This window comes from Ambystoma mexicanum, chromosome 8, assembly GCF_040938575.1.
Source record: "Ambystoma mexicanum isolate Mex_15411 chromosome 8, UKY_AmexF1_1, whole genome shotgun sequence".
In the NCBI taxonomy this organism is placed as follows: Eukaryota; Metazoa; Chordata; class Amphibia; order Caudata; family Ambystomatidae; genus Ambystoma; species Ambystoma mexicanum.
Genome location: NC_090929.1, coordinates 1,505,449,207 through 1,506,602,639, shown reverse-complemented (window position 1 = coordinate 1,506,602,639; position 1,153,433 = coordinate 1,505,449,207). Strand labels below are relative to the sequence as shown.

General features: G+C 46.1%; 1 protein-coding gene across 3 annotated transcripts; it reads left to right on the top strand.

Annotated features, from left to right (window-relative positions):
• The first annotated feature begins 185,749 nt into the window (after positions 1-185,749).
• On the top strand, positions 185,750-1,142,991 carry NT5C2 (5'-nucleotidase, cytosolic II). Of its 3 annotated transcripts, XM_069611694.1 has the most exons (19): positions 185,750-185,891; positions 375,998-376,119; positions 485,334-485,407; positions 579,026-579,143; positions 620,568-620,663; positions 677,666-677,737; positions 712,578-712,669; positions 712,920-712,977; positions 773,281-773,374; positions 790,392-790,445; positions 810,245-810,328; positions 862,344-862,385; positions 913,577-913,684; positions 928,673-928,739; positions 929,754-929,924; positions 981,498-981,549; positions 1,005,413-1,005,473; positions 1,074,197-1,074,373; positions 1,138,794-1,142,991. In XM_069611694.1, exons 2-19 carry the CDS (start codon positions 376,019-376,021, stop codon positions 1,139,031-1,139,033), a joined length of 1,761 nt encoding a protein of 586 aa, XP_069467795.1. In that variant the 5' UTR covers positions 185,750-185,891; positions 375,998-376,018; the 3' UTR covers positions 1,139,034-1,142,991. The 3 variants fall into 3 exon arrangements, with proteins under 3 accessions (XP_069467795.1, XP_069467796.1, XP_069467797.1); XM_069611695.1 differs by lacking the exon at positions 677,666-677,737; XM_069611696.1 differs by lacking the exons at positions 185,750-185,891; positions 375,998-376,119; positions 485,334-485,407; ... (1 more) ...; positions 620,568-620,663; positions 677,666-677,737 and adding an exon at positions 693,847-693,954.
• Positions 1,142,992-1,153,433: the final 10,442 nt, after the last annotated feature.

Below are 1,153,433 nucleotides of genomic sequence, written 5' to 3'. Positions count from 1 at the left end.
CGGCAGAGTAAGGAGTGTAAATGTGGAGGAGGTTGACAGCCTTGTAGGACTTACGGGGAGTGCTACAGATCAGAGGTGCAGCATATGTAGGAGTTGGAGTGGGAGGCGGAGAAGGATCATGGGAGGGTGCAGGGAGGCAGTGCAGGATAGATGAGGAGAGAGGAGGGGGGACAGCAGGAGAGGAAAGGAAGTTGATGAGATGTGGGTAGCATTTGTCAAGGAGAATAAGGTTGGCCTGAGGGCCTTGGACTGAGATGCTCCCATTACCATACACATCAATTGTGGCCTCTGAGGATTGGAAGGAGGCCAAGAGTACACCCCAACGGGTCACACCATTGATGGTGGAAGAGGAGCAAGGAGAGAGGACTGGGACCATGTGAAGGGTCCATGGGACAGGCAAAGGCATGTATGAGCAGATGTCAGTGAGAGTTAACCTTGAGTAGGCTCAGATGTACTTGTCAGCAATAGGGTGGGTCGCATTAGAGGGCAGGGTGCCCTCATTTGACTGTTTGCAAGCAGGTGTCGTGAGTAGGGCACGATGGTCTGAACAGTAGAAGTCAGGGAAGATAGACCATGAAGAGCAGCATGGAGTGTGAGGGAATGGGGCTTGAAACCAGACGGAACAAGAGCACACAGGTAGGAGGTGGGTGTCAAGGCAAATTCCACAGTATGACAGCATGTTGAGTGCCATGTATATACAGAGGACGCATTAGCATGTGGTATCATTGCATGTCAGGCATGTGATGATGGAACTTGAATGGCTGGGGGAAAGTGTAGGAATGGTATGTAAGACATAAGATGAATAGACAGGGGAGAATGAGCAACAATGTCGTGACAAAATGACAATTCAAGGGGAACTTCCATAGTGTAGGGCCATATGTGCACTGTTGGCAGTAGGGATAGTGCTGTGGGCACATGGTGTTGCACTGAACATACTGGATGAGGCACATGGGTGACACTATCAACTCTGCCACACACCCCCTTGACAGGCACCCAACATGAAGGCTTCGCACACACACCATGCACATGGATATAACACACATGCATGTGCACTCACCGGATGATGCCTCGTAATCAGGGAGATCTCCCACACCTTGGAGTTGTCCCTCGGTGACGTAGGATCCAGCTACGGACTCGTGTGGTGTGAGTTCTATTTCCTGTGCTGGGGACCCACCTCCAGTCACCAAGGTTGCGGCATGACTTGAGGCCAGCTTATCCTTTGCCCTGCGCTTAAGGTCATTCCAGCGCTTCTGGCAATCACTAGCTGTGCGCCTCACTACTCCAAGGGCACTTATTTTGTCAGCAATGGTCTGCCAGTGTGCCTGGCGTCTGGCATGTGTGGTCTTGGACCCTGCAACGATGACCATTTCCCTATCATGGTCTGACACATACTGAACAAGTGCATTCAGTTCGGCGTCTGTGAAGCTGGGCTTCCTTGATGGGCCGGACTGTGCAGCCGTGCCTGGGGCATCAGCCTGTGCCGGACGTGCACTCTTCCTCTTCCGCTTGGAAGGGGGTGGGGATCCAGAGTGTCCTACGCCGCTGTGGACACTAGGGGCAGGAGCCGTGGTGGACTCAGTACTGGGTGTGTGGGATTGCACACTCAGCATGGGAGTAGGTGCAGGCATTGGGGGTAGAGGGATAGGGTCAGGCCTGATCTGAGGTGCATGAACTAGGACCGACACAGTCTTGGCAGGGTGTATGAGAGGTGGGGTGGATGGAGCCACACCCTGCCCACGGGGGGCAGCAGATGACCTATCTGGCATAGATGCGCGTGTCCTGATGACACCAATGTGCACCGGTGCACGTGCAGTGGACCTGCTGACCTGGATGTCAGCGATGGAGTCACCCTCGGACAGGTCTGGTGCCACAATGGGCTGGTCCAACAAGGGCTGATCAGGGTTGGTATCAGCCACATGACCCTCAACCTGGGGGGGGGAGGGGGGAGGGCATGGGTGTCCCTGACTGGTCCTCCAGACTGGGGGGGACAGGGGCACCCTGCAAGTCACAACCACGTCCCCTAGTGGATCCTCCACGGCCACCACGCGTGGCTCGGCCACCTTTGCCACCCTTACGGCTTGCACGCCTCCCAACCATGGCACTGATGTTATTGTGCGTATGGGAGTCGGTGTGCACAATTGTCCTGGGCAATTGGGTGTCAAAGGGGTTGGGTACCAGATGGTATTCGTACCCTAGTGCAGTGGCAAGGCTATATGACACCCCTTGGGAAAGATGACAGGTCACGCAACGCACAGGCACCCCAAAAATTTAAGGAACGTGCACGATACCCCTCCTAGACCACGTGTGCGTATAAAAAACCCTGCACTACGCTGTGGCATCCAGTAACACAAGAATGAACGTATGCGTGTCACACGCAGCCTAGATTGACCTCTGAAGAGGTACGTGACACACGGGGCAAGCACAGATGATAGATGCGTGCGCAACTCACCGTCTGCCAGGGAGAAATGCGTCAAAAAGACGCGCGTGTGCGCGTTGGCAACACCCCCGCCAAAAGAAGAATGGTACGCTGTCTGAGGAGACAGGACAACAGTAGAAGGGAACGCTGTGTGAGGAAACAGGCCCAGGAAAAAGAGCAAAAGAGAAAAAGCTGTCAGAGGTAACAGGGAGTACGACCTTTGAACGCCGTGAAGTAAATCGCGTGTCAACTGACAAGAAGTACAGAATACACCAACTCGCTCTCCACGAAAAGCACGTACAAGGAAATGGCGTTCTACATGTACCTTTTATGCAGGCCCACAGGTCCTGCGTCACTTCCGCGTGTAGGCGCTGAAGGGCCAGCCTCCAATCACACGCATTGACACTGGCTTGTGTTTCTTTCACGCGGGATGGGAAACGGCCGTGTCATGGATGCGCTTACGCGCCTGGCCCTTTGGACCAATGAAATCGCGTACGCGTGCTGACGTGCTTACGCGGCCTTTCCTCGGATTCCACGCAGACGTGCATGATTTTCACGTGCCAATTCACTCCGTATCAAGCTGGCCACGCGTTCACACACGGAAGACCACGCTCCTGCCCCGAAGGCCGGAATCCTGCCCCCCAGAGCCCCGAGCACGCTCCCACCTGCCATCTGCTGCTGCCTGACTGCCTGCTGCCCACGTGCCCTGCTGTTTGCTGCCTGCACATCAGCCAGGGGTGCAGTTGCTGTGACCACCCCTGCTGGAACCAAAGACTCCCGACAGCCGTACCATCGCTCCACAGCCCAGCCCCAGGACCCAGTTGCCCACCCACTCCTGCCTCTGGGGTTGCCATGTCAGGGAGCACAACATCTGGCACGACTGGCAACCCCCGGCCAGGGAGGCAGAGGGGCACCAGCTTCAGTGCCACCGAAGTTGGTGTCCTGGGGGAGCGAGTCCTGGGGCAGTATGATGCCCTCTACGGACGGATGCGCCTCGACAAGGAAGGACGGACCAGGATCTGGACGGACATTGTGACTGCCATCAACGCGGAGGGGGTGGCAGTCCGAGAATTCCATCAAGTCAAGAAGCGCTGGGAGGACTACAGGTCCAGGACCCTGAACAAGGCCCGGCGCCTCGTGAAGGCAGTGGATGCCAAGGGGCGGCGGGGCCACTTGTCGCAAGATCAACTTCGGGTCCTGGAACGCATATCCCCAGCGCTCCATGTCCAGGTCCTTGGGAGGCAGACCCGTCTGGAGTCGAGCGTTGAGTGTACATGCATACTTATTGTAAGCTGTGTGTGTGGTGGTGTGCCAGGAGTGTGCATGTTGCACATGTCTTTGTGTGGCCATGTATAAATGTGTGTGTGCAGGGCTGTGAGACAAGCACATGTGTGCCTGTGATGTGTGAGACAAGGATGGTGCATGTGTGTGTGTGTGTGCTTGCAGTGCAAATGCTTGTGTGTGGGCACATGTGTTTGACTGTGCATGTGAGTTGGCATGCTTGTGGTGTGACACATGGATGTTGATTCCAGGTGCATTAGTCTGCAGCGTGTGCGTGTGTGTAGTTGTGAAGGGTGCAACAGTGTTGCAACATGGATGCAGGTGACACTGTCATGTTGGAGAGTGAATTGCAAATGTGACATGGATGTTCATCTCATGACTGACAGTTTGCGGAGTGGTACACATGCTTGGATGTGTGCTTTGCATGTGTGCATGTGTATTTGAGTCCGTGTGTATCATGTGATGTGTGGCTCACCTTTGTCTGCTCATGCTGCTGTATGTGAATGTATGTAGCGGGCTGTAGCAATATGGCTGTTGAATGACTCATGTGTGTGCGTTGAGGAGACAAGTGTGTTGGGGATTGTGATGCCAGGTCTGGAGTATGACAATGCCACTCTTGTACAACTGTTATGTGTGTGAGTCAATTGTACAGTGTCCTGATGCCTGTCTCCTGTCTCTCCCTGCCTGCAGCGTCATCTGATGTGGAGGGCGGAGAAGGTGCTGTGGAGCACAGCGGCAGGGATGCCACCGCCAGCCGGAGACGCAAGGCCCGGCTCCCCTCCCCTGTTGTCATCTCGTCGGGGAGTGAGGAGTCCGGTGCTGTGTCCCAGGTCGCAGCTGCCGAGGGGAGGTCCAGGAGGCGCAGGAGGAAGTTGGACTCCTCGGCAGCAGAAGGGGCAGCTGAGACCCCACAGGGTTCCGCGGCGGAAGATGGCAGGGAGTCATCCAGGTTGGTGGTGGGTTTGGTGGAGGAGGAGGCCATGCAAGGGACTGAGATGGGGTCTGGAGGTGGGCATTCCACTGGTGCTAGTGGTGCAGCACAGGGGCAGGGACAGGAGGCAGCACAGGCCGCCGCGGAGGTGCCTGTGTGTAATCCTGTCCCCGGTCCTGTGTCTGCATCATCTTGCACCAGCAGGGTTGCCCACGTCCGGACCCATTCTCAGGGAGACCAGGCTGTGTTCCTCCATACACTGGGCCTTGTTCCGACCCCCTCCTCACCTGAACCCCCTATGCACCAGTCGTCCTCCGTGCCATCTTCCTACCCACCTGTCACCTGGGTGCCCTGTGGAGCTGCCTCTGACGATGGGGCCAGGCTGGTGGAGGACACATCCCTGCCCCAGTCGGGAGTCGTGAGTCCAGCAGGGGTGGCCACCGCAACAACAGCACCCCAAACAATGGAGGATGTGCAGGCAGCAGGTGTCAGGGCACCGGCACCAGCACGTCAGCAGCAGGAGGAAGAAGGTGGGAGCCTTGATGGCTCGGGGCCATCACCATCAGAGGGGCAGGCATCGGCCGGAGGGCAGGAGGACTCTGGACGTCAAGTGGCTTCCGTGTGGCAGCGGTTGGGCCATGCCATAGATGCGGAGCGGCGGCGGGCGGAAGAGGCGCGGCTCGCTATGGTCAGGGCGGAGAACTCCATGCGGAGGGCCCTGAGGCGGGCCGAGTGCCTCGAGGCCATCCGCAGGGAGTTGGAGGTGGGTACATCGGCGTCCCTGCGGACCCTCGGGGCTGTGGAACGGGGCCGCCTCCGGGACATCGAGCGGGAGTTCGATGATGCCCTGGCCCGGAACAACAATCAGTGAGCCGCAGGACTTGCCCGCCGCCTTTGTATATAGTTCTGTAGTTTAGTTGTAGTTAGGTTTCCTTTGTTTTAATGTTATTATTTGGTTGCCAAAGGACAATGCACCACATTTTTGTATATAGACATTTTCTTAGTTAGTGTAAATAGTTAGGTTTCATTTATTAGGGCTCATGGACCCGGATCATCATGTTGATAGTTTGAGGGATGTTAATATTTGTTTTAATTTTTCACATGAGGCAATGTGTTTCTTCTTTCATTTGTACTTGGATTTAATTTTGGACTTTGACTTTGGACCCCTATTTTACTTTTTTTTTGTTAATTAGTGTTCCTGATTTTTTTGATTGTACTTTTTTATTATTTAGTTTGCATTGCATGTTTATTGTTATTTTTTATTTTTACCATCCTTGTTTATTTTTAATACATTTTCATTTGATCCTTCAATGTGTTGTATCATCTCATTGCTTTCAAGCATGAAATGTGGGGTGTTTGGACATTCACTTGCAACATCTGTGTGTGACAGACATGTGTTCATTCATATGATTTACATTGGGTGTGTCACATGTCATTGTGTTTGATATGTGGGTGGATGGGATAGTTGTTTGGGAATTCTTGCAGGGCAGACTGTCCATTACGGTCATGATTGTGTGGGGTTGTGACCCAGGTGAAGGTGGACATGGATGGTACATGGGTGGGGGCCTTCTGGTAGGTGCCCCTGACTGCTGGGGGGTGGGGGTGGTGGTAGACATGGGTGGGGGCCTGCTGGAAGGTGCCCCTGACTGCTGGGGGGTGGGGGTGGTGGTAGACATGGGTGGGGGCCTGCTGGAAGGTGCCCCTGACTGCTGGGGGGTGGGGGTGGTGGTAGACATGGGTGGGGGCCTGCTGGAAGGTGCCCCTGACTGCTGGGGGGTGGGGGTGGTGGTAGACATGGGTGGGGGCCTTCTGGCAGGTGCCCCTGACTGCGGGGGGGTGGTGGTGGTGGTAGACATGGGTGGGGGCCTGCTGGAAGGTGCCCCTGACTGCTGGGGGGTGGGGGTGGTGGTAGACATGGGTGGGGGCCTGCTGGAAGGTGCCCCTGACTGCTGGGGGGTGGGGGTGGTGGTAGACATGGGTGGGGGCCTTCTGGCAGGTGCCCCTGACTGCTGGGGGGTGGGGGTGGTGGTAGACATGGGTGGGGGCCTGCTGGAAGGTGCCCCTGACTGCTGGGGGGTGGGGGTGGTGGTAGACATGGGTGGGGGCCTTCTTGCAGGTGCCCCTGACTGCTGGGGGGTGGTGGTGGTGGTAGACATGGGTGGGGGCCTGCTGGAAGGTGCCCCTGACTGCTGGGGGGGTGGGGGTGGTGGTAGACATGGGTGGGGGCCTGCTGGAAGGTGCCCCTGACTGCTGGGGCGGTGGGGGTGGTGGTAGACATGGGTGGGGGCCTGCTGGAAGGTGCCCCTGACTGCTGGGGGGGTGGGGGTGGTGGTAGACATGGGTGGGGGCCTGCTGGAAGGTGCCCCTGACTGCTGGGGGGGTGGGGGTGGTGGTAGACATGGGTGGGGGCCTGCTGGAAGATGCCCCTGACTGCTGGGGGGGTGGGGTGGTGGTAGACATTGGTGGGGGCCTGCTGGAAGGTGCCCCTGACTGCTGGGGGGGTGGGGGTGGTGGGAGGCATGAGCAGGTGTGCAGGGTAGTCCCCTGTGGTGTGGGTTGCATGCAGGGGACGTGGAGGGTGTGAATGGAACACCTGTGAGGACCCACCCAGCAGAGCCGCGTGTGAAACTTCCCGCGCACCCCTGTAAATGACGTACCCTAGTTTTTCGCGTGTAGGATTTCACGCGCACCCCTGGAATTCCCGTAGCCTAGCTTTTCGCGTGTGAAACTTCCCGCGCACCCCTGTAATTGACGTACCCTGGCTTTTCGCGTGTGGAACTTCACACGCACCCCTGAAATCGACGTGGCCAGGGCAATCGCGTGTGGGACTTCCCCGCACCCCGGGATACACGTACCCAGGGCAATCGCGCGAGTGACTTCTCGCGCAACCCGTTGTACACACACGCGCGAATTTTTGAACAGTGGGTGTCCGTGTTAATGGCGTACACCTTTGCACCTCATTTGTCCTTTGGGGTCACGGTATGGCCCATTGCTGTATGTGGGTGGTATTTGTTGGCGCAGGTTTTGGCGCACTTTCGTTAAGTGCGTCGGGACGCTACCGCCTGCTTACTTGTGGCGTACGTTTTTGGGCCTGTGCGCTGGTTTGATCGAGCGCTGTTTTGCCCTGTTCGAATCCATGAATACGTGTTGCCGGAGAGCGTGTGGGCGTTCCGCGCACTTGCCTCCTGTACTTCCCCGTGCCGCCCACATTCTTCCCCATTCCGAGTGTTGTGCCCCATTTTATTCCCCATTCCGAGTGTCCCGCCCTGTGTTCCGCCTACTTTAGAGCTGTGCGCTGCGCTCGGAGTGATAGCGCAGTGGCCGTGGCGCACGCCGTTGGTTGACCTGTGCGCCGGCGTGCGCCGCGCACTTTTTCAGCGCACGTCCTATGCTTTTCTTACGCACGGACTTCCATGAATCGACGTGCGCTGGTTTCCCTGCGCTTTTCGCTATTTTTCGGCGCAGCGCACGTATAGGCCCCTCTGCGCCGGAATTTTCGGCGCACATTTATTCCATGAATCGGCCTGTGTGTGTCATCCGCGTAGTTGGAAAAAAGGATCCCTTCCCGCTCTAGGTATGCAAAGAAGGGGACCATGAAAATATTATATATGCATGGCGAAGTGCAGGCACCCTGAGGTACTCCAAATAAAACAGGGATGGCCGACACCATAGCATCCTCTGCACTAACTACTAGTTTTATTTGATAGAAAAAATAACATCCATTGAGTGGCTTCTGCAGAGGAATTAGCTACTTCCTTAAGCCACTCGGCTAAAATGGTATGATCAACCAGATCAAAAGCTGCAGATTGATCCAATGAGATGAGCAAAGATGCAAGGCCTTTGTCCATTCTACTAAGTAGTTTGGATTTGAGGTCTAATAAAGATGTTTCAGTCCCGAATCCTTGTCTAAACCCTGATTGTAAAGGATTTAGGATGGGATACAGGTTAAGATGTTGGGCAATCTGCAAGTAGGCCACTCGGTCCAAGATCTTAAGAAGAAAGGGGGTGTTGGTTATCGGCCTGTAGTTAGCCGGGATACTTTGGTCCAATCCTGTTTTTCTTTAGTAATGGTGTAACCCAGGCTTGTTTTAAATCATTTGGGACCACCCCAGTTGACAATGAGGAGTTAATAAACTTACAAATGGTGTTACGCTCACCTGACTCCCACGGAGGCGCTGGCCTGGTTCGCGCTGCTGTGACCTCTTCTAAGGTGATGCGCAGGGTTCGGAAGACGGACTGGACCGGGCCCCCAAATCTGGCTTGTCTGGCTCGCAGAAGTATCCTTCTGTAGGCGAAAATAGGGGATTAACTGTCTGCGGGGTAATGCAATCGGCCTCCCACGTTCCCCTCTCACCCTCCTTGAAACCCTTCTGTGATTTCTCGTAGCGTCTCACCTTAGGGTCTGGAAGGACGAGCTCTCCATCCTGCTTCTGATGCAGGGGCGCGTTGGTATCCAGTTACTTCACTGGATTTTCGGATTGGTGAGAACCAAACTTGCTTGGCTTCCAGGTAAGTTTTTTGATAAGAGGTTCCCCTTGTGTCCATGCATTAATGTACTAATGCTAGTGTCTTTTTCCCCATAGGGGCCGGGGTACGGAATGCCGGGGAACAGGCACCGACCCGAGATGAGAGGTGAAATCCTTGTAGAAATCAGGAAAGTCTTTAATGAGCGTTTTTTGGTAATGTCTTTTCATTCGCTCATTAACGCTGATGTCTCTTTTTCCCCTTAGGGGCCGGGGTCCGGAAATGCCAGGATGCGGCGCGGACCCGAAATGAAGAGGGAATGAATCAACAGGTAAGTCTTAACATGGAGATTTAGCTTTCCTTATTCCCTTCTCTCTCTCACCTTTTGTTCTGGTCTTTTTCTCCCTAGGCGCTGGGGCGTGACTGCGAATCCGGATGATCGCTGCTGAACATGGAGGCGCCCTGTAAAGGTGAGTGGAATGCGGCACTGCAGCGATCGACGCGATGAGCTTTTAAATTAAAGTCTTCCTTTTCAGGATTGTCGGTGAGATGTCTCCGGGATGCGGATTTAGCAGGTAAGGACTTTTCCTTCTTCTGTTCTCTTCTTCTCTTCCTTTGCAGGTGATCCAGGATGCTGGCAGGCGTGGCAGAAGTCAGGATGCAGGAGCAGACACGGTGAGCGTCCAGCTGCTAGATGCAGAACAACGCGAAGCACGTGTGGCTGTTCGGGTGGGGTTTAAATAGCCTTGGAAGAAGTTCCAGGTATGTATCCTTCCTCCAATCAGGTATGTATCCTTCCCCGACCACGCCCGGATGGTAAATTAGTCCCACAGGTAAAGTAGTTCCTTTCAGTCCTCAAGGAGGCCGGGATCCTGCAGCATGGTCTGCATCAGGTAAGTGCACCCAAGCATTCCCATAATGAGCCTGGCGCTTATGGCGCCAGGACTGATGTCTTTTATGAGCCTGGCGCCATAGGCGCCAGGACACTGTCCAAAGGGCCCCTATATGGGGTTGCTGGGTCCTTCCTTGGGGACTGGATGTCCGCTTTCGGGGACGCCGGGCTTGAACCGGCTCCCCGGGAGCGGGCATCATGACAAATGGACTGTACTAGCAACGGTGGGGCAGGTCTTAATGATAATAGAAGAGCAGGGGTTAACTTTAGATATTACCAGAGCTAAGTCCTCAGTAGTGATGGGGCTGAAATTAAATATGGGAATGTCTTTATCCCTCTAAAAGAATGTATGGGCCCTACTGACCCCAATATCAGAGATCTGAGCTTTTTTTACTAGTAATGCCTTCTCCGATCCCCTCCAGTTTCTGTGACATGGCATTCTGGATCTCAGGGCACCATTTGTCATCTCTAATAATGGTAGAAGCCTGGGATTGAGGTATTGTCTCCTGTTCTTTGAGAATTTTAAATAATTCTCTTGAATCAGAAGTGGCCTGAGAGATTCTTAAATTATGAAAGGATTTCTTAGCTGCTATTATGCCCACCTTATAATTCTTGGATGCCGTTTTAAAATTAGTTAAGGATACAGGCGTCTGATTAGCCTTCCAAATATAGAAAAGTTTAAGTGACGCAGCTTTAAGTATTTGTAAATCAGGGTAAAACCAAGGTTTACTTTTTTTACTCTCAGTGGAGCGAAAGTATTGGCCACCATGTCCAGTGTCGTCTTGAGTTTACAAGCCATGGAATCTGTTGTCTCTGTATCTAAAATGTTAGATGGGAGCCTAAACATGGGTTCAATTCTTTCATGAGTCAGAAACTTAACACCCAAAAACAAAAACTTAGGGTGTCCCAGTGGATTCCTCGGGGGTGGAGGGTTCTATTAACCTCTTGACACATCACTTCCTTTCAACCGAACGTTGAAATGGTAGAGTTAGTGGTAGATGCCCACAGACACAGCAGTTGGTGTGCCCAAGGGAGTGACTGTTGTCCTTTGAGATACGCAACAGGTGTGCGATTAAAAAATTGATCAGGTACACAATTCTGAATGCTGTGTGAAATAATGATAACACGCAGATTACCTTTCATGTGTTTTCTTTCACCTGCGTCTTGCCAGTACAGTTTTAAAACTTAAAGGCGATTTGGTTAGTCACACTTTTATTTGTACTATTAAAATCTTCTATTGAGGATAGGGAAAAACAAGGCTAAGATTATTCTCTTTATTCATCATATTTATATACCAATTTATATATGTTCATGTTAATTTATGCAATGTATTCACTTTTCAAGTCATCTCTATAAAACTGAAAATTAGTTTAGCTCTTGAAACCCAAGCCTTGAATATTTGCAAAAAGTAAAGCTGGCAATATATGGGACCGAAATTACAAACTTGGCTCAACCCTAGGTTTCACCACTGAACCAAAGGGTGTGATCCTGGGCAAATCATTTAATCTAACAGTGTCTTGTCTGCAAAACTCAAAGTCCTTATAAGCGATTCACTTTGTAGTTTGTGCTACTAAGAAAGGCCTCACTTATGGTTTGCTATGCTGTTGCTCAATATATAATAGGAAACATCCATATACTTTCACATGCCTTTGCTTTTCAGCGTGTTTGTCCTGACAGATTTGTGTCCAATTCCTTTCCAAAGAGCTTGGCCCCGGAAGAGAAGATGAATGGCCACACACTTCCGAGCATTAATCGTCTTCCGGCTCTGGCCCCTAACAGTGATAGGAATATCCTATGGTCGGAGCAGCTGCTCGTACCCAATCATAGGCCAGATGCATATCCTCTATCAAGCTTGAACAGACCACCTTGCCGCCATTTTATTGTACTGCAGCTGCAAATCCTCTATCAGTGCCTTTGCTATTTAGCAGCCATAGCCAGAGTTGGATTGGAAAACACCTGCAATGGCATAATTCATCAAAGCAAGGTAAGACATGTAACCTTGCTTTGATGATTGATTTGCATGCATGATGTGTGCATCATAAATTATGATGAATGCATCATTCACATTCTGCTGCCGCATGCAAAGTTGAGGGGCCGGGGCTGCCGCCTGGCGGTGGCTGCCACCGTGCCACCACTCCAGGCAGCACAGTGCCCCCTGGAGTGACTGTGCTGTTGTATTAGTGACAAATATGTACTAGTAATATTAGTGATAAACAACCAATTTTAAAGTAGAATAAGCATCCATTTCGGACTATGTATTTTGCCTTTCGCAAGTTGCAGTAATAGCATGTTTTTTTCTGCCATTGTCTCTGTTATGATCATCACAAGACATTCCATCTCGGTGTCCTCGGTCACTTGACACAATCCTTGTGTCTAAAAGCTTCTGTACAGTGTAGAAATATTTGACCATAGCACATAAAGTGGCCATTGACTTCATTGTGCCACAATGAATGCTTTGTTGCAATGTGTCTATCTTTCCCATCTACCTGGCATGCTGTTCAGGATGTTTGTTTGCATGTATGACACATTGAGTGCTCAGAGTATGGGATGTCCTGTGCGTGTGCTGTTTTCCCTATTTTGCCAACCTCTGAAGCCTGAAAGTAGATGCATGCAGGCTTGGCATGTGGCCAACTTTGCACTAGACATGCAGATGAACTTAACTGGTCTGCTGTTAAATCTCAGTTACCTGTTTAATGGTATCCACTACAGAATATTTGCTCATTTTATTATAGCCGATATGATAGCTCAGTGGGTTGAGCGCTCGCTGCTGCAATGTGTGTGTGATCTGCAGGGTCGAATCCCAGCAAGGCCATCTCAGCCTTTCATCCTTCTTAGGTCGATGAATGAGTACCAACACAGGTCGGGTGATATTGTATGCATATTTGTTCTATAAAAAAGAGCTTAAGCTTAAGTGCTATACAATAACATATTATCATTTGGCCTTGGACGTCTGCTTGCATTCTCAGTAATTTGACAATATGGATCTATACAGATATTAATGATAAATATGGTGATCCATTCTTGTATGAAATGTATATCACATTAGTGAAATCAAAACCATATTTTTCGTAGTGTACTTAGGAACAATGCTATTTGATGTCACTTCCTGTTTTGTCAAGGGGTGAAAGGTTGTGTTTCATCGCTTCCCGGGATGTCACTTTGGGGTGGGGTCAAATGACATCACTTCCGGTAATTTCATCAGAGGTCAAGGGTCGTGAGGCGAGGTGTGGGACACTTTATTTTGGGCGTCCGGGCCTATTTCTTGTCCCAGTCCGACCCTGTATCAACCTATGGGTTGTGATTGCAGCAGGGGGGCTGCGGGGCAGATATTCTTGATCTCTTCATTGCTTTGGTTTGGTGTAGGGGAGGCCCCAAAGATGTCTGTGCCCAGGGCTCCAAAAGTGCTTAAGATGGCCCTGGTTACGACCCCGATCGAAATGAGCTGTTCTGTGTTCTTGGCTGAATTTTTACCTGTTGCTTTCTTCTCTTCTGAATGGCACTTCAGTTGCCTTTGCCTCCTCCGCATGAATTGCAAAAGTAAATGAAACAGAGGGAGAAACAAATGCAAGAACGGTGCCTGCTTCATGGGCAACTACTGATCATGAAATGGCATCCTCTTTGGGCAAACACCTCGTCCCGTAGGCACTAAGGTGCGATATTTTTACTTGCATGAATAAACATAGTTATTTTGGTTTTTTGGACATAATGCAAATTGCGCCCCATCTTTATGGGCCTTAGATCAATGCATCGCTGTATTGCAATTGATTTCTCGCATTCACTTTAATGCTGCCAAGCTGCCTTACCAACATGACCCCTTGGTCTATGTAAGCTTGGGTCTGTTTCGGAGTAAAATGTGCAACGTCTCCTCTGCTGTAATGTGTGTCACAGTTACAACGCCTATTTCTGCTAGCTTTGCATGTTCCTCTCTGATTACCCACCTGAGTGTAGGGTTTGGGAATTATGACAATTTAATAGAGTAAGGTTAGAGGAAGAGTTAACGAATGAGACAACAAGAGCGTTTGTGAGAGGAGTCAGCTGAACTAGCTGTACTCCACCTAGCTAAGCCTCTCCATCTCTCTCCTTCCCTCTCCCCCTCCATCTCTCTCCCTCCCTCTCCCGCTCCATCCCCCTCCCTCCCTCTCGCCCTCTTTATCTCACTCTGTTGTTCTGTCTCTTTCTATTAGGCTTATAGACAGCCAGAGTAAACAAGCATTGGCAAGGACAATAGTTTGGGCCTTTGTGTAGGCATTGGAAAGGCACTTGCCAGGCACAGCCATAGTGGTTTTAACTGGCCAATCATGGAGCGAGTACCTGAGCATCTAATAGCAGTGCTAGGTAAATGTCGTGATTTTAGGGGTGACCTACCTACGAAAAGCTATGGTTGAGCTACGCTGGAAGGGAGAAGGGGTGAGCTTAAGTGGTAGGCAGTAGGCTGGGTTGTGCATTGTAGGCATGGGTGAGCTATGGGTAAAAATAGATTGGGATGAGGATAAAGTCGGGTGGGGTAGAATATGTGGGGTAGGACTAGAGCGGGGTGCGGGTAGAGTTGGTAGGTCAGTCATAGAGTGGAGCAGGTGCAAGAAATGTCACAGTAATAGGTATTTACCCGTGTTCGTTCTCAGTAGAGGGGCTCCCAAACCCTTTTTTTAAACAAGTGTAGAGTGGGGACTGCGGTAGAACGGGGAACGGGTAGAGTAGCGGGGTGTGGTAAAATAGAGAGGTAGGTGTAAAGTTGGTAGAGTCATGGAGTGAGTAAAAGTAGTGGCATGGGGTAGATTGGAGAGGGGTACAGTAGTGGTACAGTAGTGGGCTGGAGTAGAGTGTTCCATACAGTACTGTGATGTGATGACAGTGATGTGGCGTACAGTGGGTTGAAGTTAGGGTGCACTGGAGGTAGAATATATTAGGGTAGTATGGTAGGGTTGTAGGAGGTGTGGGCAGAATAGTGAGTTGGGGGGGGGTGGGGTAAAGCTGTTGGGTGGGGTAAAGAAGTGGGATGGGGCAAAGTGGGTGAGGGTAGAGTGAGTATAGTCTTGGAGTGGGGTGAATTAGTAAGGTGAGTAGGATGGTCGGGAGGGTACTGTAGTGGATTGGAGGAGAGTAGTGAGATGAGGTAGAGCAGTGACGTTGGGTGTAGTTGGGCGAGGTCAGGGTAGACTGGGGGTGGAGTAGAGTTAGGTAGAGTAGAGTGGGTGGGGAGAGTGGCAGGGTCGTAGGTACAAGAGAAGCAGATGGGGTAGAATTGTGGGCTGGGGAGGTGGGATAAAGTGGTGGAGTGGAGTATTGGGATGGGAAAGAGTGGGCTGGGGTAAGGTGCGTGTAGAAGCAGTAAAGTGGTGGGGTCAGGGTGTGTAGAGTGGTGGGGTAGGGTAGGGTGGGCTGGGGCTAGAGGAGTTGCAATAGAGGGGTGGGGTAGAAGAATAGTGTCAGGTTAGAGTAGTGTGATAGGGTACACATGCAGCCTTTCTCAAATGGAAGACTCGACCTATAAGAAAACACGCTATAAAGGTGTGTTTACTACATTTCAAGCAACAGCAGCAACGTCATGGAACCAAAGGGGTGGCGACTAATATCCTACCATGAACTCTGAGACGTCCACCCACCTGCGGCATACATGGGCAAGAGGGGTGCCAAGGTGCTCTGGAGCAGCTGCAAGGCGACGTGCAAAGCGTGTGACAAAACCCTAATTAAAGATAACGGGAACATCTTTTAAGTTTCACTGGGATGCAGGGACGTTAGCCGCAGTATGAATGTCGAATTTGGCGTTTCACAATTACTTATTATATACAGGTACATTCTCTAAAATAAAAAGGAACATCTATACACATAGACTGCCACTATCTCCACGACCAGGCAGGGGTGGACTGGGAATCAAAAGAGGCCCTGGAAAAAATGTTCAAAGAGGCCCCATATTGTCGTGTGGGACCCCTCTCCCATGTGTCTTACCCTTTTAAGGGTTTGTGCCCCTCCCACTTTTACTGCCCTTTTAAGATGGGCCATGACTGTATCATGACCATATCACACATTTTCAACAAGGCCAGCCCTTTTGGAAGTACCACACGAAAGAGGCCCAGCCTGTAAAGGCCAGTACATTTCCAGAGGCCCATATAGGCCAGTCCACCCGTCTCCAGCAGTCGAGTGCATTCCTTGCTCTTTATCAGCCTAAAACACAATGACCTCGCGTGCCTTTTCTTTTTTCAAAATTCTATTTTAAAACGTACGAACCGCCTGAGAAAGCGCGGTTCTGAAAGCTACAATGCAATGTGTTGCATCGGATAGTGCACACAGTTGGCAACAGTGTTTCTGATGAGTGCACAGCCTGGCTCACATTCTTCCAGCTCCCACTTTGGGCAATGGCCTCAGAAATTCTGGCGCGAGGTGTCGGAAACAATATGCAACATGGAAAGGGTGAGGTTATGCACAGCCATGGCCTGCATGCTGGGTCTCCTGCAGCCTAGTGCAGTGGGGGGTGCGCTGATATATACATCTTGTTGCTTGCACAGTGCAGATATAACTGCATGGGACCTTTGGCAAAGCCACATCGACAATATTTTGAGCACGGATGTTATTATTGACAGCATTGAGACCCAGAGCAAGGATCAAGGCTTAAGGCAGGGGTTTGCAACTGTGGCTCTCCAGCTGGTCTGCCCTACGACTCCCATTATCCCTAACGATTGACTATGCTGTTAAGGGCCGATGGGAGTTGTAGTTCACGGCATCTGGAGAGCCAAACGTTGCAGGCCCCTGGCCTAAGGTTGCTTCATCTGCTGCTGCAGCAACCTTCTTCTAGAGCCCAGCCAACGCATCTACTATTCAGAAGAGTCCTGAAAGCCGAACATTCTGGATATTATGTGGCAGAGCAACCAAACAGGGCACTCCCTGCACATCTTGGCCAACATCTCACTGCAGCATATCATCTGCCTCCCCTCTACACCACTATTAGAACAACACACAAAGTGGGAAGCGTCCTCCCCAGAAAAACGCCTTCCTTTTGCGTCACATAAGCTGCAAATTCTACGTGGGACAGCTCAACCTCACCCACATAGATTCACTAAGCATCAGACCTCCAGTTTATTATGCATGACTAGTGCACAGGCCGAAAAGCAGGTTTTCTTTGACAGAGTAGGACCACTATATATCCTAAGGCAACAGCTCCCTCTAGCGGTGACAACAGGCGAAGCTATGCATATTGGCATTGTCTCTATATATCCTAAGGCACTAGCTGGGTCATAATGTATTTAGGGAGAGCATGAAAGAAGGTGTTCACAAATGCCTTACTGTCAGTGCGCACCCTTCTAGTGGTCTGCGCAAAGGCGCGTTTCAATTACTGGACAAATTCTTGTGGGGCCTGGTCTTCCCCACATTGTAGATTGTAGGCTGCCTTGCGGGCCTCTTGAGGGTTCCTATGAATAGAAAAATGTTTCAGGATGGCCGCCCTATAGGTGGACCATCAGGAATGGTTCTGATCCTCTAGCCCCGCAAAGAAGCTGGAGTACTCAGGTGAAAATGTCCACTTTACATACTGAATACAGCTTTGGCTGTCCTTCAGGTGGAAAGTCTCCATCATCTGCTGAAATAATTCAAGGTGCTCCCAAACTGAATATTTGGCATTCTTGTGGTAGGGCGTAATGACGCTCCTAATAGCTTTTATTTGCTTCAGGGGATCCTTGAGCAAAGCTCCCTTAACTTTGTTAGCCTTTTTAGTTCTGGTCACCCTGGTCCACTCATCAGAGGCACTGCTACCAGAGGTGGCTGTCTGATCTTCTAGACTCTCCCTGATTCTGTGAGCTTGGGAATGGCTGGCAGAATGTGGGGGCCCACTTTCTGGGGACTTGTGGCGCTCAGAAGAGTCGTCTGACTCTTCCTTGCTCCCAGGATTGCTTGAGTACCCCCCCACTGTCCTAGCTGGGAAGAGGTTTTTAGTATGCTCTTAGTGAGCCTAGTCTCATGGAATTCCCGTCCAAATTTCACTGACTGATCCCTTGGTAGGTTATATTTCTGAGGATCCAGTTCTCTGATTCTCCCCTCACTGGAGTCTCCCTGACCAGAGAAGATGGCCCTTGCACTTGGGAACCTGTACATAGACGCCCGCCCCTCCATTTCTGGGAGGTGCTGACCTATTAGACCTATTAGCCCCATATTTCCCATTGTGTTGAAGTCTACGATCTCTGTGGCCCTTGGTTCATATGAGCCAGTGGACATGGGGGTGGCAGAGTCCACGGAATTGAAGGGATTAAAGTCCCTGATGCCAGGGTTCCTGAGGTAATGCTCAGGGGTTTCCCTCTCCCATCTGACCTCATCTCTTTCAGCCCCTACTCCCTGATGACATGCAAGAATCTGACCCTTTAGTTCCTCTATTAAGGCCTTACTGGTCTCTATGAGTTGTTCCTGCATGGCTATCTGTCTAAGGAACCTGTCATTTATTTCACAGAGAGCCTCATTGTCTCTCTGTGCTTCCTGCCTACATTGGGAGTATTGGGCCACTTTTTGCTGCAGGAGACTCACCTCCTGAGTTTGGTCCTTGCTGGCCTGATTATTCTTTGCCAGAGCATCTTCCATTCTCCTGGTATGCTCTAACAGCTTTTCATAGTACATTTTGAGTTCACCCAGTCCCTGAAGAGCTAGGTGATCTTCTTCTAACTCTGTTTTTAAGTGGCTGACTTCCTGGCCTAAGGTGTCTCTTTCCTGAGTTAGAGTGCCCCTCTGTGCAGCCAGGTCGCCCCTTTGTTTTCTAATGGCAGATAATTTCTGGCGCTCCTCATCAAAATCTGTTTGAGTGTGGAGATCCTTCACTATTATTTTATTATTTTCCTCTTTTAGTTCATCAACATGCCTTTATAGGGCAATTATCTGCCCTGCACAGGCTCTGTTATAATTTAATTGCTGCTCCAGCTTTTGTTGGCTCTGTTGTAGAGAATCCAACCTTTCTTGACACTCGTTTTGCAGTGTCAGTAGTTTGGTATCTTGCTCTGCCTTTCCTTGCTGCAGGAGATCCAGATCTTCCTTTACTTTTGTCAGGTACTGTCTGGCTTCTCTCTCTGATTCTTGGCTCTCTTGTAGCCTTTGCTCTGCAGAGTCCAAATCAGTTTGGGTTTTCTCTAGGGATTGTATTTGCCTCTTTGCCAGATCTAGGCTTTCGGCGTATTTTTCCTGTATTACTCCAATGTGGAGGTACAGGTAGGCCACTATTTTGGCAATTTTACATTGTTCTTCTTTTACTTTTGGGGCCATATACAATTCACTAAGTGCCGGGTGTAATGGACCCTGGTCCTGCCATGTATCTAATTCTGTGGCAGTGACTTGTTTGATTTCCTGCAGCCAGACTTTCTCATCCTGCTCTACCCATTCACCCCTGACAAACAACTTGTGCAGTGGGTGTTCCTTTGCCATATTGATTTCGACTGGGGTCACCATTCCGGAAATATTAATTTCCTTCTGACTTATCTCAGGGTTACTTTACTTTTGCAAAACAGGCCCAACTCCTTAGAGTATTTCTATTGAAGGGTGTTTTTACAGTGTAGCACATTCTGGTAGCCAAACAAGGTGTATGTACCCCGTCAGTTAGCATGCTGTGTTAGACTGTCACAATTGGTAAGTCTAATTCAGGATCTCGTGACGAGCCCCCAAGCTGTAAGTGATTTCATGCCGGCACACACCTAAGTCAACGCCTAGCATGTAGTGCACAACTGAAATCCTTATTTATTTTTGTCTAAATGTTATTTAATCTGAACGATATACCACTCATATCACGCCCTTCTCCTGGAACCCCTCCAGTCACACTGAACCAGGAATCAGGATGGTTTGCAAAGGTAAATATTTATTTAGTTAATCACTTTACTTAATCACAATATGTTTTAATAGGTACATAACAATCACCAATGGGGTGAGGTAACACTGAATAATCTCTTTAATACACAAGGAGTAAGCAGTGAGCAAAACAATTCAGCACAGAAAATAATACTTTTGTGTTGATTCAGATCAGATAGCACTGTGGTTAGAGGTTCCCCCTGCACACCCATTAACTCCCCAATAGACAATGTAAAGAGATAGGAGGAGATAGCAGGTATTCAGGAATGGCAAAATTCAAACAAAATATCAAGCCCACCTTTCCCCAGTAAACACAAGAAAAAAACATAATTGACTGTCAAGCTGTCAGAATGGCTTTTAAAGTTATCCTTTAGAATGGACCGGGCAAAAACACCAATGATGGTCAAAATTGCTAAAATTGTTATGAATTCTTATGGGAGCTACTTTGGATAGTTGCACACATACAAAAGCAATGATTTAATGAAAAGCAAACATTTGAATTCTTAAAATCCAAGTCGGAAGCAATTAAAAGCTGTTTTACACGTGTAAACATTTCCTAAAATAAACATTTGCGGCAAACTTTTCACTGCACGATATTCGCGATAACTGGAGAATCGCATTGATTTGGAATGCGGTTTTAGGAGTGATTGATAGATATGGATGTTAGCTACCAGCAGGAGTACCACACAGGAACACAGTCACTTGATCAGGGTGACTGCCTGCTAAGGAAACTCGCCTCCTTCAGATGAGAAAAGATCAGAGCAAAGATAATTTCAACAATACTGGTTATGGAGGAAAGATAGGATGGTTTGGACAAGAGGGTTCAGACAATACAAAGATACTCCTAACAATACAGGTTCTGGATACAAGATAAGGTGGGTCTAAGATAGGGATAAGACTATGCAAAGTACATTTGCTAGTGACACAATTCTTTCTATTTATACTCACTGGATACATTTTTAAATGGGACCATCAGTTCTGGTCAGGGGATGGAATCTGGTTTAGGACAGACGGGTGGGCACATCGGACTGGGCAGCGTCAGCAAGGTGCTCTGGTCACGGGACTGGACTGGACTGGATCTGCAATGCACTCTGGTCACAGCACGGCACAGGACTGGACTGAATGTGCCCTTCTTGGTTCTGAGGATATTTATTTTCAGCAGGCAAGCAGTAACAGCACAGCCCGGCTGTATTATGATGCTTCCCCTTTAGGCTTGTGGGGTTCCAGTTCTGGAATTTGAGGCCTAGCTGAGAATGGTCAGCTATGCAATAGGCCTTTTGGCTTTGGCAAGTTTCTGGAGTCTGGAGCAAGGAAGATGTAGAGTTCTGCGGCAGGGTGCTCCGCCAGCATCAGGAATAGTGAGTGAATCTGTCTGTCCTTATGTGTGGTGAGCTGTCCCTATTTATGCTATGAACTGACATTATAAAAGGGGAGTGTGGGCCAGTCTAGCCTAAGCTTGCCCCTGTGACAGGTGATTGGGTCAGAATCTGCTCTCTGCCTTGATAGGAGGAGAGAAACAGAGAGTCATCTTTTTGGTGTGGTTTTATGAGGCTGAGAATCCACCCCTGGCCCCTGAAACACAAAATCTACTTTTGGCAAAATAAATATTTCCCCATGTGCAACCTCTCTAAAAATCACATATACAGATTACATATTTTACATAGCAGCAATTCCTCAAAACCCTGTAGCTGTGGGATCTTGTCTCGGCTTTTCACAGAATTTTGTCATTTTCACTAGAAACACAATGTCCCATTTTTAAGCAAATTTCTGCATGTGTGCGTGTTTAACATGGGAATAAGTGTATGAAGTTTCACACTTCTGGCGGAAATACATTTTGCGTAAAATCACATTTCTTGCCATTTCTGTCCAGAACATGTCACGCAGTTCTGGTGCCTCTTCACCCGTGCAGCCAGAAATTACATTAACCATTCTGTTATTTTTATATTTTTCACGATTTTACATAGTAAGTTATCAGTCTTTTTAAAATGTGTTCTTTGTCCTTCTTTAGCAACAAATGGTTGTTTGGCTCCACCCCTTGGTCTCTCCCTGGAAGCCCAGGAGCCATCCCCCATGTTTGTTCCTTGCAGATGCCCTTTATGACTGTCCTCGCACTTCGCATTTCCTGAGCTGCAGCTTGTCATTGTTCCTCTTGCCTCTGTTGACCAGGATCTTTCCTACCCTGTAATTAACGCCTCTATGTGATTTCCTGCTGGGGGGAAAGTCCTTCCTTCTATGAGAAAAACCTGCTATTCCAGTTTGGCAGCTTCAGCCAGGATTAATTTAATTGTTAACTCTGTTGACTTTTCCTTAGCACAAAACAACTTGTTGTATCCAATCACAGCTAGAATTCTCATTCAAGATTTTAAACCATGGAATCAAAACAATTACAATATGGGTTACTATCAGTAACCGGCCTCTTAGATTGCAAACATTTGATTTCAGTTTATACACATTAAAGTTTAATCAGGCAGGCCCCTGACAGCTGTCATCCCAGCAGCCCTCTGCTGCACAGAGATTTTTGACAGATCCACAAACAGGCCGCATTTTGCTGTGGAAATCTCTTTATGCCCTCAGCATTTCAGGACCTTGTAAGTTCACAAGAATTTCTTAAACTAAGTGAATTGTAGCACCCAGCAAGAATTTTGAATATTTGAAAAATGTTCTGTACCGGCATTCTGAATCATCAGCAGCACAGAAAACATGATTTAAAGCCATATTTGCGGTTTCATGTAGCAGAGCACTGCTTTCTCCTCCTGCACTCAATTTTCAATTGTTGTGGAGCCCAGTGACACATTTCAGGAGTGAGAGCTCTGTTCCACCACTGACAACATGCTTGGCAGATTGGGCAGCCATCTTTTTGTGGGTTGCAAAGCGCAATTTTCATAGGTTTTGGCATGCACAAGGGTTTTGCGGCCATTTTGCTGTTTCTGATTCCATCATAACAGGGTGATGCAGCATAGCAGAGCAGAAGTGGGTCAATACATCCCACAGCAAGCAATTGTCATCTTCCACCCTTCCAGGAGTAATAGACTCAGTGGAGGATCTTACATTTTATTGGGCAGAGTCTCATAGATATACCCACCTCGCTGGGGAACATCAGTGCCTCCACCCATTCCTCTGGATCCAAGTGTCCCAAGTCCCCCAGCCACCCATCCTTCAGGCGGGATAACTCATGTGTCCTGAATGCCATCATAACTTGGTAAAGGGTGGAGGTGTCCTTAGTTTCTATACAGGCCGAGATAACATTGGCCTCCAATGGAGAACACTGCAGGACATTATCTGGGTCTGTGAATTGCACCCACATTTTATGTTTTAACTGCATGTATCTAAAGTGCTCACACCCCCGGAGACCAAACTCCTCCCGCAATACCTCAAAAGGGAGAAGACTTCCCTCCTGTACCACATCCGCTAGCGCCAGGATCCAACTATTCAGCCAGCGCCTGAAATGACCCATCTTGATTAGCTCTGGAAGATGAGAATTACCCCACAGTGGTTGAATTAAAGTGGGCCTCCCGCCCCATCCAGTGTGCCTATGAGTCTCAATCCATACCCGCTGCACATGTCTGCTCATTACCGGAATTGCTAGTCCCTCCTCCTATATAGGATTTGTATCGGGAGTGTCCCTGAAAATCCATTTGCGCTCAATGCCAATATGTGGTAACTCGGGGTCCTTGTATAGCCAGTCGTTCAACCCCCCCCGCCCCAGTTGGGCTGCCCAGTAGTAACATTGTAGGCCAGGTAGGCCAATCCCACCCTCCCACACTGATCATTGTAGAGTTGGCAAGGCAATTCTTGCTTGTTTACACCTTCATCCCCCACAGTAATTCCCTGATTAACCTCTCGATATTCACAAAGATCTTCCTAGGGACAGGGAGGGGGGCATTCTGTAACATATATAAAAATGTAGGGAGGTATATCATCTTGAAGAGGGCTGCCCTGCCAATCAGGTTCAGTGGCAGGGTCTGCCAGTGCATGACATCTAACTTGAATTTATCAATTATCGGGTGTAAGTTCAGTTCAGCAAATCCCGAGATATGTTCCCCCACGCGTATCCCCAAATACTTAAATCTGAACAATGATACTTTAGATGGAGAATCCGGTGGAGATGCACCCTTTCCTCCCTGTACTGGGAAAAGCACTGATTTCTGCCAATTGACCTTTAAACCGCCGAAGCCCTGGTAATCGCTCAGAATGTTCATCACTGCACAACAGGAGACCGATGGGTTGCTCATGTATATCAACAGGTCATCTGCATATAAGGATACCCGTTCCTCACCACCTCATGCCCATGTAAATTCCGTCCAGTCAGGGCTGGACCTAAGCATCATCGCCAGTGGTTCCACGGCCAATGTGAAGGATAGGGGCGAGAGGGGACAACCCTCTCTTGTCCCCCACCTTATAGGGAATGTCTTAGAAGAAATTCTGTTAACCCGTACTTCCGCTAATGGCGAGACATACAACAAACGCGTCAGGATTTTTCAGTTTCTGTCCTCTTTTAATTTTCACTTCCAGTGAGAATGGTCGGTCCGTTCTGGGATGGTGACTTCCTGTCCAATCTGAATTTCAACTGCATATGGCAGCAGTTGAGCTGACCAAAATGCTTTCTCTGGGTCATCAAAGTCCATGGGATTACCCGCTAATCGGGACCAAGCTTTGAAGTTGATTAGGTCCAAACTAATGGCAAAGCAATTGAGAATGTCACTGCCTAAATAAAATGTAGCAGGGACATCTTGCACGCCCCAACAATTGTGGACTATGCTCTTGTTGCCTATGGACATTTTTAGAATACACCTGCTAGGCAGGAGATGTTTGGAATCGGGTGTTTCGAGGTCCATTTACCATTTGTCTAACAGTCTAAATGTGGGAATGGCTGGATCTTTTGGGAATCTGCGGAACATGGCCTCGCTGATGAAGCTCTTACCGTTGTTCACACTTACTCGGGTGAGAACAGAGTGCTTCCCCTCATTTAACTGAATAGGGATGACTATAGGAGTAGGATTTTCTGATTGTGAATTTGTATAGAATTTCAAAGTGTTTCCTTCCAGTGTGGAATGCCACCTTAGACTGGAGGGAAGGTTGATTTTCAGAAATAGAGAGGACTCCCCATCACCAGTTTGTTGTCCTACTGCAATTACTGTCACGTCTGGGATTTGGTTATTCCGGAAGTGAAATTCAATTTGTTCAACCATGTGGCATGTGCCGTTTAAACTAATATGGTTGACACTCTGTTTTAATTTTATTGGTTGGTTGGTCTGGGTCCAGAGGACGTTGTTTACATAATCTATGAGGGGAGACAATCTACACAGGATGTCATTCCCTATTAAACATGGTGTGCCCTCTGGAGTCACAGCTATGACCGGGTGCTTCACCTTGTGTCGGCCAATTTTAATGTCTAAATCCGCACTCCCCTCGACAGGAATTTCCTTCCCATCGAAGTTCTGAAGTTGTCCAGGAAGAGGGGTGAGAGGAATTTGGTATTTCTCCCCCCTTCCCGAATTCAGCTGATCAAAGGCCCTTTTTGACAGAAGGGTGGCTTGGGATCCAGTGTCCACCAGTGGCACAATTGTAAATTGCCCCTGTATTTGTACCGGGACAAAAAATCTTCCCTCCTTTTCCTCAAGGGGCAAAGATAATGCACATTTTTGGCCAATTGGTGGGTTAATTTCTTTGCTTTGGATACTGGCAGAGAGGTGATTTAGGAAGGATTCTGTTTGGGATCTTGGCAACCTGTAAGAAAAAGGTGACAGCTAGATATGGGGGAAGATTTGGACTCCCCTGGTTCTGATTCTGGGCTGCCCGCCCCCCCTTTTGGAGGCAGTCACCAGAATGGGTTTGAACAAGGGGATTTTCCACAGTTTTCACATCTATCCAGTCTGGATTGGGATCCTTGGGGGCCCATTTTTCTTTGGGAGGAGTTCCCCCATCCCTGAAGGAGAAGATCCTTTTCCCAGAATCCCCCGAGGACCCTCTCCTTCAAACTGAAAGATTTGCACCTCCTCCACAAAATGGGCCTTATTAGGCTCTTTATTTCTCCTACCCACCCTCTGTTCCTTGGGTTGCAGACTTTCGGGGGCAGGAGATTTTGGGTATGGTTCCTGGGTTTCCAGAGGCATTCCACAAGTGGGGAAGGAAGCTTCCTCTAAGGCTTTACACCCCCTTCCCCCTGTGCCTCCTCCCTGGGAACCGGTGGGTTGTCGGGTTCTTCCCCGTCATTGTTTGGGCGCACCAGACCCTGGATTTGAGGAGTTCTGAGCTGCTATGCTCATCTGAGGGTTCTGTTGAGCCCTCAGCATGCGACCCAGATCCTGTGCCATGTTCTGGACCTGGCGCTCCAGTTGGGATAGCCGCCATGGCAGGTACAGGGTCCTCTGGTCTACAGTGGGTTGTTCCCGGGAAGGGTAAATATCCCTTCTCGCATAATGCCCCTGGTTAGAATAGTTTGGGTACCCCTCCACCCTTGGCCTCCCCTCTCCCAGATTGGGCTGTCTGGGCTCAGGAAAGTGGGGAAAGAAGGATGGGTTGTTTTGGGGGTTGAAGTTTGACGGGTACCGGGGAAAGAAATTTGGTCCGGCATTTGGGGGATTGCTGCCCTCCTGGGGAAAGTGAGGAGGAAAGTTTCCTGGGTTTCCAGCTGTCTGGTTGGATCCCCTCCTTGGGCTGGGGGAGCCCACACATAGCCCAGGACTGGTCTGTTGCCCTTGTAGCGTGGGCTGATGTAGTCAGGGGAGTTAGGGGTCCCATTTGGGGCGTTACCTCCCTGACTCCCTGTTTGGGATTGGCCCGAGGGCCTTCTGGGTCTGCGGTTGGTCGGATTCTGCGCGGGAATGTTTTTAGCCCCCCCATCTCCAGATCTAGAATGGGGGCAACATTCACCTCTGCCACCTTAGCAGCAGCAGGGGTGTTGGTTGGTTTGGGGCTTTTGCTAATATTTTTACTTTCTAGTGGCTTCTGCACTTCGTATATGTGCGTGGCTTGTTCAATGACCCAACCTAGTGATCTTTTCTCATGAAAGCCCCTCACTAGCTGGGTCATAATGTATTTAGGGAGAGCATGAAAGAAGGTGTTCACAAATTCCTTACTGTCAGTGCGCACCCTTTTAGTGGTCTGCGCAAAGGCGCGTTTCAATTACTGGACACATTCTTTTGGGGCCTGGTCTTCCCCACATTGTAGATTGTAGGCTGCCTTGCGGGCCTCTTGAGGGTTCCTATGAATAGAAAAATGTTTCAGGATGGCAGCCCTATAGGTGGACCATCTGGAATGGTTCTGATCCTCCAGCCTCGCAAAGGAGCTGGAGTACTCAGGTGAAAATGTCCCCTTTACATACTGAATACAGCTTTGGCTGTCCTTCAGGTGGAAAGTCTCCATCATCTGCTGAAATAATTCAAGGTGCTCCTAAACTGAATATTTGGCATTCTTGTGGTAGGGCGTAATGACTCTCCTAATAGCTTTTATTTGCTTCAGGGGATCCTTGAGTAAAGCTCTCTTAACTTTGTTAGCCTTTTTAGTTCTGGTCACCCTGATCCACTCATCCTCTGACTCAGAGGCACTGCTACCAGAGGTGGCTGTCTGATCTTCTAGACTCTCCTGGATTCTGTGAGCTTGGGAATGGCTAGCAGAATGTGGGGGCCTAGTTTCTTGGGACCTGTGGTGCTCAGAAGAGTCGTCTGACTCTTCCTTGCTCCCGGGATTGGTTGAATACTCCCCAACCCCACTGTCCTTGCTGGGAAGAGGTTTTTAGTATGCTCTTAGTGAGTCTAGTCTCATGGAATTCCCCACCAAATTTCACTGACTGATCCCTTGGTAGGTTATATTTCTGAGGATCCTGTTCTCTGATTCTCCCCTCACTGGAGTCTCCCTGATCAGAGAAGATGGCCCTAGCACTTGGGAACCTGTACATAGACACCCGCCCATCCATTTCTGGGAGGCGCTGACCTATTAGACCCATATTTCCCATTGTGTTGAAGTCTACCATCCCCGTGGCCCTTGGTTTATATGAGCCAGTGGACATGGGGGTGGCATAGTCCATGGAATTGAAGGGATTAAAGTCCCTGATGCAAGGGTTCCTGAGGTTATGCTCAGGGGTTTCCCTCTCCCATCTGACCTAATCTCTTTCAGCCCCTACTCCCTGATGACATGCAAGAATCTGACCCTTTTGTTCCTCTATTAAGGCCTTACTGGTCTCTATGAGTTGTTCCTGCATGGCTATCTGTCTATGGAGCCTGTCATTTGTTTCACAGAGAGCTTTATTGTCTCTCTGTGCTTCTTGCCTACATTGGGAGTATTGTGCCATTTTTTGCTGCAGGAGACTCACCTCCTGAGTTTGGTCCTTGCTGGCCTGATTATTCTTTGCCAGAGCATCTTCCATTCTCCTGGTATGCTCTAATAGCTTTTCATAGTCCATTTTGAGTTCACCCAGTCCCTGAAGGTCCATGTGATTTTCTTCTAACTCGGTGTTTAAATGGCTGACTTCCTGGCCTAAGGTGTCCCTTTCCTGAGTTAGAGTGCCCCTCTGTGCAGCCAGTTCGTCCCTTTGTTTTCTAATGGCAGATAATTTCTGGCGCTCCTCATCAAAATCTGTTTGAGTGTGGAGATCCTTCATTATTATTTTATTATTTTCCTCCTTTAGTTCATCATTATGCCTTTCTAGGGCAATTATCCGCCCTGTGCAGGATCTGTTATAATTTAATTGCTGCTCCCGCTTTTGTTGGCTCTGTTGTAGAGAATCCAACCTTTCTTGACACTCTTTTTGCAGTGTCAGTAATTTGGTATCTTGCTCTGCCTTCTCTTGCTGCAGGAGATCCAGATCTTCCTTTACTTTTGTCAAGTACTGTCTGGTTTCTCTCTCTGATTCTTGGCTCTCTTGTAGCCTTTGCTCTGCAGAGTCCAAATCAGTTTGGGTTTTCTCTAGGGATTGTACTTGCCTCTTTGCCAGATCTAGGCTTTCGGCATATTTTTCCTGTATTACTCCAATGTGGAGGTACAGGTAGGTCGCTATTTTGGCAATTTTACATTGTTCTTCTTTTACATTTGGGGCCATATACAATTCACTAAGTGCCTGGTGTAATGGACCCTGGTCCTGCCATGTATCTAATTCTGTGGCAGTGACTTGTTGTTTGATTTCCTGCAGCCAGACTTTCTCATCCTGCTCTACCCATTCACCTGTGACAAATAATTTGTGCAGTGGGTGTTCCTTTGTCATATTGATTTCCACTGGGGTTGCCATTCTGGAAATATTAATTTCCTTCTGACTTACCTCAGGGTTACTTTACTTTTGCAAAACAGGGCCAACTCCTTTGAGTATTTCTATTGAAGGGTGTTTTTACAGTGTAGCACAGTATGGTAGCCCAACAAGGTGTATGTACCCCGTCAGTTAGCACGCTGTGTTAGACTGACCCAAGTGGTATGTCTAATTCAGGATCTCGTGACGAGCCCCCAAACTGTAAGTGATTTCAATCCGGCACACACCTAAGTCAACACCTAGCATGTAGTGCACAACTGAAATCCTTATTTATTTTTGTCTAAAAGTTATTTATTCTAAACGATATACCACTCATATCCCGCCCTTCTCCTGGAACCCCTCCAGTCACACTGAACCAAGAATCAGGCTGGTTTGCAAAGGTAAATATTTATTTAGGTATTTAAAGCTTAATCACAATATGTTTTAATAGGTACACTGCAATCACCAATGGGGTGAGGTAACACTGAATAATCTCTTTAATACACAAGGAGTAAGTAGTGAGCAAAACAATTCAGCACAGAAAATAATACTTTTGTGTTGGTTCAGATCAGATAGCACTGTGGTTAGAGATTCCCCCTACACACCCCTTAACCCCCCAATAGACAATGTAAGGAGATAGGAGGAGAGAGCAGGTATTCGGGAATGGCAAAATTCAAACAGAATATCAATCCCACTTTTCCCCAGCAAACACAAGAAAAAAAAATGTAATTGACTGTCAAGCTGTCAGAATGGCTTTTAAAGTTATCCTTTAGAATGGACTGGGCAAAAACACCAATGATGGTCAAAATTGCTAAAATTGTTATGAATTCTTATGGGAGCTGCTTTGGATAGTTGCACACAAACACAAGCAATGATTTAATGAAAAGCAAACATTTGAATTCTTAAAATTCAAGTTGGAAGCAATTAAAAGCTGTTTTACACATGTAAAAATTTCCTAAAACGAAAATTTGTGGCAAACTTTTCAATGCGCAATATTCGTGATAACAGGAGAATCGCATTGATTTGGAAAGCGGTTTTAGGTGTGATTGATAGATATGGATGTTAGATACAAGCAGGTGGTGAAATTGTGTTTCTATCACAAAACAGAGGGAGTTATCGATGTTTTAGTAGAGGTCGTTTTTTTCGAGATCGGCGCAAGAAGGGAAAACCGGAATGCGCTTTTAAAATGACAAAAGGGTTTCTTACACTAGAGGATGACTAAGGACAAAACAAATACCACACAGGAACACAGTCACTTGATCAGGTGACTGCCTGGTAAGGAAACTCGCCTCCTTCAAATGAGAAAAGATCAGCGCAAAGATAATTTTAACAATACTGGTTATGGAGGAAAGATAGGATGGTTTGGACAAGAGGGTTCAGACAATACAAAGATACTCATAACAATACAGGTTCTGGATACAAGATAAGATGGGTCTAAGATAGGGATAAGACCATGCAAAGTACATTTGCTAGTGACACAATTCTTCCTATTTTTACTCACTGGATACGTTTTTAAATGGGACCATCAGTTCTGGTCAGGGGGTGGGATCTGGTTTAGGACAGACGGCTGGGCACATCGGACTGGGCAGCGTCAGCAAGGCGCTCTGGTCACGGCACGGCACAGGACTGGACTGGATCTGCAATGCACTCTGGTCACAGCACAGCACAGTACTGGACTGGACTGGATCTGCCCTTCTTGGTTCTGAGAATATTTATTTTCAGCAGGCAAGCAGTAACAGCACAGCCCGGCTGTATTATGATGCTTCCCCTTTAGGCTTGTTGGGTTCCTGTTCTGGAATTTGAGGCCTAGCTGAGAATGGTTCAGCTATGCAATTGGCCTTTTTGCTTTGCTAAGTTTCTGGAGTCTAGAGCAAGGAAGATGTAGAGTTCTGCAGCAGGGTGCTCCGCCAGCATCAGGAATAGTGAGTGAATCTGTATATCCTTATGCGTGGTGAGCTGTCCCTATTTATGCTATGAACTGACATCATAAAGGGGGAGTGTGGGCCGGTCTAGCCTAAGCTTGCCCCTGTGACAGGTGATTGGGTCAGAGTCTGCTCTCTGCCTTGATAGGATGAGAGAAACAGAGAGCCATCTTTCTGGTGTGGTTTTATGAGGCTGAAAATCCACCCTTGGCCCCTGGAACACAAAATCTATTTTTGGCTAAATACATATTTCCCCATGTGTAACCTCTCTAAAAAACCACATATACAGATTACATATTTTACATAGCAGCTATTCCTCAAAAACCTGTAGCTGTGGGATCTTGTCTCTTTGCCCTTTTCACTAGGAACACAATGTCCCATTTTTAAGCAAATGTCTGCAAGTGTGCGTGTTTAACATGGGAATAAGTTGTTTCACACTTCTGGCGTAAATACATTTTGCATAAAATCACATTTCTTGCCATTTCTGTCCAGAACATGTCACGCAGTTCTGGTGCCTCTTCACCCGTGCAGCCAGAAATTACATTAACCATTCTGTTATTTTTATATTTTTCATGATTTTACATAGTAAGTTATCAGTCTTTTTAAAATGTGTTCTTTGTCCTTCTTAAGCAACAAATGGTTGTTTGGCTCCACCTCTTGGTCTCTCCCTGGAAGCCCAGGAGCCATCCCCCATGTTTGCTTGCAGAGGCCATTTACGACTGTCCTCACACTTCGCATTTCCTGAGCTGCAGCTTGTCATTGTTCCTCTTGCCTCTGTAGACCAGGTTCTTTCCTACCCTGTAATTAACGCCTCTGCGTAATTTGCTGCTGGGGGGGGAAAGACCTTCCTTCTGTGAGAAAAACCTGCTATTCCAGTTTGGCAGCTTCAGCCAGATTTAATTTAATTGTTAACTCTGTTGACTTTTCCATAGCACAAAACAAACTTGTTGTATCCAATCACAGCTAGAATTTTCATTCAAGATTTTAAACCATGGAATCAAAGAAATTACAATATGGGTTACTATCAGTAACCGGCCTCTTAGATTGCAAACATTTGATTTCAGTTTTTACATGTTAAAGTTTAATCAGGCAGGCCCCTGACAGCTGTTATCCCAGCAGCCCTCTGCTGAACAGAGATTTTTGACAGATCCACAGACAGGCCACTTTTTGCTGTGGAAATCTCTTTATGCCCTCAGCATTTCAGGACCTTGTAAGTTCACAAGGATTTCTTAAACTAAGTGAATTGTAGCACCCAGGACGAATTTTGAATATTTGAAAGATGTTCTGTACCGGCATTATAAAGTGTCAGCAGCACAGAAAACATGATTTAAAGCCATATTTGGGGTTTCATGTAGCAGAGCACTGCTTTTTCCTCCTGGACACCATTTTCAATTGTTGTGGAGCCCAGTGACACATTTCAGGAGTGGGAGCTCTGTTCCAACACTGACAACATGCGTGGCAGATTGGGCAGCCATCTTTTTATGGGTTTCAAAGCAAGTTTTTCTGGGGTTTTGGCACGCACAAGGGTTTTGCAGCCATTTTGCTGTTTCTGATTCCATCATAACAGGGTGATGCAGCATAGCAGAGCAGAAGTGGGTCAATACATCCCACAGCAAGCAATTGTCATCTTCCACCCTTCCAGGAGTAATAGACTCAGTCGAGGATCTTGCATTTTATTGGGCAGAGTCTCATAGATATACCGATCTCTCTGGGGAAAATCAGTGCCTCTACCCATTCCTCTGGATCCAAGTGTCCCAAGTCCCCCAGCCACCCATCCTTCAGGCGGGATAACTCATGTGTCCTGAATGCCGTCATAACTTGGTAAAGGGTGGAGGTGTCCTTAGTTTCTATACAGGCCGACATTACATTGGCCTCCAATGGAGAACACTGCGGGACATTATCTGGGTCTGTGAATTGCACCCACATTTTATGTGTTAAATGCATTTATCTAAAGTGCTCACACCACCGGAGACCAAACTCCTCCCGCAATACCTCAAAGGGGAGAAGACTTCCCTCCCATACCGCACCCGCTAGCGCCAGGATCCCACAATTCTGCCAGCGCCTGAAATGACCCATCTTGATTAGCTCTGGAAGATGAGAATTACCCCACAGTGGTTGAATTAAAGTGGGCCTCCCGCCCCATCCAGTGTGCCTATGAGTCTCGATCCATACCCGCTGCACATGTCTGCTCATCACCAGAATTGCTAGTCCCTCCTCCCATATAGGATCTGTACCGGGAGTGTCCCTGAAAATCCATTTCCGCTCAATACCAATATGTGATAACTTGGGGTCCTTGCTTAGCCAGTCGTTCACCACCCCCAGTTGGGCTGCCCAGTAGTAACATTGTAAGCCAGGTAGGCCAATCCCACCCTCCCACACCGATCATTGTAGAGTTGGCAAGGCAATCCTTGCTTGTTTACACCCGCATCCCCCACAGTAATTCCCTGATTACCCCCTCGATATTCACAAAGATCTTCCTAGGGACTGGGAGGGGGGCGTTCTGTAACATATATACAAATGTAGGGCGGTATATCATCTTGAAGAGGGCTGCCCTGCCCATCAGGTTCAGTGGCAGGGTCTGCCAGTGCATGACATCTAACTTGAATTTATCAATTATCGGGTGTAAGTTCAGTTCAGCAAATCCCGAGATATGTTCCCCCACTCGTATCCCCAAATACTTAAATCTGAACAATGACACTTTGGATGGACAATTCGGTGGAGATGCACCCTTTCCTCCCTGTGCTGGGAAAAGCACTGATTTCTGCCAATTGACCTTTAAACCGCCAAAGCCCTGGTAATCGCTCAGAATTTTCGTTACTGCACGGCAGGAGACCGATGGGTTGTTCATGTATAGCAACAGGTCATCTGCGTATAAGGATACCCGTTCCTCACCACCCCATGGCCATGTAAATCCCGTCCAGTCAGGGCTGGACCTAAGCATCATCGCCAGTGGTTCCATGGCCAGTGTGAAGAGTAGGGGGGAGAGGGGACAACCCTGTCATGTCCCCCTCCTTATAGGGAATGTCTTAGAAGAAATTCTGTTAACCCGTACTTCCGCTAATGGCGAGACATACAACAAACACTCCATGATACTCCATAGCGAATCCGAGTAAACCGAGTTGAACGCCTTTTCGAAATCCACGGCAAGTAGGGCTAGTGGGCCAGAGGTCGTGGGAGCCAGCTCCATGGCCACATGGACTCAGCGCAAAGTCATGCATCTTGATTTTGCTTGCATGAAGCTACACTGATCCGGGTGGAGCAGCTGATCAATCATACCTAGCAGACGGGTAGTGAGAATATTTGCCAATATCTTCACCTCCCAGTTAATGAGTGAGATCAGCCTGTAAGAAGCGCAGATATCTGGGGGTTTACCCGGCTTCAAGATGACTACAATGCAGGCTTTCCTCAGGTCTTTGGGTAGTATGCAGTCCTGCCTAAACCGCTCGAACAATCGATGTAGAAGTCCCACCACCAGTGGCTGAAGTGGGTGGGAGTGGTGCTCCTATACTTATTTTAATTAAGTTTTACCATTCCTATACTTTTATTTTAAAAAGAAACCATTCCGGAATGGTTTCATTTTAAAATAAAAGTGAAGGAAGAAGCTGAAACTTTCACTTTCAGTGCACTTCACTGAGCGTTCCCATAAACAGCAGGAGCATGTGTTTTGGGGTTTGTATTGTTGCTGGGAGGGTGCGTAGTGATGGGGTTTGTGGAGAGTGGGGGCAGGCCAGTGGGGAGCATAGTTCCACTACTTCTTTTCGTACACTTCGACCACTGCCCACCACTGTGCCCCCAAGTCTTTTCCATATATCAATCGGGAAACCGTTCGGATCTGGGGACTTCCTTGATTGGAGTTGGGAGATGACAGTGTAGAGGAGGACCCAGACATGGCCTGCACTCCAGCCACCCATCTTGAAGCACCAGGAATGTACACACCGAGATATGTGACGTATGAAGAGCAAATAAACCAACAGAGAGCAGCACTAGGGCTCTGCCCAGTGCCCATCAGAAGAGCAATACCTGTTGAAGTGCCAATAACCAGACAGCCATGGGCAGCACGGTACCCATTGAGACAACCGTACCAGCAGCTGACACAAAATGAAGACTACTTACTAACTGTCCCCGAAGAGACCCAAAGGGCCTTAATTGAAGGCGAAAGGTGATGACACAAGGGCCCGGACAGACTTACAGACGAACGAAACGACAACCAAAAGATCACATGCAAAAACGAAACATTATGAATAAAGATGTAATGGACTTATAAGAAGAGGCGTTGCTGAACTGTAAAGAAACGTAACCATAAAACAGGATGAAGATACGCAACTAGCTAACGCCTGTAAATAGGCTTGGAATGCAAGAAGCTAAGGAAACAGTACTGCTTGCTATGCTTAGTAGAAGAAAAGAGCGGCAAGCGCCAACTATATATCTGCCTCAAAGAAGCACATTATACAAGTGCGAATCCATTTTTACAAAAGCAGAACTAAGCCCAAGATGGTAGGGGTCAAACAGGCCAGGATTCATATACCAGCACAAAGCCAGACGAAAGAGCGGAATCAAAATTTAGCAAGATGCAGCTCATGCCTGGGAATTCAAGGTCAACCCAAGGAAGGGAGGAGAGTGGCAACTTCGAAGAATCGAAACTTAAGTGCATAGCAGTCTGCCCCGTGAAGGTCGAGATAAGGAGCCCCAGGCAGGTGGCAAGGCTGAAGGGTGAATCAAATACGCAAATAGAAGGGAAACGAAGCAGCTTCACAGTGTACTAACACGTGACCAGCCAGGCGCGGCGAGGTACCAACTTCTGATGTCACCCAAAACCAGAGGATGCCATAAGTTTTCCTGATAAGAAGCTACAGTTTCGAGGCCATCCTCTGCCAACTAATTGACACTTAGCCCTAAAGCACTGATTGATGGAAGGGAGGCAGGGTGAATCTTGGGGTGACCATTCTGCATGCTGCTATTTAAAATGGAGATTTATGTCTAGGGGTGTAACCAACCCAATCACAATGGCCCAAATAATCTAGGGTCCTATAGCGAGTAGAACCAATGAGACGTCGTAATTTTAGTGACGTCTAGCACGAGTGATGTAGGGGGATCCCACCCCCACCCTTAGTCGCCCACCCGATAAGAGTTATCCAATCCTCACACCCCGTTACCATGTACAGATATAGCACCTATACTTAAGTTATCTTTTCCAACCAGTAGAATTGCATGACAAACAAATTTTGCCTATACGTATTGCTGTTAGAATGAATATTTTGGAAGTTGAAGCGAGTCGGGCGATCGCATCACTGTTGATTTCCATGTTTCCCTGTTTTTTGTACTTGTCATTAAACTGACTTCCCTTTGCCAAACCATTGAGTTGTCCTTATTGATTGGTGTTGGAGTAAGAGAATCCTGCACCCCATCCACCTCAAGGTGCAGCTATCTCGTCTTAAAGTACTCGAGGGTGAGCTCTGATCCCATGGGCCCGTCAGAGGTCGCTCCACCCTCCTGTACACTAGTTAATATTTCTTCCTGAAATATATCTGCCTCTAGGGCAGCTCTTGCTGCTGTATTGTCAGCTGTGGGAGGGCCACCGAGCCGTCCGCCCCGGACCAATCGATACCTGGGAGCCCGGGAGGGGGGTGACACACAGAGATTCATAATACACAGCGAATGCCTGTGCTATGTTCACGTCAGCTATCAGTGTGGTCCCCCCTGCATCCTGTGCTGTCCACACATGGCTGTTACCCCTGTCCCCTTTTCACAGCCATGCCAGCATCTGCCTTGCATTATTCCCAGCCTCATATATCTGGCTTTGTCTTAAATTGTGTGCCTGTTTGGCCGTATCTACAGCTATGTTCCGGAGAGTTTCCTGACGTGTCTCTAACAACAGTTGCGAGGCCTGAGTCCCCAAGTTAGTGAAGTCCGCCTCTGCAGTTTCCATCGCTTCCTCTGCCTCCGACACTAATGAGATTGCCTCCCCTCTAATTACAGTTTTAAATCCCTCTACAGAGCCCTCAGTGATGGAGAAATATTCCTCTGTAGTGTGCTGTAAAGCCTCTGAAAATTCCGGAAGACCCAGGTAGTATGAGTTCAATCTCCATGAGGGGGTGTGACCTCATCCGGCCACTTTTGAGTTCAATGAGCAGAGGCAAATGGTACAAGATCCCCCTGGCAAGGAATCTGGCCGTGATAAGTCTTTGTCCGTCGCTCTGCGGGATAAAAAAGTAATCTAACCTGGACATGGAGGAGTGGACCCCGGACAGAAATGAAAACCCCCTCTCCCCTGTGTGCAGGTACCTCCAGATGTCCAGCCAGCCCATCGATGAGGCAAAAGTACATAGTCTGGTGGGTGTTCTGTGGTCCTGTTGCCTAGTCGGGATCTGTCCAACCCTGTGTCCATCACATCGTTAAATTCCCAGCCCAAAACCCACATGAGTGCCTGGGACAACACAATGAGCTTTTGGAGGTCACTGAGCAGCTCCTGTGTAAGTGGGGGAGGTGCGTAAATTGCCACAATGCCCCAGGTGGTCCCCCACAACTCTGCCCAGATCAATACAAACCTCCCCCTGGGGTCCGTCCGGATCTCAATAGGCGAGAAAAGTACCCTTTTGTGAATGAGAATGAAAGTGCCCCTTGCTCTCCTAGCAAATCCTGCATGGAAGGCAGTCCTGTAATTAGATCTCGTAAAGAACTGACAACACGTCCCCGCTAGGTGAGATTCTATAAGTAAGGCAAAGTCTGGTGAGTGCCTATTAAGGAACTGAAGGATAAGCCTGCATTTTATACTTGCACACAGACCATTAACATTCCACGTTAGTAGCTTGATCCCTTTGTCATGTGGCATTCTTCCTGAAGGACCATAGCTGTGGCCTCTTGTTTTGAGGCCTCACGTACCCCCTCTTTAACCTGGTCTGAAACATGCCCAACCCAGCAACTGTCCCCTCTGTCCCTGCAAATCAATATGAACCAACAACAATCTAAAAACCTTGCCAGCTGCACTTCACCCCCAACTGAAGTACCTGTCGCCCATAGGCCATGCAAACTTTGCATGGTCTAACTAAACCAACCGTCTGCGGAGCGCCTGCTGATCCTGCCAAACTCCACCAGAGCTGTGTTAGGCAGAATTACATGCAGTACACTTTGGGAACACTAAGCACAATCTCACCTTTGGTACAAGCCTGTACTACACAGTTATGTGGTAGCAGTGGCTGAGCAGCAAGACTTATCTCAAGAGGGATGTGAGCAGTCAAGATGTTACACAGTAGTTCAAACAAACACTTACTCAAGGTTTCTTGGTAAAAGAATATACATTTATTTACACATTTAGTTAGAAAACATTCCACTAGTAATAAGCAGCTCAATATCACACTATCATACACTACAGAACTCAACCAATACGTTTCTGAAGAAGTTAGTCTCCCCCGAAGTGGGAGCAAAATGGCACTTCAGTAACTTTCAAAAGGGGTAGAAAGACAAAGGTTATAAGAATCAAAACACAGTTACTTTCATAGGCAGGGCAAATAGTTTCAGTTAACTACAAGAGGCAATTCAATTCAATATGTCTGGGCCAAAGTCAATGGTTCAGTGTCGTGGATAGGATAGCACAGTTCTGGTAGTAAACGGTTAAGTCTTTGCCAATATTCTTGGAAGTAGTTTGGAAGGAAAAGAGTTATATGTCGGATTGGGAGCGAACAAGACTCCAAATTGCGGCAAAGCGGATTTATTTTCCGCACTTGCACAGTACCTTGTGGATGAACAAAAGCTGTAGCTGAGGCAGTTGTTCCTGGCAGTCCCTGCAGATCTCGCTGTTCCTGAGCCTCAGTCGTGGGGACAAGAGGGAGGATGTCGGGAGGTTCCTGCACTGCACAGGGAAGAAGACACCAGCTTGGAAAAACATCGGTTTAAGGTGTGAGTACCTTAAAGTCCACAATCTGGTATCCTTCTCACTGGCTATCCGGTTTTCAACAGCACTCTGATGAAAATTCAACCAGTATGAAGATGGTTTTCATGTGGCTTGCGAGTTGGTTGTTCCCACCAGCTCAAGGGAAGAAGTCGTCCTTGAAGGGCTTCTCTGTCGAGGGAGTTTCAGGCAATTCAGACCTGCAGCAGGGCTTCACCGGGCAAACCAACAGTCCAGGAGTTGCAGCAGTCGTCTTCCTTCAGCTTGTCTTTGGTTCTTTCGTTCCAGTGGTTGACTCTGCCTTCCAAGTCCCAGACACCTGCTTTTAAACAGTTTTCTCCCATTCATTCCAGCCTAGCTGTCACTCGCCCAGCAGGGTGACTGTCCTTGCCAGATAGTCAGCCAGCCAATCACGCCAGAGTGCATTCAGGTCTCCTAGGAGACTAAGCACAGGGAGTTTCAGGCACCTCCCTCGCCTCCTGTCCACCCCAGACACTCAGGCGCCAGAGGAGGGCTTCAGTACTGAAGCCCGCCAAAGGCCAACGAACAAAGGGACCAAACCTGGTTTGGCACGCAGAGACACTAGAAGGACCTTTCCAAAAAGAAACAGCAACAAAAGATGACCGGAGTCTGTTTTTACAGAGGGGTCTTGGGCGCCATATTGAAAAATAGGGCTGCCTGATTTTTAGCTACCAGTGTTTGCGGTTGGGAAAAATCATTGTAGTTTGTTCTAAAACCACTGCCGCCAACCATTTCAAGAGGAAAGATTAGCATTTGACTGCTACATGAGTGTTTAGACCCAGGGGATGCTAGGAAACCTCTCCAGCACTCTATAGGAAGATAGTGTGTGCTGGGTCTATGAATTTAAAGAGACTAGTAAAGTCAATTTAACGTTACATTCCCTTCAGACACCGACTCTCCCACTCTGCCTTCCGTGCTGCTTGGCGTCCCACAGGCAGCGGGCATGAATTCCTCAAAGGCGGCTCCTGGCGACCTCTTCAATTATTCCCACGTGTGGTCTTGGGGTCCGATCCTCGCGGGTCGCTTTGCAGCCCTTCAGGTTTGAGGCAGGACGAGGCGGGCTTAGTGCCGAAAGGTCTTAGCGACCATCCCTCTGCTACCACATGTAAAGGAGCAGCAGGGGCACTCTTAGGAGCTACCCCATTACCGGTAACAGGGTACTTGGGCCCCAACAAAATACCAGCCACAAGAACAGAAGGCTCAACCATACGTCAATGTTTACTGTCTTTATTATCAAACAAAGTGACAGGGATCTCACTAGAATGGCATAGCAGTCCACAGGTTCTTGCTCTAGAAACATGTGTCACATTGTTTTAACCATAAGTGAAATCACAAAAACAAGGTGCATCCCCCAAAACCTGTCAGGGATGGGGATTGGTCAGTTTAGGAAAACTATATATGTAATACATAGGGGTTAGTTTGGTTAGTGGATCACCATGGGCCCCATCACGAGTTGGGAGGTAACGCCGGCGCTAAAAGCGCTGGCGCTATTAGCACCGGATCACGGGTTTGGCAGAACGGTTATTGCCCATTCCCCATTAAGCCCATTCGGGAATTCCCCATTCCCCATTGGGGTCAATGGGGAAATTTCGCGCCAAAAATCGGCAAAATGTTGCCGGATTTCCCCCCAGCTCAGAGCCGTAGCCTTGATTTGGGGGACCCTTAAATCCAGCAGTAACAGCGCTACCGCTGGATTTAAGGGCTACCGCCAAACTCCTGATGAGGCCCCATATCTGGTGGCTCCTCCTAGGACCACCTCTACATGTAATAAATACAAAGTAGCAGGTTAGCAGAGAAATGATTGACAACTGCAACATAGTGTGCCTTAATGTGAAATGTAGCTAAGGATTGGATGCAACATGTCCTCCCAGCCTTGGGAGCTTGGCCAGCTACCAGGCTGAGTAGAATTACTCAAGGCAATGGGAACGATCACAAAGGTGCTGTATGTTCCCATCTCTGATCACCTAAACCCTGAGAGCATACATACAGCTTTGAAACTGTGTAGTAATTGTATCTTTCCACCTCTGGTTCGATGGGAACAGCATTCCTCCATCTGCCTCAAATTAATAGGCACTGCCCTAGTCTTTCAGGTCACGTGTGGGTGGACCATAAATCGGGCTCTCCTGCTTATTATTATGTGGATTTAAGCTATATTCCTTGCAAGTGCCTTATTGCCTCGGTAAACTGGAAACATTCCGCCTCTGCTCGTCCTTTGCTAAGATGTGCACTGTGTCTGTGCTGGAACCAGGCTGTCAGCTTTCCTATGTAATCGAAGTCTGTCTTGCCTTCCCCATTCACTTCAGTGCACCAATGGCTACCATTGTTGTTTGTATGGCCATCCATGTCAGCCGCAGTTAAGCATGTGCAAGCTGATTGTACGTATTCTTGGCCTCTTGCTGTTTCCACATAGCTTAAGATTTACTGGTGTAAGTGTATCAGTCCTCTAACTACCATGAGTCATAAGCATTTGTTTTGTGTCTGTCTGCAATAAACTGAGTGTTTGTGTAGCTTTGTGCATGGATGCCTATATGCTTCATGTATACATTTATCTATGTCGTGATGTCAATAGTGACATCATCAGCTTCCGAAGTTCTAGCCAGCCGACTTGTTCGATCGATTACAACTTTATCTCCTCCATATTGTCAGTCAGTTTGAATGGCTGTCTGAGTGAGTAACGTTTCTCACATCTGCGATACATCAACGCTGGTGATGAAGGGCACAGGAGTGATGTACATCTCCCATTTCTCTGCCTTTGGGCTGCAAGTGGAGTGGGACTCACGAGGGCCAAACTTGGACCACCATCTTCACAGCGATTTGGATATTGGCCCTATGCGACTTTCCCTCTGTATTCTCTACTCTTTTCTCCTCGATGCAGGTTTTTACCTGTGTGCAGAGCGTCTTGATCGTGTCCTCTCCGTGCTTCTGCCTCCCCCACTCTGTTCGATATCACTCTTAAACGGAACCAAAAGAGGTACTCACACTGTTGACAATATTGGAAAGAAGAAATAACATAAAACATAACATTCATCATATAAACATACATTCACAAAGTACAATATATTCATCAAAGAGCAATTTGGGTAATTTCAATGACTTGGATTGCTGAAATTATCCTAGCAGGATGCACATTATTCCTACAACATAGGTACTACCAGGGTGTGTTAAAAATTACCCTGGAAGGTAAAAAGAGAAATTATTCAATCGACTAAGTTTGTGTGGTGATCTGCCAACAGGGTATGTTTTATGTTATTTCTTCTTTCCAATACGTTCATTTAACTTTTGTGAATATTTTGAATAACCAAAAAAATGTGTTCTGAATAATAAATCTATTTTCGGTACTCTTTTGACTTTTTTCTTTGGTTTACCCTTCGTGACTTTCTCTGAAAGCACATTCCTTGCATTATTATGGAGATTTCACCTAAATAATTGACAGAACTCAGGACTATCAACAGCGTGGGTACCTCTTTTGGTTCCATTTAAGAAGTATAACCCGCCCCCTCACGCTTGCACACAGGGGCACCCCTATTGTTCGATACTACTCTTAAGTCGGTCCTGAGGAGGGAGACTTCCACCCCAACTTGGCCGATCGCATCGAATGGCATATTTTTAGATGTATGTATATAATTTGTTTTTGTGAATTTTTATTTAAAACATGTTTATATATTTAAATGTATGTTGATGTATTTCTATTTTGTTTTGGAAAGCAATTTACATCCAATAAACGTGACATTACACTCACAGCTTCACTCTCCTTATCTGGCACCACTCTCTCTCACCACCAACAGCTCACCTGTAACAGCCTCCACCACAATCTCCTCAAGACTCTGCTCCACCATCCTTCCTCTGCATGGTCTCTTGGTCAACCTCCTCGCCTCCTGACCTCACCCCAACACCCCTCACGCTGCTCTTCATCAGCAGCCTTTTTAGAGCCCCATCATCCGTTGGTCTGGCTCCCCACCTGACTCTACAGGCATATATATGGCTGCTTGGGATACTACTGTGCTCGTTCAGCTCAGTCACCATCACACACAGTAAGCGTATTTGATTCGTGCAGCGAGCAGGGATATTAGCACGGTGCCTTGGAGACTTTGGGAGGACCTCTGGCTTCTTTCTTCAGGTCATGGCAGTCATGCTGGTCTTTGTATTTCTGATACTGAACAAAAAGAACTTGGGCCTGCATTGGAGCAGCATGGCATGGTGCAATTGTGAGTGGCACCATGTGCACTCAACACAGCACATCCAGTGGTTAGATACTGGGGTCCTCACAACACCTCTGGGGCAGGACTGGCTCTGGGAAACCGCCAGGTAGGTCTTCTACCCCAGGCTGGGAGGGGTCCATGTTCCTCCCTAACAGAGTGAAGCCCCTGACCCTGTCACACTGATGAAACCTGGCCAAGGAGCCTGGCTGAGGTATACTGGGCCTGGCAATTAGAGGTGTGAGGGCACTATGTTCCCTTACTTCTTAAGCCAACAGATGAGCGGCAGGGAATCCCTGAAGCAGGATTGCTGCCAGTTACACCAAATTCCCCCTTTGCCCACCCCTCTGCTCACAGAAGGCCGCCAGTATGAATTCCACCAACTTTTGTTGTAATCGCTGTAGCAGCCCCCTGATTTCTTTCCCACTGCACCCTCTCTCCTTTGCCCTGACTACATTATCACTGCCTGGTGACTGCAATCCTCCTCACTCAACATCAGGGATGCTGGGCCTGGCTCCCCTGCGGCCCAAAGTTATTGCTGCCCGGACCACTCACCCCCCCCTCCAATGAAGAAGAGAAAGAAGCAGAGGAGCCAAGAATGGGGGGGGGGCATTTCTGTGGGAAAGAAGAGGTGAGGCTTAGAGGAAGAAATACAAATAAGATTAAAAAAAAAGGTAGAAAGAGAGGGAGAGAAGAAGAGGAAGTTAACTTAAGAGTGCTAGAGAGGAGTGAAGATTAAAGGTAGAAGAGACAGAGGACAGGGGAAGTGAAAGACAAGGTGATGGGATCAGAGAGAGATCTGGCGAGCAAGAGACATTATGGAAAGAAAAAGAGACAACACGTGAAAGAAAAGGGAGTTGAGAAATCGTAAGTAAACAAAACAAAAAAGATGTAAGGAGAGCAAGAAAGCTACAGTGGTTAGAGGTGAACCACTGTAGCAATGAAAGCAAAGGAGAGCTTGAGAAGAAAACATGGTACACATACAGAAACATGTAAAGTGATAGTCAGAAAGTTAGTATGGAGTCATTAGAAAAGAGGTGTCAGGGTGCAAAGTGGGCAGATGTTTTTTATATAGTAAACATTGGTATGGCCTGCCTCCAGGCAAATGATTGCTTAGCGTCCCAACCTCATACAACTGCTTGGAGAAGGTGCCGGACCCAAAAAAGCCCATCATTTGGGGCAAGCTGGTAAGCCCAACTAGTTGCAATTCACCCCCCACCAAACTGGTAGGTGCAAAGGGATCGCTAGACAGGCAGGGCATGAATTCGCTATTGAGGGTATGCTGGTAGGCTGGGCACCACTGAATGTCTTTTGGAAAATTTGGAAGGGGTAGTGCTAGATTCAGCTTCATTTTTCCTTTTTTTAATGTCCATCTCTTTTATTTTTTAAACACGTTTAACATCCGTTAAGTCCAACTTTGGCTGAGTACTGATTGATAGCCAAAGTTCGGTACCTCCTTGCCAAAACTCTTCAGATGAGTGACTTGCTTTACCTTTTTTCTGCCACTAGTATGCAATTCTCTTTTGCTTCAATCCCCCAGCACAAAACCTAAGGAGTCAGCAGCACCAGCCCAGACACACCTCCCTCTCGAAGCAAAGCAGCAGAGATTACTGTTGGGTAGCATCAAGGAGAAGACGAAAAATGTTGGGATTCCTTCAGAACCAAGCTTCAGGGTAACTGCAAATCTGTGTGCTCAATCATTTTGTCTCGCGGCTTAGAAAACTCTGAGTAGCGTAGACGATCAGCACTAACAAACCACCTGCATGCAAATTATCCACATGAATGTGTGCAGTAAGAGAGCAAAAGAGAAGCTGCAGGAGAAAAATCCACTACAGCTTAAGTGACCCGAAGAAGAGAAAGAAGACTTGACACAGCTTACCATCTGTATAGGGCCAAGCACCTGGCCCTGTCAAGAGGGCAAAGGGCCCCCCTCAACCTGGGGTAGGCTGCCTACCACAGAGTTTCCAAGAGTCGGTCCTGCCGCAGAGACTCGGGGTGGAAGGATAAGTACCACTCCATTCCCGTTAAGCACAATGCTTGCCAGCGTTTGCACTCTTTTCCCCTAGGACCACGAGTGCCAGGATTACTAGTAAGCAGCTCATGCCATGAAAGGCGGTGACAAGCAAAGCAGCTAAGGAATGCCATGCAGATCACACCGGCAATATGGACATACACTCTAAAAATGACTCTTGCTTGCAGCTGTGGCCCATGGTGGCCCATATTCAAAGGTCGGCTGACCAGAGCATGAAAAAGCGGCAGGGCTTAATGCTCGTTATGTCTTCCGGTGATTGTAAGCCGGCCCCTGGGGAAAAGGAAGCAAAAGATTGGCCCGGGAACCAGCTGACAGAGGATGCCAATGGAGGGAAGAGGCGAGGATAAAAGGGGGCAGAGAAACCAGGGCAGTGTGGGTTGTTCGGGTAAGGTCAAGGGAGAAGGAGAACAAAGAGACCAGGTTCAGAAAAGAAAGTGTAGTGGATAATGGAGAATTACAGATAGCGTATGAGAGATTAGGTATTACTTGCTTATTGAGCGGGACTAAGGGAGAGTGTAGGGGTGATTGGTTGGGAAGGGTGATTAAAAAAGAGAAGGTGTAGGTGGAGTGTGGTCTATGGGGAGGAGTGGTGGAGTGTAGCAGTAGCAGAGAGGGAGGAGAGTATCAGGGTGTAGTAGTGAGTAGAGGGGGGAAAGTGGAGTAGCGTGGTGGGGGAGAGTGGAGTAGAGGGAGCAGAGTGGAGTAGAGGGAGGAGAGTGTTGTGGAGAGTAGTGGGGGAAAGAATACTGGATAGTAGTGGGAGGAAAGAGTAGTGGAGAGAAGAAGGAAGAGAGAGTAGTAGAGAATAACATCCGAGGGTGGAAGTCGGGAGTAGAGCGAAAGAGAAAGAAACATTGAAGGGACAGAAGAGGGAGTGTAAAGGAGAGAGTTTCCAGACAGTCGGAGGAATAGTAGTGATTAGATTTGGAGGTAGTGAAAGGAGACAGAGAGAATCTCAGGGTGAGGCGTACAAGGGTGTGAGAAGAAAGGGCAAGTGGAGCCTGGGTATTTGGGAGGCACATAACCCAGTCGTAAAGACCATTGTTCTTTGTGTGGGACCTCAGGACAGGATGCACCTAGGAATTCCCAGAGGAAGTCAGATAGATTAGGTGTCAAAACTGTACATAAGAATGTTTTGCATAATCAGGCTGTACTCCTACAAGTATTGCATGCAGTAAATACTCCACACCTCATAAGCAAGCATAGCAGTAGAATAGACCATTAACACCTAACTTTAAATGAGCCCCATAAATGCTGAAAACGGTAATTTGTCTAAGTCTTTGTTCAAATTATTAAATGTAGAGCCTTTTATGTTATCTAACATGATTTTTCTTTTACTTTGTGATTAATTAAATAGCAAATGCGATGCGTATACAATCTGCTAGCTTGTCTGCTAAAACAATAAGTAAACATGAGGATGTCCTTTGGTAACCCCTTGAGTGATGTACTGTGTGGACCTAACTACTTCAGTCATTATTTCAACTCAATATAGTCCTGGTGGGAGAGTCCTCTATGCATCACTGCATTTTCCAACTACCCTGTCAGTAAGGGGAAATGCTTTAAGGATTGAGAGGCCTGTGAAATAGTGGGCTTGGTGTAGTAGACTGGATGATTCTCCTCCCTTTTGGGGTTGAATATATTTTAAGGCTGCAAGGGATGGGAATAAATTGCCACTTTGCTACAACAGTTCGTTGAGACTCTTCAAGTCTTCAGCAATTTCCACCCATAGCATCACTTTCTTGATTTATGTTGGTGTTGGCAGCTGTTGCTGGTGAAACTATGGGTCCCTGCTGTCAGTAAAAGGGCTAGGCCGCCTTTGCTACTCGTTTGGCAGGCCACGTTTCAAAGGTGATGGGAAATTGAGTACATCTGTGTATCCACAGAACCAAGGGCTTTACCTTTGGGAAAAGATGCTCCTCTTGACAGAACAGAGGAAGGTGGAGAAAAGGGATACAGACATGCGGCATAACTGCCTATTTGACACTTGACTAAAAGTCATGGAGAGTTAGACATATGGAGGTGTCGCTTGCTTGCACTGCTCTTGGGTGCTATCTGCACTGCTCCGTTGGTGTGTTCAAACTTGTGTCTTCAGCAGCACTTGTCACAAAAAGGAGCTTTACTACTGGTTTGCCTGCCCCGAAGAAGGCTTTTAAGATAAAAAAAAAATAAATGCTTTGCACGACGGGCTTATTAGCAACAAAGTATGATTACTAAAAAAAACTATCTTTTAAAATGAGGATGTATTTTTTATATGCTGAAAATACTGCCGTTAAGAATGAGATTTACTTTTTCACGCCTTTCATCTCAACTTCCAAAAATCCTAACCTCTTATCTGGATCCAAGGAGATGCAGAAAATGTGTAAAGTGTGACTGTTTCTTTTCTAGTGTCGACGGAGTACACCCTAGTACACATCCTGCAGCGATGTCGCAGGTGTTGCTGTTTTATTCATGGTTGTCTCCGTACTCTGTGTCTGCATTGAGCTCTTGTTGAACGTTAAAGGCTCGCTACCGTTACCAATATGGCTCCAGTAACTCCAAACGTATGTTATCAGAGTCCTGTTAAGTGCAAATCCTATTCGTCATATGTGGGAAACTCTCTCAGTTGAGCTCGTGTAACTTGAGTTCTCAGTTGCACACGTTAGGATGGGAAATGATGGTCCAGCTTAATGCCAGTGGATTGTGGCATTCAATGTTGGAATGCCAATCATTGTTCGAAGGACAAGTTAGGTCATGTGACCAAAGGAGGGGGAACCTAGAGAAAAGAGATGTTCTATCCATTGTATTTTAATACCAGAGAAGGACAAATGCCCGCTGACCACACTTAGAATGCAAAGAAGCAGCTCCAATACAAACAATAAAAATGCATATGGTGTGCCTGAGGTTGTGTGCGATTTTCCTGAAAGTGTTGCTGTTTTTACAGCATGTGATTCTCCATCTCCACGCAAGCGTTTAAGGTAAATCTTGGTTCCAGATGAAGTGGGTCACCCAACATATCACTAAAATAAGTGTTTTCCGGAGGTGTACTCATTTACCAACTTTAAATAGAGAGTCAGCCAATCGGAATGCAGTGCTCGCTGAACCTACGAGGTTTTGTATAGACCGCCAGCTGTTGTGTGTAATGGAAAGGAGGGGATTATACTGTTTCTTTCAACCAACCTTGAATGTATAATAAAACGCTGGTTGCATCGCAAAACACAAAAACAGTCACCTCTGCCGTTGCTTGAAACGTGCTCCATGCTAGGGCACGTTGAACCCCCTTCCAGCAACACCTTGTTTGGAACTAACTATTTTTTTTTTATTTTTTTTTTTTATTTGTATATAATCATCTTAGATTTTTTAACAAAATTTCGAAAAGCAGTTGAAAAGGATACAAAAGTAAGAAGGTGAAGAAGAGATAAAGTCATTGCTGACTCTTAAAGATCTCGCTATTCTGTATTGCTTTGCCAGACAAGGTGTAGAACCAGTGAAACTTTTTCATTCAATCTTTTTCATTCAATCTGTGTTGGAATAAGCACGTTGAGGATGTATTTCATAATGTTTATGGTGGCCAACTGCCATGCCTGTTTATCTCCATCAAGCAGTTTGTTCCAACACGTTTCTTCCTTTTGAAGGGTGAAGTTTGTAAAAATATCTGTCAAGTATCTATCACGAATTTCTGTCGTCGATGGACAGTTCAAAAGTAGGTGGCGTATAGTTTCCGTGTCCCTAGTGGACTTGCAGAGACGGCAGCAGCTTGACAAGGATTGTTGTCTAATCGCCAGTATTTCGTTAGTTTCCAGGAGATTCAGTCTAATTTTTAAGAAGTAATTTCGGGCCGCTCTATTTGGGAATAGTTTCAGGAATGGTTGGATGGAGTCAAGTTTCTTAGAGAAAGGAGGGAGGTGGCTGCTGAGCTTGTACTTGGAAGCAAGGTCGTTGGTATTGATCCAGTCGAGTTCTTTGATTTTCTTGATAACTCGAACTGGATTGGCAATGAGATCTTCTGTATTGCAGGCAACTGAGTCTAAGATGTTCAAAACTTTAGTTTCCCATCGAGTGAGCATATGACAAGTTCCCAGTCGGATTTCTTCACTTATCAACTGATAGGCGTGGGGCGTATCTTTCTGTCTGCATTTCCGATAGAGCATGACACTATTACAATCCACAATTGATTTTAACGAGGAGAGGGTTAGTTCACGTCTGATTACTGATATCGGAGTTGTTTTCGGGAGGCCCAAGATTGGGCGCCAAAATTTGCTTCTAGTTTTGGCCATAAGTCGTCTGGAAGATTCGGCATTGCTTCGGCACCATATGTCAAAGATGGAATAACTTTCCCTTTATAAAAATCTCTTGCAGGTCTGATTGAGAATCTGCCGTATTTGATATCAATTGCCTTTCCTTGTGTGGCTAACTTGGTAGTTTTTGCTCGTAGGTGCTCTTACATTGCTTTTTCCTTGTACGAGCTGTCTACAATAACTCCCAAGTATTTAAAGTTAGTGACTTTCTCGATGGTAGTTGTGTCTAGTTTCAAGTTTGGTGTGGATTTCTTTTTAGGGAATTTCTCTATTATCATCATTTTTGTTTTGGATTCGTTAATTTCCAAGTTATTTGACATCATGTAAAGTTTAAGATTTGCTAGTTGGCGTTGAAGACCAATAGGGGTGTTGTCCAGCAAGATTAGGTCATCGGCATAAAGTAGGCGACTAATTTGTTCTCCTCCGAGTTTAGGAGGGAAAGCTCGAATCTTTGTTTCAGTTTCTTGGAAGTCGCCTAAATAGGACCAAAACAAAGCCGGAGCCAATGGACAACCCTGTTTAACACCTCTGTTAGTTGCTATTGCTTCTGTTAATGTGCCTTGCTTATTTAGACGGACCCTCATGGTGGTGTTTGAATAAAGAGCTTTGATTGGGTTGAGTACGTCTAATGGACATTTCCATGAGGCAAGCTTTCTCCACAGTCTTTCTCGATCTACTTTATCGAAAGCCTGTGTGAGATCGACAAAGGTAATGTATAGACGTGGGCGACCTTCCCAGATTTTGCTTTTAAGGGCACTCAATATCAAAATGTTGGCGTTTGTCCCCAAATTCTTTTTAAAGCCAGTTTGGAGCTTGTCGTGACACGGGGCATTGTTGGCCCAGGTAGTGAAATGTTTTAACAGCAGAGACCCAAACATCTTGCCTATTGGATCGAGGAGGGCGATCGGACGATAGTTCGCTGGGTCTAACCTATCTCCTTTTTTATAGATAGGGACCACGTTTGCACATGTCCATGAGGGCGGGATGGATTTTGTGGCTGTGCAGCGTTTAAATATTTGGCTCAAGAGGGGAGCCCAGGTCTCTGGGTGGGATTTCAAGTCAAAGTTCGTAATGCCATCAGGACCGGGCGCACGTGATGGTTTTAACTTTTTAATTAGAGCTATTATGTCCTCAATGCTGTCCACGCTGATCCAGGGGGTATCATTAGATTCCATCAGAGGGAATTTGGTAATTGGACTCTTAAAAAGAGTTTGGAAGTGGTTTTCCCAGGCCAGTTGGCCAATTCCGTTTATTTGACATGGCCAATCTCCTGGTGCAGTTGAATGGAGTAGGGTCCAAAAGTCTCTGGCATTGTTTCTGGTGATGGCCGTAAGAATGTTTTCCGCGTCTTGTTGATACAACTTATGACGGTGACCTTTTAACCATGATTTGTAATTTTTAACAGCCGCTTTGATGATCTCAGGTGCGGCTGAGGGCTTGAATCTCTTTGCTTGTCTTTTTATTCTCCTCAATTCTCTCTTTTTTTCCATTACTACTTTATCGTAGGTATGTTTTTGATCTGGTGTTGATGTCTTATTTTTTTTTTGAGGAACTCTAAAGGTGGTTAATAACGGTAGATAATCCACGTCTATCCTAGGCAGTTGGTTGTTGTGGTCTTTATATTGGGCTGTAATAGTGGTTATAGCCTTTTCCGTTATTCTGAGTCTTGTTCCTTGCATAGAGACTTCTATATCTGAAGTCATAGTAGTGTTTATCGATGAGGTTGTGGACCAAGTAGTTTCAAGGAGATTATGGTCACTTTCCTTTGTTTTGATTACTTTAAAGGAGTTAATATGAAGTAGTAGGGAGCGAGATACAAAGATATAGTCAATTGTAGAAGTTGAATTTGCTCTTTCCCAAGTTGGAAGTCTATTAGGATCAGGAAAGGCTAGATCCAAGTTGTCAAAAGATCTATACTTCATTAGATTTTGCCATTTTGTTGGCCTTTGATCTGCTGAGGGTTTTTTTGATCTATATCGCTTTGAGTTTGTCGAGGGTTGGCTATTAATGTTCAGGTCGCCACATAGAATTACGTGGTCCGGCTTATGTGAAACTTGCGCCCAGTCCAACTCTTGTTCTATTGTGTTGATAAATCTTGAACTTTCGATAGTGGCTGGGTTCCAGTAAATGGTCACAATTATGAGTGTCTTTGTCAAGGTTTTAGACAATCCTCTTTTTTTAGTAATCCAATTTAGCTTTACCATCAGCATGAAATGATTTTCTTTTAGCTTTTGTGAGTTTACAAGGCCTCGTCCGCTACGAATCGCGATCAGGAGGCCAGCCGTTGGGCGACCTAAAGAACCTTTCTTGGCTAACACTGTGTGGGTTTCATAGCCATCGAGTACTGGAGGATGTAGAAGCCATGTCTCTTGTAAACAGATGATGTCGTAGTTTGTTAGGTTTGAGGGACCTGATGTTAAATGAAGGAAACCTCGGGTGTTCCACGAGCACAATTTTATTTGGTCTTGGACGTTTGAGTTTAGACAGTCTATTGTGTTGCTGTTGATCGTATTCTCGGGTGGCTATTTTTGTTGGTTTAGCTTTAAAGCCTTTGGTAACCATGACCAAAGAGAGTGTAAAGATGAGTTTGAAGATGGGTTTGCTGTCACAGGATAGGGCTCGTTCTGAACTGTCCTTTGAAGTTTTTGACCTTCTTTTGGGAGCGTCCATCTACCAGACAGCTCCTTATACGCTGGGTTTAGTTTTCCAAGATCTTTAGCTGACCCCTTGGGTTGTGGTTTGTTGATTGATTCAGTCTGGTTTGGTTTTTGGTCCAAAACTGTAACGGTCGTCGTTTTCTTTAGTGATTGGCGACGTTTTTGGCGTGAAGGCTGGGAGTATTCAGTTGCTTTTATTGATGCCTGGGAATCTTTATTTGCTTGGTGATTGCAAGTTTTGATTTCTCTCGAAGATTCAGTAAGGTCGTAGCCCATTATTAAAAGTTCTTCAAGGGCAGATTCCAGGGCGTTTTTTGTTGATTGTGACGCTATGTATAGGTGTGAAATTGCCCTGGATCCCTGATGGCTCGGGTCAACAATTTGGAGGTCTTCTGACTTTACTAGTCGTAGTTTCGGGATGTAGCTGAATAAGTCCATAACCGATCTTCTATTTCATATTACTTCATCATAGTTTCCAGGGATCTGTTCTAGTTTCAATATCCACCGTATTAAAGGTTTAATGTGGTGTTTTGTGGTTTTTGATTTGTAGGTTTGTCGCTGGGCTTCCTTGATGGGGCTCTTCTTGAAAATTTCTTTTGCTGCGCTTTAGGCCACGGAGTTTGAGGATTACTATGCGATCTAGAAGATCGTCTTGTTGGTTGTCGGCTAGAACCATTTTTTCGTGTTTCAATTTCTTGTTTTGGATAGTTAGTTTTAAGAACTATCAAGGCCTCTCCAAATACAGGATCTATTGATTTATGATTAGTCCTAGCCAGTCGCGTTCTTCGTTCTTCTAAAGTTAGAAATGGAGATTCTCTGGACTTTATTTCTTTATTAGGATTCCCTGTCAGAAGTATAGAAGTTGTAGATGAATCAGGTATTTCTTCCAAGTTTTGGTTTGAGAATGTTGATTGATCAGTAATATGTTGAGTAATGTTCATCATGTCTTCGGTATTTAGGAATGCTTCTATTCCTCTAGGAGAAACGTTCGATGTTTCTTTTTCAGCTCTGTTTACCTCCTCAGTTTTCTTTGCGTTGCCCTTTATTTTTAGTTGGGTAAGAAGGTCTCTTTGAGCCTCTATAGCTTTTGAGCTTGTTGAGTCTGATTGGTAAATTGAAGGTGTTATTAATACTGGTTCTTGTTGGCGGGAGTTAGTTTTTTCCACCCCTTTAGTTAGCTTGGTTTTTTCTATCAAAAAAGTTGGTGGGACAGTTAAGTCAATGAAAGAAGGGTTTTCGAGTACTTTCTGCGTTTGTTTGCGTAATGCCCTGGGAAATAAGGCACGTAGTTAAAGTCGGTTTTTGAGATGGCGCCATAATCGGATCTTGGCTCAGTTTGGTCGTAGATACGAAAGACTTTGATTCTAGAGCCATGATGTAACCCTCCAAGAAAGTTATTTTGTTCAACATTGAAGTTTGAATCGCTGTATGGTCTTTCAGCGTGTCCCCTATTGTTTCATATAGTTTAATAAATGGATTGAGGGCTATCGATAGTGCTGACATCAAGGTGCAAGTGTCGAGCTTTTTTGGATGTGACTCAGTTGAAGAGTTGTCACGATGAGCAGCTGATTTAACTATCCCAGGAGTTGATGGTCGTGTAGGTGGTGTGGTGGTGTTTAATGATCTTCTGGGGGGGAAGTCTGAAGAATATCTTCTTTGATTGGTATAATTGTCTAGGTTTGAGTAGAAAGAGTCTAAAGTTTTCTCAAACTGTAACTTATTTTTAGATTTGACAGAATGTTGACTTCCACCTTCTTTCTCTTGAGTTTGTGGGATTAGGCTTAAGGGCTCACTTAGTGACTGTGGTACAATCGTCAGTACCTGGTCTTTGCGCTTGGTACTGTCGATTGGTCGATATATTGAATCATTGATCGGTGGTTGGTCATGTATCAAGAGTTGAGGGGAGCCCGTTGCCGCCGAGGCAATTTGCTTTAATGGTGTCGAAATGGTTGGGAGGGGTACAGAGCTCTCAACTTCGACTTGCTCTCGTGTGGAAGTCTGAGTGCAACTCTGCGCTTCTTGATCATTGGTAAGAGTTTGTTGTGGACACAAAATGGGGACTGAAGTTGGAGGTTTCGCAGGGGTTATGCTTTCCAAAGCTGGCGTAGGATTAGTTATAGGTAGTACTGCCAAGTTTCGAGCCTGCGAAGACCCCAGCTCTTCCTGCATAATTTGTGGTATTTTTGAAGTCACTTGGCCTGAGAAGTGCCATTTTGTTGGGTCGATATCCGGAGCTGGCCAAGTATCGTCTTTTGTTTGAAGGATGGAGAGTCTTCGTTTAGCTTGAATCAATCTACGATATTTGCTAGGTGGTGTAATTGCATCAGCTGCCTCGAGAATTTCTGCATCTGTCAGCTCTTTACATTTTTCTTGGATGGCTTTGGAGTGCCTGCTGAAAAAGTCTGATAATAGCTTCAAAGGGCGTTGTGGTTTTTTACCGCCCTTTCTCGTTGTTTTAGGGCCCACACGGGGAACTTTGGTAGGATGTGTTTGTTTAGGCAGGGATTTAACCAATCTTGTGGTTTCCACTTGGTTATTCGGCAATTCTAGGACTGAGTTTTTCTTAGTAGGGGCGTCGCTGGTTCGTGATCTCTTTTTTTTAATTATGTTGTTTGGCTCTTGCGGTGGTAACTTAATTTCTTGGCACACAGTTGGACTTATTAAAGCCAACGCATTATTTTCTGGATTTGTCTTGTTTGCTGGTGAATTACTGTAAGTTTCTCTATGTACGATTGCTGATACCAAAAGGCCAACCGAAGGTGGCGCTGCAGTTATTTCACTTTCTTTCGCCGAGGTTGATGAGCCACGCTCGACTCCCAACCCACTCAGGCACTCCTGTCCTGCCATCGATGGGCGCCGCTTCCCGGAGGCGCCAGGTGTCCGCACCTCTCCTTCCTTCCACTGGTTGACGTGGGGGGCGCCCTCTCTGGGGTCCACCCCCGACCCCGTCATGTCTGCTTCGAACTCCGTTGCAGCACTCGCTGCCTGCCCGCTCGACGCCACCTCCCCTTCGAGAGGCCGCGGAGCCGCGGCTGCAGCAGCGGCGGCGATCGAAGCGCTCAGCCCCAGTAGCGCCCTCGGGGGCTCCGGCGCAGGGCCCAAGGCGGTCCCCCCTGCGGGGGGCCTCTGAGTCCCAGACGTGGCCGCGACCAAAGTGAACACCGAAGCGTGCGGCGCTGGCTCCCTACCGGGGCGAGGCAAAACCCCCGAGGGTGCCAGCCCGGCCCGCGGGCTGCTGGCGGCCAGCTCCAATACTGCGGTCGGGGGAAAATCAGTGCCATCCACTCCCGGGACTGCGACCTCCTCCTCAGGTAAGCCAGCTTCGCTGCAAGATGGTAAATGTTTGTTGTTGAATATGCCAGAACCTTTCTCGATAGCTTTTTGGTAGGGAATTTGAGCGTTAGTAGCACAGTTTCTGTTCCCTATATTTGTTAGAATGTTGGAGCTTGGGTTTGCGAGGATTTCTCGATCATCTGTTGTTTCCATTGAAGTCGAAGGGAGACCAGTTTGGAATTGGTGTTGTGTGGGTGATGTAATTGCGGTTTTAGTTAGCAACTTGACTTTACTTCTTAGAGAACGGCTTGTAAGATCTTCTGAGTTCAACCGTTGTGGCTTTGGAGGTGATGGGACTGCCAGGCCCGTCTTGCCTGGCATGACTGCAAGACTGCCACTCACCGCCACTCTGCGTCCGCTCCGCGGAGTAAGTGAGATTTTGTAGAATAGGTGAAGCGGGAGACACACCTCTCAAGGATAGAGCTGGAAAAAACACTGGCTGCTGCAAGACTGCCACTCACCGCCACTCCGCGTCCGCTCCGCGGAGTAAGTGAGATTTTGTAGAATAGGTGAAGCGGGAGACACACCTCTCAAGGATAGAGCTGGAAAAAACACTGGCTGCTGCAAGACTGCCACTCACCGCCACTCCGCGTCCGCTCCGCGGAGTAAGTGAGATTTTGTAGAATAGGTGAAGCGGGAGACACACCTCTCAAGGATAGAGCTGGAAAAAACACTGGCTGCTGCAAGACTGCCACTCACCGCCACTCCGCGTCCGCTCCGCGGAGTAAGTGAGATTTTGTAGAATAGGTGAAGTGGGAGACACACCTCTCAAGGATAGAGCTGGAAAAAACACTGGCTGCTGCAAGACTGCCACTCACCGCCACTCCGCGTCCGCTCCGCGGAGTGAGATTTTGTAGAATAGGTGAAGCGGGAGACACACCTCTCAAGGATAGAGCTGGAAAAAACACTGGCTGCTGCAAGACTGCCACTCACCGCCACTCCGCCGGAGTGGCGGTGAGTGGCGGAACTAACTATTAAAATTCAACAATGTCACAAATGACTTGCATGTTCCAGAAATAACCTACCTCATTCACTGGACTGCCTTTGTTCCCAGTGTACCCCTGGTCTAATGACACCCAGGATTCCATTCGGTTAGTAAGCATTTGAACACTTCTTTTTTATTTTACCAAAGTGCTTATCCTAGAAATTATGGGTTAGGCTTTGGTTATTTGGGGGACAGCACTCTAATGGTTTATGATGCTTCCTTTGTACTGTCATATGCACAGAGGTAACCATGATGTAACTGGGGGGCGGGGAGGGTTGCCTTTGGAATGTTGGGATTAGAGGACATAAACCTGAGCCCCCACCTGGTGATTGTGCAGCTTTGGGATCGATTTAGGGTACAACTAAGAAATTACATTTGAAGGGCTTGTGTTGGAAGGGGGCTTGTGAAGCAGACAGGACTGTGGTCCATGAAGGGTGACCATGACTGGTTAGCAGCTGCGAGTTTCTCACTTATTGCTACACTAGAGATGCAGTGCTCGCCAGGATTGGAGGGTGCAGTGCCCGGGACATTATGCCCACCACACAATAGCAGGGGCCTTCAGTAGAGCAGCATATTGGTTGCTGGGTCCGGTCCCTTAACCTTAGTGATCCTTGAGAGTAAGTTGCAGCCACGGGCATAGCTCACTCTATAATATTGTATGGGTGTGATTGGGATATTTTCCAACAAACAATGGGGTGTAGAAATAACTCTATTGTACTTCTGGGCCTTCATATGTTACATTATATTGCTCTACATTTGCTGGCTGTATCTCTGTCGTAATTATTCAATCTTGAACCAGTTTAAAAGAAATTCCAAACACTTACATTTCAGGTGGTTTTCGGTTAGCGTAACTTTCAAACTTTTTCAGTTATTTATGGCTCCAAAAATTAAAGGTCAAACAGCAGGCACATGCCCTACACAGGAGGGCAGGATGCTATTCCCCAAAGGACCTCAGACTGATCTTCAGTTCCTCAGCAGTTTTGCATACCTTGCCTGAACTCGCAGCCCAGCAAGGTTGGTTCGATAACCTGTACGTGCTCAGAGACTTTATGCCAGTGTTGGTGGAGATGTGCAGTTCCTGGAATGTGTATGTGCCGCACTGTGGTAGCCCATGAACTTCACAGATAGCAGCATGCCAGATTGCAGCTGTTTTGGTGGAGTGGGCATGGGCTTCTGTAGGACTTGGGCAAGAAGGGGAAGCTCCCTAATATCTGCAATATTTGGGTGGGACGTTTTAGTGGCTCCAATATGACTAACCACTGCCAAGCGGCATGACCACAGTGAGAGTGCTACAGAGATCCTCTCCATTCTGCCCAGAATTATTACCAACATGGTTGCAGAGGTACCTGACCCCCAGTGCCACTCTTCCACCTGTCCACAGAGCCAGGCAAGGGACTTCGACACAATATACAAATTGTAATACATGCATATTACAATAACTATTACCTTGTGCAAAAATGCAATATAAAAGAAAATTCACCTGTCACATCTTTCATCACATTGTCCTTTGCTACTTGGAATTGTTCATGAGCTGTTTCCATGGGTTCTTATTCGTAACCACCAAATGAAGATTCCATGCTACAGTCCCAGCTAATGTATTCGTAAAATGTATTTCTTTCACTGGATGATAGTCTAGTTTTTGCATATATGGGGCTGCTCCAATAAGGTCATGATGTAAAGAGCATGATGACTTGCGTGGCCAAAAGTATGAACCTATTTTGGAATCAAGTGGAACCTGGTGTGATATTGTAGATGGGTGCAAATCCCCTCCCCAACTGAGTATAGATAACATGTTAGGCCGATCAATGGTTCCAGTATTGCAGAAATCCGATTTGTAGCGCTTTTATTTTTAGGTGAAAAAGTGCATGTGGAGCGATGCATTTTTGGGGTCAGAATGACTCAGGAAGTGAAGAGTGTCACCAGTATTACTCACATATCATGAATATGTAAAAGATATATTGTAAAAATTAGATAGAAGAGGAGATATGCTTAAAAGTAAATATTGGCTCACTGTTTGGTAGTATGGGCGAAAAGACTGAGATATGTTTTGAAATGGATGCAAAAACAAAATGGTGTCTTCAAGGACAGATGTGAGAAAAGCCTGTCTCATGCTTATACAGTAGAAGTTATTTGGCAGCATCTTGATGTGAAATAATTGAGTCTGGAGATTAAATTTGGAATTTGGCAAGGAAAGCAGACAAGAATCAGATAAGGGTAATGAAGTTACCAATAAGTACAGATCAGCTGGATGACTTGGCAGCAAACAAATGACCTTATTGGGTTTCCCACGGTATGAGCTGGCAACTAAATTTGTCAGGACCCTAAGAAGCAGATAAGAATTGCTTTTGGCAGGAGTTGAAGGATGTGTAATTGTATCCAGTTGGGTCTAAAATAAGCTTATCAGCCTATGTGTTAGTCAGCAAGTGATTGCCAAGAGTGAGATAATGTGGGATTGGTGAGCAACAGACGAGACACCCAATCAAAAGACAGGGAGGGCTTTTCTCTGATTGAAAGGACATATTAGACATGAGCCCTGAATTTGCATAAGTGTATTGCATCATTCAGAAAAGCCTATATAACAAGCGGAAGACAGAATGCTGATGTGTGCTCTTCCAGTGCGTCTTGATAACCTGTATTAAACATGAATGTGAATCACATCTGGGCGTCCGTTCCTTTGTTCCAGTCTCCCTGTCATGATTCACAGATGACAGAAAGCTTGATGGGATGCACAAGGACCCTCTGTTCACTTGGCGACCGCACAAAGGGACCCTAAAAATCTTTCAGGGACAAGGAACCAGGCTTCAGGGTGGCATGCTGACAGAGATGGTGAGATGCCTGGAAGAGACGGGCGAGTGGCAAAACTGCAGTGTGCTCTATCATAATTTGACAAGGACATCTGCCCATGACTGTCAGCATGATATGATAGGTTATTTATAATGTGCTTAGTACCCAGAGGTTTCTAAGCGCGGACACGGGGTTCGAACCTGTGGTGCTCCATGTTGCCTTTTTCAAGGCGAGCATGTTACCCCTGAGCTATCCTCCCGAGCATGGCACACTTAGGCATCTGTGAATTATGGTATGTATTGTAGGTAATAGAGACAAAGGAAACATTAAAAATGTGTTATGTATATTATGGGATTGTAGTGACTTAGAAAGTAATGGGGAAGTAATTAAAGGGTAATCAAAAAGTAATCAAAAAGTAACTAGAGATTTTTTTATGTGTAATTGGAGAAGAAGGCAGAGAGTCCTAATCCAAGGGGATTCAGAAGGAGTTGCCATACTCTTCAGTTGAAGTAACTTAGGCTAGGTAGTGGACAGGTCCCTATAAAATGACAACTCAAATCCTGTGATCAGGGTATTACAGAGAAGGAGCCAAGTACTCCCACCTCAACCACCCCACCCATATTGCCTATATGTTGGGAGCCCGGATGTGAAAATCGTGCGGTACCAATGAAAATACTGATACCTAAGAGAATCCTGGAGGCAAGGTTCCCATTGAGAAAACCATACCTGCACACAAGAAAATATGATGGCCGTTTGAATGAAATCCCAGAATAAGCAGAGCAAATGAATGGTCAAGATGAATGGTGATGTCACGCAGAGCTGACCTGCCTAGAAATGATGCAAAGACCAGAGAATGCAAACATTCTATAAGGTATCAAGAAATTACCATGGATAAGTGACATCTTGGGATCAAGGTGTAGAAGCTTATGCCATAAAATAGATGAAGATATCAAGTCAGTTTACATGTGGACAGATGCAAAAGAAACTCAAGCAGACAAAGTATTCTTGAGGCTAGCTTTGTAGTGATTAGGTTGCAGCATGCGCCAATATATACATATATGCGTGAAGAGTAAAAGATGGATGTTTCCACTACGTGTTATAGCAGAATTGGACTAAAAAAGAAAGGCCTCTTCTGAGCTTGTCACAGCAAGAAAACACATGAATTAAAAGTGAATCTCGAAAGACGAGGCTGGATGAACCATGAAGCAAAGCCAAGAAGCCAAGGTCTTATCAGGGTGAAGTTAACTAGCATTGGATACAAAATCGTGTGAAAGAACAAGCTCCTGTTCAGAAGGCATGAACAAACAAAGAAGACATCAGAGGTCTATTAAAAAATAGTATTTTAAAAAACAGTAAAAGCTTGAAATCATGGTCTTCAGTCACGTGGAAGGATGAAGTTGGACGAGCAATATGTTCACACCTATGCATGAGGGCAGAGCGTGCCTTCACTCCCCTGATTCTCCACAATACAGAACAAACTCAAGGCCGAGCTTCAAAGCCTAATTGACTATGCTGACCACTGAGATGATGATGGATTGATAGGCTAATTGGTGGGAAGCTGGGGTAAAACGAGCTCACCAACACCTGGAAGTCCAATCTGCGTGCTGCTAGACGTAGGTAGAAAAGTACTGACGAAGGTTAGAGTGCCAGTCAATTGTAGGGGACCACGTAATTAGGGGTCCTCTAGTTTGTGTAGCCAATGGGACGTTGCGTATTTAGTGATGTTCATGGTGGCCATTTTGAGGGAAGGGCTTAGTTGCCCCACCTGATGTTAAGAAACCTATCACTTTCGTTCACTATCCCATACTAATATAGATCATATATTTAGATTATTCGCAGTTGCTGTTAGTTTTTGTAGTTTGCCACGTAGGATGACGTTGGTAGTGACGCAGGTCAATGTCAATGATGACAAGTTTTGGATCTCGTTGATTAAGAGGATCGAGCAAATTCGTTGTTGTTCGTTATGCTCCTTGTTTCAGACAATTGAAAATAAAACAGTTATCCTTTTTACCAAATACCTGAGTCATTTTAATTATTGATGTCTGAGTAACTTCTGAATCCCCATCCATCTCCAGCGTAATTGCCACTCATCTTAAACTTAAAAGGCTGAGGTTATTCAGTTCACTTGGTAGCAGAGGATGGTTTAAAAAATCCATTGACATAAGTAAACTTTGGAGTCGCGGCAATATCGCACGACCTCTGCCATTCGGCTAACAGGACGTGAAGCTCCCCGTAGATAGTGGTCTAGTTTAAAGTGCTAAAGTAGGGTGTGACGAGTCCCTGAATTTTCAGACGGAATCCTTTCCCATCGTCTATGAGAAGCTGAACGAACGGGAAGTTGAACAGGCGGTAAAAGACGATCCCGAGAGTCGGAAGACAAGCGTGCGAAAGGTGGGTAAAAACTGAGCAAGTTGGCAAAACGTGTATGGGTTATAAGTGACGAAAAGTGATAAGGGAAAGAAGTCTAATGGGGGGAGGTGGGATAAACATAACTTGAGAATAAGAGTGTTAAATATTGAAGAGAAATTGACTTGTGTGAGGCCAAGCCATTAGAGGTATCGTGAGGAGACTGCCACTAGAATAGAATACGTCCTGTGCCTGCGTTTTAAAGAATGTAACAGAAGAAATCTTAACCTAAAATCCCACAGCGGAAGCATTAGACGACGAGTTTGGTTAAAGACGTTGCTTAAAGAGGTTGATTTAAACTCCGTAGGGGTATTGATTAGAGGGCAAGACGAGTCTTAGAGAAAAGATCATAAGAGATGAAAGATATATGTGAACGGTCAAGTGCGTCTGTTTGTTTTATGAATTTATGTATTGGTGATGACGTAATAGTTAACAGCGATGGTTGAAAAAGGAGAAACACAAGGTTGAAAAAATGTAGTTGGTTGTTTGAAATTGAGTTGATGGTGTTTTTTAGCAAGATTAAAGTAATAAACATGATTTAAAGAGATTGGAGCCTGTGACGATTGGTGCACGCTCATATTATATTATTTTTCTGAAACTTATTGTTTTTCAAAATCAGTGACAAAAGCAACCGAACGAGTATTGATGGTTAAGAGTGACAAGTCAAAAATTCAGGATGTTACTCCACTTGTGCACCTCTGCAAGCAATTGCCGAAACATGCACCTAAGCTTAGACAGTACAGTGCAGAATGGGTTAAGGGTACCGAGAACAAAATGTTTATGCCGTGGCCGCAAGGAGGGTCACTATCGAAGGTAGTCCTGCAGCATATGACGACATATTTGCATGCAGCATATACGGGAAAAAAGCTAGACAAGCGACTAGCGAGTTTAGGACTTTGGAAAATGTACCAGGAGGAAAGAGAAGAGCTGCCTCCTATAGATTGGATCCTTAATGTATGCACAGAGGGGGTGAGTAGCCTTCTGCTCCCCTCGCCCCGTTGGAAATAGAAGGCAAAAACAAGAAAGACGATGGATTATACCCATTGAGGGAGCTTAAGGCAGCAACAGGGTATAGTAACCCGGCATATGAGTCGCCTGCGAAAAGTAGTGATGAGACCTCTGAGAGAAATACTGAGAAAGATGTGATTCCTAAGGTCCCGAGGGACAAGGAGAGATGCGACAAGGAGAGAAGTGATCGCGCAAGCACATCTTTAGATATAGGAAGAGAAATAAACAGATGGAAGGGAGAAAGAGATAAAGCTGATGAGTTGGCACTTCTACCGAACAAATGGATGGGTGGTCAGATTTTGCTCAAACTCGATTGTAAAGGCATCGAGTACGTAAGACAAATGGAAGATCTAGATGGGCAAGATAAAAAGGATAGAGAAAGGGAGGAACGATCGAAAGAGACGAAAAGACAGATAGACAGAGACGAGAGCAACTATATTAAGATGAGCAGTTGAAGAAGCAGGAAAAAGCAAAGGGGCAGAGAAAACGAGATAATAGACAAAGGGCAATCGATGAGAGGGAAAGGTTGGAAAGAAAAAGAATCAAAGAGGAAGAACAGAAGTTGAGGGATATGAGAATGCAAAGACGAAGGGATCAAGAGATACGAAGAGTAAATGAAAGAAGAGATATGAAGAAAAAAGAGGAAGATAGGGTAAGTGAGGAAGCAAGAAAGCGCAGAGAGCTTGATGATGACATAGAACTAAAAATAAGGCAAAGAGCATGCAATCTCGATCGCCTGGAGAAGGAGGCAAGGAATCCTAATCCAGAAGTAGCATGGGAGGACATAGAGGAGTTCTTCCTGGAATACGAGTCATTACCAGGCCTGTCTCGACTACATCTGGAGGACGAGTTTGACTCTAGAAGCATTGGGGAAGCAATTGATAAAGTTTATCATGACATGAGAGCCCAGAAAGAATTAAAAGGGAAGGAAAAAAATGATTGACTTGAGAGTACACAGTTGTACAATACAGAGGGAGCCTCATGTAGCACAAAGATCCACAAGGAGTTGTCTTTAGAATGACTGACTCTACACAGAGATGAGGAGGAGAGAGGTTATACAAGTTGGGCACAGGAAATGTCAGATGAAGACAGAGACACCTTTCGTGGAGAAGAGAGGGGTGATGTATGTGGTCCTGAGGGTTGTTTTACACTGGATAAAGAAGTAAGATGGTCAGATTTGGATGTGCCTATACCTTGGCCGTCAAAATCATTGACAGTCAGACCAACCTAAAGGGCAACCTCATGATGAGAGGGGAGAGGCGCCACCTTATGTAACCAAATTAAGGTCGCTGCCAGGAAGAAGGCAGTGCAGAAACACTGTCCGTACCTTGAATAGACAGACGATGGGAGATGAGAGTGAGTTTGGGGTTTCACAGTTCCCCTTGCTAGAAAAAGGGGGACCTAGACCACAGTATATACCTTGGCCCAAGATGTCCAAGGATAATTTAAGGTGTAAACTTCTGAGTTTAACGTCTGGCGCTGGCAAATGGATACATGAATTAGACAAAAAGACAGGAGGAAATACATTGGCCATAGGGAACATTAAGGGTCTCCTGATTGCCATTCTTGGTGAGAGAGCTGATGAGGTTTGGTCCAGAGCAGGATTAGCTGGTGTCAATATGGTTAACACTGCTAATGATGGAGCACTGTTCAATAACTGTATCCAGACACATCTGATTTGGGAGCTATAATGACAAAAAAGATGCAGAAAGGGGAAGACCTGCTTGCTTACATTCAGAATTTTCAAGAGCAGTGGAGCTAGGAGACACGTGAAGCTTGGGGAAAATCTATACCCGTGTTCTAGTATATATTATGTCTAACTCTGGCCCGGAATAGATTCAGCACACTTTTTTTGTACAGATCCCTATCGGTGGTCTGTGCATAAGAGAGACAACCCAATTTTACTTTTGATACACAAACAGTTTTATTCATGTGACTAAAAAATAGCATAACATAGCTATCAGTTCAACCCTTTTCGGTTTGCCTGTAATTGCCGGGTTATTATACCATGTTCAAGGCATCTCAAATCGACCTTATACAGAGGAAAATGGCATACAGTTTATGCAGTGTGGGTTAGTATATCTGGTGACATTTAAATGTGGTACAATTATCTTCACATCTATCTAGTCGACACTTGCACCTTACCAGATATTCACTACCTTGTTTTACAGCCATCCAGCTGCGGACCATATCCTAGTAACACAGGATTAAACTCAACGAAAGCGCACAGTAGGCGCTTGGAGTGAAGAACTCGAAAGGTTTTTCTTCAACAACCCTTGACACTGCAAAGAAATGCCCCAGGTAGGATAACGCTCAGCACACTGATCAGGAACTACGGTCCCTTTAAAGAGACACCCATTTTTTAATTTGTACCTCCTTCCCTTTAGATGTCCCAGCATTGTCGTACATCGCTGATACCACCACACTTGTCCTGAAGACGGCACCAGAACATTAGCCACCGACAGGGTGCCAGAAACACCACCAAGTGCCGACTAGATAGATGTGAAGATAATTGTACCACATTTAAATGTCACCAGATGTACTAACCCACACTGCATAAACTGTATGCCATTTTCCTCTGTATAAGGTCGATTTGAGATGCCTTGAACATGGTATAATAACCCGGCAATTACAGGCAAACCGAAAAGGGTTGAACTGATAGCTATGTTATGCTATTTTTTAGTCACATAAATAAAACTGTTTGTGTATCAAAAGTAAAATTGGGTTGTCTCTCTTATGCACAGACCACCGATAGGGATCTGTACAAAAAAAGTGTGCTGAATCTATTCCAGGCCAGAGTTAGACAGGTGGGGTAGCCTAAGTCTCTGTTTTTTCTATTGTTCTTTCTATTATATTTGACTCCCTCATGACTTAGGTCCCCCTAATCAAAAAAGAGGGCCACACGACCCCCTTACATTAAAAAACTAGTATATATTATGCCAAGGACTGCCAGACCCCGTACAGAAGCAGCTCAAGAAGTTAGTTGGCATGGAGGTGAAACCATGGTCAGAAATTCAGCTGACCATCACACATTATTGCAGACTCTTGTAGGAAAAGAATTGCAAAAAAGATATCAGGAAAGGCGAAGAGGCAAAGTTAGTGCAAAAAAAGTTATCTAAGTACGCTATTGAAGGGGCGATGTCAACTAGTGGAGACGGATCGAATTCACAGCAGGTGACAAACATGTCGCAGGGGAACAATCAGAGGCAGTTCGACCAAGGTAATAGTGGGTTTATTCCACGAGGAAGGGGAGGTTTTAGAGGAAGAGGATTTCAGAATAATCCAGGGTATTTTCAGAACAATCAAGGTGGGTTTTAGAACATGCAGAATGATAATCAATGCATGCAGGGAGGACAGATGGGGAGACCCTCGCCTATATGTTGGTCATGTGGTATGACAGGTAATTTGGCTCGCATGTGTAGAAGTCAAGAGTTTGTGCAGAACAGTCAATTTTCAAGAGGGGGGATTTCAAATCCGCCTTCGTATTCGCAGCAGAGTGGAGATGGGTTTGCTCAGAATCAAACGGTGCAACAGGCACATGCGCTGAGAATGCAGCATGATTTGCAAACACAGCAAGCAGCATTGGATCCGCTGCAAGGGCAATCGCAGCATTCGCCTATGCTAATACAGCAAAGCATGAGCACAGGACAGTTGATGACCCCTAGGATAGGTGGTGTCATTGTAGAGAGAGGGAATCCTTTACAAGTACAGGAATGAGGCTGTACCCACAATAGGACAGCTCACTGGGAGACTTGATGTGTTCAATACTATCCGTGACGCCAACTCCTCACTAGGAACCGAGGGTAGACGTCAGTATAGGAGGCAAATGTTTCTCGTTTCTAGTAGACATGGATGCAACACGCTCGTGTATAAAAAAGGGAACATTTTTAATGGCTGGCAATGCCATGAATACTCAAGGGTTCACAGGAGCTACAAGCAGAGTTCCTTTTACTGAAGACTTACCAGTTTCTATAGGAGACTGTGACATGTCGGTGCCACTGCTGTATTCAAGATAGACACCAGCCAATATATTAGGTCGAAATCTGATGACTAAGTTGAATATGACAATATTGTTTACTGATAAAGGTATAGTGTGTTCAACACCAGGAATGCACTAGTTCAGTGGTCTTCAAACTTTTTTGGCCTGGACCCCCCCTGAGCATAATCTGGGCAGGCCGGGCCCCCCCACAAAAGTATGTATAAATGGCTATGAACTATTACGCGCCATCATCGCAACCTGCTCCCAGTATAGTCCCTGAGCTCCCCCACCTGCTCACATCACAGTCGCTGGGCTCCCTCATCCCACTCCTACCCAGTCTCTGGGCTCTCCCAACCCCATCACAGACCCTGGGCTCTCCCCATCCTGCTCCCAACACTATCGCAGTGCTCCTGCCCATCCTGCTCCCACCATAGTCCCTGAGCTCCCCCCAACCCCTTCTCAACACAGTCCGAGGGCCAGTGGGAGCTGGTGTATTTTTTATGTGGAAGGGCATACATATTTCCCACAAAACCAATCAAGGGGGGTTTGGGGAGAAGGGTTCCCCCCGTGATTTTTAAAAAAATAATGCATTAAAATGTTGCAATTTAGAGCATACTTTAAAAGAAAATTGGTAAAAGGTCAAACAGTTTGCAACTGGAACTGGGGGGCAAGGGGAGAAAGCATGGTATTTTTGAATGGACATCTATGAAAGATATCCAGTAAAATAAATACCATCCCTGTCCCTGGGCTCCACAGCGCCTCAGAAGTGCCTCAAAATGCCTATGTTGTAAAACCCTCCTTCCCTCCTGTACACCCCACTCGCCAAAATCAGCTCAATGGACCAAAACAAACAGACACACACACACACACACACACACACATTCACACAGCAATCACTCTACCATTCATACAAGCACCCATCACCATACACTCACTCATAACACAAGCATACATGCATCCATACACATATTTAAATAGAAAATAAATTAACATAAAAGTACCTTCTGCAGGGGCCTGCGCGTAGGTGCTGAAATGCTCCAGGTTGCTCTGTCCGTATGTGCAAGTAAGGGTAGGAGCTCCCCCTCGCACATACAGACATGCAGTGCCCCAGCCAGCATTTCTAATGAGCCATGCAAGGCTGGAGAAGCAAAACGCCCCCAGCCTTGCATGGCTCAGTGAGAATGTGCGCCTGGGGAACTGAACTGCCAAAGGGAAACAGCGTTTCCCTTTGACAGTACAGCCAGCCCAGGAGCACTCCCTCAGCTGGAAAAAGCTTTCACTGGACTGGCTCCTCGGCTCCTGCATAATGGGTGAGGGGCCACTGGGTGGACGCCCCCTTGCCCATTATGGATGAGCCACCAGGCTCGGACTGGCCACTGGGCCACTTTTCTGGCTAACGTGGGCCAGTTTGATGAGTTTCTTCACTATGCAGCTAATAGTTTCGACCATTGTTGCTGAATAAATATTCTTTAAATATCACAAATTGCTTACATTGTAACCAAAAACACCCCCTTGGGTTATTCAAACAGTCTGTGACTTAAGGAATTAATATCCATTTGCAACTGCGGGCCACTTTTACATTGGTGCCTGAGACAGTTTTATGGTCCAGTCTGACCATGCGTACAGGCCCTGCCCATTTGCACTATTCTAAAAAAAGCTTTAAAAAACACACAAAAAACTTTTTTTTTTTTTTTTTTTACACATTTCATGATGGGCTACCGCGCCCCCCCGGGAGGAGGCTACGCCCCCCCAGGGGGGCGCGCCCCACAGTTTGAAGTCCTCTGCACTAGTTAAATGTGAGCAAATTTATTGTGACATTTGCAGGACAAACCATGAGAGAAGTCCCGTTGGAACCTGAAGTATTTCATTATGGGGTTACGCATTTTGTTGACATGGCTACCAGGTATAGCAGGCAGAACTATGAGAATACCTGATGAGTTTTTATTCAGGCCAAAGAAACCTATGGATGAAGAGGAAGGGCGGATCTTTCCTTTAAAATTACAAGCAGTCATAGTGCGAGGAGAGATGGCTTTGCTTGATGGAAATGACCATGATGGCAGACGATGGTGCACAGAGATTGCTATTGGGGAGGGTTACAGATTGACTGACGTCATTGATGAGGACATGTTTAGAGATCATCCATCGGATGATGAGGTAATATTTGAAATGAGTATTACTGATTGGGTACGTGCCATTAAATGTGAAGTTCCCCAGAAAACGATGATAGTACAAAAACGTTCTGAGTATTTTGAGGAAGACATGGCAAAAGTACCAGTCTCATTATGAACGACAGGCCCCTATGATGTAGGCTTATTGAAGGGGGTTGGAGAAGTAAAGATTAAATTGAAACCAGGAACAATTTTACCTCGAGCACAACAGTATCCCATGTCTCGAGAGGCCTATGAAGGTATTTTCAAGACAATTTCCACCATGATGGATTAAGACATCTTGGTGACATCAGAGTCACTGTGTAAATATGTCAGTGTACCCTATCAAAAAATCTAAAGGGGGGTCATGGAGGCTAATTCAAGATTTACGCCTGATTAACCAGATTGTAGAAGCCGAGGTCCTTCTCGTTCCTAATCCTGCTACAATCTTATGTAATATACCTGTTGAAGCATGATATTTCACTGTGATTGATTTGAAAAATGCATTTTTCTCAATCCCCTTACATAAAGACTTCCAGGATCTGACGTCATTTAAGTTCATACAGATTAAGTTAAAAAGCACAAGATTAGCTCAGGGGTACTGAGAGTCTCCATCGATTTTCAATAGAGTTCTCCAGGTGGATTTAAGTAATATTGATCTGGAAAGTGTTGTGTTGCAATACGTAGATGACATTTTAGTTGGCAGCACTTCAGAGGAAGGGTGCAGACGTGACTCTATACAGTTAGTGATTACACTCGCTGAAAAAGGATATAAAGTTTACAAAGAGAAGTTACAGTATTGTGATAAGTGTTATATATTGGTCAGTTGATTTCGCATTAAGGAAAAAGGGTTACTCCTAAGAGAGCTGAGCCTATCTTAAAAACCACAAAGCCACATACGAAAAAGCATATGCAGAGATTTTTGGGGTTATGTAACTATGTTAGAGCATGGGTCTTTGATTTCAGTTCATATACAAGGCCTCTATTATAAGCTCTAAAGGAAGCACAGGCAATGCAGGAGAAAATTGTTTGGACTGAGGAAATGGAGGAAGGATTTGAGGAACTGAAAAAGGCAATTTGTACAGCTCCAGTTTTAGGGATTCCCAATTATGCTGAGGAATTCTTTTTGTTTTCACATGCGGATGGTACCGTTATGACAGCAGTCCTCACACAGAGAACCACATTGGGGTACAAGCCCCTTGCATATTACAGTGGGATTTTGGACCCAGTAATTAGGGGTCATTTTCTGTATGAACAATCTTTGGCAGACACCACATTCGCCATTGAGAAGGCTGCAAGTATTGTGATGGGATGCTCTATGACATTATTTGTTGAGCATGCATTATTTGCCATCTTGAAGAAACCAAAAGGGACGTTGACTTCTCAAAGGGCTTCTGCCTATGAAGTAGTCATATCAAATCCAGCGATTAAAATAGTTCAAGGCAAGCTAGTAAATCCTGCCATGTTTGTAGCTGAACCACTGGCAGAGGGTGAGCATGCGCACGACTGTTCGAAGAATGAAGAGTTCTATAACGAGATCCCTAGGATAAAAGAAAATGCTTTGGCAGGGGGAGAAATTGTTTTTATTGACGGTTCTTCGATGATCAATCAAAATGATGGGCAGGGATAAACAGGTGCCGCTCTGGTAAAACACACAGCCAATGGGCAGTTTCAAACATTGGTAAGTGCACGATTCCTGTCTCACTATTCAGCACAGGCTGCAGAGTTAGTGGCGCTGATAGTCACTCTCGAGAATCATGCAGAACAGGAAGTAACGGTGTACAGTGACTCCGCCTATGTGATGTCGACAGTGCACGCAGGATTAGCATGTTGGAAATGGAGGGGCTCCCTCCGGGCAGATGGCACTCCAGTGCAACATGCTGCCTTATTGAACAGGCTTATCAGGGCACTACAACTCCCAGTAGCCACTGCAGTCGTTAAATGTGCAGCTCATACTAAAAAGGCAGATTTGATCTCATGTGGAAATCAAGCAGCAGATGATGAAGCCAAAAGCGCTGCATCTTTAGAAGATATCATGTCTTTTGATACACCTGATGTGAATGAAAAAAATGGTGGTGATGATGAGTGTGTCTGACCCATATAGTAATCTTTCAATGACACAATTAATAGAGGTTCAAGGAGAAGCACCTCAAGATGAGAAGGATCCATGGACCCGAAGTGGGTGTTCTTTAAACCCCTCTGAAGCATTGTGGCAACAAGAGAGCACTGATAAACCGGTGATGCCTGTAGCCTTATGAAGGGTGGTGCTGGAACAGCTACACTACCCTGCGCACACAGCAAGAGAAAACCTTGCTGCAACTATTGCAGAGGATTGGTTTCTACCAAATGTGTTAGAACACATTGCATTCTATGTAGTGAATTGCATCATTTGTCAAAAGTTCACCGCTGGGCACACATTGCGCACAGTTAGGGGAGTTATCTCGAGACCTGATTGTTAGGGACAATTCTCTGTTTAGGCTGAATTTCCTAACCTAGTGAGTCCCCCAGCAGCTTTGCTGGATTTCTGGAGTTTTTTTTTTCCCCTGCCAAGAGTGAGACTCTTTTTCTCCCAATATTGGACATGATTTATGGTGTTCCTTTGACTGTTAATGTGTTTTATGGGCTATGGGGTCCTTTACTCCATAGGGTCTCATGTGTTTTTACTATGTGTGTTACACAGCACCCTCCGTGCAGTGACACATGGGTGTCATAGTGACACCCTACCATAGACTCCATACCCTGGGACTGACTACTGTCTCCCAGGGCATGTAATGTCACCATTGGCTTTACTAGTCCCAAATTATGAACAGAAACCAGTACAAACCATCATATTGTGGACGTACTGGTCGGGGCAATTCGATTGCCCCGGGGTCTGTTAGTCGAGGGGGCACGTCTCCGTCCCCCCTGGTCGAGTTTTGGCTGGTGGCAGTGGATACTACTTTTTATATTCGACCGCGAATATATCCCTATGGGATTTTCCCATTGTTCGAGGCTACCAACTTTAATTATTTAATTCTCATAGCCTCGAACATACCGCCGGTTTATTTATTTAATATTAATTCGCCGGTTGGTATTTTTTGCCAGGACTCGATTCTAAAATGGCGTTTGTGTTCTCTTCTGTGACTCCAACCCAAGTCAAGCCCTTTGTTCCACTTTTTGGCAGGCTTCTCCACAGAAGCCTCCAAAAGTGGTGCCACTCTGTCTGGGTACCACAGGGGGTGTGGGAGGGGGTTTAGGCACCCTGGACTGAGTTACCTTAGTAACTCAAGTCGCACTCTTGTGTGATTGGCCCAAGTGGTGAGCCTGCCGACTCACCACTTAGCATGTTTGATTGACAGCTAGGCTGAGTGAATGGGGGTGTGATGCATAAAAGCAGGGCTTTGGGGACTGGAACTTCAGAAGTCACCACAGGACTTGAGAATCCGACGAGGGAGAAGCTGAGCCGACCTGCTATGACGACACCACCGGTGGAGCCCTGTGGAATCGACTCACCACTTCCTGACGACAGAGAAGATCTCCCGGCTGGAAAGTCTTCTTCCCCTAACTGGTGGACACAACCAGTTTACCTTCTTTTTCTCGCATCCCAGGACGTCTTGTGGTCGAATTGCCCGTGCCAAGCACCCCGGCAACCGGATAGCCACTTACTACTGGACCACGAATAAAAGGACCGCTCCTTTTTGACCTGAGAACTCCGCGGCTGGTTTCTTCCCTGGCAGTGCAACGGACTCCTGTCTTCCTCCCCGACGAGATCCTCTTTTCCCCCGGACGAAGCACCGACTTGCATCCGCTGCCAGGAACAACTGCCCCCGCTGGAGTATTCTCACCACTTTAAGGTACCGTGTCCGCCAGGCCTCACTTTCTAAAGATTGCTACAAGGTAATAATAATCCCCTAACCTTCTGGACTGGGCTGGCCGCCTTGACCATCTAACTGGTCCCTTTCTTTTGGTCCAACTCTTTCTGAACCTTTTCGAGACTTTTGTGCACTTTCCAACCGTGTGACTTTGGACACATTTCGTTCTGATCCTCTGAAAGTGGATCCGGCTTTCTGAACTCTAACTTCACGGTTTGACTCTGCCTTCCTCTCTTGCTGTGTTCTTTTGAAAGTGTTGGGATCTGTTCCAATTAATGTTCTGCCTTTCCCTCCTTTTTAAACCAAATTATTAGAGTGCCATCTACGTTAAGCGCTCACCGCTGTCTGAAAATAAGTGGGGCTTTGCTTAAGACTTGTCTAATATTCTTTTAAGGGAGTGTATATCTTTTAGTGACCGTGTTTTTGAACTGCTTAATATTAGTGCCTGTGTGTTTTATTAGATGTGGTTTTAAATAAATAATGATATCTCTTTTACACCAAGCTCTGGTCAGTGTCTGCTTGTTCCACTGTGTTCTTTTGACCTATTGTGAATACTCTGTATACTGCCTAACTCTTCTTGAGGGAAGTCTGACCGCTCAGCCACAGCTACCAAGTGAATCTGTGTGGTACAGACTGCTACCAAGTGGGTTTACTGCCAAACATCTGTAGTCTTAAATCTTTTGCAGTGGTCCCAGAGGGAACTGCACAGGTTTCTGCCTAACACTGATGGCCCCTTTCAGCATTTGCATATCGACTGTGTCGACATGCTGCAAGGATTTAATGGGTATAGATACATGATTGTAGTAGTTTGTCCTTTTTCACGATGGATTGAAGCTGGTCCGTGTACACACCCAGATTCCACTTGTGCAGCAAAGTTCTTTGGGCGGGAAGTACTTCTTAGATGGGGAATATGTGAAGTATTAAGATCAGATAATGGTCCTCATTTTGATAACACAGTTTTTGAACAGATTGGCTTGTTACCTGGTATAAAACACAAGTCTTTGTTCGGCTTATCATCCTGTAGTATCTGGTATCTGGTTGTATCTGCCCTGTGTCAAGTGCACTGATGCAGGCAGAAGAATGTAGTGAGGTAGCCTGGAACCTAGTGGGGCTACAAGGTTCCAGGACTGGCAGTTGATCATTCAGGATGGGAGACATGACAAGAGAGGATGCATATTGAATAGCTCCTACCTCCCTCTTCCTAGCTTACCCTGAAACATAAATAAAGACTACTTTCCTTTTGTATACTAATGTCTCCACAATCATCTCTGGTTACCCAGAACCCAGATACTTCACATCCACAAGGGAATGGGATCTATGAGAGGCTCAATGGCTTGCTTAAAGAAATAACAGCCAAATTGAAGCTTACCTTTAGCATGTAACTATCAGTAACATTTGCCTCAGACTTAGGTGATTCCTCATTATTCCTTGGAACGGGGATAACTACATAGGGTCTGGTCTGCCTAGTAGTTGCCACGTTCACAACTTCCTTTTGCTTAGGAAAATTCTCACGAGTCTTTGCTCCATTCAGATCCAAGTAATAGGAGGTTCGCACAGTGAGTGAAAGCAATATTATAATAAACAAAATGTAAGCATAGATAAGGCAGAGATACAAGAGTGTACAGCATCAATTTTTTTTTTACACAACGTGGATGCCTCTCTGGATCTGGCATGATGATATTGCTACTAATACTTCCCATTCTTTATTGCCCAAGGTAGAAAAAATGAATCTTTAATATCACACCATTATGCACTGGTTTCTGAAAACTGTTGATCTCACTCGATAACCTTCCTTGGTCAACCAACTGCTTACTGGACGATGAACACAAAGTCCCAATAAACTCGAATCGGCCTTTCACTAGATGACATGATGATTTTCTTTCAGCATGAAACAAGGGTTCTTTTAAGCCAGAAATTCCTTGATCTGTCCCTCGAAGAAGAAGCCTCACTGAGATATCAGAGTTCTCTCCGAATAAGTATTTACTTGAAATATGATGTCTCTCAAATAATCTATGCTTGTAGGGAATAGCATCGAAAGCCTCTATAGAATGGGAACCTTGATGGAGGCCATAGGTATGCTGATAAAACTCCATGGCCAGATGATCAATGAAGTGGAAGACAATATTGATGACAGTTGGTTTGGATCACTTTTCTCTTGGGTTCCACAAAGGATAGCAGACATTTTTAAGTTTCTTGGAGCTCTGATACTAATGATATTACTTGGATTTTGTGTGATCAAAATAATAATCTCCCAATGCAAGGAAACAGCTAAGAAAGTCATAGGGATGAAGATCATGATTGATGTTGAACCAGGATGGAAGGCCAAAGACTTGACAGATGAAGAAATCAGAGACTTTGTGAAGGCCACTATCTATGCACCTGAGGGGACAAAGTTCCTCTAGCCAAAGAATCAAAAGAAGTACGTGGGAAGATGGATCTATTGTAGTCCAAATGGACAGTGCAGTCTCATGACATGGAACAAAGATGAGCATGTGAAATCAGCAGGATGGACGAAAGGAGTTATAAAGATATGGATTCCAAAGAAGCTTTTCTTCAGACCAAGATGTCTGGATGTCAAAGGATGATGAGAGAGTGGTCGATAAATCACCCAGAGGGGGGAGTGTAGAGGAGGAGCCAAGTACCCCCCACCTCAACCACCTCACCCATATTGCCGATATGTTGGGAGCCTGGATGTAAAGATCGTGCAGTACCAGTGAAAATACCGATACCTAAGAGAATCCTGGAGGCAAGGTTCCCATTGAGAAAACCATACCTGCACACAAGAAAATATGATAGCAGTTTGAATGAAATCCCAGAAGAAGCAAAGCAAATGAATGGTCAAGACGAATGGTGACATCACACAGAGCAGAGCTGACATGCGTAGAAACGATGCAGAGACCAGAGGATGCAGATATTCTATAAGGCATCAAGAAAGTACCAAGGATAAGTGACATCTTGGGATCAAGGTGTAGAAGCCTATGCCATAAAATAGATGAAGATATCAAGTCAGTTTACATGTGTACATATGCAAAAGAAACGCAAGCAGACAAAGTATTCTTGAGGCTAGATTTGTAGTGAATAGGTTGCGGTATGCACCAATACATATATGCATGAAGAGTAAAGGATGGATGTTTCCACTACGTGTTATAGCAGAATTGGACTAAAAAAGAAAGGCCTCTTCTCAGTGTGTCACAGGAAGAAAACACATGAATTAAAAATGAATCTTGAAAGGCGAGGCTGGATGAACCATGAAGGCAAGCCAAGAAGCCAATATCTTATCAGGATGAAGTTAACTAGCATTGGATACAAAATCGTGTGAAAGAACAAGCTCCTGTTCAGAAGGCATGAACAAAGAAGGCGTCAGAGGTCTATTAAAAATAGTATTTTAAAGACATAAAAGCTTGAAATCATGGTCTTCAGTCACGTGGAGGGATGAAGTTGGATGAGCAAAATGTTCACACCTACTCATGAGGGCAGAGCATGCCTTCATTCACCTGATTCTCCACAGCACATAACAAACTCAAGGCCAAGCTTCAAAGTCTAATTGACTATGCTGACCACTGAGGTAATGATGGATTGATATGCTAATTGGTGGGAAGCTGGGGTAAGACGAGCTCACCAGCACCTGGAAGCCCAATCTGCGTGCTGCTAGACGTAGATGGAAAAGTACTGACGAAGGTTAGAGTGCCAGCCAATTGTTGGGGACCACGTAATTAAGGGTCCAATAGTTTGTGTAGCCAATGGGACATTGTGTATTTAGTGACGTTCATAGTGGCCATTTTGAAGGAAGGGCTTAGTTGCCCCACATGATGTTGACAAAACTATAATTTTCATTCAGTATCCCATACTAGTATAGATCATATATTTAGATGATTCCCTAAGAGCCTATCACAGTTTCTGTTAGGTTTTGTAGTTTGCCACGTAGGATGCTGTTGGTAGTGACGCAGGTCAACGTCAATGATGGCAAGTTTTGGATATAAAAGTTCAATTTATTATGTATCTCTTTGAGTCAGAGGATCGAGCAAATTCATTGATGTTCGTTATGCTCCCTGTTTTAGACAATTGAAAATAAAACAGTTATCCTGAGTCATTTTTATTATTCATGTCTGAGTAACTTCTGCATCCCCATCCATCTCCAGGGTAATTGCTACTCATCTTAAAGGGCTGAGGTTATTCAGTTCAGTATCATTAGGGGCAAGATGATGAAGATGCGTACCATGGTTTAAATTTAAAAGAGTCAACAAGCCTGTCTGTCTATGTGTCTGTTTTAAATTAAGGTGTCGAAGAGTGACAATGAGTTGTAAAAAGTTGAGACAAAGTCAAGAAATATTATTTATTTTGGGAAGGTAATTTGCACAATCCAAAGTAGGCAGGGATCAGTGAAAAAGGTAGAGGTTTGAGCAAGCCATTGATAGGGGGACACTCATATTTGCTGTCTGAGATGTTACGGAGAAGAAAATCAGAAGAAATAATAATATGCAGTCAAAATTGTGATTATTTTGCACCCTTGAGGCGGCCGAGTGACGGCAGCTAGAGGGTTAAATTATATATACTTATAGAGATAAGAGTCTTAGTAAGCCAAAATGCTTTGCACAGTAGAAATCCGACAAATAGTTAATAGAATCGAAGTAGAAATAAGATAAGCATGCTTAAAAAAAGTATAAATAAATAACTGCGTAGTTGGACAAAAAAGTAATTAAAATTAGTTATAAGGCAAAATCCGACACTAGATTCCTTTCCTGCTTGAGAAAGTGAAGGTAATGTGATACATGGTATGTTAAAAAAATGCATCAATTCATAGATATAAGACATTTTGTACACAGTGAGCATCTGACAAAAAGCTAGCGATGGCAGTGCACGATGGAGATTTAAGTTTAAAACCACGCTGCTGGAAGGTAGCTAGGGCTTCTTGTCGAAGCTAGAGATAAGAGCTGACGAAGTCAAGGGTAGTAATTAAATAAGTTGCAGGAGTTCAAAGCTATGTGGATTTTGAAAAAAGATAGCTTTTCAAGTTAAAGTAGCTGTGAACTAGTTTTACACACAGAGAAAATATGCTGTTTTGTGTGTTGGCAGGAATGGCAAAATACATGTATATGTATTAAACAAATAAAACAGTAAAAATGAAAGAAGATTTATGGGAATGTGACCAAAATGAGTAGGTGTGGAACTGAAACATGTATACTTATGCAAGGAATATGTTTAGTGCTTCATTTGTGCAGTTTTGAAATATTCATTTTTTTAACCATGCCTGAAAGAGAGCCAAAGCTGACCCCAACCCTTGAACCGGGGTTTTTATGATACATAGGTATAATGTTTGTGTTCTTGATTAGGGGTTCTTGAAATGATAAACACCAGTTGAAGAAATTGACAATTCAGTATGTTTTGAAAAACACCATTTTGTCATGACATTTGTGTATGTTTATTTGAAGCCATGTGCTACAGAAACACTGAAGTGAATTAACACATTATAGGATAACTGAACCCCTGGTTGTTTAGCGTAAGCGAAGGTATGTATTTTGAAGAATTGTTGATTCTGCCAGGGGAGCTAAATGTGGTTGAACCTTATTTTTGAATATACTGTTTTGTACTAGAGGCTGTTCCCGGTTACTGTATATGTGTGAGCTGGGGAGGCCCCATTGAGTCACTGTTTAGGGTCACACAGGTCACTTTCTATTTTCAGGGGGTTTGTTGGTTATTTCTGGGGTTAGTGCTGGATGCTTTCTTTGATGGGCACACACTGGATCACCTCATGAACTTAAACATATAAGGAATCTATACAGTATGTACACTATCACCATACGTCCAGCAGCCAAAGGGGGAGCAGTGGTCATTATGAACACCATTGATTGTGAAGAAGAATGCATTAGGTAACTTGGAGACCCAAATGTTTATGCTGTCCTAAACAGTGATCCCACAGTTGACATTAAACGCAATCTAGAAGAATTACTGCTACAAGCTTCGGATCGTAAATGGATCAATAACAACACATTTAAATTCCTGTTGAATAAACATCCAAGAATTCTGAATTTATATACTATTCCAAAGATCCACAAAGAACTGGCACATCCTCCAGGGAGACCAATAGTTGCGGGCATTAATAGCATTTTACAAACGTTAGGGAAATATATTGATTTCTTTTTACAGCCATTGATTCAACAAACTACAACTTAACTGAAAGACACCACCCATTTTCTTCAAAAACTGGCAAACATTGAGTTTAACAGAGATTTTATGTTATTCACCATTGACGTCAAAAGCTTATACACTTAAATTCCACACGACTTGGGCCAAGAGGCTATTGAATGGATGCTTCTCACACCATCAGAAATCAAGGCACAGAAGGCATTTATTTTGATTGTATTACAATTCCTTGCAGAAAACTATGACTTTCAGTTTAAGAAACAGTTCTTTCTTTAAGTTTCAGGAAACGGCCATGGGAGCCACCATGGCCCCTACATATGCTAACTGTTTTATGTACAAATTTGAAATGCACAATGTACTTCCACAAGAACAATGGAAAGACAAGATTCATCTATGGACAAGATTCATAGATGATATCTTTGGGATCTGGACGGGAATAACTAAGGAATTGTTGGAATTTTTTAAATATCTCAACTCTATAGATCCTTGCATCCAATTCACTTATGAATTTTCTACAACACATATTCATTTTTTAGATGCATTAGTCAGAAAGGAGGATACCGGATTCAAAACAACATTATATCGTAAAGAGACGGATAGGAATAATCTACTACATCGATTGAGTTTTCATCAGCCGAGTCTGATCCAAAATCTCCTTTTCAGTCAACTTTTACGCATCAAAAGAATAGTGAGTGATCCAAGAGATTTTCAACAAGAATATTCCACATTGTGCAAACATTTCTTGGCAAGAGGATATACAGAGACAGACATTACTAAAGCCACTGAGAGAGCCAATATGATTGACAGAGAAACACTTTTGAATACCACAAAGTCATAAAAAGAAGCACCTACCTTAGTCTATGTATAAAGATTTTCAATACAGAGCTAACAAATGAAAAAGATTATTCACAAAAAGTGGCCGATTTTGACTTGCGATGTGAGGGTGCAACCTTCTTACCAAAGAAGTAGAAATTGGAGAGACGAATTAGTATCAACTAGACCAACAATTTCACGTCTGACCACCACAAGAAAGGGAACTTACCCATTAACATTGTGCTAATTGTAATTTTGTCACAAAAGGTGATACAGTGAGTCATTCACACACTGGGGAAAAAATTAAACTTAAGAACTATGCGATATGTGATAGTACCAACATAATATACTTGATTAAATGCCCATGTGGTCTGCATTATCTAGGCAAATCGAAACAAATGGCAAAAACAAGGTGGAACGAACATCACTCATGCATAAGGAATGCCAACATGAACTCTGCCATGGCAAGACATTGGTTGGAAAAGAAGCATAATCTATCCCAGATCAAGTTCCAGATCTTAGAGATGGTATTATCCACAAATTCGCATGAAGATATGAACATGAAATTAGACAGAAGAGAGACTTACTGGATCAATCGTTTGGGGTGCCTTAGCCCAGGGGGCATCAATGAAGAGATTAATTTTCAATGCTATATTTGAACAATTTTTGCTGGATGTGAATTTGAGTCTATAATTATGGTGAACACCAATGTTTTTTGTTAAGCATATTACTGGGTACATATTACTCCCCCGTTCTGAGAAAGAGCAATTAGGTTTTGATAAAAGGAAGATTTGGTTAATAGAGATAAACATATCTGTTTGTAAATATTGAGGGATGTGTTAAATGTGGAATGAGAATACTATTCTATGTGTCAGTAGTAAGAACGTGTGTTTTAACCAATATGCTTTGGCATGCGCTATCAAGGCATTATATGGGGGTATTGTAGTAAGTCAGGCAAAGTGGTTATGCCTTTCCCTCAGATAGAAGGGTCCTAATTGTACTATTAAAACATCCTAGACATGTTTTAACAGCTTTGCCTTTAAGGGGCAGGGAGTCTAGATCTACATAACTGCTGAGAAAAAGTGGGGGCATCTGAGTTATGCTAAGGATGGGAGGCTGTACAACTATTAGCGATTAAGGTGATATTGAGCCATAATGAAGTGATAAAGGTGTAGGCATTTTTATGAAAGCACCATGAACAGAGACTACCATCCTCATTGGAGGTGGTTTATGGTTACCATGACAATGACTTCTTACGAAGTAGAGGCACGCGGTAAATGTAGCTACACATTGAATAGTGAATAGTAAATAGATTATATTCTACACTTTTTTAATGTTAAAACGTTATAGAATGAGTGTTTCACCTTTTTACAACATTGCATTGGCTTTAGTTTCGCAAACATCCGGTCTCCGCTTTCACATCGGGGCTGCGACGTGAGGTGGCAGATTCCTGGACACACCCTCGGGAGTGCCGAATCATGCCATCTACCTGTGAAACCATGGCAACTAACTAAATACACCTTCCAAAGAACCACAGGTGCTCGTCATTTCATCAGATGTGTTTGGCGAAACGGTAAGAGTATTCTACTTGTGAGATCTACACATTGTACCTGCTGAATTCGATGATCCCTTATATTTTCAATAACGTTTCTTACACAGCCCATGTAATGTACTATTTGCACAACTGTAAAAGGAAGGATTTCAAGTTCTGCATGAGGTTAGAGACGTGCACACGTGTGTTAAAGACACACCGAAGTGAAAGTGAGTTTTCCTCTCTACGTTTTCATTTGACATCTAATTACTAATATATGCAACCGCATAACGGTAGAGTAGGGTTCATTATCTTTTAGGACACTTTGGGAGCTCATTGAAGCTCGTAATATTTCACTTAAGGTGGACCATGAATGAAAGTAACTCAGGTACTAGTGCTGGATTGGCTACACTACAAATAAGATGCCATGTGTGTTTTTATTTATTTGCTCATGCCTAAGTGTGATTTTTCTGTTTTCTTTGTTTTGCAGTTTTATTTTGAAATTTGGTATGTATACATTTGATTACATGCTATTTCTGAATGTTTTCTATTTCTATTTCTGTTTTTACCTTTTTTTCTTGCTGATAAATGTAAATGATTTGATGATGAGAAAAATGATTGTGATTGAAGTTATTTCAGAGTACAGCCTTGACAAAGGAGAAATATATCTCCGAAATGCATTGGCAAATATATTAAAAACTCTCACAATAATATCGTAGGCATTCCTGGCCTATTCTTCCAGACCTTTTGGAGATCCATAAAAAGTTGATGCATGATCAAATATATTATTATGAACAGAAGACTTAACATTGTTTGAACTTTTCACTCTAAAAGAAAAAAGAGAATTTATTTTTTGAACTGTACTAAGCTTGGATAAAATCCTGCAGGAGGATTATTAGAGTGAGCAACTGTCTAGCGGTGTGAGATTCACTCTGCTTGTTTTGTGTTCACACACTGGATCACCCCTGATTTGTTGATTATTGTGATGGGTAAGGTAGCCATTTCTTATTGATGATTAATGGGACATTTTTGAAAGAAGTATAGATCATAAGGCATGCATGGGCCAATTGCACAGATGAGGAAAAAAAGGGAAAATGTTTTGCTAAGAGGTTTTCAGTGCGCTACAAAAAGAAAGTCAGATTGCAAATGAAAGCACAGGAGAGTGACTTAAACAGTGATAATATTGGTAGTTGAAGGCATGGGATATGCAACATAATAATGCATAGTCATGGGGATGTTGATTATACAGACTCAGGCATGTGCACCAGGACCAGAGCAGATTGGACAAGCTTCAAGAGGGGGGGACAGTCAAGAGGGGGGACAGTTTTTCCCCCACTATACAGTATAACTAAATAACAAAGAGGCATTTGAAGAAGAAAAAGGAAAAAATATGTCTAAGATCACACAAATTGTGAAGTGTGTCGCCGAGAATAAAAATGTAATTATGAGTGCAAATTACATTAAAAAGTAGGTTAATGTGATAGTGAATGAAACTAAAGTAAGCACAGTGAATATGTATGGGGAATAGCAAGAATAAATGAAACAAAAACAACTTTTTGGGAAAAATATTGGAAAAGCATGTATTGATGCAAAAATGTGTATTTAGAATGAGGAAGCATTGGGTAAGGAGGGGAAGTGCTCACAAAGCGCACCCAGAGTATGGTCACACACAATATGGATATGGGGCATGATATCTTTAAACAGTTGTATTGAGAAAACATTAGGTCAAAAGAGTATTTTTTATAGAAGCACACACCCTGATTGGCATCACTTCTAAGAATAAGGAGTGCATGATTTAGTTTATTTTATAGGGTTTGTTTAAGTGAAATGTATTTATGAATAAGTACAAGCATGCTGGGCACTGACAAAGAAAAATGAGGAAGGCATGGCAATTTTTTTTATATCTCTGTTTATTAATTTTGTTTATAAGTACATAACAGCATGAAACACCCAGCAAGGTCAGATGCTTTACAACCAGCAGTATTTACCATGAATAATGTCCGGCAGCATAAGGGTATCCCAGGCGGACCAGGTGTTAGTCTCTCGGGTGTGGGCATCTGATCTGTTGAGGAAGATAGTGGGCGCCCCTCTGGCCTTATAGATTCGTCTTTCTAGGGATGCACATCTGTCCACCTCATTGGACCATTAGACTATACTCAATATTTCAGCCGAGCCCCAAGTTACGGCCATTTGCTGCTTGTCCGCACCCAATGCCCTGCCAGGAATGTCTTTCATACTTAGTAAAATCCACCTCCCCAAATTCCCAGAAGTATCAGTTTTGTGTCTCGTGGAACCGGGGATCCCAAAACCTTGGAGATCCTGCTAATACATTTCGCCCAAAAGCTCTGTAGTACGTTGCAATCCCAGACCATGTGGAAGAAGGTGCCCTCTGCATTTCTACATTAGAGACATTCCACTGGTCTACCACCCCCTCATCGCGCCATCGCAGGTCAAGAGTAGTACGATTGGTGTCATATTTTGCATTGGATCAATTCTAACTTAGCATCAATACCTATCTCTCGAGGAAACATCAGTGCTTCCACCCATTCTTTAGTTTCCAATGGGTCCAGGTCCCTTTCCCATTTCTCTTTTAGCCTAGCCACATCTTGGGTTACAAAGGAGTTGAGGACCTGATAGAGTGTGGAGGTGACATTGGTCAGGATGCGGTCCGGGAGAACATTGGTCTCCAGGGGGGAACAGTTGGGAACTTCGAGCAGATTAGGAAATTGGGTGTTATGGTGTGTGTAAGTTGTATGTGCCTGTAGGTTGTAGCCCAAATTTCCCCTTCAGAGTCTCAAAATCCAGGAGGCGTCCATCCTGCACTACGTCTGCAAGTGTGTGTATGCCATGTCTCTCACAGTTCCTGAAGTGTCCCATTTTATGGATTTCGGGAAGGTGTTTGTTATGCCCCAGAGGTTGGGCCAGTGTCGGTCTCGTTTTCCACTGAATGGGGGTCATTCCGAGTACGGTGGCTGCCTCCCATACCGGTACCGACTACAATGGGGACTTGCCGATCCATTCCGACCCTGGAGGGACCGGTAAGTCCCCATTGAACAAACCATTCCCCATTCCCATTTGAGCCACCACAGGGCTCAATGGGAATGGGGAGGACGCAAATAACGGGCTTGCGAATGGCAAGCCCGTTATTTCCACCCTGGTCCCCTAACGGGACCCGTAAGGAACGTGTGGTCCGACCACACGTCCCTTACGGTTCCCGTTAGGGGAGCCCGGAATCGGGCGGTAGGGGATTACCGACACCGGTCTCCTTACCGGTGCCCAGTATCCCCTACCGCCCAACTCGGAATGAGGGCCAATGTGTTGATGGGCCTCACTTCAAACCCGGCGTATATGCAGTGTCATTCTTGACATTGCCACCATCCTCTTACTGTCACCGTACAATATCTGGAGGGGGTGAGCAAGTCTGTGCTGTTTAATTCGCACCGGATGTGTGGGAGCGCAAGGTCATTCATCACCCCTGTTTGCGCAGCCCAATAATAGGTGCAGATGTATGGAAATCCAATGCCACCCTCCCACACCGAGCATTGCAGTGTCATGAGGGCAACGCAGGGTTGCTTCCCTCCCCAAAGTAATCCCTGAAGGACGCCATCTATTGCTACAAAGGTTGAGTGGGGGATGGGGAGTGGGGTGTACTGGAGGACATATAAAAATCTCGAGAGTGTCATAATTTTAAACAATACCGCTTTGCCCATTAGTGATATGGGGAGGGACTGCCAATGAGAAGCATCAGCTGCAAATCTGTCTATCACTGTCTGTAGATTGAATTGGAGGAAGTTGTCTAGGGCTGGACTAATGCATATACCCAGATAGGTGAAGCCCAGGATTGAAACGGAGTATGACAGTGTTCGGGAATTGCAGCCTCTCCTCCCTGGAGTGGGAAGTAGACTGTTTTCTGTTTATTCACTTGGAGCCCACCGAAGTTTTGGTATTCTAAAAGAATATGGGACACAATTGGGCAGGAGATCGTAGGGTTGCTAAGATAGATAAGAAGGTCATCTGCATACAAAGATACTCGATCTTCCCCTCCCCAAGGCCACAAGAACCCAGCCCAGTTCCCATCCATTCTAAGTGTTATTGCTAACGGTTCAATAGTCAGGAGGCACAATAGGGGGCAAAAGGTGCAGCCCTGTCTAGTCTCGCGGCCCAGTGGGAACGCCCTGGAGGACCTGCCATTTACCCTCACAACCGCCTTGGGGGAGTCATAGAGAAGTTTAACCCAGGACGTGAATCCACACCCAAATCCCATCTGTCCCATAATTTCCCACAGGGTATCCCACCCCACCGAAGGAAACACTTTCTCAAAAACCCCCGCCAGGATTGCCAGTGGGTCAGAGATTGCAGGGGCATGATCAATAGCGAGCTGGACCCTAGGTAGGTTCATATGGGTGGATATGCCGGGCATAAATCCACACTGGTCCGGTTGGACAAGGGAGTTTATAACCCCAGTAACCTGTTAGCTAGGATACCGTTTATCAGTGATATAGATCTGTAGAAGGCACAATGTTCCGGGGGGTTCCTGGGTTTGGGAATCACCACTATGCATGTCCTCCAAAGGTCCAAGGGAAGTCGCCCCTGCGGGACATGCAGTGTATGTGTCCCATTATTGTTCCCCCCAGTCGCCTCCAGTTTTCTACCGGGAAGCCGTTGGGCCTGGGAGTTTTCCCTTATTGGAGCTGCGACAGAGCAGTTTGAACTTCCTCCTCTGTGATCTCGGACTCAAGATTATACGCCTGTTGTTCGGAGTGACGAGGAAGTTTAATTGAGTCTAAGAATTTCAGGCTGCCTGTCTCGGTCTCCCTTGATGGTGGGGAATAGAGTTGTTCATAAATTGCGGCAAAAGCCTCTGCAATGTCGGAGTCAGCAGTTAACAGTTCCCCTTAACCTGGTAGAATGGCCCACACTTGCCCTGGGCTTCGTTCGCATCTTTCTAGCAAAGCCAGAGTCTTACCTGCTTTGTCCCCTGTTTCGTATGTTTGACTCCGGACCGACCAGTGGGCAGCCTGTGCATTATCTAAGGCAATATTTCTTAAAACCTCCTGTGCCGTCACTAGGGCCTCCTGTGAGGCCTAGGTCCCCAATTCCAGAACTGTTTTTTCTTTCTAGTCACCTGTCTCTCCGCCTCACTGATTTCCTGTGTGTTGCCTATGGTGAGCTGACACGAAGGAGATGGCTTCCCCCCAGAGGACTGTCTTTTAGGCTTCCCACAACGTAATTGGACAGTCCATGGACCCTTCATTCAGATCAAAGTATTCAGTGGTCTTCTGAGGGTAGTATGTCTTCAAACGGCAAGCAGAATCTGGTGTGTTTTGTCTGTTTTTTAGTGTTATTAGCAAGGGGGAGTGGTTCGAGACCCCTCTTGCAAGGAATACTGTGGATAGCAGCTGGTGGGACATACTCTGGGGGACTAGAACATAGTCTATCCTCGAGAGTGGTTTGTGTGCGTTAGAGTAAAATTAAAACCCAGCGTCTGTTGCACGCAGTGCCCGCCAAGTGTCCACCAGCCCCAATGCCTCCACAAAGGTGTATAGTTTGGTCGGGGTGTCCCGGTTCCTATTGCTGCCATGTGACTTGTCCCTGCCAATCTTCATGACTTCATTAAAGTCCCATCCCAGGACCCACAAGTCTGCCCATTACGTAAGCAATACTGCCTGTAACTCATTCATTAGCTCCATTGTGAGTGGGGGGAGCGTAGGCTGCAATAAGGCCCCCACTATCTCCCCACATGTCGCCGAGCACCACCACAAATCGGCCTCGGGGGTCGTGCACACCTTTCTCCGTTGGAATGGTACCAGCTTATGAATGAGAACCATTGTGTCCCTGGCCCCTCTTGAGAATCCAGCGTGATATGCTTGTGGGTAGTTGGACCGCTTAAAGAAACCACACTCTGTACCAACTAAATGGGTTTCTGTGAGGATGGCAATATCGGGGGAGTGACGGTTGAGAAATTGGAGCACCAGCCTTCGTTTTATGCTAGATCCTAGCCCATTGATGTTCCATGTCATTAGGGATATCTACCCATCACGTGCCATACATGTTTGTGTGATGTCTTGTAGGGTCTGGAGGGGATATCGTGAAACTTAAACTTCCCATCCCCATGATTCGCCTGTCCAACTATCGTTCCCATGGGTTCCTACCTACTGTGTCTTGGTCGCTCATTTCTAACCCTGCTGCTGCCATGTGACCACGCAATGTAAACCATGAACAAGAAACATCCCCGAACCCCCAATCATGGGCTTCTCCCCCTGCTTGCGGACTGGGTGGATTGGGTGCGGAATCTACATTTTTTCCAGCCTTTTGTAGCGCACAACTTTGCATCCTCTACCCTGGTCTCACCAACTGTGTCCCATAAACTCCCCCCACCCTGCACTTCCCCACAGCTAGAAGTACCTGTCACCCAAACCCATGGAACTCTGAACTTGTAAGAACATATTCGGGGTAGCCCCCAGGAGCCAGTCTAAATCTCTCTGCCTCCAGCCGGGGCTGCCAGTCTTAGGATTCAAAGAGCTGAGCGATTGAAAACTTTTTAGGGGAGGGTCCCTCCATTATAGCTATCAAGACCCCGCTGTCGCTTTGCCGTGTAGCAGCACCTCTCAGGTGTTTTCAACTTGTCTTGGGGATCCCCCATTCTTGTCATCATTGGGTGGCAACATGGTCTCTGTTTGAGTCGGGGTCCCTCTGCCGGTGTCTCTTCAAGGTGTACGGTCCCTTAGCACTCCCGGGCATTGGCCAGAGAGAACCTGCATTTCTAGGCAGTCCCAGACCTCCATCGAGTTGTGGAACACATGGACCGTGTTGTTGTGGTAAAGCTTGAGAGTAGCTGGTAAAAACAGAAGGTACTTGATGCCAAAGGATGAACGTTTTTTCTTTACTGAGTCGTAAGATTGGTGGGACTTTTGCACTTCCCTCGTGTAGTCTTGGAAGAAACCAATTTGGTTGCCATTATATGAGATTGTGCCTGTTGCCCTTGCCATGTGAAGGAGTGTATCCCGGTCTCTATAATTCATGAGTCTGGCAATCACTGTACGCAGTGGGGCACCGGGTATTGGCCTGCCGGCAGGGACTTTATGCACCTGCTCAATGGAGAAAAACCTCAAGAGCTTTTTGGGTGCCATAAGAGAGCCAGCTTTTCAAAAAGAGCTCCATAGAGGGTCCTGCTTCCTTTTCTGGTAGGCCAAGTATACGCAAGTTGTTCCGGCGGGATCTGCCTTCGCTGTCTTCTGCGCGAGTCCGAGGGTGGTAAGCTTCTGTGCCATTAGTTCCAGGCGTTCATCCATTAGTTTTATTGTGTCTTCGCTGTCTGATATGCGTTGCTCAGTCTCACCCACCCGGGATGTCAGATTACGCAGACTTTGCTGGAGAAAGGAGACTTTGGAGGCCAGGCCATCAATTTTAGTCTTCACTGATGTCCTGGAGTCTCGGATGGCAGCCATGATGTTCGTGAGTGATGGTATATGGCCAGCACCCCCATTTGCTACATCTTCTCCCAAATTGTCTCCAGCCACAGATGCATTCGCTGGGGTACTCGTTGTATACCGGTCCATTTTGTGCTGTGCTGTGCTGCACCTTTGTGGTGCATGTCTTTTACCATAACCTTGGTTTGATGTGTCGCCTCAGGCGATACAGTCCCTTGTGCACCTGCCCCTGAGATGATGACTTGATGCCCAGGTAGATAGAGAAGGTAGGTATCGCTCCTCAAGGCTATCGGGCAGCCAAGTTTCTTCTTTTAGAGTGAGGCAGAGGGGGAGGGGGGCAATTTAGGGCTCTAGAGGGCCTGATGATGCCCAGGAACACTCCGGCAATGGTGGTTGGGAGCCAGTGAGTGTCTATTACTTGGTGTCTCCTGCGCCACTGATAGTAAGTAGGGGGGCTGGTAGCCTCGGGCCAGTCCTGCCGTTCAGCCCTAGCTCACGACTGTAGAATGTTCATTTCGCCCCCGATTCTTGGCTAATCCTTTCAGCCCCTGTACCCTGTAAAACTGGTGTTGTGTTCTATGCCTTCCGAGGGGAGTCTCACAGTCACAGAAGCCCAAGGTCCCAACGTCGCAGCCGACCCGGAGCTGTGCCACCTGTGCCTCAGCCCCCTCACCAGTGGTTCTGTTCAGGCCTCACACAGCTATACACAAATCAGTCTTCCCCCTATCTTCTCTATCGCACGCCACTTCTCCCAAACCACTGCAATGGTACCACACCAGTGTTCCACTTACATCAGACAGACTCGCCCAAGGAGCCTTGTGTCGAGCGTAATGACCGTCACAGAATGCTTAGTCTGCCTTGATGTTGCATCCGATCCTCAAGAGTAGCCCATGAGACCACTGTTCCCTGTGCTAGTTCTTAGCTCGATTCCGTCCCTGGCACAGGGATCACCCTGGTGGGGGCAGTCCCCCCTTCACACCCTTCCACAGGCTCCCCACCATGCGGGAACTCCACAAGACGAAAGGCGTCCGCAGCACAGCTTGATCGCGCAACGTAGTTCACCTCATCTCCCCTTTTTGGTTGCCTCATGCACGGTCTGACCCCGGTGAGCAGCCTATGCCTGCGGTTGTGTGGCCGCTGCCTTCCTCCAACTTCAGTGCGCCAGTCTATTACGTTAAGTTTGCCCAGGTAGTCGATGCAGCGGGCAGTCCGCCACATGCGCCCAGGGCCCCGCGGGCTCCTTCTGTTGCACTCCGCCTGTTCTCCCAAGCTGGTATTATCTTTCAGACCCAACATCGGGTCCTCCATATGATTTGGGCCGGTGCCCGTTGTCAGCCTCGCGCTGCGTAGCTGTGCAGGCCGTACTCCTTACTGGCTTGCCCAGTGCTGCTTTGGGCACTGCTAGGAGGGTTTAGATGCTCCGATTTTCGTCGGGACCTCAGGAGGATTGCGTGAATACAGTCCTTACTCTGCTGACCCTGAAGTCAGCCAGCAGGATATTTTAACACTATAAAAGCAGCCCCGGCAGAGCAGATCTTCACGTCTGCATCCATCGGCTGCGACAGAGCCCCCCTTGGCAAAATTATTGAGCACGACATGGATTATTATTATATGTGATTAATTGGTTTATTGGGGAAAAATAGAGATGATTGAGGTTAGAATCTCGGTCATGATATGCTTATAAGGAGAGGGGGAGTGATGCACAAACATGCACACATGCGCAGGCACACACACACACGTGCACACATGATCTTGTGGAAGTACAGGCAAACAATGGATTGCAGGCTCAATGCACACAAAAACACACATAGGTAGTCAGAAGAAGGAATTCAATACTGCATTAAGAACACAGACACATATAGGATGCTTTGATTTATATTAGGAATACCAGTAAGGGATATTATGGGCCTCATTCCGAGTATGGAGGTAATCATGGCGCGGTACCGAGTCCGCCCTCATTCAATGGGAACTTACCGGTCTATTCCGACCTTTGCGGGACCGTTAAGTCCCCATTATAAAAGCCATTCCCCATTCCCATTTGAGCCCCCATAGGGCTCAATGGGAAGGGGGAAGGCGCTAATAACGGTACCACAAATTGCGGTACCGTTATTAGCTCTAAAGTCCCTTAACGGGTCCCGTCCTTAACACCTGGTAAGGCGTTAAGGAAGGGACCCGCTAAGGGAACTCGGAATAGGGCACAAAGGGATTACCGGCACTGGTGTCCTTACCAGTGCCCAGTATCCCTTTGTGCCCAACTCGTAATGAGGCCCTATGTTTTGCTAAAATATGATATAAAAGAAGTTTGATTTTTTGAAGACTATAAATAAAAGAGGATGAGGTTCCGCTTGCTTACATTCAGGAGCACTGGACTCTTGAAATGCGCGAGCGGAAGGGAAAAACAGTGGCAATATTTTACCACATTCTATGTCAGGGATTGCCTGGGCAGGTACAGAGGCAGCTTAAGAAGCAAGTGGGAATGGAAGCAAAACCGTGGCCTGAGATGCAGTTCACTATAGTGCATCATTGTCGACTGTTACAGGAGAAGAATAAGAAGAAAGACGATGCTAGGAAAATTGAGGAAGCCAAGTTAGTTCAGAAAAATATTGTCAAAATATGCCATAGAAGGGGCAGTATTGACAAAGCGGAGAAGGGCTAGGAGTACAGCAAACAGTAGGTACATTACAGACGAATAATCAGCGCCTGATGGATCAAGGAGGAAATGGGTTTATACCACAAGGTAGAGGTATGGGCTATAGAAGAAGGGGTGGATTTGAAAAATAATCAAAGTGGGTTTCAGAATATACAAAATGAGAGTCAGAATGGGCAAGGAGGGTTTAACAAAGGGGGACTAATTAGATGGGGTCCTTCTGTGTGTTGGACATGTGGGATGACAGGAGACATTGCGCGCACACGCAGGACCCAAGGACATGTATTAAATGGTCAATTTTAAGAGGGCGGACAGCTTATCCTCCAGCATATAGCTCACAAGCTAGGGAAGGGTTCGCCCAGGATCAGATACAACAGACACAGCAATCACAGCAAGTGCAAATTAATCCACTACAGAGGCAATTGTAACAAGCCCCCATGCAGACTTATCAATATGCAAACACAGGCAGGTATTGACACCCAGGATAGGAGGTACCAGTGTGGTAGGAGGAAATCCTTTTACAGAAACAAGGGTATGCATGCACCCACAATAGGACAGCTCACAGGACGACTTGATGTGTCCAGAATTATCAATGACACCAGACCCCCAAGAGGAGCCAAGGGTTAATGTGATGGTAGGAGGTGAAACATTTGCTTTGTTAGTAGACACTGGGACTGCATGTCCATGTACACGGGAGGAAAAGTATCCAATGGTGGGAATTGTCATGAATGCTCAAGGGTTCTTTGGAGCTACAAGTTGAGTTTCTTCTGACTGATGAATTACCAGTCTCTATAAGAAAGTGTGAAATAACTGTTCCTTTGTTATATTTGCGACAGACACCAGTTAATATTTTGGGAAGGTTGATTTTATTTATTGGCCAAGGGATAGTGTGTTGAGCGTGCCTTTGATTGCATTCTTCACGTGAAATAATCGTGAGATAATTCTCACGTGGACGCTTTTTGAAGATTTCGACATCCATATACCTGCTAGTCTACTATATACGGCAAAAACAAATGCTCCCTATAGTGAAGTATTCACTGCCGCTGAGCGCGTATGTTTGAAGTCAGATAGTACCGAAGCAAAATAACGCTAACACACCGCGAAAGCAGGTGTTATTTTTTTGTCTGCCTTTGAATTTCGTACTTATATTTTGAGCTGGCAAGAAGTTTGAACACTTCCCTTATTCAGATTAATCACTGTTTACATTGATTGTGTAGTGACTGTTGGTGTATTTGTTGGAGTAAACACGTGCAGTTAGAAGCAATGAAAATACTGCCGTCTTAACAGTCCCAGCAGTTGCTCCAGAATCAAGTCCATTGAAACCACCTGCACTGGTTTGTTTTAACAACACCTACCCCAGCACTGCTTAAAAGCAGTTGTAGAGCTTAAATAGGTGTGGGTGTTTGTAGTGTTTGAAATAATAACATTGCAATAACATAGTGCTGTTAATTACACACCCTAATACAAGTAGATAAAAACCATAAAATCTTTCTTGGATTTAATCGGTCTACGGTGGCCGTGAAAATATGGAACCCGAGGCTCCAGTGGTACCCTCAGATAATCCTAGAGAAGCAGCAGTACCTTTACTTGAATTGCTTAATTCATGGAGTAGCGGATAATAATAGGTGTATGTTGTCCAGCATCAAGAATTATTGAGCCCAACAATAACACATTCCACCCCCTCAAACTTGCAGCCAGTCATCTCTCCCAATAGACGCTACATACGCCGTGGTAATCGGACTTGCACACCGAAGACAATAACCAACATAGGACATCAAAAAAAATGTGGTGGGGTGGAAAATACCCCAGTAAAACAAACTGGGGAATAGTAATGTCTGAAAGTGGTATTTCTACGATGAAAGTAATGACAAACTACTACCAAAAAATTGCTGTGAGTATGACCGCAAATACAAATGATGAAAGTGGAAATACAATCCCACCCTCTGCAATTAATCATAGTAAATTGATGATGAATAAAGAAAAAGCTATTGCAGCAAGAGAAATTGAACATGACCTAAATAACAGGTAAGCATATAGAGAATTTCTTCCAACTAGCTAGTGAGTCCAATGAGAAGTTTGATTCCACTAATACAAACACAGTAGTACAAATTAATGGAACACCTGATTGAAGTTGAATGCCGATGTTGGATAGTGATACTTGGAAAAACTTCCAACGAATAAGACATCACACTCTGCAGTCGATACTCAGGAAATCACTCTAACAATAGGTAATACAAAAACATTTCAACCTTTGGAGAGAAATTTAACTGGGAGCGATGATGAAGATGTATATGGCACGACAGATGAGATGGATGAATCCACGGATGATGATAAGTCAAGAGAGGCATTAACTATTATGCAGACTGGTCATACCACCATAGACCTAGATGCCACAAACAATAGTGTAGATAGTATTTCATCTGACCGAATGTTTGAAATTGTTGAGAATCTTCTTTTTAGATTAAATGAGAAATGTGAAAGTCTAGAAAAAAAATGGACTTGCAATCCTTACTACTGCACAAAAGCATTAATCGGTCCAGAATAGTATACAAAGACACAGCCTCTAATACAGACCCACCTTGTTAAGAAACTGAGGTGGCCTGTTTGAAAATTAAACCAATAAAAACCGGTCCTAAAACGAAATTTAAACCCAAACAGAAAAAAACGGTCCTATCTCAGGCATTCATGTATTCTACACAAAAAAACTGGTAGTCTCCAAAATGTAACTGCACATGTGGTATTAAATCCTTCTGTGGAGACAAGTGATATAGGGATAGATGTAGATGATAACCCCAAAGGTACTTTACGAGACAACTCTACCAAAGACATAGGAACAGATCACCCAGGAAGTGGGTCCTTGAGAAATCTCGACAAAGACATCCTTAATTAAAAGGATATTCGAAACCTTTTATGTTAACTATTTGATGAAACGCAATGTCAATACATTGAACAGAAAGATCTGAAGTTGAAAACAACCACACAGGATCAAATTGATATAATTGATATCAGTGATGACACCCCAGCTAAGACTGACACAAGTGTTCTATTAACTAGTACAGGCCAATCAGTAGCACATACTTTAAAGAGCAATATTCTAATGAAAACTTCCATCTTCAATGCCTCTACAGCTAATGCTACGAGCACTTTGTTGAAAGACAGAAATTCCACACGGAATAATGAAGCTGTAACTAAGGATAGTAACTATTCTCTCTGTGATAAAATCAAAGCACTTGAGATTAAATCTGATATAGGCATTGAGAGTCATCCCCCTTTATATAGAACAACTTTCTTGCATATTATACATAATATTATACCGCTTAGAATGATCACATCAGATGATATCTCCATTATCGATCAGCTTGAAGACAAACATCATGTGACCTTGCAAGTCTGGTTTAAATCAAACGATAGCCTATATCTTAAAATATGAAAATTGTTTAAAATAGGCTACCTATGTAAGGAAATTGGCATGCTGAGGAATAAATATCCACTTGAAAGTATAAAAGGGAAAACAATAGTTAATTAAAACATTGTATAGACAAGAACATACCCCCTCAGCACCCACCGCGCTTGGAAAAAACAAGTCATAGAAGTCCAGCAGTCATGCTAGTGCAAAGATCAATGCAGATAGATGTACCAGACACTACAACCGGGTATTGGCAATGGCTTCCAGCTATTTTTAAATCACACTTCTCAGGCACACTATCATAAGTGTTGTTTTGGTGCTCATGGAATACTAGAGGTTTTAATTATCTATCTAATGCTGATTGACTACTAGAGAACAGTGACCTCTTTCAAATCATTGGTATACAGGAGACATGGATGTTAGATACACATGAGATTGATGGGCGCAGTAGTGCACACGCACTAGCGACCAAAGACCCAATAGGTAGACCAAAGGGTGGACTACTTACTTCTGTACGATACCCTTGGTCCTTAACAACCTTGCACTCGTCTGAAAGGATATTAGCTGTCCTAGCCAAAACTGAGAACGCACCTACACCAGAGAGAATCATCATAAATATATATGATCCTCCAAACCGAGTACATACAAAAGGAAACTGTAGTCTAGTAAAGCAAATATTGAACTCTAACAAGTGTAATAGCCCACTGTTCATAGTTGGAGATTTAAATGCGAAAATATATGTTGACATTGAATGTCTTGAAAATGGTCTTGAGACAGGTCCAGTGCCTAAAATAAAGACAGATCAGCAAGGAAAAGCATGGTCCTCATTGATGACAAGTTTTAATCTCACCATAGTAAATGGAAATTGCTATGGTGACTCATCCAGAGCATTTACAAGAACTAGTTGTCTACCTGCTATGACAATAGACTATGTGTTCACGAATGAAACTGCTAAAATCATTATCAAAGATATGTCAGCAATCTTTCACGAAGAAAGTGACCACTTGCCGTTATGTGTGATGCTAGAGATGGTAGCTACGTTATCAATCATTTTGAAACAGGCGATATAGTCCTCAGAATTGGGTGGAACCCTATTAGCCTTGAGGCAGCAAACACTATAACTAGGGAAGGACTAAAACAAATAGCTAGCAATAGTAAGGACGAAAAGCTTAACACTACATATGATATCATATATGAGTTTTCGCAAACAAATAAAAAACCTAAATATCAGAGTGCAAATGAACTATGGAGTACACCGGCTACCAAGTACCTCAGATATGATCAAAATATCCAAGTAGAGAAAGTAGCAATGAGAAAGGATACAGCCAAAGTCATACACAGTACTGATATTAAAGAACATCAATATACCAAAAAGGATGAAAGAGATCAAAACTCATTTTAGAAGATTCTTACAAAACTATAAGAAGAGGCAAGAACACTCCCTTTGGCTGACGGGAGCATCTAATGCCAGAGATGATGATGATGATGATAATAATAATAATAATAATAATAATAATAATAATAATAATAATAATAAAGAGATGTGGAGTACACTCAGAGGAGCAGAAAAAGAACAGTGCCAATAAATTGTGCCTCGGCAGACAGCTGGTGACAGCATATTCAGAATACTTTGGGATCAGAATTGCCAAGTGACGATAGCCATACACAGTGAAAAGCCACATGGTACTCAAAGTTGTCTGTAGAACAGCTTTCGAGAAAGGTGGCTAAATTACTGACCTCACGTGCCATGGGGCCTGATGGGACATGCAACACCCTACTCAAAAAGTCACCAGAGGTTTGGGCTAAAGTATTACAACCTCTGTTTAATAAAATAGGGAGTATCAGTGTAATACCCGCGATTTGGAATGAAAGCATTATCCTTCCAGTGTATAAAAAAGGATTATGGAAACTACCTACAAACTACAGAATCCTGCAAAAATGTTTGCACGTCTTATTAAAAGAACTTAATGAGTGGATTGATACTAATTTGATTCTTCCCATCAATCAGACAGGTTTTTGAATGAATTTTAGCACTAGTCATAACTTTATATGTCTAGTCTCCACAATAGAATATGCATTGGATCGCCGCCAACTTCCAGTATATGCTGGCTTTGTAGATTTCAGTGCAGCATTTGACACAGTCATGAGAAACAAACTGCTTGTTGCATGGAATGTTCCTCATGGCCTGTTAAAAATGGCCCAGTTGCTGTACACTGACACCAGTGTGAGAACTGATAATTCTGGTAATCTCTCTGATCCTTTTAAAAGAGTTAGGGGCGTAAAACAGGGCTGCTTACTGGCCACGACACTTTATAACTTATACCTGGCCAACTTGGTGACAATCTTTAGCTGTCCAAATGCTTGCCCAATAAAGTTTGGTACTTTAAAATATAGTTGGTTAGGTTACGGAGACGATTTGCTTATAGCCGACTATACACCCAAGGGTCTTCAGGCTTTGTTAGATGCTTTGAGTGAATACTCAAAGTTGAATGGGCTACGATTTAACATAGAGAAAAAATAATTGAGCGTTTCTGCATAAAGGTATGCTGAGGAAAAAATCCAAGGTGACATGGAAAATCGATGGGAAAGATGTCAAACAAGTAAAAAGCTACCGTTACTTGGGAAATTTAATAGACGAGAGACTGTTAGAATGAACAACTGAGAGTAAATGTATGAGAATTGCGCACACTGTGAGCAATTTTATAGGTCGCCAAAGTGGTATCTCAATTAAGACGATACTATTGCTATACTCCTCAGAAATTGTGTCTTATATGTTATGTGGAGCAGAAGTATGGGGGCACAAATTTACTTTTGAATTAGGTAAATTAGAAGCAAAGATTATGCGATTGATATTTCAGATGTCCACATTTCTGCCCATTGAATTGTTGCTACTAGAACTGTCCCTTATGAAAATTACTTGAGTGTTTGAATACAAAATGTCTATGATGTATGAGAAATGAATGTCTTAATAACAAGACTATCATGACTGTGGTGATGGATAGTTTTGTGAAAATATCTAAACCTGCTCAGATAGGGACTTTGGGTTTGCTCTCTGTGAAGCATAAGAAATGGGTCACAGAAAATCTGTTCATTAATACTATATGCTTAAGTTAAAAAAATACATTGCTGTTAAAACACAATAGACGAGCATTATCGTGAGAGATACAGTACATCTAGCCTCTCTGTCCATCAGTGGAACTATGGCATACTGGCTAGAGAGACCTAATCGAGGTATTTATGTCGACGCATATATTAATAGTGAAAGCATGAGGAAATACCTGTGTTGCATGTTTAATCAGGCTGAAGTTATGGAAACCATAGGCGCACGTAAGCACTTGAAGCATGAGGAGCGTTCTTGTCGCTTATGTGGCAACAATGTTTTGCAAACTGTTGAACATATTTTATGGAGATGTGAGAGTTTGGAAATGCTAAGAACAAGAACAATGCGAGCATATACAAACAGGGGTGACAACTTAACACCAACAGACATGTGGTTCGAGTTAATGTGTGGCAATGATGTCAATTTGATCTACCATGTTATGTGTTTTTTTTAAAGAGACCATGCTAGTTCTTAAACTGCTATGTGTGTGAGCTATCTGCTTTACTTAGGTTTTAAACTTTTAGGGCAGAATGGTTTTAATCCAATGTACATTTTAGCCTCTGGTTGTTTTTCTTTAATATATGGACACACGTTTGTATGTGTTGTATTGATTTGTGCAAATCCCAGTGTGGCTATATGTATTTAAAATAAACAAAATTAAAAAGATAGTGTGTTCCACTCCAGGGATACACTATTTAAACGTGCGCGAGTTTATACTGGCACTCACAGGGCAAGTGGCTCTTTGAGGTGTTCCATTTAAGTCAAGAGGTATTCCTATTATGAGGTGAGCATTCTATTAACATGGCTACCTAGCCTAGTGGAGAGAATGGTGAGAATACCTGATGAATTATTGTTCAGACCCCAGGTACGTATCGACAAAGAGGGGGGACAGACCATGCTTATAGAATTAAAAGTAGCCACAATACAAAAGGAAATGGCAGTGCTTGAAGGAATGGACAATAAGGGTAGAACATGGAGAACAGCGATAGCTCTTGAAGAAGGGTTTAGGTTGATTGACGTCACTGATGATGACATATTTAGAGTGGACTCAACAGATGATGAAGTGCTATTTTTTATGAGCACCACATACTCGATAAAAAGAGAGAAGGGGAAATCCCACAGCGAATGATAAAAATGCGGCAGCACTCAGCATAATTTCAGAAGACTTGGAGAAAATGCCAAATGTCCTGTGAACCACAGGCCCTTATGACATGGGTCTATTGAAAGGAATAGAGGAACAAAATAAAAGTATACACATGTGAGGGATTATAAATACGTAAAACAAAATTAGAGGTTTGCATTCTAATTAGACTAATTAATGTAAGGTTATCATAAATAAATAAAGATAAAAGCACAGAAGTAAGAAGTTCAAAACTAAAAGATTGGCGACGATTTAGGGGGTGAAATAAATCAATAAAAATGAATTAGTGAATTAAAGGTGCAGAAAGCACAAGTTAATAGAAGGTGCAAAAAAAGGAACAAAGAGTAACATTGTGAGACAAAGGGATAGAGGAAGGTCTGGATAAGATATCCAGATTTGAAAACAATGAACACAATGGATGATGCTTGTTTCAATTGATTAGTGTAGTGTATTTTGATGAAAATAAAATGTGATTAATGAAAGGCCGAAAGGGGTATATATGGCCAAGATTGATTTAACAATATGAGAGAACCTTTAGTAGAACTGCACAAAAGAAGATACAAGTACGTTTTTGTTTATATAAAGATGTTGATTCATATTTTACAGATGAAAAATATTGTCATTTTTGGGGAACGGGAGGAATAGCTACATGGCCTTAGTGGAGTATAGCAATATCATGGGAAGGAACATTATAATATGACAAAAGTAAGTATTAGTGGACAAGTAGAAAATGGAAAGGTAAGTATCAGTTGACACGGTAAGTGTGTGAGCAAACTTTGTTGATCATTATTAGGAGTAAGAGGATCCAGGTGAGTATAGAAAAAAGGCAATAAGGGATACAGTCCTTTTAAATAGATAGCATTTTCCCAAGAGAGGTGAAAACAGGTGTGAGCACAGAATAGGATATATACGCGAGTAGGGCCATATATAATTACAAGAATAAAGAAGTCCTTTGGATAGAAGGTGAAGTAAACTTTTTGTAATTCTGGGGACAGAGAAATGCCATATAGGTGCATTTGGCAAATGCATAAAGCTTTGAGGATAGGCAAAATTATGTATGCCTATATGCTACACTTGCATGCACTTAATAGAATACATGCTGGGGTCCAAATAACAGGGGTAGGCAAGATTAGTGTAGGAAGGGCGATGAGAAATGTTGATTATGTCTCAACAGAATCAACGCAGCAAAGAAAGATGAGACCGCAGTCGCACACCATCAGGAGAAAGGTTTCAAAAGTACAGAGAAATGTTTCAGCATAGAAGAAGAAACTAAAGAAAAATATGCCTGATTGCAACATTAATGGCAGGTCAATTAAATGAGCACCAACAAATTTTTGTTTGCAGAAAAGCAAAGCCTACACTTCAGTGGGCTGAGAATGTCAAGAGATGACCTCAGTAAACATTTCTGATTGAAAGGAAAGAGCAAAGGTCTACTTTGAGGAAATAATTGATCGCTTTGTTAGCTAACATATGACTTTGCCTCTATTCTGGTTTCTACAGGGAACAGGAACCCATACCAGCCTCTTCTTCTTCAGCTACGGATGCACCAAGAAGAAAGAAGGGGAGCGATTGAAGAAAACATCCTTTTTTTGAACACATGTTTTGAATTTGTTAAGTTGTCTGTTTTGTCGTTTATTACTTTTATTATAAAGTAGCGGACTGAATGACTCTTTAATTTGAGAATGTCAACCACAGAGGAAATGTTTCCTTTAGTATACTATGCAGTTTTTGAAGAATGAGGCCCATGGACAAATAGGGCAATGCCAGGAAAAAGTCAAAAATGTATGTATTTTATGGCCTCAGATCGTAGCCAAGCCCCAGTATCAGTCAGTATGTATTTTATTAGAAAAAGAGAAAATGCAGTAGAAATTGTTTTTAGGAAGTAGAAATGATTAAAGGAATGACATGAATAGTCTAATGTTTGGGTTTGAGGAGGCAGTACTGATGATAAAGATACACTTATTTTTAAAGAAATTAATTAAAGATTTTATATTAAAGATGGACGAGATGTACCTGCACGCCAGGTGATTGACAGCAACCGATCCTGCGAGCAGGGAGAGAAAAGCCCATTGTGAAAAGGGCTTTGATGGACCCAGCCAGATGCCCAGTTGCAACCACCTTTGGAAAAATGTGTCCCTATAAGTATCCCCCATCCTTGTGTTCCCCAGAAACAATCGAATGCCCTCCCACTGACTATCTTATTCGAATCAGAAGATTGAGAGTTTGAGTTCTCTATGGTCATCTGACAATGACATAAAAAAGACTGGCCTATGAATTAAGGGGCTATTGAACTTGACCACATGGACTAAAATTGAAGGACTTGGACGCGGAACAAGCCAAAATAAGATTAATTGGGTGGAAGCTGTGTCAATGGAAGACGAATAAAAAGAGTACAAAAGTTAAAATGTGCACGGGGAAAGGGTAGGAAACAAGGAAATGTTATGGGTTGGGAGAGAGGGAAAAAGTGGATATAACTAGTGAAATGTTGCATCTGGATGAAACAGGAGAAAATGGGCTGGTGGGTTCCCTCAAGGAATGATCTCTCCCGATTCTCATAGTGGCTAAAAATCACTTGCTGTTCATGTTATGTTTATATTTAATTGAGTAACAGGAGTGGGTAGGATCCAGACAGGAGCAAAGTTATTCTTTGAGGATATGCACATACGAAGATTAAAAAGGGTGAAATGTATGCATTGGTCTTAGACTAGGAGAAAACAATATTGTTGAAGACACTGTTGCTTTTTATGATACCTCCCATGTTGAGATGAAACAGCACATTGAGGGGGTGACTGGGACAGGGATGTATAGGTACACTGTATATGGGGGAGGGTGGACACTGGGTATAGTGGTTGTGTATTGAATAGTGGTTGAATACTGACCAGAGGGGGGGCAGCAACTGAGTATAGATAACATGTTAGGCTGATCAATGGTCCCGGTATTGCATAAATCAGAATTGTAGTGCTTTTATTTTTAGGTAAAAAAGTGCATTTGGGGCGGCGCATTTTTTGGGTCAGAATTACTCAGGAAGTGAAGAGTGTCTCCAGTATTACTCACAGATCATGAACATGTAAAAATAGATATATTTATTTATTGTTATGGTTGATTACTTCAACCTTTCAATATTATTTGTTTGTTTACATAAATTATTACATTAAGATATAACAGAAATCAAAAGGAAACATTGAATTCAGCACTTCTTAAAAGAAAGAAAAAATATAGAATAAAATAAAATAAAAACAAAACCATATCAAATTATTCAATTATTAACTAGAAGTTAAAATTGGCAACAAATTGATATAGTACAACATTTTAACAATCAATGCTTTTTAGAGTTGTTTAGCTTAGAAAAAAACAAAGATTTTCTTAGTTATTCAAGATTTAAAAAGAAGATGGATTTTGCAATCGCAATTTGCACCATTGTTAGTTTAGTATGAAATAATTTTAACCACATGTTTTCAGACATCATAATCCTGAATTCTTTAAAGTAAGGTCTAAAATATGTATTTCACTGGTTTGTTAACACAGGACATTCAGTTAACAAATGTAAGTTTTCGCATTGTCGTTGGTTGCAGCTGAACCTACAGATATTCTTGCTTTTGGAAATGTGCGTCGTCTGACTTGAATATCTTTGGATTTGCAGAGATTGAGTCAAAAGCGCATACAAATGCTTCTGCACCCAGGATTAGGAAATTTCAATAAGTATGAGTCAGTGGTTTGATTTATTTTGTTCTAAGAATGGATTATCTTTGAATGATCTATACTTTTTGCAAGCTTCAATGGTGCATATCCAATCGTAATGCCATAATTTATATTTAGCTCGAGTGGGATTAGACACCAGCAAATCCTATGAGATATCAGCTGCAGCCAATGATGGAACACTATGCTCTCTCCATTCTCGGGCAAAATTGTGATCAGAGTTAAGCATATATATTGACAATTTGCCCAGGAGCGTGTTCGGTTTGTCCGCTAGCAGACATTTCCTGTATAGCAAGCATGCTTTCCAATTATACATAGCAAACAAGGATGGAAGACCAATTTCGAATCTTAGTATACACATAGGCTGGCTTTTAGGTAGCCCTAAACCACCTTTCCAATAGAACCCTTCAAGTTTTGACCAACAAGGTTATGGTCTGTAGGGTTTTGATTGAGCTCCATATAAAATCAATGCAGCCACTTTTTGCATACAGAAAGTTATTGATGAGCATGAGAATTTCCCGTACTTGTCTTGAATTATTCGAGCTTGTGAGGTGGCTGTTCTAATTTTGGATTGTATTTCAAGTAGGTAGGGCAGGTCTAATGTATGATAGTTAATGTTTAAGCCCAAGTATTTATATTCATCTACAATTTCGAGCCTCTCGCCATTTAGCAGCCATTTTAGTGAATTTATCTTACTATTGCTTCCTGATTTGCAATATAAGACCTTTGTTTTGGCTACATTGATCTGGTGGAGATTTTATTTGCATATTCTCCTAGAGCAGATAGCAAGTTTTGTAAACCTCTTGGAGTCTTAGATAATAAAACGAGATCATCTGCATAAAGTAACCATGCTACAGGTGCTGTACCTAATCGCGCAGGGTCTGAAATTATGGAAGCAAAGATGTTATTCATATCAGAAATGAAAAAATTGAAAAGTGTTGATGCCAACACACATCCTTGCTTCAGACCTCGATAAGTAATTATGGGGGTGGATAGTTTCCCCTCTAGTGTAAGCCTGACTTGAATAGATGTCTCTGAGTTCAATTGAGAAATGAGTGACAGAAGACAGGGTGGGCAGCATGCTTTCATCAATTTTGTCATCAGCATATGTCTAGATATGGAATCAAAAGCTGACTTAAAATCTATGTATGCGATATTGATTGGCTGTTTTGTTTGCTTGATTTGCATTTTCATAGCAGTTATTACGGTCAAGTTAATAGCCGTCCCAAGGCCCGGTATAAGCCCAGTTTGATGGGGATCGTGTAGATTATTTCCAATAATCCTTTGGTTAAAGTACCTGAGGATGAGCCTGGAAAATAGTTTGCCCAACACATCCAGTAGAACGATGGGACGGTAATTACTTGGTGATTGTGATTGCCCTTTTTAAATATTGGGACAATTGTAGATTTCCAGCAAGATGGAGGGATGGTTTGAGATTGTATGACCTACACAAAGATTTGATATACGATTTTAGCCCAAGGTTCAGCGTTGGATTTCAAAGTGTAATTAGTTAAGTCATCAGGCCCTGGTGCTCTTGAGGTACTCAGTTTGGATATATAAAAAATGATATCCTCATAATTGAAATCTAGCAATGTTCTAGCGTCTCCCAGATTAATAGTTTAAGTTGAATCTCGGTCATGACAAGCATAAAGGTTTGAAAAATATTCTACCCAGGCCTGTTCAGAGACAGCATTTATTTGCAAGGATGCTTGTGAATTATGTGTGGCTTGATTGAGTAATTGCCAAATGGCCCCCGATTTTGTGGATGCAATGGTTCGGAGCATTTCTTCACCATCTTGCTGGTACATGAGGGCCGTCTGCCAGTTTTTGTATTTTGTTTTTAATTGCTGTATTCTAGCAAGTACATCTCTTATTGGTAGATTTTTTGTTAATCTAATGGCTCTGCGAAGAGCAGCTTTTTCCTGTTGGACTATTAGATCAAATGGATGTTTATGTCTGAATTTCAGTTTGTCTATTTTTGTTAAATTCTGTTGAAAGAGTTGAAGAGCAGCAACATAGAGCCCATCTATGTGAGCAACAACTGATGTCTTAAGTGCCTTGGATCTCAAACAATTGTAAAGCTTGATCAATTGATCAGAGGACCATCACAATCGATTACAGCCACCTGTAACAATTAGTTTGGCGTCAAGCTTGCAATCTCTATGGGGAAGAGAAGAGACATCCCAGTGCCATGTTAGAGTTAATTGGTCATGATCAATGGTAGTTTGTCTTTTAACAGTAAAGTTATCTATTATTGCAAACATGGATCTGTCAGTATAGATGTAATCTATTATGGCATGCTGATTCTGCCTACGTGACATCATGTTTAGGGGTATATCTCCCTCAATTGCTCCGTTAAGCATTCAGAGTTGTCTGCTTGCCATCAAAGATGTCCATCTGCGAGATAAAATCATGTTGCTTTGGCCCTTATCAGTCATGCAATGTAAGTTTAGATCACCTACTAAGAAAGTTGCTGTTATCGTTGGGTCTGCACCGATCAAATCAAGCAGAGATTCTACATCACTAAAAAAGTTGTCAGCTGGAATACTACAATGAATCCAATAGATGTTTACTAATGCAATTAATTTGGAACCGATGGAAATTCTAGCCAATTGCATGTATTTATTCGGCTCCGCCCATCTCTCTAATTTGCACCCTGTTGAGAGTTTTGTGGCTACGAGTAGTCCTGCCATAGGTCTTCCCTTTTCTTGTAGTTTGGCAGGTATGACTAAGCTGGTGAAATTGTTCCAAACGAGAGTCTCAACCAACCAAGTTTCCAGTAGCGCAATTATATCATATTGTTCAAGGGCGTGGATATGTGTATTTAATAGATGGCTATGACCTCTAGTGTTCCTGCTGATTAGTTTGAAGCATTGGGTTGATTGAATCTCAAATTGCTAGCATCCAGATTGAAGTCACATTTGATCATGGTGAAGGATTGAAGTAAGCTGAGTTTGGGATCGCTCGTATGCAGGTTTTTGCATACATGTTATTTTGATATTTGAAGATTTCTGAATGTTATCTATGCTTGATGGATATTCATTATGCATTTTAGTCTCTAGTTCTTTCAGTTTAGTAGGCTCATAGGAGAGAGAAAACCCAAAATCAAAAAGTGACCGTCTGGCCTGCCATATTGTATTGAGCACTATGCCCGACTTAATCCACAGTCTAGCTGCAGTGAGGTTAGGATCATAAAGAAACTCTACCTTGTTTATATCGGAGGATGAGAGATCTTCTAAACTTGGGACATCACTGAAAATGTTCAGTATGCATGTCCTGTTAAGGTCGCAGGTAGGAAATGGTTTAGGCCTGCATTGAATAATTAGAGTGGGGGAAGTGTAAATTAGGTTTATATTCATTATTTGTTTTATGTTTCCAGTTATTGTGTTTCTTATTAGACTATCTTTGTTTAACTGTTCAATTATTCGAGACTCCGACAAGGAATGGATAATTAAAGGAGTTGCCAAAGATTGTTGTGTGCTTGTTGTTTTTCTAACTGAGACAGGATTTTGGAAATATTGGAGAACAGATTTCTCAATTTCAATACTCCTCTGCTCTAAAGTGAGGAACTTGTCATCAGGAGATTTATCATCAGGGGTCTTAGATTGCTCGTCATGACTTTTACTGTAAGACTGTTTTGTGGAATCTGTGATTTTTGCTTTCTGGTTCCTGGACACTTTGGTTGTTTCCATCCCGCATATTTTTTTTTGTTTCATTAAACCTGGCAATGTTTGTGTACTTTTTTGTGATCGCCATGCTTGCATTTGTGAGGCAATTTTACGGCTTCAATATGTTTTTTATAAACTGTTTAGAGGCGGCTTGGTTATGGAAAGGGGCGACTTGATATTTTTGCTTTTCTTTTTCTGATCTTGTTGAGCTGTCTTGAGTTTTCAATTGGTTTCGAAAATATCATAAAGTCCGCCTTTTTTTACTGCTTTTTGTTGCTCTTCTTTTGATTCCTTATTAGATGATTGTTCAGTGATTCTGATAGAGGTTACAGCTTTGGCGACATTAGTGTCTACGCTGCTTGATGAAGTTAATTGTATCATATTCTTATCTAGGTTCAGTGCTTGAGCCACTATAGAATTAGTACAGTTCAATGGAGATTTAGAGCTCTCAACATTTGGTGGTTCATTTGGTAACCAGACTATGGAATTGGTGTTGGTGGTCACTGCTATGCATTTCTTAGGCTCAGTTCCTTGTATTTCCACCAGTTTCTCGGAATTAAAGGTACTTGAGATTTGCTTGATTTGACATTGTGCTATGTTTTGTAAAAGAATCGCTTGTGTATTCATTTTTGCATCCATTATTTCATAGAGTTTGGTGAGAGATGACAAAGCTAAATTCATGGCCGTTAAGGTGGATTGTAACAGAAAGTCTGAACAAGGTGGAGGAGCTGACAGGTTATGGGAGTTTTGAGGTGTCGGCGGTTTCCTCAAGGAAGGCCGAGAGAACTAAATGGATAAAGCAGATGAATTATGAGTTGCTGTTTCAAACATAATAGGAGACTGGGATAGTAACAAGTGTTGCTTTGAGATTTGCTGCTGTATTGCGGTCACAGGAGGATGATTACCACTAGGAGATAAAGTGGGAGTAGTACAGTGATCTGTATTTGCCACCAGTCCAAGGTTTTCTATAGTAGAAATTGAATTGTTCTGATCACATTCTTTTACCAGTGAATTTATATTAAAGAGATCATTCATAAAGGGGGAGGTAGATGTACTGCCATGTATTAGCGTGTGACAATAGTGCTGCGGATTTGATTAAAAACACTGACGCTCGGGGTAGAGTTCACTAAAGCCTCAAGAGGTTGTTGGGAGGTTGATTTCAGGGACATGTGTTCCATGGTGGTGTCGCTAAGGTCTTGAACTGTGGGTATGGGGTTCCATGTGTTAATTCCACTGCGAAAATATTGCGATGCAAAAATATCACCATATTTTTGCAGCGGAATTCACACATTGACCCTGCGGGGGAGACCCCCGCAACCCACGCATCATTTTTTAATATGCGGGGACATCGCCGCAACCCCCGCTCCCACATAATATCCCCAACAAAAATATCGCCTATGGCGAACAAAACTGCCATATCTATGGCGATATTTTTGTTGGGGATATTATGTAGTGATACCGGGTATGGGAATGATCGTCAGCTGACCACTAATCAGATGTTGTGACAGAATTATTTGTAGGCAAGTCTCAAATGTCGCTTATTTGAACTGCGTTATAGTGACAACACTGGATGATCTTGGTTTGGTTAAATCATCCGAATAAAGCAAGTGAATTTCAGAAGACATTGCACTCGAGCACGTGTAAGGGGAGTGTTAGATTTAGAGTTAGTAGTAATTTGGTCAGCTTTTAGGTGCGTTCGTTTCAAACATTCTACTAGTTTTAGAGTAACAATTTTGGACAGCATGTCTGTTTTTAAAGTGTACAGATTTCGCTGTAAGCACGCCGGCATACACTTTAACGGGAAAGCTCAATTCAAGACTCTGAAAAGAAGTAATTTTATCACAGTTATTCTCGTATTCAACTGCAATGTGAACAAATATTTCGTAACAGCAAGAAGATTTGCAATTTCAATAAAAGCAAGGGCATTAGTGAGAATCGTACCTGTGAGTATGAGAGGTTAAGCACCCAGCCACCCAGCCCAAACAGTCAAAAAAACAGCTCTTTTCAAAGGCGTGCATGTTAGTGTGCGCGCACACTCCGTTTTGTAGGGCCTGTGAGTAAATGGGAGGAGTCACTACTTATTCACGTCTAAAACAGAAAATACAAAAAAATGTATTAAAATAGTGATGCGTTCTAATTCCCATATGTATAAGCTTCCTTCAAAGTCCTTCTGTGTCCACAAGAGGATATGCATACCAGATGAAGTCTTTGTAGAAATGCTGGCTCGAGGAGCAGAGTAGCAGAGTGCACAGCCAAAACAGCCCTTTCTCGCGCCAAACTCGTGTTTTGTAGGGCCTGTGGGTAAGTGGGAAGGGTCACTACTTATTCATGTCTAAAACAGAAAATACAGAAAAAGATGTATTAAAATGTATTAAAATAGTGATGCGTTCTTATTCCCATATGCATATGCTTCCTTAAATGTCCTTCTGTGCCCACAAGAGGACATGCATACCAGATGAAGTCTTTGAAGGGCCTGTCACTACTTATTCATGTCAGATGAAGTATTTGTAGAAATGCGGGATCGAGGACCAGAGTAGCAGAGTGCACAACGAAAACAGCCCTTTCCAAAGGCCTTCGCAAAATATATTGTAAAAATGAGATAGAACAGGAGATATGGTTAAAAGTAAATATTGGCTCACCATTTGGTTTTTACAAAATGGTGTCTTAAAGGACAGGTGTGAGAAAAGCCTGGCTCATTCTTATACAGTAGAAGGTCTTTGGCCACATCTCGCTGTGAAATAATTGAGTCTGAAGATCAAATTTGGAATTTGGCAAGGAAAGCAGACAAGAATCAGATAAGGGTAAGGAAGTTACCAATTAGTACAGATCAGCTGAATGACTTGGCAGCAAACAAATGAGCAGCAGCAGGGTTGAGCTGAGGAAGTGATCCGATCAAAAATCACCTCAATCCGTTAGTGCCCAGATTACAACTCGGGTGACACAGAAGTGGCACTCACTCTGGGTGGCAGCACATCAAGCAGGGCTGTAAAGAAGCCCGAGATCGGCTTAAGGAGCATAGCCTGAGGAGGTATTTTACTGAAAAACTGCTAATTATTGCAATGGACTTAAGCCATGCACACTTCAGTACAAATTTGGAACGCACGCACATTCAAGGAATGCATCAGTGAGTGCTGTTGTAACGAGTTGTGGTTCCAGTACCCCATTGTCTGTCAATTGAGACTTTGTGGTATGGGCTGGAAATCTAAACTGATAATACCTTGGTAGAGCTAGCCACTACTTCTGTCTACTTATGTAACTCCTTTTTATTGTTGCAGGTATTTTATTTTACTGAAAAACTGCTAATTATTGCAATGGACTTAAGCACAACCCACTTCTGTACAAATTTGGAATGCACGTGCATTCGCATGCGCATTCAAGGAGGGCATCAGTGAGTGCTGTTGTAGCTGTTTGGGCTTTGTGGCTGTAGGCCCGACCACTACATTTGCCACCATCTCAGTCAAAGCCCCTCCTAAGAGAGTTGTGAGATTAGACTTGTAAATGCTCTCTTTGATCTACCTATAAACTCTGACAAAGGTGAAGCTTGTACATTCCAGCACTGTTTATAACAAACGTTCACAGCTGACATGTTTTGCTTATTGTGCTGAGGGATCTGGCTGCGGGTAAAATCCCTGTGCAGCCTGCTATGCTAGCCACGTCAGCTTTGGAACTAGCAATTTTCAAACATGTTTTGCTTTGCGTGCAGAGGGATCTGGCTGCAGATGAAATACTGGTGCAGCCTGCTCCGCCAGCCCTGTCAACTTTGGAAATAACCTTGAAATTAAACATTGCCAGTTTATTTCAACCGCAAGTTGCTCACGGCTAATGTGCCTTGCCTTCCGTTCAGAGGGATTTAGCTGCAAGTGTAATCTAGGTGTAACCAGTTCTACAACCCCAGACAGTGTGGGTACTTGAAACCTAATGATTAAATGTTGTTTGTTTAGAGGTCAAGTCTAACATGTTTCGATTCCTTCATGATTGCCGAGGGAGCTGGCTGTTAGTAAAATGTCCATACACCCAGCGCCGCCGGCTTAAGTTTTTGTTTTGACAGATTTTGGTTACAGTCGACTCGGGTGTATTCAATAGGCAAACTATTGAAAGACTCATACATTGATGATACAAAATTTTGGCTGATTGCGTTTCTGATTTCTTTGGTAAGTGTATGGTTTTAGGGGCACCAGCTATTGTTTGCTTCTGACATTTTATTTTGTCTGTGACTTAAAATCAAAACTGGCAACTTTATACATCTTGAAAATGAGCATGTCTTCTAAAATTGAAGCATTAAAATTGGTAGAACGCTTGAAGTGAACGCCGATAAAGAGTGCCAATTTCACTGCTAATTAGACCTTTTTAATGTCAAATCCATGGGCTCGCACAGTCTCCATGAGTGCAGACATAAGGTTGTTCTACCCTGCTGATTCACCAAAGGCACCCCACCTAAATACAGGAAGGAAGCAGCTTGACACTTGCTCCCTGAAAGTTTAGGAAGAGCCCGAGCCACCATCTTCTCATGGCTAATTGACCTTTCAACTCAGATCTCTATTCAGTGTCCTAGTGACCAAACTATGGCAGCTTTGACTTTAGAGTCAATCTCTGATCACTCGAATGAACATGAAATGTCTTCTAAAGAAACAAACCTTGATATTTTTCAAGAAGAGCAAACTGTAATTAAAGCACAAAAAATGATTGTATTGGGCATTCGACGGTATGATCTGCCAACTAAATTTGGCAGGACCTCGAGAAGCAGATACGAATTGCTTTTGGCAGGAGTTGAAGGATGTGTTATTGTGTCTGGTTGGGTTTAAAATATGTTTAGTTGGGTTTAAAATATGTTTATCAGTCTATGTGTCAGTCAGCAATTGGTTGCCAAGAGTGAGCTAATGTGGGCTTGGTGAGTAACAGATGAGCCAACCAATCAAAAGATAGGGAGGGCTTTTCTCTGGATGAAAGGACCTATTAGAGATGAGCCCTGAATTTACATGAGAGTATTGCATCATTCAGAAAAGACTGTATAAGAAGGGGAAGACAGAATGCTGCTGTGTGCCCTTCCAGTGTGTCTTGTGAACCTGTATTAAAGATGACTGTGAATTGAATCCAGGGATCCGTTCCTTTGTTACAGTCTCAGTGTCATGATTCACAGAAAGCTTTATGGGATGTTGAAGGACCTTCTGTTCAATATTATATATTTGAGAACATGTTATGTTACTATATTCTGGAGAGCTTGTGTTTGTGTTGTAGACTGGAAATTAGGTTGCACTGGCGTATTCTGTAAACAATGCTGTAGCAACATAGCTTCAGGACTATATGGACGTTGTATTGTTGACTGAAGTTCTGAGGCTTTATATCCTGGAGGTCTTCATGTAGCCTAGAATCCTGGACGTTTTGTTATAGTGGCGTAGCATTGAGGCCTAAGGCTGGTGACACAATCAGAAGAGCTTTTGTTTTCGCTGCATATTGCATTGTGTATTTTGATGCAACAATATAGAATGACTACCTCTATGTGACAGTACTGCTTTTAAAATATTTTAGTTCCCTAGCGTGGGAACTACTTTTTTGGGTTGATGTTGCCGGGCTACCTGGTCATGCAGTAGCGGCTTCATCTGAAGATCTTGTTGTGGTGGAATCTGGAAATCCTAGATTTTTGGTGTAGAATGGAGACCTTGCTCCATCTGATTAGTGTGTCAACTATGTTGGTGTTGTGACACTGCCGCTCCATGGCTGTAGCCTTCTGATGGTGCTTTATCCTAGATAGGTTGTTGTAGGAGTGTAACATGTACACCATGGCCAGTTGTATTATGAAGGTCTGTGAATGTCAGTGGAATCAGAAGATCTTGGGGTGTTTGGCAGGATGCACCATATTCATAAGTGCCTTCATGTCTTAAACATGCACTTTGCTATCATGTGGATAGTAATACGTCCGTTCAAAGACCTCTTTTTTAAAAGTGTGCACTTTTGGTCGAAATCGACCAATTACATATACACAGGGGCGAAGGAGGTTGGGAGGGCGTGAGGCTGGGGGTGTTCTAAAGGGGAGGAATGGGGGGTGTCCAATTTTTAAAAAATGGTTTAAATAATTTAGACAAAAAGCGCAGCGACACTGCACATGTTTAAAACGGTATCTTTCAAAACAGGCAGAATCAATGTGGACATCTTTTGTAGGTAGTATCTATCAGCAATTCAGGTCTTCTATGTGCTTTGGTCATTTGGTAAATTCTGCATTTCTGGTCCCCTTTGCTGTTTTGTCATTTGGTACACCCTCTGCGAACATAAATCAAACATTAGAACCAAAAATTTGAGATCTCCAGTGTCAATGCACTTCCTAGAAGCTAGGCACTCAATTGCCCAATTAAGATGCATTATTTTGGAACAACTACAAGCTGGCCCAAGAGGGGGTGATGTACACAGACGATTGCTACAAAGGGAAATCTTTTGGATTGATCTGTTGGACTGTTTAACCCCAAGGGGGATGAACTGCGAGTTCGATCTGATGTGCTTTGTCTGATGTTATGTTATGCCTATGTTTGTTTTTAATGCAAAAATGTCAACTTCAAGTTATGGTTGTTGTTTTTATACATGCAATCATCTTAGTCTCTTTGTTATGCTTTAGAGGTCTGTTTCTTACATCTCACCGACTGGCTTAACCTTAGCCACCAATCATACTAACAACACTAACCCACTTTAACCAGCCATCCGGACGGTCTGAACACGGGCTTTGTCCTGCCTTGTTCTGTGACCGGTCTGGCTGAGCATCACTATTCCAGGGTGTGAGGGGGGCACCACGTGGCCTCGTTCTAGGCTGCGGTGGTGTCCCTCCTCACACCCCCTACACACACACAGCAGTGTGGCCATCCACAACCCCCAGATTGTTTACCTTTTAGGCCCCAGGGCCGTCAATGAGACCTTCAATCCTATAGGTCAGCCTTACCTGTGTACTGTCCTGGCAGCAGGTTGTTGCCTACACGTATACCTGCTTAAGCTAGGTTACACTGTGCTCAAATGATCTACCCATCTGATCTCAGGAATTTGATCCCCCGTGGCCTGCCTCCTTACAGCCAGACGCAGCATTCTGCAGCGTCTCGGCTGTTCACGTTGTCACCATAGCAACCCACTCGAGGTATGAGTTTTGTGTCGGAACCTGCAGTTAATAATACTAGATGTGGCATTAGCTAGCACTATGATGCATTCTGTATAACAACGGGTATTTTAAATGTGATACAAGCCCGTGGATCGATACTCTTGATTGTTAGTCAGCCGCATGCCCCCACCAACATGGCGTCATCCACAGCATTGCGCATGCGCGATGCTGCCATGGCGACCATTAACAAACTCGCATTCGCGAGCCGAGCGTCTGACTAGTGGCCTCTCGTACTCTGCGATCTTGCTGTGATTACAGGTAAGACTGTTGGAACCTTTGAACAGCCGTAGGGGCTGTATAATCTATAATCCTGTAAAATGCATACATTCTAAATTTTAAATATGCATCTCATACGAACTCTGAGCCCAACCCATGATAGCCAAGGATTCCGCCTTTAAACCAATTTTGGCTTGCTGCATTTTCTCTCTTTACTTTACTAAATCTTCCAGACCCTGTTAACTCTACTGAGTTAAACTGCATACATTCTTTAGAAGACTCATCACCACCATTACCCTCGTGGTTTCCTCAGTAACTCCATTTCGGTTTTTTGATTAATTACAGCACACGCACTGTGTGATTGACCTCCTAACAACCCACTCACATCCGGGGTGATCCGTATTCGCCTTTGAACGTGGTGAGTGTTACTCTTTTGCTTTTTGCTTTTTGGTTTCTGCTTTTCAATTTTGAATACTTTGTGAACTAATATTTAGATTTTCACAAGCTGACATTGATTTTTTCGCTTACTACACAGATGTAAGAATCTTGATTTCTAAACTTCAATACTAAGGTTAGTGCATACTTTTGGGTTTTCAGTACTTACCGTTTTATTTATAATTCCCAATTAGCTAACTAGTTTATTTACATTTCCCTAGGAATACCCATTTAAATTTGAAGGAACTTCATATTTCCTGCCCTGAAGATGGATTTATCCGAATCCGAAACGCGTTGGCACTTGATCACATCTAGGAGTGTTTAGGACTGAAAAATACTTTTGTTATCCGCAAATATGAATTATTGTGTGTTTTGTCGCAGAAATCCCATGTTTCTGGATACTCTACACTTTGCCTGTTTATTTTGAAGTTGAACGACTATATGTATTGTATTGTACATTTGCATCAAATGAAAAGGTCTTCTGATGCTGCCTGTTAAACACTGAGTTTGATATCTTATCCAATTGTATATTTGAGACTTGGATTGGAATCTAATTTCATTTTACTTCATATTTTTTGTAATGTGTCTAATTACCTTGTGACATATAAAATACATGTGTTGTGCACTTGTAGTGTGAAGGTTCTTGGTGGCTCCTGAACAGACTCTATCAGGTAGACATTCATCTACTTAAGTACACAGTTCATGACTGTTATGCACATATATGAGTACTAGATTACCCAAGTCTGCTGGAGAGCTTTATGTGCACCTTTGGGAGGGTGCCTTCCGGTAACTGGGAGATCCCTTCTCACGATAGGTCATTAAACCACATAGGGGTTTCTACCCCATTAGGAGTGCAACACAGGGTTATCGGCTGGCAACACCCGATGTTTGTTTGATGTCCTTTCTGTGTTTTGATCTCAAGTGGCCTCGGGATCTGCCCTGCTGCACCTGAAATCTATTTACTCAACTAATTGATTGCTCGAAATCTGTAAGAACACGCATCTGTGTTTATATGTATTTTGATTGTATGAACATTTAGTAGTGCCTCCCACCCCATACCCTTTTTCGGCCCTTTGCTGTTTTGTCATTTGGTACGCTCTCTGCATTTTAAGGAAGGGAAAGTGCTATAAAGGTGGACAGTTCTGCAAATTTGGAGGGATGAAAATTAGGTCTTGGTACACTTTTTTCTTGTCTGTTGAAGATTTATTTTCCTTTCTGGATGTAGCTTCCGTAGAGATGGTATTAACTGTTGATGCTTTACCATCTTCCTTTTTAAGATTTGTTTTATTCTTTTCTATAACATGTTCTTTTGTCTGCAAAGTTCCTTGCTTCACCAGTCTTTTTTCTTTGTTTGGAACACTGGCTCTTCTTCCTACCAGATCCCTTTATTTCTGGTGACTTTTCTGTAAGGCAAAGAAAAGGTGGTTCAGTGTTGAGGTTTCCATTTACATTTTGCAGTATGACCTTTTCACACGTTCATTTTTGTAAAATATAAAACCGCCTTCTTAAATGTTTCCTGAAACATTGCATGCAACAGCATACCAGCATATATACCTGGCATTGCCATTACATATTACAAATTCCCTATTTCAATGAACAAGAACCGGTACACTTCTCCACAAAACCAAACATAGACATATATGTTATTTATTAGGCACTTATATAAACAATTTACCACCTAACAATACAACTTCTTCTGAGTAAGCCTTTTTCATAACAAAAATGCTTCCTTCGTTATCTATTTGTCTGTTGTTAAAAAGGGCACAAAATTCTCTGAGCTTTGTTTTCTGATAATTCTTCAGCAGTAAAGTCCAGCTCGTTCTTTACTAATTATGACGTATCTGGAGGTTTCATCCCTTCTTCCCTGCGGCGGGGGGAGCCACCCCCTTTGAGGCTAGGGAGGTGAGCCTGCTCCACAAAACCCTCTCTAGGGAGTGACTTCCCTCAAGGGGACAAGGACTCCCATGTCCATGGGGCACTCCCTATACCTAAGGCGTTTTCTACATACATGGGAATCGGAGAAACTGATGTTACATTTAGCTGTGGGACTCAAAGTAATGCTGAAAGCGCCTCTGGATGTTTGGCTCAAGACAAAGCTGGTATCTCCGTGGGCTTGACAGCTGAACATAAACCAACATGCCCCTTTTTGGTCACAAAGCAAAAATAAAGATGCAATAACCCTTGAATGGAGGAGAAGAAACAATACGCGGAGGCGAGCCACCGATGTGAGCATGGAGGGGTGGAGCCATGCTACAGAGAGGAGCAGGCTGTTGCACGGATAGAAGCATGGCAGGAGGAGAGACACTGCCTACCCGGCACATAGCCACACAGAGTTGGCGAGGCCAAGGCAGAGTAAAGTTGGCCTTACCTGGAGGCTGCAACCACGCTCAGCACGTGGTGTACCCGATGTACGTGAAATGATGCCGAAACCAGAACTCGAGGGAGGAACGAATATTCTGCTTGCAACATGAGAGCGTAGACAGAGAGGAACGCTGAAATGAGTGGAACACAAAACCTGCTTGTGTCGAGATGCAAAGACCAGAACGCTGTGGAGAGCGCCGCCGCTGAGCAGTCGCAACCTCATGGAGCAAACCATGTGACATAGAAAGTACCTGGGTTGCTTATAGTGGAGGGGGCCTGAGAGACCAGAGGGCGAAAGGGGAAGAAGGAAGGATTACCCTAAATCCATACATGAGGATAAAGGTCTTGGGAGAGAGAAAGAACCAAGTAACAATAAGGGTTACGGGAGCCCAAGAAACCCTAATATTGCAATCAGCCAAATGGCTGCCAGAAACTCCCGAGTACCATGAAAGGCATATGGAAAGAGGGTAAACCAGTACTACGGGAGATAAGGGAGACATTGGGATAGAGAAACCCAAGGGAACCAGAGGGGCCCAATAAACTAAGTGAAAAACATATTTTAGGGGAGCACAGAGGCAGCCAAGACATGAACCTAGTTCGGAGACACCAACCCAAGTGGTGGAGCGGGTTCAGGGAAATATCCATACACCTAGGCAACTTAGACACTTAGGGCCTCATCAAGAGTTGGACTGTATCCCGGCTGTAATACCGCCCAACTGTAATAGCCCTAGCACTGACCGGTCCGGCGGTATTACCGCCGGGTTGCGGTTTGGGTGTTAACGCAAATCCCCATTCCCCACTCGGTCCATTGGATTCAATGGGGCATTTTCAGCACACACCAGAGTAGCAACTTTTTCCAGCAACTCCAGCCATAAGCAGAAATCATAGAAGTTTCTACATTGGAGAAGCTCTGCAGCTATTTTTTCCTTTGTTGACTGCCATTGAGAAGAGCAGAATTGGTCAGTCTCGGCAGGATGTTCTTCATTAGCGCCCAGATGTTCAACAGTATATTAACTGTTGAAGCCCAGATTTTCGCTAGGCGTTTCCTCCCTTATATCAGGGTATAATTGAGATGACATGGACGAGGCGGAGCTAATAGCTCAATGCTGCCACCAGCGTCAGCTGTAGAGTCGACCAATAGGAGACATGGGTCACCTCTATTAACATAGTCTCCCTGTTTGGTGGGGGCCTCTGAAGTTACTTCTCCATTATCATTAACCAAGGGATAGATCAACAGATAAACCAGATTATAATCCATTCTACCTGTGTTTAAACCTTCAGCCTCGGCCTCAGCCCCAACAATGCCGGAACACTGCACTGTCATCTGCTATATTAAACAGCAAGTGGGCCTGCCAGACCTTAAAGAGTGGGTAATAGGTTCACCATTTTATTGCAGCAGAAAGACCTCCAGGCTCCGTGCCAGCCTCTGGGCCCCACAGCAATACAGCCTGCCAGGCCCCATCGCCATCAGGGAACAGCGCACACCGCCGACTGCAAGCCACAGGCAGCGGGCAGAGTGAAGCAGAGGGACAGATTAGAGGAAAGGCTGCATGGACGCTACAAACACATAGGCATTACAGGATCAAGAAGCCAACCGTCAAATCGCACATAAGAGGGCCGCTTCCAACAGCATGACATTTTCCAGATTAAGCCTGCCCGACCTGCATATACAAGATAAGATATATAATATACATTTTAAACTGGTTCTGCAAAAGGATTGAAATCAAAACATGACCCATATTGGGCACCTTGTTAATGCCCAATACTTAATAATAGTTGGGTTCACTAGATGAAAATGTTTTCAAAATTCACGTTTGACCTCCATTAGGCTGCTGGGCAACAATCAATTAGTTTGTTACAACACAGATAATTATATGTATCAGTATTGCTATATCCGCCGTGGTTAGCATAGCCATTTTCTAGTTAAGCAGCACAGCTATATCCCTGACATTTGGCAGGAAAGGTACAGCCCCATCAGGTAGTATGGTTACTCTTTTAGGCATATAGGCACATCCCAAATGGCTGTTGGTCACTTGCACAACGTCTGTGCCTGCACCTGCCCTTTCAATAAGTATATGGTGCCCAAAGCACCCCATGATGGTGCTAAATATGTATTATTTTTAATATGGCACAAATATCACATAAACAGCCATTTCACACTTTAAACAATTTCCATTCTGTCACAAGCCCTTCCGGCGACCAGGATGACAGTGATGTCTAAGCTTGAATGCAACTTAACAGTTTTAGTTAAGATATTCATCACAAGGCATATGCCAACAACGCCCAGACAAGTATCCGTCAATGCACTGGCAGTCCGAGCATGTTTTAAGCACCCACGCGCACTCATTTTACTTGGCTTTGCCAGATAATGAACAATCAGTGTGACACATTCCTACTGGGGCAGGGCATGACTATGAAGCTTTCCCCATCTTGTCCTAAGGGCCTCTTGGGTTGCAATTTCTTCCCCGCGACCTAGGTCTTTTTTATGCTGCACTAATTCCCCCAGGCAAGGGTGGCACTCCTGGGCTTGGGTCAAAGGATCTTCTAAGGTCAGCAGGGTACAAAAATATTCTCGCTTTTTGTGGCTTTGCAGCTAAGTAATTCTCCTAACTTCTCTTCCGTTGCCTCTGGCTCTTGCCAGCTCCTGGACCAAGACCCGTAGCAGGCCCCTTGCTCTTTTATCTCCTGCCTGCAAGTCTCAATTAACAGTGTGGCTTAACTACCTCCTATTCCTTCACTCTCTCACAATGCAGCATAGTTGGATAGGGCACATCCTGCTCTGTCCCCTTGCCTTTCCTCTCCTCACTGCTACAACACCAGCACTCTGAAAACTGCCCTAACCCCCACAGAGCCTAGTGGTTTGTGGTGTTTTGTACTGTGGCTTATGCACTAATTATTCCATTAGGAGTCCTGTTGGTTAAGTCAGTTTGTCCATTCGCCAGAGGCTGTGTAATTGGTGTTGGCTAAATGGTTCGACCTCCTCCTAGTGTGTTTGTGCCTTCACATCGTGTGTATTTAAATGTTGTGTTTCATTTAAGAATTTAATTTGACTCAGGTGCATATGCCACGGACTGGTGTCTCAAATCGGTTGTACTCCATCTTGGGATCAGGTTCAGGTATCATGGCAACCTCACATTCTGGCTTCCTGTACCTTCATGGATTGCACTTGTTCACTGAAATCATGTATGTGCTGTATGCCCTTTCTCCATTGATTTTCTTACAGGCGCTCGTCCTGCTTCAGTCCCTGCTCCACGATCAGTTTCACGGATGGAGCCCGGAGCAAGTGGCTGATTGATGTATCTTGGTGTGGTAAAGACACAGGCAGGAAACTCAGGAACCACACCAGAGCCAGGATTATAAAAAGGTAAAGTCTTCTTTATTGTTCCAGTTACAGTGGGAAAGTAAGATAGGAGATGAGGTGATGTGCTTCTGCTTTCCTTGGCTCTGTCCCTGCCAGTCCTCCAACCGTCCTTCCCTGGAACCCTTACACTCACCCCATTCCAGTCCTCGCACCAACATTCCAAGCTCCACTGCTCACCCGCATAGACATACATAGCAGATGTTAAGCTAGGATACTACAACATCCCCCTCCTTTGATGAAAAGAAAAGTATAACCATCCATGTGTTAAAGGAATTTACCCTCGAGGAACATTTTTGCCTTTTGTCCTGGTCTGCCCCCCAGGACCTCAGGGCTGCCACCCCCAAGCACAACCTGCTCTATCTGAGCAAAACAACATCTAACTCACCTATCCAAACTGTACAAAACCTCTACTCCTTCTGTAAGGGCCTGCCACACCCAAACCCTGGACCTGCCACGTCCCAGCACAACCTGACCCTAATACAGGACACTCCCGTTGCTGTAAATAGAGCAGACTCACTACATCCAACATCCTATAAAATTATAAAAGACAACACATGAAGAATAACTAAGGTCTGGATGACACTAACCTTGCTTGTAACCAACCTAGCCACTAACAACATCCCCACCCCTCTCCTCATATATAACAGAAAAGAAAAATGTTAGGATAGCCACTCACAAACAAAGATCACACAAAAACACAACACAACCACAAAAGACGTGGTGCATAAAGAGTGCACAGCCACTACCGTGGAAAGCAAACCTTCTGCCCAAGTACCAACAAAATGTAAAATGTGGCACATGCTGAAAGTTCCCGCCACTGAACAAAAAAAAAAGTCAGTGCAAGCACACCAAGATGGAAATTGTAGTGCTTCTCCGATGATAAAATGATATAATAATAGTACAATTCATCAATACATCGTGTCCCCAATGACACACAAAACAAACCCAAACTGTCTGTGTGCCGAACTCCAAGTAACCTCAGCCTAACTAAGCATTAACAGGAACAACATCTTACATTAACTGCACTACCTGGCACCACAGACTTTAGGAGTCTAACTAATCACTCCTAAACCGACACTATAAACCTCCTAACGGAGACAAAAGCGGAAACACTAACCACATACCACCAAAATGGTGCAGAGCCTACTCCAATAAACTTCACGTGTTCTACTTACGCCCCATAGTCTCCAACTATAGTGTCCTACCATAGGATCATTCTGTCCTATCTCCACAAAACACAACTCCTCTGTTGTGTTCAACCTCCAATCACCGGTCTCTCTAGGGTTTCCATAAGGCATCACACCTGGCCAGCATGCGATCCTCACCCTCTACTACATGCATGCTACCTCTCACACGCCTTCTCCTCCTAAAGTACGTACTCATAGTTGCATACACCCATTGCAATCTCACTCACTTCAAACGTGTCACCTCTCACATGCCTACACTCACTCACGTATGTCACAACATACCTCCATTGCATACTCTCACTGCACTCTCACATCCAGATACATACTACTAATGCAACCTCAACTCACATGCAAATTCACTAAATTGCATTAAACATCACATATGTACACAACATACACCTACTAACAAGGGATGATAGACACTAACAGACATGGTGTTGATCAGGCACCATTCTGGAAGTGTGTCATCTCAGACATAGAATTTTCGTTTTGTAACAATCCCTTATTTGTGTAATCTTAATAAACAAATTCCATTTTTCCTGTAATTGCATTAAAAACGTCTGTGGACATTCACATCATTAAAGAAAATCAAAGCATAATTGTCTTGCTAAAACTTCATTTAAAACCTCATTTAAGAAATCTTATAGACCATTTCAAACCTGCGCACAATCCTAAACATTCCCCATATGTATGCCGTACAGGATGAATAAAAAAACACGTTGTACATGTATTTTCAAAATATACTAATCGTAATTTGACACCCTTAGTAACATCCTATACCTCACAACTCACCATGTTCCATTGCAAACATTCACGTGACAACACTGCTTAAACACACAATGAATCCAGGTCCCCATAAACTAGTATCGTTTTAAAAAAAAAAATAAAAAAAAAAACTTTTCTTGAAATCATGCCACCAAAATCCTTCCATGGTCGTTGCATCAATCACTTTATAAGATTTCATAGCGTCAACTTAAAATTGAAGGTTTTCCCATCAACCTCCATAATGTTGTCAATAAATTAAAAGCACCTCTACTCCGTGCTGCCATGTCCCTTACATCAGAACTCTTGAATCAAAACACAGGGAATAGAAAAATAAACATTCGCCTTGATGCCGTCTTCTTACTTCAAAGTATGCCGCACTGAAAGTATTTCAAACCTCCATAAATGCTCAGCTCTCAGCTGGTGCTGCATCCGGCATCACGTTCGTGTCATTAACAATAAACATTCCGCAAAAATCACTTATTTGTACCATTGCACAAAATGCACGTCCAAACGAGAACTGTAACTGGGAGTCCATAAAACTTCACAGCAGGGCTTTTCCGTGATGCAGGATTTCCTTTGGGAAAAGAAGCTTCCCAGACGTGCGGATGACACCAGCAACGTGCCAGCGTGCACACCCACAAAGGGCCTTTCCTCTGTTACTTTCTCCGAACACAGAGATGGAGAAAGATGGTGCCGGGCCCCTTTTCCTTGCGTTCCAGCCCAACGGACTTGCTGGAACGCAACTACGGGAGGGCTTGCTGGGCACGCGCACCACCCACAGCCCTGATGGACCCTCTCCATGGCCCCAAATATGTCCGGCACCGCGTAATTCTCCCCACAGTACCTTTTGTGCTGCTCCTTACCAGCATGGGCTGGCAACTTCAAACGCCTGCATTTTTTTTTTTTGCATTCATTTCTCCACTGCAACATCGCGCTCTCTGGCTGCCCATCTACCAGTTTGCATGCCAGCATCACAGCTTCTTCTGGCTGCCTGCAAGGATGTTCTGCCACAGTTCCTTGTGCCCTGCAGGACTTACACTGCTCCAAGTCTTCCCAATACCTCCGGTAGCATGGACCCAGCTGCTATCCACATGCTACGGCCTCCGCTTCAACTTCTATGGACCCCTACTTTTCACCTGGTCCGACATCACCACTGAGACCTCACTTCACTTTCTCTGGATCTCCTTCTCCAAAGTTCAACTGCTTTCCACTGTTCTTCGGGTTGTTTTTGCTCCTCGTCGCCAAATGATGTTTCTTAGACACACATAGCAGATGTTAAGCTAGGATACTACACTGATCTTCCATGTACAATGTACTCTGTGCAAACCTTTCCTGGGGCCAATTTTGTTTCTAGGGTTTATACTTCCTGGCACCACTCCCACCTAAATGAACAACTACAGTGACCTTTCCCTCACCTATTACAAATGCACTGCTGGTGGGCCATATATGTGAACTATCACTGAAAGGGAAATGGAGGATGCGTGTTGGGGCTCCTGAGGACTGGCACCTCTGAGCTGTTGGGGGACTCTCCAAGTAAAACTTCCATGAACTGCATCATGTGGTGGTGGCTTTTTATGGCCCCCAGTGTTCACCAGTGGCCCTCCTTGGACTCCACAGGGTAGATTAATATTTTAAAAAACTGTAGAGAGAAAATGTATGTCTTATTTAAGACTTGATACCAGTTGCTTAATTTGCAGAGATGAATCTTACATTTGTTTTGTTTTTTAATCAGAGGTTGAATTACGGTCTGGAATAGACTAACATTTCCATAAACAGGTTTTTTTATCACAAAAAAATAAAAGTATATATATCAAAACTATTTATCATAAGTAAAACCAAATGGTACCCTACCATGCAAGAGCAGGGCCATTTCCAAGTTAGTGAAGAACTATTGGCTGTACCAACATGCATGCACCTACATACAGTATGCATTTTGTTTGTATTATGCTTCTTTTGTAAGTGTTGGTAACCAGGAGTAAAAAAACAGGTAAAGAGAAAGCACACCGCTTATTCTACCGCTCGTTGGGCAGGAGCCCATTCGCATCCACTGAGCAGCTGATCCCGACCCCAGTCCGCGGCACACCCTGAAGGGACATCGAGGCCACATCCAGCAGGATCGAGATCCCTGCTTCATCCAAGATCGCCCCTCTGCTGCACTGACCTCATTGGTGCATTCAAATCAGCAGATTTGGCTTTCTTCATGGTTCAGCGACACAGAAAACTCTAAGCTAGCGATCCTCCTACTCCTAGACTTATCAGCGGCCTTCGACCTCGTGGACCGCCAAATCCTCACAAAGCACCTTACTTCAGCTGCAACATTCTCCATGAATGCATCTGAGTGGGTCAATTCCTTTCTCTAAAATCAGAGAGTTTTCTCCCCTTCAGCTTCAGCAAACCCGATACCCACACACTGTGGTGTCCCTCAAGGCTCGTGTGTGTCCCCCACACTATACAATATATTTACAAAGCTGTTATTCGATCGTCTAGACAACTATGTGGATGACACGCAAGTCCTCATCCCACTCACTGACTGTTACATCCAAGATTCCAAACTACTGAATGACATATCTTGAAATACAAGCGTGGATGGCCACCAAAAGCTTATGTCTTAATGACGATAAGACCGAGCTAATGATCTTGGGCACTCAGGCACGATTGAATAAACTCGACCCTAGGTACTCATCTTTTGACATTGATGGTAGCAACATCAAAGTATCCAAAGAAATAAAAACACTGGCAGTCTATCTTGACGGAACACTATCCCTTAAAAAACAAGTCGGCAACCTCCACAGCCTACACTAATAAACTGATCTATAGCTGCAAATCATACTTATAGACAAGCTATTGCCTCATGTTAGCAAGGGCTCTTGCCTTGTCTAAATTAGATTACTTTAACACACTATTCTTAGGCTCCTCCGAACTCAACCTAAACAGACTACAGGTACTCCAGAATAACTAATTGAGAGCAGCACTGAGCCTACCCAGATCTAGCTGAATCTCCACGCTCAGACACAACGCCAACTGGCTGCCTATTCATGACAGAATCACACTATGCACCCTGGCCATTACACACAAATGCCTCTCGAATACAGCCCCTAAATACCTGTCCGACAAAATATGCAAACACCAAGCCTCACGTACCACCAGATCAACTCACTCCCTGAAGCTGGTGGTACCAAGGTATAACCTAAAGGTATAACCTAAAGACAGCTGGAGGAGCTAGCTTCCCGGTCCAAGCTGCCAAACGATGGAAATCCATGCCCATTCATTTCATACTAGAAACTTTCTTCCTCATCTTCAAAGCCAGAATCAAAAACTGGCTCAATAATAAGCCTCTGCATTAATTTGAAATCCTCACAGTACTTCCACCTCACCAGCTACTGCACTTTCCCCTATGTCGCATTCTGATGTCGTCTCACCTGTTACAGGTTTCCTCTCTATCTATGACACTGTACAAATGCCTATTTTTGCCTTACCCACCTGTCGCCTGACCCAACTGCAACCAGGGTCCCCCCCCTGCATGTTTACTTTCTCCCTGTCACTGTATATTGCCTCGCATGTATATAACTTAGAGGTCTCTCAAGCACCCAGTTACCTCAGGGTTCGGTGCGCAATATAAATAATAAACAAAAACAAAAAGAATAAAACAAGCAGCAAACTAAATAACTATGAACACTAAAACAAAAACCAGGAACGGAGAGTGAAAAATGTGGAAATTAAATATGGGCAAATAACCACCAAAAGCAACATAACACATGGTAGCGAAGCCATGCATGGGTGTTGACTGAACTCCCCTTGTTATATGTGAGGGGACGAGCCAGAAGGTACTGCAATGGCCTGGCTACAACCTGATGTCCCTCCCGGGCCCTGGACAGAGACGGATCATGCATTCTCGCCACCTCCAGCAAGGTGCAATGTTACATCATCAGGACTGTTTAAAATCCCTTTACTACCAGAAACCTCTAAATCTCTACCATCAAGGTTGTTTAAAAGAATTGGAATATTCTGTACTGACCATGCCGTGCACCGCATAAACAGTAGCGGATGACAAAAAGGGTGAAGCATTTATTAATACCTGCTGTGATTTCAAGGAAGTTTGAGAGAAGAGTTATCAGACTTATTGACGATGTGGAATGCCGCAAACATGGGAATGTCGATAGGAGATTCCAAGATAGCGGCAACGTTGCATACTGCCATTAAAGCCACAGAACAAACAGGTGAAAGAGATCTCATAATTAAACCACGCAGAGAGACTCATTTAAATGAAAATACATTAGGGGAAATTATACAGATAATCCAATCCTAAATCCCAAGAAAATAAACCTAACTGCACCAAACAACCACAAGGATTAACACAAAGAGGTAGACCCGTTATACATTATGCAAAAAGACTGGGTTAGCCCAGAGAAGTGGCACCTGGAGTAGAAACCATCACAGACTCGGACCAGAAGGACATGTTCCTACTCTCATCCTGGTGGAGCAGAGAGACTGCCACTTACTGGCTGCTGGTTTAAAGTGGCAACTATGCTGGGCAAATCACTTTCTACCTGGACACTGATAGAAGGATGTGAAGCCTGCCAGAGATCTAGCAAACACATAAGGGTTGGCCCACGCATAGGAGGATGCTCTGGAGACCCCTCCACCCCCAACATCATCATAATTTATGGGACCCCGTGGGTCATAAACACGAATTTAGCTGGGCAGGTTCAAGAACGCTGCTCTGAAGGGTTGCCTGGAGCAATGCCAGACATTAAGATTAATTCAAAACCTTCCAGCCATCACTACTTTTGTTTTGATCATAGGCAAAGGCAACACGATGAGTGTGCTTACGTAGCCACACTTCCTACATTGATGCAGCCAGTATGGATATCTTTTCTGACAATGGCATGACATTTTTCTGGAATTATGGGCAAAGCTAAAAGGAGTATGTGCTAACGTGCATAAACTAGCATCTACTGGCAAATCCAACAAAAACATGTTTTCTTATAGTATCATTAATGCCATTATGCACAAACCAAACATGAGTATGTTCTTATGTGGGAATACTGCCATATATTAGTGCAGCCAGTATGGGCAGGTATGGGCACAGCCATCATGATTTTCTGTTTCCAACAAAATTCTGGAATATTTTGTGGGCAAAGGCATCATGACAATAAGTTGGATAATGCTGCAGAAAATGTACCTTTGAACTGTTGGTGACTTGGCATCTATTGGCTATTTGGAATGCAATTAACTTACAAAACCGATTGAAAACTACATGGCTTTTTGCCCAGCTTTTGAAATAAAGTATGCTTCAAAAAAATAATTATTTTCACCTATTTTTTTAGAACTTTTCTAGGGGCGATAACCCCCTTGAATCACCCTGACCCTCCTCCACCACCACCCAGGGCTCCTGATTTGAGGTGGGAGTATTTTAATCCCTATTTTTATTGAGAGTAAATGTGATTTCAAGGGATTCAAAATTAGTTTTTGCCTTTCCAAAGTAAAAAGTATGTGACATCCAGAGAATGCGTGTAGAACGTTACAATGGTATGGAAATCATTATGTGACAGTAGTCCATACATATTGTGACAGAAAAGTATATTTCAGCAATGATACTCGGACACAAGTTAGACATGATTTTTGCTAAAGACCTTTATTAGAGTGCAAAAGGGTCTGGGAAAAGGTCTCCCTGCCGCTGCCATTGCAGCGTTTCCCTCCCTAAACTCAAAACTAAGGATCTGTCATTGTTGGAATTTCCAAAACAAAACCGTCCTTTGTCCAAAGTACTTTTCTGGCCCTCACATTCTAAACAAATGAATTCTAAAGTGAAAAGGATAATGCATTTGGCCTTGAGTGTTTGGTAAATGTTCAAAAGAAAGAAAAGATGTGTAATTGCCACAAAAATAAGTTTCTCAAGGATAGATTTCCTTGCTCCAGAGGGTTCGTCCCGTCCCCTGGATTCTTTGTCGCTCTTTTGTGTTATAAATAACAGTTGTTGATGTTCCCTTGGGTAAAAAAAAAGTTATCTTTAAGCTGATCTTTATTTTATCTGTAGTCTGAACACCTGGTGTACTCGCCTGCCAGGATTTTTGGTTCTCCAATCTCTTAGACCAACACAGCCTACTGGCTAATTCTTGTAGTTTGTTCAATTTCAACTTGCCTGGTGTGTTCCACTACCAGGACTTCCTTTACACCCTTGCAACTGCCTGGTATGCACTCCTGCCTGGCTTTCTGGATTCACACTCTTAAAATTGCCTGGTACACCTTCCTGCCAGGGCTTCTGCAACATACACACTTGTAATCACCTTGAGTTCTCTCCTACCAGGGCTTTCTGTAATCTTGCACTTGGAACTGCCTAGTATACTCTCCTGCCGGGGTTTCTGTTGAATGCACAAACTTATAGTTGCTTGGTATTTTCTCCTGCCAGGGCTTTTTAGATGTGAGCTCATGCTCACTCTCCTACCTTTGATTGGTCTGTATTGTAGCCTTCTTGGCTAGTAAACGTGGTTTCTTATATTTTGGCTTTTCAGTCTCTTTTTCAAATATTTGTAACAACCATGAACAAACTTGAAAGTCTCTCCCTTTTGGAAACTGCCCCGTCTGTCTTTCTCTCTCCGGTTTTACAAACCGTTCCTTTTCTCTCATAGTTTGACAATTTACATTTATTTCAGTTTGGCTTAGTTGCTGACACGCCCCAGTGTTCCCTCTGTCCCTTTGTGGACTCGCCAGTTCTTGATGGCGGTTGCCATTGTTTATACGTTCTGCCGGTGACGGTCTCCTGCTGCCTTTTGTGTCGCGACCATTCTTCCACCGGTTGACTGCTTCTCGAGGCTTCCACTGCACTCGTCTGCTTCACATGGGATTTCGGTGAGCAAAGTGCTGTTCTACGATGCCGGTGAATGCCCTGGAGCTCTCTGGCTCCTTCTGGCATTCCCGCTGTGTGTCATCTTCTTCTAGCAGCCTTCCCCTCAGGACTCTGAGCTGTTTGGCTCCACAGACTTCTTCTCACACAGAGAGGAGCAACACGCTTCTGCCAGCAGCCCCTCTGTGATTCTTGCTCCAGTGATTTAAAGGTCCCGGGCATAGGTGTGCGCTTGATTCCACTAGAGTGCTGCCTGTGCTTTTGGATGTCCGTGCTCTGCATTATTCACTCCTCTTCTTCGTCCCATTGTTGTGGAGATTGCGGGTATAGAAGTCCACTTCTACAAATAGTGTATGAGTGTTTACAATGGGTTTTAAAGGTAAAGTAGATTTGGAGGAAGAGCACGTAGGAGTAAAATTCTTTTTTAGGAGGTCAAAATGTACGTCCACTTCCCAATGAGTATTTTATAAGCGATTAAAAATAAGTTTTAACTGAAAAACAGAAATGATTTTGTAATAATTATTTCTTTGAAACTAGTTATTCGTGCACATTAAAAGATGCATATTCACTTCTTCCAATCAGGCAGTTAAAATAGTAGCAGTTAAAATAGTAGTTTCTTCCTAGGGTACAACGTGCACTAGGGGTCCAAAATTATCCATGGAGCAGTGAGGGTGAAAGCAGGGGTGCAAGAGTCGACATGTGTTTTTCCTATTTTTTGTTGGGAGTATTATTACTCCCTACCTTTATTTTTGGGGAGTATTTGCCAATTTTTAGGCAGTAAAAAGGGCTGATACACCCCTTATCTGTAAGGCTGGGGATACCATGTCTCATCAGATGATACTAACACACTCTCCCTGAGGTTGTCTCCTCCCATGTGATACCCCCTCATATAACTGCCCCCAGGGTCAGGATCAGGTTGCGGCTGCCACCCCCTGGCCACATGGGAGGAGGTTATTGCCGGGAAAGGAGTGATGATACCACCGGATTCATCACATAAAGGACGTGGTGCTGTAGCACAAGCACCCTTCACAAATGGAACAGATGAGCACTAACACACTGAGGTTCATGTGGTCAAAGAATAGGTACCGATATAGCAACATTTATCACATTGACTCCACATACGATTGAATGGATGCTTAAACTAGACATAGCATACTCGTCTGTGCCCTAGATAAGGTTTTGAGGTGGGAATATTTTACACAATGCTTTTATAATTAGAGTGTAAATTAAATTAAACATGACCAAACTTGAAAATATGTAGAAGACAAGAACCAAAACAGAGTTGTGTAGCAGAGATGTCTGGCTTCAAAAATGCATTACATTTGTGGAAAACGTTCTACTATATATTGTGTATGAACACACTCTGTAAATGCAGCTTGATGATAAATGCACACAACAGAGGAACTCCTAAAATACGTTTGTGCACTGCAAGCATCCATTCACTGAAAAGAAAATCACAATTTATTTGTTACAAAGGATACTTGCAATTGTAACTGTTTTCCATCTTATTACTGATAAGATCCTTGAATGCTAGGAAAATACATATGCATGCAGAGACTGTGGCAAGCCAGAAGAAGGATGCAGACTGTCTGGGGACTTTTATATGCAATCTTTTATTAAAGTAATATTATGAGACCCAACTTTCCCTAGCACAATAGGTAGTTCCTGCCTATATTACTATGGTGCGTGTCCATCATGTGTGAATGTCCAAAGGAATAAGTCCAATGCCCAAAGCTATACTAACTTGCACTACCACGTTGAAAACTAACTTCAGTCAGGAGAATGACTCGCTTCTCCTGTGGATACTTCTAGTATCACTCTGCAGGATTCTTGATTAATTCATTATCCATAAATAGTCTCTTGTGATTTCTTGGATCAGTCTCTGTAATTCTTTTAGTGGATGATTACCTTTTCCCTCTGTAGGCTTCTTGGGAAACCCTTTTGGGGAGCTTTTATAATATCTACTTTCTGGCCTGCTAGTTTCAGTGTATCCTTCATGAAAATGACTGTTCCTCTGATTGGCTCACCCTCCTGGGGATTTACAGTTCAACTTATTCTAGTCTACTAGAGTCTGTATTTGATTAGAATGGTATAGTTCACAGTGCTCCAGATAAGATTTTGAGGTGGGAGTATGTTACTCCCTATTTTTAAACTTTAAGAGTAAATGTGATTTCAAGAGAGTAAAATGTACTTTTCTCCTTTGCAAGAGAGTAAAATGTATGAAACATTCAGCTGACGTGTGCAAAAACTGTATGGAAATAATTAATATGCAGCAGCTTTCTGCATTGTGACAGAATACACCTTTCATTATTTCTCTACGGTCTGGCCATTTGATCTATCCTGTATATATTTAAAAGTTGAAAACACAAAAACCTACCAATTACATAGTAAAGCAACCATGAATTTTATTGTGTGTTTTGAGGTTCGATAACAGAATTTTCTTTTGATGTTTAATGAAAGTCCTCATTTCCTGGAGCTAGTACTACCTAATGGTATGCCAATTTTATGCTACAACAGTGCAAAGAGGCAAGGACTCCATGCTAAATTCTATATCTAATCTCAAATGGTCAAATGGTTATTTATATAGTGCTTTTGGCAAAGCACTGTACATAGAACATATTGATCACGAAACCAAAGTCGGTACTCCTTTATGGACCTCGAAAGGATGAAAGGCTGAGTTGGCCTTTCCGGGATTCAAACCTGCAACCTACAGATCACGCACAGTTCTCAGAAACAGCGCTCAACCAGCTGAGCTATCTTATTGGCTAAGATCCTTCTGAGGTCAGACAACTGAATATCGGCTGAGGTATAATAATCACAGTGCCTAGATGTTGGACGAACTATGTATGAAGCGCTACATACTGTTAAATACCTATCTGGATTATCATGGGGACAGGTTTTGCTGAGTTCCTATTTCATTTACAAATGTAACTTTCATTTGTTTGTTGTTGAATAGCGCTTGCATTTCCTAGAGAGTCAGGTTTCGGATATTTTAATTGTAGTCTTGAAGATTTAAGAGGCTAGAACACCTGTGATTGGTGTAATGACAATCACTCACCCTTGAGCAAAGAATCTGCTGACACTGACCATTCATAGTGATGTACCCCATTGGTTGCAAGGTTGAATGGATGTAAACTAGACCATGCATACTCATCATTTTACACACTGTTTTTATAAGTAGAGTGTAAATCAAATTATCAGTGTAAAAATGATCTGCCTCCACCGACAGCACAAGTGTGCAATATTGGTTTGCTTTCACTGGAAAAAAACATAATTTATTACAAAAGATCAATTCTTAATTGCAACTTAGTTTTCCATCTTATAAATTATACAATCCTAAAATGCTAGGAAAATAAATATGCACAGTGCTTCGGTTTGCTCCATGAGCATCATCAACACAACATAAGCTGAATGGTAAGAAAACCATCCCTTTTATCACAGAGTGCAGTTTCATTTTTTGAAAGGCTTCAAAGAAATCCATTCTGTTTCATAGGCTTTTCTCCATGAAATGCAATTGCATGCATGTAGATAAAAATCAAAAGAAGCGTTCTGATTTCTGTCAAGTAACCTGACCTTTGAACTGCCCTCTGCTCTAAACGTGTGTGTGTGTGTAAATATACACAGGAAAATAATAAAGCTGTCGTATTTACAAGAATTTCATGCGTAAAAAGGCCTAGTACGCACCTTATCTGGGGGCCTGATAGTTCATTTGAATTTTGGATCATAATATTATCTCTCTTCTCTATAACGTGCTTCTTGCACAGAATGTTGAGTTTCTTTCTCCTTTTCTCAGGGTATTGTTATCCACTGTTCTTCTCTTTCAATATTGAATTCTTGAGTAATCCTTTCTCTTGTACTAAAACACTTTAATTTCATCAGTTGTAGATTTAACTTTATCTAATTACGTCCACTGAGACAAGTGGATTGTGAAGCATAATGATTCCCTCTGGGCCTCCCATTGTTTCCGTTTACCCCGTCAGCTTCGGGTGTGAAGGAGAACATCCTCGGGGACTTCTCTAGTTTCGCTCTGCCATCTGCTTTCTCTCGCTAAGATTTCCTCTTCTCCTCTCTGTGTCTCGTGAGTGGACTGGCCACCCTGCTGGGCGATACCTGGGGTGGTATCGGCAATGGTTTGTGGACTAGTTGTCCACCACAGATCCTTCATGGTCTTGCCACCACCTTCCTCCATCTTTTCTTTCTGGGGACTCACCATAGACCAGGCATCCTGCTTGTCAGTATTGGGCAAGTTTCAAATTCACGGTCTTCATGGCTTCCACCTTCTCCAGGGGTTACACAGTTCGGGGCCTTCCTATGCCTGCATATGTGTTCCTCTCTCTCTTCAGGTGTTGCCAGGTATATGCTATTCAGAGTACTACTCCCAGTTGTGGTATATATTTACCCACTCAGAAGTACTTCCCCACATCACCAAGCTATGCAGCGGCAGTCAACAGCAAAATGTCTGCGCTGGCTCCTGTGAGCACCATGGCCGCAAAACTGCATTTTGTCGTGACAAAGGGGTGGCTGCACCATCTTGCCAAACACGAAATGGGTGAGTTGGAACAAGGAGCGCACGGAGAAAGGTGCCCGTGTGTGCTCTTGTGTGCACCCAAAAAGAAGCAAATCAAAGCGGCACTGTTCTACTGGTTGCAAAAAGTCTTATTGAAAAGGGGATATTTTACCTCGAAGAAAATTCTGCTCTGACGCTAGTTTCATATGTTCTTCATTAAACTACTGTTATTAATATGGTCCTGCCATGCCCATTCATACCCCATTGTGCTTCAGCAAAAGAAAGCATGACATCGGAATGACAGGTTCTGTCAAGCTAAATCTGAAAAAAGGGCCCAAGAAACTTCACTTTTACCCGCATGGGAAACGCTGTACTTTTTGAGTTACAAAGTGTCAAATATCAGTAATTCAACAAATTGACTCCAGCTCTGAGCTGTGTCAATTTCAGTACATATGTGTTTCAGGCGGAATTGCTGTATAAAGGAACTAACTATGGCTACAAAACCATGTGGGAATCCAGATGGAAGGGCAAAACAAAATTTGAAAGGAATATGCCAGCTTTCACCACATGTGTCAAAATGGGCCTTTGCAAACTAAAGAAGAAAATGCATGTTTGAAAGCACTATGTTGAACAAAAGCTTCTCCTTGCCTACCAATGTGAAAGGGGATTGTGCTGTGAAAATACATGTATGAAATGGTTTTATTCAGCAGGATTTCTTCCAATTCAAAGCAAAAATAAATAAAATAAATAAAACTGTAGTGGCTGCATGGGGGCATGTCAGCCCAAAAACAGGTCTGCTGGGAGGATGATAGCTACAGAAGGACCCCACAGTAGATCCTCAAACACACAAGTGATAATTACTGGGTTGGACAGATTTTTGTCTCTGCTCCAGCCTCTTTCAATTGAAATTCCAGGACCCCAAAGTGTAAAGTGAAAAATCACACTTCCTCGTGACTTTTACCAGAAGCTTCAAAGGAAATCTCTGTGACAACACCGGGTTGAGGGGGTAGCCTTGGAAAGGCATGCCCATATATGGGGAACAATACTGACATTTGCCTCCAAGGACTATGTTATTAATAAAAATGTTAAGACTTTTATCTCTGCAGCAGGACTTTGCAAAAATGTGAAATTTTAGCAGTTTAAATGTGATTTTGTGGTTTATAATTTAAGACGTTGTAGCATTCACTGACACCTTGGGAACAGAAATGGCAGAGAATTGGGTACTCCGAGGAAAATGTACCTGATGCCAATGTAAAATTTAATACTGACATGCCTGACAATAATCCAGACACACGTGTAAAGTGACAGAATTGTAGGCCGAACATTTCATACTCAAAATGACTAAAAAGTATTAGAAGGGCAAAACAATGTCTTACAGATTGCAGAGTTGGACCGGAATGGTCTGCATAAAATATGTAACCTGTTTATGTAAATTGCTAAGAGACTTCAACTGTATAAATGTACCATTGGTGGCAAAATTGGATTTTAGCTAAAGTAACTGTGGGAGATTTTAAACATTGTAAAACTCACATCATAAATCTGGCGACATGCTCTTGAAATCCAACCAGCTGAGAGCAAGGCGTCAACCATCCCCCCTGACCAATCCAGTGGTTTAGAGGCGTGCTTAGCTAAGCCTGTCCTGCCATATACTTTTGTGATGTCACCATGCTCTATATAAAGAGTCCCTGACAGGACTCTAGAGACTCTCTCCTGAATTTCCTGCACCGGCGTTCCTTATCTGCTCCATTCATCTTGCTGATTCCAGATTTTCACTACAAGGCCAAAGCATTGTGGATCCTGTCCCACCAAGGCCATTGATCCAGAAAACCCCACTAAATCCCATTAAAAAGGGAATAAGCTGTGGTATTCTTTTGGGAAACATCCTGAGACCAGCCTGGCTTGCTGCCCACTAACTGCCCACTAACTGCATCCAGCGGTACCTGTGCCATCCAGTGATCCGAATTGCCCAGCTGTCCTTGCCATCCAGTGACCAGACTTTGCCCAGCTGTCTTTTTTAGGCGCGCCCGCCGTGTGGTGACCAGACCCCGTTGACTGTCCAAAATCCCAGATTCTAAAGTGGACTGTGAGTATCCTGCATCCCATAACCCATAGTCTACCCCATCTTGATTTTTCTTTATTCCACTCTGAAAGCAATCCTATCCATACCCTGATAATTTGGCCAACTGCCAGAATTCTTTGTGCATCTTGTCCGTGATTTCCTAGTGTTTTATTCAACCCATATTGTAACTCCTTAGTAATGTACACTGTATGAAGTGTTACAACTGCAGCGTAACCTTTATATTCACGGGTGGTGTTCCCCTTTTCTAAGCCATTAAAACTATTATAAGCAAAAACTGTCCTTGTCTTTCAAAACCGATTTTCTCACTTTTAACTGCTCTATTTTCCTAAAACCGAATCTAATTCCACCCTGAAAATCTCATCCACATCTTCCACTACCACCATCCTTTCACTTTCATATTGTCCCTGTGATATACATATTTCCCCCGGCCCATAAACCGCATTGCAAATCAGAGGATTTCACCCATTTTTCATAGAAACCGTTTATGGCATTTTAAAAGGGAACTAATTTGTTAAAATTTTTTTGTTATTTTAGGCCTTCGCAAAGGGTTTTGCCTCTTATTATAGGAGGGAAGGTCCGATTTTGATTCTGTTTACTGTCACATATTCCTGATTACCTGCTGCTTCTTTCTATCCAGAATTCGATTATTTGTGGGTTGAGGGAACATTGCAGGAGGAAACTTTAACTTGTGTGCTATCTATCCTAATTCAAAAAGTGCATATGTTCTAGGAGAAGGTCAATTAAGTATATTGCTTCCATTTTCATTGTAATTATCACCCCATTGGTGATTGCTACCCCATATTAAAAATGGTATGATTTCTTTTGAATTTTAAAAATAAATAAATATTGCAATTTCACCAACCGGCCTGGTTCATGGTCGATTGTGACCCGGGATATTTGTAAAAGAGGATGAGAGACGGGTCGAGCATCGGCTCAATTTGAATTAATTGAAATTAAAGAAAAAGCATTCCTATTGAGCACCACATACCAGGCTGAGACCAAGGGTCCTGGTCTAGTGTGTGACGCCCGATTGGTATCCTTAACACAGTGGATTGGAAAATTGGATATTCTCACTCCTAAACCCCTTGCATCCTCTTCTCAGGTGGCTAGGGAAAGGCCATCACTCTTCGTTACGACCCTGGGGGTGGAGAAGTGAGGGAGGATCGCCTGGGTGGAGGGTCCTCGGAGATTGGGAATGGGATACCCACAGGCAAGACATGGTATCTCCCTTTCCCTATGATTACCAACCTAACGCTCCCTGACCTGTATGGGCTTCTGCAAGACCTCTGTCCTCATTTCCCCACATTTAACATTTGAAAGTACTGGGACGTGGAAGAGGAGACTGAGAGTAATGAACACTACATCTTGATTCGACCACTCTGGTGCTAGGACCAGGAAGATGTATGGTGAGAGTCAGGCATCTCCCCTTAATCATAGTCAGGCAATCCTAACCAGGGATCCTTACCTGCAACCTGTTAAGTGGTTGCAGGTGTATAAAATGAGAGCCAGAGAACAGTATGGAGAGAAACAGGGAAGCCTGTAGGGGAGAGACCAGCAGGGGACCCTTTCCAGGAGCCCAGAGAGGGAGCCTCCGTATCGTGGAACTTTACAAGAGAAGCCAGGATGCCCTTCCGTGTCCACACAGAAGCAACAGAGCTACTGGATATGGGTTGTTTGACCTAAAAGGACTTGACCTACTGCCCATTTGACCTATGTTTTTTGACCAAATATTTTTACCTACTGCCTACCTACTACGGAGGGAGACCCCCTGCAACCCCCCTAATGTGGGGGAGACCCCCCGCAAACCCCCTAATGTGGAGATGACCCCCCGCACCCCTGACTTCCCCCCACCTTAACGTACTCCCTTAACCCACACCAGAACTATTTTTTTTATTAAAGTCTACCATTTGACCTACCGAATTAGGTCAAAAAGATGCGGTGACATGGGAGAAGGTAAAGTTGGCATTAGGTCAACTATGCCAATACTGAGCCCAGCGTGTTGAAGACAAGCCCCCTGTGTGCCAGCAGGGCTTGCAGTAGATGGCCCGCCAACCTGCAGAGAAGAAAAAAGCAGCAGGAGCGGCTGAGGAACCACTGTGAGAAACCTGAAGGTGTTTCACTTACTAGTCCCCAGGGATCTGTCATCCAGGTGGCCAGGACACAGCCATCGTTATTGGATCCAGTTCCTGGAGGTGGACCAGTGCAGGAGGATCGCCTGGGTGAGGGGTCTTCGGGGAGTGGAAGAGGGACACCGAAGGGTGAGACGTGGTACCCCCTTCCTTATGACACCTTTCCCCCATCCTGGGATATCTAGAAACTCAACCCTCCCTTTCTTTACACAAACACTTTCACACAGACCGATTACCACGAAAGCCGAGGGACTAACATCAGAGCCGTATAATTGAGATGTCCCAACACAAGGGTCAGGCTGAGACATGAAATTACCGAGAATCACACACACCTGACTTCCCTTCCATTTACCCATAGGGATAAAAGGCGGAGCACGAAAGCACACACTGAGCAATGCCAAATGCATGAGGAAGCAGCTATTCCTGGACGCGAGTTGAACCGGAGGAGAAAGGCAGCGAGACCTAAAAGGACGACGAGAAGGGACTTGCCCTTGCCCTTTTCAACCCAGACCTGCAGAGCCTCCATGAAGGAAAACATAAGACCGGGAATTGCAGCTGGCAAATGGTGTGAAGGGTGTCAGTGGTAAATGGGACCCACCTGCACTGACAGTCAGGGCGGGGAGAAGCGGTTGCCATCGTGGTACCGTCCTTGACTCCAGAGACAGGAGACGCCAACAGAGTTCGGCAAAGCCGGTGAGTCGGAAAGAGCTGATAATAGATCGACTGTGTTGTGCTCAAGGTTGTCAAGAGCAACATTGTATGACGAAAGAAGACGAAAGCACAAAGGTCTTTTGTAAGCAAAATAGATATCGCTTAGAGTGGTCTGGCGCCACGTGGGTGCTCAATCGAAGGACTGATACCGCGCTCCTGAACAAGGGGAATGTATTGAAATGACAAATCAAAGTGGTCATACGAGGGTCAAGACAAAACCCTTGTACAATCGAAAGTCCTTGGCACTTTACCGTACTCTATGAGGAATATGAAAGTGTAACCTGAATAAGGGAAATGTGAAACTGGCGTTTGAGTTGGATGAGGGGAACACTGTGTGAATTGTGATATTTCGAAGTACATACTTGTCAGAGAATAACAGAGTGACCCAGCGAGACGTGATCGCCCTTTGGAAGTCTTTGTTTGAACTAGCAAGTACTTTAAGAAGCCGGTGAAGGAAGGTCTGAGCCCGCATGAGGGGGAACTAGCTAAACTAAAAGGTTGTTTAAAAAGACTTTGAGACTTTTGAATACTGCAAATGAGGAGAGTGTGATTGAAAGGCAAATGTGAACCCGGCTGAGGGATTCCTGCGAATTAGGGTGAAGAATAATACACACGTGAACATTGTGAAGACAAGCATGAACCCCACTGTGGACATTCCTCAGTGGTCTGTGCACGACTGAGGGAGGCTGATGTTGAGAGAAGGATCGGAGCCCGGCTGAGGCGGGTCCATGGGTAAAGAGTAATCGCCCGACACGAAGATTAGTAGAAGGAACTTTTGTTTTGTTGTTTATGGCATATCAGGACCTCTAAAGCAAGAGACTTTGTATGAAAGAGACTTGGACACAGAAGGTCCTGATACTGAGAAAAGGAACTGTAACCTCGAGCTGGAGAAGCACAGGCATGTGCTCTGCTCAAGATTCCCACCTTGTCCCGGGCTCAAAACGTGGTGAAAAAGAACCTGCCATTACATCCTGACTTATCATTTTGTGAACACTTCTTTCTTTTCTTGTGAAACACTATCCCACACTATTTTGTAGCATAGCGGTAAAGACTGGGAAAATGTTTTCTTAGAATAGGCCCTTTTTATTTGACTAGACTCCACTTGGACGGTATTCTTATTATTTGATGGTCAAAACTTTCTCCCATCTTAGATTTAGGTTTAGATTAGGCGTTTATCTCACCCATTTTTACAGTTTAATAAACACCCTTGAACTGTGGTCACTTGTGTCTGTCTTGCTTTGATACCATGCCTTCCTTACACAACGTACCGGTGAGTGTCGGGGAGAGGCTAGAGTAGGTAATGAATGCATATTAATTACCGAACTGAACGGGAACTTGAAATTGAGCATAATTAATGCATATTATTTACCTAATGGAACGGAAACTTCAAATTAAGTATAATGAATACATATTGAATACCAAACTGAATAGATACTGGAAATTAAACATATTGAGGGCATTTGAATTGCCGAATTGAAGGAAAACTTGAAATCAAGCATAACAAATGTACATTGACTACCGAGCTGAATGTAAGTTGAAGATAAGCTAATTGAATATCTGTTGAACACCGAACTGAATGAAACCTTGCTATTCAGCTCGTTGAACATGGAATGGAGTAAATACTTTATAGGCAAAGCGAAGGACAGCCAAAGAGAAAGTGCCCATATGAAAACAACACATAGGAAAGAGCGTAAGTGTGAAAGAGTGCCATAGAAAGGTGGGACATGAGCAAGACCACCACAAAATTAACTTTATGAGTAAATGCAGTGCAGCAAGGCCGAAGAGTGGCAAGAGGTGTATGACACATGATGGCAGAGCCAGGAGGCTAACCAGGAGAAGCCAGAGAAGTATAAATACAGCACATAGGCCAAGAGGCCAACAAAGGCAAACTAAGAGAATGTGACTCTATACACAGGGACAAATCTGGAAGAACCTGTGTCGGATGAGGAGCCTAGTAATCCTGGTTGCGTGACCTGTGATGAGTGGACTGTGTGGTCTGACAACTGCGCCTAGACCAGTGAGTCCGGAACTGCGAGAACCAAAGATATTGTGTAATAAATAAAGAAGAGGCACTGTAAGTGAACTGATGAGGCAAATTCAGAAAGAGGGGCAGGCTGCCTGAGGTGTGTTAAACCTTTTCAGAGACTGAAACAAGTACAAGTGGCTGAGTTAATGTCTTGGGGAAGGGCACCCTGGGACTTGAGGAAGTGCAAGTATTGTCTTCAGAACAAAGCCCCAAGATCCCTTTCTTTTGAACTGTGTTGCTTGGAACTTGGGGACGGGAACCCCAAGGATTGTGTGGAGTTGTGTTACCTTGTACGTGAGAAAGGTAATTCTGAAACATTTGTGGACATTTCTTGAACTTGGGCAAGGGGAGCCGAAGAGGCAGCTAATAAATGCAAGAAGCTCAGTACTTTGTGTTGATCATCATTTCTTTTATTATTGATACCCCTATGCACTGTTTAGCTTCAGTTGTGAGTGCAAGCATAGGGTTTGGACAGACTTTTAAGTTGAACTCTTTGACTCAGACTTTCCTTAGTTTTGTTCAGGTAGGGAAATCCCACCTTAGCATAGGGAAAGTTAGGCCTTCTACCATCCTGACATTTAAGTTAATAAATATCTATTGTTTGAAATTTACGTCTGTTGTCTGTGTCTTGCTTCATGATGCCATCACATGACCACATTTTTTAACATTGTAAATAAGCGGGCCCTGGAAGGGCAAGGACATGCAAGATTAGGTGAAAATGTTATGATTTGAAGCTAATACACTGGCATTTCTAGAACGCTGAAGAATACCCCAGGAACTTTCCTTATCCTTGGCATGGGCTCCTTTAGTTCCTGTAGGCATTTGGGCCAATCCCTTGCCTAACAAACACATAAATAAACCACACCTTTCTCCTGTTCGATGTGTCATTGCTGAGCCTCCAGACAGTGTGCAATTATGATTTTAGGGAAGGGTCATTGAAAGGACATATCTGAGGGGGTGGTGCAATTCCACAGATAATGGCTTGAAATACTGGGCCTGTCACGGTTAAACACATACAATGAATGCCCAAATGCCTGTTAAAAACATTAACTTTTCCAGGGGAACGTGGAGACCACACTCTGCAAAGCCCTTAAGGACCCACCATCTGCATAGCCATTGCCACAATTGTTACATGCGGACCCACATCTAGATCCTTCTGCATAGCCCCACCCAACCCACTCAGACATGTCACCATACACAGCCTTTCAGAATCCCAGTCACCAATACCCCCATCCAAATCTTTCTTCAAAATAGTATTTGGATCCCTTTGAAAAGCCCCAACCAGACCACTGTCCTAAAATGCTTCTTAACACCCGTGCAAAGCACTATTGAGCTACATCTAAAAAGCCAAACAGATAATTTTGTACAGCCTCAACAGAAACCCTTCTTTACAGATAACCCAGACAGCCCGACAGACAGCCGCTGCCAAGACCCCACTCTGCACAACCCTCTATATACGTATTTGTCGTGCCCTAGTCATACCTTTCTCTGAATCCCATTCACAATGCATGTACCATACAAACACCTTCTAGAAAGCTGCATCCAGACACTCTCCAGAAAAGGCTGACCATCCCACCTCAACGGAAGACCACACCACTCTAGAAGATCCTAGCCACACACTTTCTACAAACTTGAATCGAGACCCCCTAAAAAAATCCCCACACATACCCCCAATCTACAAGGGCACACCAAGATCCCTCATTTTACAAAGCACAATCCAGTTGCTTAGCAAGACCTCATTCAGGCCCCTCTCCAAAGCACCATCCAAACCCCCTCTTTCAAGATCCAATCCTGTTGCCCTATACCAAGCTCCTTCCAAAACCCTTCCGACACAGTTCATTCCTATGGCCCCTCTACAAAGCAGCACACAAAAAACCTCTGAAAATGACTTATCCTGGTGTCCTCTACAAATCCTCATCCGAACACCTATAAGAAATGTGCAATCCTAGTGCCCCATCTACAAAGCCCATCCAAAACACCTGACATGATTGTGCAATCCCGATGTCCTCAAATACAGAGCCCCTTCCAAAAGCACTCTGAAAAGGTCCAATAATCTTGCCCTCTCTACAAAACACCACCAAAAATTCATCTGACAAGGTCAAATCATGTCCCCTTGTACCATTCCCCTTCCAAAACTACTGACCCTCTTTCGTAAACACTATTTGTCCCATTTTTAAACACTGGACCCAATGCCAAACCTAAACTGAGTTTACTGCAAATCCACCCTCTGCACATTAACTCAACTCCTTTACACAGGACAACACTTGCAGCACATGGCCACAAGAAATATGCAACCTCCGCACATATGCCCGCCTCCACCCCTCTGTATAGGGCAATTCATACCCCACCCTTCTACTTCACAGGACAATCCCCAATTCACTGCGCAGAACAATCCCATTCGACTCTCTGCAGAGGACAAATCCCCAACTCTACCCCATCCTTCCCCCTTCCCCTCGCCAACCACTGTTGCACAAATTAAATGCCCAAATATCCTGTTTTTAAAGACCACAACCGCATCCTTGCACCCCACTCTCTGGTCAGGTCTGCCCCTATCCAAAGGACAAATCCACCCTTCCCAGCATCCAGTGCTGGAAATAGAAATTATTATCTGTGGGATGGAAGAGTGGGAGTTGGCGCGGGGTGCTGAGGCAAGGGGGTGATTCAGGAAGAGATTTATTTTCTCAGCCCCCCCATAAAGAAATATTTCCCCTTCATGACATTCATTATTAACACCAGTGAAGTAAACTGAGAAACAGTGGCAGATTTAAGGCAAAGAGCCGAGAGTGCAAAAATGACAGGGGAAGCAAGGTGGGCGAGTCATGGTGGTGGAACCTAGAGTGGGCGGGGCTGCACAATGATGAACTTTAGGGACAAAAGCTACTTTTTGAAAGTTGCGTTTTTTACAGTTTTCTGTGTTGAGGGGTCCGACTCTAGAAAGAGACAGCTGGGCGTCCTCGCCAGGTTTTGCAGTCAATGGTGGTAATATTGAAAGATCAAGCCTGAAGCTAATGTTGGAAATTATAGAGTTCAAGGCAATGGGGGTCAAGGGGCATTGCAGGAGGTGATATCACGGGATAATTCCTACAGCATGCAGAACCATTTTGTGCATGTCCACTGTGTTCACCTTTTAATCTCAAAACATACCAGGGGTTACCTTTTTTGTGGGTGCTGCTTGTGGCACTTGAAAGACCCCCTTAACGCAATCCCCGGCTGCACCCCAGCGTAAACGCGCAAAAACACCTCGCAATCCCCTGCTGCACCCCATCGTAATCGCGCAAAACACCTTGCAATCCCCAGCCGCAACCCAGCGTAATCGCCTGAAAACACCTGGCAATCCCTGGCTGCACCCCAGCGTAAAAGCGTGAAAACACTTCGCAATCACCAGTCGCACCCCAGTGTAATCGCATGAAAACACCCCGCAATCCCCGGCCGCCCCCACTGTAATCGCACGAAAACACCTTGTAATCCCCACACGCACCCCAGCGGAATTGTGTGAAAACACATTGCAATCCCCGTCCGCACCCCAGCGTAATTGCGCAAAAACATCTGCAATCCCTGGCCGCACCCCAGCGTAACCACGTGAAAACACCTCGCAATCCCACCCGCACCCCACCGTAATCGTGCGAAAACACCCAGCAAACCCAGTGCGCCCCCCCTAGAAAACGTGTGCCCTCCCACACAAGTCCTGACCCACCACCAGCCAAATGGTGCCCCAACACCTCCCAATCCGCAGCATGCAGGCCCCTCCAGACGGGACACACTCACCCCAGCCCCCATCACCCGTGACACCACCCTGCAGGGCGCCCCCTCCACATGGGACCCCAGCTCCCATCACCCATGACCCCACCCTGCAGGTGGCCCCCTTCAGATGGGGCACCACCAGCCTAGCGCCCATGACCAGTGACGCCACCCTGCAGGCAGCCCCCTGCAAATGGGAGACCCCAGTCCCATCACCTGTGACCCCACCCTGCAGGCAGCCCCCTCCACATGGGATACCCCAGCCCCCATCACCCATGACGCCAACCTGCAGGCAGCCCGCTTCAGACGGGACACCACCACGCTAGCCCCCATGACCCGGGACCCCACCCTGCAGACGGCCCCCATCACCCATGACCCCACCCTCAGGCAGCTCTCTTCACACGGGATACCCCAGCTCCCATAACCCATGACCCCACCCTGAAGGCAGCCCCTTCCACATGGGATACCCCAGCACCCTTCACCCGTAATCCCACCCTGCAGGCAGCCCCCTCCACATAGGATACCGCAGCCCCCATCACCCGTGACCCCACGCTGTAGGCAGCCCCCTCCTCATGGGATACCCCAGCTCCCATCACCCATGACGCCACCCTGCAGACAGCCCCCCTCCACATGGGATACCCCAGCCCCCATCACCCCTGACGCCACCGTACAGGCAGTCCCTATCAGACGGGACACCACACCCCAGCCCCCATCACCCGTGACGCCACCCTGCGAGCATCCCCCTGCACATGGGATACCCCAGCCCCCATCACCCGTGACCCCACCCTGCAGGCAGCCCCTTCCACATGGGATACCCCAGCACTCATCACCGGTGATCCCATCCTGCAAGCAGCCCCCTCCACATGGGATACCCCAGCCCCCATCACCAGTGACGCCACCCTGCAGGCAGCACCCTGCTGACGGGACACCACCACCCCAGCCCCAATCACCCGTGACCTCACCCTGCATGCGGCCCCCTGCACATGGGATACCCAAGCCCCCATCACCCGGAGCACCACCCTGCACGCGGCCCACTTCAGACAGGACACCACCACACGAGCCCCCATCATGGGTGACACCACCCTGCAGGCAGCCCCCTCCACATGGGATACCCTAGCCCCCATCACCCGTGACCCCACCCTGCAGGCAGCCCCTTCCAAATGGGATACACCAGCCCCCATCACCCATGACCCCACCCTGCAGGCAGCCCCCTCCACATGGGATACCCTAGCCTCCATCACCCATGATCCCACCCTGCAGGCAGCCCACTCCACATGGGATACCCCAGCCCCCATCACCCATGACCCCACCCTGCAGGCAGCCCCATCCACATGGGATACCCCAGCCCCCATCACCCGTGACACCACTCTGCAGGTGGCCCCCTGTTAGGTAGAATTCTCAAGAATGTGTTAATTTCCCTTACCTTGTGAGACCCCCAGCAACTTTGCTGGATTTCTAGGATTTTAGTTTCTACCTGGAAAGAGTGTGAGCCTTTTTTTTTCCACTCTTTCATGTATTTTGATGTGTGTTTTACTTTTGTGTTCTTTGGATATGGAGTTTTAAAACAACTCCATAGGCATCATCTTTTTCCTGTGTGTCACACAGCACCCTAAGTGCAGTGGCACAGGGGTGTCTTTCAGACTCCTCAAGGTTTAAATACCTTCTCTGGGACGGACTACTGTCTCCCAGAGCATGTTAAGTTCAATTGACTTTACTAGTCTTTTTAAATTTACAGACCTAACACACACTATCTTCTTATAGAGTGCTGGAGGGATTGCCTAGCATCCCCTGAGTCTAAACACTCATGTAACAGTCAAATGTTACCCTTTGCCACTTGAAATGGCTGGTGGCAGTGGTTTTAAACAAACTCCCATGATTTTTCCCAGCCGCAAACCCCGGTAGGTAAAAATCGGGTCAGCCATGTTTTCCAATACGGCGCCCAAGACCTATCTGTAAAAACAGACTTCGGTCGACTTCAGGCTCAAACCACGACAGCTAAATGTGGTCCGATATACATGGCTAGCCTTGACTTAACTGCTGCATTTGACAGCGTAATTTGAAGAATCCTTTGGATTAAAATGTTAGCATTAGGAATTCCTACCACCCTGGTCTCTCTAATTGCAGTGCTACATAAAAATACTAACTACCGAATCCGTTTGAATCGTGAAGGTGCACTTACTAACCCAATTCCCACTGAAATGGGGGTAAAACAGGGGTGCAATATGGCAGCAGTGTTATTTAACTTATACCTTCTGGGATTAGACAATCACTGGTATAGTGGTGAGAGCTTCTCAGTAAAACTAGGTTCCCTCAAATTGGATTGAACGGGATTCGCAGATGATCTTTGACAGAACACCTTTTGGTCTGCTAAGAAAATTAGATCCATTTGCTGAATTCGCATACGAACATAACTTAATACCCAATCCTGCAAAATCTTTCATACTAATTTTCGCTGATGGTAAACGAAAACCTTATCGCTTCAACTGGTCCCTTAACGGAATAAATGTCGAATATGCAACCATGATCCGCTATTTAGGCTATCCACTGTCAGACTCCTATTCATTGAAAATGTGAAAAAACCTTTTAAATCAAAAGGTAAAATCCTAACATCGCAAATGAAAATCATATTTCACAAATACTGCATGTTTTCGTTGTTTCACATGATACAATTTTATTTGCTGAAAGTTGAACCCACAATAATATACATACTAGATATCTGCAGCTATGAGCTTGATGACGTTCTAGATATATTACAGGGAAAACTCTGGAAAAATGCATTAGGCATTGCACTTACAATCCCTAATGTAATGATATGCCGTGAATTAAATTTGTTACCCCTTTCAGCAAAACGTAACTGGAGAAATATAACTAATTACATCAAAATGGTAAATCCGCCTAAAAATACTCTTTATGTAGAGTTAAATACAACTTTAGGCGACTCAAGCATAAAATCGCTGAACAAACTAACTCTAAAACTCAAGGGAATTTTAAGTGCCATTAATGAAACCCCAGAATCCATGAGCATGTGGCTACCTAGTCAAAAGAAAAAATACCAAAGATTTTATTAGTGCAAATTGCTGGACGAAATGGGGACTTACTCTTCCTTCGAGGAGTATAATCTCTTTCGAAGCAAATGGGGCACAAGGCTAAAATATCTAATTCCATTTCCATCTGCAGCATCAAGGAAAACATATATGCGGTTCAGATTAAATCAACTTCCAACACATTCAAGAACTAAATACTGGTGCAAAAGTTATGGAATCATGGGTTCAGGAACTTGTTGTTATTGTGAAGAAATTGAAGTGAATGAAACATTAAAACATTTGGTGATTTATTGCATATTCTTTGAGGAATCTCGAAATTTGAATCTTTGAGTGTTACCAAGCAAATAAATCAAATATTGCCAGGGAATCTCTTTGGAAACGCTGCATGGTAGGATTTTGTCAAAAACGTATACTAAGACTTATTGATTTCCTTGTAATCAAAGCGGCAAAATTGTTTGAGAAGCAGCAAGGCCTTTCATTGGACAGTAAGGAGTAGTGCGACACTTCTCGAATGGTTTGATGTTTCTCATTATTTGGCACCTTATTTTTGCCTTTAACTCTAAAAGTGGCAATATGAAACGAAACATTACTTTGATTTAGGTATATCGAACTATAACTTACAAAGTTTCGATTGTGACTTAGAAAAGAATATCATAGAAAAGGCTGACATACCTAAAATCAATGTAGTTGTCCTGTGTTATGACCAATTAAATCCTGAAAAATTCATGTATCATTTTGCAAGAGTCTAATAATAAGTCTGTGCTGAGACTAATGATGCCTACTTAGAACACCTAATGCATATTTGATTTTTGTTTGAACCATTTGTTTAAGTTGTATAAGTTTGGGATGTTATGTTTTTACAGAGCTACGTACTGTCTTTTTTAAATTTGGTGTGTTTATTTGTAACGTAATTTTATGAAGAATGTGTAAAAAAGTTTCTTTTGTAACTGAATTACACAATAAAAATTAAAAAAATAAAAATAAAACAGACTCCGGTCAACTTTTTTTGCCATTTCGTTTAGGAAAGGTCCTGCTGGTGTTTGCCTCTGCGCACCAAACCAGGTTTGGTCCCTTTGTTCGTTGGCCTTTGGCGGGCTTCAGTGCTGAAGCCGTCCTCTGGCGCTTGTGTGTCTGGGGTGGACAGGATGTGAGGGAGGTTCCTGAAACTCCCTGTGCTTAGTCTCCTAGGAGACCTGAATGCACACTGGCGTGATTGGCCAGCTAGCTGTCCAGCAAGGAGAGCCACCCTGCTGTGTGAGTGACAGCCAGGCTGGAATGAATGGTGGCAAACTGTTTAAAAGAAGGTCTCTGGGAAAACAGACTCGACCACTGGAATGAAAGGACCGAAGAGGAGCTGAAGGAAGAGGACTGCTGCAACTCCTGGACGATCGGTGAAGCCCTCTTGCAGGTCCGAATTGCCTGAAACTCCTTCAACAGAGAAGTCCTTCAAGGTTAACTTCTTCCCTTGAGTTTGGTGGGAACAACCAATTCGCAAGCCACCTGGACACTGTCCCCATCTGGTCAAATTGTCATCAGAGTGCTGTTGAAAACCGGATAGCTAGAGGGAAGGAAATCAGCTTGTGGACTTTAAGGCACTCACACCTTAAACCGACATCTTGCTAAGGTTTTGGCCTCATCCCTGGGCAATGCAGGAAACTCCCGATGCCCTCCTTCTTGTTCCCACGACTGAAGCTCACGATCAGCGAGATCTGCTCGAACTGCCAGGAACAACTGCCTCAGCTACAGCTCTTCTTCAATACAAAGGTACTGTGCAAACGCGGTCCGGAAATCTTTTCGGCCATCGCGAAAGTTCGTGGAAACCTTCTCATCTGTTCTGAGTCGTGTAGACCGATGAGACCTCCGTCCCCAAGTGACGCACAGGGGAACTAAAGAAACCCGCTGTGCGACCTTTGAGGCCACAGGTGGGAGATGACTTCCCAGATCCACGGAACCTCTGGAACACCGATGCTGCTGTCAAAAAGGAACGAGGTTAAGTACCAGGCAATAACAATAACTATTCAGTAAATCAAAGGATCTAAAAGGTCTTACCTATCAGGTGTTCGGAAAACCCAGGGAACCTAGTAGAGGTTCGAGACTCAGATGATGCGGCAGTCCCTGAAATAGTAGGACCGTTAGATATCGTGGATGTAGGATTAGCCACCTGTAGGAGTGAAGGCGTGACTTGGATCCCCGGAAGGGAAATGGCGTAGAAGTTCCGTGAAGTACCAAGGGATGATCCAAAAGGCAAGTCAGGAAGTAGTCCAAAGTCCGGCAACAGGTAAACAGTTCCAAGCAAAGGTACAAAGGGTGTCCGAAGGAGTCCGAGGTAGAGTTCTGTGATCAAGGTAACAGTGGAGCGGTAGGTAACGCCAAACAGAGTCTGAAGACAGCTGAGAAGCAATGAGTGTTCTGTCTCTCAGACCTTTATACTGAGTGTTTCTGGGTCATGTGACGTCTCTGGGTCATGTGACGTCCACCAAGGTCACGTGAGGAACGCCACTCTGGATCACGTGATCGACGTGGAGACGTAACACTGCCCCTTCTGCTATACGTTCTCCAAGGCAATTGCCAATGCAGAAAGGGTTGCAATCGAGCCCGTACACCATAACTGGTACGGTGTTTCCGGTCCTTTGGGTTCACCGAGTCAGCTGAGCCTCGAACCGTGGGAGGAGATGTTGGGGAAATGTGAGCGGTGTTCTGGTGTGTGTTCTGGTGTGTAGCGGACTGGTGTGCTGAGGATCGCCTAACATAGCCCCTCCCCAATGGCCCACGACCTCGTGGGCAGGACGGATGATCCCTATGGAAGCGGGCCACCAACCGAGGGGCGTCTAGATCCAAGGCGGAAACCCAAGAACGCTCCTCCGGACCGTAACCCTTCCAATCCACTAGATACTGGAGCCTATCCCTAAACCATCGGGACCCCAAAATGGCCGACACCTCAAAGACATCAGGAGAGGCCAGGGACACCGGCGCAACAGGGGTCCTAAGACGGACAGAGTCGGGACAGGGTTTGAGGAGGGAGACATGGAATACAGGATGGATACGCCAAGAACCAGGAAGCACTAGACGAAACGCCACCGGATTCACAACCTGAGAGATCACATACAGGCCGACAAAACGAGGCAGCAATTTCCGGCAACCTACTAGACGAAGATGACGTGAAGATAACCAGACTTTAGAACCCACCACCAAAGGAGGAGCAGCCAGACATTTGCCATCCACACGGGCCTTCATCGAAGCCTTCGCTTCAGTGAGATGGACCACAGTACTAGCATGTATCGCAGACAGATCCCTAAGACATGTCGTGGCCGCAGGATTCGATGAAATAGAAGCATCAGGGACCGGCAAGACCTTGGGATGTTGGCCGTAGAGAGCGTAGAAAGGCGAACAACCCGTAGCTGAATGAGCCGCGTTATTGTATGCGAACTCAGCAAGGCGTATAACGGCCAACCAGGAGGTCTGGTGTTGCAACATAAGGCAGCGAAGATACTGCTCCATAGATTGATTCGTCCTTTCAGTCTGCCCATCAGTCTCAGGATGATAGGCCGAAGAATATCTGGTATCAATGCCCAGCAATTTAGTCAACAACCTCCAAAAACGAGAGGTAAACTGTGATCCTCGATCGGATATAATGACCGAAGGGAGCCCAAATAACATGAACACGTGTTCAAAGAACAAGTCCGCTAAGACCGGAGCCGAAGGAATACCCTTACAAGGAACAAAACGAGCCATTTTTGTGAATGTGTCCACCACTACCCAGATGGAGTCAAAACCTTGTGACTTGGGGAGATCGGTCACGAAATCCATAGATAGTGTATGCCAAGGTCTGGGAGGTACCGGAAGCGGAAGAAGTAACCCAACCGGTCGACCTCTCCGATGTTTAGCCTGAGCACACACCGCACACGAATTGACGTAACACTCCACATCGCGCTTCATAGAGGGCCACCAACACCAGCGCTTGAGGAGATCTAATGTGCGCTCCTGACCGGGATGGGCATTAAAAGGAGCATCATGAGACCACTCAAGGGCCAGATTGCGAGTGTCAGGTGTGGGAAGAAACAGGCGGTCATGCACGAAAGGCAAACCATCAGAATACACGGGGTCCCATTCTCGCAACTGTTCGGAATGAATGCTAGTCCAGGTTCGGACCGAGTCTAATAATGAGACTGAGGGCGTACAGAAACATATTACATGACTCTTTCCGAGAACAGTTCTTCCTGACGACCTTCGACGAGGTTGGAGGGCAGGAGCCCCCCCTCCCATCCAGCAGACCACCCGGCAGCAGCAAGTGCAGATCCGCTGCACTGCACACGGCGGCCTGCCTGACTAGGTCTTTCCCGTTCGCCTGACTTCCCCATGCCGGGCGCGACGCGGCCTCAAAGCGAGGCTGAGCCTCGATCTGGGCATTACTAAGCCCTCTGCTTCCGCCGGCAGGCGAATACGCCGGCTTACACGAAGGCCTTATAAAAGGCGCTATTCTGCCCCCAGGACCCTCCTTCCTGGCTACCTTCGACGAGGGTGGAGGGCAGGAGCCCCCCCTCCCATCCAGCAGACCACCCGGCAGCAGCAAGTGCAGATCCGCTGCACTGCACACGGCGGCCTGCCTGACTAGGTCTTTCCCGTTCGCCTGACTTCCCCATGCCGGGCGCGACGCGGCCTCAAAGCGAGGCTGAGCCTCGATCTGGGCATTACTAAGCCCTCTGCTTCCGCCGGCAGGCGAATACGCCGGCCCACACGAAGGCCATACAAAGGCCCTGTTTTGCGCACGGGAGGCGTAGCCTGCTCCCTAAATGCTGCAAGGACCTTTGCTCGTTGCCTGACGGACCCATACTACCATGGTAAGCCCAGGGGCTTTTTACCCTACATCTCTTAAAGGGGAACCATCAATTTGACATCTTGACTTTGGTCACCTGCAAGCTTATGCTAATCTATGCCCACTGTGCCCTGTGCAATTTAGTCAATTTCGTCATTGCCTATGCTAATCTATGCCCACTGTGCCTTGTGCAACTTAGTCATTGCCTATGCTAATTTTTGCCCACTGTGCCCTGTGCAATTTAGTCAACTTAGTCATTGCCTATGCTAATCTTTGCCCACTGTGCCCTGTGCAATTTAGTCAACTTAGTCATTGCCTATGCTAATCTTTGCCCACTGTGCCTTGTGCAATTTAGTCAATTTCGTCATTGCCTATGCTAATCTATGCCCACTGTGCCTTGTGCAACTTAGCCATTGCCTATGCTAATCTTTGCCCACTGTGCCTTGTGCAATTTAGTCAACTTAGCCATTGCCTATGCTGATCTATGCCCACCGTGCCCGGTGTATCCAGTTCCACATCATGAGTATCACACTTTGCAGCCTGCTATTGTACCTATCTGCAATTATCTTCCACCATAGAGAGGACAGTAGCCCCCCTACTATGCTCACAAGACCTCTAAATTCCACCATGACCACCCTCTCTACTGACACCAGTATGGAACACCCGGATCTGAATCCCCTATCCGAGTTTCCCAGCAACCCATGTAGTCTACTCTGTCGAAACTCTAGGCTCAGAGCTAGACTCTCGAAACTTTATGAGCCTCTGACTAGAACCCTACCTCCCAACAACAAAAGATCCAATACCCAGAAGCCCAACACCAACGTCCCCCGAAAAAACAGGAGACTTCCTCCCACTACCCAGACCAAAACTGTACCACCTCATCCGTCAAACCACCTACTCAAAGGAGGACTAATAAATGCAAGATCCCTGATAGCACATGCCACAGATATCTGTGATCTGATAGTGCTCGACAATCTGGACTTCATCGCCATCACCGAATCCTGGCTGCACAACGCAGCAGGACCCCTACTCTCCTTAGCCATCCCAGAAGACTTCACGATATTCAGGCAAGATAGAACCAACACGCGCGGCGGTGGCATTGCCATCATCGCAAAGACTAGCTTAGATATGAGAACCTCACCTACAATAGCAACTGACTCATGTGAATCACTTACTATCAAACTTCCACTAGCTAGCTCCCAAACTTTGACGATCCACCTCATCTACAGACCTCCTGGTCCCTTAGGGACCTTCGAGGAGGATCTCCATAATTCACTCTCCAACAACCTCAAAACCTCTTCACAACTACTTGTCCTAGGGGACTTCAATCTGGGCTTCAATGACCCTTCAGATAAAAATGCCACCATCATTGCCAATGCCCTCTCAAATCTGGGCATGACGCAAAAAACTCTTGAACCTACACATAATAAGGGAAGAATCCTTGATTGGCTAGTAGACTATAATTGCACTGCCAATATCAAAGCTATTATCCCTCAACCTTGGACAGACCACTTCTTCCTGTCATTTGAACTATCTACCTCCAGACCACCTCCACCAGCCTCCATCATGGCCCCGCCTTGCCCAACAAGAAACAAAAAGAGCATCACCAGAGACAAAGTGATCCCGGCCATTCTACCTACACTTAACGGATTAGCAGATCATCTAGACCCAGAAACACTAGTCAACGTGTACAACAAAATCATGCTAACTACCCTTGATAACATCGCACCCTTGAAACTCAGAAAAAGTAAACCCAAATCTCACCTAAATAAATGGTTTACCCCCAAACTAAAGGATTTGCGACTACTTAAGAGGAGCTGCGAAACAGCATGGAGGCTCACCCCTTCAGTAGACCATAAAATGAAACTAACAGAAATCTCCTCCCAATATAAAAAAGAAATCCATCTGGCCAAACAGAACTCCTTTAATAAGCGGATCTCCAACGCCAATTCAAGCATGAGGGAACTATTCACCATCCTCAAAGAACTAGAGTCACCCATCCCCATCCCGGATACATGCACCAAAGACAAAACTTGGTGCTCCAACATTCAGCTAGCCTTATCCAATAAAATCTCTCTACTCCAAACGAAAATAACCAAAAAGAAAGCCTCCCTTACTCATCATTCCAAGCCTAACAACCTCACTACAGACCCTACCCCAAAGACCCAGGACACAGTCACACGGTTCATGTTTTCCAAAACATCGATTCTCGAGGTGGAGAAAGTCATCCTCTCTCTTAAGCCGTCTAACTGCCAGGGTGATTCTTGCCCTGCCCAGCTTATAAAAGACGCAGCTAGAGATCTCTCCCCGTTTATTGCCAAACTTGTCAACTCTTCATTCACGTCCGGCACGGTACCCACCAATTTAAAACAATCCTGGGTACTACCATTGCTTAAAAAGCAAACGCTAGACCCTCTTATACCCACAAACTACCGCCCCATTACAACTGTCCCCTTCCTGCTCAAAATCCTGGATAAGATCGCCTACAATCAAATCCAAAGTTTCCTGGAACAACATAAACTCTTAGGAGAGCGCCAATCAGGATTCCGTCCACAACATGGTACAGAGACTGCCCTGATCGACCTAAAGGCACAAATAGATGAAATAAGAGATAAAGGTAAAATGGCTCTCCTCTTGTTGCTGGACCTCTCGGCGGCATTCGACCTTGTAGACCATGGAGTACTTTGCAGCCATTTAGACTCTGCCGCACATTTTTCCAAGGAGGCCATATCTTGGATTGAATCCTTCCTCAGTGATAGGACCATGAGGGTGTTCTCCCCCTCGGCAGCGGCGGACCCAATCCCCATCCGATGTGGAGTCCCTCAGGGCTCATGCGTCTCCCCGACTCTCTACAACATATTCACTAAGCCCCTTTTTGATGATCTGGACCATCTTGGTATCACCTACACCAACTATGCAGATGATACCCAGATTCTCCTCCCACTTTCCGGGGACTACAACAAGGATTTGGCCTTGGTGAACAGGGTGTATATCATCGTCCAGGCATGGATGGCAATCCACGGTCTATGATGACAAAACAGAGTTGCTCATCCTAGGGACACATTCTAACATGAAGAAACTTAGTCAGGATTATACCTCATTTGAAATTGACGGGAACATTATCAAGGTTTCCAAAGATGTGAAGACACTTGGCTTCTATCTGGATGCCACCCTCTCTTTTGATAAGCAGGTGAAGTCATTGGCATCTGCCACCGCCTACACATGCAAGCTCATTAGAGCAGGCAAGCATTTTCTCTCCGATAACAACTGCCTTATCCTAGCGAGAGCATTAATCCTTTCGAGGCTTGATTATTGTAATGCCCTCTACATCGGAGCAAACAAATCCATTACCCACCGACTTCAAATTCTTCAAAACAATGCCCTACCAGCCGCCCTTGGTGTACCCAAAAGATCACATATTTCAAACATCAGGCGTCAAAACAACTGGTTATCCTCCCAAAACAAAATCCACCTCAAAGTAGCATCCCTGGTTCACAAAGCCTTGAACAATGCAGCACCAAGCTATCTCTGCAATAAACTCACAAAAAGAAATCACTCGCGCCCTGCCAGAACTGCAAACGCCAACAGCCTCATCATTCCTAGATTCAGGTTATCTAAGGCAGGGGTAGTAGCTTCCCGGTGCAAGCAGCTCAATTATGGAATTCATTGCCTAATCCTCTACGCGAGGCACAGCCCTTCCCTAAATTCAGAACTAACTACATCAATCTGCTAAGGACTGCTAATGAATAGCCTATTGGCACCCACTTATCCTTCACCCCACCCTAGAACATACATTTCATCATGATCTTTATGGTCCCACTCTCTTGTACATAGACTCTCTTATCATATTTTGTATCCATTCGGCATGTAAACCGCAACTGCTGCCTTCCTGTGATATTTTGCATTCTATAATTTGTATTTTGTATTTATACAGTGTATGTATCCCATGACCCCACCCTGCAACCTAAGCTTCGCATTTTTCTGTACTGCTGCGCCCGGCTACCTTCGGGTTTGGTGCGCATTATAAGTGAATAAAACAAACAAACAAACAAACAGTGTCAGGGAAGGTTGGCAACTCGACCCCACCCGGGGAACGTGACAAGGCGTCTGCTTTACCATGTGAAGTTCCAGGACGATGCATAATACGAAAATCAAAAGAGGAAAAGAAAAGATGCCACCGAACCTGTCTGCTATTAATGCACTTCAATGAAGCCAGGTCCTGTAAATTTCGATGATCTGAGTATACAGTGATTGGATGTTTAGCCCCCAAAAGATGATGACGCCAAACACGAAAGGCGTCCATGACAGCCAGGAGTTCCTTCTCCGTAACGGTGTAGTGAGTCTCAGTACTGGAGAACTTACGGGAATGGTATGCCACTGGGTGTAATTTGCCTGTAGTAGGACATGATTGGGACAATACCGCACCAAGAGCAAAAGAAGAGGCATCCGCCTCAACTATGAATGGGAGGTCAGGATTGGGGTGCTGGAGTACTGGTGCGGTAGTGAAAGCGGTTTTCAAAGCCTCAAAAGCCTCCTGATGTTCCCTCTGCCAACGATAGGGTACCTGAGGACTGGTCAGGGCCGTGAGCGGGGCAACGATTGTGGAGAAGGAGGAAATGAAACGCCTATAAAAGTTGGCGAAGCCCAAAAAGGATTGCAAGGACTTGAGTGTTTGAGGTACTGGCCACTCTAAGACTGCTCTGACCTTGGAATCGTACATGGATAATGCTCCCGGAGAAATGTGAAATCCCAGAAATTCAACAGACGTTTCATGAAACTGACATTTCTCAGGTTTGGCGAATAAGGAATGTTTTCTGAGACGGGATAGTACTTCTCGGACATGTTTTACATGGTCATCAAGATTACGAGAAAAGATCAAAATGTCGTCCAAGTACACAACCATGTATACATCCAGTATATCCCTGAATATGTCATTCATAAAGCGTTGGAATGTGGCCGGGGCATTACACAGACCGAAGGGCATGACTAGGTATTCATACAATCCGTAGCGAGTACAGAAAGCCGTTTTCCACTCATCGCCCTCGCGAACGCGTACTAGATTGTATGCGCCGCGCAGATCAAGCTTGGTGAAAATAGAAGCATGTGATAAGTGGTCCAGAAGGGGTGTGATTAACGGAATTGGATACCTATCCTTCTTTGTGATGGCATTAAGACGTCGATAATCCACACAAGGACATAATCCCCCTCTTTCTTAGGTACAAAAAATATAGGGCTTGCAGCTGGTGAAGTAGAGGGGCGGATGTGTCCTAAATGAAGGGCGTTCTGTACATACTCTTTCAATGCTAGTTCCTCCGAGGGAGATAAGGAATAAATCCTGCCCGAAGGAATAGCAGAATCAGGGATTAATTCGATTGGGCAATCATATGGTCTATGTGGAGGTAGTACCTCAGAAGAGCCGTGATCAAATACTGGTTCGAATGCTTTGTACTCAGACGGAATCCCAGACATCAACCCCCCAACGGTATGAGGAGTCACAACCTCGGATCCATCAACGCTCAGCGTGAGTTGAGCTAGAGCTCCCAAAGCCCGAGAAGGGGTGTCAATTGTTTGATGGGTCGGGAGACAATAGTTCTGACAGATTTCGGATTCGAAGAGTACAGTGCCTGATTGCCAATTAATCAGCGGATTGTGTTCACGTAGCCATGATATCCCTAACATGATACCGAATTGGGGTGTGGTGATTAAGTCAAAACTTAAGGTCTCTGTGTGAATGTCTTGTATGATCAACAAGAGAGGTGCAGTTTGGTGTCTAACAGGACCAGAAATTAACGCAGAGCCATCTACGGCTTGAACAGGTTCAGGTCGGGTTTTTACCACTAAAGGTAGATTGAGGGAATGGGCTAAAGCAATGTCTATGTAATTTCCAGTAGCACCTGAATCAATGATGATCGTGACTGTATGAAGAAGGCCTGTAGAGGGACATAGTGTAGCGTTAACAGAGACGGGTTGAACACGAGCAAAGGCAAGAGGGGTACCCGGAGATAGAGACTGAACACTCGACCTGTTCTCCGGATCTAAGGTCGAGCTGTCCGAAAAACCTGACTCTTCTTGGGACGTCGAGGACACACTTTCACAAGATGTCCCTTGATGCCACAATAGAAGCATGCATTATCCACTCTTCTACGTTCCCTCTCAGATGTTGTAATAGGGCTACGTAAACCACCCACTTGCATGGGTTCTTCCGCACTGGAAGCAGGAGTACTGGTAAGTGTAGGATGGGAAGAAACCCCCAGCTCGGATCTACGTTCCGATCGCCGTGCATCTACTTGAAGTGCAAGATCAACTAGTTCCGGATACTGAGTGGGCATAGAAGGGATCACTGCTAAAGCATCTTTCATTGTGTTACTCAACCCTCTATAAAAGACAACTGCCCGCTTGCTTTCTGGCCATGATGTTTCTGCAACTAATTGATTGAACCGGGTGATGTATTCTATCAAAGTCCTTCTACCCTGAGTTAGTTCTAACAACTCCAAATCCCTAGACTGTGCCTTATGTCGGGTATCAAATACTCGAGACATTTCTAGAACCAACAGATCGAAATCATAAATGAATGGGTTATTATTCTCCAACAGGGGGTTAGCCCAAGCTGCAGCTGTCCCGGCTAAATAGGAAAGGGCAAAGGCGGCTTTAGCAGTGGAAGTAGGAAAGGCCAAAGGTCTGCACAAGAAATGTAACTTGCACTGATTAATGAAGGTCCTGAATTTCTTGGGGTCACCTTGAAAGCGTTCAGGAGCGGCCAGGGGGGTAGGGGTTGGGAGTACCACCGGGGTTGGGACTGTAGAATTAGCCAAGGGAAGAGGTGTGGTTGAGGAACTAGCATCTCCAAACTCAGGCTCTGCAGGAAGGGAATGTTGAACACTCTGTATGGAGTCTAACCTTTGGTGGATCACCGTGTTTGCGGCGGCCATATCTGCCCTTAATACTGTAATCGCCTGGACTAACGCAGCTATGGGTTCTTCCGTGGATCCCTGCATGGTCTAACACGACTATACGGCTTCTCAGTCTGTTCTGACTTGAGTGTCGTGTAGACCGATGAGACCTCCGTCCCCAAGTGACGCACAGGGGAACTAAAGAAACCCGCTGTGCGACCTTTGAGGCCACAGGTGGGAGATGACTTCCCAGATCCACGGAACCTCTGGAACACCAATGCTGCTGTCAAAAAGGAACGAGGTTAAGTACCAGGCAATAACAATAACTATTCAGTAAATCAAAGGATCTAAAAGGTCTTACCTATCGGGTGTTCGGAAAACCCAGGGAACCTAGTAGAGGTTCGAGACTCAGATGATGCGGCAGTCCCTGAAATAGTAGGACCGTTAGATATCGTGGATGTAGGATTAGCCACCTGTAGGAGTGAAGGCGTGACTTGGATCCCCGGAAGGGAAATGGTGTAGAAGTTCCGTGAAGTACCAAGGGATGATCCAAAAGGCAAGTCAGGAAGTAGTCCAAAGTCCGGCAACAGGTAAACAGTTCCAAGCAAAGGTACAAAGGGTGTCCGAAGGAGTCCGAGGTAGAGTTCCGTGATCAAGGTAACAGTGGAGCGGTAGGTAACGCCAAACAGAGTCTGAAGACAGCTGAGAAGCAATGAGTTTTCTGTCTCTCAGACCTTTATACTGAGTGTTTCTGGGTCATGTGACGTCTCTGGGTCATGTGACGTCCACCAAGGTCACGTGAGGAACGCCACTCTGGATCACGTGATCGACGTGGAGACGTAACACCGCCCCTTCTGCTATACGTTCTCCAAGGCAATTGCCAATGCAGAAAGGGTTGCAATCGAGCCCATACACCATAACTGGTACGGTGTTTCCGGTCCTTTGGGTTCACCGAGTCAGCTGAGCCTCGAACCGTGGGAAGAGATGTTGGGGAAATGTGAGCAGTGTTCTGGTGTGTGTTCTGGTGTGTAGCGGACTGGTGTGCAGAGGATCGCCTAACATCAACTTCGAAAGCTTGTCCTTCCCTAAACATTCGTCAAACTTTTCGCCTAGCCAAATTCTTCTAAACTCAGTGGCAAAGACTTAACCGTTTACTACCAGAACTGTGCTATCCTATACAAACAACTCTGAACCATTGACTTTGGCCCAGGCCTATGAACTGAACTGTTGGTTGTAGTTTACTGAAACCCTTTGCCCTGCCTATGCAAGTATTTGTGCTGTCTATTCTTATAACCTTGTCTTTTTACCCCTTCTTAAAGTATCTGAAGTGCCATTTTGCTCCCATGTCAGGGGAGCTGAACTTGTTCATTTACTTACCGGTTGTGTAATTGTGGTCTATTAGTGTGTGATATTGAGCTGCTCTTGCTAGTGTAATGTTTTCAAACTGACTCTGTAAATAAATGTATATACTTTTAACAAGAAACCTTGACTAAGTGCTTGTTTGAATCACTGTAATTGTTGGTCCTTTGTGTAATTTGTTCTATTGCTCACTTTACTCTTGAGATAAGTCTGGCTGCTCAGCCACTGCTACCACATTACTGTGTAGTACAGGCTTGTACCAAAAATTGTACTTACACTTGTAGTCTTAATTGTGTGTAGTGTTCCCAAAGGGTACTGCATATGATTCTGCCTAACAGCTCCTTCAGACGGGACACCACCACCCCAGGCACCATCACCCGTGAACCCACCCTGCAGGAAGCCCCCTCCACAAGAGATACCCCAGCCCCCGTCACCCGTGACCCCACCCTGCAGGCAGCCCCCTCCACATGGGATAACCCAGCTCCCATCACCGTGACCACACTCTGCAGGCAACCCCTTCCACACGGGATACCCCAGGCCCCATCACCCGTGACACCACCCTGCAGGCGGCCCCTTCAGATGGGACACCACCACACCAGCCCCCTTCACCCATGACCCCACACTGCAGGCAGCCCACTCCACATGGGAATACCCAGCCCCCATTACTGTGACGCCACCCTGCAGGCAGCACCCTGCGCATGGGATACCCCAGCCCCCATCATCCGTGACACGACCCTACAGGTGGCCCCCTTCAGACGGTACACTACCACCCCAGCCCCCATCACCCATGACACCACCCTGCAGGCAGCCCCCAACACATGGGATACCCCAGCCCCCATCACCTGTGACACCACCCTGCAGGCGGCCACCTTCAGACGGGACGCCACCACACCAGCCCCCATCACCCGTGAAACCAGCTTGCAGGCAGCCTCCTGCACATGGGATACCCCAGCCCCCATCGCCCGTGACCCCACCCTGTAGACAGCGCCCTCCACATGGGATACCCCAGCCCCCATCACCCGTGACCCCACCCTGCAGGCAGCCCCTCCCATCACCCGTAACCCCACCCTGCAGACAGCCCCCTCCACATGGGATACCCTAGCCCCCATCACCCATGACACCACCCTGCAGGTGGCCCCCTTCAGACGGAACACCACCACCCCAGCCCCCATCACCCGTGACCCCACCCTGCAGGCAGCCCCCTCCACAAAAGATACCCCATCCCCCGTGACCCCACCCTGCAGGCATCCCTGTCCACATGGGATACCCCAGCCCCCATCACCCATGACCCCACTCTGCAGGGAACCCCTTCCACATAGGACAACCCAGCCCCCATCACCGTGACCCCACTCTGCAGGCAACCCCTTCCACATGGGATACCCCAGCCCCCATCACCCATGCCCTCACCCTGCAGGCAGTCCTCTTCAGACGGAACACCACCACCCCAGGCCCCATCACCCGTGACCCCACCCTGCAGGCAGCCCCTTCCACATGGGATACCCCAGCCCCCATCACCCATGACCCCACTCTGCAGGGAAACCCTTCCACATAGGACAACCCAGCCCCATCACTGTGACGCCACCCTGCAGGCAGCACCCTCCACATGGGATACCCCAGCCCCCATCACCCATGACCTCACCCTGCAGGCAGCCCTCTTCAGACTGAACACCACCACTTCAGCCCCCATCACCCATGACCCCACCCTGCAGGCAGCCCCCTGCATATGTGATACCTCAGCCCCCATCATTTGTGACCCCACCCTGCAGGCAGCTCCCTCCACAAGAGATACCCCAGCCCCTGTCACCCGTGACCCCACCCTGCAGGCAGCCCCCTCCACATGGGATACCCCAGCCCCCATCACCCGTGACCCCACTCTGCGGGCAACCCCTTCCACATGGGATAACGCAGCTCCCATCACCGTGACCACACTCTGCAGTCAACCCCTTCCACATGGGATACCCCAGACCCCATCACCCGTGACACCACCCTGCAGGCGGCCCCTTCAGATGGGACACCACCACACCAGCCCCCTTCACCCATGACCCCACCCTGCAGGCAGCCCACTCCACATGGGAATACCCATCCCCCATTACTGTGACGCCGCCCTGCAGGCAGCACCCTGCGCATGGGATACCCCAGCCCCCATCATCCGTGACACGACCCTGCAGGTAGCCCCCTTCAGACGGTACACTACCACCCCAGCCCCCATCACCCATGACACCACCCTGCAGGCAGCCCCCAACACATGGGATACCCCAGCCCCCATCACCTGTGACACCACCCTGCAGGCGGCCACCTTCAGACGGGACGCCACCACACCAGCCCCCATCACCCGTGAAACCAGCCTGCAGGCAGCCTCCTGCACATGGGATACCCCAGCCCCCATCACCCGTGACCCCACCCTGTAGACAGCGCCCTCCACATGGGATACCCTAGCCCGCATCACCCGTGACCCCACCCTGCAGGCAGCCCCTCCCATCACCCATGACCCCACCCTGCAGACAGCCCACTCCACATGGGATACCCTAGCCCCCATCACCCATGACACCACCCTGTAGATGGCCCCCTTCAGACGGAACACCACCACCCCAGCCCCCATCACCCGTGACCCCACCCTGCAGGCAGCCCCCTCCACAAAAGATACCCCATCCCCCGTGACCCCACCCTGCAGGCAGCCCCCTCCACAAAAGATACCCCATCCCCCGTGACCCCACCCTGCAGGCAGCCCTGTCCACATGGGATACCCCAGCCCCCATCACCCATGACCCCACTCTGCAGGGAACCCCTTCCACATAGGACAACCCAGCCCCCATCACCGTGACCCCACTCTGCAGGCAACCCCTTCCACATGGGATACCCCAGCCCCCATCACCCATGCCCTCACCCTGCAGGCAGTCCTCTTCAGACGGAACACTACCACCCCAGGCCCCATCACCCGTGACCCCACCCTGTAGGCAGCCCCTTCCACATGGGATACCCAGGCCCCCATCACCCATGACCCCACTCTGCGGGAAACCCTTCCACATAGGACAACCCAGCCCCCATCACTGTGACGCCACCCTGCAGGCAGCACCCTCCACATGGGATACCCCAGCCCCCATCACCCATGACCTCACCCTGCAGGCAGCCCTCTTCAGACGGAACACCACCACCACCCCAGCCCCCATCACCCATGACCCCACCCTGCAGGCAGCCCCCTGCATATGTGATACCTCGGCCCCCATCATTTGTGACCCCACCCTGCAGGCAGCCCCCTCCAGATGGGATACCCTGGCCCTCATCACCCGTGACCCCACCCTGCAGGCAGCCCCATCCACATGGAATACCGCAGCCCCATCACCCATGACCCCACCCTGCAGGCAGCCCCGTCCACATGGGATACCCCAGCCCCATCACCGTGACCCCACCCTGCAGGCAGCCCCCTCCACATGGGATACCCCAGCCCCCATCACCCGTGACCCCACCCTGCAGGCAGCCCCCTTCACATGGGATACCCCAGCCCCCTTCACCCGTGACCCCACCCTGCAGGCAGCCCCCTCCACATGGGATAACCCAGCCCCCATCACCCGTGACATCACGCTGCAGGCAGCCCCCTTCAGACCAGATACCACCACCCCAGCCCCCATCCCCTGAGATGCCAAACTGCAGCCAGCCCCCTGCACATGGGATACCCCAGCCCCCATCACCTGTGACACGACCCTGCAGGCGGCCCCCTCCACATGGGATGCCCCAGCCCCCATCACCCATGACCCCACCCTGCAGGCAGCCCTCTTCAGACGGAACACCACCACCCCAGCCCCCATCACCCGTGACCCCACCCTGCATTCACCCCGCTTCACATGGGATACTCAAGCCCCCATCACCTGTGACACCACCATGCAGGTGGCCCTCTTCAGACGGGACACCACTGCCACCCTGCAGGTAGCTTCCTGCACATGGGATACCCCAGCCTCCATCACCTGTGACACCCACTTCAGGCAGCCCCCGCCATATGGGATACCCCAGCCCCCATCACCTGTGACCCCATCCTGCAAGCAGCCCCCTCCACATAGGATACCCAAGCCCCCATCACCCGTGACCTCACCCTTCAGGCAGTCCCCTTCAGACGGGACACCTCCCCCCCAAACCCCATCATCCGTGACGCCACCCGAAGGGCAGCCCCCTGCACAAGGTATACCCCAGCCCCCATCACCCCACCCTGCAGGCAGCCCCCTCCGCATGGGATACCCTAACCCCCATCACCCGTGACTCCACCCTGCAGGCAGCCCCCTCCACATGGGATACCCCAGCCCCATCACCCGTGACCCCACCTTGCAGGCAGCCCCCTCTACATGGGATACACTAGCCCCCATCAACCTGCAGGCAGCCCCTTCCACATGGGATACCCCAGCGCCCATCACCTGTGACATCAACCTGCAGGCGGTCCCCTTCAGACGGGACACCCCCAACCCCCATCACCCCATCCTGCAAGCAGCCCCCTCCACATGGGATATCCCAGCTCCCATCACCCATGACACCACCCTGCAGGTGGCCCCCTTCAGACGGGACACCACCCCCCCCAACCCCCATCATCCGTGACGCCACCCTGCAGGCAGCCCCGTGCACAAGGTATACCCCAGCCCCCCTCACCCCACCCTGCAGGCAGCCCCCTCCGCATGGGATACCCTAACCCCCATCACCAGTGACCCCACCCTGCAGGCAGCCCCCTCCACATGGGATACCCCAGCCCCATCACCCGTGACCCCACCTTGCAGGCAGCACCCTCCACATGGGATACACTAGCCCCCCATCAACCTGCAGGCAGCCCCTTCCACATGGGATACCCCAGCACCCATCACCCGTGACACCAACCTGCAGGCGGTCCCCTTCAGACGGGACACCCCCAGCCCCCATCACCCCATCCTGCAAGCAGCCCCTTCCACATGGGATACCCCAGCTCCCATCACCCATGACACCACCCTGCAGGCGGCCCCATTCAGGCGGGACACAACCACCCCAGCCCCCATCATCCTTGACGCCACCCTGCAGGCAGCCCCCTGCACACGGTATACCCCAGGCCTCATCATCCCACCCTGCAGGCAGGCCCCTCCGCATGGGATACCCTAGCCCCCATCACCGTGACCCCACCCTGCAGGCAGCCCACTCCATATGGGATACCCCAGCCCGCATTACCCGTGAGCCCACCCTGACGGCAGCCGCCTCCACATGGGATACCCCAGCCCCCATCACCCGTGACCCCACCTTGCAGGCAGCCCCCTCCACATGGGATATCCTAGCCCCCATCAACCTGCAGGCAGCCCCCTCCACATGGGATACCCCAGCCCCATCACCCGTGACCCCACCCCGCAGGCAGCCTCCTGCACATGGGCTACCCCAGCCCCCATCACCTGTGACACCACCATGCAGGTGGCCCCCTTCAGATGGGACACCACCACCCCAGCACACATCACCCATGTTGCCACCCTGTAGGCAGCCCCCTCCACATGGGATACCAAAGCCCCCATCACCCGTGGCCCCACCCTGTAGGCAGCCCCCTCCACATGGGATACCACAGCCCCCATCACCCGTGACCCCACCCTGCAGGCAGCCCCCTCCACATGGGATACCCCAGCCACCATCACCCGTGACACCACCCTGCAGGCGGCCACCTTCAGACAGGACACCACCACCCTAGCCCCTATCACCCCACCCTGAAGGCAGCCCCCTCCAAATGGGAAACCCCAGCCCCCATCACCCGTGACACCACCCTGCAGGTGGCCCCCTTCAGACGGGACACCATTACCCCAGGCCACATCACCCGTAACAACACCCTGCAGGCACCCCGCTGCACATGGGATACCCCAACCCCCATCACCCGTGACACCACCCTGTAGGGGGCCCCCTTCAGATGGGACACCACTACCCCCGGCCCCATCACCCGTGATGCCACCCTGCAGGCAGCCCCCTCCACATGGGATACCCCAGTCCCCATCACCCGTGACCCCACCCTGCAGGCAGCCCCCTTCACATGGGATACCCAAGCCCCCATCACCCGTGACCTCACCCTGCAGGCAGCCCCAACACATGGGATACCCCAGCCCCATCACCTGTGACTCCACCCTGCAGGCAGCCCCCTGCACATGGGATACCCAGCCCCCATCACCCGTGACCCCACCCTTCAGGCAGCCCCCTCCACATGAAATACTGCAGCCCCCATCACAGTGACCTCACCCTGCAGGCAGCCCCTTCCACATGGGATACCTCAGCCCCTATCACCTGTGACCTCACCCTGCAGGCAGCCCCTTCCACATGGGATACCCCAGCCCCCGTCATCCGTGACCCCACCCTGCAGGGAGCCCCCTCCATAGGGGATACCCCATTTCCCATCAACCGTGACCCCACCCTGCAGGCAGCCCCATCCACATGGGATACCCAAGCCCCCATCACCCGTGACCTCACCCTGCAGGCAGCCCCCTCCACATGAAATAGTGCAGCCCCCATCACCGGTGACCTCACCCTGCAGGCAGCCCCTTCTACATGGGATACGCCAGCCCCATCACCTGTGAACCCACCCTGCAGGCAGCCCCCAGCACATGGGATACCCCAGCCCCCATCACCCGTGGCCCCACCCTGCAGGCAGCCCCCTCCACATGAAATACTGCAGCCCCCATCACTGGTGATCTCACCCTGCAGGCAGCCCCTTGCACACGGGATACACCAGCCCCCATCACCCGTGACCCCACCCTGCAAGAAGGACCCCCTCCACATGGGATACCCTATCCCCCATCACCCGTGACCCCAACCTGCAGGCAGCCCCCTCCACATGGGATATCCCAGTCCCCATCACCCGTGACCCCACCCTGCAGGCAGCCCCCTCCACATGGGATACCCAAGCCCCATTACCCGTGACCACACCCTGCAGGCAGCCCCCTCCACATGGGATACCCCAGCCCCCACCACCCATGACCCCACCCTGCAGGCAGCCTCCTGCACATGGGATACCCCAGCCCCCATCACCCGTGGACCCACCCTGCAGGCAGCCCCCTCCACATGGGATACCCCAGCCCCCATCACCCGTGACCCTAGCCTGCAGGCAGCCCCCTCCACATGGGATACCCCAGCCCCCATCACCCGTGACCCCACCCTGCAGGCAGCCCCCTCCACATGAAATACTGCAGCCCCCCCATCACCAGTGACTTCACCCTGCAAGCAGCCCCTTCCACACGGGATACCCCAGCCCCCATCACCCATGACCCCACCCTGCAGGGAGCCCCCTCCACATGGGAAACCCCATCCCCCCATCACCCGTGACCCCACCCTGCAGGCAGCCTCCCCCACATGGGATACCCCTGTCCCCATCACCCGTGACCCCACCCTGCAGGCAGCCCCCTTCACATGGGATACCCAAGCCCCCATCACCCATGACCTCACCTCAGCCCCCATCACCCATTCTTCCCAACCTGCAGGCAGCCCCCTGCACATGGGATACCCCAGCCCCATCACCCGTGGCCCCACCCTGCAGGCAGCCCCCTCCACATGGGATACTCCAGCCCCCATCACCGGTGACCTCACCCTGCAGGCAGCCCCTGCCACATGGGATGCGCAAGCCCTGTCACCCATGCCCCCATCCTGCAGGGAGCCCCCTCCACATGGGATACACCAGCCCCCATCACCTGTGACCCCACCCTGCAGGCAGCCGCCTCCACATGGGATATCCCAGCCCCCATCCCTCATGATCCCAACCTCCAGGCAGCCCCCTCAATATGGGATTCCCTAGCCCCCATCACCCGTGACCCCACCCTGCAGGCAGCCCCCTCCACATGGGATACCCCAGCCCCCATCACCCGTGATTCCACCCTGCAGGCAGCCCCCTCCACATGGGATACCCCATCACCCTTGTCCCCACCCTGCAAGCAGCCCCTTCCACATGGGATACCGCAGCCCCAATCACCCATGACCCCACCCTGCAGGCAGCCCCCTCCACATGGGATATCCCAGCCCCCATCACCCGTGATTCCACCCTGCAGGCAGCCCCCTCCACATGGGATACCCCATCACCCGTGACGTCACCCTGCAGGCTGCCCCCTCCACATGGGATACTCCAGCCCCCATTACCCGTGATCACACCCTGCAGGCAGTCCCCTCTGCATAGGATTCCCCAGCCCCCATCATCCGAGACGCCACCCTGCAGGCAGCCCCCTTCCTACGGGACACCACCACCACTCACAAGGACACGTCTCAGGCACATGTAACAAACCACATGCATGTAGTGAAATGCTGCAGCACAGCACACAATGCAAATTGAAGACCATTGAAATCACACATGGTTCACTGAACACATGTGGAGCACTGTCTGGGACATGCACACAGACATCCGTACAAGAGGCATACTTGCTCTAAGCCCAAGGTGCACACTCCGACCAGACATTAACATGCACCGTGGAGCCCAGAAACACATGGACACTCACCTGACGACTCCAGACGGAGCTGCAAATCGCTGACCTGGGTGTGCAGCCCTGGGTAGAATTTCTCCAGGACCCGCATGTCGGTGTTGTATAATTGGCCCCTGCGCCCACTTGGTTGGCACCAGCTTAGAGGAAGCTCCAGGCCTTGGTGTGGGTCCTGGATTTGAGGTCCTTCCAGCGCTTGTGCACATGGTGGTAGTCACAGGATGCCACCCCCTCTGCGTTGATGGCATCCACGATCCGGTCCCAGATCAGCTTCTGTCCTTCCTTGCCGACTTGCGTTGGGGCGTGGAAGAGGGCGTCATAATGCCCCAGGACATGCTCAACCAGGATATCAACTTCTTTGGTAGTGAAGTTGACAGCCCTCTGCCTCGCTCCCACAGGGTTGCCACTGACCTCTGAAGATGTTGGTTGAGACATGGCAACCCCCGAGGCAGGTGTGGGTGGGCAAGGCAGTCCTGGGGCTGTGCTGTGGAGCAGTGGCGATTTTGTGGCACGTTGGGAGTCTTCTGAGTCAGCAGAGGTGGTCACAGGGCCAAGAACAGGAGCACTGGCAATGGCTGGACAGCAGGCACTCAAATTGCAGGGCAGGTGGGCAGCAGGAACACACAGTGGGAAGACAGCAGCAGATGGCTTGTAGGAGGCAGCTCAGGGCAGTAGGAGGCTGGAAAAAAGGCTTGCAGGCAGGAGCGTGGGTCTTCCATGTCTCTCGCGTGGGCAGCCGGAAACAGAGTGACTATTACTATGCGCATTCGAAATCAGCGGGTACATGTGAAATCAGAAGAAATGGCCTCATCGCGCAAGTTTACATGACACGCGCTGGGCATTGGCATTCAGATTGGGTATAAAGGAGTGCGTAGGACAAAATTAAACCACACGTGCGAATTGGAGCGGATGGACGAGTGGAGCTTTTTGAGGTGCCACGCAATTTGTTCGCTACTGTGACAGTACAAGCTTCTTATTTTGGTGGGGGATTTGCCCCCGTGTACACGCACGCGTGTCCTTTTCTTTTTTCTGAGGCTAACTGAGAGTCGCGTATGCATTATTCATACTCTTGCAGCCCCTGTATCACGTACCCCCATTATTAACATCACAGTGACTTTTGTGGGCTTCCCGTGCGCATTTTTTGTGTTGCTGGCTGCCTTTTCACGTCATCGACCGAGGGGTCACGTAGACACATCTTTGATATTTCGGGTGCCTGTGCATTATGCGCCCCGTTCATTTTTTTCACATGGGGTAATATTGAGCCTTGATGGTCTACACTAGAACGTTTTACATCATGTTCCCTGCCCCCTCACTCCTACTGCCCAGGACAATTGCTTGTTGTGCCTCCCATTGTACAAATCCATCTGTACCATGGTTGGGAAGGAACCAAGAGGGAAAGGTGGCTGAGGTCGCCAGGGTCGGGGGACGTGCAGAGAGAGCTGTGCACCACCCCCAACAGGGTCAGGGAGCTGCAGGTGATGCTGCTGTCCCCAACAACCAGGGTCAGGGAGCTACCGTAGAATCTGTTGCCCCCCCCAGGTACACAGACACGCAGGGGCAACTGATGTCTGTGCATCCAAGGGGAAGGGACGTCCCCATAAAACTCCTGTCCCCAGCACCCTGGGTCAGGGATCTGCAGGTTCATCTGCTCTCCCAAGCACCCAGGTTGAGGTACCTGCAGATGCAGCTTCTGCCCCCAACTCGCAGGGGTCAGGGAGATAACAGCAATATCTGTTGTCTCCCTCAGGTACACCGACACGCAGGGGCAGCTGACATCTGTGCATCCAAGGGGAAGGGACTTCCCTACAAAACACCTGACCCCAGCACCCTGGTTCAGGGATCTGCAGGGTCATCTGCTCTCCCAAGCACTCAGGTTGAGGCACCTGCATATGCAGCTGCTACCCCCAACCGCCAGGGTCAGGGAGATACAGCAGTACTCCCCCTAGGTACACGGACACGCAGGGGCACCTGATGTCCGTGTGTCCAAGGGTAAGGGACGTAAAGTTAAAGGCCCTGCACCCAGCTCCCATGTTGAGGGACCTGCAGGGCCAGTAACTGACCCAACATCAGTGGTCCAGCCCCTAATGCCCTGAGTGGTCCCAGCCACACAGGGTCTGCACCACCTTCCAAGAGGCAGAAGCGTGCAGAACAGGGAAAGGCTCAATCCCAAAGCACGGCAAAGGAGACCGCCACGTCGAGAAAGAGGAGCTTCAATGATGAAGAACTTCACATCCTCGTGGACTACGTGCACGACCACCATGTGACATGTGCATGCAGCCCGGGACCACACATACGCCTGCTCAGCATATGGTGAACTGGCAGCGAATCATGGATGGCATCAACGCCTTGGGGAATGAGAGGCGCACAGCTCGTGAGGTCATGAAGCAGTGGAATGACCTCCACCGTTGAACCAAATCGAAGCTGGGTGCCAACCTCGCGTCTGCTCTGGTGACTGGAGGTGGGTCACCATAGGAACAGGATCTCACGCCAGATGAAGAGGCCATGAGCGAGTTGATTCATGTGGATCAGCTGCAAGGGGTGGGAGGCCTGCCAGATTACGAGGAAACGTCCGGTGAGTGATGAAGCGTGTGCATCCTGAATATGTGTATGTAGATTAAATAAATGTGTATGATTGTGTAGCACTTCTGCCTGCATTTGTATGACTGCCATGGGTGAACCATGTTAAGGTGTACTGACTCATGCTTAGTGTACTGCAGAGTGCATACAATCCATGTGCTGCACATCGGTTGAACATGGCTTAGGGACAGTAGTCATCCACAACCGTCAGATACTAAAAGACATTTCCGGCATGCCAACACAACGTGGCATCTGGCTATGTACATCAGTTATGTTAGTGACTCAGCTATGCCAGTCAAGTGCTTGAGTCTGAAGCATGTGCTACACATCATGCACTGCATGTAGTAGAAATTCCATCCAAACATGTCCATGGGTGGTTTCATGCTACCCATATCATTCCATTTTACTACACTGTGCAAATTCCTGCCGAGCTATGGCACTGACCCCCTTGTAAGATATTTGTCTCAAGTCAACCATGTTAACCTGCCACACTCAACACACCCCCCATGGGTGCATGGCCCTCTCCCTCTTGTGTGTCACTGTCCCCTCTTCCTATCTCCCAGCACGTCATCACTCTCTCCACATCACACACCTGGGACACCACACTCAGGGCATTTCCACATTGTGTGCACTCCCTGTGCCACTGGTACACTGCTGTTAGATGTAATCGTAGTGGACTTTAGCAGACTTGGCTGTGATTGTGTGTGGACATGTTCTCATGTACCCTAATGGCATGTAGCACATCCTTTCGGAATTAGCATATTTCAGTCTACTGGTTGCTTTGCCATGGGGCAGGATTTGTGTACACAGATACATGTGTATTGGCAATGTGTGCAGTGCTTACATGGTCAGGGACATGGGATGTGTTGGCAAGTCTGCATTCGTCATGATCTCAGGGATTTATGTAAACTGTGTGTGTATGCAAACAATGGCATGTTAACATGCATGGGAATGTGTTGCAGGACAGAATTGTGATGACAATGCGTGTAGTAACATGATTCTTCACGTCTTTATGTGTCCATGTGCAGGTGATGAGCCACTAGATTCAGGGGAGGAGGTAGAGGAGGAACAGGAGCCTGAGCCCAGAAAGAGCACCAGTGGAGGACGTGTTGTGGCAGCTCATGAGAATCCACTGGTGCTACAGTCCATACGGGGCATGACTCAGTATGAGTCCGACTCCATTGATACCAGTAGCTCTAGTGGTGGACCTGATGTCCATTCCTCTATGCTGTTGGAGGTGAGTGCATAAAGTGTTGGAGCTGTTGGAGCCCATGTGTCTGCAGGGGGTCACATCCCCTCACAGGGCCAATCAGTGTGGCCACTTCCGTCTGTGGTGATTACGGCTGCGAGGCCACTCTCCACTGTAGTGGCTACCGGTCCTGGGACGGATGATCAAGGGAGGGATGTAGTCCTGCAGCCACAGACAGCGGCTTCACATCAAGGGCCATGCTCCCATGAGTTCAGCAGGCGTGGGGCACGCACACGTGGTGGACGTGTCGCGGCTGGGGAGACAATGTGGGAGGAGTCAATGTTACGTTTTGCACAGCAGCAGTGTGCTTCCTATGAGATGTTGGCTCAGTGCATGGATACAGTGGCCAATTCCATGTTCTCCCGACAAACACAGGTGGCTCACCATCTGCAGGCACTGCTGTCCACATGCCGCTAACACAGGCTGCACATGGCGGCCAGCAACAGGAGCCGACGGGCCGAACAGAGGTCTCTGCAGGAATCCCTGCTTGCAGAGGGTCGGGCCCACAGGGAAGCCCTGAGGCAAGAGTTTCTGGCCCTCAGAGCTTCAATGGAAGTGCTAGAGGCCATCCGCAGTACACAGTACAAACAGCAGATGATACTGTTGAGTCATACCATCTCTGAGGAACTCTGTGCATCCCGTGAGATGTTGCATGCGGACCTCCGAGGCTTCATGTTGCAGATCCATTCATCTGGATCCCACCTGGCCGCTGCCATGGAGGACCAGGCTAGGGCTATACATGGCCAACCTCCCTTACCACTACCACCTTCGCATTCTACACAGGAAGGTGCTGACAACAGCCCTGCCAATCCATGATAGCTGTGCGGTCCATGAATCTATGGAGGGAATTGTGTGGATGTTGACGTGCACCCTGCCCCTCCCCACTCCTGTTTGGACCCCCCCATGTCCAGGACAGGCTTTTTCTTTTTATTCCACCCCCTGGCCACATGTTGGCATGTCATATTTTGTTATGCCCTTTCCTGTTGTGGTCTTTGTTATTTTTTGTATTGATTGCCCTTGAGGTGTGCCATTAACTCGTCAGGCACTATACATTTGCAGTGGTGTACGTGCAGGCATGCCTAGTAAAGTCATCTAGCATGTTTGCGTGGCGGTGCACAGGATGGCATGTTCAGGTAATCATAGCTTTGTTTTTCCATGGCACGTGTGTGCTTTGTCAATTATACTGCACAATGGGTGTTTTAATATGTTCGCCCATGTTCCAGTAATCTGTGATGTGGCAGTTACTGCTGTCCCGGGTGAGACATTCTGCACCATTCGAAGTCCACAATCATCATGCCCTCCACCAGACAATGTCCTTCCTTTAACAAATTGAGAAACACACTTACTGGTGAAGGTCATGTGGGATTTACAACATGCAGACACAGTTATTTGGTAAGCATTTGCACTGTCTTGCATGTTGGGCATGCTTCATTGTTGGGCATCTTTGCTGCATGTATCGGTTCTCTTATATGTCCTTTGAATGCGCACATGGCGCTGTGGTAATTTGATTAGAGCTCATGTCACTGTGTAAGCTACCTATGTGGATACCTCAGTGGGAGCACTGACTGCCCTGTGCAGCATGTCATTGTACATAAGTAAACCAGGCCATGGACACCTTGATCTGTCATTTCCTTGTTATTCACTCTCTGTGCCACTCTTTCTCTTGCTCTCGCTGGTGTGGTACACTGTACTCCTGTACACATCAATGTCAATGACCATTCACCCTGTGTCCCCCTGTGTTGCTCCTGCACTCTGTGTTGTATGCATATTTTCTTTCTGGTGTCAACGATGATCATGTATGTGCATGTGTTTTATGCTGTTACTCTGTATTGCATTCCATGTAGGTAGAGCGGCTCCCGATGGTGTGCATCATATGCAAGGCAGGTGAGTTCCACAGACAGGTGAGTTCATGGCATTTGCTGACGGTTCGGTGGTGTTTGCATGGGAGCGGGGCACTCTGTGTGTTCACTCTGGCTTTATTAACCTTTAGCTCTGTCACTATTGCTCGAGGGTTGTATTACTCACCCAGGGGTGATACCAATGATGGTTATGGTCTTGTTAATCTGATGGATTGCTGAGGACACTGTTTACTGATTATGATAACTGTGCTTTCTGACTGTGTGTCCACCTTTCATAGTTGTTTGTGAGTGTGTAGCTGGTCAACAGTTTGTGGACTGTGGCAGGGGCAGATGTTTGAGCTGGCGTGTGCCTCATTCAACTTTTATCAGGTCTAATGAGTGGCACATCTGATCCCTATCAGGATTTTTGGGATTAGGGATGTTTCTCAGATTTGCTGGGTCGAATTTATGGTTCAACTGTTAGTGTGTGCTACAGCATTGTCATACCAAAAACATGTTGCTATGTCTGCTGGTATGTTGCCTATTTGGTCTTGCGGCACGTCAGGTTTTGTATTGTTACTAGTGGGTTTTCTTCATTTTCTCAGTAATGTGGCAACATGGTGTATGCAGCTTCTGGTGCAACACATCTGGGTGCATGGTGGTGAGGGATTGGAATAGATGCAGCATTACACCATAGGTATGCAGTAACAATGAAGTCTGCATTGACCATGTTCTGGTGGTTTACAGTGTACTTTTAACATTATTTGTATGTTTAGGATTTTATATGTTTGCTTGTTGTTGTTGGTTTATGTCTTCCCTTGACGCTCCGTCAGTGTGCAGGAGAACTTTGTGCCATCAATCAGGGTTCTGGTGGAGGAGCAAGAGGTGAGTGAATTTTTCATTGTGAAGACATCCACTGTATATTTTCCTAGGCCACCTTCACAGAACCTTTGATATGCGCTTGCACCACATTTGTCTTGATAATACACATGACTGAATGAATCAACTACTGAGAGACACTTCATATACAAACCTGCGCACCTCGACGTACCCCGACACTCACCAGCATCATTTTTCATTCTCCTCATTCACTCATGTCTCCCCTGAAGGACTCAAACAAGTTGACATGTACATGAAGGTGTCATCCCTATTGGTGTACAGCTCCTTATACAGAACCATCATTGCAAACTTCTCTAGGTCTAATGCTCTTGCTGATCTATACATACTCTCCTTTACTGGTGTTTTGTTTCAATCCTCCATCAGGCACTCACTTCTGCACAACATTGCTAATATGACATATGCACAGCCTTCCTGACCACCAACATACTGGTGAATAGCTTGATAGCCTTCTGGGAGAAAGTGCTAGCAAAGTTGGTCCACACACAAATGTACGGCCAGTAGGGCATCCTTGTGGATGTACATGAACACCAGCGTGCATTGTAACGGTCCGGAGCAACAGTCACTAGGGTCACATGATGAATGGTGGCATCCATCCATTCATAATGCCTTGCTGTCCTCATCATCCTTGATGTCTCATTTGCATTTGACAGATGTAGTAATTAGTGTTATGTTTATCTCGTGCGAGTACACGCGCGTTCCTATAGTCAGAATGTTGGTGTGGGGAATGACATGTGTGGGGCTCGACAGTTGAAGGTTGGGAGTTTGCCTGCCGGGTGGGACTGCCATTGTCTATACTACCTGAGATGTAACATAAGAGACAATAAAGACACGTTACAAACTTACCTGTCTACCAACCGTCATTACTACACTGGCGACGAGGTTTGGGGCTGCTGCGGAGGGAGCAGCGGAGAAGAAGGTGACACTGCCCTCCATTGTTGTCGTCCCACCCGGCGGGGCACTGGGCCAGCGGAACGGACTGTTGGTGTAGTCCGCGCATCCTCCGGTGTTGGTGCCGAGATGTTGGACTGGAGACGGCAGTCTGAGCCGGAGTGCAGTGCTGGCGGGCTCTGGTGGTCTGTAGCGGGGGTGTTGGATCCTGCGCCCCTGGGTCCGGAGCCGGAGAGTCCTAAGCCGGTGGGTCAATGGCCTGAGTGTGCAGCGGTGTCCACGCTGCGCCGCGTGAGCCTGGGTCCTGCAGTGACAGTCCTGCGCTTGGGTCCGATTGTCGGGCGGACCGGCATTGCGTTAGGGCTTTCAACCAGGTTGGAGTACAGTGTCAGAATCCATTTGGCTGGCCCCTGGGGTCTGCAGGAACGCTGGAGTGGCGCGGCGTCGCCTGAGGTCTTGGAGTGCCGGAGGCTGTGTGTTGTGGGAAGGCTTCAGCCGGGCCTTAGTCCATTTGGCGGTGGAGTTGCCACGGTGTAGCGGGGTCCAGCGGTGTGCTGTAGCCGGGGACCACCATTGGCCCAGCCTTCCTGGTCGCCGTCAGTCTCCAGAGGGTGGCGCTGATCAGCGCGCAAGTGACGTGACTGAAGTCCTGTGCAGTGCTTCACCACTGGGCTGGAAGTATCTATGCCCAGTGGGTGGCGCTGTGGTGCGCAGCCGCCTGCAGTGAACATCCTGTTGTTTAGGGGCGCCGAGTTTGGAGTTCTGGGTTTCATATCTGTTTTTCTATTTATGGAATAGTTTACAGCGTTTCGGTCTTCATGGCGAAGCAGCTGGAGAAAAGTGTGGCCTGTGAATGTGCGTTGCAGAGGCCCTGTGACATTAATTCTCCAGTGTCTTCTGGGGTTGCTGTCTGCAGCAAAAAGCTTTCGCGTCCGATGATGTTGTCGGATGAGTGCCTCGCCGTCAACAATATGGGAAAACTAGAGCATCAGTGTGGAAATGGAGATCGCCAGTCTGGTCACGTCGTGGAGGAAGTCATGGGGTTCCATCAGGCCTCACGTAAGAGGTCTCCTGTAGTGGACGGCCATGGCAAGTACTGTGTGCTTCCAAAGAAGAAGTGTGACCGTACCTGTGTGTCATGTGGATTGGAGGAGTGTCACGTTGGGGAGTACTGTGACAGGTGTACTTCATTTCTTTCCATCCTGGAAGAATCCGATCCTGATTTACATGACTTTTATGTGAGAATTAATCGTCTCACATTGCTTGAGGACTAGTAGGCTGTGTTGTGTCTGAGGCTGGTATGAGTGTGTGAGGGTATTTGTGTTGTGGCCTCTATTGCAGTTGTATTGTTTGGGCCAGTATGGTGTGAGTGACTTTGTAGTATGTGTCGTGGCCCCATTGTGTGTTCTATGGTTTTGCTTCTTAACTAAGATGTTTTCATTGCAGGGGGGAAATGGTTCGGGGTTCCGTGATAGATCCTGTGATCCCTTTTCTGTAATGCGTTTTTGCATGTTTTCCTTTGCAGGGGAGGGCGAAGGTTTCCAGAACTATGGACACATATGGAGTTGGGACAGTTCATGTAATGGTTTAATTCATGCTTCTCCTTGCAGGGAAGGGCCAAGTTCTCATGAAATGGGATTTATGGACTTTTGGTGTATGCACTTCATGTGAATGCATGATATGGTTAAGTGCATTCGAGTGTTGGGAGTATGTGTGTATGTACCTCCTGTGTGAGTTTCTTGCCAATATGTTAACTGGGTAGTGCTCTGTGTTGGAACACGGTGGGCAGCCGGGTGGGCCCATCCTTGGGGTTTGGTGTGCACAGTCCTTGGCGTTCATATTGAGGCGGTTTAGTGATTTCAATTGTGGCTCGGGGTCACAATTGAGGGGTGCTGGTGGCAGCGCCCTGGGGCCACGGTGTGAGTGGTGTCGCAGGTTATCCTCGAGTAGTAGTGCTGGGGGCAGTGGCCTGGGGGCATGGTGTGAGTGTGTCGCAGCAGTGGTGAGTTCACGGTTGTGATGGTGTTCCTGTGGTATAGTATCACAGTTAACGGAAATTTACCACAGTGTGTGGTTGTTTTGGGCGGAGTGGCCTGGGGCCATACAGTAGGTGTATAGTGTGTTTTGGTAGAGAGATGTCAGTGGATTTTTTTTTTAGTTCCACATTTGGTGTACCAGTGGTTTTCGGTTCTATACTTCCTTATTTGATGTATCTCGGGTTGAGTGCTATGCTTGTTGTGGGTCATGGATGGCCGGTTGGGTCCATTGGCCGGTTAGTTAGTGCTCCGGCGTGGCAGGCTGGAGGCCCTGGGGGGCAGCCTGGGGTGGAAGGTGATTTGTGCACACACAGAAGGGTAGGCTGGTTAGTGTCAGATTTAGGGTATGTTAGGTGTGGCAGGCCTGAGCCTCAAGGGGCAGCTCAGGGTTTGGCGGTAGAGCTCCTTTTGTTGTTTTTGTTCTCGAGGGTTTTAGGTCCCGTTGATGTCGGTAAGGAAATCAATTATTGAACTTGTATTTGTTTGTGGGTTACCATCCCGTTGATGTTGTACATTGTGGTGGTCCTTGGTTGTTGTAGTTATGGTTGGATCACCTGGGTACGAGGTTACGGTAAGAGCGGTTAAGCGCTCTGTTTTATTTATCCAAGAGTGGTCTTTATTGCAGTTTCCTAACCCGTTGGTGTCACAAGTCTCTCCCCTTCTCACCCGTTTCTCTTTGCTTGCAACCTTCTTGGATGTGTTCTTTCGCACGGTCTGGGATTTGTACAGGCCCGTGTGCAGGTCTTCGGATTCCAGCGTGAGGGTTGCAATTCCTACACCAAGTAGCGTTCAAATATCTGGAACCGGGAACCAAGAAGGAACCAGTATCTAAGGTCGGAGGCACGGAACGCCGTGACCAGAGCACTGTAGGATTCCAGGAAGAAAGGTACGGAAAGGGTGGTTCAAGGAATGGGAATGGAAAAAGAAGGTAATCAAGGATATGGAACAATGGGACTCGGAAGGAGACCCGAGCGAACTCCTACAACACACGTCTGAAAACACTAAGCAGTAGCGTTGAGACGCGCAGAGCCGCGGGGCGTGACTGTTTTTGAACATAACGCGTAAAGGCTGGTAAGTTACGTTTCGTATCCAACGGCCATGTTGGAAAGATCACTGAATTCAATCCTCTATTGGTCAGGGACCATGAAGTCCAGAACGGACGTAATCGGCGGTTCATGACAGTTGGTTTATGTTGGGTGTAGGGGTGTGTTTGTGTTTCTCATCAGAGGTTGAGTGTATAGCATGGTGGCCACATGTGAATTTTGAAAGGTTTGTTCTCAAAGAAACTATCGGGGGGAGAAGTGTAGTAATTAGTGTTATGTTTATCTCTTGCGAGTACACGCGCGTTCCTATAGTCGGAATGTTGGTGTGGGGAATGACATGTGTGGGGCTCGAGAGTTGACGGTTGGGAGTTTGCCTGCCGGGTGGGACTGCCAGTGTCTCTTCCATACTACCCGAGATGTAACATAAGAGACAATAAAGACACGTTACGAACTTACCCGACTACCACCCGTCATTACTACAACAGACCCATGCATTCCATCCTCATTTTGATGATCCATGAATGGACAGTGGACTTGCTTATGTAATTCCTGTAAATATATTCCATGAAAACCCCATACTGTGTCCTTTCTTCTGCCCTACTTCAGCCGCCACCTGTGGCATCATGCAGGTGTCCATTTCTTTACCATGCATCTTTGACTTATACATTTGCCTGATGCTACGCATAGTTGGAACAATTTCATTATGATTAATGTGCTATGATGAGGACAGAGTACTCTTCAGCACTGTTCGTAGTGCCACACTTGGACCCTTATTCACCATGTCTGCCAGACAGCCATCCTGGGCTGGTGCCCTCAAAATGAGCTTGATTTAAGCACCATTTACAAATTGCATGTCCCTATTGACTCCACTGCAGCCTACTTGTGCCACTGACTAAATCCTTCCTACATGTTCGCACTCCATGCACACTCATTCCAAGACAGGGATGTTGTCTTGATGTTCAACTACCCCCTTTCATTACTGCCACATATTCATGTGATTGTGAATGAGTCCGACCTGCAGGTCTTGATGCACACAGGTAATGTACACTTCCACAACATCATGCAGAAGTGCAAACTTACATGTGTTGTGTTACTCGCCAGGCTACACTAGTGCTACTGCCTATTGCACCAACTCCATGCTTGTAATACACACCCTGTGTAAGTCATCTGGGACAAGGGTGCAAGTATTATGCTTGACGTAAAAGACCAGGGTCCACATCTGTCTGCCACTGATTGTCCTCCATTGGCTAGCCATGGCAGACAGCGTCGAGTCATAGGAAGTATTCATTGTGCACTGTGATTTGTGAGGCCTGATTACTCCCTATCTGCTAATGTTCATTCCTCAATGCTGTCCCGACAGAGCCATTTCATCCTGTTACTCTGATCTTCTTCAGGTGATCTAGTTATTGATGGAGATCTTTTCCAGAGGATCTTTATCATCAGCAGGGCCAACCTCTGGGATACCTTTCCTGCCGCCCTCTGTTTGGGGACTCATTTCCTTACTTTCCATGAACTACCCATGTGGTTCATCTCATACTCTTCCTTCTCTCTCCCTCTTCCCTGCTAAGCAATCACTCTGCTCTCTCACTCTCTCCATTCCTTTGTGTCCTAGCTGCTTGATGTGCCTCAAGGTCTCCCACGCCCCTGTGAAACCCAGCAATTTGTGTGGCAGTTGCCTCTGTGACGTGGACTAGTGTCATCATCACTGCACTTGGGGAATGCCCCGAGAGAGTTGCATCTCTCAGAACTTACCCAAGCATCCACTGACTGGTTGCACTTGAACCACCCCTGAACTTGTCGCCACCCTCCGAATACCACACCCCTCTGAACATCTGTGCACTTGCTCCTGCTGATTCAATGATGCAGGTACGGTGTCTGTCTGTTCCACCCTGTACTCGGTGCCTGCATGATGGCAGATTGATGCACATGTGAAAATATTATGATTCACGCTCCGACAGATTCATTGTTACATTCACTGCTGATAGTATAGTATAGTATGCATTTACTGTTCCTGTCCAGAATATTATGGATCTGGATGAGCGGGTGTTATTTTTGTATTTGTTCCATATATGTTTGGGCGCTTTCAGACACTTGTATTATGTATTGGCCATTTATCTATCTCCTTTGACATTACATACCATAGCACACTCTGGTGATGATTTCACATGACATATGGGACATTTTATGTGACACAAAGGCGATTTGATGTCTAGTTTGGCATGGTGGTAGTGGCATACTCCCTCTTTGTGTTTCTTTTGGAAACCCAATATTACATTCATTTTAGTTCTAAGGAAGGCACACAATGTTGCAATTCTAGGGACACATTCTTAGGGTGGTTTGGTGGGCACAGATGATTGGCCCTTTTGTCATCATTGAATAGTACCTGGAATGTGCCAGGGCTTTGTGCATTCCACAGGGGTTGGATTTTAGGTGAAAAAAGTAGCCACAAGCTGGGTACGTGCAGCCTCGCCATGTGCCCTTTGACCTGCCATGCGCAAGTGGCGGGCATTTGGTTGGGGATGTGGGGGCACCACCATGTCCACAGGTATGCCACGCCGTGTTGCAACATTGTGCAGGACACATGCTGCCACAATGATCCTGTACACTAGTGGTGGTGCATTTAGCAAATCACCACCAGAGTGGTCAAGGGAGCGAAAATGTGACTTGAGCACTCCGATTGTGCGCTCCACTATGGCCAAGTTGCAATATGGGCTGTATTGTATCTTACCTGGGGCAGTGTGGAAGGGTTCCGTATTGGCGTCATCATGTAGGTGCTCAGAGGGTAGGCACTGTCCCCTGTAGAGGTGGACATGTTTGTCATTGGTGTGTATTTGTCTGTGTGTGACATGCATGTGCAGTGGCATTTATACTCACCAATGAGCCATGTGTTGCCATGCCTCCCAGCTTCCACGGCCCGGTATAGGGGTGATATTCTAAATATGAAACTATCATGGGTGGACCCTGGATAGTTTTCATATACAGAAGTAATGATGCCCTTGGCATCACATAAAACCTACACGTTGATATAATGCTAGTGCTTGCAATTTATGTGCTCTGTAGCCCTAGGTGGACGTAGAGCCACATGCATGAAATCGATGGCACCAAGCATTTTAGGGAAGTGCACCACCCCATAAAAGTACTGGACCACAGCCTGCCTTTCTGCAGGTGTTCTGGGCATGCAGATGTGCATGCAGACTGAGGGGCGTGCAGCCATTATTGCAAACACCAGGTGAAGGAAGCGTGACTGCGTGGGCTGTGAAATGCCCCCAAATATGGCAGTTGTCTGCTGAAATGACCCAGTGGCCAAAAAAAGCAGTATATTGACTACCTTTCCCAAGGGGCTCAGTGCTTGGGAGCACAGGGTGGGTGATGTAAGGTCATCTTCCCACTCTCTGACCAGGTCTAATATGATATTAGGTGGAAACCTATACCTGCCATAGACCTTTGTCTTCAGACATCCCAAAAAGGCTGGTCCTAGGTAGGAAAATCCATGCCCTGGCCATCCTCCTCCTCCTGCGGTGTCCGACGATCACTGCTGCGACAAATAGTACATTCATCTTAGCTGTATACGTGCGTTGTTTGATCGCGCAGGCTTTTTATGCATTGGTTTTTGGGCGTGTTGACATTTACGCCAGCTATCCCGTGGCAGACGTGTTTCACGATTTGCACTTATTTTTCCGCGCGCCTTCGAGACCTGTTCTAATCCATGAATACAGGTTTTTAACGCGCGTATGGGCAAGGATTTTACTGTGGTACTTCCCTCGTTACGGCCATATTTTTGCTGGTTGTTCCCCATTTCACATGTTCCACCCCCTTTTTAGGTCACTGCGCAGAAACGCGCGGGCCTTCGCTTGGAGTCTCGCGCAAGGCATTTGTGGTGGCGCAATGACATGTTGGACCAGCACAGATTCCTCGCAAGTCCCTGGCCCCGCGCATTGTGTTCCATGATCTACAAATGGGCCCTATATAGGGAGGTTGGATGCATAGCACGTTTCTGGCGATATTTTAAACCTGCATGCACAGTCCATATATGTCCATATTTAAGAGAAAAAGTTTGTTTGTGCCCACACCTGATTGCACCAAACTTCTTATGTAGCAAATTAAATTCACAAAAGTCGGGAGGGATCAAACCCTAGGACTACAGTTACGTAATTCGAATTACAAAAAATATATTTCCCGGAAGGGGGACTTCAACCTAGATAAGCAAGGGTAAGAGATCAATTATGAATGTGTTTCATTTTGGATATTTAAGCCAATACGGGTCTAGCCTACTTTTTCTGCGACGCATTTAATGGTTTGACTTTTTCTTTTGCTTTACTATTACACGAGGTATCAATTGCTTGTCACTTTTCAGGTGTCTGTCACATTGAGGGATGTTTTTATAAGGCTCACAATAACAACCAGGCTCACTACCTCGTGTACACAACGTGTAATTAATCAAAAGATAGCAATAAAGTCATATGCTACTCAAAATGTTATTTTATTTCTATTTTTTTGTGTTTATGTTTTTATCTGAGAACAGCCCGGATTTGAAAAAGGCGCTAGGTAAATGCCGAAACACGTGTCATCCAAAAAAGGGCAGAAACCGTACCAAATAAACCAAAGATTATTCATATCAAGTAATTTGACTTTTGTGAATTTAATTTGCTACATAAGAAGTTTGGCGCAATCAGGTGTGGGCACAAACAAACTTTTTCTCATATTTTTCATACGGTGTTGAGGAACTCTATGTCTCCGTGCTGACCCACACTCCTGCAACAAAAGAAAAGTTTAGAAAATAACCCAGATAAATATCATATAAGAAAGACACTAACAGCTACAGCAGCATCCATCTACAGGTCGCGAGTGTACACTGTAAAATGTCTCCTCATTAAAAAGTTCCTCTCCAACTACATATGTCCATATTTAGTTTGCCATCAAGTAATGCTTATTATTGAAAAAAACGTGTATTTTATTATTAAACGGAAACTTGCTGTCTTTCGTGATGTTACGTTTACACAGCATACAAAGTGGAATTTTATCAATGCTATTTGTCTCTGCGTTTGGCTGTTGTCCATATGTTTACCTTTTGCCTTTCTATCTACCTAGGCCTTGGTCCCCTAGGGGACCCAAAGGATGCCCGGGGGGAGGGGATCAGGTGCCTTAAAATATACATTTCTACTGCTTATATTTTATATTAAAAGCAGTCCCCTTAATCCTTTCTTATAATAAAAACATTCATCTCAATCTTATTTTAGAGAGTCTGGGATCCCCGCACCCTCTGGACATCTTTCAGCTCCCTAGTTTGAAGACCACTGCCTTAACTGAAGACTTTACATGTTTGCTTGGCAGCAGGTTACAGGTTGCCTTTGGTTGCATCCAACAGTGTTTACACCTCTTCGCTTTTACTCTAGTTTCATCAGCCTTAGCACCTTGCTGACAGCAATTATTAACTTTTCAGTGGCAGTTTAGTGTTTCAGCTCGCCTCTCGCTGCCTGCCCTGTGAGATTAAAGGGCAGTCCTTATCCATTCTTACTTAAGCAACCCAAGGGTGCCACAGACTGTGTCCATCCCTCCTAACTGTAGGAAAGAGGGTACTCAATCAAATTGAAATGGGCCCCTGACGAGCACTGACACATTTTTAGCCAGGCCCTGTGAGAAAACGCTAAAGCTGTTCTGTTATTCCAACGTGCCCGACTGCCAGCAAGAAGGGAGGAGGGCGTGTGTGTTATGTTTGAGGTGATGAAATGAAAGGTGTCGGACCACAAAACGGCAGGGCCCGGTCTCCTTTTTTCAGTCACCCGAGTGCAAAGTGCACCTGTGGCGAGAGAGGAGAGTTTCCTATAATGTTGCAAGGAAAGTATAAAAGGTGAACACCCTTTAAACCTTCAAAGCTGTACTCAAGTAGTTTCTGCAGAGTATAATCCTTACAGGCATATTACCCGGATCTGAGCCTAATCTGGCCAAATGAGTAGCGCTGCCCCATCCACACTGCACATGTTAATGTTAAAGGACATTTGTACCGCGCACTATCACCACCGTAGTGGTCCCTTGGCGCTCTGGCGGCTCTGAAAGAGGAGGGGAGGTTGAGTTAGTGGGAGGAAGCAGGAAAAGTGCAAGAGAGCAGTGATGTGCTGTTGGCGGCCTCAGCCCGGTGGGTCCGTTGGCTGGGCCTGGGGTGTTTACGGCCAGTAGTCGTTGTGTACTGTTGTGCAAGGCTATGTGTGTTTTTGTTTTGTTGTTGCAATGTAGTGAAGTTTGTGCGGTTTGTTCTGCTGTAGGTTTTGGTTGTGTTTGGTTTGGAATTTGAGAGGTGTATGCAGAAAGGGAAATTGTTAGTATTGTTGGTTAGTTTGCGTCTCTATCCTGAATTGAAGCGCTCGGCTTGCGTAGTCTCCCGTTGCGGCTCTGTCCTGATCTGGGTCTGACTGGCATACAGGTTCCATACTCCTCTAGTCCCCGCGTTTAACATGCTCTCTCATGGCTCCCCTTATCCTCCATTTAGACTCTAGTGGCCAGTGCATCTCCTAATGACAACCTCTCCGGTAGTGGGTAGATTGCCAATGGCTCGATAATTCCACACTAACGTGGTACCTGGCGGTAGTTAAGTTACGGGGCGGGCGAGAGTGTTGGTGGGATTGTCTGGGTTAGTTGACTCAGTCTCTGTGCGTGCCGCCTGTGTTCCTGTCCATCCGATGTCACCCGTCCAGCTGCCATGGGCTTTACTCTACAAATGTGACAAATGTGCAAAATAAAATATCCCTCTAAATAGACCACAAGTAAGTACTCCACTCTTCTAAGCACCACAAGTCCTAAATCGCCTAATATGGCACTCTGCCAAATTACAAAGCCCCCATTTTGTTGCATATGACAACCCCCAAAGCCTGGCCAAATCCGCATGACTGCAAGTCTTGTTTTACCAGACATTGCTATGGGAATTGCCTACATCATGGTTGCATCCACCGTCGTTCTCAATCTCGTCTTCTTCAGCTCTCAGTCACGATGCCTGCTCCTGGTCCTGTCTTCCAGCTCACGGAAAGATCACGAGGTGCAGCAGGGCTTGAGACTGAGCGAAGTTCGTGAGTTAGCGTAGACCGCAGAGCTCTGGAGCCTGAACGTAACGTGCAACCCACGTGATGGGGGGTGGGCTGAGCGGAGCTAGGGTCCGTTCCTCAGATGGGAAGTGCACTACGCTTTGGCATAGGCACAGGCTATTCCTACGTTGCTTGTTGAATCTGCATACTGCCGAACGGTTGCTGACAGCTTCTGAGGGGAACTAAAACACACATCCAGGTGCGTTACTTTAACTGTAATTTGTGTCTGCATGATTATTTGTGTTGTGTAGGTCTGATTTCAGTGGGCCGTAGGGGAGGGCTTGGGGGCAGGTGGATCTTTTCTCTGAAACGATAATGTGCGCTTTTTACCGAAAAGCTTGCTGATGGAGTATTTTATTATGCCCCCAACTAGTATTCATTTGCACAACTATGCTATCGGACGAGTAAGAGGGGAGGGGGGGGGGTGGCAATGTTACATGTGTTTTGTTATTCAAATGCATTGTAATCCGGTACTTAACTTGAAGAGCTTCAGTTGCTGTGTCTGAAGACTACGTGTCCAGAATGCAGTTTTAAGACCCAGTGCCTGATCTGTTAGCCCCTGGTGACATGGAGTTCTTTGCAGCTTACAGTGAAACTGGAATAATATTCAGCCCTACCATTGTGCTTCTTGGCATCGTGCATTAATGTTTAAAGACGCACATTTGGAGTTTGACCCACATTTTACCTTAAACTTTAGAGCTTTACATTTTGACAATTCAGACCATTGATCGGCTCAAGTGTATTTCGAATACAAGTATATGTTCTGCACCGAAATGCAAAACTACCCTTCAAACCAAAATGTGTATAAGTAGCAATTATATACGCGCAGACACTACATGGGGAGGTTGGACACATAGCACGTTTCTGGTGATATTTGAAACCTGCATGCAAGGTTGGTATATCTCTATATTTAGTTTGCCATCAAGTAATGCTTATTGAAAAAAACAAGTATAATGAACAGAAACCCTCTGTCTTTCATGATGTTACGTTTACACAGCATGCAAAGTGGCAGTTTATCAGTGCTATCTGTCTCTCTGCGTTCGGCTGTTCTCCATATGTTTACCTTTTTGCCTTTCTATCTACACAACACAAACCAGGCTTAAAATAAGCAATGTCAAATACTACAGGTGTGTTTGTGAGTCGTTGAGTGCTAGAGCATGGTTGTTTATTAAGTGGGCAAATATGCATCGATCAGTGGGTGAAGTCTGGTGGATTGTGAGTGTATGTGGTTGAATGCAGTTGAATAGGTGGATGACTGGGTTGTGGTGAGTGAATATGGTTCAATTAGGGATGTATGAGGTTCGTTCAACGAACTGGTAGAATTACTTATTATTATTTTTTTTACTTTACAGGTTTTATATGCTGCAAAATGCTGGGAGAGACCACCCTCCCCTACCCCGCTTTCTATATACCTAACTCCAAATCGCCTTCTCCCTCCCCGCATCTTCTACATACCTAATCCACAATATCTTTTTTTTAAATAAAAAAAAGTACATTGTTCGACTATCAATCGGGTCGAATTACAAAGTGGGCAATACCCAGGTATGGCTAGATGAGTTTCCTATAGGTTAAGTGATGCGTGGGTGTGTGAATATGGGTAGACTGGTGAATATGGTTGGATGGATTTGTGGGTGGATTTGTATGTGTAGTTGAGTGAATTAGGTTAGATGGGTGCATATATTGGTTCTTCATTAGGTGAAGACCGCTGGTTTCCACACTTCTGAAGTGAGCTAAGTGGGGCATCCTACCCGCAGCACATTGCAGTTGGCGTGAGGACCATTAATCACATGAGGGGCACATTGATAACGTTACCAAGGAAGTTCCCTTAAGCCCTGCATTCCCATAGAGTGAAGCAGGGCTAATTGAGGCAGCCTGGCACCGTTCTGCCGAGAGGCTGAAGAGAAAGTACAGCAAAGGTAGAAATCTAGAGGGGCAAAAAGAATGTTTACCATTGCTCAACTATTTCTGTGATAAGTAGCCTAACTCCTGCTTGGTCCAAGTGTCGGTCATTAGAGCAGATGCACACAGGTTTCCGTATCCCTCTTCTTTCCTTGCATCTTGATGTGGGCTGCCAGGGTCTCGTTCCCTGTGGCAACCCAAAGTCCAAACGTGGTCTGCTGCCAAAGAGTTGTTGTCGCCACTGTCTGGAGATGTTAAAGAGAGGGGCCCCTTTGACACTTGGGCCACCCAGGTAGATGTTACCACCCCCCTTCCTCAGCTTGAAACTGGTGGTACTCTATCTGGCCCCCTCTCGTTCTCCACACTATTTGTGCCTGCGTAGGGCTGACCTGGCCAAATGGCACCTTCGTCCTCCGGCAGCAAGGTATCTGGATGTAACCGGGTGAGGAAACAGTGGGGAGCAGGTCGCCATTGTTAACAGAGAGCAAACCAGAGTGCGAGACGGAGAGACAGAAAGACTGCAATGAATTACCATCTTGCAAGGGTGTCAAAAGCCCTGACTTTTTTGATTTTTATTAAATATTAAAAATGTGTATAATTCCATCTCAGAAGGGGCAATCTGCGGTTCAGATTACCCTTTCATAGGCTCCAGGCTAAAAGCATAGTGTTATCTGTGACTAGCTGGATCGGTATCCTGATTTACAGTGTTTGTTCTATCAGTGGCACAGAGCAAGTTAAGTGGTTATAGCGCCCATTTGACAGCTACAGTGACAGCCAAGTCTCTGCAGTTTTGGGGTTGCATTTAAGATGTGCACCCCTGTACCAAAACTATGATGATCATAAATAGCCCATGATGGTGGCAGGATATACTGTAAGAAAAGGCTATACCTGGGTTAATGCATGGTCCTACATATTATAATTTCAGCCACATCTTATTTTATACCACACAGGTGTCAGCCCTTTAAGCCCAGTTTAGCTGTGGGGGGGTTATGTTTATTCCCCGCCCCCTGACAAGGTACCCCCCCTAACCACTGGTAGGACTTTAGACTTGGGGGAGTGCTTCTCTTGGTTCCTTTGTAAGGGCAGGAAACACCCTTTCCCCCAGGGACAGCCGCTCTGCAGGGAGCTCGCATGGGAACAGGAATCAAGAGGCACACCCATTCCCAGAGAGCAAGGCGGGTGCTGCTTTTCTGAAGGTCTTTGCTCTTAGAGGGAAGTGAAGACGGTGGAGTTAGAGTAGTCCGGGGATCTCTGTTCAAGGTAAGTGGTCATAGCGCCCATTTGACAGCTACAGTGACAGACTTTGCATCTCTGCCTCTCTTTTCTGTCCCCTTCACTTCCTCTGATGTCACTAGAAGGGCAAAGTCCAGTAATTTCAAGGGTAGGAATTGGACCCCTGCAGCAGGCTGGCTTTTGTCCATCACATGGATACCTTTGCCTATAAAAGAATGATATAGCATTTATAACGTGCCTATACACAAGTGTTTCACAAGGCGCAATGAGGCAAGGGAGGGGGAACAGAAGGAAGACAGAGACAATGATCTTACTAGGCCAGGTGACATTGAGATCACGCAAATGCTGGGGAGGGGGAAAGTGCGGGGGTAAAGTTGGAGGGGACAGTGCAGTACATAGGCTAAACAGTAAAATAAATAAATCAATAAATACAAGTGCGGCCAGCTGGTGGCAAGTGCAAGGGCAGACATCAGGTGTCAAGTGGTGGTAGGGGGCTGTAGGGATACAGAAACAGCCCCGAGTGCAAGGGTGTTCAGGGGGCAGTGTAGGTGTACAACTGTAGGGGAGGGGACCGAGGCCCGAGATCAGGGGTAGCAACGTAACTAGTGCAGTTTCCGTTTCAGCCAGGAGATAAACGGGGAGAGGAGGAGAGAAAGCGGAAGGAAAAAAGGAAGGTCATGAGGTGCTTCCGGAATCAGAGATGGTTCTCCTCAAGTTTCAGAGAGGTAGGGAGGCTGTTTCAGAGGGAGGCCCTAGCCGAAGAAAGAGATCTACCAACATCTTGTTGCATGGAGAAGCGATTTACACTGAGGGAGTTGGAGGCGGATGAGTGAAGAGCTCGAGAAGAGAGAGTTGAAGGTATTGAGGCCCCAGAAGGCCTTGTGGACAATGTAGAGGATTTTGAACTTCATCCTCACCGCCACTGGGAGCCAGTGCAGAGATTTCAGTCCTGGAGAGATACGATCCCTGGGCTTGAGGCCAAGGACAAGTCTTGCAGTCCTGTTTTGGATGAGTTGCAGAAACTGGAGAGTAGCGACAGGCAGATTTAGAAAGGGGCTGTTTCAGTAGTCCAGCCTAGAGAGAACCAGAGCTCTGGAGACAGTGTGCTTCTGGGGGAAGGAGAGGAAAGGAAGAATACCTCTGAGGAGGTGCAGCTGGTAGTGTCACTTCTTAGAGACGTCAGAGATGTGAGGAGAGAAGGAAAGTGTGGAGTCGAAGATGACCCTGAGGTTTTTATCCTCACAGGAGGGAGCAGGAAGAGGACCAAGAGAGGCCGGCCAGAGAGTGACAGGAAAGGAGGGAGCAGGTGTGCCAATGAGGGGAATCGCAGTGTTGCTGGCATTAAGGCAGAGATCATTGGTGGCACACCACTCCTGGATAGCAGACAAGACAGACCGTCAGAGATGAGATAGGGAGAAGAGGTGGTGGAAGGGAGCCTGAAAATAAGCTCAGTGTCATCCGTATAGCACTGAAAGTTGGGCCAGAGAGTGGTAATGCAGTGGGCAAGAAGTGCTAGGTATTGCCAGCCAGGGAGAGAGGTTAGACCCCTGGGGAACACCACAGGTAGAGATGGAGATAGAGATAGATAGAGAGAGGAGAGGAAGGACCCAAGTTGTACCTAGGAGGGTCGATCAGAGAGGAAAGAAGCCAGCCAAGCCAGGGCCTGATCGTTGATACCCAGGTTATTACGTAGACGGTTGAGCAGGATGGCTTGGTTGACTGTGTCAAAGGCAGAAGAGAGATCAAGTAAGATGAAGACACAGGAGGTGCTGGAATCGAGGTTGGAGAGCAGGTCTTCACGGATGTTCAGGAGAGCAGTTTCTGTGCTTCTGGCAGCTCAAAAGCCAGACTGATGGTCATGGAGACAACCAACAGATTCACTGTGAAGATTAAGCTGGGTGATAGACAGCTTTTCCAGGAGTTTGCCCAGGAAAGGAGTGATGGAGATTGGTCAATAGTTAGCCAGACAGGACGGGTCGGCAGAGGGTTTCTTAAGAAGAGGGTGCACAAGGGAGTGCTTCAGGGGGGAAGGAAAGAATCCATTGGCAAAGGAGTGGTTGCAGAAGGCAGCCAGAGCAGAAGCCAGGGTGTCAATGTGGTCCTTGATTGTTTTGGAGAAACAGGGTTGAACCTGTTTTAGTGAGACTTTCATAGATCGGACTTGTCTAGAAACCTTGTCTGGGGAGAACAGGGGAAAGGCAGAGAAGGAGGGAGGAGAGGTGGCCAAAGAAGGGAAGCCCAGAGGAAGAGCAGGAAGTAGAAAGTAGAGTGCGGAGGGTGAGAGGAAGAGGAAGAGAGAGAGGACAGGATGTCCCGAGTTTTAGAAATGAAATGAGAAGCCAGGGCCGATTTTAAAGAGTTTGGCTGAGTTGTTAGATGCCACAGAGACGTGGGCTTGGATGTGTGCTCTCTTCTTGGTGCGGACAGAGAGCCGGTATTGCCTTTGGAGCAGGTCGGCAGGCCAATTTGTCAGAGGATGTACCGGAAGCACGCCATTTCCTCTCAGCCACCCTGCCTTGCGTTTAAGGGTGACAAGGTCTGAGTCATACAAGGAGTTGCACTTGGCTTTGGGCTTCAAGCGGATCCTCATGGCAGGGGCAAGAACATCGAGTATCAGATATAGCAGAGAGGAGCATGGAAAGGGCTGTGTCGGGGTTTGAGTCAGCCAAAGGGGGAAACGGGATGGGGGGTGAGAAAGTCAGTGAAAGCCTCAACTGACACATCCTTCATGAGTTGGATAACCGAGAAGGTAGATGGCAGTGCTGGAGTTGGCTTGGCCTGAGGGGTAGAGAGGGTGAGCTGGAAGGAAAGGAGAAAGTGATCACTCCAGGAAAGAGGAGTGGTGAGAGGGATAGAAGGGGGAAGGTCTGAAAAGATCAGAACATCCAGAGTGTGCCCTGCAGAGTGCAGAGGAAGGACAGGGAGCGTCCAGGTGGATGTTAGTCTCCAAGAAGGAGGAGTTGGGTGGTCGAGGCCAAGACAGAAGGGAAGCGAAGAGGCCCGCCCACTCATAGAGGACGGAAGAGATCTAACCAGCTGGCCACTAGATGGTAGCCACATTAAGGGAATGGCCAGGAGAGAGAGAGTCTGCAGACCAGGAATTCGAAAGAGGAGCAGGCCTGAGTAGGAATGACAGAGGCAGGAATCCGCTCCGGGAAGATCAGGGCTACACCCCCTCCGGAACGGTTGGATCTGGGCGCGAGAGGATTTTGTAGCCATCCGGGAGGAGAGTGTCAAAGCTCGTGACAGAGATGGCCGTGAACCATGTCTCGGTGAGACCAAGGACATCAAGGTCAAGCTCATCCAGGAGGCGCCAGATGTCAAAGGACTGTTTGACAGCTGAGCGAGATTTGAGTGGCAATATGGAGAAGGTTGCCATCTTTGAAAGACTTCTGGGGAGGGGTACAAATCAGAGGTACGCCCTGCGGAGGTGTAGAAGAATCCAGAGGGGGTGCAGAAGAGGAAGGAGGAGAAGGCAAGTTAGCCAAGGAGGAGACAGCAGGGGGAGGCAAGGAAGCTGTGGGGGGAAGAGCGAGGACAGCAGGAGAGGAAAGGGAAGCGTCTATCAAAGAGGAAAAGGTTGGCCTTAGGGCCTTGGGCCAAGACAGTACCATCAGGTAAACATTAATGATGACCTTAGAGGAGTGGAAGGGGGCCAGGAGGGCCTCCCACTGGGCGCCACCATTAATGGGAGAAGAAGAGAAAGGAGAAAGCACAGAGACCATATGAAGAGTCCATAGGTCTGGCGAGGGAACGATAATAAGGATGTTGGTGAGGGTTTGCCTGGAGAAAGCACTGGTATAGGTGTCAGCGATAGGGAGACCTGGGTTGGAGACCAGGATGTCCTTTTTAAACTTCTTATCTGATTTAGTGAGGAGAGCAGGATAGTCGATAGAGAAGCAGTTAGAAAAGATAGTAGAAACAGAGAGCACCATAGAGTAGGTAGGGAGAGGAGAGAAGATGAAGAAAGGGGGGGCAGGAAGGCACTAGGGAAGGACACAGGGAGGGGTTCAAGCAGACGAGACAATGAGGGACGAGACAATGGTCGACAATTAAACAATATGATAAGAGCTAAAACAATAGTGGAGCAGTATGCTAAAGTAAGGATTTGCTAAGAAGAACAAGGACAGAGTAGTTGCTGAATGAGAACCTAGAGGGAGGAAGAGTGCAATGGAACACACAACAGTACAGAATAGGACAGGGCAGTCAGTAAGGTGAATACAAAAACAGAAAAACCAACACAGGAGAAATCGGCGAAGGCAGACCTAAATGAGGGAGGAATAGAAGGAGAAATACAGGCAATGTAAGTAAAAACAATGAAAGCAGACCTAAATGAGGGAAGAGTAAAGGAGAAATTCAGCTAATTGTTAGCAAAAACAGGGCATTCAGTGAGGAAAACAGCAATGAAGAGAGATGACCTAAGTAGGCAAGGATACGTCAGAAACCGGACAGTAGGAAAAGCAGTGATAAGGGCAGTCCAGGCAGAGCAGAGGGCGCAGGGGGTTGGGGGGGGACGAGGGAGGGTGGGAGGAGGTGCGTGGCACACACAGTTGGTAAAATTAGAGGAAGTTGCGAGACACACGGTTAGGGAGTTGCGAGGAGCCACATGGGGAGCATGAGGCAATGCGCAGGGCACGCGATCAGAGAAGACGAGGAAAGTTGCGAGGACACGCGATGGGGGAGGTTGTGAGGAACCGTGCAGTCTGATTGTGAGGGACAACATGGGCAAGCGCGAGGCAGGGAATCACGTGGAAGTGACGAGGGCACACGATCAGGGGAGTTGCGAGGAATCTTGCAATCAAGGATTGCGAGGAACCGCCGGGTTGGGAGAATTCTCTCGATTCATCACAGTTGGCTCTTTGTAGAAGTGTGAGGGTTGAGTAGGCGTTTTAGCCTCTATTCATCCTTATAATCCTGCAGGGCAGAAGTCAATCTGTCACACACAGTCTGACAGTGAGAGACAGTCGGACGGAGAGTTCATGAGCTTTGAGCAGCCCACAGGCAGAGTTTAGTGTCTGGTACGACTAAGATGCCTCTTCAGTGTTCTGGCTGCTGCTTCTGTATGCAAGCGTGTGGACAGGACTTTCGCTCTGTACCTGTTAGTGCTGCAAGCCAGCGCGTGCTCACATACGGCGCAGAGATAAAGGGAGACGGGGAAATCTGATTTTTCCTGAACCTTATGGTCAAACCTGAAATCTCCCGCAGATTTTGCAGGGGCTATTATCTTACACAGATGATGCCATCCTTTTAGCCTAACATAAATATGCCTGCAACATTTGCAAACCTCTTCAGCTAATTATTGCTTGAAGCACAAGCTACACAATTCTGCAATAATATTTTTACCCATGAATGTCTATTCAGAACGTTTACTTGGTCAATTAACTACAAATAGACACAATTCAGGACTTTTGTTATCTAGGAATAAACTTTGATCGACGTAGAATCTACATCAATAGTAAAGAAAGCAATGGCGATGTTGTGTGGACTGAAGACGTTTTTTCTTCTTGCATTTACCTTGATATCTTGATTGAGTGTGGTAGCACTCAGCAGGAGACAGTTGACCGGTATCTGTTACACTTATAGATCTTCGAGCTGCACTCAACTCTGAAGCTACCAAATGCATCGATTGACTACAAATAGAGTCTGGGATTGCTGGGTGGTCTTCTTGAAAACTTCAATTGACATTACAGATGACAGACAATATTGAGAAGACTAATTACAGTCTTAGAAGTGGCTCATATGCAAGAGCTATTAAAGCAACTAATGAAAGCAGCGCAAGGGCAAAATAATGTAATTTGAATGTTGAGCATCATGACACCATTGTGCAAGAAGGCGGCAGCACTCATTTACTAACTACCACCTCCAAATGGACATGCCTTGACAACAATTCTTTGCCCAATCTCTGTTATTGCTTACAGAGTGAGGTTAAAAGACTAACGGAACCAGAGACAATGTTGCCAGCTGTGGCATCATCCTCCTGTGCAATTCGTAATAAAAAACATGTCGGACTCCAATTTGAATGCTAGCCTTACGGCTACGCCTGCTTTATTTGTTAACTGCGTGAATTCAGAGGTGATAACGATGGGCCTCTGTTGAGTACAGAGACCTCTGTTGCCGTAAGAGTCCGATCTGACAGATTTGTAACTAGATTGTCTAGCGGTGTCTCCCTGTCTTCTTCTTTGTTCCCGAATGCCTGATGGTCCCTGGTCTCTTCCTCCACTCCTACCCCTTTCAGGGTGATTAATGTAGGTGCATGGCATACAAACACTTCTATGTCACTTATTTCTCTTTTATATGGAATATGAATGCACAGCCTTGAGAAAGAAATTTAGTCGATACACATGTTGGCTCTTTTTTGCCAACCAAACCAAGACTTTGAGATACTAATGTTATGGATCACTTTTTCAAAAAAGACATTATTTAACTATATTGGCAAAGCGCATAGTATGAGGGGTTCTTTACTCATATTGTTTAGTGGTATAAGGGTTTACCATATTGCACTCATCACGCAGCTGGCACAATGTATTTTCATCACCCAAGCGCAATTGGACACAAGTTACCCTTGCTCAGTTTCTTATATGTATAATAATTACAGTGCAATATCACTTTGATAGTCTCCATGCAACCCCACCATGTTAGATATAGATTAGACCATGAATTGGTGAGCTCATTAAGTCTGGATTGTTTGGCAATATTCTTAAATGAAGATGAGAACTGTATAAACAAATATTTAATTCCCTTTGTGCACCATTTCATACCCAATGCTTGGATAAACTGTTTTGTGCAGTGTGCCGAATCTAGCAACATTGTCACAGATTCTCTGGAGGGAAGCTTCTCTCGTGTGGCCAGGGAAAGGCGGAAGCTAGTTGACTCTAACCCTGGGGGTGGCTATCTGCGGGAGAACCATGTAGGGCAGGACAAACTCCAGAGAGGCAGGAAAATGTTTAATCAAAATAAACCTTCGGATGTTATTCTTAATGACTCCCATGTGCCTTGCAACATGCCTGTAGGGCTTATTGCAATGCATATAAAGAATTCCTAGGTTTTCTTGACCAACCACCTTATTTGCGCCCACCCACCCCCTGTTTTTTAGTACTGAGACGAGGAAGAGGGATAGGACAATGAGGATGACAAGACGTGGTAACCACGCTGCGTTCTAGTTGTTGGAAAGTGTTAACTAATGCTGGGAAGTTTAAAACGTACACAGCTGAACATAATACGAGTGAGAGGCAGAAACTGCAGCAGAACGCAGCTTGTGTTGACGCGGGTTGGAATGCTGGAGGAAGGTACACTGTGGAATGCAGCACAGAGGCTGACGAGAATGGTGTGCAGAGAGACCGGGCCAAGAGAAGCTCACTGCTTTATTGCTGTAGGCAGCCGGAGCCGCCAGAGGCTAAGGAAGATAAAGCGGGAGCCAAATAGCTAATGGGATGCAACACCCAGTAAGTGAATCGAAGAAAGCCTAGGGTGTCGAAGCCAGCAAGGGAAATGGGGAACCCCATGCATTTCCCAAAAGAGGACACCCGTGGGAATCCACAGAGGTCTGCCTTGCGCAAATTGCCCCAGTTTTTATTAGCCACAATCCCCGACAAAGTGTGATATTTGGTTAGGAAAAAACACAATGTTCACTTTGTCTGGGGTTCTGGGTAATAAATTCTGGGCCGCTTCGCGCAAGTCAGACCTCTGCGCATTCCCACAGGTGTCCTCTTTTGGGAAATGCATGGGGTTCCCTGTTTTCCTTGCTGGCTTCGACACCCTAGGCCCAAATCTGTAGGTTGCCCACATGAACAAATTGTGCTGTGGCGAAAGGCTTGGGGTTACCAGCGGGTTACCCTTTTCCTTTTGCGCCCCCGGTAGGTGTACCCACACATGTGAGGTACCTTTTTTCGTCGGGACACCTGTGGGAACGCGAGAAGGTATGACATCTGTTGTTGGCGACGTGTTTCGGTGAGTGGACACAGGGAAATGTCTCTGAAATTGGCTGGAAATTAAGTCAATTCTCAGATATTTCGCTCTAGCTACTCCCCGAAACACACAGCCAACAACACGTGGCCTACCTTCCCGCGTCCCCACACGTGTCCCGATGTAAACTGTACCTCACATGTGTGGGTGCACCTCCCGGGGGTGCAAAAGGAAAAGGGTAACCCACTGGTAACCCCAAGCCTTTCCCCACTGCCCATTTTGTTCATGTGGGCAACCTACAGATTTGGGCATAGGTTGTCGAAGCCAGCAAGGAAAAGAGGGAACCCCATGCATTTTCCAAAAGAGGACACCCGTGGGAACCCACACATGGCCAAATTGGAGGGGCGGCCCATCTCATGTAGCCCTCCCCAGGAGCAGATAATGGGGGGGGGGGGCTGTCCTGCACTCCTCCCTGGGCTCAGCCGTCCGTTCCTAGGAGCAGATATCTGGTCCCAGGGAGGGTTGCATGACATGGCACCCACTCCATTGCGGCTGGGGGGTAGGGGGTCAATGCCCCATCCCATTAGAAACTTCCCAGACCCTTTGGTGTGCCCCACAGCCCCCCTAAAAAGCTTTCCACCATTTTCCATTTTTTTCTTTGTTTATGAAACTTGCCTTGGTGCAGAGGGGCACATTGGTGTGCCAATCTGGCCCCGGGGTGCCCAAACCTTACTGCCCCACCCACTGGGGGGCCTGTCCCACCATTTCTGGGGGCCCTTTCCCCCTCACCCCAAATTGGTGGCAGGGGCACCTCATGCAGGCCTCCCTGGGCCTCCTACAAACAGCTGCGTGAGGTACAACCCCCCCCTCCATTTTGGGTGGGGGGAGAGGGCCCCCAAAAATGGTGGCACAGGCCCCCCAATGCATGGGGCAGTAGGGTTTGGGCACCCTGGGCGCAGATGGGCACACTGATGTGCCCATCTGCGCCAAGCAAAGTTGGGTAAACAAAGCAGATAATACTAAATCGTAGGCTGCTTTTTAGGGGGGGGCTGAGGGCCACCGTAAATTGGCAGCGAATGTTATACTGCAACGGGGGGTGTCACTCACCCCCCCGCCCCAAATGGAGGGCCTCACCTCATGCAACCCTCCCTGGGGGCAGATATCTGCTCCTAGGAAGGGGCATCTGACCCCAGGGAGGGATGCATGAGGTGAGGCCTCCCTCTTTGACGCCAGGGAGGGATGCATGAGGTGGGTCCCACCATTTGGGGTGGGGGGTGAGAGGGCCATCCCCCGTTACAGTAGAACATTTGCCGGCAATGTAGGGTGCCCCTCAGCCCCCCCTAAAAAAGCAGCCTACAATTTTGTATTATTGTCTTTGTTTACCCAACTTCGCTTGGCGCAGATGGCCACATTAGTGTGCCAATCTGCCCCCAGGGTGCCCAAACCCTACTGCCCCATCTATTGGGGGTCCTGCCCCACCTTTTGTGGTGGCCCTCTCCTCACCCACACCGAACAGAGGGGGGGGCACATCATGCACTCCTTCCTAGGATGCTCAGGGAGGGCTGCATGAGGTGTTCCCCCCTGCCCCCAGCCATTTGGGGTGGGGGGGAGAGGGCCACCACAAAAGATGGGGCAGTAGGGTTTGGGCACCCTGGGGCCAGATTGGCACATTAATGTGGCCATCTGCGCCAAGCGAAGTTGGGTAAATTGGCAGCGAATGTTGTACTGCAACGGGGGGGCACTCTTCCCCCCCCCCACCCCAAATGGAGGCCCCCACCTCATGCATCCCTCCCTGGGGTCAGATGCCCCTTCCTAGGAGCAGATATCTGCCCCCAGGGAGGGTTACAAGGGGTGCCTTCCTTTCTACTTCGGTTGGGGGAGGGCCACCCCCCCCTTTCAATCAGTAAAAAAATCCATGGTGGCTAGTGGCCCCCCACCCCTACCCCCTTTTCCCATCATTTTATTTTTATTTTTTACATTCCCTGGGGGCAGATGGTCAGCCATCTGCCCCCAGGGTTCATGTGCATGTGCCCCCATGCTTTGCCGGCCGGGGGAGAGGGCTGCTTACTTGAAGCAGCCCCCCTCCCTCAACTCACAAACAAATCAAAGGTGGTCCAGTGGGTTGCTGGTCACGGATCAGCGCTCTGCGCTGATCCGTGACCAGCAATGTGTCATATCAGTGGTGTCCTTGGAAAGGGGAGAACCTCCCCTTTCCAGGGACACCACTTTTTGTCATATCCCTGGTGGTCTAGTGGGCCCCAGGGCCCCAAAGCCCCTCCCACCTCCCCCATCCCTCGATTTTTCTTTTTTTTTTTCACCCCTGGGGGCAGTGATCATCTGCCCCCAGGGCTCTCTGGCGCTGTGGCCCCATGCTTTGGCCCCATGCTTTGGGGTCACGGGGTGAAGGGAGCCGCTTACCTAGTAAGCAGCCCCCCTTCCCCCCGCGTCACAAACGGATCTGTATTGATCCGGTGGCATTGCTGCCCGCGGATCGTGCGCCCGATCCGCAGGCAGCATGCCACACAATGTGTATCGTTGGAAAGGGGAGGATCTCCCCTTTCCAACGATACCCGCCTCGATCTCCGGCTTGAAATACAGCCAGAGATCGAGGCGGAACAAGAAGGTCTCTTACCTTCTCTCTTCCCCGCAGCAGCTGAAAATGGCTGCTGTGGGGAATTTACTTTCAGTTTCACGCCGATGTGCGTTACGCACGCCAACGTGAAACTTAAGGTAATCTAGCCCCCTGGCAGTGAGGGGGGTCCTCCCCCTCACATAGCCCAGGGGTTGGATTACAGTTTTGCTCGATCCCTGCGTTGCAGGGATCGAGCAAAACAGAATGCCTAAACCGACGAGCCGGCTCGTAGGTGGCAACCTGGAGCGCTTAAGGGGTTTAAAGAATTCCTGAAAATGTTTGATTATTTTGTGTTTCTGAGGAATATAGATTTGGTAAAAATCTAGAAACAAATATCTGTCTTTTATCTGAAAATTGTATTACTACTAGTTCATCTTTAATACCCGGAAAAGAGCCTAGAGATTTACTTGTTTTGTTTTGAGAATTGATATATTTTGGCTATGTATTTCAATAATGTTGCAGTGGAGCATTCGGATGCCATTTTGTTATATTTAATCCTTAATTGTATAATGTGATTAAGCATTAAGGGAGCCGGATTTTGATTTTAAAATGATTTTCCAGGGTTTTAAATTGTTTTAAAATGGACTCGGAATCCTTTCTCCATATTTTCCTTTTCTTTGCAACATAGGAGATAAATTAAGCATCACTTTATATCACTTTATAGATTACCCAGTTATTGAGGATTGACATATCTTTCATTTTATTTTCTATGAAAAACTAATGATGAAATTTGGTGAGCAAGGCAGTGAATGATTCATCTTTTAATAATTAAGTTTTGAATCTTCACCTATTAGTTCTAGTATTTTGCACAATTTCTAGCCTAATATGGATTGGCACATGATCCGATAATGTGATACTATCGATATTGTCAGTCAATGGGGAAGTAGGTATGGATTTGGATAAGAGTATATAATCGATCCTCGAGAACGAACTATGTGGAATGGAGTGGAATGTATAATCAATATCTGTGGGATGAGTAATAAGCCAGGAATCAATCTGACCTAACTCTGAGATAAACTTCAGAAACTGTTTGTGTTTTAGACTTTTTATACTTCACTTCAGATTTTCCATATAAAAAAGGGTCAACAATTTTGTTGGTCTCCGCAGACAAGCACGTTTTGGAAATTAGTTTGGAATAAATAATCTTTCAACATAGTCCAGACGGTAGGATCAGGCAAAGTTGGACCAAATACATTGAGGATTATGCACACTACTGACTCAACCAGGATTTACATTAAGACCCATCTGCCTAAATTGTCTGAGTCCGTTTTGTGCACTTTGTATTTAACAGATAGATTCATAAGAGTAATCGCCATTTATTTTGCCATCTGCCACATTAATAAAGACTTCAACCACCCAAAGCTTTTTTTACCTTGGCAGTTGCTATCTTTCCTGAATAAATGCAACAAATGGTTTGGACCTATTTAAATAGTGCCAAACTTTTTGTCATTTTATAGAATTATTCAACCATTTTACATTCCAGGAAGCAACAGTTAATGACATATCACTGCGTATAGGTAAAAATAAGAACCAACGTTTTCACCAATCAACTTACTCAATTTGTTGGCCACGTATATGGTACCAAAACAAGGAGTAGAATTTGTATTTTTAAAAAGTGTCATCCTGTAGTGACAACAAACCATAAAAAGATATATACAGAAAATGACATTATCAACATGAAATAGAACACGAGTGATTCACCACCAACAGTGATGGCTAAGAATTTTGGTTAACAGGAAATGGCCACACCAATTCATGTTGATATAAGGTGGTGAGGAGGTGGTTTCTCAGGAGAAACTGTGATCCTATATCAATCATTCTGATCATACATGTTACTGTTCAACAGCAAACAGAGCCTCGTTGTAGCGGTCCCTAAACTGTGAACCCCCAATTGTGGATGACAATGCTATAATCTGAATTCCAAGTTATGGTTTCTGCTCATTGTACTGAGAGCTTGACAAGGATGTGCCACTATATAAAAATGGCTGAACACCTCAAATAATTTCTTTATTGAATACTGTTGGTGAGGTGTTTGTAGAATGTGTTCTAACTTGCATTTAAGAGTGGGCTCAGGAACAAAAGATTTTACCCAATCAGTTTGGCTTTGTTGCAGAGTGCACACTGTGCTGCTCTGCTGATGCTCAAAACACCACAAGGACAAGGGCACCGTTTAAGGGGTTTGATCTGCAAACTCTCTGTGTAAAGCTCTTCAAGTTGGGAATGGAATCCTGGCTGAGTTTCCGTTAAGGTATTGGTGTAAGCATTCGTTTGGGCATGATTGGCCAAAATGCATAGTGCATCTGCAAGTTCCCTGTCTTTGCAAAGTCTATGCTTCATCTGGTTAATCACAGGAGAGCTCTGGTTTCATAATGGGGAAAATGCTGTTTGAGCATATACATTGGTATGGCAAATCAATTAAGTTAAATCTTGTATTACATTGGTTGAAGGGGTGACTCGTCCTTCTTGTTTCCTTTTAGTAATCACAGACTTTGACAGACATATTATGGAAAGAATTGTATATGCCCTGCAGTTTTTAAAAAGGAGTGTGGGTGAGGCAGCCTATGGTGAGACGCAGTATTCCCCACCGCCTTATTTGTACATCCAATCCTTACTATTTTGTAGAATCCGATGTCCCAACTCCCACCCCCCCGCATCTCCCCCACCCACCCTTTCTGCACAAACACTAGGCCGAGGATGACAGACTAACTCTTATACATCGTACTGGACATGTCCCGCTAATCGGTTCAGCCAAAGTCAGGCAGTTGCCTTCAAGTGCATACACCTGATTCCAATTCACTATCCTCACACGGGCGGAACCTAGAGACACACTCTGAGCAAGGTGGAACGCGAGTACTAGCAGGACCTCCGGGGCGAAGGCGAACCTACTGGAGCAGAGTGACGGACCAAGGGACAAGAGCAGTGGGCCGAAAACCCAGAGAGTTCCCTACAGGAGGTTGTAGCCTCCACAGGGCTGCGAAAGACACATGGAGAAGGACAGATACCAAAATCGAAGAATGCATTGTGTTTCAAGGACGCCAGCGACCCTCCCGGGTGAACAACATAGTTGGGGAGGTGAGGCAAAGCATGTGGTACTAACCTTGGCTCGTGAATTGGAAATCAAAATAAGCTAGAGAAACACGCACAGCCGGTGAGTTGGGGCACGACCTGAGAGACCGGTGTGTGCTAAGAAAGATTGAAGTTTGCATCAAAATATCACAAGTGAAGGCTGCACATGTGTGGATAAGACTGGAGGAAAGGCAGAACTTTGTGTGAACTTTAAAACAAGAATCGCTGTGGTATCAGCGATACTGAGTAACAGAGTGATCGGGCAAAAAGGAGTAGCCAAAGTCTCAGTGAAAGGTACATTGTTTGAGATGATAATAATACATGAACTGTATAAACAAAAGTGAACAATGTTAACCCCGAGAGAAGGGGAGAGGAAAAGCGAAGCATTTAATACTGAGTCGAAGTGGTCCTGTGAAGCCCTACACATTCCAAAATCTTCGACATTGGATAAGTGGTCTGAGCCAAGCAGAGGGAGACCGATGTTGAATTATGCAAGGTCTGCCATTTGCTTGTTTTAGAATTTCATTGGGTAGCAAGCTGATTGTTCCCTGGAAGCTGATGCAATAAAGTTCTACTTTAAAGACAGGGAAAGTAGACTGAACAGGCCACATGTTGCCATGTCTCACTGTAAAACGAAGACACCATGACCTATGCAGTGTGTTCATGAGGGCCTGGTGTGTTGGGGCAAGTGCCTAATGCCCCTGAGGACAGCCAAAAAAACTCTATGTAATGGTCAGAAACCTGGACCATGTCGCTGTTCCCAGGAGTTAAACTGTCTTCAAATACATTTGTCACTACCACCTTGTATAGGTTTGAACCTCCTATCAGACACCACTGAGAAAGTGATCCCGTTCTGGCGTCTTTCCTCCTTAGTTCTCAGTCTCTGTTTTAAGGGTTCCCATAGCCTGTTTCCCACAGTTCTCAAGGTAATCTCTCCTTCGCTCTAAGAGCTGTATTTATAGCTGGTGGGTGGAATCCATAGGTAGGGATGTGAGAGGCATGCCTTTTAGGATCGATTTGAGGCAGAGGATGATGGGAGCAGGATTCTCACCTGGTTCTCCACTTCCTTATGCTAATTCTGAGTTGTGCTCCTCCAGCCACCTGCTTCAATCCCTCTCTCTGCCACAGCATCTTGCCTCTTGTTTCAACACCACAAATCCTTGCCGTTTTTTATTTGTCTTCTTGGGTGTGCACCTTTTTACCTTCAGATCCACCACCACTGTCTTTGCTGCCCACTTTGCCCTAATTCCCCTTCAATAGCCCTCCCACTGTCTTCAACATTCCCCATTTCCCTTCATTCGGCCACCTTCTTTTCTTCCTTCTTAATGTTTGTCCACTTCTCCACCTGCATTTAACACTTCCTCTTCCTCTACCCACTCTTCTTCACTTCTCCTACTCCTTGTTCCTTCCTCACCCATCTCTAATCAATAGTTGTTTATTTTTCACTCCATCTTCACCCCTTTGGACCCTTCTCTCATAGCACTGAAAGTAATCTAAATGTCTTCCAAATATCCATACTTCTTTACCCCTTTGGGCACTTTCCTCATAACCACAGTTGTTCTCCACTTCTCCCCTCTCTGCCACTTTCTGGGCTTCCTTTCCCCAGCCGCCTAGTTACTCCATTGCCCAGGTCACTGGGCCTCTCGACTTGCCCGCCTTTTGGAACTGCCTTTAGCCAGCATCCTAGGTCCACCTTGGAGCCTCCTGTCTCCTCCTTACCACAGCTTTCTGGGCCTCTTCTCCATCCTTCTACCTCCTGCTCTCCCCAGGTTCCAAGGGCTCTGCTATAGTCTCCTGCCTTCAGCTCATTTTCTCTCTACAGTCCGCACTCAGGACACTCTTCCTCGTACTGATGCTGCCACCTACTAACTGAGCCCTTGAGGTTTTGTAGGGCTTTTTCCCCTGCTTCCAGACACCCGCTGGTTGAATGGGGGATCAGGTGTGGCGGTATTATGGGGAACTTGAGAATCCTAGTTCTCTGGGTCTGGATGTATCTGGACCACAACTTTGAGAACCACATCTGCCATACTAGAGTTCCCAACTCCATCTTGTTCTCCAAGCTGCTGGACGACTGTCTTGGACATCTTGGTCTATCTCAGGCCCCATCTTGATTTAATTCAGGGGCCCCCTCTTGCTTTTAATGGATCTTGGAGCAGACAATATCATCATAATTAAATCTGTTGATCTAATACAAAATATAGATCCTCCATCTATGAAGTGCGCTATTTAGATTTTACATTTTGAGCAGTTCTCCTCTATTCACTTTGAGGACTGGAGAATGTATGCAAATTGTTGGTGGGCACCAGTTAACGTTTTAGACATCTAGCTATATGTTTTCCTCCAAAACATATTACATGTATCCCCTGTGAGAGTACATTCTCAATGTAGAATAACATTATCCAATTCTATAGAAACTATAATTTCTATAAGGTTTTAGATCTACAATTTTGCATTTGAGATCTACAATTTGATTTATCCAGGATTGGAATTGATGAAGCACAATCTGTGGTCTTTCAAGTCTACAAATACATTGTTAGTAGATATAATGGCCATTAAGGTGGAATAACTTTTGCTGATTCTATACATTTTTTATTTTTCCCTTTTTTTTCTTCTCTTACTTGGATCTTTTTTTGTGCTTTTGTATAGTTTATGTTGATATAGAACTACATACATACATATGATGATGGTTTATTATATTGGATTTGATTATAGCATTATATGTACATGAAGTTCTAGGAATCCTTCATTTAAGATGTTGGTTCAATAATACTTGTGCCGCCTTTAGAAAGCCCAGATGGTGAAACACTATATACATGTAAAGTGTCGGCAATAACAATCTTCAAAATGTGCACTTTCTTTGACCATCTTCTGTAATCTGAAGCACAAATGATATATTTGTATTACTGATTTTATTAATGACTCACTGGCTCAAGGCGGTGTGCCTTCATATATAAATAAAATTGTACTTGACCCCTGTGAAGGCATCATGAAGGAGACACAGACAGCCTATTGAAATGTATACTCAACAGTTTAATAAAACTTAAAATGAAGAATGGAATAAGGCCTCACTTGCCCTATGCTAAGGTGGGATTTCCCTACCTAAAGAAAACTAAGGATAGTATGTTGGGCTTTCCGGATAACATGACTGTGTCCAAAACCTATACTTGCCATCACAACTAACTTTACAATGTTTAGGGATGTCTGCATCAAAATGAATAGTGTTCGAAATAAAGTTCTGAGCTCTTCTAGCTCTTGGGATGTACTCTGCTACCCCTTCCACAAGTTCAAAACAGTTCACTAGGTATTGGGTTCCCTTCCCCAAGAGTTCAAATATTTCAGCTTCTCAAAACAATATAATTCCTTGGGACACTTCCCAGCTCTCTTGTCATCAGTACTTGTCACTAGTTCATATAGATAAGTCTGTTCCTTCAAAATCTTATAGGCGGCTGTTGCGAAACACAAGCTTCTTTATGAGTAATCTCATTAGCATTCTCTATAAAGGGCACTCTTTCTAGGCCACACGGTCCACCCATTACAGGTCACGCAACCGATGCCCCTTTGTATCTGCTTTCCATCAACAATTGTCCACTGCTTTCCTTCAACAGTGAAGCTTGTTTCTTTCATCAGTATTACACTCCTCCAACACTTTATAGTGGCTTGGTTTGCCACCTTGCGCTTTGTTACACCTTCTGTTTTCCTCAGGCTCTTGCCAATACAGGGTGTCCCTTAACCTGCACTTCCTGGAAGTCCTTTTTATTTTTTTTTAACTTTGCCCACTACTTGGCTTCTCATCTCATACCACTCTTGGTATTCTCTTGACTTTGACAACATTGGTGTCTCAAACAATTCATCCCGTGGCATCTGTTACTTGCACCACCTTTCACAAGTGTTCCTAACTTGCTTTTTCTCTGTGCAGCATTCAAAAGTATTCACAATGTCTTTCAATTAGTTCAGCATTCTAAATTGCTTATATCTACTTTCAGTCTCTTACCTTTTCCCAAAGCACTTGTTTCTGCATGATAAAGGTTCTGTAACAACTTTCAGTTTGTTCAATATTCAAGAATGCATATTTCAAGCTCCCGGAGCACCCCGGTATGAGTTTCCCTTTTATCACTCGCCGGTTCCACGCAGCGACTCCCTTCGGCTTCTCTCGCTGCTCGCACTGCTGTTCTCTCTTATGGTTGCCTCACTTTGTGTTCCCTGCTGTTTCCTTTGTGTTTCTCCTTCTATGTGTGTTGTTCCTGTGCTGCTACTTTCACTGTGCTTCTGTTGTGCCCCCCCAGGTCTTTTTTCCGTCTCTAGGGTCCACCTCTGTTTTTTTTACTTTTGATTATTGTAAGTTCCCACTAGGCCTTCTCCCCCTTCGAGGTTCCTGCTATTCTGTGTGTCCTCTTGGGCTACTGTTGGTGGTTTCTTTCTTGCCCCCCTTCTCTAGTTCTGCTGCTCCCAGTTGTCTGCCTCCTCTGCCCGTTCCCCAGCGTGCTCGTTCCCACTGTTGAGTCTACGTGATTGTGCTTCTCTGTTGCATTCCTTACTGTGCCTCCCTCTGTGACACCCTTCCACCCTCGATATGTCCCCCACCCGGTGCATCCTGTGTGGTGTATTTCTGTGCTGTGCTTCCTCTCCTTTCTCTTCTGCCACTCGCGTTTCCCTCACCTTTCTACCTAGACCCCTCTATGGTGCCATTGGTCTCGCCCATCTTCTCAAACTGCTTTTCTATCACTGATCGGATCAAGTCTGGAAGGCAGATGTTCAAGAAGGACATCTTGGTCTCCAATCCAGGCCTTCCCATCGCTGACACCTACATCAGTGCCTCCTCCAGACAGACCTCTCACCGACATCCTCTACGTCGTTCCCTCTTCCGACCTATGAACCCTACATATGGTCACTGTTCTCTCTCCTTTCTCTTCATCTCCCATTAATGGTGGCACAAGGTGTGAGGTCATCCTGGCCTCCTTCCTATCCTCCAAACCTGGGACCGTCAGCCCAACCTCCTCCTCCCGGATAGGCATTGCCCACGTCTTATCAACTTCCTCCCTTCTCCTGCTACTCTACCACCTCTCTGGCTCCTCTGCCACTCCCTTCTGCCTCTGCTGCCTACTCTGTGGCTCTCCCCTCTCCCCTCTTCCTCCTCTCTGGGCCCTTTGCCACATAGCGCTACCTCTACCACCTTTTTGGCTCCTCTGCCACCTTCCTCTTTTACCGATCCAGCTCCTCTGCCACTCACCACCTCCTGTCTGGTGCCCTCGTCTTCCACCTCTCTGGGCCATCTGCCCCCTCATTCTACCGCTGCCCTCTCTTGGGCCCCTCTGACTCTTCCACTGGGTGTACCTCTCTCCCGTACCACAGCCCGGAAGTCTTTTTCAAAAGTGGCAACCTGGTCCACGTAGCTACTCAACACTCGCTCTGCTGTCAAACACTCCTCTGACATCTGCCACCTCCTTGAAGACCTTGATTTGTATTGTCTCGCCCTCACTGAGACTTCGTTTAGGGCCAGCGCTGTCACAGGGTTTGACACCCTCCTCCCTGAGGGCTACAAGATCCTCTCCGAACCCAGGATCAGTCGGCATGGAGGTCGAGTGGCCCTGATCTTTCCAGAAGTGGGTCCCTGTCTCTATCAATCCCACCCAGGCTTACTTCTCCTTTGAATGCCTGGTCTGAAGGCCCTTTATCTCTCCTGGCCTCTCTCTGACACTGACCACCATCTACAAGCCACCTGGCGAGGTCACCCGCTTCCTCTCTAAATGCGCTGATTTCTACTACTCACTCCTTGCCTTTACCTCTAAGCTTTTCTTCCTCTGTGACTTCAACATCCACTTTGACTCCTCTGACCACTCTGGGCTTTTCTGCAACCTTTGCGCCTCTCTCCCTCTCTATTCTTCCCTCTGGTCTGACATACTAAGCTGGACACCTTGGATGTTATCCTCTGACACCCCCCAAACTCCTATCCCTCTCACTACTCCACTCTCTTGGGCTGACCACTCCTGCTTTCCTCTCTCCTGACGTTGTCTGTCCCCCTGGCAAAACCTACCCCAGCACTGCCACCTTCCTTTATGGTCATTCGACCTTTAGTGTCATTTGCCGCTTCTGCCTCTACTTTCTCTCCTTCTCCTATCCCTGCGGCTGACTCCCACTCTGACACGGCCCTCTCCAACCTTCATCTCTCCATCTCCAATGCTCTCGATATCCTTTCCCCTGTAATGAGGATCAGTCTCAACAGTTCTGCACGTGAGGCATGCCTCCAAGTGCAATTATTGGTATGACTCAGACCTGTCCGCTCTGAAACACAAGTGCAGAGCGGGCGAGCAAAAGTGGATGGCTTCGGGTACTAGGGATGTAACGGTATAACGGTATACCGTTAAAGATACCATGAACCACTTAATTGAACAATAATAACCGTCTCAGTTTATACCGGTATACCGTTTATACCGTTAAGTGTGCTTTTCAATCTGATTTGGAAAGGCTGCAGTAAGCAAGTGCTGCGCAGTCTTGCACTGTTGGATGTGCCGTCTGCCAAGTAGTTTCAGTTGGAGCAGTTTTTAATGCCATTCCATAAACCACACATGCCTGACATAAAATCAATACGTTAGCAATAGGAAGAATAAATACAGTGCCAAGAAGGAAAAGTGTTTACTTTGGGATGGCGACTTTGGGGTTTTTATATTTATAATGGATAATGTTTGCTAAACATATGACATTGGGGGATTTCCCTGGTTCCATCATTGAATTTACATATAATAAGTCACACTGCGAAATTCACTTAGCTCTGTGGGTATTCCCTGCTGCCATACCAAAGGGTAAAATGTCCGTGATTACTGAACACCTTTTGGCCCGCAAGTAAACTAAAGTGTCATGCAGGTTATCAAGGTGGCAACATGTTCATCTTCACCAGTAGCCAGTGGGGGAGCTAAAAGCCTAAATGACCACTTAAGAAAAGCAATTCATTTTGCTTTGCCAGTCGCAGCAGGCGCTCCTCCTCCTCCTTCTCCTCCTCCTTCTCCTTCTCCTTCTCCTTCTCCTTCTCCTTCTCCTTCTCCTTCTCCTTCTCCTTCTCCTTCTCCTTCTCCTCCTCACACGTGTGTTTGGTGGAAGCAAGCAAGGGGTGGCATTTCAGTGGAAAGTATGTTGAAATCCCAATCCTGGGCCTGGGTACCTGGTTTTGTTTGTGATGATAAATCTGACAATTTATGACCTTTTAGAAAATATTTAAGATTAGTTAACTCCACCTGCTGTACCGCGATAACCATGATATACCGTCATTTGGCAAGAAGGTTATCATACCGTCATAAAACTAATACCGTGACACCCCTATCGGGTACATTTTCTGACAAACTGACCTGCTGTCTGCTCTAAAGTCAATATGAGACTTTACACCCTCTCCAAGAAGAGGGTCCACATTCAAGGCCACGTCCCTGCGGCCTCTAACACAGCCAAACTGTTTGAAATCTGCAAGGAGCTGGCCAATCCTTCTGCAGTCTCTACCTCTCCTGTACCTTCCCAGGCCCTCTGTACGGCCCATTTCAAAGCTAAAGCTCATGACATCCTGTCCATGCTATCCTACTCTCCTCATCTCCCTCTCCCTCCTGCCACCCTTCTCTCTTATTTTCTCCCCTCTCTCTCTCACCTATAACCCCTGATGATGTTTCTAGACAAGTCCGAGTCCGGTCTATAAAGGTTTCATCCAAACGGGTGCCACCCTGCTCCTCCAGAACCATGAAGGACAGCCTTGTTTCCCTCGCTCCAGCCTTAGCCAATTTCTGCAATCATTGCTTTCCCACTCGATCTTTCCCCTCCTGAAAAAGCCTTCTGCTGATCCTTCCTGCCTGGCCAACTATCGCCTGATTTCGATCACTCCTTTCCTGGGCATACTCCTTGAGAAATTGCCCACCTCTCAGCTAAACCTCCACACTGAATCTGCTGGTTATCTCCATGACCATCCGTCTGGCTGCAGATCTGCCAGACGCATGGAAACTGCTCTCCTGAACTCCTGTGAAGATCTGCTCTCCAACATTGACTCCAGCTCGCTCTGTCCCTATCTTCCTTGGCCTCTCCTCTGTCTTATCACTCCGATCAACCGTCTCAGTGTGAATCTTGGCATCACTGGTCGGGCTCTGGCGTGGCGGAGCCGACCCCACCAGGTCCAACTTGGGTCCTTTCTCTCCACCACCTCTTTCCACTTGTTGTGTTCCTCAGGGCTCTATCCTCTCACTGTGGCTATTCAATGTCTACCTGGCTCACCTGATCTCTACTTTCTCCTCTAACTTTCAGTGTTATGCAGACGACACACGGGTCTCTTTTTAGGCTACTCTCGGCCTCCTCCGCCTCCTTGCTCATGCCTAACTGTCTATCCGGGGATGGTGCACCTCCAACGACCTCTGCCATAGTGCCAGTAAGACAGAGTTTCTTCTCATTCGACCCCCTGCTTCTGCTTTTCCTCTCTCCCTCTGATCGCCTACCTTGGGGCTCCTCCCTTCACCCCCCAGTGAGGCAAAAAGCCTTAGCGTCCTTTTCGACTCCACACATCATGGACCTTGCCAAGAACGCCCACTTCCAGCTGCACCTCCTCAGAGGTATCCTACCTTTTCCCACCTTCCCCCAGAAGCTCGTTGTCTCCAGAGCACTGGTTCTCTACAGGCTGGACTACTGCAACAGCCTTGTTCTCAATATTCCTAACTCTACACTTCGCCCTCTTCAGCTAATCCAGAACAGGACTGCAAGATTTATCCTTGGCCTCAAGCACAGGGACTGCATTGGCTCTTCACTGGCTCACAATGGCCGCGAGGATCAAGTTCAAGACACTCTGCATTATCCACAAGGCCTTCTGGGACTGTGGTCCTCGCTATATCCAACACTCTCTTCTAAATACCTTCCTTCTAGAGCCCTCCTCTAAACTACCTTAAACTCTCTGTTGGTCAGACACTTCTCCAAACAGAGTGGGGGGGTAGATCTCCCTCTCCCTCTCCCTCCTTCTCTCTTCCCTCCCCCCTCTCGCTTCCCCTCTCTGCGGTTGCCCCCTCTGGGTTGGCCTCCCTGGCTCTCTCAGACTTGAGCTGGATCAGCTGAAGTTCCAGAATCTGCTTAAGACCTTCCTCTTCTTCCTCCTCTCTCTCCCTCTGCCCTGCTGATCTACCTGTCTGCTCGTCCTGACTGGTGGCTTGGTTGTCCTCCGAGGCAAACAGGTTACCACGCCCACATCTCTGCTTTTTAGGTTTCGACCACCTTTTCTATCAAGGTCAAAAATCTTAGTTTTATTTAGCATGCAACTTTAAGCTGCCACTCGCATGTCCCTGAAGTTGTGAAATCCATTTACTACCAACTTAAACTGTTGAGACCAATCCTGCCCCGCCCCTTATTGCAGAATTGGACCGTCCCTCGGTCATAGGGATTCTGGTTAACTTCAGATTGGACTACTGCAATACCATTTTATTGGGTATTCCAACTAGCCAGATCCTGATCTTGGGAATGGTCACTGGCTGCTTGTGCAGCAGAGGATTTTCTTCAAGACCCTCTGCCTGATTTTCATATGTATTGTGATGAATCCCAGGGTATTGTCACTGCTTCCATGGGGTAAGCCCCTTCCCATGAGGCCCGGGAGGTGAGGCCGTGCCCCGAAAGTCCCCCTGGGGGTGGTACTCAGTGGGTGGGTCTCATGGGAAGGGATAACCTCCATGGGACCATTGACGATTACCTTGGGAGAGCACAGTATTTCCCTCCTTCCTTTTATCCCACTCATTACCCTCTGGTCCCCCCACACCTCCATCTGTCTATCTATGTAGAGTTTAGGAAACCAAGTCATCTAAAAATGCTGAGAAGAAGAAGAGTGATGCTGAACTCTGTGGTGATTATCCGTTCAGTACTGAGACGAGGAGGAAAGCTGGAATAATGAGGAATACTTGTAGGAACCAAAACATACAATCTAGTGGTTTGAGACTGGCTATTGGTCACCCGAAGTACAAGTTGGAGGAAAGACTAGCGACAGCTTAGCCTGGCAGGATAGTGTACCTGAATTGGCACTACAGTTGGAGGTAGAAATCTGGGTAATAGACTCCCCTTTTTTGATACTTGAACTGTGTTTAAAGAAATGTACATTGTGTTCTCATAGTACGAACAGAGTCTTTAAGGGCCATACGAGAGAATCCTCTTTCTGGATCAAGAAGACACCCAGTTTTTCGTTAGTTTAGTGTAGGGGACGGAAATAGGTTTGGACACAGGATGGTGGACTTTATATGTTACAAGACATCCTGACCGAGTCCTTGGTGTTTTGTTGAGGTAAGGCAACCCCTCATAGAACTAGGGCACAATAGGTTTTTCCTTTTCTTTACCTTAATAGTAATGGCCTTTGCCAAAGCTGCCACCACTGTGTCAGACTCATACTTCTGCAGCCTTACAGTATTCAAGGCACTGCCCCAGCTATCTTGCCTCCAAAATCTCTCTTAATTGCCCACTGCTTGTCAAAACCTTAACATTTCCCAGTTTGTGTATCCTGGAAATCTTATCCGCATCGTTATAACATTTTATATGCAGCTTCTGCCCGGTTCTTTATGGATGAGCACATTACTAATTCCCAAATCATGCACATTATTGATTTGCATTGATTATTAACAGAAATGCACGTTGGGACCCAGAATTATGCAGGTGTTTGCAATTTGGCACTAGGTGAAGGTGCATACTATGTATAGCGCACACAGCCATTTGACATAGTCGTGTAATATAATACAAAAACAATATTAAAGTAATTTTTATTATAGGCACAGAATGGGTTTACCAGACAATTTAATTCAGAACTGGAATTGCATTGGACTACGCGGCACAGAGTTGAAGTGGATACAATCTGATGTACCATAAATCCTATCTTAAGCAGCTATGTTGTTGAATCACAAAGATTTGCACTGTAGTAATTCTGAAATCTCTACCCCCTTGGCAGAGAACATTTGAGTCACAGCAAGCAATACGTGTTAATTCTGATCAACACCTGGCAATAGAAAAGCAAGTCACTTACTCCTGCTGACCTCTTTGTGAATGAACCCCCGTGACTCTGGGGCTTGTTGCAGTTTACTGAAGGGTATTCATCCAAGAACTGAGTCATCAAGGTTCAGAGCAGGAGTGAAACCTCTCCATTTCAAATGTAGGTTGCAACTGATTGTCCCGCTTGGAGTATGGTCAAAACTGGTCATAAGAAAATGTCTAAAAGTTGGAAACGGGATAGCGGACAGATGGGTGTTTGCTACCAATAGGAAAATGCTCCATACCTTGTGTAGACTTGCCTACATTTGAACAATACTTTAAAAGAACCATCTTCCAGAGGCAACTATAGAGCAAATGTAAAGGCCCTCTCTGGGCAGTTCTGCTTGCCCCTGTAGTTGGGCACAGTTAAATGTTTCAACGATGAAATAGAATTGTGACTGTTATATAAGTGCTGAGGGATGTTTTGATACCTTAAATCTTTTGTTTTTGTTAACATTAGATTAGACAGCATACTTAAGCAATAGCTTGACTCGCATCTGCCTTTACTTTGGGGTGTGTGGTCCACTAATGCTGCAGTAGAGTGGGTTCTCTCTGGAAAGAATTGCAGCAGTGTTCCTAATAGATATAGTACATAAAGGAGGCACGATTTATTTTTTCCTGCTGTCCTCACTGCAGGATAAAAGCTAGAAAAAAAAGGTGGGGAGTTTTACTTGCACCTCTGGGATGCAAAAGCAGAATTTGGAACGCATAATTGAGCTGTACTATGAATATCGCATGCATTAAATCGGGGGGCTCCAACTTCTACGTTGGCAAGAGCTACTTGTAGTTAATGGGCAATAAGCGGGAGCTACTGGCGAGAGCTGCTGTGGTGGTGATGTCCATGAGTATGATAATTTGTACCAAGATTATTTTGTTCCATTTATTTGTTCTTTATATAAAAAAGGAACATATGTATTTATCATATTAACAACTTCAAAAACATCTTTAATTCCTTCATTTTTTTAAAAATTGTTTTTGATTAGTAGCTGTCTCCTCTAAATTGTCACACAATATCAGAACGTAGGAAGCTTATCGGGACATTCAATGTGAAGGCTGACACTGCTCGCTATCTACCAGTACTCTGTAATTTGGTGTGCAGCTTGAAACCGCACTCTGATGCTGTCAGGTAGGATCAAAGTTTTGATTTCAGGAAGTTCATCTGCAAAGGGCAGATTTGTAGAACCACAAAATCATAGTGCAGATACGCTACTTGCCATACTGTTTGCACCTAACTGCACACCTGACATGGCAGACAGACATTCAGGACTGTTTTTTAAATCTTTTACAACAGGCTGTCACTGGAGTCGCTGCAGCCTACACAATTGCACCATCTGCATTTGTTTTCCATCAAATAATTAGCAACTTTGAAGGATGCCTCTGTAACAGCATTTGCACTGCAGCATTTAATTTACCTACATTTTAGAATCGCAGACTCTGGATGGAATTGGGCATCTTTTGCCTTTTTTATGGATGGTGCATCCACACGTGCCTTCAGGATTTTAACAAGGGTAGTTGTGTGTCTTTTTTGGGGCTGCATGTGCAAAAACAATCTGAGGAGTATTTCAATCAATGTATTCTACCTTTTTTTTTCTTTTTATATATATTTTTTTATAAGCATATACCATGTTTTGCTTTGTCAAAATAAAATCCTCGGCCAGTTTAGCATATCCCCAATTCATGAAAATTGCTTGCATGCCAAGTCACAGCATTCATCAAGGAAAAGTAGGCCAAATCTACTTTGACTACGCATTAATGTTTTTATGTCAAAATAATTGGAAAGTTTGAATAAATGTACATGTGGAAACAATGTGATCAAGTTATATGCAAAAAGTGTAAAATCACGGGGCTAAAATAACAGTTTTATAGCGATGACTTGAAATCTGCACAAATCATATAACAACCCAACCAGACAATATACAAATCATTAAATAAAAATGTTGAGCAGAGTATGGTTGTAGCGAGGGGAAGCTAATTCGTAATGGGTAGCGACCTGATACCCATCTGTCTTTCGTGAAGGCGGCAGTAACGCAGAACAGCTCACAGGATCACCTCCTCTGCATGTAGGAATCATGCAGGTCATTCTGGTGCATGACCAATGGGCCATGCCTGGATTGCACTTGCAGCTCCCTCAGACATATGGGAATTTTCCATGTGCTAGAGAATTACTTGTCAGTTGGATGGTGTTTTGCCCAATTTTTAGGAAAAACATTACTCATAAATTGCACGATTTCAACTCCGTATTGAAAAGGCTGAAAACCCCCTGTCAGCATTTGAACATATTCATGCAGGTTCCCCACAGATCTCTGTAGAGCTCCCCATTTGTGTACATAGCCAAAGGAGATCAACCCTATTAATTGTTCTCCCATCCCATGGCTCTCCTCTGTGTTCACCACCCTGTTTTGTACAGTGCTCCGTTACTTTGTAACTAGGTTTAGGCTAGGTTTAGGCTATATTAATCCTCTACATTTCAAAGTATATACATACAAACCACTAGCCAACTTTTCCCACTTAATTACTACATTTGTATTCTTGTTTTGTAAATCAAAGGATGAAACAGAACTATCAAATCATCCTGGCATTAATGGCACATTCCGGTTTCGTTTTTATAAATGTAGTGGTAGGCACCAGAATGCAGTCTGCTAGTAGTTTTCCACATATACATTAGTATAGAATTGCTGTTAGTGGTTGAATTCCTATATTGTGACATGCATAGAGGTGGGCTCCTCCATATCACGGCAAATTCCATCTTATCCTTTAATACAGTTCGGGCTAGTGCTTAAAACGGCGAACTCCGTATCTTCAATTTAAAAAAAATGCTGTTTCACCAACACTTAACGCTAGCTGTACCTTTTTCCTTGAAAGCGCGGACACGGCTGCTCTTTTTTGCTACACGCGCACACCCACATCCACACTCAGCAAAAAATGATTACACCTGTAGCTTTATTTTCCCCATTCTGGTTGGAAGCCTACAAATACTAGCATTCAAACTAATGCTGAGCTGACATAAATCTAAATAAACACAGTGAGACGGAACATCACAGCCCCAGCTTTGTTACAAATGGCATGCAGATTTATGCACCCCTTCCCTTTTTTATTCAGCCATCATTTGCACCTCTTTTGGCGACAATGGTCACAACACACATTTCTTATTTTGCTTTTCTTACTCATATATATATATATATATATATATATATATATATATATATATATATATAATATATAACCGCTTGTTGTGACACTGCCCGAGCCCTTCTAGCCCAAATGCAGCCTCTCCTCCTCTCGCCGTGCACACAGCTTTTGACTGTTTGCAAGGAGAGGAGATCGAAGCAGCAGGGGAAGAGGCCCGGGGACTTCAGACACCAAAATGAACAGTGTGCTCATTTTGGTGTCTGATGCAAAGAGCTACTGGGAAGCGCCAGGAAAGCTACCAGTAGCTCACCATCTGCTGGTTGGAGACCCTGGCATTAAATACTCCACACCTCATAACTGGTGGGGTGAGGGAAGTAGAATAGAATTTGTTTGGAAATACTACCTGATTTACCATAACACCACAAGTCTCATGAAGGTAAAAAAATAGTCATCATTTTTAGTTATAAATGATTAAATGTAAATAGTTTTAGGCTTTTAACATTTATTTTCTTCTTTTTTTACATTATTAATAAAATAGCAAATGCAATGCTTTTTAAAATCTGCCAGCAGGTCTGTGCAGACAATAAGTAAAGATGTTGGTGTCCTTAAGTAACATTTTGAGTGATGTATTGAGTGGACTACGCTCCATCCTGTTAGTCTTCCTCCAAATTATCTACTTCCGTTGTTACTTCAACTCTATAGTCCTGGTGTGGGATCCTTTATCCATCACTGCGTTTTCATACTACACATACAAGTAGGGTGGGGGGGAATTCTTTTGGGGTTGAGAAGCCGATGAAATGCCTAGTGAGTACTGTATTTTTCCTTTAAAAAAATCCTAGTGTGTTTAGTGCTTTGGAGTTGGTGCTTCTCATCCATTTTCTGTATGGGATTGACTATGATGGAAGGCTGCATGAGTTGGGTAAGCTGTTTCCACTTTACTATACGTTTGTTTGATGCACTCCAAATGTTAATCAATTTCCACCATTAACGCCTCTCATATAAAGTTTGTGTTGGCAGCTTTTGCTAACAACTATGGATTACTGTGGAGCTAGGTCTCCTTTTGCCACTCATTTGCCAGGCCATGTTTCAAAGGTGTGGGAATTTGAATACATCTGTGTATCCCCATACCCAAAGGCTTCATATTTGTGGAAACCTACTACTCTTGACAGAGCAGAGTGATGGAAGGAGGGGAACAGGTGTCCAGAGAAGCAGTATACCTCTCCATATTTCACAACAATCTGGTTATTACTCCCAACATAAAGTAATAGGCAGTTAGACATATGCAGGAGTCTCTCCCTTGCACTTCTCGTTGGCGCTATCTGCACTGCTCTGTTCGTTCGTGTCTTCAGTAGCAAGTGTCACAGAGGTGCTTTACTACTGTTTTGCCTGACCCGAAGAAGGTTTTAGGATCAAAATAAATGCTTTGACGTCCGGGATTATTCGCAATAAAGAAAGTAGGCTATTTGAAAAAAAATTCATTGAGGATATATTTTTTGAAATGCCGGAAACACTGCAGCTAAGAATGGAAATTACTTTTTTATTCTTAGTGTGATTGTTTCTTTTCTAGCGTTGACAGAGTGCATGGGGAAAGGCTAGAGTCGCCCTGCTACCTCCAGCGATATTGCTGCTTTTCAGCACATCTTTATTCATGATTTTGTCTGTACTCTAAATTATTTCTCTACTATCCCATTTATTGTTCAGAAGGGTTGTTTAACTGTGGCTGCATTATGTTATTGCAGTTCTTAAAGTCTCGCTTATCGCCAATATAGTAACAGCAACTTCAAAGTACTTACAGGCTTCTTTTTCAGTGGAAATTCTTGTCGTATGCGGACATCACTCTCAGTTGATCTTGTGTCACTTGAGCTCTTAGTAGCTCACGTTGGGATGGAAAATGAGTGCCTTGCCTAATGTCAATGGATTATGTTCCTCGCTTTTTGCATACTAATCATTGTTCGGAGGACAAGGTAGGTCATGTGACCAATGAAGGGAAACATAGCAAAGAGACGTTCTAACCATGGTGTTTTAATATCGGCAAAGGAAGAATGCCTGTGGACTGTGCTTGGAAGTAGCTCCAATGCATTGTCTATTTCTGAACGTTTTGCTGTTTTTGTGGCATGTGCTAACCTCTACCCTCCAGACCAACACTACATTAAGATAATGCCTGGTTGCAGATGCAGTGGTTCACAAAACATGTCATTAAATTAAGTGTTCTCTGGAGTTGTGCTATTTTACCAACTATAAATAGACAGTCAGCCAATTGGATTCTAGTGCTCGCTGAACCTTCAAGGGCACCTTGTTTTGTATAGAGCGCGTTGGGGGGAGGTTTCGGAAGGAGGAGGATTATATAGTTTCTGTAAACCAATCTTGAATGAAGATTTTGTAAGTAAATGTATTCTTTGTTAATGCTTTAATAAACTGCTTAAATCACTAGTTGCATCAGAAAATACAAAAACAGTGACTTCTCATTTTGTGTGAACATGCTCAGCACCAGTGCATGCCAAACTCCCTTCTTGCAACACTTTGCTTGGAACGGCACAAAGGACATGGTTGTTCCAGAACTAAGCTTCCTCATTCACTAGACTGCCATCTTTCCTAATGTAGCCTCTGGTGTATTGACACCAAGTATTCTATGCGGTTACCAAACAGTTGCACACATGCCCACTTCTTTTACATTTGACTAAACTGCATAACTATGGAATTATGGGTTCTGTTGTGGTTATGTGGGGGGCAGCACTGCAATGGTTTTTGATGCTTCCCATGTGTACTGCCCAGTGCACAGCATTAACCATGACGCAACTGCGTAGTGCCTTTCAGAAAGGGGTCGGTGTGGGGGATTTGGGATCTTGGGTGACAGAAGCCGAAGCAGTAACCTGGTCACTGCACAATGAACTGACTCAGGTTATGGTTGGGGAACCATGTTTGGATAGATAGTGTTAGAGTGCAGGGATGTGCGAGCAAGATTGTGGTCCATAAACGTGATGATGACTAACAGCTGTGAGTTTGCCACTAACTGCTATAGAAGAGCTGAAGCACATACTGGGATTTTGGGAAGCTGCACTGTGACCTGCAGCATCGTATCATGCCTGCTATGCCAGAGGAGAGGCCTTCAGTGTAGCAGCCCATTGGTTGCTGGATCTGCTCCCTCAGCCTTGGTGATCCCCAAGAGCAGGTCACAGCCAGGGATGTATCCAGCTAAAAAGGATAGCGTGACGAGTTGGAAGCCTGCACGTTTTTATATTTTAAAAAATTGAGAAAGATTGAGTAAGAACTATATCTTAGGGGGGCGTGGCCGAGCGGCGACGGAGATGGCCGCATAGCTGGAGAGCTCCGAAAGCCAGGGAGGGATATCTCTTTATTAAGTATGCTGCCGTTCCAATTTAATCCATAATAATTATTTACTGAAATTTCCGGCGCAGGATTTTGATTTGACTCTCAGCAAAGTTACAACCCCATGCTAATCCCTCCACCAATGCTGCCATACGAATCTGTAATGGCACTGTTCTTCCCCATGGAGCCCTCGACAATAAGGATTAATTGCTGCGTGTGAAGTATTATCTCGACACTTACCTGCCATTGTGCCCTGCAGCTTATCCCTTCTGCGGCTCGCTGACCGTCTCCCTACGACCCCGTGGTCTCTGCTAACAAAGTGCAGAAACCCTCTCAATCCAGAGGGTGGGCGAGGCCTGCAGCATCGGGCTCACGTTGTAAAAGGGTCTGACATGTCTAGTCAGCTGATACGGATAACGCGAGTGGAGGAACACTATCGCAATAAGGTAACATTCTTTCTTCACCACACAGGTTGCAAGCAGGAAAATTATACTTATAAATGATTTGTGAGTTTGTTAGCACTCTTGTAACAGAAATAAGGTTTTAAACATAATTTTACTACATTTGGAGCTTTTATCAAAAGACCCTTCCTAATTCACCAACTAAAGAATTATACTGCAATCCCTACTAAATTAATAGTGTTCTTTAACACTGATATATTTTGAAATAATTATGTAGATTATCAGGAGAGATAATGAGGGCATGATAAGATACAGAAGAGACGAGCTCAGATCTCTAACAACCAAAGAACATAAAAGTGAACGGACTGCGTCCTCCTCGGTCTTAATGAAAAGAGTTTAGCCACTACATGAAACAACAACGGATAGCCCTCTGGAGCCCAATGACCGTTCAAACGTCTCTAATCTCACGTTGAAAATAGGCTCTTGATATACAAGGGGCTTCTCTCATTTAACCAGCAAATCTGACGTAAAGTTGGCAAAATTTGATGCTCTTTGCCTTCATTAAACGTGGCTAATAACGAAACCATTGCTAGAAGGTTTTGAGCTAGTCCACTGACCGGCCTTTTAAGGCCCCAAGGGCAGACCCAGATCCGGCCTAATAACAGCTATAAGAATGGGCAGTGGTCTGCACATAAAACAAGTCATTCAGGCAACCAAATTCATCTTGGCCACTATCATCGAATGGTCAAGAGACCCTCTTCAAAACAACCCTTACCTTCAAGAGGAGATTTTATTGTTAAATATCTACTGGAACCCCACACGAGTGAGTACTGAGAACTTCCTCGAACAAATAGAAGCCCTAATTGATAGGTCCATGCTTAACCAGAAGACCACCCACATCATCATCACGGGTGACTTGAATGTTGACCTGTCCGCTCGTCTGAACAACTCTAGAGGGCGAGCCCATCTATGGACCAACCGTATGGACTCCAGAGATTTACATAATCTTCACCAGGTATTGGAGCTAAACACCCTCAAGAACCCGACATGGGAAAGAAGTGGCCAAGCAGCCACAATTGATTACATCCATGTCTCACGAAGCCTTTTGACTCCGCTAGAATCATTCGAAGTGGTCAATACCAAGCACAGCGACCATAACATTCTGACTGTAGCATGGCACTCCGTGAAACCTAAACCGAGCTACATGAACGTCAGTCTCGAAGCCAACAATTGCAGCAACAGGATAAGACTGACGGAAAAGGCAATTGCCTTACTTGCAAAGAACTACACTCGGCAAAGGGAAACAAATAAAACAAGCCTTGTTAACATAGTTGACTACTCCTCGGTCTTGTCAGCCCTCATTCCACAAAAGAAAAAGACCTTCAATCATCTGAAACCAACTCCACATGTATATAATTAACAAGTAGTGGAGAGAGAAAGGCAATCAGAAAGTTGAGACGCGCAGCAAATAAGTCTCAATGTATAGTTAAAATGGAGGAAGCCAAGCTCGCCTTGAAGTTATCGAGCATGGCTAAGGAATACTAAATACCAAAGACATCAGGACGATGCTGAGTCAATGCTGCGCGCAATATGCGGCAAGAAGTCAAGACGCTTCTGGTCTCTAATCAAGGGAAAAGGTGAAAGATCTAAGTGGCTCCTATTAAACTCAGTGAGTCCTCAAAACTGGGTAAAACACTTTGAAGCTCTGTACAGCTCCCCTAGTAGAAGAAATACTCCGAACTCCTCCCCATTAAGTAACAATTGGGACATAACAATTGATCAAGATACGATCCTAATGAAAATAAGAAAACTTAATGGCTCCCGGGTTGCTGTCCCGATGGAATTTCCAACTTTGACATAAAGCAACACGCAATACCTTGGTCCATCTTAATCAAGGAAGTGTTTAAAAAATGCATCGAGACCACAGTAATTCCTTCTTTCATGGAAAACGGCGATATTTTTCCCAATCTTCAAGAAGGGAGCTAGGGACAAACCTAATCACTATCGCCCCATTGCCCTCCTAGAATCAATAGGGAAACTATTTGGCTCTCTGATCCTGGACAACTTACAGCAATGGACCAACACCTCTAAAACGGCGGATCCGCTCCAAGTGGGCTGTGCCAAAAACCTGGGGACGACAGTGAACCTACTGGCATTGAGCACACTAAAAGCCAAGGTCTTGGAAGGTCGTCTGAAAATGTACATGGCATTCATCGACCTGGTACAAGCTTTCGACCAGGTCGATAGAGCCCTGCTATGGGAAAAACTGGAACATCGAGCCTGTCCACCTCAGACCCTGAATCTAATTAAGGGACTATACTCAGGAACTTCGATGTGCGTTCGGCTTAACCAAGTAGGCTTGCTATCATCGTGGATCAAAACAGGCTGTGGAGTTAAACAAGGCTGTCTGCTGGCCCTGGCCCTGTATAATGCTTACATTGCCGACTATGGAGACTTCGAGAATAGAGTTTGCTCCTCCCCCCGACCCTTGGTGAAGCAAAAATATCGCGTCTGCTGTACACAGACGGCATTATCCTCATGGATCATACGCCGATAGGCCTGCAGAGACAAATTACCAATCTGGCCGCATACCTGAAAGCTGACCACCTTCAGATGAACAGAGGGAAAACAAAGATCATGGTTTTTGAAAAGCACAAGAGGAAAGCAGAAAGCTTCACCTGGAAGATCGACAATCAACGACTAGAATTAGTGAACGACTTCAAATACTTGGGAGTCATACTGAACAAAAACAGCAAAGAATACCCGATGCAAGACTGCCTAACGGCAAAGACGCGCCTCCTGATCACCCAGTCAAGAGCCATTAACAGGAAATACCGATGCTTTACGCTGTCCCCGATATCGACATTTTACAAATCCAAAGTCACTCCCAGCCTCACGTGCAGAACAGAAGCCATGCCTTACATTCCAGAGAAACTTTGACCGAAGCTGGAAGGACTATATTGGAGGAAAGTCCTCAATCTGCCATCATCCCTGCCGATCTCCTTGATAAGGAGAGAACTAACACTTCAATCCTTAAGTTCACTTGTGGCCAGGAATTAACTTAAGTTATACAGGAAAACCTTGCTACCTTCAACCCCCTTAATTCTTATGGCCATCAGTAAGGAAATACATGCTGGGAAATGTAAAATGCTAGAAAACTGGGCACTCGAGAACCGATCACTTCTGGAAAGGGTAGGTAGCTCTGAATCTGAGCTTATCAGGAACCTTGAAAAAGTTAAACGGATTCTCGAAAGAGACTGGATCCAAATGTTGGAAGAAGCGAGCTCTGCTAAATCGACGCAAGACCTACCAATCAATACAACGAAAGTGAACGCAACTAGAATCTACCTGGCAAAATGTTGTGACAGGAAATTACGTGAAAACGTCATGAGAATTCGCTTGAACATTCTCCATACAAATGAGATCCTAGCAAGAAGGAACCAAAGCGACTCAAATGGCTGTCGCTTCTGTTTAAAGAGGGAAACAAAAGAAACCATTAAACATCTTCTTATTCGTCCGGGGATGACCGCTGCACGTTCACGCCACCTGGGTCACCCATTCAAAAACCTGCAGTTTTATGATGAAGAAGAATGGTGGCGCAGGTTAATGAGTGGGGAAAAAAACGCTTGGGTAATAGCTGTAGTTGGTCTTTTTCAAAACATTGGTCTTCATCAAAGCAAGCGATCGATGATCCAGGTGACAGAACAATCTAATCAGTTGAGACAAACGGAAACCCAAGCACCATGTACACCAAAGACCAGGGGCAAGTTTGGACTACTTAGTAAGACGAAGGATCCACAGGATAATTCTTGTAAAAGTTGTTTAAAATTTCAATTAAAAATCTTTTTTTTTTTTTTTAAAGGTGTCATTTAAACTATATACTTCTGTGGAGTTTAATTTTTTGAACTTTCTAATTTATTGTCAGTACAGCTCAACTTGAAGTGTACAACAAAGGTAGCAGGCCCCCCTCTCTCAGAAGAACAAGGCATGATAACCTGTTCAGAGATTGTTAACCACTTTGAGAGTTTGCAGCCATCTGCTTTTTGCTCACTGTACCTTTCACAGATGGGAAATATCCATTTGCATATCAGTCTTTGTCCCGCCCACATGGGCAGTCCAGCACCGAAATGCTATGGCAATTCCTCTCTGAACAAGAGTACCACCTTGTTCAACTCGAAGTGTAATTGCTTCTCGTTCATACATGATGCTTTAAATTTCTGGTCTGCCTGAGTTTTGTTACTTAAATATATTCGGTAGAGCTAAATAAGGAACTTAAGAACGCCAAAATCTCTACTTCCGGCAGTTCAATCTTCGTCCCCACTGGGGCCTGTTGTGCTCTGGCCTTCTCTGCTTTCGAAACAAGTCTTGTATGAGGGAGTGCCATGCAAGTAACTTGGCCCCACTTTCTCCCTCTCCCCTCTGAATCGCTTTGGTCCACACAGATGTTTCCGCTATCGCCCATTTCTTCAGGTCTGCCCACCACATTTCTATTGATGGCCCTGTACTCGTGTTCCATGCCCTCGCTATGCGGTGCTTCGCCAGTGTGCATATTATATCTTTAATCTTTGCTATATGTGTCCTCTGTTTGCCTCCTCTTTGGGAACAGCCCAGTAGGGAAGATTCCGGCGACCACGCCTGCATTTGGATCCCTCCTGCCGCTGTCCCTATTCTTTACATTGTCCCAGAAGTCCATCATCACCTGGCAGGACCAGAACATATGTAGTATATTCGCCTTTTCCGCGGCACAGTGTGGGCAGCTACGGATCTGCTTGTTTCCTATGTTTGACATTCTCTTGTTTGTAAGGTATGCCCTATGTATGAGGTAAAGCTGCATCTGCTTGAATCCCGCATTCCTGGAGACTTTCTTAGCATACTGAAGTGTCCTGCTCCACTCCTCCTCCGTGAAGGTTCTGTGGAGTTCCTCCTCCCATCTAGCCCTTGCCTGCAGCTCCCGCCTATTGTTGCTGCCCTGGAGCCTTTCCTAGAGTCTGGATACCGTGTGTCCTCCCTTCGACACATCGTACCACGCGTCCAGCTCCCCCTCGATATCTCCCTCCTCAGGTAATGTCCTCCACCTCTTCTTGATCTTCTGCACCATGCTGTTGTACAACAGAAATTGTCCTCTGTGTACGTCCTGCTCTTCCATGAGGGTCGGAAAGTCTACCCATTGTCCATCTTCCATATATCTCCTATATGGGCTACTCTCTTATCTTCCCACTGTGCGCGGTAAGCTTTCAGGGCCACTGTGTGGGTGTCAACTAATCCCGCAAGGGGAATTTGTCTGGAGCAGGGGTCTCATGTTCCTTGTATTTTCTATGCCCTCCTCCATAGGCTCAGGCCCTGTTTAACCATGTTAGGTAGTGGCTTGACTAGAGTTCCGTCTATCCATAAGAGTTCCCTCAGGTAGTAGTGTCGTATTGCTGGCTGTAAGAGCAGTGTGTCTATGGATGTGTCACCCCCAGCCATCTTACCACAAATTGTAGTTGTCCCGCCAGGTAGTAGCGTTCAAAGTCTGGCAGCCTAATCCCACCCCATTCATAATCCCTCCGTAGTATTCAGCGCTATCCTATTCCTCCCCCTACCCCACAGGAATTCCCTCGTCATCGTGTGGAGTTGTCTAAAGAAGGACCCAGGAATGTTGTACGGGATGTTAGTAAAGTAATCTAGTAGACGGGGCAGAACCGTCATCTTCATTAAGGCAGCTCTTCCTATCATCCCCATTAGGAGTGTCTTCAAGAACTTCATTGCTTGCCTTAATTTGTCTAGAGCCGCCTGCATGTTAGTTGTATGCATCACGGTGGTGTTGTGGTGTATGTCCACTCCCAAGTAACGGAAGGTGACAGGTGTCCATGTGAGTCCTAGATTCGGCAACTGGTCAGGGACAGCCCACCTCAAGTTCGCTAGGGGGAAGAGCGAGGATTTCTCCTTATTAAACCTGATTTCCGACAGTCTGGCAAATGTCCCCAGGGCTTCTACTAGGTTTTTCCCTCGGGTTCCAGACATAGAGGAGCATGTCATCTGCGTATATATTGAGATTTGGTGTACCACCCCATCTATCTCTATTCCAGCGTCCTTGTACTCTGCCCTGAGGAAAACCGCAAATGTTTCCAATGCCAATATGTATAGCATCGGGGATAGTGGGCATCCCTGCTTTGTGCCCCTGCCAATTCTCCACCCCCTCCGAAATGTGTCTGCCCGTTTTCACCCTTGCTCTGGGATTCCTGTAAAGGAGCCTTATCCAACAGAGGTATCCCTCCCCTATCCCAAAATGGGCGAGCGTTCCCAGCAGCCAGCCCCAATTTATGCAGTCAAATGCCTTAATGGTGTCAGGTGACGCCACTGCACATTCTTCGCGGTCTTGATTCGGGTAAATAACACTTATGCCTTCCCTCCCCCACTACTGCTGACCTCCACTTCCCTCCCCAATGTTGTGACAGGACCATGGTTTCGGCCATGTCGGGAGAGGGAGGAAGCTCGACCCCCAACACTCCTGCGAGTGCCATGTTAGAATGCAGGCCCCCGCCCAACCCTTTCTTACCTGCATGGATGGCATTTTGTCGGAGCCAAAAAAAGTACCATTGAAAGAGGCGCTCATCAACCCTGGAGGGTGGCCGTGCTAGTGTGGCGGAAGCAGGAAGAGGGCGGCACTGCAGCAGGACGCCCGAGCTTGCCTCGCACAGCAACCTGCTGTGGGACTCTGCAGAGGAGGGCGGTGGATATGACTTCCCTCAGACAGGGGAGGGAAGGGTGCAGAGCCAGTACAACCGCTGGGGCGCGACGGTGAAATCCACACAACTTCCTGGAGTGAAGGGAAGTTCTAGCCGCCAGTGCCTGCTGGAAACCGAGATTCCGGATATATACCACTAAACCACCAGGGATTCCCCATAAAGTGGAATCCACTGGACCACCAGGGACAAAAATATTAAAAGGCCCACTAGAAGGCCCTGGAAGGAAATTTGCAACAGTCCCTTACAGGCAGCACCATTATTTTAAAGCCAGTAGTGCTGTAAGAAGCATAGTGGAAGAAGCAGGGAGGCTTACAAGCCCTTATAAGCCCTGCCCACCACCCCCCTCCCTGGAAGACAGGTAAGCTATTGGACAGGGTAAGTGGACAATCCTGGGAGGAGAAGGGGTGTATTTAAGGAGTTCAGAATTGTTCGGTGTGGGTTAGTTGGACGAGGAGAGGCGGTGGAGGAGGAAATTCGAGAGACCAAAGCGTTGAAGTAATGTTGAGGTTACTGGAGAGAGGTGTCTGCAGAGTGTTTGTGTGTCAGAGTGAGCAATACGTGTAGTAGTAGTAGTAGTAGTAGTAGTAGTAGTAGAATGGAGTAGGAGTAGGAGTAGGGAAGGTAGTAGTAGATGCAGTAGTGGGTGGGGGTAGAAGAGTGTGGAGTTGTAGTAGGGAGTTGGTAGTTGTGAGAAACTGTATTTCGAAGAGTAGTAGTGGTAAGAAGGGAGAGGTATTGGTGTCAAGGAGACCGAGGATTAGGAAGGAGGAGATGGAAGCCGAGTGGGTAGTAGAGTGGTAGTAGCTGTGAGATGAGGAGTTGAGACGATAAGTAACATCAAACGGTGGAGTTAGGAAGGCTGAGTGTAACATTGGAGGGATAGCCGAGTCATGGGGAGGAATCCATCTGGGGACTCTTGTTATTGTTATTGTTATTTTGCACTTATATAGCGCCTTATATACCATTGGTATGGTCTGAAGGCGCTGGTAGGTTGAACGCCCTTGGGAACCGAAGTTCATATCAGTAGAGAGAGTCGAGAGAGTCAAAAAGGTGCGTGTGAGCACCGGGTATGTGTACAGCTCGTGCAGTATCGGTGTGATAGCTGTTTTCTAACGGTAGGTGTGGTGGTTGAGAGGTCAGGGGTATGTGTTCGTTCTGGCAGGATTTATCCAGATCGGATGTGGCTGCGTTAGGCCTGAGGAGAACGCCTCGCTGGGGGTGCGTAACCAGCAGTGATTACTTAGAGTGATGTGGGGTGAGCGGCAAATGTTGATATGAGAACAGTTATACCGAATGGTGTCATAGTATCTCTGTGTTCTATTTGAGTGGTGATGTAAGGAGAGAGTAAGCGTGTTGGTGAGATATGATGGGTTACATGGGGTACACTTCTATATTCAACTTTCCACGGGGGGCTCTTGGGCGTACTTCTTAATTCACAGAGAGGCTACAGGGCACACTTCTAGATTCAGCGGGTTGTTGGGCACATTTCTAGAATCACAGAGAGGCTATTGGGCACACATCTAAATTCAACTTTCTAAATGTAGTTCTAAATTAAACTTTCCACAGACAGGCTATTGGGCACACTTTTAATGCAATTCTATATTCAACTTATCACAGAGTGGGTACACTTCTAAATTCACTTTCACAGAGAGGCTATTCGGTATGCTTCTAAATTCACTTTCACAGAGAGGCTGTTGGGTACACTTCTAAGTGCTGCTTCTAAATGCACTTTCAATGCAACTTTCTAGATGTACTTCTAAATGCTACTTTCCACATAGAGGCTATTGGGCACACTTCTAAATGCAGCTTCTAAATGTAATTCAAATTAACTTTCACAGAGAGGCTGTTGGGTGCACTTCTAATTCCCTTTTCACAGAGAGGCAGTTGGGTATACTTCTAAATTTACTATTGACAGTTCTTATCCCAGAGTGGGTACACTTCTAAATTCACTTTCATAGAGAGGATATTCGGTATGCTTCTAAATTCACTTTCACAGAGAGGCTGTTGGGTACACTTCTAAATGCTGCTTCTAAATGCACTTTCAATGCAACTTTCTAGATGTACTTCTAAATGCTACTTTCCACATAGAGGCTATTGGGCACACTTCTAAATGCAGCTTCTAAATGTAATTCTAAATTGACTTTCACAGAGAGGCTGTTGGGTACACTTCTAATTCCCTTTTCACAGAGAGGGAATTGGGTATACTTCTAAATTTACTATTGATAGTTCTATCTAAGTGTGGGCATGCTAACTTTCAAAATTCCATCTAAGGGTGGACATGCTTATATTCACAATTCGATCCAAGGGTGGACATGCCTATATCCACAACTCCATCTAAGGGTGGACATGGCAATACGCACAACTCCATCTGAGAGTGGACATGCTAACTTTCACAATTCCATCTAGCTGGCTTTCACAGTTCTAACCAAGTGAGGGCATGCGAATATTCACAGTTCCAACCAAGTGTGGGCATGCGAATATTCACAGTTCCAACCAAGTGTGGGCATGCGAATATTCACAATTCCACCCAAGAGTGGACATGCTAACTTTCACAATTCCATCTAGGAGTGGGCATGCTAGCTTTCGCAGTTCTAACCAAGTGTGGGCATGCGGACATTCACAGTTCCAACCAAGTGTGGGCATGCGAATATTCACAATTCCATTTAAGAGTGGACATGCTAACTTTCAAAGTTTTAACTAAGTGTGGGCATGATAATATTCAGAATTCCATTTAAGAGTGGACATGCTAACTTTCACAGTTCTAACCAAGTGTGGGCATGCGAATATTCACAGTTCTAACCAAGTCTGGGCATGCGAATATTCTCAATTCAATCTAAGAGTGGACATGCTAACTTTCACAGTTCTAACCAAGTGTGGGCATGCGAATATTCACAGTTCTAACCAAGTGTGGGCATGCGAATATTCACAATTCAATCTAAGAGTGGACATGCTAACTTTCACAATTCCATCTAAGAGTGGACATGCTAACTTTCACAGTTCTAACCAAGTGTGGGTATGCGAATATTCACAGTTCAATCTAAGAGTGGACATGCTAACTTTCACAGTTCTAACCAAGTGTGGGCATGCGAATATTCACAGTTCTAAAAAAGTGTGGGCATGCGAATATTCACAATTCAATCTAAGAGTGGACATGCTAACTTTCACAATTCCATCTAAGAGTGGACATGCTAACTTTCACAATTCCATCTAAGGGTGGACATGCTAACTTTCACAATTCCATCTAAGAGTGGACATGCTAACTTTCACAGTTCTAACCAAGTGTGGGCATGCGAATATTCACAGTTCAATCTAAGAGTGGACATGCTAATTTTCACAATTCCATCTAAGAGTGGACATGCTAACTTTCACAATTCCAACTAAGAGTGGACATGCTAACTTTCACAGTTCTAACTAAGTGTGGGCATGCGAATATTCACAGTTCAATCTAAGAGTGGACATGCTAACTTTCACAATTCCATCTAAGAGTGGACATGCTAACTTTCACAGTTCTAACCAAGTGTGGGCATGCGAATATTCACAGTTCAATCTAAGAGTGGACATGCTAACTTTCACAATTCCATCTAAGAGTGGACATGCTAACTTTCACAGTTCTAACCAAGTGTGGGCATGCGAATATTCACAGTTCAATCTAAGAGTGGACATGCTAACTTTCACAATTCCATCTAAGAGTGGACATGCTAACTTTCACAGTTCTAACCAAGTGTGGGCATGCGAATATTCACAGTTCTAACCAAGTGTGGGCATGCTAACTTTCACAATTCCATCTAAGAGTGGACATGCTAACTTTCACAATTCCATCTAAGAGTGGACATGCTAACTTTCACAGTTCTAACCAAGTGTGGGCATGCGAATATTCACAGTTCAATCTAAGAGTGGGCATGCTAACTTTCACAGTTCTAACCAAGTGTGGGCATGCGAATATTCACAGTTCTAACCAAGTGTGGGCATGCGAATATTCACAATTCAATCTAAGAGTGGACATGCTAACTTTCACAGTTCCATCCAAGAGTGGACATGCAAGCATTATGGCAGTCTATGTTATTTGGATGTAAGATAGAGTGGCATGGGGTTTTAGGAGCGGAGTGATTGCTCCACTCCCCACCCACACCACACTCACGGTTTTTTGGTGGTGTCTGTTAGTTGCTGGCTTCATTGGCTTCCCCTGCGGACACCTGCAGACACATCTTGGAGCCGCCTCTGTTGGAGCCGCCCTTGGCCTTGGGGCCCTTAGCCGCTGGGGGCTGCCGGGCAGAGGGCTGCCCTGGGAGGACCTGTGTTGAAGGGCTCACGGCCCAATGAGAGCGGGGGTGGGCGGGTTGGGGGGCGGGAGGGGAGCGGGGAACAGGAAGAGGGTGCGGGGTGGGAGAGGGACGCTCCAAGGGCCTGGGGGCCTACTTGGCTCAATGAATGGAGGCGGGAGGGGAGCGGGGAACAGGAAGAGGGTGCGGGGTGGGAGAGGGACGCTCCAAGGGCCTGGGGGCCTACTTGGCTCTATGAATGGAGGCATGCCCGGAGGGCTTCCTTACCTCGCGACGGCCGCCTGCACAGGAATGCAGGGGCCGCCGCGAGGAGGGTCGCTAGACCCTTCCAGCTCGGGCTCACGGCCCAATGAGAGCGGGGGTGGGCGGGTTGGGGGGCGGGAGGGGAGCGGGGAACAGGAAGAGGGTGCGGGGTGGGAGAGGGACGCTCCAAGGGCCTGGGGGCCTACTTGGCTCTATGAATGGAGGCATGCCCGGAGGGCTTCCTTACCTCGCGACGGCCGCCTGCACAGGAATGCAGGGGCCGCCGCGAGGAGGGTCGCTAGACCCTTCCAGCTCGGGCTCACGGCCCAATGAGAGCGGGGGTGGGCGGGTTGGGGGGCGGGAGGGGAGCGGGGAACAGGAAGAGGGTGCGGGGTGGGAGAGGGACGCTCCAAGGGCCTGGGGGCCTACTTGGCTCAATGAATGGAGGCGGGAGGTGAGCGGGGAACAGGAAGAGGGTGCGGGGTGAAGAGAAGGGTCGGGTGAGACCATGCGTGAGTGATGAGTCAGTGGAACTGGGTGGAAGAAGGCACCATCCCTAGAAAATACAGCTGGTTTAGGAGAGGGACGGCCCTAAGAACTTAAACAGTTACCGATTCAGGAAGAACACCAATAGAGTAAGCCAGTTAATAGACAGATAGGGGTCACCTGTCGGTAACTAACACCATGGGCTAGCATGGGGGTAAACCGGGGACAGGTAGTCTGCGAGGGATGGTCCTAGCGCCAAACTTACCAAAGAACCCGGTAGGCCCTAAAGATCTTCCACAAGATCCCAAAGCCAATTTTGTCCGTATTGGAGAAATAAACACCCTTCAAACATCAAGGAGCTTCCAGTTTTCATTTGTGACGGTCCCCTGTTCCAATGTAAAGGAAGATTTGAAGACCAAATTAACAGTTAGACAAACTGACTAGTGCTGGAAAGTGGAAAAGTACAATATTCAAAGAAGCTTAAGAAGAACAGTAACAAATCCAGGAATTCAAACCACAAATCTAGTGCTTACAGTGTTGTGCCTTCCTGAATCGGGAGTTTATTATAAATAGATACCTTTTTATAATCATATCCGTCCTCCCAGCAAAGATGTTTGTCCTGCCTCATGTTTCCATTTTAGGGAGACTCTTCTAGTAAGTCATCACTCTATCTTGATGTGCTGATGGGTAGACTTGTCATAGTCAAACCCCCTCTGGAGCAGCTGGGCTGAATTGCCCACACTGGGCCCAGAGTATGGAGCAAACTATATTCAAAAGATTTTAGTTTTTGCCAGGACAAGCCAGGTTACCAGTTCTGCTGCAGAGACCACCAACATTCCGCAGAGCTGGTCTAGAAAATGCTTTTCAGAAATCCATTAAAGTTGCTGGGTGATAGTACAAGATATCAACTGTGAGCTGGCATACACTGGAGCAAACATTTTAGGTGGACAACGTTGCTTCCTCCCATTTACTCAAAAGCTGCTGTTCAGGTCTGTCTTTTACTTGATCTTGATATGGGTCTATGGGCGTTTGGTTAGTTGAGGTTAGTTGAGGCAAGGCATAGGTCATAGGTCAGACCTGTAAATGTGTCAGTATTTCACAATTCTTATACTAATGTACCTTTCCCCTCAAGCTGTGTCTTAACTGAGTAACACAGAAATGTGTATTGTCATGCTTGTATACATTTACCCAGAGGCATCACCCGTTGTTTTTAATACCCAGCTTGCGTTAATGTTCCCAACACACCAATATCCCATTTCTACCTGTATATCTGTTGAGACAGATGGCAATAGTCTTCAAAGCCATTTCTAAGCCCGTCCTATTGTATGGGCAAGATAATGCATTTTCTATGAGTCACTAGTATGTAGGTTGTGGGAGGGTGTGGACTCATGCATGCCTCACTCAGCCCAGTTTAGTAAAGGGCTCAATGGGAACTTCTAATTCAGAGTTTGGATTTTCATTGCACTTTATTTGAAAGCCCACGTTGATCTTGGTATTACCCAAATTGTTTACAATTGTTCGAATGAAAAATGGACCGATTTTAAAGGGTCACAATTGACCTTTTCACAATTGACCGCACATATAGGGTTTTGTGGGGGGGGGGGGGTTTGCGTTGGGTGGGCGGTTGCAGGGGGTTTCCCCCTGCATATATGTTACAATTGACCTTCACAATTCGGTCAATTGTTAAAAGGTCAATTGTAATTCGAACAGTTGTAAAACGAACAATTTGTATACATCCTTGAGCTTTGATGTCTATTGATTTTAGTTTTATAGATCAATCCTTTTTAGCATCGGCTATGGGGGGTGGCAAGTGCCATTAGCAAGGGTTACAATTTTGGGGATCCACTTAGCGCCTATGTATAGAATATTGAATATTAGTTACCTTGGCAATAACAGCTAACACAAGCTATCTTGGACTGCCTATGCCAACTGGTGCCCCAGAAACCTACATATGTAACACCATTTGTGCTTGGGAATGTCAATAAAGGAGCCATTAGGATGTCTCTAGAAAGCATTTAAAATGTATTGAACCAAGGTTAATAGACAAAAGGTATATTTTAGATCTAATTTTGGAAGTTAGTTTTTTGCAGCACTTTGCTGATTAGATCCTTGTTCCCCCAGTGGTTGCTCCTGCGTATTCAGTGATGATGGATACAGAAGAACCACGTTTAGCTTCTCATCAGATCTTTATTTAAATCGCTTCGAGGTATTTTATTTTAGCATGGATAGTTCGCCATCCTGGATAGTGCTACCTGCCCATGTGGCGGGAGAGTCAAAGTCTTTGCCACTTCTCTAGAGCAGAGTTAATATGTTTCTGCAGATAGTCTGAATACAGTTGCGCTGGGTCTTTCAAATGTCTGTGTAAATCTCAAGTTACTAAATGTTCTTTTTGTCTGTAAAGTCAAATGTGTAGCTTCTGTACTATCTAGAAGGAGTGATAATTTCGCCTTGCTCAATTATTTTTTTCTTCATTGGACAAAACACCATGAAATAGTCCTGCAAGGACTGTGAAACTTTAAGCTAACAATGAGTCCTAAATGATGCCCAGGATAAGATCTTAAAATCCCTAGGCTTTGGTATGAAAATCCTAAATCTGGTTATTTCAAGTTATATGTTTAAGGAAAGTGAAAGTCTTGTTGGGATCTGCAGAATGAAACGTGCAGTAGGTGTTGCCTGTGATACGATGCACGTTCTTTAGCTGACAACACAAACATGTCTTAAATTCAATACTTAGATTCTTTTGTCTGATTTACAGTGCTTTTAAAATGTTGTTTTACCTCTACAACCTGTGCACTATTATTATTATCATCATGGTATTTGAGTGTGGAGCTAGCTTCGAGAAGCAACAGAGCGCTTTACATAGGTATACACCAATACAGGTGCATAAAGGAGCGCTTTTCAGTGGGAACAACAAAACCGATATACATTGGGGTGTAGGATACAGAGGGGCACAGAGGAGGGGTACAGTTGTACCGGGTGGCAGGAGAGGGACAGTCGGCTAGCGATTCAGGTGGGTGGCTTGAGGGGCGACATAATGGCCTACGTGTTGAGGAGGAGAGACTCCTTGAAGAGGTGGGGCTCGAGTTATTTTCTAAATTGTAGGAGTGGGTGAGTCTGATGCCGATGGAGAGGAGGCTCCATAGACTTGGGGTGTAAGCAGAGGAGGCTTGTTTTCTGATCCTTGCCTTTGTGCAGCGGCTGATTTAAAGAGTGCACGTGTCTTAGGTTCTGCGTGGTAGCTGGGTGACTTGAGAGCAACAGCCTTTATAAATGATGCAGCAAGACTTTAAGACGATTCATGCATGCAGTGGGAGCCAGTGAAGGTCGATGAGTGCTGGGGTGATGTGGTTGTATCTGCGTAATAGCATCATAGTTCTGTGGATCTCTAGCTAATTGCAGCTGGCATGACAAAACAAAAACCAGTAATGTGGTGGGCTGAGGGAGCTTTCTAAAACTTCTGTGATCAGAGGCTTTTTAGACGCATCAATCAAAATGTCATAATCGGGTGATTTCTTTCTTTATTTATTTTTTTTACCTTTCCAGGACAAGTGTATTGGGTCTAGTATAGTTAAATCTGCTGCATACATTTAAAATCTGTTTGCCACGTTCACATGTATGTTACCCCAGACTGACACATTCATATTAATTCCTTCAATCATTCCATAATAAATGGCATTGCCTGTCACCTCTTGCCCACCACATCGCTACTGTCTGCTCCAAGTTTCAATGTTATGACGATGACACTCTGCTCTTTCATGCTCCCCTCAGCCACCTCTGCTTCTTTTCTCATAACAGACTGTCTGGCTGCGATTCAGGAATGGTGTGCTGCCAATGATCTCTGCCTTATTGCTAGTAAGACTGAGATCCTCCGCATTGGGACAACCGCTCCCTCCTTTCCTTTCTCTCTCTGGCTGCCCACCTTGGGCCATCTTCCTATTCCTTCCTGTGAGGCTACGAACCTTGGTGTCCTCTTTGACTCCACCCTCTCCTTCTCTTCTCACATCTCTGTTGTCTCTAAGAAGAACTATCAGCTGCACCTCCTCAGAGGTATTCTTCCCTTTCTCACTTTCCCCCAGAAGCTCACTGTCTCCAGAGCCCTGGTCCTCTCTAGGGTGGACTATTGCAACAGCCTCTTTCTACACCTTCCTGCCTCTACTCTTTAACCTTTAGAAGTTTTCCAGAACAGGACTGCGAGACTTGTCCTTGACCTCAAGCCCTGGAATTGTATCTTTCCAGCTCTGAAATCTCTTCACTGGCTCCCCGTGGTGTCAAGGATCAACTTCAAGACTCACTGCATTGTCTACAAGGCTTTCTGGGGCCTGGGACTGCTCTACCTCCTACTTTCTCTTCCAAAACATCTTCCTTCTCAAGCTTTCTGCTCATCCATCTCGAACTCTCTGAGGGTCAGACGCTTCTCCAAGCGGAGAGTTGGGGGCAGATCTATCTCCTCGGCTGGGGACAACCTCTGGAACGGCCTCCATGCCTCTCTCAAACTTGAGCAGAGCCACCTCTGGTTCTGGAAGCAACTCAAGACCTTCCTTTTCGCTTCCGCTTTCTCTCCCCTGCTGATGCACCTGACTGCTCTGCGCACTGGTCAACTGGTCACCCTCTGAACTCGGGCCCAGGCTCCTGCATGTCCAGCTGCCCTCAAACTGACTCCGGGCTCCCAAGCACTTAAGGGTCTGTATCTGCAACCCTACAGTCCCTTCTCGCTGCACTTTTGAGCCACCAGTTGGCTGCACTTGTGAGTTAACTGCACTCCCCCCCCTCCCCTCCCCCCCCCACCCTTCCCCTGGCACTTCTTCCCTTCTCTCTTCCCCACACTTGCGTGATCAAAATGACACAAGTCATAGTAAGATAGTTATTTTGTCCTCCCTTTTGTTTCCCCCTCCTCGTCTTGTTGCATCTAAAAGACTTGTGTGAAGGCGTGTTATAAATGCCACATATCCCCCCCCCAAGATCTTATTGTATCGTGGCAATAAGTGTGTTTGAAAAATGGTAGTTGATATGCATGTTATTTTTGAATCCAATTTTACATAATAAATGGGTCTGAAGTGCACTTCACCAATGCTTTGTCCCAGAGTCCATTTTTGTTTTAATTCAAGGAGCCCCAAAGACACAATTTTTCATCATCGCAAACACTTCTATTTTAGCAATCTATGATGAATCATTTTATTCCAGAATTGTTTTCTAATGCATTTAAGTGTGATATTCCCCATTAAGATGATTTGTCATGTAACAGAAAAGATTCCCTTTAAACCCCACCCCATATTGGTAACTTCTCTTCACTCTCTCACCACATGAACTAAGCCGGGGGGGGGGGGGGAGGTCTGGTAGCTTCTGTCAGATGAAAGTAGGCCTTCAAGGGTGTTAGTGTGATGAATCCTATGGAGTCCTCACAAAGTCTCCTCTCATGTGGCCAGGGAAAAGGACTCTTTCTGATCCTGACCCTGGGGGCGGTGTTAGCTGGGAGGATCACCTTGGAGGAGAAGGGCTCTTAGGAAACGGGAAGGCTTTGTGGGATAAGACTCAGTACTTGTCTTCCTCAAGGAAAGGAATATATATATATATATATATATATATATATATATATATATATATATATATATATATATATATTCGTTTCGTTTTATCCTTGATACTCCTTTGGGGGAATATGCTTAAGGAGAAAAAGAAACCTGGTGGGCGAATTATTATTGAGAAAACTGACTTTTGTGTTAGAGTAATGAGATGAAGAGGAGGACTGCAGAGGCTCAGGCGTGCAGCCCATCAAGATTAATGACCCACAGCTGAGGATGGCTGTAGGGTGCAGGCCATAAGACCAAGGTAGAAGATGGCGAGGCAGCAGAAGCAGTAGTATTAGTAGTCGTAGTTTTTGGACGAATTTGGAATACCCACGAAGCAGCAGAGGAAGAAATCGTGGAAGAGCCGGGACCGGAGTGGCGAGAGAAAATGATGCCGATCCCAATAGGGTTGTATGGGCTCGAGCTTTCAGATGCAGAGGTTGCACAGTGGAAAGCTTGTCTTTCTTTGACTTCCCCCATTGTGAAGCGTTCAGCGGTGGCTAGCGTGCACTGCATCGCTGGGGGAGCCGAAAGAGCTCTGGAAGTAGTAGACACGAGATGCAGGAAGGCGTGCAGGAGAGTTTGCCAGGCCACGCAGATTAACTAAAGCAGACAAGCTGGGAGCAGCAAGGTATACGGACGTGCACACCAAACCCGATGAATTCAATGTTAAGTTGTGACCCCAAGCACTCTGTGATTACCTGTTGCTTGAATCCAGACTCGCTTTTGAATACTGAATTGATGTAAAACAAATTACTGATCATGATGCATACCAAATTGATGTAAAACAAGGCAGATGAAATAAAAAGACTAAGATCCCACCAGAAGGAGGTGATTGTGATATAGTGGGTAATTATAACAACCAATCGCACAAAGGGCCAGTTTTTCACAAAGGGAACATAAATACGATTGTCAAAGCCAAAATGGACGCACATTAAGGCAATTGAGAAACAACTAAGGTTGCCTAAGCCAAAGAAGATAACTGAGCCTAACGGCATGTGTGAAAAATATTGCCCAGGTGTAGAGAATGTCTTAAACCCATGTTGCCAACCCCAAAAGAAGAGGAAGAGTTATCAGCATTTGGTTAATAATCCAAAGGTGGAATAAGATTGGCAGGAGGGCTGCCCTTTGAGCTTCAGGAGGAAGGAAGGATTGCCTGTCTTGCGTGTAGCAAACACTCCGGTATAATAAATAGAACAAGTATGGCTTGTATCACTTGAAAAATACCTAATTATGTGAGGCAGAAGACCTTGTTAAAACCTGTGAAGTTGACCCTTATCACAGAAGTACTTGGAGGTAGCAGTTAGACCTGGCAAGGGAGTATACCAGGTCTTAGAACTTTGTACCAATTAGTTCTGTTTGGGCAGGAGAGTTTACCTGCACAGAGAACTGCAGTAGTTTATCTTGACTAGCAGGGGAGTTTACCAGACTAAGAGCATTTGTAATCAATGGTTCTGTTCTTGCAGGAATACATTGGAGCAGAGTGTTGTAGAAGTGGTAAACCTGGCATGAGAATAAACCAGGTGGAAACTCATAAAGTACTGTGGTGGGGTAAAGCTTATGACAAAGTGGTGCCAGAATATCCTGACAAATACATTTGTTCATTGTTGATAAGAAGCTGTCTCAAGACCCGTCATGATCCCTAACCTGGCCCCTGATAGAACACCAATACATAGTGTTGGCAGAGCCTGGACACTTGAGGGTTGCTAGATGGCACAGGTATCACTACACAAACTCTGGCAACTGCCACTACCAAAATGGCCTGCAGATTAGGTTGCCACATGGGAACCAAGATGGCCCCTGGCAGTCCGTATCAGAAGTCTCCTTGGTGGTCTAGTGTAGCCGGGTGCAGCCCAGGGCTATATAAGCCCCACTCTGGGCCACACCCAGCGCATAGGGTTTTCTCCGGTTGGCCGAGCAAGCAGCGTAACGCTTGCCACTCTGTTCCACGTGGTACCACCACTTCAGCCCTGCACGCGGTCTGTCAGCTGAGGTGTTATCCTCTTTGAAGCCTGCAAGCTACGATCATCCGGAGCAGGCTGCTGTTCTGCATACTAACCACACAGCGAACGCTGCAGCATCAGGAATTCACTCTCCGGCCCCTAGAAACAAGGACATAGTAAACGATTGTTTCCTGCATTGATATAAACCCCCCGCTTAGATCTGCTTCCCTTATTTCAACGGTCAACTGGACGTGTTCTTCTCTTTCTCCAATTTGATGGTGCTCTGCTGACATCTCCTCGTCGGCAACCATCGCAACAGCGCTCCGCTGTCAATGCCTTGCCGGACCTGCAAGATAGAAAGGAGATATTGATCTCAGAACAAACTGTGCGTTCTGCAAAGCAAAAACTAGAACATTGGAGTTTGTCACTCACGCTGCAGAGGACAGTGAGAAGGACAGCATATAAGAGACAGTTTTAGAGTGTAGCTAAGGACATTAACAGGACACACAAAAGACACTCATTGAGTGAAAGGAACACTGAAAGGACATACAACATGAAAGCAGGAAACGTACCTTCTACACAGCCTCACGTGCGCCAGAGCTGGTCTGGGTCACAACACCAGTGAAGAAACTGGAAGCTGATGTTTGTCGGAAGGTCTAGGCACGCTTTACAATAAGGTGAGACATCCTGCAGAACTGCTATTCAGAGCACATTCGGGGGAAAATAAAGCACGGGAGGTGGGGGGAAAGTTGAGTAATAGGTACTTGTGTTCCCTTGTTCATTATAGGTCCATTTGTCCACTGAAGCGGAATATAGGGGAGAAGGCGGGTTTGGTTTAGCATTTTACCGCTTGAGGCTATGCTTCCCACAGTACGGACTAGGCACTCCTGCAGGGCTCCAGAGGTAAGCGTTACAAGACCTTGATTACAAGCGGAAAGAGGAAAGCTTTGTTAAACAATTGGGAACCATCTTTGGCATCCAAGTTGGAACATGTGGTGTTGTCCAGTTGGATTAGAAACAGATATTAAGTGGAACTTTTTGTTATGATCTAGGATTTCCTTATCCTTTTTGAACATTTAAACAAAGACCTACTTGAATCTGGGGAGTTCACCTAGGTTATAAGAAGAAGCAGTTATTGTGATGTAATGTATATTGTTATATTTGTTGTTAAACGGCCATATATTTCCTTATTGATTTGTTGTGTATGTAAGTGTGAGGGACAGAAACCTTTTTGTTAGGGTTTTCCTTAAGTTTATTTTAGGGTAGGTATAGTGAGGCGTTTATCTAAACTTTTGAGTTAATAAAAAATGGTATCTTTTGAAAAACCTTGTTTCTGACCCCTCAAAATAGTAACCATTTGTATTTCAATAGCAGTGCAGTATTGGTCTGTATTGTACCCATGTTTCAGCAAAAAGGAACTTTCAGTAAAAAGCTTTTTCTATTCACTGTGGTAGCCAAATCCACCCCTTGTTCCCTAAGCAGCAGATAATGCAGCATTTACTAAAATGCAAGCTTCAGGGGAAGCGTGCAGAGCTCAAACGATTTTCTGAAAATGTTATTGAATAATGCACAGTTCCAACCCACCTGATTGAAGAATGTTTCTGCACTGATGGTGTAGCCGCAGAATAGCCCGATGTTTGTATTTTCTTGTTTAGCGAACCGTGTGCTTCAATCAGAAACACTTAATCAGCAATGATACCAATGTTGTCGATTCTGGAACCAATGTTGTACATTTACATGAAGTGGAATATGCCCTATACTTATTTTGCATCAGGACATAAACCGTTAATGGAATGTTCTGTATATGAATAATTACACAAAAGAAGTGTTCTGTTCCCTACATCAAAAAATATTATAAATATCCCCTGATGAATGTCAACAGTGATCGTACATAAGGACAGACGCATGCAGGAGGGATCTTGTGATAATATGGGTCGCGATATAAAGTAATTGTGGAAGTTTGAAAACAATGAGTATGTACTCTACATGGGCACCAATCCTGTGAGTTTGTGTTTCAGGGCTATACTCAAGTAGGGCCTTGTGCGATTATTTGTGGAATTCACATGTGTAGTAATTGTATGTTATATAGTAAAGCTAGTGCAATACACTCAAGGCAATATTGTTTACTTTTGAATTAATTGTATTTAGTATGATGTATTTGTTAAATTTTTAGTCATTAATCATTATTTTATACCAATTGTTTCAATAAAATGTTCAAGTTTAATATGGTAACACATACTTCTAGAGCTTATCTATTGTTTTCTATTTTCACAAGTATTAATACTATAATAATTATTATTATATTTCTACTGCTTAAGTGTTTATTAATGGGTATGCCCTGGAGATGTAGAGGGAATTTATTTCTGGTCTTTCCTCTCCCGATTGGTATAATTGGAATACACTAGTACATGGACAAGACATGACATAATTGACTGAGTAATCTGAAGGGACAGCCTGCTCAGGTTATTATGAGGGTACGGAGTAAAGTAGTCCATGAAGAGAAAATGTTTCACCTTCACCACTCCTCTCGTTTCTCCCGATTGTGGATTTAAAGTGGTGGATGTTAGTTGAGTATGGGTTAGGGAGAGCAGGATCGAAGTGGGAGGACGTGCATGGTGGCTGTGGAACAGAAAGATTGGGGTGAGCACTGGATCTGAGGTTGTGTGGTAGAGAGCGAGGGATGGTGTTGGTCAGGTAGGTGGTGGAAGCCTATCCCGAGATTCGTAAACCAGTGAAAGTAATTTAAATCTAGCCCCCTTATGGATAGCGAGTCACTTGGGAATGAGGTGATGTGGGAGCGGAGCAGAAAAGATTTAAGCAGGTGTGATAGTGAAGTTGCGTATAGTGTCCAATGGAAAAGAAATGACCTGGTGGATCCATGAGAACACCTACAGTGGTGCAGGCAGTACAGTACCAGAGTTTGTATGACTGTTTTAGTAGAGTGGTAGGTAAGGAAAGGGCAGCTTTTTCTAGAGTAAAGTATGTTAATGATAGCCAGAGTAAAGGTAGTAGTAAGAAAGCAATGGAGGTTGAGGTACCTCTGCTTCCCACCCGGTGTATTTACTTCATGATTAGTAAAGCTCTGTTGCTCAGAGGAAGAGCTGGTCCACAGTGCCAAAAGCAGTATAGAGGTCAAGCATAATTAGTATAGAGGAAAGTTTACAATGGGGAGCAGAGAGTATATAACTGGAGACGTTGCCTGAATATCTCTCACCAGAGTGACTACAAAATCCGGACTGGAGATGGTCACTGATAATTTTGATATCTGGTAGAAGGAGATCCTGTTGAGAAGGGTTGGTATGGCTGAAGCTACTTGAAGCAGTCAGGGAAGTTTCCTGAAAAGAGTTTCATTAGGAGAGAGACATATGACTAGGTGAGCGGTGCACATTCTTTGACCGTCTCGACGGGGACACAGGAGGGGTAGCTTGACCTAATCTTGAAAGTTAGTTCAGCTGGAGAAGTTGGGAGGATCAGGATTGGGTGAGAAGTGGTGGAGATGTGTGTAGGGTGGGGACAATGAAGCGGAGCAGAGAGGGTGTCTCGGGTCTTCATGATTTTAGATGAGAAGTAACATGCAATAGGGCAGTCATTAGCTGAGGGAGCAGGAGACTGCACAAGGAGAGGAGGAGCCATCATGGATTGTAGATTTTGGTGTTGTTTTCAGAGGTAAGAATGGAGACCAGTAATGAGATGTATAAAGTAAGGGTACGTGGCAGAGTTCCCGATCCTGGTGTAGTGAGGATGGCATCATTGTAGGCAGGATGAGAGGCAGGATATTCTATTTATGCCATCCATATAGGTGGTGTTTCTTTTCCTTCTCCAGCAGACCAATTTGAGGGTGATCCAGTATTTGTGGCGAGGGTTCGAGAGACTGAGGTTCTGTGCAGGGTACCAAAAGAGGGGACAAGTGGGAGAGAAAACCTGAATCGTGCACCAAGACTAGGCAATTCAAGTTGGGCTGTTGCTGTGACTGTGTTATAGGTATTGGGGAAGGATATAGGGGGAGGGGGATGTTCATTATGGATAGAGATTATCTGCTTAGCTATAGGTTGTGCTGAGAGTGAAATGCCATTTTAGAAACTAGCCGCCATTTTGAAATAGACACCTAGTGCCTGGCCTCAGCCAGGGCAGTAGGCCCAGAACATGGAGACGTGTACATGCAGGGTCGGGTTGCAGCATAGACAGCAATGAGAAAAACCAAACCCACACACAGTCATAAACCTCTCATTTTGAGGGTGATCCAGTATTTGTGGCGAGGGTTCGAGAGACTGAGGTTCTGTGCAGGGTACCAAAAGAGGGGACAAGTGGGAGAGAAAACCTGAATCGTGCACCAAGACTAGGCAATTCAAGTTGGGCTGTTGCTGTGACTGTGTTATAGGTATTGGGGAAGGATATAGGGGGAGGGGGATGTTCATTATGGATAGAGATTATCTGCTTAGCTATAGGTTGTGCTGAGAGTGAAATGCCATTTTAGAAACTAGCCGCCATTTTGAAATAGACACCTAGTGCCTGGCCTCAGCCAGGGCAGTAGGCCCAGAACATGGAGACGTGTACATGCAGGGTCGGGTTGCAGCATAGACAGCAATGAGAAAAACCAAACCCACACACAGTCATAAACCTCTCATTGTCTCGTACTACTAGCATTCGTATCCCAGAAGCAATGCACCCTGCAAGGCCATGAGGGGTCTGTGAGCTCAGTTATCCCACGAGAAGGAGGGCACAAGCCTCTGACCTTCACCAGTCCAAACCCTGAGTTATAGGGCCCAGATGCCCCCGTTCCAAGACTCCATCATTCCAGGGTACCATCTAGACCACCGACCATAAAACTGTTAGCTCACCAATTTATCATGAACATCATAGGAGAATATCCTGGACCCTTGTGATTTGTGCTGCGAGATGCTCGGGAGGGAAAGTAACACATTTTAAGCCTGGCGTGGGACAAACTGGAACGGCACTGACACACCCTGGATCGAGCAGGGGTTTAGAGTTATTGTGACCTCGAAGTAGCCTCTGCGTCCATTACTGCAGTACCAGGTGCACATTAGGCCATAGATCGTAGATGCACTGAATTGTGTTAATAATTGGCAATTAGGAGCTTCGAGCTGAATGGTGTGCGACAAAGAGCCCCACGTGGAAGAGGATGTACAGGAGAAGCTGGGACCAGTGACCTGGCATCCTGTATGGAGCAGGCCGCCTATGTATAGGGTCGCACCAACCAGATATGTGGATCTGTAACCTATGTGATGTATGTCAGTTGTGAGGCTTTTTTCCTTTAAAAATTATCAACCATGTTGATTTCGTTGGAGGGCTCTGTGGCAGCAGAGTTCTTTGCTGACGCGTACTTGTCTTTTAGTGATAATAAACATTGTTCCCCTTGCAAGACGTGTGCTGGGCCTTTTTCCACAGTGGGTTGTATTTTTTTTTCTGGTGTGAGTGTGGAGGGTCTTCTCTACGCCTATCCCGATGCTGTATTTAGGTCTCAATCATAAACACATAGAATGTGAAATGAACTGTGTAACAAAAATGAGCCAACACTGGTTTCAAGCCAAATGGCTCTTCCTCAGGGCTCCTTTTTTTTAAAAAAAAAAAATGTTTTAAAACTTTTATTTATTCAACTGGTAGCACAGGTACAGGCGAGTTACACACAGGGCATGTACAATCAAAACAAAGAACAGGCATTGCAATTGTATAGCACGAAGAGAAAAAAAAAGATGAATTTACACACATGGGGAATACATAGAAGGTGGGTGCAGTGCTGAGGGGAAAGCAATTCAGGAGATATGAGAGTGGCGAGGGGATAGGGCTGGGGATGCAGGGTCTGAGTTCGTATCAGCAGAAGACATGAATGAGTGGAACTCTAGCCAGATATCTCTAGGTCTGGAGTGGGCGGGCCGTTGTACCGCCCAAGATTCCTCGGTATCCGAAGCCCATCTGACCGCCCTGAGCCACTGTGCATGAGTAGAAGTAGTAGGCCGGAGCCAGCAGAGTAAGATGGAGCGCACTGCAAGTAGCATACAGAGGCCAGCCAGTTTCCTAGAGCTTCGGTGGAGTTCTGGGAAGTCGTGAAAAAGACACCTCATTGGGGTTGGGGTGATAGGGTGTTCGAGGATAGCTGAAATAGTGGTGCATACTGCATCCCAGAATTGAGTGAGGCGGGGACAGGACCAGATCATGTGGATATAGCCAGCGTCGTTGCAGCCGCACCTGGGGCACCTCGGGGGGGAAAGGTCATTTGAGATGCGGTGCAGTCTGGTTGGGGTGTAATGGTACCTGTGGAGTACCTTGAATTGGATCAATTTTAAAGCTGGAGTTGAGGGAGACCCTATGGGTGCATGTACACATATAGGCCCAACGTACATCGGTCATTTCCAGTCCGAGGTTGACCTCCCAAGTGTGTTTTAATTTGGAAAGTGGAGGGGGTGATCTGGTCTGCACCAAAGTGTAAAGTCTGGAGATTTTGCCCCTCATGGGGGAGGGTGAGGACAGTTCCGTGATTGCAGGCTCGTCAGGTGGTAACGCAGGGAAAGTCGGGTATTTGTGTTTAAGGATCTTCCGGAGGGATGAGTATTGAAGCCAAACCGAAGGTCTCCGCCTCAGAGACAGCGGGAGGTCAGGCCACACTATGAAAATGCCCTGCTCGAAAACGTCCCGGAGCAATTCATAACCCGCCTCCGCCCACCGGCGAACAACAGAGGGAGGCACTTGTGGGACCTCCGGGAGGAAATTCCAGAGTGGTAAATTACCATGAAAGGGATAGGTGATGCCCAATAGTTGCCACATTTTAGTTAGGGCCATTGATGTGCAGGTCGCTGGGTCAAGTGAGTTTAACACCATCGGCATGGGTGTAATCACCAGCGAGGGGATGTCCCGGTGACTCACTGATAACCTTTCGAGCCTGATATGGGGCGGGGGGGGTCTGATGTATTTAACCAGTATGCGGTATGTTGGAGTTGTGCCACCAGCCAGTACTTGAGGAAATCGGGAGCCCCGAAGCCACCATCCTCCATCGGGGCAGCTAGGGTCTTAAGTTTAAGCCGGACCACGGCCGAGTGCCAGAGGAAGGTGTTAAGGGTACGTGTTAATGCCTGAAAGAACCCGCTACCTGGCCACTGTGGGATATTGGCAAATCTGTACAGGAGCTGGGGTAGTACTACCATCTTCAATATTCCTATCCTGCCAGCCAGAGAGAGCGAAAGTTTGCTCCAGCCCTGTGCCTTTACTGTAAGATTGGTAAGGTAATTTTGGTAATTCTCCTCCAAGACCCGTTCAGTTTGACGTGACACCACAATACCTAGGTAGGTAAAGACAGATTGGGCCCATGCGAATCCCTGGGTGTCTGGAGGGGGAGGTGTGCTGGCAGTGAGCTGGAATAGGGTAGATTTAGAACAATTCACCCTGAGACCGGAGATTCGACCAAAGAGGACTACATCTTTCAAAATCTGGGCCAGATTAATATCAGGGGAACAGATGACGAGAAGGACTTCATCCGCATATAGGGAAACTATGTCAGAGGAACCAGAGGTACGCAGACCCCTATGTGCATGACATTGGCGAAGCATGTCTGCAAATGGCTCTATTGCCACAGCAAAGATTAGGGGGGGAAAGGGAAAGCCCTGTCTCGTGCCTCTAGCTATTTGAAAGAGGGGGGAGCACCGATCCTCAGGGCTCCTTAATTACAATCATCAGTCAGTTTGGATATATAGAAATGTTGTTATTGCTGGTAGTGACAGGAGTGTGGTTCGAGCCAGCAAGGTTGCATATGGGAAATCTCATTTATATTTAAATGTCCTTATATACATCAAGATTGACTGTTTAAAACATATTTCCTGGTAACTGTTTTTGAATCTGCACATGAATTGAATTCCTCAATCACTGTTATTTATTGTCGCCTGCCCCTCTAAGGCACGAACACGCCAGACAAAGAGAAAAAACAGTGCGCATTCTACCGCACTGATCGGAAGCCTTGAACTTCCCAGAGGCAAGAGGGGTGGGATACTCCATTTATACCATCCTTATAGGTGGTGTTTCTTTTCCATCTCTAGCAGACAAATCTGAGGGTGATCCAGTGTTTATGGTGCAGGTTAGTGGGAGCAAAGGTCTGCGCAGGGTGGCTTGTATTCAGATGGGGAGCGAAATGCCAGTATAAAGTCGGAGAATGTCTGCTCAATGGAGATGTCATGAGGAGGAGCAGGAGAGGAAAGCGTTCCTGACTAGGTGTGGCAAGGGACTCACATTTACATTTTCTTTTAAGTAGATGGGAAGGTGATTGGTGGAAGAAGAGCAATCAAGAAGCGGATGGGATAGTGGTCAGTGGGTGAGGGATCAATTGGAAGTTTGGATCACCAAAGTGAAGAAGAGATGTCTAGAGAGTTCCCATGTCAGTGAGTGGGCTATGCATAAAGAGAGATCAGGTAAAGGCCAGCAGGCCTCCAGATAAGGTGCATACAAGGCTATATATATATATATATATATATATATATATATATATATATATATATATATATATATATATATATATATATATATATGAGAGAGAGATTTTCAAAGGTCAGGTTACTTGACAGAAATCAGAACGCTTATTTTGATTTTTATCTACATGAATGCAATTGCATTCCATGGAGAAAAGCCTATGAAACAGAATGGATTTCTCTGAAGCCTTTCAAAAAATGAAACTGCACTCTGTGATAAGGAGCAACCCGAAGCCCTGTGCATATTTATTTTCCTAGCATTTTAGGATTGTATAATTAATAAAATGGAAAACTAAGTTGCAATTGAGAATTGATATTTTGTAATAAATTATGCTTTTTTCCAGTTAAAGCAAACCAATGTTGCACAATTGTATTTTTCAGAGTTCCTGTGCTATCGGCGGAGGCAGAGCATTTTTACACTGATAATTTGATTTACTCTCTACTTATAAAAACAGTGTGTAAAATGAGTATGCATGGTCTAGTTTACATCCATTGAACCTTGCAGCCAATGGGGTACATCACTATAAATGGTCAGTGTCAGCAGATTCTTTGCTCAAGGGTGAGTGATTGTCATTACACCAATCACAGGTGTTCTAGCCTCTTAAATCTTCAAGAATACAATTAAAATATCTGAAACCTGACTCTCTAGGAAGTGCAAGCGCTGTTCAAAAACAAACAAATGAAAGTTACATTTGTAAATGAAATAGGAACTCAGCAAAACCTGTCCCCATGATAATCCAGATAGGTATTTAACTTTATGTAGCGCTTCATACATGGTTCGTCCAACATCTAGGCACAGTGATTATTATACCTCAGCTGATATTCAGTTGTCTGACCTCAGAAGGATCTTAGACAATAAGATAGCTCAGCCGGTTGAGCACTGTTGCTGCGAACTGTGCGTGATCTGTAGGTTGCAGGTTTGAATCCTGGAAAGGCCAACACAGCCTTTCATCCTTTCAAGGTCCATAAAGGAGTACCGACTTCGGTTTGGTGATCAATATGTTCTATGTACAGTGCTTTGCCAAAAGCGCTATATAAATAACAATTTGACCATTTGAGATTAGATATAGAATTTAGCATGGAGTCCTTGCCTCTTTGCACTGTTGTAGCATAAAATTGGCATACCATTAGGTAGTACTAGCTCCAGGAAATGAGGACTTTCATTAAACATCAAAAGAAAATTCTGTTATCGAACCTCAAAACACACAATAAAATTCATGGTTGCTTTACTATGTAATTGGTAGGTTTTTGTGTTTTCAACTTTTAAATATATACAGGATAGATCAAATGGCCAGACCGTAGAGAAATAATGAAAGGTGTATTCTGTCACAATGCAGAAAGCTGCCGCATATTAATGATTTCCATACAGTTTTTGCAAACTTCAGCTGGATGTCACATACATTTTACTCTAGGAGAAAAGTAATTTTTACTCTCTTGAAATCACATTTACTCTTAAAGTTTAAAAATAGGGAGTAAAATACTCCCACCTCAAAATCTTATCTGGAGCACTGATGGTCAGAAAGAAATGTGTTGCGTTTCATTTGAAGGTGGGGAAGATTTTAGGAAGATTGAAATTTCTCCCAAAATCCTAGAACCTTTTATAAAATAGGACTGTTAAATCCTTGTCAGTCCTCAGTGATTTACCTGATTATGACAACTTAATAACCTCCGTTTCCATAGCTAGGCTTTTCAATTGTGTTGGTGCATTATCTTTGAGTCTCGGTAAACCATTGGATGATTGGTATTCCTTGGTTCCTGGTGGGGTTTTTGTGTCCTTTCCCTGTGTAAGCCCTTGAATCTCTGGCAAAGCATTCTGCTATTCTCCTGAGCTTTATAAAGGAAAGGTGCTTTCTGTGTAAAGCTCACCATACTCCCTAACCTCTGCCTGAGTTAACTTGTGGGGGGGTAACTGGCATTTTTGGGGAGATGGCTCCTATCTGCAAACTGGTTATTGTGTCCTGCTAGGTTTTTATTAATGAGTTTCCCATGTTGTGGTGAAAATCATAGATCCGATCTTCATATCCACATTACAGTATGTAAAGGTATTGGGCAAATGTTTGCACATTTCGAAGTGATCTGCCTAGGATTTCCTTGCAGGGTGCAGCACCCTGACCATATAAGTCCTACTTTAATTTGTGGTGTATTTGCCTTCCAAATGTGTGTGTTTTTTTTTTTCCCCCCCTCAAATAGTAAATTTGGTTCCTGCCTTTTTAACACACGGGAGATCACTGCTTCTTATGAGATTTGGTGTGCTTCTATTATTGGGGCGATCTGTGCCAAGGACATTGGGCCTCATTACGACCCAGGTGGTAGGGGGTTAATGGGGCCGGTAGAGCTGCCGGCGCCGTTAACCCCCTACCGCCTCATTATGAGGTCTGCTCGCGGGTCCCCCTAACCAGGCGTCCTTAGCGGGACCCGCGAGCAGACGAGGATGCTAACGGGCCTGTCATTAAGGGGCCCATTGTTGGCATCCTCCCCATTCCCATTGAGCCCTATGGGGGCTCAAATGGGAATAGGGATGTACCAGGTCTGGGTTCCTTGAATGGAGAAATACCGGGTCCACCAGGGTCGGAATGGCCCGGTATTTCCCCATTCAAGGATCCCGGACCCGGTACCCAGTATGGGGGTAGCGGCATGGCTACCGCCATACTTGTAATGAGGCCCATTGTCTGGTATTTTACCTCCTCTCTAAAACAGTAGTCGGCAACCTGCGCCCTTCAGGTGGTTTGCCCTGAAACTCTCCAACTCTATCCATCCTACTGCATGTTGAGGAATCATGGGATTTGAAGGCTAAACTGCACTGTAATGTCAAGATCTAAAATAAATTAATCCTCATATAACATGTGATCGAATACAGGGTCATAATGTTCACTGTAAAATTGTAATAAGCCAGAAGCCATTTCTATATTACTGAGGCCATTGCCAGTTATTCTCAATAGCGGTTATCTTACTGGCATATACAGTTTTTAAATGGTTGCCAAAAGATTTACTGTTCTCTAACCATGATATTGAAAATTCTGAAGGATGAAAAATGTTTCCTTTCTTGCATCCTAGTACAACAGCTCATGTCAGTTTGTTGCAACCCTCTCGGCAATGTTGATTGAATACTTTGGTTATTATCTGCACTTTAAGGGATACTATTTCTTTTTCTTATCAATTGTTTACCCCTGATGGTGGGTTTACTGGCAGTACAAAATATGAGCATGAACGTATCTGACAAAGTTCCCCATTTCCTTCGGCATAACCTTTATGTTCCATCTACTCCATAAATGTCTGCTCTGCAATTAAATGTGTTATCAGTTGCAATGCCTGACATACATCAATACCTGCTGGAGACTCAGATATTTACGATACTTTATTTTTCAGATGGTCAGCATGGTAAACGATGGATGGAATTTGAACAGGCATGTCTCGCAATTTATTTCCTGCCCTGGCTCCCATCAGCTTGTCGACCTCAGAGACACTGCCTTTTGCCCTCTACTCTAGTTACTTTGATTTATTTGGATAGAGCGAATCACAGGCATCACCTTACCACTCGCCCCTCACCCAAGTTTTTCACAATCCATTGTTCACCCCCTACCTGGGTAGCAGGGACTTTATCAGATGGAAGGAGGGTAGTCTGTGTGTTCAGGGCGACACCCCCCCCAGCCTTGACCAGTGCAAGATGACCTTTGCATTACTGGAATCCGAAAGATTCCATTATACACAATTTAGGCACTGGGGGCGTCCCACCCCGAGACCAGAAGAGAAAGCAGTAGGGATCTGAGGCCTTTTGAGAAGTTGCTGTCGTTCAATCTCTCCTGTCATAAGGTCTCTAACATAAACAAATCTTTGGTGACGGACACAGGGGAAGAGGTGGAGGCCTGTAGAAGAGCTGTGAGAAGGATTTGGGTTGCGCGATCCCAATTTCATCATTGTAGACTGTTAGGGAGAATTCTCACTCAAGTGCTAAATTCCCTCTACCTTAGAGCCCTCCAGCTCTTTTGCTATATTTTGGGACTTAAAACTTTTCATTTTCAATGTGTTTTACTTTTGTGTTCTTTGGATATGGAGTTTTAAAACCACTCCATAGGCATCCTCGTTTTCTGTGTCGCACAGCACCCTCAGTGCAGTGACACAGGGGGGGGGTTTCAGACTCCCCAAGGTTTACATACCTTCTCTGGGACTGACTACTGTCTCCCAGAGCATGTAAAGTTAAATTGACTTTACTAGTCTTTTTAAAATGTACAGACCCAGCACACCCTATCTTCCTATAGAGTGATGTAGGGGTTGCCTAGCTTCCCCTGACATTCATGTAACAGTCAAATGTTCCCCTTTCACACTTGAAATGGCTGGTGGCAGTGGTTTCAAACAAACTACCATGATTTTTCCCGACCGCGAACACCGGTAGCTAAAAATCGGGTCAGCCATGTTTTCCAATATGGTGCCCAAGACCTATCTGTAAAAACAAACTCCGGTCAACTTTTTTCACTATTTCTTTTTGGAAAGGTCCTTCTTGTGTTTGTCTTTGCGCGCCAAACCAGGTTTGGTCCTTTTGTTCGTTGGCCTTTGGCGGGCTTCAGTGCTTCTGGCGCCTGAGTGTCTGGGGTGGACAGGATGTGTGAGGGTGGTGCCCGAAACTCCCTGTGCTTAGTCTCCTAGGAGACCTAAATCCACTCTGGCGTGATTGGCCGGCTGGCTGTCCGGCAAGGACAGCCATCCTGCTGTGTGAGTGACAGCTGGGCTGGAATGAATAGGGGAAAACTGTTTAAAAGCATGTCTCTGGAACTTGGAAAGCAGAGTCGACCACTGGAATGAAAGAACCGAAGACGAGCTGAAGGAAGACGACTGCTGCAACTCCTGGTCCACCAGGGAAGCCCTTGTGCAGGTCCGATTTGCCTGAAACTCCATTGATAGAGAAGCCCTTCAAGGTTAACTTCTTCCCTTGAGTTTGGTGGGAACAACCAACTCGTAAGCCACCTGGACACCGTCCCCAACCTGGTCGAATATTCTTCAGAGTGCTGTTGAAAACCGGATAGCCAGGGGGAAGGAAACCAGCTCGTGGACTTTAAGGCACTCACACCTTAAACTGACGTTTTGCCAAGCTTGTTGCCTTTTCCCTGGGCAGTGCAGGAACCTCTCGACGTCCTCTTTCTTGTCCCTGCGACTGAAGCTCAGGAACAGCGAGATCTGCAGTAACTGCCAGGAACAACTGCCTCAGCTACAGCTTTTCTTCACTTAGAAGGTACTGTGCAAGTGCGGTGCAGAACTCTGTTCAGCCGCGGTGAAAGTTTGTGAAACTTTCCCGACTTTGAAGGCTTGTCCTTCCCTAAACCAACATCTAACTTTTCGTCTGACCAAATTCTTCTAAGATCCGTGGCAAAGACTTAACCGTTTAGTACCAGAACTGTGCTATCCTATACAAGACTCTGAACCATTGACTTTGGCCCAGGCCTATTGAATTGAATTGCTGGTTGTAGTGAACTGAAACCCTTTGCCCTGCCTATGAAAGTATTTGTGCTGTTGATTCTTAGAACCTTATCTTTTCAACCCCTTTTTAAAGTAACTGAAGTGCCATTTTGCTCCCACTTCAGGGGAGCTGAACTTGTTCAGAAACTGACTGGTTGTGTATTGTAGTATATTAGATTGGGATATTGAGCTGCTCTTACTAGTGGAATGTTTTCCAAATGACTGCGTAAATACATGTTTATTCTTTTACCAAGAAACCTTGACTAAGTGTTTGTTTGAATCAATGTATTTGTTGGTCCTCTGTGTAACCTGTTTTACTGCTCACTTTACTCTTGAGATAAGTCTGTCTGCTCAGCCACTGCTACTACATTACTGTGTAGTACAGGCTTGTACCAAAGGTGAAATTGTACTTGCACTTGTAGTCTTAATTGTGTATAGTGTTCCAAAAGGTTACTGCGTATGATTCTGCCAAACAGAGATTATGTTGAGGAGGGCCTCTATATTAAAGAACTCTTACAAAATTCTTTATCATTGGTATTTCACACCTGTCCGTCTGCATGCTCTGTACCGTCTTGTATCCCCTAGTTGCTGGAAAGGGTGTGCAGATGTCGGATCCATTGCTCATATATGGTTGCATTGCCCTGTCATCAAGCTCTATTGGGCTGCTGTTACTTTAATCCAGCAAAATGTGGACGTTCGACTTCCCCTGTATCCCCTGGTGGTTTTATTGGGTGAGGTGGATGATCAAGAGGTTTTCACCATTAGGCCCCCCCCACTCGGTATTATCTAACCACACACACTTGCAGCAGTCAAGCCAACTATCGCTCAGCATTGGAAAAGGTGGATGCTACCTCGCTCAATATGTGGTGAGCCAAAATGTGGTAATTCGGTAATTAAATATAGGCGTGTACGGGATCTCTTTGTGAATGACTATGGCCCGCAGATCCCCCACCAATGGAAAACATTCTTGCTACTGTAAATAAGTCACTACGGGTGGGGTGGATGGACGCTGTCCTGAGAACCTGCTCTGTGATTTTTATTTTGTATTTTTTTTTTTTTTTGTGGGTGGGTTCCGAACCTATGTGCGCACCTACTTTGGAGAGCTACAGACTATTTGGACGCCCGCTCTCAAGGTGTGGGTTTCCTTCCTTTTCCTTTGCCCCTTTGCGCACACTAGAAATTATTATATGTATGTCTCTCCTCTTCTGTTGTAAAACAACACAATTGAGCAAAGACATGGTGGTCAAACTAGTGACTCGAACTTGCTGCTTCTGACAGAATAACAGAATCTGGACTGACACTATTTGTTGATTTTAGCACTGCTATTGCTATTTAATTAGTTTGCAGTAAATGTAGTGATACAAATACAAATTTGGTCATAGGAAATTCAGTTTTCAATGTATACATGATCTAGTACATGGGTCCATAAAATCAAATAAACAATACCTGACGATTGAATTTTAACAAATGCATTCTCTAAGTCTCCTATTTTGGAGGAAATGAGACCTCGCTGTTTGCAAGTGTTTCCGGTACAAAGCAGACATATAATGTGACAACAATCAGGGTTGCAAGCCAACATAAACAATACAAGTCAACACAAATGTGTTTCAGCCTCTTATGCTAAATGTGTATAGCAGTTGTTGGGTAGGCGTTCATCTGGACTGGTGAATTCTTATGTGGGAGAGATCCTATGAAATCTGTCGAAAAATAGACAGAACAGATAGTCGGAAGGGACTGCAAGCAGGGTAGTCTAAAAGTAAGATAGCAAAAATGCTAGCGGGGTTCTCACGGGGGAACTGAGAAGATTGCAGTGCTTACCGTAATCAAATGGCACAATGGCGTGCTTCATCAAAGTGTTCAATTACATTCTTAGGGTTAAAATCATTATATGTTGGGTGGTATAGTTCTTACCATTCAATTTGGCTGTGAAATAAAGGAGCGCATAATATTGCGCATGGGTCCAGACATTCACAGAGGAAACGGCAGACCACTAGGAAAAGGAGGAAGAATGGATCCTAGTAAAGAGAATGGTGTAAAGTAATACATGCATATATGTGCACGGCCATGTTGTACCAACGGCTGTGTGACATGAACTATGAGGTGGCCAAGGGTTAATAGCACCAAGTGCGGTGGGTACGATGTGTACCACAGTTTATGTGAAAAAAATGACACCTGCGTAAGAGTACAGGTCACAGTTATCACTGTGATCTAGGCGGACAGGTATGCATTTACTATAGCCAAATGTAGCTAAGCGTGCACAGTGTCTGTGTCCCGCATCCCATCTAGGGAAAATAAGGGGGGGAAGGCCAAGTGTATGCGCCTTGTTAATGAGGTTGCGATCGTCATGCTCGATTAGAAAAGAAATGCAGTCTAACATGGCGATCATGTGCGCTTAGCTAGTGCTGGATAAGATTAATGTAAATCCATGCAAAATAATGAGAGCTCGCCAGCGTTTACCTGCCAAGCCGCATTGTAGCGTGCGATGAAAAGGAGCTCTGCGTTCGTCGGAGATGAAAGCAGGTTGCCTAGCAACTCCCGTGTTTATATCCGCGGCCATGTTGTGGTCGAGGGTGACTGCAGATACTGCCTGAGCGGCGTGCTGTCTAATAGTAATAAGCTGCCGAGGTAGATTAAACTAGATTGGTATCTGATATGACTATAATAAAATACATACTGTGTGGCTGCAACAAAGGTTTAACACTCAAATGATCGCATTACGCGAACTGAAGCAGGCACCTTGGTAGTCATGGTTGCAGGACTCCAATGAGTGCCGAGTGAGTGGTGATGCGCCAACAGTGTCATTATATGTGCACGTGGTGAATGGGAATGAGTCGGTGCCAGTCTCAATGGGTTGACAGTTTCATTGTATGATAGAGGTACACGAGAAAGGGACTGGTATATAGGATTCAGCAGGTCAATCTCTGGAGTATTCAGTTACAGCATTTAAATTTAGAAGAAAAATACGTAAATCAGTAATTCCATTTTGATCATGGAATGCTCGGGAGGTCAATACCCAATTTTTTGGAACCACAAGGCACATGCCACTCCGCGTTCAAAGTTAAAATACAAGTAAATATGAAAACATGATGTTACAGGAGAACATGTTGCTATTCTGTGGTGCATCCAGTGATTACATAATGTTCTGGTGAATCACACCTCACTGTTTATAGGAAATGTTTCCATTCTAGGGAGATTTTTAACCCTGCTCTTACTGTGTTGAGTCGATGCACCCACTTTTGTTCGAGTTGGGTTAGAATTTTGTTGATGTCGCCACCTCTCCTGGTGGTAGCAACTTCCTGTATAATTAACCATTTCAAGCCTTTGTTGGTGTGATTTTTCTTGATGAAATGGACAACCAGTGGTTTTTCCAGTATCTTGTTCTTGATGCAGGAGCGATGTTCGCAAATCCTTGTTTTGACTGCTCGCATAGTTTTACCAACGTATAACAGCCCACAGGGGCACTCAATGATATAGATGGCCTGTTCTGCATTATAATTGGTATGGTCTTTTAGGGTCAAGTTCACATTTCCATGTTTGAACACTCTTGTGGTTTCTTTGAATTGGCACACGATACACTGTCCACACTGGAAATGCCCTTGTACTGGGGGCAAAGTGGTGTTTGTGGTTGAACCAGTTCATGAATGTGTATACCAGGTTTTCCTTAATGTTTCTGCGCTTTTTGAATACGAACAGTGGCACATTGTTGAGAGATCCTGTGTTCTTAATCAGGTGGCAGTGTTTCTTGATCGTTTTTTTCACCAGATTGCTCAATGGGCTGTATGTTGTGATGCACACCATCCTGTCCACAGCTTTTTTTGTTGTTTTAGTCAGACATATGGTTCGATCAGTGTTTGCTGCTCGTTTTTTGGCTTGTTTGATCACTTTCTTCGGATATCCTCTATCCAGAAGGCGGGTCTGCAGATCAGTTGCATGTTTCTCGTAGGTGTCACGATCTGTACAATTCCTCCTGATCCTTCAAAATTGTCCATAGGGCAAATTGTACTTCATTCCGTCAGGGTGGTAACTCCCGAAATGGAGGAGTGTGTTTCGGTCCGTCGGTTTACTGTATAATTCAGTTTTCAACCGATGATCTGATCTCCTCTTCTGTTGTACCTCTTCGTAACTGTTGTTTGTTTGGTTTGGCTTGTTGTTTTTTGCTTTTATTTATTTGTTATATTGATAAGCTCAAATCTACTGTTAGCACGTTTATTTTATGTTTTAAAGTCTCCTATCTCCTGTAATGTCAGGATCTAGTTAGGCACCACCAGTAGGCGTTCAAATTGCTATTGTGCCATTTGTAGAGTAAAAATAAATATATTGGACACTGTTATATAGACAATAGGAAAGTTAATTCTTGAATGTCAGCCATGCGTGAGTTAGAAGAAAATGGATATCCGTTTAATTGGAGTGATGGTCTACAACAGTCTTCTAGGCTCATTGCTTGCTTTAGGGCTAGGAGTTCACTGAAAGCATAATTGCAGAGGGACTACAGAAAGGTGACTGATTCAGCTTGATATGTTAGTCCCTGTTAAATGCACCACCAATGATACTTTTATCACCACACTGTTGAGGGAGTGTCAGTAAAAAAACGTGTTGCTACCTATTGCCCAGGTTTGTTGGACACATTCCACTGTGATTTGAAAAAGCTACCTTTCGCAACAGCCATTTTGCCCACTGAATACCATAAGATTTTGCTAAATGAATTTTGTGAAATGGCTACACTGCATAATGTACAGCTATAACACTTGTGTTAAGGCCATGCTAAATAGCCAATGTTTTTCTATGGCCAGATGAGCTACTGAACTCTGAAGTGTTCACTAAGATTGTTGTGTGATTTGTCCATAAATACCGACATTATCCATCCCGTTTGGGGGACATTAGTGCAGTCCTGGTTTCAACCTGGCTTCCTGGACTTTTAGTCCTGGTTTTGTAATGGGGCAAAACCAAGATTGCAAGTCCCAGAAAGCGAAGTTAAAACTGGAACTGTCCTATAGTGTCCCGAATGGGAGGGAAAATATTGGCATGTATGTTTCTCTACCATTTCTGTCGCTGATGGCATTCGTACCCAGACTTCTTTGGCCCATATGTTTGTGGGATTTAGTTCCTAAATCTTGCCAAAGCCTTGTCCATTGGCACAAGTGTGGCGTCCCTGTGCCCTTTCAGTTAGCAGCACTGCTTTTGCTGTGTTTGGCCTGTGTATTTTTGTAAGCAGGTAGACTACTCCCAGAGGGAGGGATTTCAACCTCTGGAAATCCCACGTACCTTTCTGCAACCCCTAAACCTTAGTGTGCCTACCTCCTGACTGCTGCACCCTGAGCCTGGGAATGTCCTCCTCACGTTATATACATGTCCCTTTTCTGTTTTTCTACCCTGGGACTCCAGGTAGTGCTTCTTCTAGAGTTTTTTGCTCCTTCACAACTGATTGTGATTAGCTCGTCTGGGTGAACATGGGCCCCTACACATGGGTACCTTCTCACTGGGCAACTGCTTTAGCTTTTAGTTTAAGGTGGTTCCAGTGTTTAAGGTGGTTCCAGCGTTCACCACTCTGCCTGCCTTTTGTGGGACAGGGGTACTTGCTGAATGTCACACAGAATGGCCTTGTTTCTGGGTTTCACTCATAAGGCCTTTAAAACTAGGAAACTCATCTGATGCTTTTGGGTTTGAGAATCTTAATTAGTTGACCACTCAGCATCTGACAAACTGGACCCTTGCAACTCATCAGGCTTGGTTTTGGGACTTGTGTCACTAGCAAGCAATGAAGAGATCCTTAGTGGAACGTAGACCTTTGGTTACATGGCTATCTATTCTGATACAACATTTTGGTTTCTTGGCTTTAGGGCTCCTAAATCATGCATTCGAAGCACTTATTGTTTTATTTGGATAGCGCACACAAACCCTCCGGCAACAGGGTGCTGGAGAGAACCAGTCGCATGTAGTGCAGGGGAGCATGAATAGTAAAATACTTAAAATACATAGAGGTCACATTTCATATGTACTACACATCAAATCAAGTACATAATTCATTAGGAGGTTCAATGTTGAGCAGTTTAGTCAAACAGCTAGGTTTTAAGGGCTCTGAGGAAGGACCAGTAGGATTCCTCTGTTCTTGGTGCATGTGGGAGGGAGTGCCATCGCTTAGCAGCAATGACTGGGAAACGTGTCCTGCCTGCTTTGGCACGTTTCAACTTAGGTTGAACCAGTCCATGGGTGTAAAGGGTTCTGGCGGAGTGAGTCTTGGCAATTCTTTGAACCAGGTATGACTGGGCAGATTGGGAGATGCATCTGTGGGTGATTGTGAGTGTCTTGAATGAGATTCTTTCTCGTATGGGAGGGGCCGGTGTACTGCTCTGCTGGCAGCTGATGTGTTCTGATCCGGGAATGTTCAAGGCAGCTCGTAGGGCATTGTTTTGGATGGTCTGGAGTTTTTGTATGTTGTTGGGCGAGGTTCCAGCGGAAAGTATATTACAGTAGTCAAGCCTAGCGCCCACCACTGCACGGGCGATTGCCAAACTGTCTGGAGAGAGGAAGGGTCTGGCAGCGTTTAGGAGTTTGGTTGAGTAGGCTGCTGAGGTGTCAGGTTTCCTTCTCTTATTTAAGTTTCCTTTTTATTATCCTTTTCAGATTAGCTTTGTGTGGGTGGGAAGTTTTCCATTATAGTTGGTTAGGCCTTAACTTGTTGATTCAGAATCCTGGTTCTGACCCAAGGCAAGATGGAGCCTCACAGTGACAGCTCTGATTGGCTAGAAGACAATGCTGAACAACAATGAACATTCTAAACTGTCACTCTGTGCCTTTCATCATCAAAACCCCATCTGAGAGGACTTGTTCAGTGGCTGCTCCTGCTTTAGTATTAGGCCTGGTGGATTTTATCCTTCAGATCTCAGCAGTTGAGCGGCTACTTTCTTGGGGGTTCAGGAGAAGTCTTCAGCTGGCAGGAATTCGTTTTGAAGATAGGAAAAGCAGGAAATCTTTGTGAATTCGCTCAGGAGATAAGTGACTTTATTTCTACTGTAAATCTGTTCATCTTAATAACAGTCTCCTTGAAAATTCGTTAAAAGTAGTGTTTCTACTAAAACTATTGAACTATCGGAGTGCGCTTGTGTTTCCAGTGCGGTGTTCCTTAGCCCGAGATTTTGACTGTCGCGTGCGTATTCAAGTGAGCGCGTGCTTTCTAGCGTGTGTATTCCGAGCGCGAGTAGAGGTTGGTCTCGTGCCATTTTAAACGCGCGTGTGTTTTATTGCGCGGGTGATCCTTTGCGCGAAAAGCTATACGCTGCGTGAGAACTACAAAGCGCGTGTGAAATACAAAGCGCGTGTGAAATACAAAGCGCGTGTGAAATACAAAGCGCGTGTGATTTTTAGCGCGAGTGTACAAAGCGCGTGTGAAATACAAAGCGCGTGTGATTTTTAGCGCGGGTGTACAAAGCGCGTGTGAAATACAAAGCGCGTGTGATTTTTAGCGCGGGGGTACAAAGCGCGAGAATCTGTTCGTCGCGTGCCATGTGAGTGCGCGTGTGTTTTTTCCATCGCGAGTGATTTTGCGCGTGAGAATCACTTCGTTGCGTTTGAACTCAATAGCGCGGGTGTTCTTATTTCGCGTGTCTCGCAGGAGAACATTATTGCGCGTGTGGACTATTGCGTGTGTGAATTATTGCGCGTGTGGATTTTTTGCGTGTGTGGATTATTTTGATCGCGCGTCTTCATCCGTTTGCGCGTGTTCTTCAACCAGGAAGATTTCTATGTGAAGTTCATCGATAATTTTAATGGAAATAACCTGCGTGTGCAGTTAGCACGTGTTTCCTCTTTCTTCAAGGATTCAAAGACTCAAGATAATTATAAATAGTTTGAAAAGTTTTGAAATGACAAGAAAGAACATTTTAAAGACAATCTAATTGAACTACCAGTGCATGTTGGAAAAAAGACAAACAAAGAACTAAGACTTCCAGTTTTGCCTAATGTAAGAAGTTGCTGGGAATTTCAAGTATCGCAAGTAAGAGAGATTTTCAGCTTCTTATCCGCTTCTCTAAGAAATTTCAAGAGAAGAACCAGGTAGGATTCTCAATTATTAGTTAAGGATTAATGACTTCCCATTCATAAGGTTAAGTAAGTGAATTAAGGAAGTGTATATGTTATTCTTTATCCTCTGCAGGTTCAGCACTGATTAGCCTTGACGCAGTCTGCCTGGTGTTGTTTTGTTGTCCCATTCCCCCTTTCCCTTTGGGGTGTAGTTTACAGAGCTGTATTGAAAACTAGTTCTGGGAAATACATCTCAGGGGGATTGTCGGGGGTTCAGCAGCTTCCGCGGATACAGGACCTCTCAGCCTGACATGAGGGAGATATAGCGTTTACTTGACTGGTTCGAGAGATTGTAGCGTCACGGTATACTCGGAGGGTTTTTACAGCTGGTGACACTGGGTTCAATGTGCCATCGATGTTGAAGGCTGAGTATTCACGGTCTAGTTTTTTCAGCACAGCTGAGGGCCCAACGATGAGCAGTTCGTTTTCTCATTGAGGCAGAGGCCATGGGTCGCCATCCAGGCTTGGATCGTGGCATAGGTAGAGATCAGGGTAGTGTCGTCCGTGTAGGTGCCAGAGAGGGGAAGGAGAATTTGCATGTTGTCAGTGTAATTGGTATACGTTATGTAGAGGGAGCCCAAGAGGTCCAAGAGAGGCTTTGTGAAAAGCTTGTAGAGAGTCGGCGAGACACAGGACCCTTGGGGTACACCACAGTTGATGGGGGAGGGCGCAGCACAGGCATTCTCAGAGAATGCTTTCTTTACTCTGCCTTCAAGGAAGGAGGCAATCCAGGATGCCGCTTCCGGGGAGAAGGAGGCTGCAGAGGTGAGGTGGCATAATATATTGTGATCGACTAATTTGAAGGCCACAGACAGGTCTAGGAGGAGCAGTAGGGCAGGTTTCCCCTCATCCCTAATCTCGTTCATCTGGTTTTTCAGGTCGAGCAGTGCTGACTCGGTGCCATGCCCCGGGTGGAAGCCAGATTGGCGAACTCCTAGGATATGGTTTACTTCTAGGTGATGTTGTATTTGAACATATGCTGCTCTATCAAGTATTTTGACTAGGAAGGGGATTGTCGTGCTGGGCTGGTAGTTGTTGGGTAAGGCCGTGTCGAGGGATGCTTTTTTAGGAGGGGTAGAACCCAGGCTTCTTTGAGGCTGGAAGGTACCATGCTGGATGAGAAGGACGAGTTGATGATGGCTGTGATAAACGGTGCCTGTGCTTCAGCACAGTCTTTGATAAAGGGGGCCGGGCAACCGTCCCCTTTACATCTAGTTGGCTTTAGGCTTTTTAAGATGTGTAGGGTGTCTTGAGCAGTGATTTTATTGAAGCTGAACAGTGGGCTCCTGGGGTGTTGGAAGTAGGAATATGGGTGGCCATTGTGCCCTGGCGGGAGTGATTAAGGCTAGCTTGTTTGGCTAGTATTTTTTTCTGAAGCATATCTATTTTTAGCAGCCTAGCATTCTGAATGCTGGCACATTAGTCTAAGTCTTTGGTCACGGTGGATGCTGGGGGGACTGGGGCTTCCAGTTCCCTAAGGATGGCTAATAGTTTTCTAGTGTCCAAACTGGTGTTGTCTATTCTTGTGTTGAAGGTGGTAGCTTTCGCTTGGATAATGGCTTTTTTGTTTGTTTTGGAGATGATTGAGAACTTCTTTTTAAGGGCAAGGATAGGTCTCCTTTTCTAGCCGGTTTTGGTAAGTCTTTTTTCAGCTCTGAGACCTGTAAGGTCCTGGGTACTAGGAATTGATATGAGCTACAGGTTTGGCCTTTTTAGGTACTAAAGGGGCAATCGTGTCAATGTGCTGGTCAATGTTTTGGTGTAGAGATCCACTAGGATCATAGGTTGGAGGTGTCCAGGAACTCTGGTTTAAGGGCATTGAGGAATGGTGAGAGACAGTCTTTGGCTAGTTTTTGGGAACTACGGGCCAGAGATTGTGGTAGCAGCTTAGTGGATGGTTTTGGTTTGTAGTCCAAGGAGAATTGTGAAAGCGATGATGTGGTGGTCCGACCATGGGCAGGGAGTATTGGCTTTGACTGAGATGTGGCAATTGAGGTCAGTTTGCCAGTCCAGATAGCGCCCTTTAATGTGCATGGGGTTGTAGATACACTGACTGAAACATATAGCAGTTAACAAGTTCGCTAATGAGGTGGCTGTTAAGTTGCTGTGGTCATTAAGGCCTAAATTGAGATCCCCAGGAGAATCACTTGTAAGGAAGGCTTGATATTATCTCCTATAGTAAGGTCTTCCTCAAAAGTTAAGACGGGGCCAGGTGGGCAGTAGACAAAATGGGCAGTGATAGTGCTGATGGGGGAGGTGGTCAGTTTTAGTGAGAGGACTTCACAGTTATTGTTAAGCGAAGTGTTGACTCGTCTAATACGTAAGTGGTCTTTGGCTAGGAGGGCAACTTCACCTCCACTGGAGTTCAGCCTATAACTCCTGAAGATAATGTGACCTGGTGGGGTGGCGAGGGATAGAGCTGGGCCTGATGCCACATGCAGCCAGGTTTTCCATGATGGCGAGGGCATCAAGGTTATTTACTGTCAGGAGGTTGTGGATGCCTAAGGCATGAGCAGGCAGTGAACGAGCATTGACCAAAGCTAGGTTGAGGGTCTGACTGGATGGCTTCTAAACTGTGAATGGCAAGGTTAATGGGGGCAGGGGTAGCATGACTAGAGGGGGCGACGGCAAGGCTTGGGTTATGGTTGTCAGTCACATTGGAAGACTAGTTGGTGGTTAAGGCAGGGCTGGTGCTAGAAAGGGCCATAAGAACGGGGTTAGCCAGAGATAAGTTACTGACAGGAGCTATTCCATAGGCAGTGGTACTGTTGGCCGTGTTGGGCTCCGCTGGATCGTCAACGGGCACACTATTGGGAGCAATGGCCGCACGGGAGGTTACAGTAGTCATCACATTGGGGAGAACTCTGGTCCAATTGGATGCAACATTTGTGCGTCGGGGAGGGGAGCATAATTTCCTCACACGGGCTCAATATTGGTGACCGGGGCAGCATTAGTAGGGAAAGGAGTACTCACTTGGAGTACTCACTTCACACAACATATTAGCAGTAGCAGTATTTGTCACACTGGTAGCACAAATGGGGGGGCAGTATCCATACTTGTGGGTGGCGCAATAGCAGGAATCGGTGTACTCACTTCACACAACATATTAGCAGTATTTGTCACACTGGTAGCACAAATGGGGGCAGTATCCATACATGTGGGTGCACCATTACAGGAATCGGTGTACTCACTTCAAATAATGTATTGGCAATGGCAGTATTTGTCACTTCAAACAATGTGTTGGGAATGGCAGTTTTTGTCACAGTGGCATCCCAAGTGGAGGCAGAGCCATTATAAAAATTGGGCATAGCATTAGTAGGCTGCGTAGCAGTCTTCCCATACAGTGCATTAGCAGTGGCTGTGATCGTATCAGTAACATTATGGATGGGCGCTGGTCCTACTGTTTCTTGATGCCAATATCATGGCAGCCATCTTGAAAATGACATCAGCCAAACTCTGAGGTCTAGTGATAATGTTAAATTAGTGGAATGATTTTACTTGATTCCAGTTATCACAGAAATATTAAATGGTAGCTTTTGAATTAGTAAAATACGACTCTGTGATAAGTGTGTATGTCATTTTTTGCTGGACGTGGATGAGGCCTTCACTCGTTCACTGCTTCTGCATCTTTTGACCCTATAAATGATTTGCACCACAACTCCCATCAACCCTATCCAGCGTAGTCAACTGGAAGTTATGGTCCAAATTCTGGAGGACCACAGGTTGCCGACCCCTGGCTAGTTTTCGCAATATGCAGGTGTAGTGTTGCACAATGTGAACTATGTATTTCACCTGGGGTATCTCCATCTGTTTTGCATACGGTTTCACTGTCGGCTCTTCTTCGATTTTTAGTTTCAGTTGTTAACTTATTTGCCCAAATTCTCTGTATTGATCACATTAACGCATATCAATCAAGGTTCCGAGCTGTTCGTTAAGTGATATCCTCTCATTATTGAACGGGGGCTTCCTCTCCATTTTATTTGACTTGTCAGCATTCCTTCTCGATTGTCTGGCTGCCTCAGCTGTGGCCGGTATTCCTGCTGTCCCTGAGTTAATGATTGCTGTGACAGGGGTGGCTAGAATATCGGCAGAACATTTGACAGCTTGGTAGGATGTCATTAACAGAGAACTGTGAAGAGCAAAGTCAGCTAGAAGCAGTAAGCCGAGCAAGTGCCTCACTAGAAGATTGGAGTACATCAGAAATAAGTTACTGTGCAGAAGTATATGTCTGTCTATCCCCTGCCACAATCCCACTTGCATGCCAGTTTACTACATGAAGGCAGAACACCATTTCTTATAGCCAGAGGGAGGGGTTGTTATCGCAGGATAATGTCCCGCCACCAAGATAGGGCCTTAAGTTAGGGAAGGGTCATTATATTATCCCAAGCAATAATGGCCCTCCCGAGGTATATAAGAGTTTTGCTGGTGAAGTAAACCATGTTAAAACACTAATTAAGTAAATGGCAAACTGTGTAAATTAAATGTTTTTGTTTTGTAGCATTTAAATAATGAAATTGTCTTCCTAAATTAAGCATTTTAATTGGAAACTTGTTTAAAATGGAACAGTTTTAACATGATCCTGCTTTAGGTGCAACGTAAAAGTGAACCGTTTCTCTAAAGGCAAGTGAAAGGATTTGCCATTGTTTTAGCTTTCTCTTATTTCACTAAAGCATTCGGTTTAACACATTAAAGAGCCTACCAAAGAGGAATTGCTTTGTTGAAACATATCTTCCCTTGAAATTGAATTGTTGTTTCTCGGTCTGCTTTTGAAGGAATAATGTTCAGAATGCAGTCAATACCAGTATTTATTGACTGCACTCCGAACGTTCTGATTGGCTTTTAAGAGGTCAATGACGATGCGATGTCCATGTGTTAATTGCCGAAAGTGAATTTTCACTGGCCAAAAGTTAATGGCGAGTGCAAATGTTGTGCCCTGATTATATTTAATATACCTTTGCACGTGGAGATTGTTATTCACCTCCTGTCAGCCAATCAGAATGTTTGGAGTTCATTCAACTGCTGATATTGACTGCATTCTGAAAATTCTCCCTAGCATTTGATGAGAGCACAGGTGGAATGACAGTGCTTTACAGTGGCAATGCTAGCATATATTGTGGGTATGTCATTAGGAAGGTTTTACAGTTGTAGTGCTGGCATATGTTGTGGATACCGGCATGATGAAAATCTTGTAAAATGCTCCCGGCTACTGTTGGTGGCCTGTTGGATTTTCATTATGTATTAGTGAACAGAATGCCACATTTTAAGGCGTTTGATCCCATTTTTCATGAAGATTGTGCTGTACAATGCACAATATCAGTCCATTTATGAAAAAACACCTTCTTGTGAGGATTCCCCAATCCCCCACCCCCTCCACAAATCCTTCAGTCCCTCCGCTGAAAATGTTCACCAGCCATCACTGACCTTAATTCATTGGGAGTGCCACAACATATGGCACTAAAAGCTGGCTCTGCCACTGTATAGTTAGCATGAGCAGTTGAAGTGCACTGGTTACTCTAACCACAAGTTCAAAGTCCGGAAATCGGGATGGCAGGCTGCTGGTGAAAGACAGCCATGCATCCTTTTACATTCTGGGCTTTAGTTTTCACTCATGCACTTATTGTGCCCTGCATGCTCAGATTTCCTGCACACTGCACTGTAAACTGGGGGTCAAGTGACCGAGCCTTGCTGCAGGTATCAAACTGCTGTTCATGCTCTTTCACTCATCCTCGCACAAATGTACCCATCCCTGCACGCTTTTTCAATAATCCCTTCTTCCATTGCACACTAAAGGTTTGCCGTCTGTACATCCTCACTATCCTATGCCATAACACTTTTTAATATCTTCACATTTTTGCAATCAACCCTCCAGCGCCATACCGTACCCACTCACCCATCTTCAGAATCATGAATTCACACATCCTTCCACGCTGTCATTCATTCTTCAATTCACATATTGCTATTCAATTGTCTATCACTCCTGCACTCTCTCCGATTTAGGGCCTGATTCACAGAGCGCTTTCCTATGGGATTGTGCCATTATAAACGCTTCTGTGAATCGGGCCCTTAACCTAGACATTGCCTCCACCTACCTCAGTGTCTGTGTGCATTGACAGAAAATGCCTCGCCATGCAGCAGACCGAACCTCTACTTTTGTTTTAAATGTTGGGGATACAGTTAAAGTTTAGAGGAAGGAAGCACAACATGAACATGAATATGAATTCTGAGCAGATGATAAAACCGAATAACTGGAAGAAAGTGCAGAATAATGTGAAGGCTCAGGGGGTCCCTGGAGTGCGTGGGTCTGAGGCATAATGTGTGCTCATACTAGAACTATAATGACATCGCATTACCCTGTGTAAAGTCACTAGATTCATCCATGCAGTGAGGTTGAGGAAGCCATGCATTGTGGTCTCAAGCCTTGGGCAGGGTCCGTTTTACATCATTGTATGCCTGTTCACTTATTGAGCTGTGGTGATGGATACCTTTTGATTTCAATTAATTTATTCCCTTTCAGGGCCTTCACAGAAAGCAATATGAACGCTAACAGAATTTGTAAATCAATCAAAACCAACTATAAAATCTCCAACCGCCCACTTAAGTTGTAAAAAAAAAATTATTTCTAATATTGTATTCAACAGATAGGATGGGTCGGGCAACACAAAATCAACCTTCTGTACGAGAGAGGAAATCTGGAACGTGTTTGGTAATTCTATTAAATTGACACCTGACAAACCGCTGAATGTTTTTTTTAAACTGGTGTCAATGGAAACTCGAACTGTAGGGGTCAAGTATACACTCGTTAGTCTTAAGCCTGTCGGCAGCTTATTTGCACATCTCTGCATCTTCATTTTGAAAACCAGCGCAGACAGCGTGGCTCTACCACAGCTGTGTCCCCGGTAGCAACATACTTCGTCTGCGAAGTGGATCATAAGCAGTACTTCCGGGAAAACTGCTCTCGGTGGTGTTTTCCCATCTCGGACAGAACACTTACCCGTTTTCACAGCCACTTGGCTTTTATTTATTTATTTTTTGTTGTTTTCAGTTAATAAAACTTTTACAACAAAATCCATTCATAAAATATCTTTCTTAATATTTCCATAAACATTCGTACTTTCACATTCAACTATACAGTGTGCAGACTTCCATATTCCATTATACATTTGATATCATAAACTAAGAACAAACTAAAATATCATGTTAATTTTTTAACTCACTTTAAAATTGAATTTTCTGACGAACTACTACAAACTACTTTGTAAGAAAGAAATGTTATAAGAAAGACATCTGCAATTCAAACTGCTAATAAGGCATCGGGTCTGAATGTAGAGAGCCTGAATACACAAATTCACTACCATCTTTGCTTTTGTGAATACAGCATTTTAACCTGCTGCCATGGCGACCCTACATATTATACTGCTCAACTCCTATATTTTCAAAGCCTATTGATGCCTTTAATTTACCTTCCTGCAATCGGAAACCAATCTCACGAAGGCCTGTGTGCAAGATTGCAGCACTGTTTGAAGGATTTCCCAGCGGAGGTTCTCACGGAAGACCTCTCCATCCTCCACACATGGGCTCATATACCTCTGATAAACCACCCTCGCAAACCTAGATCCACCACCATGCCACAGTGAAACCTCACACCCTCAAGCCTAAAACTTCCACACCCTGATCCACTCAAGAACTCCAATTTAACAAACAAAGCATTAGAAAACAAGAAAAGACATGGCAAATATTCTGGAGTACATCTGACCTCGCCCTGTTCAGGGAACTCTCAGCTATACACAAACTGATTACCACTGCAGAGCCTTCTTTAAATCCATCAAGCACTGAGTCAACCCTCTCCCCGGTCCACCCGTAGCGCACTCCATCAAAATATCCACCACTATCCCCTCCTTTCCTCATCAAGATCAGCATGATCCACCAACACATACATACCAACGCCACAACTGACAGCACACTAAACACCCCATCTCGCAAAACCACAACTACCTAGACAATTTTCTAGACTCTCACTATGGAAAACCTCTCTGGCACCCTAGAATCCCTCAAGGTCACAACATATGCAGACCTCCTCCCTGCCTCTGGACTCTAGACCCTTCTGGCTGAAACATTCCTCTCTTACCTGACAAACTTCAACAGCTCCATAACTCGAGGCATTTCCCCTTAACCCTCAACACTGAACAAAACCTCCCAGTTCTCAAGAAACCAACACTGGATCCTGACTACCTCAGCAACTACGGCCCCATCACCCATCTTCCTTTTCTAGGTAAGGTCCTTGAGAAAGTAGTAGCCATGCAACTCTGCCAACAAACTCCATCAGTTCCATCAATCAGCTTCATACCGAAAAGTAGCACAGAAACTGCTACCATTAAGGTGATCGATGATGCCCTTAAAATCCTCTGGACATCCTTGCCTCTTGGTACTGCTTGACCTCTCAGCAGCATTCAACATAGACCACCAGACATCGCTGCATGGGGATCAACTGGTTCTAATTCTGCCCTGCTGATCACCACCATTTTCTACAAATGGATTCCTCTTGATCACCAACTCTACCCATCAACTGTGGAGTCCTGCAGGAATCCAGCCTTTCCCTATGATCTTCAATTTTACATGGAGCAGCTCAGAACGTTCCTGACACCGTAGAAAATCCACATTCACCAATACACAGATGGGACACAGCTCTCCCTCAGGCTATCCTCCATCAAAGACCTCTACAAGATCGAGTTCTGCCTCACATTGAGCCTGTCCTGGATGTCCAGTACTTACCTTAAGATGAAGCCCTCAAAGACTGAATTCCTACTGCTGACTGACATCACAGAACAACCTGACATCTAGACTTTGCTCTCTATGAATTCAGTAAACTTGCGCAGTGCCTGGACGAGGTGAGTAGCTGGATGTCCTGCAATCAACTCCAGTTTAAAGGAGCTTAAACGGAGCTGATTTTATTTGGACCTTAACATCTCTGCTGAGAAAACTACGTATCCCAACATTATTAAGGTCAAATTTGAAATTCGTTTCTAAGGTCAAGAACCTAGGCTGCATTTGGCAGGACGATCTAGGTAGTGAAGCTCAAGTTGGAGCAAAGGTTTGTGCGGTACACTTTTTCTTGAGGCTTCAGGCAGGTTTTACCCTACATTCCCAGGGAGGATTATGCTATGGTGGTAGGTTCATTAACCAACGGACACCTGGACTATTGTAACATCCAGCTGCTTGGCATCCCGCTCAAACAAATGCAAAGACTGCAAAAAGCTCATTATGCCACAGTGAGAACTATCTCTGGCTTAGGTAGATGCACACATGCCTCACCATCGCAGTGTGCGTTACACTGGTTGGCAGTGGAAGACCGGATTAGATTCAAGGTGGCGTGTCTTGTTTTTAAGTGTATTAATGGTCTTGCCCCAGAATATTTAAGAGGCTTGATTCAACCATATCAATCTTTAAGACATTTACGTTCCAATGATCAGCATCTTCTGGTATCCCCCACTCTGTACACAGCTCACGGAGAGACAGAAGAGTTGCCGTGTCTGGGCCAAAACTATGGAATTCACTTCCATTGAAAATCAGGATTCTTCATTCATTACCTCAATTTCGGAGGGCAATGAAGACTTTCTATTTAGGTAGGATTGTCTCTTTTTTTTTTGTGCTGGGTTGTTTCACTTCTTGGATTTTGATCCTGCCTCATATCAATGATTGTTACATCTGCACCTATACGGTTTGTTCCATTATGTGCGCGTTACAAATTTTAAAAATAAAAAATCAAATCATGAATCTCTCTATGAATCTCAATTACTTCACACTCTAGCTGGCCACCTGCACCTATTTCTTTGGGTTCAGCATTGACCCACACCACTCCTTTAAACAGGACTTGGCAAGAAAGACACAAACTGCTTGGTACCAACTTTCTCTCTGCTGGAAAATCAAGCTCTTCTGATCTGCTGTCCAAGCCTTGGTCCTCTTCCACCTGAGTGATGGCAATGCCCTTTTGGAAGGCCTTTCTGTGACTACCCTGGCACCCTGAGATTGAGATGTGTCTTGCATACTGCAGCATGACCCATCAGAAGTCTGCAAGTTCAACCCCATTATCCATACCCTTCTCGAACTGCGCTGGCTTCTGCTGCAAAGAAGCATTGTCTTCAAATCCTCAAGGATGTAGCCCTGAAGTTTCCATCTACCTCATTTATCAACGCAGCATCTCCAGAGGCCTACAATCCACCAAAAGCAAGGGCATGTGCAGATTTGAACTCTGCCGGTGCAGGAAGGAAAGGACCAGAGGACAGGCCTTCTGCACCCCACACCGCTGGAAACACCTACCCGTCAACACCATTCTCGGCCCGTTGCTTCTACAGGAAGGTGCTCAAGATGCTCCTCTTCCGGGAATGACTCCTCCCTAACAATGAGGTCTGCACCCTCCACCCCTACATGTGACTAGGCAATCTACTCCCCACTCCTTCCTCTCTTGGTTGCTGGTAGCTCCCTTTCTGCCAAATTGCCTGTCCCCCTTCCTTGTTATTTGGTCCCCGCTCCCTTGTATCTTTGCTTCCCTCTCCTTGTCTCCCCAATAACCCCCTGGCCCCCACCATGCCACCTTGACTTGTAAAGTGCTCCATTGCTTACCGAAGCTAGGTTGGCAATCGTAATGAAAACCCTGCATGGATCATTGGGGAGGAGGGGGAGAAAAAGGGAGTCATTGTAAAGAGGGGCATCTATAAGACGGCCCTGCTGGGGAGGCCGGAGGACACTGTGCTGTGCCCAAAATTAGATATCCTTGATAATCGAAAAGAAAGCTGCCAGGAGTTCTGTGCACAGCCCAGGGTGCATGAAGGAGCCAGGATTTGGAGATATTGGCTCTAAGACAAATTGCAGTGATGTTACCCTCCGACAGGATGATGGTGGTCTTTTGAATTTGGATAACTATTAGAGATGGTAAACTACTCCATGACAATGTAGCATCAGAACTTTTATAAAACCTGCAAAGAGTTTCACAGCAGCCTCTCAGTATTTTTAAATGCTGTACAACATTGACACCTCGCAACATTCTCCAAATCCAGCAACTGGCTGGTTAGTCCTTTTGGGACCACTGTCCCCATTTAACCAGAATGTGAAGATCCTAATATCAACGAGACTGCAAATGGTGGTCGCTTATTAAGTGCACATGGACTCTGGATTTTGACTGCCTACGAACCTGTCCATGGTATCTGAAGCGATACTCCTGATGTCTGATCCCCCTAACTTCCATGCTCATGTGGCACTGTATGGGAACAGAGCCTTTTTTTGGACAGCATAAAACAATTGAAATTAGAGAAGTGTGAAGTACATGTGCAAGGCATAGCATAGCTCCTCTGTCCTTCTACATGCTGCCCATCCGTAAGGCCCTTGCGTCCTTTCAACCGTGCTCTTTGGGACTATATGCCTTGGCTGCACGCAGGTCATATTTATTGCGTTACACCCTCTGTTTTCTATCTTTCCTATTCCCCTGCCCTCTTGCTGGCCTGTAAGTCTGGCCTTATGCCTCGGTGTCTGATTTTGCATCTTCTGTCGTGCAACAAGAGGTTTCCAGCGGCAGACCCCATGCAGTATGTCTCGAGTTCCTAGGCCCAGACCACACATCGGAGCTTCTCTTTTTTTTAAAAATAGTTTTTCGGCATGTTCTCTTTGGGATCATCTGGTGCGGTGGGAGGAGATCTTCAAGAGACCTCCTCTTCTGAGCCTGAAGTGGTTTGTCAAGAGCAAATCAGTGGGGTCATTGAAGGTAAGTGTATCCTTTTTCTCTTAAGCTCTTCTTCCCACTTGACCCTGGTTCTGGGAGGGCTCCTCCAGGACCTACTACAGTTAGCCACTGCTGGGAGGGCTCCTCCAGGACCTCCGGTAGCTAGCCACTGTACCAGTCAGTGAGGTTACCACTCGTTTGGCTGAATAACCCTCCGCACAAAGGCCAGTGTTTGAGCCAATGCATATTTTGAGAAAGGGCTTTAAGACTGTCGGGAGTACTGACTCCGGGACATCTCATTCCGATGGCTATAAGCCTAACACCACCATGGCCACTGATTATCATCATGAATGATTGCCTTTGATGTAGATTTGTGTGGTTTGCAAGATGTTTGCTGTCCCCACAAAGGCCCAGAGATATCGGACTGTTGGCCAGCCCCTTTTCAGTCAAGTTCTTCTGACTCCAAGATCCCGTTGGAGAAAGAGGAACCTTCCTTGTCCACCGAGAAAGCAGGAACACTGCTTTGAAGGAAGTTTCAAGTTGTTAAATACAAGGTCGAATTGGAGCTGGTGGTTGGTACCAGAATCCTCTTCATCTGAGGAAAACATATTGTATTTTATTTATATGTATTTATATAGCGCATTAGCACAAGCTCATAGGCATAGTAGCTCAAACAAGACACACAACAAGAAATACAGCACCAGATCCAAGGTTAGGCCGTGTTTGAACTTGGACATAGTCTGACGCAATGTCAGCTTGCAGTGGGTTTGGGTGGAGAGTGCATTCCAACTGTTGGGGGTGGCATAGCAGAATGATCCCTGAGCCACAACATCCAGCTTGTCCCTGGGAACTTGCAGGAGGCCCACATTATTGGACCTCACCGTCCTATGCGCCAGCAACCAAGACTGACGATTGGAAAGGTAGCCTGGGCTACAGCCACACAGGCATTTGTTTTTGATGCAGAGGAGACGGAAATACATTCTGCTAGCTTTAGAGGAAGCAAGTGCAACGCTCTCCTGGCCTCTGAAATGTGATTCCCCCCCTACGTAGGCCTTCCACAACTCTAACCGCATTGTTTTGAATAATCTGAAGGCACATGGTTTCTCCCTTAATGTGGCAGGCTAGAGCCATAATCCAGTTTGACTCCCAACAATCGGTCTAGCAATAAAAGCACTGTGTTCTCAAGATAACTCTTCTCTGCAAGCAGTTTTAAATAGTAGAAAGTGGATGAGACTAGGCTGCTTACATTAGCTTTTATGTTAAGTTCCTGGTCATTCACCATGCCCAGCGTCTTAACCTTAGGGAGGATGGCAATAACACAGCCAGCTACATGAAACTCTCGATAGTCAGGACTCTGTTTCCTCAACTGTGCTGCTGTGCCCATAATCGTAAACTCAGTTCTTGCATCATTAAGTGCTAAGCCATTATCCAGGTTTGTATGAGGGAGTAGGAAAACAGAAAAGAGCAGGGAAACTCTATACTCTGGACCAGAGTATTATTGTACCACAGAAATCCGGACATTTTTTTCCAGAGAGCAAAACTGTGTTGCTTACAAATTGTATCAATTTTATTTAATCATGATACAGGAATTTTGAAAAATTATCAATTAATGACACAGTGCTTTAAAGAACATATTATTACATATCACAACAATAGAGGTACTTATAAAACATGGCTAAAAGTAGTCCATCATCCAAACCATTCATAGTGCAGCATTCAACCCATACAACATTCAACGTGACAATCATCCAGACAACAATAGCTAAAAATGACAAAGTTAATTCATAATGGGGAGCAAGCACAATCCTCACATCCCAACTGCTGATTTTAATATGGTTTTTTTGGTTTTATAGAAGCAGAAAAACATACAATAGAAAAAATTATTAAAACAATCTATCGCAAGGACAGATCTAGAGATGAACATGTGGTGTAGATCACATCCCTTGGGGACAAAACTCAACCGGTTTCGAGAAGAAGAGCAAGAGAAGAGCAATACTATATAAGTATGCGGCAGTGCCCCACCTCTTGAAGCATGTTAAATAGTTAAGATTTTTAATTATGTACCCATCATGTGCCACCTATTAAAAACCAAGTGGAAAGAGAAGGAATTAATTAGGTGCTGGAAAAAATAGGTAGAGTCAAGAGAACATCCCAGAAGCAGAGGTATAAATAGCTGCCCAAACACAAGGGTGCCTACTCCATACAGTATGCAGGAGCACTAGTTGGGGAAAACAACAGGAGAGCCAGAGAAGAAGAAGGCAGGTGTGCCAAGTCAGTAGGTAGAACTGAGTACCCAGTAAGGTCAAGGTCCCATGAAATGGTGAACTAGTAGGTAATGGACAAAACTGATCGCGCGATCAGCCAGGCACTGGCACGATGAATGAACAGTGTGTCTATGCTGAAGAAAATGCCCTGCAAGGGCTAAGGCTGTCCATGGGCTGAAAAGTAGGAATGGTACAATGAGGCCAAAAGAAAACAAGACAAAAGCCAGTGAATGCTAACTAGAACAGAAATGAATAATTACCTGTCAAAACAGAAAGACTATGTTTAGTGATGCCCATCGTAGTGGAGTCCTATGAGGGGACCTACTGGGCACAGGATACGGACAGCGGGCTCTTGTCGACTTAGCAAGCCTGGGCAAACTGTGGACCAAATGATAATGTAAGGCGCAAACTATATCCACAGAGATAAAGTAAGCAATGTATTGCTAAAACAATTAAAGAGATAGAGCAAACAATATCTCTTGAATGCGGCCACATGACACTATTGTGGACTGAGAGGTGAATGTCCAAGCGTGCCGATAGCGACACAACAAACGAAATGGTATCCCTGAAACTAGGGCCATTGGAAAAAGACATGAACAGGGTGCTGGGACCTGTCCCTGACCTTGGCCAAGGGGCATAGTAATGGACTAAATGTATAAGCGGTACAGTAGGCAATACTAAGACCATAATGAGGTTGGTGTGGGCCAGAAGACCCGCGTAGCAAAAAGCAACACGGCTGACCTAGTAGTTTGTAATAAGCAGAGGCTGGCATGTATATGGTCAGCACCATGTGAAACACAGCCTAACAACATGAATTAGCACGGGGCTGTAGGGTGAACCAACTAAACTTACTTGAAAGAGGATGCGCTGGTGTGGGGAATCAAGTGGCTGTGTGAATTGCCATCAGCACACTAGCGAAGGACGGCGCCGTCACGTCCTGCAAACACCGCCGCGCGCGAGCTGCACTGAATGAAAACTCACCGCGATGTGGATCACATGACCAGGACAGGGCATGTAGTACGGCTAAGTAGCGAAATCCCACGTGGCCTACACGTACAAGCAAACGGCCCGCCCGGCATGGAGACAGAAAGAGGACTAGTCCAAAGTCCCAGTAAAAGAGACGGCTGCAACAGGGGGGATGAATGCCAGGAAGTGGAAAAGAGAAGCCAAAATTGAAGTAATGAGAGAAGCCCATCATGCCAGGGAGGGGAAACCTTGCCCATAAGGTCATCAAGAAAGCCACCACACTGTGGCCAGTGTCCAGAGAAATGGATAATGGGAAAAGATTGAACCTAAAGTGCAAGATGTGCTATATTGCACAAACCAAGCTTAAAAAACAGCCCATATAGTGCATGTAAGGCTGCTATGTACAATAGAGTTGAGCAATTGGGGATGGCAGCCCGCGTCCTAGATGGAAATTATCGGCTGTAACTGATATGTCCAGGCATCTACAATAAAGCTAAATAAATGGGAGTCAAAAACAGCCACATATTATAGGACTGTACCTGTGTGTAACCAAATCGCCAACGTTAGCCATAGAGAAGTGTGGACTATCCCAAGTTAAACTCCCATGTTTCCATGGAATTGAGCCCTTTTTGTAAGGTCCTAAGATTAAAAATCCACATTTGCTCTTTATATGCCAGTTTGTTGGTAGTTTGTACAAGGCCATTGGCTGAAATTTTCTCAAGACAGAACCATCTTAATTAGTCTGCGTCATGGCCCCTCTCTAAAAAATGGGGCACCATGGGGGCAGTAAGGCAACGCATCCTGATCTTGGAACGATGTTCATTGATCCGTACATGTATCTCCCTAGCGGTCTTGCCTATGTAAAACAAGTTGCATGGGCATTGTATGGCGTACACCACGTTCTTGCTTTTGCAAGTAGTGAAAGTACAGAGATCCCATTGTCTTCCTTCATTCACAAAGTATGTGGTTTTTTTTTAGAAAATCTACAGGCCATGCACGTAGTGCACGGATAGTGCCCTACCACAGGTTGTATGTTGACATCCTTAACCACATGATGTTGAAATGGCAATCTATTGGCTCAAGTGAGCTTCTGAGCCAAACTCTTCCCTTTTCTAAATGCAAACAGGGGCTTTTTTAGGTTAATGTCCGCGGAGTTCAAAATCCTCCAATTCTTGAAGATAATACCCTTGATGGGTTCACTAAACTTGCAAAAAGTAGAGACACAAACAATCTGTTCCCTTTCTGTGTTTTTGGGTTGTGCAATGAGCAAAGCATCATGGTTGGTATAACGCACTCTTTTTCTAGAGTGTTTGATGAGTTTTTTGGGGTACCCACGGAGTTGCAACCTCGCTTGTAATGTGTCTGCATGCTTATTGAATTGGGAAATGTTAGTACAATTGCACCGTAACCGTAGGAACATGCCGTACGGTAAATTGCGTAATAGGCTCTTGGGGTGTTGGCTCTTAAATTGCAAGGTGGTGTTGCGTTCAGTGGGTTTTCTATACAGTTCTGTGTGGAGGCACCCTTCCTCAACATAGATGGATAAGTCGAGAAAGGCAATCCTGGAGGTGGAAAATTCAAACGTGAATTTTAAGTTGGAGTCCACCTGATTAAGCCAAGACATAAATCTGTCCAGTGTAGCCACATCTCCTTCCCAAAGCAGCAGGATATCATCTATGTACCGACGGTACAGTTTGATATGTTGGGCAAATGGGTTGGTAGTGTTGAGTATATGATTTTCTTCAAACAGAAACATGAAGATGATGGCCACGTTGGGGGCAAAAGTACAGCCCATAGCTGTACCCTTAGTTTGCAAATAAGTATCTTTAAACTTAAAAAAAACTATTAGACCGAACCAGTTCGGCACAGTCAATAAGGAATTCTGTGGGAACAGCATGAGGAAGGGGCCTTCTATCTAGCATGGTACGTAGACTGGAGACAGCTTTATTTTGGGGGATATTAGTATAAAGCGCCTCAATGTCTAAGGAAACCAAGATTTGAGTGGATGCGTCAAAGGGTCGTGCTTTGACCAAACTAATGGCATCCCTAGAATCCAGGAGAAACGTGGGAGTGGCCATGGCTAATGGTTTGATGAAGGTGTCAATATATTTGGACACAGGTTCTAAAATGGAACTACATCCAAAGACAATAGGACGGCCAGGGGGTCTAGAGGCATCCTTGTGGTCTTTCGGAGTAATGTAAAAGAGAGGAATTCTCTCTTCCGAAAAATTAATAAAGTCATGCTCTTTGGAAGAAAGGACACCGGCATGAAGTCCACTATCACTCAGCGCAATATTTTCTTTTTTATGGATGAGGAAGGATCACCCGCAATTATCTGATAATGACCTGGTATGTTGAGGAGTCGAAGGGCCTTCTGATCATATAGCTCTTCACCCCAGATGACTATCCCCCCACCCTTATCCGCTGCCTTTATCACTATGGTGGGATCCTTGGCTAAAGAATTGATGGCATGGAATTCTGCAAGATCCAAATTAGGTCTGGTGTTATTTCTGGAATGCAACAAGCATTTGACCTCCTTCAATACTAGGGTTTCAAAAGTGAGGACTTCTGGTGGGAGGTCAGCCGCACTAGGTGTACAAGACGAGGGTTTGGATAAGCCCGAGATGTTCTTGTCATCACAAATATTTTCCTTGTCTGCAAAAAATACCCTCAATCTGATTTTTCTCAGAAACTGTTGAATCTCGCTAGTGAGTTGCATGGCACCTGGCGTCTGTGTAGGGACGAATGACAAGCCTCGTTTGAGTACCGCTAATTCTGGTTCCGACAATATCCGAGATGATAGATTAAAAATTGGTAATACCTCATTTACCACCTGTAGGACCGGTTGCGGGTTTGAAAATCCCGATGCCATTGGCCTTGTGGTGGGACATTCTGTGTCTGCATATGCGGCTGTCTGTAGGGGCCCCTGCTCTGCTGAAAATGTCTGCGGCCTCTGGGGCCGCCCCTTCCTCGAAAAGGGTGAGTCCCTGAATTGGGGTTGTTCAAATTGTCATTATCTGAACTATTAGAAGAGGTATCTGAAAAAGTGACACCCCTCCTCCTGCCAGGTCCTCCAGGTTGGTTGCCATATTGTTTCCAAAAAGTTTGGGGATTAAAGTCTTCGGCCAAGTAAGGATATACAATTTCTTTTTTGAACATAGAAATATCTTTTTTTAGTTTAGTTGTTTTTTTATCTATAGTTAGATTTTTAAACTCCAAAAAAGATTTTTCAATTATTTCAAGTTTTTGTTTGGTTTCAATAATGGCAGAATTAGTCAAAAATGCCTTTTCTTGCTCAAGTACAGTCTCCATGATCTTCTGACTAACTCTTTGGGCGCTGGTGATAGTGAGAACTAATAGATCACGGCTGCACTTGGTAGCTACTTGACTGAAGGCTACTTTGTATTCTGTATCATCCAAGAATAAACAGGGAATGATCTTGACCTGTAGACCTTGTGGAATAATGCTAGACTTAAGGTATTCTTTCAGCACATGACCGTGCATCTCAGTGCGGAATTGTTTCTTTTTTAGTCTAAGGACTGCATCGCCTGAGGTGTTATTATCCTGAGTTGGTAACTGGAGATTTTCAAAAAACGAGGGACCCTCAATCAGTTCTGCTATTTGAGCCTCAGTAAAAGAAATGGTATCTGACTCCGCCATGGTGCACCTACACACAGGACCGAGCGACACCCCCGTGTAGAGCGAACTCCGCAATCACCGAAGAGAGAGAAAAAGGAAGAAAGAAGGTGTATGAGGGAGTAGCCTGTGTTGATTGACTCAGTGTCCCTGATGTAGTCTCTCGAGAATGGAATTAGACGCAGAGTATCGTCAGCATAGAGTGTGTACAGCAGCCCTTCGGCATCAAGCAATTCAAATAGACATAGTGAACATATTGAAGAGTGTGGGGGACAAACCGGAGTTCTGTCGGACTCCACAGGACACCACAAAGTTATCGGCCTTGCAGCTGTTTGCGAAGTCCGTGGCCGTACGACCTGCTAGAAAGGATTTCACCCATCTAGCAGCTCAGGGTGAAAATGGGCGGACTGAACAAGCCTGGAGATCAGCATTATGTGATTTCCCCCAAGTCAAAAGCTGATGAGCATAAGGAAAGCAGTGCCTCCTTTCTCCAAAATGTCCAGCATGTAAGCCTTAAGATCGGGCAAGGTGGATTCCGGGCTGTGAGCCTTACGGAAACTAGACTGCCTCTGACCCAGGATGTGATGTCCATCCAAGAACTATTAAGCAAGAACGGCGCATTAGAAATGGGCCTGTAATTGGAGGGCACACTAGGGTCAAGAGACAGTTTCTTTATAATGGCTAAATAAATGCATTTAAACATAAGAAATCCATGTCTGCTTAATGCAGGTTGACACAAGACATTCCCTAAACGAGGAGTTCACCAGTTAAGAGATCAAAGGGGGGCATCTGACCAGCACAAGGTTTCACTACCCTAGACGGGCACACATCACCTTTGCAGAATGTAGATTTAAGCAGGCACAGTAAAGTAAGCATCTCACTTTTTGTGACCTACAAGAACTCAAATAGAGGGATATCCCTGTTAACATCAGAGTGTGTCTCAAGGAACACAGTCCGGCCTGGAGTTTCCCGCTTGGCACCAGGATCATCCGGGATCCTCTTGATTTTATTAATCATGGAGTCCTGAATAGAAGTACACCTGTTTTTGTTTTTACTGACCAGCGGTATAGAACGGCAAGGGTCTTCCAATTCCTATAGGATCTTAAAATGTTCCTTAGTGTCGGAAAAGGCACTTTTAATCCTCTGGTCAGAGGCTGATTTTTTTTTTAGCATCAGAGATGGCGTCTCTGTGCTCCTTAGCTACCACTATTGATTTATTTCTGTTTATCTCGGAGTTAGAGGGTTTCCAGCAGTCAAAGGCTTTATGCTTGCCAGTTTTTAGCTTCTGAATTTCAGCAGAGTACCAACCTTTAGTCTACCTTTTTTTGCATGTATCGTGCTTTTTCTGGAGCTACTGTATTTACAGCATTCTGAAGCATGTTTTGATAGGCTTCAGCTATCTCATTAGCAGCGACACGATTGGGCAAATCATTAAGGGTGGCTTTGAAAAGAGGGGCTAACACGGGCAGAGAGCCGATGAGCGTTTCTAACGGTTATTGCCACTCTTTCAATTTGATTCTGACACCAATAGAATCTTCATAATTTTGCATTGTGGTAGACCAGTGTTGGGCACAAACCTGTGCAGTTCCCTTAGGGACCACTGCAAAACAGTTTAAGACTACAGGTGTTGGCAGTAAACCCAATTGGTAGCAGTCTGTACCACCCAGATTTACCCGGTAGCTGTGGCTGAGCAGTCAGACTTCTCTCAAGAAGAGTTAGGCAGTATATAGAGTATACACATTAGGTACAAAAATACAGTAGCACAAGCAAACACTGACCAGAGCTTGGGTATAAAAGTATATAATTATTTATTTAAAAACACACTTGTAAAAATACACTGGCACTAATATGTCGAGCAAGTTCAAACACAGTCACTAGAAATATATACACCTCCCTGATTAATTATTCGACAAGTCTTAGGAAAAGAACACCACTTATTATCAATACAGAGGTGAGCGCTTAACCAAGGTGGCACTCCAATAATTATTTAAAAAGGGAGGGGAAAAGGCAGAATTAGGAAAGCACACAATACCAACACTTTTAAAAGAACCACAGCAAGTCAAGAAAGGCAGAGTCTACTGTAGAGCAAGAAAATTCATAGGCCAGGCCCACTCTTGGAGAGAGCAAGGCGGAATGTGCCCAAGATCACACAGTTGAAGTACACTTTAAAAGTCTTTGCAGATAGTTCAAAAGGAGTTGGATCAGTTCAGAAAAGTTAGTTAACAGGTCTCAGGTCACCCCAGGATAGAGAGTCAAGGATTTACGGGACACCTTGAACAGTCTGTTGCAAGGGAGACCAGGCGGGACACGGTACCTGAAATGGTGAGAAGGCTCCAGCGGGGGCAGTTGTTCCTGGCAGCGGGTGCAAGTCGGTGCTTCGTCCAGGGGAAGAGAAGTTCTCGACGTGGAGGAAAGCTGGAGGTCGTTGTACTGCCAGGGAAGAAACCAGCCGCAGAGTTTCTCGGTTAAAAGGTACTACACTTTTATTCGTGGTAGTGGTGAAGAGTGGCTATCCGGCTGCCGGGGTGCTTGGCACGGGCGATTCGACCACGAGACGATCCAGGAAGGCGAAGAGAAGGCGAACTGGTTAACCCCAACAGTTCAAAGGAAGAAGACTCTCCAGGATGAAGATCTTCTCTGTCGTTGGGATGTGGTGAGGCGGTTCAGCAGGGCTCCACCGGTGGTGTCGTCGTTGCAGGTCGGCTCAGCTTCTCCCTCTTCGGATTTTTTAGGTCCTGTGGCGACTTCTGAAGTTCCAGTCCCCAAAACCCTGCTTTTATGCAGAAAACCCCCATTCATCAGTCCTAGCTGTCACTCAAACATGCTAAGTGGTGAGCCGGGCGGCTCACCACTGGGCCAATCACACAAGAGTGCGACTTGAGTTGCAGAGGCAACTCAGTCCAGGGTGCCTATTCCCCCCCTCCCACACATCCTGTAGACCCAGACAGAGTGGCCCCACTTTTGCAGGCTTCTGTGCAGAAGCCCGCCAAAAGTGGAACAAATGGCTCGGCTTGGTTGGAATTACAGAGGCGAACACAAACGCCATTTTAAAACCGAGTCCTGGCAAAAAGACCCAACCGGGGAAAAAAATGTTAAATAAATAACCCGGCGGTATCTTTAACATTGCACCAAAAAACTCGACGAGGGGGGACTCCACAGTGCCCCCTCGAAAAACAGACCCAGGGGCAATCTAATTACCCCTACCAGTACTTCCACAATGTGATGGTTTGTACTGGTTCTGTTCACAATTTAAGACTAGTAAAGTCAATGGTGACTTTACATGCCCTGGGAGACAGTAGTCAGTCCCAGGGTATGGAGTCTATGTTTGGGGGTCACTATGACACTCCTGTGTTACTGCACTGAGGGTGCTGTATAACACACATCCCAAAAATGCATGAAGCCCTATGGAGTAAGAGACGCCATAGCCCATAAAACACATTACAAAGTCAAAGGACATTCTCAAATCATGCCTAAGAGTGGGAGAAAAAGAGTCTCACTCTTAGCAGGAGAAAAAAATAAACCCCAAAAATCCAGCAAAGCTGCTGGGGGACTCACTGGGTTTGGGAAATTAGCCTATACAGAGAATTCTCCCTAACAGCCAGAATCGGGAAACTGACAGAGACACGTTGTCTGAACACTACTTTATTCTTTCTTTAACAAAAACAAGGCCTATCCTGTCCACAAGTCTAAGATTCTAAGCCTACTGTACAAAGAAATAAGTAAAGGGGTCCTAGTCAGGAGGTCTTACATAAATGAAATGCTCTGTGCAGAATCCTATTCCAACCAGAGTTCTCTCCCTACCACTGCAAAGAAAAACATAAATTCAACAAGAAGGTACTTTGGGCCATTGCCCGAATACAGGGACGGTGGTTGGTTTCTGACACCCCTCCCCCACCCTTATGTTTTTTTACCATAGGCGACCGGCCTATGTGCACAGTCCCAAACATGTACTGACTGTCCTTTCAGTCTCTTTCCTTCGCAACTCTGGCCGATCAAAGGCTTTCTTCCTTCTAAACTGTGATCCTTTGATTCTCTCCCTTCAATACTTTTCCCACACCTGGTATCTTTCTCCCCACATCATGGGTTATCTTAGTCTCTCGTTCCCCTCTGGGTTTTTTACTTCTCTTTTCCCAGTCTGGAACTTCTGGATCGTATCCCCTCTCTGGGGCGTGTCTCCCCTTTTCTCACTCTGGGACCTCCTGACAGTATCCCCACTCTGAGGTTTTTCCTTGAACTGCCCATCTTGGTCTGTGTTCTCTCCGCCTTGGGCTTCTCTGTTCTCCTTGCTTTTTGGTCTCTGACCCTCCCTGAGGTCTTCTCAGTATTCTCTCCGCCTTTGGTGTCCTTTGTATTCTCCCCACCTTAGGTCTTCTCTGGATGCTCCCCACCATGGGTCTTCTAGGTATTCTCCCCAACTTGGGGCTTTATTGGTATTCTCCCTGCCTTGCTTTCGCCACCCTCCTCCTGCTTCCCTGCAGCCACCGCACACCTTTGTCTTCTGTGCAGTGTTCCCCAGGAGTTTCGGTGAGTCCTTCTGATGCAGAGCCACTTGCACAACTCTCCAACTGAGTTTTGCATTGAACACTGCTTGTTCTGGTTTCCCGCTGGGTTTGTGTGGGACTCATGCAGCTTCTCTGGAGGCCCATCTCTTACTTCTCCAGAGGTTCTTGCTCTTCTTCGCTTCTCTGGGCCGGGCCCCTTCAACTCCTTTCTCGGCAGACGCTGCAACCATTCGGCAGCGCTGACCGGCTCATGGAATGCAACACCTGGTGTGCTTTATGCCTTGCCACGCCTCCCACTTAGAACCCTGCTCTCTTGAGCTCTGCAAGCTCATCTCTCTCCTCTTCTGGTTGACTTTTTATCTAACGATCCTCTGGGTGCTGTGACACAGGTTTCTGCTGTTTCAGGCAAAGACTATACATACTTGGGGTCAGAAACCAGACCAGCGGTTATAAGAGGAAGATTTAGAATATCATACATCTCGGCACCCACATAACCAACAAAGGTATTGGGGAGGAGGGTTAATGTTCAATGGTCTGGAGCTTTTCCACCCAAGCACAGACTTGCCAAGAAAAGACATCTACTCAAGCTGCAACATCTCTGGTGACTAACCAAACACCAAAATCCTTTAAGGGGAAATCTAAGCTGGACAGGCCACGGTCATTTATGGGCTTTTGAGCCTATCTGGGTAGGAAGCACCACCTTCATAATATATTGTCTACCCCGCAACAATGAAAGAAAACCAAAACCCCAGGACATGGATTTTTGCACCCAAAGATCTGCTTCTGCAGCCAAAGGTAAGCAATGACGTCTGGGTCAGGGAGCCTGTGCAACCTGTGGGAGGGAGACTCTGGGGGAACTTTTATATTTGGAACAACTTTTATATTTGGTGCCATTTCCTCAAGGACCTGTACATTCTTTCTGCCGTTTCCTGAGGTTTTCGGGTTCCTATTCAACCCTTTGTGTTTGGCTAGAGAAGAACCAGCTTTTTACTATCAAGACCTTGGAACAATTTAATTCCCCAGAGAGGACCATGGCCTATTCTTCCAGGTTGTTTGCGACGGCAGAGAAAAGGGACCATGCTGGCCTGCACATAATTTTGGACTGCTCTTATCTGAACCTTTCCCTTCCATTGAATACGTTCAAGATGATCACTGCAGCACAGATTTGGTCATCCCTTCGAAAGGGTGACTTGCTCTGATGCGCGATGAATATGAAGGATGTCTACTTTCACACTCCTATATGCAAACCACACTGGAAGTGCCTTAAATTTTCTGTGGGGGAAATTCAATTTCAGTAGAAGGTCCTCCCTTTTGGACCAAGCGCAATTCTGTGAATTTTTACAAACTGTATGACCATCATAGCCTTCAATTTATGGATGAAATGTGTGCATTTAAGGCTCGAAATGGACGACTGGCCAGTCTTGGGAGCTACTCCTCAAGAGAAGATTACTTCAGTCTGTGCCTGGTAGATTTCCTTTTCAAGCTCTGTTTTTCTATCCATGCAAAGAAATCACAGCTCATTACGCCTCAAACTCTGACCTATGTAGGATATGTCTAGGACATCACACAGGTCAGAGTGTTTACCTGCACAGCAGAGAATAAAGGATATCCCGTTTAGTGTCCCATTTTCTTCAGAGAGAATGTTGAACTGTTTTGTGGTTCCAGATGCTTTGTGATTTAATAGTTTCATGGCCGCCTATGAGATGTACCCAAATGCATGTCTTCACCAACTGATATCAGAACTGATCTGATTTTAACAGAGATCAAACAGGCTTCGGGAATCAATCTGCAGACTGTGCTTCCTTGGCAGAGCCCACTATGCAATCTCACAATGATAGACCTTTCTCTTTCATGTGGAGAGCCACCATAAACGATGTGTTCAATCATGATTTATGGAGCCTTCAGGATTCACTGCGACATATAAGTGTTCTGGAATTGAAGGCCATTTGAGCTGCTTTTTTCACTTGATCAGAAACAAGAAGGTGCTGATTCTGAGCGACAATACCTTCTCAATGTTTTATGTAATCAAGCAGGGAGGCACCATGTTTCCAGAACTGTCATCAGGACATAGCTCTTAGGGAAAGGACCATTCAGCATGTAATATCCCCCCAAGAAAGTAATTTCCCGGAGAAGACAAACATCCAGGCTGACCAGCTCAGCAGTTGTCACCAGATACACAAATGGAAATCAGCGTACGCAAGCCGGCTTACAACCTTCCACTTGTGAGAGACCTCTCAGATCGAGCTATTTGAAATGCACCAGAATCCAAATTGTGAACATTATACCACCCAGATGGGAGGAGGCCCTTTCTGCGGTATGTGATCATTCTCTTGTAGGACAACATGAACATATGGATTTCCTCCAGTTCCCCTTGTACATAAGGTCTTGAAGTTCATGTGGTCCAGAAACTGTGTGGTCATCTTCATAGCGCCACATTGGCCAATGACATTTTGCCCTAGAGCGGCTGTTGGTGTCTCCCTTGTTCTTTCTGCAATCTCTAGATCTCCTCAGTCAGCAAGGCAGCCTAGCTCTCAATCCATCCTTGAGCTTTTTGGCAGGGTGTCCAAGACCTTCGATGTGAGCAACCTAGGCCTCTCTGAGGCAAACATGCCTGTTATTTCAGAAGCCAGGAAGCATTCTACAAGAGCGAAATATTGCAGCAAGTGGATTAGATTTTGCATTGGTGGGTTGACAGTGCTCTAAACCCATCACAGATCAGATGTTGATTCATGTCTCATCATGCTAGCACAGGGGTAATCGCAGAATATTGCAGAACCTATTTTGCTGTCTTGGTGTCCTATTGCGAGTTAGAGAACATGTCTTTGCCTACAATGGAGACAATTTAAAGGGCTGCTTCTCAGGTTACCTCCGGTTAGACAGTCTTACCCTTTCTGGGACTTGAGCACGATCATTATTACTTTGGCTCATTAACCGTTGGGATCAGTCACTTAGTGTCCTAGAAAAAAGCTTTCTTAGTTGTGGTAACTTCAACCAGAAGGATCAACGAACTTCAGGCCCTCTTGGCCAAGGAGCCGTTTATAGATCACTTTTCAGTGGCACATTATTATCAATGTGATTTGCAGAGTGGCCACATCTTTCTGTGGACAACACTCAAAGGGCCTTTTCTGCGGAGTGGGCGCAAGGTTTGCACAAGCAGTATTACGGAATCTCTTTTAATAAAAGCCATCTTCATGTTTATGCATTTGCTTATATAAATCTCCTGTTAGTACGGAGGAAAGGGTAAATGACTTTGGAGTATTTAAAAGTTACCATTGTGAATGCTATTCTCTTAGTCCATACTTTCCTTGCCTCCATAGACCTCCCGCATTCCTGCTTACAGTACAATCGTGTTGGACTGGCATGCTTTGCTGGGGGGTGGGAGGGGAGGTCCGAGAATGGACGGCCTTGCTCTCTGCTTTTCTCTAAATTAAAGTTAAATTTGGTTTCCAAAAAAGGCTCTGGTTACACGCAATGAAAATGGAGGAAAGAGTACTATAGGAGAATAATAGTCACTATGGTGAATAATACAACTTTTACATTTCATCATATGATGAACCAGATCCCTGACTGACCAGAAGAGTTTAGTTGATTTGCTGGCAAGAAGACTTTAAAGATAAGAAAGGTTATTCCAAGATGGCCGCCGGGGTGTTGAGCCGCGTCTAAACCGCGCTCTCCCCGGGCCGCCAAAATAAGCACCTTTAAGCAGCGGAACGAGGAAATCCACCGAGCGGATCACCCCCCCCCCCCTCACCCTCTGAAGCCTCCGACACGAAACCGGAGCAGAAACGGAGCAGGGGAAGCCGGGGAACCGACGGCCACGGCGATCGCCCATCCCCCATCGGGAAACTGCGCCAGCAGAGCCGGCATCAGCGTGTGCGGCGGGCCGCGGCCTCGCCGTACACACTAGCGAGGAGAAGGCGCTGCGGCAGGGACGGACATCATTCCTAGGCGGGCAGCTGGGGCTCTCCCCCACCGGGGACAGGCACAAAAGAGGCTGCTGCTGAGGACCGCGGAGCGGCTGCACCGGCCCCTCCCCCAGCCCGGGGGAGCTACCAGGTACCGGGCACGCAACCGGCATATGCGGAGACATCCGCATCCAGCAGGGGAGGCGCACACTCGGCCCAGAAGAGGCCGGAGAAGGGAATCTCCCCGGAGGCGAACGCAGCGCCAGAGGAATTGAGGCCCGGGAACTCCTGGGAGCCGGCCGGAGACCAATAGTCCTGTAAAGCAGGGGGCATCAAGCCGATAACCCGCAGAAGAACATAGGGGAACACTATCCCCCCATAGAAGACACCCGGCACCGGTCAGTCGGAGCGCGAGCCCCTTAACAACTTGCGAGGCGGCACAAGGGATACGGCGCCCAAAGAGTGTGGAGTAGCAGAATCGGTGCTCCGTGGAGGGGCATGGAGGTACGAACCCGGCGGCAGTAAGAAAGGCGCTAATAAAGCGGATAAGGCCCAGAGATCGGGGGAACGTAACAACAGGGAGGAGAGAGCCCCAACCAAATCGGTGAAACCTGCATGGAGACCCTTGCTGCCGGGACGGGAACGAAGGGAGCAACACACATGGGGGGAAGGGCCTTTCCAGGCAGACCCCACCAGACGCTAATTTCACCGGCGGGAGAGATTGAGAACCACCAGCAGCACAGCGGAGTGAGGGCCTCAGAGGGAACATATTACTGATCGCAAGGGCAATCAAAGAGCCCAAGCCTGCCCAGGCAAGCTAACGGAACATGTCAAGGGCGAAAAACAAGAACATTGCCTCCCAACAGACCCCACAGGCAAGAAGCTAACATTTTACAATTATGGTCAACGGACCCAACGCCACAAGTTAAAGGGAAGCCGCAGGACAATCAACAAGGCGAGGCCATGTCGCAGACGAACCCACACCAGCCACCCTCAAAGGATGACATGCAAGCATGGTTCCAAGATCTGCAAGAAAAATTCATGTCGACAGTTCAGGAACAATTCAACACGATGAAAAACGACATGAAACAGGCGGTCCAGGACCTCAGGGTGGATGTGGCGAAATTGGAGGAGAGAACAGACATATTGGAGAGAACGGTCCAGGGAGTGGAAGAGGAAACGCAGCAGGTGAGCGAAACCCAAGAACATCTGGTGAGACTTACCCATAACCTGGAGCTACAATGCGAAGACTAGGAGAACCGCTCCAGGCGATCCAACATCCGCATCAAAAATATGGCAGAATCAGTGCTGGGCAAAGATCTAAAGAATGCGGTGACGGAGGTGTTTAGAGACATTCTGGATGCCCCCGATACAGATATAATCGGAGTGGACAGGGTCCACAGTGTAGGACCAAAGAGATCCGGAGCACCGGGGGAAAGACCACGAGATGTCTTGGTGGCACTATCCTCTTACCCGCAAAAAGAGCAAATACTGAGGAAGGCCAGAGAAATGGATCACATCAGGATGAATGGTCAAGAAATCCTTCTTTACCAGGACCTGGCTTTAATTACATTACAAAAAAGAAGAGTGATGGCCCCGCCCGTAAAGGCACTGGTGGCAAAGGAAATTCGGTACAAGTGGACCTTCCCATTTGGGCTGATCTTCACTTGGGAGGGGAAACAGCGAAGAGTTACCTCCTGGGAAGAGGGCTTCAACATAATGGGGCTCCAGGACGAGGGGGAGGAAGCGGAACAAGCAAGGTCCAGCGGGGAGCAAAGGAGAAGACCTAAAGGATGGGAAACGATCAAACAAAAAAGGCCAAACACGGGAAGAGAAGGCCTTAGGAAAATGCTGTGATCGGAGACAGAGAAAGAGGAATGCCGGGGACAGCCGGAGGCACCCACGGAAGACAACAGCGAGGGGGAAGGTGAGAATAAGGACCCCTACATAAGTGGCAGAGTCGGCGGCCCGGGACGGGCCACCATGCTTGGAATCCGGTAAGAACAATTGGCAATGTGGGGTTTAGGAACCCCCACCAAAACTTTCCCCGAGAGGTTCAAGGGCAGGGAGCACTGGGCGCAACGCCCTTGCTACACTAGGGACCCTAGCCCTACTCGGGGGCATATTGTTAGGTTTATGGTTAAATGTTGGGGGGGGGAATTCAGGGGAAAGGGACAAGGAGAAAGGGGACACAATATCAGCATAGAGGCAATGAGAGGGAAGCCAAGCACAATGAACTTATGCCTTACTGAATGGGGAAAATCCGCATAGTATCTTATAACATAAGGGGGATGAACCACCCCACGAAAAGGGTAAAGTTGGAGAAAATCATCAAAAGGGAAGGGGCGGACCTCCTGCTCCTGCAGGAAACCCACATAAGAACAAAGGACAAGCAGAAAATCCGTATAAGGGGATATACTATCTGGGCCCAGGCCAACACGACTGAAAAAAGATCGGGGGTCCTTATAGCAGGGAGGGATGGAAGGGACGCTAAACTGGAGGATACCTTGGCAGATAAGGAGGGAAGGTTTGTCTTTGCTAATGTGGCATTGGAGGGGCAGCGGCTCACTCTTGCATCAGTATATGCGCCCAATGTGGGACAAGACGGCTTTTTGAGAGACACCCTGGGAAAACTTGAATCCTTCGCAAGGGGGGAGGTGATTCTGGGGGGCGACCTGAATATGGCATGGGACCCACAACTGGACAGGAGCTCTGGTGGCGCACACGGTCACGGGGCACCGTCGAAACGCCTCAAACAGATGGACCAACTTGCCCTGAATGATTTGTGGAGGGAATTGAAGGGGGAGCAAAGAGGGTTTACATTCTTTTCACATGTACATAACACCATGTCAAGAATTGACTATTTTTGTTTCAGTCGGGCTTATGGGCAAGATCCAGGGGCTAGAAAAGGGGGCAATTGCACTTTCAGACCATGCACCCCTGTGGCTAGAGGTAAAACTCCCGGGGAAGCCTCAAGGGCTGTGGAATTGGAGGCTACCGGAGGACATTATCCGGGATCCGGTTTCGGGGGAGTCCATAAGGGAAATGATTGAAGAATATTTCACTCAGAATGACACGGGGCAGAACTCTATGAGTACGGTCTGGGAGGCCTTTAAAGCGGTGATCCGCGGGAAGATAATGGCACTGAAAATCACAAAGGAGAAGCAGAGGGCTATATGGGAAAAGGAACTGGAAAGATCAATAACAGAACTACAAGGGAAAATAGTGGCACACCCCTCTAGAGACCTGAAGAAGACGCTTGGACATACCCAAGGTCAACTTGAGATGCTACGCACAAAAGATGCGGAAAGGAGCCTACTCTACCTAAAACAAAGGTACTACATAAAAGCAAACAAAGCAGATAGGTTGCTAGCGAGACAACTCTGCGCAAAACAAAGACACCACGATCAAAAGCATCACAGCCAAGACAGGGGAACTTCACACGCGCACACAAGACATAGGGGAAGTGTTCAGAGAATACTATCAGGACCTCTACTCCACTGACCACCCACAGGCAGACGCACAGGACACATATATGAAATCCCTCACCTTCCCACAAATCTCAGAAGCAGATAGGCAGGCCCTCGAGGAATCTATTAAAGAAGAGGAAGTCAAAAAAGCAATAAATAACCTCCCAATGAATAAAGCCCCAGGCCTGGATGGCTTCACAGCCCCCTTTTATAAAAAATATGCGAATCTCTTGACTCCAGTCCTGACCAAGCTCCTAAACTCATTTAAAGATAGTGGCACAGTGACCCCCACAATGAACGAGGCGAAGGTCCTAGTATTTCACAAACCAGGGAAGGACCCTATAAATCCGGCTTCATATAGACCTATCTCCCTAATAAACATTGATGCAAAAATCTACACGAAAATCCTACCCACCAGGCTCTCCCCTATACTCCCCAAACTAATACATTTGGACCAGTCGGGCTTTATTCCAGGAAGACGAACTCACGACAATCTGAGAAGGATAATCCATTTGGTTGAAAAAATTGGCATAAAACAGACCCCGGCTATCCTACTCGCAGTAGATGCGGAAAAAGCCTTTGATAGGGTGGAGTGGTCCATGCTCTTTAAGACACTCCACTCCATGGGCTTTGGGGAGAACTTCATTGCAAGAATAAGAGCGAACTATATCGCCCCAACTTGCAGGGTGGCCGTTAATGGGGAGGTAACGGAAACGGTACACATAGCCCGTGGAACTAAGCAGAGAAGCCACACATATTAAAAGGATAAACATGGCAGGCATACAACACAAGGTAACCGCATATGCAGACGATATGCTGCTTGCATTAGAAGAACCGGGCCGAACATTGGCGGCAGCGGTGGGGGAGCTAGAAGCATTTGGGACCATCTCAGGCTTAAAAATTAATAGAAATAAATCGGAAATTCTGATATTGGCGGGAGACAGGGGGGAGATTGTCAAAGAAGCTAAGGCTCTAAATCTCAAGATAGCAGAGAATGGCATCAAATATCTGGGAATTACACTCACACACAGGGTGGAACAGCTCTATGGTAAAAACTTCCCGCAGCTCCTCACGAGCATCCGTAGGGATGTGGAGAGATGGAACCCTTTGCTGATCTCGTGGTGGGGTAGGATCCAAGCGGTAAAGATGACCATCTTACCAAAACTTCTCTATTATTTCCAGGCCCTCCCGATAGGGGTACCCAGATTATTCTTTAAAACACTGTCCCGGGTAATCTCAACCTTTGTGTGGAAAGGGAAAACGCCAAGAATAGCTAGAGCGGTCATGTCCACATCAACCAGGGAAGGGGGTTTGGCGCTCCCTCACTTCCAGAAATACTATCAAGCGGCACAGTTAAAGGTCCTACGGGAGTGGCTAGGTGATGACCCACAACCGATTTGGGCAGCACAGGACAGAGCAGTGGCAAGAACCCCATTAGTGGAACTATTATGGAAACCGAAACAGCACAGACATCCCAACATAGGGATAAGCGAAATAATGAAAACACCGATGGAGGCGTGGGACACGCAAACTCGAAGGGGCATAATGACCACCACGCTAGGCCCGTTTACCCCCATTTGTAGAAACCCGCAGTTCCCACCGGGGATGGATCAGGGGGCATACGACAGCTGGGAGGAGGAAGGAATAACGAAAATTGGGGAAATGTTTATCAACAATGAAATTAGGTCATTTGAAGTCTGCCTTCCACTCGCAGCACGCTCCACTCGGGAGAAATACAGACACGAACAACTCAAACATTGGTTGAGATCCCCGGATATAGCGAAGGCAGCAACGAGAACTCTCACCCCATTTGAGAAATATATTACGATGAGCTCAGGGGCTAAGAAATGGGTTTCTACCTTATATTCCTTTATAAATACACAGGATGAAGAAATTAAGTGGTCATATATGACTAAATGGAACAGCACCCTGGGGTGGGAACCAACAAGGAAACAATGGGAGGACTTCTGGACTCTAATTCCAAAAATGACCAGATCTGCTCAAACAAGAGAAATGTGGATAACAATAGTAACACAGTGGCACTACACCCCAGAGAGACTCCACACCATGTTCCCGAAAACATCATGCTTATGCTGGAGGGAATGCGGAGAGGTGGGAACCTGGAAACACATCTGGTGGACTTGCAAAGGAGTCAGGCCTTTCTGGGAAGAAGTTAAGGGAGAAATGAGCAAAATATTCCCAGATGTGGGGCAATTAGGAGAGGGAGTCTGGCTGTGTGTAATGAGAGACGACATGGCTAGAAGATATAATAAAACACAATGGAGAAGTCTTATGGGCCTCATTATAGCGGCATGGACAACAATTGCCCACAGTTGGAAAAAAAAAGACACCCCACTGATCTTCGCATGTCTCCAAAGAGTCTGGGCCCAAATGGCGATGGAAAAAATAACACACACAATCCAGGGAACGAGAGACAGGTTTGCAAAGGAATGGGGCGGAGTCCTGGAGTATCTCCAATCAGACTATATGGAACAGTGGTGCCCGCACAACATCAAGATATCGGATATCTTTAATGCATAATGTAACCCTTGTACTAAAGCTCACGTGTCCCCAGGGAGGGAGTTGAGGGGGGGATGTTGAAGTTATGTTATTTAATTGTTGTTTTTTCGAAAAATAATAAAGAGAATTTAAAAAAAAAAAAAGATAGGCATTTTTTTTTTTTATAGTCCTAGCTCCAAGACAGAATTTTGTCTAACAATAAGAACCATACTGAGTCGTGCATTGTTTTGCAGCATTTATCAGAGCACAAATGTAACACTTCAACCAATAAAACGATTCCCTTAGCTATCCAAATGACCAGGCTGATAATACCTAGTGCACCATCAAACCATGACCCATTCATAAATATCTTGGTAAGACATACTTCATTACCATTTGATAACAAAGACCAGAAACAAAAGGAAATGTACCAAATATGAGCATCACCAGGGCAACATTCAATTGTCTCTTCATCCTCAGCAAAAGTATCATCTCGAAAGGAGCTTTGATATGTATGAAAGCACACCTGAATGTCCTTCAGCCTAGATCATGGTTGCTGTAGGCTGAAATAATCTACTTCAAATGGGACCCTATCGGTCATCCAATTATTTTGGCAATGGGCTGATTTCTGCATTGAATGTACATATATTCTGCATCTGGCTACAACCAATGCCAGTTTTACATATTTGATGTCCAGATGTCATTCATCTATGATGGCATTAGTATTTTGTGGGTGCTAGTTTGTGCTCATCAGCCATGTCCTTGCAAAATCTATAGATTGGGGCAAGAAGTCAGAGGGTCGAACTTTCACTGTAGTTTTAGTTTCAAACATCTTCCAGACAATGCCAGACTGACCTACATGTACTAGTTTTGGCAAGTATGGTAATATGTGATTTTCTAAAATATTTGCTTGTATTTTGTTCATGGTCAACCTGGACAGTGGGCGGCAGGAAACCCCTCTGTCAAATGTTTCTGTCAAATGTTTTACCAGGTTTTGGTAACGCCATTCTTCGCCAAATTCAACACAAATGGGAGCTTTTCAACATTGTATGCTTTGTTATACATGTTTAATAGGTGTGGTGCAAGGTCATCATTTCATTTTCTAATTGCACAGTTAACTTTTTACATTGTCTCTCATATTCATGCAGGTATTAAGTTAAGGTCTCTTATAACCTGCAACATGCCAATTCCGAGAACTACAGTAGTATGTTATGTACATCTTGGTTTATTTCCAGCCTAACCACCCATGTGCACACTGACCCCCCTCAACAAGTCAGTGATTCAACCTCCTATATTCAGCCAGGGGTATACTGTTTTAAAACCTTAATTTGCCACTCATGAATCTGAGCGGTTTGACTCCCATGTATCTAATAAGATGAATTCTATCGTTTCAACTAGATTGTTCTATAGTTTAATATCATGCAAATATATATGTCATACCAAGATGTATACATAATCTTCTCACAGACCAAAAATGAAGCATTATACATTGTCGTTGCAATATGACATATTGCAGCAGGAATATCAACAGATAATATTTCACTTAATTCAATCTAAAGGTAATGAGGTACACCCCCACTGTGTTGGATACAAGATCTAGTTGAGGCTTCCCCAAAGTGCATTTCTTTGTCTGCTCCATTAAAAAGGATGTCTTGTTGTAAGCAATTAGCAGCTTTGAAGGGTATATTATGGAATATATTTTATGTCGGCAAAAGAGTTTTACTGTCTTAAATTGCTTATGAGATTTTTGTACTCCTAGACCAAAATCTGGCAAGAATATAAAATTTTCACTTCACCTATATCCGTCGCCAACGTCAGTCTGTTTTTGTGGGCACGATAATTCAGCACACTCATAATAATCCGGCGAGGTGTGGATGCTTTCGGTTTTGGGCATGTGTCGTCCCCTCTAAGCTCACTGATGTGATGAGCTTAACTGTAGGAAGTAAATGAGGGGAATCCATTTGTATAAAATTCTTTAATTGTACTAGTTTCTACTCCTTTCGTTAACCTGAAAATGCTCATGTTATTGTGGTGTGATATTCTACTTTGTCTAGCCACGTTTTTATCTCTCGTTTCATTTTATGAGCCGTTTTCATCACTTTGACTGAATCCTCCTCTGATCTTTTTTCCCCCATCACATCTGTTTCCCATAATTTGTCCAGTTTGTATGTCATTTATGTTTGAGGCAGAGATCAATCTGTGATGAGCATTCAGATTTGGTTTAGTTCTGCAAATATTTTTAGGGGAGGCAAATTAAGGAATCTGCAGTATTCGCAGTTTGCTCAATTATCTCCATGAGTGTTGTGGCTATTTTTCTCTTAACTTTCTTATTCATGCCTGCCATCTTCGGTTCAGTCTCCAAAAAATATTATGAGTTGTCCTCTCCTCAGTCATTTTCTTCTTTGGCGAAATATCCTCTTTTGCGCATACAAATTCAAGAGTTGCTCATGCTATAAAAAATAACTATGGCTGAGAAAAATTCCAAGCAAACTATCTGAATCAATGCCAAAAGGGCTACTCTCAGCCCCTCAATCTAAAGCAGTCAGACAGCAATTATTACAGTGTACAATTTTAGATGTTGTTATATTGTTTATTTTTACAACATAGTTCCATTGTTTCTGAATTGTGAAATGTCTTGCTCACCTGCCTTGGCTGCAACCTATTCTCTCAATTAATCTCCTCCTAAGGACTAGCTGCACATATTCAGGTTTCAATGCTCATCCCGCTATTCTGCACCTGGACTGCATAGATGTAATTTCCTGATGCTCTGTATATACTCGCCCACTTAATTCAGCATGTTCTAGGTAGCGGTACCATGCTGACAGTCAGTGTGGGTGTGAATGGGCCCTTAGGCAAGTGTTTCTCTTGTTCGGCAGAGCATTTTGACAGGTTGGTCCCTTGTGCTGCTGCAATGGGATTTGTTCTTCTCCTGCAGTGGAGCAGGCATCCGATTCCTGCAACAATTTTAGTTCTTTTACTGCTGCTTCTGCGCTGGGCGAAGCAGCAAGCCCAGATCTCTGCAGATCCCAACGATGGGCCTCATTTACCCACAACTGGTACATATCTTTGGGCCAAATACCCTCTAACTGGTCTGCTACAAAATGTGTACTGTTGTGCTCAGCAGTATGTGCTAATTACATTTGTATTGGGTGCAGAGTCTTTAAACGGTGTTTCAGCTATCATTTTCTGTTTTATGACACCCTGGCATGGTGCGCCAACTCTAAGGCTGCTTATTAGTCCCTGTCCATTACATGACCCTGCAAGAAGACATTGGACTTGGTTATCCGGGAATAGAACGTTAAGCTATCCTGTGAACATGTTTCTAAGGATTAAATTACTGTACAAAATAGGGTGCAACATCTCAGTGAGATGAGACCAGAAGGGGGCCCAGCCGTTTTGCCTGCACTTCCATTCTTTTCCGTAGCTGGGTGACTTGAAATCTTGAGAGTTTACTGATTAAGGTGCACTACCTGGAGGGAAAAATCAAACTATGCCTGTATTGTCCCAGATCTGCAACCTTTGGCTCTCCAGATATTTTGGATTATGACCCTTCATCATTGACTATGCAGGCTAAGGATTATCTAGGTTCCAGTCCAAACCACCTGGGGAGCCAAACGTAGCAGACACCTGCTAAATGTGGATGATAACTTGTTGTTGAATAAAGCACCCAGTGGTGCAATCTCCAATGCTGCTGTATTGGAAAACCATTTCTTGCAGTATGCTAAAACGCCAGACCCTATAGAAAAATAATTGTGTGCCTCTACTTCTTTTGGGCAGCCATGCAATAAACACGATGCATGTCCTTCCAAAGCTCTTTTATTGCTCCATTGTTGACGCCCTTTATTCAAGGCACTTGTTGAGCTACTTTGGATCTTCATGTGGCACATGTGAATGTACTAGAAATGCACTGTCCTATATTCAGGCACCCATATAAGGAAGGAACCCTGATTTTACCTGACAGCAAACTGTACAATTTAGCATCACATCTGCAGTAGATGGTATTGTGGGGGTGCATCTGGGAAGAACCCCCGAGCTTAATTGTCTGGCAGGGAAACCTGATGGAACTGTGTCAACTATTATCAATGTTGATCTGGGAAACGCCCTTGCCACCAATGGTACATCAGGTTTGGAACATTTTGCATACAAGACGTATCGCCCCAGTGAGACCTCCTCAGATCTCCTCCTCTAGCTATCAGTGTAGATTACCTAGAAGTGTTTCTGTAAAATCCTCAACTAGGAATGAGCAGTGGTAAGTGCTCTGGAAAAAAGACAGCTGTCAGATGTGATTTTGTAATCATCTGATTTGGATGTAGCTCAGAAATATGCTGGTTGGGGTAATATGAGAATTATGGGGAGGAGCCAATTACGCATTTGTGTTTAGCCAAAAGATATTGGACAGTGTCGTGGAGTTTGCTTAGCAGCCAAATAGTGTTTTTTCTTTCTACTATGCAAGGCTACTGGTATATTTTTAAATATATCCGACTGTTCCTGCTAGATACTTGCAAGTGAACTGCAAACATTTGAATTTATTTTTGCGTCAATTGTGTCATGTATTGGGTTGGTTTAGGACGAGGGAAATACTCCTTTGTTTTAGGCTAACAATGTTATGTTAATCGAATTTATAGAGCGCACATTCACCACAGAGGCACCTTGGCACTAGGATATCGACGGTAGACTACAATAGCATCCTATTTAAAATAAGAGTGTTTTTAAGAGAGCGCCGGAATTGTAGATGAGTCTTCATTTCATTGTTATCGGCAGTTAATTCCAGAGTTTTCTCGCTGCAATAGAGAATGCGCGGCCGCCCAGGCAGGCCCTCTGACATTTCGGGATAGTGACTAAGTTGGCCGATTCAGAACTGAGAACCTGAGCCAGAATATAGAGCAAGAATTTGTCCTTTAAGAACCCAGCACCAAGATGGCGATAGGCACATTGGACTAGACAGAGGGCCTTAAACTTAATTCTCTCTGCCACCGGAAGCCAATGAAGCGCACAAATCGCTGGACTAATGTGTGCTCTGTATGGGGAGCCCATGGCAACCCTTGCTGCCATGTTCTGTAGTCGTTGAAACCGCTGGATCAGACCCTTTGGTTGAGCCAGGTAGAGGGCATTGCAGTAATTGATGCAGCTGGCGATCAAAGAGGCAACCACCTGAGGGGATAAAGCTTATGAGGTAACTTCAGAGAGACAAAGCCCATCTTGCATACGGTGGTCACCTGCATGGCCATAGATGGTGTGGATGAAAGACTGACACCAAGGTTCTTGACTGACATCACCAGGGAGGAGGGATCACCCAGAGTAGATGGCCAGAAAGAGGGTGTCCAAAGAGAAGCCCTAGATGAAGAATCCACCATCATCACCTCCGTCTTGTCCCTGTTCAGCTTAAGCCAGTTGCTATCCTTCCATCCCTTCACGGCTGTCGGGCACTCGCATAGCCCCGCCAACACCCCAGATTGGTCAAGATCCAAACGCACCAAGATCTTGGTGTCATCCGCTTAGGCGTATCAACTGAAGCCACGAGAGCGGATGAGAGCAACCAGCGGCTGAATGTAGTTTATTAAATAAAAGTGGGAGCAAGGCGGACCATTGGGACACCACAGGAAAGTGCACGAGATGGTGAGAAGAAAGGGGAAAGAGACAGTGACTGGGCCCGGTTAGATAGAAAAGAAGTCACCTAGTCAACGGCATTCTGTGCTTTCTAGAATGGCTCCATATGGTATTTTTCTCAGGCAGTTATGTTTAGATTTTGAATGTTTTATTTATTTGGGTGCCAATCCTATTACTGTGAAGCTCATGCAGATTTGTGGTGTTCTAGGGAAACATTCTGTGGAGTTATCGGAGTAGGAAAAACAAAGGTATTGAGGCTGATTTGGGAATTCGTTCATTATTTGTCATTTATATAGCGCCATCTTCCCATTTGTATGGCTTCAATGCGCTTTGTCATCAGAACGCCCGCTGGGGCCAAAATACAGGAATGGGAGAGTGTTCTAAGAGTAGATTTTAAGATGCATGTGTGCATTTGACAGATATTAGGTCTTAGGAATGCTGGCTAGACTCCAGTAGGCAACCCAAGAGGTCATGCAAGTGGGCCGGTGCTGTGGGTGGTCATGACAGAGCGCTATTGCAGGAGACTATGTGCACCCCGCTAGACCGACTTTGTCGTAGGTTGTCGCTGTATGCTAATTGTAGAGATGTTGAGGGAAGTTTGGGGTTTCAGTGTGAAGGTTAAGTGACCAGCTGGACCAAATTTGTCAAAGCCATAGCTGCATTCTAGAGTGCGTGGATGGAGAGCTGTGTCAGCGGCAGATGTCCACAGAAGTGGTGCGTTTATACATACCTTCAACTCAGACAGAGTTGATCTTCAATGTCGCTGTGTCCGATTTGTGTGGCACTATGGGTCGGCTACCCACAAGTCTCACAAGGTGATAGGCTGGTTGTACGAGAGCATCTTCTAGTATGGGTAGAATGCCATCATGGAAAAGGACCAGGAGGCAAATGGGATTCTTTGATTGCAATAAGCAAATAAAATAGACATGTCTACTATGTGTCTTCCACGTTCTAAAGAAGCGGAGTAAACTTGTAAGCGCAATGTTGATGGATACCTGCATGTAACCACTGAGCATTTCAACAGCTAACCTAAGCAGTTATAAGTGCAAAGGGGTTTGCTAGCAAGTAACTTGGAACGTCATGGGTGGTGCTACAAAAAGCGCCAGTCCAGTGCGGTTGGACGCAATACCCACAAGTATGGCAGAAAGGGGATGTTACGTAGGAGTACATGTTCTTCTGCACTTCCTTTCTGACATCTCCATTTGTGCCCCATTTATTTTTGCCTCGATGCAATTGCTGCATTTCTCCTTTTGCTTGACTTTTTTAGTCCATTACCCTTTCGGGACTCACTAAGTAGATTCCTGAACCAAACTCCATCATGCAAATTGGCTCTTTTCTCCCGTGACCACCAACCACTTTCTCATGGTCTGAACTCATATTTTACTGTACTTGAACACTTTTTAAAAAGAAAACATTGCAAGCACATGAAGGGCATCTTTTAAATCCTTCATTCAACGGACTTGTCTAGGTTTTTCACTATTAACATAACGTGGCTCTTTGCAAATCTTGATATACTTGTTGTAAACTGTGAGGCACCAAGTCCTTTGTTGTTCTCTTGCTGGTCACACAACTGTCCTTACCTCAAACCTCGTTGTGAGGATCTTGGTTACTCTCCTATAATAGTTACTGATAACATGACTGACACATCTGTGCAAGATTTCTGAAAATCCAAAATAATTCTAATTGTCATCCCAATACTATTCATTTTTCCGGTATAAATATCTGCTTACCAAAATATCCATAGATCAGTCCTTACTCGATCACTCGTTACCCAGTGATCGCACTTTTTCACTTATCACTGCTGTCTACCCAGATACAGCTTTTAGCTTCTGCTTAACCAATCTTAATTTCGATCCCTGGATATGTTAATGCTTAAAAGGTTCCTAAAACACTGCAAAGTGTCGGAGACAGTTGAAGGAAATGGGATCAAGGCAATGTGAGCAAGAGGAGACTGGAGGGGGCTATCGGTTTGCTCCAACTGTTCAACGTATGGGTCTTTGACAATGATCCCAGCCGGGGGTTGGCCTGAGGAGACACTACTGTGTTTTATTCTTTTATACACATGATTTGCTCCTTCCTCCTGTTGATGCAGAAATTGAACAGTCGCAACACAGGTCCCTGGGTTTTAACCCCTTTTCTCCATCTTCCCTATTCTTAACGAGCATTAATGAGACCACTATATGCTCGATAGTACCGATTAGGATATTGCAAAATTAATCACTGATTAAGAGAGAACTCGCAGTTTGGAAATCAAAGTGCCAGACGTTTACCATTATCTGCCCCAAGTCAACCTCCCGCCTTTGCACCCAAACTAAAATAGCCTTCCAAGTCGGGCGACGTAAACTGCAGAGAAACAGGCACACTGGCACCCAGGGCAAAAGAGAAAATATTTGTGTCCATCCTTGCCAAAGTAACTTGCAAGTATTATCAGCCCACAAGTAAAAGTAGTAGCATACACAATCATCCATCCTGTCCCCCTTCCTCCATACTAATGGGGGTAGTTCCTTCTTGTGGTGAGGGGGCCGGAACATTTTGGTGCATAGCAGAAATGTTTGCATAATTGCACTATCTCTGTAAATCTGCACGTGTGTCCAATCCCCATCAGATGCTGCTCCCAGCCTCGCTGCTCCAGCCCTGCTCCTCCAGCTCTTTTCTTTGCTCTCACAACTAGGGGTCGGATCTGAAACATGCTGGCAATGTAGGGCTCAGGGTAGAATGGAAACAGTTTGTGTGCAGTCTGCTAGGAAGCAGGCAAGTAATGACCTGGCTTTAACCAAAGCATAGTTCTGGTCACCTAATTTGTTGCACCTGTTCCCATACTGCCCACAAGCAGAAACATCTGTTAAAGACTAAGCCTCACAAAGTGAGCAAATGGGTGGTGGTCCTCTTTTATCAACTAGGTCACAGCAGTGTTGCATTCTAAATTGAATGCAACACTTTTAATTATGTGGTGGTCTTAATATTCCCTGAGAGTTGGGGTCGTCTTAAACACACATGCAAGCTGTCGTTTGGCAGTCCAAGGCTTGTTGATGATTGAGTGATAGTTTATTTGTATAGCGCCTATGCACATGTTTCAAAGCGCTTCAAGGCAAGGGAGGGAGCATGGGAAAATAAAATAACATTCTTACAAGGCCTTGAGACATTAAGAATGTGAAATTAACTATCGTACTAGGCCTGACGACATTTCAGAAAGTGCAAGAGCATTGACAATGAATAAAGACTGGGAGGGAGGGGGAGGAAGGAGATGAGACAGACAAGCGACTATCATACTAGACCTGCCGACATTTGTGTTAGTGCTGGACATTGACAAAAGATGATGGAAGGGGGGGGAAGGAGAGGAACATAACAAGCGACTATCGTACTAGGCCTGACGACACATTTCTGGTAGTGCAGGGGATTAACGGAAGGTGAGGGAAAGTCCTTTTTCTGTCCTTGACACGTTTAAGGCATGCCCCGCTCACACTAGAAAAATTGGAACCCGCTAGGGAAAAAAGGCCAAGGATAACACGTTTTTTTTTTTTGAAATTTCAATTTTATTGGTTTTGCAGAAAAAAGTTTTACAGTTTTTCATGTGAGCAAAAATGAAAGATTATAACATGTAACATTGAGAGAGCGACTTAGGAGTGCGACATACAACGTGTTGGTTAGAAAAACATTATAAAAGCCCCCCTAAGCCCCCTCCCGTTCAGTTCGTGCCCACGATGAGAGCAGCGGCAGCTTTCTTGGTTCTTGTGACTTTTCTTTACAGGATTTATATGGCAGGATTAGGCCCGATTGTTCAAGAACTCTTGAGACCTTTTGACAATGGCACAGGCGGCAAATAGATTGTGTTTGCATTACAGCATTATGCACACATTTTTCTAATGTGGTGTATTTTGCACGGAAGTCCGCCCATTCCATTTTGGTGGAGGCACCTTTTCCGTGTAGAGCAGCGGTCAGAGCCTCCATTCTGAAGATGGTTCGCGCGACGTTCACCCATTCCTCCTTGGAGGGGAGGGATGGTCTCTTCCAGGTCATTGTAAGGCAGGCTCTTGCGGCCATCAGGAGGCCCAAAGTCATCTTGGGAGCTTTTAGGATCGTGTCTTCTTCCTGCAAAAGGCCGAAGAGGACCAGTAGGGGGCAATTCTCCCTTTCTTCTTGGTCAAGGTCCTTGATCCAACTGAGAACCTCGCCCCAATAAGCCTGGACTTTATTGCAGCCCCACCACATGTGCCAGTAGTTTGCTTCTTGACCACAGCCCCTCCAGCATTGCGGGTTTGCTCCTTGGTACATTTTCGCCAATCTAAGCGGGTCGTACTGCCACCTGTAGAGGAGTTTGATTGCGTGGAGTTTATATTGGCATGATATTGATGCTTTGGCCGTCTGTCTACATATGCGTAGCCACATCTCTTCCTGGAGAGGTCCACCTAAGTCGGCTTCCCATCTGTTCCGCAATTTGGTAGAAGGAGCTAGGTTTGTCGTTATCAGAGCATTATACATAGAGCTTATCAGGCCTCTAGAGCCCACGAAGGTGTCCAGTATTTTTTCAAAGGGTGTAAGGTCCCTCTGTAGTTGAACTTTCCATTTCTCTCGTGACATTACTCCCTTCAGCTTTAAATACTGGAAGACAGACAGCGGGCCTATGTTGAGTGCATCTTCAAGTTCTTGTATGGTTATAAAGGTCTTGTTTCCCCATAATTGCCAAGCTCGTTCCAGGCCCGCTTCATAACAAGACTGGTAGCTTGATGGTTCAGATATGTCATCACGTATCCCTGGGACCCAGATGTGTCCCAGGGGAGAAGGCCAGGTCGTGATTCCTTTCATGGTGCTATCGGGTTTCCAAATTGCCCAAATGGTTCCAAGTATGGGATGGTTTTGGATGCTATTCCGCAGTTGGAGTCCCGGGACCCATAGCCATTCTCCAACGGTGTACGGCAGAAGGTGGAAGTTGTCGAGGGCTATCCAGTGTAAATTAGTTTGCTGTCTCACATGTGGGATTATTATACGCAATTGGGCTGCTTTGTAATATGCTTCCAGGTTGGGGAGACCCACTCCCGCGTCGTCTTTCTTGAGGTAAAGAAGGGATTTTGGGACTCTTGGTTTTTTGCCTTGCCATAGGAAAGCCATCATGGACTTCGTTATTTCAGAAAAGAATTCTTTGGGTATCTTTATGGGGAGCATCTGAACCAGGTACAATATTTTTGAAGAATCACTATTTTGATGGCATTTAGGCGCCCCATCCATGAGATTGTAAGTTTGGCCCATTTTGCCATGTCGCTTCGCAGTGTCAGTAGGATGGGGGGAAGTTGGCATTGTACAGGGTGTCGAGGTCACGTGTAACGTTTATGCCCAGATATCGCAGGGTGGTCAGGCTCACTTTCATTCCCAATGGGGTGAATCTCTCCACCTCGTTGTCTTTGTTTTTGTCGAGCGGGAGGAGGATTGATTTCCCAGTGTTGATCTTCAGGCCCGCCATCTGTCTGTATTCCTCAATGATGTTCAGGGCCGTCGGGATGGATTCAAGTGGATGAGTGAGATGTAGCAATATATCGTCGGTGTAGAGGCCAAGCTTGTATTCCTGTCCCCCACCTTGATCCCCCGGACACCAGTGTCCGATCTCAGTCGCTGCGCAAGGGGTTCGAGCGACAGGACGAACAAGATGGCAGATAGCGGGCATCCCTGTTTTGTTCCCCTTTCCAGGGGGAACCATCTGGAGTAGCCTCCGTTGACTGAGACTGATGTTCGCGGGGACGTGTAGAGTGCCTTTATGGCAAGGCGTAGCTTTGGGCCGAAGCCCACCTCAATGAGAACCTTTTCCAGGAAGTCCCAGTCCACCCTGTCGAAAGCTTTCTCAGCGTCCAAGGAAAGAAGTGTTGGATCCCCCGGCATGTTCTGAGCCTCGTGAATCAGGTGGAGCGTTTTTCTCATGGTGTCGGCACCTTGTCTTCCTAATATGAAACCCACTTGGTCCGGGTTCACCAATCGCGGTAAGTTGACTTCTATACGGGCTGCTATAACTCTTGCATATATCTTGGCATCAATGTTGAGGAGCGAAATGGGGCGATACGATCCACAGAGTTTTGGGTCTCTGCCTTCTTTGGGTATAACAGTGAGGAGGGCTTGTTCGAAGGAAGGGGGTGCTTTGCCTGTTTCGAAGATATCGTTGAAGAGTGTCGTTAGGAATGGGACAATATACGAGGAGAACGATTTGTAGAAACCTGGGGTGAATCCGTCGTCCCCGGGGGACTTCTCTGTTTTGAGCCGCTTAATAGCGTCAGCAACTTCCTCCTCACTGACAGGGACATCGAGAGCCTCAGATTCTGCACGTATTAACGACGGTAGTTTGATGTTTTTGAGGTATGCCTCTGGCATTCGGTGGGGAGGGCAGGTCACACATGTATAGATCTTCATAGAAGAATGCGAAGGCTTCCTGAATCCCCTGGGGAGAGGTCTCTGTGGTATCCACGAGTGTTCCGTCAGTCCTTTCTATGATTTCCACCCATCTCTCAGCTCTCTGTGCGCACAACCTTGCCGCTAGAAGGGCGTCCGCCTTATCACCTTTTTCGTAGAATTTTTGCTTTAGGTGTTCTAGGGTTTGGGTTATTTTGCCGATTTCCAATACTTTGAGTTCTTCTCTAAGTTCTTTGGCTTCATTGATGTATTTATTTTGTTCGAGCGGTTTTGATTGGGCTTGCTTCTCAGCCAGATTCAGTTTCTCCCTAATGTCCTTTTCGATTAAGGATCGTTCTTTCTTTTTGCGGGCTCCCTCTCTGATGAGGATGTTTCAAGTGGCTTTGGCTGCTTCCACACTGTGATCTTCGGGACCTCCACTGTGTCGTTTAACGTGAAATATTGTCTGATTTCGTTTTCGAAGTCATCTCTGAACACCGTATCCTTCCATAAAGAATCGTTGCACCTCCATTTTATGGTTCGGGGAGTTTGGTTCGCCCAGTGTATTTCGGCCATGACCATATCATGATCCGACCATGAGATCGAGTATATGTTTGCGGCCGTGGTTTCCCACAAGAGGCCTTCGGACAAGAATAAATAGTCAATTCGTGTGAGAGTTTAATGTGGGATGGAACGGAAGGAGAAACCATGATCTGTGGGGTGGAGATGACGCCAACTGTTGATTAAGCCAAATGTCGAAAGGGCTGCCTTCACATCTGCTGCATCGTTCATGTGGGATGGCTTGGGTGTGCTGGTCTTACTTTGCCTGTCTAGAGAACTGTCCATCCACAAGTTGAAGTCTCCCGCCAGGACCGTGTGTCCTTGTGCCATATTGAACACTTTTTTAATCGCTTTGTGGAGGAATCTTTTCTGTCCGTGGTTGGGGTCATAGACCTTGGCCAGAGTGACTGAAGTATCCTGTATGGTCCCTGCTATAACCGCTGTTCTTCCCTCCGTGTCGACCCAAGTGCTGCGAATCGACATACGGAGGCCCTTCCGTATCAGTATTCCCACCCCTGCCTTTTTTGATAATCCGGAGCTCCACAGGGAAAAACCGGCATCTCTACTCGGGATTGTTCTTTCTGTTCCCCTGAGGTAGTGAGTCTCTTGTATGAATAGAACGTCAATTTTGGAGCGCTTGAATTCCCGGGCCACAAGAGAGCGCTTCATGGGGGAATTTAGACCCTTAACGTTAAGTGTGCATTTGCGTAAACGATCAGTGTTAGGTGTGTTTGCCATTGAGGATGTTTAGCGAAGATATTGTTGATCTCTGTGCCTGTAGTGCTGCCTCTCCTAGTCCTCGTGACCATAAGTTCAGTTTTTGTCCTTTGCTGGGTCAGTTTTACCACATTTTGTAAATCGGCCCTGTGTTGTAAACAAAAAGTCTGTAAAAATCCAACATTTCCCTCCCAGCCCTCCCTCCACCCTCCAGGAACAGGGCAGCCCAATGTAGCGTCACCCACACCCATCTCCTTCCGCGGCGTCCGATTCACCTGGGTTAACTTCACCAAACTGATTTCGAACCTCCAGTATGAACCGCACAACATTCGGTCCAATGATCAATAGAACGCAACATAAGTTTAATTTTTGAGCCCCCAGATCATGTCACTCGAGACCCGGAAGCAAGAGGCTTTCCGTGTCATCAGGCAAGACTGTTTCAACAGTAGCTCCCTATCCAGGTGTGATCGAGTTCATCAACATTTCCCCCCCTTGACCCCGGCCTGTACCTTATTGCACATGATTCAGCCACAGATCCAGCCCGGGGTTCATTGCAGCGTAATCGCCACCCAATGTAGTTTCGCCGTTTAAAATGTCACGTTATGATGGACGATCGAGATGATGGTAGAGTCAGTGTTCCATATCTGAGGAAGCATTCATCCTCCTGAATTTCCTGGAGCCATGCATTTTTCTTCTTCGAGGGCCTTTAATTTGCCATGAGCCTTCAGTGTTTTTCTGTGCCGGCACGTGAGGTCTGTCCGCCTGGAGGCCTAATAGGTCTGCAATGGCATTGACAATGTCTCTTTCAGAGGTCAGCTTCATCCCTGTGCCTTCCCTGTCGAATGAGAGGGAGAATGGGTAGCCCCATCGATATCTGATGCCTTTGTCCTTGAGGAGTTTCGTAATCGGAAGGCATTTCCTTCGTAGCAGCAGTGTAAGAGAGGACAGGTCCTGAAAGATGACAATGGGTGACCCTCCCAGGGAGATCTGTGGTGTAAGTCTGGCCTTCTCCAGGATCCGAGCCCTGTCTGCATAATTGTGGAACCGGGCCAGGACTGATCTCGGACCGCCTGGTTTGCCCCAGCTCTGTGGATTCTGTCGATTTTCGGTTCGTCTATTCCATCATCTCGAAATAATAGTTTCAAGACGTCATGTAGAGATTTTTTCAGATGCGTTCCTGTTTCTTCTTCCGTCTCAAGGATGCCAAAGACACGTATATTGTTTTGGCGCTCTCTATTTTCCAAATCGTCAACTTTTAGACGGTGTTCCTCCTCCTTGCTCTCAATTTCCGCAAGGCAGTGATCGATTTGCATTTCCAGTGTGCTTGATGAGGTTTGGTTGTGTTCGACCTCCTCAAGCCTCTCCTCCATTTTATCGATTCTGTTTGTGATCTTGTCAATTTTATTCCCAATGTCCGCCCTCATCCCTTTCATTTCTGAAAGGAGGTCTGCAATATCGCCCTTGGTCAGTGCTTCCTCGGCATTCTTGGAAGCCATGGTCGAGGGGTCGGGCAGGAGGGGTGCTTCGGAGGACTGTATGAACTTGAATTTGGCCAATTTTAATTTTATGTCCATGGACTCAGAGTGCACCAGTGGTCCGCTGGGCAGTGCTCAGTTAACACCAGGCCTATCTGCCGACCGGGAGAAGGATGGGTGAGGGTCTGCGCCACCGTGGAGGCCTTGAGGGTACGGTGCTTCTGTCACTTCGTTTCTCCACCGCATGCGCGGGGCGTGAATCCGATGTGCACTCGTGGTCTATCGTGTGTGGCCTCAAGGGCTCTGAGACAGGTCTGTGATGGGAATGAAGAAAGGCGAAGGAAGGTCCTTATCACAGTGGGGACCCTTTGGACACTGAATCTATGTCTTATTTCCCACATTCACAAAGGGTGGCTCGCCTGTTTAGCATAGGCAGAGTTGACTCAATAATGGAGTGGCCACAGGGGTTCTGTAGGGGGTCCACTCACCGTTGCGGGGGGGGTTCCACTTAAAATTGGTGGATGAGGTGGGGTGCCTGGTCTAACCGAGGAGGGCACATGCCCCAAGATTTGGGAGCCTAACCCTCGAGTTGCCAAATGTCCGGTATGTTGATGGGGCAGCGACCACTAGCCTATGCCGCCAAGTGAGGGGGATCCAATTCAAAGGTCTGTTTTCCCTTTCCGTGATGAAGCACTGGGTGCGATAGATCTGGGCTCTCTGCCGTAGGCCTTATCCCGGACCCTGCATCCAGTGGCGCAGATCAAGGAGGATCAAGTGTCTGCTGGGCCACAGGCTTCTGTGGGAATGTGAAGTGATGTAGACACCGGTGTAACCTGTGCTCCCAAAAGGAAGTGGATATCTCGGCCCCGTGATGCTCCCGTGTTGTGCTGCGCAGAGGCCGCGGTCTGCGCCTGGCTATCAGATGTGTGCGGGGCGGCCCTGTTCCAGTGCTTATTCTGGGGTCCCAACCCGCGAGACCGTCTGCAGGACGGCCGCCGGGCGTGAGAGATGTCTTGATGCAGGCCCGGATGATTCTCTCCTGCGACTGCCCTCACAGGCCGCAGGCGCGCAAAGCCCCTCTGCCGGCTGCGTGTGCGCCTCTGCGCACCGTCAGTGCGCCGGAGTCTCGAGGCCCCCCCTGCTGATCCGGAGTCCTAGGTTATGCAGGACGGGGGGGGGCGTAATGTGTGTGCCGCACCGCAGCACCTCCTAGCCGTGGGAGGCCGCCCGTGTCCTGATGCGGGGTCTCCGTGGAGCTTCGGCTGGGCAGGACGTGAGCCGGGAGCGATGCTTCCGTTTCAGGCGCTGGGACGGAGGACCACTTTAGACGGTTAAATCAGGGTGAAAACAAAGCTTCATGTCAGAACTCGGCTGTGGGGGCGTCCTAAAAGTGGGGGCTCAGACCTCTTAAAGGACCATTGCGGAGCAAGCTCAGACGGGCACAACATCACCTGTGCGCCCCCTGGTGGCCAGTCCTGGGTAACACCTTTTAATTGTACAAAAAAATAGGTGTACCAGCAACGAACTCTGCTGCTCAAGAACATTCTGAGCTAAAAGATACAAGCAAAAGCTTAAAAAGGGGCAGAGCATCATGCACATACAGTAAAAACCAGCGCAGCTAGTCAGTGCGACCGTATGCACGGTCAGCCTACTCCATAGGGGATGCCAGGCCATTGGCCCCAGCCCTGCCAGTCTTCTATCACGTGGGGTCAGCTGCGTTCATTGTCTCCAGGGAACCAAGGTCGAAGATTCAATTAAATGTGTTTGCCTAACAATATTACTACACAGGGCACCTGGCATGATCCTGGGCTGGTACAAAGGGAGGCTGGAGGTCACTGTGACCTGCACACATTTCACTCATTCCAGTGATGTTGTCTGGCGTCCAGGGCTTCCACCCTCGCTTTTGAACTATAATGTATCCCTCCCCGCATTACAAGTCATGCCATTGTAAAATACAGATGGGGGACCATTCTTTTAGATCTTTTAGGGTTGTCTGATTTATGGTCGGTGGCATGGGTTTGGCTGTTATCTTGGAATTCAGGGGTCTTGGGACTCAGACAATTGTAGGGGCTATAACTAGTTGGGTAGGTGGGGGTTGGAGGTTTGCTCTGACCTGGTTGTGATAACATGTGTAGTGAGGCGCCTAGTACTGTCTCATGGCCTTGCAGGATACATTCTTTCTCGGGATAAATGCATTTTCAACCGTTTTAGAACAAAGGACGGTTTCTGTGGAACTTAAGAGTGCGCGCCTTTCTCTCATCCGCGCTTGAGACTACTTTGGTTTCTTCTTCAGGTTGGCAGCCTGTGTCTACTGCGCTGCCATGCAGGCCCTATGTTTCTGGCATAGCTACAAAATCATGCCCGTTTATATGCACATACTATGTCGAAACCTCTACAATTCGCGTAATATTATGTTTGTGCAGGGTCTCCTAGCACGTCCCTGCCCCCTTGGCACATCGCAGGTTTCTTCATGGTATTCGCCTCACCCTAAAGCGCCTAGGGGGTTGGATAGGTTCATCTCCTTCCCAACAACGCACACATAGTTATATTGTTTTATATCTATAATTTTCATAGTAAAGCACTGAAGTACCAGCAGCATCTAGTATCTGTGATCTAAACTTTAGGCAACATATTACACAGAGTAGCCTCATATCCCTTCACAAATTCTCTTAAAATGACCTAGTTCATGATGATCAAAAAATGTCAGCTGTTCACTGGTCGTCTGAAGGTGAAGTCTCACTCCAGAAACCTATGTTGGGGTGGTCAGGAAAGGTATCCATGATCAAGAGGTGTTTCTGTTGCGCATGCCATATTTGTGAGTGGGGGGTGCGGAAAACGGGGCCAGTTGTTGCAATTTCATATGTATCCAGTGTATTTAATTGTGAATATAATTCATTAGTGTTACCTTTTGTTGAATGTTGATACACGCACGTAGAAAGATAAAATGCTGAAACCACAAAATGAAATATAAAGTGAAATATAAAGGCGATTCAGACATCATGTGCTTATAAATGCGCATACAAGAAAGGGTCCTGTCCTGAAGAATTCATTGCAAAGGAAACATGGTATTTATTAAATGTGCATGCACACTGATAAAAACCTATATAGGGGATTTATGAATCCACATCTAGTGGGCTTCTTATAAACCAATTGAAACACAGCAGTCATGGGTTGACTTTGAGAAACTGGATCTGTAGAGTTTCAGAGGCCACAGGATGGGAAATGAGTAACTACGACCTTAGCGATTGTCAGCTCAGCCAAAGGAGTCAGCCATAGTTTCTATGGCCTGATAAGTATCGCAGAAAGCAGATGTCATCTCTTGAATGCATGGGAGCTTCGACAGAGGGCTTTCACTATTTATTTTTGACCAGCAATAAACATGGGGTGAATCAATGCTCGAGGTTAAGTAATCGAATCCTAGGAGTTTCAATTGTATTCTCAAGGTATTCCGTGTGTGATGAAATGGCAGGTATTTAGATTAGAATGTTCCAATGGAACCAGTGAGCCAGGGCAGATGAGATGGCTATTGTTGGTACAAAGAGAACCTGTTTACTCAGATTTCTTCATATCGCTTGAAGTATCTATGCGAACCATGTGCAAGGTTAAAGGGCTCAGGCCAGTTGTTACTAGTAATTAATTAGGTTTGCACATGATTAACTGTTTAAAGTCATGAGCTATCACAGACATATCCTAAATGGAGGTGTGTTTTACACATGAGTTGAAGATGGTAGTTAAGATACCGGCTACCAATGAGAATGTGGGTATTGGAAAAAAATGGGGTTTCTTTGAAGAGGTTTTGTCCTATTGCATGTGGGGGGTGGATTGTAATAAAATATATTGTGTTTTAACAGTTGCAAAATTGTATATAAAAATGTAAACTTATGTGGTTCTGTGAGACTTGGGTTAGTTTGACTCCACAGCATCCTTTAGCTCTTTCCCGGACGATTGTACAATGAACTTGCCTTATGTACAAAAGGTGCACTCGTTCCTCAGGTGGTGGGCCAGCTCCCGCAAAATTGGCACCCACAGCGGGACCCCAGGCTTTCTGAGCTGGTCTCCTGTCCGCACAACTCGGCTGTGGCACCTCACTGCGGGGACCCATCTTCCGTGCACAGTGAAAACGAGATTTCTGGTCACCATATTGGTTAAAGGCTCGTACCGTGGCCCAGCTGTGCAGGCCGACTTGACGGAGTACCACATCAGATCGCTTCAGGTTCAATTGAGTGCACTTTTGGGGGGTTAAAGAGGTTTGCTTCTTTGATTTAAGGGGTTTGGTAAGGGTAGACTTGAAGTGCCTGTGTGAAGTTAGTAGAGGTTGCAGGGATTGAAAGAGTGGGTGCTTTGAAGGAGTGAGCGAACTGTCTTATGTTGGAGGTCCTTTGAATATATTTTGTACCCAGTATGTCATTTTAGAGCTGTGAGGTGGTATCCCACCCAGCACGGCCATAGTGAGGCGTTTGCCTTATGCACTGCCCCCACATGAGTGCTATCCTTCATCACCCGCAGAGGGGTACACAGACCCAGAGTTCGAACCTCCATTTTCCCCAGTGGCCACTCGTCTGGTTGCAAGACGGACATAGGTGATGCATCCATCAGCTGTGATACCTATGAAGTGGGATAGCGAAGAAAGTGAAAGGGTAACTCCTTCAATGGTTAGGGCTACAGAATGACTGAGAATGGAGATTGGAAAGGGAATAATTCCCCTGACTGCTAGGTTAGCAGCTAGATTAAGGGTGGAAGAAAGAGAAAGAGTGAGGTCGGCAGTGAGAAGAGTGGCAGAGAGGAGGAGGGGGAGGAGGCGCCTGCATAGGGTGGTAGAGACACAAGAGTGGGTAAACATCAAAGAAGTGCTAAGGCTAGCTGAGGAAGAGGTAGTGCTGCTACGGCAGCAGGAAGACAGGTAAGGGGATGTAGAAGAAGGAAGATAAAGGCATGGGCAGGTTCTTGTTGGGTTGATAAATCGGTTCTCAAAACAGTCTAGGTGGACATGGAGAACAGCGATATGCCACAGGAGCAGGGAGGACGGGAGACTGCACCCTATGGTAGTGCTGAGTATGAAATCAAGAGTGGAAGATGAAATGGAATGGGAATCTGATGTCGAGCAAGGAAGCAGGGTGTAGCAACCCTGCCTCCCACTCAAATAGCAGTGACATAGAGTACACCATTGGGTCTTAGGACAAGCCAGGGTACTCACATGGCCATAGGAAGTAGTGGAGAGATTGGGGGTGGGGCGGAAGCCACATTGAAAGTGGATGTAAATGTTTTCCGTTGCTTCAGAATGTTCTGGGAAAGGCGTATTATGTCCCAGGGTCACACATGGACCAGAATAATTTGATGAAGACACTCCCTTCGCTCACTGCAGGGGCGGGGAAGTGGATATATGCATTAGAGAAACCTACTGGTGATGCCATGTTGGCTATAGGGTACATGAAGAGCTTATTCACTACACTAATGGGGGAGTGGTCAGACCAGCTTTGGGGGAGATTGGGTTATCCAGGAATTCAGTTGGATACAAATGCCCACGATGGAGCAGCTTTTAATAATTGCAGAGGCCTTGCGGATTATGTATCCGGATATAAATTCAATTCTAGCCAAAACAATGAAATTGGATGATGACCCCGCCACACACATCCAGTTAATTCAGGATATGGTAAATTAAAGGGCAGAAACGGGGGACAAGTTGGACGAGAATATGGTAATTCTTTTACCACATGCTAAAGCCGGGACTGCCCAGGGAAGTTCAGCAGAATCTAGATAAAGTGGTAGGGATGGAGGCCAATAGTTGCCCAGAAATCCAAGCACAAATTGTGCATTTTTGTAAAAGGAGGCAAGAAAAGGAGTATAGAACAGGCACACAACGCAGAGGCCAAGCTTGTTCAGAAGAAATTGGCAAAGATTTGTTTGGAAGGGGAAGTAATTGCTCTCTCCGTTGAGGGACAGCAGGGGCATCTGGGAATATAGGGACAGGGTGAATCTGGTATAGGACAGGGGTGGATGGACTGGTATGCTCCCGGTCCCAGACAAATCAGAGTATTTCCGAGGGGTAGGATTTCCACGGGGAAGTGTGTCATTTGGCAGGTTCAGAGGAACGGGGCCCCGGTTTAATGTACCAATTGGAAATTGATTATGGAGAGTTTTTATGGGATTCAGTGTTGGTACTGCAGGAGGTTGGGGCCATGTGTCACAGGATTGTCGAAACAGGTCACAGTATTTTAATGTGGGAGATTAGCAAATGCAATCCCTGACCCTGCCATATGCCCCAGCCTGTGTGCAATTGCAGCAGGCACGGGTTGAACATAATCCAGCGACTGGAGTTGTACAGACCTATGGGATCCCACCGACCATGCCAGCACAAGCACCGGTACAGACATAGGAGAAAAAGCCTTTACCCCAAGTTTCAGTTACTCATTACACTGAAGCAAGTGTTTTTGGACTGAGTCCTTTTTTTGCTCCCCGGTGCTAATATGTACCAGGAGCAGGACAGCCCACAGGGGTATCTGATGTGTCCAGTCCTGTCCGTTACCACTGATCCGGAAGAGGAACCCGCGATAGGTGTGCAGGTAGGTGACGGAACGTTGTCATTTATGGTCGACACAGGGGCTACAAAACCTTGCATTAAAGAAGGTCAGTGCCCCTTATCAGACAAAAAGATGGACACACAGGGATTCTCTAGGGCTATCCTGTTGGCTCCTTATAATGTATCTGCCCCTTTGTTGTATTGTAAGACACCACAGCAAATAATTTGGGACGAGACCTCTTGAGCAAGTTGAGGATGTCGCTTGCATTAAAGAAGGTCAGTGCCCCTTATCAGACAAAAAGATGGACACACAGGGATTCTCTAGGGCTATCCTGTTGGCTCCTTATAATGTATCTGCCCCTTTGTTGTATTGTAAGACACCACAGCAAATAATTTGGGACGAGACCTCTTGAGCAAGTTGAGGATGTCGCTTGCTTTCATGTAGGAAGGTATAGTATGGTTCGGCCTCAGGTTTGTATCTGGTAAGAGAAGCAGTGCGTTTGCATGCATACTGTAGCGAAAGCGCAATAAGGGGGAGGTGCCTATACATAAATCGTTTCTTTATGGGTTCATGGTTTTGTTGAGTTGGTTTCCTGATATCAGAAATCAGACATGATGTGTACCAATGAGTACGTGTTTCGGCCTGTTGTGCCTCGGGAGGTAACTTCTGGCCATTGTTACGATTATCTCAGAGGCAGTAGTGATCAAGAAGAACTGGGTGTTTCTCTCAGGCACTGAAGAGGAAGGTGGAGAATGGCGCACAGTTCTGTGCATCGATCCAGCCTTGTTACTAAGGGAACGTGTCCAAAGAGCAATGGTTTGAAGACACAGGAGAGATGATTTTTGGAATTGGGGTGCCTGGCCAGATAGCGATAGAGCTAAGGGAAGTATCACACACCATGCTCATTGTTAAAAATACATTATATTGGAAGGAGGATTTGAAAAAAGTAGGACGACTAAAGAGTTTTCGAGTAGTGCGAATAAAATTGAAACCTTGTGTGATATATTATCCTGGCTTAAGCAGTACCCCATGTCTTAAGAGGCAGCCAAAGGGATTTACGAGACCATTATGGCATTGTTGAAGCATGGCATAATACAACTTTCTGTGTCCCCATACAAAACAGCCATATACCCTGTGAAGAAACATCCCTACTACATCAACCCACCTCGCAGTGATTGATATTTAAAAAAAATATATTTTTCGCAGTCCCCTTGCACCCCGATTCTCAGTCTCTCACAGCGTTTACGTATCGTGGTCAGAAACTGCAAGATTGCCCCAGGAGTACTGTGAATCAGAGTCTTTAACAGTGTGGTTCAAATGGATTTGGGCAATCTACATGTGTTCAGTACAGTAATTCAGTATGTGGACGATGTGCTAGTTTGTAGCACTTCAGAGTTGCAGTGTCAAGGAAAATCAATAACGCTCCTCACCCTGCTTGCGGGAAGGGGTACCAAGTGGATAAAGAAAAATTGCAGTACTGCCAAATATAGGTGATATATATATATACATATATATATATATATATATATATATATATCTAGTAAGGGAGTCTTGCCTAGGCCCTCTGGGCCATTGAGGGAACTCCATATTGAATTTGTTGACATGATCATGAGGTGCAATAATTATTGGTCCCCGAGTACATCCTGATGCTAAATCTGCAGCAAGGTTTCTGGTGAGGGAGGTATTGCCACGGTGGGGAATTTGCAAGGTCTAAAAATCCCACAATGGAACCCACTTTTTGAATGCCTTGTTCGCAGAAATTACTTCACTTTTAGGAATCGAGCAAAGGTGGTGCTCAGTATACCAACTGCAGTCCAACTGGGTCACGGAGAGACTAAATGGGGCCCTTAAGGTCCGGTTAGCAAAAGTGTGCAATGAGTTAAAAAACGTCATTGTACTATTGTTTTAGACTAGCACGTTTTAAAACGGTAAGGAAACAGACGATCAACGTAAGCCACAGCTACTCCCAGGAGACTGGATCTTCATTCAGACCTTTGTGCGCCGTTGCAGTGAGCAGCGTTTCCATGGGCTGCACTGTATTTTGTATTTTATTTGTATTTTATATAGCACCTTAAGCCAAGGCATTGTACAGAGAATCAAAAAGCGGTACACTAAACATGAGTGGCAGTAGCAGTAAAAGCTTTATCATTTTAACCATAATGAAGAAAAGGGAACTTCAGCGACTTACGAAATAAAGAATAACAGAACTATTATTTATGCGACTCTGACTGCTGCGAAAGTGGAGGGCAACAAGAATTGGATCCATATTAGTGATACCCAAAGGGACTGGCACCCCTCCACCGGCACAGGAGCAGGCACAAAGTTAAGTATGCCCGAAGGATCCACTGTTCATTCCAGTGAAAAGGGGGGGAGGTGCAAACGAAAATCTGGGACTTGAAGTTCCCTGTTTATACATTTTAATATTTATTCTTTTTCTAATGTATGTTAAAATGAGGTTTCATATGATTTTTGTAGTTCACTTGTCATGTCTGAAGTAGACAACAAGTGTAAATGTAGAAGCTTTAAATGTATCTAGATTTTATTTATCTAGGTTTTATTATTATTTTTCTTCTATTGTTCACTTGTTAGGCGCCTATACAGCAAGTAAATACTGTTTCAAAGCATCCGCAGGGCAAAGGGAGGGAACAGAGTGTGAAACACATTAGTAAACACAACACATTAAAAAACAGTGGGGGAAGAAAAGGGGGGGTGACAAACCTACTATGCCTTGTGAGTATTCAATATGAGGATGTATTGACATGAGTTAAAAAATAAGTGTTGATGTTGATTTTATGGGATAATAGGGATGATAAAATAGATCCCACAATAGATGCACATTGTTTCACAGTAGACAATATACAGAATAGCCATATGAGGAAGGTTGGGAGAGAGAGATCAGGAGGATATTGCTGCATCTGCTCTCTCATCTGTTTATCCCACACAAAGTAGAGGTAGCAGAGGCACTATGCCTAGTGCACCTAGCATTGTGCAGGATCTGAGGGCAGTTTAAAGGGCAATCAATTACAGCATCGGTTTTGCTGATCGATGAGTGCTCATTTGCAGATCGCAAAGAGCTGAACATTTTTTGGTGCACACAAAGAGCCTAGTTGAGTTAAGAAGGGGCTATTGTTTTCTAAAAATTGATGGGATCAAGGGGTGAAGAGTTGCAGAGCTAGAAGAATGAGTGGATTCTCAGAAGGGGTGGCACGAATAAATCAAGAATGTGGGACTGTGTGGAAAAGTTATTTGCAGCATCTGAAGTGACACAAAGAGAGAGAAAAACCTGTTAAGATACAGGCACACATTTTTCTGTGTTTCAAGGGCGATGGCACGGTTGCTGTTGTCACAATTTGGAACTGTAGCGGCACGTGTCGCATCGCTGATCTGGCTGGAGGTACGGCTGCCCTTCTGGACAATCTTTACTTTTGGATTGTCTGCCTAATAGGCAGTTGCCGTCTGCCTGGCGAGGTGTGTCCAGTTTCTTTACACGCCACGTGCCAGTCCTCATTACCCCAGAGGTGCTCCTAGGCCGCCCGATGCCCAAAGTTACATCTGTGCCCATTTTATCCCCTGTGCCCCAAGCATCCCCTTTTTTTTTTTATTGCATTTGGACAAATCAATGACTTTGTTCAACGACTGGAAGCAGAAACTATCGCAATGAACCAAACGCTCCAACTACCTTTCAGTGGCCTCATGAAAAGCTTTAATGAACATTCCTGAGGAATACTGGCTGTTTAGTCATACAGAAACTTTCTTTGCTTCCTTTCTGGCACCTGATGTCCAAAACACGGCAAATTCCAAGTGGCTTCAGGTGACTAGATATTAACTCCGATTTATCAATATCTCTGAGTCAGCGTTGAGTGCCATTAAGCAAGAGCTACAGGCCCTGCGGCTCATGACTTTGCAAAACTGCTACCTCCTCGACCTCCTAGCAGCAATGGAGGGGGGTATATGTCGAAAGATTGGAAAAAAAAATCAGAGTGTTCATGGAAAATGAAGCAGGATTTACAAAAGATTCATGGTTAGATTCATTGTTGTCTTGGATGCTGTCTTGGATGAGCCTCGCCGTAAAGATCCTTCTACATGTTTTTTGCGGTTTTTACCTTATTGTTTTTGGCTCTTGTTCTGCCCAGGTACTGAAAGCAGCTGCTGTGACCGTGACCCTGTCCAAAGCTAGAATCACTACCATTTCATCTCACATGGGGACTGCAGCAGTTTTGTGTCCTCCATCAAATTGTGGTGATTGTGTGAAGCGGTGGGGAGATGAGTTGAGTTTGTTCAGCGAAAGTAAGCCCATATTGGGACCGCTATGAAAGGTGATTGCAGGGTTATTACGCAAGAAGATGTGTGATTTGTTAGTATTAACTAAAGGCGGGTATGTTGGTGGCGGTCAGGAAAGGTCCCCTCGATCAAGAGGGGTTTGTTGCAGGTGCCATATTTGTGATTGGGGTGTGGTGAACAGGGTGTGATGTTGCAATTTCACATGTATCCAGTGTAGTTAATTGTGAATGGGGCATGATACATTAGTGTTACTTTTTGGTTAAAGTTGATGCATATTAAATAGAACATGTGTAGAAAGATAAAATGCTGAAACCACAAAAGGAAGTATAAAGACGATTCAGACATCATGTGCTTATAATGCGCATGTGAGAAAGGTGGCCTGTCCTGAAGCAGCCACTGTAAAGGAAAGATGGTATTTATGAAACATGCATGCACACTGAGAAAACTTAAGGGGATTTATGAATCTACATCTAGTAGGCTTTTTATGACCAGATTGAAACACAGCAGTCAGGGGTTGACTTTGAGATACTGGTTCTGCAGAGTTTGAGGCCAGAGGATGTGTAAATAAGTAACTACAACCTTAGCAGTGGCCACCTCAGCTAAAGGAGCCAGCCATGGTTTCTCATGGCCTGATAAGTATCGCAGAAAGAAGATGTAATCTATTGAATGCATGGGAGCTTGACAGAGGGTTTTCGCTATTAGTTTTTGCCCAGCAATAAACGTGGGGTGAATCAATGCTCATGGCTAAAGTAATCCAAACCCAGGAGTTACAATTGTATTCTCAAGATATGCTGTGTGTGATGAAATGGCAGTTATTTAGATTTAGAAATTGAATATAATGTGTCAACTTATGTGGTTCCGTGAGACTTGGGTTAGTTTAACTTCACAGCGTCATCTAGCTCCTCACCAGACGATTGAATAATGAACTTGCTTTATTTATTTATTTTTTATTTTATTAGCATTTGGTTTTCAAAATTAAACCTTAACACTGTACATCACAAACCTGTAACCACATAATCCTAATAAAAGAAACATTAAATTAAATAACTTGTCTTCTCAGGGGACTGCACCCCGCTCCATTATTGCTTAAGAAAAAAAGAAAAAAGGAAAAAAAGGCAACAGAAAAAGGGAAAAAGAAAAGCACAATCTTAAAATAATTAAAACTTCTGGGTTCCAGCTTAGGTTCCCCCCTCTTTTTCAATTATTACAAATACTTCCTTCAAAAATGCCAATAGTGCCAATGCTATCACCTTGTAGTAAAATATACCACCATTCATCCACTGAACAGGTGGAAAAATGGGTTACAAGTTTTCCCAGGCCCCTAATTCTTTGAGATCTCAATGCTGGGCACTCCGGGGTCAGATGAAACTGCATTTCTCGCTGTTTTTTTACTCAATCTGCAATCATAATTTCTCACGTTTTTGTTTTCTTTTTTCTTTTCTCACTTCCATAATTACTCTGGATGGCATCAGGTTCAAACGAAATTGCATGAATTGAGATCTTAGTACTCTACTGGGGAACCTTTCCAGGTATTTTGGCACTTTTCCTCCTGGATCTGTGCTCCAAACCATGGTGCCCATAGAGTTTATTTTTTCTTCCTTTTCTTGGTGGCGATCCAATCTTGATCAAATATTTAGTTTCATCCTTCCTGGGTTTGTCTTTAGAGTGTCTTCCGATGAATTCAAATCCTGCAATATGGCCAAGCAGACTGTTTTCCATGCAATTAAGATAGGTTTGCTTTTGTTCTGTAGCGCATTATTCAGCACTTCGAAACTCCCTTCTATATTACGTAACAAACCTTTTCGATTAAAAAGCCAAAGTTTTCCAGACCGTGATGGAATATAACGATGAAAGACCCAACTCTTCTCTTATCAATTGGATGGGCAAACACAGAGGTAGGGCCAGAACAATTCTCCAGAATAAGCCCTCCAATTTGAGCCATACCGCTGCAGACAGTGTGAATGAGGCCTCTGCCCCATATGTCAGAATCAGCACCACCTTCATTCGATAAAAATCATCAATCATGGTCTTAAGGAGAATTTACAATGTTTAGATTGTATGAACCGTGCCTGGGAGGCCAGATTTCTGGTCTTGGATCTTAAGATAACCTCTCTTTGTGCATCCACGACACTGTTGTTTGCACACATGCCCAAGTAGGTGATAGTTGACACCTTCATCATTTTTTCACCCTTTAAGTACCACAATGTTTTAGTGGTGTTCTTCTGACCAATTCTGCCTCCCAAGGTTAGGATTCTTGATTTAGCTACATTCACCTTCAATCCGTTGGCTTCAACATTCTTGATTTAGCTACATTCACCTTCAATCCTTTGGCTTCAACAGAAGCAGCCAGAGCATTCAGCTGTCTCTGCAGCCCCACTTTTGTTTGATCCAGAAGGATCAAATCGTTCAAGTAGAGCAAGCGACTAATCGGCTCCATCGCTATTCGGGGTGAATTGCATCTGATATCAACGAATGCAGAAGCAATGTCAGAAGTGAATAAGTTATACATTGGTGGGGCCATGGTGCACCCCTGTTTTCGTCCTGTTGAGGTCTTTATGGGTACTGACAGGTTGCCACCTTGGTCCAGTCTAACTTGTAAACTAGTTTTTGAATATTTTGAAATCAAAGCTTCTCTTATGGCCTGTGGACAATCCCATTCCTTTAAGTTTCTCCAAAGCTTTCGTCTCTCGATGGTGTCAAAAACCTGTGTGTGGTCAATTGAGGCCAAGTAGATTTTTCCTTTCACCTTTTGCTTGGCTCTTGATTTAATCAAGTTAATCATGAAGAGATTCAGGGTGGTCCCAATGCCATTGACAAAACCTGCCTGCCATTTGTCATATTTGCCAGCCTTCTGACTCCAAACAGTGGGCGCCTTCAGTATAAACGCTCCAAATCTATCTTGCCTACTACGTGCAGGACGACGATAGGCCTATAGTTGTTTGAGTTAGACCTATCGCTCTTCTTAGGTATTGGCTCGATTAGAGCAGTGCGCCATGAGTCAGGGATCGCCCTTGTTCTCTTGATCTCCCTAAACAAGTCATACATCAAGCAGAACCATTTCTCAGGATCTTTCTTTAGTATACAATTAGTAATGCCATCCTGTCCCGCCGCCCTTGATTTACTTGCAGCTTTAATGAGATTCTCACTCTTCTCTGTCGGGAACAACCATCTTCTCTTCCTTGTTCTTTCCTCATCTGTCTCCTCAATTTCTGTTGAGAACAGAGTACTGAAATGGTTAATCCAGGCTTCAACAGGTACTAAATTCGAAGTCCAAGCTGCCTACTGCGCTGATGTTATTAAAAACCCTCCACATTTCAGATGTGTTTTTTGTTGCTACTAAATTTAGCATGTATTCCGCGTCCCGTTGATGCAAGACCCACATATGGACCTTGAGCCAATTTATGTAGTGCTGATTTAGTTTTTAATCGACTGAGTGTCTTCCGGAGCTTCTTTGAGGATGACTCCTATACTCCTTGTTAATTCCTGCTTTTTTAAAGCAATCACCTTATTAAAGGTATGGTGCTTTACGAACTGCGTGTGGGGGCCCCTTCCAAGGATTTCCTTATGCAAAACAAGGTTTTGATGCTCAGAAGGTTTTACCGTTTTTGCCCCTCCCTTGAGTTTGACTCCTCCTGAATCCTCGATTTTAATTTCGTTTATTCCTGGTATTTTTTGCTCCTTGGTTTGCTTTGCTCGCAACAAACCCCTGATTTTTACACTTTTGCCTGGGCAAAAATTAGGTCGGATGCAAATATATAGTCTTTTTCTCTGTGCCTCTCCTCCAAATAACACTTGCAGGGATGTGCCCCTCTGTGACCTTTGGCGATGTGCACTTTTTTTTCCTTCAAATTCCCTCCTCCAAGAGAGCCCTATGATGACTTTAGGAGCGGCAGTTTTATAGGGTTCATTTATCAAACTCGCTCTTTCGTCGAAGCAGTGTAGATAGTGAGGTCTCCACATATTAAGATGTCCAGATTGGCCATTGTTTCCATGGCTAACTCAATCAGCACGTGGACAGATCTTACAAATCCCTCTGCAGCGGGTGATGCGACATTTCAGTATAGATTTGATACTAGGAGAGGCCTGCTATATTTTTGTTTGTTCTGCTGTTAGTGTAGAAATGTAATAACGCCTGAATTAAGGGGATGGGCATTTTTCACTAATTACCTTGCAATTTATGGTGTTTTTCAGGGCTATTAATAGGTCTGACACTGGTCGGCCCTTTGGTTGCCGGATTTATATAAACTGAATATCCCTCCAGTATTGGAGGTACCCGCAGCCGTGTCTCCTGCAGGCAGACAATGTCAAAGCCTTCAAAGTTTAAATCACCTCCTCCCAAAAGGTGGGCAAAGCCTCTAGTGTTCCAAGATACCACAGAAGCGTCCAAAATCGGTCCTCCCAGATGTTCTTGGGCCATAAGGTTTGAGCGCTATGCTACAGCCATCCATAGCTAACGCCCCTAACAACCAGTCCCATGAATCGTCTTTACTTCCAGCTCCCATGTCTACCCTGGATTGGGGTCTCCACCTCACTTGGCACATATTGTCAATAGTAATACGATAATTTGTGCCTTTTGTGGGACGACTCCCTGGGCGAATGTCGATGATTGCTCTGGTTCTCCCTGTGATATCTTTTAAGAGGCTGCATCCTTGCTTGCTCTGCCTTACTTCTGGTTCTCTTCACAATCACGTCACAATGTCTTCTCTTTGGTTTCTTCGGGCTCTGATTATAGGTGTCATAGCTAGACAAGGCGTATCCCATAGGCAATAGTCTCAGTCCATCTTGTAGCAATAGATTTTTCTTCTCCTGCGTTGCTACATAGAGGATTACCTTGTCCAATCTCGCCTCTTCAGGGAATTTGATTAGATGGAAATCTCTCGACTCTATTTCTTTAAATACTGAGAGGCTCTGCAATAGCCAAAGAATATTCGCCCTGTTTAATAGCAAGTCATCGTTAAGTAGTAGGATTCTTTTCAAGAGTATATGGTGTGTTTCGTTCACTCTTTCTCTTCCTCGCTTCTGCCGCCCTCTCAGGTTCTTCAGCCCTACTTTGTCAGGAAATCTTGGGGATATCTTGTCATTCCTTTGGGTACTTAAGAAATTAGACCTTTTATGCTCAAGGGTCCGAAATGGTCATCTTTTTCTTTTTTACTCCCTTTTAGGGGGTAATATTGAGTGGGAGGATCGTCCAAATCCTTGTGCTTCTCTTCCTGCAAGTGTCTTCTTCTGTTATCAGCCATATACGACAGATTTTTTTATTTGGATGATATTTCTTTTTGGCATTAGTGTGTCGCCGGCTGTTGATACGACTTGTACTTGGTCTCCCTCATCATCAGTGGTTTCCTCCAGAGTGCTGGAGCTGTCCTGGACATCCCCAGAACTAAAAGTTGCAGGTTCCCTCGAACTTCTTTCTAATCTACTTTCTTCTCCCTCTGTAATCGTACAAGTGGAGAGATTCATAAGGTCCTCCATCTGGTCAGTCTCCTTAGTTGCCTTTTTCCTATGGTTTAGTTTCAACTGGCTTCCTTCCTGGTTCGTAACGGGGACGTCCACGCTTGGTCCCACATATGCTCGGGAGTGTAGGATGGTCTTTTGTAGTGGTGTTTCTCCACTGTTAGATGGTAATTCTGCCCTATTAGGTAAGGTTATATTTCTTATTAGCTGTCTTGGTCTTTCTTCTCTTGATTGCAGTAGGAGTCTTGGGGTCATTGAGTCTCCTTTTTTTGTTTTTGCTAGTTTAGACAGTTTTGTTTTTAAGAGTTATCTTTTCTTACTGGGGTATAAAGTATTTTTCCGGGTTTCTCCCAGCTTGGAGGAAATCTCATATTTCGTCTTATGAGGGCCAGGGTCAGGGTCCATTTCCCTCTCCCCCTCCAATAGCCCTTCTCCTTTTCTTTTTGTTTGAACTGCTGCCTTTGAATCTGTGACTCTGTCTTCTATTTCAATGAGTTCACCTTTGGGCGGGTGATTTACTTGTCTCACCGCATAAGCGGGCTTCACTGTACCTATACATTTGATAGGTGGAGATGACTTTTCCCTTACACCTTTGTGACTCGGTGTAAGCTCCTCTTCCGACAGATCTTATTCTGGGGCAACAAGGCTCACTCTGGACCCCACGACTTTCACAGTTGAAGCTCCTTCATCTCTTTGTTTATCCATATCAGCTCTTCTTTTGTTTTTCTCCTGAATAATAGTCAATTTTACTGTGGCGTATTCCTGTAATCTGCTCTGTATTTTTATCAAGGTTAGATTGAATAGCTGTGACGAAGCCTTCCAAGAACACCGTCTTGGAATGTAGCATCGTCAGTAGTGTGGATTGGTCCCTGATCTGTTCATTCAGTGACTCGTGCAGTTTCAGTTAACATTAGGGTCGCTATTAAACCTGTCAACCGTAGATTTTGGTCTTGATTGTAGTTCCATTTGCTCAGCAGCCAAATCCATTAAGCAGTCCTCATCCGAGATTGATATATCCGGCTCTTGCCTGTCCTCTGGGCTAGATTTGCTGATTTTATTTTTACTCATTGGCTCCCCTGAGTCGTTACCTTGTTTAGTCCAGTCTTTCGTTATCCGGACTAAATGGTAGCTACTCAAGGTTCTAGGCCTTGGTTCCTGCTCCCTTCTATCGTCATTCTGGATGGGGGCTGTTTTGTTATTAATACTTCCCCCTGTCTGTGTATTAGGATTTCCAATGCCTCCACCTGGCCTTCAGATGTAGGCTGTAAGGCTTTAGCATCTGGGTTCCTATAAAAAAAACTCTGTTTAGAAAGTAACATCTCCGAGGTGAGGCTCTATGGCTTCCAAATGGACTTCAGCGAGGAAAGGCTTGACTTTTTTAGAGTTGGGCTTTGGGAAGGTTTCCCAAATCTATATACCTTGGTTAACTTCTTCGGGGTAGTTATTTGGGCAGTCTCTGACAGCATTGCGCTTGATGCCCCCCCTTTAGGGTTTTCTATTGGTTTTATGAGGTTATCCTGCATTTATGCCCCCACCAACACCCTCTTTTGTGGCGCGTAAGTGCTGTCATAGCTGCTGCTAGGCTCCCATATTTCTCCTATTAGTGGAGTGCTAGAGTCCGAATCTCCCACCATGTCCTTTTGTAGGACATTTTCTTGAAAAGCTGTTGAGTGGCTTATTTCCACTGTAATATCAATAGCACATGGTCCCTGCACTAAGGCCGTATTTGCTGGTTCCATTAGAGTTCCAACAGTCATCTACTCGGCTTGTACCTTCTCCCCACTGTTGGCAGGTGCTGCTGTTAAACTGTTGGTGCAGCCAGTCTCCCGCACCACCTGGCTGTTTTTCAGTGCTCTTATATCAATTGGCCTGCTGACAGCCATTCAACTGGGGGCCCGCTAAATGTGCAGCACTAATAATCACAGTGTTCACTCACCGGTATAACTCTTAACAGGGGAATTTCATCTCCAAAGGGCCGGATTGTTAGTTATCCCACTGTTTATCCAGTGTACCACCGGTGCTACGGTCAGCAGCTGAGATCAAAGGGAGAACCCCCACAGTCTCCCAGCAAGTCCCGCTGCAACTGAACAGCACGTTTACTACTCGGAATTGAGGCCCGTCCGCATGGAACAGTACCAACTTTGAACAATCACGGGCCAGCTAGAGTAGACCACAAATACTTTCAAGTTTGCTACCAGTACTTAGTTCCAGGGATCTTAATGTTACTTCCTTCGCGGCCGATTGTCTGGCTCGCCGCCCAGAATGGCAACGTATTGCTTGCAGTTGCAGTTAATGTTCACTGCAAACTGCGGTCCACTTAGCAACCACTTTGAAGCCGCTTTGCGGTCTTGCAGTGGTTATAACTGGATGCAGGGGGGGTGGAGCACGTCCGCTCTACACAGCGTCCCCTGTGTTAAAGTGGCCTTCAATTCAATTGGATTTTACTCAACGCTGCAGGGATAGGTAAATAACTCAGGATCAGTATTCTCTCGTCACACAAGTATTCTCTAGACACACAAGAAGCCAAGCGGTCTGCTCCAAACTGCGGTCCACTTAGCAACCACTTGCTTTATACAATACGTGCACTCGTTCCTCAGGTGGTGGACCCACTTGGATTAAGGTGATTAAGGGGCCCGCACCCACACCTATGATCATTATTAGCTCAAATCATCATGTGTTTGCAGATGCTACTCCACAGATGCTTGGGTGCTTTGGGTTTCAAATCATCATCAGATCAGCATGAGGACATTTATACTGCAAAGGTGGTGCTGAACGTGTTTCCTGGTCATCTCTTGGCAGCCTTGCACAGTTTCCAAATTCCCACACAATCAAAGTCCTTGATGACACTTGGTCGGACTCCAGCAATGGACAGGTATCCACGTTGCGTCATGTGTCACATGTGTCATGGTCCTGCAAGGGTTGGGTAACTATTTCACAGCTTTGCCGAACAGTTGCATAGTCTAGTTGCTAGTCACGCTTTCAACGTTTTGGACCGTCTGTTGTAGTTTGTTTACATTTTTTATTCTAATAATCCATCTTTGTGATGTGGGTGGTAGCTTATACATAGCACAGACTATATCTCAGGCTTATCATGTCACTTTACAACCCTATCCATTGATGCACATTTTCCTACAAACCTGGTTCAACCCCATTTTCACTAACCATGCCGCTAAAGTATAAAGCAACCCCTCATAAAGTACAAGGAACCAAACTGTTGTGCCATCCTGTGAACGGGAGCAGGGTTCAAATGTACCAGAATTGATAAACACCAGGTTACAACCTTGGGGATAAGTGTGCTTCAATGTTAATGTTTCAAACACTTGTGTATAGGCGCGTTATAAATGCCATATCATATCAGGGTGCATAAATGAGCATTTAACTGAATTCATAAATTGACCATGCAACAGTGCCTCCACCTACCAGTGGTTAACAAGGCCTTAGGGCCCTCAATTAACTTACAATAATAATAATATTTATTTGAATATAGTCATTTAGACTTTTGCAAAATATAAACATGTATTGTAGAAAACGTACACTCACATTCAATCTCATATATAAATACAGCGATTACAATGCAATGATACAGCAGTTCAAACCTCAGCATTTTCTTAAAACATTGCAATAAAAAGTCTTAACGTGTTTTTCAGTTATGAGCCACAAACGATAAAGTTCAATCTGAAACGAAGTTGATTGAGAATTCATGCAATAGCATCACTCTTCAGATCGAATAGTTACATAGTATGAAATCTTCATATGTACACATATATGACAAGCCCAGACTCTTACAATCTGTAAATAAATGTTTGGCCGTTTCGTCAATATCTGTATTTTTACAAATTCTGCAAAATCTTTGATTAAAATAAGTTTCAATGGAGGTCCGAGAACCGCCAGCAGAGGCGGCTGATTAACCCATAGATGCAGTATGTGATCGAATTGCCAGATTCAGACTCTGGAGTATATAGAGATGAGGGCATAGATAGCGATGCATAACATTGGAGATATTCTTGTAGCTCTTCAATTTTCATATGATTGTAGTTATTCCAATCGCATAAATGAATTGTTTTTCTAAAAGATTCTTTAAGAAACTCCTAATCTCTCCAAGATTTATTTTTGTTTTTCCAGTCCCAATGTATCTGCTCTACCATTACTAAATTTCAATCCTCGAATTTGCTGCCACTGCTTACCAGCCTTCCTTGGCTAATAGCAGCACCCATCACTTTCAGAAGCAGGCACTTTGGGGTAGCTTTAGACTTCATAAATAGCTCCCCCTGTTTTCTTTGGACCAGCCTTCCCAAAGATACCAACCCCAACTCCTATCTAAGCTGTTCCATCAGGGTGGATGGTCCGAGTTTTAGCATTGTTCTCCAGAATCTACCTTCAAGGCGATTCAGCCACACTACATTTTCCATGGGCAGGCCCTCTAATCCATGCAATTGTGCCTTCACCTACCAGTGATTAACAAGGCCCTGGGGCCCTCAATTAACTTATTGAACATGCATTACATTCACTCAGACTAATCTGCTGGATGCGGGACCTGAAAGAACTAGCACATATTTCGAGTCAATGAGCTTGGCTCTGAATACCGGTTATACATAAAGATGAAGTTCCGCAAGTAAAAACAACTGCTCCACACCAGAACAATATAATATTCCATAAATGAATCACTTAATGCAGTGATCTTTTTTCTGTTGTAAATCTGATGGATTGAAACCCCAGCTAGCAGATGGTCTTATCTGAGCCCTGTACTGGGCCCCAAAACATGATTGGGGTGCTTACATTGTGGTGCTGTGCACCATACTCCCTCAGAACTCTCCTCCACAGTTTTGTAATGAGGTATATGACCTGTCGTTCCCTCCTAGCACTCATTTTTCTGTGGTCTTCCTCTAGAACTAGGATGACTCCACCTCTCATACAGCACATGCGTGCTTGTCGAAAAGAAGGGGACCCGTGCATCAAACTAGCCCAGAGAACAGCCCTTTCGGTCCAATGGTCGCTCTATCACTTTTTACATTTCAGATATGCGAAGCACTTTCTGTGCATGGTTATTGTATGACATTATCACAAGGGCACTGCAGGGCATTTTTACAATGGTACAAAGTAAGCCACACTCACATAATTTGGCGCACTTATGGGGCACACCCATGGCCTAATACTGACGGCTAACCAGTGCAACTTTTACAACTGAGATCCTGGGAAAACCTCCGAGGGGATGACATGACACACCTCCCTAATCCATCTATGGTGCAAAATTTCAAGTTGAAAGCTATTGGCTGCACGGAAAATGTGCTTGTCCCCATTTGTTAAGGAAGGGGCAGTGTATGTCATGAGCACTCGCACACCAAATATGCACGCAGATGTACAGGTGTATTTCGCCTCGCTCCAACAGTGACCATTTAATATTTTGACTCCCAATCCAATAGTAAAACGGGAGATGTTTCATCATATCTTCAGGTTAAACAAGGAAAGTGATACCAATAACTTTTAACGATAGTTAATAATACTATTTTGACTCTCACAACGGGATGTTTCGAGATTAAGGAAGCCTGGTGCAAAGGGAAGGGCCTACCTAGAGGCCAATTCCTAAGATATGAGGGTCATAAAAGTGGCTAAGTATAAATGGGAGGGGTTGCCGCTGAACCAGAGGAGACAACGCTCTTAGCCTTGATGTATAACCTGGAATATGGCTGGAGGCCGGTGACCTGGATCTACGGATGCCTAACAATTAACGTTAAAGGGTAAATGGGAGGTCAACATGGGGTTAAATTTCAGAGGCCCAATGGGAACAGGCTCTGATCTTATCAAAAATGTGTCCCGTAACGCACAGTTTCGGCTTATCCAACTTAATGTGCTACACTGTACATACATAACTCCCAGCATAGGGGCCAAATTTAGCATACAAGCAACCCCAACCTGTCCCTGGTGTAACAGTGACAGAGCAGACCTAATGCATATGCTTTGGATATGAACCTTTTGGTCCCATATAGAACAGGCATGCAGGAAAGCAGGGATTGTCAGATTTGAATGGTACCTTATAAGGGGGTCCAAAATGAACTATGGCATAAAGAACTTGAGTTCTGGTGCCTGGCTGAGATAAAAGCATGTGTTGGTGCAGTATGTGAGAGAGAGGATAAGCTATCCGCTACATTTGATGCTTGGGAAAGTCTCTTAATATAGCCACGTTTTATCCTTCGGATGCTGATAAACCACCTTGAACAATGATGCCATGAATATAGCAGTGGTTGTATAGAATTGTAGACACATCTGTACCTGTTCGGATCCTCCCACTTGGACTACTCTTGTAGAAGACCTCTGAGTACTTGACACTGCAGGACCCGCTGCTCCTCCCTAACCTAAAGACTCATTTACGGAACATGACTATCCAAGCTCTTTTTGTTCTGTTTGTTTCTTAATTAACAGGTTGTTTATCAGTTATGTGATGTGACGATGAACACCATATTACACTCCTGTTGATCGAATGTAACATCACGTATCCTTGCAGAACTGTAGTAATAATCATGCTGCACTTTATTAAACACATTTTAAAAAACAATAATAGCTTTTGACTCGCTGGATGTACTTGGATAAAATGTTCCCCAAGAATCTGTAGTTCCGGCCCCTCTAAGGGGGGGACACTTTGGTGAAAATTAGTTTGGACAAAGGTGCTTCCATTAAACAACTGTAACTCAAAACTTGCTGGACGGATTGGCACCAAATAAGAAACAAGTTGGGCTAAAAGCATTGCAGATGTGCATTTTGTTGCTTTGGTGGAGGGGGGTTCACCTTTGCTCCCAAAAAACCTTTATAGATCTCGCTTGATGCATTGCAGCAGCGGGCGTCGAAATTGGGATTAGATAACAAGGAACTAAAAGCAGCTTCTTGGTATCCAGCATTAACTAGTGACCAGGATCTGCCACTGGGGAACGAGGAGCTAGACCATAGCGTTTCGCAAATCTAACTTGCATATAAAATGCAAACCTATTATTGTGTCCATCATTTATGATCCCTTATGGTTTACATTTTCATTTACATGTTCTATAGATGTGCCCTAATGTTTATTTATAGATTGCCCTAAACGTTTTGAGTAAAATTCGTATAGGTGTGTTTAATTGGCATCATTTGGCCTGAAGAGCCAAAAGCGGGTCCTGGTAGCTGTGGTGTCAAGCTAACCAGTCTCTTCTAGGCCAAAAGCAGGGGCTAAATAGCTCCCAGCCCCCCTCAATTTGGAACCCTGCAGCAGATCGCCTTGTCAAAAATAAAATGCTGCTCTTCTTTGTTTGCTCAATGCAAACAATTGCCACTGTAACTCTGGTTAGCTGGAAAAAAAAGTGCTCAAAGTGGCGTTTGGAGGAGGAAAGGAGTGGATTCAAATCGGTCTGTAGGTGGGGAGGAGGAAAGAGGACCACAAGTATAGTGGGAGAGTTGGGGCGGGGGAGGGGCCTTTGGAGTCTTTTGGGCCAGAACGTTTTTTCTTAGTGGGAGTGCCTCAGGAATCTCGTACGATTCCCACGGTAATGTCAAAAACCATGCTCTGCGAAGAAAATGCCTTTTAGAGCATTTTCCTGATACTGTGTGAATCTGCATACTCTGCACAACAGTGTGAAAGATTACTGCTGAAACAGAGGACGGCATTGATGGAGCCATTGATTTGTGAGCATGATACATTATTGCAGAAATAAAAGGGGGGGGAGGATAGATTGACCAATAGCCTCTAAGGGACTCTGTAGTAGTAATTTTAACCTGTACAGAAGTGGGATAGGGTTACTGTTAAAGATGTTCTCAAGAACACACCAAATCCCAGATGAGGGTCAATGGTTTTTATTTTCAATTCAGCAGAGGGCCTAGTGGCTGTCACACTCTCTCTAACCTAGAAATGGTCAGTCATACCCTATCCCCAGGATTCCCTCGAACCTAGATGGTACTAGTGATGGATAAGCCCCACTATCTAAAAGCGATCACTATATTGGTGAAGGCCTAAAGCCAAACCTCTTAATCTATACTTCATGTGGGGAAAAATCTAAGTGACGCATATAAAGAACCCGGGTTATATGAGATATTTCAGTCACTCTGGGTACTTTTCTTCCACGCTCTTCTACTCTTCTCACAGATATAACACTAACACACTGCTTCACTATCCTCCCTTCTTTTTTCCTCCCCCTCTCATGATTTCCCTTTCTAGCTCTTCCCCACCATTCTACTTCTCTCCACTCACACACCACTTCTACTCTCCTCCCTCCACGTCACTACTCCCCTCTCCACACCACTACTTCAGGGCATTTACCTGGTTTTTGGCAGGTGCTACCACTTTGGTGCCTCTCATGGTGTTTACAGCCTCTCCGGTTCTGCCGTCCTGTGACCCACAACAGGGTAGAAGGAAGTTGCGTGGCGCAGACCACGCACACCATGGGAGCCGCCATGTTGATGGCATGGTGCAGGCACAGATTACATAATGTACTTTGGCTCTTGGCCGACGCTGAGCCAAGCCTAATTTTTCCGACCTGAGGCGTATATCTGCAGCTCCATAGGATGGGACCTTTGCGTCTCAACCTTGTGCTCCTGACCTTCATATCTGCTCCTTGCCAGTCTCTCACTCCACACCTCCTTTCTCCTGCACTGGCTGCGATCTTCCTTGCCTTATCCTATGCCCTATCTTGAGTTTTCATGTCTTGCCATCACCTGGATCTCCTGTTTGCCAGCTACTCTGTTCCTACAGCCCAGCCCTGAAGAAAGCTTTTTTTCATCACTCTTCTGTGCCTTTTGACTGTACATCACAGTGAGCATTCACTGTCCTTGCTTCGTTTTAATGGTGGACAGCCAATGGATTAGTGGGGTAGGGAGCCGGCCATATCCATCCCCTAGTGTTCATTCCTGGGGTCTATTTGTGATACGTTATCTGCACACACAATCTTCACCCGGGACCTTGACCTGGCCTCAACCCACACTCGCATTACTCTGAACAGGACGCTCATCTTGACATTACGCACCTCTCCACAACCCTACTTCCAGTCCCATTTCCACACTACTATTCCCCCTCCACACTACTGCTACTCGCACCTCCACACTGTCACCTCCACAGTTCTACTCCGCACACATTCACACTAATACTACTCCACCTTCTGTTCAGTCAACCTCCTTTCCCTCTTCCAGTCACCCTCTCATGCACTCCCTAATCTCCTACTACCCCTTTCACTCGCACATCTTACACGGACACACGCACCACAGTACCACTTTCTCTCTTCATTCAATACTTTACCTTTTCTCTAAACCGCCTCCACACTCCTAGACTGTCCTTTATCTTTGTGGTCTCTTTGTCCACCTCCTCTGACTACACCCAGATAACCCACAACACTCTTGTTTCCTGTGCCCTCTTTCATGTTCCCCCTTCTCATTCTATTGGTCCTCCACTTTTGATTCATTTGGCCAATTAGTCTCATCAGAGGAGCACAGCACTGACGACCATGCTGCCAGGCTCTCAGCGCTGCGCTCCCTCTGATCATGAGAGTGCTGAGCTGACAGTCATGCTGGCAGCGCCCCATGGCTCTCGGCACGGCGCTCTCCAAGGCAATGCATGGTGCAGTCATCTTTGGCTGTAGCCAATGTAAGGCATTTGTCCTAAGTAGCCTTATATAGGAAACTGTTACTAAATACAATTTCATATCATATTACCAAAGAATATCCTCTCAATTAACACCGAACAAAATTTGGCACTCACTTGGTAGATGTCATTGGCCTACGCCCATTCCTTTACAATCTTAGGGTATGGACTGACTAGGAAGGAGCTCCAGCAAACCTTGCTAATGATGAACACTTGCAAAATCTTGTGGTTGGTATGTTAAAATTGGTGTGGGCTCTGGGATGACCTACAGCGTTATTAAACAAAAAATCTAAAAACATTGTTAAAAATTACAATTGGGCCTGGAATTGGGCATGGAAGTTATGTCTTGATCTAGAGCAAATCATCACAGGTTTTATAGTGTGCATGGAGAGTAGTTGTTAAAAAGCAGGAATATAGCATTGGGAGAGTTACAGTTTGATATAGGCGAAGTTGCTCCCATTAGTGTAGCTCCATCTGTTCTTGTCGCATTAGTATTTCAAATGACTGGATGATGTATTTATGTCAAATAATGTAGTAATAAAAAAAAATGAGTGATGCAATGCGTACATATAAGCAGGCATCTGAAGCCTTTGGATCATGTGGTTTTGTACCACAATTAGCCATATTGTCTCAAGTCAGCCGTGTGGGATCATGGGAGCCGTAGTCAAAACATCTGGACAGCTGTAGGTTGTAGACCCCCTAATGTAGAGGCAGCTATTAGACTGCCGTCCATTTAAAGAAATGCATGTTATTGTAAATTATGCATCTATTTTTCCAATTTTCTCAAGTGTTTTGTATAATGTATTTGTGTGCTTTGTAAATACCCTATGCGCTACGATTGGGGAAACTGTCCTAAATATGTTACACAATGAAATCTGATATTTTAATGTTTTGTGAAGAAGTGATGGTGCCTGGAAACACCATTTTGTTGTATAGTCGCCTAACAAATGCTCAATAAATAAAATAAAAATGCACCAAAACACTGCTGTTTGGAGTATGTATTAACTGTCCACTAACTTTTTTTTTAAAATAATTCTTGAGCAATTGAGCTGATGTACATGGCAGCATGGGTCTGTTTGTGTTGTGAACATTTGACTGAAATGAGCATTTATGATGATGCTGATGCTTGTTTTTATTTCCATGGTATTCCTGGTCCTCAGTACTGGAGAGTTCTGTCTTTCCGGGCAGTTTGCCTTCAACTGGCCAAGAAACGTTAATATGCCTCCAGAAACGTCTTTAAGTCCAATCTTGCTTTTCTTTCCGGTGGAGGTTCGATGACTCGCATCTGCCTTATGTTTCCACGTTTAGCTGTTTGGCATATCATCTCCTTAGTCAAACGCTTTCCCCCGGTCCAGCTTCAGCGTTAACATTGCTTATGGAATGTAATCTCTTACTCAATCCGTTCTCGTTGATTATTTTGGTTTCTTTCATTGTTTCTTGGTATTTTCTTTCATTTTTATTTTTCTTTTCTTGCTTGCTTTCCAAACACGCATTGGCAATGCCAACAGTCTGGGCTTTTGTGTAGGCATGGGAAAGGTACTTGCCAGGCTCAGCCGTAATGGCAAAGCTCGGCATCCAATAGCAGTGCCTGGCAAATGCTTAATAATTATACAAAAGCCAAACCTGTTGGCTTTGCCAGTGCTTGTTTTGAACAGGACTTCCGTGAAGGACTGTGTAGTGTTTATAAATAGTGGCTGAAGGCCGGCCTGGTTTAAGACGTTTTTATTACAACAGTAGTGGGTTTACAACATCAGTTAAGCCATTGACTCTCAGAAGACTGCTTTTAAAAAACACTAGCAGCCACTTCGAGTGTAAAGTTTGATGGTAAGGCTTGAATAAATCAAGCTCAAAGAATTCCCATGAGGAGGTGGAGATGTTTTGGCCGAGGAGGGCAAGAACTGGGTGGGAATGGCCATGGGCAAATAACCAAACACCTACAGTGTGTCCCTTCTTATATGCCATTTTTCCTTATCTGCAATCTAATGCAAACGTTCTGGCTTATATGATGGCCCAAACTAAAAATGAATTCCGCTTTGTTTTTGAACAAAGATCCAACTCGGGCTATTCTGACTGCTCTTCTGGTTTGCTTGCCAGAGCTTGGTGCATCTATCAGTAGTTAGCTGACATCTCGTGTGCCACCTGTTCTCAAGATGGGCTTTCCCTGGCTCTCCTAACGACCCAGCATAGTCCTTCTTTCTTAAAGTTTGCAGAGGGGAATCCAATAAGAATCTTGGTGAAGTTGTCTTTTCTATGCACATTTTTTGTCACTAAGTAGAGTGTACTCTGTGTGCTTAGTTTATCCCTGGCGTTATAATTTCCTGAGTTTGTAGAACAAATGAATATTGGCATTTTCTCTGCTTACAATTGACTGAGTTCTAGCATAAACGGGAGGTATAGAACCAATAATCTGCACATTGTTTGTGACATTAGCCTAAATGCTGCATACCAGTGTGCATGCTTATATTAGCACCCAGCTAATCGGGAGGCTAAGCACGTACACTTGCTCTGCTGGCATAAGCCAGATTTCCTGTCCAGCCTCATGCGCCACTCCCCCATATTTTTTTAATTACTTGTACTTTGCCGTCCCTGCTTCCCCCGTGTCTCTACCCACCTCCTTTACTTCCCAACCCAGTTCCTGACCCTCTTTTCCTCCCCTTTCCCCTACGTACCTGCCAGATGCCTCAACGGCCCCTTGCAACCCGCTGAGGCTGCTGTAAAAGCAGTCATCAACATAAAATAGGGGCTTGCACCCTTTTCTATGTCCCATGCCCATCATCTTGTCTTTTTGTTTGTTTTAAAGTTGAGCTAGCACTCTCGCTGTGGACCTGATTATTCTCTTTAAAATAATACTGATATTAGCAGCTGTGGTGTTAATAGCCTTTAGTGCCTGGATGGGGTGAGCAGAATTGGCCAATATAGGCCCTGAACCCTCACAGAAGCCTGTGATTCGCTTGAGTAGATCAAGGGTCGGGCTGGCGTATCAATATTGCCAAGTCCACCTCTGGCTCAGCACTTAACTCCACTTAGAAATGTCTAGGTTGTCAATGCAAACTGCCCTTAAACCAATTCACATAGGTACATTTACTTTAAGCAAGCCTCTGTACTTTGATCACCAAAAGTTCCCCCCTTTCGTTTGTTCGAGGAAAAAGACATTCGAGCAAAGCACCAGAGACCTTTTTTTTTTTTTTAGATAAAGGGTCTTTAACCTTTTGGAAATCGCTATATTAGAAGGGACCTGATATTTTTGCTTAAATGAAGGCTGACTTCTTGGTTACTGTAATCTATCCAGGCACCTTTAGTGAAAAGGATCAGACAATCCGCCTTCTTTTCAGCTGTTATGTGAGATACAGAAGGGTAGCGTGGATGAATCCGATATTAAACTGACAAAAGTAATGTTATGTGTGGGTAGTACAATTTACTGCTTGTGATTCATAACACTCAAAATTATCATTAGATACCTAAAGTCTATTTAATCCTGACCTATTGCCTCCACTCCCAAGACTCCACTTCCGGAGCACTCTTCCTTCCCACCTGAAGTTGGAAAAAGATCTCCGGAGATGCCGCAAAGGCTTTAACATTCGCCTGTACTTTGTTGCCTTTTGTTCATGATTGTGTTAATAATGTGTCCACTATGTGGCGATCTGAATTTGCTATTAGTTTCATGAATTTTATGAAAACCAGACATTGCTGCCCTTGTCTGTCAATTAGACCCATCGCTTGCTGGGTATAACCTTCAGGACATGCCAATATCTTATAAATTGTCTATGTGGAGGGTTAGAAAAAGGAGTTGGAGACACTGAAGACATGTTAGTTTTTTTTTTCTTTCTTTTTTTTCTTTCCCATAAACAGAACAATAACTACATTGGAGCATCCACACAAAAACATAATTATCACATAAGTGGATCGCAAGGGAGTTTCCACTCAATCGGTTGTAGAACAGGCAGGACTATTTTTTTTATTTTTTATTCTTGTTTATAATCAATAATAGATTTTTACAAGGATCTTTTCAGGAGTTCTAACGTGTTTGATAACAGACAAATGGACATGCGGAAAAGTGGAGAGTAGCGGAGGATAAAAAGTTATTCACTGGTTTTGTTGACAAGAAGGTCACTGATTTCCTTTTAGTTAGACATGTGAAGGGGAGGCTGCATGATCAGCCATTCGCTCAGACGTCGTTTGAGCAGTGATCATCATCATTGCTGCTTCTAGAATTTTGACTGCCACTATGGTATATTTCACTGTCTCCCCTGCTATCAGCCGGCGCCACCAGATTTCTTCATCTCGAATTTTTGAATCACCAAAAAGCGGTGTTAAGAATGAGACCCGGAGATGGCTAGTCTTTTGACAATTCATTAGTAAGTGTTGTAACGTTTCCTGTTCCGATTCCTCTTTACACAGTCTACATTTGTCTGATTTTGTGAGTCTGCGTATCGCACGGATTTCTTGGGTCGGCAGTAAATTCATCCGTATTCTCAAACAGTTTCTGCAATGCTTTGTTTTGAAATTTGGAGCAGTATGCTAATGGAACTTTCAATTTGTTTCTTGATGGTGGAAGATGGCTCAACAGACGGTGTGCAGTTTTCTCACACGTCGATATCCAATCGTCTTGTTCCATTTTTGTCTTTATTCTTTCAGGATTCGTAATCAGATCTTCTTGAGAACAGCGAGTTCATTCAATTTAGTGTCCAGATTGCGTTTCCAGATTCTTAAGGCTTTGCATCGGCCGCTTTGAAGTTCCATATTGATAATTTTGTACATTGGCAAATTGTCAGGAATTAAAATTTTCCGTAATAGCTGCATTTGCCTTTGTTCCACAGAGGCTGCCAGTGACAGAAGACCGAGCTTGTGCCTTATGGCTGATATTGAAGTTGATTTAGGAAGTCCTAGGACCGATTTCCACACATAACCTTTGATCTTTGGCCAGAGCGATAATGGAATATTCAGGGATGAGTCCATTCCATAGATCAGAGCAGGGACCACTTTGGATTTATAGAAGTTTATTGTTGGTGTTAACGAGAATTTCCCGTATCTTCTATCTACCATCCTAATTTGGCTGGTCAAAGTTTGTTTTACTCCAAAGTGATTGTATCATTGCTTTTTCGGTATTTGTTGAGTCCATCATTATGCCTAAATATTTGAACTGCATGACGACTTCTATTTTTGTGCTTTTGAGTGACCAGTGGCTTTTGATCTTTTTCCCATTTGTCTTTTTGTCAAGGATTAATACTTTAGTTTTGACTATGTTGATTTCCAAACTGTTTTCTTTGCTATATTCGGCCAGGTCGGATATCTGGCGCTGTAGCCCAATTTGAGTTTGGTCTAGAAGAATTAAGTCGTCCGCATATAGGATGCGAGATGTTAAATGGTCACCTATTTTAGGCGGGAATAATCTGACGGAACCTTCAGAGTGTTGGAAGTCACCGAGGTGTGCAATAAAGAGGGCAGGTGCCATGTGGCAACCCTGCTTTACTTCTCGCTATGATTTGATTTCCTCTGAAAGTTGGCCCTGTTGACTCAGTCGTACTCAAATTTGGGTATTGGTGTGGAGAGCAATTACTGGCTCTAGGATTTCAGCTGGGCAATTCCATAAGACGAGTTTGGTCCACAATTTTTGTCGTCGACTTTGTCAAAAGCCTGTGACATGTCGATGAATGCCAGAAACACTCTTGGTGCACCAGTCTTGATGTTGTTTTTTATTATGTTAAGAAGCAAGATGTTAATGCTGGTGCTCGCGTTTTTCAAGAAGCCAGTTTGGAAAATGTCTGAACTTGGTGATGTTTTGGCCCACTTTTGAAATCTTTGTAGTAATAATGAAGCAAAAATGTTGCCAATTATGTCCATCGGCGCGATTGGTCTGTAGTTTGATGGATTGTCGCGCTTGCCTTTTTTGAAAATTGGTACCACTAACTGCTTCGGTCCAAGATGCTGGAATCTGCTTTGTTACTTTGCATTGTTGGAAGATTTTACTTATAAGGATTGCCCACTTATCCGGGTTCCTTTTGAGGTCGATGTTAGTGAGGCCGTCTGGTCCCGGTGCTCTTGATCTTTTGAGTTTCAAGATTAAGGTTCTTATGCCTTCGATGTCCGTAAGATCGGCCCATTTATTTCCACCCGGGAGTGATGGTGACATTGCATCTGGTGTTAGGGGTGCAAAGATGTTTGAGAAGTGGGCTATCCAATCTGTCTCAGGGACCGCGTTAACTAGCAGATTTGCAGTCGGGCAGTCTTTAATAATAATAATAATAATAATATTACTTTTCATCAATGCCCAGAAATCATATTCTCTGCGTCTCTTTGGTAGAGGGTTGCTCTGCAGCCTCGTAGCCAGATTTTGTAGCTCCTTATAGCGCCGTTAACCTTCTTTCTTCCGTCCTCTGAATTGTGCGAGCAGGCAGACAGTTTTAGTTTTCTTAATTCTCTTCTTTTTACTACTATGTCTTGTCATATTCGTGGTTTCCGTTCTTCTTTTTCCCAGTGCCTTTCGTAGATTCTAGCTTGTAAGCCATCAGGAGTGGTAGGTAATATGTAGGTAATATGGTAGGTAATATGGTCTCGCTGGTTTTGCGCCGGAAGGGGCGTTTTCCAACTCAACATTGTATTAATTTGTTATATATTTTACATCTGCTGCTGTCAATCCAAGACACGTCTGATTAAGGGCAGGACGAGCTCTGTGTCATGTGAAGTAAGTTGCAGTCGCTTTTGTTGGTACAATAGACTTCAAATATATCGATGTAGTGTAGTAGGTTTTGAGACACGAAGATATAGTCTAGCGTTGCTGCCAAGTTTGATCGCTCCCATGTTGGAAGGCTTGGGTACTTTCCACATGTTGATGCTACATTGTGTAAGTTTCTTTCCTTCATGAGGTTCATCCAAGCCTTTCCTCGCTCGATCGTCGAAAGGCTAGATTGCTTCTGAGTGCCGACGTCCGTGAATGTTTCGCAGTTTGCGTTTATGTCCCTGCAAATAATGTGTGTGGTTTTTAATTCAATTTGGAGTTTGTCTAATGTATCGTATACTGCCCTGCAAAACTTGGCGTTAGCGGTTCTCTGTGGGTTCCAGTACAAGTTTATTATTCCCAGCTTCGTTGTGATTTGCCTCAGCGTTTTTGTGATTGTATTAGTCCATGAGGCTAAGGTTGCCAGGATCCCGCAGGCTTCAAATACTTTTTTTTCCATTGTAATTCCAGAACCAGATCGTACTGCCGTCAAGATGCCCGATGATGGTTTCCCTAGTAATCCTCTTATCGCTGGCGATAGCTGGATTGCTTGACGTCCAGCGCCGGTTTTTCTTGTAGCCAGGTTTCTTGGAGGCAAATGATAAAGTTTCTAAGTCTTGTGCCTCATGGTTTGCTAGGTGTTCGTGGCCACGTATGTTCCAAGAGCCCATGGTTATTTATTTTGTTGGTGCCAGGTCGCTGTGGTTAGGGGTGCCATTTTCTTCTATGTTCTTTTTATTCCTTGGCTGCTATTTTGTAGATTTCGTTTTTAGGGCATCTTTCAGCCAGTTCCAAGGTCCGGGTGAACCATGGCCGCTGTGAGGGTCCTTGTCTGTTATGATGCCATAGGGGGCCGATTTTTGGTAAATTTCCCTCTGGTCGTCTTCATGGTTTGTTCTTGCGACCTCTAGTACTTTCCTATTCATCTGATCCTTTAGTGTGAATCTTCTGTCTGACCTCAGTCTACCTCTCCTGTCGTTGTTGTAGTTTTCAGACCGATAGTAATGGGCTTTGTCGTCTCTGTGACGGTCCGAGTTGATCTTGCTTGGATATGGCCAGTTTCTTGCGCCATGAGGTTGTTCATTTCTTCTGTTGTTGTGATAGTTCTCCGTCTTGGGCCTGTAATGGATTTTTGCGAGGTGGCTTCTTTGTTTTGTAGGCGTATGTTTGGCACTGGAGGAATGGGCACATGATGGTTCTGATATTCTGAACCCTAAATGTTCCAAATCGGAGTATACTTCTTGTTTGATTTCATAGAGTGCTGATGTTTTTATGTGGAAGTAGGCTTTCGCTTTTTGTCCTTATGATAAGGTTCAATCAAAGTGAAATCTTCTGTTTTTAATGTGCTAAGCTTTCAAACTTTCCCAACTATTTCTAGCACTGATTTTCTGTTTGGAACCATGTAGTGTCTGCCAGGTGCCAGTTGCTCCATTTTGAAAATACAGGTTGGGTTTGACTTTGAAGAACGTCTTGTATGGCCGTATTGGGTGTGTTTTTTAGTTGGATCTATTTCTCCAGTTTGCCTTTTTTGTTCTCTTGATGGCTTGTGTGGGCTGGTTGAACCTTGTATCGTCTGATTTTTGTTAAATGAGGACGACTTTTTATTCTTTCCGGGTGATTCAATTCATCTTTTCTTAAATTTTTTGATGTTGAGTTTGAGGGTCGTACTTGTGCCCGCTTTGTAGCCGATTTGATTTTAGGCATTAAATCAGTTGGACAATATTCCAGATTTTCAGACGCATCATCCTCGTTGGTAGGTTCATAAAAGACTTCCACGTCTTCCACTTCTTCTGGGTGAAGTGTTAAGTTCCTTAGTGAGGAATTGTCCATAAATTCTTTTGGTGTCACTGGTGACTTGTCGAGTTCGATCATGTCGTGATCGTCCAGGTGAGAGTCTTTCAAAGTAATTGTTTGCTTTGTTAGTTTTGTTTTCACCGTTTTATTTTGTAATTGTGTGGGAGGTCTGGCTATTTTGAATATGGCAGGCGTTGTGATAGTGTTCTTTTTTTGAGGTTCCAGCGCAGGGCGTGCTTTGTTTACCTCAAGGTTGGTTACCGGTATATCCGGTAATACAACTTTGGTGATATCTTTCGGTGTTGGTAAAGTTATTGTATTTTCCACCGTCTGCCTTTTCTGTGGTTCGCGGTTTACCTCAGCCACTGATTCGCTCTTTCCCCGAGTTTGTTTGCTCTTCATTGAGAAGAAGTGGGGGGGGGGGGGGAGTCCTGCTGTTGCTGTTTAAATTTTTCTTCCAGGGTCATGAGTCTTTGATCCCAAAGTCGTTCTCGCTCACCGTTTTTTGTTCAAGGGCTGTTATGAAGCCTTCTACAAAAATTAATTTGGTATGCATCATTGCAGTTACTGTACTGAGTCCTTCATAGAGTCGTTTATAGACTCATATAATTTTCCAAAGGGCGCAAGGGCGATGGTAATGGCCGACATTATGGACAGCATTCTTTTTTTTTATGGTGAGTCTTTGTGTGTGTTTGCAAGTATTTCACTCAATCTTCTGTTTTTGATTGGCGTGTAGTCCTCTTTGCGATGTTATTGATGGTGTCCCTGCAGGTCTCGCCCAGTTGCCTGATCTTTGTTTTCCTTGAGCCTATTTGGCTGATTGCATGTCAGGAGTAGGGCGTGCTTTTTCATGTGATTCGCCAGCCTCCTGAATTGTTGTATTTATAGTATCAATGGGTTTAGGGTCGGCGTCACGTAGTTGGAGGTCTTGAGGTTGGTCTTAGGGTGTTTGTTTCAGTAAGGCTGGGTCTGGTTTTGAGAGTTGTGCCTTCTTAAGTATGGGTGTTTGTGGTTGGGCCATCTCATTTGAGGGCTTTTTTGGGGGCTTTTTTGGGGCCGAACCCGTGAGTTTGATGGTTTGAGTTAACTCTGGCTCGGTAGTTTCTTCAAATGGCTGCGTGTGTCCGTTTGTCGAGACAGAGTGAATGTTAACTGTGTCAAGTGATTCATTTGGTTCAATTGCTTCTGCCTCTTTGTGGCCACTGTGAGGCGCTTCTAGTCCCGTTTTACGTTGCTTTGATACAACGTAATCATGAACGGCGTCTAATATCTCGGCGTCTGAGAGTTCAGCCTCGGCCTCTAGTTTTCTTTTACATTGTTTTGTAAAGAAGTCCTTCAAGGCAGTTGACATAGGAGGGTTTGGAAAAGAGCCTTTCCCTGTATCTGTTTTTTTATTTGAGGCGGAATGCTTTTTCTCTTGGACTTTTGTAATTGTCCCTTCAGCTGTGTCTTTGCCTCTTTTTTTTGTGCAGGACTTTTTTTTTGTTTATTGCTAACGCCTTTTATCTCTTTTGCAGGTAAAGGTTTGAGTGGGTGGCAATGGGGCGGGCCTGTGGCGGGGAAATCCCCTCTACGTCGTACCCCATGTTGCACACCCCAATAGAGTCGGTGATCTGAAGCGGCCGCCCCTCGGCGAGTGGGCCGGGTAAATTGGAGTGTTCCGTCGGGGTTGGGCTCGTTGCTGCCAAGGCTTGTGGCATGGGTCGTAGGTTTGTGTATCATCGCCTGTGTAGATAGTGGTGCTGCAGCGTATTCTTTCTCATTGGTTTTTGGTGGCGGCAGGTTTTTTTGCATCACGTCTTTGAATTGTGGATTTCCTTCTTTTGACAGTGGCAGAGTCACTGTCGTGGATGCCGTCTCCGACGAGGCTTTAACCACAGCCGGCTGACTGGAGTCTTTCTGGAATACAGCATCCGTAAGGGCTTCAGATTTGAATCACCATGTTCTCGCAGAGTTAGCCCTCTCTGTGACAGAGCACCCCAAGGTGATGGGGGATTGGTCGGAGAGGGTCCTAGGAGGATTCTCACATTGCCCAACCTTGAGCTTCCAGGTCTAAAACACAATATTTGGTCCTTCCCAGGGGCCTACCCATGCACCTAGGAATGAAAGGTGTAATCACGCTCCCTCATATGCTGTATTCTCCAGGCATCAACCAACCCATACGTAGTGCAAATATCCGCCACCTTCTGGCCCGCCCGAGATCTGCCTGTGAAGGGATCCAGAACTGTTAAAATCCCCACCCCATATCACAACGGCATCTTTGCAAGCAGCCAGATTGATAAACACCCAGTCAAAGAAACCTGGGCCGTCCTCATTAGGGGCGTAGGTGTTGACCAATACTACTTTCATGCCCTCTAGGAACCCTGTTACCATCAGGGCTCTTTCCTCCTGGTCCTCATCACCCTGATGAGACAGAATTTAAGGGCGTTATGGATCTGAATTGCAACACCCCTGAAATATATGGAATACGACGAGTAATACCTGTGGCAGCCCCACTGTATGGCCCATCTGTTTTCGGTGGGGCGAGAGGTGTTACTTGTATGAATGCAATGTTAGCCTTGTGACGACGCATGTACAGAAGTAACTTCCTCGAATTACTGGGCTGTTTATCCCCCCTCCTCTCCCCCATGTTCCATGTAAATGCCTTAAGGGTAATCGTTGGACTTGCGCTATCCAATCGCTCCCAGATCATAACCCAGTGACTTCAATGGGACAGTGTGCTGGATGCTCCTAACAATCACAAATCCCCACCCCCAATTTTGCCCACCCCCCTCGAGCAACCCCAACAGGCCAGAAAAAAATCTCCCTTTCCTTCTTCCTTCAGTTAACTCGGCTGTGCACGGGGCGGGGGGGGGGGGGCAGTGCCTTCACCAGACTCGGCCTGTTAGCATACAGAGCAAAAGATTTTGGTCCGCAGAGACAGTTGAGGTAAAAATGCAGGCAGTTATCAAGTACATGGTGAGGCCCAACAAACAGTCATCCCTGGCCAATCAGCGGAAGGCCGGCTGTTCGGTCAGGGATCCACTTGACCCTCGACCTTGCAGTTACATCCCACATTCATGTGGTCTGGAGCTGCCCCAGGGTGCGTTTCTTTCAATCTTGTCCACAAAAGAGATTGCAGCCTCAGGAGAAGCACATGACTGCACCGTCCCCTCATGCTGAATCCATAGCATGGATGGAAACAAAATGGAGTAGCAGTTAATTGTCCCACAGCCTACGTTTCACAACCACAAAGGTCCTCCTGCAGGCTTGGACCCCGGCTGAAAAGTCTAGAAAAAGCTGGAATTGGTCTCGTCAAAGGACAATCAATTCACCCTTCATCCAAGCTAGCCACATTATGGTGTCACAGTAATTCAAGATGTGTGCAATGATGGAACACGTTTGGGGGCCCCTGGTGGTGGCCCAGCCACCACAATTCTGTGCGCCCTCTATACAATGAACCTGTCATGATTCCTACCCCTCATGTCCCCAGCCCTCCAAGATGTCAGGCTGGAGCCAGGCCACCATCACCTACATGGCCCTCAAGGGCCTCTCCATCCCTCCAAAGACCCACTTGGAGTCAGACTTGGCGCTTGTGGCACCAGACTCACTCACTCCCATAGGATAACATTGGGGATTGGACTTGTAGTGCATTGATGGGGACGAGATGGATGCTCCCACATATTTAGGTTCCCTGAATTGCATGTGCAGTCTAGTCTTTTGGGCGTGGTTCAGCCCAGAGACACCTGGGATACCCAGAGACTATTTAAGCCACGCCCAGGCTGAGAAACATGCTTTGTGTTTTCTGCACCTGCAGCGTGACACTCACTGTGTTTGGGTCGGTCTCCAGTAGGCCTGCATCTGTCTTCTGCGCTCAGCTCCTGCAAGAACAAAAACACCATTAGGAACAGCCTTACCTTGCGGCGCTTCTGCCCATCATTCATCGCTCCTTCTGTTCTTCGGGCATCTTCGGCGGTGTCATTCCCCTCCCGGCACGCCGCTTCCTAAGGAAAAGAGAAAAGAACAGAAAAAAGGCATTAGTAAGCATTCAGCAAATCTTTGCTTATTTTTAAAGACTGTACGAGCTTCAAACACTTACCTGAATCCCAGCCGCTCTGGGGGAACTCTGTCTCCGGAACTTCTCATCCATCTGCAAGAGGGAAAAGACACTCCAGGTTAGGGTGGAAACATCTAGAGGCGCCGCATACCACGCTTACTCACCGCATTTCTTCTTCATAACCGGCATCCACGCTGAAAACATCGCGGCACCTAAAGACACAGAAAAATAACTCCGTTCAATACAAATACGAAAGGGTTGCATCGCGCATCACGCTCTCACTCACCTTCAGCGCTACTCATCTCAGCAGCACGTCGCCATCCCCGGATGCCGGCCATCATCTAAGGATGGAAAGGAACGAAGTTGGAGAACTGTTCAAAAGACTCATTATACTTACCTGTCAGACTCTTGCCAGTGAAGTAACTATGCAGCAACAAGCCTGCATCAATCAACGTGCCTCTGCGCTGAAAGCAGGACGGAGAGCACACTTTCCAAGAAAACGAGGCCCATTCTCCAGTTGAGTAGACTCCAGGGAAGGGTTCATGGTCGTAAGAAGTCAGAACAGGCTGAGTGATGTCCCCGTGGATACCAGGTGAGCGTTACAGAACCTGGAGGACAGCTAAGCACATTGTGTTCCAATCGAGTTTTTTGACAAACTCCTCCACCTGAGCCAGCTGTTGTTGCTCCCACCCAGATACCCACTATTCTATTGTTCAGCCGTGCCCACCCTTCCAGATCTTCATGTTTGACCAACACTGCCTTAAGGGCCAAGCCCCGTGATTGTCCAGCCTCAATTGCAACATGTCCAGCTTGGTTGACAGGGCATCATCTTAGAGTCTAGCCCTCCAATGCCAGCTTTGAGATGGAGAAGCAGCTCCTTGACTCCGGACCCCCGGTCATCCATATTTGCTGGGGGTGCCTCCTTGTCCACACATGATTCAGCATGCTGTTGTGGAATCTTGGCCTTTTTTGCAACCGCTTCACCCTCGAAGGAGAGTGTACACTTTTTTCCCATGGTGGGAGCATTTCCGGCACTGTTCTCCAGCCTCAAGGGGTCACTATGTGTTATGTAATACCCAGCAATCTCTGACTCTGTCCACCGGATGGGGCCCACCGACCCGCAGCCGCATCACTGTTCCTTCACTATGCCCCCTGGCCTGAAGTCCCGACTGCTCCTCTCTGGGCTGCTCTCACCTGGCGTGATCTACTGAAGCCGTGCCAGCCAGGGGGCAGATGACTCTTCAGCTCTTGATCCTTACCTAGGCCACCCCGCTGAGACTGCTGCAGGCCCTGTGCTCTTCTACTGGCGGCCAAGGTGCTCCAATCCCACTGGAGCTGTCGGGTCGGGGGAGCGTTCTCCAAAGGGCGTGCGCCGTCAAAGATCTCTCGGAGCCCTGCAAAGGCCCAGCTCCTCCCAGCCACACTGTGCTTGTTGGTGCATTGCTCTAACGCGCCCGGCAGGGCTCCGGTGTTTCAGCAGTGTGGCTTCACTCTCCCTGACTTGGAAAGGAGTAATCGCGCTGCCCAGCTAGGAGCTGGGCCCGGTCCGATGTAATGACCCTCTCCAGCGACTTCCACCCGGAGGCTGCAGCCTGTGCCCTGGAGAGTCTGCTGCCAGTGTGATCAGCATTCATAACGGACCCCAGCAGTCGTGCTGCCACCTGCCGCCTTCTGCAGTGTTTCTGGCTCCCCACGGGGAGGAGATGGTCTCGCAGACTGCAGATTTATCAAGATTTATCAGTATTTATGAGGCTGGATGGCAGAGCTCACAGAGACTCTAGCGCCACCCCGTTCCATGTTCTTTTTAATAATACTAATATGAATAGGCCTAACTGTCCCTATCACTAGTGAATACCCTTCCTAAGAAACTAGTCTTTGTAAAGGCCAAAATAATATTGTCCTTCATTCAGCTGCTCTATCTGAGCCTACCACTATTTGAAACTAACTTAAAAAGACCAAGGGAAGTCTTCTCTTGGCTGGCCTCTCCAGTTCATTTACCAGTTAAGGGTTGTCTTTCCTTTCTGTGAGAAAGACCGCCTTTTATCAGTTCCTGTAGCTCTTCAAGCACATTTTTATCTCTCTTGCTTTCTGTGTTTCTCAGTTATTAGGCTCCTAAGTGTAACCTTTCTTGACACTCCGTTTCCAATTTATATTCTTTGCCCAGGTCTTCTTTTCAGTAGTAACTGCCCCAGGTATTCTTTCCCCCTCTTGGAGTCTATCTTCACCACCAATTCTCAATCTTATGTCTCTTCCTTTACTGCTTCAATTTCAGACATATGGGTGTAGCTCCTCTCTTATGGACTGTTTACTTCTATTCTGACTTTTGCTGTTATTAATGACCCAGTCTGGTGTACAGTGACGAGGCTTCACCTTCATACAATATTTCCCTTCCCCCACAGGTTTCTTCGCTATTAGTTCCCAACACAACTTTATTCCTACTTTCTGCAGTACTTCTCTTCCAGACTGTACAGTTTGGTTCTGACTTTGGCTGTTATTTATGACGCAGTTTTGAGTACTGGGATGAGGTTTCACCTTCATACAATAGTTCTTTCTCCTCAGGGATCTTCGTTATTTCCTTACCCCACAGTTTTAGTCCCACTTTCTCGTTTTCGTGGGACACTTTTTTTGCTGATTCATAATGGTTTTCCACGGGCCTCCCAGTTCCCCAGATACCTTTCTCTAGTTAGGGGCAGGTGGTGGGGCTTGGCTCTTGCTCGGGATGATTCTCTCTCGCTCTTGCCTTCTCTGCTTCACTTCCTTGCGTCCGCGTTGCTCTGGCATGGGAACTCGGAAGAGGTATACGCTTCCAATTTGTGCGGTCTCAGCATTGTTCCTGGCCACCACTTCCAATTTGTGGTCACGCCACCACCGGGATGCTGATTGCTCTCTCGGTCCTGCCGATGCTCCTCTTGTGTCTGCACACGCTGGCCTTCCAGAGTCTCATACTCTCGCTCTCCACAAGTCGCGGACTCCGTGACGGACCTCTGCTCCACCTCTCGTCGGCATAATATGTCAAGGGGTTTCCCCTCCGTATCAGGTTCTCCTCCTCGGCGCAGTTACATATTCATCTTGTATTAAAGGGATATCTTTCTTTTCTTGTGCACTTGGCTTTATTCTTGCATTGCATTCAGCCAAAGAGAACGGTGTCCTATTCTTCAGCTTACTAGATAGTCTTATTTAGGCAATTGTACTGGTTTGTCTAGGGAGTTTCTCAAAGGAACAGGAGTCATTGTCCCCAAGGGGGGCAGGGGTGGGGAGTCTCTTCTGGTGAGGTCCCACTTGCCACTACCCTTGGTGAGGGTTCTGCAGAGCGGGCTCACCTCGCTAGCCTCACGGGGGCCGAGGTGGCAAATACCTGCAATTCGTCACACTCCCTTGTCCCCCTTGATGCCCTTTATAAGCACTCAAAAGCAACCTCAAGGTGACGAAAGCACCATGCAAAAGAAAGAGCCACAATAAAATAATTAGCAAATCAGATTGACTAGATTTTATGCTGTAAAACAACTTCCTGATGCTCGGAAAGGAAAAGCTCATCTTTTAGATCGATTAAATTACCAGAAATGTAAGAATGGCCAAAGGGTAGAAAATAATTGACACTTATTTCTGACCTGTATGAATTGCTGTATTGGCTTGTTGATGTTGAGACCAAATTGTAATCATATAATATGCATCTTTGAGCTCTAGTTTAACCCTCTAGTATGAGGGAAGTATAGTCTCTCGTATATGGTGCATCCTCTCCATATAGAAATGACAGTAGGGGACAGAACAGTTGAGCTTTTTCATTCTTCTCACTAGGAGAAAACCTCCGTCTCTTTCTTTACGAAATGGATATTGCTGACATACCCTGGACTCTAACGTGACACGATTAATTTCCCCCTTTAAATAAAGATCATATACTCAAGAGTCCAGTGAGGCTTCATAAAGTCTATCTTGTATACTCTTGCAGTTTGTAAAATTCAGGGGTCAGTTTATTTTATACCTGGCAAAATCAATAACCAGAGTGTCATGTTCGATGCCTAGATTACTCGGAGAAACATAACATTTTCTGAGTCCTCCAACACACAGATGCTTCCCTTGAGTGAAACAGTACCAGGGCTCCTATTGAAAATACAGCACAATATAATCCCCTGGTAGTGTTGTGCTTGGTGATGGGTGCTGTGGTTGGAGAGTTGGCAAGTGAGGCCAACCCTTTTTGGCCTGGCCTAAAATCTTTTTTTTAATTAGTTTTGTAACCGAGGTGAAAGCCACTGCCATAGGAACCCCATAACCTCCCACCATACACCTCTCCCTTCCTCTCATAACTACCACCATTCGCCTCACCACTAGCACACCCTCTCTCCCCACCCCCTCCCACATCCTTTACTTGTGCACCAGTCAACGCTTGCTTTATCTGCGCTCACCCTTCAGATATCCACAACCTCTTGCTAGCCAACAACCTGGACCTACTAGCCTTATCTGAAACCTGGCTACATGAAGCAGCAGGCCCCCTCCTTTCACTTGCTCTACCCTCAGGGTACTCCATGCTACGTGCCGATCGTTAAGACGGCCTAGGAAGAGGAGTTCTCCAGCATGGAGTCTGGCATGGATTCACATGCTCATGAATATTCCCCGTCGTCCGGCTGGGAATCGTTGGTTAAAAAAAAAAAAATCAGTTTCGTTTCTGAACTGTCTTTCTATTAGTAACCAATCACTGGTCTCTGGGTCATACTGCCCCCCAGCCAATGACTGCCCTCTACCTAAGCCCCTCATCTGGCAGCCATCTTCAGATTTTTACTGCACGTTCAAGTTTTGGGAGTCCTCATGCTTTAGCTCTCGAGCTTTTACTGCGTTTTTGCGATTTTTCAAAGAGTTTACACTCATTTTTCGGCCAATCGAGCCTCAAGCTCCACCGATTATGCTTACGGTCAACGGGGACACGTTTCGGAATTTTGTACGCCCCTCAAGGGGGAGTTTTCGTCGAGTTTCGCTTCTTGGAGGATTCCGGAAGATCTTTGAGGCCTACCACGTGTAGACATGGCCCAGGACAAAGGAAACACGATGCCCGGATCCAAGCTTTTTCAGGAGCTACCCTGGATGCGGTTTACAAAAGGTCTTCAAGGAAGATGAGCACTCTCGGTGCCTCTACTGCCTTCACGACAATAAATCGCACGCGGAGAAGGACTGTGCGTTTTGTGAGAATATGTCCGAACAGACAATGAAGGATCGTCGTACTCGTCTCACCAACTGGGAGCCCAGCAGCAGGTGAGAAGAAGTCCGAGTGGTCTTCTAAGACCTTTGAGGGCGCTCCGGCGACAGGGGTCCAACAGAAGGCAAAGCACTGCGAGTCCGCAGGCAACGGGAGCGCCGATGGGTCGGGCTCTTTGGCTGCCAGGCAGGGCGCGATGTCACCGACGCCATCAACCACGAGCCAACGCTCTGGCTCGGGGGGGAAAAGGAAGTCGGAGAACCCGGGTAAGCTTCGGGAGAAGTCCCGGTCGATCCAGACGGCAGCAGCCGAGGGGGAGCGAGGCAGCGACCCAGCGACCCGCCCCCCCAAGGTAAGGGCCTTGGGCACACCCAAAGTCGCGAAGGCCCTGATTCAACCGGCAAAGACCTCGATTGAGGGAGTCTATCCCAGTGGAGACGAGCCCGGGCCTAGAGTTTCCCTGCCACCACGGAGGGAATCCTCTTTTCAGCCGATCGATTAGGACCCCCGTGAAACCATGGGCGGAGAAAGAGTGGGGGCATGGTAGCCATTACGGACACAGAAACCACCTCTGAAGATGAACTGGCTGGGGTCGCAAAGATCCTGGACAAGAAGTTCGAGGAGGTCTGTTCCTACGGGAGGGTCTCGACGAGGCAGACGAAGAAAGCGATGGTGGTGCCGACGAGAAGCCACAGGCCGAGGGCCGTGGAGAGGATCCTACTCCCCAACCGGTGCCTATGCCACAAAACTCAGGAGCGATCTTGATGGCTGTTCAGGACTTGTGTACGGAGATCAGGACAAGGTTGCCCTTACCCCCCACAGGATGACCCAGCGGAGCCTGGACCATCGGGAAGCCCACCGAGCAAGCGGAGGCGAGTCCATCCCCCCTCCTTTCTAGCCTTCACAGCCTTCTCAGCCTTCACCTCCTGCCCCTCCACTGAGGGATGAGACAGGAACGGAGAAGGCGACGACGGGGACAGACGACGATGGTGGTGACGACGGAATGGACCTCCCTTCACCACCTCCTCGGGCTCCTCCCACCCCACAGATGAAATTAACTCCTTCCACGCCATGATCGCCAGGGCATCTGAGCTCTTCCAACTCTGCCCCGAAGAACAGAAGAAGGAAGGTTTCCTCTACCAACGGCGGGAGGCCAAGAGGAAGACTGTCCTTTCAATCCCGTTACTGGATGACATCTGGGACGAGGGGCTGGCGCTCCTGAAGAACCCGTCCACGGCTCTGGCTAGGAGAGACCGGTAACATCCCCACTGGACGGCGATGGGAAGAAGCGGGATGCCATGGGACGACGGGTCATCTCGTCTGCAGCAACGACGATTAAAGCGGCCAACGCCCTCGCGATCGTGGCACGCTACGACGAGGAGCTGTGGTTCAAGATCGCTCCCCTGCTGGACTTCCTCCCGGACAACAAGAGGGCTGAGGCCCTGGAAATCCTAGAGGAAGGCAAGGTGGCGTCAGACCACGCCATTATGATGGTCACGGACATCGCCAACACCGGCTTTCGTCAGATGGGTAACAGCGTTTGCCTTCGCGGTTGGATCAAGGCCACCGACTTCCGTCAGTACGTGCAGACCAGGTTACTGGACATGCCCTTCGACGGGAACAACCTGTTCGGCAAGACCGTGGACGAGTCACTACAGGCCATCAAGGCGGACTCGGGCCTTGGGTGTTCTTCAACAGCGATGGCCGTCCTTTTGGAGCTTCGGAGGCAAGCAAGGTGCCTCCTAAAGGATTTGGCGGTGGCTCCTCATCCTACTGCCAAGAGGCCCGCCCCTCGTCGCAGGAGGCCTACAGAGGACGTGGCAAGACCAGAGGATCCCATCATCGTCAAGGTGGCAAGGCTGCGACGAAACAGGACTGAACCGGCCGTGGCGTCGGGCCCCCACCCGAGCACCCCAGTGGGAGGCCGGCTGGCGAAATTCGTCAGCGTGTGGGAGTCCTTCTCCACCGACCATTGGGTGCTAGATGCCTTGGCCCACGGGCACACTCTGGAGTTTCAAAAAAGGTGGCCCCGTATTGCACCCGTGGCCAACAAGGAAAACCACGTCCCTCAACTTCTTCTGGAGGTACAAGCGATGCTAAGAAAGGGAGCAATAGAACTCATCCCAAAGAGGCTCTGGGGCTCCAGAGTGTTCTTGCAGTACTTCCTCATCCGGATGAAGGCAGGTGGGTGGCGACCCATCCTGGATCTTCATCGTCTAAACAAGTACATCAAGTACCAGAAGTTCCAGATGGTCACCCTCCAGCTCGTGCTGGGACAGCTGGTCAGCTGGGGCCCGATGCTGGACTTGGAGGATGCCTACTTCCCCATCCTAAAAGGACATCGAAAGTTCCTACGATTTGTCGTCCAAGGGCGACACTATCAGTTCAAGGCCCTTCCCTTCGGATTGAAATCGGCACCCAGGGTGTTCACCAAGTGCCTAGCACCAGTGGCGGTGTGGCTGCGCCTGCAGGGGATCCACGTCTACCCCTACCTGGATGATTGGCTCATCCGAGCAAAGTCAAGAGAACTCACCGTCGATCACACAGCGAAGACTGTCCAACTTCTCACGGATCTGGGATTCTCGATCAACTTCACGAAATCCCACTTGGTACCGTCCCCCTGTTCCTGGAGCGGGGCTCGACACAGTGGCGCGATTGGCTTCACCGTCGGAGGAAAGGACGAAGGCCATCCTGGGCAAGGTACAGCGGCTGTTGACCATGGACGTGGCCAGGGTGAGGTCCATCAAGTCCTTACTCGGCATGATGTCCTCATGCATCTACCTCGTGCGCCTATGCAAGCTGCGGATGCGACCCCTGCAGGAGTTCCTCGACGCCCGTTGGATGCAAGTGTCAGGCAGCTTCGAAGACGAGATCTCACTCAACAAGACTTTCCGCCAGGTGATCCGGTGGTGGGGCACCCGCGCGCACCTAGCAGCGGGAATGGACTTCCAGACCCTGGCACATCAAGACACTGTGACGACAGACGCCTCCCTGGAGGGATGGGTGCGCATTCCGGCGATCTCCACCGAAGAGGCCTTTGGCAATCGGACGAGAGATCACTACATATCAATGTCCTGGAGCTCCGAGCCGTGTTCTGGGCCCTCAGGTCATTCCTCCCGTCCCTCAAGGGCAAGGTGGTAAGTATCTTCACCGTCAACCCCACCACGATGTTCTACATCTGGAAGCAAGGGGGCACCAGATCCCCAGCCCTATCCAAGGAAGCGCAGGATCTGTGGCACTGGGCTGTCGCCCAAGGGATGTTCCTTGTACCCTTCCATCTGGCAGGAATAAAGAACCCCATCGCCGACTCGGTCAGCAGGGAGCTACGCTCGTGCCATGAGTGGGAACTTCAGCAGGACCAGGTGGATCTCCTATTCCTACGATGGGGCAATCCCCAGATCGACCTATTCGCAACGGCAATGAACGCCAAGTGCCGGAGGTTCGCCAGCAGGTTTCCCCAGCCGGGGAGCATGGGCGATGCCTTCTCATTCCCCTGGGATGGCCTATTCCTGTATGCATTTCCCCCGTTGCCATTGCTGCTGCGACTCAACAGTCAATTCAGATGGTCCCGATGCAGGATGATCCTCGTCGCACCGGCGTGGCCGAGGCAGATCTGGTTCCCGGACCTTCTGGACATGTCAGCGTCCCCTCCGGTCAAACTTCCGACGGACGTGGACCTTCTCGCCAGGGAAGGAGGCGCCATCCTCCACACGACACGGGATCGTTGAACCTACAGGCCTGGCTCCTACAGCATTAGAGTTGGGAGGGTACAATATACCGGCGGACTGCAAGGAGGTGCTTTCTAAGGCTAGGGCTTCCTCGACTCTCAAGTGCGATGGACACAAATGAAGAGGTTCTCTGTCTGGTGACGTGCACGGAAGCGGCCCCTCAAGTGCTACCGTTCTTGCCATCGCTGGTCAAGGTGGGACTGGCGCATGCCTCCACCAAGATCCATCTGGCGGCTATCTCCCGCTACACCAGAACTCCGGGACGATCATCTCTGGTCCCATCCCTGGTGAAGGAATTCATGAAAGGACTGTTCCGATCGTTCCCGCCGGTGAAGGCTCCGGCTCCGGCCCCGGCGTGGGAGCTCAGCGTGGTGTTGACCAGGCTCATGGGGCCGCCTTTCGAGCCTCTGCACTCAGCACTGTTGAAGCTCCTGTTGTGGAAGACAGCGTTTCCTGTGGCCATCACCTCTGCACGACGAGTGGGAGAGATCCAGGCCCTATCCTGTAAACCTCCATACCGGACATTCCATGAGACGAGGGTAGTGCTGAGGACACACCCCTCCTTCATGCCCAAGGTGCCGTCGGACTTCCATCTAAACGAGCACTTAGTTTTACCTGTTTTCTCTGTTTTCGTCATCGCCGGCTGAGAGGACGTTGCACTCGTTGGATGTGGCTAGAGTGCTGAAGTTCTACGTGGACCGCACGAAGGGTCTTCGGAAGACATCACAGCTGTTTGTGAACTTTGCACCTGTGAACCAAGGGAAGGCCCTCTCAAAGGCTTCCATTTCCAGATGGCTCTCCGGCTGAATCATGCACTGTCACCGGTTGGCAAACCGACCATTGCCCGGCTGTCCGAGAGCCCATTCAACCAGAGCGATCGCTGCTACCACGGCGTTCTTGTCTGGTGTACCCCTGCTGGACATCTGCAGGGCTGCTACGGGGAGGTCGACGTGCTAGGCCCTGAAGACCCTTTGCATATGGAAAGAAGGCATAATCACCATACACTTGTGATACAACAGACACAAGGTTAGATTTCCAAGTACTAGGGTTTATTGCAAAGCAAATATATTCTCAGTCGGCCGACTGGGTCTAACGTCTCGCAACATGTGTCACCCAGACCTCGTGAGACGCAAGAGAGCGAACATTCTACAACAGTATTATATATATATATATATAAAAAGACAATCGTACAATCTTTGTGACACATCAAAACCGCCCATAATGTATCTTCTTGAGCTAGGGTTCGGTAATTGACAATTATGACACATATGACACATTATGACACGTTTTCTTACCTAATCTTTATTACTCGTTTTAACAACAGTTGCAATTTGCAGTAAGCAGATATAGTTCTTTGTTATGAAGAACATAAGGCACTTGTTCAGCAAGGATACTGTGTTCCTAGGAGAGACACATTCCAAAGCGTGTTATCTACTGGTTTCTATTTGTGAACTAGAGGTCAGCCTGATCTAAGGGGAACCCCGAATGGGGCCGCTAAGAAAAGTATGATTCATGTTTAACAGGCTGTTTATACAGCTTCAGCGCGACCGACCGGCACCTGGGCCACTGATTAAATGCCTCTCTGCTTCTCAGCTCGCCTTCAAGGACTTGTGAGGGAAGAAAACAATGTATTTCTGTACTGTTTGGCATTTCTGTCTGGGCCGGTCTCACAACATGTAGATTGTGGCCTTGCTCCGTGCGTGAGCTTTCGAAATGAAATGCATTTTGCAAAGCGTTCAACAGAAAGGAATCGAAAGCAAATGGCGGATGTTACAGCACAAAATGGACGCCCTCTGGTTATGCTGACGATTCCCTATTGATGTAGGTGATATGATGCGATTGGTTTTCGGCCAACATAATATACCTTCTATACTCTGTTGGGGTAGTTTCTAGACTTACAAACCCTCCTTTTGGCCGCAAGTCAAGAGCATCATCCATACATCGCATCTTCATCTGACCATGTATCTTGTTCTGAGCTATGCATGCTACTGTAATCGTCATCATCCATATTAATTGACATGAATTCTTTCATTGTCTCTATTTCGTTGTTTGCATTCGTATCCAACTTGGAAGTTCTTTTTTCGGTTACCATGTGTACACATTCATTTGTTATTTCAGAGCAATGGCTTGGCAGGCAGTGTATGCAATAACAACATGTTATGACGATTCCAAGTAATGTTACTAAAATTGCAATTAGTTTCCATCCCCATCAGTGTAGTAACTCCCAAACCCATGAACTTCTATTCAGCTCCCAACCGCCTGTCTGGGTGTGAATGTCAGAACTCGTAATGTGCAATTTCTTGATTGCCTCAAAAATCGTAGGGGAGGAGTCACTTACAAATACACAGCACGCTGACCCCACGATTTTACACACGGCTCCACGGTCGGCCAAGATTATATCAAGAGCCATTCTATTTTGAAGTGTCATTAATCTAACTGCCTTATCTTCTAGTGTCATATTATATAATATGTTGGCTGTTCCATTTATCGTTTTTTCTAATATCCTGGACAGTCTTCGTATATTCCAGGAGTTTATGGCTTGCCCACAAAATGGGATAAATGATTTTGCTATGTCCTCCGCAATTAATCCTGTCATCCCGCCGGGGCCTAGATATGGATAATTTGGATATATCTGACGTTTTCGAAAGGAATACACCCTGGAAAAGGATTCCTAAGTAACAGGTCCCTCCCCAATTTCTAGGCAACCTGGGATAAGCTTTTTCTCCACATATAAAATAGACGGGATCACCTACATATATTGGTTCTTCTTCTTTCTCAAGTACTGCAATATTGATGCATCTAGTGAACGTCCCTACTGAATAGGAACCCTTCTTTCGTACGTAAAATGGGATAGTGCGCGGGCTGTAATTAATAGTATAGGAGGAGGGCACAACGTCCTTGTTCCCTACTGGATTCATGTGAAAAGTGATTACAGATGATTTATATGGCACATAAAGTCTATCTACTGGTTTTACCACTGGTTGTATTACCCTTGCTCTGGTAAATATGGAACAACCCACGGGTTCCATTACCACCCTTTTGAATTCATCTGTGTGTGTTCCATCTAATTGATCCGTATCACTCTTATTCCATTTCCCATAAAATAGTGCACTGAGTGATACATAACATGCCGTATTAAGGGTTAATGGCTGTACATACCAACCCATTCCTTTCCCGCCATGCTGCGGTAAATGGGAGCAGACCCAGCAATTTGTTCTATTCGGATAGAGCGAGTCATATTCATGATCAAAAGCAACGTGTTATTGTCATACCCTTTTCTGTGTCTTTCTTCTAATGGAGGGAGAGTACATGGGCTGGACTGTGTGTGGCAGGTGCATGGGTAGCAGGCAAAAGGGAACTAGATGGATGCACGCTCTCCAGATAGCATAATACTGGGATCAGTGTACTCAGAATGCAAAATAGTGTTATAATCATCAGCATGAATTTCCTACAGCAAATCCTTCTAGACATCTTTATAGTCTCTATATCTATAACGTCATCGGCGTTGGTGCAGGATGGAAGAGAAGTAAGTATAGGCATTGTCTGCAATTCTTCTCTCTGCAATGTTCGTCGCGACTAATTTCTTCACAGCAGCACCTGTTTAAACAGTAAAGCGTCCAAAGAAATCAGCAAAGCGTCTAGGCCAGTTCTCGTTAGACTGCTTTATAAAAGAAGTAACAAGCTCATTGTGGCTCTGCATAGTGCTCCAAAATGTTAGAGCAAGCATCGGTTGTGTCAGTATCATATGCACCCCGCTTGTTCGCACGGGGTGATCAACATAGGCCATTCACTTTTCAAAGATAGCACCTGGAAGCTGCGTTCCAGAGCTTTTACGCCGATGCAGATTGATACAGCTTCCACGCTCCACTTCCCTAGGCCTCCGATTACCAATTCATCCGTGTCGGGAATAGAGGCAAAACAAAACATGTAAATCAGATCACTTCTGATTTTGAGAACGTAGGTTGTACCTTATCGCTCCAGGTACTTTGATCCAAGAATAATTCAGTTTCACTTCCTGATGCAGGTTTAGTGTCAGCCTGTGATGCAATGAGTGACGATGCAGCCACAGCTGGGAAATCTTGAGGAGGCACTTCTGGCCCTCTTTCCCTCGTTGCAATTTCCTCAGGCCCTTTCTCGTGTTTAGGCAGCACTTTAGCAGGGAACTGGCGATCGTATCTTTTTGATCAAGTGCAGCTTTGTCTTTTCCGACGTCTGGATCAGGCAGCTCGTTCAACAGAAATGGAATTCTCTTCGTGTGAGTGGCATGGATCCATGCCTTTCGACCATCCACTCGGACTGCAGTCTGTGTTGCCAGGAGGATCTGGTAGGGACCCTTCCAGCGCGGTGCAAGCAAGGATTTTCTATATAAATCTATTTGCCAGAATCCATTCTCCTGGCTGCAGACAATGCCCTGGGCCGGTGTATCTGACAGGAAGAGCCTCCTGCACCTGTTGATGAATCAAATGCTGTTTTTGAGTTAACACGTTACAATAAGTGGTGAGTAAAGGGTATTCAATTTCTTTCAAGCGTCTAGGCTGCGGGGTGCTCCAAACATTCGCGGGTCTCCCCATCACGATTTCGTTTTGGGAGAGTCCAGTCCTTGCCTGTACAGACGTGCGCATGCACAGCAAAGCTAATGGCAGAGTATCAGGCCACTTCAACTGACTCCTGGAACAGATTTTACAAATTGTATTCTTCAAAATGCCGCTTTGGCGCTCAACAAGACCGGCACTCATTGGATGCCTGGCCGAATGGAATCGCTTATCAATCTTGAGGCCTGCACAAATTTGTAATATCACGGCTGCAACAAAATGCGGGCCATTATCTGATCATATGACTCGTGACAGGCCAAATCTGGAAAAGTACTCCTTCAGCATCTCTTTTGCTGTGCTCATCGCTGTGCAGTCCTTAAGCGGGTATGCTTCCACCCATTTACTGAATGCACAGACTACCACTTGCCACTAGGATGTACTTCAAGTTCTGACATCTTTCCATTTCTATGAAATCAACATGTACCACCTCAAATGGCATGGGGAGGGGGGTAAAACTACCTACTGGGGTAGTTGTTCCTTTTTCAATGTTGTGTTCAAACATGTCATACAGTTCTGATCCAGTCTTTCAGCAGTTTTTCTAATGTGCAGATGTTCCCATACTGTGTTTAAATGCTAAATCATTTTCCTAGCATATATGTGGGTGGGACTGTGGGACATAATGACCATCGCTGTTACATAGGAGTTGTGCAGCATCCATGTTTTACTCTCTTTGTCTACCCAGCAACTCTCTATGTCTAACACTGCTGAACCCTCAGCCCAAGCTTTTATCTCATCTGCAGTTGCTTCGTCTTGCATCTCCTTAACTGTGGCAATCCCATTTTCTATCATACAGGGTACTTCTTCTGACCTCTCAATAAATATCTTCGCGTGTAGATCCGTGGCAGTTTGTTTCGCAATTTTGTCTGCAAATGCGTTTCCTTTTCCAATGTTACATGTTACTTTCTTATGTGCTTCGCATTTCATTATTGCTAATCGCTTAGGACACGCAAGTGCAAATAAGAATCTTGCTATCAAAGGACCTTGTTGAATCTTGGTTCCATGTGATGTTAGAAAACCCCTCTCAGCCCAGAGTTGACCAAAATTGTGTACCACCCCAAATGTGTACTGACTGTCAGTATATATGTTTACATTCAAGTTTTCAGAAATGTCACATGCTCTGGTCAACGCTATTATCTCTGCAGCCTGTGCTGAATTATATGGGATCCTTTTGCTCTCTACAATACTCTTTAGTGTCGTGATGGCATATGCGTCAGTTGATGTACCATCGGGCAATTTGAAAAGGGAACCATCGCAAAACAGTTCTCAGGCTGGCTCTTTCTTTGGGGTGTCTGTTAAATCAATTCTTCCTTTTTGTTTCTTGTTCAGTAACCATTATACAATCATGGGGTGGTGATTCCCTTTCACCCGTTCTTTCATTGGGAGGGGGCATTAACTCTGCAGGATTCAAAGCACAACATCTCAAAATTTGAATATGCTGTGCAAATAGGACAATTTCATATCTCGTCAGTCTGGCTGATGTAAGATGTTGCATCTGCTTTCTATTTAGAAGAACGTCTGTGTGAGGCACCATTAAGGTTAAGGCGTGACCCAAAACCATTCCCTCGGTTTGTCTTACTGACGCGGCAGCCGCAGCATCAGCTTGCAAACAGTGCGGCAAAGCGCATGCTACAGGATCCAGCATGGAAGAAAAATAACCGCATGGTCTATTTCGCCCTCCTTGTTCCTGAGTCAACACAGCCAAAGCACAACCATTACTCTCATGCACAAATAACTTGAAATTCTTTTCATAATTTGGTGTGCCCACAACTGAAGCTGAGCACAATGCACTTTTGAGCCGATCAAATGCATCCTGACATTCAACGCTCCATGGCAAAGGCCAAGCAACATCCTTCTTTGTCAATGCCACCATCGGTTTCACAATTATGGCAAAGTTAGCAATTCACTGCCTACAATATGAAGCCATGCCTATTATGGCTATGACTTCCTTCTGTGTCTTTGGAATAGGCATACCAGAGATGCTTTCTATTCTTTCTGGTGTTAGTCTCCTTCCCTCTTTCGAAAGTAGGTAGCCCAAATAGGCCACCTCCTTTCGACAATACTGGAATTTTTTTTAATGAAGCTTTATGTCCATGTGCTGCCAAATGTGTCAACAACTTAGCGGTACTCTTTGCAATGTCTTCTATGTCAGCAGCAATCAATAGGTCATCAATGTATTGCAATAATACACAACCCGTTGGTAACCCTAGCATGTCTAGTTGTTCTTTTAATGGTCTGCTATAAATACTCGGTCTCTCAGTGTAACTTTGCAGAATTCGTGTGAATGGGGAAGAACATCCTCCTAATCTAAAAGCAAATAAATATCTGCTATCTGGGTGTACCGGAATATTGAAAAATGCATTCTTTGATCTACAACACTAAAATGTGATGCAGATGCTGGAATTGTAGTTAAAATGGTAGTGACATCTGGGACCAATGGGAATTGGGGATCAACTACTTTATTCAATCTGCGCAAATCAATTATGAAACAACATGGTATCTCATTCCCTCCTTTCTTGTAAACTGGAAAAATTGGACTATTGCAAGTGCTACCAGTAATTTCTTCAACTACGTTTCGTTTAAACAAATCGTAAACCATGCATTTTAATGCTTTTTCACCTTCTACGGAAATCTTATACTGTGGAATTCGTGGCAATGTAATTCCTTCCTTTAAACTATTTTTACCGGCTCTATTTTCAAACGGCCAACATCATAATCATTCATTGCCCATATACAAATTGGTACAATACTTAATTCAGTTGGTAATGGTTTAGACAAAAATTGTGACACTGGCATCTTTTGTGGTGATATTGTCAAATATATTCCATCAGGGGAACAATGAATAACCACACTCAATTTTTTCAACAAATTTAAACCCAATTTTCGCCGCAATTTTGTGTCAAAAGAAATGGGCAAGACTCGGTGAATGGGCCTAATGTTATAGGTACTGACTGTGACACAGGGCTAATTACTGGTCTACCTGCGAACCATACTGAAACATTCTTCTGCCCTGACAGTGGTATCTCTGGAACCAAGTAATGATCTATTGAGCACTTCTGTGCACCTGTTTCCACTAGAAAAGTGTGTTCTCTTTTCCCAACTTTCATTTCTACGTAGGGTCCTTTCTGGTCTACGGGAATAGACACCGGTTACAACCCCTGTCTTGGGCTGTCCTAGTTGAACAATACATCATCAGATGTAAAGTCACCAGAGTAGTATGAATTGGACTGAGTATCAAAAACGTTTCCTTCTCCTGGACTATTCTGCTGATGTTGGTTTTGCTTCTGTTACTGATTATTATTCCCCAGGTTATTCTGATTCTGAGGCATCCTTGAGTTTCTATTCTGTCCTTGTGTTCCTGGGCGACCTCTATTCTGCCTTCCCGGGGCATTTCCATTTCTATTCTGTAAATGTGGGCACTGTGCTCGCCAATGACCACCTTCTCTACAATATGCACATTGATTCAATCCAATTGGACCTCCGTGCATGTTAGAAAAATTCCCTCTAGTTTATGCATATTCTCCGCCCCGTTATTATTCGCTAACTGCTGCATTAATAATCATGTTTTTAGATTAACTCTATCTCTTGTTTCTTTCTCCTTCTCTGTATTTACTCTATTCTCATAGTATTGTGCCATGCTTAATACTACACTCTGTTATTTTGCTTGCCACGCACTTTCAGATGTCATTATTAAATTTTGAAATTTCGGTAGGAACCTTCTCACATATTTGTCAACAAATAATCTTTTCCCGGGTTCAGTGCTCAAATCTTGGCCACTAAAATCTGCAAATACTTCTTCAAATCTATTGAAATAGTCAGTAGCCAGTTCATCTTTTCCTTGCACAAAGGCCGTTAATTTATCCCAGACAATTCTTCTCTCAGGTACTAGTATTTTCAATTTCTGTACTATGTGCGCTGTTAAGGCTAATAGAACCGGCGATAGCTTCTCGCCAGCTGTTTCTGTCTGTATCCTCTTTAATCAAATGTTCCCATGTCCCACCCAAAGTATCAGCATCATCTACATTTCTAATTTGTTTCCATATATCTATTGGGAGAATCACAGGAAATAATGGGTCAATATCACTCATTGTGAAAATAGACAATTTCAAATAGGACTCAATTTCTTTATAAAATCCCGCCGGATTCTTCCTCAAATCAGGGATTGTCCGTTCTATATCATTTTTTTTTTAAACAATTTTATTAATTTTAATCAAACAATACAAAACCACAATACAACCAAACATGCAGTGCTTTTTTCAACAAAATAGTCATATTAATTCTTTAATCTTAGCCACTGCTTCTCCCCTCCCTCTCCCCCTTCATGAGCCTGTCTGTTCATCGTTCTCCGTGTCCGCCGCATGCAGCGGGGTCTCGCCTCCTGCAGATACGGTCAGATTTTATATTGCTCCAAACAATTCAGCTATTAATGAATCCATGCCATCAGGGTCCCTGTCTCTTCTTCCCCCTACAGTGTTAGACTCTTGCCATACCATTGTTTCTGCCTCTGCCCATTTCTGTAGCTCCTTCCACCACACCTCCACCCGTGGCCTGTGACAAGTCTTCCATCCCATGGCAATCCTCCGTTTAGCAAGCACATATGCTAGATCTTTCAGTTTATCAACATGCTTGAGTTTTGATGATCTGGGGAACCCTCCCAGCAAACAGGCCCAAGCTGTGTCTATGATCAACGTGACCCCTTTCTCGGCTAGCTTTTGTGCCACTTCTCCCCAGAAACGCTCAATTACTGGGCATGACCAAAACATATGTGTCATATCGGCGTTCTCCTCGTCACATTTGGGACATGCTTGTCGTCCAGCGTTCTCGAACTTGGATATCCTCATAGGCGTCATATATGCTCTGTGTGTTATATATAGTTGTATTTGTTTTAGTCTAGCATTCCTTGACACCTTCTTATGGTGTCCCAGTGCCCGTTCCCACATCCCATCCTCTATCGGGGTTCCCACCTCCACCTCCCAATCTAGTCTCAGCTGCGTCAGGTCCTTCCCAACCTTAGACATCACCATCTCATACAGCCTAGAAATCTCATGCCCTCCATCCGATATATCATATATTGTTTCTATGATGGCATCTGGTTCTTCTCCTAACACAGTTTCAGGCCACGTTTCCCGGATTCTCTGCACAATTCTGTAGTATGTTATGTACTGGCCCGCATGCAATCCTGTCTCCACCCCAAAGGTCTCAAAATCCAAAATGGCCCCCATCTGCCAGACGTCTCCTAACGCTACTAGCCCCACCGATTCCCAATGGGTCCTAAGTATCGCTCTTAACTGCGTATCTTCCCCTGCCAACGCGACTAGTGGTACCTGCGGGGAGCTTGGAAATGGGTTCTCCATCATCCGGCACGCCCTACGCCACATCTGCCACCCGAGCATCATCATCCTGGGGCGCTCTCTCATTTCGGACTTGGGCAACCAGACCATCTCTCTTAAGTAAAATGGGGTACAATCATGTCCAAATAACCTAGATTCAGGGGTCGCCTTGTCTGAAAGCCACTGAGCCACATATTGCAGCTGACTTGCTACATAATACACCTCAAAATTGGGCAGTTTTATCCCCCCTTTTTCGTAAAAGTTCTGCAGCTTCCACTGCGCCACTCTGTTCCGGGTACCATGCCACAAAAAATCCCTACACATACTGTTAAGTTTAGCAAAAAACTTCTTGGATATCATGTATGGGACATTGCTAAAACAATGCAAAAGCCTAGGCAGGACCACCATTTTTAGCATTGCACTCCGTCCCATCATTGCTAAGGGCAACTTGACCCAAAATTGCATACACTTCTCAATTTTCCTGAGTGCCACCTCGGTCTTGTGCTTGTGCTCCTCTTCCACCGTATGGTACACGTCTATCCCAAGATACCGGAAAGAACTAACCTCCCACGGTATTTGTATTACCAGTAGCCGCGTTTTAGGGGTTCCCTTATAGTCACCTAGCGGAAACATGCTGGATTTTTGGGGATTCACCGCTATCCCAGACAGTTCTGCATACCTCGCCATCACCTCCAGTATGTACTGGAGATTTTCTTCCGGGTATCTTAAGTATAGCAACAAGTCATCTGCGTATAAGGAGATCAGATGTCGTTCTCCTCCCACTTCAATACCTATCGTGTCGTATTGCTGTCAGAGGTATATCGCTAGGGGCTCCAGGGCTAGTATATAGAGCATCGGGGACCAAGGGCACCCCTGTCTAGTGCCTCTACTCAGTTGCCACCTCTCAGATATTACTGCACCCGTTCTAACTCTGGCCAGTGGCTCACTATATAGCATCGTCACCTACCTCATATAACCGGGCCCCATGCCATACTTCTCCAAGGCCGCCAACAACCACGGCCACTTGACCGAGTCAAAAGCTTTAACCGCATCCAAGGATACGATCGCCATTTCACCCTCAGCCGTACTACCCCATTCAATCACCCTTCAGGAGTCGCCTATGATTATGGGTTATATTCCTATTCTGGACATAGCCCGTCTGGTCCGGGTGTATCAGCTTGCTAATCACTCTCTGCAATCTGTTTGCCAGGACGGCCGTCAATATCTTGCTGTCCTGGTTTAACATCGAGAGAGGTCTGTAGGAGCCGCAGCTGTGTGCGGGTTTATTAGGCTTGGGGAGCGGTATTATGACCGCCTCTCTGAGTGATTCCGGCAACCGTCCCACCTCAAACGCTTCATTGAGCATATCCAACATCGGGGGGAGCACCTCTTCCCTGTATGTCTTATAGAATTCACTCGGGAACCCATCCGCCCCTAGGGTCTTGCAAGTAGGTAACTGTCTCACCACTTCTCCTAACTCCTCCAGGGTGATCGGTGCATCCAGCTCCTCCCTTTCCTCCTCACTTATCATGGGTAGTCCTATATCTTCTAATGTTTCCAATATTTCCCCTCGGCTGCCCTCCCTCTCGTCTGCATACAGCGCTTTATAATATTCTGCAAACTCCTCATTGACACCCTCTTGGGTGTCCACTGTGCTACCATCTTCCCTCATTATTGTCCTGATCGGGGGTCTGGGAGCCTCGCTCTTGTATAGCCACGCTAACAACCGTCCTGTTTTATCCCCTCCCGCATGCTGTCTCTCAATGTACTTCTTATTATTAAGGTTGCTGAGCCTCTCCCAGTGTTCCGCACATTTCTGTTGCAGCCCCAGTACCCGCTCCATATCTTCGCATCCACCCTTTAACACTCCCTCCAGCTCCTCTTCCGTCCGTCGTAGGTCAGTTAGAACCCCGCCCTGCATACCCTTCGATTTTGCTATCGCAGCCCCTCGCATCACTACCTTAAAGGCTTCCCATAATGTACCTGCCGAGTCAACGTTACCCGTATTCTCCACAAAGTAATTTGCAATCTCCTCCCTAAGATCCTCTCTAAAGACTGGATCCTTGAGTGCCTCAGCTCGAAGGTGCCATGTCGGGATCCGTGCCCTCGGGGGGGTGTTACTGCCACCCCAAAACCAGTGGCGAGTGATCAGAGAGAACCCTCGCCTTATATTCTACCTGAGTGACCTCCACCATCACATCCGACGTGGCAATGACATAGTCCAGCCTCGTATGTGTCCGTTCTATATCATTCACCTCTTGTCTGGAAAAAGGGACATGCACGAACTGTGCTGTATAATGGGCTTCTATTACCCTCGCTGGTTGTCCACCAGCGACGGCAATCTCTACTTTTGGTACAAATGTGGGGGGTATTTCCCTCATGGGCAATTGTAAATTAGGCGTTTCCTCATTTGTTCGCTTATTAAGCACTATAGCTAGATCGAAGGAAAGGGAAGATTTTCTAATTTCAGGTAAAAACGCTCTTTTGTATATTGTCATTAAATCAGAGGGGCAACAAAATTTCTTTTCAAAACATTCATCTTGCAAATACTCAACCATCACCTGCAATGTATTCCTCTGCATCTCTACCGTATACTGATCAAATGTATCATGCACCTCCATTGGAGAAACGGTAGCATCCGTAATCCATCTAATCACTTCTTGCGTACACATTTGTCTCTCTTCACTAACAGGTTTCGACGGCAGAAAAAAATCGCCACTTGACATATGGTGCCACCTGTTGTTTCCCTCTTTTCACCTCTGCATGCAATTGATCAAGCTCACTTTTAAACTCAAATAGCCTGTCTACGTGCTCTTTTATCTCTGCCGCACTTTCCTGCATAAGCGAAAAATCCTTTAGATCCCGCAACTTCTGCGGTGCTAACATACTGGTCAATTTCTTCCATCTATCTATAAGATACTCCTCCATGCATTCTAACAATACCTGTTGTTCACCGAGCTTCTTATAGTCATACATTGCACCGAGCGCAGATCCCTTGTCATTGCCTTCAATGTACCTTTCTACCAATTCTTTCAGTTCTTCTCTTCTCTACCTGCTAACCGTACTACGAGTTACACTAGTGCCCCCTCTTTATGCAGGCCCCGCCTCCGTAGAACTGCCTCCTGCGGCAGCTGCTAATTCATGCTCTGTCGGTGGTGGGGAAAATGGTGTCACATGCACAGGGGGAGATACTGCAGTTGGAACAACAGGAACGGGGGTGGCAACTGAGGTGGGGCAATGTGGATTGGTGCAATAGTGTCAACATTACTTTGAGTACGTTGTTTTCTCTGTTCGTTCAGAATTTTATTTATTAGTTCATCTGATGCATGCAACTCTTGTTGTGGATATATTTTTTGTATGCCTAATTGGGTACTCCTATCCCCTCTTCTGATATCCTCAGTCATTCTGAGCTCTTCTCGTTCTAGCGCTTTTTCTGTGTTTGATTTGTGTCTCCGTGCATGTTTCTCTCTACTTTTTAGACAGAGATTAGCTTCCTTCCTCCAGTCTCTTATGACGTCAAATGTCGCTGGCGTGCTTTCTTGCGTAGCAGTACTGATTCTAATTGTTCTATACGTGCCATTTCAAAAGTACCATCTTTCGGCCACTGCAAATCTGCTACATGTCTGGTCTGCCTATGCCAAATTTCATTAAACATTATTGCCCCTATTCCATATTTTACATACATTTCAAATGCTGGCGACCCTCTGGGTGGCGCAACCTGGCCAGTTTCCAAAGATTGTCAATGTACACGATGGAGCAAAAGGGGGAGGGTTCCTATTCGGGCGCCATTTTTGCTAGGCCCTGAAGACCCTTTGCATATAGAAATAAGGCATAATCACCATACACTAATATAATATATTCTCAGTCGGCCGACTGGGTCTAACGTCTTGCAACGGGCGTCACCCAGACCTCGTGAGACGCAAGAGAGCGAACATTCTACAACAGTATTATATATATATATATATATACACAAAGACAATCATACAATCTTTGTGACACATCAAAACCACCCATAATGTATCTTCTTGAGCTAGGGTTCAGTAATTGACAATTATGACACATTATGACACGTTTTCTTACCTAATCTATATTACTCGTTTTAGCAACAGTTGCAATTTGCAGTAAGCAGACATAGTTCTTTGTTATGAAGAACATAAGGCACTTGTTCAGCAAGGATACTGTGTTCGTAGGAGAGACACATTCCAAAGCGTGTAATCTACTGGTTTCTATTCGTGAACTAGAGGTCAGCCTGATCTAAGGGAAGCCCCGAAGGGGGGCCGCTAGGAAAAGTATAATTCATGTTTAACAGCCTGTTTCTACAGCTTCAGCGAGACCGGACGGCACCTGGGCCGCTGATTAAATGCCTCTCTGCTTCTCTGCTCGCCTTCAAGGACTTGTGAGGGAGGAAAACAATGTATTTCTGTACTGTTTGGCATTTCTGTCTGGGCCGGTCTCTCAACATGTAGATTGTGGCCTCGCTCCGTGCATGAACTTTCGAAATGAAATACATTTTTCAAAGCGTTCAACAGAAAGGAAGAGAAAGCAAATGGCGGATGTTACAGCACAAAATGGATGCCCTCTGGTTATGCTGACGATTCCCTTTTGACGATGTAGGTCATATGATGCGATTTGTTAGGGTAGTTTCTAGACTTAGACGCACACCTTCACGAGATTCTACTCCGTCGACTGAGATTCCAGGGTGGAGTCCACGGTCGGCCAGGCAGTGCTGCGCAACCTGTTCGCCTGAAGGTGATCCTGGTGAGGAGGTAAGATTTGCTTAATTTTGAGTTGTTGAAATGCTTAATGTTGAGCCGTGCCACCTCCTGTGGTTGTGCATGTGTGTACTGCTATGTATTCTTGAGCATGTGAATCCATGCCAGACCCCATGCTGGAGAAGGAACAAGTTACTTACCTGTAACTGTTGTTCTCCAGCATGGGTCTGGCATGGATTCACATGCGAACCCTGCCCCCAACCCCTCTGCAGCTCTTCTCTTGGTCGTACTGCCACTTTACGTGCTACCAAATCTGAAGATGGCTGCCAGAGGAGGTGCTTAGGTAGAGGGCAGTCATTGGTTACTAGTAGAAAGACAGTTCAGAAACGAAACTGAAACTGATTTGTTCTTTACCGAGGATTCCCAGCCTGACGACGCGGAATATTCATGAGCATGTGAATCCATGCCAGACCCATGCAGGAGAACAACAGTTAGAGGTAAGTAACTTGTTCCTTGCTATCATCCACAAATCCACACTCCCCATTAGAGCGTTCCCCCTCCAGATCCTTCAAGGCTATGAACTCCTGCTGGCAAAGTTAGTATCCTCCCCTCATACGAATATCAATATATACTACAAAATCTAATAGCGTTTTATTTTTGGAGTTTTGGTCACCTGACTTAACTAAACCCAGAGTATCAATTAGCTTATCCAAATTGTATAACTGTAAGACAATGTTTATTATTTAAATTTAATATGCGAGATACATTGGAAGTGTTGGGAGCGAAATTGGTGATCCCAAAGACTGAGAGATACTGTAGACTATATGGAACTCTAACAATAGAAACTGCTCAACACCTAATATGTCACTGTGAAAGTTTATGAAAGTTTGTATCATCTAAGAGTGTAATATGTGACGGCATACCATAATAGCTATGACATTACAAATATGTATACTATATGGAAAATTTTACTGTTATGGAATGATCTTAATGTGATGTATCGTATAATGACATTTTCTGAATGTATTTTATCTATATTAACAGAATTATCTGATGGCACCCTGTTTTAAAATGTAATTAGATGGCAAATTTTAACTTTCTCTGTTAAGATTGTGGCATTTTAACTTCCTATTATGGATAATTTGTCCTATTTTTAGATGTACTGTGTTTATATGTCAAGACTATTGGCTGTATGCATATTATATTAATAAATATATACTTCTCCTTTACTGCTAACCTTCACACTGGCGCTCCATACACTGACATCCCCCTCCTCATTGCTCCTCTCCTCAAACCCAATACCAAATTCATACTCCTGTGAGACTTCAATCTTGCCTTCAAAGACCTCGCCATCCACAAGACCACTGCTCTCACAGCCACTCTCGAAGAAATGAACTGCACCCAATTGGTCCTCTCGCCCACTCAAGAAAAATTGATCATTCTCAACTGGATACTTCCTTTCAACACTCCCCTCCAAGTTATGTCCATTGGCCCCCTTCCCTGGTCAGTTCACTCACTGATCTGTTTGAGTTACCAAACCACCAAAACCGCACCCTTAATCGGGGATCCCCCCGCATCATTGCCAGACACACCCGCAAACTCATGGCTGAGCAACTTACCCCTTCTATTCTAGCCTCCCTTGATTCAGCACCCAATAACACCTCCCCCGAAGTCATCCTAGCGGCGTACAACACTGCACTGCTCACTACGCGTGACGAACACTCTCCACTCAAAACCACTTCCCGCAAAAATAGAAACCCCCAGAATTGGTTCACCGACGAACTAGCCTCCATCTGCAAAAGAAAACGCGCTCTCGAACATCTCTGGCAAAAAAAAAAACTCCCCATCAACAAAGTTGTCTTCCAGTGCTCAGCTGACACTCAATAAAAATTAAAAAAAAACATCATTGCCACTAAGGCCAACATCTACAACGCTAGAATCACTGAAGCAAGCTCCAACGTCAAAGAGCTTTTCTAAATCCTCAGAGCTTGAAACCCCAGCTCCCCCAACTGACAATTTTCCAAAAAAACAAAGCATGGTTTTCGCTCATCCAATCAGCCCTTGACACCAAAACTCAGAATTTAAGGGATAAAGCCATCCTCAAAAAGTCCCATCTACCACCCGTTTTCTCACCCCTCTGCCTCCGGGTAAGCATCACCTCTACCACCAGCAATTCTCCATAGTTCCAGTTCTCTGATGTCACCCCTTCTGAAGTCCTCATCACCATCCAGCATTTGAAAGAGTTCAATTGCTCCGGAGACATTTGCCCAGCTCATATTGTCAAAACCTGTACAGAATCCTTGGTCTCAACCATAACCAGCTTTTATTAACACATCATTTAATTCTAACTCAATTCCTAATGCCATCAAAGAAGCTTGGGTCACGCCTCTTCTGAAGAAACCCACCCTAGATCCCACCATCCCCATCAACTATCGTCCGATTACCACAGTTCCCGATCTCCTCATAGTTCTGGACCACACAGCATAATCGCAACTTGAAACTTACCTTGAAAGTCACAACCTACTAGGCACCTGACAATCCGGCTTAAGGTCCAGACACAGCACAGAAACCGCCTTCCTTGATCTTAAGATCCAGCTCGACCACATCAAACACAACGGTGAGCTTGCAATTCTCCTACTAGATGTCTCTGCAGCCTTCAACCTGGTGGATCACGCAATCCTCTGCCAACACCTCACCACTACCTTCAACCTCTCCTCTGAAGCTTCATTATGGATCCAATCCTTTCTTTCTGGCCGAACCACTAGGGTCTTCGCGGGCACCGAAGCCGCTAAACCCATCCCTGGCTCCCACGGCATCCCACAAGACTCCAGCCTCTCCCCTCTGCAATATGTACACCAAGCCCCTCTTCGACCACTTGGATAGCCTCAACATACCGTACACCATCTTTGCTGATGGTACGCAGGTCCACCTCAAAATCACTGTTAACCACAAATTAGACTCTACTAACATGAACCTTATCTTCAGCATCATACAGGCATGGATGGCCACCCACCATCTGTGTCTGAACGATTGAAAAACGGAGCTCCTTATCATGGGCTTCCCACACTGCCTCAAACACCTCAGTTCTGCTTTCACTTCCTTCTGCATCGACAGAAACACCATTCCTGTTTCTGCCCATGACAAAACACTAGCCGTTTACCTTAAACATGCAGAAACATGTTAAAGCAATTGTCTCCTCTGCGGCATATTCCACCAAGCTAATTCATCTTTCCAGAAAATTACTTACCCCAAACAACTACCTCGCCCTAGCCATCTCACAAATCCGACGGGAGATACATTGGCTCCCCATCAAAGCATGTATCAATTTCAGACTCCTTACCTTCACCTAGCACTGCCTACACAACATTGCCCCCCCCATTACCTCATGAACCAAATCACCAAGAAACCACTCCGAACCTCCGCTCCTCTACATCGGCCTTGGTCACACCCAGATTCACCAGTAAGAGATCTGGGGGTTCCTGTTTAATTACCATTGCTCCCTCCCTCTGGAACGCCCTTCCCCAACATATCCCAGATGAACCTACCTACCTACTCACTCTTCTGAAAGAAAGCAAAAACAGCACTTTTTTAACAAATCTGTATAACCCACACCAAACGTATAACCTATCTGTATATCTATGATGAACCCGACTACTCGCTCTATTGAATGAAAGTGGGAACAACTTTATTCAAACAAATATGTCAAGTGACCTATATCAGACCTGTAACCTGCTTGTCTTGTACCAACTACTTATCCACTCTGTACCGTTCTCCTAGCGCCGTGATACCTCTGGGTCTGGGCGCTCCCCACAAATGCACTAAATTAAAAAAAATTATAAACCTGTATGAGAAAAAAACGATTGCCACTTTTTCTGACATGTGTGGTAAGACACAGATGTGGCCGTACCTTAGCCAGTAGCAGAGTCTCATGGTTATCTAAATCCATATAACATTAAGGTGAAAACCATTTCCTTCTGCAGTAACCACTGCTTGAAAGGTAATGGCTTAATTGGATATTGCAGCCTTTTATTTGCACCTTATCTAAATTCCTGTGACATTATCTGACTTAAAACAGCCAAATGTGCCTTTGTGTATCACCCCTGTTGTTGTTTCGTTAAGTATTAAAGAGCAACAATAAGATGTTTTAATTGGTATGGTATTTGTAGAAAATATATCTAAAAGTTGTAATGTTGAAAATATATGAATAGGTGGAACATGTCAGTTATAGAAAAACACAATCTAATGCTGGTTTTTAAATGTTTGATACATATCTAAGTATGTTAATGATTGAAAATACAGTAAGAAGATTGACAATCCGTTTCAGCCAGGGTGGGAGGCCTACCAGGGAGCCACCCAGAGCCAGTTCTACCCCTGAGGTGGATGGGGGAAGCAGAGGAGGCTCAATTCCTGCCCCCTCCATGCTACATTGTTTGCTTGCTGACTCTTCTCTCCAGCCATTCCTCTTTTCTATGATGCTCGCCAGGCCTTTTCTGTTTTTTTTTCCAGATGTTGAAGGGTTTGTTATTCACTCCAGCAAATTAGGCCATTTTAACAAGTGCGGTCTGCAGCTTACATTTTTTTAACCGTCTTGATGTGGAAACGTTCTTTTTCTTTATTATGAGCCTACATTACAGGCAACATCCCCTGGCTAAGCAAACTCTGTAATAGATCATTAAGAATGATCCTCCTCTTGGTCTCCCATGGTTTGTTCCGTAATTTACTCCTTCAAAACAAAAACAGGAAAATGATTGAACTAAAGTTTTCATTTGCTGACTACGTAAAGTTCAGTGTTGTATATGACACTTCCGGATCATGGTACAAGCCTTGCCAGCTGATCGAAACATTTATTTGTGTTCTGTAGATATAATTGACTGCTTTCAAAATGACGACTTCATGGAGTGATCGACTGCAGAATTATGCTGACCTACCTGCGAATATGGATGGACATGCTTTAAAAAAATACAGACGTGAAGCTTACCACAGGTAAACTACCTTGCTTATCTGTGGAAAAGGTATGCATTGATTAGTCATGCTGGGGTAAAATGTTGATGGACAATGTCTTACAAAACGGAGTGCCGAAAAGGTCGGGGGCTCACTCACCCGCCCACTTTTTTAGGAGTCGCCCCACATATGCTAATTTCTGGTGACGCCACAGTTAATTGATATGTTAATGAGAACACTGTTTTTTTTTAAATTTATTTTTTAGGGCTTGACCCCTGTAACATAACCTTTTAAAGCAGGCGTGTCAAACTGGAGCAGACAAGAGACTGGTTTGGATTCAAACTCTCCCCTTGCAGGATGCAGCATTTGATATATGAAAACTAAAAGCACAATGATGCACCGTGTAGACGGGTGCATTAATAGTATTTTGATTTTGTGTTAATGGTTTCGAAAAAATGAGGCCTGCCTAAAGTCAATCCATGGTTTCGGCAGAGTTTTCCCCTCTGAGGAATGTGTTTACAATACTAGGTCGATGTGGGTGCATTGTACAAGATCCCTTTCAGGAGAGTTTGGATTTCTAGCGGAGTACATTAAATATTCAAATACTTCAGATATCGATTAACAATACAGAGCATTTCCTTGGAAAATGGTGCACTCCCTAGAAATGACGGCTGCACATTAGATCATCTGTGTTTGTGCCACAGCCTCAGTAAAGCGATGGCTGATACACCCACCAGTGCCTCTACTGCACTGGAGAACATGTTATTACACCATATTCAAATATTGTAATGTTTGGAGGAGCTGTAGCTAGCACTGGGCCCGTTTTGATGGTCTATTGCAAGTTTACATTGAGTTGTCGTGCAATGTAACCTTGTTAAGCACAGGGTGCAAAATGATGCAACACCAGTAACGCTGCACTAGACTCGACGGAATGTGGGCTAGTATTTTAATGATTGTTTCACGTATCGACCAGGTTTCATGCTTTGCTTCCTTGCAATGTTATGTCTAAAGCGCCAGTCATGTTTTATAGGATATTTTTGTGTATTTTATTATGCTCGTAATAATTGTCCACTCCGTTTACAAATGGTGCCAAATATTCACAGGATGGCTGCAGAAACCAATCATATGGATTTTGCTTAAAAGGATAAGCTGTTAAAATGGAAGGCTCTCAAGGCAATACACTTCAGTAGCTTTTGGAGGAGAAGGTGGTTTACGTGTTACTGTTCAAAGAAACACATATAATTAATTTAGCACAAACTAAAACTGTCTGAAGTTGTAAAATGCAGCATTTCTTCTGTGCGAGATTGTGCATTCCTGTCTGCCAGCTTTGAAGACCTACTATAAAAAACCAGGACCACTGCAGTTTCCAGTGGAAACATAACCTTGAGAAAGGCATACAGAGCACCAAATAGCGGGACGTCTGGTCACCCTAAAAAAACACCAATACTTTGCCACACTCTCTTCAGCTAAAACGGAGCTGACTGCGGATACGACTGCAGTCTGCGGCAGTCACTGGCTGGAGTCTCTCTACAGTTTCCTCTGTTTTACTGGGCGGACCCTTGAAAAGCACAAGCTCTCTGCGGAGCTGACTGCGGAGCTGACTGCGGAGCTGACTGCGGAGCTGACTGCGGAGCTGACTGCAGATACGACTGCAGTCTGAGGCAGTCTATGGCAGCGTCGGCCGAGGTAGCGGGGAGAGACTCTAAACCTGGAGCAGATAAAACCTCTGGACCACACTTAAGCAGTGGCAATATACGGCGACCCCGTGCTGGTGAAATGAACACTTGCGACAAGAGCAAGAAGGGCTGCCTGCAAAACCAACCGGCGGAAAATAGCATCTATTCCATTGGAATACCCACGAACTGGAGACACAAACGGCAGTATGTCTCCACTAAGTAAGACCGATGATATACTAGAAAACCCACTTGTGTCCATGACATTGACCCCCCATTAAGGACTCTACATCGACCCCTGAGGGTGAGTTAAAAACACAAGAAGCCGTGCCACCTGAAACCATAGAAAGAACAACTGTGGCCGTGGTCTCTGACCTCGCAGATAGGTCAGCCACTTGGGGGAAACACAAACTTATCCCTGTCAGCGATACATCACAATATGGACTTTCCATAATAAATCGCTCCTTACCGCCCCAGCAACGTCCTGACATTAATGAATCATCGAAATCTCAGTTAATGCGGAGCAACAACAACCCGCAGCCCATGTTCATATGGCTCTCTTACCATGTGCCCCCAGAGGGGAGCTCCGGGAGGATGAGCCGGGGACAGAGGCTACTGCGGCGAGGAATCTAGGAATAGCAGAGCAGGCGGCGGTGGATTGCAGCACGGAGGAGCGTACGCCCCGCCTTCCCTATGGGGCTGTAAGTGACTCTTGCCCGAAGAATGCTGAAGGGGGCTGGAATCTGCCGAATGGGGCCCTGGAGTCCTGGGGGGCGCAGCAGTTGGACAGCCAGGTGGTCACCGCAATGGTGCACGAAGCACGGGCTGGGGCTGCCCTCTCTTGCTGTCGGGGGCAGACTTGGAGCCGCAGGCGTCGCCTGTCCCTTCGCGGAACCAGGAACCTGGAGGAGGCGGGCCACAGATGGTGGGAGTGTCGGCTTGTGGTTGCCGGCTACAGGAGACGCTAGAGACTGCATCTGAAAAATAAATCCCAGATCATTCCAAAACAAATCAGGAAACCAACTTTAAGAAACGCCCACAAAGTCAGATTAATGCTGGCTTAATGAGTCAAAAGTTAAGAGGACGGAGAACACAAGTGAATCACAATGTGCCTATAAATATCTCTACAAAGAGACTTATAGCTACAAAGAGTACACCACATGGCATATTGTCTAAATTCTTCACATGTAAACCCAAGCAACGTGTGGACATTAGAACAGAATTAACAGATTCAGAAATCCTGGAAACTGTACTAAATTGTCAACCATTGTACAAATGTCGCAGGCTTGAAGTCAAAGCTGACACGCAATCAAACAAAGCTACCAGGTCACTCATCGGGGAGGCCCAGGTTTCCTTAAAAGATAGCCAATCGAAAGGACCTATAGTACGTGATCTCGCGAACCAACAAATGACTGATAACAAAGATGGCCAATCGAAAGGATTTACAATATGTGACCTTATGAACCAAGAAATGCCCAGGCATTTGGAGGAGGAGGAGGATTTTCCCCTTCAGACCACAGGAAAAGAGATAGTGCCACCAGAAGACAATGCAATATTAGATCATGTTGCAAAAAGTTTTGCTGAAGACCCTATATTACCACCACAGGAAATTCCGGCCCATCTAACGGTAATACAGATCCAAGACAGCCTGATATCCCCACAACCTCCACAGGCTCGATCTGAGCAGAATGATTCTTTCACTATTACGAGCTTCAACACTAAAGATCCACTTGCACATTTGCAAAATAACCGAGCCAATTTAGTAGATAGTATGGAAGAGTCTAAAGATCGAAACCTGGACAACTGGGAAGACCCAAGATTAAGGAAAAGAAATGCTGACCGAGTGGGAAAGAACCTACCAAGCTTTGACATGCACTCAAAACAAGAACAGGGACAGTTTGACGAACAATGAGGTTCTAAAGCCAACAGAAAGGACATCGACCTAAACAGAAGACTGTTTTTGGACCTAACAACCAAGACGAATCCGCAAAGATCTCAGTCCAGTCGACAACTAAAATCACCATCCCCAACTAAAACTCAAGCCCAGATTACACATAAGCCTAAAGACTCTCCAACAAAAAAGCCTGACATCTTCTCGATTGTCTGCCATTACCATCGCACTGACTCCATTCACAAAACTATATGAATCGATCCATGAGACTTTGAAGGACCATACATCTATTCAGGCTATGATCCATACAAAACTAATATACTTAGAAGGTTACGTCACAGTGATGGATGAGAGATCCAAAAATTACAAGGACATCCCACATCAATTTTAATAACGACCAGCACCTCCCGAAATATCAAAGTACTGATGTTGGAACAAATACATCTACAAGTCTGCAGGGAAAAGAATAATCCATTGGGGATCCCCCAGTTCAATGTATGAACAAACAAACCAACTCTTATCAAACCCACCGGTCCACCATGAATAAAGTGAAAGGAAATGACAAAAACGCAAATGCCAGTAACGAATCAGCCAGAAACTCAAGAGGTGGTACTGGTTATTGACGGCGAAGAAAACAAAGGCAAAAGTCATAAAACTAAACATACCCCTATTTACGACCCCGCAACATAGCGGGTAAAATTGACAAATACTGGACAAAAGCACTTCAGGATTAGTACAAAAAAACAGATCCAAAATATCCCAGAAAATAACAATCGTGAAAGAGCAGCTGTCAGGATCACCAAAAACCAGGGAAGACTTTTTAAAGGATGAGGATTTAATGAATCTGAGCCAGCATTTAAACGAAGAGTCCCCTACTCCGGACTCTTCGGATTATAGCAAATCATCACAACGACAAACTAAAGCAATTCTACCTCGGCTTAATACTGCAATAAATTTAACAGATGATGAAAATGAAGTGACACCAGCGTTCCTCACAATAGAAAAACGTCAAAATAAAATAATCCAGAGAAACAGTGAATTCCTAGAGAATGGACAAGCACCCTCAGAAGAAAGGAATCTGTTGAGAATGAAAGATGACCCACGGAAACCGCCAATTCCAGGCCAAAGTTCTGAATCAAAAGATAGACCCAAAGAGAGCGAAAGACGAACCATAAAAGAACAAGCGTAGACTGCATCAAAGAAATCGAGGAAAACATCGTACCATGAGACAAGTCGAGAATCAAGACCAAATAAAATTCACTACAAAACAAAGACCGATATACCGGCGACTCTCATTGGTAAAAGAAAAATCTCAATGGCTTTTTAAGCTAGAACAGATCTTTGAGAATAAAGAAGTGATTCTTAATAGACGCCCAGTGTTGTCCCTATTTCATCTAGTCTCAAGACTATGAAAAATGTCCACAGAGGACTTATTAATTGTAGATCCCAGCCATAAATTTGGCAAAGCCCTTTGTCTCCTTCACATAACTTCGCTAACGGTCAAGGACCTCGTAAGACAAGAAATTAAGGCCCTGTTGAAATTGGGATATGATCTAACGGAACCTAGGAGAAAAGAACCTGACATGCAGGCACAAAAACAGAAAAAAGTCCCACAAAAGGATGAAGTTGAATGGAGAAATTCATATCAAGATCAAGCGCTTCATCCCGAAGACCAGCTGCAAGGATAGAGAGTGCCAAAGCTGAAGACGCACTTAAAAATCAAACCACCATGGAAAAAATAGATAAAAAGGAAACAGAAAATAAGAAGAAACTGACTAGAAAAACACCAGAAAAGTCGCACCAACAGAAATATAGAAGGGGCTCCAGTAATTCTGTTACAAAAAGGACAATCACGCAGGATATAACACCCAGCAAAAGGGAGGAACCAACTAATACTCTGAAATCGATAACTCAAGGTATATGGTCATGGTTACCTAAAGCCTTATCAACATAGCGTGAAAAATAGCAGTTCAAGCTCGTCAACAACACCATCACGACGATCTATAAGACTGATAAACAGAATACCACCTTAAGCCTAGGTTCATGGAACACGAGAGGTTTCTTGCATCCGACAAGTCCAGTAAAGCTAGCAGAATACAATATTCTGTGTCTGCAGGAGACGCAGCTCATGAAAAAACCTACTCTTGACAGCTACGAAATCTTCTTGGCCCCAGCAAAAAAAGGTAGTATGGGCCGTCCTTCAATAAGGCCTCTTCACTGCTTGTCTCAGTGGAATCGGACTTTCGATTTGATAAAGTGTTGACATCCAATCAGTCAATACTAACAGTACTCATTCTTTGGGAACAAAAGACAAATCCTGATAAAGCACCAACAACAACACGGATAGCAGTGATAAACCCTTACTGGAATCCGCCGAAAAATCGATCTTCTCCACTACTTGAAAGAAATGGAAAGAGCAATAGACAGTCATTGCTGAATACCTAGTTCCCAACATCATAGTGTGTGACATAAATGCAATTTGTCAAAGTCGAAAACGTAAACATCCAGTTACCCTGGCAGAACAAAGATGGAATCTTTGGTTAAAATTGAACTCACGACAACTATTGAATCTCGACACATTAGGAAAACAGGACTCTTTGCCTACTTGGAGAAACGGAGAATCACACTCGACAATAGATTATATATTTGTCACCAGACCTTTACTACAACAACTAATCTCTTTGAAGTTATTCAAACCAAATCAATTGATCATAACCTCTTACTTGCAACGTGGAAAAAGACCGCTCAAACCTCTAAAAAATTGCATCTCGAGTTGGAAGTAAAAAATCAAGGCAATAGACTAAAGTTAACTGAAAAAGCTATCAGAGTTGACCAGCAAATATAACGGGAACCATGCAACAGCCATCATAAAAGCAGTGGATTATGGCCCGTTGTTAACGGCCTATAAAATACCAGGGAAGAAAAAAACTCCATTGACAACGCCGAAACATAGCTATGATAAGATTTTAGTTGTTAAACGGAGGGAGTATTGCAACCAGAAAAGGAAAGCAAGCCAACTTGAACCTAATTCCGCAAAAATAAAGCTACAAAAATTGAAAAAAAAATTACCAGTCATGGATAAAAGAACATAGTGAGAAACTCTACCAACAGGATGCAGAAGCAATGTTAAAATCAATTTGCTCAAACAACGCAAGAGAATTTTGGACACTCCTAAACTCTACAACTCCACAAAACAAAGATGCAATCCTCAATGGAGTCGGAGAAGCGGTATGGATATCATACTTTAAAAGCCTCTTTGCTTTACCGCTCGAAACAACAGCGATAAACTCAAGGGGTAGCAGCACGAACTGGGTAAATCTTGACGACCTAGAAGATCTAACACATCTTATAAAGAAATTGACCAACTCAAGAGCGCCGGGACCAGAGGGAATAACCAACCTGGATTTAAAAACTCATCCAGAAGAGTGGGCAAACTTCATTAGCATGGTTTTCAAGCAATGTGTGGAACTGAAATCCATCCCGCCATCATGGACAACGGCCATGGTAGTTCCAATCTATAAGAAAGGCAACAGCAGCGAACCGTCCAACTACAGGCCAATAGCATTGCTGGATCCTATCGGTAAGGTTTTTGGATCACTACTCCTCAAGAAATTCCAACAATGGTCAGGAGAAGCCCCTGTAATGACGACTACCAGACATGTTTCAAAAAGGCCTAGGAACTACAGTCAACATCTTTACTCTTAACATCTTAAAAAACAATATGCTGGAAGGCGGGCCTAAACTTTACATAGCTTCAATAGATCTAACACAAGCATTTGAACGGGTGGACAGGGCTTGCCTATGGACCAAGTTGATCGATTGGGAGTACCCAAAGGAAATCTTAGAGCCCATAATGGCGCTCTATACAAATACAGAGATGAAAGTGCAACAAGGCTCTGTATCGGAACCGATTCCCACATTCAGGGGAGTAAAACAGGGGTGTCCCCTATCTCCAGCACTATTCTTGGCCTATTTAGGCGACTACCAATCAACGGAAGTCAACATCCGTTCGTTTCCACCAAAACTTGGCAAGAATAAGATTAGTCGACTACTGTACGCAGACGACTTGATACTCCTGGACCACATGCCCATAGGATTACAACGGCAACTGCACAATTTATTGAAATATGCAGCAATAAACAATTTAGAAATTAACCAGGAGAAAACTAAAATCATGGTGATAGAGAAATCTACAAAAAGAACACAACAATTTAAAATGGCATTTGCATACAGCCAAGATTGAGAGGGTCAAAACCATCATAATCTCGGCATGAACATGGACAGTTCGAAACAGGAGTCAGCCACTCAAGCCACACTTCAATTTAAAATCAGAAAACTGGCAGCCCAAGGAAAGGCAATTGAAAGAAAAATCATCTACGGAGCGGAAGCGATGCCAAATCTACCCAGAGAACTTTGGCCAAAATGAGAAGCTTATTTCTGGAGAGCGGTCCTAGGCTTGCCCAAATCAACACCAGTAGCATCAATAAGATGGGAACTATGCCTCGTCTCCCTTGGGGGTTCCTTAAACTGCAGTTCGTTGATGCTATTCAGAAAATGTCTACTAACCAAGAGCCCACCGCTATACCAACTGATAAACCGGGAAATGCAAAATTCAACCTGCAAAATGCTTCAATCTTGGAAAGTCAAAATTGCCAACGCCTTAGACTCTTGGAAAGTGATGAAGAAGAACTAGAAAAAAATCCAACCAGAGTCATAAATAAATTGAAGGAGCAAGACTGGATTAATACTCTGGAAAAAGCATCAGTTAACAAACTGACCAACCATCTTCCTCCTAATATAAAAAAACTGAATGAACATCAAAATTTCATTAAAAGATTTCCAAACAGAATGGCACGAAACTTCCTCTTGAGAGCACGTTTTGAATCTCCTGCCAAATACGTGAAATAAGAGGCCAGTCGTTGACCAACAACTGCAGACTCTGCCATCAGGAAAACAAAAAAGAAACAATACGTCACCTACTCCTAAATTGTACTGGAACAAGAAAGATCAGGATGTCGTACATGAAACATCTTTTGCTAAATCCTCTGCTAGACAACGAAGAAGTCTGGTGGTACAGAATGATGAGCGGTGATAAGACAACTTGGTTATTGGGAACCTTCAAAATTTTACAACAAATAACAACACTGAATAGCTTAAATGTACCGTCGCCCTTGGTATCTTCGCTTCAAGATGTGAACTGACAAAAATAACAAAGAGCCTCTCTTGTCATCCAACTAAAGCCTAAAAACAAACTAGCTTGACGGATTGAGGGTATTCAAAGGGACTAAACAAGATGTTCAGTTACAAAAGGACCAAATAGGAATTTCAATTGACAAAATTGATGTGTACTTTTGTAAAAATCATTTTCTTTTGATTATATACAACAACAAAAAAATGGAAGGTGCCTGTTTTATTTCATTATTATTATTCAAATAAATACATTTTCGCCCATCACTGATTTAGTTTCCTTGCTTTAATAACCTATCCTTTTAGGCTCTGTGGCTCTCAGTGATGCTCTTGGATGATTTCCGTCATGCTAAGCAAACTGAAGCCACAGCAACAGTGTGGAACCTCCACTTTGCTCTCCTCTTACAGAGCACATTGCTGTCGAATGTGCACTGTTTGAGGGACCGTTGAAGTGGCTTCTGGCGTCTGATCTGGTCCGCTGTCCTTTTTGTTTGAAGTATTCTTAATACAGTTTCGTCATCTTGAAATATAACCATAGACTACATTTTGACGCTTTTGAGGGCAATAAATGGGTACAAGACTGTCGTAGAGCCAGGGTCAAGCTTTTGGAACAGCTCTGATAAGTGACAAGCCACATTCCTAAAATACTGTCTTCGCATCTTGCATCAGCTGTTGGCATCATTTAAATGTATTTGGTTGCAACAAAGAATCAGTGATTTTTCTTTTCTTTCCACTTGCATGTTCCCCTGGATTTTGTGAACCGTTTAGATTTTGAGTTCTGCTCCGGCTTAAGGTTTCAACTTTAAGCCTTGTAAGCAATGCACTGCCTGTATGTCTGATACTAAACCCTAGCAAATCTGTGGTTTCTCTAAGCACAGCAATACTGCAGCAGATTTAGCCTAGATGATCTTGAAAATATGCCTTCACCAAAGCCTCTTGGTTGCTAACCAAAAAGCAGTGTACTATCTGGGGGTGCAATTCTAATGGCGTGTTCGCCCTTCCTCCGGTGTCTTATTCTTCCAACAAAAAAAAAACCTGTACGAGTTATCTTGCAAAGTTTCTTCATGAAAAAACCTTGCTGGCTCCAAATTTGTTCAAGGAAGTAAAACGGACTCTGTTCCTAATACAGATCTTTCTTGTCAACCAGTCTCGATATAGGAGAATTACAGCTTAAGATGGTAATCTTTTCTAGTTCTTTTGGGAACTCTTCTCACAGCAGAGCAAGTATCAATTGGCAGCTAATGATGCTCTAATAGAATAACTGGTTTAAGCACCGTGGGGAGAATGTCTTTAGCTCCAACATTGATGATACATTCTGCAAGGGAAGTATATTCTGCATAACATGAGCCAGAAAGTGTTGTGGTACAGGAATGTGAGTGAAGTTTTAGCCTAATGCCGTTCCTAGCCTCCAAAAGAACCGGGAACATGTGCTTTTGATCCTGCTTGGAAGACAACATGTTGATATCCTGCAGCCTTCAGCTGTTAATGCCAATTTGATAGATATTCCCATGCTGTCTGAGAAATTGGCTAATCAGTGTTGGAAGTGTTGCCTATGAACCTGGAGGCTCCATTTGAACTGATTGCATTAGGTGGCCAGGAAGTATATAAGCACTTGCTTTAAAAAAGCATTATACAGCGAATGCCATTGCAAAGTTGAATGATCCGAGGAGGAGTTAAGATGCGTGTCGCTCCACTCATCAGACCACAATAGTGTTAGTTCAAATTTGCCATTAAAAGGAATAATTGAAAAGGTCTACTCTATAATAATGCAAACTTAGCTGTTAGACCCGTTTAATAATAGTGATTGGTGGACCCTTCTGGCTGTCTCCTGCTTGAGTGAGACATCGGGATGAAGCAAGGGGATGGAAGTCAGTTGTTCGGGGAGTGGGGGGGTGGGCGGCAACTATTTCCTCCAAAACAGCAGCTTTCTGACCATACTGGCAGAGTCTCGTACAAGTGTCATCCACTGGACTTTTCACCCATTTGCAAACGGACCGAAACCTCTGAAGTCTATGATGAATTATTTGCACTCTTCTACCTCTGACGGTAGAAATAATCTTGATCCTGGAAGAAAGTAGTTTGAGTGATCCCCTGATCAGTTGGTTCTGCATACGATTTATTTGTCTTTGCTTCACCTTTACTCTTACATAGGCATTTACATACTTTTTGTTCCAGCCATGAACCAGTACAAAAGAGGCATCTCACAAGGAGAGGGACGGTCGTTCCATTCAACATATTTTCAGGGCTTCAAAAAAGAAGCAGTCTCATTGTTTTATAAACCGACTTTCTGAGCAAACTTATTAAAATGCTCATTGTTCATTTTTTGATAGACCTTCCAAATGGAAGAATGTTAATCTTGGTGACCTGCAGGATGCGTATTTTCCAATTCTGATCTGCGTACAATATCGCAGATTCATGGAGCAGGAGGTAAATACCAGTTTACTTCACTACCTTGCAACATCCAATATTGTTAGTTAACCTATTTAACTTGAGTGTGGGAGCCCCTCTATTGAGAACGAGCATGGTTCAAATAATCTGTTAGTACGGAATTTCTTCCACTCGGGAGGGTCTACAAACACGTTCTAGCTCACTGACCCTTCACAGAGGAGAAATATCCATTTGCATATCCATCTGGTCCCACCTACAAGGGCTGTCCAGCCCTGAAATGCTAGGCAAGTCTCCTCTGAACAAGAGTACAATCGGCAAACCCGACACAGGTTTCAACCTTATTGGGCCTCCTCAGTGAGGTGAAGCAGAGTATCTCTAAGGCACTGTGAGCAAGAGCTCCACTTCTGAATTACCCTGGATTGCTTAGGGTGAAACCCCAAGTTTAACATACTTAGCTAGAGTGTGGGAGCCCCTCTACTGAGAAACTATTCGAAACTTGAGTGTGATGTGTGGGGTTAGTAACACGCTGAAAGGCCAGAGAGGTTATGTCCACAGAATTATTGAAGCGGAATAACCCCAATGCTACATGCTCACTGGATGAGTGCAACAGCACTGTAGGAAATGTTGAGACCATACAAGAAAACTCCACAATCAGAGACTCTGAAAAATGATTGTATTAGTGAATACTAATTTTAAAAAAGAAACAATTGTAGAACAGAGGAGAACAGAAAAAACATGGACAATGTAGTTCAGATGGGTTATCTTTCATCAAGGCATGTCTGCCTCTCTATTGGGTGCCATTCAGCTCAGAGAGGTTAGCCATCTTGGAAAAAACTGCTGTTTTGCTAGCAACCTTCATCTGGTCCTAGATAAGGTTTTGAAAAGGAGTATTTTAGAACCTATTTGTTTCATTTTATTTAATGTTTGTAGTAAAGCAATTTTTTTATGGAGAAGAAAGTCATTTGTCTCACTAGCAGGTAATTTTGTAGTCGAGTAAACCTATGTTTTAACTGTAAAAATGTTTTTGTAATCCATACTTCTTTGTACCTAGGAATCTTTTGGAAATTCAGATGCATTTTTGCCTTAGATTTCCTCTTCAGATGAGGCAGTAATAATATTGGAGCTCCTTCCCATGGCACTGCGCTGCTGGTACTTTTGATCAAACAAGAGCGTTAAAGCCGTGATGCCAGTGAATTTTGTAAGTAGAAGGAATTTATATTTCCCCCCGATTTCACTCATGTGAGAATCATTCAAAGAGGTTGTGGGGTGTGCGGTGGATCCGCCCCTCCCCCATGAAGATTATAATGATGCGTTTTACAGCCGGAAAATCGAAAAGTTGGGTAAGATAGATATACAGGGGTTAAACCCCAAAAGATGCTTGGCCACCAGTAGTACACAAGCATTTTTACCACTCATGTTCTTACTGGCTGCTGTGACAAATCCAGGGAATTCATCCCCTCTCCCCATGAGGGATCCATCCCCTTTTTGACTAGGGGGTTGAAACCACTAAGTTTAACACATGTAGGGGACAGGGCAAGTGGGATCTCACTGGGGGTGCCGTCCCCCTCCCCTTAGAGGACAGAAAATCCCTAGAAAATGATACCATTTATCCTCCCCTTTCTCAAGATTCCAATATCTTTCTTTTTGGGCTATATGAGAGCTAAAAGGCATGACACTTAATGTACAAATGGCTGGTTTGGTTGTTGACCTTTGGTGTGCACATTCCTTGCCTTGGACAAAAGAAAGATGGATGGTCCTGCCCCTTAGCAGAGTCCGGGATAAAGCACCAATCAGAAAGAAACTTATGAGAAGAGAGCAGCGCAGCTTGAAAATCTCCTCCTGGGAGATGTGGTCAGACGGAGAACGTATGCCAGACGTGGCAGACTGAGCAGGGCTGGAGCCTGCAGAACGCTCACAATCCTGCCTGGACAGAAGTGCTTGGCTGGGAAGAGGGCAGGGAGCAGACGCCAAGCAAGACTGTCAAAGAGCGCACCAACTGCGGGAAGGGAGGACAGACTACGCTCTGTGGTATAAGGTGACTCCAAGGAAGCGGAAGGTGGGTGCTGAGACCCATGAGGACGCCAGGGTGGTGTGAAGGGAAGTACGCCCCCCAGGTTAGGATCGAGGAAGTACAGCTACAGGGCGGGGTGAGGGAGACAAAACCCAACCCAGGGAGGGGCGAGGGAGATAAAAAAAGGCCGTAAAGAAACCATACCCCAAGGTGGGGGGAAAAGAGTGAAACCACAATGTGGGTTACAGATCAGGAGGTACCAAATTGGAGAGAGCTTTATGACTTTCCTTGCTGGTGAACACCAGAAGAAAACTGAGTAAGCATATGAACCACGGATCTGAAAGTTGGAAGAGAAGGCCATTCCTTTGAGCTAGGAGGAGGTCAGAAACCAACCACCATTCTTTTGTTCGGCAAGCGTCCAAATTGTATTTTTGTTGCCTTTTTCTCTAGTGGTAGGGACAGAATTCGGTTAGCATAGTATTCTGGACAGAGGAATTTTTCTTCGTTTGAACAACACCCTGATGAGCAACCTCTTAAACCTCTTTTTTTTATAGACTAGGGCAGAGAAACTCAGTTTTAGGGATAGCTTGAGCCTAAAATGTTCTTATAAAGGAACATATCACGTAAATGCCACCTTGTCCCTCTCCTAATTCTGATCTACCACACTGCGTCCAAAGAAAAACACCTGTCTCAATAGTCTGTAAGCTTTGCCCTGTAAAGCACATGTTGAAGATGACAGTACACAACAATAAATAACTGCTAGTGTGAAACATTTTATGCTGGCAGTGCCCAGTACATACCAGCATAACACTACAAGAACACATCTCATTTTGTTAATTGAAAGCAATGTTATTGTTTAATAAATGCTCAAAGAACACGAATAGGACCAATGTTTAAAGTATTTAAGGAGAAGGAAATGAAGGAAAGGGGTTATTGGGAACATTAGCAAGTTTACAGTTGCAGTTATGGGGCACAAACCCAAGACTCAACATTTTTTGAATAAGCTTTTGGGATAAATTATGTCTTTCTAAAATAATTAGTCATTCCAGTTGTCCATGACACTATTCTCTATAGATTTGTGTGTGTAGTATACCGGCTTAGCATCTCTGGAATCTCTTCCTCTTATTGTACAAAATATTAGAATGTATTTCCTTAGAACCATATTCTTCCCAACGGCGAGAGTCTTACCTATTCAGACCCCTTCTGCTATCATGTCCATTTGCAGATCGGATTATTTTTTGTATGATCAGATTTTTAGATTTATTTGTTGAAAGGCCGCCATTCATCAACTATGGAGCATGGGGCATTCACCAAACTATGAAAGCAATCTCCCATCCTTGCTATTAAATCTGCAACATTTGTATTTTACTTACGTTTATAGAGCACTTTTGTGGAAGCACTGTATATAACAGATGAATAAAATACGGTACAATAATTTGAGCTTGATCTCTCGTGGCAAACGGGGAAGATTACATAGAAGAGAGGGAGGCTGGGAGATCCGAGAGGGGAGGATATGCAGAGAGGGGGAGAACCAATATCAGGAGGTAGGGCATTCCAAAGTTTGGGAGCTACGAGAGCGAAGGAGAAAGCAAAAAGTGGCTCAAGGAGACTTTGGGACCGTAAGAAGGTAAAGATGAAGAGAACAAAGAGGGTGAGTTAGGTGAAATGGGAGAGGCAAGATAAGGGGCAAGACCATGATGACATTTAAAAGAATACAAAAAGTGGTAAAGAAAACTAGAATCGTAAGGGAGGAGGGAGGTGGGGAGGAAGGGCAAGAGTAACAGAAGATCGAGGCGGATGAGAGGCTTTGCTTGTCAGTAGGCCCAGCCTTGCCTTCTTTTGGTGGTGTCAATGTTTTTCGAGTTCCGTTTACCATTTCAAATTCATATCTTGGCCCATTGATCTGACCAGTGATAATACTTTGGACCAACAGTTCTCATTGATATCGATGTCCATCCCATATTCCCAGTCATGTGATTTATTTTTTGGGTGCAATTCTTTTTTTCTTCAAGACTTATTTATGGTCTTCTAGATTTAGAAATTTCTTTGACTTGGTGTATTTGAGAATACAAGCATGTCAATTGTGTGGAGTTGTCTTTCAAGAGTTGCCTGTCGTGTTAGAGAGTTCAGTAAAGCGGCATGGTTGCAGGCTCGACAGGGCAACAAACTTTTTTTTTTAAAACAATTTTTATTATTTTCCGAATAAACAAAACCCCAACCAAACACGCAGTACAAGCAACAATACAGTTTCACATTATTAACACTCAATATTAACCACTGCTCCCCTTGTCCTGCCCTCCCCTACGAGCCTATTGTTCTTCCCGCTGTGCATCCGCACTGCGTGGTGGGGTCACCTTTCCGGTGGATTCTGTCATCTCCTGTGTTCTTCCAAACAGTTCCGCTACCATCAATTTCCATGCCATCAGGGTTCCCATTTCTTCCCCTCCCCCTATATCACTTGCATCGTGCCATACCATGGTCTCTGCCTCTGCCCATTTCTGCAATTCTTTCCACCACATCTCCACCTGTGGCCTGTGACAAACCTTCCATCCCATGGCAATTCTCTTCTTTGCGAGAACATATGCTAGATCCTTCAATGTGTTAACATGCTTAAGCTTCTGCGATCTGGGGAACACTCCTAGTAAATGAGCCCAACCTGAGTCTAAGACAATAATAACCCCCTTTGCCGCCAGTTTCCCCGCTACCTCGCTCCAGAAGCGCCCAATCACCGGGCAGGACCAAAACATATGTACCATATCAGCCTTTTCCTCATCACATTTGGGGCATGCCTGTCTACTAGCGTTCTTAAACCTCAATATCCTCAGGGGTGTCATGTATGCCCTATGCGTGATATATAGTTGTATCTGTTTTAATCTGGCGTTTCTCAACACCTTTTTGTGGTATCCCAGGGCACGTTCCCACATCCCATCCTCCATCGGGGCTCCCACCTCCGCTTCCCAGTCTGATCCTAATTGCGTTGGTTCCTTCCCAACCCTGGTCATCAGCATTTCATACAATCTAGAAATCTCGTGCCCTCCTTCTGTTATATCATATATCGTGTCTATGGTAGCATCAGGCTCTCCTACCAGTACTGTCTCAGGCCAAGTTTTTTTAATTTCCTGCACCATTTTATAATATGTAATATATTGACCCACATGTAGCCCCACTTCTTCTAACTCTTCAAGATTTATGATAGCCCCTTCCCGCCAGACATCTCCCACAGTCACCAACCCCACCGACTCCCAGTGGCCCCTAATTGTCCTTCGTAGCTGCTCATCTCCCTTAGTCAATGCCACTAGCGGTATCTGCAGGGAGCATGGGGCTGGGTTTTCCATAATCTGGCACGCTCGGCGCCAGATCCTCCACCCGAGCATCATCAACATAGGACGCGCTTTCATTTCTGTTTTAGGCAGCCAGATCATTTCTTTTAAATAGTATGGGGCACAATCTGTTTAAACAACCTAGACTTAGGTGTCACTTCGTCCGAGAGACATTTGGCAACATATTGCAGCTGACTAGCTACATAATAAACCTCATAGTTAGGTAGTTTTATTCCCCCTTTTTCAAAGAAGTTCTGCAACTTCCATAGCGCCACCCTATTCCTGGTACCCTGCCACAGGAAGTCTCTGCATAGGCCATTCAATCTAATAAAAAAACTTCTTGGGTATTAGATACAGAATATTTCCAAAATAATGTAGGAGCCTGGGCAAAACTACCATTTTGAGCATTGCACTTCGCCCCATCATTGCTAGAGGGAGCGTTACCCAAAATGTCATGCTTTTTTCGATTTTTCTTATTGCTACCTCGGTATTATGCCTATGCTCTTCTTCTACTGTATGATACACATCTATCCCAAGGTACCGAAAAGTATCAACAGCCCAAGGAGCCTGCAGCACCGGCAATCGCTCAGTAGTGAGCCCTTTGTAGTTACCCAATGGAAAAATAATAGATTTCTGTGGGTTCACCGCTATGCCAGACAGCCTCGCGTACCTATCCATGACCTCCAAGACATACTGGAGATTCTCTTCTGGGTATCTCGGGTACAACAGCAGATCATCCACATACAAGGAGATCAAATGTCGCTCCCCACCCACTTCAATACCTATCATATCGTACTGTTGTCTAAGGTATATCGCCAAAGGCTCTAAAGCTAATATGTACAGCCTAGGGGACCATGGGCACCCTTGTCTGGTGCCCCTGCCTAGTTTCCATCTTTCAGAAATCTCCGCTCCTGTTTTGACCCTGCCCACCTTATGTATCCAGGCCCTATACCATAACCCGCCAAGGCTGCCAGCAACCATGGCCACTTGACAGAATCAAAGGCCTTCACAGCGTCTAAGGACACTATCGCCATTTCGCCATCATTCCTGCACCCCCATTCAACAACCCGATGGAGTCGCCTATGGTTATGAGTTATGTTCCTGTTCGGGACACAACCTGTCCCGTCTGGGTGTATTAGCTTGCCAATGACCCTACGCAGTCTGCTTGCCAGGACAGCTGTCAGTATCTTGCTGTCCTGGTTCAGCATTGAGAGCGGCCTATAGGAACCACAGCTGTGTCCAGGCTTATTAGGTTTGGGAAGTGGTATTATTATCGCTTCTCTAAGTGACTCTGGCAGCCGTCCCATCTCGAATGCTTCATTTAGCATGTCCCGCATCGGGGGGAGCACTTCTGCCTTATACACTTTATAAAACTCGCTTGGAAAACCATCTGCCCCCGGGGTCTTGCTAGTAGGTAGCTGCCTCACTACTTCTTCCAGTTCCTCCATAGTAATCGGTGCATCCAGTTCCTCTCTTTCTTCAATGCTTATTGTTGGTAGACCTATGTCGTCTAGTGTCTCTCTTATTTCTCCACCACTGCTTCCCTCCACATCCCCGTATAGGTCCCTGTAATAATTTGCAAACTCCAGATTAACTTCCTCCTGAGTGTCAACTACACTGCCATCTTCTCTTGTTATTGTCCTGATGGTGGGCCTGGGGACCTCGCTCTTGTACAACCATGCCAAGAGCCTTCCTGTTTTATCACCTCCTGCATGCTGTCTTTCAACATATTTCTTATAGTTAAGGTTAGACAGTCTGTCCCACAGCTCCGCACATGTCTGTTGCCACTTAAGTATCAACTCCACGTCTATCCCAGTGTCATCCCTTCCCTTCAGCGCCTCTTCCAATTCCCTTTCTGCATTATTTAGATCAGCCAGGATTCCCCCTTGCAGGCCTTTAGATTTCGCTATGGCTATGCCCCGCAACACCACCTTAAAAGCTTCCCATAGCGTGCTCGCTGAGTCCACGCTGCCCGTATTTACCTCAAATTAATTTATAATCTCCTCCCTTATATCTTCTCTAAAAAGGGGGTCTTTGAGTGCCTCTGCCCTGAGTCGCCACGTCGGTATCCTCACTCTTGGGGGGCGGTATTGCCAGCCAACTACCAGGGGCGAGTGGTCCGACAGGACCCGCGCCTTATATTCTGCTTGCACTACCTCTACCACAGTTTCAGACGTGACAAAGACATAGTCTAGCCTCGTATGCAGCTGCTGTGGGGCAGAATAATGTGAGAACTGCCTTTCATGGGGATGTTTTACTCTCCATACGTCCACCAGGCCAAAGTCGTCTAGTAGTGTCTGCAACGCTTTTGCTGCTGGAGCAGGTCTATCAAACCTCTGGTCTGATCTGTCTATCATAGGGCTTAATACCCAGTTGAAATCTCCTCCCCAAATCACTGCGCTTCCCATACACATACTAAGATTAGTACTCAAGGCTCTGAAATATGTTGCCGTGTTCTGATTGGGGGCATAAGTATTCACAATGCATACTTCCTTATTCTCCGCCAGTCCCCTCAACGTAACCATCCTCCCGTCTGCTTCCGCAGTTTCTTGCAACTTGTAAAATGGGACATGTGGTGCCACCCAAATAAGCACGCCTCTGGCGTATGCAGAGTATGTCGAACCCACTACGACCCCTTTCCACTTCTTCACAACTGTTTGCAGCTTTTCCCGCGTCAAGTGAGTCTCCTGTAGCAGTGCAATATCTATCTTTTGTCTACGCAAGTATAACATCACTTTCTTCCTTTTTAAATAACTATTGAGTCCTCTGACGTTCCATGTAATTATTTTAAGGTCCCCCATGGCATGTTAGAATTCCCGTTCCCTCCCCCCCCCCGCCAGTACAGACCAGGTCCTCTTTCCATTTCTGACTATATAGGCTTGTTTCCCAATACCAAATACCCATAACTACAAACACCCCACACAACCCTCCCTCCCGCCACCCTTCCCTTCCCCAACTTCCCAAACTCCCTTCTCTCATCCCCTCCCTCCCCCAACAACACCCCACTCAACTGTTGCCCAGCTCCATCCCTGGATCTCAGGCTCCCCCGCATCTAGCTCTTTCTGGCTCGTGCCTATACTCGAAGCTCCGTAGGGTGAGGTCGTCCTAGTGACCAACCTATTACAACTACGATTATTACTCGGGGGGGGGGGGGGGGGGGGAGTAGGGTGCTTGTGTCCTGCCGCTCCTGTATGCAACAGTTTAATTACACATTGCTACACAATCTGCGCATATATGCGCACTACTATATTCCAGGTTCTTAAATCAGCAATGTCAAGGGTATCCCAGCAGAGTGTAAGCTTGCTCAGTCGCCTCCCTTAATTTTAAACACTATCAATATCTCCGCTGGGATACTCGCTCTGCATCCCCTCAATATATTTGCAATGTCCCCATCACTTATCGTCTTCCGCTCGCGCTGGTTTCACATCTTGTTCCGGGCAGCCTTGAAGGTCCAGCCATGTCGTTGCTTCTTCCAGGGTGTCAAAAAAGTGCATCTTGCCCTTGTGCTGCACTTTCAATTTTGCAGGGTACAGAAGCATGTATTTTATTTCCGCTATGCGCAGTTTCCTCTTGACTGCAACATAGCTGTACCGCTGCCTCTGGATTAGCATTGTATAGTCAGGGTACGCTGTAATAGTGCATGAAGCCCTTTCAATTGTTCCTCCTTTGCGGAAGTACTCTAATATTTTCTCGCGATCTTTATAATTCAATATTTTCGCAATTCTCGCCCGGGGGTGCCCCAGGCTTCGGTCTCCTCATAAGGGCTATGTGCGCGCGCTCCACTGCGAATCCTTGCGAAAGTCTTTCAGCCCCTATTTCTTGCAACAGTAGGTTCTCAACGTAGTCTGTAGGGTCTTGGCCTTCACCCCCCCCTCCGGCAGGCCGACCACGCGGATGTTGTTCCTCCTTGCTCTCCCTTCCGCCTCCTCAGCCCGATTCTCCAGGTTAGCTACCTGTTGCTTCAGAGCGTGAACCTCCTTTGCATTGCTGCTACTAGTGTCCGTGTTGATTTTCACTGCACTCTCCAAGCTGCTCGTTCTCTCTGCCAACGCCCTAACATCCTGTCTCAGCAAGGCGACATCGATGCCCACTGCATCTATCTTGGGCTCCAGGGAAGTGCGCATGTCCGCCATTGCTAACCCCCATGAATCTTTTAGTTCCGTGATAGCCGCCAAAATCTGGTGGTTTTCGATCATTGTGGTGCTCTCCATCGGTGCTGGCGCGCCCTTGAGTGCTATGGTCGCAGGGGACAACTGCGTGTTGGCAAATGCTTCCATGGTGGACTGTCTATTCTTACTCTTGTTCGTGGCCCCTCTTCCCGTCATCTTGTAGCCGTAGCTATGTGTCTGAGGTTGCTTGGTCTCCGACGTGTTGGCTCCACACTTCTGTTTCGATGCAAACCCAGTACTGTGCCACAGGTCTGATGAAGTTGTCCAGGAGAGCTTCCGTGTGGGTTTGCGTTTGCCGGGCTATTCCTGGAGTGGGTTGTGCTCTCCCATGTATTGGCTCATTTTATTGATCGCAGAGATCATTCTTTTCTTTGCCGTAGGACCTGACTTTTGGGCTCTTTGCACAATGTGCACTGTTGGGTATGTCTTCAGCAATCTTCCTGCATTCCCTAACTGAGCTGCTGCAATGTCATGTGCCGTCTTCCAGGCCGCTTGCACTACAGTGTTACAGGCGTCTTCGCTCACAGCCTTCCACGCCTCAAGAAACACTGTCATGCACCTTCAGTGCAGCGCCTGTCGTTCCCCACCGCCCATCCCGTGTTCCCTAACCAAAGTCCCTGCTCATCAGCCAGATCCTCGCCTCGGCACCCTGCCCACTGCTTGTTATTGCCTCATGGGGTGGTGCCTCAATGTATGCCCCATCAGCCCCTACATTCGCGGCTCGACTCACTCGCAATTGTAGGCTTATTAGTTTAATATGTGTACCAGCACTGTAGCACACGCACGCTTGAAGCCGCCAGGGTTGACCAGAGCCCCCACGAGGCCCGGCACAGCTCACCAGCCCGTATTGTAGTGCTGGAGCGTATCTCGTGCTCCTTCGTTTGTCCGCCTACTCATGAAGAGGTCCCCAGCCCGGCTCCATAGGCATCACATGCCTCGATTTCCTTACGCCCTGCATTTCTACTTGACTTGTTTTGGTGCTCCACATGTAAGCGCTTTCAATCGCCGGAGGTCTACAACAATGTGTCGTAATCAGTTTCCACGCCGTGCTCCTCCACAAGCCCGCGGCCAGCCCCGGCGGCGATACTTTGTTGCAGGCAGTCTGCTGTACGGGCGACCCAGCTGATCCTCGAAGACTCGTCAGATGGGAGCGCCGCCACCGCCGCTCATTTGTTTTAGATGAGACCGCTTTTATTAAAGTACGGCGCAGCTTCACAGTGCTCTCGTGTAACTGTTCAGGGACTCCTTTGTTCTCGCCTGGGCGCCATTTTAATTTGCTTTCCGTCTAGTGTTCGTCAACTTCATTGATGCACAACTTGACGTCCCGTCTACTGTTCTTGCCGGCTCTTCGTTCTCCGCATTCCTCTCGTATTCATGTAGCTCCGATTTGAAACGGGCAGCATTATGCACGCACAGATTGTGTTTTTTCCGCGGATCAGCGTCGGATTGGCAGGAGCTCACAGGGAACACGTCCTAGCGTGTGGCCATGTAGCCACGCCCCCCGACAGTGCAACAAACTTATGCCTTCATCAAATCCCCAGACCAGGCGTCATGGCACAAAGCCTTTTTGTCACTGCAGTGACCCCAGTTGTATTTTTGCTGCCTTTTGTGTTTTGTACACTGCAATTTGTCAACATCAGGGCTCCAATTAATGTAAGTGCTACCCTTGCTAGCCCATGTTCCGTCGTGGGCAGGATTGCTCGCAGAGAAATGCCCTCTGTCCCTTGGGCGAGTTCATTTCAGAAAATGTATTTAGCAATAGGCTTATGGCAGCCGTGTAACATACATTTGGCTACAGAGCTCACAATGACTTCACTGAGTGAACACGACTCCGGTTTAGACTGAATGAGGGGACACCTCTGTCCATGTCCTAGTAGGTTTGCTCACGCGAATGTGTTATTGGGCTGGCCAATCTTGACTGGATACCTGCCAAAACATTGACTGGTGCACAGATAGTTATTGGAGGGCTGAGCAAACCCAAAACACTGTGTATGAGCCCTCCCTCAATGAACAACTGGACATATTACAGATGTTGCCACAACAGGAATCCTTGCCAGAAGCTGTCCTGCTTACTGCTGATCCTCCTAAAGTTGACGCTCTGCCTCTCACTGACTGGAGTATTCCTGTTTCAACTGGGTCAGACCATTCTCCTCTGAACACTCCTCTGAAGTTTTGTGTACTCTTGTTCATCACTGTACCTGAAGTGGGAGTGAGTACTTGCTGGAACCAGAGTGGCTTAGTGTCTGCTGCTCAAAAGTGCTTCTTCCTCCATGGGACATTGTGGCAGAGACCTCCACAACTGCCTTTGCTTGGAGAGAGAGGATGGCGGGGGGGGGGGGGCATCCTGTCCTGAAACACTTTCTCTGTTGAAGCATCCCGTGACATGCTTTTAATGGTTACCACTGTGGTTTCCTGCTGGGTCATCTGAAGGGGGTCAGCCAGCATAAGTGACATTGTTTTTTCCTGCCCAGCAGTCTCCAGGTTCTCTGCCTGCAGACCCAGCAACTGGAAGTGGACCGGTGACCCTAACTTCCATCGCCAGATCCAATCCCTCTGACTGCGACTCCTGATTTTCCTCTATGGAATCCCTTATCCTGGGTCTCCTAACCCAGGTGCTTCTGAACTCTAATCTGTCACTGCTGTTCCCCAAGAGTTTTGGGGCTCCTTGTGCAGTCCTTAAAAGAGCTCCCCTGAATCTACCCTTCCTCACACCCCTACGGCCTGCTACATCCTCTAAAACAAGGTTTGCTCCAACTGAAACTCTTCTCCAGGCCTGGGTAATGAAAGCTGGGTCATTAAATTCTTTTGGTTTCATCATCAATTAGCCTTGCCAGACTGAAAGTTGCCTACTCTACAAATCCTCCAAAATGCTGGCAATACTTAACATACTTTTCATTGTAAAATCAAGCTGCCTCGGACATAGCACTGTTGCGCCTTTTTGGCACATTTCTTGATCTATGTAATGAGGTAAAAGAACTAAATAAGATTACCGTATCAATTCTATTTCATACTTATTAAGATAGCGTTTTACGTTTTTAGAGACAATGAGAATCCTTACCAGGATAGCATCAGTTCTGTTATCTTTAAACAGAATTGCTGCAAACCAGGCCTCCATGTAAAGGGTCATACCAGGCCTCTGTACACACTAATTGAGAGCAAGAGGCAGTGCAAAGTTCAGGTCACTTGACAGAAACCAGAACATCCTGATTTGTATCTGCCTGGATGAAATTGCATGTCATAGAGAAGCAGTCTGAAAACAAGATATTTGCTGTCTGAGCTGTGTGCATGGAGCCTTTCAGAAAAAAAACGCACATGGGGCGATATTGAATGGTTTCTTTTGTTCAACTTCTGTTGTGTTTTGTGTCTGTCATGGAGAGGAGAATGTATGCATGCATATTTATATATTTATGTTCCTAGCATGGTAGGGTTGTATCAATAATAAGATGGAAAATTGAATTATCTTTGGAAAGTATCCCTTGTAACAAAATATGCTTTTTGAAGTGAATGCGTGGTTGCATTGCACAAACTTATTTTTTCTGAGTTCCTGTGTTGTGTGCATTTAACATAAAGATGCATATTTGTGGGGATTCCTCCTATTAATGTTTACATTTTACACTCTTGTGTGGGCAAATAATTTTGACTCTTAAAATTTAATGAACACTTAAAAAACAGGTTTAAAATACTTCCACCTCAAAACGTTAGATGAGGCTGAAATGAGAATGGAATTTTGAATGGATTGTGTCCTCCAACGTACTCCACATCTTTGGCAACTAATGTCCACAGCTGTGCTATTTTGGAAATTTTTCGGCAGAGGGCGTCCTGCATCTATGACGTCGGGTCGATGTCCCTCGAAGGCCTCCGTCGAGGACGAGGTGACTGAATGTTATAAATAGAACGCACGGCGCCGTAGCCTCACTTTTGTTTTTTCCGCAAATGTGTTTGATTCGAGAACTCGTCGCGCCTTGTGTATTCTTCGTTCATCCCTGGTGAAACCGCAGAAATCTGGTAAGGGCTCGAGGCCGGCGCCATGTCCGTCGGATACGGAGGCCGATGCTTTGCCTTCACAGCAGCTCTCGGCGCCGTTGTCGACGCCGAATCCATCAGCACCATCGATGCCTTGGGGCCATTTGGCCGGAATTTGCCGATAGAGGTCCCTGATACTGTGGATCCTCCAAGGAAGGCTAAATCCAAGTCTGTGAAGCCTGTTAAGGAATCCAGACCCACTTCTGTCCCTAGGCAGGAGTTCTTCCTTCCTCTGGATGATATCTATGAAGATGAGAAAAGGTCAGATTTGGAATTTCACCCTGTTGAGCCTGATGTGGCTCCTGTTTTTTTCGGGGCCAGTCAGTTGGAATACTTACGTCAATCACTACATGATGCCAGTGGCTTAGGCACTTCTCCTAAGGTGGAGTTTGGCAGGCCTGGGGCTCATGTTGAATCTTCTTAAGGGAGGGTGTCGGTCTAGTCCTCCGGAGGCATTTGTTCAGGATGACTTGACTGATATTTTGGATCAAGGTCCGTCCACTGACCCAGTGTTGCCTTTTGATTTGACTTTGCAAAAAAGGGTGGCGGCTGCTTGGCAGACCCCAGAGTCTCTTCCAGCGGTTAACAAGTTAACTAAAAAATACTGCCCTTCCAGTAACGACCCCGGTTACCTATCCACTCACCCCACTCCCGAGAGTTTGGTGGTTCAGGCGGCTAGGGCCACCTCGAGGCAGGCGGCGTACCCTACCATCGTTCCTGATAGGGACGACAAGCGCTTCAATGGTTGGGCACGCACAGTGTTTTCTGGGGGGAAAATGGTGCTGAAGTAAGCCAACTCCGCTTGTGCCTTGGGAAGATTTTCACACACTTTGTGGAATTGCGTCTCTCTAGCGGCTGAGCATATTCCAGAGGGGAACGAAAGGGATGGGTTCCTTGCTCTCGTGCAGGATGGCAAGGATGCCATGTGTGAATCCCTTCAGTCTGGGATGGACACGGCCGACACTGTTAGCCGGTCCATGGCTGCAAGCACCGTTATACCCAGGTTTGCGTGGTTGCGGAAGTCGCGTTTTGCTCTGGATGTACAGGCCCGTCTTCTGGACATGCACTTTGATGGCTCTCATTTGTTTGGCAGCAAGGCTGACGAGAGCCTTCAGAGGTTGCAGACCTCCAAAGCTGCTGCTAAATCTTTGAGCGCAGCAGTGCGTCAACCTCTGCCTTTTTGTCCTAGGGGACAACAGTGGAGTGGAGGTTCCTTTCATTACTACTCCTCTTTTGATAGGACGAGAGGAGCCGCCAGTCAAAGGGGTCAACGAAAAAGTACCCGTGGCGGTCGGGGAAATAGAGGTGCCAGAGCCTCTCAAGCAGTAGCCTCTTTGCCTTCAGGCACTGCAACAGCTGCTCCAAAACAGTTATGAGGCCATGTTCCATGGTTCGCCGGTTGGGGCAGACTGTCTCAGCATCTCGAAGAACGGCGAGCTATTACTTAGGATGCGTGGGTTCTGGAGACAATTGCCCATGACTACTGCTTTCCCTTCCTGAAGCGGCTTCACTACAATCCACTGGGGAGTCTCTCTTTGAAGCTTCCGGATCTGCTCCTTGTGCAGGAAATCTTGACCCTGCTGGAGAAAGGCGCTATAGAACTGATGCCTGTAGCGGAGAGGAACAAGGGATGGTATTCCCCATATTTTTTGATTCCAAAGAAATATGGGGGACTGAGACCCCTATTGGACTTGCGGTGGTTGATCAAGTTCCTCTGGAAGGACAAGTTCAAGATGGTCACTCTTTCTCAGGTCCTTTAGGCCATTCGACCTCAAGATTGGTTGGTATCTCTGGACCTACAGGATGCATACTTTCATGTGCCGATTCATCCAAAGCACAGAAAGTACCTGAGGTTTGCGGCAGACAGCTTGTACTTTCAGTTTCGGGTCCTGCCATTAGGATTGTTCTCCACCCTGAGGGTCTTCACCAAGCAAATGGTGGCAGTGGCAGCGTACCTTAGGCGAGGGGGGAGATTCACGTCTACCCCTACCTGGACGACTGGCTGATCCAAGCACGTTCTCCCGAGCAAGCTCTGGATCTTCTCAGTCTCACCTGCCACTCCCTCTACAAGCTGGGCTTCTCCCTCAATTTCAAGAAGTCGCATCGGACACCTTCTCAACAGCTCCAGTACATCGGGGCTGTGTTGGACATGTCCTTGGGAAAGTGTTCGACTCCCAAGGTGAGGGCTCATCACGTTCTACAGATGGTGGACAAATTTCAACATGCCCAGAGTCTTCCGGCTTTTGTATTCTTAAGGTTGCACGGCCTCATGGCATCCTGCATTTTCTGGTGTCGGACTGCGGATGAGATCCCTGCAATGGGTCCTCCATATATAGTGGTCCCAGTTCTCAGACAAGATGTCGGATCCCATTCAGGTTCCGCTCCCGGTCTTGCAGGATCTTCTGTGGTGGACCAGCGAAGGGAATCTGATGAAGGGGAAGCCATTTTGGCAGCCGTGGCCGGAGGTGACGGTGGTGACGGATGCTTCCCTCACAGGATGGGGGGCGCATGCCGACTATCTGACCACCAGCGGTTGTTCGTCTCCGTCCGAGTCCAAATTCCACATCAAACTGTTGGAGCTGAGAGCCATCAGGCTGGCCCTGAAGGCTTTTCTGCCGTCTGTGCGAGGGAAGAGTGTCCTGATCAGGACGGACAACACAGTGGCCATGCATTACCTCAACAAAAAAAAGGGTGGGGGGGGTAGGGTCACTCCTGTTGTGCAGAGAGGCAATGCAGCTCTGGTTCTGGGCAATCCAGCAAGGAATTTCGCTCTCAGTAGTTCATCTGGCCGGAAAGGAGAATGCAGCGGCGGATGCTCTGAGCAGACAGAGCACGATCTCTCACGAGGGGGAGTTGGCTCAGGGAGTCCTTCTGGAGGTCGTCTTTGCCCTTTGGGGAACCCCACAAGTGGATCTGTTCGCGACCAGTGCCAACCGGAAGTGCGAGAGATTCTGCTCAAGGGAATTTCCTGCGAGAGGAGCCTTAGGGGACGCATTCGTTGTGGATTGGTCATTCCCACTTCTGTACACATTTCCTCCGGTCCCCGTCATTCCTCAAGTGCTAAGGCGGTTGCAGAGGTTAGGATCCCACATGATCCTCATTGCTCCGGATTGGGCCAGGAGAGCGTGGTACTCGGATGTCCATCGGTCCTCCATGCCATCTTCCCTACCGAGAGGATCTTCTCTTGCACAATTTGGGGAGGGTGGGGGAATTGGGGGGGGGGGGGTCAGGGGTTCTCCATCCATAGGTGAAGACTCTCAACCTTCACACTTGGTTTCTGAAAGGTGGAGGTATAAGGATTGGGACCTCCCGGATGAAGTGATGGAGGTATTGCTTTCGGCCAGGCGGCCGGCAACCAAATCCTTATACCGTTGCTGTTGGCGTAAGTTTTGCAACTGGTGCAGAGGGCTCAATGTCGATCCTTTTTGGTGTTCCATTCCCATGGTTCTGTCTTTCTTGCTTTCTTTGACCCACAGGTGTCTTCAAGTAGGTACTATTTAAAGGTTACCTGGCGGCGCTGTCTATCTTCAAGTGCTCGTCTGAAGAATGTTCTTATTTCAAGATTCCTTTGATTTCCCAATTTCTTACTTAAAGGCCTCCCTAATGTGTTCCCACCGTCCCCTTTTCAGGTGCCGGTATGGGATTTGAATTTGGTCTTGAAATTCCTGATGGGTGCTCCGTTTGAACCTTTGCACTCTTGTCCTTTGAGACTGTTGTCTTTCAAGACGGTTTTCTTGATTGCGGTTACATCAGCTCGCAGAGTAAGTGAATTACAGGCACTTTCATCTAAGCCACCCTTTACTGTGTTCCACAAGGATAGGGTTGTACTGAGGGCACTTGCATCCTTTCTACCTAAGGTAGTGTCTGAGTTTCATTTAAACCAGCCCTCCTTTCCATCCTCCTCCTCATCCTGGTAAGGAAGAGGAGCGACTTCATAAGTTGCACCCTAGGAGAGCTCTGAGCTTTTATATTTCTAGGATGTCCAGGGTCAGAGTGGACGATCAACTCTTTGTGGGGTATGCTGGACACCGGTTGGGCCAGGCTGTTACCAAACAGACCTTGTCCAGGTGGATTATGCTCACCATTATTGAATGTTAGATTGGCGGGCAAGAACCCTGCTGAGGGTTTGCGGGCTCACTCCACAAGGGGCATGGCTTCTTCCATTGCCCTTTAGCGGGGATTTCCTACTAGGAATATTTGTGACGCAGATACATGGGGTTCTATCCACACCTTTGTCAAACATTACTCCCTGGATACGCTCCATGCTCAAGATATGGCCTTTGGTAAAGCGGTCCTTTATTCTGTCATCTGATTGGGTATTCTAAATTCTCTCCCACCTCCATTTTCTGGTACTGCTTTGGGAATCTGTCAAAGATGTGGAATACATTGGAGGACGCAATCCATTCGAAGAACAAGTTACTTACCAACTGGTAATGTTCTTTCGACTGGATGTTCCTCCAACGTATTCCACATCGCCCTCCCGGCCTGCCTCTCTGGAGAATTTCCTGTGCTATTGCAGCTTGCGGTCACTCAAGGCTATGTGCAGTCAAGCAGGCATGGAGTATGAGCAGGTCACACGTTACGGAGGGAAAAACATAAACTGAGGCTACGGGCGCCGTGTGTCCTATTTAGAACATCCAGTGACGTTGCCCTCGACAGAGGCCTTCGAGGGACATCGACCTGACTTCATAGACGCAAGACGCCCTCTGCTGAAAAATTTCCCAAGTAGCACAGCTGTGGACATTAGATGTCAAAGATGCCAAAGATGGGGAGTACGTTGGAGGAACATCCAGTCGAAAAGAACGTTACCAGTTGGTAAATAACTTGTTTGTCTAGTTTATACATCCAGTAACCTTAACTTGGATCCAATTTCGTAAATGGCACTATAATTGGTTCCCTGCAGCAGGGCCCTTACTCAAACTTCAGTGATTGTCAATATACTAATCACAGGGTTCACAGCATCTTTCAGATCTTCAAGACTACAATTCTAAAATTCAAAGCATGATTCTCCAATTTGTGTTAGCGCTGTAACAAAACAAATGGTTTCATTTGTAACTGAAATAGAAACTAAGCAAGACATGTACCTGTACAAACAATACAGATAGGTATTCAACTGTATGTAGCGGTTCATGCAGGCCTCAATCAACATCTAAGTACTGTGATTATTATTGTCTTAGTCTATAATTTTGTGACTTCTGAAGTATGCAAGGCTAACCATTGAGCCAGCATTTGACCATGAGATTCTTCGCATGCCGGGGAAGCTTAGAGTAAGTGATATAACTAGATTCATCAGAAACACTGATTCACTCCAATTGAGGTAAATAAAACCTCTTCCTTTTTGATACAAAAAATAAAATATATATTCATTAGTTAACCTGAACATGAATCAATTGCATAAACACATATTAAAGATTCATGGTCTCATCCTTATTATCAACAAAATCATGTGATACAGAAAAACTCAGGTGATTTTCCAAATGCTAATAGAAGTTCTCTCCTTCATAGACTTCACAGAAGAGTTTCTTTGGTGAACAAACAATATAACTTTTCCATAATTATACATGATGTACAATACTCAGTGGATCAGAGCTCCATGTCACAATGCAAGTGGTACCACACCAACAAGACCAGAGTTCTCTGTCTGGTGCTTGTAAGGGACACCTCACTATGTGTTTCGGGGCTCAGTGCCCCTTCAGGTGGAACTGCTACCAATAATAATGGTCTGATAAAATCAAGAATATAATGTTTAAAAATAATTGTTCAAGCATGGAACGTTCCCAGAAAAAATGTATTGAAGTCTGCACTTTGAGTCCTCCATATGCTTTCACAATCCGGACTAATGTCTTCATCTCTTGGTACCCTTTCTCCTTGCTCAGGATCAAAAACCTCAAGGGAAGTGGAAAGAGATATAACATATCTCCTTCAGTGCATGCTATCTCGTACAGTGCTTTACTGGTTCCAAAAATCATATAGACATCATATATAATTAAACGAGAAGCCTACCTTCTGTGTGGCAGGCGTCACAAACAGGGCCTAACTCTGTGTGTTGGTTTCCTAGTTAGTTCAACTCCCCTCTCAATCTGCAATGTAATTAAGGGGTAAAGTCTCAATGCAATATTCACCCCGAAACAGCTCATGACAATCACTAGATCTGCCAGTGTGGAACATCCGTAATTTCTCCTACTACCCCCTTACCTTGTTATATATATAGCGTGTTGCAGGAACGGAGACGTGGCTATAAAAAACAGCCTCCTGTCCCGCATCCGCTTAGGTTAGTGCTTCCGTGTATGATCATGAGACGGTCACGTGACTGAGTCACGTTATTGCACGGTCCTGAATGCGGGATATACTTGTCATATATTCCAAATTCAATGAATTAAAGGCTTGTCTGCCTGATGCTGCTTGGTAGATCTGACGCTCATTGTCGTACGCGCATTGTTTCAAAAATATCCTGTGTTTTGAAAAATCTAATTCCAGGTCCATCAACAGCTATCTCCTTTGCACCTTTCAGAAAAAAGGTCCGCCATATTAGAATGAGTACTCATGATGTAAATGGATGTGACTGATTAAAAATTTGGCGGCTGCCAATGCTGCTGTACAAGTCATGCTGATAAATGTGTTTTTAATTTAATGGCATAGATCATGTTATAAATATAACATTTTGAATTTTTGTTAATTTCAACACTGGTCATCCGAAAACTGCAGTTTTGACAGTGTGGTAGCCACTTAGTGAGCTCACAAGCAATTGTTGTTGAATTGATCTGTATAATAATACCAACTTCAAAACATCTTATGCTAGTGTAAACATACATACAGAAACATGACTAAAAGATCATAAAGTTCTCAGAGCAAGTCCACATGATGAGGTACTTATTCTAATAAGTATTTATAGCAAATTGGTTAATAACAGACCTAATGTATACCAATCAACATCCTGTTCACAGAGTACAATTCTATTAGCAGAGTGCAATTCTGTTAGATTCATTTGTGTGATTATACAAACTATATAACCTCTTCCACTAGTATGAAGATGCACACAGTTGTTAATAAATGATCCTCAAACTCAAAGAAGATCCATATGATGGTCTACTCTTGTCCAATTTGTTATTTATGACAAACTTGTTCGTAACACGTTCAATATATACAAATCAATACTCTGTTTACCATCAAATGAACTAAATGAAACTGCTCAGGTCAAACTCTATGCTAATCTCCTTTGGGGTTAAAGAATCCAACCTTTCAATCTAATGGATTTATTTCTGATGTAATAAAGTGTTAATGTCAACCCCTCTTTTTGTGCATTTTACCTTTTCTAAAACCACTTATTTTATCTGTGGAATTGTGTGGTTGAATAGTTTAGTGTTGTGCTACATGCAAATGCATTGAGCCTGTACGGATGTTCGACTTGTGCTCAGTCCATCTAATTTGACTTTTCTAGTTGTCAGCCCTATGTGGAATAGACCGCATGGGCATCTAATACCATAAATTAGATTTGTTGAATCGCATGTACTGGTATGTCTCAATTGAATTGGTTTGCCTGTGCATGGGTGAGTAATCCTGTTCCCCTTGATGATGTTATGACAGTGCTGGCAATTATTGCAAAGTAGAGTCCCTTTGTGATTGGTTTTATCTTTCATCACTTCGGAGTAATCGGCTCGAACAAGGTGATTTTTAACACTTGTACTCTTCCTGTATGCAACGGTTGGTATGGTTTCAAATATTTTGGCCAACATCAGATCCATTTTTAGAATATCCCAGTTTTGTTTCAGAATTAATTTAATCCTTTGACTTTGTTAGAGTATGTTGTAACATCTACTAATTTTTCCGACTCAATTTCCACCCTTGATTCAAGATTTAGTTGTTTTGATACCCCAGATGCTTTTGTCTGTGCTGCCAGCACTGTTTCCTCAGAGTATCCCCATCGTAAAAAAAAATGTTCACGTAGTTTAGATGATTGTTCCCCAAACTCTGTTCCTTCTGAGATGATCCTTTCATATCTTAGAAACTGACTGTATGGGATACTTTCTATAGTGGTCTTTGGGTGAAAATTCTATGCTAGCACAATGCTATTCTTGTCGGTCGGTTTATTATAAATTGTGGTTTCAAGTTTGTTTTTGATATAAACCTCTACATCCACAAATTGGATCCGACTGGTACTGTTCTGTATTGTGAATTTGATTCTTGGAGCAAGTTGGTTCATATATCGGAAGAAATCCATTAACTCATTCTGTGTGCCTTTCCATATTCCGAACACATTGTCAATGAATCGGTAAAAGCATCTTAAATGTGTGCAATATTCTGGATTGTTCAACACCTTTTGTATGTTCAAGGTACGACATGTAGGTATTTGCATAGGCTGGCGCCATGGCTGCCTCCATGGACGTTCCCTGAATTTGGATGAAGTACCGGTCTTCAAATCTGAAGAAGTTTTTCGATGGAACCAATTTAGTAGACTCAACACACATATTGTTGGCCACACATTCATTTGTTGATAAGAGAAGCCACTCCATTGCTTCTAATCCCGCTTCGTGGGTTATGTTTGTATAAATGCTACACACCCATTGTGAACAGTATATCATTTGTCTCATCAAAGTCAAGATTCTTGATTTTGAGTAAGAAGTCCGTAGTATCTTCAAGATAAGTGCGAGTTGTTTTTAGTAGTGGTTGAATGACCTTATCAATGTACTGTGCTAACGGTTACAGAAGCCATTCAGATGCTGCTATTATAGGACGTCCAGGAGGATCTGTTCGATTTTTATGTACTTTCGATAGAATATATAAAACCGGCATAATCTGATGTAATTTAGTTAGAAAGGACCTTGTTTTTTCTGAGATCCATTGATTCCCGTCTGCTTCTTCCAGGAATTAGTTAATCAACTGTCGTACTTGTTCGGTAGGATCATGGAAGACTTCCAAATATGTGTTTTGGTCTGTAAGTTGATGTTCAACCTCTTCTCTGTATTTGTGACGGTCCATTATCACCAGGGCACCTCCCTTATCTGTGGTTTCAATATAATGTTCTTTTCCCCAAAGCTTTAATAGTACCTCACTTTTGTGTTTAGAGAAATTACCCCGTTGTTTCCTGAACGAGATTCTCTCAAACTGACTCAATACTTTTTTTGTAATACTTCCAGCACATTATTCTGAACTGGAGGCAAGAAATTACTCTTGTGGGACATTTCCAAATACTCGGATGAATCTGCTGATTGTGACCAGTCTGTGGTTGCAAAAAATAACGTCAACTTAATTTTCTGTGTCGAGTGGAAAAAACAATTTTTTCTTGGAGGAGACTGCTGAGGTACCCAGGAACAAAAGATAAAACTTTTTGTAATGTTTTCAGGTCTGACAGAATTAGCGTATTTGATGAAATATTAATTACTAAGTTTTCCTCTGAGGAAAGTTCACCTGACGTGCTGGGTTTCTTCTTTTTCCCCTCTTCTGGTTTTTGTCCGCCTAAAAAAAAGGCCAAACTCGTACTGGGGTCATCCCTTCTTTGCTCTGTGTCTGATGTGTTCTGTTGTCGCTCTCTATTAGCGGATTCCTCCTCAGTCTCTGGGCCTGATGCGTCCGATGATGTAGTTAATGATGCTGAATTCTTCTTTGGTCGTGGTTGAGATTGCTGTGTATTCCTAGTATTGTAGTAATCTTTCCAGGTGTAAACTATATCAAGTGTGCAGTCAATCGTATCCCATCTAAATTTTCTGATTTTGTTTTTAGTTTGTATTTCTGTTTTGAATGTGTTTAATTTAGTATTAATCTCATTAAGTTTAGCCAATTGTTCATCCATTGTCATCAGAGCTAAGAGTTGTCTTGAATGTCTCAACGTCTTTAGTCAACTGGGTTTGTGATTTAGCCAATTCTTCTTCTATTGTAAGGAGGATTAGGTCCAACAAACCTTTATTAACAATCTGTCTCCAGCTTTTGATAAAGCCAGAACTGTCTCTACACAGGGTGGGTTCCAAACTCACCCTTAATCCCCTAGGGATCCTGTGGGATTTATGGTATTGTTCCAGTGTACTCGCATGCAATTTTTGATTGATCTCCCTCCTGAGGATCCTCTCGAGTTTATTAAGCAATTTTCAGGTTTCCTAACTTCACTGCTTGCTCTCTGTGTGTTTAGAAATTAATTTTAAGCTACAAGATGCTTCTTCTTCTGTGAAGCCTAAAGTCTCCGCTCTGTTGTTCGTGAGAGATTTAATTATTGAGAATGACATGATATCATTAAAGAATTTAATTAAATCAATTCAATTTCCACTGCTCACTGCTGTGCAGAACCCTGTGTTGTAGCTAAACTAAAATGGATATATCTAGAAATCAGGGTGCACAAGGCTTGTGATTGGTCTTCATTGAATAGTCTAGACTCTATATGAAGTGTTTTTACTTGATATTTTGGGTGCTACAGTCCCATCCGTGGCTACCCAGGGAAAAATAAACTTGTAATTATATTAATCAGAAACACTGATGAAAGACCCGTTCACTCCAATTGAGGTAAATAAAACCTCTTCCTTTTTAATACAAAAAGATATATATTAATTGGTGCATAAACACGATTCAAGTGCATAAACAAATATTAAGGATTCATTCTCATCCTTATTACCACAAAATCATGTGATACAGAAAAACTCAGGTGATTTTCCAAACACTAATAGAAGTTCTCTCCTTCATAGACTTCACAGAAGAGTTTCTTTGGTGAACAAACAATATAACTTTTCCATAATTATACATGATGTACCATACTCAGTGGATCAGAGCTCCATGTCACAATGCAAGTGATACCACACCAACAAGACCAGAGTTATCTCAGTGTTGTGCTTGTAAGGGACATCTCACTAAGCATTTTGGGGCTCAGTGCCCCTTCTTCAGGTGGAACTGCTACCAGTAATAATGGTGTACAAAAATTGAGAATACTAGTGAGGTGTCCCTTACAAAATACTTGAATCGATTTTTTTTTCCAGACCATTACTACTGCATTATAGGGAGTGACCCACATGAGAGGAGGGAACCGCCTGGGAAGCTATGGCGCTGTGGAGCAGGTTGGAGAGGAGAAGCAGGTGAAAAGAATGCCAGTGGCTACAGGAGAGCGTGAAGGACGCCGAGGCTGGAGAGAGTTGCGAGCCTTGCAGCGCTCCGAGCAGTGTGTTCCCAGCTGGAGCGCAGTGTGTTCCCAGCTGGAGCTGGGGGACACATAAGCTTCCACTTTGCTGCAGGAGGCAGCACGAACTTCAAGAAGAGGCGGGCGCGGTGCACCAGTGCTCCTGCTGTGAAAGAGGGGAGCGAGTGAAAGTGTAAAAGGATTGTACAAGCACCCAGAGGAGCTGCTGCATACTAATGAGTGGCAGGGTGGGAGCACACATACCGGGGCGCTCCGGGGCCTTAATCTGGGCCAAAGAAGGGGCTGAACAAATGAATGCATATAACGAAGGGGTCTGGAGACCCAATGGACATGAAGTGCTGAGAGAATTACCAAGTATTGAATATCAAACTAAAGAAAAGTTATGCACAAGTGAAATGAAAATACTGCACGAATTGAGAGAAAGTGATGTGTATTTACGAACAGAGAAAAAGTAAGGGAAAAAGCATTTATGAAAAATATGAAAGTGAAAAGCCAAGTGAAATCATCAATCGTCCTCTTACCAATACCAGCAGAGAGGGGTTTGCCGTGGAAAAGGGTGAGGCAAGGTTACAGGCCTGCCGCCATATGACGGGCCGATTCACCAACCCCCATGCATCACCAGTCATGGGTCGCATAACCCTCTTTGTCCAGCAATGGGAGGGAATAACTTCAGATTGCTGGGTACACGACACAGTGGCCAAATTATACTCCACAAAGTTCCTGGAGAAACCCTGCCATCATCCACATTGAGTAAGAAAAATTTCCTCAGAACGTTTCAAGATTCTACAAGAAGAAATCGAAATTCCTCTTCAAAAGGGAGCAATACAACTGGTGCCATTTCTGGAGAAGAATCGAATTATTTATTCAATGTACTTCCTTGTTCCAAATAAAGATCCAACAGTGCGCCCAGTGCTAAACCTGCATGTCAAGCACCAAAAATTCTGGATGACAATGTTGCAGGAAGTCCTCCTACTACTAAAACAAGGGGATTACATGGCAACATTAGACATGAAAGATGCATACTTTCATATTTCAATGTTTCCACCGCAAAAAAAAATACTTTTCAAATTGGGAGACCAGCAATACCAATTCAAAGTGCTACGATTCGGCATTGCATCCGCACCCAGGGCGTTCACAAAGGTCCTAGTAGTGGTAGCCGCCCACTTGCGAAGTCAGTCCATTCTAGTGTATCCTTACATAGACGACTGGATGATAACCGGGGATACACCAAAGAGGTGCCTACAAAACACGCAACAATCAATCAATCTGTTGTTCCAATTGAGCTTCTCCATAAACAAAAAGCAGTCCGGTCTAGTGCCCAGCCAAGTAAAACCGTTTCTGGGGGCACTAATGAAAACAAATGACAGGCTAGTCTTCCCGAACGAAGAGAGGGTCCAAAACATGTGTCAAACACCTCCAGTATGTAGCCTGTCTTCAGGTGACGATAAGAAAGGCAATGCGCTTGCTAGGAATGATGGCTTCTTGCAATTACCTAATGCCACACGCCAGATTGTGCATACGTCCAAACCAAGAGTGGCTAGCGAAACAATGGTCGGAACCAAGCAGTTTGTGGGACAATATAGTGGTTGTTTCGTAACCTCTGGTTCAAACACTATAGTGGTGGACCAGAAACGCAGTTAAAGGGAAAGCCTCTCAACACACCAGCGATCGAAGTCACTCTTGCAACAGATGCGTCAATGACTGGGTGGGGAGCTCACTTCCTCCATCACGCCGCTCACAGGGTGTGGACACAGGCACTAACCAGGAAACATGTCAACCTTCTGGAACTGCTAGCAGTCCTCAGAGCACTTCAAGCCTTCAAGACTCGGCACACAAAATAGTCCTAGTCCTAACAGACAGTACCACCACTATGTTTTATATAATCAGACCAGTGGGGACACATTCTCCAGGGCTGTCCAAACTAGCCCAGAACATCTGGCTGTGGGCACTACATCACATGTTTCTTGTGGCACAACATGTTCCGGGGAACTCAATTCTCTGGCGGACATACTAAGCAGAAGTACAATGCTACTCTCGGAGCACGAGTGGCAACTAAACACACATGTGCTAGACAACGTCTTCTCAAACTGGGGGTTCCCAGAAATAGACCTTTTCGCAACTCTGGAAAATGCTCAATGTCCAGATTACACGTCTAAGTTTCCCCAGAAAGATTCCAAAGGGAATGCACTACTAATTAATTGGTCGGGGAGATTTGCATACGCTTCCGCTCCAAACCCCCCCCCCCCCCCGTCCCCTGTCCCCCAAAACACTTCTTCTGAACGAATAGTCCACAAGCCACATCGGGATCAAGTAACACTAATCCTTAAGACTCCCATGTGGGCATAGCAAACCTAGTACTCCCACCTTCAAATGATGTCCTTGTGTCCACCCATGAAACTACCTTGTCCAGACAATCTATTCACTCTGGATCAAGGGACAACACTACACCCATGCCTTCAGATAATGAATTTAGCAGCTTGGCACCTGAGGTAATAGAATTTGGTCACCTAAACCCAGACCAACAGTGCATGGAAATACTCAAAGAAGCACGTAAACCTAACACACAACACTACTACTTTAACAAATGGAAGAAATTTGTGTTGTGTTGCAAAACACGGTCTCTCAATCCAACTGACTATTCACCGTCTAACATAGTCAACTACCTTCTATATCTGCTTGATTCGGGATTAGTCTTCAACTCACTCAAAGTACACCTAGCAGCTCTGCTTACAACACATCTCAAAGCAAAATGTGGCGGAAAGTGCTGGTAGTTAAACCCTTCATGGAAGGTGTTAAAAAAACAATACCCTCAGGTTTCTAATCCTTCTCCCGGCTGGGAACTCAATATCGTACTCGCAAGGCTCAAGGGGGCGGGGGGCCCTTCGAGACTATGCACAAGGCCAGCCTTCAACATCTGACCTATAAAACAGCCTTTCTTATAGCCATTACTTCTATCAGAAGGGTCAGTGAACCACAGGCTCTGTCAGTCCAAGACCCCTTTGTAATCATGCACAATGACAAAGTGGTGCTACGCACTCGCCCTCAATTTTCACCAAAATGTATATCTAAATTTCATGTGAACCAAACTATAGAGCTTCCACCATTCTTCCAAAGCTCAACAAATACACTAGAATTACATGGAGCTATCATGTTCTACCTTCAAAAGACTAAACTTATCCGAAAACAGATCCTTTTTTGTATCTATAGCCACTGGAAGAGGAGGGGACCCCATCTCTAAATTAGCAATTTCTAAATGAGTTGGCAACTGCATCCAACTTTGCAAGTCTCTTGCTAAGAGAACATTGCCATTTAAGCCTATAGCACACTCAACTCGAGGCACAGTGGCAACTCTAGCCATCATAGCAAATGTGCCCCTAAATGACATTTGTAAGGCTGCCACTTGAAGTTCAGTACACACTTTCACGTAACTTTACTGCCTAGATACACATTACAAGGGTGATTCAGAGGGTTTTTGCAGTGCTAATGTGACAAATCAATTTCCGTGGTACCAGTGGTCCAGGGATGAATATCGGTTTATAAACCATCAGTCAACTCCACACCTCTAGTACACCAGAAGGGATCCGAACAGATTTGGAATACAAGTTAATTATAAGAGGACCTTGTTCAATTTTGGTAACGTAGACTGAGGGCAGGCTTATCTTCACAAGGTTGTGGATCGTTGGTTAGTTGCAACACAGCGAAAGTACAATTATTACCCATGCGCTGCTTGTGCGCTATATAAATGTAAAAAATTAAAAAGAAATGATAAAAGGGACTGTCCAGTCAAGGTTGTATAAAAATATCTACTTTATTATTACTACAACAGACAGTTCTAGCACACTACAATTACAATCCACACTGTAAAGGAACACAGAGGACAGGCAGTTTCACAAAGGGAAGGGATGCACTCTGGATACTGACAGGAGGGTAGTTGGTACAGCAATCAGTCTTACTGTTCAAGGTTATTTGGTTTCAACACCAACGGAGCAAAGGGTTGTAACTATCTCTAGGGGCCTTTGGAGAAGGACCAGGGGGGCAGAACCACAATGTACCTGGTTCTGAAGATGTTCTTGGTGTTCGAACGCATTGAGGCAGTTCCAGGGCACTTTGCAGGCCGTGAGACCGAGTTGGTGGCGGGAGACCGCTGCAGGTACCAGGCGACAGGCAGTTCGGCATGTGAGGCTGGACGGACATCTGCAGGCTGTCCGGCATGGTGGCTCTGGGCCAAGAATCTCTGTGCTGGTTGGCGGATCTGGAATGCTGGTCAAGGCTTGTCGGACGGCTCTGGTGAATGGGGTGTGAAAACAGTCAGCGGTGCAGCCAGATGTGGTTCGAGGACTCGACTGTCTCGAAATTGTCCTTAAAAAGATGGACGCTGGATGATGCCTGTGTGGCACTCCTCTTAGCTTCTTCGCAGTGCTCTTTTCCTTTCAAGGCGGATGGCCCAAAGCTCAGGATGGTGTTAGCAGACAATGGCTTTGTCCTTTGTCCAGACACTCTCCTGCCCGTCCCCTCTGAGTCGGTGTCTCCCTAGGTTCCCTGGGATATGTATATGGGAGGGATTGTGCTTCCCTCTTGTAACTCCTGGCCTTCTTTCACTGGTGGAAGATGTAAGGTAGACTGTACCTTCAGCTCGGGTCCAAATGAGTCTTTCTTACTCCTTGTGAAGTCTTCAGATGATCTGTGAGGGGCTCAGCCCTCTTTTAAAGCTGAACAGGCCCCAGTGATTGGTGCTGGCTAAGCCCACCTTTAATGAACCAATCCTGGGTCCCCACCAACAATCTTCAGTGATGCTTCAGGGCAGAATCAGAGCGCTTGGCAACAGACAGGGGAAGGATGACCACATATACTTCTAAGTTCCACCCCTCTTCCTGTCTGCTGCACATCAAAGTGTCTCCCTAATTAACTGAGCCCTATGTGGCGCTTGGTCACAACATGGGCCTCCTTTTGAAGTAGGGGGTTGCAGGCAGACTTTCGTCTCCTACAATTCACATACATCCCTGGTCTGAAAGGAGTGGTTCCAGACAGGACATTCACTGCCCTTTCATACCAAGGAGGGGCGTTAGTACCAAGTTGACACATTGCATTACAAAGAGGTGTTGGTCTCTTGTCTCCCTGGTCACTTTCTGCACCAATGCCTTCCCTGAAGCCTGCTAATTGACATTCTTCAGTATTCGCTGCCATCAGCAAGGTGTAATAATGGAGATGCAAATCCATGGGTCCTTGAAATGCTAATCGGGCTGGCCATGGCCAGAGGCTTTTGATGTACCCACAGCTGTCGGCTACACATGACATTAGAGGGCAGTGCTGGTAAGCTGTGTCCTCCCAGAGTACATTACTATTTTTCTGCTGTGCGGTGAGTGTGGAAAATATGTGCAGGAATGGCCCCCACATATTTTCCGGAGGTTGATCTCCCTTCATTCATTCTTTTAAATAAACAAAAATTAAAAACCCAGGCGAGCGCACTCTTCCTGTGCGGATGGTCGAATTCCTCACAGCTACCTTCAAACAACCCACCTCCTTCTACAAGTACTGCTTGCTATCTCTACAAAGCATGTGATTCTAAGCAGATCCACAAGCCTCAGAAGGGATACATTGCTCACCGTTATCGTATTTCCGATGCTTGTATCTGCTTAGATTCACATGCACAGCCCTTCCTGCCCTCTTGGAGTTGAAGGTTCTTGAGAAAAACATAGATCTTTCACACCTCTTGGTCTCGACCTACACTCCACGCTTACAACTTGCACTCCCTCTTGTCAGAAACAAATAATCTGAGGGACCTCGGCACGTGAGGGATCATGGGTACAGGGTACATCACACTAGGGATGGTATTAGAGACGCACACTGTGGTCGTGCCATTTTGAATTTCGAATAACCTCATGTGCAGTGCTCTGCAGTTTCCACTAGATGTCGACCTATGCAAAGCATGTGAATCTAATCGGATACAGGCATCAGAAATACAATTACATCGAATAATGTATCCCATTTTCACTGTGAACCCAGGGATGAGCAGAGGGACCATCACTCTCATGGCAAGTGGTACAGAAAGCGTTTGTCATAGCGAAACAACAGTATATCAATAGTCTAACAACAATAATAACAGAAATGAGAGGAATGTTTGGCTTTGGGCTTTTGGTGTATGGCATTCGGTGAGCTGGGGCCGTTGGAGACTGACCCCTTGCAATTGAGAACAAACCGGTTCTCGCCAGCCGGCACCTGGCTTTGTCTCTGCAGAAATAGAGGCACAGACAGGGTGAGTGGAATCTGAGAGGAGTGAAGCTCGAGAGCCTGTGAACCTAACTGCATTACTGCACTACTATTAGAGGGTGAGGTGAGGTGGTTGCAATATATCCAGGTAGGGTTGTGGGATCGGTGGGCACTGCTGTTGCTCTGTTGGTTTGTTGGAGAATATGTGAGGAAGCCATTAAGCAAACTTGTCTTCTAGAGGCCAATGTTTACTGCGTCTGGGGTAAAAAGGCTTGATGTGACTCCCCATAACACACCAGAGCTCCCTAACTGAGTGCTAAATCATAGCACAGAAGTCTGCAGACAGAGGTGAGTGTGGAGTTCCCATTTCATGTGACCTAAAGTGTCTTAAAGGGTGGGCTTCAACATGATAACGTACGATTTACTAAGCTTCAAGCCTGCAGACAGAGCTTGACTTTGAGACATTGATCATTAAAGGAATAGTTTGGTCAGAAATATTATTGTCCCTATGGTTCGGCCATGTGTTTTTAACCATAAGTTGATCGATCGTACAACATTTCCTATGGACCTTACCTGAGTTTTCGTATTTTGAACACAAGCGAAATCAAGCAGCAGGGCGCTGCCATCTTGTGATAATCTTATCAGTTGATACATCGCCCCGGGCAAACTGCCTTTGCGGCACTAAATCATATCTCCCGCCCCTGAGCCTGATATCACCAAATCATTGATATTCTCTGCCTCTCTCCGTGACGTTACTGAGCAGCGTAGCCAAACGCGCCCAGTCGTCACCTACGCAACTTGATGCAGAACCCGGAAAACAACACACACGGTCTCACAACACAGCGCGTCACAATTCGGAATATGAAACTGTACTTTAAAAGGAAACAGCAAGACTGTACAATTGGTAAAGTACATTTATTTCACATTAAATGTTTTGAGAACATGCGGCGATTGACATATTCAATCAAAATGGAACTTTTTTTCTTTGCTCTCGAGCCGCAAATGTTTATCGTGAGTCACGCGCTGTTCCTTTTGGGTACACAGGGTGTTCGTTTTGGGTAAATGGAGCAAGCACTTTGGTCGCACAGTGAATTGCAAGGCTGATGCATCAACTTGGCACTAGACCACCGCAAAGGTTGTTATGTTGCCCCGAATCGCTGGTACAGCGTAAGGGCATATCGCCCTTGGCGATCGTCCCAAAAAAGAGTCACATAAATCCAGTGATTGACATGTAGCTGCAGCTGGCCGTTGAAGAATCCATCGTTTGGCGTCTGGAATAGATGACAATTGCAGAATGGCAGCAGGTACCAGTTTGCAAAACATAAAAACAGAAATGTGTCTCAGTAGCCGATCTTTATTACAATCAATAATTTTATTTATTAGCGCACAGGTGACGCAATGTGAACCGAGAGAACACAACGTGGAATATCAAAGTACTCCACTATTTGCTTCCGAGGATAGTGCAATGGAGTATGTTCAGCTCTAAGCGTAATGCGTAAAACGAGGCAACAATTTGCAGTGCACAACGTAATGATTTATTAGCGTTGGAACAAGGGGGAAACGAGTGGTGGTCAACATGCGTGTGGATGCTGGACTGCACATGTGCCCGTCGAAAGACCAGCACACAACGGTTGTACGTGCACTTCATTGCAATATACCACACAGAACGAACAAATACAATGTAACCCAGCAATAACGGTCAGCTATTTGTATTTGGACTAGCACTGGTATAAAATCGTCTAAAGAGAAACTTAAAATATATTCAGCATTTCCATTCTCTTGGCGTAATGCAGACCGTAACGCAGCCTCCGTTCGTGTCAACAATTTTTCATAAACTGAACTGACATGCAAGTAGGTCCAGTTTCTGAATGGACAACCTTATCATATTTTGCGTTATTACACTCGCGTTCAATTCAATCCCTTTCGGAACGGTCCCTGTCTCTTAAGGTCAAAAAACAATAGAACCTTATACTGTGTGTGCGACTCGTGGGCCTCCCCAGCGCCCAACCAAAAATTCAAAGCTGGTGACCTTCACTCGAAATGAACATACATTTTCAGTTTGCAACATCCCGTGTCAACGCATCCCTGAGAGCTGGAATTTTGAAGCACGGGGCCTGGAGGACAAAATTGGGGGCTGTCACTGCTCGCTGTTCGTGGCGCTGCTGAGGGGGAAGGGGAAACTTGGCAATGACAGAATGCGCCCTACTCCCTAATTGTAGTCGATGAAACACAAAAATTTAGTCAAAGTGTGTCTAGTAATAGCCCCACTTCTGCTCATCTCACGGTATCCTACCCCATGGCATGTTTTCACAGTCTGTTGTTCTTGCATGCCAATTATGTTATGTGGAATAGGTCTCATCCCTTTTGTGTGACGAGCAGATATTCAACTGTTTGGGGAACTGTATGGCAAGGCAACTGCCACCCACCAAAAATACTTACACACTGTTATCCATCGGGCATTAACACGATACATGAAGGTCACACAGTAGGTCGACTAAACTGTGAAATGTGAAAGCAGTGTTACATTGTTGTCAATCGTAATGATTGTACTATTGTTTTTAAAAAGGACTAAGAGAATAGATTTCAAAATAAAAATTGCATACTTTATTTGGACACTTTATAAAATAAAGTTGGCAAAAATAAACAGATGGTAATCATTTGAACCGGGATTTGAACTGTTCAACGAGCTCTGCTTTTGATGGACATGTCACATTGGCAATGTTTTGTGTCAATGTATGTGTGCTCTGAACAGATACACGCGCAATTCCATGATTATGCATCTCTACGACATTAATAATAAGATATGTAACAAAATTGAATTCCATTTCCTCATATATTGTTTTGACCACCCATTTTTTGCTTCTTTTAGTAAAGGCCCTACTGTAGCGAAGCATCCCTAAGTTTCCTGCAGTCCTAGATTGTTCACGGCCTACATTCTCGTTATGCGCTAATACAGCTAAAAATGTCCTATATTTCATGCCTCCGATGCCGAAATGCAATCTCTTTGGCCGGTATTTTAGGCACATATTGTGGAACACCTCCAAATCCCCTGTGACAAAATTCTGTGAGTCCCTTCAGATCTCTTGATAGTTTTATCAAACACAATCTTCTCAAGGGCTTTGTGTGGAGGTGAAGATGGAATCAACCACTTCTTCTTCCGTGCCTGCTCCGGGGACAAAGGGCCGTGTTCACATTGGTGGAAATGTTGGTTTTCTATCCAGTGGTGAACGCTGGGACAGTGGTGCATTAGTGACCGCCATTTTTCCAGTTGAATTTCCACAGACCCATCACATGTTTTGGAGCTCCACCAAAGATGGTTGCTGAAAGACTGGGACCACTGTGAAATACTTTCCAAACCTTTTTTTTCTTCCCTGCAGCACATATTGTTTTATTGATTGATTTGGCAACATGCCATACATCAAATTGATGTTTAATATTTGGAAACTTGTCTCTCATTGTCTTTTCTATAGAAACGTGTCTGTCCATGGCTATGAGGTCGATTTGCATTCCCCTCGATTGCAGATCTTCCAGTGATTTTATAAAACCAAGTTTCTCCATGGCCACTGAGGATTTACATTGGGACACATACACGACCACCGAACTCAAAATTTTCTTACTTTCCACGTCCTGAAAGTGGTTAGGTGCAATACTTAGCAGAAAATCCGGGGCTGTCACACTGTCCATCACTGGCTAGCCTGAACCGCTTGTCGTGGAATGTACTTTCAGTAGACAATTGTTCAATTTTCCAAGCTTCACTAATGGCAGGGAATAGATAACCATGTTGATATTTGTAGTACTGCGTTTTCGAAATGAAATGAAGTCCCACAAACTGACAGAAACTGGATAACTTGCTGAAACTCGAGCCACTGAAAAGTAAACCTGTTGCACACAGTAGATTGCCAGCTGGCAGTTTCCCCAGCATCGGTTGAGCGGACCATGAACATCTTTTATGTGACTTTTCACAGGTGGGATGTATTTTGATGTTACTGCCTTCTGTTTGACGTGTCACATTCACCAATGTCTTCCCACATGCTTACCCTCTCAATGAATGCACACATTTCAGCATCTTTATAATCTCCATCAAGCTGCTGTCGAATACTATGTATTTGGTCTCCTTCATTAGACTGTCATCCTGCATCACTGTTCTTTTGGACTGAACCGTTGTGAACATATCAGACAAACCGGACATACTATAGTTGAGATCTTTGTCTAGTTCGTCGTTCAATTGTGTTGATGCTTCAGTTTGTCATTTCAACATCTGTTACTTCACCGTGCATAGGAGAAAACATCAATGTCGACTGCTTTTTGGGTGGCATTTTTTTGGCGGGTGGCAAGTGCTCTGCGACTAATGTAAAACTATCTTCTATACATTCAGTTTCATGTTCGTTTGGCGGAGCAGTCGCATTGTAGCAATGGTCCAAAAACACTTTGCTGGATTCGCCGATACCATTACATTCCATTTCTGGCCATTGGATAAAGGCATCTCGAGTCTAAACACGCCGCGCCTCAATTAATAGTTCCTCCATGGTGAAAACAGTTTGGCAAGCAGCATCTCTCATTTGTGTCGCTGTCTGTGTCTGCATAGTCCATACTCAATAGGGCAACTACAGGACAGATAGGAAAAAGGATGTTCAGTGTAAATCCAACATACAGTATTGTACAATTTATAGTAAAACAAAGCATATAATGAAGGCCTCAGCACAACACAATTGCTAATAATGTAAACTATTTACAAAGTACCTTATTTTTCTCTCTTTGAAAGCTTCTTTACTCTAACGTCACCATCAGCAAGCTGAAGCACCGGCTCTGATCTGCATGCCTCCCGTTCAATATAGGGATCTTGTATATATCCCTAGAAAAGAGTATGCATTTAAAATAAGTAATTTGCATTACACATAAAAGTAGACCGACTTTATTTCGATAGAGCGTACTGTAAGTACGCATACCTCTGGCTCTGGAACAAGTACAAGGGATAATGTAATTGTATTGGACGCTTCAGCATCTCCCTGAAACACAGTACTTGCATTAGTATGGATTAAAATATTGGAAACAGAAGACACGCTTTGGGACGACGACAAAGGTACATATCAATAGCAAACCACAAATGAAACATTGTGTAAAAGAATTACACGATACGTAAATATGATTACATTATCTCAAATTCCATGCATAAAACAAGTTTTGAACAGAATAGCTAAGTAAGATTACCTGATACGTACTCGAAGTGGTTGATGACTCCAGACAAGAAATGGATGTTGAATCTTGTTGCTTCATATTCGGTGGATAGTCATGGAGTTGTAAGGGGAAAGTATTATTTGATATATAAATGCTAATATTAAAAATGTGCATGTATGGAGATTGAAAACGAGGCTTATGTAAATGCGTAATATAGCATAGTTATCTGTGCCCATAAATCCATTTTCTATGAGGTTTCTAAAAACAAGGACAGATGTTTAGCAGAATGGTCATTATCTAAAAAGCTATACAATCGTATAAATATCTAAAGTGTTATAAGAGATATTTATACCTAAAATACCAATCAATCCATGCGGTTACCTGCACACTACCACAAGGCCTAAAGCTAAATCCGAAAACGTGACTCACCTGTTGTGGCATGTGAACGAATAAAGTCGGAATAGCGTTTGGGAGCAATTTTTGAGTCGTTCTGAGCTGATTCTTCTTTGTGTACAAGGATGTGTCGTACATATTCGGGGTAAAGTGCAGGCTGCAGATGCAGTATCGATCACCCCTCATGGGTCTTCGAAGGGCAACCGAAAATCGAACATGCAGGCATTGTTGTAAATTCTGCAAAAAAAAGATCAACATTCAAAATATAATGTGCATAAAAATGTGAGAAAGAAGGAACTAGACCATAGATTCTTCGATGCAAGCTTTGTTTTGGTCACCAAATCAAAACCAATGCAGCGTGGGCGACTGCATTATCGGATAACTTTCACATACAAATCATTGATTTGACGAAAATCAGAACATGTTACTAGTCCCTTGAATGTACTATCGTGCATGAAAAGGAAACATTTTATATTATAGACACGGTCTGCGAAAGAATCAAATTCGATGGCAATTGGTATCGATAACACAACAAATGAAACCCAAGTCAACAGCAATGAGACCAATGAACATAGCAATACTGAGTACGTTACTTCTAAATAGATATAAATTTACAGAAGAATGAGATATGATTCGGATACATGCCCTTACCTTGACCAACAAACAGTTAGATTCAGCAAGCAGAGTAGTTGGTGGCTGGAGAACAGGGAGATGTTTGTTCACAGGTAGCAAACTGATGAGTTGTCTCGCAGCAGTCACAAAAGTTCACAGATAGAACGACGTCGAGCAGATTAGCATCGGTCCCCGGGGTTCTCAGGTAGCACGTTCACGAGTTGACTTGCTGTGCTCAAAGATGATCTCATGATAAATATCAAGTGGTTTATAAAGAATTACAAAAAGGGGTGTGTTTGTGAATGAATGACGTGTATATGTCATGGTATTATGTGGATTGCAGGGGCGCGGCCTGCTTCGAGGGGAGCCTGCCTGGAGACACGGGGTCTGACGAGGACCTGTGAACAATGACCGCTGCGCAAGGGATAGCTTTGAAGTGTATATGGTCTTTGGCACCTTGTCCGTTCGCGCCCCTGACAGCACCCATGGCAGCGCACATCCACTGGTGCGGACTGCCTTTGATATTGTGGGGGGGATGGATGAGCCAGGGGCGTGCAGACAAGGCATCGGAACACTGCTGAATGGAGACACACTTGATTCACTTAAAAACTGAAACAACCATTGATAAAAAAATGTGTTTTATTTTGTTTCTTATTTTGATGGCACAAAAATACTACACATTGTAAAGGTCTGGTTGCAGTACAGCGAGGGAAAATCCCCTGTACAGACCGTTGTCACTGGGGAAAGTTTCTCTAATGGCACCAACGACACAGGCGGGTATTACTCGTCGAACGCAGTGACCAAGCCTCCCATGAAGCCACCATGTAAAAGAACGATAGGCCACCAGGCGGTACCACCTGTGAAAGAGAAAGATACAAACTGTTTTTAAATGACCAAGATAAGTGTATTAAACCTTAGTTGTCAATGACAATTCTTGTAGCCAATGGCATTTTTGCCAGGTCAAATGCTAACTAGACACTGGACAATATTGAACGACTTTTATACGACTATTACTAGAGAATTGCAAGACTAAATTGATATGACAATGATATTTTGAAGTTACGAGAATATAGGAGACAACCATGAAATAGTAGTGGCCTAACTGATGTCACAACCAGAGTATACTTAATCGTTACTTGGATTATGAGGGCGAACTGTTGCGCGAAGTTCGTGCATAAGCACCATCAAAATCCTCAACACGGACCGTGTGAGGCAGGCTGCCCTGACGTCTGCAGCTCGGTAACGCATTGCGGCCATGTCTCGTCTTCCGATATGTAGGACAAGCATCCAGAGGTTTCTCTGCAGCAGTAGAGTTCCTCCTCGGTTGGCATTAGCGTGCACCGATTGCAGGTACACCAGGTGGAAACACCGTCCATGAGACTAGGCCCAGGCTCTTCATCTGTTGAATCGTCCTCCCAACTGTCGTCCGAAGCCCCATCGTTTCTGCATCTTTCTCTTTCCAGTAATTCCTCCTCAGAATACTCGGGCTCGTACTGGTAGGGCATTATTGTTGCCATTGTGTGGTAAACAAATGAAAATAATTTATAGCGATGGTACTGGTATCTGTTCACACGGGCTACAAGCAACGAGGGTAGCTGAACAGAGCACAGAAACGAGTCGCAGAATACTCAAAGAAATACAGTGAGAGCAATGGAATAGAAAATCTGCTGTTGTCTGTTGTGAAACTCATAGCCCTTGGCCATTTACCCAATAGTGTAGGCCTTGCCTACACCGAGAACCTAATGGACTGATGAAGGGGAACATTTGCCAACTACCACAATCCACAAACGTAACATGTGATGGGTGGTGCAAAGAGCAACTCATGCCAAACGCAAATAGCGCCATGTGCCTTCCTAATGCCCAAGGTGGTGGCATAATGTACACCATATGGTACCGGACGCATATCAGGTCACTTGTGCTGTTCTACCACGTCTACAAGGTCCTGCAGAACCATTTTTTGAACGTCACCACAATCGGAGACATCCATACTTAAAACTGCATGTCTGTGTTATGGTGGCGTGCTATGGTGCAGGCCTAGGCTCTTCGGTGCCTGGCCTACGGGCTACGGCCTTTTGCCATACACCCAACAGTGTAGGCCTTGGCCACACCCAGTACAACATAACACAGTCATGCAGGTGAACAAGTGGCCAGGTACATGCAGATCACCCCTATACACTTCTAAGCATCCACTACTTCACATTGCACCCACAGGGCACACTAGAGGAGTTGTCACTCCATCACGTCCAGGCATGTACTACAGTGTAAGAATTGCAATCAATCCCCACAACCATGAAAGCAACATTTTATGCAATTTTCACAAACCGACCACCGAAGTCAACATTGTAAAACCTACTTTACCCCAGGGCACATATTTGGCGGTGGAAGGTGGCCACCCATTCATCGAAGGGGATATAGGCTTAGCACACGCAACACACTGTACTGCAGTGTACGTTTCAAGTTGCATGCGGGCTTCATTGTACTCCCCTTTTGCCATTCCTCTACTATCACTGACTGCTAGTGCCTCACCACACACAGCACACCCTAGTATAACTCATGTTTTACTTCTCATGTCATGTGTAATGCACTCCCCATCTGCAATAGCGCCTGCCAACTTTCACCCTGCCCACATCTTTACATGCATGGCTCCATGACGTTGTGTTGCCTGTGCTGAATGGTGAGTGGCTGTGTACATTGTCCATATTGCCACTTTCTGATGCTGATGACTTCCTTTCACGGCGCAATGTGTTCAAACACTTTCTCAAGCAAGGGTCATATAAGGGCCTAACCATAGCAAATGCAAATGGTGACATGTGGCTCCCTGTTGTGCAACAGGGGCAATGATGAACACCATATGCTAATGTACGCATAGCAGCTCACTTCTGCTTTTCCACCAAGCGCACAATGTCCTCCGCAACCATTGTGTGCTACTCACCAACTTCAAATGCATGCAGAGTGACAACTGCATTGCTGCATTATATTGTGGTGGCTGTGATGAAGGCCTAAGCTGTTGGGTGCATAGCCTACAGCCTACAGCCTACGGCCTTCGGCCATGGTTCCACTTTCGCTTTGGACTATTATTTATTCCACCCTGTACCTCGTATTACAAAGTTTGTCAATTATGAAATGATGTGGATTGGTTGTGTTCTTTTAAATCTTTTATGACTCTTGGATTTATGGTCTGGGGTCACTTGCTATCGCGGAATTCAGTGGTCTTGGACTGGGACCGTTGTGGGTTTCATAACTCATGGTGGGCTGGTGGGGGTTGGAGGTCTGCTTTTGGCCTGGCTGCGATAATATGCATTGTGAGGCACCTGGTACTATCTGCCGGCCTTGCAGGGCACATTACTTATTGGGATAACACGGATTCGCAACAGTTATGGAACAAAGGAAAGTTTCTATGGGAGTTAGCAGCGTGGGTCTCTCTATTATCCATGTTTGGGCCTGTTCAGGTTTCTCTGTTGGGTCTGTTTTTACTGCGCAGCCATGCAGGGCCGATTGTTTCTACCATAGCTACAAAAATGGCGCTCACATATATGTGCGCACAAAGTCTAATTTCATATAATATTGTGTTTGTGCAGGGTTTCTTAGCACGCCACCAGAGTGTTTAAGAGCTGCTTGGCAGTGTTGAAGGAAGGAGGTTCCTGATTTTTGTAATATTTAGGAGGGTGAGGCAAGCTGCTATTCCAGTTTTGGAGATGAAAGAGAAGGGTCAAAAATGATGCACAGGTTTCTAGCTGAAGAAGAGTAGGGGGAAGAGTGTCGGGTGAGAACTCGATATGCAGCGGAAGAGATGGGTGAGAGCTTTTGGCAGGGAGAGTACCTCTGTTTTGGTACATTTTAACATCAGAGTACAAAGCCATCCATTATTTAATGGCAGAGGGACAGTTGGACATTTTGATAGATATCAGAGGAAAGTTCAGGAAAAGAGAAGATGATTTGGGTATCGTCCACATAGTTAATATGAGTACCCAAAGGAGGAAATTAGTGCTCCAAGAACAAAAGTGTAGAGTTTAAAGAAGAGTGTACGCAACGGTTGCACTGCAATCTCGTGCCGAAAAGGCTGTTCGGAAATGCTACAAACAGCAAAATGTAAGTTACCAGTGCCCTGTGTTGAGAATAGGACACAGGACAATATGTACATGTTTAACCTATCCTAACACAGGTTCTGTCCATTGTTTTAGACAAATCTCTGCATTGTCGGTTTCAACATGTCCCCATGGCTCAACAGGTAATGTTGTTGTAGTGTTAATTTCTGTTGTCACTGCACAGTTAATCCTAGGTTACATGCCATTTATAATATAAACATAAGTTTAGGGCTCCAGGAACACTTGTGTTTCAATCTTGATGAATTTACTTGGCCACCTTTTGTCTTTGGAACAAGTCACTGTACGAGGTACTTTGCTTTTACTCTGCATGCTTTGGTGCTTTTTCTTTTTAATGTGCACTGATTTTCTCTTATCATGGTTCTCATGTATATTGAGGTTGTTTTATACTTCAGTTTTCAGTTATTGTCCATGATTTGGACCGATGAGGCCACTGCATTTGTGTGGCTCTTTCTGAAACTTCATTTGTTTTGGGTCACCTTGGTATGTATGGGTTTTTATACCTACCGGTGATGGGAATTTGGTGTTTTTCAGACATGTAATAGCATATTGTTTCTCAATAGGGCCACGGTTGGCTTTTCTAGTCTTAGGCAATCTGTTGAGTTTGTGTAGCACCGGATACCTTTACACCTTATTTTACTCCTACGTCCCGTCCCCTTTCCTCCATGGATGTGCGGTACCAGAACCAAGCGCAGCGAAACATTGAGCTTACCCTTTAAATTTAGTATAGCGCATGGGAGCACAGCCTCGGGCGTGGGTACGCCCCGCCGGGCCCTGGCCTCCGGCGCCTCACCTCAATCCCTTTTTCTGCACGGTGTCGGACCTGGCAGCCAGCCCAGAGACCTTTTTTAGCTTCTGCATGCTCCCTGTTTGTTTTTCAATTCTTATTTCACTTTACTTCTACGCCTCACCGGCGCATGTCAGCCGCAGGAGGATTCACGAGATGTGCCTCTTGTGGCTGCTCGTTCCCGTCCTTGAACCCCCATGCACTCAGAATGTTTGGGGTCTGACCACTGCTGGGATTCATGAGCGCCCTGCAGCGCAATCGGTCACATGGCATTGACAAATCGTTTGACACAGTGGAGGGAGATCTTCCACACTTCTCCTCCACTCCACCTTAAGGACTTAATCTCCAGGACGTCTCGTCAAGATAAGGTAGGTCCTCTGTTCAGCACGGCTCCACTGCACAGAGATGCTTTCCCCGGGGGTTCCGTGCCTTTAGGTTCTGGGAGTCCTGAGGTCTCTAAGGCTGCTGGCTCCCAAGCAAAGGGGCCAGGGGCTCTTCCGGGCATTCTGGGGACAGACCTGAGGCCTTCCAGTCTACTGGCCCCAAGGCTGAGGGGCATAGCTGCCCCTACCAGGCTGTCTTCGGAGGGACAATCGGACTTGGCCCCTTTTTCTACACCAGGGGGTAAGAGATCGTCGAGTACCACTTCCAAAGGTCACTTTGCGGCTAGATCCAGCATGGCTACCATCACAGGTGCCAAGGGCTCCCAGCCTACCGGAGCTCACTCTCAGCTAGTCCCCCCTTTCCTCCCCCCACAGTGTTTCGACTACTGTCTGAGGGCTCGGCACCTACCAGAGGAATCTTGGAGGTCGATGCCTCTGCTTTGGGTGCAAGACCCAAATTATATCCTCCATGTTTGAGGCCTCTCCTGGCTCAGAGTCTCTATGCCCTCCCTCCGAGGGCGTGGCACAAGGTTTCACAATGGTGCAGCGGCACATGGCGGAGCCTGCCAGGCAGGTGGCCATCTTGGATTCGGCTCAGGTTCCACCTGTGCTTTCGCCCATCGAGTGGGCTTCGCAGGAGGATTCCAGCCCCTTTCCCTGGAAGTGCCAGCGGATCCTACAGTGCATGTTTTTGTTCCCCTCAGGTTTACATCTACCCATCACAGACTTCCAGCTACGCGCACCAGACACCTCTGCGCTTTGACCAGGAGTAGAGGCTCAGCGCCTCGGAGGGCAGGGCCCTGGTGGCTAGTGAGGACCGCTTCTTCGAATGCTTTTTCTTCCTAATGCGTTCCCCTCAAATGAAGGTGCTCCTGAAGAACATTGTGAGGGAGGTAATTCCCCAGACGGTGCCACCTCGGTCCCCTCCCCTCGGTAATCCTCCCATTCCCCTGGCGCTTTCAGGGTCGGTCCCTCCACCGATTCAGGCCCTACCGGTCTTGGGGAAACGCATCATGGTCCATTTGGCATTTCCCTCCAGCGGGATGTACTGCAGGTGGAACAGAAGGTCTGGTAGAAGCCCAGGGACAATGCCCAAATGAACCAAGAAGTTGGACAGCAGGTTTAGGCTGACGGACGGGGAGACAATCCTCTTGCCTCCCACCCGCAGCCCCATCCCCTACCCAGCAAAACTCCTGGAAACCTACGTATACAAACTAACCCAAGAATACGTAGAAAAACACCACCTGCTAGACCAAGCTCAAGTCGGCTTCAGACCCGCAAGAGGAACGGAAACAGCACTACTATCCATCTGGGACGACCTAAAAGCCAATGCAAACTCAAACACAACCTCAGCCCTCATTCTACATGACCTCTCCGCAGCCTTCGACACAGTTAGTCGTAACACTCTAACTAAAAGACTAGAAGACATAGGCATAACAGGCACAGCACTACTCTGGACTAAGTCATTCCTAGCAGACAGAACAGAAACTGTATGGATTAAACCCTTCAAATCGACTCCAGGAGTTAAGGACTGTGGAGTGCCACAAGGATCCTCACTTTCACCACTCTACTTCAACATCTACCAGACTCTGGTTATCCGAATCTTCAAAAAGTACAACATTACATGATACAACTACGCACATGATACCCAAATCATCTACAAAATCAATGACACCCAATATGATCATTCAACCCTAATCAAGTGTCTAAAAGAAGCCTTCAACTGGATGACTGCCAACAACCTGAAAATCAATCCAGGAAAGATTGAAATCATGATATATCCAAAGACCAAGAGAAAGAAAATGCCATCCCGTGGCCAACGGAAATGGGAACCACACCATCACCATCTAAGGTAGTAAAAAACCTGGGAGCCCTGATGGACAACTCCCGAACCTTAGAACCACAAGTAAATGCAACAGTCAAGAAATGCTTTTTCCTCCTCCACACGGCAAGAATCATCATACCATTCCTCTCCTTCACGCACAAAACACTCACTATCGTCGCCCTCAAGTCAAGTATCGACTATGCAAACAGCCTCTACCTCGGAATTCCAGAATACCTCCTGAAGAAACTACAACAGATCCAAAATGCAGCAGCCAGACTACTCCTCAAACTATCAAGAAGAGAACACATCACTCCTACTCTAAAAACACTAAAACCTGGAACAACAATCCAAAAGATATAAAACACCAAAAATCATCTAAAATTCAGGAAATTACTAAAAACCTGGCTCTTCAACATCACAGACTGAAACTGAAACAGAAAAGGAAGAATAAACTGGAATGGACACGGACAACCGCCAGTACAGACTGTGAACATCTCCCTTTGTGAAGAAGATCCCACGGCACCTGGACGAAGGACGCCGGCTAGAGGGGAACACAGGCGACACCCAAACTGAGATGGAGTCAACCTACCACCCAACCCCACCCAACACCCGCACTCGCTCCATAGTTACCACCAGGTACCACAGTCGAGTGGAATTATCAGAATATTAGCAATCACCACCATTTCTGAGCTGTGGACATGGGCAGGGGCGCTAGCCGTATGAGTTGGAAGGGAAGACTGAGGGAGGAGGGGGCCAGATGTGAAAGGGACCTCGGAGTTTGGACGGACCTGGATCAGGACAGAGGCGCAGGGGTGCTCCTGAACCCACCTGGGGTGATTACAGAAGCCCAGCACCTAAATTCAGGATAATGATGCCGACTAACCAATTGCACTAACAATTTCCCCCCTCTGCATACACCTCTCAAACTCCAAACCAAGCACAACAAACCGCAAAAACTTCACTACATTGCAACAACAAAACAAAAAACACACATAGACCTGCACAACAGTACATGATGACTACCGGCGGCAAAACACTCCAAGCCCAGCCGACGGACCCACCGGGCTGAGGCCGCCAACAGCACATCACTGCTCTCTTGCACTTTTCGAGCTACTTCCCACTAACCACCCCTCCCTTCCTCTTTCAGAGCCACCAGAGCGCCAGGGGACCACTCCGGTGGTGATAGTGCGCGGTACAAATGTCCTTTAACATAAACATTAACTATATTCTAAACCATCGTCTTAGTCATCTTCTTCCATGGGAGCCACCTCCAGTTGCCTCTCCAAGGAGGACAAGGTCCTTGAGTCCTTGGGAAAGTAAAAGGGATACCTCGGCTGCAGTCTTTTTCTGAGGGGCGATACACTCGGCTAACAACTTTTTGGCCTCAGTAACAGTGTCTGATTTTCCACAAGGATACGCCTCAACCACCCAGAAAACACATCCACTAGGACTGAGCAGTACATGCAAGTCATACACATGGGGAGCTGTATGAAATATGTCTGCACGTGTAAAAATTGACCTTATGATAAGGACATGCTGACAGCTTCGTGGGCACTGCTCTCCCAATGTTATACGGCAAACATATCGCACAAATTTCACAGTATCCTCTGAGCCATAGAGGCTAAACCAGGAGCCATCCAATCCCGATGTAAGAAGGTAATAATGGTGTGATTTTACCTAAATTAGCCACACAAAATAGCACAAAGGGCTTGCCATAATCCGGCAAACCAAACACCGGAGCCATTGCAAATGCTTGCTTGATGGTGACAAAGACATCCTCTGCTTCCAGAGACCAGGGCAGGGGCTTGGTGATCGAATAAGGCATGAGGTTCTGAACAGGCTTAACTTTGGATGCATATCCCAGGACTCATTGCCTATAGAAACTTAACATGCTGAGGAACCCCCCCTCATTTTCTTCTTGCTCTGTGTTGTTTAGTGATTTTCTGGATCGCTGTAATCTGATCCTGGGATGAATGTCTTTCCCCCACAAATCTTATGGCTCCGGTACTGCACACGGGGCAGGCATAACTGTAGTTGGTCTTTAGATGCCTTGTGCCCCTTTTCAACGAGGACAAGTGAGTCTTCCTCACAGGCTTCTAAGGAGGTGGGAGCAGATCTACATACTGCAAAAGCGTCAACCCTAATGGGAACTGGAACAAGTCAAGATCTTTCTTTAAAATCTCAGAAAACAGGGTAGGGCTTTCTACATACCCCCATTGTAAGCCTAGTGAATGTATATTGTGTTGATTTATAGGTAAATGCGGATAGGTATTGATTGTGAGGATGAATGGATATGGAGAATAATGCAGAACATAAATCTCCTACAGTGAAATATTTGGCTGTGCAAGGAAAACACAACAAAATTGTAGCTGGATTGGAACAATCGGAAAAGCTGGCAACACTGCTGCATTAACTGCATGCAAATCCTGAATAAAACGATACACATATTTATCTGGTTTCTTAGTAGGCAGAATGGGAGTATTATAGGGACTGCGGGTTGGTATAATATTGCCATGTTGGAGAAGGGATTATATTACAGCACGGATACCTTCTTCAGCCTGCCGGGAAACGGGATACTGAGGTACACATGCCAAGGGGCTTAGCAGGATTCAAAATAACTGGTTTAGCATTAACCATATATCCAGTATCTGCATGGGTTGATCATAATTTGATTGGGACATGGTCCAACAGCCCCTGCCGCGGAGAGGGAGTGTCAGCCCAGAATTTGAGTGGGTAATTTCCTGTAATAACGCAAGCACCTCATGGTCTCTGTGAACGGAGAATATCAAGATCTACAGCCTCAGGGGAACAGTAAATGTAACATCTTAGTTTGCACAATAAATTGAATCCAAACAAATTCACAGGGGAACCAAGGGCTTAGCAAAATGCATGTTGGTCAGAAACCGGACCATAAGCGGAGTGGACACAGGATGAGGTATTGGAGTACCCCTGTAACTACAGTGTTCACTACAGCATCAGTATGCTTCATCAAGGAAAACACAGAGGCTTTTAGTGTTGATCTTGATGCTCTGGTGTCAACCAAACATGACCTCTTCTGACCAGCAACAATACAGTCAACCTATGGTACAGTAGGATCAATCGATATAAGCGGTGCAACAAGCTGATAGACCCCTTGGCAATCCTAAACATCTGTCTGCATTTGTGCCAGTGAGGGAGAAGACCTCGCCATTGCGCTCAGCGTGGTTGGCTGTCTGCCTCAACTGTCTTTCTGAGACTGGTGTGGGTACTCAGCTTTTCAGTGAACAAACTCTTTACAGTAGTTACACTGATCACTGTATTTGTTTGTGTAATACCTTTTAACAGTTTTTCCAGGCTCAGATGACTGGGGTGCTCCTCTCCTTCTTCCCACCTACTCTTAGCATGGTGGAAGTAGCCAATAATACTTCAACCAAACCCTTTCGTTCCCATCCTATGAGTACTGCCTTAATTCCTTCTGATACATTGGGTTTTGAACCAATAACAAACTGAGCCACCATGCCTTGAGGCGCTAGGAGCGCAGCATCAACAATCTCAGAATATTGTTCAAAGCATTGTTTCATACGTTCAAGATATTCAACAGAATTTTCTCCTTTTCTAGCTTGTTTATATGCATTAATCTTGGACCAATCTGTCATTCGAGGGCAAATTTCAGTAATCGTTTGTACCAGTGTATCATTGAACGTGTTTAAATCCCTAGCTGTAGCAGGTTCCTCAGCTGTCCAATTTGTGCACATCTTAAGCAAAGTGATCTTCTCTGGACAATATTAAACAAATCAGTCACGCTCCATGGGATGGGGCATGCAGTCACTAGGGTATCTCCTCCTCCTAGGAGCTGTCTGGAATGCACCAGTACTGCCATTACATTAAGCTCCTGAGGATGGCAAAAAAGAGTTTCAAAATCTGAGCTCATGTTGTGAGGAGTGTGCAGATCGACCATTGGATTTATTGGAGTGAACTGATAAGTTGGTGGTTAAGTAGCGTCTGTGCTAGCCGGTCATTGATCAGGTATAGCATTTAGAACAGCAGGGTTATAAGTGTCCAAAATATCTTCAGGACTTTCCTTTGATTGTGGTTTCCCTTAGAGTATAAGATATCATAGTTTGTACCCGGCTTTGTGAGCCGGTACCTGCAGGTTGGAGTACTCGGTTTTCAGAGATTTGACTTGCACCTGGAGCTTTTCTTGAGTGTCTTCCAATGCCTGGGTCTTGGATTCAGTCGGTCTTAGTTGCTTCGGTATACCAATCGAAAAAACTGTCCCATTGTTGGTATACACGTGCGCCCTTCTTCTCTAATGCCTCATGTAAATTTGTTATCTTGTCTAAGTTGAATATACCTTTCTCAGGAAAATGTTTAGGTGACTCACTCTGTGTGTATTTGTGACATTTTTCCATGTACTTGCGTTCTTTTGGCGAGTAGTAAGTAAACCTGAAATGTGCTGGACTTACTTTAAAAGGAAGTGGCACATGCTTAGACTGCCCTGAATCCATCCTCACGGGCTAAGGCAAGGCATGACTTATTACGGATCCAGGTCCATTCCTAACCCCGTCTGCATCGGGACACTTTCAAGTCCTGTGGCCTGCGGCGTGGGTACGGTTCACTCGCTTAACTGCTCTGCCACATCTATACGGAGACTCCGTTATCGCCACTGAGCCTCAGGTCCTCCCATGTTACAGAAATTACAGGAACACCTGCAGGTGTTGGTCAGATTCAGAGGACTGCTGGTTCACAGCCTATATCCCCCATTACGCTATCCACCTTGCAGAGCGTTATCAGTTTTTCAGAGACATGGTTAGGTAAGGGTCAAAGAAAAGAAACATAATCTGTAGAAACCAAAGCCTTACACCTCCCGTACTAGGATGGAAAAGAGTGTGAAATATAAAGCAGGATTGCAAACTAGTTCTACATTTAGCATTTCATTTAACAAGGCATGGGTTGAGACAGGACAATCGTAGGGCTTTCATCCAAAATATTTCCTCAAACTCGTACAAAACACATTCATCCTAATCCCTAATCGATACTACACTACTGTGACCAGCACTGCAGTCCCATATTCTCTTAAGTGCATGGATGCGCTGATAATTGCAATAGATTTCAGGCGTCAGATTTCAGTGTCTGTTTTTAGATTTCCGAAACAAACATTCACCCCAACCTGTTTCAGACATCAATACAAGACAAAACAATACATTGACACAATTACCTGTGTTCACTAACTCCTCAAGGCTTTGGGCACTCCGCCCAGCTCTCCCCTCTGACAAAATCGTCTCTTCTGGGCCCACGGGAATCACTGCAGAGCAGCTGGAATCTAGCGGCTTAAAGTACCAAGCTTGTAGTAGAAAAATTACCACTTGAGATTCTGGTGGATTGGTGAACAATTTATTAGTAAAAAGCAATAACAAAACTGCACCACTGACAGCCCAAGACTTTGGTGCAAATGAAACCCCCTCTTCCCCCCTCCCTGCCTGCACCGTTCTTCTACCCAAAGGAACAGATGCATTTCAATGGAAGAGGTGGTCCCCAACAGGGCAAGGTCTCACCTTGAAACTAAGTTGCTGATGGAGACCAAAGCCTCATTATACAAGCCTTTAGTGGCAGCTGCACTCTTTCGTGCTAGATGGTGTTATCAGCGGACTACATGGCATAATACAGTTAATCAAGGTGAATATACTCCTTAACGATTCACACACGCTCTAAAGCAGGCGAGGATGCTTGCAATATGATGACTTCCGTCTTCTAATGCTGCTTTTCCTAAGAAAGCAGGGGGCCTAAAGCATGCTTGCAAATGCCAAAAGGGCAACGGGTCAGAAGCGATAGATGTGAAGGCGAGTATTTCTACACGCTAGGCGAGGGGCCTTCATGACAAAGACATGCACAATTCAACCTACAGTCTTGCCTCATACAAACATGAAAGTGGTATAAACATGGCGGTTTGCAGTTCCTACTCAACATTATAATGGAGTAATATACAAGGGAGTGTATCTTTTTTTCAAAGCCCAAATGTATTTAAATTGCAGCAGAGTTTTCACCAGTGTTTGTTTTGCCTGAGGAGCTGGTCTGTCTACGGGGTCTATGATGCTTACCTGGAGGAGGAGCTTAATTCTTAAACGCTACCCCAAGCGGAGTGGTGCAGAGTGCACCAGGAGTGTCCACTGGTGTTTTTTGGCGGCCCGGTGGTATCCTGTGTTGTGCATATACTCACAGGCCTTCTCCATATTATGGGACTATGGTCGATCGGCACCTGTGAAGCTTACTGTTAAATCTTCTTCCTAGACGCATTGAGACGATAGCGGTAATTCTTTAACTGGTTTGTTTACTTGGCTGAGAGCAGAGCTCTGATTATTTGTGTCTGACTACAACATACAGCCTGCTGGTGGAATTCTTTAAACCCTTTGTGACTACCTCTCTAACAGAAGTCACCGACCTGTATTGAGAGATATTTAATAATGCCGGGAAAGCTACGCCCTATAGTAAACTATTATAATCTGCAAAACAATGCGCCCTATAAGAAAGATCAGGCCGCAGCTGCTACACGTTTTAAGGCCCACAAGTCTAATACACAGGTTACAAGCTCACCACGAAGTACCTTAAAGACCAAGAAGCATGTACTATTAAATCCTTCGTCCCTGTAGGTACTGTAATGTTGCATACGGTTACTCTGCCTGCTGAAAGTGAGAGCCTCTCGCAGCAACATGGTTCTGTGAACAATATTGAGAATGTTACTGATCCATCATTTGCAGCAATGGATGATAACAATACATTGCTTGCATGCTGTTACACCCTTCGTGATACCATCGGAATGGAAAAACAGCCAGGTGCTGATGGGCAAGTAGGTGACAGAACATTGAAGTTTTAGATGCTGTAATTGCTCCTGCGGATGTTAGCAACACAGATTGTCTGCATCACCCAACTTGTGTGCCATGGGTGAGGATAAGAGTGCTTTAAATTCTGCTCCTAATATGATTTTATCCCAAAATGAAGTGCAAGCTCAGCTGGCTGCACTGCAGTTTCCCATGAAAGTTTTGTTACGCCCTAGTGGGAAAATATTGGATGAAGTTATGCACACAACTACCATTAAAACTGCGTCAGAAGTTGGAGATAAAAACCTGGATGATCTAATTGCAGCGGCCGTAATGAAGGGGGCATAATTTTGAACAGCAGGAAAATGAACATACATCGGTCAACATATCTGTGGAAGCAAGTTTAGAATATGATGAAAATGATGATGTAACTAGTGAAGTATCCACAGTTTACTTAACTAGGAAACAAAGTAGACTCGTGAAACGTCAAAATCATCAAATGTCTGAGTCTTCAGGATCAAGAAGTTACGGCTGTTCAGAAGAAAACAGTTACTCTGGAGGTAGTTACAAACAAAAAGAATAATAGGAAAAATAAAAGAAGAATGTAAGATCCAACGATGTGTTAACAAGCTTGCTAATAAACGACCAAAGTAAGAATGTGATTGATGAGGAATCACCAATTAAACAGAGTGAACATTCTGACCCTGAACCTGTAGAACATCTGACACTGGTAACTCTAGTGGAACCTACCGAGCAAGTTCTAACTCCAGAGATCTTGATAGCCAGAGCAACCACAATGATAAGATCTGATAATGAAGTAATTGCGGAAAACACAAGTAATCATAAACCTGTATTTACAATAAAACTGATTGTACAGGGTGTAACAGAACTTAAATCTCATATAAACCGATCTGATTTTTTTGATTTTGTTTCATAAAATGCTGCCTCAGGATTTTGGACACAAAGATTTCAACTTTTTTGAACCTATTCAAAATACAATGCATCAATTAGTAGATTTAATTATTTTACGATTGACTGCCAATTTGATCAAATTATATAATAACAGATTCTTTGAATTGGACTATGAGCCAGATGTCATATTGGCGATTTGCCTTCGTAAGTATTCTGTCTTCAGACATGTAAAGTTTGTCGGAGAAGTTGAAGTCGGCTGGCAAAGGTGCAGGGAATAAGAACAGTCAACTCTTAGCAAGAGAACATATTGGGAGTTTTGACCTGGTTGATACAGAATAATGACAAAAAATTGTGAAATATGCAGGGCATCACCCATTTTCTTGATGTAGCGGGTTCATTTACTGCTCCAGAATTCCTCTTGCAGGAATGTTGGTTACTCTCAAGACTTAGCAAAGATGGACATCGCATGTGTTGGGTTTTGGCAAATAAAGGGCTTAAGGAACGCCCTTATGGGGGCCTCATTATTGAAGTAAAAAATGTAATTATGGAATCCAAAAACATACTTAATAAAGATAATCCATCTGTGCTGGCTGTGAGAGTCTGCTTTCCGAGTAGTGAAATGAATGTGGTTATTATAATATAATGTATATTTATTTGGATTTGTAAAGCACGCTACAGCCCGCAGGCATCGAGGTGCTAAATCGGAGCTTAAGGAGGCTTACTTGAGGGTTACAATGAAGCCACCCAATGAAAAAAAAATACTTGTTCACATTACAGAGTCATATGTTACAGCACATCACAGGTTACAGAAGATCAAACAGAGGTTTGTTTTGATGTCTATACGAAATGCTGAGTGGGAGTCAATAAGCCTGAGGTGGGGTGCGAGGGCATTTCAAAGAGTGGAGGCGACTGTGGGGAAGCTAGAGCTGCCTGCACAGGCTTTGTATGTTCTGGGAACGGACAGCAAGTTAGAGTACGGGGATCCGGAAGGTTTGTAGGTGGTGGGTTTGGTGATCCTCAGTGCTAGATAGGGAGGAGCGAGGTCATGGAAATACTTGTGAGTCGGGGCGAGGGCTTTAAAGATGATCCTTGGTTTAACTGGAAGCCAATGGACTTGTCTTCTAAGTTCAGAGATGTGTTTTTTACGCGAGAGACCAGTGGCGCGGCTCTAAGCACGTTGTTTTGAACAATTTGAAGTTTGGCCATATTCTCGGCAGAGGTGCCTATGAATAGGGCATTGCAGTAATCAGGCCTGGATCCAATAATGGCGCTGGCGATGGTGAAGCAGTTTTGTTGGTGTAGGAAGGGTCTTACTACGTAGATAACTTTGGAATGGTAGGCTGACGTGGAAGCTATGGCATTGACCTGCCTATTTATGGTCATGTCAGGTTCTAGGAAGACACCTATGGTTTTGATGCATGGTGACACAGTGATGGGGATTTTGTCAATGATGAATGAGGAGTTTTGATTGGCTCACCCTCCACCTTGAGTAAGTTGGGCAATCAGCAGCAGAAGCTCGGTCTTCTCACTGTTGAGGCATAGCCAGTTTTCTGCCATCCAAGATTGGATTGTTGAGTATATGGAGTTGAGGGTATTCTGGTCGGACAGGTAGTCTCCGGAGAGGGGGATCAGTACCTGGGTGTCATCTGAATAGTTCGTGTATGAGATGCCCAGGGAGTCCAGGATTTTAAACTGGGGCCTCGTGAAGAGGTTGTAAAGGGTAGGGGCTGTGCAAGAACCTTGCGGGACCCCGCCCTTGATGGTACTGGGGTCTGCGCAAGAAGAGTCAGAAAAGACCTTCATAGCTCTCTTAGAAATAAATCTAACCATTTGCAAGCCTTATCAGAGAAGTTGGCCACTGAAGATAGGTGCTAGCACAGAGTTTTGTGATCGAAGTCAAAGGCAGCTGACCGGTTCAGCAGCAGCAGGAGGAGTGCGGGTTTGCCTGCGTATCTAAGGTCATCAATTTGTTTTTTTAGGTCAAGGAGAGCCGTTTCGGTCCCATGACGAGGCCTGAACCCTGATAGTCTAAGTACAAGTAGATGGTTGTCTTCTAGGAATTTCTGAATTTGCAGGTAGGCTGCTATATCACGGCCTATATGACCCTCCTGGATCTCATTTGAATGATGGTATTATTGAATCTGTTACTGAAGTAATCTGTGACACAGGAACTATAGGCACATGTGAGTTGGTTATAATTGGGGGTGACTTTAATGCCCGTTGTTGCTTTAAAAAATGAAATGGTTGAAACCGAGTATGTGTTAAGCTGATCGGCCCGAGAGGACCGCGTACCTGTAATCTTGGTGGTTGGTCTTGCTGAGGTCGCCAGTCTGGAGTCCAGGAACTGATGAATTAGCGGCACGAGGAATCAGCCCCTCCGCCACCCAAAAGAGGAACTGGGTGAAGGGTGGACCGACCCCCAATGTCACGAGAAGTACTGTCCAGATGAGCGTGACTCGAGGATTGATGGCTCAGGTTGGTGACACTGTAGTTTAGGTAGAGCCGATTGTAGATATCATGAATCTTCCGGAACCAATGTAACAGTGAGGAATTACAGCTGATAGAAAGTCCGGTTGGTGCTGATAGTTCCAGAGGTTTGCAGGATTAGGTTCGGAGGTAGGCAAAACAGGAAGAGAGAGAACAGCTGGAGACTAGCTGGTACTGGGCAAGTCCCGGGTAAGTCTGAAGATGGGCAGACCCAGTGCCGACAACAAGTCAGGGCTGGAGGCAGGCAGGCTCAGGACAGGCCCCAGGTAAGGCTGGAGGTAGGTTGGCTCAGGACTGGCCACAGGTAAGGCTGGAGGCAGGCTGGCTCAAGACAAGCCACAGGTATGGGCTGGAGACTGGCTGACCCAGGACAGGCCACAGGTAAGGCTGGAGGCAGGCTGGCTCAAGACAAGCCACAGGTATGGGCTGGAGACTGGCTGACCCAGGACAGGCCACAGGTAAGGGCAGGAGGTAGGCTGACCCAGGACAGGCCACAGGTAAGGGCAGGAGATAGGCTGACCCAGGACAGGCCACAGGTAAGGACTGAAGGTAAGCTGACCCAGGACGGGCCACAGGTAAGGCTGGAAGAGAGCTGGTCCAGGACAGGCCACAGGTAAGTGCAGGAGGCAAGCTGGCCCAGAACAGGCCACAGGTAAGTAGTGCAGGAGGTAAGCTGGCCCAGGACAGGCCGCTGGTAAGTAAGAGGCAGGAACAACGAGGCAAGCGAAGCGAACCGCGTTGAGACGCGACTCGCTGAGAATTGCGGCCTCTTTTATGGGCCGCCGGCGCCCGAAAGGCCTGGGACGCAAGCCGTTCCGTTTCCGGACGCCGGCGGACCCATAACGAGGCTTGAGAAGCAAGCCCCGCTAGGGAGATGAGTTCGGCCCACGGCGCATGCGCGGAGCCGAGAGAGAGGCCTTCCGCGCATGCGCCGAAGGCCGCCAGCCCTGTAGCCCGCCACTCCCCTCCCGGCGAGCCCCCGGAAGCAGATGCGCGGGTAGACTCGCCAGGAGGGGAAGAGAGCGGCAGACCCCCGTTTCCCGTGTGACATAACAGTATGTACACAGCACATCGAAAATGGAAATCAAATCTGAGACACAAATAGGAAATATGTGGGTTGACGCCCTCTAAGATTGCGACTGTTAAATGCTTAATGGGCAAGCAGTTGGTGACAGGCCGAATAAATATACCTTGAAGAATGGAACCAAGATGTCTACATTTGCTAACTGTTTTTGGAATGAGCCAACTAGCTCCTATTTCGGGATGTTAGTAGTGAAAGGAAATGCATTTAGTGATCATGCTATGCTTACTTTAGCTATTGAGGGTTGGAAACCCTGTGTTGAGTCAAATCAGATTGGTGATCTTAAGGTTGATACTGGTGGGAATAGAATTAATTGCACAGATGAAAACTTGGAGAAAGCCAGTAAATTTGTAACTCTGATTCTGAGTTCATACTTGCTTGACAGCAGATGGTAGAGACCTGGATATTGGATAATATGTCTAGACTCACTTTGCGCAAAGAAGATTACACTTTCTTGTGAAAATCATGATAAGAGGCGACACTATGATAAAGCTATTCAGAATGCCAAGAGGAACCTGAGGAGTGAGTTCCGAAGAATTAAGAAGTCGGACCCTGCCCCCAGGGTATCTTTTTGGCATCTTGACTAGTGAAAAATAAATACAGGCATTGGGTTAAAGGATGGATATCCTCCCATAGAAACGCAAAATGGCAGTATTTAATCATGGTGGCCAAAACTAAGGATCTGAGAAATATGTGGAAGTAACTTGCTTAATTCAACTCTCCTAAAGATATGCAAGTTGTGTGCCTTATTGGGGATAATTACTGGGTTGGGTTCATCAGGAGCACATTCTATTCCTCAAAATGCTCCTGCAGAAGAAGGATGCAATAGGAAAAGACTTAAGATACATTTTGATCAGGAACACATTGAATTAAAAATTCATAGGCTTAAGGACTCCAGAGCCTCAGGCCCCAATGGCCTTTCTAATCTATTGAAAAGAGCACCAGCGTTCTGGGCTAAATTGTTGTTTGCACTTTACACTAAGGTATGTGAAGAGGGCATTATACCTTCCTCTTGGAGGAAAACAATTTTGATCCCCATTTACAAAAAAGGCATTAGATGTTTACCTGAGAATCCCAAAACACCAAACTGCCTAGGTGTACTGAGTGCGCGCTGTGGCCTTAATTCAGAATTGCTGAATTGATTCTACAAGGATAGCAACGGAATCCTCCAGAAACAATAGTTTCAAGGCACTGAGAGAGAGTTTGAGCTTCTGTATCACAGGGCTCACAATTTGAATCATAATTTCTGTATACATGGCTCGGCTGAGGTTCTCTTTGGTTGCACTTGCATGCTACTTCTTCTGTCGATCTCCTCAATCTAGCACCGCCTGTGAAATCCAAGTAGAAATAACGAATGTACATTTTATCATTATTCCCTAATCTTCAGAGCAATTCCACAGTTATAGCAACTGGTATTTCCATTCCAAAATGTCGCTAGGCAAACATTTTCACTGCTGGGACGTCAACGATTTGCTGTGGAAATTAGGATGTATGTACACATCCAAAGGTAGGAAAAAAGTGTTAAGTCAAATGTTTTATACCAGGAGAATCTGCAGTGCCCATTTTCAAATCCATAATTTATTCAGTTCCACCATATGAGGTGCTATGCCAATTAAGCAAGGGAATCTCCAAATCAGTTTAATATTTTTCCTGTGACAAGACAACATAGATTCTCTTAAGTATAACTTGCTTTGTGGTATTCCTGGGGATGCAAAACGCCGTTTCAGCTTTCACTTGGTTGTGTCTGTATGAATCCTTCATGTTTCTCAAGTCTTTTTCTTTGTCAATCACTTTCCCTATTTAGCCCCATGTTGTGTTAGACGAATATGAATCTATTGCCCTTCAAAGAGATTTAGTCCTGGTGTTCAACATGGCTTAATTGTGAGCAAGGTTCCTGAACTTTGACTGGATTGTTATTTCCCAATTAATGTTTAATGATTATATTACAGTTGCTTCTCTCTTTGGTTAGCATTTGTTTAAACAATAATAACTTCATTAAGACAACCTTGATATTACTGATCAGGCCCTGGCCTGGTTGACCTCCTTTCTCACTGACCAACCCTCTCGGTTCCAACTAGGGTCTTTCCTCCCTTCTAGCTCTCTCTCTACTTGTGGGGTTCCCCAGGGGTCTAACCTCTCTGCCTGGCTCTTCAACCACTGCCTGGCACCTCTTTCCCACCACATCGTTACTTTCTGCTCCATTTTTCAATGGTATGCGGGTGACACTTAACTGTTGCCACCTCTACTTCTTCTCTCATACCAGACTGTCTGGCCGCAATTCAGGAATGGTGTGCCGCCAATGATCTCTGCCTTAATGCCAGTAAGACTGAGATGCTCCTCATTGGGACACCTGCTCCCTCCTTTCCTCTTTCTCTCTCTGGCCACCCACTCTGGACCCTCTTCCTGCTCCTTCCTGTGAGGCTAAGAACCTTGGTGTCATCTTCGACTCCACCCTCTCCTTCTCTCCTCACATCTCTGACGACACTAAGAAGTCAAACTGTCAACTGCACCTCCTCAGAAGTATTCTTCCTTTTCTCACTTCCCCCCCAGAAGCTCACCGTCTCCAGAGCTCTGATCCTCTCTAGGCTGGACTATTGCAACAGCCTCTTTCTAATTCTTCCTGCCTCTACTCTTCGACTGTTACAAGTTATCCAGAACAGGACTGCAAGACTTGTCCTTGGCTTCAAGCCCAGGGATCGTATTTCTCCAGCTCTGAAATCTCTTCACTTGCTCCCCGTGGCTGTTCAAGTTTAAGACCCTCTGCATTGACCTCAAGGCTTTCTGTGGCCTGGCACTGCTCTACCTCCATCTTTCTCTTCCCATAAATATTCCTTCTCGAGCTCTCTGCACATCCACCTCTGACTCTGAGGGTCAGCCGCTTCTCCATGCAAGAAGTTGGGGGCAGATCTATCTTCTCAGCTGGGGCCCCCCCTCTGGAACAGCCTCCCTGCCTCTCTCAAACTTGAGCAGAACCACCTCCGGTTCCGGTAAGCAACTCGAGACATCCCTTTCCACTTCCGCTTTCTAACTTCCTCTTCCCTTGCTGATGCACCTTTGGTCACCTGATCACTCTCTGAACTCTGGCCTGGCTCCTGCATGTCCAGTTGCCCTTTCACTGCCTCCGGGCTCTCCACCACTTAAGGGTCAGTATCTGCTACCCTACAGGCCCCTCTCTCTGCACTTTTGAGCCATCCGCTGGCTGCACTTGTGAGTTAACTGCACTTCCCCTCCCCGCTGGCACTTCTCGCCTTCCCCACACCAGCGCGATCGGAATGACAAAAGGCCTAGTAAGATCGTTATTTTGTCCTCCTTTTATTCCCCCCCTTGTCTTGTTGTGTCTAGAAACACTTGTGTACAGGCGTGTTATAAATGTCACATTATATCATATAAGAACAGTTCTCTTTCCTGTGTGCATTTTATTATATGGTCTCTAGATTTAGCGCTGTCCTCGAACTTAGCATGGATTTTTGATGAAATATATACTATTTCAGACAATGTGCTCTGGCTCCAGGGCAAACGTCTATTGTTTTGTGAATTCTATGCTATATATTAACCCAACAGTCCTTGCTGACTGTCTAGCCTGGAGGAGGCCACATCCTACAGAATGTGGGTAGGGGGAGGAGTAGTGTGACGAGGGGACAGGGGGAGTAGTAGTGTGGAGAGGGGAGCTTAGTAGTGGTGTTTAGCGGGGACAATAGAGAGAAAACATTGGAGGGAGAGATGGGAAGAACGAGAGGGAGAGTGGAAGGAGACAAGGAAGGTAAAGGAGAGGAGTACGAGGGTATGTAAATGAAGGACCCAAGGTGGGGTGGACTGTCTGGAAGACGCCTATCCTTATACTGAATTGCATTGGGGAACTCATATTAGGGACCACTTAGGTTGTTCCCAGAGGGAGATAGCTAGAAAGGGGTTTTGCCATTAGGACATCAACACCAGTCGGAAAGAATTTGAAGGAGTAGAGCTTTTGGGGTTGAGGGACTCCTGGGCTAGGAATGAGAGAGATGGCCCTTGGTGAGCCCCTTTACAATTTCTCAAATACAAACCCTTAAACTGCCTTTGAGAATTAGTGTGCTCTGTAGGTCATCTGTTAGAGCGCAGATCTCTGCAAGCAGATTGAGCTATTTTATGTACAAGGCTGGTACTCTGCTTTCAAACAATGAGGTGCCTATAATTTAATCCAGACTTCCCAGGAACCTTTAGGTCTCTCAACACAATATTGTCCGAGTCCTTTAAGGACTTTAATTATCCTCCTTGTCTGGACCACTCTCCTATCAATCTTGCTCTGTGGAACACACGCTTCCTCTTACATGTTCTCAGCTTCACAGAAAGCTGGATTTCTATCCTTTGGCTTTTCACTTAATTTATCGTCCATCTGGTCCTGTCGCTTCCTTTTGTGATGATCTCCATGCTCCCCTATCTGTTCTCCTTTCTTTGGACACTGCACTAATTTTCCTTCTATTCTTCCTATTCTTGATTCTTTTGATCTCTCTCCCATTTCTACCCATCCCTCGCACATTTCTGGCTCTTAATTGGATCTAATTTTATGCTTGCCACTACCTCTTTCTCCTCTTCTGTGTATTCCTCGGTCGGATCACTGCCTATCTTTTTCTATTACCCACCCTTCTTCCTTTTCCTCCTCCTCTCCCCGTACTCCTACATTTTCCATCGCAACCTCTGAACGTTGAACGCTTCTTCTTTTATTTCTACCTGCATTTCTTCTATCCGCACAGTATTGGCCTTTGCCTCTTTGTTAACACTGCTGCTTCCTTTCTCTCCTCTTCTTTGAGACTCTTTACTCTCTCCACCCTGCTTCTCCTTTTACTTCTACTCCTAAACAATGTTCCCTCTAAGCTGTGCGCATGTGCGCTTGCCCAGCTTCTTCTGGGTGCCGCTCAGAAGATTTTTAGCAGCGCACACAGACAATTCTCACCTATAAAAAAAGATTTAATAAGGCACAAGCCACAGCAATTACCTGACATTTTCTTTCTCTTAAAATAAGCAACTAGTCTAGATATTCTGCTAATTTGCATGCACTACTATGCACCTAAAATCTCTAACAGCAAAAATAAAACAGCAAAAATACAACAGCAGAGGTGTAAAACTAATAAGAAAAACTGGCCCCATGAACAGAAGAATCTAACCAAGATATGCCTGCACACATTAACCAAAAATGTTCCCTCCCCACCCATGACTCCTAATCCTGACTACCACACGTTTACCTTATGACTAACATCTGCCCGAGAGTACAGGAAGATTCTACCGGACAACCTTGACTAACATTTATAACGTTCACGCGCCAGAATTTCTGTTACTCATTGTGCCTTAGCAAAAGCGTCACCCCCACTATATAATCGAATTACCAGTTCAAATATCGGATACTGACTTGGATGTGTAACCAAATCTCATACTTCCTCTTCTTTGCACATATGTCACGCAAGTGCTTTTAAGCGGCCCACTTGTATGTTAACTCATTATAAAACTCAAAAATAATTTTGCCCTCTAAAGATTTTGAAAAGACAAATGTGATGCTCAGCGTCTCCTACTTTAGCATTGCTAACATTACCCTACAATTAGAGAGCAACATTGCAATATCATTTACGTAGCCTACAAGGGATAATGGGTATGGACTATGCCTGGGATTACTCGTCCATAGTATCATGGCACCGGATATTCAGCCAGGAGAATGCTTTTCACACAATCTGCATCGTTTCCAAGTGTTCAGAGTTCTTTGGGCATATACCTTCACACATTATATGGTAACCCTTTTCTATACAAAAACTGTTTCACTGAGCACTTGTGCAATCCTACACAATGATATAAGGGTGGGGTATGTTGCAAACAATCTTGTGTGCACTGCAAAAGAATTGCGTACATGCAGAATCATGCCATTCTTAAAATGCACATCATATGTTGAGGCATTTAAATATGACTTGCTTGCAAAGTATGGTGGGTCTGCAAATATCCCACCGAGTGTTTACTGCTGCAATCCTTCACTTTTTGCAGTGCTCTATCAACTAGTATTGGAGGCAAGCACAGGGGCCGAGGAAGGGTATGGGTGGAAGTATCACTCCTTGCGGGTGATGAACAAAGCAGCACATTTCAAAGACCAAGTCAGACATTTCAGCAGTACACTGAAGGAAATGTGTTGCTTTTTTGCTAAAGGATAGGAAATTCTAGTACCCATCTAGACAACATCACCTTCTTTTTCTTTCTATGCTCAACTGTTCTGTGCGTGCAGTCTCTAGCATCTCCCTGCATCTTATTTAGCTGATCACAAAGAATTACAGAAGAGGGATCCATAGTTAGAAGAAGGCACTCAATCAGTTGTATCTCTGATAAATTGATGCAATTAACTTAAAAGGCATAACTGTGTGATTTTCTTCAACAGGGCTCCATAATAAACTGCACTAAGGCTCGTGTTTAATGTTATCTAGGCTGTGGTGCGGAAGGGTGGGCACAACTATCCACTTAATTAGTTGCCTTTTCACTCCCTATGTCATCGGTACCAGCAGGGCTCTAATCAGATTTTGCTCCCTACTTGGGGTCAAATATATTTTTCAGGGAGTAAAATAATTTGCTTTGCCGATATGGATACTTTCTGTTTATTAAAAGATGTTCTTTCCCCATAAAATTCCTCTTGAGATCGGTAATTCATATAATTAGAGTTCCTTCCTTCCTGTGCCACTGCTCTACTGGTCACTAATTCGAAAAATATCAGTGTTCATTGTTTCTCGTTTTTGTTAGGCACATTTTCCTTTTTAGGAACTAGAAATGCATGGTGCATATGTCTCTTAACTCTAAGGCTGATGTTATCACTACCCATAGGAGTATGTAATGTGGGCAATAAGCAGAGGCACAGAAATTCTGGATCATCATAGTCTAAGGTGTAGTTATTCTGATGCAGTTATCATCCTTACACAAATTACTAGAAGCATGTTCTCCTGGCCCTTGAATGACTTCATTAAAGTGGCACTTGAAGTCCTTTCAGCATGTTTTTCATACATTGCTTTTAATTGCCATGAATCCATCGGCAAATGTATTTCTTGACAGCCACATCAGTTATGACAAGAGATATTTGTGTTTTGCAATATAAATTAGTGATTTTCCAGTGGCATAAAACATACAGGGCATCATTGCGACTTGGAGCGGTATCCAGGTGTAAATCCACCAGAATTCCCCCCTACCAAATTAGTGTTACCGCCACTTGGTCTGGAGCAATTTCCGCCAGATTACAACCGGTGGTGGCAGTGTAATTCCCCATTCATATTGAGACCAGTGGACTCAATGTGGCTTTTTTGGCAGAACTACCACAGCGGAAATTCTGACGATTTCGGCATTGAATTGGAGGATTTACCTCCAGGATTTTCCTGGAGGCAAATCCTCCACTGACGGCCCAAAATCTTAATTTGGCATAGTGGTAAAGTTGGCGGTAGTGGAGTTACCGCCAACTTTACCACTTACCGCCAAACTCGTAATGAGGCAGAACTCTTTCTCTGCACAGAAGTACGTTTGCCTGGTACTGTGGCAGATATTGAAGGCTTGGACTGGTTGATAAGTGTTCTGTATAATCACATATGACCTATTTTATTTTAACCTATGTGTTTGGAAAAAGGGTTGTAAGATTTTTAAAGAATTGCAGTGGCTGGGAAGAGGAAATTCCTTTCCAAACTCTGTTCTGCGACAGTAGCTCACAAAGTTGCTTTCCTCATTAGTCAGTTGTGCACATGGAAAATAATGTGTGCACAACAGCCACCTGGGTCTGCACATAGAGAAAAATAATTGGAGGGAACATTGCTCCTAAACCTTCCCAACCGCGAATGCCGCAGCTGTAATTATGCATTTGCAGCACCATTTTTTAAGATAAATGGGCTGAAAAGTCATGCAATTTCTAATTGATTTTCTACTGAAACAACACTAATATCCAGTAAATTTCATTATTCATGGGCCGTCATGCCTGGTGAATATTTTGAGTGGAAGGTCCCAAATATTTACTCAATTTAGACCGACTGGCTGTAGCAAGAGAGCACAGAATAATTAAGTGCAGAACATTGTTTTAAATCATGTGCTGAAATGATGCGTTTTGCAGCATAATTTTTGACAAGCGGTAAAAAGCCGTACACTTTACAGTTGGTTCACCTAAAAAAAAAAACAGGAAATGCCATGCTAACAACAGTACACTAAATAGGAGTAATGTCTATTTTTCTCACTAGGTTGCAGCCACAATCGATCTATGCGAATAATGGTCACTTTAAAACACATACATGAAGCGCTTCATGCATGCGATTTAAAGTGACCATTATTGGCAAAATCTATAACCGTAGCAATAGCGAGGGAATCTGTACCAACAAAGGGGGGTTTGGGAGGGGGGTATAATATTGGGTTACAATGTTGCATTATACAGCATACGTTCTGTTGAAAACTGGGTAAAAAGCCAATCCGTTTGCAACTGGCTTTGCTTGGGTATCCAATTCATAAATGCAACGGATGCAAGCCACCAACAGTGCACAGGAACATTTCACAACACCCACGATATATACCAGTATAAACATATTTTCACACTGGCTGTGCCCATAACTTTCCATGCTGAATGCACCAATATTTGCCAAAATTCGTACATAAGAACATACGCCTGTTTGCTTTGCAGGTAATACCAGTAATGATAATTTAAGAAAACATGTCCACACGGACTCTGCCAATGTATGGCAGTATCCCAACAAAAGAAGACTCATGTCAGCTTTGCCTTTAAAAAAATACCATGTCACAATAGGAAAATATGTCCAAACTGGCTGCACAATGTATTCCAGTCTAGACACGCACTAACGCTTATCATATTGCTTTATTCTTGATGCACAGTAAAACAAAGTCATGCCACAGTAAGAAAGAGCTAGACTGGCTCGCCTGAAATGCCAGTATAGCCACGTAATAAAACACACCATGCTTGGTTTATCATAGATGGCCAGTAACGAAAGAGCTAGACTGGCTGCCCCAAAATGTCAGTTTAGCCAAGTAATAACGCAACATCCTTTCTTTTATCAACCCTCGTTGATAAAAGGATGATGTTTTACTGACCATCTAAGATAGATGCCCAGTAAAACATGGGTTAACGCGCCCCACTCTGGGCACCGCTCCCCGTCCCTTCGCAAACGCATATGCGCATACACTTTTACACACGCACCCATATGTTATACTCTCACTTATTCACACACATAATGCATAAAAATATATCTTAACTGCAAGTAGCCCCCATACTCGCAGACCCTGCTGCAGCTCCAGCACAGCAAGAATAGGAACCATGAAGCACACTTGCTTGTGCTTGCACATGCATGCCGGAGCACTCATGACGTGGTGCTCCGCTCCCACCTGTATGTGTGGGGAGGGGCTGGTGCACAGCACCCCCTCGCACATACAATCGTGCAGTACCCCAACCGGCATCCCAAAAGGGTCATGCAATGCTGGGGAACCAAAAGACCCCTGCATGGGCGACTGGGGTACAAACTGTCAAAAGGAAACCATGTTTCCCTTTGATAGTTCAAGTGAGCCCAAAAGCGTTACCTCAGCTGCAACAAGCAACTGAGGGAGCGCTCCTGGGTTAGTGTGGCTCCTCCATAATGGGCAAGAGTTCTGGTCAGTCGGCGCCCCCACGCCCATTATGGACAAGCCGCCCCATGCCACGACCTATTTATGCCCCAAATAGTCACTTCAAATCATATGCTTAAATGCTGTGGTGCTTCATGCATATTAGGATGTCGCAACCTCTCTATGCCAGTAATGGGCACAGTAAAACACTATGTCCTTAGTCTCTGCTAAGGGATTTACAGTGACAACCATGTAAATCCCATTCAGAAATGATTCTCTCACACACACACACGCGCACTCGATTATTCATTCATGGCATCCGCACACGGATACAATGCAATCCATTACATTGAAATGCGTTTATTTATATATACTGATTTTTTTTTTCTTCAGGGCAAAGCACAGCAGCACAGGCAGGCTGCACACGCAGTGACTAATGCCGGTGCTGCGTGTAACGATGCCAGCGTGGTTGCCTGTGAGTGGTGAGCCGCGTTGCACCAGTCAGCATGCCACCAACAGGTTTTTTATTTTATTAATCCGTGCTGGCGCTCAGTCAGGGCCAATCCTGACTGAGCACTAGCCCTGCGGGCGAGATGGGGAGCACCAAAGGATGTGACTGCCCCCCGGCCCATTTCCACCACTGCCAACTCCCCTTCTGATTCTACCATTCTGTCCTCTCTTCATTCCACATTTGCTGCAGCTTTTATTTCTGCTAAACAAAAGTACTACTCTGACCACCTCGATTCTTACTCTTCTCCTCGTTCACTTTTCCAAACTCTGTATCGTATACACTCCCCCTCCTCTCCTGGTGATGCTCTTACTTTGACTGTCTGCGGCTGACTTTGCTTCCTTCTTTTCTTCTAAGATCACTCTTTTCTTCGCTCCACTATCACCCCATCCCCATCTGCCCAACTTTCTCCTGTATCCTGTTCTGCTGCCTGTCTTTCCCCCTTTCTTTCACTTGGAGTCTGACACTGGTGTAATATTATCTAAACTCCTCCTACCTCGGCTCCCTCCGATCCTCTCCCCTCCTATCTCATTCTTAAATTTGACCCTCTTCTTATTCCCCACCCACCCTCCTCCGGCTGACTCTCATCCTGACACAGCCCCTTCCATGCTCTACTCTTCTATCTCTGATACTCTTTATGCTCTGGCCCCTGTCATGAGGATCCGTTTCAAGCCAAAAGCCAAGTGCACTTCTTGGTACGACTCTGATCTAGCTACCCTTAAACATAGGGTAGCTGAGAGGAAATGGAGGGCTTCTTGTTCATCCTCTGACAAACTGGCCTGTCGCCGGCTCCAAAGGCAATACCGAGACTGCCCATACTAAGAAGAGAGCCCACATCCAAGCCTGTGTCTCTGCGGCATCTAACAACTCAGCCGAACTCTTCAAAATCTGCAAGGAGCTGGCCAATCCTGCTGCAGTCTCTACCTCTCCTGTCGCCTCCCAGGCCCTTTGCACAGCCCTTGCCTCTCAATTAATCTCTAAAACCCAGGACATCCTGTCCACCTTCTCGTCCCCTCCCCCTCTTCTCCCTTTTGCGAACTCTGGCCCTTCTGCAGTCACCCCCCACCCTCTTTCTCTTACTTCCGCCTTTCTCCCCTGACAAGGTTTCTAGACAAGTCTGATCTATGAAAGTCTCGTCAGAACAGGTTCTTCCCTGTTCTTCCAAAACCATCAAGGGCCACATTGACACCCTTGCTCCTGCCCTGGCTGATTTCTGCAACCTCTTCTTCACCTCGGGGGCCTTCCCCTCCCCTCTGAAGCACTCTTTTGTGCACCCTCTTCTCAAGAAACCCACTGCTGACCCTTCTTGCCTGGCAAACTATCGCCTGATCTCCATCACACCTTTTCTTGGCAAACTCTGGGAAAACCTTGCCATCTCGCAGCTTAAGCTCGACTCTGATTCTGTTAGTTGTCTCCATGACCATTAATCTGGCTTTAGAGCTGCCAAAAGCACGGAAACTGCTTTCCTGAACATCCGTGAAGACCTACTCTCCAACCTTGACTCTAACATCCCTTCTGTCCTCATCCCACTCGATCTCTCTTCTGTTTTCGGCACTGTCAACCATACCATCCTGCTGAACCGTCTCTGTGACAACCTGGGTATCGCTGATCAGGCTCTGGCCTGGCTGACCTCCTTTCTCTCTGATCGACCCTCCCAGGTCCAACTTGGGTCCTTTCTTTCCTCCATCTCTCTCTACCTGCAGTGTTCCACAGGGGTCTAACCTCTCTCCCTGTCTTTTCAACCAATACCCGGCAACTCTTGCCCATCGCATTGCCTCTCTGCTCCAACTTTCAGCGCTATGTGAAGACACTCAACTCATTTTCAGGCTTCCCTCGGCCACTTCTTCTCCTTCTCTCATTGCTGATTGCCTATCTGCTATCCAGGAGTGGTGTGCCGCCAACGATCTGTGCCTTAATGCCAGTAAGACGGAGATCTTCCTCATTGGCGCACCATCTCCCTCCTTTCCTGTCACTCTCTGCCCGGCCTCATTGGCCCTCCTCCATACCCCCACATGCGAGGCTAAGAACCTCGTTCTCATCTTTTCCTTTTCTGCCCACATCGCTAATGTCTTTAAAAAGTCAAATTTCTGACTGCACCTCCTCTGAGGTGTTCTGCCTTTCCTCTCCTTCCCCCAGAAGTTCACTGTATCTCGAGCCCTGGTTCTCCAGGTTGGATTACTGCAACAACCTCTTTCTAACTCTACCTGCTTCTAGTCTCCGCCCTTTGCAACTCATCCAGAGCAGGACTGCGAGACTTGTCCTGGGCCACAAGATTTGGGATCGTATCTCTCCAGCCCTGAAATCTCTTTATTGGCTCCCAGGGACTGCAAGCATTAAATTCAAGACTCTTTGCATTGTCCACAAGGCTTTCTGGGGCCTGGGTCCAAAATACCTTTAACTCTTCCTCTGCAAATACCTTCCCTCTCGAGCTCTTCGCTCCTCCAACTCTGCCCGGGTCAGTCGTTTCTCAAAGAAACATGCTGGGGGGGTAGATCTGTCTTCGGCCGGGGCCTCCCTTTGGAACAGCCTCCCTGCCACTGTGAAACTTGAGGAGAACCATCTCCGGTTTCAGAAGCACCTCAAGACCTTCCTCTTTGCTTCTGCCTTCTCTCGTTCTCTCCCCTGTTAACTGTTCTGCTTAGGCATCGTGCACCTGGTTACCTTCTGAGTTCGGGCCCAGGTATGTGTCCACCATGCCACCCACCCGCACTACCTCCTGGAAACCCTCGCACTTTGGGTCTGTATCTTTAACCCTACAGCCCACCCCCCCCCCCTTTTCCATGCACTTATCAGACCTCCCCTGTCTGTGCTTTAAACCTAGCACTTGCCACTTGCTGGCTGCTTTACCATTTGTTGTAGTTTTTCATTCCTATGCTCAGCTTCCACTCCCCCCCCAGACTTCCACCCCTCCCCTGCTGCACTTCTCCCTTTCCCTGTCCCCTGCACTTGCGCGTTATCAATGTCACAGGGCCTAGTAAGATCGTTGTTTTTGTTCTCCCTGGTTCCCCTGCCTTGCCTCGTCGCGCTCTGAAACAGGTGTATGAGCACGATGGAAATCAATATCTATATCAGTCAATGTTTCTTCTTGCCATCCCTTGGGCCCACTCTGTGCCTAATCCCGCTTCTGCTTATTCCCTCTTGGCTCCTTTGCACTGGAACACGCTTCCACTTTGTCTTTTCCATTTCCTCTTACTATCTTTTGTACTTTTCTTAAAGGTTATCTTCCTTCTTCATAGATTGGTCTCTGTTTTTTTTTCATTTGATTACTGCTTTTATTATAGCACAGCCAGTAGAGCGCCTGCTTTGACATCCGTGCAGAGCCTGCTGACCCAGGTTTGAATCCCGGCAGGGCTAAACTCAGCCTTTCATCCTTCCGAGGTCGAATGAGCACCACACACTGAGGGTAATAAGCAGCGCTCAGATGCCTGAGGGTTTGTAGAGCTATATTAATGCTTATTATTATTATTATTCTTTTCATTGCTTTGGTGTATAGCGGTTTATAGAAGCAAATAAAAAACAAACAAATTCTAATACCTACAACTTTAATTCTTGTGGTTCACATAGGAGGGATACCCAGATCTCAAATATACATTTATTTATTCATACAAATGTTTAAAAACCTGGGGTAAACACGTATTATCTTTCCATCTATTTGAAATGCAAGAAAATCAAGAATTAACTTATTGGTATTTCCTTCAATGACCTTGACAATATCGTGTTTATACAAGACTGACACTCTAATTTATTAATAGGCATTTAATCTTTGGTTGCTGCACATGGTCAATATATTCACTAAGTAGAGGTGAAAACACTCCACTACTATATTGAAAGAACTTACAGTATCTACTATTGTGAACACACTACAAAAACAGCAAGGCAGCAGGCTTACAGTTCATAGCCTCAGCAATGCACTGTACAATATCATGATTTTTTTTTTTTGTGTGACATTGGTGCACTCGTTTCCATGACAGGAAGCCATTTAATAGCCTCTCCCCAAGGTGTGTGCCATGAGTATGTGCTCGTTTCTCTCCTCACTAAGACATCACTGCCCCATCCTCAAGCCCTACTGCTGTTTGTTATCCCACCCTGTTAATTAAATGCTGGATTGGGCAGAGCTTTCAATGATGCCTGATGGGAATTCAGGATGAATATATAGACGCCCTTAACACTTAAGTGGTTAAGAAAGGCAAGGTACAGCAGTAGGCTTTGTAAGGAAGGCATGGTATCAAACAGTGAAGCATGACGCAAATTATCACAGTTCAAGGGTGTTTATTGAACTTCAATCGGTTGGTTGAACACCTATCTAACCCTAAATCGAAGGATGGGAGTAAGCTACAACCATAAAATAATAATAACGCAGTACCTAGTGGTGTCTCTGTCAAAATCTAACGGCCTATACTAATAAACCTATTGACAATTCTTACTTCTAAATACCAAGGGTTTGGGATCACGATGTATGAAAAAGAAAAGTGTTCAACTATCCTGACATATTGTTTCTTGAACAGTTGGCTCCCCTTCCCCACGTTTTCAACACAGGCCAAGGTGGCTGACTCAAGCTTTGCATACACTCTGACTTCTCTGCCGTGAGAATGTAGTTCAAAAGATAGGTATCTGGGCCTTCTGCGCCAAAGTCTCTTTCCCAATAAAAGTCTCTTATTGCAGAGTGCCTGACTTAACAAGTACCAAAGTTCCTTTCTCATCAGGATTTTCACATTCACAAGTTTGTTCACTTAACTAATCATGGGTCTCCCTCGGGCGGGCTCGGAAGCCCCCAAAACACAATGTTCCCAATTGGTCACCCTCGATTGGGCTCTGACCACGGGTCTCCCTCGGTCGGGCTCGGACCCTGTATTGTCTCTTTCTAAGCTTTCCTCTTTGTATACAAAAAAAACCAAAGCATTTCGACTGTGCAGTGGATTTTGCTTAAACCATCGCAGGACCACTTCGATTTACTTCACTCATAAATTTGATCTGTAAACTTTACTTTCGTGTCTGCCACTTACTTTGCTAGGTACCTCATACAGAGAACTTGGAATGAGCACACTCACGGTGCCGGACCAATCTGTTACTTGTATCGTATCTTCTTTTGTTAAAGTTCAAACATCCATCAGCAATTGAGCTTTACTCGCCTCTTTCCTCACAAGTGTTACTGTTCTTCACGCTTGCGCTTTTCATACAATGTTGCTGCTTGTATACTTGACTTCAACACGGACCAGTCTTGCATCGATCTCCCCAACTCACCGGCTGTGTTGATCCCTCTGGCACTGCTTTGATCCTGGAGCCAAGGACGGTACTGCAGCGGCTGCTGCTACTCCCCGACTCGGCCAGTCATGCAGGAGGGTCCCGGGTATCTCCGACACACAATGCAGGATTCTTCAGTCTGATTTCTTGGCCTTACGCCTTTTACTCTGAAGGTTTCTGGAAAGTAACGGTTTCTCACTGGAAAGGCTAAGGGTATCACCATCCTTGCTCTCCTTTCTCGGTTTGCTGTCTTTCTCCCTTCGTTCAGCTGCTGGCTGGAAAACGCTGTTCCTTCATGTGTTTTGCCTCACTCAGTGTGCTCTCGTGCGCCGCCTTTTATCTGTGTGGGGGAAGCTTAATCGAAGTCAGGTGTGAGTGGTTACCAGTAATTGCCTTACATTGCCTGACCATAGTAGTGGGACATGTTGGGTACAATGCTCGGGTGTGTGTCGGTGTTCTCCCAGAGCTGGCTGTCGGTCTGAAAGTGTTTGTGTAGGGAAGGGGGTTGGGTAAGGTTCCCAAGGTGTTACGGGGGAACGGGGGCATACTGCGTCTCACCCTCAGGTGTCTCCCTCCGACCCCCCCGAAGATCCCTCACCTATGTGATCCTCCCGCACTGGTCCACACCCTAGGGTCTGGATCCAAAGATGATGGCTGTGCCTTGGCAACCTGAGAGAGAGACCGACCCCCGGGGACTAGCAGGTGAGACAGCTTCTGGTTTCTCATAGCTTGCACATGAGCATAGATCACATGAGAAAGTGCTTCACCCATAGAGCTATATTCTCAAACATCTTTGCACTCACATATTAATATGTACTAAATATTATAGGACAAAAACACACTTGAATAGGTCAAAAATAAATCACTTTTTGCACTCTCCTCTGATTCCTGTGACAAAAATGAATATACACAACACTCTATTCATGATACCCGGTCTGGGTAGGTTCTTGGTTTTTATAGTTCTGGCAGTTATGCATTTGATCAATGAAAATACAAATTGTTCATAACACTCGTACAGAAAAATAAAACACAATAATATCAACACTGATTGATCTTCATAAATTGTGTGTCAACAATAAGAAATGAAACACACGTTGCCAGAGTCTAGTGGACAGCGTGTAACAAAGAACAAATGGACATTTTTCACAAGGACAACAAAACAAATGACAGAATGTTCTTTCAAAATGACAGTGAACATGCACTGTGGCTAAAAGGTGCATCTACACCGGGGTGTTTCAGGCTGTCTGTGTGGGCTTGATGAGCCTCGTCTCTGTCACGGCCTTCATCAGGATGGGGGCTGTATGGGCGTGGAGTGCTAAGGGGTTTGGTAGACCTTAGGCACGTGTAAGGGTGACCATCCAAAGCTACTGGTCCCGGAGTGCTCCTCAAAATGGAGGCTGTAATCAAACTGTGATCAGGCTTGGTCACGTAGTGCAGGGAAAATCCTGCAATGATTGCGTGCGGCGTGCGCTTCTCCGCGCGTATCTGACAAAGGGATGCAGCAGCTGGGACTCAGACTGCTGAGTCAGTCCGGGTAAACGTGGAGCCTGGATACGTAGAGTGTTGTGTATATTCATTTTTGTCACAGGAATCGGAGGAGAGTGCAAAAAGTGATTTCTTTTTGACCTATTCAAGTGTGTTTTTTGTCTTATAAGTAGCCCTCCTGGGAAGAATAGGTCACTCACCAGGAGCCCTGATCTATAATCTAAATATTATAGTACATGATCAATATATTGGGAAATGATATGTAAAAAGTCTAAACAAGTTCAATTTAGTGAACGCACAAAGATGGTTTTTACAGTGTACAAAGAAGGCACTGACTGATTTGGCTAATTGGTTGAATAGGCGTTGAATTGGGGCCATCACAAATTCTAAATTTAAAGAAGAGCATGCAAGATGGTTATATAAAACGGCTACTAAGTTGGGCGACAATAGCAGACTTTGCGGGACTTTCCTAGTGTGTAATGTGCTTTGGGAATGGGTCAGCACGGAGTCTATATCTGGTTTCAAGGCCATGGCTTTTCATTGCGATGCCGAATAATAGTAAGTCATACACACATTTCAAAAATTGTTTTGTCTAGCCACACATTCTTCTGGTGAAGGCCAATTGATAATGCAATTCTCCACTACCTTCCCTAACCATTGTACCAGTTCTTTTCGGTTGTCTCACGTTTTCCTTGTGTCCTGGCTTCCATACCTTTGATGCTGAAATGCAATCTTTGTATACAGTATTTAAGCTTTAAATCCCCTATCTAGAAACATTCTGTAAGGCGCTACAAATCCTTGGTCACTCCCTTCTTACATACAATCTTCACAAGATCTGTATGAGGTGGTGACTCGGGCACCAGCCATTTCTTCCTCCTTTCCAGTTACTCGCTCAGTAGTGGATGTGCACAGGCATGATAGTGTGTTTTTACTGTAAACCACAAAACTTGAAATGTTGAAGAATGTCAAACTTTTGGTGGTGAACAAGTATGTGAAGTCTTCAATGAAGGAGGTGTTGGTCGTGGGTGGCTGTAGATGAGGTGAAAAGTCCCTCTTTCCTTTGTGGAGTGCGGGGTGTCACAGGATAGGTTTTCAAAAGAAAGAGCCAATGGTGGTGATGTCCAGTTGGGTGCATGGCCATGATGCCTTAGGAATGATGGCGAGGTATCTGTCGATCTTGTTTGGACTGACTCGTAGAGTCTCTAGCCTTTGGGGGTGAGGGCATCTAGGATGTTGGGTGGATGTGAATGGCATCCAAGTCTCAGTAATGAAGATGGCATCCAAATCGTGTGGTGATTGAGGTCGGTTTTTTCAGTTGCATGCTTGATTGCTGAGCAGACACTGGCGAGCATCAGTTTTCGTGTAGTGGTCGATGCTGGAGTGGTGATGGGGTGTATGGCAACATGGGTTACAGCACACTACGCATCCCATCTTGCAAAACCACAACTACCTGGACAGCTTGCAAGACCCCAACTATGGAAGACCTCACTACCACCTTAGCATCCCCCAAGGCCATATCGTAAGTGGACGACATCCTCCCTGCCTCCATACTGAAGACATTTAAGACTGAAGCACTCCTGCCTTACCGGACGATCATAAACCGCTCCCTAACTCAAGGCCCCTTCTCCTCGACCCTCCACGACTGGACTAAAACCCTCCTGCTTCTTAAGAAACCAACAATGGACCTTGATGAGCTCAGCAACTACCGCCCCATCACCCATCTTCCGTTCCTAGGTAAGATCCTTGTGAAAGCAGTAGCCAAGCAACTCCTACAACACATCGAAGCCAATGACCTCCCTCACTCCTACTAATCTGGCTTCAAACCCAGGTGCAGCACAGACATGGCTACCATCAAGGTGATCAATGATGCCCTTAAAATCCTTGATGATTGCCATCCTTGCCTCCCAGTTCTCTCAGCAGCAGCATTTGACACAGTAGACCACCAGCCACATGGGGATCTGCAAGATTGTACTCCGCTAGTTTAAATCCTACCTTGCTAATCAGCAATAGTTCGTACAAATGGATTCTTCCAAATCACCAACTCTACTCATCACCTGTGGACTCCCACAAGGATCCATCCTGAGCCCTGTGAAGTTCAATCTTTGCATGGAACTGCTCAGAACCCTCCTTGGTCCACACAACATCCACCAATATGCAGATGACACATATCTACTTAAAGATATCCTCCATCGTAGAACTCCACAGGCTCAAGGCCTGCCTCACCTTCCTGGCTGTCCAATGCTTACCTGAAGCTTAATCCCACCAGGATTGAATTCCTACTGCTGACCAACAACACCAAACACCCCAACATCCAGAGCTAGCTCTCGGCTATGAACCTAAAGGGCTTCACACACCAGCTGGCCACCTGTGCCAGGTCCTCTGGGTTCAACGGCAACAGGCCAATCATGTTCAAACCTGGATGGTGGCAGTGCCCTTTTGGAAGGCCTTCCGGCGACTACCCTGGCAGCCCTGAGATGTGTCCTGCATGCCGCAGCAAGACTCGTCAAAGGACTCTGCAAATTCGACCACATCATTCCGACCCTCGTGGAACTGCACTGGCTCCAGCTGCAAGCCTGTATCCTCTTCAAATCCTGTTGCATCATCTACAAGGCTGTCATCCTGAAGTCCCCCAGCTACTTCACGGAGGATCTCTGCATCTCCAGAGGCCTGCGATCCACCAGAAGTAAGGAAATGTGCAGACTTTAACTTGGACGGTGCAGGAAGGAAAGAACTAGAAGATAGGCCTTCTCTGTCTACTTTCCGAGAATCCTGGAACCTCCTGCTGTGAGCATCAGACTTGCCCCATCGCTTCTACAGTTCAGGAGAGAGCTCCAGACTTTCCTTTCCAAGGAGTGGCTCCTCCTTAACACATAGGTCCACACATTGTGCACTCCCCCACTCTACCGAAGACTTGATCTGCTTCCCGCTGTCTCCTCCACCCTCGCACTTCCCTGTTAGCTCCCGCTCCTTCTTCTCCGTTTCCCTCACTGTGTTCTCCCCCTTATGATTGGAGCGCTTTATATTACTTCCCAAAGATAGGTCAACGCTAAAAAAATACACTAATAATAATTCAACAAAAGTGCACAGCGACTAAGTCGATTGCCTGTTGCATCATTGTCAAGAAGATGTCAAGCAGGCAAAGGCTGTAGTGTTAATCCTTACATTGTTGAGTTGGTTCCAAATACATGTTTTAAAAAAATTAATAGTTTGCAACAAGCTGTAAAGTCAGTTGGTGTGCATGTTAGCATCTTTAAAATATCCAACAGGCATGCCTCAAAAACTATATTTTGGATGCCACAAAAGGGCCATTTTGGCAATTCACTTCATTCCGCTTCAAATGTGGTGGTCATCCCTTGTACGCTAGACCTATGGTAGTCTGGGTCCGTTCTTAATCTGAAATATTTTCTAGCTCTTCTGAAGTTTCTAAAAACAATATTTCTGGTGCAGGGAATGAAATCGGTGATGATGAATTGAATATAATTGATTGTTTATGTTTAGCGCATATACACTGTGTTTCAAAGCGCTTCACAGAAGGGAGGGAACATGTGAGAAAAACAAATACATTCTTTACAAGTCCTTGAAACAGATCAAAATGTGAAAAATACTGATGAAATCATAACAGATAGTACAAGTGCATAGAACAATAAAGGAGAGGTAAGGGGGGGGAGACAAAACTAGCAGTAACATTACTATTCCTGATGACAATTATTGCAGTGCAAGAGTGACAAGAGGAGGGGGGAGGAGTGTTAGGGAGAATTATCATTTATGGCTAATTTCCCTCACCTAGTGAGTCCCTCAGCAGCTTTGCTGGATTTCTGGGGTTTATTTTTTTCAACCTGCTAAGTGTGTGAGCTTTTTGTCCCACTCTTACATGTGTTTTGCCATGTGTATTTCTACTTTTTGTGTGATCTTGGGCTCTGGGGCCACACCACTCCATGAGCCACACTTTGTGTGTATTACACAGCACCTTCAGTGCAGTGACACCGGGTTGTCTTCGAGACTTCCCCCTGACTCCATTTTTCTGGGGCTGACGACTGTCCCCAAGAAACATGTAAAGTTGCCATTAACTTTATGTAGTCTCTTTAAAACTACATGCCCTGGACACCCCATCTTACATGGAGTATTGGAAAGGGTTAGTTCCTACCCCTTTTTGTCTGTGCCTCTTGGTGCCTTGTTTCGCTTCCTTAACATTAAGACTTGGCTGGTGGCAGTGGTCTCTACCCTAACTTTTCTACCGCAATTATAGTATGTAAATGTGGTACTGTTTTAGGCTTTTGTATTAGCCTCGAACATAAACCTGCTTGACCAAATATATTTTATTTTGGCTCCAGTCGGGTTTAGTCGCCATTTCTTTTTGTTAAAGTCCTTCTTGTGTTTTACTTTTCGCGCCAAACCAGGTTTGCCTTCTTTGTTCGCCGTCCTTTGGCGGGCTTCTGCCCAGAGCCCTTGTTTTGCGTCTGTGTGTCTAGGTGGGCTGAATGTGAGGGAGGGGTTTAGTAACCCCCTGTACAGGGTCTCCTTGGAGACCCAGGTCACACTTTGTGTCCATTGGCTGAGGTGGTTGTCCAGGCCAGACAACCCCCTAGCTGGGTGACTGACAGCCAGGCTGTGTGAATGGGGGATTTTGGCATAAAAGGCAGGACTCTTGGGCAGGAAGTCGTGTCGCCACTGGAACTGCAAGAACCGAAGAGAAGCAGAGAAGAAGACGGCTGTTGCCACTCCCGAATCCCGGTGAAGCCCTGCTGCAGTCCTGAGCTATCTACCCTTCAAAGACAGAGAAGATCCAGTCCGGAGTCTACTTCCCTTGAGCCTGGTGGGATCAACCAGCTCACCTTCAACAGCCAGAAAATACTCTTCTTGGTCGAAATCGCTGCACACAGCTGTAGTGGTCCAGTTAGCCATCAGAAGAGCCCTCTCTTGTTTTAAAGGAGCGCACCTTTTATTCATTGTTGCTTCGCTGCTGCTGGCTTCATCCCTGGGTAGTGCAGGTCGCTCCAGACGTCGTCCTTCTTGTTGCCACGACTGAAGCTTCAGGAACCGTGAGTCTGCAAGAACTACCAGGAACAACTGCCGTAGCACCAGCTTTTTCATACGAATAAGGTACTGTGTCTGTTTGGTCGTTCACTCTGTCCGACCTTGAGGAATCGGGGTGAACCCTTTTCCTTTCCGAAGGCTTGTCCTTTCTTTCTTCCCTCTTATAACTTTTGCTTCCCTTCGACAATATTCAAATACTTCTGGCAATCGTTACTCGTGAACTGTTCTAACCGTGTGATCCTCGACAACAGGTTTTCTGTTCCATTTGACACTGGCGCAGGCCTATTGACTTTTATCTACCTTTTAGAAAGTGTCCTCTGTTTCTATTTGCCTTGACAAAAGTATTGCCTATGATTATTATCCCCTATTCCCTTGTTTTAATTCTTTGTGCTAAGTGTGTTGGACTTCGGGTGTATTTCTTCCTGTGGGTACGCTTTATTTTCGTAAGACTGAACTGTCATTACTGTCAAAAAGTGATTGCGTATTAACCCCCGGTAACATCTTTCTTTCAAAACAGTGGTCTTTCAAAACAGTGGTCTGTCAAAATCTAATGTACCTACCTTGAATTGACCTAAACAAGAGGAATTGGTTGTGTGTAGTATATTTTACGTGTGGTTTTATTTAATAGAAGTGAAGTGGTTTGTGAACAGATGGTTTCAAAATAAATGTACTTATATTTTTTAACCAGAAACCTTGAGTCAGTGTTTGTTTGAGTCACAGTAATTGTAGTCCTTCGTGTAATCTCTACTACTGCTCATTTTCTCTTGAGATAAGTCTGGCTGCTCAGCCATTGCTACCACTTTAACATAGTACAGGCTTGTACCAAAGGTGAAATTGTACTACTACTTGTAGTCTTAATTGTGTGCAGTGGTCCCTAAGGGCACTACATATGATTCTGCCTAACAAGGAGGGGAGGTGGAGTGGAGGGGGGGTAACGAGAGGAACAAACAGACTATTATATTTAGGTCAACGACTGTTCAGGATAGTGCAGGTGGGTGAGGGGGGGAGGATAAGACGGGAGGGGAAGAAAGGGGGATGGAAAAGCCATTATCAGTGGTCACAGGGAGTGCTGAGAAAGGGTTTGGGGTGGAGGGGTAGGAAGGCAGCAAAGACAAGCGACTGAATTACTATGCCAAACGGCAAATGGGGTAGTGCCAGAAATTGACAGAGGAGGGAGAGAAGGGAAGGTGGGGAGGTAGGGTGAGGGAGAGGGAGGAGAAAAAGGAGGGTAGGAGGGCATAGGGCAGGAAGTGGAGGGAGGGAGGAGACCATCAAGGGGGACAAGAGGACACCAAAAGGGGCAGGGAGTGAGTTGGGACTAGAACAATGGCAGGGGGCAGATGGACAACTGGAGGGGGGAGGGAATAAGAGACACAAGGAAAACTGGCAGGGGGCAGAGGGCACACAAACGCACTTGAGGTAGTACGGCGCACATGTACACAATGGCGGGGGGGTAGTTATAACCCAAAGGGCACTGAGGGTGAAGTGAGCAGGGTGAAGCCCTAACAGGCTAGTATTGTAACACAGAAAAGGAGGGCATCACACAACTGTTTATCATTAAAAGTAGGCAGTATGGGAATCCCATTTAGAACGAGACAAAGGCGCTATAAAACAGTGGCCAAGGAGATCCAGGGTCGGTTTTGGAAGACAGCAGGATAGAAGAGAGATAACTGGCTGTCCCTGTCCTAACCCTAAAAATAGGGAAACAAACTTTCCTCTCGTTCTAAATGGGATTCCCATACTGCCTACTTTTAATGATATACAGTTGTGTGATGTCATCCACAATGGCGGTGGGACGGGCGCATGTACACAATGGCTGCCAGGTGTCCCCCTCAATCAATCACTCCGCAGTCTCCTTCCTGGTTTCATCATCGCCTACCATATGCCTCCGTCATCATGCCATATTCCTCCCATTTGTAAGTGCTGTATTACTATTCCATTTTGTGGTGTCCCACTGATCAACTTATGAAGGTTGAAAGGCCGATTTGGTCGCATCGAGTTTAAAACCTGTGTCCTGAAAGCTGAACATAAATGTCTGGGGTGCGCGCTTAACTAGCTTAAAGGTCTTACTGCGGATATATGACAGTTGATTTCAGTAAAGGCCAGGTGTCTGTCGAGGTTGAAACTGTTATGTTGCTTTTGACTCGTACACATAAAAATTTCCTAGCCTTTGAAAAACCTTAGGAAAACCTAGATCATTATAGATGCTGTCTGTGCGTGCAGATCTCCTTTGCAGTCTCCCATGTGATGAGTAAATAGGAATTCAAAGAAGAAATGTTATTGTTCATAGTGACTAATGACATTTTTTTTATAATGACGTGTACATTAAGCACACCTCCTTTTATATATGTTGAGCTGCCAGTGCTTGTAAACAGGTGTATACTTGTTGTAGGAGGAAAGACTCAAGTCTTGTGAATTCGTGACACCTCTGGAACTTTGTCAAATTTTCATTTTTTTCTGTTTTTTATTTTTTTTGTTTTTTTTGCTAAGGTTGCACAGTACACGTTCCGATCTACTATCTTTTTTATGACCAGCATTTATATTTTCTGGGAATTCCATTAGTATCCTCGGTTGTAGATTTTCTTTTTTGCACTTTACACAAGGCTAGTCGCCTACCTCCCAGAATGGAGCCTGAGCATATTGCCAACCTTGGCTGTGAAGACAGGTAATACTTTCCAATTATTACTGAATCCTTTTTTAATGTATTTTGAGGTGGGAGGTGGGGTGTGTGGTGTGGGGGGAGGGGGGTTTGAGGTGTAAAACAAGGCATCTTGTGCCAGCCTCAAACATGGAACTCAATATGATGATGAACATTGTAACTTCCTATGGATTTATAATTTATGTAGGTATAGTATTTAAAAAACGAAGGAATAGTGAATAGTAAGGAGTGACCTTCTTATTGTATGCTGCGTGGTGTAGCCTCCAACATGAATACATTTTCTGCAAGGACTGATGGTTCTGCTTTCTACTAAATCGTTGAAATAACCCGAGTTTAATTAGACCCATCTTGTAAGTGGAACTTGTCTGAGCTGTAATAGTTGTGGGAGGCATGTAGCAGCAAGATGGAGATCCGACTGCCTGAGTTGCAATTTTGTGTCCCACTGCATCTTACTTCGTTTTCGGGCCCTACCTGTGGGCAAAACTGTTAACGCCCTCTAAAAGGAAATGCATTGTTTTCAGTATGGTTTTTATGTTGTGGTGTTTTATCTGCTTGTTGACTGCATAATATGATATGATTTTTAACCAGATTATTGATAGGCAGTTAAGTAGAAGTATACGAGGTGAAAGTAAGCAACCTGCAATGACTGCTGCCTTACCTTTAAGGTTATCGTCAGCTAACGCAGCCCTTGCTGGAGCTATATATTATCCGCAGGGCATGCTGCCATTCTCACCTGCTTGATACGTTCTAGTTCCCGCTTCCAGTATGATTAGGGAGTACATGGTTCGTTTTCTGTTACTTATCATTCGCCAGTTTGTCTTTGGAAAATCAGCAGGCAGAAGTGGTCGGCGGGATCCACCCACCTCTGCAAACTTTCTTGCCTGGGCGACTTCGTTTAAAGGCGCAAACAGATCTGGGGTTTCTATGTGTATTGTGAAATCCTGTGTGGGTAATGACTTGCTGACCGTTCTCCCAGGCACGTTGTAAAATATGTGAATTTCACACTAAGCCGTTTAATCGCTTTGCCCTAAAAACGGGTGTATGCGACACGTTCTGTTTTATGTAAAACAATTAAACCGACGTCCATTTTAAACATGTTTTTACATCTCATACTTTGTGGAGTGCCAACCCATTTGAATAATCGACACGTGTGCTATGGAAATTTATGAAGAGATGACCATGCAATCTTAACCACAGTCTTGCCAGACGTGCCAAAACAGCCTTTTCTATCCACTGTTTCAGCCAGCACAGTTAATCGATATGCTTGGATCGTTTGGTTTTATTGAAGGACTAGTCCACCTCAGTGTATTATCATAGCAGTGGCGCTCGTAGAACGAGTGTGTCCCTGTTCGATGAAGAAAAACGAAACTGAAGTCATTTGATGGGGTCATTGAGCCAGGAAAAAAAATTCGATTTGTTTAATTTTCCTAACAATTGGAATTAGTTGGTATTGAACAATTGCCATCCTCTTATTCCTCCTTGCCATTTTCTTTCCTCCCTCAGAATAAGCTCTGGATACTTCTGGCGGACCTAGTACACCACTCTATGGACCAGTTTAGGTACACTGAAACTACCTATAAAAGCATATTAAAAGGGCATGTATGGGGGGGGGGTTGTCGCATGGAAGAAGGCCCCTGACGATCCCCAAAGAGTTGGCTGTTGTCATGCATCACGGTAGAACGATCATGTATTAAGGACAAGTATGCTGCCAAACCTGAAATGGGAGTCTAAAAAATCATTGGGAAATACAGGTCTACTTACTACGTGTAGAGAAAGTACTCTAAAGACGTCCTATGTGGATGACGTGTGGGAGTAGGGAGTTGCCTATTGAGTACTTTATTATTTTTAAAATGTATTTCCGTGTACTCCTATTAGATTATCTCAGGAATAACCAGTGCAGCAACTGGCTGCTGTCTGACTCATTGCAATCATTCATATTGTCCTAGTCTGTGCTCAGGCAATGCTCATGTTGTGTTGACTGGAATTTGAAGAATTTGCTCATGTGGACACGTGAATTTGAAGAATGTGCTCATGTGCACACGTGTATGTAAACTTGGTTTCTAAAAGTTTGCTTGCAAAACATGCCTAATTTAGAAACGGATCCGCTTCTTTTTTTCGTGGCCCTTTCTGCTCTCATTAGACGACTGCGGCTGATGCAAGTTTTATCTCCTCTGGAGACCGTCTTCCTCCTTGGAGCAAACCACTTGGGCCAGCAGGCTGTTTGGAGGGACCGCTCAGACACCGAGTAGGGAGACATGGACACCACAAAGCCAATAAGGTGAAACATGTGACCTAGAGAAAAAGACAGAATGGGTCGGTGAGAGCAGAGAACCAATGATGAATCACTGACCAGACAGGCCAGGATGGCACACAATGGGAGTAGGGAACACATATACACACACCACTCACATATTGCACTCTAACCTCTGAAAGAAAAGCATACAGACACAGACTCTTGTTGCTCGGTACTGGCTGCCTGGCCAAGAAACCAAATAGAAAATTCACCTTCTGTGTTTTTGCCTTATACTTTCAAAAATCCTAGTTCTGGTAGGCATGCTAGGAAAATGTTTGCAGGACCAGTGTGGATAAACGGACCTTCCTCCTCCTGAATGGCTGTTGTGGTAACTTGAGGTAATCTGGTATTTCTGTGCATTTGCTTTGACATTTCTTAAACATCAAATTCCTCAAGTTGCCTGACCAGCAAATATAGATGGGAGGTGTCCGCCACCAACCTACAGATTCAGCCCGATGTGCTGTGAAGGCAGCCTGAAGTAAGACACAGACAACATACTTAAAGTTCAAACAAAATATATTTATTAACTTAAATGTCAGGATGGTTGAAGGCCTAACTTGCCATATGCTAAGGTGGGATTTCTCTACCTGAATGAAACTAAGGAACATCTGAGTCAGAGTTCAACTTAAGTCTGTCTGTGTCCAAAACCTATCCTTGCCCTCACAACTAAAGCTAACCAATGTGTAGGGATGTCAAAGTCAAAAGAAATGGTGTTAAACTCAATGTTCTAAGCTTCTTCCAGCTCACAGCTTTCTTTCAGCTCCCCTTCTCCAAGCACAAGAACGTTTCATGAAAGACTCAAAATTATTTTTCTCCAGTTCTGGGTGATGCAGTTCAAAACCAAGCCTTGGGGTTCCCCTTCCACAAATTTCAAGTAACATAATCCGAAAACAAAAGGGACTCAAGACAAAAGTCCCAGGATTCCCTTCCCCAAGACTTCAACTTCGCCACTTATACTTGCTTCAGTCTTTTCAAAAAGTCTTAACAAAACACCAGGTCAACCTGACGCTCTTTCTGCTTTACCTTGCCATTTCATTTGCAGTAGTTTCACTGTGGTCTTATTTTTCACCATTCAGGGCTCTCTGGTCTAGGAGTATTAGTTGGACCGCATGCTTGACCCATCACAAGTCACGCTACCAGGATCCCTGGGCTCCTCAGCCCACACAGGTTCCTTGGCACTTGCTCCTGTGCACCAAGTCACCTTCACTTTTTATTGGCCTCTTGGCTTTGTGTATCCTTGCACTCCTCTGGGTTCTCCTTGCTAGCCTCATGGCTCTGCCACCATGTGTCACACCTCTTGCCAATCTGTGGCCTTGCAAAACTCCATTCACACTTAAAGGTTCACTGTTTGGCTCCCTTCAGCCTTTCATGTACTTGACTTCAAGGTTTGAGTTAAATGTTAAAATGTTCATGCATTTACTATCGTTTATTTTCAGTACACTGTTCAATGTGCACTTATGTTGCTTAATTTTAAGTTTCCATTCAGTTTGGTATTCAATATGCACTTATTTGCTTCAGTGTTCAGTTTCTATTTAGTTCGGTATTCAATATGCATTTATTTGTTTACTGTCACGGACCGTTGTTCACTTGCAGTCCTATAGGAGCACCCTGGTGCTTGAGCGCCAGACCGACACTCATCGGTCTTCTGTGTCTCTTCCTGGTGATTCCCACGACTTCTTCTCGGCTTCTGAAGCCGGGAAATCCATTGGCGCGAGCCCCTCTCGCCTGCCATGTGTTTCCTCCCACACATTGGCAACTCCAATGCGTCTCCTTGGAAGTGGCAGCGTTCTCTCAGCCCTGGGCTCCTCAGCAGCTCCTGCTACTCGCTTTGGGTTATGGAGCCTCCCAGACCTGTGGGCAATACACAGCCAACTCGGATACCTGCCTGTGACCTGGCTCTTTCTCCGGTCCCACCATGGCTGCCTCCTCACAAGGGTCTCCTTCTGGTCTCCCTGTTGCTCTCCTCTCTGCTTGGCTGGTCTCCCTTTGTACACCTGCAGCCCCTCGACAGGCTGTAGGTGTGGATGCTTGATTAGCCCTCTAACCACAATTAATGGTTCTTATCTGACCCTCACCGCTCTTTGTAGATATATTTTCCTGGTCCCAGTACTAACGTGGTGAAAGGGTGTAGTCTTTATTACTCTTAGGTGCCTCTTTGCGGCAGTACTGTCAAGTGTCACATGTGGGCAAATGAGGGGAGTTGGCTTATAACAGCCCATAAAGGTCGGGGGAGGGTTAGGTTTGTCATCAATATGGCCCCCCACCCAGGTAACCCCCAGGGTCAGGATGCAAGAGCAATGGCCTTTCCCTGGCCACCTGCACAGAGGATCAAGGGGAGTATTTGGACAGTTAACTTTAGTTGGGAGCAAGAGTAGTAGACCGTAGAACACCTCGGAAGAGGGAATGTTGGGAAGGTGAAATTGATGGCAAATGCTGCATGCTGTAACTCGGAGTGCGAGTTATGAGAGCAAACCGAACAAGTCATTCAGACAGAAATGTGGAATGCAAAGTCTAAAGTGCAAGGTCACTGCATGTTTGCTCTGGAGTGCATGTTCCTAATAAACACTGAGGACACCATACTGACCAGGAATGGTGCGTGCTACAACTGTGTTTGAGAGGTCTTCGAAAGTACCAAGAATTACATACTTCTAATGCATATTGCACACTGGATACAATAATACAAACTCCTCCAACATCTAGGAAAGAGACACGTATGTATTGTGTTGTGGCTGCATTTTTTTTTCTCCACATTAAATTTATGTTTGGTTTTTATAATGAGGCTTATCCAACTTCATTTCAAGTTAAAACAAAGTAAAGCGGTGCACACATTTAGCTCCCACTAAATGGTTTCCTGTGTCCTGGTATATGCTTATGCACACTATTCTTTTGAGCATGGAAACCAATTGTGGCTATACCTGGACTTTGACCTGCAATGCCAAGTTCATCAACACAATTGCAACCCCTAGCGAAATACCTTTCAAGTTTTTTTGATATACTTATAGCCCATTGGCTTTGTATAGCATATTACATAATACACATTTCTTTTATACAATGGTCAATCATCTGACCTATTCACATTTTTAAAGTAAGACTTACAACATTACATATTATACATTTCCTTTTTTAAATTTCTTTTTTTTTTATTGTGATCTTTAGTTTATACAAACTTTTATCACAGTATCTCTATGTGGTTACTTTCATCATTAAGTGTGTTAGTTTTCCTGTACATCTAATTTCTTGGATTCAAAGGTTTGGCATTTGGATCTTCTATTGTTCTTTCAGAAGAAATCAATTAACGCACAATTTATTTTCATATTGTGACTTGATGTCACACGCGACCACCAATCCTTGCTATTTCTGATTTTTGGAAAGCAGAAGGCCAAATGTAGAGTCTTTTGACTTAAGATAGCGTCGCAGTTTATGATCAGATGGTAAAGTGATTGTGTCTTTTTTGCAGTGTCTACATTTGTCGTCTTTTTGATCCCGGTTTTTTCTTGTCCATCTCATTTTGTTTGTTTGTAATGCATTTAGCCGCAAATGCAAAAATTGGTCTCGATGATGGCGAGACGGGCATTTGACTAGTTAGTTTGGCTGTACATTTAGTCTGTTTAGGGCGTTCCCTGACGGAAGTGTATGTTTGAGTTGTGTTCTTTTTTCACTATTCAGAATCCATCCCCACCGTTGAAGATGTTTTTTGACGAGCTGCGGATGGTATTGCAAGGAATCAATATCGATGTCGGCACTCACCATGATTTGGTCTACTTTATTGATCCATTCCCTTAGAATCTGTGAATTTGCGCTGACTGTGTCCGGATTGAGTATTTTGTAAGCCGGTTCTCCAGGATGCTCTCTTATTTTGCGGAGAAGTGCACAAGCTTTCCAGAGTGTTGAGTCGTATAAAGAGTTTATCCCCAGTTCGTATCGCAGGCTCGTCATTGAGACATATCTGGGTAGTCGTAGGGCTTTACGCCAAAACAGCCCTTCTAGTACGTCCCATACTTTAAAGTTGAGGTTCCATGCACATTCGGCTCCGAATGTAATTGCAGGTAGTACTTTATTTTGGAAGAATGTTAGTAGTGGGGGAGAAGAAAACTTTCAGTATTCGTTATGTAATTTCAGCCCTTGTAGAGCGTATGTTATCATTCTGTTTCGCAGATCCTGGTACCATGGCCATTCTCTGATAGAAGTACTGAAAATGGTTCCGAGGTAATGTATCGACGTTGTTGTTTCGATTTCCTCGTTTGCCACGTGCCATTTAAATTGGTTTGATTTCTGACCCATCGTGTTATTCATTTTTATGATTTTGGTTTTGGCTGTGTTGATCTCGAGCATATTTTTTGTGAGGTAAATGTTTAGTTTAGTTTAGTCAGTAAACGCTGTAATCCTATTACTGTCTGGCCAGCCAGGACAATATCGTCTGCGTACAGAATACAATTTAGTTCTTGGCCATTGATTCTTGGTGGGAAGCACCTTACTTCTTTTAGGTCGAAAGGTAAGTCGGAGATGAATAATTTAAATAACAATGCAGCCAGCGGACATCCTTGTTTGACTCCTTTGGACATCGGGATTGAGTGTGTTAAGTCTCCATTCTGGTTGGTTCGAATACAAACCGAAGTTTCTTCGTGTAGTGCTCTTATCGGGTTCAGTATGTGTGGAGGGCATTTTCATTGTGTGAGTTTTTGCCATAGGAGGTTTCGGTTGATTTTGTCGAAAGCTTGCCGCATGTCCACAAATGCTAAAAAAAGGGGGTTTCTTGCCTTTTAACGAGCCAAGTTTTAGCAAGTTTAGTAGTAGTAGATTTACTTCAATGCCCATGCCTTTAGTGAAACCTGTTTGTCGACAGTCGCAATGTTTTTTTGTTTTACCCAAGCTGACAGTTATTTTTGTAAGAATGAGGCGAATAATTTCCCAAGTGTATCTAGCAAAGCGATCGGTCGATAGTTTGCCGGGTCAGCTCTTGGTCCCTTTTTGTAAATTGGCACTACCATGGCTGTACGCCAAGAAGAAGGTATTTCTTGGTTGGTTTCTATTTTTTCAAATAGTATTTCAATGAACGGTGCCCACCGCTCTGGTTCTTTTTTGAGCATCGTGTTTGAGATGTTATCAGGGCCCAGGGCTCTTGAATTCTTTAATTGCATTTGTGATGTCAGTGCGAGACTCTGCTACATTCCATCGTTCAATGGTTGTTCCTTGGTTCATTTCCTTTTTGTTGTCACCATCGTTAAATAGGTCGAAGTAGTATGATTCCCAAAGCTGGGGAGCTACTTCGTTAATCAAAGCTTGGTTGCTTTTGGTATTACCAGCGTTCAAAATGGCCCAAATTTCCCTCGAGTTATGTTTTTGGAATAGTTCTAGCATTGTTTCTGCACGTTCTTGGTCCCTTTGGGTGGAGAACGATTTGACCCAGTTTCGATAGCGTTGTCGTCAATGGCTCAACTGCTCGTCCTGATTAGGATGATTTGATTTCTTTATTTTTCTAATGTCTTGCAGAAATGTTTTTTTTTCTTTCAGTAGCTGATTACTGAATTTATGTTGGTGATGATGGCCAGCTATCCCTTTCGAGGTAGTTTTCACCATGAATTTGCTTAATAGTGGCACAAAGTTTGCGTCTTTTCTGACTGAGTTTATCAAACCTGGCAGTAAGCTGAGAAATCTGCTGCCCATTGATCCGGAGCCGAGTCCAGTTGCGTTTGTCCAAACCTTATTGTCATATTTGGTCAATGGTGAGTGCTTACTCGTTTGCCAAGTCATCTTCAATGGAGAGTGGTCACTGTCGAGGGCTTGAGTTACCTTTTAATTGTGTGACTTTTTCAAGTAAGTTATGAGAGATCCAGATGTAGTCTAATGTTTTCTTTGTTTGATTTTGATGCCAGGTTGTGTTGGCTGGTAAATCTCCTTGTACCTGTCCATTCAGCAGTGTGCAGTTTCGAATCTTCCTGGCCGCGTGCCGTAGTTTGGCCTCTGCTGTCAATTTTTCAAATGTTTTATGTTTTTGTTTTGACGTCAGATCATCTCTCTCGAAGCAAGTATTGTTTAGGTCTCCACATATCATAATTTGGAGATTGTTTTCAAGCGTTAGGTGAATGTCTATTATTGTTGTTACAGAATTAACAAATTCGGCAGGGGTGATCATTGCAGAATTCCATTAAGTGTTTATGAGCAACATCCATGTTTTTTTGTCAGACGAGTTGCTATGCTGTTCGAGTAATGTTCCTTGCACAAATAAATTTGGGTTAAATGTTTCTTTCACTTGCCAATGTGCAGAATGTTTGATCATCATTAGTAATCTGGAAAAGGGTCTTCCTTTCCTGTTTTTTCCAGCAGGGTTTAATAAGATTGTATAGCCGTCTCTAGTAGGGGGTTCTCGCAACCATGTTTCTTGTAGACATATGGCAAAGTTTCCATCAAGATTTACTGGGAAAGTGTTTAACAGGTGTACAAAGCCTCTTGTGTTCCAGGATATTAAAGTCTGTTCCTGAGCATGACGTTCGGTGTCTAGGTAATTGCGGGCAATTGTAAGATATTTCCGTCTTGAATCTTGCTGTTCTAGATGCATATTCGATTTGTCTAGACTTGACTTGGATAGATGGTGCCTTAGTTGTTCTCTTCTTTGTTCCATTCGAGTCTCTGGGGCAGGGTTTCTTTTAGTCGCATGGTAAAGTTTGGTGTGGTCCTGTGGTTCAATGGAAAGATCGAATCCGTATTGTAGGAGATCGTCTTTTGCATCTAATAGCGTTCTCCTTACGGCTAGGAAATTGATGTGAAGCAGTACCTGGTCCGAGGTTCTTTCGGTTGCGTATTCAACGATCGATATGTATGATATAGATTACTGTGCGCAGCGCCTGAATACATTTGAATAGTTTCATGATGTTACTGCGATTTAGGTTCACTTCCTCATCGTCTGCGTGGATATTCTGTACTCATAATTTTATTTGTGCACAATTTTTTGAAGGCTCTTTCCTGTAAAATTAATTTGGTTTTTGAATGGAGTCTTTCTGTTGTTGTATTCGTGTAAATTTGGGATTTAATTTGCTGTTCGTGTAAAGTGCACTTTCGTTCGGCTGTGGCAGTAGTTTAGCTTTTTTCACGTCTATCAATGGGCTTGATCCTTGAGTGTTTTTTTTTCCAAGTTTGATTTTGTCCGCAATGTCTGCCTTTGTTTTTATGTCTTTTAGAGGTAGATTGTTATCAATTTTGCGCGTGCTTGTTCCTTCAGTGATTTGATCATCTGAGTATGTGGAAAGATCGCATAGATCAATGGACAAGGCAGAGGAGGAGCGACTTCACTTTCGAAATCTAGTCGCCAGCGTTTTTTTTTATTGGTGTTTTTAGTTGCGGTTACAGTGGCAAGAATCTTTCCTGGGCTTGCAGATGCTTTTTGGCAGGTAAGAACTTTTTCTTGAGGCTTTGCTCGTTCGAATAGAGCTGACTTCTTAGGTGTGGTAAGATTACAAATGAAAGATTTGGCTGCTTGATGCAAGGGTTTCCTTGAATTGATTTTATTTGCGCTCGTTGGCGGCTTCGTGATTGGGATTACGGTCTCACTTGTTAATCCTTTTACATTCCAGTATCCTGTTTTTGCAGAGCCTGAGAAGATTCCAAATGAGGATGAGGTGTTTTTTTCAGAAATATCTTTTAGGATAGCATTCTCGTTTGTTTTTGGTTTCAGTAAAATTGATCTGCCATCTTGTAACCGCCCCTCGCTCTCTTCCGTGTAGATTTTTAGGGGTATTTCTTGTGGGGGAGGGCTTGGTGGTTTTTGGCAGTTTTGAGAGTCCGCTAAAACGGTTATATCTGGTGTGTTCGCTGTTTTATTTGAGGGCAACCGTTGGATGGTTGCTGGTCAGTGTTGTTTGGAGGTTTCAATGCTATCGTAAGAGTCGGAAATAGCCCAGCTGACGGTCTCTGGAATGGTTCAGCGTTTTCATTTGGGCCAGCGACAGGTTTAGGTATTGGGAATTGTTCTTTACAAGCACGGCTATAGCTGTGGCATTCAGCTTGGGAATCTTTTCTAATTTCGTTTTGGGGCATCCATTTGATGGATTCAAGTAAAGCTGCCATTAGGTCGTCTTTAGAAGATTGGTCTTTTAGTATCTGCTCTTTCTGGATTGCTTGCCACTGAGTTGATTGTTCTGCCTCGTTAGCGACAGTGTAGGAATTGTGTGAATTCGTCAATTGCTGTTATTTTCGAGATCAAGTTTGTCATCGGGATCGTTTGTTTGTCCATGGTTTCGTGGAGAGTCTGGTAGAGATTGATGAATGGGCATAACGCCAAGGTTGTTGCTGCCAGAACGTTATTGTGAATTTGTATTGCTGCTGCTGTTGAAAGGTTGGGTTTGACTCCAGACTTGTGGTTATTTTGGCTTTCATTTTCATGCGTTTTTCCTCCGTTTTGGCCGTGTTTGGTTTCGTTGTCAGCATAATGCGATTTGGACGGTTCAGTTGATAGGTTTAACGTAGCATCGCAATGTTCTATAGATCTTGATTCGAATTTTTTCAGATCATGGATTTTTGTTATTTGGGTGCTGGTGGTGGCTTGGTGTCGAGCTTCTGGGTTGTAAAGCGATTTTTTCGAGTCAGACGACTTTTTTTCTTTGTTCTTTATATTTGCTTCCTTTTGAAAGCTTGCTGTCAGTTTGGCTTCGACAGCAAGGTAATCAGATTTTAGTTTTTCCGTCAGCCGTTTGTCTCGTGCCTCATTGACAAACTGCCGCTGTGATTCAGTTTTGTGTAGAAATTCTATTTATTTGACCGAGTCAGGGGGAGCGCTTTGCTTTTTGACTTCTATTCTAAGTTGATTCTTGCTGAGCTTCGGTTGATTCGCTTGTTTTGTTAAGTCCTTTGTATTTCGAGTACTAGTCTCTGGTTTAATTTTTGCAAGAGGCTCTTCTTTGGGATCTGAGATCATGGGACTGCTCCTTTCTTCGATACACTGGGTCTCAGTGATCGCTGGGGCATTGTCAATGGTAGTATTGACTCCAGATAGTTTGGTAGTTTGACTGGTTGCGTTTAAAAGTTCTAGGTCAGTTACTTCAAATGGAGATAGGAACAGGGCCGTATTTATTTCAACTGCATCAATATTGAGTGGGGAGAGTTCTGATTTGCAGAAGTCTGACGCTAGGGTTCCAATCTGTGATGGTAAAGTTAGTAGTTTACATGCTTGTTTCGGGTTCACTCGACCTGGACGTTTCACCTTGTTTTCGCATAAGCCCGCTGCCTTTGCTGCTAATGTGTAGAGGGAGGGTATCTGTGTTATTGGTTGTGGGTTTGTCCAATTTGCCGGAGATACTTCTGTTTTATGCCAGGTTTTTAGTGGTTCATTTTCTATGTGATTGATATCTCCGCTCTTGAGTTGTTGGCTTACCTTCGTGCTTCTTCCTGCAGATTTGGCCAGCGTCCAGGGGTTCAGTATGCGCCTTTGTTGAAGGGTCTTGACCCTTGTTTGTGGGCCGGCATAGGATATTTCCGGGACTTGTGGGCAAACAAGCGCGGATATCTTCATTGTGGTGCTGCCCGGTACAGGTTTTCGGCTCACTGCCTACAGCTATCAGTTTCCACTCAATTCTTGTGCTGATGCGAGTTTAAGATAAGAAGTACCTAATGGCCTGCTTTGTTTCAGGGGCGGGATCAAAGAGGGAACACCTCTGCAGTCTCCCGTCCGATGGTCACGCCGTCAGCGCCAAACAGCCGCACAACAGCCGGTGGGCTAGGCTCCAACGGGCTTAGCGCCGCAAGGGTGGTAGCCTCTGTCCTTTCAAGGGTGGCCCAAATCAAGTGATGAGATCACGTACCGATGTTGCCACGCCTCCTCCAGGAAGCATGTTGGTACATTGTTCACGGCAAGAGCCTCAGGCAGCTCGCAATGCCGGTTCTGTGAAGAGCTTTTCAAAGTGAGTTTGGACACTATATTGTTATCGTCTAACATATTCGCGTTTTTAGGTAAAAACATTTAACACTTATTAAAATGAAAGATAAAAACCTATTCCAGGCATCTTAAAATACTCACAATCTTCAAATAAAAGGATACTATAAAATATATGATTGCTATCATTGCCCATCATAAATTTGCCCCATACATCCACTATTTAATTTAGAACAATTTGATTACTGCAAGATTTAAGATACTTGAGACGTAGCTTCCAAAGACTATCACAGTCGATTATTAAATGAATGAGGGACTCAATCACTTAATTTCCACAAAGTCGACATTTTTGCAACTCAGAGAGCAATCCCAAACTGGCTCCACTTGTCTCTAGCGACTCTGAGGTATTACATTTCATTAATAAATAGGGACGGAATGTCTTTACACTCGGGTAAGACGTAATGTAGCTCGGTATAGTAGGCCGAATTGACCTTGCATAACAATATCTGCCACTATTGGGCTTTTATTGCTAGGTCAACAATGTTTTGGTGAATGCTAAAGTCTTGCAATTTCCTCCTTAACCAAGACTTCAGCCCTTGTTTATTATAAAAGTTAGTGTAGCCTGCTGTCCATTTCCCATGCATACCTTTTAGGGTGCCAGTTGTTCCTATGTTCTTACTACCCTCTAACCTCAAACGCCTCGACATATAGTACAATTATAGTGTCTGTAGATAATGTTCATAGGTTGTCAAAAAACATTGCAGATTGAATTACATATGCAGCCGATACCCCCTTGATCTCAAACTCCAGATAAAAATACTTAACTGAAACACTCTGGGGTAACCGCAGTAATTTACGTAACAACCTGCCTTAAATGCATCTAGCCACTGACCATATTTGTGACCCCAGATTGGTCACTGAGTACAAGAGTGCTCTTATTTTTGCCATATAAATTGTCAAAATAGCGGACACTGAATATCCCAGATTTCCACCAATAAAAACTCTCAAGAGCGTTTGCCGCTGCTAAGCAACGTGATTTTACCGAAGTCCATTGTGCCTCCCAATTTAACTCGTCAATCACTATGCCAACATTTGCTGTAAACCAACAGGAGTATAGTCCAAGATCAACAAATAATCGGCGTACGCCAGCCATCCAGGCACCACAGTGTGAATTTTGACATGGTTGCACCTGTGTTTACAAATACATCTTGCATGTTAGCCTAGTACAAATTAAATAAGCAAAACTGAGGGGGTTCTGGGAGTCTCTCTACCAGCGTAAACACAGCCCATTGACCTGTTCTTGGGTGGATGGCCCCCAGGAGAGTCTTTAGCTCACTGTCCTTTTCACAGAGGAGAAATGTCCCTGCCTATCAGTCTTTTCCTGTCCTGGGGCAGTCCAGCACCGAAATGCTAGGAAATTTCTCTCTGAACAAGAGTACCAACAACAGCCCCATACACGTGTTTCAGCCTTGTTGGGCATCATCAGTGAGGTGAAGCTGTGCCTCTCTGAGAACAGTTAGCAAGGGGTCCAAATTAAATAAGATTGCTGCCACTATGCAGCCTTGCTTGACTCCACTGTTTGTCGGTAATAGTGCAGATAGTCTTCCCGTAGCATCTAATCGCAAGTGAACAGAGGTATCGGAGTAAAGTAACATCAACATTCTTAGTAGACCTTTCAGGATATTCCAGGAATTTAAATTCCGCCATAGACGATTCCTCATCACTGTGTCAAGGGCGGCGGAAAAGCCTATGTAGGCACAATAGACATTCATTTCTCTTTTTTTTTCTTGCATGTTCTATTGCCGAGGTAAGCATTAGCAGATTGTGCATTGTGCTCGATTTCGAACTAAAACCAATCTGGTTTTGTTGGCCAAAAAATGTCAATTATTCACTCGTTTAATTCCTGTAGCAATTTTAGATGGAATATCTAACATAGCCAACATACGAAAGTTAGCTGTGTTATCCCATGCACCTTTTTTATGGACTGTAAGTATATGGCTTACCTGCCAAGTCTTAAGAATACTCCCTATCTTGCCTGTTTGATTAAATAGCAAGTGGAGGGCAGCTGTCCAGTGGTTCTTTTTTTTTTATAATAGGTTGCTGGCACCATCTGGACCCACAGCACGGGAGTTATTTAATTTTTCTATAATCACAATAATATCCAGTACTGTTGCCTTACACTCCCAAGTATCACTAGGTAAAGGAAAGATCACCTCTGCTTGCTCCACACGACCTAAAGTGGCTTTTATGTGTTTACTCCAAGTTGCTTTTGAGATGCAGTTAATAGTCACTTTATTTTTTTGCCATATTTTAGAGGAATTATTTCATAGACCGAGTTTAGCTATGTTTTTCCACTGAATGATCTCATATTCACTTTTATGCTTTTTCAGCCAACTTCTATAGTTCTTTTTAATAGATTTAATTCGCAATAGTACCATTTTTGATAAGTCACCACTATTATACTGTATAATATTTTGCTTGAACTCCCGACGCATTATTTTTTTTGCTTTGTTATTTAGTTTACCATGGCCTTTACACTGAAATGGCATTTTATTTGATCTTTCCAAACTGGTTTTATACACACGTTTGTCTGCAACCTCAATTTGAATAGTTTGCATCATCTTTGAGAAATTCACTAGTATCTTTTCATTGTTGTCCTCCCCATTTGATCCCTCTGGTATAAACCGTGATACTATCTTGGTCACTATTCGATTAGCAGAGTCGTGGTTTCGCTGATGCCAGTGGATTCGGTTTTGCCCCTCATTTAGATATATTTTCCCGTTACCATCATACTCTGCTCCTGTTGTCATTTGTTGAGGGATTACTATTAATGTGCATAATGGGAGATGGTCACGTTCCTCTTGCTCAGCAATGCGCATATCTTTAGAATAATGTAACCCACTTCTATTTGAGAATACATAATCCAGAGTGGCTGCTGATCTATCTTGTATTCTCGTGAATGCTGTGCCCAAATCACCAGGGGTGCATCCATTCAATTTAACTAGGTTGTGCATGGCAAAAAGCAAACACCACATTGTCCCCTGTTTGTTGGATCTCATCGATGCTTTCTTGTTGGTGATATCTTCTATCAATGGCAGATCACCAATCTTTGCATTGAAGTCTCCCATCAACCATATCGGGTAGCGATGGTTGCACTGCTGTAACATTGTTCCCACTACCTTCATACCCCTCAACTCTCGTTCTCCCAACATTCCGGGGCCAGTAAGGAACCGGCTGGGTTTAGTCACAGGGTTTTTCCTCTTCCAAACGTAGAATGACCTCCATCTGACAACTCCCTCAACGCTGCTTTGGTCCATCCTTGTCTTCATTGAATACTTTGTCTGTCTGTACCCTTAAGTGGAGGCTTGATGCTTGGGATTCTACACCCGGTGTTGCGTCAGGATCGAAAGGCATTCTGAGTCTTTATAGGTTGGTTTTTCATTGAGTGTGGCAGTGATAATTTCAATTTCATATATTTCCCTGGCTTTACGTGCCGATTCCCTTTGTGTCACTAGGTAATATTTCCAATGTATTGTTACACATACTCCAGCTGGCAGGAGCAAATTTCAAGCCATGTGAGTTAGGGTGAAGTAAGGGACGCAAGGCAAATCCGTTCTAAACTTTTGTGCATCTCAACTTTTGTGCATCTGGTATCCCCGCATTCTGGAGATGTTGGCAATGCAGATTCCTGACTGACCTGATCCCACGGGATGGAAGCAGAACAGTTTTATCATTTTTCAAAATTGACTTCTGGTGGGATCTTTTCCAGCTAATCAGCGCAAGCACGGCGGAAGGATGAGCCAGGCAGCAATAGATGTCTTAAGGTTTATAAGCAAAGTTGAACAATATATTTTGTTGTTTTCCCATGCTCCTGTTATGGACATCGACCTCTGCAGCGATTATCCCAAACCAACAATTTTCGCAAGTATTTGTTTTAAAATTGCATGGCAGTGCTACTGCTGGTTTAACACCTATTGGAGAGGGCAAGGGGAGCAAGGGAACCTCATAACCTTTACACGCCTGTTATGCTCATGTACATGACAAAGTATTTATATTTTTCCATGTGAGGGAGGCAAAAAAGGACCGTCGCCTTTTTTAGCACTTTATGTAGAAAGATTAAAATAACACGAGAATTTCCTGGCAGCTCTCCTGTAAAGTCAATCACGAGTAGGAAGTCTGCCACCTACACGCAGATACTTGGCTGTGTAGAAGTAGACCATATATTTTTTTCCTAGGTTTCCATGAAGTCCCGAGGTTCATATTAGATGGCTATGCCGTATTTTTACACAGTGTTGAATAATCTACGTGCTGCACTGTCTCCTTCCCTGATAAGAAACGTCTGACTAAAGCTCAGCACACATACGAGTTTCATCTGCACAGATGTATAGTTTTATATCAATAATTAACCATGCCAATTTGCCCTGCATAATTTATTTGCCTAGTTTTTTTTATTAACCTATGAGTCAATGGAATTTTCACAATTGTGTATAGCTCAATGGATACTTCTTAAACGGTGTGGGTCTTACTATTTTATGAAGTGAAATACAATAGCAGATTTTGGTGGGATTTACCCTGAAAGAGAAGAAAGAAAACCGTTCAACGCAAGTGGTCACACGTTTCTAGTCCTGTTCAATTCCCAGGGGCCACGATGATCTCCAGGCCTGTATGCCATTGCTCAAGTGCCATAGTTAAAACATTGGTGAAATCCAAAATTCAGTGCTGCACTGTCACATAAAATTGATTTTTAATGGGAGTATTATGCAGATTACTGAGTGTGGCATGGAGGTGCACGCATACGGTAGTGCACCCCAAGTACCAACTTTACCATCATAGCGAAAGGCAATATTTTCTGTCGAACATACTTGTAGGACTGCCTCCTCCAACAGGGTCCTCTCAGAAAGCAAAACTCGACAAGAAAAATCCTGCTCACTATAATTAAATGAAACCGTCACTGGAACATAATAAGAGATGCCATGGAAAATGCCATGCACCAAATAAATACTGTATAGACCCAGTCACTGTAAAGTGTGTGTCGTTTGTTAGATGCAAACCAAGAACTAGAATGTGTTTCCCTTAGGACCTAGTAAAAGGTGTTGTGCTCTTTTCAAAGCGTTGGCATTCAGGTCTTCCATTGCAGAAAACCAGCCTGAATATGCCATTCTCATATCTGAATTATTCAGCCATATAGATCCTGGCAGTTCCCAATTTGCTCCAGTGTAAGGCGTTGTGAATGAAGTGTAAGATAGTAGGGCCAAATCTGAGCTACTCACTCAGGGCATCTCCTGATGTATTCCAATACAAATATTTGTGAATTGTGTCCATTGTACTTAAGGGTTTGTTAGAAAAGAGGGGATTAGAGCCATTCAAAAAGGAAAAAATGTGTAACATATATCGGAACAATTTTACAATATCTTTTTTTCGGAATGATACCTGTGCGAATCTGGCAAGTGTGTGATGTGAAAGTAAGCTACCCCTCTGATGGGTGGATATGTGGTGCTCTATTTCCAGAGAGTTGCCGGAAACCAAACGTGGTCCCCTTGCACAAAGGAAAATGTAGGATTATGGGGTGACTGCACTTTTCCAACGTATTTGATTCACTAGGAAGAAGATTTGTACATGGAATGGTGGCACCCAATGTTGTGTTTGGTTTGCTGAAGGACTTCCATTCACAAATTGTGACGAGTTACTTTTAAGTCTGTCTAGTAGCCTAAAATATGACTCACAGATAGCACAATGAAATTTGCTCCGGGCATGAATGTTTGGTTCAGCACCCAATTTCAGGCAATGACAACCCATATGGAATTTACTGAATACAGTTAGCGATCTAATTTGAAAAAAAAATATTTTCCTTCTGCATATTCCTTCTTAAAAATGTTAACCAAATGTGATTGAACGTGTGTTGCTTTTGAAAATGGATGCAGAACCCATGAAATGTATTAATCCAAACTAGAACCATCCACGGTTTTGAATACAATGTGCATCTAAATACATTATGCCAAAGAAGTGTATGTATAGAGACACATCTCTAGTGTTTATCCTCACTGTATTTTCTTTCCTCCAACAGAGTGTTTGTGAACAGAAGTTTGGCCATGGAAAAGATCAAATGCTTTGGGTTTGACATGGATTACACACTTGCTGGTGAGTAAACCAGTTGCTGAAAGTGCCCTTTCCCTTCCTCTCCATGCATCAGTAACCTATTTTCTTAATCTTTTCTAGCTTCCTTGCTGATATCCTTCAACATAACTTATCACACCTATTATCAGAGTGCTCAGAATCTTGAGGTTACCCTGGAAAGATGCACTCTAGTTTAGCTAATTTAAGACCTTTCTCCAGACTAGCATTTTTTGGAAGCTTCTCTAGTGTGCCATTACCTTCCATATGAACATTATTTGTAGAGCCTCAGACTGATGCACCCTCACTAGGCAGGATTCTGTCTAGACTGAGTAAGAGAATATGTAGTCATGTTTTACAGATGCGATCATGAGTCTGGGAAGTGTTGACTCCCCTATCCTACTTGATCTCTCGGCTGCGTTTGACAGATCATACCACACCATACACCTAGCCTACCTTTCCCGTGTGAGCATTACAGGTTTAACGCTAGACTGGATACAATTATCCTTATTATATCAGTTTGCAGATATGTGTTGTCTGTTTACCAATGTAGTACGTTTTACCTCCATTGTGTGTGTTCCTGCAGAGATCTGTGCTATCCCACTGATGTTTAACACATATATGCAGCCCTGGCCAAGTTGCTGCATGACTTGGAATGCAGTTTTGCACACATGCCGGAGACCACCAAATTCTGTTCATTTGTGGAAATGGAAAAAAGCAAGAACACAAGGGGCCAGCTTGGCTAGCTATGGGTGAGGAGGGTAGGCGTGTGAACGATTAACCCGCTTAAACAAATTAGCTGGGGCAGTTAGATAGAAAAAAAGTTTTAAACATTCTGGCAGCATGACTATGGGAACAAAGAAAGAGAGTTGCTCACCTCAATAAATGGCATTTAGGATCCATGTATTTTGTTCCCGTGGAAATGCTGGTTTGGCTATATTTTCTCCAAAGTGCCTCTGCTCCTTCCCTTCCGCATACCCTCCCTCCAACTTCCCCATGTTATTCCAATTTGCACAGATCGTTAGCCATACCTACCCCTGCAGCCCCCTATTTTTAGTTCACCCTTTTCATGAGCAAAATACTAATTTTGGTTTTAAGGTAGACTTGAGACATCTCATTTGAAAGCTGAGATCCTTGTTCCTCTCTTTTTCTCATTCTCTCCAATACCAATCAGAAACATGTCTGTTTACCCCAGTCTGCCTTCCAAGTACCCTGGATAATTCATTTGTCACAGTTTTGGTAATGTTTCACAGTTGGCGATTACTAGATTGTGTGAAAAGTTGCCCATCCTGATCTTATACCTGAAACAATTACGTATTTGCTTGACTCGTGTTGTACAACCTTTAAAAGGTATAATAGATACCATGTAAATATTCTTAATTGATTGTTAGGAAACTGAGTGGTTACAACTGTTTTAGGAAATCTCATCACCTCCCTTCATTTATCTTCCAGATTATTTGGTTTATCCCCTTTTACAGCGAGATTTCAGTATATCTACAGTGAGGCGCCCTTTTCTCTTTTTTTACTCTTGGTAGTCGTTGAAAAGTATACATGGGCATTCGTGGGGGTCACTGATGGCATTGAAGACTGCATGTTATTTGAGAGTCCTATAGGTAGTCCCTCTGTATTGTTGATCTGTTTGTCTCTTCTAAATGAATGGCTGGCTGCCTTCAAAGGTTCCTGTTAAAATCGTGTGTCTATGTGGGTCTCTGGCACTGAAGGCCCATGTAGACCTGGGTTACAGAGTTCCCTCTGTTTCCTCGAGGGGGAGTTCCCTCTGTTTCCTCGAGGGGGACGGTACCCTGATTTGGTCAAGTGTCCCTCTATCCTTACAACCCACCCTCTTATTGCCATCAGGGCAGACTGCTTCTATGACTGTAGGGAAATGTACTCCCTCTTCCCCAGCCCAGCCTAATCCCAGTCTAACATAGGCAGTCAAGTTACTTTTAAGCCAATGTCAATGCTAGTTGAGAAGCCCAGTAGTAAACCTCTATATCCTGGTGACCGCTGAAGAAAACGTCCCTCCTCCCTCTTTTCAAATTAAAAAATAAAGTATTTTTAAATCAACTTTAGTATTTTACCCTACCACTCTAGTTCCTCACTCCCAGAACTATAATTGTGGAAACGATATGTGGGGATTTAAAATGGAGTATTTTGTAATAAATCAATAATTTGACGGACTGATCGTCTTATATATTGAACACCTCCTTAATAGGCACAATGGGGGATTGGTCTAATGCTTGATATCTAAGTAAAACCTACTCTGTGTTGGATAGAGGCTCAATGCCATTATCACACCTTTGGACTTTTGGGCATGAATCCCCAAGTAATTGCAGGTTCTCTTTAACAGGCAAAATTACTGATTTCTGCGATTCAGTTTTCAGTCCAGCGTGCCTTAAATGTTAACAGATATTTGAGTTGTGGCCTGTGTAATTCTGGGTTGTCCAAATAAATGAAGAGGTGTGCTTATAACGAAATTACATGCCCCCTGCTCCAAGACCAGCAAAACCGTGTCAAGGGCTGGTCTTGCCGCTAGCAATCTTGCTTTATTCTAAACTTGTGTTGGTTACATTCATCTTTGAGAAGGTTATTTGAACAGGGTGTCTTTAAGGATATTGAATTAGTGCAATTTGTGGGAAAGCTACAATAGATAAATTGCGATCAGCCCTATCGGCTACTTTTACTCCATAAAAGGGCAAATACTCACAAAAAATTCAAATGGGGAGTAATATTTTTCCCAATAAAAAATAAGAAAAACAAATGTTGAATCGTGTGCTCCTGCTTTCACCCTCACAGCTCCATGGATATGTTTTGACTAATAGTGCACGTAGTACCACATGAAGAAACTACTATTGTAAATGCCTGATTGGAAGAAGTAAACCTGTATCTTTTAATGTTCATGAATAACAAGATGCAGAGAAATAATATTACCATTTCCGTTTTTCACACGTTTACTGGGTTATAAAATACTATAATTGAGAATTGAACTTACGATTTTAATCCTTAGAAAATCATTTTACTCCCAACTTTAAAGGTAATAGGGTGTAAAATATTCCCACTTCCAAATAATATGGAGCACTGGTTGTGATTGGTATGCAGTGATAATATTGAATAGAAAACAACTAATGGATGTTTAAATGAACCCAAAATATCCATTTAAAAACAAAATAACGAATTAAAAAAAATATATACATATGTGGTGGGAATAATAGTTTTTGGGGTGGTGGAAAAGTATTAAAAACAAAAAAAGGGTTTTATTTAACCGCTATACGAACAGCCCTGTCTCAACATGAGGTTTCAGTAAAGTAGTTTATTTTATTCGTGATTGTCACTCCCAGCATGTGCACCCTTAGTTGTATCCCTTGCGGACTGTGCCCCGGGCCCTCATTAAATGAAACCATTGCTGTGCAAATTCAGTTATATCGACATCTTAGCATAAATGTTATTTTATTTTTGTCATTGTCAATGCAGGGTTTTGTCTGTGCTGGTTTCTGTGGTCTGCCCTTGGCAGCAGTTACGATCCCTCTGCTTTTTTGTGCGATATGTCTATAGTGGCCCTCATCTAAAACCTTTTACACAATGCAGGATTTGAATGTGCTTTTTGAAGATTTACGTGGCGCCATGGTAAAGACGCTTATCTGGTGCATATGACAAATGAAAACCTTTATGGGCATGTTCAGTTAACTGTGCACAGGAAGGTGAAGTGGTTTGGCCATTCTCGCATAAAAAACCGCATCACATCGTAAACCGTCAACTTCCTGAACTAAAGAAACGTTTCTGAACCACTGCCTCACTACTGCTGCTTAAATTGCTACCCGTTACGTACCTACAACTGCAACTACTGGGATGCATCACTTAAAAGGGTCAGACTGGCTTCATTTTAGATATTAGTTCGATTTGTAGCTTTGTAATGTTTTCTTTTATGTAATCTCTCACCCAAACAACCCTGAAGGCCTCCCCTTCCTCCAAACATCAAGTTGCATATCTCATAAGCTACGGGAACACTCTGTACTGTGCTAACAGCTGAAGGATTTGATGCTTCGAAAGCCTAACGCTAAAAATAATACATTGCTTTTGGGTCCTTGCCCAGAGTTTGTGTGGTAAAAGGGAACCCAGAACAGAGGTTGCAATATCTCCTTTTCAAGCTAAAAAGAAGGGAACATAGAGTATGTTTCCATAGCATGTATGACATATTTTTCATTACATTTTTGGTGGGGCGTGGGTTGGGAGGTAAATACCTTTCTATATTATCGACATCCCTAGAGTTATCACACATGCACTTATTGTAGAAAACGGACAATATTTAATTTAAAGAACTGTTTCACCCATCATGTTTCTTGCACACCTCTAAATGGCCAAGACTGCCTGCTGTAGCTTAGCCTGTCCGAGTTGGCCATGACCCTGATTAAGTGACTTGTGAATAAATAGAATAAATAAATATATGCATTCTGAGATAAAATGTGCCGTAACGTTTAGAGAATGCATGCATAGCATTTTATCTGTGGCTCCAAAAGGGGTTAGGAACAAAAAAACAAGTCGTTAATTTGTGTTTGCTGATTGACAAACATTTGTATTCAAACAATCCAATTTATTTTCAATACCATTGAACGTTTAACTCTGTTCACAATCTAAATCGGAGGACGGGTACATAGAGCCCAAATGGCGTACCTGTACGTTTGTTACAAATTTGCTTACTGCGCTGTTTCTACTTCCTATATGTGATTTGGCTTAAGAGCGAAATGTACAGAATCATTTGTTAAAATGAGACGCAATCGTGGCACCCCTTCTTTTTAATGTATATACTTTCATTAAAAAGGGAATTTGGCAGGTTCACGTTGGACATTCGAGTCATTGAAGGGATTCAGGTCCCATTGGTAAGCTTTGCCGATGATACCATTTTAATAACAGGACTCATCTTTTTAGAATGCCTTATTGCTGTTATCAGTATGTTGAAAACTGATTTGCCAATTAATATTGGGAAATAAAAAAAATGTAAAAAATAGGGAGGGAAATGGAGCAAAGCTTCACCTTCACCTAGAATGTGGTTGTGTTGGAAACAGTGGAGTCCTTTTACATATTTGGGCGTTCGTTTCTTAGAAAATATATAGGCATACACTTGCATTGTTAAGTAGCACATGAAGCCTGAACGGGAACTAAGAGCAAATGCTACGGTAGTGAGGGAAATCGGAGACTGCATATCCACACTCGCACAAAAAACACTGACAGCTGGTAGGTCATGCTTACCCACAAACTAAACAGTTGGAACTCTGACTCTGGAGTCCTACATGCCACTCTTATCTGACCCTAACATGGCGGAAAAGGGTTTAGTAACCTCAGAACACGGAGCCATGGGCACTGGTCACTCAAGATCATTAAACAATCTTGAAGTCGAAACCAGCAACTGAGGTGGATAATTCACTGAATAAGAGAGGCCATGTGAGACAGGCTGGCTATATTAGAAGCCCTGCTGAGAATTTGTGTCCAGAAGCTGACTGGGCTTAGTGCTTAAAGAGAAGCATACCAGGAGAAGCAGATGGAGCCCTAGCATAGACTTTGGTGGCAGCTGTATGGCCACCAGCCTTAGCTAGAGAAACTTGAAAACCCTTATGATATGATAGTTTATTTATATAGCGCCTATACACAATGTGTTTCAAAGCACTTCAAGGCAAGGGAGGGAACAAGAAAAAATACAATGACATTCTTACTGGCCATGAACAGTAAGGATGTGAGTTTAACTATCGTTCTCGGCCTGACAACATTTCAGAAAGTGCAAGAGCTAAGACATAGAGAAGGAAGGAAGGGAGGGAGGGGGAGAGTGGGAAGGAAATGGAAACAGACAGGCGACTACCGTACTAGGCCTGATGACATTTCTGGTAAAGCCGGAGAACACAAAAGGTGAGGGAGAGGGGTGCAGAAAGGGAGGGGAGGAACAAAACAAGCGACTATCGTACTAGGCCTGACAACATTTCAGATAGTGCTGGAGGGGATAGGGGGGACAGTAAGGGGATGGGGGAGCAACAGACGAAGTTTCTATCATACTAGGTCCAGGGACAATTCTGATAGAGTAAGTGCATTGAAGAAAGTAAGGGGAGGAGGGGAGGAGATGGGAAACGGGAGAGGGGAGGAGAGAACAGAAAGGAAGCAGTCAAGAGTCAAGAAGCAAGTGGGGAGAGCGAATACAATTGCAGAAGTCAGTAGTTACACATAATGTTGCAAGCCAGGATACAAGATGAAGATGGGAACAGCATGATTCAGGGCCACCACTAGTACAAGATGCAAAGGAAGTCCAGCATGAGAGTTGAGAAAGGGTGACGCACCGTGAATCAATGAAGTCCATAAAAGTAAAATCCAGCATTGGCAACAAGACGGTGATGGTGAAACCAGAATGTATCGAGACAGACTCCTGTGTGCAGGAAGGGGGGGGGGACAGAGAGGGTGGGGATGACCTGTGGGGACAGAGGGTGTAAGCACATGTTGGTGCATGCTTACCTGCTGTCTTAGCAGGGGGTCAGACCTTGGGTCCCCCTTGTCCGAACAGGTCCAAACAGAAATTGCCCTTTTCTTTGACTGCCTTTCACTTTGGACGCCCAGGCGAGAGACGCCCTTGATCTAAGAGTTAAGAGCTGGAAAGAAGAGGCAGGGCTAAGAAGGTGGTTGGTACTTAGGCCAGGTGACCTATAGCCACTTACACCTGCTCCCCAGCTGTAAAGGAAAAGAGGCTGGAGGGCTCCTTAAGTAGGCAAAGGAGCAGTAAGCAGGAAGGCACCAGGTGGGCGGGGCTTGCTAAGTGGTGAAAAAGAGCGGCAACCATGAAGGCGCCAGGTGGGTGGGCTTAGGCCAAGTGACCTAGATCCACTTACACCTGCTCCCCAACTGCAATAGCAAAGAGGCTGGAGGGCTCCTTAAGTAGGGAAAAGAGTGGCAAGCAGGAGCTAGGTAACAGCTGAGCACTCCTAGAGCAAGAGGGCACATCATAGGTCTTGCTCAGGTAGTAGTCAAGGCCACCTCCTCATGAAGAAAGAGGGCCAAGGCATGAGACAGACCAAGACCTCCATTGAGGCCTGGAACAAGAGGAAAAAGTGTGCTTGGGCACTATAAATAATTGTGAGACTAAGCATCTTGCAGGACATATCATGGGTACAGATGCTCAGGGTGTTTGGTTTGTAGCGTTGGAACATTAGATCTTCTAGACTAGGAGTGTGCAACATGGCTTTAAATCCCAACCTAGCGCAGTATGCTGTAAAACCTTGTTCTAATGGATCGTTTCCTCCCACGTATTCCTTATCTTTGACATAGCCGATAATCCTGCTTGCAGCTTCGGAAGAATTTCCGCAGCAGAGGGCCCTGTGCGTTTTCAACTCGTGATCCCTCTGCAACTTCCATCTTGGTTTCTGCCATGGCGACGATGCTGGTATAAGTAGCATGCACAGCACCTGTTGCCTCAGTTCTGGGTTTCCGCACAGCACGCTTCAAAATGATTTGTTTGCCTCAGCAATTTACTGCATTTATCGACATCTTTAATATGTCTACCCCGAATAACGGGTTCAAGAGGTGTTTGGATTGTGGGTCAAAGATGTCCATCATGGATCCACACTGAATTTGCCTGTTATTTAGGAGTATGCAAAAAGGTAGACTATAACCGTTGAGGCCTTGAATGAGAGGGGGTGGGGGTAACTCGCTCTAGGTAGGCCCTTGTTGAAATCACCCTTTACTACCCCATCAAAAATGAGGTCTGACAAAAGCACAAGAGAGTTTTCACCTAGGAAGCTTAAAAGCACAGTAAACATGCTAAGCACAATAGGTTGAGATCCTGACACTCGTCCTTGCCTAAGAAGTCTAGGAAGGAATGCCATTGGTCCCGATCGTCATCGTCTGACTCATCACCCAATAGGAACAGGTACATTTTCAGGTTAAGTTGGCTGCAAAGGCAAACTGGAGGAATTGCACCTCAAAATGTTCAGTTTCCACGAAGGCTCCACCATCCACCACTTCCAGTGAACCAAAGAAGGCTTCTGACCCCATCACACCTTGTGAGTCCAACAGGGCATCATCAAAATGTTCTTCTCGTGCATCTAAAGGCCTGTGCAGTAAGTTCTCAAACATTCCCCGAGTGGGGTCGAGTGATTCGGCTCCTCGAATCATCATTACATCATCTTCCCCTTCTCCATCCAAGGAATCAGCGTTGAAGAACTTGACACAGAAGCCATCGATGTCGCAGCCATCAACATCCTCAACGGATTTGTCAAAGGCTCATAAGCCCTTATCAACATAGGACCTTTTCAAGGTGACGAGCTCTATGGAGGAGGAGGACAACAGTGGCCTGCATACTTCTCCAGAAGTCGAGTGTACCACATCAGATGTGACTGGGCATGCTGAAGCCTCATATAGATCAGTCATGGCCAAGATGGTGGAGTATTTAGGCTGGAGCAGGCATGTTGCAGAAAATAAGAAGGATGATCTTACGGACATCCTTGATAGGGGTCCTCCAAAGGATCCTATCCTACCTTTCCATACAACACTGAGCAACAGTCTCTCAGATAAGTGGAAAAAGCCTGATACTACTCCAGCAGTAAATGAGGACTTGACGAGGAAGTACAGGCCCCTGGCTGTGTATCCAGATTTTCTGTCGAGACATCCATCTCTCTGAAGTATGGTTGTTAAATTGAACCCATCAACCTCAAAGGCAGCTGCCTATCCCACAATCCCCCAAATAGGGATGCCAAAAGATTTTATGCCTTGGGGAAAATGGTGTTTGTTCAGCGGGTAGCATGGCACTAAAAACCATTAATGCTACGTGTGGCCTAGTAAAGGATTCATACACTTTGTTGGAGGTTGCAGCAATGGCCGCAGAGGGTTAGGAAAGGGAAGGCTTCCTCAACTTTGTGCAGGATTGCAAAAATACTATTTACCAGTCTCTGCAGGTTGGTTTTGACACCTCGGATTGAGTTAGTCATGCTATGGCGTGACCGCTATAACCAGAAGGTTTGTGTGGCTGCGCAAGTTGGCTTTGCCCCGGACTTTTAGGCAAGGCTGTTGAGTATGCCTTTTGATGGCTCAGCTGTTCGTTACAATGGGCGACGAGAATTTGGAAAATCTGAAAACTTCCAGAGCAGCTGCAACTCAGTAATCCCATTCAACTTCTCAGAGTTGGAGGGGGTTGATCTTTTACATTCTATTCTTCGGTTGGGAGAGCGAGGGGACAATTCTCTCAAAGGGGACAGAGGAGAATACGTCTGTGGTTCACAAGGACGTGGGGGTAGAGCTGCCCACACAACCTCTGCCTCTTGCTATCCGTGGCAGCCACAACAGCAAAACCTTTTTGAGGCCTTAGTCCACAAGACTGTGGTGACAGGAATATGCGTGGTGACACATATTTGGAAGAATGGTGAAGCATTACGCTTGGGCCCTGCAAACAGTAGCCCATGGTTACTGTCTCCCATTCTTAGAATTGGTACATACAGAGGAGGGGAATAAAGGATGGTACTCTCCTTACTTCATAATTCCCAAGAAGAACGGAGGACTGCAACCCATTAGAGACGCTTTAACAAGTTCCTCAGGAAGGACAAGTTCAAGATGGTAACTCTTTCACAGATCCTCCAGGCCCTTAAACTCCAGGATTGGATGGTGTCACTCGATCTTTAGGATGCTTACGCCATGCCCCCAAACATTCCAAGCACAGGAAGTACTTAAGGGTCGCCATTGGCAGTTTTCATTTTCACTGCCATTCAGGCTCACCTCCGTCCCAAGGAACTTCACCATGTTGATGGAAGTAGTGGCAGCAAGTATAAGGAGATGGGGATTCGCATCTACCTCTACCTCTACCTTGACGATTGGCTAATCAGGGCTCGTTCTCCCGAACAGGTTCTGGATCATCTCTGCATCACCTGCTGCTGCCTCCACAAATTTGGCTTCTCCCTCAATTTCAAGAAGTCCCACGTGATAGCTTCTCCAAAGCTTAAATTTACTTGAGCGGTCCTGGATGCTTCCTCGGAAAACTTTGCCACCTGAAGTGAGGGCTCGGCATATTCTGCAGATTGTCATGAAATTTCAGAATGCCCAACATCTACCGGCCTTAGATTTTCTGAGGTTGCTCGGCCTCATGGCATCCTGCATTTTCCTGGTGCCCTGGTGTCAGAGGATGAGATGCCTTCCATGGGCCCTCAGATTCCAATGGTCACAATTCTCCAGCAGGATGACATACCTTCATGTCCCGAACAAGGTTGCACCGGATCTCCTGTGGTGGGTCTGCAAGGGGAATGTGTCGAAGAGAGAACCTTTTTGGCAACCATGGCAAGAGATACCCGTAGTTATGGACACCTTCCTCGCAGGTTTGGGCGGTCATTGGTCTCCATCGGAGTCCAGACTACACAAAAACCTTTTCGAGCTGAGGGCTCTCAGACTAGTGCTGATGGCCTTTCTGCCATCTGTACTGGGGAAGAATGTCCTGATAATGATGGACAACAAAGTGGCCATGCATTACCTTAACAAGAGGATGTGTAGGGTCACTATGACTGGGCAGAGAGGCAATGCAGCTTTGGTTTTGAATTCTTCAAGAAGGAATCTCTATCGGTCGTTCAGCTACCCGGAGAAGAGGACACAGCAGCAGATGCTCTGAGTAGGCAGAGCACAGCCGGCCACGAATAGCAGTTGGCTCAGGAAGTCCTTTTAGAGATCTTCACCCTTTGGGGAACCCCTCAAGTGTATCTGCTCACATCCCGTGTCAACAGGAAATGCAACATGTTCTGCCCCAGAGAATTGTCTCAGATAGGAGTTCTGGGGACGCGTTTGTGGTGGACTGGGAATTTCCACTCCTGTACCCGTTCCCACCAGTGCCCATCATTCCTCATGTCAACAGGAGGTTTAGGAAGTTCAGGAAATCCATGATCCTGATTGCTCTGGGTAAGGCTAGGAGAGTGTGGTACCATGACCTTCTAGAAACTTTCTTTTGCCCTCTGATTTTTCCTCTTCAAAGAGCAGACCTGCTCACTCTGGAGGGAGGTTGCCTTCTCCACCCAGAAATCAGAACTCTGAACCTTTACACCTGGTTTCTGAAAGAGTAAGATACAGAGATTGGAATCTCCCCGAGGATGCAATGGAGGTGTTTCTTCTGGCAAGAAGGCCTGCAACAAATTCTCTATACTGCTGCCATTGGATCAAGTTTTGAAGCTGGTGTAGAGATAAGAAAATAGATCCTTTCACATGTGACACAACATCAGTGTTATTTTTCTTGTATCTATAACATCAAGGGATAAGGGTTTCCACTTCAAAGGGCTATCTGGCGGTGTTCTCCATTTTGAAGCGCTCGCCTGAACAAGGCTCTTTTTTTAAAGTTCCTTTTGTTATCCAGTTCTTAAAGGGACTGACTAGCATCTTTCTGCCAGTTCCTTTTATTGTTCCGGTTTTGGACCTTAATTTGGTGTTAAGCTTCTTGATGGGAGCTCCCTTTAAGCCCCTTCATTTGTGTCCTCTTAGAATGCTGACTTTGAAGACTGTCTTTTTGACAGCAATCCCCTCGGCTCGCAGGGTTAGCAAGCTCCAAACCTTGTTTTCTAAAGCACGGTTTACTACCTTCTATAACGATAAGGTTGTTTTGACAGGTTTGTCCTTCATTTCTGCCTAAGGTGGCGTCAGTGTTTCACCTGGCACAAAGAAATTGTCTTGCCATCTTTTTATCCAGCTCTGCATCCTTCCAAGGATGAAGAGGCTTCATTGATTGGATTCCAAAAGAGCTCTTAGCTTTTACATAAGCATGCTCAATAAGATTAGACAAGATGATCATCTCTTTGTGGGCTATACGGGTCATAGACTGGACAGGCTGTTTCTAAACCAAGTTAGTCTCTGTGGATTATTTTGGGTATTACAAGGGTACACTCTGGCTGGCAAGGAGATCCTTAATGGTCTGAAAGCTGTGAGAAACCAGAAGGTGTCTCACCCGCTAGTCCCCAGGGATCGATCTCGCTCAAGTGGCCAGAGAATGGCCATCACCTTTGGATCCATACCCTGGGGGTGGACCAGTGTGGGAGGATCACCTGGGTGAGGGGTCTTCAGGGAGTGGGACACCTGATGGCGAGAGGCGGTATCCCCTTCCCTGTAACACCTTTAACCCATCCTACCCGGTAGGATATTTGGGAACTCTACCCCATCCCCTTTTCCTACACAAACACTTTCACACTGACAGCCTGCTCTGGGGGAAAACTGACTAACACCTGAGCATTGTACCTGACATGTCCCACTACTATGGTCAGGCAAGGTCAAGGAAATAACAGTAACCGCTCACATCTGCCTTCCATTAAACTACCCCACTCTGATAAAAGGCGGAGCACGAGAGCACACTCTGATCGAGGTATTGCACATGAAGGAACAGTGTTTTCGAGACAGCAGCTGAACGAGGGGAAAACGATGGCAAACCAAGAAGGGTGCACCAGGTGGGAGATTCCCTTGACCTTTCTGGCGGGAAAGTCCTTAGGATCGAAAGGTGGAAGGCCAGGAAAAAAGACTGGATACTCCTGCATTGTACGTTGGAGATACCTGGGGCCCTCCTGCATGACCAAGTTGGGGAGGAGCAGCAGCCGCCATGGCACTGTCCTTGGCTCCAAGATTAAAGCAGCACCAGTAAGATTAACACAGCCAGTGATTTGGGGAGACCGATCCAAGCAGCAACTCTGTATAATGAGCGCAAGAAGGAAGATTTGTAATGTGTGTGATGAACGATGCGAGGAAAGCTGAATTGCTGATGGATGTTTGAACCAAGAGAAGAAAGATACCTGTGACAGTGGTCCGGCACCGCAAGTGTGTGTGTGCTCAATCGAAGGTCTCTGTAAGGTGTCCAGCTAAAAGTGATGAACTGGGAAAAGTAAAAGATAAGAATGACAAACAACGGTTTAAGCAAAATACTGTGCACAATCGAAAGTCTTCCATTTTTGACACAGTCCAAGCCCGATTGAGGGAGACCAATTTTGAATATTGTGCACCTGAATGAGAGCGAGCCATGGTGAATAGTGAACCCGAGAACTTGTGAATGTGAAAAACCTGAGAAGAAAGGAACTTAAGTGCTTGATTATTATGTCAGACCCTGCATTACAGAGACTTTGAATGGTAAAGTGACCTTGGCACAGAAGGTCCTGATACCTATGCTTTGAACTGAATCCTCGTGGCAGAGAAGCCAGAGTGTGCGCGAAACTCGAACGTGCCGCCTTGTCACATGCTGAAAACGTGGGGAAGGAAAGCCAACTGCTCAACTATCCTGACATATTCTTTCTTGAACACTTTTTTTTTTGCATACATTGTTATCCCACACCATTTGCCTTTAGAAGTAAGGATTGGCAATAGGTTTATTAGTATAGGCCCTTTTATTTTGACACACCACTAGGATTGCGTTATTATTTTTTGATGGTCGTATCTTGCTCCCATCTTTAGATTTGGGGTTAGATGGCGTTCAACTCATTGAAGTTCAATAAACACCCTTGAACTGTGATCACTAGTCTGTCTTCACGGTTTGATACCATGCCTTCCTTAGAGAGCACATTCCACAAAAGGGGTAGCTGCTTCTTCGGCTCTAGAAAGAGGTGTGCTGGTGCAGGACATTTGCAGTGCTGCAACCTGGTCTTCGCTTCACATCTTTACAAAACATTACTACCTTGATTCTTTTTCGGGTCAGGAGGCTAAATCTGGCAACGCTGTTCTTCACAGCATAAATCATAAGTAAATTCTCTTTATTCCCACCTCCATCTACATACTGCTATGGGAGTCTATAAAACATGAGGAATACGTGGGAGGACACGATCCATTAGAAGAACAAATTACTTGCCACTGGTAATGTTCTTTCTTCTGGATTTTCCTCCCATGTATTCCTCATCACCCTCACAACCAACCCCTCTATCTCTGGGAGAATTTCTGCTATTTCCACCTTCCTCTTTCTCAATGTCTGGGTTTCTTTGACCTTTGAGACGGCTGTGCTGAAAGGAAAGGCAAACTATGAACTGAGGCAACATGCGCGGTGTGTGCTACTCATACCAGCGTTGACGTCGCAGCCGAGAGCTGGATGGAAGCTGCTGTGGGACCACGAGTCAACGATGCACAGTGCCCCCCTGCTGTCTTTTTCCAAAGCGGCAATCCGGATATCTGATATATCAAAGATGAGCAATACGTGGGAGGAACATTGATTGATTTGTTATTTATTATGCGCCTATACAGTGTTTCAAGGCGCAACAAGGCAGGCGTGGGGGAACAAAGAGAGGACAAGACGATGATCTCACTAGGCTGCGCGTCATTGAGATTGTGCGTGTGCAATGAGAAGTGCAGGGGAGAGGGTCCAGGGACACGTTCACCCAGAGCAGCAGGGCCCTGAGTTAAGTGCAAGGAAGACTGGGACTACAGGGGGCAAGGCCAGCCCGGTAGTGCAAGGTTAGCCAGGCGGCAGTGCAAGTTGGGCCAGGTGGCAAGTGCAGCCGGACTGGTCAAGGGAGGGTGGGGAGGGAGGGGGGAAGATGCCCTGTAAGACTCCGAGGACACTGAGCAAACCTGTCAGCAGACGGAGCAGGAGCAAGCTAAGGTTAGCAGGGGAGACTGGGTGAGAAAGAGAGGAGAATAGGGAGTGCTTGAGGAGCTTCCGGTACTTAACGAGATCCAGCTCAAGGAGGAGAGGCAGGGAGGTCATTCCCGAGGAGAGAGATCACCCCCACCCCCATTCTCTGCTTGGAGAAGTGACTCACCCACAGTGAGTTAGACGTAGATGAGCAAAAGGCTCTAGGAGAGAGTTGAAGGTAGTGAGGGCCATGGCCCCAGAAAGCCTTGTGGATGATGCAGAGGGTCTCAATCTTGAACCTTGCAGCTACCGAAAGCCAATAGAGGGAATTTTGTGCCAGAGAGGTGTGGTCCCTGGGCTTAAGGCCAGGGAGAAGTCTTGCTGTCTTGTTCTGGACGAGTTGAACAGGGCGAAAGTAGAGATGGGTAGATTGAGCAAGAGTGTTGCAGTAGACCAGCCTAGGGAGAACCAGGGCTCTGGAGACAGTGAGATTCTGGGAGAAGGTGAGAAAGGTGAGAATACCTCAGAAGAGGAACAGCTGAAAATGCCCTTCTTGGCAAGGTCTGTGATGTGTGGAGAGGAGATGATAGTGGAGCCGAAAATGACCCCAAGGTTTTCTACCTCGCAAGACGGTTCGATATGTCATTTATAACATGTCTGTACACAAGTGTTTCTAGGCACTAAAGGACCCGGAAGGGAAGACAGGAGGACAAAACGATCTTACTAGGCCTTGTCATTCAGATCACGCAAGTGCGTGGGGGTAAGGGGGGGGAGGAAGTGCCAGGAGGGGAGGGTAAGAGAGGGGGAGGGGGGAAGAAGGGAGAGGGGATGGGGGGGGAGGAGGAGGAGGAGGTGGGGAAGAGAATGAAGGAGGGGGAGAGAAGGAAGGAGGGGGGAGAAGAATTGCAGCCAGACAGTCAGGTATGAGAGAAGCAGAGGTGTCATCTGCATAACATTGAAGATTAGAGCAGAATGTAGCGATACAGTTACAGTGGGCCAGGGGTTCCAGGGAAAGAGGTTAGACCCCTGGGGAACACCACAAGTAGTGAGAGAGATGGAAGAGAGGAAAAACCCACGTTGGACCTGGAAGAGTCGATCAGTGAGAAGCTAGGGCCTTATCATAGATAGCCAGGTTGTCACAGAGACGATTGAGCAGGATGGCATGGTTGACCGTGTTCAGATCAGAGGATAGATCAAAGAGAATGAGGACATAAGGAAGGTGAGAGTAAGTCTTCACAGGTGTTCAGGAGAGCAGTGTCTGTTGTTCTGGCTGCTCTGAAGCCAGACTGGTGGTCATGGACAACAACCAACAGATTCAGTATCTAGATTAAGCTGGGAGATGGCCAGCTTTTCCAGGAGTTTGTCCAGGAAAGGGCTGTGTCGAAGTGTGAGTCGGCCAAAGTTGTAGGAGGAGGAGAGCAAGTAGCAGCAAAAGCCTCCATTGACACATGCTTCATGGACCTGATTGCAGAGAAGGGGGGGTGGCAGTGCTGCCGTCAGCTTAACCTGAGTTGCGGAGAACGACAGGTGAGAGGAGAGAAGAAAGTGGTCAGTCCAAGAAACAGGATTGGTGTGAGGGTTAGAGAGGGGGGGGGTCTGACGAGATCAGAACATCCAAGGTGTGCCCTGCAGAGTGAGCCGTGCCAGAGGGAAGAATATATATATATATATAGAGAGAGAGTCGCAGAGGTTGCGAAAGAGCCCTGAGGAGGAGCTAGAAGCATCCAAGTGGATGTTGAGGGTTCTGAGGAGAAGGTTAGAGGTAGAGGCAAGGAGGGAGGAGGAGAGGGCATCCTGGCCAGGCGGTCTGTAGATGGTAGCCACAGTGAGAGAGGCCAGGAGAGATGGAAAGCCTGCAGACCAGGCAGTCAAAGGAGGATTAGGCCTGTGAAGGAAAGACGGGAGCAGGGATCCACTCCGGGAAGAGCAGGGCTTCTCCCCCTCCAGGACGTTTGGTTCTGGGTTCAGAGAGGATCTTGTAGCCATCAGAGAAGAGAGTGTCAAAACTTGTGACCGAGCTGGCCGTGAACCAAGTCTCAGTGAGAGAGTTCATCCAAATTGAGCTCTTCGAGGAGATGGCAGATGTCCGAGGAATGTTTGACAGTGGAGCGAGAGTTGCGACGTAGAGCAGATTGCCATTGAAAAGCAGAGAGAACAGAGACCATATGGGGGGGGTCCATTGGCCTGGAGAGAGGAACGACAGGATGTCGGTGAGGGGCTGTCTGGAGGAAGCACTGGTGTAGGTATCGGCGATGGGGAGGCCTGGGTTGGAGACCAGGAGGTCCCTTTTGAGCTTCTGACTACCAGACTTGGTGAGAGGGATAGGATAGTCGATAGAATAGGAGTTAAAGATGATGGGGGAGACAGAGATCCCCATAGAGGGTGCAGGGTGGAGAGTAAGGGTGGGGGTCAGCCCAGGCAGCAGTGGGGTGGGGGGTGATCACACATTAATGGAAAACAGGAGGGAGGCACACAAGGGGCCACACACAATAGAGGGGGCAACAAGTAAGTTCACCAACGAACAAGAACACTGGAACATTGCAGAGCCGTAGCGTGAGTGGAGAAAACGGTGCAAGCAACAAATCTACAATACAATGGTACTCAAGGGCATGCAAATACAACTACAATATAGAATACAGAATACAAAGCTGGTATTCTTAGGGGACCTAGTGGGGACGAAGAGAAATGCAAACGATACAGCACATAGACAATATAATGGTAACATTGCAAAACAAAATACTCAAACACTGGTAATCAAAGGAAACCTGGAAGAGGAAAATGCAAGCAATGCAGTGGAATGACAATACAATAGTCACAGTATGAAAGGGCATGGAATGCAGAGACACAAGCAAAGAACACACTGGTCGTGACTCAGAGGAGCCTGAAAAGGAAGGAGAGGGAAGCGGGCCTGGGTTGCTTGGGGAGCAATGCTGAGAAGTATGCGCAAGGCCAGGGGATCGGAGACAAGTTACGCTGGGAGCTAGGGGAGCAGGGGCAGTTGCGTGGGGATCAACGCTGAGAAGGATGTGCTAAGTTTGGGAGAGCAGGGACAGGTTGCATGGGGAGCAACGCAGGTAGGGATGCGCTAGGTCCGAGGAGCAGGGACATGTTGCGAGGGAACGCACATGGCACGAAGACAGGGAGAGTGGTCCTAAGTTGTGAAAGGAGTGAGCGTGGGGAAGGGAGAAGGCCAGACGCGCAGGCACGGGGGATGTGTGTGGAAGAGCGAGACTCACATGGTCAGGGAGTTGTGTGGAGTGCAGCAATGCTACTTCCCCTGCCCACACCTTCTTACCTTGCTAACGCAGATGGAGGGGGAAAAGCGGGAACAGGGGTTCCATTGAAAAATATCTGTCTTACTGGTGTCAAAGCAGAGATCTTTGAAGGCGTACCATGCCTGAATAGCAGACAGACAATCCGGGATGAGTGAGGAGGAGGCAGAGGGTAGCCTGAGGGAGAGCTGGGTTTCATCTTCATAACACTAAAAGTTAGAGGAAAAGGTAGAGATCAGGGGGAGCCAAAGGGACCAGATAGACATTGAAGAGCCAAGGGGCGAGTATAGAGCCTTGGGGAACACCACATGTGGAGAGAGAGGTGGTGGTGAAGAGAAAGGATGCAAGCTGAACTTGGGAAGGTCGGTCCAGGAGGAAGGAGGTTAGCCATGCCAGAGGTTTCAGAGACAAGCAATCAGGATGTTGTGGTTGGCCGTGTCAAATGCAGAGGAAATGTTGAGGATAATGAGCACAGAGAGAGAGCTGGAGTCGAGATTAGATAGCAGATCTTCACAGGTGTTCAGGAGTGCAGGTTCCGTTAGTTACATCCAGTAGAAAGAATATTACCAGGAGAAATTATTTGCTCATCCTGGTGGGTATTCCTCCAACCCCCCACCTTCCTAAATGAGAGAGGTTTGAAACATCTTTCTTTGTATGTCTCCTGTGGTGCCCACCAATAAGATGTAATTCTTTGTCCACCTCCAGCAAGCTAATGAGGGTGCCGTCCTGGTGGGGCCAACTTCTCTGGAAGGAGATGGTGAAGTACTCCCATAGATTCTCTCACCTAACACGTGATTAGTTCCCAATGGAACTGCGGGAGACTAATCTATTAGCATTTGCCATGCTCAATTCAGCACTCTACCATGTGGATACGATAGAAACAGGTCATGCAGTCAGGCACCCTTTCTGCACTTCCAGGGGGCAGCACAGGCATATAAACTTCACTCCTAGAAACATATAAATGCCATATCATATCATACACAAGCAGAAAGACGTTTGCAAGTTCGCAGATTCAGATCCTTCCAGTGGCAAAAACAAAAACAAAACATGGATGGGTCCCCCGATCAGTCAAGGTGCATTCCACCCTAGTTGGAGGGCTAGGGCTAATTTCTAATATTCTCTGAGCTAGGAGAGATTGCAAAGAACTTTTGGGTGTTCTGTAGTGAATTATAGTTACCACCTACCCCTTCCTTCTCCCTCTTTCTCTGCCTTCCAGTAGTCTGTCCTCTTAGCTGATGCCCCAGATTCAGGTTCGGTAGCTATGGGAGCAGTCTACTGTTCTCGGCTCTGGAAGAAATTGTGTACATTTGCACCCTCATGTTCCCTTTTTCCTATGAGTTTTGCACTGGCATCACATACCAGTGTGGCACAAATCAAAGGTAGCACCCACTTTATGCATCTTGATGAATGTCTTTCTCACAAATCAATGAGTTAACAGAGAAACGCGCCACTACTTTAGCTTTTGACGCATCTGAAGCCCAAACGCATACTGTCTTTGATTAAGGACACAGAGAAATCACTAGAATGTAGAGCCAATCCAGAGAGACTAATATTTCAGTTAGAAAAACTCATCCGACGGGAGATTGCTCAAAAACTTCATGCTTCTACTCTAGTCGAGTACTTCAAATCACAGAAAATACCTCGAGGACTAAGGGTCTATCTACGTCCGACTTTATAAAATTGTTTGTTGAAAAATGGGATTGTATCTTTAATAAGTGCTCTCTCGACTTGATACTCCTGACAATCGAAGAACTTTCAAAATCTCTGACATCTATTGACACAGAAATCACGACACTTAAAACTCAATTAAGTGAATTTAAAACATCTGAGGAACTTGCTGAACTTCTAATCGACATCAACTCGAAACTTTCAAGATACAAACAAGATATAGAACAGCGGAAATTGAGGAAATTCAAAAGAGACACATTTGATTACCTTTATGATATTGTGTACACGTGGCAAGAGTATTACCATCACTGCGCTCAACAACGTAAATTCGATCATCCAAACAAAACAAATTCTGGCAGTGAAAGCAGCAGCAGTAGCATTGGGGACCCGATTCGACCTGAGGACAGACGAGATCCCGCTGATAGGGAAACCGTCGCTGAACCTAGAGACTGCACTACTTCGAACCAAACTACTATTCCACCACCAGCTAGCCCAGGGACATCTGGGGCTTTTTTAGGAATAAGAGACAAATCAAGAGAAAAACGAGGAGAGGCCAAAAAAACAAATGATAGAAAATTTGGTTGTCAATCTATCCAGCAAGAATTTGACTAGTGGTCATCTCGACATGCTTAACCGCAGATTATCATTTGTACCAACAAGCAATAGCACACACTTTGAGGAAAAAGTATGCTTCCATAGATTACTGAGGAAACTAAGACTTAAACTATTTTTCAACATGGATATGGATTTGGAACAACCGACTACTACAACCAACACCCTTGAATTTTCGGCCAAAAAGTAACTTCGATCCATATACACAAAACTCAACGCTCAATTTATTTGAGAAAATGGTGATTAAAGATCTAGAGAGAATCAACTATCAAAGGACCACACTAACTAACATCAAAAAATGCCAACTTGAACATATTGAAGCATTAGCCAAAGACTAATTATTTTACACAAATGGTGACTCACAGTCCATGATAAATGAGTAAATGTGCACTAGATACAGACTGCGGTCTTGACTTGAGAGCTTTACAACCCTGATTATAGTTCCTTTGTATTCTTTACATTTTAGTTTGTATGTATGATTTATGGCTCAAGAAGAAGAGAATTGGTATCTCGAAACGCGTCAGCCATCTACAATGAATTCAATCTTCTCTACTATTTGCGTTTGGAATAAACAACACTTGTTGTAATATTCATACATTTGATTGTATTACTAGAAAGGGCCACATGTGCTTTCAAATTGTAAATTCTTACTTTGAATCATGTATAAGTTGTTTTGACTCAATGTTTAGGTGTCATATCGACGCAATTTAAAGGTGTGCAGGGGACGGGAGGGTTCCATTTTGGATCCTCTTTTTCTCACTTTCCCCGTGGGCAACAAAACAGGATGGGAAAAGACTGATCTCGAACCTGCACAGATTGATCAGATACCTGCCAGTTATTACCTTCAAGATAGTCACTGTGACCCAGTTGTTAACCTAAATCCAGAGCTGGGATTGGCTTCCTGCCATCAACCTTAAGAACGCTTATCTCATTTCGAAGTGGCCTCCCCACAGGAAGTTCATGCTGAACCTGGTCAACCATTGTTGCCTCCAATGCAAGGTGCTGTTGTTCGGCCTATGAACAAACCTCAGTGTCTTCTCCAAAATGTTAGCAGTCATCGAGGCGTTAGCAGTCATCCAGGCGTACCTATGTTGGTAAGGTATGTGCACCTATTTGTACCTAGATGACTGTCTAGTGGGCGCCTCATCTCCTCAAGTGGCAGAGGCTTCCTTTCTGCAGGTGAGAACCGTCCTGCTCAACCTGGGACAGGTGTATTTTTCCTGGTTCACTCTGTTTCATTTGCAGGTGATCTGCCTCTTTTGGCAGGATTTGAGATAACGCCTCAGTTCAGGTGTTTTACTCAGAGGGCACAGTTCTGGCCTGGTGTCAGTTGTTTCACTGCTTTAACACTTAGAGTGGCTTCAGCGTAGTGGGTATGGAGGGCTCTTGGATTCATGGCTTCCTCAATCCAGGTGGTCCCAAATGCTCAGTTCTTGAAGCAGTGCCTGGCTGTGCATTTGGCATCGCGTTGGTGTCGGGAGAAGAATGCCTCTTTGATTTGCATACCTGTTCCCCATTAGATTCACTTTGATCCTGGTGGACCCAAGAGGAACATATCGCCATGGCAGCACTAAGCACGGTAGCTGCCGAATTTTCCTCAAAATCGTGCGCTATATCATTTATGCAATTCTGATGCACACGAGCTGTGCTGCCCTCAGTTAATGGCAACAGCACCAAATCGCCATTGCAACACCCGAGGTGTGTATATTTTTAAGATGGCCGCCTGTGTTTCTCACCTGGGTCTCCATGATCAGCCTCCCCACCAGAGAGATGCCTGGTGCTGATTGGCATGTGCACTACCTTTCCGAGCCTATCGGAAGCCGGCAGACGTGAGCCGGCCCTTCCTAGAAAGGCCCTGAGGGTAAGGCCAGCAACTGTCCTGAGACTGTCCCGAGCTGACCAGAGCCCAGGGCCAGACCCCCTGCCCGTGCGCCTACAGAGAGTGCTGCATGCTGGATATACTGTTAGAGGTAACTCCTGCTACACGCAATAAGCCATACTTGCCCACTCCCACTTCAATAAACTCTGAATCAGGCACTCTACGCAGAACATTTATTACTCTAACACTGAGCCCCCCACCCAAACTTGCTCTTCATGGGTAACAAAGTGATGTGTAAACCCATGTGATTTTTGCTGTTTCTGTGATTTTCGAATTTAGGTGAAACACTGCCCCCATTTTACTCAATGCAATCTAGTGTGATTTTTGCTGCTTTCGGGAACTTCGATTCCAGTCAAACCTTGATACCTTAATCGGTACCTGAAAATCTACTTAATCTACTTAACTATTGCACTTGATTACTGTATCGTGCAACAAACTGCTCTGCCCAAACCTCACTCAGGCCTATCTAGTAACCAGCAGCTAGTAGACACCTGCCCGTTGCTCATCACTTATAAACATCAGAATGTACCTACCAGGTATCTACTCAGCACTGCTGAGTTATTTTCCACCTCATCCACGTATCTAGTCATCTCAGCCACCCCCAGCCCGACGTACATAGGCACCACCTCCCCACTCACCATGCACCCTTCTACGCCATGCAGCCTCTCTGCCAGAAACTCCAAACTACGTGCCAGACTACCCAAAATATATGAGCCTAGAGCAAGGGATACTATCCAGACTAAACTGACCAACTGGTCCCTGCCCTCGCTCGTGGTTACCCCTACCAACAACCTCACAGACACAAAAACCAATGTTAAAATAACTATGTAAAATGTCACACATACTAACGTTTTTTATTGGGGGGGGGGTCCCCCCCAAACCCCCCATCCCATATTTTCGATTAAATATTTTCGACATTTTGACTTTCGAAATTATTGTATTCGACATTATGACTGGACACCATAGCAGACCTCATCCTGACAGAAGAACTAGACTTCCTAGCCATCACTGAGTCCTGGCTTCATGCAGCCACTGTCCCAGCTCTCTCGTTAGCCATCCCTGTGGATTTTACCATCCTCCGAGCGGACAGAACAGAATCTAGAGGCGGAGGCCTCGCCATTAATCGCCAAAATTCACCTAAATTTTAAACTTGACACCACCAACCATAACTCATCGTGTGAATCTCTTACAGCTAAGCTCCCCACCGCCAACTCCCAAACCATTACCCTCCACTTACTTTACAGACCTCTGGGACGTTTAGGTTCCTTCGAGGAAGACCTCAATTCTATCCTCTCTAACAGCTTCAAAAATATCTCCCAGAGTCTTCTCCTAGGCGATTTTAACCTTGGCTTCAATGACCCCAAAGACCCCCAAGCGACCGCCATCAACAATACCTTGTTAGAATTAGGCTTCACCCAAAGAGTGTCCACCCCCACCCACAACAAAGGGAGAACCCTCGACTGGATAGCGGACCATAACTGCATGGCTTCCATTACCGCCATCACCCCGCAACCATGGTCTGACCACCACCTCCTCACTTTTACACTTGAAGCATCAAGCCCCATCACTAATAACTCATTAGCCATAGCTATCCCGACGAGAAGCAAGAAAAACATAACTGTGGAAAAACTCATCCCCATCATTCTCCCAACCTTGAACCAACTCTCAGCCAACTCCAACCCCCACCACCTTGTTGAAAGTTATAACAATAGTATGCGCTCAGCCTTAGATGCTATCGCACCGCTAAAACTGAGAAAATGTAAGCCGATAAAACACCTGAACACCTGGTTCTCTGCCCACCTAAAAGCTCTCAGATTAGAGAAACGTAAAAAGGAACAAACTTGGAGGCAATCCCCCACAGACATCAACAAACTGATCCTTAACAAAATAGTTTCCACTTAAAAAAAATAAATTATCCTCGCCAAACAAGAACCGTACAACCAGAGAATACTACAAGCCAAATCCAGTACTAAAGAACTGTTCACCATCTTAAAAGAGCTGGAATCACCCATCTTAACTCCAGACACCTGCATGAAAGATAAACAATGGTGCACCAGTGTCCAAAATGCCCTCTCCAATAAAGTTGCAGGCCTTCAAATCAAATTTAATAACAAGAAAGAGGCACTAACCAACTCTTCTAACTCTACCAACACCCCCCCCCCCTGCACCCCACTCATCAGCACCCCACCCCCAACCCACTCACCCGCTTTAGCTTTTCCAAAGTCTCCACGCTAGAAGTGGAAAAAATCATGCTCAGCCTTAAACCATCAAATTGCCAAAGCGACCTTTGCCCATCACAAATCATCAAAGATGCGGCAAGAGACCTCTCACCATTCATTACCAAACTCATCAACGCCTCCTTCTCATCAGGTACCATCCCCAACAACCTCAAAGAATCCTGGGTCCTCCCCTTACTAAAAAAACCTTCCCTAGATCCCTCTTTACCCACAAATTACAGACCCATCACCACCGTCCCCTTCCTGCTCAAAATCTTAGACAAGAGAGCCTATCAACAAATACAAAAATACCTCAAACAAAACCATATCCTAGGTATCCGGCAATCAGGCTTTAGACCCCAACACGGGACAGAAACTGCTCTCATTGATCTCAAGGCCCAACTTTGACACTTTGAGAGATAATGGGAAACCTGTCTTACTGCTTCTCCTAGACCTCTCGGCAGCATTCGATCTTGTTGATTACAAAATCCTATGCGACTACTTAGACTCGGCTGCCCACTTCTCCCAAGAAGCCATTGGCTGGATTGAGTCATTCCTGAGTAACAGATCTATGCGTGTCTTTTGCACTTCGGCTTCTGCTGACCCCATCCCCATCACCTGTGGGGTCCCTCATGGGTCATGCGTCTCCCCCACACTGTACAACGTGTTCACTAAGCCCCTGTTTGACGATCATGACGGTCTGGGTATCACCTACACTAACTATGCCGATGATACCCAGATCCTCATCCCGCTGACGGGAGATTACAACACGGATTTGGCCTTGGTGAACAAGGTGTACCTCATCATCCAGGCATGGCTGGCTTCCCATAGTCTATGCCTGAATGATGACAAGACTGAACTCGTCATCCTGGGATCCACCACTAACCTAAACAAATTGGACCATAACTACACCAGTTTCACCATAGATGGCAACACCATCAAGGTAGCCAAGGAAGTAAAAACCCTTGGTATTTACCTTGACTCTACCCTCTCCTTCCATAAACAGGTCGGCTCTATGGCCTCCACCACAGCTTACACATACAAGCGTATAAGATCAGCCAAACCCTTCCTATCTACCCAGAGCTGCATTACTCTAGCCAGAGCCCTTGTACTATCTTTACTGGATTATTGCAACAGCCTCTACGTAGGTGTCAATAAACCGGTTATCAATAAAATCCAGATCCTACAAAATAATGCTCTCAGAGCAGTGCTCAGCTTCCCTAAGAGAGAACACATCTCTAATATTAGGAGAACCCACAACTGGCTCATTACCACCGACAAAGTCCTGCTCAAGGTAGCCTCCCTAACTCACAAATGCCTCAACAATGCAGCCCCCCGTTACCTAGCCGACAGAATAACTAGATACACTGCCAATAGACACACTAGGAATAGCAATGCCAACTTGCTCTCCGTTCCTAGATTCAAGCGAACGAAAATGGGCGGCAACAGCTTCCAGGTGAAAGCAGCCCAACATTGGAATTCCTTACCACCCTCCGTAAGAAAACTGCAAACCTACCACCACATTAGACGTAATTACATCCAGTGGTTAAAGAACAAAGACCAATAACTGACATCTCTGTGGCAAATGTTGTAAATATGTATAAATTGTAGTTGTACTTCACTGTTTCCTTCGCAACTGTATTAACCTATGTACACTTTGTAAATTAATGTACAGCACTGTAACTAAGCTGAGAATATCCTTGTTACGCCTGCGTCCTCATACCTTCTGGTCTGGTGCGCCATATAAATGAATAAACAAACAAACAATCTCAATGAAAACCGCCCTTACTCTGTTGGAATCGGCTTGATGTCTGCACACCTGTTCATCCGAAAATGGAAAGGGGGCATTCTGGGTTTGTTGCAGGTGCATGAGCCTTAGCAGCCAAATGGCAGGCTACTGCATATTAACGTGATGGAGTTGAAGGCCAGCACTTTGACTTTGAAGCCCTTCCATCCACCTATGAGGGATAGGAGAGCATTGGTCCTCGGACCTTTCAATTTCTATGTTCTAATTGAACAAACAAAGGTTGGGGGACAGGTCAGCCTAACTGTGTCAACTTGTGGTGGATCTTTTGGAGTGGGTAACCCCAGACACATGAACATTACGGCTATGCATCTTTCAGGAATGCTTGTCACGAGGTGACAATTAGAGCTGACTGTCTTTTCAGTTACATGAGTAGTACCTGCATTGCCAGGTTCTGTCCCCTGCCCTCTTTAACCCCCCCCACTCCTCTTTTGGGAGTGGGTACTCACAGGTTGGACCTCTTTACCACTGGAGACAACACGACGTGTCATATGTTTGCCTCATTGATGTGCCTTAAACTTCAGTTGCTTAAGAGAAGCATCTCTGCATTTCTGGCACGGATGCCTGTGTTATGCCTTTCCCACCCCTACCTCCAAAGACAAAAGTGCAGCACAAGCTGGGATTGATGCTGAGATGCTCCATGATTCCTATTCTCCCAGCCTTGCCCAATTGCTTCTGGTTCTCTGACCTGGTGGAAAAATCAGGTTGGGGGGGGGGGGCTGATTAGGCTCCATGATAGGAGGGATGCCCTGTCATAGCAGGGGTGGTTCAGGAATGTTCTGTACCCCTTCTGTCAAGGAACATGGCTACCTGGTTCTTGAAGAATTAGCTCTAGGCCATCTGGGTCTTTCCATGACTAACTTTGAGCTCATTCAGTCCGCATGCCAGAATTCCACGGATTGGTAGTATTAGAACAAGTGGTTGTGTTCCTGTCATTGTGCACTGAAGGGGAGGTTTGATTTGTGACGATGCACCCTTGATCACATTCTTTTTGTTTCACAGCTGTCCCGTTCCACTGTTCAGGTGAAGCTCTTCAGGTTGGGTCTGTCAGCAATCGGGGGTATAAGAACTCGTCTGAAAATTGTTCATTAAAATAAACTGATGTTAAGAAGCAGTTCCAAGAGTGTCTGCACATCTTTCTTCCCATTAGGCGGAAGTACTTCTCTCTGTTTTGGAAAATAGTCCATTCAAGCACGGGGCTATCGCTGATAAGAAGCTGGTAACAGACTGTGGCTTTGGTGGCTGTTATTTCAGCAGGATGTTTCAACCAGCTACAGGTGCGTTCTGCCAGGAACAGTACAGAGTTTGCCACCTTTCATGTTTCTGATGAGCTTTTTGTGACTTACTGGTGGTGCATTCCCAGTAAAACTGCAGCAATGGCTTCCATTGCCTGCTAGGTGCTGGTCTGCATTGTTAAATGCTACTCAATTTGTGATTTAACCACTCAGCCTACTATGCACGCTTATGCCATTGGTCACAAGGCGCGTTTTGTGGCGATCAAATCCCATGCATCTTCTTACAGCCTCTCTGAGACTTTCCCACCTGCAGGTTCACCCGTATATGAGACAAAGTTAACAATTCATGGTCTGCTGGTAGTGTTCCCTCACCAGGGGTACTATGTTGCAAATCCTAAACATTCAAGAGGTTTTACCTTAACAAGCTTTACAGCCTGCAAGATATGGACTGTGGGAGAACTGGGCCCTGCACAGTAGCCTGGTGCAAAGGGGGTTGGTGGGTTACTGCGATCCAATATGGTGGAAAAGCCAAATAAAAGCTTACTGCAGCCCCCTAAGCCTACTGTGAGGCCAGATGCATCCAAGCCCAGTTCTGTTCCAATTGCAAGATATAGGTGCAAACACTCGTTCAAAGCTCATTCATGCGGTTTGGGTTGTTGGTGAAGGTTGTGGCAACCAGTTGGAGAGGGATTTGAGGAGTGTTCAGGAAGCGTTTGAGACAAGCTGGGGCATAGGCAGAGAAGGTAGCAACAGCAGCGGAACTGGATGCAACTAATGAGGAGTTGGGAACAGCAAAAGAGTAGTTGATTGCAGCTGAGGAGGATGGAATAACAGCAGAAGTGATAATGGTGGTGAAGAAGGAGCGAGGGACAGACCCCTAGACAGACAGAACAGCGTAAGGCAGGGGTGCACAACTGATTTTGACAGAGGGCCGAAAGTACCTTACATGAGGGCTATAGTGGGCCGAAAAGTAAAAGTGGGCGGGGCGGTAGGCGGGACATGTCAGGAGACTTTTTCAACCCCCAATTTGTATTAAACACATGGAAAAAGATATGTTTTTGAGGGGTAACGATTTTTATTGCATTTCATACTTACATTTTGTACTACACATTTTCCATTGCTATCATTTATTTCGATTTAGTTATTGTATATCGTCTGTTTAATTAAATTATATATATTTTATTGACCCTTGATTGGACATTCCGTTATTTTGGACTGCTATAGTTTGCTGTTTGGGTTACCCAAGAGGAGTATGGCCTTCGTTGAGTCAGGTTGCCTCAAAAAAGCAAAGGATGTACATCTCCTAACTGTGCCTGTTTTAGCTTTATTATTGAGTTCACTCTTGGAGTGCAACACTATGCCCCATGGCTCCCATCCCCAACCAAACACTATGCCCCATGGTCCCCTCACCCCCAACCAAACACTATGCCCCATGGCTCCCATCCCCAACCAAACACTATGTCCCATGGCCCCCTCACCCCCATCCAAACACTATGCCCCAGGGCCCCTTCACCCCCAACCAAACACTATGCCCCATGGGCCCCTCACCCCCAACCAAACACTATGCCCCATGGCTCCCACCCCAACCAAACACTATGCCCCATGGCCCTCACCCCCCAAGCAAACACTATGCCCCCTGTCCCTCACCCCCCAAGCAAACACTATGCCCCCTGTCCCTCACCCCCAACCAAACACTATGCCCCATGGCCCTCACCCCCCAAGCAAACACTATGCCCCCTGTCCCTCACCCCCCAAGCAAACACTATGCCCCCTGTCCCTCACCCCCCAAGCAAACACTATGCCCCCTGTCCCTCACCCCCCAAGCAAACACTATGCCCCCTGTCCCTCACCCCCAACCAAACACTATGCCCCATGGCCCCCTCACCCCCAACCAAACACTATGCCCCATGGCCCCCTCACCCCCAACCAAACACTATGCCCCATGGCCCCCTCACCCCCCTAACCCCCAACCAAACACTATGCCCCATGGCTCCCACCTCCAACCAAACACTATGCCCCCTGTCCCTCACCCCCCAAGCAAACACTATGCCCCATGGCCCCCACCCCCAACCAAACACTATGCCCCGTGTCCCTCACTGCCAACCAAACACTATGCCCCATGGCTCCCAACCCCAAACAAACACTATGCCCCCTGTCGCTCACCCCCCAACCAAACACTATGCCCCATGGCTCCCACCTCCAACCAAACACTATGCCCCCTGTCCCTCACCCCCCAAGCAAACACTATGCCCCCTGTCTCTCACCCCCAACCAAACACTATGCCCCCTGTCCCTCACCGCCAACCAAACACTATGCCCCATGGCTCCCAACCCCAAACAAACACTATGCCCCATGGCCCCCTCACCCCCCTAACCCCCAAGCAAACACTATGCCCCCTGGCTCCCACCTCCAAGCAAACACTAAGCCCCCTGTCCCTCACCCCCCAAGCAAACACTATGCCCCCTGTCTCTCACCGCCAACCAAACACTATGCCCCCTGTCCCTCACCGCCAACCAAACACTATGCCCCATGGCTCCCAACCCCAAACAAACACTATGCCCCATGGCCCCCTCACCCTCAACCAAACACTATGCCCCATGGCTCCCACCCCAACCAAACACTATGCCCCATGGCCCCCACCCCCAACCAAACACTATGCCCCCTGTCCCTCACCCCCCAAGCAAACACTATGCCCCCTGTCCCTCACCCCCCAAGCAAACACTATGCCCCCTGACCCTCACCCCCAACCAAACACTATGCCCAATGGCCCCCCACCCCCAACCAAACACTATGCCCCCTGTCCCTCACCGCCAACCAAACACTATGCCCCATGGCCCCCTCACCCCCAACCAAACACTATGCCCCATGGCCCCCTCACCCCCAACCAAACACTATGCCCCATGGCCCCCTCACCCCCCTAACCCCCAGCCAAACACTATGCCCCATGGCCCCCTCACCCCCAACCAAACACTATGCCCCAAACACACTCAAGCATGCACCCATACAGACCTGAACCCCCCACCCCCCAAATCAACACACACACAAACATGCACCCATACAGACCCGAACCCCCCACCCCCAAATCAACACACACAAACATGCACCCATACAGACCCGAACCCCCCACCCCAACTCGGCACACACACACACTCAAGCATGCACCCATACAGACCCGAACCCCCACCCCCCAAATCAACACACACACAAACATGCACCCATACAGACCCGAACCCCCAACTCAGCACAAACACACACTCAAGCATGCACCCATACAGACCCGAACCCCCCACCCCCCAACTCAGCACACACACAAACATGCACCCATACAGACCCAAACCCCCCACCCCCCAACTCAGCACACACACAAACATGCACCCATACAGACCCCAACCCTCCACCCCCAACTCAGCACACACACACACTCAAGCATGCACCCATACAGACCCGAACCGGCACCCATACAGACCCAAACCCCCCACCCCCTCCCAACTCCAAACCCCCACCCCCAACTCAGCACACACACACTCAAGCATGCACCCATACAGACCCGAACCCCCCATCCCCCCAACTCAGCACACACACACACACATGCACCCATACAGACCCGAACCCCCCACCCCCCCAAATCAGCAAACTCTCAAACAAGCACCCATACAGACCCGAACCCCCACCCCCAACTCAGCACACAAAAAACAAATCAAAACATCCATACACATCCGACACCCCCGACCCCCGCATCTCAACATACACACAAAATACATTCAAATACAAACATTCACACCCCCCCACATCTCAACATACACACAAAATACATTCAAATACAAACATTCATACACATCCTACACCCCCCCACCCCCGCATCTCAACATTCACACAATACATTCAAACACAAACATTCATACACATCCGACACCCCCCCCACCCCCGCATCTCAACATACACTCAAAATACATTCAAATACAAACATTCATACACATCCGACACACCCCCCCACCCCCGCATCTCAACATACTCAATACATTCAAACACAAACATTCATACACATCCGACACACCCCCGCACCCCCGCATCTCAACATATACACAAAATACATTCAAACACAAACATTCATACACACAAACATAAAGCAAAACAAACCCGACACACAAACACAAACAGACCACTTACCGGAGACGTGCTGGAAGGCAGGCAGGCAGGTAAGCTGGAAGTCGCTGGAATCGCACTACGGCTGGCATGGTCCAAGGCTGAAATGCCTTCCGGCATCAAGCCTTATGGGCCACGCCAGCCGTAATGCTGGCCCTCCATTGGTGCAGCACACACGCATTACGTGGCTCGTAGGAGCGACGTGATGCGTGTGTGTGCTGAGCCAATGTGGGCCAGTGTTTTCACCGGCCCGGAAGACAACAAAGACTTTCCTAATGGAGGGCGGCCGCGGGCCGCCCTCCATTAGGAAAGTCTTTGTGCCTCGCGGGCCGGTCAAAAGGGCATGGCGGGCCGCAACTGGCCCGCGGGCCGTATGTTGTGCACCCATGGCGTAAGGGATCAAGAGTCAGTCTCGGATACAGTAATCAGTTTCAAGATGACGTGACATTTTATTTTCAAAATAACAAGTGGGTTGGGGAAAATCCCTAACTATTCCTAATCCTAAAAGGGATTCCTGATCCTAAAAGGGGTTTCCCCACATCAACAAAAATAAGGAACGTCTGCGTCGGATGTTAAACAAAGGAGTGTCCTCCGTCCTGTGTCCAAAAACCCTAAGCTGACCCTTACATTCTAAACTTAATATGTGCACAAGACTATGCATTCTTAGGCTTCTATCACAGTTCCAAAAATATATAAAGTTGAAGGTGCAGAAACGAAAGAAACATTTCACCAGATTTTCCCATGGCAGTTGCTTCTCTGAAGAAATGTGTGAAATACCAAGAGCAGGGGCCAGAAGATCACCACAATTTTCTAGCTTCTAATAAAGTGATGATGCTCACCCAGCAGAATTCAGCATCAGTGTTTGACACGTATTACCTAGCTCCTGTAGATGAAACAAAACAAAACGTTTTCCTCCTAGCAACAAGGCAAACTCTTCCCCCAAACGGTGTTGAATGTGGCATACGCTGGTTTCCAAAATAGTCCTCAAGACTATCCTGGCTGAAATGGGCTTGTTTCAGGCCTATATAGGCTGAGGTTCTCGATATTCCCCATAAACGGTGAACAGCTATTTGGTGCAGAAGTACACGCAGATGTTGCATGTATCAAAGTGAACACTTGTATGACTCGGTCATTGGGGTCTATCTTGCAATTCCACCCCTATACACTTTACCCTGGAGTAGGAAAGTGCTTTGGAAGAACCAGCTACTCGGCGACAGCTACGACCCAACAACCTTCTCAGTCACAATACCATTGCCCACAGCAGTTCCAACAGAAGGCTCGACAGAGCTACTTGTCTGCAATTTAAAGGTGCAGTTCGCAGAAGAAGCAGGCCGGACTTGCCTCCTTGGTCTGCTCCCAAATTCCACCTTGTTAGGGGGAGGGCATCCTAATTTGCTTTGTAGTGAGAGAGTCAGCCCTTTAAGGCCGTAGCCAGGAATTTGGTGTAAGCCAAAACGTACAGCACATTAACCCCAATCTATGCATGCTCGGAATGAAAGTCGAAGACTTGTTATGCAAGAACGTAGTTGAACAAATTCTCAGACAGCAACTGGGGGAGGCAGTGTACTCCTGTTATTTCTTGGGGAAGTTGTCATAGAGCATGTTGTCCATCATGGACTTTGGGGCTCTAGAGGAGACTTTTTGTGGTCACAGTGCTTTTTGTTATGTTCCAGACCTCTGCAGCCACCAGTGGTTCCTAATGAGAGGATCATTGGCAGTTTAAGGTTCTGCCATTTGGATTGACCACCGTTCCTCGAATATTCCTGAACATTCTAGTGCCAGTGGGAGCGCATCTATGCTAGGGGTTTCATTTATACACATACCTGGACGATTGGATGTTCTGTGACAGCAGCAATATGCGTTTACCAGTGGCCATAATGCAATGCTTGCTTCTATTTCAACATATACGATTTCAATTAAGCATTGACAAAGCTTCTTTGGATCCTGCAATTCAGTTGCTGGCGGTGATGCTGGCTATGTCAACAAACTCCAGCAAGCCAGTAGGTTGTAGGATCAACTGCATTTGTGCGATAGTAGTCTTCTTTCATTCATTCATTCATTCATTCATTCATTCATTCATGCTGTTACTTTAAAGTCAAATCTGTTGCACCTCCTCTTGGAACAGAGCGCAGCAAAATCTCCCCTATGGACTTCATTGCCACAGGTCAAATGAAGACCTGTATTAGTCCAGTCAGGTAGCACCACTATACTAGCATGTACTAGTCTCGGGAGGATAGCTCGGGGGCAACATGCTCCCCTCTGAAGCAAGACGACACGAGCAACACAGGTTCGATCCCTGGGTCCGTGCTTAGAAACCTCTGGGTATAAATTATAAATAACCTATCATATCATATACTATAAAAAAAACAGTAAGGAGGTACAAGGTTATTGACCCTCTACATAGTCGTAAGCCTTCTGGGGTTGGGCCACCAAACATCAGACAACTGTGTTTAGGGTACCCTTAATAGAGGTAAAGAACATTAATGTAGATCACTTCAGCAGTGCCTTCTTGGAAACATGCGATTGGGGAGCTGTTTCGGGACACAGTGGATTAGCCATTTCAGTAGGAATACCAGACATGCTGCTGCCTCCTGGCACTCTTTGACAATTGCCCAGAAGGCATTTGGTGAAGCATTTTTAAGGGACTAACACGGTTGTGTACCTATTCTCTCTGTTGCCACTGGCGGGCAGTGTCATGCATATCTCTGCATGCAAGTTGACCTTAAAAGCCCGAACTGGGGTTATATGGTTTTATTAACATTGTGTGGCACTGTCCATAGCAGACCAGGTTCCCAATGGCGTAGACTGGCTAGGGCCTCCTTGGCAGGCAATGCCCCAACAAAATGTGTAAATGCACACTCAGCTGAGCAGCAGGGTCAGTGGCAAGATGAAGGCGCTCTAACTCTGACTAGGCATGTTGAAACCAAGAAAGCCGCTCCAACATCACAGTCCGGCCTCCCTGAGGTTAGCAGCCTGGTTCCTGAGCTGCTAGAGTATGGTCACCAAAACCCTCCTCTAAAGGGTTGACACGCTCTAAAGCAACCTTTGCCAACATAATCTACTTCCATGAGTGGAAACGGTTCAGTGTATGAGCATTCTGTAACAATTGTGTATGAGCGCAATAGAAATAAAATATCAATCAATCAGTGCTTTGTGTAAAGGCGCAAACTTGAACCTAGCTACTTCACTTCTGCTGTAAGATCTCCCCTATCTACTACATTTGGCAGTCGGGGCACAACACTTATTTATTTTAATTTTTGTAACGCGCCACACACCCATAGGTCTCAGGGCACACGCTCTTGGATCAGAGCTCAAGTGATGGCAGTATAAAGATATAAGCATGAAAAAGATATCTGTTTTCCATCCAATTTAGAAAGAGGTTCTTGATCTCTAATCTGCAGTTTTTTTCTCCCATTTAAGCTGCCAGTGATGCCCTGGTATTAGAATGCGGTGCACACCTGGCCCCTGACTGGGCCTTTTGAACATATGCATTCTGCAGACTTAAAATATGTTGCCTGGAAGACCATAGTAACGTTGGTAGGGTTATTGTGTCTGAAGCTCTCTGCATCCAAACGATTAATCAAATTGCATGCAGCCAGTTGTGCTTCAAACACATTCTTCTTCACTTCCGAAGTTGGCCTCTGACTATGACAAATGAAGAAGCCTGCTTACTGGTGTTTTTTAAGGATCCTTCTATGGCAGCAGACATTTTATGTTGTACCTTGGATATGCAAATAACCTATTGCTTATCATGGAGCTCATGGTGCAGGCAAAAAGGATGCTCCTGTAGAGGATGAGCCAAGCACCCCCACTCCACCTACCCTGCCTACATTACCTGAGAAGTGTGAACCAAAGTATGTGACATATACTACACCAATCAGAAGGCAAGAAGAGGAACAATGACTCTGTGCAGTACCCATAAGAATGCCTATACCTAAGAGAGTATTGGAAGTAAAGTATCCATGAAGGAAACCATACCAACATCCAAGACAATATGATGGCCATTTCAATGTGATTCCTGATGAAACAAAGAAACTGAATGACCAGGATGAATGGTGACGTCATACGAAACCAAATCGATTCCATATAAAGAAGATAATCAGACCTGAGAGGCAGACGATTTATGAAGAAGTACTAAGGATAAGTAACATTTTGGGATCAAGATGAAGAAACTTATGCTACAAACGTGATGAAGATATTTTAGTTAGTTTAAACGTGTTCATATGCAATGAAACGCAAGCAGCAAAGCAATCATGAAGCTAGCCAAACGCTTATAGTAAATAGATTGATAGATTGCGGCAAGCACCCACATAATACATATATATATTTCTGATGTTTGTTAATCTGCTTAGAATCACATGCTGTGCATAGTCCGACATCCAGTGGTCACTGCGGAGTATTGCATTTTGTTTTTCGTAGTCGAAAAGGGGACGTCGACAAGGCGTGTCTGTAACACTATCCCTATAGTGACGTGCGGTGTACCCACAATCCCTCACGCGTCAAGGTCCCTTAGATTGTTTTTTTCCGCCCAGATATTGGTCGCCTTTAGGCGAGCTCCTCGAGAGACATTGCAAATTCATTTACTCGACCTTTGGTCGTTCCTTATTAATATCCATTACATAGATCCCTCCCTTAACGTAGCTGCAAAGCTGTTTCTCCGCCGAGTAAGAACTTCGACAGCAGGGACGAGACTGAGTAGATCCTTCGGCGCTGCCGAACACGTGGCCTGGCCTCGCCGGCCAAAAGACAGTAGGGAGAGTGGGGTTGTGGGACATTTCTTGTTTCTCTCTGAGAATGCCTTTCCCTTTCCTTTCCCTCGGGGTTGTTATCACAGCTAAATATTTCCTCAGCTATGGAGAGGACACCCTTTAGGTTTTGCCCGCGTTGCAAGGGCAGGTTCACCTGGAAAGACAAGCATAAACGGTGTAACTGTTGCTTGCTCCTCGATTACAAGGAAGACGGCTGCGCGGCTTGTCAGCTTCTTAAGCCTAAGACTTTAAAGGACCGCAGGGTCAAGAGGTGGGCGCCTACGCCATGTCGAGGTCTGATTCCTCACCCGCCTCCGCAGAAAGTGACGAGGAATGTGATAACCCGACATCCGTTTCGGAAGTCGTAGACCTCTCTAAGTCGCGCTCCTCGTCGGCTGTCCCCGGCCCCGACAAGCTCGGCTCACGCCCTGCTTATGGGGATGAACCCCCCCCGGCGACACTGACGCACACAAAAAACACACCCATAAACACATAACCCATGGCTCTTCATCGAAGACGAAGAAACCATCAGCGCCAACGGAGACGCAGGTTCCACCGGCGTCCTCCTCAGACCGTAAGAGTCTCAAGCCCCCCTCGCAACCGCAAATGCGACCAGCGACTGGGCTTCCCCCAGATAAGGGCGCTACCCCCAAACCACCAGACGAAGCAAAACTATTCAGTCCCTCTCTTTCAGACCTGTTGTACGTCAGGGGCCACTCTGTACCAGACTCCCTAGTGGTGACAAATACAAGGAAAAGAGCAGGGGTCCCGCTGACAACCAGCGAGGCACCACCAGATAAAGAGGGTAAAAAATGGTATGCCCTAGGGAAGAGGATCACAGCCTCAGCTGCTTTTTCCGCAAGGATTGCAAACAACAACTCCTTGCTAGCAAGTTAGGCAGATGCACAATGGAGCAAGCTAAGTGAGGACATCGAGTAGGTGCCAGAACCCCTACGTACACGGCTTCTGGCTACGATTACTGAAGGGACCCTAGTCAACCAAAGCATCATGAAAAACACTCTGGATGCTGCAGAAACGGCTGGCCGTTCCCTAGTCCAAGGAATACTCCTCAAACGCCATGTCTGGCTTCGTAATTCGGGGTTTAAACCTGAAACACAAGCATCTCTAATCAACAAGCCTATAGAGGATGCCATCCTCTTTGGGAAGGCGGTTGATGAGGCACTAGAAACGGCAAAGAAAGAGTTTGACACCATCAAAACCCAAGACCAGATTTATAGGCCTCCTAACAGACGTGGCTATGGCAATAGGCGCTTTTTTCGAGGCCAACGCCAGCAGCAAAATCAGCAGCAGCAATACTCTGCAAACAACTGGTCCTCTAACCAAGGTACCAGTGGACAATACAACCAGAGAGGACAACGCTGTGGCAAAGGGAGAGGTTGGGGTTCCACCCCTAGAGGTTCCCAAGCCACCAACACCAAATGACTCGAAGATTCGGGTCACCTCCCTTGCATCGCCAGTCGAGGGCTGATTAACATCCTTTCTTCCAGCATGGGAGGGGATAACATCAGACCGCTGGGTACTATCAACCATAGCCCGCGGCTACTGTATAGAATTCAACAGTTCCCCAACGTACAGACCCCCAAGGGGACGACGCATAACACCAGAACACCTCACCATCCTTCTGCAAGAAGTGGACCAGCTACTGGAAAAAGGGGCCATAGAGGTCGTGCCTCTATCTCAGGTAACGGAAGGTATTTATTCAGTGTACTTCCTTGTACCCAAAAAGGACTTAACCATGCGCCCTGTACTAGATCTGCGCCCAGCGAACAAATTTGTCAAACCTCAAAAGTTTTGTATGGTGACCTTACAGGAAGTGATCCCCCTGCTATCACAAGGAGATTACATGACAACACTGGAAATGAAAGATGCATACTTTCATATTTTAATGTTGCCAGCGCACAGGAAATAACACAGGTTCATGATAGAGGGCAAACACTACCAGTTCAGAGTGCTACCCTTCGGCATAACATCAGCACCGAGCGTATTCACGAAAGTACTGGCAGTAGCAGCGGCCCACCTGCGCAGGTTGTCCATCCCAGTATACCCTTACCTCGACGACTGGCTCATAACGGGGGATTCTTACGAAACATGCTTCTCAAATACCCAAAAGACTGTAGACCTTTTGTTCCAACTGGGCTTCTCCATCAACGAGAAGAAGTCCAGCTTAGACCCCAGCCAGATCGAACAATTCCTAGGGGCTCTAATTCGAACAAAGGATGGCCTCGTCTTCCCCTCCAACGAGAGGGTCCAAAACATGCTGTTTCAGATCCCTCAATGTGTGGCAGATCGAGAGGTGACGGTACGCAGAGCAATGCGCTTGCTAGGAATGATGGCGTCATGTATTTATTTGGTACCTCACGCGCGCCTGCGCATGCGACCAATGCAAGAGTGGCTCAACAGCAAGTGGTGTCAGGCCAGCGGACAATGGGACGATCTAGTGGTGGTCTCGCAGGCCTTGGTTCTCTCGCTACGTTGGTGGTCGAAGGAAAACCTGGTAATAGGGAAACCATTCGCCACCCCAGCAGTGGAAGCCACTCTAACCACAGACGCATCCCTCACAGGATGGGGGGCTCACCTATCCCATCAGACTGCTCAAGGAGTGTGGACTCTGAGCGTAGCATCCAAGCACATAAACTTACTGGAGCTACTGGCTGTGTTCAAGGCACTAAAAGCCTTCCAGGTACACCTCCAAGGGAAGACAGTGATGGTCCTCACGGACAGCACCACAGCCATGTACTACCTCAACAAGCAAGGGGGCACTCACTCTCCAGGACTGTCCAAGCTGTCCCAGAACATCTGGAAGTGGGCTCTCAAACACATGTTCCTACTGTCACAACATGTATCAGGGGAACTCAATCTGCTAGCAGACGAACTCAGCAGAGACTTCCCTCTGCCCTCAGAGTACGAATGGCGGTTACATGAAGACATCGTCTTCGATGTTTTCACACAATGGGGATTCCCAGAAATAGACCTGTTCGCAACTCTGGAGAGCTCACAATGCCAAGATTACGCCTCCAGGTACCCCCAGAACCAATCCAAGGGGAACGGTCTATCGATTCCATGGTCAGGGAAATTTGTTTACGCTCCCACCCCCCCCGTCTCCCCTTCTCAACAAGATTGTGCACAAGATGCACCAGGAACAAGTTACCATGATACTAGTGGCCCCTATGTGGTCCCGGCAGCCATGGTTCGCTCACTTGATGGAGATGTCTCTATCTCCTCCAGTGAAACTTCCCTGCCCGTACAACATGCTGTCACAGGACAAGGGCAGGACGCTGCATCCATGCCCTCAGACCATGAACTTAGCAGCCTGGCTCCTGAGATCATAGAATTTGGACATTTACAGCTCCTGCAGAGATGCATGGACATCCTCAGGGAGGCTAGAAAGCCTAACACTCGTCACTGTTATTCTAGCAAATGGAAGAGATTTGGCATCTGGTGTAGAGGAAGAAGCATCAACCTGGTTGACTGCTCTCTCACGTACATTGTTCTGTACCTGACCCATTTACTGGACTCGGGTCTAGTGTTCAATTATATTAAAGTCCACCTAGTTGCACTTTCTGCATACACCACTTCCCAACTTAAAGTGTCATGGTGGAAAGTCCCAGTTATCAAAGCCTTCATGGAGGGGGTAAAGAGAATACACCCTCCAATAGCAAGCCCAGCCCCCGGCTGGGACCTAATTGTGGTACTTACCAGGCTCATGGGCTCACCCTTTGAACCCTTGCACAAGGCAACTATTAAGGACCTCACTCTTGAGACTGCTTTCCTAAGAGCTATCACCTCCATTAGGAGAGTAAGTGAACTACAGGCTCTTTCTGTTCTAGACCCCTTTGTAACAGTTCACAAAGATAAAGTGGTTCTACACACACACCCGAGGTTTGCACCGAAATTCATCTTGAAATTCCATGTCAACCAGTCAGTAGAACTACCAACGTTCTTTCAAAACCCTTCAAATATGGGAGAAAAAAGCCTGCATACACTTGATGTGCGCAGAGCTGTCATGTTTTATATGGAAAGAACTAGACCACTAAGAAAGACTAATCAGTTATTTGTCTCGGTGGCAGAAGGAAGAGAAGGGGATGCAGCCTCAAAGTCCACTATATCTAGATGGATTGTTCAATGCATTACTCTCTGTTTCTCTCTTGCTAAGAGAGAACTACCCTTCAAGCCAAGAGCACACTCTACTCGAGGCACTGGGGCATCCATAGCATTCATTGCAAATGTTCCCGTCGAGTCCATTTGCAAAGCAGCAACCTGGAGTTCTGTACACACCTTTACAAAACACTACTGTCTAGATGCTCACTCTAGATCTGATTCCCAGGTGGGACAAGCAGTATTAAGACATCTTTTCTCTACTGTTCCTTCTCACAACCCACCTCCCACTCCGGGTACTGCTCGCTAGTCTATGCATGTGATTCTAAGCAGATTAACAAACATCAGAAGACAATGCATTACTTACCGTAAAAGCATTTCTGATGGTTGTATCTGCTTAGATTCACATGCGACCACCCTTCCCCCCCGCTCGGATGGAAGGAACATAGACATCTTTTTATATCTCTTTTCTGTACTCACTCACGTCTAGAAGGCTCCCTCAGGGCATGTTAGGGAGAATTCTCTGTAAAGGCTAATTTCCCAAACCTAGTGAGTCCCCCAGCAGCTTTGCTGGATTTTTGGGGTTTATTTCTTTCTCCTGCTAAGAGAGACTCTTTTACTCCCACTCTTAGACATGATTTGTGGTGTTCCTTTGTCTTTCCATGTGTTTTATGGGCTATGGGATCTTTTACTCCATAGGGTTTCATGTCTTTTTGATGTGGGTTACACAGCACCCTCCGTGCCGTAACCCAGGGGTGTCGTACCGACCCCCAAACATAGACTCCATACCCTGGGACTGACTACTGTCTCCCAGGGCATGTAAAGTCAGCATTGGCTTTACTAGTCCCAAATTATGAACAGAAACCAATACAAACCATCATATTGTGGACGTACTGGTCGGGGCAATTCGATTGCCCCGGGGTCTGTTGTTCGAGGGGGCACGTCTCCGTCCCCCCTGATTGAGTTTTGGCTGGTGGCAGTGGATACTACTTTTTATATTTGACCACAAATATATCTCTATGGGATTTTCCCATTGTTCGAGGCTACCAACTTTAATTATTTAATTCCTATAGCCTCGAACATACCGCCTGTTTATTTATTTAATATTAATTCACCGGTTGGTATGTTTTGCCAGAACTCAATTCTAAAATGGCGTTTGTGTTCTCTTCTGTGACTCCAACCCAAGTCGAGCCCTTTGTTCCACTTTTTGGCGGGCTTCTCCACAGCAGCCTCCAAAAGTGGTGCCACTCTGTCTGGGTACCACAGGGGGTGTGGGAGGGGGTTTAGGCACCCTGGACTGAGTTGCCTTCGCAACTCAAGTCGCACTCTTGTGTGATTGGCCCAAGTGGTGAGCCGGCCGGCTCTCCACTTAGCATTTTTGATTGACAGCTAGGCTAAATGAATGGGGGTTTGCTGCATAAAAGCAGGGCTTTTGCGACTGGAACTTCAGAAGTTGCCACAGGACCTAAAGAATCAGAGGAGGGAGAAGCCGAGCCGACCTGCAACGACGACACCACCGGTGGAGCCCTGCTGAACCGTCTCACCACTTTTCCCGAGGACAGAGGAGATCTCCAGTCCGGAGAGGCTTCTTCCTTTGACTGGTGGGGATAACCAGTTTGCCCGTCTTTTCGCCTTCCTGGACATTCTCGTGGCCGCCTTGCCTGTGCCAAGCACCCCGGCAACCGGAATACCACGGTTTACCACTACCGCGAAGAAAAGGGTGGTACCTTGTAACTGGGAAACTCTGCGGCTGGTTTCTTCCCTGGCAGTGCAACGACCTTCAGCTTTCCTCCACGTCGAGACCTCCTGTTCCTCTGGACGAAACACCAACTTGCACCCGCTGCCAGGAACAACTGCCCCCGCTGGAGAGTTCTTCCCACTTTCAGGTACTGTGTCCCGTCTGGCTTCCCTTGCGACAGATCGTTCGGGTTGACAGTAAATCCTCGACTTTCTATCCTGGGTTAGCCTGGGACCTGTTAACTAACTTTTCCTGACTTGATCTCAATCTTTTGTGAACTTCCTACAAAGACTCTTTGGGCATAACCCCACTGTGTGATCCTGGACACATTTCGCTTGCTCTCTCTAAGAGTGGGCCTAGCATTTGAACTTCCTTGCTCTTCAGTAGACTTTGCCTAACCTGCCTCACTGTGGTTCTTTGAAAAGTATTGAAATTTGTGTGCTTTCATAACTCTGCCTTTTGCCCTCCCTTTTTAATAACTTATTAGAGTGCCATCTTATGTTAAGCGCTCACCTCTGTCTGAAAATAAGTGGTGTTTCTCATTAAAACTTGTCTAATAAGTAATTAGGGTTGTATATATATATTAGTGACTGTGTGTTGAATTTACTTACCTCTTGTGTGCTAGTGTAATTTACAAGTGTGTCTTTAAATAATTATATACTTTTACAGCAAAGCTCTGGTCAGTGTTTGCTTGTGCTACTGTATCTCTGTACCTATTGTGTATACTCTATATACTGCCTAACTCTTCTTGAGAGAAGTCTGACTGCTCAGCCACAGCTACCAGGTAAATCTGGGCCAAAGAGCCAAGGTTTTATCAGAACTAAAATTGGCTGACATTAGATAAAATTAACGTGAAAGAACAGAAGTTCCTATTCAAGAAGGTCAAGTATAAACTAAGACGTCAGAGGACTTTTGGAAAATACAGTTAAATACACAAAAAAGGTTCAATTCATGGTGTCCAGTCACGTGATGGAAGAAAGTTGGATGCATGAGGAGATCACACCTACACGTGGAAGCCAGACAGTACCCATACTCTTTAAAACATCCTAGAGATCAGTACAAAGTCAGGGCCAACTTCAGACACTAATCGACACTGAAACGTTGAGGTGATGGAGTGTCCTTTTTAATTGGTGGGAAGCTAGTGTCGAGACAAGCTCACCCGCACCTGGTTGTTCAGTCCGCATGCTGCTCACGTAGGTGGAAAGCTATTGACGGGGGTTAGTAGCCAACGAATTGTAGACGGCCACGTAGTTGGAGGTCCTATAGTTGTGTAGCCAATGGGATGTCACACAGTTAGTGACGTTCATAGTGTCCATTTTGAAGGGAGGGCTTAGATGTCCCACCTGTTGTAGACTATCCGATTATTTCTCTGTTAGTTTATACAGATATTACACCTATATTTAGTACTTCACATAGAACCAATCCCGCTTCCCAATAGGTTTTAGATGTTTGCCACGTAGGATGATGTTGGTAATGATGCAGGTCTACATGTCAGTAGTGACGCAGTTGGTCTATAAAAAATGTTTTCTTAAATGAGTTGAGATTCGATTATCGATTGATTGCTGATGTTCGTTGTACTCCCCGTTTTACTTACTTGCATTAAATCAGACACTTTTGCCAAGCTATTTGTGTTGTCTGAATTATTGATGTTTGATTTAAATCTGCATCCCCATCCATCTCAAGGGTATTGCTACTCATCTTAAAGAACTGGAAGTACCCAGTTCACTCCGTACCTAAATCTGAAGTCATCTGGTACTTGTAGCCTCCATCAAATACTGCCATGTGTCAGCTAAAATACAGGTGCCAGGTAGGGTGAGTAGTTATTCGACAAGAGGGAAGGTAGTGATGACTGCTTTCCTGAAAAGCACCTGTTGAGATATTTTGAAGGCACTAACCTTAAATGTTGTATGAGGGTGTTCTATAAGCAATATTGCTCATTTAAAGACAAAAGTTCGGCTATTCTGATGGGCCAAGCAGTCTTGAAAACTATCTCTTCACGGGATCGACCTCGGTTCCACTTCCCAGTTACATGTTCTTTCTACTTGGTTTTTATTAAAATAAGCATGGAAATCCACAAAAGATGCAAAGCTTCCAATAATAAGGAAAATATATTTCGAGTTTATGTAGTGCAAACCTAGCTAGGACGCAAGTTAGCACTACAAGTAATCTGGTGTTAACAGAGGTTGATGGAAGGGGTAAGTTACAGGTAGTAGTAGCTTGTATATCTCACAGTGGTATATACGGAAACGTAGCCAGTCCTAAGTGACCCCTAGGGTTTCCCTGAAGAGCAGGGTCTTCTTTTTCTTCTTGAACTGTTGGAGCTTTCCTGATTACATCCGGGAGGGTTTTCCTGTCAGCTAGGGTGCAGCAAGACGAGGCCAGTTTCCTGGTTTTCTCTTTGTATGTCAGTTTAGTCTCCAGGCTCGCAATGGTATGTCTCCTAGAGGAGCAAATCCCACGTGAGCTCACAGCTTTTGTGGTTGGGTACGCTGGTGTTTGGGCAGTTGTTGCCTTCTATGTAATGCAGGCCGTTTTGAAGAGCATCCTGTTTGGGATGGGTGGCCAGTGTAATTATCGAGCTGACATGACCAGGGCTTGCACAGAGTTCTGAAATCATCAGATGGGAGCAGATTCTATCTTTGGAGGAATGCTAGTTGATACTTTGACATTTTTGTTCATATGGTGTTGGAGTGCGAGATTGCTGTCAATAATGAATGGGAGTGATTTGGCACAGTGGACCAACTGAGTAGTGTGTATGCCATTCAGCCACCCTTAGATGGCCTCCTGTTTAGATTAATAGCCTAGTAGGGCGTAATTCGTTTTGGTGGGATTGAGTTTCGGGTAGGTGCTTCTCATCCAAGCTTGGATGGAGGTAAGTAATTACCTGAGGCCTGAAATGTCTTGAGTACAATTTGCTTTGAGGTATAACTGAGTATTTTAAGCACATTGCTGAAGTGAAATATTAGGATCGTTGAGAAGCAACCTGAGTGTTTCCATATAGGGATTGAAGATCACTTGGAATAGTATTAATCCCTGGGAGTTTCCCCAGGTTACCAATCTGAACTGCTTGGTATCTGTCAGAGTTAGGCAGCAAACCAGTTGAGGGTTGTTCTTATCTGTAAATATGTCTCCTGCATTGAGATATTTTATAGATTCATATGAAGCCCTTCTGGTCTCCTCAGAGGTTGTAATTCATTAAGTCTTGCATGCTTTGTTATTGATTTTTCTTTTGAGGTCCTGTATGAAACCATTTTAGATATTTTTGCATATGTTTGTGTAGAACAGTAGTAATATTTAAGAAAAAAGGAAATGGAGAGTGGTTAATAGCTCAGGTCCTGACAGTGTTTTGATATGGATATGCTTGGCAACCTAATATAGCCCCTCCACACCCTGATGTATCCGTCTTGAACCACTGACTAAATTTGGATACCGAATGCAGAGTCGCGAGTCATAAGTCATTTGAGTTGTGCAATTTGAGTTTCTGCCACTTAAGCATGATGAATAACTTAATTACAACCCACGAAGGATTCTGAAACATTCAATGTTTCACAAGAAGACTCGATGTTGTAGTACTTTTGTAATCATCCTTCTTAACTAAGTTTCCGTCTGTTTTCCACGAGAACAGAAATGTGAGTCTCCTTTTTTGACTAGCACTTTATTGGATGTCAAATGGACACTTACATTCGAAAAACGTCTGTCATGCTTTATAGTTTTATGTGAGTGCCTCAGACAGGCTTTTGTAGCCTTTGCGAACAATCTTCCCAGCAAACAATCAGAAAAAGCATCTTTAGTTGGGTGGATAGTTTCTTGGAGGCTTACAAATGGCAAGGAAATCATCCTTTATAAGGCCTTCATCTGGAATCCAGTCGCACCGTCCCATCGTCTTGATTCGCCCGTGGGATGTCCACAAGAATGGAGGAAAGGGGAATAGATACAGCAGTGTCCTCATCGTAGCGACTACTGTACTCTTAGTGTAAAGTGCCCTTCCCTCTCTCCTGACCTGCCAACTTGGCGATATGCGAGGTCCACTCTGCACTTGTCAGGTGAGAAAATGACTTTTGGACAAAGCTTGAAGGTGGGGTACAGTGGTGTGGGTCAATATGATGCATACATGCTTTCCTTGCTCTGCTTCATTAAACTGAATGTTTTTTGCGTGCAATTTTGCAGTCACATCTCTTGATAAGGATATCGCACAAATACGGAGGAAAGTGGACGACTCTGCGATTTAGTCATTTTACAGGCGGATACAGGCAGCTTTTATGACTGTACTGAACTTTGGATAGTCCTTTACGGCTCAGATAGATTTGCAGACCGATCCAAAGACATGCGGCCTGGACAAGTTAAAGAGCTCTGGTGCCAATTTAACTTGGGGTGCGTGGTCTAATGCCTCATTTGGATACGAAAAGCTAAATGTTCTTAGCTTTTTTTAAATTATATGGCAACTGCATTTATATTGGCACCCTGGTTAGATGGTGAAAAGACAGAGCTGATAATTCAGAAATAGACTGCAAAGCTGTCTACCAGCGATGCATTATTTGCACAGGTTGCTATAAAGGGCAAGAATTGTGTTAGAAAACCTTTGCTACTTTACTCCGCTCACTTGCACAAAAGGTGCATCCCCTACCAAGTATGTCAGTGGCTGAGACTGCTATCGGACAGCACACTACAATTCACAAATAATGCATGGAGTGAGCACGAAGACTGCCACTGTTGTCGTAGAAACACCCTTACTCAATCATTAAGATTCGACAGGGACAATTTGTTTGGAAAGACTGTGGACGAGTCTCTCCAGGCCATCAAAGCGAACACCGAGACATCTCGTGCCTTGAGCACGCTTCAGCAGCGATGGCCGTCCTTTCGGACTTCTGGAGGAAAATCCCAAAGTTCCCACATCATCCCGTAATCTGATGCAAAATGTGCACAGGGCTTCTTTTCAAAGAAAGTGGTGCTGTATGTACATTCTAAGAAGTCCATCACAGGCCTTATCTTCCGTATGCAGTGTTCTCTAATAAGAGTAATAGTGGAAGGGGACGCCAGAGAGGCCTGAAAGTCCCATAAGCCATGTTAAGGGGTTGAAAGCCCTACAATCTAATCTATTTCAAGATGCAAATTGCAAACTTGTGCTGAGTGTGTGCCTCTTCTGCCACTCCACACATTTCAACTTCCACAACAGGCCGATCTATAAATATTGTGAAGGAAGTGAGAAAGGGTGAGAAGATTCACAGAGATCTGCTTTCTGCAAACCATCACCCACCGGCACAACCATGGTTATCTGTGAAGGAAAGAATGAAGCCAAAGGAGATGGAGAACGTTTCACATATCCTAGAAAGGGAGTCCATGTATATAAGGTTGAGCACCAGATGGAGGTGGGGAGGGGGGTTCTTGGAAAGTTCTTTAATCCACAAACCTGAATTTTGCTGGCAATTTGTCCCATGATACATTTTGAGTCTGTGGTACTAAGCCCTTCAAGAGCTCCTGCTGTTGAGAAGAGGGCACAATGAGTGTGAAGGGAGTAGATCCCACCCAACAGATTTGACCACTAGATGGGGATTGATGGTGAGAATGCTGATTGGTATACCTTATTGATATGATCTAATAGGTTATTTATAACACGCTTAATACCCAGAGGTTTTTAAGCGCGGACCCAGGGATCGAACCTGTGTTGCTCTGTCTCATCTAGCTTCCAAGGTGAGCACGTTGCCGCTGAACTATCCTCCGCAGACAAAATTGGCCTATTTTCTTGTCTAACCAGTTTTTGTGATTGTGCCACATAATAATTGCTTGCAGACCTGGTGGAGAGGGCCACTTCACCATTGATGTAATGCCTCAATAGAAGCCTGCATTCCATAATGTTCCTTTGTGTCACGGTTTGCAGCTCTTGGGTGAATCAGCAAGATTGGATGCCTTAACTGACTGTACAAGGCTGCATCCCAAGATTCCCTTTGATGTGTACACACTGGGCAAGTAGAAATGGGCAAGCTCTGCCATAGGAAGCCCCAAGTAAGGCTCACCATTGGGCTCTGCCCTCACCCTGGGCTCTGTTTTGGGCTTGGAACCTATATTTTGTGCACCTACCACACAAGATTGGAATGCTGGGAAGCGATTGCAAAGAATGGGTCCGCAGGTGGCCTTCACCACTGTTACAAAGCTTGATGTAGATCTCAACAGTCTGTGTCAATGCTCAGTGCCTTCTTCTGCCGACATTCCACCAGGACAATTCTGGACACCTTCAATGTTTCTTTTGTTTCTAACTTGTTATTACTTGTTTTTGTGGTTTAGCCATATACTGGCATAACAATCCTGAAAGGGAGGACTATCGCCCCTTACCCTAGTTATGATCCCTCAGCTTCCCTTCAGGCCTTAACTTGGGTGTGGCTCGTGACACCTGTTATCACCTCGGGCTGCAGGTACTCACTAGAGCCCTCTGGTGTGGACGCTAACACGTCATTGATCCGAGACGCTCTTTAAAGGAGCTACACGACTGCCATGCATGGTTCACACTGAAATTCAGGCCAGCACGTGAAAACAGCCTTGTGTCTGTAGGAGTGATGCTGGCTCCACACAGGGACTAATTCTAGCTTGGAAACGGTTCTGTGATCCACAGGTCGCATTCCACTATGGGCGTTATAGTGGCGATGAAGCGTATACACTGTGTCCCTCCTACATAAGGCTTTCGCTTTGTGCTATGGCCGGCAAAGCGAACCGAAAATACTTGCGTATAGGCGTTTTTTCTACGAAAGTCAGTTATTATTTGTATTATTATAATGGCATTATTGAGCGCGGACGTAGCTTTGAAAAGCAACGATTTCAAATGTTTTTCTTGTGTGCACGCGTTTGGAATCGAATGTTTTTATACTAGGTGGGAATTGTGCAAGATTACAGTTAATGATAGTCGCTAGTGATCTTATTTCCTGATACTGCACAGATTTCTGTCAGTTAATATCACAGGACATCTTTAACCAGCAACATTACAATGTGCCTGTCGAATTCTAGTTGTTTGGTTCTGAGAGCGGCCCAGCACAAGGAAGCCGCCTTAGTTCCAGCGCAAAGGCTGCGCTGCTTCCAGTGTTGTGTGGCACTGCTGTTCACCACCCTGGGTATCACTAGCAGAGAACCGTCCCTTGAGCTCCGGTTACTCCACTCCATGTTTGCCCCTCTGGCGGGAATGTGTCATTAGCTTGTAGCCGGTTGATTGATGCCGTCCAGTCCGTGTCTGACAGTGTTTTCATATCGGTGAGCTTTGGATCTATTCCCAGTTGCATCTAATTTTAGGCGCGTTTATCTTGGACTGCATCATAGTTACTGGAGAATGTGTCCTCTCCTTCATCCTCGGTGACCTTACTACATTGTCCCATCTTACTTTCCAAAGGATATTCTTACACCCCTTGGTGTAAACATTGGTCATTACTTATAAACAGAACCCGTACCAAGTCCAGGCCCTTTTTATGCGCCAAGCCATCAACACACTCGTGTAGCTTGTGCCAGTCCGTGTGGAAAATGATGAGCTTATGTCACTTCTAATGATTTTTGTTAAATCATTGCACAGGAGGTCTCTTCTAAAGTGGGGTTCCTGAGTTTACAATGTGTTTTAATACTAAATGTTGCCAAACACGAGTCCAATCGGCAATGTGATATATATATATATTTAAGCCATTACACAATAGATACAAACTTTTGTCACAAATAACCATGTAGCAACCAATAAAATGTACATTTAATGTACAGCTGGGATAATCGGTTGCTTTTACAAAAACAGTAAATAAGTTCACTCCCTTAAAAGCAAACTTTATCACATTGTGCAAAACCGGCACAGCTGCAATAATGCACCATACCATTTCGTTTTAAGAGATGTTATGCTCCGACAGACTTGAATCGGGTAATGTGTGTTGATTTAGCTGGTTTCGGTGTCCTTGATAATCAGCTTTTAACATCTTTGAAGACCTCTTTTTAATTTTTTTTATTGACTACTGACAGATCAACTGGGGATGTTCAGCTAGCTGTGTACCCTTCGCGCTTAGTACGCCCCACACAAAGTTTATTCCTTAAATAATTTATATTCGACTGGGACTGTTTATATTTTATTCTATATGCCCCAATATATTCTTTTATGGAGAACATGCATCTGGGTAGATTTGCGTAAGTCTTTTTGAAGAGTAATGAATCTAAAGATAGTGGAGTGTAACCTTTTTAGCCAGGTTTTTAGGAAGTATTCCGTTGTTCGGTTATGAGAAGTCAAATGACTGAGTCTGCAATGTTATTTATGCTCGTTTCATTGAAGCCGATAGACAACAGCTGCTATTTTATGGAATATTCCTGTTGTTGGAATGTGCAAAGCTGCAATGTTGGCATGTGTGCATACATTCACAGAGCAATCAGCCAATGATTAGCATATCAGTTGCGTAATATTTCTATGCTTAATGATCACTGTAATGACCCACTTCCTACAAGTGCATGACTCAGTGACATTTCCACCTTAATATCACTGTGAAAACTATATCAACTCACGGAACGGTTAATGGTTACCCAGCACGATGATCACCACAGGCACTTTAGGATCAACAACCAGAGCCATGGATCACCATTTCTCAAATCCAGAAATAAACATACCAATACCATGAGCAATTGTACTCTGCCCTGGGCTTCTTCCATCAGAAATCGAGCTGTGGGACTGCTAAGGAGAATTCTCTTATATGGCTAATTTCCCAAACCTAGTGAGTCCCCCAGCAGCTTTGCTGGATTTTTGGGGTTTGTTTTTTTCTCGCCACTCTTAGGCATGATTTGAGGTATGTCTTTGACTTATTGTGTTCTTATGGGCTATGGGGTCTTTTTACTCCATAGGGTGTCATCTGTTTCAGTGTATGTGTTACACAGCACCCTCAGTGCATTAACACAGGGGTCATAGTGACCCCCAAACATAGACTCCATACCCTGGGACTGACTACTGTCTCCCAGGGCATGTAAAGTCACCATTGGCTTTACTAGTCCAAAATTGTGAACAGAACCAGTACAAACCATCATATTGTGGAAGTACTGGAAGGGGTTAATTCGATTACCCCTGGGTCTGTTTCCAAGGGGGCACTGTCCAGTCCACCCTTGTCGAGTTTCTGGCTGGTGGCAGTGGTTACCACGCGAAATATTCCACCGGAATATTTCCTATGGGATTTTCCCATTGATTTTAAACGCACCACTTTTTGGTGCAATGTTAAAGATACCGCCGGTTTATTTATTTAATATAAAATCACCGGTTGGGTCTTTTCGCCAGAACTCTTTTCCAAAATGGCGTTTGTGTCCGTCTCTGTAACTCCAACCAAGGTCGGGCCCTTTGTTCCACTTTTTGGCAGGCTTCTTCACAGAAGCCCTCCAACTGGTGCCACTCTGTCTGGGTTCCACAGGATGTGTGGGTGGGGGAATTGGCACCCTAGACTGCGTTGCCTTAGCAACCCAAGTCGCACTCTGTTCTGATTGGCCCAGTGGTGAGCCGCCGGGCTCACACTTAGCATGTATAAGTGACAGCTGGGCTGTTGAATGGGGGGTTTTCTGCATAAAAGCAGGGCTTTGGGAACTGGAACTTCAGAGGTCGACACAGGACCTAAGAAATCTGAAGAGGGGAGAAGCTGGACCATCTGCAACGACGACACCACCGGTGGAGCCCTGCTGCAACAACCTCACCACTTTCCCGACGACAAGGGAATATCTTCTGCTATAAGAGTCTTCTCCCTTTGAACTGGTGGGGACAACCAGTTCGCCATTCGCCTTCCAGGACGTCCCTTGGTCGAATCGCCATTGCCAAGCACCCCGGTGGCCGGATAGCCAAGCTTCACCACTGTGACCGCGAATAAAAGGAACGCACCTTTTTTACCGAATGAACTCCGCGGCTGGTCTCTTCCCTGGGCAGTGCAACAAATCCAAGTTTCCTCCTCGACGAGATCTTCTCTTCCCCCGGTCGAAACCACAAACTGCACCCGCTGCCAGGAATAACTGCCACCGCCGGAGCTTCCTCACCCTTTAAGGTACTGTGTTCCGCTTGGCCTCCCTTTCTGCGGATTGCTAAAGGTGACCCTTAAATCCTTGGCTTTCCAACTGGGTTGGTCCCCAGACCTTCTAACTTTACCTTTCGCATCAAACCAACCTCCTTTGAACATTTCTGCAAAGACTTGAGTGCTTTTTAAACTGTGTGATCTTGGGCACATTCCGCCTTGCTCCATTTAAAGTGGTCCTGGCCTATGAACTTTGGCTCTACAGTAGACTCTGCCTTCACTAACTTGCTGTGGTCTTAGAAAAGTGTTGGGAACTGTTTTATTTTCATGACCTTCCTTTTTCTCTCCCTTTAACTTATTGGAGTGCCATCTAAGTTACGTGCTCACATCTGTTTTTACAAATCGTGGTGTTTTGACCTAGACTTGTCTAATAATTATTAAGGGAGGTGTGTATACTTTTTCTGATTGTGTTTGAACTTGCTTTGATTTATAGTGCTTAGTGTATTTCCTAAAGTGTGTTTTAAATAAATAATTATATACTTTTGATACCAAGCTCTGGTCAGTGTTTGCTTGCTCTACTATGTTTTTAGCCCTATTGTGTATCCTCTGTATACTGCCCTACTCATCTTGAGAGAAGTATGACTGCTCAGCCACAGCTACCAGGTAAATCTGGGTGGTACAGACTGCTACCAATTGGGTTTACTGCTTACTCCTGTAGTCTTAATCTTCTTGCAGTGTTCCCCAAGGGAACTGCACAGGATTCTGCCTAACAGGGACACACACAATCTGTGGTGCAGTCACTCTCGGCATGGCTCCCTCTGCCATCTCGAGCCAGTGGCATACCATGTTACAAGCGCACCTTTCTCCCTCCCTTCCTTCACCATGTGGCAATGCTTACTGTTAAATTCTCACGTATGTTTTTTTTAGCGCTGACCTTACTGAAGACCCATATATAGCCAAGAACCATGCCATGGTATAGGAAATATATTTGTATTTATTTGTAAGTTGGATAATTGAGATCACCCTAAATTGAAACACGGCACCTTCTTTGTGGCTCACAATTAACTTCTTGTTACACAAGTGAATCACACAAACTGGGTTAGGAAAAACACAAATGACCATACTTTTCTTTCTACAAATTTCAAATTAAATAATCATCAACACTGGTCCATGCATAAAATCACTTTACATTTGCAATGCTGTACAATTTTGAAAAGGCTAGCAGTTGGGTTTGGAGATTGGTACAAATGCCTATTGCAATTATGACTTCACCCACTTTCGGTTTAAAATAAACACAGGGTGATTTAGCGGTATGTTTTCATACCCCCTTCCACTTAAATGCCTGCTTTGGGGAAGCTGGACAGTTTAGGGCCAAATATACCCCTCTTTCTAAAGAAGTCTGGGTCAACAGGACAAATGGGATTACCCAATTCAATTAGTCTATAGTTTTCAGCGCACACTGGGAATGAGCTTTCATTTAGAAATGTAACAAAAATCACCCCCGTGGTGTTCTGCCAAAGGCAATTAATTAAAATATTTTTTGTTAATTAGGCTAAGGATCTACACAGTTTTGTGCCCCCGCCCCACTGTAAAAGGAAAGGATTTAAGGCAAGCAGACTCCCCCCACCTTTTTTTGTTTCTCTTGGCTCTGGTCTCCTTACATAGAAAGCCACTTTTTATAGTTCAGGAAAGCCAGCTGCATTTCAGGTGCCCCTTGGAGGATGGGGCAGGGTTCTGGTCACTCCACTCTCAAGGATGGCCCCCAGAACTTCACCATAGGACCCATATAGCTTTTAGGTCTTCCCAGACATGGACTGCTACACCCAGATGCAATCTCTGTCACGATTCCCCCAGTTGGCAGTGTCGGTGGCATCTGGTCTAGGAAGATGGCTGAGTGGCGCAAGAACAGGCTACTACCAGTGTTTCCTGGAAGCTGCCCCTTCCAAAATGGCCCCCCGGGTTGGGATACCTAGCTGAATCCAACATGGCCCCTAATGGGCCTGCTATTTAAGAATCCCTGGTGGTCTAGTGGTGCTGGGTGGGGCCCAGGGTATATAAACCCCGCGTTTTCTCCGGCTGGGGATCAGCGTGATGCTTGCCTGTCACGGACCCGCCGCTTCCAGCGGTATCCAGCGTTCATCCAGCTTCAAGGTACCAACGCCCTCAGCAGACTTACCTGATGCACACAGCGGTTGTGTGCGAATTCACCTGATTTTCGCTGAGGCTCTTCTGGAACATCTCTGCAACTTTAGGATTAGCGACTAGACTCGCTCTTCGGCTCTGCCTTCACCGCGGGCTTCAGCATTCGCTTCTGCTGCATCCCGGAACACCTGCGACACCTGCAAAACAAAGAACAAGGGGGTAAGCGAAAGACATTCCACGCTTCCTACCCAAACCCCCCAACTCAGCACTTACCTCGGCCCACTCCTCTCATCCAAGCAGTGGCAATAGCAGAGCAGGCCTGAAAGGGGGATAAGAACATAATTAGGCCATTCCTTGGACAATATCAAACGGGTGCCTCTGCCCATAAAACGGTACGCTGGCACACCGCTCTCATACCGCTACTGGTTCCAAGGGGTCATTTACCAGTGCGGATCTGTGCCTATACACAAAGAGACTTTTCAAGGTGACAAAGCGAACCGGTGAGCTGCAGCTGGTCTGGGCCACTGTGATCCAGTGAAGAAATTGGATTAGGACTGCAAAACCGCCTAGCCAGTGAAGGAACTGGGATTGACTTCCCTACACACACGGGGATTCCAAAGAGACCTAGCAACACAGAGTGCCCCGGGACCTACCCATCAATCCAGACCACTCCCAACTCTCTGACCACTCGGTGACTAAACCTCCAGTGAGCAGAGGGGAAGGAGTGTTTTGGCTAGCTGCAAGGGGCTTCTGATCGCCGACAGACTGGACCAGAGATAGGCGACATACCAGACCAGGCACTCCTGCAGGGCCCCAGAGGTAAGTGTTACAATCTCCTTTGGTGATTCCTTGCCGCTGTCAGATGGAAGTTTCAGCAGCTACCCCAATGGTACATTTCAGCAGCTCTGTCCCTTCCTCATAGTGCATTCCACTTCATATAGCAGCGATGACGCCATCAAGTTCACAATCTTGGGGAGTACTCTGCAAGAGTTCTCGCAAATAGGATTGGACAGTTACCCTTCTTTCTCCTCTCAGCTCCATCTCATCTCTAAGGATTGGTTTAGTAGTCTTGAGCAGACGCATGGCAATTCCCATATGTAATCACCATTTGTTCTCCATCAAATATTTGGCAAAAACTAGTTATATATCATAACGTTTGTGGTTTCCTAGTAACTTCCATAATATATACTGATTCAGCTAATCCAGGGGAGTGTAAACAGCCAGGTCCGTACCATTTTTGACAGCTGTGTGGCAATTTTCTGCCGTTTTTACAAAAAGCATACTTGTTAGGAGCATGCAATTTATTGTCCATATTCCGAATTTCACCCTTCACCTGTTCGCCAACTGTCAACTTTGCAACATACTCAGATCAGCCAGAAACACATTTTAGATGGCCATTACAGTTCCTTGAGTCATGGGTGAATGAAATGTATATCACCAGAGTCTCCTTGCAATTATCTAAAAAATGAAATGTGCATATGATCAGTGTGAATTTTGGTTGCTGAGAAAAAGGCAGAAGTTGCAATAGTCCTTTTAAACAAAGGGAATCTTCATATCTGCAAATATGAGCTTCCCTTCCTCCAAGCCATGTGCGTCTTTCGGCCACTGTTTATAAGTCTCTTTGAAGTTAGTTGCCTGAAGTTGTAAATACCTGGGTTGCCCCAGCTAGAGCATTTAGCTTGCTCAGAACTACCATTTCAAAGACACACAAGTCTAGGGAAAGCCTGTTTTTAACACCTTTTACCAGTCACATTTTATTGCAGTTGTTAACAGCTGGGGGGGATGTAAAAGCCAGGCTTGCAGTGGGGGCGTTCTTTGTGAAGTTTGCCCAGAGCTCCACCATTTTTGCTTACTTGGCTGAAATGGACTCTCATATTGCATTTTCTAACATCAGCCTTGATTCTTTGACATAAGGTGTGTTTTCAGGGTCTACTTTGCCTTTTTGCTGAAAGTTCAGGGCCGTTTCTTTCAGTCATTCATAAAATACACTTTTAATTATCCGCTGTTTGTTTTCCTGCTGAAAAGTAAGTCTGATTTGTCACAATGCACCACATTTTGATGGGTGTCCGTTTCAGTGAAAATGTTGCCCTTATTTCTCAGCCAGTAATGTGACGTGCTTTTCCAATCTGCATTTGGATTACATTTTATTTTTGTTTTCGCTTGCTCTGGATTTTCCTTGCAGAAAGACACCCACACAGCTTGCCTAAATAGGCCCAATTTTGCATACAGGTTTCTGAATGCTGGCAAGTCATTTCTTTTTCAATGAGCCCTCAATTTCCGTGGGTTGGGATCTTTGATTACACCCCACATTGCTCAGGATCCCAGCTTGCTTCAGGGCGTGCTGGTGGCTTGTAGTCTCTCGTCACTGCGTCATCCTTGTACCCTTTCAGGCTGGGTGATGCTGTGCGTCCATCTGGAGCAGTGGGGCCTCCCTTAGCAGTGCTACACCGCTGGTGTGTCCAGACCCTCGTAAATGCTATGGTGCCTTAAGGGTCCAACCCCTGCATGTTGTCATCGGTGCCAAGGCATAAAATTAAAGTTTCCTTGAGGGAAACTAAGGGCTGGGCCTTCCGGAGTCTGTTGCAACTGTCTGCTTGACCGGCCCCTGTATGGGACTGCCAGTGGTATGGACCCCCAACGGGGACCATCAAATTCTCAGCCACGCCTCATGAGACATCACAAGACCTCATCAACTGCCTCTCCTCAACGGTTCAATCCGTACGCCACAGTTTGTTACATCCACCAATGTGTGACCAATCCGTCATATCGAGACAGCGTTCAAAATGTCCTCCATGCAGGGCAAACCATGGTCAGGCATTTTATATCTGTTTTCCTGTGTATAGTCCAGCAATGGGTAATGAGAATAACATTTAATAGCAACTGATAAGACCTATTTACAGCCTGCCCCCTTTGCCGAATAATGCATGTATCTTGTGAAAGCAAATGTGGAGTGTGCACATTGTGCAACTGCTTGGTTTAATTAAAACAGATGTCGCAGTACATTCTCATAAATCTGTCCCAGAAGATTGTGCGTAAGGGCACTGTCATTCTTGGTGATGAATCAGTTTGTAGAAGGTGGCGATTGCGTACTCCCTGAACTGTGATTCTCTTCAGACCTTGTGCCTTTTATTTTGTTGCGGAACGCCTCCGTGATGTGCAATATCCTTATCTGTACTTTATCCTATACATCATGTTGGTGCATCATGCTGCATTCCTCACCTTTCTAAACCCTGTAATAATAGGTGTTATTTCTACCCAATTTAATTGTAAACAATGTACCTGTCTCGTAATGATAGTGCTGAGTTGGCCCTGTGCGGATTGGAACCTGTCATGGATGCTGAACATTGATGTCTGGGCCAGGAGTTTAACAGTTGAGCTAGCATTCTGGCTAACTATAGTTCTTTTTTTAAAAAAACTTTATTTAACGGTTGTGGTACATGACATTGCAACAACAACATATAATGCATTTGTTTAAACACATCAACTTTCGTTATTAGGCACCGTACAGCATAAGCAATGTTTACTGAATTGATGAAGCAGTTGGCCCTATCGGGCTGTCACTGTCCGAGTTAACTTCACTCAGATATATTCTAAACCGGGCCCATATGTCTTTCGTTTACTTGGATTCGGGATAGTCAATATGTAATATTCTTCACATTCATTTACATACATTAATTACTTAAGAAAGCGATTCACTCTCGGTGCCTGTGCACTCTTCCATTTTTGCAGTATACACCGTTTCGCCACTGCGCATGTGACATTAAAAAGTCTCCTTGTCCCCAAACAGGTATTTTCGCAGTGTGAGGTCCGCCGGTATCTGTGTCACCTCCTCCAGGATATTCGCCACCTCCCCCCAAAAAGCAAGCACTTGAGGGCAATTCCAATACATATGCATCGAGTCAGCCCGGTCTGTTCCACACTTTGGACACATGCCAGTCCCATTGTTTGTAAACCTAGCCACCTTCAATGGAGTATAGTGTAGTTTATTCAACATTTTAAACTGAATCAACCGGAGGCCGGCATTCATGGACACTTTCTTGGTCATTTCGCAGTATCTTTCCCATTGTCTGTCCGATATATCCTCACCCAGATCTGTTTCCCAGGAAGCCTTCATTACATTTAGTGTTGGGGAACCAGTCTGCACAGCAACATATAGCCCGAGATGCTAGTACCAGCCCGGGTTGAAAGTGTCAGTAGACATGGGTGCAGTGGGGGCTCGTCTGGGAATGTTGGCCAACGGGCCTTAAAGGCCAGTCTCATTCTATAAAATTGGAGAATCAGCTGATCCCTCCCCATCCCTGTTTTGAAGTCCTCCAGTGTTATAAACCTCCCATTGGGAAATATGTCCTTGATTTTAAATTCTTCATCTGGGTCCCATTTATTCTGTATGCCTGGGTCGTATGTGGGTGTTATGCCTGGGAAGTTCCAAAAGGGGGCCTCAGCATAATAAGGCGTCTTTACCCCAAGCCTTCGGAAGATTTTAAACCATGCCTGGGCCGTTGTACTAAACGGGACAAATGGGCATTCGTCCCTGTGTTTAGTTTTAAAAATGACTGACCTTATGTCGGTCGGGTGCGCTGCGTGTTTTTCAAGACAAATGTGGGGTGAAGTGTCGTGTTCATCATACCAATGTTTGACAAACTGGGCTTGTGTAACCAGATAATATAATTCAAAATCAGGAGCCGCTATGCCCCCTTTATTGTATGGTTCCACCATTTTTTCCCACTTCATTCTAGGTGCCCCCCCCACTCCAAACAAATTCCACCGCCAGGGACCTGAGAGTGTCAAAGAATCTCCTACCAGGCCAGATCGGGATGTTGGTAAATATATACAGCAGTTTAGGGAGGATGACTATTTTTAATATGGCTACCCGACCTATTAATGACCTATTAATGATATGGGGAGTTTGGCCCAGAAGCGGAGTTTAGTGGCAATAGTAGACAGCAGGGAATCATGGTTGTTCAAAAGTAGAGATGTCCTGTCTCCAGAAACTATAACTCCTAGGTATCTGATCTTGTCCGGGGACCACTTTAGACCAAGTGTGTCGTTTGGGCAGTTGGTGGCTGGGGTAAGGGGGAAAATTTCAGACTTAGATCGATTGGTCTTGTATCCTGAGTATGATGCGAATTTGTGCATTTCGTCCATTAGCGGGCCCAAGTGTGTGTTAGGCTCCCTAATGTACAATAGGGTGTCATCGGCGTATAGTGATATCGATTGAGTGAGGCCCGCCATCCGTATACCTCTCTGTTCCTGATGTTCTCTTATTGCCGCCGCCGCTGGTTCCATAGTGAGAGCGAACAGTATGGGGGAGAATGGGCAGCCCTGTCTAGTGCCCCTCTTCAACTCAAACCAATCAGACATGGTGTGGTTAGTCAATACCCTGGCCCCCGGGTTAGTGTAGAGCACTTTGACATAGTTCAAGAAGCTGGGGCCCAGCCCGAATTTACCAAGCACCATGAACAGGTATGCCCATGACACAGAGTCAAATGCTTTTTCGGCATCTAGGGATACCGCTACCGCCTGGGCCTCCGGTTTGATTTGGGCCATTACGCCGAACAGCCTACGTAGATTAAGCGCTGTAGATCTAGTGGGAATGAACCCGCATTGATCCGGGTGCACTAGCACTGGCCTGTTGGCCAGGATCTTCGCAAATATCTTAGCGTCACAGTTTATAAGAGATAAGGGTCTATATGAGGACATCTCATTGGAGGGACGTCTGGGCTTAGGGAGCACTGTAATTATAGCCTCTCTCATGGATGGTGGCAGTGTTCCTACCTCTGTGGCCTCCTCCCACATGGACAACAATATCTGGGCCAATTCTTCGCTTAGCTCCTTGTACAATTCGATTCCCAGACTGTCTGAACCAGGCGCTTTTCCGTTAGCCAATGATTTAATTGCTTCCTTAATTTCCTAAATCGTAATGGGTTGGTCTAGCTGTAGTTTATTCTCATCGCCCAATTTTGGAAGCGTTATACTGTCTGTAAAGTTGGATATCCCTGGGGCTTTTTAAGTCATGATTAGCGTAGAGCTCTTTATAGAAAAGGGCAAATTCCCCATTGATGTTTTCCTCATTTGTCTGTACTATGCCGTCGCTCCCTATTATGCTGGAGATCAGGGTGCGGCCCCTGTCAACTTTCAACCGGTTAGCCAGTGTGCGCCCCGCCTTGTTACCTTCGCCATATCGGCGTGCTCTGACCGGAGTGGCCATGTACAGCAACTCCCTATTTGCTAGTTTATTAAATTCTTGTAGGTTTCTATTAATTTCTGCCAGGGCATTATCCTCATGCGAGGATGTGTATTGTTGCTCTAGGTCCCCCAGTCGCTTCTCAACCACTTCCAGTTCTTTCCTGACCGCTTTCAATAGCCCCGTAGACTTGGAGATCAGGATACCCCTCACCCACACTTTGAATTTTTCCCATAGCACCGAGGGGCTATCCACCAAACCCTTATTGGTATCAAAAAAGAATTCAATTTCGGCATGTAGTTCCCCCACCATCCCAGGGTCCTTAAAAATGTCGGAAGGCATTCTCCATCTCCTGACCGGGGGTTTAAGACTTTTCAATGTCCTGTCTAACTCTATGGGAGAATGATCGGACAGGGTGCGGGGAAATATTTCACTTCCATTAATTTGGTGTACTAGGGACGCTGACACCAGCCAATAGTCAATGCGGGATTCAGTGTCATGTACCGAGGAGTAAAAGGAGTGTTCTCCAGGTGTCTACCAGCTGTAGCTGTAAAATGATTTGATGCAGAGTGTTGGCTGCTTTCGAGGGGTTCGTATGTGCAGAGGTAGAACGATCCAGTACTGTATCTAAAATAGTGTTAAAATCTCCTCCCCACACTATTTGCTTGCCCCCACAGGCGCCAATCTCATGTAGTACATTTATGTAGAATTCAGGGTCATCTATGTTTGGACCATATGTATTAATGAAAATCATTGCTTCCCCCTTGATGGTGCCCCAAAGTAGAACATAGCGACCCATTGGGTCTATTTTGCTCCTCTCAAACTGGAACCCAACGGATGGATGTATCAGGGTACCCCTCTTGCCTGTGAGGAGTATTCCGTACAATACCTGTGAGGCCCCCACCCTCTCAAGAACTCGGCATTGACCTTTTGAAGCGCATGAGTTTCCTGTAGCATGACAATGTGGGGTTGGTGCTGAGTAATTTAGGCTCCCGCTTTCCTCAATTTGATTCGGTTGTTCAGGCCCCGGACATTCCAAGTAAGCAGTTTCAATCGGAGCCCTCGGGTTGCCCTAACAGAGTTAGCCATATCTGTGTTTCCAGTTTATATATTTGGCCTTTCTGTTGTTAAGGAGATTTCCGTGCGTTGCAATGTCACCACATTTTTTAACTTGTGAGACTTCTCGTACTGAGTCCCATTCCCCAACGTTTCCCCCCTCCCCCCCTTCCCGTACAGTCATATGACATTTTAAACCCCCACCCTCATCATCAACCCCAACATGACAATGCTGCCCCGCAATAAACAATCCCTTAAACATGTGGAACTTTCCTGAGGGTCACTAATAGCAGCCATCTGGCGCGCTCTAGGCTGAGGCTCACAGCCCAGAAAAAACAACATTTTAGTTCAGTTCGTCACCCTTACATGTCTTCCAATGTCAATAATTTCTCACCATATGTTAGGCGATTCAATCCTAGCCTGGTCCAGTCTCACTGCTCACCTCTTGGTTATGTATTCGCATTTTGGTTTGCCACTCGATCTCCGGTGGGTATTGGTATGGAAGACTCTACACATGACATAGCATCTGTGGGATTCTCAAAGAAATGAGCACGTCCCCCATGCTGTATTATCATTTTTGCCAGAAAGATGAGGGCATAAGGCACATTTCGCAGTCGTAGCTGTTTTTTCACTCCTTCATATGATCTTCTTTGCATTTGCACGTTGGTCGATAAATCTGGATATATGTGAATCGTGTTTTCTTCATGATGTAGGGTACCTTTTTCTCTCGACAGTCGGAGTATAGTGTCCCTGTCTCGGTAGTTTACGAGGCGCGCAATTGTGGTTTGAGAGGGGGCCCCTGGCTTCGGGAGCGGTGCTAGGGTACGATGGGCCCTTTCAATCAGAAAGTGATTCGAGAAGGAGTCAGCGCCTAGGATGTCTTTCAGTAAGGCCTCAACTTGCCTCTCGTTGGGGCCTTTTCCGAACTTTTCCGATACCCCAACAATCCGGATATTGTTCCTCTGGGATCTCGATTTGAGGTCCTCGCACTTGGTTTGAGTCTTGTGTAGTTCTGTTTGGAGGTGGGCTATATCTCGACTGTGTTTTAGTATCGTGTCCTCGTTCACACTTATCCTGCTTTCCGTTTCCGTAATACGTGCGCTCTCCTTTTCCACACAAGCTTTTAGGGATCCTATCGTCGCCACGATATCGTCTAGTTTAACATTCACTGCCATGAAACCATTCTGCACCAGCGTTGCCAGGCGATCTACCGGGTCGTTTTCCTGCCCATCGGATGTGGATGGTTCCCCCCCCAGTCGCCCCTTGTGGCTGCGAACTGGTGAAGGTATCCATCGGGCCGATCTTTTTCCCTCCTATCCCTTTTCTCTTGTTGCGGCCCAGAAGTTGCGATTGTCCATTGGTCGTGGACTGTGTTCTCCCACGTGTTATCACCCATTGTACCTCCGTGCAGTTCAGGATGTGGAGGGAACGTTATTTATATTTCTGTCCTTAACACCAGATAGGTTGCTTGTATGAAGGAATGAATCCAGAAGGTCCGCATTTGTGGGGACCGCAGGTCGCCACTCCGGATTCTATTCGATGAGGCCTCAACGGGGCGCCGAGCAGTGCACCCGGAGCAATGAGGGCGGTCTGCAATGTTGCCCCACTGTGCCTGTACTTGCCAGGATTTGAGGCCGCTGACAGTTATACTATGAGTCCATCACCCCCCCTCCTTCACGTGCAGGCGGCCCGGCGGGATTCCGAGACCTCCCCACTCCCAAGGGTAAATGGTTGATCCCCCAGCTGCGTGGGGTTGCTGCTGGCTGCACAGGCCAGGCGTTGCGGGGCACGATGTCAGGCCTTCCACCTGCCGCGGCTGCGTATTGTAAAGGCCCGCCTCACGGGCATCAGTAATAGGGCCTCCGTCCCTGCCCAGTCCCACTTACTTGGCGTGTGCGTGTGGGGGGGGGGGCACCTCCAGGTGAGGCCCGTTCTCCCAGGTGGCCGCGGGCAGCACCATGAGGAGCCGCGGCCGTGTCGCCAGCAGCCGCGGGCCGAGGCCGTGCCGTGTGCTCAATGCATTCTGTCTGTTCGGGAGCAGTCCGCGTCCACCGGGCCACTCCCGTTCCTCCTTCCTGTCGTCCGCCCTCACGGGCCGTGCAGAGTGATCGCTGGAGTCCCTGCGGTCGTGTCGGGGGTGGGGGGGTGGCCACTCCGCTCCCCCCGTGTTGCAGGATGGTGCTGGCCGCGCGGTGCCCTTCCCCCACCGTGGCCCGCAGTCTAGGTGTTCGTGGAGCCTCCAGGCGGCCACCCGGGTCTCTCTCTGCCGCCGACACTGCCAGCTGCAATATCTCGGCAGCGTGGTCACGCTTTTCCACCGCTCTTCGGCAGGATATGCCTTGCTTTTCTCGTCCCCGAATACCTGCTTTTGTAAGGGTTTGGGACGAAGCTGAAAGGATTTATTTTAAAGAAGGATTCTGCCTGAGCCGGAGCTCTCGCACTAGGCGGCCATGTTTGATGTGCGCAACAGCGCCCCCCTGGCTAACTATAGTTCTAACAGAATCCATCCATTCATTCCTTGTGATGTTACATTAGCAAGATGCCAGAAGATGTACCTTATGACTCAAAGGAGCAAGCTGACTGAGAATCAAGCAGGGGTTATAGCTAGCAGCTCCTAAAATTCATGGCATAAAACCGTATTTACCCAGTGGTAGAAGTGTACCGAAAAAAGTAGTGAAACTGTGCTCTCAGCAGGGGAGAGGGAAGGTGGAAGCATAGTGCAACATGTGACCAGTGTTGCAGCTGGGGCATCCCAATAGTCGAAGTGACTAGTAGCTAATGCTCGTATTACAACTATACACTTGCACATTGTAATGAATTGACAAATCATCTATAAAGGATAGTGAATGTGGTCGTAAAAAGTAGAGGAATGGTAAACACACAAAAATAAAAGTAGTGGAACACAGCTCCTGACCGTTCCCGCTCACTTTAATCACTGGCATTACTACCTAATAGTGAATATTACTACGTAATAGTAAACGCTTGGTGATATGTCACTAGATGGCAGGTTGTTTGGCAAACCCTCCAACAATGAAGTCTGTGTCCAGAAGTAAACCTCCGAACCTTGGCGTCTCGAAAGAAATATTATGCAAACAATGGTTGTAAATGTTTTGTCAGAACCCACTTCCATTGGATTTGGAGTACAAACCTTTTGCCTGTTGCAACAATACTAGGGTGTTGTCAAATTCCGGTTATGTCATGGCCCCAAGGACTTAAATGTGCTTTCCTTTGCCCACCTGTCATGGGTCTCTGTCCACCCCTCGTTATAGCCAGAAGGAATAGGATAGACATTCGGAAGGTGCGGCAAGAGGGGGCAGATGGTGAGGGTTTTACTGTGCATAAAGGGGAAAGCCAACATTGAGTTTTCTTACGTGTCCATGCTGGCCTACATGGATGCAGCCATTATGGGCATGTTTTCTTTTTGTGGCATGACATTTTTTTCGAACAAAGCCAGTTATGTGTATGTTCCTGCGTAAGGATTCTTGCATGTATTGGCAGAGCCAGATGGACATGCTTTCTTATAGTATCATTACTGGCATTATGCGCAAATGAAACAGAAGTATGTTGTGATATGGGGATACTGGCATAAATTGGTGGCGACAGCATGGAAATGTATGGGCACTGCTAGCATGCATATGTTTCATACTGGCAAATGGGATCATGAAAGTGCTTTGGAAACTGCTTCTGTGTACTGTTGGTGATTTGCATCTATTGGATATTTTCACGAGTTACCCAACAAAACGGATAGCAAATTGTGTGGCTTTTTACTCTGTGTTTAACATAGTGTTCTGTAAAATCCATGTGCCTTTTTTCATAGAACGTTAGATATTGAATGGCAAGAAGTCTGCAAGTGATCGGCTGCTGTTGCATAGGTTCCTTGTTGAAAAGGATTGTCCGTCCGTCTGTGTTTTTAAAAAGAATTCATTCATTGTTTGTTGCATTACAGCGTAAGTTAGGCACTGGAGTGCCTGCTCTGTAGCCGCACATGCTTTAGTTCGAGCAGTAGCAATCTCCCCACTTAACAATTAAAAAAATAAAAAAATAAATCTGGGTCTTTTGTTCATGGGACTCTAAAACAATGTGTTTCTTAATTAAACCATGACTTGTTGATTCAGTTGTTTTTTAAAGTTATTTAGTGAGCTGAACCTTTCAGCATGCTATGTTTTTGGGAAAATAAACAATATATTATTGCCGCTCTCATTTTTACAGGTTTAATAGATCAGAGATTGCTACTGAAACTTATTTTCCCACTTGAATATAAAAATAATTCAAATAGTAATTTCTCACTGCATTTTTTTTTTATTTCTCATGTGTCTTCGAAGATGGGAGTGACGTTTTGCAGGTACAATGCCAACGAGTGTACAGTTTTTGCACTTCCTCTGTTTTTCCACAAATAAAGTTTATATAAGCAGCTGCACAAGCTCTATGCACTGGATTGTTCATTTGATTGAATTGTAAATGAGGCTTTACTTTTCCGCATCATTTGGAGTAAAGTCATCATCTTTCATACTGGCAGGTGGCAATATTGTGTGCCTGCAGTTTTCGGCTGCGCACACAGTGTGCATTTTAATGGTGACATAAATATGCCTTGTTGACTCTAAAGCCAGATCCATTTGTCTCATATCGTTTGGGTATGAAGCTTGGCCTCCCAAGCGATGCTTTTCTTTAACTTGCTATTCTTCTTAAGTCCGGGGTTTAGGTCTGACCCGTTTAAGAGGCGGACACACTTAAAGTAGCAAAGGATGGTTTTGCTTCCTTTTTGTTATGTGCATTTTAGTTGCTTTTTGAGTGGGTATTCTGTTGCTTATATGTTCACACCACACTGACTGAGCCCTGACTAATCTGCAGCCCTCCGACTGCATACATTCCTAGGTTAGGAGATGGTACGTTTAGGTAGAACCACCCACGTCTTCATTGGGCCTGGATTGAGCAGGGGATCACAGTGCAGGCAGTGAACTCTAAATATCCAAGTTCCACACTACCACTACTACCTTGTAACTGCACGCTCGAGTCGCTGCTAATAGAAGGGGGCTAGTCTCTCACCAGAATGGGGCATTTTCCTCTTATTCCAGAGGGTTCGGCAAACGCAATAGTCAGAGTTAAAAAAATAAATAAAAAAAACTTCTAAAATATCCAGCCCAAGTGCAGGGTGCAAAACGGCTTACGCAGGTCCTTTAAGCCTCAACCAAAAGATCAGTTCTAATTAAAAGGCTTACTTCTCAGGGAGGATGTTGTCACTCCTCCCATTGTTGGATGTCTGGGCGTTGACACTCCCTCGACCACTTGACTGGATTTGTAGCCATTTCACACCAATGAATCTCGGGAACTAGATGCTTTCGGGTTCCACCTGCTTGCCACACTCTAGGTAGTTTCTGTAGGGCAGTTTTCTTGCAGACCAGCAACACCTTCCAGCCAAGGTTGGCATTTATGCAGCGATTTAATTCACTTTTGTGAAGTTTGGTAGAGAAATGTGTCCCTTTCTCCCCCGGTTTCTCTGTGGGTTCACCCTGGACCATTGCACCGCTCTGTCTACTCCTGAATTGCCCTTCTGCTCCCCCAACATAGTCGTGCTGTCTTGTTCCTTCACCTGCCTTTTTGCTTTCTTCGTGATCAACTGGGTCTTCTAGGAACACCCTGTCTTCACTGTCTAGGCAGCGGATCTCCCCTTTATCGTTTCTCTCAGGGTTTAACACCCTCAAGGCTCTCACTGTCTTTTCTTTGAGGCCTATGCTTCTTCCCTCTCAGGTTTTTAACCCTTCCTTGCCTCTTGATGTTGCCAGTCTGTTACTTCCCCACTTCATTCCAACCTGTTGTGCCCTTCTTTCACGGCACAATAATTCCCTCCTCTTTTAACATCTGGAATTCCTTCTACCTGATGATTTCTTTCTTGTTTATGATCTCCTGTACACTCCCTTTGTGCCTCCTTGGTATTTTCCTCTAAACCTTCATCCGGCATAGCACCTGTCTCCCTCTCCAAGCCGATAGGTTTTACTTTCCTTCTTCTTACAACAATATCTGTTTGTCCCTCTTCTGACACTTTTTCCTTCCTGCACTAATTTTCCTTTTCTCTCCAGATGAAGCCACTATTCTCACTCTTGCAGGTGGTTCCCTCTGTCGCTTCTCCAAAATACCTCGTCCCTCGATCTTTGACTCAAGCTCCCCCTCCTGCATACACATTCCAACTCTATAACTTTCATTATAACGAAACTAGTTTATTTCTGCAGGTTTGGTGAAAAAGTCACAAAACCACAGTGCTTGTATGAATAAATATTAGGAGTGCACAAAGGCTGCAGGTGCCTGAGAGGTGTGGGAGTACTGCCAAGTACAACCCACTGTTGTGTAAACAATTAGTCACAAAGCCTGTAAGAACAACAGGTAATGAATTAGGTACACACATGTCCACAGAAAAAATGGGAATTATGAAACCTGAATAAAAGCATGAACAATAGACAAATGAATGTTCACAAGAAGGTTACAGATTCATGATCAAAGTTTAACCCATTAAACACAGTGCGATATTTGCGGATAAGTCTCGCTTCCAATTTACGTAACTTCAGCGTTAAATTGCCCCCTCTGGGCGACAATGACACTTTACATAGGCCCACAAATCGGATGTCATCCTTACTATCTAATTGGTGCAATATTTGCCAATGATTGGCTAGTGGATATTTGGATTCCTGACTGCCAATTGTGGCAAGATGTTCTCTGATACAAATCTTTAAGGGTCGGATGGTGCTACCAATATATTTCAATCCACAAATACAGATTATACAATAGACAACAAATTTGGAATTGCAGTTCAGAAATGAATGAATGATGTGGTCTCCTCTAGCCCCAATCGGACTTATAACCACATTTCTCTTCAATTACTTGCAACACATGCCTATATTGCACTCTTGGGCGCAGTGCGACTGAGAATTGCCTGTGCTCTAATAGTTTATTTCTGCCTCCATGTTTTCCCCTTGTCTGACTTCAATGAATTTCTTGTTGGATAGTTCATCTGTATCTTGCTTTATAAACATGCAAGTTAGTTCCGGTTACAAAATACCTCCCTCCTCCTCAAACTTCAATTAATCTTTTTTTGAAACCTTCCGGTTATCACCGTGCTTCTCTTACCATACCACACACCAGTACCTGTTGCAACAGCGCCCATATTGGCTCTTTACCATAAAGCCTTCCTTCTTGTGGTCTCCCAAGATCTGCACTCTTCCTGCTGGAAGCTCTCCCACGGATTAAAACTCCTGGTCTGGATATGCTGTGTTTTAAAGGTAATTTCCCCCCATCCCTTGGAGGTTGCCTGAGCACATTGGTTGCACCTGTCCTGTAAGGGCTGGTCTCTACTGATTAGATTGTGTGCCAAGTTTCATGAGGTGTCGGGGGGGGGGGGGGGGCAGCCTAAGATCATATGAAGGCAGGCAACCATTTCATTTTGATTTTTCCTTTTACTATCTGAGTGGCATCGATTGCTGTCTCCCAGCATGTTGCTTCTCTGTTGGTACGTGCTTGGGAGGGGGAGGAGTCATAGAACTTTTATTGGGTTTAATCTATTTCCCCAGCCTTTTTAAATATTTCTTCTCGATCATGGACCTTTCTGGTGGGTCTGGGGACCAAAAAAAGTCCGTAAATATGGAGTCTGAATCTGCAGACTCTGTGTGCACAAATAGATTTGGTGTTGCGGGAGCTCTGGACCATGGGCCCCCAGAGGAGTTACGGGGAGAATAATATGGTGCTCTCCGAACAAAAAAACTGGGACCTCGCTACAAGTGAGAGACCCTATAAGGAGAGAGATTCCTGCATGATATCTACCATATTATTATGGCTCTAACTTTTACTTGGAAAGGCTTGCTTTGGTGTCTCAGATGCGTTATTGTTTATGTGGATGCAGGACCTTTGGACAAATTAGGAGAGCAAGAAAATATTTATTTTCACATTTGTAGCAGCGCTCTCAGCTTTCGGGCATCTAGGCGCTAGTTGTCTTATCAAGTGCATAAACATTGTATTCAAATCTGTTAGGCATAGGTATATTTGGAACCATCCAGGTCAAGTGAAGAGCAGTGTTTTCAATTGTCTACGGAAGGCCCAGTAGGATTTCTCCGCTCTCAGGGCTGGAGGTAGTGAGTTCCAATGTTTTGCTGCCATGACCGGGAAGCTTGCGCCACCTGCTTTAGCCCCTCTGAATATTGGTGTTACAAGTTGGTGGGCATGGGTACAGTTGGTGGGTCATGTAGATTGGGCTTTGGTAAATTTCTGGGAGAGTTAAGGCGGGGCTGAGTTAGGCAATTGTGGGTAATGGAGAGTGCTTTGGATGTGATGCGCTCCTGTATCAGGAGCCACTGGGTGGTTTCACATTAGACATGTGATCGCGCCTGGGTATGTTGAGGGCGACACGGAGTGTATTATTCTGTATTACCTGTAATTTCTGGATATTGCTCTTAGAGGTGGCAATAAAGAGGGCATTGCAGTAGTCTTGATCCAATGGCAGTGCGGCCAATGGTAAGGTAATTGTCGGCAGAAAGGAACGGCCTGCAGGCGTTAATGTTTTTTTGTGGTGTGAGCAGTGGCAGAGGAGATGGAGTTCATGTGATGTGTGAGGGAGGTGTCTAGGTGGACTCCTAAGGTCTTTACTGTAGAGGAGAGCCGTATAGAGATGCCATCTGTGGTGAAGCCAATGTAGCAATGGTCAAGGTGTTTTGGTACAGTTGGGGAGCCCACAAGTAGGATCTGTCTTTTTGTCATTCAGGCAAAGTCAGTGCATGGCCATCCAACCCTGAATAGTTTGGTAGATTTTGAGTAGTGAGGTGGAGTCCTTAGTGTAGTTGCCTGAGAGGGGGAGAAGGATTTGGGTGACATCGGCGTAGTTTGTGTAAGAAATATTGCAGGAGTCCAAGAGTTCAAAGAGGGATTTTGTGACGAGATTGTGAAGTGTCAGATGCAAGAGCCTTTCGGAACGTGAAAGAAATTGGGGCTGGTGGTGCGTTCACATTATCTGCAAAAACTCTGATGGATCTTTCTGCTAGGAAGGTGGCGATTCAGTTAGTGGCTTCTGGCGAGAAGTTGGTGCTGTGGCGGCATAGGATCCTTGTGATCGACAAGGTTGAAAATGCGAGAGGTCTAAGAGGAGAAAGAGAGCCGGCTTTCCTGCATCTGTGATTTTGCCCAGTTGGATCTTAAGGTCTGGCAGTGAAGATTCTGTGCCATGTAAGCGATATTCAATCAACACTACAGCCAAGACAATGCCTAGTCTGGGATGCTGAGGAAAACCCCTATTAATGTATTTTTATGTCTAGTTCAGTACTCTGGATGACCACCCTTGTATAACACCCCCTCTTAGAATCGCCCTGACCCCACTGAGCCAAGAAGTAGGTTTGTTTTGCAAATTAAAAAGGTTTATTTGAGAATTTAAACAATATATATATTTCTGAGGCTTGTGGAATCTGCTTAGATCACATGCTGTGCATAGGCCGACATCTAGTGGAAGCTGCGGAGTATTACAGTTTGTTTTTCGAAACTCGAAAATGGGCGTCGACACAGGCGTGCCAGTAATACTATCCCTAGTGTGACGTCCACTGTACCCAAGATCCCGCACGCGTCTGGGATCCTCAGATTGTTTTTTTCCGCCATACTGGTCGGAAGCATCTTGCGGAGTCCCCTGGCCTTAGCCATACTTTTGCTATTATATTGCAATTTTAAATTATTTATTGACATCCTTCCCCACCCCAACGTCGACCATCGATCTCGACGACGGCTGGAGAAGACATCGACCGTCGGCTGCTGCACGACGGATCTGGGCCTAGGAAGGCCGCTGGCCTCGGACCGGGCCTAGTAGGCCGCTGGCCTCGGCCCTGCAAGTAGGGAGAGTGGGGGGTGGTACATACTCTTCACTCTTGGTATATAGGTACACCTTATATATTTCCTACACTTATCAGCCCGCTGCCTCAAGGTGCGTATGGAGGGTACCCCTTTCCAATTCTGCCCCAAGTGCAATCGCAAATACCCTTGGGTCGACAGGCACGCCACGTGCAATCTCTGCTTGCCGAGGGACCACCCCGAAGCGAACTGCAGAGCGTGTAGTAGGTTTAAACCTAAGACACTTAAGGACCGTTCGACAAAGCGTTGGGCCCACCACGCCAGGCAGGCAGCCATGGCAGCGGAGGGCGCCTTCAGCGATGGCAGCGACGCCGTACTTTCAGACGGCGAGGGCATTACGGCGTCAAAAGACTGCCGAGCGCAGGTCCACGACCTCGGAAGGTTGCCCTGCAGGGTGGCTATGGTGAAGACCCCCGGCGACGCAAGCGCTTCACATACTACACACACTAAACACACTAAGTCCAACCGAGACTCGACGATGTCGAGTTCTCGGAAAGAGGCACAAACGGAACGGTCCGATTCGGTGTCCTCTGGGCGCTCTCGATCAAGATCGCCGCATGACTCCAGGCAATCATCCACTCTTGCCAAGAGTGCCTCGCTCCCTAGGCTAACAGAAGTTCGATCGTCGGGAGACGAAGACGACTTTCACCCCCAGGCCGCGCTCCAGGAGTCAGAGCCCGCAGTTAAAGCCAGTGAGGCCCCACGCTCGAAGGACAGCCAGGCGTCGAAAAACTCTGGAGCCACTAAAGGACAGGGAAAACATTTTTCCACGCACGGGGAGGGAGAAAACAGCAGAAGAAACTACCTGTGCATTCTTTCACACCTGTGAAACACTCCACTCCCCCTAAACAGACAGACAAAACCAAGTCTGCTGATAGCTCGGCTGAGGTGAAACTACACACCCTAGATGTGCGTAGGGCGGTCCTCTACTATGTAAATAAAACCAGACCGCTAAGAAAAACAGATCAACTGTTTGTCTCCGTAGCTACAGGCAGAGAGGGGGATCGCGTCTCTAAAGGTGCCATCTCGAAGTGGATTATTAACTGTATCCAGCTGTGTTACTCACTCTCTGAAAAAACTCTGCCTTTCACGCCAAGAGCCCACTCTACTAGAGGCATTGGGGCCACTCTGGCTTTCATTGCAAATGTACCCCTTAACACCATTTGCAAAGCAGCTACTTGGAGCTCTATTCACACTTTTACTCAGCATTACTGCATTGACACCCATTCCAAGGCAGATACACAAGTGGGACAAGCGGTTCTAAGACACCTGTTTGCTCATGACCCTTCTCACATCCCACCTCCTTCTTCAGGTACTGCTCGCTAATCTATGCACAGCATGTGATGTAAGCAGATTCCACAAGCCTCAGAAGGGATACATTACTCACCGCAATCGTATTTCTGATGCCTGTATCTGCTTAGATTCACATGCGACCCACCCTTCCTCCCCTCTGAGAGAAGGCGCATGATTGCTTGTAGTCTTACCTTTCTGTCTATCTGCTTGGATTATCTGTACTCACGCTACTCCTCATGCTACCTCATGTCAGAAAAAATACAATCTGAGGATCCTAGACGTGTGAGGGATCTTGGGTACAGTGGACGTCACACTAGGGATAGTATTACTGGCACGCCCTGTGTCGATGCCCATTTTCGAGTTTCGAAAAACAAACTGTAATACTCCGCAGCTTCCACTAGATGTCGGCCTATGCACAGCATGTGAATCTAAGCAGATACAAGCATCAGAAATACGATTACGGTGAGTAATGTATCCCATATTAGTCAGTCTGGTGCAGCTTTGGAAACTTTGTGTACGGGCGGCTGTGCATTATTGACTTGTGGCCCTTGATGGCATCCATGCTGCTGTCAAACGTGCTGTCGACACTAGTATAAGTAACTTGCGCGCACCCGTTGCCTCATTTCTGTTTTTCTGCATACTCTACATGCTTCTGATGGTTTATTGCTGCACTGATTTATCTCGCTATTTTTCGAAATGTCAACTCCGAAAACTGGATTTAAGAGATGTTCCGATTGTAGAGCTAAAATGTCCATTGCGGACCCAGATCGGATATGTCTTTGCACGTTGGTCACAAAGTAGACTGCAGCTCATGCCAATCGACGACATTTAAGGCCTTTAAGGGAAAGCTTGCCCTAGGTAGGCCCCCATCCCTTCGATTATCCCTTCAAAGAGATTGTCCGACGAGTCCAGGGATATTTCCCCTGTGAAAGTTAGTAAGTGCTCAAAACACTGGAAGCACCTAGGAGTGTACTTTTTCCTTTAGGGTTCCCATTTTTACCTCTATTTGGGCCACCTGGGAGACCCACTGATCATCCACCTTATAACTAATTGGGTTGGTATGTTGTGGCTCATTTCCACCACAAGGTGTCATTTTCTTCGCAAGATAACAGAAATTTGTGCTTGTGAGTGTCTCTCAATGTGGCCATGATCACAGCCTACTCTCTTACCCAACTCCCTTCCCACCGTGGGGGAAGTAATTCTTATATTTTATGTTAAAGCATTTGTAAAGTGCGACATTCACCAGCAAGGGCATCAAGGCGCTAGGCAAAAAAAACAGAATGCAGGAAGAAGAAAGGAAAACAGATGAATGAATACACCGGAAAACGTAGAGTCTTCAGTGTCGAAAGGCAAGATGGTCCTGAACCTGACGCAAAGCAAAAAGTATGAGATTCTACAACTTAGCAGCACAGACCGAGAACGAGCAGCCACTGAACTGAGCATGTCGGATACAGGAGACAGAAATACAGCAGGGGGTGGAGGAGCAAAGAGAACGAAGGGGGGGGTGTAATGTGGAAATTTGACTTGAAGATAGAGAGGCCCCATCTTATAGTATGTATGGTGGACAATGCACAAAGACTTAAAATCCACCCTGGCAGCAATGGGTAACCAGTGCAGAGTATTCAGGGCAGCAGAGCCAAATGAGCCACAGAATTCTGTAGAACCTGGAGATGATGGAATAGATATTTAGGTTGTGCCAGATACAGGGAATTAGTTATACAAGGAGCCAGAAATGAGAGAAGACACAACTGTAGAATGAAGGCGACCAGGAGCAAAGGAAGAACTTTACGAAGAACACAGAAATTGAAATGAACAGCCTGGCTAACTGCACTCAGTTGGGGAAGAAGTGAAAGGGTGAAGGAGAGTTTGACCCCCAGATTTGTCACAGCGCTGGAGGGAGTAAAGGACCCAGTTCAGGAGGCCAAAAAACCGCAGACCAGAGGGAGGCATCTGGCCGGGGATCGACCAGAAGCACCTCAGCCTTGTTCCCATTGAGACAGAGCCAGTTGCAGACCTCCAGGAATGGATTGCGGACAGGCAGGACCGGCAGTGAGAAGCACTATCAGCTACGGCAAGATCCAGCCGCATCAGGACCTGTATCATTCGAGTAAGAATAACAGCGGAAGCCAAAGGACTGAATGAGAAGAATAAGTGGGTGGATGTTAGGCAGAAACCTGTGCAGTTCCCTTAGGGACCACTGCAAAAGATTTAGGACTACAGGTGGTTGGCAGTAAACCCAATTGGTAGCAGTCTGTACCACCCAGATTTACCTGGTAGCTGTGGCTGAGCAGTCAGACTTCTCTCAAGAAGAGTTGGGCAGTATATAGAGTATACACAATAGGTACAGAGATACAGTAGCACAAGCAAACACTGACCAGAGCTTTGGTGTAAAAGTATATAATTATTTATTTAAAGACACACTTGTAAATTACACTAGCACACAAGAGGTAAGTAAATTCAACACACAGTCACTATATATGTATATATATATATATATATATATATATATATATATATATATATATATATATATATATATATATATATATATATATATATCCCTAATTACTTATTAGAGAAGTCTTAATGAGAAACACCACTTACTTTCAGACAGAGGTGAGCGCTTAACATAAGATGGCACTCTAATAAGTTATTAAAAAGGGAGGGAAAAATGCAGAGTTATGAAAGCACACAAATTTCAATACTTTTCAAAGAACCACAGTGAGGCAGGTTAGGCAAAGTCTACTGGAGAGCAAGGAAGTTCAAATGCTAGGCCCACTCTTAGAGAGAGCAAGCGAAATGTGTCCAGGATCACACAGTGGGGTATTGCCCAAAGAGTCTTTGTAGGAAGTTCACAAAAGATTGAGATCAAGTCAGGAAAAGTTAGTTAACAGGTCCCAGGCTAACCCAGGTTAGAAAGTCGAGGATTTACTGTCACCCCGAACGATCTGTCGCAAGGGAAGCCAGGCGGGACACAGTACCTGAAAGTGGGAAGAACTCTCCAGCGGGGGCAGTTGTTCCTGGCAGCGGGTGCAAGTCGGTGTTTCGTCCAGAGGAAGAGGAGGTCTCGACGTGGAGGAAAGCTGAAGGTCGTTGCACTGCCAGGGAAGAAACCAGCCGCAGAGTTTCCCGGTTACAAGTACGACCCTTTTCTTCACAGTAATGGTAAACCATGGTATTCCGGTTGCCGGGGTGCTTGGCATGGGCAAGGCAGCCAGGAGATGGTCCAGGAAGGCAAAAAGACGGGCAAACTGGTTATCCCCACCAGTCAAAGGAAGAAGCCTCTCCGGACTGGAGATCTCCTCCGTCGTCGGGAAAAGTGGTGAGACGGTTCAGCAGGGCTCCACCGGTGGTGTCGTCGTTGCAGGTCGGCTCGGCTTCTCCCTCATCGGATTCTTTAGGTCCTGTGGCGACTTCTGAAGCTCCAGTCCCCAAAGCCCTGCTTTTATGCAGCAAACCCCCATTTATTCAGCCTAGCTGTCAATCAAACATGCTAAGTGGTGAGCCGGCCGGCTCACCACTTGGGCCAATCACACAAGAGTGCGACTTGAGTTGCCAAAGCAACTCAGTCCAGGGTGCCTAAACCCCCTCCCACACCCCCTGTGGTACCCAGACAGAGTGGCACCACTTTTGGAGGCTGCTGTGGAGAAGCCCACCAAAAAGTGGAACAAAGGGCTCGACTTGGGTTGGAGTCACAGAAGAGAACACAAACGCCATTTTAGAATCGAGTTCTGGCAAAACTTACCAACCGGTGAATTAATATTAAATAAATAAACCGGTGGTATGTTCGAGGCTATAGGAATTAAATAATTAAAGTTGGTAGCCTCGAACAATGGGAAAATCCCATAGAGATATATTCGCGGTCGAATATAAAAAGTAGTATCCACTGCCACCAGCCAAAACTCGATCAGGGGGGACGGAGACGTGCCCCCTCAAACAAAAGACCCCAGGGCAATCGAATTGCCCCGACCAGTACGTCCACAATATGATGGTTTGTACTGGTTTCTGTTAATAATTTGGGACTAGTAAAGCCAATGGTGACTTTACATGCCCTGGGAGACAGTAGTCAGTCCCAGGGTATGGAGTCTATGTTTGGGGGTCGCTACGACACCCCTGGGTTACGGCACGGAGGATGCTGTGTAACCCACATCAAAAACGCATGAAACCCTATGGAGTAAAAGACCCCATAGCCCATAAAACACATGGAAAGACAAAGGAACACCTCAAATCATGTCTAAGAGTGGGAGTAAAAGAGTCTCACTCTTAGCAGGAGAAAGAAATAAATCCCAAAAATCCAGCAAAGCTGCTGGGGGACTCACTAGGTTTGAGAAATTAGCATTTACAGAGAATTCTCCCTAACAGTGGATATAGACATTAAAGAGAAGAGAAGAGAGAGTGCTGAGCCTTGAGGGACTCCACAAAGAAGATTAAGTGCAGAAGAGGTGAAAGGGGACAAAGACAGAGCAATCCGTAAGAAAAGAAACAAACTACTGCAGAACAGAATCGGAGATGCCTAAAGATGCCTGGCCGGAAGTCAGATTGAAAGGGGCCAAGGGCACCTGCATTTTACAAAAAGGAGGAGAGCAGGGACATAATAAGAGATTCAAGCAGTTTCATAGGAAAGGATAGAAGAGAAAGAGGACAAAAATTAGCAGGATCAAGGCTGGATTTTTTAAGAAGAGGAATAACCAGTGAAGGTTTGAGAGCGGTAGGAACACCACCACGAGATGGGGGGACAGCTGATCGCCGCGAGGGAGGTAAAGAGGACCACCCCCCTTCTTTGCTGGGCCGCCTGGGGGAGGGGTATCCCTTACGGGACAGAGCAGCTGGGCGAGGGCCTGCTCTGTGCTGTACGGAACGCAAGCATGCACGGGCACATTGGAGAGGAGAAGGGCCTGGGTCATGCGGCACACGCCAGAGCGCCTCTACGGTCCTGCTATACCAGCGGGAGGACCAGAAAATTTCGCTGGGACAAGGGACTCCTTCCTGGGGCCACTGGAAGTGGAATTTCAGCCCAGGGCCAACAATAAGGGGGCAACGGCACCTGCCACTAGCTGGCACCAACGTGGACAAGGTAGGGCACAATAAGTACAGAGGAAAGGGACAGCCTACATAGTGAGCATGCCTTCTCACAGGATAAGTGGGCATACAAAGAAGGGAACTTTGCATGAGCAGGCCACAGGGAAGGTATCCACCCCTGTGGATTAGAAGCGGCTCGCAAGAGGAGACGTTATCCCTCGGGTGGGGCCCGGATTGGGCGGCACAGGGGATTCCCTCTGCCCCTCCACGTAGTGACATAGAGGGAGGCCCAGGAGGAGAAGGGGAGTGACTGGAGTAGGCTCACAAGGGCAGGAAAAAGTATTCAGCACTTGATTCCCAAGCCATATAAGAGGTATTGGCAGAGGTGTGGGCCCCCAGTCTCACCCCTGGGGCGTGTGTCCGCCTCAGGAAAGGCCTGCAGCTCGACACTGTCCTGCCAGGAAAATAATCAAAGGGGGTTGGGTGGGGGGGCAGAGGTCAATGCAAAGGGGGCGGAACAGACTAGAGCACAGCCACCCCCTCCCTGCACACCCGAGGTGACTTCCGTGAAGCCAAACGGACCCACCTGGGGTGAGGGCTCCTGTGACATGCTCATGGGGCGTGTTCCTGCCCTACTGAGACACTAACTTCTGGAGATACAGGACCCAAGGGGTGAAACACAGAAGTGGGTACCTATAAGCCCGATTGAATCAGAGGAAGTCACAGTGTGGATGGCAACGCGCAAGCCACTGCTCATACTACACGCTTCCAGCGGCCTTGACCAGGGAAGCGAAACAACTGCAACGGAAGCGAGTGACGGTGTCTGGGCCCACGGAACGAGGGGTCCCGTTATTAACAAGTGATACACATCGCGAGGTGACCCCACTGTACCATGATCCCCTGAATACACCAAGGGCACCGGATCTGCCCATGTACTGGAGGGCAAAGTTAGAGCAATTTGAGTACTAGGAACATGAGGTTGAGAGAAGAGATCCCAATCCCAACATGTCGCAGGCAGGGAGCGACGCAACGTCCACCAAGTGGGATATCGGGTTCCATGTGATAATATCACCGCAAAAATATCGCCATACAAAAATGTTGCCATATTTTTGCAGCGATATTACCCCATGGAACCTGCGGGGGGACACCCCCGCAAACCTCCATATATGTTAAAAGGGAGCGGGGGACACCCCCGCTACCCCCATCCATTTACCCCATAAATTATCCCCACCAAAAATATCGCCTATGGCCGTTCCCGACGACCATATGTACGGCGATATTTTTGGTGGCGATAATATTACCTGATACCGGATATCGCTGCCCTCCTGGAGGAGATTAGAGGAATTAGGGCTGACATTGGCGGGAAAGTAGACCAAATAAATGTGAGAATTGACAGCATGGACGAGGGACTACAAGCAGTGGAACATAATCCGACATCTCTCAAAACATTGGAGACTCCCATGAATAAGAGGATAGCGGCGTTGGAGAGGATAGAGGGCAAGGTTGCCCTAAAGATGGACTATTTCGAAAATCGAGAGGAGGAACAATCTGAGATACTCCTACATCCCGTCCCCTTTCCTCCATACTTATGGGACATCTCTCTATCCTGTGGGACGGGACTGGAACACAGTTGTAAAAAGTATCCACATTTTTTTTTTAAAATGTGTCCCTCCTCTTTCCTGCGCATCGCCCATCAGTTCTTTTCTCTGCACGATCGGGGCCGGACGCACTTCTCGGAAGATTTTCTTCCCTTTTTTCCCTCTCTGGCTCTCGCTAGCTTTCGTTTACTACTCTGTCTATGTCTTTTAAGTTACATTTTCCAGACTGTTCATCGTGTCACCGTCGCTTTGCGAGGGCGGATCCCCGTTCTCTTTGTTTAGAGTGTTTGGGTCCGGAACACCGTTGGACTCCTGTTTTTACTGTGACTCCCTTTCGGTCCGGGCACTTCAACGTCAGTTGGAGCGGTGGGAGGAGGTGTTCAGACGGACTCCTCATTCGCATTTTCAGGCGTTCATCGACGAGAAGAAAAAACGCCCGGTAAATTCTTTAATTTTCAAAGCACCCCGGCTGGGGGATACCTTCCCGGGTTTCTCTCGAGCCGGGAGGGGCGTTGATCACTGTTACCGGGGTTCGCCCTGAGGTGCCTGTCGGGCCTAATAATTCTACCAGAGTTTTCTCCGAGGGTCTCCGTAAGGGGCCTTTGAACACCGGAGTACGCTCCGAGGCCCCTCCTGTGGGGGCTGTTTGTAGACCCAGTTCTACTGAGTCGTGGGGTACCAGAGCTTGCTCTGAGGCCGCTCTTTCAGCTTCCCTCAAAAACAAAACCGGGGTATGCCCCGAGGTCTTGGCTGGGCTTGAGGTTACCGAACAGATGTTCGAGGCCCGTGCCGATAAGGCTTCTACCGGGCCTACGTCCGAGGTCCCTCGTACAGAAGCTAAGGAAACAACAGTTCTGAGGGGCCGGACAAGGCCCTGTCAGTGACAGCGCACCGTTCCCACTCTTGTGGTGACACCAAATCTGTTGAGGGGGCAAAGAAGAAAGTTTCTTCTTTAACCGGCAGTGCCGAGGCTCTTCCTTCGAAGGCTCAGTTGGCGGTTGGTATGTCGCAGATACATTCCAGGCCACATATTACCGGCTCTGCCGAAGTTCCTTACGTTAAGGCTAAAATTAAGACCCCTGATCCATCGACGGGAACCCCTGCCTCACTTCCTCACGTGCCGCAGTTCCCCTCAGATGAGGACAAAATGGCGGCCGTTCCCGCCACGACCACGGTGACCATTTTAGGTACTACCCCTACAACTACACCATCGGCCCCTGGTGTAGGGTTCGGTCCTTCGGGTGAACCCAAGGTCCCTTGTGCGCATCCTTACCGGCCGGTTTATGATTGGAACACCCGGGTGCCTTTTCCGCACAATGTTTCGTTGCCCGCGGGTGCGGCTCCCTTGATTTATGTGGATACGTCGGCGGAGGGGCCGGTGTGGCACCCTTCCCCGTTACGTCCCTGGATTTTTCCACCTCATGAGAGGCTGCCTCAGGTTACGAAACAATCTTCTGAGGACGCTTTTTTCGGTAAATTTCAAGCGCTTATGCGCACCGACCCCATGAGGGAATATTTCAAAGGGCTTTTCAAGGAGATATGTCCCGCGCCTCCGGCTCTGCCCATTCCGACGGTGGTTCCGCTGGCGACTCCCTTGCCCGTGGTGCCTCCCCCTGCACTTCTGCCTGTGCCACCATTGTCCCCAGTGGACAAGGCAGTGCCTGACATGGTTCAGAAGGAACCCTTTAGTGCGCTCCTTGGGAAGAATTACTCAATCACTTGGTTATGTTAATTCCAATTTGTTTATTCAGTATAGGTTCTGGATACTCCATACACTTAAAGTTTCAATAAACAAACTTTGTCTCCCAAGTTGTCTCCCAACCACGGATGCACAGAGGCAATCGTACCGAGAGAAAGGAACATCTTTGAATCCACAATCTACACACAAGGGAAAAAAAAGAAAAAAGGGAAAAAGAACAAAAGGAAGATAAATAGAGAGCCGATGAGAGAGAAAATTGAATACCAATCAATACTGAATCAGAATTATGAGAAACATGACAAGGAATCTCCCCTGAGGAACCGTGGCTAAAGTCATGGGGAAACACGTGTTGGGAGACAACTTGGGAGACAAAGTTTGTTTATTGAAACTTTAAGTGTATGGAGTATCCAGAACCTATACTGAATAAACAAATTGGAATTAACATAACCAAGTGATTGAGTAATTCTTCCCAAGGAGCGCACTAAAGGGTACCAACTTTATTTCTCGGAATTGTACATATATTGCTGCAGCCACAATACAGGCACCCCTGGTGCAGACCCTTGGCCATCTGAGAAAGGAACCAGAGAGGCACAAAGGCTTCGCTCTAGATAGGAACTCAAGCCGACATTGGCTGCAACATCTGTTTTTTTCAAAAATGGTTCAGCAGGATCCTGACCTGTCAGATGACCCTCAAGGCGATCAGGACAACGATGACCTGCCCGGCTCTACCAGAGCTTTCCATGACCGGGTACTGGACATGATGAGCTTCTTAGATGTTCCGGTGTCCGAGGCACCTGCTCCGCAGGAGGGCGTGCTTTCTGGGGCGTTCACCTTGTCTCCTTTGGAGCGTACCGGCCTGTTCTTGCAGAAGGACGTCCTGGCTGCGGTCCAAAGAGTTTGGGAAAAGCCACACTCGGGACTTTTAAAATTGACGCGAGGTACAGGCTACATTCCTCGGAAGAAGTGGCCTTGTCGTCTTGTCCGCCTCCCTCCTCCACAGTGGTGGCTGCGGCCACGTTGCAATCCAGACCTGCAGCATCCTCCTCCGTGACGGCTACTCAGGTCTTGGGAAAGGAGGACAAGCTCCTGGACTCCCTAGGGAGGAAAATCTTTGCCAATTCGGCCTTGCAGCTCAGGCAGGCCAATGCAGAATTGATTTTGGCGGGAGCTAACATGCGGATGTGGAGAGGTCTGTCGGAGTTTGAGGAGCACATTCCGGTCGAGAAGCTGGAGGATTTCAGAGGTGGCCTTTCTGATGCCAGGGTTTTGGCCCAGGATCTCCTGGAGGCTGCGGCTCATCACGTAGACACCTCGGCTCGGGGTCTGATGCTTGGGGTTGATACCTCGCGGCAAGCATGGCTACATGCCACTAAGTTCTCGAAGGAGGTGCAAGACAAGGTTCTGGACCTTCCATTTGATGGTAAGGAGCTTTTTCACTCTTCTACTGATGTAGAACTCGCCAAAACCAAAGACAGCACTCAGACGGCCAAATCATTGTCTGTTCTGGTCAAAGCTCCCTTCAAGGCTCAAAGGCCGTTGTCGCAAGGTCGACCTTCCTCTGGTTTTAGGGGCTTCCCCGACCACAAAAATCGCAGAGTGGATACTCCTGCAGGGAATAACTGCCGTAGACAACAGCGTACGCCGTATTTCTCCCGCTCCTCAGCCTCCTCATCAGGTTCAGTTGGCACCGCCACCGATAAACCTGCCAAATGAGGGTTTTCCACGCTCGCACGAGACCCCGGTGGGAGGACGCATTGCGTCTCATTGGGAGGAGTGGCAAGCCTTCACAGAAGACAGATGGGTCTCGTCAGTCGCTCGAGCGGGGTTCCGCTTACCTTTACCCCCTACCCCACCCCGCAACCCTCCTTTTCAGCTGTCTGGCTCACCTTCCCTCAAGGCCGAGGTTCAGAAACTTCTGCTCCTCAGAGCTGTGGAACCCGTTCCCCTTGGGGAGCAAGGGGAGGGCTTCTACTCCCGGCTGTTTACGGTGCCCAAACCCAACCAGGCTGGCCTGCGCACCATCCTAGACCTTTCCCAGTTCAATCTTTCCCTACCCCAAGAGAAATTCAAGATGATCACGCCCGGCCGGATACGCTCCTCCTTGCGGATGGGCGATTGGCTCAGCGTTGTGGATCTTCAGGACGCGTACATGCATATCCTGATTTGGAACCCACAAAGGAGATATCTCCGCTTCTCTTTGGGAAAGGAGCACTTCCAGTTTCGAGTGCTTCCTTTTGGCCTCAACTCAGCGCTGCATGTCTTCACGAAGATGATGTCGGTGATTGCCGCCTAACTTCGTCTCCAGGGTATCCATGAGTATCCATATTTGGACGACTGGCTCATGTGCCGGGGTGCGCCCCGAGGCCTTGGTGGGGCTTGGTGCTACCGAACTGTTCGAGACCCGCGCGAGTAAGGCTGTTACCGAACCTGGGCCCCAGGTCCCTCGTACAGAGGCTAAAGCTACCAACTTTTCTGAGGGTCTGGCAAGGCCTTATCGGTGAAGGTTGTTTCTCACCGTTCCTGCTCTTGCGGCGACACCAGATCTGTTGAGGGGGCAAAGAAGGGAAATTCTTCTTTTACCGGCAGCGCCGAGGTCCTTCCTGAGAAGGCTAATTTGCCAGTTGGTATGTCGCAGAAACATTCCAGGCCTCATAGTACCGGCTCTGCCGAGGTTCCTTATGTTAAGGTTAAAGTTAAGACCCCTGATCCATCGACTGGGACCCCTGCCTCACTTCCTCACGTGTCGCAGTTCCCCTCAGGTGATGACAAAATGGCGCCCGTTCCCGCCACGACCGCGGCGGCCATTTTGAACACTACCCCTACAGCTGCGCCATCGGCCTTAGATGTAGGGCGGGTTTCTCGGCCTTGTGCGCATCCTTATCGGTCAGTTTATGACCGGAATGCTCGGATACCCCTTCCACACAATTTTTTGTTGCCTGCGGGGTGGGCACCTTTGGTTGATCTTTCCATCCAGATATAGGAGTGGGCCATGCTTCATGGCGTCTGGCTGTTTGCGATGCACATCCCGGGCCAGCTGAATGTCACAGCGGATGCCCTCAGCCGGCGGACAGTGGTCAGGTACGAGTGGGAGTTGAAGGCGGAGATCATCTCATGGATTTTCTTGCATTGGGGCACACCGGAGGTGGACCTCTTCGCTACGGCGGTGAACAAGAAGCTTCCTCAGTATGCCTCCAGAGGGGGGCTGGGAGCCTCCTCTCTGGGGGATGCTCTCGAGATTCCATGGCACAACATGAGAGCTTACGCCTTCCCGCCTCTGCCTCTAGTTCATCGAGCAATTGGGAAGCTGAAGAACTCTGTGAACTGTTCCCTTCTGCTCATGGCCCCGTGGTGGCCGGCCAGTTTTTGGTTCTCAGATCTTCAGCACCTGTCGGTGTTTCTGCTGATCTGGGGTTACCAGTAACCCCAGATCTTCTTCATCAAGGGGAACAGCAGATGTGGCACCCCTCCCCACAATCGCTCAGCTTGTCGGCATGGTGCCTGAGTTCAAGTATGAGAGCTTTTTAACTTGTCTACGGATAACATGCGTATTATCCAGGCAGCCAGGGAACCCTTGACCAGATCCCAATACAGGAGTAAATGGCTCAGGTTCTGTCGTTGGTGTTTGGAAAAGCAGTTGGATCCAAGGGTGGCTACGATTGACAAGGTGCTGTCCTTCGTATCCTCCCTAGCAGAGTCGGGTGTTTACGTTCTGTCATGCACAATTTACCTTTCAGCGGTTTCCGCTTATCTTGCTATAGACCAATGCTCTTATTCTCTGAGTAACCCAGTGGTTAAGAGGCATTTTGCAGGCTTGACACTCCTCTACCCTCCGGTTCGTAGTCCGCACCCGCCCTGGGACCTAAATGTAGTCCTGACGGCGCTGTGCCATAAACCCTTTGAGCCAATGGCTACGGTTGACCTCATGTACGTGCCCTGGAAAGTGTCCTTTCTGGTAGCCGTTACGTCAGCGAGGAGAGTGAGTGAGTGAGTGAGCTCCAGGCATTGTCGGTGGAGCATCCTTTCTTGGTCTTTCACAAGGACAAGGTAGTCCTTCGGACGAATCCAGCTTTCCTACCAAAGGTAGTGACCGAATTCCATCTGAACCAGTCGATTTCCCTTCCGGTCTTTTTTCCGAACCCTGCCTCGGAGGCAGAAAGGGTTCTACACTGCCTGGATGTCCGAAGAGCTCTCAAGTTCAACCTGGACAGGACTGGCGAGCTTCGGAGCTCTTCCCAAATGTTTGTGACCTTCGGTAAACCCCAGGGCAGGCCGGCGTCTAAGGCATCCATTTCCAGATGGATTGCTGCCTGTATCACGTAATCTTTCACCGTCCAAAAGCTGAAACCTCCTAAGGGTATCCATGCACATCAGTTGCGAGGCAAGTATGTTCCCTGGGAGTCCATCGCTAGAGCGGCTACTTGGGCCTCCCCATCTGCTTTCTGTAAGCATTACTGCATCGATATGAGCTCTAGGGCTGACGCTCAGTTCGGCCAGGCTGTGCTGAAGAACCTGTTTCAGTAAGGGGTATTTCCATCCACCCATAGTTCCTGTAAGGAGTGCTTGGGAATCTCCCATAAGTATGGAGGAAAGGGGACGGGACGTAGGAGTATTACCAGGTTACTCACCGTAGTGACCACCTTACTCCTAGTCCATTGTCCCCTTTCCTCCATACGCCCGCCCGCCATCCCCTCTATTAAGGTTCCTCTGTTATTGCTAATGGGTCTTGGACCCTGCGATAGAAAAGGACTGATGGCCGATGCGCGGGGCAGAGCCAAGGTGGGCGGGGTTACGGCCGTGTGCCGGGCCCCGCGCTGGAAAGAGAGGAGGGACACATTTTTGAAAAAAATGTGGATGCTTTTTACAAAAGTGCTTCGGTCCCGTCCCACAGGACGGAGAGATGTCCCATAAGTATGGAGGAAAGGGGACTATGGACTAGCAGTAAGGTGGTCACTACGGTGAGTAACCTGGTAAATCTTTGGAATTCCGGAAACTGATGGTGAAACAGGGGGGGGGATCTGCAGACAGCCATACATGAGGTGGGAAAACACTGTTGTGGATGAAAATATGGATGAGCCCAAACTGGAGAAGCTCCCGAGAGCGGGAGCGGCAGGGAGGGGCCCGCGCTCGGTGCTTGCGTGGGTTCCACAACTATCCGGACAGAGACAAAATCCTTGAGAGGGCTAGGGGCATGAAATTTGTGGCCCGAGGCACAGCGCAGGTGGCAATATATCAAGACTTATCTGCACTTACCCTGGCAAAGAGGCGTCTATGTGCTCCCCTCACAAAGTGGCTGTACGAGAAGGGGGTGAGGTATCGTTGGGGGTTCCCCCTTCTCAATATCCTTTAAGGTGGAGGGCTCCAATTATAAACTAGTGACAGAGGAGGATATGAGGGTCACGGAAGAATTGCTGGACGGAGAAGGATCAAAATTGTCTGGCGACGAAAAAAGGCCCAGAAGATAGATGATGGTGCATCAATGGCCCGAACAGACGAAAAATCCCAGGTTCTAGAAAATACAGAAAGCTTGGATCGCCCCAGGCAGGCCCATCCTGAGCCAAGATGTGGGAGGTGTAAAACGTGGGGTTTCAAGGTTTATGTGAAGGGGTTGGGGGAGAGTGCTTTGGAATAAATGCATGTAGGTGGTACAGAAAACAGAGTAGGGGCTCGAAACAGCAGGAGTGAGTGGGCCGGTCCGTGAGTGGGAGAGGACCACTGGTGATTCGATCTCATCAGGGGAGATGGTTCTAGACAGGGTTGGATGCCGAGGGCGGGGAGGAAGCTAAGGGAGGGTGGAGGGGGCAATGTTCAAGTAGTTAATGTTCGAAATCAATGGGGGGGACGTTGAGACCCAGTTCAAAGGGTCCCTAGGATAGACTTGTCTCATGACAATGGGGAATATATGGTTACTGTGGGGAAGAAGATGTCTGGACATGGTGATATGTGGATAGGCTCCCTTAACACCCGGGTCCTTAACTCACCCTCCAAAAGATCTATGGTGTTGTGTGAGTTCCAGAGATCCAAGCTAGATTGGTTGCGTCTACAAGAAACACGCTAGAAAAAGGGGGGGGTCCTAGACTACGCTCCCGGGAGGTGGGGGAAGTGGTAATGGTCTCTTATGTCAAAAAGAGGCGGGGGTAGCTATCTTGGTCTCGACCAGGTTGAGCTTCACAATGGAAGCAGTATTGGCTGACCGCAAGAGGAGGTATGTGTTCTCGAAGGGGCTTTTGCATGGGGCTAAGTTTACGTTGGTTCAATGTACATCCTGAACATGCAGCAATGCGAGTTCTGGGAGAGGGTCCGAGATAAGCTAATTCAATTTACTGAGGGTCAACTGGTGGTGGGGGGAGATATTAACATGGTGTTGGACCCTCAGAGGGATCGCAAGAGGATGGGAGGGGAACGAATGAGTAACTCCAGTCAAAATTAATCGGAGCGCTTCAAAGGGGTTAATGAGGTACTAGGTTTGTATGACTCCCTGTGCCCGGTGCCAACATGGGATGTGCCATTCACTTTTTACTCAGCTTAACCGCAGCGACTCCTCGCGGATGGACCTGATCCTGGAAGACAAGGGCCTGAGAGATCAGATATTCTAATCCCAAGTAACACCGATCCCGTAGTCGGACCACGATATGGTCGCAATCACAGTGGACCTTGGGGAACTGAAAACTTCTTGGGGGAATTGGAGATGCAATGACTTCCTTGCTTAAAGATAAAGTGGTGCAACAGGAGCTGCTTAGGGGGAATCAATGAATACTTTCTATTTAATGCTACGGGGGAGGTGGGAATCCAATCTGTCTGGGACAGTTTCAAGGCAACCATATGAGGGACCCTGATGAGAATAGGCTCTGAGAAGAAGAGAGAAAGGGAGGAGAAGGAGGTTAAGATCTGCAGGAAGATAGAGGAGATATAGCCAGGAGGTACCCAGGGGCAATATGTCACCTGCCAAGGCGAAAGAGCTCCGGAAATATAATTCCCAATTAAATGCAATATTGACGCAGGAAATGGAAAAAAGAACTCCTGTTGAAACAAATACCAGGAGAAGGGAGACCGAGCAGACAAGATCCTGGCATGGAGACTGATGGAAGAGGAAAAGAGAAGGACCATCGGGGCTAGAAGGACGGAAGATGATAGACTCCTACACAATGTGCATGGTATAGGGAGCGAGTTTGTAGAATACTATAGGGACCTCTATTCATCGGAATGGGCGGGGGAGGCGACCCAAATAGATGAGTTCCTGGAAAACCTACCAATGCCATGGCTCCCCAATGAGATAGCGTATAATCTAGAAAAGCCAATAACGGGAGAGGAAGTCATGAAGGCAATTAAGGGAATGAAAGCAGGATCTGCCCCGGGGGAGGATGGATTCACAATGCAATTTTATAAATTGTTCAGATCCCTGCTGGCTTCACCCCTAGCAAAAGAATGCGTGCTTGGAGGGCGAACCTCTCCGCCCCCCCACATTCATCCCCCACGTTGATGGCAGCAGTCATTGTCGCAATCCCTATGGAAGAGAAGGATCATACCAGGTGCTTCTCCTATAGGCCAATCTCCCTCTTCAACAGAGACGTAAAGATACTGGAAAAAGTCTTGGGAACAAGATTAGAGGGTAGTCTGCCGTTACTTGTGCACTGGGACCAGGTGGGATTTATCAAGGGGGAGGCAAGGGTCAGACAACATTAGGAAAACTATCGACCTGATCCATGAGGCACAAGAGGGAGGCCTGGACGCATGCCTTGTGGCATTGGATTCAGAAAAGGCCTTTGATAGGGCCGATTGGCCCTTCATGATGAAGGTACTGGGGAACATGGGTATGGGAACACATTTCCTGAAGTGGGTGGCAGAACTATATAACAGACCCATGGCGAAGGTGCGGATAAACGGGGTGGGGGGGATTACGGAGACCTTTGAATTAACAAGAGGCACCAGGATGTCCTCTCTCCCCGCTACTATATGCCCTTGCAATGGAGCCGCTAGCAATACGGATGAATGAGCAGATCATGGGTATTTTGGGGTGGGGGGAACTTGAGTGCAAAATCTCACTGTTTGCAGATGATGTGTTGGCCTAACTCATGAATGTTCAGCCGTTCAGACATCCCGCCCAGCATGAATGGCCCAGATAGCCGAGTATGGTCTCCTCCCTGGGCTTAAAATTAATGTGGGGGAAATCAGCCGTTCTATCGTTACTGGCAAGGAGCCCGCTCTTAGATTAAAAAACAAGTTGTCTGGGTACAACCAGAAAAGAATCTGGTACCTGGGCATATGGGTGACAAGGGATTTGGGTGAAATGGTGATGGCGAATTACACTCCTTCCGCACGCAGCTGATGGCCGACTTGAAGGGATGGGTCCCCTTAATACTGACCTTTTATGGAAGGATGACCTCTATAAAGATGAATGTCCTTCCCAGGCTGTTGTATTTGTTTACAGCTGTTCCGAGTCATCACCCAGACAAGCTTTTTCGAGAAGTTGCAGGAGAGCTCCGTAGGTTTATTTGGGGAAATAAAACCCCAAGAGTAAAAATGGCAACACTTGCCCTTCCAAGTGGTGGGGGGGGGGAGTTTGGATTCCCGGATATCCGCAGGTACCATCAGGCAGCACAAACCAGGGGGATGCCAGAACATATGAGGACGTACTGGACTTATTTAGAAGACCTGGTAGCGCACCCCCTGAAGGTCAGAGACTATGTCTGGGCCCCTCTAAGATTAATCCCGTAGCGCATACAATCCCACCCAACGCTGGGAGACTTCTGGTCGGTTTGGCGGGATTCGACAAACGCGTGGGTACACATCATGGCCATCATCGATGTCCCCAAAATGGGGGCCCCTGTTTAACGAGATCTGGAAAGGGTGGGGCAGCTTTTTGAGTGTGGGAACTTCCAGGAATGGGGCAAGGTATGAGACACTCTGGGATGTGGCTCAGTCACAATTTTTGACTACCTCCACATTAAGGATATTTTGACGGATCCTAAGTGGGGGGCGAGGGGGTGTTAGGTCTAGAGAATTAACACCAGTGGAAAAGGTCCTGGACCAGGCGGTATCTCGACGGGGAATACTGTCCAAATTATATAAAGCAATGAATGGTAGCAGGGGAGGCATACTTTCCAGAGGTATTGGGGGGAGCTGGTGAGTGAGGAGATCCCAGAGGAGGAATGGTCACAAATATATAGAGTGTTCTTCCAGGGAGGCTGTTCACCTCCACAATAGAACAGGGCGTGCAACAGTCGGGGAACCCTGGCACACATGTGGTGGTGGTGCCCCAAGGTGCGCGTTTTTTGGAAAGAGGTGCTGAGCTGGATGGAAGAGGTAACAGGGATAGGGTTAGACCTAGACCCTTTGAGCTGCAACTAGTGCGCCTGCAAAAGGACAGGGAAGAACAGAGGCTCCCGGAGATGTTGGAATCCATGTTAAGAGCAGGGAGACTGGCTATAGCCCAATGGTGGAAAAGTGAAACGCTCCCCGTGAAGGAGGTGTGGGAAGGGAAAGTACAAAATATGATGGTTTAGGAAAAACTTACGGCGGTGGTGAATGATAGAATGGAGGAATATCACGCTGAGTGGTCAGCCCTACTGCTTAATTGGGGGCTGGAGGAAATCAGCCAAGTAGACTAATCCAATAGATGCATCAAGTGCAACAAGGAAGAGTGGGATGAGGTGGGGCGGGGTACCCCGGAGGGGAGCCGCTAATGATGATGTACAGACATTAGATCGACCCTCGGTTCTGAGACATTATTAGAGGTTACTAGCATCATTGAACAAACAGTTGTGTATAATGAGGGGTTGGGGGGGGATCTAGACTGTTGATGGTAAAATGGGTTGCACTCGAAATAGTTGGTTACATTGACAATGTCTTGTTTTCTTTAAAAATGCTAATAAAAATTAAGTTAAAAAAAGAAATTCAAGAAGATCACTCCGGCTCATGTCTGGTCTGCTCTTTGACAGGGAGAGTGAATCTGAAAGATGTGTATCGCCACATCCCCACCTGGTCTCCTGACCTCGATTTCTGTGTTGTTGCATTGGGAGACTCTACTTCCCGTATCCAGTGCTTCCCTTCGGCCTGAATTGTGCACCCAGGGTGTTTACCAAAATTATGTCGGCCTTTATGGCCGTCCTTCGCCTCCATCAGGTTCACGTTCACCCTTACTTGGCCAACTGACAAGGTTCCCCACAGACTGCAGAAGAAACAGCTCAAATACTTTTTGGACCTGCTGTACAATCTGGGCCTGTCTGTTAACTGAGGGAAATCATCCTTCACATTAACACAAGACCTGACGTACAAAGACTTGCCTGGCAAGTATTTTCCCAATGGCAGATCGAATCAGGGACATTGCGAGCACATGCTTATTGTTCCTGAACTCCCACACAATGAGCACAATAGACATTTCAGAGACTACATACTATCATGGCCTCTTGCGTACAGGCTGCGCCTCTGGCCATGCTGAAGATGCACAAGTCTTAGATGGCTCTAAGAGATTATTGGACTTAGTCTTCTGATCCACAGAACAAATTGTAATTCCCCAGACAGTGAGTCAGGATCTGATTTGGTGGTCAACCCCTCGCGCTTGCGTGCCCTTTGCGGATCTCACCTCCCAGGTCAGCAGTTCAACAGATTCATCCCCCATAGTTCGGTGAGAGGCCTTGTTTCCCCTCCAAGTGTTACACCTATGGTCCCTCGAGGATCAGGATCAACACATTTTCTTGAATTAAAAGGTAATATTTTATCTCTAAATGACTGAAAAGTATTCAGAACAAGACCGTATTGATAAAAACGGACTACGCTGTGTCAATGTTTTATATCCACAAACAAGGCAGCATGAAGTTGAGACCGCTTACATCCCTAGCTGTTTATTTGCAAGTGGAATATTGCACATCTAGTGGTTCATGTACCGGGATTGTCCAATACAGAGGCAGATCGCCTAAACCATCTAACGGAAGCCATTCAGGAATGGGAGCTGCATTTACGAGTGACCCGGCCCATTTTCTTTACATGGGACTCCACAAGTGGGCTTCTTAAAAGTAAAGCAAAACTTGTCTCTACTTTACCTTAAACGAGGACCAAGGCCTGAACACTTTAGGTGATGCTCTAGAGATAACAGGGGAAGGTATGATAGTGTATGCCCTGCCCCCTTTTCCACTGATCCACGAGGCTCTGCACTTTTGAAGATTACTGTGCACTGCACAGTCTCCCAAAACCCCCTGGTGGTTGGTGAGGTTCTGGTTTTCAGATCTGATGAACCTGTCCAAAGAACCCTCAGTCTTCCTGTTCTTCTGGACCTACTAAGACAGTTGAAAGGTTTCAGCACTCATGTCCACAATTGCAGAACTTAGCAGCAGGTTACCTGAAGTCAGGGCATTAGGACGTTTTGGTTAGTGAGAGGACAATGTGTGTCAGTCACGCTACAAGGAAGGACTCCACAAGATCGCAATACAAAAGCAAATGGCATATGTTCTGCTATTGCTGTCTAGAGATGGAAAATAATCTGCTGACTGCTTCTTTAGACACATCTTGCCCTTTTATTTCTAGCCTCGCGTCATCGGCCAATAATATTTGGACATGCAGGATTTACCGCTCTTCTTTGTTAGCATACCCGAACACCGAGGAGCAGCGATTCTCAATCTCCAATACTGTGCTAAAACAGCATTTTGATTAGTCAACCTTTCTCTTCCATTAGACCTCCTCATGCAATGGGACCTCAACAAACTCCTTTGCCACAAGACTTTCGAACCAATGGCCTCCGCAGACATCAAGGTAGTATACTGGAAAGCAACTTTTCTAATTGCAACCAAGTCAGCCAAACTTGTAAGCGAAATTCAAGCCTTTTCAGTTGAACGATTCACAATCTAGAGATAAAGTTTTAATTCAAACTCACCTGTCCTTTATACTGACGGTGGTGTCGGAGTTCCAAATCAATCAAGAGCTTTCTGTTCCCATTTAGTTCCCCAACCCGTTTTCTGAGGCGGAAGGGGTTCTTCATGCCCTGGACATCAGGAGGGCCTTAAAATTATGTTGGGACAGAACCAAAGTCTTCAGGGTATCTTCCCAGGTTCCTGTAACCTTTCGGGAGTAAATAAGGGCTCTCTAGCATCCTGAGGCAACGATCGCCAGATGGGTTGTTTCTTGTCTTCTCAAATCCTATGCCACCCAAAAGATGCCTCAACCCAAAGGCTTGCATGCTCATCATTCATGGCCAAGGCGGCAGCTGTTGCCTTTCGGAAGCACAACCCTTGGGATCTGATCGCAAAATCTGCACTGTGGACCTCCATCTGCTTTCTGCAAACACTGTTTGGATTTCAGCGGAAGGGCAGATGCCCAGTTTGTACAAGTTGTCCAAAGGAATTTTTTCAGTTTAAGGGTTCTAAGGGTCTTCCACTCACAGGGGGTTAAATGCTTAGGAATCTTTTATATAAGTATGGAGGAAAGAGAATGGTACGCTTGATTAAGGAAACACCAACACCCCAGCTCCTTAAAATGCAGTAGCTGCAGTTGGAGCCTGACCTCAGGGGGTGGAAAGGAACTGGAGGTTTAGCTTGGGGAGGGGAGCCATGTAGTAGCACATGCGCAGGGCCTCCATAGAAATAAAAATATACAATTTTTGTGGTGCCATAAAAAACCCTCTGGTCTCGTCCCAAAGAGCAGAACATCCCTTCAGTCTGGAGGAAAGGGGACAATGCACTAAGGGTGCAGTTGACACTATGGTGAGTAACGTATCCTGTAGTGCTCATTATCATAAATCGTACATAACTGTATTTTAATAGCAACCTCAAGAATACAATGCTTTCCACAACCGTGTGTTTAATTATTTCTTCATTACCTATGCTCAGTTCGTAGTTGGATGTTCACTGACTGCTGTGCTTCTTGCAGTGTACAAGTCTCCGGAGTATGAATCCCTGGGCTTTGACCTTACTGTGGAACGACTGGTGTCTATTGGATATCCTCAGGAACTTCTGAGCTTTGTGTATGACCCCACCTTCCCTACCAGGTACAATACAATGCCACAGTCCTAAGGAACGACAATCATTCATTAGCCATCGTGATTGAGCATTTTCTACCTGTTGATCATCAGAGTATGGCTTTGTGGTGTTTACTGTCCTGTTTTCCCTCTTAGAGGTGCATTGTATATTAATGACTATTCTGCATTAGAACTCTGTAAACAAACCTTACAATATGCTTTTGGGCACCAGGTGTTTTGGTTCTTGAAACTATTTGCTGTTACACATGCTCCTTCCCCTTGTCCAGGCAAAAACCTGTGGTGGTGCTGCCTTTGCTGCCCACCCTTTAATGGGTATCCAGTAAAAATGTAGCCAACAACAATGTAGTCCGTGAAAAAGCTGTGGTCAAAATACCTCTGCAATGAAAAAGTTGCCAGGCAAAAAGTAGTCAAGTATGCAGCTGAAAAATAGCCCAAAATCTAGTGCTCCTAGAGTAATTGTTATGGTTAAGGAGGTTTTAGTAGGTTTCCAATTTCCTGTGTTAGGTTAAGAATAGGGGTTGGGGTAAATATGTTGAAATTTGGTTAGGGTAGATTAAGTGTCAGGGAAAGTGTTTCGTTATGGGTTTGGATAAGTGTTAAAGAAATGGACAGGGAGGTTGGAGAGGGCTGGTGATGTTGGTGCAGGATAGTGGTTAGGATAAACCTAGCGGTTGGGCGTAAAGTAAGCATCCATGTAAGTGGTAGAGTTGCAGCTAGTGTGAGGCAAAGGTTGGTATTAGAGCAAGGGTTTGGGTTACGGCAAGGTCTATGTACTTTGTGGCTAGCTTTGATGGGGTTGGAGATAGGTTTACTGTTCATTTTCTATTTATTTTGCATTCAGTAATATACAAATAAAATGTTTTAGCAAGCTTAGTGTGCTTGAGAGTGCAGGGTAGGATAAGGGTTGTAATTAAAGTTAGGGGACATTTTATGAATGGAGTTGGGGTAATTGTGGAGGTTTCGATGGAGGTTTGGTTCTTATTTAGGGTTGCAGCCTTGTACTTTGTTTAAAAATAGCTTTTTTGACGACTCTATTACTGGCAACATTTTCACACTTTGCATTGCTTGTATTGAATGACTATATTTTTTAAAAACACCTTTTAGCTGTCTACATATTCACATGACTACATTTTCGGGGGACTTTTTCACATAGAAGAACCCTTTTATGCTCACCTGGCCACCAAGTGATCTAAATTAACTATTTACAGTGGTTTTAAGTTTGTTGTGAATTAACATTGTGGAAAGTAACTTTGTGTAGGTGAATGTCTTGTAATTAAGCCATGTATGTGCCTGCAGATGCCCGGTCCGCATTTTATTACTGTGTGGAAATCTCAGACCTACATTTACTCTGCTACCTTCATCATCACAATTACTTGTTTGATTTTCTTTTTTAAAGTGTAACCCAAAATTAGCACAAAAGCTGTTTGCGTTGGGAGGGTGTGGGAGGGGGGCATTGGACAACTATACTTGCAAGATATCAATCCTGCTAAGCTACTGACCTCTGAAGCTTTGTTGTTCTAATGGTTTTGACACTGGGCCAAACTATATCTGTATCCTGTGCAAGTCACTAGTCATCTCTTCTGCACCTCAAATTGTAAAAGTGTAATATATATATATATATATATATATATATATATATATATATATATATATATATATATATATATATATACACACATATACACAAAAAGGACTGAAATCCCGTCTGTTGCACAACGGCACTCCAGCACTGATTGTATTGAAAAACTCCATCACTGCTCATCAAATCCACACACAGACTGTATTTGCTGTGCAACCAGGAAGTCCTTTATTTATAAAAGTATATGGACAAAGAAGGCAGCAGCAGCATAGCTCAAGAAAAGAACGAAGCGTTTCACTCTACACGTGCTTTGTCTGGTATGTGTAATGGAGAGCGGACTGCATTCTTATAGACATGTTGCTTTTTTCTGTGAGTCCATCTTTACTGTTTAGTACTTTTTCTTGTTAGTGTGGTATCTAACGGTTGCCAGTCATTTGGTCGAAAACAATTGGTCGACTGGACAACTGGTCGAATCAATTTGGTCGAAAACCAAATAGTCGAATTTTTTTTATTTTTTATTTTTACCCCTTTTTTTTGGGGGGGGGGGGGTCCCCCCCCAACCCCCTTTTTTTCTTTCTTTTTTTTTTCTACACGAAAACCCACAAAACACATATATAAATAAAAAATAAAACCAAATAAAATTTGGTTTTCGACCAAATGACGTCGACCAAATTGCAGTCGACCAGTTTGTAGTCGACCAAATGACTGGACACCGTATCTAACTATTCCTTAGAAACATGCAGCCATTTTGTAACGTCTTTAACAATACATTCATTTAGTTCAATGACTGTCTGTAAACAATGCAGTTGAATGGCAATCATTTTGCATATACTGTGAATTTCACAATTCGTTCCAGGATTGAAATACTAAATGTAACAAAATAGCCATGGTTAGAATTTAAACAACTTTTACAGCACAAGAGCACCTTTTGTATGTCTAATTTCATTTTGCAAATACCTTATTTCAAGGAAAAAATACATAAGAAAAAAATGTTTTAAATTGTTTGACGGGATTTGTCATCAATATCTATACATGACCTTATCTTGACACACTCACTTTTTCTTTCAGTGTTCCTTTTACATTCTATTTTCAAATGAAGTACACAATGCCTCATTATATATATATTAATTATACGTCCTGTCTCCCACCATATTTTTGGGAATGTATGCCCATGCCTTGCCAGTTCTTTTCCCTGCTTTGAAATCGCCAGTGCTCCATGAGTTATTCACACTGTTTATTATTTTTTGCCTCTTTGTTTGGATGTATTATTTTTCCCTTCGGCATCCCAGCATCGCATAGGGTCATCCCTCTGCTTAGGTCATGCAAAGACAGTTTCCGTTGTGGGTTAGCTGCAACTAGCAGGGACCTGCTGCAGACCTTCACTCCTTGTGCTTGGAGGGTTTGAGCCCTAAGCACTGGTCAGACCGTTGTTGATGCTGTAACCCTCTCTCTGTGCTCTTTCGGTAGGTCTCTTCAGTGTTGGTGTGATCGTTTCTCCTAGCCTCCCATGACCACACCTCATAGATTATTTGGAGATGAAGGATCATCAACTTGTAAGCTACTTTCCTTCTCGAAGAGCATCTTCTATGAACATCCAAGTCTGGAAGAGGTCCATCTGACTCTTCTTGCGAGAGGCAGCTGTGAGGTCCCACATATAGGTCCCAAGACTGTGGGCAACCAGGAAGTTCCCCATGTTGGGGCTAAACCTGGGGACAAACCAGAGGAACCTGTTACGCTCACCTGGTTCCCACAGGGGCGTCGATCGGACCCGGACAGATGCGGTCTCCACCAACGTGATGCGTAGTGAAGAGATGACAGTCTGGACTGGCCCGCCTAATCTTGTCTGCTGGACTCGTAGAAGTATTCTCCTGCAAGTGGAGAAAGGGATTTAGCCACCCGTGGACTTTAGCAATGGCCCCCCAACTGTTCGCGTTCTCCCCACTAATCACCTCCGATATCCCCTCTTGGTAACCTCACCTTATGTTTTTAAATGAGCTCTCCATCCTGCATGGCATGCAGGGGCGCGTAGATACCAGTTACTTCACTGGTTTGAAGGTACTAGAGGAGTTCCGGAGGAATATTGACTCCAGTGTCTATAAAGTTCAAAGAATTCAATATGTCCGATGTTCACTCTTGTTCCATTCCCTCGTTAGGTTGCAGCTGGGTCCAAAAGAATATTGCCTGGAGGCAGCTGATGGCGTTCAGGTAAGAATCTGTATTACCAAACACTGTCCGGTAAAAGTTGCATGAGTTTAACTTGCTGTTTTCTCTCCCTTTTATAGGTGCGGCATAGAAAGGTGCAGCGAATTAAAGGATAATACCTCCGGTGGTAAAGCAGGTAAGCCTATGGTGGCAGAGAGATTGTCTTTGTTGGTTTTCTCGGCTCACCTTGTTAATCCTTTTGTTTTCCCCCCAGGTGCTGGGTTTCGACGAAGAAAATGATGGAGGCAGCGGCGAGTTGAAAGATGCGGTGGACTGGTGAGTATAATGCGGCGCTGCTGCTGGCGAAGCGACGCGTGCTGAAATAATGTCCTTTCCAGTCTCGGAGATGTGCTGGGTCCGGAATCGGGTAAGGAATCAAATAATATCTGTGATCTAACCTCTTCTGCTTTCTTTTCCTTTTGTCTAGGAGCTCCGGATTCGAGGCGGGCGTGGCAGAAAACTGGATGCTGACTTGCAGACACGGTGAGCGTTACGCTGCTGGATGCAGAATAACACGAAGCATGAGCTGCTGTTCAGGCGTGGTTTAAATAGCCTGCAAAGTAGTCCCAGGTAAGAAGTTCCCCAGAACTACGCCCGAGTAAAAAATAGTCCCTGTAATAAAATAGTCCCATCCAGACCTCACGTTGGCTTGGACTCATTTGCAGCATGGTCTGCATAAGGTAAGTAAAGTCTATGAGCCTGGCGCCTATGGCGCCAGGACTAATTTCTATGATGAGCCTGGCGCCTAAGGCGCCAGGACTGAATCCAAACAGCCCCCAGCCGGGGCTGTTGGGGTTTTAACGAGTATCTGGATGCCTGCTCCCGGGGCTGATGGACTGGATCTGGATGCCTGGGGTAGGCATCATGACAGAACCCTGAAAAGAGGCTAAATTCAGATCCCAATCCAGGGCTCCCCAAGCTGATGTTAAATCCTGGTAGAAGCCTAAGGGTTCCTTGAGGGGGGCCAGGTTAGATACTCAGATGGCCACAGCTGTCCCGTGATACTGGGGAGGGATCCCAATCCAAGGCTCCCCAACCTGAGGCTATATCCTGGTAGAAGTCTAAGGGTTCTTTGAAGGGGCCCAAATTAGGTGCTAAGATGGCTGCAGCTGTTGGATCCTTTCGTTCGCGTGGTCCAGACGTCCATGCCCACTTAATCTGTTTATTTGTATGGTTCCTGATCTCCAGATGTTTGGCCATTTGGGCCTTTTTGAAGTAATTCAAGGGTTACTATCATGGCTGCAAGAAAGCCTTCCACCAGGAATCAATCTAAGAGCCAATTGACTGGTTTCTGCAATTGTTGTTTTGACCTTCACATTAATCACTTGACATGCTGGTTGGACACCATTATTTCCTTTGTCTCCGAGTTGGAGACTTATCTTTAGACCTTCTCAGCCTAAGGAAATCTGATGAATCCTTCCTTTCTCTGAGTGGATAAACATCATGATTTTGTGGATCTCAGTGGACGTCCAACCAACCTTGCTGCTAGGGCTTTTTGGTAGTGTGGGACTGCCAGCCTAATCTGCTTCTTGGGCCCAGCCTGCACCTCAGACACCTCAACCCCTCTCTGCCTCCACTTCCCTTGGGGCTGCTTCTGGCGAATGCCCTACTCTTTTGGGCCCCACTCTTCTGGACATCGGATTTTCTGACTAGAAGAAAGTGATTTTGCGGATGATGTTGAAGGAGATTCTTCGGCCTGAACATTTCATGAACAAAATTAATGGTTCCTAGGATTTATGGAAATTCCAGTTCCAGTGACACCCTTTTGGCCACCTGTCTAAGCTATGGGTTTTATCAGCTGTTCTGCCCGCCAGAGTGGCAGAAAGGTTGGAAGTATCTATCCAGAAAGATGTCAAGGCAGAGATGCGCTTAGTGTGGCAGAAGTATCAATCTTGTGTTCTTTGCAGCATTATGAACTTGAGTACTGCCTTCTTCTTTCAGAGAATACTAACTTAACCTCTCGCCCTCACTGCTCTCATCACTGGGTGCTGTGACCTACCCTTTATTCAAAAGTGGTGGCTGGCTGCTCGGCTTCCCCTGTACCATGAAAGTTGGATAAGCTGCAGGAGGGAATTGAAAAAAGGGTGTACCAGAATTTCTCTCTCCAGTTAAAGCAAGCTAGCTAACTCCAATGCTTTCATTGTGGACACTAATCAATAAATGATGAAGGAGCTCTTAGACTTTGAAAAAAATCTGCCTTCGGATAAGCAAGAGATTTCTTAGCGCTGGGTTGGCTGAAGCAAAACAGTGGCTCGGGAGGGCTGCCGTCAGCGGACAATATAGGCACTTCACCTAATGGAATGATAGTGGAAGTGGGCGTATGTGCAGTGGTATAATGCAACATGAGTCCCCCTACCCCACCTGTGAGCCCTACACCCCGTCTATAGAAGCGAATGCCACATCACAGCCCACCATGTCGGCTTGAGCCACCAACCATGCAGAATATAATTATGCTGCTGCAAGGGCACACCACGTTTTGCACTTGGTGAAAGTTGTTAAACCTCCCATCTTTCACCAAGCATTGAAACGCGTATTTTGGGCTGCCACTGTGCGTGACCAGTAGCATTCCCCTAGCCCAACCAAGGAAATATTGTATGGAACTTTTACCATAACCCAGGAGAAGGGAGGTATTCTCCTAGGAATAGAACAGTACTGCCTTCTTCTTTAATTTATTTTGTAAGGGACAGAAGTCCGGTTTTCTCAACACAAGACGGTTGATGCTTTTACTTTAACAGGCATCCTGACAGTCATTTTAGATCTTGAGGCAGGGAAACCCCTCTAAGGAATAAGGAAAGATGGGGTTTCTCTTTCTTTTTTGTTTAATAAGTCTTTAGCCCCAAACATACCACCTTTCGAAGGGATTGTGTCCTCCGACGTATTCCTTATCTTAGATATCTCCTTCCAGCTCTGCTGGCCTCGGAAAATTTTTCTCTAGAGGGCACTCCGCGTCGACGTCCGCCGAGTCGATGTCCCTCGACAGCCACCGTATCGACGTCATCCTGCCTATAAAGGCCGCGCGCAACGTCCGTTGCTCAGTTCCGTTTTTCCGCGCTTACTCAGTGCCTCGGACTACCGTTGCTCAGTTTTGTCAAGTTAATCCTATTTACCTCGCGATATTCGATCCGTACTTGATGGGTTCCTCGTCGGAACCGACAACTCCTCGGTCCGGCTTCAAAAAATGCCGAGATTGTGGGAAAAAGATGTCGCTGACTGACCCCCACAGAGTTTGTCTGTGGTGTTTGGGAGCTGAACACCATTGTTCGGAGTGCGAGGACTGTATGTCCATGACAGCTAAGGCCCTGAAGGAGCGTAGGGGAAAGCTGGAGAAAGGTAAGACTTTTAAAGCTTCTTCTTCCTCGACGAAGTCGAGACATTCGTCTCCTCGTCACCATTCGCGCTCCAGGTCTCGGAGTGGGTCCCATCACTCCTCGAGATCGAAGCACTCGAAGGGGAGACGTCGAAGATCCCCTTCTCCGTCCTCCTCTTCCTCTGTTTCTCCAAAGAGAATCCCTTACCCCACGAAACATAGTTCCCGGGCTGAATGGGAGGAATTCCGCAAAAATATGATGTGCGTCTTCGAGAAAGCGGCCTCGACCCCCTCGAAGACTTCCGAGAGCGATGCTCTGGTCGAAATACCCAAAGGTCAAAAACGTCGCGAGTCGCAGTACCCGGCGAAGGAAGCTTCTCGAACCCTCGAGTAAGGTTATGACCTCAAAACCTTCTTCGAAGGTTCCGTCGACGCTGAGGTCGGCACCTTCGGCACACGGGTCTGTCGACTCGACGCCATCTTCGAGACCGGCGTCGACGCCAAGAAAAGTCACGGTTACGATGCACCCAGTGGCTATCCCCAGGTCCTCGATGACGATGGAGTCGAGGTTGTCGACTTCCTCGAGCAGAATCCCAATTCTGTCGAGGTCATCGAGGCCTCCCCCTTTGTTTTCGACGCCACGCCCGAAGCCTTCGGCGTCGACGACATCAACGTTTTCGAGGCCGATTATGACAAGTTTGGCACCCTCTGCCTTGGAGATGGGGTTTACACCCTTTATGAGTTCAGAACAATTGAGAACTATGTCCTCAATCATGGAAGACGGTGAACTATCTGAACAGGAAGACACATTTGAGTTGCAGGGACCTGCAACCCCAGTTAGAGAGGAGTTATCCTCTGAAGAACGCAGGTTAAAGGATCTTCATGATTCCTTACATGAGGCAAGTGGGTTAGACACTTCCCCTGAGGTGGAGTTTGCTAGGCCAGACCCGGGGGAGCATGCTGAAACCCCCTATAGAGCCTTAATTTGTGGGGTGGTCTGCACCTTCACAGTCTTTCCAACAAGATGACCTTACGGATATTCTTGACAAAGGTCCACAGGAGGATCCTGTAGTGCCCTTTCATAAAGCTCTTCAGAGGAAGATTATGACGAACTGGGAAACCCCAGATGTCGTCCCGGCAGTAAATAAAAAAACTGTCTACAAAATACAGGGTATCTTCTGCAGACCCAGAGTTTTTGTCAAAACACCCATCCCCAGAAAGTCTGGTGGTACAGGCAGCATCTTCTACTGACGTCAAGACTGCTTACCCTACCGTCCCACAGGACAGGGACGATAAGAAATATGATGCTATGGCAAAGAAAGTTTTTTCGGCATGTAGCATGGCGTTAAAATCTGTTAATGCTACTTGCACACCTGCTAGATTAAGCCATACACTTTGGGAGTGTGCTTCTACAGCGGCTGACTGCATCCCGGAGGTTGAAGAAAGGGAGGCATTCCTGAATATCATACAGGACGGTAAAGACGCTATGTGCGAATCCCTCCAGACGGGCATTGATTCGGCTGATAGTATCAGCAGAGCAATGGCGGCAAGTACAACAACCAGGAGATTCGCTTGGTTGAGAAAGTCTGGTTTTGCCCCAGATGTGCAAGCCAGGCTCTTGAACATGCCATTCGATGGCTCTTCTTTGTTCGGGAAAAAGGCGGATGACAGTTTAGAGAAACTGCAAACATCAAAAGCAGCAGCAAAATCCCTAGGCGCTGCAATCCGTCAGACACCTTTTCGTCCCACAGGAACCTCTGCGAGGGGCAAGTCCTTTCGCTTCTACTCCGCATTCGGAAGAGGTAGAGGACGACCGGCTCAAAGGGGACAAAGAAGAACTACCCGAGGTGGACGGGGTAGATATTCAAAAGCCGCAGCAACAGCAGGTGCCTCTTTACCATTGGCATCTGCATCAGCCGCCCCAAAACCACTCTGAGGACTTCCCTCACAAGACACCTGTAGGAGGCAGGTTAACTCAACATCTGGCGGAATGGCAGGCTATCACGTCAGATGCTTGGGCATTGGAAACAGTTACCCAAGGTTACTGCCTGCCTCTCCTATGCATTCCTCAGAGTCATCCACCGGGGATCAGCTCTCAGAAAGCTCCAGATCCGCTCCTCTTGCAGGAAACTTTGGACCTGCTAGAGAAAGGTGCCATAGAACCGGTACCTGTAGCGGAGAGGAACAAGGGCTGGTACTCCCCTTACTTTCTCATTCCAAAGAAAGACGGAGGACTGAGACCCATCTTGGACTTGCGAGAATTGAACAAATTCCTCAGGAAAGACAAATTCAAGATGGTAACTCTTTCTCAGATCCTTCAGGCCCTTCAGTTCCAGGACTGGTTGGTATCTCTGGACCTTCAGGACGCTTATTTCCATGTGCCTATCCATCTCAAACACAGGAAATACCTGAGGTTCGCAATTGGCAACTCCCATTATCAATTACGAGTGCTGCCAATTGGGCTGACCTCCGCCCCGAGGGTCTTCACCAAATTAATGTCGGTAGTGGTGGCAAGTCTAAGGAGGGAAGGGATTCACGTCTACCCCTACCTGGACGATTGGTTGATCAGGGCTGTATTTTTCGGAACAAGCTCAGATCCAGCTAAATCACGTTTGCCACTCCCTTCACAGACTGGGCTTCTCCCTCAATTTAAAGAAGTCACAAATGATACCATAGCAGAGACGCCAGTTCATCGGAGCGATCCTGGACACTTCCCTGGGAAAAGCCTCGCCACCAGAGGTGAGGGCTCAAGATATTCTACAGATGGTTACCAAGTGTCAGGATTAGTCAGGCGAGTACAAAGGCAGCGAATATGGCAAGGGAAATGTGCACTAAATCATACAGTGAATAGCTTCGAATTAAACTACGTGCACACAGGAACGACGACTCATGTATGCTAGAACCCAGGAGTGCAATAGAGTGTGACAACAAAACCAATATATGAAAAGGGATGTGGGGTAAGCACCTGACCGCGAGGAAAGTCGGCAAGCGCCTTACCCCCAATTGCTGTTACAGGTACTGACAGCGCTAAACCCACGTGGAGGGCAAGCAATGACAGGATCTGTGAACTAACACTCTTGATGGTATTAAATAAGGGAACTAAAGAACAGTACTCACGAGGACGAGATACACCTCTTGCATGTCAGCTAGCCCACGAATCCTGTTGATGAAACTGGGACCCAGAAAGGCTATAACAGCAATGGGAGGAAAACTAAATACCTAAGTTGGAATAGTGATTACAAATTAGTGAGGAAAACATAAGCATTCACACAGGAGCTAGCTACAACCGCACACCACACCTAATAATCAAATGGGAAATAAATGTAGAAGTGCAATGGAAAACATGGAATGGATCCCAATGGAAAGTAAGGATCAGGAGCAGGGAAAAACGAAATAACCAATGCAAACTTCTCCCTACCCCTCCAAGGAAAAGACAGGAAGCTAATCTAAGAGGAAGGCTAAGGCATACGGGTTTACAGCAGCAAAGGGCAGAGTCAAAGAAATATAGAACACAGACAAACTGGGCTGCATCTAAAAAGGGAAAGCACTGAGAAATGCTGCCTGCAAACAGAGGAAGACAAAAAGGGAATCAAGGGAGCAGAAATCAATAGCGCATGAATCCGAGATTCAGGGCGGAGGAACACGAAAGCAGGAACTAGGAACTAGGTACAAAGGCAAGGAACAAGGGACTAGGGACTAGTCACAACAGGAACACTGCAAACGATGACCAGCGCTGGACTGAAGTAAGACTGAGGCTTTTAAAGCTGCTTAACGAGCACACGCCTCAGGTGTGCTGCTTGCTGCACCTGCAGCCACAGGTGTTGCCTATCCTCCACCCAACCTTGTCCTGCAAGGGTGGAGGTGAAGCAGTGGGCCAGGCATTCTGGGAAGCATAGTCATTTGGTTAAAGAAGCATGCTGGCTGCCAAAAACCTGGAATGGATCCGGAAGGGAAGTAGCTTGGAAAATAGGGATTTAGCGCTCCCCATTCATCACAGCACTGTAGCATAAGGTTCGGAGGAAAGGTCCAGTAGGGAATAAACCCCAAATCATGCCCCCAAGTGGTGGGAACGGGAGCGAAGGGAGCGAGTCGTGACACCAAGTTCCAAGATGCCCAACGTCTCCCAGCCTTCGACTTTTTGAGGTTGCTAGGCCTCATGGCATCCTGCATTTTCCTAGTGCCAGAGGCTCGCCTGAGAATGAGATCCCTCCAGTGGGCACTGAGGACTCAGTGTTCACAATTCTCAGGGAGAATGACAGATCTTCTTCAGGTTCCCGACAGGGTGGCTCGAGACCTTCAGTGGTGGGCCTGTCAGGAGAACATTCTGAAAGTAGAACAGTTTTGGCAACCCTGGCCTGAGATAACAGTAGTCACGGATGCCTCACTCACGGGGTAGGGAGCCCATGCCAACGACTTGACTATCAGCGGTCGTTGGTCTCCATCGGAGTCCAGACTACATATCAACCTGTTAGAGCTGAGGGCCATCAGACTTGCGCTGAAGGCGTTTCTGCCAGCTGTACAAGGGAAAAATGTCCTGATAATGACGGACAACACAGTGGCCATGCATTACCTCAACAAAAGAGGAGGCGTAGGATCACTACCCCTGTGCAGAGAGGCGATGCAGCTCTGGTTTTGGGCAATCCAAGAAGGAATCTCTCTATCGGCAGTTCACCTAACCGGAGAGAAGAACTTGACAGCGGACGCTCTGAGCAGGCAGAGCACAGTCTCCCACGAGTGGGAACTAGCTCAGGAAGTCCTTCAAGAGATCTTCACCCTTTGGGGAACCCCTCGGGTGGATCTGTTCGCCACCAGTGTCAACAGGAAGTGCGATCTGTTCTGCTCAAGGGAATTTCCCCCGAGAGGAGCTCTGGGAGACGCGTTCATAGTGGACTGGGAGTTTCCGCTTCTGTACGCGTTCCCACCGGTCCCTGTCATTCCTCAAATGATCAGGAGGTTGAGAAGATTCCGGAGAACCATGATCCTAAATGCCCCGGATTGGGCCAGGAGAACGTGGACCTTCTAGACTTGTCCATCTGCCCTCCAATTCGACTTCCACTCAGAGAGAACCTACTCTCACAGAAGGGAGGTCAGGTTCTCCATCCAGGCATCAAAACCCTCAACCTTCACGCTTGGCTTCTGAAAGGCTGAGGTACAAGGATTGGGACCTCCCTGATGATGATATGGAGGTGTTGCTTTCGGCAAGGAGGCCAGCAACAAAGTCTTTATACCGCTGCCGTTGGAACAGATTTTGCAGCTGGTGTAGAGAACAGAATATCGACCCCTTTTCATGTGGTACACCAATGGTTTTGTCCTTCCTACCCTATTTGGCGAATTCAGGCCTTCAAGTTGGCACCATTAAGGGCATTCTCGCAGCGCTGTCCATCTTTAAGCGCACTGCGGAAGAACCATCCTATTTCAAGTTACCCTTGGTAATACAGTTTCTAAAGGGGTTAACCAACGTTTATCCCCCAAGACCATTCCAGGTTCCCCTATGGGATTTAAACTTAGTCCTAACTTTCCTGATGGGCACACCTTTCGAACCACTCCATTCTTGTTCGTTAAGATTTCTTACCCTTAAAACTGTTTTATTAATAGCACTTACATCTGCTAGAAGGGTGAGCGAATTACAAGCTCTTTCTTGTAAACCCCCTCATACAATCTTTCACAAAGACAAAGTTGTCCTGCAAGTGAAGCCTAATTTCCTCCCAAAGGTGGTTTCTGAATTCCATATCACTCAGAAGATTACCCTGCCATCTTTCTATCCTCCTCCTCATCCGGGGAAAGAGGAAGAGAGGTTACACAGGCTGGACCCTAGAAGGGCTTTAAGTTTTTAAATCAGTAGTCTAGCCAGGATAAGACAAGCAGACCAGTTGTTTGTAGGCTACACAGGTCACAAGCTGGGGTTACCAATAACTAAGCAGACCATTTCCAGATGGATCATTCTAGCCATTTTGGAATGTTATAAACTGGCAGGAAAAGAGCCCCCTCAAAACCTTAGGGCTCATTCGACCAGAGGTATTGCAGCTTCATCGGCCCTCAAAAGAGGTGTGCCGGTTAAAGACATTTGTGCGGCCGCCACATGGTCATCTGTCCATACCTTTACACGATTTTACAACTTGGATTCCTCCTCCAGTCAAGAGACTAGGTTTGGAAGGCCTGTATTGCACTCTATTCATCAATAGAAGACAGCGTGAAGTCAGTACTCCCACCTCCATTAATAGAATACTGCTATGGGAGCCTATCTAAGATGAGGAATACGTCGGAGGACACAATCTCTTCGAAGAACAAGTTACTTCTTACCTTGTAACGTTCTTTCGATGGGATGTTCCTCCGACCTATTCCTTATCGACCCTCCCATCCATCCCCACAGTTCTACTTCCCTTGTTCTTGCAGCTTACGCTCCTTCAGGGTGATTAGTCTAGTCCAGACAGAAATACTGTGGGCTACAAAACGGAACTGAGCAACGGACGCTGCGCGCGGCCTTTATAGGCAGGATGAAGTCGACACGGCGTCTGTCGAGGGACATCGACTCGGCGGACGTCGACGCGCAGCGCCCTCTAGAGAAAAATTTTCCGAGGCCAGCAGAGCTGGAAGGAGATATCTAAGATAAGGAATACGTCGGAGGAACATCCCATTGAAAGAACGTTACAAGGTAAGAAGTAACTTGTTCTTCTGTCCAATTCCTCCTTCTGCACCCTTACAATGTGTGAGGCCTGTGTTACAACATCAACATATAACAGCATTGCCCTTTTTTAAAGTGTATTTCGTGCAGCTGCACCCAACGTGTGCAAGCATTGACACTGTAAATCGTCACAATGAGCTTTTGTTTTTATATATACTAGCATACCCAGTATGAATCACTTTTTTTGTTGCTGCCATAATCTACCGTATGGTCATGGTAAATCACTTGAATTAAGTTGCAGCCTCAATCGCTAGCAATAATGGTCACTGTAAATCACTCATGAAACTGCATCCACAATCTGCCAGTTTGGTCACTATAAGTCACTGTTCACAAAACTGTGTTGGTCATCTTTAGCGGAGTTCCAATATAGTACTTTGTATGACTTTACAAAAACAAAATAAGCCAGCATTGTCACACTTAAGCTTTTGTGATGCATTCCCTGGCTGCCACATACTTCATGCATGGCTCTTGCACATACACACCAAACACACATATACCACACAATAAATTAGTACCCTACAAACATCTATTTTGGGTCACTCAACATGGTTTTGGTGCTCGGAGCATTGCGGGAACCTAAGAATTACCACAGATTGTTATGTTTGACAAATATCCGTGTGATATTGATTCAAGCATGAATCCTTTCTGAGACGCTAATGTACAATGGGCTTGGTGCTCATTTAATTTGTCACACCACTCATCCGAACAGTAAAATGTCTGTGGACACCATGTGCTCTCTTGGGCTGTCCTGCTTGAGCATTGGACAATGTCTTGTCTTCTTAAATTCTTTTCTCCAGCATTGGATCTTTCATGGATTCACATGCTTAGAATATTCCCCGTCGTCAGACTGGGAACCCTCGGTACACTTATAAAGCCGTTTTTACATAGGAAAACTTTGACACTTTTGTGTCCTATCCACGTTGTTTTTAGGCTGCTCACGCATGCCCCAATAGGACGTAGCGGTATAAATGCCCCGCCCCCGCGGCTCCCTTCAGATTTCAACCGTCTTCCAAAGTAGTGGGATCACCTCGCTCATCTACTATTTTGTCAAGGTTGTTCGTTGTGTTTTTCCTGTTGTCTGGAAAAGCTCTGTTCCGCCCGTGCGCTACATGCGGGCTGAAGAAAGTGTATGAACATATGGACTGCATATATTGTCTACACCCTCACCACTCGGCAGACAAGTGCAACTCTTAAAGACGGAGTCAGCGGTTGGTGGCCTGGTTGAGCGATGGAGCGGGTGCGTACCCGCTTCGGAAGTAGGCTCCTCGCGCAGTGTGGCCTTGGCATCAAAATCCTTAGGGCCCCCCTGCCGTTCGGCATTGCTGAACCCCCGGTGAAGAAACCACGCCCTGCGCAGAAGGGGTCTTCTGGAAACCAAGGGAATCTTCACTGAAGAAAACCTCATCATCATTGTCAAAAAAGGAGAGAAAGGAGAAGTTGAGATCCTCCTCAGGTGATCACCATAGATCATCCTCGAGTCGAGAGTCTGAAAAACACAGGTCAAGTTAAAAAAAGGCGGGAACGCCTCAGGGAGCTGCGCAGATACCACCGTCGTTGACGGGAGGGAGATCGTTGACTCCCTCACTACCAATGACGCAGTTGGTTTCGTCTGTTGTTATACCGCAGGTGGTGGCTACGACGACGGCTAGCCCAACTTTAGCCTCGTCGACAGAGATCCCGCAGGAGGCCTGGCGACCGGAGGTATTCGACCTGGTTTTACCGAAATCCTTGCTGCAACAGGAGGTGGCCTTGTCTGTATCCTCTGTGGACGAGGAGTGTGAGAGGGTAGCTGGGCCTGCAGAACTCGGGTTACAAGGGGTTAGCAAGCTGACGCTTTCCAGCGGGACAAATATCCCGGTTACAACCCCTCTTCTTAACCCGCAGTCTGTTCTATCACTGGAAGTTCTATCCACGTTTCAGACCTTGTTAAAGATATTGGACGAGAAATTACCTCAAGTGGCAGCTCCGACCATATCGACCGTCGACAAACCTGGCCCTTCCCGTCGGCTAGCTCAGACGGTGTTGTTGGCAATACCGGCACGTGAGGACCTCATAGGTGCACGCCCGGAGGAAGGAGAGTTGCTGGAAGGTCTTTATCGGATATTTCGTTATCCCCCTCTAGGGATCCAACCTGGGAGTCGGAGGCAGAATTCGAAGCCCCAAGGAGCCCAGCCCAGCCGTCTCCCCCGGACGACATTGGGTCGTTCCATGCCATGATGAGCAAAGCGTGTACCAAATTCGGATTGGCTCAAGAGGAAGAGAAAAAAGACTGTTTTCTATTCGACCACATGGGGAAGAGAAGGAGGTCGGTGTTCTCAGTACCCATCCTGGATCATGTGTGGCAGGAGGGTTTACAGGCGATGCGTCATCCTTTCTCGGAGCCCGCAATAAAAGGTAGGCTAGAGAAGAACGGTAAGGCTCCAGAATCCACCCCCAAATGTCTATCCTCCCAACCAGCCCCAGAGTTGGTGGTGTCAGCGGCTGCGGCAAGAAAAGCAAAGTCCCAGCACAAATGCACGACTCCTCCGGAGAACGAGGCCACGAGACAAGATGCCTTTGGCAAGAAGGTGTTGTTGGTGGGTGCAACAACGGTGAAGGCGGCCAACTCTCTGGCTGTAATGGCCAGGTATGATGGAGAAATGTGGCACCGGTTGCCACCCATACTAGAACATCTCCCAGAAGAACACAGGAAAGCGGCGATGTTACTCGTCCGAGAGGGTGAAGGTGCCTCAAATCATTCTATAAATATTGCTGTGTACCTCGCAGAATCAGGATTTAAGCAAGTCAACAACGGGGTGGTTCTACGGAGACAAGCGTGGCTTAAATGCACCAACTTTAGACCTGAGGTGCAATACAAGGGGCTGGATATGCCCTTTGAGGGAGACCTTCTGTTCGGCGAAAAGGTGGATGAGACCTTAAAGGGCATGAAGGAGGACTCTGACATGGCGCATTCTTTGGGTGCCCTCCAGAGTGGAAGGAATTATCGTTCCTTTCGCCCCTTTAGGGGAGCATCAGGGAACTCCCGATTCTCAACATCAAGGGACAGGTCTTTCAATAGGCTGGCGTACTCCTTGCAGGGCTACAGATGGGCTTCTCAAGCCGCGAAACGACGCCAAGACCACCAGGCCTCTAGGAAGAGGACGGGCTACTCGTCGTCGAAAGATAAGCAGGCCAAAGACCAGCAATGACGGGTGTCAGAACGTCCTGGGAGGCAGGGTATTGCATTGTGTCGACAAATGGGAGCAAATAACCAGGGATCAGTGGGTGCTGGACACAGTAAGGTTTGGACATTACCTGCAATTCAAAAGCAACCCTCTGCATGTTCCACCAACGTTTTTGGCTCAACCCCACCTGAGCGTGTTGCAACAGGAGGTGGTGCTTATGCTACAAAAAGGGGCTATAGAATTGGTTCCTGCATCGCAGAGGGGTCAAGGTGTTTATTCCCGATACTTCGTAGTGAAAAAGCCAAACGGAAAATGGCGTCCCGTTCTCGACCTTCGCGACCTCAACAAAGCGTTGAAAAGCCTAAAATTCAAGATGCTCACACTCCAGGAAGTGATCCGGTCTGTCCAAGAAGGGGATTTTCTGGCGTCGCTGGACCTTCAAGACGCGTACTTCCACATACCAATGCGTCGACGACACAGAAAGTTCCTAAGATTTGTGGTAGGACGGACTCACTACCAGTTCACAGTGCTTTCTTTTGGACTAAAATACTCCCCCAGGACGTTCACGAAATGTTTAGCTCCAGTTGCAGCATGGTTGAGAAAGCAAGGCCATCACTTGTAGCCGTATCTCAACGACTGGTTGGTGAGGGGATCCTCCCCTATGGCAACTCAAACAAGTTTACAAGCCACCATGCTACTTTTACGATGGCTGGGATTTGCAGTAAACTTCGAGAAGTCTTCGTTGACTCCGTCGAGAAGCTTAGTGTTCTTAGGTGCACAGTTCAAAACCCAGTCAGGGTTGGTGAGGCCATCCGTCGACAGAATCCACAGACTCAATCAGCTAGCAAGTCAGTGGAGGATCAATACCAAAGTATTGGTGAGGAGCAATGTTCCCTCTAATTATTTTTCTCTATGTGCAGACCCAGTTGGCTGTTGTGCACACATTATTTTCCATGTGCGCAACTGACTAATGAGGAAAGCAACTTTGTGAGCTACTGTCGCAGAACAGAGTTTGGAAAGGAATTTCCTCTTCCCAGCCACTGCAATTCTTTAAAAATCTTACAACCCTTTTTCCAAACACATAGGCTAAAATAAAATAGGTCATATGTGATTATACAGAACACTCATCAACCAGTCCAAGCCTTCAATATCTGCCACAGTCCCAGGCAAATGTACTTCTGTGCAGAGAAAGAGTTCTGCCTCATTACGAGTTTGGCGGCAAGTGGTAAAGATGGTGGTAACTCCACTACCGCCAACTTTACCACTATGCCAAATTAAGATTTTGGGCCGTCAGTGGAGGATTTGCCTCCAGGAAAATCCTGGAGGTAAATCCTCCAATTCAATGCCGAAATCGTCAGAATTTCCGCTGTGGTAGTTCTGCCAAAAAAGCCACATTGAGTCCACTGGTCTCAATATGAATGGGGAATTACACTGCCACCACCGGTTGTAATCCGGCGGAAATTGCTCCAGACCAAGTGGCAGTAACACTAATTTGGTAGGGGGGGAATTCTGGTGGATTTACACCGGGATACCGCTCCAAGTCGCAATGATGCCCTGTATGTTTTATACCACCGGAAAATCACTAATTTATTTTGCAAAACACAAATATCTCTTGTCATAACTGATGTGGCTGTCAAGAAACTCAGAATACATTTGCCGATGGATTCATGGCAATTAAAAGCAATGTATGAAAAACATGCTGAAAGGACTTCAAGTGCCACTTTAATGAAGTCATTCAAGGGCCAGGAGAACATGCTTCTAGTAATTTGTGTAAGGATGATAACTGCATCAGAATAACTACACCTTAGACTATGATGATCCAGCATTTCTGTGCCTCTGCTTATTGTCCACATTACATTCTCCTATGGGTAGTGATAACATCAGCCTTAGAGTTAAGAGACATATGCACCATGCATTTCTAGTTCCTAAAAAAGGAAAATGTGCCTAACAAAAACGAGAAACAATGAACACTGATATTTTTTCGAATTAGTGACCAGTAGAGCAGTGGCATAAGAAGGAAGGAACTCTAATTATATGAATTACCGATCTCAAGAGGAATTTTATGGGGAAAGAACATCTTTTAATAAGCAGAAAGTATCCATATCGGCAAAGCAAATTATTTTACTCCCTGAAAAATATATTTGACCCCAAGTAGGGAGCAAAATCTGATTAGAGCCCTGCTGGTACCGATGACATAGGGAGTGAAAAGGCAACTAATTAAGTGGATATTTGTGCCCACCCTTCCGCACCACAGCCTAGATAACATTAAACACGAGCCTTAGTGCAGTTTATTATGGAGCCATGTTGAAGAAAATCACACAGTTATGCCTTTTAAGTTAATTGCATCAATTTATCAGAGATACAACTGATTGAGTGCCTTCTTCTTACTATGGATCCCTCTTCTGTAATTCTTTGTGATCAGCTAAATAAGATGCAGGGAGATGCTAGAGACTGCACGCACAGAACAGTTGAGCATAGAAAGAAAAAGAAGGTGATGTTGTCTAGATGGGTACTAGAATTTCCTATCCTTTAGCAAAAAAGCAACACATTTCCTTCAGTGTACTGCTGAAATGTCTGACTTGGTCTTTGAAATGTGCTGCTTTGTTCATCACCCGCAAGGAGTGATACTTCCACCCATACCCTTCCTCGGCCCCTGCGCTTGCCTCCAATACTAGTTGATAGAGCACTGTAAAAAGTGAAGGATTGTAGCAGTAAACACTCGGTGGGATGTTTGCAGACCCACCATACTTTGCAAGCAAGTCATATTTAAATGCCTCAACATATGATGTGCATTTTAAGAATGGCATGATTCTGCATGTACACAATTCTTTTGCAGTGCATGCAAGATTGTTTGCAACATACCCCACCCTTATATCATTGTGTACGATTGCACAAGTACTCAGTGAAACAGTTTTTGTATAGAAGAGGGTTACCATATAATGTGTGAAGGTATATGCCCAAAGAACTCTGAACACTTGGAAACGATGCAGATTGTGTGAAAAGCATTCTCTTGGCTGAATATCCGGTGCCATGATACTATGGACGAGTAATCCCAGGCATAGTCCATACCCATTATCCCTTGTAGGCTACGTAAATGATATTGCAATGTTGCTCTCTAATTGTAGGGTAATGTTAGTAATGCTAAAGTAGGAGACGCTGAGCATCACATTTGTCTTTTCAAAATCTTTAGAGGGCAAAATTATTTTTGAGTTTTATAATGAGTTAACATACAATTGGGCCGCTTCAAAGCACTTGCGTGACATATTTGCAAAGATGAGGAAGTATGAGATTTGGTTACACATCCAAGTAGATTGCTTACTTACAGTCAGTATCCGATATTTGAACTGGTAATTCGATTATATAGTGGGGGTGACGCTTTTGGTAAGGCACAACGAGTAACAGAAATTCTGGCGCGTGAACGTTATAAATGTTAGAGTCAAGGTTGTCCGGTAGAATCTTAATGTACTCTCGGGCAGAAGTTAGTCATAAGGTAAACGTGTGGTAGTCAGGATTAGGAGTCATGGGTGGGGAGTGAACATTTTTGGTTAATGTGTGCAGGCATATCTTGGTTAGATTCTTCTGTTCATGGGGCCAGTTTTTCTTATTAGTTTTACACCTCTGCTGTTGTATTTTTGCTGTTTTATTTTTGCTGTTAGAGATTTTAGGTGCATAGTAGTGCATGCAAATTAGCAGAATATCTAGACTAGTTGCTTATTTTAAGAGAAAGAAAATGTCAGGTAATTGCTGTGGCTTGTGCCTTATTAAATCTTTTTTATAGGTGAGAATTGTCTGTGTGCGCTGCTAAAAATCTTCTGAGCGGCACCCAGAAGGAAGCTGGACAAGCGCACATGCGCACAGCTTAGAGGGAACAATGGTGAGGAGATATATGTCGATACTGGGCGCTATGGCGTCGTATATTCCTCTGGTGAACAACTGCCGCCTTTTCATGAGGCCAATTCAAGAGTTCCTGGCGGACTGGTGGACCCAGACCCAAGTACTCTGGTCGGACAAACTGGACGACAAGCTCCTATGAGCTCTTTGATGGTTGCAGAGCTTTCAGAACCTATCCAGAGGGGTACCCCTGCAGGAACCGGAATTTTGCGTGGCCATAGTGACGGACGCGTCGCTGACGGGTTGGAGAGCACATATGGGCACTCTCCAAACGCAAGGTCGATGGACTCCGAGGGAATCGCTCCTGCACATCAACGTACTGGAGTTGAGGGCAGTGCGCTGGGCCCTAAAATCTTTCCTACCACACATAAAAGGCTTGATAGTGAGAATATTGACAGACAATACGACAGCAATGTTTTACTTGAGAAAACAAGGAGGCACTCGGTCCAGAACCCTTTCCACCGAGGCTCAGAAAGTATGGCAATGGGCTCTGAAGCACGATATAACCATCGTAGCTCACCATCTCCCTGGAGTAAGGAACGAGCAAGCGGACTCCCTCGGCAGGAAAATGGACCAAATACACGAATGGGAGATAGACAGTCTTCAGTTATCGAAGATCTTCAAGAAGTGGGAGCAACCTATTCTGGATCTCTTTGCAACAAAGGAGAACAAGAAGTGCGAACTGTATGAGGTGCTCTCTGGGGGAGGCGTTCTCCTTCCCGTGGATGGACAAGTTTCTCTACGCCTTTCCCCCGTTTCCTCTCATACGGAGAACCCTGCAATGGATTCGCAGATACAGGTGTCGAGTCATCCTAGTGGCTCCGTATTGGCCGAGACAGGCGTGGTTTTCTGACCTGCTTCAACTGTCAATAGAGCAGCCGATAACATTTCGGAAAGCCCCGAACCTCCTGTCCTGGGACAAAGGGACAGCGTGGCATCACGACCCGGACAGTCTCAACCTCACAGCTTGGCTCCTGACTTTTTGGAGTTTGGTACGCTGAGTATTTCGTCGGATTGCCGGAGAATCCTGCAGGCCGCACGGGCTCCTTCCACGAACACGTTGTATGCATGCAAGTGGAGGAGATTCTGTGGGTGGTGTCAAAGTCAGCCGGGATTGCACCCCCTGAATATAACTCCAGAACAGCTTCTCCCATATCTGCTGCATTTGGCGGAGAGCAGATTGTCTTTTTCGTCGATAGCGGCCATTTCAAGGTTCACGAGGAAAAGGCAGTCTCCCTTGTTTAGTGATAGGCTGATAAAGCACTTCATGAGGGGTCTATTCCGTACATTCCCGCCGAATAAGCGCTTTCCACCGACATGGAGCCTTAACTTGGTGTTAGCGGGGCTAATGAAAGCTCCCTTTGAACCGATGGCTTCCTCGTCTATGAAGTTCTTATCATGGAAGTTGGCTTTTCTTATAGCTATTACGTCAGCTCGACGGCTCTCGGAGATACAAGCATTGGTCATAGATCCGCCGTACTTGAGGTTCTTTAAGGACAAAGTGGTGCTGTCGACTAATCCTAATTTTATTCAAAAAGTTCCTACTGTTTATCATAAACATTCGTCAATTGTTCTACCTACCTTTTTCGCAACTCCCGCAGCAACTGTTTGTGGCTTATGGTCCGTCGACGAGAGGAAAGGCAATCTGAAAACAAGCACTAGCTAGATGGGTCTCGTCAACGATTGCCTTTTGTCACTCCAAGGCGGGAAAACCGCTAGAAGGTCGTCCGGGAGCTCATTCCACAAGATCAACTTCGTCCTCGGTGGCTCTGTGGGCAGGGATTCCGCTGACAGACATTTGCCAAGCGGCGTCCTGGTCGGTGCCACACACGTTTACCCGCCATTACTGCCTTGAACGGCAACATGCGGACGATGTGCAGATGGGAAGAGCAGTCCTGCGCCATCTGTTTCAGTGAGGTAATCCCCGTCCAGGGGAATTACCTTATATTTATATATATATATATATATATCTCGAAAAGATAAAGAGGAAAGAGGAACTACACTCTCCGCGAACACAATAAAAGCAGCAAAGTGGAGAAAAAAATTGCGCAGCTCACAACATAGGAATGGTCATAAATTTAATAGGCAATACAAAAAGTAGGTAAAAACACGGCCGGAAAAGCAGCAGCAAAGACAGAGGCAGAACGCCCGGAGGCACGACCCGCACACAACGCGTTTCACGCTCAACTGAGCGCTTGATCACGTGAAGGATATATATATATTTGTGTTTATTTATATATGTGTAGATATGTGTAAAGATATGTAGATATATACTTGTACCTAAGCGCATATGGTGATTATGATGATTACTGTTGTGGTCGTTCTTTGAACTGGCCGGTACTAATATATATTTATATATAAGGCTGCCGTCTGACTAGAAAACTCTCACTGGGAGATTTTTCCTTTTTAAATTGCTGCAAAATGAAAAAATAAAGGTTGTTTCATCTAATACAACCGGAGTTGCAGTGTTTGCTGTTGGTTTTCCGTGTTTACTATGTTATTGGAACACTTTTTGTGGAGTGCTGCTCGCCTGGACAGTTTCTGTTGATGCTGTTCGTATTGCTGTGCAATCTATTCTAAGCATGTGAATCCATGAAGGATCCAATGCTGGAGAAGGGAATAGTTTCTTACCTGTAACTCCGTTTCTCCAGTATTGGTATCTTTCATGGATTCACATGCGCCCGCCGGCCTCCCCTGAATGCAATGTACATGCTGTATCCCCCCATGCTACTTTGGAGGGGTTAAAATCCAAAGGGAGCCGCGGGGGTGGGGAATTTATACCACTACGTCCTATTGGGGCATGCGTGAGCAGCCCAAAAACGACATGGATAGGACACAAAAGTGTCCAAGTTTTCCTATGGGAAAAACAGCTTTATAATTGTACCGAGGGTTCCCAGTCTGACGACGGGGAATATTCTAAGCATGTGAATCCATGAAAGATACCAATGGTGGAGAAATGGAGTTACAGGTAAGAAACTATTCCCTTCTTTCGCAGCTCCTAAATAGATTGGTCACATGTACAGAAGAAATTGCTTCAGTTTCTTATTCGAGGAGGGGGATACAGCGCTCTTTATGGCAGTCCTCTCTAGACATCCCCCTCCTTGCTACAGCCCCTCCCTTCGATCATCCTCCCTTTTTTATTTTTATACCCTCACATGCTCTCATGAGGTCCAGAAACTTTGCATTTCCACACAGTGCCTAGAAGGGGTTACAGATCCAGTCTGCTTTTCCCCCAGGGGGACTGGTTCTGTGCAGTGGATCTGAGGGACTCTTATTTCCATGTTCTGATTTGGGCTCCCATCACCACTACTTCTGCTTCTCCTGGGCAAAAGGCGATTTCAGTGCAGAGTTGTCCTGTCCAGGTTGGATGCTGCCCCCAGGGTGTTTACAAAGATGTTGGCGGTGGTGCCACACCACAGATGACTGGGTTTTCACATAGACCCACATTTGGATGGTCCAGGCCTCCAGTCCCAGGAAGCTTCTGGCTCGCTTATTTTCCTGGATTTTCTGTTTCACTTGGGTGTTTAGGTGAGATCAGGTACATCTTCATTGGCAGCTCCACAAAGCCCAACCTTTGTAGGTTTCAGTGGGACACAAAGGTGGCCAGGGTGTTTCCAATACCGGAAAGGATTCAGAGCATAGTGAAAACATTTTGAGCAGCTGCTCACCCAGAACCTGATGATTCCAGAAGCTTCAGTGATAGTTGAACTTTTAAGTGCTGTCTGTGTTGCATAGCCTGCTGAAAATCGGACTGACCAGTTGCATTTGGTGTTGGTCCATTCATCCTCCATCAGTGGTCATTCGTATTTCTCTCCCTTGAGGAGGCTCCTACTTCGGTACAACAATGTGTCCGGTCTGCTGAAGGCGGTGGGTGGGAAGGGGGGTGTAAGGGTCTGTTCGGGAAGTTCCCCTTCCTCAATAAGGAGCATTAAAGATTATGTTCTTCTGGGCTGTGGTGCATTTCTATATACACAATGTATCAATCTATCCAGAGCGCCAGCTCCACATACTTAACGGAGTTCCCAGTCTTATGAAATTAATAATTTCAATCAGCAGGGGAATTTCAGTGTAAGTGTTTGCCTGCAACACCACACCCATGTTTCATGTGAACAAGGGGGAGGCGGGTGATGGGAGTGTAGGTTTCCCCAAGTAGCAATAGATCTCTGGTATTGGGCCATCACATATGATCCATCTTCAATCCCTTCATCTGGGTAAACCCAAACAGCAAGCAGACACCTGCAGCAGTTTGCAGTTGGTGAACCATGAGTCAGTGCATCACTCTCTAGTGTTTAAGGACTTGTTCTGTTGATGAGGATCCCCCTTGGTAGATGCCGTCACTTCCCCTCAGAACGCCAAGTTCCCACAATTTGACTATTGCCTGGGTCGGAGTCGGGACTCTCAGAGCATCGGGCCATAATCTCCTGGAAGGCCCTTGTCCTCTATGCATTTCCCCCCATTTCCTCTTATCCACATATCCATTTGAAAATGCTTATCCACAATACAGTGTATTTCTGGTGGTTCCTAGGTGATCTGCAAGGTTCTTGGTGTCAGATTACAAAGACATAGCTGTGGTTTCCACCTCTTCTTCAGCAAGAACCCAACCTCTTATCTTAGAGGGCGGTATGGGTTCTTCACCCATTTTTATTAATCTCTGTGCTCATCAGCCTGCTTCATGAGCACCTGACTTTGTCATTTGGGCATTTATGTAGATAATTTCAGGGTTACCAAGACTGCAGGACATTCCATCAGGAATCCATGTAAGAGCAAATGGACTTCTTTCTCTAAATGGTTCTTTTTGTTGGGCAAATTACTCCCTTGACGAGACACTGTTCTTTTAATTTGTTTCAGAGTTCACAGGCTCGGGTTAGTGATGGATTTGTGTCCTACTTCTCGTTCAGTGTTATCTATAGGTACACTGAATCTTCCCTTTTATTTTTCTGAAAGGGTGGTTAAAAATAATTGTAAGCGTCTTTCTGCTCCCTGCTGGGCTCTTAATGCTGTGACACATAAGCCATTTGAGTCTGGCCAAAGACAGCCTCAGTCTTTCTCATGCAAATGACCTCATTCTATTAAGTCATTGATATGCGGGCTCTCTCAGCTTCATATCCTTAAATGCTATTCTATAAGGAGAAGCTGGTTCTGTGCATCCATGCTTCGTTCATCTGAAATTAGTCTTCGATTTCCATGCTAAGCCAGATATTTCCTTACCCACCCCTTTTCCAAATCCTACTGTGGAAGAATAAAGAGTGCTACACAGTTTGGATTTCTTCTGAGCACTTAAATTCTACCTATACTCAAGTAAGGAATTGAATTCCTCTAAGCGGCTTTTTGTTCTTGATGGAGGGTCCTCTGGTGGAGGGGCAGCTGACATCCTGGGTGGCCTAAACTGGTGGAGAGTCCATTGTATTCCCAAGAGCTTTTAGTGTCCGGCGTTCTCTTCCATAGTCGTTTTGCTCATGTGGTGGGAGCTATAGAAAAAAAGTCTCATTTTATAGGCATGTCCTCTGGGTGGTGATCAACAGTGCAGCTAATTTAGCCTCGCTTTTCTCGGGCCAAAGATGGATTTGGCCAACTAGTATTGCAAAACATCTTCGGTTAGGTCCTCAACACCCTATGGGTTCTCCTTGAGAATGGCAGAAGGGAGCAGGTCTTAAGACCTGCCTCCCTAATCACTGTATCCCTTCCAGCGACAACTCCAACCCCCCTTCCAATTCACACCAGTCACCCACAATCTCGTGCTCGACACTATCTCCAAACTAAAAGCATCCAACTGTAAAGGAGATACTGTCCCAGCCAAACTAGTCAAAGCCTGCGCACCTACACTGACCCCCCTCATTACGAAATTTGTCAATGCCTCATTCAAGTCCAATACAGTTCCGACTTGCATTAAAGAAGCCTGGGTCACACCACTTCTTAAAAAACCAAATCTAGACCCCACCATTCCAACTAATTATCGCCCCATAACTACGGTCCCATTCTTACTCAAAATCATCGACAAACTAGCCTATAACCAAATTCAAACCCATCTAGAATCAAACCAGCTCCTCGGCACCAGACAATCAGGCTTCAGGCCTAACCACAGCACTGAAACAGCTCTCCTGGACCTTAAAATCCAGATGGATGCCATTAGAGACTCAGGGAAACTTTGCATTCTCCTACTTTTGGACCTCTCAGCCGCGTTCGATTTGGTGGACCACGACAAACTCTGCAACTCACTTGCCCGTGAATTTAACTTCTCTGGGGCAGCCATTGCCTGGGTGAAATCATTCTTAACCGACCGCACCTCCAGAGTGTCCATAGGCAAAGAAGCAGCCAACCCCATCCCAGTCCCCATAGGAGTGCCCCAAGGCTCTTGCCTTTCTCCTACGCTGTATAACGCATACACCAAGCTCCTGTTCTCAGCACTTGACAACATGGGTGTCACATACACAAACTTTGCGGATGACACCCAGATCCTTATTCCCCTTACAGGCAACTATGACCAGGACACCTTAACAATCAACAAAATTTACGCCATCATACAAAACTGGATGGCATTAAACAGCCTATGTCTCAACGATGAGAAGACGGAAGTCCTCATCGTAGGAGCTCCAGCCAAATTAGCTACCCTGCAGCCAGAATATTCAACCATCAACATCGACGGCACCAATATTCCAGTGTCTAAACAAGTAAAAACACTGGGCGTGTAACCATGACTAAACAGATCAATGCACTTTCCTCTTCCACGGCCTACACTTCTAAATTAATTGCACTCAGCCGACAATTTCTGACCCCAGCAAACTGCCTCACCCTGGCCAGAGCACTGGTACTATCGAAATTGGACTACTGTAATGTTTTACTACTGGGCACCTCCAACACTAACCTAGCTAAAATGCAACTTTTGCAAAACAAAGTCCTGAGGGCAGCGCTAGGCATAAAAAAATCAGATCACATCTCCAAGACCAGGAAAGATGTACACTGGCTCCCCATCAAAGCCCGCATCATTTTCAAAACACTATGCATCACCTACAAATGCATTACAAAAAAAGGACCTATCTATCTCAATAACACCCTGCACCCTAAAACTAACATAAGACTACTGAGATCCAACGACAAACTCCTCCTGGACCCCCCCCGATTCAAAACCACAAGAGCAGGGGGCAGCAGCTTCACCACCTTAGCCCCCAAACACTGGAACTCCCTTCCTATCATCATCAAAAAAGCATCCTCCTTCACGATCTTTAAAAAACAGCTTAAAACCTGGTTATTCAACCAATATTAGCACCCAAGGATAGGACACCTTCCTCCGGATACTGTTGTAAATACTTAAGCCACTGTTTAGTGTTGTTAATATATTGTAACCTATATCATGCAATGTAACCAATGTAATGTTTGAACATGACTATTTTCTAAGCTGTCTTATAACCTCGCCGTGACACCTGAGGGTCTGGGCGTGTAACAAATAAATAAAATAAATAAAATAAAATAAAATAAGACAAACTTCTTATATGCATACCTTCCCTGCTAAAAAATGACAACAGTCCGGTATGGTCTAGGGAGATCTAAAAGATGAAAAAGGATAGGGGGCAAGGTGGGGGGGTTTGAGTAGGGTAGGTTAGAATATTTATTGAGTGCAGACCTAGCTCCGGGAAGCAACTGAGCACTTTATGATCATAGGGGTAACTATACAGTTAGGGAGCAGAGAAACAAGGTAGTAGGGATCTAACAGGGGAGGGAAGGCAATATTCAACCATGGATCTACAAGTAAAAAATTCTCCTGTCTGTGGACAGGAGCTCCCAAGAGTATGGAGGAAGGGGTCTATGAGTACAGTAATCACCACAGAGTAACTAACTATTATTATTTGTTTAATATGTGTATGTTGTGTTGTGTTGTATCGTACTGCCCCAGTTGCAGGCTCCACCCCATCTTGGGATCTGTAATCTGGACCTTGCACACCAGTAGCAATTTAAGTTGGCGATGCTCATGCTACAGTGAATGCTAACCTGCTCTCTGGGACTTCCACAACTAAAATAAAATATCACTCATTACTCCTACGTCCCGTCCCCTTTCCTCCATACGTGTAGGATATTCAGTCCTTCAGGAAGGAAATAAGGCACCTTTTGGTAGCATCCCAAAAATATTTTCCTTTTTTATTCTTATGCAGGGCCAGTGCACATATGCTTCTGGCCCTGTCTTCCTGAGCCCCGCCCAGCGCATCGGCCTTCAGTCCTTTCCTGTGTGTCATCTGGATCAGACACACTTAGCATCATGGGGAAGTATTCTTACCCTGCTTTTTGTCCTTCAATTTGTCGTCCTGTCTCAGGTCCACAGTCGTTTCTTTCCTCTGCCAGAGCATAAGGTTTTTACCATGTGTCTCCTGCAGGCGCCATTGTGTGGCAGCGGACCCTCCCAATCTTTGCCTCAAGTGTCTAGGCCCAGATCATCGCTGTAACGTGTGCTTCTACTGCGTCTCTCTCTGTCTGGGTACTGGAAAGGTCTGTCCGGTGCGGGGGAGGTCTTCCACAGTGTTCCTCCAGTCCACCTAAGGGAATTCATTGAGGAAAAAAAAATTACCCAGTGAGTACCCTTTTCCTTTTCAGATCACCCCACTTGGGCGACTCCTTCCTGTGGTCATCCGGTTAAGGTTGGAGTCATCCTGATTCTAGCATCACTAGGGCTCGCCCTGAGGTGCCCCACTCGGGGTACTAAACTGGATACCTGAGTCCACTCCGAGGTGTCCCCCCCTTGGGTGCTAAAGGCACCGGGATCACCCCGCAGTTCCCCAGAAAGGGGCTAAAAAGTATACCAGCAAGGCCGAGGATCCCAGTTCCGGGGCTAATAAAACCGGTTTAATTTCCGAGGTTCCCCCCCCTCAAAGGCACTAAACATTGTCCGCCCAGTCTGAGGGAGCAGCTGACACAGGCTTGTCCAGTCCACATCTACTGTCTCTTGATGAAGATCCCTCAAAAAACACTTAGGAACCATAAAAATCTCCTAAAATAACAGCCAAAACATGGCTTCTGACAAATCTGTGGCACACATTACCACAGAAGGTCTCAAAATGGGGGCTCCTCTAGTGTCAGCATGTTGGCCATTCTGTTTGCTTCTTCAGCTGCGTCGGGTGCAGATGCCGGGCCAAAGCCATTGCCGTCTGCATCCTTGGAGAAAGATCATTACAGTCCAAGAATGGATTGGAATCCGAGAATGCTGCTAAAACCTACAATCTGTCTTCCTCCTAATGCAGCACTCTTATGCTATGTTGATCTGTGGTAGGGGAGGGAACCATCTTGGCAGCCAGTGACAACAGAATCGTGGCAGCATAATCTGTTCGGCAGACCAGTACCAACACCACAGTGTGTTGAATCCTACGGATCCCTCACTAAACCCCAGTCTCCTCCCAGGAGTCTAGGGAAAAGGCAGTCTCTTCCTGATCCCGACCTTGGGTTTGGTGTACTGTGCGAGGATCACCTGGGAGAAGACAAGACCCAGGGTGGTGAGGAGATCCCGTGGGATGAGACGCAGTATTTGTCCTTTTGAAAGGGAGAACCTTTTTAAGTTGCCAGAACTGGTAATGACTTATCATTGTGGTGGGTCTGAACCACGCAAGATCTGTGGTTATGGGCACAAATGTCATAACACCTGAAATAAACCGAATAGAAAAACCATTTAAGGTACTCCAGGACAAAAATCCTCCTTGCTCCCAAAGGTATAATGGAAAGGAATTAAAAAATGTTGCCTTAAATAAACTGTCGTCCTCTGTAACAACATATTCTGATGGCTTACCCAAAATAACTTTAAGGGAAATTAACCTATCCATAAAAGATTAAACAGAACAAATTTTGTTGTTGGGGACTACACGTCCCATAATACCACCAGTACTGAGACAAGGAAGATGGCTGAAGAAGCATGCGGTTGCAGTAGTCAAGCAATTAAGCCTAACAGCCCACACCTGAGGGAAGCTGAGAGGCTTAAAAAGGCCCCTTCAGCTGTAGGCAATTTGGAGATGGAACTGTGGTTGGAGTGTATGCAGTAGTAGCAGAGGCAGAAGGAAGAAGAACCAGTGTTGGCAATCCAGGAAGAAGTGGGAGAGCCAAAGGGACGCCGGGGACTCTTATGCAGCATATTTCACCTGCTTGTCCTGTGAGGGTCCCGTTCCCCCAAACTCTGGAGTGTAGAGACTGCACAGCGGAAGGCGTGCAGAAGTTTGTCTTTCCCCATGTGAGGCTACTTGCAGCAGGAAGCACGACAGAGACCGTGGTGAGGAGCTGCAGTGAAGCCATGGGTCTTGGGAGCAAGAAAGGCTCCTTAATTGAGTGGACGGACCAGAGGTGCCTTCGGCTAGGAAGGGTGTGGATCCCAAGTGAAGCCAGAAGTGGTGTAGCATGCGGAGAAAGGATCACAGAAGCCCGTGAGTTAAACTAGGCATTCTGATTCCGTGCACGAGCACTGCCGACAACAGTATCCAGCTAAATAATCACTCGCGTATGAGCAGAAGTGATGAGAAGTTGATTGTGAAGTATTTAACAAAGGAACATTGAACTGCGTGTGATATTCTTTCCCTCGCGTAAAGAACACATGCTCTAAAAGTAAATGGTTAAACTTGCAATGTTGTAAAACCCATGAAAAAGTGGTCACATGTGCCTAATTTTGATTCCAATATGAGTGACCTCTGAATCTTTATTTACACAATTGCCAATGCAGAGAAGTCAAGTGTTTGAACATTGTATTTTTCAGTGGAAGAGAGCAAGAATTGCCCAAGCCAAGAGTGAACAAGGTATTTCCCTGTTGAGGCTGAGACCTGCCTTTCCCAAAGCCAGAGAACAGTCTAAACAGCACTGTGAGCCAAATAGAACATCAGCAGTTCCTAAGAGATACAAGTGTGGAAGCATTACCTGAAGCCAAGGGAGTGGCAACAAAGCTGAGTAATTGTTCTGGCTAACATTAAGCAGAGGGATAAAGGCAAGGTTAGGGTAAGGGAAACTTGCTACTTATACAAACCTTCTTTGAATTTGTGGTGGCACATGGTTGCAGAAAGACCAGAGAGGCAAAGATGCTGATACTCTGTTCTGAGGAAGAGTGTCTTGCCTACTTGAAGGTGTTGATGTACACAAGTGAATCTTGTCATAACTAAAACTTGTATAAAGGTACAAAGTAATGAAGCTGTGGTGTCAGTAGATGTGACACTTCAGTAGCACTCATTGAGGTGAAATACTGTGAGGTAGAGGAGTAGACCCTCGTGGTGAATTCTTGTAGAAATGGAGGTGCTGTGAAGTCATTCTGACAAAGATATCTAAAGTGACCCTGAATCTTGTAAAGAGGGACATATTGTTTCACCAAGAGGAGATGCTTTTACGTTGTTGGAACTTTGGTTAACAAAATCTTACTTTGACATTGAAGACATTAAGAATTGAATTGATACTATTACCGGAATGGATTTCCTTGTTTCTTTTTGTTTTTGGAACGGAGTTGCATTGAATCCTGAGGCAGGGGAGCTCGCTCAGGTGACTGAGAGACTGTGAATATCATTGTTAATGTTATTTGAATTGCCATATATTTTCTTTGTGTATTTGATGTTTAAGTGTGAGGTCCAGGCAACCTGTGTTAGTGTTTCCCGTTAGTTTTGATAGGATGGGAAATCCTTGTGAGAGTAGGAATAGTGATAACATGTATAATTTAATAAAATGCCATATTTGAAACCATCCGCTAAAAGTTGTCCGCCTCATATTGCTGACCCCCTCACAACAGCCAAGATAATCTTCGAAAGAGGATTTTTCTTTGCCATTTATAAAACCTGATGCACTCACTTCATGAAACCCTATTTTAAGGACCTCTTTCGAGAAGTTTTTCCCTTGCCACCGGAACCTCCCAGACCAATCGTAGTACCACTTCCACCGACTCCTCCAAGGCCAGTGGAAGTAAGTACCCTCCTCTGGTGGAACGTCCTCCTGAGCCAAAGGAGCACGGGGCTGCGCCCCATGCTCCGCGCCTCCTGCTGAGTCCCGCCGATAAGGGTGTGGCAGATGCATTTGAGGAAGAGGAGGAGCTGCCTTCGTCAATCAGGGCGTTTCTTGACTGGATGATTGCTATTATTTTGACATACTGACACCCAAATCTCCTACCCTACAGGCAGGGGTTTTGCCAGGAGCAATTACTTTGAAAAAGCAGGATCATTCAGTCCCCTTTCCTTCAAAAGGTTATCTTGGCTTAAGCCAGGAAAGTGTGGGAAAAACCACGCAAGGGCCAACACATAAACAAAAAAACAGACGTTTGCTACAGGCTTCAAGCATCCAAGGAAATTCCCCTAACCACATGTCCACTCCTATCTTTTATGGTGGTGGCAGCGGCTACCCTTCATTCAAAGTCTTTGGCATCTTCCTCCTCGGCATCACAAATCTTGTCAAAGGAGAATAAAAGTTTGGAGAGGGTCGGGAAGAAAGTCTTTGTAAATGCTGCCCTCCAACTCCATCAAGCAAATACTGAAGCAGTTCTAGCGGCAGCCAATCTAAAACTCTGGAAGGAGGTTTCATTATTCAAACCATTCATTCCCCAAGACAAACTTGACCATTTCAAGACTGGTCAATCAGACGCCAGGGTTCTGGCTCAATACCCGTAAGAAGTTGCGTCAGTCACCTCGTATGGATACTTTGGCACTCGACCTTATGATTGGCATCATTGTCAACCGCTTAGCGTCGCTCCACACAACCAAGTTCACGAAGGAGGTCCAAGATCTTCCCTTCGAGGGTAAAGAACGCTTCCACTTATGAATTACCAAAAACCAAGGCACGTACTCTGAGGGCAAAATGCTGTCTGTCCTCACAAAGCCTCTTGCAGCAAAATCCTCCTACCCCCAAAAGATTGACTTTCATTTCAGATCCTTTGCAGGATTTGGCAGGTTTCAAGATCGGAAGTGGCGTCCGCCAGACCGCTTCCCTTGAGGCCCTTGGCGCAAGCGGCAGAGAACACATTTTCCGGGATTTTTTGCCTATTAAGCAGCCTCCACCCCAGGGACCAATACTTATTCATTGGACAAATATCCCAAATTATAGTTTGGAACGGTACCACCTGACTTTGGTAGGGGGGGCGCATCTCTCTACATCTGGAGGCTTGGCAGGCCATCATGAAGGATCAGTGGGTTCTGTTGGTAACCCGTTTGGGTTTCTGCCTTCCTCCCCGGGCCAGTTCCTCCTTCCCATCCTCCTTTACAGAAGACAGGATCTCACTCTTTCTGTTTGGAGGTTCAGAAACCTTTGGACGTAAGGGCTATAGTACAAGTCCTTCTGGCGTAAGGGGCGGGGGCTTCTCCTGCATTTTGCAGTGCTGCAAGCCAACCAGACTGGCCTACAAACTATTTTAGACCTGTCAAAATGCCATCCCCACATTCCCCAGGAAAGATTCAAGATGATCACGTTGGCATAGATATGTTCATCACTTGTAAAAGATGATCGGCTCTGTGTTGTGGATTTCAGGATGCGTACCTTCATATACCAATTTGTTCTTAGCGCCACAAATATCTTTTAGGGGGCAAGCATTTTCAGTGCCAAGTACTCCCCTTTGGACTGAGCTTGGTGCCAAGAGCCTTCACAAAGATGATAGCTTTTCTCAGGCTTCGCTGAGTTCATGTCTATCCTTATTTGGGTGAATGGCTCCTCAAATATCGCTGCCACCAGAAAGTAGCTTCACAGATGCAAATGTTACTTCAGCTACTTTTTTTAAACTGGTTTTGTCAGTAAACTGGAGGAAGTCTTCAGTGATGGTCTCACAAGATCTTATTTTCTTTGACTGCCGATGTAACACAACGATGGCCAAGGTCTTTCTAACGGACGATAGAATGAGATATTTAGTCCATACATGTACCCTTTTCTTGAATTCCACCCACAATGCAGCACAGTGGTTCCAGAGGCTTCTGGGCTTGATGACACCCTGCGTCTTTAGAACTTCCTCTGGCAAGGTTAAAAATTAGACCTACACAGGCAGTCTCAGGCAACAAATCCAGATTCTCAGTTGATTCGGGTGACTCTGGAGAGGATTCCTGACCTCGAAGGGTGGTCTGTCTGCTCCATCCTCTTGGAGGGATCCCACTTGTTGGAACCGTCTCCTCATGTTACATTAACTGATTCCTCCCTGCTCGGGTGGGCTACGTTGGGTCACCTGGAGGTGTTTGATATATGTTCTCTGTGACTAATCATGGGATTCAGTCACTAGGTGGGGGGGTGCCTTTCCCTTTGAGGCTAGAGAAGTGAGCCCGCTACGCAATACACTCCCTAAGGGAAGAGGCAAGCAGGATCTCACCGGTAGAGACCCCTCTCTGCACTTCCACCCCCCACTTGAGGACAAGCACTTCCACTCCGAAGAGGAACTCCCTAACCAATCCACCTATAGCCCATTGCTAATACAACCTGCTAGAAGAAAGCCTGAAGATCAATCTGATATTTCTTACTGTCTTATAGAACCCTCGAAAAAACATAAAAATAAATACTTCTGTGGTACTGAGACGAAGAAAACAACTGGAGCAATGCAGAGTACCAGCAGAACAAAGAAGAATGACTTTGATGCTCCACCGGGGAAAGAAATTTGCTGATTGCAAAAGAACTGAAAAGTCAGCTGTATCAAAGCGGTACGCAGGTATGGCTCGCCACTAAATATTTACAACTTCCTGGTTGCTGCAGTTAATTCCCTAAATATATTGGCCCATATACGATTGAGTCATTGGCCCTCATTACAACTCAGGCGTTAAGGGTTTAATGGCGCCGTCGGCGCCGTTAACCCTTAATGCCTGATTACAAGTGTCCCTTTGGGGATTGGTGTTTAACGCCTGCTTTTAGCAGGCGTTAAAAATCCAACCCACAACGGGACTTTGGAGCTAATTACGGCACCGTAATTTACGGTGCCGTAATTAGCGCCTTCCCCATTCCCATTATGCCCTATGGGGGCAAAAATGGGAATGGGGAAGGGCAAATGGTGAATGGGGAATTACCGCCCCACTCACCTTGGAATGGGGCGGTAATTCCGCCATCCACCATGGCGGAATCGTAACCTTAGCGGCATGGACCATGGTGCTAATAGCACCATGGTCCTCCGCCAAGGTTGTAATGAGGGCCATTGATAAACCCGGATGTAGTCGCCCTACAGTTACCACCAACTTAAAAAATCGATCCAGTCTTTTGTGTCATTCTCTGTAAACAATGCACTCCCAAAGTCTGGCTACCTGTTAAACCGATTCCAGGTTTTGTCAAGAGGGGATCGGAATATGAGATCTGCGGTATCCCTAGATACAAGAGTCAGTCGAGCAGTATGGTATTACCTAATCGCTGGTAAGATTATGGTCCAGGGAACTGCTCCTGGGCACTGAGCAGCAAATGCACGCTCCCTATCTTCTACGGAGGTGTCATGCCTCAGGTTCACTTGATTATGATGGAGCCCGGGGTCTTCAGGTGTGGCACTGTCGAGAATCGACCACTGAAAGCACAGCACGCCTCAGAGACACTGTGAGCAACGTGGCGGTTGCTGTGGAAATTAGCATAGTGCAGATGCTGGGGACTACATCACCCGACATCCAATGCGCCCATAACACAGCACTTACAGTGCTGATATCATGCGTACAGCACAGCCTACGGCGCCATCGTGACCTTACGATCGTCAAGCCGCAGAGGAGCTGCACAGCTTTTAATCTCATCTGGGATAAAAGAACTTGTGAACCTGTCCCCCGTGCTTCTCATCAACCGTGAGTAGCTAGTGTTTGTTCTACTTCCTTGTTAACTGTTGTGCCTGATCATTTTATCTGTTCTGTGGATTAACTCTATGACTGTGTTTGTTCTTCCTGGCTCTTGAACCCTGGATTGTTGATTGGACTTCTCTTGAGATTACCCCTCTGAATGTGTTTCTTCTCCTGGTGCCTGACCTTGGATTGTTAAATGGAGCTACTTTTTTTTGGGGGGGGGGATTTCCCTTGGCTGCCACACCCCCCACCCCCTCCACCACCTTCAGAACTTTGACCCCCTGGAATTGCCTACTGGAATATATAATCCGGAATCCTGCTTTTCCCCTTTTGGATTTTATATTGTTCTTTAGCCTGTCCGCTTGCCATCTGGGACAGCTCCTTGCGCTTTTTATTCTTTTATTTTTCTTTGCTTTTTCGCATCTTGGGCACATCAGTTGGGTTAACTGATCCCTGCACTTGTTTTTTTTTTTATTTTTGGGGCACTGCCCATAGGCCGTACCTAGTTAGCTACAGATAGGAGAGTTCTGGAAGGGGCAGGTGTTCTTTCTTCTTGACTGAGTGCAAATTCCTTATTGGCCCTGTCTGTTTTCTTTACAGCCAGGAAGAGTAACTAGATGGTTCCTTCATCGACCTTTCACTCTAGCCTTCGGTGCTCATGCAATATTTTTGCATGCACATTTTTCTAGAGGGGAAGGTTTTCCCTGTACAAGAGACCTGCACATTTCAGGTTGGATCAGGATATTTGCGCCTTGCAGAAGCTGCAGAAGATGCAGGACTGCAAGCTGGCATTTCTAGTACCTTGGTGGACAGCCATGTTCTGTTTTTTCGGCCACTTTTAATCCCTAAAAATAGGCAAATACACCCAAAAAATACAAATGGGGACAAAGAATAGGAAACGGGCATGTAGGACCTTGTGCCCCTGCTTTCACCCACACAGCTCAATGGATTTGTTTGGACAGTAGTGCATGTAGTACCACAGGAAGAAACTGGTATTACTGCCTGTTCAGAAGACGTAAATCTGTATCTTTTTAATGTGAATAAATAATTAGGTGCAAAGAACCAATGGTTACAAAAATATTTGTTTTCCAGTTAAAAATATTTTTATTCACATATAAAATACTCCCATTTGTAATTGGACTTCGATTTTTACTACCTAAAAAATCATTTTACTCCCAACTTTAAAATATAACGATTAAAATACTCCCACTTCCCATCTCATGCACCAGAATGACCAACAAGTGCGGCATTCCTCCCCACAATCTCTCAATTTAGCAGCATTGTTCCTGTAATCGGGTTGTTAGCACAGTTCAACCTATCCAATGAGAGTATGCGCATTATCCAGACAACGTGCAAACCTTCTACGCGCGTGCAGTACAAAAGCACATTTCTCTGCTTCTGTCACAGGTGCCTAAATAAAAAAATCGATCCTAGTCAAGCATCAGTGGGTAGCGTCCTCTCCTTTATCTCCGACCTTGCATCCAAGGGCGTTCATATGCACTCTTGCCGTACATACCCATCGGCTATCGGGGCATGCCTCAATACTGACTCTTCATTCATTCTCATAAACCCAGTGATAAAACAACATTTTGCATGTTTGCTACATCTTTTTCCTCTTGCCAACCCTCCTCGGATAAAATGGGACCTCAGTGTGGTGCTCAACGCGCTTTGTCATAAGCCTTTCCAGCTCATGGTGACATTGGATCTCAAATTCCTCACCTGGACGATGTCTTCCTAGTCACCATCACTTCTGCAAGAAGGATTGGCAAACTGCAAGCCCTGTGCATTGATGAACCATCTGTCTTTCCACAGGGATAAAGTGGTGTGGCACACACCCATCATTCCTCCCTAAAATCATTTCAGAGTTTCATATTGATCACTCTATCACCTTGCCAGTGTTTTGTCCAGACCCCTCGCCAGACGCAGAATGGGTCCTACACATACTTGATATCAGAAAAGCTCTAAAGTTTGAAGGCAAGCGTCCCCAAACAGCACGATCCTCCCCGCAATGAGAGACAATGAAGGACTCTCCCAAAATGGGAATAAAGCCAAGACAGAGTGCGGGTGAGCGCAAATGGGAGTTTATCAATCAGAATAGGGCATGCAAAGAACTCTGCAAACTCCGAGAGCGCTCTGTCTGACAATAGCAAAGACAGGCGTATATATTTACAAAAAACGTCATAAGAACCTACACACTATAGGGGGCACAAGTTCAATGGGATTGGGTGGCGACGACTAACTATAGGTGCTGCTGCGATGTGGTTTGCTTTGGCTGGAAGACGTCACTGGTCAGCCTCGTGGGTTGGGCTGGGCCTGGCAGGTCGGCTGAGTTCATCCGGACGGTGTTGTTGTGCCATTGTGGCCAGTGTCAGAGATGAATGTCTTTTCCTGACTTGGTTGCCCTATGCCATGCACACCGCAGTCATTCAGTCATTTCAATATTATTTTCTTTAGTAAATCTTCCAATAGGTTATACTTCAGGTTAATGCAACACAGGAGGAATGTACCTTGTGAGGGGTCTGGAGGTAATACGTCAGGACATGGTTACCAGTGTCCTGTTGACCGGGGCCATAGGTCGAGGGGCTAAGCTTCAGGGCCTGGGACGGGCGGTACAGGTCTTTCTGCCTTGTTAGAAGTTGTTATGGATGTTCCGCTGTGTGTTGTCAAAGTGTTGGGTGTCCTGATTGCACAGGGCCATAAGTCTGAGATGGTCCGGTGGGTTGTGGGGTTTACGAGGGGGCGCGTGTGTTCAGGCAGAGGTTTACTGCTGAGCTGTAAATAATGCAGGTGGCGGGCCGCGGCCTTGGGTGCTACAGAGGGGATTACAAATCTTTGAAGCGGCTCCAGTCTGGTTGGGGGAGGTAAAGCAGTGCGGCGCGGCCTCTGCTCTCATGCCTTGGCAGCCTTCGCAGGGTGGGAGGGGGAATGGCCTTGCACGTATTTCACAAAGGTATCTCCCTCGTGTGTTGCCGATTTTAGGTAAAGACATCACAAACATTTGAACACTCTATAATACTTATTCAAATCAATACAAAACATGCATTTAAACTTTGCTGGATGTGTCTCGATTATACCCAGTCTGAGCACCTTATTCATACATTATGTTTTAACAACTACAGTATTTAGTTATATGCATATATATATTTGCAGTAAGTGAGGTAGAATTAGGATTGGTGAAGTACATAGAAAGTAACCCGCCACTGTTCGTGACGGTGGTGGCACATGTGGGGCCTAGACATGCACACATGACAAGCGCCTTCTCGTGCATCCTTCACATAAGCCCTCTGTATGGTTACATTCGTCTTCTCGTGTCCTCTAGCAGCATTAGTTCAGTTATGGCGCAAGCCCATAGAGTTTAAGTTTCCCAGTGATACACGTAACAAATAGATCCCTGGTGCGTTCCTTTATTATTAGCACCCAACTGCAATGGTGTGGGCTCGCCATCGCTTATATCATGGAAGCATGCTTTCTTATGTTTATACATTTTACAGACTTTTGTAATATAAGGGATTTTGTGGAAGAAAGCATACTTTGCGAGTGGTCTTGACATTAATATATAAAGACTGTCTGCCATCTGATGACCATTTTACTGTTCTTTTCATTGCCCAGGCCTGCTGGCCGGGTCATGCTGGGAGCGATGATACACTGCGGGAGGTGAACTGATACAATGTTAGTGTATTACGCTGGCTCATGTCCGTCTTGATCGTGGGAACGTGCTCGCAGCGGATCTGCCAGGGTGCTGCGGCTACAGGGATGACTGAGACTCTCCAAGGGTGGGGGCCGCGCTACAGTGCGCTGAGCTCACACCATCTTTACCAGACAAAATGGTTTCTGGGCCTAGCTAAATTTTAATACATGTGGGCAATCAATACGTGTGGGCAATGTCTCCAGCGGGTGAACCCTCCATCACCTGGGCCCGGGTGGCATGAGGGGACGCCCAATGAGCCATAGCCCTCACCTGGGGAGAAAACGCAGGCGAGGGGCGTCTCCTGGACCAGTCCTCCCCTACAAGTTCTATCTTGATTGGACTAAGGACTTTAGAACCTCTTCTCACCACATGGTCCTATAAGGCCACAATTTTGTGCTGGATAGTTTCTTGCTGAAGCCCATATAGCACAAGGCCTGCTGGCCCCCAAAGGCATCCACACACATCTAGTTCGGGGTAAAGCGGCCTCTGTGGCGTTCCAAAGTACGTTCTCTGGGGAGCCATCGCCAAGGCAGCCACTTGGGGCTCTCCCTCTGCATTCGGCAAACATTATTGTATCGACATCCGCTTTAGAGCTGACGCTCTTTATGGTCAAGCGGCCTTCAGAAACCTCTTTAGATAGGGGAGTTAATCCATCCACCCATTTTCTATACATCAGTGCCTGGGAATCTCCCACAAGAATGGAAGAAAGGGGACAGGATGTAGGAGTAAGAAAGATATTGTAGTGACTAACATACTCCTAATCCATAGTCCCTTTTCCTCCATATTCCCGGCCGGCGTCCCATCTAAAAAGTTCCCTTAATTTCTAATACGTCTACCGACCTTGGAGATCGAAAAGGACTGAAGGGTGATGCGCTGGACGGGGCTCAACAAGGCGGTGCTAGGGCCATACGTGTGCTGGCCCTGAGTAAAAACAAAAAAAGTACTGTTTTTTTGCATGCTACCAGAAAGTGCTCCAGTCCCGTCCTGGAGGACAAGTATGGAGGAAAGGCGACTATGGGCTAGAAGTACGTTCGTCACTACAGTTAGTAATTCTTTATTTTCCTAGTGAACAGGCAACTGTGCACATAAGTTTGCCATTGGTTTTGAACTGAGAAGTACTTTGTGTTTTTGTTCTCGCTATGTGCTCTTCAGAACATCTTGTGTTACAAATGGACAATATATGTGTTGCCTTTTGTGTTTTAATGCATGGTTATCTGTTTAACAGGGGCCTGGTTTTTGATACAATGTATGGAAACCTTTTGAAAGTTGATGCCTATGGAAATATCCTAGTCTGCTCTCATGGTTTTAACTTCATGAGAGGGTAAGTAAAGTAATACTGCAGTGTTTCTAAATGACAAATGGCTGTTTCAAATTTGTGAATTATTTGAATGACTGACATTTAAAGTGCCTGTTGTGTCTCACATCCACCTATTTTCCAAAGCTGGATGTCTTCTGTTTGTGAGATAGATTGAGTTGAAGCTGCTTTTTAAGTTCAGCTCTTATCCACTGAGTGAGCAGCTCCATTCAAAAAGTGGGATAAAGCGTGAAATGCTGAGGGGCATTTCTACCGTGCCAACAAGATGGACGCGTGGATCTTTAGCTCGCTCAAAGGAGCTTAATTAAATCCTCATACCATTGCAGCATAAGCAATAATATTACAAAATCCTGCATTATTGAATATCATGCGGTGAAACACCCTCCGGAGGCGTAATTACCTGCATGGATCAATGTTGTAGGACATTCCTCCCGACCCGTTTCAAAGCCTGTTTGCCGACCAAGTAGATGAAGCTCAGCATGGATGTTGAAAATGGGAGGCTGGATCCCGACATGAACTCCGAATTGACCCTGAATAGTGTCACAGCAGTGGGTCGAATTGAGGTGTGTTGACCGGTGAGCACGCCCTCATGTGTTGGTTTGGGAAGACGTCAGACAGAGCAGCTCTTCCTGTTTCTGTAAGCCGAGTTTCTGTATTGCCATTAGTACCCGGGCACGTCGTACCGTGATACTAATTGCAATTAGAATCAAGAAACTTCTTTGCCACCGCTTCTCAATTCGAGGAAAAAAAAAAAAACCTGCCAAGGATCGGGAGAAGGGACTACACTCAGTCCTTTCTCCCTTTCCATGGCAGCCATTGAAACGTATGTAAAAAAAAAAATTAAAAAACGAAATGGCCGCCATGAAAAGGGAGAAGGGACTACATGTAGTCCCTTCTCCCTTTACATGGCGGCCAGTGGCAAAGGAACCCAGCGCTGCAGCAGTGTTTCAGAGCCATGTCGTTCTGGTGAGGCCCGAGCGAGGGCCAATGAGCGTGCTTATTACAAGCTCTTTGTCCCTCGCCCGTTACTAATACATCTTCAAGCCCATTTGATGTTTCAGACAAACGCAGAGACAAATCTACATCTTCTATAAAACAGATTGACCGGGCGGAATAGATTTCAACTAATTGACTATTTTTCTTGTGTCCTTTACTAATATTGCCCCATTGGATTTTGTTCCTATAACTACATTTTATATCATTCATAATACTTTTTATCTTCAGTGTTGTCTCCCCTTCCCTTCTGTTTTTATCCTCCCTGCCAGTTTGTGTTATTGCTTTCTGAAATCTCTCCTGCATGATATTTTCCACTTCCATTTGCTTCCGTTCCTTTTCAAACATTCTCTGTTACTCAATCTATATCGCTCTAGATATTTCTTATTATCATTTACCCTATCCTTTACTGTTCTGAGTATCAAGGTTTTGTCATGGAATGTTGAAGATTTAAATCGGATTAAAAGGCAAAGAATTCATAGCAACATAGCGAAGAGTAAAGTTGATGTTGCATGCATTCAAAAAACTCATTTAGATTCAAATGAAGAAAACAATAAATTAGTTAAGTTATGGGCTAACATGCTCTTTATGCACCAGCTGTTGGGAACAACGGAGGTGTTAGTGTCCTAATTCACAAAAGAACTTCCATTCAGTTAATGAACACCATGACTCTTCTGGTAGTTGGTCCATTATTGACGCTATTATTAATAACTTATCAGTCACTATTCTCAATATTTATGGTCCTAACGCTCCAGATCCAATGTTCTGGACAAATTTGAAACACATTTTATTCAGTAAAGACTTTGATCATCTAATTACATTTGGAGACTGCAACCAAATATGTGATTTCACCTTAGACAGTAAATCAGACCCCAAATTCATTAATTCCAAATCGCATAAGCAGTTTATTAATTTAATTAATGATCTATCCCTAGTTGACACTTAGTGCCTTTGCCATCTTGATACAAAATAATTTACCTTCTCTCACCCTCCTAAATCATTTATCCAAAGTAGACCGCATTTTTATTAATTTACCATTAGCCTCTAGTATTCTTTGCTCAGAAATTGGTTTGCATTACTCTTTAATGGGAATCCCAACTTAATGCCCCACCTAGATGGGGGTTCAATCCTTTTTATACTAAACGATCCATCTTTTGCATTACAAAGAACACATTTCTCTGATGGTTTTTTTGGTAACAATAATCTACTAGACATCTCAATTCCTAACAATTGGGACGCTTTTAGGGCCACTTTAAGAGCTTTCATAAAATGTCGCTTTTAAAAAGAAACAAAACAAAAAATCATCACAATCTTCTTGGTTCAAGTCCAAGTTCAATCATCCAACGGATGAAACTCTTAAATGAATTCTCTCAAAACGTTTTGAATTCAATAAATAAAGTACAAATAATGCATGTTCATCTTTATTAAGAACTAAAGCTGGGTTTTATGGAGGATCTAACAAATCTGGAAAATTGCTGGCTTCTTATCCTAAAAGAAGAAAAGAGAAATCTATTATTACTTCTATAGTCAACTTCCAAGTTATTAGAATCACTGGTTCTCAACAAATGAATGCCTTTTTTAGCTTCTGTTCCCAACTTTATACACCAGGTCAGATGATTCTCAAGGAAGACATCCTTAACTTCTTGCATCAAAATAAGACAATGGTCCTCATTGTGAGTTTGGCCGGTAGCCGTGCCGCTATTGGCGGCAGCGCTGCCGAAATCGCATCCGTGTCCGGGTCCTCGGAATGAGGACTTACCGGGACATTCTGAGTTCGGATGGCCTGGTAATTCCCCCCTCAAGGACCCGGACACGGTCCTTCCCCTTTCCCATTTCAGCCCCCATAGGGCTGAATGGGAATGGAAGAGGGAGCAAACAACGGGCCATAACGAGATGGCCCGTTGTTTGCTCCCTCTTCCACTCGCGGGACTGGTTTTCCCAGGCGTGCTTAACGTGTCCCACGAGGGGACCTCGTAATGTGGCGGAACGGGTTGAACGGCGCCGTCACCTTTTACGGCGCCGTTTAACCCGTTCCGCCAGGGTCGTAATGAGGCCCTATGAGTGATCAACCATCAGACTTAAAAGCAATTTTAGATCTTGGCGCCTGGACCCGATGGATTTCCTATTGAATTTTATCGATAGTCTTCAGACCAGCTCTCTTCTAAACTCCTTGAATTATTGAATCATTTTTTATAGAAGGACATAGCTATGGCTCTTTTGGAGAAGTTTTATTATTTCCTAAACCAGACAAAGATTCCTTGTATTTTAAAAACTATGAATCCATCTCATTAATAAACTCTGAATCAAAATTCTCGGCCAAACTAATTGATAACAGATTAAACAACATTATGCCTAAGAAAATTAACATAAATCAATCTGGTTTTGTTAAAGGAAGACTGGCTTCCTCTAATACCAGACTCCTTTTTAATGTACTATACCACACACAAAAATCTACAGATCCTCTCAATTTACATTAGAAGCAGAGCAAGCGTTTGAGAGTTTCCTGGCCATTTATGTTTGAATCCTTAGTGTGGCATGGTTTTAATCCTACATTTATTAACTTCATTTTGCTTTTATACTCTACCGGTTGCACTAGACTACTTATCAGTAATTCTCTTTCTGAATCGTTCCCCGTAACTTGCGGTACCAGATAAGGCTGTCCTACCTCCAGGACCCCCTCCCTATTGTTCATTTTAGTTCTAGGACCCCTCCTTCAAAATATCATGACTAATGATAATATAAATGGTATGATCATGAATGGCAGCCCGTTCCATTTTTCTTCTACGCTAATGACATTCTTCTTTATTTAACTAACCCATCCTCCTCCATTCCAGCGCTACTGACTGTTACTAAACAATTTTCTAATGTCTCTGGTTATAAATTAAATTATCATAAATTGGAAATCCTTCCTCTAACTCATTCATTCATCATGGCCGATTCCCCCCTTATGGCATGAAATGGTGTCCCACATATATTAAAAACCTGGGAATTCTTATTGCCAAAGATATTTCCTCTAAATTAATCTTAAATCAAAACAGTATTAAATATAAAATTAATTCTTCTGTTGGCCGTTGGTCTCCATTGTTCCTCTTCTGGTGGGGTCATTAAGAGTCCATTAAAATGACCCTAGCACCCATCATTCTCTATTATTTATTCATGATTCTGATATTATTTTCATCAACATGCTTCAAAAAAATATTTACACTCTTGTATACTTTTTTGGAACAATAAAAACCCCAAATGTCTCTCAATAAGCTTAAATCAAATAAAAATAATGGTGAGGTCAGATTCCCAGATCTTTCCAAGTAATAGAAATCCTTTTTACTCGGATTATTATATTTCAATATAATGATACTCCCTTGACTAATGCACCTTTCTGGGTTGAGTTGCAATCAGGTTTATTGCCACCCTTTTCATTATCTCATATTCTTCAAGCATCCTCATGGTCAGACATTAAACACATTTACTTCTACTCTTTTAAAACTGCATGGACGTAGTTTGCATTCTGTTCACCGACACCCAAGATGCATCTAATGCCTTTTTATGGTTTAATACATTCTTCATGTTTAGACCCAAACAAGAGGTTTTACTGAAATGGTATTCTGCAGAAATTTATCTGGTTACACATTTATTTCATAATAATGTACCCATACCGTTGCCTCAGTTATGTACTCAATTTAATGTTAATGAAAGATTATAAAACTTAAATAACCCTTGCTTCCTTAGTTACTAAAGGTATCCTTTCTTATTGTCTTCATATCCCCTCAAAATATTTAGAATCAATTTTACTGAGGCGCTGTTACAGGAATTGTTTATTAGTTGCGTAATTGTATTTCTTTTTGTCTTAGTTGCGTATTTATAACACGCTTAAATACCCAGAGGTTTCTAAGCGTGGACCCGGGGATCGAACCTGTGTTACTTCTTGTCGTCTTGCTTCGAAGGCGAGCATGTTGCCGCTGAGCTATCCTCCCGGGATTCATCAATCAACCTATGAAGATAGTATTTCCTTGTCTAAAATGCACCAGCAATGGGAAGTAGATTGGGATATGCATGTACCTTCTGACACTGGGAATGCTTCTCCACATCAATTGCGTCAAATTTAAGTTACATTACTTTATTTTACATAGAGAATACCTTACATCTTCCAGCATTGCAAAAATCTCCAAATGATCTCGTGTTTGCTGTTCTTGCCCATCCTCTCCCCCTCTGGACTTTAGTCATTCAATTTTTGGTTGTAAATATGCCTTCTTTTCGGAAAGCAATCTGGAATTGTGTACAAAAGATGTTTACTTTTCAAGAACCTTAAACTTTATGCAATTTAATGATTGATCCTGTAATCAATCCTTACATGGCGTCTATTTCCACACCAGATTGATTTCACTTTTTCATCTTTGTTGCCTTTCATCTAATTGCTACTAATTGGAAAAATGCACAAAAATTATCGTTTAACTTATGGTGGAATTCTGTCTGTTCATACCACAGGATTGAAAGAATTTATGCTTTGTCTACACAGACTTTATCCAAATTTAATAGCAATGGAATGTCTTAAATGATTATTAAGCGTGCTATATTTACTTATGCCTAGGATTTGTATCCCGCCCCGTGTCCTTTCCTTATTTGTTCCTCCTGTTTGTCGAGTCGTCCCACCTCCTTGTCCCCCTCCTCGTATGCATTGGTCCATCTAATGCTTATTATATATTCCTTACTACTGATCGTTTAGTAACATATCTTTTGAAAGCTATTCTATATTTTAAATTAGCGTTTTTCACTATAGGTATATGCTTCTCGAAATATTTTTCAAAACATATATTACAGATTTCTCATTATACTGTTTTGTGCATCAATATACCAATAAAAAATATTTAACTGAATAAAAAAAAGCTTGAAATGCCGAACCACTCACAAACTCACAAAAGAAACTTGCATTATCCAATAATGTCTTCTCCAATATGAACTCTTCACAGATTCAGACTATAAATCCCCCTTTGTTTCATAACGTTTTTTTATCTCAACAGAAGCTATTTTCGAAGGGATTGTGTCCTCCGACGTATTCCTCATCTTAGATATCTCCTTCCAGCTCTGCTGGCCTCGGAAAATGTTTTCTCTCTAGAGGGCGCTGCGCGTCGACGTCCTTCGAGTCGATGTCCCTCGACAGCCGCCGTATCGACACCGACGTCATCCTGGCTATAAAGGCCGCGCGCAGCGCCCGTTGCTCAGTTCCGTTTTTCCGTGCGTACTCAGTGCCTCGGAATACCGTTGCTCAGTTTTGTCAGGTTAAACCTATTTACCTCAAGTTATTCGATCCGTACTCGATGGCTTCTTCGTCCGAACCGACAACTCCTCGATCCGGCTTCAAAAAATGCCGAGATTGTGGGAAAAAGATGTCGCTGACTGACCCTCACAGAGTTTGTCTGTGGTTTTTGGGAGCTGAACACCATTGTTTGGAGTGCGAGGACTGTATGTCCATGACAGCTAAGGCCCTGAAGGAGCGTAGGGGGAAGCCGGAGAAGGGTAAGAATTTTAAAGCTTCTTCTTCGTCGACCAAGTCGAGACATTTGTCTCCTCGTCACCATTCTCGCTCCAGATCTCGGAGTGGGTCTCATCACTCCTCGCGATCGAAGCACTCGAAGAGGAGACGTCGAAGATCCCCTTCTCCGTCTTCCTCTTCCTCTGTTTCGCCAAAGAGAATCCCGTGCCCCACGAAACATAGTTCCCGGGCTGAATGGGAGGAATTCCGCAAAAATATGATGAGCGTCTTCGAGAATGCGGCCTCGACCCCCTCGAAGACTGCCGAGAGCGATGCTCTGGTCGAAAGACCCGAAGTTCAAAAACGCCGCGAGTCACAGTACCCGGCGAAGGAAACCTCTCGAGCGCGTCACAAACCCTCGAGGAGGACTATGACCTCCAAACCTTCCTCGAAGGTTCCGTCAACGCCGTCGAGGTTGATGTCTTCGACGCCGTTGTCGAAGAGACCTTCGACACACGAGTCTGTCGACTCGACGCCAGCTTCGACACCGGTGTCGACGCCAAGAAAAGTCACGGTTACGACACACCCAGTTTCTATCCCCAGGTCCTCGACGTCGATGGCTTCGAGATTATCGAGTAGAATCCCAATTCTGTCGAGGTCTTCGAGGCCTCCGCCTTTGTTTTTGACGCCACGCTCGAAGCCTTCGACGTCGGCGTCAACGACATCGACGTTTTCGAGGCCGATTATGACAAGTTCGGCACCCTCTGCCTTGGAAATGGGGTTTACACCCTTTGAGTTCAGAACAATTGAGAACTATGTCCTCAATATTGGAAGAGGGTGAACAGGAAGACATATTTGAGTTGCAGGGACCTGTAACCCCAATTAGAGAGGAATTCTCCTCTGAAGAACGCAGGTTAAAGGATCTTCATGATTCCTTACATGAGGCAAGTGGGTTAGACACCTCCCCTGAGGTGGAGTTTGCTAGGCCAGACACGGGGGAACATGCTGAAACCCCCTATAGAGCCTTAATGGCCAGGATCACAGAGTTTATGGGGTGGTCTGCACCTTCACAATCTTTCCAACAAGATGACCTCACAGATATTCTTGACAAAGGCCCACAGGAGGATCCTGTGGTGCCTTTTCATAAAGCTCTTCAGAGGAAGATCATGACAAACTGGGAAACCCCAGATGTCTTACCAGCAGTAAATAAAAAACTGTCTACAAAGTTCAGGGTATCCTCTACAGACCCGGAGTTTTTGTCTAAACACCCATCCCCAGAAAGTCTGGTGGTACAGGCAGCATCCTCTACCGATGTCAAGACGGCTTATCTTACCGTCCCACAGGACAGGGACGATAAAAAATATGATGCTATGGCAAAGAAAGTCTTTTCGGCATGTAGCATGGCGTTAAAATCTGTTAATGCTACTTGCACCCTTGCTAGATTCAGCCATACACTTTGGGAGTGTGCTTCTACAGCGGCTGACTGCATCCCGGAGGGAGAAGAAAGGGATGCGTTCCTGAATATTATACAGGACGGTAAAGACGCTATGTGCGAATCCCTCCAGACGGGCATTGATTCGGCTGACAGTATCAGCAGAGCAATGGCGGCAAGTACAACAACCAGGAGATTTGCTTGGTTGAGAAAGTCTGGTTTTGCCCCAGATGTGCAAGCCAGGCTCTTGAACATGCCATTCGATGGCTCTTCTTTGTTCGGGAAAAAGGCGGATGACAGTTTAGAGAAACTGCAAACTTCAAAAGCAGCAGCAAAATCCCTAGGAGCTGCAATCCGTCAGACACCTTTTCGTCCCACAGGAACCTCTGCGAGGGGCAAGTCCTTTCGCTTCTACTCCGCATTCGGAAGAGGTAGAGGACGACCGGCTCAAAGGGGACAAAGAAGACCTCTACCCGAGGTGGACGAGGTAGATATTCAAAAGCCGCAGCAACAGCAGGTGCCTCTTTACCATCAGCATCTGCATCAGCCGCCCCAAAACCACTCTGAGGACTTCCCTCACAGGACACCTGTAGGAGGCAGGTTGACTCAACATCTGGCGGTATGGCAGGCTATCACGTCAGATGCTTGGGCATTGGAAACAGTTGCCCAAGGTTACTGCCTACCTTTCCTACGTATACCTCAGAGTCATCCACCGGGGATCAGCTCTCAGAAAGCTCCAGATCCGCTCCTCTTGCAGGAAATTTTAGACCTGCTAGAGAAAGGTGCCATAGAACCGGTACCTGTAGCGGAGAGGAACAAGGGCTGGTACTCCCCTTACTTTCTCATTCCGAAGAAAGACGGAGGACTGAGACCCATTTTGGACTTGCGAGAATTGAACAAATTCCTCAGGAAAGACAAATTCAAGATGGTCACTCTTTCTCAGATCCTCCAGGCCCTTCAGTTCCAGGACTGGTTGGTATCTCTGGACCTTCAGGACGCTTATTTCCATGTGCCTATCCATCTCAAACACAGGAAATACCTGAGGTTCGCAATTGGCAACTCTCACTATCAATTTCGAGTGCTGCCATTTGGGCTGACCTCCGCCCCGAGGGTCTTCACCAAGTTAATGTCGGTAGTGGCGGTAAGTGTAAGGAGGGAAGGGATTCACGTCTACCCCTACCTGGACGATTGGTTGATCAGGGCTGTTTCTTCGGAACAAGCTCAGATCCAGCTAAATCACGTGTGCCACTCCCTTCACAGGCTGGGCTTCTCCCTCAATTTGAAGAAGTCACAAATGATACCATAGCAGAGACTCCAGTTCATAGGAGCGATCCTGGACACTTCCCTGGGAAAAGCCTCGCCACCAGAGGTGAGGACTCAAGATATTCTACAGATGGTTACCAAGTTCCAACATGCCCAACGTCTCCCAGCCTTCGACTTTTTGAGGTTGCTAGGCCTCATGGCATCCTGCATTTTCCTAGTGCCAGAGGCTCGCCTGAGAATGAGATCCCTCCAGTGGGCACTGAGGACTCAGTGGTCACAATTCTCAGGGAGAATGACAGATCATCTTCAGGTTCCCGACAGAGTAGCTCGAGACCTTCAGTGGTGGTCCTGTCAGGAGAACATTCTGAAAGGAGAACAGTTTTGGCAACCCTGGCTGGAGATAACAGTAGTCACGGATGCCTCACTCACGGGGTGGGGAGCCCACGCCAACGACTTGACCATCAGCGGTCGTTGGTCTCCATCGGAGTCCAGACTACATATCAACCTGTTAGAGCTGAGAGCCATCAGACTTGCGCTGAAGGCGTTCCTGCCAGCTGTACAAGGGAAAAACGTCCTGATAATGACGGACAACACGGTGGCCATGCATTACCTCAACAAAAGAGGAGGCGTAGGATCACAACCCCTGTGCAGAGAGGCGATGCAGCTCTGGTTTTGGGCAATCCAAGAAGGAATCTCTCTATCGGCAGTTCACCTAGCCGGAGAGACGAACTTGACAGCGGACGCTCTGAGCAGGCAGAACACAGTCTCCCACGAGTGGGAGCTAGCTCAGGAAGTCCTTCAAGAGATCTTTGCCCTTTGGGGAACCCCTCAGGTAGATCTGTTCGCCACCAGACTCAACAGGAAATGCGATCTGTTCTGCTCAAGGGAATTTCCCCCGAGAGGAGCTCTGGGAGACGCGTTCATAGTGGACTGGGAGTTTCCGCTTCTGTACGCGTTCCCACCGGTCCCTGTCATTCCTCAAATGATCAGGAGGTTGAGAAGATTCCGGAGAACCATGATCCTAATTGCCCCGGATTGGGCCAGGAGAACGTGGTACCCGGACCTTCTAGACTTGTCCATCTGCCCTCCAATTCGACTTCCACTCAGAGAGAACCTACTCTCACAGAAGGGAGGTCAGGTTCTCCATCCAGACATCAAAATCCTCAACCTTCACGCTTGGCTTCTGAAAGGCTGAGGTACAAGGATTGGGACCTCCCTGATGATGTTATGGAGGTGTTGCTTTCGGCAAGGAGGCCAGCAACAAAGTCTTTATACCGCTGCCGTTGGAACAGATTTTGCAGCTGGTGTAGAGAACAGAATATCGACCCTTTTTCATGTGGTACACCAATGGTTTTGTCCTTCCTACTATATTTGGCAAATTCAGGCCTTCAAGTTGGCACCATTAAGGGCTATCTCACAGCGCTATCCATCTTTAAGTGCACTGCGGAAGAACCATCCTTTTTCAAGTTACCCTTGGTAATACAATTTCTTAATGGGTTAACCAATGTTTATCCCCCAAGACCATTCCAAGTTCCCCTATGGGATTTAAACTTAGTCCTAACTTTCCTGATGGGCACACCTTTCGAACCACTCCATTCTTGTTCGTTAAGATTCCTTACCCTTAAAACTGTTTTATTAATAGCACTTACATCTGCTAGAAGGGTGAGCAAATTACAAGCTCTTTCTTGTAAACCCCCTCACACTATCTTTCACAAAGACAAAGTTGTCCTGCAAGCGAAGCCTAATTTCCTCCCAAAGGTGGTTTCTGAATTCCATATCACTCAAAAGATTACCCTACCATCTTTCTATCCTCCTCCTCACCCGGGGAAAGAGGAAGAGAGGTTACACATGCTAGACCCTAGAAGGGCTTTAAGTTTTTACATCAGTAGACTAGCCAGGATAAGACAGGCAGACCAGCTGTTTGTAGGTTACACAGGTCACAAGCTGGGGTTACCAATAACTAAACAGACCATTTCCAGATGGATCATTCTAGCCATTCTGGAATGTTATAAATTGGCAGGAAAAGAGCCCCCTCAAAACCTTAGGGCTCATTCGACCAGAGGTATTGCAGCTTCATCGGCCCTCAAAAGAGGTGTGCCGGTTAAAGACATCTGTGCGGCCGCTACATGGTCATCCGTCCATACCTTTACACGATTTTACAATTTGGATTCCTCCTCCAGTCAAGAGACTAGGTTTGGAAGGGCTGTACTGCATTCTATTCATCAATAGAAGACAGCATGAAGTCAGTACTCCCTCCTCCAATAATAGAATACTGCTATGGGAGCATATCTAAGATGAGGAATACGTCGGAGGACACAATCCCTTCGAAGAACAAGTTACTTCTTACCTTGTAACGTTCTTTCGACGGGATGTTCCTCCGACGTATTCCTCATCGACCCTCCCATCCATCCCCGCAGTTCTACTTCCCTTGTTGTTGCAGCTTACGCTCCTTCAGGGTGATTAGTTTAGTCCAGAAGGCATTATTGTGGGCTACAAAACGGAACTGAGCAACGGGCGCTGCGCGTGGCCTTTATAGCCAGGATGAGGTCGGCGTCGATACGGCGGCTGTCGAGGGACATCGACTCGAAGGACGTCGACGCGCAGCGCCCTCTAGAGAGAAAACATTTTCCGAGGCCAGCAGAGCTGGAAGGAGATATCTACGATGAGGAATACGTCGGAGGAACATCCCGTCGAAAGAACGTTACAAGGTAAGAAGTAACTTGTTCTTCTGTAGCCTGTTCACTTCGCCCAGATGTGTCATTTTTAAAAAAACCTTTTTTGACTTCTCCAATGTATTTCTTTTTTCTGCCATCGGAAGTGATTAATTGGAACACAAACATGTTGTTTTTCTTTCTTTTTATTTTCTTTAAATGTATGTCCCCGGCTGACACTACCCAGAGGATTTTGGATCGCCTTTAAACATCTTCATAGGCTTGGTTAAGGGCTTGTGCTTAAGCAACTTAATAAAAATGTGAATATATAAACTTTCTGGGATGGTTTACACAAATATTAACCACAAGATAGTAATTAAGCCAGTGGGAGAATTGTACAAATAACTTCCACAATTTTAGTGACGTTATGCCATAAAATGATGAGGAACCCCCCTATATTTAGCGAGGCAGACACTGAGCTTGGAGAAGAAATGCATACTTAGACCAAGTGTGTTGTGACATAAGGGCCATCACAATCTATATGTTAAACAAATACAACTAATGTAGAATGTAACACGTGGGCATGGATGTAAGGCCGAAACTTCGACTGCAAATAGAGGACAGCAGCGTGAAAAGCCCTATGCACCAAGAAGAGAGATTTGAAGTGCACACGTTTAGCCACTGGCACCCAATGATTGAGAGCTAGAGAGATCTGATCCTGATAGGAAGCACCCGTGGCAAGACAGGCAGCAGAATTTTGAAGAATTTGGAGGCGGCGTAACACGTAGTCAGGCTGGGCCAGATAAAGAGGATTACAATAATAGGTCCGACTAAGGACCAAAGCGGAGACCACCAGAGCCCACAGATGGAAAGGAATAAACTGCAGAACCTTTCTAATTATCTTCAGTTGGAAATTACCAGCCTGATGGACAGAGCTGATCTGGAAAGTCATAGAGAGGGAAGCAGACACCTTTACACACAAATTCTTGATCACAGGGACAGCAGCAGGAAAAGAACCAAAGGAAGAAGGCCAAAAAGACGGGGTCCAAGGAGATGGGACAGCTGTAGAACCCTCAACCATAACCTCAGACTTGTATTCAGTTTGAGCCAATATTCACTCATCCAGCACCCCACAGCAGGCAGACAATCTCGCAGCTGAGTGGCGTGGGCCAGGTGGGAAAGGTCAAGCTGAACAACAATCTGAGTATCAGCGTACGAGAAACAGCTGAACCCATGGTAGTGGTTAAGAGTGACCAGAGGCTGAATGTAAATATTAAAAGAGTGAGAGATAAGGCAGGACCTTGAGGGACCCCACACACCAAAGCAGAAATGGCAGAACAAAAGGGCTGGAGTGATAGCAGCTGTGAGCGGTCAGAAAGAAAAGAATGGACCCATGAGACAACTGACCCAGCCGCTGACAGACGATCGATCAGGATGGAATGATCAACAGTATCAAAAGCGGCAGAGAGATCCAACAGGATCAATGCCGCCACTCCACCCTGATCAGCAATGAGTGTCAGGTCATCAAGCACCGAGACCAGAACAGTCTCAGTACCGCGTCCTGGCCTAAAACCCGACTGGAAAGCATCAAACAAGGATGTATTTTCACAAAACTGCCCTAGTAGCTGGGAGACCAGGGATTCCAGCAACTTCATAAAAAAGGCAGGAGTGAAATAGGGCGAAAGTTCACAAGGACTAAATGGTCCAAGGAAGATTTGTTAACAGAGGAATCACTCTGGCACATTTTAAAATGGAGGGAATGATCCTGGTCAAACAGGAATAATTAACCGCAGCCATGAAGTTAGACATAATCAGGGGCGAGATTACTTTCACCATTTCCAGAGGGATGGCAGCAGAAGAAGCCGACTTCATTCTCTCAACTGCTGAAGTAATAATATCTGCAACCGTAAATAGCAGAAAGGAGTCCCAAAGGGAACCAGATGGTAACATAGGCCGCGGGAGCGGTGTCGAGGATAAGGCTGGCCTCACCACAACCATATTGCGATTGACAGAGATATGGTTATTAGTCATTAGTTTGCAATCAAAGTCTGAAACAAAACGTTGAACATAATCTCTAGCATAAATTCAGAAATGCCCCTTTTTTAAGTCCCTTTTCATCTGCTGCCTTCTTGCAATCCCAGAGTCTTTCCCCATTAACAGTCATTCATTTTCTTTAGTATATAGTGTGGTGGATGCCCACAATTTCCACTTTTATACTGCCTACCTTTCCTTCTCCTGTAACCAGAACGTGTTTGTCCTTCTGCCCTTTTAAAAAATGTATGTTTTATCTATTAATATTTTTTAAAGTTGTCGCCCCTCAGTGACTTCTCCCCGTCCCTCACCCCTGACTGCAACCCTTTTAGGTTCCTCCCTCATTATTTCTACTGGTGGCTTGATTTTTGAACTTTTTCTTCATCTGGTTTTCAAATGTATGTGTCTTGCCAACTTTAATGCCACAAACCAGTGTTTTATTGCTGAATCGCACAACTGAACATGTTCCTGCAAAAATAGAACCCAGACTAGAGCACCAGATTGACCTCCATGTCCATCAACTAACATATGCCCTCCAATCAGTGGGTCTGATGCTTTGAGCATGGATAAACTGGATTCACATTTGTTGGAGCAACAGCTAAACCTTGTGAACAATAGCCAAATATATTGAAGTACTCCTTGATTAGATCGTTTTGTAATTACCGAAAACCTTGTGCAACAGAATTGTGTATGCATTTCTTACAGCACCTTAATAGAAAGAAGTTGGTGGTGTCATGCCAGCATGGGTCATGTTGCTCCAAAATAGCCAGTAAAAGTGTTACTTTAAACTCCTAAGCATTTGCCAGAGGGGTCAGATATCCACTAGTGGCGTAGGGGAGCAATGTGGTTTCTGAACACGACCTAGCTGAACCGGGGAGGTGTGCCTTCAGTGTTAACCCCTGGATATGTCCCCTATGTACAGACTTTATTGCTTCCCAGCTGGGTTCAAGCTACATAAATCCTATACATAAACACTTGCTAGTTGACATCTTAAAACTCCAGCATCTGAGTCTGTAGCAAGGTTACTAATCACCCAACTCTGTCGTCATCTATGCACCTAACATGTATTTTGTCTTCTGCACAGCCTTTATTATCCTTAACGTGTGCCTCAGGACGCATGTTCTATCATAGCATCTTTATTTATTAAACATTTTTATAGCGCCTCTACAACAGAAAGTGTTTTCAGGCGCCAGGTTACAATCTATGTAGATGAACCTTTTCATGACATTTTATCTAAAAGTGCCCCAAATGTCATTTCTATGCTCTAGCTCCAAGGAGTTATTGCCTCTTTTCCTTCTGATAAAATGTTTGATTTCACTCATGATCTCTCACTATTGAAAAACAAAACAATCACTTGATATTTTGATTTAACTATTCATTGCAAGGTGTGCAGCTGTCCAACTTAAGAACACCACTTTACACCACCTACTTTTCATCAAACAGCTAGGCTTCTGTTTATGTTGTGGCATTGATACAAAGGCCCTTAACGTTTTTGAGACCATAGAGCTCATTTTCGAAGTCCCTCCAGCCTAAATGGAGGGGCTAAAGACATGTGTGCTCTGAGGATTTTCATTGTTTTGAACCCGAAGGAGGCGTAACTGGAGTTATGTTTGCGCCTCCCATTTGCCCCTCCGCCTTATAAAATAACTCAGCTTCACATCTGCATGAGCTTTTTATACCGGCCTGAAACCAATGACTTTCCATGGAAACTCCATGCTTTTTGCAACAGTAATTATATGGTAAGTTGGAGTAAGGTATATAATGGGTGTGTGGGGTGCAAGAGAGTCCACAGGGTGTGGGGGGTGCAAGAGGGTCCACCCCAACCCTGCACCCCCTGCTGTTTGTAGTAAAACAAATTGGTACATTTGGTGAAAACAAAATTCAGCGATTTTGCCATTCAAGGCGGCAAGCCTTAATAGAACTCAGAAGCTGTCTTTCAATGATTATATAATTCTTCTCATGCATACTTAGCAGATCCTTAGAAAAATTTGGATGAGATCTAGAACCACTCCCAGAACCTCTGGAGGATCCGTCAGACCCTTGCAGTCAGTATTTAAAGAGTAAGCAACTCCTACATACTCGTCCAACTTCAAATCACAGTGTTCTGTGTAAATGGAATTGGATTAATTTACTAGTGAACAACACTGGGGTACCAGAGACCAAATCCCCACTGCTGAGCACCAACTTGTTTAGATGGATTTCTTGGCTCCAACGCTGATGTGAAGAAATGACTGCAGGAGTCCTCTTCTGCAAAAACCAGCCAGGAAGCTATTCCAAGCCCATCATTTGTAAGGATCTGCACCATTCACAGAGGCAGTAGATGTCCAATCAGGGACAACTAGTGTGTACATGTCCTCTGTTTACAGAACTGTGTGCACGTGCGTTTCTGTATAACTTTGTGCAGGGATGCAAGTTTGCTTCGTGACTAACTTTACTATGTCGTGGTGTCACTATTGATGTCCGCATGGCTGGGTACTTCTCATTAGTCAACCTAGTCCAGTGACGTGGAACCTGTATCTGCGAAGACATCAGCTGGGTAGTGTTTGAATGGTTGTCTGAGAATATCTGCTCACATACGTAGGATGCACTGGCCCTCCTGGGGGCTGGCCTAACGACGACTGGCATCTCTCGTTTCTCAGTCTTCGGGCTGTCATGCGTACAGGGGACATGAGGGACATTCCAGGGACTCTTTTCAGCCCCCCCCCTCTGGTCGACCTGTCGCCCACATTCCCAAACCTATTCACTGTAGCTCTCAGGATCCAAATCTTTGTTACTCCTCCAAGGTGTCCATAGTAGTTTGCATTGTCATTTAAGCTCCATGTCACATAAAAGCACTCTACGTCTTGGTTGCACCATACCCATTTTGCCCAATATTTTGGGAAAGTCATCTGTTTTGATGTCTTGGCATGTTGATGTGCACCAACAAGCATACTCTTCACCTGTTGGGTGGCAGCTTCTCGTATGCCTTAGATCCACAGGCCCCATAATGATTAATGCTGCTGTCCCCACTTTCATGCTTGATGCCTTTACTGTTTGTTTGCAGTCTTTGTTTTCTCCGACCTTTACTGCTCCATCGTCCTGGAAAGATAATGCTGTTTTGTTCAGTGGTATTATGGGCATTGGTCCGGCTTCATTTTCCACCCAGGTCAGTAACTTCACACTTGCGTCCCATTCTTTTACGCATGTGTCGTTTTCTTCTGTACTGTGTTTACTTGAACTGTTAGGAGCGTGTGCGCCTTGCTTCCTATTACACCTTATTTCCATCCTTCAGCGGTGTATGCTTGGCCCTACAAAAGCATCTGTGGTTGTTCCCGCATCCCGGTTCTCCTATTTCTTTAGGTCCCTTCTTAGGACATGGTCATTCTTTCAGTGTTATCGTTTTTGTCTCTCCTTTTTGTGGGCCGTCAATTATATATTTTATGGCCCGGTCTTTTTTCCAATAATTGTTCATCATGTCAAGTGTTTCGCTATAGCTATCTTCATAGGGTAATGTTTTTGACATCCATCTCAAGGTTGATGTTATTCCTTGGATTTGTCCTCGGGTAGTATAAATGGACCGGTACATAAGGCAATGTGCTCTTGCTGCTAGTATTTCAGTTGCCACTCACGTTCTGGAGTCACTCATGGCATAGTGGATTAGAGAGCAAACTTAGTAGCTCTCCCCAGTGGTTTGTTTGCCTACTTTAGTCATGCAACTATACCACATGTTAATGGATACCCGAGAAGTATCAGTGAGATAAAGATCAACCCCTCCTATACCTTCTATTTCTACATCAGCCCTGCGACTACCTCTCCTTAACAGTCCGGCAGTGCTCACCTCCTCACCTGACATGGTAGCTCCACTTGCTGAAATTGGAGTTGTGTTAGTATGGGTTACAGCTTTATACTCTATAACAGACATTCGCCAAAAAAAGCTTTGAAGATGTTTATTGACCACCTGCAATGCGCTAGAAATGCTTTATTTTGTTAGTACTTTGTTAATTCAAGCTCCCCGAACGTGATGTGTAATTGCAAGGAGAAATAACTGTTCCCAACAGTGCGTATGCTAGGATCACAAAGTAATGCAAGTACTGAAGGATTTCCTCTATTCCGTTGTGGTTATGTGGACAAGTAGGCTAGGTAAATACAGAAAAATACACTAGGATGGTGTCTCCTTGTACTGTTAGATCTCCTAACAAAGTGGACAACTTGGCTTTGGAAGGTCGCGGGATGGAGGTCAGGGGAATCATGGGACAATGCAGTAATAACAGTCACAACTTTCGCGATGAATGCTGTAAGTGTGCGGAAAGAAAAATAATTTGTATAGAAAGTCCTTTCCCCATCTCTCTTGCTTGGGAGCGAGTAATCATAGGCTCCTAGATGGTCTGTTTGTTCTTCTGCTTGAGGAACATTGGAGTTTTACTGCTCGATCTGTTATTTCCTCCACAACAATTGGTCCTGTAAAACCGCGGCTTGAACCACTTTCGGGTAACATTTTGCAAAAGGACACTGTCTTCTGGATAAAGGAGTGGAGCTTTTAATCGTTCCTCGTTAGCTTCTGTTTTTTTTTTTTCTTTTGCTTCGGGCCTCTCTCCTGCAGTTGGCGACAAATAAAAAAAAGGCACCAGCCGTCAAGGAAGCAGTGTACCCATACATTTCCTGTCCCAATACAGCAGACATTTTTTTTCTGCATATAACAATGCCCTAGTGGGAGAAGCCAGGGGAAGTACCATGCACGGCCGGTTACCACCTCCTGTGGGGTTAAATGGTGGTCGGACCCTAGTTTGCTGTGCAATGCGAAAAAGGCCAAAGTAAACAATGTAACCAGCTCTTATTTAGCGTCGTCTTTATTTTAGCTATACTTTCTTTGAGCAGCCTGAAGCGCTCGCACACCCAGTTTGCTTGTGGGTGATGAGCACAAGAGAATTTGTGTTGTATCCCTAGCAAGGTTGTAATGAAACATCTCATTGGTGATTTGAAGGCCCTTGTCAGACCACAGGACCTCACACACGCCCTAACGTGGGAACATTTCCCAAACCACAAATTTTGCTGCTCTAATGGCATCGGAATGCGAACAGGGACCCACTTCGATCCATTGGGGAAATGGGCGCACAACCACTATCATGTAGTGGTAGCCCTGGCATACTTGGAGCATGTCCACATAGTCGAAATGAAGCTGTTGGAATGGACCCATTGGGCGAGGTATGGCTTCTCCGCTACCCTTAATGTGCGACTTGCTGCAAATTGTTTATACACAATGCAATTAATCATAAATTCCACCACATGTTCTGCTGAATTAGGACAGAACCAGTCTTCTCCAATATGAGCAGCAAGTACATCCTCCACCATATGGGTAGGATGGTGCAAATGTTAGTGCAGTATGCATTAATGAAAATGGCTTTCCTACTTTCCCTCTGTTTTGCAGCCATAGGGCGTCTGTCAGAGATACTGAGCATCCCCTTTTTAACCCACAACTCCTTCTCTTCTGTGTCACTGGTAATGTGTTATACCATTCTTTCAACACACTGGGGATGGCGTGTCCATTTCTAAAATTTGTGTTTTGGTTCCGTGTCCACTGCCTTGTTGCCGTTAGAGATGGGATCCGCCCCCCTTTGTGTGGGCCTGGCATTTCACCACTGTCATGCGCAGTGGGAACTGGAGCGCCTCTACTAGTCTGCCCAATAGTGCATGCTGTGCCAGTGACCCGTCAGTATGTTGGAAGCTCCTCCACAGCCAACATGATGGCTCATAATGCACTGTGGATGTCACATAGATTTAATCTGTATAAACTGTCACTTCTTTGTTTCTGCTATGGTCCAGTGCCAATATTAATGCAACTAGCTCTGCAGCCTGTGCTGAGAAATGCGACTGCAAATGTGTGCTCGCAAATACCTTGCTTGTCCCGTATTATTTCAACCTCACAATTGCCATCCCAGTATGTCTTTCTCCTGACGTCTGGTCGATATGAAGTTGCCGGGTTGACAAGTCAGCATCTTACTATCCTGAGAGCTGGGTTTGACTGTAGCACATCATACCCCAAAGCTATCTGTGTTGTCAATGTACTTTTGGGCCTTACCAGCATGGCGAAGAGAGCATGCTCCACAAAAAGAGCGGTGCTGCATCCCATGGTAATACTTGATGATTTCTCCACTGCGAATGTGGCAGCAGATAGGCCCTGCTCTGCTTGCAAGTGTAGTGTCCTCTCATCACTGGGTCTAATTTCCCGCTATACTATGCTAATGGTTTGTGACCCATCGTTGTCTTCTGTGTCAGTACTACTCCATTGAAGAATTTGTCTTGATAGTCTGGGATCCCTAACACGGGAGCTGTGCTTATTGCTATCTACAGCTCTTCAGATGACCAGTCATTTCTTCCGTCCACTGTAAGGTGCCCTCCCCTCAATTCTACTCCCTCCACCAAATCAGATACTGCTTTGGAGTCTATCAAAGATGATGAATACGTGGGCGAACACAATCCATTTGAAGAACAAGTTACTTATCCCTGGTAATGTTCTTTCGACTGGATGTTCCTTCCACGTTTTCCTCACCACTCTCCCAACCTACCCCACAGTACAATTTCCCATGCTATTAAAGCTTACGTTCCTTCAAAGCTGAGTACGGTCATTCCCGTGGTTATGCGGGTATTTCTGCTGTAAAGGGAAAAACAGAACTGAAGCCAATGGGCGATGCACGTGCTATATATGCTTTTGATGGCATCCTCGAGACAGAGGCCTTCGAGGGACATCGAGTGGACACCATTGATTCACAGCGCCCTCTGCCAAAAAAGAATTTCCAAAGCAGCTGATGCTGGATAACATATATCAAAGATGAGGAATATGTGGGAGGAATATCCCAGGGGTATGTAACTTGTTCTTTTCTTTAATCACCTGAACATACTGTATGGGGTCTTAATCTTCCCCCATTTTGTTTGCCATGATTGCGCTAATGTCTGAGGTGTCTGGCTACTGCACCCGTAGAGCCTGCCATATAGCTGCTTGGCAGTTGTTAAACAACGACCCATCATGTGCCTTGTTCTGGGCGGTTACTCCTGGTAGGTGGTCCTTTTCCATACGTCATCTGCAACCTCTCCGAGAATTGCTGACAGTAAACATCATGTCCCCTACCGCTAATGTCTGACCTGCTGTTAGTCTTTCCATCTCGTATATCCATTTCCCCACTCCTGCAGTCAACGAGGGTAGCTTACACCTTCAGTTGCCTTGGTCTATCTGTTGCCATGGTATGTACTGAGGTCGCTCCCTCCCTTCTCCATTAAGGGGGAACTGTGTCACTCCGATCTCCCCTTCCAGTCTCCTGGTGTCTTTGGTGGCGGTGAATGCCCTTCCCAATTCTCCCCTCCTGCGTGCTGGGATGTCTCTGAGCCTCTGCATGTATGGGGTAACGCTATCTACGCTGCACAATACGGCCCTAGAATGCTCTCATCTTTGTCACCCCGCAATTTGCCCATGTCTTTGCCGGCTTCCCATATCATGCCTCGATCTGCACTCTTCGTTCAAGACCAACTGGCAAGTTTCCCCCAATCGCTCGTCCTCGCTCCCTCCGAAGGCATCGTCCATCTTGGATGCTTCGCCATCACTGTCAATATTGTCTTGGAAGCGTTGTCATTTTAATACTGCGCCACCCTGCTGCCCTTCTATGTCAATTACGCTCCTGCATTCCCCTCTCACGGAGGACACAGTATTGCTCTTGTCTGGCAGCATAGCTGCCCTACCGTAGCTTCTCCCTCATTTTCGTTCTGCTTGCTCTTCCCTTTCCACATTATCGTCAAATCATGCTAAACCCAACTTTACTCTCACTTCTTTTACAGCGCGCGCTTCCTCTTCCCTGTGCCGCCGCTCTTACGATCTGCTCTATTTCTAACTTCCTCTTGTCCCACTTACTAATCTGTACTTGTTTTTCCCTTTCTTCTTCTTCTCTTTTCCTTGCCATTTCCTCAAGCTTGCGCTTTCTCTGTATCTATTGCTGTTCATGTTCGTGCTTCGTCTGCCTTATGTTTCTCTCTTCATACTCTCTTGTGTTCTTCCTTTCCCACCTCTCTCATCTCTCTACATCTTCCATTATCTCTGCCCATTCCCCTGCTTTGCTCGTGTCCCTACAATCGATGGCTTCCTTAGTTGGTGCTCCCATTTCTCCCGCTGTCTTCCCATCTAATTTAAGCAATATTTGTCCTCCCACCCACTCATTCGATGCTATATTCTCCAGTCCTTCCCATCTCCCCTCTGTTCCAATGTTGTTCACTTTAACACACGTTTGGATGTTGCTGCATGCTCTTTTAGCCTCCTGTGCTTTCTGTTCCTGCGACTGTTTGTCTGGCCTGGTTTTGTCCCTCCCTTCTTTTGTATGCTGGAGTTGCAAATATTGGATTGTGTACCCTGCTGCTGCTCTCAATTCCCTCACTTGATATAATCCCTGCGCCCCTGCTGTTGCCCCTTCGCTCTGATGTGGAGGAGGAGGAGCGGGGGCCGAGGGCTTTTCGCCTGGGGCTTCCTGTTGGTTCAGCATACGACGCCAGATCCCCTCCGTCGTCCTGGAACATGTTCCGCAACTCCAATATCCACATTAGTTTGCTCCATTTCTTTCCCTTGTAGACCTCTTGTATATGTGTACGTAATGGTTGCTGCACATTTTTGGAGAAGCTCCCACCTTTTGGCCATGGCTTAGGCAGTTTACCCTCTGTGCTCTGTGTCCATTCCGCACTATATTTACAAATGTTGTCCTTATTTCGTGGAAGAGACCGGCACATATGTCGTAGAGGTGTGTCCCCCACGTTACTTCCATGATACATTACATTTAATACGTACTTGACCCCAAGTCGGGGCTTTTGACACTTCCACTGCTACTCAACAAATACACTTCACTTTACCTTCAAATGTTCAATTTAACAATTAGTTTTACTACTTCGCTAGCCTCTCCAGCTTTCAATATCCTGGGAGTACACTGCATACCTCCCCTTTACACCTCTCTGGGCCTCATTACACGGTAGGCGGTAACCATGGCGCTATTAGCGCCATGGTTGCCGCCGGTATTTTACCGTGTCCGCCTTGGTGGATGGCGTAATTACCGCCCTACTCCAAGGTGAGCGGGGGCGGTAATTCCCCATTCAGTAAGGCACTTCCCCATTCCCATTTTTGCCCCCATAGGGCATAATGGGAATGGGGAAGGCGCTAATTACGGTACTGCAAATTGCGGTACCGTAATTAGCTCCAAGGTCCCTTTGCGGCACCCTACTTTAACGGCTGGTCTCAACATTGCATTTGACCTCGCCCGCATTATGCTTTTCGAGCAGTCCTTCCCAAAATGGCTGCATTGTTTGGCCGTTGCGAGGCAACGCCTCGTCATCCGATCGACACGCTTGGGTAGACTGCTGCCGGCTACATCATAGAAGGAGCGCGACCGGAAAGGCACTAGCTGGCCCTCCACGAAAAGGCCAACACTATAAGGCCAGAATCCTGTCTTTGCCGCCGGGATCCCGGGGCACATTATACTTCTCTTGTTGCTCCTTCGGCCTGCTTAACCCAGATGACTTCCTCCTACTCCCGACAGCCAGCCAAGAACCTGCTAGCCCCACTACAAACTCTAGCTCACGGCAGTAAGAATAACACGCCTCCTAAAATCATTCTATCATCAATTACCATCCGTCATTCCATGCCCGATTTATTTGCTATTGTCAATGTCATGTATACATTGCATACCTGGTAGCCTTACATAGCTCTCGTTACATGCTGTTGCACGTTTGCTAGTTGAAATCACACCATCTGACTATTACCACATGCCATCACATAATATTCTTTGACTGACTGTACGCGTGTTAGCTACTGTAATCCTCTAATGTACGCTTGGTACTTAAAAGTGCGTTCTCGCCTTGCCTAAATTCGCACTACTATATCGCTATATTTTAAAAATCGCTGATTCTATGCCTGTTAGTTAAAAGTACATCTCTGACTTGACTAGACACATATCCACGTTACATTTCGAAATTTGCTGATTCTATGCCTGTTAGTTAAAAGTGCATCTCTGACTTGACTAGACAGGTACCTACTGTATATCCTCTGGCACCATGTTGCCTGTGAACTAAGAAGCGTGGATACCTTCAACCCTACCATCTGACCCTCACACAAATGACTCCGTAGCCGTGAGCTCTCTATCTACTATAAACACGCCCTCCCCTAAGTACTGTGCGAATATCAACCTCACGCCTATACCGATGGCGAACTTGCAGGTGGTCATCTACACCTTGGCTAATTTGTTATCTCTCGTGAACGTCAAAGTGCTGAAAGAATAACTACCCCCACTCTTACCTAATCAAGTACAATTATCAAATAGCACTGATATGGTGAGTAGCATTTACTCCTCTGAGTCAACGACTTGAGCCACCTTAAAACGTATTCTGACTTTGCCATGCCCTTTCACCAACTCCACATCAATGAACACTAATCGCCTCTACACGAACACCCCTGAGCAATTACAAGCATCCTGGCCTATGACCTCCGCGTCTCGCCTGCCTGCTGAAGCTCCGCCTATGAAAGGGGTCCTCATTAACGTCAGGACCTTAATTGCACACGCATTAGATATAGCAGACCTTATCTTATTCAACAACCCAGATTTCCTAGCAGTAACAGAAATGGGGCTACATCCAGCAGCAGGTCGCTCCCTCATGCTAGCATTCCTGGAACACTTCTCTATCTTCAGAGCTGACAGAACCTCAAGCAGGGCGGGTGGAGTCGCAATAATCGCTAAAAACACTCTCGGCATCAAATTGTGATAGCCTCCCCATCCCATCTGGAGGGCTCCTCTCAATTAAACTCCCTCTTTCATCTGCGCGTACACTTCTTATCCACATTGTGTACAGACCACTCCTTTGAGGAAGACATTATCCACCTCCTCTCCCAGAACACCAAAACTATTTCCCAAATCTTGCTCTTGGGTGATCTGAATCTAGACCTGCAAGACAATCTTGACCAAAATGCCATCACAGAACTAGGCTTCTCATTACGCATCTCAGACCCAACACACTGCAAAGGTAGAACCCTAGGCTGGATCTAAACTGTAATACTAAAATTCTCTCAAATTCCCTGTGTGCTTGGACAGACCATAAAATCATCTCTTTTGAGATCCAACACACCAGACAACCATCACTGAATGACCAACAAGCTCCTCCTGCCCAGACACGAAACAAATGCTTGATAACCTTGGAGAACTTCTTCCATTCATTCATCCTATAACCATTCAAACCAATGGCGTGACCGATCCCTGCAAACTTGTAGACCTGTAGGACCAGAACCTCTTAATGCACGCAACGAAATAGCTCCACTCAAACTGAGCAAATCTAAACCACTTGCATATCTAAACAAATGGTTCACATCTGAGCTGAAGGCATTATCTAACATCAAAAGAGGTGCAGAAGCTATCTGGAAAAAGAACCCTACACCTCAGAGTAAGGAAAACTTCACTACTGCCGCCAACATTTCTATAAGGCTGCAATATTGAAAACAAAAAGCGAGACATTCAATAACAGAATTGCTAATGCCAAATCCAGTACTAAGGAGATTTTCACTATGCTTAAAGAGCTGGAGTCTGCCCGCCATACTTGTGCATTAAAGAGACTCTCTGGTGCGCCAATGTTACTCACCGGAATGGGGAGTGTGTAAAACAGATCAGACCTCTTGTGCTGGAGAGTTGCTTGAAGGAGCTCGGGTTGGAGCCTCCACCCGAGCCTCCTCTCTGTGAGGGAATTAACTCTTTAAACTGATATGACCACCTGCTGAACTATACAGACAAGGGGACCGATCAATCAAAAGAGCGGGGAGAACACACCGCCACGGACCCAGCTGTAAAGAAAAGACAAGAGATGAATATTCTGTCAGATTCAACCCTGGCTTTCCCCAAGACTATTACCCTTAAATAGAGTACCTGAGTGAGTTCCCCTTAAGCCATAAAAAAGGAGCTGGAGCAACCTATAAAGCAGAAGAGGCTTTAGATACTAGCTAAATGTGAAACTTATACTAGCTAAATGTGAAACTGCCCAACATTGGTAATAAAGGAAATATACTTTACCACTGGTGGAAGTAAGAGTAGTGTAAAGAATCCTGGGCAACAACGAAAGTATAAAATAAAAAAAAGGAAGGTTAGTAGGGTAGCTATCCCCGGACGGAACGAGGGTCGCTATGGTTTCGGGATGGTGCACCACAGCAAAGCGTTCCAAAATGCACTTTAGAAATGAAGCAATGTTATCCAAAGATGAGGTAACAGTTCGATGAAGACAGGATTCCAGATGAAGAATTGTTCTTACCAGTGTTATTCCCCAGGAGAAAGGAAGCACTTTAATGAAGGATTTCAAGAGTCCTTGGTCAAAAGTTATGGTATTCAAACAGGAAGTAAATCACAATCCAGGAGTCCAGGAGCAGGCCAGAGGTCTGGTACACAGACGGTCAGCAAACAAAACCAAAGTAGAATCAAGAAGTAGGAGTCCGTGTGCAGGCAAGGTCGGTACACGGAAAAAACAGGAGACTTTCGGAATTAAGGTACAGAAGGAGCACTTCAGAAAATGCCGGTTGTAACTATAAACAGAAGCAGCGTTCTGAAAACCGCTGTGGTTTAAATACAACAAGGAGGCGTGACATATTCGAAAATGAGGCTCCCGTATTAACGCCGGGAACTACAATCCTTGACAGTTTTTCTGGGAAATGTAGTTTGTTGCAGCTATTCTCCACGGCAGCTGCCAGCGTGAGAAAAAAGGTGCATGACGGCACCGTAGCCCCTTATGAACAGCAACCACTTTCTTGTCTCTCTTTCTGGCCTTACATGGAGCTCCCCAACTGTCCTTATTAACACAGGAGACTGAAGAGGCATGTGGAAGACCCAGGGGAGTGTGATGCGGCGAAGGTCGAGGTATAACAGCCAACATGACAAATGTCCTACTAGACAAAACTGCTTCTTTACAAGTGAAAATGGAGGCAAAAAGAACATGGTTGGCTTCCTCTGCAAAATCTAGTGACTTTGATGCAACATCGGTAAATCACAGTGCCTACAACCATATGTCTGTTAAACCAGTCAGTCTCTTCGAATTTATTCCAATCACGCCCAAAGAGGTAGAAAATATCATCGCAAGCCTTAAACCTTCCAGATACCAAAGTGACATCTGCCCTGCCACAATTATAAAGGAAGGAGCTAAAGAACTCACCCCTTTCATCGCCAGCTTTATTAATATCTCATTCGCCTCATGCACTGTCCCCAAAAATCTAAAAGATGCCTGGGTCATGCCCTGCCTCAAAAAGCCTAATCTCGACCCTAGCATCCCCACCAAGTACAGACCGATTACAACAGTGCCCTTTCTCTTGAAAATATTAGATAAGGTCGCAAACCACCTTGAATCTAATAATCTTCTAAGCCTCCGGAAATCCGGATTCAGACCCAAACAATGGACAGAGACAGCCCTCCTGGATAAAAAATCAAAATGGATGAGGCAAGGGGACATTGGAAAACCTTACTCCTTCTACTCGACCTATCGACGGCGTTCGATTTAGTCGATCACAATATATTAACCACACAACTTACCAAAGCAACAGCCTTTTCCACCAAGGCGGCAGCCTGGGTCAACTCCTTTCTCCCTGACAGATCTATGAGGGTGTTTTCTCCAATTGCATCTGCAGAACCCTCTCCAATCCCTTGTGGAGTACCACAAGGCTTGTGTGTCTACCGTACCCTCTATACCATCTTCACAAAGCTTCTTTTTGACCATCTAGACGACCTCTGCATATCCTACACCAAATATGCGGATGATACGCAAATACTCATCACACTCTGGCTCCTACCACTCAGACTCAATACTCCTGAATGAAATCTACAGCAAAATCCAAGCCTGGATGGCTAGCACAGTCTCTGTTTAAATGATGACAAGACTGAGCGTCTGCTCATCGGCTCTAAACAGAGACTTAATAAATTAGGTCCTCAATGTTCCTCTTTCAACATTGATGGAAACAATGTCAAAGTTGATAAAGATGCAAAAACTATAGGATTCTGCCTGGACTCCTCCTCCTCGTTCCACAGACAAGTAAGCGCAACTGCATCAACTGCCTACACCTCCAAACTAATAAATGCGTGCAGACCTTTCCTAGCCACCATTAGCTGCATCACCCTGGCAAGAGCTCTGATGCTCTCCAAATTAATACTCTATAATAAGGCACTAGTCTGAGAAACCTACATAAGTTACAAGTACTGCAAAACAACGCCCTCAGAGCTGCCCTAAACATTCCCCGGACCTACCACATCTCACAAACCCGACAGAACTCCAATTGGCTCCCAATACAAGAAAGGATCACTTTTTGAACATTGATGATCACTCACAAGTGCTTGAATATCGCAGCACCTAAGTACCTGGTTGACAAATTCTCCAGAAAGGAATCCACTAGACCTACCAGAGCCAACTATGCCCACTGCCTCAATATCCCTAAATTTAAGCTTTCCAAAGCTGGAGCATCCAGCTTCCCAGTGCTGGCAGCCAAGACTTGGAATGCTCTGCCTCCCTACCGAAGGATAGTACCCTCGTTCCTAGCCTTCCGGAACAAGGTAAAATTATGTCTCTTTTCCCAATCCAGCTAATGTCACAATGCGCCCTCCTGATGACAGCCTAAAGCACTAGACCAGAATGACCACAACCTTGACACCTTCCATGTTCTCTCTACATTTGCCCTGGCATTCACCCTCAGTCAGTGTATCACCCGCACTGGACATGAATACCACACAGTTATTGCTGCATGTCTCTTGTATTTCTGTGACTTGATCTGTATCACAAGTGCACTTCTCCCACCACCTTTTTGTCTTCACCTGACCTGATAATCGTGAATTATCAGCTTCTTGTAACAATTGTTGTACAATCATGTAAAAGCTCCCAGATACCTCCGGGTTTGGCGCGCTATATAGGCAAATAAACTAAACAAAACTTCAAACCTGTGAAGTGTCCTGAAGAGGCCTTCATCAGTGTTTCCGCAACTCTTGTTCATCTCTCACCGGAACCAATGGCAGAACAAGCCCCCAATGACCCCCAGATGGTCCATCAAGACATCTGGGAAAATCTGAGTCATTGGGGATAGGGGGCTTAAGTAAACACAGTGCATCTGTCTCCCACACCACATCCTCCATAGGATAACATTGGGAATAAGTACACTTGTCTCCTGCATTCTATTCAAACTCACCTTTTCGTCGTCGAACCTGGTAGAGTAACCTGAAAAATAAGAAAACATGTACTTACCTTTGGTAGGACTTTTTAAATAACTCTTTGACCTATTACCAACACAAGTGAATTGCAATTTACCTGCAGAAACTCCCTTTAGGGGAGAAACATTGTGTCACGTACAACTTTTGGGCACAATGCACCATTCTTCTTAGGGTTTGGTCTGCTTAAATTGGGGAATTGGCTTGTTACTTGGTTCCATAATTTACTGCATTTTAACTACTTGCCTGATTGCTGATTAAGTGACTTTGAATGTATTGCGGAACCTATGGTGAATGTATGTATCTGTATTATAGAGTATTGTGCAGTAATACTACCTGTTACATTCATTTTAGTGTCCAAAGGCCTATAACTGTTTTATACTTACTGTCCAATTTGACTTATTGTGTGCCACATACTAGTGGACTCATTTAGGGCCTCTGGACCCGACTCATTCTCTCCTGAGAAAAAGCCTTGTCTGCCCTCATTGCTACTTTGATTAGGCTTTGGCTAACCTCAGCATTCCCTGTTTACTAGAAGTATGGTGGCCTCCTAAAATCTGTCTACAAGACCAGATTCTAGAAATCCAACTTAGCAGTGCACATCACTTGCCAGATTTTTAGAATCCAGCCTTGGAAAGGTTTTTGGCGGGATGGGACAGTTTGTTAACCCATCTTGACTGGTCATAAATGTTATCAGAGGGACTGCTCTGCTTTCTGAGCCTTAATTTGTTGGCCAAAAAAGCAATCAGTATAGGTCACTTTGTAGTGCAAATGAGTGGAGTGGAGTGAAGTGGTGGGAAGATCGATCTGGGTGGTTTATCCTTGTGTCTCTTACAGAAGTACAGCTGCAAGAGTAGTGAATAGTGAGTGGACTAGCTCAGCAGGCAAATCTAGTGCCGAGTGAATTGGAACCTAAGCCTCAGGAGGCCTAGATTCTGTTGTCTGGTCTTACAATGAAGCTCTTTTTAACTAGGTACAACCTAAAATGTTTCAATTATGTATCGTTAAGAGATAGTTGGACAAGAGGATAAACTTGTTTTTTTATTGGTCCGGTCAAGTACCATATGCTTTCAGTCCATTCTGCTGTTACTCGTATTCTTTCCTTAAACCTAATACTGTCCACCTTGTACTTGTCAAGATAGTTCTGGCTCTCAAACCTCAGTCAGTCTCATAGAGGCCAAATCTTTTGGTTTCAAGAAAGGGTTGGACAGGTGGCTATTTTAGTAAAACGTTCTGTTAAATAGCTCTGACGGGGTCAGTAATGCGAGGCAGACAACTGCTTGTTTTTTTCTCAAGAATAAACATTTTATTAAAGAAGAGATTTAGAGTAAATCCTTGCTGAACCCTGCTCTTACAGGATATTCCCTAACTAGTCTAAAAGCAAAGGGGATAACTTCTAACATAGGTAAACTGGCCCTCACACTAAACAACAAAACAGTCAAAGCAAACCCTAAACAACATGAAATGACAAGGAAGAATTGAACAATATCTGGATGACCTTCACCTGTCCTGATCCCTTCCCCATGGTTTTCAAAGTCAACTTCTCAAATGTTCAAAGAAAAAGAAAAGTCGTGAACCAGTTATCAGTTCTTCCAAAAGGAAAGAAAAGACTTAAACCAGTTCTTGTAAGAACCAAGTCAAAACAAAAGTTAATTAAAAAAAAGAAAATCCTCTGGTAACAACTCTCTGATTTCGATTGAAAAGAAAAATCCCCTTCCAATTCCGGTCATTGGTAATCCTGGATATCTCCTTTCCAAGATTATTTGCCACCGTTCAAAGAGTAGGTAGACACCAACTTCTACATTTTTACCATTGGTTAGTACCTCTGCAGTACATTTGGTATAATTGTCAGAATGATTCTCTTTGGGTTGCTGCTTCCCCCTCGTCTACTGTTACTATCAGAACAGTCACCTTTGTCCCACAGTATACTGCTACTTCAATGTAACATCCACTGGCCGTTTTATACAGCATCACATTTCAGGTACCTCTGCTTCAATGTCATATTTGAAAGTTATTAGGCATATAAATACAAGACACTTAGACTTCTGCAGGTAGGCAATGCACTCTTCCTTCCTATTCTCCAAGAATAGGGCATCCTCTTTGCCTCTTCTGTCTACCTTACTGCCACATGTATACTTCTGCATCAGTGTTTTAGAATTATTGGACATGTGATGACAAGACACTTCAACCTCTATAGGTAGGCAAGGCACTCTTCCTTTCTATGCTCCAAGAAAAGGGCAGCCTCTTTGCATGTTCTATCTGTCTCACCATCCCACTAATAAGCTGTTTCTGCCCAAAGACTGACCTCTTATCAACTTCACCAGTTTTTGGCATTAAATATTATTTCCTTTGATTTCTTTACAAGCCCTGCACCCCTTTCCCCAGCTTTATACATTCCTTCTTGGTTCCAGTAATTACCCAGAAGCTGTATTGACACTCTTCCAGCTTCAGGTAACAATGTCACACTTGTATCAGGGCACACTGGAGCTTTAGCAACCTCACAAATCAGGTGGATGGATCTAAATAGGACTAGTTTCACTATGGAAAGGGTTTGCCTCTTGGCTTGGATAAAGCTTGTTCTCCTCATCGGTACAACAACTTCTGGAATTAAAGAATGAATGTTCAGTATACTACAAGGTTCAGTCTTCAATGGGAAAACAGATTTAGGCACCCGCGACCACTCTGTAAGATTTAAAATTTTGCAAAAGCTTGTATTCCCGCATAATATCAAGGAGATGATTTCAGACTCCTTTCGGGAAACAAAATTGGCTACACGCGACCTTCCTTTGATGCTGTATTCACTTATAAGTCAGTTTTCTGAAAGGCTTAGCAAGCATTCCTTCTTCAATTAAGGACATGTGGCCACTCTACAACAATAAGAATATTCAACAATGAATATAATGTTCTTTACATTTACCGGCCTGGCTTACTGAGTGAACCTGAACACTGAGCTCAACTCACCAGCTTCAGCAACACTGCTGTTGCGGGTGCTTCGCACTCCCGACTTCTACTACTACTGCTTTGGGCACACTTGGGACCCACAACCTTCTGCAGCATAGGTGTCTCTGGTCCGGCCATGTTGATTGGGAGTCTCCTTCACTTCCCGATCCCTTGGCTGCCATCTGCTGCTTGCCACGGGCTTTAGCAAAGTCACGGCTCTGCAATCGCAGCACCTCGGCGAACATGGGGATAACTTCACTCTCAGCACATCTTCCTCGGTGCAGCCACGGCTATGCAGGTTTTGAGAACACAGGACTCTCTCGGAACTTGTAGGTGAAATCTGCTGTCTCCACGTTCCGGCGTCCCTTCCGTGTTCACACTTATAAGTTCACTCTTCACATTGGTGGTAGATGGTTCTCTGAAACTCGTGGGCTGTAATGACTCTCAAGCCGACTGATTCTCTGGTTGTATTCATTCCTTTGTTGGGTATTCAGGCTCAGCCCCTCATTGACTGCCAGGGCGCCTCACCACCCTACTCCTGTGTCCTCCGATTTGCTGTGTACCTGTTCTCCTGTGGCAGTGCTCGGCCATGAAGGTGGGTTTGTACCTTTTTACTGAATATAATGGTTTGCATGAACCAAAAGTTCTAAAAATGCTACCACCAAAGGTTCGAACACCAATAGTTAGATCCTTTGGTGGTAGCATTTAAAAAAAAACTTTATAGTATAGTGAGCGGGGGTTGCGGGGGACACCCCTGCAGCCTTCCGTTAAACCAAAAAAAAGGACCCTGCAGCGCTGGTTCCCGATCGCGGAAGTGAAAGGGAACTGGCCCTGTAGAAACCCAGCTTGAAGAAGGTAAGTGGGGTTTGTTTATGTTGGGGGGGGTGTGGGTGGAGGTGTGGATATGTACGTGTGTTTGCATGCGAAAGGTGCAATCGTTTGGTAGTTCCCACCTTTCTCATGCAAACTTTCCGGCCGCGGGACATTCAGCCGCGGTTGGATCACGTAGCTCCGATGAAGGTGGCTTTTCTATTTGTTCCAGAATCATGGCTCCAGTGCTTCGCTGAAGGGTCTCCTTTTTTTGGTTCCCTATGCCTGCAGCTGATCTGGCTTTGGCATCGGGACAATTGGGCGCCAGGGTACCCTTCTGGCAGTGACTCGCTTCTGCCTCAGGTCGGCGGCTCATCGCTTTTGGGCTCTCTGCGTGGTTCAGCACCAGGCTCCCCCCCGCATGGTAGAGGTCCCTCCTCTACACCCCCCCAAAGCAAGCATCTGTTTCACCCCCAGGCTGGCTCTCTCCATGTCTGCATGTGTCTCGGTCCTTTAAATAGACTTCGGGAATGAGCGAGGGGACACCATTGGTGCAGTTCTTCATAGGTGGGCATCAACTGACTGGATCCAAAATCAAGCCAATCGCCTTTAAAGGGCCCTGCACATTATGGTACTGCTTAACTCCCATATATATCTAACAAATACTTGGGACTGTAGGATATTTTGTGTAAATTTGGGGTTTGGCTGTATTTTCTTACCGTCAAAATATGAGCGGTAGTTTGGTGGTAAATTATCCTTGCATTTAGATTGGGTTTGGCCTCATATCATTCTAGTGACCATACCTTATTATATTATTTGGGGAATCTAGTGATATATTATTTGTGGTATTTAGTGGTGATATATTGTTTGCAGTATTTAGTGGTGAGCATATTTTTCTTCCCTATATTATAACCCCATCAGAAACAAAAGCTTTCTTTCTATTAGAGTACCTCCCAGTGATCTCTAGAGAGCCCTGGACCTATGCAAGTGACGGAAAGCCAACAATTTTATATAGAGCGCCACCTATAGGTTGTGGCTGGTATCACTGGTTTATCTACATCCAGCGATCTATGCACCCTTGGGCATCACTGGTTTATCTACACCCAGCGATCTATATATTATATCAGATTCCTTCCAAACAACATGCAAGGAAGGCGCACACACACACACAAACCTGCTTTATCACTGAATATGATCAGCTTATTCTGGATTATTATTCTATCTGCATGGGCAAATTGACAAATGCGCTACTAAAGAGCATGAATCTCCCCTGTGTATTCATGTAAATTCACAGTTGCAAAAATAACACTAAACCAATTGTTTTTATATTCTCATTATATTATATACAAATACAATTCATAATTATCAGTTCTTACCATAAACCTTGCACCATCATCTGTAATACAAAAGAGAAAAACGGAGCAAGCAAGCCTTTTAAAACATTAGTTAATTTTTATCACTCTGAACATGACAAAGTTAAAATGCAGGGGATTTCCTATCCGGTCTACATGGTATTATAATTCAGTCATCCATGCGACCGCACACAGTGACCTCACTTAACTTATTTCCTTACCAAAAGTGTTTGTTTGAAGTTCCCCCACACGACCTTGCTTCACTCGTCTCAGAAAGACAGGCCCAGTCAGTACGAACTGCTCCTGTTATCTTGTGTGTCTGGGAAGCACAGCGAGAAACTCTTAAGCCAGCGCTCAGTGTCACGACCCGTGACCCAGAACCCCACTGGCATGGTTACATGCCAGATAGGGTTAGGACTCGGGGGTTCATTTGGGGCCCCAAGGGCCTTACATTATCACCAGGGACTCTCCTGGAGTCAGTCCTGGCGCCTTTGATGCCAGGCTCATATTTGGAATTGGACTTGAGGGGACTATTTTTTGTGTGGAAGCCTGCAGCCAACATGGAGACACCCACACAGTCTAGTCCCTAAGAACCAGACTGTGCGGTGCAGTGTTTTAGGGTGTGGTAGCCCGGACTTCTTTACCTGGACTACTTTACAGGGGTAGGCTATATAAACCACACCCAAGCTAAAGAACGTGCTTCGCGTTATTCTGCAGCAAGCAGCGTGACGCTCATCGTATTCAGAGACCAGCACCCGGCGTTCCTGATCGCGGACCTGCAGAGGAGACAAAAGAACATCATTAGCAGTCCCAGCTCACATGCAGCTTTCCATCCTTCGATCCCGGCTGCTCGCGGACTTCCATCCCGTTGGCAGCATCTTCAGGACATCATGCACGCACCAGAACGAAGCACCTGGAGGGGAGAGAGAAAAGGGGACAAAGTTAAACAGGTTACTCATGGCAATCACAGCAGTAACCATAACATTCTCCCCTGGCTGGGCATATCTTGGCCGGTTCCGCTCCGGAAATCACCGCACGCCCAGAAAGACCATCGCGACCTGAAAAGGAATAAAGAATACAGGTTAGCCCAAAAAGACATTAGTGCATCCACTTCGCGCTGAACCTGCCTTGCTTCATACGCTCCGCGTCCATATATCCCGGCAAGAGCCAGACCCAATCAGCGCACCCAGCGAACCTACGCACACCTAAGGGGGAAACAATCGGGGAAAGAAATGAATAGCACGAAAGAAAAGCAAAGGCCTTCAGAGACTGCTATAATCAAACTTACCTCCTTAAAGACACTTGAATGGGTTGGCACCAGTGAATTTAACTCGGTCGCTTCAACCCGCAGAAAACTACACGCCGCTGCGCAGAAAGCAGAACGGAGAGCACGCCAGACATCATAACAAGGTGAGGAGGGGGCCGTCGGGTCGAGTCCAAGGGGCTGGTGGGTGGAAACAAAATTGGTGCCCAAGTCCAGTCCTCCTGTGTTTTCAGGCCCACCTTCCATAGAAGACATCATCCCGAATTGAGCAAATCCGGGGGGAATCCGGCAACCAGGGCATACGGGCGTCCCCGTGGATACCAGGTGAGCGTAACACTCAGTGACACCATGAACTTCTGTCTTCAGAGCCCAGTCAACACAAACTGCTTTCTCTCTGTAAGTTTTCCCATTAGCAGAACTCGGGACCTCCCTATCTTGTCTATGTGATAGGTCTGCAGACACTTTCTTCCAATCAGGTTGAAAGCATGTTTTCAGAACCACCCTTCACTTCTACACACTGGGGTCCTTGCTCACAGGGCAACTGTTACCATTTTTTTCCTTCCGTACATACTTTCTACTTTCTGCAACCCAACACAGAAAGAAAAGAAAAATAAAAAGGCCAGTGCACGTTTAGTAAAGCGCTATATATTTATATAAAGCGCTATGTATTTTACTACATCTTCCCTCCTTTTCTAACAATTTTTTTTTTTTTTAGATGTATGTGCATTGGGATATATTTCATTCCCTATTGTTGCCAACATCATAAGCAACATCTTCATCTTTACGGACAAAATGATTAACCATCCTCCCATCACTAACACTACTACGGCTAAACCCACCATAGTGCGTTCCACCCAGGTTCCCCAATTAAACACTTCCACTTCCATTACACCCAGGCTACTAACTGTAATGTTGTTCTTTCTCAGATTCATCTTAATAGTATGCTTTTCTTTATGATTCAATAAAAATTCTACATCCGGGTCTATTGGGAATCTATCCCTTTGAAAAAACTCAATATTTTCTACTTGACTTTCCCAAATATAATTTGTAATATGGAATAATGTTAAACCCCCAATCGAAACAACTGTATCCTTTGGAACCTGCAAGTAAAATACATGATATTTCAATTGCTTGACAACAAATGATTTAGATGAGTAATTGTCATGATCTTCATAAAGGTGCTGACCAACCATTTATTTTTGACCTTTTTAGCTTGTGCTAACTCCTCACCACCCAAATTGCTAATGACCACTTCACATCCTCCTGATACACCTGGATCAGATTTCAAACCACAAATAGCATCTGTAGCATCAGGAACAAATGGTTTACCTGGACACATGTAATTTTGTTCTTTAAATTGTATACATGTTTCCAGGTTCGGGATCAAGTAAATCTCAGGCTCCCATGACTGAAATGCCACCACCTCTGGAGTCTTAATTTTTATATATTTTCCTTCTTGCCAAAATCACACATTATGTACCCATTTAGTTTTATAAGTAAGTTCAGGAGCTATATATGAGATGCACAACAAAAATCCAATTTCCATTCTTTCCAAATTCACATATAGGGGCATTGCATTGCCCATTTCAAATGCAATTTTCACTTGTACCATATCAATCTCTCTTCTGGTTATTCGTTCTATCATTTGATGAACAATATCTTGTGAAACAAAATATAACGGTATATGTCCTTGAATTAATTGGGAAATTGCAGTTTGGACTTCCCTCATATAATTTGTCAACAATCTATCAACAGATTTATTACATTCAAGATTTCATTCAATATTCGGTCATGCTTAATTATTAGTTTAGTGCTATGCTGTACAATTTCAGCCTGTTCATTTAGTATTACTGCAGTTTTGTTGATAAATTTCACTTGTTCATCCAATCCACCTCTAATTCCATGCAAGGTCTTTTGGATCAATTCCAGATCGTAAGTCAACTGTTGTGCTTTAGCACTCAATGTCCCTACTGAAATGGCATTGGCTGTTGACATTGTAGTACCTATTACAGCTCCAATAATGGACATTACAAATGAGACCACAAGCATTACTGCTCCTCTCTTCCCCTCCTTTTCATTATATCAGCTGAATTCACAAATGTCTTTTCTAATTGCATTAACATATCTCTTATTGTCTGCTTTGCGTCCTCTTTTCTTAATTCTAGCCACTCTTTAGTCTGATCGGTAACAATCCCAGTTTTGTTAAAGCGTTTTTCCATCAAACTATCAGGATTCATGGGTATATATATGTTCTGAAAGATCATCCTTCTATTGCCCATGATAAACCCAGACGCTTCTTCCACTGCAATGTCAGATGCTGGTCCAAGCTCAATGATAACCTGTGCTTCCATAGTCTTGAGATCCCCTGCAATCATTAAGAATGTTATCCATGTCGCTGGCGCCATCTTCAATGACATCCGTTTTATAGACTTGGTCTTCGCCCCCGTCTGGGGCTTTTTTAAAATTTCTTCCCACGGACTCCAGGACTCCATCATCTCCCGTGTTCTCTGGTCCTGCGACCTCCGACCTCAAAATATGAGTTAGTTCTAAATTAAACAGAAAAGAGACAGATTAAGTACATAGCATAATATCAATTTCACCCTTTCTACTAAAAATAAATTGTCCAAAACATTCCACTTCCTCCTGAAACTAAGCACATGTTAGAGAGAAGATAAACATATACATACATTAAAATATTTCAACATTATATCATAATTTTTTTTTTTTTTTACTTTATTGTATATGGTTTACAAGAAATCTTTACAAAAAAAAAATAATGTATCTTTAAAAGGTAGAAAAACATTCATTACATTTAAATTTCAAATTATACAAACAAGCGTTAAAACATAGATCCAATTTCCAGTTAAAATTTCAAGAGAATGAGGGACAAATTTAAATTTAAATTTTAAAAGGTACATTGCAGAGTATCCTGCAGCAATAAAAGATATACCAACAATAAAGTTTAAAATTTACAAAATTCTAAAAAGAAAATAAACATACAGAGAATAAGAGAAATTTCATAGAGTCAAGCATAGTCATAACAGGTATAATCATTATCATTATCATAACAGCGGGGCAAATAAATCTAAAGCTTTGATAAATCCAGCCACAGCAAGTCCATCCTTAATGTTTGTAATAGTGAGACACTGAGACCAGATCAAATCTGCCACCCCCATTTGCCCCATTGCATTAAAACAACCAAGATATTTGTCCCTTGGAGCTGTCAGAGCAGTGCAGTCTAAAAAGAGATGCCGAGCAGTTTCAATCACCCCCAAAGTTTTGCAGAAGCGGCAGCTAGGATCTAAATCAGAGAACTCCTTCCTTTTGTGTAAGACTTCCCGAGTGGGGAGGAGATTCCATCTGAGTTTAATGAGAAGGGAGCGATAATATCTGTTGGGGAATTGGTTCAAAATAAAAGACAACAGGCCTCTTTTCTTATGATCAAATTGTAAATCTCTCAAAGAGGGGTACGAATGTAATTTTTCAATAGTATTACTCCAGTCGTGACAAAAGAGACGCTCCTTGACCATATTCGGATTCATTAGTAGGGTGTCCCTACAGGGGACTACAGGAAATATCCAACAGGGTCTTGTCACAGAGATCACTAAAAGCATTGAGATATAAATTCTTGACTAAATGTCCCTGAGAAGAAATCATGTGGCCCACATCAGCATAGAGAGTGTCAGGTTTTGGAGAAAGCAAGGCTGAGAAAAGTGATAGAATCCTCCAGAGAATCCTGGCTCGAAATGAGACTAACCCTAATTCATACCTGATAGCTGCTATTGGAATGGAATTTGGCAGTTTTAAGATTTTCCTCCAATAGATACCCTCGAGAGAATCCCAGAAAGTCAAAAGTGCCGTGAAGTGGAATTCCATTCCATACAAAAGTTTTGGAGTAACCTTACCCTTAAAAAAGTCTACTACAGGCTTAAGGGAGAACATACCATATTTATTGTCTAGTTTGAGGGATTGGGAGATGAGAGGAAGCAGTTTGTTTCTGAGGAATCGTCTAAGTTCGATCGCCGAGGGTCTAGCCAAAATCAAATAACCAAGATAGATGATTTTATTTGCTCTAATTATATTTTCGCCACCTATTTTCCATACTTTGTTATTCCCCATTTTCCCCTTTGAAAAGACCATAGTACGGGTTTTGCTCGGGTTAATCTTAAGGCCATTAAGACTACCATATTCTTCAAATTTGCATATGAGCCTCTGCAGGCCCACTTTAGTTTTATCAAAAAGAAGAAAGTCGTCGGCATAAGCCAACCATGAGAGCCTCAGATCCCCTAGTTTAGCACTCACCATGCCCGCATTTCTCAGGAAGTCGTCAACATAGGCCATATAAAGGATAAAGAGACAGGGAGCTAACGAGCAACCTTGTCTCACCCCAATACGTGTCCTAATCCTTCTAGAGAGGGTTCCTGCCAAGTCGAGCCTGATGTGAACCCCTGAATTTTCATACATGGCCATGATAAGAGATAGAAGCCCTGCCGGAATGCCCCATTTGGTTAGTTTTTCCCATAGTCTTGACCTGACAACCAGGTCAAAAGCGTTTGACAGGTCAATAGATGCAACAAAGAGAGGACCATCAAATTTACCCCAGGAAGAGGTCTGTAGGGCACTGAGAATAAGACCATTGAGATTAGTTGAGTGGCCTGCCCTAAAGCCTGTTTGTTGTTTGGGGAGAATATTATTTTCCCTAATCCAAACATTAAGGTGCGAGAGCAACAAAGAGGCAAAAAGCTTACAATCCGCATCAATAAGCGAGATATGTCTATAATTTTTGACCTCGTTACGCAGGCCTCTTTTGAAAATTGGAACAATGTGAGCTGTTTGCCAACTAGTGGGTACCTTCCTGGAATTGACAACATCTTCAAAGAGCAGAGAGAGGAGGTTAGCCCAGAGAGCTGGCTCAGCTTTGAATGTGTTGTTTGTAAGGCCGTTAGGCCCAGGAGCCCTAGATTTCTTGGCTTTGGAGATGAGTCCTAGTATTGTCTCGGAGTCAGTCGGAGGCTTCCATAAGTCCTTAGAGCGGTCGTTCCCCAGTAGACAGGAAACTGATCTCTCATCCCCAATGTCAAAGAGTTTAGTGTAGTGCTCAACCCATTGAACCTCAGGGATGGGATTTAGCTGGTCGGTGACCGCCGCATTATCTAAGCTAGATACTGTAACCCAAAATGCCCTCAGGTCTCGTTTTATAAGCACTTCAAGCATATGATCTGCATCATTTTGTAGCATAGAAGCTTTTCTGGACTTACAATAGTTTTTATATTTTTGACGGATGGTTTTAATTTTTATGATTTTATCGGCCCATTCCATATCTAGGGATTGTACATCTCTAATGAGTTTCTTAGTGAGACTCTTTACATTAGCCAATTCTTGGTCAAATCTATGAAGGTGAGATATTTTAGAAACACCTTTCCTAAGCTGACCGTGAATACTGTGCTGTAGAGCCATGAGAAAGCTATCGAAATGGACTGTATTGAAAACTGCCAATTTCCAATAGAAAGAGGTATGGTTAAAAGAAGAGATCAGTTTACGATTCAATAGGCTGATATTAAGAGGAGACCAACGAACCCCTGTCCCTTGTCCCACAGTTTGGAGATGGGTAGGTCCCCCCGCGGACAGAGACTTAGTTGGAAGGAAACAGAGAAATGAGACCTGGAGAATACCATGGTCACTCCATGAGTTGAAAGAGACCTCGACATTAGACGAGAAAGGAATGAGAGAGTGATCTACAAACACGTAGTCTAAGGTAGATATTGATGAGGATCTACGCCATGTGGGTCGAGATAAATTGGTAGCGTCGTAATAACCATTAAGACAAGTAAGACCCACTGAATCCATGGCGAAGTTCCAACAACGACCACATGCGAATTTCATACCTAGGCGGGAGTCGTCCTCCAACGCTAGTCCCAGGTCGTCATATTTGGATTCGGAAGAAATAGAACAATCCGAATTAAGATCACCTGCCAGGATCAGTTTACCCCTGGGATGCACAGATCTCCAGGAAAGAAGCATGTCCGTTAGCTTTTGCAAAAACGGCTCGAGAGGAGAAATTCCCTTGTGCCAATATACATTTACCAAAAGTAGAATAACCGTATGATCAAGGGAGAACACCTCCAGGGCCTGGATACCAAAAGGCGTATCCAAAAGGATCTTAGTCCTATAACCCAAAGAAGTTCTTAATCCAATGAGAAGACCCCCCGATGGCCTCCCTCCGCGGCTGGGTCTAGCATTTTGAGAAAAAATATTAAACCCGTCTAAAATGGGAGTTGAGAGCATCCAGGTTTCTTGAAGAAAGAAACAGTGTGAAGCCCTGATCAGAGTAACAGTGTCTAAGTTAGTAAAGAGGTGAGAGTTACCTCTGGAATTCCAGGAGAGAAACCCAAAGCTATTCACAGAAAGAGCATCTGGAGGTAGTTCTGGAATAGTCAGGAGGTACTCATTTCCACAGACCTGCAGTGACCTGTGTCCAATTGCGAAAGCGTCCATTTGATTTGGGCATAAATTGCCTCCCGTGGGGTTGTGGGGCTCTATCCGGATAATATACCATAGTAAGATTATCCCTATATTTTGCATCCCCTCCATTGTTACTGGAGAGCTGAGTAGATTTCAGTAAATTTGCTTCAAAGCCAAGTTGCTTTAGCCCTTCCTTATGTCCCATGATTAAATCCAAAACCACTCTTGATTTAAGAATGATATTACTTACATCTACCCGGTCATGAATGGGGAAGATAATGCTATCCAAGTCATAGCTAGAGATAAGTGAGAGCGAGGGAAGTTGATGGAAGATCTTTAAAATATTACCACGGTTTAAGCAGATTGGCATATCTTGGCCCCAGAGGCTGGTAAGTTGTATAATATCCCGAGGAGCTTTTAGTTCTGACATATTAGGAAGGGAGTCAGAGATCTTTTTAGTAAACTGAGCTAAAGAATCAACCGCCAAGTCGGGACCCCTAGCCCCTCTTAGTATAGTCCTATTTTGAATAACATTTGGACCTACAGGAAATCTTTCACAGAAATTAAGAGAAGTATTGTAGCCAACAGAATCGAGCCCAAAGGGGGCACCTTCACGGTCCATAGTCGGGGCGGCAATAGGCAGACTAGGAAAAACTGAATTAGAAGGGAGAGGGGCAGAAAAACCCCTCTGTGCTAGGGCTCCCAAATCCTCTTCCCTTGTTATAAGCTCAGTACTTACTGGGAGACCCTCAGTGACAACAGTGAGCGTTGGCTCTAGAGGTAGAGGCGAGGTAGAAGAAGCCCCATCTAGGGGCAGGCATAAGTTAGATTTAGGCACTGCCCCACATACACTTTTAGGAGCCAGTATCTCCCGGAAAAGGTGTTTCACCATATCAATGTTAACCAAATTTGCTGTAGGCATTGGCCGAGAAGTCTCTAAGTGACTCTGAACTGACCCTGTTATACAGTTAGATAAGGCAGTCGGGGATACTGCATCAGAGGTGGAGTCCTTTGCTTTGACAATAGCATTAGTAGTAAACACAGTAGAGGCATTAACGGAGGTAGGCTTTGGTAGATTTGAAGTAATTGTCGGGGTACCAAAAGCCACAGAGTCCACAACCCCATCAATATTGGGTCCCTTTACTAGTGAGGGAATGTTGTTAGTCGAGAGACCATCAACCACATCTTCCGGTAAGGGAGATGGAACTGCTGTAGTGGGAAGTAGGTCAGCGGTGGCTGCAGTAACTACCGTAATAGGGTTAGGGGTCCGAGAAGCCACTGGATCAGCATGATTCCCAGTCTCCTTCGGTACGAGGGTAGTAGATGAGGAAGCCACAGTATTCGCCAAGAAGAGATTTTTAAAAAATTTGTTCGTATAAGAATTTAAATGTTTCACGTTTTTCTGATTTTTTGTTTTCTTCATTTGCTGAGTGATTTTCCTTTTCCTTCCTATACAGGGCGCAACTTTTTGATGTAGGATTTCTTTGATGGGTTCAATGGAGATAGATGAATTCTCTGAAGATGAAATAGATATGAACTCCAGAGAAGAGGCGGTCTGGGGACCCTTGGGGAGATCTGCCAATTCTAAAGACCCTCCCATAAGGGGAAGGCCTTGTACAATAGGGTTAGCAAGCGGACCAGCCGCTTCCTCTTGGACTTTCTCCTCCATTGATACCATCGTGAGGTTAGTGTGAGGGGTAGTTAGGACTGGCTTTGATCCAGTGAGCTTTCGCAGACCCTCGGAGGTAGTTATTGGCATCTTAGCGGGTAGGCTACATGAATTCAAAGCTGGACCTTTAGGGACCGTAGGACTCTGGCCCTTAACTAGAACTACCTCTTGCATACTTGGCGTGATCATGGTAAATCCTTTATGTACGGTATGGGCTTCAGAGGGTAGTTGATTAAGAGGAGTAGGGTCATGACCGTGTGTAGGCAGAAGTGGATGTTCTTCCTTTATAATTTTAACTAGCTCTTCAAATCTGTCAAGGCCCTCTAACCTAGAATAAATTTCAGATAAGAGGAGAGAGTGAGATCTGACCTCGGACCATATATTGTCATACAGACTCACAAAGGAACTCAGAACCATATTCAGAGCCGAAATAGTGGGTTGGGAAAGTTTAATTCTTTCATCTGCCTCCTTGAGAGTGTGGTGTAAAATCGATTCACTACCCTGATCCCTTTTTGAGTCTGGGAGTAGACCCCTTTCTTTCAGCCAATTATGTTTCTCTGTGTATTCATCAATAAAATTGATGAGATCAGAAGGAGAGCCTGCAAAGGAATCATCACAGATTTGCTGGGTGACATTATTTGTATTATTATAGTTGGGGCCCAGGTGGCTATCTGCAATTGCCTTGTCTGCACATTCTATAATGCTGATGTCGTCAATATCCTGAGCTGAAGGATCTTCAATCTCCAATTTCTTAACTACATCAACTAGGTTAGTATGATCTGATGAACACACTGTAGGAAGTGAGTGTAAAGATTTAACAAGGGTGCTAGATGTGGACCTCTTTCCAAAAAAGTGTGAAATGTTTTTCCCTTGAATTGGTTTCCCTTGGATACCCAGATTGGATTTTGTTTTGAGGGTCGGATTCTGGGATTTATTAAATGGAGTTTTAAACAAGGGAGGTATCGATTTCCCTTTAGGCGTGTATGGAGTACCAGCCACATTAGTAGACAGATTAACATGGATAGTCGAAGTATGGTTAATGGCCCTAGTTGCTGAGTTAACCTCGAATGGAGGTTCAGTGGAAGGAAGAGCAGTGTTCCCATTAACCGTTGTTATTGGTAATGCAGAGGCATTAGCTACAGAGTCAGCTGCCCTAACAGATAAGATAGGCATCGTGGGGTGGGAGTTGGCAGATGTTGAGAGAACAGAATTGACCCTATTGTTATTGGAGTAATCCATATGGCCCCTATCCTTTTGAGGGGAAGCCCCTTTCGCAAGATTAGAGGTTAAGGTAGCTGCTAGGCGTTCTTCCTGTGTGTCTATCGAAATATCATGAGTTCCATTAAAGATGCAGCTGTTATGGACTGCATTGCGAGGTAGACTACCCATAGCATTGAGTACCTCAGACCTATCGCTGACATGAATTTGAGCCTGGGCTAGGGTTTTTAATAGTAGAGGGTTATAAGGGGCAACTGCTGGAGCATGCTGCAGATTCCCCATTATAGTTGTGGAGGGAACTTCTAACAGAGTAGTAACTGATGAAACCGAGGGTAAATTACCAGTAGCAGACGAAGTCGAGGCCAGAGAGGCCTCCATAGCTGTCTGACTTCGCAGTCCCTTACGTGTCATTCAGAGAGAATTAGAACCCAGTAATAAAAACAGAGGACTTAAGAATCTAACAGAAGAGGATTAGGCTAAAAGTAGCCTGAAGGTGCAACGATGCCTATTTTATACACCACAATCAATAAAATATGAACACAGCAATCTAATAATTGTTACAATAAAAACCAAGGCAACCTCAGCCCCCCCAAAAATTATAGAAAGAAACCAGTTTTCCCCAAAAACACTTTTGGATAAAAATACAGAAAGAAATGGATCTATGCAACCCCCCACCCCAAAGCAAAATTATAAACACAGCTGTATTGTGAGCTAGGGATGAGATGATCTTATTCCTTACGTAATTAAAAAAAATAATAATTTTAGCAGAAAGCCACAATTGTCTGAGGAGCCAAGAGGAGCGCTCAGTCTCAGGGTAGGGAACGCCCGACAGCTTGTGGAGCTGCCAGAGTCCGACTCTCCACCCCAGACCCTTAAAGCTGATAAAGTGTTATGTACTGTACAGCGGGATCCAAGTTCAGGTTACTCACAGGTCACAGCCAAACAGCACAACAGCGGCTCCAGCCCTTACTGCCTCCAGGGCTTAGCGCCACAAGGGTGGATATGCCGGCAGTAAATGCTGGGTTGGAGTCACGTGATCGCTCACGTGTGCGCGATAGGCCCCGCCTCCTCCAGGAAGCAGGGGAGCAGCAAGAGCTCGGCTCGCAGTGCTGCTGGGCTCGAAATAGGCTGCAGACAATTCAAAATGCTTCGTTCATGAAGCGCACCTCCAGGTAATGAGAACACACGCCACTCGGGCGGATATGCCGGCAGTAAATGCTGGGTTGGAGTCACGTGATCGCTCACGTGTGCGCGATAGGCCCCGCCTCCTCCAGGAAGCAGGGGAGCAGCAAGAGCTCGGCTCGCAGTGCTGATGGGCTCGAAATAGGCTGCAGGCAATTCAAAATGCTTCGTTCATGAAGCGCACCTCCAGGTAATGAGAACACACGCCACTCGGGCGGATATGCCGGCAGTAAATGCTGGGTTGGAGTCACGTGATCGCTCACGTGTGCGCGATAGGCCCCGCCTCCTCCAGGAAGCAGGGGAGCAGCAAGAGCTCGGCTCGCAGTGCTGCTGGGCTCGAAATAGGCTGCAGACAATTCAAAATGCTTCGTTCATGAAGCGCACCTCCAGGTAATGAGAACACACGCCACTCGGGCGGATATGCCGGCAGTAAATGCTGGGTTGGAGTCACGTGATCGCTCACGTGTGCGCGATAGGCCCCGCCTCCTCCAGGAAGCAGGGGAGCAGCAAGAGCTCGGCTCGCAGTGCTGCTGGGCTCGAAATAGGCTGCAGGCAATTCAAAATGCTTCGTTCATGAAGCGCACCTCCAGGTAATGAGAACACACGCCACTCGGGCGGATATGCCGGCAGTAAATGCTGGGTTGGAGTCACGTGATCGCTCACGTGTGCGCGATAGGCCCCGCCTCCTCCAGGAAGCAGGGGAGCAGCAAGAGCTCGGCTCGCAGTGCTGCTGGGCTCGAAATAGGCTGCAGGCAATTCAAAATGCTTCGTTCATGAAGCGCACCTCCAGGTAATGAGAACACACGCCACTCGGGCGGATATGCCGGCAGTAAATGCTGGGTTGGAGTCACGTGATCGCTCACGTGTGCGCGATAGGCCCCGCCTCCTCCAGGAAGCAGGGGAGCAGCAAGAGCTCGGCTCGCAGTGCTGCTGGGCTCGAAATAGGCTGCAGGCAATTCAAAATGCTTCGTTCATGAAGCGCACCTCCAGGTAATGAGAACACACGCCACTCGGGCGGATATGCCGGCAGTAAATGCTGGGTTGGAGTCACGTGATCGCTCACGTGTGCGCGATAGGCCCCGCCTCCTCCAGGAAGCAGGGGAGCAGCAAGAGCTCAGCTCGCAGTGCTGCTGGGCTCGAAATAGGCTGCAGGCAATTCAAAATGCTTCGTTCATGAAGCGCACCTCCAGGTAATGAGAACACACGCCACTCGGGCGGATATGCCGGCAGTAAATGCTGGGTTGGAGTCACGTGATCGCTCACGTGTGCGCGATAGGCCCCGCCTCCTCCAGGAAGCAGGGGAGCAGCAAGAGCTCTGCTCGCAGTGCTGCTGGGCCCGAAATAGGCTGCAGGCAATTCAAAATGCTTCGTTCATGAAGCGCACCTCCAGGTAATGAGAACACACGCCACTCGGGCGGATATGCCGGCAGTAAATGCTGGGTTGGAGTCACGTGATCGCTCACGTGTGCGCGATAGGCCCCGCCTCCTCCAGGAAGCAGGGGAGCAGCAAGAGCTCGGCTCGCAGTGCTGCTGGGCTCGAAATAGGCTGCAGGCAATTCAAAATGCTTCGTTCATGAAGCGCACCTCCAGGTAATGAGAACACATATAATCAATCTGCTTCAGCCCCTTTTGTCAATGTTTACCATTTATGGTATTTTCTACCTTTATCTTTTTAATAATGACCATAACTATGTATATTTTTTCTATGGTGTGGGGTACTATGAACACAGTCACCGTGTCTTCCCTTCCATGTCTTCAGGGTACCTAAGTTGTTTCTACTTGCTCAAGTCTCCTGACTTCATGTTTGGGATGACCGGGCTTATTTTGGTTAACATGAACAAACTGCTCTGTTACCGTTTCACCTTCTGTCTTCAATATTTTGTAGACTACTGGAGACACCTTATCTACAATTTGAAAAGGCACTTGCCAGGCTGCCAAAAATTTAGAATTTTTATGTTTACCTTTTCGAGAATGAAATTCATATAACTGATCCCCTATGTTATACTCTTTCACAGATGTTTTTCTATCATAATATGATTTTGCACTGTCAGCAGCCCTTTACAAATTTCGTTGCACAAAAGCAAATGCATGTTGTAAATGCTTCCTCAGTTCTTCCACACATTCGTGAACTGTAGATGCGCTTACAAGTGTCTGTTCATGTGTCCTGTATAATAAATGTTGTGGTAGTACCATTTTCCTTCCTGTTAACACCTCACGAGGACTGATACCTGTTGCTTTGGCAGGAGTTGATCCGATTGCCATCAAAACTAGGGGTAATCGTAAATCCCAGCTGGAACCTGCCTCTGCTACAAACTTCTTTCATATTGCCACAACAAACCTGTTGCAACGTTCTATATTACCAGAAGAGGCGGGTCTGTATACAATATGCAGTTTTCTTTTCACCTTCAGTGTCTGCCACATCTTACTCATTAAAGCTCTTGTACAATGACTTCCTCTATCTGATTCTATTCTTTGCGGTAACCCAAATCTTGAAAATATATGATTTACCAGTAATGTAGCTGCGGTTTGTGCACTACAATCTGGTGCAGGAATAGACTCTATCCATTTTGACATCAAACAAACCACGCTCAAAATATAACAGTTCCCCCTGCTCGGCCTTTTTACAGGCCCTACATGGTCTATTTGCAAATCTGACCATGGAAGGGTTAAGCCTTCATCAGTGGGGCTCTATGCATTGGTGAAGCTCCCACTATTGACGTACTATTAATTCATTTTTATCCTCATCGCTATCACATGCATCTGCTAACAAAATCTGCTCCTCTACCGTTTTTGAAAATTCTGGGAGCAGCTGGGTAGAGAAATGGATGTCGAGGAATGCACCGAGGAGTGAGAAAGATGAGCGCTGCCCAAAACACGTGCGTATAGATGGAGTTTTGTATTTCTTAATGATGTCCTTTTGTTTTGCAGATGCGAGTAGCAGCGTCGGCGGAGGCGAGAAGAATGCAGCGCAGGTAAGGAAAGTTTCACGGAGGTTTACTAACCAATGTCTTTGCTTCCACAGGGTGCCGGAAAAATGGAAAGCTGCAGCCCGTGGCTTGAGATGCACCGATGGACTGGATAAGTGCTGCGCTGGTTTTTATCTTGTGCTACTTGGTGTTCTTTTCCCTTTTCAGATGCTACTGGAGACGAAGATGGTATTTCGGAAGGTAAGATTGCGGATTTCTCTTCCCCAGATGCAGAAGTTGAAGATTCTATGGAGCTGACACGTTGAGCATCCTGCTGCTATTTCAGAATAACGCGAAGCACGTTGCTCTGATCGGGCGTGGTTTAAATAGCTTACTGGAGTGCTTAGGTGTCTCCTTCCACAGCAGCCTCGCCCAGGTAAGAAGTCCCAGCTTCCAGAATAGTTCCAGTATCCAGTCCCAGGGAGTGGTGCTGGCCACACCCAGAAGGTAAAGTAGTTCCAGCCATGGATGGATGAGGATTTCATCCTGCAGGTGAGTGAGCAGCATGGTCTGCAGCAGGTAGGTCCACCCAAGCACCATTCCTTACATCATGAGCCCGGCACGTCCTGTGCCGGGACTGGGTCCCCTTATGAGCCTGGCGCCACTGGCACCAGGACAAGGTCCATAAGGCCCCTATGGGAGCCGATGGGTGCTTGGAAATGAAGTTGTGACCCAGCTTCCGAGGCAGTTGGGCTAAACCTGACTCCTTGGAGGCTGCGGTCATGCAAAACCAAATCAGGGCAATCTGTCTTTTTGGTATTGCATTTATCATTAATATTTAGTCACTTATTATCGGAAACCACCCGGTCATTGCCTTCTGCCCCTTCCTTTGATGACTGTTTTTGTGCCGTACAGAGCTTTCCTATTTGTTCATCCAACATTTTCACTTGGGCCTCGAGACACTGGAATCTTTCCATCTCTCTAGAATCTTCTCTCTTCTCTCTGTGGCCTAGGTCGATATTGGTTGTTTTCCCCCTGATTGAATCTATTCTGATATCTCTCAGGAGAATGATTTCTATTGGGCTCGTTTCTGAACTCTTGATTTGTATGTGGAGGAGAGCGGGGTGCACCCATCCTTTGGTTGTAGTCCCCTGGTGGTGGTGATTCATTGTATTGACAAGAGGCATAATTCATACTCTGCCTCATGTCCTGTCTCTCATTTTGTGAGTATTGTCCCCTATGCTGATTCCCATTTTCAGTAAATCGATCCACATATCGGGGTCTAATCTGATTACCATATATCATGGTATTAGGATCAAATCTGCTTTGTGTCCTCAATGTCTGGTAGGGACCATTAGTTCTTTGATCCTGACTTTGTCCTTGATTATTGTTCATACCTGACATAGCAGGCCGATATCCTGCTCGGGGTCTGTCTCCTAAGTACCTAGGGCTAATATAGCTCTCCCTATTACTAGGATCATGTGATTGAAACATTGGTGCAGGGAGTGACCTACTCTGTTGATTACCCATTTGTTCAGGTGTCACGTTATTTTTACGTGGACTTTGAGCAGACTCAAGTGACATTTTGGCTGACCTGATCTCCATCACTTTTACTAAGGATTCTTTAGATTTTGGTCTAGTGTCTTTCATTTTATCATTCTCTCCACCCTGACAATATAGCACCTCATATAGTTTTGTACTTTGGTGTACAATCCATTCAGGGGACTTGTCATGGTCAAATTCATGGACTAACTGTGATATGTATTTCTGTAGCCCATAGAAGTAGGCAGTTTTAAACTCATTGGAATTGGGGTCAAAAGATGCATCAAAGCAAGAAAAAGCTCTTTTTAAGTCTTGCAAAAATTGGCAAGGGGACGTATTTGGCCCAGCCGTAATCGTGTATCGAACCTTTTTTGCGTCTTGTAATGATTGGAAAGGAAAAAAATGAAGTCTAATCTCTTTTTCAAACTCTGCCCATGTCATGTTCTGCTGTTCATTTAACCCTCCAAGGATACTGGCTGTGGGAGCATACAGAGTTAAGTGAAAGTTTTGCCTGTATTGTTCCTTAGTTATCGGGAGGGCTTTAAATCTATCATGCACCGCTCTAAGTGGTCCTCTATACAGCAACCCCCTCTTTTTTTTTAAATGGTTTGGTCAGAGCCTTGATTGATTTCATTATTTTTATGGGGCTACTCGTCGCTATGCATGGAATTGCACTACTTTGTGATTCAACCCTGGTTTCAGGTGTATGGGATTGGTGGCGGCCCCCAATGGGTGTGTCAAATCCCCCAAGAGCGCTGCAACCAAGTCCAGTCACCAGCCCAGCCACTGGGGCACTAGTTCTCTGTGCAGAAATAGAATTCACCTCAACTCCATTGAATGTGGTGCCCCGTCGTCTGTCCTGGGACCTGGAAATGCAGATTTGCTGTTCCAAATCCTTGCACTTTTTAAGGAGCCTATCTGCCTTCTTTCGCAAATAATTATTTTCATCACCCATCTTATTAATTACCTCTTGCATATCGCGCATTTGCATTTTGCATTCATTGAATTCTTTGTTTCTCTTGTCTCTTTCTTGAAACATTTTAACCATTTCTTGTTCAGCATTTTGAAGATCACTTTCTTTCTCAAAATGTTCTTTTTGTAAAACTTGCATTTCCATAACTTCATCTTTATCTTGTCTAATATGATCTACCAACGCTTTCAAGTGTTTTAATTCTTGCTCACTATCCTCAAACTGTTTCTTGCTTTGAGACAATCGAGTGTCGAGATCTTTACATTTTGACTGCATATCCCTTTGACATACCTCCAGTTCTACTCTTACTTTTTTCTCTTGTTCACTAGCTCCATCTAGTTCAATCTTTAATCTGCTAATCAGCTTGGTATCATTTCCTTGCATTCGCAGAGACCTATTTAGGATAAATCATGTCTTGGCACATAGCCGTATCAGACAATCTTTCTCTGCATGTTTATCAGCTGAATTTAATAGTCTCAACAGGCAGATCTGAAATATGCTGCCTTCTGCAAAGATGCTGTCTAATGGTTCTTTTTATACTTCACCATATATGCGGTCATGCCATTCTCTGGCATTATTTTATGACCATGTCCCATGTGCATATAGCTTTGCCTCCAGATATTGCACTAGCTCTGGGAATGTGGCCTCCATTTGAAACATTCTGAAATTCACTTCTAGTGTCAAAATGCTCTCCTAAAATGGGTTCCCTCTATTGCACGTATGGTAGTGTGAGACACACTTGCCCCGCCCAGTAGGTGCTTTACAGCCACTTTCCCAGCCAGCGCACCATATATGTAGGATATTTTGTGTAAATTTGGGGTTCTTACCGTCAAAATATGAGCGGTAGTTTGGTGGTAAATTCTCCTTGCATTTAGATTGGGTTTGGCCTCATATCATTCTAGTGACCATACCTTATTATATTATTTGGGGAATCTAGTGATATATTATTTGCGGTTTTTAGTGGTGATATATTATTTGCGGTATTTAGTGGTGAGCATATTTTTCTTCCCTCTATTATAACCCCATCATAAACAAAAGCTTTCTTTCTATTAAAGTACCTCCCAGTGATCTATAGAGAGTCCTGGACCTATGCAAGTGATGGAAATCCAACAATTTTATATAGAGCGCCACCTATAGGTTGTGGCTGGTTTCACTGGTTTATCTACATCCCGCGATCTATGCGCCCTTGGGCATCACTGGTTTATCCACACCCAGCAATCTATATATTATATCGGATGCCTTCCAAACAACATGCAAGGAAGGCGCGCACACACACGCACAAACTTGCTATATCACTGAATATGATCAGTTTATTCTGGATTATTATTCTATCTGCATGGGCAAATTGACAAATGTGCTACTAAAGAGCATGCATCTCCCCTGTGTATTCATATAGATTTTCAGTTGCAAAAATAACACTAAACCAATTGTTTTTATATTCTCATTATATTATAATATATATATATATATATATATATATATAATACAAATACAATTCACAATTATCAGTTCTTACCATAAACATTGCACCATCATCTGTAATACAAAAGAAAAAAGAAACAGAGCAAGGGAGAGCCTTTTAAAACATGAGTTAATTTTTAACACTCTGAACATGACGAAGTAAAAATGCAGGGGATTTCCTATCCTGTCTACACGGTATTATAATTCAATCATCCATGCGACCGCACACAGTGACCTCACTTAACTTATCTGCTTACCAAAAGTGTTTGTTTGAAGTTCCCCCACACGACCTTGCTTCACTCGTCTCAGAAAGACAGGCCCAGTCAGCACGACCTGCTCCTGTAATCTTGTGTGTCTGGGAAGCACGGCGAGAAACTCTCAAGCCCAGCGCTCAGTGACACCATGAACTTCTGTCTTCAGAGCCCAGTCAACACGAACTGCTTTCTCTCTGTAAGTCTTCCCATTAGCAGAACTTGGGACCTCTCTATATTGTCTACGAGATAGTTCTGCAGACACTTTCCTCCAATCAGGTTGAAAGCATATTTTCAGAACCACCCTTCACTTGCTCACAGGGCAACTGTTACAATTGCAATTCCTTCCGTACATACTTTCTGCTTTCTGCAACCCAACACAGAAAGAGAAGAACAAAAAAAACAATGCACATTTAAAAACGTATTCCAAAAAATGTATTTTCACCTCGTTTTGCAAATTAGACTGCATTATAATGTTAAGGAAGTTAGAGTTAGTGTTTAGTAAATGTTAATTAAAATTAGTCAGTGTTATAAATAATGTAGTCTTCTATGTATGAGGTATTCAAGAAACATAAATGGTGCACTTTATTCTTTGCAGTTTCACATTGGGCTTTTGCTGTGTTATGAATTCTGTACCTTGCATGCCACCAACAACATATTCACTGGTTATATTGGCAACAAAAAAAATAACTAAATATGTGTGCCACATTACTGCTGGCAACAACAAAAAAATGCCATCACATTTAGTAAAGCGCTATATATTCTTATAAAGTGCTATATATATTACTACAGGACTCTGAGTTAAAGCTAGGCTTGGTAACAACTTTACGTGGAGATTCCCTGTCCCCTAATGGTGGGTCACGCCAGTGAGATCCCACTTGCCCCGTCCCCTGGGAGGGAGTGGGGTGTTTGAAGCATAGCAGGCTCACCTCCCTAGTCCCAAAGGGTGTGGCACCACCTTGTGGAGAAGGGGTGAATTCCCAGGATTCGTCACACCACCTAAAGTTGTATACATGTCAAAAATCGGGCTTGAGAACAGAGGCTCAGAAGGGTGCAATCCATTAGCGTGTTACAAAGCAATGCAGAAATGTGAGTGGAGCACAGCCAAGCAGGTAATGAAGCAGGCAATAGAACTTCCGCCAACCAGAGAAGAATGCCAGCTACAATGATACGGGTATGAACCGCTATCCTCAAGTCATTGTAAAGCAATTCTCTACAATTATCGTTTAAGAGCACCTGCATGCAATTTAAATTAATATTTTATATTTTTCAAAGAGAAATGAAAGCATATGAAATGTTTTATTAGATTGCCAGGTACACTAGTTACTACACAAATAAAGAATGTGGTCTTTTTAGTTCATTACACTAAATCTGCTAATTATGTTTTGATTATCTGGTATACTAAAATAATGCAGTGAAACGAAGAAGGTTCTTAGGTTTTTGGATTACATTTTTTAACCTGTTGGTTCATGGTCACCTGAACTTTGCGCTTGGAATTGATATTTAAAAGAAGTAGTTTGCTCCGTTTCAAATCATCACTTAGCAACGCAAGCACTTGGCGACTGTATGCTTAAATAAGCAGAAATCAATTTCAAATGAATTCAGGTAATTGGAAGTGCAATTACCAATGCATGCTGTTTATTGTGAAGAATTCATTTTTAAAAGGTTGAGTTCTTTTTGGTGAAGAAGTTACATCATGCTGGGTGTGTTTTATCTGTGAAGGCTGAAGAATTTTACACTCTTAAGCATTGATTTAGGATCTGTATCCACGTTCTCGCCCGTCAATGCACAATTATATCTACATTGCATGACGACCGACTGACCTCTCTCGAACTCTCGAACCCTCATTGTTTCCTCTATTCATGTAGGAATCAGTGCATAACTATGTGGCTGAAGCACAGTTTCGTTTGACTTCATTACAGAATGTTTTTCCCCATCGATAATTTGTCTGTCTCCTTTTCGTCTGCTGTACTGCTTAATGCTCCAGTCATATTATGGATCCTTAACCAGCATTAAATGGCCACTTGGTTCCAAATGGAAAACCCTAAACAAAAATGAGGTCTCATAATAGGACATTTCCTCTGGGGCTTCTGCTTTGGAAGTGGGCATGGGCATTTGCCATGCTACTTTGTGGTTTGATGCATATTACAAAGGATTCTGGTGTCCTCCTTTTGGAGTGCAATTTTAAAAGCTATGAATCAGTTGAGACCAGTAACCACTAGAAGACCTTTGTTGCGAGGTAAGTATATTGTTTTATTTGTTTCTGATGCATTTATGCACTATGTTTCAGATGTTTAAAGTAAATTGATGTCAAGTAATTCACTTGCTATAGTGCACGTTGCATAATCCATCACACCTGATTCACATTGAACTAATTAAACAATAAACAGTGTGCTTCAGCTGTTGTCTGGAGGAGATGATTGTTTTGCTTACAGTAATTTCACTGCTTCATTGCACGTATAATCTCTCCTTTACTTAATACTATTTAGCTTTCCTAACACTTTCTCTCTCTATATGATCAAATTAGCTGCTCATTAGTTTCTTGACATGCTTTCTCCCAAGAGTCTCTACTTTTGGTGCGCTGCGAAGACAGGAGTCTCCTATTTGGTAGCAGGACATGGTTGGCTGGCACTCTTAACTGAACATCAGTACCTCTTTAAAGTGAAAATCCTGTAACTCTTCTTCTGTATTAATGGAGTCAGAGATGTTCCTTTCTAGGGAAATTCTACCTCAGGTCAACAGTAGGTTCTGCAACTTCTCCACTGATGGGTATGTTTTAGTGACTTTGTTAAATTATAGCATGAAGAAATTCACAAAAATACAAGTCTTAGAAATTGATTCTACCTTCAATGTTTTTCTGTGGAATTATGGCTGAGTAAGTGTTTTCAACTTTGAGCTCAGCCAATCAAATGCTCTGGTTGACTAATTTGTCAGACTTATCGAGACTCCACAAGTGCCACTTCACTTTGTTTGATTTGTTCAGTCTTCTCTCCCACAATATTTTGCTTTCAGTTTTTATGGAATCGCTGTGTAATCGCAATGAAGATGTAATGTTGTTGGCAGTGGAATTGTTTCCATCAGGTTACGCTTGCTGTCTTTACAGATATTCAGTTTCATGGTTGAGCTCCACCTCAGAACAAAACAGCCTTTTTCCTTGGGCCGAGAAATCACATGCATCTCTGTTTCCACGACTGGAAAAAAGCTGTACCTTTTAATTGGCAAAGTACATGGACAACAGGGAGCAGTAGTAGCCGATGAGTAAAAGTTAATCTACAGACTACAAAAGAAAGTACAATCTATAGTGCAGCAGTCCCTTTTTTAGCTTTACAGTTTAGTGTTTTTCGACCACACCATTCTTTAAGACAAGAGGACCTCAATGAGATTACAGGTATATTTGGAACATCACCTGGCGTATACACCTTCACTTGTGCATAATTTCATATTCTTTGAACAGGGAGGTGCAGTCTGAAGACCGCTCGGACTCCCCTTTTTGATAGAAGAATTGAATGCATATGGGACTTGTGTGTCTATATAGCGATGCTCTAAATTCCACCATCTGCTTGCATTAGGATTACTTATGCTTTTGCACTGCCCCTGAAAGTAAGACCAGAAGGGAAACATGTTCCCCTGAAGCTTTGACAGCTAATCCTACTACTACTTCTGGTTGCTTTTTCACTTCCTTTAACACACTGGTGTTTCTCGTAAAGGAACCTTCCCTTTGTGTAACCTATCACTGGCTCATGCATGCTAGGCGACCTGGGCTAATGAGCCCCATGCAGATTTATTACTAGCTTCTAATTTCTCCCCACCTCGGCACATCAATTTTCAGTCTTCTCCTACCTTACCAGACCCACCGTTTCATGTGTGAACACAATGAACCCCCAATGTTGGTATCCATTTCTCCTTATTCCCATATTTCTGATTTAATCCTTTTTCAGACAACGAGTTCTCCCTTCTTCCCTTGTGTCCAAGATGCACCTCTGGTCTGAGGGGCCAGGGATTGAAAACAGGTGATTATTAACATTAGATTATTTATTTCTTAAAAACAATTGCAGAACATATAGAATATTTACAATAAACGTTTCCAAGGATTGTCTTCTGTTTTGCACTTTTCTAAATTAATGCAGTTAGTGTGTGATGTGTTTCGTAGGGCATACAGTATTGGGCATGCCCCAGGGTGATGGCAAGAGAAGAACACCACTATTACAAAGGAAGGTCGACATGAACATTGTGTTTGAATGTTTTTCTGTCATTCTGACAATAAATATTTTCTTCATGCAATTATTTAGTTCTTAGTAACCTAGATTAGTAGTTCCCTGGAGCCCAAGCATCTCCTCTCCAAGCCATAGAGTTTGTTCCTATTTCATTATGGAAGGCACACAGTGACTGCAGCACGGACTGGGGATGAAAACTGGAAATGGTGTAGAAGAGTGAGAAATGTGACTTCCTGTGCGATTTAGGGATAAGTGCAGTGGTGGTGTAATGCAGGGTATAATTAACAAGGAGGAAGAGACCTCAAAGAGGAGAGCGGTAATGGAGAGGTCAGCAAGGTACAGCAAAGCAGCAGTTAACATAGTTTTCTCTCAATATTTGGCAAAATAATTGCAATTGAAATTAATATATAGAAGAATCCATATATAACTGAATTTAACAAAACAACTTGGAAGGGCCTTGCCAAAACTTAAACGTTATTGTCAGAAAAGAGGTCAACCCACAATCAAATTAAGTTATGGGCTCAGTGGGATTCTAATGGGGGAACAAATACGCAAGTCCATGCCATGACTTCAAAACATAGTCAGAAAGGAATAAAAACACAATCTTGAAAGAACACAGACCCCCAAGGCATGTAGTCACACTTCATCTAGTCAATAGATAAAACACAGAAAATACCTGTGAGACAGCGCAGTGCAGCAAACTCAATTTAAAAAGAATGTGTTAAGTTTGCAACACATTTCCCATACCCTCGGGTAAAACCTGGGGTATATCCACCAATAGCCAACATTTTGAAGCGAACTGTGTCACGGAAACACTTGAGTGTTGTGGGGGGAATGAGAGAGGGCAGGGGAGGAGGCCATCAGGGGAGTGGGGGGAGCTGGCACATATGAGAAAAGGGTATGGGGCAAAAAAGCATTTTCTTTGTCAGTTTTTCCAATATATTTGCAGCTATAAAACTACACATACCTGTGGCTATCTGTAGTCCCTACTACTGATACCTGCAGGTATACATGGTTTATTATCAAACTGGAAATGGGCATCCAGGACTCTCATCCATACACTAACCGGAAATGACTCTGCATAGCTTCAAAGCCAGGACAGGACCCTGCCTCTTAAGCCATGTTGCCTAATAAATTAGCACAAGTTACGAGACCACTTAGAGCAACATGACCTGTGGGGGCCGGCTCATTTGTTGCATTGAAGCTAAGCAGGGTCGGTCCCGTTTACTGCATGGATAGGAGACCATTCACAGACGTGGATGGCATGTGTTTTCTTAGTTTTAAATCTCTCATAAACCAATCAGAAAACACACATCATCCACTTTTTCTTTTTAACTGTGCTACTGTCAGCCCATGAAAGTATTGCACTCTAAAGGTCAAGCTGCCATGAGGAACTGCTAATGCAGCATGGAGAATTTAAATCCAGCTTGCATGTGCGAGGCAAACTAGAATAAACTTTTGTCAAAAAAGTGTATATATATATATATATATGTGTGTGTCTGTATATATATATATATATTTATATAGCTGAGGCTTGTGGACTCTGCTTTGAACACATGCTATGCAAAGACAGACATCTAGTGGAAGCTTGCAAGTATTACAGTTGTTTTCAAAACTAGAAAAGGGACGTCAACAGGGCATGCCAGTAATACTATCCCTAGTGTGACGTCCACTGTACCCTTTGTCCTTCATGCATCGAGGTGCCTCAGATTGTTTTTTCCACCATTGTGACGGACGCATAAACGCAGAGTTCATGTCGGCTAACAACATTTAATAATGAAAAAGATTAGTTCCTCTTTCTGTCCTTCCTCTAAACCGACTTCGACTACTGCATGGGCGCGCTGGAGAAGACGACTGTCAAACGAAGTCCCAGACTCGACTGACCCTTTCGGCCTTGGAAGGCCGCACCGGGCCTAGGCCCTAACAGTAGGGAGAGTGGGGGGGTGGGGGTGGTCATTGTAGAATGCATTTTCCCTTCATCCTCTCCTTTCTCGCCTGGCTGCCATTTCACATAAACATGGAGAACACTCCATTTAAGTTTTGCCTCACGTGTCATAAAGAATTCTCCTGGATAGACGAGCACCGGGTGTGAAATTTCTGTCTAGCACGGGATAACGACGAGGGGCATTGTCGAGCGTGCAAGCTCTTCAAGCCAATAACACTTCGAATCCGGAGAACAAAGCGCTGGACCCTTCACGCCATGCAGGCCTAGGCAGCCATGGACGTGGAGGGAGCATCCAGTGATGGCAGCGTCGCAGTCTTTACGGAAGTGAAAGCGACGGGGAACCGTTGGGTTCCAAAGTGCAAGCCCATGACCCAGAAGACAGGCCGGCGGCTCTGTTACAGGGACGACACCCAGCAGCGGAAGCACTCTCATAACCCCCAGCACTAAACACATAGTCCGGGGCAAGGAATCAACACTATCGTTGACCAAACATCGTCACACAGCATCAAGGTGGAGGTCCACAGAATCCCTGTCCTCTGAGCACTCGAGGTCCCGATCACCTAAAGACAGGCCCCATAAGGCGAAAGACAAGCCAGATGCTGTGCCCAAACCATCTACTGAACGTCAGAAGACGAGGCTTCAGTCTGCCCCACTGCCGAAAGTCAACACTACCTGTCAAACGGTTGTAAGCACGAAAAGCACTTGTTTATCCCATTAGTGAAAAAGCATGCCCCTGAGAGCCTGCTGAACTCTAAACATTCAAAGAAACACTCCTCCAAGAGACCCAATCATAAGTAGAAGTCTAGCAAAGACAAGTCTACTTCTACTCACGGGGTGAAACACACTTTTCCCCGGAGGAAGGGTCCTTGGCAGAAGCCTTAAAGAACAAAGGCCAGTTTCAAGCTCAGAGCCAGTCTACACCCCAGGGACAGCCTACACCCCTAGGACAGGCCCTTACTCCTCAGTATCCTGGTGTCATTCCAAGTTTAGCCACATGGACTGCTGAAGACATAGACTGGGTCATGACTAGGATGACCTTTATTGCCAACTTCTTCGAGAAGAATCTACAGGTATACCAGAACTTCCAAACCACACCTCAAACAGCTGAGGCTTCGACCTCCCAGCCCCGAGATAAGAAAACATGATCAAATACTCTTCCTATTTCGACTCAAGTCAAACCAGTCCAGAGTGTCGAACCGGTGCAGAGTGATCTGTATGATGCACAGACAGACACTGACGACAATGATACCTTACACGAGACAGATCATTATTATGATGATGAGGAAGAGGAGGTGTATAACTTAGCCTCACTAATTCAACAGGACTCACTAGTGGCCGATTAGCCAGTGACAATCAGCCACTCCATAATGATATTCTTATAAAGGCAGCGGATCACTTTAGCGAATCCAAACCCAAGAGACTCAGCTTGATAAAGATTTTTTGGAAGATATATTGAGGGACAAAAAAGCTGCCACCCAATTCATGCTAAGGATTCAACCTTCTCTGCAAACCCCAAACCAGACACTGGCAGTGAACCCGTGGGTTGAAAAACCTTTCCGTCCAGCGCCATCTGACCCACTTTACATCAGGGGCCAGCTTAAGCCAGATTCACTTGTTACTACGACTCGAAAGTGGGCCGGAACGCCATTAGCCTCGTTAAAGGTGCCCCCTGATAAGGAGAGCAAATCTCTGAAGTCACAACTGGCCCTGGTAGCAGCAGATGGCAAGGCAACATCCAGCTGCATCTTGAAGAACAACCTAGATGCTGCAGACAAGGCGGGCAGGATTATTGCCGAAGGGACCATCATCAAACACCACACCTGGCCACGCCAGTCTGGCTTCAAACTTTAAACCCAAACTACACTCCTTAATATGCCGGTGGAACCCAACGTCTGGTTCGCGAAAGCCGTAGAAGATGTGTTAAAGTTCGCAAAGGAAGAATATGATACCCTAAAGTCTCTAGGCCAGCTGACTAACAAACCAACAGCCCAGAGAGGTGGAAGCAATTTTCATCGGTTACGTGGCCAAAACTCCCAAAGAGGCTCAGGTTATGGACAAGGTCAGGGCTCTTCCTGGGGTAACAACCCGGGTCAAGCCTTACAGGGATTCTAGAGAGGCCAGTGCTGATCTCGTTGCCGGGGGAGGTCCTCCACATCCAGAGGTGGAGGAACACCTCCTAAACAATGACAACCCGCTACAGGTCCCCTCCCATGCCTCTCCAGTAGGACGACGTATTTCATACTTCACAGGAGGGAATTACCACTGACAAGTGGGTTCTATCAACTGTGGCGGGAGGTTATTGCAGGGAGCTCGTCCATAAACCATCGAACCATCCCCCACGACAAAGGAAATCAACAAAGGAAGAATAACTCATCCTTCTCGAGGAGGTCACTGCGCTGCTGCTCAAGGACACCATAGAGGTTGTACCAGCGAATGAGGTAAACAAGGGTATTTATTCAACTTACTTCCTTGTGCCAAGAAAGATCTATCTATGCACCCAGTGTTAGACTTACACCCTGCAAACGCTTATTTAAAGCCACAAATATTCTGCATGACAACACTATAAGAGTTAATTCCTCTGCTAAATCGGGGAGACTACACGGCAACACTGAATATGAAAGATGCCTATTTTCATATTTCAATGTTCCCAGCGTACAGAAAACTCTTGCGTTTCAAGATAGCAAACCAACACTACCAGGTCAAGGTGCTGCCCTTCGGAATAGCGTCTTCTGCAAGGGTGTTCACCAAGGTACTTGCGGTGGTGGCAGCGCACCTGCCCAGGGACGCAATCCCAGTATTCCCCTACCTGGATGACTGACTATTCCCCTACCTGGATGACTGACTGATCACATGGTGAATCACCCCATCTTTGCAAACAAAACATGCAAAGAACCATAAACCTTCTCTTCTAATTGGGCTTCTCAATAAACGAGAAAAAGTCAAACCTTGTGCCAAATGCAACAAAACAGTCCCTACGAGCTGTCTTAAACACGGAAGCAGGGTTAGTCGTTCCATCTACGGAAAGGTTTCAAAACATGCTACAGCAAATACCTCTGTATCAAGCCAGTCACCAGATAAACGTATGCAAAGCAATGCGTTTACTTGGCATGATGGCATTGTCTATATACCTGGTCCCACATGCACGTCTGTGCATGCGCCCCATGCAGGAGTGGTTGGCAAATCAATGGTCTCAGGCAAGCAGTCAGTGGGATGATCTAGTGGACCTTTCATCAACACTAGTACAAAACCTACGCTGGTGGACAAAGGAAAACCTGTTAAATGGAAAACCCTTCCACAACCCGGCAGTGCAAGCAATCGTTATAACAGACGCATCACTCTCTGGGTGGGGAGCACATTACCTTCACCACACAGCACACGGTCTGTGGGCTTGCATCACAGCACAGAACCACATCAACCTGTTGGAACACCTAGCAGTATTCAAAGCCCTTCAAGCATTTAAAGCACAGCTGTCGAACCGGTCGGTACAATTCCTAACCAACAGCACCACTGCAATGTTCTATATCAACAAGCAGGGGGGCACACACTCTCCGAATCTGTCCAAGCTGGCACAGAAAGTATGGAGATGGGCACTCAGACGGAGGATGTTCCTATCCTCCCAATATGTTCCAGGGGTACTCAACACTCTAGCAGACTCTCTGAGGAGAGATCTCCTACCAGAAGAAGACGAGTGGCAACTAGACACAAGTGTTGTAGACCACATTTTCTCACAGTGGGGTTACCCCACGCTGGACTTATTTGCTACAAGAGAAAACAAGCAATGCCCAGGCTTGCGTCCAGGTTCCCCCAACGAGATTCCAAGGGGAACGCCCTATGGATGAGCTGGCCAGGGAAATTTGCTTACGCCCCCCCACCCCCCAACTCCTTTGATGAGCAGGGTAGATTCACAGAGAACAGATAACGCTCATCCTAGTTGCTTCCATGTAGGTAACACAGCCATGGTATCCACATCTGCGCAAACTGGCTATGTGCGATCCTATCCAACTCCCGTGCTAGACCAATCTATTTGCCCAACACGGGGGAATAACTGTGCATCCTCAACCACACTCAATGAACTTGGCAACATGGCTCCTGAGATCATAGAGTTTGGACACCTTAATCTATCACATCGGTGTATGGATATCCTCAAGATGGCACGTAAACCAAACATCAGACACTGTTATTTCGACAAGTGAAGAAGATTTGTAATTTGGTGCCAGTCTAAACAAATAAACTCCATAGAATTTACTTCTTCCGACATTCCAAATTATATGCTCCACTTGCTAGTCTCAGGGTTAGTATTCAACCCTATAAAGTTCCACCTGGCGGCTTTATCAGCTTACACCACCTCTCAAAGTGAAGTATCGTGGTGGAAAGTGCCAGTCATTAACACATTTATGGAGGGAGTAAAGAGACTCTACCCTCCAATTTCTAACCCTCTGCCAGGCTGGGATCTCAATGTAGTACTCGCAAAGCTCATGGGACCCCCCTTTGAGCCTATGCATAAGTCAAGTCTTAAACACCCGGCATACAAGACTGCCTTCTTAGTTGCCATTACTTCCATAAGAAGAGTTAGTGAATTACAAGAATTGTCAGTGCAGGACCCTTTCTTTGTCGTACACTAAAACACATTGGTTTTATGCACACACCGTAGGTGTTCACTTAAATTCATTTCTAAATTTCATGTGAACCAATCCATTGAACTGCTGGCTTTCTTCCAGAATCCAGCTAGCTCAGCTGAGGTAGAACTCCATACACTAGGTGTAAGGAGGGTTGTCCTTTACTATGTAAACAAGACCAGACCGCTTAGGAAAGCAGACCAACTGTTTGTCTCTGTAGCACCAGGCAGAGGCCGTCACTCATTATCATATGGCTTTTATTCTTTGCTTGTATTCACCCCTTTGTGGCATATTCTGAGCCCCTGTCTGGCCTCTCAGGCCGTCAGAATCTCTGATTGCATTCACCGCCTCTTGGGGTAATCTCCAGCTCAGTCCCTTGGCTGGGTACCTCACCACCCTCCTCCCACGACCTCTGATCTGCCACGCTCCTATACTTGGCGCGGAAGGCAGCTTCTTCCTACATTGCTAAACCGCGACTTCGATGTCTTCGCGGTCGGTTCTCCTTTTTAGGTACCTCCGCCCTGTGACCGATAAGACTTTGACATCGGGGCGGCTCGATACCAGTGTGCCGCTCTGAACAGCGACTTGCTTCTCCATCGAGTCAATAGCTCAGTGCTCCTCGGGCTATACACCTTCCTGTGTACTGCAGCTTTCCGCAGGCGCTGGGTTTCCCCCACACACCATGTCCTCTACATGGTCTTGCCTCCAGGCTTCTCTTGGAAGGGAGAGGTCCCCTCCTCTGAGGTGTGTTTCACCCTCGGGCTGACTCGGTTTTTGAAATGGGTCTCTGGTCTTTTAAATTCTATCCTGGAACCAGAGAGAGGAGACAACATTAGTGCTATTCTTAGGTGTGTTAACAGTTTACTTGGGCATTCCTTGTCCGCTAAAGGGGAATGAGTGGTTTCCCCCACTTTGAGATCACGCTTTCCCAGTCCCCTAGGGAGTGTTAAGTGGAGTGGGCTCATCGCCCTAGTCCCAAAGGGGGTGGCTCTCTCATGAGAAGGGACGAATTCCCATGGTTAGTAAAATACCCCTTAAGGTGGAGCTCTCCTCTAGTCGTCCCAATCAGAAGTGACTGACAAAGTTCACATTCTCTTGATCCTTTCCCTTTTGATGTTCTACTGTAAAGCAGAAAAGTTATAAGTCTAAGAACCTTCTCAATGCTCAGGCATTGGTGTCTTTTCTAAGACACATCCATGATCAGTGACCAATCAAGATGTTCACCCTTTCAAGTAGTAATGTAGGCTGGTGGTGGCCTGTTTAATAGCCAGAGCCTTCAATTCTACAGTTGCATAGGCTTGTGCTCTGATGAAGAATTTCCTGCTGGCATAAAGGACTGGATGTTCTCGCCCATCATGCAACTGTGAGTGTACTGCTCCCAGGCCTACTTTGGACGTGCCAGTCTGTAAGATGAGCTCATGGTTGTAATCTGGCATTTTTAGAATAGGTTAATCACAGAGTACCTGCTTAAGCCTGTCAAAACTTTTCTGATAGTGGTGAGTCCAGACAAGTTCATTCTGCTAGGACATTTCCAGCTTATCTGCGAGATTGGTTGCAAGGGTCGAAAGGTTAAGGACTAACCTTTTATAGCACCCAGCTAGGCCCAGATGTTTGTGTTAGGCTTTAGAAGGTGGTGTCGATGCCACTTGCTTTAATTTTTCTGTCTGAAGTTGGATAGGACTATTGCCCACAAAATAGCATACGTATTTACAGCATTTTGTGTTAGGAGACATTTATTTTGGATTTGCAGGGAGCCCCACCTTGCGTAAGGCCCTAGTGATTTCATTGTGATGGTATAGATGTTCCTCCCAACTATTGTTATGAATCTCAATGTCATAAAGACATGCCCCGGCAAAGGCAGGGTAAGGACTTAGTACCTGCTCTATTAACCTTTGCGAGGTGGCTGGGGTGCCGTGAAGGCTGAAAGGAAGGACAGTAAATTGAAACAACCCCGGAAAGGGTGTGGGGGGAAGAAGACAAGTTTTGTCTGCCAGTGGCGTTAAGGGGGACCTGCCAAAACCCCTTGTGAGATCCAGGGTATACATTTATTTGGCGTTTCCTAGTTTTTCAATTCACTCGTTGATCCTAGGCATTGGATAGTTATCGAAGACAGAGATGGATTTCAATCTCTGGAAGTCTATGCAAAATCTCCAAGAGCCATCAGGCTTGGTGATGAATACAATTGAGGGAAGACCATGGGTTATCTGAAGGTTTGATTACCACCAGATTTAACATGTTGGTACATGATCTTTCGATGCGCTTCAGGGATGTGGAAGGGCTTAAGGTTTATCGTTTTTCCATGAGGTGTGCAGATATAATGGTAGAAGTTTCGGATCCTTCCTGACTCTTCAGAAAAAACCCTGGGGAGTTGGTTTAGCAGATCCCATTTTTGAATGGTGGTTAGATTCTCAGAGTTCAGATTGAGTTTCTGTGCGTTCTTAGCTAAGAGGGTCTCCATAGTGACTGTACTCTGCTCAACCGTGTCTGCCTTACAGGTCCCTAGGAGGTTCACATGATATATCTGGGTTTTTTGTCGCCTTTCAGGTTGGGATACTAGGTAGTTGAAGGATCTCTTTTTCGCCAATATCTTGTACAGGTTGTGCCCTTTTGACACCATCTTGTTCTCAGAGGTGGGCAAGAGGACCAACAATTCGTCACTGACACAGAACGATCTTGCCACCGCCTGCCGGTCGTAAGTGTCCTTCTGGTCTTCCTGTGCCCTTTAGAGGTATTGATTCACAATCTAGCAGACCGCTTTCATATGAGATTTTAACTTCCGAGATGCTTTGGCTATCAGTAAGATTGCCTCTTCCTAGGTCTCCTTAAACCTATCCAGGACGTCTCTGTGCTCTCACTAATATAGGAGTTCAAAAGGGGAATATATTAACGAGGACTGGGGATATTTTCAGCATGGCAAAAAGGGCCCAGGGAATCATGAGGTCACAGTTGCGTCCATACATTTCCACAAGTTTGCATAGAACACTATTCAGGGTGTAGATAAAACCTTCTACCAGACCATCAGCCTGGCGGTGGTAAACAGAGGCTCTTAAGCTTTTTTCAGTACCCCCTTCATCTCCTGCATTAGAGGGAATACAAATGTTTTGCCCTGATAAGTGAGAATTTCCTTAGAGAAGCCCACCAGGTAAAGGAGTGGAATAAGATGCTTGAGGATTTGTTGTTTGTGTTGTTCCTCAAAGGGAATTCCTCTAGGTAACAAATGGCATAGTCCACAATAAAAAGGATATAGTTATTACTCAACTTAGATGGTTCGAAGTGTCGCACTATATCGATTATTATTCTTGAGAAAGGAACTTCAATAATGGGCAAGGGTTGCAAAGGCGGTCTTGGTACTGGGGTAGCCAAGGTCTTCTGCCATATCTTGCAGTTAGCTACATAAGCTTTAAAGTTGGCGTATACGCCTGGCGAGTCAAATATACTAAGAAACTGATCTTGGGTTTTGGCCTCTGCTTGTTGATTGACTGTTAAGTGCAAATGTGCCAACTCCATGACTACCCCCTGACTCTGAGGAACTACCAGTTGGGTTTTCCTGATCTCATCTCACTCTTGACATCCTCGATGGGGTAGGTCCTTTTTCTTAAAGAAGGGTCCATTCAAATCCAATCCCTGATCTTCTGGGACAGCGCTTTCAAAGGCATGTGCCGTATTGTGATCATTCCTTGGGCAAAGGCGAGATCTGGTAATGTGGTTGTATTTTCCCCTTCACCTGGGGAACGTCTGGTTACAGTGCTTATTGGCTTCCCCAAACCCTTTGTTGCCTTGAGAACTTTGGGACAGGTGGCCTACCACCTATACAGCGGGAGTAATAGCTTTTTCGAGGATTCCCTGGGCAGTTCCCCCTTCTTTTACAAATTCTGGACCCCTGAATTGCATAACTACTCGAAGCTCCCCCGATAGTCTGGAACTACCTCCAAGCTAGACCAGACTTGGCTGCCAACCTAAGGTAGCTTCCTTGTTGAGTCAAGATGCTAAATCAGCTAGGGATCATCCATCTTTCTCTGCTTGTTATTTCAATTTCTTGGGTGCCAAAGAAATCAAAGCCAATAGATTGAGGAGTGGCTTTTGCATGTATTTTGGCTGTGGGATTCAGATGTGGACCTAACATACACCCCAACCCTGTATCTAAATCAAAACCCACCTCTAACACCACTTGTGGGAATTCAGAACTAGGAGATGGAGAAGACATAGTTCAACAAGTTTTAAAGAAAAGAAGGCCTAAATTATCCTTATATGTATGTTTTCCTCAAAGAAAACAACCAAACTGGTGCTAGTCAGGATGTCTCATAGGAATCCCATCCAAAACTATTATATTGTAAGTTCTATCCCTACCACTAATAAACTAAACATAACCTTAGCCTATGTAAGTTTGCTCCCATCCTACTTGGATTCTGCTGCCTGGTTTCTGACCCCATCCAATTGTTTCTTCAGTTCTCCCTCAGGCCCGCTCTTCACGAGAAGGTTGCTCAGGACTGCCATGGAACCATTCTTATCAGTTCAATCTTATATTGGAGTAGCTGGTTCCCTAGACTGTCTGGCCTCCCAGGCCATCGGATTCTCTGGTTGCATTTGCCCTGGTGGGTTGCCAGAGTGCCTCACCACCCTACTCCTGTGTCCTCCGATTTGTCCCGTACCTGTTCGCCTGCGGCGGTAATCGGCAGGGAAGGTGGCTTCTCTTTGTTGCAGAACCATGACTCGGATGTGTGCACCGACGGGTCTCTCTTTTCGGGTCCTTCTGCCTGCGATCGATAGGACTTTGGTATCAGGATGGCTTCCTAGTCCCAGAGGGTGTAGCTTCCCCTTGAAGAGAAGGGATGAATTCCTTGGATCCGTCTAAAGGTATATAAATAGCAAAAATCTGTCTTGAGAACGGAGGCTCAGAAGGATGAAATCCATTAGCGTGTTATAGTGCAGAAATGTGAGCAGAGCCAAGCAGATAATGAAGCAGGGAATAGAACATCTGCCAACCTGAGAGGAATGCCAGCCACAAAGATACGGGTATGTACAGCCAGCAAGCCATTCAAAAGCAGTTCTAGAGAACTATTACTTAAGAGCACCCACGTGAAATTTAAATTAATATTTGACATTTTTCAAAGTGAGACAAGGAAACATGACCTTTTTTTATCATTAGGTTGCCAGGTATGCTAGTTTAGTACATAAATAAAATAATTTGGCTTTTTTATTTCAATACACTAAATCAGCTGCAAATTATTCGAGTATCTGGTATACTAACATAACACAGTGAAACGAAGAAGGATCTTTGCAGATTTCATTACGTTTTTTTAACCTGTTGGTTGATGGTCACCTGCACATTGCACTAGGAACTGATATTTAAAGAAGTGGTTTGCTCAGTCTCAACACAGCACTTAGCAACACAAGCACTGAGCGACTATATGTTTAAATATGCAAATATGCAGAGATGGTTTGAAATGAATTGGCTTTATTTGCAATAGAATTGCCAGTAAATGCTGTTTATTGTGAAGAATTAATTCTTAAAAGGTTGAGTTCTTTTTGGTGAAGAAATTGCATCATGCTGGATGCATTGTTTTATTTGGGAAGGTTGAAGAACCTAGAAACAGTTTTAATAAAAGAACTTTTAAAATATCCAACTTGATAACTTGGCAAATCTTTCACAGTGACCTGTGTCTGTGGTCAAATTGATATACTTTGCTATCATTAAAATGTCCTAATGTAAATATCAAGGAACAGGCTGTTATTAGAGAACTGCCTCCTGTCCATTGCAGGAAAAGCATAGGAAGCATGTCAGAAGGAAGTGAAATACACAATTGTATCACTGATTCACACAACAACTTCCTGTTTTTTTGACAGCTTGATAGACATTGCTCTGAGCAAAATCCTGATAAGTCGGACAGGTTGAAAGAATAATTAGGAAGCCCCTCTGGTAAAACCAAGGATTTTTATAATCTTGCCTCTAAATGGAAGTTCTTTTCTTTTAAGGCAAGAGGTCAAGGCCATGTGATGTCCAATTCATATCTGCCTAACCATTAATTTTCACTGTGAGCTTCAACTTAAAATGCACATTTAAAATTGATTCTGCAGGACATCTCAGATTGTCCTCAGATTGTCCTTTGAAGAACAAAAAATATGAATGAAAAACGTTTAGTCACTGGAAATTCCTTGGCAACACTTGTTATGTTTGTGCCACCGAGGTAACACTACCCTTTTATTCATGAATACAACATACAGTCACTCTGAAAAGTAAAACCTTTAATAGCTTAGGGCTTTGTAATGGCAGTTGACTTTTCATTTGTCCCAGACTGAGACATTTAAAAGGATCCGTCTGCTTTCACTGGCCAAAGGCAAAACTTTATAAAGTTTCTGTTAATACTAGAACAGTGGGTGGTTCAGGTAATCCTTTGTTATTTAAAAGGTATTGTCACAGCAATCCTGATTCATGGACCTTTTAGCACTACAGAATCATAAATACCTTCTGGCTTGGTTTCTACTCTTGTCTTGATCCTATTCAAGCACACAAGACTGTCTTTTCTACTTGCCACCTATAGAAAGTAGTATGTCGCTTAGAAATTGACTTTTTCTTTAAATCTCCATTACACTCGTAAGCATTGACTTAGGATCTATATCCACTTTGTCGCCTGTCACTGCATGATTATATCATCGACATTCCATGACGACCGACTGACCTCTCTCGAGCACCCTCATTGTTTCCTCTATTCATGTAGGAATCAGTACATATCTATGTGGCTGAAGCACAGTGTTGTTTGAATTCTTTACAGAATGTTTTTTCCAATCAGTAATTTGTCAGTCTCATTTTCATTTGCTGTACTGCTTAATGATAGCCCTAGTATGTATCCTTGACCAGCATTAGATGACCACTTGGTTCCCAATGGAAAACTCTAAAGAAAAATGAGGTCTCATAGGACATTTCCTCTGGGGCTTCTAAATTGGAAACGAGCATGGGCATTTGGCATGCCACTTTGTGATTTGATACGTTTTTCAAAGGCTTCTGGTGTCCTCCCTTTGGAGTGCAATTTTAAAAGCTATGAATCAGTAGAGACCAATAATCACAAGAGGAACTTTGTTGCAAGGTAAGTATATAGTTTTATTTGTTTCTGATGCATTTATGCCCTCTGCTTTATAAGTTTGAAGTAAAATGATGTCTAGTAATTCACTTGCCATAGTGCATGTTACCTAATCCATCACACCTGATTCACTTTGAACTAAGTAAACAATTAACGTTGTGCCTCGTTTTTAAACTCTTGTCTGAAGGAGATGATTGTTTTGTTTACAGTACTTGTAATGCAGTCACCGCTGCTTGCACGTATAATCTCTGCTTTACTTAATACTATTTAGCTTTTCCAATACTTTCTCTTACCACTCGCTATATGATCAAATTAGCTGCTCATAAGCTTCCTGGCGTGTTTTCTCTTGAGGTTTTTACTTTTAGTGTACTACAAAGAGAGGAGTCTCCTGTTTAATAGTTGGAAATGGCTGACTGGCACTCTTAACTGAACATCAGTACCACTTTGAATCCTTAAATCCTATAACTCTCTTCTTCTATGTTAATGGAGTCACAAAGAAGTACCTCATACTAGGGGAATTCTACCTCAGGTCAGCAGTAGGCAAGTGGTTCTACCACTTCCACAGTGATGGGTATGATTTAGTGACTTTGTTAACATATAGCCTGAAGAAATTCACATAAATACAAGTCTTAAAAATGGTTTCTACCTTCAATGTTTTTCTGTGGAATTATGGTTTGGTAAGTGTTTTCTACTTTGAGCCCAGCCAATCAAATGCTCTGGTTGGCTACGTTATCAGAGTTATCGAGACTCGACAAGTGCCACTCTAGTTTGTTTGATTTGTTCAGTGTTCTCTCCCACAGTATTGCTTTCAGTTTTTATGGAATTGCTGTGTGATTACATAAAGATGGAATGATGCCGGATTCTTCCATTTATCCAGTTCAGCTTCGTTCTTCAGTACTCGTCACTTCGATTGTGGCTCCTTGGACTACTGGTGTTTACTTGGTTCAGCTTGACTTTCAAGTCCAGAGGATCCAGATTTTAGAAAATTCAGCAGCACTTTTTGCTCTGAATGTTCCTAGGCCTCCTCACCCTGCCGTGCTGTTTGCTGAGCTTCATTGGCTCCCTGTGAGAAGCCGTATTAAATTGAAGGTTCTCTGCATCGTACATTGGTCTACTTTTCTTTCTGGCCCTTCCTATCTTCTAGCTAAACTAACCTGTACTGTTCCCTCACGGGTTCTGCGACCGAGTTCCACGCTTTCTAATGTCACAGGCTGGAGTGGGATACTTTTCTGTTCTAGCTCCATCTCTGTGTAACTCTCTTCCTGATCACGTGAGGGATCTCTGACTACCTCCAGGGTCAAAAAATTCAAAAAACCTTTTTGTTCCGATTTATGGCATGGTTGTAGGGACTTGTTTGTTGGCTGTCGGTGCCCAGATGACTTTGGGCATTGGTTTGCGCTCAACAAATACAGTTACATACACAGGTTACGCTTGCTGTATTTAAAGATATTCAGTTTCATGGTTGAGGTCCACCTCTGAACAAAACGTTTTTTTTCCCTTGGTTAAAAAAAATCACATACATATTTGTCTCCACGACTGTTAACAGCTGTACCGTCTCATACCTCCTGGGAAAGTACATGGACACCAGGGACCAGTAGTAGCCGATGAGCAAAAGTAAATACAGAGACTCTGTAGAATTTGTGTTCGATAAGGCCACACAAGAAAGTACAATATATAGCGCAGCAGTCCTTTTTAGCTTTACAGTTTGGTATTTTTTTCCAACACACCATTCCTTGAGCCAAGAACTGATGAAATTACAGGTATATTCAGAACTTCACTTAGCATATACACAACCTTCACTTCGGCACAATTTCATGTTCTTTGAACAGGGAGGTGCAGCCTGAAAACCGCTCGGGCTCCCATTTATGGAAGAATTGAATGCATATGGAACTTGTCTGTCTATGTAGAGATGCTCTAAATTCCACCATCTGCTTGCATTAGGATTACTTATGCTTTTGCACTGCCCCTGAAAGTAAAACCAGAAGGGAAAACATATTCCCCTGAAGCTTTGACAGCTAATCCTACTACTACCTCTGGTTGCTTTTTCACTTAATTTAACACACTGGTGTTTCTCGTAAATGCACCTTCCCTTTGTCTAACCTATCACTGACTCATGCATGGTAGGAGACCTGGGCTAATGAGCCCCATGCAGATTTATTACTAGCTTCTAATTTCTCCCCACCTCGGCACATTGTTTTTCAGTCTTCTACCTTACCAGACCCACCCTTCCATGTGTCGACGCAATCCCCAATATTGGTATCCATTTCTCCTTATTTCCGTATTTCTGATTTAACCCTTTTTCAGGCAACGAGTTCTTCCTTCTTCCCTTGTGTCCAAGATGCACCTCTGGTCTGAGGGGCCAGGGATTGAAAACAGGTGATTATTAACATTAGATCATTTATTTCTTTTAAACAATTGCAGAAAATATAGAATATTTACATTAAAGGTTTCCAAGGATTGTCTTCGGTTTTGCACTTTTTAAAATTAAAACATTTTTTTCTTTTCTTCATGCAGTAATGTATTTCTTAGTAAACTAGATTAGTAGTTCTCTGTAGCCCAGGCCTCTCCACTCCAAGCCATAACCTTATTGCTTATGCTCATTTTGTAAGTCACACAGTGACTGCAGCACAGACTGGGGATGAAAACTGGATATTGTGGAGAAGAGTTAGAAATGTGACTTCTTGTGCGATTTGCGGATACGTGCGGTGGTGGCGTAATGCAAGGTACAGTTAACAAGGAGGAAGAGAACTCAGAGGAGAGTGGTAATGGAGAGGTCAGCAAGTTACAGCAAAGCAGCAAGTAACAGATACATTTGTCTCAATACGTGGCAAAATAACTGCAATTGAAATTAATAGATGGAACAATCCATATATGCTATTTTCGTATTTTGCACATTCCATTTTGGAAGTATCTTTTACAGATGTTCTTTTTGAAATGAGCTTCAGGCATGCTTTGATTCCAACATTTCCATTCTGTGTGTTGATGGTTTTCCGATCAACGTGTTGCCTGTGTTTAGATGTCTGGTATTTGACCAACTCGATCTCTGATATGAAATATAAAAGCAAAGATATGTTTTAATATTAAATGTAATCTACAAATGTTGTTTAATAGCTGCCCATGTAAGTAGTGTATTTAGATACATGTACTATGTAAAACATGTTGAATACAAGTAAGAAAATCTAACCACTTTGATTTGAATGCATTGCCTAAGATGCTGTTACGCTCACCTGGTATCCACAGGGACGCCACCCAGCCAGGTTACTCGCTGGTATGCTTCTCAGCTTTGCCCTGATGTGGTCTGCGGGGGAGGTTCTGCCTGAAAATACAGGAGGACTGTGTTCAAGACTGACCGACTGGGGTAAGTATCCTCCCGCCACCTCCGTATGATTTCAGTCCCTCTGGCGCCCTCTCCTCACCTTGTGGTAGAATTAGGCATGCTCTCCGTCCTGCCTTCTTTGCAGGGGATCGTTGTCTTTCATGGGCGAGTGCGGTCCAGTTACTTCACTGACGCCGGCCCGTTTGATATTGTTCAGGTAGGTCTTATTGCTGTTCTTTAGTTTTGTTGCTATCCTGCATGCCTTTCTTTGTTTAAAATGTCTCTTTTTTCTCCCTTAGGTATGCGGAGCTTCAGCGCGGCGAACTGGCTTGGTTGAGCCCTGCTGGTAAATGATGGGTCATTAAGAGCGCTATGATGCGGTAAGTAAGCGCTATGCGCAGCGCTGCAAAGTCTTGCCTTTGCTAACCTGTGTTTTCCTTCCTTGTATGTCGCGGTGTTCTTCAGTGTGAGTGGAATGTCCGGAGTGGTGCCAGCCGAGAGGCGACCAGCCAGGTAAGCCTTTTGAGCAGTTCGTAATTTGTAAATGTCTCTACTGCTTTCTTTAATGTTGCCTCTATCTTCCTCTTTCAGGTCGTTCTGTGCAGGTGGCGTGCAGATTCGCGGAAGCTGTTCTCAGTAGCTGCAAGTGTTTAAAGATGAAGACGGCAGGTAAGATGCTGCTGCTAATGATGTTCCTTTTGTCTCCTTGCAGGTTCTGCTTCTCAGAGGTTCGAGGGAATAGCTGGACACGGTGAGCGTCACGTTGCAAGCTGCAAACTAACGCGAAGCGTGTTGTCTTGCTCGGGTGTGGTTTAAATGGCCCCAACAAAATAGTCCAGGTAAAGTAGTCCCTAGGCTACCACACCCAAAACACTAGACCGCATATCTTGGTTCTTAGGAACCAAGCTATGTGGATGCCTCCATGTTGGCTGACAATACAATAAAGTAGTTCCCAAGCTCATTGTTTTTCATGGTGTATGAGCCTGGCCCCATGAGGGCTTTTGAAGAGGATGCCTGACTCTAGAGGCCCGAGTCCTGACTCCACCTGGCCAATGGGTTTGCCAGAGGGGGTTTTGGGCGAGGGTCGTGACAGATGCCCCTTGCAAAATGGATGACTCCTTTTACTCCTACGTCCCGTCCCCTCCTCCACCCACTCCGAACCAACCAGGCACCCTGGTGGACACAGACAAGGAGGAGGACCCTAACACGCCATCTTCAGCCAAGTCCTTCCACGAACGGCTCTCAGGTTTGGCAGAATATTTGGGGCTTCCTCAACCAGAGGTCGAACAACCTGAGGCGGGTGTCCTGGCCGAGGTCCTCATTCTACACCACGCGGCTAGAATGAGGATCCCGATGCAAAAGGCCGTTGTCGCCTTGGCCAAAAAGTGATGACTTAAACCCCATTCTGCCTAGCCTGCAATCAGCGCCTCAACGCCAAGTATAGGCAGTTGGAGGGGGATCCACTCTTGCTGTCGGCACACCCCAACCACACTCTTAGGTGATCACTGCAGCGTCACTTTACTCCAAGCCTCATTCATCCTCGGCCACCTCTTCCTCTGCGCTTCTAAGCAAGGAGGAGAAGATCTTGGAGGCTTACGGAAAGGTTTACTCCAACGCCTCACTGCACTTTTTTCAATCCAACGTAGATGCCATGCTTGCAGCTGTTAACCAGATGCTTTAGCAGGAAATAGCTGAGTTCCTCCCAGAACTTCCAGTGCAGAGCCAGGCACGTTTCAAGACGGGCCTGGCAGATGCTAAATTGGTGGCGAAGAACATCATGAGTCCACTGTTGCTCACATTGACACCTCAGGCCGTGCCATCTGCATTGCCATGGACATAAGGACTGCCTGGCTACTGGCTACCAAGTTCAACCCGGACGTCCAGGAACGCATATTGGACCTGCCATTTCAGGGTGGCAACCTTTTTAATTCCACCACCGATGAGGAGCTAGATAAAAAGAAAAATCATTCCCAAACTGCAAAGGCTTTATCCTCACGAAGGCCACGCCCAAGGCAGTTGCATCAATGCTCTGACAAAGGGCAGGCTTTCGGCGGGTTTCGATGCTTCCAAGAACAGAGGTCGAGACAGCCCGACCATTCTCTGAGTCAGCACTGGCGCAAGCAGCAGAAAAGGGGGCGCAAGGGCTTCTTTCAGTCCCCCTCTTCCGCTCCAGTCTCAGAGGGAAAGAAGGCGTGACGCGCCCCTTCGGGTTCACGTGTCTCCTGTGGGGGGCAAGTAGGCTTGCCCTTCACAAGCAGTCTTGGCGTCAGAAATTTGCTGATCCCTGAATCCTATCCGTAGTGTCCATGGGTTACCGCCTACCGATTCCTTCCTCTCCCCTCCTCCCCTCCCCTCCCACAGATATCAGCAACAACTGTGTAAGCTGAAATTTGTTCGCTCGTAGAGAGCCAAGCAGTGGAGGACGTCCCAGCCTCCCGACGAGGCTTGGGCTTCTACTCCAGGATTTTTGCCATACAAAAGAAAAAGCAGTCTGGCCTTAGAGTTGTGTTGGACCTTTCGACCCTGAACCTCTCCCTCCCTCTTCAAAAATTGAAGAAGGTTATGCCAGTGCTTATTGCGGAGACACTGTGCAGGGGAGACTGGATGTGCTCCCTGGAACTGAAAGAAGCATATCTACACATCCCAATGTGGCACCCTCATTGTTCCTTTCTGCGGTTCAGGATCATGGGCTTCCATTTTCAGTACAAGGTTCTACCCTTCGGCCTCAACTCAGCCCCCAAGGTCTTTGCCAAACTTATGAATGTAATGGCAGCCCTTCTCAGGGCCCAGGGTCACCATGTCTACCTGTTCCTGGACGACTGGTTCATCAGGGCGAGATCCCAGGAGGCGGTGCACCACACATCCTTCGCCCTTATGATCACACTCCACAAACTGGGATTTTCGATCAACTTCAAAAAGTCTCAGCTGCATCCTACACAGAGCCTGGGCCTTATCTGGGGCACAAGCTCCGACAGTTTTCCCCTCGGAGGACAAGATCACGGCCATCAAGAGGGCCACCGGTCATTTACTCAGCAGAGAGTTGACCTGAGGCTGGTGGTACCAGCATCTATTGGGTATCATGGCAGTGTACCTCACACGAGAGTCAAGATGAAGAGATTACAGCTGCACTTAGCAGCCTCATGGAATCAGCAGCGGGGCTCCCAAGCAGAGCTTGTTAGCATTCCTCCCTTTCTCCACCAGGACCTTGTCTGGCGGTCCACGAACTGCAACCTGCAGACGCGAAAGCCCTTCCGACAGGCAGCACCTCAAGTCACCTTCACCACGGATTCCTCCCTGGAAGGCTGGGGCGCTACCCTGGACAACCACAGCGTCCATGAATACTAGTTCCTTCAGAAGCAGTCCAATATCGACTGGCTGGAGCTGAAAGCTATCTGGCTCACTCTCAAGGCCTTGCTGCCGCTCATCTGCGGCAAGGTGGACCTCATTTAAACAGACAACTCCACTAGCAAGTATTATATCAACAAGAAGGGTGGCACCAAGTCCCCCCTCTGTGCAGTCTAGCTGTCAGCAGGTGGGAGTGAGCCCTGGAGAACATCTACTTGACTGCAATCCACCTTCCGGGGGAGTCCAACCTGGAGGCGGACAGGCTCAGCAGACGGTTCAATTGCCATTCGTAATTGTCTTCCCCCAATCGGGTCCTGCAAGGGATCTTCAGCAGATGGTGGCATCCTTAGGTGGATCTCTTTGCCACCTGGTTCAACAGGAAGTGCCCGCAGTTCGCGTCTTGGCAGGGACAAGGCCCTGGCTCCCTGCGCAACGCTTTGCAGATGTGGAACAGCATGACAGCATATGCATTTTCTCCCATTCCTCTATTCCACAGGGTGATCTGCAAGATGAGAGCATTGTCACCTCAGCATCATTCTGATAGCTCCTTGTTTGCCAGCAAGACCATAGTTCTCAGAGCTGCTCAGCCTCTCGGACAGGCCTTCCATTCGCTAGGCCCGGCTCACCTTCCATCGCAGCAGGGAGGCAGGGTCATATACCCCGCCCACAGATGTTAGCCCTCATAGCATGGTTTGTGAGCAGGTCACACTAAAACATCTGGCGCTGGCCCAGGATAATCTAGACATCATGCAGGGCGCTAGGAGCGATGATACAAGGACCCAGTACAAAAGTAAATGGACTAGGTTCTGTCACTGGGGGGACTCTAAGGAGATTAACCCGCTTACTTGCACGTTGGATGACATGCTATCCTTCTCTGCACACCTTGCACACTCGGGGGTGAAAATAGACACATGCCACACCTACCTGGTGGCCATAGGAGCATGCCGGAACTCTGAGGAGGCTTCTCTTCCTCCAACCCGGTGGTTAAGCAACATCTGGCGGGCCTCACCAGGCTCTACCCGCCCATCAAGAAACCACACCCTGCGTGGGCCCTCAATATGGCGTTGGGTGCCCTGGTGCACAAACCTTTCAAACCCATGGCATCTGGGGACATCCGGCTGGTCCCCATTAAAACAGCTCTCTTGGTGGGTCTTACGTCCGCATGAAGAGTTAGCGAGATCCAGGCGCTAGTGGCTTCAGAACCATACACTACCTTTCACAGAGAGAAGGTGGTCCTGAGAACGCATCCAGCGTTCTTGCCTAAAGTAGTCTCTTCTTTCCATCTAAACGAGGACATAGTCTTACCTACATTGTTTGCCGATCCTAAGGATGATTCTCAGAGGCTCCCTCAACCCCCAACCAAGCACTATGCCCCATGGCCCCATCACCCCCAACCAAACACTATGCCCCATGGCTCCCACCCCCAACCAAACACTATGCCCCATGGCCCCCTCACCACCTCCAACCAAACACTATGCCCCATGGCTCCCTCAACACCCAACCACACACTATGCCCCATGGCTCCATCACCCCCAACCAAACACTATGCCCCACGGCTCACACCCCAAACCAAACACTATGCCCCATGGCCCCCTCACCCCCAACCAAACACTATGCCCCATGGCTCCCTCAATCCCCAACCAAACACTATGCCCCATGGCCCCCTCACTCCCAACCAAACACTATGCCCCATGTCCCCTACCCCTCAAGCAAACACTATGCCCCATGTCCCTCACCCCAACTAAACACTATGCCCCATGGCCCCCTCACCCCAACCATACACTATGCCCCATGGCTCCCAACCCCAACCAAACACTAGGCCCCATGGCCCCCTCACCACCTCCAACCAAACACTATGCCCCATGGCTCCCTCAACCCCCAACCAAACACTATGCCCCATCAGGGGCGCCCATCCCCAATCAGGCACAAACTCGAACCCCCCATCCCCCCAACTCAGTACACTCTCAAACATGCACCCATACAGACCCGAACCCCCACCCCCCAACTCGGCACACTCTCAAACATGCACCCATACAGACCCGAACCCCCACCCCCAAATCAGCACACTCTCAAACATGCACCCATACAGACCCGAACCCCCACCCCTACGATCAGCACACTCTCAAACATGCACCCATACAGACCCGAACCCCCCACCCCCAAACTCAGCACACAAACTCTCAAGCATGCACCCATACAGACCCAAACCCCCCACCCCCAACTCAACACACACACTCTCAAGCATGCACCTATACAGACCAGAACCCCCACGCCCCAAATCAGCATACAAACTAGCAAGCATGCACACATACAGACCCTGCATCTCAACATACACCGCACTTACACTCCAAAACAAACATTAATGCACACCCGACACCCCTCCCACCCCCGCATCCCAACATACACAACACAAACATTCAAAAACAAACATTCATGCACATCCGACACCCCCCCACCACCGCATCTCAACATACGCAACACAAACATTAAAAAAAAAACATTCATGCACATCCGACACCCCCCACCCCCGCATCTCAACATACACAAAACAAACATTCAAAAACAAACCTTCATGCACATCTGATACCCCCCCACCCCGCATCTCAACATACACAACACAAACATTCAAAAACAAACATTAATGCACACCCGACACCCCCGCCCCCCAATCTCAATATACACAACACAAACATACAGCAAAACAGACCCGACACACAAACACAAACAGACCACTTAACGGAGACTTGCTGGAAGGCAGGTAAGCTGGAACGCTGGTGAGGTAACTGGAATCGTACTACGGCTGGCGTGGTGCAAGGCTGAAATGGTGGCTTCCGGCATCAAGCATTATGGACCACGCCAGTCGTAGTGCTGGCACTCCATTGGTGCAGCACACACGCACTACGTGGTTCGTAGGAGCGACGTGGTGCATGTCTGCTGAGCCAATGAGGGCCAGTGTTTTGTCCGGCCCGGAAGACAACAAAGACTTTCCTAATGGAGGGCGGCCGATGCTGCTTGCGGGCTGCCTTCCATTAGGAAAGTCTTTGTGCCTCGCGGGCCAGACAAAATGGCATGGCGGGCCGCAACTGGCCCGCGGGCCGTATGTTGTGCACCCATGCGGATGTACCATAGCCCCCCCTACCAACTCTTCCTCATGCCTCCTCCCCTATGCTCCCCCCACACCCCAACATGAAGCATCTGTGGCCCCCTTGAAACAAAACCATAACCCAACGTCACGTGCACGAATCCCCATGGTCACACCAAGGAGTGGGGGGTGCGCAAAGGCACGATGGCCCGCTCCTCTCCAGCAGGAAACATTTTTTATTTTATTTTCATTTTTTTGCATTTTTAAAGTGTGCACACAGCCCGGGGGCATTGAGGTGCTGTTACAGGAATAGGTCTTAGTTGCGTATTTATAATGCGCTTAATACCCAGAGGTTTCTTAGCCCGAACCCGAGGATTGAACCTGTGTTGCTTTGTGTCTTCTTGTTTCAAAGGCGATCCCGTTGCCGTTGAGCTATCCTCCCGGGACATTACTTATGTTACCTGAACCAGGGCTGAGGAACCCGGCCCTCCACCGCCTTGTCATACTGTTTGCATTTCGGTTAGGGCAGCCTTATTCTGTGGTAGTCTCTTACCCCTGTGACCTTGTCCCTCAATGGGGTGGCCCTCTTTGTCCAGCTAGTCCCATGCCTCTGTCCGGTCAGTGAAGAACATTGTCCCCTTGGGTCCCAATACCCTGAGAGTAGCTGGGAACAGAATGGCGTACTTGTATTCCGCCAGTGGCAGCCATTTCTTCACCGCTTCACGCATGACTTGTTTTGTGTGGTCTCTTCTGTGATGAGTGCAAGAGATGTTACATCAGTTGTTGGCTAAGGGTAATCTGGCTTGCATTGGCTGCTTTTCTCCCATCTAATCAAATTCTGATGGCTGATGCAGCCGTGATCTGTTGTCTGAGCAAGGGTGGCAATGTATATGAATTCCTTTTGTGCAAGGAGTCATTTTCAGTCTGGTTTTGGACACTAGTAAACAGTGTATAGTTTTTAGTGGGACATCAGGCTGGAAAGGAGACCGTCCATGAAGATGTCATCTGCAGGCAGTGGGGCATCTCATAAGTGGGAGCTGTACCAAGAGGTGATCGAAAAGATCTTTATGGCTTAGGTACACTTTCAAGTTGACTTCAGAGGGAACAAGATATGTTGGCTCTTCTTTATCCATTTTATTTATTTATTTATTTGTTCATTTATTTATTTATTTATTTAATTAATATCCAGAGAGTATCCTCGCATTAACACTCTGGAAGATGCTCGATTTAGAGCTTGTCAATTTAGTCTTGTCCACACCTTCGTTTTAGCCTCCCTGTTTCTCTGCTCCTGCGCCAACTCCAATGGGACTGGACTATTACCTTTCTCCATCTATGGACCAGGTACAAATGGCTTTAGATCCAGAATTTCTTTATCTGGCATTGTTGGCTTTGGGGGATTTTTCTGCACAGGGGCTTTTGTTGAAAGTGTAGGGTAGGATCTGATTTCATTGTACCAGCCTGAGCCTGCATGCTTGGGTATTGAGGTTGAGTTACTAGGACTGGGATCTCGCAATTCATTTTCTGAATGTTCTATTATCAGCATGTAAATGTTCAATTGAAGTGGCTTTAAGCTAGCAGATGAATCCCTTTTTATCATTAGTGCTGTTATAGAGACATTGCCCTATTGTTCTGTCCCACACTTGTAGCTTGAGCGCAATCTTGGCTAATGCAGCCCTAAAAAACAATGAGTGCATGGTGAAGGACTATCTTAGCAGCTAGGTCTATTTATAGGTGAGCAATAGAAGACAGTAGCATTTCAGTTATACCTACTGTGGTGCAGTTCCTAAAAAACTTAGTTAATATCGTTTCACCTAAGCTGTTTCTGGTTACGTTCAGGGCATCTGAAGATAGTTATTGTGCGTTTGTTGGCAGCTCCAATTGAGTCAATGCCTTCTTGCCTTCTGGGGCTTTTGAGTATGAAGATTTTATCCATGGCAAATTTATTTGCGCTCCCAGTAATTGAGCTTCTGTTATTTTTTCTCGGAGAAGGTGACTGGATGAAATTGTCTTTTTTTGCCTAGGTAGACCTTAGGATCCACCTTCTTATTGCTTGTCTGCATGCCTGAGGTAGCCGCTCTTGGCATGAGGTGAGGCTTTTCCATCTCTGCACTCACTCATACCTACTGGTCTTCTTGCATCTGGCCTCCAGTGTGCTTTTTAACTACTGCACCTGCATATTGTGTAGCCCCCTGCACCTTTAGGTGAGGCATTCCAATTCTGCATTACTGACTTGTACCCGCACTTGCCGTATAGGTGATTTGTAAATGACAAATAAGTAAATAAAGAAAAATATACCTCTGCATCCCTCCAAGACTGAGAAGTGGGTTATCTTAATGCAATGTAGTGCTTTTATGTTCATAGGACTAAGAAGTATAGAAATGAGGAGCAGCTTTTTTTAATTTTGCATCGCCCAGTAAGGCATAGGCTAGTTCCAAATGGATATCACATTTTATATATATTGGCCGATGAGACCCCAGTGTATAGTCTAATAAGGGATGGGTCGGTTCCAAAGAGGCTATCCTGTGCATCTATCCTTGCTGCAAACATACCTGTGTGCACAATCCATTTACCGATCTTGCCTAGTAAAATCTAGTGGTGTGTGGAATATTTGAAGAACCCAGTTACTGTACCTTAATATAAAGCAAGATTGCAGGTCCATGCCAACTGCATGACATTACTGGGGGTGTGCCTGCTCATTTGTCGACAAGTCCTCAGCGCAATGCCTCCTCTCCCTTGCATTAGACAGAACAGTTACTGTAAGAATAGATAGCCATGGGCTTCACTCGCCCCCTCAGCCAGATAAAAAGAATGATTTCTATAGACTTTCCTTGCTTCACACCCCCTCCAATGAAAGAAAAAAATGTACTACGCAAACATGCACATTAACAAGGGGGTTCCTGGGAGTCCCTCTGCCAGACATTAGTCCTGGTTACGAGAGACTTACCCAGAGTCTTAAGCTCACTATCTTTCACAGAGAAGAAATATCCCAAACATATCAATCTTTGTCCTGCCCTGGGTCAGTTCAGCACCGAAATGCTAGGCAATTCTCCTCTGAGCAAGAGTACCAACAGAAACCCCAGACACGTGTTTCAGTCTGGTTGGACCTCATCAGTAGGGTGGATCTGTGCCTCTCTAAGAATAGTGAGCAAGGGGTCCACGTCTGGATTCCGCTAGTAACTTAAGGTGAGACCCAAAGTTACTTAAATATGCAAATTAACAAGGGGGGGTCCTGGGAGCCGCTCTGCCAGAAATTAGTCCTGGTTACGAGAGACTTACCCAGAGTCTTTAGCTCACTATCTTTCACAGAGAAGAAATATCCCAAACATATCAATCTTTCACCCTACTTCCCACCCACCTGACTTTCAGCTTTGCCTTTCCATGGGGTGTGCTGGAATTTCAATATATCTGTTTTTCCCGGTATTGGAATATTCCCAGATAACGACCATTTGGACAAGCTGATGGAGAGCAAGGTGAGGGATCCTGCTCTTCCCCTTTGAAAGGGATTGCAAAGGAGAGTCGGTAAGGTCAGTCTGGAGTCTCCACCTTCGTACCCCTTGCCATGCACACACCCACTGTTGCAGTCCCTGCCTTCTCGCCCACAAAGCAATATACATTGTGTTTATTTCATGATTCATCATAATTCCGTATGGAATGGTCTTCAGTGCGTTATTTATACATAGAAATGTCTAATTTGTGTGAAGTAGTTCAAAGTTTCAGGGTTGGGGGCAGTGGGTAATGATGAATGATGATTTGTCACTCTGTTCCTATTCTTTCCAGCTCGCTGATCACATTTCTATTTCATATATCCGATGCATGCAAGAAATGGAGTATGACATGGTTATTACCCTAAGGACAGTCACATCTTTTCTTTCCTATTTGTGCATATTCTTGAGACGACATTGGTAGCCTTTTTGATGTGTTAACCGAAAGTGAAGAGGAGTGGAAAAATAACATAAGTTAAACAACAATATCATGGGTATGATCAAAATTGGTTCTTGATAACCCTGCAAAAGAGTACAGCTAAGTAATAAATAATGTAAGGCAGGGCTCTGCAACCTTTGGCGCCCCATATGCTTTAAATTGCAACTCGAATAAGATGTAGCCAGAATAGTTAGTGGTGAGGGATCATGGGACTCAAAAGTCCAGAACAGGAGAGTCACAATTTACAGACTAGGCATGCCCTGTTCTGGTGAATCTACAGCCTATGCATGATCTGAAAACTGCATTGATTAGGAGGGTTCCGTTTCTTTAGCCACAAATAAAGCAATCTATAAATGTATAGAGAAAATACAGTTTGCAATCACCGATTTACATTCGTACCGTGACATTGCAATACATACAATGTATTTCAAATGTATTTAGAGTGTGAGAAAACGGTCTGTACATAACTGATAATGGTCTATCAGCCCAATACATGTATGGCCCTTTGTTGTAGCATGCAATTTACTAAACACCAGTCAATCATTTTTTTTTCGGGTGGAGATTTCTTTTTTCTCCAAGGTCTTTATTCTTGACTTATGTAAATGCTCCCTGTAGATTGTCTTTTGCTTTGGTGCAAGGCCTGCTTTGTAAACCTGAAGCTTATATCCTTTAACAATCATTGAAATGAGTATCAAAAAGTAACTTCAGGGTAACCCTGTTTTGGCTGGAAATTCCCTGCTCCTGTTGGATAGATTCAGTGTGAGGAGTGTGCGGATAACCTACAATTGTTACTTCATCTCATCTCACCAATCTGGTAATGAATATCCTAGATTTGCTGTGGATTGTAGCTATTCCTGAGAAATCATTAATCGGACCGAGTCAAAGTGGATTTTCGCTAAGAAGTGAACGAATGTATGAGGATTTAATCTGAATTGATTCACATGGCTGAGCTGATTATTAGCTAAAATATGGAGTTATTATTCATGGGCAAGTTTCTGGAGAGTTTAGAGTAAGGGGTTGTACATGGCAAGTGTGTCCTTTGTCAGAGACTGAGATAGTTTGGCAGAATGAGAAATTTGAAAACCTGAGCGCTTGTACTGTTATGTTAGAAGTGAATTCGGCTGCAGGTAAATGCAAGTTGTGGGTCGTGTGCCAAGCTTTCCACAATTTGTAAGTTATAGAGCAAAGGTTGCATTCACACTGCACACAAATCACAAAAGTCCATGCGTCAGTTGCATGTATTTAATTGATTGAAGGTCAGCCTGACTTGTGTTTCGAGCTATGTGCTCTTCGTCCGAGACTGAACATATCATATACAAATGAGTTTTAAAACCACATCAAAATAATGTTTCCATTGAGGTAACACAAACCAAAGGACAGTTTAGGGCAGAGAACCAAAAGACACATGACAATTCATTTGGGTTGGTGCAAATAAAAAACAATAAGAATTTCGGAATTATACATTCACACAAACATAACATTTTACCCATCCATGTAAGTATTGCATATAATACAAAAAGGATATCAGGCAGCAGATATTCACATAAAGATGAAGAGATGGAGGAGATGGGTAGGGGAAAAGCAAACCCACAAAAATGAAATTAATGTTTGTAAACAAATCATACATGGTTCAATGCGCGCGCTGGATCCAAGCCTTGCAAGAGCATCATTGTATATAATAATAATAAAGGGAATGTACCTTATATAGACTTGGTGTCCATCTATACCACAAAAGAATAAAGTTATCGGTAAATAACGTGAAGCCATCACTGGTTATATAGAATTCTAACTAATGAGTGGCTAAATAGAAATACTGCCACTTACCAATTGTAGAGTGACCATGGGCGCACTTATTATGCAAGTTGTCATCTTAAGATAAATATAACAAACAATACTAATTAGATTAGACACCCTTTGGGTTTTAAATTGCAACCAAACTCTTATTGATAAATTTAAATTGCACATACCTATATAAACCGCTGTTGCGTGATTCCATTCAATAGGTAATGGTAATTACTGCATTCCTGCAGTATTAGCAAACAATAACCATCCAAATGTGTAGCCACACGTGTAGCCATCTAATCCATGATTTATATGTACACAAAAGTAAAAGAAATGCGCGCTCTGTTAGCTTAATTGGTTAATAACAATTTTATCCACATCACATGTGTGAGGATCGACCCCATTAGACCACTAGGGGTCATATAGAAAGACTCCTTACTCACCCAGCCTTTGGGCGTGTGATCCCTTCTGAAGCAACTCCATTACAGCTTGCTGGCTTGCCTATATCCAATGGATGGTGCAGGCTAGTGAAAACACAAGTGTGCGCTCAAGTAGCTGCCATGTTAGATGAGTAATTCTGATCTCAAGAGTAATTCCACATATATAAAACACTCAATAGTGGTAGAGGGTATGTACCCCAAACTGAAAAATTAGAAAAAGCAATTTCTTGTTGCAATTGAGGCTGTATTAGCCTGAAAAAGAAACACCAATATCGGAACGTGCATTACACCCTACTTTTAAGCGCGACTAACCATACTGTTTCCTGTCAACATACATGGTCAATTCCAATGCTAGATGGCATCAAATCTGGTTGTAACCTTGTAGTTAATGCTGCTCTTGCAAGAGCCAGTCAGAGCGCACACACATCCCCATGCTGCCGATGTATATGTAACACTAGCACTGAGTATTCAAACCATTGACATTACACTATTTATAGTGGAGTACTGACTGTTAACTATAAACATATGAGGTCATACATCTCCAACAAACACCAATAGGGGTATGCAGGGTATCACAAAAACACAGATAATTCATGTTCTGTATTGAGTCCACACAGGGCTGTACGAAATTGTCAAATAAGTCGTGCTTCCAATTGTCTAAGTTTCAATACAAGGTTCCCCTCCTTTGTGGTAAGGTGACTTTTGCCAGAACCACACATTTAATTGCTTTCTTGTCATCCATTTGGTGTACCTTTTGCCATGTATCGCTAACTGGTATTTAGCATCCTGATTTGATATAGTCAACAGGTGTTCCCTTAATCAAATTTTAAGTGGTTGAATCGTGCACCCAATGTAATAGAGTCCGCATATACATAAAATGCAATAGACACAGCATTTGGAATTGCAATTGATAAATTAATTCACATGGTGTGTTCCCAAGATTCCAAAGTCAACTGTTTTGGTTTCCAAAGCATTGGCACACATTGAGCAGCCCCCGCATTTGTAGAAACCTTTGTTCTGTGCCATTTGCAAACAGGTTTGTTTTGATTGCGTTGGGCATAAAAGAAGGGCTAAGTATGTTCTTAAGAGTACTTGCTTTGTTATAAATGAACTTAGGATATGGGTGTAACCATGTATTGATGTCCTTATCCAAATGGAGCAAATGCCAGTGTCGCTTCATGATTGAATGTATGTTGGAACTATCTGCATTGTAACGTGTAATAAATATGTTACTATAAGTAGTCTTGGTGGGGGTGAGCAGATACTCTCTCTTCATATTGTTCACTTCATGAATCGCTGTGCTGAGGGTACGGTAATCGTAGCCTCTTGATAGAAACCTCTTGGTTATCAATTCACATTCTGTTTTGAAGTCACCAATATTGGAACAATTTCTTCTGGCCCTAATAAACTCCCCCTTGGGGATATTGGTGATAACCGACTTCTTGTGGCAACTCTCAGCATGCAGTACTGCGTTGACCGAAGTGGACTTGCGAAATGTTTTAGTTGCAAATCCTTTGTCTGACATAGAAATTGTTAAGTCTATGAAATTAATACACTTGTCACTATATGTGTATGTGAATTCGATTTCCCAATTATTGGTGTTAAGGTATTTCACGAAATCAAGCGAACATTCCACCGCACCAGACCATACCATGATCACATCATCTATGAACCGTTTCCACACATGGATATGCTGTAGGAATTGCACATTTGAAAAGACAAATTGTTGTTCATGTTGATGCATAAACATGTTCGCCGTCACTGTTGCGAATCTTGCCCCCATGGCGATCCCAATTAGCTGGTTGTAGTAGACGTTGTTAAACAAAAACACATTATTAGTGAGTGTACACAATAATAGGTCCTTGAGCATTTCAAAGTGTTCAAAATATGAAGCCGACTATTCACGAAAAATGTACTCAATACTTTCAATTGCTTTATGATGTTCAATAGAAGTATATACAGCCTTCACTTTCAATGTGACCAACAGAAGGTTGGAAGTGAATGATAATTCATCAAAAATCTGTAAGATCTGTAAGATATGCATCGTGTCTCCATGAATGTGGGAGTTTGGGTGGCCAATGGTGCCAGACATTAATTAATGTAAATGGAAATAGGTTCCATAATCGCCCCGCCCCCACTCACAAAAGGGCTGCCGTCCGGAATTCTTGCAAAGGCTTATGTATTTTAGGAAGGAAGTAGGCAGTAGGCAGCGGGCATCATTGGTCCTTCCACCATTAGGTACCGTTTTTCAATATAACTTTACGGTGCCATTTGTTCAAAAAGTTATCAACTGCTCAGATATTTTGGAGGGGGTTAGTTGGTAATGCCTGATCGCACCCATGGGTATTCAAGTGGTCAAGTCCCATTGTGATATAGTCTCCCTTGTTCATAATCACTACGTTTCCTCCTTTGTCTGCCTCCTTAATTATTAAATCCTGATTGGACCCCAACTTTTGGATGGCTCTCTGTTCCAATTTATTCAAGTTGGGACAGTAGTGACAATTAGTTTTCTTAGTACTATCTTCTACTTTATGGATGTCCTTGGTCCTTTGTCAGTCCTGCTATTTTCTCTGTATATTGAGCTGTTTGCTCATGTGATTAGACAAGCCTCAGGTAAGATTACCTTGTCAATGGGGCTTACATGAGCAGACAAAAATTGCTTCGATACAGGTCTGTTTTTGCCTCATCTGATCTCTCCACATCAGTACTGGAACCGTTTGCATATGCAAGAAAATGTAGGTAAGTTTCTTGATGGAGTCTAAACTGTCCTACTAAACCGAACAACTTGTCGGGGAATAAAGATGAATATTTGAAGTGAACCAACGCTCTCGTAATGGCTTTGCGTTTTCACCCCAACCAGTCGGATTGACTAAATGTTCTTTTCCATGTGGCAGGCAGGAAACTGCCCACAGACCTTATCACTTTGGTATACCAATTGCCAAGGAGAAAAAGAACATGTGTAACATCTAGATCTACCAGCAGTTCTTGGCTTGCCAAATGGCTGTCCTGAGGCAATACCGAATGTCGCCTGTAACCTGGGTGGAGCAGTAAGAAATGTTGGGGATCTTCCATCTCTCCTACGACACAATATGCTCGATTGAGCACATTTCCCATTTCTCAATTCTGACTTTTAAAACAGTGTCTTAGCTATTCGTACAGCTCAGCAAGGAATCTGCAAATATTTCTCCCTAAAGGTAAATCACTCTGAGAGGTTGTAATGTGGCTTCCACTTTGTGAGTGGTTTCATCAGTACTGTAGCAATGCTGGCTCTTCCACTCTACTTGTTTATTTATGTGAGCCTGTTTCTTTCACAATCACTTTCCTTGGGGAGTGACCTACTGCTTGAAGATGATGGCTGTAGTTTGAGAGTTCTCCCGACCTCTGGAGATTTGAAGTCTGAACTGGGGAAGGGGAAGAGTTATCCACTGTTGCACAAGGTCTGGATCTGTGATGTCCAGGAGATCAGAACTACGAGCTATTAGCGGATAAGAACATGTTCCCCATTCAGCCCCATGCCAGTGAGTAAGAACCATAAAGGGACTCGCATGCCTGGAATTTCTCCACTGGTGATGGTAGTCCTGATATGACAGTGTGTCCACTGCGAGCTAGCATATGGGACCTTGGAGGGGGCAAAAGATGTGTACTGCTGAGGGCCTGGAGTGGGTGGCATGAGAACTGTGCTGTGTGCAGCATGATCGGGGTGTGAGGATATTGTGGCCATCAACCCCTTTTGCCACAAGCCACAACCTGTGACACAACATCAAGGACACTAACCAGGTGGGTGGAAGAGGAGGTCTCCATATGTGGTCCGCAGAAGAGAGAAGGTTTAGTTGAACTTTAGAAAGAGAAATCTTGCAATCTTTTTTCTGTTTGTATTCCAAAGGGTTACTGGTGTTACTACTAAATATGGATGTGTAACCTGATGTTGCTTGTTTAAAATAATTAATTGTTGTTTTGTTTCTTATAAAATAATTTGAGTGTAACAAAAAAGTCCCATGTTTAACAACGTTCTGTATATACCTGTAGTTGATGTGAAACATTTATTCAAACCAAACCAGTATCTGTAAAGTACATTATCTGTTTATTCAGAAAATAACGGCATGTCACAAAATAAATAATCTCAAAATACCAGGTGCATATGTCTACAGTATGTTTACCTAAATCATGGCCCAATCCAGATGTACCTTTGTACCATTCTTTCTTGACATATCGGTCTCATTTGATTATTGATATTTTATTTATGTCGCACTCGTACACAAGTGTTTCAGAGCTATTCATAGTAGAAATAGTACGTGGTGATATATTTCACAAATCACACTTTCTTAAATTGATTTTAATGTTTATAGATCATGAATCTGCTGCCATTTAAAAAAATATATATTAAATTGTTGCATGGCTCAATCGGTTCTGGCCATTCATGTGGGTGTTATCAGAAAAAAGCAAGGGCTTTAATCTGTCTCAGCAAAGTGCATAATGGACCAGACTCATTTGTTCTTGCAATACTTCCTATACATTTGGGGTTTTGGCATTCTACTGATGGCCCAAGCCCTATTTTACCCAGGTCTGTTTTAGGTGGATTTTGACCAGTTAGAAGTTAGTTTAAATTCTTAGTTTGACTGCTGCTTGCCTTGTGTTTAGTCTGAGAGGGTCTGTGAGAAGTGCATTATGGGAGAGAAAGAATTTGTTCACCTGTGCTTCTTCCCATTAGTAGTTCTCGCAATCACATGACTCTGCTAATAATTCCTCCCGCCTGAATCATCGTTTGACTTCTCATGGAAAAGTCTGCACTGAGATGTGTGGTAATCCTGTGGCATGATTTGGGTCCTTGTTTCAGGTAGGGAATGGGAATGTGCTACCAATTTGTTTTAATTGCATTTTTCCAAAGGGTTCTAGAGTCTTTTCAGAAGAGTACAGTACTTAGAGGTACATCCTCGGATGATAACAATATGGAGCTTCATTGTAACAGTTAAATAATTGGCATTTCTTTTTGTCCCATTGCTGATCGGCAACAATATTTCACAACTTGTTTTCATGGAGCACAATGATTTATTTTTCTATAAAGCAACTGCAAGAAGCTATTTTGGCCTTTAAAATATTTGTTGTTTTCTTTTAGACCTGAAATTAGAGAGCAGTATCCAAATAAGTTTATCCAAAGAGATGATACAGATCGGTTTTATATTCTTAACACACTATTCAATCTACCAGGTATGTCTTGGCAATAATCCTCTTAACACTTCCGTTTTCTGCTTATTGGCATTAGGCAATTATGCCTAAAACACAACACAATGTGTATTTGATAGGTAAATGTATATTGCACACTCTCAAACCTTTTGATGTTTAAATCATTTGAAATGTATTCCTATACTAAGCTTTTAACCTTCACAATAAAGATACCTGGTTATGCTGCTTCGTCTTCAGCCATGCTTCATATTTACTATGTTTTTTTAAATTCCAGAGACCTATTTGCTGGCGTGTTTAGTAGATTTCTTTACTAACTGTGACAGATACGCTAGGTAAGTTTTTTTTTTTTCTTCTCACATTCTGTAGAAGTAACCAGTTTAACAAGAGTATACATACAGGTATGATCCTTAATATATTTTGGAAATATAAAATCGGATATGGTTTATTTACTATAATTCTCAAGCTTACCATGTAAGAAAATGTTAAAGGTTTTAACTGTGTCAGCTGCTGCTCTAGTGGTCTCCCAGTGCCATTGTGTTCTGTTGCACAGTATTGTTCCCACACTTCTGGTGTTCAGACTTTGGTCTGCAATAGAAAGGTCGAAGGAATGGTAAGTAAAGGCAGGAGTTAGTACGATTAATTGGTATACAGGGAGGTAATTGGGGAAAAATGTGTGGAAGCTCAAGTGTCATCTATAACTGTAGCACACAGGGGTGTTGCTAGGTCTGGAAAAGATCTGGGGCTATGCTAATTTTGGAACTGTCGGGACTGGGGGCTAGCTAGCCTTTTTGGTTGTAACCCCCGAGCTTCTATACGGGGCTACAACCAAAAGACTTGGGGCTATAGCCCCATCAGCCCCCCCTTAGCAACGCCTCTGTCATACTGGGAGTCATTTTAAAATTGCAGTTCTCACTTTGTAGTGTAGCACTTTGGTCGGTGTCTGGTTGCATGATGGGCGCCAGATATGCTCAAGTGTTCCCTTGAAGTATGTGTAGACCTGTTTTTGCTCGGTATGTTTACTCTCCTCGTTCCAGTACCACGCGTAAATTCATGGGAATGCCAAGGCTTTGTTTTTCTGTCACTAATGGGTCAAAAAAAACCTTTGCATATGATTGAACAAATATCCTTGTATGTTGATAATTTAAAAAGACTTGGAGCTAAATCACTTGTTGAGATCTTAACTAGTGAACAACTAATAGTCACTAAATGACACACAATATAACATATACAGATTTGCAATACAGATTTCTCCGGGTTGGAGTGCAAAATCAGTATTTGTCGGTACTTGACAGTCACTGCTTGGCAGCAGAGGGCGGCTGTGTCTTGGCCCAAATCTTTTTGGATCTTTCAATTTTGAGGCCGTTGATCATCTGCATGAGCTTCAGGTTGCTTGTTTAGAAGGCATTGGCCTGGCTTTGCTCATTTGTGACTGATAGGAAACTGCGTATTACACTCCCTCCCTCTATACTTCCAGCTGATTCCCTCTCTCCTGCAGATTTTCCCAGAGCTCCTTACTCTCTGGCTCTTTTTAATATTTATAGCCACCTACTAACCAAGTTAATTAATTCATATCGCCTCAGCTTCTGTTGCTCTGCCAACGCCAAGATCCTTACTTAACTCGGACAGAAGTGAGGTATCCACTGTTGGAGGAAATGGGAATCTTTGACAAACCTCTTCTTGCCTCCTATGGTCCCTTGCATAGATAACATTGGGTGCAGCTATGACTATCCTTTCAAAATCTTGTAAAACCTGTTTCTGATGTTTGTTAATTTGCTTAGAATCACATGCTTTGCATATGGCCCGACATCCAGTGGTAACCGCGCAGTATTGCATTTTGTCTTTCAGGGACCGAAAGGGGACGTCGGCATAGGCGTGTCTGTAACACTATCCCTATCGTGACGTGTGGTGTACCCAAAATCCCTCATGCGCCGAGGTCCCTCAGATAGTTTTTCTCTGCCCAGAGAACTGGTCAACCTATAGCAGAGCTCTTACATAAGAGACATTGTTTATCCTAAACCGACGTGTCGGTTATTCCCCCTTAAGTCATTTTGACAGCAAGAACAACTTCGACGAAGACTACGGGGGACTTTTCTACGGCAGTGGATTTCGGCGCCTAAGATCCGGCGGCTGAAGCATCCACGTGGCCGGCCTTTACATAAGGGAGAGTGGGGTCAGGGTGGCCATATTTCCGTTATGTCTTTCCTCTTTACCCCTCTTTACCCTCTAGGTCTGGTCATCTTTGCCTTTTGCTATGGAAAGGACTGCTTTTAGGTTCTGCCCTAAGTGTAGGGTCAGATACCCGTGGAAGGACGAGCACAGGACGTCAACTCTTGTCTCCCCTTTGATCACGACGAGAAGCAGTGTGCGGCTTGTAAACTCCTTTGGCCTAAAACCCTTATGGAGCGCCGTGTAAAGTGGTGGGCTGCGTACATTATGTCGCAGGCGGAACCCTCCTCTCCCACCGCCACACCCACCAAAAGTGACGGGGGCACCTCTCATGACCAAACATCCGTTGCGGATGTGATAGACCTTGAGGCGGACACTTCTAGGTCCTCCACGTCTGTCCCTGACCCTTCAAGGTCTGACTCTTGTCTCGCTTCAGGGACAGCACCCGGCGACAGGGGCGTACAAAGACATTACACTAATCACACAACCCCTCTACCTGTTTCGACGAGTACGTCGAAAAAGGTGAAAGTACCAGCAGGGCCGTCAAAAATTTCGGCGGATTCCTTGGATCATTCAGATTCAAAGCCTCACTGCATCCGCAGCAGTGTTTGATGACTGGGCATCCCAAAACAAACAAGAGAGCTACCCCTAAATCAAGTTTACACGTCGAAGCTTGGAATTTCGATGCTCCGACAGTCCCGAAAGGCCCAGTAGGCCCACAAAATACGACTAGGCCTCAAGGTAAAAAATCTATCGCTAGGCCCTCTAATGCCGCGGTAGGCTGTAAATCTACGATAGACCTTTGGAACCACTATCTCACCCAAGTCGGCAGACATCGAACACAGTATCGCTAGAATTACTTCGGCGGTTGGGCTTCTACCTATTCCGTCGAAAAACATGTGGCAGCCCGCGGAAAAATCTATAGATACACCATGGTGCCCTGATTCTCGCGATAACTATGAGGACAGTCAAGAGCCTCTTTTCAACACCCTGAGTGACAAATTTCGGCGTCAAGGGGCGGAAGACAACGTTTTTCCACCCGTAGGCCCTTCTAGTTCCTCTAAGTGGACAAGGGAGAAATTTGAAGGGTGCATGGATCATCTTGAGAAAATCATTAATTTTTCTGAACATACTTCCTCAAAGATCTTGTGCCGAGCCTAATCTTTTTTTTTTTATTTGTTTATTTATAACTCATTACACAGGAGGCTATACATTCACAGTACTTAAAGCATCTCAAGACATATAAGGCACAAAACCCCCCTCCGCGTACCCTTTAAGTCCCTTGGTGAGCACTGTACCCGGGCGAGCCTAGTCTTAAATCTGCTTCACAGTTATAAGAGGATCAGCCCTCAGTCCCCGTCCATCATGAAGACATCATTCGTATGGATACTTATGAGGACATTTACAGTGAAGATGAAGAACCTTCCTTCCTGCAGGGCTACAATGAGGACCAGGCGGATGCCACAGACAATTGGGAAGAAACGCACCAAGTGGGGGCGGACCCATGGACGCTCCCTCAACAAGATCAGGACACTGATGTTCTGTGCCTGGATTCTCCTCCGTCCACTCCGGCTCGCCAGGCCTCACCTGCAGACGACCAAATGGCCTTCAATGCCATGTTAAGGAAGGCAGCAGATGACTTTCAAATCACTACTCAAGAGGCGGTGCCTGAGCGGGACTTTGTAGAAGATATTCTTAAGGAGAAACCCCCCTCTAGCGAGGTCATTCCCCTCAATTCTATTAAGAGAAGATTGGCCCCCTCCCTGGTGTCACCAGCTCAAACCCGGGCAGTGAACCCAAGAGTAGAAAAGTTATTTCGGCCAGCTCCTTCGGACCCACAATACATTAAAGGGCACGCCACCCCCGATTCCCTGGTAGTGACTACCACCCGTAAACTGGCAGGAGTACGTCTTGCTACGGGGGAGGCGCCTCCAGATAGAGAATCCAAGAGGTTATATTCCTTAGGTAAGCGGGTTACCTCAGCTGCCGCATATACCATGCGCATAGCGAATAACACTATGCTGCTGGCGAGTTATACTGATGCTCAATGGAACCTAGTACAGGAAGGTCTCAAGTAGGTCCCATAGCCCATCAGCTCCAAGCTTCTCGCTATTGTGGCCGAAGGCAGGCAAGTGAACCAGAATGTGATAAAGAACACTCTGGACATAGCTGAAACAGGCAGGTCTCTGGCACAGGGACCCTTACTTAAAAGGCACGCTTGGCTTCGTACCTCAGGGTTTAAGCCATTGAAGAAACTAACCTCTTCGAAAAGGCGGTCGTTGAGGCCCTAGAAACAGCCAAGAAAGAGCATGAGACTCTTAAGTCCCTGCAACAAATTACTCAGAGACCTTCCCCCCAAGAGAGGAGGTAATGCTCGTCGGTTCTTTTGAGGGCAGTCCCGTGCAAGTCATAAAAACTATGGCATGGGAAACTTTAATGCTGGACAAACATCAGGAAGCCCTGCATACTACCCACCAAGGGGTCAGCGACGCTGCAAAGCCAGAGGTGGAGACCCCAATCCTAGAGGGGCCGCAGCCTCTGGTTAGAAATGGCCATCAGATCCAGGTCCCTCCCATGTCACCCCGGTCGGGGGACACTTAACATCTTTCCTCACAGAATGGGAGGGGATAACTTCAGACCAGTGAGTCATAAAGACGGTCGCCCACGGGTACTGCGTGGAATTAACCCGACCTCCACAATTCAGACCACTGTGCCTCTCACCGGACCATCTGGAGATCCTGAATCAAGAGGTGGAAGTGCTGCTGGGAAAGGACGCCATAGAAGCTGTCCCTATTCTTCAGGTAAATGTAGGTATTTATTCAGTGTACTTCCTTCCCAAAAAGGACCTCGCCATGCGCCCTGTGCTAGATCTGTGCCCAGCGAACAAATTAATAAAACCTCAAAAGTCTTGCATGGTAACACTACAGGAGGTGATCCCACTGTTGAAACAGGGGGACGACATGGCAATATTGGACATGAAAGATGCATACTTTCATATTTCAATGTTGCCAGCGCACAGGAAATATCTAAGGTTCATGATAGAAGACAGGCATTACCAATTCAAAGTACTCCCCTTCAGCATCGCCTCAGCGCAAAGGGTGTTTACCAAGGTACTGGCAGTAGCAGCAGCACACCTGCACAGACTATCTGTCCCAGTTTACCCTTACCTCAACGACTGGGTCATAACAGGGGACTCGTATGACACATGTTTTTTGAACACCCAAAGAACCATAGACCCTTCTGTTCAGTCTGGGATTCTCCATCAATGAGAAGAAATCCAGTCTAGTCCCCAGTCAAGTGAAACAATTTCTGGGGGCTCTAATCCAGACGAAAGACGACCTTGTCTTCCCCTCCAACGAGAGGGTTCATGTCATGATGCCTACCTCCAAGGAGCCAGGACCGACCCAGCAACCCCAGAGGCAGGCATCATTTCCCCCAGGGAAGTGCCAGCGGGCCCAAGCTAGGGCCCTTTGGACACAGTCCTGGCGCCTTAGGCGCCAGGCTCATGTTGGACCCCTGTCCTGGTGCCTTAGGCACCAGGCTTATAAAGCTAGACATGTGTTCAAGTGTTTTAATGTGCACTTACCTGATGCAGACCATGCTGCTACATCCAGGCCCTCTTGAGGCCTGAATGGAACTACTTTACCTGTGGGACTACTTTCCACCTGGGTGTGGTCGGGGAAGGATACATACCTGATCGGTGGAAGGATACATACCTGGAACTTCTTCCAAAGCTATTTAAACCACGCTCAATCAGCAACTCACGCTTCGCGTTGTTCTGCTCCTTGCAGCTGGACGCTCACCGTGTCAGCTCCTGCATCTGGACTTCAGCCACGCCTGTCAGCATCAAGGGTCACCTGCTAAGAGAGAATTGGAGAGAAAGAAGACCTTACCTGCTAAAGCTGCATCACAGAGACTTCACATCAACGATCCTGAAAGGGAAGACATCATTTTTAAAAGCATTTCGCTTCGATCGCTGCAGCGCTGCATTTCCAAGGGGAACGGTCTCTGGATAACATGGTCAGGGAAATTTGTCTAAGCTTTCCCCTGGCCCCCCCCCACCGACTCCCCTTCTCAACAAGATATGGCACAAGATGCACTAGGAACCAGTTACCATGAATACTGGTGGCCCCCATGTGGGCCCGCCTGTACAACATGTTGTCTCGGGACAGGGGGGCAGACCCTACACCCATGCCCACAAACTTTGAACTTAGCAGCCTGGCTCCTGAGGTCATAGTTTGGACACCTACAGCTCCCTCAGAGGTGAATGTTGTCATGATTCCTGCCCCTCTTGTCCCCAGCCCTCCAAGATGTCAGGCTGGAGCCAGGCCACGGTCACCTACATGGCCCTCAAAGGCCTCTCCATCCCTCCAAAGACCCACTTGGAGTCAGACTTGGCGCTTGTGGCACCAGACTCACTCACTCCCATAGGATAACATTGGGGATTGGACTTGTAATGCATTGATGGGGACAAGATGGATGCCCCCACATGTGCGGTTTAGTCTTTTGGGTGTGGTTCAGCCCAGAGGCACCTGGGAGACCCAGAGACTATTTAAGCCACACCCAGGCTGAGAAGCATGCTTTGCGTTTTCTGCACCTGCAGCGTGACACTCGCCGTGTTCGGATCGGTCTCCAGTGGGCCTGCATCTTTCTTCTGTGCTCGGCTCCTGCAAGAACACCGTTAGGAACAGCCTTACCTTGCAGCCCTTCTGCCCATCATTCAACGCTCCTTCTGTTCTGCGGGCATCTTCGGCAGTGTCATTCCCATCCCGGCACGCCGCTTCCTAATGAAGAGGAAAAGAACAGAGAAAAGGCATTAGTAAGCATTTTACAGCTCTTTGCTTATTTTTTTTTAAATACAGTACGAACTTCAAATGCTTACCTGAATCCCAGCCGCTCTGGGGGAACTGTGTCTCCGGAACTTCTCATCCATCTGCGAGGGGGAAAAGACACTCCAGATTAGCGTGGAAACATCTAGAGGCGGCGCATACCGCGCTTACTCACCGCATTTGTTCTTCATAACCGGCATCCACGCTGACAAAGTCGCGCCACCTAAAAGACACATAAAAAGAACTCAGTTCAATACAAATACGAAAAGGGTGCATCGCGCTCTCACTCACCTTCAGCGCCACTCATCTCAGCAGCACGCCGCCATCCCCGGACGCCGGCCATCATCTAAGAAGGCAAGGAACGAAGTTAGAGAAATGTTCAAAGACTCACTATACTTACCAGTCGGACTCTCGCCAGTGAAGTAACTAGGCACCAACGAGCCTGCATCAATCAACGCGCCCCTGTGCTGAAAGCAGGACGGAGAGCACACCATCCAAGAAAACAAGGTGAGCTGTGGATCAAAGGGAAGGGCTGGACCCTGGGGAGGAAGGGGTTCAAGCACACAGAGACAATAGGGAGTTAAACTCTACCAATCCTGTGTTTCAGGCCCAGTCGCCAGTCGAATAGCCTCCAGGGAAGGGTTCGCGGTCGTAAGAGGCCAGGACCGGCTGAGTGACGTCCCCGTGGATACCAGGTGAGCATTACACATGTACATACTTAGGGAAGCTAGGAAACCTAACACCTGTTATTGCAATGCCAGCAAATGGAAACATTTTGTTATCTGGTGTAATACCAAGGGCGTCAATCCCCTTGATTGGTCACCCACACACATTGTACTTTACTGAACGCATTTGTTGGACACAGGGTTGGTCTTCAGTTCCCTGAAGGTTCATCTGGCTGCTCTTTCAGCCTACACCACGTTACAACAAAAGGTGTTGTGGTGGAAGATACCAGTGATTAAGGCCTTTATGAAAGGGGTTAAAAGAATGTATCCTTCCATTTCTCACCCAGCTCCTGGATGGGATCTAAATGCGGTTTTAACCAGGCTCGTGTGGTCCCCCTTTGAGCCAATGCATAAAGCAAGTCCAAAAGACCTTACTTATAAGAAGGCCTTCCTAGTGGCTATCACTTTTATCAGAAGGGTTAGCGAACTACAGGCCCTTTCTGTTCTAGACCCCTTTGTTACAGTCCACAGGGATAAGTTAGTTCTGCGCACGCATCCCAGATTCGTGCCTAAATTCATCTCGAAGTTCCATGTGAACCAATCGATTGAACTTCCTACCTTTTTCCACAATCCCACTAGCATGGCCGAAAGAAGCCTACACACACTAGATGTGCGCAGGGCAGTCATGTTCTACCTGGAAAGAACAAAACCACTGAGGAAAACGAACCAATTTTTCATTTCAGTGGCAGCTGGTAGAGAAGAGGATCCTGTCTCTAAATCGGCTATCTCAAGGTGGATTGTCAAATGCATCACACTATGTTACGCTCTTGCTAAGAGAGACCTGCCCTTCAAGCCTAGAGCACACTCTACTCGGGGCACTAGGGCTTCCATAGCAATCATTGCAAATGTTCCCCCAGAGTCCATTTGCAAAGCGTCCATCTGGAGTTCTGTACACTCCTTTACAAAACACTATTGCATAGAGACTCATTCTAGGTCTGATTCTCAGGTGGGACAAGCAGTACTAAGACTTCTTTTCTCTACTGTTCCTTCTCACAACCCACCTCCAACTCCGGGTACTGCTCGCTAGTCTATGCACAGCCTGTGATTCTAAGCAGATTAACAAGCATCAGAAGACATGCATTGCTTACCGTAATAGCATTTCTGATGATTGTATCTGCTTAGATTTACATGCGCTTTCCTTACCTCCCCGCTCGTGTCCAATATTTCAAATTGAAACAGTGTACTTTTAAAGGTATGCCAACATAGTGGTAATTTCTGCAAAAACAAAAATGCTGAATGCGCACATTCAGTAGTGCAGGACTCACGGTAATCCCTGTACGTTTGGTTACCAATGATGATTCAATCTTTTATCTGCAGATGTTACACAAGTCGGTTAATAACGTAATACTAGGATTTTTTTTTTAATCGCATAGCAGGCCGGCATAGCCTTTTGGCGATTGCTGTGACATTTACCTGCCTTGCTTTGTGTTACATTTTTTATCAACATGTTGACCATCAAACCTACTGTCCATGCACTATGCATAGCCCGGTTTGCTTTTTTCCACATTTTTAGACCTGCTTTTGTCAAAATGTTCTCACCATTTTAGTGAACCAGAATGGCTAAAATGGCCTTCACTGCCTATATATATATACTCACCGTAATCATACTTCTGATGCTTGTATCTGCTTAGATTCACATGCAACCCACCCTTCCTCCCCTATGAGAGAAGGCGCATGGATCATCTGTACTCTCGCTTCTCCTCATGCTACCTCATGTCAGAAAAAATACAATCGGAGGTCCTACACGCGTGAGGGATCATGGGTACAGTGGACAACACAAGGGATAGTATTACTGGCACGCCCTGTGTCGATGACCATTTTCGAGTTTCAAAAAACAAATTGTAATACTCCGCAGCTTCCACTAGATGTCGGCCTATGCACAGCATGTGAATCTAAGCAGATACAAGCATCAGAAATACGATTACAGTGAGTAACGTATCCCATATTTCTGAGGCTTGTGGAATCTGCTTAGATCACATGCTGTGCATAGGCCGACATCTAGTAGAAGTTGCAGAGTATTACAGTTTGTTTTTCGAAACTCGAAAATGGGCGTCGACACAGGGCGTCCCAGTAATACTATCCCTTGTGTTGTCCACTGTACCCATGATCCCTCACGCGAGATTGTTTTTTTCCGCCATACTGGTCGGAAGCATTCAGCAGAGTTCCCTGGCATTAGCCATACTTTGAAAAATATTGTTATATTTCCCCCTTTTTTCTCCACCCTAACGTCGAGTCACCGAAATTCGACGCCGAACCGGAGATGAAAGCGACCGTCGAGAGCTTCACGACGGAGTGGGAGTGGGCCTAGGAAGGCCTCTGGCTTCGGCCCGGGCCTCGGAAGGCCTCTGACCTCGGCCCTACAAGTAGGGAGAGTGGGGGGTGGACATACTCTACACTCTTATATACTTTCTTATATATTCCTACACTTACCAGCCCGCTGCCTCAAGGTGCGTATGGAGGGTACCCCTTTCCAATTTTGCCCAAAGTGCAACCACAAGTATCCTTGGGTTGACAGACACGCCACGTGCAATCTCTGCTTGCCAAGGGATCACCCCGAGACAAATTGCAGAGCGTGTAGTAGGTTCAAACCTAAAACACCAAAAGACCGTTCCACCAAGCGTTGGGCCCACCAAGCCAGGCATCAAGAGGCCATGGCCGCGGAGGGTGCCTTCAGCGATGGCAGCAACGCCGTACTTTTGGACGGCGAGGGCAACACAGCGTCGAAAGACAGCCAGGCGCAGGTCCCCGACCTCGGAAGGTCGTCCGGCAGGGCGGCTATGGGGAAGACCCCCGGCGACGTAAGCGCAACCCCACAGCACTTCCAAACACACAAACTCCCACCGAGACTCGCCGCGTACGCCAAGCTCTCGGAAAGAGGCACATAGGGAACGGTCCGAATCGGCGCCCTCTGGGCGTTCTCGATCTAGATTGCTGCATGACTCCAGGCAATCATCCACTATTGCCAAGAGTGTCACGCTCCCCAAGGTAACCGAGGTTCGATCGTCGGAAGACAAAGCCGACCTCTATCCCCAGACCGCACTCCAGGAGTCGGTGTCTACAGCCTAAGTAACGCCTATTCCCGAATCCCAACCTACACGGTCGAAGGATAGTACCACCACTACCGAAGCTCGACGCCAGGCTTCGAAAAGCTCTGAAGGCCCAAAGAAGCAGGGTAAACACTCTTCCAGCCACGGGGAGGGGGGAAAACAGAGGAAGCAGTCTCAGCCTACTTCCACACCGCAGAAACATTCCACTCCTCTCAAACAGACAGATAGGTCTCGCATCTCAATTATAGATGAGACAGGGAAACTCCCCCCAGGCAGAGTCATTCCCAGTTCAAGATGGTGGTCTAGTGAGGACATAGATGGTCATGTCAAGAATGTCATCATTGGCAGATTTCTATTCCAAAAACCCTGAACATTTTCTCACTTATAACCCCGACGGGTCAGCACCCTCAGGTTTCAAAGATCCAATCCCCCCAAGTAAAAAATCCTGGTTCGAAACAACACGGTCTTCAGATCCCTTCCACATTCACCCTTATTCTCAAGAGGAAGATCCTTCCCTTTGTGAGGATACAGATTTGGGCATGTTGGAAGAACAGACTGGGACAGGCTACTATGGGGACGATGAGGAACAAGAGGAGGAAGAGGACGACCCAGAAACATACATAGTAGATTACCCGGTAGATAAGGAACAACCGGTTACCTGCTTCCCTGTCGACAACCAGCCCCTCCTAAATGAAGTCCTATCTCGAGCAGCAAACCACTTCCACATTGGCACCCAGGGTGCTCAAGAGGAAAGAGACTTTGCCGAAGAGTTGGTGGGAGAAAGGAGACCTCTTGCGCAGGCCATCCCTATCCTTAGGTCGATCCAAAGAAGAATAGGCCCTTCACTGGTAAACCCCAACCTCACCAGGGCAGTCAACCCCAGGATTGAGCAGCTTTTCAGGGCAGCCCAATCAGACCCACTGTATATAAGAGGGCATCTGAAACCGGACTCCCTAGTCGTTACAAACACCCGCAAGAGGGCAGGAACACCCTTGTCATCAGAAGCTCCTCCCAACAAGGAGAGCAAGAAAAGGTATGGGTTCGGCAGGAAGGTTGCCTCCACTTCCGCCTACCAAACAAGAATCGCCAACTCCACCACCCTGCTGGTGAGTTATAACTGCCACCAATGGGAGGAAGTCGCAGCACTCATAGATTCCGCCCCAGAACCCCTAAAGAGCCAATTGGCACGAGTCTCAGCGGAAGGTAGAGCCGTATCTGGTTGCATTTTAAAGGCAACCTTTGATGCCGCAGATAACGCCGGGAGATTGATAGCAGAGGGTACTGTTATCAGGAGACATGCTTGGTTACGGTAGTCTGTATTCAAGGGCGAAACACAAGCATCATTGTTAGACAAACCGGTGGAGTCCGATCTATTGTTCGGTAAGGCGGTCGAGGATTTGCTGAAAAATGCAAAGGACGAGTATGAAACACTCAAGTCCCTAGGTCAACTAACCACTAAGCCCCCAAATCAAAGGGGTAATGGCAATTTTCGCCGCACACGTGGACACAATTCCCAAAGAGGGTCAAGCTATTCCCAGGGCCAGGGTACGCAGTGGAACAATAACCAATAGTCTACCCAAGGTTATAGCTGGGGGAATAAGAGAGGACGGGGTAAAGGTAGAGGCAGCCCCAGTAGAGGCGGCGGCACGCCTCCATCAAAACAGTGACGCTCCGCTCAGGGTCCCTTCTCAAGCATCCCCAGTAGGAGGATGCATTTCCAACTTCACACAGGCCTGGGAAGGGATCACATCAGACAGATGGGTGCTGTCCACAGTGTCCGCAGGATACTGCATAGAACTGTTGGAACGTCCCCGAAACCACCCTCCACGACAAAGAACACATTCTCTGGACCACCAAAGAATCCTCCTTGAGGAAATCGTCAATCTGCTAGCAAAGGACGCGATCAAACTCGTCCCGGGACACCAGGTAAACAAGGGTATTTATTCAACCTACTTCCTTGTACCAAAGAAAAATTTAACAATGCGCCCAGTATTAGACTTACGGCCTGCAAACAAATATGTCAAGCCCCAAACGTTTTGCTTGACAACTCTCCAAGAGGTAATCCCCCTCCTAAAAAGGGGGACTACATGGCAACATTGGACATGAAAGATGCCTATTTTCATATTTCCATGTTTCCAGCGCACAAAGTACTTGCGGTTCAAGGTGGACAGTCGGCACTACCAGCTTGAGGTACTGCCCTTCGGGATAGCTTCAGCTCCAAAGGTGTTCACCAAGGTACTGGCGGTGGCGGCAGCACACCTACGCAGGGAGGCAATCCCGGTGTACCCTTACCTAGACGACTGGCTCATCACGGGGGAAACCTCAGCGATTTGCAGAACAAACATTCAAAGAACAATCGACCTCCTCTTCGAATTGGGTTTCTCAATAAACGGGAAAAGGCAAGTCTGGTGCCAAGCACCTTCAAACAGTTCCTAGGAGCTATCTTAGACACACAAGAGGGGTTGACCTTTCCATCAGAGGAGAGAATTCGGAATATACTACTGCAAATTCCTCAATATCAGGCTGGTCGTCAGATAACGGTATGCAAAGCAATGCGTTTGCTAGGCATGATGGCGTCATGTATTTACCTGGTCCCCCACGCGCGCCTGCGCATGCATCCCATGCAGGAATGGTTGGCGAAACAGTGGTCTCAGGCAAGTGGTCAGTGGGACGATCTAGTGGTCGTTTCGCCAACACCGGTACAAAGTCTTCACTGGTGGACAAGAGAAAATCTGTCCAAGGGGAAACCCTTTTACGATCCCGAGATACAGGCGGTAGTCACAACCGATGCATGCCTGACAGGGTGGGGAGCTCACCTCCTCCACCACACAGCTCAGGGTCTCTGGTCTCACTCAGGGGCCAAGAATCACATCAACCTGCTAGAGCTTCTGGCACTATTCAGAGCGCTTCAAGTGTTCGAGCCCTACCTGCTGAATCTGTCAGTGCAAATGCGGACGGACAGCACTACAGCCATGTTTTACATAAACAAGCAGGGAGGGACACGTTCGCTAAATCTGTCCAAACTTGGCCAGAGAATTTGGATATGGGCACTCAAACGGAACATCTTCCTGTCATCGCAAAATGTTCCGGGGGATCTCAATTCTCCACACAATTATGTGCCACGCAATCAGCCCAAGAAGGCACCTTCCTGCTAACACTACACCCCTGGAATCCCAGAGCTGAACTAGCTATCGGGGGGCTGTCCAACAGTTAAGCTGCGAATCACCCCAATCATTGAATGTACATAACCGAACTACCGACTGGTATTTCTTTCTAGCAGAATAGAAACCCTTTCACTAATCAGTACTTATGAACTTAACCACTGACCTGGAAATATGCACTATGCGATCAAACAAGGAATTGCCTCACTTGCTAATCCTTATGAAGAACTATAGCAAGAAACGCCCCCTTGCACTTATTTGTTGCTAATCTCAACTATCCGGTTATATCCAAATAGAAATACCTATGTGGGATCCATAATAACAAATTGCCGTTCAAGGATAATACTAGCAGCTATGCAATAAGAACATTTTGGGACTGACCCTCCTGTGTTGTCCACCCACCAATTCGTCACCAAACAATGTGACCTACAAAGATGCAGGACGATTCCATGCCCTCGACAGGGACTGGAAGCTGAACAGAAACAAGGTCCCCCTGCATACATACTAACTCACCGGCACGTTCACCTCGACAGCCTTTAGAATGCAGTTATACACCTCAAATTCGGCCAAACTGCACACACAGTCATCCTCAAGCACCAGCGCCGCCAGAATGCAGATACCATTTCCATTGGTATTACTGCACACATTCTACTGCCCTTACACAGCCACCACAGCTAACGCTAGTATGCAACTACACATCACCCACTGCACACTGGCTGCACACATACCACGTGCGCTCATGCACGTTGTACTACACTACTCTCTCGACTGACCTGTACTGCGGTCCCCGAGGGCGCTCAACCCACAGCGCTTTGGACTCATCATAATGAAAAAAGGCATTATACAAATGCTAAATGCCATAAATTACCCAATCTCATTACTCTATTGGCCCTAGCCTTACCATAACCCCTACCATAACCCTAAATCAGGAAATCACAAGCCCACTAAGCCTTAGCAGCACTGCATTTTTAGCTACTTTTCAGCTACAATTTTTGACTACTTTTTGCTTGGCGACTTTTTGAAGGCCAACAAGCTCCTTGTGATGGACATTAAGGAACCAGTTCCCTCAGGTCTCATTGGCCAAAGCTTTTTTTCAAGATGCTTCTCCGTGCCCTAGAAAAACCAGACTTGCTTTGGGGTAATTCTTGTACTTTCCCCTTTCAACCTTTTTCTTCCCATCAAAAAATTCAACGTGATCACGCCAGAGCAGATCTTGGGCGCTGCATAGATGGGTGACTGGTTCTGCACAGTGGATCCAAAAATGCATACCTACATGTGCACTTATGGGAATCCCACCAGAGATTCCTCCCGTCTTTTCCATCGGCTGCCGACATTTCCAATTCAGAGTGCTCTCCTTTGGACTGAATACAGCTCTGAGAGCTTTTCACCAAGCTAATGAATGCCAGCCAGCTTCTTCGTTTCAAAGGAGTTCGCGTTGCTCCCTTCTTCGAAATATTGGTTGATGGGGGGGGGCTTCATAAATTCTGCAAACTTGAGCCTTGGCTCTTCAGTCTATGTAGAGATTCACTGTGGTTTCAACTCAGACTTGCATTTCTTGGTTGCTTTGTATGCGACTTACAGGCAGTGAGGATTTTTCCGTCCCAACTGAGGATTACGGCTATATCTCTGGCCCACCTTCGGGGAATAGAGATCACATTGGCCTGGTGTTTCCAGAGGCTATTTGGCCCTATGGCATCATGCACTAGCCCGCTTAATGATGATAGGTTTACAGGTGCACATAGCTGTTCTAAAACCAGTTTACGGGGAAACATTCATATCACCTCCATATTGCTTTGTACCTGTCTTGGGACCTGGCATGGTGGCTGAGCACCTCAACCGGACCAGGGGAGTTTCCTTCCAATAAGTCTCTCCACAGGAATGTATCGCCACGGATTTATCCCTACCTGGATGGGTAGCTACTCTTGGGGACCTTAACGTACACAGTCTTTGGTCCATTCAACAGCAAGCTCCTTCACATTAATCTTCTAGAGCTACAGGCCATTTGTTATGTCCTCTCGGCCTTCCTCCTTGTATTCAGAGGGTAGTAAGTCCTTGTTCAGACTGCTCTGCATCCATGTTTTATCTTAACAAGGAGGGAAGAACGATATCACCCTCCCTTGTCGCCTGGCAGTAACAGTATGTGAAAAAGCCATTGAGCACCACACGTCTCTAAACGCAATTCATCTCCCAGGAGCCAACCTACGCAAGGTTAATTCATCCTACCACGAATATACAATAAAGTGCCCTGTTCTCCAAACCATCTCCTTGCTGCAATCATCCACAGGTGGACCTCGTTGATACCTCGAGGAACCACAAGTGCCCCGCTTTGCTTCCCAGGGTGGCCTAGGTCAGAAGTCCTTGTGTGACACGCTAATGATGCCGAGAGATTGCATGTCTCTAGGCTTTTTTTCCGATTCCCTTTCCTTGACATGGTCCTGGCAAGGTTTTCCAGCTGCAGGAATTCAACTATCTTATTGCGTCTTGAAACACTTGTGTATAGGCGCGTTATAAAAGCCATATCATATTGTGCCGCAGTGGATAGCTCTCTTCTGATGAAGGCCCACAGGAACGGCCACCTCAACCAATTCTGCACAACCTCCTGGTGCAACAGGGCAGGAATTGTCACTCATCCACTTGATTGCTCATCTTAACCGCAGGTCTCCTGGGCAGTTTACCCTTTGGCATCTAAGTTTGACTGCAGACAGTAAGAGAATCTTTCAGGTGGCAAGAAATGCTTTGACCTGATTCCAATACACGAGTAAGTGGATCAAATTCTGCCATTGGTCTTTATACAAACACATCAACCCTCTGACGTGGATGCCCCATCTCGCATCCTCTCCTATTTAAGTCGATTTCTGTCACTATTCTCTAGTGGTGATTGGGGCTTACCGCAGCCCTCAGGCTCTATCCTTCGCCACTTAGAACCCATTGGTTCGCCAGCATCTAAAAGGTCTGAGGCTTTTCCCTCCTATTAAAATACTTCTTCTGGCATGAGACATGAATGTTGTCTTTTGGAGTTTGTGCTCATAAGCCGTTCAAGCCATTGGCTTCATCAGAGTTGAAATTCCTTACTTAGAAGGTTGCTCTTTTAGTGGCTCTTGAAAGAGTTAGCGAGATTCAAAAATGTTCCACTTCCGAGTCATATACCGTACTCCTCAAAGACAGGGTGGTTCTGAAGACCCACCTAGCCTTTCTTCCCAAGATGGTCTTCTCTTTCCACAACAGTCGGGTGGCACTGCCCACTTTTGTCCCCCAATTATCAAACCCTCGTTGACACTGTTCCTCATTCCCTGGATGTTAAGTTCTACCGACACTGAGCACAACAGTTTCGAAAATCTGATGCACTTTTCATTACCTTTTGGGGGCCACCAGCCAGGCTCCCAGGCCTTCAAGCCTACTATAGCCTGGTGACTGGTTTCAGGAATGAATCGCTGCCAACTCTTTTAAATGTGTGCTCCTCCAAAGGGGTATCCCTTCTTGTGCCATGAAATGTATAGCCACACCCATGGCTTTCCAGAGTAATGTCTCCTGGGACTTGATTGGTAAGACAGCCACTTGGTCCACTCCCTTGGCATTCTGAAGGCAGGGATGTCTCGATTCTAGCTCTAGAGCAGAACGAAACTTTGGGCAAAGCAGTCCTGCTGCACCCCTTTGTGATCTAGGGATTATCCTCCTCCCAAACAGTTTTACTTGCTACGAAATCGATCAGTATGGTGGAAACTGGACAGGATGTAGGAGTCAGAAACAGTTACTATAGTGACTACTGTACTCGTAGTCCATAGTACTCTTACCTCCATATGACCCACCCTCTGTTCCCTGTAACTTGGTTGGTTAGTTAGTAGCTGACGAGAGGAGAGAGGGCTAACTGGTGACTCCAGGGGGAGGAGTCAGCGTGGTGGCGGGGGGCACCGAGGCACATCCTTGTGCGCTTTGAATTTAAAGGGGAAGTTAGTTTGTGGTACAAAAGACTTGGGTCCTTTCCCCGAGGGAAGTATTACTTTCAGTATAGAAGAAAAGGGGCTGTGGACTAGGGAGTACAGCAATTACTACAGTGCTCATTTCATATGACAGGCAATTTTTTTTTAATACATGTTCTTTTACAGTACATTGTGATTCATGCTAAAGCAGATAAGTCGAGAGTTTAAAGAAAGGCATGAACTATATTAGGACAGAGAGAGGCAAGGTACGGTGAGATGTCTGCCTCCCAGATTCAGGAGAATGAGCCATGAGCTGTTGGATGTGCAGCAGGGGGGTTTGGCAAGCCTTTGTAGATGGAGGAAGTCGGAAAACCTCAGAGTGCATGGCTGATTGGGAAGAGTTAAGCTGCTGAATAAGAGGAAAGAAAAAGATCCTAGGAGATGGACTCCTTCATAGCTTGAAGTCCGTTCGAACTCTGGCTAATGATATGGGCACTACGTCCCAGGGGGCTGGATTACAAAACGTGAGGGGGACAATAATCTTGTGAATTGTGGTGAAACAATAGCTGGGTGTTTGATCACCAATTGTGAAATTAAGCCAAGAGGAAGCTGGAGGCTAGGTTCCTGTGACTATTTAAATCAGAAACAGCTGGGCACTATATTACAGAGACTGTATCGAGATTAGTAAATTTGGGGGAGTCCCATATCCCCATTCGAGAAATTACCCTGACACTTAACAAATTGACCCATCTTCACACTGTTTAGATTGTTGCTGGATAGGAAGTTGGTTTGGTTTTCGATATACGCTTAGTCCCGTACAGTCATTCATCCCAACCATGCCTGGATATCCTTCCAAAAAAAGCACTTAAAGATCCACTTAAGCTACTACTTTTGGCTCATTGTTTGTTGCCAGCTCTGGGAACGGGTGTAGTCTGTCATTATTTTTTTGAATTCGAAGACTTCTTTTTCTTTAATCGCTGCTAGGCTGTGCACCAACTCCACTATTCATAGGAACAGAAACACGCAATAGGAGCTCTCAATCATTCATGCTAATCTTAAACACTTTGAGAAGTGATCAGCTTCCCCTTAATGCCCATTCAATCCTACTCGTCCTTTGAATGTCTTGTTTGTAAACTTTGCGTCTCTCCTTCCTTCTCAATCTACAGAACTCCTGGGCCGATCTCTCTCTTCCCCTCGGAGTGGGCAGACCTTGCCTCTTCTCTTCTGACCTCTACCTCTAAGCATCTCCTCCTTGCAGGCTCCAACAGTCATCTAGATTCCTCTGATTCATCCACTCTTCACTTTTGCAACCTCAGCAACTCTTTCTCTCACCATTTTTCCCTCTGGTCCAACCCACTCAGCTGGGCACACCTTGGATGCGCTCATCAAAGCTGTTATCTCCTTCTCTAACCCTCTCACTACACCTCTCTCCTGGTCTGACCATGCTCTCCTCCTATCTGGAGCGCCTTGGCTTCCCGGTTAAGCATCCGCCTTCACTACCAGTCTCCTTCTCCATCACTCGACCGAAGAAGCTAATGTCAGTAGCTGCTTTTGCCGCCTTCTTTATTCCCCCCACTCCAGCTATTGAAACCCACACTGACTCCTCCCTTGCCAACCATCACCTCTAAAACTCCAACACCCTTGATATCCTTGCTCCTGCCATGAGGATCTGCATGAAGCCTGTTTCCAAGTGCAATAGTTAGTATGATTCCGACCTAGACTCGCTTAAACGCAAGTACAAAGTAACTGAACGGAAATGGTTGGCTTCTAGCACATCCTGTGACAAACTGGCATGTCGCCTGCTCCAGACAATACATACTCTCCATCTGCACTAAGAAACAGGACCATAGCCAAGCCCGCATCTCTGGTGCCACAAACAGCATGGCTGAACTCTTCAAAATCTGCAAGGAACTTGCCAATCATACCTCTGGCTCCACTTTTCCTCTTCCTTCCCAGGCCCTTTGCATGGCCTTGGCCACCCACTTCATTAACAAAACTCAGGACATCCTGTCCTCTCTCTCTCCTCCCCCTCACCCCCTGTACCTAGGCCTCCCTTGCCCCGCTTTTCTACCCCCCTCCTCTCTCCTCCTTCTCACCATGGCACCGGAAGCGGTCACCAAGACAGTCTGCTCTGACAGTCTCTTCCAAACAGTTGCCCCCTGCTCCTCTAGAACAGTCACAGACAATATTGCCGCTCATTCCTTGGCTGAGTTCTGTAAATATGATTTGGCCACTGGCTCCTTCCCATCACCCCTCAAGCACTCCTTTGAGCACCCTCTCCTAAAATAATCTGTCTGCGGACCCTTCCTGTCTGGCTAACTACCTCTCTTCTTGGCCAAACTTTTGGAGAAGTTGGTCATCTCCTAACTTATCCATCACACTGAATAGGTTGGTTGTCTCTACGATCACCAGTCTGGATTTAGCGCATCCAGAGGCACGGAAGCTGTTCTCCTGAACACCTGTGATGACCTTCTCTCAAAATTCTCCTTCCATTTTTATCCGTTATCTGTCCTCTGCCTTTGACACAGTCGATCACTCCACCCTCCTAAATCAGCTTTGTTGATGCCCTGTGCATCACAGACAGGGCACTGGATTAGTTGACCTCTTTCCTCTCGAACCAGCCCTCCGAAGAAACTGGGCCCGTTTCTCTCCTCTACCGCACTCTACTTGCAGAGTCCCACAGGGCTCTATTCTCTCACCGTGCCTTTTCAAAGTTTACCTTCCCCTCTTTCCAACATGATTTCTACCTTCTCTCCTCATTTCCAATGCTATGCTGACGACACTCTGCTCTCCTTTTTACACTTCCCTCCTCGCCTTCCTCTCTCATTCCCGACTTTCTGTCTGCCCTTCGGGCATGGGTTGGTGCTAATGATCTCTGCCTTAATGCTAGTAAGACTGAGATCCTTCTCATTGGGACTCCTGCCTCTCCTTTCATCCTACTCTCTGGCGGAATCCATACATTATTGCAAATAATTTTTTTTTAAAAAGAATGGGAGATTTATTCGAAAATCGGCTGTAGGAAAATGACTACAGCTGAAAATGTTGAATAAATCACCCATTCAATGTCATTAGAGTGAACAAGGGCCGCAGGATGTCCCCTGCACACTTCACTATAATGCCATCCGGGGGCAGGGGGTGTCCCCCGCTCCCTATTCAATAAAGGTTAAACAAAAAAAGAAGAGGGCCCTGCGGTGCCTGCTCCCATTTACAGAAGTGAAGGTACCTGTCGTCGCGGAGGGATGCTGGACACGGTGGCACACAGGGAGGTGTGCCGCCAAGAGGTAAGTAAGGGGGTGGGAGGCAGTGGGTTGGCAGAAATATTCGGGGGAGTGCAAACCGCAAGTCATTTTCGTTGAAATGACGTTCGTTTTTTTTCTTCCTTGAACATTTCGAATTCGGTAATATCTTGGTAATCGATTTCTGGCCACTTTCCTTGGGCCCCTCACCTTTGTGTGAGGCAGAAAACCTGGGTATCATCTTTGACTTCTCTCTCTCCTTCTAACATTGAATCGCTGACCTTGTCGAGAAATCTCATTTTCAGTTTCACCCCCTCTGAGGCATTCTCCCTTATCCTCATCTTCCCCCAGAAACGCAATACAGAGCTATGCTTCTCTCCACGTTGGAGTACTGTAACAGCCTCTTACTTAATCTGCCTCTCTCTGCCCTCTTCAACTAATCCAGAGTAGGACTGCACGATTTATCCTTGACCTCAAGCCCAAGGACCACATCTCTCCAGCCCTAAAAGCTCTACACTGGTTCCCTGTGGTTGCAATGATCAAATTAAAGACCCTCTGCATCATCCACAAGGCTTTCTGGGGCATGAGACCTCCATACATCCAACTCTATCCCTAAATACCTCCTTGCTAGTGTCCTTTGGTCCTCTAGCTCTAACCCTCTGCAGGTCAGACGTTTCTCCAAGCAGAGAGAGGGGGGAGGGTGGGGGTTAGGGGGGAGGGTAGATCTCCTTCCTCGGCAGGAGCCTCCCTCTGGAACTGGCTCCCTGCTCCTCTCCGTCTTGAGCTGGATCTCCTTAAGTTCCCGGAAACTTCTTAAGACTTTACTTTTCTCCTCCTCCTTCCCTCGCCCCCTCCCCTGCTAGTTTCTACCTGCCTCTGTCTGGTTGTCTATATCCCTGATGAGTCTTACTGGGGTCAGGGCCTCCTTCGACCAGTCTTCCCCTTACCCCCTTGCCGGCACTGTCCCTCGGGTACCCTTCTCCGACTAGCCACTGAGTTTGGTCCACCCCCTACTTGGTACTAGCTGACCTCCCCCATCCGGTCTTCCATCAGCACTTGCCCTCCTGGGCCTCCCTTAATGCTTGCCTAGCCCCACGGGCCCCCCTGTATCCTGCACTTCTTTTTCTTCCCTTCTCCCTGCACTTCCTGATACTGCACTGGCACAATCTCAATATAACATGGCCTAGTAGGATTGTTGCTGTTATTGTATCCTCTTCTTCCCCCCCCCCCCCCCCCCTTGTCTTGTGGTGCCTGGAAACACTTTTTGATGCATAGGCGCCATACAAATGCTCAATAAATAAAATAATGATTCAGATATTTTTCAAACATTCGTTATCTCTTCACTCGCTCTTCGGCCGCATGTTTTATTCAACAGTGGTGTCTAGAGTAGCACAGGAACATTGCAGCTTTGCCCCAAAACGTTTTTAAAATCACATTTAGCCCTACCAAATGAATAAATATTAGCATGCGACTAATTTTAGATTAGGCGCCATGAAGCCTGGAACACCTTAAATATTTGGAGTTGTTCAAATTCAAGAAATGTTTTGGAGGAGGGTGCTGTTGCGCCACAATCGTGGGAAGATTTGTTGATTTTGATTTCTTCAGCCCCACCCTGTGGGGCATAAACCACCCTTGCAACTGTCCGAAGGTCTGTGGCACCTCTTTAGTTCTTTTGCAACAGGATGTCCAGTAGAGCAGGCGCTACAGCCCTGCACTTTGTAGGATGCTGAAACGCAGCTGCAACAGCGTGGTTCCCACTGACACAGGACGGCTTCAGCTGACCCTCATGACTGAAGAATCAGAAATGATGGCTCTACCGGGACATCAGGAGCTGCATAAGCAACAGAAGGTGCATCTTTCAGCATACGCTGACACCTCTAGAAGGTGAGAGGCTAATTATCAGGGTACAATGTTAACTTTCACCTGCAGTATGAATTTTAGTTCTGTGGTCACAACCAGGGCAAAGCGCTAGTGATGGCCGTTGGCAGATTCCGCTTGTCCACTTTTCATGCTGATTTTGCCATAGTCTGCACCATCGGACGTTCTGATACATACAGTCCCTGCTTCTGCTCTGCAGTCTGACACTGGAGGCTGAATCCTCTTCGTTGACCCAAAAAGTGACCCATTGAAGAGCTTGCATATTTTTATGAACATGCCTGAGCACTCTACTGGTACTTTGAAAAGGACAGATGGTGTGGCCACTTTTACCTTCCTGCATAGAGTTTTGCTTGTTTTACCACAACGTTGACACTCCTTGTTGAAATCTCCTTAGATATGTTACAGTGACATGGGGTCTGCGACCACTGGGCCCACATAACCAGCCCACTGTCTCACCAATCTGCAATGGCAAAACATCTACAGGGGAGGAAGAGTATATCCCAGGCCTCTGATGAAGAGCTTTCTTTAGACACCACAATAAAATATATGAATCCTACAACTAGGCAGATGGATGCTTTGTTAGAATCAATGGCTAAAAATGTCTTTGCTTAAATGTTTCAATCTGACATTCAAGACCTGCAAGGCAATCTTGGCGTAATTAACATGAGGCTTACTGAGGCCGAAATAGGAATATTGAAGCTAAAAGATGATCTCAATGCAAATAAAGACCACCCACAATGCCTAAAGGAACACATTTCTCTGATTAACAGCTTTAAACATTAGAAATCCAAAGAGTGCCAAAATAATGTCAGCACGCTGGAGTAGGCAGAAAGGCAAACTGAAAAATCCTTCATTCGTAAACTGTTATATGCATCACTCCACACCAGAATCGACAGGGTCCATAGATCTTTGTCCTTCTTCCAACCTATGGGGAACTCCAAGATACCCCATAGTGCATTATGTGTGCTTCTCCATCGAAAAAAAAGGGATACAATTGTCCAAGGTAAACATTATGTTCTCTAGGAGGGATACAGAACTGGATTTTACCAGCACCTGACCCCCAATTATGTGGAGAAGTGGAACTACTTTACCGAAGTCAAAATCAAGCCGTCTCATTATACAGTTTGCTACTCCTGGGGGTTTGCCACAGACTCATTCAAATTATGCATGGTTGCTAACTACAATGCAACAAAGTCCGCTGAAGTGTTCACAATACTGCAAGAAGAGGTAGAAATTAACAGATACCACTCCGGAGACACAGAATCCATTGACAGAAACCAACAAGGGAAACAATGACCGCCAGAGGAGATCTGCCAAGAGGAGTAATGGCTCACTCAGTCAAGCAGCAAATATTGAATCTATAAAATGGCAGATTCGCCTTTACAAGTTTTGTCTTGGAATGCCAACAGTGTCAGTAATCCAATTAAGATAACTAAAATCTGTCCATATCTTCATAATATTTGTGGACATTGTGCTATTGCAGGAATCTCCCCTGAACAATACGGACTCGGAGAAAATGGAAATGCATGGAAGGGACAGGAGTTTTATAGAAAATGGGAAGAAAAATGGTATTTAATTACTGATCCGTGATTAAGTGTCTGCATACGGCCTGTGCAAGAACTTACTCTGATCGTATCCTGGTCATCGAATAATAATAATAGAAGGCGATTGGAATGTGATTGTATACCCTGCAAAGGATAGATCCAGAGTGCCAATGTGAGACATCTCCAGCCATGTGGACCCTCCATCAACAGATGGTCCGAGAATGCTGATTACTAGATGTCTGGAGACTCCTCAACCCTACTTGTTAGGAACTGTACATGCCAATCTGCCTGACGCCTAACCTTCTCAGAATAGATGCAATCTTTTGTCTCCACTAATCCCACAACCTACTGGAAGTGAAAATATTAACACAGACTCTCTGAGATCACTCCTGCCCCCATTAAAATCAAACTCAAGAACTTGGGCATTATTCAATGTCCTAGATAGCACAATAGTCAGTTCAAGGGGTTTTATTTGTCTTTGTGGGGCCTAGGGCCATCCCTCGTTTTCTTGTCTTGTTACAACCCTCTGCCCTAATCCAGGTGTCTGTAGCCCGGTTAATACTACCGGATATGACCACTATTATCTTAAAGCTACCTTAGGCTGCAGATGGTTCATTAAGAAGTTGGCTGTCTAATCTCTGACAAGACCTTTCACTGTACCTCGTCTATCCAATGGTTGGTGTTCTACTGCAAACTTGAATAGTGCCTTACACTGGTTTGATTCAGGCTATCCTTGCACATCCACTCTCACTTCTCCCTCTCTTCTCTGACCCTGTTTATTCCTCTTTCCTTTCTGCTATTGCATCGATATGTCACTGCTTCTGTTCTTGCCTCCAACCTTTGGTATTACCACCCCTCATACTCTCCTCCTCCACACAACTACTACTACTCCACTCTTCCATGCTACTTCTCCCCTCCCCAACACTACTAGCACTCCCCACCCCAACACTACTACTGCTCCCTTCCTCCAAACTACTACTACTCCCCTCCTCCACACTACTACTATTCTCCTCCTCCACACTGCTGCTCAAACACCCCCTTTTACTCTGCACCATTCAATTCACATTTACTCTTTACATTAACCTTTCTACTCACTCGCCACACATCCATGCACACTCACTGCAGAACCACTTCCACTCCTACGCAAATACCTCATCTGCTCCATATATCTACTGTTTAGGCCACTGCTCGCTCTTTCCTCTGACCTCACCTGAAAAAGCCTCACTTTGTTTCGTGACCCCTACTCCTCCAGTATTGAATCTTTCATAGATTCACATGCTGTGAATATTCCCTGTCATCAGGCTGGGAATCCTCAGTAACATTGAAATAGAGCAGTTTGCACTCCTACTGAAAGCGTTCAGTCACTTTTGTGCTCTATTAGTCATTTTGGGCTATACTGCCCAGAGCCAATAGGAACACCTCCTTTGGCTCCTTACCTTTCGGCCATCTTCACATTTCTTACTGCACGTTAGTGCAAGAAGTCCTCAAAAATCATCTCTTCAACTTTTCTACAATTAAAACTTACCACATCTTTCTATGAAAAATATATTTTTTCCTCCACTCGATGACTGGCGTTAGTGGCGACAGTACGAGCCCCATGGATGATTTCCGCTGCCGGTAATCTTTGTCTGAGTATATCTGTGAAGTTGGGCCTACCTCATGGCAGCTGAATCCATGAGGAAGAGCCTGTTCAAGGCCTGTGCTCGCTGTGGACTGAAGAACGTTTACGTGGATGATCACGACGATGACTGCCTCTACTGCCTTCATCCGCACCGTGTTATCAAGGACTGTGAAATCTGCCAGTCGTTTTCACTCAAGATGCTGAGAGATCGTTATCTGCATCTTGTCGCATGGCTCGAGGACGCCGGTGGGACCTCTGACTCTGATTTAGTACGGAGTCATGCCTCCTTACAGCAGGGAGGATGAGCCAGAGAACCACCTCTGGTAAGGGGTCCAGGTCGCACGAGTTCCAGGCCACCAGCAAAAGGAGACACATGGAAACCTCAAGTGTTGAACCAAGATCCTTGCACAAGGACCGTTCTTCACCAAAGGTCAGTGCCCATGAGGTGTCGACAGGAAAGGAAGTCCAAATCTGGGGGCCACTCTTCGCCTTCAGCGTCAAAAGATGGCCCATCGTCAGAGGGGTGCTAGTGAGCCCGACCAAGATGGCCGCAAGCCCGTGAGGCTCTCCAACACATCTTCTATCCGGTATGATATCCAGCGGTCTCTGAGAAGTTCTCCCTGTTTGCACGGCGGCATCTGAGGCTGGAGTACATTGGGCTCCCACAGTGATCTTTCCGTGCGAATCAGTGCCGGCGAGGTGGTGTACAGACTTTGTGGAGCCTGGCGAGATCCCTCTTCGGAGAAGAGTGGGAGAGGTGCAGGCCTGCTGGAGGCGCGTTGCGGCGGCTCTCCCTGGTTGCTGCTTGCGGCGGATCCGCTGAGTGGCAGGTGGGGCTGGGCTCCCTTTCCCTTATCCAGGCTCCGGCGGCTTGGGGAGCGGAGCCTGCCGGAGCGCCCTTCTGCCTGGGACGGTGAAGAGTGAGCAGGCGGAGGTGGAGCGTGTCGGCCCGGTTGGGGCTGGCCGGACCGTACCCCCTGTGGACCGAGGCGCTGAGTGATTCGGCGCCTTTGAAGCTGGGCCGGCACGGTGGCAGTGCATTGGAGGTGGCCGGAGCAGTGGGCGGCCGTCGCGGCCGTGCAGTGGGGAGTGAGGGGCCGGCATTGATCCCCCTCCCTGGTGGCAGACTCCGCGCGCTCCCGGGGGGGTGGGGGGGATGTGCACCCGGCGCTTGTAGAGGAGCCCTGAGGCGGGCGGGGAGGTGCTGATTGACCGGCCACGAGGCGTATGCCCCCTGTTATGCTGTTGCCTGACCTGGCCTGCCGATGTGGGGATTGACGCAGTGAGAGGTCAGCTCTCTCACCAACGGGGGATTTTAAACATGTTGAGCAGGTTCTGAAGAGACTGCCCGTTTATTGTATTGGCTCTGGCGGGCTGTGGGACTGAACACAGTGGCAGGCCCTATGCTGCAGTGCCTGGTGGCCGGGCTCATGTAGGGTAGTGTGGACATTGTGTAGGGATCTGAGGTGAGCAGACTGGGTCTGCCTGCCCTCAGGAAGACGTGCACTGGGGGTTCCCGGCGCGTGTCCCCGGAGTAGCGCTGTGCATTCGCTGGACCAACGGAGGACATTCACTGCACGGGCCAAGACCGGCGTCGGCTGCACGCGTGCTATACTGGCTTTGATGAATTAAGGGGCTGGAAACAGTAGCAGGCATGGTGCTTTGTGGACTGGTGGCGGGGCCCATGTAGGGCAATACGGGCACTGTGCGAGGTCTTGTGTGCAAAAATCCAGCAAAGCTGCTGGGGCACTCACTAGGTTTGGGAAATTAGCCTTTACAGAGAATTCTCCCTAACACTCTTCCTCCCCCCCCCCGCCTCCCAGACTAAGGGACAGGAAGATTTAATCCACTCCTGGATGAATCTCATACCTCTAGTCGATGACATACATCCTAGAGAGACCATCAGCATTTTGGTGGTGACACCCTAACTTATGTTCAGTGGTAGAGTCAAAGGTTTTCCTTTGTAAGCTATATGACCTACAAACCCTTTGAGGAACATCAGTCTTTTTAAATTTATAGGGGATCTGGTTGACCAGTCCCTCAGAAGTTGGTACAACTTCTGAACCTGTGTTAGGCTTTTTTAATGGGTCCTTACAAAGGATTCCCTTAGATCTAGAGGGGCCTCCAGAGGTCCTCCCCACTTCTCTGTTGGGAGAAGGTTGGGTTTTAGGCAAGGTACATGCTTCTCCTTCCTCTTAGATCTACCGTTACCTACTTTAGGAGTTTCCCCCTTAAGACTAGGAATTGGGTTGGAGTCTTCTGTGGAAGGTCCAACAGTCTGAAGGTTTTTGGCCTTAGACTTTTCTTTTCTGGTTTTCCACCAGCACTGAGAATTACTAGTGCTCTTAGGCCTAGTTAGGGTTCCAGTAGGTCTATCCACCTCTTCCTCAGAAGCAGGGGGAGTCACAGACTCTAAAACTGGGGGAACAATGATGGAGCTTGGTTGGGGCTCCCATTTCCCTAACATTTTAGCCTGAAATTTGCCTAGGTCGGAGGTCAATTTACCAACACCAGGGCTTGTAGTGGGGTTCTCAGTAGAGGTTCCCACAGGCTTAGAGGGGTTCCTTAAGGTGGACTCTCTAGCCAATTTGGTTTGGTTCTGGGTCTCCATATTGGGAGGCCTGGGGGTACTGGCTACTACTCCTAGAGTTCTTAGATCATTCCACAACAGGACTCTCCCAGGCACCTCAGTCTGAACACTGACAGGAATCAACACTGTCATGTCATTACACTGAATGAGGGCTGGTAGAACTGGAACCATTTGGACAGGGCCTCCAGACATCTTAGTGGGACCTTTGGGTGCCTTAGCAACATCCTCGGGCCTGAAAAAGCTTTCATCCACTACTGTTCTGCTGGCCCCAGAGTCTCGCCTGGAAGGAGTATCCTGGCCATTGACAAGAACACTGTCCATATAATAAACTTTAGAGTTTTCTGGTATGGAGTTGTACACACTCCTATTCTGATCACTAACCAGACCAATGGACTCTACTGTTACACTTGCTTGAAAACCCAAAGGTTCTTCAGCAAAGACTTCAAAGTGAGCACTAGCCATTTGGACTTCCTCCTCAGGAGTGAAGGCTAAGGAGACTGTGCTGATCCCTGTAGGTTTACCCTTACATCTGGGATCTCCTTTGATGTGGTCAGTGGCCCCACAGAGCTAGCATGTTCCAAATGCTCTCTGAAATGGTGGCTTGGCCTGACCTCCTTCTGGTTTGTGACCAGAAGGTACACTAGCCTGTTGTGGTTTACCCTAGGGCTTACCCTGGATATTTTGTTGTTTGGGGCCCTCTTTGGGTTGGGAGGTATTAGAAATCTCTTGGTTCCCTTTTGGTGGCTGCTTTCCCTCATCCTTTTTCTGAGTGACCCCTGAATCCTTGTGAGTAGCCCTGTTGGCAACCCACAAGTCAGCAGCCTTAGCTAGTTTTCTAGGATCTAATTCCTTTGAATCAAGTGCTTTCTGAGCTCAGGAGAGCAGGCATCATAAATTGACTCCAACATTACAAGATTTCTCATTCCCTCATAAGTGTTCACCTTGTAACCCTTAATCCATCCCTCTAAGTTTTTCAAACACTCACTCACCCAGGTAGCCCAAGGGGTACCATCATTCTTTTTGAGGTCCCTAAACCTCTTAAGGTACTGGGAAGGGGTCTTCCCAAATCTAGCTATCAAAGCTAGCTTCACACATTCATAATCCTTCTTATCCTCCTCCCCCAACTCCATTACCACATCAGTTGCAACAGAGGGGAGCCTAGAGAACAACCAGGAAAGTAACTCATTTCCTGTAATGTTCTGGAGCCCATGATTATATTCAAACAAACGCAACCAATCCAACATATCCAACTTAGGCTCATACATACCCACCAACTCCTTAGGCATCCGGGGTCTTTTGGGACTGGAACTCCTAGAGGATTCGGAGAGAGAAGCACTTTCCACAGACAATGTTTTCATATCTAGCTCATGGTTGAGCTCCATTTCTCTGAGCCCTAGTTCTTGGTGCCGTTGTTCTGTTTGAGCACTAATTCTTTTGAATTCTAATTCAAGCTTCATTTTTTCTAGTTCCATATATTGTGGATTAAGTGTGGGACCTGGTAAAGGTCCAGTAGGTACAGCTGGCAGGGCAGGTAGAGGCCTAGGGGAGACAACTCTAACATCTTCCCCCTCCTCTTTTGCTTCTGACTCAAAGTTATCAATACTAACATTCATATCAATATCGTTGCTGTTATCTACAGTTGCTGGAGTGGTAGGTTCCTCTGAACCACCATCCAGACTTTGGTTTGCTAACAACCTTTCTATTAGCTCCATTTTCTTGCTTTTAGTCAAGAGATTCCTATGCTTACAGAGAACTCTTAAACAATCAGCAGTTTTTGTAGCAAGGGACTCGTGACTATAGCTTTCCATAGTTGACATGTTTTTAGAAAATATCTTCTTTTAGTGCTAAGCTTTGTGGTTAGTTGCACTAAGGTATCTATAAGCACACTAAAATGTATACTCAATACAAATCCCACCGCTGCCACCAGTGTTAGGCAGAAACTTGTGCAGTTCCCTTAGGGACCACTGCAAAAGATTTAGGACTACAGGTGGTTGGCAGTAAACCCAATTGGTAGCAGTCTCTACCACCCAGATTTACCTGGTAGCTGTGGCTGAGCAGTCAGACTTCTCTCAAGATGAGTTAGGCAGTATATAGAGTATACACAATAGGTACAGAGACACATTAGCACAAGCAAACACTGACCAGAGCGTGGGTGTAAAAGTATATAATTATTTATTTAAAGACACACTTGTAAATTACACTAGCACAAAGGAGAGATAACTAAATTCAACACACAGTCACTATTATATATATATACAACCCTAATTACTTATTAGACAAGTCTTAATGAGAAACACCACTTATTTTCAGACAGAGGTGAGCGCTTAACATAAGATGGCACTCTAATAATTTATTAAAAAGGGAGGGAAAAAGGCAGAGTTATGCAAGCACACATTTCAATACCTTTCAAAGAACCACAGTGAGGCAGGTTAGGAAAAGTCTACTGGGGAGCAAGGAAGTTCAAATGCCGGACCCACTCTTAGAGAGAGCAAGCGAAATGTGTCCAGGATCACACAGTGGGGTTATGCCCAAAGAGTCTTTGTAGAAAGTTCACAAAAGACTGAGATTAAGTCAAGAAAAGTTAGTTAACAGGTCCCAGGCTAGCCCAGGTTAGAAAGTCGAGGATTTACTGTCCCCCCGAACGATCTGTCGCAAGGGAAGCCAGGCGGGACACAGTACCTGAAAGTGGGAAGAATGCTCCAGCGGAGGCAGTTGTTCTTGGCAGCGGGAGCAAGTCGGTGTTTCGTCCAGAGGAAGAGGAGGTCTCGACGTGGAGGAAAGCTGCAGGTCTTTGCGCTGCCAGGGAAGAAACCAGCCGCGGAGTATCCCGGTTACAAGGTACCAACCTGTTCTTCGCGGTAGTGGTGATCCGTGGTGTTCCGGTTGCCGGGGTGCTTGGCACAGGCAAGGCGGCCATGAGATGGCCCAGGAAGGTGAAAAGACGGGCAAACTGGTTATCCCCACCAGTCAAAGGAAGAAGACTCTCCGGGCTGGAGATCTCCTCTGTCGTCGGGAAAAGTGGTGAGACAGTGCCGGGCGGCTCACCACTTGGGCCAATCACACAATAGTGCGACTTGAGTTGCCGAGGCAACTCGGTCCAGGGTGCCTAAACCCCCTCCCACACCCCCTGTGGTACCCAGACAGAGTGGCACCACTTTTGGAGGCTTCTGTGGAGAAGCCCGCCAAAAAGTGGAACAAAGGGCTCGACTTGGGTTGGAGTCACAGAAGCGAATACAAACGCCATTTTGGAACCAAGTTTCAGCAAATATTACCAACCTGTGAATTAATATTCATTTAATAAACCAGCGGTATGTTCGAAGCTATATTAAAAAGTGGTAGCCTTGAACAATGGGAAAATCCCATAGGAATATATTCGCGGTCGAATATAAAAAGTAGTATCCACTGCCACCAGCCAAAACTCGGTCGGGGGGACTGAACAGTGCCCCTTCGAACAACAGACCCCGGGGCAATCAAATTGCCCCGACCAGTAGGTCCACAATATGATGGTTTGTACTGGTTCTGTTCACAATTTGAGACTAGTAAAGCCAATGGTGACTTTACATGCCCTGGGAGACAGTAGTCAGTCCCAGGGTATGGAGTCTATGTTTGGGGGTCGCTAAGACACCCGTGGGTTACAGCACGAAGGGTGCTGTGTAACCCACATACCAAAAACACATGAAGCCCTATGGGGTAAAGCACCCCATAGCCCATAAAACACATACAAAGTCAAAGGAACACCTCAAATCATGTCTAAGTGTGGGTGGAAAAGAGTCTCACTCTTAGCAGGAGAAAAAAATAAACCCCAAAAATCCAGCAAACCTGCTGGGGGACTCACTAGGTTTGGGAAATTAGCCTTTACAGAGAATTCTCCCTAACACTGCCCCCAGGGGGCGAGCTCTGGGAGCTTTTGGTGATTGGTTCCCTGGGCAGTACTGGACTCCTGCTGGACCCCATACATCCGGAGCCTGAGTTGGCGGCGGTGAGTTCTAGTAGCGGATATAGAGCTTGAACCTGGTTTCTTCTGGTGCGAGGGAGGTCACAGGGAGCGAGGGCACGGGTGGCCCTGATCATTATACCCTGCAAAATATCTCGAGGACCTGGTTCTAACATTAACCATGTCTAAGTCAGGAAAGGGGGGTAAGAAGCAGTCCAAATTGAACTTTGATATGCCAGCGCAGGCCAAGAGTTGCAGTTCGGTGGGCGAGATTGCGCTGCAGGGCTTAAGCCGGATCCTGCGGCTGATTTTCAGGACATTAAGGCTATGCTCCTACGGCTACAGTCTGGGATACAATCTTTGGATGGCAAGCTAGACACTCTGACCTGCAAGGTGGATCACATGCAGGTCCGCTTGGATAAACACGGGGAGAGGTTGGATGAGACGGAGGGGCGCCTGTCGGGAGTGGAAGGCGTAGCAACGGCGGTCTCCGGAGAAATGTCGGGGGTCAGGAAAGCCCTGAAGGAGCTTCGGGAGAAGCAGGATGACCTTGAATCGAGATCTCGCTGGAATAATATACGAATTGTCGGCTTATCTGAGTCGGCAGGTCAGAAGGACATGGAGGCACTGGTGGAGGAAATTTTGCGAGAGACCCTGGGGTCTGAGGGCTTCTCCCCGCTCTGCATCGTAGAGAGGGCGCACAGGATCCCTAGTGGCCGGAGACCGATACCGGGGGCCCCGCCTTGTCCATTGATTGCCTGATTACTGAATTATAGGGACAGGGGTATGGCACTCAGAAAAGCCAGAGAGAAAGGTACTTTGTCTAATAAAGGGGATGTGATCAAACTCTTCCCGGACTTCTCCGATAGGGTGCAGGCTGCCCGAAAATCTTTCTTGGAAGTTAAGAAGAGACTGAGGGACAGGGGTCTGAAATATGCGATGCTATTCCTGGCCAAATTGCGGGTGGTACATGATGAAAAGTCATTATTTTTTCATGCTCCGGAGGCAGCCGCTTCTTTTCTTGATATGTTGCCTGGGACTCCCAGAGCGCGGAGGGATGATGCCTGATTCCGCTCAAATATGGAGGAGGTTGGTGGATGCTGCTGTGATCTTGGGTAGTTGGTGACTGATCCGTGTGCAGAGACAGTTATCCTGTGGTGGTGCGACGGAGGATTGGGCTTGTACTCGCCCCTTGAGCGAAAGCTGTTTGCATATAAGCTAATGGTAGTTGGGGTGCTGGAATGTTGGTAACTCCAGTATGGGTGGGGGGGGGCTTCTGTGGGAGGTTGCAGGGGGTTGCGGGGGAGTGATCACCGACGAGTTGGGGGGTTGTCGGTAGAATGGGGGGTGGGAGGGAAGAGGGGAGAACTCAATGGCACGCACTGGGGCCTTGGAGGCTTGTGGGGTTCAATAGGGGTGGAGGAGTGTGTGATCAAGCATCTGCAGATGGCGATAGTACATTTTATGACCTGGAATGTCAGGGGCCTTAACAGTTTGCCTAAATGCCGGAATGTTTTGCAATACTTGGAATGACACAGGGTGGGAGTGGCCTTTCTTCAGGAGACCCACCTGACAACGGCATCTGAATCTAAGTTTGGTAAGAGCTGGGGGTGCCATAGATATTTTTCTTATTCTTCTTACTCCAGGGGTGTGTGCATCTTGGTACATAGATCGGTGGGGTTCCGATTGATCAATGTGGTGAAAGATCAGGAGGGTAGGGTTTTGGTGGTGCAGGGGGTCATCCAGGGGAGATTGTATACACTAATATGTTACTATGGTCCCGACCAGGATACCACAGAGTCCCTTGACTGGGTTAAGAGGCAACTGGGGGCACTTCCCGAAGGGGAAATCATATGGGCTGGAGACTTTAATTCAGTTTTAGACACTTCCCGGGATAGGGTGGGCCACGTGGTGCGTCCGGGTAGTAGGACATCTGATAAAATTCGGGGCATGTTTCCAGTGTGGGGTATTGAAGATATTTGGAGGGTGAGACACCCTGGGGTGAGCCACTTAACACATTATTCTGCATAGCACGGCTCAGCGGCTCGATTGGACTATTCCTGGTGTCCTGGGCGGCTACGGGTCGGTCCGTGGGGGTGGGGTATTCTGGCCCGCACCCGTTCGGACCGCGCCCCTGTTCTGCTATCGATCCGTTTGGAAGGTCGCAATAGGGTGAAACCTCCATGGAGGTTTTAAGAGTGAGGTGCTTACAGATGGGGTCTTTAGAGAGGAACTAGCGAAGGCTATAGATGCATACTTTGAGGTCAATGATGGGTCGGTGTCGTCTTTAAGTGCGTGATCAGGGGTGAATGTATAGCCAAGGAGCTGGGGATTCTGAAGAAGCTGCGGAAAGATCTGGCTATACGGAGGAGGAAATACGGGTGTTACAGGAGGGGGCCCCTGTCCCGACCCAAATTCAACAGGGTACCATTAAGCGGAAACTGCAGGAGTTTCAAGCCTTGGCACAGCGGGAGGTTAAGTATATGTGGGACAAGAAGGCTCCTCGGAAATATGGTGAGGGGCAGGCCCCAGGGCGGTCGCTCGCGAGGATTACTCGACTGGGTGGTCGGGATAATAGGGTGACAGTGATTACGGATGGGAAGGGAGTTGATCATTATGAGGACGAGGGCATTGTCCGTGAGTTTGAGAAATTCTATGGCCACCTATACTCGTCACAGTTAGCGGTGGCACCGGTGGATATAGATGCTTTTCTCGATAAAGTGGGGTTGTACTGGTGCTCAGAGGAGCAGAGGGAGGGGTTGAATGGGCCAGTGACATTGGAAGAGGTGATGGACGCTATTAAATCTCTGTCGGGTGGGAAATCTCCAGACCCCGACGGCTTTACAGCCGAATTTTATAAGTGTTATGCTGAAAGGTTGGCCCCATACTTATTGTGAATGTATCAGGAGGCGGTGTGCAGGGGGCGCTTACCGGACTCACTTCGAGAGGATGTAGTGGTCGTATTGCTGAAGCCGGGGAAGCCGGAAGGGATTGCTCATCGTATCGCCCGATTTCGCTCATTAATCTTGATAATAAGATCTTGGCGAAAATTATAGCGAGACGACTGGTGCCACTGATGCCCACCTTGGTGAGGGCTGATCAGGCGGGATTTATTCCGGGTCGGTCGACCTCTTTTGGACTGCGGATGTTTGGCCTGATGTTGGCATTGCCGACAGAGCCGGTGGTGGCGGTCCTATTGGTTGCCACCAAAGCATTTGATTCTGTTGAATGGCCGTTTTTGTTCACTGTTTTGCGTAGGTTGGGCCTGGGCAGGTTCTTTATCTCCTTGGTGTCACTTCTGTATACCGACCCAGTAGCTCGGGTGAGGGTGAATGGGCGGCCCACCGGGGTACTACTGCTTGAGCGGGGGACGCCCGTTATCCCCCTTGTTATTTGCCCTGGCGATAGAACCCTGGGCGGAATGGGTTCGAGAGTTTCATTTACATCGGGGGGGTCCAGCTGCATACTCATAAGGTGGTAATATCGTTATATGCAGACGATATGGTCCTGTTCATCAGCCATCCTGAAGTTAACCTGGACCCAATTATTTCGGATCTGCAACGCTTTGGTGAGCTTTCGGGGCTGCACATAAATGCCAGTAAGTCAGTCATCTTCCCATTGACAGGTGGGGTATCCCAGTATCGGGATAGTTGGGGATTCCAGTGGGATCTACAGAGCACTCGTTATCTGGGGGTCACAGTGGCTGGGGAGGAGGGGTAGGTATATGCTGCAAATTATGTGGAGGCGCTGGACTCGGCTAGACGGGCGATGTTAGGTTGGATTTCGCTCCCACTTAATCTATACGGCAGGATCTCGGTGGTTAAAATGACTATACTCCCCACATTTTTGTATGTGTTTCAGAATGTGCATATAAGGGTATCTCAAAAATATTTTTGGGACCTCCGTTCATCAATAATGCACTTCATATGGGCGGGTAAAAAAGCTAGCGTTTCTTCGGGGAAGCTCACGGCCCCGGTTCGGGAGGGAGATCTGGCACTGCCTGATTTCGAGTTGTACTATAGGGTGGCACAGGCCAGTTATCTTAGGTACTGGTATGGAATGGCAGCGGAGCATAGACACGTGGAGATAGAAAGGTCCATCGCGTTTCCAGCGCTGCTAAGGTCGGTTATTCTGACGGCTCCGAGCCACTCCCGGGTTCCCCGGGACTTGGTTGGGCTTACGTGCTGGGCCTGGTCTTCTTTGGAGTTGACGCCCAGTGGTGGTTTGCTCTATTCACCGAAACACCCGCCATTGTTTATTCCTGGGATTCCCCTGACTAGTGAGGTGCATTATGTAGCTACGTTGAAACGGTTGGGTATCACTACATGGGGGGGAGCTGTTCCCTGATGGGAAGTTAGTCTCCGTTGATCAACTGAGGGAGAGGGGAGCCCTGTCGGCATTGGATGTGTTTCTATACTACAGGTTGAGGGTGACGTTGCAGCGGCTGTTCCCTTCCTTTCCTGAACCACCTGCAGTGGCTGGGATGCTCGATAGGGTGGTTGGGGGAGACATAGGGAGGCGGGTACTTTCTGAATTGTATGGATTGGCTCTGAGGGGTAGGCCTGGTGATGGGTTATCATAAGGGGGTTGGGGGTTGTGGGAGAGGTCCTTAGGGCAGAAAATACCTGTTGATGTCTGGGAGTACTGTTAAGCTGGTCCACTTCAAATTTCTGCATCAATGTTGTTATTCCCCGGCTCAGCTAAAGGATTATTTCCCTCAGAGGTCAGGGGCCTGTCTCAGATGCGTCCAGGAGATGGCAGGGTTTCTCCATGTGGCTTGGGAGTGTGTGGAGCTGGTGCAATTGTGGCAGCAGATGTTTGCGGTAATTGGTGATATCGCGGGGCAACGGCTTACACCGGATCCTGTATTGGCACTGTTGGGATATACGAAGCGGATACCCAAAGGGACTAGGAAATTGATAGGTCTCCTCTTAATTCTGGCAAAGCGCCGTGTGGCCATGGGGTGGGGGAAAAAGCGAAGTCCAACAATTGCGCAATGGTCAAGGGACTTATTGTATTGCAATGATATGGAGACCCGCTGGGGTGTGCTGCGGGGTACCTGTCAGGGTGACAATCAGATGTGGGCTGCGTATACATTGTACCTCCTCGGCCGACCAGGGAGGGAGAACTCAGTGTCCCCTACTACACAGGGATCCCCCGCTCAGCCTGGTCCTGAGGCGAGGTCTCCGCATATTCCCTGAAGCCGGATACAAGGGCTGAACGATGTGGACGTTGTGATGCCACCGGCTAGGAGACTGGATTGAAGGGGCCATATGCAGGACATTGGTTTTGAGACCCAGGCTGACCTTTGATTTTCTAATGCTACCTTTATGTGCGTACCAGGAGGGGAGATGAGGGGGCCAGGGGGTTATTGGTTGGATTGTTTGTGCTGTTATATGAAATGCCAATACAGAAATTCATTAAAAAAAAAAGCTGGCCCATCGTCGAGATCGGAGGCAAGAAAGTCCTTGTTGTCTACCAAGCCTTCCTCTATGTTGTCTATCCCAAAGCCGTTGACTCCGTCCACTGACAGCTTTGCCGACAGTCGCCATCGGCCACAACTAGAACTACTACGATGACTACTGCATCATCAAAAAACCTTGTTGACAGCATCTACGTCCACGGCTGGTATTCCCTCATCGACGGGAAAACGTAGTGCACCTTCTCTTCGAGTGGTTTCCGTTGCCATTGTGACGAATGTCACTGACACCCATACAGCAAGTGTCAGTTTTAACAGCTCATCCATGGCCTTCATACCCTACCCGTGGGTGGCTGTGTTGCCAGGAGGTACTATTGTATCAGATCCAAGTCTTTGACTATCTGAGGGTGGGGAGGATCCAGAGGAGGAAATCATCATGTTACTGCCTTCGTCACCACCATTGCCTGCCAGAAGGCAATCAAGTTCACTGCTGGGTTAGGCAAGCCTGATCAGATTGCCACCTTTACCTCCTCTGCATTCATCCCAGGCACAGGGCAGTTTGCCTGTAATGCAGCCAGCTCCAGTAATTAATCCACAAAGAAATGTGTCACTGGACATTTTATCTTCCTGGACCACACTGGTGGCCAACCGTCCAACAACGGCTGCCTGCACCAGCCCCGGTTCCAATGCCTCATAGGTGTCCTCTTTGTCCCTGCCCCTCCAGAATGGGTGGACACCTGCCAGTACTGCAAAGGCTGTCGGACACTGGGACCAACACTGATCCTGACCAGTTGGAAGACATGGTTGTCACGCATTTGTCCCACACGGATGAATTTGACAATGTCATCACAGGTGATGAGGAACTAAATGACATTCTGCTCAGGGACTCACCCCTGGGTGAAATGGGGGGCCTTTCACGCGCTCCTGTCCAGAACGGCCAAGATCTTCGACCTTGCCCCAGACCAGCAGCAAAAAGAGTGTGCTGTGTCAGCGCAGATAGCAGCACAGGAAATCTGTAATGTCCAGCTCACTGTTAGAAGACGTCTGGGAAGATGGCCTAGTCACCTTGGCACATTGTGCTACTGCCCCGGCTAAAACAGACCAGTTCGACAAAAAGTACCGGGTCCCAGAGCGCCCTGCCACCGCACCCAACCCACGCCAGACTCTGTTGTCTCTGCAGCAGCCAGGAAAAGTTCAGCTAACCCATTGTCTTCCTGCTCTGTCCCTCCGGACAAGGAAGGCAAACGCCTCCATGCCTTCGGCAAGAAGGTTATTGCCACTGCATCCATGACTATCAAGGCAGCAAATGCAATGGCCATACAAGCACTCTACAACCGTGAACTATGGTACAAAATGGGTTCCCTGCACCAGTCCCTTAACAAGAAACAAGAGGCCAAGGACATTTTCCATGAGGGTGAATTTGTCGGACCATGCATCACGGTCTCAGTGGACATTGCAGATACTGGATTTCGCCAGCTAGGGAATGGAGCGGTTCTGCACAGTCAGGGTTGGTTAAAGGCCACAGACTTTAGACCCGATGTCCAGTCCAGAGTCATTGATCTGCCTTTTCTGGAAAAAAGGTGGATGAGGCCCGGCAGTCCATCATTGACTCTGAAACCGCTCGCTCATTGGGCGCCCTACAGCAAAGGCGCCAGTCCTTTAGTTCTGGCAAAGGGTGCTATAGCAGGATTTCACTGAATAGCCACTCAAAATACCAGTCCTCCTCCTCTTACAAGACCTGTACTCATCAGGTACCAATACAGAAAAGTCCCAGCCCTACAGGAGTTCGCAGCAGCGCTGGCGCCGTGGCTCCTCCCAATCTAAGGGGCCAATCCGTCAAACCGAGATGACCAGCCCAGGTCCTTCCGCTTCAGCACCCCTATGGGAGGACGACTGTCAAGGTTCGTTGAAGAATGGCCAAACATCACAACCGACAAATGGGTGCTATCCCTCCTCTAGCAGGTCCACTCGCTGAAGTTCATAAACTATCTACCAGAAATTCCTCCCGCAGGCAAACCAGAAAAGTTGCGACACCTCTTGTTGCAGGAAGTTGCGAGCTCTGCAACTAAAGGGCGCAGTGGAGAATATTCCAAAGGACGAAGTGGGCACGGGCGTCTTCCCCCTCTACTTTCTGGTAAGGAAAAAATCACTGCACAGTAAGTCAGGGGGGTGGCGGCCCATACTAGATCTAAGGGTGCTCAACAAGTTCTTCAAGGCACAGATCTGCATGGTCACACTGCAGTAGGTGTTGGCCCAACTGCAACACAGATTTCTTGGCATCCCTCGACCTCGGATGCCTATTTTTACATTCCTATTCTCTGCTCACACCAGCGCTACCTATGTTTTGTGGTGGCTGGAGTGCACTATCAATTCAAGGCCCTTCCTTTCCACCTGTGGTCTGCTCTGCGGGTGTGTACCAAATGTCTGGCACCAGTGGTGGCGCACATGCGGTAGAGGGGCATCCATGTCTACCCGTATCTAGATGACTGGTTGGTGAGAGCCCCCTCCTATCTGCTGGCAGAGGCCAACACCACAACCACCATTCAGTGTCTTCAACGACTGGGTTTCTCCATCAACTTCCCCCGAGTTGTGCATGGTCCCATTGCTCAAGACTCAAACACCTGCATCTGCACTACTAGGCCCTCAGACGAAAGGGTGGCAGCTCTTCTGGAAAAGGTGCACTATCTCAGCGGCGCCCAAGTGACAACCAGTCCGCAACTACAAATCTCTGCTAGGGATGCTGTCATCATGCATCCCGTTTATCACCAACTGCCGGCTACACATCAGGCCGGTACAGGAATTCCTGGATGCCAATTGGATCCAAGCCTCAGGGTCCTGGGACAACCGCATTGCCCTAACACTGGCTTTCAGGCTGAGTGTTCGTTGGTGATCAGTGCAAGAACATCTGGTGCAGGGCGCACCCTTCAGGTTGCCGGACCATCGGGCCACCATCATGAAGGATGCTTCACTGGAGAGCTGGGGCACCCACTGTCAGGACTAACACACCAGGGGCCTTTGGTCAGAGGAAGAAAAGAGCCAGCACATCAACATGTTGGAGCTACGGGCAATCTTTTGGGCCCTGAAGTCCTTCCTTCCTTCCACTTCTGACAGGGAAGGTAGTTCGGGTTCGCACTGACAAGGCAATACCAATGTTGTATGTCCGCAAGCAGGGAGAGACGAGGTCCCTGCAGCTTTTCAGGGATGCCCAAGCTCCGTGGCACTGGGATCTACAGCACTGCATGTTTCCCCTCCCACTTCACCTACTGGGGATTCAGAACACTCTGGCGGACTACCTCATGGGGGAGTTACGCTCTTGTAACGAGTGAGAGCTACACAATAATCAGCTTCACCTGTTGTTTCAAACGTGGGGCACTCCAGAAATCTACCTTTTTGCCACCTACGACAGCAGTCACTGCAAGACCTTTGCCAGCCTCTTCCCCGATCCAGAGAGCCTGGGGGGACGCCTTTGCGTGTTTCATGGGAGGGGACATTTCTGTATACACAGGGATCGAGATTGGCTAAGCAGAAGCTAAAAGCAGCTCCTAGGTATCCAGCATTAATCAGTGACCAAGGGCTTCCAATGGGAACGAGGAGCTAGAACAAAGCATTCTGTAAAGTCTATCTTCCACATCATATGTAAACGTATTCAATATTTATAACCTATTATGCTTTAAATGTCCTATAGATGTGTCCTAATGTTCACTTCACATAGGTGTTTGTTCCGCATCAGTTGGCCTGGTGGGCCAAAAGTAACTTTTGGTAGCTGTTGGTGTCAAGCTAACCCAGGCTCTTCTAGGCTAGATGCAGGAGCTAAATAGCTCCCAACTCCCCTCACTTTCTAACCATGATGCATTTCTCCGATTCCTCTGGTGCCTTAAGTCCTATACACCTTCAGACTGTATCGTTGCTAACTGATATGAGTGCCCGAGACAGTTTTGGTACTCCGACCTCCTTCCCGCTCGCCAGCGGCTCTGATCAAGCAGCACCGGGCAACAATCGCTCCTGTCCAGGAACCAGGGGGCGGTACTGCACCATGACCTGACCTCTCTCAATCTGATGGCCTGGCTCCTGTGTTCATAGAATTCGGGGCTCTGTTCCTTTTGCAAGATTTCCAGGAGGTCCTAGCCAGAGCAAGAGCTAAGCAAGTGGCAATATTTTTAACTGTTGTGCAGGATCCATTTACTGCGATCTCAAACCATTTGGCTGGAAGATCTGCTGTCGCTAGCCCAGTCTGGCTTGACACATTTTTCCATTAAGATGCACCTGGTGGCGATCTGCAGGTACAACTGCTCAGCAGGGTGCCATCCCTGTGGTCCCATCGGTTGGTGAAGGAGTGCCTGTGGGGGCTGTTTCGATCTTTTACACCTGTCCGTCGCCCTGCTGTGGCTTGAGAGCTAAATGTGCTACTTGCAAGGCTCATGAGGCCACCCTTCTAGCCTATGCACCAAGCATCCATTAAGCACCTTTCCTGGAAAACAGCGTTCTTGGTAGCCAGCACATCGGCCAGGCGAGTGGGTGAGATCCAGGCGTTTACATCCAAACCGCCCTAATTGACGTTTCACAAGGACAAGGCTTTTAATGCGTAATAACCAAACCTTTATTATAAAGGTGCCATCCTCTTTCCATCGTAATCAGTCGGTGGTTTTGCCAGTATTTTTTGGCACACCGGCATCTCCAGCAGAGCGAACCCTGCACACGCTGGATGTTGTGCGCGACCTCAAGTTCTATGTGGCACATACAGAGTCTTTTTGTACAATGGATCAGCTGTTTCTTTCATTTGGACCTTCTGGGTCTGGGAAGGCTCTCTCCAAGTTCTCTATTTCATGGGCGCACTCCACTAGAGCAGTGGCTGCAACTACTGCTTTTCTCTCCGGAATCCCGCTGCCTGAGATCTGCCATGCAGCCAGCATGAGATCGGTGCATACATTCACCAGGTTCTATTGTAGACAGATTCCGCAGAAAAGTCTAGAGTCTGCCAATCTGTTCTGCAGAACCTTTTTGCGTGAGGTTAGTAGGTCTCCAGTGGTAAGTTATGCTGGGAGCTTGCCTCCGCCCATGTGTTTAATTAGAATACTGCTTTGTGATCTATTCACAGCATGTGAATGTATGAAAGTTCCAATACTGGAGAAGGAATATGTTACTTATCTGTAACTCCGGTTCTCCAATATTGGTATCTTTCATAGATTCACATGCAAACCTCCCGCTTATCCCGCATGGCTCGTCTTTTGGTTGTTACTGCTACTCAAGTGTGCTTACCAAAATCTGAAGATGACCGACAGGGGAGGAGCTAAGGGTGCTGTTCCTATTGGCTGTGTGGGCAGCATGACCCAAAATGACTGTAATAGAGCACAAAAGTGACAAGTTTTCAGTTTTAGTGTAAACTGCTCTGTTACTGAGGATTCCCAGCCTAACTACGGGGAATATTCACAGCATGTGAATCAATGAAAGATACCAATGCTGGAGAACCGGAGTTACAGGTAAGTAACTTATTCCTTATATCACCTTGTCTCTCCCAAGTTTCGGTACATTTTCCTGGCTGAGCCTTTTTGGCCTTCCCCTTCCACAGCATGCATGTTCAAGGCAGAGTCCTTAAATGGGGCCCAAGGCCCACCCCCTTTCTCTCCACGGGCTTGCCGTGGTGATGACGGCCTAGAAGAGCCAATGTTCATATTTGTGGAACTAGACCCATATCTACGGGGTCCACAGGTAAGTGAATCTGGGGATGCTGGTATAGCTCCCAATTAGGTCCTGGTGGTCGAAGGGGTCTGCAAGGTTCTCTGTGCATGCTCTGGTGTTCTCCGACGGCATTGTGTGGCTCCTTTTTTGTCCATGTACTGTCACTGCGTCAACTTGTTGCTCTCTCTCTGTGGCACCACATGGCTGACCGTGCTGGAGTGCTCACATGGCCTGGCTTCCCTTCTTGTTCCATTCTCCTCTCACTGCTTGGCCCTCTGAACCCTTTGCTAAGGCCTTGGGTCCCTCAAATAAACAAAATAAGACTGGAGAGACTCTCGTAAAGGCATGGCAAGAGTTTTTTGTGGTCTGCACAAATGCATTTCTGCACAAGAGGGGTGGAAGAGATGTCCGCAAGTTTAGGGGTCTCTGTGCCTCCTAAGCTTGGCTGGGAATGGCTCAATGGCTCTCACCCCCTCTTCACAGGGCCAGGGTACTGACCTGGTCACATCAAACGGCACCTATGTGGAAATACAGATTTCATCTGTATGTCTCAATGGACTTGAGAACACTATATGTGAGTTAATGGCCTTAAATAACACTGGTGAAAAAATATAAAATATATATGACCCATTAAGGTTTACATGTCTGATAGATGTGCCCTGATACTCATATTCACATTCCCAAACACCAAGAGTTAATGTCATACTGATGTGTTTAGCTGGCACTAGTTGACCTGGGATGAAAACCAATGTGGTATGACTATGTGATGATCTCTTTAGGATGAATGATAATTGCATGTTGTAATGTATGTCTAGTCGTGTCCCCTCCTGCTGGCCATGGATGCATGCTGGAAGAATGTTGGTGAGTGTTATGATTGTCGACTGAGGAGAATGTCTGATTAGTGTTTTATGCGAGTGTTCCATGTGTCTCAGTTGGGGACCTGAACTGGGGTCTACTTACCTGTATCATAGTCAAGAGTAACTGGATCTGTACACTTGCAAATATGTACAATAAAGACTCCTGGAACAATCCTGAGGCTTCACAGCTGGTCTGTGTGGTGTGAACCATTGAGCCCCACATATCAACTACAATATGTTTCTTTGATTCTATTGGATCAGTCTGCATCCTTTTGGTGGACTATTACATCTTGATCCAAATGCTGCAATGATTTACCAGGGAAGGCCACAAAATTGTAGACCGGTTTAAAATACTCTGTAGAAAACCCGGCAAGCTAAGATTTGGCATTTTATTCCTTTAGACTGACAGATCTCTGCTGTATACATCAAGGATCTCTCCTTTCGATCCAGCTTATTCAGTCCCTATATGATTGCATTCTTAAATATCATTAAGATTATGGGATCAATGTGTTTGCCCACTGTGGAGCCACGCAATAATACTTCATGATAGACCCAGCTGCAAACCAGTGCGATAGTGTTACTGGGTGTTTTTACAAGACCAATGATTGTATGGAACAGAGACATTTAGTTAAAGAGCTGTAAAATGGTGGATGTGATGTTCCAATTCCTTAGAGAAACCTGTAAGGACAGTTGTCCGTCCATATATAAGAGGATATCTAGTGGATCTGGACTAAGCCCAAGAGATCTAGAGTTTGGTTAAAAGACAATAACTCCCAAAGTGTGTCTACTGTAACACCACTTGTAGAGGAGCTTTTTACAATATACATACATACATTATGGAACATCTTCCATCATCTTCCCTGCTGCACTCCTATGAGGATTATGTCCTTGTGGCAAGAGCCTCTACTAGCTGAAGGCACTCCTTGGATCCCATTGGGGAGTCTGTTTAGGTCAGATTACCATGACTGGACTGGCATACCAAATGCCTGTACGATCTTGCCCCAGAGGGGGTAGGGGGAAGTAGTTCTTCATACTCTCCAAAGACTGCTACGTATGGTGACCAACCATCCCGTATTTAGCGGGTATATCCTGTATTGATGGGTTTTGTCCCTCTTACCGCACATGCCCTCTGCGGGATCAGGAAAAGTCGTGACTTTGCTTCTGCACCAGCCAGATAAAAGCCTTTTCATCTATCCTTACACTTTCGTGTGAAAGTTGGAGCTCAGGGTAACAGAGCGGCTCTCCCAAGGATCTGTGCTGCATCTAAACATATTGTTCTTTCTCAACCCTATTACAATTGACGTAAATAGACATTGAGAGGGAGGGCGCTATTAGCAGGGACTTGTGTCCCTTAAGAAATGTGAATGGGGTGATGAGACATGGGAAAGGTGCATAAAGCAGCATGCTGTGTGAAATGAGTATGGTTTTAAAACCCATGTTGGATTGTTTTGGCTTACATTAATTTGCCTAGTTCTACTGTAGAGGAGCAGCCGGTTGCCTCTGCAGGAAGTCCCGCCCCCCTACCTATATGCTGGGAGCATGAAATTTTGCCATGTGTGACACCAGCAGTTGTGACAATTCTGCGTCGAGTCTTTGCGAAAAGGTACCCACCAAGAAAACCGTACCCGATGTATCCTCGAAGAGATGACAATCTCTTGGAAGATGTCCCTGAAGGAATATGAAGATGAGAGAAGAAGTTACTGATTATTACTGATACGTTTAGAGAAGACACAACAGACGATGAAGTAGTATTCTTTGTGAGCATTACATACTGGGTAAGAATAGAAAAGAGGGAAATCCCACAGCGAAAAAAAGGTGGCCAGTGTCCTATGCACTACAGGCCCATATGACGGGGGGATTATTAAAGCAAATAGGGGAAGTTAAAATAAAGCTGAAGCCTGGAGCAATTTTGCCTCAAGCAAAACAGTATCCCATGTCTCGAGAGGCTGATGGGGGTATATTCAAGACTATTACAGCACTGATGAAACAAGGGATTCTGGTACCGTCGGAATCATTGTGTAGCACTGCAGTGTATCCTGTGAAAAAAATCAAAGGGAGGGTCGTGGAGATTCATACAGGACATGAGGCCAATTAACCAGATTGTACAGGCAGAGTTTTCTTTAGTTCCTAACACGGCGATGATACTATGCAGTATCCCAGTGGAAGCATGATATCTCAGTGATTGATTTGAAAAATGCATTTTTCTCAATCCTGTTGGAAAAGGACTCCCAAGACTTGGCTTCATTTACGTTTCACCAAACTTGTCTGAAACACACTAGTCTCTATCGATCTTTAACAGGGTCCTCCAGATGGACCTAGACCATGTCGATTTGAAAAGTGCCGTGATACAATATGTAGATGACATTTTTTTAATTTGTAGTACTACAGAAGATGAGTGCAGGCAGGATTCGATTCAGTTAGTGACTATATTAGCAGACAGAGGATACAAGGTAACAAAGGAAAAGCTACAATATTGTCGGGCGGAGGTGTACATAGAACAGTTGATTTTGCATGAGGGAAAAAAGGTGACACGTGACCGAGCTGAGGCAATCCTGAAAAACCACACACAGTGAAACAGATGCATCCATTTTTGGGACTAAGTAATTAAGCCTGGGTGTTGAACTACAATTCGTACACAAGACCTCTCTCTTTTGCAGGCTTTAAAGAAAGCTCAGGTGAATAAGGTTAAAATAGAGTGGACTGAGGAGATGGAGAAAGAGTTTGAGGAATTGAAGAAAGTGATTTGCACAGCTCCCCTTTTAGGAATTCCCAATTATGCTGAGGAGTTTTTCCTGTTTTCACACGCAAATGGGACAATCATGACCGCAGTATGATAGAAATTAAGCCTCCTTCCCAATCAGGAACACCACAAGGTATGTAGTTTACATGTAGGTTTATTTCTCTTAGTCCTTAAGTAGAGAAAGCACTGGGACATCCATCTAGCCCAGCACCTCAGGTCCAACTGACACCAGTAGAACCCTGCACACCAGACATACATCAACATTCCACCTGGAGCCCCAGTAACATCACCACACCAACACTCCACCTAGAATGTTAGTGACATCACCACCATCACAACACTCATAGCCATAATCAAGCCAGCACAGATTATGACATATGCCCCTCTCTTCAACCAACACAACACTCATAGCCACAATCAAGCCCAGCACAGATTATGACATATGCCCCTCTCTTCAACAACACAACACTAGACCCATGGTAGAGACCCATCACAAGTGCAATATCACCAGAAATGTTACAGCTCAGAAACCATTTTCTACTCCCCCTGAGCCAACCGCTACAACCCCAACATCTAACGAAGATCTTAAATGGAAAATACAAAAATAAATAACTCAAGCACAAGCTATCCCCCGAACCTGAACCCACTCAGCTACAAACCCGCTGAATGAAACACAACAATGGAAGAACCAAAAATAAGTCCTTCACCGTGGAGACCCTTTGCATCGCAACCAAAACTAACCCACTAACCATCTAATCCCAGCACAGACATGTGGCCACCATGTCTGTGCCCAACACCAAATAACTCCAACCAAAACTATGATCCTACCACTGAATTCCAAAACAACACAACACTGTCCCCATAACTTACTCAAAGAGCACCGTACCACCCTTAAAAACCCAGACAGCAGCTCACTGCCCACTAGACAGCACCTCACTGCCCCCTTAAAATGACCCAGACAGCACCTCACTGCCCTTAAAACCCAGACAGCACCTCACCGCCCGCTAGAGAGCACCTCACTGCCCCCTTAATATGACCCAGACAGCACCTCACCTCCCGCTAGAGAGCACCTCACTGCCCCTAAAACATGACCAGACAGCACCTCACTGCCCCTAGAACATGACCAGACAGCACCTCACTGCCCCTAAAAACACTGGCATCATCCACACACAACCAGGGGACTTGCCCCTACGAACACGACAAACAAAACACTGCAGGACAACATGTAAAACCACACAGTAAGCGATAACCAGATCAAGTCCATGGCGCTAATGTCCCTGCGCCAAACCCCAACATGTCCCTGAAATGCAAAACACAAAATGAATGGCAAGTAATTGTAAATGCAAAAAATGGATGCAAGTGACATGGCGCTAAAGTCCCTGCGCCATACCCCCACCCACATGTCCACTTCAGCCAACCTGCAAAGCAAACATTGCATAAACAAACATTCAAATGTCCCATGGACCCCACACCCACAAGTCCATACTGAAAACCCAAGGACATGTCCTAACAGCAGGCCACATACATAAACACAACAATATTATATAAACATAACGGGCCTTAAACAAGTAACATTGACCCAGGACCAAACCCAAATAAGTACTAACCCAGAGGCCACAACATGAGCAGCAACAGCATGACCGGCCTCACCCAACGCCTACCTCAGATTAGTCTTCCGATCCAATGAGTCCTTCACTTTGTGTGCATCCCCAGGAATCTGGATCCAACTCTCTCCAGTGTAATCCCAAAATACAGCATTTGTGTCCAAATCCGCCATCCCCAAGAGAGACCGCACAGTAAAATAAACAAATTTCTCTAAGCCCCACTGACAGTGCGTCGTTCAAAAAGCACTCCTCAGCATTACACACTTCCTGGAATTGCTCCGCCTCGTCACCGTAGACCAATAGGACCCTGCATTTCCGTTGCACGCAACCGCCACATCCAACGTTGCGTTCCAAAGGAACGTTGCGCTCCAGCTGGACCGACTGGAACACCAGTCCTCTTCCTACTGATGTCGGCCCACCACCTGCCAACGTCACCATATCGGCACCCGGCATCCTGCCAGAAGGGTCACCCACGGGCACCGAAAAGTGGCCCATTGTGCCGTCCCTGCGCTGCTGCGCAGCCCAGCACACAGCACGCTCCACAGCCTCCAACACCAGCGCTGCAGGCATGGACAATTCCACTCGCTCATGAGGCCCAACATCCATTATTTCAGCAAAGGAAACCATCCCGCAGAACGCTTTGTCCGGCGGCCTCTCTGCTCCTCCCAACGGCGGAACCACTCGCATCAATACGGCGCCGCCCGGCTACCGCAACTGGGACTCCCCCAGCGTCCACCATGCCCCTAGGACACACCGAGGCCACTTCAGCGACCGCCGCTGTCACCCCGCACAGCATCTCCGGCTCACCTGCAGAGCGCCCACCAGCAATTGAGCGTCCACCAGCCATGTCAGCCAGCTTCACTGGGCACTACGCAGGCTGACCTCCAGCCAAAACAAAGCTGGCAATCTATGGACCTCTGACAATCCGCCGATCCGGAGCCAAGATGACCTCAGCCAACACTTTTGGCCCCCTGGAAACCGGGCTCTCGGGACCAAACCCGGAATTTGGCACCCAGCCTGCGGAATGCCTCTGCTGGACCCGGACACCGACCTGGACCACCACTGCACCACCCGGCCTGCAGCCTCCTCCTGATTGATGGATGTCACCCTGGAAGGCAGCGCCTCTCACCAGCTGCCCCTTCCCAGCAGCACCGGAACCATCCTTGTCGCCAGTGATATAAACTAAGCCTCCTTCCCAATCAGGAACACCAGAAGGTATGTAGTTTACGTGTAGGTTTATTTCTCTTAGTTCTTAAGTAGAGAAAGCACTGGAACATCCATCTAGCCCAGCACCTCTGGTCCAACTGACACCAGTAGAACCCTGCACACCAAACATACATCAACATTCCACCTAGAGCCCCAGTGACATCACCACACCAATAGTCCACCTTGAATGTTAGTGACATCACCACCATCACAACACTCATAGCCATAATCAAGCCAGCACAGATTATGACACAGTACGTACACAGAGGACTACATTGTGGTACAAGCCACTAGCGTATTACAGTGGGATTTTAGACCAAGTAATGAAAGGACACTTTCCTTTCAAACAGTTGTTGGCAGCCGCCGTGTTCTCAATTGAGAAATCTTTATTATGTTATGGGCTGCTCTGACTCTCTTCGTGGAGCATGCTCTGTGTATGCCATTTTAGAGAAACCGAAAGGGACATTGACATCTCAGAGAGCCGCAGCCTATGAAGTAAGGATTTTGAACACAGCAATCAAAATTGTCGATGTAAAATAGTGAATCCTGACACGTTTATAGCTGAGCCAGTGACAGAGGGTGACAATGTACATGATTGTGCCAAATTATGTTGAATTGTATGCCTTGCATAAAAGAAAACGCTTTGCCAGGAGGGGAAATTCTTTTTATTGATGGTTCTTTGAACATTGATCAAACTAGTGGAGAAAGGCATTCATGTGCAGTTGTAATAAGACATCGACTGAATGGGGAATTTAAAGTGGTAGCAAGTGCCAGACTACTGTCTCAATTTTCGGTGCAATCGGCAGAATTGGTAGCGCTTATTGGTACGCTCGAGAATCACGAAGGGCAGGAAGTGACTGTGCACAGTGACTCTGCCTACGTGATGTCAACCGTACATGCAGGGTTAGCGCATTGGAAAAGGAGGGGCTGCCTCTGTGTGGACGGCACTCCAGTGCAGCACACATCTTTATTGGACAGGCTTATTAAAGCACGACAACTCCCAGTAGCCATAGCGGTCATTAAATGCACTGCTTACGCAAAGCAAACAGATTTTATTTCTTGTGGGAATAAAACCACAGAAGCCCAGATATCTCAAGCTGTGTCACTCCAAATGTCAAAGAGAAAGTAGTCATGATTATGGTAATACAAGAATTAAGAATTGCCAAAGACCCAACTAATGGAGATTCAAGAGAGTGCACCGCAAGATGAGCAGGAGTTCTGGAAAAGGGGTGTTCTTTACCCCCCACAGAAGCATTATGGCGACAGGATAGCACTGTTAAAAATAGCGCTTGAACAGCTGCATTATCCTGTGCATGTAACTGGGGAAAGTCTTGCTGCAACACTTGCAGAAGAAAGGTTTGTTCCAATTTTGTTAGAACATGTTGCATTCTTCGTAGTGATTTGCAACATTTGTCAAATGCTTACAGCTGGGCATACACTGAGAACGATTAGAGGAGTAATCCCTTTGACCTCATGGTTTTTTCAGCATTTACATCTGGACTATGTCAATATGCTACAAGTATATAACGGATATAGGTAACCTGATAGTGGTGGTGTGCCCCATCTCTAGGTGGATCGAGGCAGGTCCATGCACACACCCTGACACCGATTGCTTATTAGTACCCAAATTATTTGTTGGAGATACTATTTTGATAAAAAGGTTACTCGTAAGTGGCAGAAGCCACGCTTTAACAGTCTCTTTGTTGTTGAAAATATAACCCCCTCAGCAGTAAAAGTCCAAGGCAGGTGAGCTTGGCTCCATTTGAAAGTCGTAAAAAACTGTACCGCGGCGAGACGGCCCCTCCAACTCCCTCTCCTATGACTGCCACTCCAGAAGCAAGACCAGAAGAAGAATTTCAGCGTGTGCAGACTCGATCGATGACCAAGAAGAAGGACGATGAACCAACTAGCTGTTAAATGCAGAGTTTGCATTTGGACTGTGACTCGAGTGGACACTCTTTGTAGATATTGTAGCAGGAGTGCAAACCTTCAACGGTAGTCAGAGGAGTCTTTTGAAAATGATCTTCAGAGAAATATTGATGTATCACAAATATCCCTACGACAGCATCTAGTTAAGAACTGAAAACGAGAACAATATTCTGATTCATCACCACCTATCTATTTGGCTAGTCCTATGGTCGTAACTGACAGGGATGTGCACCGGATTGTGTTAGCTGTTTTTGTATTTATTCTTCAAACTTATCCTGCTCTGGTCAGAAGAAAGTTTGATATTCACACTTTTTTACAGGATGGTCAAAATGGCCCTGTGATTAGGAGGTTATTAGCAATTATTGAACATATATTGAAACACCAGAAGTAAAAAAGTGTTTTCTTTTTCCTTACATAATCACAGTAGAAATGAGGAATAATAAGGTGAACATGATTTTAGGGAATGAGAAAGCCAAACCAATACCAGAATGTCACAAATGGTGGGTGCTAATATGTTGGTTTGTGATGTATGCATGTACCACTATGCTTTGTGTATTTCTGTTTCTTCTGGTTCATATTCTTTATTTCGTTGTTCCAAAAAAGGCAGATATCCCTTTTGATCCTCCCCACTGTGGGAACTGCTGTTGATTTACCTATTACCGATGAGACAAGACCCTTTATTATAACATCTAGGAGCAGAGCTGCTTTAGAGTTGTTCCGAATGGACGCAAACCTTCTGTTGGGGAGAAACAAGAGAAATGCAAAGAAGATAATGAGGGGATAATGCCTATCTAGAAAACACAGCACATGTGGGTAATAACATGTGGTATCAGCAAATGAAAAGAGTGGGAGAGAGAACATCTAAAGAGTGTTGCTATGTGTGTTTCCTAATACCTTATGCTTTAGAAACTTCGAAAATATTTATAAACACAGAAGTATCAGTAAAAAAAAGCCCATTGCCTGACACATCTCGCACTCTACCTGACAAGAGGACAGTACCAAGGAAGAATAGCTTCCTTGGTGTGGATGAATGAAGTGATATCCTAAACATTGGAGAATTTCTGACGGTAGATGCTCATTTAAGGAGAAGATTACTTGAATTTCTCAATCGAACCAGAAGAGAGAATTACTTCTCAGCTATATCGATAGAAGCCTTTGATACTATCCCATATGAGCACAGGTTGCTCAGCAAGACTGCCTCAATATTTACGGTTATCTTTATGCCTGGCATCCAGACGATGGCCAACGCCAAATGGTTGCAGATTACCAGATGGGAGCTCCTGCAGACGATCAACACCACCATAAAGGGATTCAATGCTGTCTGAGAAGAACTGAGGGCTGTAAGACTGATGGTGCAGCAGAACAGATATGTCCTTGACATGATCACAGGAAAGGATGGAGGAGTTTGCACCAAAATCGAACCATCATTTTGCACGTTCATACCTTCTCACGATGACTAGAATGAGACCTTGACAGCGAAGCCATAACATTGTTGACAAACCTGCACAACAAAATGGAAGATGACACAGATGATATCAGACAATGGGTGGTTCGCATCCATTGTCTCATGGGTTCCACAGTGGATGGTGAACATCTTTACGCATCTTGGAGTGATACTAGTGATGGTGATGTTTGGATTCTTTGTGATGAGAATAATAATTGCAAAGTGCAAAAGGACAGCCAAGAAGGCAGTAGGAATGAAAATAATGATGGCGAATCAGGGTTAAGACCAAGGAGTTGACAGATGAAGATATCAGAAAATACATAGAGGCCAGTATCGTAGCACCTGAGGGAACCAGGTTTTGGTACCCAAAGAATCGCAAGAAGTGCGTGGGACAATGGGTTTATTGTAATCCGTCTGGACATTACAGCTGCATGACTTGGAGTGTGGGTGAACACTTAAAATCAGCCGGATCCCTGAAAGGAGTGATGAAGCTCTGGACCCCGAAGAAGCTTTTTTTCAAAAGAAGAAATCAGAATGTGGAGGACAATGAAGATGTGGTCGATGACTCGACCAGAGGGTGGAGTGTAGAGGAGCAGCCGGATGCCTCTGCAGTAAGTCCAGCCCCCTACTACCTGTATTCTGGGAGCCTGAAGTTGTGCCATGTGTGACACCAGCAGTTGTGACAATTCCACGTCGAGTCTTCGAGAAAAGGTACCCACTAAGAAAACTGTACCTGATGTATCCTCGAAGAGATGAGTCTCTTGGAAGAGGTCCCTGAAAGAATATGAATATGAGAGAAGGAAAAGTTGGTGACGTCACAAGAAGTGAGCGTGACATACTTAGAAGACTAGCTGAAGAAGAGAATGTATGGACCTTATAGAAACTGATGACGTAAATAATTAAGTAAACTTTCATGTGCGAAATGAAGATTGCACGTGTGTGATGCATTCAATAAAATGTAACCAGTTCAATAACGGTACAGAGGCAGCAACGCAAGTAGACTTAGTAATCGTAGAAGCTGGCTATACGTAGTGAATAGGCTCCAAACAAAGCTGCCATTATATAGAAGCTGGACATTGGTGTCACAATTTTAGTAAGTTCAAACCCATGAAGAGAGGGGCTGAAAGCTGTCTGGCAGCAAATAATTAATTAGGAGCATAGAAGAATCGAGATCATGACTGGAAGGGCTGTCTGGCCTGAAGTCAATACTGTAGGCAGCCAAGAACTGGTTATTTATTGTCAAAGGCAGAGAACGTGAGAAGCTGGATCATCTCTTATTGAGGTGCAAAGAAAGAACACCATGAGTGCCAAATTCTATTAATTTAAGACAATGAAATGCTGCAAAATGGGCCCAAATGCGGTCTCCTGCCACGTAAGCCCAGGATGAAAATAGAGTTGGGCACGCAGTCCCAGAACTATGATAAGCATGTGCCCATACTCCCTTTTACTCCCAAGAGAAGAGAGTCCATTGCAAGGCCAAGTTCAAAGACAGCCGTCATGGCAGAAGGCATGGGTGCTGAGAGATATTGAGCTAATTGGGTGTGGAGGTGAAGGCAAGTTCACCCCCTGGCACCCTTGGGTATGAGCTTATGTGCTGCTAGCGAACCGAATGTTCCAGACATGGTATGAGCTTGCCAGCCAATTGTAGAGGAACATATAATGAAGAGCCTTCTAGTTTGAGAACCAATGATGTACCTTGTCTCTAATAGCTGTTGAGGATGACTTGCACTAGGGGTGGGCATGAGTTGGCCATCTGACTGTAGAGATCCAATCATAACCCAGTCCCTTATAGAAAGTATACTTGGATGTTCCCCATAGTCCTATCACAATCCCACGTAGATCTCTTATCTGCTACGTAGTATGACATCATATATGATGAATATTTGCTATATAACTATATTTTCATGTGATTTGCGATGAGAGCATGATTGAATGTCCGTTGTAACTCCCTGTTTTAGACAATTGATAATAAAACCGCAAAAAGGACTTTGCCGTCTTCCTGAGTGGTTTAATTATTTGGAGTATAGATTTATTCTGTTTTCCATTCCAACTGAATGACACGCTACCCTCCAGGGCCTTATGTTCACTACTGTGACCTTTACTGCAGGATGTGGAAAATAAAACTAAAACCATACTAATTTGATCAACGTATTTCTATGACAATTTAGATGGGTAACTTTATTATGTTGTTTGCATTTTTTTCAATGCATTTCTATAAACTAAGCCTTAATATTTATATCAACTAAACCTGGGAAGATATGTGTTCAAGTGCTTACATTACCCACCATTCGTTTTCACCGCCTAACCAAATTGTGAGATCCTGGGCACGTCATTTACTCACTGTGTCTGTGGAGTGCCCTGCAAGTGATTCAGTTCATAGCTTATGTTATTATATTCGATTGTTGTATGCCATTATAAAAACAAATCCCCACTCCTGGTTTAATGATTATAGAGTTGCTTCATATTTAAGTTCCATTCATGTATTTCACAACAGTTATTCACTCAATTTGCTTATGCCAACTTCTTGTAATTCGTGCAGTTTCTAGCCAATTTAATGCCCAGGGCAAAACACTCGAATGTGCCCCACCCTCCAACACAGAGCACAGGTCACTCCCGACCTACACCTCTTTGTGGATTGACACAATCATTCCTTATGTCCAACCAATGCAATTTAAAAAAGTGTTCTGCATTACAATACAGCAACGACTGCAGCTATACAAGTATCAATTGGGCTCAGTCTTCCTGACTTGTGATTTGTTTGCTCAGGTCTACAATGCAATGCACATAGATAACACTAACTACCTCTGTATGCAAATTGTTATGTCCTCACCTAATAGGGCTTGAGGCCCTTGTAGATTGGCCCTAGCCCCCCTGGATTATAGACCAGGCAGATAATCTGGCGCACGCTCTGGCAAGGCCTGCTGGCTCAGAGTGTGGTAAATGGGTAGGCACCAACCTTGGGAGGCCCTCAGGTGGTGCATTGGGCCGCCTGGTGGCAGCAACAACACAGGACCAAGAAACCACGCTCACACTTACTGCTAGTCTGGTCACTAATTTCATACTCTTTTTTTTTCTTCTTCTTGCTGATGGATTTCATCCATCAGCTGTGATTATTGGATTCCGAGGTTTAAGCCTCATTAGGCCATCATCTCGGGTTGAGTATGTAGTCGTGGGTTAGGATTCTTCATGATCTGTGTGGACTTGTCACAGTAGGGTTGGTTTCACAGGGTCTTCGCTGTGATGGGCTGAAAGGGTTTGCAGTGGTGGCAGAGTCTTCCGATCAGAGGCTTCGTATCCAGTCCTTGACAGAGGTTCTTGCTCAGTTTTGCTAGCTGTTCATCCAACATCTCAGTGTCCATTTCTCTGTGAAGGTCGGCTGTCCTTGTGAAGAGTGGAGCTCCAGCTGCTATCCGCAGGGCCTTGTTCTGGACTGTCTGAAGACTCTTCCGGTGTTACTCATGGCAGGTCATCCATGCTGGGGGAGCCATATGTCGGGGTATCTAAGCTCATGTGCTTAAGCCATGCCCATTTATGGACGTGATGACGTTTCCTTCAACATGTGAATGTGTGGTGGTGGGCACACAGCGCTCCTCCTGCACGTATGCCACTGTGGGACCACACGCACACGCCAGCACTGTGATTCCACCAAATATGGATGGGCACGTATTTGTGTTTCATTTAACAGAAAAACAATCCAGAAGCCCCCTGTGTGCACATTGTCACAGGCACATACACCAGCAGCGACCTTTCAGTTTGGAAGTGAGCTGGAAAAAAGGAACAAAAGCTTAAAATGCATAAAGAGGGATGTAGTCACTCACTGAATTTTCTATCCTCTTTCGTTTGCAGTGTAGTAGTGTCCGCAATTAAAGCGTTTACATGTCATCTTACTGGACAACGAATACTCTTGCTATGTACATTCTTTCCATCTGTCCTCTCCCAGCCCTGGCCAAAAGGTACTCTGGCCGATATGCCTGAATCTTGGTGCCTTACACGGATGCTCCAGATGTGACGAAAAAGTGATATTCTATTAAACTCGTTTTGTTATGGCAATAAGAACACTTGAAAATAAAGTTCATGGGTTAAAACGTGTTCTGTGTGGCGTTTTAATTTTCTTGAAAGACGGTGTAGATTTCGGCAGCTAACTGATGTTTTGTGTGTGCTGTCAGAATAAAAATGCCTCGTGCCTCCTGTGAAACAATGGTTGCTTAAATTGGCCAGTACTTAAGCATTAAACCCTGCGGGGTAGGGGCTTTACTGGGCCAGGTCATGCCCGTGCCAGTTAGAAGCCCGATCGAGGTGAGGGCTGACAGCACAGCCTGCCCATGCAACTGGAACCTGTAGTTGATATACAGACCAACCGCGTAAAAGCGAACCTTTTCCCCAGAGGCGGAGTGGTAAATGGCAGCTGTCTGCATGGACCCCTTCCTGCTCACCCCCTCCCAAATTCTGCTTCTCGGAAAAGATGAAATCGCAGAATCCATTATAATACTTCTCTTGAATTCAAAGTATCATCGCCTGGCATGACGTGATTGAATCCCGGATTTGTAGCTCGATACCTCGAGACGTCCGCCTTTTTGTGTTTTATGCAAGATATTGGACTGCTCTGAAGATACTAAGGTTTTGATGGTTCAGGGTTAGAATTGTTGGGAGCTATTTAGCTGCCACTTCTAGCAGAGGAGAGCCTGCTTAGCTTGAAACAAACTGCTTCCAGGAGCTATTATTTATTGTCTGCCCTGACCAACTGATACCTTACAAACATATGTGACATAACCTTCCACTATTTGACAATGTTAATGAAGAAGAATTGGGACCCATGCAGCGGCACATATAAACAATGATCCATTGTTCCAGGGACATTTTTTTGAGGTTCAGACTTAATTTACTTCCTACTCTGGAAATTCAATCAGCTAGAGATTTAATTCAATCTGGTAATTGTTGTATGAAATGTGATGCTAATGAATGTCAAACATTAAAACATCTGATGATTAAGTGCACTGGCACAAGGGAGCTGAGAATTCTGAGACTGAAAAGGTTTGTACACGATATCAGCTGGCTAGACAGGAGGGATTTTGGTTTAGAGCCTCTTCTGGGGTTGAAACCTTTTTAACAGCTGAAATGGTAAGATTGCTGAGAGATTTAAAGTTAGACAATTATCAAGAAAGTGAACTTAGATGGTAGTTGTAATTTTAATAGTATTTTAGTTTACATTTTTTTTTCTCTGATATGTGTTGAAGTGTATGTAGATGAAATATGTATTGTTTTTTCTTATTGTTAAATGTTTTGTATGTAAGGAAAAGTGTAAAAAGTCATACATTTTGGCTAAAGCACAATAAATATATTTTTAAAACAATGATCCATACATAATGGGCAAAAAGTGTGCCTCTCCTGTGGAAGTTAATTTGTGGTGTGCTTTAGACTGGTTCCCCAGTGGTAGCTCCTCCCTACCGGTTGATGCCTGACACCCAGGAGCTGCTTTTAGCTCCTGCTCAGTGATTGGCGAGACAGCATCAGCATTGACCGCGATTTTTCTGGCTCTAACCAACACATGGCTGTTCTCAAAACTTAGTGCAGGTATCTTAAGAACTAAACACATGATGTTACTAAGCAGGACGCTTTCTGCTCTTACTTTGCAGACTCTTCCAAATGACTTGCGTGTGCTCCCTTATGGGTCAGGCCTGATTAATTATTGTGCTCCGAAAGAGATTTAGTTCTGACAGGCAGGAAGCGGCTTGAACATTTAAGTAACACACCATCATGCACATAAGCAACTAGCTATGACGTCTGATGCATGCATTCCTCCTTACTATATATTATGCCTACGTTACACAATTCTGCAGTGGTAAATTGGCGTATTTAGGTATTTGCACAACAGTGCATGAAATTCTTTATTACTTGTAGGAAAAAAGCGCCATGGGCATGCTGCATGGGCAGCGGTTTTTGGCGCAGCAGAATGTTTGAAAAGTGCACACGTGAATAATAAGACGGACTGTGGGGCTGCCCTTACCTCCTACTACCCACCAGTACCACCCTCCTGATCTAAGTTCAGGAAGGAGCTCAAGTCCCTGCTTTTCACCGAATGGCTCCTCCCCAACATCTAGGGCCACACACCCTCCACTCTACCTAAGACTGGGGTATCTGTTCCCCAGTTTCCTCCCCTAGTTCCCCACCTTCTCTCCCGTCTCTGTTAGCTCCCCTCTCGCTTGTTTCTCTGCCTCCCTCGCCGTGTTCTTCCCCCTAGGATTGTAAAGCGCTTTGTTGCTTCTCGAAGCTAGGTCCAAACTCAATAATAACAACCTTAAGAAGAAGAATCCGTGCTTAAGCAAAAAGAAAGAAGTGAATCCTCTGGCCTTATGTCGTAAAGAGGGGTTCCTATAGTGAGATCTTGGCTTTACGTGGAAACGCACACATTGCTGCTGCATCCAGTTTTAGTTTTGGCCAGTTTTAGTTTTGGCTGATTGGCTACACAGACACCAATTTCCGTCTATTGGCAAATAGGCCATTCATATAATATAGGGCTCAGAAAATCGACTGGATTGAACACTGCATTTGAAACATTGCGTGCTGTGTATGTATATCATTCTGCCTATAAAGTACTGTTGCGCACGGAAACTTGATTGTATGCATCACGAGGAAGCGGGCGAGCATAGTGTGCCCTCACAGAATAAAGGGTGGAGGCATGTTGACGAATGCCTGCCAATGTGGGTCTTACAAAAGCCATAACCATGGTCTTTGTCGTTCTTTGTTGCCAGTGGTGCTCGACTTGGCTTCGTTAGGAAGTCATTCTAGGATGTACATAGCAAACCTAGATGGAGAGCCGTGTACAGGTGAGGGGGGAATTGCACATACACAGAGGGTGGAGGGCTGTCTATTCAGCCCATTCCCGACGTGCCTATGAAATGGGGGACAGTTGATTGGGATGCGATTCCAGAGTGCTGGTGCCTTTCCTTGGTTTTACTTTGTTGACAGTGTCCTGGTTTATTGACCTGTGGTGGTGGTCTCCTCTCACAGTAACTGTTTACAAAATGCACAGATGTTTCAGTAATTCTTTCAGCGTCTGATGACAACCATGCATGTAATCTGTTCGTTAATTGTTTTGTTATTCTTTGTGGCAGCTGTGAAGCAGGGTTTAAAGACGGGGATCTCTTCATGTCCTTCAGAAGCATGTTCCAGGATGTGCGAGATGCTGTTGATTGGGTCCATTACAAGGTAAATTACCTCCTTGGGGAGGGGCCTGGAGGTGGGGGGGAGTGGGGCATTGAGTGGGAATGATATTTGTAAAAAAAAAAAAAAGTCCCGAAGCTTTATTAAGCTACAATTTTGTTTTGTGTTCCATTGCCATCTAGTGGACCACTATGGACCCGCGGCATCGGTATAGTAAATCTGCTATTTTATTTCCTTGAAACAGCTCTTCGACGTTTATAATTATATTGCTTACGTCTAGTGTGTCACTCCCGCATAAATAAATTAGCTTTTACTTTTAGAAGCATTGCCTACACCTGGCTTTTATTTTTTATTTTTACAACTGTAAATATTGTTCGGCTCTTTCCTTAAGTGTGCTTTCAATTGTGCTTTTTTCTTTTTAGCTTGTGACTTTTTAGCTGATTGAAAAGCCTACCAAAAAATGGGTTTGGTGCCCTTGAAAAGCAAAAAGTAAATCGTGCTGAACACAATATTTTGTTTGGGAAACTTGTATAATAAATGAACATTCTCGCCCATACAGATCTATGCTTAGAATGATTACGCATATTGGTCTTTGTGAATTCACTCACTCGGAAGCTAACACAGGAAACAAACACCTGGCACTTTAAAAGATCTCAAGGAGTACTGGTTACACTACCACCCTCTTGCCCCCCTCCCCCATTAGTATCGGAAACGAAGACCACATTGCCTCTATACCACCAGTATCGCGCAACACCTATCGTTTTTCCAATCGCTTCTGGTCGATGTCGCAGGCACAGCTGGTCCAACCTCGGCAGTTACCCAGCCTAAGCGAACGGAATCGACGTGCGTGCAAGCGTATTCATTGAAACTTCTCTCTCCATCTCTTTAATGCTTGTTTGGGAAACCAGAATGCAAGGTTGTTCTGCTGCAACAGAAGCCTGCCATGTCCACTTTCCCCTGCCCTGACCCCTTACACTGCCTTCAACTTCCCTTCTCCCGAGTCGATTTCAAGCACTTGCTCTCCATGCATGTGTTGGAGAACAACAACTCAATGAGCACATTCCATTCAAATTCCGACCCACCCTGCTGTATCACCATTTGAAAATGTCTACCGCTTGGGTCTCGTAACTTGCCATCATGCCCTTAACCTTTCTCTTCTTGATACTTTGTGTCAAATAAGATAAGGAAACTACACCCCCGTCTAAAACATTAACCAGTTTCTGCTTTTGGTCAGACTGGGGTTTGGCACTTTGGATTGTTACTCCTTCAGCCAATGGGCTTGTCTCAGTAGAGGAATCTGCACGTTGCTTGGTTTCAAATCTTCACGCCGAGCTTGTTTGTTGTCACGATATCATCGAATCTTACTACTTCTAGAAACGGTTTAAACCTGACTGCTTGAAGAGAAAACACATTAAGGCTTTGTACAGTCTGATTTTTTTATTTGAATTGGTCTATTTCAAGCCTTACACACGCTTAACACAAGATAACATCGTTCCAATTCTCAGCAATACAACGTAATAAATTCAACACTAAATTCATAAAAAGCACATCCAACTCATTAACCTTCCACCATAACACTATAGAATCATTCCAATTCTCACCAATGCAATCAGATATTTCCAGTACAAAATCCATAAAAGACGCACATACATCCTCAAAAAGAATCCCTTCATATTCAAACGGTAATTTCGAAACTTTTTCAAAATTGTACTACTCTGATTAATAAAGATGTCAAGTCGTCCTACTAAAATATAATACCACAAGGATCACAATTTTTGAAGCAATGCATAATAAACATATATGTTAAAACATTCTTCTCTTTTCCTTTGTAAGTAAGAGGGGGCAGGCGATCATGAAAGGTTTAAGTGTTTCCATGGATTGGTTACAAAAGCATCACATGGCACTGTCTCATTGCCCTCTATCCTGTCAATAAGGCTCAGCCAGATTCTCGTAAAATCTTCCCGAAATCTACTGTCCGGACATTTCAGCAAATAACGAGCTAACATTCCTCTCTAATTCCATTTCAACTTACAGTTTATATTTACTGTTCGCATCGCAAGTACGGATCCAGTCCAAAGCAGGGCATTTCTTTCTCCCATAGCTCGGATTGTCTAAAGGAATCTCTAAGGCAATATCATTCCTTTCTAGGATTAATTACTTCACTTCTAGTTTTAAATTTGCCAAAAGATCCTGTCTGTGAAGACTCCATTTACTTTCCCATCAATGAATATAATGATTCAGGTTGAGCTTGAACAAGCTTTCTATAGAGCGATAGCACCTTCCATTGCAATACACTAGACATTGAATTCAAACCTAGTTCATATCTTAAAAGTGAAACAGGTACAAAATTGAGTAAGGACAAAGCCTTTCTCCAAATCTTGCCTTCCAGCTTGTCAAGCTCTAATTTCTCATAGCCAAAAGAGAATTCTAGTCCGTATAGAATGGCAGGCATTAGTCTTGAGGTATACTTCATCAAAGGATATGGTGCATCTGTCCTCCCAGCTTTTTACCTTTTTTCCCCGGAGGGGCACTTTTAAAATGTGTTGCTGTGTCGGTCTAACCAGCACATATGCCTGATATTTAATTGTGGGTACCACAGACAATATACCAGTGCCCATCATCCATTTAAAACTTGACAGATTATGTTTTTTGCCATTGTAACACCGACTTTTAATCTTTGCTGGATTTGCTGCCTGGCAATTCAGTCGTGTGTACTCTTCAAATCTCGACAACAGTCTTTGTAGGCCTATAGTTGTCTTGTCAATTTGTAACCGATCGTCTGCATAGGCCAGCTAGTAAAAACGTTCACTGGCTGTAGTGGGTGGCGGGAGGCTACAAAAGATGCTGTCTCTAAATATTCTCCCATTTCCGAGACACATAAATTGAAGAGACAGGGGCCCTCCCCAGCTCATCTCGCTATATGCAGATGACACCTTACTGTACCTACTAGACCCAGAAAATAATCTGACGCCGGTTATGCAAGACATAATAGTTTGCCAAATTCTTGGGCTATAAAATCAACCAATCAAAGTCAGAAATGATCCCTTTGACGTCGAGCGCCACAAGATCAGTGGCCACAGCACAATTTCACTGGTCACCAAACGCAGCTCGTTACCTTGGAATAGTGATAGCTACCAATAGAAACACGATTTATGGCACCAATTACGGGCCCTACATTACACAACTAGAGACCAAATTAACCCTTTGGAAAAAAACTCCCAATATCCGTATATGGCCGCATTGCCCTGCTCAATATCCGTATATGGCCGCATTGCCCGGCCCCATATTGAGCAGGGCAATGCGGCCATATACGGATATTGGGAGTTTTTTTCCAAAGGGTTAAATTACTCTACCTATTTAGTAATATCCCTATATGGCCGGGCAGAGCGTTCTTTGTGAAACTGCAAAGAATCGCCTCCAATTTTGTATGGGGGTGGGGGTACGGTCAGACAGAACTGGCCCAAATGAAGCAAGAGATACGACACAGGGGGCTGGCTCCACCGGATTTCACCTTTATACTACTACGCCTCACAAGCGCACTTTGCCAAATATTGGTTTCATGACACGGAGGCTTATGCCCACATACAGGCAGAGAAGTTTGCTGCTGCCCCCGTGGACATACAGTCCATGATATTCACCAAGAAACATGGAAATATGGGTGGGATAGACCCGGTGACCTGCAGGACTCTGGGTTGGGCGGCACTATATCGCAGGGTGGGCTTCACAAATCCTTACTGGCCCCCTCCCCATTATGGCACTACCCGGACACCGCCCCCACACTAGACACTATGATGCAAAGGAACTGGGACCCAGGGAAAGACCTTACACTGGGGGACCTGTTCCCTGACTGGGAATTCTTAAAACTAGATGAAGCTCAAAGGAGATTTGGTCTGGGGTTCACAGTAACCCTACAATACCATCGCCTAAAGGCTGCACTCAAACAAAAATGGCCATCGTTCCGCACAGAACCACCCTCCCATCCATTCATACTTGATATCATAGACCAGGATGGGTTCAGAGGAAATATATCTAAGACATACAACACGGTACAGTCCCTTCCCCCCCCCCCCCCACCCCCAGAACACAATGAAATCCAAATGGAAACGGGACCTGGATGTAACAATTGATGACACACAGTGGGCCAGATACTGCCAACACACCAAAACCATATCCCTTAATGCCAACTTTAGGCTCATCCAATTCAAGTTTATGAACCACCTGCATATGACAACTTTAGGCTCATCCAATTCAAGATTATGAACCACCTGCACATCAACCCCGGGAAAATCACCAGATTCGACCACTCTAAACAATCTTTGTGCCCCAAATGCAAACTCCCGAGGCCAACTCCTTCCATATGTACTGGGAATGCCCACCTACTAGACAATACTGGGAAGAAGTGGCCTCTAGCCTCAGCAGCATTCTCGAAATTCGCATTCCGTCCACACCCCTGAAATACCTCCTGGGAGATATTAGAAAAGCTCCCATAAAGATACGTAGACTTTTTTAGTGGCAACTGCAGTGGCCAAACGTAATATTCTCAGGCACTGGAAGGCAAAGTTGGCACCCACTATATACACATGGTTTCGGGACTTGATTGAAGTATACAAATGTGAAGAAAGCTATGCAAGGGGAATAACACCTACGAGCCGCCCTAAAGACATGTGGGCCCCGCTCCGGCGGTACCTGAACGCAGGACCCCCAGATTCTGATCTAGAGGAGGGACCAGAGATCCCCTGAAAAGCCCAACACCCTCAACCCATTCTTAGATCTACTGTTTGCCTTGTTGTTATATGCAATGTACTGTACCATTTGCAAACTGGTGTTACGTTAATAAGTCCGTCAGCAAAAAATAAAGTTTAACTTTCTTTTTTTGTTTTTTTTGTTGAAGAGACAGGATCATTACACACCCCTGCCTCAACCTTCGGTCTGTCTTGATGGCCTTTGATACTTCACCATTACCGTTTAACCTCACCTTAACCTGAGTGTTGCTATAGATATGCATCACAATGCCTAAAAAATATCCTGGGCACTTCCGTTTATGTAATTTCTCCAATAACCTGGTTCTATCTACCTTAGATTCAAGTCCAATCTGGCAACATATAAATGCTAATTCCCCAAAACATTACAATATTCTATCAATGTATTAATAAGGATGCTGTTTGCATTAGTCTGATTAATGGCTACTTTTAGTACCTTGTAATTCTGTTTCACTTACTGGCGCGCTGCCGATTTTGACACTTGCTTCAGTCCCTCTTTTCCCACCAGTCCCTACTGTATTTTTTTCAATTAGTTTTGACCTAGACTTCATTCTAAATTGGAATGGTTACGCTCGTGCCGACAGTAGCTTGTGATCATCTGGTTAGTCTTCATCGTGCTATCAGTTTGGTCTTTATTGTCGACAGGAAAGAACTTGATCTGGGCGTTGTTGAAATACGTATATTGCATACAACGCAAGATGGTGGATCATTCACTTAAGCACTAGTTGCTGATGTTGAGCTCTTTTTTTTAATTGATGTGCTCTTTGAAAATTGCAATTACCTTTTTCTTAGCCATCACTTCGATCTTTACTAAGAACAGTATAATGCAGGGATCAAACTAAAGATTTTAGCAGCCTACTGTAGTACATTCACATTTGAGGCCCCTGTATGTTAATGTAAAAGAGTCCATATTCCTAATTCAATAATAAAGAATTCCAGATCTATTTTATTTCCAATCCATGCTGCAAGTGTCCGAGTAGCAATGAGGAAGGCATTCTTTAAGGTTTTACATTTCTAAACCTTCAACATAGTCTCTTAATTTATATTGGACCAAGCTACAGAAGCCCCGGGAAAATTAAAGGAAAGGGCCATCTAAATGGTTTGAACAGTTAGAGATTGTCAGGACCAACTAGCCTCCATACTAGAATACTTGGACGATTCTAGTCCGATATTAGCAAAGTAACTAAAAGATCGGTTAGGAATTACTGGATGTAAGTGAAGTGTTGGAAGAGTAGAAAGGACAATGTGTTACCTGAATTGCATAATGGTAAACCATGAGATTCTTGGAATTGCAGTCTACTAAGCTTTACCTAAATAACGATAAAATATTACAGATAATAAAGTAGGTTGTAAAGAGTAAATCATATCAAAGAAATCTAATAGCCATTCACGAAAAATAAGACTTGCATGTTGGGCCAGATATATACGGGTGGCTTGATCAACAAAACTTTTCATATTGCAATGCAGCCATTCAACATGTGAATTGGTATCAATATTATGGGCCTCATTTCGAGTCTGGCGGTAAGCCTGCCGGTGATGATGGCAGCTTGCCACCAGATTCGAAAAAAATGATGGCGCTGACTTCCAATTAACACCAGGGTATTCCGACCCCGGCGGCCGGTATGTCAGGCGCTGGTAATTCTGTAAGTCCCCATTCCCATGGAGTCCGAATGGGAATGGGGACCACGGAAGCACCAGCACCGTTTATAACAGTGCTGGTGCTTCCGTGAAACTCTGCTGGCGGGTGCCGTTCGGCCCACCAGGTCTGACCCTGGCAGGCGGGATGGGACCTGCCTGCAGAGTCATAGTGTGCCGGTCCAGAAACCACAGTGCCGGTATGCTTACCGGCACCATTGTTTCCGGACCGGCACACTCATAATGAGGCCCTATGTTTATTATAGAAAAGTGACAGCAGGTACACCAATCTAGTAACTGGAGCAGTTTCAGGATAGGAGGGAGTTGCTGTTTATTGACAATGTAGTCCTTACTAGGACTGGCAGTTCTTATTCTATGTTAAAAAAAAACACGGTTACAGCTATTGGGGTTTCCCAAGATTGTTTATGTTCAGCAAAGTTGCTGCAATGGTGTGGAAAAGAAATGGTTAAATGCTAGGGTTTAGAACGTTCCTTCAAGCCACGGTCTGGGTATTGATAATCCGGTTTAATCTGATAAAGAATCACAACAATCCTTTAATGCAATGTAGATTTTTTATTTTCAAAACCGCAAGTGGACACCCGCTTCCTCGGGTCTCCAATTGTTAATCTTCTGTTTCATTTATGCTCGTCTATCAGTAACCAAGTGCAAGTGACCAAGTGCACTAAGCGCTCAAAGTCCTTAAGGTTGCATACTTTCAGATGGCCATTATCATAAGGCAATGATAATGGCGGAGTCTGGATGAGTCTGAGGAGTGGAAGGAGTTGAGTCTGTTTTCCTGCTGCTGACAGTAGCTCTACTGTGTCTACACTTGTGGGAGTGTGCATCTTTAAAAAATGTTTCCCCCCGTGGAGCGGGCGCGGAAGTCTGTGGAATCCTGGACCTACCTCTGCTCCTTCTCAGCTCGCCCTACCAGCGCTCTGTCGCTGCCCTCCATGGAACTATGCGTGACACAGCGAAAGCAATCTCCTTCGTGAAAACATGCGCTCAACAGAAGTTGGAAAATGCTACCCGAGCCCCAGTGTGGTGCTCCCTTTGTCTCCAGCCGTTTCTCCTGCAGCGCCTGTGTCCGCGCCCTCGGCTCCAAGTGAGTGACATTGTGCATAATGCACCTAACGCGCCTAACGTACCTGACACTCTAATCGCTTTATCACTGAATGACAAAGGAATCACTCTGAAAACCATTCACGTTGAAATACATGTTTTACCTAAACAGACGTTTCCATCTGAGATTCCTGGTGATGTGTGTTCGACTGCGGCCCCGGTGTCGAGCAATGGAGACCGAACTGACATTTCTGAGAAACCCTCTGCAGTCGTTAGTCCCTCGCCCGGCACGGTCGTACCCTTGTGCGATCTGGCGCGGCGCTCGCTGAACGAGTACACACCTACGCGTGAAAACAATGTGTCCCCGAGTGTGTTTTCGGCATGCACGGCCACTGACACAGACCGTGCCTACGCCGAAAAACTAAGTCAAGGTAATGGATGCATGATCAGACGACGTGACACAAGTCTTGGGTCCCCACGGCCTAGATTTTATAGTACCTTCGAGAAATTGGCTCCTTCACCTCTGTATAGCCTTGAACCGGCACTCGTCAGTGCCGACGAAGATGTCTTTTACCCTTCACATGATGACAATGAGTCATGTAGGGTATTTACGCAGGATGTGTTGCAAATTCAGTCGCCTTCTACTGTAACTGATATGAATTAGTTACACCGATATGAAAATCGAAGAAACTCATTGTATGTCGTTAATCAACTCCTAACAGACCTCACCCGGCTAAACAAAGACAGATCCTACAAATCGACAACTAATGCGATGCCAGAAGGTCGGAGGCAATTTTTAAGCCCCTTGTTACCCCTAACTCTTCGCTTTTAAAAAAACAAAAGGTTCATGTTGCTCATACAATAAGTCTCTCCAAACAAAGGAGAGCTGATTCGAGCACCTCACCGAACATTAGATGCTCACAGATGAAGACACCTAAAATGGCAATCATTACGTCAAAAAACCAGTCGAACTCTTCAAATAATGACATGCCCTTGGGTGGGGAGGGGTGTGATGCCCGTTGTTTGCAAATTGACTCTTCATCAGACTCGTCATCCTCTAATTCTTCCTTAATGGAGCGCCCATTTCCAAAAATCAGACGATTAGAAGCCGATGATGAGAACGCAGTGAGACAGGAACAAAACATGAAAGTTCTTCAAGCAACTATAATGTAGTCCATGGCATTAACAATTGCCCCCTTTCTCAAAATGTATGAACATCTTAATGATATGAAAGACCTTGCCATTCTGGTCTCCTCTATGAACACTAAGCTTCTGAATATTGGAAATGTACATAGTTCATATAAGGAGACATTGATTGGGACCCAAAAGAAGACTGAGTGGGCACTGGACACATTAGTGGATTTTACCAAAAATGCCAATTTGGACAAACTCTTGGCAGAAGTGGCGAAAGAAGCCCTAAATCTCTTCCAACAAAGAAAAAAAACACACCCAGTGTGGAAACAAAACTCTGAAAGATGTATTGCTGGACTCCTAAATAACTGTACGATTCCCTCCGGAAGCCTTGGATGTCCAATCCTCACTGAAACCGACTTGAACTTGCCAGATCTCGCAATCAAAAATGTGGTGTCTACGGAAGAAACAACAAAAAAGAGCACAAGACCAGAAGTTGACCCAGGGAATGAGGGCTTACCTGTTCCAATGGAGATACCTCTTGCTGGAGATGTTCGGTTGGATGTGACACCGGCGGCCGCCGGTGCTGAAAATGAAGTGAGAGCCAACGTGTTGATGCAAGTGAAGACTACGACCTTTAAAGAGAAGGTGATACCTACGCACTTCCTTGATATCCTCACGGAGAGCCAATCTTCAGGAAATGTGGCCCTTTTAGATCCTCAAATGGCATCTTCTTCAAATCTGGGCCTGCAGTATCCCTTGATAGGTGTAGAAGCAACACTGGCAAATCACAACGTTCACGCCAGTTCCCCAACTCTTGGAAATATTCAAGAACCCTACAAACAATCAAAGATCAGGTTCTATTCAAAATAAACTGAGGTGTTAGTGAAAAGAAATCGAAAAATCAACCTCTACAAAAACGAAACAAGGAAATGACTCGCTCAAGTTCCTACGAAACATCAAAACTGTCAATGTGACGTGAATAGAACTATTGTGAAAGAGAAAAGCGGTGAACCAAAAGTTTCCCTCTAATGAAGTAATAATCATGGTGGATGAGGCTCCAGTCCCTGGAACAGGCTCATGTGATGTATCTGAAGATCTTATGAATATGTCCACTTATGAGGACGATGAGGAACCGTGTGAGTCTGATGTAATTGTCCAAGCAGACTGTAAAATCACACATGTCACGTCTAGTCGCGATACTGTAGGCCAAGTTGAAGGGGCTCCGAATTCCAACTCAGCCTTAAAACCACCTCAATTGCCCTAACTGCCAGTGATAATCCAACTTGAGGCCAAAGCATCCATGGCCTCTGAAAAATCTGGCAGAGAACGCTTGTGCGAAGGAACACTTCCACTGCAATGTAACAAAGCTCCAAGATGTTGTCAAGTGTTTCAGCAACTTCACCCACTTCAAGATGGTCTTTCAAAACCGAAGTCTACTTTCATGACACTGTACGAAAAACGCTCCAAGTTAGCCGCCATGGCTCATAAATTGGACAGTCACTGAGACCGACAGATTCTCAAACGCAAGTTGATAGCTGCAGCAAGCTTAAATCAGTTTGTTCTCATACATCTCACGACCAGAAAGATCTACAAACTGAGTGTGAATCTGACCTGCTGCCGTTCTCCACCACTGGTGTTACAGCAAAATCTAGGTCAATCACAAGAGAAAATAACAAAAGCGCAGTTCAATTTTCAAAGGACACAAAGACGAAAAGCACTGCATCAAAAACACAAGCTTTTCATCAAGTACTCTTAGAATGTATAGAGTCTTCGATGATTTAATCTTAAACTGTCACAATGTACTGTGGTTGTGCCATCTTGTCCCAAGTCTCAGAGCTATCAAATCCGGAGACCTGAAAATTGTTGAATTTTTCAATGAAACTAAAAATGATGCTGTAATACTGCACCTGCAGTCTAAACTTATAGTAGACATTCTACTAGAAGCGGGTCCAGTGTTAATGTCTCTGGGATTTGATATTTCTATAGCTCCAAACTGTCCTGTGTCTAGATCGATAGAAAACGGCTCTCGCAGAGTGGCAGCCAGTGGAGTGAAACAGAGAGGTGTGGAGGTGGCCCAATCCACAACCCCTGTCTTGCCCCAAGTGTTTCCATCACAAACTTGCCTCTTAGATCCTGAACCTTTCACTAAGAGTCAGATGAATGACCTCATAAGGATTACAATCCAAGGAGCTGACAGTGTAACACCAAATTTTGACATCACAGAAGACGTCGCATCCTTGGCTGCTAAAGGAAATGACTGGTCCTGGCTTGCCGGAACTTTAAACATCGAACAGGCCAAGTAATGCCAAGCCCAAGAGGATCCCCAAAACTGCACTCTGGGATCTTCAACACAAGGGGCTTTATGCACCTGTTTACTTGGGCTTCTGACCTACATCTTATTTGTTTACAGGTAACGTGGTTAAACAAAGTTCCCATCCTTGAAGGCTTTGAAATAGAGCATAATCCAGCCATTAAGCAGTCCAAGGGTAGACCTATGGCTGGGTTATTACTGGCGGTAAAGGGAGAGTCTGGCCTCAGGATTAAAAATTCTTTTAATCCATCTCCATTCATGCAGGTGGTTGTGGTCAATTCCTCAGGGACAGAAAGGCCTCATGTACCCAAACTGTACATCATCATCCTATACTGGAACCACTTGGCTGCTGGCTCTGCATCGTTTGTTGACCAAGTTACAACTGTCATTGATGACCTAATGGAAAAGGGCAATTTGACTGACCTTATTTGCGGCGATCTCAATATTGACTGCATCACACGTCTAAATTTAACTAGTGGCAAAAAGAAACTTAACAACTCTCAAGAGCAATTAATAAATCAATGGTGTTTGGAAATGGATCGCCGTGGGCTACTGATGTTAAATGGTCAAACACCGGGTGACATCCCGGCTGAACCCACGTGGAGAAGATACGACCAAAGTTCAACCCTTGATTATATATTTGTATCTGGAAACATACATACGAGGACTACCATCTTAGAGGTCATAGAAATGGCCCACAGTGACCATGACATGGTGACTCTGAAATTCAACAACACTACTCAGCGCAATCAAGAGTTGTGGCCTCACGCGGTGAGAACTGGAGCGTGTAGAATTCGCCTACATCCTGACACTGAGGATATAACTCACATTACATCTAAATTTCAACTGAACCCAGGGTCACTGGAATATGATCACTTGTTGTCACAATATGAAGAATGGAAACACAACCTAAAACATGCTGAATTCGCACTCAAACACAAATTTGATTTAGTAATTCTCCAACGAAAAAGAATACTGCGACGTAACCTGAGAAACATTAAAAAAAAAACTATTGCTGATGCTTGCGAGCAGAGAAGATTGCTCAAACAAGCATATAAGAACTGGCTCAAGTCACACATGGCCATCATGGTACAAAACGATGCCGAGCTAATGTTGTCCAAAATGGCAAGCAAAAATTCAGCAGACTGTTGGAGACTGATAAATATCAATCTAGCTCATCAACATGCTCTTCAGGCAAACTTGGTCTTAGAGGCCGAGTGGAGATCTTTCTACACCGATCTCTTTCGTAAAGATGTATCAACTAAAGAATGGGAAATGCCCACCTTAACCCACTGGGAGATTGTGTTCGACAGAGAGGACATCTTTCAAGTAATTAAGAACGTGCACGACTCAAGAGCCACTGGCCCGGACGGGCTTACTAACTACTCCATCAAACGTCACCCAGAAGAATGGTCAGATTTCTGCACAATTCTGTTTAACAGAATTGTTAAGTGCTGTAACACCCCAAAATCGTGGAAATCTGCTGTGATTGTGCCAAGCTTAAAAAAAGGAGATAGAAGAAACCCAAAAAACTACAGACCCATTGCACTGCTCGACGTGCTGGGGAATATTTATGCCACCCTCTTGCAACAAACTCCTAAAGTGGTCTACTGAATCAAATCGGGTAGACCCAAGACAAGCAGGATTTGTCAAGGGGGCGGGGTGTGGTGTGAATTGCCTGCTGTTAAACCTATTGAAGATGGAAGCCTATCAGTCCAACTCTAAGGTCTACCTGGCCCTAATAGATCTGTCGCACGCGTTTGATAGCATAAACAGGGATTTGCTATGGGAAAAACTGAGTGTGTGGAATTGTCCCCCCAGCTTGCTGGCCGCTATTCGTGAGTTACATACAAATACTTCAATCAAGTTCAGATTAGATCTTAAGGGTACATTATCAGCCCCCATTGATACGCACAGGGGTCTTAAACAAGGAGCCATTATTTTCAATCTGTTTTATATCTGATATCAAAGAGATCTTTAATGATCTAACCACGTTTCCATCAAAAATTCATGGTACCCATATTGACTACCTTGTTTATGCGGATGACCTCATCCTTATGGATTTAATGCCTATAGGCCTTCAATGCAAACTTAGCATTCCTGAAAAGTATTTAACAGCGAATGGCCGTATAAGCAAAAATGTGAAAAACTGCTGGGAAACAATGGGAATAAGAAGAAATTAAACTGGTACCTCGATAAAGAACTGTTTAAGATAGTGAAGAACACCACCTATTTAGGCATGAGAATCAGTGCAAGTAGAAACGACGCACCCTGGTTTGAGGTGATGAAAAGCAAATGCCGTCAGCTGGCATGCCAGGCGTCCCTGATCAATAGAAGATTTGGCAAATTTTCTTTAAAACCAACTGTCTTCTTCCAACAAAAAGCAGTGCCTGCACTGATACATGGTGGTGAAAATGCCTTTGGATGCAGTCATGATGTGTGGAACACACTTGAAAATATCTTTTGGTCCAGAGTTCTACACTTACCAAAGGGGACCTCAACGGCTTGTATAAGATTCAAACTTGGGTACATCTAAATCCAAGCCAGAGTCGCCTGGAATCTGTTAAGCCTATTTAGAATAACAATGCAAATGAATCCGCCGCCACAAATCAGTATACTGTACAAACCAGACACAGAAAAAACACAAACGATCCTTTTTCAATGGAACATGTTGTGTCTTGAGGTGCTAGATACATATGACATCACTGTACAGACCCTGATTGAAAATCCAGACCTGGCCACGATGAAGATGTGGAGAACCGACTGGATCAATACATTTAACTTAAGATCTGAATCAAAGATGATGGAGGCTACTGGAGAAGCCAGACCGTATGGTCAGTTACAAGACTATCTAACATGTTTTCCAGAACAACACACAAGAGCCCTATATATGCAATTTAGGCTTAATGCACTGCCCGCTAAGGAGCGTCTAAGCTTTTGTTCCCAGTATGCTGACTCGGACCTATTGTGTCGGTTTTGCAGAGTCAACAATGAGACTCTAAAACATTTGACGATGTCGTGTTCTGGTCTGGAGCAACAAAGAAACATTTTTGGTCCAGTAACGAGTAAACATCAAACCTTGTCTGTTGAGGACTGGTGTAGAGCCCTGTTTGATGGTTCAAATAGACCTGTTTTATATGCACTAGTTGCTTTTCTCTGTGTCCTTAAGGAGGGCTTAGACGCGGAGACACTAAACTTAGAACCTAGTTGATGAATGGACTCGTACCCCTCCCTGTATGACAGATCTGTAATGTTTATTTATTGAAGAAAGAAGTTGCCTAGAGGACAAAGAAATGGCAATACGGAAATGTATTTTTTTTTCTTTATAAATGTTTGTATAAACCAATAAAAAATAAAAAAATAATTAAAAAAAAGCAATGAGGCTTTTTCTGGCATGGGAGCATGGAGTAACATTACCCCGAATCCTGAGGGGTCACTATTGTAATAAGGTTTTGTACGATCAGACTGAAAAAAAAGGTCTGACCATACAAAACGACCAGAAAATGCTACCACAAAAGGTTCGAACACCAAAAGTTTGAACGTTTGGTGGTACCATTGCAGGTAAGTAAAAAAAAAAGGCTGCGGGGGTGTCACCCGCAACACCCAGCTCACTATACTGTGTGGCATAGTGAGCGGGGTGTTGCCGGGGACACCCCCGCAGCACACCCGCAAAAAAAAAGGGGGCGGCAGAGGTTTCCCCCGCAAACCCTGCTCACTATACTGTGTGGCATAGTGAGCGGGGGTTGCGAGGGAAACCCCTGCAGCCCACGTAGTATGTAAATGTGTTCCCATGAGAAAGGTGTGAACATTTGGTAGTTCGCACCTTTCTCATGCAAACTTTCCGGCCGCGGCAAAATCAGCCACGGTCGGATCACTTAGAATCTTGTAATAACATTCTAATGTACTGTATTTGACAGTAGATAGTCTAGAAACAAGAGGCTCTCCTCGCTCCATCTGATTTTACCTGCTTAACATGATGTGGACGAAAAAGGACTTGTACATTTTCTCTAACTTCTTCAGTTGGCATCTGTTAGGTAGCTCGGACCTAACAAGTCAGTTACCTTTTGTTTACATTATAGTTAACTCAGTTTGGTGAGAAAGCCACAATATTATGCAGCACTTGACTAACAATGTATGCTTGTTCTTAATAGCTACTTAAATTAAAACTTGCTTACTTTCTTTTTAGTCCCTATGGTTGAGGAGTTTAAAATTCCATATTGTAGGAGAAAACATTCCCTCAAATGTAGGTGGAAATAGTTTAAGAATGTGAAACTAGTTGCTGTTCTATGACTCTCCTCATACTTTTTTAATTATTCCTATTGTCTAGGACAGTTTTCATATCTGCTCTGATGCAGTCTGCTGAATTTTCTTATTAGAAGCCGGTTCACTCCCTTAACATACTGCATCTGATCTCGCATCTCCTTTTAACTGGTCCCCTTACTCTGATACTCATTAAGCCAAGCAATGCTCTTTTTGTTTAACTTTTTTGTGCTTTTGTAATTTGTTGAATTTTAAAATGTGCTACTTAATTTGTTTTAATGTATTTAGTGTCAATTGGTTAACACATTTAAGACATTAAACAGTAACTATTAATGCACACAATTACATCAGCTACAATATTCACATAACACTGCATATAATACATAACTTATGCCTTATCTAATGTCATTTACAGTATTTCACATATGATAACTAATTTATGTGTTTCCATAAATTAAAGACCATATAAGAAAAAACAATACATCTGGCCGAAATCACAGATGACCAAAATTCTTCAGTTTGAATGAATATTATGTAATGTACACTAACAGTAATGTAATTGATCTAGCGAAAAAGATTGGCACCGAGTTAATAAATGTCTTGTGGTTTCCAGTGCATTCACACAACACCTACAGTGCCTCTCAGTTCTGCTAATGCCCGTCTAGGCACCTGTTAAAGGATGGTAGACCATTTAGTCTTAGTTTCATGATAAAACAAAGAGATATTTACATGGTGCGACCTTTACATAACTAGCTGGAGTTGCATGTTTAAGGGACAATCTTATGAACTCTGCATACTTTATTTTTGAAAATAGCTAATCTATATTTTATTTAAAGACCAGTCCCATTCCAATGCCTTTTTCCCCATTCCTGATTTAATATACCTTTTTAATCGTCCTCCAGGGATAGATTCCAATCTATCTTTTTATGGTATTTCTAACATGTACCCACAGAATCCTGTAATACCCTAGGTAGACCATCTAGGCTATTCCTGATTTGTGAACCAAAATGGCTTGGGGTGTTTTTCCATCACTTTTTAGCATATTGATCAACCATAGGCTGCATTTAATTTGGTGTCCTGTGTTCCGAACGGTTGGACCCCGCTCCAATCGTTCTCAATTCCAGGCTTGAATTGGGACCGATCTGTTTAAACCAAGTGCCCTTTGCCATAGATCTCCATCCAAAATAATTTGAAAAGATTTGCTGTTTAAAGTATCCGCTGTTCTGGCAATGTAGCGTTCCTTCTATACCAGTGTATGTATTCTGACACTTAGAAAACTTGCATTGGGAGGCTTTGTTTCAATTCATTTTCACAAGTATTTCTGTCAGCATGTTTTATGAGCGATATAGTTTGTTGGTGAAATTTACTGAATAATTCTTTCAGTGAAGTAAGTAGTGACCTGTGGTGTAGCCATACAAATCAACTTTTCTCAAAATAAACTGCCCGCATTTCTAAATGCTAAAACTATCGGCCCAACTAATGTTTTTGTTTTCAAATTCCATTGTTTAAAAGGAGATCAGAACATTTAAGAATATTCTAATGTTTACCACGTCTTTCATATGTCCTTTTCAATAGGATTCTCTCCTATTCCGTTTCTGAAGTGCAATCCTAGTGCTTACACCGGCTATATAAGCACAGAGTGGTGCATTGTATTGTTTCTTTCATCTTTTCATTAGCACCTTTTTAATTGTTGTTTCTAGTTGGAGATTGAGGGGTTCTACAAATGTAGACTATTGAAAATAAAAGGAGTTAATAGATGCTTCCTATGCGTGCTTCTTGTTTTACCGGTGGTTTATTCGTTTTACTCAAGGAGCCTTGTGGATTCATAGATATTTTCTTTTGCAGGTGGTGCAGAAACCCTACAAGCATATAAAGCATGTTGTATTTCTTTCTGTTTTAGGGATCCCTTAAGGAAAAGACTGTGGAAAATCTGGAGAAATACGTAGTGAAGGATGTAAGTGAAGATTTCTATTCGTTGACATGATGACCTTTTTTTCTTTTCAAAGAAATTGTATGCTAGCCCAATCTCATGGGGCATGGGGTAGGGTTTAGGAGGAAGCGGGCCTTAAACTGACGGCACCTACTCGATCTTGGAGACAAAAAAATTATTTGATCCACAAAAACGTAACAAACAGGTAAGCAGCTTAATCATGGCCCTAAAGAAATTCGATTGGATTTGAGGCATTGCAGACCCTCTCATGGCTTTGTGTGCAACATGAATTGACTTGAAGACGTTTGGCCTCACTTGTAAAGCCGGGCCCAAAATATTTTTTAATCAACGCAAGTACTGCTAACAGCTGAGAAATCTCCAGTCCAAGTATGCTAATCTCCTCAAACTTTACTTTATTTAATTTATATAGCGCTCCAAGGGGACCCAAATGCATAAGGGTGCTTACAAAACAAACAACATCAGTACGTTCAGGAGCCCAACACGAAGAATAGTACATTCAATATAGGTCATTCCGAATTAATCTAGAAAGTTTCAACAAACTCAAGTAGCAGAGATTCAAAAAAGTCCATATCTTTGGAAAATAGGTAAGGAGAACACAGAGGAGCACCCTAACGTACATCAGAGGATCAAATTACAGATCGAAGGCCCTCTAGGGAAATATTTACAGCAATTGAGAAACACAGGTAAGGTACTGTCCCCACAACCCACTAGAACTCAGTCGCTGTTAGGTTGTGAACACCAATCACTCTGGTCCATTCTACGCAGGATTTTTAAATCGGTGTGTCTAACCACACCAGGTCCAGCTCTCTGCCACAACCAGGCAAGGACCTTATTGCGCAGACCTTCTCTAGTCTCTATTCCATCTATTTTCCGAATGTTGGTTATAACAAAGTTTCTTTGGTCCATGATGAAGTCATGCATATTTGTATCCTTTGTTGGCATTTGTGCCTTTTTTAGGCGAGAATTCCATGCGGGTAGAGTCTCACATTTAGCCTTCATTGTTGTGGGAGGTTTGACCACTTTATGGTCAGATTTCTGGTCAGGGATCAATGAGGGGGGGGCGATATTTCCTGTGTTAGGCTATTGGAGACCACACTGGGAATAATTGTTTTCTCCCTGCTGTCCAATATTGGCGTAGTGGAGTTAGGTGGCGCCTTGCTCCAGGCGTTAGTTTGTAGAGCTTGATCTCTTGTCTCCTTTGGTATAAGGACTTGACAGGCGTTGTTGACCTTCAATATCTGTGGTAAGGCGAAAAGACTGGACGGCCCGTGTGTCTGTGAGGCAGTATTCACTTTAGGCGGTCGCATGTCCGCCACCCAATCATTTAGGGCATCAGCCAGAAGACCAAGGTCAAAAGGATCCTTACATAAGAGTAACTCTTTGGCTATACTGGCCATGAGAGCAAACCATTGAAAGGGGTCGATGTGCTCAAATTGAGCTAAATTAGGCCTAATCCAACCTTGGGGCACATGGAATATTGAGGTTAAATGGGCTAGATTACTCTCAGCATAGTTCATGGAATTTTCGGGCATGGGAATTTGACTGAGGTTAGTACTGGCACCATGGTCTAAGCAGTGCCAGATTTTTGTAAACTGTCTGGGAATATGGATTCTAGGGGACCAGTCTTCAAGGGAGGACTGTATGGTTCCTGACTAGATCTTTTTTGGCGGATAGGCATGATTTTTATTTTGAGGAATTGTTGTAGCAGGAGGTTTATCACGCAATCTGTCTCCTGCGAGTACTGAGTGCCAAGCCCTCCGAAACGCAGTCTCTGTTGGTCAAAGGAGAGGAGGCCACAGAGCCCTGTGAGGCCCCTACAGCCTGTTCCTGGTGCCCATTCAGCAGACCACCAGCATTGCTCTTCTTGTTTACGGCCATAATGACCCCAGACTTCGCGGCAGAAAACTAAATCAGCAGATTAGGTGGTGCAGAGGAGGGATAACAATCTGACCATACACCGCCCACGTGGCACAACACTGTCCTAAAGTTATATGTGAATCCAGGGTGCCTACCGCAAGGGTATGGCCAAGATTCCCAAAAATGGCAACAGGGATTCCACAGGTACTCGCCTCAGTGTTTCAGTGTAGCCTCTGGGCACCGGTCCACCGAGCCGCGGATCCGCAGACCCGCAGACCTGCTGTAGTCTGTTGCCAATATGCCAGAGCAGGCGAGATGATTAGAGAAAGGGACCCAGGAGTAGATGTGAAGGAGAATACTTAAACTAAAACCATTTAAGATTAGGCTATGTTGGTTGGACAGAAAAAACCTACTTCAGCCACCCTGACTTCACCCCTTATTCACATTCGTAACATTCAGTGTTCTTACACCTAAATTCACTAACTAAATTAGATATGTGGGTGTTCTACTGGTTTGTAATATAAGCAGGAGCACCCAAGGCATTTGTTACTAAATGCAGGTTTTTTTTTATCATCCGCCAACTGGGAAGTCGTCATTGTAGCCCTCTAATCTACACCGGCTGTTTGTGGGCTCCATGTTTGGGTCGAAATTGTATTCGGCGATTGGCCCATACACCAACCAACCTGTCATTGTCCATTCAGTAATGTGTGCAGAATGCTGCCGGTCAGCTGATTGTAGGCCTGAAACAGAGACCCCACCTTAGTTGCGCTGATTACCAATTTGAGCCAAAATTAAGTTGAAATTTCTTTGCCTTACATAAGCAGGCCTCAGAATGTGCACTTGCCATTAGTTAGTGGTACTTAACTCTTGGCAAGTAAGATTATAGTGTGCTATGTGCATTTGGAACACTGAGGGGATGAGTTAACTCTTTGGAGTTAAGTTAAGCCTTCTTCTTTACTTCCCTTGTCTTTTTGCTCTTTCTTATGGGGAAACTGATTGGTCCATAAGACTTTCTGTACTGAAAGACGGTCTCTTTCAATTTTTTGTATTGTTACAATTGCACTCGTCACCTTAAAGTGAAGTGTGCTTAGGCTACTGTATCTTTATAACTTTTTCTATAATGATTTTTTGGCTACTTTTACACTGTGCCTAGGATGAGGTAGGGGCAATGGTTATTTTTCTGACGTGTTTTATACATTTTGCTTGTTCACTTTTGCATTTACCTAGAAAGGGCTACTAAAGGTGTCTAGCACCGTAAAATGGCTATACCACTAGGTATTTGCTTATCCTTTGGCCATATTGTTCTTTGGCCGCCTCCTTGCCTTTTCAGGTCAGGAAATCACATCTATGTAATGCACTTTCCCGGCAAAAGATGCTGCTTTTGTAGGTAAAGAGGCAATTTGTGTGTGAGCACCAATGTGAGGGCTAGGACCGTCTGCTCCCAGTACACAACCAGGTGCCTGAATATCTTTTGCTGGGTAGATGTGGTGGCCAGTGGCGATCCGTGATTGGATAGCCACTGCTTGTTTTACCATTGGTGGATGACCCCTGAAGCTGACCAGCACCAAGTCCAGTAGAGTCCTGATGCTCCTCTTTCTGATCTCAAGAAAACCCTTGTTCATGCTTAAACCCCTAGACTGGTGGGAACAAACGGTCTTGACCTCTGCTCGAGGATCCGTGCTTTCAGAGTCTCTGGAAGTATCCCTGGACCAACAGGTGAACTGATCAGCTCTTTTCTGTGCTACCTTGCTGAAACCGTCGCTGTTCCATGTGCTTCCTTGGAACTTGGAGGATCTTCAACTTGTACAACAAGACACCTGCTCCTGCATTCTTAGCATTCGTGCATCAATGGAAGCTGTGCAGGACGTGCTCCTTAATTTGCCCCTGGAAGATCGGCTGTCGCAGCCCAACCGTGGTGACTCCGATTGCAATCAATCTTTTTCGCATCCTAGAACTGTCCCGAGGTTGCATGCTCTGTAGAAATCTTCATATTTTCTTTGTTTGGGTGTTCTGCAGTAGAGTGTGTGGAACCGATTCCTAAGCACCATGAACACACCGAAAAGTGGCCTCTGCACCCGCAGCCCATGGGCCTTCCTCGAACGAACCAAACACAGAAAATTGTGTCCCCAACAGATTCTAGAATCTCAGCAGTGGCCTCTGGAGAAATCAGTGTTCCTTCCCCCACTCTTTTCTCATAGGGTTACATGGGTGTAAAGTCCTGTCCCCAAGCTAGTCTTTACAGATTTTGGTTGTTGGGGGCCTGGTCATGGATTTCTTCCTAGACCTATCCTATTGGCTGGAATTTAGTTAGTTTGCCTACCTGAATGTAGCAGGGTGATCTTCCAAAGCACCTTATAGGGAGACTGGTTTAGGCGGGCAAACAATATACAACTTAACCCTTCACTTATAACTTGACCCGCCTCTTACCTGTCTCAAACTCCAATCTCCTGGGTAGTGGGCGACAGGCAGCAGTCTTTATGTAGGCTCGGCTGCGTATGTCATATGCAGGCTGCACTCTGAGACAATGTGGGGAGCCCCCCACAGCACTTCTCAACCTGTGCCAGGTGTGGCCCATGGAGTCCAGAAAGGCCGAGAGGAAGTGGACGTTTGTATTTCTTAAATTAAGCTTCAAGGGGCTAAAACACATTTAGGGGCACGCTAGTCATAAAAAAAAAGTCCCGGGGGGCCCCAGAAAACATCAGCAGGGAAAGGCAGCAAAGCAGTAGTCAGCGAGCCCCCCCCACCCCCTAACAAGCGGAGTGCCTACATAGAAGTCCCAGGCTGTGGTGATCACCGGCTAAGCAGAGCACCTGAAACCCTGTTGCAGGGTTTTTCCAACTGTCACCGGTGTTCCGCTCATGCCAGTGACTTTTTTTCCCCTTTTCAGTGTAAAGGGACCCTGGCGTGCACTTATTTACTTCTTGATCCCCAGCGTGGCTCTCGTGCCGTTGATCCGATTTTTCTTTTTTCATTTCCGGGATCCCCGGCACAGCTTCACATGCTGGGGATCCTTTCTTTTATCCCATTGACCGGACGTTACATGAACTTCACTTAACATTTTGACTTTGTGATCATGACTATTGCCCAAAACAATTCATGAACCTACATGGGAGTGTAACTTTGGAACTGGTGACTTTAGAGCAGAAGGACAGAAACCATTTTATGACTGGACTCATTAAGTGTTAGGGGAGCTATTCAGTGGTTATTCTAAGTGTCTAAAATGAATTTCATGCATATAAGTACTTACCTGTGTACACTGGTTATTGAAGCATATGCTTTTTTTCTTCTCCAAATAGTGAATGCATATATCTGTTTTCCAGTAAGTGTGGGACAATATTTGACCAGATGTTTTACTTGTTAAGTGTATATTTTAAAGGCCTAAGATATCATTATTTCTGAGGCTTGTGGAATCTGCTTAGATCACATGCTGTGCATAGGCCGACATCTAGTGGAAGCTGCGGAGTATTACAGTTTGTTTTGCGAAACTCGAAAATGGCCGTCGAAACAGGGCGTGCCAGTAATACTATCCCTAGTGTGACGTCCACTGTACCCTCTATCCCTCACGCGTCTAGGATCCTCAGATTGTTTTTTCCGCCATACTGGTCGGAAGCATTTTGCGGAGTCCCCTGGCCTTAGCCATACTTTTGCTAAAATATTGATTAATTGACATCCTTCCCCATCCCAACGTCTAACTTCGAAACTCAACGCCGGCTGGAGAAGAAATCGACCGTCAGCTGCTGCACGACGGATTTGGGCCTCAGAAGGCCTCTGGCCTCGGCCCGGGCCTTGGAAGGCCTCTGGCCTCGGCCCGGGCCTTGGAAGGCCTCTGGCCTCGGCCCTGCAAGTAGGGAGAGTGGGGGGTTGGACATACTCTACACTCTTGTTATATAGGTACACCTTATACATTTCCTACACTTAACAGCCAGCTGCCTCAAGGTGCGTATGGAGGGTACCCCTTTTCAATTCTGCCCCAAGTGCAATCGCAAATACCCCTGGGTCGACAGGCATGCCACGTGCAATCTCTGCTTGCCGAGGGACCACCCCGAAGCGAACGGCAGAGCGTGTAGTAGGTTTAAACCTAAGACACTTAAGGACTGTTCGACGAAGCGTTGGGCCCACCACGCCAGGCAGGCGGCTATGGCAGTGGAGGGCGCCTTCAGCAATGGCAGCAATGCCGTGCTTTCGGACGGCGAGGGTATTATGGCGTCGAAAGACAGCCGAGCGCAGGTCCCCGACCTCGGAAGGTCGTCCGACAGGGCGGCTATTGGGAAGATCCCCGGCGACACAGGCACTTCACACACCACCCACACTAAACACACGAAGTCCAACCGAGACTCGACGACGTCGAGTGCTCGGAAAGAGGCACAAACAGAACGGTCCGAATCGGTGTCCTCTGGGCATTCGAGATCGAGATCGCCGCATGACTCCAGGCAATCATCCACTCTTGCCAAGAGTGCCTCGCTCCCTAGGCTAACGGAAGTTCGATTGTCGGAAGACGAAGACGACTTCCACCCCCAGGCCGCACTCCAGGAGTCGGAGCCCGCAGACAAGATCAGCACGGCCCCACGTTCGAAGGACAGGGACTCTACCCCCGATGCCAGGCGTCGAAAACCTCCGGAGCCACAAAGGGACAGGGAAAACACTTTTCCACTCACGGGGAGGGGGGAAAACAGCAGAAGAAGCAGCCTCTGCACTCTTCCACACCTGTGAAACACTCCACTCCTCCTAAACAGGCAGACAAGACCAGGTCTGCTGATATTTCAAAGAGTAAATCTACTCAAGATAAATCTCCAAAACTTTCTGAGCGAGTCATTCCCAGTTCCAAAAAATGGTCCAGTGATGACATAGATAGGGTCATGTCAAGGATGTCTTTGGCAGATTTTTACGATAAAAATCCAGACCATTTCCTTTCATGATCCACAAGGGGCTACACCCTCAGGCTCTAATGATCCTATCCCCCCGAGTAAGAAGCCCCGGTTTGAGACACCGATGAGGTCTACAGACCCCTTCGAAGTACAACCATACTCACGACCATACTCACTATATCAAGGAGAGACTTCCTTTGGTAAGGACCAAGATTTTGGCATGGTAGAAGAGCAAACCGGGACGGGCTACTATGGGGACGATGAGGACCAGGAAGAGGAAGACCGTGAAACCTACAGAGTAGATTCCCCTGTAGAAAAGGAAGCCCCGGTTACCGACTCCCCAGTCGATAACCAACCCCTCCTGAACGAGGTTCTCGCACGTGCAGCAGAACATTTCCATATTGACACCCACGGTGTCCAGGAGGAGAGGGACTTCGCCGAGGAGTTAGTAGGAGAAAGGAGGCCTGTTGCCCAGACCATCCCTATCCTCAAGTCTATTCAGCGAAGAATAGACCCGTCCCTGGTGAACCCGAACTTCACCAGAGCAGTCAATCCCAGAGTTGAAAAACTTTTCAGGGCAGCCCAGTCTGACCCTCTCTATATAAGAGGACATCTGAAGCCAGACCCCCTAGTTGTCACTAATACTCGTAAGAGGGCTGGAACACCCTTGTCATCGTCCGAAGCTCCTCCAGACAAGGAGAGCAAAAAACTATATGGTTTTGGCAGGAAAGTAGCCTCAACGTCCGCCTATCAGGCAAGGATTGCAAACTCCACCACCCTGTTGGCCAGCTACAACTGCCATCAGTGGGAAGAAGTCGCGGCACTCATAGCCTCTGCACCAGAACCCTTAAAGGGCCAGTTAGCTCGGATTTCCGCAGAGGGTAGAGCTGTGTCTAGTTGCATTTTAAAAGCAACCTTTGACGCCGCAGACAACGCAGGCAGATTGATAGCAGAAGGTACTGTTATCAAGAGACATGCGTGGTTACGGCAGTCTGGTTTTAAGGCAGAAACCCAGGCATCATTGTTGGACAAACCGGTGGAAGCCGATCTGTTGTTTGGTAAGGCGGTCGAGGACGCACTGAAGAATGCCAAGGACGAATATGAGACACTCAAGTCCCTTGGCCAGTTAACCAATAAACCCCCTAACCAGAGAGGGAATAGTAATTTTCGTCGCCCACGCGGCCAAAATTCCCAGAGAGGGTCTAACTATACCCATGGGCAGGGTACACAGTGGAACAACAGCCAACAGTCTACCCAGGGTTACGGCAGGGGTAATAGGAGAGGATGTGGTAAAGGCAGAGGCAGCCCCAGTAAAGGAGGCGGCACGCCTCCACCAAAGCAGTGACGCTCAGTTCAGGGTCCCTTCTCACGCAACCCCAGTAGGGGGACACATTTCCAACTTCACCCAGGCTTGGGAAGGGATCACATCAGACAGATGGGTGCTGTCAACAGTATCCGAGGGGTACTGTATAGAACTACTGCAGCGTCCCCGGAACCATCCTCCACGACAAAGAGTACACTCTTTAGAACATCAGAAGATTCTCCTCGAGGAGATCGCCATTCTGCTAGCAAAGGACGCGATAGAACTCGTCCCGGGACACCAGGTAAACAAGGGTATTTATTCAACTTACTTCCTTGTGCCAAAAAAAAAGATTTGACAATGCGCCCAGTATTGGACTTACGGCCTGCCAACAAGTATGTCAAGCCCCAAAAGTTTTGTATGACTATGCTACAAGAGGTAATCCCCCTCCTAAAAAAGGGGGATTACATGGCAACCTTGGATATGAAAGATGCCTATTTTCATATTTCCATGTTCCCAGCGCACAGAAGGTACTTGCGCTTCAAGATGGACAGTCGGCACTACCAATTCAAGGTACTGCCCTTCGGGATAGCTTCGCCACCAAGGGTATTCACCAAGGTACTGCCGGTGACGGCTGCACACCTACGCAGGGAGGCAATCCCGGTGTACCCTTATCTGGACGACTGGCTCATAACGGGGGAAACCCCAGCAATTTGCAGGACAAACATTCAAAGGACTATCAACCTCCTCCACGAATTAGGCTTCTCAATCAACGAGAAAAAGTCAAGCATGGTGCCAAGCACCTCCAAACAGTTCCTAGGAGCTATCCTAGATACTCAAGAGGGGTTGACATTTCCTTCAGAGGAAAGAATTGGGAATATACTACTGCAAATTCTGCAATATCAGTCTGGTCACCAAATAACAGTACGCAAAGCAATGCGTTTGCTGGGCATGATGGCGTCATGTATTTACCTGGTCCCCTACGCGCGCCTGCGCATGCGTCCCATGCAGGAATGGTTGGCGAAACAGTGGTCTCAGGCAAGTGGTCAGTGGGACGATCTAGTGGTCGTTTCGCCAACACTAGTACAAAGCCTTCACTGGTGGACAAGAGAGAATCTTGCACAGGGAAAGCCCTTTCACGATCCCGAAGTACAGGCAGTAGTCACTACCGATGCATGTCTGACGGGGTGGGGGAGCTCACCATCTCCACCACACAGCTCAGGTTCTATGGTCTCCCTCAGTCGCCAAGAACCACATCAACCTGCTAGAGCTTCTGGCAGTATTCAGAGCGCTTCAAGCGTTCGAGCCCCACCTACCAAACCTGTCAGTGCAAATCCGGATGGACAGCACAACAGCCATGTTCTACCTGAACAAGCAAGGAGGGACTCGTTCGCTAAATCTGTCCAAGCTTGCCCAGAAAATCTGGATATGGGCACTCAGACGGAACATCTTCCTGTCATCACAACATGTTCCAGGGGAGCTCAATTCCCTAGCGGATGCTCTGAGCAGAGACTCCCTCCCAGAGGAACACAAATGTGTTCTACACAGAGAGGTCGTAGAAGATATCTTCTCTCAGTGGGGTTTCCCCACTATAGACTTATTCGCCACAAGCGAAAACAGACAATGCCCAGGATTTGCATCCAGGTTCCCTCAACCAGACTCCCAGGGGAACGCCCTGTGGATGAACTGGTCAGGGATGTTTGTGTACGCTTTTCCACCAACTCCTCTCATCAGGAAGGTGGTCAACAAGATGAACAGAGAGTCGATGACGCTCGTCCTAGTTGCTCCCATGTGGGCAAGACAACCGTGGTTCCCACACCTACGCAGGATGTTGGTGTACGAGTCCATCAAACTTCCAGCCTGGTACAACCTACTGTCCCAGCACCAAGGTCAAACACTGCATCAGCAACCCAACTCGATGAACCTGGCAGCATGGCTCCTGAGGTCATAGAGTTTGAGCATCTCAATTTACCACAGAGGTGTATGGACATCCTAAAGGAATCCAGGAAACCAAACACAAGGCATTGTTACTTTGACAAGTGGAAGAGGTTTGTTATCTGGTGCCAGAGTAGACAAATCAACCCTGTTGATTGCAATCCTTCCACTATTGTTACATACATGCTACACCTGCTAGATGCAGGATTGGTTTTTAACTCACTGAAAGTACACCTGGCAGCCCTGACAGCATACACCACTTCCCATAACAAGGTCTTGTGGTGGAAAGTACCAGTAGTTAAAGCCTTCATGGAAGGAGTAAAGAGACTTCACCCTCCTATTTCAAACCCACCACCAGGGTGGGACCTTAATGTGGTGCTATCTAAGCTCATGGGCCCCCCTTTCGAGCCCATGCATAAAAGCAGTTCCAAACACCTGACTTATAAAACGGCCTTCTTAGTAGCTATTACTTCTATAAGAAGGGTCAGTGAAATTCAGGCTCTGTCAGTGCAGGATCCCTTCTTTACTGTCCATAAAGACAAACTGGTTTTACGCACACACCCTAGGTTCTCACCTAAGTTTATATCTAAATTCCATGTAAACCAGTCCATCGAGCTTCCGGCTTTCTTCCAAGACCCTCAAAGCTCGGCTGAGGTGAAACTACACACCCTACATGTGCGTAGGGCGGTCCTCTACTATGTAAATAAAACCAGACCGCTAAGGAAAACAGATCAACTGTTTGTCTCCGTAGCTACAGGCAGAGAGGGGGATCGCGTCTCTAAAGGTGGCATCTTGAAGTGGATTATTAACTGTATCCAGCGGTGTTACTCACTCTCTGAAAGAACTCTGCCTTTCACGCCAAGAGCCCACTCTACTAGAGGCATTGGGGCCACTCTGGCTTTCATTGCAAATGTACCTGTTGACACCCTTTGCAAAGCAGCTACTTGGAGCTCTAGTCACACTTTTACTCAGCATTACTGCATTGACACCCATTCCAAGGCAGATACACAAGTGGGACAAGCGGTTCTAAGACACTTATTTGCTCATGACCCTTCTCACATCCCACCTCCTTCTTCAGGTACTGCTCGCTAATCTATGCACAGCATGTGATCTAAGCAGATTCCACAAGCCTCAGAAGGGATACATTACTCACCGTAATCGTATTTCTGATGTTTGTATCTGCTTAGATTCACATGCGACCCACCCTTCCTCCCCTCTGAGAGAAGGCGCATGGTTGCTTGTAGTCTTACCTTTCTATCTATCTGCTTGGATTATCTGTACTCACGCTACTCCTCATGCTACCTCATGTCAGAAAAAATACAATCTGAGGATCCTAGACGCGTGAGGGATCTTGGGTACAGTGGACGTCACACTAGGGATAGTATTACTGGCACGCCCTGTGTCGACGCCCATTTTCGAGTTATGAAAAACAAACTGTAATACTCCGCAGCTTCCACTAGATGTCGATCTATGCACAGCATGTGAATCTAAGCAGATACAAGCATCAGAAATACGATTACGGTGAGTAATGTATCCCATATGTGTGTGTACTTGGATGTCTAACTTGAATTATTGGTGGTGTTCTGTGTGGGCTCATTCTAGCCCTAGACCACTCTCGCAGCCCTCCTGAGACTAAGCCTTGCCTACTGCTACCTTAACTTGATTGGGTGTTGCTAGTTCTCTGTGTCTCCAGGTTTTACCATAATAGAGTGGCCTCCCAAAATCCCAGCCCCCCCTCTGCTCTCCCTGGGTTGATTCTAATTCTATAATCCGGGTTGTCTCCTAGCCTTTTTAAATAGCATATCACGTGTTTCCAAAATTCTTTTGCTGTTTTAGACATTTATTAATACAGACTTGGCTTGTTTTTAATGTTAGGATTTGGGCTGATTGAGACTGTTCAAACAGCCTCTCCTTGAACATCCGCATGTTGTAAGTCACTTGATGAAAACTCGGTTGCATCGAACATCTGGTACATGCCAGCGGTATTAATACTTTTTAAAACAGCACATGTTTTATACAGAAAAACACAAAGAAATAATAAGTTTGACTTAGTTCCCTTTTACACTGCAACAGAGACACTCTTAACAGTTATACACACTTATTGAGGGTGAGGTACTGGTCAACTACAACTCTTCTTTTCCAGTCTTAGGTTTGACTAGCCACCTTCTATTTGGTAGACGGTGGTCCGGTGTTTCCGTTTTTGTAAATTGTTATCCAATCCCTCACGCGTCGAGGTCCCTCAGATTGTTTTTTTCCACCCAGATATTGGTCGCCTTTTCGCGGAGCTCCTCGAGAGACATTGCAAATTAATTTACTCGACCTTTGGCTGTTCCTTATTAATATCCATTACATAGATCCCTCCCTCGACATAGCTGCGAAGCTGTTTCTCCGCCGAGCAAGAACTTCGACGCGGGGACGAGATGGAGGAGATCCTTCGGCGCTGCCGAACACGTGGCCTGGCCTCGCCGGCCAAAAGACAGTAGGGAGAGTGGGGTCGTGGGACATTTCTTGTTTCTCTCTGAGAATGCCTTTGCCTTTCCCCTCCCTTTCCCTCGGGGTTGTTATCACAGCTAAATATTTCCTGAGCTATGGAGAGGACACCCTTTAGGTTTTGCCAGCGTTACAAGGGCAAGTTCACCTGGAAAGACAAGCATAAACGGTGTAACCGTTGCTTGCCCCTCGATCACAAGGGAGACGGCTGCGCGGCTTGTCAGCTTCTTAAGCCTAAGACTTTAAAGGACCGCAGGGTCAAGAGGTGGGCGGCCTACGCCATGTCGCGGTCCGATTCCTCACCCGCCGCCGCCGAAAGTGACGAGGAATGTGATAACCCGACATCCGTTTCGGAAGTCGTAGACCTCTCAAAGGAGCGTTCGCGCTCCTCGTTGTCTGTCCCCGGCCCGACAAGCTCGGCTCACGCCCTGCTTAAGGGGATGAACACCCCGGCGACACTGACACACACAAAAAACACTCCTATAAACACATAACCCACGGCTCTTCTTCGTCAAAGACGAAGACACCATCAGTGCCAATGGAGACGCAGGTTCCACCGGCGTCCTCCTCAGACCGTAAGAGTATTAAGCCCCCCTCGCAACCCCGACCAGCAACTGGGCTTCCCCCAGATAAGGGCGCTACCCCCAAACCACCAGACAAAGCGCTCCATCAGAGAGCGCCCTTCGCCGTAAAACACGCGACGCCCGTAACGTTGAGACCAGATCCCTCCACAGACAGATTAGTCGTCAAGAGCCTGGAGAGGATTGTTTCCACCGATAGCCAGAGGCGGACGGCGAAAGATACGTCGAATATCGCTCAGAAGGCTAGAGAAACGCCAAAAAGGCCGGAAGGAAGGCAGGAACTGCCCCCTTCATCTAGAGGGACTTCTAGCCTGCCAGAAGGCTTTTCAGACGGCGACAGAAACCTTTCTTCGACGTTATGGGATAGGTCAAAGTGTTTTCAGGCCGAATACCCTATTCCCCCCCCCACCCCCCAGATCGCCCAGGGGTACCTCATGAGACCCTGGAGAGACTCGAGTTCTGTATGGAGAAGATGGAGAGGTTTATAGAGACTCAAAATCTACCAACACCCAAAAGGGCAAGAGAGGGACCCCAGGAGGACCACAGGGCTAAATTCCCTAGGCTGTTTAATCCCTCCCAAGAGGATGTAGATTTATATGAGCTCACTGAAGAGGACCCCCACTTTCAGGAGTAGGACGAATTTTTAGGCAACGAAGAGGAACAAAACCTAGAGGAGGAGGGTTTTGAAGATAATCCAGATATAGGTGGGGGGGGACTTCGGAGAAGACCCAGAGGAAGGTGCTTCACAGCCCTGGCAGTCCCCATCAGCGTTTTCGGACCCTGATGCCCTAAACCTGTCCCCTCCCAAGGACCCACCTAATAGGAACACGTCATCTATAGACGATCAACCTACATTTAATGCACTACTACGCAAGGCAGCAGCGCATTTCAAAATAGACACTGGGGAGATTTCTCCTGACATTGACTTTGTGGAGAAGGTAATCAAGGAGAAACCCCCTGTCAGCCAAACCATTCCCCTCCTCGCCTCAGTAAGGAGACGAATTATCCCTTCACTATCTACACCCGCGTTGGTCAGAGGGGTCAACCCGAGGATAGAAAAACTATTCAGTCCCTCTCCTTCAGACCCGTTGTACGTCAGGAGCCACTCTGTACCAGACTCCCTATTGGTGACAAATACAAGGAAAAGAACAGGGGTCCCGCTGTCAACCAGCGAGGCACCACCAGATAAAGAGGGTAAAAAATTGTATGCCCTAGAGAAGAGGATCACAGCCTCTGCTGCTTTTTCGGCAAGGATCGCAAACAACTCCTCCTTCCTAGCAAGTTACGCAGGTGCACAATGGAGCAAGCTACATAAGGACATCAAGGAGGTGCCAGAACCCCTAGGTACACGGCTTCTGGCCACGATTACGGAAGGGACCCTAGTCAACCAAAGCATCGTGAAAAACACTCTGGATGCTGCAGAAATGGCTGGCCGTTCCCTAGTCCAAGGAATACTCCTCAAACGCCATGTCTGGCTGCGTAATTCGAGGTTTAAGCCTGAAACACAAGCATCTCTAATCAACAAGCCTATAGAAGATGCCATCCTCTTTCGGAAGGCGGTTGATGAGGCACTAGAAACGGCAAAGAAAGAGTTGGCTATGGAAATAGGCGCTTTTTCCGAGGCCAACACCAGCAGCAAAATCAGCAGCAGCAATATTCTGCAAACAACTGGTCCTCTAACCAAGGTACCAGTGGACAATACAACCAGAGAGGACAACGCCGTGGCAAAGGGAGAGGTTGGGGTTCCACCCCTAGAGGTTCCCAAGCCACCAACACCAAATGACTCGAAAATTCGGGTTCCCTCCCATGCATCGCTGGTCGGGGGCCGAGTAAAATCCTTTCTCCCAGCATGGGAGGAGATAACATCAGACCGCTGGGTACTATCAACCATAGCCCGCGGCTACTGTATAGAATTCAACAGTTCCCCAACGTACACACCTCCAAGGGGACGACACATGACACCAGAACACCTCGCCATCCTTCTGCAAGAAGTGGACCAGCTACTGGAAAAAGGGGCCATAGAGGTTGTGCCTCTATCTCAGGTAACGGAAGGTATTTATTTAGTGTACTTCCTTGTACCCAAAAAGGATGCGCCCTGTACTAGATCTGCGCCCAGCGAACACATTTGTCAAACCTCAAAAGTTTTGTATGGTGACCTTGCAGGAAGTGATCCCCCTGCTATCACAAGGAGATTACATGACAACACTGGACATGAAAGATGCATACTTTTTAATGTTGCCTGCGCACAGGAAATACCTCCGGTTCATGATGGAGGGCAAACACTACCAGTTCAGAGTGCTACCCTTCGGCATAGCATCAGCACTGAGGGTATTCACGAAAGTACTTGCAGTGGCAGCGGCCCACCTGCGCAGGTTGTCCATCCCAGTATTCCCTTACCTCGACAATTGGCTCATAACAGGGGATTCTTACGAAACATGCTTCTCAAATACCCAAAAGACTGTAGACCTTTTGTTCCAACTGGGCTTCTCCATCAACGAGAAGTCCAGCTTAGACCCCAGCCAGATCAAACAATTCCTAGGGGCTCTAATTCGAACAAAGGACAGCCTCGTCTTCCCCTCCAACGAGAGGGTCCAAAACATGCTGTTTCAGATCCCTCAATATGTGGCAGGTCGAGAGGTGACTGTACGCAGAGCAATGCGCTTGCTAGGAATGATGCCGTCATGTATTTATTTGGTACCTCACGCGCGCCTGCGCCCAATGCAAGAGTGGCTCAACAGCCAGTGGTGTCAGGCCAGCGGACAATGGGACGATCTAGTGGTGGTCTTGCAGGCCTTGGTTCTCTCGCTACGGTGGTGGTCGAAGGAAAACCTGGTAATAGGGAAACCATTCGCCACCCCCACAGTGGAAGCCACTCTAACCACAGACGCATCCCTCACAGGATGGGGGGGCTCACCTATCCCATCAGACAGCTCACCGAGTGTGGACTTACTGGAGCTACTGGCTGTGTTCAAGGCACTAAAAGCCTTCCAGGCACACCTACAAGGGAAGACGGTGATGGTCCTCACGGACAGCACCACAGCCATGTACTACCTCAACAAGCAAGGGGGCACTCACTCTCCAGGACTGTCCAAGCTGTCCCAGAACATCTGGAAGTGGGCTCTCAAACAAAACATGTTCCTACTGTCACAACATGTACCAGGGGAACTCGATCTGCTAGCAGGCGAACTCAGCAGAGACTTCCCTCTGCCCTCAGAGTACGAATGGCGGTTATACGAAGACATAGTCTTCGACATTTTTACACAATGGGGCTTCCCAGAAATAGACCTGTTCGCAAGTCTGGAGAACTCACACAATGCCAAGATTATGCCTAAAGGTACCCCCAGAACCAATCCAAGGGGAACGGTCTATCGATTCCATGGTCAGGGAAATTTGTTTACGCTTCCCCCCCCCCCCCCCCCCCGACTCCCATTCTCAACAAGATTGTGCACAAGATGCACCAGGAACAAGTTATCATGATACTAGTGGCCCCTATGTGGGCCCGGCAGCCATGGTTCGCTCACTTGATGGAGATGTCTCTATCTCCTCCAGTGAAACTTCCCTGCCCGTACAACATGCTGTCACATGACAAGGGCAGGACACTGCATCCATGCCCTCAGACCATGGACTTAGCAGCCTGGCTCCTGAGATCATAGAATTTGGACATTTACAGCTCCCGCAGAGATGCATGGACATCCTCAGGGAGGCTAGAAAGCCTAACACTCGTCACTGTTATTCTAGCAAATGGAAGAGATTTGTCATCTGGTGTAGAGGAAGAAGCATCAACCCGGTTGACTGCCCTCCCACGCACATTGTTCTGTACCTGAGCCTTCATGGAGGGGGTAAAGAGAATACACCCTCCGATAGCAAACCCAGCTCCCGGCTGGGACCTAAATGTGGTACTTACCAGGCTCATGGGCTCACCCTTTTAACCCATGCACAAGGCAACTCTTAAGGACCTCACTCTTAAGACTGCTTTCGTAATAGCTATCACCTCCATTAGGAGAGTAAGTGAACTACAGGCTCTTTCTGTTCTAGACCCCTTTGTAACAGTTCACAAAGATAAAGTGGTTCTACGCACACAACCGAGGTTTGCACCGGAATTCATCTTGAAATTCCATGCCAACCAGTCAATAGAACTAACAACATTCTTTCAAAACCATTCAAATTTGGGAGAAAAAAGCCTGCATACACTTGATGTGCGCAGAGCTGTCATGTTTTATATGGAAAGAACTAGACCACTAAGAAAGACTAATCAGTTCTTTGTCTCGGTGGCAGCAGGAAGAGAAGGGGATGCAGTCTCAAGGTCCACTATATCTAGATGGATTGCTCAATGCATCACTCTCTGTTACACTCTTGCTAAGGGAGAACTACCCTTCAAGCCAAGAGCACACTCTACTTGAGGCACTGGGGCACCCATAGCATTCATTGCAAATGTTCCCCTCGAGTCCATTTGCAAAGCGACAACCTGGAGTTCTGTACACACCTTTACAAAACACTACTGTCTAGATGCTCACTACTGTCTGATTCCCAGGTGGGAAAAGCAGTATTAAGACATCTTTTCTCTACTGTTCCTTCTCACAACCCACCTCCAACTCCGGGTACTGCTCGCTAGTCTATGCGCAGCATGTGATTCTAAGCAGATTAACAAACATCAGAAGACAATGCATTACTTACCGTAAAAGCATTTCTGATGGTTGTATCTGCTTAGATTCACATGCGCCCACCCTTCCTCCCCGCTCGGATGGAAGGAACATAGACATCTTTTTATATCACTCTTTTCTGTACTCACTCACGTCTAGAAGGCTCCCCCAGGGCAGAAAAAATACAAACAGAAGGACCTCGACGCGTGAGGAATTGGGGGTACACCGCACGTCACTATAGGGATAGTTTTACAGACACACCTTGTCGACATCCCCTTTTTCGACTACGAAAAACAAAATGCAATACTCCGCAGTGACCACTGGATGTCGGACTATGCACAGCATGTGAATCTAAGCAGATACAACCATCAGAAATGCTTTTACGGTAAGTAATGCATTGTCATCCAGATACACACCAGCATACCTTGAGCTCGCGCACAATGTCATCAAATTGTCTAGCAGAACATCTAGACCTTTTCTGATGACTGTACAAGCTGAAAGACTTTATTGGGGATAGAACCTTCCATTGTCACTGATGGGTGCTTTTTGCTAGGCTTCAGTGCTTGGCTTCGCTGTTTTGGCTGCACTAGCGTGCACATGAAGAAAGCCAGATAACAAAATGAAACTCAGGGGCAGTGAGGATCTCCTTACATTGATCTTGCTTGGCTTGTAGGGCTTGAAATATTTAAGAGAACTGCTTTTACCCATGACTGGCCTTTAAAGAGCACTGAATATTCCTTGATTAGTAGCTCTACTCTGAGTCTTTGGAGGAACTCGAGAGCTCGGAATCTGCGTGCAAGAAAGAAAACTGAAATGGAACACTAGTGCAGTGGCTAATCTGGAGCCACTGACATGTCTGATTTTGCAATAGGGCTGAGACAAAGAAAGAAGTGGAAGCAGGTGAATCTATCAGGCCTCCAGGAGGGAGCAGTGGGACATCCACCTGGTTCCCGGCAAGCACTAACATGTCTGCATAATGAAGTCAATCTGACCCTCCTGTAGTCTAGAAGACCCCTGAAACCATTTTCTTCCTGAGAGAATTTCAGAATTCTTGGGAACTAGCATGAGTGCTGAAAACAAAGCGTGCTGCTAGCAAGGCGTTCATGATGCTAAAGCAAACATTGAAATCGGAGAGCACCAATTTCTGTCAAGCCTCAGACATTTGTAAAAGATATAGTCAGTTTTAACTTGTTTGTGAGAGCATAGATGGGAGTTAGATTTTAATGCAGCCCTCCACACTAGGATCATGTTGGCCTAAAACAAAATTGACCTTACACAGATGAAAGAATTGCTGTAACGTAATTGAAAACACGACCACTATAGGTGTTACCTATGGGATAAACCATGAATGAATGCTTTAAATGAATACACTCAAACAAAATCACACTTGTCAAGGTTGCCAGCTGTATTCTGTTCGCCAGCCATCATTTGTTTTACCCACAATTTGGAATACATTTGAGAAACCATTGTAAAGAAACCACACAGATACACATAAAATGGCATCTTCGATATTCAATGGTGTAGTAAAACCAGGGTAATTAATTAGCAAAAAGAAAGGATATCTTGCACAGGAGGTCCAAACTGTGAACACTCTGGGCATTCCGGAGACCAAGCATATGTTTGTTCTGAATTCCCAGTGTGCTATTCAAATCTCTCTCCTGCTTGTTTTGGATTGACTGGTCATGGAATGCTACAGGTGTAGACATCAAGGCAAACCATGTACATAACTATAAAAAGAATTGGTTCTGCCATTTATATGGTCTTAAGTCATGTGAAGCTCTGCAATCCAAAAGACCAAAGTTGAACTAAACCGGTTAATCAGTGTTAACATACGCACCAGTAAATTCAGGATTATGTTTGCATACACACCCTTAGGTAGCAATACCTATAATCTGGTGTAAACATTTCAAGTTACAAGCCACTAACCAGCCATAAAGTCACTTGCCACCTCAATTTTACACATACACAGCACACCATTTATCACTCCCGAAGAGTGAATTCTCACTAGCCAATGACTACTTGAGAGTGCAAATGGAGTGCCCTCCCTATAACAACATACTTTATAGTATTGTTTCCACTTTCCTTTTTGAATGATTGCATTCAGAAAATCTAATACTCTTCTATTGCCTTCCAGCAAAAGCTACCTCTTCTATTGAGTCGGATGAATGAAGTTGGGAAGGTGTTTCTTGCCACAAACAGTGACTATAAATATACACAGGTAAGTAGTTTATTGGCCACTTTTGTCATCTCTTGTATAATTCACACCTTTATGCTGTTTAATAAATGTCAAAGAATGCTTAAGCAGACAGGAAGATTTAATTGACCTTCTCTGTAATCCATCATCTGAAACATTTAATAAAGTATGGAGCGCTTTGTCATTCCTTTCTACATCTATGATGAACGTGCTCAAGTGCAGCGTTAGGCAAATTCAATTCAAGTGTATGCTCTTCCTCTATTCTATGTTTTAGGAACTACTGTGGTAGGTCGGAAGGAGGAGACCAACAAATAGGTGCCATTTTCAAAGCCCTTATTTCAAAATAATAAAGAAAATGCCTAACTTCCTTATTCTAAGGGTTTCCCTACGCAACTAAACTAGGGTGCTCATCCAGATGAAAGTCCAAATGAAAAGCCTGTCCTCCGTCTTACTCTACTCTAACTGACCCTACCACTAGGACTACTAAACAAAAGTACCAGCTGAATGACTCCTTTCTCCAGGATTGCTTCTCAGCAAAGTTCTCCTCAATATGAGATTCTTAAATAGTATTTTGCTATATCTCGCAATAAACCTCAGTTCTTTCAAGTGGTTTCCCCATGCCCTTGTGTCCTGTCTCCTTAGATTTTTCAAACTCCTTTCTTGGCTTTCTCTCGTAATTGCCTTAAACTCTTGAGTATCTGTTCCAATTCAGTCATTCTATTTACTTTATTATTCACACACAGATTGTTGGACAAACCCTGCCTTCCTATGATTGTTTTTCTCCTTGCTGAAATATACAGGTGTAACGTCTCTATTTGACTCTTGCTCCTTTTATGATTTTCCCCTTCACTAGGATGAGTTTGAGTCCCTAAGAATGCCTCACTCTTCTGGTTGTCTCGCCATTCACTGGGGCTAGTATGATGGGTTCTTGCAAGTTGATCACACTTTATATATTCGACTCAGACGAGTAGGATTAACCCTTGAGTGATTATCCCCCTTTTGGTTGTACTTCTTACTGGGACTTTATATTTGGTTTGCTTATGGCTTGTGAAATCTCCCTCCCTTTTTACATACATGCCCTCTTTCCTGGGCCGCCCAAACTCCCTGTTACCTGCTGTGTAAAAGGTCTGCGTTACTGGGTCTGCGTTCTCGTTTTCCTCTTTTGGATTTGGTTGGTAAAGCTGCTCTCTGACTTTCTTCTGACACGCTTCTGTGTCGGATAATCGGATCGCCGATGGAGGGGTTTTACACAGGTTTCCCTTAGACGCCGCCGCCACCTTCCTGCTTTGCTTCCTTACTCGCGCTGTACTTCGGCCTACTGACCTCCTTCGATCTGTTCTTGGCGTCTCACCTGTTCGGCACGCCAACTTCAGGGCCCCCCTTCGGCCCTCTGCCCGTCGCTCCAGTCTGTCTGGTGTGCCAGGCACTGCTGGCACGTCTTTGGTAGCTGTTAATCGACTTGTGAAATGGCGTCTTCCCAGGTTTCCCAGCCTCCTCAATACAGCCGGTTTGAATTTTCTGGGTCTCACTTCCTTGTTCTCTTGGCCCACCTCTGATGTTCGGGCTTCCCCGTCTTCTTCAGGAAAGTCCTTCTTTTGTGCTTGGACCATGTTTCTCATATCTCCTCTTGGCTTCTTCGTCTCAGTATTTGAAAATAAGCATTCTTTGACACTGTGTTCTTACTCTTCACCGTAGTGAACTGATACTTTTCCTCTGTCATTCAGTAACATGTAAGAGGAGTCTAGAGGTTTGTAAAGTAATGATGTTACATTATGTTCTGGAGGATAATGGAAAGGGAGTTCCTCAGTGGAAAGGGGAGTCCTTGTTGGACTGTTGCATAGCGGGCTCACCCCTCTAGCCTCACAAGAAGGTGCTCCCACCAAGGGCAAAGTAACTGAATCCCTTGAGTCGTCATAGTCCCCACTGATAGCTGTTAGTTTTCCTGTAATACAAGTCTACATCATGTTTTGTGACATCATTCTGAATGTGTGTAGTGTGGTTTTATACCTCCTTTGCAAGATGTTTGTCAGATTACTATGATTTGTTTGTTTATTTATTTGGTATTGCGCGCCAAACCCATTAGGTAGCTGGGCGCGGTAGAGGTCAAGACAGCTTAAGTTTAGTTACATAATGTGTACAGAGGAGCATAAAATATACAAGACAATTTGAGAATAAGCAGCCAAAATGGTTACAGTGGCATACAGGAGGAAGCAAGTTAAGAGACATGCAGCAGAGACAGGAGTGCTGGTACGAAGGAGGTAGTCTAACAGTCATTCGTTCGTAGCCATTTAATTGCATCAAGTCTGAATTTAGGATATGGTTGTTCCATTCTGAGGTCAAGCGGTAGTGCATTCCAAGTTTGTGCTGCAATAACTGGGAAGCTAGATCCTCCAGCTGTGACGCGTTTGAACCTAGGCGTTTCTAGGGTATGGGCATTGGCTGTTCTGGTTGGCTGTGTTGACGATCTTCTATTTCTCCAGCATGGGGTCTGGCATGGATTCACATGCTCATGAATATTCCCCGTCGTCAGGCCGGGAATCCTCGGTATAGAAAAAAATCAGTATCAGTTTCGTTTCTGATCTGTCTTTCTTAGTAGTAACCAATCACTGGTCTCTGGGAGACTGTTTTTAGAAGGTTCTTCTAAAGGTTTTACTTCTTTGACCTGTGGGATATTTTTGGAGTAACCAACTTGTGCAATTTACTTTTTTCTTCAAACTTGAACCCCCGCCTACCTGCCTGAAATTGAAGGTGGTGTGTCTTTTTGTTTTCAGTGGCCATGCCTGGACTTGAAACCTTGACAAATTGCCTGTTGTGCCTTGGATCTTGCACTACAATCCTCCTTTTTTCCAGAAGTACCAGAGGTTGGATTTGCTGGGAGCATGGAGAATTAATCTTTCTTCTGGTTGAAGACCCTTCTCCTGGGGTATTAGGTTGAAGGATCTGAGCTGCAGCTCTGGCGTGAACCCCATGATCATTTTGCTAATCCTGAACCGGTTTGCCAGCCCTTTCATACGAGTTCCAGCCAAGTCCTTTCTAAGGGAGTTACTCCTTTTAGTATGGCCTATGGGAAACCTTAGGCCTCTCTGAGTGTAGTGCTGTGGTGAGTTATAGGTACTCCCCATCCTATGCTATGAGGGGGCAGATCCACAGGGGACCAGATTACTCTGACTGCGTCCTATAATGCCTTCCAGATGGAGCACAATTGCCTGGGCTCGCCACCCTTTCTGAGATGCAGTATTCGGCTTTCCCCTTTAAGGACAACAGAACCTCGAAGATCAAAATGGCACTAAAACTCCCAGCAGCCCCTCTACCTGAACGGAATAGATTGCAGAGAAGTTGAACACTAACCACGATTTCTTATCAAATCCAACATGCGCACGTGCCATGGATGAAAGAAGATTCCTGACGGCGGTCGGTCGGATGCGAATGCCACACCTGTTGGACCAGTGAACACAGATAGCCGTGGAAAACCCCCTAAACCCCGACATGCACACTGGGTATTCCAAGACTGTAGCCATGGCATATAATTGAAGCTGCAGAGCCTGCTGTTCAAGATAATTCATGTAATTTAGCACTTACCCATTATTACTCCTCCCTTCAAATTGTGTATTAAGACACAGTTCAGGAACCAATCAAGAAGAGCCAATCCAAGTACTTGATTCCCCCCCCCACCCCAAGGGAAAGGTGAATCCCGGGCAAGCTTCCAAAGACACTCACTGCATTAGGTATATAAGAGGGTCTTGACAAAACGATTTATAATAGCATTCCAGGAGGAAGTAGATCTGCCAATCACTGTTATGCTCACCTGCCTCCCACAGAAGCGTCGATCTGAACTGGACGGCTGCGGTCTCCACCAATGTGACGCGTAGGGCCGAGATGACGGACTGGACTGGCCCACCTAGCTTTGTTTGCTTGGCCCGTAGGAATATTATTCTACAAATGGAGAAAGGGAATTAACCACCCGTGGAGTTGAGTGTAAATCCTCCCACCCCCGCTGTTCTCCCCACGGATCACCTTTGATGTCCCCTCTTATAGTCTCACCTGATGGTTTGAAAAGATGAGCTCTCCATCCTGCATTGAGCACAGGGGCGCGTTGATAACCAGTTGCTTCACTGGCTCGAAGGAATTGGTGAGTTCCAGAACAATATTGACTCTGAAAAGTATGTAGTTCGTAAGAGTTCAAATGCCTGACTTTCACTCTTGTCCGATTCCTTGCAGATTGCAGCTTGACCCTAGTGAAGAGTTCCTCGTGGCAACAGGTAATATTCTGGTAAGGATTTGTATTTCCAACACAGTTCGATAAATAATGTCAATATGTAACCTGTTGCTTTCTCCCTTATTCAGGCACTGAGAGAAAGTATGAAGTCTCGGGGAATGATACCTCCAGCGGTAAAATCAGGTAAGTCTAATGTGGTGAGGAGGGTCCCTCTTGATAGTCCCTTTGTTTCACCTTGATGTCCTTTTGTTTCCCCTTAGGGGCTGGGGTTCGGCGAAGATGCAGTGGAAGCTGCGCCGACCCGTGAAGAGGAATAGTACCCACGGTGGTAAAATCAGGTAAGTCTATGGGGGGTTACTAATATTCCTCTGTGTATTCCCCTGGTTCGAAGAAAAAGTGGCAGAAAAGGCCAGCAGGATACAGCGCATAGAACGGTAACTTATGTGGCTGTGATAGGGCTGCGGCTGAGAGCTTGAGTAGGAGCCTGCCAAATTCCCACTGGAAATTGGAATTAGAGAAAGAAAGGGTTTGCTCTCAAACTGCGCACACACATAGAATAATAAGCAATTGTAAATTAAATGAGTGGTTTTAATCAGAATTGGTGCAGCCTGACACGTGTTTCGAGCTTCCCGCTCTTCTACTGAGGCTTAATCTACTGATAGTAAGGTCTAAGAAATTAACACATATGGGGCTATACGTGTGTGTAAATTGAATGCCCCAATTGTTGGAATTGAGATAAGCAACAAATTCATTTAAAAGCTCAATAGAACCATTCCAAACCAAAAGCACATCATCGATATAACGTTTCCACATGTGAATATGTGGCGTGAAAAGCTGGTTAGAGAAAACGAGTTGTTGTTCATAATTATGCATGAAAATGTTAGCTAACGCTGGGGCATAACTTGCCCCCATTGCAACTCCGATCAACTGTCTGTAGTAAGTGTTATTGAAAAGAAATACATTGTTGGTAAGGGCAACAGATAGTAAATCTTTGATCATTTCGATATGTTCGAAAAACGAGGCTGAATGAGCACGAAAGATAAAGTCTATACTGCTGATTGCTTGCTGATGATTAATGGATGTGTAAAGCGCTTTTACATCAAGTGTAACCAGGACAAGATTAGGTAACATAGGCAGTTGGTTAAGCATCTGGAGAATGTGCATTGTGTCACGAATGAAAGTAGGTATGTTGTTGACTAATGGTGAAATGCATTCATTGATGTACTCTACATCACAATGGGCCTCGCCCACCTTGATTCTCCTGGATGTTACGAAATTTTACCTGGTAACCCTACGACCTCCCTCCGTGCAACAATCAAATTAGTGGTGGACAAATGGCTTACAGCAGGCCTGTTAACCGATGTGGAAAGACAATTCTTAATTGTTGATGGGCCAACAATGCCAACTGCTTATTTCCTGCCAAAAATTCACAAACCGTTTGTTAAAATACCAGAAGGGAGACCTATACTGAGTGGAGGTGGTGGTATCCTGGAGCCCACCTCCCTGTACATCAATGAATGCATTTCACCATTAGTCAACAACATACCTACTTTCATTCGTGACACAATGCACATTCTCCAGATGCTTAACCAACTGCCTATGTTACCTAATCTTGTCCTGGTTACACTTGATGTAAAAGCGCTTTACACATCCATTAATCATCAGCAAGCAATCAGCAGTATAGACTTTATCTTTCGTGCTCATTCAGCCTCGTTTTTCGAACATATCGAAATGATCAAAGATTTACTATCTGTTGCCCTTACCAACAATGTATTTCTTTTCAATAACACTTACTACAGACAGTTGATCGGAGTTGCAATGGGGGCAAGTTATGCCCCAGCGTTAGCTAACATTTTCATGCATAATTATGAACAACAACTCGTTTTCTCTAACCAGCTTTTCACGCCACATATTCACATGTGGAAACGTTATATCGATGATGTGCTTTTGGTTTGGAATGGTTCTATTGAGCTTTTAAATGAATTTGTTGCTTATCTCAATTCCAACAATTGGGGCATTCAATTTACACACACGTATAGCCCCATATGTGTTAATTTCTTAGACCTTACTATCAGTAGATTAAGCCTCAGTAGAAGAGCGGGAAGCTCGAAACACGTGTCAGGCTGCACCAATTCTGATTAAAACCACTCATTTAATTTACAATTGCTTATTATTCTATGTGTGTGCGCAGTTTGAGAGCAAACCCTTTCTTTCTCTTATTCCCCTGGTTCACCTTGCTGTTCTTGTCTACTCCTTAGGGGCCGGAATGCGGCGGGAACATGCAGGAGGATGCAGTGGAATGTGAAGATGCTGCGAAGGCCGGTGAGTTCAGCGCGGCGCTGCAGCAGGCGAGGCGACGCGCATAAAACTTCTTTCTTCCAGCTTGAAGGCCTGATGGATCGGGAATTCAGGTAAGGATCAAAGGTATTGCTCTTCTTCTAACCTTTTCTCCTTCTTTCTCCCTTTTTGTAGGAGCTCCAAACTCGAGGCGGGCGTGGCAGAAGACTGGATGCAGACTTGCAGGCATGGTGAGCGTTACGCTGCTGGATGCAGAATAACACGAAGCGTCTGCTGCTCTTCGGGCGTGGTTTAAATAGCCTCCAAAGTAGTCCCAGGTAAGTATTCCTCCCCAGCCCCGCCCGAGTAAAAAAATAGTCCCTAGGTAAAATAGTCCCTTCCATGCCTCATTTGGCTTGGAGCTCTTGCAGCATGGTCTGCATCAGGTAAGCTTGCAGCATGGTCTGCATCAGGTAAGTTCTACTCTATGAGCCTGGCGCCGATGGCGCCAGGACTGACTCTCCATATGAGCCTGGCACCATAGGCGCCAGGACCGCACCCAAACAGCCCCTAGCAGGGGTTTTTGGGCTTGCCCAAAATAACTTGATGCCTGGTTCCGGGGTTGCTGGACCTGGTCTAGGTCCCCGGAGGTAGGCATCATGACAATCGCAGCTCCCTGGGGAAATCTGGGAAACTGCTCCTGGGCTGAGCCAGCCTACTTGCTGGCAGCTGTCCAGCAGAAGCTCTGACATGTACAAAGCACAGAGTACAGTGCAAGGATTGGTTATGTGAAGGAAGTGGAACCCACAGCTAGATTAGGCCACAGAAAGCTGGAAGAAAGAGGAAGACCTGTGGGCTGGGACCTTCAAAGAGAATCCTAAACCAAGAGAAACCTAAGAAGGGAGATACCCGTTGTAGGAGGGTGGTAATATTGTCTTCCTGACAAAGATCCAGATTGAGGAGGGGATGACAACTCTTTACATATAAAGACCAATCTGGCATGGCGAAGAAAGGGTGCAACTAACCCAAAACCCAAGACAGGGGAAGAAGTGAGTGCCCTGGCATTAGGAGAAAGTCGAGTGTTAAGAAGAAACTGAAAAACCAGAGACAGGGTCTGGATAAAGTAATGTGACCAATCTGGACAATTCACCCCTTCTCCCCAGTGGGAAGCCACCCCCTTTTAGGCGAAGGAGGTGAGCCCGCTATGCAAGACCCTCCCTAGGGGTCTGGGCAAGTGGGATCTCACTTGGAGTGACTCCGCTCTTGAAGACAAGAACTCCCATTCGAAAGCGGAACTCCCAGTCCAAATCACTGTGTCTTCATATATGCATGTGGAAAAGACTTTTAATATCTCCTGCAATTACTATAGTCTACAAAGATACTTCTTTACATGTATTGGCTACAGACAATGCTGAACACAGCCTGAATGGCATTGTCAGCAAAGGACATATTTTGGTTTATTCTTGTGACACATATAAGAGAGGAAATTCCTATGGAGGGAAGAGAACCCCTACGTAGATGCGAGCTACCCCATCATTGATGTCCTCAAGGGGCAGAGCCAAGCTGGGTCGCAGAGCCAGTGGCAGCGAGAAGGGGCAAGCAAGCCACGAGACTACAGTCTCGTCGTTGCGCCGGGAGGAGTGGGCTGGAGCCCCCTCCCTTCATCCTCAGGACCTCAGGAGACCGCCAGAAGTCGTCGCGACCCCCACAGCCCCCCCACGCTCGGAACGAGCAAAGTGGGCTAATTTTAAATTTTGCCTGCTTCTTGCATCATTATTCCTGTAAGCGGTCCCCGACCACCGGATAGTTCCTAAATAACTTATTTGGGCCCGAACACCACTGATTTGCACAGTGGCTTCACTGGTCGCAACGTGTTCAATGGCCGCTGGCCAGGACATCCAGCAGCGTTGCCAGGAGCCCAGCAGCGCCCACAGCCTGTGATTGGCTGCTTACACCAATCTCCCGCCCTCCAGCTCACCGAGAGGCAGCAGCCGAAGGGCAAGCTTAAGGGCCTGTCTGCGCCTTACCCCACTACAGTCTCGTTGTTGCGCCGGGAGGAGTGGGCTGGAGCCCCCTCCCTTCATCCTCAGGACCTCAGGAGACTGCCAGAAGTCGTCGCGACCCCCACGGCCCCCCCACGCTCGGAACGAGCAAAGCGGGCTAATTTTAAATTTTGCCTGCTTCTTGCATCATTATTCCTGGAAGCAGTCCCCGACCCCCCGAAAATGCCTAAATAACTTATTTGGGCCCGAACACCACTGATTTGCACAGTGGCTTCACTGGCCGTCATTGGCCACAACGTGTTCAATGGCCGCTGGCCAGGTCATCCAGCAGCGTTGCCAGGAACCCAGCAGCGCCCGCAGCCTGTGATTGGCTGCTTACACCAATCTCCCGCCCTCCAGCTCACCGAGAGGTGGCAGCCGAAGGGCAAGCTTAAGGCCCTGTCTGCGCGACCGTAGGCGCCGTCGGCCAGACTCCCTGCACGATTGAAGTCCATGTAAGTACATTTCCCCCTTACTATACAGTAACTCGTTACAGATAGTGATTCAATCTCACCACCACTTCATGGAAGTAGACTTCTAACAATTGCTCTCCCCTATAACCCATATATTCCCACTCTATCCCCCTCTGTGCCTGAGGGATCGAGCATCCACAGGATCAGGTGCTTCCTCCTGGCTAAACGGCCACGCATCCCGCTGCCACAGGTGTGCGAGAGATCTTTCACCACTACACACGAGGGTGGCCCCCCTCACCCTGGCACGGCCCCACTCTTCAAGCCCAGGCTATCCGCACTCTTTGCCCATTTGGGTAAATTCGATCTTAGACACTGATACTACTGCCACTAATTGCCCCAGAACTGTCATCAGAAGCCTAACGGTGTTACCTCAGATCCTAATGTTAATGTTGGGCCTCTGGTCATACAGGCTACACTTGATTATTGTGCTGTGCCTTATGGTTGCCTCAGTCCACATTTGTTTGATTTGTGCTGTGCCACATGGTCGCCTACTTACAACACCTCATGGTTTATGCCTCGTGGTCGCCTATAGTTTACATCTGGTTGATTTGTCTTGTGCCTCATGGTCTACAGACCACTTCTGATTGATCCGTGATGTGCCTTATGGTCGCCTACAGACCACATCTGATTGCTTTGTGTTCTGCCTACGGTTGCTATTAGACCACATATGATTGCATCTTGCCACATGGTAGTCTACAGACCACACTTGATGGTATTATGCCACCTGGTCGCCTACTGACCACATTTGATTGATTTGTGTTGCGCCTTATGGTCAACTACAGACCATATTTGAGTACATTGCCACCTGGTCGCCTACTGACCACATATGACTAATTTGTGTTCTGTCTTACGGTCGTTATTAGACCACATTTGATTGTATCTTGCCATATGGTCGCCTACAGACTACATCTGTCTGATTTGTGTTCTACCTTGCGGTCGCTTTTAGACCCACTTGCAACCCCTGCCTTCTAGCAACACTACCCTCATCATGTATTGGTGCCTATCTACTCTTATACACCTATTGTATAGCTACACTAGACGCTGGACTAGTCAACCTAACCCAGATCCTAATCAAGACACTTTCACCTGCACACGTATGATAACTACCACCCTTACCGCATGGCCTAGCACCATGACACTTGCTAACCCATATTTGGATGATCCAGCAATCTGGATACGCCACTTCGCCACTAGACCAATACCGAACCAACCTTGTGCTATTGCTATTAGAAATACCAGATTGAATTCTAGAACCACCCTACCCACCTTTCCACGCTCTCACCATCCAAGCATTTTTAATAGAAACACTAGATTGAACTCTAGAACCAGCCTACCTACCTTTCCATGCTCTTTCCACCCTAGCATCTTAACCAGAAATACTAGATTAAGAGCCCGCAGCATGAAACACTTGCATATTGACCACAACCTTGCTAAACTAACCACTGACTCAGACAAGTTAGCCCATACCCATTCACATGATCTGCCTACACCACCGGAAAAATCTCCCCAAAAAGACAAACTTATCAAAGCAGCCTTGGTGAATGCCAGGTCTCTTCCTGCCCATGCTCTTGACATTGCTGACTTTATATCTCACGAAAAGCTTGATCTCCTTGCAGTCACGGAAACCTGGCTTAATGCTGCTTCTGGTCCATCGCTGGCCCTTGCTATACCTAAGGATTATGCTATTCTCAGATGCGACAGAAATGGCTCTCAAACAAAGAGAGGAGGACTTGCCCTCATATTCAGAAATACATTCGATATTAAAGTCATCCAGGACTCTCAAATCCCTTCTGCTGAATCCTTGTCTATCAAGCTACCTTTATCACCTAACCACACGGCAACTATGCACCTCATTTACCGTCCACCAGGACCCATCTCCTCTTTCATTGAGGATATCGCATCACTCATAACCGCAGATACCAAACCCAACTCGCAAACCATCTTACTTGGGGACTTTAATCTTGGTTTTAACGACCCTAAGGACACTAACGCCCATGACCTAGCCAACACCCTATCTGACTTGGGTCACACGCACATTATTCACGAGCCCACTCATGTCAAAGGCAGAACCCTGGACTGGCTCACTCACTTCAATTGTTCTATTGACCTTCTATCCAATGACCCATGTAGTTGGTCGGATCATCACAAATTAACCTTTTCTATCAAAGCCAACACACCTCACCTGGCATCTATCATCGCCCCAGCCACCAGCACGAGAAATAAGAAAGATATTACACCTGACAAACTCTTACCCATACTACTGCCCATCCTGAATAATATCAACTCTGATGCTGACCCCACAGTCTTAGTGGATATCTACAACCAGGCTATACTCAAAGCACTGAACACCATTGCCCCACTAAAATTGAGGAAACCCAAACCACAGCGTCACCTTAACACCTGGTTCACGCCGCAGTTAAGAGAATTACGCAAAACTAAGAGAACTGCGGAAGCACACTGGAAAAAACATCCCACAGCATCCAATAAAACGGAGCTAACCCTAGCCGCCTCTAGCTACAAAGAAGCCATCTTTCTTGCTAAAAAAGACACCTATAACAAAAGGATTACACAAGCGGAATCCAACACAAAGGAACTCTTTAAGATTCTGAAAGAACTAGAATCCCCCATTGCCCCCATAGACAAATGTATTACAGATGCACTATGGTGTAGTAATATTCAGACCGCTCTACTAGATAAAATAGCTCGCCTACAATCTAAAATCAATGCAAAAAAATCCCTACTACTAGCTGACCCTGACTACAAACAATTACCTAACAAATCACCTACCTTTAAGTCAACCTGTAAACCTTTTAGTTTCTCTCCCCTCTCAAACTGGGAAGTAGAAAACATCATTAAGAAACTTAAACCTTCAAATTGCCAAGGTGATGCCTGCCCTGCCCCGATCATCAAAGCTGCTGCGCATGACTTGGCACCATTCATAACCAACCTCATCAATGCCTCCTTTAAAACTGGAGTAGTACCTGATAACCTAAAAGATGCATGGGTCATCCCACTTCTTAAAAAACCTTCTCTCGATCCAGTCAACCCGGCTAACTACAGGCCAATAACAACTGTACCTTTCTTATTAAAAATATTGGACAGAGCAGCCTATTTACAAATTCAGGCTTACTGGACAATCAGGTTTTAGACTGAGCCACGGCACAGAAATTGCATTAATAGATCTCACGACCCAGATCCAAATCCTGAAAGACAACGGCAAAGTTGCACTCCTATTATTGCTTGACCTGTCAGCAGCGTTTGACCTGGTCAACCACCAAACACTCTGTCACCACTTGAAAACTGCGGCACACTTTTCAGACGCAGCCATGGCCTGGATTAGCTCCTTCCTGGCGAACAGAACCATGAGGGTCTTCTCTCCCACTGATTCTGCTGAACCCTCACCAGTACCCTGTGGAGTCCCGCAAGGCTCTTGCGTGTCCCCAACACTTTATAATGTATTCACAAAGCCCCTCTTTGATATCCTTGACTATCTGGGTGTCACGTATACCAATTACGCGGATGACACCCAGATACTCATTCCTATCTCGGGCAACTATGAATCAGACAGCAAAACCCTTAATGAAATCTATTCAGTAATCCAAGCATGGATGGCACATCATGGACTTTGTCTCAATGAAAAACTGAGTTGATCATCCTTGGCACTCACATTTCTGAGACCAGACGCAAACTACGCTGGCTCCCAGTCAAGCACAGAATATCTCTTAAAACTTTGGCCGTTACACACAAAGCCAGGGCCAACCTTGCACCAGCCTACCTCACCAACCAACTTACACCTCACACCTCCTCAAGACCACTGAGATCAGCACAAGCTAACACCATGTCCATACCGAGATTTAAACTTCATAACTCGGGTGGTGCTAGCTTCCCTGTACAAGCCTCTAAATTATGGAACACTATCCCTGCGCCTCTGCGAGCAGAACCGTCATTTAACTTATTTAAACACAACACGAAGTGTTGGCTTCACAATATGGACTCCATGACAGCCTAACTGCCTGACCTCAGTATGATGACTGCCACTAGCACAGTTTTGTAATTAATGTATTTATACTAGACCATGTATGTATGCACTCCCATTACCAAGTTTGTACTTACCTGTAACTGTATTGTAACGTAACCTTTTTTGACTGCTTTCAATTGTAACTGTAACCAGATCTAATTTATGCGCCCGTATGCCCCTGGGCCTGGCTGCGCTTTACAAATAAAATAAATACAAATGCAAATACGAGCCAAACGTCTGAAAGGGTTTATAGTGATTTTTTCGAATGACATTATCTCAAACATTTTGTCGAAAATATTTTTTCGAATGTTTATTTAATTTTATTTTTTTTAATGGGGGGGTTCCCCCCTAAAACCTGTTTTGTTTTAAACACTTTTTTTTATTTACACAACCCCAAAAAAACGTATTAAATAAAAAAGAAAATACATTCGAAAAAAAAAGTTTCGACGTAATGTTTTCGAGATAATTGCATTTTGAAAAAATGCATTCGAAAAAATGACCGGATCCCGTATGAGAGTTGGCCTTCTACCAGACAGAGGATTCGAGGACAGAGGGAGCAGAGCCAGGAATGTCCACGTCTAATCTGGTGGCCTGTCCAGGAACAAGCTTGTTATGGGGGGAGAAGTGAGGCTACACTATAACTCCTTTCCCACTGCTACGGTGACTTTTACAGTTACAGACAAACCTAAATGGCTGGTGGCAGCGGTTATGTTTTTCTACCATTGTAGGGTTACATGTATTTTTGTTGTAGCTCTTGTGAGCGCCCTGAAGCCTTCGGGCGTGTTGGCGCTACAGAAAAATTCCATAGAATAGAATAGTTTCTGTAAGTTACTCGCAGGCTGTTTCCACAGCTGCAGTACAGCATCCTTGGGTGACCATTTTCCCAAAATGGCTCCAGTCTTTTATCGTCATTTTTCATTTGTTTGCCAAGGACCTCTTCCTCCTTTGGGTTGGTGGGCATAAGCAGCCACAAGAACACCTTCAATTTGAGCCATCCACGAAGTCTGTGACCTTGCAGGGCTGCAGAATCTCAATAACCGGAGTACCTCGACCATTTTAGGGTACATTGTCTTGCTGTATCTCTCTGGAACTTCGGTGGCATCAGTGTGGAGCATCAGTGTGGACCTCCAGGAGCAAGAATCCCCTCGACAGAGTCCCTTCACCAGAGTGCGGGACAGAGTAAATGAGAAGATTCCAACCGGTGGAGACCGTTCGCTCCTGGTGCTGATAAAAAGGCACCAAAACCACACACTGACGCAAGAGCAAGAAGAATTCCTTGCTGGCGACCCCCTCTCTAGACTACGGCTGTAGGAGCCCATCCAGGGTCCTGCCCCTTTTTGTCACCTCGACTGAGGAATAGGAGACCAGGTTTGCAGCCGTGCATCAAGAAGGCGCCCAGCTACATCATCTTCACTCTCAATTTACTGTGGGCTCTTGGTAGTCTTACTTAGAGCAAATTGTCGCTCTTTTGTTCTTGGAGTACTGTTTTTGCTGTTTGGGTATTCACCCAAATCCAGTTGCCAAGGCCTAACAGCTTGCGCTCCTACAGGAAGGCTTCTCCAAAGCTCCTGTGCCCCTTTAAAGATCTAACTTGCTAAATACCTGTACTTAGAAGATTTTCATCAGAACTGTTGCATTCCTCTTGACTTTGGCATTGCTGGTTCACCTCTAGTCAATCTTCCATTCTTCTGACTTTGGCATTGCTTGTTTCCCCCCAAAAACCTGAACTGAAGAACTCTTTTCTAGTTGGGTAAAGACTAACTAAACCATAAAAGAATTGATACAGTGTTGCTTATCTTTTAATGTTGTTTCTTTACGTTCTTGACGTGCTTATAACCCAATAATGCAGAGTTGGTTCAAATAGTGATTTTTCTTACCTGACTGAAGTCACTCTGTGTGTGGATAGAAAAGTGCACGGGAATATACTTGCCTGCTTTATTTCTTCTTATCCTGATGTGCATTTGATGTTATTAGCTGATACAGTACTTCTTTAGTTCATTACTATTGTAAGAGCCTGCGTACACAGGCCATAGTGAAGGTTTCAATTGACACAGTAGGACCACTACATACCTTGGGGAACAGCTCCCTCTAGCGGTGACAGACAAAGCTATGTGAATTTGTCTCTACTGCGCATGACTGCATCAGACAAACATACAGGGACAAACCTACATCTGACCTTTTTTATTATATTAGATTGCATTGTGTGTATATAAAATAAATATCTATTTTTGATATAACTTTGTCAAAGTTTTTCTTTGGATCTACATATGTTCTAATTTCTGTGTACTGATTTACAGCTCACATTCCTCCTCCTAAGATAAGCCTATATGAGAAGTTGGGGACCTGAAACCAAGGGATGAGTCTTCCGAGCCCAATTGGAAAAATGTACCTAAAAGCCAGTAATTGACGCCGAGACCAGACCGTATGAAGGAGCCCGAGTGTGCAAGCTCTGTACATGTTGGACCGTAGCTACAGAGACAAGTAGCCGTGTGGAAAGACTATGACGTTACAGGAGCCGGAGAAACCTGATGGAGAGCTGTTAGGGAGAATTCTCAGAAATGTGTGAATTCCCTTCTACCTTCGAGACCCCCAGCTCTTTTGCTGGACTTTAGGACTTTTAATTTTTATCCTTAAGAGTGATACCTTTTTCCCACTCTCTCATGCATCTTTGTTTGATTTGAACTCTGTTTCTTTTGGTTTTGGTGTCTGACAAACTCCATAGGCATAATCTTTTAACATTGCGACACACAGCACCCTCAGTGCAGTGTCACAGGGAAATCCTTTGGATTTCTGCTAAGGTTTAAATATTTTCTCTTGGACAACTGCTGTTTCCAAGACTAGTAAAGTGAAATTGACTTTACTTACATTTTCCTTTCTATAGACCCAGCACACACTATCTTACAATAGGGTGCTGGAGGGGTTACTTAGTATCCCCTTTGTCCAACATCTCGTGTAACATTTTTATGTTACCCTTTCTACAATTAATGGCTGGTGGCAGTGGTTTACTTTCTCCTACCATTGTGTGTTTTTACCGTAGGCTGCGTTCGCAGCTGCAGTATAGCAACCATGGGTGCCAGTTTTTTCTACATGGCCCTGGTCTTCCTTTTTCGCCATTTCTTGTTGGAAAGGTCCTTCTTGAGATTTACTCTGTGTGTTAAACCAGGTTTGGTCCCTTTGTACGTTTTGTCTTTGGCGGGGTTCACTAGTAAAATCCGCCTCTGACTCCAGCATGTCTGGCAGGTTCCATGTGTTAATATCGCCATAAAGAAATATCGCCATACAAAAATATCACCATATTTTGCAGCAATATTAAGGCATGGAACCTGTGGGGGACACCCCCACAACCTCCGCTCCAAAAACCCCCAAAAATTATCCCTCCCCCAAAAACATTGCCTATGGCCGTTCCAGACGACCAAATATACGGCGATTTGTTTGGTGGGGATAGTATGTGGTGATACCGTCTGGCAGGGCAGGAAGCGAGGGAGGTTCCCGGAACTCCTTGTGCTTAGTCTCTTTGGTTACAGGAATGCACCCAAAGGAGATTGGCTGGATGGCTGTCCTTGCAGGACAGCTACCTTGCTGTGTGAGTGACAGCTAGGCTGCAAATGAATGGGAACGACTTGCATAAAAGGCAAGGTCTTTTGCAAGGAAGGCATAGTGAACCACTGGATGAAGAAACCGAAGAAAGAAACTAGAAGAGAAGCTTGCTGCAACTCCTGGACCGTTCGTTTGCCCGGTGAAGCCCTGCTGCAGTGCTGTAGTCGCCCACAGGGTTACTACATGCAATCTTGCCTAACAAGAGCATATCATTACAAGGTACGAACATTGTGAATAACTGCTGGGAAAGCTATCAAGGTTACAGGAGCCAGAGAAAACAAGTGTGTGCACATACCATATGAAGGGTGGGGATTGCGGAAGAGATGTGAACACACTGAATTAAGACTGAGAAAGCAACAGAAGGTACAAAACTCTGATAGGACAGGCGTTGTTTGTTTTCTAGTTTGTTTTTGTCTTCGAAAAATTATTTTTTCTTGTAGGGTTACAAATTGGGAGGCTTTGGTGGCCAAATCATCTTGGTCATCCTGTTTATCCAGCTCTATATGAGAGTCCTCATTACTTTCTTGGCTTTCTAACTCTATCAAACTACCATTTTCATATACTGATAGAAGTAGTAATGCATCTTGGTCTCTCTCAACCGAGTCTCTCGTATCAGGCTCTCTTGTGGCAGGAGATAGTATACATTGTCGATCGCCTTCATGTTGTTTTTTCGGTTGGACTGCTGCTTGATTCTTTCCCATGGATGCGGTTTGCCCATTTCCATGGGCAAGATTTTCAAATGGTTTAAGATTGCGGATAAAGTTGCGTGTGCCATCACTTGATGTTGATTTTGGCTTGGGCACATTTTTGGTATTTTTGTTTTGGTTCTCAGGCAGATTTTTGATCTTTTTGTTTTGGTTCTCTGGCATTATTTTTTTGTGGCTCCCAGCTCTTTCCCATTTTTGTCGTTAGGGTTCTCTGTATTGAATAGAGGGAACGATTCTTTGTATTTTAGCGATTTGCTTCCCATCCATGTGTCCTGTTAAAGGGTTGATGTTAGTAGTATGCTTTCTTTGGCCTTGCTCGGGACGTGCTGCTGAGTTTCTCCATCGTTTCCTGACTAATGATGTTGAGCGTCATTGTTTCAGTTGCACTTGAGGTTTTATTTGGCTGTGTGGTGGACAATTTTTTTCCACTTTCATTTGCCAGGGGTGCGGCCTGGGGCTGCTGATAGAATTCCATAGAAGTGCTTTTTTCTTGTGCTGTGCTGCTTTTTTTTTGTTGGTTTCGGTTTTTAAAAGATTAACGGTATCGCTGAAACAATTGAGAAAAGCTCTATTGTCTTCCTGTGCGTCCTCCATTATGTCAAGAAGTGTCTTAAATATGACATTTTCGGAGTCTTTCTCCTTGGCTCTCCTTTCTTTTTTAGCTTCGATATAGGCTTCCACAAATACCAATTTTGACTGCATTAATGCCAGCAGAGTAGTTTGATCTTTGTAGTTCTCATGGAGTACTTCATAAAGTTGGAGAAACGGTGCTAAAGTTATTGTTAGCATTGAGCCCACAGCAGCTTGCATGTTGGCACATAGCTCAGCATTAGACTGAGTGTTTTCAAGTTTTGCGGCCTCCTGTCTATTTTCGCAGACTTTCTGGCTTGAGGGCGCTTGGTTTGAAGACTCTTATCTCTTCACTCTCTGTATCGGACGATGGCGGAGAGGCACTTAAATCTGGTCCTTGATTCCCATTTTCTCTTCCTCGTTGCTGCTTCACAAAGGACTGTCTCTTGGTTGTAGATCGCCTGTTCCTGGATTTCTGCAACAGTTGGCAGGATAATTCGTCACGCCTTACAGGTTTTGATTTTTTTTCAGGTGCCATTTGCAGTGTTGATTTGTTGGGGTCCACTTCTATTATGGTACGTTTGGCTCCCAGGGGTTGGGGCGTGAGGTTTTAGACGGCTGTCGGATCGCCACCAAATATCCCTCTTCTGAGTCATTTCCTTTCTGGTTTGAGTTTCGGATCCCTTCTGGCTTTCGCAAATCAGTTGTCGAACGGTTTTTGCTGCAGGTCAACCCCTGCCCTACAACTTCTTAGCCTTTGGTTTTTTTTGTGTTAACAGGGGGGACATTTTGTTGAATGATGTTCTGTGGGGGGTCATAGTTAGATGGACAAGCCGTCAAGTCACACCGCCCCAATGCCAACAGTAGGTCAGGGTCAGACATTTCTTGCCCTGCTTGATAGTCGCTGCATACAGTTGTGGCGCTTCCTTGGTTTGCCTTTGCATCGCTTATCTGCTGTGTGACTGGCTCTTTTGTTTTGTAGTGCCATCTTATGGATTTTGCTTCCGTTAGAGATTTGGCTCCGTGTTTTTTTTTTTTGGCCGTGTGCTTGCTTTTGTAACACACTAACGATAGCAGGCACATTCCCATGTATAGTGACTTGTTCCTGTAAGATGCCTTTTTTGTCATTTGCATAAAAAGCAATTTTATTCCTATAGGAACTGCAGCATTTGTGTCTTGACTCAGGGTAATCTGTGTCTTTGGTAGGTTTTTTGACATTACAATTTCTATTTCTTGACAGTCTAGAAGGTTGTTGGTAATTTGTGCCGACTGGTGTTTCTGGTGGATTTCCACCGGATCACCCAGAGCGTCTACCTATAATGATGAGTCCACGCTGTCTGAGTAAATGTAGTTTTTTTATGCTCTTGTGGTATTGTTGTTACGGATTTTGTAGGTCTGAATGATGCTTCCTCAATGGGCATGCAGAATACCTCTTCGCCTGCCTACATGCTGTCTTCCTGGACCTCCTCCCTTCTCTCTCCTCTCCCCCCGCACTCCCGAAGAGTTGCGGCCTATGTCCATCAAACCAATACATGGCCCTATCCGTGCGGGCTCCTCGACCAGCGGCGGCCACAGAGGGCCAACACAGCACCAGAGACTGCAGAGTTCTCATCACTGCCGCAAGGGGCAGGTGAGAGCAGCAGGAGGGTGGAGGGTGAAGGAACCAATTTGCATGTACCTTGTCCATTAACCTTGCATTCGTCCTTTCTTGGGTCCTGGAGAGGCTGCATACTTCTTTGTCTGTTTTGCTCCGATATGTTGAGGCTTGTTTCAGCGACGTCCCTCCGTGTTCAGCTGCACAGGGGAGATCGGGAGGTGCTTCTTTCCCTCGTCACAGCCAGCACCATATTCACTACTCAGGCCAGGCAGCTTTGTAAGACTCTGTGTTTGGGGGGAGGAGGGGCCTGGCTGTTTAAACTCAGTTTCATGGCGTCCCTCAGTGCCCCCTCTGCAAACACTCTGCAAACACTCCGCTAGGTTATTCGCCTAGCTCCTTCAGACATTTTTCTAACCCAAATCGTGAACTACCAGCACTAAAGTAAAATGCCTTAAGCAGAAACTTGTTCTCCCTTTTGCCGTTACTTGACCTTCCTACAGCGCCCAAAAAGTACACTGTAGTTTCCCGGTCAAGTAACCTTGCCCAGTTAGCAGTGCAAGGCCTGGAAGATGAGAATTTGAGAGACTTTACTCTGGCATGCTGCAGCTTATACCTAAGGGAACAGTTGGTGCTCCTGCCCTTCAGGCTCTGAGGGAGTTCCACATTACAACTTGACTTCCTTGGTGTGCAATTAATGCAATATGGCCATATATGGTGTTGACTACTCTTAAACAGGACACTGTGTGTCTGAAACCTGAGCATCCAAGACATAAATCTGGCGAATATTTTAAAACGACAGCTGGAGTCAAGGTGTATTCTATATGCTGTGTATTTGCTGGAAAAACTCGATTTTGGCAGCCCCTATGGTTGGGGACTGCCAATTATTTGAAAGGCTGCTTGATGTCGATTGTGCTGCAGCACTCTGCTCAAGATCACATTCTGAAGGCGATGCAGTTCTGGAATCGGATTCAAACTTTTTTTGTGGACTGGAGGGATCCCCCTCTCTTTAACCCAGCCAGACTTCCTTCATTAGAAGCCTCCAAGACCCCTTTACATCGAGTATACATTCTTGCTGCTTACCCTTTGCAACATGATCGGGTGGGACCGGAGCACTGGATCACTTATGGAGGGTATCTGATAGTGCTAGAGGTCTATGCTTAGAATAGACAATTTAACATCGAGAAACATTCATCTAAGATCGTTGGGATTCGGAGGCATCCCAGGATTAACTGATCTGCACCGTTAGCCCATTGTCTTGCTCCTCGATACGCCATCTGCTACTGGGCTGTGTCACCGTACCCCACTATCAGCCCACTACCTCGCAGATCGTAGCAATTTACAAACTGGGGATCTGCTCTTTCACCCACCACCTAATAAAATCCAGTAATGATCTTGGTGTATCCACATGAACATTTGACAAATGTTTAAATATAATTAATTGCAGTGGAGATTTGTTTTTGGTCTGAAAACCCAAATAAATGTTAATGTTAAAATGATAATTTAGTCCAGTTGCAGTACAAACAAGACCGAAGTCCCATAACCATCTGCAGAACTGAAACAAAACAATCGGCATGTCCCCAAAATCTGAGTCGGCCCAACTCACATCTCATCTCCATCAAGTAAGCTTCTATGCTCCATCCATTATGGAGACACAGCCATAGAAATCACCTGCTCCAAATCACTTGGGGACTCACTCCCCGTCTAACTGAACAGTTTTGTACATTCAAATATAATATCACCATCCGCAATAACCACAAACCGCTATTGCACACTGAAACCTCGTTCAACCCCATCACAAGCTTATTTTATTTTCATTTTTTTTGAAAAGTTACTCCATTGGAGATGGAACTTCACCTTTCTTCATAAGCATACTTAAGAAGTTACTCCCTCAAATAATTTGAGATTTCCATCATCGTCATCTCAAAAATACTGTAATATCTGCTACAAGTGAAAGAGGCATGTAGTTAGTCCGTGGTTGAAGCCTCTAAAAAAACAAAAAAGTGGCATAAAATAAATGTGGCAAAGTAGTGTCCCACCTCCTAACTTATGCTTAATAATGACATATTAGAAATTAATTTGACTGTAGACCAAGAAGAATAATGTTCTCAATGCTGGCTCCCCCATGGTCCTCTAATAAAAGTATCTGTTCAGGCCCCTGCATCATCAACAAGCCATCTTGTGAAGGATTGCCATCTGGCAACAGTGTAGAAGCCCTGGCCTTTTTTAATTTTATGAACAACACAATGATGCAGGTAGTTCTATCTCCGAAAGGGTGGTCTTCTGAGCATTCTCCCTGTTCAGCCAACTCTGTGCCAAAAAGCATAGTGTAACCTGTGCCTTGCTGCATCAGTATCCTGATCTGTAGTTCCTGCTCTCCAGTGGCACAGAGCAGGTTCAGGGGGCACTAGTGGCCTTCTGTCAGCTGCAGTGACAGCCAACTTATTGTAGTAGAGTGGCTGCATTTAGGATAAGCACCCCTGTTCCCAAAACCACATAACTATGAGAGTTACTATCCTGGTGGCAGTTGTACACTGCCATTCCAGAGTTTAAGATGTGGTGGCCACTACCTCTCATATTTATTAAAGCTGAATCAAATTGATATCACCCATGTCAGTCATGTGAGCTCAGCTCATCTGCAGAAGAGTTATGTGTATTCTTGTTGGCCAACCTTGCCCTGCCAACTTTCAACCTAAGAGACTGAATGGCTGGGCCTCGCCTTTGATACTTTGAGGTCTGGTAACACCTCATTCCAGCAGGATAACCTCCCAGTAGGTGCTGTCCTGGGACTCTGGCATCAATAGGCACACCCATCTCAAAAGAAATAGCCTTACACCAGGTGCTCCATAAGAAAAGGGTCTTTGATGCTATTGACAAAGGAAGGGTGAGGAGCTGGTGTAGACAGTGGGAGCTTAGTCCTGGTGGCAGGAAGCTGCCACCATCTTGTTTCTCTCTAGCTTTGCACTTCCTTCATGTCCCCTCCACTTCGTTTTGCACAAAGCACTTTGGGTGTGATGAAGACGACTTGTATGAAGCACAGGGATGGGATCCCTTAAAGCCGGCTTGCTTTAGTCCAATCACCTGTGAGGAGAAGACAGTGTCCAAGGCTAAGGCAAGCTCCGTTTCTGATCCGTCCCAAGGGTACATTGAGGGTGACTAACTGCTGGAACAAGATCTGCATCTCTTGTAGTCAAGTGCTGCCCAGGACCTCTTTGTGGTGAAGGACCCCTGAAAGTGTGCACTAACTTCTCTTGCGTTGGGAGCCCGAGAACAAGGACTACACTTTTCCCTGAGACCCCAGAGTGGGACTCTCACCACCTGAGAGCCAAGAAATTCAGGAAGTATGTAGTCTGTGTTTTCGCCATCTAACCGCTGGGAGTCATTCTTTGTGCCATTCAACCCTGTTCGAACTGACCGGACCCTCCGGAACTACCTTTGGCACTTGACTGATCTTCGAGTGGAAATCCCATGCACTCTAACCAGTTATCCGCTGCACTGCGCCAGCTGAGCGGGTCGTTGTCTAGGCTCAAACTCCAAATCCTTCATTGCATCTGCTGCATTCGAGCCGCCAACATCTTCGTTGCCAGTCATCGCTAGTCAAACTGGCTGTAGTAGCCTCAATGAATTGCGTCCATCGAACACTGCATCGACCCACCCGACTCGAACTGCGATCCGTCACCAACATCTTTGCTGACAAACTGACCCTGGCGGCCCTCATGAGCCCCCATTCCTCAAGCCCCCCCATCAAACTGACTGCATACAATAGGGCATCCAGTCACCAGCATCTTTGCCGTCAAACCAACCCTGGTGGCCCTCTTGATCACCCTTCTACAAGCATCGCTTAGAACGGCAAATGAACTTCGGCTAAACCCCCTCCCCGTCTGTAACAATCTAACCGCCTCATTCAAGTTGCTTTGAACCACACAAGCAGCAACTAGAAGCCTGGTTCTAAATTGTCGAACCACCAAGACCAGTCAAAGGTACTATTGACTAGTAACTGCCTCCTTAGAGTCTGGATAGGCCCACATTCATCTTTTAGCATATCCTTTTTGAAATTGTGATTAATTATTGCCTTTTTCCCCCTGCTTCATTACCCAGAGTACTGCACCTATAGTGCATATTCTGTTCTTTCCAAAGGGGTGGGTTTTGCGTATGGTTTTTCGATTTAGTAATTATTTCAGATGGTGTGTTTATAGCATATATATTTTTACTGAACCTTGATTGGACATTCCCTTTATTTTGCTGTTTGGGTTGCTAGTGGATCACAATGATACCCCTTTTAAGAGTACAGCCTTCCTGCAGCCCACATTACCACAAAAGGCAAAGGCGGTTTCTAATGGATTCCTTCCTGCCACGGATTCCCCATCTATGATATCAATATCCCAGCGCAGCTGTTCTCTGAAAACCTTTACGCAGCCGTTTGGCTCTGCTTCGGATCCGTCCGACACCTCTATTTGCCCAACCCTGGAAATGTCGTTTTGGGCCAGTCCAAGTAGCAACGCTGTGCCCCATGACATCAGTTCCTTTTTTCCACACTCTGTTTGCATATTGGAAACGTGCTCATCAAGCTTTTCTAGTGATTCACCATGTCCACTCGGTCAAAGGCCTCTGGGGTCAAGCTATGCACAGACTTTGGTAGACAAATGTCTGTCTCTGATCCTCATCATTATATTTTTTTGTGCTGTCTGGACGAAGGCCACGTTTCCCAGGACTGCGGGTCATGTCAGTCGAGGCACCCAAAGGCCTTTAGGGAGCTGGTGGTGAAACAATTCAACTTCATCCACAGGCGAAGGTTCTGCAGTTTCGGTTGGGTCACAGCGCACTTATCGTGATTCCAAAGATCGAGCAGCTCCATGTGTGGGCAGCGAGAGGTCACTCTTTCCAGGTGAGACCTCTCACGGCACTCTTCTTCCTCCTCAAAGATAAAGAGCCACTTCTCTAAGGATTCAACGGAGCAGTCGACGCAGGTACCGTTTCCGACCAAATCCTCCAAGGAGGAGGAATGGGAATGTTTTCACCTGAAGATTCTTGACATCTTCAGCCAGGCACCAGCGGTTTTGGCACCAATGGGTCCCACTGTGTCTTCCGCGACCGGCATGGTACTCTCAGGTGACCACGCCTACGGGCTTGGTCCAAGCAGAGAGCACAATCACTTGGCGCTCTTCGTTGTCAGCACTGATTGGCGCCATGGACTCCACAGGAGTACGTCACACTTCCCAGAGATGCTTTCATGTTGAAAATGTATGACATTTATGACAAGATGACCAGGTCCCATTTGGTTTTGAACCCATGGGTCCTAGGGAAGAGGGGGACATCCTCGAAGAGTTCTACGGGAGTGGCAACAGGTCAGCGGCCTGGAAACCTCCCCTGTGTTTGAGATACTGCCAGCACCAACACCAGGTTAACCTCAGGCTGCTTTCCAGTGCCTGATGACAAATGTGGCTGATAACCTGGGTCGCCTGGTGCCGCCCAGGTCCAGAGTGCAATACGAACTCTGACATTCTGGACGATGCTCCAAAGAAAGAGACGCTTCTTCCTTTCAACGTGGGGTGGGGGCGGCAACATTGTAAGTGTGGGAGAAACCTGCCTCTGTTGCCCCAGTAAATAGGGATCTAACGAGGAAGCACCGTCCTGCACCTTCAAACCCAGTTTTCCTCTCTGCCCACACATCTCTTCAAAGCCTGGTGGTGCATGCCGCAACGGCAAGCCTGAAGACCTCTAGTTTTCCATCCCTTCCACCGGACAGGGAAAGGAAAAGGCTGAACGCATGGGGCAATAAGCTGTTTGCATCCGCCAGTCTGGCACTGTGAGCCGTGAATGCCTTTTGTGCCATGGCTAAGTTCTGCTTTGGCCTCTGGTGGGCCGTAGCCGGTGTGGCAGAGCACATCCCAGAGGGCAAGATGAGGGATGAGTTTCTGTCCCTGTACTTGGATAGGAAGGAGACCCTCATGGTTTGGGGCCGATGTCCACTCAAGCCTGCTAGATATGCCCTTTGATGAACAGAACTTTTTTGGAGCTAAAGTTGATGACGCCCTGCAGAAAGGCGACTGCTAAATCCTTGAGACCAGTAATCCAGCAGCCCACCATGCAATACTCATCACGGGTTAGGGGTATCTCCCCGTTCATGTGTTTAGCCAGAGGAGCTGAGGACAACTTGCCCTGGGAAGGGGCCAAAGCAGATGCTTCCCGAGAGGCAGAGGGAGGGTTCACATCGACTAGGTGTTGCGGCAGTCGCTGTACCCTCGGCTCCACAGGGCACCAAACCTTGGTGACGGACTCCAGCAACCGTCACCACTCCAGCAACCGTCACCACTGGGGGGAAGGCTATCCCTGTTCAGCAGGGAGTGGTCGGAGACAACGTCCGATGCATGGGCCCTACAGGTAATCAATCAGGGGTCTTGCCTTCCTTTTCTACAAGGACCACGGTCCACTGGCCACCCCTCTCACTCCGGACTCCATCTTCCTGGAGGGCATCTACCAGCTTCTGGCAAAGACCGCTATTGAACTAGTTCCACGTTCAGAATGAAGGAACAGGTGGTACCTCACCTATTTTCTTGTGCCAAAGGACAGAGGGTTGCGTCCCATTCTAGATCTACTGCTACTGAACTTGTTCCTTCACAAGGACATGTTCAAGATGGTTAGTCCAGCCTAGAATCTGCAAGCCCTCGATTTGTGGGACTGGTTGGTTTCCCTGGATCTTCAGGAGGCCTACTTCCATGTGCCAGTTCCTTTGAAGCACAGGAAGTACCTGAGATTTGTGGTGGGCCAACATTACCAATTCAGAGACCTGCCGTTTGGTCTTTCCTCAGCACCCAGGGTTCTCACCAAACGTGTCGACTCAGGAGGGAGGACATCCATGTCTTTCCCTACCTGAGCAACTGGCTCGTCCAATCTCGCTCACCGCAGCTAGTGTCGGAACATCTACCCACCGCATGCACTCTCTTGCACAGTTTGGGCTTTTCCCTGAACTTCAAAAAGTCTCAGGTTCTGCCCTCCCAGTCTCTCTGATTCATTGGCGCAGTCTTGGACACTCGCCTGGGCAGGGCTTTCTGTCCAAGGATCGAGTGGGACCATTTTCCAGATGGTCAATGTCCTTCAATCTCAGACACAAGTCCGGGCCTCTTTCTACTTGCGCATTCTGGGCTTCATGGCCTTCCGAATCCTAATGGTGGTGGAGGCAAAGCTGCTTGCATGAGATTGCTTCAGTGGATTCTCTGTTGCTTTGGTCGCATTTCCAGGGCCACATGTCTGACTTTCTGGTGGTCTTGAGTTGGGTGGCTCAGGATCTACTGTGATGGGCAGGGCTAGACCACTTACTGACGGGCACGCTGTTTCAGCAGCCTTGGTCCAAGGCGACAGTGGTCATGGATGCACCTCTGACAGGTTGCGATACTCGCAATTTACTAACTGAACCCAGCAAAAAATGGAAATAATGCTCTCACCCACAGAAAACAATTCATGTCCTGCTGGCATGGGAACATAACCAGAGGCTTCTAATGTAGTAAATAATCTAGGAATACTCGTATGTGATTTATAACACACGCATACACGTGTTATTAGGCGCGACAAGAGAAGGAAGGGGAGACAAAGGGAGGATAAAACAAACAATCTTACTAGGCCTTGTGTCATTCAGATTGTGCAAGTGCAGGGGGAAGGGAGAAAAGTGGTGCCAGGGGGAGGGAAAGGGAGAGTGCAATAAGCAAGGCTGAAGTAAATGCCGCTGGGGTGGCCGGTTGTAAGTAAGTGCAAGGAGGCAGGGGACTGAAGAGGTTGCAGATACATTACTTAGAGTGTGGTATGCCCGGAGGCAGTGCATGGGGTACTGGTCATGACAGAGCCTGGTCCCCATAAGGTTCAGAGGGAGGCCAGGTAACCATTTAGTGCAGCAGACAAGAACATCAGCAGGGGAGAGAGAAGGCAGAAGTGAAAAGGAAGGTCTTGAGTTGCTTCCGGAACCTGAGGTGGCCCTCCAAGTTTGAGAGGGGCAGGGAGACTGTTCCACAGGGAGCCACCAGCCAAGGAGAGATATTTACCCCCCACTCTGTCTGGAGAAGTGTCTGACCCTCAGAGTTGGATGTGGATGAGCGGAGGGCTCAAGACGTAAAGTGCTTAGGAAGAGGGAGTTGAAGGTAGTGTGGTCCCCGGCCCCAGAAAGCCATGTGGACAATGCATAGTTTCTTGACCTTGATCCTTGCAACCACTGGGAGACAGTGGAGAGTTTTCAGGACTAGAGAGATACGATCCCTGGGTTTAAGGCCAAGGACAAGTCTCACAGTCCTGTTCTGGATTATTTGCAGAGGGCAAAGAGTAGAGCAGGCAGATTTAGAAAGAGGCTGTTGCAGTAGTCCAGCCTAGAGAGAACCAGTGTTCTGGAGACAGTGAGCTTCTGGGGGAAAGTGATAAAAGGAAGAATACCTTTCTGATGAGGTGCAGCTGGTAGTCGGACTTGTTAGAGATGTCTGTGATGTGAGGAGAGAAGGAGAGGGTGGAGTCGAAATATGACACCAAGTTTTTGGGATAACGTACTGTCCCTGGAACCGCAAGTCAATGCAATCACTACAAAATGCTTCTACCTCCTACTCGGAGGATTGCCCCCATACCTCTCCTTTCCCCACAGAACCCTTACAATCGTATCCCTGATATTAACAAGAATTGACTACGCTAACAGTCTCTACCTAGGAATGCCGGAAAGACTCATCAAGAAACTCCAAAGGGTCCAAAACACAGCAACCAGGATTCTACTAAGATGAAATAGAAGAGACCACATCACTGCAGCTGTGAAAAGCCTTCACTGGCTACCAGTAAAAAAACCTCCTCAAATTCAAAGTCCTCTGCATCACCCACAAAGCCTTACAGACAAGGTGCCAAATTCCGCCAAGCCAAGATTTGCCGCTACCAGCCAAGAAAGGGCCCTAAAATCAAGCGACGACCTACAAATAGAGACAAGTTTGAAAAAAGGATATTCGGAGGGACAGCATTCTCACGCCTAATTACTAACCTTTGGAACACCATGCCCAAAGCAATTGGTACCACAGAAGACCACATCACCCCCAGGAAACGAGACAAAACCGGGCCATTAAACTATGACGAGCGCAAAGGGACATAGACAGCAAAAATATTGCGAGCCAATGGAAACACACTAAGGGATGCGGTTTACAGCTAACGGTGGCAAAATCAAAGAGGGCCAGAACACTGCACCACCCACCCCTCCCTCTCACCCCCCCCCAGACATGCCCAACAACTAGAGCGATCAACGTAGAGAAGGTTGCCCAATTAACAGACAGATTTAGGGGTAACACCCATGCACAATTTATGCACCAAGGAAAACTCCGACAAGTAAAGCATTAAAGCCTAAGTATCACCCAACTTGAACACCCTCCCACCCAACTAGGGCCACCTAGTCGAACACCACTTCCTCAATTTATTATAACACCAGCTGCACACCCATTCAGCACCTAATCATGCAACAGGTCCACACCCAACTGCCACAACTAACCCGGACAAGTAACCAGGAACACCCTAGGTACAGCCAACCCTCTGCCACCAAACTCGCTGGGGAAGTCATCCTCCAGGTCCGGAGAGGAGGCAAAATTGGCAGACGAACCACAACCAAGAACTCTGGTAGATCCCATTGAGCGGCAACCAAAGACATACACCAGAGGCATCGTCGGACCGACTTACTAACCCATCTTCCACCCCTTCTTGCTACTCCAATATAACCAACGCCAATACACATAAATAGGGGTAGCCACACTACACATAAACACACAGAGAATTAATCTAATCCTCACACCCTAATATCTCTCCGAGACTCTGGAAGCAACACTATAAAAAACACCCCTGCATATAGTCCATAATACATCTACACTATACAAATGCACGCCAATACAATATATTCAAAATACTAACAGCCAGCCGCAACTCTGGTCCCTTATAGATGCAACAACCAGTGTGCACAACAAGACTCCACCCTAACATCACACACACCCAACACAAACACTAGCACACATCTGAGGTACTGAGTCCTACCCATACGGTCACAGCACACAGGGCCTCCCGAACCAACTCTCACATGCAAGACAACGCTCACAGACTCCAGTTCCTCCGTGCTCTGAACCTATCCCATCATCCTATCCCCCACTAACCCACCCATCCCTCTTCTCTTGCTGAGCCACGTAAGCGCCTGGAGACTGCCGTTGGGTGGTGGTGTTGAGCGGTATATATCAACATAACTTAAGTTGTCGGGTCTTACAGTGAGCGGACTGGGGTGTTCCGCGGAATCTCAGGAGCACATCAAATTGCTGGAGCTGAGAGCGATTAGGCTGCGCCTTGTCGATCTCCTCCGCCTCTGTAAAACGCAAGAGTGGGCTGATCCTGACATACAGCACAGTGGCCATGCAGTGCCTCAACCAAGAAGGTGGAGTGAGGTCCTTGCTACTGTGCAGAAAAGCACTGAGACTGTAGTTCTGGGCTCTGGAGAACAGCGTCTCCCTGACAGCGGCTCATCTGATCTGGCCGAATGGGAGAACAGCACAGCGGACGCATTGAGCAGACCGGTCTCGGCCTTCCACGAGTGGGAGCAGTCGGGAAGTTCTATTGGAGATCTCTCTTTGGTGGACTCTCAATTGTTCTGCTTCAGAGTATTCCCTCATCAGGGAGCTTTGGGGGATGCATGGACGGTTGAGTGGACTTTCAACCTCCTGAACGTGTTCCCACTGATCCCAGTCATCAAGCTGGTCCTCGGGAGAGTATGTCTGTTCGGAACCACAATGATCCGGATTGCTCTGGAGAACGTGGTATTTGGAGTTGCTGAACATGTCCATCTGCTTTCCCTGGCACCTTCCGAGGAGAGTCGACTTTCTCTCCCAGTCGGAAGGGCGGGTTCTCCATCCGAAACTCAGCAGCATGAACCTTCATGCTTGGCTATTGAGATACAAGGAATGGGACTTGTCGGACAGCATCATCAATGTGCTCCTTTCAGCTCAGAGGCCCACTACGAAATCCATGTATGCCTGCAGGTGGTGTAAATCTTCGATTTGGTGCCGGGTGAGGGACCTGGATCCTTTATCCTGTCCTCTGTCCCTTGCGTTGGATTTTCTGCTTGTCTTGGTCCAAGCGGGCCTGCAGACTGGCACTGTGAATTGTTAATTCGCTGCTATTTCTGTGTTCCAGAGGCTTGTTTTTCACATTCCCCACTGTTATGCAGTTTTTGCAGGGCTTGTGCAACCTTTTCCTCTCCACCAGTTTGTGGTTCAGGCGTGGGATTTGTTTAGTTTTAGCATTTCTTATGGGCATTCCGTTTGAGCCCCTTCATTCCTGTTCTATTAGATTGCTCACCCTTAAGGTAATTTTCCTGGTTGCCACCACTTTAATGAGACTGTTGAGTGAGCTCCAGGTTTTGCCCGTTTTACCTCCCTATTTGGCTTTTTCCAAAGAGAAGGTGATTTTGAGAGTGAGACCCTCCTTTCTGCCTAAGGTTGCCTCGGATTTCCATCTCTCGGAAGATCGCTCTTGCTGTGTTCTTCACTCCGCCTCACCCTTCCGAGGCAGAGTAATGATTTCATCGACTGGACCTGGTATGGGCCCTTTAGTTCTACACCACTCATACTAAAGAGGCTAGCAAGAATGACCAGCTTTGTTTTGTTTACGCTGGTGCTCGTGTTTGCAGGGCTGTGACCAAAAGACCCTGTCCAGGTGGATCATTCTCTGAATCTCCAAATGCTACAATCTGGCTGGGAAGGGTGTGCTTGAGGGTCTTGGGGCTCATTCTACCAGAGGAGTGGCTGCCACCTCTGCCCTGCAGAAGGGGAGCCCTGTCCTGGACATTTGCCAGGCGGCAACGTGGGCGTATCTGCACATGTCCACTAAGCATTACTTCTTGGGATTCCATTGCGGGCCAGGATGCCTGTTTTGGTAGTGCAATCCTTCAATCGGAGTTTTCTGGTTTAGGTGTTGTCCTTGCTTTCCTCCCTCCACCAGATTAATTACTGCTTTGGGAGCCTATCGTAGATCAGGAATCGTGGCAGGAAGGAATCCATTAGAACAACAAATTACTTCCCTCTTTGTAATGTTCTTTCTGATGAATGTTCCTGCCACGGATTCCTCATCGTATTCCCTACCTGCCCATCTCGCGGGAAGCTAGTACACCATCAGTTCTACAGTCTCTCTGCGGCAGTGCTAGGGAAAAATGGTGGAACTGCAGTCATGGGGCCCAGCGCTGCTACTTATGGTGGCCCAATGTCATTTCGGGCACGGGGTGCGTAGTGGTGTCAGACAGAACCGCGCAGTGCCTCCTGGCGGCAGAAAGGTTTCCGGAGAACGGCTGGGCTGGGATATGGATATCATAGGTGAGGAATCCGTGGCAGGAACATCCATCAGAAAGAACATTACCGAGAGGTGAGAAATTTGTTCATATCTCTTAACCATGCCTGGTTTACCTTTGATTGGGTTCACTCTTGTAGAAGTGTAAGGGCTGAGTAGGCAGTTAGGAGTGGGGCAGAAGTCAATTAGACACACATCCTCTCACCAGTTGTTAGTGTGCTTCCTCAAATGCACTACGCATCTGGCGATGGTACTTTGAGACCTGAAAGCTTGTACAATAGGTTACATTGATCATAGATTGACTACAAATGTTTGAGTGACGCCTACAGGTCAGGTTTGCACTTGTCTTCCATCTTGCTGAAATAGTTTTCCTGATCACCATTAGAAGGTGAATTTTGAGCACTCCTCTGAACTCCAACCTTGTGGACTTCTTCATGCTAATGTGGAGGACCCAGTTTCTTGTCTAGTAACATGTTCTTTCCCATTTCTGTACCATATCTTTGAGTTTGCACGTGTTGAATGGAAGCGGGGGGGACCCAATGTCACATAAACGGGAAATAGACATTTGCACCTCGTCTTAGTCCATCCCTTACACTTCTCATTGATGCTGTGCTGTAAAATGTATTCTATTAAATACCGGTGTCTCTTTGAACTTGGCAACAGGATTTGGGCACACTGAAAGAGGTCTATGAAACTTTAGGAACCAAATTACCCATCTCAAATGCCTAGCAAATCATACCAACATTTCCCAAAACATGGTTTTATCCAGTCTGACTATGCAGAGCTGAGCTGCCTAATTATATCCGTCTCTCTGGGCCTTGTAAATATGTGTCTCAAGACCCTTGCCTTTTTATAGTTCTACTCCTATATCAACAGTTTTTCATGGAGTCGACCAAGGACGTTTTTTGATATTTCAGCTGCTAACTGCTGAAAGAGATCAAGGAGTCTGAGCAGTGTGTTACGTTTTAATGCCCTTATCCGCCCCACTGTGAGGCAGAGGTGTGAGCCCACCTTTGAAGATCTTGTTTCACGTTCCCATCACCTTGGTGTTATTCACAACATAGATTTATGGACAGATTTGGTAGGCTTTACTTACTAATGATACTATTCTTCCCCCCCATGTATATGGAATTTGTTGAGCATTTTTGCACCACTTTTTTTCCCCAGGAAGAGCGAGATCCAAGAGCTCTGATCTCTGGACTAGTTTTTAAACCAAAACATTCAGGACCTGATTCCTGTAAGTGTTTTATAATGGCGCAATCCCATAGGAAAACGTTCCATGAATCAGTCCCACCATCGCTCTACTCTGCCAAAAGGGCAATCAAATAATGTTGGAGATCTTGCATGGCTAGCAACATAAACCTTTGAAAGCTACAGTTTGTACTCTCGTGTCATATTGTGTCCCCTGATCATAGATTTAAATTGTGTCTTGACCAATAATATCTTTACCACCATGGCATAACGAATCTGGGAAAAGGGGCACCCCTCTCTAGTTCCTCAGGTTGAGTGTACCTTTTAGGGTAGTAACCATTGAGAGCAATTCTCACCATAAGGAAAGCGTAGTTTGCCATGATTAGATTTAGAATGATGGTGTACAGCCCAAACTGTTTTAGGAATGCTACCAAGAATTTACATTCAACCGTGTCAAGCACCTTTCCAGAGGGGAGGGCATGCAGAGCAGCAGGAATCAATTTCCTTTAGGAGATACCTATTTGACGAGTAATTTTCTGGACGTTTTCCGCTGGCTATCTACCTGATTGATTGAATGTGTGTAAGAATAGGTATAATCTGCTCCCATCTGTAGACCAGAGGCATGCCGTATATGCTCATGTCTGTTCAGCAGTGAAGCTGTCCAGAAGCTAGGGCACTTGTTGGTTCTTGGCCCACATTTAGAAACACTGTTTTAGTAGCTTTTGCCATAGATTGTATGGCTGTTCCCCTCCCATACAGATTATTGTGAGTGGGTGTGGCTGGTCAGAGAATCTTTTACAAAACCAGGACATTAAACTGTTTGGGTTTCTTTTTTTTTTCTTCTTAAGTCAGGAATTCGTTCTAAGAATGTCCTCTTTCTATGTTGGTCCGTGAAATCATTCTCCACTTACATCACTAACAGCAGCTATTGTAAATCCCTCAACTAATTGTTCACCCTCACCAGTGATGGTTTTTCTGTCGCTTAAGGGTTTCCGCAATACAATCAAATGCCTCAGACTTATCAGTTTCCCTATAGGTCAAGTTACTGTCTGAGCACATTTTATTTCATGCAGTGTTGAGTTTGGCTCTCTAAGGTTCAGTGCCAGGTGCTTATGTAGCTTATTTACCTTTTTTTAATAGTATTTCTGCCTTTATTTCAACAATGATCATTGCTTGTGGTTCAAGAGAGGGTGTTTAGTTGACTTAGAACAGTATTTATCTATACACCATTTCATTGTCTTTCTTTGTAGCTGTTCTAGTGCACCAAGCTTCCTTTCAAGTTTAGATTGTTTGCTTCTATTGGCATTCAATTTTGAGGAGATTCAGATCATGGTGTGGATGAATCCAATGAAGTCATCCATGTGGCCAGGATACGGCAGCCGCTACCTGATCCGGTTGCTTGGAAGAATGTGTACCTCTCATTCGCAATGCTCGTGAGCTCTGGACATGAGAACTGGTATGGCGAAGCCACACGGCTCATCAAAAGGGGAGAAGAGAAACGCTGAAGGTTGCGCCACAGATGCACCAGGAGGCAGAGAAAAGCTCCAGGGCGTAAGGCAACCATGGAAGGCAACGTTTTCCCTACCACGATCCGGAACAAGACCAGCGTGCTGAGGCAAGGCTGTGAGGAGACACCGAAGAGACGCGTTGCAGTCCAGAGGTGAGAGCAAGCAGTGCACATTTGCTGCTTGGACGCGAATGGGCCGGTAACGCCAACAAGAGCCGGTGAGTCAGCCCAAACACTGTGGGGGACTCAGGGCATTTCTACCACTGCGCCAGATACGAACTGTCATAATTAAAACCACAGAAGGAGAGGAAACACATAGAAAGTATATTCCAAATAAGACCCCCTAACAATATACGATTGTATTGAATACACATGCGTGGTGAAACCGAAACAAATGATTAACAAAGAGATTTAATATGCCAAAGTAGATATATACCACTGTCGAAGTAAGAGTGACCATTGTATGTGAATAAGAAGTCCTGACGGGAGAGTAAACCAGGCTGTGACCATTTTATGTGACTAGGAAGTCCTGGCAGGATAGTACACCAGGCAAACACTTGTGAATGAGAAGTCCTGGCAAGGGAGTATACCAGCCAGTTGCAAATCTACAAGAAGAAATCTAGAACTGTGTTTATTAGACAAAAGGTATTTGATGAAAGAAATGGAAATGGCAACCTAAACAACTTTGTAGGTTACATTACTATTGTGGACGAAGAAAGAGACCAAGAACTGTTGAACTAAGCATTATTTGTATTGAAGAGAAATCCAGGGGAAGGGAATCATCCTCTGGAACCAAGGTTTTTTCCCCGCCTTGGAGAACCTTCATGTTGGAGCTGTTTATTCCTTTATTAACCATATTTGCAATCACCAAAGGTTAAATACATTTCCCTTTTCACCTTATAGTTTACTTTATATTGCAAGGGTCAGAATAGAACTTTCGACACAAAGACTGTTTTGATTTTGACTTCATCATACACAGACACTTCATTTCGAAGGGATTGGTTCCTCCGACATATTCCACATCTATGACAGGTAATGACCACAGCTGTGCTGCTTCGGAAAATTTTCTGCGTCAATGACGTCGATACGCTGTCCTCGAGGGCCTCCGTCGAGCCGACATCACCGGATGTTATAAGTAGGACGCACGATCCCCGTAGCCTCAGTTCTGTTTTTTCCGCGAACGTGTTCGCTTTGGAGATCTCGACACGCCTTGGTTTTTCTGATTCTATCGGTTCTTCGAACTTGGTGTTTTGTGAAGATCTCATGTCTTAGTCTTCTTCTACCCCGCGGTCGGGATTCAAGAAGTGTCGGGACTGCGGTTCCAAGATGTCACTTACGGACCCACACGACGTATGCCTCTGGTGCCTCGGCGAGGACCATGCCACCGATGACTGTGACGATTGCGACGATTGCCAGTTGTTAACGTCGAAGGCCTTGCGGGAGCGAAAGAAGCTTTCTGTAGGTAGGGTTTCCAAACCCTGAAAGTCGAAATCCGCTGGGCTTTCGACCGACTATTGGAGGGGCGACTCTCCGGAACGTCGGCGTAAGTCCAGGGGGTCTCGGTCCCGGAGTGGTTCCTGCCATTCCTCTGCCACTTCGAGGCACTCACGGAAGTGCTGTCACCGGTCGCCTTCCCCGTCCGAGGACTCCGCCCATCAGCGGGTTGCTTGTCCCAACAAGCATTCCTCTCCTGCGAAATGGGATGCATTTCGTACTGAGATGATGGCGATTTTCCAATCGCAGGGCTCCGTTCCGTCCGCACCTTCGAAAGGAAGCCGGCAAGGAACGTGCTAGGGCCGCCACTCGCAAACCTTCGGGCTTGGACGGTTGGCGCGATCATCGGGAGCCGCCGAGGTCCCGATCAGACAAGGTGGATCGCTCTAGCCATGCCCACTCCAGGTCCCGGTCCTCAACGCCCTCGAGACCGGCGGAACCTGTGAGGTCTTCTAAGAAGACATCGATGCCATCGGCGCCATGTCCGTCGAGGGACTCTCTCGAGACTCCGCCTCCGAGGAAGTCATCGACTCCATCGGTGCCGAGGCCGTCGAAGGACACTCTCGGGGCTCTGCCCTCGATGCCTGTGTCGGAGCCACGCTCGATGACGATTCCATCGACGCCCTCAACGCCTTTTGTGGAGGCTTTACCGAAGGTACCCGTGCATAGGTGGAAACTCCAAGGAAGGCCCTGAAGAAGTCAGTGAGGCCTGTATTTGAGCCTTTTTCTGTTCCCTCTTCCAGGGATTTGTTCCATCCTCTGGATTATATTTCTGAGGTGGATGAAGGGTCTGAGGAAGGTTTGGTTCCTGAAGACCTATTATCTGGTCATAGCCAGATGGAAGACCTGCGTCAGTCTTTGCACAACGCCAGTGGTCTGGACACCTCTCCGGAGGTTGAGTTTGGTAGGCCTGAGCCTGGCATGCACGCCAAGTCTTCATACCGGCGGCTAATGTCGAGGGTGATGGAGTACTTGGGGTGGTCTGTACCACCAGTGGATTTTCTGCAGGATGACCTGACGGATATCTTGGACCAAGGTCCGCCAACTGACCCGGTACTGCCATTCCATATGGCCTTGCAAAGAAAGATGGCGGCGGCTTGGACTGCTCCGGAGAGTCTTCTGGCAGTGGGTAAGTCGTTGCCGAAAACGTACTGCGCAGCCAGTGGCGACCCCGGCTACTTGTCCATGCACCCTACTCCAGAGAGTTTGGTGGTGCAGGCGGCTACAGCCCCAGCAAAACAGGCTTCGTACCCTACCATCCATCCTGATGGGGACGCCAAACGTTTTGACGGTTGGGCGAAGAAAGTCTTTTCTTCAGGGGGTATGGCTTTGAAAGTAGCCAACTCCGTGTGGAATTGTTTCATTGGCGGCTGAACATATTCCCGAAGGGGAGGAACGAGATGGCTTTCTTGCCCTTGTACAGGATGGCAAGGATGCCATGTGTGAATCCGTTCAGTCGGGTCTGGACGTGGCAGACTGTGTCAGCCAGTCCATGGCGGCGAGCACCGTGATGCGCAGATTTGCATGGTTGTGTAAGTCGGGGTTTGCTCCGGATGTACAAGCCCGGCTTCTCAACATGACCTTTGATGGTGACCATCTTTTTGGCAGCAAGGCTGACGAGAGCCTTGAGAGGTTGCAGACCTCCAAAGCTGCAGCAAAGTCGTTGAGAGCTGCAGTTCGCCAACCTCTGCCTTTTCGTCCTAGGGGACAGCAATGGAGGAGTGGTTCCTTTCGATACTACTCTACCTTTGGTAGATCGAGGGGAGCTGCAAGTCAAAGGGGCCAACGTAGGAGTACCAGAGGTGGAAAACAAGGTACTCGAGGTGCCAAGGCCGCTCGGGCAGTTGCCTCTTTGCCCTCAGGCACTGCCGGAGCCACTTCAGCTCAGTCATGAGGCCATGTCCCATGGTTCGCCGGTTGGGGGAAGGCTGGCGCAGCATCTGGTAGAATGGTGTGCCATTACTTCAGATGTGTGGGTTCTGGAGATCATTGCCCACGGCTACTGTCTTCCTTTCCGGCAGAGGCCTCACGACAATCCACCAGGGAATCTCTCTTTGAAAAGTCTGGATCCGCTCCTTGCGCAGGAAATCGAATCCCTGCTAGAGAAAGGCACCATAGAACTGGTGCCTGTAGTGGAGAGGAACAAGGGATGGTATTCCCCATATTTTTTGATCCCAAAGAAAGACGGGGGATTGAGATCACAGGTGCTCTTAAGACCGGAGCTTGACAAAGGGCTTTCTTTAGTCCTTCAAATGCCTTGGTACACTCCTCATTCCATCTGACCTTTTTAGGAAATTTGGGTGAAGAGATCACATTCAAGGGAGAAGCTATAGACCCATAGTGCTCTATGAAGTTCCTATAATAACCAATGAGACCTAAGAAGGCTCTCACTTGGGTTTGTGTAGTAGGGGTGGACCATTCTTGTACAGCTTGTACTTTGCTAGACAAGGACCTGATTTCACCTCCTTCTACCTCATGTCCAAGGTAGACGACTTTGCTCTGACCAATTTGACATTTACTTGACTTTATGGTCAGATGGGCCTGCTCAAGAGCCTGCAAAACATATCCTAAGTTGCCAACATGCTCTTTCCAAGTAGGGCTGAAGAACTGCAATGTCATCCAAGTATGCCATGTAGAAGTCCTCTACCCCATTCAGAACTTGATTAACCATTCTTTGGAATGTTGCAGGTGCATTCTTTAATCCAAAAGGCATTACCTTAAACTGGTAGAGTCCGCCGTTAGGTCAAATGTACTGAGGTACTTGGCTGAACCAAGTTTGTCCACCAGTTCATCTGTCCTAGGTAAAGGATGGGCATCAGTCTTGGTGACTGCATTTAGAGCTCTATAGTCCACACAGAATCTCAACTTCTTGGATCCTGCCTTTGGTACTAGTACAACTGGACTACACCATGGACTGGTAGAGGGTTCTATTACCCCAAGATCAAGCATCTTGTTGACCTCTTCCTTTATGTGGGTTCTGACATGATCTGACATTCTGTAACCTCTGCTTTTAACAGGTAAACAGTCACTGGTGATAGTGAAAACAGGAAGGCAAACTGATTTAACAGACATTTGCACTCCTCCTGTTGTTCCTGTGTCAGATTAGAAGAGAGATTAACTCCTTCTATTTTCTCATCTAAAGGTTGTCCCCTGAGAAGATCAGGTAGAGGTTCACTCTCTTCCTCCTCTTGAACTGAAGCTAGAAGCAAAGCTCCCACTTCTGGTCTGCTGACATAGGCTTTTAGACGGTTGGTGTGAAAGACCTGGGGGCCTCCTTAGGATTGCCTAAGTCCACCAGATAATTGACCTCTCCAAGTTTTCCCACAACCTTGAAGGGTCCAATCCATTTGTCCTGTAAGGCCCTCTGCCTTGTAGGTACCATAACTGAAACGTGGTGGTCTTGAGTAAACTCAACTATGCTGGCTTTCTGGTCATGACAATGCTTCACCAGAGCCTGACCTGCTTTTAAGTTATCAGCTGCTTCTGTCATCATGTGTCATTTTCCTCCGGAGACCTAACACATAGTCAGTCAATCTCACTGGCTTGGGAGAAGGAGCACTCTCCAACCCCCTCCTTAATTAGGGCCAATGGACCTCTAACTGGATGACCATAAAGAAGTTCAAAGGGACTAAATCCAACTCCCTCCTGAGGGACTTCTCTATAAGCAAGTAGAAGGCATGGCAGTAGAAGGTCCCACTTTCTTCTAAGGGATTCTTCTAAAGCACCTATCCTGCTCTTCATAATACGGCTAAACCTCTCTACCAATCCATTTGTCTGAGGATGGTAGGCAGTTGAGAAATTGTAAGTCACTCCAGTTTTTCCTCATGGCCTGCATGTAGTGGGACATAAAATGTTATCTCCTGTCAGAGATGACTTCCTTAGGAAAGCCTACCCTGGTAAAAATACCAAGTAGGGCATTAGCAACAGCCTGAGCTGTAACAGTCCTCATAGGTATAGCTTCAGGATACCTAGTAGCATGGTCTACTACAACCATTATGAATCGATTGCCTGAAAAGGTTGGAGCGTCTAAGGGACCAACAATGTTGATTCCTACCCTCTCAAAAGGTACTCCACCACTGGGAGAGGCACCAAAGGTGTCAGATTCTTGGCTCCACTCTTGCCAGATGCCTGACAAGTGTGACAGCTCCTACAGAATTTATCTACATCAAAGATGATGCCTATGGAGTTATCTTAAAACTCCATAATCAAAGAACACAAGAGTAAAAAACACCTCAAAATACATGAGAGTAGGGAAAAAAGGCCCACACTCGTTCCAGGTAAAGAAAATCAAGTCCTCAAAATCCAGCAAAGTTGCTGGGGGTCGTTAGGTGAAGGGAATTTATGAGAATTCTCCCTAACATGGACGCATGTCCCTGGCCCCATGGGAAAGGTATCACCTAGGGGAGAAGGGTACACCACATCCTCGGATTAGTCACACTACCCACGAACATGCCAGTCTGATTACAGTGAGCACTCTACATCTTCTGCATGGTATTCCTCACAATCACAATCCACCCCTTTTCTTTCCACCTTTCAAAGGGACTGTAAGCGAGGAAGAGGTTGAGGTAGTGGTGCAGACACAAGAGCCTCTGCAGCCCTTACAAAACAATAGCATGCTCATTCAGGTTCCCTCCCATGTTTCCCCTGTAGGGGGTTGCATTTTTCAATTCACCAATGCATGGGAAGGTATCGCAACAGACCAGTGGGTGCTGATGACTGTGTCCAAAGGCTACTCCATCGAGTTTCTAGAAAAACTTTGTAATGATTTGTCATGGCACAGGAAAATGCTGCCATAGCACCAGTAAATTTTCCAAGCCGAAATAGTCTATGCTACAAATAAAAGCAATGGAGCTGGTTCCTACGCACAAGGTAAACAAGGGTTTTTATTCAATATACTTCCTTGTTCCAAAAAAGGACTGCACTATGCGCCCTGTGTTAGACCTGTGCCCTGCAAACGCATATGTCAAACCGCAAACATTTCGGATGACAATCCTTCAGGAGGTGATCCCACTCCTAAAAAAAACGGGGATTAAATGGCAGCTTTGGATATGGAAGATGCATACTTTCATATTTCAATGTTGCCAGCTCACCGAAAGTATGTGCATTTCAGCCAAGAATGTTCACCAGTACTAGCAGTGGTGGCAGCACACTTACGCAGGCAATCCGTCTGAGTGTACACTTATCTAGACAACTCGCTCATAACAGGAAACGCACCACAAATTTGTCAGCAGCACACTCTGGCCACAATCAACCTTTTATTTCAGTTGTGGTTTCTCAATCAACAAGAAAAAATAAAGTCTCGTCCCCATTCAGGTAAAATATTTCCTGAGTGCGATAATTCAGACACAAGACACCTTAGTCAACATGCTATTTCAAATTCCTCATTATGTGGCTGGTCATCATATAACCGTGTGAAAGGCAATGCATCTTTCGGATGATGGCTTCATGCATATTTATTGTGCCATACACGAGGTTGCGCATGCATCCAATGCAAGAGTGGCTAGTTAAATGGTGGTCTCAAGCAAGCGGTCACTGCGATGATCTAGCGGTCATTTCACAATCTCTAGTTCAAGCGATGCAATGGTGGTCAAGGGAAAACATGCTAAACGGAAAAACCTTTCTCAACCCTGCAGTAGAGGCCACTCTAACAGACTCATCCCTTTCAGAGTGGGGAACACTTTATCTCCATCAACCTGCGTGCGGCATATGGACACAATCTGTTTCTAAAAGCATATCAACCTTGAGTTACTGGCAGTTTTCAAAGCCCTACTAGCATTTCAACATCAGTTAGCGGGGGAAAACAGTTCTAGTCCTCACAGACGTCACTACTGCAATATTTTACATAAACAAATTACTCTGGACACACGAAGTCTGTCCAAACTAGCCCAAAGGATTTGGAACACTTATCTCAACTAAAACATATTCCTCCTGTCACATGTTCTGCCGGTACACAACTGTCTAGCAGAAGGATTAAGCAGAAATATATGCTTCCTTCGGAGCACAAGTGACAGTTACACACAGACATTTTACACAACTCTTCAAAGAATGGGGGCAACCAGACATAGATCTCTTTGAAGCACTCTTTGCAACACAAGAGAACGCACAGTGCCACGATTACGTATCCAAGTTTCCCCAGACAGGCTCCAAGTGCAGCACACTGTGGATCAGTTGGTCAGGGAGATTTGCTTTTCCTCCCAACACTACTGCTCATCACAATGCCCCAGGAACATCTCACAATGGTCATAATAGCTGCAATGTGGGCCCGCAGACCTGGTTCTCATTCCGCCTCAAAATGTCACTTTGCCTGCCAATTGAACTGAGTGCTGGGAGGCATGGTATCACAAGTATGACACTGACACAAGCGGTACAAGTTTCAAAACCTTTATTCAGTTCTTGGGGTTTGGAAAAACTCCTACTCCGCCCTATAGCTATGATGGGAGTAGTCTCTACCATCAAATAATAAAGAAAACACAGTCCTAGTTAGTCTTGTCAAATCAAAATGGCCTATACTAAAAAACCTAATGCCTGCCCTATCTCTTATACGAAAAGTGTGTAAAGAAGAATGCAAATGCAAAGGAAAGTCAGTGTTATAACATAAAGGATCAAGATGGCTGAGTCAGCTCTCCCCACATTGGACAGCACGGAGTAAGGCGGCCCCTGTAGACAGTATAACACACTCTGGCTCAGGTTATCCAAAAAAAGGCAGTTCAAAACGTGGGTTGAGGCCTACTTGGCCTTCCACGTTAGTCACTTTAGTTCACAAAATGTTTTTTCACCATTCAACAAAATTCACGTAGGTCTCCCTCTGTCGGACTCGGATCTCGCAATCACAGTACTTATAGGGGTTCCCTTCTCCAACTTTATTCACAATAGTTCACATAGGTTTCCCTCAGTCGGGCTTGTACATCTAACTGATGTCAAAGACTTTGGAATGTGCGAGGCTTTTCCACAAACCATCGTAGGACTACTTCGACTTTCACTTCAGCTCTTCTTTATGGTATTTCCCCCAGTGTCTCTTGGTCTGGGTAATTCCACAACATAATCCGCAAAGTTCAAAGAAGTCTTTCGCTTAAAGCAATCACCTTTTTAACTTCCCCTTTTGTCAGGATTATTCTCGACCATCGCATATTTCAACGTTCATTCACTTTGTTGTTTTTTAACAGACATCAAATGTTTCGTTGAGACTTTCGAGTGGGCTGTTTCCTTTCGCCGGATCACTCCGCTACTCTGTATCACTGGCTTCACAGTTACCACTGACTTTAAAGTTAACTACAGGTTTGCTTTCTTTTGCTTATCATCAGCACGTGCACAACCTTCAATTGTGAGATACAGTTGCTGCTTCAATCTTTCCTTGACACAAACCGGCCTTTCATGTCTTTCGCTAACTGTGTGTGTGTGTGAGAGAGAGAGAGAGATCTATATCTGTGAAGCTACTATATCTTCATCATGGAAGTAGCATTATTTGAGAAGAGGATGCACAAGGGAGTGCTTCAGAGGGGAGGGGAAGGATCCTGAGGCAAAGGAGTGGTTGCAAAAATCAGCAAGGGCCGGAGCGAGGACCATGGCGGGCATGCACGCATATGTCACTTTCTACCCCATATTAACTCACATGGGATAACCCCTGTGACCGTATGAAGAGTTGGACTCAATACTATCAACTACCACTTATATTCTGTTATAACCACACACCTTTGCCATTTGCACTGCTTCCATTTGACATGTATTGATGCTCTATACTACACCATTGTTTGTAGGTGATACAGCGCAGTCCTCTTGTGCTTTATTCCTTGCATCTCAAAAAGGTTTCAATCTCTGCATGCATAAACTGGCAACCATTGTCTGTTAGCACATTGTTAGGTACTCCTTCCCTTCCAAAATATATCATCCATGAATTTATTACTACCCTAGCACTTGTTTACCTAACAATTTTAACTTCCACCCATCGGGAATATAGAACTAGAACTACAAAGGTCCCGCTTAACCGGGCCAAGAATAGCTACAGCTACTTCTTCCCACACTACTCTCGGAGCATCAAACAAAACCACTGGCTGTTCTCGGGCAATATACCCTTTTCCAGTGCTTTCACACCCTTCACACTCCTTCAACATCCTCTCCACCCATGTACTCTGCCCTGGCCACCAATAATCCGCTTTTAGAATTCCTTTAGTTTTCGTCATTCCCACATGCCCCTCATGAGCATTGTTGATCAGCCCACTCGAGACCACCACCCTAACAGCTCTGTACAATATTCCATTCTATATACGCCATTCATCTTCCTGAAAACTTCTTGTATCACCTGTCACCATTACTTTTCGTGGCCATCCTTTCTCAAAATATCCTGTTACTCTTTCTAGCATTCTGTCATGTTTGCATTCCCCCATCCCCTCATTCTGTTCTGTGATGCCATTGTGCGTAATATACACCTGTTTAATCAGCACGTCTTCATCCTTGCAATCGTCTCCTTCCACCTGAGCTCTTGACAAATGATATGCAAAGACATTCTCTACCTGCTACCACTTATAAATGGTGGCACTGTAAACAAGTAACCTACCCAACAAGTCTCATAGATAACTTTTGAATTTCTTCTCTCTCAAAGGCGGCCTTCAGCAGTTAATGATATGACCTCACTTGACATCTCTCTCCCAATAAAAATGTTGAAAACCTTTTCAACGGCCACACATATTCAAGTGTTTTTTTACTCAATGAGAGCATTTCTTCTCCACTCTTTTCAAACCCCTCAACGTCCTTTCATTGAGACAGCACTTCCGTGACCCATCTTCACTCACATATGTGGCCACAATAGTCTCCCCCACCACTTTGTCAAATTGCTGCAGGAGTGTGTCCAAATCAATATCCGCCTTAATCCTCTCAAATTACAATAATTTCCTCCTCAATTCTCTCAAATTACAATGACCACCCTCTGTCGCACACAAGTTCTCCCTTGTCCTTCAACACTTTTCAGAAAAATGATTTATGAATTTCTGATAAAACTCAGTCGAGGGAGGAATTGAGTTCTTCCCTGGATGATGGCAGTCTCACGGTCTTAATTGCTTCCACAAGATTTTCCTTAGGTCTGACACCTCTCTAGATATACTATGACCCAGGTATTCCACTTCTCCAGCATGGGGTCTGGCATGGATTCACATTCTCATGAATATTCCCCGTCGTCAGGCCGGGAATCCTCGGTATAGAAAAAAGACCCTTAAGACCCTTTGCAGGGCTCCTATTTCTTCCACATGCTAGTATGTCATCTTGGGTGCAATGTACATTACTGACACCAGAGAATAACTTGTACATCACCTTTTCAAAAATGTATTCTGCGGACACCACCCCAAAATGCATTTTCATGCACTGGAAAAACTAATTACTTTGTGGGAAACACCTGCCGTCAGCGGTTGAGATTCTGGGTGAAGATCTAGCGGATGATAGGCAGATGCAAAATCAAGTTAGAAAACTAACTGCACTCCCCAATCACGCAGAACATCTTTCCAATTTTCGGTAGGAGATGGCATTCCACTAGGATATCTGAGTTGCTGCAAGTCCAAACACAGCCTTGCTCCCCCATTTGGTTTCTGATCTACCACCAGTGGAGACACCCACTCCACCTGTTCAATAATACCCTATTCACACAGCTTCTCAAGTTCATGCTTTAACAACTCATCCCTCATTACCATAGGTATTGCACGCCACTTCAGCACCACTGGCGTTGCTCTGTCTTTTAGTATTATTTGTGCACAAATACATTCAGCTTCCCTGTCTCCTCAGTGAACACTTTAAGATACTCATTCACCGCTAGTATCCCTTCCCCAGCAGCAATATCTCCTGCATTTTTGGATCAAGTCTAATTCCCAGCTTCCTTTGCTCTTTGCAGCTTAACAGAGCTGCACCTTTTTTACATGCATTTTTCCAGTAGCTTCCCAACCCTTATGCCATAGTCGCATGAAAATAAATTTGATACCATTCATATTGTATCCACCTGGACTCACGTCCGGTGATAAAAGGTCTTCAACATTTCCCTCTAGCAATTCTTCCTAAATTCTGCACAGTATTAAGGACATTTTTGCCCTCAAGTGAGCCACCATCTTGACCCATTTTATATTAATAAGCACTTCTGCCATAGAACTCTTTGCATCACTCTTTTCCACTCCAACTAGTCCAGCAAGACATCTGCTTCAACATTCTCAGTGTCATCCGAACACGCATCTCCACCTGCAGTCTCACACACAGCACTCAAACTCTTCCACATATCCTTAAAATGTTTATAATAGTTCACAAAGTGCCCCCACTTCTTACATTATTTGCACATCACTTTTCTCCCCAGGAAATTGCTAGCTCCTGCCAGGTGCATTTAGGTTCCACACCTGAAACATACCCTTTCAACTTCCTCCCTCCCTTTGCAATTCTTTCCAGGTTTCTTTTTTCTCTTTTCCACTCATCCTTGTACTTCGCTTTAGCCACATTCTCTACTATCAGTACTTGTTTAATCAATTATTTCTCCTTTCCCTTTCATTTCGTGAGACATGCTAGACACGCTGTTAGGATGGATTTTCCAATTGAACTCTGTGGACAAATTCTGGGAGGCCACCCTATTCCGATGAACAGGGACAAACACTAATGTTTTGCCAAAATCTATCTAGGGTAGCGTGACTGAACAGCAAGGCTTCGACTTAGAAGGACATGAGAGTGGCAAACGATCCTGTTAAAGTGCACACAGAGCATTCTTAATCGTAGACGTTCGGCACAATGCATACAAATAGTTATTTATTTAGGCTTTGGAACTAACTCGTCAATGAAAAAACACAGATAAGTAACACAGTAAAACATTCACTACTGTTTTATACACATTCACCTTGGTATGCTCTGCTAAGAACCCTAACACTTCACTTTCAGAACTCAGAATCTGTTGGCTGAAAACTAGAAGTGTAATAAAGTGAATAAAGAAGCTTGAGCCAACAAGTAGTTTGTACATGTTCCAAAGTTCATGAACAACAAGAGGAACATCTAATAGACCATCTCCCAATCCAACCACCGTAAGGGAGACCAGGGGGACGAAACCTGGCCAGAACACTACTGTTCAAGGTTAGGCACAGGAGAGGTAGAGTTGGGCCTTTTCACCCGTAGAACCCTAGGGAGACAGGGGACGAGGCACAAAACAGATTGGTTTGCTCACCCCCTGTAATCTAATTCACTCAGGGACCACCGTAGGAGTTCCTGAATTTGCGGGGCCTTCTGGATTTGTGCCTTGGTTCCACTGGAGGAAGTCCAGTGGCCTTGGGTGCAGAGGTTACGTCAAGCATCAGATTTATGGGTATGGCTACTTCACGGTTCCTGGCGCCAACAAGCCGTTACTGGACACTTGACACCCAAGACACACAACTGCTGGACCACCACTCTGTCAACGACCTCAGAGGACTTAAAGGACATGATGCAGGTGGTGAGCCACAATGGCCATTTAAAGAAAATGGCGGACTACGACCCTTGTGACGGAAACAAAGAATCTGGTCCTGTCTGGCGTCGTCATGGTGGAGAGCTGCAACTGCAGGGAATGCTTCTTGTTCCAGAAGCTGAGGAAATAAGGAGTCCAAAGGGTTTACTCGGAACAGCGACAGGAGCAGAGAAGTAGCGCCTGGCTGCCCAGAGGAGCATTCTGGGACTCTTCTGAGCACTTCCAACTCTGGATCTTCAAGTAGAGGGACTCGTTGTTCCCAACAGGCCGGGGATCGACACACCAAGGAAGGTCTTGAGGATGGATTTCCAAATAACCCTGAGGAGTGGATTTTGGGAGGCCATTCTATCATGGTGAACAGGGAGACACTGAGGACTACCAAACCCAATCAAGATAGCAGAGCAAAAAGGCTTGGTCTCAGGAGGGCAGTACAAATGTTCTAGGGCTACAGTGAGTTCCCACAGAACACCACCAATAATTCCAGTTAGACAGGTGAGTACAAAATATAAAAATATTTATTAGGCCTTTAAAATACACACAAAGCAGCTTAGTCAAATATTGTCGCACACTTACTATAAAACAGATATATACATTCACCATTAGGAGAAAAAAGCATATACTTAATAGCCATTGGAAAACAGGAAAGTACTTATATGCAAGTAATTCAGTATAGACACTTAGAACAATCACAGAATAGGCCCTGTAATACGTGGGAAGTCCATCCTAAAATGGTTAAGGGCCAGAGTTATACTTCACAGGTAGGTTTATTTGTATCACTCATTTACTGTGAGTGCAAAATACTGAATACAAAAATGCCTCAATTTACCCCCCGAATGTCAATGCAGTTAAATGTGAGGGATGGGTAAAGGTAATTAATTATGTAAGGGGAGTATAAAGGCAAGTAAAGTTCAGATGAGCAAACCAACTCCATATCAGTCACTAGGATTGTTCTACGTAGGGATCCTTGACCAGCCCTCCACTGACCAAAGTCGACAATGAGTAGTTTAGGGGACAGGACTTTAACTCAATGAAGAACAGGGGCGCGTGGGGTGGGAGTAACATCTGTTAACTTACCCCCCTGACTCCGATTTCTCCAGAGATAACTGCTGAGGTTCTGGAATCCATTGGGAACCCAATATTCTGTGCGTGGTCCAGTCAAGCAAGGGATCATGGCTGCAGAGGTCACTTCTCAGTGCAGGATTTAGGTTCGGTCTGTCGCGATGCTTGGAAATCTGTTCCAGACACCTTCTAGCTGAACACCCAAATGTAGAAAGATGAAGACTTCTGCAGAGTCGAGAGCAAGCAATCTCGGGACACCTCTTGGATGCAAAGATGACGGATTTCAACAGGACTCTCCACTGTCATACAGCGACAGGCAGTCTTCCAGGGACGAACGGAGCAGCAGATCCTGCACATATTCCTTTGATGCAAGAAGACTAAAAATGCCGGAGCAGGCATCTTGTTGTACGAGGAGACGATCCTCCAAGTTCCAAGCATGTACTTGGAATAGCGACGGCTGCAGCAAGGTAGCCCAGGTGAGAGCTGACCAGTCCTCTGTTTGACCCAGGGACACTTGGAAGGCTAAGCACATATCTTGGAGCAGGGGTCGAGACTGGTTGTGCCCATCGGTTATGGGCGGGAAGCACTGACAAAGGTCTTCTTGAGATCAGGCAGAGGAGCAGGGCTTCAACAGGACTTCATTGGAGTTGGTGCTAGTCGGCTGCATGGGCCGTCCTCTGGTCAATAGGCTGCTCTTCTTCGTAGAGGACTTGATCCCAATGGTGGTCTCATGAATGGCTACAGTAGTCCTTTTATCCTAGATCTGGACTGGAAGCTCGCCCACATGCACCAGTGGTAGGAATAGGCACCATTCAAACAGGCTGTGACTACCCAATCATGGGAGTCTGAGAGGATAACGGGAAAAAGAAAATCTTTCCTAGCAACCAGGCAAGTGAAGAGCGTGCTTCCAACAACGAGGTCCCTGTCTTCAGTGGGCTGCTCCCTTTATTGTGGTCTTGACTACGATGTAGAAGAAGGGTTCCAGGAGTACCCCTTTTATCCAGAATCTGGGCTGGAGTTTACACCATTCAAACTTGGCAGAGGCTGTCCAATCCTTCACAACCTCTGGCCAATCTATTTGCCCAACACCAGACACAAATGTGAACTGGGTCCAGACAGACACAGCCCCTACATCCAGCCACATGCAGACTGCCATTTTGCCTGCAAAAGCTGGAATTTCCCTGGGAAAGGGCTTGCCATAGAGGGAAACTCCCCTACTCAATAACTGGCAGAGTGTCAAATTACAAGATGGCCAACGGACAGGCGAAAATCTCGTAGCCTGCCATTTTATAGATGCTCTAAATGGCACTAACCAGTCAAATGCACAAGACTATAAAAAAGAAAACCATACAAAATGATCTGCTACTGCCAGCCCATCCAGGACACATGCAAGTAACCAAACAAATACCAAAACAGAGTTGTAGAGATGCAAATGGTGTCTACTTCACTTCACAGAAGGGGATGTGTGCAAGTAATAAAAAAAAAGGGACTTTTGATAGCCATAGGGACTTATCGGTGCCCCAAAACAGATGAGCTTCACAAGGTAAGTGAACCACAAAGGCTTCACTTGCTTCCAAAAGTCAGGATCGGTACAACACGATAGCAAAAAGTAGGGTGTTCTATTGGTGTCTATGGAGGAAAGTCAGTAAAATGAAAAATCTTTCCTTGCACTCGCCATTGAGTGTTCCACTCTCTTCACAATTTTTATGACAGCATCTAAGCTCGGGTCATCATTCAACCCCAGGTATTTTCTCATCTTGTCCTCCTAGCACCTCACCTTCATTTGATTACGGATATGTTTGTCAAACTTTTCACCAAAATTACATGAGTTGGCAGTAGCCTGATGCAGTGATGTATTCTTCCAAATTCTCACAGGCTTTTTGTTTTGTCATGGCAGTGTTATACAGTTATAATACTTTAACGTTTTTAGGATTGAAATGTTTATCCAGTTATTTTTAATGCCAACTCCACTCCTTCAAGTCTTCTCCTCCTGTTTCTTCGTCCTCGAATTCAGGTAAAATCTTGTATATTCTCTGTCCTCCATACCCTAGACCGTACATCAAAAGTGATACTTTCCTCTCTAGACTCATGACTCACCACATCTCGCCCTAACATAGTGTAGAATTCCCTTTTCCCACTGACTCATTTTATTCCGAGTAGGCCAGGGATGGCCGTAACCTGTTGGCCCAGGCACACTTTGCACGTTCCACACACCTTCACATTGCACATTTTAAAACGCTGGGTTTTTCCTTGCCCTTCTTTTCTGCTGAAGTTATATTTTGCTAGTTATCATTGTTTTCCACTTCGCTTCTCCCTAGTGGTGCGGTTTTAATGTTCCTTTTGTTCGCAGCAGCGTTCAGCTCAATCTTGTGTTTTCATGTGACGGAAATCCTTTGTAGTCCATTCCTTGCACTATGCACACGCCAAAAGGTTCTCTTCTTTTTTTTCTTACCACAGCCGTACTGGCCTGCTGACATCTCATGCTGACACCTTCGGTGGGCTTGTGCAGAATGGGGACAACCGGGGTCCCGCTCCCTCATTGTTCAAGGATGAAGATGCTCCCCTCACAACCTCCTCTGCACTCGCTGCTACTTTTCTTGGTATCTCCCTTTGAGCTGATCGTCGAGCATCCAAATAACATTCAGGGGCAGCACTTGTTACCAATATGTTGCATACTGATGCTCTGCACACAGCGTTAAGTTGTAAGGTTCTCTTGATTTGGTTTTCAGATACAAAAGTCCAAGCCCCTGCACCATGCTACCTTCCCTCTCTTTCTCCAACAGTCCCTACCACTCTTCTTTGGAAGTATCAAGTAGATTCCTATTTGTAAATCTCCTGTGCAGGGCTAGAACTCTTAAACAACAATAACCTATTGTCTATTCCCATCTGTATCAATACACTATGTACCTTCTATACTCTTAATTTCAATTTCTTTAAAAGGACTTAATCCAAAAAGGATTTTTCTTTTAACTTCGTTGGTCGTGAGGGCTAGCTATGTTATAGATATATATAATGGAACTGTGCTATCTAAATGCAGATGTTTTTGGCAGTGCATACTCCTTAATAATAATAATAATTAGGCATTTATATAGCGCTACGAACCCTCAGGTATCTGAGCGCTGCTTGTGTGGTGCTTATTTATCGACCTCGGAAGGATGAAAGGCTGAGTTTGGCCCCGTCGGGATTCGAACCTGCGTTAACAGGCTCTGCACGGATGTCAAAGCGAGCGCTCTACTCGCTGTGCCACTTGACCTTGTGCGATAGTGGTAAGTAAAGTCAGATATATATACCATCCTGGACATTGCTGTATTAGCTTCACTTCTAAATCACATATTAATCATATTTAAATTTTCACTATATACATAGTGCCATGTTTGTAAACCTTATTATGGAAATTATTTTGAGTGAATTGCAATCCAGGATTGTTTAAGAAAGAATAATTGTTTCTTCAATAATTTATCTTTAAGTAAAACGTCATTTGACCAGATTTGTTACTGAATGCTCATGAAGTTTTCAATCTTTTCCAGAAAATTATGACCTACTTGTTTGACTTTCCTCATGGACCAAAGGTACCTGTTTTCAGTTTATTCTTTCAAGTTTAATCCAAATACTTTTTGTTGAGCAGAAATATAATCTTAATTTATAGTTAACTCTGACATGTAAACATGTTTCTCAGACCATACAGTCAAGGTGTTGAATTATGTGCGGGGAGTTATGTGGGTGGGTGTGATGGGTGGAACCCAAGCCTACGGTAAGCAGCATCTTCTCTCTCTCATAAAAGCAAAGAGGATTTTGGGAACCCAGGAATTCCCACATTTTACATGTGCAATGTATCGCTGATCAATCAGCATGAAACCCCTCATCAAGTAATGCAAATTGGGCTCTCTGGCTTTTGATTTGTCTCAATAGACATCCTAACAAAAAAGGATGTATATCCCAAAACACATGCCCATTTTGACAGCAAAGCCAAAGGACGGGAGGCTTGTGCTGTTTTTGCACAGAGCTTGTAGCAAGTTAAACAATGCTTCACATGCCCTAATCTTTCGGAGGCCTGCATCGTGGGTGAGAGCTGCCGCTCGGGAGCCTGCTGTGTGAGTGAGTGAGTGAGCGAGCGAGGGAGTACGTTTTGGGAACTTTCAGCACTGGGGGTTTGGCACTCAGGATGGTACAGCGCTCCACCAAGACAAACTGCCAGAGCTCCGCTCTGTCTTGTTCCAGCACATTTCCTACATGGATTATGAGGTACTTTTCAGAAAGCCGCTGTATAATTATTCCTTCCTTGCCATCTAAAAGAAAGCTGTTTTTTTTACATTGGGAACTATTAGAAGTCATGGGGTTCATCCACAGTGCCCTGCCCCTTCCTGTTGCGTATATACCTAGTTTACATTTGTCATGTTTTTTTCTTAGAAACGTTCTCCTAGAATGCAACGTTGTTCTATCAAACTTACATGTCAACTGTGTGTGCTATAACTTATTACCATAATGCCTTGCTCTGCGGCTTTCTTGCATTGAAGGCTGCAGAGAATTAAGAATGTGCAACTGCTGCTCGCTTTTATACTCAGTCTCCTTACATCATATATGAGACCACACTTTTTAATACTTCTTGATGAGAAACAAAGTGGCCACCCCTAAGATATTGCTGATATACAAATTGGTGTGCATCAGTACTCTGACATCAAATTTCTATGACAGGGATGTAGAATAATACATGTTAAAAAGTGTAACCTGTATTGAATTCTTTTTCTGTGTTTTAATGTTGGTTAAATGCTAAACAGATTGGTGCACATTCCACTAATTTTGGTATGCACTTGTTGGCCCAGCTAGAATGACTCCTGGCAACACTATTCTTCAATGTAGATGTAAGGTCTACAGATGCTGTTTGCAGATTTACCTTGTGCAACTGTTAGGTTGATCGTCTTAAGCAGTGACTCCGAGTGGGAATCATTGTGATTTTTGAATTATTAGTGACTGGTTTCCCAACTTTTATGAGTCCAACTGATGAATGTGAGTGTTATTCATGTTGCCCTGGGAAGCCCTATGTCCCTCAGTCAGGGTACACCACATGTTCCGTTTGTCCTGTGTGAGTACTCCAGCATGACTGGTTGAGCGCCCTAGTGGCCGGACCTTGATGCCCAAATTTGGGTGAATGAGAAACAAGTGGTGACATGCAAGGGGCATTTCCTAACTGATCTGATTGTTGTCAGGTAGACAATGAAAGCAGCCCTGCATGAATCTAATGGATGACATGGGTGCAGCTTCATATGGGCATTCCCTGGCTGAGTCAACCTTGATCAGACTAGTGGAAAGTCCTGAGATGTGCCTCTGGAATGCGCCCCCTAATCCATTTGCTTGTCTTGATGTGTAATAGTTGGGTCAATGCAATTCCTACTGTTGAACAGTTTATGTAGTTTCCATTCGATAATTGTCATGCTGCTGATAGCTATGTACTGTGAAGTTCTCATGTTGCCTCGGAACTCATTGGCAGGCTCACTCCACTAGGTCCCTGTGAGGTCACTGTCAGTTGGTGGTTGGAGTTGATGGCTGTGGGGTGCTGCAATAATGCTCCCTGCCTTTTCTCTGGTGGGTCCTCAACCAAGGGCTCCATATAGGACTATGTGTGTGTTCTGGGCCCCCGAGAGACCTTAAGCATCTGGGCAGAGTGCCCAAAAGTGAGTTCATATTTAACTGTGCAAATAACCATGCCTGGTTAGCTATGTGAAACCTCTAGATTGTGGCAACTGATATTATGTTGCAAGTAGGCCAGACTATCCCGAATAAGCAGTAAGTAAGGCATACTGTAAATGTTCACTGGCACAGAGCCCTTAGGTGGCACTCAGGTTAGAATCTCTAAAGGAGATAAATCATCTTTGACATCCTCGGTGCGATAGGATAGCCTGAGCCGGAGAAACCTGGGGCAGGTTGCCAATACCAGAACTGCTGAGTATTTGAATAAGATGTCTTGATTTAAAGGATGAGCCAATCCCTGTTTTAGAGCAGGAGATCTTGAATGGGATAACCCCCAAGTTTGAACGCCACTTTCAAGATTCCTTTTATATGAATTAACTGCACTTTAACGTTTGTCGATCGTTGGACAAGTCCTGAAGTACAGAAGCAACCTTAATCGAAAGACAACGATGTGGAAGCTCGGCTGTGGCTCCTGCCCAGTCTTCATTGACTAGCACAGGGGCGGGAGCACCAGACTAAGGGATGGTAACCAGTAGAGCCAGGGACCTACTATCCCTAAAGTCATTGGACAAAGACTTCTGTACTCCAGGCTTGACTGACTAGGGTGGGTCTCTGTGCATCAGTGTTGGGGCAGAATTCCATTTTCAATTCTTCAGCCTCATTTTATGGCACCCCTACTCTTTTTATGCTCCCCCTTCCCCCTCCATTTGTTGTGGTTTCTTTATTTTGGTGATCAAATAGGCTTCTTCCAAAGCGCTTCTGCCACTTCATCCCTTTTCACCTTACTAATTGGGTCACCTCTAAGGTGCTCCGTCCGAGGGGTGCCTCTCAGGCATCGCGTTTTCCCCTAGGGGGATCCTGGCACCCTCCAGTGGTTTTAGGGTGTAGACTGGTGGCATCTAATGTTTAGTTCTGTCTTCAGCAGTGGGACAAGTGGATTTACGACATTAGTATCCCAATTTACCTTAATGGCAGCTATTGGGAGAATAAATGTTTTTTTTTTTTTAACTCCTACTCTCAGCCATTCTGTTTTAGGGGCTTCCTTAGTTCAGGAGGGAAACCACAATGAAGGCCTTTAAATACACTGCCCTGCCAATGTGGACTCTTTGTGAGACCAAGATAGCAGCCTTCATATAATTTGGGACTGGTTCCTGGCCACAACACTTTCTGTGGGCCTGGGTGTTTGGTGGATTTTGGGGCAAACTTCATTGGCTGGGTGCCACAAGCCTTGTTTTAAATAAAAGAGATGGGCTAATACTTTTTTTTAAAACGTTTTTTATTATATTTCAACCAACAAAACAATACAGACCAAATATATAATACAAGATGCGTAATACAGTTTCGAATGTGTTCATTATACAATTTGGCCTCCGCTCCCCAAAACCCACCCCCCCCTACGAGCCCATCAAGTCTGTTCACTCTGTGTTCACGCTGCGCGGTGGGGTCCGTTCTCCATTGGAACCCGCCAGGTCTGGCATCGTTCCAAACAATTCCGCTATCAGTGATTTCCAAGCCCGCAGGGTTCCCATCTCTTCTTCCCCTCCCCTTATACTAAACTCCTGCCATACCATTGTCTCTGCCTCCGCCCACTTTTGCAATTCCTTCCACCATATCTCCACCTGCGGTTTATGACAGGCTTTCCACCCCATGGCAATCCTTCTCTTGACTAGCACATATGCTAAGTCTTTCAATTTGTTTACATGCTTCAGTTTCTGCGATCTAGGGAACCCCCCCAATAGGCAGGCCCAAGCTGACTCTACAACCAGTGCAACTCCTTTATCTGCCAGTCTCGCCGCTATCTCGCCCCAGAAGCGCCCAACCACAGGGCAGGACCAAAACATGTGTGTAATGTCAGCCTGTTCTTCATCACACTTGGGACATGCTTGTCTACCTGCATTTTTAAACCTTGATATACTCAGGGTTGTCATGTACGCTCTATGCGTAATATATAATTGTATCTGTTTCAACCTAGCGTTTCTTGACACCTTCTGATGATACCACAAAGCCCGCTCCCACATCCCATCCTCCATTGGAGCTCCCACCTCAGTTTCCCAATCTAATCGAAGTTGCATTGGTTCTTTACCTATCCTAAGCATCAGCATATCATACAACCTTGAGATCTCATGCCCTCCCTCTGTTATGTCATATATAGCATCTACGATACCATCTGGCTCTGCTTCGAGGACAATTTCTGGCCAAATCATTTTAATTTCGCGTGCCAGTCTATGATATGTAATATATTGGCCTGCGTGTAAACCTGTTTCCTCGCCCAACTCCTCAAAACTTATGATGGATCCCTCCCACCATACATCTCCAATCGTTACCAGACCCACTGGCTCCCAGTGGCTTCTAATCCTCTTCCGCAGTTGCTCATCTCCAGTGGCCAGTGCCACCAGCGGCATCTGCAGGGAGCGCGGAGCTGAGGTTTCCACCATCCTGCACGCGCGGCGCCAGATCCTCCACCCTAGTATCAACATATTGGGGCGCCCTTGCATATCCGTTTCGGACAACCAGATCACTTCCTTTAAATAAAATGGGACACAGTCTGCTCTAAACAATCCGGTTTCGGAGGTACTTTAATCCGAGAGCCATTTAGCAACATACTGCAGTTGGCCTGCCACGTAGTAGGCCTCATAGTTGGGGAGTCGTATCCCCCCTTTTTCATAAGAGTTTTGCAGTTTCCACAATGCCATCCTGCATCTAGTCCCCTGCCACAAAAAGTCCCTGCATATGCTATTCAGTTTGGCAAAAAACTTCCCAGGTATGAGGTATGGAATGTTCCCAAAATAATGCAAGAGTCTGGGCAGGACCACCATCTTAAGCATTGCACTACGCCCCATCATAGCTAGCGGCAGCTTTCCCCAAAATTGCATACTGTGCTCTATCTTTCCCACAGCTACCTCCGTATTGTGCTTATGTTCTTGTTCAACCGTATGATACACGTCTATCCCAAGGTATCGAAAGGTGTCAACCGCCCAAGGGGCTTGCAATACCGGCAACTGCTCTGCAAGGAGTCCCCTATAGTTACCCAACGGGAAAATTACGGACTTCTGAGGGTTCACAGCTATTCCAGACAGCTCTGCGTACCGATCCATAACCTCTAAAATATACTGGAGGTTCTCCTCGGGATGCTTCAAATACAATAACATGTCATCTGCATATAAAGAGATTAAGTGTCGCTCCCCACCCACTTCAATGCCTATGGTGTCATACTGCTGTCTGAGGTATATAGCCAACGGTTCCAGTGCCAATATGTATAACATAGGGGACCATGGGCATCCTTGTCTAGTACCTCTGCTTAACCGCCATCTCTCTGAAATAACTGCACCCGTCTTAACTCTAGCGAGCGGCGCACTGTATAACATCTTTACCCATCTGACATATCCTGGTCCCATCCCATATTCCTCTAACGTCGACAGCAACCATGGCCACCTAACAGAATCGAAAGCCTTTACCGCATCCAAGGACACTACTGCCATATCACCTTCATTCCGCCCCGCCCATTCAAGGACTCGGTGGAGTCGTCTGTGATTATGAGTTATGTTTCTGTTTAGAACATAGCCTGTCTGGTCCGGGTGTATGAGTTTATCTATGACTCTTCGCAGTCTGCTCGCCAACACGGCTGTTAATATCTTGCTGTCTTGATTCAGCATTGATAGTGGTCTGTAGGAGCCGCAACTGTGCCCAGGCTTATTTGGTTTAGGGAGCGGAATTATAATTGCTTCCCTTAGCGACTCCGGCAGCTGTCCCGCCTCAAATGCCTCATTTAGCATATTCAGCATGGGAGGGAGCACCTCTACCATGTATGCTTTATAAAACTCACTCGGAAACCCGTCCGCCCCTGGGGTTTTACTAGTAGGCAATTGTCTCACCACCGCCTCTAATTCTTCTAAAGTGATTGGTACATCCAGCTCTTCTCTCTCTTCAGCACTTATCCTGGGTAGGCCTATATCTTCGAGTGTTTCTTTTATCCTCTCTTGATTCTCCTCTTCAACATCCCCATATAGTTCTCTGTAATATTTGGCAAATTCCCGATTAACTCCCTCCTGGGTGTCCACTACACTACTGTCCTCCCTTGTTATCGCCCTGATGGTGGGTCTAGGGGTTTCGCTCTTATATAACCACGCTAAAAGCCGTCCTGTTTTGTCACCACCCGCGTGCTGCCTCTCTATGTATTTCCTATAATTCAGTTTACACAACCTGTCCCAGTGCTCTCCACACGTTTGTTGAAGTTGAAGTATCCGCTCCGCATTCGGGCCAGTATCGCCCTCCTCTCTTTGTGTTTTTTTCCAAGTCCCTCTCAGCCTCCCATAAATCAGCCAGGATACCGCCTTGCAGCCTGTGGGACTTCGCTATGGCCACGCCCCTCAACACTACTTTAAAGGCCTCCCACAATGTGCACGCTGAATCTACACTACCCGTGTTCTCATCAAAGTAGGTTATGATCTCTTCCCTTAACTCTTCCTTGAACACAGGATCCGTAAGCGCTTCCGCTCGGAGCCTCCACGTTGGGATCCTTGCTCTTGGAGGGCAGTACTGCCAGGTAACAATCAAGGGCGAGTGGTCCGACAGGACTCTCGCTTTATATTCCACCCGCACCACTTCCGTTATTAGGCCTGACGTAGCAAAGACATAGTCTAATCTGGTGGACAACTGTTGTGGGGCCGAGTAATGCGAGTACTGTCTTTCTTGGGGGTGCTTCGCTCTCCATACGTCAGTCAGGTCAAAATCATTGAGCAGCGCTTGTAACACCCGTGCCGCCGGGGCGGGTCTTTCCATCTTCTGGTCTGATCTGTCCACCCTTGGGTCTAGTACGCAGTTAAAATCCCCATCCCATAGTACCGCACTTCCCATGCACATTCCCAGGGTAGCGCTCAGGGTTCTGCAGTACCTCGCTGTATTCTGATTGGGAGCATATGTGTTGATTACACTCATCTCTCTGTTCTCTACCAGGCCCCTGAGTATTACCATTCTCCCGTCCGCTCCAGCAGTTTCCTGTAACACATGAAAAGGGACATGTGGGGCCACCCAGATAAGGACCCCTCTAGCATAAGCCGAGTATGTTGAGCCCACCACCACTCCTTTCCGTTTCTTTTTGATCATTCCCAGTCTCTCACTTGTTAGATGGGTCTCTTGTAATAACGCAATGTCTATTTTTTGTCTTCGCAAGTATAGCATAACCTTGTTTCTCTTCAAATAACTGTTTAGACCCCTAACATTCCACGTAATCATTTTAAGGTCCCCCATGGCTTGTTATGTTTTCCACCCCCACCTCTGCCACGCAATCGACTGTTTGTACCCGTTTTTGTCTAGATGGGCTAATACTTCATTGAGATCTCTACCATATACTTAGTCTAGCAAAATGGTTGCAAATAGTGGCTATGGTGAAGGGTGATTAGCTTGCAGGGGGCACAACAAATCACTCTAGCCCAGTGTCCCACAAGTAAAAAGTTATGGGATGTTTGACCAATTGCGCTATGCCCCAATTTTGTATTTTAAAAAAATGATTGTTGTCCTTTCACAATAAGCAATGTTCCAAATCAAATCATACTGGTCACTTTTGGTGAAAGTTTTCTTTACTGGATTGCAGACAGGTGTTTCGTTCTAAATACGCAGGTCTTCTTTGGGGCTTTTATATCGACAAATAATCCCAAATTATTACAACACAATAGATAAAAGAAAATGTAAACAACCAACATCTTTCCATTTTCTCTATATATATAATATATAATTAAATTACCCATATTTGCATTCGTAACATTGTATGTTAGATGTGTTACTATCCAAGTAATACATATCACCTTTGGATGATCAGCTTTCAGAGAGTTCGCATAGGTCATGTTTTTCCTGGGTTTAAGTTTCTTAGAAACAGGTAAGAGGCTTTGAGATCTTTTCTTGAATATTTGCAGTTGCTCTAAGGGCGCCATCCCTCGCTCTATAAATATCCTTGGTCCTTTCTAAGTTAGGTCCATTTCATACATTACCATCAGTTTTGTAATCAAAATCCATAGAAAAAGATAAGTCCATATGTAGTTGCAATGTGTGAGCTACATAAGGTAACCAAGATGGGTTACGGGGAAAAGGGAGAAAGATGTGTGGACACATTTATACATTTTCTGATGTAAAAAAATCATTATTGAAACAAACAGCACTTACAAATCCAGTGCTCACCTTTAGGACACTAAATCTCAGAATTGCGGCCATGCATCCACAACCAACGTACCTAATTACTGTCTTGGGTACAAACTTTACTCCTGGAAAATCACCTATTGTCCTCTATTAGACATTTGTGCTCACCAAAATTAAATTACACACAAGGTGTCCAAAAAACAGATGTTAACATCGGCAAAATCTGCAGTGCCACCTCATTGTGTCCAACTGGAATTAACTAAACTGTCCATCAATAATTACTGTTAGGTGTTGATAGTTATTGAGGTCTACCAACTGTACCACAGGTCACGTTTTCCTAATATCAACATTGAGCTTTTTTTACACTCAAGAGTTTCTACTCTGCATCAAACCCTGCAAATAAAATTATACAGAGGCTTGATAACCTACCACAAACATTTGTCTAAGTCGACACTTTATATTATGATAATTGTAAATAGATTACCGTAACTTGAGGATCTATGAAAATGAACTTGATGATGTGACACTTCTTCTTAATGTATTAGTTTTGCAGGTTCAATCCCAGAATATGGAATCCATGGAATCAACCATATTAAATAGCTTTTATATAGCAACATCCAACCCGTTGATATGAATTGTCTGTCACCAACTCACCCATATTGGTGAATAGAACCCTTTACCACCTATCCAAAGCTTCTATTTTCTAAATATTGCTAATCAGATGCTGGTAAACCTGTCAGGATAGTTTGCAGATCAATTAGCTAAATAATAACATGCACATCAAAGAACCAGCGTAAATATAACTATTCCTGTAACCTGCTCCTAATCTACATCAATTGTAATCACCTGGTTTGGATTTTTTTATCCGCTGACATTTGTATTCAATATGACGTCCGAACGTATGTGACGTCAGACGCCTTGCATCGAGCATCATGCCTGTTTTCCATATCAAAACACCTTGCGGTGAGCAAGTACTTAACACTCCCAGAGCAAACTAATCGCCATAGTGCTTTTCACTAATAGGCACAGTATCATATTGTGTGATATCTGAAACTGAGATGAAAAAATTTGCTCCAGCATGTGAGAGGAGTGCTCACTTAAATTCATAATTGTATGTGCTTTCATAATGTCAGGACCTGTTAAATTGTTATAGAGTGTGCTCTTCCTAGAGATTGTGTGACAAGTCCACACAGTACAGCAAACTCAAAGCGTGCAACAAATCGCTGTCAACCTTAGAGGATGGAGGCCCAATATACTCAACTACCCTAATGGAATTGGTTGGCTGGCAGAAACCTCTACTTTTCCTGGAACCACCATATGGTTTCAGTGCCCTTTTTTTTTCTTCTAGATGCTCTTGTCTCCTTTCCCCTTGTTTGTATCTGTTCTTTCCTCTGGGTCTGTTTTTTCCCTGCTTCTTTTTTTATGCCCAATGCCTTTCTCTTCTTTCTTTTCTCCTCTACTTCTGGGTGGAAACATTTCCTCTTCCCATGTTTTCTTTATCATTTTTCCCAGCACTCCACTTCCCAAGTCTTCCTCCTCCTCCTCTCTACTGGTCTATCTTAGTGCTTTCCTTCCCTGTGCCCCCTTACCACCCATTTGCTCTTCTTTCTTCTACTCCTGACTTTTCCTTTACTTGTCAAGTGGCCACTTGCTCCTCCCAGCCCACAACCTTCTGCCTGCTTCTCCTTTCCTCCTATTACCCTATTTTAATTGCCTGTACTCTGTTGCTCCTCTCCTACCTTCCTTGTCTCCTTTACTTCTCCCCTCCATTCTTTTTCTCCACATCCTTCCTTCGCCTATATTCTGACTGGCTCCTCTCCAGTCCTATTCTTGCTCTTACTTTCTAACCTTCTCTCTGCTTCACCCACACCCCTTTGTCATCTTTCTCTCTTTCCTTCACTCTTACTCCTGTGTTCGCTTCACCCACTCCCTCCTTCTACCTTGGCTTTGTCACAGTTGGCTTTGTAACATTCAGGGCCCCTTCCTCTACCCCCTTCTTAGCTGCCTTGCCTCTCTGCCCCATATCCCTTTGCACTCCCTTCTCTCTCTGCTTTTGTCTCCCCAATTCCTCCACCCATTTCCCTTACTACCTCCCCCACTCATCTCCTTCTCCATTTGTTTTTCTCTATTTCCCTTCTTAGCTTGCCAATTCGCTGTCTCCATCCCTCTATTCAATGCTCTGCTCCTTATGTCCTCCGACTTTTGTGGGGTTCTCTGCTCCTCTTCGACTGCCCCCTCTTGCTATCTCACCCTTTCCTATGTAATGTCCTCCTTCTTTATTGGTCTAGGGCAGCAGAAGCAAAACTAAATTCTCGGGGGAGGGCAGGCCAAGCCTGTACGTTTTGCAAGCCCCCTTCTCCACGCCACACACTATAGCTCACTGGTCTGTCATTACGCAGGAGCGAGAGTTCCAGACCCATGTCGACCATCTTAAAAAAGGGGTGAACCGCATACCGGGGCAAGTTGAGATCTATTTGCAATGCAATACTGGGCTTTTACTGTCTCTGCCCCACATTCTCCTACCAGCACTTTAGTTCCCCTTTAAAGCATGGCCTGGAGCAACCAGTTGCCTCAATCCTTGGCCACTCATGATGCCCGGGAAATGTCATGGCAGACCCGCACTGGACCCTACATCCTAGACCCATTCCACCCGCAAAACAGATAAAGACCCTAGGAGCGGGGAATACATACCCATTCCTGGTAATTTGCCCAAAATCCCAAGGCTCTCCCCATGCTTGTTCCTAGTTGCCTACCATTGATTTGACATATTTTTGGATCTGTGTGTACGGAAGCAGGGAGCAGGCTTCTAAGATAGTTGCATATTTTTGGTTGGTAGTATTTTTTTCTTTCGTCGTTATTGTTGAGTATTTTCCTGTTTCTAATGCCTAAAGGGCAAGTACCAGCTAAGGCTGGACAGATTATCTATATATTTCTGAAAATTGTGAATCTACTTCGACTTGTATGCTATGCAAAGGCCGGCATCCAGTGGTTGGTGCAGAGGGTTAAATCTTTTTCTTTTTTCAAATTCAAAATGGCATTGAACGGAGCTTTCCTGTAACACTATCTCTAGCCTATGTGTATGGTTACCTATGCTCCTTCATGCTTTGACGTACTCAGATTATTTTTTCTTACATCGGGTTGGTCACAAACGCATGGAGTTTAACCATATAATAAGCTGGACTCCAAGCGTTTGTAGATTTTCACGATACGCCAGACGATCTTGACATCAAAATTCGTTGCAACAAAATCAGAAGCACAACCGTGCAAAGACTTCTTAGCGAGTTTAAGTCTACATGCCGAAGGAAGGAGACGTGTGGGGGGGGGGGGGGGAGTTTGAAAACATCACATGGTAGTCAGATAAGAATGCCTCTTGATCCTTTTTTCATAAGACTTCAAGCTCCCTGATTTTCTTCTGTCACAATGGAGTGTGCTCCATTTAAATTCGGCTCCTACCGCGGTAAACTTCGAGGCCGAAGAAATCAGTGTCTGTTTTGAGATCAAAACCAAAGAGCATTGTGCACAGTGTCACAGATGACCTTAATAACTTACAGGGACATTTCAAGTTATTCGCTTGTTGAACCCTCATGCACAGCTTATTGCAGTGATGGGCAACCTTTTTGGCGTGGTGTGTCAAAAATCGGCAAAAAATCGAGCATAACTCGCGTGGTGTGTCACTTCGACAAAAAAACATAATTTTGCGCAAATTATAGTTTAAACTACAAAAATGTATAGTTGCAATATATAATTGTATTTAATAAACCAAAAACAAATTATGTAACATACATGCTTAGTAACTTCTTTGTTCATCAGTCGATTTCGTATGTTGCCCTTGATATTATTGAACTTGTTTGGGGTGCCGTGAACCAGGGCTGTGGAGTCGGCTGCTTCCAGCTCCACGTCCTCATCAACATGCCGCTCCAGCCCGCCCCTGCTATGAATATTCCTAGTGACGTGAGGGCGAAGATTATGAATATTCAGCCCTGCCGTGAACTGAGATAAGTGAGGGGGAGGGCGAATTCTTTAACTAACCTGCCTATTAGTGACTTTTTTGTTGCTGAATTTCATTGGCTAAATCTTCAATTGAAGGTTGGTATTTTGTACACTTCAGGCCCAGGCAAGCGCTACTAACCTCATCTGTCAATCTGTTTCTTTTGTTGGTTTTGATATTATTTAGTGCTGAGAATAAGGTCTCACAAAAGTACGTAGAAGGAAAAATTGTGAGTAAAGCTGTTGCTATATTTGTCAGAGTGCTAAAAGTGCCTGTAGTCTGTTCCAGGCACTCCAAATTTCCTGTTCGTAGTGGCACTCATCTTTATTCTCCAAGCGGCCCCTTTCGAGATTCTCAAGCTTTGACCTCAAGTTGACAAACACCTGAGCCCAGATGCTGTCTTGAAATTCTGCAAGCTGCATCTCCAAATCATCTATTTGCATCCATTGGAAACCATTTAATTTCAAACTATTGTAGACTACTACATCAGGACACTTAATTATTTTCATGGTCTGTTCTAGGCTTCTAAATTGACTGAATCTATCAGTAAACTGGTCAAGTAACGAGTCTAAAACATGCTGGTACTTCATATGCAAGAGTTCCACTTCATTTCGTACAGCTGCACTGGCCTTCTCAAAATGCTTTTGTACTCGAGGAAAATACTTATACGTTTTAGTTTCTACATCTCGCTTGAAAATGTTTACTTTATTTTCAAAAGCTTTTATGTATCCAAACATAACATCAATACTTTTGCCAAAACCTTGTAACTTTAAGTTCAGTTCATTAACATGAACAGAGAGATCTGTAAAAAACATCAGGGTGTTGACCCACTTATCATTGAGCTGAGGAAAGTTTCTCAGATCCTTCTCTTCAAGAAATACCTTAATTTCTTCAAAGCACTCCACAAAGCGCTCAAGAACCTTGCTTCGGCTCAGCCATCTTACATTATTGTACATCAGCAGTCCACTGTAGGTGGAATCAACCTCCTGTAAAAGTGCTGAAAATTCTTGCTTGTGAAGGGGGCGAGCAGCTATTAAATTAACTATTTTTGTAACAACTGACATATAGTCATTTAAGTCAGTAAATCCTGCCTTGGCACATAAAGCCTCCTGATCGATAATACAATGAAAAGGCACAATCGGATGTCCAATAGCTTCTGTAAACAATTTCACAAATCCAACTTTTTTCCCCACCATGTTTGGGGCACCATCTGTCGTCACTGACACAACTTTAGATATATCAATGCTTAGGTTGCAGAATGTTTGCATAACAACCTTACATATTTCGCTTCCTGATGTACTTGTTGGCACTGATACTAACTTTATCAACTCTTCTCTCATTGTGTGACCATCAGAATATCGACCAATAATGGCCAACTGAGCATGCGATGTGACATCAGTAGTTTCATCAAGAGAGATGGAAAAATATTTACAATTCCTTATGTCTCTCTTTAATTGATGTTGTACGTTTGTGTTCAGTCTCATTATTCGGTCTTTTATGATATTTCTACTGAGTGGTAACTCGGATATTCTCTTAATAATTGCATCTTTATTCTGCATATCGTGAAATAGAACTGGCGCACATCTTAGAGTTTCTTTAATAAATTCTCCCTCATTAAGCGCTTTTGCATGCTGAGCTATGGAAGAGTTTAAATTTGTAGAACCTTTTATAAATTTAAGGATGGAGTTAGATTGGCTCTTATAAAGGTGTAGCTTCATGGAAATGTATTCCCTCCTTTCATCCTCACTTTTTTCCAAGAGCTGGGTATGATTAGTTTCAAAATGTCGATTTATATTCCACGTTCTGCTTACTACCATTTCAGTACATAGAACGCAAAATGATCTGCCATTTTCTTCTATAATGCCATACATCTCGCTCCATGTCTCTTGAAAGGGTCGGCCACTGCTACTACCACTCCCTTTACTTAACATTTGTTTTTTATTTTTTGGGTGCTCCATCAGTGGGCCAGTGACAGCAGATAGAATTATAGATAGCTTGTTAGGCTAGTTAACCCTTAATTGGCTAACACAACCTCCCCCTCACTTATGTCAGTTATTGTGGGCAGTTACAAGTCCATGGCACCCCAATAGTTGCTGCTAATGGCGCTCACAGTTCCCCCCGGCACTCCGCTGTTCCCTGCTGTGGTGCGGTCGTAACCGGAAGTCCCAGGAGTAGAGAATCTGTGCCGGAGTTCAGGCCTACAGACAAAAGGGGTTGAAACTTTTATTACTACATGACTACAACTCCCAGCATGCCTGTACGGCTCTGCAGCTACGCCAAATCTAAAACTCCCAGCATGTTGCACTTGACTATATAGTAGTATAGGTTATGGTGCAACATGCTTGGAGTTGTAGTTTTGGCTCAGCTGCACTGCTGCAGAGCCAAAACTACAATGCCCAGCATGATCTTATACAGCCTATGGCTCTGCAGCAGTTCAGCTGAGCCAAAACTACAACGCCCAGCATGCCCTGATAGGTTTGGGGTCTGCAGCAGACCCCAAACCTAAGTAGCATTATTGTTAATAATGATAATCTTTCCCCACTTTCCTTCCCCTGCTTACTGTGAAGGTCAGTCTGGCAGCGACTGCATTGCGGCCTGACTGGAGAGAGGCGCGCACTGATCCCGCGCTCGCTCCTCTCCTGCGGGTCCTCCCTAACGTCCTCGCCGTGCTGATGACGTGTGTGCGCCAGCCCCTGCGCTCAGAAAGGGGCTGTGCTTCACTGTCAGGCGGTGGCGATACAGTAAGTGAGTGTGGGTGGGGGAGATCACACGTCCCGCCCCCCCCCGTTCCTCCAGCACAGATTCTTTCATCCTCGGCAGCCGTGCAGGAGCCGGGGATGAATCGCATGAAATCCTGCGCATGTCACCCCAAATGGCTATGCGTGTCAGCACTGACACGCGTGTCATAGGTTCGCCATCACTGGCTTATTGTAAAGAATGGTCAGGTGGTTAAAGTACACAATAGACAAGTTCTTCAATAAAGCACACCGGGCAGGAAAAGGGGTTTGGGTAGTGTCACTAGGGCCGTCCCTCTCATCTCCCTGGGACCCTTATCCCTAACCTAGGCATTCCTAGCCCAGGCTAGTCTCTTGTGCCTTGTAACCCCTACGGACTATTGACTGGTCTGACTAAGGATGGCTCCCTCAATGAAGGCCATCTAACTCCTAGCTTGCCCTATACTGTCAATGTTGTTGGTACTAGAGTGTGATTTGTGCGAGTGCCGTTGGAGACTCAACCCCCACCATCACCTTACTACTCTCCCCAGTGGTACGCTCCTCCCAAATCCACCCATCTCCACTCCTCCACACGTCCCTCTCTCCTCTTCCTTTTTGATGTTTCTCTCTCTTTCCTACCACCTACCTCTACCCACTTATGTTACTATTTATGTATGTCCTAATAGGAACACTTCATCCGTAGTACTTCTGCCCTTCCTCACTCTACTACCCTCTGCTCCACACTACTACTACTCTCTTTTCCAAACTCGGGGTTATGGTACCCTGCGCACCCTTCTGGTACTCTCACTACCCTAACCCCCTCACCACTTCTCTCCTAGCCCTCCTCTCTACCAGCCTCACTTTTTCCAAACATTCCCTTGCATCCTAACTACAGCTACCCCAGTCCTATCTCCCACACTAACTTTATCCTTCTTTCTCACTCACATGCACCACCCTCCCCACTTTCTACAATACACTACACAAACCTGCTACCGCTCACTCCCAGCAATACTTCACCTGTACTAAACTCTGTCACCAGTTCTCCAACAATTGCCCCTCCATCCGCCTGGTCTCTGGTCCTCCTTTTACTCCTCCTGTGACCACACCTGAACAACCCACACTTTGCCTCTCCTGCAGTCTGCTTTTATAGTACAGGTCTGGTGGTTCTGTGCCCCCTTCACATTGGCTGCTGTGCTCACCTGCGGTCTACACCAATCAGTGTCTGTCTTTCCACAAGGGTTGTATTACACAGGTTAGAGGCTTTAAAAAACCCTCTTAGTCACTGCTTCTTTTCCAGCATGATTTCAGAAGCAGTCTCTGGGGGAGTAGTAGCTAGGGTCTTAGACTCCCTGTTCTTCTGGTGGCTTTCCTCTGATGTTGGTGAGTGTTGTCAATTTGAGTTGGGGAGGCTTTCTGTGCATTCCCTGCCCTCCTGCAGTCTCTTCTCACGCTCAGTTCCCTATTGGCTTGACGTCTTTCTACGAAGGTAATCGCTGGTGCTGGCTATCGTGTGTTCGCTAAGATTATTTTCAGTCCATTCCTTGACTTGATTCCACTCTCCTGACTCCTGGCCAGGTTTTATTGGTTGCTTCCAGGGAGATGATTCTGGGAGACACATGGCTAAATAAAATCACTGGTTGGTTTGGGGTGATGAGCGCGGTACCAGAGGTAACATTGAAGGCACATGTTTTCTTTTTTTGTTGCAGACTGACTCCAACCCTGCAACTCCACCTTCATATGTCTGGGGCAGGGCTGGTTCTGTCTTTTGCCGTAGTGAGCCCTCAGCCCCAGATTGAGGAGGGGCCCCCTGGTCATGACCGTGACTTTGTTGCAAGAGGACAAAACTGTTTACATACAGCCTATCCACAGCTCCGTAGGGCGGATGTCAAGTCTTGTTGCGGAGACCACACAGTGAAACCAAAGAAAGACTAGGTGCATCCAAAGTCGAGCGTAGACAATTCGACTCCCTCAAACAGTAATAAACGACAGCCAAAATCACTTTTTCCCCACTCAACGACAAAACAAAAATTGACAGGGCTCCTGTCAAATCTGAACACACTTTGCACAGTGTGGAGAAGACCGAGCCTGGCTGAACATTTCGGCTTCTGTTAAATGGACCTCAGAAAAACAACAAACATGCCTCATCCCAATCAGTAGGGAGGTGTGAAAGGGGTGGCAGTCCAATAGATGCCATGTAGAAAGAAGTGTTTATTAGCATGTCCGAATCAGAGTAGGCACATGAGGGAAAGCTTACAAACTCCCTCTACAGGTAGTTGGATTAAGGAAAGGTTCCAATCCACTATGGATGAAGAATTGTCATTCATTGAATTCCCTAGAAGAGCACCCATTAAAAAGAAGTGTTTCTGTTCAAACACTTCTATTAAAAAGACAAAAAATCAGGCAGTTCAACATGAGGAAGAATAAGTAGACCAAGACAATTACCCAGAAGAGGCAGTAATTCTTGATGATGATCAGGATCCATAGGACTACCCTCGTTTTTTACCCCAGATGTGGTAGAACCATCTATAACATCACCGATTTGACGATCAGCCTTTGTAGAATGACCTATTAAGGAAGGACAGCTGATACATTTGGCATTGAAGCCAGGGAATCCGAAGACAGATTTATTGAGGACTTTCTGCAAGAGAAATAACGTGTAGCTCAATATATATACCACTTTTAAAGGCAGTTAAAAAGAGACTAACACCTGCTCTAATTGATCCAGTTCTCACTAAAGCCATCAACCCCCAGGTTGAAGAAACAATACCAACCTGCCTCCAGTGACCCCATGTACATTAAGGGTCACTTAATCCCAGAATCATTAGTGGTTACCAAATCTAGTAAAAGAGGTGGACCACCTTTGTCTACTTTGTAATATCCCACAGACCAGGAAAGCAAAAAAGTATGCTCTTGAAAGGAAAGTGTCCACCTCATCTTGCCTGCCAGGCACGGATTGCTAATGCCACCGCGTTAATGTCCACATACAACAGGGTACAATGGGACCAAATAGACGACTCCCTAAGTGCCACAACCCTTAAGGTCAGCCATGGGCAAGTTAATAAACAATCTGCCAATGTGGTAATCAAAATTCCCTAGACACAGCTGATACAGCTGGCAGGGTAATAACAGAAGGCACAGTTATCAAGAGGCATGCATGGTTACAAGGTTCGGGCATCAGGCCAGAAACTGTCAACGATGTTAGATATATCCATGGAAAATTCACAGCTTTTTGGGAAAGACGTGGATGAAAAAACAAAAAAGAGCATGAAATCATTAAACGTCTGTCAACTTTCAAGCTGACCTTCCCAACAGCGAGAAAACCCAACAAACCATAGCACTTTTCATCCCAAGCAATCTAGCCTCTCAACATCTCAAACTAACTGCACGCTAAATGCTGGTAAATGGTACTCCAGACAAGATTCTCAACATTTCAGCCACACCCAGGACCCATCACCATTTTAGACATGGCAGAGGCTGTGTGTTGATGAATTTTCAAAATCGGCCCTGGTTGGAGGATTTTCGGAGGTCACCCTATTTATGGTAAACCAGGGAGAAAATGAGAGGTTAGCCAAAACCCAATCACGGTAGATGAGCGAGCAGTCAAGGCTTGGTCTCAAGAGAAAAGTGAGTGGTCTAGAGCTACAATGAGTAAACACAGAACAACACTTAATTCAAGTTACAGTACTATTTAAAATAGTTATTTATTAGGCGTTTAGTTAACCACTAAGCATATAAAAATCACAGGTAAGTATTGTCAGTCAAAACCATACATAACATATATACACATTAACAAATAGGAGAATAGAGATGCATATGAATTAGTTACTAGTGTTCAACAGGCGAGTACTCTGATGCAATGACAGTATGTAGAAATCGTCAAACTAAGCACAAGTACTGCTTGCCTCTTTCGTACAGAGTCTATCCCTAACATAGTATTGGGCCCTATGCCCAAAAATGAAATGCTCCAATCTATAGGTTCTTCAGTTAAGTTATTTCAGAAATGATACAGTGGGCTGTGGCAATTCGTCAAAAGTAATACAAGTATTTACCCCAAATCGGGTAAGCACCCCACTCCATCCTATTCCCAAGTTAAGTCTTGGGAGAGGATCTGTGGCCTAAGTTTGATGACCAGATTCCAGGCCAGAGGGAGCTGGGGACAAGGCCTTTACGTGCAATGGAGTACCGGGGAGACAGAAACTTATGTTAACTCATGCCCCCTGTCTAGATTCTTCCAGATACCACTTCAGGTCTTACAGGCTTTGTTAGGGACACAATCTTCTGCGCTTGGTTCGGGTGAGAAAAGCCCTGGGGTCATGGGTGCAGAGGTTGATTTTCGTGTCAAGGGTTGGTTTCGTTGCACAGCAAACAGTTCCAGTCAGCTTCCAGAAAAAGACCCCAAATGAAGAAAGGTGAAGACTTCTGAGGTGCTGACCCTACAGGACACCTCACCGGATTGAAGAAAGATTGTTCCAATGAAGGTCACCACGGTCAGGCGACTGTACAGTTCGAACACAGAAGCAGCCCCGGCACAGCTTCCCTTAGAGTGAGATGGCTGAAATCTGCCCAGCTCCAATGCTCAACTCAGAATGACGACAGCTGCAGGAAGTGTTGAGATGGATTTCTAGAATCTGACCTGGGGAGACAGATTTTAGCAGGCCTCCCAGTTATAATGGACAGGGGAACTCTGAGAGGTTAGCCAAATCCCAATCTAGGTAGCAATGGAGAGCAGTCGAGGCTATTCTCAGGGAAGTACGAGTGCGACCAGGGGTCCACAATGAGTCCGCATTGTGAAGACATTAATTCAATTTAGACTGGAATGTACAAAAATATTATATTTATTCTAAGCCCAAAACACACACTAGAAAATGAAAATAGGAGGTGATAATATCGCACAACACTCAATAAACATATGTACATTTTCTATAGGTTTTAATATGCATTCAATGACATTAATAAAATAAGGTAAGTAAGCGATGCAATAAGATGGAGCCAAGTCACAAGAAACAAGCCCTATCTTCAGAGGTCCCATCCCTATGGAGAGTGGGGCCAGGTGCCCAAATGTCAGTGCTTCTCTTTAAAATGTATCTGATGCAGGTAAAGTACTTTGTGTTAGTGAAATGTTCAAGAGAAGCTATGCAACACAGTTACTGGTAAGTATCTTTCAGGTCCCACTGCCCCAGGGAGGATGACCAAAAAGCATTGGAATGGAAGGATACAAAGAGACTTGTTCTCAATGTTATCCTATGGAGGACAGGGGGGAGACCAATGCTTTGCATTTACTTACCCCCCTGACTCTGATTTTCCCAGATGACTGGAAGGGTCTACTGGCTGTAGCTGGAGGTTGAATTTCCTGATGAAAGGTGTTCAGGAGCATAGTGCAACCCTTGGCGATGGAGAAATGTATAAAGCACTGATGCGGGGGGGGGCGTGGCTTGGAGCTGCCGCGGGTGGCCTGGCTCCTGAATAGCTCCTGACTGACTCCGTACTTCGAGCATAATAGCGGGGGCTCCTCCCTCCGGTTTTCAGAGCGGCACACATCTCCGAAATCCGAATACCCTGGTGAACACGTCGCTGCAATCATAATGCCCGAAATTAACGGGGTGCTGAGCGGCAGCCCCCACAAGTTGCGGTCCAGGCCATGAGGCGCCAAAAGAAAATGGCGGCGGTTCCCTGCGGATCGGAATGCCGGGGACGGAGAGGGCAGCCCTCACATTGAAGTGCCCAGCTGCTCCCAGCCTGACATTCTTCACAGTGGTACAAATGTACTCCGGCATCCTGTGACAGAGAGGAGCGCTCCCACCCTGATGGTTTGTTTCATTTCATATACGGCGGCCCTCTTCTGCAGACACTCCTCAGTGGGCTGCCTCAGACACAGTGCCAGCACTCGGGGCTGCGCCCCCTTGCCTCTAGCGGGACGCGCACCAGAGTGCCGACCAGCTCTACACCCGCCACCAGACCTTGGAATGCTCGAGGTCCCCACTTGACCTGGGGTGGGTGCCGGGAAGGGGGGGCTCCTGATTGGCAACGCGCGCACCTTCCCTCCCTTGCCTGCAGCACATTGTAATCCTCCCGAGGCCCCGGCTCCTCATCACCACCACATGCGGAGGGCGCCTACTGGAGGGGCGTGCTGGGTTGCCTGGCCTTCCTGGCTATGCTCCTCCCCCAGGCACCGGAGTGGAGCTGGCAGAATCCAGGCCTGCTGGAGGCTTCCTTTCACTCATCGCCTGTGCGGCCTGAGCCGGTGGCAGGGGCTACGGTTGGGCAGGCAGTGTGTTTGCTGACTCTCATCAGTCACTAGCCAACGGTCCTGATTCACAGCGCCCCTCCCTGCGTGGGGTCCACCAACCTCCTCGCCGATTCCTCACGTGGAGCCTTCCTATCATCGCCCTACACCTACCATCTGGCTCCGGAGCGCTTGGCAGTGTCCCATGATCAAAGGTGAGGATCTGGGGGCACGCACATATATGGCCTGAGTGGCTCGGGATTCAGACTTTAAGAAGTGAGAATATCCTTGTCTGTTTGCGCCCTGATACTCCAGGGTATGGCGCGCTATACAAATTAATAAACTAAACTAAACTAAACTAAACTAAGGAAACGGGGCCTGCCAAGGGCTCGGTTGACGCAGTGGGGAGGGTTTACCCTGCCAGGTTTGGAGCTCCCGGGGGGAGGGGGTTAGCTCCAACAAGCCCCAAACCACTGCAGCTCCGAGGGGTGAAGTGAAGGAGTGGAGTCCCTGTTACAGAACCGCACCTGTCTCCCAGGAGCCCTTTGCGCAAAATAGGAAGTAGTGCCTCTGCAGTTGAATCTATCACTAGAGGTCCAGGAACAATGGCGAAGAGCGGCAAAGCAACCAGACAAACATATATTGCTGCCATGATGGGACATAGCAACCCAGACAAGCTAAGAAAGGGAGGGGGGGTCGTCCATGGAGCAAATGAAGGACCAGGGGGCCTCTCAAGAGTCTTGAGGAACCGGAACGGGCTGCCACCAGGGCAGACCTAAGGGACCTCCTGGCTGCCCTAACTAAAGAAATCCAAAAGGGCACAGAGGAAGTGACTAAAAGAATCGACTCCCTTGACAAGAGGGTGGAAGCACTAGAAAATCGCACAGCAGAGGTTGAGGATGCACTATGTGACCAGGCATTCGAACTAGAGAAAGGCCAAGACAGATTAACAGCATTGGAAATGCGATGTGAAGCGATGAAATCGAAATTGGAAGACACAGAAAATCGGTCCAGATGAAACAATATTTGCATCCGGGGGATCCCATCGTCGATTTCGGACTCGGAACTTGAGACATATGTGGCCGAGCTGTTGAGATTTATCATAACCCTCCCTGGGGATTCTCTGTTGGAACTGGACCGAGTTCCTAGAACGTCCCCTTGCCGCACCACAACCATTCCACTGGGTTCACTTCTTTAGACTGATGGGCTTGTACATCCTCTCTTGGCCCGCTCACTCTGTGGTGGAACAACCCGGATTTCACCCCCTATATTTCCCCACATGGGTTCACCGCATGGCAGGCTGGAGGCTTTCGGAACTTATCGGATTTCCTGGAGGAGCGGTGGTCCCCTGTCCTTTGAGAGGTGCAAAGAGAAATTTGGGGTCTCAGATTTAGAGAGATTTCACTGCTCCCAACTTCGGCATTGGGCCTCAAACAGGTTGAAGGCAAGGGGGGCGAGAGCCCTAATGGCTTTGGAGGTCACTCTCACATGTCTGAAATCCAAGGGCAAGGTGTTCTCACTCTACAAACTCGTAGACAGAACCAACCTCACCAAGAAGGAAAGATACATGGTGGAATGGGAGAGAGATCTCGGTCGTGAAATAAATTCCACAGAATGGCGAAAAATTTGGTCCAGGTTGCATAAAAGTACCCAATGCGTCACAAATAAAGAAAGCAGTTACAAGATCTGCTATAGATATTACATAGCACTGGCTCCTCTGATCTTGCCCTAGAGCGGAGAAGTATTGGAGGGAAGTGGTAGGTCACATCAAAGAAATCACGGGCCTTTCCATCCCATGGGATCCGGGGGTTATCCTGGTTGAGAACGGGTTGGGGGGGTGTACCCGATCTCCGGCCATATGTCACGCCTATGCACACACATGCTCCTAGCTGTAAAAAAGCGCATTGGCGCGAGTTTGGAAAAGTGCAGAGGGTCCAGTGAGTTTATTATGGTGGTTTAAATGCTGAGAAGTGGTGGTGGCTGAAATAATCACAGCAATATGCTCTGGGAACTTGAGCCCCTTCACAAATATTTGGGCACCGTTTATGGACTTCGCTGCAAAATACCCAGCTCTCACCTGAAGGCCTCCACTTTCACGCTGGTTGCTGTTATCGTAGTGCATGGGGCAGCCTGTCCACCGGGCTTGGAGCACCTCTCGGTCCTCCGTTCTGATGAAATGATTAGGAAATGTGTTGTCTGACTTTAATCGCTGATGTCTACGATGAAGTGGTTGTTGTTTTCACTTGTTAAATGCGTAATAAAAAGTACTGTGGAAAAAAAAAGCATTGATGCAGACCTCTTCAGGACACGTCAGAAGACTGGGCAAGATGTGTTCCAGAGACTGCCACTGCACACAGGAGACTGCAGGCATCCTTCCATTAGTGGCTTAAGACCTTCCAGAGCAGGATCCCTAGAAGCTGGGAGGCTGAAATCCGCCAGGAAGGCGATTTACACCACCATTTGGCGACCACCAAAGTTCTGACTGCAAACCTGGAATGGTGAGGATTCTAGCGATGTAGCCCACTGGCGAGCTGGTCAGTCCACCGGGTGGTTCAGGGACACTTCCAAAGGCTCAGGACAGCCGGATCCTCAAACACACCATGACTGGTTGGTCCCACCAGTCCAGTGGTTGAAGTACTGCTAAGGGTGTTCGCAGATCAGGTAGTACAACAAGGCTTTGCCGGGCTGGACGCAGGAAGGTATACTTCAGAAGTCTTCTTCAGATTGTCAGTCAGCTGTGGTTCTACACATGATTCTTGGCTCCAGTGCTCATCTGACGAAATGGCTGCAGGAATCATCTTCTTATCCAAAATCATGGCTGGAAGCAAGTCCAAGCCACCAATGGTAAGAGTCTGCTCCATTCAAACAGCCAGCAGTGGTCCAATCAGGGACCACTGTTTGTTTCACTCATGTCCCACACACAGACTTTCAGGCCCCTCGGATGAGGAGTGGGACCAGGCAGTCCCACCCGCTTCGTCAATCAAACACACAGTCATCACTTGCCCGTGAAAGCTGGGGCTTTCATGGGCAAGGGCATGGTCCTTGATGGAATTTCCTGACCTCGGAAGGCAGGAAGAAGGGAAAATAACAATATGGCCAAAGACCAAGTGAAAATATTGTGACATGGCCATTTTAGGGCCCTAGCCACGTTTAGTAGCCATATGCAGTAAATGTGAATGTGCACACTATAAATAAAACAAAAATGCTAAAGTATCTGCTACCACCAGCTTTTCTTTAGGCACATATAAAAGTAACCAAAAAACCCAAGTGTCAAACACTAGGGTGATACAAAAGTATGTATGCATGGTAGTTGGGCAATAAGTCTGTGCCAGTGTTTCATAAATTCATTTGGTCAAGAATAAGTACAAAAAGATTTTTTGTTAAATTACTTGATTCCTTTTGGTCATAGTATATGTTCCCAAACCAACATAATCCAGTTGGAGACACGTGCTAACGTTTCTCCCGTACCTGGTCTTTGTCAAGGCACAGCAGTAAGCAAGCAATTACAAAATCAAGTTTCCTATACCTGTTCACAAGTCCTAGTATCATATGTAGTGTTAGCATCTAACATAGTATTGTTCCATCACAATATTTGCAACATTCAGTTAGTTGTCTACACATCAGATCATTCTTTCCTCACAATAATCTAAAATTCAAATAGTTAATGCAATGATGCATTCAATGAGAGCCATTGTCCATAGTTCATAGTCTCTTGTACTTCTTATTATATGAATCAAAAGTGGTTGTTCAATGTTCCTTTGCATATGCATCCGCCTGATTCCTCTATCTTTAATCCACGCATCATGACACCACATGCCCAATGTTAAGCATTCAACAGACCGGAGAACGTTTTCTGTTCACAAAAGTATCCCCAATGCACTGCATTGTAAGTTGCTGTAGGCAAGAATAAACAGTAACAGAGTGAAAAAAATGAAAAAGGGAAACCATTTCCCAGTACTGATAGTCTGAAGGACTGATCAGTATCCCCATAACAAAAAGAGCAACAGGCCAAGGGATGTCTGGTCAGGTTCAAAAGCGAAATGTTTGAGGGTCCTTAGAAGTATTGAGGGAAACATTCTAAAAGGAAAATCTCTCCTAACAGTCAGGTAGCCCAGGAGAGAGCTGGTCAGTAGACTGGGTGGTCCAAGGACAATCCCGAAGGCTCCCAAGCCACTGATCTTCGAGAAGGGGTTGAGACTGTTGTTCCTACCGGTCCAAGGGCCAAAGCACCAAGAGGGTCTTCTGAGATCAAGTAGAGGAGCAGGGCTTCACCGGGCAAATCACTGGAGTAGATGCTGATCAGCTGCAGGGGTCGTCCTTTGGTCATCAGCGTGCTGATCTTCTTCGTAGAAGCCTTTGTTCCAATGATGATCTGTCACAGTTGCAGGAGTGCTCCTTTTTTCCTTTTATCCAAGATTCAGTTTGGGATACAAATAGAAACTATGCGGATGAAAACTCAGAGTGCACTCATCCTGCTAGACATCTAAGCCACTTTTGACACCATCAGTCATGAGATACTGCTGAAAAGACTGGAAGATAGTGGTACTAAAGAATCAGCTCTACACTGGATCACCTCCTTTCTCACGGATAGAACGGAACCCCACTCTTGGGCTCCTTTGATTCCTAGCCTCTACTTTTCACCAACTACATGACACCCCTACTTGACATCAATAAATCTGTTATCTCCGGCTACAACTACGCGGATGACAGACAAATAATCTACAAATTTGTGAACCACCCATCACCAAATCGCCCCACATATTAGAAACTGCTTTGCACAAGTTTACATATGGATGACAGCAAACAGACCAAAACTCAATCCTAGCAAAACAGTGGTGATGCTCTATAATCCTATAGGTTCTAACTCTACGACATTTTCATGGCCCGATTAGGTGGCATCCTGCCCAAACCCGTGAACCATAGTAAGAAATCTTTGAAAAAAAATTGACAACACCCTCACTCTTGATCCACAGGTGAAAGCCAAGTTGTTTCTCCCAGCTGTGAATGCTTCACCGCATTTTACCTTAAGTTAGCATTGACCCACAGGACAATGGTCATAATTACTGAAAGACTATCCAAACTAGACTTTGCAAAAAGCCTCCTTATCCAGCATGGGGTCTGGCATGGATTCACATGCTCATGAATATTCCCTGTCGTCAGGCTGGGAATCCTTGGTAAAGAAAAAATCAGTATCAGTTTCATTTCTAGTAGTAATAGTAATCAATCACTGGTCTCTGGGTCATACTGCACCCAGCCAATGACTGCCCTCTCCCTAAGCCCCGCCTCTGGCAGCCATCCTCAGATTTTTACCGCATGGTCAAGTGTTGGGAGTCCTCGTCCTATAGCTCTTGAGCTTTTTCTGCGTTTCATGCTTTTTCAAAGAGATTTATCTAATTTTTCGGTTAAATAGAGCCTCAAGCTCCACCGCTTCTACTTCCGATCAACGGGGACCCGTTTCGGAATCTTCTACGCCCCTCAAGGGTGAAGTTTTCGTCGAGCTACGCTTCTTGGAGGATTCCAGAAGTTTCTGAGGCCTACCCCGTGGACATGGCCCAGGAGAAAGGAAGCTCGACATCGGGCAATCTGTTCAGGAACTGCCCTGGATGCAAGCTACAGAACTTGTTCAAGGAGGACAAGCACTCAAAGTGCCTCTACTGCCTTCATGAAGACAAATCGCACGTGGAGAAGGACTGTGCGTTTTGCATGAACATGTCGGAACGGACCATGAGGGACCGTCTGACCCGTCTCGCCAACTGGTTGGAAAGCAAGAACCCAGCAGGTGAGAAGAAGAAACCAGAGCGGTCTTCTAAATCCTGTGAGGACGCCCCGGCAATGGGGGCCCAACAGAAGGCAAAGCACCGCGAGACCAGGAGCGCTGAACGGTCAGGCTCCTCGGCTGCCAGGCAGGGCGCACCTTCACCGATGCCATCAACCGCGAGCCAACGCTCTGGCTCGGGGAAGAGAACCCGTCCAAGCTTCTGGAGAGGCCCCGGTCGATCTCGAAGGAACCGGCTGAAGGGGTACGAGGCGGTGACCCTCCCCCTAAGGTGAAGGCCTCAAGCGCGCCCAAGGTGGTGAAGGCCTTGATCCACCCGGCCAAGGCCTCTATTGAGGGTATTGCTACAGCCCTGGGGAAGCCTGTGGAGGCTCCCCCAGTGGAGGCGACCTTGGGGTCCAGAGTCTCCCTGCCCCCGCGGAGGGAAGCCTCTTTTAAGCCCATCCAGATGACCCCCCACCCGTGAAGACCCTGGTGGAAAAAGAGGGGGGGGGGCAGTGGCCTTAACGGACACGACATCTGAGGAGGAACTGGTCGAAGTCATAGAGGAGGCCCGTCCCCACGGGAGGGATCCCGACAAGGGGGACGACGAGAGCGAGGTTGACAACGACGAGGCTCCGGTGGAGGAGGAGCAACCGTCGCGTCTCTCGCAGCCCAGGCCACAAGACAACTCGGCGGCCATTTTGACAGCAATCCAGGCCTTATGCACGGAGATAAGGACCAGGTTGCCCTTGCCTCCGACGGATGACCCGACAGAGCCGAATCCGTCGGGAAGCCCCCCTAACAAGAGGGAAAGGATCCATCCAACCCCGCCTTCTCAGCCCTCACGGCCCTCTCAGCCTTTGTCCCCTTCCCCGACCCCGGGGGAGGACACGGGGACGGATACGGCCACGACGGGGACGGATGATGACGACGACGGCGGTGACGACGGGACTGATCTCCCGTCGCCGATTCCTCGGGCACCTCCTCCCGACGAAATTGGCTCGTTTCACGCCATGATCGCCAGGGCATCCGAGCTTTTTCAGCTCTGCCCCGAAAAGAAGAAGGAAGGAAGGCTTCCTTTACCAACGGCGTGAGTCCAACGGTCCTCGCAGTGCCGTTGTTGGATGACATCTGGGACAAGGGACTTGCCCTCCTCAAGAACCCGTCCACGAATCCTGCTAGGAGGGACCGGTACGAGAAGAAGTACTGGGTCTCCAACGCCGCACCTTTGTGCCTTAGAGCGCAACCCACCCTGGATTTGGTCGTTTCAGCAGCAGCCAAGAAGAAAGCGGGGAGGCATCGGCCTCGACTTCTACTTCCCCGCCGGACGGCGAGGGAAAGAAGCTGGATACCATCGGACGACGAGTCATCTCGTCGGCGGCGGCGACGATTAAGGCGGCCAATGCCCTAGCGATCATGGCCGCTACGACAGGGAGTTGTGGTACAAGATTGCCCCCCCTGTTGGACTTCCTCCCGGATGATAAGAGGGCAGAGGCCCTGGCAATCCTGCAGGAGGGTGAGGTGGCCTCTGACCACGCCATAACGGTGGCCACGGACATTGCCGACACCGGTTTCCGCCAATTGGGCAACAGTGTTTGCCTTCGACGGCGGGGGTGGCTCAAGGCGACGGATTTCCACCAGGATGTACAGGCCAAGGTTTTGGACATGCCCCATTGACGGGAACAACCTGTTTGGGAAGACAGTGGATGGGTCCCTTCAGGCCATCAAGACCGACACGGAGACGGCTCGGGCCTTGGGAGTTCTACGACGACGACGTCTGCCCTTTCGGAACTCCAGAGGCAAGGAAGGTGCCTCCAAGGGATTCGGCGGCGGCTCCTCAACGTACCGTCAAGCGGCCCGCTCCTCGTCGCAAGAAGCCTACAGCGGATGAGGCAAGTCAGGAGGACCTCGCCGTCGTCGGCAAGGCAGCGGCCAAGCAAGTCTGAACCGGCCGTGGTGTCGGGCCCCACCGAAGCACCCCGGTGGGAGACCGGCTGACGAGGTTCGTCAGCGTGTTGAAATCCATCTCCACCGACCGTTGGGTGCTCGATGCCCTGGCCCAGGGGCACAAACTCGAATTCCTAAAGAAGTGTCTCCGCATTCCACCTGTGGCCAGGAAGGAAAACCACGACCCTCAACTACTGTTGGAAGTAAAGGCGATGCTCAAAAAAAGTGCCATCGAGCTCGTCCCAAAGAGGCTTCGGGCCTCTGGAGTTTACTCAAGGTACTTCCTCATCAGAAAGAAGACGGCCGGATGGCGCCCATCCTGGACCTGCGTCGACTGAACAAATACATCAAGGCACAGAAGTTCCGGATGGTCACCCTCCAGCACGTGCTCTGTTCCTCTGTTCCTCTGGTTCGTGGTCCAAGGGCGGCACTACCAGTTCAAGGCCCTCCCGTTCGGACTGAAGTCGGCCCCCAGGGTGCTCACCAATGCCTAGCACCGGTGGCGGCGTGGCTACGCCTGCCGGGGATCCACGTTTACCCCTACCTGGACGATTGGCTCATCTGGGCAACAACAAGGGAGCTCGCCGTCGAACACACGGCGAAGACCGTCCAGCTGCTCACGGACCTGGGATTCTCCATCAACTTCCCCAAATCCCACCTGGTCCCGTCGCAGGTCGCACTTTTTCTGGGAGCCAAGCTTGATACAGTGGCGCGATTGGCCTCGCCGTCGGAAGAAAGAACAAAGGCCATCCTGGGCAAGGTACAGTGTCTGCTGGCCACGGACGTGGCCAGAGTGAGAACCATCAAATCCCTTCTCGGGATGATGTCCTCCTGCATCTATCTGGTTCGCTTGTGCAGGCTTCGGATGCGTTCTTTGCAGGAGTTTCTCGACACCCGTTGGATGCAAGCGACGGGCAGCTTCGAGGACAAGCTCCCGCTCAACGAAGTATTCCGCCAAGCTGTTCGATGGTGGGGCACCCGCGCTCATCTCACGGCGGGCACAGACTTTCAGACCCCAGCATATCAGGTGATTGTGACGACGGATGCCTCCCTGGAAGGATGGGGAGCGCACACCGGGGACCTTCACGCGAGAGGCCTATGGCTCCCGGAGGAGAGGCCGCTCCACATCAACATACTGGAGCTCCGGGCAGTGTTCTGGGCTTTCCTCCCTTCCCTCAAGGGCAAAGTGGTGAGGATCTTCACCGACACCACCACGATGTTCTACATCAGGAAGCAGGGAGGAACCAGATCCCCAGCCCTGTCCAAAGAAGCACAGGACCTGTGGCACTGGGCCGTTGCCCAGGGGATGTTCTTGGTATCCTTTCATCTAGCAGAGATAAAAAACACCATCACCGACTCACTCAGCAGGGAGCTGCGCTCGTGCCACGAGTTGGAACTACGCCAGGATCAAGTGGATCAACTCTTCCGGCGATGGGGCAAACCCTAAATAGACCTGTTCGCGACGGCGGCGAACTCCAAGTGCCAGAGGTTCGCCAACAGGTTCCCCCAGCCGAGGAGCATGGGTGATGCTTTCTCGTTCCCTTGGGACGGCCTGTTCCTTTATGCGTTCTCTCCGTTGCCGTTGCTACTCAGGCTCATCAACCAACTCAAGAGGCCCCGGTGCAGGATGATCCTCGTCGCACCGAAGTGGCAGAGACAGATATGGTTCCCGGACCTTCTGGACTTGTCAGCGTCCCCACCAGTCAAACTGCTGATGGACGCGGAACTTCTCTCCAGAGAAGGAGTCGCCATTCTTCATCACGACCCGGAGTTGCTGAACTTGCAGGCCTGGCTCCTGCAGCACTAGAGTTTGGAGGATACGATATCCCGGCTGACTGCAGAGAGGTCCTTGCAAAGGCCAGGGCGTCCTCAACTCTCAAGTGCTACGGACACAAGTGGAAGAGGTTCGCTGTCTGGTGCCGTGCACAGAAAATTAACCCTCTCAGGATTACAGCCCCTCAAGTGCTGCCATACCTACTGTCGCTAGCCAAAGCTGGACTATCTCATGCTTCAATCAAGATACATCTGGCAGCGATTTCCCGATACACCAGAACTACAGGGCGGTCATCCCTGTGGTCTCATCGCCTGGTGAAGGAATTTATGAAAGGACTGTTTCGATCATTCCCGCCGGTGAAGGCGCCAGCCCCTGCATGGGAGCGCAACGTGGTGCGGACCAGGCTCATGGGTCCGCCATTCGAGCCGTTGCATTCGGCCCTGTTGAAGTTTCTGTCGTGGAAGACCGCGTTCCTTGTGGCTATCACCTCCGCACGACGTGTGGGAGAGATTCAGGCCCTATCCTGCAAGCCTCCATACCTGACCTTTCACGATACAAGGGTAGTGCTGAGGACGCACCCCTCCTTCATGCCCAAGGTGCCGTCGGACTTCCATCTCAACAAGCCCTTGGTGTTTTCTTCCCGTCGCCTTCGTCGCCGGCCGAGAGGACTTTGCACTCGCTGGATGTAGCTAGAGCGCTGAAGTTCTACGTGGACCGAACGAAGAGTTTTCGGAAGACATCACAGCTGTTTGTGAACTTTGGACCTGTGAACCAAGGGAAGGCTCTCTCAAAGGCTTCCATTTCCAGATGGCTCTCCGACTGCATCATGCACTGTCATCGGTTGGCAAACCGACCGTTGCCAGGCCGTCCGAGAGCCCATTCGACCAGAGCGATCGCTGCTACCATGGCGTTCTTGTCTGGTGTGCCCCTGCTGGACATCTGTAGGGCTGCTACGTGGAGGTCGACACATACCTTCACGAGATTCTACTGCATCGACCGGGATTCCAGGAAGGAGTCTGCAACCTGTTCGCTTAAGGTGAGCCTGGTGAGGAGGTAAGACATGCTTAATGTTGAGTTTTGATGTAATGCTTAATGTTGAGCCTTTGCCACCTCCCGTGGTTGTGCATGTGTGTACTGCTATGTATTCTTATATTCATGAGCATGTGAATCCATGCCAGACCCCATGCTGGAGAAGGAACAAGTTACTTACCTGTAACTGTTGTTCTCCAGCATGGGTCTGGCATGGATTCACATGCGAACCCTCCCTCCTGCCCCTCTGCGGCTCTTCACTTGGTCATACTGCCACTTTACGTGCTACCAAATCTGAGGATGGCTGCCAGAGGCGGGGCTTAGGGAGAGGGCAGTCATTGGCTGGGGGCAGTATGACCCAGAGACCAGTGATTGGTTACTACTAGGAAAGACAGATCAGAAACTAAACTGATACTGATTTTGTCTTTACCGAGGATTCCCAGCCTGACGACTGGGAATATTCATGAGCATGTGAATCCATGCCAGACCCATGCTGGAGAACAACAGTTACAGGTAAGTTACTTGTTCCATCTCAGTCTCCCAGATTACCTAATGGGGAAATTTCAAAGAGTTCAAAATGCTGCGCAAGACTACTCAGAATGAAGCGATTTTAACATATCATACCAGCGTTACTTACTGGCCACTGGCTACCCATCAAAAAATTGTTCATTTCAAAACCGGCCATAGTTCATACCATGGGGCCCTTCCTTCTTCAGAAGTAAGTTTCAACACTACACTCCATCCAGAACGCATGGGCCCAGCAATGCTGCACCAGTACTAGTCCCCAACTTCAACAAGAAATGTCAAGGAGGATCCTCTTTTGCCACAATACTATCAAAACACCCTACCCAAAACTCTCTGCCTGAAGGAAAACTACCTGACATTCAGCTCAAGACTTGACTTTTCAACAAACCACTTTGAAAGAAAAGGAAAATAATAGCAACCGACTTGAACTGTGCACCAGAAACTTGGGCTAATTCACGACAAGCATTTTTCGAAAATCGTGGCTGGCACTAGCCTGCACCTTTAATCTCAGTGAAATATATCAGCAAGAGCAAAGTAGTGACAAACCCTCACCCCCACTCTCCACTCCCTCATCCCTAAACGAACGCCCCACTACTAAAATCTTGCATCCTTACTACTACCACACCCATACAGATGACCTCCTAGGTCTAGTGTAGTTGACCGATTCAGACCCTATCCATCGTCTTTCTACAAACATGTTTGTTTTTGCACTCCACCATCCCGGGACTGCCCATATGACTATTATTAACCTACCCAGTTTGTACCAACCACAAACAACATAGAGATTTTCATGTCAACACACGGGTAACTGGTACTTTCGACCTGTATCCATCAACACCAAAGATTTCCATATCTGCCTTCCCACTATCCGACTAACGCACCCTGCCCTCATTTCTTACAGAGCCATGCGCAGCGAGGCCAACGTTATAAGCACAAGGGCGTTATATAAGACCACATTACCTTGAAAGCCATTTGAAAAGCAGCAAAATGGTTCTCTGCACACATTTACACTACACAGTGGTGTAGATACTCAAGCTCACTCTTATTTTCAAGTGTGATGAGCAGTATTAAAACATTTATTTGCAACTGTCCCGTTAGCTCCCTTCCACCTTCTTCCGGAACTGCTTGATAATGTATGCCTAGAATGCAAGGCTACACAGATTCACAAGCCTTAAAAGATTAACATTGCTTACCCAGTCATGATCTTTCTGGTTTTTGTATCTGCCTAGTCGCATGCCCATCCATCCTTGCTGCTTGAGAGCAAAGGGCACAGTCAATAAAAACAAACATACACCTGTTCAATACCTAAGGACAGAAAAATAACCTGAGGACATCAGTGCATGAAGGTGCATATGTAACTGTACATGTAAGCTACGGATACTGTTAAGGGAACTCCTGTCAACTCCTTTTCAAATTTGAAAACAGAACAAGATGTGCCACTCTTCACCAACCACTGGATGCATGCCTATGCATAGCATATGACTCTAGGTAGATACAAGCCACAGAAGACCATTACTGTGTAAGTAATGTTTGTCATATAGATATAGATGTTTCTGATGCTTGCTAATCTGCTTAGATTAGCAATGCACATGCTGTGCATATGGTCCGACATCCAGTGGTAACTGCAGAGTATTGCATCTTGTCTTTCGGGGACCGAAAGGGGACGTCGGCATAGGCGTGTCTGTAACACTATCCCTATTGTGACGTGTAGTGTACCCAAAATCCCTCACGTGCCGCGGTCCCTCAGATTGTTTTTTTCCACCCAGATAACTGGTCGCCCTAATGTAGAGCTCTCCATAAGAGACTTTGTTTATTCTTGTTTACCGACTTTGTCGGTTATTTCCCTTAAAGTCACTTCGATGGTGCTCAAACAACTACGACGAAGAGTGCTGGAAACTTTCGACAGCAGTGGACCTCGACGCCTTAGATCCGGCGGCAGAGCCATCCACATGGCTGGGCCCTCTGGCTGGCCTACACAGTAGGGAGAGTGGAGTTGGGGTGGTCATATCTTTCGCTATTTGTCTCCTCTTCCCCCTCTTTTCCCTCTAGGTCTGGTCATCATTCTTATTACCTTTTGCTATGGAATGGACATCATTTAGGTTTTGCCCCTCTTACAGGGTCAGATACTCGTGGAAGGACGAGCACGATAAGTGCAATAATTGCTTGCCCCTTGACCACGACGAAGCGCGGTGCGTGGCTTGTAGGCTCCTTTAGGTTTTAGGGCACTTTTAGGTCCACCACACCCATCCCCGACCCCTCCAGGCCTGGCGCAAGTCACGCTACAGGGACAACACCCGGCGATGGGCGTACAAAAGACCCAGACTAAGCACACAACCCCATCCCTGGTTTCGACGAAACAGGTGAAGACGCCAACAGGACCGCCGAAAGTTTCGACGGAATCCTCTGATCTAACATCTCAACAGCCTTCCCCGCATCCGCAGCAGCGTCTTGCAACTGGGCCTTCGAAAACTAAGGGCGCTACATCAAAATCACATTTGGCCGCCGAAGCGCGCTCAGCTGATGCTCCGCCACCCACTAAGGCCCCGGTAGTACAAAGATCTACCTCTAGGCCTTCTACGCTATCAGTAGTGGAAAAATCTACTGCTAGGCCTCTTACTCAATCGATAGTGGAAAAATCTACCGCTAGGCCTCCTAGTCGTACGGCACGCCCCAATTCACCGGACATCGCCGAAAGCATTGCATGGATCACTTCGGCAGTGGGGCTGATGCCTAAAGACTCAGCAAAATGCAAGGAACGTGCCGCAGACATGTCTAAAGACGCGCCACAGCACCCCAATGCTCGCGAAAACTACGAAGACAGTCGAGAGCCTTTGTCTAGCGCTATTAGCAATACATTTCAGCGCCAAAGGGAAGAACATTAGGATTTCCCACTGTTTGCACCTTCTGGTTCGTCTAAATGGACCAGGGAAAAATGTGTGCATGGACTGCTTGGAAAGGTTTCTCGCTTTCAGAGCACCCTATCCCCAAGAGACTTCGAGAAGATACTTTTTCTGTGTCAAACTTAAGTTTTCCTGGAAATTTAGATCCTTCTCAGGAACATTTAACTTCTCACCGCAAAGAGGAAATTCACATGGACACTTATCAAGATATTTATGATGAGGAAGAAGACATTACCTTCCTACAGGACTACACTGCAGATGACCAGGCGGATGCCACGGACAACTGGGAGGACACTCATCAGGTGGAAACGAAGCCATGGGCGCTCCCTACTCAGGATCAGGACACAGATGTCCTATGTGTGGACTCCCCTCCCTCCACCCCGGCCCGCCAGGCTTCACCAGTAGATGATCAAATGGCCTTTAATGCCATTTTAAGGAAAGCAGCCGATCATTTTCAGATCGCCACCCAAGAGGCCATACCTGAACAAGATTTTGTGGAGGACATTCTTAAAGAAAAAGCCCCCTCCAGTCAAGCCATTCCTCTCCTTAATTCCATTAAAAGGAGATTAGCTCCTTCTCGTGTCACTCCAGCCCAGACAAGGGCAGTAAACCCAAGAGTGGAAAGATAATTTCGGCCATCACCTACTGACCCTCAATATATTAAGAGCCACGCCACCCCTGACTCCCTAGTGGTCACCACCACCCGGAAACGGATGGGAGTACCCCTTGCTACGGTAGAGGCACCTCCCAATAAGGAATCAAAAAGATGGTATGCCTCGGGTAAACTTATTGTATTACCACAGCAGCTGCTTTTACCACGCGCATAGCAAACACTACGCTGCTTGCCAGTTATGCTTATGCGCAATGGAACCTTATACAAGAAGGTCTCCAAGAGGTACCTGAACCCACAAAGACCAAATTACTTGCCATTCTGGCTGATTGCAGGCAGGTAAACCAAAATGTATTGAAAAATGCTCTGGATACTGTGGAGACGGCAGGAAGATCCCTAGCTCAGGGCACAATGCTTAAACGGAATGCCTGGCTCTGAAACTCTGGTTTGAAGCCGGAGACCCAAGCAGCCCTTATTAATAAACCCATCGAGGAGTCGAATCTCTTTGATAAAGCAGTCGACGATGCCCTGGAGACTGCCAAAAAAGAGCACGAGACCCTTAAGTCCCTGCAGCAAATCACACAAACCCCCCCCCCTCACAAAAGGGGAAGCAGTTCCCATCGGTCCTTTCAAGGCCAATCCCGTTCTGCCCAAAACATGTACAACACGGGAAACAGCTGGAACTCGGGACAGGCATCAAGCATCACCGCTAACTATCCACCTAGGGGTCAGCGACGCGGGAAAGGCAGAGGCCCCAACTCCAGAGGAGCCACAGCCTCTGGTCAGAAATGACCTACGGATCCAGGTCCCCTCCCATGTCACTTCGGTCGGGGGGCGATTTAACATCTTTCCTTTCGGCATGGGAGGGGATTACATCAGACCAGTGGGTTCTAAAAACGGTCGCCCATGGGTACTATGTGGAATTCGCCTGACCACCACAGTTCAGACCGCCCTAGACCAGACACCTGGCGCCAGACTATCTGCAAATCCTGAAGCAAGAGGTGGAAGCACTTCTGGAAAAGGATGCCATAGAAGCCATCCCTGTTCTTCAGGTAAACTAGGGTATCTATTCAGTGTACTTTCTTGTACCCAAAAAGGACCTCACCATGCGACCTGTACTAGACTTGCGCCCAGCAAACAGGTTTGTCAAACCTCAAAAGTTTTGTATGGTGACCCTTCAGGAAGTAATCCCACTGTTGAAACAGGGGGATTACATAGCAACATTGGACATGAAAGATGCATACTTTCATAATTCAATGTTGCCAGCACACAGAAAATATCTAAGGTTCATGATAGAGGACAAGCACTATCAATTCAAAGTACTCCCCTTCGGCATTGCCTTGCCACCAAGGGTGTTTACGAAGGTCCTTGCGGTAGCAGCAGCACACCTGCACAGACTATCCGTGCCTGTTTACCCTTACCTCGATGACTGGCTCATAACAGGCGACTCTTACGAGACATGCCTAAAGAATACTCAAAAGACAATAGACCTCCTTTTCAGTCTAGGATTCTTCATCAACGAGAAGAAATCCAGCTTAGACCCCAGTCAAGTCAAGCAATTCCTAGGGGCTCTAATTCGGACAAAGGACGGCCTCGTCTTCCCCTCCAACGACAGGGTTCAGAACATGCTTTCTCAGATCCCTCAATATGTAGCCAGTCGGGAAGTGACGGTACCCAAGGCCATGTGCCTGCTAGGTCTGATGGCGTCATGCATTTACTTAGTTCCCCACGCGTGGCTATGCATGCGTCCCATGCAAGAGTGGCTCAACAGCCAGTGGTGTCAGGCCAGCGGACAATGGGAAGATCTGGTAGTTGTCTCGCCAGCCCTCGTTCTCTCTCTGCAGTGGTGGTCGAGGGAAAACCTCTTGAAGGGGAAGACCTTCACCACCCCTGCAGTGGAAGCCACTCTCATACAGACGCATCTATCACAGGCTGGTGGGCTCACCTGCTTCAGCAGACAGTGCATGGAGTGTGGTCACCTCAAGTAGCATTCAACCATATAAACCTGTTAGAGCTATTAGCAGTATTCAAAGCAGTGAAGGCCTTTCAGACTCAGCTACAGGGAGAAAATGTTCTGGTCCTGACAGACAGCAACACAGCCATGTATTACCTAAACAAACAGGGGGTACACACTCTCCAGGGCTAGCCAAGCTGTCCCAAAACATTTGGATGTGAACTCTCAAACACAAGAAGTTTCTGTTGTCCCAACACGTTCCAGGGGAACTCAATCTTCTAGCAGCCATGCTCAGCAGAGATTTCCCACTGCCCTTAGAATACAAATGGCGTCTCTACGAAGACATTGTCTCCGATGTCTTCGCAAAATGGGGCTTCCCAGAGATCGACCTGTTCGCAACTCAGGAGAATGCCCAATGCCAAGACTACGCCTCCAGGTGTCCCCAAAAACGCTCCAAGGGGAACGGACTCTGGATAGCATGGTCAGAGAAATTTGCCTACGCTTAACCCCCCAAGCCCCCTTCCCCCCTACTCAACATGATAGTGCACAAGATGCACCAGGAACCAGTCACCATTATTGGTGGGCCCGCCAACCCTGGTTCGCTCAACTGATGGAGATGTTCCTCACCCCCCGCCCCCCTGTGAAACTACCCTGCCTGTACATGTTGTCTCAAGACAGGGGGGAAACGCTGCACCCATGCCCGCAAACTCTGAACTTAGCGGACTGGCTCCTGAGGTCATAGAGTTTGGATACCTTCAGCTCCCTCAGAGATGCATGGACATACTCAGGGAAGCTAGGAAACCTAACACTCGTTATTGCTATTCCAGTAAGTGGAAACGCTTTGTCATCTGGTGTATTACCAATGGTGTCAATCCCATTGACTGCTCGCCTACACACATTGTGTTGTATCTAACTCATTTGTTAGACTCAGGACTGGTTCATCTAGCTGCTCTCTCAGCCTACACCACGTCAGAAGGTGTCATGGTGGAAGATACTTGTTATTAAGGCTTTTATGGAAGGGGTTAAGAGAATTCATCCCCCCCATTTCTCACCGAGCTCCCGGATGGGATCTAAATGTGGTTTTAACCAGGCTCATGAGATCTCCCTTTGAGCCAATGCATAAAGCAAGCCTAAAGGACCTTACTTATAAAACAGCCTTCCTAGTGGCTATCACTTCTATTAGAAGGGTTAGCGAACTACAGGCTCTCTCAGTCCTAGACCCCTTTGTTACAGTTCACGGGGATAAGGTGGTTCTGCGCACTCATCCCAGGTTTGCACCTAAATACATTTCAAAGTTCCATGTGAACCAATAGATCGAACTACCCACTTTCTTCCAGACCCCCACTAGCATGGCAGAAAGAAGCCTGCACACTCTAGATGTGCGCAGGGCAGTCATGTTTTACCTGGAAAGAAGCCTAGAGCACACTTTACTTGGGGCACTGGGGCTTCCATAGCTTTCATTGCAAATAATCCCCTTGAGTCCATTTGCAAAGCAGCAACCTCGAGTTCTGTATACACCTTTTACAAAACACTATTGCCTAGAAACACATTCTAGATCTGATTCTCAGGTGGGACAAGCAGTATTAAGGCATCTTTTCAATACTGTTCCTTCTCACAACCCACCTTCAACTACTGTTACTGCTTGCTAGTGTATGCACAGCATGTGATTCTAAGCAGATTAACAAGCATCAGAAGACATCCATTACTTACCGTAATAGCATTTCTGATGATTGTATCTGCTTGGATTCACATTCACCCTCCCTACCTCCCTGCTCGGGGTGGAAGGAACATAGACGTCTTACTACTTTCTCTCGCTATGTACTCACTCACAAGAGCCTTGGGCTCCCTCATGGCAGAAAAAATCAAATCGGAGGGACCTCTGCGCGTGAGGGATTTTGGATACACTACACGTCACGATAGGGATAGCGTTACAGACATGCCTATGCCGAAGTCCCCTTTCAGTCCCCGAAAGACAAGATGCAATACTCCGCGGTTACCACAGGATGTTGGACCATATGCACAGCATGTGATTCGAAGCAGATACAATCATCAGAAATGCTATTATGGTGAGTAATGCATGTCATATAGCCACCAAATATTTACACAAAATAACCAATCTGAGTCATGAAATACAAGATATATTGTTTCATTGAGCGATTCAACTGTGTAGCATCATGTCTGCTCAGGGGAGAAGAGAACAAAGGCCAGGCCTCAAACTGCATTTCCATAATCACAGGTATGACTTGGAGGATGATCTCCACCACCCTCAAATGTTCACCCTTTGGGGGTCTGTGCTTCTTGAAACTTCCAAGCCACTGCTGAAGGAGACAGTACTGTGCCCTTGATCGGTTGGAGGGATGTCCTGGTCAAGAATTCCAGATTACACTATGAAACACTGGATTCATAAAAGATAAGTGAGCACTTTTTGGGTAAATGAGGCATAACAAGCCTACAAAGCCACCATGCAAAAACCTGCCCATTTTGGCATTGCTTGTCCTGAAGCAGAATCGAACTGTTACAGATGATGCAGGCTTAGGGCGACCACCTTTTAAAGAGTTTCAATAAACGTATTGCTGACACTCATAATGGTAGCTGCCAGAGCAAACAAGGCTTCACGCTCAAGAACAATGAGGGCTGTTTATAAGGTATAGCTCACACACACATATGCATACATAAAGGAATTTCCACATAGTATACTACTGAAACTACACAGTTTATCGAAAGTGCATGAAAGAAATATCTACAATACAGATCTGACCTCAAAATCGTAAATATAGCTTTAAAAACAGTAAGGTGACAACTAAAGGACACCAACAAGCAATTGGTAAACAATTCTTAGCTGGTGGAAAGAGGTTTCAATACTTTAGTCAGAAGGAAGTAGGATAAATGTGTTAAATGTTACCAAGTTCATGGGGGCTGCAGCAGTGACAAATCTTTGTTCACATGTCCCCCACTAGAGGACAGCAAGTTGAAAAGTCAAACAAGACGATGCCCAAAAGGAATGATTGCAGAGGTGAGGAAGAATTTGGAGGCTTGGAATTCCACAATCTGGCCATGAGAAAGAAGGCAAAGCCACCAGGCACTGAAGTACCGTTGCTGTATATTTCTTCGAATACCATTTCCCCTAATGGGATTTCACTGAATATATTTCACTGAAAAAGGTAGGGGAAATGGTATATGTGTAATGCATAATAGGTGGGGTGTGGGGTAAGGGTATAAGTTAGGGTAGGGAGGTACGAGGAGGGGCTGCGGGGGGTCTCCCCCACATTACATTTTTTGGAGAAAAAAAATTGAAGATTTTGTTTTTCGGTGAAATGGATTCAGTGAAATCTCCAGTAGGAGAACTATATTCGAAGACGTCACACACATCCCTGAAGTACAGGAGGAGCAACGGATTAGGTGTCAGAAGACTCCCAGAATGTAGACCAAACTGCTGGATTGCAGAGAGAGAAAAAAGGTATATATGGCTTTTCCACATCTGGTTTTTCCACTGGTCATGGTTATATGTCTTAATAAATGTGGGCATAACCCCTGGCAACAGATGACTTTTGGAAAATGTCCCTTTACTCCCAACTATACTTGCATCATTTACAGTACCGGAAGAGTTTGCATGTCGAAGCCTGGAAGCCAAAACCGAGATCCATAACTTCATCTGTGCAAGCAGTTCAAGATCATACTTCTTCTGGGGTGTCCCAGAATTCAGAGAAGCTACAAGCTGCTACACAAACCTGTTGTATTGCTTCAGCAAGATACAACAGGAAATATGAGAGTGCAGATCATACTCCAAACCTTGATTCAGGAAGCCTGGGAGAACTGCAAGAATGATGACGGATGCTGAATTCCTTATTCATCAATAAGGTTTTCCTGTGTTGTGTGACCTGAAGACTCCCATTTTCTTTTTTTCACATTATTATCACTATGCCTATGATTGTGTAGAGGAGCAGCAGCATGCCTCTGTAGGAAATCCCGCCCCTCTACCTCCTATATTTTGGAAGCCTCATATCGTGCCATGTTTTGACACCAGTTGTGCCAATACTGCAGTGAATATTAAAAAAAAAAGTATCAACTGAGAAAACCCTATCGAATGTATCCCCGAAGACACTACAATCTCAGGGAGTAGCTCCTTGAAGGAATATGAAAAGGAGCAGAAGGAGAAGCTAGTGATGTCACAAGAGACGAGCATGACGCCCTTAGACTATTGGCTGAAGAGAATGCATGGATCTTACAGAAATTGATGACAATGTTAAGAATCGAGTAAACTTTCAAATGCCGAGAGAAGATTGCGCGTGTGCAAAGTGATGTAGAAAATTCACCGTTCAATAATTGTACCGACGCTGAAACGCGTAGTGAATAAAATGCAGGCGTATCCGCCATTGTGTAGGAGCTGGACATCGGTGTCATGAATTTAGTAAGCCCGGACCCATGAAGAGGAAAGGCTCAGAGTAGTGTTGCAGTAAGAATAAGCTGAGATCATGGAAGTGCCTGGCGATGCTGTCTGGCCTGGTATCAAAACTGGTATCAAAACTGAAGCAGCTAAGGTCGTTATCGATTCTTGAAAGCAGTGAATGTGCAAAGGATGAATCATCCCTTATTAAGGTGCAAAGAAAGAACACCATGGGTGCCAGGTTTTATTAATTTAAGACATTTCAATGCTGCAAAATGGACCAAATCGTAGTCTCCTGTCACATGAGCCAAGGATGAAAATAGAGTTGAGCCTGGAGACCTAGAAGAAAGTGCCTGCAGTCACATATATTCCCACAGACGAGGATACTTTGTAAGGCCAAGTTCAAAGACAATCTTCATGGCATAAAGGTGTGGGTGATGAGCGATGTTGGGCTAATTGGTTGGGGAGGTAAAGTCAAGTCCACCTCCTGGCACCTGGGTCTGAGCTTGCGTGCTGCTAAGTGAACTGAATGTTCCATACATGGCATGAGCCGTGTACTTAATAGTGTTGGACATGACGTGTTTTAGCGATAGGCATAAATTGTCCGCCTGACTGTAGGGCAGCCATTCACAATCCTAGTCCCTATAGAAAGTATACATGGATGTTCCCCTTGAACCAATTATAATAGTACGTTTTTGTTATTTGCCACGTAGTATGACGTCACCTCTGACAAATTTTTTGTATAAAGTCTGTTTAATGAGAAAATTGTTGAGAGCTGAGTGAACGTCTGTTGATGTCTGTTGTAACCTCCCTGTTTTAGATAATTGTTAATAAAACAGTAAACTTTGCCATTTTCCGCAGTTGGTCGATTATTTGGACTCCGAGTTATTCTGCAACCCCATCTATTGCATGCACGTCACTAAAGAACCATAAGTTCCATTGTTTTTATCTTGCTATTTGCTTGGAGTTGGTTGTATACATAAATGTGTTTGCTCTAACTTCCCTTTCTCAGTATATTTTGATTGTTTACTTTTACTGTTGCCTTCAATGGTTCATCTTCTCCAATGGTGCACTGCATGTGTTATCTTTAAGGGATGTCATGCGGTTACCCTTTAAGAGATAACATTGTCCCTCTCCTATTCCGTTGCCGTGCAGCACAATTATCCATCACTCTATCCCTCAAGGTTCTGGGGAAAAACAAAAAAGAAGCTTGCATATATCCAAAAGAGGAAATCTGCTAAATAATATGGCTTCTCATTCTCATCAGCTTCCAGAAGAGATGCACTGTAGTTAATTTCAGTATCAAGTGCTATAGGAAACCCAAAAATGGATTGCTAATAGCTTTTGGCTCGCATGATGGATTTGGCTAATAATTTGCAAGCAAAATGTTTGTCACAGATTCCCCCCACCCCTTCCCCCAACTGGACATTTTGGGAAGGATTAGTGAAAAAGTTATTAAGCAAGCAAAATAATGCTGATTTTGGCCTACTCCCATTAATTTCCACATAGAGAAAAAGTCAATGTCTGTGCAGCGCACAGCAAAAACCACTGGACAGAATTGGACCAGGTATGAAACATGGGCACAAATCGTTGACTCGATTTCCGGGAGGGGTCTGGAGTTATTGCATCCAGTAGTTCTATTATTTTGGCGGATAATGGTGGTGCCCCGTTCTCCCAAAATGATAGCTGTATCTGCCATGAGAGAGGGGGTATTTCCAAAATAACTGGCGTTAGCTGAAAAAGGAAAAGTAGAATAAATGCCACTGTGGAAAGAGCGCGCCGAGTTAAGCTAGTCATGTTGTCCCACATCTGCTGAATTTCAAGGGTTTTGTTGCGTTAAATCTGCCCAACTTAACTGCACCTCAACTAAGGCTTTTTCAGTGAATACTACATATATATATATATAAAATGTGATACCCACAATGCCTTACTATTGTGGCTTAGAACTGGAGGCGAACTTCCAGCGATGGCTACTAGATTGCGTTGTGGAATGTGTCACTTGGCTCAAATGGACTTTCCTACTTTAACATTTCAGGTTAAGGCTTTTTTTCCCCAAACCTTTTTAAACCCACCATAACTTTCTTGGCGATAGATATAGATATATATATATATTTCCGAGGCTTGTGGAATCTGCTTAGATCACATGCTGTGCATAGGCCAACATCTAGTGGAAGCTGCAGAGTATTAGTTTGTTTTTCGAAAATGGGCGTCGACACAGGGCGTGCCAGTAATACTATCCCTAGTGTGACTTCCACTGTACCCATGATCCCTCACGCGTCTTGGACCCTCAGATTGTTCTTTTCCGCCATACTGGTCGGAAGCATTCCGCGGAGTTCCCTGGCCTTAGCCATACTTTTGCTAAAATATTGTTATATTTCCCCATTTCTCCACCCCAACGTCGAGTCACCGAACATCCACACTCGACACCGGCCCAGAGAAAGAATCGACCGTCGAGAGCTGCATGACGGATTTGGGCCTCGGAAGGCCTCTGGCCTCGGCCCGGGCCTCGGAAGGCCTTTGGCCTCGGCCATGCAAGTAGGGAGAGTGGGGGCTGGACATACTCTACACTCTTTTGGTATATAGGTACATTCTTATATATTCCTACACTTATTAGCCCGCTGCCACAACGTGCGTATAGAGGGTACCCGTTTCCAATTTTGCCCCAAGTGCAACCGCAAGTACCCTTGGGTTGACAGACACACCACGTGCAATCTCTGCTTACCGAGGGACCACCCCGAGGCTAACTGCAGAGCGTGCAGTAGGTTCAAACCGAAAACACTCAAGGACCGTTCGATCTAACGTTGGGCCGACCACGCCAGGCTTCAAGAGGTCATGGCAGCGGAGGGCGCCTTCAGCGATGGCAGCGACGCCGTGCTTTCGAACGGCGAAGGCAACGTGGCGTCAATTGACAGCCAAGCGCAAGTCCCCGACCTCGGAAGGTCGTCCGGCAAGGCGGCTATGGGGAAGACCCCCGGCGACACAAGCGCTACCCACAGCACTTCCACAAAACACATGAAGTCCAACAGAGACTTGATGCGCACGTCGAGTACTCGGAAAGAGGCACATAGAGAACGGTCCGAATCGTTGTCCTCTGGGCGTTCTCGATCTAGATCGCCGCATGACTCCAGGCAACCATCTACTGTTGCCAAGAGTGCCTCGCTCCCCAAGGTAACGGAGGTTCGATCGTCGGAAGACGAAGCCGACCTCTATCCCCAGACCGCACTCCAGGAGTCGGCATCAAGAGGCTGCGCAACGGCTGTTCCCGAGTCCAAACCTCTACACTCGAGAGATAGGGACGCTACCCCCGAACCTCGGCGCCAGGCGTCGAAAGGCTCCGAAGGGGCGAAAAAACAGGGTAAACCCTCTTCCACCCGCGGGGAAGGGGAAAAACAACAAAGGAAGCAGTCTCAGCCTCCTTCCACACCTCAAAAACATTCTACTCCACATAAACGGATGGACAAGTCTCTGTCTTCTGTTATCCCTAAGACCCCTGTTCAAACCAGTAGATCTAGTCAAGATAAAATGGGGAAAGGCCTCCAAGAAAGAATGGTCTAGTGATGACATAGACAGTCATGTCAAGGATGTCATCATTGGCAGATTTCTGCGCCAAAAACCTTGAACACTTTCTCTCTTATACCCCTGACGGGTCACCACCCTCAGGCTCTAAGGATCCTATACCCCCAAGTAAGAAGTCCCGGGTTGAAGCTCCTACTTCAGACCCCTTCGGTATACAGCCCTATTCTCAATATCAAGGAGATCCATCCTTTTGTGAGGATCCAGATTTGGGCATGTTGGAAGAACAAACTGGGAGGGGCTACTATGGGGATGACAGGACCAAGAGGAGGAGGAGGAGGAGGAGAAGGAGGAGGAGGAGGACGACCCAGAAACCTACAGTGTAGATTCCCCGGTAGATAAAGAACCTCCGGTTACCGACTCCCCTGTCGACAACCAGCCTCTCTTGAAAGAAGTGCTGTCCAGAGTGGCAGAACACTTCCACATTGACACCCAGGGTGCTCAGGAAGAGGGGGACTTTGCTGAGGAGTTAGTGTGAGAAAGGAGACCTGTGCCCAGGCCATCCCTATCCTTAAGTCAATACAAATAAAGATAGACCCTTCCCTTGTTAATCCCAATCTCACTAGGGTGGTAAACCCCAGAGTTGAAAAGCTTTTCAGGGCAGCCCAAACAGACCCACTGTACATTAGAGGGCATCTGAAACCGGACTCCCTGGTAGTTACAAGCACCCGTAAGAGGGCGGGAACACCCTTGTCATTGTCGGAAGCTCCTCCCGACAATGAGAGCAAGAAGATTTATGGCTTGGGCAGGAAAGTAGCTTCCACTTCCGCCTACCAGGCAAGGATTGCGAACTCCACCACCCTGCTGGCGAGTTACAACTGCCACCAGTGGGAGGAAGTCACGGCACTCATAGATTCCGCCCCAGAACCCTTAAAAAGCCAATTGACACGAGTTTCGGCGGAAGCAAGCGCTGTGTCTAGTTGCATATTAAAAGCAACCTTTTGATGCTGCGGATAACGGCAGATTGATAGCAGAAGGTACTGTTATCAAAAGGCATGCATGGTTGCGACAGTCTGGGTTCAAAGCCGGAACCCAAGCATCATTGATAGATAAACCGGTGGAGCCGGATCTATTGTTTGGAAAGGCGGTTGAGGACGCGCTGAAAAATGCCAAGGACGAGTATGAGACACTCAAATCCCTAGGCCAACTAACCAATAAACCCCCAAACCAGAGAGGGAATAGCAATTTTCGTCGCCCACGCGAACAAAATTCCCAGAGAGGGTCTAACTATTCCCAGGGGCAGGGTACACAATGGAACAACAACAGCCAGCAGTCTACCCAGGGTTATGGCAGGGGTAATAAGAGAGGACGTGGTAAGGTAGAGGCAGCCCCAGTAGAGGTGGCGGCATGCCTCCACCAAAACAGTGACGCTCAGTTCAGGGTCCCTTCTCACGCATCCCCAGTAGGGGGATGCATTTCCAACTTCACCCAAGCTTGGAAAGGGATCACATCAGACAGATGGGTGCTGTCCACAGTGTCCACAGGATACTGCATAGAACTGTTAGAGCATCCCCGAAACCACCCTCCATGACAAAAAATACATTCTTTGGACCACCAGAAGATCCTCCTCAAGGAGATCGTCAATCTTCTAGCAAAGGACGCGATAGAACTCGTCCCGGGACACCAGGCAAACAAGGGTATTTATTCAACTTACTTCCTTGTGCCAAAAAAAGATTTGACAATGCACCCAGTATTGGACTTACGGCCTGCAAACAAGTATGTCAAGCCCCAAAAATGTTCATGACTACTCTCCAAGAGGTAATCCCCCTCCTAAAAAAGGGGGATTACATGGCAACATTGGACATGAAAGATGCCTATTTTCATATTTCCATGTTCCCAGCGCACAGAAAGTACTTGCGCTTCAAGGTGGACAGTCGGCACTACCAGTTCAAGGTACTGCCCTTCGGGATAGCCTCGGCTCCAAGGGTATTCACCAAGGTACTGGAGGTGGCGGCAGCACACCTACGCAGGGAGGCAATCCCGGTGTACCCTTACCTGGACGACTGGCTCATCACGGGGGAGACCCCAGTAATTTGCAGAACAAACATTCAAAGGACGATCGACCTCCTCTTCGAATTAGGTTTCTCAATAAACGAGAAGAAGTCAAGTCTGGTGCCAAGCACCTCCAAACAGTTCCTAGGAGCTATCCTAGACACGCAAGAGGGGTTAACCTGTCCATCAGAGCAAAGAATTCGGAATATACTGCTGCAAATTCCGCAATATCAGGCCTGTCGTCAGATAACGGTATGCAAAGCAAGGCGTTTGCTGGGCATGATGGCGTCATGTATTTACCTGGTCCCCCACGCGCGCCTGCGCATGCGTCCCATGCAGGAATGGTTGGCGAAACAGTGGTCTCAGGCAAGTGGTCAGTGGGACGATCTAGTGGTCTTTTCGCCAACACTGGTACAAAGCTTTCACTGGTGGACAAGAGAAAATCTGTCCAAGGGGAAACCATTTTACGATCCCGAGATACAGGCGGTAGTCACAACCGATGCATGCCTGACAGGGTGGGGAGCTCACCACCTCCACCACACAGCTCAGGGTCTCTGGTCTCACTCAGTGGCCAAGAATCACATCAACCTGCTAGAGCTTCTGGCAGTATTCAGAGCGCTTCAAGCGTTCGAGCCCTACCTGCTGAATCTGTCAGTGCAGATCCGGATGGACAGCACTACAGCCATGTTTTACCTAAACAAGCAAGGAGGGACTCGTTCGCCAAATCTGTCCAAGCTTGCCCAGAAAATTTGGATATGGGCACTCAGACGGAAGATCTTCCTGTAATCTCCACATGTTCCAGGGGATCTCAATTCTCTGGCGGATGCTTTGAGCAGGGATCCCCTCCCAGAGGAGCACGAAAGGTGTCTACACAGAGAAATCGTAGAAGATATCTTCTCTCAGTGGGGTTTCCCCACTATAGACCTATTCGCCACAAGCGAAAACAGACCGTGCCCAGTATTTGCATCCAGGTTCCCCCAGCCAGACTCCCAGGGGAACGCCCTGTGGATGAACTGGTCAGGGTTGTTTGCGTATGCTTTTCCACCAACATCTCTCATCAGGAAGGTGGTCATCAAGATGAACAGAGAATCAATGAAGCTTGTCCGAGTTGCTCCCATGTGGGCGAGACAACCGTGGTTCCCACACCTACGCAGACTAGCGGTGTGCGAACCCATCAAACTCCTGGGCTGGTACAACCTACTGTCCCAGCACCAAGGTCAAACGGTGCATCCTCAACCCAACTCAATGAACCTGGCAGCATGGCTCCTGAGGTCATAGAGTTCGGACATCTCAAATTACCACAGAGATGTATGGACATCCTAAAAGAATCTAGGAAGCCAAACACGAGTCACTGCTACTTTGACAAATGGAAACGATTCGTTATCTGGTGCCAGAATAAGCAAGTCAACCCAGTTGATTGCACTCCTTCCACAATTGTCACATACATGCTCCACCTGCTGGATGCAGGACTGGTATTTAACTCACTGAAGGTACACCTGGCAGCGCTGTCAGCATACACCACCTCCCATAACAAGGTGTTGTGGTGGAAGATACCAGTGGTTAAAGCTTTCATGGAAGGAGTAAAGAGACTTCACCCTCCTATTTCAAACCCACCACCAGGATCTAAACTCATGGGCCCCCCATTCGAAACCATGCATAAAAGCAGTCTCAAACACCTGACTTATAAGACGGCCTTCTTAGTAGCAATAACATCTAAAAGAAGGGTCAGTGAAATTCAGGCTCTATCAGTGCAGGATCCATTCATTACAGTTCATAAATATAAGCTGGTTTTACGTACACACCCTAGGTTCTCACCTAAGTTTATTTCTAAATTCCACGTGAACCAGTCCATCGAGCTTCCAGCTTTCTTCCAAGACCCACAAAGCTCGGCTGAGGTGAAACTACACACCCTAGATGTGCGTAGGGCGGTCCTCTTGGTAGTAAACAAAACCAGACCGCTAAGCAAAACAGATCAGCTGTTTGTCTCCGTAGCTACAGGCAGAGAGGGAGATCGCGTCTCTAAAGGTGCCATCTCTAAGTGGATTGTTAACTGTATCCAGCAGTGTTACTCTCTTTCTGAAAAAACTCTGCCTTTCACGCCAAGAGCCCACTCTACAAGAGGCATTGGGGCCACTCTGGCTTTCATTGCAAATGTACCCCTTGACACCATTTGCAAAGCAGCTAATTGGAGCTCTATTCACACTTTTACTCAGCACTACTGCATTGACACCCATTCCAAGACAGATACTCAAGTGGGACAAGCGGTTCTAAGACGTTTATTTGCTCATGACCCTTCTCACATCCCACCTCCTTCTTCTAACACTGCTCGCTAATCTATGCAGAGCATGTGATCAAAGCAGATTCCACAAGTGTCAGAAGGGATACATTACTCACCGTAATCGTATTTCAGATGCTTGTATCTGCTTAGATTCACATGCGACCCACCCTTCCTCCCCTCTGAGAGAAGGCGCATGGATGCTTGTAGTCTTATCTATCTATCTGCTTGGATTATCTGTACTCGCGCTACTCCTCATGCTACCTCATGTCAGAAACAATACAATCTGAGGGTCCTAGACGCATGAGGGATCATGGGTACAGTGGACGTCACACTAGGGATAGTATTACTGGCACGCCCTGTGTCGACGCCCATTTTCGAGTTTCGAAAAACAAACTGTAATACTCCGCACCTTCCACTAGATGTCGGCCTATGCACAGCATGTGAATCTAAGCAGATACAAGCATCAGAAATACGATTACGGTGAGTAATGTATCATATATATATATATATGTATATGTATATATATATATATATATTCTTAAAATCACCAATATGCCATTGGTGCTTTGGGAGTCGTACTCGCAGCTATAGTAATCAGTGTCTCGAGCAGTCAAAAATCGCATCAAGAACATTAGTGTCCAGAAATTAAATTTAAAATCTTCTTTTATTTGGCAATCCATGATGAAAAAATATTGCTTTCAATCTGTACCCAGCAAATCTAAGCGGGAGGCAAAAGCAAAACTGCTGACGAATTTCGCCACTCCTGGTGGCTTGGTCTATATATATATATATATATATATATATCTCCTTCCAAGCTACTTGCAAAGTAATTCAACGTTGGGGGAAGTGTCCGTGCCTGTGTTGTATCCCTACATTGTCAGTATTTGTAACCAATATCAAGTTGTCGGTAGCAAAATGCCAGTTTGAAAGAAACCTGTGGCTGTGGGCTAAATGTGTGGATGGGATTTATAAAGCACACATCTAGCTAAAAGCAAGAAATCAGTGTAGATGGGGAGGTGCACCAACAAGGTTGCAAGTAAGAATGTGGGTTAGCAGAAAAGCTGGCATGGATAGGAGGAGCAGGCAGAGGAGGAGCTCCAGAAGGGAAGAATTGGGATCTGAGTAGAGCAATTGGCAAGATGTTCGTCGGGTCCTTTCATATAGGATGGATGGGTCAGTCTTCTCTGCATTGCTAAGTTGTTCCAATAACAGGGTGTGCAGAAGAATATTAACCATATTTAAACTAGATCTATCTCATATTAAACATATATCTTGACTTTTTTCCTCTCCATTCTAGCCAGGTATCCCTCACATGCCATGGCAGTCCTATTTTGATCTTATCCTTGTGGATGCTCGGAAGCCCCTCTTTTTTGGGGAAGGCACCGTCTTACGACAAGTGGACACAGTAAGTATCACTTATAATCGTAGTGTGGCATGTTTCTAGTTAACCTGAACACGATTCTGAAACCACCCTGATCTCCAGACAGCTGTTTGTGTGCTTTGGATTTCTGACGAATAAAACATGCACAAACACATTTCTTACTGTCAGTACTAGTTGGTGTGACAACTGTAAATACTCATTGCTACTAGCGGGAATGTTGTTCCATTTAGTTTCTTTGTTCCAATTATCGTTTTCTGTTGTGGTTATTGAATATATGTTTGTCATGCTGCAGATTCCACTTTCTCTAGTTGTTTCCCAAGCTGGTGTCTAGATGATGTATGGAACAAAAGTGAGCGTTTGTAAGGCTTGTTTTTCGAGGCTTTGTCGTTTTTAGGTGTCGAGCTGCTATGACAAAAACATGACGATGTGTCTTTTTGGGGTGGCTGTGTTTTACAAGTATGCTGTTGGGGTGGCTGTTTTTTACAAGTATGTTCAATACTTGTTGAAAGAGTGGGCAATGGTAATGTGAATGCATTTGTTGTATGGGAGATCGATTTAAAAATGGCTTCAAATGCCAACCAGATTGCTTTTAACATTTTCAGTGTCCCAGTATGTATTTGGCATTCATTGAGTGTGGCTGCCAAAATGTTCACTATTTATGTAATTAAATATTGCAAAAGTGCAGTTGGCCATTGCAAGCAGCTTAGAAACTACAAGAATTACTGCATAACCAAACTGGACTCAATAACCATCACTTTCAACACTGAAGAATATACATTTTTTCATGGCATCCACAAATGTAAAATCATATTGTAATTTATGTCCCTTATTGGAAAATGTTCCAGAGGCAGGCTTCTTTCATTCCTGGTTTCTGAATCCAAATCTAAATTCAATTAGAAATAGTTTCATTTCACCTATACAGTATTGGAGGTCAAAAGTAGGAGGATGCGCCTTGGAACATACATCTTCTGCATGTCCTTGTAGGCCGATGAGCTCTAAGGGAACCAGGATATATATTTCTAGTGCTGCTGCCTTGTGAATTGATGGACAGTTAAAATTTATGTTTTTGAAGCCCTTGTTGTTTTGAGAGATTGTCATATGCTTATCTTCTTGATGCGTGGGAAAATCAATTGCTTTTCATGCATGAGGCTGCTTCTCACCATCTTTGCTTTCCCACTCTGCTGCTGTGTCAGTGTGTCTGATCCATGTCACATAATGGAAAAGGGATGGCGAGATGACGAGCCAAGCTTCCATTCCACACTCTGCTATTTCTAAGTAATAGCACGCAGAGTGGATGGGATCTCCGTTTTGCAACAGGCATTCTGGGAGGATTCAGCGTGTTACTTTGCAGAAACCATGGAAAAGGCAATCAAGTGTAAAATAATGTTGCTGTTGTAACGGAACGGCTTCTTTCCTGTATTTGCAACACAATAAGCCAGATACTCAATGCTAGAACCCTTTTTATGATGGAATAGCATTAGGTCAGAACCACATGCAGCAATAGGCTCTCTGGTTGGAATTCATTGTAGCATAACCTAGCGTGTAGTGTGGCTACTAACTCATCTTGGACCATCAATTAGGGGTGTCACGGTATTGGTTTTATGGTGGTATGATAATGATGGTATATCATGATTATTCGGGTATAGCAGGTGGAGTTAACTAATCTTAACAAATATTTTCTTAAAGGTCATAAATTGTCAGCATTTTGAAACTTGTCTGCACATTTTTAGCTGATCCTCCAGGAATCTAAAGCAGCTGCAGATTTGCTCTTCATGACGCTCACTCGATCGCCTTGAATGAAAGAGTGACTAGTGCAAGTATTAAAATGCACATTTTGAGCAATGAGCTTGTTGCTCAGTCACAGGTCATCGCTTTGAAAATCGGCCTCGACCTGCATTATTTTGGATCCACATGGCATGGGCATCATGACCCCTTGCTGGGATCAGTCATAAAAGTTTGTTTTGATAGCGCTTTATCCCATTAAAGGGAGAAAAGTCACTCATGTGAGATATGAAAGCCCATGTCATTGTGTTTCTTTTGTCAAATTGTCATAGCCAACACACACTCACCGAAAGATTGCATATTGATCATCATTACCATCTGCCTGGTGTATTATAAAGGTCTGTTGTTGAGTCATCACTGACCATGTAATCCTAACAGGACAGCGTTCAGTGGGCGCTGTTGATTTCTTTCTTGATTCTTGCGATACATGTTCATTTACCTTCTTAAAGATAGTGGCACAAAAACCTTTTGAATATGACAAAAGTTAAAATACATTTCGGCACAAATATGGCCTAGACCACCACATCACCGCAGCCCCATCATTACCATTTTTCCCTGGTCTGAGCGCAGAGGAAAGCTTTCATGGGTGGTGTCAATAGACCTGAGAAATATCTCACCCCCATTGCTCTGGATACTTCAAATTGAATGTAGAATCTGTACTGCCTGCTTGATTCCAGTACCATATGCAGAAGGCAGGTGAAGGATCAAGTGAAGCAACAACTCTAGTGCCGATGTGTAAATCTACACGGAGGACAGTGGGGGGGCAGTTTGTATACTAGCACAAAGCACTGATATGCCCAGTGTTCATACAGTCTACAGAGCTAACGATTTTTGTGGGCATGCATCAGAAGGGCATCCAGTTCATTCCCCCCTACCCCCTTTGAATTCTGGGATGTGCGTTCCCCTTTTTTCAAATTGATGGGAAAACTACAAATTGGCTGATATTTAACCCGACTCTACTGATCACAGAGAGAGCGGTCACAGCATCAAAGCTGCATTTACCAATGGGGCCTCACTTTCCCTATGCTCTTGTCTGCCAAACGCCATATCCCGCAGTGCAAGATCCAGAATGCGCAGCACTTGCTTACTGCAGGCTTTCCAAATCAGATTGAAATGCTCACTTAATAGCTGCAGGCCCTAAAACGGTATACTGGTATAAACAACGTGACGGTTATTATAGTTCAATTAAGCTGTTCACTATATCTATACTGGTATACTGTTACACCCCTAACCATCATATACATGCCGGACAAAAACCTTTTCTCAATTTTGTTAAGTCATTCTCTTATTTACCCGTATGTGACTGCTGCCTTAAAAACAATACTAGTGTAGCAATGTTTTATGCCATGTTAAATCTATGCAAATAAATTCTCAATTTCAACGCATAGTCCAGTCACTTTTGTCAACAAAATGTCAACAAACATCTACATACCTTTGTTAGGGAGCTGTATCGTTTTTATGCTTCATCCCTTCTCCTAGTGAGACCCCCAGATCTTTCTGCTGGACTTCTAGACCTTTTTCTGAAATCCTGAATGAGTGCAGCCTTTTTCCACTCATTCATTCTTATGGGCTCTGTCTTTTGGAATTCTATTCTTTGTATTGTATCTATCCTATAGAGTCTATTTTCCTCCATAACTTTTAAAGGCATCTGTATTTTACTATTGCAGCACACATCGCCTTATGGGCAGTGTTGCTAAAGACCCTTAGGGTCCTCCTTTGAGATTATTTTCAGTATCCTGGAGTAACTACCGTTCTTCAGGATAGAGAGATACTTAGTATCTCTCCAAAAAACGTCATAGTGCTGAGAGAGTGGCACATACCACCTTATGTGGAGTGCCAAAGGGATACCTTGTATCCCCCTTCTTTCTGCTCCTGTGACTGTATAGTCACATAGACAATCTCCTAGTGGCAGTGGACGTGTTCCACCAACTATTGTGTGATTTTTTTTTTCTGCTGCAGTCTATGTCCACAGCCTCAGTAGTGCACACTAGGGGCACCCAACTTGGGGCCGCCCTTCTTTTTTCACCATTACTAGCGTGGTTCTTTAGTAGCCTCTCTACTACCATTCTGGAAGGGGGAGGCCAGTGTGTGTTTTGTCTTTGGCAGGAACCATGGGGTGTCCCCACCTAGGCTCCAGAGTGTCTGGCCAGGCAGGAAGTGGGGAGGAGTTTTCCACCCCACTGTGCTTTGTCTGCCAGAGTGCCTGAATGGGACCAGCTCCCACTGGGGGTCTGGCTTTCCTGATTGGAAAGCCAAACGCCCCCTTTCTGTAAACTGCTAAGGAAGATTGCAGAGGAGTGAATACTGCAACTTTATAAAAGGTCAGGCTCCTGGAGTGAAAAGCAAGTCGACCACTGGAAGCTGAAGTAACCAAAGAAGACTACCAGAGCGCCTGCAGACCCTTTGAAACACTGTGAAGCAAGTGCTGCTGCCCTGACCACGTTTTCTGTGCGACGGAATAACACGAAGAGCTTCCGTTTGACTAGTGGGAACAACCAGTCCCAAGACTAACTTTGATTTGAGCCATCTCCTGAGGTCCTGTGAGTTTCCAGTGCTGCATAACCCCAATACCAGGAGACCTGCTGCCCATTTTGAATTGCATCTTTGTGGAATGGCCAAATCCATCCAAGTCTTTGCTGAGCCCTCAAGGACACTCCAAAGACCCAATCCAACTCAATCAGACCCCCTCATCAGTGTGCGACTGCAGGAACCGAAGATGATTGGCTGGGCGTATCGCGTCCTTTGTTGGTGCTGCAGAAAAGGCACCAAAACCGCATTGTGACCAGAGAAGGTGCTCAAAGCCGTGCCAGAGGTCCTTCCTTTGGATTGCTGCTGAGACATCCCATCAATTGTCCTACCTTTCGTCATCAGTTAAGGAATCCGGATCCAGAGCAGCAACATCGCGGAGCATCCACCACAAACAATTTCTTCAAACCTAAGGTACTGTGGGGGAAAAGGTATTGCTTACCTTATTTCAGAAAGTCGCTCCAGAACGTTGGCGTGCATGTAGATGTGTTCAGGGCAACCCCCTCTTACCTCCGACTCAAGCTGCTGCTCGTGTCCCTTTAACAGGGTCTCCAACATTGGATAAGCCTTCTTGTATGTTCTTTCCTAGAGACTAGGAAGTAACCACATGAACCTTTGACTTCTGCTGCTTTTCAGGACATTAAGTCTCTCCAAACTGCCTTTTAGCTAGGATTGCATTTTAGACTTTAAAGACTTGCTGTGCAGGTAAACCGCCTTAAGAACCTTAAATTCTGTTAGGATCGCACTAACCAACTCTTTCCTTTCCCAAAAATCCCTATCTTATATGTGTATGCTGACTAAGTAAAATGACTGTTATTTTGTGGATGCGTGTTATTACTGATAGTACAGTACAACTGTGCGCATTCAGCAACTACCAACTAACAAGTGGTATTTTGAAAGTATTGTAAAGTATACCTATGTGTTTATTGTGCTAAGTATTTAACAGTGACTCTTGTGTAAAAATAATATCTATATTTTAATATACATTTAAGTGCAAGTGTTTCTTTGATGTGCATTACTAGCTGGGTTCAGTGTACTTACCTACTGCTCACTTCTCCAGCATTGGTATCTTTCATAGATTCACATGCTTGAATATTCTCCGTCGTCAGACTGGGCATCCTCGGTGATAAAATTAATTATTAAAATGTTTTTAATATACACACATTGCTACCTAGCAATGCATGTACATAGCCCATTATGGCCTATGAGCCATTGTATTGTCTAGTCCCTCCACCTCACTTTGGTCCTTTATGGACCCAGCCAATGAGGAGGCAGGGCTTAAGCTCCGCCCCCGGCAGCCATCTTTAGATTTTTCACTGCAGTCTAACAGACACAGGGAATCCTCAAGCTCTCTGAGCTTTTCAAATCTTTTCTACTTTTGTGTGGAATATATTTCTTTCAAATATATTCTGCTTTGTTCCCCTACTTAGGGGCTTTAGTCTCAATGAAACCTTGAGACAGAAAACTGTTTTCTCTACAAAATCATCGTGTGAACTTTCTCTTCAGAAATGGCTGCACCTCAGGCTGTCAAGAAGCCTTCCCTGTTCAGGGACTGCACGAGGTGCAAGAAGAAACTAGTTTACATGAAAGACCCACACAAACATTGCATTTATTGTCTGTACCCACATGACATCCAGAAATGCGATATTTGTAACACATTTTCCACCAAGACCCTTCAGGACAAGCATAGAAGACTCCTTTTACACCTGGAAGCCAGGGATCAATCTTCGGGCAAAGAGTCTGTCAGGACAGCTCCTGTCCAATACAGCATTCCATCTGAGAGTCAAACTTCAAAGAGAAGGTCCTCTTCAGTGGAAAGGAGTTCCTCTCCCATAGCAAAAAGTAAGAGGAAGCTGGAGTTGATACCCTTTCTGCCTCCACTGGACTCATCAAGCCATAAAAAGTCACACATCAGCAAAATTTACCTCCAAAGGTAAGGAGGAGTTTGCAAAAAACCAGGGGGAGGGGCGGGAGTCGTTGACGGGGAAGCCGTCCATGAGCAAAGGGAAAGGCCCGTCATCGCCCATACCATCGACAAAGCCATCATGGACGACGACCACGCATAAAACATCGTCGACGGCAAGATCATCATCATCAGATTTATCAACCACGAAGCACTCGTCGATGAAGAAAACACCATTCGTCCACGAGGCATTCATCCACGACGCACTTGTCCACGGAGCACTTGTCAACGGCCCAACCACATTCGTCAACAAAACATTCGTCGACGGGATCCAGACCGTCATCAGTGAAGCCCTCGTCGACGGGCAAACCACATTCGTCGACGCAACACTCGTCGACGGGATCCAAAGCACATCCGTCGATGGAATCACCGTCCACGGGACGCTTTTCAGCGAAGATGGCATCGCCCACAACACTGTCGGCTGCACCGCAAGTTCCTGCAACTACAGAGGAATTGGAGTCCGAGGCACCTTCTGCGCACGGTACACCTGTCGTTGAATACAATCTCCTTGAGGGTACTGAAGCTGAACCACTAGTACAGCAAGTTTCACCTTTAGGGGACATAGCAGAACTCCATGATGTCATTCTCCAGGAAGAATGTTCAAATGCAGAAGTGGTGGAAGAGAGACCTGGCCCCTTTCCGAAACAACATCCTTGGCAGCCATCCACGAAAGATGCAGAATATCCTCGTGATCCAATACTTATGTTATCTGTACAGAGGATTGTAGAGAAATTCTACAGACATAAAAGTGAGAAGAATATTCCGACTGATCCCTTAGAATCGGAAACCTATCGGAGAGACACATCTCCAATTCCAGGCACGTCAGGAGGTTCACCTCACAGGAGTAGTCCTCAAAAACGGACGAGATCACCAGAACCTGCTCGAAGACCTAGGAGCAGCACTCGCAGTGCTTCACCGAAGAGAGTTCCATCACCACAGTCATCACATAGACCTCGATCTCCGGATGGGGATCCAACAATGGTACCGTCCACCATTTCAGTTTCAGATTGGCAGGAGGATCCTTTTAGAGAATTCTCTGACCCAGAAGAAGGGGAAATAACACAGGAGCCTGACGCAACCAGTGAGTGGGATGACTATGTAGTCGAGAAGCCCAGGAGGAGAGATTCACCAAGCAAAGCCTCACCGCCAGATGATCTGGTTTCTTTCCACCCCATAATAGGACAAGCTGCAGAATTGTTCAAAATTCAAGTCCCATCAGAGGAAAGGAAATCGGTGCTTTATGAGCACAGGGACAAACGCAGGAGAACGGTGACCACCATCCCTCTCCTCGACACCATCTGGGAGTCCGGATCCAAGATCCTATCTACGCCATTATCTACTCCGGCTCTGGTGTCCAGACCAGAGAAGAAATATAAAGCTCCAGAGTCTGCACCGCTTTGTTTGAGAGTCCATACAAAACCGGACTCAGTTATCACAGTGGCAGCAAGAAAGAAACTCGCCAATCCCGCCTCACCTTTGTCGGCACCACTGGACAAAGACGGGCGTAAACTGGAAGCCATGGGCAGGAAGGTATCATCTTCTGCATCGCTTACCATCAGAGCGGGTAATGCTCTGGCCATGACAGCAAGGTTCAATCGCAAGCTTTGGCTCTGCATGTCCAAATTGGCGAAGCAACTACCACCAGAACTCCAAGAGGCTAGGTCAATAATCGCGAAGCGACATCGGATCATATGATCGACGCAGTGGTTGATGTGGCCGAATCAGGCTTCAGACAGATGGCGCACGGCACAGTACTCAGAAGGCAGGCCTGGATGAAGGCTACTAATTTTAGGCCTGAAGTCCAAGCGCAGATATTAGACCTGCCCTTTGATGGACAAGATCTCTTTGGAAAGAAGATAGACGACCATCTGAAGGGAATTAAAGCAGACACAGACACACCCCGAGCCATCAGTTCTTTGAAGGACAAAAATAAGGACCATTGATCTTTTCGTCCATTTAGAGGCTCATCTTCCAAATTCAGAGGATACAGTCGCTCCTCTTATGGGCAGAAAGCGCAAGGCGGCACGTACCAAGACAATAAATATCAGTCATCCAACAGATACGCCCATAGAGGCGGGCGTGGGCGCACAAGGCAAGCAAAACTGACTATCAAACTCTTTCCCCTCAGCGCCACACCCCGGTGGGGAGAAGGGTAAGCCAGTTCTTCCAGCGCTGGCAGTCAATTACATCGGACAAATGGGTGTTGCAGGTGATGCGAAAGGGTCACACCTTAGAATTTCTAGACCAACCTCCTTCCCTGCCTCCAACTTCGCGCAGGGTGCATATGTTAAGGCAAGTCATGTCTGAAGTACAAAAACTACTCCAGAAGGCAGCGGTAGAACCAGTGCCGTACTCTCAGAGGGGAAAGGGTTTCTACTCCCGCTTCTTCCTCATCAGAAAGAAAAACGGTCAATAGAGGCCCATCTTGGACCTGAGGGCACTCATCAAACGCATAACTTTCAAGATGGTTACTTTACAAGGGGTGCTACCTTGGTTAAACAAGCACGACTTCTTGGCCACTTTAGACTTGGAGGACGCATACTTCCATGTGCCGATCCTTCCAGCACACAGGCAGTTCCTCAGGTTCACGGTGGGAGAGCTTCATTTTCAGTTTCGAGTGCTCCCGTTCAGGCTAAAATCGGCACTGAGAGTTTTCACAAAATGCTTGGCGCCTGTAGCTGCAAGTGTCAGGAGGGCAGGAACGGAAGTCTTTCCATACCTGGACGATTAGCTGATAAAAGCAAGTTCTGCCGCAAGGGCTCGCTCAGCTATGGGCATGGACCTTACACCACGGGGTGCAAATCAAGGCAGAGCACCTTCCGGGAGTGGACAATGTCCTAGCGGACAGACTAAGCAGGGAATACACATCGTCCCACGAGTGGGAACTGGACGAAAAGGAAACCCAACAGATTTTTGCCTTATGGGGCCACCCGCATATAGACCTATTTGCCACCCGGGGCAACAAAAAGTGCAAGAAGTTTGCCTTGAGATACCCGGAGTACCAATCACTGGGAGACGCGTTCTCAGTGAATTGGATGGGGAAGTTCCTCTATGCCTTTCCTCCCATTCACCTCATGGCGAGGGTACTTCGCAGGGTGAAAGAACAGGATTGTTCTATGATCCTAATCGCACCGGATTGGGCGCGGCAAGTCTGGTACTCAACGCTGAAGCATCTATCCCATCGGCCCCCGATTCGCCTCAAGATGCATCAATATCTGTTGACACAACAGAATCGCAAGGTCCTCCACCACAACGCGAGGAAACTATCTCTCAAAGCATGGTTCCTGAGCAGGGCAAACCTATGAACCTGAAGCTACCATCAGAATGCTGGGATATCATCAGGGCCGCGAGAGCCCCTTCAACACAAGTTACCTGTAGCAGGAAAGGGACCTGTTTATCCAAATGGTGCAAGAACTCTGCAATCGATCCTCTCACGGTCTCGGTTGATCAGGTACTACCCTACTTGTTGTACCTAGCTAAGTCAGGGCTCTCATTGTCCTCCATCAAAGTCCATCTGTCAGCCATAGTGGCGTACACGACAACCCCAGAGATGCAATCCTTGCTTTCTTTACCGGCGGTTAAAGTCTTCCTGAAAGGGCTGATGCGTACTTATCCTCCTACGCCTTCGCCAGTTCCGGACTGGAGCCTTAACACTGTCTTGACAGCCCTCATGCAACCTCCCGTCGAATTGCTGTTGCATCAGGGTGCACGGAGCTGCTCCGCTCATGCCCGAGCGTAGAAGCGGCCCCGTCTTCTCGTTACTGAAGGTAACGCTCGGCGGCTCCAGTGCGGCACATGAGGATGGGAAACCATCCCATCCTCGTCGCCATTTGTGGTATCGGGGATGGTAAGAAGACATCTGGATTCAGGTAAGGCACAGGATACCAGTATATATAAAAGGAGTGAGTTTATTTATAAGTTGCAGAGTTACAGGGCTGGTTATATAGAAAGGGGCAGGGAGCTAAACAGATGACATCCTTTCAGTAAGGTTCTCCCATCCTGTGTTACCAACTGTAGTTCTTGGAACCTTCAGGTCCCATCACATTCCATATGACATAGCTGTGTTCTACCATCAGCAGCACTGTCTGCACCCAGTGCAAATAGATAAGTACAACACTACAGGTATCTTCTACAGACCCAGAGTTTTTGTCTAAACACCCATCCCCAGAAAGTCTGGTGGTACAGGCAGCAATCCGTCATACTCCTTTTCTTCCCACAGGAACCTCTGCGAGGGGCAAGTCCTTTCGCTTCTACTCCGCATTCGGAAGAGGTAGAGGACGACCGGCTCAAAGGGGTCAAAGAAGAACTACCCGAGGTGGACGGGGTAGATATTCAAAAGCCGCAGCAACAGCAGGTGCCTCTTTACCATCGGCATCTGCATCAGCCGCCCCAAAACCACTCTGAGGACTTCCCTCACAGGACACCTGTAGGAGGCAGGTTGACTCAACATCTGGCGGTATGGCAGGCTATCACGTCAGATGCTTGGGCATTGGAAACAGTTGCCCAAGGTTACTGCCTGCCTTTCCTATGTATACCTCGGAGTCATCCACCGGGGATCAGCTCTCAGAAAGCTCCAGATCCGCTCCTCTTGCAGGAAATTTGGGACCTGCTAGAGAAAGGTGCCATAGAACCGGTACCTGTAGCGGAGAGGAACAAGGGCTGGTACTCCCCTTACTTTCTCATTCCAAAGAAAGACGGAGGACTGAGACCTATCTTGGACTTGCGAGAATTGAACAAATTCCTCAGAAAAGACAAATTCAAGATGGTCACTCTTTCTCAGATCCTCCAGGCCCTTCAGTTCCAGGACTGGTTGGTATCTCTGGACCTTCAAGACGCTTATTTCCATATGCCTATCCATCTCAAACACAGGAAATACCTGAGGTTCGCAATTGGCAACTCTCACTATCAATTTCGAGTGCTGCCATTTGGGCTGACCTCTGCCCCGAGGGTCTTCACCAAGTTAATGTCGGTAGTGGCTGCAAGTCTAAGGAGGGAAGGGATTCACGTCTACCCCTACCTGGACGATTGGTTGATCAGGGCTGTTTCTCCGGAACAAGCTCAGATCCAGCTAAATCACGTGTGCCACTTCCTTCACAGACTGGGCTTCTCCCTCAATTTAAAGAAGTCACAAATGATACCATCGCAGAGGCTCCAGTTCATAGGAGCGATCCTGGATACTTCCCTGGGAAAAGCCTCGCCACCAGAGGTGAGGGCTCAAGATATTCTACAGATGGTTACCAAGTTCCAGCATGCCCAACGTCTCCCAGCCTTCGACTTTTTGAGGTTGCTAGGCCTCATGGCATCCTGCATTTTCCTAGTGCCAGAGGCTCGCCTGAGAATGAGATCCCTCCAGTGGGCACTGAGGACTCAGTGGTCACAATTCTCAGGGAGAATGACAGATCTTCTTCAGGTTCCCGGCAGGGTGGCTCGAGACCTTCAGTGGTGGGCCTGTCAGGAGAACATTCTGAAAGGAGAACAGTTTTGGCAACCCTGGCCGGAGATAACAGTAGTCACGGTTGCCTCACTCACGGGGTGGGGAGCCCACGCCAACGACTTGACCATCAGCGGTCGTTGGTCTCCATCGGAGTCCAGACTACACATCAACCTGTTAGAGCTGAGAGCCATCAGACTTCCGCTGAAGGCCTTCCTGCCAGCTGTACAAGGGAAGAACGTCCTGATAATGACGGACAACACGGTGGCCATGCATTACCTCAACAAAAGAGGAGGCGTAGGATCACTACCCCTGTGCAGAGAGGCGATGCAGCTCTGGTTTTGGGCAAACCAAGAAGGAATCTCTCTATCGGCAGTTCACCTAGCCGGAGAGAAGAACTTGACAGCGGACGCTCTGAGCAGGCAGAACACAGTCTCCCACGAGTGGGAGCTAGCTCAGGAAGTCCTTCAAGAGATCTTCGCCCTTTGGGGAACCCCTCAGGTAGATCTGTTCGCCACCAGCCTAAACAGGAAATGCGACCTGTTCTGCTCAAGGGAATTTCCCCCGAGAGGAGCTCTGGGAGACGCGTTCATAGTGGACTGGGAGTTTCCGCTTCTGTACGCGTTCCCACCGGTCCCTGTCATTCCTCAAATGATCAGGAGGTTGAGAAGATTCCGGCGAACCATGATCCTAATTGCCCCGGATTGGGCCAGGAGAACGTGGTACCCGGACCTTCTAGACTTGTCCATCTGCCCTCCAATTCGACTTCCACTCAGAGAGAACCTACTCTCACAGAAGGGAGGTCAGGTTCTCCATCCAGACATCAAAATCCTCAACCTTCACGCTTGGCTTCTGAAAGGCTGAGGTACAAGGATTGGGACCTCCCTGATGATGTTATGGAGGTGTTGCTTTCGGCAAGGAGGCCAGCAACAAAGTCTTTATACCGCTGCCGTTGGAACAGATTTTGCAGCTGGTGTAGAGAACAGAATATTGACCCTTTTTCATGTGGTACACCAATGGTTTTGTCCTTCCTACTATATTTGGCAAATTCAGGCCTTCAAGTTGGCACCATTAAGGGCTATCTCGCAGCGCTATCCATCTTTAAGGGTACTGCGGAAGAACCATCCTATTTCAAATTACCCTTGGTAATACAGTTTCTAAAGGGGTTAACCAATGTTTATCCCCCAAGACCATTCCAAGTTCCCCTGTGGGATTTAAACTTAGTACTAACTTTCCTGATGGGTACACCTTTCGAACCTCTCCATTCTTGTTCGTTAAGATTCCTTACCCTTAAAACTGTTTTATTAATAGCACTTACATCTGCTAGAAGGGTGAGCGAATTACAAGCTCTTTCTTGTAAACCCCCTCATACTATATTTCACAAAGACAAAGTTGTCCTGCAAGTGAAGCCTAATTTCCTCCCAAAGGTGGTTTCTGAATTCCATATCACTCAGAAGATTACCCTACCATCTTTCTATCCTCCTCCTCACCCGGGGAAAGAGGAAGAGCGGTTACACAGGCTAGACCCTAGGAGGGCTTTAAGTTTTTACATTAGTAGACTAGCCAGGATAAGACAGGCAGACCAGCTGTTTGTAGGTTACACAGGTCACAAGCTGGGGTTACCAATAACTAAGCAGACCATTTCCAGATGGATCATTCTAGCCATTCTGGAATGTTATAAACTGGCAGGGAAAGAGCCCCCTCAAAACCTTAGGGCTCATTCGACCAGAGGTATTGCAGCTTCATCGGCCCTCAAAAGAGGCGTGCCGGTTAAAGACATATGTCCCGCCGCTACATGGTCGTCTGTCCATACCTTTACACGTTTTTACAATCTGGATTCCTCCTCCAGTCAAGAGACTAGGTTTGGAAGGGCTGTACTGCATTCTATTCATCAATAGAAGACAGCGTGAAGTCAGTACTCCCTCCTCCGGTAATAGAATACTGCTATGGGAGCCTATCTAAGATGAGGAATACGTCGGAGGACACAATCCCTTCGAAGAACAAGTTACTTCTTACCTTGTAACGTTCTTTCGACGGGATGTTCCTCCGACGTATTCCTCATCGACCCTCCCATCCATCCCCGCAGTTCTACTTCCCTTGTTGTTGCAGTTTACGCTCCTTCAGGGTGATTAGTTAGTCCAGAAAGTATTATTGTGGGCTACAAAACGGAACTGAGCAACGGACGCTGCGCGCGGCCTTTATAGGCAGGATGACGTCGACGTCGATACGGCGGGTGTTCGCAGTTTGCCAGTAGATGCCAGTTTTTACCAATGATTTTTTAAATTCCATTAGAGAGATGATTATAGGTATTGACAAAAACAAGTCTTTTGTCAGTTTCTTTTTGGGTGCCTTGTGTACGCTGTGCCTTGTATTCTAACAAAGCCTCTCTGTTGTTGTTTTTGGCACGTTTCAGTGCGCTCTGAGTGATTTTATTCGGATATCCCCTATCTTCAAGTTTATCTTCACAGGCAGTGCTCCGCCATCTCTTTGCATAAGGTAGGACCAGCCTCCTTTCCCGAAGTATGTAACCGTTGTGTTGCTGCATAGTTAAGGTTTGATCCGAAATGTTTTTTCTGTATTTATGCATATATGCAATGATGGTGCCATGTTTTAACTGCTTGGTATTCTATTCAAGCATCTGAATCTATGAAACCAATATGATACCAATGCTGGAGAAGTCTTAGTTACTTACCTGTAACTGTATTTCTCCAGCATTGGTATCTTTCATAGATTCTTATGCGCCCGCTGGCCTCCCCTGAGAGGCTGCTCCTATGCTCGGCATCCATCATACTGTAATCTCTACGGTTTAAAATCTGAAGATGGCTGCCAGGGGCGGAGCTTAAGCCCTGCCACCTCATTGGCTCGGGCCATAAAGGACCAAAGTGAGGTGGAGGGACTACACAATAGAATGGCTCATAGGCCATAATGGGCTATGTACATGCATTGCTAGGTAGCAATGTGTGTATATTAAAAAAAAAAAGAATAATACATTTTATCACTGAGGATTCCTAGTCTGACGGGGAATATTCAAGCATGTGAATCTATGAAAGATACCAATGCTGGAGAAATACAGTTACAGGTAAGTAACTAAGACATCCTCCTCTTAAGATAAGCCTGACTGATCTGCCACTCTACCACGGTCCTTGAGTAGTACAGACGGATACTAAGAGTTGGGGGATCTATAACCCACTGGGATAGCTTACTAAAGTCTTACCTCCAAGTGGGACTTCAGGAAAACTCCCCTAACTTATAGTCTAAAAATTCAACTCAATTGGTGTTCTTATTAAGAATTATGAATTTCTTGTTATAGGTTACTGGCAAGCTGAAGATTGGTACTTACACAGGACCCCTTCAGCACGGGATAGTCTATTCAGGAGGTAAAACATTTTGGCAATTTTTTGATGTTAATATACATGTTTGGGAAAAGTCTGTTTTTTTCACGCAATCCTTATGTTTGTTCTTGTAATTTCTGATGGCATACCCTTTGTCTACCATTAAACCAGGTCATGTGTGCATTTATGATGCAAAGCAGTGTATACAGTGAGCTATACTCTTTTCTTGCTTTTACAATAACAGTCCTCAGTTCTGTACCAAATTGTATCATCTTTATTTGCAGCGATCATAATATTGCATTCTAAAATTAATGTACTTTCAATACTGCACAGAACGTCCCATAGATAGATAGATGCCCATTTTAAAGCTTTAAGAAAATCTTTTTGTACATAAAGTAGATGCTCTGGCAACAGATAGCCCCTAATATTTTTTGCCTTTTAGCAACATTATTCAAAGAATCTTCAAAGGAGAAAAGAACATGTTCCAACCTTGCTCTATGTACCAACTGTCTTACCCCTTCCTAACTTAAAAACTTGGCTTCTCATTTATCAAACAGGATTTGAGATCAGGAAGTCCAAGCATATTGTAACCTGCCATAATCAGGTGCTAAACCGTGAAAATAAAATAGAATGCATGTAACATTCTCAGCCAGAACCTGTGAAAAGTTGTAATCGTCAAAGATAAATAAAATGTAGCCACACAAAACTTCTGGTTATGTAGCACTCTTGTTAAAAATAAATCTCCATGATTTTACAGTATGAATGTGTAGGCCCTCTGCATGTGCAAGTTGTTACAAGGATCTTTTTCCAGTGAGGTGTTAACAATGTAAAAACCCATACATTCACTGATTTGTCCTTTATACTTGGACATATAGAATCAGTGGCTGGGGAGTGACACAGCATCATTAGGTGGCCTTTCTGCATTAGCAAGTGAAATCTAAAAATCCAAATTGACATGTTTTTGTATTTGTGGTTTGGTTGGTTGGTTTCATTCAGTGCTGTTGTATTAAAATCCTAGGCCTTTCATGTGCACTAAACCATTGATTTAATTTCCTGCAGGGTCCTCTGATATAGTCTGTGATCTCATGGGAGCCAAGGGAAAAGACATTCTCTACATTGGGGATCACATCTTTGGTGATATTCTAAAGTCCAAGAAGCGTCAGGGATGGAGAACCTTTCTGGTGATCCCAGAGTTGGCACAGGAGCTACATGTCTGGACTGACAAGAGCTGTAAGAGAAAAAATATTTCTATCTATGAAACAGCCTGCATTTTTCATTCGTTTGTTGCTTGATTTGTATTGCTGTTCTCAAAAAGGGGGCAAATGAAGCATTTGAAAAGGGGATATATGATCATATTTGGCAATTGTCCACTTCAAATATCTCCCACCTCCCCCATTTCAATCTACAACATCAGCATACCGAAAGAGATGAATGCCGGGACAATGTATGCAGTTGATCGCTGGCCCTCTTGCTGATTGGGTAGGCACTGCCAGTTCGAATGGAGCAGATTCTTGCCATTGGTGGACTGGGGCGAGCTTCCAGTCCAAATCCTTGATAAAAGGAGGACTCATGCAGCCTTTCCATCGATCATCATTGGAGCCAAGACCCCTATGAAGAAGTACAAGAGGATGATGCCTGCAGCTGACCAGCATCCACTCTAGTTAGGTCCCAGTGAAGCCTTGCTCATCTGCTGGCTCACAAAACCCTCGTTGGTTAATATCCGATTGTTTTTCTTAAAAATGTCTTTAATGGGGGTGCTGTTGCGCACGGTCCAAGATGGCAGCTTAGAGCTTGAGCTCCGTGCTGGGAACATCCTTCGACCTATACTAACAGCGCTTGATCCCTGTAAATTGCTTTGCTTCCCAACATCGCGGGACATGAATTCCTCCTCCGTCCTCTGACCGAGTTCCAGCTCATTCCGAGCCAGCCCCACAGAGTTACACCGTCGGCCTTATTGCTGAGGAAGATAATTGTCTGTGACCCGGGAGCGGCTCCCGGCCCGGCCCCCTTCTGGACACCTGTGGCTGGGGCACGGGAGGCCTGCCTAGGGGAGGGGCACCGCTGTGAGTGGACTGCACGCCTTTCTAGTGCGGTGCTGCCTGGTCCTGCAGGCGGCCGCGTCTCCCTGGCAGCCCCCTGACAGGCTGGGATCAGGGCCGCACAGCCCCCCCACCCCTGCCGAAACTGCTGTCTCCGCTCACAACCCGATGCTCACGCCGGATTCCCGGATTATTCGGGAGCTACACCCTGGACACCTCTTATGCTGGGGTGCCCTGGCACGGGCTTCGGCATGTGGGAAGCCAAGCCTCCCCCCTCCTTATTAGTCTGAATCGGCACCTCAGACGAGGCTCTCCGTGGCAACTGCCTACCGTGGCAACTACATTGAAGTAAGTGGGGCCACTTAACCTTTGTAACGGCCTGGCTGTGGTCTGGTATGCAGCTGTTACGCTCACCTGGTATCCACAGGGACGCCACCCAGCCAGGTTACTCGCTGGTATGCTTTTCAGCTTTGCCCTGATGTGGTCTGCGGGGAAGGTTCTGCCTTGTGGTAGAATTAGGCATGCTCTCCATCCTGCCTTCTTTGCAGGGGCGCGTTGTCTTTCATGGGCGAGTGCGGTCCAGTTACTTCACTGACGCCGGCCCGTTTGATATTGTTCAGGCAAGTCTTATTGCTGTTCTTTAGTTTTGTTGCTATCCTGCATGCCTTTCTTTGTTTAAAATGTCTCTTTTTCTCACTTAGGTATTTATTTATTTAATTTATTTATTTGCATTTTTAAAGCGCTCATACAGCCCAGGGGCATCGAGGCGCTGTCAGAGGAATATGTCTTTGTTGTGTATTTATAACGCGCTTAATACCCAGAGGTTTCTAAGCACGGACCCGAGGATCGAACCTGTGTTGCTTTGTGTCGTCTTGTTTCCAAGGCGAGCACATTGCTGCTGAGCTATCCTCCCGGGACAAAATGCGGAGCTTGTGCGCGGCGAACTGGCATGGTTGAGCCCCGCTGGTAAATGATGGCGCATTAAGAGCGCTATGATGCGGTATGTAAGCACTATGCGCAGCGCTGCAAAGTCTTGCCTTTGCTAACCTGTGTTTTCCTTCCTTGTAGGTCGCGGTGTTCTTCAGCGCGGGCGGAATGTCCGGATTGGTGCCAGCCGAGAGGCGACCAGCCAGGTAAGCCTTTTGAGCAGTTCGTAATTTGTAAATGTCTCTACTGCTTTCTTTAATGTTGCCTCTATCTTCCTCTTTCAGGTCATTCTTTCTGGGAGGCATGCAGATTCGAGGAAGCTGTTCTCAGTAGCTGCGAGTGTTTAAAGATGAAGAATGCAGGCAAGATGCTGCTGCTAGTGATGTTCCTTTTGTCTCCTTGCAGGTTCTGCTTCTCCGAGGTTCGAGGGAATAGCTGGACACGGTGAGCGTCACGTTGCAAGCTGCAAAGTAACGCGAATCGTGTTGCCTTGCTCGGGTGTGGTTTAAATAGCCCCAACAAAATAGTCCAGGTAAAGTAGTCCCTAGGCTACCACACCCAAAACACTTGACCGCATAGCTTGGTTCTTAGGAACCAAGCTATGTGGATGCCTCCATGTTGGCTGACAATACAATAAAGTAGTTCCCAAGCACATTGTTTTTCATGGTGTATGATCCTGGCGCCTTAGGCGCCAGGACTGGCCCCATGAGGGCTTTTGAAGAGGATGCCAGGCTCTAGAGGCCCGAGTCCTGACTCCACCTGGCCAATGGGTTTGCCAGAGGGGGTTTTGGGGCGAGGGTCGTGACAGCAGCAGAACTCACTACATCCTTGGATGTACCGTATGGGACCCCCCATAGTGCCGGACCACCCAATTGAGCCCACTTCTCCCACGGCCTCCCCCCCACTCCCTGGACATTACCCTATGTACTGGCGATTATATGCACACGGCAGAGGCCCATACACAAGTCTTCTCACTTCACTTGGAGGCTGCTCCTAGTCCCTCTGACCTCACTGCGTGCCACGTGCTACAGCTTGTGTTCCCCGCTGTGGGACCCTCCATTACTAGCTCTCCCTGCTGTTATCACAGGGGGGTGAAACTGGGCAAGACCCCACCTGGATTTTGCTTCCTCGTATGCTCACGTTCTTAATTGATCCCAGGATCTGCACCCCTGTACTAACTATCCTGCTGCCTAATGGGGGTGCAGACTGGGAGGGGACCTGACAACCCCAAGCCGCACAAGAGCCTCCAACACACTTCGCCCGGAGTGTCTAGCCCAGGCCCTCCGAGGGGACGCTCAGGCCCCTGCTGCCACCTGCTGGGGGGTTTACCTGCGGCTCTACTCACTCTGTTTGATACCCCCCCACCCAACAGGAACCGCCTCTTCGTCCCCTCCGGGAGCTAGCCCGCAGTGCCTTGTGCGACAGTAGTGGAGCACCACCTGGTAGACGTGCACCTTGACAGCATGCCCGGTAAAAACAATAGGAAGCAGGGCACTATTCACATGTTCACGAAGGCGACAACGAGGCTGATTGAGACACATTCTGAACCCGCAATGGATACATCAGCCCCAGACAGCCAAGACTCCCCGACAATGCTTGAATACATGAGACAAGGGTTTACTGCTCTCCACTCCAAGCTGGATGATATGAGTGGAACAATCTGCTCAATTAAGGCACACAGAGAAGACTGACGGTCGGGTTACGGAAGTCGAGAATAGGGTTGACACCGCTGAGGATGACATTGCTTCCCTTCGCGCCGAGGTGGGCGCCTTGTCCAGCAGAGTCCAGTAGAAAGAATGACGACCTCGAATCACGCTCTCGGCACAACAACATCCGCATAATTGGTATCCCTGAAAATAGCATTGATGGTCTAATGGAAGAGTATGTGGAACAAACTCTCTTAACCTTGTTGGATTCTCCCAAGCTGTCTCCACAATTTGCTATTGAGAGAGCCCATCGGGCCCTCACCGCCAAACCTAAACCGGGAGCCCCTCCCCGCCCAATCATTGAGAAGGTGCTGAACTACCGAGACAGGGATGCCCTACTGCGTGCCGCAAGAACGAAGGGCGAGCTGCACTTGGGATCCTCCAGAATCCACCTCTACCCAGACCTCTCTACTGCCACCCAGCAGGAACGCAAACCCTTTTTAGCAGTAAAGAAGAAACTGCGTGATCTTGGAGTGAAATAGTCCATGCTGTACCCCACCAGACTCGGGGTTGAACATGCAAACCGGATTCACTTCTTTATCATTCCAGAAGCGGCGACTAGATTCATAGAGGAACACTTCCATGGGTGACCTCGCCACAATGGATGGCTGGTTTTACGCTCCCTCTTTGAGGTCTCTGTCCGGCTGCTCACCACTGCTGACATGGTCCCACAATGCCTATCACATGCACTCCTCCTCTTGGGGTGGCCTCGCCGTAGTGGTTGCCCCCACGTGGTTAGCCTCTAGATCACTTGCTATGTTGGAGGCCGCATTTTCTGTTGACCCGACCTCGAAAAACCTGTGTCATTTATTCTCTAGTGGTCTGTTCCCAAGGGTGGCGACTGGATTCCTTTGTCTGGCACCATCTTTCTACAACAAAGTATTGTATCAATGTTTATGTGCTGTAGCAACCTAGTCACTATCCCAGCACTTGTGTGCTCTTGTTCAACCGGCGCTAAGGCCCTGAGGCAAAGTTGGCAAGGTTATGAGTTGGTTTGTTCCAGGGATGGGGTTCATTCTTCCGTTTGGGGGAGGGATGTGGGTGGGGTGGCTGAAACTATTGTTGCCCCTCAGTTCGGAAACAGGGAATTGTTATGGGCAGGCAAATTGTGGTGCCATGGGAAGCACCATTTGACGTCCACCCTGCTGTTGGGGAAAGGGACATTGTTGGGGGTTGTTGAATCGGGGTATTATACAGGAAAACGCTTGGCTTCTGCGGTGGGTGGAGGGGTAGTGTGGGTCTATGCCACTTCGGGCACTCTGATTGGACAGACTCTTTGTACACCAGCCGGGATTGGCACACACCATGCGGTATCACCGCTGCACGGTACCTAAACCAACCTAATGGCTGATGATGAACTGACATTCTTAAGCTGGAATGTGAGGGGACTGGGAAATCACCCAAAAAATGAGATCTGTCCTGTTACACGTGGAATGTCATGGCGCTAAGATTCTTTTCTTGCAGGAAACACACGCCTGGTCACAGGGGTGCTTGGAAATAGGGGTGTTATGTTTTTGCTCCATAAAAGTATTAAGTTCCATCTCATTTCCTCCCACATAGACCCCTTGGGGCGATATGTCCTGCTGCATAGAACCTTGAACAACAAAGAGATCATACTCCTTAATGTGTATGGACCCAATATTGATGACCCTGAATTCTATTCACATCTTATTACACTACTAGTCGGGTTCCCCCTGATTCCCATTCTCGATTCTGGACACTAACTGGGATAGGTCGGGTACCAGGCCAAGTCTACTCTCCAGAGCGGCCAAGATCATCTTAGAATCCCTGCCACAATTAAAGCTAACTGACGCGTGGAGGGTCATGCATCCTGGAACCCGGTCCTACTCTTTTTACTCCTCTGTTCACGACTCCCACTCCAGAATAGACAGATGGATCTTCTCAGATACGCTACTCAGGCACGTCACGCAAATGCTAATTCTCCCTAGGACTCACTCTGGCCACTCCCCGGTGGCCATCTCCCTAGCCTGGGGCGTGGCACATACTACATCCCGTTCCTGGAAACTAAAACCTCAGGCACTGTTGGACGGGGCCTTTCGGATTGACATTGAGGAGGCAATAGACAAATACTTTACAGTAAACTCTGGGTCTGTTCCTACACAGGCCACCTTCTGGGAGTCCTTTAAAGCTTACATCAGGGGAGTGGCCATTTCCAAAGAGTCTGGAATTCTCAGGGCCATCCGCAGGGACATCTCAACAAGCAAATCTACTCTCTTCCCTAGAGGCCCAATACGCTCTACACCATTCACGACCACTCTAGCAAGCATCGGGACGGAACTGGACACCTTTCGCTCTCATGGTGAAAGGGAGAGAAAGTTTATAGACACTCCTGAACTGGTGAGACGATATGGTGAGGGCAAACGCTGAGGCCACATCCATGCCAAAGACCTCTTCGTCAGGAAATGGGCTCGCCACACATCCCGGCTATTGAGAAACCGGACAGTTCTCTGGCTACTCTCTTACCAGACATCAACGACCAGTTCTGTTCATTCTACTCCGCTTTATACACCAATGCCGACTACCTTTCAGAGACAGACATAGATTCATATCTCCATACCCTCCCTCTCTCTGTTCTCTCTAAAGACACTAGCACCGCCTTAGATTCCCCTATCACACTAGAAGAAATATATGAAGCCATCGACTCACTGGCATCGGGCAAAAGCCCCGGATCCGACGGTTTCCCCACAAATTTTACAAACAATACAAATCTCGTTTGGTCCCCCATGTCTTAGCGCTGTGGGAAGAATCCTGTACATCAGGCACACTACCGCCCACCCTCCGAGAGGCCATTATAACCATATTACTTAAGCCCGGTAAGTCTTCCACCCAATGCGGATTGTACCGTCCTCTCTCTCATAAATTGTGATGTCAAGATATATGCTAAGGTGCTAGCCATGCGCTTAACTCCCTACATGCCTCACATAATACATCCGGACCAGTCTGGGTTTATTCCTGGCCGCTCCACTTCTCTAAACCTGCGTTTCCTCTTCATCATCAGCACACACTCAGGCCGTTGCAGCCGCTCGCGATATGCAGAAGGCGTTCGACTCCGTGTCTTGGAGCTATCTCTGGAGAGTACTTATAAAATTTAACTTTGGACCCCGATTTCTCTCGTGGGTTAAACTACTTTACTCACACCCAGTGGCTAGGATTCGCACACAGGGTATGTGCTCGCCCCCATTTTGCATATCTTGAGGCACTAGGCAGGGATGCCCCTTCTCTCCGTTAATCTTTGCCATTGCATCGAGCCCCTCGCAGATAGAATATGTCAGGGGCACTCGCACCGAGGTCTGCGACTTCTAGGCACTTCTGACATTATTTCCCTGTACGCGGACGACTCGCTACTTTTCATTCGCTCACCTGAAAATAATCTAGCCCCGATCCTTGAGGATGTGGTGTGGTTTGGGGATCTCTCCGGGCTAAGGGTCAATTGCACCAAATCAACACTATTTCCTTTAACTGATGCTACCTCTCCCCCCACAGACTTCATGGGCTTTGCCTGGGCACAATCAGAGATTGCATACCTCAGGGTGACAGTGGCGCGTACTCAAAATAGAGTCCACAACACCAACTACCATAACTATTTGACCATACTTAAGCATAAATGCCAGGGCTGGGCCAAACTCCCACTACTCTTGCAGGTAAACTTGGTGTCTTGAAGATGGTGGTGATTCCCCAACTTCTCTGCCGCTTTCTTAATTCCTTTTGCATTCGGGAGCAGTCCGCCTCAAATATAATACTTTCTCCACCCCTCAGCACTTGGGGCCTTCGGTGCCCCCAATTTCGAGAAATATTGGCTGGTTGCCCAAGCCCAATTTGCTTCGTACTGGTTCGCCACCTGTAACCCTCCAGCACACGTACGACTGGAATGACGCTCGGTGGGAGATCGGGACATACGACCCTTAACGCTCCCCCCCCCTAATCACAGCAATAACCCTCTTGATCCAGTAGGCATCACGTTCCATGCACTATCTATATTGTGGACGCACTCTGATACTCCGCACCCATTCCACAGTGACCTACCTCTTTGGAATTTTCTCCCCTGTGTCCCCATCCCGGTAGCGAGGGACTGGGCAGAAGCTGGCTTCGGAAACATCTGGGATATTTTCGATCAGGACCACTTTATTGAGTGGGAAGATTTGCCAATAATCCTACAGCGCAGAGCACCTGCTTGGCTCCAATACTCGGCCCTTCGTCGATGCTCAAGAAGAGATGCCCTAGCTTCCCCATCATACCCCTGACGACCCAATTTTCTCCAGAACAATGGACACCATGAATACAAAAGGGAAGATCTCTAGGTTATACTCCTTACTACAGTCCACAACCTCCCCCACATTCGACGCGCTGAGACAATCTTGGTCCCGGGATCTAGAACTAGAGGTGACCGACCAGCGCTGGGAGCTAATGTGTTCACACACCCACAAAGTCTCGTTCAACTCCTGCTTCAAGCTGTACAGTTTAAAATTCTACACAGATCCCACTATACCCCACTGTGACTTCACCATATGTTTCCAGATAACTCGCCCTGCTGACCCAGATGTAAATCCAATGAAGCAACCTATATCCATATGATTTGGCCCTGCCCCTCCCTCACTCAATTCTGGTCTGATGTATGCTCCACAACCTCATCCATCCTCGACCACGAGTTCACCCCCTCCCCGTCGAAATGCCTTTTCCATGACTTCACGGGCCTACATCGCGATTCCCGGAAACTCGCAGTGCTCTGCATACTATTAGCAACACGCTGCATCTTACTGTGCTGGCTTCGGCACCGAGCACCCACGCATGCACAGTGGCTATCAGCTGTCACCTGGGCCTCTGACACAGAGGAGGCCTGGTCATTCCGACTGCCACTAGCAACTAGACCTAGAGATGTCTGGCCCAGATTCCGCTCCTACCTGGCAGCTATATCCACGGAATCAGATACCTCCTCCCCTCCACGATCCCCGCTGTCAAATGGTCCTACTTGAATGCCTGCTCAATTCTTGTCATGCTATGTATCATCAGCCATTAACCACCAATGTGTTTGTGTCCCAACTCTAGCTGTTGTTGTAAGTTCATTATCTGTATAATAAGCCTGCCAGTAGCCCAAAGTCCAACCTCCAAGCTGCAGAGAGTCTGCCAACCATATCTAAGTGAATGCTGGGTAATGCAAGACATGCATGCATGCATCCATCCAGATGTCTGAGGATCTCATCTTTACTCTGTCATGGGTCTGATGCTGGTCGACTCCACTCAATGCTGTAGTCCCCAGAGTAACTGCAAGATGACCGCCGGGGGACGAATCAATGACTTGACCACCCAGCGCGACCACAGTAACAGTAACTGTAGTTTTCCCAGCAATTTCCTGTGTACTGGGGATGTTTCTACCAATGTGGTGGTCCCAGATAGCTGGAATCCCATACCTCTTGAAAAACCTTCATTCCCACTAAGTTTGCTTTGAGAAAAAAGTAATGCTTAATTTTGCACTATTCATGGCTAACCCAGGTCGCTGGTGGCTGTGCCGGTATTTCTAGGCTAAGTCCTTTCAGGCCCTAAAGATGGCAGCTGCTTTCTACACCTTCTACGTTTTGACTTGAGCCCTATTATGAATTCTGGTTTGGCTCTACACTTGCCCCCTCCTTTGTTAGGTACTCAATATCTGAGTGGATTCTCCTAGTACTACTCACCAGTGACTCCTTTCTGGGACATGCCAAGGTCAATGGATAAACAATATTGCACTTGAGATAAAACCTCAGCTTGCTTTGATTTAAAGCTTTTAAATGTTTTGGGTTTAGCAGATTTGAACATCTATTGCCTGAAGAATTACCAATGACCCTATCTGTAAAAGAGGAGAATATGGCAGAGGGGCAAAAGGGATAGGCAAACAAACCCCATTGGAAACAACGGAAAGCAACCAAGAACCTCTGAAATAATTACACCTTTGCTCTTTAAACAGAGTCTGTCTAACTCTCCCACCCCTAACTGGGGACACGTGGACTCGGATGGTAATCGCATTGTTTATTTTACTCTGGCTGCTTGCTTCTGACCCCAACCCTGTCCCTTTTTAGTAAAGGTCTTTGCCCATAGTTGAAGAAAGACAGTTCCTAGTTTTGTTATAGAATGGGGCTTGTGTTTGTAGATTTAGGGAATAATTATTTAGAGGTGACAAAAATAAAACCCTTACAACAATGTCTGGTTATGTGAGTCCTGATTCTGTCCTACCAGCGAAGGCATTGTTGCACATTTCAAAGCTAACTGCACCAATCTGTAGTGCATCAGCTTTTCATATTCTTAGGACAGTCCCAACGGAGTACGGAATTGTCTAGGCCTTCCAAGAAGTTCTACATGGAAACCCTGTACCATTTTCAAGAAACAAGGGTCTGCAGAAATAATATGCCTAGGTGTCTGAACACAAGGCGATAAGTCACTTTCGGGCAGGGTTTCAACCTGGGTGAAGTATGGTAGGCCAATCTTTTCGACTCTACTTGTTGATCCAGAAATGCACAATTCTAGGCAAAAATAATCTGTATGTGTTTTTTGTAGATTTAAAGATGACTCTCTATGGTGTCCCCAGAGAGACACTCTTGAAATCTCTGTCGGAGGGCGGTGTTCCTAATCATCTTTTAAGAGTCAAACAGAATCTGTACCATGATAGCAAAGCAAAATGTATATGGAACCTATGTGGAGATAGCACTGCACCCTTGTCGATACAGAAAGGTTTCGGACAAAAATGTGTGCTGGCCCCACTCTTATTTTGTATTTTTGATAAATTCATCACTACTCTTATATCTGGGCAATCTGATGGCTTTAGTCTAGCGGTGCCTCAGAGAGGGTACCTCTCATTGTTTGCAGATGATGCTGTTTTTTATTTATTTGAGAAAAAAAAGTCCTTAAAAACAGTTCTCTCTGTTCAATAAATGCTGTAAAAACAACGGTCTCGCCATAAAACTAGATAAAACAAAATCTATGATTTTTCACCCATTGTACAAAAAAGCACCTAAATCCAGTTGGGGGCTATTGTATCGAAAAAAGTAAAGATACAATATCTCGGCATTAGATTCATGGTGAGTGCCAACTGGAGTGACCAACTAGATGAGGCTAATATAACCCTCGAAAGAACTAGTAATTTAATAATACAATTTGCCCAAGATCATGGTAATGGTGTGCTCTCACCTGCATTAATCAACTATAATATGCAGGCAAGGACAGCGGCCATTTATGTAGCTGATTTTTGGGTTTATAATAAATCATCCAGATTGGCAACCACTGAAAATAAATGTATAAAAAATATCTGAGTTTGCCTCTGTATACCCCGAACACAATTGTACATTTAGAAACAAAACACAAATATCTACATAATTTTGAATTAAGACCAGTACTGTTATGGGTGTGCGAGTATGGTCCTCTTCTCAGTTAGAGAAGTATAGAGATGCTCTAGGACACTTGCTAGCACAGGATTGTGGCATAGGTCTTCCATACTTGGACACACTAGGAACTGTGGTCCAGGACCGACAATATAACTAGTAATGAAAAACTAAAAATCAAATAAGCACACTTCACTACTGACGAGGAGAGCACTAGCATATTGCAACACTGGTATCAATTTATGGGGCCATCAAACATGATCTAAGCTACGTGAAATACCTCGATTGGGTTCAACCTGCTCTGACAAGATTGTTGTATGAGATTTAGAATGGGCACGCTACATCTTGTTTAACGTTTGTCTGAGTCATCAGTGGCTTGCCCTATGTGTTTGATACTCGTGAAAATGTGAATCATTTTCTTTTTTTTGCCCAGGGTACAGCAAACTTACAAACGCATATATGAAACCACTATTGCGTGAGCACAACATTTGGCACATAAATGATGGCATGCTCCTGTGCAAATCCACAGATAGATAAATGCTCAGTAATCTTTAAAGTGTCATAATGTATGGAGAGCATGGATCATTAGAATTTTTTTTTTACAGACTTGCCAGTATATTGTTTTCCTTGATTTTATTTGACCCCTGTTAGAATAAATTCTGGTTAATTCGTATATGCTGCACTATAGCATTTTAGACTATTTGAATAGATTAATTTGAATATTTTAATATTATTAATTGTTATGAGAATTTCTCTCTTCAGTGAATGCATTGCAATGATTGTAACCTTTTGTTATTCTGTCTGTATGACATTTGTCGAATAAAGCTATTATTGATTGGAATCTTCAATTTCCCCAGAAAGAGTTCCACACTGTCTGTTCTTAGACGGCACCCTTAGAACTTAGCTTAGGTAATTAGGGTGGGGGTGAAGTGTTATTCTTGCCTCGCCTTGTGACTGAAAGGAGGGGTTCAGTTGTTTTTAATCTTGCCAAAAGCTGTTGGAGGAGCCGTGCACTTTGTGGAATCTATTGTGCACTGGAAGCAGTCGAATGAACGGTTCATTTTTTGTCCAGCCTTAGTTATAACTTGGGGATCAAAAACTCTTAATGGATGCTTGGGCTTTGTCAAGAGCAATGTATTTGCCCACAATTCTACCAAACTCTTTCATGAATGAGTCTCCGAAGAATAGCCTGTCCGACCTTGGTGCCCCACTGACACCACTAAACCCAATGACTCTGTGTAGATCAGGATGCCTATACGTCCACTAGCAGGGTGAGGTTTGATCTGCTAGTATGTAGATTGCCCTTACGGTCCAAACCGCTACCAGGCTCCATCCTCAATCGGGCCTTATAAAAAGCAATGAACATGTGTGCAAGACTTTGGTGCAAGGGTTTCATTGTTTCAGAGACCCTTGGTTGCTTTCCGTGGTTTCCAATGAGTTTTGTTTGCCTATCCTATTTGCCCCTCTGCTCTATTACAGATGGTGTCACTGACACTCCTCAGGGAAATGGGTGAGAGTGATGGAAACCAAGGCAGTGGAGATGGTGGATCCAGAGGGTCGGGACAAAAGGTTTTATTCATGGATTAGGGCAATCTCCAAGAAGAGCTATCTCTGGAGGATAGCTCAGGGGCAATGTGCTCGCCTTGGAAGCAAGACGACATGGGTCACCACAGGTTCGATCCCCGGGTCCATGCTTAGAAACCTCTGGGTATTAAGCGTGTTATAAATAACCTATCATATCAAGCTGGCCTTAGAGTTGTGCTAGACCTATCACCTCAACCTTTCCTTATCCCTCAAAAGATTCAAGATTGTGCAATCGGCCCATATTGCAGAATCGCTATGCATTGGACCTGGGAGCGCCTACTTGCATGTGCCATTGGCATCCCTACAGGTAATTCCTCAGGTTTTCAGTAATGGGGAAACCTTATCAATACAAAGTCTTACCATTTTCACTCAATTCAGCACCAAGAGTGTTTACAAAGATTATTGATGTGTTTGCCATCATACTAAGAAGCAGAGGTTAGCATGTTTATCCCTTCAGAGCGGAGTCTCCTGAAGTGACCGCTTGGACTCTCCTGTTGTTGGACATTCTGTTCAACTTGCAGTTCTCTATCAACACAAAAAGGTCATAGTTGGGTCCCAATTCAGAGTCTCATATTCACAGGATTTCATTGAGACGCAATTCAATCCAGAATATTCCTCACACTACACAGGCAAAGGGACATTCTAGCAGCAGTTCCTCACTTTTACCAGAACTTGAACGTCAGTGTGGAGGTATCAACACCTGTTGGGCTTATTGGTTACATGCATACTTGCACTGCCTCTAACAAGCTCAACATGAGGAGGCTACAAATCCATCTAGGGGTGACTTGGGGTCTGGAGACCGGATCACAATCAGACAGGATGCCAGCCCTAGTGATGCTGAATGAAGACCTCCCTTGGTGGAGTATAGACTGCAGTCTCATGAGCGGAACCACGCTATATCCGATCCCCTATTTCATAGTAGTGACTACAGATTCATATCTTGAGGGCTGGGGACCCAAATTAGGTGTCCACTCGGACCTCTAGGGGCATTGGAGGACAGGAAAAATCCCATAAATTACCTGGAACTGAAAGACATTTTGCTGGTACTGAAGTAATTCCTTCCTCTGGTTCAGAACTCTGTGGTACTGGTTCTAATGGACGGTACAACAGCTATGTTTTACCTCAACAAACAGGTAGACACCAGATCCCTGATCCTGTACTTATTAGCTATACTAATCTGGGACTGGGCGATAGTATAAGGGATTTGGCTCAGCGCAGCACATCTTCCGGAACAGAACAATATGAAAGCAGGCAGGCTGAGCAGTCTCGGATCAAATTCTTACGAGTAAGAAATCTCCACTGACATGGTTCAGGAGTTAATTTTTTCCTTCTGGGTATGCTCTAGGAGGTAGACCTGTTTGCGACTACCAGCAACCCCAAATGTCCGATTCGCTTTGTGAGAATGTCCAGGGAAGAACTCTGTAGGAGATGCTTTACAGAGAGAATGGTCAGGAATGAGATGCATTTCCTCTGACTCCTCTTATACAGAGGGTTCTGAGCAAGTTTAGAACTGTCACCAGCTGCACATTGATTCTGATAGCTCCTGTTTGGCCATCCAAACCATGGTTCTCTGAGTTTACTCTGATGGCGTACCAAGGACTGCTGAGAACCTGATCGCACAGCCAGGTGGGTGGGTTGGGGGTCAGTTCTGCACTTTAATTCATCTGGACAATATTAATATAATCCAAAATGCTAGAAAGGAGTCAACAAGATCTCATTATAAAAGGAAGTGGACAAGGTTTTCTCAGTGGTCTCACCAGAAAAAGATTGATCCGTTTAATTGCTCTTTAGACGTAGTATTGTCTTTTTCAGCATATTTAGCCCATTCAGGTGTGCAAGTTGATACTTGCAGGACTTACCTTGCAGCTGTAGGGACATATAGAAACTGAGAACTATTTATTTTCTCATCTGAAAATCCTGTTAAGAAAAATGTTGAGCGGTTGACAAGATTATACCCACCAGTCAGAAAACCACATTCTGTTTGGGATCTCAACATCAGATTAACAGCTCTGGTGCATAAACCATTCGAGCCAACTGCTCCAATGGTCCTGCTTAAGACAGCCCTATTAGTAGCACTAACTTCAGCCAGAAGAACCTGTGATATTCCAGCACTTGCTTCAGAACCTTATACTACATTCCATAGACATAAAGTAGTCTTGCATACCCACCGTTCATTCCTATCGAGGGTGGTGTCAGATTTTCACATCAGGAAATGTCTTCCAACATTGTTTCTTAACCCTCACTCGCAGGCAGACAAGGTCCTTCACGGTTTAGATGTTAGAGCATTGAAATTTTACCTAGCTAGGACAAAAAAACATCAGAGCCTGGGAAGCTTTAGTCGTCGTTTTTGGTGGAATTTCTGCAGGTAGATAAACTTAAAAGGCATCCATAGCTAGAGTGATGGTCTTGTACTTTTCAGATGCATATAAAGTGAAGGGAATAATTCTGCTAGAGGGAAGTCGTGCGCATGCTGTTCGAGCTAAGGCTGCTCCGGCAGCTTTCCAACATCGTGTATCATGGAAAACTATCCCTTAAGCCCCTACATGGGCTACCCTGTCAGCGTTCTGTCGACACTACTTTCATGAGTTCAAGAAAGGATGCAGCATTTGGCCAGGCAGTCCTTAATAACTTGTTTGCCTAGATAGCTCGTCATTTAACTCCGCCCAAGACTATCATTTGCGTTTGAATTGCCCATACAATGCGGAGGAAAGGGGAAATAATGAGGAGTACAAAAATGTTACACATCGTGGTGACTACTCTACTCGCAACAATTCACAAGGTGTTGTCCCTTCTCCCCGGTGGGCCCATTTCGATGAGGCTAGGGAGGTGCGGCGGGATAAAGATCACCTAGGGTACAGCCCAATTGATGTTGCTACTTCCTGGCATTCATTAGCCCTCCCTAATGTCCAGAGCCACTACATTGAAAGCAAGCCTATGTATTGTTGTAACATAGGGCCTAAGACAGTGAGTGCTAAGACAAGAAACACCACAGGAGACATAAAGATCCTTGACTCTGATAACACTGTTATGCGGTGGCCCCAAGGAGACATGTTGATTAAGTCAATAACAAAGAAAAGGGACTTGTGCAATCTGCATGGGAGGAACTGGTTACGAAGTATACAAATTGACTAAGGGCTGTTAGATGAGAGAAGCCTGGCCGCAGAGCCAAACACAGCTGTGAAGAGAAGCACAGTGGTGGCAGGTACAGCAGTATCCAGTCCTGTTGGGGAAAGCAGCCGGCATCCCAAGTCTCCAGCACAGGAGATTCAGACGCGGACCGACAGCTGTGGAAAACCGGAGTGGCAAGAGGACACCAAGGAAGTTCTCCGCCCGACAAGTGGAGGCGGACCGAAGCCTGAAGCCACGAAGATGCTGCAAACCACGAGTGCAGAGGAGAGATTCCCATGGAGCGGGAGAAGTGTGCCCTGGCAAAATATCAAAGCCCCCTAAGGGGAGCTACATGAGAACCAGAAGGGACCCAGGGGTTGGTACAGAGGGTAAGGTGCCTTTTCCCAGGCCCAGTATTAGCAAGGATGTTAATGGACATAACAAAAGAGGGTCTGGCACCCCAGCAGTGAGAGGGCTTGAATCGGAGGAAATATTCCACGGCACAGTGGTAACAAGGAAACCACTGACCACCAGAGAAGTGTCTGCAACCCCAACAGTGGTGAATGAAAGCATCAGAGGAAGTCTTCCTCAGCGCAGTGGTAACCGCTGACCACCATAGAAGGGTCTGGGACCCCAACAGTGGTGAAAGAAAGCATCAGAGGAAATCGTCCTCCGTGCAGTGGTAACGAGGAAACCACTGGCAACCAGAAAAGGGTCTGGGATCCCAACAGTGAACAGGAGAGCATCAGAGGATAGTGAGGAAACCACTGGTCTGTAACCCCAAGTCATTCTCCTGGTATCGGACCCAGAGCTGTGATAAAGACGTCAGGGTAAGGAAACAATTTCCCCAGGCCATATCGTGGACTGAACCAAGCAACACCAGGGGAAGGAAGTCATTCCCCCTGGACATGTGGTGAACTGTTCAAAGTAAAACCAGGAGAAAGGAGGTATTCTCTTGGCACTGAGTTATACTGGAGAACATAGGGGAAGGAGAGTCATTCCCTCTGATTCTGTTAGGAACTGCATATGTTTACACCAGCAGAAGGGAGTCATTTTCCTGGATGGTAAATAAAGACTGGGTGAAGCCTGTAAGCCAGGGGAAGGGAGTCATTCTCCCTGGTATTTCTGTTGAAGGAGAACCTTTGTTGGACATTGAAGAAGGAACTTTGTTAGTGTATCCTTTAATTATATTATGAGGGTCAGAGTAGGATTTGACACAGGATGGTGGAACTTTGATTTGACGGGCATTCTGACAATTCATTTAGTTTTTAGTTTGAGGCGGGGGAAACCCCTCTTGGAGATGGGGGGGCAGTGAGGTTTTCTATTTGAGAAATATGCTTATAACCAAAACCACACCACTTTTGTGTCAGTTTCCTTCTTTGATACCTGTCACGACCCACACTCTGAAGACCCCCTGGCCAACCTATGGGCCAGGGAGAGTCTTGATTCCAGTCCCCACTAAACCCAAGAAATTGCAGCATATGCTTTCTTGGGGCCAGTCCTGGTGCCTTTGGCGCCAGGCTCATGTTTGAATATGGACTTGTGCTTGGGAACTACTTTTCATTAATGCCAGTCATGTGGAGGCATCCTCATAACCTGGCTTTTTGAAACCAGGCTTGCAGTGTAGTGTTTTTGGGTGTGGTACCATGGGGACTATTTTACCTGGACTTCTTTCTTGAAGCTATTTAAACCACACCCGAATAGACTGACACGCTTCGCGTTAGTTTGCATTACTGCAACTTAACGCTCACCGTGTTCAGCTTCAGCCACAAACCTCCTAAGGACAGCACCTGCAAAGGAAAGGAGAAGGCCTCGTGAGAAAAAGGCAGCAGCTTACCTGAACTTCATCGCCAGCGTTCTGCAGCTCTTCCGACCATCATCCTGGAACCAGCGCTCCTCCAGATCGACGGACCTGTAAAAGAGAAGAAACAAGGCATTAGACATTGTACAATTAACAAACTGTGCCAAAAGGCTTACCTCGCCGGCCGCTCCTCAATCAGCATCACGACGGAAATTCCATGCTCCGGCCGAGTACCGCGACCTGCGGAGAGGAAAAGATAACAGGTTAGCAAAGGCAAGGCATCTTAAGCACTGCGCATAACGCCTACTCACCGCATCAAGGCGCTCCAAAAAGCGCCCATACTTACCAGCGAAACACAGATTCCACTTTGCCACATAATGGACTTCCGCGTACCTAGGAAGAAAAAGACATTGTTTAAAAGGCATGCAAGAACAGCAATATTCACTGCAATAAGACATACCTGAAAGACTCAAGACGGGCTGGCATCAGTGAAGCAACTCGATCGTCATTGCCCTCCAAGCTCAACGCGCCCCTGCCAAGACAGCAGGACGGAGAACCCGCCAACATCTAAAACAAGGTGAGGAGAAGTCCAGAAGGGTCGCAGACCTACATGGAGGTGGGAGGCTGTTTACCCCGGTTGCCCAGTCCTGAACATAGTTTACCTGTATTCCAGGCAGAACTCTTCTGCTGGTCGCATCTGGGCATCACAAGGAGGGACATCTGAACCCCAACTGCTTGGTGGCCCCCCGTGGAACCAGGTGAGCATAACACCCTTACATAGTCCATACATTATCCATATCCCTTTCCCTCCATACTTCCCACCCACCATCGCCTCAAATAAATGTAGTCATGGGTGTCATCATCGATGCGCTTATAAGAGGAACTGAGGTGTGGCACCAAGGGGTGCCGTTAGCATGTGCGTTCACGCCTGCTGCTGCTCCTCTGCACCTGTGACCCTTGGACCTCCCTCAACTGGGTCAAACACAGAAGAAAGTGTCCCCAAAATAATCTGGGACCTCTACAGCAGTCTCTGGAGAAATCGGAGTAAGGAGTGTAAGTTAACATATCTGTTCCTGCCCCCAACCCCGCCACCCCCATAGGCTTACGTGGGCATAAAGTGCTGTCCCTTTCTCTCTTTCCTTACTTAGAGCAATGGTGGTCTGGCCAAGGATACCCCCTCCTTCGCCTTTCCAAGTGTAGTGGTTTTGTGAGTTACTGCCCTGAATGTTTCCCTAACCTTTGGAATACTTGAATCACAACCTCTGGCATCGTCCAATCACGCAGTAAATCTACCTGAAAAGTATATTCTCTGACTTTAGGGCATTAGGCACCAATCCATCTTGGGGCTGGACCTATTAAGTATAAGGGAACTGTTCTAGTGTTTTAAGTCTTTCTAATGTGTTTTCTGAATCTGCCTACTTACCTGTATTGCACAAGTTTTGAATTGAGTGCTTTTCTAGCTTCAATAAATTGTCTGTGTTGTATATTAGTTATAACAATACTTAAATTGTGGCATAACAGCTTAGTGTGTGTTTTAAAGGTATTTGTGTGTGTGTGGGGGGGGGGGGGGGGTTGTGGGGGGTGTTACTAAACTTCTGTGTCTTTCCTGTTCACCATAATAGGTTGGCCTCCCAAAATCCACGCACAGGATGGATTTTATAAATCCATCTCAACAGTAATATTCAGTACTGTTGACTATAAGGTTGTGATCTCCCACTTTGCCTTTATGGCAGGTGGTTCCAAAAAGGCACTAGTTGTCCGTCTTTCTTGCTGGGGATAATCGAATGCGTAAGATTGGGTCTCTTTCTGACAACAACACTTTGTGTTAATTGTGGCGTTCCCCACGGGTCTCCACTCTAACTTCTTTTGGTCAACCGATCTATTTCTCCCATGATGTCCATTTTCAATATATTTGGATTAGGATTTCGAGGGGATTATGTCCTCCGACGTATTCCACATCTATGACAGTAATCACCACAGCTGTGCTGCTTCGGAAATATTTTCTGTGTCGATGACGTCGATACGCTGTCCCTCGAGAGCCTCTGTCGAGCGCCGACATCACTGGATGTTCTATGTAGGACGCAAGACGCCTGTAGCCTCAGTTCCGTTTTTTTTCAGCGAACGTGTTCGCTTTGGAATCTCGGCGCGCCTCGGTTCTTCTCCTGTTGAATCGGTTCTTCGTTCTTGGTTTCTTGTGAAAATCCTGTCTTCGTCTTCTCCTACCCCGAGGTCGGGCTTCAAGAAGTGCTGCGACTGCGGTTCCAAGATGTTGCTTTCGGACCCGCACGACGTCTGCCTGTTGTGCCTCGGCAAGGACCACGGCACCGATGACTGCGATAAATGCCAGTCTTTGACATCTAAGGCCCCTTGCGGGAGCGGAAGAAGCTGCTATCATTAGGTAGGGTTTCCAAACCCCGTAAATTGAAATCTGCTGGGCTTTCCACCGACGATTCGAGGGGCGACTCTGCGTCAGCGTAACTCCAGGGAGTCTCGGTCCCGGAGTGGTTCCCGCCATTCCTCTGCCTCTTCTAGGCTCTCTCGGAAGTGCCGTCACTGGTCGCCTTCCTCGTCTGAGTACTCCGCCAGACGGCGGGTGGCTTGTCCCAACAAGCATTCATCTCCGGCGGAATGGGACGCATTTCGCAAGGAGATGATGGAGATTTTCGAATTGCAGGGCTCCGTTCCATCCGCGCCTTCGCGAGAAGCCGGCAAGGAATGCGCTAGGGCCACCATTTGCATGCCTTTGGGCTCGGCCGGTCGGCGAGATCATCGGGAGCCGGCGAGGTCCCGATCGGACAAGGTAGATCGCTCAAGCCATGCCCGCTTCAGGTCCCGGTCCTCGTCGCCCTCGAGACCGTTGGAGCCTGTGAAGCCTTCTAAGAAGGCATCGAAGCCTTGTCCGTCGAAGGGCTCTCTCGAGGCTCCGCCTCCGAGGAAGCCATCGACGTCATTGGCGCTGAGGCCGTCGAAGGACACGCTCGGGGCTCCGGCCTCCAAGCCGTTGTCGAAGCCATTGGCGCCTCGCTCGACGTCGATGCTGATTCCGTCGATGCCCTCGACGCCTTTTGAGGAGGCTTTATCGGAGGTTCCCCGGAGACAGGCCGTGAGTAAATCAGTGAGGCCTGTGTTTGAGGTTTTTTCTGTACCCTCATCCAGGGATTTATTCCAGCCTTTGGATTACATCTCAGAGGTGGATGAAGGGTCAGATGTGGAGGGGTTTGTTCCTCCTGAGGTTCCTGATGACCTGTTATCTGGTCATAGCCAGATGGAAGACATGCGTCAATCCTTACATGACGCCAGTGGTCTGGACACCTCTCTGGAGGTTGAGTTTGGCAGGCCTGAGCCTGGTACACGCACCGAGTCGTACAGGCGTCTCATGTCGAGGGTGACAGAGTACTTGGGATGGTCTGCTCCACCTGTGGATTTTCTGCAGGATGACCTGGCAGATATTTTGGACCAAGGTCCACCCACTGACCCGGTACTGCCATTTCATATGGCCTTACAAAGAAGGGTGGCGGTGGCTTGGACTGCTCTAGAGAGTCTCCCGGCAGTGAATAAGTCGCTACTGAAAAATACCGTCCAGCCAGTGGCGACCCTGGCTACTTGTCTGCACACCCCACTCCGGAGAGTTTGGTGGTGCAGGCGGCTGCAGCCCCAGCAAAGCAGGCTGCGTACCCTACCTTCCCTCCGGATAGGGACGACAAGCGCTTTGACGGTTGGGCGAAGAAAGTGTTTTCATCTAGAGGTATGGCTTTAAAGGCAGCCAACTCCGTTTGTGCCTTGGCAAGATTCACTCACACTCTGTGGAATTGTGTATTTTTGGTGGCTGAACATATTCCCGAAGGGGAGGAACGGGATGTTTTTCTTGCCCTCGTTCAGGATGGCAAGGATGCCGTGTGTGAATCCGTTCAATCGGGTCTGGACGTGTCAGACTGTGTCAGCCGGTCCATGGCGGCGAGCACCGTGATGCGCAGGTTTGCGTGGTTGCAGAAGTCGGGGCTTGCTCCTGATGTACAGTCCCGGCTTCTCAACATGCCCTTTGATGGTGACCATCTTTTTGGCAGCAAGGCTGACGAGAGCCTTGAGAGGTTGCAGACCTCCAAAGCTGCAGCTTAGTCGTTGAGCGCTGCAGTACGTCAACCTCTGCCTTTTCGTCCTAGGGGACTGCAATGGGGGGAGGTTCCTTTCGATACTACTCTTCCTTTGGTAGATTGAGGGGAGCTGCCAGTCAAAGGGGCCAACGTAGGAGTACAAGAGGTGGAAAACAAGGTACTCTAGGTGCCAAAGCCGCTCGGGCAGTTGCCTCTTTGCCCTCAAGCACTGCCGCAGTCGCTTCAGATCATTCATGAGGCCATGTGCCATGGTTCGCCGGTTGGGGGAAGGCTGGCGCAGCATCTTGTAGAATGGCGTGCCATTACTTCAGATGTGTGGGTTCTGGAGATCATAGCCCACGGCTACTGTCTTCCTTTCTGGCAGAGGCCTCACGACAATCCACCGGGGAAGCTCTCTTTGAAGAGTCCGGATCCGCTCCTTGCGCAGGAAATCAAATCCGTGCTGGAGAAAGGTGCTGGTGCCTGTAGCGGAGAGGAACAAGGGATGGTATTCCCCATATTTTTTTATCCCGAAAAAAGATGGGGGATTGAGACCCATCATGGACTTGCGTGGTTTCAACAAGCTCCTCAAGAAGGACAAGTTCAAGATGGTTACTCTCTCTCAAGTCCCTCCAGGCCCTTCAACTTCAGGACTGGTTGGTGCCTCTCAACCTCAAGGATGCTTACTTTCATGTGTGTTCATCCCAAGCACAAGAAGTACCTGAGGTTCGCGGTTGGCGACTCGCATTTTCAGTTTCGTGTCCTGCCGTTCCAATTCACCTCCGCCCCGAGGGTCTTCACCAAGCTCATGGTGGTGGTGGCAGCGTATCTCAGGAAAGGGTGGATTCACGTCTACCCCTACCTGGACGATTGGTTGATCAGGGCACGCTCTCCCAAGCAAGTCCTGGATCATCTGTCAGTCACCTGCCACTCCATTCACAGAATGGGCTTCTTCCTCAACTTAAAGAAGACCCACTTGACACCTACCCAGCGCCTCCAGTACATCGGAGCAGTGCTCGACACATCCCTGGGGCTGTGTTTGCCTCCCCAGGTGAGGGCCCATCACATTCTGCAGATGGTGCACAAGTTTCAACATGCCCAGAGTCTCGCGGCATTCGAGTTCTTGAGGTTGCTCAGACTCATGGCATCTTGCATACGGTGCCAGAGGCCAGGTTGCGGATGAGATCTCTGCAATGGGCTCTCAAGATGCAGTGGTCGCAGTCCTCCAGCAGGATGTCGGATCCCGTTCAGGTGCCGCCCTCGGTCGCCCAGGATCTTCTCTGGTGGGCCGTCGAAGGCAGTCTGATGAAGGGGGCTCCATTTTGGCTACCCTGACCAGAGGTAACGATCGTGACGGACGCATCCCTCACGGGATGGGGACCTCATGCCAACGAGTTGACAGTCAGCGGTCGTTGGTCTCTGTCGGAGTCCAGACTCCATATCAATCTGTTGGAGCTGAGGGCCATCAGGTTAGCCCTGAAGGCTTTTCTGCCGTCTGTGCGGGGGAAGAATGTCCTGATTCTGACAAACAATACAGTGGCCATGCACTGCCTCAACAAAAAGGGCGGGGGCAGGGTCTCTCCCACAGTGTAGAGAGGCGATGCAGCTCTGGTTCTGGGCCATCCAGCAGGACATTTCGATCATGGCAGTTCATCTGGCCGGAGACGAAAACGAGGCGACGGACGCTCTGAGCAGGCAGAGCACGGTCTCTCACGAGTGGGAGCTGGCTCAGGAAGTTCTTTTGGAGATCTTCGCCCTTTGGGGGACCCACAAGTGGATCTCTTCGCCACCAGTGTCTACCGGAAGTGCGAAAGATTCTGCTTATAGGAATTTCCTCTAAGAGGAGCCTTAGGGGACGCGTTCGTAGTGGAGTGGTCCTTCCCACTGCTGTACGTGTTTCCTCCAGTCCCCATCATTCCGCAAATGCTGCAGAGGTTACGGAGGTTTGAATGATCCTCATTGCTCCGGGATGGGCCAGGAGAGCGTGGTACCCGGACCTTCTAGACATGTCCATCTGCCCACCACGCTGTCTTCCCTACCGAGACGATCTGCTCTCACAGGAGGGGGGTTGGGTTCTCCATCCAGAGGTCAAGTCTCTCAGCCTTCATGCTTGGTATCTGAAAGGTTGAGGTATAAGAATTGGGACCTCCCTGAAGACGTGATGGAGGTGTTGCTTTCAGCCAGAAGGCCTGCAACAAAGTCGCTGTACCGTTGCCGTTGGAGAAAGTTCTGCGACTGGTGCAGGGTACAGAATGTGGATCCTTTTTCATGTGCCATTCCTGTGGTTCTTTTTTGCTTTTGTTATCCCACAAGGGCCTGCAAGTGGGTACCATTAAGGGTTACCTGGCAGCGCTTTCCATATTTAAGCGCTCGTCTGAGAGTGTTATTATTTTAAGATTCCTTTGATTTCTCAGTTTCTGAAAGGGCTAACTAATGTGTTTCCACCATCACCTTTCCAGGTGCCCAGTTGGGATTTTAACTTAGTTTTAAAGTTCCTGATGGGAGGTCCGTTTGAGCCCTTACATTCTTGTCCATTGAGACTGTTGTCTTTTAAGATTGTATTTTTAGTTGCGGTTACTTCCGCTCGCAGAGTGAGTGAGTGAGTTGCAGGCACTATCCGCCAAGCCACCTTTCACGGTGTTCCATAAGGACAGGTTTGTCCTTCTTTTCTTCCGAAGGTTGTGTCGGAATTTCATTTGAGCCAGAAGGTAATTCTTCCGGCTTTCTATCCTCCTCCGCATCCTGGTAAGGAAGATGAGAGGCTCCATAGGTTGGATACTAGGAGAGCTTTTAAGTTTCTACATCTCACGCATGTCCCGGGTCAGAGTGGAAGATCAGCTATTTGTGGGATACGCTGGAAGGCGTTTAGGTCAAGCTGTTTCTAAGCAGACCTTGTCCCGTTTGATCATCTTGACTATCTCTGAATGCTACCGTCTTGCGGATAAGGACCCTCTGGTAGGCTTACGGGCCCATTCTACTAGGGGTGTGGCTTCCTCTACTGCTCTGCAGAGGGGTGTTCCCATTCATAATATCTGTGAAGCAGCCACATGGGCCTCTGTCCATACTTTTGTAAAACACTACTCCCTGGATTCTATCCATGGGCAAGATTTAGCCTTTGGTAAGGCGGTTGTCTATTCTGCAATTTGATTGGGCATTCTAAAATTCTAAATTCTTTTCCCACCTCCATACGTTGGTACTGCTTTGGGAGTCTGTCATAGATGTGGAATACGTCGGATGACACAATCCCCTCGAAGAACAAGTTACTTTCTTACCTGGTAACGTTCTTTCGATGGGATGTTCCTCTGACGTATTCCACATCGCACCCTCCTAGCCTGCCCCTTTACAGAATGTCTTATGCGATTGCAGCTTACGTTTCCGCAAGGCTTTCTGTAGTCATACTGGCAGAAGATTGGTGCCACATATTCTGGGGAAAAAACTACAACTGAGGCTACAAGGCGTCGTGCGTCCTACATATAACATCCGGTGACGTCGGTGCTCGGCGGAGGCCCTCGAGGGACAGCGTATCGACGTCATTGACGCAGACGCCAAAAAAATTTCCGAAGCAGCACAGCTGTGGTGATTACTGTCATAGATGTGGAATACGTCGGAGGAACATCCCATCGAAAGAACGTTACCAGGTAAGAAAGTAACTTGTTCATCTCACTTATGCTGGAGGATATCCTGGTGTACCTTAAGGTTACCTGGCACAGGGACAACTTTCATTTTCTGTTTAATTTCTAGAATGAAACTAGTGAGCGGTTGTTCCACAGAGGACTTTATTGTAACCCTCCAAGACTAAGGTCCTACTCTCGGGGCCCAAACATTTTTTTAATGATTCTTCTAGCGATCCCCCACCCCCTTCCTGCTTTATTCAGACTGCCAACGACCTTTTCTGCTATGGTTAAGAATGTGGGTGTTCTCTGTCAGGCCGACCTTGGTTCGGACGCCAAGTGTGGTGGGTGGTTAAATCATCCTCAAGCTTGCCTTATCATTCCATATTTACTTAAAAGCATGCAGCAGTGGTAGGAACATTGGTTTGCAAGCTTGACTATGGGCATCTCTGTACACTGGGTTTCACAATTATCAATTGAATTGCATGAAGTTAGTTCAAAGCTTGGCGCCTTTTCAGACTGCCCAAATCCCAATCTGTCTTTACCTTTAGAAAGTCACTTGACTGGTTATCTGTACGGTATAGAATCAATTTTCAGTTACTTTATCTGGTCTTCAAAGGCATTCCAGGACTTGCTCCCCAGTATTTAGCAATGAAAATCAAGCTTTTTATTAACCAATTCTTTGTGCGCAAAATGGTTTGCTGTTGAATGTCCTGTCACAGGCTTTGGCTGGGACCAAGAAGTACGCCAGGACCATACATTTTTTTTTCAACACCTTTATTTAGGATCTGGGTGATCTGCCCATGAGCGTTTTGTTCGCGGCCAGACTGCCCACAGTAAAAATGCTTGGGGCCCCGTTGTGACATTCATTGAAAACGGATGCCTGAGCAAATGTAGTCCCCCGCCTCCATTGTTAAGGAGCCGGGGGACAAACCTGCAACCCCTGAGGCTGCAGATACCAAACATGGAGAGCGGGGGACACCCTCGCAACCCTGCTCCTCATGTTTGGTATTTTTTGACGCAAATTGTTCGAAACTAATGGTGGTGACGGAATTCAGTCAAATCTACCATGCGTTCACATTTTTTCGAACTCTTTGGATAATACCTTTATTCAGGGGAATGGCTACAAGAAGGAACAACTTAGAGCAGGAATGGGATTTGTCAAACAAAATGGTCAGAATGGTTGTTCTCCTTGGTTTATCCAGATCCGTCTCTCCTCTCCTTTAGATTCTTTTCAGTTTTGGTGAAACCAGAGGTTTGAGGTTCCTGAAGCAGCTTCAACTTGGTCTCGTTACGTCTTGTCCATGGGTCTGCTATCAGTATAACACAGTCCTCCAGAGGTGGGTCCAGGCCTGTGGACCTGTGCTTGCTGTAAAGGGTTGACGTCTGCTCTCTTGCTCACTAGTCACTCTCAGGCTCCTAGGCTCATAACCCGTCCACTTGCCCCTTGTCACGCTGACGTTGACTCTTACTTACAGTAGCCCTTGCCAATCTCTTTCCCGGGCCCTCGCTCATTACGGTCCACCTCAGGCACCTCCTCGATGCTCCAAACAATGCTCTTACCCCCTTCTACAAATGTCTTGCACTCCTTTAACTTATGGTGTGTGTCACTCTCTCCACAATCCCGCCTCCACTCCTCTGTTCTCTACCTTCGCCATGGTCTTATTTTCTCCGTCAACTCCTCTTCCTCCCTTCTCCAACAACTGTAATTTTCTTCCTTTTTAGACATTCCCTGCTCCTCCTTTCACAGCCCGTTCTCTTCTCCTGCACCTTCTCCATTCACCAGCCACCTCCCCCTTTGATCTCACTTTCTCCTCTGCATTCTCTGCTCCGCCTCTCATCTTCACCTGCCTCTCCAGTTTTCTCCAAACACACACTTTCTCCAAATCGCAAAACAAATGCTCTCCATCAAATCTTTTATATAGGTATCGCCCTATCCCCTTTTCATGGGTCAGGCTCCCATGAAGGTTGGTTTTCACTCGTTGCAGGATTTGTTTGATTTGAATAAACATTTAAACTCTGGTGATATTTATAGAGGAACACAGGTACAGACCAAAGCAAGTCTGGAGCTTGGCGCCTTTCAGCTGGACTCTGAGGCGATCAACTCACTCCTCGTTCTGATGGGCACCACTGTGGAGCTAGTACACTTTTTCTGGAACTGAGTAGAAAAGGCTCTCTCGTTCTAGTTACTATTTTATTTAGAAGACCAGATGCTCTGCTAAGGTACAATGGAAGAACCTTTGACCCATTGAGATTGTGGCCTTTGAATCCTCCCCATACCACACCCAGGCCAACATTGCAGAGCAGGTGACCACACCATAGCACATGATCACCTCCCCACATACCGCAGCGGTCAGACAAGAGACCTTGTTGCAGGTGCTAATGCACTATGTATGAAGCAGAACTAGGTGAAATGTTTATTACCTAGATAGTAGGCATTGGATAGTAAATATGACCATGTTCCCAGCATTTTGCCGATATGTCAATTCTACAGTGTTGAGATTCCATCTACTCCTCCGTATATGGTATGAGAGTCAGCAAACAATTAGGAAACACTAGTTACCCTCTGTTATACCCGCCAACCCTAGTGGTAAAGTGGAGCATCGATGGCCGAAAGTCTCCGGTGGCGAGCAGGGTGGTTAAAGGTTTAGTATACGCGTTATAGCATGCAATAAGAGGACTGCACAATATAATACTCAAAAGATATTTGGTTTACTGTGTAAAGAAAAAGAAAAGCAGTAGCAGAGGATTCACTGTAGAACACATTTTTGCATCTTAGAGATACAACCCAGGCAGTTGGTATCACCGGGATATTTCATGGCCAACTGGGGTGTCCTAACACCAAAGGTGATTATGGTGGGGTTAAAATGCCTCAAAGTAAATGTTAATTCTATATGGAATAAGCTACCAACTCCCCCCACCCCCCCACCCCTCCAGCCCCTTCCCCTGGCACCCCAGCATGTAGCCATAGGACAGCAATTGTGAGCTTTCAAAAAGAAAGCAATTCTTTGAAGTTACCAGGATTATTGGAAGGTGATCTGAAACTGGGGTATGGTGCCACTGTGCAGGAGCCAGGCGGTGCTGACTCTAGTCCATTCATGCAGGTAAGGTAAGCCTCGGATTCCTTCGAGTTTCAGGGATCTTGGATGGAGGTTTCTTTGTTGCTTAATGTCTGTTGTAAGAGTAGGCCACTGGCTCTACCTTTTACCTGCTCTGTCATCCCCTCTTCCCATCTGAACTGTGCAGGTGCAAGCATCAAGGTGACTTCTGGAAGTAGAGTAATCTTAGGGGCTTGCAACCCAGCTGGTCCCGTCGGGTCAATGGGAGGGAGCACCACTCAGTTGCACATCCTTGCAGAGCTTCACCTCCATGTGATCTCGTACAGGTAGTCTCAGCAGGGCTTCCGCAGATCATCCGCCAGTTCACGCTGCTTTTCAGTGCTTTGAGAATCATCACAGTGCTTAAAAGTTGGGTGCAGTGTTCGCTATCTTACATGAATATTGGTAGATGTGTGCAAGCCTAGCCTCCGTTCATTGGCATGTATCCTTCCAAACATGTAGGTGTCACCCAATCATTACGTTTTGCCACTTTCAATCTTTCCTGGGCTTTTTCCTAGGCCAACACATATGATTTGGATTCATCCGTGGATGGAAGATGATATTTACAAATATTTGTTTGATCTATTCCTGTCTACCTTAGCCTCAGGCTTGCTGTACTCAAAGTAGCCACGTGTTGAAGATAAAGGCTTTCGAAGTCTCGATTCATGGTGTGGTGGCTGCACAGCTATGCTGCCGTTGAAGCTATATTCCTATGCGTTTCATGCTATCTGACCTTCCTAACTGCACTGAGTCCCTGGCGCTGTGGCAGAGATTCCCTCATTGCTGTTTCCTGCTTTGGGGATCTTCTTCTAAAGCAGAACAGAAAGTGTTCTCAACCAGACCCTTATTTGGAGAACGTAAAGGCATGGTTCCTAAAGCTTTGAGGTTTTTGGGAAATGTAAACCCAACATCTGAATGCATCAGGATTTTACAAAAGGCCAGTAAACCTATACCATGCTATTTCTAATGATTCCTTCCTCCCACTGATTCATCATCTTTAGTATCTATATCGCAAAGCAGCTGCTCTTCGAACACTTTTCTGCAGCAAGGGGACACAGCACGGCTCTGCGTCTGCTCCACCCGAAGCCTTTAAACCCCCCACACATTACATCGGGGACAGTATATATAGAGGTGCGTGCCTCGTGGCCTTGGTTACTTTTTACTGCACACTCTCCTCACTTTAGGAACACTTCTTTTTGAAGTTTTCTTCTTTCCCATTATTGCAACACTATTCTGAATCCAACAAAGTCTCCAGGGTTTAACCCTTGTGTCGACTGTGGGCATCAAATGTCCATCTTGAATCCTCACCTCCGTGAGGGGCATGACATGCAGAATTGCCCATTGTCAGTCGTTGCACCCCAAAGCACTTTGAGAGCAGAAGGCTTAACTGTTCACTTTCCTCCATAAAGACAAAGAGTGACAAACAGACTCCTTTGAGGTTACCCAGCACTGATAGTCTAACTGAAGGTACTTTTCCCCACCCAAGTTTCTACTCCAGAGGAATGGGAAACCTTTAGGATGAAGATGCTTGACATCTTTGCCAAGGCCGCAGCAGTGGCTTTGGCACCATCAGAGTCCACTGTGCTCTGGCGAGCCGGCAGAGGCATGATCGGTCGCAGCTGCGAGCCCTCTGGTCCGAAAGGACAATCTATGAACAAGGGCCTGTCTCGAGGGTGCACCGCTTTGTCTTCGGATGTAGGTCCTCAGACCTTTACACTTCCTTCTACGGTGCAGACAGGCACCAGTGGTGCCGGAACATTTTGGGAGTATGCCCCACTAAGGGGTGCATTTATGATGAAGAAAGGGACATAATTTCCTTTGGTTTGTTAACCCTTTAACCTAGGGAAGTTGGAGACTTACCGGAGGAGTGATCTGGTGAACAAGCAGAGTTGGTGGATCTTGCAACTAACTTGCCAGAGGCAAATGGCCTGGACACCTTGCCAGAATTAGATATGATCCCTGCTCTCACCCTGGATAAGCCATGGGCAGCTTTTCTGCACCTGTTTGGTGGATCCCTTGGGATTGTCGGCTACCCTCAACCCAAGGTGTACAATATGAGCTTTCTGATATTCTGGATGAAGGCCGAAAGAACTAAGCCCTGCTCCCATTCAACCAAGCGATGGAAGCACCCGTCCTAGAGCTGTAGTCAAAACCAGCCTCAATCCTTACTGTAGACCAGGATCTGCCAAAAGAAAACCAGACCTGCACCTTTAGACACACTGTTCCTGTTCCCCCATGCATCACTAGAGAGCTTGGTTGTACAGGCTGTTATGGCAGACCTGAAAACTACATCTTCCCCTCCTTGCCCCGAGACAGGGAGAAAAAGACTGGATCCATAGGTTTCTGGCTCTGCAAGACTGGGTCTGTGATGCATCAGCGCCTCCTGTGCCCCGCCACATTTTCTTTTGGGATTCAGTCTGTCATCTCGGAGGCACCAGAACACATCCCTGACGGCGACATGGGGGATTGGTTTGAGGCTCATGTGAAGGATGTCAAGGAGGCGTCCTGCCAGATCCTCCAATTGACCCTAGAAACCATTTACTGTGTGGCTAGTATGGTTTTGAGGAGATACTCGTGGCTGAGAATGTTGGGTTTTGCACCAGATCCCCAAGACAAGCTTCTAGACAGTTGGGTATAGGTACACAATCTGATGCATCTGCAGAAATTCCATGCTTCGAAGGTGACTGCAAAGTCTGTGGGACTAGCTGTTCATCAACAGTAACCTGCAAGCCCCTCTGGCAAAGGCAGGGGTTTTCACCCCTTCACCTCCTACGCCCAATGAATGGCGTCAAAACCCTTTGGGCAAGCAGGTGCAGGGGTAGGGGTGCCCCCAGAGATGCAATTGCAATCGCAACAGTGCCCTGATCTGCTCATGGTATGAAACATCTTTCAGTCAGACGCTCACCATCCCCTGTGGGAGGCAAGATATGCCAATTTGGTAAAGAATGGGTGATTAGCTACTTGAAGAGGGCATAGACCCAGTGTCCTGCTCATAACAAGGTGGGGGTTGATAATTGGCCTTTTTTCTGGTGCAGAAGGAGCACAGGGGCCTTCGCCCCATTTCAGATGTGAGGTTTCTGAACTTGTACTTGTGCAAGTTCAAGATTGTTATGTGAGGGGTCCGAAATGAGAGGCGGAAACAAAGTTGCAGTATTCTCATTGTCAGACATTTTATTAAAAATAAGAGGGTTAGAAAAATACCTCTCATGCCCTTTTCTAAGGAAGTTCCCTACTTAAACTATAACCAATAATCAGTCTGTGTGAAGTAGTTCGGAATGTAGAAACAGAGTGCAAGGAAATATCTCTGAAAAAAGAGTTCATAATCAAAACATAAAGAATAAATTAAAAGGTATTTTCCAGGGAAGCCAGAAGATAGTTTCCCCGGTTTTGTAGTAGGATGGCCAAAGTATCTTTTTTAAACAGTTCTTTAATGCTTTTTTCATGGATTCAGAAAGTTCTTGTTCCACAATATCTATCCAAACATCCATCAATTCTTTTGTAGCAAAAAGTGTCTCTCTTGAAGAAAAATGTTTTTATATTAAATTCACAAAGTTCTCGTTCTGTAAACATAAAGATTTGGCTGGTGTACTTTCCAGATACCCTGGTAAACGTCCTTGCCAGGTATTTTGTTTCACTATTAAGTTTTCCTTTATAATTTCTGTTGGATAGCCTGGTTATACTCCCCTGCCAGGAATCCTGCAACAATGTTGAATCTTTTCACAATTTCAGTGGATTGCCTGGTATAATCCCCTGCTGCTAATCCTTTCACACTGGTACAGTCTTTTCACTGTAGATATTACAGATCCTCTGGTATACTCTCCTGCCAGGTACCTTCCCCCCCAATATCAACTGCCTGGTGTCTTCTCTTTACCAGGACTTCTCTATTAGCTTTACTGTTACTTTCAGTACGTCACATTAGCATCTGCTTTTGTTCTGTCCAATATATTTGCTTAGGGTAACACTTGCTTCAGCTTTCCCCCACATTTCCATTTCACACACATGTAATTATTTTGATTTTGCTGTTGCACTTTTTCTTGTCTGTGTTCAAATCTTGACCTTAAAACCTTGATCTGACATTAGGTTTGGGACTACATGTATCTTCCCGATCCATGGTGGCCATCTTGATTTGTAATTTTTATCTCGACCTGAGAAAGGGCAAACACGTAGTTTCTCAACTTGAGATAAAAAAACTTAGTACCCCGGTACAACGTGAATTAGTAATAAGACCATGGCTACCTCTTTCTATTTTTAAGACCCAAAGGGAGCTGGGGCAGTCTATTCCCAGTCTGCATCCTCAGTACTAGAAAGTCTGCTTCTGGGGCAGACATGAAACCAGTAGTTGTCCCTGATTATACAACTGCTGGCTGTTTGAATGATGCAGAGCCTTTCCATTGGTGGGCCTGGACTTGCTGTCAGCTCCAGTTTTGAATTAGAGGACTCCTCCTGCAGCCATCCTTCAGCTATACGCTGGAGCCAAGAATCCTCCTAGGAAGGGCAGCCCGTTGACGACCAGAGGACGACTTCTGCAGTGGGCCAGCACCCCCTCCCGTGATTGTCCCAGTGAAACCCCGCTCCTCTGCCTGATCGCAGAAGACCCTTGTAGGTTCTTTGGCCCATGGACTAGTGAGACCAACTATTCTCGACATCTTCTCGAGGTTGCATACCCTTCGGTAGTGTCCCTGTACTGCTAGGTAGACTGACTAGCTCTTGTGTGCTACGTTGCCAGAATAGTTGCCGTTCCGTGATCGCTGGGAACTTTGGTGGTCGCCAGCTTTCGCCATAAATCACCTTCACCCAAAATTTCAGCTTCCTAGCTTCAAGACAGCCTGTCCCGGACCTGCTTTTTTGCCCGCGGCTGGAAGGTCGCCTGTCGTGGTGACTTGCAAGTGGTGCTCATTGATGGAACTCACCGTATCCCATCATGTGTAGTGTCCTAAAGAGGTCTGTATTGTGAAAGTCTGCATTTCTTCACCAACTGTGCTTGCATCTTGCAGTTGCACCCGACTGGAGGAAGCACTCGAATCTGCAACCCCTGGATTCCTCTCATCTAACAAAGGGCTGAAAACCATGCTCCTTGGAAAATCGGAGTGAAGTGGAGTGAAGTGGAGTGAAGTGGAGTGAAGTGGAGTGAAGTGGAGTGAAGTGGAGTGAAGTGGAGTGGAGTGGAGTGGAGTGGAGTAAGCAAGCATACCTGTCTTCCATGGGATAACATTGAGTGCAAAGCTCTGTCTCTTAATTACCTTTGGTCGTCGAACCTGGGTCAAGTATCCTTCCCCTGGGTTAGCCTTGGGTCTGTACGAGAGAGGAGAGCATACCTGTCTTCTGACTAATTGTTATCGATGTTTGAAATCATTTTGAACTGTTTTAAATCGCCACCAAAAGCTCATTGCATCCATGCAGAGAATACCCTCCCTCGAGAAACCTTGTATTGGAACCTGTGCACTAGGCCCCATAGATCCGGATTTCTTAAGGAAGGAAACTATACTTGTGACTGGTTCTAATCATTTTACCTACATCTCACTACTTAACTGTTTCACCTGACTAGTATTTAGTGATGTATTGTAACTGAACCAACTGGTGAATGTATATATGTCTGCTATACGGCATTTTGCGTTATTCTGTCTGGACACATTGGGGCTCCAGACCATGCTCACACTCTCCTGGAACTAACCTTAACTGCTCGCCACACTAAACTCTTTTAGTTTTTGCTAAACTGAGTCTCTCTGTTCACCATAACTAGGGTGGGCTTCTAAAATCTGTCCACCAGGGTTGATTTTCGCAATCCATCTTAACAAGAACCAAAGAATGTTTATTGGCATTCCACCATTGCAACTTTGTCCACCTGTTTGAGGGAGTGGTGCATGGAATACCTCCTTATGTATGTCAATCTATTACAGATTAACTTTGCAAAAGCAAATCAAAACTTTCCTGTGATCCTACTATTGCAGCTTGATGCGTAAAAGATTCACTTAACTCTTCAACCGCTGAGGTATTTAGAGTGGGTCGTGCCCTTGGGGTTGTAAAGCACAAAGACATTCTTATGCATCACAAGTAGACATTGTAAAATTGAACAAATAAGTCTTATGAGTTTCCGGTTCTCTGGAAATTTCCTGACTGACTTTTTTCCAAAGTACTTTCCGACGTAATTACTTTAAAAAAACATTTACTTTTTATTTTATTTTGGGGGTCCCCCCAAATCCCCACTGTTTCTATTGTTTGACCCTGCTCCAACCCCCTCGCCACCCATTTTTACCCCCCCCGATCCCCTATATTTCAATGAGTTTTTTCAAAGTAATTCTAACATTACTTAAAAAAAAATGCTGTTGGAAAGTAAAAGCGATACTGAGTTTCCCATTAAAGTTTATTATATGCCACTACTGGCTACCTTCTAAACACTACTGTACGGGATCCGTGTTTCTGCTTACTTTTATTTTATGGTCATTTTACTCATCAGTGTACCCCAGTCAGGCTGGTGGCAATGGTACTTTTTTTCTTTTCTTCAAAATTACACTTTATTCGCCTTTTATTTAAAACAACACAGGTCAGCAATAAAGCCTTCCCATACAACCAGCACAATTGAGCCCTGCCTCCCCCTTTCCCTCTCTGCTCCCTCCCCTTACAGCAAAGTTTAATTGTCTCCTTGAAGTTCAAGCAAAGGATGGTACCTCATTTCCCACCAGGTATCGCAAGGGCACGCTTGTCCGTGAATCGGGGGGCCTCCCCTGAAGTTTGTTTCGTTCCGCAGGTCCCCGGGTGGTGCTTAGGACATGTTGACCTTCCCTTGTGATGGCCGGCCCCCTCATCTCCCAGCCCACTCCTCTCCCTTGTCGGCTTCACCGCCTGTATTTTTCAAAGAAAGGAACCCACAGGCCTTCGATGACTCATCCGGGAGATGAGTGAGATATTGCATATCATAAATGGCTCAGATCTTTAAAACCCACTCCTTTTCAACCAGCATTTGTGTGCTTTTCAACAGTTGGGCCAGGCAGCATCTAGCAAAGGCCATCATGATCTGAAGCATGTGCCCCTGTTCAGGTTTGGCTATTCCACCGCTCCTACCCCAAAAAGGAGATGCCATGGCGATCCCCTCCACCCCTTTTATCCAGGACATGACCTCCATCCAGTACGCCTGGACCCTTGAGCAGCCCCACCACATATGACTATAATTCCCCTTTTCCCGGATGCACTTCTAGCAGTGTGGGTCATATCCCTCCCTCATTCGGGCAATCATTGCTTGGGGGTAATGCCATCTATGTAGCAGATTTTGGGCCTGGTATCTATACTGGAGTGAGGTGGTAGAGCGGTTGGCCCTCTAGCACATTTGTGCCCATAAAGTGTCCTCAGTGTCGGTACCCAGATCCTGTCCCCATTTGTTTCCCATTGAGAGCGGGCCCTAGGGTTAGCCAAGAGGATCCTCTTAAACAGTCCCGCTATGAGCCCCCTGGATCCCCTCTTTGTGATCAGGAATCGTTCAAAGCTCGTCAGCTCCCTTCTTAGGTTTTCACCCCACCGTCTCCCCGTCAGGATCCCCCTTCAGTTGCAGGAAGCAGAAAGGCGACAATTTATGGAGTCCCATGGTTTCCTCCAACCTACTGAATGATTTGAAGGTGTCCCCTTCCCACAGTTGTCCTGCCCTGCTTAGTCCAGCCTCATACCAGGGTTGGAAAGCCAATGGCTCTTCAATCCCATCCCTCAATGGAGGGGGGTGGGGCGCAAATACAGCTCAAGGGTGACGGCCACGTTGTGAGGCACCTATTGTCCCCGCCCTCCCTCCCTCCATATGGACCACAGGACCTCCAAGACTGGGTGACGCAGCACTCTTTGGGATACAGGCTCGGGGACCCACAGCCATTTGTCTAATGTGACCAGGGCTAATACTGAATTGTCCATCGCCACCCAATGTTTGCCCGATAGTGGATCGAGGTGATCCACTAGGACCCTGAGCTGGGTCGCCCTATGGTACATCACCAGGTCAGGGAACGCCACTCCCTCCTCCTCCTTTGGCAGGATCAATGTCCTGTAGGCAACCCTATGTCTGGCACCCGCCCAGAGAAATCTCAGCATAGCCACCTTCACCTCTGCAAAGAACGACGCAGGGATTCATATGGGCAACATCTGAAATAAGAACAGGAATTTGGGGAGCACCACCATCTTTATTCAATTTAAACTTGCGATCCATGACAACCCCGATCTCGACCATCTCTCTCTGTCTCACTTTTATGGTTGACCATAGAGGGAGGATGTTTTTAGGAAAAAGGTCCTCAAAGCACTGTCACCTGGATCCCAAGGTAGCGAAAGGCATCTTTCTGTATCCTAAACAGTAACCCCACAATGTACTCCTTCTCCCGATCTGGCAGCCCTCCCATCGAATAAACCATGGACTTTCCCAGATTAACTTTAAACCCTGATAGCCTCCCGTATTGCTCCAAACTTTCCAGCAAGAGGGGACCTGAGTGAGATGGTCCGGTAATATAGAGCAGGGCGCCATCAGCAAAAAGGCTAATCTTACAGTCCACCCCACCCACCGTGACACCTCTGATCCCTTCACTATCCCTGATCATTGCCGCCCACGACTCCATAACCAGTGCATAAATAGGCAGAGAGAGTGGGCACCCGTGGCGCATGCCCCGCTGTAGGGGGAAGGCCTGTGATTCGGTCCTGTTCACCACCACCTTGGCCATCAGCTTTGAGTATAGGGCCATCATCCAGCCGGTCCACCTTGGGCCCATCCCCAGGGATGCAAAGACCTCTCCCATAAAGGCCCAGCTCACCCAGTCGAACGCCTTCTCGGCATCCAGGGCCAGCAAGAGTAGCCCCTCTTCCTTCACCACTGGAGCATTGAGGACATGAAGCGTCTTTTGCTTGTTATCTGCTCCCTGCCTGTGTAATCCGAATCCTGCCTGGTCAGGGTGAATCAATCGAGGGAGGCAAGATTCTAAGTGTGATGCAAGGATTCTTGCAAAGATCTTGGCATCAATGTTGAGGAGAGAGCTAGGCCAGTATGAGGCACAATTAGCTAGATCCTTCCCCGGTTTCGCGATAACCGCTATAAGGGCCTGAAGAAACGACGGGGATATTGTGTCATCCCCCACTATGGAATTGAACAGTTTAGCCAGGGGTGCCGCCAGTGGGCCTTGCTTATAAAAGTCAGCCATGAATCCGTTGTTCAATCTTTGAATAGCCCCCTGTTAGGACAGTTTTTCTGAAGTCCAACTAAGGGCTTAGCAAAACCATTCTACTGAGGCAGTACAAGACTCCACTCTTAGTATAAGGCTGTACCACCTGAGTTTGGGGAAGCGCAGACAGAGCAGCCAGGCTTATCTTAGGAGGGAGAGAGGGCAGTAGATACAATACAGGTGAAAATTGTAATACAAATGATCCAAAGAAACACTGAAACACTATGTATTGTAACAATAAAGGATTTATTTAAATACAGGTAGGCCCAGCTAAATCTAGGGGTTAAGTAAGTACTAACACATTATATGAAATCACAATATAAAACACAACACTAGACTTGAAAGTACACAGACCCAAGTATAGACCTTATTTGGAACACCTAACAGTAGTTCTAGGGAAGTCAAAACCTTGTTATACACATTTAGTATAGGTCAAGCCTATTCTTTGGGAGTAAAAGACCAATGGTTACTTTTAGATTACTTTTGGTAATACAAGGATAGTATGCCCTTCCAGTTGTACAGTGACCCTTGGAACAAATCACATAAACCCTCAACTGGACAATATACTTTTGGTGAATAGTGAAGCACTTATTCTAGGTGCAGTAAAAACCTATAACTACTTTTGTCATAACACACAGTTATACCAGGTGAGTAAAACCTAAGGATGTAATGTACAATTACAGATGCTTTGGAAATCAGGGAACCCCAGATTGAGGTAAGCAATAACTCTGGTAACTTGTTTTGGGTGGCACACAGCTAACACAAGGTAAGTAAAACCCACTTACTTTAACTTCACAATGAAGGGGAAGTAAAACCCAATGTCACACTTTACTGAATAGTTATTCTAGGTAAGCAACAACCTAATGTAGACTTATTAAGGACAGGCTAGCAGCAAGACAGGGGAAGCAAGACCCAGTTGGGGGACACTCATACAGTTATCCTAGCAGGACTAACCTGGTGATACCAACAGTTGGAGGACACTCATACAATTACCCTACAGGAATAATCTGGTGAAGCCAACACATTATTTTTGTAAAGAGGCACAACCTAATCAAAGGAGAGTAAAATACCTTCACATCTACTTTTTTTTAGACTGGTAACAGAATAAAAATGTAAAAGGGATCCAAAGATCCTTTCTACCCTTGGGAACTGTAGTTCACTGAAGGTTAGCACAAGAAAGTTAAATGGGGAGCCCCTAGGGCAACCCAGCAACAACAGGCACTTATTGCCAATAAGTTGTTAGACATGAAAACTTTAAAAAGACACTATGGAGAGTCTTAAAAATGACACCCATAAAAAGAGTTAAAGATTAGGTGAGTGTGGAAAAAGGTTCCCACTCACTGAGGTATTAATGAAAAATATCCCACTAGAAAAGCAAAAAGTTCTGGAGTTGAACCAGGAAAGGAAGATTTACCAGCTCTGTGCAAATCTTAACTAACACCCCAATACCTCTTCCTGGGTTATCTTGCCCTTTAGGGCCTCACCTTCTGCCCTTGTAAGCTTGGGGAGGCGTTGCTCGGCCAGGTACTGCCTACTTCCCCCACTTCCTGCTCCACTGGTCTGGCGTATAACTAACCCGCGAAACAAGTAGCAATATCCCCACCCTTCCCGACACATCCCTCAGTACTCCTTCTATTCTCCTTTCCACCCTACAGCCCCTAACCCTATTTGCCAGGAGAGTCCCTACCGTGGTCACCCCTTTTGTAATAGCTCTGCCGGTGAACCTCCTCTTCTTTACCACCTCCCCTGTCAATCCCATGTGGAGTTCCTGCCTCTTGTACCTCATCTTACCCAGGAGCCCTGCCCTGTCTGCATCTCTTTGGGTCAGCTTGGACCGCAGCATTTTCAGTTTTTCTCTAAGCCTATTTTTAATTAGCCCCCTTTCTCTCTTTTGGCAAGACCCCTCGGCCAAGTACCCACCTAAAAGTGACTTTGTCTGCCTCCCAAACTGTCACCATACCTGTCTCCCCATTCGTTGATTTCTAAATACGCTGTATCTCCTTCCCTGGGTAGTCATTGTGAACACCCGGTCCCTCAGCAAGATGTCGTTGCACCTGCATCTAAAACACCAGCGAGGTTCAGGGAGCCACCAATTTGCCACCACAAACTCATGGTCAGACCATGTGATCGCCTCTACCCTGGGTGCCCCCACTTCACCTTCCTGTTATCTCAGGATCAGGAGGAGATCTATCCTCGTATATGTCTGATGTGGGGGGGGAGAAAAACGTATAACCCCCTGGGCCCGGCCAATGACTCCGCCAGACGTCCACCCAATAGTGATCTCGCAGAAGGTCACGAAAAGCCAGGTTGGCTTTGGTCGCAGCTTTAATACCCGCCCCCCTTTGCTGATCACCAGTCCAGTGTGGGATCCGCGACCAAGTTGAAATCCCCACCCAAAAACATTGCGCCCTCCACCCAGCCATCCATCGTCTTAAATACCTGACGTAGAAACCCCAACTGCCCCACATTGGGTGCATACAGGGTGGCAAGCGTGATCTGTGTCCCCTCATGAATTCCTTTTATACCCAGGAATCATCCCCCAAAGACCCTCTTGACCTGAATCCCCGTCAGTCGAAAGGACTTGCCAAGTAGGATCCCCACCCCTACTTTCTTGGAGGTCCTGTGGGAGTCCCAAAAGTTCCTACCAATTTCTTTGCCCCTTATTGCTGATTCCAACCCTGCCTATAGTCGGTCTCCGGCAGGAAGAGAATTTCCAGTTTTTGCTTATGGAACATATTACTAGTTAGGGATTTCTTGTTCTGGGAGTTCAATCCCTTCACGTTTAGCATGCCTACTGTTATCTCAGCCATATACCTTCTTATCCGTTCGTTGGTTGCCCCGTGTGTTCTCTATGGTGTACATATCCCTTGTTGCATATGAGGTTTGTTGCATGAGGTTCCCTTCCCTATCCCTCCTCCCCCTGCACCCTTCTCCCCACCCTTCCCTATCCCAATCTGAGGCGTTCGATCGCGAGCCCCAATCGTTTTTTTTTTTGGGCAACCCCTGCCTTGGGCACCATGTCAGGCAGCCCTTCCTACCCTTTCCGTCCCATAATAGCCCGGAGGATGCCCCACCCAACACTTATTCAAGTGATAAACCAACTCACCCAATGCCCGGATCCCCAACTGTGTGCCTCCTGCTTGCAGCCCTATCCTCCCTCCCCCCAACTCAGTGTCAGTATCCATAACATCTAACTGCCCAAACAATAGCCATATCTGACCTCACATCCAACCCTATCCCCTCTGATGAAGCCCCCATAGGGGGTCCGGGGTATACCCTCGGAGACTAGGAGATTCAAGATAGGAAATGTGTCTGCCCCTTCTCAAGTGTCATCGTTCCGCTGTGTGTGTGGGGGGGGGGGCGTGTTACGCTTCCGGAACTTTCGGGCTCCTTTTGCCCTGTGCTTTCCTTGCACCAATTCGGGGCCCCAGGGACTCTGTTTAGGATCCAATCCTTGTCCGCTGCACTCCGAAGTAGAGCTCTTTCGACGGCCCACCAGGTAATCCGTAACACATTGTATCTCCTCCTCCGCCACCAGATGCTATTGCTCCCTCTGCCCCTGCCTTTCGAAACAAGTTCAATGGGGTAGCCCCAGCGGTATCTCACCCCCCTCTGCTGGAGCCATCTAGTGAGCGCTGTGATATCTTGAAAAATAGCCACCCTTGAGTCGCCATAGTCCACCTCCTTCATGCGCTTCGCTTTTTCGTGGATCCTCATCTTGTCTCTGTAGTAATGCATGCATGCATGCCAGGACTGCGTGCGGGCCGCAACATCTCCCTCCAGCGCGGTGCACTCCGTCTATGATGACCGTATCGCCCTTGCTGGAACCTAGGTCCATCCCTATTATTTCCTGTATCTTAGGTTCCAGGCCCACTGGTGATTCACCGTCAACCTCCTGCAGCCCAAAGAAACAGAGGTCATTCCGTCCCTCATCGTTCTCAATGCCATCCACCTTGAGGCGCAGTTCCTCCTCACGCCTTTCCATTTCCATGAAGCGTGCTGCCATTTGCGTCTCCAGGAGTCCAGTCGAGGTTTGGTTCGCCTCCGCCACATCCATTCTGTCCTCGAGGTTGACCACCTTAGCCGAGAGGTCCGCCAGGTTTGCCCCATATCTGTCCTCATCCCTCTGAACTCCCCCAGAATGGTCTATATATCGCTTTTGATGGTCCCTTTGCCTCTGCCATCACCTCACCACCTTGATATTGGAATCATGCTAGAGCACCTCTCCAGCTCATAGGCGTTCCGGGTTGTCTCCACTAATGTCCCAGGGGGTTGGTCGGGAGACCACAGACCTAGCTCAGACTCTGGTTGCCGTGCCTCGTAACTGTCCTGTCTGCTACCAAGTTGCCTGGCGCAGCCGGCCTCCCTTGCCACTCCTTCGCCTCCGTGCTGCGTGCCAAGCTCCCCAGGGGTGGTTCACTTCAGGTGCGAGTGGTGGCTTCGCCAGCCATTTTACAATGGTGAGTTGGGGTCCCGGTCAGAGTCCTCCACTTGGTTAACTCTGGTCCTCCCTGGTCCCAGGTCAATGTCCCCGGGGGTGGGGGGGACCCTCCTTGCCCCCGCTTTACCTCAGGATTGGGCCTCACTGTTGACCCAAATGGGTATTGGGTCACGACGTGGCCTGTTTCAGGAGAGCCCCCCCATGAGTCTAGGTGAGTTTCTCCTCCGCTGCCAGAGGACTTCCCTGTAATGGAGCCCCACTTAATTTGTGCCTGGACTCTTCTGCAGACGATGGAGCAGGGGGGAGGGGAGAACCTGGCCACTTACTGTCTTAGCAGCGTCAGTTACCTCCCCACTGCTGCACTCAAAGTCTCAGTGATGTCCATGCTGCTTCACTGCAGGCTCACAGTCCTGGTGCACCGTTGGCGGGGGCCTCAGCTCAGAGGGCGTCTGGGTCGAATTGTGGGCAATGTGTCTCCTCTTCAGACAAATGTTGACTTCCGGGATGTGCCGAGTGCAGCTTGGGACTCTCCAGGCAGTGCGGGCAGCAGGATCGGCCGCCCCCCAGCTACACACGCCAGCACCTCGGAGGTAGGAAGTGTTTGGTGACCGGCAGACCCATTACCACCCCGCCTTGGCCTCCATACGGGTCGGCTTCATGTCCTTTGAGTCACTTATGATGCTGGGTAAAGACCCCCGCCAGGAGCACTGGCCGAACTGCCGCTCTGTCTTCAGTTTCGCACCTGCTGGGCAGCCATTACGATGTGGTCCAACCCATCTGGGCCCGGCCAGCTGGTGATCTCCCTTTGGTTGCTGGCATAGGGGAAAGCCGCACTTCCTCTGCTTTATCCCTGCGGGAGCACTGCAGCTTCCTACGCCTAAGGAAACGTTCCAGCAGGGTGCCAGGTGCTGAAGTTCACGTTATCTCCTCTTTTCCACCAAGGCAGGGGACGGAGCTCGGTGGTCTCTGGTACTTTGTTTTTGCACTTGCTAAATACACTCCAATAGTGGTCAAAATGGAATGGCTACACTCATTTTGTAAGCCCTGTCATTTAGAGGTAGGAAATGGCCATACACGTGCACATTATAAACCTGAGCAATGTCATGGCTGTGCCTGAACTGGCTCTCTGTGACTTAATAGGCGCTCAAGGTATGAATGTTGCCTGTCCCCTGATAAATTAGTTCAAGTGCCCCCAGCTGAGGTTTCTTTATATCTGGAGTCAGTCAGTTAATCAACCACTAGAGCCAAGAATCTGAAGCATGAGTCCACAGAGAGATACTGTAGTCTGCTGCGGAGTCAGTCTTTACCCAAGGCAAAGCTCTATTCTTTCTTCCACAGAGGAAAACTTCGATGTTGCTTCCTGCCCTTGCAATGGTAGGCCTAACCAGTTTTGAGTTAATCCTCTTGGAGCTCTGAAAATTGTAGGCCTTTTGCTGGCCCACGTCATCCAGATTGGGGACTCTGCTTTTTCTGGACCTTGCATAGCTATATGGCTGTGAATCATGTAGTGCATCCTTGTTGTGGGAACTTTACCTTGCACAAGTGCTGTTCTTTGCCAAGAAGAGGAGCAATGCTGGAGTCTGAATCCTTTTATCTTCATGCCTGCCAACCCTTTGCTTAATGACGATAACTTCCTCTCAGACTGGTATTCTTTTGGTCCTCCCCATTCTTGGGAACCCGAAACAGAAGCCCATCTTCATCTTCAGCCTAGGTCCAGTCTTGTGGTCTTTAGAAATGTGAGGCCACTGACAGAGACTTGAACCTCTAGACCCAGCTGTTAAATTTGCGAGACAGTCACCTCTGTGCCCTCAACTGCTGCAACCCGAATACTACAACCAACGATGTGAACAATTATCCTTGAAAGCCTATAGCCTTTGTCCATTTTGATCAGTATTCGAGGAAGCTATTTAGCATCTGTTTGTTTTCCTGTGGTCCTCATTCAGTTCGGTCTGGTGTAAAACTGTTCCCTTCAGCTACCATTGCCTTACCTTTTGGTGGTGAAACCTGGGTGTAGGAATCCTGTATGAAATCCCCAGGACATCCAGGATTAAGTGCCTTTTTCCTGTGCAGGAAACCTATAATCTCCATAGTATATAAAGGGTCACTATCTACTGCACCTGATTACCGAATTGAGCCCAGTGTTTCCTATGGGACTAAATTTTACATCGCCCCCACATTTATCTAAAACTGAATCTTTGTTGAACACTTAAGTTTAGTGTGCTGATGTTGCCTTGCAATTCTAGAGGCCTGTGATAATCAAACTAGCATTCACCTCCCTCACACAAATGAGCTCTTGTAACAGTATTGCATTGAACTGTATTAATTCTAAAGTGGTGCAATTGGACACCTCAACAAAACTAAAGAAATGGGTGCTGGAAGGTTTAGAATTGATAGTAACCTCTCACCTTGCTCTGGGCAACCCTCCAGACCATCACTCGTCAGCTTGCAAAGCCAATACATAAAAAGAAAGACCATATGCAAATCTGGCATGGTCCCACCCCAAATGCCAGATTTGCATATGTTTTCCCTTTCTGAATGGCCTGGCTGGCTGAAGGATGGTCTGGTGGGATTCCCAAAGCTCTGCCAGAGGTTAAGAAGTCAGTCTTGAGTGATCCCTGACAAACTACACTATGACGGGGATGCCACCTCCAATATCATTTCAATAGCTGTATGCATCCCTCACATGTGTGTGCCTATATTTTGGCTAAGGCAATACAATCACTTTTTATTCTCAAACAACGCAGAATTTGCCATCCTCCACTTCTGATCTTATTCCTTAGTACTTTAAAAGTCTCTGGGTTTTCCCAAATGACGACAGCCGGTCATTCCTATGTGATACATTAAACTGAAAAGGTATCTGAATATTTTAAAAACCTTCACTGTTATTTCTCCGAAACTCATTTAATTAATGGTCAATCTTTTGGGCTCACTGTCGACTATGTTTTGAAAACTAGAGCAGAAAAGAGAAGCGCACAGTATCTGGCAAAGAAGTTGTTATTCATTTGCTTAATTTTCAGTTTGTGCCATTTTCATTGTGGCTTGCCAATAAGATGGATGTTTAAAATTAAATGTTGATTTTCTTGAAAAATAAATATATGTAGGACTGTTCTTGTACACTTCTCCAAAATGAATGCACATGGTGGAGGCATTCTCCAGATAGATGCCTTTACATTAGCACAGAAATGGGAACAATTGGTGAGCCAGTTTGAGGTTGTAAACTGATTGAGACTTGCACCAGGATCAAGATGAAACAAAATAAAAAACTTTGCACTTTAGCGTCCGGGCTAGCGGCAGGCTTCCAAGTAGGAGGACAACTTGGACTGTATTGCACTTTGCTTATATTCCCAGTCCTCGTGAGGATTGGAATTTTGCTAATTTTGGCCTAATACACTAAAGTGGGAAGCCACTCCCACTCATCTCTCCCACCTCGTTAAAGGTTGCGGCCGCCCGCCACCCGGAGTGCCCCGAGTGTGCCTGTTGGTGCTGCCTGAGGCTGTGGACCATTGTGGTACAATCTTTCTAGTTACTTGGATTTATGGACCCCTAGTATGTATATATGTGCACCTAAGCGTACATAAGGAACAGTGTAATGCTTCTGATAGTTTATTTTCTCTATATTCCATGTAGATTTTGGCCTAATACACTAAAGCGGGAAGCCACCCCTCCAACCATGTTAAAGGTTGCGGGCCGCTCGCCACCCAGAGTTCCCCGAGAGTGCCTGTTCGCTGGCTCGCGGGTGAAAGGGGCGAACAGTGCTCTACATTTTATACTCTATTTACCCTGAAGGGCCAACGTTACTAAGCCTCTAAGGAAACAATTAGTTGCAATTAGTAAAACCGGCGCTACTTGCATACGCCTTTGGCTTGCCCGTCCATAATGAGGCCTTGCCCAAAAACCTGTAAGGAAACATCTATGGAGACGCGGATTTATGAGGATATATTATCCATGCCCATTTTTCTTCATTCCAGCGAAGAACACCCTGAGAATGGCACTTGGCTTCTTCGCCCGCCCCAGGTGTTTCCCCGATGTTGGAGTTGGGTGACGGCGAGCAGTCACCTCTCCTCATTGATTCAGGTAATTCACCACAGGTATCAACAGCAGAAGAGGGTGCAAATCCGGGGGGTTGAGTGTCTGGGTGGATGTCGGGAGATGGAACAGACCATCTTGGACACCCCCCCCTGTCAGCCTTCATGGCGGGGGAGGTCTCGCTCCTCACCCTGTACCAGTACTCGCTGGGGCAGGATGGGGGGGCGGGACAACTCCCTTTCGTCGGTGCCGGGAGGAGTGGAAATGGGTGGGGAGGATTCTAACTTGCGGAGCCTCATCCTGAATGAACTCGGGGACCATACCAAATGTCTGAGAGCAGTAATTATTGGATTGGCCAACATGCAAAGTACAGCAGCACTAAAACAAAGAGCGGGTTACGCCGGTATGGCAACCAGTACTGATGATCTGCCCTGGGTTGGGGGACGGCAGGGGGGGTCAAAGAAACAACACACAAGTCCCTACTGTAGCTCCTGAACCCCAAAAAGCGGGGACAGAGGTTTAAAAAAAAACACTGACTAGGAGAACATGCTGTAAACCGGAGAGCAGCCCCAGAGTAGAGAGGAAGCAGTCACCCCCTCCCCAGACACGTAAACAAAAGTAAAAAAAACACAAATCTGGAATGCGAGGGCTCCCAAACCTGTCTTTGAAAGTGACTTAAATACAGTACAGTGGAGGCACCCATGCCATCCAGATGACCCTAGTGTCATCCTGCATTACATGTTTGGCTACCGGGGGCCCGATTCACTAAATAGATGGAGGGTGCTGGCCTTGCTGAATGAAATTCCTTCTTTAAGACTACTTTCCACAGCAGACATTAAATTGGTGAACTTTATCCATCTGGATCGTTACAATCACACCCGTCTGGTCCTACACTCGCGCCTCGTATATGATGTGTGCTCTTGGAAGTAATCCAATTTTATAAACTGGCATATGACATGTTGACCTTTACCCCGGATTTTCGACTCCACAATATGGCAGCCAGGGCACAAGGCACTCAGGACGGGGAGAGTAATCTGAGGAGTGGCAGGGACCAAAGTAATGAAGAAGATGATCCTAGTTGGAGATGGCTGGCGTTAACTCTGCGTGATTCCATTTTCAAACTCAAAGCTTTAAAGTCTAACCTTAAACTCTCCAGACCACGCACATTTAAGTAGTTCTGTAGAAGTTTGTGAGAGACTAGCTCAGTTTGCAATTATTTGCATCCAGGAAACCTGGATGACTAGCCTATTCACTCTGGATGGTTTTGATGCTCAGTTCGAATTGGCCACTAAGGGACCGAGAGGATGCCCTTCAGCTAGGCTCTTAATTGCCATAACAAACTGTGAGGATATGCAAATAATAGTGTACTCATGTATCCCACTGTGTTCTAGCAATTGTGCTGGAGGTAAAAGTTAGTCCCTCTCATTTAACTATTCTTATTATAAATATCTACTGGAACCCTAATCTGAACCTACAGGAAACAATTAAAAAAAATTAACTCACTCATTACAGAGGCTATGGTCACATTTACGGGTTACAGATTGCCATTATGGGGGATTTTAATGCTGAAAATCAATGGCCAGGCGGTAATGCTTTCCTAGATGAGGGAGATTTGGGCCTCCTATCCTCACGTTATGAAGCCGAAAAGAGCCTCATAACAGGGGAGCCACAGGGTTGAGGGTGAAAAAAATTGCATGGTCAGCTCTGGGGTGATTTCTTCCTGAACTGAGGTCTATTTCCAGCAAATGCAATTCTAGGTAAAACCAATGATCCAATAACATGCAAGGATGGTGTCGGGACATCTATAATTGATTATATATATGTCCCAACTCCTCCTTGATGCGACTCAATCGTTCAACATCACAATACTCCGCTGAGCGACTATCGCATGCTGGAAGTAATATTTTCTCCTTTGTGTCGAATTGAGCCCAAGAAATAAATGCTCTGCAAACCTGAAGGTGAATAATTCTAAATCCAGAATAGTTTGGCAAAACGGCAATGTACAAAAATGAAATGCCCTTTTCTTAGCTGACTTTGCAGGCTCGACCATTGAAACAAAGCGGTCTCTTTTCACTCACGACAACTTCCCTTCCTACGTTGATACTGATCAGCAAATCAATTAAAAGCGCTCTAAATAAAAAATCCAGAGAAAGTCACAAGCATACGTTTGATAACTCTGTGCAACACAATAAAAATATCTAACAGAAGTTCACCACTTGCTGAAAAGTTTTCTCACCTGGGAGGGAAAGACGGAGGGGATGAGGAGAGGCAAACAGAAATTCAAAAATTGGCTTATAAAAAATTGGTTTAAATGCCTCTGATCTGCTATGTTTCAATCAGATAGCGTAACTATGCTTGAAGCCTAAAAAGATGGTTCGACCAGACGAGTGAGGCTTTTGATAAGACATGGAGTCCACGCAAATTATGATACAGTCCATCAGCATCCCAGTGGAGGTCTAGGCATGGCACTTTGAATATCTTTATGCCTACAAAGAAAGAACTGTAGTAGGCTTGGGCTCCATTAAATAGCATGCCTGGAAATTTGTGTTTTCAATAATAGATATTTGCTCCAAATCCAGAAAGCCAGACTGTCTGGACCGGCAGGGCCAAATCGACTTTCGAATTCCTTACTTAAGGGTAATCCCGAAATATTGGCGTAGGCCCTTTCGATATTATTCGCTGACATTGTTCAAACTAGACAAATCCCCACCTCGTGGCACTTCTCATATGGATACCCGATATTCAAACAAGGTGACGACTTCCTCGCTGAATTACCACCCAATTGCGGTATTGGATGCAGACTCAAAAACATTTGCAGGGCTGATACTAAAACGAGTTGAGGAATGGTCAGATCGAAACTCCAATCTCCCGCCACAGCAATTTGGGTTTCGAAAGGAAGTAGGGACAGAAGTGTGTGGTTTACTGGTTTCCCTACTGCAAGACAAGACAAGGCATGGAAGAGAGGGGCAACGGCCATCTATATGACAGCTATGGATCTGTCATTGGCCTACGATTTGGTGGACTGGTCCCAGCTATGGTCGAAATTGTCTAACTTGGGGATGCCTGGAGAAATCCTCCCAATTCTCATTCATGTCCATGAAGGCTCTCATATACAGGTTCATTTAAACACAGAGGCCTATTATCCCACCCAATTAACATCTCAAATGGGTTACGACAAGGATTTATTTTTGCGCCAGCCCTTTTTAACCTTTGTGTCTGATGTCGGTACAAGTTTGGATGGTCCCTCCTTCGTGTCTTCTAAAACTAAAGCTTTTAAATTATTGTGATGTGCTTATGCGGATGATTTTCTGCTTTTTGACCACACACCAAAAGGTCTACAACATCTGATTACGTCTTTCTCTGACTACACCTCCAAAAAACGGTAATAATGAGGTTGAGTAAGCGTATTGGTATGCATGGTTTTTAAACCACGAGAAATTAGCCATCAGAAGCTCAATGAGATACTTAGGCTTCCCAATATTTGAGAACCCATTGAAACATCAATACCTTCAACACCTGGCAGAGAAGGTTCTTAATCAACTTGTGTAAATGAGAAAAGTGGAGCGCAAGTTCGGCAAATATGCACTATGCCCATCATTATGTTTTTATAGCTCCAAAATCATCCCAAAACTATGTTATGGCATGGAATTATATCCAGCTTGGATTACAGAACTACATAAGCTCGAGTCACTAATATGGAAAACCATCTTGTACTGTTTGCCTAAATCTGTACACATTGCAGTATGAACTGGGTCTCCAGTCAGTTTCTAGTATTGTGGAATGGAGACGACTATGTATAGAGAATTACTTATGAGTACAAGGAATAATACGTATACCCTGCTGGGACCAGCACTCAGACAAGGGAGACAGGTGACTGCATTTCTATTACATCTACAAGTAACTAGTGCAACTATCCTTGATAAATTGGGACTGACAAGGGAAATGGTCATCAGTAACCCTTTGTAAAGAATTCGTACAAAATGCTGATTGGGGCGAAACCATGGAGAAAGTTGTGCACACCAAACTGTACTATCAACTGGTATCCCATTGTAAAAAAAATTGGTCATCCAGAATCCTATCTAGGTAGTTTTCCGGATAAAAACTGGTGTAACGGCTACATGAGATTTAGGTTTATTGTCCTAATGACAGATTGTATTAGAAATACAAGACTAAGTGGATGTAGGTTTGACATCATACAGATTCTGCAAATGTGTTAATATGAAAGAAACTCTAGGACACTTGCTGTTAGAATGTGCTGCTCTTGGGTCAAAATGCCTGTGTGGTTTTAGGAAATGTGTAAATAATACAGAAAGAGTCAATCTTGGCGGCCTATGGTGGGAGATACTACATGGCACATCAGTTGCCTTAAAGATTGCCGTGGTATGATTTCTTTCAGACATATGTGGGCTGCTTCAGAACAGCCAACCTAAGGTTGTTAAATAAAAACTGGCTCACTCAAGAGAGGATCCTGCGAATGTTAACCAAAATGACTATGTATATAATACACAATCTGTAATTTAATCTCCACAATTGAGGGGACCTAAAGAAGGCCATGCCAATGTACAGACAGAACAATTGAATTATTAATCATGCGTTAACTTGTATTTCTTGAGAAGGGCTGGGTAATCTGTGTAACATCTACACAAACAGCAAACTTACTAATTATATCCGAGATATGTCTTCTGTTGTTACTTTTTCTCTTTTATCCTTTTGTTGTTTAATGTCAAATTGATGTCTTTTAGCAATTGTTAATAGCTCATGTAGTTTGTTACATCAAATTTTAACTTGTTTGACATTTTGTAAAGGTATTCTATAAAAACCAAAACAAATAAATGAAGAAAAGAAACCAGTGACGTACTAATTTAACATTAACCTAGGAGGCAAGTACTTCAAATCACACAAGCTTACTGTACACATATCACAAGTGACACTTTTATGCGCTGCTGAAGGAGTCTGGTAGGGGGGATGTGGAAATGGGCAGGGAGAGGTTTTCTCTGGCAAGGAAATAAAGTTTAAATTGGGCTCAGAAGAGATCCACAGTCAGGCGGCCTGTCTTTGATTGTGATGAGCAGTGGGTTCCAATGGAGCTGGGCGAGTAAGGAGAAACTGCAGAAGTGAGAAGTGGCACGGGGCAGCATGGGACAGTGAGGCTAACTGCAGAAGAGGGGTGGAGGGAACAAGATGGTATGTAGACAGAGATGCAAGTCAGACATACTGAGGACCAAGACCATTGATTTTTAGGCTTGGAGAAGGAACTTAAAAAGGGAGCAGTTCTTCATGCAGAGTCAATCTGCATTGTCTTGGTCGTTAAGAGTGGTAAAATCTAGGTAAGTTGCAGAAAATGCAGGTAGCCAAGTTGACAACTTTAATAGAGAGGAAGGCAGAGTTGTTGTAGAATGGTGAGTAAGAAATACACATTTTCTAAATGTTGAAGGTAACTGGGTAGTAGAGGCAGCAATACATTGTTGCAGTTTGGAGGGGACCTCTCTATCAAAGATGACTCTATGGTTGTGAACCTTGGTCAGGGAAGCAAGAAGGTCAGGTGTGAAGGATATAGTAGAGGGGGGGAAAAGGGGGATGACTGTTGTGGAAAGAGAAAGATGACTTGTATTTTTGATGAAGAAGCAGTCTCATCCAATGTTGGATTCCTCAACTAATCTAAATTAATCTGGTTAGTAAAAGGTTTTAAAATCTCAATGTCTACTTTATAATGTCTATATTTTCTTAGAGAAAAGCTAACACTTTAAACAAGGTCATTTATGTATGCCTGCTTGAGCTTTTCAATTTTCAAATGTACTCAGAATAATAATCCTTGTTTTCCTTCTTAGCTCTTTTTGAAGAACTTCAAAGCCTTGATATCTTCTTGGCCGAACTGTACAAGTAAGTAATATAGTCTTCACAGAGTTGTTTATGTTGTAAGAATAGTTAACATATCATTGCAATGTACTGAAGCGCAGACAGACTTTCAAGGACTACTACACACCCTATTTAAATACCTGTGGGGGTATACTAACCAATCCTGCACACTGGTAAAAGTAATATCGAAATGCTGTTTTTCTGAGCAAAGGTCTTGTTATTTATATCAGAAGATGTGTTAATTATTTGTTGTAGTCATACAAAATTATTTGTGTACAAATATCAATGTGCATACCGAATCTCCAGCTAATTTCATTAAATCTAGTTTTTGTTGGTTTCCTTGCTACGCCAATTCTTTTTCAATGAAATAACATGTTTTCCTTCCCCAGTCTACCAACAAACCATCTTACATTGTTCCCCCTAAAATTATCACTTACACTTAACCAACAATAATTCTTCTCCATTAATACATAATAAAATGCACATGAATTCAAATACATCATATACATGACACCACATACATTAATGATTTGGTCCTGCAACATCCTCAGTCAAATGATAAACATTACCCAAAATTCAGTAAACACCGTTTTGCTTTTGACCTTTCAATGAGCCTCAGGAGCCCACTTTAAGCCATTTTCCTGAACCGAATACCACTTAAGTATTAACCGGACAGTTTAATTGGTCTTACCCTTCTATGAGAATGACTGCTGTCTATTAGTTTGTCGGTTATGTAAGGGTGTCGAAAAAGTAAGCAAACACAAAGATGGAATGCTTGTGGTTAAAGGATTTTATTGTAAAAGAAACCCTCACTATGCCCATCTCTGGGAGGGGTTTCCCTGCCTCAAACTAAATCTCAAGGAGCTGTCAGAATGTCCAAATCAAAATCCACTGTCCTGTGTCAGAACCTACTTCTAACCCTTGCAGTACAACAAAGACTAATATTGACCAACAGAAAGGTCTTTCTCCAGGAGAATGACTCAGTTATGCTGCTGTACGTATGATGTTCACAAAAATGGCCTCTTGAACACAAATGCCAGAGGGAATGACACCCTTCCCCTAGCTGGTAACTACAGCACTTTATATAGTTAACTTTTATACCAGAAGAAGGGCTTCCTTCGCCTGGTATTAATCCACACTCTCTAATGCCAGGGGAGTGACTCCCTTCCCCTGGCGCCTCTTTAGCCTATTTTCTGGTGTGATTTTCCCACCAGGAAAATGACTCCCTTTTTCCTGGCTTTTCGGTTCTTTTCTCGCTTGGTTTTTATCTTGGCACTTTTTCACAGAGTCAACAAAGTTCTTATCTCAGACGCCCTTCTCTGGTGGTCAATGGGCTTACCTCTGCCACTGATAAGAGGAAGATGTCCTCGGATGCACTCTTCTTTAGTCTGGGTCCCAGACTCTTCTTTGTTTTTTAGTCAACTTATCCCTACCACTGGAACGAGGAAGATTTCCTCGGATGCACTCTTTACTTTTGTTGGGGTCCTAAACCCTTGAAGCTCTTGCCCTTAACCCCACCCTCCCACATCCCTACTGGTCCGCCCACCCATCCAGTTACCTTCTGAGACTTTCTTGCACAGCGCCAGTCTCTCCAGGGACCGGGGTTGGTCTCCTTTCTGCTTCCTGCAGCCGTCTGCTTCCTCTAGAGTGCCTACGCATGTTGAGGCGTTTCTTGCACTCCCTGCACCGTTCGGGGACCGCACAGTCTACCTCCTTCGGGAGGTCATGCCACTGCCTCTCCTACTTGCAGCTGACCTTAGACCTGCAGACGCCGGACCTGTCAGACTCTCTCAGCTTCCCACCGGCATCCTCTGCAGAACCCTTCCCTCAGGTCCACCACATAATTAAAAACTCCTGGGTTCTCTGAGCAGGGAGGAAGGCGAAGACCTCAAGTCCTTCTTCGCTTTCCTTCTTAAGGGGTTTGCTCCGCCCCAGTGTAACGTCAACACCTTTTATCAATGACTCACTGATATTCCTCATTCCTTTTGTGAACCACCTCATCTAAGTGCCAAGAAAGTCAGTAATCCTTATGCTTTCTGTTTTTCTTCGTGCTGGTACTTTCTATTTTTTTTATTTAAATTTATATAGCACGCAAACAGCCCAAGGGCATTGAGGCGCTGTTACTTGTATGAGCTTAGTTACAGATACAGGAATGGTAGCAGTCGTTGGTACATTATAAATACTACAGACATAATTCAAAACGTACAGTTTATGCAATTGCTCATGACCTTAAAGCTTATGCAGTGGGTCATATATATAGTATTCATGCTGATGCGAGGGACCTTATGTGAAGAGGATGGTTTTCATAGCTTTACGGAAAGCGATTAGGGAGGTCTCGCCTCAGATTGTGGGAGATAGGGCGTTTCACTGTGTGGGTGGAAGATATGGTAAGCTGGAACCACCCGCTCTGGCTCTTTTTACTAGTGGCACATAGAGCATGTTGGTATAGAAAGATCTAGTTGGCCTTGTAGAGGAGACGGGGTGGATCCTTTCCGAGAGGTAGACCGGGGCAGTGAGGTGAATGCACTTGTGGGTCAGCGTCAGAGCTTCGAAGACAATTCTTTCTTTCCCCAGTGGGCTAGTTTTCTAGCCTCAGAGATGTGTTCTCTTTTAGCAATGCCTTGGGCTGCGCGGAGAGCACTATTCTGTATGACTTGTAGCCTCTCCAGGTTTCTATTGGAGGTTCCTAGAAAGAGTACATTGCAGTAGTCTAGCCTGGAGCCAGTGATGGCTCTGGCTATGTTTGTGCAGTTCTCTTTGGAGAGAAAGGGCCTGACTGTGTTGATTAGTTTAGCGTGATATGCAGCTGAGGAGGCTATTGCATTGACTTGTCTGTCCATAGATAGGTTGGTATCTAAATAGACTCCAAGAGTTTTGACTGAGTCTGAGACAGGTATTTTGATGGTGAAGTGACTGAATTGGGAGTCTAGATTTTTTAGTGTGTCGGGGGAACCTATCAGGAGGAGTTCGGTCTTATCAGAGTTGAGGCATAGTCCATTGACAGCCATCCAGGCTTGGATAGTGTTGTAGAGGTTAAGGGTCAAGGAGTCAGTGTCGTAGTAGCCAGTGAGGGTAAGGAGGATTTGGGTATCGTCAGCGTAGTTAGTGTAAGAAATACCCGTAGCATTGAGGATGAGGAAGAGGGGGCCATGTGAAGATGTTGTACAGGGTGGCGGGAGAGGCTAGAGCCTTGGGGCACACCAGAGAGTATGAGAGTGGGTGAGGCGGAGGCTAGGTTAGAGAATACTTGCATGGTTCTGTCTTGTAGGAAGGAGGTGATCCATGCAGTGGCATCAGGGGAGAACTTGGCAGTGGAGGAGAGGTGGTGGCATAGGACGTTGTGATCTACAAGATCGAAAGCTGCGGATAGGTCAAGAAGTAGGAGGAGTGTTGGTTTTCCCCAAGTCTCTGGCATCGTCCATTTGGTTTTTCAGGTCAAGTAGGGGCGGTTTCAGTCCCGTGTCTAGGGCTGAAACCAGATTGGTGGAGTCCCAGGAGTTTGTTCTCTTCAATGAAGTGCTGAACCTGCAGGTAGGCAGCTTTGTCCAATATTTTGAGGAGTAATGGGACAATGATGATGGGTCTATAGTTGTTAGGGGATGTCGGGTCGAGAGTTGTTTTTATTTAAGAGAGGGCGGACCCAGGCTTCCTTGAGGCAAAGGAGGCATTGACAAAGGCTGTCAGGAAGGGAGCCAGCGCTTCAGTACAGTCCTTGATGATGGTGGCTGGGCATGCATCACCTTTGCAGTTAGAGGGTTTGATATTCCTCATTATGTTGATGATGTCTTTTTCATGTATGGGTTTGAAGGAAAAAGGTTGGGGGGGGGGGTTCCGCGGCCGGTGGTGGGACGGGGATGTGCGTATTAGGCAGGGCTTTTTTAGTAGCTAGTATTTTGCATTGAAGAATACTCAATTTGGTTTGCATGGCCGTTTGTATTTCATCGCACCAGGCTTTGTCTTTGGTGAAATTCTGGGGGGCGGGAGTGGGTGTCTCTTGCTCCCTGAAGATGGCGAAAATTTCTTTTGAGCTAGATTGAGCTTCCAAGATTCTGGATTCAAAGGATTTCGATTTTGCTAGGGTGATTGCCTTTTTGTAAATGGTAGAGCGGGTTTTAAAGATCAATTTATCTTTGTCAGAATGGGACGTTTGCCACTGTGTAAGTGCTGCCTTCTTTTCGTTGCATAGTAAGAGAAGGTCCGGGGTGAACCAGGAGTTGGAGTGGGTGGTTGGTTTGGATTTCCGGGGTTTAAGTGGGGCAATGGATTTGATAGCTGCTTTGATGGCAACATCATAGACTGTTGCGAGAATGTCTGTGTCTGTGGAGAAAGGTGGTCTGAAGGCTGGGCCTTGGAGGAAGGGCAGTAACCTTTCCTTACTGAGTTGACGGGAGCTTCTTGTAAGGCAGGGAGGCAGGTGTTGGGGTGAAGGAGTGGAGGGGCTGGTGGTAAGGATGCTAAAGGTGATGATGTGATGGTCAGACCAAGGGGTGGGAGTGTTACCAGTGATGATGAGTGGGCAGTTACGCTGTGCGATCCAGTCAGTTCTACCCTGGGTGTGAGTTGGGCTAAATATGGTATTTTTGTATCGTAATCCCTTGAGGGCTAAATCGAGGGTTTTGGCTGCTGAATCCTTGCTGTCCAGGAGGCCTAAGGTTGACGTCCCCAAAGAGAATGGCTTTCGAATGTTTTTTGAGGTTGTCAGGGAGGAGGTGGGTGAGAGAGGCTTGAAAGTCTCCTGTTGGGCCTCGAGGGCGATAGACAGTGTGAATAGTAATGGTACAATGGGGAGAGAGGTTGATTTTGACTTGGAGGTAGTCGCTGTTGTTGTGCAGGGATTTCTCTACCTTTCTAAGTGAAAGGCAGTCTTTGGCAATGATTCTATGACAAGACCAGAGGCGAGCATTATGCTTCAACTTCTTTAATTACTGCTAACCACAGCTTTTTAAATCTTTCTTTCGTTTCAATATATATATATATTTTTTTATATAACTTGTATAAATAACAGAAAAAATGAAACATCGTAGCCTTAACCTGGCTAAACTACTTCCCCCATGAGGCTCTTCTGTATGGTAGTTCAATAGCCTCTCTTTCACTGTCCAATCATGTAATCCCTTCTACTATAAGTCACTGCTTCCCTGGGTCACTTCCTCTTCTTTTTTGCTGCACCACTGATAAGTGATGTCCATTACTAACAGTGCCTTGCTATGCTGTTTTTTCTTGTATAGAATGCCATAATATTAGGTTTATATACTTATAAAGCGCGCACGTACTATTAGTGCAGTTGTAATAACGTCCGTGCTGAAAACATATGCGTAAATTCCGCGGAGTGAGTTTGACATTCAGGGCGTGATCTCACTCACTTTAGGGCTCGGCCGGTCAGCCGCAAGCGAGCACCGTCGGAAATAGAACTTCGCGGGTGACGCGTAATACGCGATAAGCCCCATTCCCTGTAGAAACAAGGGAAGTGCGCGCATGCGCATTACTAAATTCCCCTCAAAAGAGTGTATTCTCACAGAGACACTAACGAAGAAGCTAACGGGCAGTTCTATGCTCCCTCTTTCACTCCCGAACGTGCGAACCTCGCTAATTTACTAGCGGTTCGCCTGCACACATCCGAGGCAGTCAGAAATTTCGAAAAAAAAAATATATATATTTTTTTTTCTGTTGCCATCAACAAAAGAGGAGCTACAGCACTCAAACTGATAGCGATTCTCTGTGAGACACATGCAATACCATGGCATACAGCATGGATAATGAGGCTTGGAGTGAAGGGAGTGATAGAGAACCAGAACAGGAGGTGGAATACATAGGAGAAGATATAGACCTCTCCTATAGCTTCAAGAAAGTGCTAGGCGACTCATTGGTTCAAGCCGCAGCACTAGGAGTAAACCCTCTACAAGACAGGCTATTAGTCCTGGAAGAAATACTGGGCAAAAAAGCTGGCACGCTCGACGACCCCGGTGAGGGAACCTCCACACGAGCCTCTGACACAAGGTGAGAAGGGGAGAAAAGTGGCCCGGAAGAGGAAACACTCTTCTACTCCCTGGGCACGGATACGGGGAAGACGAAGTCCCTAGAGGTGGCTGACGCTTTCAATAGGCTTAAAAGTGCCTTTCTTACAAAGACAGCCATGCCCAACCTCCTGCCCCCTACGCCAGGGGCGAAAAATATAGGGGATGCCTCATCCACAGAACTCAGATCAGGAACAGGAAGGGGATGATGACCAGAGCATAAGCAAAGAGAGCGGAGTCTCGCAGAAGAAGAGTACAGGCGAGCCCAAAGCCAGCAGTGTGGAGGCCCCTCTAGATGAAGAGGGCATGTCAGACATGTTCGGACCGGACAACATAAGACACCCCAGATCGACGGACTGGACCCCATTACCAAGGGTAGCCCTTTACATGTCCCAGAAAATGAGAAAGCCTATGGAGAAAGATACTAGATTTAGACTCAGAGCTGAGTGTCCGAGACCAGAGCTGACAGGGAAAGTAGCTGATGCACCCGAGCTCGAAGCAAAAATGCTAACCTTCGTAACGAAGGCAGGGAAAGACACCAGAAAAGGCATGGATCGGGCATGGAAGATGTGCCGTGATAAACTGCTAGACCTGGCCGGCTCCATAGCGAAAATAATGGATTTAGCCAGAAGGGCTAAAGACACTGGAGAACCGGTGGACCCACTCATATTAGCAGGATGGGCACAAAGAGCAGTCTGCATGCTAGGCAACGCAAACTGCGCAATATCTTCAGAGCAATGTTGCTGAAGATTGACAACAAACTAGGCGACCTGGTGTCTTACGAAGCCGAGGAGAGCGCCCATGGGCTTCTATTCAGAGACACATTTGTCAAAGAAATGAACAGATTCGTCGGAACATACACGGCGCTAGAGAAAGCGCAGGCCTCCATTAGGAAGGTATTCCCGGGAGAGTTTTTTCAGGGTCCGGTCGATATAGAGGCCGCTCGACCGGCCGATTCAAGAACAGAAGATCTCAAGGCCCCAGAGCCCAGTATTGGGAGACCCGCCAACAAGACGCCTTTTTCCTGAACAGAGGACGAAGTTCTCGGGGACGTGGATATTACCGACACCAGAACAACAACACAGGTGAGAGAACGCACAGCAACCCATCTGCCAGTGGGGGTAGAACAATGCGTTATTTGCACAACTGGCGCAATCTATCGTCAGATGCATGGGTCCTTCAGACCATACAAGGCTTCATTCTACAGTTCCTAGACCATCCGGAACAGGAGCGTCCCTCTCACAGAATTCAAATGACACAGGCAGAAGAAGCGCCATTAGATGCAGAGATCCAGGATCTAGTGCGGAAGAACGCGATAGAGAGGGTGACGAGAAGCGGACAATCCTTCCTGAGCAATATGTTCCTAGTCCATCGCAAAGACAAAGTTCGTCCATTAATCAATCTGAAAGAACTCAACAGCTGGTTAGTATACAAACATTTCAAGATGGAAGGAATCCATCTGCTAGGGGACTTACTCAGAAAGGGAGATTGGCTCGCGCGTCTAGATCTGAAAGACGCTTATCTCACAGTACCAGTAGCACCCCAATGTCGACCCTTCCTAAGGTTCAGGTGGAGAGACGAACTATGGCAGTTCAGATGCCTACCGTTCGGTCTAGCGTCAGCACCATGGGCGTTCACCAAGCTTATGAGGCCCTTTGCGACAGCACTTCGGAACAAGGGTGTCGGATGATTGTCTACCTGGACGACATCCCATTTATGGCCGAAGACAAAGATCGCTTACAGAAGCAAATTCAATGGGCAATAGAACTAATTTCCAGTCTGGGATTTCTATTGAACAGAGACAAATCAGAGCTTACGCCGACCAAACGGCTAGAGTTCTTGGGCTTCACTATAGATGCGAAGAAAGCTACCTTGGAATTGCCAATCCCAAAAATGAGAGCTATCAAGAAAGATCTGAGAACAGCACTCAAGAAACCGCTGATCTCTCTTCGGTAGCTAGCCAGGATAGTAGGTCTTTTAGCAGCGTCCATACAAGCGATATTTCCCGGCCCATTACACTATTGGGCTCTTCAGAGACTGAAGATCAAGTACCTAAGGAAAGGCTGGAGATACCATCAACTAGTTCCCCTAGACGAAGAAAGCAAATCAGAGCTCACCTGGTGACTCCACAATATGGAAGCCTGGAACGGCCACGCCATTTTCGGAGACACACCAGAATTAGTTAGAGTCAGATGCCAGCAGGTCCGGATGGGGAGCGCGATGCGGCGAGATAGAAACAGGTGGAAAATGGTCGCAAGAGGAGTTGGAACTACATATCAATTGCCTAGAGTTACTAGCAGGGTCATTCGCAGTAAAAGCGTTCACCAGAGATAAAGCACACTGCAGCATCCTTCTCAAGATGGACAATATATCTGCAGTAAGGCATATAAACAAGTTGGGAGGTGCCAGGTCCAAGATGTTAGCGGAATTAGCGAAGGATTTCTGGCACGACTGCCTAGAGAAGAAGATAACAGTCAAAGCAGAGTATCTCCCAGGGTCCCTGAACTCAGTGGCGGACTGGAACTCCCGACACCTAGTAGATTACAGCGACTGGAAGCTACACAGGGAGATCTTCGAGAAACTAGAAGCAAAATTGGGCCCCTTGCACATAGACCTGTTCTCCTCGAGGCTGAACACGCAGCTGGCGAATTACTTCAGCTGGAAGCTGCATCATCATTAGGGGTCGCAGAGGCACTATGCTTTTCCCCCCTTCGCGATGCTGGCGAGGGTACTAGCAAAGGCGTGCAGAGACAGAGCTCAAATAGTGCTAGTGACGCCAGAGTGGAAGTCGCAAGCCTGGTTTCCAGTTCTGATGGAACTTTCTACGGATTTTCCACAGAAGATTGCATACAGACAAGACATGCTGACCGATCCAGAAGGATCCCCACACCCTCTGATAGAGGACCAGACCTTAACCCTGATAGCGTGCAGAATTTCAGGCATAGATGGTGCTTGCCAGGACTTTCAGAAGACGCTACAAGGCCCATCAATTTATGATGGGCCCCATCTACGATCAGGTGCTATAATTCCGCGTGGCAAGCCTGGGACTTATGATGCAGAGGGAGGAGTATATCTCCCATTTCAGCACCTGTAGTTCAAGTAGTGAATTTTCTAGCCAGCCTCCCCTCTACAGGGAAAGCTTTCGGGACTGTGGGAGTATATAGATCAGCAATCTCCGCTGGACACGAGCTAGTGGACGGAGCACCAGTAGGGGAACACCCCGCTGTGTCAAGACTGCTAAAGGGTGTGAAGATGAGCAAACCCCTTACGCCTAAGTACTCATCGCTGTAGGATGTCCAAAAGGTCCTACATCTGTTCAAGCAGTGGCCCAGTAACAGCTTACTGTCAGATAAACAACTCTAAGGCAAATTAGCTACACTCCTCTGCCTAGGGTCTTGTAGAAGAGTTTCAGATGTTAAAGCCCTAGAGATAGACAGAAAAGGGATAGCCTTTACCATAGTGCAGCGTACAAAGACCAATTCTAAAGTGATCTCATGCCCATACTGGCCAAACAACGAGAAATTATGCGTGGCGAAATGTATAAAGTGTTATGAAGCAGCTACAGCAGCGGTTAGACCACGAGGGGGGGGGGGTTAGCCAGTTGCTTATAGCGTGCATAAAACATACAAAGCAGTTACGTCAGCTACCATTGCTAGATGGGTAAAAGAAGTGATGGAATTAGCAGGTATAGACACGTCTAGATTTGGAGCGCACTCTACTAGAGGTGCCATGGCTTCACGAGCTTTTGTAGTCGGAGTTCCGCTGCAGATCAAGGTTATAGGTGGTTATGAGGTCATGGATGTCCAGAGCGTGGGCATTGATGGACCTAGCGTTCATTATGGCGCATTTGAGATGGGGTTCTGTAACGACTAGGGGGAGGTCCATGGGTCCATGGGGGAGTGGGTGTGGTGGTGGGCGTGGTTGCACTGGGGGAGGTAGAAGAGTTGTACAGCGCGGATTTACCAATGGTGGTGGACACATGTGGAATCACATTTGGCACAATAGCATTCAAAATGGGGGCAGAAGAATTGCACATCACAGATTTAGCATTGGGGGGCTCATTTTCGGTAGTGGTGGACACATGTGGAATCAAATTTGGCACAATAGCATTCAAAATGGGGGCAGAAGAATTGCACATCACAGATTTTGCATTGCAGGGCTCATTTTCGGTAGTGGTGGACACGTGGAATCACATTTGGCGCAATAGTATTCAAAATGGGGGCAGAAGAATTGCACATCAGATTTTGCATTGGGGGCTCATTTTCGGTAGTGGAGTGGCACATGTGGAATCACATTTAATATAGAAGTAATACAGTTGGGAATGTGGTCAGCTGCTTCATTAACAACTATATTGTGGGTAGCTATAGTGGCTGTGGGCTTAGTGGTTGGGCGGATGAGCCTGACCTTGTTAGCACATATATTGGGAGGCATAGTACGGGAGCATAGCCGTTCATTGCGGGTGCTCGTGGGGAGAGGCTTGGAGCTGAGGGTGGCCTCTAGTGTGCGGGCACGTAGTCTGACGCACCTGGTGGCAGGGCCTGCGTGGCAAACAGCAGACGGGCAACGAAGCAGAGCGGCCATTTTTGAAGGGTGATCCTCGTGCTTATGGGCCACGGGACAGTAGTCAAGGTTCAATCTGCTCGGTACAGGGCGCCAAGGGTTACAGAGTGGCACTTTGTCAGTAATTGTGAATCGGAGTTTAACAAAAAAAATTTTTTAATTAAGATTCTAAATTTCCCTGCTAACGTTGCAGAATAAAGCCCAAGGGCTTAACGTGGTGTCGGGGGCCCATCATGGGAGAGGTTGCAGTTCTGGTGGTAGAAAGGGTCTTCGTGCACTCTCTGGGCCAGCCTCACATGCACCGAACAGGCGCCAAACAGGGCCTTTGTGTGGCCTTCGTGTCTGGCCGCCGGCGACTCTGCCTGCCAGCGGATGTTTTAGATTATAACGAGGTTCAGCCTTGTTGTCGTGCCGGGCAGCGCCCGGCATGCGCAAGTCAGGCTCAGTATGGGGATAGGGTCAGGCAGGCCCTTCTCCGTCGAGGCAGCAGGTTGCCTTGCAGCACTTTCGGTGCTTGGATCCTCTTCTGGGCTGGGGTGGGGCTCCTGCCCTCACCCCTCTACGAAGATGGCAGAAGATGGCTCTATCTTAGTTGTACTCCTGACAACACAGAAATACATTGGTTTACTGTCAATTTAGTGGTTGGCAATTGAGAGGGGGCGCGTCTAAGGCATGTGAGGGAGTGCTGTTATGTAACTGGTTGTATCTAAGGTGATCATCCTTATCCCCAGAGGTGGAGTCCCTCCCCATGAGGTCCTCCAGCATTGTACCACCCCTAGGGGTGACTATTGGGTAGTAGCTACACCTCCCTAACCTCATGGGGAAAGGGCTCCCTCTTGGGGAGAAGTGATGATACCTAACGAATCGTCACAGTTTCCAAGTTCCTTGCTGTCTTTTTGTGGCAACTGCCATGATAGCCTGATGTTTGTTGTCAATATCTGTTTTTAAATGTAGTCTTTTGCTGGTTTCCCTGTAACCTATGGGATGCCTGGAGCAGCATTACTTTCTTTTAGCTTATTGTAATTCGTAATTGGTTTCTTTAGGTTATGTTCTCTTTATTTTTTTCCCCTCCCTTCGGATTGTTTAGTAGAAAATCACTTTGCTCCTCGTGGTTGCTTGCCCACCTTAGTTTTATCTGTTAACTTTTTTTTACTGTAGTTGGGTACCTGCGTCTTCCTATTTGCAGCTGCTTCAGCGCTACTTTGGGGGCTGTAGAGATGCACACCTGAAGTAGATTCAAACTTGACCTGCTTTATGTGCTGGCTAAAGCTTTCCCTTGGGCGGATGGGTGAGGCAGCTATAGCTTGTGCGTGCCATTCCTCACCAGCCTGCGCTCAAATCATCCAGGACATTCCCTACCCATTTGATACAGATGTTTGGTAAATTGACTGGACAATTTCCACTCCACTGGAACGAATCTAATTTCTTAACTACTCGAGATGTGTGCGCTAGTCTGAAACACTGCAGCATTTGTGTTCCCCATATTGACACTGTTCTTTCCACTCCTCCCACAATGCCAGAAATACTTCATTGCGTGGATATAATAGTTAGGTATTTAGTCAAAAATCGAGGAAATGTTTGTGAGCTCTTATCCTCTGGAACCTGACATTGTTTCATACTGAATCACTGCCAATGGCAGCGCTTTTTTGGTGCAAGCTATACCTAATGTTATAACAACCTATAGATGGACCCTGCTGACCGATTTGGTAATAATATTGTTGTAATCTTTAAGGGATGTCTGTCCCTAATGACTATTTTAGTGGATCATAATGTAATTATGGAAACCTTGGCAACGGCTGAGTTACCAACATCTTTGGTTTCTTTTTTCCATCTTTTCAGTAGACCTTATCCTTAATCATGGCCCATTAATACAGATCAGGGATTTTAATTTTTGGTGCAAGCAGGCTTCTACGCTGCAAATCTCCTCTTTTCCGGCTAATGTGGAAACCTTGGTTTCCACCAGGACGTTAAAGACACCACCATACAGCAAGTCACATGCTTGATCTAATCCTATTCCAACAAGGCTAAGGAAGGCCCTGTGTTTGTCATACCATTTGGTAGGCTATGTTTCAGCTGCCTCACGTACATCCTCCTAAAACATCTTAGCTATGGAGTACTGTCTCAAATAACATTTCATGTATCTGTTATCTCCTCTATCTTTGGAACCTGCTGTCCGCCTGGCTGGCTTAGAGAGACTGCATCAATGCATAATCTTGCTAAAACCTCCGAGCATGCTCGTATCCTTTTTTCAACACACTGGGCCTCATTACGAGTAGCCCAGTAAAAACGGGTTCATTACCGGCATGCCAGTAAGAGCGGGTCCGTGCTCGTATGAACCCGCCAATAGCGGGTGATTACGAGTGCGCGATCACTCGCGAACCCCCCATGCCGGTAATGGCAATACTGGCATGCCGCTAAAGGCCCTCCAACCCCCCCGATAGCGGCATCACGGGACCCGCCGATACCGGCACCGGCTCGGAGCAACCCCTAAATACCGGCCCGGTAATAACACCATGCTAATACTGGGTTCGCAAAACCGGACACAGAAATAATGTCAACGCGCAGGAACTGGAAATGGGCCGGCGGCCATCTTTAAAAACACAATCCATTGGCATCCTCCCTAACCACCAGTCTTTTCGTGTGCTGCTGTGCTGGAAAACCCTGAAGATGTCCAAGGCCACCCGGAAGATGGCCCCCCGGCACGGGAAACAGCCTTTCTCTGTTGCAGAGCTCAGTATGCTTGCGGACACTCTGGCTGCACATGCAGACATAATGAAAAGCACTGACATGAAGCGCGAAGCCTAGATGAGGAGAAAGCAAATCTGGCAGGAGGTTGCCCAGAAGGTGTCGGCCGTGGGGACCACCCCACGTACTGTGCGTGACTGCTGCAAGAGGTGGGACGACCTCCGCTTGAGGGTGAGACACAACCTGTCAAGCAACAGAACAGTGGCCATGGCGACAGGCGGGGGTCCCCACTCACCTGTTAAACTGATGCCCTGGGAGGAGACTGACAGCACATTTATTGATCCTGAGTCAATAGAGGGATTTGGAGAGAGGGAGATCGGTGCAGGATCATTACCAGAAAGAGGTGAGTGACCCTGCACATCCCTATAGGGGAAACCATGACGTAGTACAAGTGATGTGAAAGTGAGGCAAGGCAATGTATGTCCCTACACCCACATCAACATATCCAAGTCACAATTGCCGCCCAAACCGTGCCACACAGAAATGCATGCTGAGTGCCAATCCCATAACACACGGGCAACATACCAGGACTGTGCCCATGTAACCCAACACACAAACCCCACATCAATGGCATGCCACCTGCCATGCATTGATTGCCAATATGCCCCCTCAGAACACCAAGTGCCACACACCTGTAAGACATGGATGCATGAATGTATGAATACAGAACAGCACAATTGTAAGTCATTGGCATGTGATCACTGATGACCTGCATCTCTTCTAATCCCCAGGCACCGATGAGGAAGATGCCAGTCAGGAGCGGAGTGCAAGGGCATCAACATCACGCCATGTGACAAGGGCCACCGCCACCACCACCCCCCAGCCTGATAAACAGGCCAGACCCACAGCAATGTGCCTGACCCTGTGGAAAGCCAGCAGACAACACCTGCTGCCAGTGTGGCCCCACACACATCAGGACCAGCAGCACACACCCACAACAGATGGAGGGGTGTCCCTTCCTGGGCAACCAACCATCGTGGGCATTGTGGATGTCAATGTGGACCCCGAGGGTGCCACTGTTGTGTCTACTACACCCACCCCAAGCCCCCTGGCCACACCCCTGGCCCATATGGAGGCCTACAGCAGTGACGATCCCTGCCTCCATGACTCCGTCCTCAATGATTCGGATGTGTGCCCCTTCGAGGAGGACAGCACACAGGATGTAGGCCCCGTGGATGCACCATCCACCACTCCAGCTACCACCGCCCCAGCTCCTACCACTCCAGCTCCCACTAACACCTTTGAGGCACGCCTGTCGAGGGTGGAGGCACGACAGGAGTCAATGCTGGACATCCTGCGGCAGTATATTGCCGAAGGGGGTAGACAGTAGGAGGGCCATTGCTACTGCCATTGGGGAGACCACAGCAGCCATTGCTGCAAACACTGCTGCCGTGAATGTGTCGGCTGTCCTAATGAGGGACTGTCTGGGGGCAGTCACCCAAGTCCTAACCTCCATCCTGCTCCATATGCAGCCGGCCACGCCTTTGAGCAGGCGTAGAACCTGCCTCGGACACATCCACTGGTACAACACTTGCATCATCTGTCCCCACAAGCCCTGTGCGGATGACCCAGAGAAGTTCACGGCACTCCTGAGATGCCACCCCTGGACAACAAAAAGGCCAGGAAGTAGAGTGCCCAGACAATGGGAGTGGGACACATGGTTGTGGGTGAAGGGAACTATTTCTTTGAGTACATTTGGGGGCTTTTAGGGGTTGTAGGGTGGGTTAGGGAGTTCACTGGGGGTTACTTTGGTTTGTAGGGTGGGTTAGGGAGTTCACTGGGGGTTGGGAGGGTGTGCACATTTTTCACTGTTTGAAAAAATACACCAGTTGTGTGCCAAAAAAATCAATGGCTGGACTTTGTTCATTTTGTGCTTATCCATTTAATGTGTGATGGTGTTCAGTGGCCAACTCCCTACAATCCAAGTGTGCATGTCCACATGGAGCCAGTGTGTCACTGACACATGTCTATCATAGTCCCTGTGGTTCAGAAGTATTCGTGAATTAGTGCTTGGCGCACAGCATGGCCATCCCGTGCATCACGTACTGGCAGGGGGGCTACTTCACCTCCGTCTCCATCCTCATCATCCTCTCCCGGGGCATGCAAGTCAATGTCAGGTGGCAGTGGTACATTTCTCCGGACGCACATGTTGTGCAGCATGACACAGGCCATGGTGATCTTTGCCACCTTCTCAGGCCTATATAGGAGTGTCCCACCAGACCTGCTTAGGCAGCAGAAACGCGCCTTCAACAGGCCAAATGTCTGCTCAATCACAACACGGGTGCGGGTGTGCACACGATTGTATTCCTCTTCATGGCTGTTCTGCGGGTTCCGCACAGGGGTAAGTAGCCACAGCCTCAAGGGATATCCTCCATCACCTGCAAGCAAACACAAATAGGTGTGTGTCACTCTGAGCTGCCACCTTCAGGAAGCACACTCATGGTGGCTGCTATTAGGTGTGGACATGCACATGTCCCTTTACGTATGCTGAATAGTCACCTAGATGCATTCTATACTGTTATGAGGTGTGGTAGTCTGGATGGCGTTCAATAGATGATGCAGGGTGTAATCATGCATGCTGAGGCGGATGTACTGTGGTAGTACGACAATGTTTAGCCTCCCATTCAAGCAGTTTACTCTACACTATGCATGGTCACACTAGCCACATTGTCACAGTTGCCATCCTGTACAGTCATGCATTGCTTGCCATCACCATGGTGGCCTGGTTGTGCCTCTTACTTGTTGTCATCAATATGCATTATTAGTTTAATTTGTGCCAGTGATGTCATGTTCCGTTTGGGAGGTTCAGGTCTGGAGTGTTTAGCTCTACATGCATTCTCCAATCACCGACAATTGCCACCCAGGTGGAGTATGCATCCCCCCCTTTCCCAACCAGGCGAAGTATGCATCCCCCCATTTCCCAACCAGGCGGAGTATGCATCCCCCCCATTTCCCAACCAGGTGGAGTATGCACCCCCCCCCCACTTTCCCAACCAGGTGGAGTATGCATCTCCCCCACTTTCCCAACCAGGCGGAGTATGCATCGCTTGACCCTTTCCCAACCAGGTGGAGTATGCACCCCCCTTTCCCAACCAGGCGGAGTATGCATCCCCCCCTTTCCTAACCAGGCGGAGTATGCATCCCCCCCCCTTTCCCAACCAGGTGGACTATGCATCCTACACATCAGTACCCCAAAGCACTGCCATGGGCCAGTTGTGCAACTCGCCAAGCAGCCAGGCACGTGGTCCAGCATGTTGCTCCATGTGACGGGGTAGCGTGGAGTTGCGCAGTACCATGGCATCATGTGTTGATCCGGGAAATCGGGCGCAGCAATGTGTGATGATCTTGCTGGAGTTGCATACTATCTGCACATTGATGGAGTGGTATTGCTTGCGATTGCGGTACACCACCTCTATGGCATGGGGGACTACCGATTCCACATGGGTGCAGTCCAGGGCACCAACACAATTGGGCATGCCTGCCAGTGCATGGAAGCCTACTTTGGTGTCGGCTATCTCCTGTGCAGTCCGTGGTAGCGATATGTGGGTGCTTGCATGCTTCAGGAGGGCATCCAGCACTTGGGTCAGCATGCGTGAAAATAGTGGTTGTGATATGCCATGCAGCTGGCCCACTGTGTGTCAATAGGTACCTGTGGCCAGGAAGTGGAGCACAGACGCCACCTTTAGTAGCGGGAGGATGGCAGTGCGTATTTCTATGAAGCTGGCAATGTTGTGCATCATGTCCACTATGGTGATGATGGGTTCCCGGTCCAACCGGTACAGGGTGTGGATCTGCTGAGGGGTTGGGTTGAATGGGCTGGGTCTGGTGCGAGGGATTGGTGGCTGCCTACGAGGCACTGCTGGCTGCGCTGGTGGTAATTGCTGGGCCTGTCTCACCCTCCTTCTTCTCCTGCGTCTCCTCTGTGCTGCCTGTTGTTGTTGCTGCTGTAGTTGTTGTCGTTGGTGTTTTTGCTGTAGTTGTAGCAGTATTGGCATGTCCTCCTTTGCCATGATTGCAACAGCTAGTGGTAACATTTTGGTGTTGGAAGGGGTGTGGTCTGTGGGTGTGCTCATTTTATACTGGCCCAGCCTCCATTGACTCCACCTGTGGGGATTGTGTGCACCTGTGGCAGTTGGCTTGTTTCCCGATTGCTGTTTGCGTGTGGTCCGCGATGCCTGTATGGCCGGCATCGTGCAGCCTGTGATTACCGGCTTTGTGATGCTGGTATTTGCATGTCCGCGTCGGTTGGGATGTCCTCCTATTACCGGCATGCCGGTATTTGCTCCCCGAAGGGGCGAGTGTACGCGCCCATACCGCTATTAGAGGCACCGTTATTTAGGGTACCGCTAATAGCGGGTTGCCGGGTAATAATATGCCGGAGCGGTTAGCGATGCCGGTAATCCTTTACCGGCATCGTTTTTCGCTTACCGGCAACCTCGTAATGAGGCCCACTGATTTACTGCAGAACTTGGAGATTCCCCAAAGTGTACCAAACCATTGTAGCAGAAATGACTCTTAGATTATTTACTGTCTGATAGAGATCCACTGCACCCACTTGCAATAATATCAGCTTATTTAAGACACTGAGAAATGTTTGAACATTGCCAGCATAGCATCTGCTGCATATTTTTCTGAAGAGATATTTTGGTGATGTTGAAACACCTTGCCTCTATCCACTTATTCTACGATCTTCCCTTTCACAGATACTATGGGATGATCTTTCTAATGTATTCACATTCAAAAGGGTAGACATTGGATCTCATGTCACCACTCTCAAAACTTGGTTTGCCAGAGATCGATTTGTCTCCATTCTGCCTGGTGTTGCCGAGGTAAACAATATTGTTCTTCCTTACATTGACAGAACAAAATATAAATTAACTGTTGCTTCAAACCAAAATTGCCTTCTCTTTGGATCCCTGTCCATTCCCTTCCTAAAGCAATTTGGTGATGTAGATGTTAGATCTCTAAAAGAAATCATCCATTGCTTAGTCACCTGGTATTGTTTCTAGTACTTTGAAACCTGCTCTATGTCCGCTCTTAAAATAAAATTGCACCCTTTGCCCTGTCTAGCTGTAGATCACTTTATATTTCAACTACTTCTCAGTCACAACAGTTTTCCGTGACTAGCTAAAGACACATGGGCATTTTAATCCATTCCAGGTGGGTTTCTGGCAATTTTGGGGTACTAAGTCGATCATGGTGCCTCACTTGGATGATTTCCCCCAGTCAGATAACGAAACTGTCGCTGGCCTGATCATGTAACATATGTTAGCCCTCATTCTGCATTGTTGACTGTGCCATCTTCTTGGAGAGCATGACAGAGGTTGGCCTTTACAAAATTCCAGTATTTTCTGGATGGCAATGTTCACTATGCCTCCTTTTTTCTGTCCACTGCTAAGCCTTGAATCCCGTCTGTATGGTGTGCCATAGAGATTGGCCAATTCCCCCTTTTTCGTTCATATCCATTGTCCAACTTAATCATTGACTATTGCTTTAGGTTTTGTTAGTTAAACTGATGACACCCAAATTCTGCTGTGCTTGGACTATAGTCTGTGTGGACTTGATGTTGTTTTGGAGACTTCTTGAGAAATATCATGACTGGAATGACGGCAGCTTGTCTCAAATGAAATTCCAGTAGGACCACGGTCAAACTGGTTTCTCACTGCCCCAATCCTTTTTGTAACCTTCAGTGGACTACATGAATTGTCCCCCTTCACTACCTGAGCCCACTGTTGGCAATCTTTGGCTTAATTCTGAACTGTGATTTGTCACTTGCTGCATAAATTAGGAAAGATGGTAGTCCCAGTTTCTTTGTGCGTGACCAGGTTCTCAGTCTGACCCGGTCAAAGGTTGGGGGGGCTTCAGACCACTCTGATTGGGATAGGTAGCATGTCAGGGCAGCACCAAGCCAGACCTTCCCCAGAGCATGTGTTGGTAAGTTGACTGGGGACCTCTGTCCCAATCTCCCTGATGTGTGTGGAGCCACGTATGTAAATAGGTGCCTATTTCCTTTCTCGGACACAAAATGTATCCACCTCAGTCCTGGCCAGGTCTTCCTCTTTAATTGTTCAGGATTATAGCAACCAGCATGCACCAGACCACACAGGAACCTGGGATGGATCCGGATCCCATGGAGCAACACAGCATAAAGAACTAGAACTAAAATTACCACAATCCACCTGGGTCCAAAAAACCAGACCGGGCCCAGAAAAAGAGAAAAGCACTGGTTGCTCTGTTGCAAATATACTAGGTTTTGCCATGCAGAAACCAAATGAGAAGTCCAACACCCACCTGAAGGTCTCCAGAATTCTTACAGGGAAACAGCTAAGTGTCTAAACTGGTACCACCTGGGAAAAGTAGACTAGTAGAAGAAACCAGGAACCCCTTCCAAATACCTGTTTGAGCAGTGAAGGAGGTGTACAGAGGGCAAACAATGCAAGAGATCATATGGCAGGCAGGATAACGTGACTGAAAATGAGGCGGAGCTAAAGGCCTAGGTGGGAAATTCCAGCCCACAATGAGAGGAGTTAAGATTGACTTAGAAGGAAATTGGCAGAGGGAAGTAGATGATTAAATCATCCAATGGGAGCAGAAGGATCCTTCTAGAGAGGAAGGGGATGGAATTAGCAAGCCAGCAGTCAGTTGGCAGTGAGTCACCTCGCTGTAGAGAATCTGTACAGTGCTAAGGGCTGTTGAGAGTTGGGAGCATGGGCTAGGCAGGTGAGTGTTGCATACAATGAAGAGAGAAAGGATACAGGGACCACCCCTAGATTTGAAGCCCATATTGCCCCTTTTTTGTATATATTTGTATAATAAAAGTTGCACCTGTATTTACATGGTCACGTGGATCATTGAAACATTTTTCCCAAGTGGTGTCAAAATGGGATAGTTTAGGTCCCGCTACAGAGAAAGCCCACAAGTGTGCACAGAGATAATGGGGTAAACACCAATAGTCCCGCAGACCACCCTTTGGATTACCTTACGAAATGCTCAAGATGAGAGGGAAGGGTCCACACATCTTAACCCAGTAGACAGTGAGAATGTTTTCCTCGACACAGAAGATGTAGTACCAAAGGTTTTAGCATCAAAGCACCAAAGCAGACTTTCTGCCCTACATACCAGAGTGACACTGAGAGCAAACAAGAACTACAGTGTCAGTAGAGATTCCTTACCTAGAAGAATAAGCCAAGCCGACTGAACCAAGAACTACTGGATCATCTCTAGAGAATAGAGGGTGTGGTGAACCTGTCCTGGGTCTGGAGCAATACATGAATAGCCCAAAGGGAAAGTTGGACAAGGAATAAGAGGGTGGGTGGGCAAAAAGAAAGGATGGAGTTATATGATGGTCATGGGTCTGATCCTATTGGGCGGGGTCTGTGAACCCTTCTCAGTCTGGGGCATGCAGCCTGTTGGGGCAACACCAGAGCTAGACCTACCCCAGAAGATGTGTGGTGAATTTGAGGTGACCTTTGTGGAGCCTCATACGTACATTGTTGCCTCTTTGATCTGATACTTATCGTCTTTAATCTTTTTGGTGGTTCACAAGAGGCATGGCATTTAGAGCAGCCTGTTGTATGAACACAATACACAGGGACTACAATGACCAGCATGTACTAGACTCCTCAGAAACATGTAATGAATTGGTTGATCCCAGGAAGCAGAACAACATAAAGAACCAGCACCTGGGACTACAAGTAACTTGGTGCAGCGGAAAAGACCCAGCCGGGACAAGGGGAAATGCTAGTTGCCCTGTTGAAAATGGATTAGGCTTACCCAATGAGGAGCCAAATGAGAAACCCAACACCTACAACAGGGGGTTATCCAGAATCACTACAGGAGAACAGTTTGGCGGCAAAACTGGAGACCAGAGAATGCTCCCACAAACCCATTTGAATAGTGGAATTGTTTACTCTGTTACCCTCCTGGATCAAGTAAGTGACCACATGACAGGCTAGAAGGAAATGGAGACTAAAAAAGGGGGCATGGTTAAGCACTGTTGCGAAGACTTTCTGCAGAAATTCCAGCCCACAAGCTGAGGAGTTGGGATTAGTTTAGAAAAAGAGTTGCCCAGTGAAGCAGCTGACTCAAGTATCCAATAGGAGAAGATGGAACGTTCTAGAAAGGAAGGGGAAGGCTATCCGAAGCCAGCAGTCAGTTGGCAGAGAGTGTTACGAAAGATTTCTCTTTTAGGCAACTTTCCCTCTATATTCTATGAACCCCCAAACCTTTAGCTTTTGTGTCCTGCAGAGAGGTGAAGCTCAACTTCACTGGCCTTTTACCCATTTGTTATGGGGAAACGGACTAGTCCTTCAGAATGTCTGTACTGGGAAACTACGTTTCCCTTTTGTCTTCTGACATGTTACCTGTTTGGAAGATGCTATGTGCAATATGAAAAAGTTACCCAATGTAGTGCAATAGGGATTCTTTTGTATCACCCTAGGTTTACACAGAAGAGAATTTCGGTTACTTTTAAATGTGCCTAAAGACAAGCATTTAGCAGCAGTTAAATTTTTTACATTTTTGCTATATTTTTAGTTGACTCATTCACATTCCTTATGTTTGGCTACTAACTATGACTAGTGTCCCAAGATGGCCATGCCACAAGCTTTTTTGCTTGTTTGGCTGTTTTGTTTTTTGGCTATCTTCCCGCCTTTTCAGGTTAGGAATTCCCTTTCATGGGCATGCATTTACCCAGGAAAGCTGCTCTTTTTGCGGGCTAGTGAATGCCATGTGTATGGGATCAGGAAGTGGGCTGGGACAGTTGATCCCAATCCACATACTAGTGCCAGTATGTCTAGTGTGCATGAATAAGTTGGCCCTACAGTGGTCCCTGATTTTAAACGTCTGTTGAAAAAGCTGCCCTAGAAGCTAGAAGAAGCATTTTAATTAACTGTAAATCCCTCTGAAAGACTTCTGGAACAATCTTCCCACTGACAGCAACATTTCCTAACTTTGTCCCATCTCCTAAAGGTACTTTGTGAACTTTCGGGAACCAGGCTTCATTCAACTTAGGGTTGGACTCATAAGGTTAGGGCTTCTATTCCTGTGGATTGGTTATACAATTGCCTAACTACTTAACTTTCCTTTCAGGTGTATGGTGAACAGTAGTCATTGCATCAAATAACTCTGACTGTATTTATGTTTTATATTTAGTGTTGTGTGATAGCATTACCTGTTTGATTAATTTTGGTGTGTTTTTGGGCCTACAATAAAGAGTCATTTTGTACGTACCTGTCTAAGTAGAATAATTGTGGATTTCTCAGTGTGTACTCATTGTGTGGACCCCTGGCTCCACTCACCTCACCTGGGACTTCACCTTCACCACTCGCTACGCTTACCTTGATTGGTTTGGCTAAACTCCCAGAGTTCCCCTGTTCACTATAACTAGGGTGGCCTCCTAAACTCTGTCCACCAGGCCAGATTTTAGAAATACATCTCAACAGTGAGGAGGGTGAAGGGTTGGTTGTGAGCACTATATAAATGCCAAATCAAAGCCATTACTAATCATTAATCTGGTCACTGAGCAATTAAGCTCTTCCTTTTCTCCACTAGTGTCAGACCTGTCCTAGCAGGTTTCATGCGACTACACCAAAATGACTCATACTCGTTGTCTGATCCATCTCCTTCTATTGCCAAAAAACTCTTATGGTACCAGATGCAATACTTGTGTGACTGAATAAAATGTTGCTACTCCACTGGCAATCTGCGTACTGGCTATGAAGAAGCAGCTGGTATTACCCCTGACACCAGTTAGCGAACTTGGCGATTAAGTCTTTATGTATGCAAACATTTTGCACCAAATGAAACTGTCATCCACGCTCTTGGTTATATTTCATAAATAGAATTCGTCATGTCAGTATTAATAAGCTGAGAAAGGTGTATCATTATTAAAGGCAATTTGTTTTGTATCTGGATGATGGGATGACAAAGATTGATGCAAATATGAAAGGTCTTAATGATGGGTCCCTTCAACTATTTAGCAAATGGAAGTAACCCGTGATCAACCGCTCCAAAAGTGTTGTGCAATTTATTAACCAAATAAACGCACGTGGACCTTGAAAGTGACAAAAGCAATACCAAAGCACTAGTTTGTCCCAAATCTTGATCATGGTTATACCCCTTCATGTAGCTGTCTCTTACATACATTGTTACTCTACCCTCTGTGTCTTGCATCGCCAGTGTAAAGCACCTACCCATCTGTTCTCAGATGGGCCCAGTCATTGCATTACAAAAATGGAAAGTATAATCGTGCCCAGTGGTTTGTGTTTAGCCTGTGGCCCTTCATCAGTACACCAGTAAATAGTATTTGCAAAAATGTGATGGGTTCATCTTCATGGTGGATGCTAATAGACATCTTACAATATTTATCTCAAAACATGTGCTGCATTTATAAGAAAGTAAAGCTGGTGAACCAGTCTATTTCTGCTGTACATCTCTTTACACTTGGCTTCTATTCACATATTTATAATCATGGCTTCTGTTTACTTGTTGTAGGCTCATCCCAACTGTTCATGTTGTGCGTTTGTCATGCGTTTTATTTTTTAAGTGAAAAATGTGTTTTCTTTCAACAGGCATTTAGACAGTAGCAGCAATGAACGTCCAGACATAAGCTCTATCCAACGTCGGATTAAGGTATTTCAAAGAGAAATAGCTGGATGTTAGGTGCCTAGTTTGTTCACCTAGACCTTAAACACTAATTGCATAAACCTATATTTTGGCACTTAATTGGGCCCATGTAAGAGTCGACCAGCTTGGACTTTATTTTTATCCGTACATAGTGTATGTGAAAAGAAATACATTATTACTTTTAGGTCCCAGGCTCTATCCTCCATATTGTTTGAACATCAGGACCAGAGCTATTTGCACCTCAAAATTACCTGTTCCCCCTTTAAATTTGAAGGTGCGCATGGACATGCATACACACCGCTAGTCCCGATCCCCTCTCTGCCCATAGCTGCCCTTTAGTCCTCTTTTCTTTGCTGGTTAGTGCGGACACCTTGCAACGTACAAGCACATTTATTTTCTTATTTCTCTCGCCTATTTGTCTTGATATTTCTTTGTGTGTTTTTGTTTGCACTCCTGTGCACCATTCCCCCAGCACATGTCAGTTTAGGTCAGGTTCTCTTGCTGTGCATCCTGAGAGTTCTGTTGGGTATCTGATCCCCACATGCTCTGCTTGGAGTATCTGGGCCCTAACCACCAGTAGGGTTCCTGCAAAGCCTGCGGTGCACAAACACCCAGGACCTTAAAGAACTGATTAGCCCAGTGGTGGGAAATATTTTCCAGTTTACTGCCGGATTATGTTAAGGACTCCACCCCCCGACCCCCTCTCCCAACCACCACTCAACAGGAAGTCAAAGGCAGAGCAGGTAAGTACTCCTCTGTGCCATGGCACCCAAGCAGGGGGACTCCTTTGGGAGCCCCATTGTTGGGAGGGGTTGCATAGATCCATGCACCAGAGACAGCCCTGATGTCCATACGGCTTGTACTGGCATACAGGTCAAGAGGCGATCTGGATCTCTTCCCAGGGCTGCTGATGCTCTAGTTCCAGGCCAAGAGGCTCTCTATCTCTGAAACTAGGTTCACACTCAAAGGGGTGCCTTTACCCAAACACTTCCGGGTCTCGGCCTAATGGCATCAAGACTTCGGGGCTCACCCTTGAGGTCTTCTCGAGTACCAGGCTTCGGCCTGAGCATTCCAAGCAACCTTCTTAGGGGTTCTGCACCAGATCTTATTTTCCCGTGTGATCCCTCCTCTACACACCAGCCTACCTACCACAAACATGGCAGCTCGGTGGATAAGCAGTACACCACACTCTGGTGAGTCAGGTGTTCCCTCCTCGGATGTATCCTCCCCTTCAGAGGTGGTGAAGGAGCGATACATCGGACCAGCACTTATTGGTTTACTGCCCATGACGCAGAGGCATGACCTCTACCCCAGGGGGGGGGGGGGATTGGTCGACGGAGGACACACTGTGGTGAAATACCTACTTCTCCTCTTCCAGTTCCCCCTATTACTTAGCTGAAGTTGCATCTGCAGCTTGCAAAGAGCAGTTCTGTGGCCACCATATAGGTCTAACGAGGTTCACATTAATGTATAATATTTTGACGGATCTAATTAGGGAAGAAATGGCACAGCCTCCCCAGCAACTGGCTGGTGGGTTTCACGTCCCCATATCTTCTGGCACCACTGCTTCGACTGCCTTCCCAAGCTCCAGCGACCCATTCCTCCTAGACCATCTCCCCCGAATAGCAATATTACAGCTCTACACATCCCTATATTGAAGCCTCATCATCATTTTCTAGGTTTTTCAGTGATGGGAATGCATTTTCACTACAGAGCCCTACTGTTTAGCCTCAGTTCAGCACTGCAGGTCTTTACCAAGATAATGAATGCATTGGCAGGTTTCTTGAGTACCAGAGGCCTACATGTTTACCCATACCTGCACGATTGGCTTGTCAGAAGCAGGTGTTGCTTTATATCCTATTCGACCTGGGTTTTTTGATGAACCTAAAGCAGTCTGAGCCATCGCCTATTCAGTCTTTAACCTTTATTGTGGGTCAGTCAACTACTTTTTGAGCAGGGGCCCAACCACATGTCCACTTGGTGGATTTAACATCTGTTGGGCTTCATTGCAACATTCTGATAGATCTGCTTGACCGGCTCCAGATGTGCCAGTTTCGACTTTACATAGCTGTGGGTTGGGACCAGGGGACAGGTGCCCAGTCTGACAGGGTGTCTATCCCTCTGGCTCTGAAGGGGAATCTGTACTCGAAGCGGGATGAGGGCATTGTGGTAACCGGGGTGCGTTTCACTCAGGCTCCCCCACTCTTTTGTAGTGACTACATACACCTCTCCAGAAGGCTGGTGGCTGGGGGCATCCTAGAAGAACACTCATCGTTCTGGCTGTGATCTCAGTCATACTTGAAAAGGCACATACAATTTCTGGCATTCAATGCCATGTTCTTGATGCTAAAAAACAATTCTTCCATTCATTCGAGAGTGTGATGCACAGACAGCGCCACATGGATGTTTTATATCAAAGTTGGAGGGACGTGGTTGCTGCCCATGTGTCCACTATCAGTCGAAATCTGGGAGTTGGTGATTGCTCAGGATATAGTTCTCTAGGCGGCGCCAACCCAGGAGAGCTCAACATGAATGCACATGATCTCAGCAAGTTGTGTAGTCAACTACTAATTTGCACTTCGCCAGAGTATGTTTCAGCAACTATTTGACCTTTTAACCCAGGAGTAGCCTGCTTTGCCACAGAACTCTACTCCAGGTTCCTGCTCTTTGCCCCTTAGAATGGCCTGGTGACAGGCTCCTTAGAAGATGTTTCCAAAAGATGTAGTTGCAGGATCCTATACACATTTGCTGTAATGACGCTCATTCATAGAGTAGTCAGCAGATCAGATCCCTAACCTTCAACCAGGGGATGCTGAATGATCTTAATGGCACTGCACTGCCTGACCAGTGTGGTTTTCAGACCTGAAGCAGCTGCGGGTTTCGGACTGATCCTATTGCATCCATTGCAGGCCATGTCTCAGCAGGGTAGGACTGTCCTTCACCCTGTGCTACTGTCTCTAGCATTATCAGCATGGTTCCAGAGGTGCTGATGTTGGCTTATCTGGGCCTATTTTAAGAACATTTGTTTTACTCAGCAAGCCAGAAAGGAGTTTTGTTTTTGTCTTTGGGTGACTATTAAGAGGGTAGATTCTCTTCAATGCTCACTAAATGTAGTATTTCTTTCAGCCCAGCTAGCACAATCAGGTAGTTGTCTGCTGTACTTGGTGGCTTTCAGAGCATACAGGAACATGACTTCTCCTGTCAATCCATTGCTGACTTAATCCATCTGTCCAGCGGCTGCACCCCACATGGGATTGGAAAGTGGTTCTCAAGGCATTTGAGACAAGGGCTTCAGTACTAAATTAGTTGATTTGAAAATACTCCTGCTACTTCCCCATACTTCAGTCGGCAGGGTCAGTTGACTGGGCCCTTGCTGCCTCCTTCACTGGTTCTGATAAGCTTAGGGTTGGGCTTTGCACACACCCATCCTTTCCTCCGAAAGTACTCTCTGTAATTCACATTTAACAGGAAATCCTACTGGCTTTTTCACAAATCTGCAATTAGAAGCAGACAGAGTATTGTACAGCTTAGATCTTTTCGAAGAGTGATGAAATTCTGTCACGCACAAAGAATTTTAGGAAGTCTGTTGTCTTTGGTGGGAGTTCACCCCCAAAATGAGTCTTTTCAAAGAGGCAGCAGGATTCCTCCTCGTTGGTGTGGCTAGTGTGTTGTAATTGGAAAGGGGGGAACGGTAGTGAGGCAAAATTACTCATTATAGTGATCACTTTAATCCTAGTGAGTAGTGCCCCATATACTACTCTAGTGCACAGTCCCCTGTCAATTCTTGACTTGTTGAAATGGGGAGATTGAAGGGCAGCGTTTAAGATGGAGCTAGCAATGCATTTGCACACTCGTGACTGCACCGACGCGACACACACAGCAGGAAAGGGGACTCTGAACTATGAGTACAGTAGTCACTATGTTGAGTAACTTTTCTTTAGTCATAGAAACTACTCAGAAAGTGGGAATAAAGCTAACATTTTTTGTTTGAAATAAACATTTTGGAAAGAAATACGTTAACATTTCATGTATTGAGGCTGCTAGAACTCATAAATTATGATGGTTATGCAGAAAGGACTGGTGCTGTATCCAGCTATATCGGGGAAATACACCAGCAATACAAAGTAGTTCGTTTTGTGTTTATTGCATGATTAGGACACATGACCTCAATGAAGCAAAGAATGGTCCCTATGAAGTTCTGCACCTATACTGCGTTACAATTCGTTTTTAATGTAAGAAGGTTGCTTTATAGCATCATATTCCCTGCCTTTCTTCATTCCTTTTAAAAGGCGAGTACGTACAGCAGCAATTTACTTGACTGATTTAATTTTTTGTTCAGTACGCGATTTCTTTTGATACTGGTTTGACTTGTTTGCCATTGCATCCCCTGTTCAGAAAAATGTTGTTGGGTCTGATTTTTGTATGTGTTTCTCTCTCTGTTGTTTTGGTGTGGTCGTAGGGTCTTTATGAATATTTTTTAGATGCAGGTTCTTTGTTAACTAAGCGAAAGGATGGCACAGTGGGGTCTCTGGTTGTCATGGACTGCACTCCACCTCCCCCAGGTATGATGACTAAAATATTAACATGGTAAATAAATGGTGTGTTGACTGCCCTAAATTACATTAGTGATGGATTGCTCTTCTGCAACAATGAAAGTCTGGGTAAATTAAACTTCTCAACCAGAGTTTACGCAGATCCAGCGACAGGCAATCTCACAAGCTCAGCAATGTAACTTTAACGAATATGATTGCATAACATTGTTTTAGCTCGTTTTGTGACTTTGCATATCTTAATTTCAGATTATTTTGTATTATTCATGTCAGATATGCAGTGCTCCTTGTAGCATTTGTTGTGAATTGTAGGTGTTTGCTTAATCGAGTGCGATGGAAACAAAATGGCGTGGACTTCCTCACATAAGACAACATCTAATGGCTTTGTTGTTCAAAGCACTTTTAGCTTCCTGGTATGAAAGATTTTCTTTTTGCTGCTTTCCTCCCGTACATTTCAATGGGCCCTTCCGTTTGCTATTGTCTACATCCTGACCAGAGTTTTTGGAGGTAAGTAAAGCCCCCATCTTTACTTCCCTTTCTTTTTGTTCACTTTTATGGGGAAAACGAATCCGTCTCTTTGACTCGGTATTGGGAGACTCTGTATCTTGGATTTTGTTAAACTGAACCCATCACCTTACTGTCAAGTGCGGTTGGGACACTTTGTGTTCCTATAACTTTTATTTTTGGAATGTTAGTGTTGCATACACAATGTGTCAAGGATGGGCTTTTGGCAGCAGATATTTTTCTACCAGATTTCTTTTTACTTTTCACACATGCACTTTTACATTCCCCTGCTTAGTACCATATACACTAAAATAGCTGTGCCACAAGATTTCGCCTGTCCTTTTGCCATTTTATGCATTGCTTTCTTCCTGCCCCCTTGAATCAGGAATTGCAATATATGGAAAGCCCTTTCCTGGGCAAAGCCCAGGCAAAATTGTGGTCTGTGTGTGTGGCCAGATGTGGGTACTGGGTCTATTTGGAGCCAGTCCACATCCAAGCCAATGTCTGTTGCTGGGCAGATACAGCGGCCAGACGATGTCCAGCTTGCTCACATAGCTCTCGATGCTATGCTATATGTACCTTCCTCGTTGCTTCCAATCTGTTTCATGTATCCACGATGGAGCACTTCTTCCTTCTTTGAGGCTGGTAATCTGAGTTCTGTTTCTATGCTGTTGTATGTGTACATTTGTCATATAGCTACTGATCTGTCATGATTTATGCTACAGAACCTACACCTCTCTCGTGGCTGCTGTAAAAATGTGTCTTGTGCCTATGCGTGAACCAAACTACACCTTTTGGGTACTGCTAATGTTTAGCATTTAAGGGATGTAGAGGGCTTCAAGGAAATTCCCATGCATATTTTAATCGCTGCCAGGGTTGTGCATAGGATTGAGGGGGAGGGAGACCATACGTTCTTAGATCCCTTTATTTCTTTGGTTTGTGATAAGAAGACCATGGTGTATGTGCACCATGGTCCCAAAAATCCCTTTATATGGCTCTGGTCTGCAGTGGGGTCATTGACTCTTTTTGCATTTTAAGTGACATAATGAAATTCAATAGTCGAATCTTCCACTGCTACAATACACACTTTGTTTTTTCATACTATAAAATGTGCTATTGTTTCATTGTGCATGTGTAACAGTCAATAACATAAGTCAGCGACCTTTGCATGTAGCCTCATTTTTCTGGGATCGACTGCCTTTATTTTAACTCACTTCTGTGAAATGAGGAAATAACCATAGTGTAAGTTTAAATATCTCATTAATAAGGACACACTTTTCGAACAATGCTGGATTAAAAACTCTGGGTTCAGATGTCCTCTGCTTATCTACAGTTTTAACCAACAAGGGAGCTTGGACCATCCATCTGTAACCTGAAAGTCCCCTGTGCTATAGTACTGTTACAGCCTTTTTTCCTTTGTCAGAAGTCCGTAAAGCTAGGGCACCAGAGTTTGGAAAATAATAGTGTTATTAAAGCACAATGTGTCAATGAAGCATGAGATTTGTATTTATAAATGACAATATCAATGTTATGTTTGGCCTCTACACCAAGCACGTTCTGTCGAGATCTATGTAGCTTGTAGTGCCCCAGTTTGAGTCCTAAACTCACTGCTGCTCCTTTCATCCCCCCAAGGTCAAAGTCCTATACAATTGGGAAATAGAGAAATCTTGTAATTAGTACCACATTTTATTTGGTTTTATTGCATATTAGGGTTTGGTTTGTTACACTTTGTACTCCTTTCTCTCTCCTCCTGTGAAAGCAGCATTGGCAAAAAACAAGTGCTAAAAGTGCATGGACATAACTTCCGGAGAAAGATCTTTTGTATTTTCTCTAGTTAACTTCATTTCAATACTTGGCCCCTCTAACACTCCAAACAAAATGTGACATTTGGAGCAAAAAGGAGTCCTGTTTATTTCCACTTAGCAGTATCTGAGCTGAAAGCAGTGCCTCATATATGACACAGCACCCTCCAAAGGGTTTCACATGCGGGTGCCCATTTCAAGTAGTGGCTTACAAAAAACGCATTGGAATCTGCTGAATTTAATTATGTGAGAACTTCTATACATTTAACCAGCATTTCAGTGCTGTAAAACTGTGATTTTCCTCGCACACTCCTTCTTTCAATGCCCAAGTCCAGGAGAGACCGTCTGTCCTCCAGTTTGCCAAGCATTGATGCATCTCGAGGACACTTGTTTGCTGCTTACCAGCTTGGGCTTCTCCCTGAATTTCCAGAAGTCCTACACAACTCCAACACAGAGGGCCAACTTCATTGGAGCAGTACTGGACATGTGGCTGGGGAAGTCCATCTGGTGGGGATGAGGATGGGTTGGAGGATACCCTGAGCAGGCAGGGATCAGACTCTGACAAGTGGCAGATTTGCCCCAGGTCCTTGCCGAGATCTTCAACCTTTGGGGCGCCCCTGTGGTGGGCCTATTTGTGACGAGTGCCAACTCAAAGTGCAGACATTAATGCTCGAGGGAATTTCCCCCTCGAGAGGCTCTAGGGGATGCCTTCTTGGTGAAGTAGACCTTTGAACTCCACTATGCGCTTACACACAGTTCCAATCACTCCGTTGGTTCTCAGGAGGTTGAAGAACTTTCAAGCTTGCCTCACCCTACTTGCATCAGACTGAGCGTGGAGGACATGCTACCAAAACTTCTGGAGCTGCCCATTTTCCCACCTCTGTGCCTTCCTCGGAGAGCAGATCTATTGTCCCCGTTGGAAGGCTGTTTGCATCATTCAATCCCGCAGTTTGTCTCCATGTGCGACTCTTGAGAGGCAAAGGTATGATGGCTGGGACATGGCAGATGCCGTCTTAGCAGTGTTGCTGGCTGTACGCAGGTCCTCTGAGGTCCACCTACGCTTGTGGATGGAGAAGGTTTGTGGTGTAGCTAATGGGGTGCAGACTCTGTTGTGCCCCAGCTGAGTGTTCTTGGAGTTTTTGTTGTCCCTGCCCATGCAGGGTTTGCAGGTGGTCACAATTAAAGAGTACCTGGCCTCTTTTTCTCTGTTTAAGAGACTGTCAAACCAGGCTTCTTTCTTTTCGATTCCTGTAGTTGCCCAGTTTCTTAGGGGGCTTTTGAATGCACTTGCTCCAGTTCATTTTGTGGTGCCAGGTGGGAGGTCAATGTGGTCCTTTCTTTCTTGATGGTGGCACCGTTTGAGCCTTTACACTTCATGTCTGTCAGGCTTCTTACTTTGAAGACTGTGTTCCTGGTGGCAATCACATTGTTCTGGTGTGTGTGAGATGCAGGCACTGTCTTCTAAGGCCCTATAAAGAGAAAGTCACGCTAAGGGTTAGACCAGCTTTTTTGTATTCATACTGATTTGGGAGTTCCACATTAGCTGGAGTAATACATTGCCTTTTTCCCCCACCACCTCATCCATCCAAGGATGAGGAGAGGCTCCAAATAGATTGGATCCAAAGTGGGCATTGAGTTATTATATGGCCAGAACTGCAACATCTAGCATGGAGAGCAAGTTGTTTTTAATGTTTGCAGGTTTCGTTTCGTCCATGCATTGACAAAGCAAACACTATTTTATTCGATTGTTCTATGAATAGCAGCGTGTTATGAAAAGGCAGGGAGGAGGGCACTGACTGCTCTTAGAGTTCACTACTCGAGTAGTGTCTACTGCCTCCGCTCTGCAAAGAGGGATGTCTATGAAGACTTCTGCTAGACTGCTGCCACATGGGCATCTCTTCATACCTTAATTAGGCGTTACATATTGAATCTGTTTAGAGGCAAGGGTGCCTGGTTTGGCAGGGCCGTTTGACAAAGATTTCTGGTATAATATTTTCAGCCTGCCTCCTTCTTGTTTACTGCTATGGAGTCTATTTAGATGAGGAATCTGTTGGGGGGGTGGGGGAATGCAATCCATTGAAGGGATAATAACTTGCCAGTAATTATCTTAATATGGATTCTCCTTTCACAGATTCCTCATCACCCTCTAGTTTCTAAACATTCATGGAGGTGAGTTCTAAGAAGTTTTAAAAAAAAGTGTGCATATTGCACAAATTGGGCTAGGATAAGGTTTATTTACAATTCTTTGCTTTAATACCTCAAGAAAAGGTGATTAAAGTTGTATGCGTTTTTCTTAATATGGGTATCAATTCAGTCAGCTAGTGAACAATGGGGGAGAAGAGGTGGGGACCTGATGCAGGGGGTGTAGTGCATACTAGAAGTATGTATGCCAACGTCCTCTCCGGGTCCTCGGACGAATGGGAGCCGGTGAAGGGGTCGTCAAGCCACACTGCTCCGCCCCTCCCCCCTTTCCCCCGAGTTGAGATTTTCTGTTGAGAGCTGCTAGAGCTTAATTTCTAACATCTGCGGGAGGAGAAATAACATTACCGGTAAGTAATTTTCCTTTTGCTTACATCACACAAGTATACGGCCACAGGCAGAATATACATACATATACATACATCGCATTCTGTGACTGTTCGAATAATATCACAGACGTAGGGCAATCACATAAATGTGGTGGTCATTCCAGAAAGGTATCCTTTTTTTTTTTTCTGTCAATATAGCATATGCCAAAAAGCAGAGGAAGTTAAAACGTTTTCAAATAAATAACAATTTACATGATAATATTTCACAAAAAGCACACTATTGTATTTCTCAAAACTGTTAATATAAAAATGTTGATACAGGAAATGATGGGGATTCTAAAAAGGCACACAATTTTCTATTTGCTTTTGCTGTTCCGAAATGTAAAGAAATCTCTTTGGACCGAATCTGAATGTTAAAGGCATGGTCTAGTAAAAAATGTTATTTAAAAAATAGATAGGCAACATAAAAAAAAAATACTAGCATTCTCTTTTTTAAAACTTCCTATGTAAAATTTTGAGCTATTCAAGCTCAAAATTCGCAAAAGCAAGCACGTGGGCGCATCCATTTTGTGAAATGGATGCCCTCATGTGCTGACTTTTGCTTTTGCGGCACTAATGAAGGAAAAGCCAGCCAGCTGTAGTAAACAAAAGCTACCTCTGGGTGGCTTTCCCTTCATTAGTGCTGTACGCGGAGGACGGGGACCGGAGACCAGAGCAGGAAAGCTGCAGCTGAATCTCGGTAAGTGCTATTTATTTTTTTAAAAAAATAAGCACTAGCTGCGTTTTTTTTTCTAGGTTTTCCGGGCTGGAGGAGCCCGGAAAACTTAGAAATAAAACCGCAGCTTTAAAAACGTTGTATTTATGTTTGCGGTCGCTTTTGAAGCGACGGCAAACATAAATACAACGTTATTGTGTTGGAAAACACTGCGGTTTTTCTTTCCAAGTTTCTCAGGCTCCTCCGGCTTGGAGGAGCCTGAGAAATTCGGAAAGAAAAACCGCAGCGTTTTCCAACACAACCGCGTTGTGTTTCTGCCTGCTGTGGCTATCGAATATGGTCACCATATTTACATGTGACAGACTGTCTAGAATGTGAAACTCCATCCTAGTTATTTCTTAATAGCGAGGTAATACACTTCCGAGGATGTGGCATGCGGTAGCTGTACCACATTTGGTCTCTCTCTCTCGAGCCTGGAGATGAATGAGAGTGAACCTCAGAAAAGATAGTCCATCATAAAATAAAAAAAGAAATTCAAAGATATCCTTGAGGAATGTGTTGGAGTGAATTCACACAAGTTTTTTCATAGCTATGAGCATCAAATGGCCCGGTAGATAGTGTGCCGAATCCCAGGATGTAGTCACTGCTTCCGTAAGGGGAGCCCAGTCCCATGAGGCCAGAGAGGTGAGGTCGCGACCTGATAGTCGCCCAGGCCGTGGTACTTAGCGGGTGGATCTCATGGGGAGAGAAAAAACCCTGTGGGACCAGTGAGGACTATTGTGGGAGAATGCAGTATCTCCCTAAAACCTACACCTCTGCTTCACACCCACTCTCTCCATCTCTACCTTCCTATCCCATGTACTTCTATAAAACTCATGAAGTAGAAAGAACTGAGACAAAGAAAAATAGGGAGGAGTTGAAAGATACTGCTAACAACCACTGAGATGAGGAAGAAGTGTGGAGTAATAACTATTGCTCCGCGGAACCAATATGAGTGGTCTATACAAAAAAGACCAAGAGGCACTGTTAGGCAGAAACCTGTGCAGTTCCCTTAGGGACCACTGCAAAAGATTTAGGACTACAGGTGTTTGGCAGTAAACCCACTTGGTAGCAGTCTGTACCACACAGATTCACTTGGTAGCTGTGGCTGAGCAGTCAGACTTCCCTGAAGAAGAGTTAGGCAGTATGCAGAGTATACACAATAGGTACAGAGACACAGTAGCACAAACAAACACTGACCAGAGCTTTGGTGTAAAAGTATATAATTATTTATTTAAAAACACACTTTGAAATTACACTAGCAAAAAAAGGAGGTAAGTAATTTCAGCACACAGTCACTATCATATATGTACAACCCTATTCACTTATTAGACAAGTCTTAGTGAGAAACACCACTTATTTTCAGACAGAGGTGAGCGCTTAACATAAGATGACACTCTAATAAGTTGTAAAGAAAGGGAGGGAAAAAGGCAGAGTTAAAGAAGCACACAAGTTTCAATACTTTTTCAAAGAACCACAGTAAGGCAGGATAGGCAGAGTTCTATTGGAGAGCCATTAAGTCAATTGCAAGGCCCACTCTTGGAGAGAGCAAGCAGAAGGGGTCCAGGTTCACAGAGTGGGGTTATGACCAAAGAGTCTTTGTAGATGGTTCGCACAAAAAGGATGAATTTAAAGTCAGGAAACGTTAGCTAGGTTGTCCCAGGCTAGCCCAGGTTAGAAAGTCGAGGCTTTACTGTCACCCCGAGCGATCTGTCGCAAGGGAAGCCAGCTGGGACACAGTACCTTAAGTGTGAAGGAAGCTCCAGCGGGGGCAGTTGTTCCTGGCAGCAGGTGCAAGTCGGTGTTTCGTCCAGAGGTCTCGCCGTGGAGGAAAGATGAAGGTCGTTGCACTGCCAGGAAGAAACCAGCCACAGAGTTCTCCGGTTAAAAGGCACTACCCTTCTCTTTGCGGTAGCGGTAAACCGTGGTATTCCGGTTGCCGCGGTGCTTGGCACGGGCAAGGCGGCCACGAGATGCTCCAGGAAGGTGAAAAGAAGGTGAAACTGGTTATCCCCACCAGTCAAATGAAGAAGACTCTCCGGACTGGAGATCTTCTCTGTCGTCGGGAAAAGTGGTGAGACGGTTCAGCAGGGCTCCACCGGTGGTGTCGTCGTTGCAGGTCGGCTCAGCTTCTCCCTCCTCAGATTCTTAGGTCCTGTGGCGACTTCTGAAGTTCCAGTCCCCAAAGCCCTGCTTTTATGCAGCAAACCCCCATTCATTCAGCCTAGCTGTCAATCAAACATGCTAAGTGGTGAGCCGGCCGGCTCACCACTTGGGCCAATCGCACAAAAGTGCGACTTGAGTTACCAAGGTAACTCAGTCCAGGGTGCCTAAACCCCCTCCCACACACCCTCTGTGGTACCCAGACAGAGTGGCACCACCTTTGGAGGCTTCTGTGGAGAAGCCTGCCAAAAAGTGGAACAAAGGGCTCGACTTGAGTTGGAGTCACAGAAGAGAACACAAACGCCATTTTGGAATCGAGTTCTGGCAAAAAATACCAACCGGTGAATTAATATTAAATAAATAAACCGGCGGTATGTTCGAGGCTATAAGAATTAAATAATTAAAGTTGGTAGCCTCGAACAATGGGAAAATCCCATAGAGATATATTTGCGTTCGAATATAAAAAGTAGTATCCACTGCCACCAGCCAAAACTCGATCAGGGGGGACAGAGATGTGCCCCCTCGAACAACAGACCCCGGGGCAATCGAATTGCCCCGACCGGTACGTCCACAATATGATGGTTTGTACTGGTTTCTGTTCATAATTTGGGACTAGTAAAGCCAATGGTGACTTTAGATGCCCTGGGAGACAGTAGTCAGTCCCAGGATATGGAGTCTATGTTGGGGGGGTCGCTACGACACCCCTGGGTTACGGCACGGAGGGTGCTGTTGTTATGTTAATTAAGCCGCCAAAGGCATGCTGTGTAACCCACATCAAAAACACGTGAGACCCTATGGAGTAAAAGACCCCATAGCCCATAAAACACATGGAAAGTTAAAGGAACACCTCAGATCATGTCTAAGAGTGGGAGCAGAAGAATCTCACTCTTAGCAGGAGAGAAAGAAATAAACCCCAAAAATCCAGCAAAGCTGCTTGGGGACTCACTAGGTTTGGGAAATTAGCCTTTACAGAGAATTCTCCCTAACAGGCACTGTGAAGGCATCATGAAGGAGGACACAGACAACAGATTCACTTTTACTAAAAAGGTTTATTTCTTAAGGATCAGGATGGACTAAGGCCTAACTTGCCCTTTGCTAAGGTAGGATTTCCCCACCTAAAGAAACTAAGGATAGTTTGTGTCCTAAAGTTCAACTCAAAAGTCCATCTGTGTGAAAAACCTATACTTGCCTTCACAACTAAAGATATACAATGTGTAGCGATGTCAGCAACTAAAGGAACAGTGTTCAAAATAATGTTCTAATCTTCTTCCAGCTCCTGGCTTGCTTTCAGCTTCCCCTCTTCCAAGTTCAGCACAGTTCCAAAAATGTCATCTTGGTTCCCTTCCCCAAGTTCAATACAGTTCCACACAAAAAGGTATTGGGGGTCCCTTCCCAGAGAAGACAGCTCCCTTGACTTTCTATTCACAGTCAATTAAATTTCCTTAGCAAATCTATTTTTCAACTGCTCTCTTTATTCACCTTCCTTTTAGTCACTTGAACATCTGTTAGGCATAACGGCTTTAGCCTCCTGACTTTCCTTGGTTCACTTTCAAGTGGGGTAATTCGGTATAGGTGCAGTTGTCAGACCACAGAGTGCTCCCATGATGCAACTGATAACCATTGGCACTTTGTAATATTCATGGACTTTACTTGGACATCCTTGCCAACACAAGTTCCCCTTCTGCAACTGTTAGTCCATATACACATTTGTTGTACTTTGACAGTCTTTTGACTCTGCCAACACGTGGCATTTACACACTTCACTTTGTGGTATTTCTCTTTATCAACACTTTGCTTTCACACTATTCCGCAGTGTTTCTCAAATGCTTTTCACTTGCCTCCCAGGCTTTCATTAGACTTGGTTTGCACTTTCACACAGTTCAAAAAAGGCTTGTTACTTGATTACAATGTGTTCAGAAATGTACATCGCTTTCCTTTCACTTGTGCGGTATTTCATATATTGCACGTTTCTTTCATTATTTCGGTATTCAATAACGTATTTTTACTTGATCAGCATCTTCCTTTGCCCACACTAAGCCCATGCACCTCCCCAGCCTGAGTGATCTCTCCCTGTCACTCACTGGTGTGCGGCCGCTCCTCCGGGTGCTTTCCTCTCCTGTTCTCTCTCTCTCTCTTCTCCCCCCCCCCTAGGAGGACTGGTGAACTGCGCGCACTTCCGCCAAACTTTCCTGCAGCTGTCAGTGGAGTCTGGGAGACTCCTGTGTCTGCCACTTCCAACGGGGACACGCGGCACGGGGCTCTGCAGAGCTCTTGACCCTCTCACTCTGTCCTCAGTGTCTTTCCGGCTTCTCTGCGGTAATTGACATCACTGATGACATCACATGTGCATTTACTTTTCATAAAAACTCTGTACAAGGGATTCTTATAATGCTGACCAAAAACTGTCAAGGATCATTGGGATAAATATCATGAGCTAATTAGTGCATTAAGCAATGCATTGATATAAATAGCATTCTATTATGAAGTTCTATCCAGTATACTAAGCTACTCATGCAGAAACATAGGCAGTGTGTGCAGCATACATGATGAAGGTGCCATATTCATAATCTTGCCATGTTGAATACTGAAATAACTGTTTTCTTATTAGAGTTTTGCGTACTGTGAAACATGTAATAAGTAGATAATAAAACCCACTTAATACATAATTATTACAGACAAAACACAAAGAGACAACAACACATACAAATATGAGTATATGCAGGGACAGTGAAGTAAACAAAAAAGCAGAAGTAGTAGCAGAAAGAGTTCATAACCTAACTGATTGCCTTTATACAGAGAAACTATTTCTCTGTTTCAAAGCTGCTACTTACCATATGTATGTGTATCACATTATGTGACTGCACCCAAAGGAAAGGAGAGTGAGTATAATGTATACAAATATGAGCATATACAGGGAAGGTAGAGCAATAAAAATAAAACTATGAGAAAGTGCTGATAACCCTAATGATTATCTTCATGCACAGAAAGGATTGCTCTCTTTCAAGCCTGTGTCTTCCGCTATGTATATGTTTCATATGATGTGACTTGACCCTAAGTCTACAAATATAGTACCTTTTCAATTTTTACTTCCTGACTGTTACTGAAGAAAACTATGTGGCTTCGATATGTCAGTAAAGAATAAAAAGGGAGAGCCCGCCATGTGATGTCATCAGTGATGTCATCAATGACATTTGTGATGTCATCTTTGATGTCCTGGGTGTTAGTGTTAGCAGTGCACGGTGGCGCGAGTTATGGTTGCTTATGTTACCATAACTGCCGAATTTCAGGGGTTTTTCGGTTTTACTTTGAACCATAACGTCCCTTTAACAAAGTTTTTTCAGTGAATTTCATAGGTTTTTAGTAGCACAACTTAACCATAATATCCCTGACTTCATATACATGTAACATAGAACATACTAACCCCCTTGTAGTGATTTCCATGTCCACGGACTACCGCCATGTCCGCGGACACATCGAAAATCTGAGCGTGGTGAATGTAAATTTAAATAGTGTGCCCCATTTCCCCTTTGAAGTTAGCTCTGAAAAGAGCCTTTTTTTTTTTTACAGATGCTTGACAGACACCTGTTATTTTGTATTTTTTTCTTGTTTTTTTTCCTTACTTTACTCCTAAAATCTTCACATAACCTTCTCCAAAGCAACCCTTACATTCCAAAATAGAAAGGCATTTCCCGTAAAAGATAAAGAAATGCCATCTTCTTTAAAATTAACAGCATTACTGGCATCAATATTCTTATTGTTACAGAAGAACATACCAGCTCTAAGCATGCAGGCACACATGCCTCGGTTGATGACACACCTAGCAATGTTTTGCTGAGGACAAAAAACTGAACTATTGTCCCATATTGCCCTAGGTAGTAATCCAGAAAAAAATACTTTCGCATTTGGAAGGATCTTCATTACGGCTTGAACCAAGCGTTCCAAATCAGCCAACAAAGTAGGGGCACTGACGTTGCCCAAATGGAAAGCACCATAGTGCAAAACTACCACATGCGGACTGTTCATCGTGGCCATATCCTCACAAACTTGTACAATTCCCTGTACATTGCAATCAGGCACAGTGCTCCACACCACCTCCACTCCTTTCACATCAAAGTTCTTTGCAACATGCCTGCATTCAGCGTACTGCTGTAAACCATGCACAAACATATCTCCGAGCACCAACTCCCTGACTTTCTCCACTTCTGCCATCTTCACCACACACAGTCTCTTTCAACACAAATCCACAACCTCGACATCTGATTGGCTGATCCGTACAGTCTTCTTTCCATGTTGGATTTCCTGGAAAAACCCGGATGGAGCACGCCCTGTCCACGAACAGCCGCGGTGTCTGCGGACGGCGTCCACTTTACTCTCTGTGCCATTCCCTCATTGCATACAGCTAAGCAATCACACAATACGAAAAACATCCTCGGAACACCCCCATTTTGTGAATTTTCGAACATTTCAGGACAATTATTTCATTATTCAACATATTAACATTACAAATATTATACTTTCATCTTGTACTCTGCACACAATGCTATGTTTCTCCATTAGTAGCTCAGTATACTAGATAGAATCCCATAATACAATGCTATTTATATCAATGCATCGTTCAAAGCACTAATAACGGTATGATATTTATTGCAATATCCTTGACACTTTTTTCGCAACATTATAATAAAAATCCCTTGTACACAAATTCCATGAAAAGTACATACACATGTGATGTCATCAGTGATTTCATCAATGACATTTGCGATGTCATCTTTGATGTCCTGGGTGTTAGTCTTAGCAGTGCACGGTGGTGGCACGAGTTATTTCTCATAGCTTACCATAACTTGCGATTTTCAGGGGTCTTTCGGCTGTACTTAGAACCATAACGTCCCTTAAACAAACTTTTTTTAATATCACACAAACAATAGACAAACATGGCGTGCAAAAACCAACTTCTACAGATGGCTTTACACAGAATGTTGCAAAATAATAATTTATGCTCGTTCAAAGTGAAGGTCAGCTGCTTCCATTTTTTTCTCGGGCCCCGGAGAGGCTCACGAAGCGGACTATAAGGTTGTATTGTGTTTTGACCTTGACAGACAGAGATTGTGATGAAAGACTTCTCTTGAAGGAGTGTTGCTAAAACGTAAGAGAAGATAAAGATGAAATTTCTGAAACAAAACCAGTTTTATATATTATATCACTATGCGAAAAATCGTTGGCACACGCGGAGTCGTATTTTGGGACTGCACCACTCGTAGACAATGGAAATTGCAATTGTACTGTAAGTAACCCTTTAGATTATTTTATACCAAATATAATTACAATACCGTAGCATTAAAGACCGCTCAAGTTGAACTTGTTCGTTGAAAGTGGCATAATGTTTTCTACTGCGCACTATTACAGCCGAATTGATCCCCTGTCGTTTAGAGGGCTCTGAAAAAGGCAGACGACACAGGGTGGGTTAATAGAAATAATTTAACCGGTCTATAGGCGGTCAAGCGCTCTACCCGCTGTGCCACTTCACTGTAGCCTGTCAAGTGGCACAGCGTGTACAACGCTCGCTTTGACATCCGTGCACAGCTAATCCCGGCAAGGCCAAACTCAGCCTTTCATCCTTCCGTGGTCGATAAATGAGCACCACACACCGTGGTTAATAATAAGCACCGCTTAGATACCTCACGGTTCTTAGCGCTATATGAATGGGAAAATATTATTATTTTATTATTAACATACTCTGTTGCACAATCTTCGATAGCAAATAGTTTCACGGCCTAATAAATAAAATGATGATTTTTAATGAAGATCGGCTGGTGAGACTAATTTATGTTTTTTAAAACAGGTATGTGGCCCCATTCTGCCTGTGTCACGATTTACAGACTCCAGCGGGTGGGGTCTTCAACTGCCAGGTGCAGTGCCAAATATGCAACTTCATGACCCTCACCATTTTATGGGACAATCGCCAAGGACCAATATGCCCTTACGCAGTACTAGCGGCTACAAACAACATACCAACCAATAGGGTGGTCAAATGGCTCGTTGTTGGAGCAACCTTCCGATTATCAGAGCGACTATTTGCTGCTTTTATCATAAACCAACAGCCTATCTACCGCAAAGGAACAACGCGTGGCTCCAAATAAACTTTTGCTGATCGACAGCAGAGACAATAGCAAATCGCTGAATATTCACTAAACATTTCATGTGAAATAAATGTACTCTACCAAATGTACAATCCTGCTGTTTACTTTTAAACCACAGTTTCATATTCCGAATTGTGGCGCACTGAGTTGTAAGCTGATCGAACACCCTCTGTACCGCAAAGGAACATTGCGTGCCTCAACATGAACTTTTGCGGATCGACAAAGACAAATGCGAATTGCTGAATATTCTCTAAACATTTGATGTCAAATAAATGTACTTTACAAAATTAACAATCTTGCTGTTTGCTTTTAAATCACTGTTTCATATTCCGAATTGTGGCGCGCTGTGTTGTGACATAATATGTGTTGTCTTCCGGGTTCTGTGTAAAGTCACTTAGGACTGCAGAGAACTGGGCGCGTTTGATGACGCACCCTGTAACGTCACGAAGGGAGGCGGCGAATATGAATGCTTTGATAATATCAGGCTTAGGGGCGGGAGATATGATTTAGTGTTGCAAAAGCAAGTCAGCCAGGTCAATAGCGCCAGTCATAGGATTATCACATAATGTCGGCGCACACCAGCCGGATTTATCGTTTCTTTAGTGGACAAAAAGTCGGTTGACGCCCATAGGAAATTGTACTATTAGCGGACAAAAGGAGTGGTCTTAAAACACTTTCACCCTGACAACGAACAATACAAACAACGTTCTCAGAACACCCCCTTTTTGTGTAATTGCAACCATTTCGGGACTCCGCGAGTGTTCTTAGAACACATTCAACTAGACAGATTACAATACGGACAGCGTCCTGAGGACACCCCTAGTTTGTGTATTTACGAACAATTAAGTACACCGCGAGTGTTCATAGCTCATTTTTACCTTCCTTGCGAACAAAAATCACACATATTCCGTCCTCTAAACACCCCACCATTTAGTTTATTTACAAAATGTCAGAACATCTGTGTTCTCCGCGGACAAATCGAACGCAACAAAAACGTCTAGCACATAAAAAAACAAAACATTGAACCTATCTCATACTCCCCCCACCCTCCCCAAACACTCTTACACACCAACACACGGCACTAAATACAATTTTTTATCCACGTTTCACCGCGCTGTACGCGCTCGATGGCGAATACAAGATGGCGGGTGCCACAGAAAATCTGACGCGCTCCACGCCCCTCACCGTCCAATCAGCGAACACGTCTCATGTCCGCGGACATGACGCAAGGCCATGGGCCAATCTGGGTCCTGTCCGCGGAGCGAACAGGGAAGTCCGTCCGCGAAGCGAACACAGATATCACTAATTTTTTTGCCTTACATTTTGGTCATTTTTTAAAAAACTACTGGATGGATTTACGCCAAATTTGCAAAAGCACGCTTTCAGGACCAGGCCGCCGCTCCTGCCGCAAATTTGGTGTAAATCTGTCCAGCGGTTCGGGCTGTAGCCGTACGCAAAGTTTTTTCCCATTCAGTCTATGGGAAAAAAAAGTTTTGGGATCCCCCTATAACTTTTCCTCCCCTGGACGAATCCTCACCAAACTTTGCAAAAAAATTTTGCAAAGTTTGGTGAGGATTCGTCCAGGGGGAGCGAAGTTATAAGCCGCCCAAAAAGTGCTCTTCCTATGGAAACAGCAACTTAACCATAACTACATGGCCACTACCGTGGCCATGTAATATATGTATATATGTATATATATATGTATATATGTGTATATATATATATATATATATATATAATCATTAATTGGCTGTAGATATGCAAGTCCTTTGCCTGAACATAATTACTTATGTCAATGGGACATGCCTGACCCTCATAGTAGTGTTCTTCATTCCTCTTCCTCGTCCCAGTACCAAAGTGGTGTTTACAGAAGGTAGTGTACATAGTTGCCTCTTCTTCATCCCATCCTTAAAGGGATATGCATATGGGACAGTTGGGGTGTGTGACAATGGGGAAGGCTGATAACCTACAAAGGTAGAGGGTGGAGCAGGGTGCATTCTGACCAAGGGAAAGGGCGATACCATGCCTCACCTACAAGCACCTTTCCTCCTCTCCCCAAGGACCCTCCACCCAAGTGATCTTCCCTTGCATAACCACCCCCAGAGTCAGGATCCAAGAGCGATGGCCATTCCCTGGCCACCTGAGAGGAAGATCCAAGGGGAGGGAGTAGATGGGAGGATGCCCTCATGTTCTTCCCAGCACATCATGCTAAAAAAAAGGACGGACCGCTATGGGAGAGATATTCTCTGAGGAGGTGTAAGGGCCAGGAAGCCGTCCGCCTTGGCGTGGGGAGAAGACTGCTGACCGGGGCACAATAGCAGCTCCCATGAGGACCCGAAACTATCTGCAACAGGCAGGCTGGAGAGAAGGATGTGAAACCAGGGGCCAGGCAGAGGCCAGCCCTGCACCACTTCCTAACAGCGGGGCCGCCGCAAAGGAAGTTGAGAAAGAGGAGACCGTAAGGGAACTGCTGGAGCAATCCGTAAGTAGAGAGACACTTCCTTACTGCAGAGCCACTGCAGAGGAAATTAAGTGAGAGAGAGAGAGAGGACCCAAGCGGAACTTCTGGTGCAGTCCGGTTGCATTACCAGAGAAAGAAGAGAGCCTCCAGCTATCCAGCTCATACCACTGCTACACCGCCGCAGAGCCCAAGGATCCCGGGAGAGAGAGGGACAGACCTTGCCAGACTGAGCAGAGCGACTGGAAGTCTCTGTAGGTCATGAGGAGACCCAATGTACTGGGGTTGTTGGAGAAGGTCAGAAAGGCACAGGGAGCCCGAAGGACAGGGTCTGGGACCCATATCAAAACCAAGAGCCAAAACCCAATAACTCCTGGCAGAAAAGTGAAACAGGTGTTCAAGAAAGAAACAGGTGGTCAATCCTTTATTGGGACCCCTAACTAATAGGAGTATCCAAACAACTTTTCCTCATCCCAGTATCTGATAGTAAAGGGAATCCAGTCTTCTAGCCAGTGTCAGTGACGCACCATAGTTTGGAGGAATATCCAAACCATTTCTCTTTGTTTGCCGCACCTGGCAACAGGAGGAACCAGGTCTGCCACGTTGGGTCTGGAACCCATATGTATGGACCAGGGAAGAGGGACATTTCCCCACCAGTTGAAACTGAACTTTGAGAACTTCCAAATCCAGAACTACCTTTTGTCGTGGAGAAGGGAATCACTCCTCTTGACCAGGAAGATACCCCTTTGATTTAGTATAACATTGAGTGTGAGGGACAGAGCTAGGATTCTGACCTAGAACTATGAACTTTTGCGCTTGACATCCTGACAGAGACATTAGTATTTTTGTTGGGGGCAGAGAAACCCCTCTTTGAGTTCGAGTGGAGAGGTTTTTATTTTCAGTTTCTCACATTGTCTTTAACCACCACGATGACCCCTCTGTGTCAGTCTTACTTCTCCACCCTTACAATAGCCAAAGGCCAAAGGCCATCTGCAGACCTCGTACCTTCTCAGGCGACATTTTCTTCTTCTGTGTACTGCTTTGCTAATAGTTTCGACTTATGGGTGTCTATTGCCTCTTATAAGCCAATAAGAAATATACAAATACATTTTTCATTTTGGGGGCTAGTGGCACCCTTTACTGGTCATTGGTTTAACAGTCGACTGGCAATCTCAATGTAATTCTTTTGGCTGACAGACGAGGGTGTGGCTGCCTTATTTGTTTTTGGTCGGATTTAGACCAGCGTGTAATGAAATTGAAGGCTAGCATACCATGCTTGACTAAATCTAATTGCACTGTTAATTGATCAAATAAGAAGCGTGCAGCCCAATAAGGATTTGCAATATAGTATGCAATGTTCAAATCGAAAACCTTTGAAATATAAATAGAATTAACTCCATTTGAAAAACAAATATTATCAATTATGTATTATGAACGTTTTTTGTTACATTTAATATTATAATCAATTGCTGGGCCTAGTTTCATTTGCTAACTAGTTGTGTTAATTGATAACCTTTTGTGAAGAGTTGTGTATACAAATGAATGTGGAACTATGGGTAATCAGGATAAATGTACTGGTCATGCCTTACGAAATGATCATGCCAGCTCTGAAACACATGTTGTCAGGAATGATATTTGGATACCTGATGAGGATCAGTTGTCCAAACCAGCAGTATATTGTCTGATTTTCATGCTGTGCAGTTTTTCTTTTGGCTCAGCAGAGTCGAATTGTGAATACTTGAGTCTGTCTCTATTGGCCCTAGTCAATGACTTCTCCCCAAGATTTATGCTGCACTGCCTTGGGTTTTCTTTTCTGGCCTAACATTCTAAGTTATCGTTTGGGTGAGTGGTGGTCTTTGCTACATCTACCCATTGCCCTTTTTATCTTGGATTGGTTTTTGCCATGTCTCTCTTAAGGGGATGGGTCATCCCATTGTCTCTTCTCACCAGCCTTGCAGTGATAGCCACCATCCACACAGCGAGCAGTTTTGGTGTAGTCGCAAAGCAATCTGATCTGACTCGCATGAGTGGTAGCCAACAATCCACTCCTGCGCAGTAACAGGTAGGTATATTTTAAACTTCTCCAAAGCCCACTAGCTCAATGGCATCCGCGCCTTCTCGTCCAGTGATCTGGAGTGAGCACTTTACCATATGCTATTTGTCCAGTAAGCTTTAGGGCCCCGGACAAGTAAGCAAAAATTACCAGGTAAGCACCAACCAATAGGAGTTTATAAAGTCTTTCCAATATGAGTCAGAGGGAGAAATGGTTATGGAAGTTATAAGGCTTACCCACAGTTTCAGCAGGAGGAAGCAACCAACCAGCCGAGGAGCATGATGCTCCACCAAAGAAGAGGTCCAGCCCAAGAATCTAGAACCAGCAGTCCTGGTCCTAGATAGAGACCAAGAACCACTCTTTCCTACAGTGATAAGTGGTGGGGGCAGCAATACCCCACTGTTTCTGGGCCCAGCGGAACCTGGAAAACTGTTGTGTATTGCCTGCCAAAAGAGGCCCTTCTACCTCACTAGAGATCCAGTGGTTTTAACATGGGGGGGCGGGGGCGGGATTCTTAAACAAGTTAACCCATTGATACCACCTTTACATTACTATTCGGTGCTTTTAGATAGTCAGGGGAATCATTTTTTAACTGATGCTAGCATATGGTCAAAAATATATGTTTTGTTTTTTTATATTGCCCTCTGTACTAACCTTTTTTGGGAATTTAATTGCCCTATGTGACAAATCCAGGGAGTTGGTCCCCTCTCGCCAAGGGGCAGCCACCCTCTGAGAATGGGGAGGTGAGCCTGCTAAGCTGAACACTCCCTAGGCCCCCACTTAGGACAGGCAATCACCATCTAGGAGTACATTTTATTCCTTGTCTCAAGAATCACATCATTTTTTGGGATACATGGGAACGGACAAATGTAATACGTTTTCAAGGCATATCTCCAAGGGTGGTTTGATTTCTGACACTCTGTAAGCAGCGTACTCAAATAAACTTGTAGAACAAGTCATACGCCCTTCTCCTTACTACAGCAGAGGAGAATAGCCCATCCGCTTTGTTGGAGGGCCAAAGAGAGGCCCATGGAGCCTCATGCAAAAGCCTTCTTGGGAGGCCCGGGCGCGGAGACAGCACCAGACATGGTGCTTGGAGCTGTGGTAGAGAAGAAAGAATTGTCAGACGAGCCGCAACATGGAAGAGACATATCCGGCAAGGGCGGCCCACTGGAAGCAGCTGGAAGTGCTGGACCGAGAGGAGTCGTGGAGCCGTTGCTGCATACCCTCTAGGGCTTGGCAGGTGCCGTACAGTCTGAAAACGAAAGGTATGTGTTTGCTCGAAGTAGTAGGGAGGTGGGCGGTTCGGTTGAAGCAAACCCCAAGGCGGAGTGAGAAGCAGATGCTGAGATGGGGTGACAGTCAAATGACACCAAAGCAGGGTGAGAAGCAAACAACCCCAAGACTGGGTGGAAGCCAAATGACCCTAAGGCGGGGTGAGCACAACACGACTCCTAGGAGCGGTAAGTGGCAAACTTAATCCCAAGGGAGGGAAAAGAAAACTGCCCTATGGTGGGACAAAAAAAGAAAACCCAAATGTGAGGATGATGACGCGAGACCCAAAGAGGGTAACCGCTGGCAAGAATGGAAAAGACATTGTGAGAATCTTTCAAATGCAAATCCTGGAGACGCCTGGGAACCAGAGTTATCAACACGAAGGGGATTAGACACTTGGGATTGGTACAAAGTATACCACAGAGACAAAAGCCAGTAAAGAAAAAGAGAAGAAAGGACACTGATCCAAAGGGAACTTTTTACCCAATACGGGGGAGGTGAAAGACAATTGTGTAGACTGAGCATGGGGCCAAGAATCACTCTGTGAAGAAACGACAAAACGCGGGGTCAGAAACTGGGGAAAGCGGCCATTGCTTTGTTTCTGTTTGTCTCTCTTCTGTATTGGTGGTAGGGACGGGAATCTGTTAGGTTTTCTGGGGCTACGGACGAGCCTTATGTTATTTGATATCCTGATGAGCACTCTTTTGACGACTTGATTTTCTTTATGATGGGGCCTAGGCGGTAAGGGACAGAAAAGAATATTTTTTTTAATTAATAGGCCGGTAGTACAAAATGCCATCTTGTACATCTTCTGTTTCTGGCTTACCACATTGCGTACCTTGTAAAAAGTTTTGTACACAAATACGTGAATCCCATCTTGTGTAATCATTTCATTAGTGGAAACCTATACAAATTCCATATATATTTTTCATAAAAAGTACAAAGACCTGTCAAGCATTCTAGTGAAGGAGATAATTAGTAAACCTTTTTATGGAGTTAACATAAACCAGGATGTCCCCAGTGACACCAAAAACTGTCCATTCATAAACATACGTACACAACTAACATTCATGCACATACATTTATATATTGTATATCTCAGTCACAATTGTTTACAGACTAGTGTGAACATGACACTATTGTTTTTCCAGATTTCATTTAGTCCACCCAATGACAAAGGGCACTGCCATGTTCAGTTCATTCATTTATTGCCACGTTTTGGCTGAAATGGCCTAATAAATCCTTGGCCCAGCCTTCCTCAGGCTGTGGGTCTAATTCACCTGATGGTTTAAGTACCACTGGTAGATTTACAATGTAAAATGCAAATCATATTACACATTTAAACCATCTACACAAAGACCATTTGCTTTGGGCGATTTCAGATGATCATTAACAAACCATTACACACCTGTGGTATGTTGTGGCTATAAAGCACTTGTGCTCGTTTTCTCATATTGCAAACATTAATTTCGTCAAGAGGGTTCAGGGAGGGTCCCCAATGATGCACATCTGCAAAGCGCAACATGCTGAAAGCAGAAAGTCTGCTCATTAATTAATCAGCAAGGTTTGTCTTTGATGACGCCAGAAGCATGGAAGCAAGGAATTTCTTTGTATCCTATTCCTCAATCTGACGCCAATCAATGCTCCAGATAAGATTTTGGGGTGGGTGTATTTTACTCCCTATTTTTCACCTTTTAGTGTTAATGTGATTTCAAGAGAGTAAAAATGAGTTTTCTTCTTTGCAAGAGAGTCACGTATTTGACCGCCAGCCGACTTGTGCAAAAACTGTTTGGGAATCATTACCATGCGGTAGCTTTCTGCATCATGACAAAAACGCAGGTTTCTCTTGAACAGATTAAACACAAGGGTCAGTGGCACAAACCCTCTGACAAATGGAACAGATGAGCACTAACACTGAGTTTCCCTTGCATATAAAGGAAGGGTACAACAGCAGTATTCAGCTTTTTAACTCTTCGCTCATGCGGAGCAGGACAGCTTGATTAAAAACCGTGCAGGCGTCCCCTACACAAACAGAAAAGGTGAATCAGGGCAGCCCCAATGCAAGCTTTTATCATGTAGAGAGATCTGTACAAGGGTAGAAGATTCCAACACAAAGAACCAATCAGGAATGTGTCTGCACAGTAGAAGCTCCTCTCCTATACAACAGGTGTAACATAGCTCTGGTAGTGCACACTCCACTACTAATATAGAAAAGGTATTGCATGGATCTCAGTAGATCATGCATTCCTCACATAGAACAGGAACATTGTGGGTCTCAACAATGCAAGATTACCACACTTGAAACAGGTAAATTATGGGTCATAACGGAAGTTCCACTTGCATTAAGAAAGAACTGCATGGCATGGAGTAGTGCAAACACCCCCACATTGAAGAGGTAAATTAAGGGCCTCTCCACAGCAGTGCAACCTACACTCATAACTGGAACATCATAGGCCTCAGTAGTCCAAATTACTGTCACAAAGAACATTCCCAGCATGTACATCACTGATACAGCAGTGGGGGAACCGCCCAAATAGAACAGGAACAGTTAATTGCCTCAGCAATGCAAGATCCTCAAAGATAAAAACTAATTTAACATTTATAGCAAGTAGTCAAACTACACGGGCTAACTCAAATCAGAAAAGCTTTGCATAGTAGGACTTCAGTAAACAATAATTAGAAGGAATTGAGCCTTAGAAAGCCAAATTATTTCTATACCAATTCCCAGCTACTCTACAGCTGCTTCACTTCCTAAAACATGTTACAGAAGGGGATATTAATCTAATACAGGGAGATAGTTGCTCAATACGCCTCATTATTTCTCTGTCTGACCATTTGATCTTCTTTGCATATTTACATTTTTTAAACAAAAAACCTAGCCTATTACACAGTAAAGCAAACATGAATTGTATTGTGTGTTTTGAGGTTTGATAGAATTGTATTTTAATGTTTAAGGAAAGTCCTCATTTCCTCCAACTACTACTACTTAATGGTATGCCAATGTTATGATACGTAAGGACGCAATGCTTAATTCTATACCTAATCTCATGGTCAAATTTTGGCTGGACAGAGTTAATGATTTGTTTTTTATATTGCACTTTTCGCAAAGCTCTAAACATAGAACATATTTACATACAATTATCACCCAACCGAAGTGTATACTCATTTATTGCCCTCAGAAGCATGATAGGCTGAGTTGGCCCTGCCAGGATTCAAACCTACAAACTGCAAATCTAGCACGCATTGCAACAGCGAGTGCTCAACCGGCTGAGGTATCTTACGGGCTAACATCCTTCAGAGGTTGGTAAACTATCGACTGAGCTATAATAATCACAGTGCCTAGAAGTTGGATGAACCATGCATGAAGCGCTACATACAACAGTTAAATATCTATCTGGATTATCACTAGAGGGACAGGTTTAGCCGAGTTTCTATTTCAATTACAAATCTAACTTATTTTTTAGAAGTGCTTGCACTTCCCAGAGTTCCATTCTTGGCAGCTTTAATTGCAGTCTTGAGGATTTGAAAGAGGCTGTAACACCTGTGATTGGTGTAATTAAATCACTCACTCTTGGGAAGGACTCTGCTGCCAGTGACCTTTTATAGTAATATATACACGATTAACTGCAAGTTAAGGTTGAACGGATGTAGAGTAGACCTTACATACTCATTTTATAATTGCAGTGTACATTAAAATTAGAAGTGTAAAAATGATTTACCTCCTCGAGAGCGTACAAAATTATGCAATAAGCACCCAAAACATGACACAACTTGAAAATGAATAGGACCCATTAGAAACAAAACAGTTCTCAATTGTAACTCAGCTTTCCATCTTTTTAATGATATGATCCTAAAATGTTAGGAAAATAAATATGCACAATATTTGTTTGCTCCATTTCATCTACACACAAAACACTGCAGACGTTGAACAGAAAGAAACCATTCCTTATATCACAGTGTGCGGTTTCTTTCTGAAAGGCTTCAGAGAAAAAATTTCTTTCAGAGGCTTTTCTCCAAGGCTTGCTATTACGTCCTTGTAGATAAAAATTTAAATAAGAGTTCTGGTTTCTGTGAAGTAACCTGACCTTTTCACTGCCCTCTGCTCTAAACCTGTATGCAGATGTACGCAGGTAAATAATAAAGCTGGGCATTTCCATGATTGTAATGCGTAAAAAGCCTTGTTCGGTGCTTATCTGGAGGCCTACTCTTAACCTTCAGGTCCCAGGCCCCTATCTCTTCTGGTTATATTGCAGTGCTCTTTCACCCAGTATGTTTGGGGCAATGGTTTAGCACTTCCTCCTGGCCAAAACCTCTAGGTTTTCCCAGTGCCTTCCCGATCCCCCTCTGTGTACCTTCTAACTTGCTCTGTGTGGCTCCTGGTCATCAGCAACACCAGCAAGATTCTCTGGCTTCCCCTGGGCTCTCGCAGACTGCTTTATGTGGCTTTCCCATGCTGGTTCCTCACCGTACGTCTTGTGAGACACCTGAAGGTGTCTCACCCACTAGTCCTGGGGATCTATTATCCAGGTGGCCAAGACACGGCCATCGCTTTTGGATCCAGTGTTCCTGGGGTGGACCAGTGTGGAAGGATCACCTGGATGGGGGTTGGGGGTCTTCGAGGAGTGGAAGACCGAAGGGTGAGCCGCGGTATCCCCTACCTTATAACACCTTTTCCCCATCCTACCAGGTAGGTTACCTAGAAACTGAACCCACTGCCCCCTTGCCGACACAAACACTTTCTCACAGACAAGTTCATCGTGAGCGACAACGGACTAACACTAAAGCCATATACCGGACATGTCCCAACACAAGGATGAGGCAGAGCCAGGCAATTACTGACTACACACACGTGATTTCCATCACACTTCCCCACACGGATAAAAGGCGTAGCACGAAGGTACACTCTGAGCAAGGCAAAACACACAAGGAAGCAGCAATTCCGAGATGGCATTATAAACCGAGGAGAAAGGCGGTAAGACCAGAGGGGACGACAAGGAGGAAATTACCCTTGCCCTTTCAACAAAGGACCGTGACTTTCAGAAAGCTTCAAGGAAAAGAAAAGACCAGGAATCGCAGCTGACTAATGGTGTAGTGTGTGTCAAAGGTACACGGGGCTCTCCCGCATTGATAGACAAGGCGGGGAAAAGCGATTGCCACCATGGTATCCTTGTCCTTGACTTGACAGCAAAGTAACACCAGGAAGTTCAGCACAGCCGGTGAGTTGGAGAAACTGATAGCAGACCGGACTGTGTTATGCTCAAGGTTGCAAGCAGCAACATTGTATGAAGAAAGAACTTGTATACGATTGAATTTTATGAAACTGAAATAGGTACCAGACACAGAGTGGTCCGGCGCCACGTGGGTGCTCACTCAAAAGTCTCTGTTTGGTGCCCCCCTGAGCGGGTACGAATTATTGAACTGGGAAATCAAAGTGGTCCTGCAGCGGGTTAAGGTGAATCTTGTGCACATTCGAAAGTCTTCGATTGTCTGTAAATTGAAATTGGTCTGAGCCCGGCTGAGGTGGACTAATTGTAGAAAAAGGGGTCTTAGCCTGTAAGAAGGTGGTCCTTGGTTAACCGCAACACACCCAAGAAGATATTGCTGTAGCAAATGTGAACCTGACTGAGGGAAGCTGATTGTGAAAATAGTATCTGAGCCTGGCTGAGGGGGATACAGGATGAAGAGTCAATTGCCCGACTTGAATATTTGGAAAGGAACTTTTATTCGTTTTTTCTGGTACATCAGGCCCTCTGAAGCAAGAGACTTGGAACGAAAGAGACTTGTGCACAGAAGGACCTATTTTGGTAAAAGGAACTGTGACCTCGTGCTGTTGAGGTCCAAGAGTGTGCTGTGCTTGTGACCTGCCTTGTCCCGTGCTAAAAACGTGGGGAAGGGAGGCCAACGGTCTAAACAACCTGATTTATCATTTTGTAAACACTTCTTTCTTTTTGCGAACATTATCCCACACTATTTATAGCATAGCGGTAAGAATTGGTAATATTTATTTTAGTATAGGCCCTTCTTATTTGACTAGACTCAATAGGACTTTCTATTATTTGATGGTCGTTGCTTGCTCCCATCTTAGATTTAGGTTTAGATTGGTGTTTTCACACCCCTGACGAAGTTTAATAAACACCCTTGAACTGTCATCATTTGTCTGTCTTACTTTGATAACCATGCCTTCCTTACAGTCTGTTCTCACCGGGACCACTCAGATGGCTTCCTTCTTGCTACCGGACATCAGGTTTACCAGCTTTCAGGTGAGCCCTCATTCTGCTCCGCCTTCTCAGACGCTGACTTCCTTCTCCCTGCATCCAGATCTGCAGCACGTTCTCCCTTTGCGGCCTCGCGCCCAGCTCAATGTTCCTCTGGGGCAGGATTGATTCTGAGGAGTGTCCTTTGTCGGTTTTTATGGTAAGCCGTCTTTCGATTCCCGGATAGCTAGTCCGTTTGTCTTGCTTCTGGGTAGCCCTGCTCTTCTTCATGTCAGTATTTCTGGAGCCATCTACTCTCACTATATTTCCTCCCTCTCCCTCTTCCTCGTCACAGTATTATTTATCTGATAACAAGGTTACTATGCATGTAGTTACTAACAGAAGAAAGGGGTTCCATAGAGGGTAGGGATGCTTGGGCCCAATCCTTGTTGTTGAGTGGCGGCATGGTGGTTGACAAAGTGCGGTCTCCCTTGATAGTCTTCCCTTCTCCCGCAGCAGGGGTCCCCTCCCATGGGATCCTCCCACTGAGAACCACCACCAGGGGGACTATCAGGTTAAGGCCTAAACTCTCTGGACCCATGGGAAGGGTCCCCGTCCGGCCAGAAGTGATTACATCAAGGGATTTGTCACAATTCATAAACCTGCTGTGTCCTTGCCTTGGCGTTAGATTTGGGCCCATAGCGGGCTAGAAGGTAAATTGTAAGAAGTCTGCCATTTTGACAGTAAAATCTGATCTCCGATGGGATTTTGGAGGTATTTATGGGTCCATTTAAATATTTACGCTTCCATATTACTACCACTTTTCATAATGTATATGCCTTCTTTACCCTGGAATAGTGAATAAGACTAAGACCGATCTAAGCAAATGGAATATTATCCCATACCTAATACAGGCATAATGAATGCCATTAAGAGGAACTTATTGACAAACCTGATCTATTTAACATAAATACTGGACAATCCACATGCTGGTAAACCTAATCCATGATCTTCAAAAGCATTTTAATGTATCTGATGTTACTCTGATTTACCTTTTTAATATAATTCAAGTAAAAAAGCCTAATTATAGTCTTGCGCTTCCAGATTGGAAGTCGTACTACATAGCCTCCCAACTTTGTTAGGTCGGTCAGTGGTTGTGTCCCAGTGGCGTTTCTAGCTGGATGACTACATAATTGGTGATACTAAACTTGTTCGTGCCCCACAAGATATTCTCTTTATCCCCCAGTAAGGTTTTTCTTTCAATGCAACGTCACCCTGTTATTGGCGATACAAATAAGTGTTGGCATATGGTCCTACAAATAGTTGACTGAGCCTGCGACCGTACCCTCATAGCTGTCAGTAAAGGCTGTTCTTCTACTATGACTTTTAGAAAATGTGCTCATTCCCTAGATCTAGAATACTCGCAGACCGTATCCGTAGGCAACGGTAAGTAACAAAATTCATGAAACAGTATACTCAAACTGTGAATTGATGTTGTATCAAGGAGTACATACCTTTCTCAAAATTGAAGCCTTTTACATACTTATTCTCCAAAACATACACAAACGCCACGCTTGTGAATTGTGGTCCTGCAGTCTGGGGTTTAGATATTGACCTACAATCTTATTCGGACTGACGTGATCCCAGACGTCTCCTATGATATACGTAACATGGAATTATAATTTTAAACAGATGCACTGTATATATTATTCTCCTGTCCCAACTGTTTGTTTACTATCTGCCACATGAATTCTTAGAGTTGCTGGAAACGGTGCGCTTAGCTAGGGGAAATGGGCTGCATGCTATGAGCATGTTTGTATGCTCAGGAATTCTGGAGGAAAATAACTCTTGAGTTAGGCACGGTTCTTAACTGTAGTATCGATTTCTCACCTACATTGATACTATTTGGAAGGGGAAGGGTCGGGTCACAACTGGTGCCAGGAGAGGTGGAATGTTGCTTTGTAGACTGTTTTGTTTGCTTCTTGGAAGACCACATCATTATATTGGAAGGGATCTGGCCCAATCGTTGTCTGTTACTGGAGAAAACAAGTGTCACGGTTACATTTGCTGGAGGTGGCAAGCTCCTTAATGATCTGAAGACCAGACATAACCGATTCATTCGAATATATTTAATAATTTCAATTAAAATGTTTTGCTTGATTAGATCTGCTCCTTTGAGGTTGATGCTGCTTTAAATATTGCATTTAGTATTACATGGACTAACAATACCCGAATAAGTGAGCCATTTGAGAGAATTGCAGGATATAGGCTTGCTGTTATTCCCATAGCAAGTGGAGGACCGATGGATGTTTAATTTTCATTAATGTGCAAATTTGGTGTAGCTTTTTTAGAGTTTATATTGGACATATGCACTTATTAATATTATTTGTGCTATTTTAATCCTACTGAAAGCTGGGGGTTTGGCAGCTATGTTCAAGTTATTTCATTGCGTTCTTCACGTTATTTAAAGCTTTGTTTATGTCGACTTTTAGTTTTATGCCCGTTTCTTCAATTGATTATAGACAATACTTTTATTTTATATATTGCTTATTTGTAATGCACACTATACAGCAAAATTGTCTTTCAAGGCGCATCAGGATAAGGTGGGATTAGGAATGAGGAAGAGGGTATAAAACAAAAACTTTCTTAAAAGTTCTTGAAACATTCATAATATGCATGTGCTATAGTATGGGAGAGGGGAAGGAAGAGAAGTGCAGGACGGGGGCAGAAGGGAAGAAAACAAACAAAAAGAGTTCTGATCAGGTTGTGAGATGATTTGGAACGTGCAAGTAATGAGCATGAAAAAAGGGGGAGGAAGGGAAATGCAGGTGTGAAAGAAGGTGAGAGGTACATTAAATACAAAACAAGATATAGTGCTGGAACAAGTAAGGATGAAGCATTAAGGAAAAACCAACCAAGTAATAAGACAAGCAGGTAAGAGTGACGGCAGCCGGGAAAAGCCTTGTCTCATGGAAGGCGGGCTACATCAGGCATGCAGGCAAACAGTTGTGACAAGCAGGTAATGCACAGATGTTACAAGAAACTCACAGCCCTGGGAAATACAGAGAAGTCGAGCAGATCCACGCGAATAGAGTAGGAGGGCATAAGGTGGCAGGCATCAGCATCAACAATTGTAGCGATAAAGTGTCAGCCCAAGGTGCAGAAATAAAGATGATTTAGCAGATCAAAGGCTGCGGTAGTGAAGAAAACAGAGTTATTGTGAATGGTGTAGATGTCCCCATTAGCGTCATGGCAGAAAGAGTCAAGGAACAGGGTTATATAGAGAACAGTGGAGGTGATAAGGATGATGCAGCAAAGAGTAATTAGAGATGCCCTGAACGTTGGGAATCAGGACAATTGAACAAGACAAGAGTACACGATGAATGGGCAAAGGGCAGCCAGGCTCAGGTCAGGCTGAACGACGTACAGGCAGGAAGCAAGGGAAGGAGATGAGAGCAGGGAGCGGTGTAGCAGATTGACAGGCAGCTGCTATACTGGTAGAAGGAGCCAAGATGTGAGGCGTGCGCCTCATCTCCTTCCCTTGCTTCCTGCCTGTACGTCGTTCAGCCTGACCTGAGCCTGGCTGCCCTTTGCCCATTCCACGTGTACTCTTGTCTTGTTCAATTGTCCTGATTCCCAACCTTCAGGGCATCTCTAATTACTCTTTGCTGCATCATCCTTATCGCCTCCACTGTTCTCTATATTGAGCTGTAAAGAGGCCAATTTTGGGAGCTGGCAGGTGAAGCCTGCCCCCTGACCAAGGCCTCCTCCAAGGTCTTGTCCATGTATGTAACAACAGAGCTGACCGCAGGCAGACTTTTTCCATCTGCTGCCTTCCAAGATGAGCCTCAACCACACCTCACCTCCAGACAAGGCTCAGAGCGTGGCAGCAGCGCTTACCTTGTCAGGAATCAGTGAGAGCTGCAATCGGCCATTAGGAGGAAGGGCCTGGTCCAGGAGCGGGGCAGCAGAGAGGAGGGGTGGTGGCACAGCACACTGGCCACTGCGGGCAGGCCAGAAAGGGATAAGGCCTTGGTCAGAGGGCCGTCTTCACTTGCCGGCTCCCAGAATTTGCTTCCTTACAACCCGATGCGGCCAGTGGCAGTGGGTAGGGCCGGCCTCCCAGTGAGCACACACGAGCCAGCCACTGCTGGAAATCGCAGTGGCCATTTTCAACGAATAAAAGCTCAGTTGCTGCTCAATTGTAGCCCGGCTGGGCTTACCTCAATGAATGGAGGTGAGGTGTGGTTGAGGCTCATCTTGGAAGGCAGCAGATGGAAAAAGTCTGCCTGCGGCCAGCTCTGTTGTTACATACATGGACAAGACCTTGGAGGGGGCCTTGGTCAGGGGGCAGGCTTCACCTGCCAGCTCCCAGAATTGGCCTCTTTACAGCTCAATACGGACAATTGCAGTGGGTAGGGGCAGGCTGCCAGTGAGCACACATGAGCCAGCCACTGCTGGAAACGGCAGCGGTCATTTTCTGCAGGTAAAATCTCTGTTGCTGCTCTCAGTTGTAGCCCAGGTGGGCTTACCTCGATGAATGGAGGTGAGGCTTGGTTGAGGCTCATCTTGGGAGGCAGCAGATGTAGAAAGTCTGTCTGCGACCTCTGGCCAGCTTTGTTGTTACACATAGGAACAAGGCTTTAGAGAGGGCTTTGGTCAAGGGCGCGGCTTTGCCTGCTGGCTCCCAACTTTGGCCTAATTGGAGCCCGATGCGGCCAATGGCTGTGGGTAGGGGTGGGCTCAGAGTGAACACACACGAGCCAGCCACTGCTGGAAATGGCAGCAGCTGTTTCCAGCCAGTAAAAACTCTGTTGCCTCTCAATTCCAGCCTGGCCGGCCTTACCTCGATGAATGGAGGGGAGGTCTGGTTGAGGCTCTTCTTGGAAGGTGGCCAGCTCCGCTGTCGAATTTAACACATTTGCTATTTCTTTTTTATTGTTCAAGAAAATCCTAAATGAAAAATAATAAACTGGAGACTGCCTGCAAATAATCCATGTTAAATACAGAGAAAGACACTTCTCTTGGTCCTGCATCAACCTTAAAGTTGGCTTACATAACTAACAGTCATGCACTCTGTTCTATGAAACTCCTTCTTCGATGTTCTGGCTGAACTGAGCTGAAGAGAAAGAAAATACCAGTGATAGAACTTCCTTCTGAGATTGTACGTCCTACAATTCCTATGGTGAAAGATAAGAGATGATCAATCAGAACTGTTTCATCCAGCATGTGGTCTGGCATGGATTCACATGCTCATGAATATTCCCCGTCGCCAGACCGGGAATCCTCCGTAAAAGAATGTCACTTTCACTTACAAACTGTATTTCTCCTCAATACCAATCACTGTACTCTGGGTCATACTGCCCAAGACTGCCCTATCCCTAAGCCCCTTCTCTAGCAGCCATCTTCAGATTGCTACCACACCTTCAAGTGTTTGGAGTCCTTGTGTTTTGGTCAGTGAGCTTATTTGCGGTTTTCGTGTTTTTTTTTTTCTCGTGAAAAAGTCCTATTTTTGTCATACGGAACCTGTGTGCTCTTCTCTTCATCGGCCGACAAGCGAGGATCCGTTTGTCGGGAATTTCAGCGCCCCCCAAGGATCGTAGAGTTTCATCAAAGTTTCCAGAAGGCCATCGGGCCTATTCCACACCCCCGACCATGGCGGACAAGAAGGAGGGAAGTTCTCTTTTCAAGATCAGCACCAGCTGCGGACTGAGGACAAACACCTCCAATGCCTCTACTGTCTTCACCCGGGCCATAAGGAAGGGGATTGAGAGATCTGCCTGGGGTTCTCCAAGAGAATGATGAAGGATGGTCACAGTAGACTGGAGGCGTGGCTAAGCACCAAGGCCTCTGTCCTGTGCACAAAGCAGGAACATGCCTCACCCATGACCGGCCGGTCCGAATAGCGAGCTTCTAAGTGCTTTGAGGGCGCTCCATCTATGGGGGCCGAAGACAAGGCCAAGCACTGCAAGCATGTTTCTGTCAGGGGTCGCTGCCCAAGTGGGTCCCGCGATGGGCGGGGCGCGTTCAACCTCACCATCTGGCCCCATCATCAGCAATCGATCAAGTTCCTCCTCAAAAAGGAAACCGACCAACCCGAACTAAGCTGCAGGAGAAGCCCGAGAAGCCTAGGGTGGAAGAAAAGGCTGCCGACCTGCCAAAGAAGGCTCGGGCGTTGCAGGAAAAATAGTTGTCCATGACTGAGATGGTAGCAGCTGCTCTCCCAAAGGCCAAAGGGGGTGACCTGGTGCAGGGGCTGTGGCGAAGGCACCGGAAAAGAGGATGCCGTCGCTGAGCCCGAGGACGACCCCTCGGGGTGCAGAAAAGTGGGCGGGGTGATGAGGTCCCAGGCCAGCCACAGACAGTACCCCAAGACATGGATGTTTCTTCCTCGTCTTAGGCGGACCAGGAGTCAGTACACACGGACGACGACGCTGGAAACGCCAAGGGGGGACAATGGTTCGGTGCCTAGTAGGCCTACTGCCCCGACCGCGCTGAGGAATGTATCCCTGGATATCCTTTTGACCCTACACACATTAGTGTCTGAAACCCAGAAAAGAATGCTGCAGGCCCCGGTTGCCCCGTATCAGCCTCCTGCGAAAAAGAGGAAACTACTTTGGGAAGGCAGTGTAAGAGTCCTTGCAGACCATCAAGACGGACACAAAGATGGTTTGCACCATGAGTACTGTCCAGCAGCACCGCTCTTCCTTTTGCACCTCCACAGGAAAGCCGGGCAGGTCGACGAAAGGGTTTGGTGGAGGCTCCTCATCGTACCATCAGCCCTCCCGGTCCATGACCGAGGAGGCCTACAGAGGCCGTTCCAAGGCTTTGGGTGGAGGCGGTCAGCGCTGTCGCCGCCCCCAAGGCGAAAGCAGGTGCCGAAGCTAGACTGAACCGGCCAGGACATCTGGCCCCCACCCATGCACCCTGGTGGGAGACTGGCTGACGGGGTTCGGCAGCGAGTGGGAAAAGATCTTCACAGATGGGTGCTGGACGCTCTCGCCCATGGACATGGAGTTTCAGCAAAAGTGTCAGCGGATCCCTCCGGTGAACCCAGCAGGAGCAGCACAACCCTCAGCTCCTGCAGGAGGTACGGGCCACGCTAGGAAAAGTGACAATGGAGCTGGTGCCAAGACAACTTCAGGGTTCCGTAGTTTACTTCAGATATTTCTTATTTAAAAATAAGACCGGGGACTGGAGACACATTCTAGACCTGCGGAGTCGCACCAAGTACCTCTAGTCCCAGAAATTCAGGATGGTCACGTTGCAGCACATGCTCGGCCAACTGGAGGAGGGAGCCTTCTTGACGTTGCTGGATCTGGAGGACGCCTACTTCCATGTCCCCATTCACAGAAAGCATCACAAGTTCCTACACGTGGTGCAGGGAAGATGCTACCAATTGAAGGCCCTCCCTTTTGGCATAAAGTCTGCTTCCAGGGTGTTCACGAAGTGTCTGGCACCAGTGGCAGCCCTTCTACATTTACGAGGGAGCCACGTGCACCCTTACTTCGACTGGCTCATCCGGCCCAATTCAAGGGAGGTAGCAGTCAAGCACACAGACGACCATCCAGCTGCTGACGGATCTGGGATTCTCCATCAATTATCCAAAGTCCTAATTGATACCATCGCAGAACGCACTACTCCTGAGAGCCAGGCTCAACACGGTCTCCTGCCTAGCGGCACCCTCGGAGGAGAGAATAGTGGCCATGCTGGGCAAGGTGCAACGGCTGTGGTCACTGAAGACCGCGATGGTGCGGACCATCAAGTCTGTGCTTGGCATGTCATTGTGCATCTACCTTATCAGATTATGCAGGTTGCGGATGCGGCCTCTTCAGCTTTGCGTGGATGCCTGCTGGATACAAGTTGGTGGATGCTTTGCGGACAGGATCCCTCTCAACGAGGAGTTCTGTCGGGCGGTGAGGTGGTGGGGTGTACACTCCAATATCACCCGGGACACAGAGTTTCAAAACCCTGCATAACATACCAGGAGACGTTCACCAGACGCTTTCCTGGAGGGCTGGGGAGCCCCCGCCGGACATCTGCACGCCAGATGCCTGTGGCTTCCAGAGGAGAAGGATCTCCACATCGATGTCCTGGAGCTGCGGGCAGTGTTTTGGGCCCTCAAGTCATTCCTTCCGTCCCTGAAAGGCAAGGTGTTGAGGATTTTTACGGACAACACCACCACAATGTTCTACATTAAGAAGCGGAACGCACCCGATCCTCAGCACCTCTCCAAAGAGGTGCAGAACCTGTGGCACTGGGCCGTCGGACAAGAGATGTTCCCCATCCCCTTTAACCTGGCGGTATTCAAGAACACCATTGCCGACTCGCTCAGCAGGGAGTTGCACTCCTGCCATGAGTGGCAACATCAGCAGGACCAGGTGGACCGCATCTTCACCAAGTGGGGCAATCCCCATATTGATCTGCTTGTGACGGCAGCAAATTCCAAATGCCAGAAATTTGCCAGCAGGTTCCACCAGCCGAGGAGCATGGGGGGCGCGTTCTCCTTCCTGTCGGAAGGCCCGTTACTATATGCGTTCACCCTGTTGCCTCTCCTGCAGTGAGTCATCAATCAGCTCAAACAGTGTCGATGCAGGATGATCCTCGTCGCTCCGGCGTGACCAAGGCAGTTTTGGTACCTGGACCTTCTCAGCCTGTCAGTGTTGTCTCTGGTCAAGCTGCCGGTGGTCACGGTTCTGCTCACCAGAGAAGGAGGTGCAATCCTGCATCATGACCCAGGATCGCTGAACCTGAGGGCTTGGCTCCTGCATCCCTAAAGTTTGGAGGTTACGAGTTGCCGGTGGACTGCGGGGAGGTCCTTGCCAAGGCCAGAGCGTCATAAACTCTTAAATGCTATCGTCACAAGTGGAAGCGTTTCGATACATGCTGTTGGTCACAGATGATCACCCATCTGAGGGTCACAGCACTGCAGATTTTTCCATAATTTTCCTTGGCAAAGGCGGGGCTGGCACACGCCTCTATCAAGGTGCATCTGGCGGCTATCTCCCGCTACACCAGGTCTTCAGGAAGGTCTTCTCTTTGGTCCCACCATCTCGTCAAGGACTTTCTCAAAGGACTGTTCCGATTGTTCCAGACGGTGAAGGCTCCTGCCCCGGCGTGGGAACTCAACGTTGTGCTGATGAGGCTCATGGGAGCCCCCTTTGAGCCTATGCATTAGGCCCCTCTGAAGTTCCTCTCGTGGAAAACTGCTTTTGTTGTGGTCATCACCTTTGCCAGGAGAGTGGGTAAAATCCAGGTCCTGTCCTACAAACAGCCATATCTGACTTTTCACGAGTTGAGGGTGGTGCTGCAGACGCACCCCTCCCAAATGCCAAAGGTTCTGTCGGAATTCCACCTCAATGAGCGTTTGGTGTTACCTGTGTTTTTTCCGAAAGCCTTTGTTACCGGCTGAAAGGGCCTTGCACGCGCTGGACGTTGCTCGTGCTCTGAAGTTCTACGTGGCATGCACAAAGGTAAGCCTTGCCACTTCCCATGGTTGTGTAATGTGGTACTGTTATGTATTCTTTATTCATGAACATGTGAATACATGCCAGACCCCATGCTGGAGAAGGAACAAGTTACTTACCTGCAAACCCTCCCTCTTATCATTCTGCGGCTCTTCTTGGTCATGCTTCCACTTTATGTGCTACCAAATCTGAATATGGCTGCCAGAGGAGGGGTTTACTGAGAGGGCAGCCAGTCATTGGCTGGGAGCAGAATTACCCAGAGTACAGTGATTGGTTTAGAGGAGAAATAGTTTGTAAGTGAAAGTGAAACTGTTTTTTCTTTTACCAAGGATTCCCGGCCTGACAACTGGGAATATTCATGAGCATGTGAATCCATGCCAGACGCATGCTGGAGAACAATAGTTACAGGTAATTAACTTGTTCCTTTCGTACTATGATCCAGGAAGTTATGCAAGCTTTCGATGTTATGCCTCCTAATCATTTCACACGGAAAATTGAGGGAGCCACGCTTTTTCAAAATAACAGCCTATCACTGGCTATGTGTCCCTGCAGGGATATTATACAAATAAATGTACCCCATTTCTTTTAAAGAAATTCATTTTTAAAGAGGCATATTGACCTGCCAATTTGACCAGATGAGGACGAGCGATGAAAGTTTAATGTACTACCTACCTGTTGCACTCTGCTAGCATAGCTAGAGCGCTTTTAGGAATAGTTCTCCAGTTTCTGGTGAGTAGTCACCTCCACACACTTTGCTCACACAAAGTTGAGGGGGTTAGAGTCCCCCAGACTGCAATTGGCTGCAACATGGCATGTTATTAGGTGCAAATTGGATTACCTTTGAAGTAATAAACATGAACAAGTTGGAGCTAGTGGTTTCCCTCCTCTGTCTCTTTTCTAGGCGGCACACTGCTGCTTACTAGGGTGAGGGGAGTAGGTAGGGAGAGCTAGGCTTTTTGCAGAAGCAGAAAGCCATTGATAGGCTGTTATTTAAATGTTTTATTGAAAAACCGTGGTTCCTTCAAATTTTTGGTGTGAAAATATTGAGCCACGGCTGGAACCTGGCGGCTCTCGATGGCCTCATATGTTATGCCCCCTAATCAACCAATATTTTCTGGATTGCTTTCCAAACTTTCCATGTCTACAAAAATGCCTCTAATGTATATGGAAACATTCAAAATGAAGCAGGATATTTTAACTTGGACATGGCTTTTCTCTGAACCTTGTAGTATGAAGAGTTTTGATACTAAATATAGGGCACCTGAAGATCAGCCCTTTCTGGAAATCTTACAGACCAGTATGTGATTATTTTGGTAGTCTTCAGTAAAAGACATTAGCTCTCTTGGTGTGGACGCTGGCCAATCACGTGGCTGGGAACTCGCGCAATACTGTATGGAACAAGTCTGCGTTCTGAGCTGTCTGGGCAGCCAGCGCCACCTTCCCTTCCCTTCCCTTCCCTTCCCTGCTCCACCTCCGCAATTAGCACCCGTGTAGTTTTCTACACGTGTGCTAATGGTGACTTTTTGTTTAAAAAAAAAAGAAAGAAAAATAAACGTACGTTTCTTGCGCAGCCCAGTGCTGCTCTCAGGAAGTCCGTGTTCATGGCGTGAAAGTAAATTTACAAAATAATAAATTCTACTTAGAAAGATCCGATCCTTTCGGAATGGGTGATATCTTTGTCATGTATGGCATGCTTTCCCCTGGTTACAAAGCTGCTAAGGCTACTTTTCTAGGTGCCATTTAGATCCCTCAACGAACTTCAGATTCCGCCAGAGGTCGTTGCAGATTCATTTACCAGTGAAAGTCGTGCACACCTTGCTGACATCTTTAGGGCAGCTAGGTCCGCTCCATTCTTTTTGTGAACATTATTCATGTGCTCCGTCTTTAGATGGGAAATTGCAACAGGCAAGGCCAACTTCCGCAACCTCCAAGCTCAAGCCCTCGCTGGGGCATATGGTGCCATCCTCTCACGAGCAGTTTGGTCTATAAAAGTAATTGTCCATTATATTTTGATGTTGTCTCAGAGCCCCCCTTGTCCTACCTGATAACACACATGCGCACGGTGCTTTGAAGCTCGCTCGCAACCAGCAAAACTGTTCTACAACATACTGTATGTTTTTTAATTGGGTTTTTGTTGTTTCTTTTTCGAACTTTTGGATTTTAAAATGATCTGCTTAATATATAATCTACTTCCTAGGTTTTTTTTATCTTTAATGGCATGCAGCGCAGCGCACACATTACCACGCATCAAAAATGAATAAAACACTTGTGCTTTTTATGCATTTGCTTTCCTGTAATTAATTGAGCTGGTGGAAATTACCGAAAGTCGAAAGTGAGTAGAGTATAAAACAAACATGAGCATTTCTTTCATGTTGTGCCCTTCGGCTTATGGGGATTGGCAAACTATTTAATATGGACATATCTTGGTTTCATGATATATAACAGCAGCAAATAACAAGCAATTTGAAGTTTTTATAAGGCGTATCTTTGGCTTATTTTCAAATGTCTTTGGTGAATGATATATTTTATAGGACACAGCCCTGATGTAGGCAGTTAGCTTAAATAAATGTGTACACATGCACAGGACAATTGCTTTTCAGGTCACTGCACAAGGTATGGTAGCATGGCTTATTGGATATCCCACAAATACTTTTTGGCTGCACCAGTGCCTCAAAAGACGTGTTTGTTGTGACACTATTTTTGGAGGAGGGCAATATAAATGAGGGCACTTCTGTCTTGCAGCTTACCCGAGGCCTGCGTATTTTGGAATTATCTGCTGATTGAAGTTTGCACCGAACCTGATCGCAGGGAGGAGGTTTGGCCTAGTGGTTAAAGCACTGGGTTTGGAGTCAGGAGTTCCTGAGTTCGTGTCTCAGCTCCCATCTGACACTGTGTGAGCAAGTTATTTGATCTTCCTGTGCCTCCGTGTACTCAACTGCACCTGGGTAGTAATAATTGTATAGTCTATTGAGCGCTCTTTATAATGGTGGCATGTCAAGACCCAATTATTATTATTATTATTCTCATGCAGATGAAGTAAAGCTGCCTTTCTGAATTGGTCTTCACGTGACCTCTATCCCGCTTCTGCATCCTGTTCTTGTTAAATGATGATCTATCTACTGCATTCTATGTTTAAATTGTTTGAATGTGGCATAGTATCTTACCATCCAGAGGGAGGGTTAAGTTGTGAAAATGGATGGGTTTCTCTATTAAATTTTCAGCCCGGACTGTACTGTTGCATTTAAGAACACAGCCAGGTTAAAATGGAGTGGTAGTTTTTGATAGATTAAGCAAAATCTCCATTTCCTTTCTGTTCTAGCCTTTTATAAGTAATCTATATTGGTTTGTTCCAGGTAAATGTGTCCAGATTTTTACAGCTTTGTTCCCAGTGTGAATCCAGAACTTTAGCACTGTATTAGTAAATTCCTTTCCAAACTATAGGTCTGAATGTTTACTAGAGTCCCATTTCTTTGCAGCATAGCTTCCCAAATAGCCCTTTCCGGGAGCCTAACTTTTGCATAGACTTCCATCCTTATTTTACTTGCCAGCATTATTTTTCATGGTTTTGTAACCTTAGAAACCAAAGGGGTCTCAGCTTCACCACTAAATGTTACTCAACATATCAACCCTAGCAGTATAAAAAGCTGTTTCTTGAGGTGTTTGACATCTTCTCTCCCAGCGCATTCCCTCTTCAGAAACGTTTCCACCGCCAGTGGGCGCAGCATGGCTCATGCTTCTTGATGCCCCACGCCAGATTGTTAGGGCCAGTATATATAGAAGTGCTGCACCCCCATGTCCTTGCATCCCTTTTCCTGTGCAGTCTGATTTCTAATAAGAGCACAACTCTTTCGAAATCTTTAAAAAAGAAATATCAAATCTTTTCCTTCGCCTTTTGATTATTCTACATCATTGCAAATCCAGTGACGTCTCAGGATTCAAGCTCTGCGCCTATTGCAGACGCCAAATGTCCATTTTGGGCACACACTGTATCTGCCTTTACTGTTTTGCTGAAGGACACAACATGCAGGACTGTGTGTCGTGCCAATCAATGCGCCAAAGGCGCTTCGAGAACGTGAGGTGAAGTTGTTCACCTTTCTCCAAAAGAAAAGGGTTGACAAAGGGACCTGTTTGGGGTCGCCAGGCGTCTGTACACCTCGTCATCTCACAGCTGCCACCCCAGGCAAGCCACATCCTGGATAAGGGTCCAAAGGAGGAGACATTATTGCCTTTCAGTCAGGCAGTAGAGAGACCAGTGATGGCACTCTAGGCCACACCGGTTTCAGTCATCATGGTGGACTACCACCTGGTAAAAAGGAACAGGTCAGCACCTTATTTTCCTTTCCACCCATGCTTTACCAGAAGGTTTGGTGGTCCAGGCTGCTACAGCAATTCTTAACCACTTCTCTGACATCTTTGCCACCTGCTCCCCTGACTGACAGCGAGCCCAAGAGACTAGATGCATGAGGGAGGAAGATTTGTGGCTCTTCAAGCCCTCTTCAGTGTGTAAACTCCTCCTGTGCTCTGGCCAAGTTATCTTTAAGATTCTGGTCAGTCATTCGAAAGGCATCGGAGCACATCCCTGAAGGCTCTCATCATGGACGGCAAGGAAGCCTCGCAACAGAGCCTGCAGTCAAGTCTGGATACTGCAGACTGTGTGGCATTAACAATGGCCACCAGAAGAGTCTTGCACAAATGCTATTGGCTCAGGATGTCAGGCTTTGCTCCAGACGTTCAAGAGAAACTTCAAGACATGGCCTTCAATTGCATGAACTTATTCAGCACCAAGGCAGACGAGTGTTAGGCAGAATCCTGTGCAGTTCCCCTGGGGAACACTGCAAAAAGATTAAAACTACAGGAGTAAGCAGTAAACACAATTGGTAGCAGTCTGCACCACCCAGATTTACCTGGTAGCTGTGACTGAGCAGTCAGACTTCTCTCAAGAAGAGTAGGGCAGTATGTAGAGTATACACAATAGGGCCAAAACACAGTAGAGCAAACAAACACTGACCAGAGCTTTGTATAAAAAGTATATAATTATTTATTTAAAACGCACTTTATGGCATATACTAGCACTCTCAATCAAAAGCAAGTTAAAACACAGTCAGGTAAAGTATACACACCTCCCTTGATAACTATCAGACAAGTCAGGGTTAAAGCACTACTATTTAAGACAGATGTGAGCGCTTAGCCTAGATGGCACTCCAATAGTTAGATTAAAAAGGGAGAGAAAAGGGCAGAGCATAAAAATAAAACAGTTCCCAACACTTAAGAGTTCAGAGCAAGGGGAGAAAGGCAGGTTATACTGTAGAGCCAAAGTTCATAGGGCAGGCCCACTTTAAATGGAGCAAAGCGAAATGTGCCCAGGATCACACGGTTTGAAGTGCACTAAAAGTCTTTGCAGAGCGTTCAAAAGAGGTTGGGGTGATGAAAAAGATATAGTTAGAAGGCCTGGAGCCAACCCAGTTTAGAAGCCAAGGATTTAAGGGTCACCTTTAGCAATCTGTAGAAAGGGAGGCCAGGCAGGACACAGTACCTTAAAGAGAAAGGAAGCTCCAGCGGGGGCTGTTGTTCCTGGCAGTGGTTGAAGTTTGTGGTTCTGACCAGGGGAAGAGAAGATCTCGTCGAGGAGGGAACGGGGAGTCGTTGCACTGCACAGGGATGAAACCAACCCTCCCGATTAAAAGGTACAGTCCTTTTATTCGCGGTCAAAAGTGGTGAGCTTGGCTATCCGGCCGCCGGGGTGCTTGGCACGGGCGATTCGACCAAGAGACATCTTTGGAAGGCGAAAAGGGCGAACTGGTTGATCCCACCAGCTCAGGGGAAGAAGACTCATCCAGCAGAAGATCTTCTCTTGTCGTCGGGAATGTGGTGAGGTAATTGCAGCAGGGCTTCACCGGTGGTGTCGTTGTTGCAGATGGCTCAGCTTCTTCCCTCTTCGAATTCTTAGGTCCTGTGGCGACTTCTGAAGTTCCAGTCCCAAAGGCCCTGCTTTTATGCAGCAAAACCCCCATTCATCAGCCTAGCTGTCAATCACACATGCTGAGTGGTGAGCCGGGCCTTACAGGTCATCCAGCAGGGGTATGGCCTCCCTTTTGCTCTTCGGCCTATATATCCACTCCTGAGCACCCAATATTTGCCTCCGGAACCTCTCGTGCTGGAGGAGATGTCTCATCTTCTGGCAAAAGGGGCCATAGAGCTGGTACCTTGCTCTGAGTGAGGCTGGGACTGATATCTAACCTATTTTGGTCCCGAAGGTCTGAGGCCCAACCTGGATCTGTGGTTTCTGAGCTTTTCTGGATCTCCAGGATGCTTACTTCCATATGACAATCCACAGGAAGCACCTGAGATTCAAAGTAGAGTGGTCACTATCAGTTCAAAGTTCTACCGTTCTGACTTTCTTTCGGCATCCAGGGTTTTCAAGCTGCTAGCATTGGTGGCGGATTTCCTCAGAAGGGGGGGGAGGGGCATTCATGTTTTTCCCTATCTGGACAACTGGTTTGTCCGAGCCCGTTCCCCATGCCTAGTGTCAGCACACTTGTACCAGATGTGCAGTCTGTTGCAAAGCTTGGACTTATCTCTGATCTTCAGGAAGTCTCAGGTTTTGCCGTTCCAGTCCCTCTGATTTATCTGTGGTCTCCATCAGTGTACCAGGAGCACATTGGTTTGCTGGAGTTGAGAGCGATTCGGCTTGCTTTAGCTGCTTTCTCAACTCAACAAGTGGGGTAGTGTGGACTCTCTTCCTCTGTGCAGAGAATCAACGATGCCCCCGGGCTGACGTGCGCTTTAAATAAATCTGAATAAATAAATAAATAAATGTAGTTGTAGTTCTGAGCTCTGGAGAACAGGGTGGCTCTGAATGTGGCCCATCTGGCCTGCTAGGAGAACTTGCTGGCGAATGCACTGAGCAAACAGTCTTTGACCTTGTATGAGTGGGAGCACTGCCAAGGGGTTCAGGAGCATATATTCTCCCATTGGGGGTATTCCTCCAGTGGATCATTTTGGCTCCAGCATGAACAGGAATATCAAGTGGTCCTGCTCCAGGAAATTCCATCATCTGGGAGCTCTGTGAGACACCTTCACGTTCAAGGGGGACTTCAACCTGCTCTATGCGTTCCCGCTGATCCCGGTCCTACTTCTGATGCCTGTTTGGGTCTACTGTGATCTTTATTGCTCTGAACTGGGCCCAGAGAATTTGCTACCTGGAGTTCCTGGATATGGCCATCTGCCCTACCTTGCGCCTACAGCAGAGGACAGATCTCCTCTCCCAGTCAGAGGGATGGGTTGTCCATCCAAACCTCTGCAGCATGAACCTTCATGCCTGTCTGCTGAAAGGCTGATATCTACGGAGTGGCATTTGTCAGAAAATGTTCTGAGCTTGCTACTTTCTGCTAGAAGAGCCGCCACCAAATCCATCTATGCATGCAGGTGCTGTATGTTGCTCCAAATCCTCGGTTTTGGATTTTTTACTGTCTTTGGCCCAGGTATCTTTCAGCAGAGTCTGTCAGCAAGAGAACCTCAGGGCAAGGTGCCTTTTTCACGATTGCCACAGTTATGCAGTTCCTGAGGGGTTTTTCTAATAAGTTTCCTCCATGCAAGTTTGTTTTTCCAGTCTGGGAATTAGGTTGAATGTTGACGTTTCTTATGGGTGCTCTGTTTGAGCCCCTTCATTCCTGTTAAAAGTTGGTCACCCTTAAATGGATTATCCTGGTCGCCATCACCTGCGCTAGACTGGGCTCCAGCCGTTGTCAGTTGAGCCTCCCTACTTGGTTTTCTCCAAGAAAAAGGTGACTTTGAGAGTTATCCCATCCTTCCTACCTTAGGTGTCTCAGACTACCATCTCTCTCAAAAGATCCATCTTCCTGTCTTTTTTTACCTTCGCCACATCCTTCCAAAGCTGTGGAGCATTTCCATCCGTTGGATTTGGCGAAGGCCCTCATGTTCTACATATCAAGGAGAGGGGCGACTATGACAGACAACCAGCTTTTCCTTGGTTACTCTGGTGCCCGGGCTGTGACCAAACGGACCCTTTCTCGGTGGAAGATTCACTACATATCGGAATGCTGTGATCTGGCTGGCAATGAAGTCCCTATGGGAGGGTCTCGGGGCCCACTACACTAGCGGGATGGTCACCACCTCTGCTCTCCAGCATGGAGTCGTTACCTCTGAAAAGCACTCCGTTATGCATCTCTACTGTTGTATACATCTGTAAAGTGCTCCATTATCTATCTGTATTGTTTTATACCTCTGTAAAGTGCTCCGTTGCTTCTAGAAGCTAGCTTCGTGCTCAATAAATACCATAATAATAATGGTGCATCTGTGCTGTATATTTGCCAAGGAGGTATGTGCGCTTCATTGCACATGTTCTCTAAGCATTACTGCTTGGATTCTATGTCTGGTCAGGATGCTCGTTTTGGCAGAGCTGTCCTTCAGAGTTGTCTAGTTTACTATTCTCACTTTTCCAGATCATTGTACTGCTTTGGGAGTCTATTAAAGATGAGGAATCAATGGGCCCATTGCCCTCCCTGACTGCCCCTGCTGATGAATAGTTAGTACACCCTGGTTCTGCACACCCTCCGCATCAGGGCACTAGGGAAAAGGTGGTACTAAGGTACTAAGGTCACAGAGTGCTGTGCGCTATAGATACTGGCCCCGAAATCACATCCGGTGCCTAGAGGCTTTAGGCGGAGCTGTGCGCCCCATTGCAGCGGAAAGGATTCCAAAGAGCAGCTGCGCTGGGAGATAGATATCAAGTATGAGGAATCCGTGAGAGGAACATTTATCAAAAAGAACATTACAGAGAGGTAAGTAATTTGTTAGTCACTAGAAAACTTGTGGGTGCCCCTCTACTGAGAATGAACATGGCCAAATAACTTGTTCTATCTTCTAGTTCACACTCAGGAGAGTCTACCTCCACGTCTGAGCTCACCGCACTTTTCACACACAAGGAATAATCATTACCATATCAATCTGGCACCCGCCCACAAGGGCAGACCAGCACTGTAATGCTAGGCACTTCTCTGAGCAAGAGTACCATCAGCAACCGCAGACATGCATTTCTGCCTTGTTTAGCGTCATTAGTGGGTGACACAAAGCCTCTCCAAGCACATCTAGCAAGAATTCATGTTTGCATTAGCCTCACTAACTGGGGGATAAACCCCACGTTTTTCTAAAATTGCGAACAAATTTGGGAGCCCCTCTCAGAGCAACCGCATCCAAATAGCCTGTTCCACGGGATGGTTCCCACTCATCAGGGTGTACTATTACTGTATCTTTCACAGTGGAGAAATAACTTTTCGCTTATCAATCTGGTCCAACCCTCAAGGGGATTCAGGCATCAAAATGCTAGGCAATACGCCATCAGAACAAAAGTACTATTAGCAACTCCAAGGCATGTGTCTGTGACCATATTTTGAAAAACTTGTGCCATGATCTCAGCTGGCAACAATAGTTTTTCTGATTTGAATTGGTTTTTGCTACAGTGTAGCAATGCAGTTGTCTCTTACACCAACCCAGAAGCAGCAGTGGCGGATTTCCTCAGAAGGGGGGGGAGGGGCATTCATGTTTTTCCCTATCTGGACAACTGGTTTGTCCGAGCCCGTTCCCCATGCCTAGTGTCAGCACACTTGTACCAGATGTGCAGTCTGTTGCAAAGCTTGGACTTATCTCTGATCTTCAGGAAGTCTCAGGTTTTGCCGTTCCAGTCCCTCTGATTTATCTGTGGTCTCCATCAGTGTACCAGGAGCACATTGGTTTGCTGGAGTTGAGAGCGATTCGGCTTGCTTTAGCTGCTTTCTCAACTCAACAAGTGGGGTAGTGTGGACTCTCTTCCTCTGTGCAGAGAATCAACGATGCCCCCGGGCTGACGTGCGCTTTAAATAAATCTGAATAAATAAATAAATAAATGTAGTTGTAGTTCTGAGCTCTGGAGAACAGGGTGGCTCTGAATGTGGCCCATCTGGCCTGCTAGGAGAACTTGCTGGCGAATGCACTGAGCAAACAGTCTTTGACCTTGTATGAGTGGGAGCACTGCCAAGGGGTTCAGGAGCATATATTCTCCCATTGGGGGTATTCCTCCAGTGGATCATTTTGGCTCCAGCATGAACAGGAATATCAAGTGGTCCTGCTCCAGGAAATTCCATCATCTGGGAGCTCTGTGAGACACCTTCACGTTCAAGGGGGACTTCAACCTGCTCTATGCGTTCCCGCTGATCCCGGTCCTACTTCTGATGCCTGTTTGGGTCTACTGTGATCTTTATTGCTCTGAACTGGGCCCAGAGAATTTGCTACCTGGAGTTCCTGGATATGGCCATCTGCCCTACCTTGCGCCTACAGCAGAGGACAGATCTCCTCTCCCAGTCAGAGGGATGGGTTGTCCATCCAAACCTCTGCAGCATGAACCTTCATGCCTGTCTGCTGAAAGGCTGATATCTACGGAGTGGCATTTGTCAGAAAATGTTCTGAGCTTGCTACTTTCTGCTAGAAGAGCCGCCACCAAATCCATCTATGCATGCAGGTGCTGTATGTTGCTCCAAATCCTCGGTTTTGGATTTTTTACTGTCTTTGGCCCAGGTATCTTTCAGCAGAGTCTGTCAGCAAGAGAACCTCAGGGCAAGGTGCCTTTTTCACGATTGCCACAGTTATGCAGTTCCTGAGGGGTTTTTCTAATAAGTTTCCTCCATGCAAGTTTGTTTTTCCAGTCTGGGAATTAGGTTGAATGTTGACGTTTCTTATGGGTGCTCTGTTTGAGCCCCTTCATTCCTGTTAAAAGTTGGTCACCCTTAAATGGATTATCCTGGTCGCCATCACCTGCGCTAGACTGGGCTCCAGCCGTTGTCAGTTGAGCCTCCCTACTTGGTTTTCTCCAAGAAAAAGGTGACTTTGAGAGTTATCCCATCCTTCCTACCTTAGGTGTCTCAGACTACCATCTCTCTCAAAAGATCCATCTTCCTGTCTTTTTTTACCTTCGCCACATCCTTCCAAAGCTGTGGAGCATTTCCATCCGTTGGATTTGGCGAAGGCCCTCATGTTCTACATATCAAGGAGAGGGGCGACTATGACAGACAACCAGCTTTTCCTTGGTTACTCTGGTGCCCGGGCTGTGACCAAACGGACCCTTTCTCGGTGGAAGATTCACTACATATCGGAATGCTGTGATCTGGCTGGCAATGAAGTCCCTATGGGAGGGTCTCGGGGCCCACTACACTAGCGGGATGGTCACCACCTCTGCTCTCCAGCATGGAGTCGTTACCTCTGAAAAGCACTCCGTTATGCATCTCTACTGTTGTATACATCTGTAAAGTGCTCCATTATCTATCTGTATTGTTTTATACCTCTGTAAAGTGCTCCGTTGCTTCTAGAAGCTAGCTTCGTGCTCAATAAATACCATAATAATAATGGTGCATCTGTGCTGTATATTTGCCAAGGAGGTATGTGCGCTTCATTGCACATGTTCTCTAAGCATTACTGCTTGGATTCTATGTCTGGTCAGGATGCTCGTTTTGGCAGAGCTGTCCTTCAGAGTTGTCTAGTTTACTATTCTCACTTTTCCAGATCATTGTACTGCTTTGGGAGTCTATTAAAGATGAGGAATCAATGGGCCCATTGCCCTCCCTGACTGCCCCTGCTGATGAATAGTTAGTACACCCTGGTTCTGCACACCCTCCGCATCAGGGCACTAGGGAAAAGGTGGTACTAAGGTACTAAGGTCACAGAGTGCTGTGCGCTATAGATACTGGCCCCGAAATCACATCCGGTGCCTAGAGGCTTTAGGCGGAGCTGTGCGCCCCATTGCAGCGGAAAGGATTCCAAAGAGCAGCTGCGCTGGGAGATAGATATCAAGTATGAGGAATCCGTGAGAGGAACATTTATCAAAAAGAACATTACAGAGAGGTAAGTAATTTGTTAGTCACTAGAAAACTTGTGGGTGCCCCTCTACTGAGAATGAACATGGCCAAATAACTTGTTCTATCTTCTAGTTCACACTCAGGAGAGTCTACCTCCACGTCTGAGCTCACCGCACTTTTCACACACAAGGAATAATCATTACCATATCAATCTGGCACCCGCCCACAAGGGCAGACCAGCACTGTAATGCTAGGCACTTCTCTGAGCAAGAGTACCATCAGCAACCGCAGACATGCATTTCTGCCTTGTTTAGCGTCATTAGTGGGTGACACAAAGCCTCTCCAAGCACATCTAGCAAGAATTCATGTTTGCATTAGCCTCACTAACTGGGGGATAAACCCCACGTTTTTCTAAAATTGCGAACAAATTTGGGAGCCCCTCTCAGAGCAACCGCATCCAAATAGCCTGTTCCACGGGATGGTTCCCACTCATCAGGGTGTACTATTACTGTATCTTTCACAGTGGAGAAATAACTTTTCGCTTATCAATCTGGTCCAACCCTCAAGGGGATTCAGGCATCAAAATGCTAGGCAATACGCCATCAGAACAAAAGTACTATTAGCAACTCCAAGGCATGTGTCTGTGACCATATTTTGAAAAACTTGTGCCATGATCTCAGCTGGCAACAATAGTTTTTCTGATTTGAATTGGTTTTTGCTACAGTGTAGCAATGCAGTTGTCTCTTACACCAACCCAGAAGCAGCAGTCCCAGATGGTGGTCAAAGTACTGCAAGAGAAGCACACCAAATCCAGAAAAGAATAATCCCCGGGTGTCTCTTGAAGCAAAGATGGAAAATCGAAAAGAACAGTCTGTGCCTTTATAACATCAGCTGCAGAAAGTTCCACTCCACTAAATGTTTCTTTTTGGTCCATTAAGGACTTGCCACAAGATATAGCAATCTTTGCTGCTTTTGCATTTTCCATCTCTGCTCCCGTTTTTCTTTTTTAATCCAGTTTCTAAGACGCTTGGTTCTTCCTACACCTTGAATTCTCCTAGTTAACTGCCACCTCAACCTTTTAAGCCTATTTCTATTCATAGCATGGGTTAACAACACTACTGTATTTACCTCTCCCTCCCCACACACACAATCCATTTCTTCAGGTGATACATCACCTTGGGAATTTCTACAGAATTAGTCCTCAGAATTCCCAGCTTTACTTCTGCGAGTTGGGATCCTGCACATGCTGCACTTCAAGGAACAGATTCACATTACCCTACTTTTTCCACATTGCTTATCTCAAAGTGCTATCACTAAAAGCCTCAAGAACACACAACCTATCGAAGACTGTTCAAGGGTTTTTATTGTCTGAATATAAAGAGGCTTTCTAGGGGCCATCCCCATCTCTCTATCCTAGTGCAGGCTGTTCCCTCCCTAACCCAGGCATCCTCCAAGCCCAGGCGTGTCACTAGTGATCAGTAACCCCTAATAGCTAAAGAGTTGTCTGACTGGATGTGATGGACTAATGATCAAATGCCTTCACTATCTCAAACTCCCATTGAGAACAATCTAGCGAGGTCCTTCAGAAGTTAAAGGCCTGTGTGCCTTCCAGACACACTGGCTTCCCTTGGTCTAATCCTTCCATGTTCTGATGTTCCTCTCCCTGTATCTTTCACTCTCCCTTTCCTCCTACGTTCTTCCCTCCTGTTTTACCCACAATCTTTCCTCCCCCTCTCCCTGGCTCTTCTTCATTCATCCCTCTGATGTTCCTCTTTCCACCAACTATCTCTACCCTCTGATCTTATTCTCTACCATGGGTTCCCACCACCACACTTCTACTACTACTCCCCTCTCCACCCTACTCCTACTCTCCCCCTCTCCACACCATTACTGCTCTACCCTCTGCAGACCACTACTGCTCTACCCTCTCCACACCACTACTACACTCTCACCTCCACACTACTCTTCACCCAAACTTTCGCTCCCAGTCACCCTCCTTTCATTCTTAGTCACATTTCCACCATTCACTCCCCCACTCGAACATTCTCACTCCACCCCTTTCATCCACACCACTTTCGGTCACCAACTAATACCTCACCTTGCATACTCTTTCAACAATTCCCCTCCACGCACATCTCTGCCATCCTTAGTACTACAAAGCGCTCTACACTGATCCCCTAGGAAGGGAAGTGGAATACATACAATATGTTCTAGACCCTGTGACCCTGCCTAAACTGGACGCACTCCAAGCTGAGGCGCTGGAGGCCCAAATAACCCCAGAAGAGGTGGCAGCCACCATTAAGACGCTACAGACAGGGAAGGTGCCGGGAACGGATGGGCTCCCTTTTTTGAATTCTACAAAACTTACGTTGATACGCTGGCATCTCTGTTGGCTAAGGTATATAACGAAGCGTATGCAGATAACATGCTACCAGGGAGCATGAGGGAGGCCTTTATAGTCCCTCTAGTTAAACCAGATAAAACAAGCTCTGACTGTGGTTCCTACAGGCCTCTGTCGCTGCTGAATCAAGACAGCAAAACCCTTAAGGCCATTTTGGCAAATAGACTCCGAAGGGTTATACACGTGCTGATTCATCCAGATCAGACTGGGTATGTACCGGGTAGGAACATTTCAGAGAACCTTAGAAGGTTGCACCATATAATTTACAGCACAGAAGGCCGCACTACGGGGTGTGCAGTGGCCTCCTTAGATGCGACAAAGGCATTTGATTTGGTGCGCTGGGATTGGCTGTATGCTACAATGCTAAAGATGGGGATGGGTCCGCATTACATGAGATGTTTCGACTGATGTACATAGAGCCAATGGCCAGGGTCCGTCGGTTATGGGCAGAGCAGCGCTACTAAAGATGGTGGCGCTGCTGAGACTATTGCATTGTTTTGGGAACGTTCCATATAATATACTAGGGAGATTCATCCGAGAACTGGAAGGGATGTGCAGAGGGTTTCTATGGCAAACTGGGAGGAACACGGTGGCCCTGGGCACGTTACAAAGACCATATGAACTAGGGGGTCTAAAGGTACCAAACTTCAAGTTGTTTTTCCTTGCGTGTCAACTTCAGTATGTAGTACAGTGGATGGCGGACAAGCCCACGGCAGAGAGAGCACTGCTGCAGCCGGACAAAAAGGGTAGATACCTGAGGGATCTCCTTTGGATTCCCGCAAAGGCACAAAAGGGGCATCCTTATTGGTGAAATTGGGCATGCAGATATAGAGGGCGGCCTGTAAAATTATGGAGCAGAGGGATCCACTTTCGCCACAAATCCTGATTGCGGCAATATTCGAATTAACTCCTTACTGAGGGGCAGCAGTGAGAGCATTATGTGAAGAGAGCGGGGGTAGCCACAGTGGGGGACCTGCGGAATGAAGGAGGGCTGATGTAATTTGCCGAATAGCAAGAAGCCAAAGGCATACATACTGGGCAGTTCTTATATAATACAGTGATTAATGTATTAAGGGACCAATGACCAAGCAGTGGGGAGAAGGAGGTCATAGGATGTGACGAGATAGAAACGCTGCTCAATGTGGCAGAAGCAGGGCATGCCATCTCTAGGATTTACGAAATATTGATAGGTCGCACCACGCAAACAGAACTGAAATGCAGGGAGAAGTGGGGAAAATATTTGAGAATGGCGATTGGGAGAAAGTAGCGAGGTACCATAAGAAAGTGTCTAGGAATGCCAGGCTGCAACTCATACAATTGTATATTACGAAGAGAGCATACCTTACGCCTGCTGTCATTGGGACGTTTAAAGGCGCAAGCAGACAGGAATGTCCCAAATGCAAGGAGGTAAAGCCGGGCCACAAACACATGTTCTGGGGATGTCTGCTGATACAGTGTTTTTGGAAGGAAGTGGCACACAGGGCCGCCCAAGGCGGGATAGAACTAGATATCCAAACTCCAGAGGCTTGCATGCTAGGCCGATATAGTAGGAATGCGAAAGACAAACCGCTGACTAAACTCAAAAACGTGATGTACATATTGGCTAAACGTAGCATAGCCATGAGATCGAAAGATGCCAGAGAACCATGCATAAACAAATGGTGGAGGGAGTTTGAAAATGCGTTGCAGTGCAAACAGGCATGGGAGTTGGCACTAAAGAAACAAAGAGCCGAAGTAGGAGTAGAGATTCAACGTTGATAGCGCTAACTGTAACATTGTTTACCAATAGAGACAGCAATGACGTGGTGGAGGCAACATCGAGAGAAGGGGTTGCACTGCGATTGTGAATGTATAAGGAATATGTTACACAGACCAGGCGGGGGTCGGCAGGGTTGAAATATTCATTTGATGACATTGGGTTTGTTGATATTACCAAGTTTGTGTTGTTTTTTTGTTTAAAAACTAATAAAAATATATATTATAAATATATATTTTTTAAAAAATCTCTGCCATCCTTCCTTTGCCTACTGTCCTTCCCTTGCCTGCTCTTAGTCCTCCGCTTTCCTTGATCTCACCCACAACTTCCTTTTTCCTACCCTTCCCCCACACTTTCATCCCCGTACCCTCCCCATTAGCCATCTTCCTCTGCTGGTTCCCCAGGCCAACCGCTGACTGCCCTTGTCCTGGGGAGGTGCTGCAGGTGAACAAAAGCATGAAAGGGGTTTTAAGCCCTGCCCTCTTTTGGTCCGCTAGCTTTCAGCAAGGCGCCAGCTGCAGTAAGAATCTGTCAATGTCCCAGTTCATGTGAGGGTTTCCTGGATTTTATGGGATGCCGGAGTGACAACAGGACTGCTGCACTGTCCTGTAACCGGTTATCTGCATTGTTATTGTGGGTGAGCCCTTTGTGCTGCTGAACAGAGTGCTCTGCGGTTTGGCGTCTGGTGCAACAGTTATTGGCCAGGTCGTATGGGCTGCTAGTATTGCTTAATCAGTGTTTGGGAGGTTCTGAAATCTGTTGCTCTCTTGGTGTTTCTCTCATGGTCGGGCCGCTTTCTCATTCCTCCACTGCTGGATCTTCCGGCAACTGTAGTTTCCCATGGGAAAAAGTAATTGACAGGCCAGCATTGTACAGTACAGGCTTGGGGAACTACAAGGTGGTACTTGTTTTAGGCAAATAGAAGTGACATGGATTTGAGCGTGGATAGGGGTACCCAACTCCCACACCTCACCTCTGGGAGAGGGAATCCCCATGGTAGGCCACCTACCCCAGGCTGTGAGGTCACCCATTCCCCCTTGACAGGGTCAGGTTATTGACCCTGTCACCTTGGTCAAAAGAACTTGCTTTCATTCAGTTATTGAAAGAACTATTCCAAAGCCACTTGCCTACTTCATATGGTCCTATGGTACATGGTACTTAAAAACCTTAGTAGGAGTATACTTGTCATTTAAAAATGTGTACTGAATATGGCAAAGGTGTGACTACCTGTAGAAGTTATTTGGTAGCATTTGGGCTCAAAAGGATGTTTCATAGCTCTATTTCTCTATTGGATCATGTTGCAATGAAAAATACTTTTCCATATGTTACCTCCCATAAGGGGACCCACACTTGAATTTTAATGTAGTATAAGCCATATATAGATACATCTTTTGTTCAATCCTAGTGATTGCTATTCCGTGACATTTCGTATTTTACAGCACTGCTTTATAAAACGTATACAGTTTATTGGAAAAATGTGGTTGTATATGCTCTTTCTTTGTCCACGATAGTCTCGAATTTCCACCTCAATTATGTTATTCCAGTTGTGATCCAGTAGTCGGACTCTTAATAGCTCATCAGAAGAACTCCCAGATTTTATCAGAGTTCAGACTTGAACCCACGTTATCACAACATATTGTTATAATAACTGATAACTCATTGGAACATTGAAATGCAGATAATGGATCACCACACTTAATGCTACCAATTGTTTGACCTCCGAGTTGCACATACCAGTTTCTGCAGGAGGCACATAACACACTTTGTTGGCTGAGTTGTCTTACTGCCTGTAGTGGAAGTGATCACAATGAAAACGAACCATCCCTATTTTTGATGCCAAGGGTGTTTTTTAATTAATATTTTACTGTTACAAGATCCAGGGGGTACCTCTTTCTGGGGTAGTCAGTTCTCATTCCACATGAGCATTGAGGGTGAGGGGGTACCCGAATGGCTTATCAGAGGCATGTCCCCTTCAACAGGGACATCCATGGTAGCCACATATGGTGATCAGGTGCATTATCGAAGTATTCCTCTGAGGATTCTTGTTTGAGTGCTAAGGGAAGGAACCACACTGTTCTTTGGGTTCTGTTAGCTTGCAGTTTGGTTATGTTCTGTGCGTCCCCCACCCTCAATCTATTCTTTCTTGTCATCTGATCCCAAAATGTGGTCTGTTTTTTGGACTTCATAACCTTTCTTTTGTATTCATAGTCCACCATCTTGCAAGCCTCATGTTTTACTTTGTATGTGGTCTACCGCCTCACACTTTAACATTTCCAAAAGCAGTACATCTTCTGGCCACCAATTAACGGTGTTCCGATTGGTATAAGAGTTTCTGGACTGAGTATCAATGCTAATCATCTGAAACACTGCTTTATCAGTATATACAGTAGTATGTTAATCATTCACTATCTTGTGATCAGAGATTTAGTTGTTCTTGATTGTTGTCCTTTTAATCTAATCTTTTAGATCAACTGTGCTTTGTGTTTTCTGAAAAATTGCTCTTTCTTTCCATATTAGTTTATATATGATGACCATGTGTTTATTATATTGTAGTTTCTATTGTCCTATTTATAGGAAAATGTAAGTCATTGCTATTTTTCTGTCTTTAAGTGTGCTTTTTCTGGTAAAGATAAACACCTTTCGGTTGGAAAATAATTACATTGACATTTTTATTCATTATTGAAATCAGGAAAGCAGCAGCCATAAAAATGAATTACACACACTTTGAACTATTCCCAGTGTGTGCTCAGATATGGAATGAGTTGGTCACTTCTTTACAATAGTCCACCTAGGTTTATTCTAGCCATGCATATAACTTTGGGTCAACTAGAGTCACATAACACAATTTGTGTTCAGATTGGCATGCTAATACTTTCAATTAGTTAGCTAATTAAAGGGCCTGTTATTAATATGAATGTATTCTGCTAAAAATGTTAACACAATGCCTATGTATTTTCGTAATTCCACTTTACTACTTTGCTAATTTAGGACTGATGACTTTGTGTGACAAAGGAGGGAATCACAAGTGCGATTAAACATTCTAACAATTAACTATGACATGGCGCACTGGCCATCCAAAGTATGATGTAATAGTACAGGCTGTGATATAAATGTATGCTCTAGAATCCTTGAATCATGAACATGTCTGTTAAGATTAAAGTGGATAGGGCGAGCACAGGTAGCATGCAAAAGCTACCATTTATGAAACTCAGGAATACTACCCACATCCTTACACATGCAAGGATGGTACCAGCACTTCAAAGCCTAAATGGCTAAATAGATGTGCATACCCAATGACCGGAGAAATTTAATTAATTCTCTTGCAGCATATCACTGACCTATTTAGCAAATTTAATATAGCAATGTAACAGGTGACAAAGCTATTGGTAGACATACCATGCCTTGCATACAGGCATACAGTTTGCAGTTAGGCAGAGCTTCAGATGCATGCAAGTGGGGATCACGTATAGTAACGTCACTGGTTGCCCCTGTGTGATTTGCCCTATAGCAAAGAGCAACAGGTATTTGGAACATCTTTGTGTCGATGACGGTGCTGTATGTCATCATCAACGGAAGTGCCAGGTGGGCAGAAGTGCCAGGTGGGGAGGCTGAGGGGAGAGTGCAAAGGAGTTAATAAGTGCTGCCAGGGAAGTGACTCATAAGTGCAATTAGTCAGGTGACTGTAGGGTTGCAGATACAGTCCCTAAGTGGTTGGGAGGCCTGGAAGCAGTGCAAGGGCAACTGGCCGTGCAGAAGCCTGGTCCCGTAGTTTCAGTGGGTGCCCAGGTAAGTAAAATGCTCAGCAAACCAGGACATCAGCAAGGGAGAGGGAGAGAAAGCAGAAGCAAATAGTAAGGTCTAGACTTCCTTTCTGAACCTTAGGTGGCCCTGCTCAAGTTTGAGAGGCGCACCTAGTCCAGCCTAGAGACGACCAGGGCTCTGGAGACTGAGCTTCTGGGGTAAAGTGAGAAAAGGAAGAATACCTCTGAGGAGGTGCAGCTGATAGTGTGACTTCTTAGAGACTTTAGAGATGTGAGGAGAGAAGGAGAGGGTAGAGTCGAAGATGACACCAAGGTTCTTAGCCCCACAAAACGGTGCAGGTACAGGGCCCAGAGTGGGTGGCCAGAATGAGAGAGGGAAGGCGGGAGCTTGTTTCCCAATGAGGAGGATCCAAGTCTTACTGGCATTAAGGCAGAGATCATTGGAAGCACACCATTTCTGAATTGCGGACAGAGAGTCAGGTATGAGAGAAGTAGCAGAGGAGGGGCTGAGGGGAGCCTGAAGGAGAGCTGGGTGCCATCTGCATAACACTGAAAGTTAGAACAGAAGGTAGAGATGCCATGGGCCAGAGGTGCCAGGTAGTGGGTAAAGAGCCAGGGAGAGAGGTTAGACCACTGGGGGACACCACACGTGGAGAACGAGATTGAAGAAAGGAAAGACCCAAGTTGGACCTAGCAGGGTGGATCTGAGAGAAATGAGGCCAACCAGGGTAAGTCTTGACCAGAGATGCCCAGGTTGTCACGGAGACGATTGAGCAGGATGGCGTGGTTCACTGTGCCAAAGCAGGGGATAGATCAAGGAGAATGAGGACAGAAGGAAGGTTAGATTCTAGATTAGAGAGCAAGCCTTCATGGGTGTTCAGGAGAGCAGTTTCCATGCTGCTGGCTTCTCTGAAGCCAGACTGGTGGTCATGGAGACAACCAACAGATTCAGTAGATTAAGCTGTGAGATGGCCAGCTTTTCCAGAAGTTTACCCAGGAAAGGACATGCACATGGCTATAGCAGACCCCCACGTGCATGTCAGCTACAGACCCGTGCAATGCCGGGTGGTACCGCTAGGACATTCATGGTTGTCACATGTATTAACACCCCATACGTTTTATTGAGTTCAGAAAGTTTCTAATATAGTGCAGACAGTGGCTGTTTGGGACATTATTGCATTTCATAAGAGCCGAGAGAGAGAGAATGTGGGTGTGAGTGCATGTGTGTGTGTAACCAAACAGAAGCCTGCAGTCTGTGGTTTGGTTGGTAATACAAGGCATTTATACTTCCTGAAATATAGGTTTCATAAAGTTACTTTCCATCATTTAAAGAGTGCTAGAACATACCAGACCCCCATATAGAGGCACCATAACCCACTGTCGTTATGGATTTGGCTACATAGCGAATATGGTCTGCCTTGCCACTCTTCATGCACATCACGCACTCTCCTCATGTTAGATATTATTAGATGCATACTCGAACATTCATATACTGTCCCATATTCTAAACACATACCGGGGTGGTCATTAAATTGGTCGAGCAAAGCCATTCCATTATCTTAATAAGCATAATCTTTCCATAAAGTTTGCCTGCGCAAAACAATGAAGCATTAAAAGTGGGACGAGACGGAGTGCCCTTTTCAAATACTGGGGCTTTCATTGTTTCCTTTCTTCTTGGGAAGTGTTTCTTCACTATATAAAAAGCATTGAAGGCCATAGCAAGGACTAGGGCCCAGATCTCCTGACAAAATGTAGAGGTCTTGTGCCATAGCTTTTAGGATTTTGCTATTGGTACACACCAGACTGAAATTAAGACCTCAAAATCCAGTAGAAGCCTTATTCAATGTGCCTCCTACGCTTATAATGCTCCTCATCTCCGAAGTAATGTAATCAGTCTCTGTGGTTGCATAGAGAAACCAGAAATGATCCACTCAGTCCAGCACAATATTGCAAAAATGAATTAGAATATCAAAGTGTGATAGAATGCCACCTGTGAGACAAGATGAGCTTTTTTAAATTTTAGCAATACAATAATGCAGGTAGCTCTGTCTCTGAAAGGGAGGACTTCTAACCAGAGGCCCCTTTCATCAGGTTCCATGCTATAGTGCACGTGATTTTGCTGAGCTGGTCTACTGACACCTCATCAGCTACCTTATCGTTTAACAACATGGCAGTCACAAATTGAAATGTGCAATCCTGCTAGGTCCACTATGTCAGGGTCTGCCTTTTACAGTGGACTATCCTGATCCTAAACTAAATGATATAATTGTGAACCCCAGGATCTGGTGGCAGATAACCAATATAAATGTAAGTCATGTCTGGTTATGACTGGGTGATCTTACAGACTCCACGACTATATTGGCCAAAATCTATGGATTATTAGCTTGGTTTCTACTGACCCTCCTAATCAAGGCTCTCTTGTATTCACTGTCTGTAACCGAGTTTTTCCCAAAACAAACCCTTAGACTTGGTCCCAGCAAAAGCTTGTGTATTCCCTGGAAAAGTGTTGTCACCTCTCAAGAGATCGGGCGGTAGTTTGCTGGAAAGGAAGTATCGGCAGAGGACTTCTTAAGGGGGAGTGCACAAGGGAGTGCTTAAAGGGCGAGGGGAAGTTTTGAGAGGCAAAAGAGTAATAGTAGAAATTGGCCAAGGTTGGAGCAAGGGTGAAAATGTGGTTCTTGATGGTTCTGACGGAGCAGGGGAGCACTTGCTTTGACAAGACTTTCATAGATCGGACTTGTCTAGAAACCTCGTCGGGATTGAACAGGGAGAAGGAGGAGCAAGGAAGAGGGGATACGGTCGGAGAGGGGCCTGGACAGGATGTCATGAGTTTTAGTGGTGATATGAGATGTCAGAGCTGTGCAAAGGGTGTTGGAGGGAACAGGAGAGGTGGACACTGCAGCGGGAAAGGCCAGTTACTTGCTGATTTTTAAAAGTTTGACTGAGTTAGCGGCTGCCGAGACGCAGGCTTTGATGTATCCTCTTCTTAGAAAGGACAGAGAGTCTGTATTGCCTTTGGAACAGGCGGCAGGCCAGTTTGTCAGAGGATGAGCATGATGCCCTCCACTTCCTCTCAGCCACCCTACACTTGCACTTAAGGGTGGCGAGGTCGGAATCATACCGAGAGTTTCACTTGGATGTAGCCTTCAAACGGATCCTCATGACAGGGGCAAGGACATCCTGAGTGTTAGAGATTGAGAGATGAAGGTTGGAGGGGCTGTATCAGAGTGTGAGTAAGCCAAAGGTGTAGGAGGAGGAGAGAAAGTAGCAGAGAAAGCCCCCACTGGCACTCTTCAGGGGCTGGATGACCGAAAAAGGTGGGTGGCAGTGCTGGGGTTGGCTTAGTCTGAGGGGGCAGAGAGCGACCGGTGAGAGGAGAGAAGAAATTGGTCAGTCCAAGAGAGGAGTGGTGAGACGGTTGGAGAGGGGGGAGGTCTGATGAGATCAGAACATTCAGGTTGTGCCCTGCAGAGTGAGTCGAGCCAGAGGGAACAATAGAGAGAGAGAGTTGCAGAGGTTTCAAAAGAGCCCAGAGGAGGGACGAGAAGCATCCAAGCGGATGTTGAGGTCTCAGAGGAGATGTTGAGAGGTAGAAGCAAGGCGGGAGGATGAGAGCGGTCAGCCCACTCGGCGAGGAAAATGACGACCTGGCCAGGCGGCCTGTAGATGGTGGCCACGGTGAGAGAAAGGCCAGGGGAGAGAGAGCATGCAGACCAGGCATTCAAAGGAGGAGTAGGCCTGGCTAGGAATGACAGAAGCAGGGATCAGGGCTACTCCCCCTCCACAACGGTTGGTTCAGGGTTCGGAGAGGAGAGGATGTTGTAGCCAACAGGGAATAGAGTGTCAAAACTTGTGACAGAGCTGGCCGTTAACCAAGTCTCGGTGAGACAGAGTATATCCAGATGTCCGAGGAGTGTTTGACAGTGGAGCGGCCACATTTCCTCCTGAACAGAGGACAGGCGGAGGGTTGGAATAGGCTGGGGCCTCTATTGGGTTGGTAGTCCTTGTGGACGGCAAACTAAGGTTTGATGCAGGACACTGAACAAGCAAACAAAAATGACGTAAAATATACTCTTCTTTGCTCTTACTGTCTTCATTCTGTCCTATCTTCCCATCTTTGCTTTCTTGTCTTTGGTTCTCTCGCAGCGATTTGAACAGGCCTTAGGGCTGCATAAGTACTGTATAAACAACCAACATAGTATGACAAAGCGAAGTACATGGAGGCTGAATATGAGGGACAATTATGGAGCAGCCCTTATCTTTGAGAATCTTCCAACATCGCTGTGTGTAGTCACTGTGCGTCTGCTGACCTTCCACATAATCAGAAACCAGACCGCCATTGGAGAAGAATAGTGCAATACGCTTCCACGGGATGGTATATTGAAGATCACTGTAGAGGAATCCTTGGAATTGGTGTGGCTCAGTGGTGGTAAAGGAGCGTCACTAGCCAAAAAGCAATTATCGGTCATCATGAGGAATCACTAACTCACTCCTGGTGTGGGCAGACAGACCGAAATGTGAAGTTCTGGCTACACCCTTCTTCCTTGCTGCTAGGATGGCTGTGTTGCGTCACGCCTGATGCAGGTAGGGTGGCTGCTAACATACAAACTTGTGCTGCATCCTCATTCGGAGCACTGTATTGTGACAGTCCCCTTCTCATCCTGGCACTGCCTTCACTGTGTACCTGCTTTCTCACAGTTGCCTCTGCTTCACACTTGAAATGTAATGTTATGCTTTTATGCTCCTCGTAGCTTGTTTTCAGGAGACTTCAGCGTCTGCGTTCCATGTGTCTCTCTGCGTCAGTCGGCTGTGTTATTGCATAGGGGATGGAAGGAGGAGCCTGGTGGAGGGTGTTGAGATGGATTTATGAACTCTGACCTGATGGCAGACATTTAGGAGGCCACCCTCGGTTTACTGAAACAGGGGAATGTTCTGCACAAGCCAGACCAATCTAGGTAGTTTGGCAGGCAGTCAAGACGAAGTCTCAAGAGGGACGAGAGTGATCGGAAGCCCACAATGAGTACACAGCAACGAACCACAAATTACTTTTATACAAGTGTATCTGAAAGATATCTATACATTTATTGTCGACCGGGCCAGTAGACACAATTAAACTTTAGTGATGCGAAAACATTGACCACACCCAATACTCTACTATATAGCATATAGATAGAAAGTTTCCTAATGTGACAAATGAGGAAAACGCAGCCACAACTTGTAAAGAGAAGGGTTGGTTAACACACTAGGACAATTAGAGAATTCTTCAGAGTCGTTCCCTAACTTTCTAATGCAGCCCTAAGAAGTGGAGAGCCCTGTGCTCAACAGTACAGTTGTGCGTAAAAGCGCATGATCGTGCAGGTGAAGCAAAAAGCGGGTCTTGTTGGGAAGGCTGCAGCAAGTCAGGAAGGGGCTTGAGGCGATGGAGAATTGGTTCCCAGTATTAGAGTAGGATGTGCCCTTGGCGGCAGAAGTCAAAAGGTGAAAATAGCTAGGAGAAACAGGCTAACCCAGCCAAGATCGAACACTTTTTATGGGATATTCGTGCATAAAAGGGATCGGTTGTGCCAGGGGCAAACTGGGAAGTAATACAAGGTTTCAATAGTATTGACTCCGGAGGAAGCGACCAGCGGTAACTGGAGCAGTTGGGTCATTTCCGTTGAAGGGAAAGAGGTGTAGAAGGGTACAGTTTTTTACAAATTTTGCAGAACTGTAGAGGGTGCTCCAGAAGTCTTACAGGGGCATGGATCCTTTTGGGAAGACGGGCACCTGCTGGGGATTGAGATCTGCCACCCACTCTAAGATTGGAGAAGTATTTGACTGTTGTGGACTTGGAATTAGAGGAGCATAGGCTGTATGTGGGTACTATTTAGGGAAAGAAAGTTGGAGATAGCGTTGTCTCAGGACCAAGAACAATTAAATGCGTTTTACCCCTTTCCATTGCCCTTTCAGCAAACTTGGTTTGGACAGGACGCACCTCCACTTCATCCATATAAAAAATGTATCCCTTATTGAAACTACTTATTGTGTCTTCTATGGGGAAGCCATCAGCTGAAGTGCCATGGATTGCATGTGTGCATGAGTTTTGGGTCTGGCAGAGGGTTTGACTGACACCAAGCCTCGGTGTACCTTTCACAGATGGGAAATATCCAATTGCGCATCAGGCTTTCTCTCCACTAAATGGGCAGTCCAGCACCAAAATGCTTGGGCAAGTCTGTTCTAAACAAGAGTACCAATAGCAACCCCAGACACGTGTCTTCTAGACAGAGGATAAGCAATATCAATGAAGCAAAGGTAAAAAAAAATATACACAAATGCATCATAAACCCGATTATATAGGCGTAAATTAATAATTTTTGATCCATTATCTAGCATTGAAAGTGTAATACCATTAAATTGTTTCTGTACAATGTCCAAACATTGGAGAACATATGGAAAATTTGATTGTGAGCAGATTTTGAAGACCGCTACAAATCATTTAAATCTGCAAGTCAACCTTTGAACAAGCTCCAACTTTGGAGGACAAGGCTCGTTTGCAATGTTCTGTGGCATTGTATGTGTCCTGGGAACAAAATCGGGAGCTATTCCATGAGTATGCATGGCCAACACAGTCAATGTCAGATCTTTCACAAATTCAAACTCCAGTTCCTGGTAGATTGACCTGGCCACCCATTGTTTGCTTCGTTTTGTAAAGGCCATGAGGTAACTAAGCATCCCAAAAGTTCCTGCAGTCTTTGCTTGTTCCCTCCCAATGTTCTCGTTGTGCGCAAGTACAGCTGGTCTTGTTCTGGCATGCATACCGTCTATGCTGAAATGCTAGACCTTTTGGGCCTGTACTTAAGGTACATATTATGGAACACCTCCAAATCTCCAGTATGACAGAATTCGGTGAGTCCCTTCAGGTCTCTTGAAAGCGTTTTATCGTACACAATCTTCTCGGGTGCTCTGTCTGGAGGGGAACATGGCACCAACCACTTCTTCTTGCGTTCCTGTTCCTTCGATAAAGGTCCATTGCACATATGTGGACATTTTGGTTTTCTCTCCATGAGTGTTTGCTGGAACAATGGTGCATCAATGAACACCATTTTTCAAGTCGAATATCTAAAGATCCATCACAAGGTTTGGAGCTCCACCAAAGATGGTTTCTGAGAGACTGAGACCACTTTAAAAGGTTTTTCCGAACCCTTTTTCTTTTTTTTGTTTTACCAGCAGCTGTAATTTTTTTGATTGATTTGACAATGGCCATTCATCAAATGGATGCTGAATGCGTGGAAATCACTGTCACATGGCCTTGGCTATTGAAACATGCCTGTTAGTAGCTATCAGGTCTATTTGCATTCCCCTGGATTCCAGATGTTCGATGGATTTAATGAAACCACGTTTCTCCATGGCCACAGACGATGTACATTCAGACACCTGCATGATCAGTAAACTCACAATTTCTTTACTTTCCATGTCTTGATAGTGGTATGTGCAGTACTTAGCAGAAAATCCTGGACTGTCACACAGTCAGTCACCAGCTAGCCTGATTCAAAAGGCTCCTGTCCTGTTCATGTGGGACGGATGGCCGTCGGTATGGAAGAAAGGGGATGGAACGTAGGAGTAAATTTAGTGTGGATGCAAATGATTCCACAAGGACAGGTAAATCTTATGTGTGTCAGTTTGAAACGACCAATTCTAATTTCTTGAAACTCGAAGTGCTAGTATAAAACACCACTGGCAGAAGTGTATTGCATACGTATCGTGGAACCCAGGAAGTCAGTGTGGTGCTGTTGTTCAGAATAAAGTAACATATAAGTAATGGGGCATGGTGCACATCAGGCTGTGATCTGTTTCTGTGAGAAGAAGTGGTTGGGTGTGCCTTTTGTTTGTAGCGCGGTGTCAATATATATTAACTATAGATTGAAAAGCTTAACCAGACCGATGTCTGCTTCTACAGTCATTTCGTTGTCTTTTCTGCCAGGTCCAATAGTGTGAAATCTTGCTTTATCTTTTGGTTAGAGAATCCATTTAAAATTCACTGCGATACATTTGCTATGCATTATTCTGTTGAAAATGCTTGCCTCTATAAATGTAAGAAGGAAACTGAATTAAAACATTTGTGCTTTTTTTTTTAATCAATTCTTTGTCGGTCGATACATCCTTTGAGTTTTGGCAATAAAGAAGGTATTTGTGCTTATAAAATAAATACTATGCTTATGTAATCTGGTTCTGTACATTGTAGCAATCATTGAGGTGCCAGATAATTTGGTGGCATTGAAACCAGGACTTTGCATGCAAGAATCTTTCCTTTTTGCAATCCTCAAGAGCTTTTGGGAAAACATGTAACTGCCTGCATTGGCATTGTTATTCTCTAGCTTTGCTTTTCCGTTCAGTCCAATTCATTAAACGTTACCAAGCAGTGTACTTGTTTTTGAAGTAAGTTGAACAGTTGGAAAAACTGTTTCTTTTTAAACCATTATTTTACTGAAAAAGTTCAAAAAAGTGCAACGCTTATTTGGCATTTTAGATTGGAAATATTTTGAACTGTGTGTTCTCATCATGCCAGATTGGTGACAGACAGTGGTTGCTGGTCTGCTGTGCAGTGAGATATTGTACAGTCAGTAAAGGAGTAGGATTACTCTTCTGGCTATTGTCAATGGCTAACACTGCAGCACTCGCATCTGTCGACCAGCAGACTGTCACATTGGCTACTACTTCACATATATTTTTTGGGAAAAATGTTTTCCAAATATTTTTAAACCTGGGCCTATGTCGTGCTTTGTGGAGTGGTTTCTCACTCCATTTATGTTGCTTGCACTAGTCCTGTTGCTCTTTGCAAAGTAAGGCCCCAGTTCCTATTTTGTTCAATTAGAGGGTGTTTTAAAGTATTTTCCTGATTTGTGTCCTCTACAATAAATGCCCTGTAGATGACCTGAAAATGAAAGAGAACAAGACGCATGAAGGAAACTTGTTTGTCCTCATTTATACGACTAGAAGATTTTTTTTGCAACTAGTGGGATAATCTGAATCAGCTATGATTTATCCTGGCATTCAAGTGCATTGCATGCAACCCTCCAACTTTGTATTTGTTCTTTTCTTTTCAGAAAGTGACACATGACATGGACATGTGCTACGCAATGATGGGAAGCCTATTTCGTAGTGGGTCACGGCAGACACTCTTTGCCAGCCAAGTGATGCGATATGCTGATCTCTATGCTGCATCCTTCATAAACCTCTTGTATTACCCATTCAGCTACCTCTTCAGAGCTGCACATGTCTTGGTGAGTCATGACCCACTTAGCACACTTTGCATTATTGCAGAATGTTATTGAATGTTACTGGGATTCATAGTGCACATTGTTGTCATTTGCATGGCTCCAGCTGCTCTGGAGGATATAAAAAAAGAGGTGAGTGGGTTAGGTTACTCAAAAGAGAGGGTGAATGCTAGATAGTCTTGCTGTTGTGTTGGTGTGTGTAGTTCGCAGGTATCAGTTTACTGTGTTGAATCAATTTCACGGTGTTGTCTTGCAGGCTTAGAGGCAATTTTCCGGATAAAGCGTCTTGTGTGCCTGTCATGCTAGGAGGCACTGGCCGAAGATGTGGTATGCAGGTTTGTTGCAGAGAGTTCCGTTTGATGTCTGTAGGGAAATATTTTAAATAGATCTGTATGAGCGGTGTAGTTGGTCTGTCTATAGTGTGTTTGAGCATGGAAGAGGAAAGAGTTTGCGCAGGGTATTAATGGCAACTTAGGGCAACCATCCAAAGTACCAGGGAACAAAACATAATGGGGCATACATCTTCTTAAAGCATAAGATATAAGTCTATAAATCATGCAGCGAAATTTCAGGGAAAAAAATCTCTCCCTTGTCTATATCTCTCGCGCGAATACAGCCAGCAGTATCATCTAGGAGGACAGTTAAATAGAGTGGACAGAAATGTTTCTTAAACAAGCATGCAGACGGCCTCAGTGGTTTTAAATAACGAAATCTGGCTTGTCCAGATTTGGAATCCAGTGTTTCATTTCTTTATTATGACAAATCACAACTACTTGTGAAATTAGTTTTCAAAACAGCAATTTGGTTAAAGAAAATGACAGTATTATCATATTACAGTAAGGTGATTGATATATGAGCAAGTTGTGTTGATTTCATTTCCATCATTTGAGTATGTTCATGCTAAATAAATACAGCAATATGAATTGGAATATACCAGAGGATGATATTGCAAATCCAAGACTGTACTGACACATCAAATACATCAGTGCACAGGTCAGTGCCTAAAACCTGACACTGTATAGAAAGGTCATGGAGCAATGTCAGTTAAATTAAATTGGAAACAAGATGAGAAAAGAGTGCAAATCATAAAATCACAAAGCAAATGCATTAGTTTGATTTGGAAGGGTAATTCTAATTGATTCCTTCAACCCACAGATTCCTCATCTACAATATCCTTTCAGCAGAGCAGCTAATAGTCAAACTTTGCCACCACCAGGGGGGCACAGCGTGACTGTCGGCTCGGCCTGATGCCTCTACGTGACCCATGTCAGACAGAACATCAGGGCCAGTTTATATCGAGTTACCCCGTGACATCAGTTCCTCTTTTTTCAGCGCACTTTGCACCCATTGGGAACACACTACTTCGTTTGAAGAAATGCCCAACCTGATAAGGCCTCTAGTTTCAGGTCACGTAAATGATAAAAAATCCTTCTAGACCTACAGAGAGAGTTCCTTAGTTTATATATTTGACTTAAGAGAGATGCGCTCGCCCCATGGTGACGGGTGACAAAATATTTACTAGTGCTTTATGGAAAATGGTTTCTGATGCTTGTTAATCTGCTTAGAATAACATGTGCATACAGTCCGACATCTAGTGGTTTTTCAAAGATCGAAAGGGGAAGTCGACATGGGCGTGACTGTAACACTGTAACACTATCCCTAACGTGACGTGTAGTGTACCCAAAATCCCTCACACATAGAGGTCCCTCAGTTTGTTTTTTTCTGCCCAGCTAGTTGGTCGCCTAATGTGAAGCTTGCAAGAGTTGATATTGCAGATTAATTACTTCTTTGTCCCACGACCGATGGTCATCTAGTCTATGCTACTTCTTTTCGACAACTACTTTGTGGACTCCTACGCCAAAGACATCCACCACTGCTCGGCGCTGGTGCATTGACTGACGTCTGCCGACCGCGTGGCCTCGGCCCTCCGGCCAGGCCTTTACAGTAGGGAGAGTGGGGCCCTGGGTTAATTCTTTTTGAGAATGCATTTCCTTTTCACTTCTCTTTGCTTCTTTGGTTTGGCTGCCATATACTTCTGTTATGGAGAGGACACCCTTCACATTTTTTCCATTGTGCAATGGAAAATTCCCCTGGAAAGACACCCATCGCTGATGCAATGGGTTTTTACCTCGTGATCACGACAAGCGTTCTTGTAAGTCCTGCAAACTCTTTCGTCCCAAGACATTAAAGGACAGGCGGACAAAGCGGAGGATGGCCTACGCAATGCAGGCCAAAGGTTGTTACCCCTGTTGACACAGTCGCTTCGAGTGACGAGGACTCCAGCAGCAGCCATGGCTCTGACCTGGAAACCATAGACCTCTCGTGAAACCTTCTGGTCCTAGGTGCCCCGCCTCAACAGACAGGCCACCGGTACTGTTATGGGGAGTTCACACCCTGGCGACAAGGACACACACGCACCACCCAAGGCAAAACGCACAACTCCAAAGGCCTCCTTGACGGACACGTCAAAGAAGTGGCAAACGCCAATAGGTCAGCGGAAAACATTGATGGTGCCTTTCCCGAACCTCGCAGTCCGACGCCCTCCCCGCACCCATCTTCTTGGCATGCGACTGGGCTTCCCTCTCAAAAGGGCATCCCATAAAAAGTCACATGGCTACTGACATGTCTTCCAAGGGCGCGCTCTGGCAGAGTCGGCAACCACGACGATGCCTTCAGGCGTGTCAAAACTCCACATTCAGCCGCCAAAAATATGCGAGAGTCTCTCGGCTATTATTTCGACAGTGGAACAGCCGAGGAGCACCCCCTCTTGTCGAGTGGAGTACTCTGAAGGCCCCCAGCCCCTCTCTAGGGCTTTATCAGGTACATCTCCCCGTTCTGAACAGCCTTTCCCACCTCCAGACCCCTCTGCTTCATCCCTGTGGACTAGGCAAAGGTTTGAGAATTATATGGATAAGATGTCCCAATTCATAGACTTCTCAGAAAAATACATTACTCCCAAGAGACACAAGGAGGAGGAGGAGGAGGACTCCTGTCCCATTCCACCAAAGCTGCAGGAGCTTCCAATTCAGTCACAAAACCATCAGAAGAAGGTTTTTGATTATTCAGAACCAGAAGAAACATATGAGGACAATCCTTTTGGTCAGGCCACATCTGACCAGTACCGAGACTAGGAACAAGATCAGCCAGCATTTCAAGGGCCTTGGCTCAAACCTACTCATACCCCAGACAAACATTATTTGTCTAGACCCAGCTTCTTCACCTCAACAAAGGCAGTCATCGCCAATAGATGACCAGATGGTTTTTAATGCCATCCTAAAGAGAGCCCCAGATCACTTTCAGATTGCTACACAGGAGATTGTCCAGGGCTCTGACTTAGTTGAGGACATTCTCAAAGAAAAACCTCCCACCATTCAGGCTATTCCTCCGCTCACCTCCATAAAGAAACGCCTCTGTCCTTCCTTATTGTCTCCTTCCCTGACACAAGGGCTGTCAACCCTCGAGTTGAGACACTGTTTCGACCCCCTTCATCTGACCCTATGTATATTCGAGGTCATGCCACAACGGACTCTCTGGCTGTTACAACCACCAGAAAATGGGCAGGGGTGCCACTGTCCACGGATGAGGTTCCCTGCATAACGACTGCAAAAAACTCGATGCCCTCGGCAAACGTATTACCACATCTGCGGCCTATTGAACCATAATTGCAAATAATACGACCCTTCTCGCTATTTACAGCGACGTACAATGGGGCCTGCTGCAAGAGGTACCTGAACCCACGCTCTCACGCCTGCTGGCGTTCGTCTCTGAGAGTAGACAGGTGACCCATAATATTGTAAAGAATACACTAAAAGCTGCTGGAACTTCGGAACACACTCTGGCACAAGGAACTCTCCTCAAGAGACATGCCTGGCTGAAATATTCAGGTTTCAAGCCAGAGACTCAGGCCTCCCTGATAAACCTGTAGAGGAGTCAAACTTATTTGGTAAGGCTGTCAATGACGCCTTGGCGACTGCTAAAAAAGAACATGAAACGCTGAAATCGATCAACCAGATTACAGCCAAGGCTTTCCAACAGGGGGAGATTCAAACTCTTGTCGTCCCTTTTGAGGTCAGTCCTTCTCCCGATCTCCCCAAGGGCAACATGGCACCCATGTGCACCCCTTGGAGGCACTCCATGGTCCTGCGGACAAGGTTAATCTGGCAACAGCCAGTATCAGCAAAGAAGACAGCGCAGAGGCAAGGGTAGAGGCAGCAACTCCACCCCAAGAGGCTCCCCGGCCTCCACATCAAAATAACTCGCTAGTCTGAGTCCCCTCCCCTCCCATACCTCCCCGATCTGGGGACGGTTGTCATTCATTCATGCATGGGAAGGGATCACATCAGACCAGTGGTTGCTCAAGACCGTCACCTACAGTTATTGCATTGAGTTCCACTGGCCACCTCGATACCATCCACCAAAGAGCAGACGCCTATCACTAACAAAACTGCAAATCCTGCTGGAAGAGGTGAAAGTCCTTCTGGAAAAGGGCACTGTATAAGTCATCCCCATTCACCAGGTAAACCAGGGTATTTAGTGTACTTCCTTGTACCCAAAAAAGGATCTCACGATGCGCCCTGTTAGACCTGCGGCCAGCCAACAAATATGTCACACCGCAAAAATTCAGAATGACAACATTGCAGGAAGTAATCCCACTGCTGGTGCAGGGGGATTACATGGCAACATTGGATATGAAAGATGCATACTTTCATATTTCAATGTTGTCAGCGCACATAAAGTACCCAAGGTTCATGATAGACACGCACTATCAGTTTAAGGTTCTTCCCTTCGGCATTGCCTCAGCTCCACAGATGTTTACAAAGGTACTGCGGTAGTAGCAGCTCACCTGCTCATGCTGTCCATCCCAGTCTACCCTTACCTCGACGACTGGCTAATAACAGGGGATTTGTATGGAACATGCCTAACAAATACCCAGAAGACAGTAGATCTCTTCAGTCTCGGGTTCTCGATCAACAAGAAGATTTTCAGCCGAGACCCCAGCCAAGTCAAACAGTTTTTGGGTGCTCTAATTCAGACCAAAAATGGCCTTCACTTTCCCTCCGAGAGGGTTCAAAACATGCTGTTCCAGATCCCTCACCATGTAGCCAGTCACGAGGTGACCATACACAAAGCCATGCCACTGTTGGGGACGATGGCCTCCTGCATCTACCTAGTTCCACACGCACATCTGTGTATGCGCCCCATGCAAGAGTGGCTCTCGAGCCAATTGTCAGGCCAGCGAACAGTGGGATAATCTAGTGGTTGTCTCTGTAGCAGTGGTCAAGGGAAAACCTTCTTCAGGAGAAAACCTCCACCACCAGCGCAGTAGAAACCACTCTTACCTCAGATGCATCTCTGACGGGGTGGGGAGCTCCCCTCCTTCATCAGACTGCATATGGTGTGTGATCCCCAGCGGTAGCAACCAGCCACATAAACCTATTGGAACTGCTAGCAGTGTTCAAGGCCCTGAAGGCATTCCAAATACACCTCCAGGAGAAGACAGTTTTAGTCCTCACGGACAGTACTTCGGCCATGTATTACTTAACAAGGGGGCCCTGACTCTCCAGGGCTATCCAAACTGTCACAAAGCATAACGAAATGGGCTCTCAAACACAAGATGTTCCTCCTGTCAAAACATGTTCCAGGGGAACTCAATCTTCTGGTGGACGTACTCAGCAGAAACTTTGATATTGATATTTTATTTCTATTGCGCTCATACACAAGTGTTTCAGAGCGCAAGGGAAGACAAACAGGGGAGAACAAAAACAGCAAACTTACTTGGCCCAGTGACATTGAGAACGTGCAAGTGCATGGTAGAGGGGGAGGTGGAGAAGTGCATGGAAGGGGGAACAAAAGTAGAGTACGGAGTGAGGAGGAAAAAAAGGAAATAATAAATTAATAAATAAAAAGACTTCCCACTACCTGTAGGGTGTTAGTGGCGATTGTTCTCCACGTCTTCACAGACTCGGGCTTCCCAGAGATCGACTTCTTTGCAACTCTGGAGAGCACACAATGCCCAGGTGCCCTCAGAAGGGGAACAATCTCTGGATAACATGGTCAGGGAAATTTGTCTACACTTTTCCCCCTGATTCCCCTGCTCAACAGTATAGTGCACAAGATACACCCAGAGCCAGTCAAGATGGTTCTGGTGGGCCCGCCAACCTTGGTTCTCCCATCTAATGGCAATGTCAGTCTCCCCTGCCAGGAACCAGCCATGCTGTCGCACAACAAGTGGGAGACACTACATTCATGCCCTCAAACTCTCAACTTAACAGCCTGGCACCTGATGTCCTAGAGTTCGGACACCTCCAACTCCCTCAAAGATGTATGAACATACTTAGGGAAGCACAAAAACCTAACACCAGACATTGCTACTCCAGCAAATGGAAACACTTTGTCATCTGGTGTAATGGCAAAATCATCAATCCTATTCAATGCACACCAACACATATTGTACTGTACCTAACTCACCTGCTAGATTCAGGTCTGGTTTTCATTTCCCTAAAAGTCCTCTTAGCTGCGCTTTCAACATATATCATGTCCCAGAAGAAGGTTTTGTCATGGAAAATTCCAGTAATTAAAGCGTTTTTGGAAGGAGTAAAAATACTTCATCCCCCTATTTCCAACCCAGCTCCCGGGTGGTACCTGAACGTTGTACTTGCCAGACTAATGGGGCCTCCCTTTAACCCAATGCACAAGGCTTAAAGCACTCACCTACAAGACCGTCTTCTTGGTGACAATCGCATCAATAAAGAGTTTGAACTGCAAGCCCTTTCAGTTCAAGACCCATTCGTCACGGTTCACAAGGATAAGGTGGTCCTGCACACTCACCCACGATTTGCGCCTACATTTATTTTAAAGTTCCATGTGAACCAGTCAATAGAACTACACACCTTTTTCCAGAACCCCACTAACGTGGCAAAAAGAAGCCTCCACACACCAGTTGTTTGGACAGCAGTGATATATAATCTGGAAAAGACAAAAGTACTAAGAAAGACAAACCAGTTTATCGTTTCAGTGGCAGCTGGTGGAGAAGGGGACCCTGTCTATAAATCAGCTATTTCAAATTGGATTGTGAACTGCATCACACTGTGCTACACTCTTGCCAAGAGAGATTTGCCCTTCACACCCAGAGCACACTCTACTCGGGGCCCAGGGGCTACCATAGCATTAATTGCAAATGTTCCTCTTGAGACCATTTGTAAAGCAGCAACCTGGAGTTCTGTACACACCTTTACACACCACTACTGCCTAGATACGCACTCTAGGTCTGATTCCCATGTGGGGCAAGCAGTGCTAAGACATCTTTGCTACTGTTCCATCTGACATCCCACCACCATCTCTGGGTACTGCTTGCTAGTCTATGTACAGCATGTGATTCTAAGCAGATTAACAAGCATCAGAAGACATGCATTACTCACCGTAATAGCATTTCTGATGATTGTATCTGCTTAGATTCACATGCGCCCACTCTTCCTCCCCTCATGGAGTATAAGGAACATAGACATCTCACACCTTCTCTCTCCTGTACTTACTCAAGTGACTGGGATTTTGGGTCACTACACGTCATGTTAGGGATAGTGTTACAGTCACGCCCATGTCGACGTCCCCTTTTGATCTTCAAAAGAAAGATGCAATACTATACTATACTATTACACTATGTGTCAGACGGTATCCGGTAAAAGTTTCAAAAACATATTTTGATAAAATGTCGAAGAAAAAAAAATGTTGAATGTTTTTCTTTTGTTTTTGTTTCCTTACTAAAAAAAGTGTCATAAAAAAAAACGGGTTTGGGGGGAAACCCCCATTTCAAAAATAAAGTTAAAAAAAAACATTTGCAAAAAAATGTTTTTGCCAATTTTGTGTCGGCATTCGAAAATATGGCGTTTGAAAATGTCAATATAAACCATGTTGGACTATATGCACAGCATGTGAATCTAAGCAGATGGAATCATCATCAAATACTATTACAGTGAGTAATGCATGTCTTATGTCACCATAAACTCACTTGATATTTTATGCAATTTTGACACCCAAAGGCCAGTCATGAACAGTGAAACTTTTATTAGCTGCGACTGCAAAGTTTGTTTGCAGTAAAATGTCAAATAAGTTTCAAACGTCCCCATTCTCACTAGCAAGGTCGAGTATGATGCAAATGGTGCATCTCCTAGCTATTGGGAGTGGGGTAGTAGATTTTACAAGCCCTGGGTTTTAAACTTTGCATGGATTGAGGCCGGCAGTTGTCAGTGTCTGATCCCCGTTGCATCTACTTGTACTGCTTGGGGGAGAAGCAAAGTGTGAAATTTCTGGTCGTGCCAATCCATGCATCCCAAGGCCCTCTGGGAAATGGTGGCTAAACTCTTCACCTACCTTGACAAGGCATCTGGTGAAGGTGCACGGTCCGGGTGGAGGTGGCATGGTGCGGAGGGTCTATCCGAGGACAGCTCTCCTGCAAAGACGGACAAGAAGAAGCAACGCAAGAGATCTGGCTCTCCTGGTATTTATTCCTGTCATCCCTCTTTCTCTTTGAAGAGGAGTCGCTCCAGAGTGCATCTGTAGGAAACGGCACTGCAGTACGGTTTCCCACCTAATCCTTCACCCCAGAGGAATGGGAGAAAGTCTACTTGAAGGTGCTTGGCCCTGGTGCCAACGGCACCCACCGTGTTGTCCAACACTGGCAGGGGAACATTCCCACACTGCTACAGGCTCGAGCCGGGACGTGAAGGGCAACTGTCTCCCAGCGTCTTTGGGCACTGGGGCCTTGATGCCTGTCCTGCCCTCCTCTTCGTCATCAGCACCAATTGCGCACTCGGTATGAATGAGCCCCTCTGGAATATACCCCTCAACTGATGAGGCCATTTATGACAAAATTGGGCCGCATCTATGACAAGGAAGGTGAATCTGTGCCCTTTCGAATGGAACCCATTGGTTCCAGGGAGGAGAGGGACTTCCCAGAGGAATTGTACTGCCGACTGTAAATACATCCTATTACTGGCCTCAGATCTTCAGGAGGTCAGCAGTTTTGACAACTCCCTTGAGCTGCATTTCCTTCCAGTTCCTGGTAGTTATAAGCCCCCTCCAGCCGGAAAGTCCAGTTTGAATTAACAGACATCCTGTATGAATGGCCCAAAAAGGAGATCTTGCTACCATTTAACTTAGCTGTGGAAGCTCCGGTGTTGGGTGTGGGAGTGGCCCACCTCTACACCTGCAATCAACAGAGAGCTGGCAAGATAACATTGTCCAGTTCCATGTGACCCAGCCTTTTTGTCTATCCATGACTCCACTGAGAGCTTAGCTGTCAGGCTGTGGCTTCAAATTTGAAGAGCTCTACTTTTTCTTCTCTTCCACCTGACGGAGCGAGTAAGAGACTGGATTCCTGGGGAAAGAAGGTGCTTGCCTCGGGCAGCCTTGCTTTATGAGCAAATGAATGCTTCCTGCTGCCTGGCAAAAGTTCTTTGTCTTTGCTCCTCAGTAGCAAACGCAGCAGACCACATCCCTTAAGCGGAAATGAGAAGGGTTTCTGGCAATGCTACAGGATGGCAGGTATGCTTCCTGGCAGAATCTGAATTTAGGTCTCGACACTCCATGGCCAGCCGTACAGTTATGCAACGTCACTCATGGATGATGACATCCGGATTTGCGCAGGATATGCTGGCAAAGCTACTGGATATGACCTAAAATGGCCAGATACATTCTGGGCCAAGGCTCCCAACGCCCTGCAACAGTTCCAGTCCTACAAGGTCATAGCAAAGTCTTTGGGGTTGGCAGTGCAACAACCCTCTGCGCCATATGTGAGGAGTTGGGGCTTTCACCTCCTGTGGAAGGGGTCAGGTGGCCCCGGGGAGACTCCAAGGCAGATGTTTCCCGAGAGGAAGGGGCAGTAAGAGACTGGATTCCTGGGGAAAGAAGGTGTTTGCCTTGGGCAGCCTTGCTTTATGAGCAAATTAATGCTTCCTGCTGCCTAGCAAAGTTCTTTGTCTTTGGTCCTCAGTAGCGAACGCAGCAGACCACATCCCTTAAGCGGATATGAGAAGGGTTTCTGGCAGAGGTCCCACTAAAGGTGGAACAGTCCCCATTGCGCAGTCAGCCACACAGCGTTCAAAACCTCTGAAGAATTCTGCCACAAGTCCCACGTGGGATGAAGCATTTCCCCATTTGGCTCGGAATGGTCTCAAACTACGTCCAATGCTTGTGCATTACAAGTCATTCTAGAGGGTTACTGCATATTTCATTCAGTGTCCTCTGGATCACTTTGCTTATACCACTACCTTGTCTCTGGGCCCCATCATCTTGGAAGAGGTCCGTCAGCTTCTCTCTGAGTACAATAGAACTAGTCCTCTGCTCAAAACGAGGAAAGGGGTGGTACTCAACTCACTAGTATTCAATCTGGGGCTTCCGAATCTGTACCTGCTAAAGGAAAAATTCAAGATGGTAACTGTAGCTGAGATCCTCCAAGCCCTGCGATTTGCAGGACTCGTTGGTGTCGCTGGACCTTCAGAATGTCTACTTCCATGTGACCATTTGGTGAATGCACCGGAAGTACCTGAGGTTCCTTGTGTGCCAACATCATGTCATGATCATGAAGTCAGGGGCACAGGCATACAGGGGTTGCATGCACAGGAGACCTGAGTGGACACTGTCCTGGCGCCAGGCTCATGAACAAAAGTAAACAAGAACATCCATTTAACACCAAAAAGCTTTTATTATGAAATAGCACTTCAGATGCATTGGCCTTGAAGATTCCATCCATTAAGCAGGAGTGGCAGGGTGTGGCTGGTAAGCCGGGCCTAATGGGCGTGCCCACAATCTCAGCTATATAAGCTGCCCCGATCCTCAAGACAGACGCTTTGCGTTATTCTGCACTTGCAAGCAGCGTAACGCTCATCGTCGCCTGAGGTCAGACTTACCTTTGAAGATCCTGCTTCCTGGACATCCTGCTTCCTGCCAGCATACTTAGCAACTGGGGGAAGCTGTTCTTACCTGTACATCTCTTCGGCGAACCAAGTATTCATCTTTACCCTTTCCGGAATGCCGAAATCTTCATCTTGGCACCGCAGCACGACACGCTCCATCGTCGACAGCAGCGCCTGCAAGGAAAAACAGAAGACCAGGTTAGACATTGAAAAAACAGTCAGTTTAAGGTTGCGCTTTGCCATTCTTCGCGCTTTTCCTTAAACTATCACTTACCTGCTGTCGAACATTGCGGTAGCATCCATCTTACATCCGGCCACCTGTCGCATCTCACAGCTGCATTGAGGCCGCATTTCCATGTAAGGGGAGAAAACAGAAGAGAGACATAATTGCGGGCATGAAAAGGAGCAACATATAAAGACATTAAACAGAACAAACCGCATCACAAGAGCTCAAGAAAGACTTCCCAATCATAAGGAGAAGCATAGTCGTAGCTGGACTGGACTAATCCTCATCAGGGATCAGTGAAGTAACTAGATCCCATTCAACGCGCCCCTGTCAGAAGTAGCAGGAAGGAAAGCTTATCTTCCATAATTCACAGGTGAGCTTTATGGGCGGCGTATGCTCATAGAAACCGTACTTTGGGGTGAAGGGTTCGAGAGGTACAACAATCACAGATTGGCACACTCACACACTCTTATCTCCACGCAGGAGCAGTATCACCACGTACCACCGCTCACAGCTTTTCTACTGAGGGAGAGGCCTGAAGGGGGTGATTCAAGTTCAGGGAGGGCTGCAACCGTGCCCCAACGCCTCCGCAGAGACCAGGTGAGCGTAACACATCACTATCAGTTTGCAGTCCTGCCGTTCGGCCTTCGGCACACAGGATTTTCACCAACCTGTTGCCAGTCGTAGGGAGGTAATTCATATTTTTTCCTGCCTTGTCCAAGTTAGCTTCTCAGACCAGAAGTCTGCACATTTGTTTCACACATACAGCCTGTTGCGAAGCTTGAGCTTTTCCCTGAACTTCAAAAAGTGTTATGTTTAACTGTTGCAGTCGCTGCGGTTTGTTGAGGCGGTGTTGGACACACGCTTGGGCAGATTCATTCTGCTTAGGGATTGAGTTTCAAACATTTCTCAGACGTTACAGGTCTTTCAATCCCAGGGACAATTTCTGCCACAGCTTTCCTGCATCTGGTGGTAACGGAGGTGCAGCTACGCATGAGGTTGCTTTGGTGGCTACCATTTTGCAAGTGGTTGCAGTTTCAGGAAGGGACACATGTCAAATATTCTGCATATGTGTAGCCGTGTGGCTAGATATCTTAAATGGTCGTTCCTAAGGTGCATCCTGCTGAAAGACTTGTTCCGTCAAGCATGGCCTCAGCTGACGATAGTCATGGATATGTCCTTAACAGGTTGGGGTGCTCACCTGTCTGACTTGAGTGTAAGCAGACTGTGATCTCCCTTAGAATCTCTGGAGCACATCAATTAGCTGGAGCTGCGGATGATCATGCTGGCCCTGGTCTCATTCCTCCACTCTGTGAAAGGGAAATGTGTGCTGATCCTTACGGACAACACAGTGGCCATGCCCTACCTCAACAAAAAAAGGTGGTGTGTGTTCTTTGCGACTTTGCAAAGATGAAATGGGACTGTAGTTCAGGGCCCTGGTGAACGACATCTTTGATGTCTGCCTTTGCAAACAAGATTGAAGTTCATTCTCCAGGCTGGGAATGCTCAATAAAAGAAAAAAGTCTTCTCCCTAAGCCCCGCCTTTGGCAGTCATCTTCAGATTTTTACTGCACGCTTCAGTGTTGGAAGTCCTTGAGTTGCTCTCTTGGCTATTTATTACTTTTTTCCAAATTATTTGCAGAAAAATTCTATTTTTGTTCCATCTGAGCCTTTGTGCTCCTATCTTAATCGGCCGGCAACGGGGATCCTTTGTCGGTGAAGTTGCAAGCCCCTCGAGGTCGGTTGTTCGAAGTTTCTGGAAGGCCATCTTGGGCCTACTTCGTGCCCTCTGACCATGACGTAGGAGAAAAAAGAGGGAAGGACACTTTTCAGGCCCTGCATCCAATACTGGCTAAGGATAGGTGCGAGATATGCCTGGGCTTCTCGAAGAAAATGAAGAAAGACAGGTACAGCAGACTGGCAGCATGGCTAAAATCGAGCAAGGCCTCGGACCCGTGCTCTGAGCCTAGCACTCCATCATTCCCTCCTCAGCCGAGGGACCTATCCATGGACATCCTGCCAACATCCTGTCGATTCTCCACACCCTAGTGACAGAGACCCAGCAGAGGTTTTTCCCCAGCACTGGCATCTGTTGTGCCACAGGCCCCTGACCAGCCTCTGCATAAGAAGAGGAAGCGTCATCCAACACCTCCGCATCAGCCTCCTCCACCACGTCAGGACCAGACTCCACCAGTGGACCCGGATACACACACATACACTGGTACGGAAATGACCATGGAAACTGATGAAAATGAGGACTTTGTCCCAGCAGGCGATGAATCACTGCATCTGGATGCCCTTCTTAGAGGCTCTCCACCAAACGAGGTGGGATCATTCCACTTGATCACCAGGGCCTCCAAGCTGTTCCAAGGAGGAGGACTTCCTATTTCAGCAATGTGAGTCTAAGAGGAAGACTATCATGGCAATACTCTTTTTGGATGACATTTGGGAAGAAGGCCTAGCCCTCATGAAAAACCCATACAAGGCTCCAACCAAACGGGACAAACGTACCCAAGTGCTTGAGGTCACAACCGTCGCCGGACTCAGTAGTGTTGGCCACCACAAGGTAACGTTCGGCCAACCCAGCGTCTGCATCATCAGTCCGCCCAGACAACGAGGGGAAAAAGGATGGACGCCATGGGGAAGAGTCATTTACACGGAAGCATCCACAATCAAGTCGGCCAATGCTCTGGCTGTCTTGTACAGATAGGACTGGGAGCTTTGATACAAGCTGGGCCCTATCCTGGAATTCCTCCCCGATGAAAAGAAAACGGAGGCTCTCGCCCTTTTTCAGGAAGGTGAGGTGGCATTCAATAATGCCATCATGGTAGCAGTGGACATCGTTGAGACAGTCTTCCAACAGATGGAAAACTGAGTTTGCCTTCGTGGGTAGGGATGGTTGAATGCCACAACCTTTCGGCAGGACGTTCGACTGGGAGAATCTGTTCAGAAAGGGGGTCGATGAATCCCTTCAAGCCATAAAGACGGAGACCCTTGGTGTCTGTAGCAACATCGCTGGTTGTGTTTTCGCTCCTCCAGGGGAAAATTGAGCAAGGGATACTCCACTCCATACAGGCAACCCCCTCGATCCTCCATGCAGGAAGCCTACGGGGGTCGCTCCTAAGCCTACGGTAGCAGAGGTCAGCGTCACTGGCACCGCAGGACAGGGCGCTGGCACCCAAGCAAGCCTGAACCGGCCAAGACATTGGACCCCCACTCGTGCACCCCGGTGAGAAGCCAGCTGACTAGGTTCCTCAGCGAGTGGAAGAAAATCACCACCAACAGATGGGTGCTGGATGCTGTCGCCCAAGGACACACCTTGGTGTTCCAATGCAGGTTCCCTCGTATTTCACCGGTTCCCCATCAGGAGCAGCACATACCTCCGCTCTTGGAGGAAATGCGAGCCATGTTAGGCAATGTTATGGAAAGGAGTGATAGAGCTTGTTCCCCAGCGGCTCCGGCGTCTATTCCAGAAGCTTTCTGGTCAGAAGGAAGACAAGTGGGTTCGAGCCCCATCCCAGACCTGCGCTGTCTAAACAAGTACTTTAAATACCCAAAATTCAGGATGGTCACGTTGTAATACGTGCTTGGCCTGCTGGAGGAGGGGGAACTCTTGACGTTGTTGGACCTAGAGGATGCGTACTTACATGTCCCTATCCACAGGAAACATGGGAAGTTCCTACAGTTTGTGGTACAAGGCCAACACTACCAGTTCAAGGCCCTGCCTTTCGGCTTAAAGTCGGCCCCAAGGGTGTTGACAAAAGGTCTGGCCCTGGTGGCGGCCCACCTACGTCTGCAGGGAGTACACGTATACCCGTACCTGGACGATTGGCTGATACTAGCCCGCTCCTGGGAACAGGCCGACGAGAATACGAAGGAGAACGTCCGGCTACTGACTGAGCTGGGGTTCTCTGTGAACTATCCAAAGTCCTGCTTCACACCATCGCGGAACGCGCTGTTCCACTGCACCAGACTGAGCACTGTGGCTTGCCTGGCATCCCCATCAGAGGAGAGGCTAGCGGCCATTCAAGGGAAGGTACATCGGCTCTCGTCGGCAAAGACGGCCACGGTTTGGGCCATCAAGTCGTTGCTGGGCATGATGTCATCCTGCTTATACCTCGTCCGTCTCTGCAGGAATTCTTGGATGCACGTTGGATAGACATGTCCAGGAATTTTGCAGACAAGATCACTCAACAAGGAGTTTTTCAGCAGGCGATAGAGTAGTGGGGGGGTTACACTCCCACATCGCCCAGGGGATGGGATTTCAAACCCCACCATACCAGGAGACGGTCACCATGGACTCCTCTCTGGAAGGTTGGGTAGCTCACACAGGACATCTACACGCCAGAGGTTTCTGGCTTCCGGAGGAGAAGGCTCTGCACATCCACATCCTGGAGCTACGGGCAGTGTTCTGGGCCCACAAGTCTTTCCTACCATCTCTGAGAGGCAAGGTGGTGAGGATCTTCACGGACAACACTGCGACCATGTTCTCCATCAGGAAGCAGGGGGCCACTCGATCCCCAGCACTCTCTAAAGAAGCTCAGGACTTGTGGCATTGGAACATCAGACAGAGGATGTTCCTCATCACGTTCCACCTGGCAGGAGTCCAGAACACCATTGGTGAAACCCTCAGCAGGGAGCTGCACTCCTGCCACGAGTGGGAACTTCGTCAGGATCAGGTGGACCGTCTGTTCATCAAATGGGGCAGACCTCCGATCGATCTTTTTACCACGGCGGCAAACTCAAAATGCCAGAGGTTTGCCAGCAGATTGCACCAACCGAGGAGAATGGGGGACGCGTTCTTCTTCCCGTGGGAAGGTCTGTTTCTGTATGCCTTTCCCCAGTTTCCTCCCCTGCTACATGTGATCAACACACTCCGTGTCGGGGAAAGATGATACTCATTACCCCTGCATGGCCGAGCCAGATTTGGTATCCGGACATACTCAGCCTGTCAGTGTTGCCTCCAGTCAAGTTGCCGATATTTCCGGATCTGCTCACCAGAGAGGGAAGCGCAATCCTTCATCACAACCCAGGATCTCTGGACCTGAAGGCATTGCTCCTCCAGCCTTGGAGTTTAGAGGTTATGAGCTCCAGCGGACTGCAGGAGATCCTCGCCAAAACCAGGGCGTCGACTCTAAAGTGCTACAGCCATAAGTGGAAGCATTTTGCAACATGGTGCAGGTCGCAGATGATTACCCCCCCTGAGGGTCACGGCCCCACAGATTCTTCCATACTTGCTTTCCTTGACAAAAGCTGGGCTGGCTCACACATCCATCAAGGTAGACCTTGCGGCCATCTCATGCTACACCAGATCACAGGAAGATCCTTGCTGTAGTCCCACAGACACGTCAAGGAGTTTCTCAAGATGCAGATTTTGATATTTCCCTCCGGTAAAGGCACCTCCCGCGACATGGGAACTCAATGTGGTCCTGACACGACTCATGGGGGCACCTTTCAAATCTATGCATCAAGCCCCACTCAAGATTCTCTCGTGGAAGACCACATTCCTTGTGGTCATCACCTCAGTCAGACGAGTGGGTGGGATCCAGGCCCTATCCTGCAAGCAGCCATATCTGACTTTTCACGAATCAAGGGTGGTACTGCATACGCACCCCATTTTCATGCCAAAGGTTCTGTCAGAATTCCACCTCAACGAGCCTTTGGTTGGCCGGTTTTCTCGAATCCTTAGTCGCCGGCGGAGAGGACCTTGCATTTGCTGGACGTTGCTCGTGCCTTGAAGTTTTACGTGGCTTGCACAAAAGAGTTTTCGGAAGACTTCTCAATTGTTTGTGAACTTTGGACCTGTGAATCATGTGAAGGCCTTGTCCAAACCTTCCATCTCAAGATGGCTCTGCGGCTGCATCATGCACCATCATTGGCTGCGAACCGGCCTCTGCCCGGCTGTCCGAGATCCCTTTCCACCAGAACGATCGCTGCGATGACTGCGTTTCTTTCTGGTGTGCTGCGACGTGTAGGTCCACACATACTTTCACAAAGTTCTCCTGCGTCAACAGGGATTCCAGGGAGGAGGCCATTGTCGGCCAGGCAGCGATAGACAACCTGTTCACTTGCGGTGAGTCTGTTCCAGGGGTAAGTGCTAACTGCTTCTGTATTCTGCTGTGTATTAGTTAATTAGTTATTCATGAGCATGTGAATCCATGCCAGACCCCATGCTGGAGAAGGTTTAAGGTACTTACCTGTAACTATTGTTCTCCAGCATGGGTCTGGCATGGATTCACACACAAACCATCCCTCCGGCCCCTCTGCGGCTCTTCTTGGTCATACTGCCACTTTACTTGCTTACCAAATCTGAAGATGGCTGCCAGAGGCGGGGCTTTGGTAGAGGACTGTCATTGGATGGGGGCAGTATGACCCAGAGGATAGTGATTGGTTTAGAGGAGAAATACAGTTTTAAATTGAAAGTGAAACTCTTTTTGTTTTTAATGAGGATTGGCAGCCTGACAGGGAATATTCATGAGCATGTGAATCCATGCTGGAGAACAATAGAACGGGAATGGGCTGAATTCACGGCTTTGGTCATGTAATACCAAGCGCTCTTCCCTGGAGATTCTTCTGTCTTTGTCTTTTCCTTAGGTACTTGGCCCTCTGACGCCACGCTCCTCCCCAGTGCCTGTCTACTTCAGCAGGTGTCCAGCCTGAGAGGGGCTCTTCCCTACAACCGACCCCCATGCCCTTTGCCTCTGCTGCCTTGAACGCGACCACGGCTGGGAAGGTTGTTCCGCTTGCAATGCATTGACTCTACGGGCACTGCAGAACAGGCTAGCTAGGTGGAGGAGCTCTTCCAGAAGTCTCCTCCGGAGGACCTAGAGGACTTCGTCAAACATTGCTCGATGCCGAAGGAAAGGCCTCTATTCACCATTGCACCCCGTAAGGTCGACTCCTTCCCAAGGAAGTGCCCGACCAGGAGGAACCTGTTGGGTTCTAGTACCAGCACACGTACCAAGGCTAGTCCAGCTACCGGCCTCACGCCCGAGGGGTCTCCAGATCCTTGCGGTGTCAGTGCTGAGGGACCACAAGGTTCTTTTACCGGGGTTACTCCAGAGGGGCAATGCCCTAGTACCGGCATCATGTCCAAGGGGGTGCCTTCATGCAGCACTACCGGCTGCTCTGCCGAGGGCAATATGCCTTCCGGGTCTCGGCCTGAGGTGTGGGATAGGCCTTTTGTTGCAACACCAAGTGTCTTGGACGGGGCTAGTTGCGGAGTGGGTGGTGGGAAGAGTCACAAGGTGGGACTGATGTCAACCAGGTGCGTGACCTACAGTCTATCCATCGGCAGGGCAGGTTTCCCCTGCACCCCAGGCAGAGTGTGCCCCAGCTGCCCTTGGCCACTCCGTCAATATCACCTGCCACCTCTACAGTCTCCGAAGACAGGTTCTTCAAAAGGTTCCTAGGACTGATGCAAACTCCCCAGATGGAGGCCATCCTCGGGGATGCCATCAAGGACATGCTCCCTCAGGTCACCCCACCGGCACCCATAGTCATTCCTCCGATGGCTCTGGTGCCACTGGCCCCTGCGCAGACGTTGCTGCCCCAGCCAGCTCCTCCGATTCTGGCTTCCCTGCCTCCCACAGTACAGGCGGGTCCACAGCAACCTCCCAGCGGTTCATAGTGATAATATCGAATACAAAAATGTCGAAAGTCATTTTTTCGAAAAAATGTTGAAAAAAAAAATCGAATTTCTTTTTCACTGCTTTTTTTATTCGAAATGGGGGGGTTTCCCCCCCAAACCTCCCTTTATTTACCTTTTTTTTACTCGCGAAACCCCCAACATTTTGTTTCTTAGATATTATGACTGACCACCCTCCGCAGCAGCCACCGGCTCCGGTCTCCACTCTGCAGTCCACGGCGCCCAGCACTCCTCCAGACCCCCAAGCTGGGCGGACCCGGGTGAGGAGGGGGACCCCGACACCCCATCTTCATCCAGGGCCTTCCATGAATTCCTTGCAGGTTTGGCAGAGTATTTGGGCCTTCCTCAGCCCAAGGTAGAACAGCCCGAGGAGGGGAGTCTTAGCAGAAGTCCTCACCCTAAGACCCCCTTACCAAAACGGGGATCCTGATGTAGAAAGATGTAGTTTCCCTGGCCAAGAAGGGGTGGTTCAAGCCGCACTCGGCCCAGCCTGCCAACCAGCGCCTCGATGCCAAGTACAGGCAGATGGTGGGGGACACACTCTTGCTTTCAGTGCATCCTCAACCGCACTCTTCGGTGATAGCTGTGGCGTCACTCTATTCCAAGCCTCGGTCATCCTTGGCCACTTTGTCCTCGATGCTGCTAGGCAAGGAGGAGAAGATCTTGGAGGCATACAGGAAGAAGCTTCACTCCCAGCGCCCCCTTGCACCTGCGGCAGGCCAACGCAGATGCCATGCTTGCAGCCGCTAACCAAAGGCTCTGGCAGGAGATTGTGGCACAGAGCCAAGCGCGCTTCAAGGCGGGACTAGGAGAATCCAGGCTGGTAGCACAGGACATTATGGAGTGCACCGTGGCCCACATCCATACCTATGCCCGGGCCATCTGCATTGCCACGGACATGAGAAAGGACGGCCTGGCTCTGGGCTAATGCTGATGTCCAGGAAAGCATATTGGACCTTCCCTTAGAGGGCAGTGACCTCTTCCACTCCACCACGGATGTGGAATTGGATAAAAAGAACAGCTTGCAAACCGCAAAGTCTTTATCTATTCTCACAAAGGCCACGGCCAAGGCCTACACCCAGTCGCAGCTACGCTCTGACAAAGGGCGGGCGGGTGGCGGGTTCACATGCATCCGAGAACCTGACCATCCTCAGTCAGCATCGGAGGAAACAACAAAAGGGGGGCGCATCGGTTTTTTCCAATCCCCCTCCTCTGCAACAGATAAAGCCATGACACACCCCTTTGGGTCCACGTGTCTCCAGTGAGGGGCAGGCTTGCCTTTCACGTGCAATTTTGGTGCCAGAATTTTTCGAATCCCTGTATCCTCTCTGTAGTCTCCACAGAGTACCATCTACTGTTACCTTCCTCTCCTCCCTCCTCCCCTCCTGCAGTTTGGGACAGCAACTCTGCTGGCAGAGATCTGGTTGCTTGTCGAGAGCCAGGCTGTGGAAGAAGTCCCAACCTCCCAGCGAGGCTTGGGCTTTTATTCCAGGATTTTCGCCATACAGAAGAACCACGAGGCTGGCCTGAGAGTTGTGTTGGACCTTTCCACCCTCAGTCCCTCCCTCTTCAAAAATTCAAGATGGTTACGCCAGCTCTTATTGCAGAAACACTGGACAGGGGAGACTGGATGTGCTCCCTGGATCTGAAGGACGCTTATCTACATTATCTGGATTTGACTTTTATGGACTTCATTCATTCATGGTGTGTCACCCTTTCTCAACTCTCATGCTGAACTTCTTTTGCATCTTGTACTCATGGTGGCCCTGAATCATGCTGTTCCCATCTTCATCTTGTATCCTGGCTTGCAACATTATGTGTTACTACTGACTTCTGCAATTGTATTCACTCTCCCCTCTTACTTCTCCACTCTTTTGACTGCTAACTCTCTGTTCTCTCCTCCTTTCCCCTCTCCCTTTTCCTATCTCCTCCCCTTAATTTCTTCTATACACTTACTCTATCGGAATTGTCCCTGGACCTAATATGTTAGCAACCTAGTCTGTCTCCTCCTCCCTCCCCTTACTGGTTTTTTCCTCCCCAACCCCCTCCAGCACTATCTGAAATGTCGTCAGGCCTAATATGATAGGTGCTTGTTTTGTTCCTCCCCTACCTTTCTGCACCCCTCTCCCTCACCTCTTGTTTTTTTTCCGGCTCTACCACAAATGTCGCCAGGCCTAGTACGGTAGTCGCCTGTCTGTTTCCATTTCCTTCCCACTCTCCCCCTCTGTTCCTTATTTATGTTTTAGCTCTTGCACTATCTGAAATGTCGTCAGGCAGAGTAAGATAGTTAATTTCACAACCTTACTGTTCATGGCCTGTAAGAATGTAATTGTTTTTTCCCTTGTTCCCTCCCTTGCCTTGAAGCGCTTTGAAACACATTGTGTATGGGCGCTATATAAACTATCATATCATAAACGATCATATACATGTCCCGATTTGGCAGCCACATCATTCCTTACTGGGCTTCAGGATCATGGGCTTCCATTTCCAACACAAGGTGCTACCCTTCTGCCTCAACTCTGCACCCAGGGTATTTACCAGGTTAATGAATGTAGACCTCAGGGCCACTACGTCTACCCATACCTGGACGACTGGCTCATCTGGGCCACCTACGCGGAAACGGTTCAGCATACTGCATCCGCACTGATGAACACACTCCACGACCTGGGGTTCATCATCAATCTTAAGAAGTCTCAGCTGCAGCCCACGCAGAGCCTGACCTTCTTGGGCCTCATCTGGGACACAAGCTATTGTCTTTCCCTCTGAGGACAATATTGCAGCCATCAAGAGAACTACAGCTCACTTCCTCTCAAGGCCGTGACCTCGGCCTGGTGGTACCAGCACCTACTGGGTCTTCTGGCAGTGGTCCTCTTGGCCGTGCCCCACACAAGGCTCGGGATGCGGAAATTACAGTTGCACGTCACAGCCTCCTAGAATCAGGAGAAGGGCTCCCAAGAGGCCCGTCGGCTTTCCTCCCTTTCTCCTCTCGGACACTGGTGGTCCGCAGACTTCAAACTGTGGCAAACCCTTCCAACAGCCAGCCCCTCAAGTCACAGTTACTACAGACTCCTCCCTAGAGGGCTGGGCAGCCACCCTGGACAGCCACAGCGTCCATGGAGTCTGGACTCGGCAGGAGTTGGAGTCCCACATCAATTTGCTCGAATTAAAGGCCATTTGGTTAGCCCTCAAGGCCTTTCTCCCTCTTATCGAGGGCAAGACAGTTCTTATCCAGACAGACAACACCACCAGCATGTACTATGTCAACAAGCAGGTGGGCACCAGATCCCCTCCGTTGTGCAACCTAGCAGTTAGCATGTGGGAATGGGCTCTGGAGAACAACATCTACCTCATGGCTGTCCACCTCCCAGGGGAATTCAACCTAGAAGCAGACAGACTCCGCAGACTGGGGGCACACAATTACCAGTGGCAATTGAATGACCTGGTACTGAAGGAGATCTTCCTCAGGTGGGGGCATTTCCAGGTGGATCTATTTGCCTCCCGGCACAACAGGAAATTCCAACAGTTCACCTCCTGGCAGGGGCAGGGCTCCGGTTCCCTGGGTGACGCATTCCAGATACAATGGAACGACATATGCCTTCCCGCCCACACCCCTGGTCCACAGGGTGATCTGCAAAGTAAAGGAATCCTGGCACCTCCGCATCATTCTGATAGCTATCTGGTGGGCGGCGAGACCGTGGTTCTCCAAGCTTCTAAGCCTATCGGACAGACCACCCATTCACCTACCGCTGGGCTCAGCACCTCTCTTGGCCCAGCAAGGGGGCAGGGTACTCCACCTTGCTCCTCACAAGCAAGCCCTTGCAGCGTGGTTCCTGAACAGATCACTCTGAAGCACTTAAGCCTATCTCAGGCTAACCTAGAGATCATCCAGGGCGCTAGAAGCAAGGCTACTAGCAGCCAATATAAGAGTAAATGGTCTAGATTCTGTCATTGGGCCGACTTTAAGGAGATTGACCCTCTTAAGTACACCTTGGATGACATGCACTCCTTTTCAGCACACCTCACCCACTCTGGTGTGCAAGTAGAGATATGCTGCACCTATCTGGCAGCCATAGGGGCTTACAGGAAATCGGAGGAGGGCCTCTTCTCCTCCTCCAACCCTGTGGTCAAGCAACATCTGGCGGGCCTCCACAGGCTTTACCCGCCTATAAAGAAGCCACACCCAGTGTGGGACCTCAATTTTGTGTTGGGCGCCTTGGCGCACAAACCTTTTCAGCCTATGGTGTCTGCGGACATCAGGCTGCTCACCATAAAGACAGCTCTGCTAGTGGGCCTCACCTCAGCTCGCAGAGTCAGCGAGATCCAGGCTCTGGTGGCATCAGAACCCTATACTTTTCACAGGGACAAGGTCATCCTGCGGACGCACCCTGCTTTCCTACCCAAGGTGACCTCCTCCTTCCATCTCAATGAGGAAATAGTCTTACCCACTTTCTTCGCCGACCCCAAGGACGAGCCTCAGAGGGTCTTGCACTGCCTGGATGTCAGACGAGCGCTGAAATACTACCTGGATAGAACCAAGGAATTCCGCAAGTCGGACGCCTTGTCACTTTCGGTGAGTCAAGCAAACTTACATGCCCATGCGGTCAGAGCCAAGGCCACAGCCATCACGTTCCAACGGCATGTGCCGTGGCAGGTCATCAGCAGGGCGGCTACCTGGGCCACCCCTTCAGCTTTTGTAAACACTACTGTTTGGATGCTGCCTCTAGGTCTGATGCGGCATTCGGTCAGGCGGTTCTAAGAAACCAGTTTTCTTAAGAAGAGGCTCCTCGCCACCCTGGGGCTACATTCAGTTGTAATCACCCATACACTATGGAGGAAAGTGGATGGGACGTAAGAGTAATTAATAGTTACTCACTGTAGTGACTAACGTACTCTTAGTCCATAGTAACCCTTTCCTCCATACGTCCCACCATCCTCCCCCCTAATAATACTGCTGTCATTAGGCAATACTGATCATTCTCGACACGTCAATGGGGACTGAGGAGTGGCGCCAGTGGGCGGAGTCAGGCGAGTGCATGCTCCCAGGGCCGCACCATCACGCGCCTCTAGATTAAAGGGGAAGATTTTTTTCTCGTGAAAAAGGTTCTGTCTCCCGTGCCTCGTGAGGGACGCCCAATACAGTATGGAGGAAAGGGGACTATGGACTAAGAGTACGTTAGTCACTTCGGTGAGTAACTATTAATTTCTGCAACTAGAGTTGAGCGTTCTCACTTCATCACCATCGAGAGGATAGAGCCTGGAGAATCGTACAAGAGCCCCAACGCATTCTTGTGAGTTGCAATGCACTCTACTACAAAGTGTAAACCGCATTGCACCATACAACGCCATGCTGTGGTGTACTGTACTTTAGTCTATAATTTAAGGCTCCATGTTTTCCTTTGTTACATTTTTCTACAGATAAGTGCAGACGAAATCACTTAAGGATGTATTTGTAAGAATATTTGAAATGGAAGTTTTACTTGGCTCTGCAGATTGTCCTTCGTGGCTTGCAGGAATCTGGTTGTCCAAAGTAGTCAACAGAGATGCTTAATAAATTACTTTATCCCTCTTTAGAGTCATTTAAATGACTACAGAGATTTTGCATGGGTCAGTAGCAATCGCAGGTCATTTGTTTGTAATTGAAACATGTGGCTTGATGTGTAAGAAACTAGTACTCTCATTGAACACTAAATGCATTCAGGCTCTACATATTTCATTTAAATATATATGGAAAGGTGCTAGTTGCAACTTATTTTAGACAGAAAAATAAATGTTGCCAAATACAGATAAAACAACCAAAACATAATTCTGGGCAAATAACATGCATACAGAAGCACTGCAAAAATATAAACCAGGAGCCTTATCTATTACAATTGATCAACCTTTAATAGATGTAGTCCTGGCCGCCCCCTACTCTTACTCCGCGCCATTTGTGACCATAGATGCTAGTTGACAACAACTGTCAAATATCCATTGGCCAGTTGATTGCAAACAATTGTCAACTGCAATGTCTTTACATTACTAAAGTTGGTGGGTTCAAGTATTTCCATTGTGAATGCAGCTGCAAGAGTAGTCTGAGACAAAAGGGGAGAGAATTCAAGTGAACAGTAGCATCCACAGGTGGTATTCTCACTTAATGGCAATAGACAAGTGACAATAAGTGTTTACCGCCTCTTTAGCCTAGCTGTAATAATGCACAAGAATGCGGACTGTCGCCTGGTTTGCGGTACCTTGGTGCATGATATTCTCCGTCGTCAGGCTGCGATTCCTCAGTAGCATTAAAGCAGTTTACTTTTGAACTTTAAAACTGCTTGTCATTTTAGTGCTCTGTAGAGAAGCAGACGACACGTCATTGATGGAACCTGCCTCCTCACATCCGATTTATTGGATGAAGAATAAGAAGACACTTTGCAGAACACCAGATATAGTTCCAAAACAGCATTGAGTGTATGAGAGACGTTATGCACTCAACCATACCGAATCTACCCTCGAACCCGAAGTGGTAGCAGGAGAGCTACAGACACCGTTGTTGAATATTGAAGAGCTGTATAGAAAATCTGACGGGGGCAAAGTGATGTGATGAGGAGAAGACACAATGACACACCGAAACGATATGAGAATACTTAATAAGGATGTAACGGAAGAAGCAAAGTAAACATATATACGGGAAAGAAGAAACCATATATACAAAGAAGATAAGTAACCAGATGAGAAGTTGATGTATATACGCAGAAACGCAACGTAGATGAGTCGCATAGAAGCTTGCCGCAGTAGAAAACATAACCTGGGGAAAGCTGCCATGTTGACAAGATGAACGTCGGCTTTGAATAGTAGTAAGCAAAAGGTTTGAAGGAGAGAGACCAGGGCTTCATAGCTGGACGACGCTGGAGAAGGGAGTTTACACACCAACAAAGAATAGCTGTTGGCCAGAGATCAAGAACGCCACAGCAAGAAGCAACTGTTACAAAGGGAGTCCACAAGGATGAGCAATGTACGCAGGACATATTTCTCTTAGATTAAGTAATGAGCAAACATTTGCGAATGCCAAGTATGAAGATGAAGAAAGCATATGCGAGACGGAAGAAGGTAACGGCACCAGACATAATTGAATCAAATGGCACTAAATAGAAGGGTGAAATGGACAAAATCATGGTCTCGTCACACGTGGTTTAAGACCAGGAAACCAGGCATATTCATAAGCACCAGATGAAGATAAAGATGTACCTTAACGCTCTTTAAAGTTCGAAGAAAGAGAACATCATGCAAGGTCAAGTACAAAGAAGAGACCTTGGCTGAAGGCTTGGCTGATGAGAGATGGTGGACTAATTGGGCAAGTGGGCAGTAGTCTGATGTTGTTCTCTGCACCTGGGTTTCGTTTTGCTTACGTGTTGTTACGGAGCTGAATGTCAAAGGTTGGGAGAGAATGCCAACCAATCATGAGGGCCTATGCAATGGTGAGCATACATTGTTGCAGAAACCAATATGCTGCTATTCTGCTGCTATAGTCTGTATTATACGTAGTTAGAGGTTGTGTAACGCTCACCTGATTCCCGCAGAGGCGCCGGTCTTGACTGGGTGAATGCCGTATCTTCAAAGGTGATGTGTAACACACGGTTGGCTCTTTGGGCTGGACCTCTGTGCACTGTATGTCTGACTCGAAGAGTAAGATGTCTGCAGATAGAAAATATGGGATTAATGAACTGGGGTTATTGGGTGCCTCTCTCCTCTTCCCTTTCTCTTCTCCTGTAGAACCCCAAAGGTTAACGCCCTCACCTTAGGTAAGTGAACGCCGAGCTCTCCATCTGCCTCGGGGCAGGGTGCCGTAACCAGTTTCTTCACTGGATAAGGGTGCAGGCCTCTTGACCTCAGAGGACTGCTGTCCGTCGTTAACTGCACGAACGGTAAGTTCTGGGCACTTCAAATGTCTTAAAAGTCTTTTGTAATGATATCTCTTGTTTTGCAGGGTTCCGGCGATGGCGGATGGCGGGCTGATGAGAGTTGAGGATCGAACCCGCGTGAGGAATAGAAGCGCCTGGAAGCACGTAAGTAAGCGCTTGTAGCCTGCTTCACGATGCGCACTAACTGTCCCTTTTATCTTGCAGGTACAAGTTCGGAGCTTTAGAGAAGCTGAAGGGTGCTGGAATACCCACTGGATTCGGCGTGGGAAGGAGTAATGGCACATGAGTAATAAAGTTGCCCAATGTCTTTAAACGCACCTTCTTTTGTCTTTCAGATGCGGGATGCAGCGCCGAAGGCCTCCGGAGCGTGCGAAGAGCTGGTAAGCTTTTGTCTTTCAGATGCGGGAATGCAGTGCGAAGACCTCCGGAGCATGCAAAGAGTAGGCAAGCCTTTGTCTTTCAGATGCCGGAATGCAGCGCGAGGCGTTGGTGACAGCCGATGGACCAGGTTAGAGATGCGCTGCCACTGAAAACCTTAGTGCTAACCTGTTCTTTCTTTGTCTTTACAGGTGCTGCTGAAGACTGGATTCCAGGATGGTAAGCCTTTGTTCCCTTAGGCCCAGGATCAGAAGCAGAAGACACGATGAGCGTTCTGCTGCAGAGAATGCAGAATAACACAAAGCAAGATTCATCCATCCATCGGGTGTGGTTTAAATAGCCTCCTGTAGTGCTTAGGTGTCTCCTTCCACAGCCACGCCTAGGTAAGAAAAGAGTTCCTGCTTTCCAGAAGAGTTCGAGTATTCTGAACCTAGGGAGTGGCTCCTGCCCCACCCAACAGGAAAAGTAGTCCCAAACAGAAGAGGATCAGGGGTTCAACTGGCAGGTAAGTAAGCAGCATGGTCTGCTGCAGGTAAGTCCACCCAAGCATTATGAGCCTGGCGCTTCCAGCGCTGGGACTGGGCATCTTTATGAGCCTGGTGCCACTGGCGCCAGGACAGGGTCCAAAAGGTCCCAATTGGGACTGGCTGGCACTCGGAACCGGGGTTATGGGTCTGCTTCCAAGGGAGTCGGGCAAGTCCTGATCTTTTGGAAGCAGAGATCATGACAGCACCCCCCTCAAGGCCCCTCCCAAACCGGGCTTCTCCGGGGGTTTGGGCTTGTTAGGAAATGTTCGATGAAATCTTTTGATTAGACGAGGCGCGTGGACATATTCTGCAGGTTCCCAGGATCTTTCTTGGGGACCGTAGCCTTTCCAGTCAATCAGGTAAAATAGTTTAGATTTGGAGATCTTGGAATCCAGGATGCTTTTGACTTCAAACTCGAGTTTTCCATCAACTAGAATAGGTTTTGGAGATGTAGTTAGTCGGGTTTGAGGTTGCACGGGTTTTAATAGAGAGACGTGGAAGACCGGATGTATCTTCATGTGAGGGGGCAAGTCCAACTTGACCGCTACTGGATTTACTATGGTAGTGATGGAATAGGGACCAAGGTATCTTGGGTTGAATGTGCGTGGTCCTTTTAGAGGTAGATATTTGGTGGATAACCAGACTTGATCTCCTACTTGATATTGGGGGGCTTCCTTCCGATGTTGGTCTGCTCCTTTCTTGTATTGTTCTTTAGCCCTTTGAAGGTGAGAAACGGCTTCCTTAAAGGCTTGGGTGATTGTAGAATGCAGGTGGTCTACTGCTGGTGTTCCAATATCTTGGAGTGGATCCAACTCCGAGGTTCGAGGGTGACTACCGTATAAAAGAAAAAACGGGGTCTTCCCAGTTCCCGAGTGGACAGAGTTATTGTAGGCATATTCGGCTATCCAAAGGATATCTTTCCAAGTTTTTTCAGTTTGTTGTAGCATGCAGCGCAAATACTGTTCCAGAGTTTGATTGGTCCTCTCGGTTTGTCCGTCGGTTTGAGGGTGGTGGCTGGTCGAAAGTCTCACATCAATTTGAGCCGACCGACAGCAACTTCGCCAAAAATGAGAAATAAATTGACTACCTCGATCCGAAATTAGAACTGAAGGAAAACCGTGCAGTCGGACGATGTTTTCGAGAAATTCTCGGGCCAGAGTTGCTGCTGTTGGTAAGCCTTTGAGTGGAATGAAATGCGCCATCTTGGAGAATAGGTCCACGATTACTAGGATCGTATTGTATCCGGAGCATGGAGGTAGATCGGTGATGAAGTCCATAGAAAGCGTATGCCAAGGGCGAGGCGGAATGTCAATAGGGCGTAAGAGGCCGGCTGGTTTTTCCTTTTGACTCTTGTTTTGGGCGCATACTCCACAGGACATTATAAAGTCTCTGATATCTTTTTTCCAAGACGGCCACCAGAAGTAGCGCTTGATCTTTTCCGAGGTCTTGGTCATACCGGGATGTCCTTCCATTAAAGAATCGTGATAACAAGAGATTACCTTTTTCTGTAAATCTGTGCTGGGCAGGTATAACCGTTCTTGGAAATATAATAGGTTGTCCTTCACCGTAAAGTCCTTTCCCTGCAGATGCCAATTCTGTATGTCTGCTGGAGTTACCAGTAGCCTGGCTTTATCCTTAACTTCCTCTATGGATTGTGTGGCGATTACACCTAGAATTCTTTGTTCGGGAATGATAGGTACAGGTTTAGGATTGATCAAATGTTCTTCCACTCCCATCCGAGAAAGGGCATCAGCTTTACCGTTTTTTGTACCATGTCGATGAAGTCAAACTCGGCAAAGAATAGTGCCCAACGGAGTTGCCTAGAGGATTGAGCTTTTGCGGTTTTCAAATATTGCAGGTTTCGGTGATCTGTAATCACAGTAACGGTGTGTCGGGCCCCCAGAAGATAATGCCGCCAAGCCTTAAAGGCGGACTTGATAGCTAGAAGTTCCTTATCAGTAGTAGTGTAATTGATTTCAGGAGGCGAGAATTTGCGGGACCAAAATGCCACGGGATGCAACTGATTGGTTACTGGGTCCTTTTGTGATAGAACTGCCCCCATGGCAAGGCTCGAAGCATCAGTTTCAACGATGTAGGGGAGTTCTGGGCGAGGATGCTTTAAGATCGGTGCAGAGATAAATCTAGTCTTCAAATTCTGGAAAGCTTGTTCCGCCTCGGTAGACCATTCAAAACGTTTGTTTTTCTTTAACAAGGAGGTGATGGGCTGGACTATTCGAGAGAATTCGGGGATAAACCTGCGGTAAAAGTTAGCGAAGCCTAACATGCTTTGAACACCTTTTACGGAGGATGGCGATGGCCATTTGAGAATTGCATCGACCTTCTTTGAATCCATACGCACTCCGCTAGGTGATAATATGAATCCCAAGAATTCAACTTCAGTCACGTTGAAAACACATTTTTCGAAAAGTTTGTGTTGACGCAATCTCTCGAGGACCATTTTCACGTGTTTCCGATGTTCAGTTTCCGGTGAAGAATAAACGAGGATGTTGTCAATGTAAACAACACACACATCTATGAGCTCTCTGAGGACATCGTTCATAAAATATTGAAAGGCCGGGGCATTGCAAAGTCCGAAGGGCATGACCTGATATTCAAATAGCCCATACTTGGTGCGGAAGGCCGTCTTCCATTCATCGCCCTCTTTTACTCGTACCAAGTGGTAGGCTCCTCTAAGATCCAGCTTTGTATATATGCATGCTTTTCTGACTTGGTCCAGGAGTTCAGGGATCAAAGGCAATGGATATCTATTCTTAACGGTGATCTGGTTCAGGGCGCGATAATCTATACAAGTTCTAAGGTCCCCTTCTTTTTTTGGAACGAAGAACAAAGCTGAGGAAGCAGGGGACTTGGAAGGACGAATAAACCCATTCGCTAGGTATTGATCCAGGTATTGTCGGAGGTGAAGATTCTCAGGCTCGGTGAGGGCATAAATTCTACTACAAGGAGGAGTAGATCCAGGTATCGGGTCTATCTGGCAGTCATAAGACCTATGAGGAGGTAGAGAGTTAGCCTGATCCTTCCGGAAAACATCTTGGAATTCTAGGTATTCAGGAGGTAACTGGGGAGCCTCTGAGGAAATTGCTGCCAGTGCAACACCAGGTCGAGGGTGACAAGTAGAGACACATTCTGGAAACAGAACCGTTCTTGCTCGCCAATCGATCTGAGGATTGTGCTTCTCTAACCAATAAATTCCTAGAATAATCTGGAACTGAGGGGCCTTGATCACATCGAACACGATCTTCTCATGGTGTCCATCTTGACTTACTAGCGTCACTTCTTGGGTGGTATGCGTTACTGGTCTGGAGGCTATCTCCGTACCATCCACCGTAGTAATGACGTCCTTTACAGCCTTTGGACAAAGAGTCAGATTCATCCTCAAAACCATTTCATGAACCACATAATTGCCGATGGCACCGCTGTCGACGTAAGCTTCAATCGCATGTAATCGATCCGGATGTTCAGGGCTAATGAGGACCATAGGTATCACGAAATGCGAGGTCACTGAACTGGTTTTAACGCTCGGCAAGAGGACCTCTATTCTTGTCGGGCGAGGTCGTTTCCCTGCTCAGAGTTTGTGACCCTGGTAACTGCAGCTCCTACTGCCTTCTTGGCTGGTTTCACCGGACAGTCTCGAAGAAAGTGCCCCGAGTTTCCGCAATAGAGGCATAATTGCAGCTGTTTTCTCCTTTCCCGCTCCTTTTGTGTTAGTGGTCCTTTCAGGCCCCCTATTTGCATGGGTTCCCCGGAGACTACTCCTTTGGTAGGAGTTGGTGGTTTGGAAAATACTCGAGCATCAAACTTGGAACGATCGGCCTTCCTGTTCTGCAGTCTGTGGTCAATTTGAACGACTAAGTCAATATAGTCCGAACAGTCTGGCGGGGGATTCACTACTTGGGCTAACACATCTTTGAGCTCTCCACGTAGACCTCTATAATACAGCGTAATCCTTTTGTCCTCAGGCCATCGAGTTTCCACTATCAGTCTGTTGAAAGACGCAATATAAGCCAAAAGGTCTTGATTACCCTGTCGCAATGAAAGGAGCTCATTGTCCAAGGCCTGCCCCTGTGAATGTCTTGCAAACAGTTTTTCCATACTGAGCTGAAAAGCTTGAAAATCATGGAGAACCGGATCATCTTGATTAACTAGAGGGATCGACCAGTCTGCCGCATTGCCACTAAGGTACGAAAGCACGAAAGCTACCTTAGCTTGATCAGTTGGAAAGGCTGCTGGCCGGCATAAGAAGTGCAACCGGCACTGATTAATAAATACTGCAAACCTCTTTGGGTCACCAGAAAATCGTTCGGGCGGAGCCAGAGGTACATTCCCAGGTAGGTTGATCTGCACTGGGTTCGTAGAGGATGTTGAAGGAAGATTTGCCCCTGATGCGGGTAACAGAGTTTGTCCGGCTTGTGACTGTAGCAATTGTCTAGCGAGATCGTCTGTTCGCTCCTTGGAAATAATCAGTTCCCTTCTTAGAGCATTCGTCTCCTGACGGGCTGCATGCACTTCTGCTCGTAGTTCCCCAAGTAACTGGGCTAGCTGGTCGGTATCCGAGGTTTCCATAGCGCCTGGGTGGGAGTTTTGCGGTAGGCTTTGTGTTCTGTAACGCTCACCTGATTCCCGCAGAGGCGCCGGTCTTGACTGGGTGAATGCCGTATCTTCAAAGGTGATGTGTAACACACGGTTGGCTCTTTGGGCTGGACCTCTGTGCACTGTATGTCTGACTCGAAGAGTAAGATGTCTGCAGATAGAAAATATGGGATTAATGAACTGGGGTTATTGGGTGCCTCTCTCCTCTTCCCTTTCTCTTCTCCTGTAGAACCCCAAAGGTTAACGCCCTCACCTTAGGTAAGTGAACGCCGAGCTCTCCATCTGCCTCGGGGCAGGGTGCCGTAACCAGTTTCTTCACTGGATAAGGGTGCAGGCCTCTTGACCTCAGAGGACTGCTGTCCGTCGTTAACTGCACGAACGGTAAATTCTGGGCACTTCAAATGTCTTAAAAGTCTTTTGTAATGATATCTCTTGTTTTGCAGGGTTCCGTCGATGGCGGATGGCGGGTTGATGAGAGTTGAGGATCGAACCCGCGTGAGGAATAGAAGCGCCTGGAAGCACGTAAGTAAGCGCTTGTAGCCTGCTTCACGATGCGCACTAACTGTCCCTTTTATCTTGCAGGTACAAGTTCGGAGCTTTAGAGAAGCTGAAGGGTCCTGGAATACCCACTGGATTCGGCGTGGGAAGGAGTAATGGCACATGAGTAATAAAGTTGCCCAATGTCTTTAAACGCACCTTCTTTTGTCTTTCAGATGCGGGATGCAGCGCCGAAGGCCTCCGGAGCGTGCGAAGAGCTGGTAAGCTTTTGTCTTTCAGATGCCGGAATGCAGTGCGAAGACCTCCGGAGCATGCGAAGAGTAGGTAAGCCTTTGTCTTTCAGATGCCGGAATGCAGCGCGAGGCGTTGGTGACAGCCGATGGACCAGGTAAGAGATGCGCTGCCACTGAAGACCGTACTGCTAACCTGTTCTTTCTTTGTCTTTACAGGTGCTGCTGAAGACTGGATTCCAGGATGGTAAGCCTTTGTTCCCTTAGGCCCAGGATCAGAAGCAGAAGACACGATGAGCGTTCTGCTGCAGAGAATGCAGAATAACACAAAGCAAGATTCATCCATCGGGTGTGGTTTAAATAGCCTCCTGTAGTGCTTAGGTGTCTCCTTCCACAGCAACGCCTAGGTAAGAAAAGAGTTCCTGCTTTCCAGAAGAGTTCCAGTATTCTGAACCTAGGGAGTGGCTCCTGCCCCACCCAACAGGAAAAGTAGTCCCAAACAGAAGAGGATCAGGGGTTCAACTGGCAGGTAAGTAAGCAGCATGGTCTGCTGCAGGTAAGTCCACCCAAGCATTATGAGCCCGGCGCTTCCAGCGCTGGGACTGGGCATCTTTATGAGCCTGGTGCCACTGGCGCCAGGACAGGGTCCAAAAGGTCCCAATTGGGACTGGCTGGCACTCGGAACCGGGGTTATGGGTCTGCTTCCAAGGGAGTCGGGCAAGTCCTGATCTTTTGGAAGCAGAGATCATGACAGGTTGTTCCAGGCGTGCTTACGGTTAGGCAGAATTATATGCAGTACCCTTTGGGAACACTACACACAATTAAGACTACAAGTGACAGTACAATTTCACCTTTGGTACAAGCCTGTACTACACAGTTATAGTGGTAGCAGTAGCGGAGGAGCCATACTTATCTCAAGAGTAAGTGAGCAGTACAAATAGTTACACAAAGGACAGCAATTACTATGATTCAGGCAAACACTGACTCAAGGTTTCTAAGTAAAAGAATATATATTTATTTACTCAACAGTTGTATAACATTTCACTATTCTAAGCAAGTTAAAAATCACAATCATAAATACACCATACCACTTCCCTTAAATTCCAGAAAATTTAAGCTCACAAAATGAAGTGGGAACAAAATGGCACTCCAGCAATTTAAAAGGGAGGGAAAGACAGTTATTAGAAATTAGGCAAAACCAACAGGTAAGTACTCAGGGCAATTGAACAAGAGAGACTACAATGAGGAGATAGAAAAGGCTTAGGGCCAAAGTCAATGGGTCAAAAGTCTTTTGCTCAAGATCACACAGTTCAGGGTAGTTTGCGGTAAAGTTTGTGGCACAGATTCCAGACGAGGTTAGTTGGTAGAAAAGTTAGTTCAAAGAGAAGAGAAGGACACGCCCTCGGTTTGGAGAAAGATTTCAAACACTTTCACCGCGGTTGAACGAAACGGACAACTGGATTTACACAGTACCTTGAAACGGAGAGGGAGCTGTAGCTGAGGCGGGATAGTCCTGGTGGTTCCTGCAGGCTCACGGTTCCTGAAGCGACTGTCGGACTGACACGAAGTAGGAAGACTGGAGGGTCCTGCGCCACCCAGGGAAGAAACCAGCAGCAGAGCAAAACAATGAATAAAAGGTGCACTCCTTAAAACCCAAGCAGGGTCTAACCTTCCTGGCTATCCGGCCCACTGTAGCTCTGTACAGCGAACTCGACCAGAGGAGGGGTCCTGGCTTGTAGTTTGGGCAAACTGGTTGGTCCCACCAGCTCAAGGGAAGAAGTTTCCTGGCGGATCTTCTGTCGGATTCTGGCGATTCGGACCTGCAGCAGGCTTCACTGGGCGGTTCAGTCGTGGTAGGGGTCCTCTTCTTCCAGTTCCTCGTTGGTTCTTTTGTTTCAGTGGCAACTCTGCTCTTCCAGTCCCAGAGACCTACTTTTTATGCAGTTTACCCCCATTCATACAGCCTTGCTGTCAATCACACAGCAGGGTGGCTGGCCTGGCAAGGCCAGTCCCCTTAGCCAATCACACAAGAGTGCGACTTGGTTTACCAAGGGAACCCATGGCAGGGGTCCGAAGATCCCTCCCTCACATCCTGCCTACCTAAACTATCAGGTCGCCTTAAGGAGGGCTTCTGTGCAGAAACCTGCAAAAATACTGCAAACAAAGGAGTCCTCCCCGGTTTGGCACGCAGAGAGAAACACGAGAAATACTTTAACAAAAAGAAAGGGTGAATAAACCCAGCCGGAACCAAAGTAAAATGTATTTGGTCAAGCGGGTTTATGTTTGAGGCTAATTTAATAGCCTAAAACATTACTACGTTTATATAAGATAATCGCGGTAGAAATGTTAGGGTAGATATCACTGCCACCAGCCAAGTCTTAATGTTAAGGAAGTGAAACAAGGCTCCAAGAGGCACAGACAAAAAGGGATAAGAGTTAACCCTTTCCAATAAACCATGTAAGATGGGGTGTACTGGGTCTGTGGTTTAAACTGACAATATAAAGTTAATGGTAACTTTACTTGTTTCTGGGGGACAGTAGTTAGCTCCAGAAAAATGGAGTCAGTGGGAAGTCTCAAAGACAACCCTGTGTCACTGCACTGAAGGTGCTGTGTTACACACACAAAAAGTGGTGCACATGGAGTAGGTTAGGCTCCAGTGGAGAAAGTAGAAATAGACGTAGCAAAAAACATGTAATAGTGGGAAAAAAGGCTCACACTCTTACCAGGTGAAAAAAATAAATCCTAGAAATCCAGCAAAGCTGCTGAGGGACTCATTAGGTAAGGGAAAATCAACCATTTATGAGAATTCTCCCTAACACCTACCAGATAAAGGGCAGACAATTATGTTACTTACACTCCTAGTAACTATAAGTAGATATGTTTCTCTAACCAAGCCCTCTGTCCGATTGGTTTTATTTGCCATGTAGGATACCGTCATAGCTGACTTACATCAAGGTATAAAGCCTTTGTGTAACTGAAATGTAGTTGAGTGTGTGGTCTACGATATGTTGTTGTCCATGTGTCCCTAATTTGTTGAGCTGATAATAAAGTAGCGTTTTGTCATATATTTTGAGTCTGTCAGGTTATTTAGGTCCAAGATAATGTATTATGGTAATTCCATTCTGCGCATAAGAACGCCCAAATGTGCTAGACTACAGCTATATTAGTCATTTAGGGTCATGATGCCCTCAGCCAATTAGACTGGTTGCTTAGCTCCGCCACTGGTGGCCATCTTCAGATTTTCGTACTGCATGTTAAGTTTTGGGAGTGTTTGAGAATGAGATTCTCTACAATTTCGAATTTCTTTGTCTCTTTTTTATAGCTTTTCCCATTAAATCTTCTGGTTTTGGTGCTGCATCGCTTCTCGCACTGACGTCTCGACCCATTCCATTTTCTCTGGAGTTCAGCTCTTCATCTGAGGCCTTCTGGAGTCTATTGACATGAGAGGCATGAGGAAAGAAAAGCCTTTTTAAGGCCTGCTCAACGTGTAACTTGAAGAACGTTAACTTTGAGGATCTTCCTGAACAGTGTCACTACTGTCTGTTTCCGGACCACGATTTGAACAACTGTATCATCTGCCAATTGTTTCATCCAAGAACCGCAAGGACGACCACAGCAGATTTGTGGCCGGGTTGTATGAAGGTCCCAGGGCCTCTGACTTGGCCTCTGTCATTAGTTATACATCTGCCAAGCACAACAGACACCTAGAGCACACTCCCTCTTCAAAGAGGTCGAGGTCCCACAAGAAGAAGGCAAAAACAGGGCATGGATCACATGCTCGGGTTGCACCACCGTCAACGGTATCTTTGAGGTGTACGCTAACGGTGACCACTGCGGCATCGAAAGCTGTCGACAGCTTCATCATCCAAGCACTCTCAGGAAAACCGACACTTGCCCGCGACTACAGTTACATAGTCCACACCATCATCAACGACCCCGTCGACGATACATAGTGGCCCCAAATTCTCGTCGATGATGAAATCCCATTTGACGACCAACCCATCGACTACCTCATCAACTAGCAAAACCATTGCTTCTGTCCCGTCAACCACTTTGTTGACGACCAAATCTTCAACGTCATTGCCTTACAGACCTATGCCATCACCAAGCACATCTACATTGTCGACGATGCCTGTATGGAGGCCGTTGGTCTCCACGTTCCCAAAGGAAGTTGTTGTGGACAGGGATGTCTTGTCTGCATTATCATACCTCCCCAGGCCGACTCGTTCTCAGCCACTGTTTTCACTGGCTCATTATGCACTGCCTGCAGTTCTCTGTCCATCCATGATGACTCCTGCGCAACTGCTACAACGGTGTGCTGATTCGGACATGGAGGTTTCGGAGGTGGCCTCTTGTTAGCAGGCCTCCACCAGGTCCAACAAGACAAGGCCTTCCCTCTATCTCAAGGTCCCTTGTGAAGCTCCTCCAGTGGTACCTCCACCTTCTCCAAGGCATTCTATCCCAAAGGGCATACCTTCAGGCTTGAGAGATGTCAATGGATATACTATCCACACTACACCTTGAGAGCTCCAGTATAAACTTCCGGCTACACCATTGCCTCCTTCAATGAAACCCTGTGAGTTTCCTACAAGGGAAGACCTAGCTTCCCCCGCCCCCTTCAGGACCTCTTCCAGGGGCTCCACTTTTACCACTGGTCACCCTCACAGATACGAACACCAATGCTGACGACGATCGGATGGTTCCCCAGGCACCCACTGCACAGATGAGTTTGAAGATGTGGTGCCAGGTAACAGTGAGCCAGCAGACCTACCGCCAAGAGATTTGTCAGCAGTCAAGATTGGCTCCTTGCATGGCCTCATGATATGATCTGTGAAGCTTTTTTATTTTCTACCTAAAGAACAGAAAAAGAAGGGTTTCCTTTACCAGCAATGGGAATCTTCGAGGAAATCAATGGTGGCCATTCCAGTGCTGGACCATATCTGTGAGGACGGCATCCTTGTCCTGAAAAACCCATTCTCAGAGCCCCCTAAGAAGGATCCCTTTGTGAAAAAAGTCCCAGATTCAGTACCCAAATGGCTGTGCACAGAACCCTGCCCGGACTTGGTTGTTTCTGTAGCAACCCGTAAGCGTTCTGCCAATCCCTCCTCTCCTTGTATGGTGCTGTCAGACAAAGAGGGAAAACAGACGCTTTTGGAAAGAGTCATCTCTCTTGCTATGACTGTGAACTATGGTTTAAACTGGGACCAATAGTAGATTTTCTCCCAGATTACAAGCAGGATGAGGCACTGATACTGCTACATGAAGGAGGAGCAACATTGTACCATGGCAATATCCGCTGCAGTGGACATAGCGGGTACAGGATTCCGACAGAAGGGTAATGGGGCCGTGTTATGCCATCAAGGATGGATGAAGGCCACTAACTTCAGGTCGTAAATACAGTCAAAGGTAGTGGATATGCCTTTGTATTTTTATTGTTTTAATCAAAGCAATGACCTATTAACTGCTGCATACACAAAGGAATTAATTGTATCGTCTGTGGATATGCCTTTTGACGGCACCAACCTCTTTGGAAAAGGGCAACACCAAAACAGGCCGCTCACAACGCTGCCAGTTCTTTCACTCTGGTAAAGGGAGGCCTTCACAGATTTCGAGGGACTACATGTCCTCTTATCGTCCATAAATGTCCTGCATCAGCGTGACCCAGGAGGCCTCTAAAGGAAGATCCCAGCCGTATAGAGTGACGATGCAGAGCTTCCTCTAGAAGTCGAGTACCAAAACAGGACTGCCACGGCCTGACACCCCACTTCGACAACCAAGTAGGGGGCGGCTTACGAACTTTGTCGCACAGTGGAACATCACCACCACTGACAAATGGGTGCTATTGTGACACATCCCCCTGGTAAAGAAGGCCTTCATCTGCGTGATTTGAATGTTCTATCTAAAATACTAACAAGATTTGTTATTGGGCTTAACCAAATATGGCAAATGACCTCACCCTCTGGACAAAATTTGTTATCACGCGATTCATTTGTGCCGAGGCACACAGCAAGGATGCCCATTGGTCCAGTCTTATTTACCACAGAATCCTTTTCTGAGAATAAGAGATGGCAGTAATGCAAAAGGTATCAATTTACATGTTTTATATGTGCATTCAGCACATCAAGGCATTGCATATATTGAAAAGGATTCATACATTCTAGACAATTTTGCTAAGTTCATTTTCTGTCTTGTTTAGTTCCCATCCCTTATTGAAAATGTTGAGTGGGAGTGGTATCATTTTAATTCAGATGGCTGAGTAAGGTCTTTAGAGAAAAGGATCTAAGAGTAGTAAGAGGAGAGAGATGTTGCCTCTCAGTGTTTGTTTCTTTTTTCAAGCAGTTGCATTTGCATGCAATAACCTGTGGCGTGGGTTCGCCATCTACTTCAGAATAGCTTGCTATCCCTGCCTCTGCTCATCCCCTTCCGATATGGGATCCATGTTTCTTATTCTTTGGTCTCTTTTTAGTTGCCTTCTTTATTAATAGTCCCAAAGCTCTTGATCCTGCTGAAACTTGTCACAGCCAAATTTGGCATTCAGGTTATTTTCAACCTTCTCTCTTGCTGCGCTTTCATATTCACATGTTTATTAATTGCAAAAGTAAACAATTCAATATCACAAAACATTTTACAAATGCAAAAATACAATGAGCTCACAGTAGATGGAAGTGTAACTGTACACGTTCACAAAAAGAAAATAGGTCACAGATCTAGGAATCTGTCCCAGATTTCATCAAACAGGTCTTTTTCTTTTTCTTATATAAGATCACCCTTTCAATTTTAGACATCTGCACCAAATCAGACATCCAATCAAAAATTGAGGGTGTTTGCACACTTTTCCAATTCCTCAACACAATTTTCTTTGCATAGGGGGAGGCTCTAAAGAACCAACATCTCTGAGGAAATGTCAATTCTGCTATCAGCTCCTCCTCCCCAAGAATAACACTATTGTAATCAAAATCCACATCAATTATTAGAACATTATTCATTGTGTGCGTCACTTTTCTCCAGCAATCCCTTACAGTACCAAATTCCCACATCATATGTTTAAGGATCCTACTCTGTTTGCATTTCCAACAAGCCTCCGACTCCACCAATCCCCTTTTAAACAATTTCTGTGGAGTCCAGTAAACCCTATTTAGGGTCTTGCTCTTTCCCCTAGATTTAACGAGGTCAAGGGCACATTCCTGCATATGTTGTTCCATCTGCACACCCTCATTTCCGAATCTATCACCTCTGACCATTTGAGAAAGTCTTTCATCTGGAACCTTATATTGTGCTAGATGTTTGTATAATTTCGAGCCAATGTGACCATCCATTTTGAAACCTTGTAACCAATCCATCCAGTCCTTGTATATGTCAGGAAATGTATTTCCCGCTGCTTTTTTCAGTTTTCTATATTCTCTGAAAGAACAGTTTTCAAGTTCATTTTCTTTCTTCAATCTTTCAAATGTGATCCATTTCCCTCCTTCAAAAAGGTCACCTATCCATTGGATACCACTCAAATACCAGTTAGGCTAAAATGTCTTCCCCCTCCAACTTGACTTCAGGATTTAGCCATAAGGATGGGTTAACCAAGTAGGAATCTCCTTTCTTGATGAGCCTCATTAGTCCCTCAAAAATGTTGTCGGTGCATGTGATCTGTAACATTGTGCATCTTCTGACGTCAACACCGCCCTTGGAGTACGTGTAGTACTTCTGCTAGTTTCTGCCCGAGTCCAAACATCCGTTGAGTTTTCATTAAAAGGTAGGGAATGTCAGGAACCATTTGCTAGATGATAATTTTCAAAATCTGGTACCGCCAATCCTCCATTTCCTGTTGGAATTTGCATTTTTCAGAGTTTTAGTCACAGTTGTTTCCCTTCCCACAGGAATGATTGTATCAGACTCTCCATCTTCTTCATTTGTTTCTTTTTTGTCATTATTGGAATCATGCTCAGGATATATTTGATACGGGGAGCAGAAGTCATCCTGATTGCGTTCACTCTTCCCCACAGGCTCAGCTTCAATTCATCCCATCTACGCAGGTCTTTTTTCAACGACTCAATGGCTTGATGCAAAATAACATCCATCATATGATCCACATCTCTCGTAAGCCATATGCCAAAGTACCGCATTTGCTACGGACACAACCTGAATCTGCAGTCTATTAGTCGTTGACCGGTACAAGTCTTCGAAGCCGACATCTCTTCCGATTTAGACCAATTTATTTTGTATCCGGAGTACTCTCAAAAGTCATTGATTTGATCTATTGATGCTTAACCGATGAGTTCAATCCTTCAATCACCAGCAGCATATTGTCGACATAAAATCATCGTTTTTGTAAGGCTCCTCCATATTGCACACTTTGTATCATCCAGTCCTCCCTGATTCTTGCTGCCAAGGGTTCCATAGCGAGTGCAAAAAGAAACTGAGACAGCGGGCATACTTGTTTTGTTCCTCGCCCTAATTCAAAACTTTCTGATGAAAAACCATTAGAATTTATACTTGCTGTTGGTTTTGAATAAAACTGTTTAATCCATCCAAGCAGGTTTTCTCCCACTCCGGCTCCCTCTAAAGTGGCCATTTGATATTCCCTTTTCAATGCGGTCAAATGCCTTTTCAGCATCTAGTGATAGAACTGCCACCTCAGCAGGTAATTGCTTACTTTCATATAGGGTCTGAATCAACATGCGCATGCTTTCAGATGCATGGCTCCCTTTAACAAAGCTGCTTGTTCTTGGCCAATAAGCCCTGGCAGCAAGTTTTCAACTCTCGTTGCAATGACCTTCGCTAGGATTTTATTATCTGTGTTAATTAGACTTATGGGCCTATAACTGCTCATGTTCAATGCTGATTTCCCATGTTTTAGAAACAATGAGATGAGGTATGTCGGGTGGATGGAGCAAGCGTGCTGCTTCTCTGCGAAGATTGCAACATTGGCAACATCCGAGCATATACATTGGCATAATCCGGCATAATCTTAGAAAACTCTGCTGGTAGTCCATCGGTACCAAGACTTTTCCCAGGTTTGAAAGCATGTTGCTCTTTTAAGTTCCTCAATCTCCACATCCTTCTGTCCTCGGGATTCCGTTTTTTAAAGTTGTAGCTTCCTATGAATTTATTCAAGTGGCCCAGAGTTATCTGCACTTCAGAAGAGTATAGTCCTTGGTAGTATTCCTTGAATTCTTTAATTCTTTTTGGTCAACAGTTATTTCTCTCATCTGGCATTCTATTGCGTTAATAGATCTTTCACACAGTGCGCTAAGAGGCGATTGCATTTCTCTCCACCATCATAGTAGTTGCTTCTTGCTCTGAACAAGATAACATTTGCTTTTTCCATCTGGAGCATCTCTAATTTCCTTTTTTTGACGACTAGTGCAGAGCAAGATTACGCTGTATGATTCTGCATTGTTCTGTTTTCAATTTCTTCTTCCAATCTCTTCACCTCCTTATACTTTTCCTTCCTTTTTTTACTTGATAGACCAATCAGCATGCCTCTCGTGTAACACTTGAATGCTTCCCAGACACATTCCACCGCAACTTCCTCCGACCAGTTTTTCTCCACGAAAAACTTTGCTTCCGTCACAAGCTTGTCTACTATTTCTGCATTCTCGAGCAGGGAGACATTCATTTTCCAAGTACTTGTTTTAGGCATTGGAAATGAGAAAGACACTGCTATTGAAACCACAGCATGATCTGAAATCGCAATCGTTCTAATATTGCTTTGATCACAATGTTGTGTGCAGACACCAGCAGTCAGTAGTATGTCTATTTGTGAGAACATTTTATGACACCCTGAAAAGCGTAGCGTGTATCTATGGGGTGCTGAACTCTCCACATATTCTATAAAACACATTCTCTCATAAAATCTTATATGGCTTCTCGCTTCATTTTGCTTTCTTTGCTCATAGAGAAAACACTTTTGGCTATCATGGGATCCAGTGTGACATTAAAATCCCCACCCACAACTAGGTTTTGTTGATTTAGGTTTTGTACAAACTGTATGAGAGAACTATAAAACTTACCATCCCCTTCATTCGGTGCATAAACATTGCAAATACAATATGAAACATTTTGAACTTTTAATGAAATGCAAACTATTCTCCCATCTTTATCCTTATTGCAGATAAATTCTGATACATGCAGGTTTTTCTTTACCAAAGTGCAAACCCACCTGGAACTAGAAGTAAAACGAGCAAAAAATACATTGTGGCATATCAGTGTCAGAGCATGGTGGGGCTTCTGTCCAGGCGCACATATAACAGTTGCGATGCCTGTTAACATGTGGATTCCCTGCTCATCCATTGCGACGACAGGATTCTTGAGTCGCACTCTGCATACTATGGCACTACAGACGATATTTAACAAAGTGGCAATAACGAGACCTGGCATATGACGGCGTTACCTATAAATGTCAGTCTGTGTACTACATATGAAAATGACACCAGGATTATTGTTGTGCCGCAAGGGTTGATGTAAATGTGTGAATTTACCAGTATATGACTCTGCTGGGTCCTAGTATCTAGAGTATCACTTAATAATTTTAAGTGTGCGTGACACTCCACCCAAGGCCCACGGCAGCAAGGCTAACATCTGTTCCTTGCCTGTTCTTTGCCGGGTCTGCCGTCTGCCAGACCCCCTGGCCGTCACACCTGACTCACAACCTGCATATCCAGCCTACTCACCTCGCCGGAAGTATGAGCCGCTGTCCCGGGATCTCCCAACTTCATCATACAGCTCCAGCACCTTGAAGTCAATGGGTAGGTCACTCAGCTCACTGCCCAAACCTTGCCCTATAAGCTGACTACCCATGCTCTGTGCTCCACGCGAAGGACCTACCTACCTACCTGCCTAATACCCCATACCATACACGTTCACTGGCCCGTGAATGCATCGCCAGTGTGCTCTGTGCTCACACAAGCTCACAAACAACGGCCCCAAACTAGTCTCCTTCATATGCACAACCTATAGCACATGGGCACGATCCCCACAGTAGCCACCCAAACCCTGCATGACAATTGCATCTTGAAAACTGCCTCCACAGCACTTGAATGCTGAGTTTTGCACCTAGATGCACCCCTCTGTGAATGCATTTGTTTTGCTGCATTATACTGCCTATACTACCTCAGATTGCTGCCCTCTGCACCTAGCTGCACCCCTCTGTGAATGCCTTTGCTTTGCTGCATTATACTGCCTCTGATTGCAGCCGTCTGTACCTAGCTGCACCCCTCTGTGAAAGCCATTGATTTGCTGCATTATACTGCCTAAACTGCCTCTGATTGCAGCCCTCTGCACCTAGCTGCACCCCTCTGTGAATGCCATTGATTTGCTGCATAATACTGCCATTACTGCCTCTGATTGCTGCCCTCTGCACCTAGCTGCACCCCTCTTGGCTGCCGCTCCTAGCGTCCGGCCGTATTGCCAGCCGATCACAGCCCTCTAGCTCTGCTCACCATGTGTCTCCCCCAAGCAACCAGCTCACCAGCCACCCTACCCATCTTCCCATCCAACATTCCCCCCACCTACTTTCTACCCTCCTTCTTCACCAATAGCAACATCACAGCCACCGATCCTCCACCCAGCACAACATCATACACCAGACCCACCAACATCAGGAACCAACTCCTGGGACTCCGCTCCAGACACCCGAACATCACCTACGAAGCACCCAACTCGCGCAAAACCACAGAAACATCCACCCGCACAGCCAAACCTTCCCTACCCACATCTGTCCTGGCGCACCCCAACCCCGCCTCACCGACACCACACAACACCACCCCTTCCTCATCCGAGACCTCACACAACCTACAGTGTGCCCTCATTAACGCCAGATCCATTCCTGCTCATGACACTGAAATTCACGAACTCCTTATCAACCTAGACCTTGACATCCTAGCCATCACGGAGACTTGGCTCCATAGCGCCGCAGGGCCAGCCCTCAACCTTGCCATCCCACAGGGGTACTCCATCATCAGGCAAGACCGCCTCTCCTCAGTAGGAGGTGGGGTAGCACTCATCCTGAAAGATCACTTAGAGGCCAGACAAATTCCATCCAACTTGGGTGATACCACAGACTCCCTTGCTATAAAAATCGCCCTCTCCCCCAACTCCACCATCAACCTTGTTTACCGCCCACCTGGCCCACTACTGGAGTTCCACGAGAACCACCTACATCGCCTAACAGAAAACCTAAAACTCACCTCCAAAAGGATCCTTCTATGTGACCTTAACCTAGGCTACAACGACAAAAAGGATAAGTCAGCCAAATCCCTCTCACTAGCCCTTAAAGAACTAGGCTTTGACCAAAAGATAACCTCACCTACACATAACAAAGGCAACATCCTTGATTGGGTAGCAGACCACAACTGTCACATCGACATTAGCTCCAACACCCCTACCCCTTGGTCAGACCACCACATCATTCACTTCTTCATCCCAGCCGCATCTAAACCCAAAAAGCCCAACCCTACCCCCCAGCCTTGGCAAGATGCGCCAAAAATCTTACCAAAGATAAGATCATTCCACACCTCAACTCCCTCACTACAGACCTTAAATCCACCGACCCGTCAGTGTTAGCAGATATCTATAAGAGCACTATAAACTCTGCTATAGACACTATTGCCCCATTACAGAACAAAAAAACTAAAACAGTGAAACACTCAAACACTTGGTTCTCCGCTGAACTTAAAGAACTCCGCTCTCAGAAAAGAAAAGCACTGAACACCTGGCAAAAATCACCCTCCCCAGCCACCCTATCCTTTAACAAAAAAATCACCTCCCAATACAAAAAAGTCATAATCATAGCCAAGTCGGCTTCCTACAACGAAAGAATTGCTAATGCAAGCTCCAAATCGAAAGAACTCTTCGCCGTTTTCAAAGAACTCATTACACCAGCTACCAAATCACAAGATATTGTTAAAGACCAAACATGGTGTAACTCTATACAATCTGCCCTATTGAACAAAATCGAACTCCTACAATTTAAAATCAAGGAGCACCACAAAACCCTATCACAGCACCTCGAATCCACTACCACTTCCGACCACTTGCACACCTCCAGTCCAGTGCCCCCTCCCACCAAAGCCCCCATAACCCCTTTCAAATTCAGGGAAGTAACAGAACAGGAAGTCATTGAGATAATGAACAAGATTAAACCATCCAATTGCAAAGGAGACCCTTGTCTAGCCAGTCTCATTAAAGATTGCACGGAAACACTCGCCCCCTTTCTCAAATCTTTCATTAATGCCTCCTTCAACACCTACACAATCCCAGACAATCTAAAAGAAGCCTGGGTATGCCCCCTTCTAAAGAAACCTACCCTTGACCCTGAAGTTGCCAATAACTACAGGCCCATCACCACCGTGCCTTTCTTGTTTAAGATCTTGGATAAAGTTGCCTACACGCAAATCCAAGATTATCTTGAAACCAATCATATCCTAGGTAAAAGACAGTCAGGATTCCGACCAGGTCATGGGACAGAATCAGCCCTACTTGACTTAAAAATACAACTTGGTGACATCATGGACAAAGGCAAACCGGCACTCCTTCTCCTACTGGATGTGTCCGCCGCCTTTGACCTTGTCGACCACGATATCCTAGGCATGCACCTAAAAAATGAAGCGCACTTCTCTCCAGAAGCTATCGCCTGGGTGGCCTCATTTCTAAATGGTAGACTCATGAAGGTCTTCACAGACACTGCCTCGGCAACCCCTACCATCATCCACTGCGGCGTCCCCCAGGGCTCCTGCACCGCCCCTACACTCTACAACATATTTACCCTTCCACTCTTCAATGATCTCGACAGTCGCAACATAGCGTACACCAACTACGCGGATGGCACGCAGGTACTACTCCCACTAACTGGGACCTATGAAGAAGATGTGACAGCCTTAACCAAAATCTACACAGCCATCCAAACCTGGATGGCTGCCAACGGCCTCTGCCTAAACGGGGATCAAACTGAGATCCTCATAGTAGGGACCAGCGAAACTCTCAACAAACTCCCTCCACAATACAAATCCTTAACATCGATAACACCATCATCACAGTCTCCAAGACTGTCAAAACACTAGGTGTGCACATAGACGCCTCACTATCCATGGCCCGCCAGGTCAATGCCATAGCCTCCTCAGTACTCACCACCAAGGTGATCAACGCAGTCAAGCCTTTTCTCTCCACCAAAAACTGCCTATCCATCGCCAGAGCCACAATAGGTACCAAATTGGACTACTGTAATGCCCTTTTTCTAGGCACCTCTGTCAACAACCTAAAAAAACTCCAAATCATGCAAAATAATGCGCTCCGGGCAGCGCTGACCATTCCCAAAAGGGAACACATCTCTCAAGCTAGGAAAGATGCCCACTGGCTACCCGTAAAGGAACGCATACTCTTTAAAGCCATGGCCATCACACATAGATGCCTTACATCAGATGCCCCACCCTACCTTTCGGAAAGAATCACCCTTAACGCCTCTAACAGACCCACCAGAGCACACCGCGCCAACCAGATCTATGTTCCCACGTTCAAAAGAACTAGAGCTGGACGGTCTAGCTTTCAACACCTCGCACCCAAAAATTGGAATGCCCTGCCAACATCACTAAGGAATGAAAAATCATACACCGCTTTTCGCAAAAACCTAAAAACCTTTCTATTCTGCTAATTGTTTCTAACCAACTTGTACAGTTAAGCTTGCACTGTAACCATAGCAAAGCATAACCCTTTGACCCACTCGGCCGCTCACCACCTGTCACTACTAATGCTACCGACTGTTACATCCTACCTATGTTAAGCTCAAGCCTTGTATGTTATGTATGTTAAGCTCAAGCCTTCTGTAACAGCGCCACAATGCCTCAGGGCAGCTCTGTGCGCTTTATAAATGCAAATAAATAAATAAAATAAATAAAAATAACTTTAAAACCATATTGTCCCTCTATCACCTTAAATTACCCTCACATCCCAACCATAAGGATACCATATCCATTTGTGTGGTGCTTACAGTCTGAGCCTACCACCATCCGCTGGGGTTTTAGCAGACTCGGATCAGTTCTGTGTTTACTACTCAAGGGGAAGTGTATCTTTAGTGACCCATTATAGTACTGTAAATGTTGCATGTGTGCAGAATACAGTGTTCAGTGCTTATTTGTCAAGACACAATGAGCAAATGCCAAGTTAACAAACACATTGTGATGTTACTTTTGGCTGCCAACAGCACTTCAATCCTTAATAAACTATAACTGTGTGCAAATAGTGTATTTTCACTCCACATGACTTCCTAGGAAGTCAGCTAATCTGAAAGAGCTGCACTAAAATGTGCTCAACACATCAGGAAGGCCTTTTCACCGTTACTTTAGTGAGCAGGACGTAAATGCCGAGCTTAGAACACCTTGAAATGTAACCTTTAGGCTGCCAATAGCACCTCCGACCTCTACCAAATGTACGTGCACGCAACAAAATGTTGCACTTAAAGCGTCTTTCCATGTAGCCTGCTGATCTTGAAAAGACCACACTAAAATCTGCTAAACCATACCTGGAAAGCCAATCTCTGCATCATCATTGCATTCTGGATGCACTGAAGGAGGAGACCTGTGCAACTATATTTAAAATATGACGGCATTTCTTTCACTCTACGTTTACTGACTGCAAAGACTGGTCTTATCTTGACCATTTTCGTAAAGCAGAGAAAGGTCTACGTACGCAGAGTATTAATTGTATTTGCATTTTAAATACCACATTCTCATGCTTATCTCATGTTCTACGTGAAAACCGTAATCACTTTCTTTACCACATTACAATAGGCAGCACATCAGACTGTATTAACATGCCAAAATCAGAGCAATCACAAGGCAAGATCAAGAATAACCAAGCTAATAAATCTGATGGGTGGTTAATAGTGAAAATTTCGAAACCAATAATGTCGAAAGTCATTTTTTCGAAAAAAAAGTTGATTTTTTTTTTTTTTTTAATGCAATTCCCCTTTTTTGTAATTGTTTTTTTTTTACCCATTTTTTTCATCCCGAACCCCAAAATAAATATATAATTAAAAAACGGAATTCAACATTTTTTTTCGACATTTTGTCGAAAAAATTGTCATTCGACATTATTTTTTCGAAAAAATGACCGACCACCCTGATGGGTATTTGCAAGCACTGCATCAAGTCATTGAAAGCTGCTATGCAATGATACATGTATGGGTGGTTTTAATATGGTGGGTTGCATGGCTAAATCTCACTGAGAGCCTCGCATCAATGCGAGTATACATTACTTAAGCTCAATGGTGGGGTGCAAACAATTGACGTTTCCTCCATGACGGGCACACAATATGTTAGAGATGACGATGGCTGCACCCCTAGAATCCCCAATCCGCCTACCTGGACGTGGCATCGATGTAACCATGATACGTCGCCAGACTGTCGGCCGCCCCACAGAAAAATCCAGTAGACGGCGCGGGATCCGCACAACTGAGGTGAAGTATGCCATCACATGAGGGACAAAGCGAAACGCTTTGCCATATCACTGCAGATTCCACTTCCTTATTAGAGGAAAGTACCTACTGATTAGCGGATACAACCTTTCACAGCACGCACATTTAGCTCAACTGAGCCGTTAATAACTGACATCATACACTTGAACCCAAATATTAATTTGTATGGAGAAAAAAAAACTATTAATGTGCCATATACATAAATACAATACTAAATCACTGGATCTCAGTTAAATGTTTAGATATTAGATTGCTGCAAGTTAATCCAATGACAAAAATGTAATGCTGATCTATTCCTGCTCAATCAATCGGGTATCCGCCTCCTTAATCCATGTTTGTGCCTCAACAGGATCTGCCGTTGTTTTCACGCCCTTTTCAAAGTAAATCTTTAGAATTGCCGTTTTCACCAACATAGTTTTAATGTTTATTTCCAGGGCAATTGCTTTAGTGACCTTGAAAGCCCTCCTTTTCTCCACGACCTCCTGGGGATAATCCAGGTAAATAGCGATAGGTCTTCCATCCAAAACAAGTTTTCCTTTCTCCCTTGCAGCCTTCACAATGTTCTCCTTTGACTTTACCTTGGTTAAATCCAAAATTATCTGCCTTGGTCTGTCCTTCATGATTTTCCCCGCTATGTTGGAATAGTCCAAGTCACCATGGTTCAAAATTTCCTTGCCCAACACCTCTGTCGGGACCCCAATGACTCGTGTGTCTAAATGCTTATCTGAGTCAGGGTTTTCCAGTAAAACCCAGCAAGCGCAGATTCAGGTTCCTGCTCTCAACTTCCAGGGATGCGTTCTTATTTCTTAAATCCACAATCTCAGATCTCAAGTCTTTACATGCCCTGAAGCGCCCTGGAACTTCAGAGGTCAGGGTTGAGTTACCCGATTCAACTTTTGTAACTCTTGATCTCCAGAGGGTTCACCTTAGAGGTCAGTTCATTCAAAGAGCTTTTCATCTCATCCACGTTCTGGAAGACCTTTAATAGGAGGGAGTAGATATCACTGCTGCTTGGTGTCTCCACCAATACCTTCAACTCTCTCTTCCTAAATATCTTCCTTCCCGAGCCCTTCGGTCATCCGTCTCCAACTCCCTCAGGGTCAGCCGCTTCTCGAAGCAACGAGCTGGGGGTAGATCTCTCTCCGCGGCAGGGGCCTCCCTCTGGAACAGCCTTCCTGCCTCCCTGTAACTTGAGGAGAACCATCTCCGGTTCCGGAAGCACCTCAAAACCTTCCTCTTTTCTTCTGCTTTCTCTCTCCCTCTCCCCTGCTAAATTCTTCACTGAAACTGCACTGAATCTGCAACTGGGCCACCCTCACCGACCTCGGTCCTGGGCCCAGCCACTCTCCACTTGCACTGCCTCCCTGGCAACCCCTGCACTGTGGGACTGTCTCTGTATCCCTACAGCCCCCCCTTCCCAGCACTTGTCTGCACTTACCTTGCATTTGCCACCAGCTGGCCCTATTTATTTATTTTTTATTCTACTTACTTTGTACTGCACTTCCCCCTCCCCTTCCCATTGCACTTTTTCCCTTCCCCCTACCCCTGCACTTGCGCGGTCTGAATGACACCTGGCCTAGTAGGATCGTTGTCTGTCTTCCCCTTGTTCCCCCCTCCCTGCCTCGTCGCGCCTTGAAACACTTGTGTATAGGCGCGTTACAAATGCCATATCATATCTCCTCCATCTTGCCTCTTTGCTTTGTTTTTTGTGATAGGATTCTCAGGTACTTCAATCCTCTTCTTATTCCCTGTTTGCATTCCTTCAGTTTAGTTTGTTTCGTATCCACAGGCAGGGGAGGGAGCAGGAGCAGCTGGCTTAAGCTGCTGCTAGGTCAGCCAGCATTCCAGAATCCTCTCTTGCTGCTCTGAAAATTCTCTCCATGGTTTTTCCCTGGCTTGCAATATCCTTTCCGGTTCCCTTCAGTACAGTGTTCCTCAACTAGTTCGACAAGTGAAAACATGGACTAGCTTCCAAAACACACATTCATTCTAAAAAATATGTGGATAAATCAGTAGTGTCTAGGCAAAAAAAAGGCAATCTCTATTGAACAAGATTAGAGCTATACATACAGGCTCATCAAGATGAAAACTCGACCGTCTTAGATTGGCAGCATACTTCGCTCTGTGAAACTGGTATTTTATTCTCTAACTTAGATGCTTAAATCAAATAGGGAATGACTTATCCAAAGTCATCTTGACCTGAAGTAGGTCAAGATATAGCTAGCTCTGTATACATTTTTTTTTTTTTTACAAAACAGAAAAGAAGTGCTGGCAAAGGCGACCAGTGAACCTTGAAACAAGATGGGTGCAGGGTGATTTCGGGGTTTTGTAGAGGACCCTCAGCCCAGTGTCAAAAAAGCCATAAAGATATCGAGTGTTTCTGAAAGGGAACATGCAAGATGTTGCCGGAACAGATGGAGGTGCGGGTATTAAGCGGAGGAATTTTTCGGAGTACTATAGAGGTATTGTAGCTGTAAATTCGATGAATATCATGAGATATAACCCCACGGTATGGGATTCAGTTGAAAAGCGCAGACACACACCAGATTTACAGTTGGTCTGACTGCCGGATGAACCAAGCAACTTATTGGGGATCATCAGTTTAGTAATCGGTATGAAAGTTCAGAGGAATAATGTCCATTAACTGATTAATATGAGATACTCAGTATCAGGACTACGAGAACTCTTGAGTATTGTGCCATGACACAAGGATTGCTTCAACAATAATACATGCCCTAAAGAGGACCCGTATGGGTCAAAACACGTGTTGGTATTGATAAACATTGATTTGTTCACAGACTATTGTTTTTGTGTTTATTTTTGCTTCTGAATTCTAACTGAGAAGGTTTGGTTTGTGTGCAACAACCAAATAAAAGTAATTTATGGTCTTGAGAACTCTGACTGAGAAGGGTAATGCTCTATCTGTAATCGGTGTAAATAAATTGGACTGTTCGGAGGCAAGATAATCTCCGCTTATATCATTTATTCAATTATCAAATAGAAGAGTTCAGCGCGGTACAGGGAAAATTTGTTATAAATGTAACAATACTACAATATAATATTATGTTAATCAATGTATCTACATCTGAGGGATAAAGGGGTGATCCAGCTGTGATTCGAAGCAGTGACTGCAGGTTGCCCACTCACAACAGAGGCAAGCCCTTAATTTTCTGAGCAGGGTAATGCTTTCTAGAAGCCTTCTTTATTTATAATGTAGTTAGCTTCACCAAGTATCAATGTTGCATAGGAAAATACTGTCTTAATTGGCATTGGAATGTAATTTGTCAGTGTTAAGTATTCAGTCAAAACTCACTGATGGGCTGTTGAAAAAGCGACTACTGTGGAGGATGCCTTGGTCTCTTCTCCCCTCAGTCTGGCACCTTCTATGGCCCTACGTCATCCTGTATGCTTACATTCCCTCAGAGGCAATTCAGGACACAGTGAAGACTATGCATAATATCCTGTGGACAGTTGACGAATGGTTTCTTTTGTGGGCATTTTGAGCCGAAGCCATATGTTAAATTGCACAGATGGGCCTCCATTCAGTCTTTTGATTTTAAGATTCATCAATTTTTTAGTGATGCAGAAGCAACCTAAAAGAACCCTAAAGAAGAGTCACATTTACTTTGATTTCACCTGTGCAGGCTTTAGACGCTCCAGCTATTATGTTGACAGGGCCAGAGCTCTGCAGTCAATGTTGGAAAAAGCAAGTGCAATCAGTAGTGCTTTATTGCACTTATGTATCTGCATAAACCTTTAGTAGGTGTTATGTCAACGGTCCCCCACAGAAATCTGTGCAGACCCAGAGCATTTTTTGCGTTCCTTTATGGCATTAACCTCTTGTGGTCTTAACTTCTTGTGGCATTAACCTCTTGTAGGATTTGGGCTGACCAGATGGCAAAAAATGTAATTCACTATCAATTCATCTTGCCATTAATAGTGTCCATAATACTCAAATTATTTTTTTTTAGGAGACAATATTTTATACGTGTGCTTATATAATGCTACAGACCTGCTGTAGATATTTCTATAAGTTAGGGGTTGGCCTACCGCATGCCCCATATCAAAAACCATTAAGTGGCCTCCTCAAGCTGTTCCGTCCCGTCTGACGCTCACGTAAAATTGTCTTCTAGATTAGATCATTCTGCAAAGTTCTCTTCATGCGCTCTAAAGTGACCACAAGCAACCCATTGATTCTGTACAAACCTTGGCTTATGCCTACACATACTCATTCCGTGCACACATATGCACATAAATACTTACTTGGAACAGTTTCCTCCCCAATCTTAGTCATTCCCAACAGCCTGCGCATGTATGCACAGGCGAGGGGTCTTCATGTGTTTTGTAATTCCCTTCTAAACCAGAAATGAAATCCCAGCTCTGCCCACCAGGTGGTCCACCAAGCACTCAGTGACACCCTTCACCACAGCCTGTTCCTGCTTGGGCCCCAACCAGAACGGTGGTTAGTGAGCTGACCCCATCCACAACCTCTTACAGGCAGACAAGGAGAGGTGAAACTGCCTTTCTCAGCCTTGGGTGCCATATAGGTTCCCAGAGCAGGCTGATGTCTCTATCTGACTGTTTTGAGCTCCTTGACATGCCTGCACTTTGCATTTGCATGCATGGAAGATGGGGATGCAATGAAGTGGGGTCCCCAGCACATAATACATTCACATCTCTGTACATGCTGTCAGGGAGGCAAATTTGGAATGAATCTTTGTGCAAATGCAAGTACAGCACACTGCAACCTTCGCTGCATTAAGAAAAATGCAGCTAAAGGTGTCGGACTGCCTATCAATCATGAGTTACAACTACATGCCAGTACCCAGAAGCATTCTTTTATTGTTTTACTTTGTGGTTTGGGAGTATAGCCCCGTCACCATTTAGTTTTGCTGCTACTGTTATGGTCTGCACTGAATTTGCACAGTTTCACAAGCATCTCAAATTAAAAATGACATGTGGAGCAGCAATATCTGGCACACATCAGAGGTTTGTGATGGGGCTCCTAAAGAGCGTGCACGACAGGCCATATAGAAAAATCAGACCACCACAGCAATCTCTGTAGTACAGTTTAACTTTCAAAAATTAATTCTCCATATGTCTTTGCCTTGCAAAGCTACATGGCAATCCTATGTCCATGTCCATTTCGTGAAGACTTCTTTCTGTCAGAGAAGGGATTTGGGGAAAAGGCAAATGGATCTATTGGTTCATATGAAAGCCTGCAAGCACTCAAGAAAGGTGGAATTCATCTGAATGATGACCTTATCTTTGTGAAAGACTGTAAGACTCTGATGCTGATTGCAGTTTGCTAATATTGTGATGAGATGTAATTGCAAGTAGAAAAACTGTTTTCCTGCCACAGGTTCACTATATGGTTCAAAAGCCATGTTGACTTTGGCTGTGAGGGGAATATTAACATCCCAATTTGGCCCGAGAGAGGGGTGAACTGAAACTGGAGTCTCAGACCATCCGAATCTTCCCCGACTTTTCCGTTAATGTTCAAATGGAACATAGGCAGTTAAACGGTGTGAAAAAGCTCCTCAGAGAAAGGAAAGTGGAATACGCCATGCTGTTCCCTGTAAGGCTAAAGCTCACCCACTGCAACAAGCTATACTTATTCACTGTCCCTGAGGAGGCGGTGAAATTCATCGAAGCCCATATTCCCCTCCCTGGCCCGGTGGGCGACCCATTGGCCGATGGCTGAGGAGGCCCGTCACGACCCCTGTATGTGGGCCTCCCTCTGTATCACCGCCACACATTTTTCTTGCTGACCTCATGGATCCTATTTCTTGCATATCCACTGCTGTTAGTACCTTGTTGTAATACCTCCTGTAAACTTAACATGTGATACCGCTGTACAATCTACGGTGTATTGCACCGATCACGCATTTAAGTCGGGTTCACGGCAACAGCGACCCCCGCTGCAGTTGCAATGCCGAGGTTGGCTTGTTTTTATTACTTGTTCTGCCCCAGTTGGGTGTACAAGCGAGTGTTGCCCTGTTGGGTTTGGCAGGCTCGCATTAGGTCTTCGGGTGGGTTTCAGAGCACTGCTATTGGGAGGGGCAGTGAGGGAGTGGGGGGGTACAGTTGTGGGATGTTATGACAAAAATGGCAAGGTGGTAGTGACTTTGGGCGCGAGGCAACGTCCCATTGCATTGATAGCTAACGCATGTTCAACAAACAACGCCACCCGTTGCTGGGATGTCCCCTGAAAGCTGCAGAATGTCTGTCAGGCTAATGTCTTGGAATATCAGAGGGCTTAGCAACTTCACGAAGGCCCGCAGGATAACTGCGTACGCCCAAAGGCATGGGGTCAAGATACTCCTCCTGCAAGAAACCCACGCCCTTGCACACCTTTCATCCTCTCTCGCTCCGGCATGGGGCCCCAACAAATATTACACGGTTTACTCCTCCCAATCCAGGGGTGTCCTCACATTAATTCAAAAGTCCGTGGAATTCTCCCTCCGCACTAGTCACATAGATCGAGAGGGGAGATACGTGATCCTCCACTGTCTGCTCGCTAATACAGAATGCCTTCTGGTTAACACATATGCCCCGAACATAGATGCACCTGAGTTCTTTGACATCAATGTCCTGATCCAAAGATATGTTGGTGTCCCGATCATCTGGGGGGGGGGACATGAATCTAATACTAGACACCGAGCTGGACAGATCAGGCGTTGCTCCCAGAATACTGTCCAGAGCTGCTCGCCGGCTCCACGCCCACATGGTCTCTGAGGGTCTGGTTGACGCCTGGAGAGCGCTCCACCCGCTGACCAAAGAGTTTAAATTGTACTCTTCGGTGCACGATAGTCATTCTAGAATCGATCTCTTCCTCCTGTCGGCTGGGCTCATTGGGAACACTCTCGACGTGCAGATACTGCCGCGCACGCTTTCCGATCACTCCCCGTCACACTTGACATATCCCTTCAGCCTACCCTCCCCCGCCACTCCAATTGGCGCTTTAAGTCAGAGGCACTACAGGATATAGTCTTCAGGGCCGACATCCTTGCAGATATCACCTCATTTTTTGATAACAAACGCCACAACACAACAGATGGGGTGCACTGGGAGGCATTCAAGGTTTTCATTAGGGGCATGTGCATCTCCAGGGAAGCTGGGATCCTGAAGGACATTAGGATCTCCTTGAGACGCTCCGAGACCAAGCTCAAGGAACTGGAGCGCGAGTACGCTTCCGCCCCTTCCCCTCCCAAATTGGCACATATACGAATGGAACTGGACACATTTGAGGCCCTCGCCCTCAGCGAGATAAGATACTACGACCGACCCATAGCAGCTCGGAAGTATGGCGAAGGAGAAATGCCAGGTCGAACTTTAGCCCGTTTGGCCCGGATAGAGGGGGGCAGAGTCCGGTTTGATAGCATTATCGACAAGAACGTAGTGTGGCAGTGGTCCGACCAACCCATTCTTGAGACCTTTGCAGACTTCTATGCAGCCCTCTACGCTCGGCAACGCGAGCACAGCCCACGGGATCTGGATCTCCTCCTTGATCGCATCCCCATGTCCCTTATATCTCAGGCCACCAAAGAACAATTAGACACACCCTTCACTCCGGACGAAATCGCCGGGGTCATCTCGGCCCTACCCAAAGGGAAAGCTCCCGGTCCAGACAGCCTTACCGCCAAATTTTATCAGGAGCATGTCGCCCTACTGACCCCACGACTGCACGAGGTGTGGAATGAGTCGCTACGCCTCGCTGTCCTCCCCCAGTCCCTGCGTGAGGCTGTCATCACCGTGCTCCCCAAACCAGGTAAGCCTCTCGATGAATGCGGATCCTATAGACCTCTGTCCCTCATGAACACCGACACAAAAATGTTCGCCAAGATCATAGCAAATAGGTTCATCCCCATCATGAAATACCTGATCCACCCAGACCAAAGTGGTTTTGTCCCCGCCCGCTCCACCGCCTTAAGTATTCAGCGACTATTTAATGTCATCTCTAGGATTGACCCCAAGGCCAACGCGGTTGCTGTGACACTAGATGCCCAGAAGGCGTTCGACATGGTTTCATGGCAATACCTATGGGTGGTGCTTGAAAAGATGGGGATCGGCCCACGCATGTTGTCCTACATTAAACTGCTATATACCAACCCTGTGGCCAAGGTCCTGGTTAACTCTCATCTGTCAGTGTCCTTCACCCTCCACAGAGGGACACGTCAGGGATGCACATTCTCCTTCCTACTGTTTGCGATGGCTATCGAGCCAATGGCGGATAGCGTACGGGACAATCACACCCGCAAGGGGATACACTTACGGGATAACCCCGAAATAATATCACTATACGCGGACGATGTACTTCTGTACATCAGGGACCCCTCCGTCCATCTAGACCCAATCATCCGCGAAATAATTAAAATTGGGACATTCTCGGGCTTCACCATAAATTACACCAAATCAGAAATCTTCCTCCTCACGCCCACAACCCCCCAGCCGACATGCGAATACCCGCTCAAGTGGTCCCCCGAGGGCATCAAGTACCTCAGGGTCCAGGTATCCCTCTCGAAATCCTCTTTGCTGGCTGATAACTATGTGGTTGCCGCGCAATATGCTGAGGATAGGATGAAGAGATGGTGTAACCTCCCTCTCTCACTATCAGGGAGACTATCGCTAATCAAAATGGTCATAGTTCCAAAACTCCTATACATTTTTGCTAACGTTCCGCTCTGGCCCGGGAAACAATACTTTGCGGACCTGCATGCGGGGTGCGCCCGCTTTCTATGGCACTCTGGTGCCGTGCGCAGGAAGTGGCAGCATATGACGTTACCTTATGAGAAAGGGGGTTTCAATGCACCGGACCTAACCCAATACTGGATAGCCGCACAAGCCCAGCACGCTACACACTGGTACCGATACCAGGACCCTCCCCCACACGTTAAGATTGAGATCCTCGCGACTGAGGAGGTGAATGTCATGTCCCTGATCCGCTTCCATTCGTATCACTCGGATGCACCTGCCGACCCAGTGGCCGCCACTATCAGGGCGTGGAAACAGGGTCTACTAGCCCGCTCTGAAGCTCCTCCGTACTACAAATGGCTACCCTTGTGGTCGTTTCCGGGCCTTGCCCCGACACATGATAAGCTCCTTATGCGTCACTGGCTGGACCTGGGATATCACTCACTATCCGACTTGTTCCCCGAGGGGAAATTCATCACCCCGCAGACATGGAGGCCAGGGCACTCCAAGCCCTCTCTTGAGTTGCTGCAATACTTTAGACTTAGAGCGGCAGTCCAAGACTTGTGGCCCTCATGCCCAGACGAACCCCTGAGTCCCCTGAGATCTCCTACTTCGCTAACTCCGCTGGTGGCAGGGGCATAGTGTCTACCCTGTATAAAATGCTGATGGCACATGCTGTAGAACCTCCCCATGCAATCCGGGGCGCATGGAGCCGGGAGCTGGGATTGGACATCACTGATGATATGTGGGCAAAAATGTGCATACACACACGCAAGGTCTCCCTCAACGCTAGATTCAGATATGTGCAATACAAGTTACTTAATCGCCTGTATTATACCCCCATGCTGTTGGGAGGTTTGCACATGATCACCCCAACCAATGCCGGAGGTGCAGGTCCACTGATGCAGACCACGCCCACATGTTCTGGTCCTGCGGGGCACTGGCCCCATTCTGGGAGTCTGTACTTGAGGCCCTCTCAGAGATGGTGGGGTTCCAGATCGACCCTGACCCCCTGGCACTATTATTTGGGGTGTGGGAGGGGACTGAGGTAAGGCGTGTCGCTAAATTCCTGAATGTGGGGGCGATTGTGGCTAAGAAATACATTCTGCAGTGCTGGAAGCGGCGGTCCCCCCCTTCACTGGAGATGTGGTTAAAGGCTCTTACCTGGACTCAGACGGGTGAAGAGGACTATATTAACACACTGCCTGTGAAGGCTCACCCCAAAAATGTGTGGACAGAGTTTTGCAGCTATCTGAACAGTCGGGCGGACCTAGAGCTTCTGTCTTCTCCCCCCATCACCTGAGCAGCCGACAGAGCGGGCTGAGCTGTGAACTGTAAATGGCCTTGCCATATCTACTCTGCTCCTATGAATGTACGCGGTCTGCTGTAGAGACGTTGTATTGTTATCTATGCTTTAAATATGTAACATGAGCTATTGTTGTAATGTGTAAAGCACCAGTCACTGCTTCTTGCCAATAAAGAAAAGTTAAAAAAAAAAAAATATTGAACCTTGGCGGTAGTCCACCAATCGGAGATGACGGCAGTCTCGAGGAACCTAAACGAACAACAGTCTTATATCCGAGAGGCAGCTCTCCCACTCTTTACGCCCGCGGCGAGGGAAGGACTCGAAGTGCCCATCACAAGCGACTAAGTCGGGGAAGCCATAAAAAGCCTGAAATCCAGAGCCCCAGGCCCTGACAGGGCAACACAGTGGCCATGCACTACCTCAACAAGAGAGGAGGCGTAGGGTCACTACCACTGTGCAGAGAGGCAATGCAGCGCTGCTACTGGGCAATACAAGAAGGAATCTCCCTATCGGCAGTTCACCTAGCCGGAGAGGAGAACACGGCAGTGGACGCTCTGAGCAGTTAGAGCAGTCTCTCATGAGTGGGAACTAGCTCAGGAAGTCCTTCAATTGATCTTCACCCTTTGGGGAACCCCTCAAGTGGATCTCTTCTCGACCGGTGTCAACAGGAAGTGCAACCTGTACTGCTCCAGGGAATTTCCTCCAAGAGGAGCTCTTGGAGAGGTGTTTGTGGTGGATTAGGAGTTTCCACTCCTGTACGCGTTTCCTCCAGTCCCCGTCATTCCTCATGTAATCGGGAGGTTGAGAAGGTCGGGAAACACGTGATCCTAATTGCTCCGGATTGGACCAGGAGGACGTGGTACCCGAACCTTCTGGACCTGTCTATCTGTCCTCCGATGCATCTTCCACAAAGAGAGGACCTTCTCTCGCGAGAGGAGGGTTGGGTTCTCCATCCGGAGGTCAAAACTGTCAACCTTCATGCTTAATTTCTGAAAGGCTGAGTTACAAGGATTGTAACCTCCAGGATGAAGTGTTGCTTTCGGCCAGAAGGCCAGCAACAAAATCTTTGTACCGTTGCTGTTGGAATAAGTTTTGCAACTGATGCAAGGAAAATAATGTTGATCCTTTTCTGTGTAAAACACTGAATGTTCTATCTTTTCTTCTATCGTTACCTAACTTGGGCCTTCAGATAGTTACCATCAAAGGCTACTTGGAAGCGCTACAGATCTTTAAGTGCTCTTCAGAGGAATGCTCCTACTTCAAAATTCCGCTGGTAACTCAATTTCTAAAGGGGCTCACTAATGTGTTCCCTCCATCTCCTTTCCAGGTTTCAGTTTGGGACCTTAATCTGATTTTGAAATTCCTGATGAGTGCTCCATTTGAACCTCTGCACACATGTCTGCTAAGGTTGTTAACATTTAAAACAATCCTATTGATAGCTCTGACATCAGCCCGTAGAGTGAGCGAGTTGCAGGCACTTTCTTCCAAGCCACCCTTTACTGTCTTCCACAAGCACAGGGTTGTTTTAAGGGTCAAATCCTCCTTTTTGCTAGAAGTCGTTTCAGACTTTCATTTGAGTCAGAAAATTGTTCTGCCTTCCTTCTATCCTCCACCTCATCCTGGTAAGGAAGAGGAAAGACTCCATAGGTTGGACCCTAGGAGAGCGCTAAGTTTTTACATCTCCAGAATGTCTAAATTGAGAGTTGATGACCAACTGTTTATTGGATACACCGGGCACAAACTAGGTCAGGCTGTTTCCAAACAGACCTCGTCTAGATCGATAATTCTCACAATATCAGAATGCTACAGAATGGCAGGTAAAGACGCTCCTGAAGGATTGTGAGCTACATCTACAGCCCCTCAAAGGGGTGTTCCAATTAGAACTATCTGTGAAGCTGCAATGTGGTCTTCCATCCACACGTTTACAAAACATTACTGTCTTGATGCTTCCCATGCTCAGGATGGTACGTTTGGCAAAGCAGTACTTTGCCCGGCCTTTGAAAATGTTTAAACTGTAATTGTACACCATCCTCCAAACATAATACTGCTTTGGGAGTCTGTCAAAGATGAGGAATACGTGGGAGGACACAATCCATTCAAAGAGCAAGTTACTTACCACTGATAATGTTCTTCCGACTGGATTTTCCTCCCATGTATTCCTCATCGCCCTCCCAACCTACCCCACAGTAGAATTTTCCATGCTATTGCAGCTTCCGTTGCACCAAGGCTGAGTATTGTCATGCCCATATTTATGAGCATCTCTGCAGCAAGACGAGGGGAAAAACAGAACGGAGGCCAACGGATGCTGCACAGCTATATGTACCCTTCAATTACATCATTCTCGAGGGAGGCCTTGGAGGGACATCGACTTGATGCACAGCGCCCTCTGCTGAAAATGTTTTCCGAGGCGGCTGAAACTGGAGGAATGCTTGGGAGAAACATCCAGTCGAAAGAACGTTACCAGGGGTAAGTAACTTGTTCTTCTCTTTACCTCCACGTGCAGGCAGGCAACAGCAATGTGACCAAGAGGATAGCTCAGCAGCACCGTGCTCACCTTGGAAGCAAGATGACACAAAACTACACAGGTTCGATCCCCGGGTCTGCGCTTAGAATCCTCTAGGTATTTAAGCGCGTTATAAAAACCCAGCTAAGACAAAAAAAACAATTACTCAACAAAAAAACTTCCTGTAACAGTGCCTCGATGCCCGCGGTCTGTGTGAGCGCTTTAAAAAAATAAAAATGTTTTTTAAAAAAAGAAGCTCCTACACTTGGAGCATTCCTTGTTCCTGGCAGGGCAGTCCTTATCATTGGCTAAGTACCTGGTACTGGCGCACCTATAGCATTTCTGGGGCTCTCTCCACTTGGGTCCTCTCTCTTTGATTGAGTCTCGAGACGATTTGTCCCTGCGTCCCTTTCATTGGCCGTCAGCCATTTCGGGGGCGGCGTAGATCCGCCCATTTCCTGGTGTCTGCTCGCTGGCTCTTGCTCGTTTCTTGCTATCGGAATTGCCTTGTCCAGGTTTAGCTCCTTCTCCGGGATGAATTTGTCCTGAACTTTGCAGGAATTAGTATGTACTGCCAACAAGTCACAAATGACTTTCTCCACATTGTCCCTGAATCCACACAGGGCCGGAAGCTCTCTCATGCGGTTGATTTAGTCATCAATTGGCTCACTGCTTTCTTGCTTCCTTGTGTAGAATTTGGGCCTGTGTAGGACCACGTTTTCTTTGTTGGAGAATCGCTTTATGATGCACGAACTGCCTCTTTGTACACGTCACCCGCATCGGGCTCAGTCTTTAGACATGCAAAGATGGCATTGAGTAGCATGGCTTTAATCCTGGAAGCTGAATAGCCAGTACCTTCCAAAGCCTCCAAGTAAGTGGTAGATAACGGCTCCCACTGTTGCCAGGGAATAGCAGGCCTGCCTAGGGACTGAAGGAAAGCAGGAGGTGGCGTAGCACCTTGCATGGTTGTTGCGTGGGTTGGTCACTGGTCCTCGTCTCTAATTATGTGGTGGCCTAATGAAAATGACACCAGGATAAAGATTAGGTGTTTTATTTGGCAGTTTGCAACATGCAGAGAATCGGCTGTACTCACAAGTCCTTGATGGGTTAGTGCAGTTGGCTTCACGGCACTGATGTATCAGTCTCTGCTTTAGTGTCTTAACTTAATTATAAGAGCTCCCACGAGGCTCCATATGATAGCCATGGAATTACGCTCTGCAATAAGGTAAGCAGCACCAGGGTGTCTGGCTGCTCAGTAGAGGCTTCAGGCCTCACCTCAAGAGGAGCGCTGGGGCACGACCGTTGCCGTCACTGTCCGCTCCGCATCTGGCACTTTTCCTGCTCCTGTGCACACTTTACGTGCGTATTCTTGCGAGATCTCGTAGCCCGAAATCTCGCAGGACGAGTCTTCGCACATGGCCTTTCCCATACTGAGAACAGTAATGCCCAGCTCTTTATGCATGACTGGGTGTCACTAGGGAGCCGCTGATCAGTCCACATCTTGCGCGTTTTCCCGGGACGGTATGAATATGCAATGATGTGGCTATTCACCCCTGCCCCCGACCCCCCTGTTCTTTTGCAGCAAGGCAGTCACCATTGCTAGTCAGCCTAAACTGTGCAGACCCCCAGGCCTCCCTCACAGACAAAGGAGGCGGCCCACCGAGGACAGGAGGCACTGCACCAGGGGGCTTGTGCTGCTGCCGCCCAAGCCCCACAAGCCCCACGCACGACACTTGTGGTGCACAAAGTACAACACAGGCACCCCAGCATGAGTGCAATGTCACCAATGAAGAATGCTACAACAGTGTGTCTGAACACAACACCCCCGAGATGGCTTCCAATGGCACGGAGAGAGAAACCACCACTCTGCACACTTCAGAAATACGCCAGGCTGGGACGCCAGTACGAGTGTGTCCGTCAGTATAAACTAGTACCATGGGCACAACGAAACCTACATTTCAGGGGCGGGACTAACCCTTGAAATATTATGCAAGGGGCTATCTTCAGATACGGTGGTGGAGGGGCGGCAAATATATCTGTGTGGCTTATGATCTAACATCTTTACACCGGGTGACAACATTTCAGGGAGTGACACCATAGCAAAGTGAAGGAAGTCAGGAGGGGGTGACACCATGAGGTGCCGCACCTGGCAACACAAACCCTACTGACACCACTACCTCAGATCCTATCTCCCTGCTAGCTGCACTCCAATGCAATAGTTGTAGTTTATAGGTGGCATGAAAGCAACCACTAAAAACTGCAAACAATAAAATGGAGCAGTATAATGTGTTTTCTTTTAATGTGAAATATTGGACTCCATATATTGCTTGAATTGTACACGCAAACTCACTTCATTTACTTACAGGAGACCGAGTGTCTTGCAGACTTGTAGAAATTATCCATGCTAAGCAGCAAATTGTTTTGGAAATATTTTAAAGATGTTTTTAGTTTAAATACACTGAGTTGCAATTCCATCTTGGTCAGCAAGTAAATAATGTGTCCAATACTAATTGTGTTTTTTGGGGGTTATGATTTTTGCAGATGCCACATGAATCTACAGTGGAGCATATCCATGTAGACGTCAATGAAAAGGAGTCCCCGTTAGCAACTCGCAATCGTAACTCTGTGGATTTCAAAGATTCCGATTATAAACGCCACCACCTGACACGTTCTGTCAGTGAGATCAAACCACCCAACCTCTTTCCCCTGGCGCCACAGGAAATCACACACTGTCACGATGAAGATGACGACGAAGAAGAAGAGGAGGAGGAGGAGGAGTAGAGTGAAAACACTGCAAAGCATTCTGGATGAAGCACACACATTTCATTGTCTCACTTTAGTGGATTTCCAATGTACCTTTCCTCTGATATGCCAACCTTTTTGAAGGCACAGTTTCAAGGTCCTGAAAAACAACAAACTTGTATTTGCTTTGTTTGTGTATGTTTGCATCCACGGGCTGTTTAGGTTGTTTTTCAAATGCACAATTTGCATTGCGATGTTTTAAAATATTGTGTATTCTAGATATAGAGTTCATGTGCCAGCATTGACTGTATGGAATTCCTCCCTCCCATCGGTACAAGACATTTCATGTGCGATTCTCTTCCTTTAATCCATATATCTGCGATTTTTAAGGAACTAAATAAGCCAGATTTTTAACATGGGATGTTTAAGCATGGCATATAGGAGAAATAGTCCAGACTGGAAACAAAAAAAACACATCGATAGCCACTCTATTTACACATTTTACTCAAACTAATTGGCATTAAAAAAACAAATTGAATGCTTCTTAAGCAAAAACAAACACAAAAATGGCTCCACTGTGTGGCAAAATAGAAGACCGGTTTCTGTTTGACACGCCTTTTCTTATCTTTTGAAAGACATGAGCCTTTTTTCTGCTAAGTCTGGGTTTTTCTAAACTGCATATTTTATAGACAAAATTCATAATTTAAAAGCAAATTCAATTGTTGCCCATTCATTCTTTTTTAGTGCAGTATTTTGGCACTAGGCGCATTCTTATATAAATATATGTACAAAAAAAGGAAATATTCATCCTTACTGTTCGATCGGCAGCTAGCAACAATTACCTGTGCTCCAAAATCCTTTATCGTACGGCTTCCAGGAAGCCTCCAACAGTGCATGTCACCCTCCTCAGGCTTTCACTCTTTAGAATACATTTTAGCTCTTTGCTGTGATCCGTTCTGCAGCGAGAGCGATATTACTTGTTGTATGAAGATCGGACACCACAGTATATGACAGAGTTTTGCAGGTTGTGTAAAGAAGCCAGCTTGGATCTAGGTCATTGTTGAATAAGGAAACGTGGGAAAACAGGACATTACTCCTCATTGGCAGCTGGTGAATGGGTGCCAGTCAGTAGCACAAGGACACTTCTCTGTAAAGTTCAGCTATGCCATGTGAGTGGTTATTCTGTCCCACCATCTCAGAAGGAATTTTTCATTTCACACATTGTTTCATGTTCATATGAGAGGAGTCTTTGATAGCCTGCCCATCTCAGAATGAACACAAAAGGGAACGAAAACTGTTTTGACCGCAGAATGACAACACAATAGTTTCCTGTATAACAATGACCAAGATATGACTGCCATGACCCAGTAATAGATATTATCAAACGATGTTTGAAACACTGGTTCAAAAGGATGGTGTACATTTATTTCAGAAACAGCACAACGATGAGTACCAACAATGGTGGTAAGAAATAAGCACAGCAGTGATTATTCAATAAATTGCTACTGGGTGGTGAGCGTGTATGGGATACTTCGATTTATGACATAACAAACCTATGTCTAATACATTTACAAAGACATCTCTTAAATATTTTAGCGTAAAGTGTTCTGAGCCCATTCCTGCATCTCCCACTGAGACCCTGCAAGACCTGTTCCTTTAAGAGATTTCTTTCAGCTTCAAACCAACGACGGTACATATGTGTTATATCTACTCACTTGCCCCCCTTTGACTGCACACCCCTTGATCAGGCTTGGTAAGCACACATCCAAAGGTAATGCAATACAATTGGGCAATTTTTCTTAGGGCTCTAAATGGTTACTTTTATCTGGTATTTGTATTTTTTTAATACAATATTTGTTTTGTACTTTTATATTACCTAAAATAGTTTATGCATACCTTGTGCACACAATACAGTCCACACAGATGCATGCTCAAGGGGACGTCTGCACACTAATAAAATGTGACTATAGGATTGCAACATTTTGTAAGTCTCACTTGGAACAAACATCCACTTTGGTGGCAGAAAAGTTGATTTGTTTGAACTTTAGGGATGTGGTGATCATGATCGACATCATTCAGACGTCTGGGAAATCATACGGAAGGAAGGTAGCAGCTCAACCATGCACAGTGGTCTACATCAACAGGATAAAAAATAAAGTTGGCAATATTGCCTAAGTGGGCCAGCACATGTTTACATTTGAGACCACAAAGGAAGGGATCACGTTACTGTATCTTAAGCATTGGCTTTGCATAATGGAGTTGTCCTACTTTGCATCGTTGTGCTGGCTTATCTGCTAACTTCTTGAAGTTATGCATTTCTGTTTTAGGTATCGAAGATAATCATACTATGTGCAGTCACTCTTTGCTGACAGAATTTAATTCTGAAATTGCTGGTCCTATGATTGAACACAGGAAAACCTTTTCTTTCCACTCAGTAATGCAAAAGGGTCATAGAAGCGGAACATGATGCTCTAAGTGTTTTCTTTTCAGCCCTGGATTTGATACAAGTCAATTATTGTTGGGTTTATGGGTTATTTACCTGTATTTGCCAGAGCTATATCTTCCCCTAACCAAGCCTGGAATTTATATTTTGCTGATTTGTAGCGTTTTCAGTGGCAATGTCCTAATCTGTTCATTTTCTAAGGTGAATACTATTTTAGTTTACTAATACTGGCTTGTTCAACAAAACATTTTTTTAAAATAATTTAGTTGCATGGCTCCTGTAGTGAATTCTTATTTTTTTTTTAAACCGTGGGAGGAATAAAACACATTTTTAAATCCATTATTTAAAAAATATAAGCAGAAAAATATAAGCAGACCACATGGGCCAATACGTACGTCCTTTAAGAGAAATCTAGGGGCCATATAGGCTCTTGAAGAATTGTGAATGTGTTAAGTTTTTGTCATGTTGCCTAAATTATTTACAAACTTACGGAAATGTATTAACATATGAATGCAATCAGTGTGCTTTGAGTTTTATATTTAATTGCAATCAGTATTTTATGTTGTGTTTTAGTTTCACAAATCTTGAAGTTTGTGTTTTTTTTGGTTTTCATGACGGGTACATTATTAAAAAAAAAAGAAAGTAAAACTGCCACCACCAGCAAGCATTAGGAATCCTGGAGACAAGTGACAATGCATTCCTACCAGTAAGCGATGACAGCTGGTTCCAACCAAGTAATTTCATAGTAGGTGTAGCTTACCTGATTGCTGTTAGCTGCACATCGCAAGCAGTGCGATTGCTCGCACCGTTAAACTGCATTGTATTCTAATGCATGTTTAAATCATCACAGTGGTTTCTGAGGAAAAGTTCTAATATGTATATACTGTGAACCTTGGCTACCTGTAGATTTTTTTTTTTTTACAGAAAACTACAACTCTGACTGTATATAATAATGCCACACTACTCAGACCTATGCGATCATGCCAGTATTTGTTAAAATATTGGCAGCTTCAACCCTACGTTTTCTACGAGAACAGTAACAAACTAATTTAAATGTTGCCTTTATGTTTCATTTGATTCAGAGCATGGGACTGTGTCACATGCCCTAAAATAGAACGACTTTGGTAGAAACGTGATGGTGACTGCATCACAATGCTATTTGCACAAGTTACAAAGTTACAAATCTGGAACAGGAAAGCATGATTAAGCACAGAAAAGTGTACAAGATCTTATATCCCAGCTTCTACATAGCAGAAAATAAAATAATGGAGATGTCCTTTCCATGTGTTCTTGGCATTTGGGGAGGTTTTGTTTGTATCGGTTTGTGGTGTTCATCTGAGAACTACTGGACCTCTTTAGTAGTAGTACAGCAGAAAAATAGTTAACTGTTGATTTAGAGAACAGTTTCTGTAGTGGCGTATTGCCCCACCTTGTAGTTACTTTTATTTTATGCATTTGCTTTAATAGTTCATTGCTTTATTTTGACATTTTGATTGCGTTGAATTAGATGAAGAACCTCAGTTTACTGTACAATGAATAAATGCATTGAAAATATATGGAGTCCTGTTGATTTGTTTTGAATCGATCCTCTTAAGTTTGTGAAAAATAGTTGCTTCCTATTGCGCAATGTCTATTGCCTGCAGGTGTGAGTGTGCTCCCATCATCCAGCTGGGATACTTTATCAATAAACTTCTTACAATTCGTTATGAACCTTTCAAATTGAACATTGTTTAAGCCAATAAATCATGCTTTTAGTTTCCTTTGCTTTTGACAGTCCATGTTTAGTATGCAAATGAGCTGTTTGCTGGGTTTGGTAAAGTTGTGTGAAAAAACAATACTTGCAAATGTTAGTAGATCAAGTAGCCAGGCCAAGGATCGAATGTTTGTCTCAAACCTCTTTCAAGATGCCATGGATTCAATCGGCTTGAATTCTGCATGCCACAATTATACTGCGTTGTTCATGGCCATGCTGGATTACTAGGCAAGGGATACATTAATTTTCAAAAATGGATTAGCAGAGTTTGCTAATTAAACATTTCTTGATTAGCAAATGAACATATTTGATTAGCAATTTCGTACTATTTCTGTCATCTGAAGTTATTTGTTTTCCAAGATATACAATGAGCAAGAATAAAGCAGTTTTGTGTACTGCTGAAGTGAGACATTAGTGAGATGAGTGTCTGTAAAATGTAAAGGTTAGCTGCATGAATGGACACAAATAAACAGATATAAGTGTCTGAAAACAGGTGTTCAGTGCAAGGCTCTGTGCAGCTGAGTCCAGTCGGTGTTGCACAGGACAGCGTCTCGTATATATTTTATGATCCACGTGATTGTCCCATCATTTGCTCTGCAAGGAGAAGTTCAGATGTTTCATAAACCAAAAGGTCACAATGTAAAAGGAAAGTTAAAGCCTGAGACTAAGTATGTAGTATGGTGTTGCAGCAGGCAGGCCAATTGTCAACTTCAGGTGGACAACATGGCCCTGGCCTGTCATTGATATGATTTTCAATATAGCATTAAATACCACTTTCGGGGTAGGGCAGGTCTGCTAATAACCTCATGCCAGGTAGGCAAAATCGCATCATTCCAGCCCTATACAGCCATGAAAGTGCTATTTGTCCAGCATGGGGTCTGGCATGGATTCACATGCTCATGAATATTCCCCGTCGTCAGGCTGGGAATCCTCGGTAAAGAAAAAATCAGTATCAGTTTCGTTTCTGATCTGTCTTTCGTAGTAGTAACCAATCACTGATCTCTGCGTCATACTGACCCGAGCCAATGACTGCCCTCTGCCTAAGCCCCGCCTCTGGCAGCCATCTTCAGATTTTTACCGCACATTGAAGTGTTGGGTGTCCTCGTGCTTAGCTCTCGAGCCTTTACTGCGTGTTTCGCGCTTTTTCAGGTGAATTTTCACATTTTTTCGGTTAATCGAGCCTCAAGCTCCACCGTTTCTACTCCCGTTAACGGCTACCCATTGCAGGATTTTCCTACGCCCCTCAAGGGTGAAGATTTCGTCAAATCAACTTCTTGGAGGATTCCAGAAGAATCGCGGCCTACTTCGAGATGGCCCAGGATGCGAGTTCGTCACCCGGACCCAAGCTGTTTCGCAGCGCCTTGGATGCGGTCTGCAGAATGTGTTTAAGGAAGACGAACATTTGCGATGCCTCTACTGTCTTCATGGGGACAAGACTCATGTAGAGAAGGACTGCCAGTTCTGCAAGAACTTGTCGGAGTGGACCACGAGGGACCGTCGATCCCGTCTCGCCAGCTGGTTGGAGAAGGGCTCAACGGGTGAGAAGAAGAAGAAAGGGTCCGAGCGGGCTTCTAAGTCCTGTGCGGGCGCTCCGGCGACGGGGGCCCATCACCAGGCCAAGCGCCGCGAGTCCGCTGGCTCCGGGAGCGCCGAAAGGTCGGGCTCTTCGGTCGCCAGGCAGTGCGCACCTTCCCCGGCACCGTCAACCACGAGCCAGCGCTCCGGTTCGGGGAAGAGGAAGTCCGAGACCCCGGGTAAGCTTTGGGAGAAGCCCCGTCCGATCTCGGAAGAGGGGGAGCGAGGCGTCGCCCCTCCCCCGAAGGAGAAGGCCCGGGACGCACCTAAGGTGGTGAAGGCCCCTACCCAGCAGGCAAAAGCCTCTATCGAGGCGATCGCGGCGACTCTGGCCAAGCCGGCAGAGACCCCGCCAGCGGAGACTGCCTCCGGGACTAGAGTTTCCCTGCCGCCAAGGAGGGAATCCTCTTTTCAGCCCATAGTCGTGGCCGCCATGATGGAAGAAGCAAAGGGGGGCACGGTAGCCTCCTCAAGCTCAGAGTCAGCCTCGGAGGAGGAACTGACCGAGGCCGTGAGGAACCTCGAAGTCCAATTCGAGAAGGTTCGATCCTGTAAGGAAGACCCTCGGGAGATAACCGAGGAAGACGACGATGGTGAGGAAGAGCAGCCTTCCTTTCCGGCGCGGCCGGAACCTAGGCCTCAGGATGGCTCGGCGGCCATTTTGTCTGCGATCCAGTCCTTATGCTCTGAGATAAGGACGAGATTCCCACGGCCCAGGCCGGAGGACCCGCAGCCTGGCCCGTCGGGAAGTCCTCAGAACAAACGACGGAGGACCCAACCCTCTCCTCCGCTCGCCCCCCATAAGGCCTACAGTTCCCTCCTCATCCTCCCACGAGTCAGGAGATGACGGTGCGTTGGGCTCGACGACGGGTTCTGAGGGCGACGACAACGGAACGGGTCTCCCGTCGCACGGGCCTCGCCGCCCGACGAGATTGGCTCATTCCACACCATGATCGCCAGGGCGTCCGAATTGTTCCAGCTCTGCCCGGAGGAGCAGAAAAAGGAAGGTTTCCTCTATCAGCGCCGGAAGGCCAAGAGGAAGACTGTCATCGCGGTGCCTCTAATCGATGACATCTGGGAGGAGGGCCTGTCGGTTCTCAAAAACCCCTCCACGGCACCAGCCAAACGGGACCGGTACGAGAAGAAGTACCGGGTCCCCAAAACCGCTCCCCTGTGCCTCAGGGCCCAGCCAACGCCAGACTCGGTCGTCTCGGCGGCGGCAAAGAAGAAAGCGGCGGGGTCAGGAGCCTTGACGTCGAATTCCCTGCCGGACGGCGAGGGAAAGAAGTTGGACGCCATGGGGCAGCGGGTCATTTCGTCGGCGGCGACGACGATCAAAGCGGCCAACGCCCTGGCGATCGTGGCCCGTTACGACAGGGAGCGCTGGTTTAAGCTGGCACCCACATTGGACTTCCTGCCGGACGGCAAGAGGTCAGAGGCCCTGGAAATACTGCAAGAGGGCGAGGTGGCGTCGGACCACGGCATAACGGTGGCAACCGATATTGCCGATACCGGGTTCTGCCAGCTGGGCAACGGTGTTTGCCTATGACGATGGGGTTGGCTCCGGGCGACCAACTTCCGTCAGGACGTCAAGACCAGAGTGTTGGACATGCCGTTCGACGGCAGCAACTTGTTCGGGAAGGCGGTGGACGAATCCCTCCAAGCCATAAAAACGGAGACGGCCCACGCCCTAGGAGCCCTTCAGCAACGACGGCCCTTTCGGAGCTCCGGAGGCAGACAGGGTGCCTCCAAGGGATCCAGCGGTGGCTCGTCGTCCTACCGCCAGGCGGCACGTTCCTCGTCTCAGGATGCTCACAGGGGTCGCGGCAAGCAGTGAGCGCCTCGCCGCCGTCGGCAAGGTGGCCAGGGCGGCAAGGCCACCACCTCCAAGCAGGACTGAACCGGCCGTGGGAGGCCGGCTGACGAATTTCGTCAGCGTTTGGAAGTCCATCTCCACCGACCGTTGGGTGCTGGATACCCTGGCAAGAGGACACTCTATCGAATTCCTGAAGAAGTGCCCTCACATTCCACCTGTGGCCAGGAAGGAAAATCACGTCCCGCAACTGCTGTTGGAAGTACGGGCGATGCTCAGGAAAGGCGCCATCGAGCTTGTCCCGAAGAGGCTCCGGGGTGTACTCAAGGTACTTCCTCGTCAGGAAGAAGAGGGGCGGCTGGCGCCCCATCCTGGACCTTCGTCGTTTGAACAAATACATCAGATCACAAAAGTTCAGGATGGTCACCCTCCAGCACGTACTGGGACAGCTGGAGGAAGGCGACTTTCTATCGTCGTTGGACCTGGAGGATGCATACTTCCACGATCCCATCCTCAAAAGTCACCGAAAGTTCCTCAGGTTCGTCGTCCAGGGAGGCCACTACCAATTCAGAGCACTGCCGTTCGGATTGAAGTCGGCCCCCAGGGTCTTTACAAGTGCCTAGCACCAGTGGTGGCGCGGCTGCGCCTGCAGGGGATTCACGTCTACCCCTACCTGGACGACTGGCTCATCCGCTCAAGGACGAGGGAACTCGCCGTCGAACACACTGCGAGGACTGTCCAGCTACTCACAGACCTGGGATTCGCCATAAACTACCCAAAGTCCCTACCTGGTGCCGTCGCAGGTGGCCCTGTTTCTGGGAGCGAAGCTCGATACAGTGAGGTGCCTGGCGGCCCCGTCGGAAGAACGGACGAAGACCATTCTAGGCAAAGTGCAGCGCCTGCTAGCCACGGACGTGGCCAGGGTGAGGTCCATCAAGTCCCTCCTGGGGATGATGTCCTCTTGCATCTACCTGGTGCGCCTCTGCAGACTACGGATGCGCCCTCTTCAAGAATTTCTCAACGCCCGTTGGATGCAGGCGACAGGCACCTTCGAAGACAGGGTCCCCCTCAACGAGGTGTTCCGGCGGACGATTCAGTGGTGGGGCGTTCGAGCGCACCTCACGGCGGGCAAGGACTTTCAGACGCCAGCGTACCAGGAGACGGTGACGACGGACACCTCCCTGGAAGGTTGAGGCGCCCACACCGGAGATCTCCACGCAAGAGGCCTCTGGCTCCCGGAGGAGAGGCTCCTGCACATCAACGTCCTGGAACTCCGAGCCGTGTTCTGGGCTCTCAAATCGTTCCTCCCGTCGCTCAAGGGCAAGGTGGTGCGGATCTTCACGGACAACACCACGACAATGTTTTACATACGGAGGCACCAGATCCCCAGCCCTATCGAAGGAGGCACAGGATCTGTGGCACTGGGCGGTTGCCCAGGGGATGTTCCTGGTTCCCTTCCACCTGGCAGGAGAAAGAAACACCATCGCCGACTCGCTCAGCAGGGAGCTGCGCGCGTGTCACGAGTGGGAACTGCGCCAGGATCAGGTGGATCAACTCTTCCGACGATGGGGCAAACCCCAAATCGACCTGTTCGCAACAGCGACGAACTCGAAGTGCAAGAGGTTCGCCAGCAGGTTTCCCCAGCCAAGAAGCATGGGCGATGCGTTCTCGTTCCCCTGGGACGGCCTATACCTGTATGCGTTCCCTCCGTTGCCGTTGCTGCTTCGACTCATCAGCCAGCTCAAGAGGTCTGGTTTAGGATGATCCTCGTTGCACCGGCGTGGCAGATCTGGTTCCCGGATAATGGAGGCTAGCCCATGCCTCCATTAAGATTCATCTGGCGGCGATCTCCAGATATACCAGAACCACAGGATGGACGTCCCTGTGGTCCCATCGACTGGTAAAAGAGTTTATGAAAGGACTGTTCCGGTCGTTCCCGCCGGTGAAGGCCCCGGCCCCGGCGTGGGAACTGACCAGGCTCATGGGGCCCCCATTCGAGCCGATGCACTCCGCACCTATGAAGTTTGTGTCGTGGAAGACTGCGTTCCTGGTGGCCATTACCTCCGCACGACGAGTGGGAGAGATCCAGGCCCTATCCTGCAAAGCACCGTACCTGACTTTCCATGCCTCGAGGGTGGTGCTTAGGACGCACCCCTCCTTTATGCCCAAGGTGCCGTCGGACTTCCATCTTAACGAGCCCTTGGTGTTACCGGTTTTCTTCCTGTCTCCTTCGTCGCCGGCCGAGAGGACTTTGCACTCGCTGGATGTGGCTAGAGCGCTGAAGTTCTACGTGGACCGCACGAAGAGTTTCCGGAGGACATCACAGCTGTTTGTGAACTTTGGACCTGTGAATCAAGGGAAGGCTCTCTCGAAGTCTTCTATTTCCAGATGGCTCTCCGGCTGCATCATGCACTGTCACCGGTTGGCTAACCGACCGCTGTCGGGCCGTCCTAGAGCCCATTCGACCAGAGCGATCGCTGCTACTACGGCGTTCTTATCTGGTGTGCCCCTGCTGGACATCTGCAGGGCTGCTACGTGGAGGTCGACGCACACCTTCACAAGATTCTACTGCGTCGATCGGGATTCCAGGGAGGAGTCCAGGGTCGGCCAAGCAGTGCTGCGCAACCTGTTCGCTTAAGGTGAGCCTGGTGAGGAGGTAAGAGATGCTTAATGTTGAGTTTTTTGTATTGCTTAATGTTGAGCCTTTTGCCACCCCCGTGGTTGTGCATGTGTGTACTGCTATCTATTCTTATATTCATGAGCATGTGAATCCATGCCAGACCCCATGCTGGAGAAGGAACAAGTTACTTACCTGTAACTGTTGTTCTCCAGCATGGGTCTGGCAGGGATTCACATGCGAACCCTCCCGCCTACCCCTCTGCGGCTCTTCACTTGGTCATACTGCCACTTCACGTGCTACCAAATCTGAAGATGGCTGCCAGTGGCGGGGCTTAGGTAGAGGGCAGTCATTGGCTGTGGTCAGTATGACGCAGAGATCAGTGATTGGTTACTACTACGAAAGACAGATCAGAAACGAAACTGATACTGATTTTTTCTTTACCGAGGATTCCCAGCCTGACGACGGGGAATATTCATGAGCATGTGAATCCATGCCAGACCCATGCTGGAGAACAACAGTTACAGGTAAGTAACTTGTTCCTTATCATTGGCACTCGGAGCCACAGTCTGTGGTAATGATACTTATGTTATTTTTTTTATTGAATTTTAATACTAAACAAAATAACAACAATAAAAACATAGGTGAGACAAAGAAAACAGAATAGTCATTAGCTACCTACATCCTGAACAAAATTGCGTCCAATTACTAAAGAATAATCTGAGACACAAGACCCAATCTAGAAGTTCCCACGATTCAACCGTTAGCAAACCCACTTGTTCCATATGTTCCCAAATTTCTGGAGACAACCCCAGGATCTATATACCCGCTCCACCATTAGAATGCAGTTATCCACATCTCTTTCCCATTTGGACAGTGTGGGGGGTGTACATGCTCTGCATAACATTGTAATGTTGTGCTTTGCCGGGCCTAGTGCAGTAGATGGGACTAGTTTGTCATAAAGAGATTTATCAGAATCTCCCCAAATACCCAGAGACCTATTCAGATCAAGGGCCAGTTCCTGCCCAAATATCATTGACAAATGATTAAGAACAGCACTTCAGAAGTTTTGGATTAACGGGCACTGCCAAAGTATATGGTAAAAAGTGCCCTTGGAAGCTTTGCAGTTTAAACCGTGCAGTGTCACAGCCTGATCACATTAAAAGGGAAAATCACATCCATAGTGAACCCTGTGAAGAATTTTCAATTGTACTAGCGTAAGTCAAGCTGGGATGGCTATCTCATGCAGGAACATCAAGGCTCCCTGCCAATCTTTCATTTTGAGTGTACCCCCATCTTCCCATTTATGCTTGCGTTTTTAGAAGGAATGAGGCTGGAAGTTGAGAATAACCTGATAGTGAGGAGATAGCCCTTTTAGGGATCTGCTCATTATTGTTGGCCTCCATAAGGGACTGTGCCAGGTAATCATACACACCCCGGAAATGAGTGACCTTAGCATGTTGGAACTGTGAATACAAGAAACAATCATATGTTGATAGTGAAAACCGTTGTTAGAGCAGTTAAAAGAACATTGAGCGTTTCTCAAAAATCACATAGTCGGCAAACAAATGGGTTTGAGTGTCCATCTCCTAGTGAAGTTCAGCTTATGAATTTTGGGGATATCTTTATTGCAAAGTTACTACTTGTCGCCATCCCAGAACCCCTGCAGCCGCTCCAGACTTTGACACTTTTAAGAGTGCAAGAGATTATTACTGTTGCACTCTCTCACCATTAGCCCCTTTGAACTTGCAGTGAACAGGGAATAGAGGGTGAAGAAACCGCTGAGGGCCAGAGAGAAATGCAGGGGGAGCTGTGATTTAATTGAACAGGGATATTTAAATAGCAAGCTGTACTACACGTGTCACTTTAATTAGCAAATCTACAAACTTGCGTAGCAAATTGCTATGCAGCACTGCTTATTTTATGCCTTGCTAGTGGTTGCATAGCCTCGTAGCTTCCTACATAAAACCTGCTACAATTTGAATTTATTGAAGTAGTCCTCCACAATAAATGCACCAAGACAATGCTATGCACTCATTCTGATAAGTTCTGTCACTGTCCCATTTCAAGTGTTTCAGTTTTACCTTGGGTGTGGATCGATGGATGGATGAATGTGTGTTGGATTGAGTGAGTCTGTTAAAGGGAGGGTGGATGGCAGACTGGGCAAATGGATGGTTTAGCCAGTGGTAGGTTGGTGGGTAGGTGGATTGTGCATAGACTATTTGATTAGTGATGAAAGCACTATGCCAAATACTATGCCATATTATCAAATTTCTGAGAATTTCAAGCCCTATTCTAATTCCATTGGCAAAGCCAGTAGATCTTTTTTTGTTTTTTCTTATGCAAAACGCTTTTGATTGGTTAAATATAGAGCTGTGTTTTGTGTGTACGGTTTTCTAAAATTGTGTGAAAAGAGGATGTTGGAACATTTTGGAAGATTCAGCAGAGAGGGCAAGGCTGGAATTGGTATTTTCTCACTCTTTTTAGAGGTGTGAATAAGTGAATGGGCATGGACCATGAACTCCACATTTAACTTTTAGAGCAGATTTGCTGCGCATTGTGTGGCATAATTTTCCACAACTTCTTCCATATCAAAAATATCCCGCATGCAGTGTGTGGCGACACAGGGTTCCTTGCTACAAATTGCCTGCAGGGTAACCATCAGTAGTGTGCATACCAATCCTCGGACAATGGTGCACATGTCTGAGGCGGGGGGCACTGAGCACTCGCCCATCTGAATAGAAGTATTGTTTAGCTGGCTAAATGTACAGTCCGCGCAACGTGGCTATGTCCTGTAGTATACCCCAATATTGGTAGCTTTTTTGTCCCAAAGGGGCAGATACGTTCTAGTTAAGGGAAAATTAAGGGGAGAAAGATGCAGAGAGGTTTGTGCTTAGCTTCCTTGATAGCTGAAAACATTTTCAGAAGGGGACCAAATAGCAGCTAATATGAACCTAGTCATGAACTGCATACTTGATAGATAATGTCAAACTATGTTGGCGGACAAATTAAGGTGAAGGTTTGCCATGAAAATGCAGACGTGGTCCGTTAATGGCGGCACACACATCCACACGAGGAGTTAGACCCATTATTATTATGTGCATCAATCCTATTCTAGAATAGACATTTTTCTGTCAGTGGGAGAGAGAGATTAATCCAGTAGATCTTCTGATGGGACATTGCAGACCACAATTTTCTAAGGGGTGGTACTAGTCTTCAAAAGGCAGATGGTAGGAGACTGGGATGGAGTATGGATGTGAAGCTACTCCGGGACCCAACCGATCTGGAGGAATTGAAAGACTCAATTGGAGACAATTTGCAGATAGACTTCCCAAAAGACACATCTGCCGGCACTCTTGGGGGATACCCTTAAAAATGTACATCATGGAACCTTTATTCCAGTGGCGCCTTTTCTTGAATGCTTGAGAAGGCTTATGGAGTAAGCGCTATTAAAAGAAGTACAGCCTGCTGAAAAGGAACACCATGCCAATCCATCCAAAATGTACTACATGGGCTTACCTTCAACGAAGGGTCATAACAAAGGGGCAGATCAACACAATACATTTAAACAAAGCTGAAGTATCCTTACTATAAGTCAAACAAAGGTTTTATGAGCAGGGCAACAAAGCAGGAATGCTTTTAGCTAATTAAGTTTGTGAAAGTGGAGCCTTTGTTTGCTCTATTATCAAGGATAAGGTGGTTGAGAGTCGAGGGGAGACACATCTGAGGCATTTTGGACATTTTACAAAACCTTATATACAGCTCAACAGTCCTATCTGGCTCAACAGGGGGCTTATTTAAAGCAGCAGTGTGCGTTAAAATGTTATTGTCCCAAGCTTTCGGGCATGTGGTTTTAAGCAAACTGTGATCTCCCGTAAAGACATTTCCTATGCACCTTACCTTCGTTTTCCTCACTTTTACACATGCGAAATCAACGAGCGGGTCGCGGCCATCTTGTGCTAATCCTATCCGTTGCCACATCGCCCTAAATTCAACTGCCCTCGCGGCACTAAATCATATCAACCGCCCCTGAAGCTGGCATCACTATTCCTAGCGATATTCTCCACCTATTTTCATGACGTTAGTGGGCAGCGTAGCCAATCACGCCCAGTCATCACCTGCGTCTTAACGTAAGTTGACGCAGAACCCGGACTATCAACACACACATCCTCTCACAGCACGTCCCAAATAGGAATAGAAAACACTATTTTTAAAGGAAACATTAATACTCTGCAATT

Coding starts and splice junctions, on each gene's coding strand:
- NT5C2 (XM_069611694.1), top strand. CDS start 376,019: ATGACGACTTCATGGAGTGATCGACTGCAGAATTATGCTGACCTACCT. Junction 790,446..810,244: donor AGAAATACGTAGTGAAGGAT/GTAAGTGAAGAT, acceptor ATTGCCTTCCAG/CAAAAGCTACCTCTTCTATT. Junction 981,550..1,005,412: donor TTCTTGGCCGAACTGTACAA/GTAAGTAATATA, acceptor TTCTTTCAACAG/GCATTTAGACAGTAGCAGCA.